The sequence below is a fragment of the Lissotriton vulgaris genome, chromosome 8 (assembly GCF_964263255.1).
Source record: "Lissotriton vulgaris chromosome 8, aLisVul1.2, whole genome shotgun sequence".
Lineage (NCBI taxonomy): Eukaryota > Metazoa > Chordata > Amphibia > Caudata > Salamandridae > Lissotriton > Lissotriton vulgaris.
The window spans coordinates 653,275,088-654,428,520 of record NC_141696.1 but is presented as its reverse complement, the minus strand read 5'-3'; the positions used below and the strand labels follow the sequence as shown (position 1 = coordinate 654,428,520).

At 43.5% G+C, this 1,153,433-nt stretch overlaps 1 protein-coding gene across 1 annotated transcript; it reads left to right on the top strand.

Moving 5' to 3' along the window:
• Window positions 1-622,625: 622,625 nt before the first annotated feature.
• On the top strand, window positions 622,626-1,118,878 carry LOC147697847 (zona pellucida-like domain-containing protein 1). Its single transcript, XM_086934524.1, has 11 exons — window positions 622,626-622,743; window positions 634,157-634,268; window positions 682,367-682,584; window positions 768,606-768,790; window positions 855,805-855,877; window positions 919,185-919,282; window positions 949,457-949,540; window positions 999,094-999,262; window positions 1,065,700-1,065,829; window positions 1,086,711-1,086,734; window positions 1,118,513-1,118,878. Exons 1-11 carry the CDS (start codon window positions 622,741-622,743, stop codon window positions 1,118,674-1,118,676), a joined length of 1,260 nt encoding a protein of 419 aa, XP_086790650.1. The 5' UTR covers window positions 622,626-622,740; the 3' UTR covers window positions 1,118,677-1,118,878.
• The last annotated feature ends 34,555 nt before the right edge of the window (window positions 1,118,879-1,153,433 follow it).

Here is a 1,153,433-nt window from a genome sequence, read left to right as displayed (position 1 = left end):
AGTGGGTGTGGCAGTTCCTGGACTTTGTATGCATTCTGGTCATTGAAGTCCGTGAGGTGCTGCATATTCGTAAAACCTTCAGTAGGCTCAGTCCCCCTGGTGTCACTGTGGCTTCATTATAATACCCTTCAGTAGGGCGAGAAGTCCGTGAAGCAAGCCTTTGTCACCCTCAGAAGCAGCTTACTTCGTAGATGGAAAGGTTTCCACCCGGGCTGCTTTCCTTCCGACTTGTCAGTCTTATTGAAAACCGGTGCAGTCTCCAACGGCCAAGGCAGCCGTGCAATATTTTCTTCACCAAAGCCCTTGAGCTACGGAGACGCACACAAACTGCTTCTGTGCCATTCGGCTTACTTGCCTCGCTGCCGCTTGCTTCTGGGTTCCCTTTATTAAATTATTCACCATCTCATCCGACGCGTTTCGAGGCTGGAACGCCTCTTAATCATGGATGCCTTCACAGGGGGAAATGACCACGCAGCACTTCATTTCACAATTTATTGGTGTGGAAAACCCTGCCTTCAGTGGGTGTGGCAGTTCCTGGACTTTGTATGCATTCTGGTCATTGAAGTCCGTGAGGTGCTGCATATTCGTAAAACCTTCAGTAGGCTCAGTCCCCCTGGTGTCACTGTGGCTATATATATACATATATATATATATATATATATTTCATATATAGTTAGTTGCACTAACTATATATCGCACACCCGCAATCCACTGCTGATCATGTCACATATTACATCATTCATGACATGATCAGTGACATCACTGATGACATCACTGATGACATCACTGATGACATCTCAAATGACATCACTGATGACATCACTGATGACAACATCCAGTGACTGTGTGTTTCTGTAAAGTCAAAATATGTCTTACATATTGAAGAATGAGTGGATGTATAAGTGTCTGGGTGAAGGATTTAGTAGGTGCATGACTGACTGTATGAGTGAGTGATTAAATGTGTCTCACTGAGTGCATGGGTTAGTGACTAAACTGTCTTAATTTGTGCATCATTATGTCTGTTGTACTGTAAACTGCTGCATGTGTTGATCAGTAGCTTTATGATTAAGTATATGGGTTATTGATTGGTTGCCCAAGTATTTGTATGGGAGACTGAGTGTGTGTGTGGGTGGCTGGGAGGTGTATGACTCTGTGCCTAAATGTGTGAGCAGTTGATTCACTAGATGTATGGGTTCAAAAGTGCATGTGGAAACAGCTGTATGGGCGGTTGACTGTGTGCATGAGTGTATTGGTGAGTGAATGGATATCTCAGTGCTAAATGTCAAAGTAAGTACATATGTAAAACACAGTACATGTGAGAGTTGACATATATAAATAACTGTGCATAAGAGCCAGTGAATTTGTGAGTGGCTGTATGGATCATTGTGAACTTGTATCAGGGATTGTATAAGAGAGTAAATATGTGTTAGTATATGTTTGAATAAGTAAGGTGTGTATAACTGTATAGTTGAGGAAATGGAAGTGTGATTGATTCTTTGCATGACTGACTAGGTGTGTGAGTAACTCCATGGATGAGTGACAGTCTGTGAGTGTCTATTTACTCTGAGTGTATCTAAGATTATATTAGAGTCTGAAGAGGTTCACCGTATTATCACATTAATGATGTCATCAGTGATGTGATCAGTAATGTCAAATGAGACGTCATCAGTGATGTCATCAGTGATGTCATTTGAGATGTCATCAGTGATGTCATCAGTGATGTCACTGATCATGTCATGAATGATGTAATATGTGACATGATCAGCAGTGGATTGCGGGTGCGCGATACATAGTCAGTGCAACTAACTATATATGAAATTTCAATGGTTTTGTGTGAGTAAAATAAGGTTTTGTAAATGCTAATTCCTAACTATATATGGTCTATAACCCATGGTTTTTTCAGTGAATTTTCAAGGTTTTGTAAATGCTAATTCCTAACTATATATGGTCTGTAACCTATGTTTTTTGCAGTGAATTTCAATGGTTTTTTAATAGCAAATATCAAAAGCTGTAAAATGTCAAGTACGTGGTAGTTAAAAACATTTTCGTGTTTATGCACGCTGATGTGCTTTGAACGCTGCCCCCCCCCCTCTTTTCTTTTAGGAGTATTCTCTCTTTGCAGATAGTGAAGGGTAGGTAACACAGGCCTTTGCCCCGTTGTAATCCGTCGTGCCTGCTTCCCTCTCCATTTGATTGATTGTTATCCTAGCATTTATTGTTTTGGAATTGGTTCTCTTTGGTTCATTCTCTATTTACAAACAAGCACAGAGTCGCAATACTCTGTTTAGTCTTTGCAGATAGTGAAAAATCGTTAAAAAAACAAGAGGAATCAAGCAAAATCAATAGGCCACTAATGGGATCTCTTTTTGACCTCGCTAAAATAGAAACATTATGAACAACCCCTCATGAGAAATACGAAACTAGTGAGAGGAACTGAACTCGACACCATGATGGCTGCAAGACAGCTCGGCTCCGCCGCCCACCCCACCCAAAATAACGACAAACCCTATGCAAATATTATAAATATATACAACACACCAGCAAAGTAACAGGGTAAAACATTTTATTAAATAACTATTTACATGGCAGCCTGCTGCAACATCGATCCAAACAAGCCTTTGTATTTGGGACTCAAAATCAACAAGTAACAGGGTAAAACGTTTTATTAAATATCTATTTACATGGCAGCCTGCTGCAACATCGATCCAAACAAGCCTTTGTATTTGGGGCTCAAAATCAACCATCAATAGTAAGATGTTCATAGGTGAGTGTAGGTTCATGGTTTTCCATCCACAGACTAAAAGCCTGGAGTGGGAGTGAAAGAACAATAACAAGGTAAGAAGAAAGGCAGACGTTGTGGTAAGGACTCTGGATATAGTATGTTGCTTGGTCCCTGAGATGCTTTGATGTCACTGCCTTGCACAAATGGCATAAGTCCTGGATGTTGGGTGCCATAGTTGAGGGTTCCGAGCAGCGCTTGTAACACTGTCTGAAGCTTATTTGCACCTGATGCAGCTTCACTATTCTCAAAGTAAGTGGGGGCTGTTTGTGGACCTGACTGCATTGGAAAACAATGTGATGCGGTGCCTCCCTGAACCGCTTGACGGAGGCCCCGGAGATAATTGCGCCTGCTCCACACCTTGTCCCACAATCCGTTTGACCTGAAGACACGTCCTGCGGTGCCCTGGTCCGACCATCACATATACCTGCGCCAGGAGACAGCGTGGGGTGCACTAGAAGGGAGAGGCGGCGCGAACGAGCCTCCCCCACCTCCCCAGGTGGAGGTTTCTCAGCTACACCCTAGCGCTTCACTCGACAAGCTGAGTTGCGCCCGCTCTTGCGACACAGTGCCTCGCTCGGCCAGATGAATTGCGCCTGCTCTTGCTATTACAACGTCTCACCCGCCATCCAACAGAATTGCACCCAATCTTGCGGTACAGCGACAGGCGGCTGCTACGGAGCTCACGAAATGGCGCCTGGCCTGCAAAGATGGCTCTGGGCAACCGTGGAACTCGGACGCTTGACTGCTAGGGCATGGGCCCCATTCCCAAAAGAGTCCCCTCAGCCTTGAAGATTCTACAACAGTCACCGGGACCCCCGACTCCCGTAGACTTCCGGTGGGGAGCGACTGCCATGATTGCTCGCGGAATGGCCACGACGTAGCCACGAGATGGTGGTGCTCTCATGCTGACGCCAGCGTCAGTCTGAAACATCCAGAAACACTGTAGACTACCAATTCGATCACTTCCGGTGGAGCCCCAACGTGACCCGGTAGAGAAGAAATTTCCCTCCCCTCTTTGACTGATGGTTCTTGTTGCCTGTCCCTTCTGTTGTCATTTAACAGAACTTTTTTGACTACTGAAAGGGGTTGTGTTCCAACCGCTGGTTGGTGGAGACATTTTGACTATATTCTGGACCTGCGTTGTCGCGTAATGCGTCATATGACGCGCCGCGTTAGCGCACCCGGAAGTGCTCCGGTGCGCGAGGAGCAGCTTCCCGGAAGCAATCCAGAGCGCGGCGCGCAGCGCGTAACGTAAGCATAACAGGTCATGTGACTTGTTGATAAAACTTTTCATTGGTTCATTTTACTTTTGTTATTCTAATGATGGAAGTCTTGGTCATATGACCTAAAAATAACACTTTTCATTGCTTTCGAACATTTTTTTTTCCCAAATGATGAGAGCCCCACCTTTTTTTTTCTCACTCTGACTTGTAAAGCAAAGGACCCAGATGCATTTACAGTTTATCACTAACAATGTTCCAGGCTAATGTATTTTCCCGGGAAATTTACAACTGTCCTGCAAGTAAAATATTCCTATTTCGAGAAAAAGGGCGTTTCTTCGTCCCATGAGGGAGCCGTTGAACAAAAGAGGCTCGGCCTGCTGTCTTAGTCGCTGATAGGCATGAATATCGGATTCTTATCGATCACTTTATGTTGCAGGAGTAGAAAACACAACAGCCCTTGAACATTTATCTTTACTGCGTTCCTGCGTATTATACCTTTTAACCGTCATGTAATCGGGCTGCTTTATTTCACTTGCCTTTTACTGATTCGAAAACAGTGGCTATTATTCAAAACTTTACCAATCTAGGTACTACTACCATGTTTTGTTTTAAAAACCTTTCTTGTGAAAATGTCAGTATACAAATACAGGCCTATAACCACGTGGGCCGGCCACGGAGCAAACTGGAATCGTATATGATGAGGGGACATTTACACTGTAGAAGAACGTAACGGGCGGGCCATTAGGTTGCAAGAACTAAGATGTCTAACAGTTGCGGAATCGGTGGTCGTACATTTTATAATTAAAGTACGACAGGGCCAGTTACAATAAAATTATCTAGATATACATTTGCGGGCAAGTACCATAGGTGACGTTAATTCGAACTTTCAATAGTACAGTAATCAATAACACATCAGAACTTAATATCAATAGGGATGTCCAAATGTTCAATCAGTATTCGTCCCCGCCCGCCATGTGCTTCAAAACTGCATACGTATTTCGTGATATCAAGGTTGGGCAACCAGTACACAACAAGGAGTTACGAGTCCCATTTATACCGGCGCCATTTTGGGCGAGGCCGGGCAGGTCCAGGATATAGTCAAAATGTCTCCACCAACCAGCGGTCGGACCAGAACCCCTTTCGGCAGTCCAAAAAGGTTCCGTTAAATGACAACAGAAGAGACAGGCAACAAGAACCATCAGTCAAAAGAGGGGACGCTTTCGTGAATGGGGCCCATGCCCTAGCAGGCAAGCGTCCGAGTTCCAAGGTGTCCCAGGGCCATTTTAGTGGACCAGGCCCAAATCCAAAGAGTCGGCCGCCATTTTGAGAGTCCTGTTGCAGCCGCCTATCGCTGCACCGCAAGAGTGGCCGCAATTCAGCTGGATGGTGGGCGAGACGCTGTAGCCGCAAGAGCGGGCGCAACTCAGCTGGATGGCGGGTGAGGCACTGTACCGCAAGAGCGGGCGGAACTCAGCTGGATAGGGGGTGAGGCACTGTGCCGCAAGAGCGGGCGGAACTCAGCTGGAAGGCGAGTGAAACGCTAAGAGGCGCCCCACGGCAGATGAGGTGCCTCCACCTGGGGAGGTGGGAGAGGCCCGTTTGCGCCGCCTCCCCCCCCCCACGGGCACCCCACGCCATCTTTCGGCGCAGCATTGTAGGATGGCCACACCAGTGAAACTTGCTGGACACCACCTCGGTGCCATCTGGATCTCGGCGCGTTGTGCTACCTTCGGCCTACTGTAGCAGCAAGTGCGGGCGCAACTCTGCTGGACGGCGAGTGAAACGGTAAGAGGCGCCGCACTGCAGATGAGGTGCCTCCACCTGGGGAGGCGGGAGAGGCCAGTTCGCACCGCCTCCCCCCCCGGGCACCCCACGCCGTCTTTCGGTGCAGCATTGTAGGATGGCCACACCAGTGCGGCAACTTGCTGGGCATCACCTCGGTGCCATTCGGATCTCGGCGCGTTGTGCTGCCTTCGGCCTATTTGCACATCGGTCCGCTACTGACGCCGCCTCACAGGCCAACGGATTTTGTAGGCTTTTTATAGCCCAAAGCCGCATAACAGGTCATGTGACTTGTTTATAAAACTTTTCATTGGTTCATTTTACTTTTGGTTTCCTAATGATGAAATGCTTGATCATATGACCTAAAAATAACACTTTTCATTGGATTGAAACATTTTTTTTTCCCAAATGATGAAAGCCCCACCTTTTTTTTTCTCACTCAGCAATCCAAAAAGGTTCCGTTAGATGACAACAGAGGGGACAGGCAACAAGAACCATCAGTCAAAAGAGGGGAGGGCAAGTTCTTCCCTACCGGGTCACGTTGGGGCTCCACCGGAAGTCATCGAAATGATAGTCTACAGTGTTTCTGGATGTTTCAGACTGAAGTTGGCGTCAGCATGAGAGCACCACCATCTCGTAGCTCCGTCGTGGCCATTCCGCAAGCAATCATGGCAGCCGCTCCCCACCGGAAGACTGCGGGAGTCGGGGGCCCCGATGACTTTTGTAGAATCTTCAAGGCTGAGGGGACGCTTTCGAGAATGGGGCCCAAGCCCTAGCAGGCAAATGTCCGAGTTCAAATGTGTCCCAGGGCCATTTTAGTGCCGGTAGCTTGTCTCCTTTCTGGTGAAGAATTGGCTTGGTAGTTTAGTCTTCCCTGTTCCCATGATGCACTGGGCCAGGGACAGACTGATTTGCATATAGCCAGGTTCTGAGCTGGGATGGTGCAGTGAGATAAATAACGGTGATGGATCAAGCCCTGATCTTTGGACTGGGTAAGAGTGGTCTGCCTAATTCAGACACTCTGTTCATCACCACCCCCTTTTCTGAATCGTTTTTGGCCACTATAGGTGTGGCAGGGTATTCTCAGACATGAGTCCCTTTCTCACTGCACCATCAGGATTCAAGCAAGCCGGGCCGAAGAAGGCTGAAATGCCAGAAACCGGTCCCCGGTAGCTTGTCTCCTTTCTGGTGAAGAATTGGCTTGGTAGTTTAGTCTGCCCTGTTCCCATGATGCACTGGGCCAGGGACAGACTGATTTGCATATAGCCAGGTTCTGGGCTGGGATGGTGCAGTGAGATAAATAACGGTGATGGATCAAGCCCTGATCTTTGGACTGGGTAAGAGTGGTCTGCTTAATTCAGACACTCTGTTCATCACCACCCCCTTTTCTGAATCGTTTTTGGCCACTATAGGTGTGGCAGGGTATACTCAGACATGAGTCCCTTTCTCACTGCACCATCAGGATTCAAGGAAGCCGGGCCGAAGAAGGCTGAAATGCCAGAAACCGGTCCCCGGTAGCTTGTCTCCTTTCTGGTGAAGAATTGGCTTGGTAGTTTAGTCTGCCCTGTTCCCATGATGCACTGGGCCAGGGACAGTCTGATTTGCATATAGCCAGGTTCTGAGCTGGGATGGTGCAGTGAGATAAATAACGGTGATGGATCAAGCCCTGATCTTTGGACTGGGTAAGAGTGGTCTGCTTAATTCAGACACTCTGTTCATCACCACCCTCTTTTCTGAATCGTTTTTGGCCACTATAGGTGTGGCAGGGTATACTCAGACATGAGTCCCTTTCTCACTGCACCATCAGGATTCAAGCAAGCCGGGCCGAAGAAGGCTGAAATGCCAGAAACCGTTCCCCGGTAGCTTGTCTCCTTTCTGGTGAAGAATTGGCTTGGTAGTTTAGTCTGCCCTGTTCCCATGATGCACTGGGCCAGGGACAGACTGATTTGCATATAGCCAGGTTCTGAGCTGGGATGGTGCAGTGAGATAAATAACGGTGATGGATCAAGCCCTGATCTTTGGACTGGGTAAGAGTGGTCTGCTTAATTCAGACACTCTGTTCATCACCACCCCCTTTTCTGAATCATTTTAGTGGACCAGGCCCAAATCCGAAGAGCCGGCCGCCATTTTAAGAGTCCTGTGGCAGCCGCCTATCGCTACACCGCAAGAGTGGGCGCAATTCAACTGGATGGTGGGAGAGACGCTTTAGCCGCAAGAACGGGCGCAATTCAACTGGATGGTGGGCGAGACGCTGTAGCCGCAAGAGCGGGCGCAACTCAGCTGAATGGCGGATGAGGCACAGTGCAGCAAAAGCGGGCGGTAAACAGCTGAATGGCGACTGAAACGGTAAAGGGGCGCCCCACTGCAGCAGAGGAGCCTCCCCGTTCGCGCCCCCTCCCCCCCCCGGGGCGCCCCACGCCGTTTTTCGGCGCAGCATTGTAGGATGCCAAGACCAGTGCGGCAACTTACTGGACATCACCTGGGTGCCGTGCGGATCTCGGCGCGTTGTGCTGCCTTCGGCCTATTCGCACAACGGACCGCTACTGACGCCACCTCACAGGCAGACGGATTTTGCCGACTAAAAGACAGACCAATGCAGCCCATTGTTGCTTTGTTTAAAAAAAAATTTTTAACGTGTTTATTTTGTTGGAGCGTTGTATATATTTATAAGTTATTAAAGTGTTATAATCCTACTACTTTGTTGGAGTGCTATATATTTTTAATGTGACACATAATTGTGAAGACTTTGATGTACAAAAAGGCATCCCTGGAATCTTCCGCTTCAGGCTCGGTCCCACACACCCTCACAGTGAGAATCCCCTCCCCAATCACAATACAGGATCGTTATCAGATAGTAGGAACGCGTGTGGTGTGACGGATCTCATGGGGTGGGGGCCTTGATCTACTGTAACTCCTTTGAAGAGGGGTGATTTTTTACAGTTGGGGCCATAAACTACATCCACAGGGCTAGGTGATAGCCTGGGACCGGCCTGGACAATCAGACACAGAGGAAGAGGAGTGTCAGAGGGTGCGGTAGTGAATAGGGTGAAAGGAAGGTGTCGGGCGGGCACAGGGTGTGATTCTCAGGGAAGAGCAGCGCAGATGGGAGGAGGTTTATGGCCCATGCATGAGAGAGAGAGCGGGGGTGACCAGTGCGTGGGGGAGATGCTTGCGAGGGTGGGGAGCCATGCTGAGGATCGGCGGCGTGCAGAGAGTGGGTCTGGTCAAGGCATCTAAAATTGCTGCCGTGCACGACAAAAGTGTGGCATTGGAAAAAAGGCAAGATGGCGCAGACAATGTTTATCAATACGGATTAATTTATAACAATTATTTTTAACAATATATTTACTCGCAGTGTCAAAATGGCGGTCAACACTTCCTGATTTCCTTTGAATCGAACGTTAACAAACGTCACGCAGCAAAAAAAAAAAAAAACGCTCATGCGCAGCCGCTGGAAGACATGTATCAACATATATGAGCATCCTCAGCCACCCTCAGAAAACATAGGGGGTCAGGATACGTCTCCCGTACCCCCTTATACCGATTTCTTACATTGCTTTTCCTCCGTCTTGTAATTTAATTAAAACGAAACACAAAATGGCGAATTCCCGTTTCGCGACCCGGTTCGCTACCCGGTTCGCGAACCGGAAAGCGCTTCTACCGCGAAAAATCTAATTTTTTTTATTTGCCCCACGGGACCCTTTAATAACCCCAACATCATTCCTAGGGGCTCAAGAAGGGTGTACCTTGCCCCCTTTCATTAAATTCCCCCTTCGTTTTTCTCCTCCTCTTGTCTCTCGATCCTACCGAGAGACAAGAAGGCGGCCGTTCCGGACTGTTTAGAATGTTGACAGACACCGGAGAGCCAATCAGCTTCGTTTCGCAAAGTTCCGTAACGCAAAAAGTACGCGAACCGGAGCGCTAACCGGGACGCTGTCACAGATATATCTGTTTTTTAAAACATTAATTTCTCAAAATCCACTGGAGCACATATATTGAGACCTAGCAAAGGCACATCGGGCTAACAGTCCCTACAATTTTGCCAAGTTTCGTGCAAATCCATTCAGCCGTTCGAGCTAAAAGTGAGGCCAAACGCCCTATGGAAAAATGAATGGGAAAAACGCGTTTTGGGACCCTCCTTTTTTCTCGGCCCCCCCTTGACAAAACCCCCCTAAAGTTTCAGGGGCTGCTCAGAAACACAATGTGCCATTTTCCTGAAAATTTCAGCCGCTTCCGTCCACAAACGCCAAAGTTATTAGACATAGAATTTTCAAAAGTCCCATAGAGAAAAAATCCTAACTATATATACCTACTGGCGACCGCCAGTAGGTAATATATGTATATATAAGGACTCACCTGGCGATATCAAACTGCCCGCGAATGACCGTCAGAACTCTAACTTCCCAGCGCATATGGCATTGAAGAAGGCATTACGCCGAAACCGGTCTGCCCGAGCTGAGGGGAGAAGACAACGCGAACATTCTGCAGTGTTGTTAACTGGTGGCAATAAATCTCCTTGCAACAAATCCAGCATGTGTCAGCCCGTTTTTTAAGAAAAGCGGGATTGGAGGTGAGATTGGAAGCGGAGGGTCGGCCCCGCTATACTGGCACGCCTCTTGATTTGGTGCTCCGCATTTGCCGGCGAACTTCGTGGATTGAGTGCAAGGACTGCACAAATGCGGCGCCCCCCCAACCTGGACTTTGTGTGGGTAATGGGGAAAGAGAAACAGCTGGTCTGTTATGGACTTTGTTCGAGGGATGCAATTCACCATGTTCCCCACAATCAATTAAGGAACGGGACAAGCGGAGAACTGACTACGTCAGAGCACCACGGTGTGTTTGTGGGAGGGTCACTGTACCTGGCTCACTAAACTCCGGATGTCTGCAGCTCCTTGAAGTGTGTGGGAGGCACACTGCGAGTCTTCTTGGGCCAGGGGAGGGGGAAACACCACAAACCCTCCCCCAGAGACGTCATCCTTTTTTGGCCCAATGGAAGGACTCACCTGGCGATATCAAACTGCCCGCGAATGACCGTCAGAACTCTAACTTCCCAGCGCATATGGCATTGAAGAAGGCATTACGCCGAAACCGGTCTGCCCGAGCTGAGGGGAGAAGACAACGCGAACATTCTGCAGTGTTGTTAACTGGTGGCAATAAATCTCCTTGCAACAAATCCAGCATGTGTCAGCCCGTTTTTTAAGAAAAGCGGGATTGGAGGTGAGATTGGAAGCGGAGGGTCGGCCCCGCTATACTGGCACGCCTCTTGATTTGGTGCTCCGCATTTGCCGGCGAACTTCGTGGATTGAGTGCAAGGACTGCACAAATGCGGCGCCCCCCCAACCTGGACTTTGTGTGGGTAATGGGGAAAGAGAAACAGCTGGTCTGTTATGGACTTTGTTCGAGGGATGCAATTCACCATGTTCCCCACAATCAATTAAGGAACGGGACAAGCGGAGAACTGACTACGTCAGAGCACCACGGTGTGTTTGTGGGAGGGTCACTGTACCTGGCTCACTAAACTCCGGATGTCTGCAGCTCCTTGAAGTGTGTGGGAGGCACACTGCGAGTCTTCTTGGGCCAGGGGAGGGGGAAACACCACAAACCCTCCCCCAGAGACGTCATCCTTTTTTGGCCCAATGGAAGGACTCACCTGGCGATATCAAACTGCCCGCGAATGACCGTCAGAACTCTAACTTCCCAGCGCATATGGCATTGAAGAAGGCATTACGCCGAAACCGGTCTGCCCGAGCTGAGGGGAGAAGACAACGCGAACATTCTGCAGTGTTGTTAACTGGTGGCAATAAATCTCCTTGCAACAAATCCAGCATGTGTCAGCCCGTTTTTTAAGAAAAGCGGGATTGGAGGTGATATATATATATATATATATATATATATATATATATATATACATATCAAACACAGGTTGCCACAAACTTGAAGAGACCACTCGTGGTGAGAAATCCTTTAATTCCGAGATTCACACGAACATTCTGCCCAGCACACGAAAAGCTGCAATGTTCTGCCAAACGCGTTTCGGGCGTTCACCGCCCTTGTTCACTGGCCACAGAGCACACAACAGCAAGCGGGCCACCTGCACACAATATAATGTCCCGCCCCAGTGGGCGTGTGTGCGAGTGCATTATGGTCCTCGTAGTCCGCTCGAAAATAAAATCCTTGTGGATGCTGTTGAATGTCTGAAATAATACACTCCTTCCCAAGTGGGATGCTCACAGTACACAAGGCATCCCGTCCGTGCCAATGTATCCTCTCGGAACGGACTCACCACACAACCGCGTCTCTTTGTTACTGACGCTGCTGTCCCGCAAGGCTCTGCGGTGGGGATCTTCGCGACCTGGACGGGCCGCAAAACATCAAACACAGGTTGCCACAAACTTGAAGAGACCACTCGTGGTGAGAAATCCTTTTAATTCCGAGATTCACACGAACATTCTGCCCAGCACACGAAAAGCTGCAATGTTCTGCCAAACGCGTTTCGGGCGTTCACCGCCCTTGTTCACTGGCCACAGAGCACACAACAGCAAGCGGGCCACCTGCACACAATATAATGTCCCGCCCCAGTGGGCGTGTGTGCGAGTGCATTATGGTCCTCGTAGTCTGCTCGAAAATAAAATCCTTGTGGATGCTGTTGAATGTCTGAAATAATACACTCCTTCCCAAGTGGGATGCTCACAGTACACAAGGCATCCAGTCCGTGCCAATGTATCCTCTCGGAACGGACTCACCACACAACTGTCTCTCTTTGTTACTGACGCTGCTGTCCCGCAAGGCTCTGCGGTGGGGCTCTTCGCGACCTGGACGGGCCGCAAAACATCAAACACAGGTTGCGACAAACTTGAAGAGACCACTCGTGGTGAGAAATCCTTTTAATTCTGAGATTCACACGAACATTCTGCCCAGCAGACGAAAAGCTGCAATGTTCTGCCAAACACGTTTCGGGCGTTTACCGCCCTTGTTTACTGGCCACAGAGCAAACAACAGCAAGCGGGCCACCTGCACACAATATAATGTCCCGCCCCAGTGGGCATGTGTGCGAGTGCATTATGGTCCTCGTAGTTCGCTCGATTCAACAGCATCCACAAGGATTTTATTTTCGAGCAGACTATGAGGACCATAATGCACTCGCACACACGCCCACTGGGGCGGGACATTATATTGTGTGCAGGTGGCCCGCTTGCTGTTGTGTGCTCTGTGGCCAGTGAACAAGGGCGGTGAACGCCCGAAACGTATTTGGCAGAACATTGCAGCTTTTCGTGTGCTGGGCAGAATGTTTGTGTGAATCTCGGAATTAAAAGGATTTCTCACTACAAGTGGTCTCTTCAAGTTTGTGGCAACCTGTGTTTGATGTTTTGCGGCCCGTCCAGGTCGCGAAGAGCCCCACCGCAGAGCCTTGCGGGACAGCAGCGTCAGTAACAAAGAGACGCGGTTGTGTGGTGAGTCCGTTCCGAGAGGATACATTGGCACGGACTGGATGCCTTGTGTACTGTGAGCATCCCACTTGGGAAGGAGTGTATTATTTCAGACATTCAACAGCATCCACAAGGATTTTATTTTTGAGCGGACTACGAGGACCATAATGCACTCGCACACACGCCCACTGGGGCGGGACATTATATTGTGTGCAGGTGGCCCGCTTGCTGTTGTGTGCTCTGTGGCCAGTGAACAAGGGCGGTGAACGCCCGAAACGCGTTTGGCAGAACATTGCAGCTTTTCGTGTGCTGGGCAGAATGTTCGTGTGAATCTCGGAATTAAAAGGATTTCTCACCACGAGTGGTCTCTTCAAGTTTGTGGCAACCTGTGTTTGATGTTTTGCGGTCCGTCCAGGTCGCGAAGAGCCCCACCGCAGAGCCTTGCGGGACAGCAGCGTCAGTAACAAAGAGACACGGTTGTGTGGTGAGTCCGTTCCGAGAGGATACATTGGCACGGACTGGATGCCTTGTGTACTGTGAGCATCCCACTTGGGAAGGAGTGTATTATTTCAGACATTCAACAGCATCTACAAGGATTTTATTTTCGAGCGGACTACGAGGACCATAATGCACTCGCACACACGCCCACTGGGGTGGGACATTATATTGTGTGCAGGTGGCCTGCTTGCTGTTGTGTGCTCTGTGGCCAGTGAACAATGGCGGTGAACGCCCGAAACGCGTTTGGCAGAACATTGCAGCTTTTCGTGTGCTGGGCAGAATGTTCGTGTGAATCTCGGAATTAAAAGGATTTCTCATCACGAGTGGTCTCTTCAAGTTTGTGGCAACCTGTGTTTGATGTTTTGCGGCCCGTCCAGGTCGCGAAGAGCCCCACCGCAGAGCCTTGCGGGACAGCAGCGTCAGTAACAAAGAGACGCGGTTGTGTGGTGAGTCCGTTCCGAGAGGATACATTGGCACGGACTGGATGCCTTGTGTACTGTGAGCATCCCACTTGGGAAGGAGTGTATTATTTCAGACATTCAACAGCATCCACAAGGATTTTATTTTCGAGCGCACTACGAGGACCATAATGCACTCGCATACACGCCCACTGGGGCGGGACATTATATTGTGTGCAGGTGGCCCGCTTGCTGTTGTGTGCTCTGTGGCCAGTGAACAAGGGCGGTGAACGCCCGAAACGCGTTTGGCAGAACATTGCAGCTTTTCGTGTGCTGGGCAGAATGTTCGTGTGAATCTCGGAATTAAAAGGATTTCTCACCACGAGTGGTCTCTTCAAGTTTGTGGCAACCTGTGTTTGATATTTTGCGGCCCGTCCAGTTCGCGAAGAGCCCCACCGCAGAGCCTTGCGGGACAGCAGCGTCAGTAACAAAGAGACGCGGTTGTGTGGTGTGTCCGTTCCGAGAGGATACATTGGCATGGACTGGATGCCTTGTGTACTGTGAGCAGCCCACTTGGGAAGGAGTGTATTATTTCCGACATTCAACAGCATCCACAAGGATTTTATCTTCGAGCGGACTACGAGGACCATAATGCACTCGCACACACGCCCACTGGGGCGGGACATTATATTGTGTGCAGGTGGCCCGCTTGCTGTTGTGTGCTCTGGGGCCAGTGAACAAGGGCGGTGAACGCCCAAAACGCATTTGGCAGAACATTGCAGCTTTTCGTGTGCTGGGCAGAATGTTCGTGTGAATCTCGGAATTAAATGGATTTCTCATCACGAGTGGTCTCTTCAAGTTTGTGGCAACCTGTGTTTGATGTTTTGCGGCCCGTCCAGTTCGCGAAGAGCCCCACCGCAGAGCCTTGCGGGACAGCAGCGTCAGTAACAAAGAGACGCGGTTGTGTGGTGAGTCCGTTCCGAGAGGATACATTGGCACGGACTGGATGCCTTGTGTACTGTGAGCATCCCACTTGGGAAGGAGTGTATTATTTCAGACATTCAACAGCATCCACAAGGATTTTATTTTCGAGCGCACTACGAGGACCATAATGCACTCGCATACACGCCCACTGGGGAGGGACATTATATTGTGTGCAGGTGGCCCGCTTGCTGTTGTGTGCTCTGTGGCCAGTTAACAAGGGCGGTGAACGCCCGAAATGCGTTTGGCAGAACATTGCAGCTTTTCGTGTGCTGGGCAGAATGTTCGTGTCAATCTCGGAATTAAAAGGATTTCTCACCATGAGTGGTCTCTTCAAGTTTGTGGCAACCTGTGTTTGATGTTTTGCGGCCCGTCCAGGTCGCGAAGAGCCCCACCGCAGAGCCTTGCGGGACAGCAGCGTCAGTAACAAAGAGACGCGGTTGTGTGGTGAGTCCGTTCCGAGAGGATACATTGGCACGGACTGGATGCCTTGTGTACTGTGAGCATCCCACTTGGGAAGGAGTGTATTATTTCAGACATTCAACAGCATCCACAAGGATTTTATTTTCGAGCGCACTACGAGGACCATAATGCACTCGCATACACGCCCACTGGGGCGGGACATTATATTGTGTGCAGGTGGCCTGCTTGCTGTTGTGTGCTCTGTGGCCAGTGAACAATGGCGGTGAACGCCCGAAACGCGTTTGGCAGAACATTGCAGCTTTTCGTGTGCTGGGCAGAATGTTCGTGTGAATCTCGGAATTAAAAGGATTTCTCACCACGAATGGTCTCTTCAAGTTTGTGGCAACCTGTGTTTGATGTTTTGCGGCCCGTCCAGGTCGCGAAGAACCCCACCGCAGAGCCTTGCGGGACAGCAGCATCAGTAACAAAGAGACACGGTTGTGTGGTGAGTCCGTTCCGAGAGGATACATTGGCACGGACTGGATGCCTTGTGTACTGTGAGCATCCCACTTGGGAAGGAGTGTATTATTTCAGACATTCAACAGCATCCACAAGGATTTTATTTTCGAGTGGACTACGAGGACCATAATGCACTCGCACACACGCCCACTGGGGCGGGACATTATATTGTGTGCAGGTTGCCCGCTTGCTATTGTGTGCTCTGTGGCCAGTGAACAAGGGCGGTGAACGCCCGAAACGCGTTTGGCAGAACATTGCAGCTTTTCGTGTGCTGGGCAGAATGTTCGTGTGAATCTTGGAATTAAAAGGATTTCTCACCACGATTGGTCTCTTCAAGTTTGTGGCAACCTGTGTTTGATGTTTTGCGGCCCGTCCAGGTCGCGAAGAGCCCCGCCGCAGAGCCTTGCGGGACAGCAGCGTCAGTAACAAAGAGACGCGGTTGTGTGGTGAGTCCGTTCCGAGAGGATACATTGGCTCGGACTGGATGCCTTGTGTACTGTGAGCATCCCACTTGGGAAGGAGTGTATTATTTCTGACATTCAACAGCATCCACAAGGATTTTATTTTCGAGCGGACTACGAGGACCACAATGCACTCGCACACACGCCCACTGGGGCGGGACATTATATTGTGTGCAGGTGGCCCGCTTGCTGTTGTGTGCTCTGGGGCCAGTGAACAAGGGCGGTGAACGCCCAAAACGCATTTGGCAGAACATTGCAGCTTTTCGTGTGCTGGGCAGAATGTTCGTGTGAATCTCGGAATTAAATGGATTTCTCATCACGAGTGGTCTCTTCAAGTTTGTGGCAACCTGTGTTTGATGTTTTGCGGCCCGTCCAGGTCGCGAAGAGCCCCACCGCAGAGCCTTGCGGGACAGCAGCGTCAGTAACAAAGAGACGCGGTTGTGTGGTGAGTCCGTTCCGAGAGGATACATTGGCACGGACTGGATGCCTTGTGTACTGTGAGCATCCCACTTGGGAAGGAGTGTATTATTTCAGACATTCAACAGCATCCACAAGGATTTTATTTTCGAGCGCACTACGAGGACCATAATGCACTCGCATACACGCCCACTGGGGAGGGACATTATATTGTGTGCAGGTGGCCCGCTTGCTGTTGTGTGCTCTGTGGCCAGTTAACAAGGGCGGTGAACGCCCGAAATGCGTTTGGCAGAACATTGCAGCTTTTTGTGTGCTGGGCAGAATGTTCGTGTCAATCTCGGAATTAAAAGGATTTCTCACCATGAGTGGTCTCTTCAAGTTTGTGGCAACCTGTGTTTGATGTTTTGCGGCCCGTCCAGGTCGCGAAGAGCCCCACCGCAGAGCCTTGCGGGACAGCAGCGTCAGTAACAAAGAGACGCGGTTGTGTGGTGAGTCCGTTCCGAGAGGATACATTGGCACGGACTGGATGCCTTGTGTACTGTGAGCATCCCACTTGGGAAGGAGTGTATTATTTCAGACATTCAACAGCATCCACAAGGATTTTATTTTCGAGCGCACTACGAGGACCATAATGCACTCGCATACACGCCCACTGGGGCGGGACATTATATTGTGTGCAGGTGGCCCGCTTGCTGTTGTGTGCTCTGTGGCCAGTGAACAAGGGCGGTGAACGCCCGAAACGCGTTTGGCAGAACATTGCAGCTTTTCGTGTGCTGGGCAGAATGTTCGTGTGAATCTCGGAACTAAAAGGATTTCTCACCACGAGTGGTCTCTTCAAGATTGTGGCAACCTGTGTTTGATGTTTTGCGGCCCGTCCAGGTCGCAAAGAGCCCCACCGCAGAGCCTTGCGGGACAGCAGCGTCAGTAAGAAAGAGACGCGGTTGTGTGGTGAGTCCGTTTCGAGAGGATTCATTGGCACGGACTGGATGCCTTGTGTACTTTGAGCATCCCACTTGGGAAGGAGTGTATTACTTCAGACATTCAACAGCATCCACAAGGATTTTATTTTCGAGCGGACTACGAGGACCATAATGCACTCGCACACACGCCCACTGGGGCGGGACATTATATTGTGTGCAGGTGGCCCGCTTGCTGTTGTGTGCTCTGTGGCCAGTTAACAAGGGCGGTGAACGCCCGAAATGCGTTTGGCAGAACATTGCAGCTTTTCGTGTGCTGGGCAGAATGTTCGTGTGAATCTCGGAATTAAAAGGATTTCTCACCACGAGTGGTCTCTTCAAGTTTGTGGCAACCTGTGTTGACGAAGATGTTTGTACACGGTTGCTCCAGCCGTGGGAGTTTGCACCGCCTACAATACCGGAAGAAGTTCTTTGTGGCTGTAAATCAGATTACAGCCTGTTCCAGCACGAGAGTTTGACAATTAAAAGCAGCGCTTTGAGCCTGGGACCCACTGGAGGGTTTAAAGAAATGCAGAGACATTAAACTGGGCAGTTTTAATTTCGCTGAAATAAGGACCTCACTTAAGGGGAAAAATCAGGACTACTGCTCCCGGCATGCTGCTCACCTGGGAACACATGCCCTATGGGTAATAAATGCGGCAGTCCACTCCTGTGTGTTTCAACGTCGCCCATCCCATGATTAAGGTGCAGGAGCACTGAAACGCGTAGGGACAAAAATTGACTGGGCTCGGAATGCTGTTTTGTGCAATAAAGGCTCTGTTGAAGCAATCTCTCGTGGAGTGCATCTCTGAAGCTTGGGGGCTTTTGACGAAGATGTTTGTACACGGTTGCTCCAGCCGTGGGAGTTTGCACCGCCTACAATACCGGAAGAAGTTCTGTGTGGCTGTAAATCAGATTACAGCCTGTTCCAGCACGAGAGTTTGACAATCAAAAGCAGCGCTTTGAGCCTGGGACCCACTGGAGGGTTGAAAGAAATGCAGAGACATTAAACTGAGCAGTTTTAATTTCGCTGAAATACGGACCTCACCAAAGGGGAAAAATCAGGACTACTGCTCCCGGCATGCTGCTCACCTGGGAACACATGCCCTATGGGTAATAAATGCGGCAGTCCACTCCTGTGTGTTTACAACGTCGCCCATCCCATGATTAAGGTGCAGGAGCACCGAAACGCGTAGGGACAAAAATTGACTGGGCTCGGAATGCTGTTTTGTGCAATAAAGGCTCTGTTGAAGCAATCTCTCGTGGAGTGCATCTCTGAAGCTTGGGGGCTTTTGACGAAGATATATATATATATATATATATATATATATATATATATTACCTACTGGCTATCGCCAGTAGGTATATATAGTTAGAATTTTTTCCCTATGGGACTTTTGAAAATTCTATGTCTAATAACTTTGGCGTTTGTGGACGGAATCGGCTGAAATTTTCAGGAAAATGGCACATTTTGTTTCTGAGCAGCCCCTGAAAATTTGGTGGGGTTTCGTCAAGGGGGGGCTGAGAAAAAAGGGGGGTCCCAAAACGCGTTTTTCCCATTCATTTTTCCATAGGGCGGTTGGACTCACTTTTAGCTCGAACGGCTGAATGGATTTGCACAAAACTTGGCAAAATTGTAGGGACTGTTAGCCCGATGTGCCTTTGCTAGGTCTCAATATATGTGCTCCAGTAGTTTTTGAGAAATTAACGTTCAAACCAAGATATATATCTGTAACAGCGCTCTGGGCAGCGATCCGGTCCGCTTACTTTTCGCTTATCGGAACTTTGCGCGCAGAAAGCTGATTGGCTCTCCGGTGTCTGTCAACATTCTAAACAGTCCGGAGCGGACGCCATCTTGTCTCTCGGTAGGATCGAGAGAGAAGAAGAGGTGGAAAACGAAGGGGGAATTTAATGAAAGGGGGCAAGGTATCCCCCTCTTGACCCCCTAGGAATGTTGTTGGGGTTATTAAAGGGTCCCGTGGGGAAAATAAAAAAAAAATGATTTTTCACGGTAGAAGCGCGGCCGCGAACTGGTAGCGAAACGGGAATTCGCCATTTTGTGCTTCGTAAATTAAATTACTAGTTATAAGTGGGTGCGGGAGACGTATCCTAATCCCCTATGTTTCCTGAGGGTGGGTGAGGAGGCTGATATATGTTGATACATCTCTTCCAGCGGCTGTGCGTGAGCTTTTTTTTTTTTTTTGCTGCGTGACAGTCCGGAGCGGCCGCCATCTTGTCTCTCGGTAGGATCGAGAGAGAAGAAAAGGTGAAAAACTAAGGGGGAATTTAATGAAAGGGGGCAAGGTATCCCCCTCTTGACCCCCTAGGAATGTTGTTGGGGTTATTAAAGGGTCCCGTGGGGAAAATAAAAAAAAAATGATTTTTCACGGTAGAAGCGCTTCACGGGCCGCGAACTGGGCCGCAAACTGGTAGCGAAACGGGAATTCGCCATTTTGTGCTTCGTTAATTAAAGTACTAGGTATAAGGGGGTGCGGGAGACATATCCTAATCCCCTATGTTTCCTGAGGGTGGCTGAGGAGGCTGATATATGTTGATACATCTCTTCCAGCGGCTGCGCCATCTTGCCTTTTTTCGAATGCCACAATTTTGTCGTGCACGGCAGCCATTTTAGATGCCAGGCTGGTTCCAGGCTATCACCTAACCCTGCGGATGTAGTTTATGGCCCCAGCTGTAGAGAATTCAGACATGCCAATCCTCCTGATTCAGGCGTGTGAGTACTGATTTCAGTGCTAGTCTCCCGCCTCCCGATTTCTGCAAGCAAAAACCCGGGGGCATATTACGAACAACTAGCGATAATTTTTGTCTCTAACTTGTTTAGAGACAAAAATTATCGCCGCACATCGGCGATTTTTATCGCAGATAAACCTTGCTATTATCGCAGAAAAGTCAGCGATATTCATGTATTATCGACCTAATGCTCTTAGCCATGTTATCCACCTCCCATTGGATAACATGGCTAAGAACTGCTCAGGGCAGGTGTTAGATTTTGGAGATATTCGCGCTTAGCGCGAATATCTCCAAAAGTTGGTAATAGAAGGTAGCGATGTTAGGGACTGTTTCCAGTCGCTTACATCTTGGCACGCCACTTTGCATGTCATTAGTGATAAGTATCACTGACATGCAAAGCGGGGCCCAAGATGGTCGCTATCTCCTTTTAGCTGTCACTAACTGGTGTTAGCGACAGCTTGATAATAGGGAAATAATTTTATCTCCGCTTTCATGGTTTTTAAAGCCAAAAAAGCGGAGATAAACCCCCTTGATAATATGCCCCACGATTCCTTGGGGGTTTCAGCTGACAGGGCTTGGTATTGTGTTACATGGTAATTTTTCCATGAAACGTCAGAGGGTCGATGCAGGGGTTCTAGAAGAGGTGATAAACCATTTAAGCCTCATGAACAAGCGCATGGTCTTTTAAAGATTTGTGAAGTACTCGGGGCGGCGGTGTGTGTGTGCCCTCTTTCAGGAGCGGGCGGGGGGGCACTGCCAGCAACTTGCCAGGTCAGGTAGTGTTCAACACGTGCATCACCCTTTCTCTGCCTGCTATTGCGCTCCATGCTTCGGAAAGGTAAGAAAAAGAACGTGCATTTGAGTTTGAAATGTCCGATCCTGCAGCAGCACACTTCCAAAGCCCACACATGACAATAACCCGATTCAAGGCCCATTCACCCGTTTTAAAAAAAATAGATAACACTCCAACAAAGTAAGGTTATAAAACTTTATTAACTACTAACTTTAACAAACGGAACAAAAACTAAAAACATTTAAACATTTCTCAACACAAAAAGCAACAATGGTTAGAAGCTGTCTTTTGTGCGAATAGTCCCAATGCAGCACAACGTGCAGAGTTCTGGACGGCACCCAGGTGATGTCGCCTGGGTGCCGCACTGGTTTAGGGATCCTACAATGCTGCTCCGAAAATTGGCGTGGGGCGTCCCGGCCGGGGCGGGGGGAGGCCTCGTCAGTAGCGGTCTGTTGTGCGAATAGTCCCAAGGCAGCACAACGTGCAGAGTTCTGGACGGCACCCAGGTGATGTCGCCTGGGTGCCGCACTGGTTTAGGGATCCTACAATGCAGCACAGAAAAACAGCGTGGGGCGTCCCGGGTGGTGCGGGGGGAGGCCTCGTCAGTAGCGGTCTGTGTCCAGTGTCACATGGCTGACACAACATGTACGACAGGCACCCAGGTGATGTCCAGTAAACTGCCGCACTGGTTTTGGTATCCTACAATGCTGCTCCGAAAATTGGCGTGCGGCGGCTCGGGGGGGGGGGGGGGCGTGGGGGAGCCGGCGTGAACGGGCCTCCCCAGGTGGCGGCCATCTAGCTGAGTTGCGCTCGCTCTTGCGGCCACAGCGTTTCGCTCACCATGTTGTTGAGTTGCTCCCACTCTTGCAGTGCAGCGATAGGCGGCTGCCACATGGCTCTTAAAATGGCGGACAGCTCCTCGGTTTTAGGCCTGGTCCACTGAAATGGCCCTGGGACACTTTGGAACTCGGACGCTTGCCTGCTAGGGCTTGGGCTCCATTCTCGAAAAGCGTCCGCTCAGCCGTGAAGATTGTATAAAAGTCTTGGGGGCCCCCGACTCCCGCAGGCTTCCGGTGGGGAGCGGCTGCCATGATTGCTCGCGGAATGACCACGACGGAGCCACGAGATGGTGGTGCTCTCATGCTGACGCCAGCTTCAGTCTGAATGATCCAGAAACAAGGTGGGGCTTTCATCGTTTGGGAAAAAAAAATGTTCTAAACCAATGAAAAGTGTTATTTTTAGGTCATATGACCAAGCCTTCCATCTTTAGGAAACCAAAAGTAAAATGAACCAATGAAAAGTTTTATAAACAAGTCACATGACCTGTTATGCGACATAGGGCTACAAAAAGCGTAGAAAATCCGTTGGCACGTGAGGCGGCGTCAGTAGCGGACCGATGTGCGAATAGGCCGAAGGCAGCACAACGCGCCGAGATCCGGATGGCACCGAGGTGGTGTCCAGCAAATTGCCGCACTGGTGTGGCCATCCTACAATGCTGCGCCGAAAGACGGCGTGTCCAGCTGAATTGCGGTCACTGTTGCGGTACAGTGACTCGAACGTGCCGAGATCCGGATGGCACCGAGGTGGTGTCCAGCAAATTGCCGCACTGGTGTGGCCATCCTACAATGCTGCGCCGAAAGACGGCGTGTCCAGCTGAATTGCGGTCACTGTTGCGGTACAGTGACTCGAACGCGCCGAGATCCGGATGGCGCCGAGGTGGTGTCCAGCAAATTGCCGTACTGGTGTGGCCATCCTACAATGCTGCGCCGAAAGACGGCGTGTTCAGCTGAGTTCCGGTCACTCTTCCGGCACAGTGACTCGAACGCGCTGAGATCCGGATGGCACCGAGGTGGTGTCCAGCAAGTGGCTGCACTGGTGTGGCCATCCTACAATGCTGCGCCGAAAGTCGGCGTGGGGCGCCCCGTTGGCTTATGAGGTGATGTCAGTAGTGGACTGATGTGTGAATAGGTCGGAACCAGCACAAGGCGCCAAGATCCGAATGGCAAGTCCTGGATGTTGAGTGCCTCAGTTGAGATTTCTGAGCAGTGCTTGTAGGACTGTCTGAAGCTTATTTGCACCTGCTGCAGCTTCACTAGGTCCGGCGGAACTTTTTGCCTTTTCCTTTCTGCTTCTTTTCCTACAATGCGTTTCATCTGAAGACACGACCAGGTCCCTGAATGTGTGCAGGGGGACGCTATTGATTGAATGAACGCGCCGAGATCTGGATGGCACCGAGGTGGTGTCCAGCAAATTGCCGCACTGGTGTGGCCATCCTACAATGCTGCGCCGAAAGTCGGCGTGGGGTGCCCCGTTGGTTTATGAGGTGATGTCAGTAGTGGACCGATGTGTGAATAGGTCGGAACCAGCACAAGGCGCCCTGCACTGTTGAGCCTTTTTCAATGCCTGTTTTTTGTTGTTTCCCCTCCATCAAAAACAAAACAAAAATACAAGGCGCCAAGATCCGAATGGCAAGTCCTGGATGTTGAGTGCCTCAGTTGAGAGTTCTGAGCAGTGCTTGTAAGACTGTCTGAAGCTTATTTGCACCTGCTGCAGCTTCACTAGGTCCGGCGGAACTTTTTTCCTTTTCCTTTCTGCTTCTTTTCCTACAATGCGTTTCATCTGAAGACACGACCAGGTCCCTGAATGTGTGCAGGGGGACGCTATTGATTGAATGAAAATGGCGGCTTGACACAAAGCTGACTCAAGCGTTACTGTTGGTGCTATACAGACAAAAATTGGTTTTCAGTTTGTACATTCTTCAGGTTTTTTTTTTCCATCCAAGTCTGATTGAGAGTTTGTAGAAAAATGGCTTCAGATTTTCCACATACTACTCTTCAACATTCTTCCTAAATGTAACAATGTGAAACTCACTAGGAGAACGGCTGTTTCTGTTTCCTTTCAAAATGCTGCCACCAATATTTTCTGAATGGAAGACACCATCTTGTAGCATAAAGGGCCGAAAGGGGTTCTGGTCTGGCCGATGGTTGGTGGAGACATTTTTACTATATCTTGGACCTGCCCGGCCTCGCCCAAAATGGCGCCGGTATAAATGGGACTCGTAACTCTTTGCCCGCAAATGTATATCTAGAAAATGTTATTGTAAGTGGCCCTGTCGTATTTTAATTACAAAATGTACGTCCACCGATTCCGCAACTGTTAGACACCTTTGTTCTTGTCACCTATTGGCCCGCTCGTTACGTTCTTCTACAGTGTAAATGTCTCCTCATCATATACGATTTCAGTTTGCTCCGTGGCCGGCCCACGTGGTTATAGGCCCGTATTTGTATACTGACATTTTCACAATAAAGGTTTTTAAAACAAAACACGGTAGTAGTATTTTCATTTGTAAAGTTTTTACTTTTAGTGACTGTTTTCGAATCAGTAAAAGGCAAGTGAAATAAAGCAGTCCAATTACATGACGGATAAAAGGTATAATATGTAGGAACGCAGTAAAGATAAATGGTCAAGGGTGGTTGTGTTTTTCATGTCTGCAACATAAAGTGATCGATAAGAATCTGATAATCAGGCGTATCGGCGACTAAGACAGCAGGCCGAATCTCTTTTACTCAACGGCTCCGTCATGGAAGGAAGAAACGCCCTTTTTCTCGAAAAAGGAATATATTTTACTTGCAAGACAGTTGTAAATTTTCCGGGAAAGTACATTAGCCTGGAATATTATAACATATGTTTGAAAAAAAAATATTGTTCGAAAATAATAAAAAGCGTAATTTTTAGGTCATATGACCAAGCTTTTCATCATTAAATTAACAAAAGTAAAATGAACCAATGAAAAGTTTTATTAACAAGTCACATGACCTGTTATGCTTACGTTACGCGCTGCGCGCCGCGCCTCGGATCACTTCCGGGTGCGCTAACGCGGCGTGTCATAAAACGCATTACGCGACAACGTAGGTCAAGAATATAGTCTAAATGTCTCCACCAACCAGCGTTCAGAACACAACCCCTTTCAGCAGTCCAAAAAGTTCTGTTAAATGACAACAGAGGGGACAGGCAACAAGAACCATCAGTCAAAGAGGGGAGGGCAAGTTCTTCTCTTCCGGGTCATGTTGGGGCGCTACCGGAACTGATCGAATTGGTAGTCTACAGTGTTTCTGGATGTTTCAGACTAAAGCTGGCGTCAGCATGAGACCACTACCATCTCGTAGCTCCGTCGTGGCCATTCCACGAGCAATCATGGCAGCCGCTCCCCACCAGAAGCCTGCGGGAGTCGGAGGCCCCCAAGACTTTTGTAGAATCTTCACGGCTGAGGGGACGCTTTTCGAGAATGGGACCTAAGCCCTAGCAGACAAGCGTCCGAGTTCCAAGGTGTCCCAGGGCCATTTTAGTGGACCAGGCCCAAAACCGAAGAGCCGGCCGCCATTTTGAGAGTCCTGTGGCAGCCGCCTATCGCTGCACCGCAAGAGCGGGCGCATCTCAACTACATGGTGAGCGAGACGCTGTAGTCGCAAGAGCGGGCGGTAAACAGCTGAATGGCGGAAGAGGCACAGTGTAGCAAAAGCGGGCGGAATGGCAACTAAAACGATAAAGGGGCGCCCCACTACAGCTTGTCTTCAGGTCAAACGGATTGTGGGACAAGGTCCAGAATTGAAGAGTCATCAAAAGGCAAAAAGTTCCGCCGGACCCCGGGAGCCGGCAGCCTATGTCGGGGGCGATCTCAGGCTACACCAGTGCTATAAGACTTGGGGAGGGTGTCGGAGCCAAGCGTCTTCTCCGAGTCCATGGCCATCACACCGCCCCTCAGGGGCCTCCATCAAGCTGTTTAGGAAGGTAACATATCACATTGTTTTCTAATGCAGTCAGGTCCACAAACGACACTCACTTACTTTGAGAATAGTGAAGCTGCAGTAGGTGGAAATAAGCTTCAGACAGTGTTACAAGCACTGCTCAGAACTCTTAACTATGGCACCCAACATCCAGAACTTATGCTATTTGAGAATGGTAGTGACATCGAAGCATCTCAGGGACCAAAACCATTAACGTACTTTCACGTATGAAAATCTTACTTGGGGAGGGGGCAGGAGCGAAGCGCCCCCTCCCAGTCAGCGCCACCACACCGTATGTTGAAAATCTGAAGCCATCGTTCTACAAAGTCAACCAAACTTGGATTGAAAAATCTAGAAAAATGTACAAACTGAAAACCAGTTTTGGTCTGCATAGCATCAGTAACAACGCTTGAGTCAGCTTTGTGTCAAGCCGCCATTTTGATTCAACAAAGCACAGGCATTGAAAAAGGCTGAAATTCAGAACTCTAAACTATGGCACCCAACATCCAGGAGCTTGCTATCCGGATCTTGGAGCCTTGTGCTGTTTTCGATCTATTCACACATCGGTCCACTACTGACATCATCTTATAAACCAACGTTATGTAAATAGTTTTTTAATAAAATGTTTTACCCTGTTTCTTTGCTGGTGTGTTGTCTATATTTTTAATATTTGCATAGGGTTTGTCGTTATTTTGTGCGGGATGGGTGATGGAGCCGAGCTGTCTTGCAGCCCTCATGGTGTGGAGCTCAGTTCATCTCACTATTTTCGTATTTCTCAAGAAGGGTTGTTCCTAATATTTCTATTTTAGCGAGGTCAAAAAGAGATCCAATTAGTGGCCTACTGATTTTGCTCGATTACTTTTATTTTTTTACACGATTTTTCACTATCTGCAAAGACTAAACAGAGTATTGCGACTTTGTGCTTGTTTGTAAATAGAGAATGATCCAAAGAGAACCAATTCTAAAACAGTAAATGCTTGGACAACAATCAATCAAATGGAGAGACAAGGAGGCACGACGGATTACAACGGGGGTAAAGGCCTGCGTTAACTACCCTTCAGTATCTGCAAAGAGAGAGTACTACTAAGGCAAAAGAGGGGAGGGGGGGGGGTGCAGCGTTCAAAGCACATCAGCGTGCATAAATACGAAAATGTTTTTATCTATCACGTACTTGACATTTTAAAGCTTTTCATATTTGCTATTAAAAAACCAATGAAATTCACAGAAAAAACCATAGGTTATAGTGGATATATAGTTAGGAATTTGCATTTACAAAACCTTGAAAATTCAATGAAAAAACCATAGGTTATAGGCCATATATAGTTAGGAATTAGCATTTACAAAACCTTATTTTACTCGCATAAAACCATTGAAATTCCATATATAGTTAGAAGCGCTAACTATATATCGCGCACCCGCAATCCACTGCTGATGATGTCACATATTACATCATTCATGACATGGTCAGTGACATCACTGATGACATCACTGATGACATCTCAAATGACATCACTGATGACAACTCAAATGATATCAATGATGACATCTCAAATGACATCACTGATGACATCACTGATGACAACTCAAATGACATCACTGATGACATCTCATTTGTCATCACTGATCACATCACTCATGTGATAATACAATGAACCTCTTCAGACTCTAATATAACCTTACATACACTCAGTATAAACAGACACTCACAGACTGTCAGTCATCCATGGAGTTACTCACACACCTAGTCAGTCATGCAAAGAATCAATCACACCTCCATTTCCTCAACTATACAGTTATACACATCTTACTTATTCAAACATATAATAACACATATTTACTCTCTTATATAATCCCTGATACAAGCTCACAGTGATCGATACAGCCACTCACACATTCACTGGCTCTTATGTTCAGTTATTTATATATCTCAACTCTCACATGTATTGTGTTTTACATACGTACTTACTTGCACATGTAGCAATGAGAAATCCATTCACTCACCAACACACCCATGCACAGTAAACCGCCCATATAGCTGTTTCCACATGCACTCTTGAACTCATACTCCTAGTGAATCAACTGCTTACACATCTATGCACAGAGTCACGCACCTCCCAGCCACCCACACACACACTCAGCCTCCCATTCAAATACTTGGGCAACCAATCAATAACCCATATGGCCACTCTTATAGCTACTGATCAACACATGCAGCAGCTTACACAACAACAAACATACTGATGCACGAATTAAGACAGTTTAGTCACTAACCCATGTACTCAGTGAGACACATTTAATCACTCACTCATACAGTCAGTCATGCACCTACTAAATTCTTCATCCAGACACTTATACATCCACTCATTCTTCAATATGTGAAACATATTTAAACTTTACAGACACATACAATCACTGGATGTTGTGATCAGTGATGTCATCAGTGATGTCATTTGAGATGTCATCAGTGATGTCATCAGTGATGTCACTGACCATGTCATGAATGATGTAATATGTGACATCATCAGCAGTGGATTGCGGGTGCGCGATATATAGTTAGCGCTTCTAACTATATATGGAATTTCAATGGTTTTATGCGAGTAAAATAAGGTTTTGTAAATGCTAATTCCTAACTATATATGGCCTATAACCTATGGTTTTTTCATTGAATATATATATATATATATATATATACATATATATATATATATATATATATATATATATATATATATATATATATATATATATATATATATATATATTACCTACTGGCGTGTCGCCAGTAGGTATATATAGTTAGGATTTTTTGTCTATGGAACTTTTGAAAATTCTATGTCTAATAACTTTGGCGTTTGTGGACGGAATCAGCTGAAATTTTCAGGAAAATGGCACATTTTGTTTCTGAGCAGCTCTTTAAAATTTGGGGGGGTTTCGTCAAGGGGGGGCCGAGAAAAAAGGGGGGTCCCAAAACGCGTTTTCCCCATGTTAATTTCCATAGGGCGGTTGGCCTCACTTTTAGCTCGAACGGCTGAATGGATTTGCACGAAACTTGGCAAAATTGTAGGGACTGTTAGCCCGATGTGCCTTTGCTAGGTCTCAATATATGTGCTCCAGTGGATTTTGAGAAATTAATGTTTTAAAAAACAGATATATCTGTGACAGCGTCCCGGTTAGCGCCCCGGTTCGCGTACTTTTCGCGTTACGGAACTTTGCGAAACGAAGCTGATTGGCTCTCCGGTGTCTGTCAACATTCTAAACAGTCCGGAACGGCCGCCATCTTGTCTCTCGGTAGGATCGAGAGACAAGAGGAGGAGAAAAACGAAGGGGGAATTTAATGAAAGGGGGCAAGGTACACCCTTCTTGACCCCTAGGAATGATGTTGGGGTTATTAAAGGGTCCCGTGGGGCAAATAAAAAAAATTAGATTTTTCGCGGTAGAAGCGCTTCTCGGGCCGCGAACTGGGCCGCGAACTGGTAGCAAAACGGGAATTCGCCATTTTGTGTTTCGTTTTAATTAAATTACTAGGTATTAGGGGGTGCGGGAGACGTATCCTGATCCCTTATGTTTTCTGAGGGTGGCTGAGGAGGCTCATATATGTTGATACATGTCTTCCAGAGGCAGTGCGTGTTTTTTTTTTTTTTTTGCTGCGTGACGTCTGTTAACGTTCGATTCGATGGAAATCAGGAAGTGTTGACCGCCAATTTGTCACTGCGATAAAATATTTTGTTATAAATGAATCCTTATTGATAAACATTGTCTGCGCCATCTTGCCTTTTTTCCAATGCCACAATTTTGTCGTGCACGTCAGCCATTTTAGATGCCAGGCCGGTCCCAGGCTATCACCTAGCCCTGCGGATGTAGTTTATGGCCCCAGCTGTAGAGAATCCAGACATGCCAACCCTCCCGATTCAGGCGTGAGACTACTGATTTCAGTGCTAGTCTCCCGCCTCCCGATTTCTGCAAGCAAAAACCCAGGGGCATATTACCAACAACTAGCGATAATTTTTGTTTCTAACTTGTTTAGAGACAAAAATTATTGCCGCACATCGGCGATTTTTATCGCAGATAAACCTTGCTATTAGCAAGGTTTATCGCAAATGCGATAAAAATCGGCCGCAATGCATGAATATCGCTGAAAAGTCAGCGATATTCATGCATTATCGAGCAAATGCTCTTAGCCATGTTATCCACCTCCCATTGGATAACATGGCTAAGAACTGCTCAGGGCAGGCGTTAGCTTTTGGAGATATTCGCGCTTGGCGCGAATATCTCCAAAAGTTGGTAATAGGAGATAGCGATGTTAGGGACTGTTTCCAGTCGCTAACATCTTGGCACGCCCACTTTGCATGTCATTAGTGATAAATATCACTGACATGCAAAGCGGGGCCCAAGATGGTCGCTATCTCCTTTTAGCTGTCACTAACTGGTGTTAGCGACAGCTTGGTAATAGGGAGATAATTTTATCTCCGCTTTCTTGGCTTTTAAAGCCAAAAAAGCGGAGATAAACCCCCTTGATAATATGCCCCACGATTCCTCGGGGGATTCAGGTGCCAGGGCTTGGTATTGTGTTACGTGGTAATTCTTCCAGGAAACGTCAGAGGGTCGATGCAGGGGTTCTAGAAGGGGTGATAAACCATTTAAGCCTCATGAACAAGCGCATGGTCTTTTAAAGATCTGTGAAGTACTCGGGTGGCGGTGTGTGTGTGTCCTCTTTCAGGAGCGGGCGGGGGGGTGGGGGGAGGGGCACTGCCAGCAACTTGCCAGGCCAGGCAGTGTTCAACACTTGCATCACCCTTTCTCTGCCTGCTATTGCGCTCCATGCTTCGGAAAGGTAAGAAAAAGAACGTGCATTTGAGTTTGAAATGTCCGATCCTGCAGCAGTACACTTGCAAAGCCCACACATGACAATAACCCGATTCAAGGCCCCATTCACCCGATTTTTTAAAAATATATAGCACTCCAACAAAGTAGGATTATAAAACTTTATTAACTTTTAAATATAACGAACGGAACAAAAACTGTAAATACATTTAAACATTTTTTGACAAAAAAAACAACAATGGTCAGAAGCTGTCTTTTGTGCGAATAGTCCCAAGGCAGCACAACGTGCTGAGTTCTGGACGGCACCCAGGTGATGTCACCTGGGTGTCGCACTGGTTTTTGGTTTCCTACAATGCAGCTCAGCAAAACAGCGTGGGGCGTCCCGGGTGGTGCGGGGGGAGGCCTCGTCAGTAGCGGTCTGAAGTGCGAATAGTCCCAAGGCAGCAGAACGCGCTGAGATGTGGATGGCACCCAGGTGATGTCCAGTAAACTGCCGCACTGGTTCTGGTATCCTACAATGCTGCTCCGAAAATTGGCGTGGGGCGGCCCGGGGGGGCGTGGGGGAGGCGGCGTGAACGGGCCTCCCCAGGTGGCGGCCATCCAGCTGAGATGCGCCCGCTCTTGCGGCTACAGCATCTCGCTCACCATGTAGTTGACTTCCGCCCACTCTTGCAGTGCAGCGATAGGCGGCTGCCACAGGACTCTCAAAATGGCGGACGGCTCTTCGGTTTTGGGCCTGGTCCACTAAAATGGCCCTGGGACACCTTGGAACTCGGACGCTTGCCTGCTAGGGCTTGGGCTCCATTCTCGAAAGCGTCCCCTCAGCCGTGAAGATTCTACAAAAGTCTTGGGGGCCCTTGACTCCTGCAGGCTTCCGGTGGGGAGCGGCTGCCATGATTGCTCGCGGAATGACCACGGCGGAGCCATGAGATGGTGGTGCTCTCATGCTGACGCCAGCTTCAGTCTGAAACATCCAGAAACAAGGTGGGGCTTTCATCGTTTGGGAAAAAAAAATGTTCTAAACCAATGAAAAGTGTTATTTTTAGGTCATATGACCAAGCCTTCCATCTTTAGGAAACCAAAAGTAAAATGAACCAATGAAAGGTTTTATAAACAAGTCACATGACCTGTTATGCGGCATAGGGCTACAAAAAGCGTAGAAAATCCGTTGGCACGTGAGGCGGCGTCAGTAGCGGACCGATGTGCGAATAGGCCGAAGGCAGCACAACGCGCCGAGATCCGGATGGCACCGAGTTAGTGTCCAGCAAGTTGCTGCACTGGTGTGGCTATCCTACAATGCCGCTCCGAAAATCGGCGTGGGGTGCCCCATTGGCCTGTGAGGTCGCGTCAGTCAGTGGGGGCTGTGCGTCTCCCCCAAGATGGAGGCTCCTCGGCTGCAGTGGGGCGCCCCTTATCTTTTCACTCGCCGTCCAACTGAGTTGCGTCCGCACTTGCGGCTACAGTAGGCCGAAGGCAGCACAACGCGCCGAGATCCGGATGGCACCGAGGTGGTGTCCAGCAAATTGCCGCACTGGTGTGGCCATCCTACAATGCTGCGCCGAAAGACGGCGTGTCCAGCTGAGTTGCGGTCACTCTTGCGGTACAGTGACTCGAACGCGCAGAGATCCGGATGGCACCGAGGTGGTGTCCAGCAAATTGCCGCACTGGTGTGGCCATCCTACAATGCTGCGCCGAAAGACGGCGTGTCCAGCTGAGTTTCTCCCGCTCTTGCGGTACAGTGACTCGAACGCGCCGAGATCCGGATGGCACTGAGGTGGTGTCCAGTAAGTTGCCGCACTGGTGTGGCCATCCTACAATGCTGCGCCGAAAGTCGGCGTGGGGTGCCCCGTTGGCTTATGAGGTGATGTCAGTAGTGGACCGATGTGTGAATAGGTCGGAACCAGCACAAGGCGCCAAGATCCGAATGGCAAGTCCTGGATGTTGAGTGCCATAGTTGAGAGTTCTGAGCAGTGCTTGTAAGACTGTCTGAAGCTTATTTGCACCTGCTGCAGCTTCACTATTGCCCTGGTGTGGCCAAAGGTCGCACATGACATAGGCGGCCGGCTCCCGAGGTCCGGCGGAACTTTTTTCCTTTTCCTTTTTGCTTCTTGTCCCACAATCCGTTTCAACTGAAGACACGACCAGGTCCCTGAATGTGTGCAGGGGGACGTTATTGATTGAATCAAAATGGCGGCTTGACACAAAGCTGACTCAAGCGTTGCTGTTGATGCTATACAGACAAAAATTGGTTTTCAGTTTGTACATTCTTCAGGATTTTTTTTTCCATCCAAGGCTGATTGAGAGTTTGTAGAAAAATGGCTTCAGATTTTCCACATACTACTCTTCAACATTCTTCCTAAATGTAACAATGTGAGACTCACTAGGAGAACGGCTGTTTATCTTTCCTTTCAAAATGCTGCCAACAATATTTTCTGAATGGAAGACACCATCTTGTAGCATAAAGGGCCGAAAGGGGTTCTGGTCTGGCCGATGGTTGGTGGAGACATTTTGACTATATCTTGGACCTGCCCGGCCTCGCCCAAAATGGCGCCGGTATAAATGGGACTCGTAACTCCTTGTTGTGTACTGGTTGAACAACTTTGATATCACGAGATATGAATGCAGTTTTGATGCTCATGGCGGGCGGGGACGAGAATTGATTGAATATTTTGACATCCCTATTGATATTAAGTTCTGATGTGTTATTGATTACTGTAGTATTGAAAGTTCGAATTAACGTCACCCATGGTACTTGCCCGCAAATGTATATCTAGATGATTTTTTTGTAAGTGGCCCTGTCGTATTTTAATTACAAAATGTACGTCCACCGATTCCGCAACTGTTAGACACCTTAGTTCTTGCAACCTAATGGCCCGCTCGTTACGTTCCTATATAATGTAAATGTCTCCTCATCTTATACGATTTCAGTTTGCTCCGTGGCCGGCCCACGTGGTTATAGGCCCGTATTTGTATACTGACATTTTCACAATAAAGGTTTTTAAAACAAAACATGGTAGTAGTATTTACATTGGTAAAGTTTTTACTTTTAGTCACTGTTTTCGAATCAGTAAAAGGCAAGTGAAATAAAGCAGTCCAATTACATGACGGATAAAAGGTATAATATGTAGGAACGCAGTAAAGATAAATGGTCAAGGGCAGTTGTGTTTTCCACTCCTGCAACATAAAGTGATCGATAAGAATCTGATAATCAGGCGTATCGTCGACTAAGACAGCAGGCCGAGTCTCTTTTACTCAACGGCTCCGTCATGGAACGAAGAAACGCCCTTTTTCTCGAAAAAGGAATATATTTTACTTGCAGGACAGTTGTAAATTTTCCGGGAAAGTACATTAGCCTGGAATATTATAATATATATGTTTAAAAAAAAAAAAGTTCGAAATCAATAAAAAGCGTATTTTTTAGGTCATATGACCAAGCTTTTCATTATTAAAATAACAAAAGTAAAATGAACCAATAAAAAGTTTTATTAACAAGTCACATGACCTGTTATGCTTACGTTACGCGCTGCGCGCCGCGCCCCGGATCACTTCCGGGTGCGCTAACGCGGCGTGTCATATAACGCATTACGCAACAACGTAGGTCAAGAATATAGTCAAAATGTCTCCACCAACCAGCGTTCGGAACGCAACCCCTTTCAGCAGTCCAAAAAGTTCTGTAAAATGACAACAGAGGGGACAGACAACAAGAACCATCAGTCAAAGAGGGGAGGGCAAGTTCTTCTCTACCGGGTCATGTTGGGGCTATACCGGAACTGATCGAATTGGTAGTCTACAGTGTTTCTGGATGTTTCAGACTAAAGCTGGCGTCAGCATGAGAGCACTACCATCTCGTAGGTCCGTCGTGGCCATTCCACGAGCAAACATGGCAGCCGCTCCCCACCAGAAGCCTGCGGGAGTCGGGGGCTCCCAAGACTTTTGTAGAATCTTCACGGCTGAGGGGACGCTTTCGAGAATGGGACCCAAGCCCTATCAGGGAAGCGTCCGAGTTCCAAGGTGTCCCAGGGCCATTTTAGTGGACCACGCCCAAATCTGAAGAGCCGGCCGCCATTTTGAGAGTCCTGTGGCAGTCGCTTATCGTTGCATCGCAAGAGTGGGAGCAACTCAACTACATGGTGAGCGAGACGCTGTAGTCGCAAGAGCGGGCGGTAAACAGCTGAATGGCAGAAGAGGCACAGTGTAGCAAAAGCGGGTGGAATGGCAACTAAAACGGTAAAGGGGCGCCCCACTACAGCGTGTCTTCAGGTCAAACGGATTGTGGGACAAGGTCCAGAATAGAAGAGTCATCAAAAGGCAAAAAGTTCCGCCGGACCCTGGGAGCCGGCCGCCTATGTCGGGGGCGATCTCAGGCTAAACCGGTGCTATAAGACTTGGGGAGGGGGTCGGAGCCAAGCGTCTTCTCCGAGTCCGTGCCATCACACTGCCCCTCGGGGGCCTCCGTCAAGCGGTTTAGGGAGGTACCATATCACATTGTTTTCAAATGCAGTCAGGTCCACAAACGACCCTCACTTACTTTGAGAATAGTGAAGCTGCAGTAGGTGGAAATAAGCTTCAGACAGTGTTACAAGCGCTGCTCAGAACTCTGAACTATGGCACCCAACATCCAGAACTTATGCCATTTGAGAATGGCAGTGACATCGAAGCAACTCAGGGACCAAAACCATTAACGTACTTTCACGTATGAAAATCTTACTTGGGGAGGGGGCAGGAGCGAACCGCCCCCCTCCCAGTCCGCGCCACCACACCGTATGTTGAAAATCTGAAGCCATCGTTCTACAAACTCAACCAACCTTGGATGGAAAAATCTAGAAAAATGTACTAACTGAAAACCAGTTTTGGTCTGCATAGCATCAGTAGCAACGCTTGCTATCAGAGTGCATGAGTTTCATGCTCGATCGATTGAGCTAGCCGGATCGGGCAATAAAAAGTATAAAATAGTTATGTAAATAGTTATTTAATAAAATGTTTTACCCTGTTTCTTTGCTGGTGTGTTGTATTTATTTTTAATATTTGCATAGGGTTTGTCGTTATTTTGGGCGGGGTGGGTGACGGAGCCGAGCTGTCTTGCAGCCCTCATGGTGTGGAGCTCAGTTCATCTCACTATTTTCGTATTTCTCATGAAGGGTTGTTCCTAATATTTCTATTTTAGCGAGGTCAAAAAGAGATCCCATTAGTGGTCTACTGATTTTGCTCGATTAATTTTATTTTTTTACACGATTTTTCACGATTTTTCACTATCTGCAAAGACTAAACAGAGTATTGCGACTTTGTGCTTGTTTGTAAATAGAGAATGAACCAAAGAGAATCAATTGTGAAACAGTAAATGCTTGGATAACAATCAATCAAATGGAGAGACAAGCAGGCACGACGGATTACAACGGGGGTAAAGGCCTGCGTTAACTATTCTTCACTATCTGCAAAGAGAGAGTACTACTAAGAGAAAAGAGGGGGGGGCAGCGTTCAAAGCACATCAGCGTGCATAAACACGAAAAAGTTTTTACCTATCACGTACTTGACATTTGACAGCTTTTGATATTTGCTATTAAAAAACCAATGAAATTCACTAAATAAACCATAGGTTATAGGCCATATATAGTTAGGAATTTGCATTTACAAAACCTTGAAAATTCACTGAAAAAACCATTGGTTATAGACCATATATAGTTAGGGATTAGCCTTTTCAAAACCTTATTTTACTCACACAAAACCATTGAAATTTCATATATAGTTAGTTCCACTAACTATATATCGCGCACCCGCAATCCACTGCTGATGATGTCACATATTACATCATTCATGACATGGTTAGTGACATCACTGATGACATCACTGATGACATCTCAAATGACATCACTGATGACATCTCAAATGACATCACTGATGACATCTCAAATGACATCACTGATAAAATCACTGATAACATCTCATTTGACATGACTGATCACATCACTGATGATATCATTCATGTGATAATACCATGAACCTCTTCAGACTCTAATATAACCTTAGATACAATCAGTGTAAACAGACAGTCACAGACTGTCACTCATCCATGGAGTTACTCACACACCTAGTCAGTTATGCAAAAAATCAATCACACCTCCATTTTCTCAACTATACAGTTATACACACCTTACTTATTCAAACATATACTAACACATATTTACTTTACTCTCTTATACAATCCCTGATACATGTTCACAATGATCCATACAGCCACTCACACATTCACTGGCTCTTATGCACAGTTATTTATATATGTCAACTCTCACATGTACTGTGTTTTACATATGTACTTACTTTGACATGTAGCACTGAGATATCCATTCACTCACTAATACACTCATGCACAGTCAACCGCCCATACAGCTGTTTCCACATGCACTTTTGAACCCATACATATAGTGAATCAACTACTCACACATCTATGTACAGAGTCACACACCTCCCAGCCACCCATACACACACACTCAGTTTCCCATACAAATACTTGGACAACCAATGAATAACCCATACAGTTACTCATATAGCTACTGATCAACATATGCAGCAGTTTGTAGAACAACAGATATAATGATGCACAAATTAAAACAGTTTAGTCACTAACCCATGCACTCAGTGAGACACATTTAATCACTCACTCATACAGTCAGTCATGCACCTACTAAATCCTTCATCCAGACACTTATACATCCACTCATTCTTCAATATGTAAGACATATTTAACTTTACAGAAACATACAGTCACTGGATGTTGTCATCAGTGATGTCATTTGAGATGTCATCAGTGATGTCACTAACCATGTCATGAATGATGTAATATGTGACATCATCAGCAGTGGATTGCGGGTGCGCGATATATAGTTAGTGGAACTAACTATATATGAAATTTCAATGGTTCTGTGTGAGTAAAATAAGGTTTTGAAAAGGCTAATCCCTAACTATATATGGTCTATAACCAATGGTTTTTTCAGTGAATTTTCAAGGTTTTGTAAATGCAAATTCCTAACTATATATGGCCTATAACCTATGGTTTTTTCAGTGAATATATATATATATATATATATATATATATATATATATATATATATATATATATATATATATATATATATATATATATATATATATATATATTCACTGAAAAAACCATAGGTTTGACACATGTTATAGTTAGCTGGAAATTTTACTGACATAAAACCAATGAAATTCCACGTTATAGTTAGTTGGACTCACTATAACTTGCGCGTGCAATGCACTGCTGATGACGTCACATATTACATCACTCATGACATGGTCAGTGACATCACTCATGACATCACTGATGACACCATCCAGTGAATATGTCTCTTTCTGAAAAATAAATATTAGTGAGTAATGTTTAAATATTTAAATATATATATTAGTGTTTCACTTTGTGTATAAGTGGCTACATGTGTTGGTAAGTAGCTACATGCGTATGTATATGGGTTATTAGATGTTTCTCTTAGTATCAGTATGAGTGTCTATATGGTTTGGTGGGGGTATTACTTAGCACATAGATGCATGAGTGACTGACTCTCTGTTTGTATGTGTTTTGAAGACAGCATATGTGCAGGACTGTATGGGTGGATGAGTGTGTATATGTGTTTGTTAGTGAGTGAATGACTGTCTCACTAGTGTCTTTATCAGTAACGACATATGTTTTATCTAGTATATGTGAATATTGATGTATATAAGTGAGTATATGTGAGAGTAAGAGATTGAAAGAGTTCCTGTTTAAATAAGTATGTGTTTCTATAAGTGATTGTTTAAGAGAATAAATATGTGTAATTTTCAATAGAAGTAAGGTGGAAGTGTGTGTATAACTCTATATTCAAATAAATGGATGTTCAATAGTTTATTTGCACGTGTGAGTATGTCTGTGAGTAACTTTTCGATGATTGTCGGTGTGTAACAGGATGTATAGGTGTATCATTTCATATGATGAGTGAGTATATGTATGAGTGGATGTGTATATAGATGGTGGAATTACTTGTTGTAACTGATATGGGTATCTGCATTTTTTTTTAAATTTCAGTTTCTATTTTTGAATATGTGTTTCAAGGATTACATTACAGTGAAAGGAGGTCTGTCACTATGTCACAAGGATGGTGTCATCAGTGATGTCATGAGTGATGTCACTGACCATGTCATGAGTGATGTAATATGTGACGTCATCAGCAGTGCATTGCACGCGCAAGTTATAGTGAGTCCAACTAACTATAACGTGGAATTTCATTGGTTTTATGTCAGTAAAATTTCCAGCTAACTATAACATGTGTCAAACCTATGGTTTTTTCAGTGAATTTCATAGGTTTTTTAAATGCTACTTCCTAACTATAACGTGTGTAAAACCTATGGTTTTTTCTGTGAATATATATATATATATATATATATATATATATATATGATGACGTCACATATTACATCACTCATGACATGGTCAGTGACATCACTCATGACATCACTGATGACACCATCCAGTGAATGTGTGTCTTTCTGAAAAATAAATATATTTTATATATGTATATGTAAAAGTTGATGGAAGAATAAATGTTTAAATAAGTGTCTAAATGGATGGTTTTTAAAAATTGATTGGTTAACTGGCTTAATAAGACATCATCAGCAGTGCATTGCACGCGCAAGTTATAGTGAGTCCATCTAACTATAACGTGGGAATTTCAATGGTTTTATATCAGTAAAATTTCCAGCTAACTATAACTGGTGTGAAACCTATGGTTTTTTCAGTGAATTTAATAGGTTTTTTAAATGCTAATTCCTAACTATAACTGGTGTGAAACCTATGGTTTTTTCAGTGAATTTCATAGGTTTTTTAAATGCTAATTCCTAACTATAACTGGTGTGAAACCTATGGTTTTTTCAGTGAATTTCATAGTTTTTTAAATGCTAATTCCTTTGTATATCGAGTTTCTAACCTTTTTTTTTTTTACAATTTGCTGTTTTTTTTTAAGTATTCATTTTTTTTTATAATTTTTTTCTTTTGCGCTCTCGGTGCGCGCTCCGGGAAGCTTTCAGCTAAGCTCTCCTGTAAGCTTCTCCGAGAGCTCATCTGAAAGCGCACCCAGAGCGCAACTGTCGTTCGTGAAAAAAAAATATGAATGAAAAGTTAATAATAATGCAAAACATTTCGTACCATACAAATAAAATTTGTTTTTTTTAATATGGAAAATGATTATGCATTTCTATAAAAGATTGATGACGTCACTTCGGCGCGCAACGTAAGTGCCCTCGGAAGCGCATACGTGCGCGGCGCATAAACGCACGGAAAAGCGCCTACGATCGCGCCACGTTTGCGACCCGGAAGCGCCTACGATCGCGCTGCGTAAACGCACCCGGAAGTGCTCCGGAGCGCGCAGCGTAAACGCGTCGGGTCATGTGACCCTAAAATAACACTTTTCATTGGTTGCTAACAGTTTTTTTTTACAATGAATGAAATCCCCACCCATTTCCTTCACTTCTTCTTTCACTTTTGTGACTGAAAGACCTGCCTTTTTTGCTGCTCCATATTCCTGGATTCATCATGGCTGCCAGACCATCCAGCAGTGAAGATGACTCCAATGATTTCATTGATGAAGAGCCTCCTACCCCAAAGGTGAAGGAACATTTCATCTGGAAATTTTTTAAGTTTCCAGAAGGCCAGAAGAAGGTGAATGCACCAAAAGTAGAGTGCAGGATCTGCAAACAGGTCCTGTCACGGGGTAACCCCCCAAAAAAATACTCTTTTGGCAACTTCACCATGATTCGCCATGTGGAGAGGAGGCACCCCCAGAATTTTGCCCGGGAAAGTGTCAGGGCTCTGGCACAGGAGGTTCCCAGAGATGGGGCCTCTACATCAACAGGAGGAGCAACTTCTTCTGGAAGAGAACAATCTCAGGGGCAGGTAGCAAACATTCAACCTGCATTCAACCATGGGGTCGTCAGATGCAGATACTGCAATCAACTCCTCACCTATGGGGAGCAAAGTGTCCTGCTCATGGTTCGGGCATTGGAGAACCATCACTGCCCTTCCCACCCCTAATTTTTTTCTTTTCTTTTTGCTCCTGTTGAGCAGTTTCTATTCCCTGTTTTTGTTCCTCTTCAGTTAAAAGAAGAAAACCAAAAGTTCTTTTCAGAACTACCTCCAATTCTCATCAAAGAGCTATAATCTTAAAAAATGAAGAGTAAGTGAAATATAGTGCATTGATAATTGAAAGGAGAATGAGTAAGAAAGAACAGAAAGGTATGAGAGGTGAAAGGAAGTGAAGTAGGAGGACTGAAAGAAGGTGAGTGTTAGAAAAGAAAGTTATGACACAGTGAATAAACTGGAGGCCTCATTTCTGAAAAGTGACGCATCGCTACGTGAAAATAGCGATGCGTCACTTTTCTGGACGCACTCCTTATGACATTCCAGATATGTCATATTTAATATATGACTAATCAATTCGCAAGGAGTTACAGATATGTCAGTATTTCTGACATATCTGTAAACACAAAAGTAACGCATTGCAGGAGTGCGTCACAAAAGTGACGCAACTCCAGTAATGTGTCCTTTCACATGGAAAAAGCACCATGTGAAAGGTTTGCTGTGAAGCAAGCGCAAGATTTTGGCGCAACTGCATCCTAAAAGTGACGCACTGCGTCATTATTACCAAGCTTTTTGCAAGGAACACCCCCTCTGCATGCATTATACCTGACACTATTTTTTAAAAAGTGACGCATCTAGGTACATGGGTCACTTTTTAAAACTCTGCGCCATATTGTATCTGCATCAGGTATAATGTATGCAGAGGGGGCAATCCCTCGCAAAAAGCTTGGTAATAACAACGTACTGAAATCTATGAGATTTCCCTGCGTCACTTTTAGGATGCTATTGCGTCAAAATTTTGCGCCGGCCTCGCATCACTTTTATGTTTACACATATGTCAGAAATACTGACGTATCTGTAACTCCTTGCAACATGATTCGTCATACATTAAATATGACACATCTGGAATGTCATAAGGACTGTGGACAGAAAAGTGACGCATCACACCAGCAGTGTAATAAAATGTGCCTCGTTGCACTATATTTAAAGGATGCAACAGCATCCTAAAAGTGACGCAGTGAAATCTCAAACATTTCACTGCGTCGCTATTACAAAGCTTTTAGTGGGAGAACACCCCCTCTGCATGCATTATACCTCACGCAGATATAATGTGGCGCTTGATTTTAAAAAGTGACCCATCTACCTAGATACCTCACTTTTTAAATATAACGCAACGCAACACATTTTTTTACACTACTGGTGCAATGCGTCACTTTTCTGTGCGCACTCCTTATGACATTCCAAGTAACGCATTGCTGGAGTGCGTCACAAAAGTGACGCAACTCCAGTAATGTGTCCTTTCAAATGGGGAAAGCAGCATATGAAAGGTCTTGCCTCAGTCTAACACCTGCTGTAAAGCAGGCACAAGATTTTGACGCAAGAGCATCCTAAAACTAACGCAGTGAAATCTCAAAGATTTCACTGCGTCGCTATTACAAAGCTTTTTGCGGGAGAACACCCCCTCTGCATGCATTATACCTGACGCTATTTTTAAAAAGTGACGCATCTAGGTACATGGGTCACTTTTTAAAACTCTGCGCCATATTGTATCTGCAACATGATTCGTCATACATTAAATATGACACATCTGGAATGTCATAAGGAGTGCGCACAGAAAAGTGACGCATAACACCAGCAGTGTAATAAAATGTACCTCGTTGCACTATATTTAAAAAGTGACGCATCTAGATAGATGCGTCACTTTTTAAATATTGCATAACAATGCGCATTTTTTTACACCGCTGGTGCGTCACAAAAATTGACGCACAGGAAGCGCAAAACTAACAGCGCAAGGCCTTCATAAATATGGTCCTGGATTTTCCCCGTGCTTCGCCGGTGCGCGTACCATGCGCTTCCCCCGCGCAAAACGAAAAAAAAATTTTAATGCCCTGCAGGACCCTATTTTAGTCCCTACATCAAACCTAGGGGGTCAGAGGGGGTCTACTCTTCCCCCTTATGGTCATTTGCCCCTTTTTTTTCAAACCCCTTGTGTCTCGATTTTACCGAGACACAAGATGGCGGCCGCTCCGCACTGTTTAGAATGTTTACAGACAACTGAGATCCAATCAGCTTCCTGCGCGCAAGTCGCGTGTCGCGCCTGGAGCGCACTCCGGTGCGCGCACGGGAGAGCGCCTATAGATATATATATTTTTTTGAACCTAAATTACTCAAAATCCACTGGAGCACATATCTTGAGACATAGCAAAGGCACATCGGGCTACCAGTCCCTACAATTTTGCCAAGTTTGGTGGAAATCCATTCAGCCGTTCGGGCTAAAAGTGAAATCGACCGCCCTATGGAAATTAACATGGGGAAAACGCGTTTTGGGACCCCCCTTTTATCTCGGTCCCCGCTTGACGAATCCCCCCCAAACTTTCAGGGAAGGACCGGACCGCCATGAGACCATTTTCCTGAAAATTTCAGGCAGATTCGTCAACCGGCGCCAAAGTTATTCAAAATAGAATGTTGAGATTTAACATTGAAAATTATCCTAACTATAACTACCTACTGGCGACCGCCAGTAGGTAATATATATATATATATATATATATATATATATATATATATATATATATATATATATATATATATATATATATATATATATATAACCTACTGGCGGTCGCCAGTAGGTATATATAGTTAGGATTTTTTCCCTATGGGATTTCTGAAAATTCTATGCCTAATAACTTTTGCGTTTGTGGACGGAATTGGCTGAAATTTTCAGGAAAATGGCACATTTTGTTTCTGAGCAGCCCTTTAAAATTTGGGGGGGTTTTGTGGAGGGGGGGCCGAGAAAAAAGGGGGGTCCCAAAACGCCTTTTTCCCATGTTAATTTCCATAGGGCGGTTGGACTCACTTTTAGCCCGAACGGCTGAATGGATTTTCACGAAACTTGGCAAAATTGTAGGGACTGTTAGCCCGATGTGCCTTTGCTAGGTCTCAATATATGTGCTTCAGTGGATTTTGAGAAATTAACATTTAAATCAAGATATATATCTGTAACAGCGCTCCGGGCAGCTATCCGGTTAGCGAACCTTTCGCGTATCGGAACTTTGCGATGAGAAGCTGATTGGCCCTCCGGTGTCTGTCAACATTCTAAACAGTCCGGAGCGGCCGCCATCTTGTCTCTCGGTAGGATCGAGAGACAAGAGGAGGCCAAAACAAAGGGGGAAATTACCATAAGGGGGCATAGTAGATCCTCGTTGACCCCCTAGGTTTTATGTGGAGGTTTTAAAAGGGCCTAGGAGGGTCCAAAAAAAAAGTAAGCGCCAAGTTCGCGAACCGGAAAGCGTTCTGGGCAGCGAACTTTATGGATAAAAGAATGAAAGACTTTTCTAATGCTGTATGTTAATTGTTTGTTGTTTTTCTTGTTTTTTTTTATTTTCTTTTTTTTAAAGTGTTTTTTTTATTTTGATTCTTTTTCATAATTTATTGAACTTTCTAACATTTCAGTGTCTGAAATGTCATTATTTTCTTGAAATATTGTTTGCAATCTGTGAGGTTGCAAAATGTCCTCATTTGCAAGGACATCTACTGCTTGGACACATTGCAGCAGTTCATTATCCAAGCTTTCATCCATAAATTCCATGTCAATTTGTTCAATTAATTCCTGGCTGCTCTCTTGCAGGTCCATCTCAAAAGAAACTTGCTGCTCGCCTTCCATTTTGCCTGAAATTTGGATTAAAAAAATATATATTAGTAGAGATAGGGCACTGTTGGGATTAATTTTAGATAGGCAGTTTTTATCAGTGAATTTATCTTTTGGCAGTGTATAGTATGAGAGTGGAAATAGGACTATAATTTTGGCTGAAATTTGGATTAAAAAAATATATATTAGTAGAGATAGGGCACTGTTGGGATTAATTTTAGATAGGCAGTTTTTATCAGTGAATTTATCTTTTGGCAGTGTATAGTATGAGAGTGAAATAGGACTATAAAAAAGTGTATGTGATTTAACCAAGACAAGCCTTACTCCATTGATAACTATAACAGAGAAGTCTATCTAAATACATTACTACTACAGAGGGATAGTGTATATCTAGCAGAAAAAGTCTACTATATTAAGTTATAGTGCACAATATATTAAATTATAACTTACCTTCACAAAGAAGTTGAAGTTTTTTGAAGCTATTGAAATAGGAGGTACAACAAGAAGTAGTAGTCAAAATGGCTGTGTTTCCTTCTCTCCCTTTATATATATACAGGTATATAACCAATCAAATGTCAGGTAATAAAAGTAGAAAATGAAAGTAACATTTTCATTGGTTGTCAATTCCAACAATTCAGATGTGTTTTGTGAAGTAATTTACCTCACGGTACTTGGAGAGGTCTACAGGCTAAATGGCTAAATGGAATTTCAATGAAATTTGTGAGAATGGAAGGGATTGTTATGTAGTATGAGCTAATCTATATTTGGTGAGAGTGTCTCTAGTCGTTTTTCTGTAAATTACTTTCCCGCCTTTTTTTAGGACCGCTTTCCGGAAAGCGGCCCGGTTAGCGAACCTTAAGCGTCACGGGAGTCCACCATTTTGTGTTTCGGTCGCATTAAGATACAAGATGGAGGGCAAATAATGTTTAGAATGGGTAGAAGGGGTCATGGTAGACTTATCTTGACCCCCTAGGTTTTCTGAGCGTGGCTGAGGAGGCTTATATGTGCGGAAAAAAAACTTTTTTTAAAAAAATCCGCGAGGTTAGCTTTCGGTTAGCGAACCGGGTAGCGCTCCGGGGAGCGAATTTTGTGGAAAATTAGTGAAAAAAGTTAGAGAAAAATAATAATTGTGAGTGATCAGATGTAGGGTAGCTCTGAGAAGAGCTTTTGGGTTTATGGTACATTTAGGTACTTATAAGTAGGTACCAATGCACAGTCTTAAATTCAGAATGAAAATTCTGTTGCCCTCATCTGAGAAGTGAACTCCATCTCCTCTGTAGATATCTTGCATGTAGTAACGCAAGTTATTGTTGTACAGAGAGCCCATTCCATGGTCTCTCATGTAAGCTGAAACAGATTTGTTTACATGCTTCCTCGCTTTCTCAATTTGTGGACAAAATTGGTTGGACCACCTCCATTTCTGTCTTTGGCATATATTGGAATATACCAAGGCAGTTTGAGGAAAAAGTGCCATTAATTGCTCAAAGGTGTCCTTTAAAAGCATTTCCAGACCTACCCCTGTCAAAGTGCCCAAATCATTACCTCCACAGTGCACTATTAACAGGTCAGGTTTTGGCAAATGCATAAAGGTTTTCACCAATGGTATCAATTGGTGACATTTTAATCCTCTTTGGCCCAACCACTTAATTTCCACATCTTGTAAATTGAGGTTAGGTAAATTTCTGCTCTCAGCATACCTTTGAGCCCAGTGGATGTAACTATGTCCAACAATCCAGACCTTAAACATGGTGGGAGAAGGTTGTTCTGCAGTCAGATGCAGTGTGGTAATGAAAGGGCAGTTGAAACAGTAGGAGTTTCTAAAGAAAAAAAACTGTGGATTTACAATGCTAATGATTCATTAGCAGTGATTGGTGCTTTTCCATTTCTGAAAACAGAAAGTTAGGGTGCATGGATGTGTTCTTTGAAAGATGTAATTTGAATGGTCAAGGAAGAAACATTTATTGAAAGATTGCTCTGGATACGCAGGTGCACTGAGAGTTCAGAGTTCAATTGAAACATTGTTGTGTGAATTTGCAAACATGAGAGGTCTTCCAGGAGGTGGTTGCTATGGAAACAAGGGAGAGAGGGCAGAGGGGGGAAGGGTTTTGATTTGAAAAAAGTGAGGGAAGAGGTATGATTGGCTAATATGAGAGATATGTGAAATGAATATCTGTATTTCTGTGCTTTCAATAGCTGCAGCCTTTGGAGTGCATCCTTTTTCTTCTGCTGAAGACAATTTGGTGTATTTCTGAGACTGTTTTCAAAACTCAAACAATATTTGCTAAGGTGAGAAAAGATTTATTTAAATTAGATAGAGAATAGTATGATTTAAGGAGAAAATGATGAAGAAAGCTGTGTTTTTAAAATGTGGTTTTGTCTCTAGTGATATAGTAATAGAATTAGTTTTATAGAGAAATTGTAATTGCATATTTGGTTTAACATTCTGGCATGCAGTAACACAAGTTATTGTGGTACATGGAGCCCATTCCATGGTTTGTTATGTAAGCTGAAACAGATATGTTGTTTTTAAAAACGATTTAAGAAATCAATTACATTTCTGGATATGTACTGCTAGAGCTTCATAGGTTGTTTTGAGCCATATTTATAAGGTATTTGAGTGTCTAAGATGTTATGTTTTCCTTTTAAAATGTAAAGTGTTCCTCATGGGGCAAGTGTCTTGTAAATACGCTCCCACTTGTGCTTGGCAAATTTAGATTTTGATTATGGGAGTTACCTAGCCATGTTAATAGTGTCCCAAAAATGGTGCTAGGGAATTGCAGAAAACACTTTCATGTGTCTCAAGGACATTTTTAGTCATTTCTTCATGAATGCAGGTATACAATTGATTTATATGCTGTGTTTAAAAACGAATTTTGAAATCAATTAAATTTCAGGATATGTACTGTTAGAGCTTCATAGGTTGTTTGGGGTCATATTTAGAAGGCATTTTAGTGTCTTTGATGTTATTTTTCCCTTTTTAAATGGAAAGCGTTCCTCATGGGGCCCTGAGCAGTTCTTAGCCATGTTATTTAATAGGAAGTGGATAACATGGCTAAAAGCATTTGCTGGAAAATGCATGAATATTGCTGACTTTTCTGCGATGTTATGTTTACCTTTTTAAATGGAAAGTGTTCCTCTTGGGGCAAGTGTCTTGTAAATACGCTCCCACTTGCGCTTGGCAAATTTAGATTTTGATTATGGGAGTTACCTAGCCAAGTTAATAGTGTCCCAAAAATGGTGCTAGGGCATTCCAGAAAACACTTTCATGTGTCTCAAGGACATTTTTAGTCATTTCTTCATGAATGCAGGTATACAATTGATTTATATGCTGTGTTTAAAAACGAATTTTGAAATCAATTACATTTCAGGATATGTACTGTTAGAGCTTCATAGGTTGTTTGGGGTCATATTTAGAAGGCATTTTAGTGTCTTTGATGTTATTTTTCCCTTTTTAAATGGAAAGCGTTCCTCATGGGGCCCTGAGCAGTTCTTAGCCATGTTATTTAATAGGAAGTGGATAACATGGCTAAGAGCATTTGCTGGAAAATGCATGAATATCGCTGACTTTTCTGCGATATTCATGCATTGCGGCCGTTTTTTTTCGCATTTGCAAGCAGTTCTTAGCCATGTTATCCAATGGGAGGTGGATAACATGGCTAAGAGCATTTGCTGGATAATGCATGAATATCGTTGACTTTTCAGCGATATTCATGCATTGCGGCTGTTTTTAATCGCATTTGTGATAAACAATTACATTTCTTCATATGTACTTTTAGAGCTTCATAGGTTGTTTGGGGCTATATTTAGAAGGCATTTTAGTGTCTTTGATGTTATGTTTACCTTTCTAAATGGAAAGCGTTCCTCTTGGGGCAAGTGTCTTGTAAATACGCTCCCACTTGCGCTTGGCAAATTTAAATTTTGATTATGGGAGTTACCTAGCCATGTTAATAGTGTCTCAAAAATGGTGCTAGGGCATTCCAGAAAACACAATCATGTGTCTCAAGGACATTTTTAGTCATTTCTTCATGAATGCAGGTATACAATTGATTTATATGCTGTGTTTAAAAACGAATTTTGAAATCAATTAAATTTCAGGATATGTACTGTTAGAGCTTCATAGGTTGTTTGGGGTCATATTTAGAAGGCATTTTAGTGTTTTTGATGTTATTTTTCCCTTTTTAAATGGAAAGCGTTCCTCATGAGGCCCTGAGCAGTTCTTAGCCATGTTATTTAATAGGACGTGGATAACATGGCTAAGAGCATTTGCTGGAAAATGTATGAATATCGCTGATTTTTCTGCGATATTCATGCATTGCGGCCGTTTTTTTTCACATTTGCAAGCACTTCTTAGCCATGTTATCCAATGGGCGGTGGATATCATGGCTAAGAGCATTTGCTTCAAAGGTTGTTTGGGGTTATACACCATTTTTGGGAAATTATTAACATGCCTATCTAACTCCCATAATCAAAATCTAAATTTGCCAATCGCAGGTGGGAGCGTATTTACAATAAATTTGCACCATGAACAACGTAAAATAGCATACTAGACACTCAAATGCCTTATAAATATGACCCAAAACATCTTATGAAGCACTAGTAGTGCATATTTCCAGAAATGTATTGGTTTTCATTTAATGATTTACTTCATTGGTAGGCCTTCACATGTTTTTTTACCTTGGTTTTTTTCAGTGATAATCTTATCTGCAACCATGTGTTGGCCTCACCTCAAATAAACAAAACAGGTGATGGACTGAATGTGGATCAATGACACACATTCACCCCAGTCTAAAGATCTGGGCCTAAACAAATCTTTAGATAGGCTACATCTTATCGTCATCCTGAATTAATGATTTAAAATATTAGGGAGTGATTTATGAGTGTTGTATGCCTGTTTTGTACCATTGAGTGTCATTTTTGTGATGCAGTGCTGGTGGAAAATATTTGCTATGTTAAATAATTAGTACGGCATTAAGTTTTAGATGACTGTTATTTATTTACTGTTTGGTAATAGTGGTTAATAACATTTTATATTATATTTTTCCACAGATTCAACTGCAGATTCTTTCATAGTTTGTAAAATGCCTTCCAAAAGTAGAATAAGAAAGGCTAGAAAACGTCAAAGACAGCAGGATGATGTTTTATTGCAGCAGTCCTCTTCCCCAAATACTTGTCAAAACACCAAGAAAGGTCCGGGTAAGAGCACGAAATCATTCTTAAGAAATATTTGTAGTAAAAAAAGTTTTGCTCAAAAAAATGTTTCAGTTCACAAAAAGAAAAGTAATTTAAATGGAAAGGAGAGACCCATCACAAATGTTACTGGTAGAGGAAGAGATAACTCTGTGCATGATAGTAGAAGGAAACAACAGTTTAGGGACATTCGAAATCGAATGTTCCGTAATAGGATATTAGTTAATTTATTGAAAAATATTAAAAAGAAAGGCCAACAGAAAGCGGCATTTTATAAGAAGAAGAAAAATGTAGAGAAAATTATTGATCATGCTTTTGAAATTAAGCGAAAGTTGTTTATTTTGGTAATCAATAGAATTAGGAAACTAAGCAAGGTAATTTCTGCTTTCAAAACAAAAAGTAGATGGAAGAGAGTAGTAAATCGTACTAACTTTTGTGAAGTTTTTTCCGGAGAATGGATGCATAGTTCAAGTTCTGAGGCATTTTTTAATGAGGAGACTTATTTTCAGGATAATGATTTGGTGCATGCAGTAGACATCAGTGGTCGAGCTTATGAAGTGAAGGATGGTTGTCCAGTTGAAAAAGAACAACTTGTGACAACAGAGACAGAAGAGGCGCTAAGTGATGAGGTTTTAGGAAGACGTCCTAAGGGTCCTGTGTACATTTGGAAGTGTAGTTCTATTTGCAGTGTGCGACAGGTTTCCATCAATTTGCTTTGTGATTTTATACGGACATTTAATAAGAAAAGTTTGAAGCAGAAAATGAAGTTGTTGCAAGATTTAGATCCTTGCAGAGTGAGACAAATGACAGGTTTGCGTGGTCATTCACTGGCTTGTCTTTCCAGGAGAGTATGCCAGAGTGTTTTTCATCATTTCAGGATGCTAGCAGTGCATCATAATAAAGTGAGAAAATTAGTGAGAATGTTGTATTATGCTAAGAGTCCAGCAATTATGCTTAAACAATTATGTGCTGCTCTTTTGCATGGTTCTGAAATAGATGTGAAGAATATTTGTGAAGAAATTGAGTTTTGTTACTTTGGTAGTAAAGATGAGAATGTTCAAATTGACCCAGAAGTAGAGGGTAATGTGGAAGATAATGTACAGGTTTCCAGTACAGATAATTTTCAGAAGGAAATTGCCACGTTTCAGATGAAATCAAGTGAGAGGCCTAATTTCACTTGTGTATGTTGTCGACGCACTTATTATAAGAATCAGACTAAGGTAGTGGATTTATATGCAAAAAGTGAAAGGGAAAATAATAGTGAATGGAAGGATTTTGCCACATACTTGATGGTAGAAAATTATTTTGATTTGGGATCGGATCAACGTGTGTGTACTTATTGTTGTAATAAATTAAACCAAAACCAGATGCCTGCTAGGGCAGTTCATAATAATCTGGAATTGGTTGAGATTCCTTCTGAATTGAAGGATTTAAATACTTATGAATCTATTTTGATTCAAAGTATCCATCCCTTTCAGGCTATTGTAAGAATGGAGCCAAAGACAGGGAAGTTGCCTCCAGCAGATTTACAGAGAGGATTAAAGGGAAGAGTTGTTTATTTGCCTCTAGATTTGAACAAAAACATTAACACAATTGGAATAGAAAAAGTGGAAGAGGAACCTCTGGTTATCTTGGTTAATGGGGTTCCGACAAAGAATAAGAAAATATGGCAAGATTTAGTGGATGTTAGGAAAGTCAAAAAGGCAACAGTGTATTTGAAGAAAAATAATAAGTACTATAAGAATGTATATGTTGCAGAAGAGGAAGTAAGTGATGAAGAGGATAGCGATTTGTGTGCTGGCCAAATTGAGAAAGTAGAGGCCTCTAAAAGTGAAGAAATATATGAACATTATAGTGTTCATCCTTTGCATTCCAAGGAAGTCATGGGGAATGCTATTGAGTTGTTTCAAATGAAACAAGCCAAAGGGAGTCCCATTAGTGTTTGGGAGGAAAGTTTGGAAGCTCGGTGTTTCCCACAGCTATTTCCCACAGGTCAAGGAGGAAGATATGATGAGCGACCTCATCAAATTCCTGCGTCTGAATACCGGACTTTACGATTGTATGCAGCAGATCCTAGGTTTCGGCAATGCATTCCCTATTTGTTTCATCTCCTGTTTGAAAGCGATCTGTCTGGACTGTCATATGCAGTGAACCACATCTTAAAAAGTGGTATACAGATGCGAAACATCTCGGCAAGTGACTTTATGCATAAAGTCAATGTCCAAGACAGTATTTTGGATTCTCACTTAATTAATCTCATGGCGTGTCAGCGTGGTACTAATGAGTACTGGTACCGTCGTCATGGTGATTTAAAATGTATGCTGAGGAACTTAGGAACTCCAACATGGTTCCTCACTCTGAGCTGTGCCGAGTATGGCTGGGAAGACTTACTTGAATTTCTACGAGAGGCAAATGGAAATATTGAAAACATTGAATTCAAGACACCTGGAGAACTGTATTCTTTGGATCCAGTGAATGTATGCAGGTACTTCAATCATAGATTTGAAGCTATGATGTCTTTCATCACAAATAAAAAGAATCCACCTCTTGGAGAGGTGTTGGATTTCTTCTGGAGAAAGGAGTACCAAGCAAGAGGTGCCCCTCATATACATATGTTGTTGTGGATCAAGGATGCACCTAAATTTGGAACAGATCCGGATGACTTAGTGATGAATTTCATCGAACAGTATTCTACGTGTGCTGTTCCAAACGCAACGGAGAAGAAAAGTCTAAGAGAACATGTTCTACGTTTCCAAAGCCATCGTTGTGGAAAGTACTGTCGTCGTAAATTCAGAAACAAGGACAAGTTCTACACCAAATGTCGTTTCAACTTTCCACGACCGGTGATTTCTAAAGGAAGAGTGAACAGTTTGATGTCTTCGCTGCGACATAATGTGACGAGGAAATCACCCAAGAATACATACAATTTGAAAAGGAACGAAGAGTCCAAGTACATCAATGACTACAACCCAGTGATTTTGTCCATGTGGAATGCTAACATGGATATACAGTTTGTGGCTGACAACTGTATGGCTGTGGCTCGGTATGTGACATCTTACATCACCAAAAAAGAAAAGACCGAACTGAAGGATATGTGGGAGGACATTTCTCATGAAAAGAGCCTCAGCAAGAAGTTGTACAGTTTCAGTCTGAAGATGTTGTCGCATCGAGAAATCGGAGCTTACGAATGTTCTGACCGGTTGTCTTCAGCAAGTCTCTATGCCAAATCCAGGAGTCTCGTTTGGGCGAGTCTTGGTCTTGCTGCAACGCGAAATCGAGTTCTAAAACCTGTCCGGGAAATTGAGTATTTGGCAGAAAAGGAACCAAACAGTACCGACATTTTGAAGACCAACATGTTGGATACATATTATCCAAATCGAAGCAGTCACCTTGAGAATGTTTGTCTATATGAGGTTCTCCAAAATTATATATTCAAGAGGAACATCAAAGAAGATATTGAGAAAGGAGTGTATGCTGTAATTGGAAGTGAGGGATGCCTGGTCAAGCAAAGAAAATGCCAATTAGTAAACCATCGAAAATTGAGTGGTGAATCTCCAGAAAAAAAGGAGTTTTTTTATTTAGCACTTTTGCAACTTTTCAAGCCTTGGCGTGCAGAAGAGGAACTGCTTGGAGATTTCCTCTGTTACGAAGACTCTTTCAATGCAGCCAAGGAGTCCATAGAATGTCCTGCTTTTTCTAAATATCAAGAAATGCTAACTTTGGAAATTGAGCAGGAAGCAACGATTGCAGCCGAGATTGCCAGAGACAGTTCTCAGGACAGTCAGAGTTCTGTTTCATTGAGTCAAGATCCACTTGGAGGACGTATTATCGAAAATGAAGCTGCCACTGCTATGAATGAAGTGGAAAGAGCCATGGCACATGCTCAGGAGGATTCAGTTAACTTAGAAGACTTGGAAAAACAACTCAACGTTGAGCAGAGGAAAATATATGATGAAGTTACCACGGAAATTGAGCACGGATTAAGTCATGAGAAGAACAAGTGCTCATGTACATCGTTGAAGCCTGTCCGACTGTACGTGAGTGGAGAAGCGGGAACTGGAAAAAGTTTCCTCATTAAAGCAATTTCTTGTTATTTGCAGGAAAGGACTGAGTCATCGCTGTCTTGTGTTGTTACCGCTCCTACTGGACTGGCAGCACATAACATTAAAGGTATTACTTTGCATCGTCTACTGATGCTGCCGGTGGAGCATGACAACAAATTACAATACAACAAGTTATCTGGAGATGCTTGCTGTGAAGTTTCAAGAGTCTTGAGGAAAATGAAACTACTTATCATTGACGAAGTAAGCATGGTTTCCAATGTCATGCTTGCCTTTGTGCATTTGAGAATGCAAGAAGTACTTAAAACTGAATATGATGTGTTATTTGGTGGGAAACACATCATTGTTTTCGGAGATCTTCTGCAGCTGACACCAGTAAAAGGTCAACCTGTGTTCAAAATACTCACGCATGAAGATACCAGGAAGTGCCTAGGGAGCATTGGCAACGTCAATATATGGTTAAACTTCAATTATGCAGAACTGCATCAAAATATGCGTCAGGCAAAGGATGAAGATTACAAGAATATTCTACAAGATATTAGAATTGGAAAAGTGACTGAGCATGGGAAAGAAGCTTTAAATGCACGATTACTGTCAAATTTATATCCCACACAAGAGATTGTGCCTGAGAATATTTTTCAGAAAATTACTGAGAAGAAATCCGGGATATGTCTCATGCCAACTCTTGCAGAATGTGCCATCTTCAACAACAAAATGTTGAATTTAGAAAAGCAAGAGATTGTGAAACTTGAAGCTATCGACAAATTAGAGCATATGGGATCAACAATTATTTTGTCAGACAATTTGAAATCAAAATTGGATTCATTAGAGAAGACTATATCTAAAACAGCGGGTTTTGAAAAGACTTTGAATGTGTGTTTAAATTGCCGAATCATTTTGAGAAGGAATTTACATGTAGAAAGAGGTCTGGTAAATGGATCAATGGGTAATGTTGTTGATTTTGAGAAATACAGAAATAGAGATGGAATAGAATTTTTAAGAATTGAATTTGATGGCATTGAGGAAGTACAGCAAATTGGTCGTTGTTCTGCTAGGTTTTTGCTTGTTAAAGACTTATATGTTCGCCGTAAACAGTTTCCTGTTTGCTTGGCATATGCGGTGACAATCCATAAATCGCAAGGTTTAAGTGTAGACTGTGCATTGGTGAATATTGGCAGTTCTGTGTTCAAGGAGGGTATGGCATATGTGGCATTGTCACGAGTTAGAACTTTATCGGGATTGTACTTGATTGACTGTGATGTCACAAACATTTGTGCGGATCTAGATTGTGTTAAGGAATGCAATAGGTTAAGAAGAGAGTATGCGCCACATTTGCCTCAATATCCTTTGTTTGAGAAACGTGTGGTAGGCCGGAAACGTAGAAATAGCAGTAATAGTAGGGAGGTTGTTGCAAAAAGACTAAAAGTCAATGAACCGAAAATTGTTAGCAGAAAGAAAGTGGATTCTGTTGAAGATGTTGTTGGTTTTCAATTTGAAAACAGTTCTGGTGTCAACTGCTATGCAAATGTAGTGGTTAATGTTCTCTTTTCACTAGAGAGTTTAAAAGAACAGATTCTGTTGAATTCAGAACAAATTTTATGCAGTTTGTTGAATTCTGTTTTCGAGAAATGTAGCACTGATCGAACAAAAGTAGAAAGTGTGTCTGAAGTTCGTTATCTGTTAGATGAATGTTCAGGTCAAACAGACTTCTATGAAAATAATCAGCAAGATTGTCAGGAGTTTTTAATGTATATGCTTGATATATTGCAAGATGAGGGTGTAGATGTAGATCAACTGTTTGGGCTTTCTTATCAATGGCAGCATGACTGCGAGAATGGAAAGGGGCGACCACTCGGTCCCCCCGAACGTATGGCGGAGTGCCTCGATCCCCCCGGGAAGCCATTTTTGGGCGGGAGGCGCGTCTCGGCTGGTATGCCCGAAGCGGCGTAGCCAGGGCGCGCTTTTTCCCGCCCTAGAGTGGGCTGGCCTAGACACCGACGTAGCCAGCCCCGCCCTAGGGGCAGGCAGGGGCGGGTTTTCGCCCGCCCTGAAGACGGATAAAAAGAGACGCAAGACCAGAAGACGTCCTCTTGTTCTTGTGCTCCGAAGCTGCACCTCCTCGCTACACGTGAGCTCGGGACAGAACGAAGAGCCAATTTTGAGCGTTTTGATCTTTTTCTTTGTCTTCTAGATACTTTGTCGGAGAGATGCCCAAGAAAGGCGCAAAAAGAATGACGACCGACCAGATGGTGCGGGCCCTTTTCAAAGAGATGTCCGACATAAAGAAACGGTTGGCAGAGCGAGACGGGGAGGAGGGTTCGGGCCCTGCGCCGGCTGGAGGGAGACCTAAGAGGCCGAGAAGGGTTCCGGCCGGTGGAGACGTCCCGGTTCCCTCTGCCCCGCTCGAGGCGCCGACCCCAGTACCGATGGAGGGGAATCCAATCCCCGTTGTCGTCACCCCGACATCCAATGAAGACATGCCCCCCGAGCTGGCAGCACAGCTAGCAGCATGGTTGGGGGATAGTAGTGAGGGCGCCATGGCTGCCGAGGCACAGGCGCTGATAAAAGGGCTGCGTGAGAAGAGAGATGCAGCTAAAGTGACTGCGCCGTTGGCGGGAATAGACAAGCCGCAAGCGGCAGAAGCAGCGTCCGGTTCAGGTAAGCGGCCATTGCCGATTGCAAGGGACGAGTCAGCACCCTCTCGTAGAGAGAGATTGGGACAACATGTGCCTTTAGCAATAAAGGAAAAGATCTGGGCGGGGGAGTATGTGAATATTTTTTCCTTGCTTGTTGATCATTATGAGGTGGAGCATGTTAAGAGTCAGAAGGACCTAATGCATCCGAGTGTTTGGCGCGCAAAAATGGCCGCCTTTAAGGTAAATGAGAATATTGGCAACTGGGGCAATGCGTGGGGTATTTTTACATCGATTTTGGGGGAACGTAGGCCCGAGTTGCTTCCTGAGTTTCCCATTTATCAATCACGAATTATGGGTTACTCGACAGCGTATCAAGGTAACCATTGGTTCTGTTATGACAATCTGTTCAGGAAAGAAAAGGAGCATAACAAGGGTTTGACTTGGGATTGTTACGATTCTGTGACATGGGATAAAATGAAAGAATCAGGAATGTTAAAAATGCCATTGGTTGGGAGCAATGTTGTTGATTACTCCCGCCAAAATGTGGGGACGCCCTTTCGACCAAGTACGAGCACCGACGATCATTCGAGACCCGCAGGCAATACAGGGAGAAAGGGTTTCTGCTTTAATTTCAACAAAGGGAAATGTACCAGGCCTCCGGGATCGTGTAAATTCAAACACGAATGTAGTACTTGTGGGTCGTCCCATCCTGAGTCATCGTGCAGAGCCAGAACGAGTGAGAATGGGGGTAAGGGAGGCGCCAAACAGGTCTAAGATAGTCCGAGGGGCGCCTTTACCAACCCCGATTGATACCTTGGCAATGATTCCCTGGCTCAGCGAATACCCGGATCGTACTTCTGCTGGGGTGCTGCGGAACGGTTTTACACATGGTTTCCGCATCCCGGTGGGGGACTTTCAGGGTGTAGGGATGTGCAAAAATCAACTTTCCGTTTTACAACATACATCTGTAGTGCAAGAGAAGATTCAGAAAGAGGTTAGCCGGGGACGGGTCGCCGGCCCGTTTAGTGTACCCCCGGTACCGGATTTTGTCTGTTCTCCGTTAGGGGTGGTCCCCAAGAAGGACCCAGGTGAGTTTCGTTTGATCCATAATCTGTCTGCTCCACATGGTCTTTCGGTGAACGATGCAATTGATCCAGAAGTTTGTTCGGTGCGATACGCATCGTTTGATGAGGCAGTAGCCATCTTGAATCGCCTGGGGCCCGGGACGTTGATGGCGAAATCAGATATCGAGTCAGCGTTCCGGTTGCTCCCGGTACACCCAGACGACCAGCGTCTTCTGGGATTCGGGTTTCAGGGGTCATTTTACATGGATAGGTGTATGCCAATGGGATGCTCTATATCATGTGCTTATTTTGAGAAATTCAGTACTTTCCTGCAATGGGTGTTCACTAAGAAAACGGGTTTCCGAAATGTAATGCACTACCTTGACGACTTTTTGTTCCTTGGCCCCGCCGGAAATCCCGAATGTGCCCAGGCCTTAGCTGAATTCTGTGTGTTGATGGGTCATTTTGGCGTGCCATTGGCACCGGGTAAAACTATGGGTCCCACGACTTGCCTCGAGTTTTTGGGGATCGAGTTGGACTCAAGGGAGGGGTGTTTCCGTTTACCAGCTAGCAAAGTGTTGAAATTCAGGGCAGCCCTCCAAGTATGTTTAAATGCATCTAAGGTTACACTGCATCAGTTGCAACAATTGGTGGGAAAGTTGAACTTTGCCTTGAGGGTGATCCCAATGGCCCGCCCCTTTTCCCGCTCAATTGCCCAAGCGATGGTTGGCCTAAAGGAGGGTCATCATCGCACGAGGTTATCGGCTGAGGTCCGCCAGGACATGCGGATTTGGTTAGCATTTTTGGCGGACTTCAATGGCCGAGTCGTCTGGAACAAGCCAGCCGTGTCCTCCGAAGAGCTTGGGCTATGGACAGATTCAGCGGGAAGCATAGGCTTTGGCGCCATCTTCGGCACAAAATGGTCTGCACAAAGGTGGCCCCCATGGTGGCACGAGAAGGGGCTGACGAGTAATATTGCTTTCCTTGAACTATTTCCCATTCTGGTGGCCCTGAGAACCTGGCCAGAAGGTTTCAGAGATCATTCTGTCGTGTTCTGGTCCGACAATATGACCGTTGTAGAATGCATCAATAGTCAGGCAGCCCGTTGTAAATTGATTTTGAGGCTGCTCAAAGAAATTGTCTTACTGTGTATGCAACTGAACGTGATATTCAGAGCAAAACATGTCCCGGGGGTGATGAATCAGGCTGCTGATGCACTGTCTCGTTTTCACATGCAGGCTTTCTCGGGTTTCCTTCCTTCAGCGGACCCAGAGCCGGCACCCTTCCCCGAAGCTCTCTGGTCTCTCGGTGCCCCGAACTTCGTCACCTCGTGGGAGAGAGTCTAGCACCCAGGACAAGGAAGGCATATGAAGGGGCGTTTCAGGCCTATTTAGCCTTTTTGGGGGCAGAGAGAGGGGGACTTTGGGGTCAGGAAGAGTGGGTAGTACATTTCCTGATGTCCTTACGTAGGGCTGGGAAGTCGGTGGCTACGGCCCAAAGGCATCGTGCCGCCATTTCCTTTGTTGCCAGGGCCCATGGCATCCAGGACCCGACAGCGTCTTTTACAGTACAAAAGGCGCTGCGTGGGTGGCAACGCCTAGAGGGTCGCAGAGTAGACGTAAGACGACCGATAGGTCTAGATAGGTTGTCCCAGTTACTGGCCACACTCCCTAACACATGCTCGTCTCCTTTCGAGACCTGTTTGTTCCGGACTGCATTTACGCTGGCATTTCACGGGGCTATGAGGGTAAGTGAGCTGGTTGCAAGGAACAAGCAGGATGTGGCGGGGGGCTTGTGCAGGGAACATGTTCAGATCAGGGGCGATGCGATGATTGTCTCCTTTCTCAGGTCCAAGACCGACCAAGATGGGAGGGGGGACTGCACGATCATTCGCAGGACCCCCGGGTCATCCATGTGTCCGGTACAGTGCTTAGAAGATTACCTAGCACGAAGGGTGGCATCATGGGGAGGGACATTGTTGAGGCATGCAGACGCCACCCCGCTGACGAGGTTTCAGTTTCAGCGGGTGCTTGCAATGGCCATTGCCGCAGCGGGCTTGGACCCGGGCGAATTTGGGACCCATTCCTTTCGAATAGGGGCTGCCACTGAAGCTACAGCCAGGGGTCTTAATGTAGAACAAGTGAAACGAGTGGGGCGTTGGTCCTCCAATTGTTATAAGAGGTACGTGCGATTGCACATGTTGTGAAGCTGTAATCATGTACTCACGCTTCTTGTCTTTTGTTTGTTTTCAGTTGCGCAAGCCTACGCGGCAGGGCGGACTGTGCAGTCGACCCAACACCAGGCCAGCGGTCGCACATCACCGGCTGTGAGAAAGGAGGTGTGGGTCGTGGGCCACTCATACGTGAGACGGGCCGCAGACGTATTCAAAGCAGGTGACATGATTCACGTACCTGGGGAATACGGGTACAGAGTGTCCTTCTACGGAAGAGGCGGTCTCTGTATTGACCAGTTTCAAGCATTCTTTGAGGGTTTGTTAGAGCGGATGAGGTCACCGCCGTCCATAGTCATAGTGCATTTGGGGGGCAATGATTTGGTCACCACCGGTAGACGACTTCTCCTGGAGGCTATGCTTTCCACGGTAAGTTGGTTAGCGAGGAGAGTTCCGGGGTGCATAATTGCGTGGTCTCATATGATCCCACGAAAAGTGTGGCGGGGGGCTATCTCGATCCCTGCTTTGAATCATTCGGTTAGAAAACTGAATAACAAAGTGAGTAGGTTGTTCCGTTCCAAGACATTGCATTCGATCTCGCATAGTTGTATTAATGATGACAGTATGTATTTGGGGGATGGTGTGCATTTGTCGAGGGTGGGGAATGAGTTACTCATAGGAGACTTCTTAGCTTGGTTAAAATCGTTAAAACATGACCTTTAGGTAGGAGTTTTGTGGGGGGTCCGGATAGCCGGTCAACTATCCGAACCTGTGGCGGTAAGGTCATGATCGGTGAGCACTAATTGGTAGATCCCTATGAGTGGGCGTCACCCAACACGGATGGGAGCGCTCGGGAGAGGTGGCCATTGGCCCCTCAATGGGGAGGCGGTCCCGTCTAAGGGCGGGTCGCCGGAAGTAAAGGAAAGGCGGTCAAGGCCCCTTCCTTTGTAGGAGGGGTTACAGCCCCCTCCTGGGGAATTTCCCGGGGCCAGTGTCATCTGCGACGGCAGATGCGGTAAGTTGTGTGGGGTGGGGGGAGGTCCACGATACCTTCTAGATACCACACACAAGTCTTCGAACGACCTTTAAATGGCGTCGAGTCTTAAGTGCCCCCGTCAAGTCAAGGGAAATTGTTAGTAGTTGCACTTGAGGTAAGCCTCTGTGCTGTCGCCCCTCCCAAGTGGGAGGGGTAAGTCTGGTTAGGGATCTTGACACCGGTTATGACCTTGCCGTTGGCCCTTAAACGTTAGGATGTACAATTTCAGTGTTTCTAGAGAATGTTTTGTAGGATGCTAGTTCGGCTAGGAGAACCTCTGTATTAGAGAATATGTTAAGGTTAGCCAAACATCGCAATGTGATAATGAAATTGTACATAACATGAAACGTTTAATGTTTTAATTTTTTGTTTTAATAAATACGGCCGGGAGGGTCACTCCCTCCCACATCCAAAAACTTTAAGAACTGTTTCCGGTTTCCCTCCTTTTGGGGATTGTGTTGAGAGGGGGTGGCGGGTATCTCAGCCATATGGAAAGGGGCGACCACTCGGTCCCCCCGAACGTATGGCGGAGTGCCTCGATCCCCCCGGGAAGCCATTTTTGGGCGGGAGGCGCGTCTCGGCTGGTATGCCCGAAGCGGCGTAGCCAGGGCGCGCTTTTTCCCGCCCTAGAGTGGGCTGGCCTAGACACCGACGTAGCCAGCCCCGCCCTAGGGGCAGGCAGGGGCGGGTTTTCGCCCGCCCTGAAGACGGATAAAAAGAGACGCAAGACCAGAAGACGTCCTCTTGTTCTTGTGCTCCGAAGCTGCACCTCCTCGCTACACGTGAGCTCGGGACAGAACGAAGAGCCAATTTTGACCCACCCACCAGCCCCTGAGGACAGCAAGTTGTTGTGCAATAAAGTGAATTTTATGAGTATGTTTTTCCGTTTCGTTTACAGGATGTGAAAGTATCAATTTGTTGTTGATCATAATAAAGTATGGTGGATATCGTGTAGGTTGTTACGATTAAAATGATTTGATGTAGTGTTGCATTTTTAAGCATGTTCTTTCGGTCGTAGCGACCAATGTTTTCATAGGTTTGAGTAAGAATTGTCGTATTTATTTTTGGTAGGCGGTAAGGTCATGATCGGTGAGCACTAATTGGTAGATCCCTATGAGTGGGCGTCACCCAACACGGATGGGAGCGCTCGGGAGAGGTGGCCATTGGCCCCTCAATGGGGAGGCGGTCCCGTCTAAGGGCGGGTCGCCGGAAGTAAAGGAAAGGCGGTCAAGGCCCCTTCCTTTGTAGGAGGGGTTACAGCCCCCTCCTGGGGAATTTCCCGGGGCCAGTGTCATCTGCGACGGCAGATGCGGTAAGTTGTGTGGGGTGGGGGGAGGTCCACGATACCTTCTAGATACCACACACAAGTCTTCGAACGACCTTTAAATGGCGTCGAGTCTTAAGTGCCCCCGTCAAGTCAAGGGAAATTGTTAGTAGTTGCACTTGAGGTAAGCCTCTGTGCTGTCGCCCCTCCCAAGTGGGAGGGGTAAGTCTGGTTAGGGATCTTGACACCGGTTATGACCTTGCCGTTGGCCCTTAAACGTTAGGATGTACAATTTCAGTGTTTCTAGAGAATGTTTTGTAGGATGCTAGTTCGGCTAGGAGAACCTCTGTATTAGAGAATATGTTAAGGTTAGCCAAACATCGCAATGTGATAATGAAATTGTACATAACATGAAACGTTTAATGTTTTAATTTTTTGTTTTAATAAATACGGCCGGGAGGGTCACTCCCTCCCACATCCAAAAACTTTAAGAACTGTTTCCGGTTTCCCTCCTTTTGGGGATTGTGTTGAGAGGGGGTGGCGGGTATCTCAGCCATATTGTAGGGTATCAAGTACTACTAGTGTAGACTCAGAAAGATTTATATATTTAACTTTGCCAGACAGTAAATCAGTCTCCTTTAATAAGCTAGTAAATGCAGCGGATCACAACATGGAGTGTAGCCAATGTAAATCTGAAATGATGTCAACATTACTTATACGTAGATATGGCCAGTATGTCATTTTAATGATGCAACGATGTAGGCCTGATGGATCAAAATTGTCAACTTTAATAAAAAATGTTGTGGCTTCTCAGCTTTCAATATCAGGAAGGACTTTTGTAACTGTAGCAATTATCTATCACGATGGTCCTTCAACTACTTCAGGACATTATACAGCTTATTTAAAGTCTCGAAACGGCTGGTCATTCTGCAATGATTCCGTTGTAAGTTTCAAAAAAAAATTGCCGTTTGACCTTAAAAATTCTTACCTGGTGTTTTTAAAACCAAAATTTTAAAGAAAGAATCTCGAGATTTCCTATGAAGAATTGGAAAAGGTTCATCTAGTTGAGGGAATGTAAGTCTGCAATGCTGTCTAGATTATTGGTCCCAAACTTTTAATTGTAATGTTATTTTGTAAAATCCGACTATATAAACCTGATGCAAGTAAGTTTGCTTCATAGTAAGCAGTATCAGTGTCATAGGAAAAGGAGAACATGAGTGACAAAGAAGGGTAAGATATTAGTAGTCCAGGATTGTGAAAATTATCTTAAATGTTTTCTTTTTGCAAGTTGCGAATATAGAAAATGACGGGATTTGATTGGAAGAATTACAAGACTTGTGAATAGCTGCATCATGATTTGGCCAAGTGGAAACATGTGGTAGAATGTGAGAAGTCTTTTCTTGTATGTAGCATATTTTTCGAATCGTTGGAGGTTTTCTTTCAGAAAGTGGCGGGCTGACAATATTTATAGCACAACACAGTGGACGCTGTTCATAGGACATCCTTCGACGTCATTGAAAGTAAGTTAATTTTAAGGAGTTTTGAATTCAGATTTCTTATGTTGAATGGGTTTTTTAAACACAATCATTTTGATTGTGTTTTTTTTTCCCCGCTGTTACATGATGAATACCTTCAAGTCACTGATTTAAGTGAAATTTGATACATTCTGAGAACAGCAAAAATAAACCATTTAACATGTATAATTAATGTTTTGCTTTTTGTACTTATGATATACATTTAGAAATGTGAAGTAGATATGGAGAAACTGAGTCTTCTGTAAGTGTCAATTTTAATCCTTACAGTGCTGTACTTCTGGGTACTGTTTTTTTAAAAAAAAAAATGAATAGGCCTCACCTCAAAGAAAGCTGTTGAAAGCAGACATCTTATTTGCATCCTGAAACAATCATTTAAAATGTTAGACACAATTTTATGATGGCTTTACATCTTTTTTGCGCTGCATTTGCATCACTATTGTGAGACATTAGCAGTGCAAAAAAAGCACCATGTTCCAAAATAGGCCTCAGTTCTTCAACATCAAGATACAGTTTTTTGTAAAATATATATATTTAGGATTGTGTAGGGGACGTAGAGAAGCAGAGACTTCTGTAAATGTCAAAGTTGTTGAAAAACTGTTTGTTCTTGAACCTTTTCCCTTGTCTTTTCTAATTTTTAAGTACATGTTTTAATATTTTTGGAAATGTTTGTTCTCTGTTTTACAGATTCAAAGTATGAAAAAATATTTTAAAAAGGTAACAAGAATTATAAGGTAAATGTTTTCTACTCTTTTTACCCGCAATGCACTGCTGATGATGTCACTGACACTATCTCTCATTTACTCTCTATAGCTGTCTTTCTTTTTACATTATTCTCTGTTTACTTCCCTTATACTAACTCTTCTTTTTTTAAAAAAAATATTTTTTTAGTTCGCTTAAAGTTCGCGAACCGGTCAGCGAACTTGAAGCGAACCAAAAGAAATAGAGCTTGCCAGAGTGATAAACATTCTAGCAATTTTATTTGAAAGGGGAGGTAGTTCTGAAAAGAACTTTTTTTTTTTGTTTTTGTTGTTTTATATATATTTTTTTTTTTCTGAACATTTTTTGATTTTTTTGTATTTTTAGAACAGTTTTATGTTTTTTTTGTGTTTTTTATGGAGGGGAAACAACAAAAAAACAGGCATTGAAAACGGCTCAACAGGAGCAAAAAAAAAATTACTTCTTGGGTGCATTAGGGCACTTATGGTTTTCGAACACCATATTAATCAAGTTGATGCTCATGTTCCCATACGACAACATTGCACCGCAATATATACAAGTAAACCTCATATGTTGGAAATTTGGTTGAATATTTGGCACAGTTTCCTGTGCCTCTCTTCCTGACAAAGACATTGATGAGGTAGATCTGGCCACAGGAGTTGTCGGGGGATTGTCTTGTAGGTCCCTTAACTCAGCCCGGCTGTAGTTCAAGGGATGCCACCTGGTCATATGTCGATGCATAGTATAGTTGCCCATACTATATTTCTTCTCTGTGCCTCTTGACAATCTGTAATCACAGATGAGGCAGGTGGCATATTTCGCATTCACCTTCTTCTCCCCTGGAGGGATGGAAAAAAACTGCCAGATGAAACTAGTTTTTCTCTTTGAAACACGGGGCAACTCTGGGATAAATTGTTGTTGATCTGGATCCTCTTCTTCTTCTTCCTCCTCTTCCTGCTCCCTGTTGGAGGTAAATTGACTAGGTGGTCCTCTCTTCTTATGAGGAGGTGGAGGTGGTGGTGGGGGTGCACCAGCTGCAGCAAGAATGGAAGCCATTGTTGAACTTCAGGTAAATGGTCTTTCTCTCACCAAGATGAAAGTCAGAGTGAGGAAAGAAGGAGGGGTTTACATGATTTGGGAAAAGCAAAAGTTCTGAACCAATGAAAAGTGTTATTTTTAGGTCACATGACCTAGTCATACATCATTTGGAAACCAAAAGTGAAATGAACCAATGAAAAGTTTGATAAACAAGTCACATGACCTGTTCCGCTTACGTTACGAGGTCCGCGCCGCGTCTCGGATCGCTTCCGGTTAGCGGTCCGGAGCACTTCCGGGAGCGCTAACGCAGCGCGTCATTAGACGCATTACGCGACAACGTGATACGTCGCGCTTCCGCGACGCGTCACAGTTCCGCTAACGTAACGTTGACCGGTTCGCGGACTAGGTCGCGGCATCAAGATGAGCTAACGGAAAGCTTCCCGGTTCGCGAACTAGAAGCGAAGGAAAAAAAATATTAAAAAAAAAATTATTAACAAACATCTAAAATATATTTTAAGATTTAAAGAAGAATACATTTTACAGTTACAGGTGTTAGCTTTTAAAAAACCAATGAAATTCACAGAAAAAAACATAGGTTATAGACCATATATAGTTAGGAATTTGCATTTACAAAACCTTGAAAATTCAGTGAAAAAACCATAGGTTATAGACCATATATAGTTAGGGATTTGCATTTACAAAACCTTATTTTACTCGCATAAAACCATTGAAATTCCATATATAGTTAGATGCGCTAACTATATATCGCGCACCCGCAATCCACTGCTGATGATGTCACATATTACATCATTCATGACATGGTCAGTGACATCACTGATGACATCACTGATGACAACATCCAGTGACTGTATGTTTCTGTAAAGTTAAAATATGTCTTACATATTGAAGAATGAGTGGATGTATAAGTGTCTGGATGAAGGATTTAGTAGGTGCATGACTGACTGTATGAGTGAGTGATTAAATGTGTCTCACTGAGTGCATGGGTTAGTGACTAAACTGTCTTAATTTGTGCATCATTATGTCTGTTGTTCTGTAAACTGTTGCATGTGTTGATAAGTAGCAATATGAGTAACTATATGGGTTATTGATTGGTTGCCAAAGTATTTGTATGGGAGACTGAGTGTGTGTGTGGGTGGCTGGGAGGTGTATGACTCTGTGCATAGATGTGTGAGCAGTTGATTCACTAGATGTATGGTTTCAAAAGTGCATGTGGAAACAGCTGTATGGGCGGTTGACTGTGTGCATGAGTGTATTGGTGAGTGAATGGATATCTCAGTGCTACATGTCATAGTAAGTACATATGTAAAACACAGTACATGTGAGAGTTGACATATATAAATAACTGTGCATAAGAGCCAGTGAATGTGTGAGTGGCTGTATGGATCATTGTGAACTTGTATCAGGGATTGTATAAGAGAGTAAATATGTGTTAGTATATGTTTGAATAAGTAAAGTTTGTATAACTGTATAGTTGAGGAAATGGAGGTGTGATTGATTCTTTGCATGACTGACTAGGTGTGTGAGTAACTCCATGGATGAGTGACAGTCTGTGATGGTCTGTTTACACTGATTGTATCTAGAGTCTGAAGAGGTTCATTGTATTATCACATGAGTGATGTCATCAGTGATGTGATCAGTGATGTCATTTGAGTTGTCAACAGTGATGTCATCAGTCATGTCATTTGAGATGTCATCAGTGATGTCATCAGTGATGTCACTGACCATGTCATGAATGATGTAATATGTGACATGATCAGCAGTGGATTGCGGGTGCTCGATATATAGTTAGAGCAACTAACTATATATGCGAATTTCAATGGTTTTGTGCGAGTAAAATAAGGTTTTGTAAATGCGAATCCCTAACTATATATGGATTATAACCTATGGTTTTTTCAGTGAATTTTCAAGGTTTTGTAAATGCTAATTCCTAACTATATATGGTCTATAACCTATGGTTTTTTCAGTGAATATATATATATATATATATATATATATATATATATATATATATATATATATATATATATATATATATATATATATATATATATATATATATATATATATTCACTGAAAAAACCATAGGTTTCACACCAGTTATAGTTAGCTGGAAATTTTACTGATATAAAACCATTGAAATTCCCACGTTATAGTTAGTCGGACTCACTATAACTTGCGCGTGCAATGCACTGCTGATGACGTCACATATTACATCATTCATGACATGGTCAGTGACATCACTCATGACACTGATGACACCATCCAGTGAATATGTGTCTTTCTGAAAAATAAATATTAGTGAGTAATGTTTAAATATTTAAATATATATATTAGTGTTTCACTTTGTGTATAAGTGGCTACATGTGTTGGTAAGTAGTTACATGCGTATGTATATGGGTTATTAGATGTTTCTCTTAGTATCAGTATGAGTGTCTATATGGTTTGGTGGGGGTATTACTTAGCACATAGATGCATGAGTGACTGACTCTCTGTTTGTATGTGTTTTGAAGACAGCATATGTGCAGGACTGTATGGGTGGATGAGTGTGTATATGTGTGTGTTAGTGAGTGAATGACTGTCTCACTAGTGTCTTTATCAATAACGACATATGTTTTAATCTAGTATATGTGAATATTGATGTATATAAGTGAGTATATGTGAGAGTGAGAGATTGAAAGAGTTCCTGTTTAAATAAGTATGTGTTTCTATAAGTGATTGTTTAAGAGAATAAATATGTGTAATTTTCAATAGAAGTAAGGTGGAAGTGTGTGTATAACTCTATATTCAAATAAATGGATGTTCAATAGTTTATTTGCACGTGTGAGTATGTAAGTGAGTAACTTCTCGATGATTGTTGGTGTGTAACAGGATGTATAGGTGTATCATTTCATATGATGAGTGAGTATATGTATGAGTGGATGTGTATATAGATGGTGGAATTACTGAATTACTTGTTGTAACTGATATGGGTATCTGCTTTTTTTTTAAATTTCAGATTCTATTTTTGAATATGTGTTTCAAGAGTTACATTACAGTGAAAGGAGGTCTGTCACTATGTCACAAGGATGGTGTCATCAGTGATGTCACTGACCATGTCATGAATGATGTAATATGTGACGTCATCAGCAGTGCATTGCACGCGCAAGTTATAGTGAGTCCGACTAACTATAACGTGGGAATTTCAATGGTTTTATATCAGTAAAATTTCCAGCTAACTATAACTGGTGTGAAACCTATGTTTTTTTCAGTGAATTTAATAGGTTTTTTAAATGCTAATTCCTAACTATAACTGGTGTGAAACCTATGGTTTTTTCAGTGAATTTCATAGGTTTTTTAAATGCTAATTCCTAACTATAACTGGTGTGAAACCTATGGTTTTTTCAGTGAATTTCATAGGTTTTTTAAATGCTAATTTTTAACTTTTTATAGGGCTTCATACCTATGTACTTTTTAGTGAATTTCTGTGCTTATTTTTTCACAAATGTCTTTAGCTGAGAAAGGTATGTTTTTCTTAAAATGAACACTATAATGTATATTAAGATAATATTTTACTTTTTTTTTTATATTTGACTCTGGGGCGCTCCCGGTGCGCGTACCGGTGAACGCTTTGGTGCGCGTACCGTCAGCGCACCAACAAAAAAAAAAAGAAAAAAAAATTAATGAAGGAGTGACCATAAGGAATGGGGACAGAGAGAGTGGTGTTAAGAGAAAGAGAGCTAAAGGGAGGAACACAGAGGGACTGTGTAATAGATAGTAAGACAGATAAAAAGTGTAAGAGGAAGTAACTGAGAAAAGAAAAATGAATAAGGGAGCAAAAGAAAAGAAGAAATAGGAAGAAGACTAAAGCAGAGGTTCTGGGAGAATGTAAATGGATGATGAAAGTAAAAGGAAGGACAGTTAAGTATGGGAATGACAGGTAGTGACGGAATGAGAGGAAAGGAATAGTAGTGATGGAGGGAAAGTAAATAGCAGTGAATATAAGCAAAGAGGGGTGAAACAGGGTACATTTAAGTGAATAAGGGTAAGACATGGGGAATAATAGAGTGAAAGAAGAGACAGAGTAAAAGAAGGAGTGTCACAAAGGGACTAAGTGAACCAGTAAAAATAGTGAAGGAGTGTGCATAGACAGAGGTACTGAAAGAAGTTGAATGTGGTAGGAAGTAAACATGGAAGAAAAGAATAAGTGAGAAAAGCAAAGTAAGGAAACAGGGGTGAGGTAGGGTGAGAGAAAAATAGTGAAAATAAAACCAAAGGTGATAACAAAAAAGATTTTGTAAACACACTTACCATATAATCAATGCAAACTTGTATCTTTGAAAGATAAAAGAAAAAACACGTTATAATTATTTAAAAATATATAATAAAATAGAAGCAACAGTTCATGAGGTTTAAAATCTACAAAAGTTTACTAAGAAATGAAGCAATAGTGAAGGATAGAAAAACAGAAAGAAAGTATTGTAGAAAGAGAAAAAAAAAGGAAAAAGAAATAGAAAGAAAACAAATTCCTAAAGATAAATAAGATACTAAAAGAATGTAAGATATCAAAACAAAATCAGTAAAGATAAGAAAATAAAAGAAAAATGAGTGAAAAGGAGAGAAGTCTGATTGAGAAACTATAAATAAAAAAGAGGAATAGAAGATGATTGAGAGTGAGTGAAGTGAAGTCACAGAGTGAAGGGATGAAAGGAATGAAGTTAGTATAGAACGATGGATAAAACAGGAGTGAGAGAGTAAGTACACAGAAAGACAAAAGGAAGAACTAAGTGAACTACAGTACAATGAGTGCGAAAGAAAAAAAAATGGAGAAAAAGAAAGAGAGGGTTAGGAAACTAAAGCAGTGGTACTGTGAGAATATGAAAAAGATAAAAAGTGGTGGAAGGAACAGAGGAAATGCAGACAGTTCCTATTAGATTGAGAAGTTGTGAATGAAGTGCACTAAAGAAACAGCGATGAAAAAAGAGTGTAAATTAGTAAAGAGAGGTAAATAAGGGTGAAAAAGAAAATGAGTGTAAGACAATGTGAACACAATATAAATTACACAATGCAAACTACACAATAACTTCTACAATATGTTACATTATTTATTTTTGCTGTTCTCAGAATATATTGAATTTCACTTAAATTAGTGAGATCCAAGTCTTCATCATATAACAGCGGGAAAAAAAAAACACAATCTAAAAGATTGTGTTTAAAAAAAAACATTCAAACATACATCTAATATATGTACACTAATCTTTGATTCACTTACTTTTCCGTGAGGCCAAATTGCACATAGTGAAGGTCCTTTTGGTGGAAAAAAAGTCTGCTGTGCTCTATAACTTCCATTTCATCGACTTCCTATGAAAAAAGATCTAAGAACATCATATCTTACACTTTCCTCACGGCCAATTTGTGTCAGATATATCAGTATTTTTTACTTTGAGATCCACTTAAAGTATCTACATGAGATAAATAATTTAAAATATTAGATTAACTAACTAACTAACTAACTTTTAGTATCTATTCCCGTCTTCAAAGGCCAATTCCCTTTACTAAAACTTTGGTTTTAAAAACACTAGATAAGAATTTGTAGAGTCATAAGGCAAACGTTGTTTATAAGTCAAATGAGAATCATTGCAGTAACTCCATCCATTTTCAGATTTTAAGTAGCATGTATAATGTCCTGAGGTTGTCGAAGATCCATCATGATAAATAATAGCTTCAGTTGTAAAGGTTCTTCCTGAAATTGATAACTGAGAAGCTACAACATTTTTGATAGAAGTTGTCAATTTAGTTCCATCAGGTCTACATCGTTGGAAAACTAAAATGATATACTGACCATAACTTTGTATGAATAATGTGGATAGCATTGGACACTTACATTGGGTACACACCATATTATGATCTGCTGCTTTAACTAGATTTTTAAATGATACTGATTTACAGTCTGGTAAAGTCAAATATATAAATCTTTCAGTGTCTATTCTAGTAGTACTTGATGAACTACAATTGTGGCAGTCATGCTGCCATTGATAAGAAAGGCTGAAAAGATTATCTACATCTACACCTTCATCTTCTAAAACACCAAACATATACAATCCTGCTGAATGTTCTGTGAAAATTTATCTTGACCAGAACACATATCTAAAATATTTCGAATTTCTGTTACACTTTCTATTTGTGCTGTAACATTGCTACATTTCTCAAACACAGAATTCAATAAACCACACAATCTTTGATCCCGATTTTCAACAATCTGTTCTTGTAAACTTTTAAGAAAAAAAACAACATTAATCACTACATTAGCATAGCAGTTGACACCAGAACTATTTTCAAACTGAAATCCAACAACATTTTCTCCACAATTCTTTTTCTTCCTGTTTTCAATTACAGTTTTCTCTACTTTTTGTCTTTTTGCAACTACCTCACTACAATTATCCTCATTTCTTCTTTTTCGGCCTACCACACGTTTTTCAAACAGAGGATATTGAGGCAAATGTGGAGCATATTCTCTTCTTAATCTATTGTATTCTTTAACACAATCTAGATCTGCAGAAATCTTTGTCTCATCACACGCAATCAAGTACAATCCTGATAAAGTTCTGACTCGTGATAATGCCACATATGCCATACCCTCTTTAAACACAGATCTTCCAATGTTCACTAAAGCACCATCTACACTTAAACCTTGAGATTTATGAATTGTCACTGCATACGCCAAACAAACAGGAAACTGTTTTCGGCGAACATATGTCTTTTACAAGTAAAAATCTAGCAGAACCACGACTTATTTGTTGTACTTGTTCAATGCCATCAAATTTTATTTTTAAAAATTCAATTCCATCTCTATTTCTGTAATTCACAAAATCAACAACATAACCCATTGCTCCATTTACCAGACCTCTTTCAACATTTAAATTCCTTCTCAAAATGATATGACAATTTAAACACACATTCAGAGTCTTTTCAAAACCAGCTGTTTTTGAAATACTTTTCTCCAATGAATCCAATTTAGTTTTCAAATTTTCAGACAAAACAATTGTTGCACCCATATGCTCTATTTTATCTATTGCTTCCAGTTTCACAATCTCTTCATTTTCTAACTCTAACATTTTGTTGTTGAAGATGGAACATTCTTGCAGAGTTGGCATCAAACATATCCCAGATTTCTTCTCAGTCATTTTTTTAAAAATATTCTCTGGAAGAATGTTTTCATTTGGATACAAATTTGAAATTAATCGACTATGCAAAGCTTTTTTCCCAAGCTCAGTCACTTTTCCAATTCTTACATCTTGTAGAATATTTTTATAATCTTCATCCTTGGCCTGTCGCATATTTTGAACCAGTTCAGCATATTTAAAATTTAGCCATATATTAACATTTCCAATGCTTCCAAGGGACTTCCTGGTATCTTCATGTGTGAGCATTTTAAACACTGGTTGTCCTTTTACTGGAGTCAACTGCAATAGATCTCCAAAAACAATAATGTGTTTTCCTCCAAATAACACATCATACTCTGTTTTAAGAATTTCTTGCATTCTCAAATGCACAAAAGCAAGCATTAGATTTGAGACCATGCTTACTTCATCAATGATAAGAAGTTTCATTTTCTTCAAGACGCTTGAAACTTCAGAACACGCATCTCCAGATAACTTGTTGTAATGCAATTTATTATCATGTTCAACTGGCAGCATCAATAAACGATGTAGAGTAATCCCTTTAATGTTATGTGCTGCCAGACCAGTTGGAGCAGTTACAACACAAGACAGTGGTGAATCAGTCCTTTTCTGCAGATAACTTGCAATGGCTTTAATTAGAAAAGTTTTCCTGTCCCCGCTTCTCCACTTACGTACAGTCGGACAGGGTCAAACGATATACATGAGCACTCTTTTTCCTCATGTCTGAATCCATGTTCAATCTGCTCTGTGACTTCATCATATATCTTTTTCTGCTCAATGTTTAGTTGCTTTACCAAATCTTCTAAGTTAACTCCATCCTCTTGAGCTTGTTCCATAGCTCTTTCCACCTCATCCATGGCAGTGGCAGCTTCATTTTGGATAATTGGTCCTCCTAGTGGATCCTGGCTCAATGAAGTAGAACTCTGACTATCTTGAGAACTGTTTCTAGCTATCTCTTCAGCAATTGTGGTTTCTTTCTCCATTTCTGCATTCAACATTTGCAGATAATTTAGAAAAATAGGACATTCTATGGTATCCTTAGTTGCATTAAAAGAGTCTTCATAACAGAGAAAATCTCCAAGTAGTTCCTCTTCTGTACGCCATGGCTTAAAGAGTTGCAAAAGAGCTAAATAGTAAAATTCTCTTTTGTCTGGAACTTCACAACTCAATTTTCGATGATTAATCAAATGGCCTTTTTTCTGCTTTACTAGACATCCTTCATAGCCAATGAGTGCATATTTTCCATTATTGATATCTTCTGTGATGTTCCTCTTATAACTGTAGTTTTGAAGAACTTCATACAAACAAGTGTTCTCAAGGTGAGTACTTCTATTTGGATAGTATGTATCCAACATATTTGTCTTCAAAATATCTGTACTGTTTGGTTCTTTCTCCGCCAAATATTCAATTTCTTGTACAGATTTCAAAACTCGGTTTCGTGTTGCAGCAAGACCAAGACTCACCCAAATGATTGTTCTTGATTTGGCATAGAGACTTGCTGATGATAACCGATCAGAACATTCATATGCTCCAATTTCTCGATGCGACAACATCTTCAGACTGAAACTGTATAATTTCTTGCTTAGACTCTTTTCATGTGAAATGTCCTCCCACATTTCCTTCAGTTCTGTCTTTTCTTTTTTTGTGATGTAAGATGTCACATATCGAGCCACAGCAATAGAGTTGTCAGCAACGAACTGAATATCCATGTTAGCATTCCACATGGACAAAATCACTGGGTTATAATCGTTGATGTACTTAGATTCTTCATTTCTTTTCAAATTATATGTATTTTTGGGAGATTTCCTCGTCACAGTATGTCGTAGAGATGACATTAAATTATTTACTCTTCCCTTAGAAATCACTGGTCGAGGAAATGCAAAACGGCATTTCGTGTAGTACTTTTCCTTGTTTTTAAATTTTCGACGACAGTACTTTCCACAACGATGAGATTGAAAACGTAAAACTTGTTGCCTTAAATTGTTTTCTTCAGTAGATTTTGGAACAGCACATGTTGAATACTCTTCAATGAAACTCATCACTGTTTCATCTGAATCTGATCCAAATTTGGGTGCATCTTTAATCCACAACAACATATGTATATGAGGAGCACCTCTCGCTTGATATTCCTTCCTCCAAAAGAAATCCAAAACCTCTCCAAGGGGAGGATTTTTTTTGTTGGTAATAAAAGACATCATAGCTTCAAATCTATGATTAAAATATCTGCAAACATTCACTGGATCTAAAGAACACAGTTCTCCTGGTGTTTTCAATTCTATATTTCGTATGTTTTCATTTGCCTCCCGTAGAAATTGAAGTAAATCGTCCCATGCATACTCAGCACAGCTAAGAGTGAGGAACCATGTAGGAGTTCCTAAGTTTCTTAGCATACATTTCAATTCTCCATGACGACGAAACCAATACTCGTTGGTTCCACGTTGACATGCCATGAGATTGATTAGCTGAGATTCCAAAATACTGTCTTGCAGATTAACTTTCTCCATAAAGTCCCTTGCACAAACATTTTGAAAATGAGCTCCACTTTTCAATATATGATTAACTGCATAAGAAAGCCCAGACAAATCACTTTCAAACAGAAGATGAAATAAATATGGAATACATTGACGAGACCTTGGATCTTCAGCATATAATCTTAGAGTCCGGTATTCAGCTGCAGGAATTTGAACTGGTCGATCATCATATCGTCCACCACAACCTGTTGGAAATAATGTGGAAAACAACGAGCTTCCAAACTTTCTTCCCATACACTAATGGGACTTCCTTTTGCTGCTTTCATTTGAAACAAGTCAATTGCATTTCCCATTACTTCTTTTGAATGCAAAGGATGAACAGTATAATGTTCATATATTTCTTCAGTTCTAGACACATCAACTTTTTCAATTTGACCAACTGAAGAATCACTATCTTCTTCTATAGCTGTTTCCTCTGCTCCAACACTTACATCTTTGTAGTACTCATTGTTTTTGACCAAATACAACGTTGCCTTTTTGACTTTTTTAACATCCACTAAATCTTGCCAGATTTTCTTACTCTTTGTTGGAACTCCATTAACTAGAATAACTAAAGGATCTTCTTCTACTCTTTCTACACCAATTGTATCAATATTTTTCTTTACATCTAGAGGCAAATAAACAACTCTTCCCTTTAATCCTCTCAGTAAATCTGATGGTGGCAATTTCCCTGTCTTAGGCTCCATGCGTACAATAGCCTGAAAAGGATGGACACATTGAATCAAAATAGATTCATAAGTATTTAGATCCATCAATTCAGAAGGAATATCTATCAACTGAAGATTATTATAAACTGCTCTAGCAGGCATTTTATTTTCATTTAATTTATTTAAACAATAATTACAAATACGCTGATCCAAACTCAAATCAAATGTATTCTCCACCAACAAATAACTTACAAAATCCTTCCATTCACTATTATTTTCCAATTCACTTTTTGCATATAAATCAACTAACCTAGTCTGAATTTTATAATGAGTCCGTCGACAACACACACAAGTTAAATTAGGCCTTTCACTTGCTTTCACCTTAAACTTGATAATTTCCTCATCAAACTTTTCAATACTTGAAATCTGTCCATTATCTTCTGCATTACCATCCATTACTATATCTATTTCTACACTGTCCTCTTTGTTCCCAAAATAACAAAACTCAATTTCTTCACAAATAGTCTTCACATCCACTTCAGATCCATGCAAAAGAGCACTGTTTAACTGTTTAAGCTTAAGTGCGGGACATTTTGCATAATACAACTTTCTCACTAATTTCCTCACGTTATTATGATGCACTGCTAACATCCTAAAATGATGAAAAACACTCCGACAAACTTTTCTAGAAAGACAAGCTAGTGAATGCCCATGCAAACCTGTGCTTTCTCTCACTCTACAAGGATCTAACTCTTGCAGGATCTTCATTTTTTGTTTGAGACTTTTCTTACTATATGTACGTAAGAAATTTCTAAGCAAATCGATTGATTCCTGTCGCACACTACAAATACTACTGCATTTCCATGTGTACACTGGACCCTTAGTACGTCTCCCTAAAACTTCATCAGCTAACACCTCTTCTGCATCTCTAGATACAAGTTTCTCTTTTTCCATCACACAACCATCTTTCACCTCATATGCTCGACCACTGGTGTCAACTGCATGCACCAAATCATTTTCCTGAAAGTAACTCTCCTCATTGAAAAAAGGCTCAGAACTTAAACTATGCATCCATTCACCAGAAAATACTTCACAAAAATTACTCCGATTAATAATTCTTTTCCATCTACTGTTCGATTTGAAAACATCAATGCCCTTATTATGTATCCTAATTCTATTGATTATTAAAATAAATAACTTTTTCTTAACTTCAAAAGCCTGATCAACAATCTTTTCTACACTTTTCTTTTTCTTGTAAAAAGCAGCTCTCAGTTTACTTTTCTTATCATTTTTTAGCAAATTTAAAACTACCCTATTGCGAAACTGGAAAGGGGCGACCATTCGGTCCCCCCGAATGTATGGTGGAGTACCTCGATCCCCCCGGGAAGCCATCTTGGGCGGGAGGCGGGTCTCGGCTGGTATGCCCGAAGCGGCGTAGCCGGGGCGCGCCTTTTCCCGCCCTGGAGTGGGTTGTCCTAGACAATGACGCGACCGGCCACGCCCTCGGAGGCAGGCGGGGGCGGGTTTACGCCCGCCCTGAAGACGGATAAAAGGAGCAACAAGCCAAGAAAGCATCCTCTTGTTCCTGTGCTCTGAAGCTGCACCTCCCCGCTACACGTGAGTTCGAGACGGAACGAAGAGCCAATTTTGAGCGTTATAATCTTCCTTTTTGTCTTACAGAGATTCCATCTGAGAATGCCCAAGAAAGTCGGAAAGCGGGTCAGCACCGATCAGATGCTCCGCATGCTCATGAAGGAGGTAGCCGATTTGTAGAAGCAGATGGCGGCTAAGGACGGGGAGGGGGGACCGAAACGGCCTTTGCCGGGAGCAGTCCCGGGTGGAAGAGGCAAGAGGTCCAGGAAAGGGGCACTCGGGGGGGAAACCCCGGTCCCCGATAGCCCACTTGAGGAGCCAACCCCTGTGCCGAAAGAGGGAAATCCGATCCCCGTAGTGGTCACCCCCGTGAGCGGGGAAGATATGCCGCCCGAGTTAGCGGCGCAATTGGCAGCGTGGTTGGGAAAAGATAACGAGGGCACCACGGCTGACGACGCCAGGGCAGTGATGAGGCAGCTGCGGGAATCTAGGGAGGCTGCGAAGGCATCGTCTCCTGTTACCCCGCCGTTTCCGGCGGCGGAGAATTCGTCTGGCTCAGGTAAGCGGCTACTGCCGATCGCGGTAGAAGGGTCTGTACCTTCACGGAGGGAAAAGGTGGCTCAGCATGTTCCAATGGAGATTAAGGAAAAGATTTGGGCGAATAAGTATGTGAACATTTTTTCCTTGCTTACCGATCATTACGAGATGGAGCATGTTAAGAGCCAAAAGGAGCTCATGCATCCGAGTGTTTGGCGCGCAAAAATGGCCGCCTTTAAGGTTGAGGAGAACATTGGTACTTGGGGCAGAGCGTGGGGCATTTTTACCTCCATTATGGGCGAGCGCAGGCCCGAGTTGCTTACAGAGTTGCCTATTTATCAATCACGTATCATAGAGTACTCCGGAGCGTATGGGGGCAATCAGTGGTTTTGCTATGACAACCTTTTCAGAAAAGCTAAAGAACATGACTCAAATTTGACTTGGGATTGTTACGACTCCGTGTCATGGCAAAAGATGGAGAGTACGGGAATGTTGAAAGTACCATTGTTAGGGAGTAGCGGGGGTGAATCTTCCCGCCAATACTCGGGGACGCCCTTTCGGACGGGTACAGGTAACGAGTACCACTCGAAGCCGAGTGGCAACACAGGTAAAAGGGGGATTTGTTGGAACTTCAACAGAGGGAAATGTACGAGGCCTCAGGGGTCATGCAAATTTAGACATGAGTGTGGGGGGTGTGGGCAGCCATCCCATCCTGAGTCCATGTGCAGAGCCAAAACGGGTGAGAACGGTGGTAGGGGAGGCGCCAAACAGGTCTGATATAGTCCGAGGGGCGCCTTTACCTACCCCGATTGATACCATGGCAATGATTCCTTGGCTCAACAAATACCCGGATCATGCTTCCGCTGGGGTGTTACGGAACGGGTTCTCATGTGGTTTCCGCATCCCAGTGGGAGATTTTCAGGGTGTAGCAAACTGTAAGAATCAACTATCGGTCTTGCAGCATACGACGGTGGTACAGGTGAAGATTGGGAAGGAGGTGACTCGAGGTCGTGTCGCCGGCCCATTTGATTTGCCACCGGTTGCTAACTTTGTTTGTTCCCCTTTAGGGGTAGTCCCCAAAAAGGACCCGGGTGAGTTTCGGCTGATACATAACTTGTCAGCCCCACGTGGTCTTTCCGTGAATGATGCGATAGACCCGGAAGTGTGTTCGGTGCGGTACGCATCTTTCGATGAGGCCGTCGCCATGTTGAATCGCCTAGGGCCCGGGGCGCTGATGGCAAAATCAGACATCGAGTCAGCGTTGCGGTTGCTCCCGGTACACCCAGACGATCAGCGTCTCCTTGGTTTCACGTTTCAGGGTCGCTATTACATGGATAGATGTATGCCAATGGGATGCTCTATATCTTGTGCCTATTTTGAAAAGTTCAGTTGTTTTCTGCAATGGGTCTTCACAAAGAAGACGGGTTTTCAACATGTGATGCATTATCTTGATGACTTTCTGTTCCTGGGGGCAGCCGGGGATCCAGAATGTGGACAGGCCTTGAATGAATTTTGTGTCTTAATGAACCATTTTGGTGTGCCATTGGCGCCAGGTAAGACTGTGGGTCCCTCAACTTGCCTCGAGTTTCTGGGGATTGAGCTCGACTCGGAGGAAGGTTGTTTTCGATTACCGAGAGAAAAAGTGTTAAAATTCAGGGCATCCCTTGAAACATGTATTAACGAGACTAAGGTAAAATTGCATCAATTGCAACAAATGGTGGGCCAGTTGAACTTTGCCCTGAGAGTAATGCCGATGGCCCGCCCCTTTTCCCGCTCAATTGCTCAAGCCATGGTCGGCCTGAAGGAGGGTCATCACCGCACGAGGCTCTCGGCAGAGGTTCGCCAGGACATGCGCATTTGGTTGGCATTTCTGGCGGATTTCAATGGTCGAATTGTCTGGAACAAACCGGCGGTGTCCTCCGAGGAGCTGGGGCTGTGGACAGATTCGGCAGGGAGTATTGGTTTTGGTGCAATATTTGGCACACAATGGTCAGCTCAGAAATGGCCGTCATGGTGGCACGAGGATGGGCTGACAAGTAACATTGCTTTTCTCGAACTTTTTCCTTTTCTGGTGGCCCTGAAAACTTGGCCTGAGGGGTTCCGGGATCACTCTGTGGTGTTCTGGTCTGATAACATGACCGTGGTCGAGTGTATCAATAGTCAGGCGGCACGATGTACATGGATTCTGAGATTGCTCAAAGAAATTGTTTTGCTGTGTATGCAATTGAATGTGCTGTTTAGGGCAAGACATGTGCCGGGGGTAATGAACCAAGCGGCTGATGCGCTTTCTCGTTTCCGTATGCAGGCCTTCTGGGGTTTTCTGCCCACAGCGGACCCGGTGGCGGCACCCTTTCCCGAAGCTCTCTGGTCTCTCGGTGCCCCGAACTACAAAACCTCGTGGGAGAGAGTTTAGCACCCAGGACGAGGAAGGCATATGAAGGGGCGTTCCGTTCCTATTGGGCCTTTTTGGGGACTGCTAGGGGGAGCTTTGGGGCCAGGAAGAGTTTGTTGTAAAATTTCTGCTGTCTTTACATCAGGCAGGCAAATCAGTAGCTACGGCCCAGAGGCATCGGGCCGCCATTTCCTTTATGGCAAGGGCTCATGGGATCCAGGACCCGACAGCGTCTTTCGTGGTGCAAAAAGCGCTACGTGGGTGGCAACGCCTTGAGGGTCGCAGAGCAGATGTGAGGCACCCGATAGGTCTGGATAGGTTGGCCCTGTTATTTTCCGTACTCCCTGCAACTTGTTCATCCCAGTATGAAGCAGTGTTATTCAGGGCCGCTTTTGCGCTAGCATTCCATGGGGCTATGCGGGTAAGCGAACTAGTGGCGAGGACCAAGCAGGATACGATGGGGGGACTGTGCCGAGAGCACATTAAGGTCAAAGGGGAGTCGATATCTGTCTCGTTTGTCAGGTCCAAAACCGATCAAGGTGCGATTGGGGACTGCATAATCATACAGAGGATTCCCGGGTTTCCCATGTGCCCTGTTGTCTGCGTGGAGGAATATTTAGCGCTGAGGGCGGCATCATTGGGGGGGACCTTGTTGAGACACGCTGATACCACCCCACTGACGAGGTTTCAGTTCCAGCGGGTGCTTGCGATGTCAATTTCGGCCGCGGGCTTGAACCCCGGCGAGTTTGGGACACATTCCTTTCGGATAGGGGCTGCTACAGAGGCTACAGCCAGGGGTCTGAGCGTAGAAGAGGTAAAACGTGTGGGGCGTTGGTCCTCGAACTGTTATAAAAGGTATGTGCGGTTGCACATGTTGTGAAGCTGTAATGATGTACTCACGCTTCTTGTTTTGTTTGGTTTTCAGTTGCGCAAGCCTACGAGGCGGGGCGGACTGTGCAGTCGACCCGACACCTGGGGACCAGCGGTCAGACATCACCGGCTGTGAAAAAGGAGGTGTGGGTCGTGGGCCACTCATACGTGAGGCGTGCCGCGGACGTATTCAAAGCAGGTGACATGATTCACGTGGCTGGGGAATACGGGTACAGTGTGTCCTTCTACGGAAAGGGCGGGCTCTGTATTGACCAGATTCAATCATTTTTCGAGGGTTTGTTAGGGCGGACAAGGTCACCGCCGTCTATAATCATAGTCCATCTTGGGGGCAACGATTTGGTGGCCACTGGTAGACGACTTCTTCTTGAGGCGATGCTTTCCACAGTAAGTTGGTTGGCAAGAAGAGTTCCAGGGTGCACAATTGCATGGTCTCATATGATCCCACGAAAAGTGTGGCGGGGGGCTATTTCGGTTTCTGCTCTGAATCATTCAGTAAGGAAAATAAATAACAAAGTGAGTAGATTGTTTCGTTCAAGTACACTGCATTCTGTCTCGCATGGTTGTATCAAAGGGGACGGTATGTATTTGGGGGATGGTGTTCATTTGTCCCGGGTGGGGAATGAGTTACTCATAGGAGACCTAATGGCTTGGTTAAAAAGTTTATAACATGACCTTTAGGCAGGAGTTGTTGTGGGGGGTCCGGATAGCCGGTCAACTATCCGGCCTGTGGCGGTAAGGTCATGATCGGTGAGCAGTAATTGGAAGATCCCTATGAGGGGGCGTCACCCATTACGGATGGGAGCGCTCGGGGGAGGTGGCCATTGGCCCCTCAACGGGGAGGCGGTCCCGTCTAAGGATAGGCCGCCGGAAGGAAAGGAAAGGTGGTCAAGGCCCCTTCCTGGATAGGAGGGGCTATGGGCCCTCCTGGGGAATTTCCCGGGGCCAGGACATCTGCGACGGCAGATGGGTAAGTTGTGTGGGGTTCGGGAGGGGGTTTACGCTACCTTTTAGACACCTCACACGAGTCCTCGTACGACCGTTAAATGGCGTCGAGTTCATTGGGGCCCCCGTCAAGTCCAAGGGAAATTGGTAGATGCACTTCAGGTACGCCTCTGCTGTGCGGTTGGTCCCCTCACAAGTGAGGGTGATATTTCTGGTTTAGGGATCTGACACCGGTTACGACCTTGCCGTTGACCCTTAACGTTAGGATGTACAATTTCAAGTCAAATGTTTTGTAGGATGTTAGTTCGGCTAGGAGAACCTTTGTATTAGAGATCTGTTAAGGTTAGCCAAACATCGTAATGTGGAAATGAAATTGTACATAATATGAAACTGTTATTTTTATGTTTTGATTTTGTTTCATATTTTAATAAATACGGCCGGGGGGGTCACTCCCTCCCGCCTTCCAAAAGTTCAGAACCGTTTCCGGTTTCCCATCCTTGGGGATTGTGTTGAGAGGGGGTGGCGGGTATCTCAGCCATATGGAAAGGGGCGACCATTCGGTCCCCCCAAACGTATGGTGGAGTACCTCGATCCCCCCGGGAAGCCATCTTGGGCGGGAGGCGGGTCTCGGCTGGTATGCCCGAAGCGGCGTAGCCGGGGCGCGCCTTTTCCCGCCCTGGAGTGGGTTGTCCTAGACAATGACGCGACCGGCCACGCCCTCGGAGGCAGGCGGGGGCGGGTTTACGCCCGCCCTGAAGACGGATAAAAGGAGCAACAAGCCAAGAAAGCATCCTCTTGTTCCTGTGCTCTGAAGCTGCACCTCCCCGCTGCACGTGAGCTCGAGACGGAACGAAGAGCCAATTTTGACCCACCCACCAGCCCCTGAGGACAGCTAGTTGTTTTGAATAAAGTTTCGATGTGGTAACTCTATTTCTTGCAGGTGGTGATGATTGTCGTGATAATTTGAATATGCAATAAAGATGGTCACTTTCAGTATGTTTTGCAAATAAAGTATTTTTCACTAGTGTTTGATCAGTAATCATGCTTATAATAAGTATAATTGTTTTGTAATTAGTAAGTTAGGTAGATTTGTCGTATTTATTGTCGGGCGGTAAGGTCATGATCGGTGAGCAGTAATTGGAAGATCCCTATGAGGGGGCGTCACCCATTACGGATGGGAGCGCTCGGGGGAGGTGGCCATTGGCCCCTCAAAGGGGAGGCGGTCCCGTCTAAGGATAGGCCGCCGGAAGGAAAGGAAAGGTGGTCAAGGCCCCTTCCTGGATAGGAGGGGCTACGGGCCCTCCTGGGGAATTTCCCGGGGCCAGGACATCTGCGACGGCAGATGGGTAAGTTGTGTGGGGTTCGGGAGGGGGTTTACGCTACCTTTTAGACACCTCACACGAGTCCTCGTACGACCGTTAAATGGCGTCGAGTTCATTATCCCCGTCAAGTCCAAGGGAAATTGGTAGATGCACTTGAGGTACGCCTCTGCTGTGCGGTTGGTCCCCTCACAAGTGAGGGTGATATTTCTGGTTTAGGGATCTGACACCGGTTACGACCTTGCCGTTGGCCCTTAACGTTAGGATGTACAATTTCAAGTCAAATGTTTTGTAGGATGTTAGTTCGGCTAGGAGAACCTTTGTATTAGAGATCTGTTAAGGTTAGCCAAACATCGTAATGTGGAAATGAAATTGTACATAATATGAAACTGTTATTTTTATGTTTTGATTTTGTTTCATATTTTAATAAATACGGCCGGGGGGGTCACTCCCTCCCGCCTTCCAAAAGTTCAGAACCGTTTCCGGTTTCCCATCCTTGGGGATTGTGTTGAGAGGGGGTGGCGGGTATCTCAGCCATAATTCGCCTACGAATGTCCCTAAAAAGATTTACCCTTCTATTGCTATCCATTCTCTTCTCTCCTGCTCCAATGGAGACATTTTTTGTGGGCCTCTCCTTCCTTTTTAGATTTGTTGACTTTTTCTGTATATTCACATTAGCAATATCATTTTTTTTTCTACGACATATGTTGCGAAGAAAAGACTTAATTGGCTTACCAGAAACTTTTCTGGTGTTTTTTGAAGGAGTTGTTGAAGAGGATTCCATAAACTCTGTTGTTGATGTTCTCCTTTTCCGTATGGTATTTTTGATAATTCTTTGCCTTGAAGGCATTTTTGCTTGCTTTTCAGAAGTTGATTTGAATCTGTTGTTCTGTTAAAAAAACACATGAAAGACCACTATTAGCAAACAACAAAGTAATGTTAAAAAACAAACAATATAAACAATAAATTGCAACATATTTAAGTTTATACAATAGCAACTCAGGGCCTTATTTATAAAGGCCTTGCGCCACCAGTGCGTCACTTATTGCCCATGTTTAAAGTGATGCATCAGCTGCACAAGGCAATCATAAAAAAGGGCCAAATGCAAATACCAATCAATTGCACCCCAAAATCGATTTTTGAATAACATGTAAGAATCACTGCGCAGAACCTATGTACAACCACTCAATATCAGCAAACAAAGTCAGGGCCTTATTTATAAAGGCCTTGCGCCACCAGTGCGTCACTTATTACCCATGTTTAAAGTGATGCATCAGCTGCACAAGGCAATCATAAAAAAGGGCCAAATGCAAATTCCAATCAATTGCACCCAAAAATCGATTTTTGAATAACATGTAAGAATCACTGCGCAGAACCTATGTACAACCACTCAATATCAGCAAACAAAGTCAGGGCCTTATTTATAAAGGCCTTGCGCCACCAGTGCGTCACTTATTACCCATGTATAGAATGATGCACCAGTTGCACAAGGCAATCATAAAAAAGGGCCAAATGCAAATACCAATCAATTGCACCCAAAAATCGATTTTTGAATAACATGAAAGAAACACTGCGCAGAACCTATGTACAACCACTCAATATCAGCAAACAAAGTCAGGGCCTTATTTATGAAGGTCTTGCGCCACCAGTGCGTCACTTATTACCCATGTTTAAAGTGATGCATCAGCTGCACAAGGCAATCATAAAAAAGGGCCAAATGCAAATACCAATCAATTGCACCCAAAAATCGATTTTTGAATAACATTTAAAAATTACTGCGCACAACCTATGTACAAGCACAGAATATCACTTTTGAAACATCACTGTTTCCCCAAAAACAAATCCTTTATCTTTCAAATGTTGATATCAAGCATTATCAAAAATCCAAAATCAAATCAACAGCAAACAAAGTCAGAGCCTTATTTATGAAGGCCTTGCGCCACCAGTGCATCACTTATTACCCATGTTTAAAGTGATGCATCAGCTGCACAAGGCAATCATAAAAAAGGGCCAAATGCAAATACCAATCAATTACACCCAAAAATTGATTTTTCAATAACATATAAGAAACACAACACAGAACTTATATACTAGCATACCATTTGACTTCTAAAACATAACTATCTGCTTATAAATATTCTCCATAGAGCAAACAAGTCTCTATGTAAATTAAATAAATCATTACTTACCTTTACAAAAGCTTTGGAAGATTGAAAACAGTGTCAGACACACACACCAATTTCTCTTTAGCAGAGCAAAAAGTGTGCAATCAATACACGAAACCACAGACTGGCATAGAAAATCTCTAACTTTGTACACATATGCCTTAATTCAACCAATCAAAAGTTTTCCCTCACTATTTTCAAACCAACACCCTTCCCCCTCTCAGATCTTTCTATCTGTTTCCATAGCAACTCCCTCCTAACTGAACTCTCAGGTTCAAAAGTTTATTGTACAATGTTGCAAATTAACTCAGCAAGGCTGTTTGACCTCTCAATACACCAGCCTATCCAGAGTATTTTAGCTTTTAGTGACTTTTTTTAACCATTCAAATTGCTTCTTTAACACAACACAACCATGCACCCTAACTTTAAGTTTTCAACTATCTGAATCCACCAATCATTGCTTCTGATTCAAAAGCAGTGAAACTCCACAATTATTTTTTTGTAAACTCCTACTGTTCCAACTGCCATTTCATTCCCACACATCATCTGACTGCATCAGAACCATCTCTCATCATGTTTTCAGTCTGGATCCTTGGACACAGCTACATCCACTGGGCTCAAAGGTATGCAGATAGCAGACATTTTCACAACCTTGATTTATCAAATGTGGAAATCAAGTGGATTGGCCAGAGAGGATTAAAATGTCACCAATTGATACCATTGGTGAAAACCTTTATGCATTTGCCAAAACCTGACCTCTTAATAGTGCACTGTTGTGGAAATGATTTAGGCACTATGACTGGGGTTGGTCTGGAAATGCTTTTAAAGGACACCTTTGATCAATTAATGACACTCTTTCCACAAACTGCCTTGGTATTTTCCAATATATGCCAAAGACAGAAATGGAACTGGTCCAACCAATCTTGTCCACAATTTGAGAAAGCACGGAAACATGTGAATAAATCTGTTTCTGCTTACATGAGAGACTATGGAATGGGTTCAATATACAATAATAACTTGTGTTACAACATGCAAGACATCTACAGAGGAGATGGTGTGCACTTCTCAGATGAAGGGAATAGAATATTCCTCCTGAATTTAAGAATGTGCATTGGAACCTACTTGTAGGTACCTAAATCAACCAAAAAACCCAAAAGCTCTTTTCAGAGCTACCCTACCTCTGATCATTCAAAACGTTTATCTTTTTCTAACTTTTTTCACTATTTTTCACCAAAGTACGCTTTCCGGTACGCTTAACGGTGCGCGTACCAGGCGCTCCCCCCGTGGAAAATGAAAGAATTTTTTTTTTTTTTAACCTTTATGAGCCTCCTAAGCCCCCCTCAGAAAACCTAGAGGGTCAAGAAGTCTCTACCGTGCCCCCTTCTACCCATACCGAACATTGTTTACCCTCCATCTTGTGTCTCGATTGTACCGAAACACAAAATGGAGGACTCCCGTAACGCTGCCGGTGCGCGTAAAGGAGCGCGCACCAGTAAGCGCTCGATAAAAAAAGGTGGGAAAGCAATTTACAAAAAAACCACTAGAGACACTTTCATCAAATATAGAATAGGCCCTACTACATAGCAGTCCCTACCATTTACCCAAATTTGAAGGAATTCCATTGAGAAAATTATGCTGTAGGCCTGACTAAATATCCTGAGGTAAATTACATGACAAAAACACATATGAAATGTTAGAATTTACAACCAATTAAAAACTTTCTTTCATTTTCTACGATTATTTCCTGATGTTTCATTGGTTAAGTACAAGAATATATATAAAAGAAGAGAGGGAAACACAGCCATTTTAACTACTGCTTCCAGAAGTACATTTGAGAACAAATTACACTGACAACTTCAACTGATTTCTCCAAGGTAAATTGTTATTATGGAAGTATATTGTACACTTTAAGTTAATTTCTGAAAAAATATTCTGTTAGTTATATACTATCCATCTGTAAAAATTATAGATAGAGATAGACTTCTCTGTAATAGTTATGGATTGAGTTAGGCTTCTCTGGTATACAGTACCCTAACTCTACTAATATAGTTAATTTGTATGCAATTTTCAGAAAGAAAATGGAAGGAGAAAATCAAGGAAATGTTACTTCTATCAAAATAAAGGTGGAAAAACCAGAAGACCAAAAAGATGAAGTAGATTTCATGGATGACTCTTTGGATGAACAGTTATTAGAATGTTTGGAAGAAATGGAATCATGTACTTATAATTATGAGGAAATTCCGGACAATATTATGTTAGAAATTTTATTAAATTATGAAAAAGAATCAGAGGAATAAATTTATATTTAATAATTTCAAATTGTTTGAGACAATATTCATTTTTATATGTAATTCATAAAGTATTACCAAAAATGTTTAAAATATAAAGTGAGACTTATAGTATACTGTTCAACTATTTTTCTGTTACATAGTAAGTTTACTCATAGTTACTACCTTTCTCCCACTATATTATCTCATATGAATATTTTACACCTCATTTTCATAAGGGAGCAGGATAGACTACTCATGATCCCCTAGAAATTCGCAGGGAGTGCTTAAAAGATCTGTTTCTCCTTTCCAGACAGACTATGTTATGAATTCCATATACCACAAAAAATACAATAACAACATGCAAGATGTCTACAAAGAAGATGGTGAACATTAAATTTAAGTCTCTTCATTAGTACCTACATGTAGGTACTTACATAAAATAAAAAAAAATAAAAAAAACAATTAATAAACATACAATTTCTTGAAGTGAATATTTTTCCATAGTACCCTCCTCGATACGCTCCCCGGTGCGCGTACCAGGCGCTTACCCCGCGAAAATCGAAAAAAAAAAAATGTGAGACCCCGCGGGGCCCTTTAATGGCCCCCACATCAAACCTAGGGGTACAGGGGGTATCTACTCTGCCCCCTTATGGTCATTTCCCCCTTTGTTTTGGCCACCTCTCGTGTCTCGATCCTACCGAGACACAAGATGGCGGCCGCTCCGGACTGTTTAGAATGTTTACAGACAACTGAGAGCCAATCAGCTTCCTGCGCGCAAGTCGCGTGGCGCGCCTGGAACGCTCACCGGTGCGCGCACCGGAGAGCGCCTATAGATATATATATTTTTTTGAACCTAAATTACTCAAAATCCACTGGAGCACATATCTTGAGACATAGCAAAGGCACATCGGGCTACCAGTCCGTACAATTTTGCCAAGTTTGGTGGAAATCCATTCAGCCGTTCGGGCTAAAAGTGAAATCGACCGCCCTATGGAAATTAACATGGGGAAAACGTGTTTTGGGACCCCCTTTTATCTCGGCCCCCGCTTGACGAATCCCCCCCAAACTTTTAAGGAAGGACCGGAGCTCGACGAGGCCATTTTCAGGAAATTTTCAGGCAGATTCGTCAACCGGTGCCAAAGTTATTCCAAATAGAATTTTGAGATTTAACATTGAAAAAAATCCTAACTATAACTACCTACTGGCGACCGCCAGTAGGTAATATATATATATATATATATATATATATATATATATATATATATATATATATATATATATATATATATATATATATATATATATTACCTACTGGCTATCGCCAGTAGGTATATATAGTTAGGATTTTTTCCCTATGGCATTTTTGAAAATTCTATGTCTAATAACTTTGGCGTTTGTGGACGGAATCGGCTGAAATTTTCAGGAAAATGGCCCATTTTGTTTCTGAGCAGCCCCTGAAAATGTGGTGGGGTTTCGTCAAGGGGGAGCCGAGAAAAAAGGGGGGTCCCAAAACGCGTTTTTCCCATTCATTTTTCCATAGGGCGGTTGGACTCACTTTTAGCTCGAACGGCTGAATGGATTTGCACGAAACTTGGCAAAATTGTAGGGACTGTTAGCCCGATGTGCCTTTGCTAGGTCTCAATATATGTGCTCCAGTAGTTTTTGAGAAATTAACGTTCAAAACAAGATATATATCTGTAACAGCGCTCCGGGCAGCGATCCGGTCCGCTTACTTTTCGCGAAACGGAACTTTGCGCGCAGAAAGCTGATTGGCTCTCCGGTGTCTGTCAACATTCTAAACAGTCCGGAGCGGCCGCCATCTTATCTCTCGGTAGGATCGAGAGAGAAGAAGAGGTGAAAAACGAAGGGGGAATTTAATGAAAGGGGGCAAGGTATACCCCTCTTGACCCCCTAGGATTGTTGTTGGGGTTATTAAAGGGTCCCGTGGGGAAAATAAAAAAAAAAATGATTTTTCACGGTAGAAGCGCTTCACGGGCCGCGAACTGGGCCGCAAACTGGTAGCGAAACGGGAATTCGCCATTTTGTGCTTCGTTTTAATTGTTTAGAGACAAAAATTATCGCCGCACATCGGCCACAATGCATGAATATCGCTGAAAAGTCAGCGATATTCATGCATTATCCAGCAAATGCTCTTAGCCATGTTATCCACCTTCCATAGGATAACATGGCTAAAAACTGCTCTGTGCGTGAGCTTTTTTTTTTTTTTTTGCTGCGTGACGTTTGTTAACGTTCGATTCGATGGAAATCAGGAAGTGTTGACCACCATTTTGTCACTGCGAGTAAATATTTTGTTATAAATGAATCCTTATTGATAAACATTGTCTGCGCCATCTTGCGTTTTTGTCCAATGCCACAATTTTGTCGTGCACGGCAGCCATTTTAGATGCCTTGACCAGGGCCACTCTCTGCACGCCGCCGACCCTCAGCATGGCTCCCCACCCTCGCAAGCATCTCACCCACGCACTGGTCACCCCCGCTCTCTCTCTCATGCATGGGCCATATACTTCCCCCCATCTGCGCTGCTCTTCTCTGAGAATCACACCCTGTGCCCGCCCAACACCTCCCTTTCACCCTATTCACTACCGCACCCTCTGACACTCCTCTTCCTCTGTGTCCGCTTGTCCAGGCCGGACCCAGGCTATCACCTAGCCCTGCGGATGTAGTTTATGGCCCCAGCTGTAGAGAATCCAGACATGCCAACCCTCTCGATTCAGGCGTGAGACTACTGATTTCAGTGCTAGTCTCCCGCCTCCCGATTCCTGCAAGCAAAAACCCGGGGGCATATTACCAACAACTAGCGATAATTTTTGTCTCTAACTTGTTTAGAGACAAAAATTATCGCCGCACATCGGCGAATTTTATCGCACATAAACCTTGCTATTAGCAAGGTTTATCGCAAATGCGATAAAAAACGGCCGCAATGCATGAATATCGTTGAAAAGTCAGCGATATTCATGCATTATCCAGCAAATGCTCTTAGCCATGTTATCCACTTCCCATTGGATAACATGGCTAAAACTGCTCAGGGCAGGTGTTAGGTTTTGGAGATATTCGCGCTTAGCGCGAATATCTCCAAAAGTTGGTAATAGGAGATAGCGATGGTTAGGGACTGTTTCCAGTCGCTAAAATCTTGGCACGCCCACTTTGCATGTCATTAGTGATAAATATCACTGATATGCAAAGCGGGGCCCAAGATGGTCGCTATCACCTTTTAGCTGTCACTAACTGGTGTTAGCGACAGCTTGGTAATAGGGAGATAATTTTATCTCTTTTTTTTTTGGCTTGTAAAGCCCAAAAAGCGGAAATAAACCCCCTTGATAATATGCCCCATGATTTCTCGGGGGTTTCAGCTGACAGGGCTTGGTATTGTGTTACGTGCTAATTCTTCCAGGAAACGTCAGAGGGTCGATGCAGGGGTTCTAGAAGGGGTGATAAACCATTTAAGCCTCATGAACAAGCGCATGGTCTTTTAAAGATTTGTGAAGTTCTCGGGGCGGCGGTGTGTGTGTGCCCTCTTTCAGGAGCGGGCGGGGGGGGCACTGCCAGCAACTTGCCAGGCCAGGCAGTGTTCAACACGTGCATCACCCTTTCTCTGCCTGCTATTGCGCTCCATGCTTCGGAAAGGTAAGAAAAAGAACGTGCATTTGAGTTTGAAATGTCCGATCTTGTAGCAGTACACTTGCAAAGCACACACATGACAATAACCCGATTCAAGGCCCCATTCACCCGATTTTTTAAACATATATAGCACTCCAACAAAGTTAGATTTTAAAACTTTATTAACATTTAACTATAATGAACGGAACAAAAACTGTAAAAACATTTAAACATTTTTCACCCAAAAAAGCAACAATGGTCAGAAGCTGTCTTTTGTGCGAATAGTCCCAAGGCAGCACAACGTGCAGAGTTCTGGACGGCACCCAGGTGATGTCGCCTGGGTGCCGCACTGGTTTTGGGATCCTACAATGCTGCTCCAAAAATTGGCGTGGGGCGTCCCGGGTGGGGCGGGGGGAGGCCTCGTCAGTAGCGGTCTGTTGTGCGAATAGTCCCAAGGCAGCAGAACGCGCTGAGATGTTGATGGCACCCAGGTGATGTCCAGTAAACTGCCGCACTGGTTTTGGTATCCTACAATGCTGCTCCGAAAATTTGCGTGCGGCGGCCCGGGGGGGGGGGGGGCGTGGGGGAGGCGGCGTGAACGGGCCTCCCCAGGTGGCAGCCATCCAGCTGAGTTGCGCCCGCTCTTGCGGCTACAGCGTCTCGCTCACCATGTTGTTGAGTTGCTCCCACTCTTGCAGTGCAGCGATAGGCGCCTGCCACATAACTCTTAAAATGGCGGACGGCTCTTCGGTTTTGGGCCTGGTCCACTGAAATGGCCCTGGGACACCTTTGAACTCGGACGTTTGCCTGCTAGGGCTTGGGCTCCATTCTCGAAAAGCGTCCCCTCAGCCGTGAAGATTCTACAAAAGTCTTGGGGGCCCCCGACTCCCGCAGGCTTCCGGTGGGGAGCGGCTGCCATGATTGCTCGCGGAATGACCACGACGGAGCCACGAGATGGTGGTGCTCTCATGCTGACGCCAGCTTCAGTCTGAATGATCCAGAAACAAGGTGGGGCTTTCATCGTTTGGGAAAAAAAAATGTTCTAAACCAATGAAAAGTGTTATTTTTAGGTCATATGACCAAGCCTTCCATCTTTAGGAAACCAAAAGTAAAATGATCCAATGAAAAGTTTTATAAACAAGTCACATGACCTGTTATGCGGCATAGGGCTACAAAAAGCGTAGAAAATCCGTTGGCACGTGAGGCGGCGTCAGTAGCGGACCGATGTGCGAATAGGCCGAAGGCAGCACAACGCGTCGAGATCCGGATGGCACCGAGGTGGTGTCCAACAAATTGCCGCACTGGTGTGGCCATCCTACAATGCTGCGCCGAAAGACGGCGTGTCCAGCTGAGTTGCGGTCACTCGTGCGGTGCAGTGACTCGAACGCGCCGAGATCCGGATGGCACCGAGGTGGTGTCCAGCAAATTGCCACACTGGTGTGGCCATCCTACAATGCTGCGCCGAAAGACGGCGTGTCCAGCTGAGTTGCGGTCACTCTTGCGGTACAGTGACTCGAACGCGCCGAGATCCGGATGGCACCGAGGTGGTGTCCAGCAAATTGCCGCACTGGTGTGGCCATCCTACAATGCTGCGCCGAAAGACGGCGTGTCCAGCTGAGTTGCCGTCACTCTTGCGGTACAGTGAGTCGAACGCGCCGAGATCCGGATGGCACCGAGGTTGTGTCCAGCAAGTTGCCGCACTGGTGTGGCCATCCTACAATGCTGCGCCGAAAGTCGGCGTGGGGTGCCCCGTTGGCTTATGAGGTGATGTCAGTAGTGGACCGATGTGTGAATAGGTCGGAACCAGCACAAGGCGCCAAGATCCGAATGGCAAGTCCTGGATGTTGAGTGCCTCAGTTGAGATTTCTGAGCAGTGCTTGTAAGACTGTCTGAAGCTTATTTGCACCTGCTGCAGCTTCACTATTGCCCTGGTGTGGCCAAAGGTCGCACATGACATAGGCGGCCGGCTCCCGAGGTCCGGCGGAACTTTTTTCCTTTTCCTTTCTGCTTCTTTTCCTACAATCCGTTTCATCTGAAGACGTCCCTGAATGTGTGCAGGGGGACGCTATTGATTGAATGAAAATGGCGGCTTGACACAAAGCTGACTCAAGCGTTGCTGTTGATGCTATACAGACAAAAATTGGTTTTCAGTTTGTACATTCTTCAGGATTTTTTTTTCTATCCAAGTCTGATTGAGAGTTTGTAGAAAAATGGCTTCAGATTTTCAGCATACTACTCTTCAACATTCTTCGTAAATGTAACAATGTGAAACTCACTAGGAGAACGGCTGTTTCTGTTTCCTTTCAAAATGCTGCCAACAATATTTTCTGAATGGAAGACACCATCTTGTAGCATAAAGGGCCGAAAGGGGTTCTGGTCTGGCCGATGGTTGGTGGAGACATTTTGACTATATCTTGGACCTGCCCGGCCTCGCCCAAAATGGCGCCGGTATAAATGGGACTCGTAACTCCTTGCCCGCAAATGTATATCTAGAAAATGTTATTGTAAGTGGCCCTGTCGTATTTTAATTACAAAATGTACGTCCACCGATTCCGCAACTGTTAGACACCTTAGTTCTTGCAACCTAATGGCCCGCCCGTTACGTTCCTCTACAGTGTAAATGTCTCCTCATCATATACGATTTCAGTTTGCTCCGTGGCCGGCCCACGTGGTTATAGGCCCGTATTTGTATACTGACATTTTCACAATAAAGGTTTTTAAAACAAAACACGGTAGTAGTATTTACATTGGTAAAGTTTTTACTTTTAGTCACTGTTTTCGAATCAGTAAAAGGCAAGTGAAATAAAGCAGTCCAATTACATGACGGATAAAAGGTATAATATGTAGGAACGCAGTAAAGATAAATGGTCAAGGGCAGTTGTGTTTTTCATTTCTGCAACATAAAGTGATCGATAAGAATCTGATAATCAGGCGTATCGGCGACTAAGACAGCAGGCCGAGTCTCTTTTACTCAACGGCTCCGTCATGGAACGAAGAAACGCCCTTTTTCTCGAAAAAGGAATATATTTTACTTGCAGGACAGTTGTAAATTTTCCGGGAAAGTACATTAGCCTGGAATATTATAACATATATGTTTTTAAAAAAATAATGTTCGAAAACAATAAAAAGCGTAATTTTTAGGTCATATGACCAAGCTTTTCATCATTAAAATAACAAAAGCAAAATGAACCAATGAAAAGTTTTATTAACAAGTCACATGACCTGTTATGCTTACGTTACGCGCTGCGCGCCGCGCGCCGCGCCTCGGATCACTTCCGGGTGCGCTAACGCGGCGTGTCATATAACGCATTACGCGACAACGTAGGTCAAGAATATAGTCAAAATGTCTCCACCAACCAGCGATCGGAACACAACCCCTTTCAGCAGTCCAAAAAGTTCTGTTAAATGACAACAGAGGGGACAGGCAACAAGAACCATCAGTCAAAGAGGGGAGGGCAAGTTCTTCTCTTCCGGGTCATGTTGGGGCGCTACCGGAACTGATCGAATTGGTAGTCTACAGTGTTTCTGGATGTTTCAGACTAAAGCTGGCGTCAGCATGAGAGCACTACCATCTCGTAGCTCCGTCGTGGCCATTCCACGAACAATCATGGCAGCCGCTCCCCACCAGAAGCATGCGGGAGTCGGAGGCCCCCAAGACTTTTGTAGAATCTTCACGGCTGAGGGGACGCTTTCGAGAATGGGACCCAAGCGCTATCAGGGAAGCGTCCGAGTTCAAAGGTGTCCCAGGGCCTTTTTAGTGGACCAGGCCCAAAACCGAAGAGCCGGCCGCCATTGTGAGAGTCTTGTGGCAGCCGCCTATCGCGCAAGAGCTGGAGCAACTCAACTACATGATGAGCGAGACGCTGTAGTCGCAAGAGCGGGCGGTAAACAGCAGAATGGCGGAAGAGGCACAGTGTAGCAAAAGCGGGCGGAATGGCAACTGAAACGGTAAAGGGGCGCCCCACTACAGCGTGTCTTCAGGTCAAACGGATTGTGGGACAAGGTCCAGAATTGAAGAGTCATCAAAAGGCAAAAAGTTCCGCCGGACCCCGGGAGCCGGCCGCTTATGTCGGGGGCGATCTCAGGCTACACCAGTGCTATAAGACTTGGGGAGGGTGTCGGAGCCAAGCGTCTTCTCCGAGTCCATGGCCATCACACCGCCCCTCAGGGGCCTCCGTCAAGCTGTTTAGGAAGGTAACATATCACATTGTTTTCTAATGCAGTCAGGTCCACAAACGACACTCACTTACTTTGAGAATAGTGAAGCTGCAGTAGGTGGAAATAAGCTTCAGACAGTGTTACAAGCACTGCTCAGAACTCTTAACTATGGCACCCAACATCCAGAACTTATGCCATTTGAGAATGGCAGTGACATTGAAGCAACTCAGGGACCAAAACCATTAACGTACTTTCACGTATGAAAAACTTACTTGGGGAGGGGGCAGGAGCGAAGCGCCCCCTCCCAGTCCGCGCCACCACACCGTATGTTGAAAATCTGAAGCCATCGTTCTACAAAGTCAACCAACCTTGGATTGAAAAATCTAGAAAAATGTACAAACTGAAAACCAGTTTTGGTCTGCATAGCATCAGTAGCAACGCTTGCTATCAGAGTGCATGAGTTTCATGCTCGATCGATTGAGCTAGCCGGATCGGGCAATAAAAAGTATAAAATAGTTATGTAAATAGTTAGTTAATAAAATGTTTTACCCTGTTTCTTTGCTGGTGTGTTGTCTATATTTTTTATATTTGCATAGGGTTTGTCGTTATTTTGGGCGGGGTGGGTGACGGAGTCGAGCTGTCTTGCAGCCCTCATGGTGTGGAGCTCAGTTCATCTCACTATTTTCGTATTTCTCATGAAGGGTTGTTCCTAATATTTCTATTTTAGCGAGGTCAAAAAGAGATCCAATTAGTGGCCTACTGATTTTGCTCGATTACTTTTATTTTTTTACACGATTTTTCACTATCTGCAAACACTAAACAGAGTATTGCGACTTTGTGCTTGTTTGTAAATAGAGAATGATCCAAAGAGAACCAATTCTAAAACAGTAAATGCTTGGATAACAATCAATCAAATGGAGAGACAAGCAGGCACGACGGATTACAACGGGGGCAAAGGCCTGCGTTAACTACCGTTCACTATCTGCAAAGAGAGAGTACTACTAAGAGAAAAGAGGGGGGGGGCAGCGTTCAAAGCACATCAGCGTGCATAAATACGAAAATGTTTTTATCTATCACGTACTTGACATTTTAAAGCTTTTCATATTTGCTATTAAAAAACCAATGAAATTCACAGAAAAAACCATAGGTTATAGTGGATATATAGTTAGGAATTTACATTTACAAAACCTTGAAAATTCAATGAAAAAACCATTGGTTTTAGGCCATATATAGTTAGGGATTTGCATTTACAAAACCTTATTTTACTCGCATAAAACCATTGAAATTCCATATATAGTTATAAGCGCTAACTATATATCGCGCACCCGCAATCCACTGCTGATGATGTCACATATTACATCATTCATGACATGGTTAGTGACATCACTGATGACATCACTGATGACATCTCAAATGACATCACTGATGACATCACTGAAAACATCTCATTTGACATGACTGATAATATCACTGATGATATCATTCATGTGATAATACCATGAACCTCTTCAGACTCTAATATAACCTTAGATACAATCAGTGTAAACAGACAGTCACAGACTGTCACTCATCCATGGAGTTACTCACACACCTAGTCAGTTATGCCAAAAATCAATCACACCTCCATTTTCTCAACTATACAGTTATACACACCTTACTTATTCAAACATATACTAACACATATTTACTTTACTCTCTTATACAATCTCTGATACATGTTCACAATGATCCATACAGCCACTCACACATTTACTGGCTCTTATGCACAGTTTTTTATAGATGTCAACTCTCACATGTACTGTGTTTTACATATGTACTTAATTTGACATGTAGCACTGAGATATCCATTCACTCACTAATACACTCATGCACAGTCAACCGCCCATACAGCTGTTTCCACATACACTTTTGAATCCATACATATAGTGAATCAACTACTCACACATCTATGTACAGTCACACACCTCCCAGCCACCCATACACACACACTCAGTTTCCCATACAAATACTTGGACAACCAATGAATAACCCATACAGTTACTCATATAGCTACTGATCAACATATGCAGCAGTTTGTAGAACAACAGATATAATGATGCACAAATTAAAACAGTTTAGTCACTAACCCATGCACTCAGTGAGACACATTTAATCACTCACTCATACAGTCAGTCATGCACCTACTAAATCCTTCATCCAGACACTTATACATCCACTCATTCTTCAATATGTAAGACATATTTTAACTTTACAGAAACATACAGTCACTGGATGTTGTCATCAGTGATGTCATCAGTGATGTCATTTGAGATGTCATCAGTGATGTCACTAACCATGTCATGAATGATGTAATATGTGACATCATCAGCAGTGGATTGCGGGTGCGCGATATATAGTTAGCGCTTATAACTATATATGGAATTTCAATGGTTTTATGCGAGTAAAATAAGGTTTTGTAAATGCAAATCCCTAACTATATATGGCCTAAAACCAATGGTTTTTTCATTGAATATATATATATATATATATATATATATATATATATATATATATTCACTGAAAAAAACATAGGTTTCACACCAGTTATAGTTAGCTGGAAATTTTACTGATATAAAACCATTGAAATTCCCACGTTATAGTTAGTTGGACTCACTATAACTTGCGCGTGCAATGCACTGCTGATGACATCACATATTACATCACTCATGACATGGTCAGTGACATCACTCATGACATCACTGATGACACCGTCCTTGTGACAGAGTGACTGACCTCCTTTCACTGTAAAGTAACCCTTGAAACACATATTCAAAAATAGAAACTAACATTTTCAAAAAAGTGGAGATATCTATACCAGTTGCAACAACCAATTCAGTAATTCCACCATTTATATACACATCCACTCATTCATCAACAGTTCTATATAGTCAGTCATACATATACTCACTCATCATATGTAGTGAGACACCTATACATCCGTTAACACACCGACAGTCTTCCAAAAGTTGCTCACACACATACTCACACATGCAAATAAACTATTGAACATCCATTTTTTTGCATATACAGCTATACACACACTACCACCTTACTTCGAAAGAAACTTACACATACTTACTCTCTTAAAAAATCACTTATAGAAACACATACTTATTAAAACAAGAATTCTTTCAATCTCTCACTCTCATATATACTCACTTATATACATCAATACTCACATATACTAGATTAAAACATATGTAGTTACTGATAAAGACACTAGTAAGACAGTCATTCACTTACTAACACATACATATACACACTCATTCACCCATACAGTCCGGCACATATGCTGTCTTCAAAACACATACAAACAGTGAGTCAGTCATTTATGCATCTATGTGCTAAGTAACACTCCCACCAAATCATACAGACACTTATACTGATACTAAAAAAACATCTAATAACTCATATACACACATATGTAGCTACTCACCAACCCATGCAGCCACTTATACACAAAGTGAAACACTGATACATATATTTAAATATTTAAACATTACTCACTAATATATGTATTCACTAAGATACACTTAATAAGCCAGTTATTCAATATTTTTTTTTAAAAAAAAACATCCATTTAGACTTTTATTTAAACATTTATTCTCCCATCGACCTTTACATATACATATATAAAACATATTTATTTTTCAGAAAGACACACATTCACTGGATGGTGTCATCAGTGATGTCATGAGTGATGTCACTGACCATGTCATGAGTGACGTAATATGTGATGTCATCAGCAGTGCATTGCACGCGCAAGTTATAGTGAGTCCAACTAACTATAACGTGGGAATTTCAATGGTTTTATATCAGTAAAATTTCCAGCTAACTATAACTGGTGTGAAACCTATGGTTTTTTCAGTGAATTTAATAGGTTTTTAAAAATGCTAATTCCTAACTATAACTGGTGTGAAACCTATGGTTTTTTCAGTGAATTTCATAGGTTTTTTAAATGCTAATTCCTTTGTATATCGAGTTTCTAACCTTTTTTTTTTTTTTACAATTTGCTGTTTTTTTTAAAGTATTCATTTTTTTTATATCATTTTTTTCTTTTGCGCTCTGGGTGCGCGCTCGGGAAGCTTTCAGCTAAGCTCTCCGGTAAGCTTTTCCGTGAGCTCATCTGAAAGCGCACCCAGAGCGCAACTGTCGTTCGTGAAAAGAAATATGAATGAAAAGTTAATAATAATGCAAAACATTTCGTACCATACAAATAAAATTAGTTTTTTTTAATAAGGAAAATGATTATGCATTTCTGTAAAAGTTTGATGACGTCACTTCGGCGCGCAACGTAAGTGCCCTCGGAAGCGCCTACGTTCGCGGCGCATAAACGCACGCAAAAGCGCCTACGATCGCGCCACGTTTGCGCCCCGGAAGCGCCTACGATCGCGCTGCGTAAACGCACCGGAAGTGCTCCGGAGCGCGCAGCGTAAACGCGTCGGGTCATGTGACCCTAAAATAACACTTTTCATTGGTTGCTAACAGTTTTTTTTTACAATGAATGAAATCCCCACCCATTTCCTTCACTTCTTCTTTCACTTTTGTGACTGAAAGACCTGCCTTTTTGCTCTTGCATATTTCTTGGATAATCATGGCTGCCAGACCATCCAGCAGTGAAGATGAGCCTGAATTCATTGATGAAGAGCCTCCTCAGCCGAAGGTCAAAGAGCATTTCATCTGGAAATTTTTTAAGTTTCCAGCAGACCAGAAAAAGGTGAATGCACCAAAAGTAGAGTGCAGGATCTGCAAACAGGTCCTGTCACGGGGTAACCCCCAAAAAAAGTACTCTTTTGGCAACTTTACCATGATTCGCCATGTGGAGAGGAGGCACCCCCAGAATTTTGCCCGGGAAATTGTCAGGGCTCTGGCACAAGAGGTTCCCAGAGATGGGGCCTCTACATCAACCGGAGGAGCAACTTCTTCTGGGAGAGAGCAATCGCAGGAGCAGGTGGCAAACATACAACCTGCATTTAACCATGGGGTCGTCAAATGCAGATACTGCAATCAACTCCTCACCTATGGGGAGCAAAGTGTCCTGCTCATGGTTCGAGCATTGGAGAACCATCGCTGCGCTTCCCACCCCTAATTTTTTTGTTTTCTTTTTGCTCCTGTTGAGCAGTTTCCATTCCCTGTTTTTGTTCCTGTTGAGTTAAAAGAAGAAAACCAAAAGTTCTTTTCAGAACTACCTCCAATTCTCATCAAAGAGCTATATTCTTAAAAAAATGAAGAGTAAGTGAAATATAGTGCATTGATAATTGAAAGGAGAATGAGTAAGAAAGAACAGAAAGGTATGAGAGGTGAAAGGAAGTGAAGTAGGAGGAATGAAAGAAGGTGAGTGTTAGAAAAGAAAGTTATGACACAGTGAATAAACTGGAGGCCTCATTTCTGAAAAGTGACGCATCGCTACGTGAAAACAGCAATGCGTCACTTTTGTGGACGCACTCCTTATGACATTCCAGATATGTCATATTTAATATATGACTAATCAATTCGCAAGGAGTTACAGATATGTCAGTATTTCTGACGTATCTGTAAACACAAAAGTAACGCATTGCTAGAGTGCGTCACAAAAGTGACGCAACTCCAGTAATGTGTCCTTTCACATGGAAAAAGCACCATGTGAAAGGTTTGCTGTGAAGCAGGCGCAAGATTTTGGCGCAACAGCATCCTAAAAGTGACGCACTGCGTCATTATTACCAAGCTTTTTGCAGGGGAACACCCCCTCTGCATGCATTATACCTGACACTATTTTTAAAAAGTGACGCATCTAGGTACATGGGTCACTTTTTAAAACTCTGCGCCACATTATATCTGCATCAGGTATAATGTATGCAGAGGGGGCATTCCCTCGCAAAAAGCTTGGTAATAACGACGTACTGAAATCTATGAGATTTCTCTGCATCACTTTTAGGATGCTGTTGCCTCAAAATCTTGCGCCTGCCTCGCGTCACTTTCATGTTTACAGATATGTCAGAAATACTGACGTATCTGTAACTCCTTGCAACATGATTCGTCATACATTAAATATGACACATCTGGAATGTCATAAGGAGTGCGCACAGAAAAGTGACGCATCACACCAGCAGTGTAATAAAATGTGCCTCGTTGCACTATATTTAAAGGACGCAACAGCATCCTAAAAGTGACGCAGTGAAATCTCAAACATTTCACTGCGTCGCTATTACAAAGCTTTTTGCGGGGGAACACCCCCTCTGCATGCATTATACCTCACGCAGATATAATGTGGCGCTTGATTTTAAAAAGTGACCCATCTACCTAGATACGTCACTTTTTAAATATAACGCAACGAGGCACATTTTTTTACACCACTGGTGCGATGCGTCACTTTTCTGTGCGCACTCCTTATGACATTCCAAGTAACGCATTGCTGGAGTGCGTCACAAAAGTGACGCAACTCCAGTAATGTGTCCTTTCACATGGAAAAAGCACCATGTGAAAGGTCTTGCGTCAGTCTAACACCTGCTGTAAAGCAGGCGCAAGATTTTGACGCAACAGCATCCTAAAAGTGACGCAGTGAAATCTCAAAGATTTCACTGCGTCGCTATTACAAAGCTTTTTGCGGGAGAACACCCCCTCTGCATGCATTATACCTGACGCTATTTTTAAAAAGTGGCGCATCTAGGTACATGGGTCACTTTTTAAAACTCTGCGCCACATTATATCTGCGTCAGGTATAATGTATGCAGAGGGGGCATTCCCCCGCAAAAAGCTTGGTAATAACGACGTACTGAAATCTATAAGATTTCTCTGCATCACTTTTAGGATGCTGTTGCGTCAAAATCTTGCACCTGCCTCGCGTCACTTTTATGTTTACAGATATGTCAGAAATACTGATGTATCTGTAACTCCTTGCAACATGATTCGTCATACATTAAATATGACACATCTGGAATGTCATAAGGAGTGCGCACAGAAAAGTGACGCATCACACCAGCAGTGTAAAAAAATGTGCCTCGTTGCACTATATTTAAAAAGTGACGCATCTAGATAGATGCGTCACTTTTTAAATATTGCATAACAATGCACATTTTTTTACACCGCTGGTGTGTCACAAAAATTGACGCACAGGAGGCGCAAAACTAGCAGCGCAAGGCCTTCATAAATATGGTCCTGGATTTTCCCCGTGCTTCGCCGGTGCGCGTACCATGCGCTTCCCCCGCGCAAAACGAAAAAAAAAAAAAAAATGTAATGCCCCGCAGGACCCTATTTTAGCCCCTACATCAAACCTAGGGGGTCAGAGGGGGTCTACTCTTCCCCCTTATGGTCATTTGCCCCTTTTTTTTTCAAACCCCTTGTGTCTCGATTTTACCGAGACACAAGATGGCGGCCGCTCCAGACTGTTTAGAATGTTTACAGACACCCAAGAGCCAATCAGCTTCCTGCGCGCAAGTCGCGTGTCGCGCCTGGAGCGCACTCCGGTGCGCGCACCGGAGAGCGCCTATAGATATATATATTTTTTGGCACCTAAATTACTCAAAATCCACTGCAGCACATATCTTGAGACATAGCAAAGGCACATCGGGCTACCAGTCCCTTCAATTTTGCCAAGTTTGGTGGAAATCCATTCAGCCGTTCGGGCTAAAAGTAAAATCGACCGCCCTATGGAAATTTACATGGGGAAAACGCGTTTTGGGACCCCCCTTTTATCTCGGCCCCCGCTTGACGTATCCCCCCCAAACTTTCAAGGAAGGACCGGAGCTCGACGAGGCCATTTTCAGGAAATTTTCAGGCAGATTCGTCAACCGGTGCCAAAGTTATTCCAAATAGAATTTTGAGATTTAACATTGAAAAAAATCCTAACTATAACTACCTACTGGCGACCGCCAGTAGGTAATATATATATATATATATATATACATATATATATTACCTACTGCCGGCCGCCAGTAGGTAGTTATAGTTAGGACCCAGTTTTCATAGGAAATCCTCAACATTCTATTGGGAATAACTTTGGCGCCGGTTGTTGAATCTTCACAGATTTCTCAAAGAAGATTGTCCGCTCCGCTCCGCTCCTTTCCTGAAAGTTTTGGGAAGATTCGTCAAGCGGGGGCCAAGACAAAAGGGGAGTCACAAAACGTGTTTTCCCCATGGTAATTTCCATTGGACGATTAGACACGGCTACAGCCCGAACCGCTGAACGGAATCACACCAAATTTAGCAAAATGGTAGAGTCTGATTCGCAGAAAGCCCTTTTGTTTAAATGGTGTAAATCTCTTCAGTAGTTGTTGAGAAAATCAAATGAAAACATTTATATATCTATAAGCGCACACCATGCGCGCACCGGTGCGTGCACCTGTGTGTGCACCATTGTGCAAGAGCGGAATTCTAATTTGCTGTTAGACGTCTGTAAACATTTGAATCAGTGGAAACCAGGAAGTGTTGGCCGACATTTTGTCAGTGCGAGGCAGCAAATAGGGCAAAATAAAGGTGAAGAACATGAAAAGGGGTTAGGGTATAGAGTCCCTGACCCCCTAAGCTTTCTCAGGGGGTCCCTGTAGGACCCCGAAGGCTCAAAATTACTATTAATTTTTTTTAAATCGCGAGGTGCGCGCACGGTGCTCGCACCCCGAGGCAAAACAGAGTGAAAATTAAAAGTGGAGAACGTTGAAAAGAGGGAAGGGTGCGCGCACGGTGCTCGCACCCTTTGGCCCCAATTTTGTTACTCCGAGGTAGATGAGAGCCAAAAACAAAAGTAGAGAACGTGAAAAGGGGGCAGGGTAGAGACTCCCTGACCCCCTAGGCCTTCTCAGGGGGTCCCTAAAGGACCTCAAAGGTCAGAAAAAACTTATTTTTTATTTCAAAAAAATTGCGAGGTGCGCGCATGGTGCTTGCACCCTTTGGCTGCCATTTTGTCACTATGAGGTAGAAGAGAGCCAAAAACAAAAGTGGAGAACATGAAAAGGGGCCTAGGTAAAGACACCCTGACCCCATAGGCCTTCTTTGGGGGTCCCTGAAGGATCCCGAAGGCCCTAAAAAACTTTTTTTTTTTTTTATTGCGAGGTGCGCGCACGGCGGCAAAAAAAGGACAAAGAAAATACAGGTAAATTATAAGTTTGAGTGTTTAGATGTTGGTTGGCTCTAAAATGAACAGTTGTGTTTTGAAAAATAGGAGTTTAGAAAAAAATGTTGATGAGATTCAGTGCACTTGAAAAAATACGAAATGATTGGTGGTTTCTGATAATTGAACATTGAAAACTAGGGTGCATACTACTGTTTTTTAAAGGAATAATATTATTGGTTTAGAAAAAGTCATTGAAAAGAACATTGCACAGGATACGCTGGTATATTGAGAAGTCAAACACACTTGCTGATTGGTTTGCAACATTGAGTGATGAACTTTTCACCTTTTGAGTTCAGATAGGTGTTCCATGGAGAGTTACCATGGTAACAGGCAGAGAGAGCAGTGGGGGTAGGTTGAACATTATGTGAGTTTGAAAATGTCGAAATGTAGAACCAACTAAAATGTTAGTTTGGTTTTGAATTTGTGTGGGAAGAAATTTCATTGGTTATGTACATGCATATGTATGAAAAATGAGAGTGAATCACAGCCATTTTGTGGTTGCAGTGTCTGAGGTACATTTCAGAGATTTTGGTTTAGAAAATCTGGTGTGTGATTGACACTGTACTAAATCTTCAAAATCATTTTAAAAGGTGAGTTGTTAATTTGTAAGGGGAACTATGTTGTGCACTTTAAGGTAATAAGAAAAATGTGTTCTAATGTGGAAGTTCCTCACTCGCCCTTTTTTCTCTCTCTCTTACTGTCTCCCTTTCTCTCCACTACTGTTCTTTTTCCTTCCTCTCTTTTTCAAAACATCCTTCTGTTTCACATACTCCTTTTTCCTTTCTCTTAATATGCTTCTTTTCTCTCACTCTCCTTTCCTCACCCTCATATCTCTTTCCTCGCTGTCATTATACTTCACTCAATCTCACTCCTATTTCCTCACTTCCTCTTTGTACATCACTCCCATTCTCTTACCTGACTTTCTGTTAGCTATTTACTCCCCCCTCTTTCTCTTTTATTCTCTTCTTGTCTCTCTTTCCCTCACCCTTCCTCACTTTTCCCTTCTATTTCTTTCATTCTTACTTAGTCACTTTTCCTCTTTTTTATTCTTTTTTTTCTCTCATTCCCCTTTTGTCACCCTCATACGCTTTGTCTCACTGTTACTGCTTTTCATTCACCGTCAGTACTTTTTTTCTGACTCCTGTTTACTCACTCCCTTTCCTTTTTTCCTCTTTTCAAACTCCCTCACTCCATCTGACTTACTTCCCTTTGTTTATTTCTTCCCTCTCATTTTCTCATTTTCACGGTACAGCAACATATTTTAAAAAAATGGATTAAAATGAGGAGACAATTGAGATCACTTTTGAAGTTTCTGCCAGTCTTCTACAAGATTTTAATATTCCTTTTATCAACAGCACCAATCAAGAAGAGCCTATTGGTGGAGGAGATGTGACAAGTGATTTTTTTAGATGAGTCTTTGGACTATGAATTTGTGGAAGCCATGGACATGATAGAGTTCAACAAAAAATGGATAGTTAAATAACATGTTTGAGTGTCTATATGTTGGTTGGCTCTAAAAAGAGCCGTTATGTTCATTGAGTGTTTTTTGTATCTACAAGTAGGTACCGATGCAGAGTATAAAGTTTAAAAGAAAGACCTGTTCCCCTCATCTCTGAAATGTACACCATCTCTCCTATAGATGCCTTGCATGTTGTAACACAAGTTGTTGTGGTATATAGAACCCATACCATAGTCTCTGAGGAAAGGAGAAACAGACTTATTCACATGTTTCCTTGCTTTCTCAATCTGCGGACAATATTGGTTGGACCAGTTCCATTTTTGCCTATGGCATATATTAGAATATACAAAGGCAGTTTTGTGGGAAAAGTAATATAAATTGCCCAAAGGTGTCCTTTAAAAGCATTTCCATACCTACCCCAGTCAAAGTGCACAGGTCATTTCCACCACAGTGCACAATTATGAGGTCAGGGTGTGGGAGATGGAAAAATGATTTTACCAATGGCATCAATTGGTGACATCTTAATCCTCTCTGGCCAATCCACATAATATCCACATTTGGTAAATCAAGGTTGAGAATACATCTATTGTCTGCATACCTTTCATTAAAGAATATAAAACGGTGTCCTACAATCCACACTCTAAGCAGCTTAAAGGCAGATCTGGTTGTACTCAGATGGTCTCTGGAAATGAAATGGCAGTTTGAAAACTTGGAGTTTAGATAAAAATGTGGATGAGATTCAGTGTACTTGAAAAACAAAGACATGATTGGTGATTTCGGATAATTTAACATTGAAAACTAGGGTGCATACTACTGCTTTTTAAAAGGAATAATACTATTGGTTTAGAAAAAGTCATTGAAAAGAACTTTGCACAGGATAAGCTGGAACACACTTGCTGCTTTGGTTCGCAACATTGAGAGATGAACTTTTCACCTTTTGAGTTCAGTTAGGTGTTCTATGGAGAGTTACCATGGTAACAGGCAGAGAGAGCAGTGGGGGAAGGTTGATAGTGTTGAAATGTACAACCAATTAAAATGTTAGTTTGGTTTTAAGTTTGTGGGGGAAGAAATTTAATTGGTTATGTACAGGGATATGTGTTAATAATGAGCGGGAATCAGGGCCATTTTGTGGTTGCAGTGTCTGAGGTATATTTCAGAGATTCTGCTTAAGAAAATCTGGTGTGTGATTGACACTGTTCTAAATCTTTAAACACATTTTTAAAGGTGAGTTATTATTTTGTAAGGGGATATATGTTGTGCATTGTAAGTTAATAATAAAAATGTCTTCTAATGTGGAAGTTACTCACTTTTCCTCTCTTTCACTCTCACTGTTTTCCTTTCTCTCCACCACTGTTATTTTTCCTTCCTCTCTTGTTGTATAAATCCTTCTGTTTCACTTACTCCTTTATCCTTTTTCTTAATATGATTTTTGTTATCTCATTCTCCTTTCCTTACCCTAATATCTCTTTCCTCACTGTCATTGTTCCTTTCCTTTACTCCTCTTTTGTAACTCCCTTTCTCCATTTGATTAACTCCCTCTTTTTCTCTCCCTTACCCTTGCTCTCTTTATACAACACTACTAGCAAGACCCCCCTTCACTGTAGTAATCATTTGACTGAATTGCAAGGATTTCTGTTATGTGTCTAAGATCAAAGTGTGAGTCAGTACTCTTGGGCAGATTAACAAGCATATTGGGCCTCTTTCTTCTTGCATTGTGTCTCATGTTTGGATGTAATGCTGGCAAAAAACTAATGGAGCATATTGGAAATGTATTTTTGAAATGAGTCAGGTATAGAAGTAGTGCTGTAAATTGGAAATGTATTTTCTGTCTGCACCATCCCTCTTCCTCTGCCTGCACTCTCTGCCTGCACCCTCTCATGTGCATCTGCAGAGGCCGATTATGATATGGCTGCTGGTGTGTATTACACAGCAGTACCATGTAAAATATTTTCCTTCTCTGCTTGTAGTCTTGCACCCTTTGCGTGTACCATTTTATCTCTGTCTTCACTATCTCCCTCTCTGTGTGCTCCAATTTGACTCTGCATGTAGCATTTGTCTCACTGTTAGCAGCATTTCTTCTCTATTGTATCATTTTATCCTCTGTGTGTACCATGTGTGTGTCTGCTTCCACTATCTTTGTTTCTGCTTGAACCATCTTACCCTCTGTCTGACCATCTTTTCTCTGACTGCACCATATGTTTCTCTGCATACAGCCCTGCACCATCTATCCTCTGCCTGTACTAGTTCAGTCTTTGCCTGCATTATCTCATTTTCTGTCTGCCCCATCCCTCTCCCTCTGTCTGTAACCTCTGCCTGCACCCTCTCATGTGCTTTCTTCATAATACTCTCTATTTTATTGGACCTCTTCTTAGCAATGATCCACTTAATATAGATAGAGTACTATATACACTCTTGGGCAGATTTACAAGCATATCGGGCCTCTTTCTTTTTGCATTGTGTCTCATGTTTGGATGTAATGCTGTCAAAAAACTAATGGTGCATATTGGAAATGTATTTTGGAAATGAGTCTGGTTTCTGCACTGGAATGTAGTGCTCATTTACATGGGCTGTGTTCTGTCTTTTAAACAATTTACTGTGTTATATGTGTTTTGGTAAAATGTATGGTTTTAACATTTTTGACTAGGATCACACTTAGTGTCTGTGTAAATTAAAGAATTATATTTGCACCATATTCTATAATGTCACACATGTCTCCTCACAGTTTGTATCTCTCTGTTTATAGGGTACTTTTTATTTTGATATTGTGTCTCATGTTTTGATTAAATGCTGGTATAGAGATAGTGCTGTAATTTGGAAATTTATTTTCAGTCTGCACCATCCCTCTCCCTCTGCCTGTAACCTCTGCCAGTAGTCTCTCATGTGCATCTGCAGAGGCCTATTATGATATTGCTGCTGGTGTGTATTACACAGCAGTACCATGTAAAATCTTTTTCTTCTCTGCCTGTAGTCTCGCACTCTTTGAGTGTACCCTTTTATCTCTGTCTTCACTATCTCCCTCTCTGTGTGCTCCAATTTGCCTCTGCATGTAGCATTTGTCTCACTATTTACAGCATTTCTTCTGTGTTGTACCATTTTATCCTCTGAGTGTACTGTGTCTGTGTCTGCTTGCACTATCTGTGTGTCTGCTTGAAACATCTCACCCTCTCTCTGCGCAATCATTTCTCTGACTGCACCATTTTGCCCTCTGCCTGCAGCCCTGCACCATCTATCCTCTGCCTGTACCAGTTTAGTCTCTGTCTGAATTATCTAATTTTGTGTGTGCAGAAACCCTCTCCCTCTGCTTGCACCCTCTGTCTGCACTCTCTCATGTGCATCTGCAGAGGCCTATTATGATATGGCTGCTGCTGTCTTTTCCTTCTCAGCCTGTAGTCTTGTACCTTCTGCGTGTACCATTTTATCTCTGTTTTTACTATCTCCTCCTCTGTGTACTCCAATTTGCCTCTGCATGTAGCATTTGTCTCACTTTTTCCAGCATTTCTTTTCTGTTGTACCATTTTATCCTCTGTGTGTACCATGTCTGTGTCTGCTTCCAATATCTGTGTTTCTGCTTCCAAATCAGAATTGACAGAGTGCACAGAGTGGGGGTGTTGTCAGGCCCCCCTCCCGACATCTTGGCCTTCCTGCCAGGCTTTCCCCTTAAAGAACGAATTCTTAAGGAAGCCAGGAAACAACAACGCCTGAGATTCTGTGATCGCCCAGTGGCGGTGGCACTTTTTCAAGACTTATCATCAATCACGCTCCAGAAGCGCAAGGCCTTTAAAGTTGCCAAAGACATTTTGAGGAGCAAAGACGTCCCCTTAAAATGGGGGCACCCATTATGCATCATCTTTAAGTGGGACGGCGCACTGCGACATCTACGATCCCTTCAGGAGACATGCGCCTTGCTGGGCATCGACCAGAAAGACGACACCACGCCGACTAAAGCTTCCCTGAGGCCCCTTGGAGATGGGTGGCAGCAGGTCCCTCGACGACGGTCATCGTCAACGTCCCTGAAGCCGGACGCACAAACCATTAAAAAGGAGATGGATAATGCCATCCATGAAGTGACCAGGGACACTGCATCCGCAGAATGAACATCTCGAAGGGGGGAGAACACTTCAGCATTGTTAATGCAAATGTCCGGGTGGATGTTGGGGGAGCAGCGGGCAGCGACCTGGCTGCACGTTCCTGTAAGTACTTTACCACTGCCCTATGCCACGGCTGATCAAGACTAGGACAATGTTGTTCTGCTGGGACTTTGAGTTGGGGTCAAGAGGGGGGAGGTGGGGGGGATAGGGCAAGTTGGGGAAGAGAAAAGGGGGATTGGTGGGAGGGGTGGGCAAAGGGAGGTGGGAGTTGCAGTAGGGAGTTTGAGGGGGGGGGCAGGAGGGGGGCAGGAGGGGGGGACGGGTGGGGAGGGTGGGATGTCCAGTGCTCTCCTTTTTTTGTCTTTTTGCTCAAGTTCTCATTTCCGCCCATGCCGATGGGCGCCACCTGAGGACTTTCTGCCCCCCTACGTACCAGTGGTCAACTGACCAGCACCATGGCCGAGCTTTAATGATTCACACACCATGACACCCACCACCCTAAAGATACTGACCTTTAATGTGCGGGGTCCTAATAACCCAGTTAAGAGAAGGGCAGTCCTGTCCTACCTAGAAAGCATGCAAGCGGACATCTGTCTACTTCAAGAGACACACCTGCTTGCCCAAGACTGCCACAGACTCCGCTCTCGCGAATTTCCTGGTCAATACTTCTCTTCTAGCCATACTAAAACTGCAGGAGTGGCGATCCTGGTGGTGCGCCACTTCAAAGGGGAAGTCCTCCATAAGAGTGCGGAATTGCGGGGTAGACTACTGGCATACCGCGTCGCCTTAGGCGGCCTCACGTTCACGTTTGGCTCCTTGTACTGCCCTAACGAAGGCCTGGACCGATTTCTCCACTCAGCTCTCACTGACATCACAACCACACCAGATAGACATATCATACTGGGAGGGAACATGAATATGGTTTTCGACACGGTCCTGGACAGGTGAGGACAACGCTCTCACCAGGCAGGGACACTCTCTCCCACTTGCATAGAGAGCCTGACAGAACTCGACCTACACGATCTGTGGCGCCTAAACCACCCACGGGAGAAGGAATACTCCTACTATTCCAACGCACACAAAACATATGCACGATTGGACTATTTTTTAGCAACGGGTCCGGTGTCCGCCCTTGCAACATTCACTGACATAGGGGTCATTTCAAAATCAGATCATGCCCCGGTCACAACTACACTAACCCTGCCACCTACATCACATCCTCCCAGGGTGTGGAGACTTTGTGACGCCCTACTACATAGGAAGGACATGGTTACTCACATACAGACCACTATTCAAGACTACCTGACCCACAATGCCAACTCAGACACCACCCTTGCGACTCAATCGGCCGCCCCGAAGGCAGTGCTTCGGTGGGAGTTTATTGCCCTGTCCTCCGCTGAGAACCGGGCTAGGCAAATTAAACGGGACAAGCTTACTCAAAGGGTGCACGAACTGGAACAAATGCACCAACGGACAGGGGCCCCCCAAATATGGAAACAACTCAAGGTGGCGCGGCAGCTTCTAACGGCTCTAGATATGGATCGCGCTGAATACGCTGCACTGCGCCTCAAACACACCTATTACACGGGGGGACAGATGTGGCCGCTTGCTAGCCAACCGGCTGCGGGTAGCACAGCAAAAATGGAATATCAAAGAGATATCCCGGCTAGACGGATCCACAGCACTGGGAGACGCGCAGATAGCAGAGGCCTTCTGCAATTTCTATGCCGATCTGTACTCTGGCGGCTCCCCGAATGTAATTGCAGCTTCACATTATTTAGACACTGTCGCGCTCCCTTCCCTCGCCCCGGTACAAACAGAGTATCTAGAGAAGGAGATCCGAATTGAGGAGGTGGTTGCCGCTATCCCTCGGCTCAAGATAGGGAAAGCGCCAGGCCCGGACGGCTTTTCTGCCATATTTTTATAAAACCTTTTGCATCACGCTGGCCCCCCTCCTCACCTGCCTTTTTAACACCTTTGCTGAGCTTGGGGCCATCCCACTGGATCTCCTCCGGGCATCCCTCTCTGTCATCCCGTAGCCGGGAAAAGACAGAACTAAAAGCGGGGCCTACAGGCCTATATCACTCCTTAACGTCGAACTTAAACTTTATACCGGCATTCTGGCGGCACAGCTAGCCCCTTATCTCCCGGGCCTCATCGACCCGGATCAAGTCGGTTTTATTCCCGAGCGGCAGACAGTAGACAACATCAAACGGGTGGTCCATTTGATCGAAAATACCTCCCGCATACCGGGGGAACGAATGATGTTGGCAGTCGATGCAGAGGAAGCGTTCGACTGAGTACACTTGCCCTATCTAGAACTAGTTCTGGCCAAGGTCGGGATCGGGTAAAAGTTATGTACCCTGATCTTTAACTGTTACAAGTCCCCCACCGCAGTAGTGCAGGTTAATGGCTATAGCTCGACCAGTTTTGAGATTGAAAGAGGGATGAGGCAGGGGTGCCCGTTGTCACCCCTGCTCTTCGCCTTATACATGGAGCCACTCGCTCTAAGAATAAGACAAAATCAGGGGGCCACCGGCATAAAGTTCTGCGGCGACGTGCATACCATCAGTCTTTATGCTGATCCACGATTCCGCGATACACCTAGTCACGTCCAGTCTCACCAGACCCATACCTCCCCCTTTTCTACGCACAATTCGCACCCACATGCTTCTTCACCTGGTTTATACCCCACACGTTTCTTACTACTGCTAGCACATGGACCACACGGATCCGACCCACACGCCACTGTTCTTCCATTCTTGACCTCCACTGTTGTTTATGCACCCTATTGTGTATATGTCTCATGATATGGTCTGTATTGTGCAATATCGAAATGCTAATAAAAATAAGTTTCAAAAAAAAAAATCAGTCTTTATGCTGATGACATACTGATCTACCTAGAGCATCCGCGCACCACCCTGCATCGCCGAGCTCAACGCTTTTGCTGCGGTGGCGGGATTTAAAATGAACGCGAACAAATCCACAGCATTGGACTTGTATCTCTTCGCCTCCACCAGGGCCTACTTGCGGGGTCTCCTCCCCATTCAGTGGGCGACTGATACCGGACCCTATTTAGGGATTCAGCTGGCCCCGATGCTCGCCGGAATGACGATGGCGAACTACGCAACCCTCCGCAAACGGATCCGAGAGGAGCTGAGCCGCTGGAAATACCTCCCTCTCTCCTGGTTGGGAAGAATAGCCGCCGTCAAAATGACCATCTTGCCACAGGCCCTCTATCTCTTCCGAGCTTTACCAGTACGACCACCCACCTGATGGATTAGACAGACACAGGCGGACTTAGCTGAGTTTATCTGGCAAGGCCGGAAGCCACGAATGAAGAGGGCGATCGCCATGATGGCACCAGAAGCCGGAGGGCTAGGCATTCCAGATCTGCATCATTATTACCAGGTGGCGCAACTTCGTTACTTGGTCGAGTGGAGTCGGTGGGAGTCTGGGAAGCACTGGCTCTTCCAAGACCAGGCAGTGGTGGGACGTCCTCTACAGGAGGTCCCCTTCCTCCCGAAGCCACATAGACCCGCAAACCTTTACGCTTCCCATGCAACTCGGGTCCCGTTGGAGGTCTGGGATACAACCAACAGCTCTCAGGAGCTGACCACGTTTCCCTCCCCGCTGACGCCGTTGGTGGACAACCCAGACTTTACCCCAGGTATGGAGAAAGGGGCTTTTGCGCATTGCCGCCCGGCGGGCTGTCGGATCTTATATCATGTATACGGCCCAGAGTGCTCCCCTTTCCACTCTTCAAGCAGGAATACAGCTTCTCCGAGTCAGAACGCATGCACTACCTCCAGATGAGGCACTGGGCGCTCCAACCGCAGGTGCGGGAGACCACGGACAGGCGCCTCAGACCATATGAGCGGTGGCTGTTATCGCTCACTTCCGATGCCAAACTTATCTCTGACATTTACAAGATGGTCCAAACACCATCCACACATGTCCACAACCCAGGCCGGGAGCGCTGGGAGAGGGAGCTGGGCAGAGCTCTCAGCCACAAAGATTGGGGAGGGATCTCCTACAGGGCACGCCATTCTGCCTACCACATGGGGCTCACTGAAACCTTCACGAAAATCTCTACATACTGGTACTACACTCCGGAACGGTTGCATGAGATGGACCACTCCAAGGACAAGCTCTGCTGGAGAGGCTGCGACCAAACTGCCAACCAAGTACACTTGCTATGGGAATGCCTCACCTCCAATCCTATTGGACGCACATACTTGATGAAGTGGACACCCATTTCAAAACTAACATACCACGCCTCCCCGCATACGTCCTGTAGGGGCTTCCCAATGTGTTGACGTATCCTCTGCGTTCTCACAGAGGGTGCCAAATAGCCATTGCATTGGGGTCAGTGCTGCAAAACATTATCATACACTGGCGCACAGCCACGGTCCCCTCTACCACTGGTTGGCTCCACCCGCTGTGGCACGTGTTGGGCATGGAGAAGCTGTCCCTCACCCTGCCTGGGGATAGAGACCAATTTGAAGAACTTTGGCAGTCATTCCGATCCCTGCTGCATACCGAATCTCGGGTCGGGCTGGGAGCTACGACTCCTACCAGCTCAAAAGCCAATGCGCCTTGACTCAGCCGAGTCAGAGCGAAGCTCAATGGTTGACCGGTAGAGCTTCCGGGTCAGTAACAGGTTGCCGTTGGACAAGACACGGCCCAGGAAGTAACGACTCAACCTACCTCCGTTCTTGTCTGTCTGGAGCACCACTCCGGAACTCTGCTCTTCACGAAGCAGGTACGTCGGTGTAAACACAATATCCGACAGCGTTGTACCTCCAGGTTCCTCCCTTTATAGGGCGTGTTTTCCTTGAGTTATGTAACAGCTCTCCCGTTTACATAAGGGTGTGTTTTAGGCATGGGCGGAAAATCCGTTCCGCTCACGGATTTTGCGGATTTTCGGGAAATCCGCAATCCGCGAGATTTGCGAATCTCCCGCAAAATCCGCAAATCCGCGAGCAGCGGATTTTGCTCGCACTGCTCGCACTGTTCGCGTGAGTTCGCGTGAGTTCGCGCCCCGCGAATAAGTGCAAAATTGCAGAAATATGATCTTAGCAAAACTGAAAGTAACTACTTACCAGGTTCAAAAGTTCAGGCTCATCATTAGTAGCCATTTCCTGTAGTGCTTCCTGAGGGGCCCCTCCAGAGTTCAGTTGCCAGTTGAAACTATTATGTGACCCTGCTCTGAACCTCAGAATAGTTACACATATGCCACAAAGGTCCTGAATTACAGCTAAGGGAGACAAGCAGGAGCCAGGCTGGAAGTTAAAATCCATTAATCAGCCCCTAATTCATTATTGTCAGTTGGGGCAGGGCAGGTGTTGTAACTAATTTTGCAACAATGAAAGCACTTAGCAAGTGCGAAAGATCACTAATCAGGGCGCACTAAGGAAGCAGGTGCCAGCTAAAAAAATATTCTGTGACACATTAATCAGCCCCAAATTAATTCAGGTCACTTGAGGCAGGGAAGGTGTGCTTTGCTTTGCCGAAAATAATGTACACTGGACAACCAGAGGGTGTGGTGATGAAACAGAGGGTGGCATGGGTGGGCCAGAGGGTGGCATGAGTAGTCAGAGAGTGGCAGTGGTGACAGAGAGTGGCAGTGATGAAGAAGAGTGTCCCAAACAGGCTGGACACGTAGAAACAACAAGTTCGCGAAACTTGCGACCCGACAGGTAAGTTCGCAATTTGCGAAAGTGTACAAAACCCTCGCGAACTGGCAGAAACACGGGCGAACACAAAAAAAAAAAATCCGCAAATTCGCGGGAATTCGCGGATTTTGCGGATTGCGAATCCGCAAATCCGCAAAATTCGCGAACGCGAGATCCGCAAAATTCGCTCATGCTTAGTGTGTTTTCCTTGAGTTATGTAGCGGCTCTCCCATTTACATAAGGGTGTGTTTTCCATAAGTTATGTAACGGCTCTCCCGTTTACATAACCTCTCAACCGCTAAGCATCCTGGGAGATGTAGTCCGTTTTCGCTGGTTACCGTTTTCCTCCCCTCGCATGACAGGAATTCTTGACAGTACATCCTCCCTCTCAGCGGCTCCCCACGGCGCCAGCGCTGGCAGGAAAACGCCGATGGAACAAGGAGACCAAGCGCGGAGCATGAACCCCTTCAGCCGGTTCCCATGATTGCTCCTCCGGGCCATAGCCTTTCCACGCAACCAGGTACCACAGCTTCCCCCTGCGCCATTTGGACGCCAGTATGCCCGACACTTCATACTCCACCTCAGACTCCACGCATACCGGCCTAGGTGTCCCAGACGGCTTGGAGGGTGCTGGTTTGAGCAATGATACATGAAAGACAGGGTGTATCCGCAATGACTGGGGCAAGCACACCTTCACGTTCACGGGACCCATACACTTGGTAATTCGATAGGGGCCCATGTACTTGGGATGGAACACACTGTTCTTTCGAAACCTCATGTTTCTTGTGGATATCCAGACGTAGTCTCCAGTGCGGTACAGTGGCCCGGGCCTTCTCTTCCTGTCTGCCGCAGCCTTGTATCTTCTCTTGGCCCCAATCAGGACAGCCCTTGAGCGCATCAACGTGTCTTTAATGTGTGCCACACTGTCCGCTGTGGCGGGAATCCTGTCCTCTTTGAACGGATGTAGAAATGGCAAGAACCTGGGATGTTGGCCATAGTTGCTATAGAACGGAGATGACTGTGTGGAGCTGTGAGTGGCGTTGTTGTAGGCTATCTCTGCAACCCATAGCAAGTCGACCCATTCTTCCCTGCCCTGGTCCTCAAAACATCGCAGATACTGTTTGAGCGTTTGGTTCAGGCGCTTGGTTTGGCCGTCCGTTTGAGGGTGGTAGCTGGTGGACAGGGCGGTCTTCACGTGCAGCGCAGTGCACCAAGTCTTCCAGAATTGCGCAGTAAACTGCGACCCCCGGTCCGACACGATCACCACAGGTAATCCATGCAGTCGTACCACATTCTTTAGGAGTAGTGACGCCAATTCCCCGGCCGTAGGGACTCTCTTGCAGGGGATGAAGTGCCCCATTTTTGTCAAGTAGTCCACCACCACCAGGATTGCCGTCATCCCCTGGTCTACCGGTAGGCCCACCACGAAGTCCAGTGATATGCTATCCCATGGTCTATCTGGGGTTGGAAGTGGATGTAAGAGCCCTTGGGTTACGCCGTGGTCGGCCTTCATGGTAGCACACGTAGGACACTCCTGTCCCCACCTCCTGACATCCACTCTCATGGTTGGCCACCAGAAATGCCGTCCCATGCTAGCCACCGTTTTTTCAAAGCCCAAATGACCTGCGCATGGAGAGTCATGGCACCAGATGAATGCTTGTTTCCTTAGCCTAGGCGTGGGTATCAATAGGCACCTGCCCTTCAGGGGTATCCCGTCCTTCAGCTGCCATTCTCTGTGACTGAGGAGCCACCTCCGCCATGCAAATGACCTGATCCCTCTCCTTATTCCCCTCAGGAACGTGTCCGGCTGGATCACCCCCAATACCATTCTCGAGGAAATGATGGAATGCTCGTTCACAGGCAATGGTTCCTTAACTGCCGATTGACGTGACAGGGCGTCTGCCTTCCTGTTTTCCGTCCCAGGCCGATATGTGATGCGGAAGTTGAACCCCGCAAAGAAGATCCTCCACCTCAACTGCCTGGGAGACAGGTGTCTCGCGGCCGTCATGAACTGTAGGTTCTGATGGTCCGTATACACCGAAACCACATGTCGTGCCCCCATCAACCAATGCCTCCATTCGGTGAAGGCGTCCTTGATTGCGAGAAGCTCCTTCTCTGCAATGTGGTAATTGCGTTCGGCGTCGTTGAGCTTGCGGGACATGTATGCAACGGGATGAAGCACCCCTGTGTCGTGGTTGCGTTGGGACAAAATAGCCCCCAGTGCCACATCCGAAGCGTCCGCTTCCACCACGTAGGGGAGATCCGGATCGGGGTGATCCAACACCGGTGCCTTACCAAAGGCGCTTTTCAGGGCCTCAAAGTCTGTGTTCGCTTCAGGGGACCAGACAAACTCCTTAGACTTCCTCAGTAGCTGTGTGATTGGGGCCACCAATCCCGAAAATCCATCTATAAACCGCCTGTAAAAGTTGGCGAACCCAATGAAACTTTGGATGTCCTTCACGCTTTGAGGCACCGGCCACTCTTTCACCGCCTTGATCTTGCGTTCCGCCATCTCCTGACCCTCCGGACTCAGCATCACTCCGAGGAACTCCACCGATGTGACGTGGAAGTCACACTTGCTGAGTTTACAAAACAGCATATTCTCCCCGAGTTTTTGGAGCACTGCCTTGACGTGGTGTACGTGCTCCTCCACACTGGACGAATAGATGAGGATGTCGTCGATATATACGACCACGTATATATCCAACACCTCTCTAAATACCTCATTCAGAAAGTACTGAAAGGCAGCCGGGGCGTTGCACAGTCCGAACGGCATGACGAGGTACTCAAAAAGGCCGAACCTGGTCTTAAAGGCGGTCTTCCACTCGTCTCCGTCTCTCATGCGCACCAGATGGTATGCCCCTTTCAAATCCAACTTGGTGTAGATACGTGCTTTCTTGACCTGTTCCAGAAGTACACTGATGAGAGGCAAGGGGTACCGGTTTTTTATTGTTATCGCATTTAACGCCCTAAAGTCCACACAGGCCCTCAGCTCCCCATTGGCCTTCGGGATGAAGAAGAGCGGCGAGGCGGCCGGAGATTTGGACGGACGGATGAATCCTAGCTTGAGGAGTTTATCCAGATACCCCCGGAGATGCACGTTTTCCGGCTCTGTCAGGGCATACAGCCTGCCACTGGGAACGCTGGCCCCCGGCACCAGGTCGATCTGGCAGTCAAACTGTCTATGTGGCGGTAGCACTTCTGCCTTCACCTCATCAAACACGTCCTCAAAACTGTGATAAGCCTGGGGGAGAGCCACATCTTTCTCTGCCGCTGTAGCCACCGTCTGACTCCCGCTATTTTCCGCGTCAATGGGTTCCGGTCGTATGCCACAATGCAGGGTGCAATATGGTGACGTCATTTCGATGCGATGCGTTGGCCAATCCACAGAGGGGTTGTGTTTCTGTAGCCACGGCAATCCCAATATGACACCGTATTGGGGTGCTCGGATGATGTTAAAATCAATGTTTTCCAAATGGTTCCTCCCATATTTCACCAGGATGGCCCCCGTGTGCTGCCCGATGGGCCCTGTCACCAATCGCCTTCCGTCTACTGCATAGACGTCTTCGGGTACCACTTTGGGAATAAGCACTAGTCCTAGCCTGCATACCTCGTAGTAGTCCATAAACATGCCCGTGGCCCCTGAATCCACCATGGCCACAACGGGTATCCACTGGTCGTGCACTCCCACGTGCACCGTGAGAAACAGGTGTCGTTGCCCTTTGGTGACCGAGTTGGAAAGAGAAGGGATGGATGAGTGACTCCGAGATGCCCCTTCATTGGTCTGGGAGTCCTCTAGTTTTCCGCCGGTACGTCCACTACGGCTGTTACAGACCGGTTGGCCCGATAACGTGACGTCTTCGGCTTGGCAGGGCATTCACGTACATAGTGGCCTTTTTTGCCACAATATAGGCACAATCCTTGTTTACGGCGTGATTCTTTCTCCGTGGCTGTGAGACTCGCTCGTATAGCGCCAATGTCCATGGGTTCCCCCTTGGATGTGGTGGAAGTTTCAGGACTTCCCACCGTCACATACGATGGAAGGGCTTTTCCTTTTCTCCCATGATCCCCCTTTCTTTCGCTTAGCCTATGGTCCAACCGTAAGACCAGGTTGATAAGGCCTTCACATGTCTTGGGTTGAGGGTCAATATGAGCCACGGCGTCCTTGAGCTCATTGCACAGCCCTTGATGGAAGAGCGCCGTTTGTTTAGCAACAGGCCACTTGGTTTCCGCAACCAACCTACGAAACGCGTTGAGATACTGTACCAGGCCGTTGGATCCCTGTCTTAACTCAAGCATTTCACGGTCCGCCGTGTACGAGTCAGCCCTTCGGTCAAAAACCTTCAGGAATTCTTCGCGGAAAGCACCCCAATCACACAAGATGGGGTCGTCCCTGCTCACCAGAGGTACGGCCCACTGTGCCGCGTTTCCAGCCAAGTAAGAAATAAGGAAAGCCACCCGAGACTGACTCGTGGGGAACGCCTTCGGTTTGCACGACAGATGCAGTGCCACTTGAGTGAGGAATACCTGCACTGTGTTGGGGTCCCCATTGTATCTTTCTGGTGTTGCCAAGGGGATGGCGACCGGCATTTCCACTACTACTGCAGGGTTTTGGTTCGTGAGGGAGGTGCTGGGCGTGAGCGGGTCCAACTGTATAGCATCCAGTCTGGCCTTAACATCGGCTGTTTCTTGTCTAGATGCAGCCAATTCAACTTGCACGGCCGCCAATGCAGCCAGCACATCATCAAGTGTTGCCATGTTTGTTTATCGACCAGGAGACAGTTAGGGTTTATAGGTCGGATATTTTGTAACGTCCTGAACGTCTCAGGATCTTTTAACAAACACGATAATGAGGACGCAACCACTTGTGTATGCTTAGATACTTTAATGAAGGCATGAATAATACAAAGAGTAAACAAAAGTTATAGTCACTGGAGGTCTCCAGTCTATCTACGTTACCAGCCCACAGCACGGATGGTCCTCACCGTCCTCTGCAAATACGCCGATCCCGGCGTATGCCAACAGAGGGCAGGAAACGTAATGGCCGGCAATGCCACTCGGTATGCTGTGAGGGGCTCGAAGAGTGATGGGGAGAAACGAGGAGACAGGGAAACACCCAGCCGGGGTCTCTACCTGAAGGGAGCAGCCGCTCAACCTCTTCCTCGTACTGCACCGGGACGTGGAGTCACCTCCGGGTGATGCGTCCCCGATACCCAAATCACAACAAGGGGACAGAACCGAGAGCAGCCGCTTGATCGATCCTATGGATGTCCTAGCCTGTAACGCGGCAAACACCTCCTGGTGTGCGTTACAGCTGGTAGTCCTTTTATCTCGGGTCGGGCTGGGAGCTACGACTCCTACCAGCTCAAAAGCCAATGCGCCTTGACTCAGCCGAGTCAGAGCGAAGCTCAATGGTTGACCGGTAGAGCTTCCGGGTCAGTAACAGGTTGCCGTTGGACAAGACACGGCCCAGGGAGTAACGACTCAACCTACCTCCGTTCTTGTCTGTCTGGAGCACCACTCCGGAACTCTGCTCTTCACGAAGCAGGTACGTCGGTGTAAACACAATATCCGACAGCGTTGTACCTCCAGGTTCCTCCCTTTATAGGGCGTGTTTTCCTTGAGTTATGTAACGGCTCTCCCGTTTACATAAGGGTGTGTTTTCCTTGAGTTATGTAACGGCTCTCCCGTTTACATAAGGGTGTGTTTTCCTCAAGTTATGTAACGGCTCTCCCGTTTACATAACCTCTCAACCGCTAAGCATCCTGGGAGATGTAGTCCGTTTTCGCTGGTTACCGTTTTCCTCCCCTCGCATGACAGGAATTCTTGACATACAGCTGCCTTTTTCCAGACAGGTCAGATTTTGCTAACACTGCTAGGGCCCCTTGGTTCCTTTTGATTCTTCTACCGGGCCCAATGGGCACTGACCTGTGTAATGCTTGTGAAGCATGTATCTTGCTGCACTGTTTTTCAATAAAAAGATTTAAACCCAAAAGGTCATCCCTATTGTTCGCAGGAAAAAGGGATGCCATCCAATTAAGTAGTTTGAAGGAACACACGTGTTCCTTATAATCTGATGCTTCCAAGAGCATATCCGGGCAACTTGTGTGATTTTCAATGAAACTCCTTGCAAGAAGTTTGTGTAGCCACACAGATCTCCAACTCAGCCAACACTCCAAGTGCAGCCGCAAGCGCCATATGGTCATCTTAAGAACAGGCCTGGTCGTGGGCCAATAATGGACCCACTAACAGATCATAATCCGGGGTCGCGTATGACGTATCGGAGAGGTAAAAATCAAAGGCCCAATAGAAAGGGCACCGCGGGCAGTAAAACACAGGTTGCACGCAAGTGAAGTAAGCAAAGCGAAAAGTTAGTCCATAACTTACGCTAAGTGTCGCTAATGGCAAGCATCCAAAAAGTTGTTGCATTCGATCACAGTACAGTTGCAACTGGCCGGGTCTGTTCATTACTACATGTTGGGCAGCCATTGTGTAACAGGAGCAGAAAAATCAGGATGCCACCTGCCAGCGCTAGGATGAAGGGGAACCCTCCAAAGGCGCTGGAAACAATAGAATGAACATAGGCAGGTATTACTCCAAAAATCGTATGAAAAAAAGTCACAAGGCTAGATCAAACAAGTTTTTAAAAAATGAGCAAGGCCTTCTGTGTCAAATGCATTTAATATTTGATGTATCAGTTCCCCAAAATGAAGTGGGAGATTCGTGTTCAGCAGTGACTGAATCTCACTAGATGTCCTAGCCACCTGCAATTCAAAGGTCTCTCGAGCCGAAGTGAGGGCCACTTCTTGCTGAAACAAAAGCGCTTTGAGTCTGCAAAATTTATTGAAATCTGTTTTCAAAATTGGAATAGAAGGCCAAATTGAACTATCTCCATTCCCATGCAGGGGTGGAAACAGCACATTACTACAACAAGTAACACGTTATCAAACTGTTACTCTATACGGGATGCCTGCCCGTAAACCACAGCAGTCATGGTTATTCAATGTGTAAATGTGTTGGCATTTATATAGCGCACTGCTACCCGTAGGCGTCCTGGCGCATCGACCGCTGCGAAACCCTTCCTGGTTTCCCTGAGAGATGGTCCCTTAATGGGTATCTCCAGGGTGCGACCAGGCATCCCCGGCGGTCTGGGGGGCCGTTAGTGAAGATGAGGCAAGCTAATGCCCAGAGTTGCCGAGTGTGACCGCTGATCAGAGTGGGCACCGAGGCGAGAGAATTATCGAGTCCGCTGACCCTGGTCCAGAAACCTGCCGCGCCGGGAATCGAACCCTGGTCCCGGGCCGTCCTCTGCTCTCGGGTCTGCTGCCTCTAACCAGTGAGCCACACTACTTCAAAATAAGATAACTGCTGTTAGAAAGCAATGTGAGAGCAGGAATTATTGCCGGGACGGGAGTTCCTTTAAAAGAACAAACAAGATTAGGTGCAACACATTACAAGCGCTGTGCAACTTAACGTGTTTACAAACTAGGGAATGTCCTACTGTGGAATCACAGTCCTCCCCTGTTAGGAAAACTTCCTTATCCTCCTGTTGACATCTGTAGGTGAAAGTTAGGGACCATAATTCATGAAGAAATGTACTACCCAGGGGTTCAAAGTGACCAATTGGGAAATGTTTCATACCAGATTTCAATTGAAATAGCAAAAAAGGCAGAAAGATAATTCCATGAATTAACCATACGGCCAAATCGGTCTCCGCCACAAAAAAGGGCAAGTGTTATAACTGCCCAATGTGTAACAGCGTGTATGTAGCGTCTTTCAGCGTAATCTCTGTTTATCAGTTAGATTAAATGCTAAAAACAAAGCAGAAGCGTTCAAATAATCGGATGGTGCTTTTCCCATTTTGAGAGTTTTGTAACGTCCATGCAAATTTCATTACAGATCGCAATTGATATTGACCATGATATAACACAGATACATCACTCTGAACAATATCAATAACAGATGAAACAATATTATCTAAAGTATAAATGCGGGAAGACAGTGTATTTATGCTATTGTCGACTACTGCAAGTACTTTTTTTAAATTTGCTTTGTCAATTTGGCACAGACAGAATGCTGCTTCCATCTGAGAAAGTTTCGATAATTCATTGTAAGCTGTATAGATGAATCTCTTTGTTCTGGGAATCCTAGGACCTAAGTTAAAAGCAGCCAAATTGATGTCTCTCGACAAGAGGGACAGGTGTTGTTTCACTGACAACAGAGTAGAGTGTTCCAACCATTGTTGGCACAACTTTTCCACCAAACATGTGGTGACTGAATGTGAATAAGGGTAATGAGAATCTGGTCTAGTATGTGTAACACCAGTCGTTGCATTATAAAAACACAGTTGACATGCATTTGAATTGGTTTGCTACATCGACCATCCTGAGGGGGTCAACATCAGAGATATTGAAATTGTCATTTCGAATCAGAGCCTGTAATACATTGATGGTACTATTGGTGTGTTTACGCCAACTATCATACTCCACCAAAGAAGGAATGGATGGAATATTCAGATTCCTGGCAGGAGCCAAGCCAAATCAAGTGGTTTGGTTCACTGTGTCATTTAAAAATAATATTTGAGTCAGAATTATGCAAGCACGATGCAAACCTTCGGTTCCCTGGACCTGCCAAGTCTTAGTGTCCCAAATCAATGGTATCTTCCCAGTGATCATTACCCTGTAAGGCCAATTCAGTTCTAAAGGAATTGGAATAGATTAATTTCATGTGAGTCAGAATACATTTAGATTGAGACGGTAAGGTCAATTTAAAGAAATAGGATTCTGGATTGGAAGTGTTGTAACTAGTGAAATAGGTGAACCTATTTCTAAGTGAGTATTTTTAACTTACCTGTAAGGGAGTTGGACAATGTTCCCACTGCGTGTAATTAAAAGCAGGTCTCAATGTGTTTGCTTTGTGCAAGAAATTATGATCATAATGTTGATAACAAAATAAATCAGCAACATTTGCAGAATTTAAATACAAATCTTCAGCATCAAAAGCAGCATAATACTTTAAGTCAGAAAAGATTGAATGTACTGCTTGCACATCCCAATCATTAGAATGTATGTCCTGTGTTACCACATCTCCTTATGAAATGCGAAACACGTATGTTGTCTTGAGGACTTCCGTCGGACCATAGACTTCAAATGCAGCTTTATCCCAAACGATGCCATCTGCAATGGGGAAAGCGGAAATGTTCACAAGAGCTTGATCATGTTTCATGATATGGGACGATGTATGGGGAGCCAGAATTCTGTCAAACAAGTTTACAGCAGAGCGTTCTGGCAAATAATGTCCATTGATGAGCAAAAAGAATACAGTCACAAACCCATCGACATGAAGAGGAAAATAAGGATAAGCACCTACCAGATGAAGGTCTAATCTTCAGGAAAGTGTGCGGGGTACGACTGTGCAGTTCCAATTGAGACAAGTACCAGTCGATCACCTGGAACAGCCCCCAGGCTTAAATTACCCCATGTAGGTCGCATCAATGAGTCAGAAGTTGCTGAGAACTGTTCCGGTAGTGAAGGAAAATGCAGATCGCAGCAGACAGAATATACAACTTCAAACTGCAATACTCGCTGGGCGTGATACCCAGAGAGCTATGGGCAAAAGCGACCCAATTCAGAAGAGATTACCATTCGAAAAGATAGGAAGAGGTTCAGTAACAACGGGTACCACCATGGCGGAGGGAGAAGATGACACCGTGCCACCCCTTGCACCCCATTGGGACATGAAGTACTGCTGGCTGAACTGCAGGCTGGTTTTTGAGCCCTAGACACTCGCTTCGATGCGTTGGACGGCAGTTTGGATGACATAAGGGCCAGACTAAACCAACACGATAGATGATTTGACATAGCAGAGGGCAGAATATCAGATCTGGGAGATGGGTCAGAACAAGCCAGCAGGAGGATGGAAAGGATGGAATGGGTACTCAAGACGATAGCAATAAAGAATGAAGATTTGGAAGCCAAAGGAAGACGGAACAACATCTGAATTCTTGAAGTACCAGAATCCACAAACACGGGCTGCCTTGATGAGTTAGTGGAAAAAATCTTGACACATCTACTGGGACGTGAATCCTTCGCCTCCACTTTTGTAATAGAAAGGGCATTTCGTACTTTTGGACCGCACCCAAATCCAGGCTGTCCTCCTCAACCGAACCTGGCCCATCTTTTGAACTTTATGGACAGGGACACGGCAGTGCGACTTGCCCGAGAAAAGGGAGCACTAAACTGGCAGGGGTCCTCAATCTCCCTATACCCTGATTTCACGGCAATGGTCCAAGATGCAAGGAAGAAATTGCAGTGGTAAAGGCAGCACTGCGAAAGGAAGGAGTGAAATATGGGATGCTGTATCCTGCTAGGTTAAAGGTGATGTTGACGGCAGATCGTGGATTTTTGATAACCCTGTGGCTGTCCAGGACTTTCTCAAGGTGCGTGCCAATGCTGGGACTGGCTAGAAATCCCCTTCACCGGGCAGGTCCCCACGAATGCCAGATTCTGGCACTAGCATGGAACTGTTTTCCACCAGCTGAGGATTGACTCATTCTGTATAAGAATAGTAGGAATATTGTTTAGTTTAGCTATGGCAGGTTGTAAAAGGCCGCCATGAACTAAGCCATAATGGCACGTTAATTTACACATGTAATCGGGGACGAGGCATAGCGCTGTCACCCCTCTCGTGCCTAGGCACCTATATCTGATATATATTGTTGGTATAGTTCATGACACATGTTTATGAGGTTACTAGAGGGTCTGGGTTTCCCCTGTACAAAAGGCAAGGGGACTAGTAGGGGAGGAAATGTGTTTATCTCTTTCTTATTCTCACAGACACATGCACAAAATGTACAATGTCAATGAAGGTTTACACTGTAGACTAAAATTGAGGTTGTTCAATGACACCTGATGCTAGAAGCAATGGAAACATTCAACTTATGTCCTCGAATGTGCAAGGGCTCAATATAGTACTAGTTCTCACCCAGAATCAGATGGTCAGACGGAGAGAGCCAATCAAGAGCTAGAGCAGTATCTTAGATTGTACTTGTTGAACCAAGAGGGAGATTGGCCTGAATACCTTTGGGTAGCAGAATTAGACCATAATAATGCAAAAAATGCTTCGGCGGGTTACTCCTTCCTTTACTTGAACAAAGGCGGACATCCCAGATTTTCAGTAAATTTCCAAGACATAGATGTGCCAGCAGTTAAGGATCTAGTGTACACAAATCAGTGACTGAGAACTTAGTAAAGGCTAAGGAGAGTTATAAACTCTATGCAGACAGTAAAAGAAGGAAAGAACCAGATTTCAAGATAGGATATAAGGTCTAGTTAAATTCAAAGAATCTGAGACTGAAGGGGAACAGGAAACTACAACACAGGTTTAAAGGCCCCTTAAAAATACGAGAGAAATGAAGTATCTCAACCTATAAGTTGACACTTCCAGAGACACTGCGCATACATCCAGTCATTAATGTATCTATGCTTAAAAAGGTGTCCGAAGATCTCAGAACAATTTTGCCTCCAAAACCCATACAAACGGAGACAAGAACTGAATTCGAGGAGAAACTAATTTTAGATTCAAAAGAAAGCAAAGGTCAATTCTATTACTTAATAGATTGGAAAGGTTATGGTACTGAAGAGAGATCTTGGTAGTTAGCTTCTGATGTGCGTGCTCCACGATTAATTAGGGCCTTTCGTAACAAATTCCCTAGAAAACCCACACCGACAGGGCCCCCCTTGCGGTGGAGTACTGTCATATATATACATATATATATAGCCACAAAATCTCCTCGCCAGACAACGACACCGCAGTTCCAAACTTCAAGTAAATTGTATTGAAGTATTTTCAGGCTGGTATATATATATATTTGTTTATACTGAAAACAATTTAATCTCATAACTACCCCTCGCATCCATGTGCAATAACCCATCTGGGGGTTTGAGGCATATCCTATATGGATTAATATGATGTATTTTATGCAACTCCAAGATGGCGCGCACTGTGATTATAGTGGTGTTAGTCCTTTGTCACTTTTCATGTTTTACGAAAACTTTATTAACATGCCGGTTGTTGTACTTGTGTGATCCACACTGATGAAGGCAGCACGTCGAAACGCGTCTGTGTGAGCCCCCCGCGAATAAAACCTTGCGTGGTTGACATGTATCCCTCGAATGCTGTTTAGTCTTCTTTCGGAAGGTAGAGAAGTATTGGAGCGTCATATATACACATATATATATATACCTATAGTTATAGTTAGGATTGTTTTCCATAGGAAATCCTCAACATTCTATTTGGAATAACTTTGGTCCTGGTTGAAGAATCTTAGCGAATTTCTCAAAGAAGATGGCTCGGTCCGCTGCGCTCCTTCCCTGAAAGTTTGGGGGGGATTGGTCAAGTGGGGGCTGAGATATAAGGGGGGTCCCAAAACATGTTTTCTGCATGTTATTTTCCATAGGACCTTTAGACTCGGCTACAGGTCGAATGGCTGAATGGATTTATAAGAAATTTGGCAAAACTGTGGAGTCCGGTTCGCAGATTACGCTTTTTTTGGAATGGTGTAAATCCGTTCAGTAGTTGTTGAGAAAATGAAAGTTAAAGTCAATTATATATCTATAGGCGCGCACGCGTGCGCGCACTCAAGCGGCTGCGCGTGAGCGGAATTTTTTTTGCTGCGTGACGTCTGTTAACGTTCGATTCGAAGGAAATCAGGAAGTTTTGTTCGCCATTTTGTCACTGTGAGTAAATATATTGTTCATTTCAAAGCGTTGAAACATGGAAAGGGGAGAAGGTAGAGATTATCTTGCTGCGTAGCTTTTCTCGGGGTGTGCAGTAAGGCCCTTAAACGCGAAAAGATATAATTTTTTTCCAAAAAAAACATACGGGGTGCGCGCACCCGGTCGCGCACACCTATTTACAGTGTGAAAATGGAGATAAATCAGAAGTTTGAGTGCTTAGATATAAGGTGGCTCTGAAAAGAGCCATTGTGTTAATTTAGTGTTTTCTGCATTTATAAGTAAGTACCGATGCAGAGCCTGATGTTGCAGAGGACGATTCTGTTTCCCTCATTCGTGAAATGAACACCGTCTCTCCTATAGACGTCTTGCATGTGGTATCGCAAGTTGTTGTGGTAAATAGAACCCATGCTATAATCTCTGAGGAACGCAGAAACAGATTTATTTACATGTCTCCTTGCTTTCTCAAATTGTGCACAATGTTGATTGGACCAATTCCATTTCTGTCTTTGGCATATATTGGAATATACCAAGGCAGATCGAGGAAAAAGTGTCATCAATTGTCGAAAGGTGTCTTTTAGAAGCATTTCCAGACCTACCCCAGTGATTGTGCCTAGATCGTTCCCACCACAGTGCACAATTATAAGGTCTGGTTCTGGGAGATGCATAAAAGTTTTCACCAATGGAATCAATTGGTGACATTTCAATCCTCTTTTGGCAATCCATGTTATGTGTACATTTGGTAAGCCGAGGTTGCAAATTCGTCTGCTTACTGCATATTTTTCATTCCAGTGAATATAACTGTGTCCTATAAGCCAGACCTTCATTTTCAAGGGATTTGTAGTCGTCCTCCGATCGGTTCTGGAAGTGGAATGGTAGTTAGAAGTTGAAATTCTAAATAAAGAAAAAGGAAGAGGATGGGTGTGGTTAAAAAAATAAAAATTATTGGTTGATTGTAATAAGTGGAGATTGAACAGTACGTTGCATGTTAATGTTTATGTTAAACGAGAAGTACTATTGGGTGTGAAAAAACAAGACATGTAACAGAGCTGTGGATTGGCAGGTGTTTCTGGAGGGAAAATAGTCTTCTTAATTTGTTGTAGAACGTTGAGACATGAACTTTTGACCTGTGCCTTGAGCAAGGTGCAGAATGAGGTGTAACCATGGAAACAGCCGGAGATGGCAGTTGGTGATGGGTTCACTCTTTGGTGCCTCTGTGTCTGACTCTGTTCTGTGGTGGCAGGCGGACAACTGTTTGTTATTGTAGAGATGAAAGGGTGATAAGGAGAGAAATACGACATAGCGTTTGGTCTGTAGAAGCGTGGGAGCAGTGATTAAGTCTGAGTGAAGCGGAAGTGTGGCGGTGCTTGGTAACAGTAAAAACATTTTTTTAACAGTGGTATAACTGTCTGTACGGTGCGCGACCTACTAAGAAAGAGTTCACGGGCCGTAATTGGCTTGCAGGTTCTAGTATCAGTAAGGGAGGTCGAGAAAAGAAAACATTCAGGACTTTATTTATGAAGGCCTTGCGCCACCGGTGCGTCACTGTTTCCCATTTTAAAAAATGAGGCACCGGCGGCGGAAGGTCTTCATAAATAAGGTCCTCAGTGACTACAGTTAAGGTTATGTGGAACCCATGAATAGTTTTTCAATATGAAATCATTTCAGTTGAGATTATGGATTAAAAGAGAAACCGTGAATATTTGAAATGTTTATTTAGAAATGTACTGTTTTAAAGGCAAATCATTATGTAATATGAGTACAGAAATTGCAAAAAACACAGTAATTGGTATTGTCAGTAGTACATGGAATACAAACGCTATAGTTGAAGAAAAATGAATATAGTTGGAAAAAAACATTGTACACTCTTATAAGGAAGTATATTATATTTCAATAAATGGAAGAAGGTCTCTGGCCTTTCAGTTTAGGAATGATATATGAAAATGCAAGTGGTTATACATCATTACTTTATCAATCAGCTGTCTACATGCGAAGCACTATCAAGTTTGTGTTATGTTACTGTGTACGGGGAAAAAAAGGCACAAAATGCGACAAAATGGCGAGAGGTGCATGTATGTAATCTGTTGGATGCTGCGCAAATCACTATTGAGGAGAACTACTGTATTGAGATATCTTTTGAAGGTTGCAGTATTGCATTTGAAATACAGCACAAGTAACAATGGAAATATTGTTGAAAGAACATATTTTTCTGTAAAGTATTTTAAATTATTAATTTTATAGAAAATTAAAGGAGCAGAGGCGTGTGAGGCGGAAATAGGCAGTTGAGATGAGAAATGGCGTTTACAGTTATAAAAAACTCGTTTAAAATGTACACATTAATTAGGGTACATGTAGCATATATTAGCGAGTTTTGCATCGAGTACGTTTGAAATAACCTTAGATAAGATATGCAATAGAATTGTTGAGATTAGACTGTAAAAAAATAAAGTTGAAAATCGAGTAGCTGAAGAAACAAATGTAGTCCACATAAAAGACCAAAATTTAAACAACACGAAATCATAATGTCCACTGTTAGTAAAGCCAATAGGTCTGTTCTTCAAAAGAAAATTTGGAAAAAAACGTGAAGAATATAGGGAAGCAAAAGGAAATGAGGACGTCAATGGCTTGTATAAGAGTTATTGAAGCATTGTTTAGGCAAAATAGGTAACTTCTGCTTGTAACAGGAAATCACTTTTATGATTTGAAAGTATGTCAGCTATCCAATGGAAAAGAGTAAAGCAGTACTCATGATCTGTTAAAATCGGAGCCTCTTTTATTATCAGAGGGCAGCTCGGTGGGTTTTCGATGTAGTTCTCTGTTAGGAAAGAGTTAACCGTCCATTGTGTAGGCAAAGTATGCAGCAAGTGCTTCTAACAGGAATTCACTGTTATCATCTGAAAACATGTCAGCCATCCAATTGAGAAGATGAAAGGAGCATTCATGATCTGTCATTATTGGAGCGTCTTTTACCATCATAGGGCAGCTCGGTGGGTTTTCGATGTAGCTCTCTGTTAGGAAATCTTGCGCCGCTGCGAATATATTCCAATGACCCAGAACTCCTTGTATCGCTGCAAAGGCCATAAACCCTCAGTTATAACAAAGCTGTTCATGATCAAGTAACAGATTCATGAGGTAATTGTAATTCGGTTCAGGAGGTACCAAATTGCAGAGACATAAATCCAGGGCCCACGTGAAATCACAGCTCAGGCAATGAAATACAGGCTGCACACAGGTGAAATACGAATATCGAAATGTTAATCGATATGAAGTATTCAAAGTTGAGAGTGGTAAGGTGCCGTAGTACAGAAGCATTCTCTGTTGAAATAGTTCTAAGTAGTCCGGCTCGTTTGCGAAGGCAGGAGGGACATCCATTTTGAATTTCCCAAGATGGTAAAGGAAACGACGCAGCACTGCCGGTTGTATAGCAACTGCACAGAATTAGGTCGCCGGCTATGCAGTGGAGAGGAGCAGAATGACTTGATAAATTTTCTAGGAGTCTAGTCACTTGTATATTGCTTAGTAGTTATCAAAAAAGTAGCTTTTCTTGAAGTGGAGAATGCGTTAAAAAATAAGGGAGTCATTTGACCAAGTTGTAAAGCAAGGTCAATTTTTTTTTACATCAATGCTGTTTTCTGTGAATGTTAGCTAAGTGAAAGATATGTGTGTGAGCAGATGCAACGTTCAGTTTTAAATGTGACAATGGAGCTCTTGTTCATGTCTTCCGATTCAAGGTCGGTATTCGCTGCCAAATACAAAGATCAAGAAACGCATGCGTGGGGTAGATAGTCTGCATTCTTAAAGGAAAGGAAATGAAGGGTTATTTTTACCGCGTTAGCATTGTCGTTTAAAAAGTTACAGTGATTTTCATTATATGTTAAGAAAGTGTCACTGATGAAGACTGAAAATAAATCCGTATAAATAACAGGGACTGGTGTATTTTAGAAAAGGTGTGTAACATTACATGAATTGTAAAAAAAAAAATAATGTAATTGAAAGTGTATGGTTTGAAAATGAAAAGTAGAGGTTTATAGTTCACGTTTTGAAAGCGGTTCTAGAGGGTCAGATGCATGATAGATTTATAAAAAATAGAACATTTTATTCAATAGTATTATGGAAAAAATATGTGCCTTTATGTACTATTTAGATTATCTGCCTGTTGCCTATTCTTTGAGTTTTAGTAATCCTGTGTCTTATAAGTTTTCCAGGGGCGGTTTGAGGTTCAAGGTGGGCTTGGGCAGGGAGGGTAGGTTGGGGGTTTGTAATAGGGGGTCCGGGTGGGGTGGAGTGTGGAGTTTAGTGAAGAGTGAGGGAGGCGGGGGGTTAGGGTGTTTGGTAATGAAGCAGAGTCAGAGGACGCCAAATTTCTTTTATGGGGTGCCACGGAAATATGTATTTATTCTCAGAGGTTTATTATATTAAGGATATATATTAACATGGTGGCTCTTGTCGTTTTGTGGTTCTGTGCATGTGTATAATGCTGGCCCTGTAGTTTTTGTTTATGGACCTTATTACGACACACAGGGGAGCCACGTTGCACAGTGTGAGATCAGAGACTTAGGAAATAAAACTTTATAATTGTAAGGGCTCTAAGCGATACAAATCGCCCGTTCTCGGTGTAAAAAATATCACCGCTATTGGTGGTATTTTCTACGGTGTTAGTGCTCGAAGGAGAATAGGAACATATATGTGAAATAAAATTATGTAACAGGCTCAGTATTTCACATTATCGCGTGAAAACAAAAGTTGTTCTCACATAGCAATAAGTCTCTTATAATTAAGGGATGGAGTGTATATAGTGCTATTTACTACTCTGCTATGTGAACGATGTCGAATATTTCATAAGAGGAGGCTTTAAAAGTTTTTCGATAAACTGGTTTTCCAGGGAAGTGGGTGGAGTGTTCCGTGTAAATTGCAGAATAGAAACTAGTAAGAACCAATTGGAAGTGTTGTTTTAAAGTCACATGACTGCACATGCGTGTCTCAACGCCTGTACGCGATAGGTGGGTGCGCGCACCCGGTCGCGCACTAAATGTAAGCGGTGAAAAAACATCCTATAATATGCTCTTGGAGCACGTTTTGGTAGAAAGAGGTAGTTCTGAAAAGAACTTTATTTTTTTTAATTTTTTTTTTGGAAACAAGTGTTATGATGCTTTTGATTTCTTAAAGTTGCTACGACATTTTTCAGTATGTCATACTATCCAAATAAAGTGAAGAAATTTAACTTTTCTTGGAGCATTTATGACTCTCAATTTTGTGTTTAATTAGAGTAAAGCTTTGCTCTCCGTATACAAGAAGTTTTCCACAGTTCGTGCATTTCATGTGCACGTTCGCCAGATATGGTTTCAAGTCCATTTCAGCACTCGATGGAGATACAGGTCGTCCACCGGAAGATGTGCTGATTACTTCTGATGGTAATAGCGTGGCCTCTGTTTTTCTTGTCAAAGGTGGTCGCTCATTTCCTTCAGATTCGGAAGATGAATGCGGAACGGTAGCCATTGCAGCGAAGTCTTCGGGAAGATGTTCAACGTTGTTCTCTCTTGAGAGTAGAAAAGAAAGTGATGGAAGTGGGTGGAGTGCTGCGTGTAAATTCCAGAATAGAAACTACCAAGAACCAATTAGAAGTGTTGTTTTGAAGTCACATGACTTCACATGCAAGTGTCAGGTCCTGTACGCGATAGGAGGGTGCGCGCACCCGGTCTCGCACTAAAATAAAGCGGCGAAAAAACATCTCATAATATGCTCTTGGAGCACGTTTTGGTAGAAAGAGGTAGTTCTGAAAATAACTTTTTTTTTTTGTTTGTTTTTTGGAAACAAGTGTTATGATGCTTTCGATTTTTTAAAGTTGCTACTACATTTTTCAGTATGTAATACTATGAAAATGAAGTAAAGAAATTTATCTTTTTTTGGGGCATTTATTACTTTCAATTTTGAGTTGAATAAGAACGAGGCTCTGCTCTCCGTACAAAAGAATTTCTCCACACTCGTTGCATTTCATGTGCACCTTCGCAAGATATGGTCTCAAGTCCATCTCAGCACTCGATGGAGATACAGGTCGTCCACCAGAAGATGTGCTGGCCACCTCTGATGGTAATAGCGTGGCCAGGGCTCTTGTCGATGCTCTGGCATAATGCTCAGGGTGCCTTTGTTTAACATGCCGCTGCATGGTATGTATAGAAAAGGAATATTTTCTATTTGGATTTCCCCTTGAGAGCTCTGAATTGCATATCGTGCAGGTTACTTTTGGCGCATTCACTTTCTTTTGATCTTTAGGATAAGTAAAAAATTGCCAAATGAAAGATTCCTTTTTTCTTCTTAACGGTGGACGCTCATTTCCTTCAGATTCGGAAGATGAATGCGAAAGGGCAGCCATTTCAGCAAAGTTTTTCGGAAGATGCTCGACGTTGTTGTCTCTTGAGAGTAGAAAAGATTGTGAGGAAATTGGGTGGAGTGCTTCGTGTAAATTCCAGAACAGAAACTACTAAGAACCAATTGGAAGTCTTGTTTTCAAGTCACATGACTTTACATGCGCTTCTCAGGACGTGTAGGCGGTGACACTATCTAGTTACGAACGTGATTTCATACGTAGGAACTAGCATTCAAAAAAACTATGAAATTCACTGAAAAAACCATAGGTTTTACACACGTTATAGTTAGGAAATAGCATTTGAAAAACCAATGAAATTCACTGAAAAAACCATAGGTTTGACACCAGTTATAGTTAGCTGGAAATTTTACTGACGTAAAACCAATGAAATTCCACGTTATAGTTAGTTGGACTCACTATAACTTGCGCGTGTAATGCACTGCTGATGACATTACATATTACATCACTCATGACATGGTCAGTGACATCACTCATGACATCACTGATGACACCATCCAGTGAATGTGTATCTTACTGAAAAATAAATATTTTTTATATTAGTATTTGTAAAGGTCGATGGAAGAATAAATGTTTAAATAAATGTTTTAATGAATGTTTTTTTTTAAAAAAATGATTGGTTAACTGGCTTATTAAGTGTACATATATTAGCGAGTAATGTTAAAATATTTAAATATATGTATCAGTGTTTCACTTTGTGAATAAGTGGCTGCATGGGTTGATAAGTACCTACATGTGTGTGTATATGGGTTATTAGATGTTTTTTAGTATCAGTATGAGTGTCTCTATGGTTTGGTGGGGGTGTTACTTATCATATAGATCCATCAATGAGTGACTCACTGTTTCTATATTTTTTGAAGACAGCATATGTACAGGACTGTTTGGGTGGGTGAGTGTGTATATGTGTGTGTTAGTGAGTGAATGCCTGCCTCACTAGTGTCTTTATCAGTAACGAGATATGTTTTAATTTAGTATATGTGAGTATTGATATATATAAGTCAGTATATGTGAGACTAAGAGATAGAAAGAGTTCATGTTTAAATAAGTATGTGTTTCTTTAAGTGATTGTTTAAGAGAGTAAGTATGTATAAGTTTCCTTAGAAGTAACGTGGTAGTGTGTGTATAGTTGTAGATGCAAATAAATTGATGTTCAATAGTTTATTTGCATGTGTGAGTATGTGTGTGAGTAACTTTTGGATGATTGTCGGTGTGTAACAGGATGTATAGGTGTATCACTACATATGATGAGTGAGTATATGTATGAGTGACTATATAGAATTGTTGGTGAATGAGAGAATGTGTATATAGATGGTGGAATTACTGAATTGGTTGTTGTAACTGGTATGGGTATCTCCATTTTTTTGAAAATGTTAATTTCTATTTTCCAATATGTGTTTTAAGGGTTACATTACACTTAAAGGAGGTCTGTCATCAGTGATGTCATGAGTGATGTCACTGACCATGTCATGAGTGATGTAATATGTAATGTCATCAGCAGTGCATTACACGCGCAAGTTATAGTGAGTCCAACTAACTATAACGTGGAATTTCATTGGTTTTATGTCAGTAAAATTTCCAGCTAACTGTAACTGGTGTCAAACCTATGGTTTTTTCAGTGAATTTCATAGGTTTTTGAAATGCTATTTCCTAACTATAACGTGTGTAAAACCTATGGTTTTTTCAGTGAATATATATATATATATATATATATATATATACATATATATATATATATATATATATTACCTACTGGCGGTCGCCAGTAGGTATATATAGTTAGGATTTTTTCTCTATGGGATTTTTGAAAATTCTATGTCTAATAACTTTGGCGTTTGTGGACGGAATTGGCTGAAATTTTCAGGAAAATGGAACATTTTGTTTCTGAGCAGCCCCTGACAATTTGGGGGGGTTTCATCTAGGGGGGGCCGAGAAAAAAGGGGGGTCCCAAAACGCATTTTTCCCATGTTAATTTCCATAGGGCGGTTGGCCTCACTTTTAGCTCGAACGGCTGAATGGATTTGCACAAAACTTGGCAAAATTGTAGGGACTGTTAGCCTGATGTGCCTTTGCTAGGTCTCAATATATGTGCTCCAGTGGATTTTGAGTAATTTAGGTTCAAAAAAATATATATATCTGGGCGGAGCCTAACCACACATCTGATCTGATTGGCTGTCAGCACTTCATCCAAGAAGTGTTGGCAGCCATCTTGGGACCAATATACATGATAGCACCTCATTAAAAAGCATTGTAGTTAATAGAGGGTTTTAGGACTTTAGTTACATTATAAATCATTTGTTGATGGTACCATACTCGTTTTAGGAATTGTGGTGGGTTCTAAGGTGATTTTACCATGTGAAAAAACCTTCTGCTGTGATATCATGAATATTGTTTGAAAGAAAACTAATATCTCATGATTTTCCCACAGTGGTTTGGAAGGGGATCTATAAGCTAAACTGAAAGCATATTTTCTGTAAATTCACATTATCTTTCTCAGTCATGTGAAAATGAAGTCTGACATTCTCAGTAAAACATGTACATCCAACAAGGACAGAGACTGTCAGTTGATTCCTTTGTGTTCTACTGCAGCCTCCTAGAGTGTTCTAAAGAACAACTAGAGCGCTAACAGTCCTACTTATTACAAAGGTATGGCACACCTGAAACCATCTTGATTGGAATAAAGCGGTAACTCTTAAAACATTTAATTTAAAAAGAAACAACATGAAGGGGTATATTTTGCCATAGAAAGTATGATTAGTGCTGCAGAATGAAAAATTAGGGCACATTTTGAGTGACTTCTCAAATCCTTTTCTATTTCATTAAAACATTCTGACATGCAGTCTCCCAAAATGGCCACCAGAGACAAAAGAGCCCAAATGTAGCCCAAATTTCACCCAGATGTAGCCCAAGTATAGCCCAATGACAGAATGTCCCAGAGTGTTCTAAAGAACAACTAGAGCGCTAACAGTCCTAATTATTACAAAGGTATAGCACACCTGGAGCCATCGTGATGGGAATAAAGTGGTAACTCTTAAGACATTTAATTTAAAAAGGAACAAAATGAGGGGGTATATTATGCAATAGAAGGTATTATTAGTGCTGCAGAAAGAAAAATTAGGGCACATTTTGAGTGACTTTTCAAATCCTCTTCTATTTCATTAAAAAATTCTGACATGCAGTCTCCCAAAATGGCCACCAGAGACAAAAGAGCCCAAATGTAGCCCAAATATCACCCAGATGTAGCCCAAGTATAGCCCAATGACAGAATGTCCCAGAGTGTTCTAAAGAACAACTAGAGCGCTAACAGTCCTACTTATTACAAAGGTATGGCACACCAGAAGCCATCTTGATTGGAATGAAGTGGTAAGTCTGAAAACACTCAATTTAAAAAGGAACAACATGAGGGGGTTAATTTTGCCATAGAAAGTATGATTAGTGCTTCAGAAAGAAAAATTAGGGATCATTTTGAGTGACTTCTCAAATCCTCTTCTATTTCATTAAAAAAATTCTGACATGCAGACTGAAACATGCACTTTGAATACCAGCAGCAGACGTCCCTGGTGAGCAGTAGCTTTACTACAGTGATCTAATGTGCAACTAGAGTGCTAACATTCAGAATTTATGGCAAATGTGTGACACATCTGAATGCCTTCTTGACGGAACCAAAGTAAACAAGCATTGAAAATGCAATAGATCTCGCCCTCATTTAAGTTAAAGCCATTCTGTTTGTAATGAGGTGGCTTTTTAGCTTTGCTTTTATTAGTGTTTTTTCAACTTTCATGTAAATAACGCACCGTTTTCACCAAATCGACTTTGCCCAAGCACACCCTTCCCTTCGGCCAACAAATCCCAAAAATCCGGCACACCTGCCGATCCACTCTCCCTACAGCTCACCCAAGCCCCGTCCCTCTAGCGCAACTGGAACACCCCAAATTCACCTTCTCCATGCGCACCAAAAACTCCCGTTGAATAACATGACAATTCGCTACTCCGCACAAAAATTGCTCTTTAAAGCACTTCCACTGCTCCGATCCGCTTCAAACTTGGCTGGACACTAGTTCCAGCGATTCTCTAACATCTCACTAAAAATCAGCCCAATCCATCCACTGGAACGGGGACGAATTTCAACCCGAATACGCGCCCCCCGCAAACACAAAAAAAAGCCATAAAACGGCCAAATCTCGACCAAAAACCGCCAAAATCCCTCAAAACCTTGCCAACACCAATACGCACGAAACTGAACCGGCCCCTCAGCCCTAGGCTCCGGGAACCCTACTTAATTGACCCAAAAGCCCTAAAAAAGCAACATAATACACACGAAAACGCCCTAACAACCCTAAAATGCATATAAGTATATGTATGCATGCATTTATGTTTGTATTTATATGTAGATATACAGATGATATATGTTTATATATGTATGTATATATATACATTCACTGAAAAAACCATAGGCTATAGACCATATATAGTTAGGAATTAGCATTTACAAAACCTTGAAAATTCACTGAAAAAACCGTAGGTTATAGACCATATATAGTTAGGAATTAGCATTTACAAAACCTTGAAAATTCACTGAAAAAACCATAGGTTATAGACCATATATAGTTAGGAATTCGCATTTACAAAACCTTATTTTACTCACACAAAACCATTGAAATTCCATATATAGTTAGTTGCACTAACTATATATCGCGCACCCGCAATCCACTGCTGATGATGTCACATATTACATCATTCATGACATGGTCAGTGACATCACTGATGACATCACTGATGACATCTCAAATGACATCACTGATGACATCACTGATGACAACATCCAGTGACTGTATGTTTCTGTAAAGTTAAAATATGTCTTACATATTGAAGAACGAGTGGTATGTTTCTGTAAAGTTAAAATATGTCTTACATATTGAAGAATGAGTGGATGTATAAGTGTCTGGATGAAGGATTTAGTAGGTGCATGACTGACTGTATGAGTGAGTGATTAAATGTGTCTCACTGAGTGCATGGGTTAGTGACTAAACTGTCTTAATTTGTGCATCATTATGTCTGTTGTTCTGTAAACTGTTGCATGTGTTGATAAGTAGCTATATGAGTAACTATATGGGTTATTGATTGGTTGCCCAAGTATTTGTATGGGATACTGAGTGTGTGTGTGGGTGGCTGGGAGGTGTATGACTCTGTGCATAGATGTGTGAGCAGTTGATTCACTAGATGTATGGTTTCAAAAGTGCATGTGGAAACAGCTGTATGGGCGGTTGACTGTGTGCATGAGTGTATTGGTGAGTGAATGGATATCTCAGTGCTACATGTCAAAGTAAGTACATATGTAAAACACAGTACATGTGAGAGTTGACATATATAAATAACTGTGCATAAGAGCCAGTGAATGTGTGAGTGGCTGTATGGATCATTGTGAACTTGTATCAGGGATTGTATAAGAGAGTTAATATGTGTTAGTATATGTTTGAATAAGTAAAGTTTGTATAACTGTATAGTTGAGGAAATGGAGGTGTGATTGATTCTTTGATTGACTGACTAGGTGTGTGAGCAACTCCATGGATGAGTGACAGTCTGTGAGTGTCTGTTTACACTGATTGTATCTAAGGTTATATTAGAGTCTGAAGAGGTTCATCGTATTATCACATGAATGATATCATCAGTGATGTGATCAGTAATGTCAAATGAGATGTCATCAGTGATGTCATCAGTGATGTCATTTGAGATGTCATCAGTGATGTCATCAGTGATGTCACTGACCATGTCATGAATGATGTAATATGTGACATCATCAGCAGTGGATTGCGGGTGCGCGATATATAGTTAGTGCAACTAACTATATATGGAATTTCAATGGTTTTGTGTGAGTAAAATAAGGTTTTGTAAATGCGAATTCCTAACTATATATGGTCTATAACCTATGGTTTTTTCAGTGAATATATATATATATATATACATATATATATTCACAGAAAAAACCATAGGTTATAGTGGATATATAGTTAGGAATTTGCATTTACAAAACCTTGAAAATTCAATGAAAAAACCATAGGTTATAGGCCATATATAGTTAGGAATTAGCATTTACAAAACCTTATTTTACTCGCATAAAACCATTGAAATTCCATATATAGTTAGCTAACTATAAGCGCTAACTATATATCGCGCACCCGCAATCCACTGCTGATGATGTCACATATTACATCATTCATGACATGGTCAGTGACATCACTGATCACAACATCCAGTGATTGTATGTGTCTGTAAAGTTTAAATATGTTTCACATATTGAAGAATGAGTGGATGTATAAGTGTCTGGATGAAGAATTTAGTAGGTGCATGACTGACTGTATGAGTGAGTGATTAAATGTGTCTCACTGAGTACATGGGTTAGTGACTAAACTGTCTTAATTCGTGCATCAGTATGTTTGTTGTTGTGTAAGCTGCTGCATGTGTTGATCAGTAGCTATAAGAGTGGCCATATGGGTTATTGATTGGTTGCCCAAGTATTTGAATGGGAGGCTGAGTGTGTGTGTGGGTGGCTGGGAGGTGCGTGACTCTGTGCATAGATGTGTAAGCAGTTGATTCACTAGGAGTATGAGTTCAAGAGTGCATGTGGAAACAGCTATATGGGCGGTTGACTGTGCATGGGTGTGTTGGTGAGTGAATGGATTTCTCATTGCTACATGTGCAAGTAAGTACGTATGTAAAACACAATACATGTGAGAGTTGAGATATATAAATAACTGAACATAAGAGCCAGTGAATGTGTGAGTGGCTGTATCGATCACTGTGAGCTTGTATCAGGGATTATATAAGAGAGTAAATATGTGTTATTATATGTTTGAATAAGTAAGATGTGTATAACTGTATAGTTGAGGAAATGGAGGTGTGATTGATTCTTTGCATGACTGACTAGGTGTGTGAGTAACTCCATGGATGAGTGACAGTCTGTGAGTGTCTGTTTATACTGAGTGTATGTAAGGTTATATTAGAGTCTGAAGAGGTTCATTGTATTATCACATGAGTGATGTGATCAGTGATGACAAATGAGATGTCATCAGTGATGTCATTTGAGTTGTCATCAGTGATGTCAATTGTGATGTCATTTGAGATGTCATCATTGATATCATTTGAGTTGTCATCAGTGATGTCATTTGAGATGTCATCAGTGATGTCATCAGTGATGTCACTGACCATGTCATGAATGATGTAATATGTGACATCATCAGCAGTGGATTGCGGGTGCGCGATATATAGTTAGCGCTTATAGTTAGCTAACTATATATGGAATTTCAATGGTTTTATGCGAGTAAAATAAGGTTTTGTAAATGCTAATTCCTAACTATATATGGCCTATAACCTATGGTTTTTTCATTGAATTTTCAAGGTTTTGTAAATGCAAATTCCTAACTATATATCCACTATAACCTATGGTTTTTTCTGTGAATTTCATTGGTTTTTTAATAGCAAATATGAAAAGCTTTAAAATGTCAAGTACGTGATAGATAAAAACATTTTCGTATTTATGCACACTGATGTGCTTTGAACGCTGCCCCCCCCCCCCCTCCCCTCTTTTGCCTTAGTAGTACTCTCTCTTTGCAGATACTGAAGGGTAGTTAACGCAGGCCTTTACCCCCGTTGTAATCCGTCGTGCCTCCTTGTCTCTCCATTTGATTGATTGTTGTCCAAGCATTTACTGTTTTAGAATTGGTTCTCTTTGGATCATTCTCTATTTACAAACAAGCACAAAGTCGCAATACTCTGTTTAGTCTTTGCAGATAGTGAAAAATCGTGTAAAAAAATAAAAGTAATCGAACAAAATCAGTAGGCCACTAATTGGATCTCTTTTTGACCTCGCTAAAATAGAAATATTAGGAACAACCCTTCTTGAGAAATACGAAAATAGTGAGATGAACTGAGCTCCACACCATGAGGGCTGCAAGACAGCTCGGCTCCATCACCCATCCCGCACAAAATAACGACAAACCCTATGCAAATATTAAAAATATAGACAACACACCAGCAAAGAAACAGGGTAAAACATTTTATTAAAAAACTATTTACATAACGTTGGTCTATAAGATGATGTCAGTAGTGGACCGATGTGTGAATAGATCGAAAACAGCACAAGGCTCCAAGATCCGGATAGCAAGCTCCTGGATGTTGGGTGCCATAGTTTAGAGTTCTGAATTTCAGCCTTTTTCAATGCCTGTGCTTTGTTGAATCAAAATGGCGGCTTGACACAAAGCTAACTCAAACGTTGTTACTGATGCTATGCAGACCAAAACTGGTTTTCAGTTTGTACATTTTTCTAGATTTTTCAATCCAAGTTTGGTTGACTTTGTAGAACGATGGCTTCAGATTTTCAACATACGGTGTGGTGGCGCTGACTGGGAGGGGGCGCTTCGCTCCTGCCCCCTCCCCAAGTAAGATTTTCATACGTGAAAGTACGTTAATGGTTTTGGTCCCTGAGATGCTTCGATGTCACTACCATTCTCAAATAGCATAAGTTCTGGATGTTGGGTGCCATAGTTAAGAGTTCTGAGCAGTGCTTGTAACACTGTCTGAAGCTTATTTCCACCTACTGCAGCTTCACTATTCTCAAAGTAAGTGAGTGTCGTTTGTGGACCTGACTGCATTAGAAAACAATGTGATATGTTACCTTCCTAAACAGCTTGACGGAGGCCCCTGAGGGGCGGTGTGATGGCCATGGACTCGGAGAAGACGCTTGGCTCCGACACCCTCCCCAAGTCTTATAGCACTGGTGTAGCCTGAGATCGCCCCCGACATAGGCGGCCGGCTCCCGGGGTCCGGCGGAACTTTTTGCCTTTTGATGACTCTTCAATTCTGGACCTTGTCCCACAATCCGTTTGACCTGAAGACAAGCTGTAGTGGTGCGCCCCTTTATCGTTTTAGTTGCTATTCCGCCCGCTTTTGCTACACTGTGCCTCTTCCGCCATTCAGCTGTTTTCCGCCCGCTCTTGCGACTACAGCGTCTCGCTCACCATGTAGTTGAGATGCGCCCGCTCTTGCGGTGCAGCGATAGGCGGCTGCCACAGGACTCTCAAAATGGCGGCCGGCTCTTCGGTTTTGGGCCTGGTCCACTAAAATGGCCCTGGGACACCTTGGAACTCGGACGCTTGTCTGCTAGGGCTTGGGTCCCATTCTCGAAAAGCGTCCCCTCAGCCGTGAAGATTCTACAAAAGTCTTGGGGGCCTCCGACTCCCGCAGGCTTCTGGTGGGGAGCGGCTGCCATGATTGCTCGTGGAATGGCCACGACGGAGCTACGAGATGGTAGTGGTCTCATGCTGACGCCAGCTTTAGTCTGAAACATCCAGAAACACTGTAGACTACCAATTCGATCAGTTCCGGTAGCGCCCCAACATGACCCGGAAGAGAAGAACTTGCCCTCCCCTCTTTGACTGATGGTTCTTGTTGCCTGTCCCCTCTGTTGTCATTTAACAGAACTTTTTGGACTGCTGAAAGGGGTTGTGTTCTGAACGCTGGTTGGTGGAGACATTTAGACTATATTCTTGACCTACGTTGTCGCGTAATGCGTTTTATGACACGCCGCGTTAGCGCACCCGGAAGTGATCCGAGGCGCGGCGCGCAGCGCGTAACGTAAGCATAACAGGTCATGTGACTTGTTAATAAAACTTTTCATTGGTTCATTTTACTTTTGTTAATTTAATGATGAAAAGCTTGGTCATATGACCTAAAAATTACGCTTTTTATTATTTTCGAACAATATTTTTTTTTCAAACATATGTTATAATATTCCAGGCTAATGTACTTTCCCGGAAAATTTACAACTGTCTTGCAAGTAAAATATATTCCTTTTTCGAGAAAGAGGGCGTTTCTTCCTTCCATGACGGAGCCGTTGAGTAAAAGAGATTCGGCCTGCTGTCTTAGTCGCCGATACGCCTGATTATCAGATTCTTATCGATCACTTTATGTTGCAGACATGAAAAACACAACTGCCCTTCACCATTTATCTTTACTGCGTTCCTACATATTATACCTTTTATCCGTCATGTAATTGGACTGCTTTATTTCACTTGCCTTTTACTGATTCGAAAACAGTCACTAAAAGTAAAAACTTTACAAATGAAAATACTACTACCGTGTTTTGTTTTAAAAACCTTTATTGTGAAAATGTCAGTATACAAATACGGGCCTATAACCACGTGGGCCGGCCACGGAGCAAACTGAAATCGTATATGATGAGGAGACATTTACACTGTAGAAGAACGTAACGAGCGGGCCATTAGGTGACAAGAACAAAGGTGTCTAACAGTTGCGGAATCGGTGGACGTACATTTTGTAATTAAAATACGACAGGGCCACTTACAATAACATTTTCTAGATATACATTTGCGGGCAAAGAGTTACGAGTCCCATTTATACCGGCGCCATTTTGGGCGAGGCCGGGCAGGTCCAAGATATAGTCAAAATGTCTCCACCAACCATCGGCCAGACCAGAACCCCTTTCGGCCCTTTATGCTACAAGATGGTGTCTTCCATTCAGAAAATATTGGTGGCAGCATTTTGAAAGGAAACAGAAACAGCCGTTCTCCTAGTGAGTTTCACATTGTTACATTTAGGAAGAATGTTGAAGAGTAGTATGTGGAAAATCTGAAGCCATTTTTCTACAAACTCTCAATCAGACTTGGATGGAGAAAAAAAAACCTGAAGAATGTACAAACTGAAAACCAATTTTTGTCTGTATAGCACCAACAGTAACGCTTGAGTCAGCTTTGTGTCAAGCCGCCATTTTCATTCAATCAATAGCGTCCCCCTGCACACATTCAGGGACCTGGTCGTGTCTTCAGATGAAACGCATTGTAGGAAAAGAAGCAGAAAGGAAAAGGAAAAAAGTTCCGCCGGACCTAGTGAAGCTGCAGCAGGTGCAAATAAGCTTCAGACAGTCTTACAAGCACTGCTCAGAACTCTCAACTGAGGCACTCAACATCCAGGACTTGCCATTCGGATCTTGGCGCCTTGTATTTTTGTTTTGTTTTTGATGGAGGGGAAACAACAAAAAAGAGACATTGAAAAAGGCTCAACAGTGCAGGGCGCCTTGTGCTGGTTCCGACCTATTCACACATCGGTCCACTACTGACATCACCTCATAAACCAACGGGGCACCCCACGCCGACTTTCGGCGCAGCATTGTAGGATGGCCACACCAGTGCGGCAATTTTCTGGACACCACCTCGGTGCCATCCAGATCTCGGCGTGTTCATTCAATCAATAGCGTCCCCCTGCACACATTCAGGGACCTGGTCGTGTCTTCAGATGAAACGCATTGTAGGAAAAGAAGCAGAAAGGAAAAGGCAAAAAGTTCCGCCGGACCTAGTGAAGCTGCAACAGGTGCAAATAAGCTTCAGACAGTCCTACAAGCACTGCTCAGAAATCTCAACTGAGGCACTCAACATCCAGGACTTGCCATTCGGATCTTGGCGCCTTGTGCTGGTTCCGACCTATTCACACATCAGTCCACTACTGACATCACCTCATAAGCCAACGGGGCACCCCACGCCGACTTTCGGCGCAGCATTGTAGGATGGCCACACCAGTGCAGCCACTTGCTGGACACCACCTCGGTGCCATCCGGATCTCAGCGCGTTCGAGTCACTGTGCCGGAAGAGTGACCGGAACTCAGCTGAACACGCCGTCTTTCGGCGCAGCATTGTAGGATGGCCACACCAGTACGGCAATTTGCTGGACACCACCTCGGCGCCATCCGGATCTCGGCGCGTTCGAGTCACTGTACCGCAAGAGTGACCGCAACTCAGCTGGACACGCCGTCTTTCGGCGCAGCATTGTAGGATGGCCACACCAGTGCGGCAATTTGCTGGACACCACCTCGGTGCCATCCGGATCTCGGCGCGTTCGAGTCACTGTACCGCAACAGTGACCGCAACTCAGCTGGACACGCCGTCTTTCGGCGCAGCATTGTAGGATGGCCACACCAGTGCGGCAATTTGCTGGACACCACCTCGGTGCCATCCAGATCTCGGCGCGTTGTGCTGCCTTCGGCCTATTCGCACATCGGTCCGCTACTGACGCCGCCTCACGTGCCAACGGATTTTCTACGCTTTTTGTAGCCCTATGTCGCATAACAGGTCATGTGACTTGTTTATAAAACTTTTCATTGGTTCATTTTACTTTTGGTTTCCTAAAGATGGAAGGCTTGGTCATATGACCTAAAAATAACACTTTTCATTGGTTTAGAACATTTTTTTTTCCCAAACGATGAAAGCCCCACCTTGTTTCTGGATCATTCAGACTGAAGCTGGCGTCAGCATGAGAGCACCACCATCTCGTGGCTCCGTCGTGGTCATTCCGCGAGCAATCATGGCAGCCGCTCCCCACCGGAAGCCTGCGGGAGTCGGGGGCCCCCAAGACTTTTATACAATCTTCACGGCTGAGGGGACGCTTTTCGAGAATGGAACCCAAGCCCTAGCAGGCAAGCGTCCGAGTTCCAAAGTGTCCCAGGACCATTTCAGTGGACCAGGCCTAAAACCGAGGAGCTGTCCGCCATTTTAAGAGCCATGTGGCAGCCGCCTATCGCTGCACTGCAAGAGTGGGAGCAACTCAACAACATGGTGAGCGAGACGCTGTGGCCGCAAGAGCGAGCGCAACTCAGCTAGATGGCCGCCACCTGGGGAGGCCCGTTCACGCCGGCTCCCCCACGCCCCCCCCCCCGGGCCGCCGCACGCCAATTTTCGGAGCAGCATTGTAGGATACCAAAACCAGTGCGGCAGTTTACTGGACATCACCTGGGTGCCTGTCGTACATGTTGTGTCAGCCATGTGACACTGGACACAGACCGCTACTGACGAGGCCTCCCCCCGCACCACCCGGGACGCCCCACGCTGTTTTTCTGTGCTGCATTGTAGGATCCCTAAACCAGTGCGGCACCCAGGCGACATCACCTGGGTGCCGTCCAGAACTCTGCACGTTGTGCTGCCTTGGGACTATTCGCACAACAGACCGCTACTGACGAGGCCTCCCCCCGCCCCACCCGGGACGCCCCACGCCAATTTTCGGAGCAGCATTGTAGGATCCCTAAACCAGTGCGGCACCCAGGCGACATCACCTGGGTGCCGTCCAGAACTCTGCACGTTGTGCTGCCTTGGGACTATTCGCACAAAAGACAGCTTCTAACTATTGTTGCTTTTTGTGTTGAGAAATGTTTAAATGTTTTTAGTTTTTGTTCCGTTTGTTAAAGTTAGTAGTTAATAAAGTTTTATAACCTTACTTTGTTGGAGTGTTATCTATTTTTTTAAAAACGGGTGAATGGGGCCTTGAATCGGGTTATTGTCATGTGTGGGCTTTGGAAGTGTGCTGCTGCAGGATCGGACATTTCAAACTCAAATGCACGTTCTTTTTCTTACCTTTCCGAAGCATGGAGCGCAATAGCAGGCAGAGAAAGGGTGATGCACGTGTTGAACACTACCTGACCTGGCAAGTTGCTGGCAGTGCCCCCCCGCCCGCTCCTGAAAAAGGGCACACACACACCGCCGCCCCGAGTACTTCACAAATCTTTAAAAGACCATGCGCTTGTTCATGAGGCTTAAATGGTTTATCACCTCTTCTAGAACCCCTGCATCGACCCTCTGACGTTTCCTGGAAAAATTACCATGTAACACAATACCAAGCCCTGTCAGCTGAAACCCCCAAGGAATCGTGGGGCATATTATCAAGGGGGTTTATCTCCGCTTTTTTGGCTTTAAAAACCATGAAAGCGGAGATAAAATTATTTCCCTATTATCAAGCTGTCGCTAACACCAGTTAGTGACAGCTAAAAGGAGATAGCGACCATCTTGGGCCCCGCTTTGCATGTCAGTGATACTTATCACTAATGACATGCAAAGTGGCGTGCCAAGATGTTAGCGACTGGAAACAGTCCCTAACATCGCTACCTTCTATTACCAACTTTTGGAGATATTCGCGCTAAGCGCGAATATCTCCAAAATCTAACACCTGCCCTGAGCAGTTCTTAGCCATGTTATCCAATGGGAGGTGGATAACATGGCTAAGAGCATTAGGTCGATAATACATGAATATCGCGGACTTTTCTGCGATAATAGCAAGGTTTATCTGCGATAAAAATCGCCGATGTGCGGCGATAATTTTTGTCTCTAAACAAGTTAGAGACAAAAATTATCGCTAGTTGTTCGTAATATGCCCCCGGGTTTTTGCTTGCAGAAATCGGGAGGCGGGAGACTAGCACTGAAATCAGTACTCACACGCCTGAATCAGGAGGATTGGCATGTCTGAATTCTCTACAGCTGGGGCCATAAACTACATCCGCAGGGTTAGGTGATAGCCTGGAACCAGCCTGGCATCTAAAATGGCTGCCGTGCACGACAAAATTGTGGCATTCGAAAAAAGGCAAGATGGCGCAGCCGCTGGAAGAGATGTATCAACATATATCAGCCTCCTCAGCCACCCTCAGGAAACATAGGGGATTAGGATATGTCTCCCGCACCCCCTTATACCTAGTACTTTAATTAACGAAGCACAAAATGGCGAATTCCCGTTTCGCTACCAGTTTGCGGCCCAGTTCGCGGCCCGTGAAGCGCTTCTACCGTGAAAAATCATTTTTTTTTTTTTTTTCCCCACGGGACCCTTTAATAACCCCAACAACATTCCTAGGGGGTCAAGAGGGGGATACCTTGCCCCCTTTCATTAAATTCCCCCTTAGTTTTTCACCTTTTCTTCTCTCTCGATCCTACCGAGAGACAAGATGGCGGCCGCTCCGGACTGTCACGCAGCAAAAAAAAAAAAAAAGCTCACGCACAGCCGCTGGAAGAGATGTATCAACATATATCAGCCTCCTCAGCCACCCTCAGGAAACATAGGGGATTAGGATACGTCTCCCGCACCCACTTATAACTAGTAATTTAATTTACGAAGCACAAAATGGCGAATTCCCGTTTCGCTACCAGTTCGCGGCCGCGCTTCTACCGTGAAAAATCATTTTTTTTTTTTTTCCCCACGGGACCCTTTAATAACCCCAACAACATTCCTAGGGGGTCAAGAGGGGGATACCTTGCCCCCTTTCATTAAATTCCCCCTTCGTTTTCCACCTCTTCTTCTCTCTCGATCCTACCGAGAGACAAGATGGCGGCCGCTCCGGACTGTTTAGAATGTTGACAGACACCGGAGAGCCAATCAGCTTTCTGCGCGCAAAGTTCCGATAAGCGAAAAGTAAGCGGACCGGATCGCTGCCCAGAGCGCTGTTACAGATATATATCTTGGTTTGAACGTTAATTTCTCAAAAACTACTGGAGCACATATATTGAGACCTAGCAAAGGCACATCGGGCTAACAGTCCCTACAATTTTGCCAAGTTTCGTGCAAATCCATTCAGCCGTTCGAGCTAAAAGTGAGTCCAACCGCCCTATGGAAAACTCAATGCAAAAAACGCGTTTTGGGACCCCCCTTTTTTCTCAGCCCCCCCTTGACGAAACCCCACCAAATTTTCAGGGGCTGCTCAGAAACAAAATGTGCCATTTTCCTGAAAATTTCAGCCGATTCCGTCCACAAACGCCAAAGTTATTAGACATAGAATTTTCAAAAGTCCCATAGGGAAAAAATCCTAACTATATATACCTACTGGCGATAGCCAGTAGGTAATATATATATATATATATATATATATATATATATATATATATATATATATATACCTACTGGCAGTCGCCAGTAGGTATATATAGTTAGGATTTTTTTCCTATGGGATTTCTGAAAATGTTATGTCGAATAACTTTGGCGTTTGTGGACGGAATTGGCTGAAATTTGCAGGAAAATTGCACAGTTTGTTTCTGAGCAGCCCCTGAAAATTCGGGGGGGTTTCGTCAAGGGGGGGCCGAGAAAAAAGGGGGGTCCCAAAACGCATTTTTCCCATTCATTTTTCCATAGGGCAGTTGGAATCACTTTTAGCTCGAACGGCTGAATGGATTTACATGAAACTTGGCAAAATTGTAGATATAGTTTGCCCGACGTGCCTTTGCTATGTCTCAATATGTGTGGTCCAGTTGATTTTGAGAAATTAACGTTTTAAAAAACAGATATATCTGTAACAGCGCTCCGGTTAGCGCCCCGGTTCGCGAACCTGACGCGTAACGGAACTTCGCGAAGCGAAGTTGATTGGCTCTCCGGTGTCTGTCAACATTCTAAACAGTCCGGAGCGGCCGCCATCTTGTCTCTCGGTAGGATCGAGAGACAAGATGTGGTGAAAACCGAAGGGGGAAAAAATAAAAAAATTAATTATTTGCGATTTTTTGCCGTAGAGGCGCGTCCCGGTACGCGAACCGGGCAGCTCACCGGGCAGCTAACCGGGCAGCTAACCGGCAGCGTAACGGGAGTCTGAGGAGAAGCTGATTGGCTGTCAACATTGTAAACAGTCCGGAGCGGCCGCCATCTTGTCACTCGGTAATTTCGAGAGACAATATGTGGTGAAAAACGAAGGGGGAAATGAAAGAAAGGGGGCAAGGTAAACCCCACCTGACCCCCTAGGATTGATGAGGGGGATATTAAAGTCCCCCGCAAGGCAAAAAAAAAAAAAATTGCGATTTTTCGCGGTAGAGGTGCTTCCCGGTACGCGAACCGGGCAGCTAACCGGCAGCGTAACGGGAGTCCGCCATCTTGTGTTTTTGGAGCGTCCGGTTCGCGTACCGGGTAGCGTCCCGGTAAGCGTAACAAGGGGAAAACCCAGAGAAACAGTAAAAAAAAAATTAAGGGAATAGATTTCCAGCAAACTTGGCAAAATTGTAGGGATTGTTTGTTTGATGCGCCTTTGCAAGGCCTCAAGATATGTGCACGTGTGGATTTTGTCTAATTAAGGTTAAAAAAAATATATATATCTGTAAGCGTGCTCCGGCGCGCTTACGTTACGGGTTTTATTTGCGTTGCAGAGCCGATACTTTACGGTTATGCGACACGTCATGAGACGTCTCCCGTGGCTACGTGATACGTCACGTAATAAACAATATATTTTACAGCTATAGATATTAGCTTTTAAAAAAACAATGAAATTCACAGAAAAAAACCATAGGTTATAGACCATATATAGTTAGGAATTTGCATTTACAAAACCTTGTGACTAATAAAATGTCCAGCTAACTATATATGGTCTCTAACCTATGGTTTTTTCAGTGAATTTTCAAGGTTTTGTAAATGCAAATTCCTAACTATATATGGTCTCTAACCTATGGTTTTTTCAGTGAATATATATATATACTAGCAGCCCGCCCCAGCGTTGCCTGGGGCAGAAAGGGGCTGGGGGCAGTACACCCGCTCCCGCCCCGACCCCCTCCCGTCCCGACCCGACTACCTCCCGCCCCCACTCCTCCCGCCTGCCCCTCTGTGCACACCCGCTCCCCTCCCGTCCCGACTTCCTCCAGTCCCGACTCCCTCCCGCTCTGACTCCCTCCCGCCCTGACTGCCTCCCGCCCTGATTTCAATGTTTACATTACCTGAGCTGCCGCTCCGCTCCTTTTCGCCATGACGCGCCCACGCTCCTCAGCTCCATGTCCGCCGCGATTTCAATGTTTACATTACCTGAGCTGCCGCTCCGCTCCTCTTCGCCATGACGCGCCCACGCTCCTTAGCTCCATGTCCGCCGCGATTTCAATGTTTACATTACCTGAGCTGCCGCTCCGCTCCTCTTCGCCATGACGCGCCCACGCTCCTCAGCTCCATGTCCGCCGCTCCAACACGTCGTCATCACGCACGTCGTCGCGTCACGGCCAGCGCTAGGTCCCGGCCGGCGCTACTTTCAGGGGACTACTTTGTTTACAAATGTAATTTTTTTAATTTACTTTTTTTTTTATTTATATAGCCTATGTCCATCTACACACCCTGACATTTTCATAGATGTATCGGGTGTGTAGATTGGCGCTGTGGTTCCTGAGTTTACCTGGCCAAAAGGTGCAAGTTCTCTCTTTATAATAGTAGTATAGATATATATATATATATAAAAGTCACGAGTTGCCCCCAAATGAGAACGCCACACACAGAGGATGAACGCACACCACCTCGCAAGCGTCAGCAGTGAGACAGGTAGCTCGTGATCCCAAAGGCCATACGCGTTTCGAGCTCTGTTTAGCTCTTGTTCACTGGCAAAGAAGCAGGAAACTGCATTCGTAAGAACAACTGATTTTATTGGATCAAAGGTCCCGCCCCAATAGGCGCATGGCATGCTGGTTAAGGTAGTCCATATATTGCCATCCAGGACCCCAATGTTCATTAACCCAGTGGTTGCAGTCCCGCTTCCTTAAAATAACATCCATAATGGGGTGGGAGCATGATGACAAACCTGCTTACCACTGCAAATCTCCAAGCAGGTAAGGCTCCTCTGTCCACCAAGCACCTCAAAAATCGTAGCACTCAGGGTCCGCTTTTAGGCAGCGGGGCATTCTCGCGGCCGGACCGACCGCTTATACAAAAGTCACAAGTTGCCCCCAAATGAGAACGCCACACACAGAGGATGAACGCACACCACCTCGCAAGCGTCAGCAGTGAGACAGGTAGCTCGTGATCCCAAAGGCCATACGCGTTTCGAGCTCTGTTTAGCTCTTGTTCACTGGCAAAGAAGCAGGAAACTGCATTCGTAAGAACAACTGATTTTATTGGATGAAAGGTCCCGCCCCAATAGGCGCATGGCATGCTGGTTAAGGTAGTCCATATATTGCCATCCAGGACCCCAATGTTCATTAACCCAGTGGTTGCAGTCCCGCTTCCTTAAAATAACATCCATAATGGGGTGGGAGCACGATGACAAACCTGCTTACCACTGCAAATCTCCAAGCAGGTAAGGCTCCTCTGTCCACCAAGCACCTCAAACATCGTAGCACTCAGGGTCCGCTTTTAGGCAGCGGGGCATTCTCGCGGCCGGACCGACCGCTTATACAAAAGTCACGAGTTGCCCCCAAATAAGAACGCCACACACAGAGGATGAACGCACACCACCTCGCAAGCGTCAGCAGTGAGACAGGTAGCTCGTGATCCCAAAGGCCATACGCGTTTTGAGCTCTGTTTAGCTCTTGTTCACTGGCAAAGAAGCAGGAAACTGCATTCGTAAGAACAACTGATTTTATTGGATCAAAGGTCCCGCCCCAATAGGCGCATGGCATGCTGGTTAAGGTAGTCCATATATTGCCATCCAGGACCCCAATGTTCATTAACCCAGTGGTTGCAGTCCCGTTTCCTTAAAATAACATCCATAATGGGGTGGGAGCACGATGACAAACCTGCTTACCACTGCAAATCTCCAAGCAGGTAAGGCTCCTCTGTTCCCCAAGCACCTCAAAAATCGTAGCACTCAGGGTCCGCTTTTAGGCAGCGGGGCATTCACGCGGCCGGACCGACCGCTTATACAAAAGTCACAAGTTGCCCCCAAATGAGAACGCCACACACAGAGGATGAACGCACACCACCTCGCAAGCGTCAGCAGTGAGACAGGTAGCTCGTGATCCCAAAGGCCATACGCGTTTCGAGCTCTGTTTAGCTCTTGTTCACTGGCAAAGAAGCAGGAAACTGCATTCGTAAGAACAACTGATTTTATTGGATCAAAGGTCCCGCCCCAATAGGCGCATGGCATGCTGGTTAAGGTAGTCCATATATTGCCATCCAGGACCCCAATGTTCATTAACCCAGTGGTTGCAGTCCCGCTTCCTTAAAATAACATCCATAAAGGGGTGGGAGCACGATGACAAACCTGCTTACCACTGCAAATCTCCAAGCAGGTAAGGCTCCTCTGTCCACCAAGCACCTCAAAAATCGTAGCACTCAGGGTCCGCTTTTAGGCAGCGGGGCATTCTCGCGGCCGGACCGACCGCTTATACAAAAGTCACAAGTTGCCCCCAAATGAGAACGCCACACACAGAGGATGAATGCACACCACCTCGCAAGCGTCAGCAGTGAGACAGGTAGCTCGTGATCCCAAAGGCCATACGCGTTTCGAGCTCTGTTTAGCTCTTGTTCACTGGCAAAGAAGCAGGAAACTGCATTCTTAAGAACAACTGATTTTATTGGATCAAAGGTCCCGCCCCAATAGGCGCATGGCATGCTGGTTAAGGTAGTCCATATATTGCCATCCAGGACCCCAATGTTCATTAACCCAGTGGTTGCAGTCCCGCTTCCTTAAAATAACATCCATAATGGGGTGGGAGCACGATGACAAACCTGCTTACCACTGCAAATCTCCAAGCAGGTAAGGCTCCTCTGTCCACCAAGCACCTCAAACATCGTAGCACTCAGGGTCCGCTTTTAGGCAGCGGGGCATTCTCGCGGCCGGACCGACCGCTTATACAAAAGTCACGAGTTGCCCCCAAATAAGAACGCCACACACAGAGGATGAACGCACACCACCTCGCAAGCGTCAGCAGTGAGACAGGTAGCTCGTGATCCCAAAGGCCATACGCGTTTTGAGCTCTGTTTAGCTCTTGTTCACTGGCAAAGAAGCAGGAAACTGCATTCGTAAGAACAACTGATTTTATTGGATCAAAGGTCCCGCCCCAATAGGCGCATGGCATGCTGGTTAAGGTAGTCCATATATTGCCATCCAGGACCCCAATGTTCATTAACCCAGTGGTTGCAGTCCCGCTTCCTTAAAATACCATCCATAATGGGGTGGGAGCACGATGACAAACCTGCTTACCACTGCAAATCTCCAAGCAGGTAAGGCTCCTCTGTCCACCAAGCACCTCAAAAATCGTAGCACTCAGGGTCTGCTTTTAGGCAGCGGGGCATTCTCGCGGCCGGACCGACCGCTTATACAAAAGTCACGAGTTGCCCCCAAATGAGAACGCCACACACAGAGGATGAACGCACACCACCTCGCAAGCGTCAGCAGTGAGACAGGTAGCTCGTGATCCCAAAGGCCATACGCGTTTCGAGCTCTGTTTAGCTCTTGTTCACTGGCAAAGAAGCAGGAAACTGCATTCGTAAGAACAACTGATTTTATTGGATCAAAGGTCCCGCCCCCAATAGGCGCATGGCATGCTGGTTAAGGTAGTCCATATATTGCCATCCAGGACCCCAATGTTCATTAACCCAGTGGTTGCAGTCCCGCTTCCTTAAAATAACATCCATAATGGGGTGGGAGCACGATGACAAACCTGCTTACCACTGCAAATCTTCAAGCAGGTAAGGCTCCTCTGTCCACCAAGCACCTCAAAAATCGTAGCACTCAGGGTCCGCTTTTAGGCAGCGGGGCATTCTCGCGGCCGGACCGACCGCTTATACAAAAGTCACGAGTTGCAAAGGCCATACGCGTTTCGAGCTCTGTTTAGCTCTTGTTCACTGGCAAAGAAGAAGGACCTTTGATCCAATAAAATCAGTTGTTCTTACGAATGCAGTTTCCTGCTTCTTTGCCAGTGAACAAGAGCTAAACAGAGCTCGAAACGCGTATGGCCTTTGGGATCACGAGCTACCTGTCTCACTGCTGACGCTTGCGAGGTGGTGTGCGTTCATCCTCTGTGTGTGGCGTTCTCATTTGGGGGCAACTCATGACTTTTATATATATATATATATATATATTACCTACTGGCTATCGCCAGTAGGTATATATAGTTAGGATTAATTCCCTATGGGATTTTTGAAAATTCTATGTCTAATAACTTTGGCGTTTGAGGACGGAATCGGCTGAAATTTTCAGGAAAATGGCACATTGTGTTTCTGAGCAGCCCCTGAAAAGTTGGTGGAGTTTCGTCAAGGGGGGGCTGAGAAAAAAGGGGGGTCCCAAAACGCGTTTTTCCCATTCATTTTTCCATAGGGCGGTTGGACTCACTTTTAGCTCGAACGGCTGAATGGATTTGCACGAAACTTGGCAAAATTGTAGGGACTGTTAGCCCGATGTGCCTTTGCTAGGTCTCAATATATGTGCTCCAGTAGTTTTTGAGAAATTAACGTTCAAAACAAGATATATATCTGTAACAGCGCTCCGGGCAGCGATCCGGTCCGCTTACTTTTCGCGAAACGGAACTTTGCGCGCAGAAAGCTGATTGGCTTTCCGGTGTCTGTCAACATTCTAAACAGTCCGGAGCGGCCGCCATCTTATCTCTCGGTAGGATCGAGAGAGAAGAGGTGAAAAACGAAGGGGGAATTTATTGAAAGGGTGCAAGGTATACCCCTCTTGACCCCCTAGGATTGTTGTTGGGGTTATTAAAGGGTCCCGTGGGGAAAATAAAAAAATATATATTTTTCACGGTAGAAGCGTTTCCCGGGCCGCGAACTGGGCCGCAAACTGGTAGCGAAACGGGAATTCGCCATTTTGTGCTTCGTTTTAATTGTTTAGAGAGAAAAATTATCGCCGCACATCGGCCACAATGCATGAATATCGTTGAAAAGTCAGCGATATTCATGCATTATCCAGCAAATGCTCTTAGCCATGTTATCCACCTTCCATTGGATAACATGGCTAAAAACTGGTCTGTGCGTGAGCTTTTTTTTGCTGCGTGACGTTTGTTAACGTTCGATTCGATGGAAATCAGGAAGTGTTGAACACCATTTTGTCACTGCTAGTAAATATTTTGTTATAAATTAATCCTTATTGATAAACATTGTCTGCGCCATCTTGCGTTTTTGTCCAATGCCACAATTTTGTCGTGCACAGCAGCCATTTTAGATGCCTTGACCAGGGCCACTCTCTGCACGCCGCCGATTCTCAGCATGGCTCCCCACCCTCGCACGCATCTCCCCCACGCAATGGTCACCCCCGCTCTCTCTCTCATGCATGGGCCATATACTTCCCCCATCTGCGCTGCTCTTCTCTGAGAATCACACCCTGTGCCCGCTCGACACCTCCCTTTCACCCTATTCACTACCGCACCCTCTGACACTCCTCTTCCTCTGTGTCCGATTGTCCAGGCCGGACCTAGGCTATCACCTAGCCCTGCGGATGTAGTTTATGGCCCCAGCTGTAGAGTAATCAGACATGCCAACCCTCCCGATTCAGGTGTGAGACTACTGATTTCAGTGCTAGTCTTTCGCTTCCCGATTCCTGCAAGGAAAAACCCGGGGGCATATTACCAACAACTAGCGGTAATTTTTGTCTCTAACTTGTTTAGAGACAATAATTATCGCCGCACTTCGGCGAATTTTATCGCACATAAACCTTGCTATTAGCAAGGTTTATCGCAAATGCGATAAAAAACGGCCGCAATGCATGAATATCGTTGAAAAGTCAGCGATATTCATGCATTAGTCAGCAAATGCTCTTAGCCATGTTATCCACTTCCCATTGAACAAGCGCATGGTCTTTTAAAGATTTGTGAAGTACTCGGGGCGGCGGTGTGTGTGTGCCCTCTTTCAGGAGCGGGCGGGGGGGCACTGCCAGCAATTTGCAGGCCAGGCAGTGTTCAACACGTGCATCACCCTTTCTCTGCCTGCTATTGCGCTCCATGCTTCGGAAAGGTAAGAAAAAGAACGTGCATTTGAGTTTGAAATGTCCGATCTTGTAGCAGTACACTTGCAAAGCCCACACATGACAATAACCCAATTCAAGGCCCCATTCACCCGATTTTTTTAAAAAATATAGTACTCCAAGACAGTTACATTTTAAAACTTTATTAATATTTAAATATAACGAACGCAACAAAAACTGTAAATATATTTAACCATTTTTTGAAATTAACCAGAACTATAACGATAACAACAACAACAACAATAATATAACTTTTATGCCTAAATTACGCAAACATTTAGCTAATCTGCTAAAGGGGGGAGTCGCCATTTCTTTACAATAATCAATAATGAAAAATCCACATCAATAGGGTTGCCCGTTTTCTCGATGCAGCACTATAGTGCAATATACACAGCACCTGGGGTGTCAAGAGTGAACAGGTCTTTCTTTGTTCCTTAAGATGTTATCTCCGAGAATTCTGGTGCATTGGTGTCTGTACACTTCTTTGTCAATTCTGTCAAGATGATAACTGCTTTATAAACAGACGATATCTTTGTTTCGTCATTAGTGTTAAGTGTGTCTGAAACTACAGTGCCCTTCTGTTTTTTTTTCTTCAGGCTCTACAGAGTTTTGTGTGTTGTTCTTTTGAGCGACAATTATTCCAGAGGTTTCAGGTTCACTTGTTTTGTCCTGCAGTGAGTTAACAGCTTTAGAGAGTTCATGTTTATTTGCTATGTCCTGCTGTTCGTCAACTGCTTCAGAGACGTCAGCCTCATTTTTTATGTTTCAGTAGATCCTGGACCTGCCCGGCCGCGCCCAAAATGGCGCCGGTGTAAATGGGACTCGTAACTGCTTGTTCTGTACTGGTTGCCCAACCTTGATATCACGAGATACATATGCAGTTTTGAAGCACATGGCGGAGGCTTGTCTGCTGTAGTGGGGCGCCCCTTTATCGTTTCAGTCGCCATTCCGCCCGCTTTTGCTACACTGTGCCTTTTCCGCCATTCAGCTGTTTAGCGCCCGCTCTTACGGCTACAGCGTCTCGCTCACCATGTAGTTGAGTTGCTCCCACTCTTGCGGTGCAGCGATAGGCGGCTGCCACAGGACTCTTAAAATGGCGGCCAGCTCTTTGGATTTGGGCCTGGTCCAGTAAAATGGCCCTGGGACACCTTGGAACTCGGACGCTTGTCTGCCAGGGCTTGGGTTCCATTCTCGAAAGCGTCCCCTCAGCCTTGAAGATTGTACAAAAGTCTTGGGGGCCCTCGACTCCCGCAGGCTTCCGGTGGGGAGCGGCTGCCATGATTGCTTGCGGAATGGCCACGACGGAGCTACGAGATGGTGGTGCTCTCATGGTGACGCCAGCTTCAGTCTGAAACATCCAGAAACAAGGTGGGGCTTTCATCGTTTGGGGAAAAAAATGTTTTAATCCAATGAAAAGTGTTATTTTTAGGTCACATGACCTAGTCTTACATAATTAGGAAAAGAAAAGTAATATGAACCAATGAAAAGTTTTATTAACAAGTCACATGACCTGTTATGCTTACGTTACGCGCTGCGCGGCGCGCTCTGGATCGTTTCCGGGAAGCTGCGCCTTGCGCACCGGAGCACTTCCGGGTGCGCTAACGCGTCGCGTCATATGACGCATTACGCGACAATGCAGGTGCAGAATATAGTCAAAATGTCTCCACCAACCAGCGGTCGGAATTCCACCGCTTTCAGCAGTCCAAAAAGTTCGGTCAAATCTTAAGAGCGGGAGCAACTCAACTACATGGTGAGCGAGACGTTGTAGTCGCAAGAGCGAGCGGTAAACAGCTGAATGGCGGAAGAGGCACAGAGTACCAAAAGCGGGCGGAATGGCAACTAAAACGGTAAAGGGGCGCCCTACGACAGTGTGTCTTCAGGTGAAACGGATTGTGGGACAAGGTCCAGAATGAAAGATTCTTCAAAAGGGAAAAAATTCCGCCGGACCCCGGGAGCCGGCCGCCTATGCCGGGGGCGATCTCAGGCCTCACCAGGGCAACACGACTTGGGGAGGGGGCAGGAGCCAAGCGCCCCCTCTCAGTCCGCGCCATCTCACCGCCCCTCGGGGGCCTCCGTCAAGCGGTTTAGGGAGGCACCGTATCACATTGTTTTCCAATGCAGTCAGGTCCACAAATGGACCCCACTTACTTTGAATAGTGAAGCTGCAGCAGGTGCAAATAAGGTTTAAACAGTGTTACAAGAGCTGCTTAGAACTCTGAAGTATGGCACTCAACAACCAGGACTTATGCCATTTATGTAAGGCAGTGACATGGAAGCAACTCAGGGACAAAAAGCATGAACGAACATTCACGTATGAAAATCTTATTTGGAGAAGGGGTAGAATCCAAACGCCCCCTGCCAGTTCGCGCCACTACACCGTATGTGGAAAATCTGAAGCCATCATTCTACAAACTCTCAACGCTTGTTATCAGTGCATGACTTTCATGCTCGATCGATTGAGCTAGCCGGATCGGGCAATAAAAAGTATAAAATAGTTATGTAAATAGTTATTTAATAAAATGTTTTACTCTGTTTCTTTGGTGGTGTGTTGTGTATATTTATAATATTTGCATAGGGTTTGCCGTTATTTTGGGCGGTGTGGGTGGCGGAGTCGAGCTGTTTTACAGCCCTCATGGTGTGGAGCTCAGTTCATTTCACTATTTTCGTATTTCTCATGAAGGGTTATTCCTAATGTTTGTATTTTACCGAGGTTAAAAAGAGATCGAATTAGTGGTCTACTGATTTTGCTCGATTACTTTAATTTTTTTACACGATTTTTCACTATCTGCAAAGACTAAACAGAGTATTGCGACTTTGTGCTTGTTTGTAAATAGAGAATGATCCAAAGAGAACCAATTGTAAAACAGTAAATGCTTGGATAATAATTAATCAAATGGAGAGACAAGCAGGTACGACGGATTACAACAGGGGTAAAGGTCTGAGTTAACTACTGTTCACTATCTGCAAAGAGAGAGTACTACTAAGAGAAAAGAGGGGAGTGGGGGGGGCAGCGTTCAAAGCACATCAGCGTGCATAAACACGAAAACGTTTTTACCTATCACGTACTTGACATTTGACAGCTTTTGATATTTGCTATTAAAAAACCATTGAAATTCACAGAAAAAACCATAGGTTATACTCCATATATAGTTAGGAATTTGCATTTACAAAACCTTGAAAATTCAATGAAAAAACCATTAGTTTTAGGCCATATATAGTTAGGGATTTGCATTTAGAAAACCTTATTTTACTCGCATAAAACCATTGAAATTCCATATATAGTTATAAGCGCTAACTATATATCGCGCACCCGCAATCCACTGCTGATGATGTCACATATTACATCATTCATGACATGGTTAGTGACATCACTGATGACATCTCAAATGACATCACTGATGACATCACTGATAACATCTCATTTGACATGACTGATCACATCACTGATGATATCATTCATGTGATAATACCATGAACCTCTTCAGACTCTAATATAACCTTAGATACAATCAGTGTAAACAGACAGTCACTCATCCATGGAGTTACTCACACACCTAGTCAGTTATGCCAAAAATCAATCACACCTCCATTTTCTCAACTATACAGTTATACACACCTTACTTATTCAAACATATACTAACACATATTTACTTTACTCTCTTATACAATCTCTGATACATGTTCACAATGATCCATACAGCCACTCACACATTCACTAGCTCTTATGCACAGTTATTTATAGATGTCAACTCTCACATGTACTGTGTTTTACATATGTACTTAATTTGACATGTAGCACTGAGATATCCATTCACTCACTAATACACTCATGCACAGTCAACCGCCCATACAGCTGTTTCCACATGCAGTTTTGAATCTATACATATAGTGAATCAACTACTCACACATCTATGTACAGAGTCACACACCTCCCAGCCACCCATACACACACACTCAGTTTCCCATACAAATACTTGGACAACCAATCAATAACCCATACAGTTACTCATATAGCTACTGATCAACATATGCAGCAGTTTGTAGAACAACAGATATAATGATGCACAAATTAAAACAGTTTAGTCACTAACCCATGCACTCAGTGAGACACATTTAATCACTCACTCAATCAGTCAGTCATGCACCTAGTAAATCCTTCATCCAGACACTTATACATGCACTCATTCTTCAATATGTAAAACATGTTTTAACTTTACAGAAACATACAGTCACTGGATGTTGTCATCAGTGATGTCATCAGTGATGTCATTTGAGATGTCATCAGTGATGTCATCAGTGATGTCACTAACCATGTCATGAATGATGTAATATGTGACATCATCAGCAGTGGATTGCGGGTGCGCGATATATAGTTAGCGCTTATAACTATATATGGAATTTCAATGGTTTTATGCGCGTAAAATAAGGTTTTCTAAATGCAAATCCCTAACTATATATGGCCTAAAACCAATGGTTTTTTCATTGAATTTTCAAGGTTTTGTAAATGGAAATTCCTAACTATATATGGAGTATAACCTATGGTTTTTTCTGTGAATATATATATATATATATATATTACCTACTGGCGGTCGCCAGTAGGTAGTTATAGTTAGGATTTTTTTCAATGTTAAATCTCAAAATTCTATTTGGAATAACTTTGGCGCCGGTTGACGAATCTGCCTCAAAGTTTCCTCAAAATGGCCTCGCGGCGTTCCGGTCCTTCCCTGAAAGTTTGGGGGGGATTCGTCAAGCGGGGGCCGAGATAAAAGGGGGGTCCCAAAACGCGTTTTCCCCATGTTAATTTCCATAGGGCGGTCGATTTCACTTTTAGCCCGAACGGCTGAATGGATTTCCACCAAACTTGGCAAAATTGTAGGGACTGGTAGCCCGATGTGCCTTTGCTATGTCTCAAGATATGTCCTCCAGTGGATTTTGAGTAATTAAGGTTCAAATAAATATATATATCTATAGCCGCGCTCCGGTACGCGCACCGGTACGCGCACCGGGCGCTTACCGCGACTTGCGCGCAGAAAGCTGATTGGCTCTGGGGTGTCTGTAAACATTCTAAACAGTCCGGAGCGGCCGCCATCTTGTGTCTCGGTAGGATCGAGACACGAGAGGTGGCCAAAACAAAGAGGGAAATGACCATAAGGGGGCAGAGTAGACCCCCCTTGACCCCCTAGGTTTGATGTGGGGGCCATAAAAGGGCCCCGCGGAGCAAAAAAAAAATTTAAAAAAAATTTGATTTTCGCGGGGTGAGCGCCCGGTACCCGCACCGGTACGCGCACTGGTAAGCATACCGGGGAGCGTACCATGGGGAAAAAGAATGACAGTTTTAAAAGTAGCTGTTTAAAAAAAAATGTTTTGTTGTTTTTTTTATACATACACATACATATATATAAATGCATATGCATATATATATATGCATATATGTGTATATGTGTGCGTGTAGAGAGAGGTAGAGAGGTAGAGGTGTAGAGGTAGAGAGGTAGAGAGGTAGCGGTAGAGAGGTAGAGATTAGTAGAGAGAGAAGAAGAGAGAGGTAGAGAGGTAGAGAGTAGAGAGTGAGTAATAGAGAGTAGAGAGTGAGTAGTAGAGAGTAGTAGAGAGGAGTAGAGAGAGTAGCAGAGAGTGAGTAGTAGAGAGTAGTAGAGTGAATAGTAGAGTGAGTAGTAGAGAGTAGTAAAAGTAATTTACAATCGTTCAGAATATCGGTGTTTGGGCAGATATGATCCAGGGACCCCCAGTATGCAAGGGGAATTAGTCCCCCCTCTACAAACGCGCCAGTGGCCTGCCTTGCAGAGAGGTGTAACAAGGGTGTGGCCTCATTACACTTCTCTGCAATGCAGCTCCCTCGCGCATACTGGAGGCTCCTGGTGGACCAGTTGACCCCAGGGACCCCCAGTATGCAAGGTGAATTAGTTCCCCCTCTGCAAACGCGGCAGTGGGCTGCGTTGCAGAGAGGTGTAACAAGGGGCATAGTCTCATTACACCTCTGCAATGCAGCCCCTGGCGCATACTGGAGGTTCCAGGTGGGCTAATTGGCCCCCAGGGGCCCCCAGTATGCAAGGGGAATTAGTTCCCCCTCTTCAAACATGCACGGGGGCTGCGTTGCAGAGAGGTGTAAAAAGGGTTGTGGCTTCATTACACCTCTCTGCAATGCAGTCCCCTGGCTCATACTAGAGATTCCTGGTGGGCTTTCAGGTCTTATATAGTTAGGAATTAGCATTAAAAAAACCTTTGAAATTTACTGAAAAAACCATAGGTTTCACACCAGTTATAGTTAGGAATTAGCATTTAAAAAACCTTTGAAATTCACTGAAAAAACCATAGGTTTCACACCAGTTATAGTTAGGAATTAGCATTTAAAAAACCTATTAAATTCACTGACAAAACCATAGATTTCACACCATTTATAGTTAGCTGGAAATTTTACTGACATAAAACCATTGAAATTCCCACGTTATAGTTAGTTGGACTCACTATAACTTGCGCGCCTGTAATGCACTGCTGATGACGTCACATATTACATCACTCATGACATGGTCAGTGACATCACTCATGACATCACTGATGACACCATCCTTGTGACAGAGTGACAGACCTAATTTCAGTGTAATGTAACGCTTGAAACACATATTCAAAAATAGAAACAAACATTTTCAAAAAAATGGAGATACCCAAACCAGTAACAACAACCAATTCAGTAATTCCACCATCTATATACACATCCACTCATTCACCAACAGTTCTATATAGTCACTCATATATATACTCACTCATCATATGTAGTGATACACCTATACATCCTGTTACACATCAGCAGTCATCCAAAAGTTACTCACACATGCAAATAAACTATTGAACATCCATTTATTTGCATATACATTTATACACACACTACCACCTTACTTCTAAGGAAACTTACCCATACTTACTCTCTTAAACAATCACTTAAAGAAACACATACTTATTTAAACAGGAACTCCTACAATCTCTCACTATATATACTATACTCACTTATATACATCAATACTCACATATACTAGATTAAAACATATGTCGTTACTAATGAAGACACTAGTGAGACAGTCATTCACTCACTAACACACACATATAGACACTCATCCACCCATACAGTCCTGCACATATGCTGTCTTCAAAACACATACAAACAGTGAGTCAGTCACCAACCCCTGCAGCCACTTATACACAAAGAGAAACACTGATACAAACATTTAAATATTTAAACAATACTCGCTAATATATGTATTCACTAAGATACACTTAATAAGCCAGTTAACCAACCAATTTTTTTTAAAAAAACATCCATTTACACACTTATTTAAACATTTATTCTTCCATCGACCTTTACAAATACATATATAAAACAAATTTATTTTTCAGAAAGACACACATTCACTGGATGGTGTCATCAGTGATGTCATGAGTGATGTCACTGACCATGTCATGAGTGATGTAATATGTGACGTCATCAGCAGTGCATTACAGGCGCGCAAGTTATAGTGAGTCCAACTAACTATAACGTGGGAATTTCAATGGTTTTATGTCAGTAAAATTTCCAGCTAACTATAAATGGTGTGAAATCTATGGTTTTGTCAGTGAATTTAATAGGTTTTTTAAATGCTAATTCCTAACTATAACTGGTGTGAAACCTATGGTTTTTTCAGTGAATATATATATATATATATATTACCTACTGGCGGTCGCCAGTAGGTATATATAGTTAGGATTTTTTCCCTATGGGATTTCTGAAAATTCTATGCCTAATAACTTTTGCGTTTGTGGACGGAATTGGCTGAAATTTTCAGGAAAATGGCACATTTTGTTTCTGAGCAGCCCCTGAAAATTTGGTGGGGTTTCGTCAAGGGGGGGCTGAGAAAAAAGGGGGGTCCCAAAACGCGTTTTTTGCATTGAGTTTTCCATAGGGCGGTTGGACTCACTTTTAGCCCGAACGGCTGAATGGATTTTCACGAAACTTGGCAAAATTGTAGGGACTGTTAGCCCGATGTGCCTTTGCTAGGTCTCAATATATGTGCTTCAGTGGATTTTGAGAAATTAACGTTTAAATCAAGATATATATCTGTAACAGCGCTCCGGGCAGCGATCCGGTTAGCGAACCTTTCGCGTATCGGAACTTTGCGATGCGAAGCTGATTGGCCCTCCGGTGTCTGTCAACATTCTAAACAGTCCGGAGCGGCCGCCATCTTGTCTCTCGGTAGGATCGAGAGACAAGAGGAGGCCAAAACAAAGGGGGAAATTACCATAAGGGGGCATAGTAGATCCTCGTTGACCCCCTAGGTTTTATGTGGAGGTTTTAAAAGGGCCTAGGAGGGTCCAAAAAAAAAATATAAAATTTTTTTTTTTTGCGTGGTAAGCGCCAAGTTCGCGAACCGGAAAGCGTTCTGGGCAGCGAACTTTATGGATAAAAGAATGAAAGACTTTTCTAATACTGTATGTTAATTATTTGTTGGTTTTGTTGATTATTTTTTAATTTTTTTATTTTTTAAGCAATTTTTTATTGTTGTGATTGTGTTTCAAAATTTAATAACATTTCTAACATTTAACTAGTTTATGAATTACATATAAAAATGATTAAAGACTCAAAAATTTTTTAATATTACATACAATTTTATTTTTCGGATTGTTTTTCGAAATTTAATACAACGTCTAGCATTTCACTGTCTGATATGTGTTCTTGTTCAGTGAACATAAGTTCAAACATTTGACCGTCATCATAATGAAGTAAATGATCCACTGATTCTACACATTGAACTAATTCATGGTCCCGTGATTCATCCATGAAATCTGAGTCATCATTGTCCGCAATAACTTTTTCTGTGTTGGTCTCCAGAACAATTTCGAAGGAAACATTCTGCTCACCTTCCATTTTATTGCTGTAATTTGCATAAAAAATAAATATATCAGTAGAGATAGGGCACTGTTGGGTTTAAGTTCAGACAGGCACTTGTGAGTTTATAACAGAGAAGTAATCTATGGGCACTGTATGGTTTCAGGCGTGAAGTAGTACTATTAAAAAGTGCCTGTGAAGAAGCCTAAGTAAATTCATAATTATACCACAGAAACCTAAATCAGTCCATAATTACAATAAAGAAGCCTTTCTCAATGTCTAACTCTTACAGAGGGATAGTATATAACTATCTGAAAAAGTTTACCATATTTACTTATAGTGCACAATATACTTCAGTTTTAAAAATAACAACTTACCTTTAGAAACAAGTTGAAGTGTTTGGTGTTTTCTACTCTTTTTACCCGCAATGCACTGCTGATGATGTCATTGACAGTATCTCTCATTTACTCTCTATAGCTGTCTTTCTTTTTACATTATTCTCTGTTTACTTCCCTTATACTAACTCTTCTTTTTTTTAAAAAAATATTTTTTTAGTTCGCTTAAAGTTCGCGAACCGGTCAGCGAACTTGAAGCGAACCAAAAGAAATAGAGCTTGCCAGAGTGATAAACATTCTAGCAATTTTGATTGAAAGGGGAGGTAGTTCTGAAAAGAACTGTTTTTTTTTGTTTTTGTTGTTTTATTTATTTATTTTTTTTTTGAACATTTTTTGATTTTTTTGTATTTTTAGAACTGTTTTATGTTTTTTTTGTGTTTTTTATGGAGGGGAGACAACAAAAAACAGGCATTGAAAACGGCTCAACTGGAGCAAAAAAAAAAATTATTTCTTGGGTGCATTAGGGCATTTATGATTTTCGAACGCCATGTTCATCAGGTTGACGCTCATGTTGCCATATGACAGCATAGCACCACAGTATATACAACTTAACTTCATATGCTGGAAGTTGGGTTGAATGTTTGGCACAGTTTCTTGTGCCTCTCTTCCCGTCAATAACATTGTGGAGGTCGATCTGGCCACAGGAGTTGTCGTGGGATTGTCTTGAAGATCCCTTAACTCAGCCCGGCTGTAGTTTAAGGGATGCCACCTGCTCATGTGTCGATGCATCGTATAGTTGCCCATACTGTATTTCTTATCTGTGCCTCTCGACAATCTGTAATCACAGATGAGGCAGGTGGCATATTTAGCATTCACCTTCTTTGATCCAGGAGGGATGGAGAAAAACTGCCAGATGAAGCTTGTTTTTCGCTTTGAAACCCGGGGCAACTCTTCGACAAATTGTTGTTCCTCTCTGTCCTCTTCTTCTTCTTCCTCCTCTTCCTCCTCTCTGTTAGTTATAAATTGAGTAGGTGGTCCTCTCTTCTTATGAGGAGGTGGAGGTGGTGGTGGGGTTCCACCAGCTGCAGCAAGTACAGAAGCCATTGTTCAATTCTAGCAAAATGGTCTTTCTCTCACCAAGATGAAAGTCAGAGTGAGGAAATAAGGAGGGGTTTACATGATTTGGGGAAAGCAAAAGTTCTGAACCAATGAAAAGTGTTATTTTTAGGTCACATGACCTAGTCATACATCATTTGGAAACCAAAAGTGAAATGAACCAATGAAAAGTTTGATAAACAAGTCACATGACCTGTTCCGCTTACGTTACGCGGCGCGCGCCGCGTCCCAGATCGCTTCCGGTTCGCGGTCCCGAGCACTTCCGGGAGCGCTAACGCGGCGCGTCATTAGACGCATTACGCGATAACGTGATACGTCGCGCTTCCGCGACGCGTCACAGTTCCGCTAACGTAACGTTGACCGGTTCGCGGACTAGATCGCGGCATCAAGATGAGCTAACGGAAAGCTTCCCGGTTCGCGAACTAGAAGCGAAGAAAAAAAAATTTTTTAAAAAAATTATCAATAAACATCTAAATATATTTTGGGATTTAAAGAAGAATACATTTTACAGCTACAGATGTTAGCTTTTAAAAAACCAATGAAATTCACAGAAAAAAACATAGGTTATAGACCATATATAGTTAGGGATTTGCATTTAAAAAACCATTGAAATTCAATGAAAAAACCATAGGTTATAAACCATATATAGTTAGGGATTAGCATTTACAAAACCTTATTTTACTCGCATAAAACCATTGAAATTCCATATATAGTTAGATGCGCTAACTATATATCGCGCACCCGCAATCCACTGCTGATGATGTCACATATTACATCATTCATGACATGGTCAGTGACATCACTGATGACATCACTCATCTCGTTTGACATGACTGATCATATCACTGATGATATCATTCATGTGATAATACCATGAACCTCTTCAGACTCTAATATAACCTTAGACACAATCAGTGTAAACAGACAGTCACAGACTGTCACTCATCCATGGAGTTACTCACACACCTAGTCAGTTATGCAAAAAATCAATCACACCTCCATTTTCTCAACTATACAGTTATACACACCTTACTTATTCAAACATATAATAACACATATTTAGTCTCTTATACAATCCCTGATACATATTCACAATGATCCATGCAGCCACTCACACATTCACTGGCTCTTATGCACAGTTATTTATATATGTCAACTCTCACATGTACTGTGTTTTACATATGTACTTACTTTGACATGTAGCACTGAGATATCCATTCACTCACCAGTACACTCATGCACACAGTCAACCGCCCATACAGCTGTTTCCACATGCACTTTTGAAACCATACATCTAGTGAATCAACTGCTCACACATCTATGCACAGAGTCATACACCTCCCAGCCACCCACACACACACTCAGTCTCCCATACAAATACTTGGGCAACCAATCAATAACCCATATAGTTAGTCATATAGCTACTTATCAACACATGCAACAGTTTACAGAACAACAGACATAATGATGCACAAATTAAGACAGTTTAGTCACTAACCCATGCACTCAGTGAGACACATTTAATCACACACTCATACAGTCAGTCATGCACCTACTAAATCCTTCATCCAGACACTTATACATCCACTCATTCTTCAATATGTAAGACATATTTTAACTTTCCAGAAACATACAGTCACTGGATGTTGTCATCAGTGATGTCATCAGTGATGTCACTGACCATGTCATGAATGATGTAATATGTGACATCATCAGCAGTGGATTGCGGGTGCGCGATATATAGTTAGCGCATCTAACTATATATGGAATTTCAATGGTTTTATGCGAGTAAAATAAGGTTTTGTAAATGCTAATCCCTAACTATATATGGTTTATAACCTATGGTTTTTTCATTGAATATATATATATATACACATACATATATATATATATATATATATATATATTACCTACTGGCGGTCGCCAGTAGGTAGTTATAGTTAGGATTTTTTTCAATGTTAAATCTCAAAATTCTATTTGGAATAACTTTGGCGCCGGTTGACGAATCTGCCTGAAAATTTCCTGAAAATGGCCTAGCGGGGTTCCGGTCCTTCCCTGAAAGTTTGGGGGGGATACGTTAAGCGGGGGCCGAGATAAAAGGGGGGCCCCAAAACGCGTTTTCCCCATGTTAATTTCCATAGGGCGGTCGATTTCACTTTTAGCCCGAACGGCTGAATGGATTTCCACCAAACTTGGCAAAATTGTAAGGACTGGTAGCCCGATGTGCCTTTGCTATGTCTCAAGATATGTGCTTCAGTGGATTTTGAGAAATTAACGTTCAAAAAAATATATATATCTGTAGCCGCGCTCCGGTACGCGCACCAGTGAGCGCTCAAGGCGCGACACGCGACTTGCGCGCAGAAAGCTGATTGGCTCTCAGTTGTCTGTAAACATTCTAAACAGTCCGGAGTGGCCGCCATCTTGTCTATCGGTAAAATCTAGTCATAAGAGGTGGCAAAAACAAAGGGTGGAATTGACCATAAGGGGGCAGGGTAGACCCCCCCTGACCCCCTAGGTTTGATATGGGGGCCATTAAAGGGCCCCGCGGGGCCTCAAAAAAAAAATTTTTTTTTGCGTTTTTCGCGGGGGAAGCGCCCGGTGCGCGCACCGGGAAGCGCTCCAAGGAGGGTACTATGGAAAAATAATCACTTTAAAAAATTGTATGTTTATTAATTGTTTTTTTTAAATTTTTTTATTTTATGTAAGTACCTACATGTAGGTACTAATGAAGAGACTTAAATTTAATGTTCACCATCTTCTTTGTAGACATCTTGCATGTTGTTATTGTATTTTTTGTGGTATATGGAATTCATAATATAGTCTGTCTGGAAAGGAGAAACAGATCTTTTAAGCACTCCCTGAGAATTTCTAGGGGATCATGAGTAGTCTATCCTGTTCACTTATGAAAATGAGGTGTAAAATATTCATATGAGATAATATAGTGGGAGAAAGGTAGTAACTATGAGTAAACTTACTATGTAACAGAAAAATAGTTGAACAGTATACTATAAGTCTCACTTTATATTTTAAACATTTTTGGTAATACTTCATGAATTACATATAAAAAAGAATATTGTCTGAAACAATTGAAATTATTAAAGATAAATTTATTCCTCTGATTCTTTTTCATAATTTAATAAAATTTCTAACATAATATTGTCCGGAATTTCCTCATAATTATATGTACATGATTCAATTTCTTCCAAACATTCTATAAACTGTTCATCCAAAGAGTCATCCATGAAATCAACTTCTTTTTTTTCATCTTCTGGTTTTTCCACCTTTACTTTGATAGAAGTATCATTTGCCTTATTTTCTCCTTCCATTTTCTTTCTGAAAATTGCATATAAATTAACTATATTAGTAGAGCTAGTATACCAGAGAAGCCTAACTCAATCCATAACTATTACAGAGAAGTCTATCTCTATCTCTAACTATTAAAGAGGGATAGCATATCACTAACAGAATATTTTTTAAGAAATAAACTTAAAGTGTACAATATACTTCCATAATTAGAAGTTACCTTAGAGAAATTAGTTGAAGTTGTCAGTGAAATTTGTTTTCAAGTGTACTTCAGGAAGCAGTAGTCAAAATGGCTGTGTTTCCCTCTCTTCTTTTATATATATTCTTGTACTTAACCAATCAAACGTCAGGAAATAATCGTAGAAAATGAGAGATACTTTTTAATTGGTTGTAAATTCTAACATTACAAGTGTGTTTTTGTCATGTAATTTACCTCAGGATATTTAGACAGGCCTGTAGCCTAAATGTCTCAATGGAATTTCACCAAATTTGGGCAAATGGTAGGGACTGCTATGTAGTAGGGCCTATTCTATATTTGATGAAAGTGTCTCCAGTGGTTTTTTTGTAAATTGCTTTCCCACCTTTTTTTATCGAGCGCTTACCGGTGCGCGCTCCTTTACGCGCACCGGCAGCGTTACGGGAGTCCTCCATTTTGTGTTTCGGTACAATCAAGACACAAGATGGAGGGTAAACAATGTTCGGTATGGGTAGAAGGGGGCACTGTAGAGACTTCTTGACCCTCTAGGTTTTCTGAGGGGGCCTTAGGAGGCTCATAAACGTAAAAAAAAAAAAAAAATTTAATTTTCCACGGGGGGAGCGCCCGGTGCGCGCACCGTTAAGCGCACCCGAAAGCGTACTTTGGTGAAAAATAGTGAAAAAAGTTAGAAAAAAATAAACGCTTTGAATGATCAGAGTTAGGGTAGCTCTGAAAAGAGCTTTTGGGTTCTGTGGTTGATTTAGGTACCTACAAGTAGGTTCCAATACACATTCTTAAATTCAGGAGGAATATTCTATTCCCCTCATCTGAGAAGTGCACTCCATCTCCTCTGTAGATGTCTTGCATGTTGTAACGCAAGTTATTATTGTATAATGAACCCATTCCATAGTCTCTCATGTAAGCAGAAACAGATTTATTTACATGTTTCCGTGCTTTCTCAAATTGTGGACCAAATTGGTTGGACCAGTTCCATTTCTGTCTTTGGCATATATTGGAATATACCAAGGCAGTGTGGGGAAAAAGTATCATCAATTGATGAAAGGTGTCCTTTAATAGCATTTCCAGACCTACCCCAGTTAATGTGCCTAGATCGTTTCCACCACAGTGCACAATTATAAGGTCAGGTTCTGGCAGATGCAAAAAGGTTTTCACCAATGGTATCAATTGGTGACATTTTAATCCTCTGTGGCCAATCCACTTGATTTCCACATTTGATAAATCAAGGTTATGAAAATTTCTGCTAGCTGCATACCTTTGAGCCCAGTGGATGTAGCTATGTCCAATAATCCAAACAGAGTACATGATGTGGGAAGGTTCTGGTCCAGTCAGATGAAGTGTGGGAATGAAATGGCAGTTGGAACAGTAGGAGTTCACAAAAAAATAATTGTGGAGTTTCTGTGCTCTTGAATCACAAGCAATGATTGGTGGATTCAGATAGTTGAAAACTGAAAGTTAGGGTGTATGGTTATGTTGTGTGAAAGAAGCAATTTGAATGGTTTAAAAAAAGTCACCAAAAGCAAAAATACCCTGTATAGGCTGCTGTATTGACAGGTCAAACATCCTTGCTGAGTTAATTTGCAACATTGTAAGATAAACTTTTGAACCTTACAGTTCAGTTAGGAGGGAGTTGCTATGGTAACAGATAGAAAGGTTTGAGAGGGGGATGGGTGTTGGTTTGAAAATAGTGAGGGAAGAGTTTTCATTGGTTGAATTAAGGCATATGTGTACAAAGATAGAGATTTTCTATGCCAGTCTTGGTTTCAGTGTATTGAGAGCACACCTTTTCCTCTGCTAAAGAAAAATTGGTGTGTGTGTCTGACACTGTTTTCAATCTCCAAAAGCATTTGTAAAGGTAAGTAATGATTCATTTAATTTAGATAGAGATTTATTTGCTCTATGGAGAATATTTGGAAGCAGATAGTTTTGTTTTAGAAGTGAAATTGTATGTTAGTATATAAGTCCTGCGCAGTGTTTTTTACATGTTATTTAAAAATCGATTTTGGGTGCAAATGAATGGTATTTTTATTTGGCCTTTTTTATGATTGCCATGTGCAGTTGATGCATCACTTTAAACATGGGTAATAAGTGATGCACTGGTGGCGCCAGGCCTTTATAAATGAGGCCCTGACTTTGTTTGATGATATTGAGTGGTTGTACTTAGGTTCTGTGCAGTGTTCCTTACATGTTATTCAAAAATCGATTTTTGGGTGCAATTGATTGGTATATGTATTTGGCCCTTATTTATGAATGCCATGTGCAGCTGATGCATGACTTTAAACATGGGTAATAAGTGACGCACTGGTGGCGCAAGGCTTTCATAAATAAGGCCCTGACTTTGTTTGATGATATTGAGTGGTTGTACTTAGGTTCTGTGCAGTGTTCCTTACATGTTATTCAAAAATCGATTTTTGGGTGCAATTGATTGGTATATGTATTTGGCCTTTATTTATGAATGCCATGTGCAGCTGATGCATGACTTTAAACATGGGTAATAAGTGACGCACTGGTGGCGCAAGGCTTTCATAAATAAGGCCCTGACTTTGTTTGATGATATTGATTGGTTGTACATAGGTTCTGCACAGTGTTTCTTACATGTTATTCAAAAATCGATTTTTGGGTGCAATTGATTGGTATATGTATTTGGCCCTTATTTATGATTGCCATGTGCAGCTGATGCATGACTTTAAACATGGGTAATAAGTGACGCACTGGTGGCGCAAGGCTTTCATAAATAAGGCCCTGACTTTGTTTGATGATATTGAGTGGTTGTACTTAGGTTCTGCGCAGTGTTTCTTACATGTTATTGAAAAATCGATTTTGGGTGCAAATGAATGGTATTTTTATTTGGCCCTTATTTATGATTGCCATGTGCAGCTGATGCATGACTTTAAACATGGGTAATAAGTGATGCACTGGTGGCGCCAGGCCTTTATAAATGAGGCCCTGACTTTGTTTGATGATATTGATTGGTTGTACATAGGTTCTGTGCAGTGTTCCTTACATGTTATTGAAAAATCGATTTTTGGGTGCAATTGATTGGTATATGTATTTGGCCCTTATTTATGATTGCCATGTGCAGCTGATGCATGACTTTAAACATGGGTAATAAGTGACGCACTGGTGGCGCAAGGCTTTCATAAATAAGGCCCTGACTTTGTTTGATGATATTGATTGGTTGTACATAGGTTCTGCGCAGTGTTTCTTACATGTTATTCAAAAATCGATTTTTGGGTGCAATTGATTGGTATATGTATTTGGCCCTTATTTATGATTGCCATGTGCAGCTGATGCATGACTTTAAACATGGGTAATAAGTGACGCACTGGTGGCGCAAGGCTTTCATAAATAAGGCCCTGACTTTGTTTGATGATATTGAGTGGTTGTACTTAGGTTCTGCGCAGTGTTTCTTACATGTTATTGAAAAATCGATTTTTGGGTGCAATTGATTGGTATATGTATTTGGCCCTTATTTATGATTGCCATGTGCAGCTGATGCATGACTTTAAACATGGGTAATAAGTGACGCACTGGTGGCGCAAGGCTTTCATAAATAAGGCCCTGACTTTGTTTGATGATATTGAGTGGTTGTACTTAGGTTCTGCGCAGTGTTTCTTACATGTTATTCAAAAATCGATTTTTGGGTGCAATTGATTGGTATATGTATTTGGCCCTTATTTATGATTCCCATGTGCAGCTGATGCATGACTTTAAACATGGGTAATAAGTGACCCACTGGTGGCGGAAGGCTTTCATAAATAAGGCCCTGACTTTGTTTGATGATATTGATTGGTTGTACATAGGTTCTGCGCAGTGTTTCTTACATGTTATTCAAAAATCGATTTTTGGGTGCATATGGCTGAGATACCCGCCACCCCCTCTCAACACAATCCCCAAAGGAGGGAAACCGGAAACAGTTCTTAAAGTTTTTGGATGTGGGAGGGAGTGACCCTCCCGGCCGTATTTATTAAAACAAAAAATTAAAACATTAAACGTTTCATGTTATGTACAATTTCATTATCACATTGCGATGTTTGGCTAACCTTAACATATTCTCTAATACAGAGGTTCTCCTAGCCGAACTAGCATCCTACAAAAACATTCTCTAGAAACACTGAAATTGTACATCCTAACGTTTAAGGGCCAACGGCAAGGTCATAACCGGTGTCAAGATCCCTAACCAGACTTACCCCTCCCACTTGGGAGGGGCGACAGCACAGAGGCTTACCTCAAGTGCAACTACTAACAATTTCCCTTGACTTGACGGGGGCACTTAAGACTCGACGCCATTTAAAGGTCGTTCGAAGACTTGTGTGTGGTATCTAGAAGGTATCGTGGACCTCCCCCCACCCCACACAACTTACCGCATCTGCCGTCGCAGATGACACTGGCCCCGGGAAATTCCCCCAGGAGGGGGCTGTAACCCCTCCTACAAAGGAAGGGGCCTTGACCGCCTTTCCTTTACTTCCGGCGACCCGCCCTTAGACGGGACCGCCTCCCCATTGAGGGGCCAATGGCCACCTCTCCCGAGCGCTCCCATCCGTGTTGGGTGACGCCCACTCATAGGGATCTACCAATTAGTGCTCACCGATCATGACCTTACCGCCTACCAAAAAATAAATACGACAATTCTTACTCAAACCTAAGAAAACATTGGTCGCTACGACCGAAAGAACATGCTTAAAATGCAACACTACATCAAATCATTTTAATCGTAACAACTTACACAATATTCACCATACTTTATTATGAACAACAACAAACTGATACTTTCACAGCCTGTAAACGAAACGAAAAACATACTTATAAAATTCACTTTATTGCACAACGACTTGCTGTCCTCAGGGGCTGGTGGGTGGGTCAAAATTGGCTCTTCGTTCTGTCCCGAGCTCACGGGTAGCGAGGAGGTGCAGCTTCGGAGCACAAGAACAAGAGGACGTCTTCTGGTCTTGCGTCTCTTTTTATCCGTCTTCAGGGCGGGCGAGAACCCGCCCCTGCCTGCCCCTAAGGGCGGGGCTGGCTACGTCGGTGTCTAGGCCAGCCCACTCTAGGGCGGGAAAAGGCGCGCCCCGGCTACGCCGCTTCGGGCATACCAGCCGAGACGCGCCTCCCGCCCAAAAATGGCTTCCCGGGGGGATCGAGGCACTCCGCCATACGTTCGGGGGGACCGAGTGGTCGCCCCTTTCCATATGGCTGAGATACCCGCCACCCCCTCTCAACACAATCCCCAAAGGAGGGAAACCGGAAACAGTTCTTAAAGTTTTTGGATGTGGGAGGGAGTGACCCTCCCGGCCGTATTTATTAAAACAAAAAATTAAAACATTAAACGTTTCATGTTATGTACAATTTCATTATCACATTGCGATGTTTGGCTAACCTTAACATATTCTCTAATACAGAGGTTCTCCTAGCCGAACTAGCATCCTACAAAAACATTCTCTAGAAACACTGAAATTGTACATCCTAACGTTTAAGGGCCAACGGCAAGGTCATAACCGGTGTCAAGATCCCTAACCAGACTTACCCCTCCCACTTGGGAGGGGCGACAGCACAGAGGCTTACCTCAAGTGCAACTACTAACAATTTCCCTTGACTTGACGGGGGCACTTAAGACTCGACGCCATTTAAAGGTCGTTCGAAGACTTGTGTGTGGTATCTAGAAGGTATCGTGGACCTCCCCCCACCCCACACAACTTACCGCATCTGCCGTCGCAGATGACACTGGCCCCGGGAAATTCCCCCAGGAGGGGGCTGTAACCCCTCCTACAAAGGAAGGGGCCTTGACCGCCTTTCCTTTACTTCCGGCGACCCGCCCTTAGACGGGACCGCCTCCCCATTGAGGGGCCAATGGCCACCTCTCCCGAGCGCTCCCATCCGTGTTGGGTGACGCCCACTCATAGGGATCTACCAATTAGTGCTCACCGATCATGACCTTACCGCCACAGGTCCGGATAGTTGACCGGCTATCCGGACCCCCCACAAAACTCCTACCTAAAGGTCATGTTTTAACGATTTTAACCAAGCTAAGAAGTCACCTATGAGTAACTCATTCCCCACCCTCGACAAATGCACACCATCCCCCAGATACATACTGTCATCATTAATACAACTATGCGAGATCGAATGCAATGTCTTGGAACGGAACAACCTACTCACTTTGTTATTCAATTTTCTAACAGAATGATTCAAAGCAGGGATCGAGATAGCCCCCCGCCACACTTTTCGTGGGATCATATGAGACCACGCAATTATGCACCCCGGAACTCTCCTCGCTAACCAACTTACCGTGGAAAGCATAGCCTCCAGGAGAAGTCGTCTACCGGTGGTGACCAAATCATTGCCCCCCAAATGCACTATGACTATGGACGGCGGTGACCTCATCCGCTCTAACAAACCCTCAAAAAATTCCTGAAACTGGTCAATACAGAGACCGCCCCTTCCGTAGAAGGACACTCTGTACCCGTATTCCCCAGGTACGTGAATCATGTCACCTGCTTTGAATACGTCTGCGGCCCGTCTCACGTATGAGTGGCCCACGACCCACACCTCCTTCCTCACAGCCGGTGACGTGCGACCGCTGGCCTGGTGTTGGGTCGACTGCACAGTCCGCCCTGCCGCGTAGGCTTGCGCAACTGAAAACAAACAACAGACAAGAAGCGTGAGTACATGATTACAGCTTCACAACATGTGCAATCGCACGTACCTCTTATAACAATTGGAGGACCAGCGCCCCACACGTTTCACTTGTTCTACATTAAGACCCCTGGCTGTAGCTTCAGTGGCAGCCCCTATTCGAAAGGAATGGGTCCCGAATTCGCCCGGGTCCAAGCCCGCTGCGGCAATGGCCATTGCAAGCACCCGCTGAAACTGAAACCTCGTCAGCGGGGTGGCGTCTGCATGCCTCAACAATGTCCCCCCCCATGATGCCACCCTTCGTGCTAGGTAATCTTCTAAGCACTGTACCGGACACATGGATGACTCGGGGTTCCTGCGAATGATCGTGCAGTCCCCTCTCCCATCTTGGTCAGTCTTGGACCTGAGAAAGGAGACAATCATCGCATCACCCCTGATCCGAACATGTTCCCTGCACAAGCCCCCCGTCACATCCTGTTTGTTCCTTGCAACTAGCTCACTAACTCTCATAGCCCCGTGAAATGCCAGCGTAAATGCAGTCCGGAACAAACAGGTCTCGAAAGGGGACGAGCATGTGTTAGGGAGTGTGGCCAGTAACTGGGACAACCTGTCTAGACCTATCGGTCGTCTTACGTCTACTCTGCGACCCTCTAGGCGTTGCCACCCACGCAGCGCTTTCTGTACTGTAAAAGACGCTGTTGGGTCCAGGATGCCATGGGCCCTGGCAACAAAAGAAATGGCGGCACGATGCCTTTGGGCCGTAGCCACCGATTTCCCAGCCCTACGTAAGGACATCAGAAAAAGTACTACCCACTCTTCCTGACCCCAAAGTCCCCCTCTCTCTGCCCCCAAAAAGGCTAAATAGGCCTGGAACGCCCCTTCATATGCCTTCCTTGTCCTGGGTGCTAGACTCTCTCCCACGAGGTGACGAAGTTCGGGGCACCGAGAGACCAGAGAGCTTCGGGGAAGGGTGCCGGCTCCGGGTCCGCTGAAGGAAGGAAACCCGAGAAAGCCTGCATGTGAAAACGAGACAGTGCATCAGCAGCCTGATTCATCACCCCTGGGACATGTTTTGCTCTGAATACCACGTTCAGTTGCATACACAGTAGGACAATCTCTTTGAGCAGCCTCAAAATCAATTTACAATGGGCTGCCTGACTATTGATGCATTCTACCACGGTCATATTGTCGGACCAGAACACGACAGAATGATCTCTGAACCCTTCTGGCCAGGTTCTCAGGGCCACCAGAATGGGAAATAGTTCAAGGAAAGCAATATTACTCGTTAGCCCCTTCTCGTGCCACCATAGGGGCCACCTTTGAGCAGACCATTTTGTGCCGAAGATGGCGCCAAAGCCTATGCTTCCTGCTGAATCTGTCCATAGCCCAAGTTCTTCTGAGGACACGGCTGGCTTGTTCCAGACGACTCGGCCATTGAAGTCCGCCAAAAATGCTAACCAAATCCGCATGTCCTGGCGGACCTCAGCCGATAACCTCGTGCGATGATGACCCTCCTTTAGGCCAACCATCGCTTGGGCAATTGAGCGGGAAAAAGGGCGAGCCATTGGGATCACCCTCAAGGCAAAGTTCAACTTTCCTACTAATTGTTGCAACTGATGCAGTGTAACCTTAGATGCATTCAAACATACTTGGAGGGCTGCCCTGAATTTTAACACTTTGCTAGCTGGTAAACGGAAACACCCCTCCCTTGAGTCCAACTCGATCCCCAAAAACTCGAGGCAAGTCGTGGGACCCATAGTTTTACCCGGTGCCAATGGCACGCCAAAATGACCCATCAACACACAGAATTCAGCTAAGGCCTGAGCACATTCGGGATTTCCGGCGGGACCAAGGAACAAAAAGTCGTCAAGGTAGTGCATTACATTTCGGAAACCCGTTTTCTTAGTGAACACCCATTGCAGGAAAGTACTGAATTGCTCAAAATAAGCACATGATATAGAGCATCCCATTGGCATACACCTATCCATGTAAAATGACCCCTGAAACCCGAATCCCAGAAGACGCTGATCGTCTGGGTGTACCGGGAGCAACCGGAACGCTGACTCGATATCTGATTTCGCCATCAGCGTCCCGGGCCCCAGGCGATTCAAGATGGCCACTGCCTCATCAAACGATGCGTATCGCACCGAACAAACTTCTGGATCAATTGCGTCGTTCACCGAAAGGCCGTGTGGAGCGGACAAATTATGGATCAAACGAAACTCACCTGGGTCCTTCTTGGGGACCACCCCTAACGGAGAACAAACAAAATCCGGTACCGGGAGTACACTAAACGGGCCAGCGACCCGTCCCCGGCTAACCTCTTTCTGAATTTTTTCTTGCACCACAGATGTATGTTGTAAAACAGAAAGTTGATTTTTGCAAATCCCTACACCCTGAAAGTCCCCCACCGGGATGCGGAAACCATGTGAAAAACCGTTCCGCAGCACCCCAGCAGAAGTACGATCCGGGTATTCGCTGAGCCAGGGAATCATTGCCAAGGTATCAATCGGGGTTGGTAAAGGCGCCCCTCGGACTAGTTTAGACCTGTTTGGCGCCTCCCTTACCCCCATTCTCACCCGTTCTGGCTCTGCACGATGACTCAGGATGGGACGACCCACACGTACTACACTCATGTTTGAATTTACACGATCCCAGAGGTCTGGTACATTTCCCTTTGTTGAAATTAAAGCAGAAACCCTTCCTCCCTGTATTGCCTGCGGGCCTCGACTGATCGTCGGTGCTCGTACTTGGTCGAAAGGGCGTCCCCACATTTTGGCGGGAGTAATCTACAACATTGCTCCCAACCAATGGCATCTTTAACATTCCTGATTCTTTCATTTTATCCCATGTTACAGAATCGTAACAATCCCAAGTCAAACCCTTGTTATGTTCTTTTTCTTTCCTGAACAGATTGTCATAACAAAACCAATGGTTTCCTTGATACGCTGTCGAGTAACCCATAATTCGTGATTGATAAATGGGAAATTCAGAAAGCAACTCGGGCCTACGTTCCCCCAAAATCGATGTAAAAATACCCCACGCATTGCCCCAGTTGCCAATATTCTCATTTACCTTAAAGGCAGCCATCTTTGCGCGCCAAACACTCGGATGCATTAGGTCCTTCTGACTTTTAACATGCTCCACCTCATAATGATCAACAAGCAAGGAGAAAATATTCACGTACTCCCCAGCCCAGATCTTTTCCTTTATAGCTAAAGGCACATGTTGTCCCAATCTCTCTCTACGAGAGGGTGCTGACTCGTCCCTTGCAATCGGCAATGGCCGCTTACCTGCACCGGACGCAGCTTCGGCCGCTTGCGGCTTGTCTATTCCCGCCAACGGCGCAGTCACTTTAGCTGCATCTCTCTTCTCACGAAGCCCTTTTATCAGCGCCTGTGCCTCGGCAGCCGTGGCGCCATCACTACTATCCCCCAACCAAGCTGCTAGCTGTGCTGCCAGCTCGGGGGGCATGTCTTCTTTGGATGTCGGGGTGACGACAACGGGGATTGGATTCCCCTCCATTGGCACTGGGGTCGGCACCTCGAGCGGTACAGAGGGGACCGGGACGTCTCCACCGGCTGGAACCCTTCTCGGCCTCTTAGGTCTCCCTCCAGCCGGCGCAGGGCCCGAACCCTCCTCCCCGTCTTGTTTCGCCAACCGTTTCTTTATGTCGGACACCTCTTTGCAAAGGGCCCGCACCATCTGGTCGGTCGTCATTCTCTTTGCGACTTTCTTTGGCATTTCTCCGACGAAGTATCTAGAAGACAAAGAAAAAGATCAAAACGCTCAAAATTGGCTCTTCGTTCTGTCCCGATCTCACGGGTAGCGAGGAGGTGCAGCTTCGGAGCACAAGAACAAGAGGACGTCTTCTGGTCTTGCGTCTCTTTTTATCCGTCTTCAGGGCGGGCGAGAACCCGCCCCTGCCTGCCCCTAAGGGCGGGGCTGGCTACGTCGGTGTCTAGGCCAGCCCACTCTAGGGCGGGAAAAGGCGCGCCCCGGCTACGCCGCTTCGGGCATACCAGCCGAGACGCGCCTCCCGCCCAAAAATGGCTTCCCGGGGGGATCGAGGCACTCCGCCATACGTTCGGGGGGACCGAGTGGTCGCCCCTTTCCAATTGATTGGTATATGTATTTGGCCCTTATTTATGATTGCCATGTGCAGCTGATGCATGACTTTAAACATGGGTAATACGTGACGCACTGGTGGCACAAGGCTTTCATAAATAAGGCCCTGACTTTGTTTGATGATATTGATTGGTTGTACATAGGTTCTGCGCAGTGTTTCTTACATGTTATTCAAAAATCGATTTTTGGGTGCAATTGATTGGTATATGTATTTTGCCCTTATTTATGATTGCCATGTGCAACTGATGCATGACTTTAAACATGGGTAATAAGTGACGCACTGGTGGCGCAAGGCTTTCATAAATAAGGCCCTGACTTTGTTTGATGATATTGAGTGGTTGTACTTAGGTTCTGCGCCGTGTTTCTTACATGTTATTGAAAAATCGATTTTTGGGTGCAATTGATTGGTATATGTATTTTGCCCTTATTTATGATTGCCATGTGCAACTGATGCATGACTTTAAACATGGGTAATAAGTGATGCACTGGTGGCGCAAGGCTTTCATAAATAAGGCCCTGACTTTGTTTGATGATATTGAGTGGTTGTACTTAGGTTCTGCGCCGTGTTTCTTACATGTTATTGAAAAATCGATTTTTGGGTGCAATTGATTGGTATATGTATTTGGCCCTTATTTATGATTGCCATGTGCAACTGATGCATGACTTTAAACATGGGTAATAAGTGACCCACTGGTGGCGCAAGGCTTTCATAAATAAGGCCCTGACTTTGTTTGATGATATTGAGTGGTTGTACTTAGGTTCTGCGCCGTGTTTCTTACATGTTATTGAAAAATCGATTTTTGGGTGCAATTGATTGGTATATGTATTTGGCCCTTATTTATGATTGCCATGTGCAGCTGATGCATGACTTTAAACATGGGTAATAAGTGACGCACTGGTGGCGCAAGGCTTTCATAAATAAGGCCCTGACTTTGTTTGATGATATTGATTGGTTGTACATAGGTTCTGCGCAGTGTTTCTTACATGTTATTCAAAAATCGATTTTTGGGTGCAATTGATTGGTATATGTATTTGGCCCTTATTTATGATTGCCATGTGCAGCTGATGCATGACTTTAAACATGGGTAATACGTGACGCACTGGTGGCGCAAGGCTTTCATAAATAAGGCCCTGACTTTGTTTGATGATATTGAGTGGTTGTACCTAGGTTCTGCGCCGTGTTTCTTACATGTTATTGAAAAATCGATTTTGGGGTGCAATTGATTGGTATATGTATTTGGCCCTTATTTATGATTGCCATGTGCAACTGATGCATGACTTTAAACATGGGTAATAAGTGACGCACTGGTGGCGCAAGGCTTTCATAAATAAGGCCCTGACTTTGTTTGATGATATTGATTGGTTGTACATAGGTTCTGCACAGTGTTTCTTACATGTTATTCAAAAATCGATTTTTGGGTGCAATTGATTGGTATATGTATTTGGCCCTTATTTATGATTGCCATGTGCAGCCGATGCAAAACTTTAAACATGGGTAATAAGTGACGCACTGGTGGCGCAAGGCCTTTATAAATCAGACCCTGACTTTGTTTGATGATATTGAGTGGTTGTACTTAGGTTTTGCGCAGTGTTTCTTACATGTTATTGAAAAATCGATTTTTGGGTGCAATTGATTGGTATTTGCATTTGGCCCTTATTTATGAATGCCATGTGCAGCTGATGCTTGAATTTAAACATGGGTAATAAGTGACGCACTGGTGGCGCAAGGCCTTTAAAAATAAAGCCATGAGTTGCTATTGTATAAACTTAAATATGTTGCAATTTATTGTTTATATTGTTTGCTTTTTAACATTACTTTGTTGTTTGCTAATAGTGGTCTTTCATGTGTTTTTTTAACAGAACAACAGATTCAAATCAACTTCTGAAAAGGAAGCAAAAATGCCTTCAAGGCAAAGAAATATCAAAAATACCATACGGAAAAGGAGAACATCAACAACAGAGTTTATGGAATCCTCTTCAACAACTACTTCAAAAAACACCAGAAAAGCTTCTGGTAAGCCAATTAAGTCTTTTCTTCGCAACATATGTCGTAGGAAAAAAAATGAAATTGCTAATGTGAATATACAGAAAAAGTCAACAAATCTAAAAAGGAAAGAGAAGCCCACAAAAAATGTTTCCATTGGACCAGGAGAGAAGAGAATGGTTAGCAATAGAAGGGTAAATGTTTTTAGGGACATTCGTAGGCGAATGTTTCGCAATAGGGTAGTTTTAAATTTGCTAAAAAATGAAAAGAAAAGTAAACTAAAAGCTGCTTTTTACAAGAAAAAGAAAAGTGTAGAAAAGATTGTTGATCAGGCTTTTGAAGTTAAGAAAAAATTATTTATTTTAATAATCAATAGAATTAGGATACTTAATAAGGCAATGGATGTTTTCAAATCGAACAGTAGATGGAAAAGAATTATTAATCGGAGTAATTTTTGTGAAGTATTTTCTGGTGAATGGATGCATAGTTCAAGTTCTGAGCCTTTTTTTAATGAGGAGAGTTACTTTCAGGAAAATGATTTGGTGCATGCAGTTGACACCAGTGGTCGTGCATATGAGGTGAAAGATAGTTGTGTGATGGAAAAAGAGAAACTTGTATCTAGAGATGCAGAAGAGGTGTTAGCTGATGAAGTTTTAGGGAGACGTACTAAGGGTCCAGTGTACACATGGAAATGCAGTAGTATTTGTAGTGTGCGACAGGAATCAATTGATTTGCTTCGAAATTTCTTACGTACATATAGTAAAAAAAGTCTCAAACAAAAAATGAAGATCCTGCAAGAGTTAGATCCTTGCAGAGTGAGAGAAAGCACAGGTTTGCAAGGGCATTCACTAGCATGTCTTTCTAGAAAAGTTTGTCGGAGTGTTTTTCATCATTTTAGGATGTTAGCAGTGCATCATAATAACGTAAGGAAATTAGTGAGGAAGTTGTATTATGCAAAAAGTCCTGCACTTAAGCTTAAACAGTTAAATAGTGCTCTTTTGCATGGATCTGAAGTGGATGTGAAGACTATTTGTGAAGAAATTGAGTTTTGTTATTTTGGGAACAAAGAGGACAGTGTAGAAATAGATATAGTAATGGATGGTAATGCAGAAGATAATGGACAAATTTCAAGTATTGAAAAGTTTGATGAGGAAATTATCAAGTTTAAGGTGAAATCAAGTGAGAGGCCTAATGTAACTTGTGTGTGTTGTCGACGGACTCATTATAAAATTCAGACTAGGTTAGTTGATTTATATGCAAAAAGTGAATTGGAAAATAATAGTGAATGGGAGGATTTTGTAAGTTATTTGTTGGTGGAGAATTCTTTTGATTTGAGTTTGGATCAGCGTATTTGCACTTATTGTTTGAAAAAATTAAATGAAAATAGAATGCCTGCAAGAGCAGTTTATAATAATCTTCAGTTGATAGATATTCCTTCTGAATTGATGGATCTAAATACTTATGAATCTATTTTGATTCAATGTGTCCATCCTTTTCAGGCTATTGTACGCATGGAGCCTAAGACAGGGAAATTGCCTCCATCAGATTTACTGAGAGGATTAAAGGGAAGAGTTGTTTATTTTCCTCTAGATGTAAAGAAAAATATTAATACAATTGGTGTAGAAAGAGTAGAAGAAGATCCTTTAGTTATTCTAGTTAATGGGGTTCCAACAAAGAGTAAGAAAATTTGGCAAGATTTAGTGGATGTTAAAAAAGTCAAGAAGGCAACGTTGTATTTAGTTAAAAACAATGAGTACTACAAAGATGTAAGTGTTGGAGTAGAGGAAACAGCTACAGAAGAAGATAGTGATTCTTCAGTTGGTCAAATTGAAAAAGTTGATGTGTCTAGAACTGAAGAAATATATGAACATTATACTGTTCATCCTTTGCATTCCAAAGAAGTAATGGGAAATGCAATTGACTTGTTTCAAATGAAGGCAGCAAAAGGAAGTCCCATTAGTGTATGGGAAGAAAGTTTGGAAGCTCGTTGTTTTCCACAATTATTTCCAACAGGTTGTGGTGGACGATATGATGATCGACCAGTTCAAATTCCTGCAGCTGAATACCGGACTCTAAGATTATATGCAGAAGATCCAAGGTTTCGTCAATGCATTCCATATTTATTTCATCTACTGTTTGAAAGTGATTTGTCTGGGCTTTCTTATGCAGTTAATCATATATTAAAAAGTGGACCTCATTTGCAAAATGTTTGTGCAAGGGACTTTATGGAGAAAGTTAATCTGCAAGACAGTATTTTGGAATCTCAGCTAATCAATCTCATGGCATGTCAACGTGGAACCAACGAGTATTGGTTTCGTCGTCATGGAGAATTGAAATGTATGCTAAGAAACTTAGGAACTCCTACATGGTTCCTCACTCTTAGCTGTGCTGAGTATGCATGGGACGATTTACTTCAATTTCTACGAGAGGCAAATGAAAACATACCAAATATAGAATTGAAAACACCAGGAGAACTGTGTTCTTTAGATCCAGTGAATGTTTGCAGATATTTTAATCATAGATTTGAAGCTATGATGTCTTTTATTACCAACAAAAAAAATCCTCCCCTTGGAGAGGTTTTGGATTTCTTTTGGAGGAAGGAATATCAAGCGAGAGGTGCTCCTCATATACATATGTTGTTGTGGATTAAAGATGCACCCAAATTTGGATCAGATTCAGATGAAACAGTGATGAGTTTCATTGAAGAGTATTCAACATGTGCTGTTCCAAAATCTACTGAAGAAAACAATTTAAGGCAACAAGTTTTACGTTTTCAATCTCATCGTTGTGGAAAGTACTGTCGTCGAAAATTTAAAAACAAGGAAAAGTACTACACGAAATGTCGTTTTGCATTTCCTCAACCAGTGATTTCTAAGGGAAGAGTAAATAATTTGATGTCATCTCTACGACATACTGTGACGAGAAAATCTCCCAAAAACACATATAATTTGAAAAGAAATGAAGAATCTAAGTACATCAACGATTACAACCCAGTGATTTTGTCCATGTGGAATGCTAACATGGATATTCAGTTCGTTGCTGACAACTCTATTGCTGTGGCTCGATATGTGACATCTTACATCACCAAAAAAGAAAAGACAGAACTGAAGGAAATGTGGGAGGACATTTCACATGAAAAGAGTCTAAGCAAGAAATTATACAGTTTCAGTCTGAAGATGTTGTTGCATCGAGAAATTGGAGCATATGAATGTTCTGATCGGTTATCATCAGCAAGTCTCTATGCCAAATCAAGAACAATCATTTGGGTGAGTCTTGGTCTTGCTGCAACACGAAACCGAGTTTTGAAATCTGTACAAGAAATTGAATATTTGGCGGAAAAAGAACCAAACAGTACAGATATTTTGAAGACAAATATGTTGGATACATACTATCCAAATAGAAGTACTCACCTTGAGAACACATGTTTGTATGAAGTTCTTCAAAACTACAGTTATAAGAGGAACATCACAGAAGATATCAATAATGGAAAATATGCACTCATTGGCTATGAAGGATGTCTAGTGAAGCAGAAAAAAGGCCATTTGATTAATCATCGAAAATTGAGTTGTGAAGTTCCAGACAAAAGAGAATTTTACTATTTAGCTCTTTTGCAACTCTTTAAGCCATGGCGTACAGAAGAGGAACTACTTGGAGATTTTCTCTGTTATGAAGACTCTTTTAATGCAACTAAGGATACCATAGAATGTCCTATTTTTCTAAATTATCTGCAAATGTTGAATGAAGAAATGGAGCAAGAAACCACAATTGCTGAAGAGATAGCTAGAAACAGTTCTCAAGATAGTCAGAGTTCTACTTCATTGAGCCAGGATCCACTAGGAGGACCAATTATCCAAAATGAAGCTGCCACTGCCATGGATGAGGTGGAAAGAGCTATGGAACAAGCTCAAGAGGATGGAGTTAACTTAGAAGATTTGGTAACGCAACTAAACATTGAGCAGAAAAAGATATATGATGAAGTCACAGAGCAGATTGAACATGGATTCAGACATGAGAAAAAAGAGTGCTCATGTATATTATTTGACCCTGTCCGACTGTATGTAAGTGGAGAAGCGGGGACAGGAAAAAGTTTTCTAATTAAAGCCGTTGCAAGTTATCTGCAGAAAAGGACTGATTCACCACTGTCTTGTGTTGTAACTGCTCCAACTGGTCTGGCAGCACATAACATTAAAGGGATTACTCTACATCGTTTATTGATGCTGCCAGTTGAACATGATAATAAATTGCATTACAAAAAGCTATCTGGAGATGCGTGTTCTGAAGTTTCAAGAGTCTTGAAGAAAATGAAACTTCTTATCATAGATGAAGTAAGCATGGTCTCAAATCTAATGCTTGCTTTTGTGCATTTGAGAATGCAAGAAATTCTTAAAACAGACTATGATGTGTTATTTGGAGGAAAACACATTATTGTTTTTGGAGATCTATTGCAGTTGACTCCAGTAAAAGGACAACCAGTGTTTAAAATGCTCACGCATGAAGATACCAGGAAGTCCCTTGGAAGCATTGGAAATGTTAATATATGGCTAAAGATTATAAAAATATTCTACAAGATGTAAGAATTGGAAAAATGACTGAGAAAGGGAAAAAAGCTTTGCATAGTCGATTAATTTCAAATTTGTATGCAAATGAAAACATTCTTCCAGAGAATATTTTTAAAAAAATGACTGAGAAGAAATCTGGGATATGTTTGATGCCAACTCTGCAAGAATGTTCCATCTTCAATCAAAAAATGTTAGACTTAGAAAATGAAGAGATTGTGAAACTGGAAGCAATAGATAAAATAGAGCATATGGGTGCAACAATTGTTTTGTCAGAAAATTTGAAAACTAAATTGCATTCATTGGAGAAAAGTATTTCAAAAACAGCTGGTTTTGAAAAGACTCTGAATGTGTGTTTAAATTGTCGTATCATTTTGAGAAGGAATTTAAATGTTGAAAGCGGTCTGGTAAATGGAGCAATGGGTTATGTTGTTGATTTTGTGAATTACAGAAATAGAGATGGAATTGAATTTTTAAAAATAAAATTTGATGGCATTGAAGAAGTACAACAAATAAGTCGTTGTTCTGCTAGATTTTTACTTGTAAAAGACTTATATGTTCGCCGAAAACAGTTTCCTGTTTGTTTAGCGTATGCGGTGACAATTCATAAATCTCAAGGTTTAAGTGTAGATAGTGCATTGGTGAACATTGGAAGATCTGTGTTTAAAGAGGGTATGGCATATGTGGCATTATCTCGAGTCAGAACTTTATCAGGATTGTACTTGATTGCGTGTGATGAGACAAAGATTTCTGCCGATCTAGATTGTGTTAAAGAATACAATAGGTTAAGAAGAGAGTATGCTCCACATTTGCCTCAATATCCTCTGTTTGAAAAACGTGTGGTAGGCCGAAAAAGAAGAAATGAGGATAATTGTAGTGAGGTAGTTGCAAAAAGACAAAAAGTAGAGAAAACTATAATTGAAAACAGGAAGAAAAAGAATTGTGGAGAAAATGTTGTTGGATTTCAGTTTGAAAATAGTTCTGGTGTCAACTGCTATGCTAATGTAGTGGTTAATGTTGTTTTTTTTCTTAAAAGTTTACAAGAACAGATTGTTGAAAATCGGGATCAAAGATTGTGTGGTTTATTGAATTCTGTGTTTCAGAAATGTAGCAGTGGTACACCACAAATAGAAAGTGTAACGGAAATTCGAAATATTTTAGATTTGTGTTCTGGTCAAGATAAATTTTCACAAAACATTCAGCAGGATTGTCAGGAATTTTTAATGTATATGTTTGGTGTTTGGAAGATGAAGGAGTAGATGTAGATAATCTTTTCAGTCTTTCTTATCAATGGCAGCATGACTGCCACAATTGTAGTTTATCAAGTACTACTAGAATAGACACTGAAAGATTTATATATTTGACTTTACCAGACTGTAAATCAGTGTCTTTTAAAAATCTAGTTAAAGCAGCAGATCATAATATGGTGTGTACCCAATGTAACTGTACAATGCTGTCCACATTATTTATACAAAGGTATGGGCAGTATATCATTTTAGTTTTGCAACGATGTAGACCTGATGGAACTAAATTGACAACTTCTATCAAAAATTTTGTGGCTTCTCAGTTATCAATTTCTGGAAGGACCTTTACAACTGAAGCTATTATTTATCATGATGGACCTTCGACCACCTCAGGACATTATACATGCTACTTAAAATCTGAAAATGGATGGAGTTACTGCAATGATTCTCATTTAACTTATAAACAACGTTTGCCTTATGACTCTACAAATTCTTATCTAGTGTTTTTAAAACCAAAGTTTTAGTAAAGGGAATTGGCCTTTGAAGACGGGAATAGTTAATAAAAGTTAGTTAGTTAGTTAGTTAATCTAATATTTTAAATTATTTATCTCATGTAGATACTTTAAGTGGATCTCAAAGTAAAAAATACCGATATATCAGACACAAATTGGCCGTGAGGATTGTGTATGGTATGATGTTTTTAGATCTTTTTTCATAGGAAGTCGATGAAATGGAACTTATAAGGAACAGCAGACTTTTTTTCTACCAAAAGGACCTTCACTATCTTCTACTTGGCCTCATGGAAAAGTAAGTGAATCAAAGATTAGTGTACATATATGAGATGTATGTTTGAAAGGGTTTTTTTAAACACAATCTTTTAGATTGTGTTTTTTTTTCCCGCTGTTATATGATGAAGACTTTGAACTCACTAATTTAAGTGGAATTCAATATATTCTGAAAACAGCAAAAATAAATAATGTAACATATTGTAGAAGTTATTGTGTAGTTTGCATTATGTAATTTATATTGTGTTCACATTGTTATGCACTCATTTTCTTTTTCACCCTTATTTACCTCTCTTTACTAATTTACACTCTTTTTTCATCGCTGTTTCTTTACTGCACTTCATTCACAACTTCTTAATCTAATAGGGACTATCTGCATTTCCTCAGTTCCTTCCACCACTTTTTATCTTTTCTATATTCTCACAGTACCACTGCTTTAGTGTCCTAACCCTCTTTCTCTTTCTCCTTTTTTTTTCTTTTACACTCATTATACTGTAGTTCAGTTAGTTCTTCCTTTTGTCTTTCTTTTACTCTCTCTCTTCTTTCTCTCTATTACTCCCCATGTGTTGCCCTTATTCACTTATATGTACCCTCTTTCACCCCTCTTTACTTATATTCACTGATATTTACTTTCCCTCAATCACTGCTATTCTTTTCCTCTGATTCCGTCACTACCTGTCATTCTCATACTTAACTGTCCTTCTTTTTACTTTCAATATCCATTTATATTCTCCCTTAACCTCTGCTTTAGTGTTCTTCCTATTTCTTCTTTCTTTTGCTCTCTTATTCATTTTTCTTTTCTTAGTTACTTCCTTTTACACTTTTTATCTGTCTTACTATCTATTACACAGTCCCTCCTTCATTATTTTTTTTTTCTTTTTTTTTATAAGTGCGCTGACGGTACGCGCACCGGTGCGCGCACCGAAAGCGCACCAAAGTGAAATATAAAAAAAAATATTTTAAATTAAAAATATTATCTCAATATACATTCTAGTGTTCATTTTTACAAAAACATACTTTAGCAATTCACTAAAAAACACATAGGTATGAGTCTGTATAAAAAGTTAGGAATTAGCATTAAAAAAACCTATGAAATTCACTGAAAAAACCATAGGTTTCACACCAGTTATAGTTAGGAATTAGCATTAAAAAAACCTATGAAATTCACTGAAAAAACCATAGGTTTCACACCAGTTATAGTTAGGAATTAGCATTAAAAAAACCTATGAAATTCACTGAAAAAACCATAGGTTTCACACCAGTTATAGTTAGGAATTAGCATTTAAAAAACCTATTAAATTCACTGAAAAAACCATAGGTTTCACACCAGTTATAGTTAGCTGGAAATTTTACTGATATAAAACCATTGAAATTCCCACGTTATAGTTAGTCGGACTCACTATAACTTGCGCGTGCAATGCACTGCTGATGACATCACATATTACATCACTCATGACATGGTCAGTGACATCACTCATGACATCACTGATGACAACATCCTTGTGACACAGTGACAGACCTCCTTTCACTGTAAAGTAACCTTTGAAACACATATTCAAAAATAGAAACTAACATTAAAAAAAAAGTGGATATACCCATACCAGTTACAACAACCAATTCAGTAATTTCACCATCTATATACAAATTTACACATTCACCAACAGTTTTATGTATTCACTCATACATATACTCACTCATCATATGTAGTGATACCCCTATTCATTCTGTTACACACCGACAGTCATCAAAAACTTACTCATACATATACTCACACATGCAAATAAACTAATAAACATCCATTTATTTGCATATACAACTATACACACATTAGCACATTACTTCTAAGGAAACTTGCACATACTTACTCTCTTAAACAATCACTTATAGAAACACATACTTATTTAAACAGGAACTCTTTCAATCTCTCACTCTCACATATACTCACTTATATACATCAATTCTCATATATACAAGATTAAAACATATGTAGTTACTCATAAAGACACTAGTGAGAGAGGCATTCACTCTCTAACACACACATATACACACTCATCCACCCATACAATCCTACACAAATGCTGTCTTCAAAACACATACAAACAGTGAGTCAGTCATTGATGCATCTATGTGCTAAATAACAGCCCCACCAAACCATACAGACACTCATACTGATACTAAAAAAGCATCTAATAACCCATATACACACACATGTAGCTACTCACCAACCCATGCAGCCACTTATACACAAAGTAAAACACTGATACATATATTTAAATATTTAAACATTACTCGCTAATATATGTATTCACTAAGATACACTTAATAAGCCAGTTAAGCAATCAATTTTTTTAAAAAAAACATCCATTTAGACACTTATTTAAACATTTATTCTTCCATCGACCTTAACATATACATATATAAAATATATTTATTTTTCAGAAAGACACACATTCACTGGACGATGTCATGAGTGATGTCATTTGAGATGTCATCAGTGATGTCATGAGTGATGTCACTGACCATGTCATGAGTGATGTAATATGTGATGTCATCAGCAGTGCATTGCACGCGCAAGTTATAGTGAGTCCGACTAACTATAACGTGGGAATTTCAATGGTTTTATATCAGTAAAATTTCCAGCTAACTATAACTGGTGTGAAACCTATGGTTTTTTCAGTGAATTTAATAGGTTTTTTAAATGCTAATTCCTAACTATAACTGGTGTGAAACCTATGGTTTTTTCAGTGAATATAAGTATATATATATATATTCACTGAAAAAACCATAGGTTATAGACCATATATAGTTAGGAATTCGCATTTACAAAACCTTATTTTACTCACACAAAACCATTGAAATTCCATATATAGTTAGTTGCACTAACTATATATCGCGCACCCGCAATCCACTGCTGATGATGTCACATATTACATCATTCATGACATGGTCAGTGACATCACTGATGACATCACTGATGACATCTCAAATGACATCACTGATGACATCTCAAATGACATCACTGATGACATCACTGATGACATCTCATTTGACATTACTGATCACATCACTGATGATATCATTCATGTGATAATACGATGAACCTCTTCAGACTCTAATATAACCTTAGATACAATCAGTGTAAACAGACACTCACAGACTGTCACTCATCCATGGAGTTACTCACACACCTAGTCAGTCAATCAAAGAATCAATCACACCTCCATTTCCTCAACTATACAGTTATACAAACTTTACTTATTCAAACATATACTAACACATATTAACTCTCTTATACAATCCCTGATACAAGTTCACAATGATCCATACAGCCACTCACACATTCACTGGCTCTTATGCACAGTTATTTATATATGTCAACTCTCACATGTACTGTGTTTTACATATGTACTTACTTTGACATGTAGCACTGAGATATCCATTCACTCACCAATACACTCATGCACACAGTCAACCGCCCATACAGCTGTTTCCACATGCACTTTTGAAACCATACATCTAGTGAATCAACTGCTCACACATCTATGCACAGAGTCATACACCTCCCAGCCACCCACACACACACTCAGTATCCCATACAAATACTTGGGCAACCAATCAATAACCCATATAGTTACTCATATAGCTACTTATCAACACATGCAACAGTTTACAGAACAACAGACATAATGATGCACAAATTAAGACAGTTTAGTCACTAACCCATGCACTCAGTGAGACACATTTAATCACTCACTCATACAGTCAGTCATGCACCTACTAAATCCTTCATCCAGACACTTATACATCCACTCATTCTTCAATATGTAAGACATATTTTAACTTTACAGAAACATACAGTCACTGGATGTTGTCATCAGTGATGTCATCAGTGATGTCATTTGAGATGTCATCAGTGATGTCATCAGTGATGTCACTGACCATGTCATGAATGATGTAATATGTGACATCATCAGCAGTGGATTGCGGGTGCGCGATATATAGTTAGTGCAACTAACTATATATGGAATTTCAATGGTTTTGTGTGAGTAAAATAAGGTTTTGTAAATGCGAATTCCTAACTATATATGGTCTATAACCTATGGTTTTTTCAGTGAATTTTCAAGGTTTTGTAAATGCTAATTCCTAACTATATATGGTCTATAACCTACGGTTTTTTCAGTGAATTTTCAAGGTTTTGTAAATGCTAATTCCTAACTATATATGGTCTATAGCCTATGGTTTTTTCAGTGAATATATATATATACATACATATATAAACATATATCATCTGTATATCTACATATAAATACAAACATAAATGAATGCATACATATACTTATATGCATTTTAGGGTTGTTAGGGCGTTTTCGTGTGTATTATGTTGCTTTTTTAGGGCTTTTGGGTCAATTAAGTAGGGTTCCCGGAGCCTAGGGCTGAGGGGCCGGTTCAGTTTCGTGCGTATTGGTGTTGGCAAGGTTTTGAGGGATTTTGGCGGTTTTTGGTCGAGATTTGGCCGTTTTATGGCTTTTTTTTGTGTTTGCGGGGGGCGCGTATTCGGGTTGAAATTCGTCCCCGTTCCAGTGGATGGATTGGGCTGATTTTTGGTGAGATGTTAGGGAATCGCTGGAACTAGTGTCCAGCCGAATTTGAAGCGGATCGGAGCAGTGGAAGTGCTTTAAAGAGCAATTTATGTGCGGAGTAGCGAATTGTCATGTTATTCAATGGGAGTTTTTGGTGCGCATGGAGAAGGTGAATTTGGGGTGTTCCAGTTGCGCTAGAGGGACGGGGCTTGGGTGAGCTGTAGGGAGAGTGGATCGGCAGGTGTGCCGAATTTTTGGGATTTGTTGGCCGAAGGGAAGGGTGTGCTTGGGCAAAGTCGGTTTGGTGAAAACGGTGCGTTATTTACATGAAAGTTGAAAAAACACTAATAAAAGCAAAGCTAAAAAGCCACCTCATTACAAACAGAATGGCTTTAACTTAAATGAGGGCGAGATCTATTGCATTTTCAATGCTTGTTTACTTTGGTTCCATCAAGAAGGCATTCAGATGTGTCACACATTTGCCATAAATTCTGAATGTTAGCACTCTAGTTGCACATTAGATCACTGTAGTAAAGCTACTGCTCACCAGGGACGTCTGCTGCTGGTATTCAAAGTGCATGTTTCAGTCTGCATGTCAGAATTTTTTTAATGAAATAGAAGAGGATTTGAGAAGTCACTCAAAATGATCCCTAATTTTTCTTTCTGAAGCACTAATCATACTTTCTATGGCAAAATTAACCCCCTCATGTTGTTCCTTTTTAAATTGAGTGTTTTCAGACTTACCACTTCATTCCAATCAAGATGGCTTCTGGTGTGCCATACTTTTGTCATAAGTAAGACTGTTAGCGCTCTAGTTGTTCTTTAGAACACTCTGGGACATTCTGTCATTGGGCTATACTTGGGGTACATCTGGGTGATATTTGGGCTACATTTAGGCTCTTTTGTCTCTGGTGGCCATCTTGCGAGACTATGTCAGAATTTTTTAATGAAATTGAAGAGGGTTTGAGAAGTCACTCAAAATGTGCCCTAATTTTTCTTTCTGCAGCACTAATCATAATTCATATGGCAAAATATACCCCCTCATTTTGTTCCTTTTTAAATTAAATGTTTTAAGAGTTACCACTTTATTCCAATCAAGATGGCTTCAGGTGTGCCATACCTTTGTAATAAGTAGGACTGTTAGCGCTCTAGTTGTTCTTTAGAACACTCTGGGACATTCTGTCATTGGGCTATACTTGGGCTACATCTGGGTGATATTTGGGCTACATTTGGGCTCTTTTGTCTCTGGTGGCCATTTTGGGAGACTGCATGTCAGAATTTTTTAATGAAATATAAGAGGATTTGAAAAGTCACTCAAAATGTGCCCTAATTTTTCTTTCTGCAGCACTAATAATACCTTCTATTGCATAATATACCCCCTCATTTTGTTCCTTTTTAAATTAAATGTCTTATGAGTTACCACTTTATTCCCATCACGATGGCTCCAGGTGTGCTATACCTTTGTAATAAGTAGGACTGTTAGCGCTCTAGTTGTTCTTTAGAACACTCTGGGACATTCTGTCATTGGGCTATACTTGGGCTACATCTGGGTGATATTTGGGCTATATTTGGGCTCTTTTGTCTCTGGTGGCCATTTTGGGAGACTGCATGTCAGAATGTTTTAATGAAATAGAAAAGGATTTGAGAAGTCACTCCAAATGTGCCCTAATTTTTCATTCTGCAGCACTAATCATACTTTCTATGGCAAAATATACCCCCTCATGTTGTTTCTTTTTAAATTAAATGTTTTAAGAGTTACCACTTTATTCCAATCAAGATGGCTTCAGGTGTGCCATACCTTTGTAATAAGTAGGACTGTTAGCGCTCTAGTTGTTCTTTAGAACACTCTGGGACATTCTGTCATTGGGCTATACTTGGGCTACATCTGGGTGATATTTGGGCTACATTTGGGCTCTTTTGTCTCTGGTGGCCATTTTGGGAGACTGCATGTCAGAATGTTTTAATGAAATAGAAAAGGATTTGAGAAGTCACTCAAAATGTGACCTAATTTTTCATTCTGCAGCACTAATCATACTTTCTATGGCAAAATATACCCCTTCATGTTGTTTCTTTTTAAATTAAATGTTTTAAGAGTTACCACTTTATTCCAATCAAGATGGCTTCAGGTGTGCCATACCTTTGTAATAAGTAGGACTGTTAGCGCTCTAGTTGTTCTTTAGAACACTCTAGGAGGCTGCAGTAGAACACAAAGGAATCAACTGACAGTCTCTGTCCTTGTTGGATGTACATGTTTTACTGAGAATGTCAGACTTCATTTTCACATGACTGAGAAAGATAATGTGAATTTACAGAAAATATGCTTTCAGTTTAGCTTATAGATCCCCTTCCAAACCACTGTGGGAAAATCATGAGATATTAGTTTTCTTTGAAACAATATTCATGATATCACAGCAGAAGGTTTTTTCACATGGTAAAATCACCTTAGAACCCACCACAATTCCTAAAACGAGTATGGTACCATCAATAAATGATTGATAATGTAACTAAAGTCCTAAAACCCTCTATTAACTACAATGCTTTTTAATGAGGTGCTATCATGTATATTGGTCCCAAGATGGCTGCCAACACTTCTTGGATGAAGTGCTGACAGCCAATCAGATCAGATGTGTGGTTAGGCTCCGCCCAGATATATATATTTTTTTGAACCTAAATTACTCAAAATCCACTGGAGCACATATATTGAGACCTAGCAAAGGCACATCAGGCTAACAGTCCCTACAATTTTGCCAAGTTTCGTGCAAATCCATTCAGCCGTTCGAGCTAAAAGTGAGGCCAACCGCCCTATGGAAATTAACATGGGAAAAATGCGTTTTGGGACCCCCCTTTTTTCTCGGCCCCCCCTTGATGAAACCCCCCCAAATTGTCAGGGGCTGCTCAGAAACAAAATGTTCCATTTTCCTGAAAATTTCAGCCAATTCCGTCCACAAACGCCAAAGTTATTAGACATAGAATTTTCAAAAATCCCATAGAGAAAAAATCCTAACTATATATACCTACTGGCGACCGCCAGTAGGTAATATATATATATATATATATATATATATATATATATATATATATATATATATATATATATATATATATATATATATATATATTACCTACTGGCGGTCGCCAGTAGGTATATATAGTTAGGATTTTTTCCCTATGGGATTTCTGAAAATTCTATGTCTAATAACTTTGGCGTTTGTGGACGGAATTGGCTGAAATTTTCAGGAAAATGGCACATTTTGTTTCTGAGCAGCCCTTGAAAATTTGGGGGGGTTTCATCAAGGGGGGGCCGAGAAAAAAGGGGGGACCCAAAACGCGTTTTTCCCATGTTAATTTCCATAGGGCGGTTGGACTCACTTTTAGCCCGAACGGCTGAATGGATTTGCACGAAACTTGGCAAAATTGTAGGGACTGTTAGGCCGATGTGCCTTTGCTAGGTCTCAATATATGTGCTTCAGTGGATTTTGAGAAATTAACGTTTAAATCAAGATATATATCTGTAACAGCGGTCCGGGCAGCGATCCGGTTCGCGTACTTTTCGCTTATCGGAACTTTGCGCACGGAAAGCTGATTGGCTCTTCGGTGTTTGTCAACATTCTAAACAGTCCGGTGCAGCCGCCATCTTCTCTCTCGGTAGGATCGAGAGACAAGAGGAGGCCAAAACAAAGAGGGAAATTTCCATAAGGGGGCATAGTAGATCCTCCCTGACCCCCTAGGTTTTATGTGGTGTTTTTAAAAGGGCCCAGCAGGGTCCAAAAAAATATATATATTTTTTTTTTTCGCGATGAGCGTCTAGTACGCGAACCGGAAAGCGTTCTGGGCAGCGTACTATAAGGATAATAGAATGATACACTTTTCAAAGACTGTATGTTAATTGTTTGGTTTTTTTTCTTTTTTTTTTTTGTTGTCTTTATTTTTAAAGTTATTTTTGTTATTTTCATTGTTTTTCATACTTTATTAAATTTTCTAACATTTCATTGTCAGAAATGTCATAATTTATTATAGGGTGTAATTGTTTTTCATTTTCAAGCAAGTTGTCTACTGCTTCAACACATTGTAGAAGTTCGTGGTCTCTACTGTCATCCATAAAGTCATCAAGTTTGTCTTGGCTGCTCTCCTTCAGTTCAATCGAAAATGAAATTTGTTGTTCGCCTTCCATTTTGCCTGAAATTTTGAATAAGAAAATATATATTAGTAGAGATAGGGCACTGTTGGGATTAATTTTAGATAGTCATTTTTTATCAGTGAATTTATCTTTTGGCAGTGTATAGTATCAGAGTGGAAATAGGACTATAAAAAAGTGTATGTGATTTAACCAAGACAAGCCTAACTCCATTCATAACTATAACAGAGAAGTCTATCTAAATACATTACTACTACAGAGGGATAGTGTATACGTAGCAGAAAAATTCTATTATATTAAGTTATAGTGCACAATATATTTCGTTTTTAAAAATTATATCTTACCTTCACAAAGAAGTTGAAGTTTTTGGAAGCTATTAAAAGGTGTTGTACAACAAGAAGTAGTAGTCAAAATGGCTGTATTTTCTTCTCTTCCTTTATATATATTCAAGTATATAACCAATCAAATGTCAGGTAATAAAAGTAGAAAATGAAAGTAACATTTTCATTGGTTGTCAATTCCAACAGTTCAGATGTGTTTTGTGAAGTAATTTACCTCACGGTATTTGGAGAGGTCTAAAGGCTAAATGGCTAAATGAAATTTCAATCAAATTTGTGAGAATGAAAGGGATTGTTATGTAGTATGAGCTAATTTATATTTGGTGAGAGTGTCTCTAGTCGTTTTTCTGTAAATTATTTTCCCGCCTTTTTTTTGGATCGCTTCCCGGATAGCGGTCCGGTCCGCGTACTTGGAGCGTAACGGGAGTCCACCATTTTGTGTTACGGTCGAATCAAGGAATAAAATGGAGGGTAAATAATGTTCTGAATGGGTAGAAGGGGGCATGGTACAAGTATTTTGCCCCCCACGTTTTCTGAGGGTGGCTGAGGAGGACTATATTTGCGAAGAAAAAACTTTTTTTTGAAATTTTGCGCGGTTAGCTTCCAGTTCGCGTACCGGATAGCGCTCTTTAAGCGTAGTTTGTTGAAAATTACAGAAAAAAGTTAGAAAAAAAATAATAAAAGTGTGTGATCAGATGAAGGGTAGCTCTGAGAAGAGCTTTTGGGTTTATGGTACATTTAGGTACTTATAAGTAGGTACCAATGCACAGTCTTAAATTCAGAATGAAAATTCTGTTGCCCTCATCTGAGAAGTGAACTCCATCTCCTCTGTAGATATCTTGCATGTAGTAACGCAAGTTATTGTTGTACAGAGAGCCCATTCCATGGTCTCTCATGAAAGCTGACACAGATTTGTTTACATGCTTCCTCGCTTTCTCAATTTGTGGACAAAATTGGTTGGACCACCTCCATTTCTGTCTTTGGCATATATTGGAATATACCAAGGCAGTTTGAGGAAAAAGTGCCATTAATTGCTCAAAGGTGTCCTTTAAAAGCATTTCCAGACCTACCCCTGTCAAAGTGCCCAAATCATTACCTCCACAGTGCACTATTAACAGGTCAGGTTTTGGCAAATGCATAAAGGTTTTCACCAATGGTATCAATTGGTGACATTTTAATCCTCTTTGGCCCAACCACTTAATTTCCACATCTTGTAAATTGAGGTTGTGTAAATTTCTGCTCTCAGCATACCTTTGAGCCCAGTGGATGTAACTATGTCCAACAATCCAGACGTTAAACATGGTGGCTGAAGGTTGTTCTGCAGTCAGATGAAGTGTGGTAATGAAAGGGCAGTTGAAACAGTAGGAGTTTCTAAAGAAAAAAAACTGTGGATTTACAATGCTAATGATTCATTAGCAGTGATTGGTGCATTTACATTTCTGAAAACAGAAAGTTAGGGTGCATGGATGTGTTCTTTGAAAGATGTAATTTGAATGGTCAAGGAAGAAACATTTAATGAAAGATTGCACTGGATACGCAGGTGCACTGAGAGTTCAGAGTTCAATTGAAACATTGTTGTGTGAATTTGCAAACATGAGAGGTCTTCCAGGAGGTGGTTGCTATGGATACAAGGCAGACAGGGCAGAGGGGGGAAGGGTTTTGATTTGAAAAAAGTGAGGGAAGAGGTATGATTGGCTAATATGAGAGATATGTGAAAAGAATATCTGTATTTCTGTGCTTTCAATAGCTGCAGCCTTTGGAGTGCATCCTTTTTCTTCTGCTGAAGACAATTTGGTGTATTTCTGAGACTGTTTTCAAAACTCAAAAAATATTTTCTAAGGTGAGAAAAGATTTATTTAATTTAGATAGAGAATAGTATGATTTAAGGAGAAAATGATGAAGAAAGCTGTGTTTTTAAAATGTGGTTTTGTCTCTAGTGATATACTAATAGAATTAGTTTCAAAGAGAAATTATAATTGCATATTTGGTGTAACATTCTGGCATGCAGTTACACAAGATATTGTAATACATGGAGGCCATTTCATGGTCTGTTATGTAAGCTGAAACAGATATGTTGCTTTTAAAAACGATTTAAGAAATCAATTACATTTCTAGATATGTACTGCTAGAGCTTCATAGGTTGTTTTGGGCCATATTTATAAGGTATTTGAGTGTCTAAGATGTTGTGTTCGCCTTTTAAAATGTAAAGTGTTCCTCATGGGACAAGTGTCTTGTAAATACGCTCCCACTTGTGCTTGGCAAATTTAGATTTTGATTATGGGAGTTACCTAGCCATGTTAATAGTGTCCCAAAAATGGTGCTAGGGCATTCCAGAAAACACTTTCATGTGTCTCAAGGACATTTTTAGTCATTTCTTCATGAATGCAGGTATACAATTGATTTATATGCTGTGTTTAAAAACGAATTTTGAAATGAATTAAATTTCAGGATATGTACTGTTAGAGCTTCATAGGTTGTTTGGGGTCATATTTAGAAGGCATTTTAGTGTCTTTGAAGTTATTTTTCCCTTTTTAAATGGAAAGCGTTCCTCATGGGGCCCTGAGCAGTTCTTAGCCATGTTATTTAATAGGAAGTGGATAACATGGCTAAGAGCATTTGCTGGGAAATGCATGAATATCGTTGATTTTTCTGCTATATTCATGCATTGTGGCCGTTTTTTTCACATTGCTTCATAGGTTGTTTGGGTTCATATTTAGAAGGCATTTTAGTGTCTTTGATGTTATTTTTCCCTTTTTAAATGGAAAGCGTTCATCATGGGGCCCTGAGCAGTTCTTAGCCATGTTATTTAATAGGAAGTGGATAACATGGCTAAGAGCATTTGCTGGGAAATGCATGAATATCGCTGATTTTTTTGCTATATTCATGCATTGTGGCCGTTTTTTTTCACATTGCTTCATAGGTTGTTTGGGTTCATATTTAGAAGGCATTTTAGTGTCTTTGATGTTATTTTTCCCTTTTTAAATGGAAAGCGTTCCTCATGGGGCCCTGAGCAGTTCTTAGCCATGTTATTTAATAGGAAGTGGATCACATGGCTAAGAGCATTTGCTGGAAAATGCATGAATATCGCTGATTTTTCTGCTATATTCATGCATTGTGGCCGTTTTTTTCACATTGCTTCATAGGTTGTTTGGGTTCATATTTAGAAGGCATTTTAGTGTCTTTGATGTTATTTTTCCCTTTTTAAATGGAAAGCGTTCCTCATGGGGCCCTGAGCAGTTCTTAGCCATGTTATTTAATTGGAAGTGGATAACATGGCTAAGAGCATTTGCTGGGAAATGCATGAATATCGCTGATTTTTCTGCTATATTCATGCATTGCGGCAGTTTTTTTTCACATTGCTTCATAGGTTGTTTGGGTTCATATTTAGAAGGCATTTTAGTGTCTTTGATGTTATTTTTCCCTTTTTAAATGGAAAGCGTTCCTCATGGTGCCCTGAGCAGTTCTTAGCCATGTTATTTAATAGGAAGTGGATAACATGGCTAAGAGCATTTGTTGGAAAATGCATGAATATCGCTGATTTTTCTGCGTTATTCATGCATTGCAGGCCTTTTTTTATCACATTTGCAAGCACTTCTTAGCCATGTTATCCAATGGGAGGTGGATAACATGGCTAAGAGCATTTGCTTCAAAGGTTGTTTGGGGTTATATACCATTTTTGGGAAATTATTAACATGCCTATCTAACTCCCATAATCAAAATCTAAATTTGCCAACCGCAGGTGGGAGCGTATTTACAATAAATTTGCACCATGAAGAATGTAAAATAGCATACTAGATACTCAAATAACTTATAAATATGATCCAAAACATCTTATGAAGCACTAGTAGTGCATATTTCTAGAAATGTATTGGTTTTCATTTAATGATTTACTTCATTGGTAGGCCTTCACATGTTTTTTTACCTTGGTTTTTTTTCAGTGAAAATCTTATCTGCAACCATGTGTTGGCCTCACCTCAAATAAACAAAACAGGTGATGGACTGAATGTGGATCAATGACACACATTCACCCCAGTCCAAAGATCTGGGCCTAAACAAACCTTTAGATAGGCTACATCTTATCGTCATCCTGAATTAATGATTTAAAATATTAGGGAGTGATTTATGAGTGTTGTATGCCTGTTTTGTACCATTGAGTGTCATTTTTGTGATGCAGTGCTGGTGGAAAATATTTGCTATGTTAAATAATTAGTACGGCATTAAGTTTTAGATGACTGTTATTTATTTACTGTTTGGTAATAGTGGTTAATAACATTTTATATTATATTTTTTCACAGATTCAACTGCAGATTCTTTCATAGTTTGGAAAATGCCTTCCAGAAGTCGAATACGAAAGGCTAGAAAACGTCAAAGACAGCAGGATGATGTTTTATTGCAGCAGTCCTCTTCCCCAAATACTTGTCAAAACACCAAGAAAGGTCCGGGTAAGAGCATGAAATCATTCTTAAGAAATATTTGTAGTAAAAAAAATTTTGCTCAAAAAAATGTGTCTCTTAACAAAAAGAGAAGTAATTTAAATGGAAAGGAGAGACCCATCACAAATGTTACTGGTAGAGGAAGAGATAACTCTGTGCATGATAGTAGAAGGAAACAACAGTTTAGGGACATTCGACAACGAATGTTCCGTAATAGGATATTAGTTAATTTATTGAAAAATATTAAAAAGAAAGGCCAACAGAAAGCGGCATTTTATAGGAGGAAGAAAAATGTAGAGAAAATTATTGATCATGCTTTTGAAATCAAGCGAAAGTTGTTTATTTTGGTAATCAATAGAATTAGGAAACTAAGCAAGGTAATTTCTGATTTCAAAACAAAAAGTAGATGGAAGAGAGTAGTAAATCGTACTAACTTTTGTGAAGTTTTTTCTGGAGAATGGATGCATAGTTCAAGTTCTGAGGCATTTTTTAATGAGGAGAGTTATTTTCAGGATAATGATTTGGTGCATGCAGTTGACATCAGTGGTCGAGCTTATGAAGTGAAGGATGGTTGTCCAGTTGAAAAAGAACAACTTGTGACAACAGAGACAGAAGAGGCGCTAAGTGATGAGGTTTTAGGAAGACGTCCTAAGGGTCCTGTGTACATTTGGAAGTGTAGTTCTATTTGCAGTGTGCGACAGGTTTCCATCAATTTGCTATGTGATTTTATACGGACATTTAATAAGAAAAGTTTGAAGCAGAAAATGAAGTTGTTGCAAGATTTAGATCCTTGCAGAGTGAGACAAATGACAGGTTTGCGTGGTCATTCACTGGCTTGTCTTTCCAGGAGAGTATGCCAGAGTGTTTTTCATCATTTCAGGATGCTAGCAGTGCATCATAATAAAGTGAGAAAATTAGTGAGAATGTTGTATTATGCTAAGAGTCCAGCAATTATGCTTAAACAGTTATGTGCTGCTCTTTTGCATGGTTCTGAAATAGATGTGAAGAATCTTTGTGAAGAAATTGAGTTTTGTTACTTTGGTAGTAAAGATGAGAATGTTCAAATTGACCCTGAAGTAGAGGGTAATGTGGAAGATAATGTACAGGTTTCCAGTACAGATAATTTTCAGAAGGAAATTGCCACGTTTCAGATGAAATCAAGTGAGAGGCCTAATTTCACTTGTGTATGTTGTCGACGCACTTATTATAAGAATCAGACTAAGGTAGTGGATTTATATGCAAAAAGTGAAAGGGAAAATAATAGGGAATGGAAGGATTTAGCCACATACTTGATGGTAGAAAATTATTTTGATTTGGGATCGGATCAACGTGTGTGTACTTATTGTTGTAATAAATTAAACCAAAACCAGATGCCTGCTAGGGCAGTTCATAATAATCTGGAATTGGTTGAGATTCCTTCTGAATTGAAGGATTTAAATACTTATGAATCTATTTTGATTCAAAGTATCCATCCCTTTCAGGCTATTGTAAGAATGGAGCCAAAGACAGGGAAATTGCCTCCAGCAGATTTACAGAGAGGATTAAAGGGAAGAGTTGTTTATTTGCCTCTAGATTTGAACAAAAACATTAACACAATTGGAATAGAAAAAGTGGAAGAGGAACCTCTGGTTATCTTGGTTAATGGGGTTCCGACAAAGAATAAGAAAATATGGCAAGATTTAGTGGATGTTAGGAAAGTCAAAAAGGCAACAGTGTATTTGAAGAAAAATAATAAGTACTATAAGAATGTATATGTTGCAGAAGAGGAAGTAAGTGATGAAGAGGATAGCGATTTGTGTGCTGGCCAAATTGAGAAAGTAGAGGCCTCTAAAAGTGAAGAAATATATGAACATTATAGTGTTCATCCTTTGCATTCGAAGGAAGTGATGGGGAATGCTATTGAGTTGTTTCAAATGAAACAAGCCAAAGGGAGTCCCATTAGTGTTTGGGAGGAAAGTTTGGAAGCACGGTGTTTCCCACAGCTATTTCCCACAGGTCAAGGAGGAAGATATGATGAGCGACCTCGTGAAATTCCTGCGTCTGAATACCGGACTTTACGATTGTATGCAGAAGATCCTAGGTTTCGGCAATGCATTCCCTATTTGTTTCATCTCCTGTTTGAAAGCGATCTGTCTGGACTGTCATATGCAGTGAACCACATCTTAAAAAGTGGTATACAGATGCGAAACATCTCGGCAAGTGACTTTATGCATAAAGTCAATGTCCAAGACAGTATTTTGGATTCTCACTTAATTAATCTCATGGCGTGTCAGCGTGGTACTAATGAGTACTGGTACCGTCGTCATGGTGACTTAAAATGTATGCTGAGGAACTTAGGAACTCCGACATGGTTCCTCACTCTGAGCTGTGCCGAGTATGGCTGGGATGACTTACTTGAATTTCTACGAGAGGCAAATGGAAATATTGAAAACATTGAATTCAAGACACCTGGAGAACTGTGTTCTTTGGATCCTGTGAATGTATGCAGGTACTTCAATCATAGATTTGAAGCTATGATGTCTTTCATCACAAATAAAAAGAATCCACCTCTTGGAGAGGTGTTGGATTTCTTCTGGAGAAAGGAGTACCAAGCAAGAGGTGCCCCTCATATACATATGTTGCTGTGGATCAAGGATGCACCTAAATTTGGAACAGATCCGGATGACTTAGTGATGAATTTCATCGAACAGTATTCTACGTGTGCTGTTCCAAACGCAACGGAGAAGAAAAGTCTAAGAGAACAAGTTCTACGTTTCCAAAGCCATCGTTGTGGAAAGTACTGTCGTCGTAAATTCAGAAACAAGGACAAGTTCTACACCAAATGTCGTTTCAACTTTCCACGACCGGTGATTTCTAAAGGAAGAGTGAACAGTTTGATGTCTTCGCTGCGACATAATGTGACGAGGAAATCACCCAAGAATACATACAATTTGAAAAGGAACGAAGAGTCCAAGTACATCAATGACTACAACCCAGTGATTTTGTCCATGTGGAATGCCAACATGGATATACAGTTTGTGGCTGACAACTGTATGGCTGTGGCTCGGTATGTGACATCTTACATCACCAAAAAAGAAAAGACCGAACTGAAGGATATGTGGGAGGACATTTCCCATGAAAAGAGCCTCAGCAAGAAGTTGTACAGTTTCAGTCTGAAGATGTTGTCGCATCGAGAAATCGGAGCTTACGAATGTTCTGATCGATTGTCTTCAGCAAGTCTCTATGCCAAATCCAGGAGTCTCGTTTGGGCGAGTCTTGGTCTTGCTGCAACGCGAAATCGAGTTCTAAAACCTGTTCGGGAAATTGAGTATTTGGCAGAAAAGGAACCAAACAGTACCGACATTTTGAAGACCAACATGTTGGATACATATTATCCAAATCGAAGCAGTCACCTTGAGAATGTTTGTCTATATGAGGTTCTCCAAAATTATATATTCAAGAGGAACATCAAAGAAGACATTGAGAAAGGAGTGTATGCTGTAATTGGAAGTGAGGGATGCCTGGTCAAGCAAAGAAAATGCCAATTAGTAAACCATCGAAAATTAAGTGGCGAATCTCCAGAAAAAAAGGAGTTTTTCTATTTAGCACTTTTGCAACTTTTCAAGCCTTGGCGTGCAGAAGAGGAACTGCTTGGAGATTTCCTCTGTTACGAAGACTCTTTCAATGCAGCCAAGGAGTCCATAGAATGTCCTGCTTTTTCTAAATATCAAGAAATGCTAACTTTGGAAATTGAGCAGGAAGCAACGATTGCAGCCGAGATTGCCAGAGACAGTTCTCAGGACAGTCAGAGTTCTGTTTCATTGAGTCAAGATCCACTTGGAGGACCTATTATCGAAAATGAAGCTGCCACTGCTATGAATGAAGTAGAAAGAGCCATGGCACATGCTCAGGAGGATTCAGTTAACTTACAAGACTTGGAAAAACAACTCAACGTTGAGCAGAGGAAAATATATGATGAAGTTACCAAGGAAATTGAGCACGGATTAAGTCATGAGAAGAAAGAGTGCTCGTGTACGTCGTTGAAGCCTGTCCGACTGTACGTGAGTGGAGAAGCGGGAACTGGAAAAAGTTTCCTCATTAAAGCAATCTCTTGTTATTTGCAGGAAAGGACTGAGTCATCGCTGTCTTGTGTTGTCACCGCTCCTACTGGACTGGCAGCACATAATATTAAAGGTATTACTTTGCATCGTCTACTGATGCTGCCGGTGGAGCATGACAACAAATTACAATACAACAAGTTATCTGGAGATGCTTGCTGTGAAGTTTCAAGAGTCTTGAGGAAAATGAAACTACTTATCATTGACAAAGTAAGCATGGTTTCCAATGTCATGCTTGCCTTTGTGCATTTGAGAATGCAAGAAGTACTTAAAACTGAATATGATGTGTTATTTGGTGGGAAACACATCATTGTTTTCGGAGATCTTCTGCAGCTGACACCAGTAAAAGGTCAACCTGTGTTCAAAATACTCACGCATGAAGATACCAGGAAGTGCCTAGGGAGCATTGGCAACGTCAATATATGGTTAAACTTCAATTATGCAGAACTGCATCAAAATATGCGTCAGGCAAAGGATGAAGATTACAAGAATATTCTACAAGATATTAGAATTGGAAAAGTGACCGAGCATGGGAAAGAAGCTTTAAATGCACGGTTACTGTCAAATTTGTATCCCAAACAAGATATTGTGCCTGAGAATATTTTTCAGAAAATTACTGAGAAGAAATCCGGGATATGTCTCATGCCAACTCTTGCAGAATGTGCCATCTTCAACAACAAAATGTTGAATTTAGAAAAGCAAGAGATTGTGAAACTTGAAGCTATCGACAAATTAGAGCATATGGGATCAACAATTATTTTGTCAGACAATTTGAAATCAAAATTGGATTCATTAGAGAAGACTATATCTAAAACAGCGGGTTTTGAAAAGACTTTGAATGTGTGTTTAAATTGCCGAATTATTTTGAGAAGGAATTTACATGTAGAAAGAGGTCTGGTAAATGGATCAATGGGTAATGTTGTTGATTTTGAGAAATACAGAAATAGAGATGGAATAGAATTTTTAAAAATTAAATTTGATGGCATTGAGGAAGTACAGCAAATTGGTCGTTGTTCTGCTAGGTTTTTGCTTGTTAAAGATTTATATGTTCGCCGTAAACAGTTTCCTGTTTGCTTGGCATATGCGGTGACAATCCATAAATCGCAAGGTTTAAGTGTAGACTGTGCATTGGTGAATATTGGCAGTTCTGTGTTCAAGGAGGGTATGGCATATGTGGCATTGTCACGAGTTAGAACTTTATCGGGATTGTACTTGATTGACTGTGATGTCACAAACATTTGTGCGGATCTAGATTGTGTTAAGGAATACAATAGGTTAAGAAGAGAGTATGCGCCACATTTGCCTCAATATCCTTTGTTTGAGAAACGTGTGGTAGGCCGCAAACGTAGAAATAGCAGTAATAGTAGGGAGGTTGTTGCAAAAAGACTAAAAGTCAATGAACCGAAAATTGTTAGCAGAAAGAAAGTGGATTCTGTTGAAGATGTTGTCGGTTTTCAATTTGAAAACAGTTCTGGTGTCAACTGCTATGCAAATGTAGTGGTTAATGTTCTCTTTTCACTAGAGAGTTTAAAAGAACAGATTCTGTTGAATTCTGAACAAATTTTATGCTGTTTGTTGAATTCTGTTTTCGAGAAATGTAGCACTGATCGAACAAAAGTAGAAAGTGTGTCTGAAGTTCGTTATCTGTTAGATGAATGTTCAGGTCAAACAGACTTCTCTGAAAATAATCAGCAAGATTGTCAGGAGTTTTTAATGTATATGCTTGATATATTGCAAGTTGAGGGTGTAGATGTAGATCACCTGTTTGGGCTTTCTTATCAATGGCAGCATGACTGCGAGAACTGTATGGTATCAAGTACTACTAGTGTAGACTCAGAAAGATTTATATATTTAACTTTGCCAGACAGTAAATCAGTCTCCTTTAATAAGCTAGTAAATGCAGCGGATCACAACATGGAGTGTAGCCAATGTAAATGTGATATGATGTCAACATTATTTATACGTAGATATGGCCAGTATGTCATTTTAATGATCCAACGTTGTAGGCCTGATGGATCAAAATTGTCAACTTTAATAAAAAAATTTGTGGCTTCTCAGCTGTCAATATCAGGGAGGACTTTTGTTACTGTAGCAATTATCTATCACGATGGTCCATCAACAACATCAGGACATTATACAGCTTACTTAAAGTCTGGAAACGGCTGGTCATTCTGTAATGATTCCGTTGTAACGTTCAAAAAAAAATTGCCGTTTGACCTTAAAAATTCTTACCTGGTGTTTTTAAAACCAAAATTTTAAGTAGAGGGAATGTAAGTCTGCAATGCTGTCTAGATTAAAAATCCAACTATATAAACCTAATGCAAGTAAGTCTGCTTCATAGTAAGCAGTATCAGTGTCATAGGAAAAGGAGAACATGAGTGACAAAGAAGAGTAAGTTATTAGTAGTCCAGGATTGTGAAAATAATCTCAAATATTTTATTTTTGAAAGTTGCGAAAATAGAAAATGTCGGGATTTGATTGGAAGAATAACAAGACTTGCGAATCGCGGCAACATGATTTGGCCTAGTGGAAACATGTGATATAATGAGAGAAGTCTTTTTTTCTATGTAACATATTTCACGTATCGATGGAGGTTTTCTTTCAGAAAGTGGCGGGCTGAAAATATTTGTAGCACAACAGAGTGGATGCTGTTCATAGGAGATCGTTCGACGTCATTGAAAGTAAGTTAATTTTAAGGAGTTTTGAAATCAGATTTCGAAGGTTGTATGGGTTTTTTAAACACAATCATTTTGATTGTGTTTTTTTTTTCCCGCTGTTACATGATGAATACCTTCAAGTCACTGATTTAAGTGAATTTTGATACATTCTGAGAACAGCAAAAATAAACCATTTAACATGTATAATTAATGTTATGCTTTTTGAAATTATGATATATATTTAGAAATGTGAGGTAGATATGGAGAAGCAGAGTCTTCTGTAAGTGTCAATTTTAATGCTTACAGTGCTGTACTTCTAGGTATTGTTTTTTTTTAAAAAAAAGAAATAGGCCTCACCTCAAAGAAAGCTCTTGAAAGCACACATCTTATTTGCATCCTAAAACAATCATTTAAAATGTTTGACACAATTTTATGATGGCTTTACATCTTTTTTGCGCTGTTATTGCATCACTATTGTGAGACATAAGCAATGCAAAAGAAGCATCATGTTTCAAAATAGGCCTCATTTCATCAGCATGAAGATACTGTTTTTTTAAAATAAATATCTTTAGGATTGTGTAGGGGTCGTAGGGAAGTAGAGGTTTCTGTAAATGTCAAAGTTGTTTAAAAACTGTTTCTTCTTGAACCTTTTCCCTTCTTTTTTCTAATTTATAAATACATGTTTTAATATTTTTGGAAATGTTTGTTCTCTCTTTTACAGATTGAATGTATGAAAAATTTGCTTGAAAAGTTAACATGAATTATAAGGTAAATGTTTTCTACTTTTTTAACCTACATTCCACTACTGATGATGTTACTGACTATGTTATGATTGATGTAATAAATGGGCATGTTTTACTGCAATGGTAGGTCTTCACATCTATTATCTCGTCTGTATTCTTCAACAAGCATAAATTTGATATGCAACCCAGAGTACGGTTCACCTTAAACAAACTTTTAGAGAGGACACACCTTATCGTCACCCTCACTCAATCATTTAATCTATCACATTTAACATCTATTAGTTCTACTGCTTCATTTCTTTAATCTTTACTTTCCTGTGTTTGCTACTTCTCTCCTTCCTTTCTCTATTACTTAATTTTTCTATTCCTTCCAGTATTTTTCTCAGTCCCTCTCTTCTCATACTTCTTCATTATTATTCACTAATTCTGTCTCTATTAATGTTACTGTTTCTGAATGATCTCCAAAAATTTTAAAAACAAGAACAGTAAGTATAAGGATAGGAAAAGACATTTATGTTACAAGAAAGACAACTATAGGAAGTAAACAGAAAAAACTGTTACTCGCAATCCACTGCTGAGGATCTCACTGACCATGTAAAAAATTATGTAATCTATGACATGATCAGAAGTGAATTGCGGGTAACAGTATCTTTTCTTTACTCCCTATAGCTGTCTTTTTTTGTAACATAACTGTCTGTTTCCTTTCCTTATACTTACTGTTCCTTTTTTTAAAAAATTTTTTTTGGTACGCTCAAAGTACGCGTACCGGAGTGCGAACTGGTAGCGAACTAATAGAAATAGAGCTTGGCAGAGTTCAAAGAATTCTACCAATTTTTTTAATAATGGGGAGGTAGTTCTGAAAAGAACTGTTTTTTTTTGTTTTTGTTGTTTTAAATTTTTTTTATTAGTTTTCTGAACATTTTTTATATTTTTTTGTTTTTTTCTGAACATTTTGTATTTTTTTTTATTTTTGGGGGGGAGGGGGGAAACAAAAATGATTCATCGAAGACGGCTCAACAGGAGCAACAAAAAAAAAAAGAATTTACTTTTTGGGGCGTTTTGGGCACACATGATTGGTGATGGCTCTCATTATCAGGGTAATGCTACTTTCGCGGTAGCAAAGTGTCTGGTTGCACCACACACAGACTTGCTTCACTTCTCCCATGTTGATTTGGATGTTCGGGATCACCTCCCTCGCCTCCGGTCCCGATACCTCCTGAACAACAGATCTTCTTGCCATTTCTGGCGGATTTTGTTGTTGGTCGCGAAGTTGTGCATTGCTGTAATTGTTAGGGTGCCATCGACTCATGTGCCTGTGCATTGTATGATTGCCAAAACTGTACTTTTTGTCTGTGCCCCTTGAAAGACGATCGCCGCAAATGCGACAAAAGACGTATCTGGCATTTACTTTCTTTTGGTCAGCAGGAAATTTAAAAAATTGCCAGATATAATTTTCTTTTCTATTATATCTTCTGGGCTCCTCTGGCAAAAACTCGTCATTTTCTTGCTGTTCTTCCTCTTCTTGATTTTCCTCCTCTTCTATAATTAGTGAAGCAGGTAGTCTTTTCTTCCCATGAGGAGGTGGAGGAGGTGGTGGGGGCACACTGGCAGAAGCAACCATTGAAGCCATTGCTGATGAATCAAAAAAGGTCTTTCTCTCACCAAGATGAAAGTCAGAGTGAGGAAAGAAGGAGGGGTTTTCATCATTTGGGAGAAGGAAAAATTCTAAACCAATGAAAAGTGTTAATTTTATATCACATGACCAAGTATTACATCATTAGGAAACCAAAAGTGAAATGAACCAATGAAAAGTGTTATTTTCGAGTCACATGACCTGCTGTGTTTACGTTTCGCGCTTTGCTCCGCTTTCCGGTCCACTTCCGGGTCCGCTAACTTGGCGCGTCCAACGACGTATTACGCGATAACGCGAAACGTCATGCAAACGTAACAGTTACGCTAAAGGAACGTTTACTGGTTCGCGTACTAAGCCGCGGCTTTAAATTGAGCAAACGGGAAGCAGACCGGTTCGCGGACTGGGAGCGGAACAAAAAAAAATGTTTTAAAAAAATTGTCTAAAGAACATGAAAAATATATTTCAAAATTTAAAGAACAATACATTGTACAGCTACAGATATTAGCTTTTAAAAAACCATTGAAATTCAATGAAAAAACCATAGGTTATACTCCATATATAGTTAGGAATTAGCATTTACAAAACCTTATTTTACTCGCATAAAACCATTGAAATTCCATATATAGTTAGATGCGCTAACTATATATCGCGCACCCGCAATCCACTGCTGATGATGTCACATATTACATCATTCATGACATGGTCAGTGACATCACTGATGACATCACTGATGACAACATCCAGTGACTGTATGTTTCTGTAAAGTTAAAATATGTCTTACATATTGAAGAATGAGTGGATGTATAAGTGTCTGGATGAAGGATTTAGTAGGTGCATGAGTGACTGTATGAGTGAGTGATTAAATGTGTCTCACTGAGTGCATGGGTTAGTGACTAAACTGTCTTAATTTGTGCATCATTATGTCTGTTGTTCTGTAAACTGTTGCATGTGAGGATAAGTAGCTATATGAGTAACTATATGGGTTATTGATTGGTTGCCCAAGTATTTGTATGGGAGACTGAGTGTGTGTGTGGGTGGCTGGGAGGTGTATGACTCTGTGCATAGATGTGTGAGCAGTTGATTCACTAGATGTATGGTTTCAAAAGTGCATGTGGAAACAGCTGTATGGGCGGTTGACTGTGTGCATGAGTGTATTGGTGAGTGAATGGATATCTCAGTGCTACATGTCAAAGTAAGTACATATGTAAAACACAGTACATGTGAGAGTTGACATATATAAATAACTGTGCATAAGAGCCAGTGAATGTGTGAGTGGCTGTATGGATCATTGTGAACTTGTATCAGGGATTGTATAAGAGAGTAAATATGTGTTAGTATATGTTTGAATAAGTAAAGTTTGTATAACTGTATAGTTGAGGAAATGGAGGTGTGATTGATTCTTTGCATGACTGACTAGGTGTGTGAGTAACTCCATGGATGAGTGACAGTCTGTGAGTGTCTGTTTACACTGATTGTATCTAAGGTTATATTAGAGTCTGAAGAGGTTCATCGTATTATCACATGAATGATATCATCAGTGATGTGATCAGTAATGTCAAATGAGATGTCATCAGTGATGTCATCAGTGATGTCATTTGAGATGTCATCAGTAATGTCAAATGAGATGTCATCAGTGATGTCATCAGTGATGTCACTGACCATGTCATGAATGATGTAATATGTGACATCATCAGCAGTGGATTGCGGGTGCGCGATATATAGTTAGCGCATCTAACTATATATGGAATTTCAATGGTTTTATGCGAGTAAAATAAGGTTTTGTAAATGCTAATTCCTAACTATATATGGAGTATAACCTATGGTTTTTTCATTGAATATATATGTATATATATATATATATATGTATATATATATATATATGTATATATATATATATTACCTACTGGCGGTCGCCAGTAGGTAGTTATAGTTAGGATAATTTTCAATGTTAAATCTCAACATTCTATTTTGAATAACTTTGGCGCCGGTTGACGAATCTGCCTGAAATTTTCAGGAAAATGGTCTCATGGCGGTCCGGTCCTTCCCTGAAAGTTTGGGGGGGATTCATCAAGCGGGGGCCGAGATAAAAGGGGGGTCCCAAAACGCGTTTTCCCCATGTTAATTTCCATAGGGCGGTCGATTTCACTTTTAGCCCGAACGGCTGAATGGATTTCCACCAAACTTGGCAAAATTGTAGGGACTGGTAGCCCGATGTGCCTTTGCTATGTCTCAAGATATGTGCTCCAGTGGATTTTGAGTAATTAAGGTTCAAAAAAATATATATATCTATAGCAGCGCTCCGGTAAGCGCACCGGTACGCGCACCGGGCGCGTCACGCGACTTGCGCGGAGAAAGCTGATTGGCTCTGGGGTGTCTGTAAACATTCTAAACAGTCCGGAGCGGCCGCCATCTTGTGTCTCGGTAGGATCGAGACACAAGAGGTGGCCAAAACAAAGGGGGAAATGACCATAAGGGGGCAGAGTAGACCCCCCTTGACCCCCTAGGTTTGATGTGGGGGCCATAAAAGGGCCCCACGGGGCAAAAAAAAAATAAAAAAAAATTTTGATTTTCGCGGGGTGAGCGCCCGGTACGCGCACCGGGCGCGTCACGCGACTTGCGCGGAGAAAGCTGATTGGCTCTGGGGGGTCTGTAAACATTCTAAACAGTCCGGAGCGGCCGCCATCTTGTGTCTCGGTAGGATCGAGACACAAGAGGTGGCCAAAACAAAGGGGGAAATGACCATAAGGGGGCAGAGTAGACCCCCCTTGACCCCCTAGGTTTGATGTGGGGGCCATAAAAGGGCCCCACGGGGCCAAAAAAAAATAAAAAAAATTTTTGATTTTCGCGGGGTGAGCGCCCGGTACGCGCACCGGTAAGCGTACCGGGGAGTGTACCATGGGGAAAAAGAATGACAGTTTTAAAAGTAGCTGATTAGAAAAAAAAATGTTTAGTTGTTTTTTTTATATATACACATACATATATATAAATGCATATGCACATATATATATGCATATATGTCTATATGTGTGCGTGTAGAGAGAGGTAGAGAGGTAGAGGTGTAGAGGTAGAGAGGTAGAGAGGTAGAGAGTAGAGAGTGAGTAATAGAGAGTAGAGAGTGAGTAGTAGAGAGTAGTAGAGAGCAGTAGAGAGAGTAGCAGAGTGAGTAGTAGAGAGTAGTAGAGTGAATAGTAGAGTGAGTAGTAGAGAGTAGTAGAGAGTGAGTAGTAGAGACTGAGTAGTAGAGAGTAGTAGAGAGTAAGTAGTAGAGTGAGTAGTAGAGAGCAGTAGAGAGTGAGTAGTAGAGAGTGGGAGAGAGTAAGTAGTAGAGAGTAGTGGAGAATATTCCAAAGTTTGGCACAGCACCACTTTCACAATGAGTCCAATCAAATCATATCACTTAGAGTACTTATTGAAGCGCTGAATCTTGGTGTATATTCAAATGCTTTTATTTTCCTTAAGTTTATGTACCACAGCCAGCCGAAACGTTTCGTTCTGTACAACAGAACTTCTTCAGGGCGTTCTTATTTCCTTCAAGTTATGTCGGTATCCCGTTGTCATATAACTAGATATTTCTTCCAAATGTTAGACGAGACATAAGTATATTCCTATTCAAAGTGACTAGGTATCAATTTTACCCACACAATTCGGGCAGACTTGAGTAATTTATAGCATCCTCAAAGTCAGTCTTTCAAAAATTCCAAAGTATAGGACATGATAATCCAAATCCAAATGTTTCTCAAGAAAAGTCATTTACAATCGTTCGGAATATCGGTGTTTGGGCAGATATGATCCAGGGACCCCCAGTATGCAAGGGGAATTAGTCCCCCCTCTGCAAAGGCGCCAGTGGCCTGCATTGCAGAGAGGTGTAACAAGGGTGTGGCCTCATTACACTTCTCTGCAATGCAGCTCCCTCGTGCATACTGGAGGCTCCTGGTGGACTAGTTGACCCCAGGGACCCCCAGTATGCAAGGGGAATTAGTTCCCTCTCTGCAAACGCGGCAGTGGGCTGCGTTGCAGAGAGGTGTAACAAGGGGCATAGTCTCATTACACCTCTGCAATGCAGCCCCAGGCGCATACTGGAGGTTCCAGGTGGGCTAATAGGCCCCCAGGGGCCCCCAGTATGCAAGGGGAATTAGTTTCCCCTCTTCAAACATGCACGGGGGCTGCGTTGCAGAGAGGTGTAAAAAGGGTTGTGGCTTCATTACACCTCTCTGCAATGCAGTCCCCTGGCGCATACTGGAGATTCCTGGTGGGCTTTCAGGTCTTATATAGTTAGGAATTAGCATTAAAAAAACCTTTGAAATTCACTGAAAAAACCACAGGTTTCACACCAGTTATAGTTAGGAATTAGCATTTAAAAAACCTTTGAAATTCACTGAAAAAACCATAGGTTTCACACCAGTTATAGTTAGGAATTAGCATTTAAAAAACCTATTAAATTCACTGACAAAACCAGTTATAGTTAGCTGGAAATTTTACTGATATAAAACCAATGAAATTCCACGTTATAGTTAGTTGGACTCACTATAACTTGCGCGTGCAATGCACTGCTGATGACGTCACATATTACATCACTCATGACATGGTCAGTGACATCACTCATGACATCACTGATGACACCATCCTTGTGACATAGTGACAGACCTCCTTTCACTGTAATGTAACCCTTGAAACACATATTCAAAAATAGAAACTGAAATTTAAAAAAAAATGGAGATACCCATATCAGTTACAACAAGCAATTCAGTAATTCCACCATCTATATGCACATCCAGTCATTCACCAACAGTTCTATATAGTCACTCATACATATACTCACTTATCATATGAAGTGATACACCTATACATCCTGTTACACACCGACAGTCATCCAAAAGTTACTCACACACATACTCACACGTGCAAATAAACTATTGAACATCCATTTATTTGAATATAGAGTTATACACACACTTCCACCTTACTTGTATTGAAAATTACACATATTTATTCTCTTAAACAATCACTTATAGAAACACATACTTATTTAAACAGGAACTCTTACAATCTCTTACTCTCACATATACTCACTTATATACATCAATATTCACATATACTAGATTAAAACATATGTAGTTACTGATAAAGACACTAGTGAGACAGTCATTCACTCACTAACAAACACATATACACACTCATCCATCCATACAGTCCTGCACATATGCTGTCTTCAAAACACATACAAACAGCGAGTCAGTCACTCATGCATCTATGTGCTAAGTAATACCCCCACCAAACCATATAGACACTCATACTGATACTAAGAGAAACATCTAATAACCCATATACATACGCATGTAGCTACTTACCAACACATGTAGCCACTTATACACAAAGTGAAACAATAATATATATATTTAAATATTTAAACATTACTCACTAATATTTATTTTTCAGAAAGACACATATTCACTGGATGGTGTCATCAGTGATGTCATGAGTGATGTCACTGACCATGTCATGAGTGATGTAATATGTGACGTCATCAGCAGTGCATTGCACGCGCAAGTTATAGTGAGTCCAACTAACTATAACGTGGAATTTCATTGGTTTTATATCAGTAAAATTTCCAGCTAACTATAACTGGTTTTGTCAGTGAATTTAATAGGTTTTTTAAATGCTAATTCCTAACTATAACTGGTGTGAAACCTATGGTTTTTTCAGTGAATATATATATATATATATATATATATATATATATATATATATATATATATATTCAATGAAAAAACCATAGGTTATAGACCATATATAGTTAGGAATACGCATTTACAAAACCTTATTTTACTCACACAAAACCATTGAAATTCCATATATAGTTAGTTGCCCTAACTATATATCGCGCACCCGCAATCCACTGCTGATGATGTCACATATTACATCATTCATGACATGCTCAGTGACATCACTGATGACATCACTGATGACATCTCAAATGACATCACTGATGACATCACTGATGACAACACCCAGTGACTCTATGTTTCTGTAAAGTTAAAATATGTCTTACATATTGAAGAATGAGTGGATGTATAAGTGTTTCGATGAAGGATTCAGTAGGTGCATGACTGACTGTATGAGAGAATGATTAAATGTGTGTCACTGAGTGCATGGGTTAGTGACTAAACTGTCTTATTTTGTGCATCAATATATATGTTGTTCTGTAAACTGCTGCATGTGTTGATCAGTAGCTATAAGAGTAACTATATGGGTTATTGATTGGTTGCCCAAGTATTTGTATGGGAGACTGGATGTGTGTGTGGGTGGCTGGGAGGTGTATGACTCTGTGCATAGATGTGTGAGCAGTTGATTCACTAGATGTATGGGTTCAAAAGTGCATGTGGAAACAGCTGTATGGGCGGTTGACTGTGTGCATGAGTGTATTGGTGAGTGAATGGAAAGGGGCGACCATTCGGTCCCCCCGAACTTATGGCGGAGTACCACGATCCCCCCGGGAAGCCATCTTGGGCGGGAGGCGAGTCTCGGCTGGTATGCCCGAAGCGGCGTAGCCGGGCGCGCCTTTTCCCGCCCTGGAGTGGGCTGGCCTAGACACTGACGCGGCCGGGCCACGCCCTCGGGGCAGGCCGGGGCGGGTTTACGCCCGCCCTGAAGACGGATAAAAGGAGCAACAAGCCAAGGAAGCATCCTCTTGTTCCTGTGCTCTGAAGCTGCACCACCTCGCTGCACGTGAGCTCGAGACGGAACGAAGAGCCAATTTTGACCCACCCACCAGCTCCTGAGGACAGCAAGTGGTTTTGAATAAAGTTTGATGTAGTAACTCTTTTGTTTGCAGGTCCGGATTATTATCGTGATGACTTTGAATATGCAATAAAGATATAGTCACTTTGTGGTATGTTTTGCAAATAAAGTAATCCTGCTCTAGTGTTGATCAGTAGCATGTTTTAATAAAGTTGTTGCTTTCAACTGTCTTTTAAGTAATTTAGTCATTTAGTTTAGAACTGTCGTATTTATTTTGGTCGGGCGGTAAGGTCATGATCGGTGAGCACTAATTGGAAGATCCCTATGAGTGGGCGTCACCCATTACGGATGGGAGCGCTCGAGGGAGGTGGCCATTGGCCCCTCCACGGGGAAGGCGGTCCCTTCTAAGGATGGGCCGCCGAAAGGAAAGGAAAGGCGGTCAAGGCCCCTTCCTGGGTAGGAGGGGCTACAGCCCCCTCCTGGAGAATTTCCCGGGGCCAGGACATCTGCGACGGCAGATGTGGTAAGTTGTGTGGGGTTTGGGGGGGGTCTACGCTACCTTCTAGATTCCTCACACGAGTCCTCGAACGACCTTTAAGTGGCGTCGAGTTTATTGGGGCCCCCGTCAAGTCAAGGGAAATTGGTAGTTGCACTCGAGGTACACCTCTGTGCGGTCGCCCCTCACAAGTGGGGGGGATATTTCTGGTTAGGGATCTTGACACCGGTTACGACCTTGCCGTTGGCCCTTAAACGTTAGGATGTACAATTTCAAAATTTCAAGTTAGATGTTTTGTAGGATGTTAGTTCGGCTAGGAGAACCTTTGTATTAGAGAATATGTTAAGGTTAGCCAAACATCGCAATGTGGTAATGAAATTGTACATAATATGAAACTGTTATTTTAATGTTTTAATTTTGTTTCATATTTTAATAAATACGGCCGGGAGGGTCACTCCCTCCCGTCTTTCAAAAGTTCAGAACTGTTTCCGGTTTCCCATCCTTGGGGATTGTGTTGAGAGGGGGTGGCGGGTATCTCAGCCATATGGATATCTCAGTGCTACATGTCAAAGTAAGTACATATGTAAAACACAGTACATGTGAGAGTTGACATATATAAATAACTGTGCATAATGTATATATCATTGTGAGCTTGTATCAGGGATTGTATAAGAGAGTAAATATGTGTTAGTATATGTTTGAATAAGTAAGGTGTGTATAACTGTATAGTTGAGGAAATGGAGGTGTGATTGATTCTTTGCATGATTGACTAGGTGTGTGAGTAACTCCATGGTTGAGTGACAGTCTGTGAGTGTCTGTTTACACTGAGTGTATCTAAGGTTATATTAGAGTCTGAAGAGGTTCATGTATTATCACATGAATGATGTCATCAGTGATGTGATCAGTAATGTCAAATGAGATGTCATCAGTGATGTCATCAGTGATGTCATTTGAGATGTCATCAGTGATGTCATCAGTGATGTCACTGAGCATGTCATGAATGATGTAATATGTGACATCATCAGCAGTGGATTGCGGGTGCGCGATATATAGTTAGGGCAACTAACTATATATGGAATTTCAATGGTTTTGTGTGAGTAAAATAAGGTTTTGTAAATGCGAATTCCTAACTATATATGGTCTATAACCTATGGTTTTTTCATTGAATTTCAATGGTTTTTTAAAAGCTAATATCTGTAGCTGTAAAATGTCTTTTTCTTTATATCCCAAATTATATTTTATATGTTTATGATTATTTAAAAAAAAATATTTTTGGGGTTCGCTCCTAGTTCGCGAACCGGGAAGCTTTCCGTTAGCTCAATTTGATGCCGCGACCCGGTCCGCTAACCGGTAAACGTTCCGTTCACGCAACTACCGCATCAGAAATCAACATCGTGACGCGTCGCGGAAGCGCGACGTATCACGTTGTCGCGTAATGCGTCTTATGACGCGCCGCGTTAGCGCTCCCGGAAGTGCTCCGGACCGCGAACCGGAAGCGATCCGCGGCACGGCGCGCACCGCGTAACGTGAGCGAAACAGGTCATGTGACTTGTTTATAAAACTTTTCATTGGTTCATTTCACTTTTGGTTTCCAAATGATGTAAGACTAGGTCATATGACCTAAAAATAACACTTTTCATTGGTTTAGAACTTTTGCTTTTCCCAAATGATGAAAACCCCTCCTTCTTTCCTCACTCTGACTTTCATCTTGGTGAGAGAAAGACCCTTTTTCATATTTGAGCAATAGCTTCAGTAGTTGCTTCAGCTGGTGCACCCCCACCACCACCTTCACCTCCTCATGGGAAGAGAGGACCACCACCCCAGTTCATCACCAACACAGAGGAGGAAGAGGATGAACTAGAGGAAGAGGAGACAGAAGGACCACAGTTCTTACAAGAGGTGCCCCGTGTTTCCCATCGGAAAACCAGTTTCATTTGGCAGTTTTTTTCACTCCCTCGAGGGCAGAAGAAAGTAAATGCTAAGTATGTCACCTGCCTCATTTGTAAAGACAAGTTATCAAGAGGCACTGATAAAAAGTATAGCTTTGGGAACTATACCATGCATCGGCATATTAGCAGGTGGCATCCATTGAACTACAGCCGTGCAGAGTTGCGTGACCTGCAGGATAATCCAACAACAACTCCTGTGGCCAGGTCAACTTCGCAAATATCGTTGACAGGAGCAGAGGCACGGGAAACCGTGCCAAACATTCAGCAGAACTTTTTACATATGAAATTAACCTGTTTGTATTGCGGTGCATTGCTTTCATGTGGTAACATGAGCATATCGTTAATGAACGTTGCTTATGAAAATCATAATTGCCCTAACCGCCCCAGACAGTAATTTTTTTTTTGCTCCTGTTGAGCCCTTTTCAATGCCTGTTTTTTGTTGTTTCCCCTCCATCAAAAACAAAAAAAAACATAAAACTGTTCAAAAAATACAAAAAAACAAAAAATGTTCAGAAAAAACAAAAAAAACAAACAACAAAAACATTAAAAAAAAAGTTCTTTTCAGAACTACCTCCCCTTTCAAATAAAATTGCTAGAATGTTTAGCACTCTGGCAAGCTCTATTTCTTTTGGTTCGCTTCCCCGTTCGCTGCCCGGTTCGTGAACTAGGAGCGAACCAAAACATTTAAAAAAAAAAAAAAGAAGAGTAAGTATAAGGGAAGTAAACAGAGAGTAATGTTACAAGAAAGACAGCTATAGGGAGTAAACTAGAGATACTGTTTAATAGATCTATTTACCGAAGAAAAGATGGAAGAGGGTATAATTGCGAAAAACAAAATGGATAAGGAAGTGAAAGAAAAAAAGAGAGTAGAACAATAACAAAGAAGAGTTTCTTGGAGAATGTGAGTGAATGTTCAAGATAAGATTAAAACATGTGGAATAACAGAGAGAAAAAATAGAAAACAGAAAAGAAAAAATAACAGAAAAATATTAATTGAAACAGCAAAGAAATGTAAATAACATAGAGCCATATCATCAACATAGGCAATAAAAGTTTTGCAGCTTTTATCAGCAGAAATATGTCGCCAAAGCATTCTAATTAGCTTGATACATATGGCCCCAAGTGAGGCCTGTCTTGCAACATGGTGCATCTTTTTCATCACTGCTGCATCGGTTTCATGTGGCACGGTTTTAAAACAGCATGACACATTTGCCTAGATGCATCAATTTGTAATTTTTACGCCTCATAGCAAATCTTTTGCACCGCTACTGCATCACAAAACTGACGCACAGTGGCGCAAAAGAGGCATACACATATCATAAATCTGTCCCTAACATTTTAAATAAATAATTCAGAATGACGATAAGGTGTGGTCTCTCCAGAGGTTTGTTTAAGGTGAGGCCTACTCAGGGTTGCAGATCAATTTTACGCTTGTTGAAGAATACAGAGGAGATAATACATGTGAAGGCCTACCAATGAAGTAAGTCATGTCCACTTATTACATCATTCATGACATGGTCAGTGACATCATCAGCAGTGGATTGCGGGTAGAAAGAGTAGAAAACATTTACCTTATAATTCTTGTTAACTTTTTCAATTCTTTTTTCATACTTTCAATCTGCGAAAGATAGAACAAACATTTCAAAAATATTAAAACATGTATTTAAAAATTAGAAAAGACAAGGGAAAAGGTTCAAGAACAAACAGTTTTTCAACAACTTTGACATTTACAGAAGCCTCTGCTTCTCTACGTCCCCTACACAATCCTAAAGTTATATATATTAAACAAACAGTATCTTGATGCTGATGAAGTGAGGCCTATTTTGGAACATGGTGCATCTTTTGCACTGCTGATGTCTCACAATAGTGATGCAATAGCAGCGCAAAAGAGATGTAAAGCCATCATAAAATTGTGTCTAACATTTTAAATGATTGTTTCAGGATGCAAATAAGATGTGTCCTTTCAAGAGGTTTCTTTGAGGTGAGGCCTATTCAGTTTTCAAAGAAAACAGTACCCAGAAGTGCAGCACTGTAAGCATTAACTTTGACACTTACAGAAGCCTCAGTTTCTCCATATCTACCTCCCATTTCTAAATGTATATCATAAGTACAAAAAGTAGAACATTAATTATACATGTTAAATGGTTTATTTTTGCTGTTCTCAGAATGTATCAAATTTCACTTAAATCAGTGACTTGAAGGTATTCATCATGTAACAGCGGGGAAAAAAACACAATCAAAATGATTGTGTTTAAAAAACCCATACAACATAAGAAATCTGAATTCAAAACTCCTTAAAATTAACTTACTTTCAATAACGTCGAAGGATGTCCTATGAACAGCGTACACTCTGTTGTGCTATTAATATTTTCAGCCCGCCACTTTCTGAAAGAAAACCTCCATCGTTTTGAAAAATATGTTACATACAATAAAAGACTTCTCACATTCTACTACATGTTTCCACATGGCCAAATCATGTTGGAGCGATTTACAACTCTTGTAATTCTTGTAATCAAATCCCGTCAATTCCCAACTTTCAGAAAGAAAACATTTAAGATTACTTTCACAATCCTGGACTACTAATATCTTACCCTTCTTGCTCACTCATGTTCTACTTTTCCTATGACACTGATACTGCTTACTATGAAGCAGACTTACTTGCATCAGGTTTATATAGTTGGATTTTTAAAATGACATTATAATTAAAAGTTTTGGACCAATAATCTAGACAGCATTGCAGACTTACATTCCCTCTACTTCATGAACCTTTTGCAATTCCTCAGAGCAAATCCCGAGATTCTTTCCTTAAAATTTTGGTTTTAAAAACACCAGGTAAGAATTTTTAAGGTCAAACGGCAATTTTGTTTTTAAAGTTACAACAGAATCGTTGCAGAATGACCAGCCGTTTCTAGACTTTAAATAAGCTGTGTAATGTCCTGATGTTGTTGAAGGACCAACGTGATAGATAATTGCTACAGTTACAAAAGTCCTTCCTGATATTGACAGCTGAGAAGCAACAAATTTTTTTATTAAAGTTGACAATTTTGATCCATCAGGCCTACATCGTTGGATCATTAAAATGACATACTGGCCATATCTTCGTATAAATAATGTTGACATCATTTCAGATTTACATTAGCTACACTCCATGTTGTGATCAGCTGCATTTACTAGCTTATTAAAGGAGACTGATTTACTGTCTGACAAAGTTAAATATATAAATCTTTCTGAGTCTACACTAGTAGTACTTGATACCATACAGTTCTCGCAGTCATGCTGCCATTGATAAGAAAGCCCAAACAGGTGATCTACATCTACACCCTCATCTTGCAATACATCAAGCATATACATTAAAAACTGACAATCCTGCTGATTATTTTCAGAGAAGTCTGTTTGACCTGAACATTCATCTAACAGATAACGAACTTCAGACACACTTTCTACTCTCGTTCTATCAGCACTACATTTCTCTAACACAGAATTCAACAAACAGCATAAACTTTGTTCCGAATTGTTCACAATCTGTTCTTTTAAAGTCTCTAGTGAAAAGAGAACATTAACCACTACATTTGCATAGCAGTTGACACCAGAACTGTTTTCAAATTGAAAACCGACAACATCTTCAACAGAATCCGTTTTCTTTCTGCTTACAATTTTCGGTTCATCGACTTTTCGGCTTTTTGCTACAACCTCCCTACTATTAGTGATATTTCTTCGTTTACGGCCTACCACACGTTTCTCAAACAAAGGATATTGAGGCAAATGTGGTGCATACTCTCTTCTTAACCTATTGTATTCCTTAACACAATCTAGATCCGCACAAATGTTTGTGACATCACAATCAATCAAGTACAATCCCGATAAAGTTCTAACTCGTGACAATGCCACATATGCTATACCCTCTTTGAACACAGAACTGCCAATATTCACCAATGCACTATCTACACTTAAACCTTGCGATTTATGGATTGTCACTGCATATGCCAAGCAAACAGGAAACTGTTTACGGCGAACATATAAGTCTTTAACAAGCAAAAACCTAGCAGAACAACGACCAATTAGCTGTACTTCCTCAATGCCATCAAATTTAATTTTTAAAAATTCAATACCATCTCTACTTCTGTATTTCTCAAAATCAACAACATTACCCATTGATCCATTTACCAGACCTCTTTCAACATGTAAATTCCTTCTCAAAATGATTCGGCAATTTAAACACACATTCAAAGTCTTTTCAAAACCCGCTGTTTTAGATATAGTCTTCTCTAATGAATCCAATTTTGATTTCAAATTCTCAGACAAAATAATTGTTGATCCCATATGCTCTATTCTGTCAATAGCTTCAAGTTTCACAATCTCTTGCTTTTCTAAATTCAACATTTTGTTGTTGAAGATGGCACATTCTGCAAGAGTTGGCATCAAACATATTCCGGATTTCTTCTCAGTAATTTTCTGAAAAATATTCTCAGGCACAACGTCTTGTTCTGGATATAAATTTGACAGTAATCGTGCATTTAAAGCTTCTTTCCCATGCTCGGTCACTTTTCCAATTCTAATATCTTGTAGAATATTCTTGTAATCTTCATCCTTTGCCTGACGCATATTTTCATGCAGTTCAGCATAATTGAAGTTTAACCATATATTGACGTTGCCAATGCTCCCTAGGCACTTCCTGGTATCTTCATGCGTGAGTATTTTGAACACAGGTTGTCCTTTTACTGGTGTCAGCTGCAGAAGATCTCCGAAAATAATGATGTGTTTGCCACCAAATAACACATCATACTCAGTTTTAAGAACTTCTTGCATTCTCAAATGCACAAAGGCAAGCATGACATTCGAAACCATGCTTACTTCGTCAATGATAAGAAGTTTCATTTTCCTCAAGACTCTTGAAACTTCACAACAAGCATCCCCAGATAACTTGTGGTATTGTAATTTGTTGTCATGCTCCACTGGCAGCATCAGTAGACGATGCAAAGTAATACCTTTAATGTTATGTGCTCCCAGTCCAGTAGGAGCGGTAACAACACAAGACAGCGATGACTCAGTCCTTTCCTGCAAATAACAAGAAATTGCTTTAATAAGGAAACTTTTTCCAGTTCCCGCTTCTCCACTCACGTACAGTCGGACAGGCTTCAACGACGTACATGAGCACTCTTTCTTCTCATGACTTAATCCATGATCAATTTGCTTGGTAACTTCATCATATATTTTCCTCTGCTCAACGTTGAGTTGTTTTTCCAAGTCTTCTAAGTTAACCGCATCCTCCTGAGCATGTGTCATGGCTCTTTCCACTTCATTCATAGCAGTGGCAGCTTCATTTTCGATAATAGGTCCTCCTAGTGGATCCTGACTCAATGAAACAGAACTCTTACTGTCCTGAGAACTGTCTCTGGCAATCTCGGCTGCAATCGTTGCTTCCTGCTCAATTTCCAAAGTCAACATTTCTTGATATTTGGGAAAAGCAGGACATTCTATGGTCTCCTTAGCAGCAGTGAAAGAGTCTTTGTAACAGAGGAAATCTCCAAGCAGTTCCTCTTCTGCACGCCAAGGCTTGAAAAGTTGCAAAAGTGCTAAATAGAAAAAGTCCTTTTTTTCTGGAGATTCGCCACTCAATTTTCGATGGTTTACTAATTGGCATTTTCTTTGCTTGACCAGACATCCCTCACTTCCAATTACAGCATACACTCCTTTCTCAATATCTTCTTTGATGTTCCTCTTGAATATATAATTTTGTAGAACCTCATATAGACAAACATTCTCAAGGTGACTGCTTCGATTTGGATAATATGTATCCAACATGTTGGTCTTCAAAATGTCGGTACTGTTTGGTTCCTTTTCCGCCAAATACTCAATTTCCCGGACAGGTTTTAGAACTCGATTTCGCGTTGCAGCAAGACCAAGACTCGCCCAAACGATACTCCTGGATTTGGCATAGAGACTTGCTGAAGACAACCGGTCAGAACATTCGTAAGCTCCGATTTCTCGATGCGACAACATCTTCAGACTGAAACTGTACAACTTCTTGCTGAGGTTTTTTTCATGGGAAATGTCCTCCCACATATCCTTCAATTCTGTATTTTCTTTTTTGGTGATGTAAGATGTCACATGCCGAGCCACAGCCATACAGTTGTCAGCCACAAACTGTATATCCATGTTAGCATTCCACATGGACAAAATCACTGGGTTGTAGTCGTTGGTGTACTTGGACTCTTCGTTCCTTTTCAAATTGTATGTATTTTTGGGTGATTTCCTCGTCACATTATGTCGCAGAGAAGACATCAAACTGTTCACTCTTCCTTTAGAAATCACCGGTCGTGGAAAGTTGAAACGACATTTGGTGTAGAATTTGTCCTTGTTTCTGAATTTACGACGACAGTACTTTCCACAACGATGGCTTTGGAAATGTAGAACTTGTTCTCTTAGGCTTTCCTTCTCCGTTGCGTTTGGAACAGCACACGTAGAATACTGTTCTATGAAACTCATCACTAAGTCATCCGGATCTGTTCCAAATTTAGGTACATCCTTGATCCACAGCAGCATATGTATATGAGGAGCACCTCTTGCTTGGTACTCCTTTCTCCAGAAGAAATCCAACACCTCTCCAAGAGGTGGATTCTTCTTATTTGTGATAAAAGACATCATAGCTTCAAATCTATGATTGAAGTACCTGCATACATTCACTGGATCCAAAGAACACAGTTCTCCAGGTGTCTTGAATTCAATGTTTTCAATATTTCCATTTGCCTCTCGTAGAAATTCAAGTAAGTCTTCCCAGCCATACTCGGCACAGCTCGGAGTGAGGAACCATGTTGGAGTTCCTAAGTTCCTCAGCATACATTTTAAATCACCATGACGACGGTACCAGTACTCATTAGTACCACGCTGACACGCCATGAGATTAATTAGGTGAGAATCCAAAATACTGTCTTGGACATTGACTTTATGCATAAAGTCACTTGCCGAGATGTTTCGCATCTGTATACCACTTTTTAAGATGTGGTTCACTGCATATGACAGTCCAGACAGATCGCTTTCAAACAGGAGATGAAACAAATAGGGAATGCATTGACGAAACCTAGGATCTTCTGCATACAATCGTAAAGTCCGGTATTCAGACGCAGGAATTTGATGAGGTCGCTCATCATATCTTCCTCCTTGACCTGTGGGAAATAGCTGTGGGAAACACCGAGCTTCCAAACTTTCCTCCCAAACACTAATGGGACTCCCTTTGGCTTGTTTCATTTGAAACAACTCAATAGCATTCCCCATGACTTCCTTGGAATGCAAAGGATGAACACTATAATGTTCATATATTTCTTCACTTTTAGAGGCCTCTACTTTCTCAATTTGGCCAGCACACAAATCGCTATCCTCTTCATCACTTACTTCCTCTTCTGCAACATATACATTCTTATAGTACTTATTATTTGTCTTCAAATACAATGTTGCCTTTTTGACTTTCCTAACATTCACTAAATCTTGCCATATTTTCTTATTCTTTGTCGGAACCCCATTAACCAAGATAACCAGAGGTTCCTCTTCCACTTTTTCTACTCCAATTGTGTTAATGTTTTTGTTCAAATCTAGAGGCAAATAAACAACTCTTCCCTTTAATCCTCTCTGTAAATCTGATGGAGGCAACTTCCCTGTCTTTGGCTCCATTCTTACAATAGCCTGAAAGGGATGGATACTTTGAATCAAAATAGATTCATAAGTATTTAAATCCTTCAATTCAGAAGGAATCTCAACCAATTCCAGATTATTATGAACCGCCCTAGCAGGCATCTGGTTTTGGTTTAATTTGTTACAACAATAAGTACACACACGTTGATCCGATCCCAAATCAAAATAATTTTCTACCATCAAGTATGTGGCAAAATCCTTCCATTCACTATTATTTTCCCTTTCACTTTTTGCATATAAATCCACTAACTTAATCTGATTCTTGTAATACGTGCGTCGACAACACACACAAGTGAAATTAGGCCTCTCACTTGATTTCATCTGAAACGTGGCAATTTCCTTCTGAAATTTATCTGTACTAGAAACCTGTACATTATCTTCAACATTACCCTCTACTTCTGGGTCAATTTGAACATTCTCATCTTTACGTCCAAAGTAACAAAACTCAATTTCTTCACAAATATTCTTGACATCTATTTCAGAACCATGCAAATGAGCAGCACATAATTGTTTAAGCATAATTGCTGGACTCTTAGCATGATACAACATTCTCACTAATTTCCTCACTTTATTATGATGCACTGCTAGCATCCTGAAATGATGAAAAACACTCTGGCATACTCTCCTGGAAAGACAAACCAGTGAATGGCCACGCAAACCTGTCATTTGTCTCACTCTGCAAGGATCTAATTCTTGCAACAACTTCATTTTCTGCTTCAAACTTTTCTTATTAAATGTCCGTACAAAATCACAAAGCAAATTGATGGAATCCTGTCGCACACTGCAAATAGAACTACACTTCCAAATGTACACAGGACCCTTAGGACGTCTTTCTAAAACCTCATTACCTAACACCTCTTCTATCTCTGTTGTCACAAGTTTTTCTTTTTCAACTGGACAACCATCCTTCACTTCATAAGCTCGACCACTGGTGTCAACTGCAAACACCAAATCATTATCCTGAAAATAACTCTCCTCATTAAAAAATGCCTCACAACTTGAACTATGCATCCATTCTCCGGAAAAAACTTCACAAAAGTTACTACGATTTACTACTCTCTTCCATCTACTATTTGATTTGAAATCAGAAATTACCTTGCTTAGTGTCCTAATTCTATTGATTACCAAAATAAATAACTTTCGCTTAATTTCGAAAGCATGATCAATAATTTTCTCTACATTTTTCTTTTTCTTATAAAATGCCACTTTCTGTTGGCCTTTCTTAATATTTTTTAATAAATTAACTATTATCCTGTTGCGGAACATTCGTTTTCGAATGTCCCTAAACTGTTGTTTCCTTCTGCTATCATGCACAGAGTTATCTCTTGCTCTAGCAGTAACATTTTTAATTGGTCTTTCCTTTCCATTTAAATTGCTTCTCTTTTTCTGGACTGAAACATTTTTTGTTGAAATACTTTTTTTACTACAAATATTTCTTATGAATGATTTCGTGCTCTTACCCGGAGCTTTCTTGGTGATTTCGCAAGTTTTTTTGGGAGAGGACTGCTGCAATAATAGATGATCCTGCTGTCTTTGACGTTTTCTAGCCTTTCTAATTCAATTCTTAGTTGGCATTTTTCAAATTTTGAAATGATCTGCAGTTGAATCTGTGGAAAAATATAATAAAAAATGTTATTAACCACTATTACCAAACAGTAAATGAATAACAGTCATCAAAAACTTAACACCCTACTTATTATTTAACATAGCAAATCTTTTACACCACCACTGCGTCACAAAAGTGACGCACAGTGGTACAAAACAGGCATACACCTCTCATAAATCTCTCCCTAACATTTTAAATGATTGATTCAGGATGACGATAAGGTGTGGCCTATCTAGAGGTTTGGTGGGGCCCAGATCTTTGGACTGGGGTGAATGTGTGACATTGATCCACATTCGGTCCATCACCTGTTTTGTTTGTTTGAGGTGAGGCCAACACACGGTTGCAGATGAGATTTTCGCTTGTTGAAGAAAACAAAGGAAATAATACATGTGAAGGCCTACCAATGAAGTAAGTCATGTCCACTTCACTCTTAAACAAAGGGCAGACCTCTTTTGAATCTGTGGTCAGACCTAAACTTCATCTGCACAATGTCATTCATAAACTTAGGAAACACTAGTGATGTAATTGAAAAATGTGGAGTTTCTTTTCCTCATTTCAGAATTACATCACCTGTGTTTCCTCATTGACTTAAAATGTCCTTAAGACACATGAAAGCGTTTTTTTGATTGCCCTTGCACCATTTTTGGGTCATTTTTAACATGGCTATGTAACTCCCATAATTAAAATCTAAATTTGCCAAGCATAGGTGGGAGCATATTTACAAGAAACTTGCCCCATGGAGAACGCTTTCCATTTAAAAAGGGAAAAATAACATCATAGACACTCAAATGCCTTATAAATATGGCCCAAACAACTTATGAAGCTCTAGCAGTACATATCCAGAAATGTAATTGAATTCAAAAACTCGTTTTTAAACACAACATATAAATCAATTGTATACCTACATTCAGTCGGAAATGACTGAAAATGTCCTTAAGACACATGAAAGCGTTTTTTTGAATGCCCTTGCATCATTTTTGGGACATTTTTAACATGGCTAAGTAACTCCCATAATCAAAATCTAAATTTGCCAAGCACAGGTGGAAGCGTATTTACAAGAAACTTGCCCCATGAAGAACGCTTTCCATTTAAAAAGGGAAAAATAACATCATAGACACTCAAATGCCTTATAAATATGGCCCAAACAACCTATGAAGCTCTTGTAGTACATATCCAGAAATGTAATTGAATTCAAAAACTCTTTTTTAAACACAACATATAAATCAATTGTATACCTACATTCAGTCGGAAATGACTGAAAATGTCCTTAAGACACATGAAAGCGTTTTTTTGAATGCCCTTGCATCATTTTTGGGACATTTTTAACATGGCTAAGTAACTCCCATAATCAAAATCTAAATTTGCCAATCACAGGTGGGAGCGTATTTACAAGAAACTTGCCCCATGAAGAACGCTTTCCATTTAAAAAGGGAAAAATAACATCATAGACACTCAAATGCCTTATAAATATGTCCCAAACAACCTATGAAGCTCTAGCAGTACATATCTAGAAATGTAATTGATTTCAAAAAATCGTTTTTAAACACAGCATATAAATCAATTGTATACCTACATTCAGTCGGAAATGACTGAAAATGTCCTTAAGACACATGAAAGCGTTTTTTTGAATGCCCTTGCACCATTTTTGGGACATTTTTAACATTGCTATGTAACTCCCATAATCAAAATCTGAATTTACCAAGCACAGGTGGGAGCGTATTTACAAGAAACTTGCCCCATGAAGAACGCTTTCCATTTAAAATGGGAACAATAACATCAGAGACACTCAAATGCCTTATAAATATGGCCCAAACAACCTATGAAGCTCTAGCATTACATATCCAGAAATGTAATTGATTTCAAAAAATCGTTTTTAAACACGGCATATAAATCAATTGTATAGCTACATTAAGTCAGAAATGACTGAAAATGTCCTTAAGACACATGAAAGCGTTTTTTTGAATGCCCTTGCACCATTTTTGGGGCATTTTTAACATGGCTATGTAACTCCCATAATCAAAATCTAAATTTGCCAAGCACAGGTGGGAGCGTATTTACAAGAAACTTGCCCCATAGAGAAAGCTCTTCAATTAAAATGGGAACAATAACATCAGAGACACTCAAATGCTTTATAAATATGGCCCAAACAACCTATGAAGCTCTAGCAGAACATATCCAGAAATGTAATTGTTTTCAAAAATCGTTTTTAAACACAACATATCAGTTTCAGCTTACATGAGAGACCATGGAGTGGGCTCCATGTACAACAATAACTTTTGTTACTGCATGCCAGATTTCTACACAGAATATGCAATTACAATTTCTCAAGGAATCAAAATCTATTTGTATATCACTTGAGACAAAGCCACATTTTAAAAACACAGCTTTCTTCATCATTTTCTCCTTAAATCATACTATTCTCTATCTAAATTAAATAAATCTTTTCTCACCTTAGCAAATACTTTTTGAGTTTCAAAACAGTCTCAAAAATACACCAAATTGTCTTCAGCAGAACAAAGAGGATGCACTCCAGAGGCTGCAGCTATAGAAAGCACAGAAATGCTGATATTAATTACACATATCTCTCATATTAGCCAATCATAACTCTTCCCTCACTTTTTTCAAATCAAAACCCTTCCCCCCTCTGCCCTCTCTGCCTATTTTGCTTAGCAACCACCTCCTGAAAGACCTCTCATGTTTGCAAGTTCACACAACAATGTTTCAATTGAACTCTGAACTCTCAGTGCACCTGCGTATCCAGTGCAATCTTTCATTAAATGTTTTTTCCTTGACCATTCAAATTACATCTTTCAAAGAACACATCCATGCACCCTAACTTTCTGTTTTCAGAAATGGAAATGCACCAATCACTGCTAATGAATCATTAGCACTGGAAATCCACAGTTTTTTTTCTTTACAAACTCCTACTGTTTCAACTGCCCTTTCATTACCACACTTCATCTGACTGCAGCACAACCTTCTCCCACCATGTTTAATGTCTGGATTGTTGGACATAGTTACATCTACTGGGCTCAAAGGTATGCTGAGAACAGAAATTTACCTAACCTCAATTTACAAGATGTGGAAATTAAGTGGTTGGGCCAAAGAGGATTGAAATGTCACCAATTGATACCATTGGTGAAAACCTTTAGGCATTTGCCAAAACCTGACCTGTTAATTGTGCACTGTGGAGGTAATGATTTGGGCACTTTGACTGGGGTAGGTCTGGAAATGCTTTTAAAGGACACCTTTGAGCAATTAATGGCACTTTTTCCTCAAACTGCCTTGGTATATTCAAATATATGCCAAAGACAGAAATGGAGGTGGTCCAACCAATTTTGTCCACAAATTAAGAAGTCGAGGAAGCATGTAAACAAATCTGTTTCAGCTTACATGAGAGACCATGGAATGGGCTCCATGTACAACAATAACTTGCGTTACTACATGCAAGATATCTACAGAGGAGATGGAGTTCACTTCTCAGATGAGGGCAACAGAATTTTCATTTTGAATTTAAGACTGTGCATTGGTACCTACTTATAAGTACCAAAATGTACCATAAACCCAAAAGCTCTTCTCAGAGCTACCCTACATCTGATCACTCACAATTATTATTTTTCTCTAACTTTTTTCTCTAATTTTCATCAAACTACGCTCAAAGAGCGCTACCCGGTACGCGAACTGGAAGCTAACCGCGCAAATTAAAAAAAAAAAAATGTTTTTTTCCCACACATATGGTCCTCCTCAGCCACCCTCAGAAAACCTAGGGGGTCAAGATACATCTACTGTGCCCCCTTCTACCCATTCAGAACATTATTTGCCCTCCATCTTGTATCTTGATTCGACCGAAACACAAAATGGTGGACTCCCGTAACGCTGCTGGTTCGCGGACCGGAACGCATACCGGGAAGCGGTCCAATAAAAAAGGTGGGAAAGTAATTCACAGAAAAACGACTGGAGACACTCTCACCAAATATACATTAGCTCATACTACATACCAATCCCTTTCATTTTCACAAATTTGATTGAAATTCCATTTAGCCATTAAGCCTGTAGACCTCTCTAAATACCGTGAGGTAAATTACTTCACAAAACACATCTAAAGTGTTGGAATTGACAACCAATGAAAATGTTACTTTCATTTTCTACTTTTATTACCTGACATTTGATTGGTTATATACCTGAATATATATAAAGGAAGAGAAGGAAACACAGCCATTTTGACTGCTACTTCTTGTTGTACCTTACATTTGAATAATCACTAAACACTTCAACTTGTTTGTGAAGGTAAGTTGTTATTTTTAAAACTGAAGTATATTGTGCACTATAAGTTAATATGGTAAACTTTTTCTGATAGTTATATACTATCCCTCTGTAGTAGTTATAGATTTAGATAGACTTCTCTGTTATAGTTATGGATGGAGTTAGGCTTCTCTTGGTTAAATCACATACACTTTTTTATAGTCCTACTTCCACTCTGAAACTATACACTGCCAAAAGATAAATTCACTGATAAAAACTGCCTATCTAAAATTAATCCCAACAGTGCCCTATCTCTACTAATATATATTTTCTTATCCAATTTTCAGGCAAAATGGAAGGCGAACAGGAAGTTGTATTTAAAATTGAACTGCAAGAGAGCAGCCAAGAAAATGAATTTATGGATGAAAGTAGGGACCAGGAACTACTGCAATGTGTGGAAGCAGTGGATAACCTCCTTAAAAATGAGGACATTTTACACCCTCAAAGACTTCAAAGTATATTCAATGAGAATTATGACATTTCTGACAGTGAAATGTTAGAAAGTTTAATAAATTATGAAACACAATCACAATAAAAAAAAAATGCTTCAAAAAAAAAGAAAATAAAAAATAATCAACAAAAACAAAAAACAATTAACATACAGTATTTGAAAAGTCTATCATTCTTTTTTCCTTATAGTACGCTGCCCAGAACGCTTTCCGGTTCGCGGACTAGGCGCTTCCCACGCAAAAAAAAAAAAATATATTTTTTTTTTGCCCTGCTGGGCCCTTTTAAAACCTCCACATTAAACCTAGGGGGTCAAGGAGGATCTACTATGCCCCCTTATGGTAATTTCCCCGTTTGTTTTGGCCTCCTCTTGTCTCTCGATCCTACCGAGAGACAAGATGGCGGCCGCTCCGGACTGTTTAGAATGTTGACAGACACCAGAGAGCCAATCAGCTTCGCATCGCAAAGTTCCGTTACGCGAAAAGTACGCGAACCGGAGCGCAGCCCGGAGCGCTGTTACAGATATATATCTTTTTTTGAACGTTAATTCCTCAAAATCCACTGAAGCACATATATTGAGACCTAGCAAAGGCACATCGGGCTAACAGTCCCTACAATTTTGCCAAGTTTCGTGCAAATCCATTCAGCCGTTCGGGCTAAAAGTGAGGCCAACCGCCATATGGAAATTAACATTGGAAAAACGCATTTTGGGACCCCTTTTTTTTCTCGCCCCCCCTTGACGAACCCTCCCCAAATTTTCAGGGGCTGCTCAGAAACAAAATGTTCCATTTTCCTGAAAATTTCAGCCGATTCCGTGCACAAACGCCAAAGTTATTAGACATAGAATTTTCAAAAATCCCATAGGGAAAAAATCCTAACTATATATACCTACTGGCGACCGCCAGTAGGTAATATATATATATATATATATATATATATTACCTACTGGCAATAGCCAGTAGGTATATATAGTTAGGATTAATTCCCTATGGGATTTCTGAAAATTCTATGCCTAATAACTTTGGCGTTTGAGGACGGAATCGGCTGAAATTTTCAGGAAAATGGCACATTTTGTTTCTGAGCAGCCCCTGAAAATTTGGTGGAGTTTCGTCAAGGGGGGGCTGAGAAAAAAGGGGGGTCCCAAAACGCGTTTTTTCCATTCATTTTTCCATAGGGCGGTTGGACTCACTTTTAGCTCGAACGGCTGAATGGATTTGCACGAAACTTGGCAAAATTGTAGGGACTGTTAGCCCGATGTGCCTTTGCTAGGTCTCAATATATGTGCTCCAGTAGTTTTTGAGAAATTAACGTTCAAACCAAGATATATATCTGTAACAGCGCTCTGGGCAGCGATCCGGTCCGCTTACTTTTCGCGAAACGGAACTTTGCGCGCAGAAAGCTGATTGGCTCTCCGGTGTCTGTCAACATTCTAAACAGTCCGGAGCGGCCGCCATCTTATCTCTCGGTAGGATCGAGAGAGAAGAGGTGAAAAACGAAGGGGGAATTTATTGAAAGGGTGCAAGGTATACCCCTCTTGACCCCCTAGGATTGTTGTTGGGGTTATTAAAGGGTCCCGTGGGGAAAATAAAAAAGAATGATTTTTCACGGTAGAAGCGTTTCCCGGGCCGCGAACTGGGCCGCAAACTGGTAGCGAAACGGTAATTCGCCATTTTGTGCTTCGTTTTAATTGTTTAGAGACAAAAATTATCGCCGCACATCGGCCACAATGCATGAATATCGTTGAAAAGTCAGCGATATTCATGCATTATCGAGCAAATGCTCTTAGCCATGTTATCCACCTTCCATTGGATAACAGAAAGCTGATTGGCTCTCCGGTGTCTGTCAACATTCTAAATAGTCCGGAGCGGCCGCCATCTTATCTCTCGGTAGGATCGAGAGAGAAGAAGAGGTGAAAAACGAAGGGGGAATTTATTGAAAGGGGGCAAGGTATACCCCTCTTGACCCCCTAGGAATGTTGTTGGGGTTATTAAAGGGTCCCGTGGGGAAAATAAAAAAAAAATTATTTTTCACGGTAGAAGCGCTTCACGGGCCGCGAACTGGGCCGCAAACTGGTAGCGAAACGGGAATTCGCCATTTTGTGCTTCGTTTTAATTGTTTAGAGTCAAAAATTATCGCCGCACATCGGCCACAATGCATGAATATCGCTGAAAAGTCAGCGATATTCATGCATTATCCAGCAAATGCTCTTAGCCATGTTATCCACCTTCCATTGGATAACATGGCTAAAAACCGCTCTGTGCGTGGTTTTTTTTTTTTTTTTTTTTTTTTTGCTGCGTGACGTTTGTTAACGTTCGATTCGATGGAAATCAGGAAGTGTTGAACACCATTTTGTCACTGCGAGTAAATATTTTGTTATAAATGAATCCTTATTGATAAACATTGTCTGCGCCATCTTGCGTTTTTGTCCAATGCCACAATTTTGTCGTGCACGGCAGCTATTTTAGATGCCTTGACCAGACCCACTCTCTGCACGCCGTCGATTCTCAGCATGGCTCCCCACCCTCGCACGCATCTCCCCCACGCAATGGTCACCCCCGCTCTCTCTCTCTCATGCATGGGCCATATACTTCCCCCATCTGCGCTGCTCTTCTCTGAGAATCACACCCTGTGCCCGTTCGACACCTCCCTTTCACCCTATTCACTACCGCACCCTCTGACACTTCTCTTCCTCTGTGTCCGATTGTCCAGGCCGGACCTAGGCTATCACCTAGCCCTGCGGATGTAGTGTATGGCTCCAGCTGTAGAGTATCCAGACATGCCAACCCTCCCGATTCAGGTGTGAGACTACTGATTTCAGTGCTAGTCTTTCGCTTCTCGATTCCTGCAAGGAAAAACCCGGGGGCATATTTCCAACAACTAGCGGTAATTTTTGTCTCTAACTTGTTTAGAGACAATAATTATCGCCGCACTTCGGCGAATTTTATCGCACATAAACCTTGCTATTAGCAAGGTTTATCGCAAATGCGATAAAAAACGGCCGCAATGCATGAATATCGCTGAGAAGTCAGCGATATTTATGCATTAGTCAGCAAATGCTCTTAGCCATGTTATCCACTTCCCATTGAACAAGCGCATGGTCTTTTAAAGATTTGTGAAGTACTCGGGGCGGGGGGGGGCACTGGCACAATTTGCAGGCCAGGCAGTGTTCAACACGTGCATCACCCTTTCTCTGCCTGCTATTGCGCTCCATGTTTCGGAAAGGTAAGAAAATGAACGTGCATTTGAGTTTGAAATGTCCGATCTTGTAGCAGTACACTTGCAAAGCCCACACATGACAATAACCCGATTCAAGGCCCCATTCACCCGATTTTTTAAAAAAATATAGTACTCCAAGACAGTTACATTTTAAAACTTTATTAATATTTAAATATAACGAACGCAACAAAAACTGTAAATATATTTAACCATTTTTTTAAATTAACCAGAACTATAACGATAACAACAACAACAACAATAATATAACTTTTATGTCTAAATTACGCAAACATTTAGCTAATCTGCTAAAGGGGGGAGTCGCCATTTCTTTACAATAATCAATAATGAAAAATCCACATCAATAGGGTTGCCCGTTTTGTCGATGCAGCACTATAGTGCAATATACACAGCACCTGGGGTGTCAAGAGTGAACAGGTCTTTCTTTGTTCCTTAAGATGTTATCTCCGAGAATGCTGATGCATTGGTGTCTGTACACTTCTTTGTCAATTCTGTCAAGATGATAACTGCTTTATAAACAGACGATATCTTTGTTTCGTCATTAGTGTTAAGTGTGTCTGAAACTACAGTGCCCTTCTGGGTTTTTTTCTTCAGGCTCTACAGAGTTTTGTGTGTTGTTCTTTTGAGCGACAATTATTCCAGAGGTTTCAGGTTCACTTGTTTTGTTCTGCAGTGAGTTAACAGCTTTAGAGAGTTCATGTTTATTTGCTATGTCCTGCTGTTCGTGAACTGCTTCAGAGACGTCAGCCTCATTTTTTATGTTTCAGTAGATCCTGGACCTGCCCGGCCGCGCCCAAAATGGCGCCGGTGTAAATGGGACTCGTAACTGCTTGTTGTGTACTGGTTGCCCAACCTTGATATCACGAGATACATATGCAGTTTTGAAGCACATGGCGGAGGCTTGTCTGCTGTAGTGGGGCGCCCCTTTATCGTTTCAGTCGCCATTCCACCCGCTTTTGCTACACTGTGCCTCATCCGCCATTCAGCTGTTTACCGCCCGCTCTTACGGCTACAGCGTCTCGCTCACCATGTAGTTGAGTTGCTCCCACTCTTGCGGTGCAGCGGTAGGCGGCTTCCACAGGACTCTTAAAATGGCGGCCGGCTCTTCGGATTTGGGCCTGGTCCAGTAAAATGGCCCTGGGACACCTTGGAACTCGGACGCTTGTCTGCCAGGGCTTGGGTTCCATTCTCGAAAGCGTCCCCTCAGCCTTGAAGATTGTACAAAAGTCTTGGGGGCCCTCGACTCCCGCAGGCTTCCGGTGGGGAGCGGCTGCCATGATTGCTTGCGGAATGGCCACGACGGAGCTACGAGATGGTGGTGCTCTCATGGTGACGCCAGCTTCAGTCTGAAACATCCAGAAACAAGGTGGGGCTTTTATCGTTTGGGGAAAAAAATGTTTTAATCCAATGAAAAGTGTTATTTTTAGGTCACATGACCTAGTCTTACATAATTAGGAAAAGAAAAGTAAAATGAACCAATGAAAAGTTTTATTAACAAGTCACATGACCTGTTATGCTTACGTTACGCGCTGCGCGGCGCGCTCTGGATCGTTTCCGGGAAGCTGCGCCTTGCGCACCGGAGCACATCCGGGTGCGCTAACGCGTCGCGTCATATGACGCATTACGCGACAATGCAGGTGCAGAATATAGTCAAAATGTCTCCACCAACCAGCGGTCGGAATTCCACCGCTTTCAGCAGTCCAAAAAGTTCGGTCAAATCTTAAGAGCGGGAGCAACTCAACTACATGGTGAGCGAGACGTTGTAGTCGCAAGAGCGAGCGGTAAACAGCTGAATGGCGGAAGAGGCACAGAGTACCAAAAGCGGGCGGAATGGCAACTAAAACGGTAAAGGGGCGCCCTGCGACAGCGTGTCTTCAGGTGAAACGGATTGTGGGACAAGGTCCAGAATGAAAGATTCTTCAAAAGGGAAAAAATTCCGCCGGACCCCGGGAGCCGGCCACCTATGCCGGGGGCGATCTCAGGCCTCACCAGGGCAACACGACTTGGGGAGGGGGCAGGAGCCAAGCGCCCCCTCTCAGTCCGCGCCATCTCACCGCCCCTCGGGAGCCTCCGTCAAGCGGTTTAGGGAGGCACCGTATCACATTGTTTTCCAATGCAGTCAGGTCCACAAATGGACCCCACTACTTTGAATAGTGAAGCTGCAGCAGGTGCAAATAAGGTTTAAACAGTGTTACAAGAACTGCTTAGAACTCTGAAGTATGGCACTCAATAACCAGGACTTATGCCATTTATGTAAGGCAGTGACATGGAAGCAACTCTGGGACAAAAAGCATGAACGAACATTCACGTATGAAAATCTTATTTGGAGAAGGGGTAGAATCCAAACGCCCCCTGCCAGTTCGCGCCACTACACTGTATGTGGAAAATCTGAAGACATCATTCTACAAACTCTCAACGCTTGTTATCAGTGCATGACTTTCATGCTCGATCGATTGAGCTAGCCGGATCGGGCAATAAAAAGTATAAAATAGTTATGTAAATAGTTATTTAATAAAATGTTTTATTCTGTTTCTTTGGTGGTGTGTTGTGTATATTTATAATATTTGCATAGGGTTTGCCGTTATTTTTGGCGGTGTGGGTGGCGGAGTCGAGCTGTTTTGCAGCCCTCATGGTGTGGAGCTCAATTCATTTCACTATTTTCGTATTTCTCATGAAGGGTTATTCCTAATGTTTGTATTTTACCGAGGTTAAAAAGAGATCGAATTAGTGGTCTACTGATATTGCTCGATTACTTTTATTTTTTTACACGATTTTTCACTATCTGCAAAGACTAAACAGAGTATTGCGACTTTGTGCTTGTTTGTAAATAGAGAATGATCCAAAGAGAACCAATTGTAAAACAGTAAATGCTTGGATAATAATCAATCAAATGGAGAGACAAGCAGGTACGACGGATTACAACAGGGGTAAAGGTCTGCGTTAACTACCGTTCACTATCTGCAAAGAGAGAGTACTACTAAGAGAAAAGAGGGGAGTGGGGGGGGGGCAGCGTTCAAAGCACATCAGCGTGCATAAACACGAAAACGTTTTTACCTATCACGTACTTGACATTTGACAGCTTTTGATGTTTGCTATTAAAAAACCATTGAAATTCACAGAAAAAACCATAGGTTATACTCCATATATAGTTAGGAATTTGCATTTACAAAACCTTGAATATTCAATGAAAAAACCATTGGTTTTAGGCCATATATAGTTAGGGATTTGCATTTAGAAAACCTTATTTTACTCGCATAAAACCATTGAAATTCCATATATAGTTATAAGCGCTAACTATATATCGCGCACCCGCAATCCACTGCTGATGATGTCACATATTACATCATTCATGACATGGTTAGTGACATCACTGATGACATCACTGATGACATCTCAAATGACATCACTGATGACATCACTGATTACAACATCCAGTGACTGTATGTTTCTGTAAAGTTAAAATATGTTTTACATATTGATGAATGTGTGGATATATAAGTGTCTGGATGAAGGATTTACTAGGTGCATGACTGACTGATTGAGTGAGTGATTAAATGTGTCTCACTGAGTGCATGGGTTAGTGACTAAACTGTTTTAATTTGTGCATCATTATATCTGTTGTTCTACAAACTGCTGCATATGTTGATCAGTAGCTATATGAGTAACTGTATGGGTTGATTGGTTGTCCAAGTATTTGTATGGGAAACTGAGTGTGTGTGTATGGGTGGCTGGAAGGTGTGTGACTCTGTACATAGATGTGTGAGTAGTTGATTCACTATATGTATAGATTCAAAACTGCATGTGGAAACAGCTGTATGGGCGGTTGACTGTGCATGAGTGTATTAGTGAGTGAATGGATATCTCAGTGCTACATGTCAAATTAAGTACATATGTAAAACACAGTACATGTGAGAGTTGACATCTATAAATAACTGTGCAGAACAGCTAATGAATGTGTGAGTGGCTGTATGGATCATTGTGAACATGTATCAGAGATTGTATAAGAGAGTAAAGTAAATATGTGTTAGTATATGTTTGAATAAGTAAGGTGTGTATAACTGTATAGTTGAGAAAATGGAGGTGTGATTGATTTTTGGCATAACTGACTAGGTGTGTGAGTAACTCCATGGATGAGTGACTGTCTGTTTACACTGATTGTATCTAAGGTTATATTAGAGTCTGAAGAGGTTCATGGTATTATCACATGAATGATATCATCAGTGATGTGATCAGTCATGTCAAATGAGATGTTATCAGTGATGTCATCAGTGATGTCATTTGAGATGTCATCAGTGATGTCATCAGTGATGTCACTAACCATGTCATGAATGATGTAATATGTGACATCATCAGCAGTGGATTGCGGGTGCGCGATATATAGTTAGCGCTTATAACTATATATGGAATTTCAATGGTTTTATGCGAGTAAAATAAGGTTTTCTAAATGCAAATCCCTAACTATATATGGCCTAAAACCAATGGTTTTTTCATTGAATATTCAAGGTTTTGTAAATGCAAATTCCTAACTATATATGGAGTATAACCTATGGTTTTTTCTGTGAATATATATATATATACATATATATTACCTACTGCAATCCGCCAGTAGGTAGTTATAGTTAGGACCTAGTTTCCATAGGAAATCCGCAACATTCTATTGGGAATAACTTTGGCGCCGGTTGTTGAATCTTCGCAGATTTCTCAAAGAAGATGGCCCGCTCCGCTCCTTCCCTGAAAGTCTCAGGAAGATTCGTCAAACGGGGGCCAATGAAAAAGGGGGGTCACAAAACGTGTTTTCCCCATGTTAATTTCCATTGGACGATTAGACACGGCTACAGCCCGAACCGCGAAACGGAATTACACCAAATTTAGCAAAATGGTAGAGTCTGATTCGCAGAACGCCCTTTTGTTTAAATGGTGTAAATCCCTTCAGTAGTTGTTGAGAAAATCGAAATTTAAAACATTTATATATCTATAAGCGCACACCATGTGCGCACCGGTGCGTGCACCCGTGCGCGCACCATTGTGCACGAGCGGAATTCTGATTTGCTGTTAGACGTCTGTAAACATTCGAATCAGTGGAAACCAGGAAGTGTTGGCCAACATTTTGTCAGTGCGAGGCAGCAAAGAGGTGAAGAACATGAAAAAGGGGGTAGGGTATAGAGTCCCTGACCCCCTATGTTTTCTCAGTAGGACCCCGAAGGTCCAAAATATTCTTTTTTTTTTTTTAAATCGCGAGGTGCGCGCACGGTGCTCGCACCCCCGAGGCAAAACAGAGTGAAAATTAAAAGTGGAGAACGTGAAAAGAGGGAAGGGTGCGCGCATGGTGCTCACACCCTTTGGCCCCCATTTTGTTACTCCGAGGTAGATGAGAGCCAAAAACAAAAGTAGAGAACGTGAAAAGGGTCAGGGTAGAGAATCCCTGACTCCCTAGGCCTTCTCAGGGGGTCCCTAAAGGACCCCGAAGGTCAGAAAAAACATATTTTTTATTTCAAAAAAATTTTGAGGTGCGCGCACGGTGCTCGCACCCTTTGGCCGCCATTTTGTCACTATGAGGTAGAAGAGAGCCAAAAACAAAAGTGGAGAACATGAAAAGGGGGCAGGGTAGAGACACCCTGACCCCATAGGCCTTCTCAGGGGGTCCCTGAAGGATCCCGAAGGCCCTAAAAACCTTTTTTTTATTTTTTATCGCGAGGTGCGCGCATGGTGTGCGCACGGCGGCAAAAAAATACAAAAAAATACAGTTAAATAACAAATTTGAGTGTTTAGATGTTGGTTGGCTCTAAAAAGAACAGTTGTGTTTTGAAAAATATGAGTTTAGAAAAAAATGTTGATGAGATTCAGTGCACTTGAAAAAATACGAAATGATTGGTGGTTTCTGATAATTGAACATTGAAAACTAGGGTGCATACTACTGTTTTTAAAAGGAATAATACTATTGGTTTAGAAAAAGTCATTGAAAAGAACATTGCACAGGATAAGCAGGGAAATATTGAGAAGTAAAACACACTTGCTGATTGGTTTGCAACATTGAGTGATGAACTTTTCACCTTTTGAGTTCAGATAGGTGTTCTATGGAGAGTTACCATGGTAACAGGCAGAGAGAGCAGTGGGGGTAGGTTGAACATTATGTGAGTTTGAAAATGTCGAAATGTAGAACCAATTAAAATGTTAGTTTGGTTTTGAATTTGTGTGGGAAGAAATTTCATTGGTTATGTACATGCATATGTATGAAAAATGAGAGGGAATCACGGCCATTTTGTGGTTGCAGTGTCTGAGGTACATTTCAGAGATTTTGGTTTAGAAAATCTGGTGTGTGATTGACACTGTACTAAATCTTCAAAAGCATTTTTAAAGGTGAGTTGTTAATTTGTAAGGGGAACGATGTTGTGCACTTTAAGGTAATAAGAAAAATGTGTTCTAATGTGGAAGTTCCTCACTCGCCCCTTCTTTCACTCTCTCTCACTGTCTCCCTTTCTCTCCACCACTGTTATTTTTCCTTCCTCTCTGTTTTCAAAAAATCCTTCTGTTTCACTTACTCCTTTTTCCTTTCTCTTAATATGCTTCTTTTTCTCTCACTCTCCTTTCCTCACCCTCATATCTCTTTCCTCACTGTCATTATGCTTCACTCAATCTCACTCCTATTCCCTCACTTCATGTTGTCCTCTTTGTACATCACTCCCATTCTCTTACCTGACTTTCTGTTAGCTATTTACTCTCCCTCTCTTTCTCTTTTATTCTCTTCTTGTCTCTCTTTCCCTCACCCTTCCTCTCTTTTCCTTTCTGTTTCTTTCATTCTTACTTAGTCACTTTTCCTCTTTTTTATTCTTTTTTTCTCTCATTCCCCTTTTGTCACCCTCATACACTTTGTCTCACTGTTACTGCTTTTCATTCACCGTCAGTACTTTTTTTCTGACTCCTGTTTACTCACTCCCTTTCCTTTTTTCTTCTTTTCAAACTCCCTCACTCCATCTGACTTACTTCCCTTTGTTTATTTCTTCCCTCTCATTTTCTCATTTTCAAGGTACAGCAACATATTTAAAAAAAATGGATCAAAATGAGGAGACAATTGAGATCACTTTTGAAGTTTCTGCCAGTCTTCTACAATATTTTAATATTCCTTTTATCGAAAGCACCAATCAAGAAGAGCCTATTGGTGGAGGAGATGTAGCGAGTGATTTTTTAGATGAGTCTTTGGACTATGAATTTGTGGAAGCCATGGACATGATAGAGTTCGACGAATCATGTTTGGAAATTTCTGACGAAGAAATTCCAGATGAAATCATGTTAGAAGTGCTATTAGATTATGAAAGTTCAGAAAAAAAAATGTATATTTAAAAATTAAATTAAGAGTGAAAATTAAAAGTGGAGAACGTGAAAAGGGGGAAGGGTAGAGTCTCCCTGACCCTTTAGGCCTTCTCAAGGGGTACCTAAAGGACCATGAAGGTAAAAAAAAACCATTAAAAAAAAATCGCGAGGTGCGTGCACGGTGCGCGCACGGTAGAAAAAAACAACAAAAAAAGGATAGTTAAATAACATGTTTGAGTGTTTATATGTTGGTTGGCTCTAAAAAGAGCCGTTGTGTTCATTGAGTGTTTTTTGTATCTACAAGTAGGTACCGATGCAGAGTATAAAGTTTAAAAGAAAGACTCTGTTCCCCTCATCTCTGAAATGTACACCATCTCTCCTATAGATGCCTTGCATGTTGTAACGCAAGTTGTTGTGGTATATAGAACCCATACCATAGTCTCTGAGGAAAGCAGAAACAGACTTATTCACATGTTTCCTTGCTTTCTCAATTTGCGGACAATATTGGTTGGACCTGTTCCATTTTTGCCTTTGGCATATATTAGAATATACAAAGGCAGTTTTGTGGGAAAAGTGATATCAATTGCCAAAAGGTGTCCTTTAAAAGCATTTCCATACCTACCCCAGTCAAAGTGCACAGGTCATTTCCACCACAGTGCACAATTATGAGGTCAGGGTGTGGGAGATGGAAAAAGGATTTTACCAATCGCATCAATTGGTGACATCTTAATCCTCTCTGGCCAATCCACATAATATCCACATTTGGTAAATCAAGGTTGAGAAAGCATCTATTTTCTGCATACCTTTCACTTAAGAATATAAAACTGTGTCCTAAAATCTACACTCTAAGCATCTCAAAGGCAGATCTGGTTGTACTCAGATGGTCTCTGGAAATGAAATGGCAGTTTGAAAACTTGGAGTTTAGATAAAAATGTGGATGAGATTCAGTGCACTTGAAAAACAAAGACATGATTTGTGATTTCGGATAATTTAACATTGAAAACTAGGGTGCATACTACTGCTTTTTAACAGGAATAATACTATTGGTTTAGAAAAAGTCATTGAAAAGAACATTGCACAGGATATGCTGGAATATTGAGAAGTCAAACACACTTGCTGCTTTGGTTTGCAACATTGAGAGATTAACTTTTCACCTTTTGAGTTCAGTTAGGTGTTCTATGGAGAGTTACCATGGTAAGGGGCAGAGAGAGCAGTGGGGGAAGGTTGATAGTGTTGAGATGTACAACCAATTAAAATGTTAGTTTGGTTTTAAGTTTGTGTGGGAAGAAATGTAATTGGTTATGTACAGGGATATGTGTTAATAATGAGAGGGAATCAGGGCCATTTTGTGGTTGCAGTATCTGAGGTATATTTCAGAGATTCTGCTTAAGAAAATCTGGTGTGTGATTGACACTGTTCTAAATCTTTAAAAGCATTTTTAAAGGTGAGTTATTATTTTGTAAGGGGATATATGTTGTGCATTGTAAGTTAATAATAAAAATGTGTTCTAATTTGGAAGTTACTCACTTTCCCTCTCTTTCACTCTCTCTCACTGTTTTCCTTTCTCTACACCACTGTTATTTTTCCTTCCTCTCTTTTTGTATAAATCCTTCTGCTTCATTTACTCCTTTATCCTTTTTCTTAATATGATTTTTTTTTATCTCATTCTCCTTTCCTTACCCTAATATATCTTTCCTCACTGTCATTGTCCCTTTCCTTTACTCCTCTTTTGTAACTCCCTTTCTCCATTTGATTTACTCCCTCTTTCTCTCTCCCTTACCCTTGCTCTCTTTATACAACACTACTAGCAAGACCCCCCTTCACTGTAGTAATCATTTGACTGAATTGCAAGGATTTCTGTTATGTGTCTAAGATCAAAGTGTGAGTCAGTACTCTTGGGCAGATTAACAAGCATATTGGGCCTCTTTCTTCTTGCATTGTGTCTCATGTTTGGATGTAATGCTGGCAAAAAACTAATGGAGCATATTGGAAATGTATTTTTGAAATGAGTCAGGTTTCTGCACTGTAATGTAGTGCTCATTTACATAGGCTGTGTTCTGTCTGTTAAACAATTTACTGTGGTATATGTGTTTTGATAAAATGTTTAGTTTTAACATTTTTGACTAGGATCACACTGAGTGTCTGTGTAAATTAAAGAATTATATTTGTACCTTTTTCTATAATGTCACCAGCGTCTCCTCACAGTCTTCATCTCTCTACTTATAGGGTACTCTTTCTTTTGATATTGTGTCTCATGTTTTGATTAAATGCTGGTATAGAAGTAGTGCTGTAAATGGGAAATGTATTTTCTGTCTGCACCATCCCTCTTCCTCTGCCTGCACTCTCTGCCTGCACCCTCTCATGTGCATCATATGTTTTTCTGCATACAGCCCTGCACCATCAATCATCTGCCTGTACTAGTTCAGTCTTTGCCTGCATTATCTCATTTTCTGTCTGCCCCATCCCTCTCCCTCTGTCTGTAACCTCTGCCTGCACCCTCTCATGTGCTTTCTTCAGAATACTCTCTATTTTATTGGACCTCTTCTTAGCAATGATCCACTTAATATAGATAACGTACTACATAAACACTTGGGCAGATTTACAAGCATATTGGGCCTCTTTCTTTTTGCATTGTGTCTCATGTTTGGATGTAATGCTGTCAAAAACTAATGGTGCATATTGGAAATGTATTTTGGAAATGAGTCTGGTTTCTGCACTGGAATGTAGTGCTCATTTACATATGTATATATATTTATATGTGTTTTGGTAAAATGTATGGTTTTAACATTTTTGACTAGGATCACACTGAGTGTCTGTGTAAATTAAAGAATTATATTTGCACCATTTTCTATAATGTCACATGTGTCTCCTCACAGTTTGTATCTCTCTGTTTATAGGGTACTTTTTATTTTGATATTGTGTCTCATGTTTTGATTAAATGCTGGTATTGAGATAGTGCTGTAATTTGGAAATGTATTTTCTGTCTGCACCATCCCTCTCCCTCTGCCTGTAACCTCTACCTGCAGTCTCTCATGTGCATCTGCAGAGGCCTATTATGATATGGCTGCTGGTGTGTATTCCCTCTGCCTGTAACCTCTGCCTGCAGTCTCTCATGTGCATCTGCAGAGGCCTATTATGATATGGCTGCTGGTGTGTATTACACAGCAATACCATGTAAAATCTTTTTCTTCTCTGCCTGTAGTCTCGCACCCTTTGAGTGTACCCTTTTATATCTGTCTTCACTATCTCCCTCTCTGTGTGCTCCAATTTGCCTCCGCATGTAGCATTTGTCTCACTATTTACAGCATTTCTTCAGTGTTGTTCCATTTTATCCTCTGAGTGTACCGTGTCTGTGTCTGCTTGCACTATCTGTGTGTCTGCCTGAAACATCTCACCCTCTCTCTGCGCAATCTTTTCTCTGACTGCACCATTTTGCCCTCTGCCTGCAGCCCTGCACCATCTATCCTCTGCCTGTACCAGTTTAGTCTCTGCCTGCATTATCTAATTTTGTGTGTTCACCAACCCTCTCCCTCTGCTTGCACCCTCTGTCTGCACTCTCTCATGTGCATCAGCAGAGGCCTAATATGATATGGGTGCTGCTGTGTATTAGACAGCGTTACCATGTTCAATCTTTTCCTTCTCTGCCTGTAGTCTTGTACCTTCTGCGTGTACTATTTTATCTCTGTTTTTACTATCTCCCCCTCTGTGTGCTCCAATTTGCCTCTGCATGTAACATTTGTCTCACTTTTTCCAGCATTTCTTCTCTGTTGTACCATTTTATCCTCTGCGTGTACCATGTCTGTGTCTGCTTCCACTATCTGTGTTTCTGCTTGAACCATCTTACCCTCTGTCTGCACCATATTTTCTCTGACTGCACCATATGTTTCTCTGCATACATCCTGCACCACCTATCCTCTGCCTGTACTAGTTTTGTCTTTACCTGCATTATCTCAATTTCTGTCTGCACCATCCCTCTCCCTCTGCCTGTAACCCCTGCCTGCACCCTCTCATGTGCTTCCTTCATAATACTCTCTATTTTATTAGACCTCTTCTTAGCAATGATCCACTTAATATAGATAATGTACTATATAAACTCTTGGGCAGATTTACAAGCATATTGGGCCTCTTTCTTTTTGCATTGTGTCTCATGTTTGGATGTAATGCTGTCAAAAACTAATGGTGCATATTGGAAATGTATTTTGGAAATGAGTCTGGTTTCTGCACTGGAAGATTTACAAGCATATTGGGCCTCTTTCTTTTTGCATTGTGTCTCATGTTTGGATGTAATGCTGTCAAAAACTAATGGTGCATATTGGAAATGTATTTTGGAAATGAGTCTGGTTTCTGCACTGGAATGTAGTTCTCATTTACATGGGCTGTGTTCTGTCTTTTACACAATTTACTGTGTTATATGTGTTTTGGTAAAATGTATGGTTTTAACATTTTTTACTAGGATCACACTGAGTGTCTGTGTAAATTAAAGAATTATATTTGCACCATTTTCTATAATGTCACATGTGTCTCCTCACAGTTTGTATCTCTCTGTTTATAGGGTACTTTTTATTTTGATATTGTGTCTCATGTTTTGATTAAATGCTGGTACTGAGATCGTGCTGTAATTTGGAAATGTATTTTCTGTCTGCATCATCCCTCTCCCTCTGCCTGTAACCTCTTCCTGCAGTCTCTCATGTGCATCTGCAGAGGCCTATTATGATATGGCTGCTGGTGTGTATTACACAGCAATACCATGTAAATCTTTTTCTTCTCTACCTGTAGTCTCGGACCCTTTGAGTGTACTCTTTTATCTCAGTCTTCACTATCTCCCTCTCAGTGTGCTCCAATTTGACTCTGCATGTAGCATTGTTCTCACTGTTAGCAGCATTTCTTCTCTGTTGTACCATTTTATCCTCTGTGTGTACCATGTCTGTGTCTGCTTCCACTATCTGTGTTTCTGTTTGAACCATCTTACCCTCTGTCTGCACCATCTTTTCTCTGACTGCACCATATGTTTCTCTGCATACAGCCCTGCACCATCCATCCTCTGCCTGTACTAGTTCAGTCTTTGCCTGCATTATCTCATTTTCTGTCTGCCCCATCCCTCTCCCTCTGCCTGTAACCTCTGCCTGCAGTCTCTCATGTGCATCTGCAGAGGCCTATTATGATATGGCTGCTGGTGTGTATTACACAGCAATACCATGTAAATCTTTTTCTTCTCTACCTGTAGTCTCGCACCCTTTGAGTGTACCCTTTTATATCTGTCTTCACTATCTCCCTCTCTGTGTGCTCCAATTTGCCTCTGTATGTAGCATTTGTCTCACTATTTACAGTATTTCTTCTGTGCTGTACCATTTTATCCTCTGAGTGTACTGTGTCTGTGTCTACTTGCACTATCTGTGTGTCTGCTTGAAACATCTCACCCTCTCTCTGCGCAATCTTTTCTCTGTCTGCACCATTTTGCCCTCTGCCTGCAGCCCTGCACCATCTATCCTCTCCCTGTACCAGTTTAGTCTCTGCCTGCATTATCTCATTTTGTGTGTGCACCAACCCTCTCCCTCTGCTTGCACCCTCTGTCTGCACTCTCTCATGTGCATCTGCAGAGGCCTATTATGATATGGCTGCTGCTGTGTATTAGACAGCGTTACCATGTTAAATCTTTTCCTTCTCTGCCTGTAGTCTTGTACCTTCTGCATGTACCATTGTATCTCTGTATCGACTATCTCCTCCTCTGTGTACTCCAATTTGCCTCTGCATGTAGCATTTGTCTCACTTTTCCAGCATTTCTTCTCTGTTGTACCATTTTATCCTCTGTGTGTACCATGTCTGTGTCTGCTTCCACTATCTGTGTTTCTGTTTGAACCATCTTACCCTCTGTCTGCACCATCTTTTCTCTGACTGCACCAGATGTTTCTCTGCATACAGCCCTGCACCATCCATCCTCTGCCTGTACTAGTTCAGTCTTTGCCTGCATTATCTCATTTTCTGTCTGCCCCATCCCTCTCCCTCTGTCTGTAACCTCTGCCTGCACCCTCTCATGTGCTTTCTTCAGAATACTCTCTATTTTATTGGACCTCTTCTTAGCAATGATCCACTTTATATAGATAGAGTACTATATACACTCTTGGGCAGATTTACAATCATATTGGGCATCTTTCTTTTTGCATTGTGTCCCATGTTTGGATGTAATGCTGTCAAAAAACTAATGGTGCATATTGGAAATGTATTTTGGAAATGAGTCTGGTTTCTGCACTGGAATGTAGTTCTCATTTACATGGGCTGTGTTCTGTCTTTTACACAATTTACTGTGTTATATGTGTTTTGGTAAAATGTATGGTTTTAACATTTTTTACTAGGATCACACTGAGTGTCTGTGTAAATTAAAGAATTATATTTGCACCATTTTCTATAATGTCACATGTGTCTCCTCACAGTTTGTATCTCTCTGTTTATAGGGTACTTTTTATTTTGATATTGTGTCTCATGTTTTGATTAAATGCTGGTACTGAGATCGTGCTGTAATTTGGAAATGTATTTTCTGTCTGCATCATCCCTCTCCCTCTGCCTGTAACCTCTTCCTGCAGTCTCTCATGTGCATCTGCAGAGGCCTATTATGATATGGCTGCTGGTGTGTATTACACAGCAATACCATGTAAATCTTTTTCTTCTCTACCTGTAGTCTCGGACCCTTTGAGTGTACTCTTTTATCTCAGTCTTCACTATCTCCCTCTCAGTGTGCTCCAATTTGACTCTGCATGTAGCATTGTTCTCACTGTTAGCAGCATTTCTTCTCTGTTGTACCATTTTATCCTCTGTGTGTACCATGTCTGTGTCTGCTTCCACTATCTGTGTTTCTGTTTGAACCATCTTACCCTCTGTCTGCACCATCTTTTCTCTGACTGCACCATATGTTTCTCTGCATACAGCCCTGCACCATCCATCCTCTGCCTGTACTAGTTCAGTCTTTGCCTGCATTATCTCATTTTCTGTCTGCCCCATCCCTCTCCCTCTGCCTGTAACCTCTGCCTGCAGTCTCTCATGTGCATCTGCAGAGGCCTATTATGATATGGCTGCTGGTGTGTATTACACAGCAATACCATGTAAATCTTTTTCTTCTCTACCTGTAGTCTCGCACCCTTTGAGTGTACCCTTTTATATCTGTCTTCACTATCTCCCTCTCTGTGTGCTCCAATTTGCCTCTGTATGTAGCATTTGTCTCACTATTTACAGTATTTCTTCTGTGCTGTACCATTTTATCCTCTGAGTGTACTGTGTCTGTGTCTACTTGCACTATCTGTGTGTCTGCTTGAAACATCTCACCCTCTCTCTGCGCAATCTTTTCTCTGTCTGCACCATTTTGCCCTCTGCCTGCAGCCCTGCACCATCTATCCTCTCCCTGTACCAGTTTAGTCTCTGCCTGCATTATCTCATTTTGTGTGTGCACCAACCCTCTCCCTCTGCTTGCACCCTCTGTCTGCACTCTCTCATGTGCATCTGCAGAGGCCTATTATGATATGGCTGCTGCTGTGTATTAGACAGCGTTACCATGTTAAATCTTTTCCTTCTCTGCCTGTAGTCTTGTACCTTCTGCATGTACCATTGTATCTCTGTATCGACTATCTCCTCCTCTGTGTACTCCAATTTGCCTCTGCATGTAGCATTTGTCTCACTTTTCCAGCATTTCTTCTCTGTTGTACCATTTTATCCTCTGTGTGTACCATGTCTGTGTCTGCTTCCACTATCTGTGTTTCTGTTTGAACCATCTTACCCTCTGTCTGCACCATCTTTTCTCTGACTGCACCAGATGTTTCTCTGCATACAGCCCTGCACCATCCATCCTCTGCCTGTACTAGTTCAGTCTTTGCCTGCATTATCTCATTTTCTGTCTGCCCCATCCCTCTCCCTCTGTCTGTAACCTCTGCCTGCACCCTCTCATGTGCTTTCTTCAGAATACTCTCTATTTTATTGGACCTCTTCTTAGCAATGATCCACTTTATATAGATAGAGTACTATATACACTCTTGGGCAGATTTACAATCATATTGGGCATCTTTCTTTTTGCATTGTGTCCCATGTTTGGATGTAATGCTGTCAAAAAACTAATGGTGCATATTGGAAATGTATTTTGGAAATGAGTCTGGTTTCTGCACTGGAATGTAGTGCTCATTTACATGGGCTGTGTTCTGTCTTTGTCAACATTTACTGTGTTATATGTGTTTTGGTAAAATGTATGGTTTTAACATTTTTGACTAGGATCACACTGAGTGTCTGTGTAAATTAAAGAATTATATTTGCACCATTTTCTATAATGTCACATGTGTCTCCTCACAGTTTGTATCTCTATGTTTATAGGGTACTTTTTATTTTGATATTGTGTCTCATGTTTTGAATAAATGCTGGTATAGAGATAGTGCTGTAATTTGGAAATGTATTTTCTGTCTGCACCATCCCTCTCCCTCTCCCTCTGCCTGTAACCTCTGCCTGCAGTCTCTCATGTGCATCTGCAGAGGCCTATTATGATACTGGATCTTTCAGCAGCATTCGACACGGTCGATCATACTATTTTGATCGACCGTGTCCATAACGCTGGCATTCAGGGAGTGGCCCTTGACTGGCTCAGATCTTTCCTTCATCAGCGTTCTCAATCTGTTCATCTTTCCACTTTTTCTGCTCCTTACACTTCCCTTCCTTGTGGTGTACCCCAGGGTTCTGCACTTTCCCCTCTCCTGTTTAATTTGTATCTCCAGCCACTTTTAGCCTCCCTTCGAAACGCCCCAGTCACAATCCTTAATTATGCTGATGACCTTCAGTTAATTTTTCCCATCACTTCTCATCCGTCTTCCCGCATCGATTTTCAGTCCACTATGCTGTCCATTGCGGAGTGGATGTATCATAGTCATTTAAAGTTAAATCCTACAAAAACAGAGCTTGTCCTGGTAGGAGGACCCTCGCATCCTTGGAATGCCACCTTCTGGCCCACCACTTTGGGGTCAGCACCCACCCCGGTGAGCTCTGTCAAAAGCCTGGGGGTGATCATCTCCAATGATCTCTCCATGAAGCCGCACATTAACGCGGTGACATCTGCCTGTTTTTTTCACCTCAGGCGAATTCGCAAGATCAGTCGTTTCCTTACTAAAGAAGCACTAATTCAAGTTGTCATCGCGCTCATAACTTCCAGGCTTGACTATGCTAATAGTTTGTATGCTGGAATCCCCGCCTGTCACCTCCACCGACTTCAGCTGGTGCAGAATCAGGCTGCCCGGCTGATCTTTCGTCTGCCCAAATATGAACATGTCACCCCCCTTCTCCGTTCTCTTCACTGGCTCCCCATTTCGAAGCGTTCCACTTTCAAACTGGCATGCACTACCTTTAAGGCACTTTCGAACGCAGCCCCTCTGTTTATATCCTCAACTCTGTCTCGTCACATCCCTTCTCGAGCTCTCGGCTCTGCGTCACTCAACCTTCTGGATGTCCCCCGATTTAAAAGGAAAAAACACGGTGGTCTGAGTTTTTCGGTCCTGGCCCCATCGACCTGGAATTCCTTGCCGCCTTTTCTCCGCTTTTGCCCTAAATATGAGCTGTTTCGAAAATCTTTAAAAACTTTGCTTTTTCAAGCTGCTTTCGACTAACTCCCCTCCCTAGGTCACTGGTTACTGTTTTAAGCGCCAAGAAACCTATGGTGATAGCGCGCGGTACAAATAATTTTAATAATTTAATAATAATGGCTGCTGGTGTGTATTACACAGCAATACCATGTAAAATCTTTTTCTTCTCTGCCTGTAGTCTCGCACCCTTTGAGTGTACCCTTTTATATCTGTCTTCACTATCTCCCTCTCTGTGTGCTCCAATTTGCCTCTGTATGTAGCATTTGTCTCACTATTTACAGCATTTCTTCAGTGTTGTTCCATTTTATCCTCTGAGTGTACCGTGTCTGTTTCTGCTTGCACTATCTGTGTGTCTGCTTGAAACATCTCACCCTCTCTCTGCGCAATCTTTTCTCTGTCTGCGCCATTTTGCCCTCTGCCTGCAGCCCTGCACCATCTATCCTCTCCCTGTACCAGTTTAGTCTCTGCCTGTATTATCTCATTTTGTGTGTGCACCAACCCTCTCCCTCTGCTTGCACCCCCTGTCTGCACTCTCTCATGTGCATCTGCAGAGGCCTATTATGATATGGCTACTGCTTTGTATTAGACAGCGTTACCATGTTAAATCTTTTCCTTCTCTGCCTGTAGTCTTGTACCTTCTGCATGTACCATAGTATCTCTGTTTTGACTATCTCCTCCTCTGTGTACTCCAATTTGCCTCTGCATGTAGAATTTGTCTCACTTTTCCAGCATTTCTTCTCTGTTGTACCATTTTATCCTCTGTGTGTACCATGTCTGAGTCTGCTTCCACTATCTGTGTTTCTGCTTGAACCATCTTACCCTCTGTCTGCACCATATTTTCTCTGACTGCACCATATGTTTCTCTGCATACAGCCCGCACCATCTATCCTCTGCCTGTACTAGTTTTGTCTTTACCTGCATTATCTCAATTTCTGTCTGCACCATCCCTCTCCCTCTGCCTGTAACCCCTGCCTGCACCCTCTCATGTGCTTTCTTCATATTACTCTCTATTTTATTAGACCTCTTCTTAGCAATGATCCACTTAATATAGATAACGTACTACATAAACACTTGGGCAGATTTACAAGCATATTGGGCCTCTTTCTTTTTGCATTGTGTCTCATGTTTGGATGTAATGCTGTCAAAAACTAATGGTGCATATTGGAAATGTATTTTGGAAATGAGTCTGGTTTCTGCACTGGAATGTAGTGCTCATTTACATGGGCTGTGTTCTGTCTTTGACACAATTTACTGTGTTATATGTGTTTTGGTAAAATGTATGGTTTTAACATTTTTGACTAGGATCACACTGAGTGTCTGTGTAAATTAAAGAATTATATTTGCACCATTTTCTATAATGTCACATGTGTCTCCTCACAGTTTGTATCTCTCTGTTTATAGGGTACTTTTTATTTTGATATTGTGTCTCATGTTTTGATTAAATGCTGGTATAGAGATAGTGCTGTAATTTGGAAATGTATTTTCTGTCTGCACCATCCCTCTCCCTCTGCCTGTAACCTCTGCCTGCAGTCTCTCATGTGCATCTGCAGAGGCCTATTATGATATGGCTGCTGGTGTGTATTACACAGCAATACCATGTAAAATCTTTTTCTTCTCTACCTGTAGTCTCGCACCCTTTGAGTGTACCCTTTTATCTCTGTCTTCACTATCTCCCTCTCTGTGTGCTCCAATTTGCCTCTGCATGTAGCATTTGTCTCACTATTTACAGCATTTCTTCAGTGTTGTTCAATTTTATCCTCTGAGTGTACCGTGTCTATGTCTGCTTGCACTATCTGTGTGTCTGCTTGAAACATCTCACCCTCTCTCTGCGCAATCTTTTCTCTGACTGCACCATTTTGCCCTCTGCCTGCAGCCCTGCACCATCTATCCTCTCCCTGTACCAGTTTAGTCTCTGCCTGCATTATCTCATTTTGTGTGTGCACCAACCCTCTCCCTCTGCTTGCACCCCCTGTCTGCACTCTCTCATGTGCATCTGCAGAGGCCTATTATGATAAGGCTGCTGCTGTGTATTAGACAGCGTTACCATGTTAAATCTTTTCCTTCTCTGCCTGTAGTCTTGTACCTTCTGCGTGTACCATAGTATCTCTGTTTTGACTATCTCCTCCTCTGTGTACTCCAATTTGCCTCTGCATGTAGAATTTGTCTCACTTTTCCAGCATTTCTTCTCTGTTGTACCATTTTATCCTCTGTGTGTACCATGTCTGTGTCTGCTTCCACTATCTGTGTTTCTGTTTGAACCATCTTAGCCTCTGTCTGCACCATATTTTCTCTGACTGCACCATATGTTTCTCTGCATGCAGCCCTGCACCATCCATCCTCTGCCTGTACTAGTTCAGTCTTTGCCTGCATTATCTCATTTTCTGTCTGCCCCATCCCTCTCCCTCTGTCTGTAACCTCTGCCTGCACCCTCTCATGTGCTTTCTTCAGAATACTCTCTATTTTATTGGACCTCTTCTTAGCAATGATCCACTTAATACAGATAGAGTACTATATACACTCTTGGGCAGATTTACAAGCATGTTGGGCCTCTTTCTTTTTGCAATGTGTCTCATGTTTGGATGTAATGCTGTCAAAAAACTAATGGTGCATATTGGAAATGTATTTTGGAAATGAGTCTGGTTTCTGCACTGGAATGTAGTGCTCATTTACATGGGCTGTGTTCTGTCTTTTACACAATTTACTGTGTTATATGTGTTTTGGTAAAATGTATGGTTTTAACATTTTTGACTAGGATCACACTGAGTGTCTGTGTAAATTAAAGAATTATATTTGCACCATTTTCTATAATGTCACATGTGTCTCCTCACAGTTTGTATCTCTATGTTTATAGGGTACTTTTTATTTTGATATTGTGTCTCATGTTTTGAATAAATGCTGGTATAGAGATAGTGCTGTAATTTGGAAATGTATTTTCTGTCTGCACCATCCCTCTCCCTCTGCCTGTAACCTCTGCCTGCAGTCTCTCATGTGCATCTGCAGAGGCCTATTATGATATGGCTGCTGGTGTGTATTACACAGCAATACCATGTAAAATCTTTTTCTTCTCTGCCTGTAGTCTCGCACCCTTTGAGTGTACCCTTTTATATCTGTCTTCACTATCTCCCTCTCTGTGTGCTCCAATTTGCCTCTGTATGTAGCATTTGTCTCACTATTTACAGCATTTCTTCAGTGTTGTTCCATTTTATCCTCTGAGTGTACCGTGTCTGTTTCTGCTTGCACTATCTGTGTGTCTGCTTGAAACATCTCACCCTCTCTCTGCGCAATCTTTTCTCTGTCTGCACCATTTTGCCCTCTGCCTGCAGCCCTGCACCATCTATCCTCTCCCTGTACCAGTTTAGTCTCTGCCTGTATTATCTCATTTTGTGTGTGCACCAACCCTCTCCCTCTGCTTGCACCCCCTGTCTGCACTCTCTCATGTGCATCTGCAGAGGCCTATTATGATATGGCTACTGCTTTGTATTAGACAGTGTTACCATGTTAAATCTTTTCCTTCTCTGCCTGTAGTCTTGTACCTTCTGCATGTACCATAGTATCTCTGTTTTGACTATCTCCTCCTCTGTGTACTCCAATTTGCCTCTGCATGTAGAATTTGTCTCACTTTTCCAGCATTTCTTCTCTGTTGTACCATTTTATCCTCTGTGTGTACCATGTCTGAGTCTGCTTCCACTATCTGTGTTTCTGCTTGAACCATCTTACCCTCTGTCTGCACCATATTTTCTCTGACTGCACCATATGTTTCTCTGCATACAGCCCGCACCATCTATCCTCTGCCTGTACTAGTTTTGTCTTTACCTGCATTATCTCAATTTCTGTCTGCACCATCCCTCTCCCTCTGCCTGTAACCCCTGCCTGCACCCTCTCATGTGCTTTCTTCATATTACTCTCTATTTTATTAGACCTCTTCTTAGCAATGATCCACTTAATATAGATAACGTACTACATAAACACTTGGGCAGATTTACAAGCATATTGGGCCTCTTTCTTTTTGCATTGTGTCTCATGTTTGGATGTAATGCTGTCAAAAACTAATGGTGCATATTGGAAATGTATTTTGGAAATGAGTCTGGTTTCTGCACTGGAATGTAGTGCTCATTTACATGGGCTGTGCTCTGTCTTTGACACAATTTACTGTGTTATATGTGTTTTGGTAAAATGTATGGTTTTAACATTTTTGACTAGGATCACACTGAGTGTCTGTGTAAATTAAAGAATTATATTTGCACCATTTTCTATAATGTCACATGTGTCTCCTCACAGTTTGCATCTCTCTGTTTATAGGGTACTTTTTATTTTGATATTGTGTCTCATGTTTTGATTAAATGCTGGTATAGAGATAGTGCTGTAATTTGGAAATGTATTTTCTGTCTGCACCATCCCTCTCCCTCTGCCTGTAACCTCTGCCTGCAGTCTCTCATGTGCATCTGCAGAGGCCTATTATGATATGGCTGCTGGTGTGTATTACACAGCAATACCATGTAAAATCTTTTTCTTCTCTACCTGTAGTCTCGCACCCTTTGAGTGTACCCTTTTATCTCTGTCTTCACTATCTCCCTCTCTGTGTGCTCCAATTTGCCTCTGCATGTAGCATTTGTCTCACTATTTACAGCATTTCTTCAGTGTTGTTCAATTTTATCCTCTGAGTGTACCGTGTCTATGTCTGCTTGCACTATCTGTGTGTCTGCTTGAAACATCTCACCCTCTCTCTGCGCAATCTTTTCTCTGACTGCACCATTTTGCCCTCTGCCTGCAGCCCTGCACCATCTATCCTCTCCCTGTACCAGTTTAGTCTCTGCCTGCATTATCTCATTTTGTGTGTGCACCAACCCTCTCCCTCTGCTTGCACCCCCTGTCTGCACTCTCTCATGTGCATCTGCAGAGGCCTATTATGATATGGCTGCTGCTGTGTATTAGACAGCGTTACCATGTTAAATCTTTTCCTTCTCTGCCTGTAGTCTTGTACCTTCTGCGTGTACCATAGTATCTCTGTTTTGACTATCTCCTCCTCTGTGTACTCCAATTTGCCTCTGCATGTAGAATTTGTCTCACTTTTCCAGCATTTCTTCTCTGTTGTACCATTTTATCCTCTGTGTGTACCATGTCTGTGTCTGCTTCCACTATCTGTGTTTCTGTTTGAACCATCTTAGCCTCTGTCTGCACCATATTTTCTCTGACTGCACCATATGTTTCTCTGCATACAGCCCTGCACCATCCATCCTCTGCCTGTACTAGTTCAGTCTTTGCCTGCATTATCTCATTTTCTGTCTGCCCCATCCCTCTCCCTCTGTCTGTAACCTCTGCCTGCACCCTCTCATGTGCTTTCTTCAGAATACTCTCTATTTTATTGGACCTCTTCTTAGCAATGATCCACTTTATATAGATAGAGTACTATATACACTCTTGGGCAGATTTACAAGCATATTGGGCCTCTTTCTTTTTGAATTGTGTCCCATGTTTGGATGTAATGCTGTCAAAAAACTAATGGTGCATATTGGAAATGTATTTTGGAAATGAGTCTGGTTTCTGCACTGTAATGTAGTGCTCATTTACATGGGCTGTGTTCTGTCTTTGACACAATTTACTGTGTTATATGTGTTTTGGTAAAATGTATGGTTTTAACATTTTTGACTAGGATCACACTGAGTGTCTGTGTAAATTAAAGAATTATATTTGCACCATTTTCTATAATGTCACATGTGTCTCCTCACAGTTTGTATCTCTCTGTTTATAGGGTACTTTTTATTTTGATATTGTGTCTCATGTTTTGATTAAATGCTGGTATAGAGATAGTGCTGTAATTTGGAAATGTATTTTCTGTCTGCACCATCCCTCTCCCTCTGCCTGTAACCTCTGCCTCCAGTCTCTCATCTGCATCTGCAGAGGCCTATTATGATATGGCTGCTGGTGTGTATTACACAGCAATACCATGTAAAATCTTTTTATTTTCTGCCTGTAGTCTCGCACCCTTTGAGTGTACCCTTTTATCTCTGTCTTCACTATCTCCCTCTCTGTGTGCTCCAATTTGCCTCTGCATGTAGCATTTGTCTCACCATTTACAGCATTTCTTCTGTGTTGTACCATTTTATCCTCTGAGTGTACCGTGTCTGTGTCTGCTTGCACTATCTGTGTGTCTGCTTGAAACATCTCAGCCTCTCTCTGCGCAATCTTTTCTCTGACTGCACCATTTTGCCCTCTGCCTGCAGCCCTGCACCATCTATCCTCTCCCTGTACCAGTTTAGTCTCTGCCTGCATTATCTCATTTTGTGTGTGCATCAACCCTCTCCCTCTGCTTGCACCCTCTGTCTGCACTCTCTCATGTGCATCTGCAGAGGCCTATTATGATATGGCTGCTGCTTTGTATTAGACAGCGTTACCATGTTAAATCTTTTCCTTCTCTGCCTGTAGTCTTGTACCTTCTGCGTGTACCATTGTATCTCTCTTTTGACTATCTCCTCCTCTGTGTACACCAATTTGTCTCTGCATGTAGCATTTGTCTCAATTTTCCAGCATTTCTTCTCTGTTGTACCATTTTATCCTCTGTGTGGACCATATCTGTGTCTGCTTCCACTGTCTGTGTTTCTGTTTGAACCATCTTACCCTCTGTCTGCACCATCTTTTCTCTGACTGCACCAGATGTTTCTCTGCATACAGCCCTGCACCATCCATCCTCTGCCTGTACTAGTTCAGTCTTTGCCTGCATTATCTCATTTTCTGTCTGCCCCATCCCTCTCCCTCTGCCTGTAACCTCTGCCTGCAGTCTCTCATGTGCATCAGCAGAGGCCAAATATGATATGGCTGCTGCTGTATATTAGACAGCGTTACCATGTTCAATCTTTTCCTTCTCTGCCTGCATTATCTCATTTTCTGTCTGCCCCATCCCTCTCCCTCTGTCTGTATCCTCTGCCTGCACCCTCTCATGTGCTTTCTTCATAATACTCTCTATTTTATTAGACCTCTTCTTAGCAATGATCCACTTAATATGGATAAAGTACTATATACACTCTTGGGCAGATTTACAAGCATATTGGGCCTCTTTCTTTTTGCATTGATTCTCTTGTTTGGATGTAATGCTGTCAAAAACTAATGGTGCATATTGGAAATGTATTTTGGAAATGAGTCTGGTTTCTGCACTGTAATGTAGTGGTCATTTACATGGGCTGTGTTCTGTCTTTTAAACAATTTACTGTGCTATATGTGTTTTGGTAAAATGTATGGTTTTAACATTTTTTACTAGGATCACACTGAGTGTCTGTGTAAATTAAAGAATTATATTCGCATCTTTTTCTATAATGTAACCTGTGTCTCCTCACAGTTTGTATCTCTCTGTTTATAGGGTACTTTTTATTTTGATATTGTGTCTCAAGTTTTGATTAAATGATGGTATAGAGATAGTGCTGCAATTTGGAAATGTATTTTCTGGCTGCACTATCCCACTCCCTCTGCCTGCACCCTGTCATGTTTATCTGCAGAGGGCTATTATGATATGGCTGCTGGTGTGTATTAGATAGCGCTATCATGTAAAATCTTTTTGTTCTCTGACTGTAGTTTTGCACCCTCTGCTTGTACAATGTTATCTTTATTTTCACTATCTCTCCCTCTGTGTACTCCAATTTGCCTCGGTATGTAGCATTTGTGTCACTGTTTCAAGTATTTCTTCTCTGTTGTTCCATTTTATCCTCTGTGTGTACCATGTCTATGTCAGCTTGCAGTATCTGTGTTTCTGCTTGAACCAACTCATTCTCTCTCTCTGCATCATCTTTTCTTTAACTGCCTCATCTGTCCCTCTACCAGCAGCCCTGCACCATCTATCCTCTGCCTGTACTAGTTTAGTCTCTGCCTGCATTATCTCATTTTCTGTCTGCACCATCCCTCTCCCTCTGCCTGTAACCTCTGCTGCAGTCTCTCATGTGCATCTGCAGAGGCCTATTATGATATGGCTGCTGGTGTGTATTACACAGCAGTACCATGTAAAATCTTTTCCTTCTCTGCCTGTAGTCTCGTAACCTTTGCGTGTACCATTTTTTCTCTGTCTTCACTATCTTCCTCTCTGTGTGCTCCAATTTGCCTCTGCATGTAGCATTTGTCTCCTTATTTATAGCATTTCTTCTGTGTTGTACCATTTTATCCTCTGAGTGTACCATGTCTGTGTCTGCTTGCAATATATGTGTCTCTGCTTGAAACATCTCAACCTCTCTCAGCGCAATCTTTTGCTGACAGCACCATCTGGCTCTCTGCCTGCAGCCCTGCACCATCTATCCTCTGCCTGTACCAGTTTAGTCTCTGCCTGCATTATCTCATTTTGTGTGTGCACGAACCCTCTCCCTCTGCTTGCACCCTCTGTCTGCACTCTCTCATGTGCATGTGCAGAGGCCTATTATGATATGGCTGCTGCTGTGTATTATACAGCGTAACCATGTTAAATCTTTTCCTTCTCTGCCTGTAGTCTTGTACCTTCTGCGTGTACCATTTTATCTCTGTTTTTACTATCTCCCCCTCTGTGTGCTCCAATTTGCCTCTGCATGTAGCATTTGTATCACGTTTTCCAGCATTTCTTCTCAGTTGTACCATTTTATCCTCTGTGTGAAACATGTCTGTGTCTGCTTCCACTATCTGTGTTTCTGCTTCAACCATCTTACCTTCTGTCTGTACCATCTTTTCTCTGACCGCACCATCTGTTTGTCTGCATACAGCCCTGCACCATCTATTCTCTGCCTGTACTAGTTTAGTCTCTGCCTACATTATCTCATGTTCTGTCTGCACCAACCCTCTTCCTCTGCCTGTAACCTCTGCCTGCAGTCTCTCATGTGCATCTGCAGAGTCCTATTATGATATGGCTGCTGCTGTGTATTAGACAGCGTTACCATGTAAAATCTTTTCCTTCTCTGCCTGTAGTCTCGCAACCTTTGCGTGTACCATTTTATCTCTGTCTTCACTATCTCCCTCTCTGAGTGCTCCAATTTGCCTCTGCATGTAGTATTTGTCTCACTATTTACAGCATTTCTTCTGTGTTGTACCATTTTATCCTCTGAGTGTACCATGTCTGCTTTCACTATATGTGTTTCTGCTTGAACCATCTTACCCTCAATCTGCACCATATTTTCTCTGACTGTACCATATGTTTCTCTGCATACAGCCCGCACCATCTATCCTCTGCCTGTACCAGTTTAGTCTCTGCCTGCATTATCTCATTTTGTGTGTGCACCATCCCTCTCCCTTTGCCTGCACCCTCTGCCTGCACTCTCTCATGTGCATCTGCAGACGCCTATTATGATATGGGTTTGTTTATATCATTTAGTGGTTGTAATTGCTATGTAGTATGTTACTTGTGGGCTATAACATGTTCTTTTTTCTTCACAACAGATTGAAATTATCTACAGAAAGAAAAACCAACATGCCTACAAAGAACGCAAAAAGAAAAAAATATAAACAGGCTTACTTTTCCAAAAAAACACAATTACAAGATTTATCTAAACAACAATGTACGGAGAAAAAGAAGAATGCTCCTGGCAAGAAAACAAAGGATTTTATAAGGAAATTAACCCAATGTAGAAAAAATATGGATAATGTGCAAAAGAAATAAAATTCATTTGTAACTACAAAGAAAAAGCAGACCCCCCCCCAAAAAAAATATTGGAAAAGTATGTGGCGATCATATTCTCTACAGTAATAGACGAAAAAACAGTTTGTTCAAATTCGCAATAGAATGTTTTATAACAGAGTAGTTTTAAATGTATTAAAAAATGTAAAGAATTGTAAAAGGAAAACAGCTTTTTATAGGAAAAAGAAAAATATTGAGAGTATAGTAGATCAGGCTTTTGAAATGAAAAATACGTTGTTTATTTTAGTAATCAATAGAATTCGTTCACTAGACAAGGTGATCAATCTTTTGAAAGCGAAATGTAAGTGGAAAAGACTAATTAATAGAACTAATTTTTGTCATGTTTTTTCTGGAGAATGGAAGCATAGTTCAAGTTGTGAGCCATTTTTTAATGAAGAGACTTACTTTCAGAGTAATGATTTGTTGCATGTAGTTGACACCAGTGGTCGAGCATATGAGGTGAAGGACGGTTGTCCGATTGAAAAAGAGAAAATTGGGCCTAGAAATGCAGAAGAGGTGTTAGCTGATGAAGTTTTAGGGAGACATTCTGAAGCTCCAGTGTACACTTGGAATTGTAGTAGTATTTGTAGTGTACGATAGGATTCAGTTGATTTGTTTTGCAATTTCTTACGTAAATATACTAAGAAAAGTCTTTAACAAAAGATGAAGATGTTGCAAGAATTAGATCCTTGCAGAGTGAGAGAAAAAACGGGTTTGCAAGGGCATTCACTAGCTTGTCTTTCTAGAAAAGTATGCCAGAGTGTTTTTCACCATTTTAGGATGTTAGCAGTTCATCATAATGAAGTGAGGAAATTAGTGAGAAGGTTGTATTATGCAAAAAGTCCAGCACTTAAACTAAAACAGTTAAACAGTGCTCTTTTGCATGGATCTGTATTAGATGTAAAGAAAATTTGTGAGGAAATTGAGGTTAGTTACTTTGGTGAAAAAGAGGACAGTGCAGAAAAGGATACAGTAATTATTGGAAATGTGGAAGAAAATGTAGAGAATTTTAGTACAGAAGATTTTGACCAAGAAACTACAAGGTTTAAGGTCATTTCAGGTGAAAGGCCAAACTTTTCTTGTGTGTGTTGGCGATGAACTCATTATAAGAATCAGACTAGGTTAGTTGATTTATATGTAAAAAGTGAAAAGGAAAATAATAATGAGTGGAAGGATTTTGCAACTTATTTGTTGGTAGAGAATTGTTTTGATTTGGGTTCTGAGCAACGTATTTGTAAATATTGTTATAATAAATTAAATGATAACAAAATGCCTGCTAGAGCTGTACATAATAATCTTGAGTTGGTAAATATTCCTTCTGAACTGATGGATTTAAATAGCTATGAGTCTTTTCTGATTCAATGTGTGCATCCATTTCAGGCTATTGTTCGCATGGAGCCTAAGACAGGGAAATTGCCTCCTTCAGATTTACAGAGCGGATTAAAGGGAAGAGTTGTCTATTTACCTCTAGATTTAAAGAAAAATATTGAAACAATTGGTGTATAAAAAGTGGAAGAGGAACCTCTAGTTATTCTAGTTAATGGCGTTCCTACAAAGAGTAAGAAAATCTGGCAAGAATTAGTGGATGTTAGGAAAGTGAAAAAGGCAACGTTGTATTTGGTGAAAAATAATCAATACTACAAAAATGTAAATGTAGGAGAAGAAAAAACAACTGTAGAAGAGAACAGTGATTTGGCAGCTGGGCAAATTAAAAAAGTGGATGTGTCCAGAAGTGAACAAATTTATGAACATTATAGTGTTTATCCTCTGCATTCTAAAGAAGTAATGGAAAATGATTTTGAGTTATTCCAAATGAAAGAAGCAAATGGAAGTCCCATTAGTGTATGGGAAGAAAGCCTGGAAGCTCGTTGTTTTCCTCAGTTATTTCCAACAGGTCAAGGTGGATGATATGATGACCGACCTGTGCAGATTCCTGCATCTGAATACCGGACATCAAGATTATATGCAGAAGATCCAAGGTTTCGCTAATGTATTCTGTATTGGGGGTTCAATCATTCAAAGGAGACGGTATCAGGAGCCTTGATGTCTTTATTCCAGAAACTCAAGTAACAGTCAACGACCTCAGCCATAGCTCGTGTCACCTCCGAGGCCACCAGTCGGAACCCCGTACAGGCGCTCACCCAGGAACGCTCGCAGTGGTGACATTCTAAGTGATGTCACCTCGGAGCTTTCCACAGCGTGCTATGGTGCAGGAGGGTGGTGTGGGAACGGGGTGGAAGATATCACACATCCCCCTCCCCTACATAACAAAATGCAATAGGTCAACAGGAAAATTATCAGAACCTACTCCGCATTATTTAGTCACATATTGCTCCAGATGACGGGCGGTCTCACCTCTCTCTGCCTTGTCCTACTGGCAGGGTGAGCTATTACAATGCGCTTCTTAGAAGGGAGTACTCCTTTCCCCTGGGGCTTGCCCCCTCTCACTCCCCCCCTTCCAGAGTCTTCCTTGGGGGGATGATACCTCACGACTCTTCCCAAGTTCCAAATATTTCCCTCTTGAGTTTTCACAGCATTTCTGAATAATTTAACAATCTTTGTGGGTCTGCTGAACTCTGACCAACTCGCTTTCCCTGTGGGTGCTCTGATTTTTATGTCATCTCCCACCCTGAACCCCGCATCATGGGTGGAGTGTAATCTATTGAACCTTTCCTTCCTTTCTAACATGGCCTTACCCTGTCTGTCTAGCCCTTTGGATTCCTTAGAGTGGTCAGTCCATCCTTTGTGCCAACCCATCCATCCTGGTGATAGTTTTGTGTTGGGTCTTCTCGCTCTGAGCAGTTCAAAAGGGGTAACCCCTGTCGTCTGGTGTGGGGTCAGGCGGTAGGCTTCCAGACGTTTCACGATTTCTTCTTTCCAGTCTAGTCCATTAGTCTTAGCTAACTGGATGATTTCTTTCAAAGTCTTATTGAACCGTTCTACCATCCCGTTGGTTTCAGGGTGGTAAAGCGCGAAGCGCTTGTGTTCAATCCCATATTTCTCGAGAAAGTCCTTAATTTCCCTTGAGCACAGCTGCACTCCGTTGTCTGTTAGCAAACTGCTAGGTAATCCTTCTCTGAGGAATAGCTCCTGTAAGAACTCAACGACAGTCTTCGTGGTGATATCCGGAACTACCTTCACCTCTGGCCATCTTGAGTACAGATCCACCAGGACTAAAATGTACGGTGTGCGTAGCTCTCCCATCAGTGGGCCTATTATGTCCAGCGCCACTTCATCCCAGGGACCCGAAGGGGGTGGCCTACAAATCATCGGCGGTGGGTGTTGTTTCAAGACCTTGTCACTGACCGTACAAGGGATGCAATCTCTCACTTTCCTTTCGATGGTATGGTCCATGCACGGCCACCAGTAGTCCTCCCGCATTCTCTGTTTGGTCTTGGTGATGCCCAAATGTCCATCATGGGCTAAATCCACCAATTGTTCCCTCACCGCCTTGGGCGGGATCAGCCTTGTTCCTCTGAACAGACACCCATCAGCCACAGAAAGCTCTTCCCTCACCATCCAGAATGGGCGTAGTGTTTTGCTTCATTTATCTTCGTGTTTCCACGTCCCTTTTACTCTCTCACATACACCCATAAGTAGGTTGTCTGCTTCCAAGGCCTCTTTCCAAGATTCTTTGCTGATGGCCCCTTGAGTGATCACGCACACGTTTTCTGATTGGAAGTCTTCCTTCTCTTCACCATTCTTGTCTTTTGACTCGTCTTCTCCCTTTCCTTCTACCAGCCGTGAGAGGCAGTCTGCCGCAAGATTCCTCGTTCCAGGTACATACTCGACCCAAACCCTACATCTTTCTTGAGTAGGCGTCGAATGGTGAATGTTCTGCACGCGAAATTCCTTACGAATTTACTGTAGAATTCCAGCATTCCCATGAACAACTTTAGTTCTTTGTTTTTTGGAGGCATCAAGTTTGTTATGGTGTTCTGCAGCTCGATTTTTGGACGGATCCCACCTGGTGTCACCTTGTGCCCCAGGAAGTCTGGCTCCTTGCACCCAATTCTGCACTTCTCCCTATTCACTGTGAGGCCTTGGTCTTTAAATCTCGCCAACACTTGCCTCAACCTTCTGTCATGTTGTTCGTTGTCATTGCCAAACACGAGTACGTCATCCTGGTAACACAAAACGCCGGGAATTCCTCTCAGTATGCTCCCCATGATTCTCTGGAATACCGCTGCTGCGGAAACCAACCCAAAGGGCATTCTCTTGAATTTAAATGCAACCATGGGCGTCACGAATGATGTAAGTTCCTGTGAATCTTCATGGAGCTTGATCTGGAAGTAGGCCGAGGTCAGATCCAGTGTGGAGAATACCCTAGCTCCTTCCAACATACTCATCATTTGTGCGATGTTTGGCAGAGGGAATTTGTCCACGATCACCTCCTTGTTCAATGCCCTGAGGTCAATGCATAGATGGACCAATCCATCCTTTTTCCTCGCTGCGACAATCGGCGCCAGCCATTCCGTTGCTTCCACTCTCTCTATCACCCCTATTTTGCATAACTTTTCCAGCTCGTCTCTGACCGCCTCCTGAATAGCTATTGGAAGGTTCCTCACCTTGGCTACCACCGGTAGAGCGTTTTCCTTAAGTTTTATCCTGTGAGAGTAATTCTTCAGGCACCCCAATTCTTCGTTGAACACCTCTTTGAATTCTGTGTCAATGCTGTCCCTAGTTCCCCTCACTTCCTGTACTAAAATTTGTGGGGTTTTGTTTGGGTCGAGATATATGCCTAAATCCCTTTGAGCTTGCCATCCTAGAATGTTGTCTCCCTTTGAGGATACGTACACCTTCGATACTGTGAGCCTATCTTTATACTCTACTGTGCCCCAGAAGTAGCCCTTCATGCTAATGGGCTGACCACTATACCCCCCAGGTCTAACATCCATTCTGCTTAACCTGATCTTACCCTTGGCCACCCTTTCAAATTCTTTTGCATTGATGATCATGATTTTGGAGCATGAGTCAAACATGGCCTCTATGCCAATCCCCTCGATCGTTATAGTGTCTTTGGGACTGCTGACTTGACCACTCTGAACTTGCAAAACGATTTCGTCACACACTCTGTTCGTGTTGTCTCTGGTTTGTTTCTTAATGCCCTGACCACTCCTGCAATATTGTCTAAAATGTCCCTTCCTGCCACACTTGTTACATGTGTACTTGAGCGCAGGGCAATCTTTATCGTTCGCCATATGTCCTTGCTTACCACACCTATAACAGTTCCCTTTAAAAGACCATCCCACTCTACTCTCCTTCTGCTCTTTGAGCCCCATCTTCTGCCCCTTGACCTCCAGTACACAGTCCCCTTCTGCCTCTACTTCACTCACCTTGTCCTTCCCCTCACTATCTTTGTTCTCGCTATCCTGCTTTATCTCACTCACTCATTGCATCATGTGTTCTACCTGCTTGGCAACTATAAGCACTTCTCTGAGTGGAGGGTCATCTCCTCTCTTACACGTTCTGTTCTACATGCTAACACAAACTGGTCCCTGATCCTCTCTTCACTTGAACCCCCAAATTTGCATGTTGCAGCAAGTTTACGCAAATCAGAGACAACATCTTCTATAGATTCCCCTTCCTTCTGTCCTCTTTTCCCGAAGTGATATCTTTCCATGATGGTGCTAGTTTTTGGGGGGTAATGCAGGTCCAGTTTTTTAATGCTAATTTCAAGCTCATTGAGTCCTCTAGCCTCATGTGCCCCTAGCTCTGGGAGATGCTCCAAAACTTCTTCCCCCTCCGCCCCCAAAGAATATTCTAACAAAGCCACCTTTCTCTCTAACCCCAGATTTGGCCCGCATACCACAGCATAGTTCATAAACATTTTTTTCCATTTCTTCCACTGTATAGCAGGGTCCCCAGGGCTCAATAGAAACATGGGGGGTGGAGTCAAATTTTGCATGTTTACTCAGAGTTCTGCTGTAAATGTTAACTAGGCTTGAATGGAGTACTATGACCCCAGCTTTTCACATTTGACAGGTAACAGACAAATATATCTATCTTTCCAAGCACATTTTCATCTAGACAAATGAAAATACAAAACAAATGTGCTCTGGGGCCCACAAGGTGGCGCTGCTGTACTACAGTCTCACTTTCAGGCAGACTCCCAATCTTCTCACTTGAATGCTCAGTTTTCCCTTAGCATGTGACAGGAAGCCTCCACATGGATATGAGGAGAATTTATCTCTCTTAAACTAAACAAAAACACAACCTGAAATAACAATCCTCTTGAGATTAGACCACAGTCTACAGCTGAATGGCAAAGGTACCCGCGAATGGTTTATTCCTCAAAAGGTCTTTCTTTGGTCTTTTTCTTCGTAAAGTGAAGTACCTGGGTTCACTCCAATTACGGCACTCAAAAAGCTCTGACAAGGTAAGTCTTTCCCAGATTCTTACAGTTTCCCACGTCGCACTCCTCAGATGCCGTTCGTAGCACAACACGTAACTACGCCGAGAAGCTGTCACAAATCCTCGTTTCCCCCCCAGCACTCTTCCTCCGCTTTAATTCGTTGCCGCTTGTCACTCGATTCATACCACTGCCAAAGACATGCGGGTTTCTTCACGCCTTCCCCCGCAATGCTCCTGCTCCTCTTTACACCCCCATAAGTTATGTGCCAAGTCAGTTCTGCACCAATGTCCGCAATGCTTCTTATATCTTGCTCACCGCTCCTCACTTCAGTCAGTCACCCAGCGTTTTCCGGCGTTCTTTCCCTGATATCACTCGCGCTTATAATTTTATTTCGTTACACGCTATATGGCTCTCAATGTCATTTAGTTTTCCCTTCTCCACACAACTTACAGTACCTTCCATTTCTTTTTGCCCTACAATTTTCTTCAATATTCATTCGTTGTGCTCCATACTACTTTCCGTGTTGAGGTAGTTAAAATCCTATCCTTCGTCCTCGTCGCCAGTGTGGTGGGGGTTCAATTATTCAAAGGAGACGTTATCAGAAGTCTTGATGTCTTTATTCCAGAAACTCAAGTAACAGTCAACGACCTCAGCCACAGATCGTGTCACCTCTGAGGCACCAGTCAGAACCCCGTACAGGCACTCACCCTGCCCCGTACAGGCACTCACCCTGGAACGCTCGCAGTGGTGACACTCTAAGTGATGTCACCACGGAGAGTTCCACGGCGTGCTATGGTGCAGGAGGGTGGTGTGCGAACGGGGTGGAAGATACCACATATTCCTTATTTGTTTCATCTTCTGTTTGAGAGTGACTTGTCTGGACTTTCTTATGCAGTGAACCATATACTAAAAAGTGGATACATCTGCAAAATGTTTTGGCAAGTGACTTTATGGATAAAGTCCAACAGAAAGACACTGTTTTGGAATCTCAGCTAATTAATCTCATGGCATGTCAGCCTGGTACTAATGAGTATTGGTACCATTGTCATGGGGAATTGAAATGTATGCTGAGAAACTTAGGAACTCCTACATGGTTCCTTACTCTTAGCTGTGCTGAGTATGCTTGGGAAGACTTACTTCAATTTCTTCGAGAGGCAAATGAAAACATAGAAAATATAGAATACAAGACACCTGGAGAACTGTGCTCTTTGGATCCAGTTAATGTATGCAGGTATTTCAATCATAGATTTGAAGCTATGATGTATTTTATCACAAACAAAAAAAATCCACCTCTTGAAGAGGTTCTGGATTCTTTTGGAGAAAGGAGTATCAAGCTAGAGGTGCTCCTCAAATGCATATGCTGCTATGGATCAAAGATGCTCCCAAATTTGGAACATATTCGGATGACACAGTGATGAGTTTTATTGAACAGTATTCTACATGTGCTGTTCCGAAAAGTACAGAACAAAACAATTTAAGACATCAAGTCTTACGGTTTCAAACTCATTGTTGTGGAAAATACTGTCGTCGAAAGTTCAAATCCAAGGACAAGTTCTACACAAAATGTTGTTTTGGATTTCCACGACCAGTAATATCAAAATGAAGATTGAACAATTTAATGTCATCTTTGCGACATACTGTCACAAGAAAATCACCGAAAAATACCTATAACTTAAAAAGAAATGAAGAGTCAAAATACATAAATGACTATAACCCAGTCATTTTATCCATGTGGAATGCAAACATGGATATTCAATATGTTGCAGACAACTCTATTGCTGTGGCTCGATATGTAACATCTTACAGTACAAAATCTGAAAAGACAGAACTAAAGGAAATGTGGGAGGAAATTTCCCATGAAAAGAGCCTAAGTAAGAAATTGTACAGCTACAGTTGGCAGATGTTGTCTCATTGAGAAATTGGAGCATATGAATGTTCAGATCGCTTATCATCTGCAAATCTATATGCCAAATCTAGAACAATTATTTGGGTGAGTTTAGGTCTTGCAAGAACACGAAACCGAGTTTTGAAATCTGTACAAGAAATTGAGTATTTGGCAGAGAAAGAACCAAACCGTACAGATATTTTGAAGACAAATATGTTGGATACATACTATCCAAATAGAAGTAATCATCTTGAGAATGTTTGTCTCTATGAAGTACTGCAAAGCTATACTTTTAAAAGGAATATTACAGAAGATATCAATAAATGCGTATATGCTGTGATTGGATCTGAAGGATGTCTGGTGAAACAAAGAAAAGGACATTTGATTAATCATCGAAAACTGAATTGAGAAACTCCTGACAAAAGGGAATTTTACTATTTATTTCTTTTGCAACTCTTTAAGCCATGGCGTACAGAAGAGCAACTATTAGGAGATTTTCTCAGTTATGAAGATTCATTCAACGCAACCAAAAATACTATAGAATGTCCTGTTTTTACTAACTATCTACAAATGTTGAACGAGGAAATACAGCAAGAAGCTACAATTGCAGCATAGATTGCTAGAGACAGTTCTCAAGACAGTCAAATTTCTGCTTCGTTGAGTCAGGATCCACTAGGAGGACCAATTATCCAAAATGAAGCAGCCACTGCCATGGATGAGGTGAAAAGAGCAATGGAACAAGCTTAGGAGGATGTAAAAAAATTAGAAGAATTGGAAAAACAGCTAAATGTTGAGCAAAAACAAATATACGATGAAGTGACAGGGTAGATTGAGCATGGTTTATGTCATGATAAAAAAGAGTGCTCATGTACGTCATTTAAACCTGTCCAACTGTACGTGAGTGGAGAAGCAGGAACTGGAAAAAGTTTTCTAATTAAAGCAATTGCAACTTATCTACAGAAAAGAAATGAGTCGTCACTCTCTTGTGTTGTTACCACTCCAACTGGGTTGGCGCTGCTGTAAGAACACGGGTTGACCCAATAAATCGCTGGGACCTGGGTGAATAAGTGATACAAACAAAGTGGTCCCAGATACTAAAACAAATAAACCATAAATGAAGAAACACTTAAATGAATTCAAAGAGAATATAACAACATTGTTTTTATTCACAACGTGTACCTTAAAAATTATTCATAAAATACATCAATAATTGATCACATTTAGTGCCCCTAATAAGATGGAAAGGGAAGGGTAGTGGTTGGATAGTGAAGGGACTGAATGAATAATAGGACAATCATCACTATGACCTCAATAAACCATAGCTAATAGTAAATTAACAAACTAAAAATCACAGTTCATAAATTGATTAAACAAACTCATGCCTCTGAAAAACAAAATCACAAATGATAAATGGGGAAAGAGGCTGAAGATAGGAAGGAGTGTCGACGTTTCGACCCAAACTGATGCAGGCATAAAGTGGAACCTTGCTAGAGGGTCTTCATCAGGAAAAGGACGCGAGGGGGGGCAGTAAATCTTGTCAAGGGAACGTAATCGGAGATGGAAGGAGAATCCGTTACATGAGTTAGGATCCTGAAAATCTTAATGGAGCTGCAGGCCCCGAGGGGTTCCTGTGTGGTTAATCTCTCCAGTAATACAATCGACCGTGTTCTGACACATTAAAATCGCTGAACTCTAAAGGGGGGGGTCTAGATTCTGTGATGCAGGTAGGTTGAGATCGATGGTAAAGATAGCCGCCGAGAGGGGTCCAGCTTCTTTAAAGGTTCTGGAGCTGTCACAAGGGTCTTATTTCAAAGTATCGTAGTAAGAAGACGGCCACTTAAGTCGGTCAGGAGTCTTCTGGAGTAATTCACAGGCTTAGACGGGGGTTCTATTTATCAGACAAATGTGGATGAATAGAACCCCTGTGTAAGCCTGTGAATTATTCCAGAAGACTCTTGACCGACTTAAGTTGCCGTCTTCTTAGTACTGGGACCACTTTGTTTGTATCACCAACTGGGCTGGCAGCACATAACATTAAAGGGATTACTTTACATTGTTTATTGATGCTTCCAGTAGAGCACAAAAATAAATTAGAATACCACAAGCTATCTGGATAAGCTTGTTGTGAAGTTTCCAGAGTCCTGAAAAAAATGAAACTTCTCATTATTGATGAGGTAAGCATGGTATCAAATGTAATGCTTGCCTTTGTGCATTTAAGAATGCAACCAATTCTTAAAACAGAGTATGATGTGTTATTTGGAGGCATACACGTCATCGTTTTTGGAGATCTACTACAGCTAACTCCTGTGAAAGGACAACCAGTGTTTAAAACCCTTACACATGAAGATACCAGGCAGTGCCTGGGAAGCATTGGAAATGTTAATATTTGGTCATATTTTGAATATTCAGAACTCATTCAAAATATGCGACAAGCAAAGGATGCTGATTATAAAAGTATTCTTCAAGATATAAGAATTGGAAAAGTGAGTGAACATGGCAAAGAAGCTTTACAGGCACGATTACTTTCAAATTTGTTTCCAAATGAAAATGTTGCTGCAGAGAATATATATAGAAACATTGTAGAAAAAAAATCTGTGATATGCTTGATGCCAATTCTGCAAGAATGTTCAATCTTCAATGAAAAAATGTTAAAGTTAGAAAAACAAGAAATTATAAAACTAGAAGCTATTGATAGAATAGAGCATGAAAGAACTACTATTATTTTGTCACAAAAGTTGAAAGTCAAAATTGGATTCTTAGATAAATCAATATCTAAAACTGCTGGTTTAGAAAAGAATCTATATGCATGTATAAATTGTCGGATAATATTACGACGTAATTTACATGTGGAAAGAGGTTTATTAAATGGAGCAATGGGTCATGTTGTTGATTTTGTGAATCACCCAAATAGAGATGACATTGAATTTTTGAAAATCAAATTTGATGAAATTGAAGAAGTTCAACAATTGAGTCGTTGTTCAGCTCGATTTTTGCTAGTAAAAGATTTATATGTCTGCCGTTTTGTTTGGCATATGCGGTGACTATTCATAAATCTCAAGGTTTAAGCGTAGATAGTGCTTTGGTGAATATTGGAAGTACTGTGTTCAAGGAGGGTATGGCATATGTTGCTTTATCTCGAGTCAAAACTTTATCTGGATTATACTTGATTGATTTTGATGAGACAAAGATTAGTGCAGATCTAAATTGTGTGAAAGTATATAATAGGTTAAGAAGAGAATATGCTCCAAATTTACCTCAATATCCTTTATTTGAAAAGCATGTGGTAGGTCAAAAAAGAAGATATGAGAAAAATTGTAGCGAGGTTGTAGAGAAAAGAAAAAAAGTAGATGAACCAGTAATTGTAAGCAAAAAGAAAAGGGATAGTATTAAAGAGGTTGTTGGATTTCAGTTTGAAAACAGTTCTTGTGTCAACTGCTATGCTAATGTAGTGGTTAATGTTGTTCTTTTCTTCAAACTTTACAACAACAGATTTTTGATACTCGGGATCAAAGATTTTGTTGTTTGTTGAATTCTGTCTTTGAGAAATGTAGCAGTGAGAAAACAAAAATAGAAAGTGTTTCTTATATTCAAAATGTTTTACATATGTTCTGGTCTAAATCAATTTTCACAGAATATTCAGCAAGATTGTCAGGAATTTCTAATGTATATGCTTGTTGTATTGCAAGATGAAGGTGTAGATATTGAAAATCTTTTTGGCCTTTCTTATAAATGGCAACATGACTTTGACAATTGTTCGTTTTCAAGTAGTACCAAAATAGCCACTGAAAGATTTATATATTTGACGTTACCAGACTGCAAATTAGTGTCTTTTAATAATCTAGTTAGAGAAGCAAATCAAAACATGGTCTGTACCCAATGTAACTCTCAAATGTTATCAACATTATAACATTAAAGATATGGACAGTATATCATTTTAATGCTCCAATGAAGTAGACCTGATGGAACAAAATTGACAACTTTAATTAAAAATGTTGTGGCTTCTCAATTAACAATTTCAGGAAGAACTTTTGTAACTGTAGCAATTCTTTTCCATGATGGTCCTTCTACAACATCAGGACATTACACAGCTTATTTAAAATGTCCAAAAGGCTGGACTCATTGTAATGATACTCAATTGACGTTTAAACAATGTTTGCCTTTTGACTTACCAAATGGTTACCTAATGTTTTTACAACCCAAATTTTAGAGAAAATAATTGGCCTAGGAAGATTAGTGCTGTCAAAAAAGGTTATTCAGCTGTTGAGAATTACTTTGTGAGTGAGGGTGATCAAAAGAAAAAGAAAACATGTACTTGTCATAGAGGTAGTGTACGTATATCACATAGTGAGTGATATGAGTATTACACTCCTTCTCAGTTCCTTACTCTTCCTCTCCATCTCTCTCACTCTGTCTCTCTTTTTCCCTTACTCTTAAATTCTTTTTCTCTCTCTTTCTATCAATTCTTTTCTATTCCTCACTTAGTTTCCCTGTCTCTTAATTTATTTCCTTCTCCCTCACTCATCTTCCCTCTTCCTCATATGACTTCCCTAACTGTCACTGCTCTTCACTCACCGTCACTCCCTTTCTCCCTCTGCTCTTCATCCTATCTGTATTTTTCACCACTTCACTTTCCCACTCCTTTTTCCTCACTCCCCCTCACTCTGCTTCTCTTACTCTGCTTCCCTCACTCACATTCCTTTACTCCTCTTTCATCACACCCTCACTCCATCTCACTTACTCCCCTTCGTTTACTCCCTTACTCACTTTTTTTTCATTCTTGTTTCTCTCCCTGTCCACCTCTGTCTCACTCACTCTAACTGCTTTACTCCTTTTCAGTTAACAGATAACAAAGAATCTCATTGCAGAAGTTGCATCGGAGGTGGACATTTACAAAAAGTAGCCGGATATTCAGAGCAGTTGATGAAGGAGATGCTCCTGCAGATGAAGTGCTGGGAACAGCAACTGGAGGGTTCGCTGCAAGGATTTGGGTAGATGCCCTTGCATAGTTGTTAGAATGTATATTTTTACATTTTTGTACGTGTCTAATCAATGTTTGTATACTAAAAGACTAGTGTTTCTTTCGGTCTCCTCTAGATAGCACAGTACTACAGATTTTGCAGGTGACCTTTGGTGCATTTACTTTCTTGTGCCCCTCTGGAATGGTGAAAAACCTCCAGATAAAGGACTCCTTGGTCTTATTACCACGTGGCTGCTCTTCAACAAACTCCACATCTGAGTCAGATGATGAACTTTCTTTACTCCCCCACTCTCCTTCACTCCATTTCTCTCTCCCTCTGTCTCACTGAGTGTAACCACTCTACTCAATCTCAGTGACTCACTCTTCCTCTCTTTCTCTCTCACTCTCTCCCTCTCTCTCTCTTCCTCACTCTTCCTGTTTTTCTCTTTCTGTTTCCTTCACTTCTATTTTATCCATCAGTTTCTCTTTCCTCTCTCTTAATCTCCTTCTTTCTCTCACATTCCCTTTCGTCACCCTCATACTCCTTTTCTCACTGTTAATGCCTTTCACTCACCCTCAGTACTTTTCCCTCACTCCCCTTTCATCACTCCCCTTTCCTCACTGCCTCACTCCATCTCACTTACTCCCCTTCACTTATTCCTTCCCTCACTTTTTTTCATCTATTTTTCTGTCCCTGTTTCCCTCTGTGTCACTCAGTCTAACCGCCTCACTCCTTCTCAGTTCTTTGCTCTCCCTCTTCCTCTCTCTCACTCTGTCCTTCTCTCCCTCATCTTTAAACTCCTATCCTCTCTATTTCTATCACTCGTCTTCGATTCCTCACTCACTTTCCCTGTGTCTTAATTTTATTTTCTCTCCCTCACTCATATTTTCTTTTCCTCATACTACTTCCCTAACTGTCACTGTTGTTCACTCACCATCACTCACTTTCTCCCTCTGCACTTCATTCTATCTCCTTGGTCTTCTTACCACATGGCTGCTCTTCAACAAACTTCACATCTGAATCAGATGATGAAGTTCCTTTACTCCCCCACTCTCATTCACTCCATTTCTCTCTCCCTCTGTCTCACTCAGTGTAACCGCCTTACTACCTCTCAGTCACTCGCTCTCCCTCTCTTTCGCTCTCTCCCTCACCCTTCCTGTCTCTCTCTTTCTTTTTCCTTCACTCCTACTTTATCCCTCAGTCCCCTTTCTTCTCTCTTAATCTCCTTCCTTCTCTCTCATTTCCCTTCCCTCAACCTCATACACCTTCCCTAAGTGTGACTGTCCTTCACTCACCGTCACTACCCTTCCCCACTGTACTTCCTCCTGTCTGTATTTTTCACCCTTTCACTTTCTCGTTCCCTTTTCCTCACTCCCCCTCATTCTTCTTCTGTCACTTCATTCTTTACTCCCCTTCTCTCACTGCCCTTTTCTAAGTTCCTCCATCCCCTCACTCCACTTCTCTTTGTCTCACTCTGCATCTCTCACTTTCCATTACCCCCTTCCCTCAGCCTCATACCCCTTCTCTCATTGTCACTCCACTTCTCTTACCTTCACTCCCTTCACTCTGCTCTACTTCTCCCTTTCCATCTATTACTCCCCTTCTCTGTCTCTGTTCCATGCTCCCCTTTTCTCACTCCTCGTCTCTCACTTTTCTTTCCTTACTGCCCTTCCCTTACTCTTGCTCTCCACTTACCTCACTCCTCTACCTTTCGTTCCCTTGTTTCAGTCACTCTTTGACTCTCTTTTCCTCACTCACCATACTACCCTTTCCTCACTCATTCCATCAGTCCTTTCCTCCTTTTCACTGAGTCATTTCATTCATTCATTTTACACTACACATTCATTCAAAAAAAGTATGACACAGTATATAAAAGATATAGCTTTTCTTTGAGAAGTGAGGTTAGTTCTGAAATTAACTTTTTTTGGTCTTTGTGTTTTATATATATTTTTTTCTTTTTTGAACAGTTTTATATATTAAAAAAAAACAGAATAGGAAAAAGGAAAACTGTTCAACAGGAACAAAAAACAAAAACAAAAAAAATAATTACGTCCGGGGACATTGGTGCTGCCTTATTTTGTTCTCAATGAGATTGAGACCTTTTTCCCGGTAGCAAAAAATCTCATAGCAAGAATTACACCGAATGTGTACAGTGGCCATAAGTGGCTGGAGATCTAAGTCAGCTGTAAACGGCGATGCTGCTGGTGGTGCTGACGAAGTGCTGGGGGCAGCAGCTGGACCTTCAGCAGCAAGTGCTCTGGTTGAAGCTCGAGCATAGTTTTTAGGGTGCAAATTTTTCATGTGGCGCAGCATTGTATGAATGCTAAAAAAATACTTCTTATTGGGGTTTCCCCTGGAGAGAACACCCCCACAAATAGTACAAGTAACTTTAGGAGCATTCACTTTCTTTTGGTCTTGTGGGTAGGTGAAGAACTTCCACACAAATGATTCTTTAGTCTTCTTGGCCCGTGGCTGCTCTGGTACCACCTCCACATCTGAGTCCGATGATGATGATGAATCTTGTGGCTGCTGCTCTGCCGTATTCTCAATAGTCAGTTGGAAAACAGGGAAAAAGCTGGAAAGAACCTTCTCTCTGCAAACAGAAAGAAATAGTGAGGGAAGTGGGTGGGTTTTTGAAGATTGTGGAACAGAAACTACTGAAAACCAATCAAAAGTGTTATTTCAAGCTGCATGACTTTGTTTTCAAGTCACATGTCTTGACGTGCGTGCAGCGTGTGCGCACGCATGCGCGCACGGTGCACGCACGCGTCGGAAATGACGTTTTACCCGATTTTTGAAAATGGCTTAAAAACGTGAAAAGGAGGCAGGGAAGGGACTCCCTGACCCCCTATGCCTTCTCATGGGGTCCCAAAAGGACCCCGAAGGCCGAAAACAACATTTTATTTATTTCCAAAAAATCACGAGGTACGCGCACATGAGTGATGTCATGAGTGATGTCACTGACCATGTCATGAGTGATGTAATATGCGACGTCATCAGCAGTGCATTGCGGGCGCGCGAGTTATAGTTAGCTGAACTAACTATAACAGGGGAATTTCATAGGTTTTGTATGAGGAAAATGAGCAGCTAACTATAACTGGTGTGAAACCTATGGTTTTTTCAGTGAATATATCTAGGAGCCTGGCTCACTTGCGCCTTTCAACCCACGAAGGGATAACTACTAAGTAAAATGAATGGCGCATGGAAGGGATTTAAAGAGGGATGATTTCCTGCTTTAATCGTGCCTAAAAGATGCTGTTTTCATGAAGTCAAAAACTTCAAGAATATTTGTGAAGTGGACTGAACTCACCTGCCTGCACCAAAAACGATTCCATACAAACATCAGTGCTTGTGCAACAGACATTATCAACGAGGTAAAGAAACATCGTGTGGATTGCCAATTCATAATTGAGTAACATGCACAATGCACTTTGGGAAAGGTAGTGCTGGTAAATGCAGTCACGTGATACACCTTTAAATTAAGCCCGAGCACACCTGGGTGCTTGTGTTCCTGTCCGTGATCAAGGCAATGAAGCTGAAACGTTGGGCAAAAAGGAAACAGGCGCTTTGGAAAGACTCTTGAAATAAAGCAACTTTCAAGGTATTGGGCCTCACATTGCTTTTCTTGCCAGTGTGGTGTTTGTGGGCTGCTCCGTGCCCATGTAGTGAGGCCACCCTGAAGGGCCTGGGGCTCCGGGAACGGGGAGATGCTGTTGCTTCTTCATGATATATATATATATATATATATATATATATATATATATATATATATATATATATATATATATATATATATATATATATATATATATATATTCACTGAAAAAACCATAGGTTTCACACCAGTTATAGTTAGGAATTAGCATTTAAAAAACCTATTAAATTCACTGAAAAAACCATAGGTTTCACATCAGTTATAGTTAGCTGGAAATTTTACTGATATAAAACCATTGAAATTCCCACGTTATAGTTAGATGGACTCACTATAACTTGCGCGTGCAATGCACTGCTGATGACATCACATATTACATCACTCATGACATGGTCAGTGACATCACTCATGACATCACTGATGACACCATCCAGTGAATGTGTGTCTTTCTGAAAAATAAATATATTTTATATATGTATATGTAAAAGTTGATGGAAGAATAAATGTTTACTTAAGTGTCTAAATGGATGGTTTTTAAAAATTGATTGGTTAACTGGCTTAATAAGACATCATCAGCAGTGCATTGCACGTGCAAGTTATAGTGAGTCCATCTAACTATAACGTGGGAATTTCAATGGTTTTACATCAGTAAAATTTCCAGCTAACTATAACTGATGTGAAACCTATGGTTTTTTCAGTGAATTTAATAGGTTTTTTAAATGCTAATTCCTAACTATAACTGGTGTGAAACCTATGGTTTTTTCAGTGAATTTCATAGGTTTTTTAAATGCTAATTCCTAACTATAACTGGTGTGAAACCTATGGTTTTTTCAGTGAATTTAATAGGTTTTTTAAATGCTAATTCCTTTGTATATCGAGTTTCTAACCTTTTTTTTTTTTTACAATTTGCTGTTTTTTTTTAAGTATTCATTTTTTTTATATAATTTTTTTCTTTTGCGCTCTGGGTGCGCGCTCCGGGAAGCTTTCAGCTAAGCTCTCCGGTAAGCTTTTCCGAGAGCTCATCTGAAAGCGCACCCAGAGCGCAACTGTCGTTCGTGAAAAAAAATATGAATGAAAAGTTAATAATAATGCAAAACATTTCGTACCATACAAATAAAATTTGTTTTTTTTAATAAGGAAAATGATTATGCATTTCTATAAAAGATTGATGACGTCACTTCGGCGCGCAACGTAAGTGCCCTCGGAAGCGCCTACGTGCGCGGCGCATAAACGCACGCAAAAGCGCCTACGATCGCGCCACGTTTGCGCCCCGGAAGCGCCTACGATCGCGCTGCGTAAACGCACCGGAAGTGCTCCGGAGCGCGCAGCGTAAACGCGTCGGGTCATGTGACCCTAAAATAACACTTTTCATTGGTTGCTAACAGTTTTTTTTTACAATGAATGAAATCCCCACCCATTTCCTTCACTTCTTCTTTCACTTTTGTGACTGAAAGACCTGCCTTTTTTGCTGCTCCATATTCCTGGATTCATCATGGCTGCCAGACCATCCAGCAGTGAAGATGACTCCAATGATTTCATTGATGAAGAGCCTCCTCAGCCGAAGGTCAAAGAACATTTCATCTGGAAATTTTTTAAGTTTCCAGCAGACCAGAAGAAGGTGAATGCACCAAAAGTAGAGTGCAGGATCTGCAAACAGGTCCTGTCACGGGGTAACCCCCAAAAAAAATACTCTTTTGGCAACTTCACCATGATTCGCCATGTGGAGAGGAGGCACCCCCAGAATTTTGCCCGGGAAAGTGTCAGGGCTCTGGCACAAGAGGTTCCCAGAGATGGGGCCTCTACATCAACAGGAGGAGCAACTTCTTCTGGAAGAGAACAATCACAGGGGCAGGTAGCAAACATTTAACCTGCATTTAACCATGGGGTCGTCAGATGCAGATACTGCAATCAACTCCTCACCTATGGGGAGCAAAGTGTCCTGCTCATGGTTCAGGCATTGGAGAACCATCACTGCCCTTCCCACCCCTAATTTTTTTCTTTTCTTTTTGCTCCTGTTGAGCAGTTTCTATTCCCTGTTTTTGTTCCTGTTCAGTTAAAAGAAGAAAACCAAAAGTTCTTTTCAGAACTACCTCCAATTCTCATCAAAGAGCTATAATCTTAAAAAATGAAGAGTAAGTGAAATATAGTGCATTGATAATTGAAAGGAGAATGAGTAAGAAAGAACAGAAAGGTATGAGAGGTGAAAGGAAGTGAAGTAGGAGGAATGAAAGAAGGTGAGTGTTAGAAAAGAAAGTTATGACACAGTGAATAAACTGGAGGCCTCATTTCTGAAAAGTGACGCATCGCTACGTGAAAACAGCGATGCGTCACTTTTCTGGACGCACTCCTTATGACATTCCAGATATGTCATATTTAATATATGACTAATCAATTCGCAAGGAGTTACAGATATGTCAGTATTTCTGACATATCTGTAAACACAAAAGTAACGCATTGCAGGAGTGCGTCACAAAAGTGACGCAACTCCAGTAATGTGTCCTTTCACATGGAAAAAGCACCATGTGAAAGGTTTGCTGTGAAGCAGGCGCAAGATTTTGGCGCAACAGCATCCTAAAAGTGACGCACTGCGTCATTATTACCAAGCTTTTTGCAAGGAACACCCCCTCTGCATGCATTATACCTGACACTATTTTTTAAAAAGTGACGCATCTAGGTACATGGGTCACTTTTTAAAACTCTGCGCCATATTGTATCTGCATCAGGTATAATGTATGCAGAGGGGGCAATCCCTCGCAAAAAGCTTGGTAATAACGACGTACTGAAATCTATGAGATTTCTCTGCGTCACTTTTAGGATGCTGTTGCGTCAAAATCTTGCGCCGGCCTCGCATCACTTTTATGTTTACAGATATGTCAGAAATACTGACGTATCTGTAACTCCTTGCAACATGATTCGTCATACATTAAATATGACACATCTGGAATGTCATAAGGACTGTGGACAGAAAAGTGACGCATCACACCAGCAGTGTAATAAAATGTGCCTCGTTGCACTATATTTAAAGGATGCAACAGCATCCTAAAAGTGACGCAGTGAAATCTCAAACATTTCACTGCGTCGCTATTACAAAGCTTTTAGTGGGGGAACACCCCCTCTGCATGCATTATACCTCACGCAGATATAATGTGGCGCTTGATTTTAAAAAGTGACCCATCTACCTAGATACATCACTTTTTAAATATAACGCAACGAGGCACATTTTTTTACACCACTGGTGCGATGCGTCACTTTTCTGTGCGCACTCCTTATGACATTCCAAGTAACGCATTGCTGGAGTGCGTCACAAAAGTGACGCAACTCCAGTAATGTGTCCTTTCAAATGGGGAAAGCAGCATGTGAAAGGTCTTGCCTCAGTCTAACACCTGCTGTAAAGCAGGCACAAGATTTTGACGCAACAGCATCCTAAAACTGACGCAGTGAAATCTCAAAGATTTCACTGCGTCGCTATTACAAAGCTTTTTGCGGGAGAACACCCCCTCTGCATGCATTATACCTGACGCTATTTTTAAAAAGTGACGCATCTAGGTACATGGGTCACTTTTTAAAACTCTGCGCCACATTATTTCTGCGTCAGGTATAATGTATGCAAAGGGGGCATTCCCCCGCAAAAAGCTTGGTAATAACGACGTACTGAAATCTATAAGATTTCTCTGCGTCACTTTTAGGATGCTGTTGCGTCAAAATCTTGCACCTGCCTCGCATCACTTTTATGTTTACAGATATGTCAGAAATACTGACGTATCTGTAACTCCTTGCAACATGATTCGTCATACATTAAATATGACACATCTGGAATGTCATAAGGAGTGCGCACAGAAAAGTGACGCATAACACCAGCAGTGTAATAAAATGTACCTCGTTGCACTATATTTAAAAAGTGACGCATCTAGATAGATGCGTCACTTTTTAAATATTGCATAACAATGCGCATTTTTTTACACCGCTGGTGCGTCACAAAAATTGACGCACAGGAGGCGCAAAACTAACAGCGCAAGGCCTTCATAAATATGGTCCTGGATTTTCCCCGTGCTTCGCCGGTGCGCGTACCATGCGCTTCCCCCGCGCAAAATGAAATTTTTTTTTTAATGCCCTGCAGGACCCTATTTTAGTCCCTACATCAAACCTAGGGGGTCAGAGGGGGTCTACTCTTCCCCCTTATGGTCATTTGCCCCTTTTTTTTTCAAACCCCTTGTGTCTCGATTTTACCGAGACACAAGATGGCGGCCGCTCCAGACTGTTTAGAATGTTTACAGACACCCAAGAGCCAATCAGCTTTCTGCGCGCAAGTCGCGTGTCACGCCGGGAGCGCACTCAAGTGCGCGCACCGGAGAGCGCCTATAGATATATATATTTTTTTGAACCTTAATTACTCAAAATCCACTGGAGCACATATCTTGAGACATAGCAAAGGCACATCGGGCTACCAGTCCCTACAATTTTGCCAAGTTTGGTGTAAATCCATTCAGCCGTTTGGGCTAAAAGTGAAATTGACCGCCCTAAGGAAATTAACATGGGGAAAATGCGTTTTGGGACCCCCCTTTTATCTCGGCCCCCGCATGACGTATCCCCCCCAAACTTTCAGGGAAGGACCGGAGCTCCGCGAGGCCATTTTCAGGAAATTTTCAGGCAGATTCGTCAACCGGTGCCAAAGTTATTCCAAATAGAATTTTGAGATTTAACATTGAAAAAAATCCTAACTATAACTACCTACTGGCGACCGCCAGTAGGTAATATATATATATATCCTACTGGCGGTCACCAGTAGGTAGTTATAGATAGGATTTTTTTCAATGCAAAATCTCAAAATTCTATTTGGAATAACTTGGGCGCCGGTTGACGAATCTGCCTGAAAAGTTCCTCAAAATGGCCTCGTCGAGCTCCGGTCCTTCCCTGAAAGTTTGGGGGGGATGCGTCAAGCGGGGGCCGAGATAAAAGGGTGGTCCCAAAACGCATTTTCTCCATGTTAATTTCCATAGGGCGGTCGACCTCACTTTTAGCCCGAACGGCTGAATGGATTTCCACCAAACTTGGCACCGGGCGTGCTACGCGACTTGCGCATGGAAAGCTGATTGGCTCACGGGTGTCTGTAAACATTCGAAACAGTACGGAGCGGCCGCCATCTTGTGTCTCGGTAGGATCGAGACACAAGAGGTGGCATAAAAAAAAGGGGGAAATGACTATAAGGGGGCAGGATAGACCCCCCCTGACCCCCTAGGTTTGATGTGGGGGCTAAAATAGGGTCCCACGGGGCATTTAAAAAAAAACAACAAATTTTCGATTTGCGCGGGGGGAGCGCCCAGTACACGCACCGGGGAGCGCACCGGGGAGCGCAGCATGGGGAAGATCCAGGGCCTAATTTATGAAGGCCTTGCAACAGTTTTGCGCCGCCGGTGCGTCACTTTTCGTGACGCACCAGCGGTGTAAAAAATGCGCCTCGTTGCGCCATATTTAAAAAGTGACGCATCTAGGTAGATGCGTCACTTTTTAAACCCCTGCGCCACATTATACCTGCGTCAGGTATAATGTATGCAGAGGGGGCGTTCCCCCGCAAAAAGCCTCGTAATAGTGACGCAGTGAAATCTATGAGATTTCACTGCGTCACTTTTAGGACGCTGTTGCATCAAAACCTTGCGCCTGCCTCACAGCAGACGTAAGACCGTCGCAAGCCCTTTCACATGGGGCTTTCCCCATGTGAAAGGACGCATTACTGGAGTTGCGTCACTTTTGTGACACACTCCAGCAATGCATCACTTTTGCGCTTACAGATACGTCAGAAATACTGACGTATCTGTAACTCCTTGCGACATGATTCGTCATATATTAAATATGACGCATCAGGAATGTCGTAAGGAGTGCGCACTGAAAAGTGACGAATCGCTGTTTTCACGCAGCGATGCATCACTTTTCATAAATGAGGCCCCCAGTTTATTCACTGTGTCACCTCTACGACCCTTTCTTGCGTCAATATGTCCCTTTTGCATACATTACACCTGACATAGGAATAATGTGGCGCAGGGACTTACAAAGTGACGCAACTACCTAGATGCGTCACTTTGTAAATATGACTGAATAAGGTGCATTTTTTACAGCACTGGTGCGTCACAAAAAGTGACGCTCCGGTTGCGTTAAAGTGACGCATGGCGTCATAAATGAGTCCTTCAGTCTTCTACTCATGCGTCATATTAAATTTATGACGTATTATGTTGGAAGCTCTTACAGATACGTCAGTATTTCAGACGTATCTGTAAGCGCAAAAGTGATGCATTGCTGGAGTGTGTCACAAAAATGAAGCAACTCCAGCAATGCATCCTTTCACATGGGGCCAAGCCCCATGTGAAAGGGCCTGCATGCCTGCTGTGAAACAGGCGTAAGATTTGGACGCAACAGCGTCATAAAAGTGATGCAGTGATATGTCATAGATTTCACTGCGTCACCTCTACGACCCTTTCTTGCGTCAATACGTCCCTTTTGCATACATTACACCTGACGTAGGTATAATGTGGCGCAGGGGCTAACAAAGTGACACATCTACCTAGATGCGTCACTTTGTAAATATGACTGAATGAGGTGCATTATTTACAGCACTGGTGCATCACAAAAAGTGACGCACCAGTGGCGTTAAAGTGACGCATGGCCTCATAAATGAGGCCTTTAGTCTTCTACTCATGCGTCATATTACATTTATGACGTATTATGTTGGAAGTTCTTACAGATACGTCAGTTTTTCAGACGTATCTGTAAGCGCAAAAGTGATGTATTGCTGGAGTGTGTCTCAAAAATGATGCAACTCCAGCAATGCATCCTTTCACATGGGGCCAAGCCCCATGTGAAAGGGCCTGCAGGTCTGCTGTGAAACAGGCGTAATATTTGGACGCAACAGGGTCATAAAAGTGACGCAGTGATATCTCATAGATTTCACTGCGTCACCTCTACGACCCTTTCTTGCGTCAATACGTCCCTTTTGCATACATTACACCTGACGTAGGAATAATGTGGCGCAGGGGCTTAGAAAGTGACGCATCTACCTAGATGCGCAACTTTGTAAATATGACTGAATAAGGTGCATTTTTTACTGTACTGATGCATCACAAAAAGTGACGCTCTGGTGGCGTTAAAGTGACGCATGGCTTCATAAATGAGGCCTTCAGTCTTCAACTCCAGCAATGCATCTTTTCTTACCCTTCCACACCCCCGTTCCTTTTCAACATTTTCTTTGAATATCCACATTCCCCATATTCACTCTTCTTCTCCTCACTTTCCTTCCCAACACTCACCTTCTTTCAGTCCCCCTACTTCACTTCCTTTCTCCTCTCATACCTTTCTGTTCTTTCTTACTCATTTTACTTTCCATTATCAATGCACTCCATTTCACTTACTCTGTTTCATTTTTTTAAGAATATAGCTCTTTGATGAGAATTGGAGGTAGTTCTGAAAAGAACTTTTTTTTCTTCTTTTTTTTAAGAACAGAAACAAAAACAGGGAATGGAAACTGCTCAACAGGAGCAAAAAAAACAAAAAAAATTAGGGATGGGAACGGCAGTGATGGTTCTCCAATGCTCGAACCATGAGCAGGACACTTTGCTCCCCATAGGTAAGGAGTTGATCGCAGTATCTGCATTTCAGGACAGCATTGTTGAAAGCAGGTTGGATATGTGGCACGAGCTCCTGCGATCGCCCCCTCCCAGAAGTAGTTGCTCCTCCGGTGGATGTAGAGGCCCCATCACTGGGAACCTCTTGTGCCAGAGCCCTGACACTTTCCCGGGCAAAATTCTGGGGGTGCTTCCTCTCCACATGCCGTATCATTGTAAAGTTCCCAAAAGAATATTTTTTTTTTGGGTCACCCCGTGACAGGACTTGTTTGCAGATCCTGCACTCCACTTTTGGAGCATTCACCTTTTTCTGGTTAGGTGGTATTTTAAAAAATTTCCAAATGAAATGCTCCTTCACCTTTGGCTGAGGAGGCTCTTCATCGATGAAATCACGCTCTTCATCACTGCTGGATTCTCTGGCAGCCATGGTAAACCAAGAAAGATCCAAGAGCAAAAAACAGGTCTTTCAGTCACAAAAGTGAAAGAAGAAGTGAAGGATATGGGTGAGGATTTCATTCTTTGTAAAAAAAAACTGTTAGCAACCAATGAAAAGTATTATTTTAAGGTCACATGACTTGACGCGCTGACGCTGCGCGCACCGGAGCGCTTCCAGGTGCGCATACGCGTCGCGAACGTAGGCACTCCTGCGGGCGCACACGCGGCGCGAACGTAGGCGCATACGCGGCGTGAACGTAGGCGCTTCCGGGGCGCATACGCGGCGCGAACGTAGGTGCTTCCGGGGGCGCTTACGCGGTGCGCCGAAGTGACGTATTGATAGTTTCACGGAAATGCTAAATCATTTTCATTTCCTTATAAAAAAAAATGCTTTTATATGTATGGTACTAAATGTTTTGCGTTATTATTTACTTTTCATTCATATTTTTTTCACAAACGAAAGTAGCGCTCTGGGTGCGCTTTCCGGAGAGCTTACCGGAGAGCTTACCGGAGCGCGCACCCAGAGCGCCCCAGGAAAAAATGATAAAAAAAAAATAATAATAATTAATACTTACACAAAACAGCAAATTAAAAAAAAAATCATAGGTTAGAAACTCGATATAGAAAGGAATTAGCATTTAAAAAACCTATGAAATTCACTGAAAAAACCATAGGTTTCACACCAGTTATAGTTAGGAATTAGCATATAAAAAACCTATTAAATTCACTGAAAAAACCATAGGTTTCACACCAGTTATAGTTAGCTGCAAATTTTACTGACATAAAACCATTGAAATTCCACGTTGTAGTTAGTTGGACTCACTATAACTTGCGCGTGTAATGCACTGCTGATGACGTCACATATTACATCACTCATGACATGGTCAGTGACATCACTCATGACATCACTGATGACACCATCCTTGTGACAGAGTGACGGACCTCCTTTCAGTGTAATGTAAGCCTTGAAACACATATTCAAAAATAGTATTTAACATTTTCAAAAAAATGGAGATACCCATATCAGTACAACAAACAATTCAGTAATTCCACCATCTATATACACATCCACTCATTCACCAACAGTTCTATATAGTCACTCATACATATACTCACTCATTATATGTAGTGATACACCTATACATCCTGTTACACACCGACTGTCATCCAAAAGTTACTCACACACATATTCACACATGCAAAAAAACTATTGAACATCCATTTATTTGCATATACAGCTATACACACACTACCACTTTACTTCTAAGGAAACTTGCACATACTTACTCTCTTAAACAATGACTTATAGAAACACATACTTATTTAAACAGGAACTCTTACAATCTCTCACTCTCACAGATACTCACTTATATAAATCAATACTCACATATACTAGATTAAAACATATGTCGTTACTGAAAAAGACAATAGTGAGACAGTCGTTTACTCACTAACTTACACATATACACACTCATCCATCCATACAGTCCTGTACATATGCTGTCTTCAAAACACATACAAACAGTGAGTCAGTCACCAACCCATACAGCCACTTATACACAAAGTGAAACACTGATACATACATTTCAATATTTAAAAGTTACTTGCTAATATATGTATTCACTAAGATACACTTAATAAGGCAGTTAACCAATCAATTCTTATAAAAGCAAACATCCATTTACACACTTATTTAACCATTTATTCTTCCATCGTCCTTTACAAATACATATATAAAACATATATGTTTTTCAGAAAGACACACATTCACTGGATGGTGTCATCAGTGATGTCATGAGTGATGTCACTGACCATGTCATGAGTGATGTAATATGTGACGCCATCATTATACCTGCGTCTGCATACATTATACTGCGTCAGGTATAATGTATGCAGAGGGGGCGTTCCCCCGCAAAAAGCCTCGTAATAATGACGCAGTGAAATCTATGAGATTTCACTGCGTCACTTTTAGGACGCTGTTGCATCAAAATCTTGCGCCTGCCTCACAGCAGACATAAGACTGTCGCAAGCCCTTTCACATGGGGCTCTCCCCATGTGAAAGGACGCATTACTGGAGTTGCGTCACTTTTGTGACACACTCCAGCAATGCGTCACTTTTGCGCTTACAGATACGTCAGAAATACTGACGTATCTGTAACTCCTTGCGACATGATTCGTCATATATTAAATATGACGCATCAGGAATGTCGTAAGGAGTGCGCACTGAAAAGTGACGCATCACTGTTTTCACGCAGCGATGCGTCACTTTTCATTAATGAGGCCCCCAGTTTATTCACTGTGTCACCTCTACGACCCTTTCTTGCGTCAATACGTCCCTTTTGCATACATTACACCTGACGTAGGAATAATGTGGCGCAGGGGCTTACAAAGTGACGCAACTACCTAGATGCGTCACTTTGTAAATATGACTGAATAAGGTGCATTTTTTACAGCACTGGTGCGTCACAAAAAGTGACGCTCCGGTGGCGTTAAAGTGACGCATGGCCTCATAAATGAGTCCTTCAGTCTTCTACTCATGCGTCATATTAAATTTATGACGTATTATGTTGGAAGTTCTTACAGATACGTCAGTATTTCAGACGTATATGTAAGCGCAAAAGTGATGCATTGCTGGAGTGTGTCACAAAAATGAAGCAACTCCAGCAATGCATCCTTTCACATGGGGCCAAGCCCCATGTGAAAGGGCCTGCACGCCTGCTGTGAAACAGGCGTAAGATTTGGACGCAACAGCGTCATAAAAGTGACGCAGTGATATGTCATAGATTTCACTGCGTCACCTCTACGACCCTTTCTTGCGTCAATACGTCCCTTTTGCATACATTACACCTGACGTAGGTATAATGTGGCGCAGGGGCTAACAAAGTGACACATCTACCTAGATGCGTCACTTTGTAAATATGATTGAATAAGGTGCATTATTTACAGCACTGGTGCGTCACTTTTTGTGACGCACCAGTGGTGTTAAAGTGACGCATGGCCTCATAAATGAGGCCTTTAGCCTTCTACTCATGCGTCATATTACATTTATGACGTATTATGTTGGAAGTTCTTACAGATGCGTCAGTTTTTCAGACGTAAGCGCAAAAGTGATGTATTGCTGGAGTGTGTCTCAAAAATGATGCAACTCCAGCAATGCATCCTTTCACATGGGGCCAAGCCCCATGTGAAAGGGCCTGCACGTCTGCTGTGAAACAGGCGTTATATTTGGACGCAACAGCGCCATAAAAGTGACGCAGTGATATCTCATAGATTTCACTGCGTCACCTCTACGACCCTTTCTTGCGTCAATACGTCCCTTTTGCAAACATTACACCTGACGTAGGAATAATGTGGCGCAGGGGCTTACAAAGTGACGCATCTACCTAGATGCGCCACTTTGTAAATATGACTGAATAAGGTGCATTTTTTACTGTACTGATGCGTCACAAAAAGTGACGCTCTGGTGGCGTTAAAGTGACGCATGGCTTCATAAATGAGGCCTTCAGTCTTCAACTCCAGCAAAGCATCTTTTCTTACCCTTCCACACCCCCGTTCCTTTTCAACATTTTCTTTGAATATCCACATTCCCCATATTCACTCTTCTTCTCCTTACTTTCCTTCCCAACACTCACCTTCTTTCAGTCCCCCTACTTCACTTCCTTTCTCCTCTCATACCTTTCTGTTCTTTCGTACTCATTTTACTTTCCATTATCAATGCACTCCATTTCACTTACTCTTTTTCATTTTTTTAAGAATATAGCTCTTTGATGAGAATTGGAGGTAGTTCTGAAAAGAACTTTTTTTTTCTTCTTTTTTTTTAAGAACAGAAACAAAAACAGGGAATGGAAACTGCTCAACAGGAGCAAAAAAACCAAAAAAAATTAGGGATGGGAACGGCAGTGATGGTTCTCCAATGCTCGAACCATGAGCAGGACACTTTGCTCCCCATAGGTAAGGAGTTGATCGCAGTATCTGCATTTCAGGACAGCATTGTTGAAAGCAGGTTGAATATTTGGCACGAGCTCCTGCGATCGCCCCCTCCCAGAAGTAGTTGCTCCTCCGGTGGATGTAGAGGCCCCATCACTGGGAACCTCTTGTGCCAGAGCCCTGACACTTTCCCGGGCAAAATTCTGGAGGTGCTTCCTCTCCACATGCCGTATCATTGTAAAGTTCCCAAAAGAATATTTTTTTTTTGGGTCACCCCGTGACAGGACTTGTTTGAAGATCCTGCACTCCACTTTTGGAGCATTCACCTTTTTCTGGTTAGGTGGTATTTAAAAAAATTTCCAAATGAAATGCTCCTTCACCTTTGGCTGAGGAGGCTCTTCATCGATGAAATCACGCTCTTCATCACTGCTGGATTCTCTGGCAGCCATGGTAAACCAAGAAAGATCCAAGAGCAAAAAACAGGTCTTTCAGTCACAAAAGTGAAAGAAGAAGTGAAGGAAATGGGTGAGGATTTCATTCTTTGTAAAAAAAACTGTTAGCAACCAATGAAAAGTATTATTTTAAGGTCACATGACTTGACGCGCTGACGCTGCGCGCACCGGAGCGCTTCCGGGTGCGCATACGTGGCGCGAACGTAGGCGATTCCGGGGGCGCATACGCGGTGCGAACGTAGGCGCATACGCGGCGCGAACGTAGGCGCTTCCGGGGCGCATACGCGGCGCGAACGTAGGCGCTTCCGGGGGCGCTTACGCGGTGCGCCGAAGTGACGTATTGATAATTTCACGGAAATGCAAAATCATTTTCATTTCCTTATAAAAAAAAACTGCTTTTATATGTATGGTACTAAATGTTTTGCGTTATTATTTACTTTTCATTCATATTTTTTTCACGAACGAAAGTAGCGCTCTGGGTGCGCTTTCCGGAGAGCTTACTGGAGCGCGCACCCAGAGCGCCCCAGGAAAAAAAGATAAAAAAATAATAATAATTAATACTTACACAAAACAGCAAATTTAAAAAAAATCATAGGTTAGAAACTCGATATAGAAAGGAATTAGCATTTAAAAAACCTATGAAATTCACTGAAAAAACCATAGGTTTCACACCAGTTATAGTTAGGCAATAGCATATAAAAAACCTATTAAATTCACTGAAAAAACCATAGGTTTCACACCAGTTATAGTTAGCTGCAAATTTTACTGACATAAAACCATTGAAATTCCCACGTTATAGTTAGTTGGACTCACTATAACTTGCGCGTGTAATGCACTGCTGATGACGTCACATATTACATCACTCATGACATGGTCAGTGACATCACTCATGACATCACTGATGACACCATCCTTGTGACAGAGTGACAGACCTCCTTTCAGTGTAATGTAAGCCTTGAAACACATATTCAAAAATAGTATTTAACATTTTCAAAAAAATGGAGATACCCATATCAGTTACAACAAACAATTCAGTAATTCCACCATCTATATACACATCCACTCATTCACCAACAGTTCTATATTGTCATTCATACATATACTCATTCATTATATGTAGTGATACACCTATACATCCTGTTACACACCGACTGTCATCCAAAAGTTACTCACACACATATTCACACATGCAAAAAAACTATTGAACATCCATTTATTTGCATATACAGCTATACACACACTACCACTTTACTTCTAAGGAAACTTACACATACTTACTCTCTTAAACAATCACTTATAGAAACACATACTTATTTAAACAGGAACTCTTACAATCTCTCACTCTCACATATACTCACTTAAATAAATCAATACTCACATATACTAGATTAAAACATATGTCGTTAATGAAAAAGACAATAGTGAGACAGTCGTTTACTGACTAACATACACATATACACACTCATCCATCCATACAGTCCTGTACATATGCTGTCTTCAAAACACATACAAACAGTGAGTCAGTCACCAACCCATACAGCCACTTATACACAAAGTGAAACACTGATACATACATTTCAATATCTAAAAGTTACTTGCTAATATATGTATTCACTAAGATACACTTAATAAGGCAGTTAACCAATCAATTCTTATAAAAGCAAACATCCATTTACACACTTATTTAACCATTTATTCTTCCATCGTCCTTTACAAATACATATATAAAACATATATGTTTTTCAGAAAGACACACATTCACTGGATGGTGTCATCAGTGATGTCATGAGTGATGTCACTGACCATGTCATGAGTGATGTAATATGTGACGTCATCAGCAGTTCATTAGACGCGCAAGTTAAAGTGAGTCCAACTAACTATAAGTGGAATTTCAATGGTTTTATGTCAGTAAAATATGCAGCTAACTATAACTGGTGTGAAACCTATTGTTTTTTCAGTGAATTTAATAGGTTTTTTATATGCTAATTCCTAACTATAACTGGTGTGAAACCTATGGTTTTTTCAGTGAATATATATATATATATATGTATATATTACCTACTGGCGATCGCCAGTAGGTATATATAGTTAGGATTTTTTCTCTATGGGACTTTTGAAAATTCTATGTCTAATAACTTTGGCGTTTGTGGAAGGAATCGGCTGAAATTTTCAGAAAAATGGCACATTTTGTTTCTGAGCAGCCCCTGAAAATGTGGGGGGGTTTCGTCAAGGGGGGCCCGAGAAAAAAGGGGGGTCCCAAAACGCGTTTTTAACATTGAGTTTTCCATAGGGCGTTTGGCCTCACTTTTAGCTCAAACGGCTGAATGGATTTGCACGAAACTTGGCAAAATTGTAGGGACTGTTAGCCCGATGTGCCTTTGCTGGGTCTCAATATATGTGCTCCAGTGGATTTTGAGAAAGTAACGTTTTAAAAAACAGATATATCTGTGACAGCGTCCCGGATAGCGCTCCGGTTCGCGAACTATTCGCGTAACGGAACTTTGCGTAGCGAAGCTGATTGGCTCTCCGGTGTATTGATTTTTTGCGGTAGAAGCACTTTCCGGTTCGCGAACCGGGTAGTGAACCGGGACGCGAAACGGGAATTCGCCATTTTGCGTTTCGATTTAATTAAATTACAAGATGGAGGAAAAACAATGTGAGAAATGGGTATAAGGGGGTACGTCAGTGATGTCATTTGAGATGTCATCAGTGATGTCATCAGTGATGTCACTGACCATGTCATGAATGATGTAATATGTGACATCATTAGCAGTGGATTGCGGGTGCGCGATATATAGTTAGTGCAACTAACTATATATGGAATTTCAATGGTTTTTTGCAAGTAAAATAAGGTTTTGTAAATGCTAATCCCTAACTATATATGGTCTATAACCTATGGTTTTTTCAGTGAATATATATATATATATATATATATATATATATATTACCTACTGGCTATCGCCAGTAGGTATATATAGTTAGGATTTTTTCCCTATGGGATTTCTGAAAATTCTATGCCTAATAACTTTGGCGTTTGTGGACGGAATCGGCTGAAAATTTCAGGAAAATGGCACATTGTGTTTCTGAGCAGCCCCTAAAAAGTTGGGGGGGTTTCGTCAAGGGGGGCCTGAGAAAAAAGGGGGGTCCCAAAACGCGTTTTTCCCATTTATTTTTCCATAGGGCGGTTGGATTCACTTTTAGCTCGAACGGCTGAATGGATTTGCACGAAACTTGGCAAAATTGTAGGGACTGTTAGCCCGATGTGCCTTTGCTAGGTCTCAATATATGTGCTCCAGTAGTTTTTGAGAAATTAACGTTCAAAACAAGATATATATCTGTAACAGCGCTCCGGGCAGCGATCCGGTCCGCTTACTTTTCGCGAAACGGAACTTTGCGCGCAGAAAGCTGATTGGCTCTCTGGTGTCTGTCAACATTCTAAACAGTCCGGAGCGGCCGCCATCTTATCTCTCGGTAGGATCGAGAGAGAAGAGGTGAAAAACGAAGGGGGAATTTATTCAAAGGGTGCAAGGTATACCCCTCTTGACCCCCTAGGATTGTTGTTTGGGGTTATTAAAGGGTCCCGTGGGGAAAATAAAAAAAAAATTATTTTTCACGGTAGAAGCGTTTCCCGGGCCGCGAACTGGGCCGCAAACTGGTAGCGAAACGGGAATTCGCCATTTTGTGCTTCGTTTTAATTGTTTAGAGACAAAAATTATCGCCGCACATCGGCCACAATGCATGAATATCGTTGAAAAGTCAGCGATATTCATGCATTATCCAGCAAATGCTCTTAGCCATGTTATCCACCTTCCATTGGATAACAGAAAGCTGATTGGCTCTCCGGTGTCTGTCAACATTCTAAATAGTCCGGAGCGGCCGCCATCTTATCTCTCGGTAGGATCGAGAGAGAAGAAGAGGTGAAAAACGAAGGGGGAATTTATTGAAAGGGGGCAAGGTATACCCCTCTTGACCCCCTAGGATTGTTGTTGGGGTTATTAAAGGGTCCCGTGGGGAAAATAAAAAAAATATATTTTTCACGGTAGAAGCGTTTCCCGGGCCGCGAACTGGGCCGCAAACTGGTAGCGAAACGGGAATTCGCCATTTTGTGCTTCGTTTTAATTGTTTAGAGACAAAAATTATCGCCGCACATCGGCCACAATGCATGAATATCGTTGAAAAGTCAGCGATATTCATGCATTATCCAGCAAATGCTCTTAGCCATGTTATCCACCTTCCATTGGATAACAGAAAGCTGATTGGCTCTCCGGTGTCTGTCAACATTCTAAATAGTCCGGAGCGGCTGCCATCTTATCTCTCGGTAGGATCGAGAGAGAAGAAGAGGTGAAAAACGAAGGGGGAATTTATTGAAAGGGGGCAAGGTATACCCCTCTTGACCCCCTAGGAATGTTGTTGGGGTTATAAAAGGGTCCCGTGGGGAAAATAAAAAAAAATTGATTTTTCACGGTAGAAGCGCTTCACGGGCCGCGAACTGGGCCGCAAACTGGTAGCGAAACGGGAATTCGCCATTTTGTGCTTCGTTTTAATTGTTTAGAGACAAAAATTATCGCCGCACATCGGCCACAATGCATGAATATTGCTGAAAAGTCAGCGATATTCATGCATTATCCAGCAAATGCTCTTAGCCATGTTATCCACCTTCCATTGGATAACATGGCTAAAAACCGCTCTGCGCGTGAGCTTTTTTTTTTTTGCTGTGTGACGTTTGTTAACGTTCGATTCGATGGAAATCAGGAAGTGTTGAACACCATTTTGTCACTGCGAGTAAATATTTTGTTATAAATGAATCCTTATTGATAAACATTGTCTGCGCCATCTTGCGTTTTTGTCCAATGCCACAATTTTGTCGTGCACGGCAGCCATTTTAGATGCCTTGACCAGGGCCACTCTCTGCACGCCGTCGATTCTCAGCATGGCTCCCCACCCTCGCACGCATCTCCCCCACGCAATGGTCACCCCCGCTCTCTCTCTCTCATGCATGGGCCATATACTTCCCCCATCTGCGCTGCTCTTCTCTGAGAATCACACCCTGTGCCCGTTCGACACCTCCCTTTCACCCTATTCACTACCGCACCCTCTGACACTTCTCTTCCTCTGTGTCCGATTGTCCAGGCCGGACCTAGGCTATCACCTAGCCCTGCGGATGTAGTTTATGGCTCCAGCTGTAGAGTATCCAGACATGCCAACCCTCCCGATTCAGGTGTGAGACTACTGATTTCAGTGCTAGTCTTTCGCTTCCCGATTCCTGCAAGGAAAAACCCGGGGGCATATTTCCAACAACTAGCGGTAATTTTTGTCTCTAACTTGTTTAGAGACAATAATTATCGCCGCACTTCGGCGAATTTTATCGCACATAAACCTTGCTATTAGCAAGGTTTATCGCAAATGCGATAAAAAACGGCCGCAATGCATGAATATCGCTGAAAAGTCAGCGATATTCATGCATTAGTCAGCAAATGCTCTTAGCCATGTTATCCACTTCCCATTGAACAAGCGCATGGTCTTTTAAAGATTTGTGAAGTACTCGAGGCGGCGGTGTGTGTGTGTCCTCTTTCAGGAGCGGGCGGGGGGGCACTGGCAGCAATTTGCAGGCCAGGCAGTGTTCAACACGTGCATCACCTTTTCTCTGCCTGCTATTGCGCTCCATGCTTCGGAAAGGTAAGAAAAAGAACGTGCATTTGAGTTTGAAATGTCCGATCTTGTAGTAGTACACTTGCAAAGCCCACACATGACAATAACCCGATTCAAGGCCCCATTCACCCGATTTTTAAAAAAAATATAGTACTCCAAGACAGTTACATTTTAAAACTTTATTAATATTTAAATATAACGAACGCAACAAAAACTGTAAATATATTTAACCATTTTTTGAAATTAACCAGAACTATAACGATAACAACAACAACAATAATATAACTTTTATGCCTAAATTACGCAAACATTTAGCTAATCTGCTAAAGGGGGGAGTCGCCATTTCTTTACAATAATCAATAATGAAAAATCCACATCAATAGGGTTGCCCGTTTTCTCGATGCAGCACTATAGTGCAATATACACAGCACCTGGGGTGTCAAGAGTGAACAGGTCTTTCTTTGTTCCTTAAGATGTTATCTCCGAGAATGCTGATGCATTGGTGTCTGTACACTTCTTTGTCAATTCTGTCAAGATGATAACTGCTTTATAAACAGACAATATCTTTGTTTCGTCATTAGTGTTAAGTGTGTCTGAAACTACAGTGCCCTTCTGTTTTTTTTTCTTCAGGCTCTACAGAGTTTTGTGTGTTGTTCTTTTGAGCGACAATTATTCCAGAGGTTTCAGGTTCACTTGTTTTGTTCTGCAGTGAGTTAACAGCTTTAGAGAGTTCATGTTTATTTGCTATGTCCTGCTGTTCGTGAACTGCTTCAGAGACGTCAGCCTCATTTTTTATGTTTCAGTAGATCCTGGACCTGCCCGGCCGCGCCCAAAATGGCGCCGGTGTAAATGGTACTCGTAACTGCTTGTTCTGTACTGGTTGCCCAACCTGGATATCACGAGATACATATGCAGTTTTGAAGCACATGGCGGAGGCTTGTCTGCTGTAGTGGGGCGCCCCTTTATCGTTTCAGTCGCCATTCAGCCCGCTTTTGCTACACTGTGCCTCATCCGCCATTCAGCTGTTTACCGCCCGCTCTTACGGCTACAGCGTCTCGCTCACCATGTAGTTGAGTTGCTCCCACTCTTGCGGTGCAGCGGTAGGCGGCTGCCACAGGACTCTTAAAATGGCGGCCGGCTCTTCGGATTTGGGCCTGGTCCAGTAAAATGGCCCTGGGACACCTTCGAACTCGGACGCTTGTCTGCCAGGGCTTGGGTTCCATTCTCGAAAGCGTCCCCTCAGCCTTGAAGATTGTACAAAAGTCTTGGGGGCCCTCGACTCCCGCAGGCTTCCGGTGGGGAGCGGCTGCCATGATTGCTTGCGGAATGGCCACGACGGAGCTACGAGATGGTGGTGCTCTCATGGTGACGCCAGCTTCAGTCTGAAACATCCAGAAACAAGGTGGGGCTTTCATCGTTTGGGGAAAAAAAATGTTTTAATCCAATGAAAAGTGTTATTTTTAGGTCACATGACCTAGTCTTACATAATTAGGAAAAGAAAAGTAAAATGAACCCATGAAAAGTTTTATTAACAAGTCACATGACCTGTTATGCTTACGTTACGCGCTGCACGGCGCGCTCTGGATCGTTTCCGGGAAGCTGCGCCTTGCGCACCGGAGCACTTCCGGGTGCGCTAACGCGTCGCGTCATATGACGCATTACGCGACAATGCAGGTGCAGAATATAGTCAAAATGTCTCCACCAACCAGCGGTCGGAATTCCACCGCTTTCAGCAGTCCAAAAAGTTCGGTCAAATCTTAAGAGCGGGAGCAACTCAACTACATGGTGAGCGAGACGTTGTAGTCGCAAGAGCGAGCGGTAAACAGCTGAATGGCGGAAGAGGCACAGAGTACCAAAAGCGGGCGGAATGGCAACTAAAACGGTAAAGGGGCGCCCTACGACAGCGTGTCTTCAGGTGAAACGGATTGTGGGACAAGGTCCAGAATGAAAGATTCTTCAAAAGGGAAAAAATTCCGCCGGACCCCAGGAGCCGGCCGCCTATGCCGGGGGCGATCTCAGGCCTCACCAGGGCAACACGACTTGGGGAGGGGGCAGGAGCCAAGCGCCCCCTCTCAGTCCGCGCCATCTCACCGCCCCTCGGGGGCCTCCGTCAAGCGGTTTAGGGAGGCACCGTATCACATTGTTTTCCAATGCAGTCAGGTCCACAAATGGACCCCACTTACTTTGAATAGTGAAGCTGCAGCAGGTGCAAATAAGGTTTAAACAGTGTTACAAGAACTGCTTAGAATTCTGAAGTATGGCACTCAATAACCAAGACTTATGCCATTTATGTAAGGCAGTGACATGGAAGCAACTCAGGGACAAAAAGCATGAACGAACATTCAGGTATGAAAATCTTATTTGGAGAAGGGGTAGAATCCAAACGCCCCCTGCCAGTTCGCGCCACTACACCGTATGTGGAAAATCTGAAGCCATCATTCTACAAACTCTCAACGCTTGTTATCAGTGCATGAGTTTCATGCTCGATCGATTGAGCTAGCCGGATCGGGCCATAAAAAGTATAAAATAGTTATGTAAATAGTTATTTAATAAAATGTTTTATTCTGTTTCTTTGGTGGTGTGTTGTGTATATTTATAATATTTGCATAGGGTTTGCCGTTATTTTGGGCGGTGTGGGTGGCGGAGTCGAGCTGTTTTGCAGCCCTCATGGTGTGGAGCTCAATTCATTTCACTATTTTCGTATTTCTCATGAAGGGTTATTCCTAATGTTTGTATTTTACCGAGGTTAAAAAGAGATCCAATTAGTGGCCTACTGATTTTGCTCGATTACTTTTATTTTTTTACACGATTTTTCACTATCTGCAAAGACTAAACAGAGTATTGCGACTTTGTGCTTGTTTGTAAATAGAGAATGATCCAAAGAGAACCAATTGTAAAACAGTAAATGCTTGGATAATAATCAATCAAATGGAGAGACAAGCAGGTACGACGGATTACAACAGGGGTAAAGGTCTGCGTTAACTACCGTTCACTATCTGCAAAGAGAGAGTACTACTAAGAGAAAAGAGGGGAGTGGGGAGGGGGGGCAGCGTTCAAAGCACATCAGCGTGCATAAACACGAAAACGTTTTTACCTATCACGTACTTGACATTTGACAGCTTTTGATGTTTGCTATTAAAAAACCATTGAAATTCACAGAAAAAAACATAGGTTATACTCCATATATAGTTAGGAATTTGCATTTACAAAACCTTGAAAATTCAATGAAAAAACCATTGGTTTTAGGCCATATATAGTTAGGGATTTGCATTTAGAAAACCTTATTTTACTCGCATAAAACCATTGAAATTCCATATATAGTTATAAGCGCTAACTATATATCGCGCACCCGCAATCCACTGCTGATGATGTCACATATTACATCATTCATGACATGGTTAGTGACATCACTGATGACATCACTGATGACATCTCAAATGACATCACTGATGACATCACTGATAACATCTCATTTGACATGACTGATCACATCACTGATGATATCATTCATGTGATAATACCATGAACCTCTACAGACTCTAATATAACCTTAGATACAATCAGTGTAAACAGACAGTCACTCATCCATGGAGTTACTCACACACCTAGTCAGTTATGCCAAAAATCAATCACACCTCCATTTTCTCAACTATACAGTTATACACACCTTACTTATTCAAACATATACTAACACATATTTACTTTACTCTCTTATACAATCTCTGATACATGTTCACAATGATCCATACAGCCACTCACACATTCACTAGCTCTTATGCACAGTTATTTATAGATGTCAACTCTCACATGTACTGTGTTTTACATATGTACTTAATTTGACATGTAGCACTGAGATATCCATTCACTCACTAATACACTCATGCACAGTCAACCGCCCATACAGCTGTTTCCACATGCAGTTTTGAATCTATACATATAGTGAATCAACTACTCACACATCTATGTACAGAGTCACACACCTCCCAGCCACCCATACACACACACTCAGTTTCCCATACAAATACTTGGACAACCAATCAATAACCCATACAGTTACTCATATAGCTTCTGATCAACATATGCAGCAGTTTGTAGAACAACAGATATAATGATGTACAAATTAAGACAGTTTAGTCACTAACTCATGCCCTCAGTGAGACACATTTAATCACTCACTCATACAGTCAGTCATGCACCTACTAAATCCTTCATCCAGACACTTATATATCTACTCATTCTTCAATATGTAAAACATATTTTAACTTTACAGAAACATACAGTCACTGGATGTTGTAATCAGTGATGTCATTTGAGATGTCATCAGTGATGTCATCAGTGATGTCACTAACCATGTCATGAATGATGTAATATGTGACATCATCAGCAGTGGATTGCGGGTGCGCGATATATAGTTAGCGCTTATAACTATATATGGAATTTCAATGGTTTTATGCGAGTAAAATAAGGTTTTCTAAATGCAAATCCCTAACTATATATGGCCTAAAACCAATGGTTTTTTCATTGAATTTTCAAGGTTTTGTAAATGCAAATTCCTAACTATATATGGAGTATAACCTATGGTTTTTTCTGTGAATATATATATATATATATATATATATATATATATATATATATATATATATATATATATATATATATATATATATATATATATATATATATATATATATATATATTCACTGAAAAAACCATAGGTTTCACACCAGTTATAGTTAGCTGGAAATTTTACTGATATAAAACCATTGAAATTCCCACGTTATAGTTAGTCGGACTCACTATAACTTGCGCGTACAATGCACTGCTGATGACATCACTCATGACATCACTGATGAGACCATCCAGTGAATGTGTGTCTTTCTGAAAAATAAATTTGTTTTATATATGTATTTGTAAAGGTCGATGGAAGAATAAATGTTTAAATAAGTGTGTAAATGGATGTTTTTTTAAAAAAAATTGGTTGGGTAACTGGCATATTATGTGTATCTTAGTGAATACATATATTAGCGAGTATTGTTTAAATATTTAAATGTTTGTATCAGTGTTTCTCTTTGTGTATAAGTGGCTGCATGGGGTTGGTGACTGACTCACTGTTTGTATGTGTTTTGAAGACAGCATATGTGCAGGACTGTATGGGTGGATGAGTGTATATATGTGTGTGTTAGTGAGTGAATGACTGTCTCACTAGTGTCTTCATTAGTAACGACATATGTTTTAATCTAGTATATGTGAGTATTGATGTATATAAGTGAGTATAGTATATATAGTGAGAGATTGTAGGAGTTCCTGTGTAAATAAGTATGTGTTTCTATAAGTGATTGTTTAAGAGAGTAAGTATGGGTAAGTTTCCTTAGAAGTAAGGTGGCAGTGTGTGTATAAATGTATATGCAAATAAATGGATGTTTAATAGTTTATTTGCATGTGTGAGTATGTGTGTGAGTAACTTTTGGATGATTGCTGATGTGTAACAGGATGTGTAGGTGTATCACTACATATGATGAGTGAGTATATGTATGAGTGACTATATAGAACTGTTGGTGAATGAGTGGATGTGTATATAGATGGTGGAATTACTGAATTGGTTGTTGTTACTGGTTTGGGTATCTCCATTTTTTAGAAAATGTTTGTTTCTATTTTTGAATATGTGTTTCAAGCGTTACATTACACTGAAATTAGGTCTGTCACTCTGTCACAAGGATGGTGTCATCAGTGATGTCATGAGTGATGTCATCAGCAGTGCATTGTACGCGCAAGTTATAGTGAGTCCGACTAACTATAACGTGGGAATTTCAATGGTTTTATATCAGTAAAATTTCCAGCTAACTATAACTGGTGTGAAACCTATGGTTTTTTCAGTGAATTTCATAGGTTTTTTAAATGCTAATTCCTAACTATAACTGGTGTGAAACCTATGGTTTTTTCAGTGAATTTCATAGGTTTTTTTAATGCTAATTCCTTTGTATATCGAGTTTCTAACCTTTTTTTTTTTACAATTTGCTGTTTTTTTTAAGTATTCATTTTTTTTATAATTTTTTTCTTTTGCGCTCTGGGTGCGCGCTCCTGGAAGCTTTCAGCTAAGCTCTCCTGTAAGCTTCTCCGAGAGCTCATCTGAAAGCGCACCCAGAGCGCAACTGTCGTTCGTGAAAAAAAAATATGAATGAAAAGTTAATAATAATGCAAAACATTTCGTACCATACAAATAAAATTTGTTTTTTTTAATATTGAAAATGATTATGCATTTCTATTAAAGATTGATGACGTCACTTCAGCGCACAACGTACGTGCCCTCGGAAGCGCCTACGTGCGCGGCTCCTAAACGCACGCAAAAGCGCCTACGATCGCGCCACGTGTGCGCCCCGGAAGCGCCTACGATCGCGCCACGTGTGCGCCCCGGAAGCGCCTACGATCGCGCAGCGTAAACGCACCCGGAAGTGCACCCGAGCGCGCAGCGTAAGCGCGTCGGGTCATGTGACCCTAAAATAACACTTTTCATTGGTTGCTAACAGTTTTTTTTTACATAGAATGAAATCCCCACCCATTTCCTTCACTTCTTCTTTCACTTTTGTGACTGAAAGACCTGCCTTTTTTGCTGCTCCTTTTTTCTTGGTTCATCATGGCTGCCAGATCATCCAGCAGTGAAGATGACTTCATTGATGAAGAGCCACCTACCCCAAAGGTGAAGGGACATTTCATCTGGAAATTTTTTAAGTTTCCAGAAGGCCAGAAGAAGGTGAATGCACCAAAAGTAGAGTGCAGGATCTGCAAAAAGGTCCTGTCACGGGGTAACCCCCTAAAAAAATACTCTTTTGGCAACTTCACGATGATTCGCCATGTGGAGACCAGGCACCCCCAGAATTTTGCCCGAGAAAGTGTCAGGGCTCTGGCACAGGAGGTTCCCTCTACATCAACAGGAGGAGCAACTTCTTCTGGAAGAGACCAATCTCAGGGGCAGGTAGCAAACATCCAACCTGCATTCAACCATGGGGTCGTCAGATGCAGATACTGCAATCAACTCCTCACCTATGGGGAGCAAAGTGTCCTGCTCATGGTTCGGGCATTAGAGAACCATCACTGCTCTTCCCACCCCTAATTTTTTTCTTTTCTTTTTGCTCCTGTTGAGCAGTTTCTATTCCCTGTTTTTGTTCCTCTTCAGTTAAAAGAAGAAAACCAAAAGTTCTTTTCAGAACTACCTCCAATTCTCATCAAAGAGCTATAATCTTAAAAAATGAAGAGTAAGTGAAATATAGTGCATTGATAATTGAAAGGAGAATGAGTAAGAAAGAACAGAAAGGTATGAGAGGTGAAAGGAAGTGAAGTAGGAGGACTGAAAGAAGGTGAGTGTTAGAAAAGAAATTTATGACACAGTGAATAAACTGGAGGCCTCATTTCTGAAAAGTGACGCATCGCTACGTGAAAATAGCGATGCGTCACTTATCTGGACGCACTCCTTATGACATTCCACATATGTCATATTTAATATATGACTAATCAATTCGCAAGGAGTTACAGATATGTCAGTATTTCTGACATATCTCTAAACACAAAAGTAACGCATTGCAGGAGTGCGTCACAAAAGTGACGCAACTCCAGTAATGTGTCCTTTCACATGGAAAAAGCACCATGTGAAAGGTTTGCTGAGAAGCAGGCGCAAGATTTTGGCGCAACTGCATCCTAAAAGTGACGCACTGCGTCATTATTAGCAAGCTTTTTGCAAGGAACACCCCCTCTGCATGCATTATACCTGACACTATTTTTTAAAAAGTGACGCATCTAGGTACATGGGTCACTTTTTAAAACTCTGCGCCATATTGTATCTGCATCAGGTATAATGTATGCAGAGGGGGCAATCCCTCGCAAAAAGCTTGGTAATAACAACGTACTGAAATCTATGAGATTTCCCTGCGTCATTTTTTGGATGCTATTGCGTCAAAATTTTGCGCCGGCCTCGCATCACTTTTATGTTTACACATATGTCAGAAATACTGACGTATCTGTAACTCCTTGCAACATGATTCGTCATACATTAAATATGACACATCTGGAATGTCATAAGGACTGTGTACAGAAAAGTGACGCATCACACCAACAGTGTAATAAAATGTGCCTCGTTGCACTATATTTAAAGGATGCAACAGCATCCTAAAAGTGACGCAGTGAAATCTCAAACATTTCACTGCGTCGCTATTACAAAGCTTTTTGTGGGGGAACACCCCCTCTGCATACATTATACCTGACGCTATTTTTAAAAAGTGACGCATCTAGGTACATGGGTCACTTTTTAAAACTCTGCGCCATATTGTATCTGCAACATGATTCGTCATACATTAAATATGACACATCTGGAACGTCATAAGGAGTGCGCACAGAAAAGTGACGCATAACACCAGCAGTGTAATAAAATGTACCTCGTTGCACTATATTTAAAAAGTGACGCATCTAGATAGATGCGTCACTTTTTGAATATTGCATATCAATGCGCATTTTTTTACACCGCTGGTGCGTCACAAAAATTGACGCACAGGAAGCGCAAAACTAACAGCGCAAGGCCTTCATAAATATAGTCCTGGATTTAGGGGGTCAGAGGGGGTCTACTCTTCCCCCTTATGATCCAATCAGCTTCCTGCGCGCAAGTCGCTCGTCGCGCCTGGAGCGCTCTCCCGTGCGCGCACGGGAGAGCGCATATGCCCGCGCAAAACGAAAAAAAATTTTTAATGCCCTGCAGGACCCTATTTTAGTCCCTACATCAAACCTAGGGGGTCAGAGGGGGTCTACTCTTCCCCCTTATGGTCATTTGCCCCTTTTTTTTTCAAACCCCTTCTGTCTCGATTTTACCGAGACACAAGATGGCGGCCGCTCCGCACTGTTTAGAATGTTTACAGACAACTGAGATCCAATCAGCTTCCTGCGCGCAAGTCGCGTGTCGCGCCAGGAGCGCACTCCCGTGCGCGCACGGGAGCGCGGCTATAGATATATATATTTTTTTGAACCTTAATTACTTAAAATCCACTGGAGCACATATCTTGAGACATAGCAAAGGCACATCGGGCTACCAGTCCCTACAATTTTGCCAAGTTTGGTGGAAATCCATTCAGCCGTTCGGGCTAAAAGTGAAATCGACCGCCCTATGGAAATTAACATGGGGAAAACGCGTTTTGGGACCCCCCTTTTATCTCGGCCCCCGCTTGACGAATCCCCCCCAAACTTTCAGGGAAGGACCGGACCGCCATGAGACCATTTTCCTGAAAATTTCAGGCAGATTCGTCAACCGGCGCCAAAGTTATTCAAAATAGAATGTTGAGATTTAACATTGAAAATTATCCTAACTATAACTACCTACTGGCGACCGCCAGTAGGTAATATATATATATATATATTCACAGAAAAAAACATAGGTTATACTCCATATATAGTTAGGAATTTGCATTTACAAAACCTTGAAAATTGAATGAAAAAACCATTGGTTATAGAACATATATAGTTAGGAATTTGCATTTACAAAACCTTATTTTACTCGCATAAAAAAAATTGAAATTCCATATATAGTTAGATGCGCTAACTATATATCGCGCACCCGCAATCCACTGCTGATGATGTCACATATTACATCATTCATGACATGGTCAGTGACATCACTGATGACATCACTGATAACAACTCAAATGACATCACTGATGACATCTCAAATGACATCACTGATGACATCACTGATGACAACTCAAATGACATCACTGACAACATCACAGATGACATCATTCATGTGTTAATACGATGAACCTCTACAGACTCTGATATATCCTTAGATACACTCAGTGAAAACAGACACTCACAGATTGTCACTCATCCATGGAGTTACTCATACACCTAGACAGTCATGCAAAGAATCAATCACACCTCCAATTCCTCAACTATACAGTTATACACACCTTACTTATTGAAACATATTCTAACACATATTTACTCTCTTATATAATCCCTAATAAAAGTTCACAATGATCCATACAGCCACTCACACATTCACTGGCTCTAATGCACAGTTATTTATATATGTTAACTCTCACATGTACTGTGTTTTACATATGTACTTACTTTGACATGTAGCACTGAGATATCCATTCACTCACCAATACACTCATGCACACAGTCAACCGCCCATACAGCTGTTTCCACATGCACTTTTGAAACCATACATCTAGTGAATCAACTGCTCACACATCTATGCACAGAGTCACACACCTCCCAGCCACTCACACATATACTCAGTCTCCCATACAAATACTTGAGCAACCAATCAATAACCCATATAGTTATTCATATAGCTACTGATCAACACATGCAGCAGTTTACAGAACAACAGATATAATGATGCACAAATTAATACAGTTTAATCACTAACCCATGCACTCAGTGAGACACATTTAATCACTCCCTCATACAATCAGTCATGCACCTACTAAAACCTTCATCCAGACATTTATACATCCACTCATTCTTCAATATGTAAGACATATTTTAACTTTACAGAAACATACAGTCACTGGATGTTGTGATCAGTGATGTCATCAGTGATGTCACTGACCATGTCATGAATGATGTAATATGTGACATCATCAGCAGTGGATTGCGGGTGCGCGATATATAGTTAGCGCATCTAACTATATATGGAATTTCAATGGTTTTATGCGAGTAAAATAAGGTTTTGTAAATGCAAATTCCTAACTATATATGTTCTATAACCAATGGTTTTTTCATTGAATTTTCAAGGTTTTGTAAATGCAAATTCCTAACTATATATGGACTATAACCTATGGTTTTTTCTGTGAATTTCAATGGTTTTTTAATAGCAAATATCAAAAGCTGTCAAATGTCAAGTACGTGATAGGTAAAAACGTTTTCGTGTTTATGCACGCTGATGTGCTTTGAACGCTGTCCCCCCCTCCCCTCTTTTCTCTTAGTAGTACTCTCTCTTTGCAGATAGTGAACGGTAGTTAACGCAGACCTTTACCCCCGTTGTAATACGTCGTACCTGCTTGTCTCTCCATTTGATTGATTGTTATCCAAGCATTTACTGTTTTAAAATTGGTTCTCTTTGGATCATTCTCTATTTACAAACAAGCACAAAGTCGCAATACTCTGTTTAGTCTTTGCAGATAGTGAAAAATCGTGTAAAAAAATAAAAGTAATCGAGCAAAATCAGTAGACCACTAATTCGATCTCTTTTTGACCTCGATAAAATACAAACATTAGGAACAACCCTTCATGAGAAATACGAAAATAGTGAAATGAACTGAGCTCCACACCATGGCGGCTGCAAGACAGCTCGACTCCGCCACCCACCCCGCCCAAAATAACGACAAACCCTATGCAAATATTATAAATATAGACAACACACCAGCAAAGAAACAGGGTAAAACATTTTATTAAATAACTATTTACATAACTATTTTATACTTTTTATTGCCCGATCCGGCTAGCTCAATCGATCGAGCATGAAACTCATGCACTGATAGCAAGCGTTGAGAGTTTGTAGAACGATGGCTTCAGATTTTCCACATACGGTGTAGTGGCGCGAACTGGGAGGGGGCGTTTGGATCCTGCCCCTTCCCCAAATAAGATTTTCATACGTGAATGTTCGTTCATGCTTTTTGTCCCTGAGTTGCTTCGATGTCACTGCCTTACACAAATGGCATAAGTCCTGGATGTTGAGTGCCATACTTCAGAGTTCTAAGCAGCGCTTGTAACACTGTTTAAACCTTATTTGCACCTGCTGCAGCTTCACTATTCAAAGTAAGTAGGGTCCGTTTGTGGACCTGACTGCATTGGAAAACAATGTGATACGGTGCCTCCCTAAACCGCTTGACGGAGGCCCCCGAGGGGCGGTGAGATGGCGCGGACTGAGAGGGGGCGCTTGGCTCCTGCCCCCTCCCCAAGTCGTGTTGCCCTGATGTGGCCTGAGATCGCCCCCGACATAGGCGGCCGGCTCCCGGGGTCCGGCGGAATTTTTTCCCTTTTGATGACTCTTCCATTCTGGACCTTGTCCCACAATCCGTTTGACCTGAAGACACGCTGTAGTGGGGCGCCCCTTTACCGTTTTAGTTGCCATTCCGCCCGCTTTTGGTACTCTGTGCCTCTTCCGCCATTCAGCTGTTTACCGCCCGCTCTTGCGACTACAGAGTCTCGCTCACCATGTAGTTGAGTTGCTCCCGCTCTTAAGATTTAACCGAACTTTTTGGACTGCTGAAAGCGGTTGTATTCCGACCGCTGGTTGGTGGAGACATTTTGACTATATTCTGGACCTGCGTTGTCGCGTAATGCATCATGTGACGCGCCGCGTTAGCGCACCCGGAAGTGCTCCGGTGCGCAAGGCGCAGCTTCCCGGAAACGATCCAGAGCGCGCCGCGCAGCGCGTAACGTAAGCATAACAGGTCATGTGACTTGTTAATAAAACTTTTCATTGGTTCATTTTACTTTTGTTTTCCTAATGATGTAAGACTAGGTCATGTGACCTAAAAATAACACTTTTCATTGGATTAAAACATTTTTTTTCCCAAACGATGAAAGCCCCACCTTGTTTCTGGATGTTTCAGACTGAAGCTGGCGTCACCATGAGAGCACCACCATCTCGTAGTTCCGTCGTGGCCATTCCACAAGCAATCATGGCAGCCGCTCCCCACCGGAAGCCTGCGGGAGTCGAGGGCCCCCAAGACTTTTGTACAATCTTCAAGGCTGAGGGGACGCTTTCGAGAATGGAACCCAAGCCCTGGCAGACAAGCGTCCGAGTTCCAAGGTGTCCCAGGGCCATTTTACTGGACCAGGCCCAAATCCGAAGAGCCGGCCGCCATTTTAAGAGTCCTGTGGCAGCCGCCTATCGCTGCACCGCAAGAGTGGGAGCAACTCAACTACATGGTGAGCGAGACGCTGTAGCCGTAAGAGCGGGCAGTAAACAGCTGAATGGCGGAAAAGGCACAGTGTAGCAAAAGTGGGCGGAATGGCGACTGGAACGATAAGGGGCGCCCCACTACAGCAGACGAGCCTCCACCATGTGCTTCAAAACTGCATACGTATCTCGTGATATCAAGGTTGGGCAACCAGTACACAACAAGCAGTTACGAGTCCCATTTACACTGGCGCCATTTTGGGCGCGGCCGGGCAGGTCCAGGATCTAGTCAAACATAACAAATGAGGCTGACGTCTCTGAAGCAGTTGACGAACAGCAGGACATAGCAAATAAACATGAAGTCTCTAAAGCTGTTAACTCACTGCAAGACAAAACAAGTGAACCTGAAACCTCTGGAATAATTGTCGCTCAAAAGAACAACACACAAAACTCTGTAGAGCCTGAAGAAAGAAAAACAGAAGGGCACTGTAGTTTCAGACACACTTAACACTAATGACTTAACAAAGATATCGTCTGTCTATGAAGCAGTTATCATGTTCACAGAATTGACAAAGAAGTGTGCAGACACCAATGCTATTAAGAAACACAAGGAAATCCCTAACGCATCAGCATTCTCGGAAGAGGTTGACACAGATAACATCTTAAGGAACAAAGAAAGACAAAATAAGGATGAGGAAGTTATCACTTTAGTTTTTTCATCAGCTAGCGACAGCAAGAAACATATTGTAATGGAGATTAGAGAGGCTACGGATGGATAAATAAATTATCAAAAGAAATGGCTACTCCCCCCTTTAGCAGATTAGCTAAATCTTTGCGTAATTTGGGCATAAAAGTTATATTGTTGTTGTTGTTGTTGTTATCGTTATAGTTTCCGGAGAAGTATAATTCACCAATAGTTTTCTTTGTAGATGTTTTTCCATTAACAATCCCAGTTCCATCACCCGCCAAGGATATCACCACTGTTCCCCATGTCATAAAAGCTTAGGATGTTCAATAACTGAAACAGCTAATATGGGTTTACGTACAGGGGACATCTTTTGTTCTGTTTTGTAAAGTAAAACTATTGTGAACGCAAGTATTATACATAGTAAGTGTTTAATATAGCATTTGTCAGTCATTGGTTAAGCAGCTAGGACCTGTTCACTCTTGACACCCCAGGTGCTGTGTATGTTGCACTATAGTGCTGCATCGGGAATACGGACAACCCTATTGATGTTGATTTTTCATTATTGATTATTGTAAAGAAATGGCGACTCCCCCCTTTAGCAGATTAGCTAAATGTGTGCGTAATTTAGGCATAAAAGTTATATTATTGTTGTTGTTGTTATCGTTATAGTTCTGGTTAATTTAAAAAAATGTTTAAATATATTTACAGTTTTTGTTGCGTTCATTATATTTAAAAGTTAATAAAGTTTTATAATCCTACTTTGTTGGAGTGCTATATATTTTTAAAAAATCGGGTGAATGGGGCCTTGAATCGGGTTATTGACATGTGTGGGCTTTGCAAGTGTACTGCTACAGGATCGGACATTTCAAACTCAAATGCACGTTCTTTTTCTTACCTTTCCGAAGCATGGAGCGCAATAGCAGGCAGAGAAAGGGTGATGCACGTGTTGAACACTACCTGGCCTGGCAAGTTGCTGGCAGTGCCCCCCCGCCCGCTCCTGAAAGAGGGCACACACACACCGCCACCCCGAGTACTTCACAAATCTTTAAAAGACCATGCGCTTGTTCATGAGGCTTAAATGGTTTATCACCCCTTCTAGAACCCCTGCATCGACCTTCTGACATTTCCTGGAAGAATTAGCACGTAACACAATACCAAGCCCTGTCAGCTGAAACCCCCGAGGAATCGTGGGGCATATTATCAAGGGGGTTTATTTCCGCTTTTTTGGCTTTAAAAGCCAAAAAAAAGGAGATAAAATTATCTCCCTATTACCAAGCTGTCGCTAACACCAGTTAGTGACAGCTAAAAGGAGACAGCGACCATCTTGGGCCCCGCTTTGCATGTCAGTGATATTTATCACTAATGACATGCAAAGTGGGCGTGCCAAGATGTTAGCGACTGGAAACAGTCCCTAACAATCGCTATCTCCTATTACCAACTTTTGGAGATATTCGCGCTAAGCGCGAATATCTCCAAAAGCTAACACCTGCCCTGAGCAGTTTTTAGCCATGTTATCCAATGGAAGGTAGATAACATGGCTAAGAGCATTTGCTGGATAATGCATGAATATCGCTGACTTTTCAGCGATATTCATGCATTGCGGCCGTTTTTTATCGCATTTGCGATAAACCTTGCTAATAGCAAGGTTTATCTGCGATAAAATTCGCCGATGTGCGGCGATAATTTTTGTCTCTAAACAAGTTAGAGACAACAATTATCGCTAGTTGTTGGTAATATGCCCCCGGATTTTTCCTTGCAGGAATCGGGAGGCGGAAGACTAGCACTGAAATCAGTAGTCTCACGCCTCAATCGGGAGGGTTGGCATGTCTGGATTCTCTACAGCTGGGGCCATAAACTACATCCGCAGGGCTAGGTGATACCCTGGGTCCGGCCTGGACAATCGGACACAGAGGAAGAGGAGTGTCAGAGGGTGCGGTAGTGAATAGGGTGAAAGGGAGGTGTCGGGCGAGCACAGAGTGTGATTCTCAGGGAAGAGCAGCGCAGATGGGGGGAAGTATATGGCCGATGCATGAGAGAGAGAGCGGGGGTGACCAGTGCGTGGGGGAGATGCTTGCGAGGGTGGGGAGCCGTGCTGAGAATCGATGGCGTGCAGAGAGTGGGTCTGGTCAAGGCATCTAAAATGGCAGCCGTGTACGACAAAATTGTGGCATTGGACAAAAAGGCAAGATGGCGCAGACAATGTTTATCAATAAGGATTCATTTATAACAAAATATTTACTCGCAGTGACAAAATGGTGGTCAACACTTCCTGATTTCCATCAAATCGAACGTTAACAGACGTCACGCAGCAAAAAAAAAAAAAAGCTCACGCACAGCCGCTGGAAGACATGTATCAACATATATGAGCCTCCTCAGCCACCCTCAGAAAACATAAGGGGTCAGGATACGTCTCCCGCACCCCCTTATACCTAGTAATTTAATTAAAAAGAAACACAAAATGGCGAATTCCCGTTTCGCTACCAGTTTGCGGCCCAGTTCGCGGCCTGGGAAGCGCTTCTACCATGAAAAATATTTTAATTTTTATTTTTCCCACGAGACCCTTTAATAACCCCAACATCATTCCTAGGGGGTCAAGAGAGGTATACCTTGCCACCTTTCATTAAATTCCCCCTTCGTTTTTCACCTCTTCTTCTCTCTCGATCCTACCGAGAGATAAGATGGCGGCCGCTCCGGACTGTTTAGAATGTTGACAGACACCGGAGAGCCAATCAGCTTTCTGCGCGCAAAGTTCCGTTTCGCGAAAAGTAAGCGAACCGGAGCGCAGCCCGGAGCGCTGTTACAGATATATATCTTGTTTTGAACGTTAATTTCTCAAAAACTACTGGAGCACATATATTGAGACCTAGCAAAGGCACATCGGGCTAACAGTCCCTTCAATTTTGCCAAGTTTCGTGCAAATCCATTCAGCCGTTCGAGCTAAAAGTGAGTCCAACCGCCCTATGGAAATTAACATGGGAAAAACGCGTTTTGGGACCCCCCTTTTTTCTCGGCCCCCCCTCGACAAAACCCCCCCAAATTTTCAAGGGCTGCTCAGAAACAAAATGTGCTATTTTCCTGAAAATTTCAGCCGATTCCGTCCACAAACGCCAAAGTTATTAGACATAGAATTTTCAAAAGTTCCATAGAGAATTACTCCTATCTATATATACCTACTGGATATATATATATATATATATATATATATATATATATATATATATATATATATATATATATATATATATATTACCTACTGGCGGTCGCCAGTAGGTATATATAGTTACGATTTTTTCCCTATGGGATTTCTGAAAATTCTATGCCTAATAACTTTTGCGTTCGTGGACGGAATTGGCTGAAATTTTCAGGAAAATGGCACATTTTGTTTCTGAGCAGACCTTGAAAATTTGGGGGGGTTTTGTGGAGGGGGGGCCGAGAAAAAAGGGGGGTCCCAAAACGCCTTTTTCCCATGTTAATTTCCATAGGGCGGTTGGACTCACTTTTAGCCCGAACGGCTGAATGGATTTTCACGAAACTTGGCAAAATTGTAGGGACTGTTAGCCTGATGTGCCTTTGCTAGGTCTCAATATATGTGCTTCAGTGGATTTTGAGAAATTAACGTTTAAATCAAGATATATATCTGTAACAGCGCTCCGGGCAGCTATCCGGTTAGCGAACCTTTCGCGTAACGGAACTTTGCGATGAGAAGCTGATTGGCCCTCCGGTGTCTGTCAACATTCTAAACAGTCCGGAGCGGCCGCCATCTTGTCTCTCGGTAGGATCGAGAGACAAGAGGAGGCCAAAACAAAGGGGGAAATTACCATAAGGGGGCATAGTAGATCCTCGTTGACCCCCTAGGTTTTATGTGGAGGTTTTAAAAGGGCCTAGGAGGGTCCAAAAAAAAAATTTTTTTTTGCGTGGTAAGCGCCAAGTTTGCGAACCGGATAGCTTTCTGGGCAGCGAACTTTATGGATAAAAGAATGAAAGACTTTTCTAATACTGTATGTTAATTGTTTGTTGTTTTTCTTGTTTTTTTTTGTTTTCTTTATTTATTTTTTTTTTTTATTATGATTGTGTTTCATACTTTATTAAATTTTCTAACATTTCATTGTCAGAAATGTCATAATTTATTATAGGGTGTAATTGTTTTTCATTTTGAAGCAAGTTGTCTACTGCTTCAACACATTGTAGAAGTTCGTGGTCTCTACTGTCATCCATAAAGTCATCAAGTTTGTCTTGGCTGCTCTCCTTCAGTTCAATCGAAAATGAAACTTGCTGCTCGCCTTCCATTTTGCCTGAAATTTGGATTAAAAAAATATATATTAGTAGAGATAGGGCACTGTTGGGATTAATTTTAGATAGGCAGTTTTTATCAGTGAATTTATCTTTTGGCAGTGTATAGTATGAGAGTGGAAATAGGACTAAAAAAAAGTGTATGTGATTTAACCAAGACAAGCCTTACTCCATTGATAACTATAACAGAGAAGTCTATCTAAATACATTACTACTACAGAGGGATAGTGTATATGTAGCAGAAAAAGTCTACTATATTAAGTCATAGTGCACAATATATTAAATTATAACTTACCTTCACAAAGAAGTTGAAGTTTTTTGAAGCTTTTGAAATAGGAGGTACAACAAGAAGTAGTAGTCAAAATGGCTGTGTTTCCTTCTCTCCCTTTATATATATACAGGTATATAACCAATTAAATGTCAGGTAATAAAAGTAGAAAATGAAAGTAACATTTTCATTGGTTGTCAATTCCAACAATTCAGATGTGTTTTGTGAAGTAATTTACCTCACGGTACTTGGAGAGGTCTACAGGCTAAATGGCTAAATGGAATTTCAATGAAATTTGTGAGAATGGAAGGGATTGTTATGTAGTATGAGCTAATCTATATTTGGTGAGAGTGTCTCTAGTCGTTATTCTGTAAATTACTTTCCCGCCTTTTTTTAGGACCGCTTTCCGGGAAGCTGCCCGGTTAGCGAACCTTAAGCGTCACGGGAGTCCACCATTTTGTGTTTCGTTCGCATTAAGATACAAGATGGAGGGCAAATAATGTTTAGAATGGGTAGAAGGGGTTATGGTAGACTTATCTTGACCCCCTAGGTTTTCTGAGCGTGGCTGAGGAGGCTTATATGTGCGGAAAAAATTTTTTTTTTAAAAAAATTCCGCGAGGTTAGCTTTCGGTTAGCGAACCGGGTAGCGCTCCGGGGAGCGAAATTTGTGGAAAATTAGTGAAAAAAGTTAGAGAAAAATAATAATTGTGAGTGATCAGATGTAGGGTAGCTCTGAGAAGAGCTTTTGGGTTTATGGTACATTTAGGTACTTATAAGTAGGTACCAATGCACAGTCTTAAATTCAGAATGAAAATTCTGTTGCCCTCATCTGAGAAGTGAACTCCATCTCCTCTGTAGATATCTTGCATGTAGTAACGCAAGTTATTGTTGTACAGAGAGCCCATTCCATGGTCTCTCATGTAAGCTGAAACAGATTTGTTTACATGCTTCCTCGCTTTCTCAATTTGTGGACAAAATTGGTTGGACCACCTCCATTTCTGTCTTTGGCATATATTGGAATATACCAAGGCAGTTTGAGGAAAAAGTGCCATTAATTGCTCCAAGGTGTCCTTTAAAAGCATTTCCAGACCTACCCCTGTCAAAGTGCCCAAATCATTACCTCCACAGTGCACTATTAACAGGTCAGGTTTTGGCAAATGCATAAAGGTTTTCACCAATGGTATCAATTGGTGACATTTTAATCCTCTTTGGCCCAACCACTTAATTTCCACATCTTGTAAATTGAGGTTGTGTAAATTTCTGCTCTCAGCATACCTTTGAGCCCAGTGGATGTAACTATGTCCAACAATCCAGACGTTAAACATGGTGGAAGAAGGTTGTTCTGCAGTCAGATGAAGTGTGGTAATGAAAGGGCAGTTGAAACAGTAGGAGTTTCTAAAGAAAAAAAACTGTGGATTTACAATGCTAATGATTCATTAGCAGTGATTGGTGCATTTCCATTTCTGAAAACAGAAAGTTAGGGTGCATGGATGTGTTCTTTGAAAGATGTAATTTGAATGGTCAAGGAAGAAACATTTAATGAAAGATTGCACTGGATACGCAGGTGCACTGAGAGTTCAGAGTTCAATTGAAACATTGTTGTGTGAATTTGCAAACATGAGAGGTCTTCCAGGAGGTGGTTGCTATGGAAACAAGGCAGACAGGGCAGAGGGGGGAAGGGTTTTGATTTGAAAAAAGTGAGGGAAGAGGTATGATTGGCTAATATGAGAGATATGTGAAAAGAATATCTGTATTTCTGTGCTTTCAATAGCTGCAGCCTTTGGAGTGCATCCTTTTTCTTCTGCTGAAGACAATTTGGTGTATTTCTGAGACTGTTTTCAAAACTCAAAAAATATTTGCTAAGGTGAGAAAAGATTTATTTAATTTAGATAGAGAATAGTATGATTTAAGGAGAAAATGATGAAGAAAGCTGTGTTTTTAAAATGTGGTTTTGTCTCTAGTGATATACTAATAGAATTAGTTTCAAAGAGAAATTATAATTGCATATTTGGTGTAACATTCTGGCATGCAGTTACACAAGATATTGTAATACATGGAGGCCATTTCATGGTCTGTTATGTAAGCTGAAACAGATATGTTGCTTTTAAAAACGATTTAAGAAATCAATTACATTTCTAGATATGTACTGCTAGAGCTTCATAGGTTGTTTTGGGCCATATTTATAAGGTATTTGAGTGTCTAAGATGTTGTGTTCGCCTTTTAAAATGTAAAGTGTTCCTCATGGGACAAGTGTCTTGTAAATACGCTCCCACTTGTGCTTGGCAAATTTAGATTTTGATTATGGGAGTTACCTAGCCATGTTAATAGTGTCCCAAAAATGGTGCTAGGGCATTCCAGAAAACACTTTCATGTGTCTCAAGGACATTTTTAGTCATTTCTTCATGAATGCAGGTATACAATTGATTTATATGCTGTGTTTAAAAACGAATTTTGAAATGAATTAAATTTCAGGATATGTACTGTTAGAGCTTCATAGGTTGTTTGGGGTCATATTTAGAAGGCATTTTAGTGTCTTTGAAGTTATTTTTCCCTTTTTAAATGGAAAGCGTTCCTCATGGGGCCCTGAGCAGTTCTTAGCCATGTTATTTAATAGGAAGTGGATAACATGGCTAAGAGCATTTGCTGGGAAATGCATGAATATCGTTGATTTTTCTGCTATATTCATGCATTGTGGCCGTTTTTTTTCACATTGCTTCATAGGTTGTTTGGGTTCATATTTAGAAGGCATTTTAGTGTCTTTGATGTTATTTTTCCCTTTTTAAATGGAAAGCGTTCATCATGGGGCCCTGAGCAGTTCTTAGCCATGTTATTTAATAGGAAGTGGATAACATGGCTAAGAGCATTTGCTGGGAAATGCATGAATATCGCTGATTTTTTTGCTATATTCATGCATTGTGGCCGTTTTTTTTCACATTGCTTCATAGGTTGTTTGGGTTCATATTTAGAAGGCATTTTAGTGTCTTTGATGTTATTTTTCCCTTTTTAAATGGAAAGCGTTCCTCATGGGGCCCTGAGCAGTTCTTAGCCATGTTATTTAATAGGAAGTGGATCACATGGCTAAGAGCATTTGCTGGAAAATGCATGAATATCGCTGATTTTTCTGCTATATTCATGCATTGTGGCCGTTTTTTTCACATTGCTTCATAGGTTGTTTGGGTTCATATTTAGAAGGCATTTTAGTGTCTTTGATGTTATTTTTCCCTTTTTAAATGGAAAGCGTTCCTCATGGGGCCCTGAGCAGTTCTTAGCCATGTTATTTAATTGGAAGTGGATAACATGGCTAAGAGCATTTGCTGGGAAATGCATGAATATCGCTGATTTTTCTGCTATATTCATGCATTGCGGCAGTTTTTTTTCACATTGCTTCATAGGTTGTTTGGGTTCATATTTAGAAGGCATTTTAGTGTCTTTGATGTTATTTTTCCCTTTTTAAATGGAAAGCGTTCCTCATGGTGCCCTGAGCAGTTCTTAGCCATGTTATTTAATAGGAAGTGGATAACATGGCTAAGAGCATTTGTTGGAAAATGCATGAATATCGCTGATTTTTCTGCGTTATTCATGCATTGCAGGCCTTTTTTTATCACATTTGCAAGCACTTCTTAGCCATGTTATCCAATGGGAGGTGGATAACATGGCTAAGAGCATTTGCTTCAAAGGTTGTTTGGGGTTATATACCATTTTTGGGAAATTATTAACATGCCTATCTAACTCCCATAATCAAAATCTAAATTTGCCAACCGCAGGTGGGAGCGTATTTACAATAAATTTGCACCATGAAGAATGTAAAATAGCATACTAGATACTCAAATAACTTATAAATATGATCCAAAACATCTTATGAAGCACTAGTAGTGCATATTTCCAGAAATGTATTGGTTTTCATTTAATGATTTACTTCATTGGTAGGCCTTCACATGTTTTTTTACCTTGGTTTTTTTTCAGTGAAAATCTTATCTGCAACCATGTGTTGGCCTCACCTCAAATAAACAAAACAGGTGATGGACTGAATGTGGATCAATGACACACATTCACCCCAGTCCAAAGATCTGGGCCTAAACAAACCTTTAGATAGGCTACATCTTATCGTCATCCTGAATTAATGATTTAAAATATTAGGGAGTGATTTATGAGTGTTGTATGCCTGTTTTGTACCATTGAGTGTCATTTTTGTGATGCAGTGCTGGTGGAAAATATTTGCTATGTTAAATAATTAGTACGGCATTAAGTTTTAGATGACTGTTATTTATTTACTGTTTGGTAATAGTGGTTAATAACATTTTATATTATATTTTTTCACAGATTCAACTGCAGATTCTTTCATAGTTTGGAAAATGCCTTCCAGAAGTCGAATACGAAAGGCTAGAAAACGTCAAAGACAGCAGGATGATGTTTTATTGCAGCAGTCCTCTTCCCCAAATACTTGTCAAAACACCAAGAAAGGTCCGGGTAAGAGCATGAAATCATTCTTAAGAAATATTTGTAGTAAAAAAAATTTTGCTCAAAAAAATGTGTCTCTTAACAAAAAGAGAAGTAATTTAAATGGAAAGGAGAGACCCATCACAAATGTTACTGGTAGAGGAAGAGATAACTCTGTGCATGATAGTAGAAGGAAACAACAGTTTAGGGACATTCGACAACGAATGTTCCGTAATAGGATATTAGTTAATTTATTGAAAAATATTAAAAAGAAAGGCCAACAGAAAGCGGCATTTTATAGGAAGAAGAAAAATGTAGAGAAAATTATTGATCATGCTTTTGAAATCAAGCGAAAGTTGTTTATTTTGGTAATCAATAGAATTAGGAAACTAAGCAAGGTAATTTCTGATTTCAAAACAAAAAGTAGATGGAAGAGAGTAGTAAATCGTACTAACTTTTGTGAAGTTTTTTCTGGAGAATGGATGCATAGTTCAAGTTCTGAGGCATTTTTTAATGAGGAGACTTATTTTCAGGATAATGATTTGGTGCATGCAGTTGACATCAGTGGTCGAGCTTATGAAGTGAAGGATGGTTGTCCAGTTGAAAAAGAACAACTTGTGACAACAGAGACAGAAGAGGCGCTAAGTGATGAGGTTTTAGGAAGACGTCCTAAGGGTCCTGTGTACATTTGGAAGTGTAGTTCTATTTGCAGTGTGCGACAGGTTTCCATCAATTTGCTATGTGATTTTATACGGACATTTAATAAGAAAAGTTTGAAGCAGAAAATGAAGTTGTTGCAAGATTTAGATCCTTGCAGAGTGAGACAAATGACAGGTTTGCGTGGTCATTCACTGGCTTGTCTTTCCAGGAGAGTATGCCAGAGTGTTTTTCATCATTTCAGGATGCTAGCAGTGCATCATAATAAAGTGAGAAAATTAGTGAGAATGTTGTATTATGCTAAGAGTCCAGCAATTATGCTTAAACAGTTATGTGCTGCTCTTTTGCATGGTTCTGAAATAGATGTGAAGAATCTTTGTGAAGAAATTGAGTTTTGTTACTTTGGTAGTAAAGATGAGAATGTTCAAATTGACCCTGAAGTAGAGGGTAATGTGGAAGATAATGTACAGGTTTCCAGTACAGATAATTTTCAGAAGGAAATTGCCACGTTTCAGATGAAATCAAGTGAGAGGCCTAATTTCACTTGTGTATGTTGTCGACGCACTTATTATAAGAATCAGACTAAGGTAGTGGATTTATATGCAAAAAGTGAAAGGGAAAATAATAGTGAATGGAAGGATTTAGCCACATACTTGATGGTAGAAAATTATTTTGATTTGGGATCGGATCAATGTGTGTGTACTTATTGTTGTAATAAATTAAACCAAAACCAGATGCCTGCTAGGGCAGTTCATAATAATCTGGAATTGGTTGAGATTCCTTCTGAATTGAAGGATTTAAATACTTATGAATCTATTTTGATTCAAAGTATCCATCCCTTTCAGGCTATTGTAAGAATGGAGCCAAAGACAGGGAAATTGCCTCCAGCAGATTTACAGAGAGGATTAAAGGGAAGAGTTGTTTATTTGCCTCTAGATTTGAACAAAAACATTAACACAATTGGAATAGAAAAAGTGGAAGAGGAACCTCTGGTTATCTTGGTTAATGGGGTTCCGACAAAGAATAAGAAAATATGGCAAGATTTAGTGGATGTTAGGAAAGTCAAAAAGGCAACAGTGTATTTGAAGAAAAATAATAAGTACTATAAGAATGTATATGTTGCAGAAGAGGAAGTAAGTGATGAAGAGGATAGCGATTTGTGTGCTGGCCAAATTGAGAAAGTAGAGGCCTCTAAAAGTGAAGAAATATATGAACATTATAGTGTTCATCCTTTGCATTCCAAGGAAGTGATGGGGAATGCTATTGAGTTGTTTCAAATGAAACAAGCCAAAGGGAGTCCCATTAGTGTTTGGGAGGAAAGTTTGGAAGCTCGGTGTTTCCCACAGCTATTTCCCACAGGTCAAGGAGGAAGATATGATGAGCGACCTCGTGAAATTCCTGCGTCTGAATACCGGACTTTACGATTGTATGCAGAAGATCCTAGGTTTCGGCAATGCATTCCCTATTTGTTTCATCTCCTGTTTGAAAGCGATCTGTCTGGACTGTCATATGCAGTAAACCACATCTTAAAAAGTGGTATACAGATGCGAAACATCTCGGCAAGTGACTTTATGCATAAAGTCAATGTCCAAGACAGTATTTTGGATTCTCACTTAATTAATCTCATGGCGTGTCAGCGTGGTACTAATGAGTACTGGTACCGTCGTCATGGTGACTTAAAATGTATGCTGAGGAACTTAGGAACTCCGACATGGTTCCTCACTCTGAGCTGTGCCGAGTATGGCTGGGATGACTTACTTGAATTTCTACGAGAGGCAAATGGAAATATTGAAAACATTGAATTCAAGACACCTGGAGAACTGTGTTCTTTGGATCCTGTGAATGTATGCAGGTACTTCAATCATAGATTTGAAGCTATGATGTCTTTCATCACAAATAAAAAGAATCCACCTCTTGGAGAGGTGTTGGATTTCTTCTGGAGAAAGGAGTACCAAGCAAGAGGTGCCCCTCATATACATATGTTGCTGTGGATCAAGGATGCACCTAAATTTGGAACAGATCCGGATGACTTAGTGATGAATTTCATCGAACAGTATTCTACGTGTGCTGTTCCAAATGCAACGGAGAAGAAAAGTCTAAGAGAACAAGTTCTACGTTTCCAAAGCCATCGTTGTGGAAAGTACTGTCGTCGTAAATTCAGAAACAAGGACAAGTTCTACACCAAATGTCGTTTCAACTTTCCACGACCGGTGATTTCTAAAGGAAGAGTGAACAGTTTGATGTCTTCGCTGCGACATAATGTGACGAGGAAATCACCCAAGAATACATACAATTTGAAAAGGAACGAAGAGTCCAAGTACATCAATGACTACAACCCAGTGATTTTGTCCATGTGGAATGCCAACATGGATATACAGTTTGTGGCTGACAACTGTATGGCTGTGGCTCGGTATGTGACATCTTACATCACCAAAAAAGAAAAGACCGAACTGAAGGATATGTGGGAGGACATTTCCCATGAAAAGAGCCTCAGCAAGAAGTTGTACAGTTTCAGTCTGAAGATGTTGTCGCATCGAGAAATCGGAGCTTACGAATGTTCTGATCGATTGTCTTCAGCAAGTCTCTATGCCAAATCCAGGAGTCTCGTTTGGGCGAGTCTTGGTCTTGCTGCAACGCGAAATCGAGTTCTAAAACCTGTTCGGGAAATTGAGTATTTGGCAGAAAAGGAACCAAACAGTACCGACATTTTGAAGACCAACATGTTGGATACATATTATCCAAATCGAAGCAGTCACCTTGAGAATGTTTGTCTATATGAGGTTCTCCAAAATTATATATTCAAGAGGAACATCAAAGAAGATATTGAGAAAGGAGTGTATGCTGTAATTGGAAGTGAGGGATGCCTGGTCAAGCAAAGAAAATGCCAATTAGTAAACCATCGAAAATTAAGTGGCGAATCTCCAGAAAAAAAGGAGTTTTTCTATTTAGCACTTTTGCAACTTTTCAAGCCTTGGCGTGCAGAAGAGGAACTGCTTGGAGATTTCCTCTGTTACGAAGACTCTTTCAATGCAGCCAAGGAGTCCATAGAATGTCCTGCTTTTTCTAAATATCAAGAAATGCTAACTTTGGAAATTGAGCAGGAAGCAACGATTGCAGCCGAGATTGCCAGAGACAGTTCTCAGGACAGTCAGAGTTCTGTTTCATTGAGTCAAGATCCACTTGGAGGACCTATTATCGAAAATGAAGCTGCCACTGCTATGAATGAAGTAGAAAGAGCCATGGCACATGCTCAGGAGGATTCAGTTAACTTACAAGACTTGGAAACACAACTCAACGTTGAGCAGAGGAAAATATATGATGAAGTTACCAAGGAAATTGAGCACGGATTAAGTCATGAGAAGAAAGAGTGCTCGTGTACGTCGTTGAAGCCTGTCCGACTGTACGTGAGTGGAGAAGCGGGAACTGGAAAAAGTTTCCTCATTAAAGCAATCTCTTGTTATTTGCAGGAAAGGACTGAGTCATCGCTGTCTTGTGTTGTCACCGCTCCTACTGGACTGGCAGCACATAATATTAAAGGTATTACTTTGCATCGTCTATTGATGCTGCCGGTGGAGCATGACAACAAATTACAATACAACAAGTTATCTGGAGATGCTTGCTGTGAAGTTTCAAGAGTTTTGAGGAAAATGAAACTACTTATCATTGACGAAGTAAGCATGGTTTCCAATGTCATGCTTGCCTTTGTGCATTTGAGAATGCAAGAAGTACTTAAAACTGAATATGATGTCTTATTTGGTGGGAAACACATTATTGTTTTCGGAGATCTTCTACAGCTGACACCAGTAAAAGGTCAACCTGTGTTCAAAATACTCACGCATGAAGATACCAGGAAGTGCCTAGGGAGCATTGGCAACGTCAATATATGGTTAAACTTCAATTATGCAGAACTGCATCAAAATATGCGTCAGGCAAAGGATGAAGATTACAAGAATATTCTACAAGATATTAGAATTGGAAAAGTGACCGAGCATGGGAAAGAAGCTTTAAATGCACGGTTACTGTCAAATTTGTATCCCAAACAAGATATTGTGCCTGAGAATATTTTTCAGAAAATTACTGAGAAGAAATCCGGGATATGTCTCATGCCAACTCTTGCAGAATGTGCCATCTTCAACAACAAAATGTTGAATTTAGAAAAGCAAGAGATTGTGAAACTTGAAGCTATCGACAAATTAGAGCATATGGGATCAACAATTATTTTGTCAGACAATTTGAAATCAAAATTGGATTCATTAGAGAAGACTATATCTAAAACAGCGGGTTTTGAAAAGACTTTGAATGTGTGTTTAAATTGCCGAATTATTTTGAGAAGGAATTTACATGTAGAAAGAGGTCTGGTAAATGGATCAATGGGTAATGTTGTTGATTTTGAGAAATACAGAAATAGAGATGGAATAGAATTTTTAAAAATTAAATTTGATGGCATTGAGGAAGTACAGCAAATTGGTCGTTGTTCTGCTAGGTTTTTGCTTGTTAAAGATTTATATGTTCGCCGTAAACAGTTTCCTGTTTGCTTGGCATATGCGGTGACAATCCATAAATCGCAAGGTTTAAGTGTAGACTGTGCATTGGTGAATATTGGCAGTTCTGTGTTCAAGGAGGGTATGGCATATGTGGCATTGTCACGAGTTAGAACTTTATCGGGATTGTACTTGATTGACTGTGATGTCACAAACATTTGTGCGGATCTAGATTGTGTTAAGGAATACAATAGGTTAAGAAGAGAGTATGCGCCACATTTGCCTCAATATCCTTTGTTTGAGAAACGTGTGGTAGGCCGCAAACGTAGAAATAGCAGTAATAGTAGGGAGGTTGTTGCAAAAAGACTAAAAGTCAATGAACCGAAAATTGTTAGCAGAAAGAAAGTGGATTCTGTTGAAGATGTTGTCGGTTTTCAATTTGAAAACAGTTCTGGTGTCAACTGCTATGCAAATGTAGTGGTTAATGTTCTCTTTTCACTAGAGAGTTTAAAAGAACAGATTCTGTTGAATTCTGAACAAATTTTATGCTGTTTGTTGAATTCTGTTTTCGAGAAATGTAGCACTGATCGAACAAAAGTAGAAAGTGTGTCTGAAGTTCGTTATCTGTTAGATGAATGTTCAGGTCAAACAGACTTCTCTGAAAATAATCAGCAAGATTGTCAGGAGTTTTTAATGTATATGCTTGATATATTGCAAGTTGAGGGTGTAGATGTAGATCACCTGTTTGGGCTTTCTTATCAATGGCAGCATGACTGCGAGAACTGTATGGTATCAAGTACTACTAGTGTAGACTCAGAAAGATTTATATATTTAACTTTGCCAGACAGTAAATCAGTCTCCTTTAATAAGCTAGTAAATGCAGCGGATCACAACATGGAGTGTAGCCAATGTAAATGTGATATGATGTCAACATTATTTATACGTAGATATGGCCAGTATGTCATTTTAATGATGCAACGATGTAGGCCTGATGGAACAAAATTGTCAACTTTAATAAAAAATTTTGTGGCTTCTCAGCTGTCAATATCAGGGAGGACTTTTGTTACTGTAGCAATTATCTATCACGATGGTCCATCAACAACATCAGGACATTATACAGCTTACTTAAAGTCTGGAAACGGCTGGTCATTCTGTAATGATTCTGTTGTAACGTTCAAAAAAAAATTGCCGTTTGACCTTAAAAATTCTTACCTGGTGTTTTTAAAACCAAAATTTTAAGTAGAGGGAATGTAAGTCTGCAATGCTGTCTCGATTAAAAATTCAACTATATAAACCTAATGCAAGTAAGTCTGCTTCATAGTAAGCAGTATCAGTGTCATAGGAAAAGGAGAACATGACTGACAAAGAAGAGTAAGATATTAGTAGTCCAGGATTGTGAAAATAATCTCAAATATTTTATTTTTGAAAGTTGCGAAAATAGAAAATGTCGGGATTTGATTGGAAGAATTACAAGATTTGCGAATCGCGGCAACATGATTTGGCCTAGTGGAAACATGTGATATAATGAGAGAAGTTTTTTTTCTATGTAACATATTTCACGTATCGATGGAGGTTTTCTTTCAGAAAGTGGCGGGCTGAAAATATTTAAAGCACAACAGAGTGGATGCTGTTTATAGGAGATCCTTCGACGTCATTGAAAGTAAGTTAATTTTAAGAAGTTTTGAAATCAGATTTCTTAGGTTGTATGGGTTTTTTAAACACAGTCATTTTGATTGTGTTTTTTTTTCCCCGCTGTTACATGATGAATACCTTCAAGTCACTGATTTAAGTGAAATTTGATACATTCTGAGAACAGCAAAAATAAACCATTTAACATGTATAATTAATGTTATGCTTTTTGTCCTTATGATATACATTTAGAAATGTGTGGTACATATGGGTAAGGTGAGTTCTGTAAATATCAATTTTAATGCTTAGAGTGCTGTACTTCTGGGTAGTGTTTTTTTTTTATAAAAAAAAGAGGCCTCACCTCAAAGAAAGCTCTTGAAAGCACACATCTTATTTGCATCCTAAAACAATCATTTACAATGTTAGACACAATTTTATTATGACTTTACATCTTTTTTGCGCTGCTATTGCATCACTATTGTGAGACATTAGCAGTGCAAGAAAAACATCATGTTCCAAAATAGGCCTCAGTTCAGCAATATCAAGATACAGTTTCTTTCGAATATATATCTTTAGGATTGTGTAGGGGACGTAGAGAAGCAGAGACTTCTGTAAATGTCAAAGTTGTTGAAAAACTGTTTGTTTTTGAACCTTTTCCCTTGTCTTTTCTAATTTTTAAATACATGTTTTAATATTTTTTGAAATGTTTGTTCTTTGTTTTACAGATTGAAAGTATGAAAAAATATTTAAAAAAGGTAACAAGAATTATAAGGTAAATGTTTTCCACTCTTTTTACCCGCAATGCACTGCTGATGATGTCATTGACAGTATCTCTCATTTACTCTCTCTAGCTGTCTTTCTTTTTACATTATTCTCTGTTTACTTCCCTTATACTAACTCTTCTTTTTTTAAAAAAAATATTTTTTTAGTTCGCTTAAAGTTCGCGAACCGGTCAGCGAACTTGAAGCGAACCAAAAGAAATAGAGCTTGCCAGAGTGATAAACATTCTAGCAATTTTGTTTGAAAGGGGAGGTAGTTCTGAAAAGAACTGTTTTTTTATGTTTTTGTTTTTTTATATTTTTTTTTTATTTTTTGAACATTTTTTGATTTTTTTGTATTTTTAGAACTGTTTTATGTTTTTTTGTGTTTTTTATGGAGGGGAGACAACAAAAAACAGGCTTTCAAAACGGCTCAACTGGAGCAAAAAAAAAGAAAATTACTTTTTGGGTGCATTAGGGCACTTATGATTTTCATATGCAATGTTCATGAGGTTGACACTCATGTTGCCATATGACAGCATAGCACCACAGTAAATACAAGACAACTTCATGTGCTGGAAGTTAGGTTGGATGTTTGGCACAGTCTCTTGTGCCTCTCTTCCCGTCAAAGACAATGTGGATGTAGATCTTGCCACAGGAGTTGCCGTCGGATTGTCTTCAAGATCCCTCAACTCAGCCCGGCTGTAGTTCAAGGGATGCCACCTGCTCATGTGACGATGCATTGTATAGTTCCCCATACTGTACTTCTTTTCTGTGCCTCTCGATAATCTGTAGTCACAGATGAGGCAGGTGGCATATTTTGCATTCACTTTCTTGGTTCCAGGAGGGATGGTGAAAAACTGCCAGATGAAACTGGTTTTTCGTTTAGAAACCCGGGGCAACTCATCAACAAATTGTTGTCCCTCTCTCTCCTCTTCTTCTTCTTCCTCATCTTCCTCCTCTCTGTTAGTCATAATTTGACTGGGTGGTCCTCTCTTCTTATGGGGAGGTGGAGGTGGTGGTGGGGGTGCACCAGCTGCAGCAAGAATGGAAGCCATTGTGGAACTTCTGAATAATGGTCTTTCTCTCACCAAGATGAAAGTCAGAGTGAGGAAATAAGGAGGAGTTTACTTGATTTGGGGAAAACAAAAGTTCTGAGCCAATGAAAAGTGTTATTTTTAGGTCACATGACCTAGTCATACATCATTTGGAAACCAAAAGTGAAATGAACCAATGAGAAGTTTGATAAACAAGTCACATGACCTGTTCCGCTTACGTTAAGCGGCGCGCGCCGCGTCCCAGATCGCTTCCGGTTCGCTGTCCGGAGCACTTCCGGGAGCGCTAACGCGACGCGTCATTAGACGCATTACGCGATAACGTGATACATCGCGCTTCCGCGGCGCGTCACTGTTCCGCTAACGTAACGTTGACCGGTTCGCGTACTAGATCGCGGCATCAAGATGAGCTAACGGAAAGCTTCCCGGTTCGCGAACTAGAAGCGAAGAAAAAAATATTAAAAAAAAATTATCAATTAATATCTATATATATTTTGGGATTTAAAGAATAATACATTTTACAGCTACAGATGTTAGCTTTTAAAAAACCAATGAAATTCACTGAAAAAACCATAGGTTATAGACCATATATAGTTAGAAATTTGCATTTAAAAAACCATTGATATTCAATGAAAAAACCATAGGTTATAGACCATATATAGTTAGGAATTTGCATTTACAAAACCTTATTTTACTCGCATAAAACCATTGAAATTCCATATATAGTTAGTTGCGCTAACTATATATCGCGCACCCGCAATCCACTGCTGATGATGTCACATATTACATCATTCATGACATGGTCAGTGACATCACTGATGACATCACTGATGACATCTCAAATGACATCACTGATGACAACATCCAGTGACTGTATGATTCTGTAAAGTTAAAATATGTCTTACATATTGAAGAATGAGTGGATGTATAAGTGTCTGGTGAAGGATTTAGTAGGTGCATGACTGACTGTATGAGTGAGTGATTAAATGTGTCTCACTGAGTGCATGGGTTAGTGACTAAACTGTCTTAATTTATGCATCATTATGTCTGTTGTTCTGTAAACTGCTGCATGTGTTGATCAGTAGCTATATGAGTAACTATATGGGTTATTGATTGGTTGCCCAAGTATTTGTATGGGAGACTGAGTGTGTGTGTGGGTGGCTGGGAGGTGTGTGACTCTGTGCATAGATGTGTGAGCAGTTGATACACTAGATGTATGGGTTCAAAAGTGCATGTGGAAACAGCTGTATGGGCGGTTGACTGTGTGCATGAGTGTATTGGTGAGTGAATGGATATCTCAGTGCTACATGTCAAAGTAAGTACATATGTAAAACACAGTACATGTGAGAGTTGACATATATAAATAACTGTGCATAAGAGCCAGTGAATGTGTGAGTGGCTGTATGGATCATTGTGAACTTGTATCAGGGATTGTATAAGAGAGTAAATATGTGTTAGTATATGTTTGAATAAGTAAAGTTTGTATAACTGTATAGTTGAGGAAATGGAGGTGTGATTGATTCTTTGCATGACTGACTAGGTGTTTGAGTAACTCCATGGATGAGTGGCAGTCTCTGAGTGTCTGTTTACACTGATTGTATCTAAGGTTATATTAGAGTCTGAAGAGGTTCATCGTATTATCACATGAATGATATCATCAGTGATGTGATCAGTCATGTCAAATGAGATGTCATCAGTGATGTCATCAGTGATGTCATTTGAGATGTCATCAGTGATGTCATTTGAGATGTCATCAGTGATGTCATCAGTGATGTCACTGACCATGTCATGAATGATGTAATATGTGACATCATCAGCAGTGGATTGCGGGTGCGCGATATATAGTTAGCGCAACTAACTATATATGGAATTTCAATGGTTTTATGCGAGTAAAATAAGGTTTTGTAAATGCAAATTCCTAACTATATATGGTCTATAACCTATGGTTTTTTCATTGAATATCAATGGTTTTTTAAATGCAAATTTCTAACTATATATGGTCTATAACCTATGGTTTTTTCAGTGAATATATATATATATATATAAATTCAATGAAAAAACCATAGGTTATAGACCATATATAGTTAGGAATTCGCATTTACAAAACCTTATTTTACTCGCATAAAACCATTGAAATTCCATATATAGTTAGTTGCGCTAACTATATATCGCGCACCCGCAATCCACTGCTGATGATGTCACATATTACATCATTCATGACATGGTCAGTGACATCACTGATGACATCACTGATGACATCTCAAATGACATCACTGATGACATCACTGATGACATCTCATTTGACATTACTGATCACATCACTGATGATATCATTCATGTGATAATACGATGAACCTCTTCAGACTCTAATATAACCTTAGATACAATCAGTGTAAACAGACACTCACAGACTGTCACTCATCCATGGAGTTACTCACACACCTAGTCAGTCATGCAAAGAATCAATCACACCTCCATTTCCTCAACTATACAGTTATACAAACTTTACTTATTCAAACATATACTAACACATATTTACTCTCTTATACAATCCCTGATACAAGTTCACAATGATCCATACAGCCACTCACACATTCACTGGCTCTTATGCACAGTTATTTATATATGTCAACTCTCACATGTACTGTGTTTTACATATGTACTTACTTTGACATGTAGCACTGAGATATCCATTCACTCACCAATACACTCATGCACACAGTCAACCGCCCATACAGCTGTTACCACATGCACTTTTGAAACCATACCTCTAGTGAATCAACTGCTCACACATCTATGCACAGAGTCATACACCTCCCAGCCACCCACACACACACTCAGTCTCCCATACAAATACTAAGGTAACCAATCAATAACCCATATAGTTACTCATATAGCTACTTATCAACACATGCAACAGTTTACAGAACAACAGACATAATGATGCACAAATTAAGACAGTTTAGTCACTAACCCATGCACTCAGTGAGACACATTTAATCACTCACTCATACAGTCAGTCATGCACCTACTAAATCCTTCATCCAGACACTTATACATCCACTCATTCTTCAATATGTAAGACATATTTTAACTTCACAGAAACATACAGTCACTGGATGTTGTCATCAGTGATGTCATTTGAGATGTCATCAGTGATGTCATCAGTGATGTCACTGACCATGTCATGAATGATGTAATATGTGACATCATCAGCAGTGGATTGCGGGTGCGCGATATATAGTTAGCGCAACTAACTATATATGGAATTTCAATGGTTTTATGCGAGTAAAATAAGGTTTTGTAAATGCGAATTCCTAACTATATATGGTCTATAACCTATGGTTTTTTCATTGAATTTCAATGGTTTTTTAAATGCAAATTTCTAACTATATATGGTCTATAACCTATGGTTTTTTCAGTGAATTTCATTGGTTTTTTAAAAGCTAACATCTGTAGCTGTAAAATGTATTATTCTTTAAATCCCAAAATATATTTAGATGTTTATTGATAATTTTTTTTTTAATATTTTTTTTCTTCGCTTCTAGTTCGCGAACCGGGAAGCTTTCCGTTAGCTCATCTTGATGCCGCGATCTAGTCCGCGAACCGGTCAACGTTACGTTAGCGGAACAGTGACGCGCCGCGGAAGCGCGACGTATCACGTTATCGCGTAATGCGTCTAATGACGCGCCGCGTTAGCGCTCCCGGAAGTGCTCCGGACCGCGAACCGGAAGCGATCTGGGACGCGGCGCGCGCCGCGTAACGTAAGCGGAACAGGTCATGTGACTTGTTTATCAAACTTCTCATTGGTTCATTTCACTTTTGGTTTCCAAATGATGTATGACTAGGTCATGTGACCTAAAAATAACACTTTTCATTGGCTCAGAACTTTTGTTTTCCCCAAATCAAGTAAACCCCTCCTTATTTCCTCACTCTGACTTTCATCTTGGTGAGAGAAAGACCATTTATCTGAAGATCCACAATGGCTTCCATTGTTGCTGCAGCTGGTGCACCCCCACCACCACCTCCACCTCCCCATAAGAAGAGAGGACCACCCAGTCAAATTATGACTAACAGAGAGGAGGAAGATGAGGAAGAAGAAGAAGAGGAGAGAGAGGGACAACAATTTGTTGATGAGTTGCCCCGGGTTTCTAAACGAAAAACCAGTTTCATCTGGCAGTTTTTCACCATCCCTCCTGGAACCAAGAAAGTGAATGCAAAATATGCCACCTGCCTCATCTGTGACCACAGATTGTCGAGAGGCACAGAAAAGAAGTACAGTATGGGGAACTATACAATGCACCGTCACATGAGCAGGTGGCATCCCTTGAACTACAGCCGGGCTGAGTTGAGGGATCTTGAAGACAATCCGACGGCAACTCCTGTGGCAAGATCTACATCCACATTGTCTTTGACGGGAAGAGAGGCACAAGAGACTGTGCCAAACATCCAACGTAACTTCCAGCACATGAAGGTGTCTTGTATTTACTGTGGTGCTATGCTGTCATATGGCAACATGAGTGTCAACCTCATGAACATTGCATATGAAAATCATAAGTGCCCTAATGCACCCAAAAAGTAATTTTCTTTTTTTTTGCTCCAGTTGAGCCGTTTTGAAAGCCTGTTTTTTGTTGTCTCCCCTCCTTAAAAAACACAAAAAAAACATAAAACAGTTCTAAAAATACAAAAAAATCAAAAAATGTTCAAAAAATTACAAAAAAAACATAAAACAACAAAAACAAAAAAAAACAGTTCTTTTCAGAACTACCTCCCCTTTCAAACAAAATTGCTAGAATGTTTATCACTCTGGCAAGCTCTATTTCTTTTGGTTCGCTTCAAGTTCGCTGACCGGTTCGCGAACTTTAAGCGAACTAAAAAAAATATTTTTTTAAAAAAAAAGAAGAGTTAGTATAAGGGAAGTAAACAGAGAATAATGTAAAAAGAAAGACAGCTAGAGAGAGTAAATGAGAGATACTGTCAATGACATCATCAGCAGTGCATTGCGGGTAAAAAGAGTGGAAAACATTTACCTTATAATTCTTGTTACCTTTTTTAAATATTTTTTCATACTTTCAATCTGTAAAACAAAGAACAAACATTTCAAAAAATATTAAAACATGTATTTAAAAATTAGAAAAGACAAGGGAAAAGGTTCAAAAACAAACAGTTTTTCAACAACTTTGACATTTACAGAAGTCTCTGCTTCTCTACGTTCCCTACACAATCCTAAAGATATATATTCGAAAGAAACTGTATCTTGATATTGCTGAACTGAGGCCTATTTTGAAACATGATGTTTTTCTTGCACTGCTAATGTCTCACAATAGTGATGCAATAGCAGCGCAAAAAAGATGTAAAGTCATAATAAAATTGTGTCTAACATTGTAAATGATTGTTTTAGGATGCAAATAAGATGTGTGCTTTCAAGAGCTTTCTTTGAGGTGAGGCCTCTTTTTTTTATAAAAAAAAAACACTACCCAGAAGTACAGCACTCTAAGCATTAAAATTGATATTTACAGAACTCACCTTACCCATATGTACCACACATTTCTAAATGTATATCATAAGGACAAAAAGCATAACATTAATTATACATGTTAAATGGTTTATTTTTGCTGTTCTCAGAATGTATCAAATTTCACTTAAATCAGTGACTTGAAGGTATTCATCATGTAACAGCGGGGAAAAAAAAACACAATCAAAATGACTGTGTTTAAAAAACCCATACAACCTAAGAAATCTGATTTCAAAACTTCTTAAAATTAACTTACTTTCAATGACGTCGAAGGATCTCCTATAAACAGCATCCACAAACTTGATGACTTTATGGATGACAGTAGAGACCACGAACTTCTACAATGTGTTGAAGCAGTAGACAACTTGCTTCAAAATGAAAAACAATTACACCCTATAATAAATTATGACATTTCTGACAATGAAATGTTAGAAAATTTAATAAAGTATGAAACACAATCATAATAAAAAAAATAAATAAATAAAGAAAACAAAAAAAAACAAGAAAAACAACAAACAATTAACATACAGTATTAGAAAAGTCTTTCATTCTTTTATCCATAAAGTTCGCTGCCCAGAAAGCTATCCGGTTCGCGAACTTGGCGCTTACCACGCAAAAAAAAATTTTTTTTTTTGGACCCTCCTAGGCCCTTTTAAAACCTCCACATAAAACCTAGGGGGTCAACGAGGATCTACTATGCCCCCTTATGGTAATTTCCCCCTTTGTTTTGGCCTCCTCTTGTCTCTCGATCCTACCGAGAGACAAGATGGCGGCCGCTCCGGACTGTTTAGAATGTTGACAGACACCGGAGGGCCAATCAGCTTCTCATCGCAAAGTTCCGTTACGCGAAAGGTTCGCTAACCGGATAGCTGCCCGGAGCGCTGTTACAGATATATATCTTGATTTAAACGTTAATTTCTCAAAATCCACTGAAGCACATATATTGAGACCTAGCAAAGGCACATCGGGCTAACAGTCCCTACAATTTTGCCAAGTTTCGTGAAAATCCATTCAGCCGTTCGGGCTAAAAGTGAGTCCAACCGCCCTATGGAAATTAACATGGGAAAAAGGCGTTTTGGGACCCCCCTTTTTTCTCGGCCCCCCCTCCACAAAACCCCCCCAAATTTTCAAGGTCTGCTCAGAAACAAAATGTGCCATTTTCCTGAAAATTTCAGCCAATTCCGTCCACGAACGCAAAAGTTATTAGGCATAGAATTTTCAGAAATCCCATAGGGAAAAAATCCTAACTATATATACCTACTGGCGACCGCCAGTAGGTAATATATATATATATATATATATATATATATATATATATATATATATTTTATATATATATGTAATCATTACAAAATAAAACTACAGAGTAACCAATACCTCTTGGAGTGCTGGATAATTGTTATCAAGATCAATAATCTTATGAAGATATATATTACCAACTGGCGGTCGCCAGTAGGTAGTCATAGTTACAACCTAGTTTCCATAGGAAAAGCATTTTTTGATATGCTTAAAACTTTGACTTCATTTTACGATTCTTTATGAAACTTTTTAAGTCAACTCCTATCTTGAAAGTTTGGGGGTGATTCGTCAAGCAGGGGCTGAGAAAAATGGGGGGTCCCAAAACGCGTTTTCCCCAAGTTAATTTCCATAGGAAATATTGCGACAAGTTACAGCCCGAACTACTGAGCGGAATTACCTCAAATTTGGCAGAAAGGTAGAGCTTGGTTCAGAAAGCAACCTTTCTTTAAATGGATGTAAATCCGTTCAGTAGTTTTAGAGAAATTCAAAAAATAAGAGTCAAAAAATCAATTTTCCATAGGAAACTTTGTGCATGGCTACAGCTGAAACTACTGAATGGAATTACCGCAAGTTTGGCACAAAGGTAGTGCGTGGGTCAGAAAGCGACCTTTTTTTAAAATGGTGTAAATCCGTTCAGTAGTTGCTGAGAAATTAGAAAAATAAGTTTCAATATCTGGGTGGAGCTTAAGTCCTGTGCACAAGCTTCACTGTGATGGGTTGCCAACACTCCAAACCAGGAAGGGTTACAGCCATCTTGTGGCTCAGTAGAAACAAGTCACTAGAAAACAGAGAAACAAAGGTAGAAAACAAGAGAAGGGGGCAGGGTAGAAACACCCACACCATCAAGGCCTGCTGAGGGTTGTCCCAGAAGGAGCCCCAAAGCCCCCCCAAAAAATCAGCGCAATTTGCGAAGGGGTCGCGGGTTCCCGTGTTCTATTTTAATGAAACCCCGGGGGTTTGCTAGGTCCTGGGGGCATTTCTTAAAAAATAATGGCAGGGGCTCGCTGGGGCTGCGGGGGCCCACTGGGGTCCCCGCAGTCTCGGGCTTCACTCATGTTGGGAGGGGGGTTGCGCGGCCCCCTCCTGGAGCCCTTCTTTTGAGTTTAATTTTGGCATCATTTGACGATTCTTTGAGAAATTTTCCAAAACGTTCTTCTTTTTTTATCAGTTGCTATCTTTAAAGTTTAGGGAGGATTGGTCAAGGGGGGGCTGAGAAAAAGGGGAGTCTCAAAATGTGTTTTCTCCATGCATTTTTCAAGGCCACTGGCAAAAAGGAATTACGCCAAATTTGGCAGGGAGAAAGGTTGTGGTTCAGAAAACAAGCTTTTGTTGAAATGGTGTAAATCCATTCAGTAGTGTTTGAGAAATATCAAATTTGACAGATATTGATATTTGAGAATTCTGACCTCTGATTGGCTGAGGGGTTACGAGCACGAGCTTGAGGCTCATTGGCTGCGAACTGTTGAAACTAGGAAGTGTTGGCAGCCATTTTGTGACTTAGTCCATCAGCTCGCATCTCTCCATGTAGAAGCCATCGGGTCTGTAGTTTTACCTCTGCGAGGTAACACTGGCATCTGGCTGGCTCTCCCCACATCAGCAGGTCACGGCTATGCCTTTTGAAGCCAGTCCGTTGGCTCAGAGCTTTGTCAGTCAGTCCGTCGGCATGACCCCCTACACTACCCAAACACCACTGCACTACTCTGAACACTAAAACTACTCCCAGCAGGACCTTCTACACTACTGCACTATCCTAAAACACTACTCCCAGCATGACCTACTACACTACACAAACACCTCTGCACTGCCGTAAACTCTAAAACACTACCCCAGCATGATTTCCTAGACTACACAAACACCACTGTACTACCCTAAACCTTAAAACACTATCCCCAGCACGACGACGTACACTACCCAAACACCACTGTATCATCCTAAACCCTAATATAGTAACCACAGCACGATCCACTATACTACAGAAACAACACTGAACTGCTGTAAACCCTAAATCTTCCCCCAGCTCGACCCCCTACACTACCCGAACACTACTGAACTATCCTAAACCATAAAACACTAGCAGTCCATTGGCACACAGCTGTGCGTTTGGGAGCCGACGGCCCGTAGCTCTCTGTGTGCGAGCCAAGGCCACGGGCCGCAGGTGTCCCTCTGCGAGGCTGCTCGATGACCTGCAGGTCTCCCTGTGGTAGCCGGATCGCAGCTGTCACTCTGCGAACCGATATTTGGAATATGAGGCGGCTCTAAAAAGAGCCTTTGTGTTTATTAGTTAGAGCTACTTATAAGTGCTGATGCATAGCTTCAGGTTATACAGAAAAACTTGATTTCCCTGATCTGTGAATTGTACTCCATCACTTCTGTAGATATCAGCCATATGAAAACGTATGTTGTTATTGTAGACCGATCCCATTCTATGGTCTCTGAGGTATGCAGAGACAGCTTTGTTGATATTCTTCCTAGATTTTTCAATCTGAGGACAAAATTGGTTTGACCAATTCCACTTCTGTCTTTGTCATACATTGAAATATACAAAGACAGTTTGAGGTAAAAGCAACATCACTTGTCTAAAGGTGTCCTTCATTAGCATTTCCAAACCTACCCCAGTCAATGTGCCTAGGTCATTCCCACCACAGTGCACAATCATGAGGTCAGGGTGTAGGAGATGCAAACAGGTTTTAACCAAACGGAGTAATTGGTGCCACTTCAATCCTCTTTGTCCAAACCATTTAATGTCCACATTTTGTAAACTTAGGTCTAAGTCAATACGTCTCTGTTCTGAATACCTCTTCAACCAGGAAACATAGCTATGTCCTACGATCCACACTAGCATTTTGAAGGTATAAATGGAAGATATGGATAGATGTCTCTAGCTCATGCAGTCCGCTCGTAGAATAAGAGATATGTTTAAAGATGGGGAACTACTTTTTTCCCCATACAAAACGATAACTGATTGGGTGATAAAAAGCATTGTTTACTATAAAGTAGGGTGCATATTAGTTTGTTGAAAAGCATTTTTGTCAGTGGATAATAAAAAGCAGTTTGAACATGGACTTCATATGATAGGATAAAATGGGCTCAGTTCAACCACACCTGCTTCTTGCATTTAGAAGGCACTGTTCGAGCTTAAAACAATGGTGATCATTTAACCTGCAGGTGCGTTAAATGTTTGAGAAAATGTTGCGAAAAAATATTGTCAGGTTTGAAAAAATGATGAACTTTTAACTTGCAGGGGTTGTAGAATGTTCTAGAAAGTGTGTTGATCGAATACGTTAAACGTATCATCTGTATGCATTCTTAATTTTTTTTAAACTGTTTATATGAAAAGTTGAAAAATAACCAATAGAGAAAAGTTTTGCAATTTAAATAAATCAAGGAACTTTTCTGATTTGTTCTTTACATGTATTTATGTGTGGAGCAACAACAGGGAAATTGTGCCAATACTGGTTCCATTCTTGATGATAGAGGTGCATTACATGTACTTTTTGACAAGGAAAGAATTACATGCGTTTGTGATATTTGGAATCTGCATACCAAATACGAACGTAAGTTACATTATGCTTAGTGTGGAAATAATGGGGAAGCGGTAAGAGTAGAAAATGAATGTGCTATTTACTTAACAAAGATGGAACAAATACCAGAAATGTTATGTGGACAATTTGTGGTCTCATTTTTCATACTGAGAGGTAGATTTTAATATCAGTGAAGACTGGCGTGTTACTGGGAGGCTTTGGATTTTGGTGTTGTTATCAAATGGAATTTGTTGGGGAGCGATTCTTCAGATGACAAAAAATAAATGAAAATGTTCTGTGTATATTTTCGGTACGATTTTGTTCAGAGTGCTAAAGTAAATGTGAGCATCAGTGTAGGTAATTGTCAGAGTGTGTTTGTCTGCTGAATATACACAGGCCTTTAAGTGGTCCGGGTCTTGTCAGTACTGAGCTCCGCCATCCATTTAAGATAGTTGCCAAATTTTTCTTTCCACGTAAAGCTGTTAACATAGGTATAGTAAAGGGACGATATATAAAGAGTTTGGAAATTATACCTTTATTTATTCTGTTCAGCTCCCACCACCATTTTGTGCCCCTAGCGGTACTGTTTATAAAAATAATCTAATACAGTTCTTCGTATTATAAATATAGCAGTTCTAAATTTATTGCCATATTGGTAGGGTTTGTACTATATAAAGAATGTTGCAATCAGTTCCAATGGTATAAAAGTTGACTGTGTTATGTTGGAAATATAACATATGTATAGGTTGTGATGTTATATTTTATACTGTGAGGTACATTTGAATATAAGTGAAGACAGGTGTTATACTGCAAACCCGTTCAGAATGTGCACAGATTATATGGAGAGTAAATGGACAAAGTAAACGTGCACGTTGTTTTTTGTATGTATGCATTGTTAGAATCATTTGATGATACTTCATAATTGGGTACACTGCACATTGTTAGTAGTTAGCAACATCGATGCTGCTAAAGGGATTAGTTATTTTCTGTTCTTACGAAATAAAGGTGGAGAGGGGCATTTCTTTTGAGAGATATTTTATAAATGTGTGAGAGATATAAAAGAAAAAAAATGTTCTTAGTAAATTTTCCGTACGATATTTTCACACTGGTACACTAACTGTGATTAATAGTGATGAAAATGTTTTGGTTGTGTCTCTGTGCTGAATATATGCAGGCCGTTAAGTGGACCGGGTCTTACCGGTGCTGAACACTGCTAGATATTTCACACACCGGACATTTTTGTAAATTTCACTTAAAGCTATGAATATTTGTATATTAAAGGAATGGCACAATAAAAGTTTAGGAATTACACCTCTGTTTACTCTCCTTAACTTCCACGACCATTTTGTGCACCCAACAGTATTTTTTGTAAAAATTTAGTAATAGAGCTTCATCTAGTATGAAAATAGTAGTTATTGTTTTATGGCAGGTTTGTGGGATGTGTAGTGTAAAAGAGTAGGTCGTAAATAGTTTCAATGGTACAAAAGTGACAAGACATCTCTTTGAAAGGTTACATGTTTTACGAATAAGCTCTCACTCTGTGAGTCCTCGGGCCCGCAGTTGTACCTCTTAAAGCCAATACTGGAAATATACCACAGCTCTCTCTCTACGACATAACCCCTTCACACTCCCTCTCCCCAAATCACTGTCCCGAACCTATCTCTTCACAAGTGAATGGTCTGCACCTCTCCTTATACTAGTAGGCTCTGTGAGCCGCCCCACAGCTCTCCCCCTTTGAGCCGACAGGCCGCAGCTCTCCCTCTACGAGCCAGCCAGTTGGCTCATAGCTCTTCTTCTAGGAGCCAGTCCACCGGCTCGCAAGTGTCCGTCTGAGAATCACAGGTCGGCTCCCTGCTCTACGTCTGCGAGCCGTCAGGACCGCAGTTGTACATTTGCAAGCCATCACTGGAAACATACCGCAGCTGTCTCTCTATGAGATATCTGCTTCACGTTCCCTCTCTCCAAATTACAGTCTCGCACATATGCCTTTGCAAGCCGATGACCCGCATCTTTCCTGTTAAAGCACGGTTTTTTAAGGGTAAGTAAGATGGACACACACAAAGACTTCAAGAGTGGCTCTTTATTGCCAATGAACTGCAGTTGAGACAATTTGACAGTAGGACTGCAAAGAGATCTGGTTTTACAGAAAGGAAATCAGTCCTTATATACATTTTACAGAACCAGGATACATTAATCATTAACACCAACATCATGGTGTGAGCATTTCACAAATATGTCCACGTGTACATGGACACATTAATCATTAACAACAACATCATGGTGTGAGCATTTCACAAATATGTCCACGTGTACATTTACCTTATAGATGACGCACATGACCATGCTAATATTTAGCCAATCTCTTACGCTACTGCCTCCTGACCTAGAGCCTAAGTCTGTTATCTTGTTTTTGTCAAACATGCACTGTTTGAGGTAGTCAGCAGATGCTCGTGGTCTCTGCTTTCTACGCACAATTTCCACACACGATATTTGTCCTAAGCAAACACTTTACCCAAGCAGGAGCAGAGCAGATTGACACGTCCCAGTTCAGAGAGCCAGTTCTAGGAATGAACTCTCTGAACCGGCTTCTGTAAACAGTCGAAGGCCAGTGAACCATTACACGTGGTTGAGTTACATCAGAAAGGGACACGTACTCTTTCATTTGCAATCCATTTGGTTTTAGCTGATTTTCAGACAATTTATTTTAACCATTTGTGCATCATGGAGCTGCCTTTCATTATGATTAGTGGGCTCATATTATTTGTAAGCAGGTGAAACACAGAAATTAATGTAAAACTACGGTTCACTTTAATGTGTCCCTTCATCAAAGGGCTAATTAATTTTTCATCATTCACAAACAACCCTTTGAACCTTAGTTTAAAATAATTTCAATTCAGTAGTGACTGTTTGCATCATTATTCTATCATTTTCCTTTGATCTCATCACTGGGCATTTTGTCAGCTGTCCTAATAGTTGACAGCACATTGGCAGGCAATTAATTAATAGACAACAGCCTATTATTAGTAGGAAAATTGTTATGAACGCCATTCCATCTTGCAACCCCATGCGCTCAACCAACTCCAAAGTGAACCTCCTATATCCCATGTGCCGGAATCCTTATGTGCTTCTACACCTATATGATGCAGTCTTTTTATTGCTTCCCTGACAGTAACAGAGGAGTCAGGGACATAGGTGCAACAGGATGCCCCTATAATTGCACAGACTCTTCCCCTCTCTGCTAGCATCATGTCAAGAATCATTCTATTTTGTAACAAAACTAATCTCACAGCTTGAAGCTCTACTGTAATATTTTCAAGTATGCTTGTTTCATTTATTGTTGCTTCTAGTAGTCTGGACAATCTACGTATATCCCTGGAATTTATAGCTGGACCAATCCATGGTATTACTACTTTTAGTATATCACCCGCTACTTCTGCTGCTGTATCTCTTTGATCCACACTTCTCCTGCCTCGCCGTGGTGCATGTCTTTGCATGTCCCTCCGTACTTCTTTTGTTTTTTTTAGCGCTATAGCAGGTAGTACAAAACCTAGGTGACAACAACCATTCCAATCTGTTGGAAGCCATGTATAAGCCTTTTCTCCACAAATAAAATAAATTGAGTCACCTACGTAAAGTGGAATGCTATTATGTCTGGCCGTCATTTCAAATGTCATGTTACAATTTGTACTATTGCCCACCTAATAGGTCCCATTACTTTTAATACAAATACTCCCTATTGCATTGTGTTTTCTTAATTTTAACTTCAAAAATTGTATATTATTATTTGCCTCTTTTGATGGGCCTGCTATCCCAGTGCTTGTATTCTGAGTTGGAAAGAGCAGAGTAAAGATGTCAGACAGGGGGAATGTTGCATTCTGTTCTATTACTTCCGTGCAGTTCCCCAGTGTCAGAATATCTGCCATATATTTGTTATATAATGTTCCTGCAGGCGGAGCCATAGTTGTCCCTACACCAGAAGTACTTTTCTTTAAATTCTGCAAAACAGCTCTTAGCTCTATTTTTACTATTGTTATGTAAATGGCGTAACAGGATGCTGCAAAAGGCAATGGAACTTGAACCAGGGGCAAACTTTGTTCTACAGAAGCTGGGAATTGCAAACATATCCAGCAATTTCCCTTGTTAATATCTTATTGGTATGATGCAACAATGTCACAAAGGAATTTTGGTGCATATCTTCTCTGTGGGCTATTTCTTCAGGTGACAAAGTGTATGCAGGTATGGCAGCAGGGGGTGTGGGTGCTGGGACCAACTGTTCCATGGGATAGAACACATCCAATAGATATACAGCTATTAATGCTAGCAATAACAGACAGAATATCACCCCAGGTATGCACATTTTAGACTTGTACCATTTTTTCTCCATTTTTAGAGCTGTATATTCCCTATCCATACCTATCTATTCCTATACTTTCTTTAATTAGATGTAGTGCTATTGATGACACTATGTTGTGGATTATCACTGTGAATCTTTACTATAATAATAATATAAGCTAAACACACTAAAAGCATGAACACATATAAGGTGAGGCTGTAGTACACAATATATTGTCAACAGCTATTCGTTAATATTTCAGATGGCCTCTGAGAATTTCTTGGTACTTCCCAGCTCCCAAAGATATGCATGTAATTCTTGTAATGCATGACCCTTTGATACTGTATATCAATCGTTAGTGCAGCCACACTTAATTTTACAGGACTGTCCACTGTACCTCACCCCAAAGGTAGCTTTCTAAAGCTGGCTGTCTTGATGACCTGGAAAAAGTTCTTTGCTGATTGCTGCAGCAGCACGGGTGCTCGCAGTGACAGAAGGACTCGCAAATACCTCCTGGATCAGTTCATCTACTAATTGCTGCAGTGGCACGGGCACTTTGCAGTGGCAGGAGGACTCGCAAATACCTCCTGGATCAGTTCATCTATTCAATGCTGCAATGGCACACTCTTTGCTACTCAGTTTTCTTTCTAGACTAATCATTCCCTGATGAATTGTTGTACACTCTTCTTGTTATGCAAACAGGCTATTACCCCTGGTGGTAGTGTGCAATATGCCCTTGTTGAGTTTTTTCTCAGTTTTTTCTCAGTCTGAAAGTACTCTATTCAAAGCTTCTTGTAATGCTATACTATTTAATTCTCGCATTAATTGATATTCTAGCTGATCAAATACTTCCTGAAGGTAAATGAGTGCGTCTTCGCTGTTTTCATCACTGCTATTCTCAAAGCCAAATATTGTTGTCAAAATATCTGTTAGGATAATATCTAGTAGTAGTACTTCATCTATTTCCTGTAGAAGATCAGTTACCGGAGTTACTGACATTTCATCTCCTTCTTCTTTGTAGACCTCAAATTGTACCTTTTTTCCTCTTTGATCAGTTCTGGTGTTGGCAAGTGCTGCTGACCTGGGTCTTGGCTGGATGCAATCTCATGAGGTGCCCTCTTGATATGGCTGGCGTGGATCCAGGATTTGTTGTTGGTGCATTTTACTGCTGTCTTCGTGGTGAGCAGGACTTGCTGTGGACCCTTCCAGCAGGCTAGGAGACAGTTAGACCTCCGGAAGCATTTGATGAATACCCAGTCACCGGGCTTGAACTTGTGCCCCTCGACCTGCAGTGGCTCTGGAAGGGTCCCCTTCACCTGCTGGTTGATAGAAGCAAGAGTACCTGTAAGTGACATGCAGTAATCATTCAACAATTCATTCGTCATCATAGCTCCCCAAGCTACCATTGGCAACCCAGTGACTTGGCATCCGGTGTGCTCCTCATGCTAATTAGGGCAATTAGGGCAATTGGTAAGGCATCCATCCAGGTCAATTTTGTGTCAGCACATACTTTCGCTATTTTGTTCTTTAATACGCCATTTTTCCTCTCTACTGCACCAGCAGCCTCTGGATGATAGGCACAGTGCAGTTTCTGCTGTAATCCCAGAGCCTTGCAGGTTAGTTTTATTATTTAATTACAGAAGTGGCTGCCATTGTCTGAAAAATATTATTTTTGGGACCCCAAAACGTGGGATCAACTCTTTTCTCAGGCACTTGGCTGTTGAGATGGCATCGTTGTGTTTTACTGGATATGCCTCTATCCATTTTGAGTACATACACACTACCACCAGTATATACCTATACTTATTTGTAGGTGGCATCTCCACATAGTCAATTTGCAGGGCTTCAAACAGCATTGTTTGTTTTTCAAAATGGCCTTTAGGTACTGGAGCAGTCTTACCCACATTGTACTGTGCACATACCATACATGTTTGACATATCTCCTGTGCTCTTTTTCCTATGTTCTTGTTCATCCAGAATTTGTCCATACAATTTACTATACCATCCCTGCATATGTGGGCCGGGCCATGCATGGCCAAACACATGGAGTAGACCATTCTGTCTGGCAACATGTGCTTCTCCTTGGTCTCATTCATCCAGCATCCTTGTACACATGACCCATTATTCGACCAACTCATCTGTTCCTCTGATGTTGCTCCTTGTTGCATTAAGTCTCACACCTTCAGTTGTTAGGTCTAGTGACTTCACTTCTAGAGGTAATTCTTGGGCTGTTAGTACTAATGCTGAATGACTTTGTGCTGTCTGTTTTGCTGTTGTATCAACAAATGCATTTCCCTGGCCTACTTTGTCTGTAACCTTTTTGTGAGCACTGCAATTAACTATGGCCAATTTCTTTGGAAGTGCCAAGGAGTTAAGTAATTTGGTGATAAGCACTCCGTGCTGTATCTTTGTGCCTTGTCAGGTAAAAAACCTCTTTCCTTCCAGAGCCTTCCAAAGGAATGTGCCACATTAAAGGCGTATTGACTGTCTGTGAATATGTTAACACACCTTCCTACAGATAACTCGCAAGCTCGTGTGAGTGCCACAAGTTCTGCTGCTTGTGCGGACAACTCAGGTATCTTACAGGACTCAACTACAGTTTTATTTGTTACAACTGCATAGGCTGCTGATGTATTGCCTTCCTCTGTTCTAAGGCGGGACCCATCCACCCACAATTCTCCTTCAGCATCTGCATAGGGTGTATCAGTCATATCTATTCTAACCTTTGTTTGCTCCTCAGTAAACAAAATACAATCATGGTCTGAGTCCACTAGATCATCAGTGGGAACAGGTAACAGAGTGGCAGGGTTAAGAACATTACACTTGTGAAGTGTTACATGTGCTGCAAATAAACAGATCTCATACTGCGTGAGCCTGGCATTTGTGGGGTGCTGAGTACGTGTCTTATTCAGTATCAGCTCCTCAGCATGTGGAACATAGACATCGACTTCATGTTCCATTATTATGCTTTCTGCACGTTGTAGTGATAGAGCAGTTGCTGCAACCGAACGTATGCAGGAAGGTAAAGCCTTGGCTACAGTATCCAAGGTGGTAGAGAAATATGAGCATGGTCTTTTGTGGTCACCGAACTGCTAGCAGAGAACCCCAAGAGCACACCCGTCAGACTCATGAACATAGATTTGGAAAGACTTAGAATAATCTGGTAGGCCTAAAGCAGGAACAGAGCAGAGAGCTTGCCGAATGGCAAGGAAGCTTTGTTCATGTTCTGGCAACCACTGAAGGGGTTTGGGCGTGTCCTTGTGGGTCAGGGCCAATAAAGGTTTTGAAAGCAAGGAAAAGTTAGCAATCCAATGTCGACAATAACTGGCCATTCCTAGGAAGGCTTGCACCTGTTTTTGGGTACGTGGCACTGGTCTCTGTAGAATCAATTTAATGCGCTTATCATCCAATCTTCTCTGCCCTTTTGACAGGATGTGTCATAAATAGGACACCTCCTGTTGAACAAATTGTATTTTTTCTGGGGAAACCTTGTAACCATGTTCAGCTAGGAAATTTCACAAATTAACTGTGTCAGTTGTACATTGTTTGTCAGAGGTGCTACCAATCAGCAGGTCATCTATGTACTGTATTAGCACATAATTGGGTGATACATTGAATGTGTCTAGTTCTCTTTTCAAGCCCTGATTATAAATTCTTGGGCTCTCTGTGAACCCCTGGGGGACACGTTGAAAACAGTAACTTTTTCCGTTTACAGAGAATGAAAAGAGGTACATGCGAGCCTCATCTACTGGAATTGAGAAGAAGGCATTTTTTAAATTGACTACTGAAAAAAATGCCATTTCTGGTGACAATGTTGACAATATTGATACTACATTTGGGACAACTGGGAACTGTGGCACCACTATTTTATTTATTTCTCTGAGATCAACGATGAATCTGTAATTCTTTTCATCAGTATTTCCATCCCCCTTTTTCAGGACCGGTAGAATTGGGATGTTGCAAGGACTGCCTGTTATTTCTTTCACAATCCCTTCTTTTAGTAATTCAGCTACTATATCCTGCAACCCCTTTAGACCTTCTGGAGCTATTTTGTACTGTGGTATCCTTGGTAATTTCACATTCTGTTTGACTGTAATTGTTACAGGTGTGATGTTCATTCTCCCTGTGTCATTTTTATGTTTTGCCCATATTTTCGAATCTATCTGGTCCATTATTTGTGCTGGTATATTTTTTATTCCTATTGACAGTAAACAGTTGCCCATTTCCTCTGTCATCTGCCCATCTACTTCCAAGAAAACGCCATCTGCCCTACACTTAATTGTTGCATTCATTTTTTTTAGCAAGTCCAATCTCAACAAATTAAATGCACATTTGTCTGATATTAGAAATGAATTGGTGTCCTGTATTGGGCCTATACTATATTTCAAGGGTGCCGAAATTGGACTTGTTACAGGTATGTTGGTGAATCCCACTGACTTATTTATTTGTCCCGAGAGAGGAACATCTGTAAACTTTTTCTTTGTCAAGGAGGAATTGGTGGCCCCTGTATCTATTAATATTTCCACAGGTGTACCTTCGATCGTTCCCCTTACATATGGTCCAGTGGGATCTACAGGGATTACCATCCTCTGTATTAACTCTCTCGGGCCTCCCTATCGAACATAGTAGTCCCATTCCCCTTGGGGCCCTTCTTGATAGATTCCATCATAAGGGTGATGCACCTGCATTTTTGGTATTTGTTCATTATCAAAGAAATTTGTGTTGGGGGGATACTCTGTTGGGCCAGGTTGTGAGTCACGTCCTTGTTGTTGATATCCAGCTCTCCCCATGCTCCTTCCCCGGCCTCTTGAACTCCCCATCCCACCACCTCTTTGTGACTGTTTGACGGGGTGTGGGCATTGAGCTCTCCAATGATCATGTTCCCCACAATTAAAGCATCCCTGTGTGTGTGTTTGTTCATTTGTGGTGGTATGCTGTGTTGGGGGAGCCGAAAATGACCTTTGTGGGCCCCCACGGCCTCTTCCTCTCCCCCTGCCTCTTTGTCCTCGGCCGCTATACTGGTTTGCCTGCTGAATCAAAATTTTTGTTTTAAACTCTTTTATTTTGTTATTTTTACTATCCAAGTCCTTTTTCCCTAGCATCTAGTAATACTGTGCTAATTGCAAAATCTCTGTCAGAGGTTTGCATGACCAAGTAGGGTTGTACTCTAGAATCCCTTTCTTGATTGTAGGTTTTAAATTATTTACAAAACAGGAGACAAGTGTGCTTTGTGTTGCCTCTTTTTCACTGTCTAAACCACTTGAAGCTGTGAACACATTCTGTATTCTAGCGAAAAACGCAGAGACAGTTTCTTCAGTATCTTGTATACATCCATTTAGTTTTGACCAGTCAATTTGTTTTCTTGGTACCAGTGTATTTACTTTAGCCAATATTTTTGCTGGTAAGTCTTTAATATCATCCAATATATCCTCTGCTTGTTTCCTTTTTTCTGAAGTTATATCTACCCATTTTATCTTTAAACATTCATCATCCTCTCTCCTTATTTTTCCCCAAATGTCTGGTGGCAATATTATAGAAAACATTTGTTCTATGTCATCCAGGGTGAGAGTGCCAACTCTTAGTATTATTTCTGTCTGCCTATACCATTCTTCTCTGTCTTGTCTAATATCTGGAAACTGAAGCGCAAATCTGTGTAACTCAACGTTAGACCATGGTGTGTGCACTTTAATAGTAGTGTGTCCTGGCTGACTTCCTGGTACTTCTTTCAAAGGCATGGTGTGAACAGGAGAAAGAACACAAGAATTTGTTAGTGTATTAGGTTCCTCCTCTTTACTTTTTTAAATTTTTGCACATTTGCGTTCTAGTAATAGTAGCGTGTTTAGCCATTCAGATAATATCTGGACAGCATCCAATATGTCTGTGCTTGATGCCCCTACAACGTCTATTACTGCTAATATTGTGTTGACATGAGTACGGGACAAATTTTCAGGTTGGGGGTACCCACCTTGATCAGGCCATTATTTCTCCCAATCTTTAAACCAGAAGAAACATTTTTTGTCTAAAATTTCCAAAGCGCTGCGTTGAAGTGCAGGCGTGAAATCAGTTGGGAAGCGGCTTTTTGCATTTTGCCAAAGAAAAGTACAGTTTTTCATAACATCTGTTACCCACTCGTGTGCCACTATGTGTTCTTTTTCTGATATTTTTATCCATAACCCTTTTCTTCCTGTGTGAGAACCAGGCGTACCTTGTTGTGGTAAATGTATTGTCTTACTAATTTGTGGTGTAACTTGTTGTGTGTCTACTGCTGACTGAGTTTGCATTTTTTTTGGACTGTATGGTGGTGGAGTTGTTAATAATGCCTCTATTACAGGATCTTCTGTATCTTCCTGTTCTAAGGGAGCATTAGGTAGAGAGGGGTAAACATCTGGTATTGGTTTGTAAACTGTGAACCATTTGTCTATTTCCATTTCTTTTTCCCTACAACTTGTTACACATCTTTCTTGTGCCTTCTCCCTATCATGTGCCATAGCTTTTCCTTTCGTTGTCCTAGGTTCCCCTGACCATCGATTAGCGGCATATGATCGCCATGCATGAAATGCATCCCATTGTAATAAACGTACTTTCTTCCCTTTCTTTTCACGTTCCCTTAAACAATCTTCTAAAGAAAGCATTTTAGCTCTATCAAACGTGCCATATTCTGGCCATTGCAAATCAGGATTTTTCCTGGTATAATGAGTCCATTGATCCAGATGAACAGCTGTAGAGTATCCTTTTCTACGTGCCTCGTACCATGCTGGTATGCCACAAGGAGGTGTTGGTTGAGTGACATCTAAGGCTGCCCTACGCCCTTTGGCGGTACTTAGAAATAGTTTACTGAGCATTTTTTTTTATACTAGAAAAACACAGTTGTACAACCTATTTTAACCATATGCATATATTTTTAGACGTCTTTCAGAGCTGAATGCATAGGCATGCTCTGTTTGGAGGCAACAACCCCCGGTCCCCCTTGAGGCAACCACCCACAGCTCCTCTTCTGTCCTTGGGATCCTCACGATCTTTCGCAGACTGGACAGCCTTCCTCAGGCACCTATGTTAAAGGCGCCCTCAGACCTCCCCTAGGGACCCCTAATGAATCCCAGTGTGTACCCTTTGAGGTATCAGATAAACAACATTCAATTTATAAAATTGAGTTCAGTGCATTAAGCACTGCCTACCTGATCATCTGACCAGTAACGCCGTTGTATGCGTCCTTCTTGTTGTGGCAAAAATCACCTGATGGCTCGAAGGGAGCAGCTGGTGTCTGATGTCAAAGGCTTATTAACGGGATCCTTCTTGTCTGGGCCTTGCAGGAAACCAGGTCCAATCAGCAGCTGCGCAGCATACACCGAGACTGGAAGGCCCCCGAAGAGTCCTGAGACCGCAGTACTTTAACCCCTGCAGAGACCAACAGTCCCCAGCGAGTCCACGGCACCATCTGTTAAAGCACGGTTTTTTAAGGGTAAGTAAGATGGACACACACAAAGGCTTCAAGAGTGGCTCTTTATTACCAATGAACTGCAGTTGAGACAATTTGCCAGTAGGACTGCAAAGAGATCTGGTTTTACAGAAAGGAAATCAGTCCTTATATACATTTTAAAGAACCTGGATACATTAATCATTAACACCAACATCATGGTGTGAGCATTTCACAAATATGTCCACGTGTACATGGACACATTTTTCATTAACAACAACATCATGGTGTGAGCATTTCACATGTCCACGTGTACATTTACCTTATACATGACGCACATGACCATGCTAATATTTAGCCAATCTCTTACGCTACTGCCTCCTGACCTAGAGCCTAAGTCTGTTATCTTGTTTTTGTCAAACATGCACTGTTTGAGGTAGTCAGCAGATGCTCGTGGTCTCTGCTTTCTACGCACAATTTCCACACTCAATATTTGTCCTAAGCAAACACTTTACCCAAGCAGGGACAGAGCAGATTGACACGTCCCAGTTCAGAGAGCCAGTACTAGGAATTAACTCTCTGAACCGGCTTCTGTAAACAGGTGAAGGCCAGTGAACCATTACACATGGTTGAGTTACATCAGAAAGGGACACGTACTCTTTCATTTGCAATCCATTTGGTTTTAGCTGATTTTCAGACAATTTAGTTTAACCATTTGTGCATCATGGAGCTGCCTTTCATTATGATTAGTGGGCTCATATTATTTGTAAGCAGGTGAAACACAGAAATTAATGTAAAACTATGGTTCACTTTAATGTATCCCTTCATCAAAGGGCTAATTAATTTTTCCTCTTTCACACCCCCTCTCCCCAAATCACTGTCCCAAACCTATCTCTTTACAAGGGAATGGTCTGCACCTCTTCTTATACTAGTAGGCTCTGTGAGCCGCCCCACAGCTCTCCCTCTTTGAGCCGACGGGCCGCAGCTCTCCCTCTACGAGCCAGCCAGTTGGCTCATAGCTCTTCTTCTAGGAGCCAGTCCACCGGCTCGCAAGTGTCCATCTGAGAATCACAGGTCGGCTCCCTGCTCTATGTCTGCGAGCCGTCAGGACCGCAGTTGTATATTTGCAAGCCATCACTGGAAACATACCGCAGCTGTCTCTCTATGAGATATCTGCTTCACGTTCCCTCTCTCCAAATTACTGTCCCACACACATGCCTTTGCAAGCCGATGACCCGCATCTTTCCCTATAGCAGTAGGCCCGCAGCTGTTCCTGTGCAAGCTGGCCCTGAGCTCTTCCTCTTCGAGCAAACAGGCCACAGCTGTTTGTCTACGAGCCAGATAGTCGACTAGGAGCTCTTCCTCTATAAGCCAGCCTGCCGGCCCACAGCTCCCCCTCTGCAAACCATTGTTCGGCTTGTAGCTCTTTCAATGCGAACCAACCTGCAGTTGTATGTCTGTAAGCCAACACTAGAAATATAGCGCAGCTCTCTCTGTCTGCGAGATACCCCCTTCACGATTCCTTTCTCCATATCACGGTGTTGCAGCTGTGTTTTTGGAAGCCAATCGCCCGCACCTCTCCCTATACCAGTTCGCGTGCAGCTGGTTCTCTGCGAGCCAGCCCGCACTTCTCCCTTTGTGACCCGACGGGCCGCAGCTCTCACTGTACGAGTTAGCCAGTGTGCTTGGAGCTCTTTCTCTATGAGCCAGCCCGCCAGCCCTCAGCTTTCTCTCGGCCAACTATTGGTGGGCGTACAGCTCTTCCTCTACAAGCTAGACCGCACTCTCGCAAGTCTCCCTCTGTGAACCACTAGTCAGCTTGCAGCTCTTTGTCTGTGAGCTATCGGGCCAGCAGTTGTAGCTCTACAAACCAAGAATGGAAATATACCGCAGGTGTGTGTCTACGAGATACTACTGTCACGCTTCCTCTCCCCATATCACCTTCCCACACGCATGATTTGCAAGCCAATGGCCTGCACCTTTTCTTATAGCAATCGGCCTACAGCTGTTCCTGTGCTCGCTCGCTCGCATTTCTCTTTCTGTGAGCCCACAGGTTGCAGCTGTCCCTCTACGAGCCAGCCCGCCAGTTTGCAGCTGACCCTCTGCAAACTATTAATGGGCTCACAGCTCTTCGTCTGCGAGCCGCAGTTGTACCTCTGCAGGCCAACTCTGGAAATATACCGTAGTTCTGTCTGTGCAATATCTCCTTCATGCTCCCTCTTCCAACAATAGCTGTCATAGCTATCTCTTTGTAAGGAGGCGGCCCATACTTTTCACTATAGTATTTGGCTCATAGCTGTTCCTCTGCTAGCCGGCCTGCAGTTTTCCCTGTGCGTGCCATGTAGTTTAGCAATCCTGCCGTCAGTGTCATGCATTTTTCCAATCCTCCATCCAGCATTATCTACATACCCTATTACTCTGCCAATATGTAAGCACTTATAAATTTACCATGCACTCTGTTTGCAGCACTGTAATCAATCTAGTTAGTAGTTATGTACGTATGGAATGGCCTAGTCACTAAGACAAGTATAGCTATGATATTGTGCAGTATCTATGCACACCTCTAAACTGCTTCATACTATTGGTACAGTCCTATAAATAACCAGTTAGTACCCATGTAGTCTAGGAATTATGCTGTCAGTCCTATACACTTCTCCAATCACCTATGCAGCACTATCTACTTATCATATTACTCCACCAATATCTAAGCACTTATAAATGCAGTCAGGCACTCTCCTTGTAGTATTGTGATCTTTTAGTCACTAGCCATGTATTTATGCAATTATTGAGGTTGTTACCATGCAGTTCCATAATTAGATGTGTACTAATAATGCTGTACTCTAGTATCTTTCACACTACTCATACACTACTACAATTATGGAGGTAGCACTGTTCCAATTCTGAAATCATTGATCTAGTTTCTTTGTATGTATTGTTATAGTTATATATGTGAATATTTATATATAATTATTTTAATCATATTAAATTATTTTCAAACCTTTTCTTATTTTACCGATATTTTGCATAATTTTTAAGAAAGAGTAAAAATGACAAGAACAGAGCAATGAAAAAGAGAACACAGAAAAGATGTTTATTTTTAAAGGAAAAGAGGAATTAGATCAGCTACAACATGGATCTTCAAAGAAAAAGTGTTCTGGTAAGAGAACTAAAGTTTTTTTAAAAAAAAACTTGTGAAAACTGTTTCCAAATTTAAAAATTAAAAACACACAGATACAACAAGGACAGTGAAACAAAAGGAAAAAATGTATAAAAAAGTGGAAAATTGGATTATCAGGAAAATAATTATGCTGGAAGCAGGAAAAAACGATTTTCAGAAATTTGAAAAATAATCTATAAAAGTAGAGTACTCCAAAATTTACTAAAAAAAATGTAAAATATATAAAAGGAGATTAGCATTTTACAGACAAAAAAAGGAGATCATAAGTGAAATTGAAAAAGCCTTTGAATTGGAAAAAAATATTTATTTTAATTATAAAAAGATTGAAGACTTTAAATACAATAATGCAGCGTATGAAGGACAAATGTAAAAGGAAAAGAATTGTAAGTAGAATTAATTTTTTTTAAATATTTTCTGGAACCTTTTTTAATGAAGAAAGTTATTTTCAAGAAAATAGATTACTGCTTGCAGTTGATACCTGTGTTTGTTGTTATGAAGTAAAAAATGGCTCTCCAATTGAAAAAGAAAAGATAGTTCCTAGAAATGTTGAACAAGTAATAGCTGAGGAAGTTCAAGGGAGATGTACCCTGGCTTTAGTGTTTACATGGGATTGTAGTAGTATTTGTAGTATACGTCAACAATCTATTGATATTTTACTAGATTTCTTAAGAGAATATGGAAGTCAAACTGTGAAATGGAAAATTAAAATATTACAATGATTAGATCCTTGCAAAGTGAGAAAATATGCAGGGTTGCAAGGTCATTCTCTGGCTGGTCTTTCTAGGAAAGTGTGTCAAAGCCGTTTTCATCATTTAAGAATAATAGCAGTACATCATTCTAAAATGCGAAAGTTAGTTGAATGAATGAATGAGGTAGCATTTATAAAGCGTGTGGTTACCCGGAGGCATCCCAGCGCTTGCGGGCACTAAATTGAATTGCAACAGGGTTAGATGGGGAAAAGCCAGGTCTTCAGAACCTTCCTAAAAAATATTATGACTGGGTTCCCTACGAAGCTGCAATGGGAGGGCGTTCCAGAGTTTAGCCGCATTATATGAAAACAGTCGGCCACCACTTCTGGACCTCCGGAGTTTGGGAACTGAGACTAAATGGAGGTCATCCGAATGAAGCCACCTGTTAGCTCGGTAAGGATGGAGCAGAGAGGAGATAATGGCTGGTCCCTTCCCACTCAGCACCTTGTGGGAAATGCACAGGGCTTTGAAGTGAACCCTTTCCCTGATCGGGAGCCAATGGAGAGCCTTTAAGGTGGGTCTGGCTGATTGACGGCCTGAGAGCACTAAAAGAATCCTGGTGGCACAATTCTGTACAACTTGGAGTTTCACCAGAACCGAGCTAGGAGCGGCCAAGTATAGGGCGTTTCCATAGTACAGTTGAGACATTATAAGGGCCTGAACCATCCATTTTTTTTGCTTGAAAAGGGAATAACCGTAGCACCCTGTGAAGTAATCTTAACATGCCAAAGCAAATGGCAACAGTTGTTCTGGCTTGTGTTTTCAAATTGAGCTCATCATCTAGCCAGAAGCCTAGGCTCTTTATTTCCTTTATTAGGATGGGCTTTGGGCCCATACATGCTGGCTAGATGGAATCTATATCAGTGGGGGAACTATTGCCCAGGATCATGAGCTCAGTTTTGTCGCCATTCAATTTAAATTGAGACAATGCCATCCATCTGGTGACTTCTTCAAGGCAGGGCAATAGATAGGAAGAGGCTCTCTCTGCATGGTTCAGGGAGATCACTGGTTGGGTATCGTCAGCATAAGTCATGATTGTCTCCGAAGGGGAGGACTCTGTCGGCTAAGGAGGCCATAAAAGCATTAAAAAGGGAGGGGCTCAAGGACGAGCCCTGCGGTGCTCCACAATGGAGGGGCCGGGGATTTGAGATGGCTTCGCCCTCAAAGATTTGAAAGGATCTAGCCTCTAAAAAGGAACGTACCCATTTCAGGGCAACTCCAGACATATCCAGTTTGTGAAGTTGTTGGACCAAGATGCGGTGGTTCACCGTATCAAAGTCAAAATGAGATCTAGCTAAGCACGCTGTCTCAGTTCGTTGGCGCGGGCGAAAGCCCATTCGAGACAAGTGGATGAGGTTGTCATCCTCCAAATGCCTAGAGAACACTGAGTTAATGTATTTTTCGGCAACTTTACTGACCCATGGAAGAAGAGAGATGGGCCGAAACTTGCTAAGACAAATGGGATCTAAACTAGGCTTTTTCAATAGAGTTTTAACCATTGCGTTTTTCCATGAGGGGGGCACCACCCCAAAAGAGAGCGAGGAGTTGATCAGATCCAGCATAACAGGGCCAACTGAATCAACCACTGACTTCATAATTTTAGGGGAGCCGGGTCAGTGGGTGAACCACTCCTGATGAGTCCAGAGATGGCCCGGAAATTTTCCTCGTTTAGAGGAGGAAATACTTCTAACACATGATCCTGGCTCTGAACAGTAAAGTCATCACGAGACAGGTCTGTGTCAGAAATTTTAAAGAACAATGCTCGCAACCCCGTTTTGAGCTCTCAATGCTGATGGAATATTTACAATTCCGACTGAGGTCATGGTTTGGGTGTATTAATTGATGCGCGCTGTAACAGTACCTTTCTTGATGCAAAGAGGCAGGATTCCTGGCCCCGGCCGGTTGCGAACGTGCGCAGACGGTAGCAGACGGGCTTGCCTTAGGGGCGCAAGCTGCGCAGACGCATCATCGGCCTCCTAAGTAGCCCAGTCAGGATCCAGGAACTAGAGCGATGACCCCAAATATGTCTGCCAGTACAGGAAAGTGTGCAAAAAGGCAATGAGTAGCGTGTCACTAGAGCTAACAACAAATAAGTCAGACAATAGAGTACACAATCAATTTAAAATTCTAGATTTCAAGATTGTTAAAATTCGAAAAAGTGCACCCCAATCGACTTCTCTAATAACTTCTTAAAAGTCTAAAAACACCCTTTTGATCAATTCTTCAGTATTACAACACAATTCAGGTGGTTAAGAAAAACATGCAGCTGATAAGCCTACCAACGCTCTGTGGCAGCTTCAGCAGATGCTGCACTGTAGGCACATCGGGCTCCTGAGTAGCCCGGTCGGGATCCAGCGACTAGAGCGCTGACCCCAAAAGTGGCTGCTGGTACAGGAAGTGTGCAAAAAGGCAATGAGCAGCGTGTCCCCCGAGCTATAACACAGCTTGATAGCAGCAAGTAAGTCAGACAATACAGTACACAATCGATTTAAAATTCTAGATTATACTACGTGAAAAGTCCTGCATTATGTTTAAATTCAATTAATACAGCTCTTTTGCATGGTTCAGGTTGGATGTAAAAAAAGTTTGTGATGATATAGAGTTACGTTTCTTTGCTGGTCAAGAGAAGTGCAGAAACAGTGAGAGTTTGATAAGTATAGGTGTTGAAGAAGAGATGGAAGATAGTACTGATGTAAAGTTTGAAAAAGAAATAACAAAGTTTAAAATAGTGTCTCGTGAAAATCCCAACTATGTTTGTATTTGTTGTCGACGTACTCTTTATAAAATTCAAACTAGGAATGTAGATGTGTTTTTAAAAAGTGAAAATGAGAACAATGATAAATGGAAAGAATTTGCTGCTTATCTGTTTGTGGAAGGTAGTTTTCAGTTAGGAACTGTACAATGTATTTGTAAATATTGTTACAATAAATTAGAAGAAAACAAAAAGCCAGCTAGAGCTGTCCATAATGAATTAGTAGCTATACCGCCTGAACATTTAAAAATGTAAAATGATTATATGATACACCCTCTACATTCAAAAGAACTGATAGGAGATACTATTGAATTGTTCCAGATGAAAAAAGCAAAATGAACTCCCATGAGTGTGTGGGGAAAAAAGTTTGGAAGCTCGTTGTTTTCCACAGCTGTTCCATACTGGAAAAGGCAGACGATATGATGAACGATCAGTTCAGATTCCAGCTTCAGAATATCGTACTTCACGACTCTATTCAGAAGAACCAAGATTTTGTCAGTGTATTCCATATTTGTTTCATCTTTTATTTGAAAGTGATCTGTCTGCACTTTCATATGCAGTGAACCATATATTAAAAACTGGAACACATCTTTCACATGTTTCTGCATAGGAATTTATGGGCAAAGTTGAAGAAAGAGACGAACATTTAGAATCACAGTTAATTAGGTTGATGGCATGTCAACATGGAACTAATGAATATTGGTATCGACATCATGGGAAATAATAATGTATGTTAAGAAACTTAGGAACTCCTATCTGGTTTGTTACACTTAGCTGTGCTGAGTACTTATGGGATGATTTACTGGATCTTCTATGAGAAGCAAATTGAAGACACTTGGAGAACTGTGTTCCCTGGATCCTGTAAATGTCTGCAAATATTTTAATCATAGATTTGAAGCTATGATGTCTTTTATCTATAATAAAAAAAATCCACCTATTGGTGAAGTTATTGATTTTTTTGGGAGAAAAGAATACCAAGTTAGACGTGCTCCTCATATACATATGCTTTTATGGATCATGGAAGCATCCAAATTTGGAACTGATTCGGACGAGACTGTTTTATCTTTTATTGAAGAGTATGTTACCTGTGCAAATCCGAAAACAAGAGGAGAAAATATCTTAAGACAGCAATTTTTACGGTTTCAGAGTCATCGAATTGGAATATATTGTCGACGGAAATATGAACCAAAGGATAAATTTTACACAAAATGTCGATTTGGCTTTCCACGTCCAGTAATTTCCAAAGGAAGAGTGAACAGCTTTATGTCAGCGGAGAGGCATACTATCACTCGAAAATCACCCAAAAATACTTATAATATAAAAAGAACAGAAGAATCAAAGAACATTAATGATTACAATCCGGTGATTTTGAAGATGTGGAATGCAAATATGGACATACAATATGTTTCAGATAACTCAATTGCTGTTTCTCGCTATGTCACGTCATATAATACCAAATCAGAGAAGACAGAATTGAAAGAAATGTGGGAGGAAATTTCACAGGAGAAGACACTTTTACAGCTTCAGCTTGAAGATGCTTTCACATCGGGAAATTGGATCCTACGAATGTTCAGATTGATTGTAATCTGCAAGTTTATATTCAAAGTCAAGAAGAATCATCTGGATAAGCCTAGGCCTTGCTGCAGCACGAAATCGAGTTTTGAAATCTGAACAAGAAATTGAATACTTGGCACTGAATGAACCAGAAAGTACAGATATTCCAAAATCAAATATGTTGAATACATACTATCTAAATAGAAGTCCATACCTGGAAAACATATGTCTATATGAAATAATGCAACAATATAGGTTTAAAAAAAATGTCACAGAAAAAATAAATGAAGGAAAATATGCTGTAATTGGATCTGAAGGATGTTTGGTAAAGCATGCCAATGGCAATTTGATTAATCACAGGGAATGAAGTTGTAATTCTCAAGATAAGAGAGAGTTTTTCTATTTAGCTCTTCTGTAACTTTTCAAACCTTGGCGGACTAAAATGGAAATACTTGGAGATTTTGACTGCAATGAAGATTCTTTCAATTCATGTAAAGATAGCATTGAATGTACAATTTTTCCACATTATCTGCAAATGTTGAAGGAAGAGATTAATCAAGAAAAAACAATTGCAGCTGAAATTGCTAGAGATAGTTCACAAGATAGTCAGAGTTCTGCTCCACAAAGTCAAGATTCACTATGAAAAGCCATACTTGAAAATGAAGCGGCAATAGCACTGAGTGAAGTGGAAAAGGTGATGCAGCAAGCACAACAGGACAATATTGATTTTGGAAAATTGGGAGGAACGTCTGAATACTGAACAGAAAGAAATATATCACAAGTTATACAACAGATACAATATGGATTACTGCATGAGAAGAATGATTGCCAATGTACATCATTTAGACCTATTCAGTGGACAAGCTGGAATGGGGAAAAGTTTCTTGATTAAATGTTTGTCAACTTATCTACAGAAAACAACGGATTCATATTTGTCTTGTGTTGTTACTTCTCCAACTGGGTTAGCAGCACACAACATTAAAGGGATTACTTTACATCGTCTACTTATATTACCAGTAGAACATGAAAATAAGTTGGAATACCACAAGCTATCTGGAGATGCTTGTTTCAAAGTTTCACGAGTACTGAAGAAAATTAAACTTCTGATAATTGATGAAGTAAGCATGGTCTCAAACGTAATACTTTTGTTTGTACATTTGAGGATGCAGCAGATTTTAAAAACAAATTATGATGTTTTATTTGGAGGAAAACATGTAATTTTATTTAGTGATCTACTACAACTCACACCTGTGAAAGGCCAACCAGTTTTTAAAACCCTTCTTCGTGAAGACACTTTGGGAAGTATTGGAAATGTGAACATTTGGAGTTATTTTGAATATAAGGAATTTATGAAGAACATGCAACAAGAAAATGATGAATATTATGGAAGTATTCTTCAAAATATTAGAATTGGTATCCTAACAAAGGATGGAAAAAATGCTTTAGAAAGTCGGCTACTAAGAAACGTGTTTCCAAAAGAAAACATTGCAGCTGAAACAATCTACCAAAGAATTGCAGAAAAGAAATCTATAATTTGTCTTATGCCAACAATTAAAGAATGCTATACATTCAATGAAGAACTGTTGAAACTGGAGATTGAACCGATAATGAAAATGGTAGCTATTGATAAAATAGAACATGGAGGAGTAACTACTCTTTTGTCGGAGAAATTGCAGTTAAAATTAGACTCTTTGGAAAAATAAATATAAGACCTTATATGTATCTCTAAACTGCCAGGTAATATGACGGCGTAATTTAGATGTTGAGAAAGGATTAGTAAATGGAGCAATGGGGAAAGTTGGTGACTTTGTTAGTTATGCAAATAGAGATCAGATTGAATTTTTGAAGACTAAATTTGGTCAGATTGAAAAGGTGAAACCGATTGGATGCTGTTCTGTTTGTTTCTTGCTTGTGAAAGATTTGTATGTTCATAGAAAACAGTTTCCTCTTTGCTTAGCTTATGCAGTGACTATTCATAAATCTCAAGGTTTAAGTGTAGACAGTGCTTTGGTAAATATTGGAAGTTCTGTGTTTAAGGAGGGTATGGCATATGTTGCATTGTCTCGAGTAAGAAAGTTATCTGGATTGTATTTGATCGATTTTGCTGAAGAACAGGTTAGTGCAGATGTAAATTGTTTAAAAGAGTACAATAGGTTAAGAAGACTATGCTCCTAGTTTAGGTGAATATCCTATTCATAAAAAACGTTTAATACGTCCAAAATGAAAATATGATAAAGATTTTAGTGAGATTGCAAAGAAAAAAGAATTAAAAAGATTGATGAGTCTGGAAAGAAAATAGAAGAGAACACAGTTGCTAATATTGTAGGATATCAGTGTGAAAATAGTTCAGGTATCAACTAATATGCTAATGTTTTCGTCAATGTTGTGTTTTTTTGAGAAAATCTACAACATGCAATTATGTAAAATCGAGAAAAAAGATTTTGTTCTTTGTTACGTTCTATTTTTGAGAAGTTGAAAACTAATAAAACGAAAATCCATACTGCTTCAGATGTGCGGAATCTTCTGGATATTTGTTCTGGATTTTCACAAAATTTACACAGAATGTACAGCAATATGCTCCGGAATTTCTTATGTTTATGCTTGCAGTATTGGAAGATGAAGGTATTCAAATTGAAAATCTGTTTGGACTACATTACAGATGGGATCATAAATGTGACAGATGTTCATTTTCATCTACTACTAAAATAGACACTGAACGATTCATATATTTGACAATGCCAGATTTCAAAACAGTGTCTTTCCATGATTTAGTAAAATTAGCTAATCAACATATAGAATGTACACAGTGCAAATCAGAAATGTTGTCAACATTATTTATACAAAGATGTGGACAATATATTATTTTAATGCTACAACGTTGTAGAGCAGATGGAACAAAAGTGGAAACCAAAAGTAAGAAATTGTGTGGCATGTCAAGTTTCAATTTCAGGAAGAACTTTTAAACAGTGGCTATTGCTGGACACTACACTGTATATATAAAATGCAATAAAGGATGGACACTATGTAATGATGCACATTTAGAGTATACATTTTGGTTGCCTAATGAATTACCAAATTCTAATGTATTATTTTTGATGCCAAAATTCTGAGAAGATGTCAACATGAAGTAATCAGAATATTTTGGATATATTCACAACAAATAATTTCACAAACATCATTCGGCCTATCGAGAAGGTGTTAATATGAATTCCGAAGTTTATTTTGGATATCCTCAATGCAAATATTTTCAGAAACATCATTAGGCCTTTTGGAAAGATGTTCAGAATTACAGTTTAAATAATTGATTCAGGTTTTTCATATTGCATTTTGAAAAATGTGCTCGAAAGAAGGTGCTCATATGTAATTTTTGTGTTATACACAATGTTAATAAGGATGTTCATTTGTGAAAATGGAAATAGACAATTGAGTTTGTAGTATATATTTTCAAGATAGATACGTTTTTTTAACAATCTTATTGGTTGTATTTTTTTGCCCTCTGTCACCTGATGATCAAAATTGAAATCACTGTGTATTGTGAAACTCAATAGATTCTGAAGACAGCAACTAAAAGGCAAATTGAATATGTGATGTAATTGTATACTTATGTTATGTTGTAAAAACTATAAAATTATATGTAATACCAGAATTTTTTTCTTCTCTTTTACAGACCGTATTACTAAAGTTTAAAATATTTTAAATTTGTATTAAATAAAAAAAAGAAATGAATATATATTACTATTAATTTGATATCTACTTGGAAAGAGGTAATATTAATTCACCCAGGTACTACCTTTACAGTCTATCAAAGACACTAACACTCCCCATTCCCATCTCCATTCTCCCAGCCACTACTATATACTAATGCAACCTGTCCACTAATATGCAAGCACTTATAAATACACTATGCACTCTTTTTACAGCACTATAATCATCTAGTTACTACTCATGTACTTATGCAATGACCTAATTACGGATATAAATACAGCTACAATATTCTGTATACTATCTACACAGACCTCTAACTACCTATATACTATTGATACACTCCTCTAAAAATACAGTTATTACTCATGCAGTGTTGGAATCCTCCTGTGAGTCCGATGCACGTGTCCAATCGCCCATCCAGGCAATATATAAGTACTTATAAATTCACCATGTACTCTGTTTGCAACACGGTAATTATTCCAGTTATTAGTCATGTAATTATGAACTGGAGTACCTACTTACACAAGTATCTGTTATTATTATTAATAGCAGCTTTCAGGCAGGATATAGTTAGAAATTAGCATTTAAAAAACCTTTGAAATTCACTGAAAAAACCATAGGTTTCAGTGACGTTATAGTTACAAATTAGCATTTAAAAGAACTTTGAAATTCACTGAAAAAACATAGGTTTCAGTGACGTTATAGTTAGTAAGACATTTCACTCATACAAAACCATAGAAATTCGGCTGTTATAGTTAGTTGAGATAACTATAACTCGTGCCCCCGCAATGCACTGTTGATGATGTCACATATTACATCATTCATGACATGGTCAGTGACATCACTGATGATGACATCACTCACGACATCTCAAATGACATCACTGATGACATCATCCAGTGAATGTGTGTTTCTGTAAAGTTTAAATATGTTTTATATATTTGCCAAGGTATATTGAAGAATAACTGGGTGTCTAAGTGTCTGGATGAAAGATTTAGTAGGTGCGTGACTGACTGATTACCCCACATTTGGCACGAAGGTAGTGCGTGGGTTAGAAAGCGACCTTTTTAAAAATTGTGTAAATCCGTTCAGTAGTTGCTGAGAAATTAGAAAAATAAAAGTTTCAATATCTAAGCAGAGCCTAAGTCGCGTGCACGAGCTTCACTGTGATTGGCTGCTAGCCCTCTAAACCAGGAAGTGTTGGCAGCCATCTTGTGGCACGGTAGAAGCGAGTCACCCAAAAAAAGAGAAACAAAGGTATAAAACAAGAGAAGGGGGCAGGGTAGAAAAACCCTAACCCATTAGGTCTGCTCAGGGGGTCCCAGAAGGACCCCTAGGGCCTAAAAAATCAGCAAAAATGTGCGTTGGGTCGCGGGTTCTCATATTTTATTTTAATGAGGCTCTTGGGTGGGCTAGGTTCCGGGGGTATTTCTTAAAAAATAATATCAGTGGCTCACAGGGGTTGCGGGGGTCCGCTGGTGTCCACGCAGCCCCTGGGCTTCACTTATGTTGGGAGGGGGTTGTGCTGCCCCTCTCCTGGAGTCTTCTATGTGCTTGTAACTTTGGCATCATTTGACGAATCTTTTTGAAATTATCCAAAAAGTATCTCTTTTTTTGATTAGCTCTTATATTGAAAGTTTGGGGGTGAATTGTTTAGGAAGGGATGAGAAAAAAGAGGGTCCACTTGTTTTCTCCATGCAATTTCGATACGAATATTTTCAGAAGACTACAGGTGAAACTGCTGATCAGAATTACGCCAAATTTGGCAAGGAGAAAGGTGATGGTCCAGAAAGCATGCTTTTATTTAAATGGTGTAAATCGGTTCAGTAATTTTTGAGGAATATCACATTTTACAGATATCGATATTTGAGAATTCTGACATGTGATTGGCAGAGGGGTTACAAACACCAGCTTACAGCTTATTGGCTGTGAATAGTTGAAACCAGGAAGTGTTGGCAGCCATTTTGGGAATTACTCCATCAGCTCGCATCTCTCCGTGTAGAAGCCATTGGGTCCGCAGTTTTACCTGTGCGAGGCAACACTAGCATCTGTGTCTGTGTGAGATATGCCTTTTTTTAGCTGCCTCTCCTCATATCACCAGGTCGTGGGTATGCCTTTAGAAGCCTGTCCGTTGGCTCAGAGCTCTGTGAGTCTGTTGGTATGATCCCCTACACTACCCAAAGACTACTCAAACACCACAGCACTGTTGTAACCTCTAAAACACTACCCTCAGCAGGACCGCCTACACTAAACAAACAACACTGCACTACCCTAAACCCTAAAATACTTTTGTTAGCACCATCTCCTATACTACGCAAACACCACTACATTGTCGTAAACCCTAAAACACTACCCCTAGCAGGACCCCCTACACTCCCACGAGCCACCACACTTTTGTGCAGTGCGCTGTTGTATCCCGTGCACTCCTACGGCACACCATTGTAATGCCTATTTATTCGCGCATGTTCTGCAGCATTCCAACCACACCGTGAAACTGCCGTTTGGAGGTGGTGCATGCCACTTTACAACATCGACAGCTGCGGCCCATGTGGCGACCACACCAGAACACAGAGACACATTTAACGTACTTCCTGCACAAGGACATGTCTGAGACACCCCGTTCCACTTGCCGGATAGGCACACCCCTGCGCTGACCTGTGCACCGGACAAGCACACGCCTCTTGTGCATGCAGGAGGATGCATGCGTAGCTACATGTCCAGGATCACTGCCAACGCTGAGATGACATGATAACGTCCGCTGAAGACAGCACACTGTGATGTTGCAGGGCCCGTGCCCATCATGCTAACACAATGACCACATGGACACACTTGCTCAGATGCGGTTTTGGGGGGCGTTGGCAATCCTGGGGTTGTTGCGATGAGTGTTGTGGCCCTCATGCATATCCATGTATCATGCTCATTGACTCTATGCCACCTGTGGGTGTTCCGGTGTGGCTCTTGGCTGTGTTCCCTTTCATGTTGGAGGTAGTCGTCCTGCATAACACCAGCAGAAAGCAGGTGCAAAAATCCCTTGTGCTAATGCATTAACAGACTATTCAGAAGCTGGTGCAAACTGCAGTATTCACACAATAACTGCCCCAAATTTTAACACCATTGTGGACACCATGAAATAACAGTACTAAGAACGAGAAAGAGTCACACAGCACTTAAGTAACAACCAAAAAACTTAAATGATTTAAAAAAAATGTTTAAATCAAACTTTCTTTTTCTGTTAACGTGCATATAGAGGATAAACTAAATTTAACAAATTCAACACAAAACAACAAGGCGGAAGACTACTATCGGGACCATAAAGTACGACGACACAGCCTGTAAAATAAAGCACAAAATAAGGATGTGTGTAATGCGCATATCAAAGGATTGATACACAGAGAAAAAAAGAAGGAAAACAAAAGCCAGAGGGAGAAAGAAAGGAAGGGAGTGAGAAAGGGAGAAGGGAGAGAGAGTGAGAGAGATAGAAGGAAAGGGAGGAGGAGAGTGAGAGAAAGTGAAGAGAGGGAAGTGAGAGAGAGAGAGAGAGAGAGAGAGATACTGCCATCCCTGTGCATCCATGACCAAATAATTACCTGCTGCCACAGGAGTGTCTACTGGTGGGAACTCCACGTGCCCGTGAAAGCTCTAGGGCCTGGTCCCGCCACCATGGCTTGGTTGACATTATATGGACACGCTCCATGGCCTAGCAGATCCCACACATGTCGCTGAGTCTTGAGTCATCAATGGGGTAGACCACATCAGCTTTTGGTGCCCATAACCCTGTGCAACGAACAAGTCAGCTCCACGTTGTGGTAGGCCGCTGATGGCCATACAACTTAGGGTGTGACTAACCCTGTGAAAATCAAATTTGTGCCAGGTGGTGGTAGGCCCCTAACGGCCACATCAGCTTCGGGTGGCACTAACCTGTGCAACTCAACTCTTGGCCAAGTGCTAGTAGGCCCTGAGGGCCACATCATCTTCGGGCATCACTAACCCTGTGCAACTCAAGTTGTGGCATGTGGTGGTAGGCCCCTGAGGGGCAAATGACCTCCGGCTGGCACTAACCCTATACAACTCAAGTCCGTGCAAGGTGGTGGTAGGCCCCCGATGGCCACATCAGCTTCGGGTGGTGCTAACCCTTTGCAATTCAAGTCCACGCCACATGGTAGTAGGCCCATGACGGCCATACAGCTCAGGGTGCGACTAACCCTCTGTGCAACTAATCATGAACACTTCATGATTCAGACCAGTGGAGCGTCCGCCTTCCAGTCACCTCCTGCAAAAAAAGGATGTAACCTGTGACGCATGTGCCGGATGGGTGTGGTGTGTGTGCAAACCTGCCCTCAGGGAGTGGCCATGACATGTTGACTGCTAGACCACTGACCTGCACACCAACAGTGAGTACGCCTGGGACAGGTAGCTATGTGGGGCCAACGTAGGAACGTAATCGGAGTGGCATGGCGTACGACGGAACAGGGCAGGGACAGCCACATTGGCACGGGCGGCTGGCATTACTGCGTCTGTGAGTCGAGCGGATGGGCAGCAGTTGTCCGTCTGTGAGCCTGGGTGCGAACTGTTCATAAGTCACACTACATAAGCATTGAAAAGCCATTTTGTGATTCAGTCCGTCAGCTGGCATCTGTTCGAGGCATTTCTGAAAACATACTGGAGTTCTTTCTGTGAGAGATACCCCTTTCATGCTGCCCCACATCAGCAGGTAACACACCCTGTTCCGACATTACCAACATACCCCCAACAACTTTTTTGGGCCCGGAAGTGTCCATGTGCGTTTGGACAAACAAGTATCTTAGTCATGTATAGATTTACATATAAAAAAAATATTTAAAGAAAACAACAACAAATAAAACTGAAGGGAGTCTGGTGCTGTGGTCGCTGCCACGAAGTTGGGGTCACTGCCATTCAGGACTCAGGACACAGTTCCACATGTTGGATCGGCTTGTGTTGTACAGGGTTAGTGGTACCACATGTCGCCGGCCTTGCATATGGAAATATATCTCACTGATCGAAGGGAATCTGGTGCTGTGGTCACTGCCACGGACTTGGGGTCACTGCCATTCAGGACTCAGGACACAGTTCCACTTGTGGGATCGGCTTGTGTTGAACAGGGGTAGTGGCACCACGTGTTTCCGGCTTGTGTTCAACAGGGTTATTTAATGTTAATGTTAATGTTAATAGGACTTCTATAGAGCTCTATTACCCTGAGGTGTCCTGGCGCTGTGCACTATCCTCCTAAAATGAACCTGTGACTGTTTTCTGGGATGAGTATTTATATGAATATATATTAACAAGGAGAGAGGTAGGGAGAATCAGAGACACTCTCTTGATCCCCGGTTAAGTATCAAACAACAAAAGAAGAGAGGTCTGGTCAAGCACAAAGCTACCAAAGATATGGAGCAAAGAGATAAGAGGGTAATTTTGATCACAGTCACTCTATTTGAGTAGGAAAGCCCTCACACACCGACCTGGTCAGTGTCATGCTTCATCATCGGGCCCCACCGAAGAGACCGAGTGTCTCTTCGGTGTGCTACGACGCCAGAAAGACTGCGGAGCTGGTCGTGTGGGGAGGACGTGTTGTGGAAATTAATTAAAAGTGACTAACAGGGTATCAAAAAAAACTTTTAATGAGTGATCCCTAAGTGGTATATGTGTCTGAATTTAAGAGCCAAGGTTATTAGGATTTTGGTTAAATTCAGCTAAATACCACGAGTTTTAAAATTAATCAGTCAACATGTTTCTGCCTTAATTGTGGTATATATTCACCATGGCATTCTTCAGGACTATACCCCGGCGGTATGGACACTCTAATAGTCCACCCTGACCTGGGGACGTGAAAGTGAAAAAGGAAAAGTGAAAAAAGTGCTTAAAAATCAGAAGAGCAATTGCTCATTCCAAAAAAGCCCCAATTTCAGGGGTGTATCAGCACCTGTAAGAGAAAATACACAGACAAACAGATATGGACATACGTACGATTAGTATATGCCAGCGTAGACTTATCATAGTGCTCCTAAGATGGTGGTAAACCTTTGTGTGCACACAATAACTGATATCTTATGCACCATCCAAGTAGCCCTTGGGGGTATTGTACATGCTAAGAGGTGAAGTGCTAAAGGTGGTTAAAAACTACTATTGTAGTGAGGGAGATAAAAACACGATGTGAATTCTCCATGAGGAGGGATCAATTTGACCAAATGTTCGGTGACCCCCCTAAGATGGTAAGTATGGAGAGCATCTCACTTTTAAAACAGGGCGCTACTAGCACCATGGGTCTCGGGAGGAGGATTGGAGCGCGCTTGGCACATCCTAGGAAAAGAAGGAGTTATATGTCAGCACAACCCATACAGCCCACATGTACTTAGCTTATGGTGATCGTAATAGACGTTCCGCTGGGGATGCAAACTCACGCCCTCAGCGCTCACAACCCGCTTGTCAACCTGCAAGATTCCTCTGAACCGGACCCCGACGATGAAGAGCGGGGCCGGTAAATGAGTTTAAGAGCGCTTTGTTTTCGTTTGCGCGCTCGATTCCGGGTTGGGCGCGACTCAACTTCGTTGTTACTTTCTTGCACCTTATGTTGCTCCGGTGCTCGCAGATCCGTTGTTTCACTTTTCTAGTGGTCATACCCACGTACCGGAGGTGGCAGGGACACGTGATCAAGTAGATCACATTGATTGAGTTGCAATTGGTATGTTCACGTTGGGTCAACACTTTCCCTTCTTCCAGTGTCAGAATTTTGGTAGCTTGTGTTAAGTGACAGACACTACAGTCCGAGCAGGGGTAATGCCCCTAAAATTACCGGGCATTACCCCTGCTCGGGAACAACGAAGTTGAGTCGCCATTTCCTAGACAAAAATCATACCACCAATGACATGAGGTGGACGGTTATTGAAGCTATAGATGGCACAAGGAATGTACAAAATAGACTGTTCGAAAAAGAACAGCGCTGGGTATACCGCCTGGGGACAAATACCAATGGTCTTAACGACGATATCCCCTGGAACACAGTCCTATCATGAACCCAATAAACTTCACGCGTCTGAAACGATAGCTGATAACGTGACATAAAAGCGATCTGAATAAAACATATCACCTAATTCTAAATACTAGGTGCTTTTCCCCACTCTGCGCATTTTTTAACATCATGCCCAAAGATTGATCTATGTCTGTCTAAAAATGCAATTTCTCCGACAGTATGTGCACTTCTGCTCTGACACTATCCATTTACCCACTTAATGTTAGCAGTGCCTATATCTTTAGGGAATTCGCCCATTCAAAGATCTGATTTCTTTAATTTTTTCTAACAAGCAACGAACGCCCTCGGTTGCCTTAACAACCACCAGCGTGCCTAAACCTCTTTCAGGCATAGCGTAGGGATAGGCTTTCTATTCCAAGCCTCGTTTTGATTCGAGGCGCACTCCGCCCAAGTGGGCATGTGCGGTCCAAGCCTCGCTCTGAGCGAGACACGCCCAACCCGGAATCGAGCGCGCAAACGAAAACAAAGCGCTCTTAAACTCATTTACCGGCCCCGCTCTTCATCGTCGGGGTCCGGTTCAGAGGAATCTTGCAGGTTGACAAGCGGGTTGTGAGCGCTGAGGGCGTGAGTTTGCATCCCCAGCGGAACGTCTATTACGATCACCATAAGCTAAGTACATGTGGGCTGTATGGGTTGTGCTGACATATAACTCCTTCTTTTCCTAGGATGTGCCAATCGCGCTCCAATCCTCCTCCCGAGACCCATGGTGCTAGTAGCGCCCTGTTTTAAAAGTGAGATGCTCTCCATACTTACCATCTTAGGGGGGTCACCGACCATTTGGTCAAATTGATCCCTCCTCATGGAGAATTCACATCGTGTTTTTATCTCCCTCACTACAATAGTAGTTTTTAACCACCTTTAGCACTTCACCTCTTAGCATGTACAATACCCCCAAGGGCTACTTGGATGGTGCATAAGATATCAGTTATTGTGTGCACACAAAGGTTTGCCACCATCTTAGGAGCACTATGATAAGTCTACGCTGGCATATACTAATCGTACGTATGTCCATATCTGTTTGTCTGTGTATTTTCTCTTACAGGTGCTGATACACCCCTGAAATTGGGGCTTTTTTGGAATGAGCAATTGCTCTTCTGATTTTTAAGCACTTTTTTCACTTTTCCTTTTTCACTTTCACGTCCCCAGGTCAGGGTGGACTATTAGAGTGTCCATACCGCCGGGGTATAGTCCTGAAGAATGCCATGGTGAATATATACCACAATTAAGGCAGAAACATGTTGACTGATTAATTTTAAAACTCGTGGTATTTAGCTGAATTTAACCAAAATCCTAATAACCTTGGCTCTTAAATTCAGACACATATACCACTTACACGTGTCTTAGGGATCACTCATTAAAAGTTTTTTTTGATACCCTGTTAGTCACTTTTAATTAATTTCCACAACACGTCCTCCCCACACGACCAGCTCCGCAGTCTTTCTGGCGTCGTAGCACACCGAAGAGACACTCGGTCTCTTCGGTGGGGCCCGATGATGAAGCATGACACTGACCAGGTCGGTGTGTGAGGGCTTTCCTACTCAAATAGAGTGACTGTGATCAAAATTACCCTCTTATCTCTTTGCTCCATATCTTTGGTAGCTTTGTGCTTGACCAGACCTCTCTTCTTTTGTTGTTTGATATTTATATGAATAGCCAAGTTTTTATTCTTTCCTAAAGGGGAGGAGCTCAGTTATGTTTCTAAGATGGAAAGGCAGGCTGTTCCATGCCTTAGCAGCGCAATAACGAAAGCTCCTTGCACCCCAACTAAATTTATTATAGCAGGGAAGGGTCACTTGTTTGGCATGCCATGAGCATAAGACTCTTCCAGGGACATACCACTGTAAGGCGTGTTTCATAAAGTCAGGACCAACTCCGCTGAGTGCCTTAAAAACTATGCACAAGGCCTTAAACTGTATTTGTTGTTTAACGGGTAGCCAATGAAGTATCCTAAGACCCATCCTCACCGTAACAAACCTGGGTGTCCCTGTAATCAATCTGGCTGCTGCATTCTGCACAATCTCGAGTCTGGCCAGGTGTCTCTTTTGGATGTTAAAATAGAAAGCATTACATTAATCCAGTCGAGACAGAATTAGCTTATTGACTACTGTCTTCAGTCTGTCTTCCGGGAGGAGAAATGTGATTTTCCTAAGGGTTCTGAGAATAAAAAAGCAGGAGAAGACAACCCTGCTAATTTGGTTGCTAAAAGAAAGCTTCAAATCAAGGATTAGTGGCACCTTGTGTCCAAAATACGTGTCCAAGGTTAGTGGCACCACATGTTCAAAATTCGAATTGTGAGCTCTGCTACCCGCAGTGTATACTTGTATTTAGTGTTCTTTTGCACTTGAAGATGAATTTGGTGATTGTACTAAAGCAATAACTGATATTAAAAAAGTTCTTGAAGCAAGGATACTAAAAGGCTTTTATATAGGTTTTAGGCCTGTGATAGTTACTTGCCTAATGGACTCTGTAATTAAAGAATCAAGACTTCATTTTAATTGTGACCCCTGATGACAGCAGTGAAGGCCAGAGGTAGCGGTCAGAAAGGGCCCATAGCCCCAAGGCATTGAGTTGAGGTGCACAGTTTGTGGCACCAGAAGCATTGAGACTGTATGAGCCTGTGATGATGCTTGGTGCGGACGGGCTGCACTGGGAGCAATGTCTCTTGCCTACTAGACTGGGTCATCTGCAGTCGGGAGTCTATCTGAATTGTGAGCCCTGCTGACGGCAGTGTAGGCCAGAGGTAGCGGTGAGCAAGGGCATTGAAAGAATCTTCATAGCAGTCACAATCTCCAAGTAATTCCATATCAGTCTGCCAAGGTTTGAAGAGTTGCAGAAAAGGTAAATAGAAAAACTATTTTTTATCTGGAATATCGCAACTTAGTTTCCTGTGATTAATCAGATTTCCTGTGGCATGCTTTACCAAACATCCTTCAGATCCAATTACAGCGTATTTCCCTTCACTTATATTTTCCGTACCATTTTTTTTTAAAACTATAATGTTACAGTATTTCATATAGACATATGTTTTCCAGGTATGAACTTATATTTCGAAAGTACATATCTGACATATTTGTTTTCAGAATATCTGTACTTTCCGGTTCATTCAGTGCCAAGTATTCAATTTCTTTCACAGATTTCAAAACTCGATTTCATGCTGCAGGGAGACCAAGACTTATCCAGATGATCCCTCTTGAATTTGAATATAAACTTGCAGATGTCTATCGATGTCTATCGATGCGAGCATTGGTAGGATCTAATTTCTCGATGTGAAAGCATGTTTAAGCTGAAGCTGTACAATTTTTTGCTAAGTGTCTTGTCCTGTGAAATCTTGTCCCACATTTCTTTCAATTCTCTCTTCTCAGACTTGGTAATATATGACCTGACAAAGTGAGAAACAGCAATTCAGTTATCTGCAACATATCGTATGTCCATATTCGCATTCCACATCATGTAAATCACCGCATTGTAAACATTAATGTACTTCGAATGTTCTGTTCTTTTTATACTATAAGCATTTTTGAGTGATTTTCGAGTTATACTATGCCTCACTGCTGAAATAAAACTGTTCAGTCTTCCTTGCATTGACTTATGGTGCACTGAGTTAGTAGTACCTTTGGCGCTCATCGTGTACGTTCCCTCTGATGATGCGTGGTTCAGGGGGAGCCACACTCGGACCAATGTCTTTAGTCTATTGAATTCTGCTTGGCTTCTGTTGAACTGGGTTAGTGGTACTAAGTGTCGAGGCTTGTGTAGAACAGAGTTAGTGGCACCACATGTCGCGCCTTGTGTTGTACAGGGCTAGTGACACCATGTGTCGGCGTCCTTGCATATGGAAATATGCCTCACTGATCAAAGGGAGTTTGGGGCTGTGGTCGCTGCCACGGACTTGGGGTCACTGCCATTCAGGACTCAGGATACAGTTCCACATGTGGGATCGGCTTGTGTTGAACAGGGTTAGTGGCACTACGTGTCGCCAGCCTTGCATATGGAAATATGCCTCACTGATCAAAAGGGAGTCTGGTGCTGTGGTCGCTGCCACAGACTTGGGGTCACTGCCATTAAGGACTCAGGACACAGTTCCACATGTGGGATCGGCTTGTGTTGAACAGGGTTAGTGGCACTACGTGTCACCGGCCTTGCATATGGAAATATGCCTCACTGATTGAAGGGACTCAGGACACAGTTGCACAAGTGGGATCTACTGTGCCGATGATGCGTCATTCGGGCAGGCCGTACTGGTAACAATGTCTGTCGCCTACTGGACTGCGTCATCTGCAATCACGACTCAATCTGAATTGTGAGACCTACTCACTGCAGTGGAGGCAGGAGGCAGAGGTGAGGAAAGGCCCACAGGTACGTGGCATTGACTTGAGCAATGTCTGTTTCTTACTGGACTGCGCCATCTGCAATCGCAACTCGATCTGTATTGTAAGCCCTACTCACCGCAGTGTAGACTGGAGGCAGCGGTCAGGAAGAGCACACAGGCACATAGTGTTGACTTAAGCAATGTCTGTTGCCTACTGGACTGCATCATCTGCAATCGTGACTCGATGTGAATAGTGAGCCATACTCACCGCAGTGTAGGCCGGAGGGAGCGGTTAGGAAGGGCCCACAGCCACGTGTTGTTGACTAGAGGAATGTCTGTTGCCTACTGGACTGCGTCATCTGCAATCGCGACTGAATGTGAATTGTGAGCCCTACTCACCGCAGTGTAGGCTGGATGCAGCATTGAGGAAGGGCCCACAGCCATGTGTTGTTGACTTGAGCAATGTCTGTTGCCTACTGGAATGCGTCATCTGCAATCGCGACTCAATATGAAGTGTGAGTCTTGCTGTCTGCAGTGTATATTGAAGGCAGTAGTTTATACAGACATAATTCTGCGGTGCTGTGCCGCTGGGGGCCTGTATTGCAGAAGCCAGTGATCGGCTGAGGAGGCTGGCAGTCATGATAGCAGCCTAATGGCAGGTTAAGGGGTGCCGCCCTGGCAGATGCCTTGGCATTCCCACAAGTGAACCACGCCCAGAGATCTGGCTTATTTATTCACATTCCTATGCTGAAGTGGCGTACGTCGCACCAGCCCACTCCGGTTATGCTTATGTTTACAGGGGGAGCGACACAGCTACATAAATGAGATCTTCCCTAATGTTTAATGTAACATGGTTGGGTCCACTGTCCACAACACTACAAGCTCCAGAAGTATTTGTGCACATGGAAAGGTGCGTGTTGTGCATACTGAGATGTGTCCAGCACATCACCGCTATTTTTTATTTATTTATTTATTTGGGCATTTGTAAAGCGCCTGGTTACGCCACTGGCGTGTCCCCGCGCTGTGATAAGTGAAGTAGCTGCGCCCCCCCCCCCCCTCTCACAGAAGGCTACTTGCTGAAAAGATGTGTTTTAAGTTTTTTCCTGAAAAGGACTTCAGATGGTTCTAGTCGCAGTTCCAAAGGAAGAGCATTCCAGCACCTGGGAGCGAGGTATCTGAAGGATCTACCTCCCATACGCGCCTTGATACTCTGGGGACCTTTAGCAGCCCAGTCTGCGAGGAACGTAGACTACGTGTGGGCTCGTAGTGGGTTACCAGACTCTGGAGCGGAGCAGGCGCTTTGCTGCTCAGAATGCGGTGGCATGTAGCAAGGGCCTTAAACTCCACTCTCCTCTCAGTGGGAAGCCAGTGGAGGCTCCGCAAAGCTGGTTTAGTGGATGACCTCCTAGGGAGCCTGAGTACAAGCCGCGCTGCAGCGTTTTGGAGAACCTGCAGGCGGCCCATGACCTTGCCCGTAGCCCCCAGATAGAGCAGGTTCCCATAGTCGAGTCGTGAGGTGACGAGGGCGTGCACCAGCGTCCTTCGAGCAGAAATAGGAAGAAGATCTAACACTTTCCTTAAGGCTCTCAGGACACCGAAGCAGACCCCCGCCACCCGACTAACCTGGGGACCAAAGGCAAGGTCCTTGTCCAGCCACACGCCAAGGTTCCTGGCCTCACGGCAAGGAACGGGAACTTCACCCAGACAGGGCGGCCACCACGCCGACGACCACGCAGACGGCCCTCCCCCCACCACGAGCACCTCGGTCTTGCTACCGTTCAGTTTTAAGCAATTTGCGGACATCCAGGCAGCAAGGTCTTGCATGCAATTCCTGAAAATGTCCGCTGCGAGACCGGGTGCACGCGATAGGGAGATGACCAACTGCGTGTCATCGGCGTAGGACACCAGGCGAAGACCGTAACCCTCCACGATGGCCGCCAGGGGGGAGACGTAGATATTAAATAGGGTTGGGCTCAGGGACGAGCCCTGAGGCACGCCCTGGCCCAAGTCAATCTCCCTCGAATAGCATTCACCCAGTCTGACTTGAAAACACCTGTCAGACAGGAAGGATCCGATCCAGCCAAGCGCTGCTCCTGTAACCCCGCCTTCATTCAGACACTGTAGCAAGGTGGAATGTGCTACAGTGTCGAATGCTGCGCTTAAGTCGAGTAAAATCAATGCCATGGTTTGGCCCTCATCCACACCCTGACGTAGCGCTTCAACCGCCACAAGAAGTGCCGATTCCGTCGAATGACGGGGGCGGAAGCCAAATTGCGAGTCGTGGAGAAGCGAAGCTGCCTCCTCAAACTGCATAAGTTGAACATTGGCAATTTTTTCGCCACTTTAGCCATGTAGGGCAGGAGGGAGATTGGGCGAAGGTTGTCGAGTTTTTCAAAACTGACATTGGCTTTCTTCTGCAGAGGAAGTATCACTGCTTGCTTCCAAGCATTAGGGACAGTCTGGGTCTTAAAGGAAGTGTCCAGTAAATGGCGAACATAGGGCTCAAGTACTGATAGGCTGCCCTTCAACCGACTAGGAGTGGTCGGGTCTCTTGGGGAGCCAGATTTTATCGATGCACAAATGCGGAGGAGTTCCTCAGTGGGGGGAGTGACGAAGGTGGTTAATCGTTGTTCCCCTTTGGTTTTAGTGGCTTCCGGGTGTCTAGGACCGTTATCTGTGCCCTGAGGAAAGGAGTTATAGATGTTGATAACCTTATTTGCAAAGAACTCAGCAATGCGGTCACAGCCCTCCGTCGTGCAGAGTTTCTTAGGCGCCGCAGCATGTTTCCCTACCGCAATAGACTTATAGATTGAGAAGAGTTCCTTGGTGGACTGCTCAGCTTCTTCAATCTTGTTGCAATAGTACAACGATTTGCCCTTTCTAATTAATTTGTGGTAGTTACGCCTACAGTCTATATACTCTGTTTTGGCGGGGATCGAGTAGGCAATCCTCCATTGCCTTTCAGCACGTTTACATGCTGCTTTGGCCGTCCGCATGTCCTCGTTATACCAAGGAGCCGATCTCTGTACTCGGCCCCCTGTTTTAGCCACACCAAGTGGTGCCACCAGGTCCAAGGCCTCCGTAATTCGCAGGTTTAAATTGGAATTAATTTCATCTACCCCATCGCCCCCAGGATGACCCTTCTCAGTTAACGCCAGATTGAATTTGGCTTGGGAAAATGCCACCCATCTCCGCCTAGGATGTTTGTCAGCGGGGGGGTCACTGGGGCGTGATCCCTGCATTTCGATGGTAAAAGGGATGAGGTGATGATCAGACCATGGAATGGGGATCGGAGTTTGGGCATCCACTTGGTTCCAGTTTGCAAAAACTGGGTCAAGAAGGTGGCCCAGCTTGTGGGTAGGATGCTGTACCTTCTGTTCAAACTGTAACCCTGCCATTGATTGACAGAAATCACTCGCCACCTTATCCGTAGGGGTATCTAGGTGCAAGTTAAGATCGCCTAAGACTAGGTATTTGTCCGTGCGTAATGCGGCCTCTGTGACGCCTTCCACTAACTTCTCAATAAAGGCTGCAGTGGAGCCCGGAGGGCGATAAATCAGAAGGCCTTTCAGGGTGTAATAACCATTTATTGAAATAGAGAACGCACCTGCTTCACTATCATCAATCATGATGCGTTCTAGCTGACATTGGTAGTCTTGTCTAGCAGCTATGGCTATGCCACCCCCTCTCCCCCGTATTCTGTCTAGTCTTTGCAGACAGTAGCCCTCTGGGATGGCTTCAATGATCTCCGGCATGGAGTCTTGGTCTAGCCAAGTCTCCGTGAGGAAAAGCAGATCCCATTGCTTTCCACTGAGGAGGTCATGAATATCCAGAGAGTGTTTGCGTAGGGAGCGTACGTTCAACAGGCCACATACCAAGGCGTGTTGGCCTCTGGTTTGAGCCTTTCCTATGTTAAAGGTGAAGTTACAGTGGTTGCAGGCCACGTTGTGTTCAACCTCCATACTATGTGAGCAAGATCCAGAAAGCTCACTGCGGAGGAGAAGAAGTTCATCTCGACTCCAGCTAGTACGATGTGAAGAAGGGGCAGGGGGACTGGCCCTGGGCTGCTGTCGGTTGCGGACGGGCGCAGACGGGCTTAACTCAGGCGCAACTCCGGCGCGCCTTCGTCGCGCCCGCTGCGCTCGTCTGCTGCGCTGCCTGCAACACATCCACCTTATATCCCCCCCAGCGTCCCAACAACTAGAGCGCTGCTGGTATCTCCCGGAAGTGTCTGGCTCGGACCCTCCACGCCCTCTGCTCAAACGGTGCTAGTCACCGGCATCAGACCGAGGCAGGAGGGAGGGGCGAGTCCAGCACTCCGTTGTTAGAGCAAAGCATTTCCCATATGTAATGTGTGTGTTTTATTAATACACAACAATCAAAAGTAATATATTACTTTGTTATGGGGGTGAATGATCTGAATGGGGTACACACAAAATCTTCTGTACCTTGTTCCACCAGCAGCGGCAGCCCGGGTGGTATCCTTTAATATTTCTTGCGCATGGTAAGGGTTGTAATCTAGGATAACTCACTATCAGTCTACCCAGTGAGGACCATTTATTGATAGCCAACTTCAGGTTCAAAGAAACAACATTAATCTCAACTAAATCACTCAAACACTTCTTTAAAATAACTTATTGTATTAGAGATTCAAAATTAATACAAGTAACATCACTAGCAATTCTGTCATGCATACTAAAGCGTGCCGCAAAATTCTAAACATGTAGTAAATCAAATCAAAGAATGCAAAGGATGGTTTCCAAGGTAACAGGGTGGTTGAATTAGAAATCTCTCAAAAGGACCCAGGATTCGAGGTAAAGTCCACTGCGGAAAATTCACAAGTATAGGTAAAAGGAAATGGAGCATTAATCAAAGGTTCAGGTCTGGATTCTCACAGCCTGCTCCAACTAGTCCAGCAGATAAGTTCATTTGCATAAGACAATAGGGAAATAAGATAGTCCGACAGGCAGGGTAGAGTTGAGGAAGTGATGGAACAACGGCAAGGGCCACAGATCTCAGGAATAACAAACACTACAGAAGAGGCAGGGGAGCCCGCACACTCTTCCTAAATCCAATAGACTTCATCGTGCATATCTGTCATCATGATGTCACCGCCAGTCGACTGTGGGGTGACCTCATGTGATCACTCTTCCGTTTAGCAGGTGCAAATCGATACTCTAGGAACTTCTCCAATACAAATCATAAGAAAAGACCGTATTTTGCCTCCTCACAGGTTTGTTGACAAAAAGCTTTAATTTTGTTGTTTGTCCATGGACGCGGTCAGAGGGCTATACTTTACATTGTGTGCAATGTTATTCATGGGTCAATTGCTTCCTTCACATATAGATTGTTCACAACTGTCCCAATAGTCAGCTGTTGTGTGGCTAAGGGGCCATGTTGTTTATGGAATGTTTGCTGTCTTGTTCTGAGCTGCCTAGGTGGTAGAGGGAGGGGGTCCTGGGGGTGGTGGTGGGTGTTGTGGCGTTCTTGGGTGTTGGAGCTGTTTGATCAATAGGTCTATAACATGTGTTGGTCTACGGATGTGGCTCTGGGCTGGGAACCCTTTCATACTGTATGTAGTTGTTTAATATTTTAAAAGCAAGAAGACATTATCTAGTTTAAATAATAAATAAAAAAATTACAAAAACTATTTTTAGGATAATAAAGTTACAAAATATAATCTTTTTTTTCAAAATTACTGCAAAAACATAGGTTTTTTGTACTTTATAATTAGAAATTAGTATTTAACTAATCTTTGAAATTCACAAAAAAATAGGTCTCACGATCATTAAAGTTAGAAATTAGTATTTAAAAAAAATCTAATTTACTGAAAAAATGATTGCCACATTTCCCAAAATTGAGCTATTATATGGTTGAGGGACCATGCCCCTTTTAGAGGGTTCACTGTCCTGTTCTGCAGTGCCTTGGTCGTAGTAGGGAGAGGGGTGGTACTGGGGGAGGTCCTGAGGGTTGCGGCAGGTGGTGTTGTGTCCTTCTTGGGTGTCAGAAAAAAGTATAGGTTAAATGAACATTATAATTGTAAGTTAGCATTAAAAAAACATTGAAATTCACTGAACAAACCATAGGTTTCAGGCATGTTATAGATAGAAATTAGCATTTAAAAAACCTTTGAAATTCACTGAAAAAAGCATAGATTTCAGGCACGTTATAGTTAGAAATTAGCATTTAAAAAAACCTTAGAAATTAACTGAAAAAGCATAGGTTTGGGGCATTTTATAGTTAAAAATTAGCATTTAAAAAACCTTAGAAATTCACTTCAAAAACCATAGGTTTCCGACATGTTATAGTTAGTTGGACATTTCACTCGTACAAAACCATAGAAATTCCCTTGTTATAGTTAGTTCAGCTAACTATAACTCGTGCCCCGCAATGCACTGCTGATGACGTCACATATTACTTCATTCATGACATGGTCAGTGACATCACTGATGATATCACTGACTACATCTCAAATGTCTATACGTGAGAGTCAGGGATTGTGAAAGTAGCTGTATAGATGAGTGTGTACGTGTATCACAGACTATATAAGAGAGTAAGTATGCGTTAGTATCTGTATGAATAACTGTATGAATAAGTGAGGTGGTGTGTGTATAACTGTGTAGGTGAGTAAATGGGAGTGTCATTGATTCTTTGAATGATTAACTAGGTGTGTGAGTAACTCCATTGATGAATGGTGGTGTATGACTGTCTGTATAGGTGTAGCAGTGCATATGATAGTTTTGCATTGAAGAGTGACTGCATGTATGAGTGAGTGTATGGGTGAATGAGTGGATGTGTGTGTAGAAATAGGAATCAGTGAGTGCGTATATAATAAAGCGTATTGGTGTGTTGATCATTTCAAAAATGGTAGCCTGTATTTTATAGTGGGTGTATGAAAGTTTACATTAGAATGTGAGGAGGTGCATCAGATTTTCATGTGGATGATGTCATCAGTGATGTCATCAGTGATGTCTTTTGAGATGTCATTAGTGATGTCATCAGTAATGTCACTGACCATGTCATTAATGATGTAGTATGTGATGTCATCAGCAGTACATTGCGGGGGCATGAGTTATAGTTAGCTGAACTAACTATAATGGCAGAATTTCTGTTTTTTAATGAGTAAAATGTCGAACTAACTATAACGTCCCAGAAAACTATTTTTTTTTCAGTGAATTTCAAAGGTTTTTTAACTACTAATTTCTAACTATAACGTCCCTAAAACCTTTGTTTTTTTCAGTGAATTTCAAAGGTTTTTTAAATGCCAATTTCGAACTATAATGTTCTTGAAACCTATGGTTTTTTCAGTGAATTTCAAAGGTTTTTTAAATGCTAATTTCTAACTATGACGTCTGTAAAACCTATGTTTTTTTCAGGGAATTTCAAAGGTTTTTTAAATATTAAACTACTATTCTGCTATTTGTCATTAGTACTGTTCTTTGTAATTTTTCTACTACATAAAAGAAAATAAACTGTAAAACTGTAGCGTAATGTAATATATTTCACAAATTACAGTGTTACTTATCAAATAATACAACATAACTTAACATTTTGAAAACATATGTTTCTCCCTTTTTCTGCTGTTATCAGATTCTACTTAACTTCTCTATTCACAGTGAAGTTAATGTAGTATCATCATAAACAGCTGGGAAAAAAACAATCATAGATTGTTTAGAAAAACTAATTACTAATTCTTGCAAGCACAATACGGATTCAACACAAATAACACATCCAATACTATTTCCAATTTTTAAATCTTACCTTTACTCTGTAGTTTCTGTTCACATTTTTCCTCAAGGCCAAATAATGTATTCAATTTTTTTAAATCATCCAGTATGAATTCCTTAAAGCATCTTCACACTTTCCCCTTAGGCCGAATAAGGTATCTAAAATTTTTGTTTCAGAAAAATTAAGTATGAGTTGGGTAATTCATAAGGCAATCTCGGTTTTATTTCCAAGTGTGTATCGTTGCAGTGACTCCAACCATTATTGCATTTTAAATATACAGTATAATGTCCACATGTGGTAGTAGCTCTAGCATGGAAAACAATAGTCAGTGTCGCGAAAGTTCTTCCACAAATAGATACATGACTAGCAACACATTTTTTTATTTTCGTTTCTACTTTTCTTCCATTTGGTCTACAGAGTTGTAGCATTAAAATGAGATATTTTTGATGTCTTTGTAAGCATAATGTTGATAACATTTCTGACTGAGAAAGAGAACATTTCATATCAGGATTGGCTTCTTTTACTAATTTCGTAAAAGGTACTGATTTGCAGTCAGGTGTTTTTAAATATAGAAACCGTTCTCTGTCAACTACAGTGCTTGAAGTTAACGAACACTGTTCACATTTATGATCCTATTTGTAACTGAGTCTAAATAAACTCTCAATCTGGATTCCTTCATCTTCTAATAGTCCAAGCACAACCATCAGAATCTCTTGTGCATCTTGTATATTATGGCTGAACGTTAAAGATCCAGTACATGTATCCAAGACTTGGCGAATACCAGAAGCAGTATGGATCTTACTTCTGTCAGTTTTCCATTGTTGAAATAAAGGATAAAGTGCAGAACATAATCTTTTCCCCTGACTTTCCAATATTCCATCATAAAGATCTTCTAGATAAAATATAATGTTTAGAATAACTTTACCATGGCAGTGGACACCAGAAACATTTTCTAATTGGTATCCAACATCATCATCACTTTTTTTGTATTTTCCGTTTCTTTACATCTTTTCTTTTCTCTTGAATTTTTTTCCGCTTTTCAACCACACTGGATTCATCAACTTGTTTGCGTTTTCAACACATAACAGGTTTTGCATAAATATGATATTCACCTAAAGTTGGTGCATAAAGTCTTGTTAAATGATTATATTCTCTTACACAATTTACATCAGTACTAACCTTGTTTTCATCTAAATCAATTAAATGCAAACCAGACAATGTTCTAACTCAAGATAATGCAACATATGCCATTCCCTCTTTAAACACAGTTCTTCCAACATTTACTCAATCATTATCTACACTTAAACCTTGAGATTTATGAATGGTTATTGCATATGCTAAACAGAAAGGAAACTGTTTTCTACGAACATACTAGTCTTTTACCAGCAAAAAACATACAGCACAACACCCAATCTGTCATACCTCTGTAAGCTGATCAAATTTAATTTTCAAGAATTCAATTGTATTTCTGTTTTGATATTTTACAAATTCAACAACTTTCCCCATTGCTACATTCACTAAACCTTTTTATATATTCAAATTATGGCTCAAAGTTACCCAACAGTTTATACCTACATCTACATTTTTTTCTAAGCCAGCACTTTTTGATACAGACTTTTCCTAGAATCCTATTTATTGTAGTTTATTTGAAAGAAGAATTGTTATTCCTTGATGCTCGTTTTTATCAATAGCTTCAATGTGAACTATTTCTTGATTTTCCAATTTCAGAATCTCTTGATTAAATGTAGAACACTCTTCCACTGTAGGCATTAAGCAAACTATATACTTTTTTTCTGCAAATTTCTTGTACATTACTGCTGCTGGTGTGTTTTCAGTTGTAAACAAGTTCTTTAGTAGACAACTTTGCAAAGCTTGTTTACCATGTTTGCTTAGAACACCAATTCTTACATCTTTCAGAATATTTCCATAATCTTCATCACTTGCGTGTCGCATATTCTGAGTGAGTTCTTTATATTCAAAATGTAACCAGAGATTCACATTTCCAATACATCCCAAAGATTTCCTAGTGTCTTCATGTAGAAGAGTTTTAAAAACTGGTTCTCCTTTTACAGGAGTTAGTTGTAGCAGCTCTCCAAATACAATTAAATGTTTTCCTCCAAAGAGAACGTTTTAATCTGTTTTTAATACATGTTGCAGTCTTCAATGTATAAAAGCAAGCATTGAGTTTTAAACCATGCTCACCTCATCAATAATTAAAAATGTCATCTTCTTCAACACTCTTGACACTTCATAGGAAGCTTCTCCAAACAACTTCTGATATTCTAATTATCATCATGCTCAACTGGTAACATCAGTAATCTATGCTAAGTAATTCCTTTAACATTGTGCGCAGCTAATCCAGTTGGAGCTGTTACCACACAAGATAAATTTGAACCAGTAGTTTTTTGAAGATAACTGGTCAAAACTTTAATTAAAAAACGTTTATCCGTTTCAGCTTGACCACTGATGTACATCAGAATAGGTTTAAATGATGAACATACACATTCTTTTTTATGTAACAAACTATGTTCTATCTGTTCTCTCACTTGTACATATGTTTGTTTCTGTTCCATATTTACTTGTTCTTCTAACTTTTCTAATATAATATTCTCTTCTTGTGCTTGTTGCATTGCAATTTCGACTTCATGCATAGCAATAGCTACTTCATTTTCCACTATTGGTTGTCCAAGTGGATCTTGACTACATGGACCAGAACTTTGACTATCTTGAGAACTTTCATTAGAAACTTCAGCTGTAATAGTCTTCTCCTGTTCAACTTCCTCATTCAACATTTTTAAATATGTAGGGAAAATTGAACATGCAATGCTATCTTTACATGCATTAAAAGAATCTTCATAGCAGTCGAAATCTCCAAGTAATTCACGTTCGCTACGTCATGGTTTGAAGAGTTAGAGAAGTGCTAAATAGTAAAATTCTCGCTTATATGGAGTTTCACAACTGAGTTTCTTGCGTTTGATATGGTTACCTTTTGCGTGTTTTACTAAACATCCATGACATCCAACTACTGCATATTTTCCTTCTTTTACAATTCTGTTTAACTTTTTTTTGAAGCTGTAATGTTGAAGTACTTCAGGTTGGAAACGGTCTATAGCCAAGTAAATTCAAACCTCATAAAAATTATATGATGTACATTGTAACGTGTATGTTTGTCAATATCCAGTGTTTAAGTGAAAAAGTCATCCACAAACCATTTTAGAAAAATATTATTTCATTTATTTATTATAAAGTTTTTTTTCCCAAGGAGATTCTATTATATCTTTTGTTGGTGTTTTTTTTACGTATAAAAATATTATTACATAACAAATAGTAATTAATTAATCACATACATGAATTATAAAAACAGTTATAGACAGACAGTGAGAAAATAGAACAAGTGGTGTTAGCAATACAGCAAGATGGTTCACAACGCGCGTTTCGGCCAAAGTAGCCTTCCTCAGGTGGCCGTGTATTGCTGCAACCGAAGGTATCCAGACATATGATATGTAAACTAGACAAGGTATTTATAATATTCGCCAGCTCTTGATTGCAACATTGGTTGTAATTCAAGTGGTCTTCATGTACTTATAAATTTCTAATGGTCGCGTTTTCTAGGTTTATATCAGATTCCGCATCCGTGGTTAAAAGTATGCCGAATTGTTTGTGAATAGCCGTCCTGAAGTTGGAATTGGTGTTCCGATATCGCTTCACTTCACTTTTTTCCTCTTCTTATGATGAAAGTGCTCTAGCCGTTCGTTTTTACAAGTCAGCCGAGAGGCTCGATTCCGTTCTAAAGGGTCGCTTTCGTCTTATTATACTTTTGTTCGATCAAGAGCCTCTCGGTGTTTGGCTTTCAGAGCCACATCGCGGCGGATCCGGCGTGGTGCGTAGCAGATGACTGGATGCAAACCTGGTATTATAAGACGAAAGATGTAGTCATTAATATACTTTGACAGTCCTGTTCTTTTTAAGTTGTAGGTATTCTTTGGAGATGTGCAAGTTATTGTGTACCTTACAGAAGAAAAAAATAATTTACTCTTCCTTTAGAAATGACTGGACTTGGAAATCCAAATCGACACACGGTATACATTTTTCCTTTAGACTTGTATTTTCGTTGGCAATACTTTCCACAACGGTGACTTCGGAAACGTAAAATTTGCTTTCTCAAGCTTCTTCCTCCTCCTTCTATTGGAATCTCACATGTCACATACTGTTCAATGAAAGACAATACTATTTCATCTGAATCAGATCCAAATTTAGGTGCATCCTGGATCCATAATAGCATATGTATATGAGGAGCACTTCTCGCTTGGTACTCCTTTCTTCAAAAGAAATCGGTAACTTCTCAAAGAGGTGGATTCTTTTTATTGCAGATAAAAGACACCATAGCTTGAAACATATGACTAAAATGTCTGCACACATTTACAGGATCCAAAGAACACAGTTCTCCAGGTGTCTTCATTTCAACATTTTTTATATTGGAATTTGCTTCTCGAAGAAATTCAAGCAAATCTTCCCATGCATATTCCGCACAGCTAAGTGTCACAAACCATGTTGGTGTAATTAAGTTCTGTAACATACACTTTAGTTCTCCATGACAACAAACCCAATACTCATTTGTTCCTCGTTGACATGCCATAAAATTAATTACCTGTGCTTCTAAATTTTCATCTGCTTGTTGAACTTTCTCCACAAATTCTTTCGCTGAAAGAACTGATTGATGAACTCCAGTTTTCAGTATGTGGTTCACTGCTAGGACAGAGAAGACAGATCACTTTCAAACAAAAGGTCAAATATATATGAAATACACTGATGAAATCTAGGATCTTCAGAGTATAACCTTTTTGAGAGCTATTCTGAAGCTGGAATACATACAGGTCGGTCATCATATCGTCCACCTGCTCCAGTAGGAAACAGCTGTAGAAAACAACGAGCTTCTAAGCTTTTTTCCCATACACTCATTGGAGTTCCCTTTGCTTTATTTATTTGAAACAACTCAATGCTGTTTCCTATTACTTCTTTTGAATGAAGAGGACATATTGTGTAATGTTCATAAATCTCTTCACTCCTTTATTTGTCCACTTTCTCTATTTGACCACTTGAAATTTCAGATTCATCTTCCAAACTTATTACCTGTTCTTCCACATTTACACTTTTATAATAAATATTATTCTCCACAAGATATACCGTAGCCTTTTGAGCTGTTTTAACATCAACAAATTCTTGCCAAATTTCCAACTCTGTGTTGGGGCTCCATTTACTAGAATGACTACTGCTTCATTTTCCTCTTCGGCTCCACCAACAATTTTCAATATGTTTCTTAAAATCTAAAGGTAAGTACACCACTCTTCCTTTCAGCCCTTTTGTAAGTCTGTTGGTGACAGTTTACCTGTTTTAGGCTCCATGGGAATTATAGTTTGAAATGGATGAACAGATTGAATTGGAACTGACTCCTATGTATTCAAATCTGCCAGTTCCTCTGGAATAGCTACTAATTCTAACTTATTATGTACTGCTCTAGCTGGCATTTTGTTCTCTTCTAATTTAATATAACAATATTTACAAACACGTTGATCACTGCCTAACTCAAATTGACCTCCCACTAACAAGTACGTTGAAAATTCCTTCCATTTATCATTATTCTTCTTTTCAGATTTCAAATACAAATCAACATTCCTAGTTTGAGTTTTATAATTAGTGCATCGACAACAAACACAAACATAGTTTGGAATTTCAGAGCACACTATGTTAAACGTTCCAATTTCTTCTTCAAACTGATCAATCCTAATCACTTTCCCATCTTCTTCAACATTGTAATTGTCAAACTTTCACTTTCTATGCACTGCTCTTCTGAACCAAAATATCGCAACTCAATATCATCACACTTTTTTTGTACATCTGATAAAGAACCGTGGTAAAGAGCTGTATTCAGTTCACTTAAACATAATGCAGGACTTTTTACATAGTACACTTTCCTTACAAAGTTCTGCATTTCTGAATGGTGAACTGTTAAAATCCTCAAATGATGAAAAACCCTTTTACACACTTTTCTTGAAAGACAAGCCAGAGAATGCCCACATTTCTCAGTATATTTTCTTACATTACATGGATCTAGTCCTTGCAACAACCTAATCTTCTGTTTAACACGTATCTGTGCATTTTCTTGTAACAAGTTTTGCATTATATAAATAGATTTCTGTTGAATACTACGAATACTGCTACAATACCACTTATAATGTGAAAAAAGGTGGACAAATAACGATGCAACAAGGGAGAAAAAGTATGAAAAGCACACAACAAATTAAAAAACACAAGATTGCATTTATTTCTAAGTACACATATTCATATTAAAAGCATTTAATACAAAAACATAAAAATCTAATGATTATATGAACAACTCAATAGTACACTAATTTTGTGCTTGTAACACAATTACACAAGAAATCATAAAACAGTGGCAAACAATATTAATCGACGCGCGTTTCGGCGTTTTTGAAAACGCCTTCCTCAGGAGCCACAATACAATCTGAAAAACATATGTAAGGTAAATTAAAAACAGGAAATTATAATCTCAAACTCCAATTTTAAACATAAAATACATATATAAAATATACATATAACTGTGCTTACATACCAATGACTCCCTACTAATGTAGCTAAAAAGGTATAGCTACATAAGGTACAAACTAATAATTTTATATTTGAGCAGTAGTATATGAACGGGGGATTTTGTGGAAGGAGGGGGGCATGGAATAAGGGGGAAAGGGGGGGATACCCCATCAAAGAGTCAAATACACAAAGGGAGAGATAGAACCATGGACTCACGAGCTACAAGGCTCTGGCATTAAATAACCTCATAGATTCCTTGCATAGCATAGCTTCCTGGACCTGCAAAAGGAAGGATGATCCATATATATTTATATACAAAAGAAAGCCTCTTGACATAACTTTTATAACATTTATTAAAAGTTTATGTATAACTTCCAATCAAAGCCCAAAGTACCTGTATCTCTTAGAGCTATTTAAGAAAGGTAATCTACAACTATCAAAATTGTATGGTACAAAGTGTTTAGACAGGTCACCAAGAGTTATCTTGGTTACATCATATGAACCGCCTGTATACCTCAGTTATGGAATAGACACATGGGAAAATCTTTGTACGATGTTATGCCATTGGAGCAATAGAAAAAGCTCATTCCTGATTGCACCTAACCAAAAAAGCACTGAAAAATGTTCAATGGATAAATCATTATTTAAAGTGTATCTAGCTAACAGCAAGAGATGGAAAATTCATGGGCATAGGAGCTAAATTTCATTATTTTCGCCTTACCAGAGAGAGCACTGGATGCGTGTTCAATATTTATTCCTTATACGTGCATCAGGACCGGACGAATTATGATCTCTTTGTCCTCCTACTGCCTGGGTGGAAATTAGCCCCACACGACGGGACTTGATATCTAAAATGGTAAAGCGTAGCTATTGCAGTTACAAAACAATTCTCTAATATACCATATCCTAGACATGTGGAGTAGCTCTGAATACGGTGAGAACAATTATCATACCATTAATTCCAGGACGAACACGTGTGTAACACCTATGGTAGCCGAGCTGACAGTAACCGTTGGCGTCGCATATACGCTGGAAGGTAAGGGTACCTCAAGGTATAAAAAGTGCCCTTCTTTAGGCTTCTTGATCGGATAAAAGTCTAACTGTATGTCGAGCTGCGTTTCTGAAAGGGGGAGACAAAGTGGCTACTGTTACGATGAAGCTCGAATATAACTAATATCACCAATGCATGCGTAGCTTTGGTGTACGTTTATAGATGTATTTCTTACCAAAAATGTGAACGCAAGAGCGTTTCCAACAATCTATGAGAGCCACATAAATGATATCCAAAACACGCTCCCAGCCTTAGGGGAAGTAAAATAACTCAGGTGCCCCTACTTGACTACGTGCACTGGATACACAGATAGCCGTCCGTTGAACTTTGATACTAAAAAGAAGTAGTGACAGACCTATAGTTACCATTCAATACACGGATAATATATGTTGTGAATACAATATTAAATGGATGACTAGAATCGTGTATTGTGCCCAAATGGGGGCATATCTACATGCCCACCTACTTGGTATTGGTATGGAGGCAATATTCATGAATGGTAAAGACTGAACTAAGCATACCGGGCGGCGAAGAGGGGGCTTAAAAATAAACCTATCCGTATCATAACTCGGTAGCTAGCACTAGATAACCGATGCGTTGTCAATGGGTAATCTAAAAATGCCTTGATAGAAGGAATGTTATCCCAATAAAGAAGAATGTTCTCAGCTGTGACTAGATCGGCATACGAGCAGCGGGTCTCAGCTAAGCCGCTATTCGAGGAACTACTCTGACCAAGATATTTCCTAGGTACTCCTAATAAAAGGGGTGTTATCGGGGTACTTTTTGTGTTCCAAAGGGAGGGTGGGAAACACCCCCTGTGGACCAAAGGATTAATGATTCGCTGTAATTTGAAATGAGATTTCTTATATATTCCTGGATCAGTGACACGACCAGAAAGGCCATTTATACTTCCAATAAAGGTGGCATTTTTATTGGAGACAAATGGCATTCTCCCAGGGAATTTCGTTGTTTAATCCCCTTTTATGTGTGTCCAGAACAAAAATCCCAAAAAGTTCTCGTTTTTTTCGAATAGCGCATCCACCTTTGCTGTCAGGGGTTTTAATCTTTTCTAAGACGCGCTAATATAGATCTTCAGGTTTGTGTTGTAAGTCGAGGAAATGCTTCACTAAGGGTCCATTCAATTTCTGGGTTTTGATGGCCGATCTATGCTCTGTGAACCAAACTCAAAGACCTTCTCTGTCAGGACAATGAACAGACAGTCAATTAGGAATTTCTTGGGACATATGATGTTATGTTTATCTATGAACCAGTCAGTTGCTCTAATTGCTCCGTCTATTGGAATGTTACTGTAGAGGGATTCGATATCTAGGGTTACTAGTATATCTCTCCCTGGTATGATATCTAAGTTTTCTACAATATTTATCATGTGGCAAGTGTCTTTAACATAAGATTTAATTTTTGGGATATGTGGTCTTATGAAATGATCCACGAATTTTGAAAGTGGTTCTGTGGGGGTGCCAATAGTTGACACAATTGGTCCGTACGGAGGATTCTCTGAATTCTTATGTATTTTCGGGAGACCGTAAATACAGGCAGTTTTGAATTTATTATTGTTTAAGAATTTGTGATCTTTAATATTGATATCACCATTTGATAAAGCATCATTAGTCAAAGTACTGATTTTTTTGATTATGGTGTTAATAGGATTACAGTTAATTTGTAAGTAAGTTGAACTGTCACTTAGCATTCTCTTCATATTTTGTTCATAGTCACTGGAATTGAGAACAACAATTCCTCCTCCCTTATCTGCTCCTTTAATCGTTAATTCTTTATTATCTGTAAGCTCTTTGAGGGCTAGTGACTCATTTATGGTTAGGTTATATTTTGGTTTAGGAATATATTTTAAAGTTCTTTCTAGTTTTTTAATAACAACCAACTCAAAGGCCGCTACTTCTGGCCCTACTTGATCTAAACCAGGAGTAAAAGAGGAGGGTAATGAGATTTCATTTTGCCTTTGTGTTGTTAAATCATATGCATTATCCTCTTTATCCTGAAAAAACTTTCTCAATCTAATTTTCCTAAAAAAGGCTATTATATCCTTGTGAAGCTCAAAGGTATTCACAAATGTGTGAGGTACGAAGGATAAACCTTTCGATAGCAGAGCTTCACTAGAGCCATCTAGCTCTTTAGAGGACAGATTAAAAATGGGAATTACATTCCCTGACCCCAATATTGCCTATTGCGGGTTTCCCTGATAAACTGGGGTTCCTGTTGTTGATGTTGTTGGTGTTGGACTTGTTGATGTTGTATTTGATGTGAGTGTTGATTCATTTGGAAGTTCCCTCTGGATTGTCCCTGATTTTGGAACCTTACCCTACCTTACAAATCTTGTAAGAATATTATGGCTGGAGAGGTGTTCACCCACAATGGCTCCACCTTTAAAACAACCGACTTATGGAACTGTAAAACCACAAATGTGGTCTACTTCATCAGTTGCCCATGTGGCCTGGGCTACGTCGGCGAAACATGCAGGTCAATCCAAACCCGGCTCACAGAGCATAGATCGGCCATCAAAACCCAGAAATTGAATGCACCCTTAGTGAAGCATTTCCTCGACTTACAACACAAACCTGAAGATCTATATTGGCGCGTCTTAGAAAAGATTAAAACCCCTGACAGCAAAGGTGGATGCGCTATTCGAAAAAAACGAGAACTTTTTTGGATTTTCGTTTTGGACACACATAAAAGGGGATTAAACAACGAAATTCCCTGGGAGAATGCCATTTGTCTCCAATAAAAATGCCACCTTTATTGGAAGTATAAATGGCCTTTCTTGTCGTGTCACTGATCCAGGAATATATAAGAAATCTCATTTCAAATTACAGCGAATCATTAATCCTTTGGTCCACAGGGGGTGTTTCCCACCCTCCCTTTGGAACACAAAAAGTACCCCGATAACACCCCTTTTATTAGGAGTACCTAGGAAATTTCTTGGTCAGAGTAGTTCCTCGAATAGCGGCTTAGCTGAGACCCGCTGCTCATATGCCGATCTAGTCACAGCTGAGAACATTCTTCTTTATTGGGATAACATTCCTTCTATCAAGGCATTTTTGGATTACCCATTGACAACGCATCGGTTATCTAGTGCTAGCTACCGAGTTATGATACGGATAGGTTTATTTTTAAGCCCCCTCTTCGCCGCCCGGTATGCTTAGTTCAGTCTTTACCATTCATGAATATTGCCTCCATACCAATACCAAGTAGGTGGGCATGTAGATATGCCCCCATTTGGGCACAATACACGATTCTAGTCATCCATTGGAATCTCGTAAATGCGTTATTTGTTTCGCTTTACCTAGTCTTGAATTTCGAGGTCATTCCCCTTAACGGGAGGAACTGACAGGCCGACACGTCAGCACAGGTAACCTAGCTACACATATTTAAGGAGGGGCTCAGGAGCCGGCCGGGTCACTCACTATTTCCAACGGCTGCGGGACGCCAGCAGATATCCCGAGCGTGGTTCCTGCAGGTTGATGTAACCGTCCGTTATTTATTACACTCGGTAAGCCAGCTGCCCACGACTTTGATATTGTATCCGTAATACAAATTATCCGTATATTGATTTGTAACTAGAGGTCTGTCACAATTCCTTTTTAGTATCAAAGTTCGACGGACGGCTATTTGTGTACCCAGACGTAACTGTCCGCTATTTATTATACTCGGTAAGTCAGCTGCCCACGCCTGTAACCTTAGTTTAATATTCTATTCGCAACATATATTATCCGTGTATTGAATGGTAACTATAGGTCTGTCAATACTTCTTTTTAGTATCAAAGTTCAACGGACGGCTATCTGTGTATCCAGTGCACGTAGTCAAGGAGGGGCACCTGAGTTATTTTACTTCCCCTAAGGCTGGGAGCGTGTTTTGGATATCATTTATGTGGCTCTCATAGATTGTTGGAAACGCTCTTGCATTCACATTTTTGGTAAGAAATACATCTATAAACGTACACCAAAGCTACGCATGCAATGGTGATATTAGTTATATTCGAGCTTCATCGTAACAGTAGCCACTTTGTCTCCCCCTTTCAGAAACGCAGCTCGACATACAGTTAGACTTTTATCCGATCAAGAAGCCTAAAGAAGGGCACTTTTTTTATACCTTGAGGTACCCTTACCTTTCAGCGTATATGCGACGCCAACGGTTACTGTCAGCTCGGCTACGATAGGTGTTACACACGTGTTCGTCCTGGAATTACTGGTATGATAATTGTTCTCACCGTATTCAGAGCTACTCCACATGTCTAGGATATGGTATATTAGAGAATTGTTTTGTAACTGCAATAGCTACGCTTTACCATTTTAGATATCAAGTCCCGTTGTGTGGGGCTAATTTCCACCCAGGCAGTAGGAGGACAAAGAGATCATAATTCGTCCGGTCCTGATGCACGTATAAGGAATAAACATTGAACACGCATCCAGTGCTCTCTCTGGTAAGGAGAAAATAATGAAATTTAGCTCCTATGCCCATGAATTTTCCATCTCTCGCTGTTAGCTAGATACACTTTAAATAATGATTTATCCATTGAACATTTTTCAGTGCTTTTTTGGTTAGGTGCAATCGGGAATGAGCTTTTTCTATTGCTCCAATGGCATAACATCGTACAAAGATTTTCCCATGTGTCTATTCCATAACTGAGGTATACAGGCGGTTCATATGATGTAACCAAGATAACTCTTGGTGACCTGTCTAAACACTTTGTACCATACAATTTTGATAGTTGTAGATTACCTTTCTTAAATAGCTCTAAGAGATACAGGTACTTTGGGCTTCAATCGGAAGTTATACATAAACTTTAATTTTTTTTTATAAAAGTTATGTCAAGAGGCTTTCTTTTGTATATAAATATATATGGATCATCCTTCCTTTTGCAGGTCCAGGAAGTTATGCTATGCAAGGAATCTATGAGGTTATTTAATGCCAGAGCCTTGTAGCTCGTGAGTCCATGGTTCTATCTCTCCCTTTGTGTATTTGACTCTTTGATGGGGTATCCCCCCTTTCCCCCTTATTCCATGCCCCCCTCCTTCCACAAAATCCCCCCGTTCATATACTACTGCTCAAATATAAAATTATTAGTTTGTACCTTATGTAGCTATATCTTTTTAGCTACATTAGTAGGGAGTCATTGGTATGTAAACACAGTTATATGTATATTCTATATATGTATTTTATGTTTAAAATTGGAGTTTGAGATTATAATTTCCTGTTTTTAATTTACCTTACATATGTTTTTCAGATTTTATTGTGGCTCCTGAGGAAGGCGTTTTCAAAAACGCCGAAACGCGCGTCGATTAATATTGTTTGCCACTGTTTTATGATTTCTTGTGTAATTGTGTTACAAGCACAAAATTAGTGTACTATTGAGTTGTTCATATAATCATTAGATTTTTATGTTTTTGTATTAAATGCTTTTAATATGAATATGTGTACTTAGAAATAAATGCAATCTTGTGTTTTTTAATTTGTTGTGTGCTTTTCATACTTTTTCTCCCTTGTTGCATCGTTATTTGTCCACCTTTTTTTTCACATTGTTTATTTCCCTGTATTACGAATTCAGTTTCTTAACAGGGGGTCCTTTTTGCTTACATTATTATTCCCACAGCTTGTCTGTGCAGGGCCGCTTTTCCAACTGTTGTGGATGTTATTCATTGTATTATATTTGAGCAGTGAGTATCAATTCCCCTTTCTCCATATTTCATCTATCCCCTCTAGTCATGGCCAATATGAAAACCTTCGGATTTACTGATGAGGAGTTTGAAACATTAGTTGGCACTACAGTTCCAACCACTAATACCAACTTATCAGTTAGAGGCCAGGACGAAGGTAAGAAATTACTAGATCTTAAGCAGAAACTCATTCGCATGGAAGCCCATGGGGAATTCATGTTGGCTTATCTCAAGACAGGAATTATCCCCAATGGGCTACGTGTACGGAATGTACCAAGTCTTTTCGTGCACCACAGACCGTTTTTAGAAAAATGGAGCCTCATAGCGAATAGATGTTCTCGGGATTTGATGATATTGATAGTGGCAACATCAAAAGAACTAGCTTCAGATATAAAAAAAGAGATAGATGAATTAGAAGAGAAGTTGAAACAACTCACTGGAGTTGATGATGCTATTAAAAAGATAGAGGAATACAATAGGGAATTAGAATCATTCAGTAATTATCTAAATAAACGAAAAACAGATAAACTGAATAAAGATAAAAGATTTTATTCAGAGGAAGTTGCATACCCCTACCTACATAAAGATTTTTACCAACAAAACCATTATACTGATGAGTCTAGAAATGTCCAACAGAGAGTCAACAATTTTACTGATTCATCTGACTCTGAGGGTGAAGGCTCCAGTAATACATACTATGAATCAGATGGTGGTTTTAATTCATATACCAACTCTAGACCTCAGCGACGTCCTTTTTTATCGAACAGAGGGCCTCGACGAGGTCGCCCCAGGGTAAGGTTCCAAAATCAGGGACAATCCAGAGGGAACTTCCAAATGAATCAACACTCACATCAAATACAACATCAACAAGTCCAACACCAACAACAGGAACTCCAGTTTATCAGGGAAACCCGCAACAGGCAATATTGGGGTCAGGGAATGTAATTCCCATTTTTAATCTGTCCTCTAAAGAGTTAGATGGCTCTAGTGAAGCTCTGCTATCGAAAGGTTTATCCTTCGTACCTCACACATTTGTGAATACCTTTGAGCTTCACAAGGATATAATAGCCTTTTTTAGGAAAATTAGATTGAGAAAGTTTTTTCAGGATAAAGAGGATAATGCATATGATTTAACAGCACAAAGGCAGAATGAAATCTCATTACCCTCCTCTTTTACTCCTGGTTTAGATCAAGTAGGGCCAGAAGTAGCGGCCTTTGAGTTGGTTGTTATTAAAAAACTAGAAAGAACTTTAAAATATATTCCTAAACCAAAATATAACCTAACCATAAACGAGTCACTAGCCCTCAAAGAGCTTACAGGTAATAAAGAATTAACGATTAAAGGAGCAGATAAGGGAGGAGGAATTGTTGTTCTCAATTCCAGTGACTATGAACAAAATATGAAGAGAATGTTAAGTGACAGTTCAACTTACTTACAAATTAACTGTAATCCTATTAACACCATAATCAAAAAAATCAGTACTTTGACTAATGATGCTTTCTCAAATGGTGATATCAATATTAAAGATCATGAATTCTTAAACAATAATAAATTCAAAACTGCCTGTATTTACGGTCTCCCGAAAATACATAAGAATTCAGAGAATCCTCCGTACAGACCAATTGTGTCAACTATTGGCACCCCCACAGAACCACTTTCAAAATTCGTGGATCATTTCATAAGACCACATATCCCAAAAATTAAATCTTATGTTAAAGACACTTGCCACATGATAAATATTGTAGAAAACTTAGATATCATACCAGGGAGAGATATACTAGTAACCCTAGATATCGAATCCCTCTACAGTAACATTCCAATAGACGAAGCAATTAGAGCAACTGACTGGTTCATAGATAAACATAACATCATATGTCCCAAGAAATTCCTAATTGACTGTCAGTTCATTGTCCAGACAGAGAATGTCTTTGAGTTTGGTGAAGGTATTTATCGCCAACTCAGGGGTGTCAGCATGGGGGCATCGGTGGCTCCATCGATAGCCAACATATATATGTCTCGCTTCGAGGAACGATTCATAGACAATGAGATAGCACCCTTTTTTGAGTCGATTTCCCATTGGTCCAGATACATTGACAACATCTTTTTTATCTGGACCAATGGGAAAGATACTCTCCTTGAGTTCTTGGAGTGGATTAATTTGACTGACAGTAATTTGAAATTTACTGCGCATCATAATGAGAATCAAGTCGAATTTTTAGATCTTCTAATTCGAGTTAATAATAATAAATTGGAAGTGGATTTATTCGTGAAAAAAACAGCCCGAAATACTCTACTACATTTTAGTAGTTTCCACCCCAAATGTCAACGAGAAAGTATTCGTTTTTCCCAATTTCTCAGGGTCCGCAGAAATTGTTCCAACCTGTCTGATTATGACAAACAAGCGGCAATTATGCGCAAAAAGTTCTGTGACTGTGGATATCCCCACAGATTAATAAGAAATTCCTATAAACGTGCTCGATTTTTTGATCGAGACGCGTTACTAACCCCCAAAGAAGATCAGGCGAACGATCGACTTGTGTGTCCACACATTCGACCATGAATGAACGCATAAGGCAGATCATTAATGCCAATTGGCATATTTTGAATTGCAATCCGTCTTCAATGTCTGCCTTAGCTAAACCCCTATTTGCACATAGGAAAAACAGAAATCTGAAAGATAAAATAGTTCATTCTAAGTTCAACCCTAAACTGCCCAACAGTAATCAGACTCAGAGATCATTACTGACTAATCTGCCAGTCCGAGGAACAGTTCCTTGTTCCTCCTGCAAATCTTGTAAGAATATTATGGCTGGAGAGGTGTTCACCCACAATGGCTCCACCTTTAAAGCAACCGACTTATGGAACTGTAAAACCACAAATGTGGTCTACTTCATCAGTTGCCCATGTGGCCTGGGCTACGTCGGCGAAACATGCAGGTCGATCCAAACCCGGCTCACAGAGCATAGATCGGCCATCAAAACCCAGAAATTGAATGCACCCTTAGTGAAGCATTTCCTCGACTTACAACACAAACCTGAAGATCTATATTGGCGCGTCTTAGAAAAGATTAAAACCCCTGACAGCAAAGGTGGATGCGCTATTCGAAAAAAACGAGAACTTTTTTGGATTTTCGTTCTGGAGACACATAAAAGGGGATTAAACAACGAAATTCCCTGGGAGAATGCCATTTGTCTCCAATAAAAATGCCACCTTTATTGGAAGTATAAATGGCCTTTCTTGTCATGTCACTGATCCAGGAATATATAAGAAATCTCATTTCAAATTACAGCGAATCATTAATCCTTTGGTCCACAGGGGGGGTTTCCCACCCTCCCTTTGGAACACAAAAAGTACCCCGATAACACCCCTTTTATTAGAAGTACCTAGGAAATTTCTTGGTCAGAGTAGTTCCTCGAATAGCGGCTTAGCTGAGACCCGCTGCTTGTATGCCGATCTAGTCACAGCTGAGAACATTCTTCTTTATTGGGATAACATTCCTTCTATCAAGACATTTTTATATTACCCATTGACAACGCATCGGTTATCTAGTGCTAGCTACCGAGTTATGATACGGATAGGTTTATTTTTAAGCCCCCTCTTCGCCGCCCGGTATGCTTAGTTCAGTCTTTACCATTCATGAATATTGCCTCCATACCAATACCAAGTAGGTGGGCATGTAGATATGCCCCCATTTGGGCACAATACACGATTCTAGTCATCCATTGGAATCTCGTAAATGCGTTATTTGTTTCGCTTTGCCTAGTCTTGAATTTCGAGGTAATTCCCCTTAACGGGAGGAACTGACAGGCCGACACGTCAGCACAGGTAACCTAGCTACACATATTTAAGGAGGGGCTCAGGAGCCGGCCGGGTCACTCACTATTTCCAACGGCTGCGGGACGCCAGCAGATATCCCGAGCGTGGTTCCCGCAGGTTGATGTAACCGTCCGTTATTTATTACACTCGGTAAGCCAGCTGCCCACGCCTTTGATATTGTATCCGTAATACAAATTATCCGTATATTGATTTGTAACTAGAGGTCTGTCACAATTCCTTTTTAGTATCAAAGTTCGACGGACGGCTATTTGTGTACCCAGACGTAACTGTCCGCTATTTATTATACTCGGTAAGTCAGCTGCCCACGCCTGTAACCTTAGTTTAATATTGTATTCGCAACATATATTATCCGTGTATTGAATGGTAACTATAGGTCTGTCACTACTTCTTTTTAGTATCAAAGTTCAACGGACGGCTATCTGTGTATCCAGTGCACGTAGTCAAGGAGGGGCACCTGAGTTATTTTACTTCCCCAAAGGCTGGGAGCGTGTTTTGGATATCATTTATGTGGCTCTCATAGATTGTTGGAAACGCTCTTGCGTTCACATTTTTGGTAAGAAATACATCTATAAACGTACACCAAAGCTACGCATGCATTGGTGATATTAGTTATATTCGAGCTTCATCGTAACAGTAGCCACTTTGTCTCCCCCTTTCAGAAACGCAGCTCGACATACAGTTAGACTTTTATCCGATCAAGAAGCCTAAAGAAGGGCACTTTTTATACCTTGAGGCACCCTTACCTTCCAGCGTATATGCGACGCCAACGGTTACTGTCAGCTCGGCTACCATAGGTGTTACACACGTGTTCGTCCTGGAATTACTGGTATGATAATTGTTCTCACCGTATTCAGAGCTACTCCACATGTCTAGGATATGGTATATTAGAGAATTGTTTTGTAACTGCAATAGCTACGCTTTACCATTTTAGATATCAAGTCCCGTCGTGTGGGGCTAATTTCCACCCAGGCAGTAGGAGGACAAAGAGATCATAATTCGTCCGGTCCTGATGCACGTATAAGGAATAAACATTGAACACGCATCCAGTGCTCTCTCTAGTAAGGCGAAAATAATGACATTTAGCTCCTATGCCCATGAATTTTCCATCTCTTGCTGTTAGCTAGATACACTGTAAATAATGATTTATCCAATGAACATTTTTCAGTGCTTTTTTGGTTAGGTGCAATCGGGAATGAGCTTTTTCTATTGCTCCAATGGCATAACATCGTACAAAGATTTTCCCATGTGTCTATTCCATAACTGAGGTATACAGGCGGTTCATATGATGTAACCAAGATAACTCTTGGTGACCTGTCTAAACACTTTGTACCATACAATTTTGATAGTTGTAGATTACCTTTCTTAAATAGCTCTAAGAGATACAGGTACTTTGGGCTTCGATCGGAAGTTATACATAAACTTTTAAAACATTTTATAAAAGTTATGTCAAGAGGCTTTCTTTTGTATATAAATATATATGGATCATCCTTCCTTTTGCAGGTCCAGGAAGCTATGCTATGCAAGGAATCTATGAGGTTATTTAATGCCAGAGCCTTGTAGCTCGTGAGTCCATGGTTCTATCTCTCCCTTTCTGTATTTGACTCTTTGATGGGGGTATCTCCCCCTTTCCCCCTTATTCGATGCCCCCCTGCTTCCACAAAATCCCCCCGTTCATATACTACTGCTCAAATATAAAATTATTAGTTTGTACCTTATGTAGCTATATCTTTTTAGCTACATTAGTAGGGAGTCATTGGTATGTAAGCACAGTTATATGTATATTCTATATATGTATTTTATGTTTAAAATTGGAGTTTGAGATTATAATTTCCTGTTTTTAATTTACCTTACATATGTTTTTCAGATTTTATTGTGGCTCCTGAGGAAGGCGTTTTCAAAAACGCCGAAACACGCGTCGATTAATATTGTTTGCCACTGTTTTATGATTTCTTGTGTAATTGTGTTACAAGCACAAAATTAGTGTACTATTGAGTTGTTCATATAATCATTAGATTTTTATGTTTTTGTATTAAATGCTTTTAATATGAATATGTGTACTTAGAAATAAATGCAATCTTGTGTTTTTTAATTTGTTGTGTGCTTTTCATACTTTTTCTCCCTTGTTGCATCGTTATTTGTCTACCTTTTTTTCACATTGTTTATTTCCCTGTATTACGAATTCAGTTTCTTAACAGGGGGTCCTTTTTGCTTACATTACAATACCACTTATACACAGGAGCTTGTGTGTGTTTCCCTTGCACTTCTTCGGCTATTAACTGTTGTGAACTAATGCTAACCATTTTCTCTTTTGCAACAGGACAACCATTCTGAAGTTCGTAGCAATGACCTCTAGTATCAACTGCAAATGGTAAACTATTTTCCTGTAAGTAACTCTCTTTATTAAAAAAAGTTGACTACTAGACAAATGTTTCCATTTTCCACTGAAGATTTTACAAAAGTTGATCTGTTCACAAGTAATTTTTTTACTTTTGTCTTTTAGAATCTTTATTGTTTTATCCAACAGTTTCATCCTCTTCAAAATCAAAATGAATATTTTTAGTTTTAACTTAAAAGCAGGAGGGAGGAGCCACGCATGTGACCAAGATAGCCGTGTGAAGGCTCAGCTCCGAATACCCCGTTCCTCCCTCATATCTATCCTGATCTCAATCCTGCGTCCTGGGACCATCATCCGGTAGGGGAAGTGAAGCGACACCCCTTTGTTCAATTTGACGCCAAAACGGGCTTCTAAGCCGGGGACTGTAGTGCTGACTCTGTCCAGCCGTGAGTGGAATAACATCGGGCCGGAAACCGGAAGCTGCCGGTCCGGCCCCGTACTCGCAATTGCGCATCTGTTCTCCTGTGGGGCGCAAGAGGCGCGCTGAGACCCTAGGCGGAGCGACACATCCGCCCTGTGATACCTAAGAGCGAGTGGACGGAGTGCCGGTCCAATTGAGGTGTGAAGCGGGCGCTCTGTCCCACGTATAGAACGAAGCGTTGGCGGCCCAGCGGAGTTAGCGTTGACCACTTTCATAGGAACTCTACAGCCTGTGGAGCAATGAACCCACCCTGGCATGCTGCCTCAAACTAGCTTTATTGAATACCTGGGGCCAAGGAGGCGGTGAGAAAGGGAAATGCCAGCGCAGTGATTGAGAGGCACTGGTCCATACTGAGGAGTGCGGGGTTGTGGGGACCTGCGAGGAGGCTGGCCCCGGGTGCTCGGTCATGACGAGGGGGATAGAGAAGCCTGGATACCCCGCTCATGGAGACCTGATGCGCTTGCACAGTTCTTGCCTGCTGAGGTGCTGCACCTTATTTATTAGTGGGGTGTGGTCCCCCTGAATTTGGAGGAACAGACAGTAGGTGTTGCAGCCGGGGAATGCCACCTCCGTGCTGCTGGTGTATTGCGAGGCTGGATGTGTCGGTGTGGGGGTTCGCCACGCGGTCAATTGCGGCACATGTTGGATTGGCCTTGAGTGCAAGTGTTTACCCCGAATCGCAAGGAAGAGACGGCTTAAGTGTGAGGGGAGACGCTGTGTAAGGGCTGCTGTCCCTGGTGGAAGGAGAGGGGCCCAGACTTGCCAATCCCGTTGCAAGGAGGAGTGGCGACCATCCGCTCGTGCTGAGAGGGGACATCGCTTCAGTGGAATCTGACCCCTGTATCTTTGGAAGACTCCGTGATTCACCATCGGGAAGTGGAGAGAGGTGGCTGCCTAGATGGCATCAAATCTTTTGATCACCAGACCGAAAGCCAAAATGGAGAAAATAGTATGCGTAACCACTTTCGGAACTCATACCAACAAAATCCGGAAGAGTATTACAAAAAATTGGGACATTATACAAAGCATTGATCCCTCAATTGAGGTGCCTTTGTTTGCGTACAAAAGAGGGAAAAACTTGAAAGATTACCTAGTTAGATCTTCCAATGAAAGGATCATTAAGACAGGGGGCACATTAGAAACACTTTGGAATCTTCCACCAATTCTGGGCCACCATCCCTGTGGAAATTGTGTGATCTGTCCATTGACAGAAAAGACAAACATCTTCAAATTTGGAAACTTTGAACATACACTCAAGTTTTTTTCCAATTGTAATACATGCAATGTTGTATACTGCATTTGGTGCCCCTGTGGTCTGCCCTACATTGGGCAGACGCAACAATCGGTTAAGGCGAGAATAGGACAGCATCGAAGTCGCATACGAAAGGCAGTTCTGACAGCTCCATTGGTATGCCACTTTCAAGAAAAAAATTACTCTGCAGATCAGTTGAAATGGCAAGTCATAGACATTGCTACCGTACCTGAGAGAGGTGGTGACATCTCACAAATATTACAACGCCGTGAATGTCACTGGATTGATAGAGTTAATTCCATCAACAAGGGGCTTAATTCTGCTGATGAATGGAGAGGATTTGTCTCCACTTTGAGAAACTAATTGTGACAAACTTTCTAGCCACACTTCCCTGTACCAACATGAGGTAGAACTATGCATTGTATGGTGGTTTACTGTATGCATAGGAGAATTCATTGTTCTGTGAAGAGTGCATCACTACAATTGGTATAATTGTGATCTTTACATGGTATGCTGGCTTAATTATGCTTAAAACAGCTTGTAAATGTGGTAGCAAATAATACATTTATAACCTTTATGTGTAGCTTAATTTTACCAAAAAGCGATAAGTACCGTTTTAGATACCGACTAAAATTTGTATATAGACAAGTTAAATGAATTGTTAATCTATGATTTCTAGGTTGACATAGGTTGTGTATTTACGATACAATATCCTAATACCCACATAAAGGCATACCTCATTACCAATGTTAAGTGCGTGGCGAATTGCCTTGGGAATTGGTACATAGCACACGACCTTGCCACTTGATTGCGCACCCGCCTTCCATGTAAATACGCTAGTTCACATCACAACAATGACGCGCTAACACAACACCCGCCCCTCTGGATGCGCGCGCACATGTCACGTTAAATACGTACTGACGCACTAAACCCGGAACTCCACTGTTTACCAAACAGCCGACCGGGAAAGTGCGATCGAGCGATTCCGCGTCCGAAGAGCAGGTAAGCTCTGAGACACCTTGCCCCACACCACCCTCTCCCGCGATACAATATCATTCTCACCATATGGCCCTTTGTCACCAGGTATTACCCTGCCTCTCCAACTGCAACCTGAGTGCCACCCGACTCCATTACCACGAGCAATCACAGTGGTAAGTGGTTTTTCTATACCATCACTGGCCCAATTGTAACATTGTCCCATAGCGTTCGTGAGTCTTAATAAATGTTCTATCTTTTTTTTCTCAACAGTGCCCGGCTGGGTACACTGTAAGTCCGATTTAATTCATTTTATCACGCATGGGTTGCGTTAAGTTGAGACACTACGAGGTATTATATTCCCCAATTTTAAGTCCACACACTACTAAGAGTACAGCAACCACACATATTAACAATCACTCTCACCTTTTCCCTAGATGTCCCTCACTGTTTAGTCCTGACGAGACCTCCATCAAGCAGGTCGAAACGTCGTTGACGCTATAGGGAAGGAACCCTTCTAGCACAGTGATTTATGAGTTCATATAGTCACTGTTAGCAATTATTGTATCACATTGCTTGGTCATTTCCCTGTGTTAATACCTGTAGGAGAGTAGGGTCTGCTATCCTATGGTCACCCCAAATTTTTGCTTTTTGCTTCACTGGTTTCTGACTTAATGTGGCTGTGGGCCTGCTAATCAGACCCACAGCCTGCTGTTCTCTCTCTAAATTGATGCCAATGCACTTTAGGTGCATTACGAATTGGAACTGGTTCACCTTATGAGCCCCTGTAAGAGTGCACCCTAGGTGCCCAGGGCATAGGTGTATCCAAGGCCTACCAGGGGCTGCAGCACGTATTGTGCCACCCCTGGCCTGGCCTCCATCTTTGACACAACTGGCTGAACACTCAGCTGGGGTAAGTCGGTGTAACCACCTCTTACTCAGGTACAGTATGCCTGTGCCTAACCCTAAACTGGACACATATGTTCCTATCAGCCACTCCTATGGAAGGCCTCATCAATCCTGGAGGCAGAGTGCTTGGAAATATGTGAGATGGTGCTCTGGCATGAGCTGAGCCTGTCTGCAGCTGTCGGGAACAACTCCCTAAGCCGTTCCGGGATATTGCCATACCATATACTCTTAAGTGCATTATAATCCTCGCGGTTAAATGCTATCTTTGGTTTGGCTTTATCAAAACATGTCGAGTAAGGTGTCATACGAATTGGAATACTATCCCCTCGCCAATTCTGGCGACGGGGATAGCATTCCACCCTTCTAGAGGGACACGACATGTGCGTAGCCTTAACCCCGGTTAAAGTTAAACAGAGCCTCAGCTTCACAAAATGGACGCTGCCACCACAGACACAAGTCTGGCCTCCTGCTGCTGACCGAAACTCGGCAGATGGTGGCCTGGACAAAGGGTTTCCTGCCTTGGGAGGTGCGAGCACCACCCCAGACAGGATTTTGTGTATTAGGTAGGACAGGGCTGAAAAGAATCAGACATGCCCGGGGCACACAAGGTGTCCCCGTGCATAGGCCAGCCCAAACCGGTTCTGGGGCCTTCCAGCCCCAGTCCTGGCGCGGAGCTGGACAAAGGAAAGGGGGTGTAACCGCCCCCCTTCCTGGTTCCTCCCAGAGGAGGGACCTAGTAGGTGATCCACCCCCAGTTTGGGAATAAGAGGGGGAGCAGTGCCATTGCACAGCAGATCATCCCGAAATCAACTTAAAACTAAGAAGAAGACTGGACTTCGACATTCTGCTGCACAGAAGACTGAAGAAGAATCTCCCTTGTGGCCAAGGAGTGACCACCCTGTGAACACAGGTACCAACCAGCAACTCGACGTCTGCTTTGCCGCCGCCTCCCGCCGGAGACCGAGCCCAGAGCCCGACAAGAACCAGACTCCCAGACCTCTCAGAGCCCGATCCACAGTCCCTGCGAAGAAGGGACCCGTGGAGGCACCGAGTGACGTGGGACCGGACCTCTTGGAAGACACTCGTAAAGCTGACTGCGCAGCTTCTGAGGCATCCTCGACGTTGTGCTTTGGGGATTGAGAACCCCCACCACCGAGCAGCCCTTGCACCGAAGATCAGCCCCCCAGCATCTCCACGATCTGCGTGGGGCCCTTTTGCACCGTGCCACTCGACGCGCCATCCCGGCCACTAGCCACGTGGTCAGCGGCCATCTTGGCGACGAACCCGAAGATTTAAACAGCAGGTCTGGTTGCTCCAGACCTACCCAAGCTCCTGTGAAAAGGAGCCCTCGCTCTGACCTTGCTGGTCCGAGTGAACAGCATCTTTCAACTTCTGCGTGGCTTGCATTTGCCAAGGCCTGTTTGCTCCGATCAGGTCGCCGACACCGCCAACAGCGAGAAGCCTACGTGGGACAGCTCGTGACCGACTCCTGGACGTCCTCGACCCCGGGTATCCACGTGGCTGCAGAAAGAAGCTACCCGACAACGCCTGTTTGCACCCGACATCGCCTGGTTCCACTCTGGTTCCAGGGCAGTCACTGGTTAGTGACTTTGAACACTGTCCCCTCTGCTTTCAGGTCTTCAACTCTTCCGATCCACCCTTGGATCCACCGGAACTCTTCTCATCGAGCCGCCTGCAGCATCTTCAGCTCCAAGCACCATCGACCAGCGTGACGAAACCCGACACATCTTCGACCCTGTGCACCCGCTTCCTGTGGGTGAGGTAACTCAGCTCCGCCGGTGCTCCTGCACTGGTACACATCCCAAGGGCCTGTGTTTTAAGTTTCAGCTCCGTAGGTCACTCGGAAGGTTCCTAACTTTCTAACTTTGTGCTTTTTACGCACCATAGACTTTGTATTGAGAAGTGCGTGCACTTTGAACACTGCACCCGAGTCCCGTGGGCCTTTCCCGACTTAGTTAACTCCAGTCTCGAATAGCTCCAGCGATTCCCAAGGCCCTAGGCCTCTTCACTTTCCTTTAGGTATCTCTTATACCACTTATTTAGTATATGGTTTAGGTGGCCCCTAGGGCTCATCCATATTGTGCAACTTTTGTGTATTTTAAACTGTCTTGTGATTTAACGCTTGTGCTTCTGTGCTCATAAAGAGTCCAGGGGATTTTAATAGTTAATAAATCAATATATATTTTCAATATATATCTGTGTGGTGTCCCTTTCATTTGGTATTCAAGGGGGTTGTGTATGGTATAACAGCTGGCTTCACATGCCTTTCAGAGTTTAGCCTAAGACTGCTTTGTCCACGTTACCACTAGGATAACTGGTCTACAAGGTTGAATTACAACCATCATCATAAGGGTTGCTTGGCATGGTACAAAGTGATCACTAGAATTAGTGAGCATTATATACCAGGCCAACTTCTCACATTGGTGAGCAGCGGATTGGGATCTGAGCTTGCTGTTGTTTTACCATTACAATCTTTGAGATTATCATTTGAAAGATCATACAGGTACCTGCTAGGTACATATAAAACAAGACTAGTATACATAAGTTCTACTGAACTTAGTTGTTGTAGAGCAAAGGGAGTAGCACACCCTAGCTACAACTACTAGATAGGTTTAGTAGGTAAACACCAGTGTAGGTAGATTGCAACACATCCACCCACACTAGAGCAATGTCTGGAACAGAGGGGTCCAGTGGACTTACTCCTGTTGAGAGTGACCCTCCAAGGGCACCATCCCAGTTTGCTATATTTCCCTTTAAGGAATTAAGACAGCTTTGTGTCTTAAGGGGTCTGAAGACAGGGCCTTCCCCTACTACAGACCACCTAAGAGAGCTCTTGGATCAGTCTGAGGCTCTAAAGACCTCTAAAGCAAACCCCACAGGGAATGCTGAAGGAGGCCATCCTTCAGAGGATGACACTGTAGACACCCCTACCCCTATCATCCTAGTAGATGAGGAAGCCTCCACCACTGGAGCTCCTCAAGTAGATGTAGAGGAAGAGGAAGAAGAAGAGGAGGAGGAGGTGGAAAGCAGTGAGTCAGATGATGACAGAGATAGTCAGGTGCTGGTCAGTAGACTGAACCAGGCTAACTTAAGTCAACTTGGGAATGAATCAGGTAACAACCCATTCAGACCCCCAGGTGGACTTAACCAGGGCCATAGGAGGAGAAGGCATCACTCAGGTGAATCCAATACCTCCCATGTCTCTAGAGGCTCTCATGGTCACTCCAGAAAGGAGATGACTAGCCCTCAGAGAAGGGAACATGAGGCCAAGATGAGAGAGGCTGAGCTTAGGATCCAGAGGCAAGAGTTAGAGGTTGCCCTGGCTAAGGAGAAACTTGCTAGAGCAAGACAGCCTAGAGAGAGTGGGGTAATAGAACCCACTGGTGGCAGCAATATCCACAAGGATAAAGACAGGTCTTTTGATAATAGAAACCTGAGTAAGATTGTGCCCCCCTACAAAGCTGGGGATGATATCCATAAATGGATTACTGCAATGGAGAGAGCCTGCAGAGTACAGCAAATCCCTCAGGAGCAGTGGGCAGCAATCTTGTGGCTCTCCTTTGAAGGTAGAGGCCGAGACAGACTCCTCACAGTTAGTGATGGGGATTCTAGAAACTACCTGGTCCTGAAGAGTGCTCTGATTGATGGGTTAGGCTTAACCACTGAACAGTACAGGTTAATGTTCAGAGATACCCAGAAGACACAGACTCAGGACTGGTCTGAATTTGTTGAGTGTGCCACTAAGGCTCTGGAGGGATGGTTGCTGGGAAGCAAGGTTACAGACTATGAAGGATTGTATAATTTGCTGATGAGAGAACAAATTTTAAATAATTGTCAGAACCAGCAGTTGCATCAACATTTGGTTGACTCAGATTTGACCTCTCCCCAAGAATTGGGAAAGAGGGCAGATAAGTGGGTAAGAACCAGAGTTAAGCAAAAGAACCAGAACCAGAACCAGGGTGGTGACCAGAAGAAAACAGACCAGAAGGGTGGGGAGCAGAAAGCTAAAGACCAGAAGTCTTCAACAGGGCCCCAAACTGAGACAGAGGGTGGGTCCCAAACTTCCAAGAAGAAGAAGAAAGAAGGTCAGAAGAAACCCTGGTGTAAAACTTGTAAGAACACCTCTCACTGGACAAGTGAGTGTAAAAAGGGTGGAGCCCCCAGCACTGCAGCCCCTAAGGCACCTGCACCCACTAGTACAGTTAGCAGTGTTGGTCCTCAAGCCAAGGGTTTAGTGGGAATCACTTTGGGAACTGAAGGAGATTCTGACCTAGTCAGAACCCTTACACAGGCTGTTCTGGTTTGTGAAGGGGACATAGATTTGACCCCTGACATAAGTCCCAGTAACCTGGGCAAATACAGACAGACACCTTTGATTAACAACAAAGTGGCTCAAGCTTACAGGGACACATGTGCCAGTGTCACTATGGTGACACCTAACTTTGTGGACCCTGGCCAATACATGCCAGGCGATGATTACCTGGTGACCAATGCCAGCAATGTCACTACTACCCATAGTGTGGCACTTGTTAACTTTTCCTGGGGAGGGGTAACTGGCCTAAAGAAAGTTGTGGTTAGTGCTGATCTCCCAGTAGAATGTTTGTTGGGCAATGACCTGGAGAACTCTCTATGGTCAGAAGTTGAGTACAGGACTCATGCAGAGATGTTAGGGATATCATCACATGTCCTTGCTGTGACCAGGTCACAGGCCAAAAAGTGCCTCTCTGAACCTCAGGTCTTGGATCCTGGAACAATGGACCAAGTACCTCCCAAGAAGAAGAACAGGAGGGTTAAGGCTGCGCCTTCCCAACTGCCTACAAGTGAGGATCAGGCTTCACAGGAAACTGATCTTGAGACCCCTGAAGGAACTGTCCCTGAAGAGCTTGAACCTGATCAGGTTGAGTTTCTGGGGACAGGGGGACCTTCTAGGGCAGACTTGGGGCAGGCTCAGTTAACCTGTCCTTCTCTTGAACCCCTCAGACAGCAGGCTGCTGCTGAGGCTGCTGGGAATGCACAAGGTGCCCATAAAGTATATTGGGACGATGGACTCCTTTATTCAGAGGCTAGAGACCCCAAGCCTGGTGCTACCAGGAGGTTGGTTATACCTCTGCAATTTAGGGGCTTCCTACTCACCTTGGCCCATGATATTCCTTTAGCAGGACACCTAGGCCAGAACAAGACTTGGGACAGGCTTGTCCCTCACTTTCACTGGCCTCACATGTCTGAAGACACCAAGGAGTTTTGTCGCTCCTGTGAAACCTGCCAAGCCAGTGGTAAAGCAGGTGGAACAACAAAGGCCCCCCTGATACCACTACCTGTGGTGGGGGTTCCCTTTGAGAGAGTGGGGATTGATATTGTTGGTCCAATGGATCCCCCTACAGCATCTGGGCACAGATTCATACTGGTGGTAGTGGATCATGCCACCAGGTACCCAGAGGCAATTCCCCTTAGGACCACAACAGCTCCTGTTGTGGCCAGGGCCTTACTTGGAGTTTTCTCCAGAGTGGGGTTTCCTAAGGAGGTAATATCAGATAGAGGTACCAACTTCATGTCTGGATATTTGACAGCTATGTGGAAGGAATGTGGTGTAAACTACAAGTTCACCACTCCTTATCACCCACAATGCAATGGGCTTGTTGAAAGGTTTAACAAGACCCTAAAGGGCATGATTAAAGGATTACCTGAAAAGCTCAGGCGAAGATGGGACATCCTTCTGCCCTGCCTTTTGTTCGCTTACAGAGAGGTCCCTCAAAAGGGGGTTGGCTTCAGCCCCTTTGAATTGTTGTTTGGGCACCCTGTAAGAGGACCCCTGTGTCTTGTGAAGGAAGGATGGGAGTTACCTCTCAAAAAGCCTAAACAGGACATAGTGGACTATGTGCTTGGTCTCCGCTCCAGGATGGCAGAGTACATGGAAAAGGCATCCAAAAACCTTGAGGCTAGCCAAGAATTACAAAAAGCTTGGCATGACCAAAAGGCTGTCCTTGTTGAGTTTCAGCCTGGACAGAAGGTATGGGTGTTGGAGCCAGTGGCCCCAGCAGCACTCCAAGACAAATGGTCTGGACCCCATACAATTCTGGAAAAGAAGGGAGAGGTTACCTACTTGGTGGACCTAGGAACTCCCAGGAGCCCCCACAGGGTGCTCCATGTGAACAGATTGAAGGCATATGTCAGCAGGGCAGACATGGGCTTGCTCATGGCTACAGATGAGGGACAGGAGGAAGAGAGTGACCCTCTCCCAGACCTGCTCACTCAGAACCCTGAGGATGGTTCAGTTGATGGTGTGGCCTTAGGTGGCAGCCTCACTGAACATCAGCAACATGACTGCAGACAAGTTCTACAGGCATACGGGCATATGTTCTCCTTGACACCCAGTCAGACTAACTGGTGTACACATGTGGTGGACACTGGTGACAGTCTTCCTGTAAAGAGCAAAATTTACAGGCAACCTGACCACGTCAGGGACTGTATAAAGACTGAGGTGCAAAAGATGCTGGAATTAGGTGTCATTGAGCCTTCAGAGAGCCCCTGGGCTAGCCCAGTGGTTCTGGTCCCCAAACCTCACACCAAAGATGGCAAGAGAGAGATGAGGTTCTGTGTGGATTACAGAGGACTCAATGCTGTCACCAGGACAGATGCACACCCTATTCCAAGGGCAGATGAGCTCATTGACAAGTTGGCTTCTGCCAAATATTTGAGCACATTTGACTTGACAGCTGGCTACTGGCAAATCAGGTTAGCTGAGGAGTCCAAAGCCAAGACAGCATTTTCTACCCCTAGTGGGCATTATCAGTTTGTGGTGATGCCCTTTGGTTTGAAAAATGCACCTGCCACCTTCCAAAGGTTGGTGAACCAAGTCCTCACTGGGTTGGATGACTTTTGTGCAGCTTATCTGGACGATATTGCTGTCTTTAGCTCCACCTGGGAGGATCACCTGATCCACCTGAAGGAAGTGCTTGAGGCTCTGCAGAAGGCAGGCCTCACTATCAAGGCAACAAAGTGCCAGATAGGGCAGAGCAAGGTTGTATACCTGGGCCACCTTGTAGGTGGAGGCCAAGTTCAACCACTGGAGAGTAAGATCCAGACCATCAAGGACTGGTCCCCTCCAACTACCCCGACTCAGGTCAGAGCTTTCTTGGGCCTGACTGGGTACTACAGGAAGTTTGTTAAGAACTATGGGTCCATTGTGACTCCTCTTAATGATCTGACATCCAAGAAGATGCCCAAAAAGGTTCAGTGGACAGAAATCTGTCAAAAGGCATTTGATGACCTGAAGAAGGCCATGTGCTCTGCACCTATCCTGAAGAGTCCTGACTACTCAAGAGAGTTCATTGTCCAAACAGATGCTTCTGAGTTGGGAGTGGGAGCAGTGCTTTCACAGCTTAATGTAGATGGCCAGGACCAGCCCATTGCTTTCATTAGCAGAAGGCTGACCCCCAGAGAGAAACGTTGGTCCGCTATAGAGAGGGAGGCCTTTGCTGTGGTGTGGGCCCTGAAGAAGCTGAGACCATACTTATTTGGCACTCACTTCAAGATTCAGACCGACCATAAGCCCCTCCTATGGCTTAATCAGATGAAGGGTGAAAACCCCAAACTACTCAGGTGGTCCATTTCCCTACAGGGGATGGACTTTACAGTGGAGCACCGCCCAGGGACTGACCATGGCAACGCAGATGGTCTCTCCAGGTACTTCCACTTAGAACATGAAGACACAACTGGTCAAGGTTAGTCTAATGTCCCTGCGTTTGGGGGGGGTTATGTAGGAGAGTAGGGTCTGCTATCCTATGGTCACCCCAAATTTTTGCTTTTTGCTTCACTGGTTTCTGACTTAATGTGGCTGTGGGCCTGCTAATCAGACCCACAGCCTGCTGTTCTCTCTCTAAATTGATGCCAATGCACTTTAGGTGCATTACGAATTGGAACTGGTTCACCTTATGAGCCCCTGTAAGAGTGCACCCTAGGTGCCCAGGGCATAGGTGTATCCAAGGCCTACCAGGGGCTGCAGCACGTATTGTGCCACCCCTGGCCTGGCCTCCATCTTTGACACAACTGGCTGAACACTCAGCTGGGGTAAGTCGGTGTAACCACCTCTTACTCAGGTACAGTATGCCTGTGCCTAACCCTAAACTGGACACATATGTTCCTATCAGCCACTCCTATGGAAGGCCTCATCAATCCTGGAGGCAGAGTGCTTGGAAATATGTGAGATGGTGCTCTGGCATGAGCTGAGCCTGTCTGCAGCTGTCGGGAACAACTCCCTAAGCCGTTCCGGGATATTGCCATACCATATACTCTTAAGTGCATTATAATCCTCGCGGTTAAATGCTATCTTTGGTTTGGCTTTATCAAAACATGTCGAGTAAGGTGTCATACGAATTGGAATACTATCCCCTCGCCAATTCTGGCGACGGGGATAGCATTCCACCCTTCTAGAGGGACACGACATGTGCGTAGCCTTAACCCCGGTTAAAGTTAAACAGAGCCTCAGCTTCACAAAATGGACGCTGCCACCACAGACACAAGTCTGGCCTCCTGCTGCTGACCGAAACTCGGCAGATGGTGGCCTGGACAAAGGGTTTCCTGCCTTGGGAGGTGCGAGCACCACCCCAGACAGGATTTTGTGTATTAGGTAGGACAGGGCTGAAAAGAATCAGACATGCCCGGGGCACACAAGGTGTCCCCGTGCATAGGCCAGCCCAAACCGGTTCTGGGGCCTTCCAGCCCCAGTCCTGGCGCGGAGCTGGACAAAGGAAAGGGGGTGTAACCGCCCCCCTTCCTGGTTCCTCCCAGAGGAGGGACCTAGTAGGTGATCCACCCCCAGTTTGGGAATAAGAGGGGGAGCAGTGCCATTGCACAGCAGATCATCCCGAAATCAACTTAAAACTAAGAAGAAGACTGGACTTCGACATTCTGCTGCACAGAAGACTGAAGAAGAATCTCCCTTGTGGCCAAGGAGTGACCACCCTGTGAACACAGGTACCAACCAGCAACTCGACGTCTGCTTTGCCGCCGCCTCCCGCCGGAGACCGAGCCCAGAGCCCGACAAGAACCAGACTCCCAGACCTCTCAGAGCCCGATCCACAGTCCCTGCGAAGAAGGGACCCGTGGAGGCACCGAGTGACGTGGGACCGGACCTCTTGGAAGACACTCGTAAAGCTGACTGCGCAGCTTCTGAGGCATCCTCGACGTTGTGCTTTGGGGATTGAGAACCCCCACCACCGAGCAGCCCTTGCACCGAAGATCAGCCCCCCAGCATCTCCACGATCTGCGTGGGGCCCTTTTGCACCGTGCCACTCGACGCGCCATCCCGGCCACTAGCCACGTGGTCAGCGGCCATCTTGGCGACGAACCCGAAGATTTAAACAGCAGGTCTGGTTGCTCCAGACCTACCCAAGCTCCTGTGAAAAGGAGCCCTCGCTCTGACCTTGCTGGTCCGAGTGAACAGCATCTTTCAACTTCTGCGTGGCTTGCATTTGCCAAGGCCTGTTTGCTCCGATCAGGTCGCCGACACCGCCAACAGCGAGAAGCCTACGTGGGACAGCTCGTGACCGACTCCTGGACGTCCTCGACCCCGGGTATCCACGTGGCTGCAGAAAGAAGCTACCCGACAACGCCTGTTTGCACCCGACATCGCCTGGTTCCACTCTGGTTCCAGGGCAGTCACTGGTTAGTGACTTTGAACACTGTCCCCTCTGCTTTCAGGTCTTCAACTCTTCCGATCCACCCTTGGATCCACCGGAACTCTTCTCATCGAGCCGCCTGCAGCATCTTCAGCTCCAAGCACCATCGACCAGCGTGACGAAACCCGACACATCTTCGACCCTGTGCACCCGCTTCCTGTGGGTGAGGTAACTCAGCTCCGCCGGTGCTCCTGCACTGGTACACATCCCAAGGGCCTGTGTTTTAAGTTTCAGCTCCGTAGGTCACTCGGAAGGTTCCTAACTTTCTAACTTTGTGCTTTTTACGCACCATAGACTTTGTATTGAGAAGTGCGTGCACTTTGAACACTGCACCCGAGTCCCGTGGGCCTTTCCCGACTTAGTTAACTCCAGTCTCGAATAGCTCCAGCGATTCCCAAGGCCCTAGGCCTCTTCACTTTCCTTTAGGTATCTCTTATACCACTTATTTAGTATATGGTTTAGGTGGCCCCTAGGGCTCATCCATATTGTGCAACTTTTGTGTATTTTAAACTGTCTTGTGATTTAACGCTTGTGCTTCTGTGCTCATAAAGAGTCCAGGGGATTTTAATAGTTAATAAATCAATATATATTTTCAATATATATCTGTGTGGTGTCCCTTTCATTTGGTATTCAAGGGGGTTGTGTATGGTATAACAGCTGGCTTCACATGCCTTTCAGAGTTTAGCCTAAGACTGCTTTGTCCACGTTACCACTAGGATAACTGGTCTACAAGGTTGAATTACAACCATCATCATAAGGGTTGCTTGGCATGGTACAAAGTGATCACTAGAATTAGTGAGCATTATATACCAGGCCAACTTCTCACAATACCCATAACGCAAAACTGTATAGATCATTTATTATTTGTGTTTGTTTTGTTTTTGTTCACGAAATCACTTGGGACGCACTGCACTTTACACTGTACATATAACTTTTTGTATATGTGTTGCTGTTGTAAATATGGACATTTTTTCATGAGTTGAAATATAAGAAGTCTTTCTTATAAATTTTGCATATGTGTGCTTCTTTCCTTGCCAAGCCCTTCTCTGCTACAAGTGAATATTGCTTATTTAAGCTGTTCAGCATTGTATATTCTATAAATTGGTATGCCACAGGAACCATTGTTCTTTGGATATACACTTTGCCCTGGTTCCGCTGTGAGTAGGGTTCCCTTGTTTCCCCTTTTCGTAGATGGCATCAAAGCCAGACACAGACAGGGCCCTGCCTAAGACTTCGAAAGGTTCGAAACATGTTCAAACAAACAAACCTGACAGGTACACAATGCCTAAAAGATCCCCGGTGGAATCAAGGAAGATCCAATCAACCGGGGAGGGACTCACCCTGCCTCCGTGCCTTTTAGTATTGGGAGGCGATTTTAACGCGGTGCTTGATGGTGAGATGAATAGATACCCAAAGCATACACTTAGGCCAGTGCAGAGATGGCTCCTGGATTTCCTTGAAACATTGGGGTTGGTGGATGGTTGGAGGGTGCGTAATCCGACACAGGTGCACTTTACCCACGTGTCTGCCGTGCATAATAGTATGTCTAGATTAGACTATGTATTGATACCGGCGGCCATGCCAGCTATAATTAGAAAGGCGAGATACCTTGGTAGGGGCATATAAGACCATTATCCCTTGTGGGTGCGGGTTGAATTTGGACACCCAGCGGTAGGCAAGGTTGCCCCTATTAGTGCATGGCAATTGAAGGACCCTGCCGCCAAGAAGGAGATTATCCGATTTTCAGACCACTACTTCCAGGAAAATTAGGGTAGTGTTACTTCAGCGCAATCTTTGTGGGAAGCATATAAAACCATGGTGAGAGGTGAGGTCCTATCCTTGGTGGCTGGGAAAAAAAGGAAATGCCAGGAGGACATAGTCAAAGTAGAGGCCGAGGTGATAAGGTTGGAGGAAAGAGTTCCAGGTCTCCCACTTCGGAGGACCTCCACTTCTTAAAGTTACGACAGGCTGAGTATAGAGGTCTTGCCAGGGAGAGAGCGATTGCCCAGAACAACGCCATACAATCTAGAGTATACGAGCATGGAGGGAGACAAGGCGGGTAAATTGATTGCATGGCTCGAGGGGAATGGACATCTAGGCTGGTGCCTGAGTTGGAAGAGAGAGACTCTGACATGGTCACTGACCCGCAGGCAGTGGCTGAGGAATTTTCAAATTATTACAGTGGGGTGTAATCCTCAGTTGGTGGGTTTACGGAGGCAGAAAAATGTGAAATGATCAGGGATATTGGTATGCCTGGTTTGTCGGAAAAAGATAGGAAATATCTGGATTCCCCCTTCACGGACAATGAGGTTGCGCAGGCGACTAGGGGGATAAAGTCTGGGAAGGCGACTGGCCCTAATGGGATACCAATATAATTGTATAAATTAAATGCCCATAAACTAGCACCGTATATCCGAGCCATGTTCCTGGAGAGTAGGGAGAAGGGTCAGCTCCCATATGATCAACGGGTGGCAACTATTGTTGTTAGAAACGTGGTTGGTGGCACCTAGGATAAGCGCCAACTCTCTGAGCACAACCTCTAAGAAACGAGATCCGTTTCTGTATCAAACGCTTTGAATGCCAAAATAAAGTTAAACCAACATTGTAACCAGTTCCTTCATGTTTTATTCACATGAGTTTCTCATCATCATCTCATCAGGTTGTGCTCAGAGAGTTGGCGCTTATCCTAGGTGCCACCAACCACGTTTCTGATTACCACACCTTCTCGTCAGGGGGTGATATCTTTGAGGCACACCACAGACTATTCAACCTATTCACACAGAGGAGTGCGTGACCCACACCTTGAATACAACTATTGTTGTTATCCATAAGGCAGGCAAGCCTAAGACATTATGCTCCTCATACAGGCCTATTTCGCTGCTCAATGCAGAGCCTAAAATATTGGCCAAACTACTCGCCACAAGACTGGTTAAGGTAATTACAACCCTGATACATCCCGATCAATCCGGCTTCATGCCGTGCCGGAACACAGCTCTAAATTTACGGAGAATGCATGGGATCCTGGGTTGTTCCCCTGCACTACAGGAGCCGGCGAACCTTGTGTCCTTGGACGCCACAATGGCATTCGACAGGGTCGAATGGGCCAACTTGTTTGCGGTGCTGGCAAAATTGGGTTTTGGAGCAGAGTTTATTGGATGGATAAGGTTTTTATATGCTGATCCCTTAGCCAGTGTAGTTGTCAATAATTGTAAGTTGGTTGATTTTTCCCTTGGGAGGGGCACAAGGCAGGGTTGTCCTTTGTCTCCTCTTCTCTTTGCTCTTGCACTGGAGCCCCTGGCAGCGTGGGTCCGCGATGGGACCGGTCGATACGTGGTATGCGGTGGACGCCGGAGTGGGAGGATAACATTTCACTCTATGCGGATGATATACTGCTCTATCTTACCAACCCCAGGGCATTATTGATTTGTTTCTTGGACGTGCTGGCCATTTTTGGAAGATACTCTGGTTTTGCTATAAATTGTTCAAAATCGGTGCTCTTCGTCCTAACGGGCGAGCCACCGGTGGTCCCGCAGTCGTGCCCTATACAGATTGAATCAGTTAGATATAAGTACCTTGGCATCTATATAATTCTAGATCTGAAGCTGAGATATACCAATAATTTGGGCTCTCCCCTGAGCCAGTTTAGAAAGGACGTGGAGCGTTGGAAGGCTCTCCCATTATCATTGCTCGGGTGGGCGGTACTTTTTAAAATGATGTCTTTACCCGGATTTTTATACGCCCTTCAAAACACAATGGATCAGGTTCCAGTATCCTATTTCAAAGAAATAGAGACACTGCAGAGGCAGCTTCTCTGGGATGGTAGACCCAGAATACCGTTTGTTAGGTTAACCCTTCCATGGTATGATGGAGGTATTGGGCTCCCAGACCTGCGGAAATATTACTGGGCCTCTCAACTGGTAGCAATAAATCAGATTGTATATGGTCCCACAGAGGACCCAGGATATGCCATGGATCACAGACAGGCTCCAGGAGGAGACATCGGTAGGGCACTATATGCCAAAGTTGGGAGGTTCCCGCAGATGGGTCCAACGGCGCATGCAGTGTATGTGTGGCATGCTGCCAATAGACATTTGGGTTTAGAACGGAAATTAACGCTGGCTACCCCTTGTTAAATTCTGAGAGGCTTGGAAATTTGTGAAAATCTAAGTGTTTCGACAAGTAGGGTCTTATTGGTATCACCCAGATAAAGGATGTGTGGGATGGAGATAAGATACATACCTTTGATTGTCTTAAGCAACAATATAGCTTGCATGATAATGAGCACTACCGGTATCGACAGGTTAGGCATGCCGTCCTTGCTCATGTATCTCGGGGCACCACGCTCCCAGAGGTTTCTCCCCTTGAGGATCGGGTGTTAGATGGGCCCCTTCCAAAGAAGACTATCTCCTTAATATATAAGAAGCTTGTTAATAATATGGAGGACCCACTTAGACGTATTAGAGAGCAGTGGAGAGCTGATGGGTTGGAGGTAGATGATGAGGACTGGGTAGAAGCAGGGTCCTCCACTAAGATTGTGGTGATCCAGATCAGGCTCCGACCTCGGCTGGTGTGTATGGGGTGGACAGAGAGTGGGGAATGCAGGAGGGGATGCGGAGAAGCTGGCTCCTTTGTGCACATTCTGTGGCATTGTGTGAAAATACAGGAATTTTGGGCTAGGGTTCATGATGAGATGAAAGAAGTATTGGGGGAAGAGATACGAATGGAGATGTATATTGAATGTGTGGGAGCCCACAGACCTGAATTTGTATCAGAGACAGTGGGTGACATTGGCATGCATGGTGGCGAAACAGAACATAGCTCAGTTGTGGGGAGCCAGCCAGTTGCCCAGAGTCGCTAAGTGGGTCAAAGATTTAGATTGGTGCATGTTTCGGGAGAAACATATATACGTGGCCAGGGGTTGTCCGGGGAAGTGGGGAAGAATCTGGGGGGCGTAGAACAGTTATCGGGGTGAGATTTGTGAGCCTCCAGCGCCACGAGATGAAGCGGAATGGCCGGAATCCCCATGATCCTATCTAGAATGTATTGTTGCAAGTTATTCTGGACACGCGATAATGGTACCCTTGATTGAGAAGGCTGTGATATCACTTGATGTTTTTTTATTTTTGTTAATTTGTTAATAAAAAGATTTTTTTTTTTAAAAAGCAGTATCCACTATGCTTTCAATATGCTGTTTCTGTTTGAATTGCAGCACTTTCTTTTTAAATTTCCGGCATCCTTTTATTAAATTCTGTATTACTCTATTTCGAAAAAGTCTTTGACGAATTTCTTGAAATTGTTTTTGTCTACAAGTAACAAATACTCTTTCCTTATCATGATTTTTTTCTTGCAATTTCAAGTCGAAGTCTGCTTCTCCTTACTTGAAAAATTCTTCTTTTTCGTTTGTGTGATGTCATTTTCATTAAATGCTCGTAATACTTTTTAAATAATTGTCTAGTGTTTTAACCAGAAGACAGTCTTTTTGTAGTACTCTCAATTATTTGTAGTCCGCATTATTGACTTTTCTTTAAGTAGATTGCCTTTTTGTCTTTCCTTTCTTTTCGGTTCTTCTCGGCATTTTCAACTTTTAATCCAAACAAAATAATTTTCTGAGAAAGAAAAAAAAGTTTCAATTATTTGTTATATCTGTTCAATCTGTCAAAATAATCACATACAATTAGGTAAGTTCCACTGGCTGCTTGCAAAGGGAGTGCTGCATGGTAGTGGAGCGGAGTAAAGCAACAGTAGGGTGGCAGGTAGTGTCACTGGACATACAGCATGTATTTATTGAATTATTTAGATTCACCTTCCCATTTTATATGTGACTCCACTTCCTCTTACTTTTCCCCTCCCCACCCCACCGTCCCACGCACTCCACTGTCCCACAGCACTTCCTCTGCAACCCACTACATATAACTTTATAGATACTATTTTGAAAATGTTTTATCTGTATAATTAGAGTGATATTGTCAACTAAATGGCACATGTAAACGTTACCTCATTAGCTTAACACGTCTATCGGCAACTTAGCAAGCATAACACTGCTCCATATTAACAAAGATATGGTACAGGCTTACATTTCATTGAGGATGTACATAACCAAAAACAGATCAACTGTTAGAGAGCAACAAAATGACCGACATGAGGATGGAGAGGGGGAGAGATTAAGTAAGGTGTCATTCCCATTTTGGTATTGTGCCAGCCCAGTCATGTACGGAGCTTTAACACCAGCAGAAAACCTCATATAAATAAACAAACAGCGCTTTATCTAGTATAAAAATAGCACACAGTGGGAGTGAGACTTCCCCCCCATGGGCTGACTCATAGAGGGAAAGCTGTGGGCCGTCGGCTCCTACAGGGACAACTGCGTGCTGCCTCGCAGATGAAGAGGTGAGGGCCTGCTCGCAGAGGGACAGCTACGGGCTGAGTTGCACAGGGAGAGCTGTGGGCCCTCGGCTTGCAAAAGGATTCCAGCGATCGCTGTTGGCGGGCGAGGGAGGGTCAAGGGAGGATCTGGCAGAGGGAAAGCTGCGATATATTCCAGTATTGGCTTGCAAAGGTAGAACTGCGGGCCCGATGGCTTCTATAGGGAGAACGGTGAGCCATTGGCTTGCAGAGGAACAGTTGCATACATATTGGCAGATGGAGAGCTGCGGGCGCCTCGCACAGCAACAGCGGTGGGCCGCTTCAGGCCGGTGATGTGGTACGAATGAGGGTGAAGGGTGTATCTCGCAGAGAGAGAGCTGCAGTATATTTACAGGGTTGGCTTCCAGAGGTACAACTGCGGGTCCGACGGGAATATAGGAACTACACTACAAGTCGGCCCGCAGCTGTTCTTCTGTAAGCAGACTCGCAACTCTCCGTCTTTAAACCGATGGGCCACAGCTCTCTCTCATAGAGCCAGCCAAAAGCCAGCTCTATCTCTGCGAGATACACCCTTCACACTCCCTCTACCCACATCAGCGTCCTGCAGCTGCCTCTTTGCAAGCATACGGCCTTTCTAGTGACCTACCTGACCTGACCTGGTCAGTCCGGTTGCTCCTCCTGCCGCGTGGCCACCCCGAGTGTGCCCGCTCTCCTCCCGCTGCCACCGCCGCTGCTGAGCCTAGTCAAGACTGCCCCTGTCTTGGTTTGCCTGTCCCTGTGCTGTTAGGTGTACTTCTGCTGCCGTTTTCGCGTTTCCTCGGTTTTCTCGTGTTGCCCGTATACTTGTAAGTTGTAAGCTGTCCCTGACTGTCCCTGTGCCTGCTTGTTGTCCCTGACTGTCCCTGTGCCCGCTTGTCCTCGTTGTCCACTTTTCTGCCGTTTCTTGTGTGTGCCCTGTAAGTGCCCATTGTCCTCGTTGTTCCCTGCCCCACCCCGCTCCCTGCCGCTGCTCGCCCGCGGCCCCACCCCCGCTCCCTCCAGCATCCTCGCATGCTCCCCCCCACTCGCCACCCCGCCCCCGCCTCCCAGCTGCTCCTCCCTCGCTCTGCCCCCCCACTACGCCATTTATGACAGAATCCACGCGTACAAGCAGCGGGCGCGCCAATGGTGCGCCGAGGGCGCGCCAAAGGTAAGTCCGTCTGTGCCCGTCCGTGCCTTGACCGCACCCAGCGCCAGACCCCCTGGCCCCCGCATATGCCGCCGGACGTACGACGACGCCACCCTCAGCGCACTCAACACCGGACGCCTCCCCGGATGCCACCGAGCCATCACAGGACGCACCCACGGACCCTTCACCTGCCAATCCTGCGAGTTCACCTGCATCCGGACCCAGAACCCACCCGCACTCGCCAAACCTAGCACCCACAGCAACCACCTGAAGTGCATCCTGCTCAACACCTGCTCCATCCACAGACACGCCGTGGAACTATGGAACCTGCTCGACACCACATCCCCGGACGTCGCCTTCCTCATGGAGACCTGGATGAACGCCTCCTCATCGCCCGACATCGCAATTGCCATCCCGGAAGGCTACAAGATCATCCGGAGGGACCGCGCCAACCAGACTGGAGGAGGCATCGCCATCGTCCACAAAAACACCATCCGCATCTCGTCCAACTCCGAAGACACCCTCACAGCCGCCGAACATCTATACTTCCAGATACACACCGACCACAAGACAACACTCAGAGGCACCCTCATCTACAGACCCCCAGGACCCCGCACACAATTCAGCAAAGACATCTGTCAGGCGACGTCTTCCTCAGGGTCTGTCGTGAAGTTATAAGGGCCCACCTCTCGATACCTCCAATTCCGAATGTAATTACTACACAGAATCTTGGAGTGATCAAGCGAGGGGAAAAGGGAATTGGGAAGGGAACTGCGGGGAAGGAGATCTGAAAGGGAAAAGTTAGTGACAAAATATTCTGCAATTCTAAATTGACTTTGACCTTTGTAACAAGACTGAGGGTATTCCAAACACTAGCCTTTACAACAACTCTCTAAGCATCCGATAAGCTTCTTGCACAGTTATTTTCAAGAACCAGACTCTTTACTCATTATACTGCTAATTTTCTATTTCCTTGTGAATTGCGACAGATTCTCCATCAAAGAAATAACATCACACTTCAGTAAATAAACTCCTTTACCAAAGTTTTGAAAGGTAACCTAAATAACTATCTCATAAACATCATCTGCAAAAATAACCACTAGGCCCACATCGCCTGAATTTACAAGGAAAGGATTGCGCCTAGACAAAGTGCAATAGAAACAGAAATTACGTGGTTACAGATAAGTTTAGCGCTCCCCTGAAATGCCTTCAACAACCCTTGCCAGCAATGGATTGCAATTCTCGACTTTGAAGAATAAAGCATGGAAAGATTCACATATTCTGTGTTTGAAATCATCTAAAATGAATTTGCAACTTTAATTATCACTTTAGAAACAAAAAGCTTCTTTTAAAACAGCTTACGCAAAAAACTAGGATCTCTTATTCCCTACCTGTAGAGTACGACCTACTCTACTACTTTGAGGACCAAGACAGCTTCCTGGAATACTCCAAAACGGTTCTCCAGCACTGGAACGCTGGAAACTGAGCAAGCTGAGGAACTGCCACGCCCCCTACAACGAGCACCGAAAGCCTCCGGTGAAATCCCAATGCGAGGCGCTGGATCTGCAGGGAACAGGAAAGGGAGAAGAGAGAGAACACAGCCACTCCCTAGGAATCGTCCAGAATAGTGAGCGCTGAAGACAGGGCGTGGTCGCGTAAGTCAGCGTGCCTCCGGAGCTCACGCATGCGACCCGGCAACCAAAGCTCACGCATTAGGCGTAACATGCCAAACCTCACGCATTAAGCGTAACATGCCAAATCTCACGCATTAGGCGGAACAGCAGCAAACAACAGCTAAAGATGAAACGTACATGCTGGCCTAAAGCACAACAACCACCAACGCCCTCCCAAGGAAGACTGATGCATTTTCCCACATGGATAACCCCGAATGCTGAGTGGGGCGGGCCCTAGACCACAAGCCACCCTAGCCCTGACAGTACTCCCCCCTCCCAAGAGTGGTCTAGGGCCCGGCTTTAGAGGGTGAAGGAGGTGGAAGCGGCGCAGCAAGCGAGGGGCATGGACATTATCAGCTGGCTCCCAGGAGTCATTTTCAGCACCATACCCCTTCCAAGAAACAAGATACCACAACTTTGAGCCCCGACGTTTAGAATCCAAAATGTTCTGCACTTCATATTCCCAACTACCATGAACCAAAACTGGTGCTGGACGAGGGGCCAGGGTCTGATCAGCAGGTTTAAGAAGGGAAGTATGAAACACTGGATGAATGCGTAGAGACTTGGGCAACAACAGTTTGAATGTCACAGGGTTCACCTGACGTAGAACTGGGTAAGGACCAATGAACTTAGGATGAAACATACTCTTGTGTTTAAAGTTCAAGTTCTTTGTCGACAGCCAAACTTTGTCCCCAGGGGCGTACTCTGGACCAGAACGATGTTTTTTATCATACTGCTCTTTATATTTCTGCTTGCTCTGTAACAAGCGACCTTGAATACGACGATGGATATTTTGCATAAGCTGCACAGAGTCTCTAACTGCTGGCACACCATCCCCATCATTGGGCAGAGTCAGTGGAATGGTGTTCGGCACGTAACCATAAAGCGCCTCAAAGGGAGATGATCCGGTTGATGAATGAGGCGATGTATTGTATGCAAACTCAGCAATCCAAAGCAAATCTAACCAAGATTTCTTAGAGTCTGTAACATAACACCTTAAATATTGTTTCAAAGTCTGATTCAATCTCTCAGTTTGTCCATCAGTTTGAGGGTGATAACTGGTGGACATATTGGAAATGATCTGTAGATTTTTACACCATTGTTGCCAGAACTTGGAGGAGAACTGAGAACCACGATCTGAGAGCAAAACTGAAGGCAGTCCATGTAGGCGAACCACATTTTGCAAGAATAATTGAGCTAATTGACCAGCAGAAGGTAACTGTTTGCAGGCAATGAAATGTGCATATTTGGTTAAACTGTCCACAACCACTAGAATCACAGTATACTGATTGATTGATGGCAAGTCAGTAATGAAGTCCAATGAGATGTGCTTCCATGGTTCAGTTGGAGTTGGTAGAACCTGTAGATATCCTTTTGGTTTAGTGTGATCAGATTTACATCTTGCGCAGACTTCACAATTATTAGCCATCTTCATTACATCTTTTTGTAGCGTTGGCCACCAAAACATTCTTTGTATTTTCTCCACAGTTTTTTTTGGACCGGGATGTCCAGCCATAGGATGTGAATGTAACCAGTTGAACACAGTTTCCTGTAATTGCAAAGAGGGCAGATACACTTGCTTTCCGTGAAAAGGTATCCCTTCTTTGATAGTTTGGTCAATGTTGGGTTTCAGCCATGATTTCCACTGAGACAAAGGAAAACTTTCATGAATATTCTCCAGGAATTGATCCGCCGAGAGTACACTGATTACCTTGCCAGGATCGATAATAGGTTGAGGGGTACCTTCAAAGCGAATCAAAGAAGAGTCTTTTCTGGATAAAGCATCAGCTTTCTTGTTGTCTTGACCTGGACGAAAAGTTATTACAAAATCATATTCAGCAAAGAACATCATCCACCTGAGTTGTCGCGGTGTTAACATTCTGGCTGAACTCATGAACTGGAGATTTCTATGATCAGTGTAAACTGTTACTGTAAATTTTGCTCCCATAATGTAATGTCTCCATTCTTTGAAAGCTTCCAGTATAGCTAGTAGTTCTTTCTCAGCTATAACATAGTTTTGTTCTGCAGGATTTAGTTTTCGAGACATATAGGCAACCGGATGCATTTGACCAGTAGTATGATGTCTTTGAGAAAGGATGGCTGCAATGGCTACATCTGAGGCGTCAGCTTCGATGATAAAAGGTTTTTCTACGTTGGGATGCATGAGAACAGGTGCTTCAGTAAATGCCCTTTTTAGTTTCTGGAATGCATTTTCAGCGTCTGAGGACCATTCAAATTTTACCTTCTTTCTCAGCAAACGTGTGATGGGAGCTACCACAGCAGAAAAGTGATCAATGAAGCGGCGGTAAAAATTCGCAAAGCCCAAAAAACATTGAATGTCTCGAACTGATGTTGGAGTAGGCCAATCTGCAACAGCTTTAATCTTCCTGTCAGTCATTTTCATTCCAGTTGGAGTGAGGAGAACTCCCAAAAATTCAACCTCTCGGACATGAAAATCGCATTTAGATAGTTTACAATACAAGTTATGAGACTGAAGAGTGCTCAAAACCTTTTTGACATGGCCTTCATGTTCAACTTCGGAATCGGAATAGATCAAAATATCGTCTATGTAGACAATGACAAAGAGATCCAAAAATTCCTTCAAGGCGTCATTCAAAAAAAACTGAAAAGCTGCTGGTGCATTGCACAGCCCGAATGGCATGACCAAATACTCAAATAGTCCATATCTAGTTTTGAAAGCAGTCTTCCATTCATCTCCTTGCCTAATACGAACCAAATGATAGGCCCCTCTAAGGTCCAATTTAGTGTAAATTTTAGCCTTTTTGACTTGGTCCAACAGAACAGGGATGAGAGGCAATGGATATTTATTTTTGACAGTGATTTTATTCAATGCCCTATAGTCGATGCAAGTCCTTAATTCCCCATTTGCTTTCGGAATGAAGAACAACGGAGAAGCTGCTGGTGACTTGGAGGGACGGATGAATCCATTCTCTAAATATTGGTCAAGATACTCTCTTAAATGCTGGTTCTCTTTTTCAGACAAAGCATAGATACGGCAATTAGGAACACTAGAACCTGGTACTAGATCAATTTGACAGTCATAGCTTCGATGGGGGGGAAGGAGTGCCGCCTTAACCTCACTGAAGACTTCTGTGTAATCCTTGTATTTTTCTGGCAAAAGTGTTTCCTTTTCTTCTGCTGTGGCCAATTGACTTAGAGTTGGTTTTGGAATGTTTAAACAGGAAACATGGCAAAAGTCAGACAGGAAAATCAGTTCTCTCTTCCGCCAATCTATGGTTGGGTTATGTAAACAAAGCCAAGGCATTCCCAGAATAAAACCATATTGAGGTGCTTGGATAACGTCAAATTGAAGCTCTTCCCTATGTATTTGTTGCTTAGCATCTTCACAGAACATAACAACCTTAGAAGTTTGCATGGTTACTGGTCCACCAGCTAGTACTTTGCCATCCACTGCTTGGACAATTTCTGGAATTTCCTTTTGTTCACAGATGATTCCTAGGCGTTGGGCAGTCTCTAAATCTACAAAATTACCCGTGGCTCCAGAATCTACTAAAACCTCCATCTGACATGTTTCACGAATTAACCTGATTTGCACGGCTAATCTGAAATGTGCTTTGTAGTTAGAGACACATGAATTCACAGAAGGGAAGGCAATGGTTCCCAAGAGATCTCCCTTCAAACATCTTGGGCCAATTAGTTTTCCGGCTTTTGGTCTGCTTTTTCCAGAGCCGCTGACTTACTAGAATTAGGAAACCTTCCTTTAGGCTTAGTCAAACAGTCCCTCACAAAATGGCCTTTTCGACCACAATAAAGGCATTGCCCATTCTTTCTACGATTGTCTTTTTCCTCTTTTGACAAAGGTTGCCTTAAAGTTCCAATTTCCATTGGTTCTGTACTAGATTCAGAGTTTCCAAATTGAGGTCTAGATTTGCCTTCAGATTTCCAATTAGGTTTGTCTGTTCTCTTTTTATCAGATCTTCGTTCAGAGAGTCTGTGATCTAAACGCAGAGTTAGGTTAATTAGTTCAGAACAAATAGTTGGTTGGGGATCAATTTGTGCCAAAACATCCTTTAGATCATCTTTTAATCCTTGATAAAAGAGAGCTGCTCTTTTTTCCTCTGGCCAAGAAGTTTCGGCAATCAATCTATTAAAGTGAGACAAATATGAAACCAGGTCTCTACTACCTTGTTTTAGCTGAAGTAGTTCTCGATCTGCAGATAAAGTTACAGTTCGTCGATCGAAAACTTTTTCGAATTCTTCCACAAATCTTTTCCAGTTATATAACAGAGTGTCATCTTGTCTGACCAAAGGAACGGCCCAGTTTGCGGCATCTCCGGTCAAATAAGAAATTAAAAATGCAATTCTTGACTGTGGGGTTGGAAAGGCCGCTGGTCTACAAGCAAAATGCAATTCGATCTGGGTCAAAAAGATTTGCACCTTGGAGGAGTCCCCAGAAAAACGTTCAGGGGCTGCCAAAGGAATCTGAGGGGGCACTGTAACGGCTATGTTCGTAGAACCCCTACTAGCCCCGGTTTCTTGAAACTCTTCAGGAAGAGGAGTATTCTGCAATTGAATATTGTCTACCTTAGCTGCTAACAAAGCAGTTGCATTCATAGTTTCCTTTAAGTCAGCTTGCATACGCATGATCGCTGACATTATGTCATTGATGGTAGTCATTATGACTTCACGTACAGACCAGGAGGAAAATAATTCGTGGGCTCACTATTCTGTCAGGCGACGTCTTCCTCAGGGTCTGTCGTGAAGTTATAAGGGCCCACCTCTCGATACCTCCAATTCCGAATGTAATTACTACACAGAATCTTGGAGTGATCAAGCGAGGGGAAAAGGGAATTGGGAAGGGAACTGCGGGGAAGGAGATCTGAAAGGGAAAAGTTAGTGACAAAATATTCTGCAATTCTAAATTGACTTTGACCTTTGTAACAAGACTGAGGGTATTCCAAACACTAGCCTTTACAACAACTCTCTAAGCATCCGATAAGCTTCTTGCACAGTTATTTTCAAGAACCAGACTCTTTACTCATTATACTGCTAATTTTCTATTTCCTTGTGAATTGCGACAGATTCTCCATCAAAGAAATAACATCACACTTCAGAAAATAAACTCCTTTACCAAAGTTTTGAAAGGTAACCTAAATAACTATCTCATAAACATCATCTGCAAAAATAACCACTAGGCCCACATCGCCTGAATTTACAAGGAAAGGATTGCGCCTAGACAAAGTGCAATAGAAACAGAAATTACGTGGTTACAGATAAGTTTAGCGCTCCCCTGAAATGCCTTCAACAACCCTTGCCAGCAATGGATTGCAATTCTCGACTTTGAAGAATAAAGCATGGAAAGATTCACATATTCTGTGTTTGAAATCATCTAAAATGAATTTGCAACTTTAATTATCACTTTAGAAACAAAAAGCTTCTTTTAAAACAGCTTACGCAAAAAACTAGGATCTCTTATTCCCTACCTGTAGAGTACGACCTACTCTACTACTTTGAGGACCAAGACAGCTTCCTGGAATACTCCAAAACGGTTCTTCAGCACTGGAACGCTGGAAACTGAGCAAGCTGAGGAACTGCCACGCCCCCTACAACGAGCACCGAAAGCCTCCGGTGAAATCCCAATGCGAGGCGCTGGATCTGCAGGGAACAGGAAAGGGAGAAGAGAGAGAACACAGCCACTCCCTAGGAATCGTCCAGAATAGTGAGCGCTGAAGACAGGGCGTGGTCGCGTAAGTCAGCGTGCCTCCGGAGCTCACGCATGCGACCCGGCAACCAAAGCTCACGCATTAGGCGTAACATGCCAAACCTCACGCATTAAGCGTAACATGCCAAATCTCACGCATTAGGCGGAACAGCAGCAAACAACAGCTAAAGATGAAACGTACATGCTGGCCTAAAGCACAACAACCACCAACGCCCTCCCAAGGAAGACTGATGCATTTTCCCACATGGATAACCCCGAATGCTGAGTGGGGCGGGCCCTAGACCACAAGCCACCCTAGCCCTGACAACATCGCAGACTTCATCAGCCCACACGCCCTCCCCTCTGCCGACTACATCCTCCTTGGGGATCTCAACTTCCACCTGGAGAACAACAACGACAACAACACCACCACCCTACTGGACAACCTCGCTAACCTCGGACTCAAGCAACTGGTGAACACCCCCACCCACTACGCCGGACACACGCTTGACCCAGTCTTCACTTCCAGCAAGCACATCTCCTACAGCCACTCAACCGAACTTTACTGGACAGACCACAGCTGCGTCCACTTCAGCTTCCGAAAGAACACTACTCACCACCTCCCGCAACAGGTTCCCCGCAGGAACTGGAACAAGATCACCACCGACCAGCTCACCGCATCACTGAACCAGAACCCTCCCGCCAGATCATCGGACCCCAACCAAGCGGCCCACAAACTCGCACAATGGATCACCAACTGCGCCGACAACCTCGCACCCCTGAAAACCCATCCTAGCAGGCCCGGAAGCAAGAAATCCCTGTGGTTCAACGACGACCTCAAGAACTCCAAGAAGAACTGACGCACCCTTGAGAAAACCTGGCGAAAGAACCCGACCACAGACAACATGACCGCCCTCAAGCACGCCACTTGCAAACTCCACCAGCTGATCCACACCACCAAGAAGACAGCATTCAAGGAACGTTTAGACAACAACACACACAACAGCAAGGAGCTCTTCAGCATCGTCAAAGAGCTCTCCAACCCCAGCGCCGGAAACAACAACATCACTCCCTCACAAGACCTCTGCGACTCACTTGCCACGTTCTTCCACAACAAGATCGCAGACATACACAACAGCTTCGGCGAACAGACCACGCACCCAACCATAGAACCAACGATCCCCACCACCACCCTCTGCGACTGGACCCCAGTCAACACAGAAGACACCATCCAGACGATGAACACCATCCACTCCGGATCACCAACCGACCCATGCCCTCACCACGTCTTCAACAAGGCAGACTCCGTCATCGCACCACAACTCCGGGACATCATCAACTGCTCCTTCAACACCGCCACCTTCCCGGAGAGCTGGAAGCACGCCGAACTCAGCCCCCTCCTGAAGAAACCATTGGCAGACCCCACCGACCTCAAGAACTACCGCCCCATCTCGCTGCTCCTGTTTCCCGCCAAAGTCATCGAGAAGACCGTCAACATACAGCTGGCCGCCTTCCTTGAGATGAACGGATCCCTCGACCACTCACAGTCCGGCTTCCGAGCCAATCACAGCACCGAGACCGCCCTCATCGCAGCCACTGACGACATCCGAACCCTGCTCGACAACGGGGAAACAGCGGCCCTCATACTCCTGGACCTCTCCGCAGCGTTTGATACTGTCTGCCACCGCACCCTAGTTCAACGCCTCAGCAACATCGGAATCCAAGAGAAGGCCCTGGAGGGGATCATCTTGTTCCTCGCCGGAAGAACCCAGAGAGTCCGCCTCCCCCCGTTCAGATCTGAGGCCACGAAAGTCATCTGCGGCATACCACAAGGTTCATCACTCAGCCCCACCCTCTTCAACGTGTACATGAGCCCCCTCGCAGCCCCAACATCATCTCCTACGCCGACGACACCCAGCTGATCCTCTCCCTCACCAACGACCCCGCCACCGCCAGAACTAACCTACACGAAGGGATGAAAGAAGTAGCTGAGTGGATGAAGAACAGCCGCATGAAACTAAACTCAGACAAGACGGAAGTCCTCATCCTTGGGTCAACATCATCTGCCTGGGACGACTCCTGGTGGCCCTAGGCTGCGCACCCAAACCAATGGACCACGCACGCAACTTGGGCTTCATCCTGGACTCCTCTCTGTCGATGACCAGACAAGTCAACGCTGTCTCATCTTCATGCTTCAACATCCGACGCCTGCTCCGAAAGATCTTCAGATGGATCCCCACCGAAACCAGGAAGACGGTCACCCAGGCACTTGTCACCAGCCAACTAGACTACGGAAACACCCTCTACACCGGAACCACAGCCAAACTGCAGAAAAGACTCCAATGCATCCAGAACGCCTCCGCGCGACTCATCCTGGACATCCCCCCCACAGCCACATCTCCAGACACCTGAGAGACCTGCATTGGCTCCCCATCAGCAAAAGAATCACGTTCCGCCTTCTCACCCACGCACACAAAGCACTCCACGACCTGGGCCCCAGGCACTTCAACAACCGCATGACCTTCTACACTCCCACCCGCCAACTACGATCGACCAACCACGCCATCGCCGCCGTCCCACGCATCCGAAGAACCATCATGGGAGGAAGATCCTTCTCCTACCTGGCAGCCAAGACCTGGAATTCCCTCCCCATCCACCTCCGCCTCACCCAAGACCACCTCTCCTTAAGGAGGCAACTGAAGACCTGGCTGTTCGAGCAGTAGAGGACCCCCCCCCAGCGCCTTGAGACCCTCCGGGTGAGTAGCGCGCTATACAAATTTCTTGATTGATTGATTGATTGAATACATATAATGATAAAAGTTGACTAAACGTACTCAACTGGTGCTTCTAAAATACGCCTACCCCGGTGTACCTAACCTAAGCCTAGTACGTAGGAAGGAGTAAGTGAGCTGCAGTTTAAGTTAAGTTATTTTTGCCAAGAATCTGAATCAAGAATTCTCTAAGGATCTAATAAGCTCCGTACCTTGGTTTTAGAATGAAGGAGGTCTTGTATCTCTTTCTCAGGACTGGATCTCCCAGCAACCCGCAAGGTTGACTGGAAACACTGGAGCTGGATTTCTCAGCAGGAGAAAAGACAGCATCTCTCTCAGTGTGTCAAATGGGAGGGTCGGCTTCATTCGGCACTCGCATCAGCGGGGCTTTGGGTAAGTAGATAGCCGCTCTGCTCCAAACCACCGTGTGTTTGCTTAAGGCAAATGCTGGTATATTTATACCTGGAAGGTGCCGAGTTTGACTTAAGGTTGGACATAAGACGTCACTAAGAACTGTCACTAAGAACTGGCAGTTCTTTCAGGACTCTCAGGAGTTCTAGGACAAATCAAAAAAGAAGCAGGGGGAATTCCCGGGCTGCTGGAGGCTTGGTTTGTTTAAAGAATGCGTTGTACTTTCTAGGAGTCTAGGGAAGTTGCCTTGCCGTATTTGGACTGCATTGGCTATGACTAAATATGGATATGATTCTTATGCCTTTATAAGGATATGATTTGTTAGAACCACATAAGGGCATGAATCGGGAATATTTAATTAGGGTCCTAGATATATTCACAACACCCACTCCACGTATAATGTCCATCATTACTAAATACTAAGCAATACTAAACATATAACGATGCATGTTTTTTTCAGCCAACCCTAAAATACATAGTTTGCATTTGAAATGGTGTATACACGAAAAATGAGTATAATACTGTACGTTTTCAAGCAGTGGTATCATTCAGATAATGCATATTTTGTTCATTTAGAATGTTGACTGAATGAATCACGAAAATTACATTCATAAAATGGCTCTCAACACAGAAGAGAAGGTCGAGACCATTTCATCACATATTTATACAAGACTGTACATGTGCTAGATGCTAAGTCAAAATATTGTCTCTAGGCATTTTAAAAATAGAAATCTTGTTCTCTAAGAATAGTTCTACTTTAAGCAGAGTATCATGTGCCAAAAAAAAAGGTAAATATTTTGGGAACTGGAGAAAAATAATTTTGCTTTCGGGAAGAAAAATAGTCCCAATGTTTTTTTAGAAGTTCTGTTTATCAAAACTTAAGGCCGAATTCAAAGTTCAGGGAACGCTGTGTTCTCGCTATTTCAAATATTATTCCTGTTGTTAGGAGAGAACATTACCTCAGATAGGCCGGAAAAAAATTTGTCTACAACAGTAGGTGAAAGTTGGGCCAACTCCGAAAAAGTGGAAATAGTGCATATGGTAGTTTCATTGCCATCATCGATGTCAAGATCAGCAATGTTCGCAGAAGGTTGTACCTGTGTGGTGCCGCTTTCATCTCGTACCTCACCACCAGCTAATCGTAATGGTGAAGTCTCAACGAATGCCGTCATCAGAATAGGTAGCCGCTGGGGACAACACGTTGCATGAGCCGTTACCGAACCAAGCAAAGCATCGATATCCATTGGTACTGCTGATGGTAGTGTAAGACAGACGTCCAACATGCATTCTTCTCCGCATAGCAGACATCGAAGCACAGGTAAGATGCAATCTTGCCAGATTGGTCTGAATTAAAGAAACCAGGTAGTATTCAGATCTCTTAGCCGGGCCAATCCGAGGACTTTAGTGATACGTTCTCGGTATCGTATTGCTAGGATCGTTTCTTCCAACGTAGCCTGAGTTTTGTCTGCGACTTGGCTTGCCATATCGGAGCAGAAGGAACAAAAATAAAATTCCTGCTACGAGTCCCAAAATAAGAGGCAGGCTACCGAATAAAGAATACACAAAATTCGGGAAGATGCCCAGAACTGTTTCAAAGGGTGCTAACAGTCCCGAAAAAATTGTCTTAAATACATGTGCGATGCCACTGGTATCTGACATGTTTAGGATTTGGCTTAACATTTCTACGAAATGCACGGGGCAATTTGTCGATAATAGGGTATGTATCTCTGCCGCTGTCCTTGCAACTTGCAGATCATACGTTTCTTTGGACGAGGTTAAAGGAACAGTTGTTTGTAAAAGAATAGACTTCATTCTGCTTAAAGTATCAATTCGAATGGAAGAGATATTCACAGAAGGCCATATTGCTGCCTCCATGTCTAGATTGCTGTTTGGATACAATACTTGCATACAACAAAAGACCCTGGAAGTAACGCTCATGAGATAGGCTTTTCCTGGCATCATGCCACAACAGCTGTGGTCACTTTTTATAACGTAGCTACAGTTGGAAAGTTGTCTGAAAAAGGTCTCTATCTGTGTAGCAGGGGTGCCGTGCAGATGACATGAAAGGTTGTTTGATGAACCTTCGCAGGCTCCATGCAAGTTAATACCTTGACACAGATGTGTACCGCTTAGTGATTTTTTACAATTGTTACCACTAAGAAATACCTCTTTTTTCCCCTCAATATAACATCTATGTGTATAAGGCAAATTCCAGGTTGACTTGATGTATCCTTTACCCAACCTTTCATACAGGCCTGCAGGTATATACTTTTGGCAGTATTGAAACTGAAAGGTTGTTATCAGGATTGTAATGGTGCCATGTATTATCCAGTCAATAACCGGTCGTTCTGACATTGTCAATGGTAATTTTTCTAGTTTTTCAATGCTTAGCACCGTATAGTCTGCTCCATTTTGCGCCAACGAGATTTGTCTATCAGTAAGGTTAAAGATAGAAAATAATGACGTTGTGTTTATCAGACGCCATGGCATGTAGCCTGAACGGAGGTTTTGTAACATCCAGCCTAGCTGTACAATAGAACGCAAGTGGGATTGACCATGAAAGTTGAAAGTTGAAAAGTTCTTGATAAAGCGCACTGCGACCTAGCGGCTTCCTGGCGCTGAAGTAGAAGACTGAGGAGTGAAATTCCACTGAGGAAGTCAGCAGGAGTACGCTAGGGAAAACAGGAAGGTCTTGAGGGCCTTGCAGAACTGGAAGTGGACTGGGATTGATCTGATTGACAGTGGGAGACTGTTCCGGAAACTGGGGGCCAGTACGGAGAAGCGAGTGCCTCCAGTCTTCGATCTGCAGAAGCGCGGAACACTGAGGAGGGCTTGATTAGAAGAGCGGAGGGTGCGGTTGGGGGTGTAGGGTCTGATGAGAGAGTTAATGAAAACCGGGGCATGAAGGCCAGACAGCCAATCTTGAAGAGTGCTCTCTGGCGGATGGGGAGCCAGTGGAGAGATTTCAGCACAAGAGTGATGTGGGAGGACTTGGGAAAATTAGACGGGCGGCCTGATTCTGAATAGCCTGAAGACGGCGAAGTTCGTAGGCTGGAATGCCTACGAAGAGGCTCTTCCCGTAGTCGAGACGGGACAGAATCAGAGCCGAAATAATAAGTTTAAGAGCATCAGAAGAAAAGAAACGGGACACTTTCCGGATGATCCGGAGGGAGAGGAAACAAGAGGATACAACTGAACTAATCTGGGCGTGCATGGAGAGGTCCCGACTGATTTTAATACCCAAGGTGTTGGCAGAGGCCGCTGGCGTGGGCGGGGGGGCCAAAGGTGGAGGGCCAAAAAGCCGCAGACCAAGGAGAGATGGTATGGCCAGTGAGGACCAACTCCGTCTTGTCCAGATTAAGTTTGAGTTGGTTGGAGTTTGTAGGAGAGTAGGGTCTGCTATCCTATGGTCACCCTAATTTTTGCTTTTTGCTTCACTGGTTTTCGACTTACTGAGGCTGTGGGCCTGCTAATCAGACCCCCAGCCTGCTGTTCTCTCTCTAAATTCACATACATGTACTATAGGTACATAACCCAATTGGAAAATGGACTCCTTGTCATCCCCTGTACCATGCACTATAGGTGCTCAGGGCATAGGTGCCACCAAGGCCTACCAGGGGCTGCAGCATAGCTTTTGCCACCCCTGGCTGGCTCTTAAATTGAAACAACTGGCTGATCACTCAGCTGGGGCAAGTTGGTGTAATCACCCTTTGCTTAGATTTAGTATACCTATATCTAAACCTATATCTGGACACATATAAACCTGTGAGCCACTCCTATGGAAGGCCTTATCAATCCTGAAGGCAGAGTGCGTGGTTTAATGTGAGATGGAGCTCTAGCATGAGTTGAGCCTGTCTGCAGCTGTCGGGAACAACTCCCTAAGCTGTTCCGGGATAATGCCAAACCATATACTATTAAGTGCATTATAATCCTCACGGTTATATAGCAACTTTGGTTTGGCTTTATCAAAACATGTCGTGTAAGGTGTCATACGATTTGGAATACTATCCCCTCAACAGTTCTGTCGACGGGGATAGCATTCCACCCCTCTAGAGGGAGAAGACATGTTACTTTACTGAAACGCGGTTGATTTTTAAAAGAGCCTCAGATCTACAAAATGGATGCTTCTGCCACAGGCACGAGTCTGACCTCCTGCTGCTGACCGAAACTCGGCAGAGGAGGCCTGGACAAAGGCTTTCCTGTCACAGGGCGGTGTTACACCCTGTGCAAACAGGCACCATCCAGCACCTCAATGTCTGCTTTGTTGCAGTTCCTGCCAGAACTCGAGCAACAGAGATCGACAAGATCAAGCTTGCCTGCCTTCTTACAGCTCGATCCACAGTCCCTGCAGAGCTGAGACCCGTGGAGGCGACCGGAAGCGTGGGGCACGCCATCTTGAAAAGACCACGAGACGCTGACCGTGCACTCCACGAGTGACCCTCAAAGCTGTACACCGGGGTTTGAGAAGCCCCAACCCCGACCCACTCTTGCACTGAAGCTCACCCCTCTACACTCAACGAGTGCTGCGTGGGGCCCTTCTGCTTACTTTGGCTCAACGCATTGGCCCGGTCACTTGCCAGCTGGCTGGTGGCCCCTGTGCTGATGAAAACCTAAAACCGACTTGCGATTCTGGTTGCTCCAGACTTGCGCCAGCACCTCTGGAAAGGAGCACCCGCTCTGACCCTCCTGGTTTGAGTGAGAAGCAATCTTCCAGTCCTGCATGGATTGCTCTTGCCAAGTGTTGTTTGCCCCGATCTTGAAGCCGACAGCGCCGATGGTGAGAGCCTGCGTGGGACAGCTTGTGACCCGCTCCTGGACGTCGCAGATGCCCCAGAGCCCACGTGGCAGTGGAGAGAAGCTCCTCGACAACCACCTGATTGTGCCCGACATTGCCTGGTTCTGTCCTGGTTCCACCCTGGTCACTGCTGAGTGACCCAGACTCTGTCCCCTCTGCTTTCAGGTACTTTTCTACTCTGATCCACCCTTGGATCACACTGGACACTTCTCCTTCACATTGCCTGCAGCATCTTCAGCTTCAAGCACCAAGAACCTGCGTGACGAAACCCGACGCCACTTCGACCCTATGCACCCGCTTCCTGTGGGTGAGGTAACATTGCAACGCCGGTGTTCCCACACGAGTACACACCTCTAGGGTCTGTGTCTAAAGTTTTGTCCCTCTAGGTTCAGCGGAAGTATCCTTAAACTCTAACTGTGTAACTTTTACGCACCATTGACTTTGCATTGGTGCATGCGTGTGCTTTAAGCGCTGCACCCGAATCCCGCGGGCTTTTCCCGACTTCAGCATTGCTTGTCCCGACAGCTCCCAGCAATTCTCTAGGCCCTAGGCCTAACCACTGTTCGATTGGTATCTCTTATACCACTTTCTTAATATATGGTTTGAGTGGCCACCCGCCCTCATCCATAATTGTGAAACTTTGTATGTTATACTGTGCTTTTGATTTACCGCTTGTGCCCCTTTGCTCATAAAGAGTACTGGGGATTATTTTAGAAATAAATACATATATTTTTATAATATGTACTTGTGTGGTGTCCTTTCATTTGATATTACAGGACTGTGATTGGTAAAACAGCTCGCTTAACACGACCTCTTGAGTTTACCCTTTAAGGCTGCTTAGTCTATGCTACCATTAAGATAGCTTGTCTATAAGGTTGACTTACAACCAGACACCATAAGGGATTTTTGGACTGATACAAGGTGGTTCCAGAATTGGAAACATCATATATCAGGCTAACTTCTCACAGAGTTCATCCACCCAGAGATGAAGGCTAGGGTAGAATGAAATTTAGGTAGGGAGTCAGAGGGGGAAGAAAGATCGAATACCAGCTGGAGGTCATCCGCATAGTTATATACGGAGACCCCCATTTCAAGGAGAGAAAGGATAAGGGGGTGAATGTAAAGATTAAAGAGGAGGGGGGACAGGGAAGAGCCTTGGGGAACGCCGCAAGGAACCAAGCGGGAGGGGTCAGAGAAACCAGAAAGATGGACCGCCTGAGTCCGTTCGGTGAGAAAAGAGGCAAGCCAAGAGAGGGCAGTCTTGTAACATTAGCATATCCTGTTCTATTATATCAATAGCAGATGATACAATGCTGTCCAGAGAATAAATTCTGGAGGACAGAGTCGTTAACCCATTGTCCACTACAGAAAGTAATTTTTCCAAATTAATACGATCAATTTCTCGTATTTTTTCTGCAGTTTCATTTTGTGTTATTTTCCAAGCTTCATTGTAAGCTGCGTATATACCGGCGTATATGAAACGTTTTTGATGCTGTTTGCGAGGTCCCATTAAGAAATCTCGCAAGTCAGCACCTTCTTTAAGTAAAGTTAAGTGTTGCTTAATTTCTGGTAGTGTGGATTTCTGTAGCCATTCGAGGCATAGTTTTCCTACACTGTATGTTGTAATTATCCCTGGATGTTGTCTCTGGGAATATCTTGGGTCTGGCCTGTTCTGTTTGAACCCCTGTGTTTTGTTCAGGAATCTATCTTGACAGTTATTAGTGTCTGTGGGCCAGATCAACCATTTGTTCCAATCAGGAATTGTTCTGTTTTGTTTTAAAATATGGGACACGTCTAACGCCTCATCTGTAGTGTTGTTTCTATCAGGCATAGGCTTTGGTATAGATGGGTTGTTTAAATCTTTTATCTTGGCTAGGCCAAGGCAGGTTGTTTGTTGAATGGTGTTATTCAGGAACAATTTTTGTTCTGGGATCATGCAGGCTCTAAATAATGATTCTAAACTTTGTACCAGCCACTCTTTTGTACCCCAGATGGTTTTTGTCTCAATGTTGTTTTTCCAAAATTCAAAACCCAATGTAGGAATTTTTTCGTAACATTTTTCAGAATAAATCAGTTTAGTATTTGTCAACATGGTTTTCCTTCCTGTCTTATTTAACATTTTGAAATAAAACATTTCTGGATTAGTGTTATTAAACCCTGAGAAGTATGGGAATTTCTCATAAAATTTGAAAAAACATTTCTAGGATTAGCAGATTTATGCAGATAATGATGCCCAAAGTGATTGAAGCAATACATTTCTTCATAATTCAATGAACCCTGTACATAATCATGTTATGTAAATTTTGCTGAAAGTCCCAATCATCAGAGAAAGTACTAGGTGATACAAAGTCACTTAAGGAGATCTTGAATTGATGTGGATATTTTAAGAGTTCAACCGGACCATAGATTTCGTAATCAGTTTTGTCCCATGCTATACCACCAGGTATAGGATTTGCTGTGATGTTCATTGATGATAGTTCTCATTTTTCGATGTGAGAAGATCTGTGTGGTGTCAGGACCAAATTAATGTTCTGACTTGCTGTGTCCATTGTACTATATTTTCCATCAATTCATCTACCTAAATTTAAAACCAAGATGAGCCACAGAAGTAGGAAAAGTACGCCTAACACAATCCATATTTCAATCCATGGTGAAATCAGATATGTTTCCCAGAGTTGATGACAGAGCTCTGTAATTTTCTTTTTGAAAGTTTTATTTGCTGGCTTATTTCCAAGTTCACTTGGATCATCAGAAAAGTCATCAAAGTTGATAAAGTAGCCAGATGCAGTTCTGTCAATTGTTGGAATTGCTTCCGGATTTTCATTTATCTTTGGATATGTATGTTCAGATGCTACATCATTATAGACAGCTGTTTCTTGACGAACTGTTGCAATTTGGGTTTCAAGAGGCACAAGTTCCATGGCTTTGTTGCATAGTCCTTTTTTATTCACTGCAGGTTTATCAAATGTGATTAGTCTCTCAGTTTGAACCTCTTGGATTGTAGCAATTTTTGGTCTTCCGCTATTTCTTGGGAGTCCACTGGGCCTACTACTTATTATTGGCCACATGATTGTGGTTTGACCAGGTCGATTAATACAACTCGGTTCTCCTTTTTACCAGCAAGGGGCGGTAGTACTACTGATCTTATTCCGCTGACAGCTAAGACAGGTACTGCTTTTCTGTAAGAAAGCCCAAATTCCTTCTTCACTGCGATCTTTTCTCTGACCAGATCCCCAATCTTTGGAATCCAGACAGGTCTTGCTGGAACAGGTGGTTTATCTTCAGTGGTCGTTGGCTTTAGCTTTGTGTTACTTAGACTTCTTCTTGTTTCATTTAAGTCCTGTAAAACAGCTAAACGATCTTTGATATCAAAAGTTTTTTGTTTCGCCACTGAAGTCTGACAATCGAGATCATGAATAATCATTCTTGTACCAAACAAAAGTTTGTACGGAGTGATGCCTCCTAGAGAATTTCTTGGCAGATTATTAAGACTACGTTGGACACTTATTAGATGTTTGGACCAACCCGTCACCCAAACCTAATACGCTTGCTGTTATAGATTGCTTTATGTCACGTTTTTTTCTCTCCACTACCGCATTTTCCTCTGGAAGGAATGGACTAGAATACCGCAATGCAATGCCCATGCTGGCCATGGCCTCCTTGTAAGCCCGAGAGCTAAACGCAGGACCCTGGTCAGAATGTAGCATGCCAATTGCGTATGTGCCGATAAAGACTCGCAAATCTTTTCTTTTTTCTTTTTTAAATTTTTTTAAAACCTTTATTTTCGAATGCACAGTACACAGCGTCTGCCTACAAACCAATCGGGCCGGCCGCTATGACAATCGACAGGGTAACATACCACATTGCGTTGCGGAAAAAGCCATAAATCGCATCACTACGGTGCATTGGCATCAAACATCATAGGGAGGATCACGTAGGTTTCATTTTATAATTTTGATGAAATTTTAAACAAACAACACAAACACTCACATGGTGGGAGCAGTGTCTAGGGCATGGGAGGGGGGAGGGGAAAATCAATCTCTAAGAATAAAGCCAACATTCTGAGGGGCGGGAGACGGTGAAGAGGATTATTAAAAAGGCATAGTGGCCAGTCTATAGGAACGTCAATTACGGGGACGAGGGAATGTTAGCAGTAAAATCAAGTGGGGGGGTACAGATGTCTCCACGGTTTTCATTCCATTGTGACCAAATTCCACCCCACTTTCTGGGACGGCCCGAGCCTCATATACCGTCTTCTCCCGAAACATGCACCAGTCCATGTTTTCTTTCCAAGCACTTATTCCAGGTGGTCTGTGGGAGCCCCAGAGTTGCGCTATGTCCCTCTTGGCAACCATGTTGCCCAGAGTGATCCAAAAGGTCTGAGCGGCCGTACAATCCGTAGGCTCCCACACATTAAGCAGGCAGCGCCTCGCCTCAGGGAGGAGAGAGACCCCGGTGACTCGCCCCATTACATCATGCACTCTGGACCAGAAAGCTGAGATCACCGGACATTCCCATAGAATGTGGAGAAAGGTGCCATCCATACCACAGCCACGCTTACACAACCCATCAGTCGAAAACCCCATCCGAACCAGACGCGTACCAGTCATGTAGACTCGGTGGAGGATCTTCAACTGCACGAAACGAAGGCGGGCCGGAATAGCCACCTCCCTAGGGGAGGAAATCGCCATTTGCCAGTCCTCGTCATCCAGTTCGAGGCCATCTGCTGTCCAAGAGGTCCTAAGTTTCACCAGAAGATCAGCCCTGGTATTAATAAGCTTTTTATAAATTAGAGGAATCGTACTGTCCAGCACATGGCCGTCCAGAATCCGATCCTCAAGCGGGGATGACTGGGGGATTTCCGTCCCAGGGGGGAAAACGGAGAGCAGGGCATGACGCACCTGAAGATAACGAAAATATTCCCTGTCATCCAGTTGATACTCCACCTTCAGGGCCTCAAAGGACTTAATTGTGCCTCTGGCCCAAAGGTCCTCCACCTTGCTAATACCGATCATTTCCCATCTGTCAAACCCTTTCGTCCGCCACAAGCCACCCAACCGCTCTGAGTCATATAACGGAGTCATTCGCGTTAATCTATCACTCCAACCTGTGGCCACAGTCACATCTTTCCATGCACGCACGGCGCATTTCGTAGGTCCAGTCAGAAGTCGGAGTGGTGCTTTCGAATATAAGGCCCCATTAAAGTTGCCGCCCGGCAACAGGAGTTTATCCATAGCGAAGGCGGGAGTGGGCCCCGGGGAATACGTCACGTGGTTAATCGCACTGAGCTGTGAGGCCCAATAGTAACGCCTGATGTCCGGGAGGGCTATGCCACCATCGTACCATGGGAGCGTGAGTTTAGATAAGGAGATGCGAGCTCGTCCGTCCCAAATTAACTGCCTCTGAAGACCTTCAACCTCGCGAAAGTAATGGGAGGGAACAGGATCAAAACAAAATTTGCAAGGCATACAAAAATCTAGGAAGGGACATCATTTTAAAAAGTGCTGCGCGTCCCAATGGGGACAGAGGCAAGCCACGCCACCTCCGCACATCCTGTTTAAGGCGACGAAGAGGAGCATAGAGATTACGGTCATACCGCACCGAGAAATCCATAGAAATGAAAATTCCCAAATACTTGAACCCAATCTCTGCCACTTGGATCGGGAATCTACGAGGTAGCGCAGGCAGCTCCCCCGCTATTACACACACACACGATTTGGTCCAGGTAATAACGAGCCCCGAGTTCTTCCCAAAAGAGGTAAGAACATCGAAGAGCACGTTGAGGGATTTCTGAGGTGAGGTAAAATAGAGAAGAATATCGTCTGCGTATAGAGAGATGCGATCCTCCAGGTCCGGCGCCCACCGGATCCCCTTAATCGAGGGCTCCCATCGAAGCCACGCCGCCAGTGGTTCCAATGCCAAAGCAAAGAGAAGTGGAGAGAGCGGGCATCCCTGTCGGGTGCCACGCCCCAATGCGAACGATCCAGAAACTCTGCCGTTAACTACGACTTGGGCCAACGGTTGTTCATACAGAAGCCGCACCCACGCGATAAAGTTAGGGCCAAAACCAAACTTCAAAAGGGCCGCCCACAAATATGGCCACTCAATGGTGTCAAAAGCCATCGTGGCATCCAGGGAGGCCAAGACAGCGGGTTCAGTAAGCGTCCCAGCTCTCGCGAGAACGATGTGGAGTCTACGGAGATTGAGCGCCGTATTCCGATGAGGAATGAAACCGGACTGATCCGGATGGATCAAGTCACAGATAACTGTCAGTAAGCGATTAGCAAGGACCTTAGCCAGGATCTTAGGCTCGGTGTTAAGCAACGAGATAGGGCGATAAGAGGTGCACCGATCACGAGGCTTGCCGTCCTTGTAAATGACTACTATAGTAGCCAAACACTGGTCGGAAGGGAGGAGGCCCGCCTCAAATGCATCAACAAACATAGTGCGCAGATGGGTCGCCATTTTGTCCGGTCGCAGTTTGTATAGCTCGATAGGTAAATCGTTGGGCCCCATAGCCTTACCTGATCTCAAGGACCGAATGGCAATGGCAATCTCATCCACCGTAATAGGCGCATCTAGAGTGGAGCTATCCTCCTCCGACACGCAGGGCAGCGCGATGTCGCGCAAAAGCAAGCGGGAGTCAGCCTCATCTCGATCACTCACAGACCGGTATACTGTTTGAAAATGGTCCACAAAACATTCGACAATCTCCCCCGGATCAGTCACACACACTCCAGTCTCACGGGTTATTACGGGCACCACACAATTCAGTCGCTCAGATTTATCCAACCACGCCAACAGCTTACTAGCCTTATCACCCACATCATAGAGCCGGCCCAGCAGATTCATACGCATCACTTTAGCAGCGTCAGTCACCAGGGCCCTATAGTCTGCCTGTTTCAGCGCTAAGGAGTGCAAAATTGCAGGGGTATCGTCACCACCCAAGTCACTTTCAAGCGAAGTAATTTCTGCCTCAAGAGCAAACACATTTTCTCTCCTGGCCTTCTTATCAGCAGCAATAAAGGACAACGCGGAACCCCGTATGACGGTCTTGAAATCCTCCCACAAGGTAGTAGGGGAAGAGACGGATCCCTCATTCTCGTCAAAATAACAGTCAATGGCCTTAACCAGGTCTGAACGAAGCTGAGGATTCCTAAAGTGCCAGGGATGAAGAGGGGGGACCCTACCCCCAGAAAAGCCTCCCACGGAAACCTCAAGTAAGAGGGGGGAATGGTCAGAGATACCCCTAGGAAGATGTCGGACCCCACGCACCAAGGAGGTATTAGCAGTTAACATCAGAAAGTAATCAATCCTCGAGAGGCTGCCGTGGGCACCAGAGTGGAAAGTATACTGAGTTTGTGTAGGGTGCAACATCCGCCAGACATCCACTAACCCAAAAGTCTCAATCAGCTCAGTCAGCCACAACTGGGAAGACGACAAAACCCTGGGGGGTAGCCGGTCACATTCACCCGAAACCACCGAATTAAAGTCCCCACCCATTATAAGGACACCATCCGGAAGCCCTAGGAGAGTCCTACCAAGATCAGCATAAGTAGTAGCCTGGAGTCCCGGAGGAACATAAACAGCAACAATTACAATCAGCATCCCCTCCCACCTCCCCGAAACAGCAGCATATCGGCCCGATCGTCAAGGGCGACTTCGTCTATCTCAAGGGGCAAGGAGGATTTGACCATTATACCAACCCCCCGGGAGCCAGATGTGAAACCAGCATGTGCCACCAGTCGGTAGCCTCGTCGATCTAGGGCTTTACAAGCGTTCCCTATCAAGTGGGTCTCCTGCAGCAAAACTACATCAGGGGAATGGCGTCTAATAAATTGAAGCACAATACCACGCTTAATCCTGTCTCCCAGACCATTAACGTTCCAAGACAGCACTTTCATATCACCCCCCCATCCCCGTAGAACCCCCAAACCACCCTCTCCCGGAACCCCAGAACTAAAGATGCAAGCAAATGAAAAAGTACCATGTGAGAAAACATACACAAAACACGAAGAACAACCAGAACCCCCCCCACCCCCAACCAAGAACCCGTTACAACACCCCCCACCCTGCACCCCTGCTGACTTAGAAGCCACCCCAAACTGCAGTGTGCCTGTCGCCCCTTCATCAAACTCTACACAAAGAACCCCCGAGGAGGAAGGGAGAGATGATCCCACCCCACCCCACCCCCGGGCCTAACAGTGAGAACATATAGACAATACTCTGTAGATAACTGCGACCTAGAATCGGACCCCAGGAACCAAAATGTCACTCCTGTGCCGATGCACCTCCGTCCGCGCCTCCGGGGCCTCCACTCCCGGTGTCCTCCTTGGGCAATGAGTCCAACCAGTCGCCAACACTGTCCGGTCGATCAAAAAAGAAAGTACGTTCTCTATACTCGATGCGAAGGCCAGCTGGGAACAGCATCGCGTACTTAAGTCCCAAGTTCCGCAATCAACGCTTCACTCCCTGGAATCCCGATCGCTGCCGCTGCACTTGTGGAGTGAAGTCAGGGTAGATAGAAATGGAGCTGTTCTCAAATTTCAGCGGGCCATGTCTGCGAGAGGCCTGAAGGATGGCGTCCCTGTCCCGAAAGTGGAATAGCCTAGCAATAATAGGCCTCGGGGGAGCCCCCGGCTTGGTCTGTCCACCCGGGAAGCGGTACGCACGCTCGACCGCAAAGAACTTACTGAGGCCTGCGGGAGCAAGTTTGGTCACAATTAATTCTTCGACCAATAGATCGATAGAAGCAGCACCACTGTCCTCCGGTACCCCAACCAGGCGAATGTTGTTCCGTCGGGCCCTGTTATCATACTCCTCCGTGCGTCTGGTCATCAGATCATGAGATGACCGCAGATTACCGATCTCCGATTGTGCGTCCGCCATGTCGGTAACAAGACTGGTGGCTTTAAGGTCCAAGGCTTTGACCCTCTCATTGGTCTTAGCCAAGTCATCTCTAATAAGGGTAACATCAACCGCCACCATGTCAATCTTGGATACGATGGCCTCATACTGTTGTCCCATGTCCGTCTTGATCCCAGCAATGGCGGCCATGAGATCTTGGAGGGACACCTCCGATGTAGCCACCAGGTCCGTCCTCGGGTCCTCAAGACTACGGCCAGCAGCACTGGGGGAGCCTTTTGGTTGAGTGTAGCGGTCCATTACGTTGGACTGGACTGATCCCCCACGGGTAGTCACTTTTGTCCTGCGTTTCTCCGTCTCGGGTTTAGTCGCCATATTGGAATCAGCACCACGAAGGGTCTTCCTGGATCTGGTGAAAATGGCAGCGATCCGCTGGTCTCCAAAGCAGCACTTACACTAAGAATCGCATCCTGCCGGCCCAGGGCTATGGTCAGAGAGCACAGCTGGCTAGACTACCGGAGCCAGGAATGAGGAGTGCTTCCTAGGTAGTCAGTTCGGAGGCAGAAGGAAGACCGAAAGTGAAAGTGACAACGTCACCGGTTGAGCAGATGTCAGGCGACCGTTGTTGTTGAATTACGTCTCGGCCATCCAGAGGGGCAGAGACCCCGGTCTCGTCCGGGGCTAGGCCAGAAAACGTAGGACGACGTAGAGATGGTTCCCAAAGTCCGATCTCGGCCCTGAAAAGTGCAGCAGTATCAGCAAGAGTAGTACTTCAAAAGCCCATCAAAATAATCAGGATATCGAAAGGATAGATCGATGAGGGCGGCGCGGGTCTCGGGAGCTCTCTGCTCACGCGACCATCTTGGATGCCCACGTAGCTCCTCCCCCGCAAATCTTTTCTAACAGATCTGGCGTCAGCCGAGCGCTGGGGCCACATCCAAATGAATCTCGTCCTAGTAGTTGTGAGACCGCATACATCCGTTGGGACGCTTGCGTGTAGACAGTCTAATGCTATCTAACAGAGGTGTCTGGGCTGGACTGACTGTGCTATTGTCAGTCTCCTGGTCCGGTTCCTGACTGCGATCTCTATTGCAGTCCTGACAATCAATTGCAAAGTTATAAACTTGCACGTTCATTCCCGGCCACCAGTATCTTGATTGCAATTCTATTAGAGATTTCAGCATCTCTTGGTGCCTCAGACCCATTCCCATGTGTGCTTCTTGTATCAAGAAGTTTCTCCGGTTCGTGTTTGGAATGACTCTATCCCCCACTCCAGGGATTTGAGCAAACAGAATGGAGTTTGCATCTATTATGTATGTATTTCCGAGTAAATAATTTAACGGTAATGCTGCATAGTTGCCTTTCAATGAGGCTTTTACTGCTAGTAGCGTTTCACCGTCTATTTGTTTTTTCGTACGCTTTTTTGTAGCTACTGAAGCCGGTTGACCCGCTGCAGCTGTGGCTCTGTCAGCCAATGAATTCCCTTCAACGTGAACGCCATCACGTTGAAGACTCTGCATATGTATCACGTGAGTCTTTCGTATTTCTTTCTGCAAAAGAACTACTTGTTCCCATAGTTTTTTATGCTTTATTGTGGCACCTATCTCATCTTTGTAACCGTTTTTTATCCAGGCCTGCATCGATTTATTGTAAGACTGGACGCAGTAATGTGAATCGCACACTATCAGTGTGGGTAATTCGCGATCAGCATTTTCAAGCGCCATCTTTAGAGATCTTATTTCAGCTCGCTGAGCTGTACAGTTTCTGGGTGAATCAGTTTTAGTGACCATCGGTCTAAATTTACCCAAGCGCCAGTGACCTTTAACAATCGCGCCCGCTGCATTGTAAATTTGTTTTTCCACAACGTAGTGTTGTGCAAATCTGTCCATGTAGATTACACAGGTGCAATGTTCGAGAGGCAGAATTTCGATTGACAGAGGACATTCATTTTCATATTCCAGATATTCTAGTTTTTTCATTTTCGGATCAAATGCATGTTTCACGTCTTCTGTTGCAAGAGAATTTTACCATTGTATCCATTTTGGATCTAGAGCTTTAGCATTTAGAATGCCTGGTCTTGTTACTGCCTCAAGGGCTGATTAGTACAGATATGCTCTTTCCTTGGGCTAGGTCTCTTTCTTTTGACACAGCACTTTGAACCGCAGTTAGAATTTTTTCAGTAGAACTGAATTTCAGTTCAGCTTGTGTGTACAAGTGTGATTTGTAAGCTATTGGTACCGTTTCTCCCTCATTAGAGGTCAGGTATGTGAATCCGCATCTTCCTGGGATGACTCGGATTACAAGGTTGCGTTCGTTTCCGCGTGTTTGCATTTTTGTTTTAGTTAACATGTCTGTTTGTAATGATCGTAAAATTTCTGTGTGTTTTTGAGTCCAATTAATTGGTTTAAAATCAGGTTTTATTAGTTTGTAGAGAGGTTTAACCCTCTCCGCATAATTTAGAATGTATGTTCTTCCAAAATTCAGGAAACCTAGAATTGATTGGAAGTTTTTCAGCGTTTTTGGAGCTTGCAGTACTGCACACTTCTCTAAGAAGTTGTCTGCTAGGCTTTTGCCTTCACTGGTTAACTCATATCCTAAAAATAGGACTGTTAAGTGGGCAATTTGTGACTTTTTAAAGTTGAATTTGTACCCTTCAGATGCGACCCCAAGTATGATGGTGTTCACTCTTTTCAAGTGTGTCTCCAGGTCATCGTCTGTAAGATGGATGTCGTTGACATAAGATAATGCCTCATCATCATACATTTGTAATTACTCTGTTACCCTGGCTGAAAATAATCCTGGGCTGTTCTTGAATCCCTGTGGGAGACGACAAAATTGTTTTTGGGTCCCCATGCTGGAGAAAGTGGTCAAATATCTGCTTTCAGGTGTTATGTTTTGACAGAAGAAACCATTTGAAATATCTAATGTCATTTTATATTTTTTGCGAACGATATTATTCATTAGTGCTGCACTGTGTGAGTTTTGTACTGCAAAAGTTTTACAGAAGGAGTTTAGGTGTCTGTAGTCCAAAACTAGACGATGTGAATTGTCTGGTTTGGAGACAGGAAACAAAGGATTATTCATTTTTGAGGTACATGTTTCAATCACCCCCTGATATTCAAGTTGATCTAAGATTTCTCTGACTTGTTTTTTCGCTTCTTGCTTAACAGGATACTGCCTCTGTGCAGTAGGTTGATTTTTAAACTAGATTTTATGGTGAGGAGAATCCTCATCCCATCCTACATGATTTTTATATAATGCAGGTGCTTGGGCCACTGCCCATTTCCTAGCACATGTGTATTTCTTATGAATTAGAATGTGATTTAAGAAGGCAGGCATAATCATTTCTTCGCCATGTGGGCACTCCCTGATAAACTCTGGTGGCCAGTCTTTCTCTGCTAGAAGGATATCATAACCTTTAGATAGATTCTCCCAAAAGAGACCTCTTATTTTCATAGTTATGTCCCCCTCTATACGCAATGTTATTTCATATAGTTTATGGGGCATGCTAACTCTGGTGTCTGCAGTTTCCACTTGAATATATTCATTTGTGTCCACTGTCTCCAGAAGATTCATCCGGATCTAGCGCTATACTGCACATCGCTACTAGAATTAATTGTGCCTGATTGTACTCGCATTGCTTCTATAATTAATTGTGCCTGCCCATATTTGCTCGCATTGCTTATATAATTAATTGTGCCTGCCCATATTTGCTCGCATTGCTTATATAATTAATTGTGCCTGCCCATATTTGCTCGATTTGCTTGTATCGGTATTTTGTGACTGATTGTGCTGGTGCCACTGCCCATATTCATACTATTGCCAGATTGCCCCTATCTCGTCCGGTTTCGCTTTTGTTTCTGCTGCCATTTTGTTGTTGTGCCTCCCAGCCCGTCTCTCCACCCCGCACCCGCCTCCCAGCTGCTCCTCCCTCGCTCCGCCCCCCTTCACTATTCACTTATGTCAGAGCAACATACGTGCAGCGTTGACGCGCTGCGAAAGCGCCCCATGCGCGCCGAAGGTGCGCCTAAGGTAAGCCCGTCTACGCCCGTCCGCACCTGGACCGCGCCCAGCGCCAGACCCCTGGTCCCCACAAAATCCACTCCACTCGCATAACGTACGACGCCGCAACCCTCTCCGCACTCAACACAGGACGCCTCCCAGACTGCCACCAAGCCACCCCAGGACACACCCATGGACCCTTCACCTGCCACTCCTGCAAGTTCGACTGCATCAGGACCCACACTAAACACACAAACACCAAACAGAGCTCCGACACTAACCATCAACACCCGCTCGGTCCACAAACACGCCACCGAACTTTGGAACCTACTAGACACCACATCTACGGACATCGCCTTTCTTACAGAAACCTGGATGAACGCCTCATCAGCATCCGACATCGCCATAGCCATCCCGGACGGCTACAAGATCATCCGAAAGGACCGCATCAACCAAACAGGAGGAGGCATCGCCATCGTACATAAGAACACCATCCACATCACGACCAGCTCCGACCACAACCTCGCAACCGTCGAACACCTTTACTTCCAAATTCACACCGACCCTAAGACCACACTCAGAGGCACCCTCATCTATAGACCACCAGGACCACGCACACAATTCAACGAAGACATCACAGACTTCATCAGCCCACACGCCCTTCCCTCCGAAGAATACATTCTACTAGGAGACCTCAACTTCCACCTGGAGAAGAAGAACGACAACAACACCACCACCCTTCTGGACAACCTCGCCAATCTCGGACTCAAACAACTGGTAAACACCCCCACCCACCACGCCGGACACACGCTCGACCCAATCTTCTCCTCCAGCAAGCACGTCTCCTTCAATCACGTCACAGAACTCCATTGGACGGACCACAGCTGCGTCCACTTCAACTACCGAAAGACTACGACCCACCACAACCCACAACAAATGCCCGGTAGAAACTGGAACAAAATTACCACCGACCAGCTCACCACATCGCTATACCAAAACCCTCCCACCAAATCATCGGACCCAAACCAAGCAGCCATCCACCTCACACAATGGATCACCCACAGCGCTGACAAATTAGCACCCTTGAAAAACCGTCAAAACAAGCCAGGTAGCAAAAAAGCCCCCTGGTTCAATGACGACCTTAAGAAGTCCAAAAAGAACTGCCGCACCCTCGAGAAGGCCTGGCGAAAAAACCCAACCACTGAGAACATGACCGCCCTCAAGATTGCGACACGCAAACACCATCAGCTGATCAGATCCACCAAGAAATCAGCATTTAAAGATCGACTCGACAACAACGCCCACAACAGCAAGGAACTTTTCAACATCGTCAAAGAATTTACCAATCCCAGCGCCGGCACCAATCACATCACTCCCTCTCAAGACCTCTGTGACTCTCTAGCCTCGTTCTTCCACAGCAAAATCGCTGACATACATAACAGCTTTGGCGACCAACCCAGCCCCCCTTTCCTCCGAACTGAAGCCCCCCACCGTCACCCTTTGCGCCTGGAACCCAATCAGCACTGAAGACACCATCCGCCTGATGAACTCCATCCACTCCGGATCGCCAACCGACCCATGCCCCCACCACATCTTCAACAAAGCCAACTCCATCATCGCACCCCATCTCCGGGATATCATCAACTGCTCCCTCAACACCGCTACCTTCCCGGAAAGCTGGAAGCATGCCGAACTCAGCGCCCTACTGAAGAAACCCACAGCAGACCCCACCGAACTTAAGAACTACCGCCCCATTTTGCTCCTTCCATTCCCTGCCAAAGTCATTGAGAAAACCGTCAACAATCAGCTCGCCGCCTTTCTCGAGTCCAACGGCTCCCTCGACCCTTCACAGTCCGGCTTCCGAGCCAAACACAGCACTGAGACCGCCCTCATCGCAGCCACAGACGACATCCAAACACTACTTGACAATGGAGAAACTGCTGCCCTCATCCTACTGGACGTCTCTGCAGCATTCGACACAGTCTGTCATAGCACCCTTATACAACGCCTCAGCAATGTCGGGATACAAGGAAAAGCATTAGACTGGATCATCTCGTTCCTTGCAGGAAGAACCCAGAGGGTCTGCCTCCCCCCTTTCAGATCAGAGGCCACCAAAGTCATCTGCGGCGTACCACAAGGTTCATCACTCAGCCCCACCCTCTTCAACGTCTACATGAGCCCCCTCGCATCCATAGCGCCCCAACACAACCTCAACATCATTTCCTACGCAGACGACACCCAGCTGATCCTCTCCCTCACCAAAGACCCTAATACCGCCAAAACCAACCTACACGAAGGGATGAAAGACGTAGCCGAGTGGATGAAGAACAGCCGTTTAAAACTGAATTCAGACAAGACGGAAGTCCTCATCCTAGGATCATCCCCCTCCGCTTGGGACGACTCATGGTGGCCACCGGCCCTGGGCAGCGCACCCAAACCAACGGACCACGCACGCAACATGGGCTTCATCCTGGACTCCTCCCTCTCGATGTCCAGACAAGTCAACGCCATCTCATCATCATGCTTTAACATCCTACGTATGCTCAAAAAAATCTTCCCATGGATCCCCACCGAAACAAGAAAGACGGTCACCCAAGCACTTGTCACTTGCCGACTGGACTACGGAAACACCCTCTACGCTGGAACCAAAGCCAAATTACAGAAAAAACTACAACGCATTCAGAACGCCTCCGCCAGACTCATTCTAGACATCCCCCGCCACTACCACATATCCGGCCACCTGAGAGACCTCCATTGGCTCTCCGTCAACAAGAGAATAACGTTCCGTCTCCTCACCCACGCACACAAAGCCCTCTATGACCTAGGACCTAAATACCTAAACACGCGCCTGACCTTCTACACCCCCACACGCCAACTACGATCTTCCAATCAAGCCCTCGCCGCGATTCCACGCATCCAAAGATCCACCATGGGTGGGAGATCTTTCTCCTACTTAGCGGCCAAAACATGGAATTCTCTTCCCACCCACCTCCGCCTCACACAGAACCACCTCTCCTTCAGAAAACAACTCAAAACCTGGTTATTTGATAAGTAACGAACACCCCCTCCCCCAAGCGCCTTAAGACCATCTGGGTGAGTAGCGCGCTATATAAATTTTAACTTGACTTGACTTGACTTGACTCTCCGTTTTTCAGTTGTGTCCTCAGAATTCTCGCTCTGTTTTACTTTCTTACTGGCTACCTTCTTTCTGTGAAATTTTAATTTGTTACTTTGATGAGCAGGTTCCTTGTCTTTGGACTTGACGTGCTCTTCTTTATGTTCTGACCGTCCTCTTCTTTCCGATTTCTGTGAGGAAGTCTGAAAAGATCGAGAGGGACGTGTATCAATATCTTGATATCTGTCAGGTTTTCTCAAATTGTCCCTATTTCTAAGGTTGTATCTTTTTCAGAGGGCTTCCTTTGGGGAGACTTGCCCCCCGTTCTGGAGATCTATCTCTTCATTAGGGAGACCTTCCTCTGGTCTGAAACTGTTTTTCTCTGGGAGTGGTTTGTTTATTACCCTCCCACTTCTTCTTTTGAGAGTTGGGATTATTTTTAATAAAAGTCTTTTCAGGATTTTCAGTTAGTGTTTTTAGTCGGTAGGTTGTACCGTCAAATGTTAGTTGAACTAAATCTCTATATGCTTTTGTTAATTCTTTTATTTTAACTAAGAATTCTTCGCTTGACATTTTTCCAATGTCTAGATGAGGTGTGTAGCTGGCTAGAATCGGCCATGTGGCTCCTGGTCTACCTAGTGGACCGAGCCCGGTAATGTGATTTTGATATTTTAGGGCGCCATTAAAGCAGAGCAGGTGCTCTTGGTATGTTAGTGGAATTTCAACGAACTCAAAAGGGGCGTATTCCTCTATTTTGTAGTAGTGGAACTCGCGTGTCACAGCGTGTGCTGCTGGAAAATGTATCCAGGAATAGAATACCTCTGTCTGCCGATATTCATGGGCCTCTACCACAAATATGACCGTACCACCTCTTGATGATACTCCATTTTCTATAAGTTTTATAGTTATAGTTTTTCTTACATTGACCGGGATGATTATAGCATCCGGGTCATTTTCATTAAACCCTGTAACGTCTGAACCCGGATGATTTGCATCTACTGCAGCTCCACCGGTTTCGTTGTTGTCGCCGTTAGTTGACATTGTTTAATGAAAGTTTGCAGAGCAAGTTTCAAGGAAACAAAGATTAGGTGCACAATATTTTGGAACACTGTATCCTTCAACGTTGACTAAACCAAAAACGAATACATAGGAATCTCTTCCTACTAAGTTCTGGTTGATATTAACCTTTTACCCACTCCAGACGTCTATTCGAGTTTTTATGGGAAAAAGGGGTCTGTGTGAAAAGCACGACTGAGTTACTCTAGTTTCTTGCGTTAGATTATCGCCTTACGAAACGTTGGCCGCCATGTAGTGTAGTTCCTATATTCCCAATAGGCTCTGCGCATTGGAATAACATAAACAATAGTTTAGACGTAGGACTGAGGTCGACTAGGTCTCTATTGAATATGTTAGACTTAATTATGAATGCTAGCTAGCTCAGAGGTCACTAGAAACTTTCTCGAGTGAACAGGAATGAGTTAACTTTCCTGAATAGAAAAAACTGAATAGAAGGGGGTTCCCTAAGGGAATTATCGATGTAGGCAGGAATAGAGGGGATTAATACAATATAAATAGAACAACAGAGACCCTGCCTAAGCGCTTCAAAAAGGTCCCCTACGGGATCCACAACAATTATAAACGGGGTGACATTAAACATGCATCAGAAAGCATAGGGTCAGTCCATATATTTTTTTATCAACATTTTTGTGTTTTTATTAGATCTGACATTTCATCAATATGAGGCATTCAATATACATGTCATTCTGTTGATAAAATTGATAGAAAAGACAATAAGTTCAGGAATACTTCACAAAATTGAATTCAACAATTACTAGTGTTTCACGCACTCCCAGACAACAACAAGGGGGGATCTTCCGCATTCACTCAAATATCCAAGGGATCAATCAGTCATATTTAAATTCATTCTAACACTTCTCTCAAGGATATACACGACACAGCCTGCACCATAAAGATGATATTTGGGGGTGCTGGAGTAAGAAGGCAGGTAGATGGAGGGAACTATAGTCCGGGGGGACTAAAGCGCTGCCTTTCTTAGATGTAACTTTCTCGAGTGAACAGGAATGAGTTAACTTTCCTGAATAGACAAGAAGGGATTAGCTTCTGACAACCGCATAAACATGACAACTTTGCTCCCTCTAGAATAAGGAGTATATCTCCAGAGTCGTGTGAAAACAATAGATAGCTATTTCACTCGGTAAATCATGCATGCTTAGTTTCACCAGAGTGCAGAGAAATAGAGAGACGGGCCTTTTCAATAAAAGTTGTTATTTATTGAGCAGTCTTCTTTCTCATGCAAGAGAAGTGAATTGCCACAATTACAATTCTTGTCATAAAGTAAATTGCGTACAGTAAAAGGAGTATTATGAAATAATACTGTAAAAGCATTTATATGGTTGCTGAGCCATATGATACTTAAAACGGATAAAATATTTACAAAACATATAATGATGAAAGTTGACTAAACGTACTCAACTGGTGCTTCTAAAATACGCCTACCCCGGTGTACCTAACCTAAGCCTAGTACGTGGGAATGAGTAAGTGAGCTGCAGTTTAAGTTAAGTTATTTTTGCCAAGAATCTGAATCAAGAGGGGCGCTAGAGGGCGCACAAGCGGAATGGCTGCCTAACTAAGTAGCTCCTGCTCCTTGGCACCTTATCCGACAATTATCCTATACCACAGGGCGAGAATACAGCAAATTCACCCACCATTTGCTGCAGTTGATCGCCCTCTGCACTCGACCTGAAGCTGGGGCTGCTGTAGTGACCGGAGCCGGCGCCGATTGAAAATTGACCGCCAGCACACGCGGAGGCCACGAGCAGAGAAGACCGGCTGTTGTGGACTGCGCAAGTCCGGGGCTTGCCACGAGGAGGTAGGCCCGGGTCGCGTCCGTGCATTCTGAGCCCGTGCGGCGCCTGCCCGGGGTCTTGGGGCCGGAGTGCGACACTGCCGCTATTGCATGCTCCTCGTCCCCGGCTGGGGGATCGGCCCGAGCCTGCCTGGCCGGAGAGGAGTGCTGAACTTCGGGGGAGCGCTCAGAGGAAAGGTGCGACTCCTGGCGCCTGCTGTGAGGAGCCGGACATAAGCTGCTCCTACCACGGAGCAATACGAGGTGAGCGGCACCCAACCGTGGCGGAGAGCACCACCTCGGCGGTCCCTGCAGACGGTGGGGAGCCGAGTATCATCGTCTCTTCCCGACCGTCGGGCTGCGGGTGGGCCCCCTGCTGATACTTTGCCTGCATACTCCTTATCCCAACACATAAGCAGCGGCCCCGGCCTCTGGGACCTCACAGCCTGCATTACACCAACGGCGGCGACCTGCTGGAACTGGACTTAACCCACGCTTGGGCTGCAGTGAATGTATGCCACTGTCATAGACAGGACTGGACACTGCCCTGAATGTTTGCCACGGGCTTGTGACCTGTGTTTTCGCTTTCACGCAGCGGTGTTGACTTCAGGCCTGCCTTCTTACAACATGGCTATAGCTGTACTATTGCTGCTAACGGTGCCTGTTGCCTAACTACTACAGGGAGATTGGCGGCGCGAGGAGTGGCTGGTGGCCTGTACTCCCCCGCGGAGCAGCTATCGGGCACTGGAGGTGCTGCATCCGGCTTGGGCTGGCACTGGGGGCACGCACAGAGGTTTACCGGAGCTCAGGTTTGCCCACTGTTGAGACTGTATTACTACCCCTTGGTAGACACTCGGCTGCACAGCAGCGGTGGGACACGAGGCGGCTGAGAGGCTGCGTCCAGCCACCAACATGGTACGCCCCGAAAATCGTCAAACAAAACTGAGCTTTGATGGCGCCAAAAAAAGGCACGAAATCGGTGCCTGCTGACCCTGGACCGAGCGATACTAACTCGAGGGCCGTCGCTACTCCCACTAAAGAACTTGATTTACACAGCCTGTTCCAGGAGATGAGGCAAGGGTTTGCCACTGTGGTGGAAAAGGTTGATGGCGTGACCGCTAGGCTAGATGCCCTGGTTCACAAAGTGGACCGTCACGAGGAGCGACTAACGGCTACGGAACAGCGCATTTCTGATAATGACGATATCACCTCGTCCCACACCACGCAATTGGCCCGAATGGACAACCTGCTCAGAGTCATAGCAGCCAAGAATGAGGATTTAGAAGCCAGTAGCCGACGCAACAACATGCGCGTCACGGGCATTCCAGAATCCACGGACACGGGCAGAATGGAACTCTATGTTGAAAAGCTACTCAAAGGCTCGATTGGAGAGGACGCATTCTCACCTCAATTTATCATCGAGAGGGCACACCGATCATTAGCACCTTTTCCCAAGCCCGGATTGCCACCTAGACCAATCATTGCTAAATTGTTGAACTATCGTGATCGTGATGTCGCGCTGAGGGCGGCCCGGTCTCAGCAAACCCTACAATACAATGACATTACATTCTCCATATATCCGGACTTCAACCCTCTGGTGCAGGAAGAGAGGCACAAGTTCATCCCTGTGAAAAAGAAGCTGCGAGAGGCTCAATTGGACTATGCTCTGCTCTACCCGGCGAAGCTGCGGATCACACACCAGGGGAAACAACACTTCTTTACAAATCCTCAAAAAGTAGAAGATTTCCTAAAATCAATCCGTAGGGCTCGAAGAGGAGAACGCAACGCTGAGGCGGACCTGGAGGATGAGGACCCTTCCTCGGCAGCGGTTGAACACTGATCACTAGCATCTACTGGAATTCTTCTTCCTTTACACTGTAATTCACTGACCCTTGCTTCGAGTGTACGGGGAGCGGCGACCACACACGACAGGACTACGCTGGCTCATCTCTCCTGTGGTAATGTACTCCAAGGACCACTTTCCTGACCCTGGCCTCCACCGAGGGCGGTACAGTTTCGGAGGCCATCGGCGGGTGAAGTGGCTGTGTGACCTTGATGTTGTATCCCTATCGGGTGTTCCCCATGCAAACTTTTCCGTTGTTGAAGTTGAGGGGAGGGGGGGTGGGGTGGGGGGAGGTGAGGGGGGGCACGGAGGGCTGCTGGCATGTTTGGGATGCTGTAGTGGGAGGGGGCGGGATGTTTTGGGGAAAAGAGAGGCACACATGGACTGTTTGATCGTGACATGAAATGCTTTACTACACTGACTCGTTTGAATGTGTTGGTCGCTGCGGCGTTCCGACCACCAGGGGGGAACACATCAAAACTCTATTGTCTATGGCAACCTTAGGAACTGATGCTCAATTTAATTGCATGTCATGGAATGTTAGAGGTCTTAATGATGCCAAAAAATGTCGTAATGTGATAGCATATCTTAACAGACATAATGTTCATATTGCCATGCTGCAGGAAACTCACTTGTTACTGCAGACGCGGGCCACCTTTGCCAGCAAATGGGCTGGAATTCGTACATTCTCCTCTTACTCCACATACGCAAGAGGGGTCACCATTCTTCTTAGACGCAATCTGCCATTCCAGAAGTGCGGAGACCTGACCGATGGCGAAGGCCGCTACGCCTTACTATGGGGGCGACTGGGTCGCGACACGGTCACGTTTGTTAATTGTTATGCACCTAACACAGACATGCCTGCTTTCTTTACCACACTTTGGGGCCAAATAGTGGATGTGGGATCCCGGGATATTATCTGGGGAGGGGATTTCAATTTTGCACCAATACCTCACCTGGATTGGGCGGACAGGGCGACTCACTACAAACCTAGAGCATGGGAGGCGTCGGGAGGCATCATTGCTGAGGGTGCACTGGTAGACATGTGGCGACACCTGCACCCAACTAGGAGAGAGGGTACGCATTTCACACCACAGACGGGCACATGGGCACGGTTGGGCTACTTCCTCACCAACAAAGAGATCACTCCGGAGGTACTGGGGGTTAGACACTTACCGAGAACATACTCGGATCACAGCCCTGTCATAATGCACACACAAATTCCTGGGTGGGATAATCCTAGACCCCAATGGAGGCTACAACCGGCGTCACTATTGGACAGCTTATTTCGTGCCGAACTAGGTGAGGAAATAGCTGACTTCTTTCCCAGGAACAAGGGATCAGTAGAATTGGTAGAACACATCTGGGAAGCCTTCAAAGTCACCATCAGAGGCTATTGCATTTCTAAAAGCTTTGGGGTCCTGCTGGACATACAGACCACTAATCGTACACTGCATAGAGAGCTGAGGGCACTGGAACTCAGAATGGTAGAGAATGACAGTTCTGAGGTACATGCAGAATTCCGGGACACGTTATCAAAATATGAGGAGGAGGCTAACAGGGAGGCAAAATTCAGGGGAAAACACTGGCAGGCCGGAAGGTATTGCGAGTCAGATAGGCCGGGGAGAGCTCTAGCGGTGTTAACGCGCCCCCCACGAGACCACAACACCATACTTGAGCTCACCGATGACCAAGGGCACACGATCAGAGACTCAGATGCACTGTTAGATGCTTTCACATCTCACTACCACTCCCTTTACACTACTACTGCAGCAGCTGATACATCCTATGCAGCATTCCTGGGAGACGTCGCACTTTGTTGGCTCAGCGATGGAGATAGGGCCTGCCTAGCAGCCCCCTTTGAGCTGGATGAAATCTGCGAGGCCATTATGTCACTTAAGAACGGCAAGGCGCCTGGGTTGGATGGCATACCTGCCAAATTTTATAAAACCTACATAGATATTATGGCCCCGGTTCTCCGAGAAGTATACGAAGAATCTCTTGCTGACGGCGTCCTCCCTAGCTCAATGTGGGAGGTGGTCATACACTCACTTTTGAAACCGGGCAAGACGCCTAGCTCGTGTAGTTCATATTGCCCACTTTCCCTCCTAAACTGCGACATTAAGATTCTCGCGAAGGTCCTGGCTGTAGGAGAGTAGGGCCTGCTATCCTATGGTCACCCCAAATTTTTGCTTTTTGCTTCACTTGTTTATGACTTAATGTGGCTGTGGGCCTGCTAATCAGACCCACAGCCTGCTGTTCTCTCTCTAAATTACTGCCAAGTTACTCTAGGTGCATTACGAATTGGATACTGGTTCACCTTATAGGCCCCTGTAAGAGTGTACCATAGGTACCCAGGGCATGGGTGCATCCAAGGCCTACCAGGGGCTGCAGCATGTATTGTGCCACCCCTGGCCTGGCCTCCATATTTGACACAACTGGCTGATCAGTCAGCTGGGGTAAGTTGGTGTAATCACCTCTTGCTTAGATATAGTATCCCTATATCTAACCTTAACTGGACACATGTTAACCTATAAGCCATTCCTATGGAAGGCCCCTGCAATCCTGGGGGCAGAGTGCATGGTTTCATGTGAGGTGGTGCTCTAGCATGAGCTGAGCCTGTCTGCAGCTGTCGGGAACAACTCCCTTAGCTGTTCCGGGATATTGCCATACCATATACTCTTAAGTGCATTATAATCCTCGCGGTTATATGCTCACTTTGGTTTGGCTTTATCAAAACATGTTGAGTAAGGTGTCATACGATTTGGAATACTATCCCCTCGACAATTCTGTTGACGGGGATAGCATTCCACCCTTCTAGAGGGACACGACAGGTACATAGCCTTAACCCCGGTTAAAGTTAACCAGAGCCTCAGCATCACAAAATGGATGCTGCCACCACAGACACAAGTCTGACCTCCTGCTGCTGGGAGTCCTTCCAGCGAGGGAGGCTTGGAAAAAGGGTTTCTTGCCTTGGGAGGTGCGAGCACCACCCCAGACAGGATTTTGTGTATTGGGTAGGACAGGGCTGAATAGAATCAGACATGCCCGGGGCACACAAGGTGTCCCTGTGCATAAGCCAGTCCAAACCGGTCCTGGGACTTTCCAGACCCAGGCCTGGCGAGGAGCTGGACAAAGGAAAGGGGGTGTAACCGCCCCCCTTCCTAGTCCCACCCAGAGGAGGGACCTAGCAGGTGATCCACCCCTCAGATTGGGAATAAGAGTGGGAGCAGTGCCATAGCACCTCAGATCATCCTGAATCAGCTTGAAACTAAGAAGACGACTGGACTTCGACATTCTGCTGCACAGAAGACTGAAGAGCATCTCCCTTGTGGCCTAGGAGTGGCGACCCTGTGAACACAGGCACCATCCAGCAACTCAACGTCTGCTTTGCCGCCGCCTCCCGCCGGAGCCCGAGCCCAGAGCCTGACGAGACCCAGACTCCCAGACTTCTCACAGCCCGATCCACAGTCCCAGCAAAGAAGGGACCCGTGGAGGCACAGAGAGACGTAGGACCGGACATCTCGAAAGACCCCCGGGAAGCTGACTGCGCAGCACCCGAGGCACCCTCAATGCTGTGCTTTGGGGATTGAAAAGCCCCACAACCGAGCAGCCCTTGCACCGAAGATTAGCCAACTCAGCATCTCCACGATCTGCGTGGGGCCCTTTTGCATCGTGCCACTCGATGCGCCATCCTGGCCACTTGCCACGTGGTCAACGGCCATCTTGGCGACGAAACCTACAATCTACACTGCGGGTCTGGTTGCTCCACACTTGCCCTTGCTCCTGTAAAAAGGAGCACCTGCTCTGACCTTGCTGGTCCGAGTGATAAGCCTTTTTTACTTTCTGCGTGGCTTGCATTAGCCAAGGACTGTTTGCTCCGATAAAGTTGCAGACACCGCCATCAGCTAAAACCTTTGTGGGACAGCTCGTGATCGACTCCTGGACATCCTCGACCTTTCTGTGTCCATGTGGCTGCTGAGAGAAGCTACACCTCATCGCCTGTTTGCACCCGACATCGCCTGGTTCCAATCTGGTTCCACAGTAGTCACTGGCTAGTGACTTTGAACATTGTCCCCTCTGCTTTCAGGTCTTCACCACTTCAGATCCACCCTTGGATCCACCAGAACTCTTCACATCGAGCCGCCTGCAGCATCTTCAGCTCCAAGCACCATCGACCTGCGTGACGAAACCCGACACTACTTCGCACCTGTGCACCCGCTTCCTGTGGGTGAGGTAACTCAGCAACGCCGGTATTCCCACACTGGTATACACCTCTGGTGTCTGTGTCTAAAGTTTCATCCTTATAGGTCACTCGGAAGGTTCCTAAAACACTAACTTTGTAACTTTTACGCACCATAGACAATGCATTGGTGAATACGAACATTAAACACTGCACCCGAGTCCCGCGGGCCTTTCCCGACTTAGTCACTGCTAGTCCCGATCAGCTCCAGCGATTACCAAGGCCCTAGGCCTACTTCCTTTTCGATTGGTATCTCTTATACCACTTTCTTAATATATGGTTTGAGTGGCCACCCGCCCTCATCCATACTGTGTAACTTTTGTGTATTTTAACTGTGTTTTGTTTTAACGCTTGTGCTTCTGTGCTCATAAAGAGTATAGGGGATATTTGTAGTTAATAAATATATATATATTTTCAATATATATCTGTGTGGTGTCCTTTCATTTGGTATTCAAGGGGGTTGTATATGGTAAAACTGCTTGCTTCACATGCCTTTCAGAGTTTAGCCTAAGACTGCTTTGTCCACGCTACCACTAGGATAGCTGGTCTATAAGGTTGACTTACAACCAATCATCATAAGGGTTGCTTGGCATGGTACAAGGTAATCACTAGAACTAGTGAGCATCATATACCAGGCCAACTTCTCACACTGGCCACCAGACTTTCCCTACTCATGACTAGAATTGTATTGGCGGATCAATCTGGATTTGTCCAAGGTCGGTCCACCTCACATAACTTGCGCACATTGTTCTCTCTGCTTCGTACCGTTCACCCTGATCTTCCAGTAGAAGCCGTTTTCTTAGATGCCACCAAGGCATTCGACTCGGTAGAGTGGCCCTACTTGTTTTCAGTCCTGTCGGCCATGAGATTTCCCAGACTTTTCATCTCCTGGATACAGCTCCTCTACACTCAGCCTATGGCGAGGGTCCTCATCAACGGGCGTTTATCACACTCCATTGCCATTACCAGGGGAACGCGTCAGGGATGCCCCCTCTCCCCTCTACTGTTTACGATAGCGGTTGAACCGCTAGCCTGTAGGCTTCGCCAGCTGCATAGAGAGGGCGCGGTACAATGCCTCCAGAGACAAATAGATGTGTCATTATACGCTGATGACATTACACTCTACGTCAAGCACCCTGACGTACATCTTAACCCGCTATTGAGAGAATTCGTCAGCTTTGGAGGAATGTCGGGGATACACATAAATTGGTCCAAGTCGCAGTTTTTCCCTCTCACGGATGCGGCCACGACCTTCCCCCTTGACTACCCACTCGAGTGGTGTCGGACGGAGCTCCGGTACTTTGGCATACAGATATCTCGTGATAGGGATGAGACGATCCGCTCCAATTACGGAGTGGCGATCACAAAACTCACAACTGCAGTGGATCGCTGGATTAACCTTCCACTTTCCATGGCTGGCAGAGCATCCCTCATCAAAATGGTGGTGCTGCCCCGATTTCTCTACCTCTTTCTCAATATCCCATACTACCCGGGTGCTTTCTTCTTCAAAACCTTGAAATCAGAACTTTGTCGGCTCTTCTGGGGAGGCAAGAGTCCACGGTTGAAATGGACCACGTTGCCCCAGCCCTATGATTGCGGTGTCTTTGACGTGCCTGATCTCAAGGCATATTACCTGTGCGCGCAGGCGCATTATGCTTATCACTGGATGGCCCCCACACCCTTCATGCCACAACTAGCGGTGGAGGACTGGATTGTGCACCCCGTTCCGCTCAATGGCCTGCTCCACTGCCCCGAAGCGCTGATCCAAACGTCCAATACCTCTGTTTCCTGCACTCTCGACGCGTGGCGCCGTATAGCTAAGAGGCTATCCTGCTGTTTCCTATACTCTCCTAAACTGCCACTGACATTCCACCCTGCCCTTGCACTATTGCAGGAACGAGGCTTTGGTTTGCTTTGCGAAACACTGCGGATCACCTCCTGGGGCGATCTCTTCGCCAACGGGAAATTTAAAGCTGCAGAAGAGTTCTTTGCCTCTCAAGACCGCACCCCGCTTGACGTATTCTACCACCTGCGCCCACGGCAAGGGATGAAGGACATTCTACCTGAGTTCCCCAATGAACCCGAGATCCTTCTTCCACTTCAGTTCCTGTTATGCTCACAAGAAGGGATACACTTGGTTTCCGGCTTGTATCGTCAGCTTAGATCGGCTGTCATGCCGCCTGCGGCGGGAGCACGGGCACATTGGAGCGCTGACCTGGCTACCACGCTCACTGACGACCAATGGCACTACTGTTGCGCGCTCACGGCTCGGATATCGGCCAGCAGTAGACTTAAGATAATACACTACAAATTCTTGCAAAGGTTGTATTATACACCAGTAAAAAAACACAGATTCCACCTAACAGACACCGACAGATGCGAACGCTGTAATGCCGAGCACGCGGGTTTTTTACATTTGGCCTGGGAATGCCCACCTGTTCGCATATTCTGGCAGCAGGTAACTGACGCTCTTATAGCGATGACTAAGGAGCCCATAGCGGAAGACCCGCTCCTTATGCTGCTTGGGCACACTCCACATATCCCGAAAACCTGTAGAAAATGTATTGACAACGCGCTGCTCTTGGCAAAGCGTCGAGTAGCATGTCGCTGGGGTCGAGGCAGAGCACCTAAATTTAAGGAATGGCTGGCAGATATGACTTACTGTCAGGAACAACACGTTACATTTGCTGAACTGTTACCGATCCCTAGCCGCCCGAAAGACATCTGGACCCGCTGACTGACTACTTGATGGCCCAGGCAGATGATAGTACTAATCCAGAATGAGGACACGTAAATGATCAGCTACACTGATGACACTTGGGGCTGGGAGCTTTCCACACTGATGCGCATGTGATTTATTTCTTCTACCCCGCCGCGATTCACCGCACGCTCCTCTGCAGATCACCACCTTACACAACACTGCATCCCCTACTACTATTGCGACACTGTACTTGCAGACAGCACCGCAGAGCCCTTGCCCACTAGATAGTACTCGCTGCCCTGCTCATTCCATGCACCCTTAGCATCACTCTGGGTGGCCCCCTTGGGACGCTGTGCGGGACCTCTACCCTTCAGACGCACATTTAATATTTCGACTACAGATAACTCACTGTATGGCAAAGAACGATCAATGAACCGTCACATTATGTATTGACTCAGGATTCTTTATCCGAAAAGGATTACGATTCCTCTCTGGTTTTGTTCACTGTTGGGGACAGGGAAGGAAGAAAACTACAAAAAACTTGTTCTACTGCAATGCATCCTTGTTTATTTTCTTTAACTTTGCACTAGCTATCAGGCACCCATAGTATAATGAGATTTTACGCCACTGGGCCTCCGGGATGCCAGTTACATGGCTGTGTTACATCAATACGGAATTTCTTATGAGTTTACATTTAACGCTGCCGGCCTCCGGGTTGTGGGCGACTGAAGCAGTGTACTGTACATAATGCACAATAAAGCAGTTTGAACACCAAAAAAAACCCACAAAAAAAACCCCAAAGAATCTGAATCAAGAATTCTCTAAGGATCTAATCAGCTCTGTACCTTGGTTTTAGAATGAAGGAGGTCCTGTATCTCTTTCTCAGGACTCGATCTCCCAGCAACCAGCAAGGGTGACTGGAAACACTGGAGCTGGATTTCTCGGCAGGAGAAAAGACAGCGTCTCTCTCAGTGCGTCAAATGGGAGGGTTGGCTTCCTTCGGCACTCGCATCAGCTGGGCTTTGGGTAAGTAGATAGCCGCTCTGCTCCAAACCATCGTGTGTTTGCTTAAGGCAAATGCTAGTATATTTATACCTGGAAGGTGCCGAGTTTGACGTAAGGTTGGACATAAGACGTCACTAAGAACTGTCACTAAGAACTGGCAGTTCTTTCAGAACTCTCAGGAGTTCTAGGACAAATCAAAACAGAAGCAGGGGGAATTCCCGGGCTGCTGGAGGCTTGGTTTGTTTAAAGAACGCGTTGTACTTTCTAGGAGTCTAGGGAAGTAGCCTTGCCATATTTGGACTGCATTCGCTATGACGAAATATGGATATGATTCTTATGCCTTTATAAGGATAGGATTTGTTAGAACCACATAAGGGCAAGAATCGGGAATATTTAATTAGGGTCCTAGATACATTCACAACAGACTCGTCGACTTGCATAGGGATAGACTTGCATAGGGATAGAGGCGGGACGGTTATGTGGGGAGAGGCAGCGTGAAGGGTGTATCTTGCAGAGAGAGAGCTGCAGTATATTTCCATTGTTGGCTTGAAGAGGTACAACTGCGTGCCCGACAGCTTGCAGACGAAGAGCTGTGAGCCGACCGGTGGTTCGCAGAGGGAAAGTTGTGAGCCGGCAGGCTGACTCGTAGAGGAAGATCTCCGAGCCAACTGGCTGGCTCATAGAGGGAGAGTTGCACCCCATCGACTCGAAGAGGGAGAGCTGCGGGCCGGATCACTGAGGAACAGCTGCGGTCTGACTTGTATAGTGAGAGGTGCGGGCCATATACCCGCAAAGGGATAGCTGCGGGATGGTGATGTGGGAAGAGGGAACGTGAAGGGGGTATCTTGCAGAGAGAGAGCTGTGGTATATTTCCAGTGTTGGCTTGCAGAGGTACAACTGTGGGCCTGAGGACTCGCAGAGGGAGAGCTTATTCCTAAAACCATGTAAATCTTTCAAACATATGTCACATCACTTTTGTACCATTGATTACGACCCTCTCTTTACACTACAGATCCCCAAAAACATTCCAATAAAGGTGTAAGTGCTATTTTCGAACTAGATTAAGCTCCAATACCTAATTTTTATAAACACTACTGTTGGGTGCACAAAATGGGGGTGGGAGATGAGAAGAGTAAATGGAGGTGTAATTCCTAAACCGGTCCTTTAATATACATATATTGAGGACTTTAAGTGGGATGAAAAAAAATGGCGGGTTTCTGAAAGGGGCAGCAGTGTTCAGCACCGGTACGACCCGGCCCACTTAAAGGCCTGCGTATATTCAGCACAGAGACACACCCACCTAACAGTTTTCATCACTTATAATCACAGTCAGTTTACTAGTGTGAAAAAATCGTACAGAAAATTTATTAAGAACATTTTTTCTTTTTTATCTCTCGCACATTTTTAAAATATCTCTTGTAAAGAATCGCCCCTCTCCAACTTTATTTCGTAAGAACGAGCAATAAATAATCCCTTTACCAGCATCTAGTCACTAACTACTAACACTGTGCACTGTACCCAATTGTAAAGCAAAAACAGTGTTTAGATTATATCTTAAAGTACCATCAAATGATTCAAACCATGCATACATACACATAGCAACGTGTATGTTTACTTTGTCCATTTACTCTCCAGGTAATCTGTGCACATTCTGAATGGGTTCGCAGTTTAACACCTGTCTTCTCTTACATTCAAATGTACCTCACGGTGTAAAAAATGACATCACCACCTATGCATATGTAATATTTGCAACATAATACAGTGCTGTTTTATACCATTGAAACTGATTGCAACATTCTCTATATAGTACAAATTCTACCACTATGGCAATAAACTCAGAAGTGCTATTTTTATTACACAAAAAGGTGTTTCAGATTATTTTTATAAACAGTACTGCTGGGGGCACAAAATGGTGGTGGGAGCTGGACAGAGTAAATGAAGGTGTCATTTCCAAACTTTTTATGTATCATCCCTTTACTATACGTATATTTACAGATTTAAGTGGGATGAATAAATTGGCGACTATCTTAAATGGGTGAAGGACCTCCTTACCAACAAGACCCGGATCACTTAAAGGCCTGTGTATATTCAGCAGAGGAACACACCCTTGCAATTACTTTCACTAATAATCACATTTACTTTAGCATTGTGAACAAAATCGTACAAAAAATATCGGGGAACATTTTCATTTATTTGTTATCTCTCACATATTTATAAAAAATGTCTTCTGAAGAAATGCTCCCCAACAACTTAGATTTCCTAAAACACCCAAATCCAAAGCCTCCCAGTACCACACGAGCCTTGACTGATATTGAAATCTACCTCTAAGTGTAAAAAATGAGACCACAAATTGTGCACATAACATTTCTGGTTTTTGTTCCATCTCTGTTAAGTTAATAACATGAATTTTCTCCTCTCACCCCTTCCCCACTATTTCCAGACTAAGCATAATTTGGGAACGTGCGACATTTTGTTTATCTCGCCGGAATAGATATACAAATCCAAATAAACACTACATCTAATTTTCAAAACCATACAGTCTTTTACAGGTGACAACTTACACCTTTTCTTTGTGAAAAACTCCTAAACATATATAAAGTACTTGTTTAACCACAAGTCACACTTTATTCAAATTTTAGAACCAAAGTGAAACACCACACTTTACTAACACTATGTTATTTAGAAATAAAAAATACTTTCGAAGTTAAAAATATTGCCTGAAGTACTTACCCACTACTACAGAACACATAGCACACCTTCCTAATTTCTAACTTACCTTTGTAGTTGGTATGCAGATTTCAAATGTCACAAACGCATGCAATTCTTTGTTTGTCACACAGTACATGTAATGCACAGCTTTCATCAAGAATGGAACCAGTAATGGCACAATTTCCCTGTCGCTCCACACATAAATACATGTAAAGAACAAATCAGAATAGTTCCTTGTTTTTTTCAGATTGCAAAACTTTTCTCTATTGTTTTTTTTTAACTTTCAATATAAACAGTTTTTTAAATATGTAAGGACACATACAGGTGAGAAGTCCAAAGTATTCTATCAACACACTTTCTAGAACATTCTACGACACGTGCAGGTTAAAAGTTCATCATTTTTTTAAACCTAATGATATTTTTTTGCAACATTTTTTGAACATTTAACGGCACATGCAGGTTAAAAGTTGACCATTGTTTTTAGTTCGAACAGTGCCTTCCAAATGCAAGTCGCAGGTGTGGTTCAGTTAAGCAAAGTTTATTCTATGAAATGTACTCCACGTCGAAACTGCTTTGTATTAACCAATGACAAAGATGCTTTTCCTCTAATCTAATCTGCACCCTACTTTTTAGAAAACAATGCTTTTCATCTCCGAATCAGTTATCGTTTTGTATGGGGAAAAAAGTAGTTCCCCATCTTTAAACATATCTCTTATTCTACGAACGGACTGCATGAGCTATAGACATCTATCTATACCTTCCAGACATACCTTCATAATGCTAGTGTGGATCTTAGGACATAGCTATGTTTTCTGGTGCAAGAGGTATGCAGAACAGAGATGTATTGACCTAGGTTTACAAAATGTGGACATTAAATGGTTTGCACACAGAGGATTGAAGTGGCACCAATTGCTGCCTTTGGTTAAAACCTGGTTGCATTTCCAACACTCAGACCTCATGATTGTGCACTGTGGTGGTAACAACCTAGGCACATTGACTGGGGTAGGTTTGGAAATGCTAATGAGGGACTCCTTTGGACAATTAATGTTGCTTTTGCCTCAAACTGTCTTTGGATAATCCAATATATGCCAAAGACAGAAGTGGAAATGGTCAAACCAATTTTGTCCTCAGATTGAAAAATCTAGGAAGAATGTCAACAAAGCTGTGTCTGCATACCTCAGAGACTATAGTGTGGGGTCGATCTACAACAACAAGATACGTTTTGATATAGCTGATATCTACAGAAGTGATGGCGTACACTTCACAAATCAGGGAAATAGAGTTTTTCTGACTAACCTGAAGCTATGTTTCCGCACTTATATGTAGCTCCAACTAATAAACACAAGGGCACTTTTTAGAGCCGCCTTATATTCCAAATATTGGCCCGCAGAGTGACAGCTGCGATCTAGCGGGCAGAGGGAGACCTGCGGGCCATCGGGCAGTCTTGCAGAGGGAGAGCTGCAGCCCGTGGGCTCGGCTCACAGAGGGAGAGCTACGCGCCAAAGGCTCGCAAAGGCAAAGCTGCGCACTGATTCGCAGAGAGAGAGCTGTGGTCAGACCCGCAAAGGGAGAGCAACGGGCTGACAGGCCTGCTAGCTGAGAAACAGCTATGAGCAAATGAGCTGGCTTGCAGAGGTAGAGCTGCGGGCCTGAGCTATGAGCCGACTGGCTCACTCTCATAGGGAGAGCAACAGGCCTACGGGCCTGCTAGCAGTGACACAGCTATGACCTAATGGAATGTCTCGCAGAGGTAGAGCTGCAGGCCCGACGGCTCACAGATGCTGAGCTGTGAGCCAATGGTCTGGTAGTGTTTTAGGGTTTAGGGTAGTGCAGTGATGTTTGTGTAGTATAGGGGGTTGTGCTGGGGATACATTTAGGGCTTAGGGTAGTGCAGTGGTCTTGCTGGGGTTAGCATTTTAGGGTCTAGGGTAGTGCAGTGGTGCTTGGGTAGTGTAGGGGGTCATACTGGGGTAGCGTTTTAGGGTTTAGGGTAGTGCAGTGGTGTTTGGGTAGTGTAGGGATCATGCTGGGGGTAATATTAGTGGGTTTAGGGTAGTGCACTGGTGTTTGGGTAGTGTTGGGGGTTGTGCTAGGGCTAGCATGTTAGGGTTTAGGGCAATGCAGTGGTGTTTGGGTAGTATAGGGGTCATGCTGGGGGTAGCATTTTACGGTTTAGGGTAGTGCAATGGTGTTTGTGTAGTGTTGGGGGTCCTGCTGGTGGTAGTATTGTAGGGTTTAGGGCAGTGCAGTGGTGTTTGGGTAGTGTAGGGGGTCATGCTGGGAGTAGTGTTTTAGGGTTTAGGGTAGTGCAGTGGTGTTTGGGTAGTATAGGGGGTCATACCGACGGGGTGACTCACAGTGCTGCGAGCCGATGGACTGGCTTCTAAAGGCATAACCGTGCTGGTGATGTGGGGAAAGGGACCGTGAAAGGGGTATCTCGCACAGACAGAGCTGCAGTATATTTTTAGTGCTGCCTCACAGAGGTAGAACTAAGAACCCGATGGCTTATAGAGGAAGAGATGCGAGCTGATAGACTAAATCACAAAATGGCTGCCAAAACTTCCTAGTTTCAACAGTTCGCTGCCAATGAGCCACAAGCTCATGCTCATAATGCCTCAGCAAATCAGATGTCAGAATTCTCAAATATGGTGTAAATTCGTTCAGTAGTTTCTGAGTAATTCAAAAAATAGTGGTGAAAAAAATGTTTTTCCATGGGAAATTTTAGACACTGGTATAGCAAAAACTGCTGAACGGAATTACACCAAATTTGGCAAAAAGGCACAACTTGGCTCAGACAGGGATCTTTTTAAAAATGATGTAAATTCGTTCAGTAATTTTTGAGATATTAGGAAATAAAGACAGTGATATCTAGAGGCACGGAGGATCCCCGCACCCTCTCGATCACAAGCTTAATGCTTAATGCTGATTGGCTGTCAACACTCCAAACCAGGAAGTGTTGGAAGCCATCTTGTGCCTCGGTAGAACCAAGGCAAAAGAAACGCGAAAAACAAGAAAAGGAGGCAGGGTAGAAACACCCTGACCCCCTAGGCCTGCTCAGGGGGACCCCCAGGGCCCCCAAAAATTGGTGAGATTCGCGCACCCAGCGTGAATGTTGGCCGAAATGTTTTTTTTAAATGAAGCGCGGGCTCCCACACTTTGTTTAATGAATCCCCCGGGTAGGCCAGGTCCCGGGGCGGTTAAAAAATGTGTGGGGGGAACCCTAATCCCCCCACACTGCCCCGGGGAGCGCCACCTCCCCGGGGCTTGGTTAATGATTTGCGGTAGGGCAGGCAACCCCACTTGCACCCCCCGGGACCGTCACCTCCCCGGGGCTATGTAAATTATATTGCCCGGTAACAGGCCATGGCCTCTTTATGCTCAGGCTGGAAGCCTTGCGCTCTCAATAAGAGTAAATCTGGATCTCAGAAGCTAAGTCTTTTTCTGCCGGCCTTTTACCCGGGAGTCGTGCACACTGCTGATTATTTTATCGACATCCTCAATACAGATAAATTCAGGAAACACTCAGCTACTGATAGCCTGGATCAATTTTTCTGATATTGTTCAGCCGCTTTCTATTTTTTGTGGGGATGTGTGTTTTCGCAGCAGTCCGGCTGGGCACTGACGCAAACGAAATCCTGAAAAACAATGCAGTCTTCAAGCTGTTCACACAAAAAATACACGGTGACTCAAAGGCACTTTTAGTGCTTGAGCAGAGGCGATTATTAATATTATTATTAGGCGTTAATGGTCGCTGCTAGTCAGTCTGTAACCCGTTTAATTATGTTACATAACAAGATTAACTGCTAGACCAGCACCTCGGTGCAGCATACTTAACAGCATTAACCCAGGCAGAAGCCAACAGTTGTGGCACTGTAGCCGGCAGCCCATGAGTGACTCAGCACCTGGCAGGCTTTGTATCTTAAGTGCTACAATAAAACAGACACTACCTCCGGGGATCAGATCCAGCCACACCCCAAACCACTCCTCACACAAATCAACCGCATTTACGTCCACTTTATTACCCGTAGCTTGGCTCAAGTTCAGAAGCGCACTCATTTAATAATAAGTTAAAAAAATACTCTCTACGGCACACGCTAAGGCCTTTATCTAGTGAATGTTACTAGTAGGTCGACCTCGGAATGATGGAGGGTTCCGTCTGCCATGCCGGGGATCCAATTTTAAGATCGCAGAACTTGTCAGCTGTGTTTCAACTCTGAAAGCCATCCCTCCCTGCTTGGACGGAGCTGCGGTGTACTGAGTAGCTGACAGGCACTGCAGGGATGCCGGGGCACTACGTTCATGGTATTAGTGTACAATGTCACAAGGAAGCAAGCCTGTGTCTGCCAGATAGCACTCAGGAAAAACATTGGCGGAAATGTTGCCATAGCCCCTGGGGTGCCTGAGACCGATGTACCAAGGATGGGGCTACAGGCTGGGGTGGGTAGGCATTAAGCCAATCTGCCATTGATGGGGTAGGGGGCAACAGGCTGGGGTCAGTAGGCCTGGGGTGGCCAAGGCCAATGTGCCATGGATGGAGAGGGTTTCGTTTGGGAAGGGGGTGGCTACAGGTTGGGGCAAGTAGCCCTTGTGGTGGGCGATGTAAATGTGCCATGGATGGAGGGCTGTAGGGTTGAGGTCAGCTCAGCAGACCTCAGAGAAGGAAGCTCTGCAGCCCCGGTGCATGCACAGTAAAGAGTGGTTATAGTTCAGGGACTCCACTCTGCATGTGCAGGGTTATAACTGCTCCGGACTGTGCAGCGCCAGTGCATGTGCACTCTAACCATGGGCTCTCGCAAGGTCCCTATGCCCAGCGCTCACAGTAACTGATCCCGGGTTTTCATATGCTTCCTCCTGGCCTCGTTTATTGTATCATGATGCTGCTCCTCAGGGGTTCAATGCACACTGCATAAGAGAAAAGGGAGACAGTTGAGGTTGTCCAATGACCAGACAATCAAGCTGGAGAAGAAGTTCGAGACGCAGACGTAATTGTCCCCTCCCAAGAGGAAGCGCCTGGCCAAGGGGCTCCAGCTCAGCGATAGACAGGTGAAAGGCCAAGGCCATCCTGGACCCCTTGGGTTTCACAGGAGAGCTGCGGGGCGTTGACAAGGGCTACTTCATGCAAAACCATCCAGCCAGACATCGGTCTACCCATTCATCACCCACCCATCCATCCATTCACCCACCCAAACCTACCCATCCATCCGTTCACCCACCCATACATCTACCCACCCATCCATCCACCCACCCAAACCCACCCGCCCATCCTCCCATCCATCACCCACCCATCCATCCATCCATCCATCTATTCACCCACTCAAATTTACCCATCCATCCGTCTACCCACCTATCCATCCACCCACTCACCCACCCGTCCATCTAGTGTATGTAGGTGTTTTCACTGTATTCCAAGGGTCTTTTAGCATAGCACTGGCTCAAGGCCTGGTTAGTCAGAGTCGGTTGGTTGTTTCTGCACATGTCTTGCTTCTTACTGCACATTTTTCTGTCCTTGTTGACTTATGTTGTCTCTTTCTTCATTTCTTTTGCTTCTTTATGTGCGTTTTTCTTCTTTCTTCACATGTCCTACCTTAGTAGGCATAGTTAGAAACTAGCATTTAAAAAACCTTTGAAATTCACTGACAAAAACATGGGTTTCAGGCATGTTTTAGTTCAAAATTAGCATTTAAAAAACCTTAGAAATTCACTGAAAAAAACATAGGTTTCAGGGCTGTTATAGTTAGCTTGACATATCACTCGTACAAAACCATTGAAATTCCTCCGTTATAGTTAGTACTACTAACTATAACTTGTGTGCCCACAATCCACTGCTGATGATGTCACATATTACATCATTCATGACATGGTCAGTGACTTCACTGATGACATCTCAAATGACATCACTGATGACATCACTGATGACATAATTCACGTGACAATCTGATACACCTCATCACACAGTAGTATAACCTTTAATCACTCAGTATAAAATACAAAGTACCATTTTTGAAGCCATTGACACACCAATACAAGTTTCTAAATATCCACTCACTTATTCCTAGGTCTACACACACATCTAAACACTCACCTATAAATTCACGCATACACGATGTCACAAATCAATAGAACACTATCAAATGCACTTATACACCTATATCGACATTGACACACCAGCACACATCCTACTCACTTTTACAGTCATCCTACTAACTTATGCAAACTATTGATCACACTTACATTTACTCAGCTACACAACTATACAAACACAACTTCATTTATTTATACAGATAGTAACTTGTACTTAGTGTCTTATAAAATCACTATTACAAGTATACAGTCATCCATACAGTCATTTACACAATCACTGACTCTTATGTATAGTTATTTATATACAACAACTGTCACATACACTGCCTTTTATTTTTTCTACTTCGTTGCACAAGTATCACTAAGAGATATATTTGCTCATCAACACAGTCATAAACATACTCACTCACCAAAACAACTGTTTCCACATGCACTCTTAACCTCATATACCTCGTGAATCAACTATTTTTCAGGAAATGATCATGCCGCGCCTACCATATTCAGGCATGTTTTAGTTCAAAATTAGCATTTAAAAAACCTTAGAAATTCACTGAAAAAAACATAGGTTTCAGGGCTGTTATAGTTAGCTTGACATATCACTCGTACAAAACCATTGAAATTCCTCCGTTATAGTTAGTACTACTAACTATAACTTGTGTGCCCACAATCCACTGCTGATGATGTCACATATTACATCATTCATGACATGGTCAGTGACTTCACTGATGACATCTCAAATGACATCACTGATGACATCACTGATGACATAATTCACGTGACAATCTGATACACCTCATCACACAGTAGTATAACCTTTAATCACTCAGTATAAAATACAAAGTACCATTTTTGAAGCCATTGACACACCAATACAAGTTTCTAAATATCCACTCACTTATTCCTAGGTCTACACACACATCTAAACACTCACCTATAAATTCACGCATACACGATGTCACAAATCAATAGAACACTATCAAATGCACTTATACACCTATATCGACATTGACACACCAGCACACATCCTACTCACTTTTACAGTCATCCTACTAACTTATGCAAACTATTGATCACACTTACATTTACTCAGCTACACAACTATACAAACACAACTTCATTTATTTATACAGATAGTAACTTGTACTTAGTGTCTTATAAAATCACTATTACAAGTATACAGTCATCCATACAGTCATTTACACAATCACTGACTCTTATGTATAGTTATTTATATACAACAACTGTCACATACACTGCCTTTTATTTTTTCTACTTCGTTGCACAAGTATCACTAAGAGATATATTTGCTCATCAACACAGTCATAAACATACTCACTCACCAAAACAACTGTTTCCACATGCACTCTTAACCTCATATACCTCGTGAATCAACTATTTTTCAGGAAATGATCATGCCGCGCCTACCATATTCAGGCATGTTTTAGTTCAAAATTAGCATTTAAAAAACCTTAGAAATTCACTGAAAAAAACATAGGTTTCAGGGCTGTTATAGTTAGCTTGACATATCACTCGTACAAAACCATTGAAATTCCTCCGTTATAGTTAGTACTACTAACTATAACTTGTGTGCCCACAATCCACTGCTGATGATGTCACATATTACATCATTCATGACATGGTCAGTGACTTCACTGATGACATCTCAAATGACATCACTGATGACATCACTGATGACATAATTCACGTGACAATCTGATACACCTCATCACACAGTAGTATAACCTTTAATCACTCAGTATAAAATACAAAGTACCATTTTTGAAGCCATTGACACACCAATACAAGTTTCTAAATATCCACTCACTTATTCCTAGGTCTACACACACATCTAAACACTCACCTATAAATTCACGCATACACGATGTCACAAATCAATAGAACACTATCAAATGCACTTATACACCTATATCGACATTGACACACCAGCACACATCCTACTCACTTTTACAGTCATCCTACTAACTTATGCAAACTATTGATCACACTTACATTTACTCAGCTACACAACTATACAAACACAACTTCATTTATTTATACAGATAGTAACTTGTACTTAGTGTCTTATAAAATCACTATTACAAGTATACAGTCATCCATACAGTCATTTACACAATCACTGACTCTTATGTATAGTTATTTATATACAACAACTGTCACATACACTGCCTTTTATTTTTTCTACTTCGTTGCACAAGTATCACTAAGAGATATATTTGCTCATCAACACAGTCATAAACATACTCACTCACCAAAACAACTGTTTCCACATGCACTCTTAACCTCATATACCTCGTGAATCAACTATTTTTCAGGAAATGATCATGCCGCGCCTACCATATTCAGGCATGTTTTAGTTCAAAATTAGCATTTAAAAAACCTTAGAAATTCACTGAAAAAAACATAGGTTTCAGGGCTGTTATAGTTAGCTTGACATATCACTCGTACAAAACCATTGAAATTCCTCCGTTATAGTTAGTACTACTAACTATAACTTGTGTGCCCACAATCCACTGCTGATGATGTCACATATTACATCATTCATGACATGGTCAGTGACTTCACTGATGACATCTCAAATGACATCACTGATGACATCACTGATGACATAAATCATGTGACAATCTGATACACCTCATCACACAGTAGTATAACCTTTAATCACTCAGTATAAAATACAAAGTACCATTTTTGAAGCCATTGACACACCAATACAAGTTTCTAAATATCCACTCACTTATTCCTAGGTCTACACACACATCTAAACACTCACCTATAAATTCACGCATACACGATGTCACAAATCAATAGAACACTATCAAATGCACTTATACACCTATATCGACATTGACACACCAGCACACATCCTACTCACTTTTACAGTCATCCTACTAACTTATGCAAACTATTGATCACACTTACATTTACTCAGCTACACAACTATACAAACACAACTTCATTTATTTATACAGATAGTAACTTGTACTTAGTGTCTTATAAAATCACTATTACAAGTATACAGTCATCCATACAGTCATTTACACAATCACTGACTCTTATGTATAGTTATTTATATACAACAACTGTCACATACACTGCCTTTTATTTTTTCTACTTCGTTGCACAAGTATCACTAAGAGATATATTTGCTCATCAACACAGTCATAAACATACTCACTCACCAAAACAACTGTTTCCACATGCACTCTTAACTTCATATACCTCGTGAATCAACTATTTTTCAGGAAATGATCATGCCGCGCCTACCATATTCACCTCGATCACACGGGAGGAGCAAAAACTACATTCCCCATGATGCTTGGCGAAGGAGGGGCTATTTACGGGAAGAACGCACACCGGCAGGCGTGCGTAATACTGTTTCCTGGTTCTTCCCTCCTGTGGGCGTTTCCTGTTTGGTTCGTGCTGCACCCCTTCGGAGGCTGAGGATTTCCAGCGGTCTTCGTGGGAAGGAACTTGGAGCAGACTCTGCGGCTCGTCATGCACCTGCGCTTTTAGTCCTTGGTTATTCGTGAGTAGTAGCGGATGTTACTTATCTAGAAGAATTCCGATGCTAGGAATTGCTATGTGTAAAAGCGGAATACAGTGGTGAATTCAACCACGTATTACCGTTTCGTGGATCCCTGGAGTGAACTCTTGTCAGGAAGTTTGTGGTGAATAACAGTTTACCTTAAGAGCGGAATACAGTGGTTCCTATCACGTATTACCGTGTTTGAGTATCACTGGGCGTGAAGTTACTTTGAAATTGTTTTCAAATTGGAAAGCGACCCCTAAGAGCTCAATGCGGTGGTGAAAGTAACTACGCCTTTCCGTGTCTTACTATGGAATATATTTATTTTGCCTTTTGCCCATAAGCTATTCTTTTCAGCAGTGGGATAGTAAACTTCTGGGGCAGAGTGGAATACAGTGGTAGTGGCCACGCATTACCGTATCTGTATAACTATGCCTGTGTTTCTTGCAATGTACTGAAGGATTCTCCTTGGTTAAGGGCTGTGCGGCAGAAGTGATTCTAACCTCTTTTTACCTTGGAGTCAAGTTTATTTACTGGACAATTGCTTGGTTCTTCTTTGGATTCTTACCTTCATTAAGCTTGCAGACATTATATGCTGGTATGTATGAGGAATGGTTGGTGGTGGTGTTTCTGTTAGAACACATAGAAATGTATTAGATAATCGTGTACGTTATTTTGTGTTCTAGAGTACTTTTGGAGTAAGAAAAGGTCAGCATTGATTATAGAGAAGGCGGAGAACTTACCAAGGTATACTCATAGGACTAGCGAGAATACATAAGAGTTGAACCTCTTTGTTAGTTTTCTTATGCATTGTTCTTTTGTTGTTACAGGTCCTTTTTTACCTGCTGTCCCCTTCCCTATCCTTCCCTTGCCTGATCGCCCTAATTCTCTGTGTATATATATTTAGAGGTTGGGGATGTCGGGAGGTGGACCATTTATTGCTACACCTGGATTCTGAGGAGTCGCCTCTTCCATCTGAAGAGAACCTGACAGAATTACGCACCCACGAAATAGGGATCTTCCCGGTCCAGGTGTAGCAATATTATGGCGTCCATGGAAGATGTCCTACATGCTCTAGTACTGGTTCAACAGGAACTTGCTTCTTCTAAAGCTGAAATAGCTGCATTAAGGGAGAAAGTAAAGAAATTAACCCGTAACCCTTTTGATGCCACAGCGGCCTGCCTCACAGATTCAGGTCACCGTTCCTCCACCCATCCCCTTAGCTAGTCAAGAGAGGTATTCTGGGGATCCTTTGAAAATTCAAGTATTCTTAACCCAGATACTGTTGCATTTTTTGTGCAAGCCTGCTTCTTTTCCCAACAATCATTCTAGGGTGGCATTTGCCATATCATATCTGGTTGGGGATGCGGCCAGTTGGGTGGTTCCCTTGATTAGGAACAATGAGGCGGGACTATCAGATTGGTCCGCTTTTAGAGCGGAATTTGAAAGAGTGTTTGATAGGAGGGTGATGACTTTCAGTGCAGATAGGGAGTTACTGGAGCTAGAACAGGGCAGAAACGACTTGATAACTTACCTCACCTGGTTTAATCGATTGGTGGCCGAAACAGCCTGGCCGGAAGAAAAGAGGATGTCCCTTTTTTATCAAGGTTTAAGATATGAGCTGAAAGATGTCATTGCCCAAATAGACCCTCAACCCATAAGTTGCACTGATATGATCAATTTGACCCTACGGTTAAATAGTAGAATATCGGAGAGAGGTGGAGACAGAAAGAGGTCAGACAGGGGGTTTTATCGTCCAGACAGGATTACCACCCATACATCTCCCAATACAGAGGTAGGAGTGTAGCCCATGGAGATAGGAGCCATATGAGCCCCTTTGACCAGAGAAGAAAGAGACAGTAGGAGAGTACAAGGTCTTTGTATGTATTGTGGGAGGAATGGGCATTACGTGAGAAGTTGTCCTGCAAAACCTAAAACCTCTGGTTCTTGGTCACAAAACAAGAAGGTGGCAGTGTCTCATACTAGAACCGAGATAGGGGACGAGGGAGATGTAGGTAAAGAAGAGGAGACATGTCAGAAATGGAAACTTCCGTCTTTGACTACAGCGGCCTTACCAGACACTGAGTCCCACATAGTAATACCAATGTGTTTGGAAAGCACACAAAGATTTCATCAAGTATTAGTGATGTTAGATTCAGGGGCCACAGAATTTCATAGACAGTGGTCTAGTGACACGCAGAGAGTGCAAAGGGAAAACCCGGAAGAAGTGTTGGCTGTGGATGGCAAGCCTCTGATCTCAGGTCTCCTTACTGAGCGTACTGAGACAGTTGTTTTATCCGTGGGATCATTAATAGGAACCACGTAGAGGAACTAGCATTAAACATCATAGAGGCTCCTCAGTATGAGGTGATTTTAGGCATAACATGTTGGAGTCATCACAACCCCTCCATTGATTGGAAGACTAAGACAGTTAATTTTAACACAGAGGTTTGTCGGGGTTTTTGCCTACAGACAAGTATGTCAAAAGCAGCAGCATTGTCCTACCCGTTAATAGTAGCTACTGCAGCAGAGAAAATGGTGTCCCTACCTTCGGAATATGAATCTTTTTCAGACGTCTTTAGTGAGACACAGGCTGAGCAACTCCCGCCATAAAGGGATTATGATTGCTGCATTGATTTGGTGGAAGGAGCCAATGTCCCGGCTTGTAGAGTGTATGCCCTGTCTTTACCTGAGACAAAACATTTAAGAGAATGTCTAGATCATTATCTTGAGATAGGGTTTATTAAGCCCTCCCGTTCGCCAGCAGCATCTCCACTCTTTTTTCTAGCTAAGGGAAACAGTGATTTGCGTGCCTGCATTGACTGTACAAACAGACTGTGCGCAACAAATATCCCTTACCGCTTATCTCAGTTCTGCTAGATCAAGTGAGGGAAGCAACAATCTACACCAGACTTGATCTTAGAGGGGCATATTATTTGGTGCATATCAGGGCTGGGGATGAGTGGAAGACGGCTTTTAAGACAAGATACGGACTCTACGAATATACTGTTATGCCGTTTGGTTTGTGCAATGCGCCAGCGGCGTTTCAGTATTTTCTGAATGATGTCTTTAAAGAGTATGTGGACCACTTTGTTGTGGTCTACATAGATGACATCTTGATCTACTCTAATTCCACACAGGAACATAGGGAACAAGTCGTTTTGGTACTAGAGCAGTTGAGGAAATACCACCTGTGCTGTAAACTTAGCAAGTGCGAGTTTGGGGTTTGTGAGGTTGAGTTCTTGGGAGTCATGCTCAGTCTAAATGGATTACACATGTCAGAAAGAAAGGTGCAAGCAGTACTGGATTGGCCCACTCCAAAAAACATGCTGGATGTACAATGTTTTTTAGGATTCTCGAACTATTATCGAAGGTTTATTAACCAGTTCTCACAGGTGGCAGTCCCAATTGCTCATCTGCTTCGTAAAGGAGTCCCTTTTCAATGGTCTCAGGAGGCAGAGGAAGCCTTCAGATATCTAAAAAAGGCATTCAGTACTGCTCCCATTCTGGCACACCCGAGGCTGGAGCATCCTTTTGTGGTAGAAGAGGATGCCTCGAATGAGGCAGTGGGGGCCATTCTTTCACAAAGAGACCCGGTGTCAGGACAACTGCATCCAGTTGCCTATCTATCAAAGAAACTGAACCCGGCTGAGAAAAATTATAACATTGCTGAGAAAGAACTTTTGGCAATTAAAAAAGCCTTTCAGGAATGGAGACACTATCTTTGTGGGACACGCCATCCCATTACAGTCTATGCGGACCATCAAAATCTACAGTACATGAGAACTGTCAGACACCTGTCTCAAAGGCAAATGAGTTGGATGTTATTCTTTGCTGAATTTGATTTTCTGGTTACCTTTCATCCTGGGTCCTACAACCGCAAGGCTGATTCGTTATCCAGGATGGATTCAATAGCCATTCACCAAGAAAAGGAATCTAAGGCAATAATAGACCCTCAAGGGTGTTGTGTGTGGTGAAGGCTGAGGATTTCATGGAAGAAATAAGGAGACACAAAAAGACCTCGGCATGGGAAAAATGGGCAGGTCAAGACATCAGTCGTACAGTTAAACAAGGGCTGCCGTTCTATCAAGGCAAGTTGTATCTGCCCACCTGTGAACTACAAAAGAAGGCTTTTACTTGGTGTCATGTATCCCCTCTGGCTGGACATCCTGGAATGATCAAAATGACCCGTTTGGTGCAAAGACATTTCTGGTGGGCCTCTCTCCGCAATGATGTTGTCAAGTGGGTGGCTCAATGTGAGACATGTGCTAGGGCAAAGACAGACAACATCAAAAGACAGGGGTTGCTTATGCCTCTTCCTACACTGCAAAGACCATGGCAAACATTGAGCTTGGAATTTATCTCTGGGTTACCCATGGAACAGGGTTTTTCAGCAGTACTGGTGGTCATCGACAGCCTCACGAAATTTAGGATATTCCGTTCCTTGTAAAAATCTACCCACTGGTGGCCAAACTATTCAGCTTCTTCTGGATAACGTCATAAGAATCCATGGGTTGCCAGAGGCCATCATTTCTGATAGGGGACCTCAATTCATAGCTAGGTTCTGGAAAATGTGGTGCAGGGCCTTATAAATTGATTCCTCCCTTTCTACCAGCTTCAATCCACAAACTGATGGTCTGACTTAGAGACTGAATCAGACTCTGAAGAAGTATCTACGATGCTACGCGATGGAGGCACAACACTCATGGGTATCTCTACTATGGATGGTTGAACAGGCGTATAACAACACGTGGCATTGTTCTGTGGGAGTGTCCCCTTTCCATGCCACCTTTGGATTTGATGTTAAAATACTCCCCATAAGTTTTCCCGAGGACATAGCAAACCAGCCTTCGGTACAGACTCATGTAAAAATGTTAAGGGGAGCACATCAGAAGGTTCAGCAACATTTGATTCAGGCAAAGAAGGTCTACAAGAAGTGGGAAGACCAACACCGATGAGAGGGTCCGGTGTACAATGTGGGCGATCGAGTATGGCTGTCTACAAAAAACATCCAGTTCAAGCTACGGAGTGTGTTCCATCCAAGGTATATAGGACCTTATTCTGTGCTCAAGAAAATCACCCCAGTGGCCTACAAGTTGAAGTTGCCTGGGAGTCTTCGCATCCACCCAGTCTTCCACTGCAGTCTCCTTAAGACTGCTATGGCAACACAACGTCGTGCACCTCCCCCTGTGTCCTGTGATGGTGGGCTTGAATATGTGGTTCGTGGCATACGTGATTCCAGATGGAAGAGGGGTATTCTGTGGTATCTTGTCTTGGCTGAGGATGACTCCTGGGAGCCTTACCATAATGTACATGCACCTGTTGCTGTTCGCTCTGTCCATCGCAGGTTCCCTGATCGGCCTGGTCCTAGGAGGTGCTTGGCAAGAGGACCTACTGTCAGGAAATGATCATGCCGCGCCTACCATATTCTTCTCGATCGCACAGGAGGAGCATAAACTACATTCCCCATGATGCTTGGCAAAGGAGGGGCTATTTACGGGAAGAACGCACACCGGCAGGCATGCGTAATACTGTTTCCTGGTTGTTCCCTTCTGTGGACGTTTCCTGTTTGGTTTGTGCTGCACCCCTTCGGTGGCTGAGGATTTCCAGCGGTCTTCGTTGGAAGGAACTTGGAGCAGACTCTGTGGTTCGTTATGCACCCGCGCTTTTAGCCCTTGGTTATTCGTGAGTAGTAGCGGATGTTACTTATCTAGAAGAATTCCGACGCTAGGAATTGCTGTGTGTAAAAGCGGAATACAGTGGTGAATTCAACCACGTATTACCGTTTCTTGGATCCCTGGAGTGATCTCTTGACAGGATGTTTGTGGTGAATAACAGTTTACCTTAAGAGCAGAATACAGTGGTTCCTACCACGTATTACCGTGTCTGAGTATCACTGGGAGTGGAGTTACTTGGAAATTGTTTTCAAATTGGAAAGCGACCCCTAAGAGCGGAATGCAGTGGTGAAAGTAACTTCGCAGTACCGTGTCTTACTATGGAATATCTTTATTTTGCCTTTTGCCCTTAAGCTATTCTTTTCAGCAGTGGGGTAGGAAACTTCTGGGGCAGAGCGGAATACAGTGGTAGTGGCCATGCATTACTGTATCGGTATAACTATACCTGTGTTTCTTGCAATGTACTGAAGGATTTTCCTTGGTTAAGGGCTGTGTGGAAGAAGTGATTCTAACCTCCTTTTACCTTGGAGTCAAGTTTATTTACTGGAAAATTGCTTGGTTCTTCTTTGGATTCTTACCTTCGTTAGGCTTTCAGACATTATATCCTGGTATGTATGAGGAATGATTGGCGGTGGTGTTTCTGTTAAAACACATAGAAATGTATTAGATAATCATTTACGTTATTTTGTGTTCTAGAGTACTTTTGGAGTAAGAAAAGATCAGCATTGATTATAGAGAAGGCAGAGAACGTAACAAGGTATACTCACAGGACTAGCGAGAATACATGAGAGTAGAATCTCTTTGTTAATTTTCTTATGCGTTGTTCTTTTGTTGTTACAGGTCCTTTTTTCCATGCTGTCCCCTTCCCCATCCTTCCCTTGCCTGATCGCCCTAATTCTCTGTGTATATATATTCAGAGGTTGGCGATGTCGGGAGGTGGACCATTTATTGCTACGCCTGGATTCTGAGGAGTCGTCTCTTCCATCCGAACAGAACCTGACACTATTCACACATCTTTGTATAGTCACACACCCCCCACCCAATCACACACACATTCACTGTCCCATTAAAATACTCATCTAACTAATCAATATCTAATGTATACTTTCCTGTGGCTAGTTACCAACAGATGCAGCAGTTTATACAACAACAGCAGAGTGATACAGACATTCACACAGTTTAGTCACTAACTCATGTATTTAGTGGGACACTTTCAATTAGTCACTTAAACAGTTAATCACACAGCTACTAAATCCTTTATCCAGACACAATAACATCCACTCATTCTTCAATGCAGATTGCTATTTATATAATACATATTTAAATATCAAACCAGGGGGCGTGGCTTGGCGCCCAATGGTAATGGCGGCGTCTAAGTGAGGCTCCGCTGCGACTCCGGGAGACGCACCGCTTCAGGACCGTCTTTTCCTGGTTGGAGGTTATGCTGCCCTACTGGAACACTCCTAGAGGCTTCCGGGACACATGAGATTACTCTCCATATCTTCAGGACGGAGAACTTTGTTGCAGCGAGTTGTTGCGACTTAGCAGCTACCTGACTCCTATTTTGCTCCATGAGTCTTTGCCTCCTTATTGTTATGCGGCTTATGCACTTTCTCCCGCCTTATGAACCTTGCAGATTGATTGCCGCCTCATCACCATTTCCGACCGCCATTTTGAGACTCCTCAAGTGCCTTCTCACTTCACCCTTTGCTATCGTCTGTGAGGTCCTATGGATGAGAGAAGTTGCTTTTTATATATTTACTGCTGGCTAATGCTGTTTATGATACTGCCGACGACTTGGTTAGTGAGAACCTCATTCTTCAGCATGTTATTGCGCCTGGTTGTTGCCATTATAATTTTCTTTGCCTTCTGGACGCAGCGCGGCTGCCTTCATCTTCATTGCCAGGGATACCCTTTGGACTTCCTATTCTCCACATATTGCCTGATAAACCACGCATATTGAGCCCAAGGGTTACACAGTCTCTCCACTTTGTGGCTTCCCGCGCCTGCTTTGCTGTGCTCATTTTTATATATGCGCTCATCATTGGCTCCGCTTGGCTCAACTTCGCGCTATGCACTTCGCTCTACGCATCTCATCTGCATCTAATTAATTGCTTTGCCTGTTGTGTATGCTTGGCACTTCTAACAATTGACTTCATTCGACGATACTTGTGACCTCCTCCTTATTCAAGCAATTCTCTCAGCATTTGCCATAGCTGTTTCTGTGACATTATCCATTCTTTTGCGCATACAACGCATATTACGTGACCAATTCTCTCCAACTGAAACTTTATGGGGTAGGCTCAAGTCTATGTCCCACCTGCCTCACACGACAAAGACTGCTTTTGTGAAGAATTCTAAAGTCTTCTCTGCCTTTTCCAAACTAGAGGATTCCCCCACTTCGTCTGGTTCAGATATAACAATGGAATCCTCCCAACCGGCACCGGGGAATACTAATATCAAAAGACTGAAAAAAGATCCTCCCTCGCCACTTAAACAATCTACACCTGTGTCAATGGAGATCCTGCTGCAGGAAATAAGATCTTTTCGTCCTTTTCTAGAGGAAATTAGGGCCTTACGTCCCTTTATGGAGGAAACCAATGTCAAGCTTCAAGCTCTTACTGACAATTGGTCACAGATTGAAACAAGGGTTTCTTCAGTTGAACACTCCGTTACATCCCTTCAGAAAACCTACTCCACAGTATCTCCTTTGAACTCTCAAATATCTACTCTCCAGAGGCAGGTGGAGGAGTTGGAAAACAGGAATAGGCGGAACAACCTCCACATTTATGGCTTGGCAGAAGGACTTGAGGGCTCGGATTCACTTGCCTTTTTCAAATCTTTCCTTCCTAAATTACTCCATTTGCCAGGCGGTACAAGTCTCAACATTCAGCGTGCTCATCGACTGGGTCGCCCATCCACTTCTGCTTCCCCTTCGCAAAGACCAAGAGGCATCATTCTTTACTTTTTGGAGTATACTGATCTTCTGAAGGTCTTGACAGCTGCTAAATCGTCTCTAAAATTAACATGGTTTGGTTCCTCTCTCTTCTTCGTTCAGGATTATGTAAAAGCCACTGCTAACTGCCGGAAGGCCTTCCTGAACATGAGAGACGACCTCTGCTCGATGGGTGCAAGATATGGCCTATATCATCCTTGCTTGTTTAAAGTCACCTATAATAACAAAACGACCACCTACGAAGACCCAGTACGCCTGCAGAGCTTCATCAACGCAAATAAGACTTCTACCATGGACTCTTCTGGTCCTTCATCCTCTTTTCCCGGCTGAGATGCAATCTTACCTGTCTTCACATTGTTCTTAAAGTTGGCTCCTTTTACTTTTCTAAGGTCTCTTCTCCTTTTCCTACTTTCTGATACGCACTCCTCTTCTTTATTTTCATTTTTTCTCATGGGTTTCTTCTCTGATTTTGCTTCTTGTGTTTATTATAGATTACTTTGCATAGTATGTCACTGAACATAATCTCATGGAATGTTAAGGGTAATAATTCTCCAATCAAGCGTCAGAGAATTCTGTCCCACTTGGCCAAATTATATGCTGACGTGGTATTTCTCCAGGAAACTCACCTTTCCGACACGGAATCTGCAAAACGTAAGAGAGGCTGGGTGGGTGAGGTTTTTAATTCACAGGGTGATGGTAAGCGTAATGGCGCTGCAATCCTATGCCGCAAATCTCTCCCTCTTGCTCTTATTTCTCAAGAGTCGGATACTGATACATTCTACAGAAATCCCCACGTTTACAACACCCCCTCGCAGCGATCGCCTTAAATGCCAAAAAGGCATTTGACAGGGTTGAATGGTCCTACCTTTTTCACACTCTCGAATGGTTTGGTTTTGGTCCCAGATTTATTTCCTAAGTCTTCCTGTTGTACTCTCACCCACGTGCAGCAATATGCACGAATGGTCAGGTTTCCTCCTTTTTTGATCTTGGTAGGTGAGTTCGCCAAGGTTGCCCTCTTTCCCCTTTTCTTTTCAACTTGGCTTTGGAGCCTTTTTTGTCCAAACTTCGTCAGAATCCTAGCATTCATGGTTTTCAGACCGTGAATTCCCATATTAAACTCGCTGCTTATGCAGATGACATTTTACTCTTCATTTCCAACCCTACGGACTCAATCCCAGCCTTGCTGGGGGAAGTGCGGAATTATTCCCTGATATCTGGTTACAAACTCAACAATGATAAGTGTGAGATCTTGCCCCTGACAAAGTTCACTTTTAAACCTGATTTTAGTGCTTCCAATTTTACCTGGAGCTCTTCACATATTAAGTACTTGGGCTTGTACATTACCCCCTCGATCTCAGACACCGTTTCTCTCTGTTTAAACAAATGTATTAAAAAAATATCAGATTTAACGGCTAGGTGGCACCCTCTGTATCTGTCCTGGTGGGGTCGTCTTGATACCATTAAGATGATGTTATCCCCCATAATTCTTTACTCAATTTCCAATATTCTTGTGCCCATCTGTGAGAAGTTGGCCTGATATATGATGTTTCCAATTCTGGAACCACCTTGTATCAGTCCAAACAATCCCTTATGGTGTCTGGTTGTAAGTCAACCTTATAGACAAGCTATCTTAATGGTAGCATAGACTAAGCAGCCTTAAAGGCTAAACTCAAGAGGTCGTGTTAAGTGAGCTGTTTTACCAATCACAATCCTGTAATATCAAATGAAAGGACACCACACAAGTATATATTATAAAAATATATGTGTTTATTTCTAAAATAATCCCCAGTACTTTTTATGAGCAAAGGGGCACAAGCTTTAAATCAAAAGCACAGTATAACATATGAAGTTGCACAATTATGGATGAGGGCTGGTGGCCACTCAAACCATATATTAAGAAAATGGTATAAGAGATACCAATCGAACAGTGGTTAGGCCTAGGGCCTAGGGAATTGCTGGGAGCAGTCGGGACAAGCAATGCTGAAGTCGGGAAAAGCCCACGGGACTCGGGTGCAGCGCTTAAAGCACACGCATGCACCAATGCAAAGTCAATGGTGCGTAAAAGTTACAAAGTTAGAGTTTAAGGATACTTCCGCTGAACCTAGAAGGACAAAACTTTAGACACAGACCCTAGTGGTGTGTACCAGTGTGGGAACACCGGCGTTGCTGAGTTACCTCACCCAAAGGAAGCGGGTGCATAGGGTCGATGTGGCGTCGGGTTTCGTCACGCAGGTTGTTGGTGCTTGAAGCTGAAGATGCTGCAGGCGATGTGAAGGAGAAGTGTCCTGTGTGATCCAAGGGTGTATCAGAGTCGTAAAGTACCTGAAAGCAGAGGGGACAGAGTCTGGGTCACTCAGCCGTGACCAGGGTGGAACGAGGACGGAACCAGGCAATGTCGGGCGCAATCAGGTGGTTGTCGAGGAGCTTCTCTCCGCTGCCACGTGGGCTCTGGGGCATCTGCGACGTCCAAGAGCAGGTCACGAGCTGTCACATGTAGGTTCTCACCGTCGGCGCTGTCGGCTTCAAGATCGGAGCAAACAACACTTGGCAAGAGCAATGCACGTGGGATTGGAAGATTGCTTCTCACTCGGACCAGGAGGGTCAGAGCGGGTGCTCCTTTTCAGAGGAGCTGGTGCAAGTCTAGAGCAACCAGAATCGCAAGTCGTATTTAGGTTTTCGCCAGCACAGGGGCCACAAGACAGCTGGCAAGTGACCGGGCCAACGCGTCGAGCCAAAGAAAGCAGAAGGGCCCCACGCAGCACTCGTCGAGTGTAGAGGGGTGAGCTTTGGTCCAAAAGTGGCTCAGGGTTGAAGCTTCTCAAACCCCAATGTACAGCTTCAAAGGTCACTCGTGGGCTGCACAGTCAGCGTCTCCTGGTCTTTTCAAGATGGCGTGCCCCACGCTTCCGGTCACCTTCACGGGTCTCAGCTCTGCAGGGACTGTGGATCGGGCTGTAAGAAGGCAGGCAAGCTTAATCTCGTTGATCTCTGTCGCTCGAGTTCCAGCGGGAACTGCAACAAAGCAGACGTCGATGTGCTGGATGGTGCCTGTTTGCAAAGGGTTGTCACTCCTTGACCACAAGGGAGATTCTTCAGTCTTCTACATTGAGTAGGATGTCGAAAGGTCCAGAGTTTTGTTTCAGATGCTTCATCAGGATAATCTGAGTGTGTTGGCACTGCTCCCATTCTTATACCAATCTAGGGGGCTGGATTTTCTGCTAGGTCCCCTCCTATGGGTGGGACCCAGGAAGGGGGTGGATACACCCCTTTCCTTTGATCCAGGCCACGCTGGGACAGGGGCTGGTGTGCCCCAGAACCGGTTTGGCCGTATTATGCAAGGGGCAGCCTTGTGCTCCCCAGGCAGTGTCTGGTTTCTTTCAAACCTCCCTGCTACAATCCACTATCTCTTGTCTGGGGTGGTGTAACACCTCCCTGCGACAGGAAAGCCTTTGTCCAGGCCTCCTCTGCTGAGTTTCAGTCAGCAGCAGGAGGTCAGACTTGTGTCTGTGGCAGAAGCATCCATTTTGTGGATCTGAGGCTCTTTTAAAAATCAACCGCGTTTCAGTAAAGTAACATGTTTTCTCCCTCTAGAGGGGTGGAATGCTATCCCCGTCGACAGAACTGTCGAGGGGATAGTATTCCAAATCGTATGACACCTTACACGACATGTTTTTATAAAGCCAAACCAAGGTTGCTATACAACCGCGAGGATTATAAGGCACTTAATAGTATATGGTATTGCATTATCCCGGAACAGCTTAGGGACTTGTTCCCGACAGCTGCAGACAGGCTCAGCTCATGCTAGAGCTTCATCTCACATTAAACCACGCACTCTGCCTTCAGGATTGATAAGGCCTTCCATGGGAGTGGCTCACAGGTTTATATGTGTCCAGATATAGGTTTAGATATAGGTATACTATATCTAAGCAAGGGGTGATTACACCAACTTGCCCCAGCTGAGTGATCAGCCAGTTGTGTCAATTTAAGAACCAGCCGGGGGTGGCAAAAGCTATGCATGCTGGTAGGCCTTGGTGGCACCTATGCCCTGAGCACCTATAGTGCATGGTACAGGGGCTGACAAGGAGTCCATTTCCAATTGGGTTATGTACCTATAGTACATGTATGTGAATTTAGAGAGAGAACAGCAGGCTGGGGGTCTGATTAGCAGGCCCACAGCCTCAGTAAGTCGAAAACCAGTAGAGCAAAAAGCAAAAATTGGGGTGACCATAGGATAGCAGACCCTACTCTTCCACACCATCCCTTCTAAATTTTTCAAGAAAATCAACTCGGTTTTGTCTTCCTTTTTGTGGAATAACAAAAAATCCAGGATGTCCCTTGCCAGACTAATTCGCCCTACTTCAGAAGGTGGAGTTAACTTTCCGGACTTTCCAGCCTATCAAAAAGCTTTTTTGCTCCGCCAAGCTTCCTTTTGGTTACAGGACCCCATTTCCCCCTGTCCCTTATGGGTTAAGGTTGAACGTCTTTTTCCTTTCCCCCTTCTCCTTTGCTGAGTACATCTCTTTCTCGCGTAAACCTTCTCTGCTTCCCACTCCCATGCATAAATTTACTACCAAACTCCTCTTATCTTCCAGCCCTCCACCCTTGCCACTATTGCTAACTTCCTCTCCTCCACCATTTGGCACAACGTACATCTCTTAATTCATAACAAACCCTTTTTTGGAAATCCTGGAGACGCAGGGGATTAATCTGGGTATTGCAATTACTCTTGCACTCTACCTTTCTACCCTTCTCCACTCTTTGCTCCTCCTTTGATTTACCTGCATCCTTTGCTTCCAAATACCTTCTACTTAAGACAGCGGTGATGGCGACCTACTCTCGGCTCTCACAATCACAAGCTCCCCCCTCCTCTCCCACCCCTACTTCACGACTTCACTCTCTCCTACACACCATCTCCAAAGCTTCTACTATTTACAAGTACCTTCATGCTAACGAATCTATCAGGCCTAAGTCTAAGGTAGAGGAGCAGTGGGAACGTGACTTTGTTGCAACGTGGCCGATACCCCTGTGGGATAAGATATGGACTAGGGTCCGCAAATCATCCAGAGTGGCGACCCTAATGCAATCTATGTTTTTCATATATAATAGGCTGCTTCATACACCTTCTACCCTAAATAAGCGATTTTCTACTGTTCCAGATGTCTGTTGGTCCTGCTCCTCTCCACATGCCACCTTATTCCATATGTTGTTCCTATGCAAACCTGTACATACTTTTTGGATGCAGGTATGGGTCCAAATTAATGTCATTTTCCATACTAGTATTCCCTTCTCTCACGCTCACATTTTCCTAGGTAGTCTTTCACCTTGCTGGGAAGGAGTTGAGCTTAATGTTCGCATTGTTGACCTGTTGTTAGCTATTGCGTTCCAACAGATTACTATCAATTGGAAAGCTTCATCCAACATCTCCCTTAAAGCATAGTGGTACAATGTTTGTCATAATCATAGGTTGGATACTGCTTTTGTCTTCCCTATTCAAATGGCAGCGAAACGTGCAGACTTATGGCTTCCTATTACGTTGTATCTGGATAACTGTGTTATTCGTCATTCCGCCCACAACCTGTCCAACAGGAGGTCTCCAAACCTCCCTGAATACCTTTTGCATTTCCTTTTTTCTTTTTTGCATTAATACTTGTTATGTATACATTCTTACCTAAACATGTTTTGCAACCAATGTATTTCCTATATTTAACTTTTTTGCCCATGATCAGCTTTTTCTAATGATTCTCTTGCATTGCTATTCTTGATTGTTTTTGCTTTCCTTTTTTCCCTTTCCCTCAGTTATTCCCGCACTGTTCATGTACTATGTATTGATACCTAGTTTTCTGACTAATAATATTATTTTTGAACTTTAAAAAAATATCAAACCAAACCACATTCACTGAATGATGTCATCAGTGATGTCATTTGAGATGTCATCAGTGATGTCACTGACCATGTCATGAATGATGTAATATGTGACATCATCAGCAGTGGATTGTGGGTGCGCGAGTTATAACTGAGGAATTTAAATGGTTTTGTATAAGTGATAGATCCAGCTAACTATAACAGCCCTGAAACCTATGTTTTTTTCAGTGAATTTCTAAGGTTTTTTAAATGGTAATGTGTAACTATAATGTGCCTGAAAAATGATTTAAAGTGGACAGTGATTTCTAAAGTGCAGCAGGATGCCAGAGGAGGAAATGTGGAAGAAAAACTATCAAGGAGAGAAGCAATGCTCATAGTTAAATACAACACTGCAATGGATGGGCTCAATGACATTTCAGAAATGTATAAGCTCGGATGAGAGAAGGATTCCCTCAGGGGGACCTGACTAAAGACTAGTTAAAGACACTGACCAGCAAAAGATAAGAACATTTTTTACAAGGCCTTTTATCCACTAGGCAGAATTACCACACCCGGTTGTGTTCCACAATATATAATGTTCTGCCCTTGTAAACATAAAGTGAATGTTATGTATAAGGAAGAGTGAACAACAAATCTGTTCATGGTCCCCGCCGTCTTCATCCAGCAGATGGTCAGGGCTATATTACATACACCGTCAGGCAATGTCAACATGCATTATTAAAGCACCTTTGAAAAAGCTTTGAGAGACCAGTTCCAGGAAAGCCTTAGTCTTAGTGGGATTTAGATCGTACTATGTTGGATCATAAGAAACCATTGGATGCTTCGAAAACTTTGATCACTCAATTTGTGTTGTCAAAAATAACGTCAAACCAGGCAATCTTCTTTCTCCGGGGCTCAGCAGCCTACCAAGTCATATTGTTCACAATGTTCGCATTCACATGCACTGATAAAGCATATTGAAATTTAATCACTGAGGCCAGCATGAGGATAAACCACCCGCCTACACATAAAACCGGAACTACTGATATATAGATAATTATGCAGTCGAAAGGAGAAAGACTCGGAAATTAGTCGGCAAATAGGTTTTAAGTGCAATGACATTATTGTTCTACGGGACTACAACTCCCAGGCAATCGGGTTAAATACGTAATCAGACCGTGCCTGAGACACGTTTCAGAGTAAAGCGACCGCACACGAAGTAGAGACTCGAGAATGCCAAAAGAGATCAAGATCCAATAAAGAGGTAATTTCTTATGAATAAGGATATTACAATCACCCTAGTGATAATTTCTAACATAAGTATAGTGACATATGTAATTTTCGGTCTTCCATAGACTACATTTTACACAAACGCTATGGAATAATTTCTGCCGAAGCTGATAGAGAGACGCTGCAGCCGCACGTGTTCCTACGACTACTAGAGATATCGGCAAGAAAGATTTACTGACAGTAGGAAGTAAGAACAGCGCTCATCATGTACACCCTTGTAGAAAGTTATACATCACAAGGAAGATAGTTAATAACCCGTCTGCTTGATTTGTAGGATAATAAAAATCACCCAAAAACTGAATATATTGAGAACGCTCTATTCTTCTCCTGAGTGCGGCATCACTCCTGCCTAAGTAAGCCTGTTTTTTCACTAATAATGTTTTAAGCCAGTCCAAAAAACAACCAGAAGTACGTATTTTTAAACCGGCTTCGATATATTTCTTGGTTTTTTACAGATGTCTGACTTCCAACCTCCGTGTTCTTCCATTTAAGCTGGCTCAAGCTTAAAATATCACTGTAAGTCTGTTTCACTATTTAATTACACGCCCATTTCTGAGAAAGGACATCTACTCAAACTCATTTGTTTATCCCAGCAGGCTCACAGTCTTCAAAAAGAAGGTTGACGATTGAATCAGCCAGATGAGATGAGAATTTGTGTGTCACAAAATATATAGGACCTAAAGAAATTGGGGAATCTAAGAGGTTATCTAAGTGTTGCTCTTTTTTTTGTGTTTCAGCTGTGTGGTCATGAAGAGAACTCTAGAAAGGGGAAGAGTTCGAAACAGGTAGTCTTTTGATTTTGTTGTTAGCCATAAGATTTTGTGAACATAGCTTAAATCATTTTAAATATTTGGAATCTTATGTTTAAATTAAAGGCTATGGCTATGTATAGAAATAGGGACTAAAAATATTTCACAAAATTATAGGGTGTATGGGTTATGTGCAGCGAATGAATGAAAAGGACGAGTGTGTGGAGATAGGTTGCAGAATGAAGGAAAGGGAGAAAGTTGAATGAGAAAAAAGTGGTTTTAGGAGTGCAATGTTAGAATACACAGTAAAAGAGAAAAAGTAATACTAATAATCTTTTGATATGCTAAAAAAGTGAATAATAAAAAATAAGATTTAACTCTGACAGAAAAAGAAGTCTGTAGTCCATGTTGTTGGATGGTCAATAGGACTACACAGAAAGAAAGTGTTGAAATAAGGAAGCAGTATTCGCATTTGGTAAGTTCCATATTAGTTCAAGGCTTGGCCTTACTGTTGGGAGCCTAAACCCAGTAGTGTTCTCTGGGCATCTTTTAGCCCAGCACTGACCCTGAAAAGTAATTCTAACCATACTTACCAGTGACTCGAATTTCCTTCCATAGGCTAATATCGACTGGTTTCACTTGGAAATTCTTCTAAGTATGGAGTTTTGGAACTTTTAAATATTCATGTAAAATCATCCAAACAATGAATTCCGATTTACTCACCTGTTATCAGGAGAGAATCCAGTGCTGCATCTTTTAACCCAGCACTGACCCTAAAAAGTAACTCTAACCGAACTTACCAGTAACTTGAAATCCATTGTCTGGTTTTCATCAGAAAAGTTTCTAAGTGTCTATTTTCACAAACTACAAATATTCCTAAAAAATCGCCTGTATGACTTTAACGTATTCTGTCAATGGTTTACAGGAGATGCACAAGTGCCGGATCCAGGATCTACCACTGAGTAAGAAAAAGTAATGCTAACACTACTTACCTGCTAAGTGAAATTCCTTCCATAGGCTAACATTGACTGGTTTCACTTGGAAACTGTTTTAAGAGTGGAGTTTTGAAACTTTAAAATATTCCTATAAAATCAGCCAAACTACGAATTCCGATTTACTCACCTGTTATCAGGAGAGACCTCAGTGCTGCATCTTTGAGCCCAGTACTAATCCTGAAAAGTATTTCTAACCATAATTACCAGTAACTTGAATTTCCTTCCATAGGATATTGCCTGCTTTTTGCTGAAAAAGTTTCTAAGTGCTGATTTTTGAAACTTACAAATATTCCTTTAAAATCAGCCGAACTACGAATTCTGATGAACTCCCCTGTTATCAGGAGAGACCTCAGTGCTGTATCTTTGAGCCCAGTACTAATCCTGAAAAGTAATTCTAATCATAATTACCAGTAACTTGAATTTCATTCCATAGGCTAACACTGACTGGTTTCACTTGGAAATTATTCTGTGTGGAGTTTTGGAACTTTAAAATATTTACCTAAAATCATCCGAACAACAAATTCCGATTTACTCACCTGTTATCAGGAGAGAACCCAGTGCTGCATCTTTTAGCCCAGCACTGATCCTGAAAAGTAATTCTAACCATACTTACCAGTAACTTGTATTTTCTCTCATAGGAATCCATTGTCTGGTTTTCACCAACTAAAATTATTCCTTAAAAATTGCCTGTATGACTTAAACACATTTTTTCAACTTTTTACAGGAGATGGACCCGTGCTGGATCCAGGATCCACCACTGAGTAAGAAAAAGTAACGATAACACTACTTACCTGTTAAAATACAATAATATTCCTTACAAATCACTACTGTAACCAAAACACTTTTACTGAACTGTTTACAGGAGATGTCCCAGGACTGAATCTAGGATCCAGACCTGTGGTTAGAAAAGTAACCCATAAAGTAACTAATTGCATTTAACTAGAAATTCAAATTGAGCTCAATGTTGCATTGTGTCTGAAATTGTGTTGCCCATTGCAACAACTCTAACTACTGTACTTAAAAGTCTATTGCCTATTTGCAGAGTATTTAAACTAAAGTAATTCATTCTGAGAAAGTATATTTTGTAATGTAATGTATAATGTAATCAAAATGTAATTTAAATAACAAAATATCTAAAAATAAATAATTTAAAAAATGTAATAAATCAGTATAAAAAAATATAACAATTAATACATTTAAAAATTTTCATTTAAAAAACCTTTGAAATTCACTGAAAAAAACCATAGGCTTCACACATGTTATAGTTAGGAATTAGAATTTAAAAAACAATGACATTCACTGAAAAAAACATAGGTTTCAGACATCTTATAGTTAGGAATTAGCATTTAAAAAACCTTAGAAATTCACTGAAAAAAACATAGGTTTCAGGGGTGTTATAGTTAGCAGGACATTTCACTCGTACAAAACCATTGAAATTCCTCCGTTATAGTTAGTTCTACTAACTATAACTCGCGCGCCCTCAATCCACTGCTGATGATGTCACATATTACATCATTCATGACATGGTCAGTGACATCACTGATGATATCTCAAATGACATTTCTGATGACATCACTGATGACATCAACCACGTGACAATCTGATACACCTCATCATACACTAGTATAACCTTTCAACACTTATTATAAAATATGGAGTACCATATTTGAAACCATTGACAGACCAAAACAAGTTTCTAAAAACCCACTCAGTGATTCCTACATCGACACACATCTAAACACTTACCTATAGATTCACTCATACATGCTAACAATGATCAATAGAACATTATTAAATATACTTATACACCTACATCGACATTACACACCAGCACACATCCTATTCACTTATGCAGTCATCCTACTCACTTATGCAAACAATTGATCATACATTTACTAAGCTACACACTCATACAAACACCACGTTATTTATTCATATAGATAGTAACTCATACTTAGGGGTCGATTCCGATTCGGGAAAAACTGCTCCGAATAGCCGTTCGGAGCGTTTATCCCGTACGAATCGTACCCTGCAACGTCCCCTGTACGTACGATGAGGTACGATTCGTACCAGGAGCCGTACTCCGTACGAGTCGTACAAGACACCGTACGACTCTAATCTCCGTACGATTCTCTCTCGGAACCTGCTGTACGCAACATCTGTACAGTTCGCGGCTGGTTTTTATGACCCAGCAAGTACGATACGTGTCGGGTACGCACCGTACGACCCTTTATCGACGGGAGCTGAAAACAGCCGTAAAAGCAGAGTTTGTGCCAAAACAGGATGGAACGGCCCCCCCGGGTACGGTGCGTACCCCCCATGATCGCAGGGGTACGCACCATACCCCTGCGATCATGGGGTGTACGAGCCGTACCCCCATTGTACGATCGGTGTACGATCGGTGTACAAGCCGAGTACGATCGGTGTACGATTGGTGTACGAGCCGTACCCCATGTACGATCGGTTTACGAGCCGTACCCCATGTACGATCGGTGTATGATAGGTGTACGAGTCGTACCCCATGTACGATCGGTGTACAAGCCGTACCCCCATTGTACGATCGGTGTACGATCGGTGTACGAGCCGAGTAAGATCCGTGTACGATTGGTGTACGAGCCGTACCCCATGTACGATCGGTGTACGAGCCGTACCCCATGTACGATGGGGGTACAGCTCGTACACCGATCGTACATGGGGTACGGCTCGTACACCGATCGTACAATGGGGGTACGGCTTGTACACTTATCGTACAATGGGGGTACGACTCGTACACCGATCGTACATGGGGTACGGCTCGTACACCGATCGTACATGGGGTACGGCTCGTACACCGATCGTACACCGATCGTACAATGGGGGTACGGCTCGTACACCCTATGATCGCAGGGGTACGTGCCGTACCCCTGCAATCATGGGGGGTACGCGCTGTACGGGGTGTATGTAATCGTGCGCTTTTCCGTATGAATCGCCCTTACCTGACGTGGACCGTATGAATCGCGTCCTGATTCCCCGGTCCAGATCGTACTCGTCGGGTCGTACGGCGTGTGTACGAGTCGTACGGTTCACAGTCTCAGCCTTGCAATACGTACGGATCGCGACGATTCCGACGGATTCACGGAATGCGGATCGTACTATGCGACTCGGACGGACGGGTACAATTCGTACGGAAAGGGCTACGAATACGAATCGTATGGTGGATTTTTTTACCGGATCGGAATCAAGCCCTTAGTGTGTTTTAAAATCACTTTTACAAGTATACAGTTTTCGATACAGTCACTCATACAATCACTGATTCTTAAGTATATTATTTATAAACAACAACTGTCACATACACTGCCTTTTATATTTCTACTTTGTTGGACATGTACTATTGAGAAATATATTTACTCATCACCACACCGATAAAGAGATTCACTCACCCAAAGAAGTGTTTCCACGTACAGTCTTAACCTCATATACCTACTAAATCAACTATTTACACATCTTTGGATGGTCACACAGCTCCCGCCCAACCACACACACATTCACTATCCCATACAGATACTCACTTAACTAATTAATACTAATATAGACTTTCACATAGCTTGTAACCAACTTATGTAGTAGTTTACACAACAAGAGATACAGTGAACCAGATATTCACACAGTTTAATCAATTTCCCTCATATTTAGTGAGACACTTTAAATTAGTCACTTAGAAAGTCAATCACAGTGCTACTAAATTCTCCATCTAGACACTCATACATCCACTCATTCTTCAATGCAGATTGAATACATATAATACATATTTAAATATCGAACCAAACCACATTCACTGGACGATGTCATCAGTGATGTTATCAGAGATGTCATTTGAGATGTCATCAGTGATGTCACTGACCATGTCATGAATGATGTAATATGTGACATCATCAGCAGTGGATTGTGGGTGTGCGAGTTATAGTTAGCTGAACTAACCATAACAGGGAATTTCTATGGTTTTGTCAGAGTGAAATGTGCAACTAACTATAACGCCCCTGAAACTTATGTTTTTTTCAGTGAAAAAAAAAAAAAAAAAAAAAAAAAAATATATATATATATATATATATATATATATATATATATATATATATATATATATATATATATATATATATATATATATATATATATATATTACCTACTGGCGATAGCCAGTAGGTATATATAGTTAGGATTTTTTTCCTATGGGATTTTTGAAAATTCTATGTCGAATAACTTTGGCTTATGAGGACAGAATTGGCTGAAATTTTCAGGAAAATGGAACATTTTGTTTCTGAGCAGCCCCTGAAAATTTGGGGGGTTTTCGTCAAGGGGGGGCCGAGAAAAAAGGGGGGTCCCAAAACGTGTTTTTCCCATGCAATTTTCCATAGGGCGGTTGGCCTCACTTTTAGCCTGAACGGCTGAATGGATTTACACCAAACTTGGCAAAATTGTAGGGACTGGTAGCCCGATGTGCCTTTGCTATGTCTCAAGATATAGGCTCCAGTGGTTTTTACGAAAATTAACTTTGAAAAATATAAATTGGGCTACATTGGGCTATATATATGTTGGAGCCCAAATGTAGCCCAATGTAGCCCAATGTAGCCCAATGTAGCCCAAAGATGGCCACCAGAGACAAAAAACCAAATGTAGCCCAAATATCAGCCAGATGTAGCCCAACTATAGCCCAATGACAGATTGTCCCAGAGTGTTCTAAAGAACAACTAGAGTGCTAACAGTCCTACTTATTACAAAGGTATGGCACACCTGAAGCCATCTTGATTGGAATAAAGTGGTAACTCTTAAAACATTTAATTTAAAAAGGAACAAAATGAGGGGGTTCATTTTGCCATAGAAAGTATGATTAGCGAATATATGACGAAATCCCGCATACCATCAGTCCGCAAAAAAAATCCCGCATGTACTATTAGGCCGCAAATTAAAATAACGAAAACTTTTAGAACGAATATGCCTTTAGCATACACTAAACAACTAAACTACCCTAAACCCTAAAACACTACCCCCAGCATGACCCTACACTACACAAACAGTACAACACTACCCTAAACCCTAAAACACTACCCCCAGCATGACCCTACACTACACAAACACTACAACACTACCCTAAACCCTAAAACACTACCCCCAGCATGACCCTACACTACACAAACACTACAACACTACCCTAAACCCTAAAACACTACCCCCAGCATGACCCTACACTACGCAAACACTACAACACTACCCAAAACCCTAAAACACTACACCCCAGCATGACCCTACACTACGCAAACACTACAACACTACCCTAAACCCTAAAACACTACCCCCAGCATGACCCTACACTACACAAACACTACAACACAACCCTAAACCCTAAAACACTACCCCCAGCATGACCCTACACTACGCAAACACTACAACACAACCCTAAACCCTAAAACACTACCCCCAGCATGACCCTACACTACGCAAACACTACAACACTAACCTAAATCCTAAAACACTACCCCCAGCATGACCCTACACTACGCAAACACTACAACAGTACCCAAAACCCTACAACACTACACCCCAGCATGACCCTACACTACGCAAACACTACAACACTACCCTAAACCCTAAAACACTACCCCCAGCATGACCCTACACTACGCAAACACTACAACACTACCCAAAACCCTAAAACACTACACCCCAGCATGACCCTACACTACGCAAACACTACAACACTACCCTAAACCCTAAAACACTACCCCCAGCATGATCCTACACTACGCAAACACTACAACACTACCCTAAACCCTAAAACACTACCCCCAGCATGACCCTACACTACGCAAACACTACAACACTACCCTAAACCCTAAAACACTACCCCCAGCATGACCCTACACTACGCAAACACTACAACACTACCCTAAACCCTAAAACACTACCCCCAGCATGACCCTACACTACGCAAACACTACAACACTACCCTAAACCCTAAAACACTACCCTCAGCATGACCCTACACTACGAAAACACTACAACACTACCCAAAACCCTAAAACACTACCCCCCAGCATGACCCTACACTACGCAAACACTACAACACTACCCAAAACCCTAAAACACTACCCCCAGCATGACCCTACACTACGCAAACACTACAACACTACCCTAAATCCTAAAACACTACCCCCAGCATGACCCTACACTACGCAAACACTACAACACTACCCAAAACCCTAAAACACTACACCCCAGCATGACCCTACACTACGCAAACACTACAACACTACCCTAAACCCTAAAACACTACCCCCAGCATGACCCTACACTACGCAAACACTACCCAAAACCCTAAAACACTACACCCCAGCATGACCCTACACTACGCAAACACTACAACACTACCCTAAACCCTAAAACACTACCCCCAGCATGACCCTACACTACGCAAACACTACAACACTACCCTAAACCCTAAAACACTACCCCCAGCATGACCCCACACTACACAAACACTACAACACTACCCTAAACCCTAAAACACTACCCTCAGCATGACCCCACACTACGCAAACACTACAACGCTACCCAAAACCCTAAAACACTACCCCCAGCATGACCCTACACTACGCAAACACTACAACACTACCCAAAACCCTAAAACACTACCCCCCAGCTTGACCCTACACTACGCAAACACTACAACACTACCCAAAACCCTAAAACACTACCCCCAGCATGACCCTACACTACGCAAACACTACAACACTACCCAAAACCCTAAAACACTACCCCCAGCATGACCCTACACTACGCAAACACTACAACACTACCCAAAACCCTAAAACACTACACCCCAGCATGACCCTACACTACGCAAACACTACAACACTACCCAAAACCCTAAAACACTACACCCCAGCATGACCCTACACTACGCAAACACTACAACACTACCCAAAACCCTAAAACACTACCCCCAGCATGACCCTACACTACGCAAACACTACAACACTACCCAAAACCCTAAAACACTACACCCAGCATGACCCTACACTACGCAAACACTACAACACTACCCTAAACCCTAAAACACTACACCCCAGCATGCCCCTACACTACGCAAACACTACAACACTACCCAAAACCCTAAAACACTACCCCCAGCATGACCCTACACTACGCAAACACTACAACACTATCCTAAACCCTAAAACACTACGCCCAGCATGACCCTACACTACGCAAACACTACAACACTACCCTAAACCCTAAAACACTAGCCCCAGCATGACCCTACACTACGCAAACACTACAACACAACCCTAAACCCTAAAACACTACCCCCAGCATGACCCTACACTACGCAAACACTACAACACTACCCTGAACCCTAAAACACTACCCCCAGCATGACCCTACACTACGCAAACACTACAACACAACCCTAAACCCTAAAACACTACCCCCAGCATGACCCTACACTAAACAACACCACAACTCTACACTACACTAACACAACACTACACTACACAACACTACACTACACTACACAATCACTAACCCACGAAAAAATTAACACAAACCCACTTACCTCTCTCGTCATCGTGGTTTTCACAACGCAAATGCATTTACCATACATGCCTTTAAAACGTAATTCTTTGTAAAGGCATGCGCGATAAATGCACATGCGTTTTGAAAAAATGCGGGATAATGGTATGCGAGCTCAATGACCTTGCGGGATAATGGTATGCGGACTGAAAGTCTGCGGGATAAAAAATGCGGGAAAATGGCTGCAAACCATGATTAGCAGCAGACTTCCCTGGTGAGCACTAGCTTTACTACAGTGATCTAATGAGCAACTAGAGTGCTAACATTCAGAATTTATGGCAAATGTGTGACACATCTGAATGCCTTCTTGATAGAACCAAAGTAAACAAGCATTGAAAATGCAATAGATCTCGCCCTCGTTTAAGTTAAAGCCATTCTGTTTGTAATGAGGTGGCTTTTTAGCTTTGCTTTTATTAGTGTTTTTAAAACTTTCATGTAAATAACATGCATATGTATGCATATATGTATATGTATGCATGCATTTATATTTATATAGATATGCAGATTACATATGTTTATATATGTATATTACCTACTGGCGATAGCCAGTGGGTATATATAGTTAGGATTTTTTCTCTATGGGATTTCTGAAAATTCTATGTCTAATAACTTTGGCGTTTGTGGACGGAATTGGCTGAAATTTTCAGGAAAATGGCACATTTTTTTTCTGAGCAGCCCCTGAAAATTTGGTGGGGTTTCGTCAAGGGGGGGCCGAGAACAAAGGGGGGTCCCAAAACGCGTTTTTCCCATTCATTTTTCCATAGGGCGGTTGGACTCACTTTTAGCTCGAACGGCTGAATAGATTTACATGAAACTTGGCAAAATTGTAGATATGGTTTGCCCGACGTGCCTTTGCTATGTCTCAATATATGTGCTCCAGTGGATTTTGAGAAATTAACGTTTAAAAAAATATATATATCTGTGACAGCGCTCCGGTTAGCGCCCCGGTTCGCGTACCTGACGCGTAACGGAACTTCGCGAAGCGAATCTGATTGGCTCTCCGGTGTCTGTCAACATTCTAAACAAACCGGAGCGGCCGCCATCTTGTCTCTCGGTACGATCGAGAGACAAGATGTGGTGAAAAACGAAGGGGGAAATGAAGGAAAGGGGGCAAGGTAGACCACTCCTGACCCCCTAGGATTGATGAGGGGGATATTAAAGTGCCCCGCGGGGCAAAAAATTTTGCGATTTTACGCCGTAGAGGCGCGTCCCGGTACGCGAACCGGGCAGCTCACCGGGCAGCTAACCGGGCAGCTAACCGGCAGCGTAGCTGTCAACATTGTAAACAGTCCGGAGCGGCCGCCATCTTGTCTCTCGGTAGGTTCGAGAGACAAGATGTGGTGAAAAAAGAAGGGGGAAATGAAGGAAAGGGGGCAAGGTAAACCCCTCCTGACCCCCTAGGATTTATGAGGGGGATATTAAAGTCCCCGCGATTTTTCGCGGTAGAGGCGCTTCCCGGTACGCGAACCGGGCAGCTAACCGGCAGCGTAACGGGAGTCCGCCATCTTGTGTTTTTGGAGCGTCCGGTTCGCGTACCGGGTAGCGTCCCGGTAAGCGTAACAAGGGGAAAACCAAGAGAAACAGTAAAAAAAAAATTAAGGGAATGGATTTCCAGCAAACTTGGCAAAATTGTAGGGACTGTTTGTTTGATGTGCCTTTGCAAGGCCTCAAGATATGTGCACGTGTGGATTTTGTCTAATTAAGGTTAAAAAAAATATATATATCTGTAAGCGTGCTCCGGCACGCTTACGTTACGGGTTTTGTTTGCGCTGCAGAACCGATACGTCACGGTTATGCGACGCGTCATGAGGCGTCTCACGTGGCTACGTGATACGTCACGTAATAAAGAATATATTTTACAGCTATAGATATTAGCTTTTAAAAAACCAATGAAATTCACTGAAAAAACCATAGGTTATAGACCATATATAGTTAGGAATTTGCATTTACAAAACCTTGAAAATTCACTGAAAAAACCATAGGTTAGAGACCATATATAGTTAGCTGGACATTTTATTGACAAAAAACCAATGAAATTCCATATATAGTTAGTTGCACTAACTATATATCGCGCACCCGCAATCCACTGCTGATGATGTCACATATTACATCATTCATGACATGGTCAGTGACATCACTGATGACATCACTGATGACATCTCAAATGACATCACTGATGACATCACTGATGACATCTCAAATGACATCAGTGATGACATCATGACACACCAATACCAGTTACTACATACGCACTCACTGATTCCTAGGTCTACACACACATTCACTCATTCACCCATACAATCACTCATACATACAGTCACTCATTATTACACTATCATATGCACTCATACACCTATGCAGACACTCACACACTGCCACTCATCCATGGAGTTACTCACACACCTAGTCAGTCCTGTAAAGAATCAATCACACTTCCATTTCCTCATCTATACAGTTAAACACAGAACACCATACTTCAGTGACATCGCTGATGACATCACTGATGACATCTCAAATGACATCACTGATGACATCTCAAATGACATCACTGATGACATCATGACACACCAATACCAGTTACTACATACGCACTCACTGATTCCTACGTCTACACACACATTCACTCATTCACCCATACAATCACTCATACATACAGTCACTCATTATTACACTATCATATGCACTCATACACCTATGCAGACACTCACACACTGCCACTCATCCATGGAGTTACTCACACACCTAGTCAGTCCTGTAAAGAATCAATCACACTTCCATTTCCTCATCTATACAGTTAAACACAGAACACCATACTTCAGTGACATCGCTGATGACATCACTGATGACATCTCAAATGACATCACTGATGACATCTCAAATGACATCACTGATGACATCATGACACACCAATACCAGTTACTACATACGCACTCACTGATTCCTACGTCTACACACACATTCACTCATTCACCCATACAATCACTCATACATACAGTCACTCATTATTACAACACTATCATATGCACTCATACACCTAGTCAGTCCTGTGAAGAATCAATCACACTTCGATTTCCTCATCTATACAGGTAAACACAGAACACCATACTTTTCACACATATACTAACACATACTTACTCTCTTATACAATCACTGATACAAGTACACATTGATATGCACAGAGTCACACACCTCCCAGCCAGCCACACACACACTCAGTCTTCCATACATCCACTCATTCTTCAATATGTAAAACATATTTAAACTTTACAAAAACACACAGACACTAGATGATGTCATCAGTGATGTCATCAGTGATGTCATTTGAGATGTCATCAGTGATGTCATCAGTGATGTCACTGACCATGTCATGAATGATGTAATATGTGACATCATCAGCAGTGGATTGCGGGTGCGCGATATATAGTTAGTGCAACTAACTATATATGGAATTTCATTGGTTTTTTGTCAATAAAATGTCCAGCTAACTATATATGGTCTCTAACCTATGGTTTTTTCAGTGAATTTTCAAGGTTTTGTAAATGCAAATTCCTAACTATATATGGTCTATAACCTATGGTTTTTTCAGTGAATATATATATATATATATGTCCACTGAAAAAAACATAGGTTATAGACCATATATAGTTAGGGATTAGCATTTACAAAACCTTATTTTACTCGCACAAAACCATTGAAATTCGCATATATAGTTAGTTGCACTAACTATATATCGCGCACCCGCAATCCACTGCTGATGATGTCACATATTACATCATTCATGACATGGTCAGTGACATCACTGATGACATCACTGTTGACAACTCAAATGACATCACTGACAACATCACTGATGACATCATTCATGTGATAATACGATGAACCTCTTCAGACTCTAATATAACCTTAGATACACTCAGTGTAAACAGACACTCACAGACTGTCACTCATCCATGGAGTTACTCACACACCTAGTCAGTCATGCAAAGAATCAATCACACCTCCATTTCCTCAACTATACAATTATACACACCTTACTTATTCAAACAGATACTAACACATATTTACTCTTTTATACAATCCTTGATTGAAGTTCACAATGATCCATACAGCCACTCACACATTCAGTGGCTCTTATGCACAGTTATTTATATATGTCAACTCTCACATGTACTATGTTTTACATATGTACTTACTTTGACATACAGCACTGAGATATCCATTCACTCACCAATACACTCATGCACACAGTCAACCACGCATACAGCTGTTTCCACATGCAGTTTTGAACCCATACATCTAGTGAATCTGAGGTAATTGAAATTTTTATGGTCAAGTATGTCCCCTAACGTGTACCCCAACGTCTCCATGTACGTGCTTCAAGTACATGTAATTTCCCTCCATGACCGAATATGAAGACGCAAATACATTTGCGTCCAACGTTAACATGTCCTCTTTCAGATCCACCATGAATGGATCGATAATTCAGTTCCTAACCATACCATGCCAACGTCTTTACATGGTACACTTTTACGTTTATCCTGGCTCTGCCGAGCTAGGCCCTGATTTCTGTCTCCGAGCCTTTCTGCTTTCTGCCTCTGAAAGCTGCAGCATGGACACGTATCCCTAACCTCTGCCTTACTTCCTGCCAAGCGAAGCGGTGCCTGGCTCAACCTGGCCTGCCTGCCAAGACAGTATTTTGCCTTCAAGTTATCTGTTCAGCCTCCTCGAAAATACATTCCTGTCTAGTGATTTAGGTAAACATCTCCCCGGCTGCAGAGCAAAGAGCAAGCCTTCCTGTCTCCATGCAAGTAATTTACAGTTCCCGTTGCCATAGTAGGCCCATGGCCCCTGCACGTAGACACGTAGATACATATGCACGCACTAGCATTCAGTATAGATTAGCCTCTGCCCGAGAGACCTTTTACTTCAGATAATACATCCTCCAAACATAAGATACTAGATATGTTATAGGTCCAGGTCGTTCTGACATCCCAGACTTCTGTCTCCTCTACTAGTGTTAAAGTTCTCCCCAGTTACACGTCTATGTCACGTCATGCTAGCTGCGCGCGCATCCGCACTTCCTGCTGACTCTGCAGATTACCTCTGTGCACACACCCACTTATGACACTTTCTGTGACGTCTACATTACGTTCACATTATACGCCTCCGTGTACGCCTATTACACGCCTTCTTTCACGCCCCTTGTTACGCACATGTGTTCTTATCTTCTCCTTTTCACCTGTTACGCCTACTGTATTGGATTCAATGATGTTACTTTACTATATATAATGTGTACTGTTAATAAAACGTTGACTGTCCCTTCCTGAACCCTAGTGGTGATGGAACATGATCTCCAACCTCGAGGTTTTTCATTAAAACCCGTATGACTCACATACCACGGACTCTGCCTCTCTTTTGAATGAGCTGTCTTGTAATGATAATTATACGGAAAAACTGACTAGGTAAAATATTTACCACATAATTTGGCGCCCGAACAGGGACCCCTCCCCCACCCCACGCGCCGGCGATGCGTCGCAGGCCTTGTCCCCTGCCACAGCTGTGACGGACACCTATGCGCATCTGCAGGTTTTCCTGTATCTCCCTCAGGCCTACGGAGGTGACGGAGACTGCGGTCAACATCCAGACGAGGCGGTGAGGAGTGCGGAGGATCCCGACCAGAGCCCAGCCGAGAGTAGCAGTGTCCGAGGTATCCAGAGGCCCACCTGTTCTGAAGTACCGAGGCGCATGCGTAGTAGCAGTAGCGGTCCAGTCCAGAGTCCAGTCCAGTCCGAGGCCTTCAAGTTCAAGTTCAAGTATTGCTCCCGGTGAGTACCGTTGCTAAGGAAGCATCTAGACGGGTGCATTAGTTTGTGTCCGGTAAAGACAGGTCTGGGTACACAGTCCTGGTCCGTACGTGTTCACTTAGGTGAGCGCGGTATGACGTGTCTCTTTATGGGACCGGTCTGTACTGTTTAGCAGTGCATCTAGTAATTCAGTGATTCAGTGATTCAGTATTCAAGCTTTCAAGCATCATTTCTCGTGATTCCAAGTATTGTGTTTTATGTACTAGACAGTATCTATTCGAAATGTTTTAATGTGTTTTATGTCGTGGTATGAATGACTGTTTGCTTTTCATTTCTGTGTTTATTGTGTTCGAGTCAAAGTCATAATGCCGTTATTTACAAAGTTACGTCAGATAGGAACTAGGAAAGGGATACTCGAAGAAGCAGTACCTGTCCCGCCTAGGGACACTCCAGGATATTTTATGTACCACAAGCACGGCTTAGACGCTGTGTTGTATTTAGATTTATGGGTGGATTATACTAAGAATCTGGAAGAGAAGTATAGATGGCCTGTTTCAGGAACATGGGATGCGGAATGCATCATGAGAGTAGAAGAAGCATTATGGAAAAAGAAAGCCAGACAATCTCAGAAAGATGCCATAGAATTGTGGCGTAAAGAATCGCATAGAAGAACAGAAAAAGAATTCAGAAAAGCAGAGAGAAGTAGAGAAGAGTCCGAAAAAGCCAAAGAAAAAGAGTTATTAGATGAAGGAGAACAGGTCAGATCAGAACAATTAGACAGACAAAGAAATGCACTCATTACAGGCATGTATCCAGTTCTTACCGAGGGCCTATCTAGGGCCAACCCGGAAGTACCCTGTAACTTGCCACCACCATTGGTTCCGACTAAAGTACGTCACCATAAGACCGCAGCAGATATTTTCCTTTCTTCCTATTTGGATGATGTAGCTCCCGCATATACCAATGTTCCCGTACGTCCTGCTAATAATAATCTGCCACAGCATATTCCTGCTGATCAAGTCACGACCCCTCCACGTCCAGGACTACTTCCCGCACCTGTTGTCACTTCCCCTTCTGCCGCTGCCACTGGTCCCCCTATTCCTGGTCCTCTTAACCCTTTTGCCACAGATGCGACTCAGTCGTCCTCGTTAAATGTACCTTTCCCACACGCAATGACGTCAAGTCATGCTCATGGTTCTGCCTCAGGGGGTGCTTCAGGAGGTCCATATCACACCCCGCCACAATTACATCGAGTGACAATGAGAGAGTTAGCTACACAACGTACTCCGGCAGCGATGCCACATGAAAAACTTAAACAGTATCTTACGGATTGTAGATATGATCCAGTACCTGGCAAGGCAGGAGAGATGATGTTAGCCTCGTTTCGTCTAAGACGTGTTACAAATTATCTAATGTTATTACCAGAAATGCCAGAACATCTAGACAACATATATCATTTTATTAGGACAGGAGAGAGGCCAGAATGTGTTCGAGAAGCCATGGCCTATCAGAAAGTTGAGACACAAGGTTTACTTTTACGATTCTTGATTAATTGTTTGATAAGGGAACAAGATCAGACAGGTGTTGTTAAGGAAGAGATGAAAGTACTGACAAAATGGAGTCAAAATATTGCGGATGGCAAACATGATAAACAGAATTGTATAGATGCCATGTCCAGAAAGATCCGTAAAGAAATAGTAGCCATACATGCCCGACACAAGGCTGATAGGACAGCCGAGTCAGACGAAAAAGACTCCTCAGAGGAGGAAGAATTAGAGAGTCCGGAAGTACAACAAGATATAATAGCGTATGTAGGGAGAGCGAAACCTCCTAGACAGTATCCTTTAGGTAGTCCTTTCGACAGACCCATTCGTCCAGAAAGCAAGAAACGTTACCTTGCCCCGATACCAGAGCAATGTTCTCTTGAACATATATTCCAAGTTACTGACAAAATCCTGAAAGAAAGAATAGGTTATCATGAACTTACTACCTTATGTGATCAAGAATTAGCCCGGTCAGCAGTCCAATGGGCCGGGGATGACAGTATATATAAAGATGATCTAGTAGTGCAAACGTTTTTAAGTCTTACTCCAGAAGAACAGCGACTAGCTGGTATATATATGACCCAACATCTCATTACACAGTATGAAAACCAACAATCTGATCCAGGTCTATTGTACAATCTATTGCAAGACTTACTACTGAGAAGATGGAGAGGTCTAGGTACCGATTTAATTGATATCATTTTAGAACAACGTCATAAATATAGAACGTTCCTGACTCCACGTCTAGTTTCCGTTCCACCCCCAGTTAGACAGCCATATCACCTAGACAGACAGAATCCCTTACGAGAAGTACACCCAATCAGGAAGCCAGATGATACGCTTGAACGTGTGTTTGTGTACACTCCTTTGACTAAAATGGAATTATTGGAAATGAAGAAAATTGTACCTTGTCACGATAAAGATCCTGCAGGTTTTCACCGTGAATTGAAAGACATGTTACTCATGGGTGATTACACATATTCAGACATTCTTAAAATGTTGAAAGTATTGTTGCCAGCAGGGATTTACGAAAAACTGAAAGAGAAGGATTGGGATGTGGGAGATAAAAAGATTAATTGGACCGAATTAGAAGATGAAGAAAAAGGACGTACCCCAGGTTTAGGTCTTGGGGAGAAAACTAAAGCATTACCAGGATTATTAGTACAAGTTTTGCCTAGATTACTGACAGCTAAAAAGGAAGATTGGGATGCAATCTCAGCCTGCAAACAGAAACCAGACGAAGACACTAGTGATTTTTATTCAAGATTCGAGAAATGTTTTATTATTAATAGTGGCCTGAAAACAAGTAGCGAGTCATTCCCACATCTCTTGGTGACCAAATTAGTCGAGAATTCCTTACCCCAGGTTAAGAACAGAGTATTGAAAGTCGAAAGTACATGGCAAGCAAATATGCCTTCCCAAATGTTACAAATGTTACAGTACCACCAGAATAGAATCAGAGAGGAGCACGATCATGAACAAAGACGCATGAAAGACACCAAAATGAAAGTATTAGTTGCCCAGTCTGTTCCAGCAGATGGTCAGAAGAGGGGTAACATGCAGAATACACAGACTAGTCGTCCTACAGGTCCTGTTAAAGGAAATTGTAATTATTGTAAGCAGCCAGGTCACTTTATAAGTGATTGTGCCGTTCTGAAACACAATATTGCTACAGGCAAAACGAAAGAAAGACCACGTCAGCCTAGACCAGAATATGTTCAACAGAATATTCAACAGAATCCGCAATCTGCTCCACAACACGCACAGCAACAGACAGTAGCTGTTCCGCAACCTCAACCCATTGCCGCAACACAACACGTCACACAACAGATGTACCAGTATGCACAATCCGAGTATCCAGATTACCAACAGTATTCATGAAATAGCCTAGAGAGGGAAGTAGGTTTGCCTCTCATCGAGATTCCTGTAGATCAAGAGGGTCCTTATGTACATAGTCAGGTATTAGGAAAAGACAGAAAATTTTTGATTGACACAGGGGCAAGCAGAACTACCATTAGTCATGACGAGGTCCCAGAGGCACCCCTCTCAGGCTCACAGAATGTTTCCCTTGGATTTTCAGGAAAACCTATTGTTAATGAAGTATCGAAACCAGTTCCCCTTGCAGTTGGTCCATTGTCCCGTACTACAGATTTATTGCTTACGAAATCATGTCCAGAAAACCTGCTTGGTATTAAAACGCTGAAAGCTCTAGGAGCTGTAATTTGTTGTTCTCCGGAAGGAGTGAGATTGTTTTTACGTGACTTTAAGGGTCACTATGTGTTGAGAGATTTTGATCCCCGATTACAGAACGTACCACAGCATTTATGGGCACAAGGTCCGACTGATGTAGGTTGTATGCATATCACTCCATATCGTGTTACACTCAAGCAAGGTGTTGTTCTGCCCAGAATCCGACAATACAAATTGCCACCTGAGGCTGTAGCAGCCTTATTGAAAATCATTGACGAGCTCATTGCTCAAGGAGTAGTTGTAGAAACTGACTCCAATATTTGTAATTCTCCAATCATTCCGATTCTTAAACGTACTGATCCAAATGCACCTCCTGTTTATCGATTAGTGATTGATCTTAGAGAGCTTAACAAATGTATCATACCTCAGTTTCCAGTAGTTCCAGATATTTCATCCCTATTGACTGCTATTGATTCCGAAGCGGTGTTCTTTACTGTAATCGATCTCAAGAATGCCTTCTTTAGTGTTCCCATTGATCCGGAAAGCCAGTATCTTTTCGGATTCAGTTTAAATGGCCGAAGCTTTAAATTTGCACGTGCACCTCAAGGGTTCACGGAAAGTCCGAGTATCTATAGCCAAGCCTTGAAAAGACAACTTGACAGTATCCACATGCCTGCTAACACTGCCCTACTTCAGTACGTCGATGATCTATTGATCACCGCCCGAAGTGAACAAGAATGTGAACATGCATCTCTGACAGTCCTATATTTTCTGGCCGACAAGGGACACAAAGTGTCTCCTTCGAAGCTGCAATTCTGTGTTCAGCAAGTTGTGTACCTTGGTCACTTGCTGTCCAAGAGGGGGAGACAGGTAACACCTGACCGCATCCAGTTAATTGTACATATGCCACAACCCAAGACACAAAAGGAAGTACAGGCCTTTATAGGCCTAACCTCTTACTGTAGACAATGGATTCCTCAGTACGCATATCTAGCCAAGCCCCTTATACAGTTGACAACCCAGGAGCCAGCGACATCGACTGTCCTCCCTTGGACTCAGGAACATACACAAGCTTTTGACAACTTGAAGAAAGCCTTATGTCAAGCACCTGTTTTAGCGACACTATGTTATAGCAAGCCTTTTACACTTTTTGTCACAGAACGCGAAGGTACTGCATTGTCAGTACTCACCCAAGATCAAGCTGGTTCACACAAACCATGTGCTTATTTTTCCAGTACATTAGATCCAGTAGCCCAGGCTCTGCCTGCGTGTTTGAAATCTGTAGCAGCAACAGCTCTAGCAATCAGACAAAGTGATTCCATAGTATTAGGACACCTATTGACAGTACAAGTTCCACATTCCGTGGAAGTTCTTTTAAACCGAACACAGACTCAGCACTTGACTATAGCACGACTGACAGGTTATGAATTGACATTATTCCAGCCACACATAGAAATCAGACGCTGCAATACATTAAATCCTGCTACACTTTTACCGTTAAGTACAACAGACCCTATGTCACATGACTGTGTGGAAGTCATTAACACTATGACGAAGCCCAGACAAGACTTGACAGATATCGCATTACCAGATCCAGACCTGACACTTTATGTGGATGGTTCATGTATGAGAACAAGTACAGGAGAGTTAGTGGCCGCATATGCAGTGACCACTGAAACTGAAGTCATAGAAACACATCGTATTGACACACTGTCTGCCCAGGCAGCAGAACTCATTGCTCTGACCCAAGCCTGTATTCGAGCCAAGAACTTGAAAGTTAACATATACACAGATTCCCGTTATGCATTCGGAGTTGTACACGACTTCGGAGTCCTTTGGCAAGAGAGAGGTTTTTTAACTTCCCACGGTGCCAAGATACAGCACGGTCCCCTCATTCAAGCTCTGTTAGAAGCAATACATTTGCCTACAGCCATAGCCATCATGAAGTGTAAGGCACATACGAAAGTCACAGATACCATTTCCCAGGGTAACGACCTGGCAGATCGAACAGCCAAGCATACAGCTCAGACTCATACTCAGATTGATATGACAAAGACAGTAGTTCCGACACATTGCATGACAGTTAGGGATCCCGCACTAGATGTAATTGACATACAGACACATGCCACTCCAGACGAAATTAAGAAATGGACAGAACTAGGAGGGATCCAGACAGAACAGGGATGGATGACGAAGGGAAAAGCCACATGGTTTCTCCCCGACTCTATGGTTCAAGTTATCATTAACACAGCACATAGTCCTGCACATTTAGGAGAAAAAGCCATGTTAGACAGTATTCAAAACCTTTGGTTCAATAAGCATTTACGAGCAGCAGCGAAACAGAAAGTGCGTACTTGCATGATCTGTTGTCAGTTCAATCCAGGTAAAGGCATTCCCGTAGAGCAAGGTGGATTCCATCCTCCTGATCACCCTTTTGAAGTCCTCCAGATGGATTATATCCAGATGGAACGTTGTCGAGGATTCAAGTATGTCCTCGAAGTTGTATGTGCACTTTCCCGATGGACAGAAGCATATCCAGTTCCCGATTACACTGCCGTGACCACTGCCAAGCAGTTGGTTCGCGAGTTTTTCCCGAGGTTTGGTTTGCCTCGTGTCGTGTATTCAGATAACGGACAGCCATTCTCGTCCGAGCTCATGAAGCAAGTTTCCCTTTTGTTAGGTTACCAATGGAAGTTCCACTGTGTTCGGCATCCCGAAGCAGCTGGATTAGTAGAGAGACACAATCAGACTCTGAAAACACGTGTTGCCAAGGTCTGTGCAGAAAAAGGAGTAGACTGGATAGTAGCCCTTCCAGTTGCTCTCTTCTATATGCGAATGGTAGCCCATTCTAGGACAGGACTATCCCCGTATGAGGTGGTTTTTGGCCGGCCACCGAATATGTGGGGGACGCCTCTGCCCCGTAAATTAACCGATGTTGACAGTAATATGCTGACAGATTACCTTGCTTCCTTGATGTCTGCACTACAATCATGTCGTTCACAGGTCGCAGCAGCCTTTCCGGACAACACCGAGGTGAAGCCACACAAGATCGTCCCTGGTGATTACGTGTACGTTCGTAATTTCGACCGGTCGAGCCCTCTGGAGCCCCGCTGGAAGGAACCTAAGATCGTTTTGATGACCACAAGGACTGCAGTGAAACTCGAAAGGAGAAAAAATTGACTCCACTTGAGCCACGTCAAAAAATGTTATGGACTTCCGCCAAAAACTGTTTCCCAGGACTGCCGCATTCCAATCGTTGATACTAAACTCCCCCTGGTAGAGAAAACTCCGTCCCAGGAGTACAAATTAAAGTTGAGGTCTAGTAAGTCAGACAGTTTAATTGTTTAAGTCCCCCCCTGGGTGAAGCGGTTAGACAGGTTCCTGACATGTACAAGATAGACCCACATAGTGAGAGAGATAGACAGGAGATCAAGAAACAGAAATATTGCAAGAATCTCCGTAGCCGATGTATTGTATTTTTACTTGTCATGTTTTTTCTGAGTCTTACGATTATATGCCTAAGCTATGTGTTACACGTATATTTTCCTATACAAGCACATTCTTCCTTTAATGACACTGCAGATCACACCTTTAGTGATCTGCCCCCGCACGAACTTTCTTATCGACTTGCACTGCGTAACAATTCCTTCATCCGTATGTTACATCATTCTCACCAGACCAGCAATGCCACTAATTGCTGGGTATGTGGCCGACTCCCTCCCTACCAGAAAATGATGGGAGCCCTGCCTCTTTTTCCTTACCCGTTTACACATAATGGTTCATGTGGGGCATGGTTTACATTGATGTCCTCGTTAGATAGTAAGTCCAAAGTTTCCCAAGGCAATTGGATATGGGGAGACCTGAATACCGTTATGAATAAGGCATGTTTCCCTGACAAGGAGGGTCTTCCCCAAATGACAGGTACCGATCTAGAAAACGAAGTATATGGATTAGGAAATTTTACACTCAGCCTCATGATTTTGAATGTCCAGTCAGAAACAAGTTCGAACTTACCCTCAATATCAGTTTTATCAGTGAAGGGTGACCTATGCGTTAGAAAGAAAGGTTCAGTACAACTAGGACACAGCGATTGTAATACAGTTATTGAATTCAGTGATAAAGGCAAGTCTACATTCAAAGCTTCCCGACATTCCTATTTCATTTGTGGCCATACAGCTTATATACATTTACCTCTAGACTGGGATGGTACTTGTTACATCGCATTCCTATTGCCACCTGTTTTTCTAGCCCCACCTGACTACCATAGAAATTCTCATCTCATTCATGTTAGACCCAAGAGAGATCTCCCGATTGTCGATTATACTGAAACCACATGGGAACAATACACAGATTTCAATAAAGGATTCTTTCCTTATTTAGGAACTGTCTCAAATAGTAAACTGATACGTAAATTGACCAGAACCCTTGAAGCAGTAGTGAATGAAACTACTTTTGCCCTAGGAAACTTAACAGAAGAGCAGTCTGCTATGAGACTTGTCGTTCTTCAAAATCGTCTCGTCCTTGACGTCATCCTGGCAGATAGGGGCGGGGCTTGTAGAGTCATCGGATCCAGTTGTTGTGTTTTCATTCCAAATAACGCACCGTCAGTATATAGAGCCATAACTCGGCTCCACAAGATTGCAAGTCAGATACACCAGAATCCAGGCACCTGGACTTGGTCCGGTTGGCTCTGGAGCATCATATCAGCCTGGGGATGGAAAGTCCTATCCTTCCTTGGAATAGCCCTACTCATAGTATTTAGTTGTTGTCTGTGTCTACAATGTGGGCCAGCGATTTGCGGCTTGTGCCCCACATCATGTATTCCCCATCCAATTCCACGTTCTCATGCCCAAATGAAAAAAGATGAACAAATGATGTTATATGAACAGATAGATGGACTCATGAAGATTGATATCTCCTGAAGGGAACGTAGGGGACAAGGAGGGAATGAGGTAATTGAAATTTTTATGGTCAAGTATGTCCCCTAACGTGTACCCCAACGTCTCCATGTACGTGCTTCAAGTACATGTAATTTCCCTCCATGACCGAATATGAAGACACAAATACATTTGCGTCCAACGTTAACATGTCCTCTTTCAGATCCACCATGAATGGATCGATAATTCAGTTCCTAACCATACCATGCCAACGTCTTTACATGGTACACTTTTACGTTTTTCCTGGCATTGCCGAGCTAGGCCCTGATTTCTGTCTCCGAGCCTTTCTGCTTTCTGCCTCTGAAAGCTGCAGCATGGACACGTATCCCTGACCTCTGCCTTACTTCCTGCCAAGCGAAGCGGTGCCTGGCTCAACCTGGCCTGCCTGCCAAGACAGTATTTTGCCTTCAAGTTATCTGTTCAGCCTCCTCGAAAATACATTCCTGTCTAGTGATTTAGGTAAACATCTTCCCGGCTGCAGAGAAAAGAGCAAGCCTTCCTGTCTCCATGCAAGTAATTTACAGTTCCCGTTGCCATAGTAGGCCCATGGCCCCTGCACATAGACACGTAGATACATATGCACGCACTAGCATTCAGTATAGATTAGCCTCTGCCCGAGAGACCTTTTACTTCAGATAATACATCCTCCAAACATAAGATACTAGATATGTTATAGGTCCAGGTCGTTCTGACATCCCAGACTTCTGTCTCCTCTACTAGTGTTAAAGTTCTCCCCAGTTACACGTCTATGTCACGTCATGCTAGCTGCGCGCGCATCCGCACTTCCTGCTGACTCTGCAGATTACCTCTGTGCACACACCCACTTATGACACTTTCTGTGACGTCTACATTACGTTCACATTATACGCCTCCGTGTACGCCTATTACACGCCTTCTTTCACGCCCCTTGTTACGCACATGTGTTCTTATCTTCTCCTTTTCACCTGTTACGCCTACTGTATTGGATTCAATGATGTTACTTTACTATATATAATGTGTACTGTTAATAAAACGTTGACTGTCCCTTCCCGAACCCTAGTGGTGACGGAACATGATCTCCAACCTCAAGGTTTTTCATTAAAACCCGTATGACTCAGATACCACGGACTCTGCCTCTCTTTTGAATGAGCTGTCTTGTAATGATAATTATATGGAAAAACTGACTAGGTAAAATATTTACCACAAATCAACTGGTCACACATCTATGCACAGAGTTATACACCTCCCAGCCACCCACACACATACTCAGTCTCCCATACAAATACTTGGGCAATCAATCAATAACCCATATAGTTACTCATATAGCTACTGATTAACACATGCAGCAGTTTACAGAACAACAGACATAATGATGCACAAATTAAGACAGCTTAGTCACTAACCCATGCACTCAGTGAGACACATTTAATCACTCTCTCATACAGTCAGTCATGCACCTACTAAAACCTTCATCCAGACACTTATACATCCACTCATTCTTCAATCTGTAAGACATATTTTAACTTTACAGAAACATACAGTCACTGGATGATGTCATCAGTGATGTCATCAGTGATGTCACTGACCATGTCATGAATTATGTAATATGTGACATCATCAGCAGTGGATTGCGGGTGCGCAATATATAGTTAGTGCAACTAACTATATATGCGAATTTCAATGGTTTTGTGCGAGTAAAATAAGGTTTTGTAAATGCTAATCCCTAACTATATATGGTCTATAACCTATGGTTTTTTCAGTGAATTTCAATGGTTTTTTAATAGTAAATATTATTGCGTTACAACATTCAAGACATCTACAGAAGAGATGGTGTGCACTTCCCCGATGAAGGGAATAGAATATTCGTCCTTTTTTTAAAAGTGTGCATTGGAACATACTTGTAGGTACCTAAATTAGTGACAGAACCCAATAGCTCTTTCCAGAGCTACCCTACCTCTGATTATTCAAAACGTTTATCTTTTTCTTACTTTTTTTTTTTCACCAAAGTACGCTCCCCGGTTCGCTTACCGGTGTGCGTACCGGGCGCTCCCGCCGCGAATTTTTTTAATTTTTTTTTTTTGCATGTATCAGCATCCTAATCCCGCCTCCGAAAACCTAGAGGGTCACAAAGTGTCTACCATGCCCCCTTCTACCCATTCCGAACATTGTTTGTCCTCCATCTTGTGTCTCAATTCTACCGATACTCAAAGTGGAGGACTCCCGTAACGCTGCCGGTTCGCGTACCGGGGAGCGCACCGGTAAGCGCTCGATAAGAAAAGGTGGGAAAGTAATTTACAGAAAAACCACTACAGACACTTTCATCAAATATAGAATAGCCCCTACTACATAGCAGTCCCTACCGTTTCCCCAAATTTGATGGAATTCCATTGAGAAAATTATGCTGTAAGCCTCACTAAATATCCTGAGGTAAATTACCTAACAAAAACACTTATGAAGTGTTAGAATTGACAACCAATCAAAATGCTACTTTCAATATCTTCTATTATTTCATGACATTTGATTGGTTATGTACCTGAATATATATAAAGAAAGAGAGAGAAACACAACCATTTTGACTACTACTTCCTGAAGTACATATCAAGTGCATTTCAACTGAGAACTTAAACTTCTATTTGAAAGGTAAGATGTTATTTTAAAAACTGAAGTATGTTCTGTACTTTAAGTTAATTAGGAAAACATTTTCTGATAGTTATATACTATCCCTCTGTAATACTTATAGAATAAGATAGACTTCTCTGTTTTAGTTATGGATGGAGTTAGGCTTGTCTTGTATAATTAAGAATTGACTTAGACTTTATCACATACATTTTTTGATATTTCTACTTCCAGTCTGATACCATAAACTGCCCAAAGAAAAAATCACTGTTTAAAAAACCAAACTACCTGTCTGTACTTAAACCTAACAGTTCCCTATCTGTACTGATATATTTTTTTTAAATTCATTTTACAGCACAAAAATGGAAGGAGAGAAAAAAAATTATGTGGAAATTGTTGCAGAATGCAACAAAGATACAGAAAATGAATCAGAATTCTTTGATGAATCACTGGACATAGAACTTCTGCAATCTGTTGAATCTGTGGATTTCCTAATTGAAAATGAGACAAATTCTGACAAAGAATTATTAGAAGTTCTTTTTAATTTTGAAAACAAATCAGAAAAATAAATTTATATATAATAATTCAAAAATAGTTTGAGACATTATTCATTTTTATATGTATTTTTTAAACTAGTAGCAAATTGAGTATAATGTAAAATTAGACTTTAAATATACTGTGCAACTTTAAGTTTGCTCATAGTTACTTCCTTTCTCCCACTATATTATCTCCAATGTGTATTTAACATCTCTTTATCATCTCCTGCCTCCATGGTGTTTCTGCTTTCCTGACAGACTACGCTATGAATTCCATATACCACAATAACTTCTGAAACAACATGCAAGATATCTACAAAGGAAACAATGTATTTTTATTTTTAGACTCTGCATTGGTACCTACATGTTGGTACTTAAATAAAAAAAAAATAAAAAAAAAAAGAACAATCAATAAACATACAATATTTGAACATTCTTTCACCCTATTTTCCCAATATTACGCTTCCCGGACCGCTTCCCGGTGTGCGTACAGAGCGCTCCCCCACAAAAAAAACAATATAAAAATTATTATTTTTTAACCCCGCGCGGCCCTTTTAAAGCCCCCTCATCAAACCTAGGGGGTCAGGGAGGATGTACTCTGCCCCCTTATGCTCATTTCCCCCTTTGTTTTTGCCACATCTTGTGTCTCGATCCTACCGAGACACAAGATGGCGGCCGCTCCGGACTGTTTCGAATGTTGACAGACACCCGACAGCCAATCAGCTTCGCTTCGCGAAGTTCCGTTACGCGTCAGGTACGCGAACCGGGGCGCTAACCGCAGCGCTGTCACAGATATATCTGTTTTTAAAAACATTAATTTCTCAAAATCCACTGGAGCACATATATTGAGACATAGCAAAGGCACGTCGGGCAAACCATATCTACAATTTTGCCAAGTTTTGTGTTCAAGCCGTTCGAGCTAAAAGGGATTCCAACCGCCCTATGGAAAAATGAATGGGAAAAACGTGTTTTGGGACCCCCCTTTTTTCTCGGCCCCCCCTTGACAAAACCCCCCCAAATTTTCAGGGGCTGCTCAGAAACAAAATGTTCCATTTTCCTGAAAATTTCAGCCAATTCCGTCCACAAACGCCAAAGTTATTCGACATAGATTTTTCAAAAATCCCATAGGAAAAAAATCCTAACTATATATACCTACTGGCGACCGCCAGTAGGTAATATATATATATATATTCACTGAAAAAACCATAGGTTTCACACCAGTTATAGTTAGCTGGAAATTTTACTGATATAAAACCATTGAAATTCCCACGTTATAGTTAGATGGACTCACTATAACTTGCGCGTGCAATGCACTGCTGATGACATCACATATTACATCACTCATGACATGGTCAGTGACATCACTCATGACATCACTGATGACACCATCCAGTGAATGTGTGTCTTTCTGAAAAATAAATATATTTTATATATGTATATGTAAAAGTTGATGGAAGAATAAATGTTTAAATAAGTGTCTAAATGGATGGTTTTTAAAAATTGATTGGTTAACTGGCTTAATAAGACATCATCAGCAGTGCATTGCACGCGCAAGTTATAGTGAGTCCATCTAACTATAACGTGGGAATTTCAATGGTTTTATATCAGTAAAATTTCCAGCTAACTATAACTGGTGTGAAACCTATGGTTTTTTCAGTGAATTTAATAGGTTTTTTAAATGCTAATTCCTAACTATAACTGGTGTGAAACCTATGGTTTTTTCAGTGAATTTCATAGGTTTTTTAAATGCTAATTCCTAACTATAACTGGTGTGAAACCTATGTTTTTTTCAGTGAATTTCATAGGTTTTTTAAATGCTAATTCCTTTGTATATCGAGTTTCTAACCTTTTTTTTTTTTACAATTTGCTGTTTTTTTTTAAGTATTCATTTTTTTTTATAATTTTTTTCTTTTGCGCTCTGGGTGCGCGCTCCGGGAAGCTTTCAGCTAAGCTCTCCTGTAAGCTTCTCCGAGAGCTCATCTGAAAGCGCACCCAGAGCGCAACTGTCGTTCGTGAAAAAAAAATATGAATGAAAAGTTAATAATAATGCAAAACATTTCGTACCATACAAATAAAATTTGTTTTTTTTAATATGGAAAATGATTATGCATTTCTATAAAAGATTGATGACGTCACTTCGGCGCGCAACGTAAGTGCCCTCGGAAGCGCATACGTGCGCGGCGCCGAAACGCACGGAAAAGCGCCTACGATCGCGCCACGTTTGCGCCCCGGAAGCGCCTACGATCGCGCTGCGTAAACGCACCCGGAAGTGCTCCGGAGCGCGCAGCGTAAACGCGTCGGGTCATGTGACCCTAAAATAACACTTTTCATTGGTTGCTAACAGTTTTTTTTTACAATGAATGAAATCCCCACCCATTTCCTTCACTTCTTCTTTCACTTTTGTGACTGAAAGACCTGCCTTTTTTGCTGCTCCATATTCCTGGATTCATCATGGCTGCCAGACCATCCAGCAGTGAAGATGACTCCAATGATTTCATTGATGAAGAGCCTCCTACCCCAAAGGTGAAGGAACATTTCATCTGGAAATTTTTTAAGTTTCCAGCAGGCCAGAAGAAGGTGAATGCACCAAAAGTAGAGTGCAGGATCTGCAAACAGGTCCTGTCACGGGGTAACCCCCAAAAAAAATACTCTTTTGGCAACTTCACCATGATTCGCCATGTGGAGAGGAGGCACCCCCAGAATTTTGCCCGGGAAAGTGTCAGGGCTCTGGCACAGGAGGTTCCCAGAGATGGGGCCTCTACATCAACAGGAGGAGCAACTTCTTCTGGAAGAGAACAATCTCAGGGGCAGGTAGCAAACATTCAACCTGCATTCAACCATGGGGTCGTCAGATGCAGATACTGCAATCAACTCCTCACCTATGGGGAGCAAAGTGTCCTGCTCATGGTTCGGGCATTGGAGAACCATCACTGCCCTTCCCACCCCTAATTTTTTTCTTTTCTTTTTGCTCCTGTTGAGCAGTTTCTATTCCCTGTTTTTGTTCCTGTTCAGTTAAAAGAAGAAAACCAAAAGTTCTTTTCAGAACTACCTCCAATTCTCATCAAAGAGCTATAATCCTAAAAAATGAAGAGTAAGTGAAATATAGTGCATTGATAATTGAAAGGAGAATGAGTAAGAAAGAACAGAAAGGTATGAGAGGTGAAAGGAAGTGAAGTAGGAGGAATGAAAGAAGGTGAGTGTTAGAAAAGAAAGTTATGACACAGTGAATAAACTGGAGGCCTCATTTCTGAAAAGTGACGCATCGCTACGTGAAAATAGCGATGCGTCACTTTTCTGGACGCACTCCTTATGACATTCCAGATATGTCATATTTAATATATGACTAATCAATTCGCAAGGAGTTACAGATATGTCAGTATTTCTGACATATCTGTAAACACAAAAGTAACGCATTGCAGGAGTGCGTCACAAAAGTGACGCAACTCCAGTAATGTGTCCTTTCACATGGAAAAAGCACCATGTGAAAGGTTTGCTGTGAAGCAGGCGCAAGATTTTGGCGCAACTGCATCCTAAAAGTGACGCACTGCGTCATTATTACCAAGCTTTTTGCAAGGAACACCCCCTCTGCATGCATTATACCTGACACTATTTTTTAAAAAGTGACGCATCTAGGTACATGGGTCACTTTTTAAAACTCTGCGCCATATTGTATCTGCATCAGGTATAATGTATGCAGAGGGGGCAATCCCTCGCAAAAAGCTTGGTAATAACAACGTACTGAAATCTATGAGATTTCTCTGCGTCACTTTTAGGATGCTATTGCGTCAAAATCTTGCGCCGGCCTCGCATCACTTTTATGTTTACACATATGTCAGAAATACTGACGTATCTGTAACTCCTTGCAACATGATTCGTCATACATTAAATATGACACATCTGGAATGTCATAAGGACTGTGGACAGAAAAGTGACGCATCACACCAGCAGTGTAATAAAATGTGCCTCGTTGCACTATATTTAAAGGATGCAACAGCATCCTAAAAGTGACGCAGTGAAATCTCAAACATTTCACTGCGTCGCTATTACAAAGCTTTTAGTGGGAGAACACCCCCTCTGCATGCATTATACCTCACGCAGATATAATGTGGCGCTTGATTTTAAAAAGTGACCCATCTACCTAGATACCTCACTTTTTAAATATAACGCAACGAGGCACATTTTTTTACACTACTGGTGCAATGCGTCACTTTTCTGTGCGCACTCCTTATGACATTCCAAGTACCGCATTGCTGGAGTGCGTCACAAAAGTGACGCAACTCCAGTAATGTGTCCTTTCAAATGGGGAAAGCAGCATATGAAAGGTCTTGCCTCAGTCTAACACCTGCTGTAAAGCAGGCACAAGATTTTGACGCAACAGCATCCTAAAACTGACGCAGTGAAATCTCAAAGATTTCACTGCGTCGCTATTACAAAGCTTTTTGCGGGAGAACACCCCCTCTGCATGCATTATACCTGACGCTATTTTTAAAAAGTGACGCATCTAGGTACATGGGTCACTTTTTAAAACTCTGCGCCATATTGTATCTGCATCAGGTATAATGTATGCAAAGGGGGCATTCCCCCGCAAAAAGCTTGGTAATAACGACGTACTGAAATCTATAAGATTTCTCTGCGTCACTTTTAGGATGCTGTTGCGTCAAAATCTTGCACCTGCCTCGCATCACTTTTATGTTTACAGATGTCAGAAATACTGACGTATCTGTAACTCCTTGCAACATGATTCGTCATACATTAAATATGACACATCTGGAATGTCATAAGGAGTGCGCACAGAAAAGTGACGCATAACACCAGCAGTGTAATAAAATGTACCTCGTTGCACTATATTTAAAAAGTGACGCATCTAGATAGATGCGTCACTTTTTAAGTATTGCATAACAATGCGCATTTTTTTACACCGCTGGTGCGTCACAAAAATTGACGCACAGGAAGCGCAAAACTAACAGCGCAAGGCCTTCATAAATATGGTCCTGGATTTTCCCCGTGCTTCGCCGGTGCGCGTACCATGCGCTTCCCCCGCGCAAAACGAAAAATTTTTTTTAATGCCCTGCAGGACCCTATTTTAGTCCCTACATCAAACCTAGGGGGTCAGAGGGGGTCTACTCTTCCCCCTTATGGTCATTTGCCCCTTTTTTTTTCAAACCCCTTGTGTCTCGATTTTACTGAGACACAAGATGGCGGCCGCTCCGCACTGTTTAGAATGTTTACAGACAACTGAGAGCCAATCAGCTTCCTGCGCGCAAGTCGCGTGTCGCGCCTGGAGCGCACTCCGGTGTGCGCACGGGAGAGCGCCTATAGATATATATATTTTTTTGAACCTAAATTACTCAAAATCCACTGGAGCACATATCTTGAGACATAGCAAAGGCACATCGGGCTACCAGTCCCTACAATTTTGCCAAGTTTGGTGGAAATCCATTCAGCCGTTCGGGCTAAAAGTGAAATCGACCGCCCTATGGAAATTAACATGGGGAAAACGCGTTTTGGGACCCCCATTTTATCTCGGCCCCCGCTTGACGAATCCCCCCCAAACTTTCAGGGAAGGACCGGACCGCCATGAGACCATTTTCCAGAAAATTTCAGGCAGATTCGTCAACCGGCGCCAAAGTTATTCAAAATAGAATGTTGAGATTTAACATTGAAAATTATCCTAACTATAACTACCTACTGGCGACCGCCAGTAGGTAATATATATATATATATATATTATCTACTGGCGGTCGCCAGTAGGTATATATAGTTAGGATTTTTTCTCTATGGGATTTTTGAAAATTCTATGTCTAATAACTTTGGCGTTTGTGGACGGAATTGGCTGAAATTTTCAGGAAAATGGAACATTTTGTTTCTGAGCAGCCCCTGACAATTTGGGGGGGGGGGTTCATCAAGGGGGGCCGAGAAAAAAGGGGGGTCCCAAAACGCGTTTTTCCCATGTTAATTTCCATAGGGCGGTTGGCCTCACTTTTAGCTCGAACGGCTGAATGGATTTGCACGAAACTTGGCAAAATTGTAGGGACTGTTAGCCCGATGTGCCTTTGCTAGGTCTCAATAAATGTGCTCCAGTGGATTTTGAGTAATTTAGGTTCAAAAAAAGATATATATCTGGGTGGAGCCTAACCACACATCTGATCTGATTGGCTGTCAGCACTTCATCCAAGAAGTGTTGGCAGCCATCTTGGGACCAATATACATGATAGCACCTCATTAAAAAGCATTGTAGTTAATAGAGGGTTTTAGGACTTTAGTTACATTATAAATCATTTGTTGATGGTACCATACTCGTTTTAGGAATTGTGGTGGGTTCTACGGTGATTTTACCATGTGAAAAAACCTTCTGCTGTGATATCATGAATATTGTTTGAAAGAAAACTAATATCTCATGATTTTACCACAGTGGTTTGGAAGGGGATCTATAAGCTAAACTGAAAGCATATTTTCTGTAAATTCACATTATCTTTCTCAGTCATGTGAAAATGAAGTCTGACATTCTCAGTAAAACATGTACATCCAACAAGGACAGAGACTGTCAGTTGATTCCTTTGTGTTCTACTGCAGCCTCCTAGAGTGTTCTAAAGAACAACTAGAGCGCTAACAGTCCTACTTATTACAAAGGTATGGCACACCTGAAGCCATCTTGATTGGAATAAAGTGGTAACTCTTAAAACATTTAATTTAAAAAGAAACAACATGAGGGGGTATATTTTGCCATAGAAAGTATGATTAGTGCTGCAGAATGAAAAATTAGGGCACATTTTGAGTGACTTCTTAAATCCTTTTCTATTTCATTAAAACATTCTGACATGCAGTCTCCCAAAATGGCCACCAGAGACAAAAGAGCCCAAATGTAGCCCAAATATCACCCAGATGTAGCCCAAGTATGGCCCAATGACAGAATGTCCCAGAGTGTTCTAAAGAACAACTAGAGCGCTAACAGTCCTACTTATTACAAAGGTATGGCACACCTGAAGCCATCTTGATTGGAATAAAGTGGTAACTCTTAAAACATTTAATTTAAAAAGAAACAACATGAGGTGGTATATTTTGCCATAGAAAGTATGATTAGTGCTGCAGAATGAAAAATTAGGGCACATTTTGAGTGACTTCTCAAATCCTTTTCTATTTCATTAAAACATTCTGACATGCAGTCTCCCAAAATGGCCACCAGAGACAAAAGAGCCCAAATGTAGCCCAAATATCACCCAGATGTAGCCCAAGTATAGCCCAATGACAGAATGTCCCAGAGTGTTCTAAAGAACAACTAGAGCGCTAACAGTCCTACTTATTACAAAGGTATAGCACACCTGGAGCCATCGTGATGGGAAAAAGTGATAACTCTTAAAACATTTAATTTAAAAAGGAACAAAATGAGGGGGTATATTATGCAATAGAAGGTATTATTAGTGCTGCAGAAAGAAAAATTAGGGCACATTTTGAGTGACTTTTCAAATCCTCTTTTATTTCATTAAAAAATTCTGACAAGCAGTCTCCCAAAATGGCCACCAGAGACAAAAGAGCCCAAATGTAGCCCAAATATCACCCAGATGTAGCCCAAGTATAGCCCAATGACAGAATGTCCCAGAGTGTTCTAAAGAACAACTAGAGCGCTAACAGTCCTACTTATTACAAAGGTATGGCACACCTGAAGCCATCTTGATTGGAATAAAGTGGTAACTCTTAAAACATTTAATTTAAAAAGGAACAAAATGAGGGGGTATATTTTGCCATATGAATTATGATTAGTGCTGCAGAAAGAAAAATTAGGGCACATTTTGAGTGACTTCTCAAACCCTCTTCAATTTCATTAAAAAATTCTGACATACAGTCTCCCAAGATGGCCACCAGAGACAAAAGAGCCTAAATGTAGCCCAAATATCACCCAGATGTACCCCAAGTATAGCCCAATGACAGAATGTCCCAGAGTGTTCTAAAGAACAACTAGAGCGCTAACAGTCTTACTTATGACAAAAGTATGGCACACCAGAAGCCATCTTGATTGGAATGAAGTGGTAAGTATGAAAACACTCAATTTAAAAAGGAACAGCATGAGGGGGTTAATTTTGCCATAGAAAGTATGATTAGTGCTTCAGAAAGAAAAATTAGGGATCATTTTGAGTGACTTCTCAAATCCTCTTCTATTTCATTAAAAAAATTCTGACATGCAGACTGAAACATGCACTTTGAATACCAGCAGCAGACGTCCCTGGTGAGCAGTAGCTTTACTACAGTGATCTAATGTGCAACTAGTGTGCTAACATTCAGAATTTATGGCAAATGTGTGACACATCTGAATGCCTTCTTGTTGGAACCAAAGTAAACAAGCATTGAAAATGCAATAGATCTCACCCTCGTTTAAGTTAAAGCCATTCTGTTTGTAATGAGGTGGCTTTTTAACTTTGCTTTTATTAGTGTTTTTTCAACTTTCATGTAAATAACATGCATCTGTATGCATATAAGTATATGTATGCATGCATTTATGTTTGTATTTATATAGATATACAGATGATATATGTTTATATATGTATGTATATATATATATTCACTGAAAAAAACATAGGCTATAGACCATATATAGTTAGGAATTAGCATTTACAAAACCTTGAAAATTCACTGAAAAAACCATAGGTTATAGACCATATATAGTTAGGAATTAGCATTTACAAAACCTTGAAAATTCACTGAAAAAAACATAGGTTATAGACCATATTAAGTTAGGAATTCGCATTTACAAAACCTTATTTTACTCACACAAAACCATTGAAATTCCATATATAGTTAGTTGCACTAACTATATATCGCGCACCCGCAATCCACTGCTGATGATGTCACATATTACATCATTCATGACATGGTCAGTGACATCACTGATGACATCACTGATGACATCTCAAATGACATCACTGATGACATCACTGATGACAACATCCAGTGACTGTATGTTTCTGTAAAGTTAAAATATGTCTTACATATTGAAGAATGAGTGGATGTATAAGTGTCTGGATGAAGGATTTAGTAGGTGCATGACTGACTGTATGAGTGAGTGATTAAATGTGTCTCACTGAGTGCATGGGTTAGTGACTAAACTGTCTTAATTTGTGCATCATTATGTCTGTTGTTCTGTAAACTGTTGCATGTGTTGATAAGTAGCTATATGAGTAACTATATGGGTTATTGATTGGTTGCCCAAGTATTTGTATGGGAGACTGAGTGTGTGTGTGGGTGGCTGGGAGGTGTAGGACTCTGTGCATAGATGTGTGAGCAGTTGATTCACTAGATGTATGGTTTCAAAAGTGCATGTGGAAACAGCTGTATGGGCGGTTGACTGTGTGCATGAGTGTATTGGTGAGTGAATGGATATCTCAGTGCTACATGTCAAAGTAAGTACATATGTAAAACACAGTACATGTGAGAGTTGACATATATAAATAACTGTGCATAAGAGCCAGTGAATGTGTGAGTGGCTGTATGGATCATTGTGAACTTGTATCAGGGATTGTATAAGATAGTAAATATGTGTTAGTATATGTTTGAATAAGTAAAGTTTGTATAACTGTATAGTTGAGGAAATGGAGGTGTGATTGATTCTTTGCATGACTGACTAGGTGTGTGAGTAACTCCATGGATGAGTGACAGTCTGTGAGTGTCTGTTTACACTGATTGTATCTAAGGTTATATTAGAGTCTGAAGAGGTTCATCGTATTATCACATGAATGATATCATCAGTGATGTGATCAGTAATGTCAAATGAGATGTCATCAGTGATGTCATCAGTGATGTCATTTGAGATGTCATCAGTGATGTCATTTGAGATGTCATCAGTGATGTCATCAGTGATGTCACTGACCATGTCATGAATGATGTAATATGTGACATCATCAGCAGTGGATTGCGGGTGCGCGATATATAGTTAGTGCAACTAACTATATATGGAATTTCAATGGTTTTGTGTGAGTAAAATAAGGTTTTGTAAATGCGAATTCCTAACTATATATGGTCTATAACCTATGGTTTTTTCAGTGAATTTTCAAGGTTTTGTAAATGCTAATTCCTAACTATATATGGTCTATAACCTATGGTTTTTTCAGTGAATATATATATATATATATATATATATAAATTCACTGAAAAAACCATAGGTTTCACACCAGTTATAGTTAGGAATTAGCATTTAAAAAACCTATTAAATTCACTGAAAAAACCATAGGTTTCACACCAGTTATAGTTAGCTGGAAATTTTACTGATATAAAACCATTGAAATTCCCACGTTATAGTTAGATGGACTCACTATAACTTGCGCGTGCAATGCACTGCTGATGATGTCTTATTAAGCCAGTTAACCAATCAATTTTTAAAAACCATCCATTTAGACACTTATTTAAACATTTATTCTTCCATCAACTTTTACATATACATATATAAAATATATTTATTTTTCAGAAAGACACACATTCACTGGATGGTGTCATCAGTGATGTCATGAGTGATGTCACTGACCATGTCATGAGTGATGTAATATGTGACGTCATCATATATATATATATATATATATATATATATTCACAGAAAAAACCATAGGTTTTACACACGTTATAGTTAGGAAGTAGCATTTAAAAAACCTATGAAATTCACTGAAAAAACCATAGGTTTGACACATGTTATAGTTAGCTGGAAATTTTACTGACATAAAACCAATGAAATTCCACGTTATAGTTAGTTGGACTCACTATAACTTGCGCGTGCAATGCACTGCTGATGACGTCACATATTACATCACTCATGACATGGTCAGTGACATCACTCATGACATCACTGATGACACCATCCTTGTGACATAGTGACAGACCTCCTTTCACTGTAATGTAATCCTTGAAACACATATTCAAAAATAGAAACTGAAATTTAAAAAAAAATGCAGATACTAGTGAGACAGTCATTCACTCACTAACAAACACATATACACACTCATCCACCCATACAGTCCTGCACTGAGTCTTTTGTAGATAGTAAGTCCAAACTTTCAGGGAAGGACCGGACCGCCATGAGACCATTTTCCTGAAAATTTCAGGCAGATTCGTCAACCGGCGCCAAAGTTATTCAAAATAGAATGTTGAGATTTAACATTGAAAATTATCCTAACTATAACTACCTACTGGCGACCGCCAGTAGGTAATATATATATATATATATATATATATATATATATATATATATATATATATATATATATTACCTACTGGCTATCGCCAGTAGGTATATATAGTTAGGATTAATTCCCTATGGGATTTTTGAAAATTCTATGTCTAATAACTTTGGCGTTTGAGGACGGAATCGGCTGAAATTTTCAGGAAAATGGCACATTTTGTTTCTGAGCAGCCCCTGAAAATTCGGTGGGGTTTTGTCAAGGGGGGGCTGAGAAAAAAGGGGGGTCCCAAAACGCATTTTTCCCTTTCATTTTTCCATAGGGCGGTTGGACTCACTTTTAGCTCGAACGGCTGAATGGATTTGCACGAAACTTGGCAAAATTGTAGGGACTGTTAGCCCGATGTGCCTTTGCTAGGTCTCAATATATGTGCTCCAGTAGTTTTTGGGAAATTAACGTTCAAAACAAGATATATATCTGTAATAGCGCTCCGGGCAGCGATCCGGTCCGCTTACTTTTCGCGAAACGGAACTTTGCGCGCAGAAAGCTGATTGGCTCTCCGGTGTCTGTCAACATTCTAAACAGTCTGGAGCGGCCGCCATCTTATCTCTCAGTAGGATCGAGAGAGAAGAAGAGGTGAAAAACGAAGGGGGAATTTATTGAAAGGGGGCAAGGTATACCCCTCTTGACCCCCTAGGAATGTTGTTGGGGTTATTAAAGGGTCCCATGGGGAAAATAAAAAAAAATGATTTTTCACGGTAGAAGCGCTTCACGGGCCGCGAACTGGGCCTCAAACTGGTAGCGAAACGGGAATTCGCCATTTTGTGCTTCGTTTTAATTGTTTAGAGACAAAAATTATCGTCACACATCGGCCACAATGCATGAATATCGCTGAAAAGTCAGCGATATTCATGCATTATCCAGCAAATGCTCTTAGCCATGTTATCCACCTTCCATTGGATAACATGGCTAAAAACTGCTCTGTGCGTGAGCTTTTTTTTTTTTTTTTTGCTGCGTGACGTTTGTTAACGTTCGATTCGATGGAAATCAGGAAGTGTTGACCACCATTTTGTCACTGCGAGTAAATATTTTGTTATAAATGAATCCTTATTGATAAACATTGTCTGCGCCATCTTGCGTTTTTGTCCAATGCCACAATTTTGTCGTGCACGGCAGCCATTTTAGATGCCTTGACCAGGGCCACTCTCTGCACGCCGCCGATCCTCAGCATGGCTCCCCACCCTCGCAAGCATCTCCCCCACGCACTGGTCACCCCCGCTCTCTCTCTCATGCATGGGACATATACTTCCCCCCATCTGCGCTGCTCTTCTCTGAGAATCACACCCTGTGCCCGCCCGACACCTCCCTTTCACCCTATTCACTACCACACCCTCTGACACTCCTCTTCCTCTGTGTCCGATTGTCCAGGCCGGACCTAGGCTATCACCTAGCCCTGCGGATGTAGTTTATGGCCCCAGCTGTAGAGTATCCAGACATGCCAACCCTCCCGATTCAGGCGTGAGACTACTGATTTCAGTGCTAGTCTTTCGCTTCCCGATTCCTGCAAGGAAAAACCCGGGGGCATATTACCAACAACTAGCGGTAATTTTTGTCTCTAACTTGTTTAGAGACAAAAATTATCGCCGCACTTCGGCGAATTTTATCGCACATAAACCTTGCTATTAGCAAGGTTTATCGCAAATGCGATAAAAAACGGCCGCAATGCATGAATATCGTTGAAAAGTCAGCGATATTCATGCATTATCCAGCAAATGCTTTTAGCCATGTTTTTTTTTTTTTTTTGAAATATATTTTTATTGCAGGAATCAGTAAAGCAGTACAGTAGCGACCAGCATTGTATCATAAGCAATAGTAACAGAATAAAGCCCTCTGGCCCCCCTCCGTAATGTCTGTACACAGCCAACCGGCCCACAACCCTGGGGTCGGGCGGCGAAATGCAACGGGGGTCAGTAGGATGCTGGAGCTGGTCCGGATAATACACTGTCCGTCATCTGCTTTTCCAAACAAGCCTAAAACCCCGAAACAAACCCCCCCCCCAAAATGTCTACTAACTAAGAAAGACCCCCCCCCCCCACCACCAGCGCCAGGGAGCTATCAACACAGGATCTGCTATTTGACCCACGGGGAAGGCAATAGGACTAACAGTGCTGACGTTCATCGGGACTCGGGCGAGTCGCTTCTTCACTATCAGAGTCGCTGGGGGCACAATAATCCCTGAGGGCCTGCACCAGCATTTCCCACTCCAACGCGGCCTCCTGCGCCTTCTCATTACCCTGCCTCCAAGCCAGTTGATATCTCAGCGCGCTCTCTCCCGCCGCCCACTTCAAAAGCTCGCTGTGCCATCTGCTGCCCGCCGGACCAGCTCGTGCCTTCCAGTTCCTGGTCACCTCTCGCTTTGCAAGGAGGAGCCCCAGGTCGATAAATTTACTAGAAATGTTATTCCTGGGGGTATGGGGGAACCAGTGCAAAAGCCCCACCGCCGCATCTAATGATAAGAGTCTCCCCGTCACCTCCTCCAGAGTCGTCGCTACCTCCTGCCAGTAGGACGTCAGTCCCGGACAGGCCCATAGCATGTGTAGGAGGTCCGCCTCCTGAGCCGGGCATCTAGGGCATTCCGCCGAAGCCGTGGCAAAATAACGCCTGATTTTCACCGGGGTCAGGTACGCTCTATGGAGAACATAATAGTGGACCAGTTGGAAACGGGCGCTACGTGTGCCCTTCCAGGCTCGTCTCACCAACTGGGCCCAGGTCGTCTCCGGGATCTCCCTACCAATGTCCTCCTCCCAGCAGGTCCTCAAAGTGGTAAGAGGAGCCAATCCCTCGGTAATCAACCTGCCGTAGAGGCAAGTGACTGCCTTCACCGTGCCCGCCGACATCATTACGTACTGGCACACCTGAGACAAGTGGGGCTCCTCCTGCCCGTTCTTCCAGTGTGCCTGGATCGCTCGCACAATGGCCGAGTGCAGCAGAAAGTCACCCCGGGAGATCCCGAAGCGGTCAATGAGGTCTTGAAAGGACAAAAGCGCTCCGTCCTCGTACAGATCCCCGACGAGCTGTAAACCGGAATCCTCCCAGGCCGCCAAACGTGACCAATCCCCTCCGTGGGGGAGGGCCGTCAGCATCCCCAACGGTATTTCAGGCGCATACGGTGTTCTCAGTTGGCCTCGGGCGTGGGCCCGGTTCCAACAGAGTCGGACAGTCCGCTCCTCCATCGACAAGTCCCGCAGGATCAAACGTTGTCGCAGCGCTATAAAGGAGAGAACATGCCTGGCCATACCCGTCCCTCTACCGTCTTCCGGGCCCCGGAATTCCCTGGCGATCTCCTGGGTGAAGGTCTGGAGCTGCGCCGCCAGATAGTACTTCTCGAAGTCCGGCACAGCGAGCCCCCCCTCGTCTTTCGGCCTCATCAAGGTATTGAGGGCCACCCGCCGCCGGCCCGTTCCCCAGAGGAATCCGACCACCATAGAGCGTAAGCGACGAAACGTGGCCGGTGGGACCCAGATAGGCAAAGTTCGGAAGTAATACAATAACCGGGGAAGCGCCACCATTTTGAGCAGGGCGATACGTCCCGCCACTGAGAGCGGCAGCGTGGCCCAAAAGTCCATACAACCTCGAAGTGCTCTAATGCAGCGGGCAATGTTCCCATCTAGGAGGTCGGGTTGGTCGTGGTAAACGAATACCCCAAGGTACTTAAAGCAGTCGGGCTCCCACCTAATCTCCCTACTTAGCGCAGGGGCGGGGGTACCCCTGCGTACCGGAAAAAGACAGGTATTAGACCAATTCACTCGGAGGCCCGAGACCTCTCCGAACTCCGTGAGCGCCAATTCCGCTCCCCGTAAAGCGTCGACCGGGTCCTCCAGGAAGAGCAACAGGTCGTCCGCATATAGCGAGACATAATGCGGGCCCGCAGCCGTCCATAAGCCCGTATAGTGGGCTCCCGAGCGAAGGTGCATCGCCAGTGGCTCCACCGCTAGCGCAAAAAGAAGCGGGGATAAGGAGCACCCTTGCCGCGTGCCTCGTTCCACCGGATACCGCGATGAAATCAATGGGCCCGCTCGGACCCTGGCCGAAGCAGAAGCATAAAGAACCGCGGTCCATCTGACGAATCCCTCCCCGAGGCCGAATCTCCGTAACACCGTGCAGAGGTAGTCCCACTCTAGGCTATCAAAGGCCTTTTCCAGGTCCACCGACAAGACTACCGGGGACGGAGCATCCACAAATGGTTCTCCTAACAAGCGGAACAACCTACGAATATTCATAGTCGTGTTCCGCCGTGGGATGAAACCGGCCTGGTCCTCATGCACCAGGGAACTCATATGTCCCAGCAGCCTCGAGGCCAAGATGCTGCTCAATATTTTGTAGTCCACCGTCAACATTGATAGGGGACGGTAGGACCCCGGGTCGGATGAGTTCCGGCCCGGTTTGAGGAGAGGAACCACCAACGCCTCACACATCGAGCTCGGTAGTCGCTCCAGCCTCTTCGCCTCCCTGTAGACCACCATTAACCGAGGGGCTAGGAGGTCAGCGTAAGCTGCATAGAACTCCACTGGTAGGCCATCTAGGCCCGGGGTCTTGTTCCTCGCCATCCGTTTAATGGCCCCGCGGATCTCCCCTAAGCCGATGTCGGAACCCAGAGTTTTCGCCACTTCCTGCTCTACTGTGCGGAGCTCCAGTGGGCGAAGATAATTATCAAGTCGGTCTGGGTCACGTGCGGAGCGACTGCGGTATAAACATTCATAATAATGCCGGAAGCAACTAAGGATCTCCGGTTGGGTGTATACCACTGTCCCATCTGCCCCACGCATATTTGTCATCGTCTGGGACTGGCGCGTAGGGTTGGCCAACCACGCCAACAACGCACTCGACCTATCTCCCTCCGCGATAGACCGGACCGTATAGGCCTTATAATCAAAACAGCGAAGCCGTTCGACATCCGCCGCTACCCTCTCCCTCGCCTCCGCCGTTTGTGCTTGCAATTCCGGGCGTCCGGGCGGCGAACTTCAAGCTCGCGGAGTGCCCGGTCCGCCGTGTCTAAATGAGCCAGGATGACGCGCCTCATGCCCACCTTCTTAGAAATACAGTAGCCCCTCACCACTACCTTAAAAGCGTCCCATTCTATCGCCCTAGTACTCGCGGAGCCGCCGTTGGACGCAAAATAATCCGATATTCTCTCCCCCAAGTCCGCCTTGAAGACACTGTCCTCGAGGATCTCGGGTCGCATCTTCCAGGTGGGCACCGCCGGTGTCCCAGGAAACCAGCGAAGGTCCAGTAGGAGGGGGTTATGGTCCGAGATGGTCCTCGATAAGTACTCCGATCGGACCGCTGCCGAAACCAGTTCGGGCGAACCAAGAAAGCCATCTAGTCTGACATGCAGCTCATGGAGGCTCGAGAAATATGAATAATCCCTAGATGCGGGGTGATGCGCCCTCCAAATGTCCGTCAAACCCCAGCGGGTCTGCCAATCCTGACGACCCTTAGCCGTGCGACGGACCGGGGAATCAGGGAGCGGGGGATGCGAGCGGTCTATGTCCACATCCACTACGGAGTTAAAGTCTCCCCCCAACAGGAGGGGCCCGGCGAAAAAGTGGGCCAACGAGCCCGATAACCTGGAAAGGAAGGCAGTCTGGTCTACATTAGGAGCGTACACACAGCAAACGTTCAGGTCCCTCCCTCCTAGAGTGCCTGAGATGGCCACGAAACGCCCCTCTGGATCCAACACTGTCCTCGTGACTTGGAAGGGGACCCCTGCCCTGATCCATATTAGCGCCCCCCTGGCATAAGCAGAGTACGACGTGGAAAAGACCTGCCCCCGCCATCTACGCTGAAGCGCCGCCCCTTCCGCCTTGTTCAGATGAGTTTCCTGTAGCAGCGCCATTTGCACTCCCCTGCGCACTAAATAAGCATGGACCTTGTGGCGCCTGGACATAGTGTGAAGCCCCCTCACGTTCCAAGTAACACATTTCAAGTTAGCAACATCAGCCATTGTCCCAGATTGTTCTTGCCCAGTTCCCCCATCCGGGTCCCCACAAAGAAAAGGCATCAATCCTCCCAGCGCTGATGGCGGCCATTTTCCCCAACCAAAACCAAACAACCCAAGAACCAACCAAACCCCCCCCTACCCACCCCAGAACAGGACCCAAACTGCACCATCTAGATCCCATCCAAACCTCGTTTTTCATCAACCCCGGAACCCCACTAATCCTACGGTCGTCACCGTAGGAAGGCCTTATGGGCCAGGTGCGGGCTGGGCGGAGGCAGTGGGCCCTCGTCGCCCAGGCCACCAGGACTATAACAAGCCCCAAACAGTGCCAAAACCCTCCGGGGCAAAAGCAGAGGCCCCCCAACCCTCTCTCCCCCTTTGTCAGCAATAAAGGACGGCAACCGCCTCCCCCCTGCCGGGCCCCCTCCCAAAACAAGGCAGCATACCCCGTTACCCTTGTCCATCTAACAGGTCCTCCACCGATTTCGGTGTGATCACCGGTGTATGGGTACTATCTGCCACTGAATCCTCCGAGTCCGATGGTGCTCCCTCAGCACCCGGGTTTTCTTCCTCCTCGATGGCTTCATCCCTTGCTCTCGACAGCTCCGACAATACTTCCAGCACTCCCCTCCGTTCCGATGATGTTTCCGCTGTCGAGGGCCCTCCCGTGCGGCCGCGGTGATTCCTGACCCTCTTGGATCGCCTCCTTTGTTCCTGCTCATCTGCCTGTTGGGACGAGGAGCCAAAACCATCTTTCCCTGTCCGGTATAGTTCGAGCCAGTCACAGACCTCCTCCGGGGTGTCGAAGAACTGGGTTTTGTCATCGACAATGATGCGGAGCCGTGCAGGATATAGGAGTGAATACTGAATGCCCTCGCTCCTGAGTTCGCGCTTAACCGCTAGAAAGGAGAACCGCTTGCGCTGCGTCTCGTAAGTGTAATCAGGGAAGATGTTCACCTGACTGTTCGCTACTTGGAACGGGCCATTGTGCCTGGCGGCATTAAGGATTAAGTCCCTGTCCCGAAAATGCAACAACCGCGCCACCACCGGCCTCGGAGTACGTCCCTGCTGTGGGGGCCGTGCTGGGACTCTGTGGGCCCGTTCCAGAGTGTAGAAGGAGGACAGCCCCTCCGGGACCACCGTGTCTCGGAGCCAGGTCTCCAAGTATCGCACCATGTCGCCATCCTCGATCTTTTCCGGCAGGCCCACCACTCGGATGTTGTTCCTCCTGTTGCGGCCTTCCGCATCCTCCGCTCTCCGTTCCAGGGTCTCAATTCGGGATAAGGCGTCCTTCATCGTCGCAGCCAAGGTTCGCTGCGCCGGCTCCAAAGTTTTCACCGTGCCCTCCACCTCCTTGACCCGGTCTGAAAGTTTGCCATGGTCCGCCCTGAGGAGGCCCAGGCTCGTCGCCACCTGAGCAATGTCCTGTTGGAGGGCTGATCTCGTAGCCTCTATCGCCCCTAGGACACGGTCGAACTGGTGCTGCATCGGCGTGCTTCCAGAACTTTTTGGGTCCCCATGCTCCTCTTTGTCCTGGGCTTCAGAGTCCGAGGTGGTCTGGGTGGATCCCTTGGCTCCTCTAGGTTTCCCCATGCTTCCAGGGGCACTCCGTGAGGGTCCCGGAGTAGGCGTCTCCGTGTACAGGTGTCGATCACGACCTTCCCGGGTGCTTGTCCTCGATTCGGGTATGGGCGACCTCCTTCTCCTGAGACTCCGCCGCTTTGGCTCACGCCACCGCCACGGCGTCCGAGGGCACCGATGAGGGGGCGGAGACAGCCGTTGCCGAGTCAGACAGACCCGTTCACCCACTATAGCCCCGGGGTGAGGGCCACTAACTCCCTCGGATGATCTGTGGCGCCAGAGTGTCGCGCCTCCCATGTAGGTGGACTGGCCAGGAAGACGTAGCTAGTTGCGGAGTCGCGAGGTGGGCCACCGCTTGAATCACAGGGCGTCCGCTCCCGGTGCCCTCCACTGCGTGGGCACCCGTCCGGCCGTCCAACCGAGTGCAAATCTGTTGCAAAAGGTCCGATCCAGTAAATGTCCAATGTCCAGCACAGCCGGGGATGGCGAAGCCGGGCGCCAGTCGACACCCGCGGCACCTCTTCAACTCAGTAGTTCCGACCAGGGGGACAAAGGAGTCCGGGCGCCATGTTGGGTCGCACTCCGCAACTCCGCAAACTTCGGTATTACTCCGGAGCAACCCTCGTCCAAGCTCCACCAGGGGTCCCGGCAGGTTGCCGTCGGCACGCTCAGCGGAATGCGGGGTCTGGGGTGCCCCGCAGCCTCCGATTTTCAGGATAATCCCGGGCTTAGTCCCGGAGCCGAGCTCTCAGGCGACCATCGCCATCGGCGCCCAAGCCACGCCCCCCGCTTTTAGCCATGTTATCCACTTCCCATTGGATAACATGGCTAAAACTGCTCAGGGCAGGTGTTAGGTTTTAGAGATATTCGCGCTTAGCGCGAATATCTCCAAAAGTTGGTAATAGGAGATAGCGATGGTTAGGGACTGTTTCCAGTCGCTAAAATCTTGGCACGCCCATTTTGCATGTCATTAGTGATAAATATCACTGATATGCAAAGCAGGGCCCAAGATGGTCGCTATCTCCTTTTAGCTGTCACTAACTGGTGTTAGCGACAGCTTGGTAATAGGGAGATAATTTTATCTCTTTTTTTTTTGGCTTTTAAAGCCAAAAAAGCGGAAATAAACCCCCTTGATAATATGCCCCATGATTTCTCGGGGGTTTCAGCTGACAGGGCTTGGTATTGTGTTACGTGCTAATTCTTCCAGGAAACGTCAGAGGGTCGATGCAGGGGTTCTAGAAGGGGTGATAAACCATTTAAGCCTCATGAACAAGCGCATGGTCTTTTAAAGATTTGTGAAGTACTCGGGGCGGCGGTGTGTGTGTGCCCTCTTTCAGGAGCGGGCGGGGGGGGCACTGCCAGCAATTTGCAGGCCAGGCAGTGTTCAACACGTGCATCACCCTTTCTCTGCCTGCTATTGCGCTCCATGCTTCGGAAAGGTAAGAAAAAGAACGTGCATTTGAGTTTGAAATGTCCGATCTTGTAGCAGTACACTTGCAAAGCCCACACATGACAATAACCCGATTCAAGGCCCCATTCACCCGATTTTTTAAACATATATAGCACTCCAACAAAGTTAGATTTTAAAACTTTATTAACATTTAAATATAACGAACGCAACAAAAACTGTAAATATATTTAACCATTTTTTGAAATTAACCAGAACTATAACGATAACAACAACAACAACAATAATATAACTTTTATGCCTAAATTACGCAAACATTTAGCTAATCTGCTAAAGGGGGGAGTCGCCATTTCTTTACAATAATCAATAATGAAAAATCCACATCAATAGGGTTGCCCGTTTTCTCGATGCAGCACTATAGTGCAACATACACAGCACCTGGGGTGTCAAGAGTGAACAGGTCTTTCTTTGTTCCTTAAGATGTTATCTGTGTCAACCTCTTCCGAGAATGCTGATGCGTTAGGATTTCCTTGTGTTTCTTAATAGCATTGGTGTCTGTACACTTCTTTGTCAATTCTGTCAAGATGATAACTGCTTCATAAACAGACGATATCTTTGTTTAGTCATTAGTGTTAAGTGTGTCTGAAACTACAGTGCCCTTCTGTTTTTTTTTCTTCAGGCTCTACAGAGTTTTGTGTGTTGTTCTTTTGAGCGACAATTATTCCAGAGGTTTCAGGTTCACTTGTTTTGTCCTGCAGTGAGTTAACAGCTTTAGAGAGTTCATGTTTATTTGCTATGTCCTGCTGTTCGTCAACTGCTTCAGAGACGTCAGCCTCATTTGTTATGTTTCAGTAGATCCTGGACCTGCCCGGCCGCGCCCAAAATGGCGCCGGTGTAAATGGGACTCGTAACTGCTTGTTGTGTACTGGTTGCCCAACCTTGATATCACGAGATACATATGCAGTTTTGAAGCACATGGCGGAGGCTTGTCTGCTGTAGTGGGGCGCCCCTTTATCGTTTCAGTCGCCATTCTGCCCGCTTTTGCTACACTGTGCCTTTTCCGCCATTCAGCTGTTTAGCGCCCGCTCTTACGGCTACAGCGTCTCGCTCACCATGTAGTTGAGTTGCTCCCACTCTTGCGGTGCAGCGATAGGCGGCTTCCACAGGACTCTTAAAATGGCGGTCGGCTCTTCGGATTTGGGACTGGTCCAGTAAAATGGCCCTGGGACACCTTGGAACTCGGACGCTTGTCTGCCAGGGCTTGGGTTCCATTCTCGAAAGCTTCCCCTCAGCCTTGAAGATTGTACAAAAGTCTTGGGGGCCGTCGACTCCCGCAGGCTTCCGGTGGGGAGCGGCTGCCATGATTGCTTGCGGAATGGCCACGACGGAGCTACGAGATGGTGGTGCTCTCATGGTGACGCCAGCTTCAGTCTGAAACATCCAGAAACAAGGTGGGGCTTTCATCGTTTGGGAAAAAAAATGTTTTAATCCAATGAAAAGTGTTATTTTTAGGTCACATGACCTAGTCTTACATAATTAGGAAAAGAAAAGTAAAATGAACCAATGAAAAGTTTTATTAACAAGTCACATGACCTGTTATGCTTACGTTACGCGCTGCGCGGCGCGCTCTGGATCGTTTCCGGGAAGCTGCGCCTTGCGCACCGGAGCACTTCCGGGTGCGCTACCGCGTCGCGTCATATGACGCATTACGCGACAATGCAGGTCCAGAATATAGTCAAAATGTCTCCACCAACCAGCGGTCGGAATACAACCGCTTTCAGCAGTCCAAAAAGTTCGGTTAAATCTTAAGAGCGGGAGCAACTCAACTACATGGTGAGCGAGACGTTGTAGTCGCAAGAGCGGGCGGTAAACAGCTGAATGGCGGAAGAGGCACAGAGTACCAAAAGCGGGCGGAATGGCAACTAAAACGGTAAAGGGGCGCCCCACGACAGCGTGTCTTCAGGTCAAACGGATTGTGGGACAAGGTCCAGAATGGAAGATTCTTCAAAAGGCAAAAAATTCCGCCGGACCCCGGGAGCCGGCCGCCTATGCCGGGGGCGATCTCAGGCCTCACCAGGGCAACACAACTTGGGGAGGGGGCAGGAGCCAAGCGCCCCCTCTCAGTCCGCGCCATCTCACCGCCCCTCGGGGGCCTCCGTCAAGCGGTTTAGGGAGGCACCGTATCACATTGTTTTCCAATGCAGTCAGGTCCACAAATGGACCCCACTTACTTTGAATAGTGAAGCTGCAGCAGGTGCAAATAAGGTTTAAACAGTGTTACAAGAGCTGCTTAGAACTCTGAAGTATGGCACTCAACAACCAGGACTTATGCCATTTATGTAAGGCAGTGACATGGAAGCAACTCAGGGACAAAAAGCATGAACGAACATTCACGTATGAAAATCTTATTTGGAGAAGGGGTAGAATCCAAACGCCCCCTGCCAGTTCGCGCCACTACACCGTATGTGGAAAATCTGAAGCCATCATTCTACAAACTCTCAACGCTTGTTATCAGTGCATGAGTTTCATGCTCGATCGATTGAGCTAGCCGGATCGGGCAATAAAAAGTATAAAATAGTTATGTAAATAGTTATTTAATAAAATGTTTCTTTGCTGGTGTGTTGTGTATATTTATAATATTTGCATAGGGTTTGTCGTTATTTTGGGCGGTGTGGGTGGCGGAGTCGAGCTGTTTTGCAGCCCTCATGGTGTGGAGCTCAGTTTATTTCACTATTTTCGTATTTCTCATGAAGGGTTATTCCTAATGTTTGTATTTTACCGAGGTCAAAAAGAGATCGAATTAGTGGTCTACTGATTTTGCTCGATTACTTTTATTTTTTTACACGATTTTTCACTATCTGCAAAGACTAAACAGAGTATTGCGACTTTGTGCTTGTTTGTAAATAGAGAATGATCCAAAGAGAACCAATTGTAAAACAGTAAATACTTGGATAATAATCAATCAAATGGAGAGACAAGCAGGTACGACGGATTACAACAGGGGTAAAGGTCTGCGTTAACTACCGTTCACTATCTGCAAAGAGAGAGTACTACTAAGAGAAAAGAGGGGAGTGGGGGGGGGCAGCGTTCAAAGCACATCAGCGTGCATAAACACGAAAACGTTTTTACCTATCACGTACTTGACATTTGACAGCTTTTGATATTTGCTATTAAAAAACCATTGAAATTCACAGAAAAAACCATAGGTTATAGTCCATATATAGTTAGGAATTTGCATTTACAAAACCTTGAAAATTCAATGAAAAAACCATTGGTTTTAGGCCATATATAGTTAGGGATTTGCATTTAGAAAACCTTATTTTACTCGCATAAAACCATTGAAATTCCATATATAGTTATAAGCGCTAACTATATATCGCGCACCCGCAATCCACTGCTGATGATGTCACATATTACATCATTCATGACATGGTTAGTGACATCACTGATGACATCACTGATGACATCTCAAATGACATCACTGATGACATCACTGATAACATCTCATTTGACATGACTGATCACATCACAATTGATGATATCATTCATGTGATAATACCATGAACCTCTTCAGACTCTAATATAACCTTAGATACAATCAGTGTAAACAGACAGTCACTCATCCATGGAGTTACTCACACACCTAGTCAGTTATGCCAAAAATCAATCACACCTCCATTTTCTAAACTATACAGTTATACACACCTTACTTATTCAAACATATACTAACACATATTTACTTTACTCTCTTATACAATCTCTGATACATGTTCACAATGATCCATACAGCCACTCACACATTCACTGGCTCTTATGCACAGTTATTTATAGATGTCAACTCTCACATGTACTGTGTTTTACATATGTACTTAATTTGACATGTAGCACTGAGATATCCATTCACTCACTAATACACTCATGCACAGTCAACCGCCCATACAGCTGTTTCCACATGCACTTTTGAATCTATACATATAGTGAATCAACTACTCACACATCTATGTACAGAGTCACACACCTCCCAGCCACCCATACACACACACTCAGTTTCCCATACAAATACTTGGACAACCAATCAATAACCCATACAGTTACTCATATAGCTACTGATCAACATATGCAGCAGTTTGTAGAACAACAGATATAATGATGCACAAATTAAAACAGTTTAGTCACTAACCCATGCACTCAGTGAGACACATTTAATCACTCACTCAATCAGTCAGTCATGCACCTAGTAAATCCTTCATCCAGACACTTATATATCCACTCATTCTTCAATATGTAAAACATATTTTAACTTTACAGAAACATACAGTCACTGGATGTTGTAATCAGTGATGTCATCAGTGATGTCATTTGAGATGTCATCAGTGATGTCATCAGTGATGTCACTAACCATGTCATGAATGATGTAATACGTGACATCATCAGCAGTGGATTGCGGGTGCGCGATATATAGTTAGCGCTTATAACTATATATGGAATTTCAATGGTTTTATGCGAGTAAAATAAGGTTTTCTAAATGCAAATCCCTAACTATATATGGCCTAAAACCAATGTTTTTTTCATTGAATATATATATATATATATGTATATATATATATATATATATTACCTACTGGCTATCGCCAGTAGGTATATATAGTTAGGATTAATTCCCTATGGGATTTTTGAAAATTCTATGTCTAATAACTTTGGCGTTTGTGGACGGAATCGGCTGAAATTTTCAGGAAAATGGCACATTTTGTTTCTGAGCAGCCCCTAAAAATTTGGTGGGGTTTCGTCAAGGGGGGGCCGAGAAAAAAGGGGGGTCCCAAAACGTGTTTTTCCCATTCATTTTTCCATAGGGCCTTTGGCCTCACTTTTAGCTCGAACGGCTGAATGGATTTGCACGAAACTTGGCAAAATTGTAGGGACTGGTAGCCCGATGTGCCTTTGCTAGGTCTCAATATATGTGCTTCAGTGGATTTTGAGAAATTAACGTTTAAATCAAGATATATATCTGTAACAGCGCTCCGGGCAGCGATCCGGTCCGCTTACTTTTCGCTTATCGGAACTTTGCGCGCAGAAAGCTGATTGGCTCTCCGGTGTCTGTCAACATTCTAAACAGTCCGGAGCGGCCGCCATCTTGTCTCTCGGTAGGATCGAGAGAGAAGAAGAGGTGAAAAACGAAAGGGGAATTTAATGAAAGGGGGCAAGGTATCCCCCTCTTGACCCCCTAGGAATGTTGTTGGGGTTATTAAAGGGTCCCGTGGGGAAAAGGAAAAAAAAATGATTTTTCACGGTAGAAGCGCTTCACGGGCCGCGAACTGGGCCGCAAACTGGTAGCGAAACGGGAATTCGCCATTTTGTGCTTCGTTTTAATTAAATTACTAGGTATAAGGGGGTGCGGGAGACGTATCCTGATCCCTTATGTTTCCTGAGGGTGGCTGAGGAGGCTGATATATGTTGATACATCTCTTCCAGCGGCTGTGCGTGAGCTTTTTTTTATTTTGCTGCGTGACAGTCTGGAGCGGCCGCCATCTTGTCTCTCGGTAGGATCGAGAGAGAAGAAGAGGTGAAAAACTAAGGGGGAATTTAATGAAAGGGGGCAAGGTATCCCCCTCTTGACCCCCTAGGAATGTTGTTGGGGTTATTAAAGGGTCCCGTGGGGAAAAGGAAAAAAAAATGATTTTTCACGGTAGAAGCGCTTCACGGGCCGCGAACTGGGCCGCAAACTGGTAGCGAAACGGGAATTCGCCATTTTGTGCTTCGTTAATTAAATTACTAGGTATAAGGGGGTGCGGGAGACGTATCCTAATCCCCTATGTTTCCGGAGGGTGGCTGAGGAGGCTGATATATGTTGATACAACTCTTCCAGCGGCTGTGCGTGAGCTTTTTTTTATTTTGCTGCGTGACAGTCCGTAGCGGCCGCCATCTTGTCTCTCGGTAGGATCGAGAGAGAAGAAGAGGTGAAAAACTAAGGGGGAATTTAATGAAAGGGGGCAAGGTATCCCCCTCTTGACCCCCTAGGAATGTTGTTGGGGTTATTAAAGGGTCCCGTGGGGAAAAGAAAAAAAAAATGATTTTTCACGGTAGAAGCGCTTCACGGGCCGCGAACTGGGCCGCAAACTGGTAGCGAAACGGGAATTCGCCATTTTGTGCTTCGTTAATTAAATTACTAGGTATAAGGGGGTGCGGGAGACGTATCCTAATCCCCTATGTTTCCTGAGGGTGGCTGAGGAGGCTCATATATGTTGATACATCTCTTCCAGCGGCTGCGCCATCTTGCCTTTTTTCCAATGCCACAATTTTGTCGTGCACGGCAGCCATTTTAGATGCCAGGCTGGTCCCAGGCTATCACCTACCCCTGCGGATGTAGTTTATGGCCCCAGCTGTAGAGAATTCAGACATGCCAACCCTCCTGATTCAGGCGTGTGACTACTGATTTCAGTGCTAGTCTCCCGCCTTCCGATTTCTGCAAGCAAAAACCGGGGGGCATATTACGAACAACTAGCGATAATTTTTGTCTCTAACTTGTTTAGAGACAAAAATTATCGCCGCACATCGGCGATTTTTATCGCAGATAAACCTTGCTATTATCGCAGAAAAGTCAGCGATATTCATGTATTATCGAGCAAATGCTCTTAGCCATGTTATCCACCTCCCATTGGATAACATGGCTAAGAACTGCTCAGGGCAGGTGTTAGATTTTGGAGATATTCGCGCTTAGCGCGAATATCTCCAAAAGTTGGTAATAGAAGATAGCGATGTTAGGGACTGTTTCCAGTCGCTAACATCTTGGTACGCCACTTTGCATGTCATTAGTGATAAGTATCACTGACATGCAAAGCGGGGCCCAAGATGGTCGCTATCTCCTTTTAGCTGTCACTAACTGGTGTTAGCGACAGCTTGGTAATAGGGAGATAATTTTATCTCCGCATTCATGGCTTTTAAAGCCAAAAAAGCGGAGATAAACCCCCTTGATAATATGCCCCACGATTCCTTGGGGGTTTCAGCTGACAGGGCTTGGTATTGTGTTACATGGTAATTTTTCCAGGAAACGTCAGAGGGTCGATGCAGGGGTTCTAGAAGAGGTGATAAACCATTTAAGCCTCATGAACAAGCGCATGGTCTTTTAAAGATTTGTGAAGTACTCGGGGCGGCGGTGTGTGTGTGCCCTCTTTTAGGAGCGGGCGGGGAGGCACTGCCAGCAACTTGCCAGGTCAGGTAGTGTTCAACACGTGCATCACCCTTTCTCTGCCTGCTATTGCGCTCCATGCTTCGGAAAGGTAAGAAAAAGAACGTGCATTTGAGTTTGAAATGTCCGATCCTGCAGCAGCACACTTCCAAAGCCCACACATGACAATATTCCGATTCAAGGCCCCATTCACCCGTTTTAAAAAAAATAGATAACACTCCAACAAAGTAAGATTATAAAACTTTATTAACTATTAACTATAACGAACGGAACAAAAACTAAAAACATTTAAACATTTTTCAACACAAAAAGCAACAATGGTTAGAAGCTGTCTTTTGTGCGAATAGTCCCAAGGCAGCACAACGTGCAGAGTTCTGGACGGCACCCAGGTAATGTCGCCTGGGTGCCGCACTGGTTTTGGGATCCTACAATGCAGCACAGAAAAACAGCGTGGGGCGTCCCGGGTGGTGCGGGGGGAGGCCTCGTCAGTAGCGGTCTGTTGTGCGAATAGTCCCAAGGCAGCAGAACGCGTTGAGATGTTGATGGGACTGTGTCCAGTGTCACATGGCTGACACAACATGTACGACAGGCACCCAGGTGATGTCCAGTAAACTGCCGCACTGGTTTTGATATCCTACAATGCTGCTCCGAAAATTGGCGTGCGGCGGCCCGGGGGTGGGGGAGGCGGCGTGAACGGGCCTCCCCAGGTGGCGGCCATCTGGCTGAGTTGCGCCCGCTCTTGCGGCTACAGCGTCTCGCTCACCATGTTGTTGAGTTGCTCCCACTCTTGCAGTGCAGCGATAGGCGGCTGCCACATGGCTCTTAAAATGGCGGACGGCTCATCGGTTTTGGGCCTGGTCCACTGAAATGGCCCTGGGACACCTTGGAACTCGGACGCTTGCCTGCTAGGGCTTGGGCCCCATTCTCGAAAAGCGTCCCCTCAGCCGTGAAGATTCTACAAAAGTCTTGGGGGCCCCCGACTCCCGCAGGCTTCCGGTGGGGAGCGGCTGCCATGATTGCTCGCGGAATGACCACGACGGAGCCACGAGATGGTGGTGCTCTCATGCTGACGCCAGCTTCAGTCTGAATGATCCAGAAACAAGGTGGGGCTTTCATCGTTTGGGAAAAAAAAATGTTCTAAACCAATGAAAAGTGTTATTTTTAGGTCATATGACCAAGCCTTCCATCTTTAGGAAACCAAAAGTAAAATGAACCAATGAAAAGTTTTATAAACAAGTCACATGACCTGTTATGCGGCATAGGGCTACAAAAAGCGTAGAAAATCCGTTGGCACGTGAGGCGGCATCAGTAGCGGACCGATGTGCGAATAGGCCGAAGGCAGCACAACGCGCCGAGATCCGGATGGCACCGAGGTGGTGTCCAGCAAATTGCCGCACTGGTGTGGCCATCCTACAATGCTGCGCCGAAAGACGGCGTGTCCAGCTGAGTTGCGGTCACTGTTGCGGTACAGTGACTCGAACGCGCCGAGATCCGGATGGCACCGAGGTGGTGTCCAGCAAATTGCCGCACTGGTGTGGCCATCCTACAATGCTGCGCCGAAAGATGGCGTGTCCAGCTGAGTTGCGGTCACTCTTGCGGTACAGTGACTCGAACGCGCCGAGATCCGGATGGCACCGAGGTGGTGTCCAGCAAATTGCCGTACTGGTGTGGCCATCCTACAATGCTGCGCCGAAAGACGGCGTGTTCAGCTGAGTTCCGGTCACTCTTCCGGCACAGTGACTCGAACGCGCCGAGATCCGGATGGCACCGAGGTGGTGTCCAGCAAGTGGCCGCACTGGTGTGGCCATCCTACAATGCTGCGCCGAAAGTCGGCGTGGGGTGCCCCGTTGGCTTATGAGGTGATGTCAGTAGTGGACTGATGTGTGAATAGGTCGGAACCAGCACAAGGCGCCAAGATCCGAATGGCAAGTCCTGGATGTTGAGTGCCTCAGTTGAGATTTCTGAGCAGTGCTTGTAAGACTGTCTGAAGCTTATTTGCACCTGCTGCAGCTTCACTATTGCCCTGGTGTGGCCAAAGGTGGCACATGACATAGGCGGCCGGCTCCCGAGGTCCGGCGGAACTTTTTGCCTTTTCCTTTCTGCTTCTTTTCCTACAATCCGTTTCATCTGAAGACACGACCAGGTCCCTGAATGTGTGCAGGGGGACGCTATTGATTGAATGAAAATGGCGGCTTGACACAAAGCTGACTCAAGCGTTACTGTTGATGCTATACAGACAAAAATTGTTTTTCAGTTTGTACATTCTTCAGGATTTTTTTTTCCATCCAAGTCTGATTGAGAGTTTGTAGAAAAATGGCTTCAGATTTTCCACATACTACTCTTCAACATTCTTCCTAAATGTAACAATGTGAAACTCACTAGGACAATGGCTGTTTCTGTTTCCTATCAAAATGCTGCCAACAATATTTTCTGAATGGAAGACACCATCTTGTAGCATAAAGGGACGAAAGGGGTTCTGGTCTGGCCGATGGTTGGTGGAGACATTTTGACTATATCTTGGACCTGCCCGGCCTCGCCCAAAATGGCGCCGGTATAAATGGGACTCGTAACTCCTTGCCCGCAAATGTATATCTAGAAAATGTTATTGTAAGTGGCCGTGTCGTATTTTAATTACAAAATGTACGTCCACCGATTCCGCAACTGTTAGACACCATTGTTCTTGCAACCTAATGGCCCGCTCGTTACGTTCCTCTACAGTGTAAATGTCTCCTCATCATATACGAATACAGTTTGCTCCGTGGCCGGCCCACGTGGTTATAGGCCCGTATTTGTATACTGACATTTTCACAATAAAGGTTTTTAAAACAAAACACGGTAGTAGTATTTACATTGGTAAAGTTTTTACTTTTAGTCACTGTTTTCGAATCAGTAAAGGCAAGTGAAATAAAGCAGTCCAATTGCATGACGGATAAAAGGTATAATATGTAGGAACGCAGTAAAGATAAATGCTTAAGGGCAGTTGTGTTTTTCATGTCTGCAATATAAAGTGATCGATAAGAATCTGATAATCAGGCGTATCGGCGACTAAGATAGCAGGCCGAATCTCTTTTACTCAACGGCTCCGTCATGGAAGGAAGAAACGCCCTTTTTCTCGAAAAAGGAATATATTTTACTTACAAGATAGTTGTAAATTTTCCGGGAAAGTACATTAGCCTGGAATATTATAACATATGTTTGAAAAAAAAATATTGTTCGAAAACAATAAAAAGCGTAATTTTGAGGTCATATGACCAAGCTTTTCATCATTAAATTAACAAAAGTAAAATGAATCAATGAAAAGTTTTATTAACAAGTCACATGTCCTGTTATGCTGACGTTACGCGCTGCGCGCCGCGCCTCGGATCACTTCCGGGTGCGGTAACGCGGCGTGTCATATAACGCATTACGCGACAACGTAGGTCAAGAATATAGTCAAAATGTCTCCACCAACCAGCGTTCGGAACACAACTCCTTTCAGCAGTCCAAAAAGTTCTGTTAAATGACAACAGAGGGGACAGGCAACAAGAACCATCAGTCAAAGAGGGGAGGGCAAGTTCTTCTCTTCCGGGTCATGTTGGGGCGCTACCGGAACTGATCGAATTGGTAGTCTACAGTGTTTCTGGATGTTTCAGACTAAAGCTGGCGTCAGCATGAGATCACTACCATCTCGTAGCTCCGTCGTGGCCATTCCACGAGCAATCATGGCAGCCGCTCCCCACCAGAAGCCTGCGGGAGTCGGAGGCCCCCAAGACTTTTGTAGAATCTTCACGGCTGAGGAGAGGCTTTTCGAGAATGGGACCCAAGCCCTATCAGGGAAGCGTCCGAGTTCAAAGGTGTCCCAGGGCCATTTTAGTGGACCAGGCCCAAAACCGAAGAGCCGGCCGCCATTTTGAGAGTCCTGTGGCAGCCGCCTATCGCTGCACCGCAAGAGTGGGCGTAATTCAGCTGGATGGTGGGCAAGACGCTGTAGCCGCAAGAGTGGGCGCAACTCAGCTAGATGGGACAAGGTTCAGAATTGAAGAGTCATCAAAAGGCAAAAAGTTCCGCCGGATCCCGGGAGCCGGCCGCCTATGTCGGGGGCGATCTCAGGCTACACCAGTGCTATAAGACTTGGGGAGGGTGTCGGAGCCAAGCGTCTTCTCCGAGTCCATGGCCATCACACCGCCCCTCAGGGGCCTCCGTCAAGCTGTTTAGGAAGGTAACATATCACATTGTTTTCTAATGCTGTCAGGTCCACAAACGACACTCACTTACTTTGAGAATAGTGAAGCTGCAGTAGGTGGAAATAAGCTTCAGACAGTGTTACAAGCGCTGCTCAGAACTCTTAACTATGGCACCCAACATCCAGAACTTATGCTATTTGAGAATGGCAGTGACATCGAAGCATCTCAGGGACCAAAACCATTAACGTACTTTCACGTATGAAAATCTTACTTGGGGAGGGGGCAGGAGCGAAGCGCCCCCTCCCAGTCAGCGCCACCACACCGTATGTTGAAAATTTGAAGCCATCGTTCTACAAAGTCAACCAAACTTGGATTAAAAATCTAGAAAAATGTACAAACTGAAAACCAGTTTTGGTCTGCATAGCATCAGTAGCAACGCTTGAGTCAGCTTTGTGTCAAGCCGCAAATTTGATTCAACAAAGCACAGACATTGAAAAAGGCTCAAATTCAGAACTCTAAACTATGGCACCCAACATCCAGGAGCTTGCCATCCGGATCTTGGAGCCTTGTGCTGCTTTCGATCTATTCACACATCGGTCCACTACTGACATCATCTTATAAACCAACGTTATGTAAATAGTTTTTTAATAAAATGTTTTACCCTGTTTCTTTGCTGGTGTGTTGTCTATATTTTTAATATTTGCATAGGGTTTGTCGTTATTTTGGGCGGGGTGGGTGACGGAGCCGAGCTGTCTTGCAGCCCTCATGGTGTGGAGCTCAGTTCATCTCACTATTTTCGTATTTCTCATGAAGGGTTGTTCCTAATATTTCTATTTTAGCGAGGTCAAAAAGAGATCCAATTAGTGGCCTACTGATTTTGCTCGATTACTTTTATTTTTTTTACACGATTTTTCACTATCTGCAAAGACTAAACAGAGTATTGCGACTTTGTGCTTGTTTGTAAATAGAGAATGATCCAAAGAGAACCAATTGTAAAACAGTAAATGCTTGGACAACAATCAATCAAATGGAGAGACAAGCAGCCACGACGGATTACAACGGGGGTAAAGGCCTGCGTTAACTACCCTTCAGTATCTGCAAAGAGAGAGTACTACTAAGACAAAAGAGGGGAGGGGGGGTGCAGCGTTCAAAGCACATCAGCGTGCATAAATACGAAAATGTTTTTATTTATCACGTACTTGACATTTTTAAGCTTTTCATATTTGCTATTAAAAAACCAATGAAATTCACAGAAAAAACCATAGGTTATAGTGGATATATAGTTAGGAATTTGCATTTACAAAACCTAGAAAATTCAATGAAAAAACCATTGGTTTTAGGCCATATATAGTTAGGGATTTGCATTTACAAAACCTTATTTTACTCGCATAAAACCATTGAAATTCCATATATAGTTATAAGCGCTAACTATATATCGCGCACCCGCAATCCACTGCTGATGATGTCACATATTACATCATTCATGACATGGTTAGTGACATCACTGATGACATCACTGATGACATCTCAAATGACATCACTGATGACATCACTGAAAACATCTCATTTGACATGACTGATAACATCACTGATGATATCATTCATGTGATAATACGATGAACCTCTTCAGACTCTAATATAACCTTAGATACAATTAGTGTAAACAGACACTCACAGACTGTCACTCATCCATGGAGTTACTCACACACCTAGTCAGTCATGCAAAGAATCAATCACACCTCCATTTCCTCAAATATACAGTTATACAAACTTTACTTATTCAAACATATACTAACACATATTTACTCTCTTATACAATCCCTGATACAAGTTCACAATGATCCATACAGCCACTCACACATTCACTGGCTCTTATGCACAGTTATTTATATATGTCAACTCTCACATGTACTGTGTTTTACATATGTACTTACTTTGACATGTAGCACTGAGATATCCATTCACTCACCAATACACTCATGCACACAGTCAACCGCCCATACAGCTGTTTCCACATGCACTTTTGAAACCATACATCTAGTGAATCAACTGCTCACACATCTATGCACAGAGTCACACACCTCCCAGCTACCCACACACACTCACTCAGTATCCCATACAAATACTTGGGCAACCAATCAATAACCCATATAGTTACTCATATAGCTACTATTCAACACATGGAACAGTTTACAGAACAACAGACATAATGATGCACAAATTGAGACAGTTTAGTCATTAACCCATGCACTCAGTGAGACACATTTAATCACTCACTCATATAGTCAGTCATGCACCTACTAAATCCTTCATCCAGACACTTATATATCCACTCATTCTTCAATATGTAAGAGATATTTTAACTTTACAGAAACATACAGTTACTGGATGATGTCATTTGAGATGTCATCAGTGATGTCATCAGTGATGTCATTTGAGATGTCATCAGTGATGTCATCAGTGATGTCACTAACCATGTCATGAATGATGTAATATGTGACATCATCAGCAGTGGATTGCGGGTGCGCGATATATAGTTAGCGCTTATAACTATATATGGAATTTCAATGGTTTTATGCGAGTAAAATAAGGTTTTGTAAATGCAAATCCCTAACTATATATGGCCTAAAACCAATGGTTTTTTCATTGAATATATATATATATATGTATATTACCTACTGGCGGTCGCCAGTAGGTAGTAATAGTGAGGACATAGTTTCCATAGGAAATCCGCAACATTCTATTGGGAATAACTTTGGCGCTGGTTGTTGAATCTTTGCGAATTTCTCAAAGAAGATGACCCGCTCCGCTTCGCTCCTTCCCTGAAAGTCTCGGGAAGGTTCGTCAAGCGGGGGCTGAGAAAAAAGGGGGGTCCCAAAACGTGGTTTCCCCATGTTAATTTACATAGGACGATTAGACACGGCTACAGCCCGAACCGCTAAACGGAATTAAACCAAATTTTGCAAAATGGTAGAGTCTGATTCGCAGATCGCCCTTTTGTTTAAATGGTGTAAATCCCTCTAGTAGTTGTTGAGAAAATCTAATTTGAAAAAATGTATATATCTATAAGCACGCACGGGTCCGCGTAAGTGCGCGCACTGTGCACGCACCGTATGCTGACCTCTCCGTGCACGAGCTGCATGCTGATTGGCTGCCACTGTCTGTCAACACTCCAAAACAGAAATTGTTGGCAGCCATCTTGTGCCTCGGCAGACTGAGGCACAGGAAAGCAGAAAAACAAAGGTGTATATCTCAAAAAGGGGGCACGGTAGAAGCACCCTAACCCCTTGGCCTGTTTAGGGGGTCCCACAAGGACCCCTAAGGCTCCCCCAAATTTTTTTGTTTTTTTAAATTGTGGGGTACGCGCACCGTGCGCGTACCTCGCTGAGGTACGCTTAAATGTGCACCCCGCGCGCACCCCGTGATTTTTCAACCTTCGAAACCAGGAAGTGATGGCGGCCATCTTGTGCCTTGTCACAAGAAAACAGTAAAACAAAGTTGAGAAATAAGGAAAGGGGGCAGGGTAGAAACATTCTGACCCTATAGGCTTGCTCGGGGGTCGTACATGGATTTTTTATAAAAAATCGCGGCGTATGCGTATGGTACTCGTACGCGGTGGAAAAGGGAAAAAAACTGGAAGTCCGTTTTATTCATTAGGTCTCGGGGGCAAATTCCGGGGGCAATTTTTAGAGCTATATTTCTATGACAGTATGTAAAACTTTCCATTTTTTTTCCTGCATCAGTTGTACTCTCTACACATGCACAGCCTTGTTTGCAAGTCCACTTTTTTTTTCTTTTTCTTCAAATTGGCCAAGCAAACCTTTCCTGATGACATCACTGATGACATCAGTGATGTCATCAGTGATATCATTCGAGATGTCATGAGTGATGTCATGAGTGATGTCACTGACCATGTCATGAGTGATGTAATATGTGACGTCATCAGCAGTGCATTGCGGGCATGCGAGTTATAGTTAGCTGAACTAACTATAACAGTGGAATTTCAATGGTTTTGTATGAGTAAAATGTCAAGCTAACTATAACATGTGCGAAACCTATGGTTTTTTCAGTGAATTTCCAAGGTTTTTAAAATACTAATTCCTAACTATAACGTGTGTCAAACCTATGCTTTTTTCAGTTATGTGGGCAGCACAAAATTGCCCGTGCACAGAAGGATTCTTCAACACATCCGCGCCATCACAAATAAGGACCAGGCATACCCTGTGGCGGGGCATTTCGAGGTAGTCCATAATAGCAACCTGAACCTATTGAATTACTTTGCCATTGACTGCATACCCTTGTCCCGTAGAGGGGGCAATAGGGAGAGTGCACTTCGTAAGCTACAGACTAAATACATCCTAGAACTAAACACCAAGTCTCCCTTTGGTTTGAATGCGACCGAAGACTTATACACATGTTTATAAATTATGAATTATGTGTATGTATGACTTTAGGTCTGACAAACCATGAGTGCGCTGATTAAGTTATCCAATCATGAAAACTTTTAAAATCTTGTGTACGAAATTATTATGTTTTTGGATTTCTCTTTTTACTTATTTATGATTTCTTAAATCACTTTGGTGGCACTCTTTATATTGTTTATAATACACGTTTTTCACTAACACACCTTGAAAGATTTCAAGGTATGAGGAATCACTGTTTAGCAGTTCGGCCATCGCCCTTTTTTGCTAAAAATAGTTTTTTAGCCAGCTGTGTTTGCCCACTTGGGCAGGATTGAGTAAAAACCTTATTAACAGGGTAACCATACACATAACTATTCACAGCAGCAATTATAAATTTACATATGATATCATTACAACCATGATATACAGTGATTATATGGGGACCCATTCCAAGATACTTTGATTTGGGTTAATGTTTCACATACACAGTCCTTTATTACATGGGCATGCCATTTTGGGGTTTGTATAAATTATGTGAAACCTCACCCATTTTGTACCATCTTATATCGGTGGCTAAATGTGAATTTGTTTATTGATTTTATGAATATTGATACAAATAATATTTATATTTTTAAACATTGCTTTATATTTATGATCTTACATCCATTTACATGGTTTGGATTTGTAAATATGTAATTATTTGATGAAATGCATTTTGGTTGCTGCTGTTTGCAATATAATGAACTGCTCGGTTGTATTTACTTCCGTAGTTTTTGATCACATTTGAAAATGTATAGTCTGTCTTCTATCTTTGTATGGACTTTACACAGCTGTAAATAATGGCACTAGCACTTTAAAAGGGCGGTTTGTTTGATGCAACGCGTCATGTGATCAAGGTCCAGGTGGGACCGAAACGCGTCATGGCGACTTTGGTGCGGGATACTTGAAAAAATAAAAATTGGCACAAAGAACTCTCTGGGTCCGCTTGTTCATCTGCTTACCGAGAAGCTGTTTTGGTGAAGTACGATTATATACCATAGGTTATAGACCATATATAGTTAGGAATTAGCATTTACAAAACCTTAAAAATTCACTGAAAAAACCATAGGTTATAGACCATATATAGTTAGGGATTAGCATTTACAAAACCTTATTTTACTCACACAAAACCATTGAAATTCGCATATATAGTTAGTTGCACTAACTATATATCGCGCCCCCGCAATCCACTGCTGATGATGTCAAATATTACATCATTCATGACATGGTCAGTGACATCACTGATGACATCACTGATGACATCATCCAGTGACTGTATGTTTCTGTAGAGTTAAAATATGTCTTACATATTGAAGAATAAGTGGATGTATAAGTGTCTGGATGAAGGATTTAGTAGGTGCATGACTGACTGTATGAGAGAGTGATTAAATGTGTCTCACTGAGTGCATGGGTTAGTGACTAAACTGTCTTAATTTGTGCATCATTATATCTGTTGTTCTGTAAACTGCTGCATGTGTTGATCAGTAGCTATATGAGTAACTATATGGGTTATTGATTGGTTGCCCAAGTATTTGTATGGGAGAGTGAGTGTGTGTGTGTGGGTGGCTGGGAGGTGTGTGACTCTGTGCATAGATGTGTGAACAGTTGATTCACTAGATGGATGGGTTCAAAACTGCATGTGCAAACAGCTGTATGTGTGGTTGACTGTGTGCATGAGTGTATTGGTGAGTGAATGGATATCTCAGTGCTACATGTCAAAGTAAGTACATTTGTAAAACACAGTACATTTGAGAGTTGACATATATAAATAACTATGCATAAGAGCCAGTGAATGTGTGAGTGGCTGCATGGATCATTGTGAACTTCAATCACGGATTGTATAAAAGAGTAAATATGTGTTAGTATATGTTTGAATAAGTAAGGTGTGTATAACTGTATAGTTGAGGAAATGGAGGTGTGATTGATTCTTTGCATGACTGACTAGGTGTGTGAGTAACTCCATGGATGAGTGACAGTCTGTGAGTGTCTGTTTACACTGAGTGTATGTAAGGTTATATTAGAGTCTGAAGAGGTTCAATGTATTATCACATGAATGATATCATCAGTGATATGATCAGTAATGTCAAATGAGATGTCATCAGTGATGTCATCAGTGATGTCATTTGAGATGTCATCAGTGATATCATCAGTGATGTCACTGACCATGTCATGAATGATGTAATATGTGACATCATCAGCAATGGATTGCGGGTGGGCGATATATAGTTAGTGCAACTAACTATATATGCGAATTCCAATGGTTTTGTGCGAGTAAAATAAGGTTTTGTAAATGCTAATCCCTAACTATATATGGTCTATAACCTATGGTGTTTTCAGTGAATTTTTAAGGTTTTGTAAATGCTAATTCCTAACTATATATGGTCTATAACCTATGGTTTTTTCAGGGAATTTCAATGGTTTTTTAATAGCAAATATCAAAAGCTGTAAAATGTATTCTTATTTTAATGCAAAAATATATTTTATATGTTTGTTATATAATTTTTTTATTTATATATATTTTTTAATTATTTTTTTTTGTTTCGCTACCGGTCCGCGCACCGGGTAGCTTCCCGTTAGCTCAATTTGGTTCCGCGACCCGGTCCTCGAACCGGTAAACGTTCCGTTAGCGCAACTACCGCGTTACAAAACAACATCGTGACGCGTCGCGTAAGCGCGACGTATCGCGTTGCCGCGTAATGCGTCTTATGACGCGCCGCGTTAGCGCACCCGGAAGCGCTCCGGAGCGCGAACCGAGGCGCGAAGCGCAGCGCCCCGGAAGCGCTCCGGGTGCGTATCGGGACGCGTAACGTAAGCATAACAGGTCATGTGACTTGTTCATAAAACTTTTCATTGTTTTTTTTTACTTTTGGTTTCCTAATGATGTAAGGCTTGGTCATATGACCTAAAAATAACACTTTTCATTGGTTTAGAACAGTTTTTTTTTCCCAAATGATGAAAGCCCCACCTTTTTTCCTCACTCTGACTTTCATTTTTATGAGAGAAAGACCTACTTTGATTCCTTAGAAATGGCTTCATTGATAGCTGCAGCTGGTGGACCCCCACTACCACCACCACCTCCTAGGAAGAGAGGACCACCTCCTCAGGTTATCCTTCAGCAAGAGGAGGAAGAAGAGGAAGAAGAGGAAGAGGAGCAAGGGAGGAGGAGGTTTTTACCTGAACAGCCGAGGAGGTCCCATGTCAAAGAAAATTATATATGGCAATTTTTTACATTTCCCCAGGGCCAAAAAAAGGTAAATGCCCGCTACGTTACCTGTCTGATCTGCAAAAAAGATCTGTCCAGAGGGACAGAAAAGAAATACAGCTATGGCAATTATACCATGCATCGGCACATGGACAGGTGGCACCCTATAAATTATAGTGCTGCACAAGTACGTGACCTGCAGGATAACCCCCCACCTGTGGCCAGTACATCCAATGAAGAGGCAGTGACGGGACCAGAGGCGAGGGAGATGGTCCCAAATATCCAAATGAAGTTTGGGAATGTGAAGCACGTGTGCATTTTTTGTGGCCAACTGATTTGCTACAGGGATACTGTCCCAATATTGTTCTAATACAGGTCTCATTTTAATTTCCAAAAATCTTCCCCCCGTTGTTTCAGATTTTGTACTCCTCCAAGTCTTTCTTCTATGTAATCCCAATAAAGGCTCTTAATGGTGTTTTTACTTGGGAATACTTCCCCAGATGGATTATCCCAAAGATTATGGAGGCCAAGCTCACCCAGAACGACCCTGAATTTCTTCAACCATGATATTTTATGGAAGGTATCTGCTTTAATCAGTGCTAGAAACCTGTCGGCATAGTGCCGAATCTCTGGGGTTGTCCATAGCCGTCTCCAATAGAGAATAGGCCTTAATCGAGCTCGGTCACTAACAGATCTCCTCCCTAGATCAAGGCTGAGCGGGATTAATGGCGCACTCTGGGGGAGACCCGTAATTCCCCTAGGAAACCTATTCTCTGATGTTTGTAGAGTAGGGAACCTCTCGAAACCCCACACTTCTGCCCCATATAGGGCTGACCCTATAGCTTTGGCATCATAGACTAGAAGAACCGTTTTTATAGGCTTGGTTTTTGATTTTGCTTACTCCACCCGAAGTGCCCCTGCAATCTGCTGGTGCCTCAGTACCGCCTTTTCTATATGGTGGGACCAACCTGGCTTACTAGATATCTCAACCCCAAGATAGGTAAAGACACTTACTACCTCGAGCTCAATGTTGTTCAGAGATATCCTTGGTCGGGGTCTACGCCTTTTGGAGAAGGCCATCAGCTTGGTCTTGCCAACATTAACTTTAAGGCCATGCTCCCCACAAAAAACATCAAATATATTTAGAGCACGCTGCAGTCCAGCCGGGGTTTTGGACACAATCAGGGTATCGTCAGCGAACATCAGGATCGGGACCCTGATGCCGCTAGTAAAGGTGCATCCACGCTTGCGTCCAACATTCTATCCACAATTCCATTAATAAATAGGGAGAAGAGCAAGGGTGCCATTGCACATCCCTGTCGTACCCCCCGTTCAACCGGGAAGTCGACAGTGGATTCCCCGTTCAGCCCCCATTGGACTTTGGCAAAGTTGCACTCGTGAAGCCTCATTATCAGAGTGAGCAACTCAGGCGGGACCCTCATTCCATTCAAAACTGTCCATAGCTTGCTCCTTGGGACCAGGTCGAAGGCAGCCCGCAAGTTGACAAAAGCGATGTAAAGGCTGCCTTCGCCAAGGAGCACCGTCCCCCACCTCAACATAGTGAAACGGAATATTTGGTCTACTGTATTGGTTGCTCACCTGAAACCTGCCTGACTCGCCTGAAACCTGCCTAGAATCATTATAATCCAGTTACCTACCCTAAATTCTCACTTCTGAAAACAAGTCAAAAGGCAACATTGCTTCATAGTCAAATACTAATCATTGCCGAAAGACCAGCCTTTTTTACATTTCAAATAAGCTGTGTAATATCCTGATGTTGTTAAAGGACCATCATGTCATATAATAGTTACAAATGTTCTTCCTGAAATCGACGACTGTGCAGCCAAAACATTTTTAGTTAGACTTGACAACTTATTTACATCCGGTTTATATAGCTGGAATTGTAAAATGACATTTCACCGATAAGTTTCTATAAATAATGTGGACAGCATTGCAGACTTACATTACCTCTACTCCTTCTTTTGATCTGCTGCTTGAATTAGCTTATTAAAACAAACAATTTTCGCTCTGTGCTACACTTATCCACAAGGCTATATAGTGTAGGAGCCATTCGAACCTCTTGAAATTCCTCAGAACAAATCCCGAGATTCCTTCCCTAAAATTTTGGTTGTAAGAACACCAGGTAAGAATTTTGAAGGTGAAAAGGCAATCTTTTTTTGAAAGTTAAAACAGAATCATTGCAGAATGACAAGCCGTTTCCAGACTTCAAATAAGTTGTGTAATCTCCTGATGTTGTTGAAGGACCCTCATGATATATAATTGCTGCAGTTAGAAAAGTCCTTCCTGATATTGACAACTGAGAAGCCACAACATTTTAAATTAAAGTTGTCAATTTTGTTCCATCAGGCCTACATCGTTGGAACATTAAAATTACATATTGGCCATATCTTTGTATAAATAATGTGGACAGCATTGCAGACTTACATTGGCTACACTCCATGTTTTGATTAGCTGCTTTTACTAGCTTATTAAAGGATACTGATTTAGTGTCTGGCAAAGTTAAATATATAAATCTTTCTGAGTCTACACTAGTAGTACTTGATAACGTACAATTCTCGCAGTCATGCTGCCATTGATAAGAAAGGCCAAACAGATGATCTACATCTACACCTTCATCTTGCAATACATTAAGCATATACATTAAAAACTCCTGACAATCTTGCTGAATATTTTGAGAGAATTGTGTTTGACCTGAACATTTGTCTAACAGATTTCGAATTTCAGACACACTTTCTACTCTTGTTCTATCAGCGCTACATTTCTCTAACACAGAATTCAACAAACAGCAAAAACTTTGATCCAAATTGATCACAATCTGTTCTTTTAAAGTTTCTAGAGAAAAGACAACATTAACCACTACATTAGCATAGCAGTTCACAGCAGAACTATTTTCAAATTGAAAACCTACAACATCTTCAACAGAATTCATTTTCTTTCTGCTTACAATTTTGAGTTCATCGACTTTTGGTCTTTTTGCTACAACCTCCCTACTATTAGTGACATTTCTACGTTTCCGGCCTACCACACGTTTCTCAAACAAAGGATATTGAGGCAAATGTGGCGCATACTCTCTTCTTAACCTATTGTATTCCATAACACAATCTAGATCCGCACAAATGTTTGTGACATCACACTCAATCAAGTACAAACCCGATAAAGTTCTGACTCGTGACAATGCTACATAAGCCATACCCTCCTTGAACACAGAACTGCCAATATTCACCAAAGCACTGTCTACACTTAAACCTTGTGATTTATGGATTGTCACCGCATATGCCAAGCAAACAGGAAATTGCTTACGGCGAACATATAAGTCTTTTACAAGCAAAAACCTAGCAGAGCAACAACCAATTAGCTGTACTTCCTCAATGCCATCAAATTTAATTTTTTAAAATTCAATTCCATCTCTATTTCTGTATTTCTCAAAATCAACAACATTACCCATTGATCCATTTACCAGACCTCTTTCAACATGTAAATTCCTTCTCAAAATGATACGGCAATTTAAGCACACATTCAGAGTCTTTTCAAAACCAGCAGTTTTAGATATAGTCTTCTCTAATGAATCCAATTTAGATTTCAAATTCTCAGACAAAACAATTGTTGCACCCATATGCTCTATTCTGTCAATAGCTTCCAGTTTCACAATCTCTTGGTTTTCTAAATTCAACATTTTGTTGTTGAAGATGGAACATTCTGCAAGAGTTGGCATCAAACATATTCCTATTTCTTCTCAGTAATTTTATGAAAAATATTCTCTGGCAGAACGTCTTCTTCTGGAAACAAATTTGACAGTAATCGTGCATGTAAAGCTTCTTTCCCACGCTCAGTCACTTTCCCCATTCTAACATTTTGTAGAATATTCTTGTAATCTTCATCCTTCGCCTGACGCATATTTTCACGCAGCTCAGCATAACTGAAGTTTAACCATATGTTAACGTTGCCAATGCTCCCTAGGCACTTCCTGGTATCTTCATGCGTAAGCAGTTTAAACACTGGTTGTCCTTTCACTGGTGTCAGCTGCAGAAGATCACCGAAAACAATGATGTGTTTGCCACCAAATAACACATCATACTCTGTTTTAAGAACTCAAATGCACAAAGGCAAGCATGACATTGGAAACCATGCTTACTTCGTCAATGATAAGAAGTTTCATCTTCTTCAGGACTCTAGATACTTCACAACAAGCATCTCCCGATAACTTGTGGTATTGTAATTTGTTATCATGCTCCACTGGCAGCATCAGTAGCCGAAGCAAAGTAATACCTTTAATATTATGTGCTGCCAGTCCAGTTGGAGCGGTGACAACACAAGACAGTGATGACTCAGTTCTTTTCTGCAGATAACATGAAATTGCTTTAATGAGGAAACTTTTTCCAGTTCCTGCTTCTCCACTCACGTACAGTCGGACAGGCTTCAGCGACGTACATGAGCACTCTTTCTTCTCATGACTTAATCCATGATCAATTTGGTTGGTAACTTCGTCATATATTTTCCTCTGCTCAACGTTGAGTTGTCTTTCCAAATCTTCTAAGTTAACCACATCCTCCTGAGCATGTGCCATGGCTCTTTCCACTTCAATCATGGCAGTGGCAGCTTCATTTTCGATAACTGGTCCTCCTAGTGGATCCTGACTCAATGAAACAGAACTCTGACCGTCCTGAGAACTGTCTCTAGCAATCTCGGCTGCTATTGTTGCTTCCTGCTTGATTTCTGCATTCAACATTTCTAGATATTTTGGGAAAACAGGACATTCTATGGACTCCTTGGCTGCATTGAAAGAGTCTTCGTAACAGAGGAAATCTCCAAGCAGTTCCTCTTCTGCACGCCAAGGCTTGAAAAGTTGCAAAAGAGCTAAATAGAAAAAATCTTTTCTTTCTGGAGATTCGCAATCCAATTTTCGATGATTTACCAATAGACATTTTTTTTGCATTGCCGAGACATCCCTCACTTCCAATTACAGCATACACTCCTTTATCAATATCTTCTGTGATGTTCCTCTTGAAAATGTAATTTTGTAGAACCTCATACAGACAAACATTCTCCAGGTGACTGCTTCTATTTGGATAATATGTATCCAACATGTTGGTCTTCAAAATATCTGTACTGCTTGGCTCCTTCTCCGCCAAATACTCAATTTCCCGTACAGGTTTGAGAACTCGATTACGCGTTGCAGCAAGACCAAGACTTGCCCAAATGATACTCCTAGATTTGGCATAGAGACTTGCTGAAGATAACCGTTCAGAACATTCGTAAGCTCCGATTTCTCGATGCGACAACATCTTCAGACTGAAACTGTACAACTTCTTACTGAGGCTCTTTTCATGGGAAATGTCCTCCCACATATCCTTGAGTTCTGTCTTTTCTTTTTTTGTGATGTAAGACGTCACATACCGAGCCACTGCCATACAGTTGTCAGCCACAAACTGTATATCCATGTTAGCATTCCAAATGGACAAGATCACTGGGTTGTAGTCATTGATGTTCTTGGACTCTTCGTTTCTCTTCAAATTGTATGTATTTTTGGGTGATTTCCTTGTCACATTATGTCGCAGCGAAGACATCAAATTGTTCACTCTTCCTTTAGATATCACCGATTGTGGAAATCCAAAACGACATTTTGTATAGTACTTGTTCTTGTTTCTGAATTTACGACGACAGTACTTTCCACAACGATGGCTTTGAAACCGTAAAACTTGTTCTCTTAGACTTTTGTCTTCCTTTGTCTTTGGAACAGCACATGTAGAATACTGTTCTATGAAATTCATCAGTTTATAACTTTATTCGAATGTTTAAAAAACATCATAAAAGTATACAGTTAAAACATTACATATGCATAACAAACAAAATGATGGACAGGGGGAATTTTGGCATATGGTGTATGGTGTGGAAGTTGCTGCACATAAATTTACGGAAAAACCATGCTAAGTCTTGCTCTAATGGATTTCAAAATGAAAGTAGCAGTAAAAAAACATATATCTGGACTTGAGAGTGAGAATAAAAGCCTCATAGCGTTACCTGTAGTATACATGGAATATTTAAGGAACATAGGCTTAAGATAACAAATACGCTGTGCTTTATACAAAGGACAGAGTAGTAAAAAGTGCGGTGTGCTTTGTTTAGTAAAACCGTCACATGGACAAGGAATAGCTGGGTGAGATTTCATTGTGGGAAAGGCAACCAGGTTATGTGCTATACCTAATCTCAATCTTGAGAGAACAAACTGATGAGACTGTCTGTGGATAACATTAAGGTACATGGGTATACCACGACTATCATCTTTCAGTGAATAGTAAAAAGTATGTGTGGAATATTCTCTGGTAGCATTACTACGTGCATCAGATTTCGCCCTCAGATAATCGTTTTTTAGTTCCAGTTTGCTCAGAGAGTTCAAACAGGTGGGGTCATTACATATATCCAAGTCAAACAGATCCTTAACAGTTGAGATCACATATTTTAACCATGGGATACTTAAAACCTTATCCAAGAGTAAACAGTCCTTGATAATGTCTTTGGTAAAGGCAGTTTCCGTCTTGGTAAAGATGGATTTCCATACCAGCAATGGCTTTAGATCAGACAGGTAATCCAGGTCTAGTTCCGAATGGGTTAAAACAGTGGATGCCGAGGAAGGAAGACAGAGCAGCCGTTAAGGAACTTGTTTTCCACAATTTGCAGGGCCCTTACGTTGCAGTGTCCCCACACCCCCGAACCGTACAAAGCTGTCGAAGTACATCTGTGCTTGTATATGGTCAGCATATCAGCAATACGGCGGCTTCCTACTTTAGAGGCAAAGCGGAAGACGCCTAGGGATGCTTTCCCCATTCTAGCTTTGACATTTGTCTCCTCTGAGGCCCACGAGCCTTTGTTGTTAAAAGTAACACCCAAATAACAAAAATTAGTAACAGTCTAAATATGGTTTTCCTTAAAACAAAAGGGTTTAAAAAGTTTCAGCTTTTTACCACACACCATGACAAAGGTTTTGGAATTATTGATTTTGAGTTTCCTTCTCTGTATAAAATCATAAAACCCGTCCATCAATTTTTGGAGGCCTATAGGAGTCCTGGAAAGTAGGACAGTATCGTCGGCATAGAGTAATACCGGTATGGGAGTGCCTCCTACTTGGGGGGCATCAGCATGGATTTGCTTTAATTCTTGCTTGACCGAGTTAATGAAGAGCGAGAAAAGCAGCGGGGCCAATACACATCCCTGTCGGATACCAGATCTAACTCTAATCTTTCGTGTGCACTCCCCCGCTGGACCATAGCGAATTTGGGCGGATAAATTAGAATAAAGTGTGGCTAAAAAATGGATAATGTCAGGGGGGGCTCCCATACCCAATAAAGTTGACCATAACAAAGCATGGTCAACCAGATCAAATGCGCTAGAGAGATCCGCGAAACACAGAAATAGAGATCCCGGTTTGGCCTTGGTATATTTCCCTATTGAAAGGTTCAAGTTGATACATTGTTCGATCGTACCAAGGCCCTTTCTAAAGCCATATTGGGATGGGGCAAGGATATGATTGTCTATGGCCCAATCTTCCAAACGTGCTAACAGGACCCTGCTCAAGATTTTAAGTGAGGAATCCAGAAGGGAGATAGGGCGGTAGTTCTTAGCCTCTCCTCTATCCCCCTTCTTATAGATTGGAATAATGATGGATTCACCCCAGGTAGAGGGGGCCCTGTTATCCATAGCGGCGTTAAATGCAATGGTCAATAATGGACTCCAAAGGGCTGGATTGAATTTATATAGGTCGATTGGTACCCCATCTGGGCCCGGAGCCTTTCCCCCTTTACTATTCATTATTGCCATATCCACCTCGTGGATCGTGATTCTCGGGATTTCGACTGGGGTAATATGATTAATATAAGAATTATCGTTAGGTTCTCCAATTGGGTCAAAGATCCCTGTGAAGTGTAACACCCAGCCATCTTCACTAACTTGGGCGGAAAGAACTGGAAATTCCTCTTTTTGGAGGAAGGGACTATTGATGGTACTCCAAAACAGCTTACTGTCCCGGAGGGCTGCAGCTTTGCTCAGATCTTCCCAGGCTATTTCTCTTAGTTCTTGTTTCCTGAGTTTAAGCTCATTTTTGTAATTAGCCCTCAGGGATGTGACTGCTTCCCTGTCTCTGGGGGTGGTGGAGAGGGCAAGTTTAAGGGCTTTTAGTGCCCTTGTGCACGCTTGGTTAAACCAACCCTGTGGATCCCGTTTAATTTGGGCCTTCTTGGTGGTAAGGGTTTGCTTAATTATGACACCCAGTTTCTCAAAGTTATTTACAGATTGTTCAGGTGGGGCTTCAGTATCAAGGCAACTAAGTATCGTATTTAGGCCAACTTTCACAACACTACGGTGTAGATTCTCTGATTTTTCCCCACACCACTTGATGCGTATCCCATTTGGCCTACATGGGATAATGTCATCAACGACCCTACCGGAAGGTACATTCCTGGAGAGCTCACAGTAAATGGTCATAGTAAGAGCATTGTGGTCACTCAGACCGAGGTCTAAGATCTGTGGGACCGAACAATGGGGGGCTAACCGGTTGGAGATAAGCAGAAAATCAATGATAGAGGTAGTATTTCTCCCCGTGAAGGTGGGGGCCAAGTTACCCTCATTATCTGGGGCATGTTGGTGAATAGATACATCAGACTTTAGCATCAAGTTGTTAAGGGAAGTGCCGTAGGGAGAGTGTAAGAAGTGTAATAAATTCTCCCCATTGTCCCCATCGTATCCACATGTAGTTGAGTAGGAGAGAGGGCAAGTTTTGATGTTAAAGTCTCCCCCCCATACAATATCATAGGATATAGCCGATTTACAGAGGATTGTGCCCATAACAGATTCCAGTTCATCTACAACAGTGGTACTAGAAGGGTCAAAGGTGTTATTGTAGTGGTTAACCAATAGTAAATTTCTGTCCCTACCGGCCAATATTTCCAGGATTTGCGAATGGGACCCCACTATATGACTTTCCCTTACATGTATAGGGAGATGTACAGATAATAAAATCAGTAATCCACCTTTAGCCCTCCCCATTACAGATTCTACTGCATTACAGTTGTATGAAACAAAACCATCATAGAAAATATCTTCCACTGACCACGTTTCTTGCAAACATAGGATGTCAAAGTCCATAATGTGCTCGCTCCAACCTAGGGCTGAAGCTTTTTGCCGCCACCCAGCAATGTTCCAACTCGCCATTGAATACCCCTTTGACCTTAGATCCTGTACTGTATTAGTGTGGATAAATGGGATAGGAGATATAGTATGGGCCATATCGGGAGGAATCTGGTCTGGTTCGGTGGGAATAGCTGGGGTAGGAAGAGTGGGAAGGGGTTCCAAGCATTGGGTTGGTAATTTAACCGTAGGTAGAGTTTCAGTGTTAGCTGGGGCATGGGACGGCACCAGAGAGGAAGAGGCGGAGTGTAGTCAGTCGACTCCCTCTAAGCCTTCTAGGCAGCCAAAGGGGTTGTAATCCATAAAGGGATAGAATTGGGGCACGTATTGGGGTTGTCTAGATGGTCTGGCATCGTATGCTCGTTGCCTGCCCCTCCGTTCCACAATGGTCCAGTCCCCTCTTCTCGGGTGGTGGCGAAGGTTAGTTGGTGGGAAAAAATAAGAAACTGGAAGGGTCTGGATGGTTGAATCGAAGGATCTATTAAAGCCTGCACATATGTGGGATACTGTACGGAGGTCTCTGAAACTAACGATTAGACAGTCCCCATTGATGTTTTTAGGGGTCTTGCCTATCCAGGGAACCCTCCTGACCATAATAATTTCGTTGTGTAAGTGGGCCGGGAGGGGTCTGTTCCAGTTAAGCCATTTGATTACCTTGCTTTTCAGGGAGCTAAAGGTTTCTGTCTCCCCTGATTCTAGTGGTGGTACTCCAGCTAGGATGACAGTAAACCGGTTAGCCTCTGGTGGAAGATCAGGCCGTCTAGGTCTAGGGGTATTGAGTACCTCATTCGGGGGTCTCTGATTTCCCTCGACCATATGGACTGATGAGTTAGATTGACTTGGCTGATGACTCGCCACATTCTCGGCAGTTGAATTACTGGGCATAGAGGGAGTTGGTAAGCAGGTATTCAGTGGGGGGATATTTAATTGGTTCGGGTTCGGGTTAGGAGGTGCAGGGATCGAAGCAGTTGGAATAGTAGAAGGGATATATTGACACTGGGGGTTACTAAGGGTGGCTAGAATGGAGGCAGTTGTTTTCTCTACGTTGGATATTCTGGAATATAACCTATCCAGTTTGGCCTCTAATGGGGATATAATTGATTTAAGTAAAGCCACAGCCCATTCCATGGATATTTCTCTACCCGGAGGGGAGACATCATGGGGGTTGGTAGTGGTCTGGGGTGACTCCCCCCGCACTCTGGCTGATTTTACAGACCTTCCCATTTTAGTATCTTTCTTGTTATACACTCTTTTCCGCTTCCTAACTGCACCCTCTCTCTCCCCTTGGTTCTTATTTTCGGCAATGCTCACTTCAAGGTGGGATGAAAGGGAAACATTATTGCTTACAGGGACACAGTTAATGTCAGCCACAGTGTCGGTTGTAGTAGCCAGGGTAGCCAAGGTGCCAGGGTCTTCTCTAGGCGGGGACTTTACCTCCATAATAGCAGACTGGTCGCTATTTCTGTTGGGCGTTTGAGCGTTAGCAAGGGGTCCTATGGATGAGCGTTTAAGAGGGATGAGTTCAGTTGACAAACGCTTTTCCAGGATGACTATCTCCTTGTCTATGATATTATTGGCCCTTATAAGGAATTTCTCCATACCTCCGGCGGTTGACAGGCTTCCAGTTAAGGAGGATTTGATCCTATTGTCTCTACCAGCCATAGTCTTAACAAAAAGAGACTCACACAGGTTAGAGGGGTGGCCCGGTCCGGTCACTCCGGGTCACGAACGGCCACAAACGGTCCCGCCCTTGTCCCGGGCTTCTCCCGGCGCCCTCCCGCGCGCTCCCGCTAGCGGGTACTGGCTATCCCTTAAATGGATGGTCCGTTGATTTGCAGGCGGGGCGTGGTGGGCAGGGAGTGCGGCCAGGTGTTGGTGGGCGGGCGCGGTGTGCAGAGGCTTCTGGTCCTAGAAGTCCTGCTCCGCGCGCTCGCAGCCCTGGTCCAGTCCACGCAACTCACTCCTGCTCCCTGCTGACCCTGGAGCGCAGCGGGACCCGCGAAGCGGGTTCCGCAAGTTGTTGAAACGAAATAAGGGTCCAGAAATGCCCTCGAGCCACAGCAGCAGTAGTCTCCGGATACAGGCGTCCCACGGAGACCTCTCCACTCCGCCCTTTAGAGGAGCTGCAGGCGGGGTGTGGTGGACAGGGAGAGCGGCCAGGTGTTGGTGGGCGGGCGCGGTGTGCAGAGGCTTCTGGTCCTAGAAGTCCTGCTCCGCGCGCTCGCAGCCCTGGTCCAGTCCACGCAACTCACTCCTGCTCCCTGCTGACCCTGGAGCGCAGCGGGACCCGCGAAGCGGGTTCCGCAAGTTGTTGAAACGAAATAAGGGTCCAGAAATGCCCTCGAGCCACAGCAGCAGTAGTCTCCGGATACAGGCGTCCCACGGAGACCTCTCCACTCCGCCCTTTAGAGGAGCTGCAGGCGGGGCGTGGTGGACAGGGAGAGCGGCCAGGTGTTGGTGGGCGGGCGCGGTGTGCAGAGGCTTCTGGTCCTAGAAGTCCTGCTCCGCGCGCTCGCAGCCCTGGTCCAGTCCACGCAACTCAGTGCCTTTGATCCATAGCAGCATATGTATATGAGGAGCACCTCGTGCTTGATACTCCTTTCTCCAGAAGAAATCCAACACCTCTCCAAGAGGTGGATTTTTCTTGTTCGTGATGAAAGACATCATAGCTTCAAATCTATGATTGAAGTACCTGCATACATTCACTGGATCCAAAGAGCACAGTTCTCCGGGTGTCTTGAATTCAATATTTTCAATGTTTCCATTTGCCTCTCGTAGAAATTCAAGTAAGTCTTCCCAGCCATACTCAGCACAGCTGAGAGTGAGGAACCATGTGGGAGTTCCTAAGTTCCTCAGCATACATTTTAAGTCACCATGACGACGGTACCAATACTCATTAGTACCACGCTGACATGCCATCAGATTAATCAGGTGAGAATCCAAAATACTGTCTTGCACATTGACTTTATCCATAAAGTCCCTTGCTGAGATATTTCGCAGTTGTAGACCACTTTTCAGGATGTGGTTCACTGCATAAGACAGTCCAGACAGATCACTTTCAAACAATAGATGAAACAACTAGGGAATGCATTGACGAAACCTAGGATCTTCTGCATACAATCGTAAAGTCCGGTATTCAGAAGCAGGAATTTGATCAGGTCGCTCATCATATCGTCCTCCTCGACCTGTGGGAAATAACTGTGGAAAACACAGAGCTTCCAAACTTTCCTCCCAAACACTAATGGGACTCCCTTTGGGTTGTTTCATTTGAAACAACTCAATAGCATTCCCCATGACTTCCTTGGAATGCAAAGGATGAACACTATAATGTTCATATATTTCTTCATTTTTAGAGGCTTCTACTTTCTCAATTTGTCCAGCACACAATTCGCTGTCTTCTTCTTCACATACTTCCTCTTCTGCAACACATACATTCTTGTAGTACTCATTGTTTTTTATCAAATACAATGTTGCCTTTTTGACTTTCCTAACATCCACTAAATCTTGCCAGATTTTCTTACTCTTTGTTGGAACACCATTAACTAGGATAACCAGAGGTTCCTCTTCCACTTTCTCTACTCCAATTGTATTAATGTTTTTCTTCAAATCTAAAGGCAAATAAACAACTCTTCCCTTTAATCCTCTAATTCAATTTCCCTGTCTTTGGCTCCATTCGTACAATAGCCTGAAAGGGATGCACACTTTGAATCAAAATAGATTCATAAGTATTTAAATCCTTTAATTCAGAAGGAATGTCAACCAATTCCAGATTATTATGAACCGCTCTAGCAGGCATCCGGTTTTGGTTTAATTTGTTAAAACAATAAGTACACATACGTTGGTCCGATCCCAAATCAAAACAATTTTCTACCATCAAGTATGTAGCAAAATCCTTCCATTCACTATTGTTTTCCATTTCACTTTTTGCATATAAATCCACTAACTTAGTCTGATTCTTATAATAAGTCCGTCGACAACACACACAAGTGAAATTAGGCCTCTCACTTGATTTCACCTGAAAGATGGAAATTTCCTTGTGAAACTTATCTATATTAGAAATCTATACACTCTCTTCCACATTACCTTCTTCTACTAGGTCAATTTCAACATTGTTCTCTTTACTAGCAAAGTAACAGAACTCAATTTCTTCACAAATATTTTTCACATGTTGTTCTGAACCATGCAAAAGAGCACTGCTCAATTGTTTAAGCATAATTGCTGGACTCTTAGCATAATGCAACATTCTCACTAATTTCCTCACTTTATTATGATGCACTGCTAGCATCCTGAAATGATGAAAAACACTCTGGCATACTCTTCTGGAAAGACAAGCCAGTGAATGCCCATGCAAACCTGTTACTTCTCTCACTCTGCAAGGATCTAATTCTTGCAACAACTTCATTTTCTGTTTTAAACTTTTCTTATTAAATGTACGTACAAAATCACAAAACAAATTGATGGAATCCTGGCGCACACTACAAATGCTACTACATTTCCAGGTGTAGACTGGTCCCTTAGGACGTCTTCCTAAAACCTCATCACCTAACACCTCTTCTGCATCTGCAGACACAAGTTTTTCTTTTTCAACCGGACAACCATCTTTTACCTCATATGCTCGACCACTGGTGTCAACTGCATGCACCAAATCATTGTCCTGAAAGTAACTCTCCTCATTGAAAAATGCCTCACAACTTGAACTATGCATCCATTCTCCTGAGAATACTTCACAAAAATTACTTCGATTAACTACTCTCTTCCATCTACTATTTGATTTGAAATCAGAAATTACCTTGTTTAGTTTCCTAATTCTATTGATTACCAAAATAAATAACGTTCACTTAATTTCGAAAGCCTGATCAATAATTTTCTCTACATTTTTCTTTTTCTTATAAAATGTCACTTTCTGTTGGCCTTTCTTAAAAATTTTTAACAAATTGACAATTATCCTGTTGCGGAACATTTGCCTACGAATGTCCCTGAATTGATTTTCCCTTCTACTGCCATGCACAGACTTATCTCCTGCTCTAGCAGAAACTTTTTTATTTATTTTATTTATTTATTTTAATTTCTTATAAAGCGCAGGAATCAATCCCGGAGGGGTATCTCCGCGCTTTGCCAGCTAAAAAGTTTATTAGGTAGAGCAGCCTGGGGTTTATGTGGGTGGGAAAGCTTCTTGGAAAAGGAGGGTTTTTAATGCCTTTCTAAAGGACAAGTGATTTATGGTGGTTCTTAGGTTAATGGGAAGGTTGTTCCAAAGGGCAGGACCAACAGCGGAGAAAGCACGGTCACCCTGTCTAATCTTCTTTGTATTGGGAGGTTTTAACAGGGCTTGGTTGCAGGAGCGCAGGGACCTGCTAGGCTGGTACAGTTCAAGAGACTGGGCTAGGTATTTGGGGCTTGCTCCATACAGGCATTTGTGTACCGTACAACAGATCTTAAAGTGGATGCGCTGTCGTATGGGAAGCCAATGCAGTTCTTTCAGCAAAGGCTTGGAAGGAGTCCTGGCAGGTGCACCCATGACCAGTCTGGCTGCCGTATTCTGGACCACCTGTAAGCGGCCTACTGCATCCGTACTGGCTAATGTCAGCAGGCTGTTACAGTAGTCCAGGCGGCTGGTTACCAAGGCCTGTACAAGTGTCTTTCTGCATGTGGCAGGAAGAAAAGGAAAGACACGCCTGAGTAGACCAATGGTGTGAAAACACAGACCCGCGATGTAGTTGGTGTGTTCTTTCATGGTCAGTTTTTGATCAAACTTCACTCCAAGATTTTTAACCTGTGTTTTGGGTGCCGGTACTGGGCCAAGGTCGAGTGGCCACCAGTCAGGGGTCCAAAGGATACTTGCTTTGCCAAAGAGCAAGACCTCAGTCTTTGTTACATTACACTGGAGGCAGTTCCTCGCCATCCAGTGTGACACCGCTCTCATACCCTCAGCAAAATTCCCCTTGATTTTAGGGTCAAGGGAGCTGAAAGGGTAGAGGAGCTGAGTGTCATCAGCGTAGGAGACCGGTATGAACCCGTATTTCCGCACAATCTCAGCAAGGGGGGCCACATAGACATTGAACAATGTAGGGCTAAGGCATGAGCCCTGTGGCACCCCCTTCGTGAGCCCCCTTGAGATGGAGCGAAAGGGGCCCAAGCTGGTAGATTGTGATCTCCCGGCGAGGAAACTCTCCAACCATGATAGTGCTACGCCTCCGATTCCTACTCCCTGCAACCGGTTCAATAGGGTGTTATGAGACACGGTATCGAAGGCTGCGGACAGGTCCAACAGCACTAGAATCATGGAGCCCCCTCTATCTTGTGACATTTTGATCTGATCTGTCACAGAGAGGAGGGCTGATTCAGTGCTGTGGTTGGGCCTGAATCCAGATTGGGATTGGTCCAGGCCCCCTGTCGCTTCGATGAAACTGGAGAGGGTGGTGTTGACGTGCTTCTCTGCCAGTTTGCTGATGAAGGGAAGGAGAGAAATCGGGCGAAGGTTGGAGAGTGTAGACCAGGGTATGGTGGAATTTTTGCGAATAGGGTTCACTACCGCTTCCTTCCAGGCAGATGGAAGTTGGCCTTTGGCAAAAGACAAGTTAAGTAGGTTCTGAATATGAGGACCCAATATCTCGATTAGCGGAGGGATGAATTTAGCTGGTATCAAATCAGAGGGAGAACCAGATTTAGTTTGGTTAATGAGAGTGGTCAGGTCCTTAGTAGTAATTTTAGGGATGTCCAGAAGAGTTTCACCAGAAGTCAGTTGCGGAGCAGTTTCAGGGGCCTCAGTCCCCAGAGTGTCAGAGACTGTAGTGATTTTTTTATATATTGCTTCAATTTTTTCCTCAAAGAACTGAGATATGTCATCGCATAATTCTTGGGTGAAGGTGTCTGGACTTTCACATACTTCAGGACTAGTGAAAGTTTGAATGATTTTAAATAACTCTCTAGTAGAGTTGCCTGCTTCTGCGATTTGAGTGGCCAGACTCATTTTCCTAGCTTTTTTGACATTTTTGTAGTAGGAGGACATAGCCTCCAGGTAGCATCTCTTGTCTTCCCTATTACCTGTACGTCTCCACAGTTTTTCCATTTTTCTGCATTTCTTCTTTTCACTTTTGAGAGCTTCCGTATACCATGTTTCCCTTTTCGCTATAGTAGGTTTTTTGGCATTTTTCTGTGGAGCTAGAGAGTCAATAGCTGTTATCAGCGTAGAGTTGAACATGGAGAGAGCAGTGTCAATGTTATCGAGATTGGTAAGTGGAGGCTGTTCCCAAATTTGAGTGAGTTTGGGGAGAGTGATTTTGTGCCATGGCCTACGTTTAATAGAGTGGGTAGCCGGGCGGTTAGTGGAGTTGGATAGGTGTGGTATGGAGAAGTCAATGCGTTTATGGTCCGACCAATTAATATACTTAGGGGGATGGCAATGAACATTAGGTTGGGTAGTAAAGATCAGGTCTAATGTGTGACCACCTGAATGAGTGGGGCCACTATTTCTAGGATGTAAACCTAGCAAAGCAAGGTCAGAAAGAAATGTATTGGTGTCCTGATGGTCAGCAATATCAGTATGAAAATTGAAGTCTCCAAGTAAAAGGAAGTTTTCCTTAGCTTTCAAATAGGGGGCTAGTAATTCAGTGAGAGCAAGGGAAAAGCCAGCATTGGGTCCAGGTGGACGGTAAACCAAGGCTCCTTTCCACTGTGTTTTAGAGTTGATTTTTAAATGAAAGATGAGTACTTCCATAGTAGGGAGCATCACCTGTTCTAAGACTCTAATACTCAGGGTGTCTCTGTATATAATAGCGATTCCACCTGCCACCTTCACAGGGCGGTCGAGGCGAAGGATTTTATATCCCATGGGTATCCCTAGGGTGATGGTAGGGATAGTATGAGGTTTAAACCATGTTTCAGTTAGGAAACATATCTTGGGTTGAGTGTTAAAAATAGTGTCCCACAGTTCTATACAGTGCTTGGGGAGTGATCTTACATTTAGCAAAAAGCTATCCCAGTTTCCCTGGTCGTCAGTATAATCTGTAGGCCGTCCAGAAATGACATGGGAAGGCAAGGCTTGAAATCCGCATTTGATACAGGAAAAAGGACCCTCAGGACACGGGAGCGCTTTGTTGTTACAGCGGTATTGTTTTGGGGGTTGTAGTGCCCTGAGTGTTTGAGGAGCATACCTGATACACAGAGTGGGGGATGAGCAATCCATAATGACAAGGACAAGGGGGGTGGCCCCTGGCCCCGTCCAGTCGCGGACGGGCGCAGACGGGCTACTCTTAGGCTAGTCTTCGGCGTTGTCTTCGGCTCCCCAGCGCGCGACCGCTGCGCGCTCTGTAGGGGGCGAGGGCTAAATAGCCCCGGTACACTCAACTGCTAGAGCGCTAACCGCCAGCAGTGCAACAGGAAGTGGTGTCCTCCCTCTCTCTCAATCCGAGGGAAGACGAATCAGCGCTCTAGGAGCGTTTTTCAGACTCCAGAAGTGCCCAAACGTCAAGAATGAGAAGAAGTGTGTGCAAGAATGCGATCAGCGGTAATTTTAAAAAAGGTTTCCTTAGTTCACAAAATATTTTTAAAACGATCATACAGCGTTTCACAATACAGCGTAATATAGATGGGCTCTAAATAGCAATTTGTAGCTGGCTAGCGGGTCAGGACGGGCCTTTCCTTTTCCTTTAAATTGTCTCTCTTCTTATGCACTAAAACATGTTCAATACTGGTATTTTTTTGTCTGCAAATTGTTTTTAAAAATGATTTTATTTTCTTACCCGGAGCTTTTTTGGCGACTTGATACGATTTAATAGTACAGGACTGCTGCAAATCTTTACCAAGATGGAGTGTAAGTCGCTTTGCTTCTTTTTGTTTTCTCTGCCTTGAGGGCATTTTTAAAGTTTTCTAAAGATCTTCAGTTAAATCTGTGGAAACTTTTTAAAAAAATTGATATTAACCACTATTACCAAACAGTAAACCAATAACAGTAGGCAAACAATTAACACACTAGTTGTCAATTCTATCTACAGTAATTTAACAACATAGACAAAGGGGGAAAATTTACAAGGCACTTGCACCATGGGGGAAATGAGTTAAAATTCCAAGAACACATAGGGCCGTATTTACAAGGACCTTGCACCAGGAGAAAGTGACTTAAAATTGCCAAGCAGACATGAGGGCGTATTTACCACACCCATGCACCAGGGGGTTATCTTAGAAGACAGACATATAAGACTCTCAGGACGTTGCTTAAAATCTGGAGTTCCTTTTTAAAAAAGACAGGTAAGGGAAGATTCAATAAATATACCAAAGTATATAAAAATAAATCCTTCCCTGAAGAGATTTTTGCTGATTCAGTAATGGCAGGTTGGGAAGATAAAGGGATACATCAAATTGGGGATTTAAGAAATTCAGTGGCGATTGTTCAATTTGAGGATTTGGTAAATATATATAAAATAAATAGAAGGGACTTTTTTAAATACCTCCAGGTTAGGAGTTTTTTAAGAAACAAACAAGGGGGACCGGTGGGTTTTCAACCTAATGACTTGATGGAAGGGATAACCACGGGGGAGGAACACTCCATTATGTCGATATATGCTTTTTTGTCAAAAAATAGACCGGATGACCTGGACAAGCATAGGGATAAATGGGGGGAGAGAATGGAGATTACTTCCGAATCCTTTAATGAATCCCTGGAATTAGGTCGGTCCATGCTTTGCTCTGCTCCCTTGCAATCCCAACATTATAAAACTTTATTCTCATTGTATTACACTCCAGCCAGGATTGCGAAATGGGGGGGTACTGAGGGTATTACTTGCCCCAGATGTAATTCCACTGAGGCAGATATTGTCCACATGTTTGCTACATGTCCTCAGTTATATACATTAATAAAGGATATTGAGTATTTTTTGGATAACTCACTAAGGATAAAGATAACCCTTACAGCAAGCTTAATTATGTTGGGAGTTGATGCGGAAAATGCTCTAATGGATCCAGGTGATGCAATGCTTTTGTTTATGGTATCTGCTGTCTTTAGATTAATGTTAGCTAGAGTATGGTTAGATAAGAGTCCCCCATCCATGCAAACATGGTTATCAAATCTCATTTCTATATATAATCTAGAAAAACATATATATGCAAGAAAAGGTAGGATGGGGAGAGCTCGGGTATTAAAATCTGGGGGCCCCTGGAGAAGTGGAGAACAGGAATAGGTTGATAGGACTTTTTTGTTGACTTTCTGATTCTATGGAAATGTTATAATACGTTACACTGTCGCAATGGCTTTCTTCTTTTGAGTTTATTTTGTATTGTTTTCATTATTTCCATTCAAACTGTGAGATGAACAAATGTAAGAGAGAAATTTGTGTATTCTTTCAAAATGTGTGCTTTGATTTTTGAAGTATAAAATAAAAATATATTTAAAAAAAAAACAAATACCTACTTTCAGGTGCAATGTTTTGACAGAAGAATCCATTAGAGATATCTAATGTCGTTTTATATTTTTTGCGCACAATGTTATTCATTAGTGCTGCACTGTGTGAGTTTTGTACTGCAAATGTTTTACAGCAGGAGTTTAGGTGTCTTTAGTCCAAAACTAGACGATATGAATCGTCTGGCTTGGAGACAGGAAACAAAGGATTGTTCATTTGTGAGGTGCATGTTTCAATCACCCATTGGTATTCAAGTTGATTTAAAATCTCCCCGACCTGTTTTTTAGCTTCTTGCTTAACTGGGTACTGCCTTTCTGCAGTGGGCTGGTTTTTTAACTGGATTTTATGGTAAGGAGAATCCTCATCCCATCCTGCGTGATTTTTATGTAATGCTGGAGCTTGGGCTACTGCCCATTTTCTGGCATTTGTATATTTTTTATGAATTGGAATTTGATTAGAGAAGGATGGCATAATTATCTCTTCGCTATGTGGGCACTCCCTGACAAATTCAGGTGGCCAGTCTTGTTCAGCTAGAAGAATGCCATAGCCCTTAGAGAGTTTCTCCCAAAAGAGTGCTCTTATTTTTCTAGTCATGTCCCCCTCCATCCGGAGTGTTACTTCATATAACTTATGTGGTATACTAACCCTGGTGTCTGCAGTTTCAACCTGAATGCATTAATTCAAGTCCACTGTCTCCAGATGATCCTCCAGGATCTTGCGAACTGTGGTTACTTCTGCTGCGCTGTCTAGCATTGTCTGAGCCCACTCCCCTTTTTTGAGTTGCGTCCTCAAGATCCTCGGCATGTCTGACTTTTATGCTTGCTACCTTCTTTTTGGAAAACTGAGCTTTTTTACTTTGGTGAACGGGTTCCTTGTCTTTGGATTTGACGCGTTCTTCCTTATGTTCTGACCGTCCTCTTCTTTCCGATTTCTGCAAGGAAGTCTGAAAAGATCGAGAGGGACGTGCATCATTATCTTGATATCTATCAGGTTTTTTCAAATTATCCCTATTCCTGAGATTATATCTCTTTTCAGAGGGCTCCCTTTGGGGAGACTTGTCTCTCTGTTGGGAGACCTTCCTCTGGGTTGAGAATATTTTTCTCTTGGAAGAGTTTGTTTATTACTTTCCCACTTCTTTTTTGGAGTAGTGAGATTATTCTTAATAAATGTTTTTTCAGGATTTTCAGTTAGTTGGGGCTTTAATGGTTTTCCATCCAAACTATCTTTACCTAATTCTTCATATGATTTTTCAATAATTCTGGCAAGCTCGTGAGGTTGGTCTGCTATATCTGTTTCTTTTAACTTCTGATAGCAGGTTGGACCGTCAATTTTAATTGAACTAATTGTCTATATGCTTTTGTTAATTGTTTTAGCTGAGCTAAAAGTTCTCTATCTGACATTTCTTCAATGTCAGGATGTGGTGTATAGCTGGCTAGAACCAGCCATGTAGCTCCTGGTCTACCTAGTGGACCGAGCCTGGTAATGTGATTTTGATGTTTTAGGGCGCCTTTAAACCAGAGCTGATGCTCTTGGTAAGTTAGTGGAATTTCAACGTCCTCAAAAGGAATGTATTCCGCTGGAGGTTCCTCTATTTTGTAGTAGTGGAACTCTTGTGTTACTGGAATTGCTTGTGGAAAAGTAATCCATGAATAGAATACCTCTGTCTGCTGATAATCATGTGCCTCTATCACAAATATAACTTTACCACCTCTCGATGATACCCCATTTTCTATAAGTTTTATAGTTATGGTTTTCCTTATATTTGCTGGGATGAATAAAGCATCCAAGTAATTTTGTTGGAGAGCTGTTTCATCTAAGACTGCTTGAGCTGCTATTCTAGCTCTCTCCCTTTCGTTGTCACTCTCCGACATTTTTATTTACTAAAAGTTCTGCAGAACAATTTTCAAGGAAACAAAGATTAGGTGTGTGGTGACCTGACAAGTAGGGACCGAGGACACTAGGACCCTGTGGGTCATGAGGGAGGTGACCAGGCGAACACGGGGATGAACGTGTTTGTAACCAGCTGCCTGCATAATACAAATAAAGAAGTGTGAATACACCGACCTGTGTCCTGCGCGTGATTGTGCTGCATGGTGCCTACTGAGAGGACACAACAACTGGCGACGAGAATGGGATACGAGCCGACGTGCATCTCGACGACGTGCATCAGGAAGAACCAGGTGCCCACCCTGGATATGCAGGAAAAGAAGAGAAAAAGAAGCGACATCGGAGCCCACACGACCTCCTCTGAGGAATCACCGGCAAACTGCGGTAAGCGCGCGATCTCGAAACTAGAGGCGCGAGCTCTCGCGAGAGTCTCGGCGGCCATTTTGGGATCAGGCGGCTAGGCCAATCAGAGGCGAGATCGGGGAAACGGCCATCTTTGAGTCAGCCGAGCGAGATTTCGTTCGCGAAATCTCGCGAGAAGAGCGGCGGCCATTTCGAGAAAAGGACAAGAGAAAGAAGGGCCATAGGAATCAACAGAGCGGCCATTTCAGAGTCAGGCAAAGAGGAAAAGAGGCAGAAGAACATAAGAAAAGGACAAAGAAAGCCTAGAAAAGGCTAAAACAAAGCAAAAGAACAGAAGAAGAAGAGGAAAAAAGGGGAATAAAAGGGACACAAGAGAAAAGAAACTAGAAAAGGTTAAAATAAAGTAAAAGAACAGAAGAAGAAGAAGAAAAAGGGGAATAAAAGAGACAAAAGAAAAAAGAAACCAGAAAAGGTTAAAATAAAGTAAAAGAACAGAAGAAGAAGAAAAAAAAAGGGAAAATAAAAGAAGAAAGAGCAGATAAAAGGAAGAAGGCAAGAACGGCAGATCCAAAGCCCAGCGCACAATACAGGAGACCACTACCGTTCAACTTATCGGAGCCACAAACAGGAATAAGGTGGGAGAAGTGGATCAGACGGTTTGAAAGATATGTAGAAGATACAGATGTAGCAGACGGAAAGAAACTAGGGTTACTGCTGAACTTAGCAGGGGATGACGTCGAAGAACTGCTGGTGACACTGCCTACCGAAGAAACAAAAACATATGAACAACTAAAGAAATGCCTAAGAGCCAAATTCGACCCACAACGAAACATTGACTTCGAACGATATACATTTACCATTGCGTGTCAACAAGTCGGCGAAACACTAGATGACTTCGCGACAAGACTGAGAAAATTGGTGACACATTGTGAGTTCGACACATTCGATAACGAGCAAGCAATAAGGCTACGGATCATAGAAGGCTGTCGCGACACAGGATTCAGAGCAAGAATACTCAAGGAACCGACCTCATTGGAGAACATCCTGTCACTAGCGAGAGCAGAGGCGAGAGCAACGGAACATGCCAAGGAAATGGAAAGAGGGAAGAGCGTTGAAATCGAAAACGCACACTTTACGACAAACAGATATCACACAGGCCGATGGAAGAATGACTGGAGGCAACAAAAAGAGAGGAGACGACCTGAAGGAACATGCTACAAGTGCGGAATGGAATTTCCACACAGAGGCACATGCCCAGCGTTTGGCCAGACGTGCAGAAGATGTGGTGGAAGAAATCACTACGCCAGTATGTGCCAAGGTGCACAATTCAGGGACGACAGGGGAAGAACGGGAAGACAACGGGAATCGACAACAAGATACGTCAGGTATGTCGACAATGAAAGGAAAAGTTCATCACAAGGGTCAGGCGAAGAAGAGGAAGAAGAGAAAGTGGAAAGACTATACCACATGTCGGAGGTGCACACAGAGCGGAGCGAGGAAGACGAAGCAGGAGAAACAACACAACCATGAGACAGAAGCACCCGAGGAAAGACGGACTATGCAAAGATAAGAGTAGGAGCGCATGAAACAGACTTTGTACTGGACAGTGGTGCAACATGCAACATCATGTGTGTATCAGAGTACGAGAGAATGGAAGTAAAGCCGACACTGAGAGCGTCCAAGGTAAAGGTTTTTACCTGGGGGCAAAGAAACAGGTAACCAACTTGGGAAAGTACACGGAGGAATTGAGGTACAAGGACAAAATAAAGAAGGAGGACATTCATGTTCTACAAGGCGATGTCCCAGGACCATGCCTGATGAGCAGCAGCACCGCTCAAACAATGGGCCTTATAACGATGACATATGAAAAAGACAAAAGACATGCTGAGAGCAAGCAAAGAGAAGATGCAGGGACCAGAGAAAGAGGACGAGAAAAAAAAAGAATCATTGAGGGAATAAACACAACAAAGGGCGGCTGTAGAAAGAGAGGAGCAAGAAACAAGACGGAAGGCGGAGAACAACGATCAAGATGACGAGAGGCTGGCAAAAGGGGAGCAGACGGAGGACAACTGAAGAACAGAAACAAGGCTAAGAGAAAAGAGCAACGACAAAGAGGAAGAGAGGCTGGCAAACGGAGAGCAGACGGAGGACAACTGAAAAGCAGAAGCAAAGATGATGGCAGAAAACGACGACCAAGGAGGGGATGCAAGGGGACAAAGAGACTACGTAGAAAAACGTAGGAGACAGAGACTGGGGAGAAGGGTCAACAAGACTGACAGACTCTCTCTCTCTCTCTCTCTCTCTCTCTTCCTCTCTCTCTCTCTCTCTCTCTCTCTCTCTCCCTCTCTCTCTCTCTCTCTCTCTCTCTCTCTGTCTCTCATTTCTTTTCTCACCACAACAATAGGCAAATGCGGTCAAGGGCTAAAGGGGCGGAAATGATCAGGAGAACAGCATCATGAACATTTGTTTGCAACAAAGGGGGAGATGTGGTGACCTGACAAGTAGGGACCGATGGCACTAGGACCCTGTGGGTCATGAGGGAGGTGACCAGGTCACTGGACACCACATCCGGTCAGGGGACAGGAAGAGGACAGATAGACCAGGACGAACACGGGGATGGACGTGTGTGTAACCAGCTGCCTGTATAATACAAATAAAGAAGTGTGAATACACCGACCTGTGTCCTGCGCGTGATTGTGCTGCATGGTGCCCACTGAGAGGACACGACAAGCTGCACAATATTTTGGAACACTGCATCCTTCAACGTTGACTAAACCAAAAACTAATACATAGGATTCTCGTCCTACTAAGTTTTGGCGGATATTATGCCCTTTCACCCACTCCAGACGTCTATTGGAGTTTTTACAGGAAAGAGGTGTCTCTGTGAAAAGCATGACTGAGTTACTCTAGTATCTAGCGTTAAAATGTCGCCTTACCAAACGTTGGGCGCCATGTAGTGTAGTTCCTATATTCCCAATAGGCTCTGCGCATTGGAATAAAATATCCTGTAGTTTAGATGTAGGACTGAGGTCTACTCGGTCTCTACCGGCTGTATTAGACTTAATTGTGAGTGCCAGCTAGCTCAGAGGTCACTAGAAACTTTCTCGAATAAACAAAAAGGGATTCGTTTCTGACAACCACATAAAACATGACAACTTTGTTTCCCAAGAATAAGAAATCCAATCTCTAGAGTCGCGGAAACAATAGATAACTATTTCACTTAGTCAATCGTGCATGCTTAGTTTCACCAGAGGTGCAAGAGAAATAGAGAGACGGGCGTTTTCAATAAAAAGGTATTTATTGAACAGTCTTCCTTCTCAAGCATTGAAAATTAACTGCTACAATAGTAAAGCTTACTATGAAGTACAATGCATATAATACGAACAGTATTATAAAGTAGTACTGTAAAAGCATGATATGGTTTCTAAGCCATAAAGTGCATAAAATGTATAAAGTACATAAAATACATACAGTGATAAAAGGATGACTAAAATACTCAACTGATGCTTCTAGAATACCCCTACCCTGGTGTACCTAACCTAAGTCTGGTAAGAGGGAGGGAGTACAAGAGGAGGAGTTTAAGTCTAGGAGTTCTCTGCCAGGAATCTGATTACAATAATTCTCTAAGAGGTCTAATCAGCTCCGTACCTTTGTTCTAGAATGAAGGATCTCGTTCTCGGGACTCGATTTCCCAGATACCCGCAAGGGTAGCCCGGAAACACTGGAGCTGGATTTCTCGGCAGGAGAAATGACAGAGTCTCGCAGTGCGTCTGCTGGAGGGTCGGCTTCCTTTGGCACTTGCTGCTGCAGGGCGTCTGCTCCAAACCACTGTGTGTTTGTTTAGGCAAATCAAGGCATATTTATACTTTGAAGGTGCCGAGTTTGACGCATGTTTGGACTTAATAACGTCACTCAAAGGCTCATTTCTTGGAAAACGCCGGGAGTTCTAAGAGAACTTAATATTCAAGCAGGGGGAAGTCCCGAGCTGCTGAAAGCAGGTTTTTCCAAGAAAACGTTGTTAATTCTTGGAGCTTAGTGGAAGTATCCATGCCGTATTTGGGCTGTTTCGTTTAGGCCAAATATGGTAATGATTTCTATGCCTATATAAGGGAATGATAAAGTATACCTATATAAGGGCATGAATCGGGAAATTTATACTAGGGTCCGAGATTCATTTCCAACAATGTAAGAGTAAGAGTTTACCTTCCCCAGAGGTCTGGTGGGGTTTCTAAGTTTTCCTCACTTTTTGTGGTAAGAAAACTCTTTCAAAATGCTGTAAAAATAAATTATGGTCTTATTTGGAACTTGAATAGGATTGATCCCATGCAAGCTAATACCCAAACTGAGTTAGTCGTTTCAGAAAAGCCTTCCGAAAGCGTGCCACCGTTGTGCAGGAGTTCTCACACAGGAAGGACATCAACAATGTTACATTACTTTCTTTTGCCTTCATGTTCTCCTATACTCTGATGTTTCTGTAACTCTTTTTCTCTTATGTAAAGGGGAAAGGTGTCATGCTTTCATGTGATGCTTTCATGTGATGCATTGTTAGTTCTAAGGGTTTCTCATTCTAGAATGTTTACTCAGTTTGAGTTACTCTAGAACACCCATTAGTCAGTTGCTGCTGGCTCTGCTGGGTAGGATGTTTCTTACCGTAAATGCCTAACTACAAATAAAGAACTTATTGTCAACCTCTTCCGGTGTGCTACGGTCCACTGTTATTACACTATGTTTCATGTTAACCCTTACTGAAAGTTTGCCACAGGGTAGGGGGAGAGATGGATGCATAGCTGAGGGCTGGATGCCCAAATACCGATGTAAATAATCCCCCCCCCCGCTTGTTGTCATCATTATGTAGTAATAATGGCCAATGTTCCACCTTTGCCCCGGGGTTCCCTCAAGTCGCCAGTTCAGTTCAGGTATAAAGTTTAGCTTTGGGTGCAGTCTAAGTCTATTTTTCCAATCTCTAGTGCAGATCAAATCTTGGTGACACATAGGGTAGTCCTAATCGGCCAGTATAGGAAATCGTTGGACGGGGATTGTGTCATAATCAATTGGAAGCATCCCTGGTTTGCAGAGAAGATTTAGCATAATGCATCATCTGATTTTTCCAAGGGAGGTAACGTTTTGTTTCTCCCCTTATGTTGTTTTGCTTGGCATATATCCCAGGCTCCTGTTGGTTCTGATTTTTGACTGTTTGACCCCCCTCTCCTGTTAGTAATCATCTTTTTCCCCTTACACACTCGAACAGGCATAATGCTTTGAACGATTTGCAGTAGATTGACTTTAAGATGCAGTAGTCACTCACTATTCTTTTGGTTTTAATGATTTTCCAGCTCCCATTAGTTCATGCAACAGATCTTTATTTGTATTTAATGCTCCTATTCTATGCACTCCCCCTCTGCTTGGCAATTGGACATTGGCAAGGAGTACTATTCAGTTTTGCTCAGCCACTACTTAAGTCCAATCTGGTCCTATGGGTTATGTGCCCTTGTTTCAAAGAACATTTCGGGGCTCCAGAATAAGCTAACTGCCCCAGACTGACTTGGTATCATCTCTACTACTCACATAATTTGTATCCAGGAAACTTGGCAGGTGGACCCTTTGCACGTGGAAGGTTTTTACTCGCTATCCACTGCATCAATACCGTCACCAGCAGGTCACACTAAAAGTGCTTTACAGATGTTGATTTCTAACGTGTTCCCTGTTCTGCCACATCTAATTCAAGGGGGGAATGTATCTCATCCCAGTTAATCTTTACAATAATGTCTTTAATTCCACTTGCTGTGTGGTGTTGTCAACACACTGGAAGCTGACTTAGATGCATTGCTATTGCTTTCTAGCCCTGCCTGTCCAATTATCTGGGCTGGGGTTTTTAACATCCAAAGATGTAGCCGTCAGGCAAGATGGGTTTTTGGTTTTACTAACTGGGTGGGGAAAGGTGCCGTACACTTCCTACATAGTGCATATGGTAAGGTTTTAAATACTTTGATCTATAAATATGACCTTCTGCTGTTGGAAGATCTTAAGACTATAGACTATATGCAATTCTTAGATCCATACAGTTACGTGCACATTCTATAATCAATCATTTTTTAATTAGCTCTACTGTCAACCATTTAGTCTCTAACATAAGAGTTAAACAAACTGCATTAAGTGACCACAATCTGATAGTGTTATCTATGACTCTTCATGCAGACGGCCCTATAGTCTCGAATGGTGAATCAAATATTGTCCCTGTTAAGCCAAATGGTGTACATGTCAGATGGTTGGTGGTCGACCCTATGTGCGTACTGCAGAAGTTACTAGCCATGAATGCAAACAAGTTTGATCTCTGTTTAACCCCTGATGTGGATAAACATGACTTAGTCTCTGCCTTTGGGCTTATCACTGTTGCTCTTAATTCTCTTTTTTTGCGCCCTGCTAAAACAGGGTCATTTGATAAACATGGTTGGTTCGATCACATGTGTAAGCAGGCCTTAAAGTAGGTGGGGGCTGCCCTCCACTGTGCCTTAAGGGATTATTATTAATATTAAGCCTCTGAGAAAGCATGTCAATAAGGCGTTAGCCTCTAAGAAAAAAAGAGCTAGGGAAAAAGGCCTCTTCAAAATTTGGTCCAGGGAGCCAAGACTAATGGCTATATCCTACTTTGGAACACAGTACGTGCCCCGTTTTTGGAAAAGTGATTCTATTTTCAAATTAACATCACATTTTGCTCTTCAAGCATGGGTAGATTACTTCGAAAGGATTTGATCATTTGGTTTATAACGAGTTAAGGCAAACCCACCTGGCTTTTAAAGCAACAGAAATAAGTTTCATCCCTAAGAGTTGCATGCACCTTGACTGCACCCTGGATGAGGTTCTTGAGGTTTGATGGATTATGCCAAAGGTAAAGCTCCCTGACCTAACGGGGTCCCGGTAGATTCTTTTATAGGTATGGGTGAGCTTTGAGACCCAATTTTGAATTAAATTTTCAATACAGCCGCAATGGGTTCAGTACCCTGTACATGGGTTCATTTCATTATAGTCCCCTATTTCGAGAAGAGGAATAGGTCAGATCCGAAGTATAACCACCCTATTTCCCACCTGGATTCATCTGCGAAACTTGTGGGTAGGGTCGCATTGCAGAGATTGGAGGAATGACCAACCGATAATTCCATTCTGTCGGATGTCCAGTATGGATCCAAGAAGGGACCAGGGGAGGTGGAACAATGTGCAAACCTCTACCTCCTTTTTGGAAAATACATAAAGGTGAAGCCAGAATCCCTTTACTTGTGTTTTTCTAAACGTAGTAGCATTTTTGGTCTAGTGGACCACTCAATTTTGTGGCATACTTCGCTCATATGGGGCTCCTGAAAATATGGTTTGTCAGCTTTCCGGGCTGTGCAAGAATCTTTCTGCTAAGGTAGGACACTGTCCCAAAGGGAAATGTTCCCCAGTTTTGCAAACAGGTTTGGTTTGAGACAGGGGTATCTGTTGGCCACATTTGGGTTTTCACTTTTTATAAATGGTGTAGTTGATCCCCTTCTGTCTTTGAAGGCTGAAACACCAACCATTGCTGGTCGCTCGGTTCTCCTGTACTCAGAGAACAGAGTCCTATAGTCTCGGACCGCTTTTGGACTACAGCGATTAATGGATACCTCTGCTCGATTCATGTAATCTAAGAATTTAAAGAGCAACAAATCCAATATGATTATAATGTCTTTTTGGAAAACTCCACAGAATGTTCGGTCCTTTTTTTAGAGGGCACACTCATTGCGAAGGTGAACTTCTTTTGTTATCTAGGCATTCTTTTTTTTCTAGTAATAGTTTCTGGGCCAAACACATACAGAATGTCCTGCTCAAGATGATCGGTGTGTGTGATGGTGTGTTTAGGTTTTCCTGTAAACTTGGTTATCGCTTTATTGGGGATATGATTACCATCTACAAAGCAAAAGCATTAGCAGCCGCAAATATGGTGTGGTGTGTGGGGTCACACGTCTGGTAGCCCTTTACAGGTTGAAGAAAACAACTTTTTAAGGCATCTTTTGTGTAATCCCCTTTCATCACCATCTATCATTCATAAAGAAGTGGGGCTAACACGCTTGCACAACTTGTTGTTACTTAAACCTGTTTGATTGTGGCTTTCAACATAGGCCAAACCCGAGACAGAATTCATGAGGGCAATCATACAGGACTGTTTAACGTTATATCATGCCTTTCATATCCTGTGGTTGTCCTACATCAACACTACCCTCATGCTGGGGTTTGGCTGTCCTGGGCTTCAGGAGCCGTCTAGAATTCTTATGCTCCAGAAGTCTGAGGTAAAGGTAGTTTTATATGATGTTTGGGCAGAAAAAAGAGCCCTTGTTGGTGTTATAAAACCCACGGTTTTTACATATATGCTGTATGCTTTACCCGACTGATTTCAAATGTACTTGTCGCTTGTGACAAACACACAACACCTCTTTGCTCTGACTGTATTATGGCTGGGCATTGTACACCACTTTGTCACTTTCCCTATTATTAACCAATGGCATAGAGTGTCTGTCCCATGACCATACAACGGAGTATCATAATAGAGCTCTCAGCAGGTTATGCTTTCCTGCCAATTTTATCGCAATTTAAGGAAGCAGTTTTTAAAACCAACTTTTATTGCGCACAATATCCAAGATCATAATGCTGCTATGCATTTCTTGCGCATTTTGGAGTCCCCTTCAATATGTTTTATTGTTGCCTCTTACATATGGGTAGCAAAAAAAGCTAGAAAAGACATTCCTTTTTAATCATAGCACTGCTGTGTTTGTATGATATTGAGCCTTGGAAATATATTTTAAAGATTTCATTCTTTTTTTATGATGCATTGTATTTTGAACAATTGTACTTTTATGGCCTATGCTGATAGTTCCAAAATAAATATCTGAATCTAAAATCGGCTTGATAACATTTTGGATCCACTCTACAACCCTTTGAAGAAATAGGGATATTAATAGATTCTGACCAAGAAGTTGGTGGGCCACTTTTAAATACTGGGTTAACACCATAGTTAAAATAGGTGCCTAAAAATCAATATTATCTATCAATACATTTGAGGGGATTTCATCTAGACACTGGGCCTTGACACAAGGGCTAGACTCCAATGCTACCTGTACCTCATTAAGGTAAAAACACACAATCTGTCTAGGAGATAGTAGTTGCCAAGAGTCCCTAAGTGTGGTTGTATCCTGGCAATGCAAGTAAAAGATTGATTTAAAGGGCCTGATTTAAAAAGGCAAACTTGAACTTTTGTGTAAGTTTAGGTTTTGTTTGGTATTCACAAACCACGAGTTAATAGTAAGTATAGGAAGTTTACAACTGAAGTGACAGGGGATGCCACAGGGGCTTTGCTTGCTTGCTGCTGATGCCACAAGGGACTCCCTGTCCCAGGAACCATCTCGCCAGCAGGAGGGTCCAGGAGCAGCTGATCATGCTCAAAAGTGCGCCTGCACTCCCACGATGCGGGACGCCAGAGGGGCTTTGCCTGCTTGCTGCTGCTGCCACAAGGGACAACCTGTCCCAGGAACCATCTCTCCAGTAGGAGGGGCCATGAGCAGCTGATTGTGCTCAAAAGTGCCCCTCCACTCCCGCGACGTGGGACGCCACGGGGGCTTTGCCTACTTGCTGCTGCTGCCACAAGGGATACCCTGTCCCAGGCACCATCTCGCCAGCAGGAGGGGCCAGGAGGAGCTGATCGCACTCAAAAGCGCGCCTACACTCCCGCAACACGGGACTCCACAGGGGCTTTGCCTGCTTGCTGCTGCTGCCACAAGGGACTCCCTGTCCCAGGAACCATCTCACCAGCAGGAGGGGCCAGGGGCAGCTGATCGCGCTCAAAAGTGCGCTTGCACTCGCGCGAGGTGGGACACGAGCGGGCCGCGCCCGGGCAAAGCCCGGGTCAAGGGCTGGCCCATCCTTGCCCGTCAGAGCCAGAACGAGCCTGGGCTAGGCCACACCATTGGTTTTGATTCTGGAGCCTAAAGGACATTTTCCTCACTGTATTGCCCACTTAAGGTTAGGGCCATCAATTTATCAGTCTACTATCTCCAAATACGCAAGCCAAGGGGAACTTTGCATGTGTATTCAATCTCCGTTCAACCTTTTCCTCGACAGAAATACCTGTAAATTTATTATTTGATTGAATAGTGGTGGGAAGCTGTCAACTCTAGTCTCCTGGGATTTGTAACAGAATCAAGTAGCAATTACTCTCTGGCATGTTCAGAACTATTGTCATCTGCGATCATGGCAAACCAAAATCAGTTACAGCTGCACAACCTGCATTGCCACTACAACCTACCTCAATAGATAAAATGCTGCAAAGAGCAATAGGAGCTGTAGCCACAAAGATAGAGCGGAGAGAACGGCGCCTTTCACTAACCCCAATGATAGCCCCCTGTCCTTCCACCCAGGAACTTTGTAGCCTGTCCCCGCCTATACCATTAACACTGGATCCAACACCTGAACCCCCAAGGACACGCGCAAAAGTCTGTGTAACATCCAACACTGAACCACCTCTGGCAAGCAACACCAAAAAAAAAGGGACTACCTCTGGGCCAAAGCGGAAAAAACCAACATCGAACAGGGCAAAGAGCAGCAATATAGAGGAAGAAGGAACAGGGGAAATACTGCAGGCTAATCATGAACAACCACCCTTGGTGGGACATTTGATGACGGACCTACATTCCCAGTTTAGGACCAACATAAAGGAGGAACTTAAGTCACTAATGGACCGGGTTGACAATCTGTCTCTATTAGTTGACAACTGGGCGGGTAAAGTAGAGCTAACCCACAAGGAGGTTGAGACAACTAAATCTATAGTAAATAGCTCCTGTTGCCTCAAATCTACCCACCTGAGCCCCAAACCAAGAGATAGATCCTAACATGCCCAAACCAACAAACTTGAATGCAGCTGATTCCCCAGAGATAAATCCATCTTGCCAGAATTCAGCCATGAGAAACCATCCGCAGGCAGCTTCCCACGGGAACATCGCAGAGAGCATCCCCAGGCTACACCCGGGGGGGGGGCAGCAGGATCAGCTTTCTGGCAGTTAGGCTCTACCTCTGGGAATAGGGAGCACCTAGCAATCTCTGAAAAAGTCTCAGTAGAAGAGATTGCTTCTCCACATATTAATCTCCCCCGGCTTCAACACCATATGTCGTTGTATTGGTAGGAGTACCAGAAGTGAGAAAGGGATGCAGGGAGTCTTACCATGAACTAAAAACTAAATGTATTTTCTGGCTGGTCAAACACAGGCAATTCTTATACAAAGACGCAAATGAAATAATTTTCACTCAAAGGATAAGTTGGGTGGGCTGGAGACCAAAAGACGTCTCAGGGGACTGTATAGTGATAAACTTCAGGGACCCGCGGATTGCGCTGTCTCTCTTATAGTGTGGATGCCAGAGGGAGACTGGGGTCCTAGCCTCCCTCCCCCTGGGATATTCTTACCCCCAGGATTAAACCCCCAGATCAGGAGAAGGACTGCTAGTGACAGGGTTGCGAGGTTGGGAGAAAGGCCAACGCTCAGCCAGAATTGGGACCTCAGTCGACCCCCCCTGTATAGCATTGCTGTTGCAAACAGATTTAGTCCTCTATACTCAATAGACTGACTCACTCTCAATGGGCCCCCACCAAAGCTTTGGCTTCCAAGCTGAGAACAAGGCCAAAATATTCTACCCGGATACTCTCCTACATCAAGGAGGTCTTGGGAAGCATGCGGGAGGACCAGAGAATGGTAGTGGCGGGAAGGGGAGCGATCAATCGAGTGTAACTCAGCAACCAACTCAAGTGGGATATCCAACCCTTGAGCGACCACAACACAAACGGAAGACAAGTAACTCACCCATACCCCCTTCCACAAAACCTCCCTTGACAGCAATGAGTATTAGCGACTCAGGCTATGACCAAGGGGCATTGGGCAAGATGAGGATTAAAATCCACTGCCGGTGCACCAGGATTCCAGTTCTCTGGTCCCTACCCTTGTAGCAATCGAGATGGATACATCTGGTTTGCAAATACTATCCTGGAACATAGCAGGACTCACCTCGAAACTGGATATACCAGACTGGGGCATTTATTGATCAACATGGACTTTGCATGTTCCGTGAAACCTGGGCTAGAGAGCCACCACAAAGAACGGGTTACACATTCTATAGCATCCCAGCTAATAGGGGGGAGAAGGTCAGGCCCTTCAGGGTTCTAACTATCTGGGTTGGCACACACCTTGGCTGTAAGATCAAACAGATAGAAACTCCATCTCGTGACTTCCTTTGCATTTTTTTAAGTTTCCCCCCTAAAAACAATATCGCTCTGGTCAATGTCTACTCATGCCCGGTCTGTTATGGCCAAACCTCCAAAACTCTTGAAATACTGTCCGTCTTTCTTTTAACAATTCAAGATAACTACTTGATAATCATAGGATGGGACTTTAATTGTCAATTTGAACCCCTAAATGGTCTTCCCAATAGTATCGCAAGCGAAGAGTGGTATACACCTGTTACAACGCATTTGTTACAACGCACTACCATTACAACGCGACTTTTACAACGCATACCATTACAACGCATTGCGCTGAGGGGCGCTCTAGGATAGGGAATAAGTATAATTTACTATCCAACACCTTCCCTAGGGTCCACGGGGACTGGAGTTAGAATAGTAAATTATACTTACCACTATCCAGCACCTCAAAGCGCTATGTGTTGTAATGGTATGCGTTGTAATGGTCGCGTTGTAATGGTAGGTAGTTGTAACGGTATGCGTTGTAACATGGTACATCCGCGAAGAGTACTCAGTTTGGGCAATTCCTGATTCCAATATCCCGCCCATTTGGTCCTGGACCCCGTTGGCCCTACAGATGCATGCACTCATGTTAAGTCACACACTAAGGGCATGCAATGGCCGACTAACATCAGACAGTCCGGGGAAGCATGCATACAACAGACTAGGGCATACTTCAATCATAGATTACATCCTAGTGGACAGCAAATCGTGGCATAAGGTTTTAGACTTAAGGATCATTCCCCGCCATGAGAGCGACCACAACGCCCTTGAACTAGATGTATCTGCCCCATATGACAGGAGCTCTCCAGGAGGGTTCCCACAACCCACCCCGGGACTTACTCAGGCCAACGGAGGTAAGAGAATTTGCTGGGGGGAACTCTTGCAATCCCAGACCAAGCTCGCCTCTCTGTGCCAAAAAAACGTTCCCCTACTCATTGTAGCACACTCCCACTCAGAAATGACTGGCATTTCAACCTCCCAGATCATAGTTTCCAATAACCACAAAAACATGCTTTCCACTCTGGCTCCCGGAAAATCACGACATGCGGGCCTTCTGGAATTTGATTAACACCGGAACAACTGAGGGCAAACAGCGATTTCAGTAAACATAGGGGAGGAAGTCTGGAGAGCCCATTACAAATCCCTATATGAATCCACTGAGAAGGAGGTTGGGCTAGTGGTAGTGACCTCTTCCTGCCTAGAACCACCCAAACAAGATATCCCCCTGTTCACTCTAAAGGAGATCATGGAAGCTCTGGGTAGGATCCTTCCTGGAAAGGCACCAGGGGTTGGTTAAGATCCAGGGTGACCTTTTCTGCTCAGAATCCTCTATCTGGGCCCCCTATTTGTGGACTCTGTTCAATGCCATCCTTCAAGGTATGGCAATTCCCTCAACCTGGGTTGGGGCAGAAATAATCCCAATCTATAAACAGGTCTCCCCGTTGAGCCCAGCAAACTATCAGCCCCATCAGCTTGATTGATGTAAACCAGAAAATCCATGCAGGCGCCCTTCTGGGTCGATTACTGGCTTGGATAGAAGAACACAACGTACTTACACCCCTCCAAGCTGGGTTTAGGGCCAAGATCTCCACCATCAATCAAATCTTCAAACTACAGCTTCTGATCTGGAAGACTGTGATCATCCAGGGTAGCAACCTCTATCTAATTTTTGTGGACCTTAAAGACGTTTTTGATTCAGTTCTGAGGGATAAATTGTGGGAGATACTAATGGATCTAGGGGCTCCAGATTACCTCTGCCACGAGATGAAACGCCTCCACCAAGGAAACTTTGCTCAAATAAGTTATGGCAAAAATGGAGAGCTCTCAGCCCCCTTCCAGGTTGAAAAAGGCGTACGTCAAGGCTGCGTCCTGCCCCAACTCTCTTTTCCCTTTTGATTACCAGTATAATAGAATTCTTGTTGGCAGGAAAAGACATTGTCGCAACTGGCTAGCAAATCGGAAGATACCCGCTCTGATGTTTGCAGACGTCACCCTTTTACTTTCAAAGTCTCCTATGGGCATGCAAAGGATCCTTGATGCATTTAGCACCTTCTGTAAAAAGAGGGGTTTGGAGATTAATCTACAGAAAACCAAATACATGGTTTTCAATGCAAAAAATCATTCTCAGCCAAACCCCGTCTTTAGACGGAAGGGCGCTCGAAAGAGTGACGATCTTCGAATATCTTGGGATTACTTGGGGGGCACAAATAAAAAAAGTCAACCTAAAATTGACCCAGGCATCGGGGGGCATTCTAAAGGTATACAACAAATGTTCTCACAAGGTAATAGGCCCAGCAGTTGAAGTTTATAAGGTCCAGGCAAGGGGGAGCAACTCTGTACAGGGCAGAATTATAGGCCGACACTGCCTCAGCACTCCTCTACCGTCAACAGAGAACTCCTTTATTAGACAGCTTTTACGACTTCCTGTTAGTTCCTCTCTAACCTCCCTTAGGCTGGATCTTGGAATTAGCCCCATAGCAGATGAAATAGCTCTCAGACCACTTCTCTTCTGGTGACATCTGTGGAGCACAACAGAGCTTGCCCTTATAGGGATGAATTAAGGGAAGTTATGAGTATGCTTGGTGTGGGAAAATTGCCTTGGCTAGCGCACATAAGGAATACATGTCACGCCCTGGGGAGGGAAAATTTGTGGAGCTCAGCCAAATATTTTAGTACTGTGACCCAAGAAAGGCATTAATTGAGAACTACAGAGAGCTAAAAATGACCTAGCTATGGAGCACTCCCTCAGGGAGCCTTTCACAAAGGTTTATGGATATAAAAATAGTATATCGGCTAGAACCAGTATTGGATGACATCCAACTGCTCCCTACCGAGAAACTGTACATCCAGTTCAGACACGGGGCACTTCCACTCCGATTGTTCACCACCAAGTGGCTGGGCAGCTGAAGTCGGGACTGTCCCATGTGTCCGAACGTGGAGGAGACCGAAGTGCACGTACTTTTCTTTTGCCCTGCCTACAGGAGGCCTAGGTCCCGCTGGCTGGTCCAGCTTTGTAAGAACATGGGCCTCAGACGTTGTTCTGAGACCCTCAGACTGTTAAAGTATGATACCCCAAGCCCACAGCCTTTTCTATCTCACTGTTTTTGTATTTTATGTGGCATATTCGTAGCGCTATTCTGAAAACTGAGTCAACGAGGCTATAGGCCAACAAATGTCCATTATCAGTCATTAATGATTTTATTTAGAGGATAGGCGTGTTTCCCTGTCAACGTTGCCTGGATTCCCTTTAATCATCTTTTTTATTCTTTATACACCGAGGTTTTAAAGGATAATCTAATAACAACCTCACGTCTTATCTGACACTGCTGCTAACTTTCTGTATCTGGTCTTTTGCTTGTTAATCAGCGCAACATGCGATTGTCCAAATAAGACTGCACTTGGCCACTTTTTCTGCTAACTAGAAATTCAGAAAGATTGGGTAAACTATATTGTCCTCGGAGACCCTTCTTTTCTAATCATGTGTATAGGTGCCTTTTCCCTTAAGATAATGTAAGACATCTACTTTATTTTAATCAAAGCACTATTACGGCTAATACTGCTATTTTGATCCAACACCGCACTTTATCTGGACATAAATGAGGGAAAAGAAGTAGCAGTCTCTGGAACACACATACAAACTAGGACTATGTCCAGGCATTTCAAGAAGAGATGTATTTTTGCACCTAGTGATTTCTAGCTTGATCAGCAAATCAAACTGTGTTATTTATCTTTTAGATAATGTAAAGCATGTTGACAGCAATTGCATATAATGTATTATTCTTTTTATGTGCTTTTATGGTCCTAGTGGCTGAAATAAAGATTTTTGACTGCCTGACTGCAGAGACTCCTGTCCTATCCTTTTATGTGCAGAGGTTTCTTCCCCAACTGCAAGGTCTCCCGGGTTGCAAACTTACTATTAACTGCTTTTGAATACCAAAAAATGTAAACTTGCACAAAAGTGTAAGTTTAACTTTGTGAGTCAGGCCGACAATGGTTGACTCAGCAGCACTCGGGTGGAATGTTAACTTCAATTGATGGAGCAGCAGAGTTCGTTAAAGAATGAATATTAATCACCCAACAAAAGGCTACCGAGTCCCGCCTTTTGCTTTCCTCTCAGAGGGAGTTCCAGGCCTCTGATTGGATCTACATTTTCCTCTGCTCTACTGCCCTTTTATAAAAGCATTGTTCTCTGCGAATCGCCTCCAGGTCTCTCAGAACAGAAGCCAATTGAGTTCAAAGGGTTTTGTTTGCTTGAGAACACCCAAGATCAAATAACCCTTTCTGTTAGTTACGGGAATAAGTGAGAGTCTGACCAGAAAAAGGGTTTCTAATAGCATTAGAGATCACAATAAAAACAGTAAAAACCTTCTCAGGTTCGGTTTTGACATATAGACAAATCTTAAAATCAGATGGATTTAGCATAAGCAAATATTAACAGCAATTTATTGCTCACACTCCTCTAACAACTGCGCTCTCCATCATTACTAAGAACAGACATGGTATTAGCCTACACAATCAATCAATCAGCTTTTTGCGGTACAAAGAACCATAAAAGAGCATAAGAGTAGTAGTACAGTAAAAAGACACTTGTTACGTATATATTTCTTTACAAATAAAACAAAGTATATACGAATATAACGTGCACAGTACATTTCCATGGTGGAGTAATTTCATATTAGCCAGTAGTATCTCTTCACTATATGCATTTTGTGGTTAACAGTGAGAAATCCGCTATGTCGGCTATCATGCCTAGTAATGTTAAAACCCCAACTCCCCAACTCCCCCCCCCCCCTCCTCCAAAACTGTAACTAGTTTGTGGCGAGTTAGAATCTATCAACACCAAATATAATTAGTCGTGAATTATCTGTTTTTAATATTCTTAGGGCTTCCAGAACTTTCCTTGTCACGGACTTCAAGCCCAGCAGCTTTATCCATTTCCTTCTAAAGCTGTCATAAGCTGGACCAAAAATAAGATATGTGCAATGTCTTCCACTGCATCTAACGAGCATAATGTACATTTGGATTCCTTTCTTGCTGCTTGGTGAGATGACCACTTAGCTGTGAATGTGTTGATCTGGAGAGTCTCGTATCGGAATTTCAGCAAGAGGTTTTTAGCTAACTGGGGTTTAATTTAATAAAAAAATGGTTAGAAACTTGGAATCGGCTTAAAAGATAAAAATTGTGTGGTAAGTCTATCCATTGTGCAATCTAGTGTGATCTTATTCAAAATAAAATACCAGTAAATGGTCTTTTTTTGAGTCTGTAGTCAGTGAACTAGGGTCTGTCCACAAACTGTTCAGACCCAGTTTAAAAAAACAGTTTCACACGTGGTTAAACCAGGGAAATGTAAATTGGCCATCCAATCCTAATAACACTCTCAAACCCTGTCTATATGGTTTTAATTCTTCCGAAGTCCAGATTCTAGTCCAATAGAGTAAAGGTCTCAGTGTGGATAAGTGTACCAGTTTCTTAGGGGCAGATGTATCAAACGTTTTTTTTGTCGCACGCTGCGAATCGCAAAATAGCAGCGTTTGCGAAAAAAAGAACGGAAAATGCGATGTATCATTGAAATCACATCGCAAATTTAAGGAATCGCTACATTTGCGATTCCTTAAGTTTGCATCAGCATTTAAGGAATCGCAAATTGCAATTCCTTAAATGCTATGTATGAAGCATTCAGGTTTTGCGAATTTACACTAAGAAATCGCAAATTACCACCAACTTGTTGTTGGTGTTAATTTACGAATTCTTTTACAAATGCACTTTTTGACATTTGTAAAGGTGCCATGTGGCGCTCATACATGACCTTAGGGCATGTATGTGCGCCATATGTGCACACATGTAAATTTCAGGGATGCAGCAGGGTGTCCTTAAGACACCCTTGCACCCTTGAAATTATTCTCAATTTTTGATCAGCAAATTGCGAATCGCAAATTGAGAATAATTTCCCATTCCTTCCTATGGGCTTCCTGGCCCATAGAAATGAATGGGAAATTATTCCTTAATTGCGATTAGCAATTTGCTAATCGCAATTAAGGAATTTTAAGAAATCGCAAAAAAATAGCGAATTTCTAGATACATACCATTTTACATTTCTCAAATAGCGATTCTCAAACAATCGCTATTTGAGAATCACAAATGGGTATCTTGATACATCTGCCCCTTAATCTCTTAATGCTTATGTCGCAAGACAAAGGGATCAAAGGAATATTTTTTTTTAAGTTCAGAAGAATTTTATTTGATAGTTATAAAAGGAGAAAAACAGGTGTCAAAACAAGTTACAATGGAGTACTGAGTTAAAGACTCTTAAGTAAAAGAAAAAAAAAAGAGAACATAATTATACAAATGCATTTGCAATAAGAGAGAAATCTGGGTACAGTCATAAAAACATTGGGAAAATTGAGAGAATGATACAATGAAGGATAAATGGAATGTATCGGGCGATTAAGGGGGTTTAGGAACTTCTTGTTGTGGAGGCAGAGGATGAAACAAATGTTTACTGCAAGAATCCAAATAAAGTGTAACTGGAGTCCATAAGTCCATGCGCTTGACAGCCAAACATGCCGGGAATACATGAGTGGTATCGAGCCTGTGGTTATGGCAAACATTAAACCACCATGCTTTGAAAGAGATTTTGGAGAAATCCTTCCAGTTAACTGTTAATTGTTGAAAAGCAGCAGCAATTAAAAGGTCAACAATCTGGGGCTTCAAGTCAACATCATCCCAGCAGGGGGAAAGGCTACCCATAAAAATATGTGTGTGGGAGAAAGGGATAGAAGTGTGGAAAATCACATTAATTTGAGCCCAAATCTGTAACCAAAAACTACGTACATGAGTACATAAGAATAACATGTGAAATAAATCAGCTTGTGGAGATGAGCAAGACCAGCATGTGTGAGGAGTGGTAGGAAAGCGTTTGTGCAGATCAGAAGGTGTGAAGAGAAGTCTAATATAAATAAAAAATAAAGTCTGAGTGAGTGTTGCTGCTCTTGAAGATATGCGTAGTTTGGTCCAAATTTTGTCCCAGAAGGAGATTGACCAGGAGACAGATAAGTCGTGCTCCCAGGACTCCTCAACTTTGGATTTCGGTCTTGGAGTTTCACTAGTGTGAAGGTACTTATAAATAGCAGTAGCTTTTGGTGCAGTGCGTAAGAAGGAGTGGAGTGAGGAAGTAAGAGTGGATTGAGGGGAAGGAGGATCGGATTGAGTGAGGAGATCGTATTTCAATAAAACAGCGTTTTTAAGGGATTGATATTTGCGTGCAAAGGAGGCGGGTAAGTCATAAAGAATGCGAAGTTCATGAAAAGACAGAAAAGAGGAGTTGGAAAAGAGTTGGGAAATCCATTGCAGACCTCGAGTATGCCAAGATTTCCAGAAAAAGGGTCTGTCCCGGATGAGTAGGGAGGTATTATGCCATATGGGGGAAGATAGGAAATCGGCAATAGTGGTAGGGGGTGGATGAGAGGAAGAGAGGAGTATTTTTGTGGTGAACTTATGAATCGGAGTAGAGACAGATGCGGGTTTGCGAAAGAAGGAGAGGTATTCGGAAAAAGAGAAGGGAGATAGAAGAAGGCGTTCAAGTTTGGCCCATAAGGGACATGGGGTGTCAGGATCTTGGAGTCAAAAAGAGGCTTGTCTCAATTGGAACGCTTTGTGGTAGGCTGGAAAATCAGGGAAGTTAACTCCACCCTCTGATTTTGGACGAATCAAGCGTGCCAAGGATATTCGTGGTTTCTTTTTGTTCCAAAGAAAGGAGATTAGAATGGAGTTGATCTGTTTGAAAAATTTGGATGGGATAGGGACCGGAATATTAGAAAGCGTGTATAAAACAATGGGAGATAGCATCATTTTTATAGTGTCTAGGCGGCCCCACCAAGAGAGGTAAAGAGGATGCCATTTGGACGTGAGATCTGCCAATTTTTGAATACAGTTGGACATACACAGGGAAACAGTATCTGGGATGGCAGGGGCAATATGCATACCAAGGTACTTAATATGGGAAGGTTTCCATGTGAAGTTGGAAGCGACAAAATCTGGCTTGAATGTAAATTTGGTTAGAGGAAGGATCTCGCATTTGTCATTGTTAAGTTTATAACCAGAGATTTGGGAGTAAGCACGGACTTCAGTAAGAAAAGCAGGAATGGAGATAGAGGGGTCAGAAACAAATAACAGAATGTCGTCCGCATAGGCAGCTAGTTTGATGTGGGAATCTAATAATTGGTAGCCATGGATGGAGGGGTTTTGACGAAGCTTGGATAGGAAAGGTTCTAAAGCCAAGTTAAAAAGAAAAGGGGATAGGGGACATCCTTGACGAACACCCCTTTTTAAATCAAAAAATGACGAGATTTGACCATTAGCACAAACCGCTGCACGTGGGTTAGAATAAAGAAGAGAGATTAAGGACGTAAAAACAGGACCAAAACCAAACCATTGGAGGGTATGAAACAAATAGGTCCATTCAACCCTATCAAACGCTTTTTCAGCGTCCAAAGCAATGGCCGCAAGAGGGTGAGATAAAGGGCGGGATTTAGAGAGAATGTCAAATAAGAGTCTGGTGTTGTCGGTGATAAATCAACCTTTGACGAAGCCGGACTGTTCTTCACCCAATAAGTCTGGGAGGAGGAGATCGAGTCGAGCTGCTAGGGATTTTGCAAAAATTTTGTAATCAATATTGACCAGAGAGATCGGCCTATAATTTTTGCAGTATTGAGGATCCTTCCCCTCCTTGGGTATGAGGCAGATATGAGCGTCTGAAAAGGAGCCGGAGGAAGAACCCAAGGAAAGGAAGGCGCCAAGAAGGGAGTGGAGTCTGGGTATAAGAAGCTTTGAAAAGTGAAGAAAGAATTCTACCGTGAAGCCGTCAGGCCCAGGGGCTTTGTCTTTCTGGAGGGTTTGGAGTGCTTTGAGTAATTCTTGTTGGGATATATCGTGTTCTAATTGAGAAAGGTCAAGTGGAAAATGTGATGGCTTTTGTATGGTGGAGAAAAAAGTGTCTAGTGAGTGAGAAGATGGTTGAGTTTCAGAAGAATATAAAGTCTTATAGAAATCAAAGGAATATTTTGAGGAAGATATCTGCATCACTTTATTTCTCCCTAGTATTAATAGGTTCAAATTTTCCCCACCCCATCGTTCAGACCCATAAAGGGCTGCTGTTTAGGCTTTGCATCTATAGACCTCCAGTGCAGTTGAAGTTGCCTTGGACTCAGTGGCTTGTTGTTTCTTGACAATTGGGATGCTATTTTGTGATTGTGTTGTACAGGCCTTGTTTATATGTGGATTGCATAACAGGTTTAAGTCAAGTGTCATACCAAGGTAAAGATATTCTTTGCAGTGGCAGCACACTTAGCAGAGAAGAGTTGATTATATTAAATAATCACAAAAAACATAAAGCCACTATTTAGGGCCAGCAATAGATACTGGGAGTGTGGGGGGATCTATTCTGACAACACAACTTTCCCCTTGAAAGATGTTGAAACTAGGGCTGCAAGACCAACCTCACTACTACCAGCTCGAGAAGAGAGGGCCCTAGTGTGTAAAGTCGTATACCTATTTAAATAAAATGGATCTGTGGCCCAGGTTTTTAGAGACATATGACACTAAAATTGCTAATAAGAACAAACCCTTCACTATTGGTTTTTTGGTACGAAAACCTAGACTCTTGCCAGGACAACAACTGAAAGCAGTTGGCATCCCTGTGGGTTGCGACACCAGAACCCGTATCTGTGCCTTGGGCTGGAATCACTCTTGAATATTGAGAGTCTTGGATATTACGAATAATATATAATGGGTCATGCCACTGACAATCTCAGACTGTCAGTCTAGGTCACCCAATCCCTCAAAATGTGAAACATCATTACTGGTTGGAACCGAATATTGGTTCAAAACCACCTTGCTGTGGCTTCTATTGTGACCACAAATAATTCAGATGTTATGATTTATAAAAGTGACCCAAGGGAACCAGATACTGTACAATTACCAAACTAAGTATGTTTAAATTTATCAAACAAAGCGCTAACCTTGTACTCATATCTAAACTTTACAATTACACAATCCCTGATGCACTGCTAAGGGCCATTCGTCACCTCACCATATTAATCATATTATTCAACAAACTGGTGTTCCTAATCCACTAAGCAAACTAATGGTTACCTTTTCTTTTTAAATATTGACAACGGTCTGACTGGAGATTCTGATAGGCTGATTTTTTTGCGCCTTAATCCCCTGCTGCATTTCTTGGGGAGAAGAATGAAAACCCTGCCCTGCAGTCTGAAAGTCATAGTTCCTTGAAATACAGGGCAGCATAGAACACTGCCTAGAAGCAGCTGAACCATTAAAGGGAGGGGTGCTACAAAGCACCAAACCTTCTAACTCAATCAATGGAGTCTGCCAATTGGGAAAGGGAGGCCTCCACCCCACTTAGCCTTTCGTAGAGTGACTTGACTACTGATTGAAGAGACTCTTCCCATGACTTTTAGTAGGTACTAAGTGCATCGTACATAGTCTTATTAACTGCATAGAACATAGGCTGATTAACATCTGTGAGGTCACGGATCTCCTAAGCCCTCCCTTTCCAGAAGAAGCAGCCTTAAGAGGCTTTAACCAAGAGAACAGATCTCGCTTTTTTAACCTCGGGCAGTTGCTTTCTTTTTCTTGGTTGGGGTAGATTCAGCAAGGGAAAATGGTGGACATGTATCCAAGGTGATGACTAAATCTTTTGTGAAATCTCATGGGTTAAGGCTTTGACCAAATGAGCGGCTGTATTTAGCTGAGGGCCCCCTGATTTCAAATTCAGTCATATTCGGGCATGGAGGGGTTCAGATCAGAAGCAATAGTGTCAGATATTGCTTTTAATGGCACCTCTAGTATTTCTTGCACATAATTTGCTTTGTTGTTGATAGCCCTGTAGGAGAGTAGGATCTGCTTCCTATGGTTACCCCCACTTTTTGCTGTGTTTTACTGGTTTTTCGACTTTAGTATGGCTGTGGCCCTGCTAATCAGGACCACAGCCTAGCTGTTCTCTCTCTAAATTGATAACATGTACTTTAGGTACATACCAGATTGGTTACTGGGTTACCCTTGTGAGTCCCAGTATATGGTATCTTAGGTACCTAGGGCATAGGTACCCCAGAGGCCTACCAGGGGCTGAAGCATGTATTATTCCACTCCTGGGAAGCCTTCCAAAATGGCACCACTGGCCTGCACTTGCAGCCTGGGTAAGGTGGTGTAAGCACCCCTCACTTAGATATAGTATACCTATATCTACCTTTACATATAGACAAATATTAACCTATAAGTCACTCCTACGGCAGGCCTTGACAACCCTGAAGGCAAAGTGCTTGGTTTTGCGTGAGAGGGTGCCCTAGCATGAGCTGAGCCCCTCTACAGCTTTAGAAAATATCTCCTTGTAGCTTTTCTATGATATAGCCATACCATATACTCTTAAGTGCATTATAATCCTCGCGGTTAATGCTGACTTTGGTTTGGCTTTATCAAAACATGTCGTGTTTGGTGTCAAACAATTTGGAATACTACCCCCCACCAGTTCTGGCGGCGGGGGTAGCATTCCACCCTGCTAGAGGGAGAAGACATGTACACACTGGTATACCCGGTTAAAGTTAAACAGAGCCCCAGCATCACAAAATGGATGCTGCTGCCACAGACACGAGTCTGACCTCCTGCTGCAGGACAAAACTCTGGCAATGGAGGCCTGGACAATAGGTTTCCTGTCCAGGGAGAGGCCAGCACCTCCCCAGACAGGCTTTAGTGTATTGGGGCAGGGTGGGTTGCATTCAGTGAAAGCTTTACAGACACTGCCTGGGGAACACATGTGCTCCATGCATTTCCCAGTTCAAACCGGTTGCTGGGGGCACTCTGCCCCAGCTCTGGCGCAAAACTGGAAAAAGGGGAAGGCCTCTCCCCAGGTCCTCCCATAGGTGGGACCCTAGAGTTAGTCCAACCCCTAAACTTTGTATACGTATAGGAACCCAGTCCCTAGGACTCTAGATTACCCTGGATGAAACTCTGAAGAAGAAATCTTGGACCCTCGACATTTCATTTCGACTGTAAGACTGAAGAGCCTCCCTTGAGGTCCAAGAGTGACCTCCCTGTTCAAACAGGCACCAAAGAATCATCTTTGCCAGTCTGCATTTTTGAGGCTCCCTCCGAATCCCGAAGAATCTGGGACACAGGACATGGACTTCCTGACATCTCTGAAGCTGACACTAGTTCCCAGAAGAGCTGAGACCTGTAGCTGACACAAGAGTTGTGGGACTGGAACTCCAAAACATCCTGCATTTTTGCAACTACACCTACTTCCCGAAGTTTCCCGAAGCTGTGCCTTGGGGCATTTGAAGCCCATGGCGGGCAACTTTTGCACCGAAGTACAGAGGCCAGCACTCCACGAGTGACCCGTGAGTCCCCTTTCTTCAACCCAGCTCGAGGTTCCTTCACAGTTCCTAGTCCGTTAGCTAGTGAGCCCCCACGAATGCCAATCCTTTGCTTCTTGCGCTTTCCTGGTTGCTCCAGACGTGCTCTGACTTCTTTCCAAAGAGTGAGTACCTCTGACCTTGCTGGTCTGCACCGAAGCCAATCTTGTCATCGTGCATGGGTTGGTGTTGCCAGGGCTTGTTGGGTCCAATTTGGATTCTGACGCAGCAGCACACAACATCCTGTGTGGGACAGCTGGAATCCAGCTCCTGGTCATCGTCAACGCCTCCTGTTCCTCAAGGCTGAAGAGTCAAGTTTCACTTCTTTCACCTGAAAACACCCGACATCCGCTGGCATCTTCTTGTCGCCATCCTGGTCATTGTCTAGTGACCCAGGCTCTGTCCCCTCTGCCTTCAGGTTCTTCACATCTCCGAACCACCCTTGGATCCACCCAGACACTTTTCCTCGGGTCGCCTGCAGCATTTCTTCGCAGCTCTCCATTGGAATGGCCGACGAAACCCGACACCAAAAGACACCTATGCACCCGGCTTCCCTGGGTGAGGTAACACGAGTACTCCGGTGATCCAGTGGGTCCTGACTCTTGGGGTGTCCTAGTCTGAAGGAGTTCCATAGTACTTCACCTCTAAGTGTCCTTATTCTTTAAAATTGTAACTTGTTTATTCTCCATAGAAAGTCAATGGTGATTTGCGTCTGCGTTTAGACACTGCATGTGACCCCATGGGTCTCCTGTTTCCCTACCTTGGGTGGTTCCTGGTTGCCCCAGCGGTTCTACAGGCCCTAGGCCTGCTTTCCAACCCTCACATGGTTCTTATACCACTATTTTAGTATATGGTTTGTGAGGCCCCTAGGACATAACGTATACTGTGCAACTTAACGTATGCTAATTAAGTTCCTTGTATTGTACTTTTACCTCTGACTTCATAAAGAGACCAGAGGGGTTGTGTTTAGAATAAATACATATATATTTGATATATACCTTCTGTGGTGTACTTTCATTTGATCATTCAAGAGATTATAGACTGGTAAAACAACTTGCTTAACTCGCCTCTAAGTCTTAGCCTGAAGGCTACTCTCCACAGCTACCACTAGGATAGCTTTCTATAAGGTTGACTTTAAACCTACCATCAATAAGGGTAGTTTGGACTGGTGCAAGGTGCCCACTAGAATAGTGGACATCATATGCCAGGCCAACTTCTCACAAGCCCCCATAGAATTAGTTGGGGAAAAAAAAGCTAGCAATACAGCTGCCCTCATTAAAATTTATTTTGGTTGCTTGTGCACAATATTTCCTCATCCTCATGGTGGAACTAAAGAAGGATAAATCAAGTGACAATGAAATATTAGGAAATGAGACTTAACCACATCAGAGGGTTGGACTTGCCAGCCTCATTCAGGCTCTGATAGGCGCAGACGGGCCTGCTTTTAGCCCTTTCTTTGCCCGGGCCACACCAAGGCATGCCCTACATGCATCCCATGCTATGGGCAACAAAGGCACGCTTTGTGCCCAATGCTCAACAGTCCTGCCTTTTTCTTCTCCGGGCTGCAGCATGGCAGAATTGCGGGCCAGTACGTGCCCCAGGGAACAAAGGCGCGCTTTATGTGCAGTGCTCAACAGTAATGTACTATCCCTAGGTCAGAGGCAGCAATGGAGGATTGAGGGCCTGGATCTGTTTTCCAGTGTGTCCCGCGCTGCAGGTAACAGGCGCACTCTTTATGCCTAGTGCTGACCAGGCCAGCCTTCTCTTTTTCCCTACCTACAAGTTAGATAATGAAATAGGTTATTGGCTAATATGTAAGAAATGGCTCACTCTCACACCTGACGCAGGACCACTTGGCAGCTTGTGTTCTGATGGGAATAGTTACATTATTCCAAAGGGTATAGGAGCAATAATATAGCTATGAATTACATGTACAAGAGTGGTGGAGCAAAAATGCATGGTTTAAACTCTAAGGCAAATATGAAATATTAACCTGGGAAAAAATTACGTCAAAGACGAGTTAAAAACACAAGGGGCTGTCTGATTTTTAGACATATACTTGCAATTCCATTCTGATATTTCAGTCTAAGCTACAAGTCTCATTACACCATAGTTGGCTCACAAGAGGTAGTTGCATAAAGTTGTACCTGAACTATTGCAATGCACACAACTGTCAGTTCCTACAACTCACAGGATGCAATAAATGCTAATGTTGTCATACAGCAAATGTTTGACATCAGTAAACATGAGCACCTCACAACCTACAGATTGGGTTTCCAAGAAACAGCATTTTCTTTTTAAACACTGCTGGTTAATTTTAAATTAATGCACAGTCTGGTGCCTGCCAACTTTATTACTACCCTTTTTACGCTCACTGCAAAGGGAGGTTGATATAATTAGCTAGAGAAAACTGATAGATTTAAAAAGGAAGTAAAACAAGTCCTGTTTTAATTACATTTGACTGTGTTGTCATACCAGGACACTCTTGAGATTTCTGACTAGCAGTTAGAAATTATTGGGAATTAGGCAGTACAGAAATACAGTTTAGAAGTAGTAGCAGTAGATTTCACCTTATGTTATCTGTTTTTGGTATTCACACTGCAGTGAAGACCGTTTAACGATAAAGGACGCAATGAAAGTGAAGTGAAGCAAAGACAACATCACATGTACATTGGCAAGCAATTTCCAAGCAATAGGGGCATATTTACAAGCCCCTATCGCCAACACAGCGTCACTTTCAGTGACATTGTGATGGTGATAGGGGCTTCGCCTTATTTATTTCTTATTTTTTGTCAACTTTTTTATTGGATTTTCAATTTATCATACATGTTATATAACAGTTGATAGTGTTTATCATTGCATAACATTCATCGTCAACATTTTCATAATGGATAATGTGGGCTTCGCCTTACTTACAAGGCACCATTAAGCCACCTAATGTGTCTTAACACTGCCTTATAAATAAGGCACCCTTTCACGCTATGTTTAGAGTGAAAGGGGAGGGAAATGGGTGTTGTGGTGGGTGTTCCACTGCAACACCCATTGATTTTGACACTGCCCTCTATTTACTAGGGCAGCCTAAATAGGAGGCAGTGTCAAAATTAAGACCAGAGAAAACCTGGTCTTAAACAGGCGAAACAAGGAGAAATTCTGTATTTCTCCTCATTTTTGCTGTTTCCATGTGTGCTGCCTTGTGCAACACACATAGAAACAGCAAATTGTATAAAAAATCATTTACAAAAATTGCTGTTTTGCAACTCCTATGTGTACTGCATAAAGCAGCGCACATAGAAGTTACAAAACAGCATTTCAAGATTGTTTCTGTGCAAGAAGGGGGACCTTTCAACACATAAACAATCTTATCACTATGGTGCAAGGGCGGCTGCCTTGGCACTAGGCTGCTGAACTCACTACAGCACTAGGGGAAACGCAGAGGTGCGTCGCAGTCTTGTGAATACGGAGCATTCTTGTGTTTCCAGAATGGAGAATGGTGTTAGCAATGATTGCCTAACACCACGCTTCTCCATTCTGATGTAAATATGCCCCTCAGTGTTTTAAAAATATACCAATACCATTGTCTCACTTAAATTCACTGAGTACATCATTAAGCATGGTGACACTATTTATAACAAGTACTGGAAAAAAAAGAAAATAAGTCTGGTTTATAAATGAAAGCCCATATGCATCCATTCATTCAGTCACTCATTCATACGTTTAAGCTCTCAGTAGTTCATCTGCAATGCATGCAGTCACTCATATTTGGCCTCATACATCTATACATCCACCCAATGACTCATTCTTGACTTCACTCACTTGTCTATCCACAGTATCACACACATAAACTCACAAACCAATGAAGAGGCACTATCAATCATCAGCTAGTCCAACTGGATTTGTAAGTGGTGTCTCTATGCTTCCAGTAGTGTGAGATTCTTAGAGTTTATTGGGGTGAGGGAATGCTGTCTCTACTGCATAACTTCCTTTCAGTGAGGGATGTGACAATACTGCCAGTGGCAGGAGTCTAGTACTCTGTGAGCGGGGTTAAGGGCTAGTATGCAACTGTTAGAGTATGATGGGTGTAAGCGTGCTGCAGGTATTGCCGACCTGCTGCTGTGAGAAGGTATCAGTGCTGTCGGTAGTAGTGTGACTCGCGGATCGAACCTTTAAAGTATCCACTCCCCCCTTTGTTTCGGCCTCTCGTTCCATCCATCAGGGCATCCCGCAGGGATCGGCCCTCAGCCCTACCCTTTTCAATTTATATGTTCAGCCACTGGCGGAGGTAGCCCATAGCTTCGGTCTCACCATGGTGTCATACGCCGATGACACACAGCTGGCGGTGGCACTCAATGGTGATTCCAACATGGATGCCCCTACCTTTCAGTCAGCCCTTAAAGCTGTGGCAGGCTGGATGGCTAACAACCGACTCCAACTTAATGCCTCTAAGACCGAGGTCATTATTTTTGGTAGGGAAAGCGGACTCTGGGGAGATCAATGGTGGCCATCTGAATTGGGCCCTGCTCCCATCCCCGTGGCCGAAGTCAGAAATCTCGGGTGTGGCTTGACGATAAACTCTCCTTCACATCCCACACTAAGCGCGTAGCTGGTTCTTGTTTTGGTGCTCTGCGGTGCCTCCGACCCATCTTCAAGTTTTTTGATGCGGATTTCAGACAGATCATAGTCCAAGCTCTGGTTCTTACCAGATTGGACTACGCTAGCTCCTTGTTTTTGGGTGTGAACCAAGCAGAATTGGCTCGCCTTCAGAGGGTGCAAAACGCGGCGGCCAGGATGTTGGTTGGCCTTCCAAAATTTGTGTCTGCTCGCCGCACTATTCAAGACCTCCATTGGCTGCCTGTGGGGCAAAGAATTAAGTTTAAAGCTCTCTGCTTAACTTTTAAAATTCTTAAGTCTGCCTCCCCTCCTATCCTATCGCAGACAATTCAACACTATGTTCCTTCCAGAGCCCTTCGTTCCTCAGGTGCAAATCTTGCCATAGTGCCACGCTTTAAAAGAGCCAGAATGGGTGGCCGCTCTTTCTCAGTGTTGGCGGCAGCACTTTGGAATTCTTTACCTGCCACTCTCCGCTCCATTTCCGAGTTGCTCCCTTTTAGGAAGGCTCTGAAAACCTTCCTATTTTCTTCAGTTTAGCTTTCTTACTTGGTCTACTCTTGCTGTGTTGTGTTTACAATCTCCGGAAAGCGCTGGGACGCCTCTTGGCTGCGGCATCTGCGCGCTATACAGCGATAATAACATAACATAACATAACTACTGATCTAGAAGGGTGGTGGTAGCCCCTGCTATGATCGGCATGGGTGTGTTAACTCTAGCATACGACTGTTAGCACCTTTTCCTTATTTTTAGTTTCTTTATTTACAGACAAGACTTGCAGTCCGTAATAATTGTTCTCTCTTTTCTTTTCTTCTCCCTCCTAGGATCTTCTCTGTGATCCTCTTCCGGAGTTTTCATGGCCACCGTTGCACTTGGACAGAGGAAAAGCTCCGGTAAGTATTTTTATTTCTTTTGTTCTTTCTTATTTGAGGAAGGGGATTGGGGGAATTGACAACGTCACCCAAATGGTCCTTGATGGACTTGGCCCTTTTTGGCAGGTTCACCCCTGAACTTTTTGCCTTGTCTGTAACCTGGTGTTGGTAATTTTAGACCTCTGGGCACTATAACAATGAGGTCCAGTGTAAAGTGTGTGCACTCTCTGTGTACATGTGGTGAGATTGGCCTGCCCTCCCATAGGAATGCATTGGGGATAAGTGTGTCTGTGGTAAGTCCTGGTATGAGAGGAGTGCAGGGTTGAGTTTAGTATGTATGAACTTGCGAGAATAAACGCTGCGCAAGGGTGTGCGCAGATTTATGGTGACTGGTGGAGAAAAGGCACTTTTAGAATTTTTCATTTCTGTGTGGTATGTTTCTTCCTTCCTGATGTGAATTGCATGTCTGACTTGTGAGGGACAGGGGCTGAGAGGTGTGGGTGGCTCCAGGAGGGGTAGGGTGAGGTAGAGCTAGGCTGAATGGGACACCTGGGCTAAGAGTAGTGGGAGGGGTAATCCTCTGACTCTGAATAGGATGGTGTTTTCCCTAGTGAATGCTGGCTCCGCCCCCTGTGGTGTGTCTGATGACGAGCCCCTGCCTGACAAAGGGGAAGAGGAGCTTGAAAAACAAAGTGCTCCAATTCCCTCCTGAACCAGTTGCATGTGGTTCCCCATGCCCTGCACTCAGACAAAGAAATCTGTGGTATAAGTAAAGGGGCTGTGACCCCATGAAATTGTTCAGTGCTTGCTCCTGACTTGCAGGGGGCTGGCTTCTGCTGGGGCCCAGGAGGATCCACCATGGGGGCTCACCTCCCTGTTGGAGGGCCCTGTTTGCTAGCCTCCCTGGGCTGAGCTATGCCCCATTAACCTGGAGGCACTCTTGTCTGGACTCCTGCTTTTTGACTGCAGGACCTTTTCTGTATCTTGTGCCTTGTGAGCGCTGTACCTTATTTACCAGGCGGAAGGAGTTGGTTCACCTGCAGCTGAGGCTGGGAGGGAACCCCTGCGTGTGGGATTTCCCCTGCACTGATTTTTTGAAGCGGAGGCTACCCCGCATGAGTGCCGTGCAACGCTGTGCTGTGTGCTGTTTACTGGAGGGAACCCCTGTGTGAGGAGTTCCCCCGAGTTGGGGGAATCGCTGATGCCCACCCTGCATTGACGATTTTATTTTCGGAGAGCGGGTGCCCACTCCGCTCTCAGGTTATTTTAATTATGGGTGCCTACGACGCTTTATATGTTGAAATTATGAGGGAGCCTACCCCTCATTTCCGCCCAAGGAAACTGCTGGGCTGCGGCTGAGCGTGACCCGGAAGACAGGCAGCATTGCCTGGTTGTGGGCGGGGCATGTTCCCATTTCTAACAGTCCTCCACCATTGACAATGAAAAGAAGAAAAAAAAGAGGGTGTCTTTGAAACAGTTTTTTCCCCCACCCCTCCCAACTTGAGAGATTCTCAGTTATTCCTTTCTGCCAGAAAGCCCCGTAGGTGCCCACATACCTGGCAGTAACATGTCACACCAGGGACGTGGCAGGTAACCTCACAGTGATTCTTCTATTCTCGGTCTCTCCTCAATTCTGGACTTCCCACTGATGCATGGGCCATGGTCCTATCAGGTTCTGCATTAGTCAGCTTCCTGGCCTCTGACAAAGTTTCCCCTTCTCCCTGTGATTCCTCTTTCGGGATCTTTTCTTCTTTCCAAATGCTGAAAATGGCACCTCCTTCCTCCGGGTATTCAGAACTTTTCGTAGGAGCATAATGAGGGAGACCTGGGATTTGAGCTTGACTCCCGACGTCAGTACGCACAGGGCTTTGCAAGCTTAATTTCTTAAACAACCGTCCACTGCTAGGCTGTCTTCACTTTCCAGCTGGTTGGTGTCCTGCTATGTGCTATGTGGTGGGGGCTGCAAATAGAGGAGGGGAGAGATGAGATGTAAGAGGGGAGTGAGTCTTCTTTCTCTTCCCCCTCGATTGTTCCTCTCACTTCGCGACAGGGATGTAATAATGCTTCCAGTTGTATGATTCGCTCTCTGTCAGGAGCATGAGACTGATTTCAGTTGTGTGTGACAAGTAATTTAAGAGCACTGTTGAAATGTAGCTGTTTTTCTTTTCTGTTTAAGGGCTTTAAATATTAATCTCAAGTTAGATGCCTTTTCTAAAGCCACAATGTTTACTTGATTACATATGAATGAGTTTTACTCTTGAAACAATCCTGTAGCAATTATTCCTAATCCCAGTCCTTTTCCTCCACTAGTGAGCCTTGATGTTATGTTTTTCATGATGATACTGTTCAGGGATGGGGGAAGCATTTATGACCCATCATGTTGATTTGTTTACTTTTGAGAACCCTTGCCCAGTCAGCACTGACACACTGCCCCCACGGGCCAACTCCAGAACTGACAACTTCTTTAAAATGTTCACTGTGTGAGAAGGGGTGGGGTCTTGATTTGGGGCTTCTTGCTTAAAGGCGGCCTGAGAGGCACTTCCCCTCCCTCCATCAGTCCACCTTCTCCAAAAAATTCAAAAGGCTGCCACCAAGGTCCTAGGGTGTTTTCAGCACTTAAGGATACATCGGTTGTTTACAACTTCTAAAGATGCGCTAGAAACCTACTTAGCGGAGGGGCTTCCAGGTTGTGATATTGACTCTTCACCAGGTGACCATGTGAAGTAGATGATATCATGTAACACACTGTGGCACCGGTTGAGTTGTCAGGTACCCAAATCACCACATGGATCACTGCCTTCCATATCATGTACACAACTGTTTGTGCTTATTGTCATCACCAAGATCCAGTTAAAACAGCAAACTTGTCTCATCCCATTCCCCTCACCTCTTAGTGCTAGTAGGCACTCAAAATATTTCCCTGTATTATCAAGCTGTTGCTGTCCCTTGGCGATGTCAGACCCAGTACACCAACACCGAAGCCATACCTGGTGCCCTCCATGGAAACAACAACAGCACAGAATATGTGAGCCACCCACAATACAGTATTGTATAAATATGGGCTTGTCAACAGAGACTAGTAATGCAGCACTGACACATTAAAAAACAGAGAGGATAAAACCAGAGCAATCAAATACTGCTTACATGATTTCTTTACTGCTCTTTTAATGCTCAGCCCCACACTTGGTAGAGCACTATCCTCAGGGACTACAGATCCCACGAGGCCTAGCTGACTCTACGCAAAGGTGAAATGATTAATAACAATAACCCTCCTATGTAGTACATATTAGAATGTGGGGAATGTATCTGGTAGGGTCCCAGGATAATCAGGGATTATAGACGACAATTGTGGCAATTGAAGTATTTTACCTCTGTTTTTCTAAGTCACCTTACTATTGGTCCCTAACGCAGCACTTCGTACACTGCTTTTACAATAGACCCTTGGGGTAACATCGAAGAGCAGTCCAGTGCTTACTGATGTAGGAGGTGTGGAGGTGGAGTGGGTTAGAACCTCAGATGTCAACAAAACAATTATATTTATTAAATCAATGTCATACCAGTGATTTTATTTTTAAAAAGAAAAGGCATTTGAATTCACACACCAACCATAATTTTCAGATGAGCACAATAATAACATGACTTTTTCAGTGACTCCTGAACTAGAGAGCTATGTAAAGAAGATCTTTATGTTAAACAATGAAAGCCCCTACTAAGGTGTGTGTCATAAAGTTAATTATATAACCCCCCTTTGTATTTATATGTTACACAGTTAACATTGTAAATCTCCTTTCTATTGCATTTGCCAGAGTGTTCACAAAGTAAAATCCCTTCCTATTGCATTTGGATGCCGCAATGGCACTTTCTAGTGTTTTGATACATGTTTGGTTACTTACCTATTAATTAAGAGCAACCAAACTTCTTCATAGACGGGCTAGCACAACTGCTGCCCAACCAATTGACAGTAAAGATGATCAACAAATGGGCAGAGCAAAAGCTGCTCACTCTCCTCTGTTGTTGAATTATTTTTGTGTTTAAATGACTGTTGGTAAACATCGAAAGCTTTCTCTAGCCAGACCAAAATGACGTACAGAAGCAAAGTTGTTTTATTATTCTAAAACATGTAAACTTAAAAAATATAAACTAAATAAAAAAGAAGAAATTCCTACCAGTAACCGATAAACAATACCGCAAATATAGGTCATATTAGAGCAAGTGATATATAGGTCATTTAGGCATGAACGAATTGTATTCAGCAGCACACAATTAACTCACCCTTCCTGCATATAAAGGTAAGTAAAAAATGGGTTCTCATTTGAACATTGTTTTCAGAAATGTTTTGACTCGTAAGATTTCAGAGTGCCCAGTAGAAATAGTCAATCAAAATACCGCGGGCTATTTTACTCTTCCTTCTGTGTGGTCTTCTGTTGTCTAATTTTTAGATCGATACAACACAGGTACTTCAGCAGCGTGCAGCAAGCAATAATACCAAAGGTGTTCGATACATCAAAATCAATTTAATTTTATATCTTGAACAAGTCATAGACCAGATAAGGCCATTTTTGTCGCTTTCTTAATGCACTCTTTACTTGTAATACTTATAGCCAGCCTCCAACCTTAGTATTTCCACAAAGAATGTTCAATCTGAAATTCCTTTTTATTTTTACACGGATTCTATTTTGTAATACAATTGAAATGATAAGCTCAGGTCCAAGCTTTAACGTTTGATCAACGTCGAGGTGCATTATTTTTAATGCGCAAATAAACTGCTAGCTAGCCAATGTCTAATTTCAAAGTTGCCTCCTTACCATTCCATGTTAAAAAATATAAAAATAGGTTTCAACAATGGCAATTACTCAACCATGAAAATGTCTGCTGATGGTAGACAAAGTGGCGATTGTTTATAACTAGGGTTAAAGTATGAATTTAATAAACTGAAGGCCATTCCTACCTGACAAGTGGAGAAAATCTATTTGAACTCACACTACAATGTAAATTCCGGTGTATTCATTTCTAACATTACTACAGCTGCACTTAAATGTTTGTGAATTATTTCTTGTCATGTGCAATAATACTTGATGGTCTATTTTCCAGGCTTTAAAGAAGAATATCCCATTATGCTAATAAACATGAAACCTTTCTGAATTTTTGATAGTCTATTTTGTGCTTTCTGGCACAGCCAACACATCTTTGGAAACATAGTCTGGGAACTCCCTTGGATCACATTTCGCGTTTTAAATGATCTAAAATAGGCTTGTGTATATGTAGAGCTCCGTTTTCAGTGTTCACGTCATACTTATATTCTCTGTATCCTTAGCAGATGTATAACCGTGTTACCTTATAGCCCTGTTATTGTATACCGTTACTGTTCTTGCCTCAGGTATGTAGCTTCTATTTACTTGACAATTACTCCACTTGTTAGTCTTAGGATGTGTTTTTTTTACCAAATACTGGTAAAACTTTGACCTACATTTTCTCCAATCGTGTAACTGCAGAGATGTATATAAGCTTCAAACTGTCCAGACAAAGGGTGCAAGAACATAAGGAACTGTCAACGCAGAAAAGAGGATCCTCGTATAAACACTGCCTTTGACATACTTTTGGTAATGGTAAGTTTCAAAATTCTTGTTTATTTGAAATTATGTATATTAGTATAATATCATGCAGGTTTAAAAAATGTGTATTGTGGTATTATAAAATCAAAACAAAACGTAAATTAATCAAATGTTAGCTTTAGACAACTAGATCGCCTACACTGTAAAGTTGAAGTATGCTTCATATTCTTAAGAATAACCAAAATGAATGCAATATGTCATTTGCTTAAAGTGGAGCTGGCAGAATATAAAGGTTTTTATGTGGCCGTAGGTTAAGGTTAAGGCTCATAACAATTGCCGTATGAATGGACTGCCTGAAAACACCATTTGATCTTTCGGCTTTTTTGTGTGTTTTTCAAAATACTCATGTGGTTGTTAAAGCTAGTTTAAAGGTAGAAGTGTCTTTTCGGAGAGAACTCGTATGAGTTTGTGTCGCAATTATTCCACTTGTTAATTATCAACTGGTACACAAACTGTTAAAATATATTTTATCCTTTGATTATTTAACGAATGGAGTCCAAAGTGTTTTTCTTGGGTCCCCAATGAGCGTTGATTTTGGCAAAACTGTGTTTCTCTTCATCTTCCTTTGCATGTCCAACTGAAATGTTCCGCGGCTCTCTTTCTTTTACATGAACAGAGGATCTTTCACAAATGGGCGTCCGTGCGCAGTGAACCAGCAAAGGTTCGAGGGGCCCAAATACAAGAACGGAAACAGGGGCCTTCTGCTCTTGAATAAAGGTGGCCATAACGGGTGCGCTGTGCCCTCGCATACCTGGACCAGGGTGTCAATGCACTTCTTCCATTAATGATACCTGCAGGTTCCCAAGTTCCATTTCCTCTTGCTATTTCCTCTCCCATCCTCCCTTATCTCGGTCCTTTCACCCTTCCTCCTCATTATGACATCCTCTGTCTTTTCCCCTTCTGGCACTCCCTCATTCTTATCGCGTTCCTCCCTTCATGTTTTTCTTCTCACTCTTCTAATGCTCCTCTCTTTATTTTCCCCTTCGCTCTCTCCCTCAATCCAGCGTATCATTTCCCTGCTATCTACAGCCTACCACAACCTCCCCTTATTCTACCTGTTCTATTCTTATTTCTGGTTCCTTTCTCTTGCTCTTTTCTATTTTGCCTCGTCGTTATCCCCTCCCTTTCCCATGTTCTTTCTCCTTTCACCCTTCCCTGTCATTTGAATCCTTTCCTCTCTTTTCTGTTATTCTCATTCCACTCCCAGGTAATCCCTCCACCCTGCATGCCTCTTCCCTACGAGTAAACAGTGCCAGGATCGAGGCAGGTTGTTTAAATAATTCAGAGCAGGCAACTTGAAGTGAGCCCCAACATCTCTGAGTCCTGGAGCCACCACGTCCTCCTGCACCACTATGTGTTTGAGGTTTATGTTGTCAAGCTTTCCAAGCATCTTATTCTAATTTAGTTGTGAAATCCAATATATCCGGTAACCGGGTATAGGAAGGGCGCTCTACTGAGTATCTGGGTCACAGTATAGATACAAATGATATTCAAAACATATGCTCCCAGGCGGAATAAGAGTTGGTTACCAAACAACACTACCTCAGCCTACATATGCAGGCAGTAATACATACAAAATAGAACCTCCCCGAGCACACAAAGAAGTAATTCTTATTAATTTTCAATGTCCGTAATGTTATTCTTCCTCCGTCCAAATCGTATTTCCTTCAATTGGTACAGCACTCCAGTCCATATATCCAAATCGTATAGTATAATGTATTCATCCAACAAGTTAGTAGTACAAGAAGGATTTAAGGATTGAGAGTTGTGCGGGGTGTTACTAGTTCGGACTAGAGTACATTACTTGATTTTGGAATCTATATTTCAGCCCTGAAGAAGGTTATGTTGCTGGATTTAGCAAGACAAAACACGTGTTGGCTTCCTAAGATGGGATTTTTTATTGGATGAATACATTATACTATACGATTTGGATATATGGACTGGAGTGCTGTACCAATTGAAGGAAATACGATTTGGACAGAAGAAGAATAACATTACGGACATTGAAAATTAATAAGTGCTCGGGAAGGTTCTATTTTCTAATCTAGTTGTATTGTAAATGTCCACAGACACATTACAGTTAACAACATGCATAAGAGTTAAGATGAGTGCCATGACTTTAAACAATACTTTTAACAGTCATAGTGATGTAGAGTTGTAAGAAGGGGAAATGGGAAAGATTGGGGAAAGAGCCATAAGGGACAGTTAAATTGATTTGAGGGCATTATTGTTTATTTTCTTCCTACAATGGAAAAGTATTCGACCTGTGAAGTACATCCTAACAGTTACAAACACAGAGTATTTTTAGAACAATGGAGCTCGGGTGGCAAACGCACTCCTTTATAAGGAGCTTATTTTTGAGCGCCCTGCATCCCTTTTGCACAACATAAAGTGGTACATGCGTGGCTCAGGGCTCTCATTAAGATATATGAAGCAATGAAAAGCCGCCTAGTGGCTTTGAGTGGCCTCATCAATCATGAGTAAGGCTACGCAGCGCTTGATGTGTGTTGCAGTGGGTTGATGCTGCCTCTGATTTAAAAAAGCATGTGAACTTGGGGAAGCGCCACATCTGTATGCCTCCCAAGGTGAGGCGCAACAAGGAGAAATAACTTAACTTCTCCTTGTTTTTACCTTTTTTCCTTTTTCCTTTTTCCATGTGTGTCTCATTCTAAAACCCTTACAAAATCAGGCAAACCTGAAGAAGCGCCCAATCCTTATGCCTCCCAAGGTGAGGCGGAGCAAGGAGAAATACCTTTATTTCAACTTGTTTTTTCCTCTTTCTATGTGTGCTGCATTATGCAGCACAGATAGAACGAGGAAAATGCCTCTTAGGATTGTTTTTGTGCAGGAAGGTGTTTGGCCTCTGAGAAACAAGATATTGTTGGACGGCGATGATGTGATAAACTGGACAGAATCACATGGCATGCGGGAGGAATTCTTGCATGTTCAGTTAAAGAAATTCAATGTGCAATCCTTTGCACAGCACAGATGGTTGCCTCGTCTCTGTTCAGTCGTCAATGGCTACATATGAAAGAGAATACACCTTCCTCTCCACCTTTATAGCACCAGCTTTAAAGACCAATTTCAAGTCCAATGGTTTTCTTAGTTTGGCCATAGTAATAACTCTTTGTAAAATAACACTTGATCTGAAAACCATCAAAGTGCTGTAGTAAGAGGTGTTGTTATATTAAGTATTATTACATAACTGAGGGCCTCATATTGAAGTCACTAAATGTTGGCCCCTAACTCTAATCCCCTACATGGGATATTGCTAACTCTGGGAGAAGAATTTACCTAGTATATTAAGTGAGAACCTGAGAGTACCTTTGGAATTAAGGAAATAATAGGGTGCTCGGTATTTCCGCACCCAGTTTCCTTGGTTATCCATCATTTCCCCCACGTTATTTCACTTGTGGACTCTCTGGGTGACACCAGAGTAACCACAGATCTCATTACTCGATAGGGATAGTTAATACTTTATTAACTCAATTGAAATTAAGAGGCCATTCATATTGACAGACACAATGGTACTCATTTAATCTGCTCCCGAAGAATGAAATCTAAGGGTAGCTTGGCAGGATTCATCAGTCGTGACTTCCGATGCAGAAAAAAAGCGATCAGTAAGTCTATCAAAATGTAAGAAATGTTATGAGTTGTCCAGTTAGGGTGGCATGAGGCAGTTCAATCTAAAATGTCACTACCATTTAAAATCGTGTTCCCAGATATGGGAACATACTATCAAAAGGCTTTGCTGTTTTTAAAGTCAAGAAGCAGAAAGCAAGACCGACCCGTCCTACTAATTAGGAATTTCTTGGATAACTTTGCATTCTTTCTTTTTTGATTGGTTATGTCGGTGCAGGAGGGGCACGCTAGATGAATATCAGTCTTGGCTTCTTGCAAAAGAGCAGACCCTCATTAACTAAAAAATTCACATCCCTCTGCATGGGAGCACATTCGAGATGAGAAAGCATGTTTGCCTATCAGATCTCATGGGTTAGAGGCAGCTTTAGATACCAGTCACAAAATGATGGACTTAGAAAGCCTCAGAGCCAAAAAATCTGGCACTTGGAAATGATTAAAATAATTCTTCTTGCCAACTAGAGATTACTCGGGATAACACTGCACTGTTTAGCTCATCTGAGTCATTACAAGTGGATACTTTAAGCACAAATGAGACTTGGACGTACCTGGATGCACCATACCAGCCTGAACAGTTAGGCCATATACCCTATGTAAAGGAAGGTATTTATTTTTTATTCCAAAGAACAGCGTGTTAAATGTCATGTTGATTCAGAAACAAAAGTGAAGAATCCACGGAGGCGATGGCATCTTTTCTTTGGCAATTAGGAATAATAAAACAATAATTCAGGTATGCATGTAAAATTTCGATATGCCTATCAGTTGTTCCTCATATATATATATATATATATATATATATATATATATATATATATATATATATGAAGCTCAGTTCCAGTATCGCACTTGACGTGCACAAAGGAAACCGCACTCCGGGCAGCTGTGATTGCAAGTGTATAGTTTATTACAGCAACAGACGCATTTCGGCGGAAGTGCCTTTTTCGATGTTACCGGCACTCGTGTCAAACACCATGTTATATTAGCATTCAATTTATCAAAATAAAGGAAGGACTTGCGTACCACTTCTAACGTGGGCGCCATTTTGTAACATGTTGTAATATATAAACAATATGTAACAATTACTCATCTTAGAGTTGTTTCATGATTCAACACTTCATTAAATAATGTTTGTGAATCCAACATTTCACTGTAGATGAAAGACTTTGCTAATAGAGCCGTGGATCGGCTAGTATCCTTCCATATATTATCCCAATCGTACCATAGATCAGAATAAACTATGACTAGTCATAGATATCCAGAATGCGTGAACATATTGCTATGTAATAATACATTAATTCATCAGGGTGCATGTCAAAAAACAAAACACAAAACATAATATTCCAGTATCAATTTACATTCATAAGTTTCTCAGCTCATTGCTACTATATAAAAATTAGTTAAGTAACCCAAATCTCCTGTACTGTACTTTTGCCACAAATTTTCAGCCTATGTGGACTGTCAGTTCCTCCCCACAATTTAAACCATGCGGATGTTTGGTGTGTAAGTCAATTATATAACGCGATTCTAATCTGCACAGCTTCTTAAGTCTATCACCACCCCTGGGACTCTGAGCTACATGGTCCAAACCAAAATATTGTAGTTTATTGCGGTCTCTATTGTGATTTTCTGCAAAATGACGCGCAACAGGGTATGCCTGGTCGTTTTTATCAATGGCCCGCATATGTTCTAGCACCCGCATTTTTACTGGGTTAACGGTACTCCCGATGTAACGGAGACCGCACGGGCACAACAAACAATATACAACGAAGGGTGTTGTGCAGGTGATTAACTACATTATCTTTTTGTTGTTGATTCATGCATCTGGTATTTCATATGTCAACACCCTCCTACTGTTTGCGCAGGCCTTGCATTTACTGCATGGAAAAAAGCCCATCATCTGTTTGAGCCCGCTAGGTTTACCAGGCAGTTTGTCAAGGTGACTTTTGACCAAGATGTCTCGCAGGGATCTCGCTCTTTTAAAGGTGACCAATGGTTGAGGAGGAACATCCATGCCAATCATGGTATCTGTTAGGAGGATGGGCCAGTTTTTACGTAGCATTTTCTTGAGATAACTTGCCTCAGCTGAGTAGGGTGTTACGAACCGGAACTTCCCCACCTCATCTGTGGCCCTCTTGCTGCCAGTGAGCAATTGCTTTCTGTCTGTACCTCTCACTTTGTTTAATGTAGTGTCAAGGGTGGATGAGTCATATCCCCTGACTCTAAATCTAGCAATGCTTGCAGCAGCAGCTTTGTCAAATTCATGGTCAGTTGAACAGTTTCTTCTCAGCCTAAGCAATTCCCCATAGGGAATGCTTTGGATGAGTTTGGGTGGATGGCTGCTGCGGGCAAAGAGTATATAAGTAATATATATTCAAAAAACGTTCAGTGTCTCCCAAAAGTCGTGGGATGCAGAGGTTTGAAAGAGAGGGCGTGCTCTCTATTTTATAAAGATAAGTGAGAAAAAAACAAAAGTTGTTTGCCCAAATATTTGCATATTTCGGTTTTCGTCAGTGGAGCAAAAGTTGGTGGGTAGAGTCTGCTCTAAATCCCCACTGTCATTTAACAGAGGAAAATCTGCACCCACATTATTGTTACAACGGAGAGGGCTGAAGGCATCTGGAGCACCTTCTATAACATGCAAAAAACTGGTGCAAGTGGTCAACTCACTGTGCCTCCTTGCTGGCATGAAATGGAATGGTACACATCAGAACTGAAGAGGTTAGAAAGCACTGACAGATCCATTTCCATCCTTCACTTTTTGATTAACATAAAGCCAAGGGGCATATTTACGAGCTCCTTTGTGTCAGCGGAGCGTCACTTTTTCTGACTCTCGGGCGGGCACAATTCAAATTCATATCTCTGTGGCCACGCAAAGCCACTATGCGTTGCTTTGAATGGGCTCATAGATATGGAGTAAGGCAGGGCAGTGCAAGTTGCTGTGTTGCTTTACTCTGCACCCAGTAGGCAATCCATGGGCGTTGTGGTGGGTTTTCCCATGCAACACTCATGGATTTTGATGCTGTGCCAGATTTACAAGATCCTGGACACCTGGGGACGTGTTGAATCCTTATGCCCCCTGTAGGAAAAATCTTGTAAAATGAGGCTCAGGCCTGCCATTGTAGAGCATGTGCGCAGTCTGGGACTGCCATGTCGACTTGGCAAGTGCACCCACTTGCCAGTCCCTAAACCGTGCCTTTTCTACATATTAGTCACCCCTAAGGTAGGCCCAAGGTACTCCTGTGGGCAGGGTGCATTGTATATAAACAGTAGGACATGCCCTGATGTGTGTGGCATGTCCTGATAGTGAACTACAGCCAATTTCGTTTTTCACTATTGCAAGGCTACCTGTTTCCATAGGCCAGAATGGGCACTTTGATTATAACATCTTATAATCGTAACTGACCCAGGGAACAAGGTAGAAAAACTAGTTTAGTATGTCTGAACTCAGAATGGTAAAATACGTTGTTTAATGAGGGTGATTTTTACATTCTGTGTTTGAAAATACCACTTTTAGAAAGTAGGTATTTTCTTGCCTAACCACCCAGTATGCCTCTGCTAGGTTTGTGTATTCCATGTCTGGTTTGTGAGTGACAATGGGCTGTAGAGGGCTTTGGCTCCAGAAGTCTGATGGGTCAGAACTGGGCCGAATGGGACCTGCATTGAATAGAGAGTAGGGGGAGGAGATTTCATTTCATTTGCCTGAGCCTTCATAGAATAGAGAGTAGGGGGAGGAGATTTCCTTTCAGCTACCTGGGCCAGGTCTGCTTTCAATATTGCTGTCTCCACCTCCTGCCAGGAATCTGCACCAGGGAGGACAGACCTGGTTTTGACTAGGTACAGACACTCTCTGCCTCCAGAGAACAAAGGATTTCGTAGAATAAGTGTTGGGTCCCAGAACTTAAGATCACTTCTGTGTATCAAGACATACATTTGCCAAGGAGAGAAACCAAGGACTTTGTCAAAGGTACCTACCTCTGCCAACTAGAGACCCCCATTTCTAACACTTACGCTCTATTTGTGGTAGTGTGGGCAAGCAGTTAAGCTTATCAGAGGGTAGTGCTATGCATTTGTTGTATTCACAGAGACAATAAACACACACTCAAGAATAAATACAAGACAAATTTATAAAAATACCACACATTTTTATGCAGTTTTTCAGACCAAGAACTTCGTTCTAGAGTAAGTACTTTTTAGGAAATGAATTACTTTTGTGCTCAATTACACACCATTGAAGTCAATGAAACAAAACAAGAAAAATAATATAAAATCAAACAGTTCGATTTCAAGGTTCCCGTTTAGGATTTAGGTAAGTAGCAAGGCCAGGCCCAATGTTCCACCAGAGGATTCTGAGGAGCATCCAGTATTCAGCTGAGAGCAGGATGCTGAGGTCACTGGTAGTTGCTGCGAAGAAGGGGGCCACCTGAAAATACACTGCACAAGGGGACTTAAAATAAGCCCAAGGGGTCCCACTCGAGGGATCAGATTGCAAGGGCCTCAGGACCACAGGGGTACAGCTTGTTCGTCAGTACCCAGGCCATGAGGAGAGCAGATAGGTAATGTGGCGCACGTCAAGATGTCCTCGGGGTCAGGAGCAGGTTGCTTGGAGAGACGGTTCCATGACAGCTGGTCCAATCACAAAGTGGGTCTCAGAGGTTTCTATATCCCTCGATGGGTGCTTGCTCCCTGGACAGTGGAGTCCAGATTGGACTCGGTGAATGCTGCAGAGGGTCTGGTATACCGAGTATTGGTGCGGCATGGCTCTGAGAGGGCCTGGTGTCCCCAAACTTGATGGGGAGACACATCTGACCATCCAGAGCTGTTGTACCATTTTTGGTTTGGGTGATGCAAGTTGTTACATCTGGATTCTGTGGTTCGATACTGGTGGACTGCATGGGAGCAGCACCTCCAATCCAAGGGAGCTTTCTGTTAATTTGTAGAAGGCTGGAGGAACTCCAGGGTTCTTGGAAGCCTCACAGTTGTAGGACAAGACAGCACACCATGATTGTCGAGTCCTTCATTTAGCAGGCAGAGTTTGGCACCAATTTACTGCAGCAGGGTTTCAGTCCTGGGGCCAGCAGCTCTTCTTTGCCCTTTTTTTCTTTGTATATATCAAATCTAAAATTTAGGGTCCAGGGATGCTACCTAAATACTCAATTCAGGGTTGTTGAAGGGGGTGCAGGTAGTAGCCAATAGGATACATACCTTTAGGGTATCTACACCCACTAAGTAACTGCTGCCTGTAGAATGGTGCACTACCCTGACCCTAATTGGCTAATTCCCTCACAAACCAAGATGGAGGGAAATGAAAAGTGGCTCCACATCGTGAACCCCACCTTACAGGTGGTGCTGGCTGAATGGGGACCCACCTACTAATTTACCAAATTTTCCTGCCCCTCTTTCCACCAAAGGTAGAGCAGGAATGGGGGGTTGGCATAATTCACTAGCTGGATCTGACTTTGGTGCATTATAAAGGAGGCAGCATCACCTTTAAAGCTTACCACCTTGGTAGTCCATTCTTTCCTGGGGAGGTGTAAAGCACCTTCACCCAAAGAGCAGGCATTGTTCCTGGCCTCTGAGAGCCCAGACCTTTACCACATGAGGTCAGAATCATGACCGGTTGCTGGCTAATACTAGTCAGAGTACACACCAGTGCTTGGGAGGTTTTCAGAAGACCCTCTAAAGGATCTCCTGTGTGCATTTATTAATACATTCAATAATAGCATCAAGACAAGAGGTTTGGTACCAAACATCTTAGAGTACAGTGAAGCCAGCATAGAGGTATGTCACTTGTAATGACAAGTATACAGCCCATGTACTCTCAATAGTTTCCCTGTGCTCTTACAATATCCAAGAACAGACTTGATATTGTAGGGTCAAATCTGCTTACGTAGATACATCCACACATGGGCTATAGTGCACCCTGCCTTAGGACTGTAAGGCCCGCATTGGGGGTGACTTACCTATACCTCATGCAGTGTAGGGAGGCATGGAACACATGGCTGTGTACCATGTTATCTCTTCAGTTCTCTCAGCACACAGATCCCCGGCCTGCAATGGCAGTTTGCATGGTCCTGGTGAAGGGCCTCTGGGGAGGCATCCTTTGTTCAGTAACCCCAGTGGACCCTTTTTGACCCAGTGCCATAGGTACCAAGGATACCATTTACTAGAGACTTACAGGGGGCTGAAGCTGTGCCAATCATGGTACAGTTTCAGGGAAGAGATCTGACACAGGGAATCTGGCTGGCAGGCACCCAGTGCACTTTCCATTCAAAATCACATCATACACCAGGCAAAAATTGGGGGCAAACCATGTAAAAAGAAGCACTTCACTACACATTTCCACCTTTCCACCTTTCCTCATTGTATGTGTGCTGCTAAAGAAGAAAAAACCTCTTAGGATTGTTTCTGTGCAGGAAGGCGCCCCTTCTAGCATGAAAACAATCCTGCCTACAACACAGGCACCGGTGCACCATGGTGCAAGCGTGCCGAGACTGGTGCTAGGTTGCTAAAACTGCACCAGCGCATGGGTAAAGGATAGGAATGCACCACATTAAATAAAGATGGTGCATTCCTGCCCTTTTATTTTGGCATAGGGCAGTGCAGCATGATAAAATGCTGCACTGCCCTATACCAAATCCCATAAATTAGTAGTTTGGGCCGCTGGAGCATCACAAAAAGTGACGCTTCGGCGGCACCAGAGGCTCATAAATATTTCCCTGAGTTTGGTGGAACTAGAGCACCACCATATATTGGTAGCACTCTAGCTCACCAAACTTGCGATTCCCCCACTCCGTTCAGATGTAGCAGAACTGCAGAGTTTCTTCCAGTTAAACTTCAGCAGGTGGCTCATCCTCCATGGGCCTAAAATCACTGATTTTTCCATCCAGTGAGCTTCGTAAATGCCCCTGGGATGCAGGCTGAAAAGGTTCTGCATGTCAGATACATTTCCCTTTTGATTTACAATAGCAAAGCCCTGCTTGAGGAGTTGTTGCTGAAAAGCAAAAGAGAATGCCGATCAGTATAGTAAAACATGGTACAGTATTGAATAGTGATTAAAATGCACCCTCTGCACTGGCGGACAGTGGCGTAACAAAAGTTCAAGGGCCCCCCCCTGCAATGTACACAGAGGGGGGCCCGCTCCGGGTTTAATCCGGAGCGCGGAGGCATGAGTACTGTGCTGAGGGGGCCCCCTGCAGCTCTCACCCCCCCCCCCCCCCCGCACTGCGGGGGATGCAGGGGCCTGTGTTACGACCCTGCTGGCGGATGAACTGCATCACTGGGATTCACAACTAGCAATTGGGGATCACTAAATATGGCAAGTGAGCCCAGGGCCCCCTCCAATTTGGGACATATCAGACCACTAATCTATCTTTAAAAGAACCACCCAGCCTTTGACTTTTAAATTATGTCTGGTATCTTCAAAGAATTTCGAGAGAAATCAGTCCGTGCCTGAGAAGGACGTAATGAGTCTTTTGTTATGACATGTCTTGCATCACTGGGGAAGAGCATTTCATGCACCATAATGCACATTTGCTTACTCAGAGCTGCTGCCTGTCTGTGTGTTTATTTTGAATTGAAAACGCTTTCTAAATATTGTGCAATTTGTTAAATTTCATAAGCAATATATTTTACAATTGAACGTCAAAGAGGATGGTGTATCGGATTATGTGTTCTCCATATCATTGCTGTGAAAAATGAATCTGAATAAAATTGAAAATGCATGGTTCTCTCTAAATTGTAAACTTGGCATCTCTTCTTCCTATTCAAGACCCTGAGAAACACAGCAATGGATATGTTCTGTATCATCATCCTTCTCTCCTTCTTACGAGGATCTCTGTGTGCGGACAACTCTACTTGCAATGGGACCTATCGGACCCCAGGTATGCCTATGATTTAGATGGCCCCCTCCTAAATTACGTTTGGTGATGTCACGTGTTGTATGCTACGATCGTACTGGATATTGTAAGAGAAGAGTACTTTTTGCTATTTTCCACTACCTGCTTCAATAGGGCAAGTGGTGGAAAAAGCGTTGGAAAGATCCACAATTACCTTCATTTTTTTCAAGGAGTGTATAGAAAAGGAATTGTTCACATCACAGAAAGATATTCCATGGAAAAAGTAGAGTTTCTCAGTTATGCTGAACATACGTTTGTGGATTGTCTGCTCTGTGGATAGTCTAAAGACAATAGACAATAAATGCAATTTTAAGAGTATGCGTAAACATTAATTGTTCTACTCATGGTTTTAAAATGAGTTAGCGTCACAATGCATTAGAGGTAATATTACCATTCGATTTGCATGCTTGATGATTTGCAAATGGTGATACAATTGTTATGCAACCTATGTTCTAATAGCTCCCAATGCAAGTCGTCCATGCGCAGGGAGTTGCAAAATTACCTGCCGATTGATTAGACTCTGCCAAATTGCGACTCTCTGTGATGGGCTGTGAATGCAATAATGAAGCAGACCTCTGCTCCTCCAGTTGCTTTCCGAATAGGCAAATATTTATTTTTAAAGGCATGTTGTGTCCTATAAAAGGACAGGTGCTGCTTAAAGAATGTCTCCCATTAGGGAAATCATCGGGGGACGCAGGCAGTCGTCCTTGGGGCACGATTTCCAAAGGGGCGAATCTGTTGCCATTCCAACTTGGGGCACATTCTAATTAACAATCATTTAGGGTTAGACCGAATGTGAGAACGACCATGAATCAGTGGTTCTCCAGGCCTGCAAATGTCAAAGGTCATTTGCCCCCACTTACAGGTGTATGAACCACTATGTTTCCACTGGTGGAGCATCAAAGAACTCTACCATCAGAAACAATTGATCTGGCAGCCTGCCCATTAAATTACTGTCTGGTCAAAGTGATGGTCACCCCACCCCATTTAGAGCAGGTGACTGTCACTAACTTTGCAATGTGAAGCATGGCTGACATGGCATTGGAAAATATTCAGTAAGCCCAATCATATAGTTATATATATATGTATATCTGGAGCACTGCTTTCGCCACTCCAAAAAATTGCCTCTTAGCAAGCAGACACGGACCCATATATATATATATATATATATATATATATATATATATATATATATATATATAAACAAACAACCATTCCCGGCTGTTTCTCGTCTCGTAATACGGCGAGCCTGTGTGGGTGCCGGACACCCTTAATTATACGAACAAACTTCTCCCAGCAAGAAGAAATACACAGGCTGCTTTCTGGATGCTTCAATGTGAATTTATTCGAGGCACGAAATCAGGTAGCTCTCTACCGACGCGTTTCGTCACTAAGGCCGTGACCAAGCCTTAGTGGCGAAACGCATCGGTAGAGAGCTACCTGATTTCGTGCCTCGAATAAATTCACATTGAAGCATCCAGAAAGCAGCCTGTGTATTTCTTCTTGCTGGGAGAAGTTTGTTCGTATATATATATATATATATATATATATATATATATATATATATATATATATATATATATATATATATATATATATATATATATATATATATATATATATATTTATAAAAATATATATGAAAACTCAGCTCCTCCTCGGCTCTCACAGTGTTTCGAGCCGCAGCAGTGCACGCTTGCAGGCGAGGGAGACGGACCACAAAAGTCAGCAAAGATGGAATTTATTTACAACCTGTACAGAGACCAGCAGCTACGCGTTTCAGGCGAGTTGCCCTTGATCACGCTGCAATATATATATATGATTCCGTCCATGTTGGAAAGTGGGTTATTAATAGTGATGAGTAGGGATCTACCGATAGTAATAATGCCACAAACAAAATAAAAGGTTTAGTCAAGGTCTCAATACATTTTTACTTTGCTCAATCCTCAGTAGCTGTCTACGAGTAGACAGACTTAATTTAGGAGACAGATGTGTAAAGCATTCAAAAGCACCAATACATTAAATAAGTAGACAGAGCACACAATAAAATTCTAACACCAATTCATAAAAACAGATTATATTGTAATGAACAAATAGACACCAAATTGGCAAAAATCCAATGAAGGGAACCCGAAATATGAATTTTTACATACTAAAACGAAAACTAGTGCTTAGAAGCAAATAGCGTTCAAAGGGTTAAAAAAAAGGTCACGCTGACCTGGACAAAGTCAAGAGTTCTTTGCGCTTACTTGATGCAGGAAAGTGGTCCACAGCACCAGACAAGGGTGCAGATGCTCTGGTTTGCCTCTTGGGGTCTGAGACTAAAACCCCAACAATGCACCTAGCCAATTTATGGAGTTTTTTACCAAAGTTGCTCCAACCTTCTGGAACGTCTTCCTGAAGTTCTCCTTGTGGGTTCAAAGTGTCCAAAACACAAATTCAAGGGTCTGGAAGCTCTGAGATGGCCCTAGGGATGCATGGATTGCATTTCCCACTATGCACCTGTTCACATCCTTTAAAGTTCCCTGGCGCAGTCCAGCTAGGTTCTTCTTGGTGGAGATGATGCAGGTGGAGCTCTTTTAACCGGTTGTGGTCAGGGAGTCCACTCCTTTTAACTTTCTGTAGCAAGGCAAATTCCTTAGGGCTATGTTTGCAAAGTGTGCAGCAAGTGCAGTGTGTCAGAGTGCAATTCTCTTGGTGCATGCCAGGGTTCCAGCAAGGCAGTCACTCATCTTGTAGTGTCAGGCAGGAATCTCTTGTAGCTCTTTTTTACCTGTTGCTTTCAAGGAGTCCCTCCTTAATCCTTTTCAATAAAGGCTAAGTCCTTACGGCTGTATTTCCAAAGTGTGAAGAGGGCGCAATCCCTGTGAATGCAGTCCTCTTGGAATGCAGACCAGGGGTTCCACCAGGGAAGTCCTTCTTCTCTTCATTTTCTAGATAGGGATCCGAGTGGATGGCCAACTCTTCCATATTTATTCAGCGTTCCTGGCCATCAAGCAGGGGGGAGCTCCTGACCAATGGGGTGCAGGGTGCCAAAGTGTGGCATGTTCTTTCCACAGAAAGAACTATTCTCTCAAAATCGAAGATGGAGAAACTTTTTCCAGAAAAGTAAGTTTAGGCTAAGCCCGCCCAATGATGTGGCTAAGTTTCCCTAAACTCCCCTTCCAGCCCCCTCACTAATCAAATTACTTGGGCTTCTGTCTGGCTGGGGGTGCAGGATGTGGGGGTGAGCTTGTGTTCTATCCAAACTATCATTCCCTCTTTAAGGACCTGTTTGGCCACCTCCACCCTCTTGCTACTTTTTTATCTGCAGCTTACAGTTCTCCTCCCACAGGAAATCCCACTCCTATAAATTGTTACACTTTATTGAAATATTCCCACAGGAAATCCCACTCCTATAAATTGTTATACTTTATTGAAATATTCCCACAGGAAATCCCACTCCTATAAATTGTTATACTTTATTGAAATATTCTCATGTTAGCCTATGGGAAAAAATGAAATTGCTAGTTTGTCCCTCACCAGGGAATGAAAAACATCTTTTATAAAGTCCCTGCTTATAGTTACAAGGCTCCCTGTCCCTGGGGCACCTAGGGGAGACATTTGGGGTGACTTATAAGTAAATATACAGTGATTTACTATTTTGGAAGTACTTTCATTACAAAGTCGAATTTGCATATAACTCTAATCTAAAAACACCCTGCAAGGAAGGGCTGACTTTTAAAATGACAGCAGGCACCACAGCAGTGCCCGCATAAGAGCATTACATCTTCTAGGCCTCTTACCCCATATGCCCTATCAAATACTAGGGACTTACAGGTAGGTTATGAGTACCAATTGTAATTATACCTAATTACCATACACGTTTAATCAGAGCACAGGCCCTGGGTCTGGTTACCAGAGCACAGGCCACCATCAGAGTCAGGAAACCAACATTTAGTAGTCAGTTCAGTTCATGAAGCTTTATTCGATTCATAGTAGAAATGACCATAAGCATAGCAAACAGGCAACAGAATTAAAAAAGTACAAACATGATTAAAAACTCATACTTTTTCTAAAAGCCATAGATTTACATATAAAACTGGCAGTATAAAAACATATATCAGGGAGGTCCAAATTATACAACAAACACATAGCATCCTCCACATTTAAAACTCCATACTTAAGAAATATTGGTTTTAAAAAGGAGATCCTAACATTCTGAAATAGGGAGCAGATGAGCATAAAGTGCATTGTGCTTTGCTTAGAATGTCCATCACAGGGACAAGGTCCCACAGGAGGCTTTTTAGGATGTCGGAAGGCCACTAATACATGAGCAATGCCAACTCTTAGTCTAGTCAATACAAACTTATGTGTTGGCCTGGTTACTACGTTCAGATAGTGCTGAAATCCCTCGGCAGCAATATATTTATTGTAAGTTTTAACAGTTGCGAGGGAGTTAGCTATTACTGAACGTTTATGAGCTTTGTGTGACATAAAAGTGTTTTTTAGGTCCTGTTTAGCAAGACCTCTAGGGGGACAGTTTTCTGACAACAAATTAATATCAAAGATACTGTTATAACAATCTACCACATAGTTAAGCCACTGTATCTGCATACAATTGTCTAATCCAAGGCAGTCCCTAATTACAAGTTGATTGAACTCAGTCTCTTCCTTAAGCCAAATTGCTCGGTAAAGCAATAGAGGCCTAAGTGAGGCGAGCTCGGTCAGATGAAAAACCCCAGTCTCTCTATGGATCAACTCTGTTGGGGCAGATTTAGGGAGGCACAATAATTTCTTAAGAAAGTTGTTTTCTTCTATCTGTAAACAATCAGTATTACAATAGCCCCAAAGCCCCGCCCCATAAAGGGCAATGGATACGCTACGTGCCTTGTAGATTTCCAGCATATCCTTGATTCGCCTATCCCCCAACTTAGACGCAAATTTAAAAATGCCATAAGAGCTTTTGCTCATTTTAGTTGGGACATTCGTTAGTTCATGCCCCCACCTACCATCACTAGTAAAAGTTACCCCCAGGTAGCAAAAACTGTTCACATGCTGCACTTTAACCCCTTCTATAAAAAAGGAGTGGTTTCTGCCCGATTTAATCCCACAGGTCATCGTATGGGTTTTGTTCTTATTGATCAACAGTCTCCTGCTCCCAATAAATTCAGTGAACTTGTCCATCATGCGCTGTAGACCAACGGGTGTCCGTGACAGGAGCACCGCGTCGTCTGCATACAGCAGAACTGGGACACTGTCCCCTGCAACCTGTGGAGCATCAGCCTTGATGGTTTTCAAGGCAACTTCAACCCCGTTAACAAAAAGGGTAAATAAAAGGGGCGCAAGGACACAACCCTGCCTAATTCCCCATTTCACATTAAAATTACTAGTACATTCCCCACTGACACCATACCGAACACCTGTTTACAGCTTGCTGTATAGTCTGGCGAGAAAAAAGATAATTTCTTTCGGGGCGCCCATATCAAGCAAAACTGACCAAAGAAGTGAGTGATTAACTAAATCAAAAGCACTGCTAAGGTCAGCAAAGCAAAGATAGATGTTACCGGGTTTGGCTCTGGTGTACTTGCCTATCAACAATTCTAAATTCAGGCACTGATCTAGGGTCCCTCTTCCCTTCCTGAATCCATATTGTGAGTTTGCAAGAATTCCATTCTCATCAGCCCACTCCTCTAATCTGAAAAGCAGGACTCTGCTCATAATTTTTACAGATGAGTCGAGCAGGTTGATGGGCCGGTAATTACTTGCCAGCGCTTTGTCCCCCTTTTTGTAGATTGGGACTATAATGGAGTCACCCCATGTTGGTGGAATCATGGTAGTTACTGCAGCGTTGAGTACCAAGGTAAGTATTCGTCCCCAAAGCTGTGGTTGAGCCCTATAGATATCTATCGGGACTCCATCTGGCCCCTGGGCCTTACCCCCCTTACTATTTTTAATACCATTCTCCACCTCTTCCAACGAAATATCTAGGGGCACTACAGGCCAAGTCCTATTTTCATTGGGCATCGTAGTATTATCTTGGAAAATCGTGGAGAAATGGTTCACCCAGTCCTCGCTGCCCACATTAGAGGAGAGATGAGGGATTTTGTCATCTTGGAGGAAAGGGGAGTTAACAGTGTACCAAAACAGGCGACTATCGGCAGTTTCTGCTGCCTGAGTAAGATGATCCCAGGCTTCCTGCTGTAATTCCTTCTTTCGTTTAGATAGCGCCTTTTTATAATCAAATCTTAAAAGTTTGACTCTGTCCTTGTCCCTTGGGGTAACGGCCAGAGCTTGTTTGAGTTGTGAGAGCAGGGAAGTACAGGCATGGTCAAACCATCCAATCCCTTTCCCTCCTCTGCCTACTTTTTTCCCCGTAAAGATATTATTAATGACAGTATTGATATTAAGAAAATGAGTCATAACCTGAGCAGACGGGCATCCTAGAGATAAAATAATGTCAATGTCCATCATGCATTTATTTATGATTAAGGGTTCCACTATGGCCGAATCTTCCCCTTTCCATCTCAGCCTAACCCCATTAGGCCTATGTGGCTCCATATTTGCCAAAACTCTAGTGGGCAGTTCAGTTCTATACATCCATGTTGTTATTTGCAAGCGAACGCAATTATGGTCGCTCAAGGAGGATGTGTCCCTTACTTTAATTATGCAATGGGGTACCAAATTGGATGAGACCATGATATGATCAATAATGGAGCTCCCATTCCTTCCCGTAAAAGTGGGGATTGGACACTCACTTCCCTCATGTACAGTACTCAATAGCTCTAGGTCATATGAAACTAAAGTGCTATGGATTGACTCTCCATAAGCGTTATGTGGAAAGTGGGACATACTCTCCCCGCTGTTAGTTAGGATCCCACAAACCCTAGAGGAGGATAGACTACAAACTTGTAAATTAAAATCCCCCACCCAAACAAAAATAAAAGTGCATGTTGCTTCGCTTACCAGCTTCATTAGGGCACAGGATAACTCATCTATCACTTTGTGCCGGGAATAGGTAAAATTATTGTTATAAAAATTAATTAAAAGCACATCAGTGCCGTCCAGTAAACGTACCCACAGGATTTGTGAATGTGGTTCGATTAACAAATGTTTAATAATAGTCAACTTTACATCTACTGAGATAAGGATAAGGAGACCTCCCTTTGCCCTACCATGGCTAGATTCAGAAAACACAGTTGATGGACAGAATGTAGAACAATGTCATACATTCACCCCAGTACAAGGATCTGGGCCTAAATCCATCGTTTTTTTGCACTCCACACCACCCTGGGTTAGACACTGGCTATATGCAAATCAGCTCTGACCCTGTGCCTCATGGGAACAGTCCAGTACGAACTACCAAGCCATGTCTTTCCCAGACCGGAATCAAGCATCCAAGGACCGGTTTCTGGCTAGCAGCCTTCATCAGCCTGGATAGCTTGACTCCAGTGGTGTGGAGAGCCTGGGACTCACGTCTGAGTATACCCAGCACACTCGGAGTAAAAATTGCAAAAAACACAGTTGATGGACAGAATGTAGAACAATGTCATACATTCACCCCAGTACAAGGATCTGGGCCTAAATCCATCGGTTTTTTTTGCACTCCACACCACCCTAGGTTAGACACTGGCTATATGCAAATCAGCTCTGACCCTGTGCCTCATGGGAACAGTCCAGTACGAACTACCAAGCCATGTCTTTCCCAGACCGGAATCAAGCATCCAAGGACCGGTTTCTGGCTAGCAGCCTTCATCAGCCTGGATAGCTTGACTCCAGTGGTGTGGAGAGCCTGGGACTCACGTCTGAGCATACCCAGCACACTCGGGGTGAAAATTGCAAAAAACACAGTTGATGGACAGAATGTAGAACAATGTCATACATTCACCCCAGTACAAGGATCTGGTCCTAACTCCATCGTTTTTTTTGCACTCCACACCACCCTGGGTTAGACACTGGCTATATGCAAATCAGCTCTGACCCTGTGCCTCATGGGAACAGTCCAGTACGAACTACCAAACCATGTCTTTCCCAAACCGGAATCAAGCATCCAAGGACCGATTTCTGGCTAGCAGCCTTCATCAGCCTGGATAGCTTGAATCCAGTGGTGTGGAAAGCCTGGGACTCACGTCTGAGTATACCCAGCACACTCGGGGTGAAAATTGCAAAAAACACAGTTGATGGACAGAATGTAGAACAATGTCATACATTCACCCCAGTACAAGGATCTGGGCCTAAATCTGTCGTTTTTTTGCACTCCACACCACCCTGGGTTAGACACTGGCTATATGCAAATCAGCTCTGACCCTGTGCCTCATGGGAACAGTCCAGTACGAACTACCAAGCCATGTCTTTCCCAGACCGGAATCAAGCATCCAAGGACCGGTTTCTGGCTAGCAGCCTTCATCAGCCTGGATAGCTTGACTCCAGTGGTGTGGAGAACCTGGGACTCACGTCTGAGTATACCCAGCACACTCGGGGTGAAAATTGCAAAAAACACAGTTGATGGACAGAATGTAGAACAATGTCATACATTCACCCCAGTACAAGGATCTGGGCCTAAATCCATCGTTTTTTTGCACTCCACACCACCCTGGGTTAGACACTGGCTATATGCAAATCAGCTCTGACCCTGTGCCTCATGGGAACAGTCCAGTACGAACTACCAAGCCATGTCTTTCCCAGACCGGAATCAAGCATCCAAGGACCGGTTTCTGGCTAGCAGCCTTTATCAGTCCTAGTGTGCTGGGTATACTCAGACGTGAGTCCCAGGCTCTCCACACCACTGGAGTCAAGCTATCCAGGCTGAATGAAGGCGGATAGCCAGAAACCGGTCCTTGGATGCTTGATTCCGTTCTGGGAAAGACATGGTTTGGTATTTCGGACTGGACTGTTCCCATGGGGCACAGGGTCAGAGCTGATTTGCGTATAGCCAGTGTCTGACCCAGGGTGGTGTGGAGTGCAAAAAAAAGATGGATTTAGGCCCAGATCCTTGTACTGGGGTGAATGTATGACATTGTTCTACATTCTGTACATCAGCTGTGTTTTTTGCAATTTTCACCCCGAGTGTGCTGGGTATACTCAGACGTGAGTCCCAGGCTCTCCACACCACTGGAGTCAAGCTATCCAGGCTGAATGAAGGCTGATAGCCAGAAACCGGTCCTTGGATGCTTGATTCCGTTCTGGGAAAGACATGGCTTGGTAGTTCGGACTGGACTGTTCCCATGGGGCACAGGGTCAGAGCGGATTTGCATATAGCCAGTGTCTAACCCAGGGTGGTGTGGAGTGCAAAAAAACGATGGATTTAGGCCCAGATCCTTCTACGGGGGTGAAGGTATGACATTGTTCTACATTCTGTCCATCAACTGTGTTTTTTGCAATTTTCACCCCGAGTGTGCTGGGTATACTCAGACGTGAGTCCCAGGCTCTCCACACCACTGGAGTCAAGCTATCCAGGCTGAATGAAGGCTGATAGCCAGAAACCGGTCCTTGGATGCTTGATTCCGTTCTGGGAAAGACATGGCTTGGTAGTTAGGACTGGACTGTTCCCATAGGGCACAGGGTCAGAGCTGATTTGCATATAGCCAGTGTCTAACCCAGGGTGGTGTGGAGTGCAAAAAAACGATGGATTTAGGCCCAGATCCTTGTACTGGGGTGAACGTATGACATTGTTCTACATTCTGTCCATCAACTGTGTTTTTTGCAATTTTCGCCCGAGTGTGCTGGGTATACTCAGACGTGAGTCCCAGGCTCGCCACACCACTGGAGTCAAGCTATCCAGGCTGAAAGAAGGCTGATAGCCAGAAACCGGTCCTTGGATGCTTGATTCCGTTCTGGGAAAGACATGGCTCGGTGGTTCGGACTGGACTGTTCCCATGGGGCACAGGGTCAGAGCTGATTTGCATATAGCCAGTGTCTAACCCAGGGTGGTGTGGAGTGCAAAAAAACTATGGATTTAGGCCCAGATCCTTGTACTGGGGTGAATGTATGACATTGTTCTACATTCTGTCCATCAACTGTGTTTTTTGCAATGGCTAGATTCAGAAGCATCTAAACTATAGCATGTATACCCTTCAAGGCTAGGTTTATCAACACACCACGTCTCTTGCAGGCATAAAATATCATAGGACCTTACTATGTCCTCCCATTCCAATTTGAGTGCCTTAGACGCCCATCCGGCAATATTCCAGCTTGCCATAGAAATCCCCACAGAATGACAATTATTGGTGATACCAAGAATGTTATTGGTACAATTACCCCTGTTACTTTGGTCAGACGCCGGCCCGCCTATGCAATTACCTGTAGCATTCGCTGAGTCCTCAACAATCTCATTCGTACAGTGAACTACATTTAGTAGTCAAAATGGGGTCAAAAAGTGGTAGTACACTGCAAAAAGCCCTGGTTTCTCACACACACCCTAGCTAATATCACAGGAGACTCAGCCTACCCTGGGAGAGTTTCCCTGGTCTGTAAAGCGAGGAGGAAAGTGAAGAGACCAGGCTGTACAATTGCAGGGCCTACTCTGCCTAACATCCTCCTGGCACGGTTACTTCCTCCAGGAAGCTGAACAATCTCTACAGTAACAACAAGCATTCCCAACTGTTTCCATTTCTTCCTCCCTTTTAAGTTTAGAAAGTGAAGTGCCTACCTTCTGGAGAACCGGGCCTTATGGGCCTGGCGGCGCAGGACACGCCTTAAATCCCAGAGTTCACCTGCCTTGTGGAACAGAGACACGAGACACTCTGTTGGGCGTAGAAAACCAGGTTTATTAGCTGCAGCTAAGCACAGTTGTCCCAGAAGTACATACAGAGTTTATATTCTAAGGAGACTGCCACTTTAGTCCGTGGCGCACAATCTTTTATAGCAAACATATTTACGACATTTACTCCCAATACATACAAAGCAAGCCAATAGGAAAAGTTGGAAAACAAGCTATCAGGTGTCCCAAATACGCCCCTCTCTCAAACCCCGTGTGTTACCCCTCCCAACAAATTAATCAGTGCTAGTACCGACAATCCAATTTGCAGGTGGCAGGACGTATTTGTGTACCTCAAAGGATAGTTGTGTAACAAGAGAATACAAGGAGAGAATAGCGAAGGCCAGTCGGATAAGATAATGTAAGGAAAGAATAGGAGAAGCCAAATAGTCAGTCGAGACAGGGATCAATCAACCCAGACATGGATTAACGAACTCGGCCAGACCCTGACATCAGTTTCGTAAACAAGGGCAGGGGGTTACTCTTTTACCGAAGAGACACGTAGCAGCTGAGAAAGGCAAAAACACTCCGTTCGCCATGCTGCCTGAGTGAGGGCAACACAAAATGGCAACGAGACACAAAATGGCAGCTAAATACGGGACGAAGTCAGAAACCAAAGAACCTCACTTCTCTATCCCTAACTTTGGTAGGGAAACACCTAGCTTACCCACAAAGCATACCCAAGACTTGAGTAAACACACCATGACCAACAGGGTCAGTGGGCACAGCTTACGTCTGGCCAGAGGGTCTGCCTTCCATGCCAAGTACAATGCGGCCAGAAAGGCCAGCATCCAGCAGACACTATTGACAGCTGTCAAAATCCAGAACAACACCCTAAGCACTCCCAATGACAGGTGGTCGAGCTGCTTCAGGGGCCTCTGTGGGATCCTGGAACATCTCTTGCTGTTTAGACTGGGGAGCTACCACATCCTGTGGCAGACACCCTTCTTCCACTCTTTCTTCTGTCAGTGCAGGGACTGCACCCTAGTGTTTGACAGCTGCCTGACTGCTCAGGACTTTCCCGTGATCAGGTCAAGCCAAACCAGTGCCAACTTTGGGTTTCTCCCTTACTAGGTCAGAAGACCCTTGGCTCACTGGAACTTTAAGAGTGACTAACCTTTCCTATTATTTTTCCTTTTCTTTTTGGAACCCTGTCTCCTAACTGTAGGGACTGGTTCCCTTGGAACTTTGGGTTGTGGGGCGTCCTGGGAGACCACCCCACTTAGGATAAGACCAATTTCTGGGAAGTCATTGGAGCGGCATAACATATTTCCCTGCAGCCCCTGCTATGCGAGGGGGTGCTGAGTTCCAAAGAACACCCTCAGCACAGTAACCTGCCCTGAGATCACCTGCCTGACACCAAAGAAGTGGCCCCTCAATGTACTTTTCAAGGGGGCCCTCTCAAATTTTGTTATGCCACTAGGTCATTGTCCAGGACCATGAGACAATCTAATGGGAGGTCTGTTTTGACTACTATCTCATACTAGCTAAGTGTACCCTCCCACTTGAGGGGAACTATTACTACAGGATGGGTTGTGAACTAACCTGGGGCTCCCTTACTCTTCTTGTCTCTCCTTGCACATATATGTTTGGGTACACCAACCTGTCACTCACTAAAGTGTGACTGGCACATGTGTCCTACAGGCCAATAGCGGGGATTCCATTCACCTGAATGGAGTGGAAGTGCATACTCCTACCCTGAGGGATCACCAGCTTACCATCTGGACCTGTCTCCCAGCAAAATGATAAGAGGACCTCCTCATCTGATGAGTCCTCTTCAACGGCTACACTGGACAGTCCTGTGCTATCCACCTTCTTTGAACAAGCAGGGTCACCCCTGAAGTGACCTGACTGCTGTCAGTCAAAGCACAGGCTGTTGTCCAATAACTTTTTCAGTACTGGGTCCCCCTTCCTCTGCTTGTCAGAGGTGGGGTAGGATCTACTCTTCTCACTTCTAGGGCTCTGAAGTACCGAGGGAGCATCTGTTGTGCGCTTACCAGCTTCCAGCTAAGGTTTTTGTCAGCCTAACCCCAACAGGGGTTGGTGCAGTGAAGCGCAGGGGTGCGGGCGGAGGAGTTGACAAGAGACAATGGACTAGTATTTATTTATTTATTTAGTTATTTAACTTTGCCTATTCCATTGTCTGCTGACATCCCCCCCGCCCCACCGCCCACCGCCCTAACCTGCACTGGCTGCTGCTGCCTAACCCCCACTTGTTGGAGTCTCCCCGTGGGACTGCTTGATTGCTTGGGTTTGCACTCACTCATCCTTCTCCAGAACCAGCTCTCTTGGGCTAGAAAGCTTTGAGTTCACTAGATGCTATTGTACATCTTCGTAGAGGCAACTGGACAATATGTCCTACATTGTATCAAGTTGTAGATCCCCTCATAGGTGCTTACCTGAGTGCTATTAATCCAGCCCTCTAGTGCCTTCAGTGGGATATGCACAAAGTCCACCAAACATTGAGGGCTAACTTTCACTGAACTTCATCCTGTACTGCTCTGAGGTCAGACCAAACATCTTGACTAGAATTTCCTCATGTGTGGGTTGGATTCTGCCTCCTCCCCCTGTAGGGACAAGAACCCATTCCTCCCAGCTACTGGAATCAATTCCTACAGGAGTGAATCCCAATACTTACATTGGACCCTTCTAATCTTAAGGGCCTTTTCAAATGCAGTCAGCCATTTGTCATTTGTTGTCCCCCTCTACGTACATGGCAACCATTAGCTTGGGAAGCCTGGGAACCAACACCCACCACCTCTAGGCATCTCAGCTACTTCTTCGTTGTTGCTGCCACCATTTATTCTCCCTTCTTCCTTTGCCCACTTCTTCTCAGCTGGTGCGAACTTGCTCACATTCAGAGCTATGAAAGCCAACTGTGCCTATAGCTTTCTCTCCTCAAAGGCAGCTTTGGTTCTGGTGGGAGGGAGCATCTCTTCCCTCCCCTAGTTGGAAATACAAACCTTGTACAGTAAGTAATAGATATGTTATCTTCATCTACCTCCTCTAGGAGTTCACCGGAAGGCTCATCCTCCTATACACTCTCTGGAGCTGCCTGTGCCCAGGCCTTAAGGGATCTAATCAACTCTGTCTTCCTGATCTTGTTGCAATTATATAGCCCCCTGGACCAACACTGAGCTCTAAGCTCAGCCACTGTGAGCTCAGGATAGCCAGATCTAGCTCCATGGTGTTCCTAGTTTTGGGTCACAAATAACTTTACAGATCAGAGATAGAACACTATTAGAAACATAAAAAATTGGATTAAAAATCAGTTTCTTTTCTCTTTCAATTAAAAAATAGGACACTTATTGGCACAAAATTCTTTCTACTTCTGGAGGTGCTAATATTACTCAATCACCATTTTTCTTATATAATAGAGCATTTTTGACACCCATATTTATACACGAAATCAACCTGTCTCATCGCCTCTTTGTTGGTCATGTCTTTCCTCCACTGGAACATTACTTCATTTGTTGTATTATTGCTCTAATGTTCCCAAGTTCTGGAACTCCACATGGACTAAATGTTCTAAGATATTTCTTTTTTGTATTCCACCATCAATCGATAATATTTTTCTGGGATCCATGTCTGCTGATTTACATGACTCCTCGTTGAAGTTAAAATTATTTGACCTCTTTATTGCTCTTGCATTTAAAGTTATTCTTACTTATTGGAAAGATACTTCTAAAATATGTATGTTAACATGGTGGAATTTTATGTGTAATGAACATAGATTCTCTACAGTCTCATTTTCATTACTGTCTCAAAAAATCAAATCCTATTTACTATGGTTATGTTTTAGTACTTGTTTTTCTGCACACTCATCTCTATACTAATAATGATTTGACTATCCCCTTTCCCTTTCTCTCCTCTCTTCTATTTCCCTCTCTTATCTTCTCTTCTTCCTCTCTTTCCTTTCTTTCTCACTTTCCTAACTTAAAAAATTTAGAAATAATTATTAACTAATCGGTGCCCTAATCTTTTTTCTTTTAATCCTTTACTTAAGGTTGTATCTTATCCGTTATATTTCTTAACATTTTATTTATATTTCCTTATGTATTATGTACTCTTGGTACTTTATCTTTTACTCAATAAAAAATATTTTATAAAAAAAAATCAGTTTAGTCAAAAATTCAAAAATCAAAAGTGGTTTTCTAGGTCAATTTAGAGGATTTTTAAAAATCTTATCTTAATTTACTGCATGGTGTAGTTTAAAGAGCAATATGTATTCTCTTCAGTGAACCCCAAGGGTCCAATTCACATAGTTAAACTGAGAGGAAAGTCTAACTTTAGAAGTTTCGCTATTCACAAAGGGCATTTATAAATAGTTAAGTTAGACTTTTGTCTCAGCTAAATGTAAGTTTTGGTCTGAAGTTTAACTGTGACCAAACCGAGAGAAAAGCCTAACTTTACTCTTCGTAAATGCCCTTGTGAATATTGAAAGTCGTAAAGTTAGACTTTCTTCTCAGTTTACCTTTGTGAATCTAGCCCCCAATGTTGGAAAGTGGTTTATTAGTAGAGACCTACCACTAGTAATAAGACAATAAACACAATAAAAGGTTCAGCCAAAGCCTCAAATTATTCACTTGTTCAACACTCTGTTGTTGGCTGCGAGCAGGCAGACTTATTTTAAGGGACAGGTGTGTAAAGCATTAAAAAATACCAATACATTAGAGAACTAAGATGCAACACGCAATATAAACCCCACACAATTTTATAAAAATAGATTATCTGGCAGATGCATCAACGTAGCCTTTTGCAATTCCTAAATAGCGATTTTTAAGGAATCGCTATTTAGGAATAGCAAAACCCTATGCATGTAGGAATCGCAATTAAAATAGCGATTCCTAAACATTCCTTAATTGCTACTCGCAAATTGCTAGTCGCAATTAAGGAATGCTGTCCCATTCATTCCTATGGGCCTACAGGCCCATAGGAATGAATTGGAGATTGCATGAGCAATTTGCGAGTACTAGTAGGTACTCGCAAATTGCTCATGCAATTTCAAGGGTGCAAGGGTGTCAAAATGACACCCTGTTGCACCCCTGAAATTGATCTCTGCACATGTGTTGCACACACACATGCCCTAAGGGCATGTGTGTGCGCAACATGAAACTTTGAAAAATGCACAAAAGTGCTTTTTCCAAAGTTTTAGCAAATTACCATGAAGTTCAACTTCATGGTAATTTGCTATTCCTATTAGCGAGTTCGCAATTTTTTGACTTTCATGCATTGCATTTAAGGAATCTCAATTTGGGATTCCTTAAATGCAATTGCAATTTAAGGAATCTCAATTTAGAGATTCCTTAAATTGCGATTTTTGTATTTGGTATGATGCATCCCAAATGCAAAAATACCGGGAGCAAAGGGGCAGATTCTGAGAATCTGCCCATTTGCGACCGGCATTTACTTTGATGCATATGCCTGTATATTTTTATGAACAAGTAGACACCAAAATGACAAAAATCCAGATTTGGAGACCAGTGATATGAATTTATGCGGATTAAAAGTAAAACTAGTGCTTGGAAGCAAATAGCTCTCTAAGAGTTAAATAAAGGTCCTGACCTGGACAAATTCAAGAGTGCTTTACAATTCCAGAAGTGTTTCTTGATGCAGTAAAGTGGCCGACTGCACCAACTGAGTGTTCAGATGCTCTGATTTGCCTCTTGCGGTCTGGGACTACAATTCCCACAGTGCACTTGGTCAGCTTATGGAGATGTTTACAAAAGTTGCTCCAAACTTTTCCAAACTTCTGGAACTTCTTCCTGCTTCCTGGAGTTCGTCTTGTGGGTTCAAAGTGTCCAACACACCACCCTAAGGGTCTAGAGGCTATAAGAGGGCCATTGGGATGTTGGGACCACATTTCCCACAATGCACCTGACCAAATCCTTTAAAGTTCCCTGATGCGGTCCAGCTGGGTTCTTCCTGGTGGAGATGATGCAGGTGGAGCTCTTTTATTCTCTTGCTTTCAGGGAGTCCACTCCTTCCACTTTCTGAAGCAAGGCAAAGTCCTAAGGACTGGAGTTCCAAAGTGTGCAGCAGGTGCAGTCATTCATAGTACAGTCCTCTTGGTGCAGGCCAGGTTTCCAGCAGGGCAGTCCTTTTTCTTCCTGTAGTTTCAGGGAGGGATCTCTTGCAGCCCGTTTGTACCTGTTGCTTTTAGGGAGCCCCTCCTAATACTTTTGAGGCAAGGCAAAGTCCTTAGGGTTGTAATTCCAAAGTGTACAGCAGGTGCAGTCCTTATGACTTCAGTCCATTTGGGGTGCAGACCAGGGGTTCCAGCAGGTCAGTCCTTCTTCTCTTGATTTTTACAGGCAGAGATCTAAGCTGCATGTCAGCTCTTCCATATGTATTCAGTGTTCCTGGGCGTCAATCGGGGAGTACCACCCAGGTGTATGACCACTTCCTCCAAAGTGTGGCATATTCTTTGCCCAGAAAGCACTATTCTTTCAAAATCCAAGGTGGAAAAACTTTCTCCTGAAGAGTTAGATCAGGCTAAGCCCTCCCACTGGTGTGGATAAGTTTCTTCTGACACTCCCCTTCCAGCACCATCATGTATCTAATTACTGGGCTTCTGTCTGGCTGGGTGTCTAGAATGTAGGAGTGAAATTGTGTCCTGTCCAAACTGTCCTTCCCTCTTTGGAGACCAGTGTAGTAACAATCCAGGAACACTTTTCATGTAAAATAGTTATTTATTGGTAACCTCTTCCGGCTAACGGGAGAAGCTCAGAACAAGTCCTCAGCTACACCTCATCTGCCCTCTACATTCCATGCTACTAAAGAATACAGAATACAGTAACACTTTATAGAATATAAACATGTTCTACCTTCCATAATATAATTATATTCTAATAAAAAACCATTAATACATATACCTTCCTTCAATAAAACATACTAATATCCCCCTTTTTTTTTTAAAGAAGAGAAACAAAGAAAAAAAATAAACAACAACAAAAATACATATTCCTAGTGAGATCAAGTGGAACATACATAATCATCAAGTTTCTGTAGTTTAACAATGTTTCTCCCAAAACTACTAATTTTAGCACCATTATTTCCATCTAGAACATCAGGTTGATTAACAGTATTGGTATTATCAACATTATCATGTTCAAGGGCCTGGGAAGAAACAATGGGAAGAAAAACTTGATCACAAGTGGTATTCAAAGTAATCTACCAATATTTGTCTGAATTGTATTCTAAAACATTGTCAGGTACAGTTTCACACAAGTTAACATTTTTTGTTAATGATAATTTGCTCACGTGATAAACGGAACCATCAGATAACTTGACTGTATTTTTATTTACTTTAACAAGTTTCTTAAGTGAACTAAACCTGTTCTTTCCTTTAACAATTTTTTTACTGGATTTAACACGTACCCATTGACCTTCATGTAAAGTAATATCTTTAACACCTTTTTTTAATTAAAATATGCAATGTTTTTCTGTTGAGAATTCATAATACGATCTTAAATATCATTAGCTTCCCAATTTACTCCGTTTCCTTTGTTCATCCAACCTGGATTGACTTTAGAAAAATGTATTCTGCTTCTCATGACACTAAAATGACTAACACTAATTGAATCATGGACAGTACTCTGTAGCTCCACACCATTTTCATTAGTTCAATGTCGAAATTCCACCTGTTATGCAAAGCTTGTTGTAAAGTGCTTTTGATAACTCTATTAACCCTTTCTTTGACAGCATTTCCCCTAGGGTGATAGAGTGCAGTAAATTTGTGCTCAATGCTAGCATAACTCAAAAATTGTTTCAATTCAAGAGATTTAAACTGAACACCATTATTGGTGAGTAAAGATTTGGGGAAACCTTCCCTGATAAAAGAAATTTGATCACAGAACGTGTGTCAATTCCAACCACTTTGAAAACATATCCATTAAAACAATGATGAACTTTTGAGAACCATCACTCCAAGAAATAGGACCCATAATATCTAATGCTACATCCTCCCAAGGTAAATTAGGACAAGGAAGAGAACTCAAAGGAGGGTTTAATGTTTTTTGTGATTTGTCAGCTTTTTTACATTCTACACAAGATCTGACAAAGCGTTCTGTTTCAATATCAATTTTTGGCCACCAATATAAGGATTTAACATTACGTTTGGTTTGTGAGATACCAGGATGTCCCTCGTGACAAAGTGAGACAATTGTACTTCTTAAACCAGAGGGTGGAATGATTTTTCTCCCCCTAACTAAGAACAATCCTTCCGTACCCAATTCATTTCGTACTTCCCAAAATGCTTTCAACTCACCTGGAAGTTAATTTGTATCGCAATCAATCCAACCATTCTCAATCTTACGTTTTACTGTTTGTAACATTAGATCATTAGACTGCGCATCCATCCATTCTTTTTCTTGCAACCCATTACAGTCCTCACTAACAAAAATTCCTGCAACACAAACATTCCAGGGATTTGTGTCAATCTCTGTAAAGGGTAACAACATTCTGCTAAAAAACCTAGCAGTAGTGTTCATTCTACCTGGTACATACTGGACTTTATAAATAAAATCGTGTAGTCTCATTGACAACCTAGCAATCCTAGCAGATGCCCTTGACAAACCATCAGTAGCAAGTACCTTTTTAAGGGTTTGTGGTCAGTTCTGACAACAAACTCCCTTCCCCAAAAAAACTTTCTAAAATGTTCAAGGGGCCATACACACGCTAGGGTCTCCCTCTATATGACCGAATATCTTTCCTCAGTGGGAGAAAGTGATCTAGAGGCAGAGGCAATTACATTTTCACTGCCATTGATAGCAGCTTTAGTAAGGACTGCGCCTAAGCCTTTTCCACTAGCATCAGTGGTAATAAAAGTCTTTGCTGAAGGGTCAAATCCTTTTAAAGTAGGAGACTTGGCTATGGCAGATTTGATTTCAAGAAATGACAATTGACATAAGTCTAACCAAACAAACTTGCTCTTATTCTTAAGTAGAGAATGCATTTCATGTATTTTTTCAGAAAATGTCTTAACAAATTTGGAGTAGTACTCCGCAAGGCCTAAAAAAGAACCAAGTTTATCTTTATTCTGAAGTGATGGTGCTTTGAGAATAGCTCTCTTTAGGTTTAATACCATCACAACCAGTTTCATGACCAAGGTAGGTAACATTGGATTCAGCAAATTTGCATTTATTAATCTCACCAGTTAACCCCTTCTTATCAAGTACCTGCAGTACCATTCGCAAAGTGTCGTCATGATGTTTTTAGTTTTTTCCCATGATGAGGATATCATCTTGGAAAAATATTACATCAAGGATATCTCCGAATATCTGAGTCATAAGACTTTGAAAGACTGCAGCCGCCAATGCTAATCCGAATGGCATGCAACGGAATTGGTAACATCCGAATGGTGTGCAGAAAGCAGTCAACTCTTTGCTTTCAGGATCAAGCATATTTTGATGGTATGCTGAAGATAAGTCGAGTGTGGAAAACCACTTAGCATCTCTTGTTAAAGACAGCATCTCATCAATACGGGGCGACGGAAACTGGTCTACTATAATATTATTTAATCCTCTTAGATCAACACACAAGCGGACCTTTCCATTGGAACGTCTTGTGACGACCAATGGAGAGATCAACTCAGAGGATTCTATAGGTTCTATTATATCAGCTTGAATTAATGTATCTAATTCAAGTTTTACTTCATCCCTAACAATAAGAGGAATGTTCCGTGCCTTGTGAATTTTGGGAGACGCATTGCTTTTCAGGCTAATTGAATGCAAAAAACCTTTTAATTTTTGCAATTTTCCAAACAAAAACATTAGGGAATTCATTTAATACCCATTTCTATGTGTCTTCTGCGTCACAAGCTACAATGATTTGCTCTGGACTATTTGGATCCAGAATTATGTTTAGTTTATGTTGGTCTTTCCATCCAAGTATGGATGGTCCTTCCTTGGCAACATATAACTTACACAAAGCATGTCTACCTTTGAACCTAAAAACGAATTCTCGAAATCCAATAACATCAATCTCTTCACCAGTATAACTTTCAGGATTAATGTCAGGTTCTTCTAGATGGCATCCAATGGTGGAGTTAAAATGTTTCACCCAAACATTTTCTGCAATTATTGTATAAGGCGAACCTGAGTCCGCTGCAACTTGTAGTGTAACACCACCAAAAGAAATGCAACATAAAGGTTTATTATCACCATCGCCCGAAATTTTTCAAAACCACCTTCTTTTTACACTGCTTACTGTTGTTTTCATACTCACTGTCATCAGATGAATCATCGTCAATATCACTTTCCTTTACACAAGCTACATTATCCTTTTTTTTGTAATTCTTGCGCCTGCATGCTTTTGCAAAATGCCCAACCAGTCCACATTCTAAACACTTAGCAGCTCTAGCAGGACACCTGTCATACCAAGCAGCATGAGAAGTACTGCCACAGCGATAACAAATGTACTTAGATTGGTTTTTTTTAACAAATCTCCTTTCTATACATCTTTCTTTTCACCTTTAGACTCAATATTATGAGAAGTTTTGCTCTTAGTATCGGAAATTTTGTTGAGAGAATCAGTACACTCTTTTTTTCTGTAGATTAGGTAGCTTTAGCGCAACGCTCTGACAATTCCGCTTTTTTATAGCTTTGGGATAGCTTTATTGTTGGCATACATGACAATTTGATCTCTGATTAAATCCTCATGCAAAGTACCAAATTTGTAATTAATTGATAACTTTCTTAAAGCTGAACGTAGTCTTCATTGGACTCCTGTTTCTCTTGCTTCCTTTGAAAGAAAGCATGACGCATTACCCCAACACAGACTGCAGGAGAAAAATGTTCATCTAGATCTAATAAAGCAGCTTTGAAAACATCAATAACACCAGAACTGTCATGTTTTGTAATTGACCATAAACACTTAATCCTTCAGGGCCATGACAATACATTAAAATGCAATGTAATTCAAAAAATATTCCTTCCATTCATTCCATTGAATGATGGGTTCTCGAGGAGACTATAATAATTTTTTTGAGGTGCTTAGATGTAAAGCAGAATCACCTCTTGGGGGTGCTTCACTTTGAGTGTTGACTTCTATAGACATCGTAGTAATAGCCAAATTGTAAAGTTGTCAGAATTAAAACGAAAATGCACATACTTCTCTTTTTCTTTGGTGAAGAAAGTATTCCGGAATGCAAATTAAGTAAAATAGTTATTTATTGGTAACCTCCTCCAGCTACTGGGAGAAGCTCAGAACAAGTCCTCAGCTACACTTCATCTGCCCTCTACATTCCATGCTATTAAAGAAGACAGAATACAGTAACACTCTATAGAATATAAACATGTTCTACCTTCTATAATATAATTCTATTCTAATACAAAACCATTACTACAACCAGTTTGGCCCCTCCTCCCTATTCCTGACTTTTGCTCTGCAGCTTGCAGTTCTCCTCCTACAGGAATACCATTATCTCAGGGCTGGCCACTTCTCACCTCATTATGACAGCTTGACTCAGCCTGACAGAGGCTGGCCAATCAGAGAAGAGCTTCTAGAAGTCTGGATTGTGGTTCAATAAAAAGAAAGTTCTATAACTTCTTTTCTGTGACAGTTATAGTACATCTAACATGGGAAGTTGTTGCATGTTCATAACTATTATTTTAAAGTCCTTTAATTACATTTGTGGCCCACTCCTATCAAAGTTATACTTTATTAAAGTATTCCCACATTAGCCTATTGAGCCAATGCAATACAATGGGGAAAAACGAAATTGGCAGTTTTTCCCTCACCAGGGCATATAAAACATATTTTGTAAAGTCCCTTCTCTCTTATAGTTACAAGGAACCTTACCTCTGGGGAACCTAGGTGACACCATAAGGGTGACTTATATGTAAATATAAGGTAATTTACTAGTTCGGAAGCACCTTAATTTCCAAAGTCGAATTTTCATGTAATTCCAATTTAAAAGCAGCCTGCGGGGCAGGCATTTAAAATAACAGCAGGCACCACAGCAGGGCACACCTAAGTGTATTAAATCTACTAGGCCTCTAAACGTACAAGCCCTATCATATACTAGGGACTTACTGGTAGATTGTCATTACCCATTGTAACTCTATCTAATTACCATATACATTTAATCAGAGCACCGGCCCTGGCTCTGGTTAGCAGAGACCAGGTCACCATCGGAGTCAGCAAACCAGCATTTAGTCGTCAAAATGGGAGCAAAAAGTGGAGGTACACTGCAAAAAGTTCAGTCTCTCACACTACACAGCAGAGCTTTTGATTTTTTGATTTTCAGAAAAGACAGCTTTGATGATGGTCTGCCAGGTCACTATAATGTTCACCCCGACATATTTTAGGCAGGTGATGGTCACTGATTTTTTTATGCCAGACAAGGTGAACCTGGGTAAGGAAAACAATTAATATCCCCTGTGCAGCACAAAAAAACTCTAATTCCAGGGCCATTGATGTTTTTGCTATTACCAATAAACCCCCTTTTGTAGGGTTGGCTTCCTAAAGGCAAAAACAAATGGTAAATTGACAAAACATTAGGCACCTACTTGGCATTCAGTAGTGATGAAAGTGCATCTGCTACTCCATAGAATTCATTTTCAGCAGAGTAGTCTCTGCCAGGCAGATGGGGATCTCTAATTTAGTAGGTGATCCTCCACTATACAAGAGTAGTCTAGCACCCTGGAGAAAACATGGAGAAAAAACCCAACCACCGACAACATGGCCACCCTCAAGGCAGCAACCACCAACTGATTCGATCCGCCAAGAAATCAGCATTCAAGGATTGTCTCGACAACAACTCTCACAACAGCAAGGAACTCTTCAACATCGTCAAAGAATTCACCAACCCCACCGCAGCATCTAACGACATCACTCCCTCCCAAGACCTCTGCGATGCACTATCCTCCTTCTTCTACAGCAAAATTGCCGACATCCACAACAGCTTTGAGAATACCCCCAGCGATCAGCCCTCCCCACCCCCCTCAGATCCTACTCCGCCAACTAACAACCTTAGCAACTGGAACCCAATCACCACTGAAGACACCACCCGCCTAATGAACTCAATCCACTCTGGCTCGCCAACCGACCCCTGCCCCCACTACATCTTCAACAAAGCTGACTCCATCATCGCACCCCATCTCCGTGATGTCATCAACTGCTCGTTCAACTCTGCCACCTTTCCAGATAGCTGGAAACACGCCGAACTCAGCGCTCTTCTGAAGAAACCCACAGCAGACCCTTCGGAACTTAAAAACTACCGAACCATATCCCTCCTCCCATTCCCGGCCAAAGTCATTGAGAAAGCCGTCAATAGCCAACTCGCCGCCTTCCTTGAATCCAACAACTCCCTCGATCCATCTCAATCCGGGTTTCGAGCCAAACACAGCACCGAAACCGCCCTCATCGCAGCGACTGATGACATCCGAACACTACTAGACAACGGAGAAACTGTGGCCCTCATTCTACTCGACCTCTCCGCCGCTTTCGACACAGTCTGCCACAGCACCCTTATACAACGCCTCAGCAACATTGGCATACAAGGAAAAGCCTTGGACTGGATCATCTCATTCCTCGCTGGGAGAACTCAAAGAGTTTGACTTCCCCCATTCAACTCAGAGGCCACTGAAGTCATCTGTAGCGTACCACAAGGATCTTCACTCAGTCCCACCCTCTTCAACGTTTACATGAGCCCTCTCGCCTCCATCGCGCGTCAACACAACCTCAACATCATCTCGTACGCCGATGACACCCAGTTAATCCTTTCCCTCACCAAAGACCCCAACACCGCCAAAACCAATCTTCACGAAGGCATGAAAGAAGTAGCCGAATGGATGAAACATAGCCGCCTAAAACTCAACTCAGACAAAACCGAGGTGCTCATCCTAGGATCTTCCCCCTCTGCCTGGGACAACTCTTGGTGGCCCTCTGCTCTGGGCACAGCACCCACCCCCACAGACCATGCACATAACCTTGGCTTCATCCTAGACTCCTCTCTCTCGATGTCCAGACAAGTCAACGCAGTCTCATCTTCCTGCTTCAACGTACTTCGCATTCTCAAAAAGATCTTCCGCTGGATCCCCCTCGAGACAAGAAAGACTGTCACCCACGCACTGGTCACGAGTCGACTGGATTATGGAAACACCCTCTACGCCGGAATCACAGCAAAATTACAGAAAAAACTCCAACGCATCCAAAACGCATCAGCGAGACTCATATTAGACATCCCTCGCCAAGATCACATCATCGGCCACCTAAAAGACCTCCACTGGCTTCCCGTCAACAAAAGAATCACTTTCCGCCTTCTCACCCACGCACACAAAGCCCTCTACAATCTAGGACCCGATTGCCTCAACACTCGACTGTCCTTCTACAAACCCACCCGCCAACTAAGATCGTCCAATCAAGCCCTCGCCCCAGTCCCGCGCATCCGAAAACCCACCATGGGTGGCAGATCATTCTCCTTCCTTGCTGCCAAGACCTGGAACTCACTCCCCACTCACCTCCGCCTTACTCAAAACCACATCTCCTTCAGAAAAGAACTTAAAACCTGGCTATTCGACAAATATTGAACCATTCCCCAAGCACCTTGAGACCCTCTGGGTGAGTAGTGCGCTATACAAATGCCCGAACTTGAACTTGAACTAGGGGTGATACTTATGTTTACACTGCTGGGTTTCCAGGACTTCTATGCTGGTCTGCCTCAGTCGCCTTGGTTTTTGGAGAGACTAGTTATAAGAAGCGCCAGAGGACACAAAGAAGATTGGGAAAAGACATGTGTGCTGTGTTGCAGCCTCATCTGTACTTGTTGTGGATTACCCTCTTGTATTGCATTTTAATACCACCAGTCCTAAAGAAAGTAGACACAACAGCATTAACCCAGTACCCTACTTAATTAAAAATCTCAGGAACATAGCATTGGGATGCCTCTTTTAAGTGGTGAAAACACTCTTTAGATACATGTGATTTAGGTAGAGTAGGTAATTCTACAGCAGCACAGAACACTACAGTGAACAAACATTCTTAGGACCACTTCTCTGATCAGTGTAATAATGAGGATGAAAATAAAAAACACCTGTACAGTCTGATGAATCTAAAAAAGGATATTGAATGCAGCTCACAATATGGTTGTTAAGAAGTAGCGGCCCGTGGAGGGAGTTCCGTGGGGCGGTGAGGCGGGGTGAAGGAGGGGCAGGGTGGGGGGTAGTAAACTCTGGCTCACGGCCGACAGGAGTAATGTAAATAAATAAAATTAATTTCATTGTGCGCACTGAATGAATTTGCCATTTCAGTGCGCGCAATGAAAATCATTTTATTTATTTATTTATTTATTTACATTACTCCGGTCGGCCATGAGCTGGAGTTTACTACCCCTCACCCTGCCCCTCCCTGCCCCGCCCCACCTCACCACCCAGTGGAACTCCCTCCACTGGTTGCTACTGTTGTAAAAGACACAACCAAACGTATCGGTTCGCAGTCTTTCAGAAGAAAGAGTTAACATTACAACACCAGTGCGTTTCAACTAAACAGAAATTAGTCAACTAATGAACATTCAACAACATAATACCACCCTTGTGGGGATGCTCATTTCCTTTTAGGTACAGGTAAGTGACTTCCAAGTCATCATGAAAGATACTCCATATCCCCGAAGTGAAGATCACTGGAAACACTAATCTACTGATAATCTTAGGAACAACAGCCTTTGAGCAGTATGAGATCCTAGCAGGGTGGAAGCAAGGGTCTCATAATAAAACTGTTAATATTATGATGGCCACCGCAAACCACTTACGTTTGCTCTATCTCAAGATTCAAATCCTTGTGTGGAGTCAGACACCATCATTGCTTGGGAAAGTGAACAAGTCTTTTTTATTTATAACATCCTCTCTTTCTTGGTGGGAAACCAAAGATGATACTATTGCTACATTCAATGAAGTTATGTCAGGAAACTCATCAGAGGTGGAAATACACTGAGAAGGCATGGTGTTAAAGAAAAATATATAATTTCATTATCTACCAGTAATGTGCATCATGCCTTATCTACCTCGATTGGCCCCAGCAACACTTAGGATGACAGCAGGTGAGAAACAATGTGCTAATGTTCCTGAGAAGGAGCTCTGTTGACCATGAAGGCTGTGGGCCATCCACTAGGTTCTAAAAGACACCACTCATCTTCAAAAAGAGAAATTACCCAAAGCCGTTCTGAAGATTTAGACCGTGGATCCACATCACCTGTCTGGAAGATATGTATAAATATGGGAACCAAAGCAATCCACTTAATTCTAGGTCCAAGTTCTTCATGACCACAGATGGGAGTGCTCAACAGAGTACTTGATAGACTGCTGTATGACCAAAGCTGGTATCTGTCTAATCTCCCAGAAGTAACGAAACATCACCTAGAGTCCGCATTTTCAATTGGATGATCAAAGAGTCTGCCTTGTGCCTAGAAGTCTGCAACTGCTAAGTTAGCAAAGGAGACTACCTAAATAAGCAGGAAGTGAGACTACTGCCCAGGAAGAGAAATCAAGCATGTTTGTAACCTGAGAATTGACCAGAGAAAGTGGACTGCCAGAGAAAGCAAAGCCAATCCCTACATTTGTAGCAGCGGATTTACCAATCTCTTTCCGTTATTCCCATCAAGAACTGCACCCAAAAGACTAGAACTAGAACAATCGTCATACTTTTGTTTTTTTTAGACAATGCCAGAATGAGGTATTGCTTCTAGTTCAGACACAATATAAAAAACAGCAGAGAGGAAATTGAAGAAACCACTGTTGCAATGTATGATGTCTTTTCATATGATATTTTGTAACATTATATATTGTTCTTTTGGAAAGAAAAAAATCTTCAAATTTAGATAGTGCTGACTGTCTTTAGTTTTTTAATGGGGACCTGTTGAAAATTGGATCTCTATTTGGCAGAGGTATGCACAGTGTCCAAGCGGTGATCACAATCCTAGTCAGGGTAGATCACAACACAACCTAAATTATCTTGGGCTCACCCTCGGGTAGCTTGACACAGAGCAGGCAGGCATAACTTAGAAGGCAATGTGTAAAGTAGTTGGACAATAACTCACACTGTGACACCATGTACACACTACAAAAAGACTCCACAACATTTTAGTAATGTAAAGCATGACTTTATAAATAAAACAAGACCAAAACAACAAAAAACCAATATGGAAAAGTAGAGATATAGAATTAGTAAAGCTCTTAGAAGCATTTAGCACTGAAAAGGTTACTTTAGGTTGTGCCAGTCCGGGGCAAAGTCAAAGTTCAAGCGAACCACAATGGAGCACCAGCCAGCTACAGGACCCACGCGGGCCCCAGGATACAAAGTACTTTTCTAGGATGCAAACAGTGAGATGCATTGATCTTCCCCACGCAGTGAAGAGGATGTGTTAGTTCTGAAGACGGGTCCGCAGTTCAGAGGCATCAAGCGAAGCACCGGATTAAGGCCAAGCAGTCCAGGGGATGAGTCAATCTCATTAAGTTGCAGCGATACAATGTAAGATGCACAGAATTCGGGAGCAAATCACTGGTCTTGATGCCATGCGCTAATTCCACTCCCACAACCAGGTTGATGTGCTGGTTCTGCTGGACGCAGACAAGAGATGCGTAGAAATCTATGTTGCAAGTATCTGGACCACTTCCTGTTAGACAAAGGCACGGGAGCAGGGGTACAGACTTTGATATCCTTGAGCCTCAAGTAAGAGGAGGCAAGCCAACAAGCCCTTAGAGATCACTTGAACAAAGGCAGAATCTAGGTCTCCTTCAGCCGAGTTAGAGAGCACCGGGTAGTAGGGCAACAAACAGAAAAACAGGCCATTCAGATCAACAGTCTAGTTGAGCCCATTGAACAGCACATCAGTTCTCCTGACAGAGGTACAGTTGTACGTCCAGAAGTGAGTAATTTGGTTCGGTCAAAAACCCAGTACTTATACCCCAATGTGCCTTTGAAGCGGGGGAGACTTCAAAGAGTAGTTTTGAAGTGCACTAGTATTCCTTTCAACCCAGTTCTGTCTGCCAGGCCATTTGCAGGGATAATAAGTCCTTTGTGTGGGGCCAGGCTACCTATTGAAGCGTAGGTTTTAGCCCCTTCCTCCCTTCTGGCCCAGGAAAGAGCCATCAGAATGCAAATGCATGTAGATGGTTACTCAGCCAGATCTTGCCTGCCTGTATTTGTGACTCTCTGAAAGGAATGCTAAAGGTGTAACTGTCACCTAGCCCAGACGTGTATTAAAGACACAAGGCACACAGAGCAGTAAGAGCAGAAAAATGTCTACTTTCTAAAAGTGGCATTTCTAAATAGAAACGTTAAATCCAACTTTACCAGTAAAGAGGATTTATCATTACCATTCCAATGATATGAAACACAATGCAGCTTCTCCTTTCTAATCAGAAATTACAGCTTAAAGCTATTCTAAGAAATGCACAAGGTTAGCATACGAGAGGAGTAGGCCCCACAGCAGTGAAAAAAAAAATTAGCTGTTTGTCACTACCAGGTCATGTAAAATATAAAAGTAAATGTCCTACCTTTTAGTTACATAACACCTTACCCTTAGGACTACCCAGAGCTTAACTTAGGGGTGACTTATGTGTAATAAAAGGGGAGTTTAAGGCTTGGCAAAGGATTTTAAATTCCAATTCGTAGTTGCAGTAAACTGCACATACAAGCCCTACAGTGGCAGGCCTGTGACATGGTTAGAGAGCTACTTAGGTGCGTGGCACAAGCAGTGCTGCAGGCACACTAGTATAATTTAATGTGCATGCCCTGGCACATGTAGTGAACTTTATTAGGGACTTATAAGTAAATTATATCTCCCAATTGGGTGTGAGACATGTTAACATGTTTTAGAGAGAGAGCACATGCATGTTAGCACTTTAGCTCTGGTAAAGTGCTTAGAGTATTAAAGCCAGCCAAACCGATTTTAGAATTACAGGAGAGGGAAAGCAATTTCCAAACAGGGCCTTTTCTGTTTCTTTTATTGCATGCAGATTGTTGCACGGCACCCTATTTATTTTTCAAATGCAGAACTAATAACAGCAGGTTTCAACCTTGCTGAGATTTTACAATTTTCATCTAAACACTTTAGACATCCCAAGTTACTGCTTATCTTTGTACAGAAGCAAATACATTATGACAGTAGGTCACCAACTTCATAGAAAGCATTGAAAAAAGTAATCGAGGAGTTGCTAAGGAAGTAAATGTCCAGCCAACAAAGGGGAACCCAAAAAGATATGGTAGTAGTGTCTATTTACCCAGCCACTGGGTAAATAGTGAATTTTCTCTGTTATTTAGTCGTCTGCAGGCTAAATAGTAGAGACTCTGCACTGTTTGGCCAGGGCCATGCACATTGCAGAAAAACTTCACCATTTACCCAGCCAACAAGCTGGTTTAAGAATTAAGATTTTACATTATTTGGCTTGCTGCAATGCAAATAGCAGAAGATCTTCACTACTTACCTGGCAACTGGCTAAATGATAACGCTTCTGCACAGTTTAGCTGGTGGCCGTGCAATTAGTAGAACACCTTCACTATTTACCCAGCCTCTGGCTAAAAAGTAAAGATCTGCTCTGTTAGACTGGCGGCTGTGCAAACAGCAGAACAACTTCAGTATTTACAAGGTCGCTGGTTAAATGGTAGATATTCTGCACTGTTTGGCCAGCTGCCTTCAAATAGCAAGGAATCTACACTATTCACATGGCCAATGACTAAATAGTCGAGGTTCTGAACTATGTGGAGAGTAGCCAAGCAAACGGGAGACATGTACAATTAGGCCAACAGCCATGCAAACGCCAAATAATCTCAAAATGAACATATTTATTTATCAGGGTGCTGGTTAAATAGCATAACATTTATGTTATTTGAGTAGTATCTTGGCAAGTAGCGAAGACATTTTAATATTTACCTGGCAACTGGCTAAGTAGCAGAAATGATATACTGTATTGCTGGTACCCTTGAAAATAAGTTGAAAAGAAACGTTATTACTTGCCCGTAGATTGTGTGCATAATTGCCAGTATCCCTGCAAATAGCAGAGGAACTTCTCTTTTTACCTGTCTGCTGTCTAAACAGCTTAAAGTTGGTTTATGATGCACTACGCAGATTTTAACAGGTACGTACACCTGATAGAACTACAAACAAGGAGTGAACACAATTGTCATCCATCTCCTTATGAAATTAGGGTCCTGCTGCATTATTATCTAATTTGCAAAAAGTGGTGGAAAATTGAGCACATACATTTGGCAGTGAAAATACTTTTGTGCAAACCGACATATGTACTGTGAGATCGGTTCACAAAATACTGACTTGCAGTGGGTTGCTGAATACCCTTTCTAATTAATATTCATTAGGGAGGTGCTAAGTTGTGACCCTCTGTGATTGCCTTTAATTACAGAGATGGTGGCCTGGAAAGGACATTACACCATAATCCGTATGACAGCATTCCAAAATTGAAAACCTTTGTTTCAAAGCAGCCCTGTTCTTTAGAGTAACCAATGCTGGTTGAAAAAACACGATTTTGGTTTTAAAAAACTTCTCTACTTCCCCCTGAGGCTGCAAACATGATTCTAAAATGGAAAATTGCAAATTAGTTACTACCCTATCTTGGGGGGTTGTTAGCTGATTAATGATTTGCACCAGCAATTGCAATCACAGACTATTAGCAAATTCCTTTCCAAATAGGAGAGGGGAGGGAGGAAACCCCTTCAATGAACCTTCCTTTTTGCATATTGGAAATAATTACAAAATTCCTTTTACTTGTTGAAAGAATTTCTAACTCATAAAAAGGGCTTTCTGCATATTGATAGGTACTTTTGTGGTCACAAACTCTGGGATTTTGCTACATGAGGCCCTTAGAGCTAAAATTGTCTTAGACGAAGGCACTAACTTATAGGTCCTCAGGTCCCAAATGTTTGAATGTTTCCAAGCTATTTCAAAACACCATAGGCCTTGGGAAGCCCTTTATGGAGTTGTCTAGTGCTCCACCAACGCTCCTACTCCTGTGTGTTTACCTGCGGAGGTGGCTAATAAAAATTCAGAGGTCACTAATGATAAAGATAATTAAATACTTAGCAAGACTAGTTAAAGCTATGTACTATGGGAATGCACCAAGCCAGGTGCAGATTTACAAACAGGCTCATTGTTATCAGACTACCTCTTTTTCTACCGCAAATCAGTGCAGTCTAGAATTATTAATTCTGGTTCAGTTCAATTAGATAAATCAGAATAAAACACCTGACAACAATGATTTGCAAAACCAAAAACAAAAATGTGACTTTTGTATCCCAGTGACATGGAGCCATCTAATATTTAGGGTGATTTTATCAAAATAGAAACAATTGCATAGCGTTCCCTATGGGGTCATTACAACCTTATGACAGAAGGAAGGAAAAGTTTGAGTCTAATTTAGAGTTTCAAGGACCTCTGCCTGCCAAATTTAGAGGTAACCGATGGCCCTATGGATAACTCTCCAGATTACCTGGAACTGCTGTCATATCGGTTCTTGCCTAGGCGCAAAACATTTGTAGGATAGCACTGTAAGACATGTTGGCCAGCAAGCAAACTTTACATTTTTTGTGTGAAAACGAACTCTCAAAGAAGGAGTTTGTTTTTTAAAAACAAAAAAGCTAACAGTCCTACATACTGGAGGTTTTCTTCAGGGTTGACGGGGTCCTCATTATTTTTTTCTGTCCCTAACTGCTATGTTTCGCTTGAAATAGGGTAGACAGTATAGCCTTACTACGACGGCCCCTACTCTGTCAGGCCATCAGAGGAAGCATTCTGTTGAGCAGCCACGAGCAAAAGAATTAGACTTTAATTAACTGAACTGTAGGTCATTGGAACATGAAATAGTTTTCCTAGTAAGTCAGGGAAAGACATATAGGCATCAAAGACACAGAAGAAAATAAATGCCCTGAGATTTGTATTCATTGTCTTTATCACAAATAATATAAGAAATAAGACCCTGAATAAACAGGGAGATATTTTTACCTCCATTTTTGCGACCTACAGATGGATTATTTCACGATTCTACTTTAATACTCATATTACAGAAAGGAGATGTGGATCCACTATTGAGGTTTCAGAACTGATTTGGGGTGATTCTCTTTCAATTATATTTTTCCTGCTGTACCTCAGACACAGCCTAGGTGCTATGTAATGTCTCTCACAGGAGTAGCAATAGCACTGGCTCCAAGGAGAAGTATCCAAAACACGGAAACAATGAAGCATGAGCTCTCAGCACCTGACTATCATCCGCCTTACTGAGCAGTTCTCAGGCACAGACAAAAGGGCAGTCCTGCTTAGAAACGTTGATACCTTTAAGAAGAGAAACTTATGATCAACCCTTACTCCTACATTCTCACAGAATTTCTTTGGTTAGCTTTTTCTTCATTTTGCTCACTTCAATTGTGGGTCCACAGGGAACAAGTACATCCATGTAGGGTAGCTACTCTCTGTAGAGAAGCTACTATCCATCTCGTCATGCAGAATGCATCATACTGCCATTCACTAAGACTTTCATCACACAAGGAGTAATACTAATATGCACTTGCTACCCGAGAAAATCTATCAGAAGCCTCCATCACCGCTTCTTCTGCTCACCAGAGCCTTCTTATGATCCTGAGCTATCCTTTGCTGATTGCCATAGCCCCTTGAACCGTTTGCTAGCCTTTAACAATATTTTCTTCAGCCATCTGAGTTCCTTAAAATCCTTTCTGCCATACTTCACAGATCACACTCATTTCCCCCCATCTACCTTTAACTCCTCTGCTATGTTTCAGTCCCTATGCCCTCATATCCACCCGGTGACTACTGTGGTAGTCTCAGACAGAGTCTTCTATCGATCAGAGGTCGGAGTATAAAAACCCAGGTTTTTATTCACTTTGCATAATCTTATTTTTCAACAAGTACTTACTAGTTCTATACATAGGCTGAAGAGGTGGGGGTTTCTAAGGTTTGGCAGCATAAGAAGCATGAATAAGAACCATTACAAAAGAGATATCCTAATACATGTGGCCTAGACTCACTTAGGAGTCTGTCTGCTCCGGGGCTTCTTCCTTCTCTTCCAGGTCCTTCTGTGCCTTTAGACATTAATCCTCCTCCTAGTCCTGTTCCAACTCCCCTTTTTCCGGGCTATTTTGGTCCTCCTGACCCAGTTCTAACTAGTTCTTATCACCCAGGTACGTACTGATTTCCTGAATCTGGTGCTTCTGGTTGTAGTCCTTCCTGACCCTAGTCTTACTGGCTGTGCTCAAAGCTCATCCTTGAATTAGCCCTGATCCTGTACTACAGATCCTCACCCTGGTCCTGCTGGTTTCTTATCTACCTAGACCTGTTGTCCTGGTTCTCCTAGGGCTTGTACTCGTAGTCTTCTGGTTTGGATCATCTTGACTCCCCTTGCCCTGATCCTTCTGTTCCACCTAGTACTACAGCCCCCGGTCCTCCTTATTAGGTACTCTTGGGGTGGGCCTAGTCATTTTGGTTCTGGTCTGATCACATTAGTCCTTGTGGCTCTGGTTGTCCTGGTTCTCCTTATCCTCACCAGCTTGGTCCAATGTCCCATTTCCTAGCCCTCCTGCTCCACCTGGAACATCAAGTCCTGATCCAATTGGTTTTGACCTCTCTGTACCTCCTAGACCAGTTCCTGATCCTGCTTATTCTGACCCTTACAGTTCACCTAATCCTCCCCATCTGATCACTGGTCTTAATTGCCTTAGTCCACCAGCTCCTGAGCTAACTAATTCTATCCTCCAACATGTCATGATACTCTTGGCCCTGGTCCTCCTGCACATTGTCATCCTACACTAACTTATCCACTTTGTCTTGATTGTCCTTGTTCAGACAATTCTGATCTTAGCCAGCTTGGTCATCATCTCTCCTGGCATCCTACTTTTCCTTTTTTTGGTCCTCTTTTTTCCTCCCTATCCCGGTCCTGCTTGTCCTGGGGTAGCAGTTTGGGCGTTGATACCTAAGCTTACTTTTCCTCTTAGTTGTGGTCCTACTTCTCTTCCTTGCTCTGGTCCTCTTACCACTTGGCCTGCTGACTCCAGTTGCCTGGCTGTTCCCTCTTGATTCTTTAGATCTTGTTCTTCTAGTCTTCCTCACTCCCAGTCTGGTTTACCTAGCAATGGCCCTTCTATTCCTGGTCCTCACAGTCCATATTCTGTTTCTGATTGTGTGCCCACTAGACCTGATCATTATATTGCTGGTCCACCTTGTGTGGGTCTTTGTATGCCTTCTCTTGGCTCTTTCTTTTCTTTCCTGATCCCCTTTACCCTTTTCCATTTGACCCAGTTCTACTGATCCTTCTCATCCTGTTCATCTGATCTCTAGTATATTAATTCCTGGTCCTTCTGGTCCTTTTGGCCTACCTGGCCACTTGTGTCCTAGCATTCTTAGCCCTTGTCTTCCTGGCCCAGAGCCTTGTTCTCATTGTCCTTACTGCACCCCATGGTCTGGGCCCTCTTGGTCTTCTTTCTTTGGGTCCTTCAAAGCTTTCTTATTTTGGTCCGTATCCTCCTGAACATGCAGTTACAGTACCTTTAGTCTTCCTGAATCAGCCTGTTCAGGTCATTCTAACCTTGCTCATGCTATTCCTGCTTCCCCAAAGTCCTCGTCTATCTGCTACACTTGGTACTTTGGGCACTGGTCCCAATTGTCATGGCCACCTAGCACTCCTAGACCTGTACTTGATCCTTTAGGTGCTATTCTTCTATTCCTCCTTGGTTTGGTCCTTGCCCTCCTGGCTCAGGTCCTCCTGGTATTCTTGGGACTACCTCCTCATCCTCCTTGCTTATTCTGCCCCCCTGGTCCTGTTGGCCTCGATCTGTTCTTCATGGATCTAGTCCTAAGTCTTCTATCCCCTGTCTTCTTGCTCCTTGTCCTCATGTTTCTGCACAAACTCATAATGGTCCTCCTTTATCTGGTTCTCCTGAGCCTGGCCATTCTGTTGCTCATCTTACTGAGCATCCTGTTCCTAGCCCTGTGACCTGGACCTACAGGCTGCTATCATCCTGGTCCTGATGTCCTGGTACTCAAGATGATGGTCCTCTTTGCCCTAATCTGCCTGGCACCTCTAGTCCTTCCTGGTCCTTTTAGACAATTTCTTTCTGGCTCTGGTTACCTGTGTCCCTGGACTCACCTACCTGGAACTGCTAGCCATGGTAGTGATATTCACTTTTTTAATAGTCCTTGTTCCTATCAATGTTAGTCCTGTTAGTCCTGATTATCTTGGTACTGGTCCTTATAGTTTGGTTTCCCATGAGCTGAGGTGGTCACAAACCATCCTAGCCTTGGTCTCCAATGTCCTGGTCATTTTGGTCATCCTTGTCCCCTTGCCTTTTGGCCATCCTGCCCCTCCCTTCTTGGTTCCTCCAGGTTTGGCCCATCTTGCTCTGCTCCTTTCTGGTCCTCCTGGTTCCACTCACCTTGTCCTGGTTCTTAACACCCTGATACTCCTAGACTTGGTACTTCAAGTCCATCTTCTCCTAGCCTTTAATGTCATGGTCCTCTTAGCCTTTGTATTTATAGTCTGGGTTGTCCTGCTCCTCCCCCTGGATCTTCTGTTTGTCATTTATGTCCCTTTGGGACTGCAGCCATCAATCATGGAACTCTTGATCCATGTTCTACTTGTTTAAGTCCCCCTGAGCATGGTCATTTTGGACCTGGTCCCCCTGCCCACCACTGTCCAGCCCCTTGCTCTGCACCACCTGGTAATCTGGGCTCTGGTCACCTAGATCCTAATATTCATGGACCTCTTAGCCCTGTTTCTGATCCTCCTGGCCAGGATCCTTTTTGTTCACCTTGTCCTCTTTCCTCTGGGCATCTGGGTGCCTTTGGTACTGGTTCTCTTGTTCTTCATAGTCCCTATCCTACTTATCCTGGTTTGCTGGTACAACTGGCTATTGCCCTCCAGGACCTGATCTTTGTAGTCCTCTCCAATCTGATTCTAATCCTCCCAGCCTAGTCCTCCTGCTTCTTGGCCTCAAGGTTCTGCTTGCTATCCTTAGTACTTATTGACCCTGTACTTCCTGGTTGTTATTCCCATTTACTCCTGCACATTGTCATTTGTATCCTGCTTGTCCTGTTTCACAGGTCTGTGGTTCTGGACATTTTCAACTCAGCGTTCTAGTTTTCATCCATCAGTCTACCTGGTCCTCCTCCTCTGGTTTATCTATTACCCTGATTTGAATGTTCATAATCATTCTGCTCCTGTGTCTCCTGGCCCATGTAGTCCTGGTCTTAGTTCTGTTACTTCTTTTCTGGTCTGTACGTATCAGGTCTTCTAGTGCTGTTCCCACTGGCCTTAATTTCCCCAGCTCTTCCAGTCCCTCAGTACTCCTACCCCATCTTAGTCCTACTAGTCCTCCGTCTTTGCTTCTTCCTGTCAATATGACCCTGGTCCCCTCTATCATGGTCCTTCTAGTAATGGTTCTCCTGGGTCCGGTCTTCGTCATCCCTCTAGCACTGGTCCTCCTAGCTGCCATGTTGCAGGTCACCCTGGTTCATGGGTACTTGTCTTCCTGGTATATGAACCCCCTGAATCTTGCCCTCATAGACCTTCTGACCCTGCTCTCACTGGGCCTAGCCTTCCTGGCCCTCTATATCTCCCGTGGCCATCTAATCTAGGGTCCCCAGGTACTGCTAGCCCAGGTACTTTCTGGTTGTTTTCTTCTGTGAACTGGTCATTTTGCTTCTGGCTTGTTGGTTCTTCTTGATCTGATCTCTGTGGTCTTGCTCCTCACGTTTCTAGTCCTTTTTTCCATTGGTCTCCAGGTGCTGGTCCTCTTTGGTCTGCCTACCTCAGTCTGCTATTTCTGGTATGTCCCCGGTCATCTTCCCTATGATCCTGGTTGCTGCTCCCAGGCCCTATTAGCTCTCCTCATAGTTATGATGTTTAGACTTTTGTTCCTTCCAGCTCTGGTATTTCTGTTCATTTAGGTCCTTGTCTACTGGGCTGAGATCCTCCTGCTCCACATCCTCCTGTCCCTCCTGATTCTTCTCACCCAGGTCCAGGTACTCTAGTCCTGTTTTTCCTTATTCTGTTCCCCATCATCTATTAGTTCCTGGTCCTCTCTGGCACTGGTACCCAGATCCTTGCAGACTTGGTCTCCAAGAGCCTTGTTTTTCTTGTCTTGTTCCTCATTACTCCAGTACCCTAGCCCTCCTGGTAGTCCACCTTCTGGTCCCTAATTCTCCTATTTGTCATCATGCTACTCCTAGTGGTCATACTCCTTCCTTACCCAAACCCACTCCATAATGGCTTTAGTTAGGTACAGCCTCCAATTCTGTCTTCCTAATTTGTATTCTTTTGGCTCAAAGGCATATTTTGCTGAGCCAGCACAATCAAGGCCAGAAATGAGGGCTCAGTAGAGACAGAATCTTGTCCACCTAAAACACTGCTTAACATGTCAAGCAAAACTACCATTCCCATGATACATTGGGCAGGTTACTAAAATGTAATTGTGGCTGAAGGGGCCACGCATGAAATGGGCCCAATGTGCATCTATGTCTGAACCCCACTTAGTTGGGTGAATACTATGAAAAAGTGTATTTATTTACAGGCAACAGATTGAACACGGAAGTGCAGAGGTGCAGAAACACACAAGAAAATTACAGAAAGAGGTAAGAGAGGTACAGATAGGGGCAATACATGTGTGTAGAGAGTGAAGAGGGGTTCTGAAAGAGGCAAGAGGTGTGCAGAAGGAAGCAACTGGGGTGGGGAATGAAGCAAGAGTAGTGCGGAAAGAGGCAAGAAAGGTGCAGAAAGAAGCAAGAGAGGTGTAGAAAGAAGGAAGAAGAGTACAAAAAGAGGCAAGAAGGGTGCAAAAAGAGGCAAGAGGGGTGCAGAGAGAAGCAAGACAAGTTCTGAAAGAGGCAACAGAGGTAGAGAAATAGGCAATAGTAGTCCAGAAAGAGGAGAGGTACAGAAAGAGTCAAGAGAGGTGCAAAATGAGGGAAGAGGGGTGCAGAAAGAGGCTACAGGGGTATAGAAAGAGGCAAGAGAGATGAAGAGACAGGGAAGAAGGGGGCAGAAAGAGGCAATATGGGTACACAAAGAAGCAAGACAAGTGCCGAAAGAAGCAAGAGAATTGTATAAAGAAGCAGCAGTAGTGCAGAAACAGGCAACAGAAGTACAGAAAAGGCAGGAGGGCTCCAGAAAGAGGAAGAAAGATGCAGAAAGTGGAAGAAAGGTGCACTGAGAAGATTTCTCCACCTGTAAGAGAAGCTACCAGCTTTTTCACCTAGCATCTTCAGGTACATAACAAGTACAAGAATACATGTACAAGTATTAAAAACAAAAAGGGGGGGATGGAGATAGACGTTAACTTCATCCTCCAGACTGTGTATAGTTATTAACAAATCTCTAAATGACAGATAAGACAACCTAACCAAAGGGAGGGGCTTCGAATATAAGAAGAGAACATTTTCTTCTTTACTCCCTTCACTCACCATGGGTTGTCCCTAGGTGACATGCTTCCTCATTGGGGCCATCTCAGATAGCTATTGTCTGGGGCGGGCTGCAACTTATGGAACTATGTAGGAACACTTTTTGTGAAAAAATGTGTAGTGCAGTATATAAGGGAGAGGTGATGCTAAAAATACCTAGCTAGTGAGCTGATGTAAAACTCAAGCATTTGTAAAGTCAACTTGTTGTTTTTACAAAATTGCTCACTAACCGGCACTACTCACCAAATCTGTATGTACAATTTCTCGAAGATTATGTTTATGCAAACATATACCTGAAGCTTGCACAGGTGTATGCATCTAAGTATACAGGTACTTGTTTAAACCACTGAAAGGTTTTTTAGCTCTATTTTTGTTCACACGTTGTCTTTGCTATAGTAGTAAAGGCTTTCTACTTCTCCTGAGGAAACCATTATTTGTTTCTTATTTTATACCTGCCCAGGTTCCTAGGAATACTGGGTTTCCACATTATTTGTTTTACTATGCAAAAAAAGATGTTTCTAACAACCTGACACATCTATACTTTACATTCAAGCAAGAAACTATGCTCTGGACAGGACAAAAAAATTAAAATAAAAGTACACATGCTCCTCCAACAATATAGCATATTAAACAATGGGTGCAAAATGCTATAGTCAGGCCGCTTTCTTGGAGAAATCAGCCAACACACAAACAACAATCTCAAACATCCCAGTTTCAAAAACCCAAACTCGCAATGAATGCACATTTAATTAGTCTTAATCATGAAATCCTAGGCCTGAACCTTGTATGACTCAAATGTTACTTTAAGTCAAGAAGGTTTTATGTGCAAATCATTAATAATAGATCATCAGGTGATGTACACAAGCATTACGCTATTTGAGGCATTCCTGACTGATCAGTTTCAACTTTTACATCTGCTAGTAAAGATGCAGAATATTTGACAGCCAAGTCTAGAATACCCACCATCTTCTCTGCCTTCTCCACACCCTCACTCTTCCTCAACATCCGACTTTACCTAGACGCTTTCCAGATGTATTGTTCTGACTTTTGGTTGACTCAAAATTAGTACCACCAGCCTTGCAGGAGTCTGACCAGCCTTCCTGTGTACCCTTGACAATGCATGACTAAAGAAACCATAAGCCCCTTAGCTTAATAGATACAGTCTTGTCTTGGAATTTGAAGAAGCATTTGCCAACATGAGATGTGAACCACTCGAATCCTGCCTGACAAGTAGTACAACATTTTATTTGTTTAAAATATACTATACATAAGAAAAAAGTTAAAATAAATTTAAAAGATCATAAAAATATAGACACATATATGGAAACAGATATACAGAATTACTTAATTGCAGTGCCTTCAGTTTTCACAGCTTAAGTGGGGGTGGTGCTGACAATTATAGTTATTTATGACCCTGTCTTGGCTGCAGTTTTGCAGACAAAAGCTATAAAAAAATCTAAAGTAAACGCAAAAGATAAATAACACCATGATCAGGAGTTATCCACAGCAAAGAAATAAAGAGAAAGAGAGAGGGAATGAAAGAGAGAGTGGGAGAGAGGTTTGGAAGGAAGAGCAAAAGGAAGGACACATAAAAATAAAAATAAGAAAGGAACTGTGGATGAAAGGGGAAAACAAGATTTACATGGGTAGGTGAAAGAAAGTGTCTGTAATGATGAAAGGCTAGATAAATGGGGGGATGGATGAATAGGCAGCTGGATGGAAGGGTGAAAGGATGAATTGGTGGATTGATAAAAGGAGGGTGAATTGGTGGATGGATGAAAACGAATGGATGGATTAATAGGTAAAAGTATAGAGGGATGGATGGAAGTGTGAGTAGAAGGATGGATGCAAGACTGTAATGATGAGCGGGTAGATGGATGGAATGGTAAAAGTATGGAGGGATAGGTGGAAGTACTTTAAAAAAAAGTTTTTATAGTGCCAGCTTGACCCATAGGTATCAAAGAGCTTTACATACACACTGTAAAAACAGACAGAAATTGCATTACATAATAAGAAGGCGGTATGGAAGCAAAACAGAGATAAAAAATACAACATGAAAAATAGATAACCAGTTCAGGGAAGGGAGAGAAAGCAAACGAAGGTGGCTAACCCAGTCCGGTCACCAACTATCCTTGAATGTCAAGAGAGAGAGGATTCCCCTCGTATAATGAAGTCTAGGTTAGTTGACGTTGGTCAGGAACGTATTTGTTAAGGAAATTGAGTTTTAGGTCCCTTTTGAAACAGGAGAAGGAGGGGTTGCATCTGAGGACTCTAGGGAGAGCGTTCCACATCCTGGGAGCGTTGCCAGAAAAAGATCGATACTGGGTGGTTTTCTTTTTCAGTTTGGGAGGGATAAGAAGGAGTGAGTTGGAGCTTCTCAGAGTTCTGGATTGACCTGCTATTACCAGTTTGTTGTTCAGGTAGTTGGGGGCTGGAGAGTGAAGGGTTTTGTGTGTGATGCGGGCCAGCTTGTAAATACACCTACCTTCATTGAAAACATGAATAGATGGATGGATGCATGGATGCATGGCAGGCTCAAAGGATGGAGAAATAGCTGGACAGAAGGCTGGATTAAGGGACCTCATCTTGAGTGGTTAAAATGTGCTCGCTTTGCTTGCCTGAACATGTTTGTGGAATGGATCAATGTGAGGGGTATTTTAATTTTCTGGCTACTCCCTTGCTTAGTTGGACACGTAGTCTAAAGTCTGGCCTGCATTTAGACCATTACAGCACTGTCTCAAGCCCACAAAAAGTTAAGTCTACTCCACCCGGAGCATAATTACACTACTCAAAAAGTTGCTTACACACAAGTATAAACTCTTTGAGCATCTGGAGGCATTGCGTCTCTGACCTCACTTGTTCAAATTTTAAGTCTTTTAAAAGAGGTATTAAACTCTTTTTCTAGGACAAGTAAAAAATGTGCAAAAACAATGCAAAATATACAGTAGTCTTGGCCAATAAATTATCGCCTTTACATGGACCTAGAGATCCTTGAGCAGACCAACCCTTGGGAAAACTAATCAGTTATACAAAAAGGTCTGGCCTGAACCTTGTCAATAACTGACAGTTATAAACGTTAGTCACCCAGGTCAGATATAATCAGATGAGGGTACAGTTTTTATTAAATAGCGGGCATGGGTGGTAGATTTCTGTAATTCATTACTTTACCTTAAAGCAGCAGGAAGCATGGTAAAGTTATGTTTAACCAACTTGTAATCTGCTTCAGTGATCTTATCAGGGCATAGATACAAGTTCGGATGACCCAGAATAGTAAATTCAGCTTTTATGTAACTGAGCCATGAAATTGCTCTTACATTATCCAGGGTGAAACAGTCCCTAATGATCATCTAATTTAGGGTTTTGCTTGCTTTTATAGTACACCAATATCAACCATAACAATGGTCTTAAACCAATGATATTGGAGATATATTTGAGACCTAGCCCCTCATGGACGAAAAAAGTTGAAGTGCTCCGTGGGGCAGCCAATGAGCGTCTGGCAAATCTGTTCTCCTCAACCTGGGTGATACTGCAATCCTTGAGCCCCTAAATATCACTACCATAGGATGTGGAAGGCACACATTTAGCTATATAAACCTGAAGAAGAGGCTCAATTGGTTTCCTGACAACCTTGCACCAAATTCCATGACCAACTCCCATTTTTTAAGCAAGCATTTTAGATGTAAACAGGGGACCCTGTGCATTCCTGTTATCAAACAGAATGCCCAGATAGTTGAAAGTATGCATGTGAGCAATGTTAAGTTTATCACAGAAGAGAACATTGGATTTAGCCAGCGTAAACCAACAACATTACATATGATTTCATATGGTTTATGGAGAGATCTAAGTGATCCATAAAATATGCAAAAGTGTTGAAAGGTAATTCCATTCCTGTGGCCGTTCTTGATATGAGGACGGCATTGTCTGCATAAAGCAGTACTGGAAACAGACAGGGAGCCACTTGAGGAACATCGTATTACTTTTCTTTTAGCACAGCATCCAGGCGATTAATATAGATAGTAAACAGGAATGGGGCTAAAATACACCCCTGCCGAATGCCACAGGTTATTGGAAAATATCTTGTACTACTGCCATCCTGCCCACATCTCATGGATGTAAACATGTCCCTGTGCATGTCCGAGTTGGGGTTTAGTCAGCATTCAATCTTGCTAATCCTCTTACAAAAACAGGTTTCCCAAAAATTCCACTGGTATCACTTTTTGTCCATTTTAGACACATACCCTGATCTGTAAAAGCAAAGTGTTTAGTAGCACTGGCTGGGATAGACAGATCCTGATGAGAGTGCTTCAACAGTAAAACTAGAGGATTATGGTAATTACACCCAGACCATAACACCCTATAATCAATCAAAAAATATAATATGGATGAAGAGATTAAAATATAATCCACAATTGTTTCTCAGCCCCTGCCAACATAGGTAGGATTCCTGAGGAACCCGATATGACCATATTCAGTTATTGAACTAATAGGGTTACCTTTTCCCCTTGGGTGGTGTGCTCAAAATGAACACTTCAAAGTTCATCCCCTGAGGGGAAATCCTAAAAAATCTGGCAAACTTTTTAACAAGGATGAATATTGAACTCGCGCGTAACCAATATTGGAGCAAAAGAGATGGAACCTGAGGCGAACTCTGTGGAACATGTTTTAGATGTTTCAATCACCTTGCCCATTGAGGCAAGAACCAAGTGGGCAGATTGGCCATTTGAGTTTTAAATCCCTAAAACCAAAATATTTGCTTTGCCAGGAAAAATATGAAAGAGTGCTCCTAAATTAGAAGAATTTGTCCTGAACTCTTTTGTTACACCATTCAAAGTCAATGATATTAAAATGCACCCCTCACCCCCTTGGCCCACCCTGAGGATGATGGTGAAGTTGGGCTTAAAAAGTGAAATAAAGCCATCTAGGAAGAATGTGTTTCTGATTGACCAGGTTTCTTGAAGGGCCAGTATCTTGTATTGCCTAATATAATCTAGCCAGTTCTGATCACTAACCTTCGACTCAATCTCAGCAATTGTCCATGAAAAATGACTAAGCTAATCAACAGCATCAATCTATACAAGTGGAGGATCAATTCCCTCCCCTTGCAAGACATTTGCAACATTGCAGCAAATAGAGGCTTGTCAATCCACCTCCTTAAGTGGGAGGAGAGTGACAGTTGCGTTAGTGGGCCTAGGATGGGGCCCATGATGTCTATGCTTCAGCAAAGATGGGATATGCCTAGAAGTCCTCGCATTATGTACATTGTCAGGTCTGTAAAAAATAACAATGGCAGCACACCAATGCTCAAAATTCCCACCCCAGCAAGACATTTGCAACATTGCAAAGAATAGAGGGCTGTCAATCCACCTCCTCAAGTGTGTTAATAGCATCGAATCTGTTGAGAGTGGGAGGAAAGTAACAGTTGCCTTTGAGGCCTAGAATGGAGCCTATGATGCCCATGCCTCAGCAAGGATGGGATATGCCTAGAGGTATTCCAATTATGCACATTGCTGGTTCTGTAAACAAAACCTAGCTGCTGCACCCTAATGCTCACAATTGGACCTTCCTTACCATCAAAAGAGACAAGAATTCTATCTGCAGCTGGGCTAATTAATCACTATGCAATCATCATTAAACATTTGGGGGTCTTTCCCCACCAACCCTACTCTGCGCACCATGTTGATTTGGGCAAGAATGCTCACGTCAGACCATGCCCTTATTGTCAGCCAGTGCCCAAACAACCCCATAGGGTGTGCAATCGGGTGGAAGAGCCAATTGATCAGTGTTGGACAAAGGTGAACCAGTTGACCTCTTTGATGAGAGCACTGAGTGACCTCTGCTTCAAATATGTGGAAAAATAACAGTTGATGGACAGAATGCAGAACAATGTCAAACATTCACCCCAGTACAGAGATCTGGGCCTAAATCCATCGTTTTTTTGCACTCCACACAATCCCAGTTCAGACATGGCCATATGCAAATCAGCCTTGACCCTGTGCCTCATGGGAACAGTCTAGCCCGAACTGCCAAGCCATGTCTTTCCTGGACCGTAATCAAGCATCCTAGGACGGGTTTCTGGCTATCAGCCATCTTCAGCCAGGATAGCTTGACTCCAGTGGTGTGGAGAGCATGGGACTCACGTCTGAGCATACCCATCCCACTCGGGGTGACAAATGCAAAAATAATAGTTGAGGGACAAAATGCAGAACAATGTCATACATTCACCTTAGTACAAAGATCTGGGCCTAAATCCATCGTTTTTGTGCACTCCACACAACCCCAGTTCAGACATGGCCACATGCAAATCAGCCTTGACCCAGTGCCTCATGGGAACAGTCCAGCCCGAACTGCCAAGCCATGTCTTTCCTGGACCGGAATCAAGCATCCTAGGACCGGTTTCTGGCTATCAGCCGTCTTCAGCCAGGATAGCTTGACCCCAGTGGTGTGGAGATCATGGGACTCACGTCTGAGCATACCCTTCTCACTCTGGGTGACAAATGCAAAAATAACAGTTGATGGACAGAATGCAGAACAATTTCATACATTCACCCCAGTACAGAGACCTGGGCCTAAATCCATCGCTTTTTGGACTCCACACCACCCCAGTTCAGACATGGCCATATGCAAATCAGCCTTGACCCTGTGCCTCATGGGAACAGTCTAGCCCGAACTGCCAAGCCATGTCTTTCCTAGACCAGAATCAAGCATCCTAGGACGGGTTTCTGGCTATCAGCCGTCTTCAGCCAGGATAGCTTGACTCCAGTGGTGTGGAGAGCATGGGACTCACGTCTGAGTATACCCATCCCACTCGGGGTGATGAATCCAAAAATAACAGTTGATGGACAAAATGCAGAAGAATGTCATACATTCACCTTAGTACAAAGATCTGGGCCTAAATCCATCGTTTTTGTGCACTCCACACCACCCCAGTTCAGACATGGCCATGTGCAAATCAGCCCTGACCCTATGCCTCATGGGAACAGTCCAGCCCAAACTGCCAAGCCATATCTTTCCTGGACCGGAATCAAGCATCCTAGAACCGGTTTCTGGCTATCAGCTGTCTTCAGCCAGGATAGCTTGACTCCAGTGGTGTGGAGAGCATGGTACTCACGTCTGAGCATACCCATCCCACTCGGGGTGACAAATGCAATAATAACAGTTGATGGACAGAATGCAGAACAATGTCATACATTCACCCCAGTACAGAGATCTGGACCTAAATCCATAGTTTATTTGCACTCCACACCACCCCAGTTCAGACATGGCCATATGTAAATCAGCCTTGACCCTGTGTCTCATGGGAACAGTCCAGCCCGAACTGCCAAGCCATGTCTTTCCTGGACCGGAATCAAGCATCCTAGGACGGGTTTCTGGCTATCAGCCGTCTTCAGCGAGGATAGCTTGACTCCAGTGTTGTGGAGAGCATGGGTCTCACGTCTGAGCATACCCATCCCACTCGGGGTGACAAATGCAAAAATAGCAGTTGATGGACAGAATGCAGAACAAGGTCATACATTCACCCCAGTATATGTTTGCCCCGGTATTAAGCGGTTGATCAGTCTTCGCTGCACCAGCACCCTCAAATCCCAAACCATAATGATCAGTAATATCTCTGGGTAAAGGGAGGGCGGGAGTAGGCATCACATGACTGTTCCCTGTGACACAATTGCCCTGGGATGCTCTAACAGTAACAGGGTTGGGAAAGCAAGGTGGGCAGGCAGGCTGTTCTGTTTGGCGAACCCGGTGATTGCAAATCGGACATGAGAGTGCTTTATCAATTAAGCTAACATTTAGTTAAAAAACAGAAATAGCATCCTTTACAATAATAAATTAGTTCCTCATACTTCCATAATAGCTTAAATATCACCCAGACATGAGGTATTAGGTGCCTAAACAGACGTCACCAGCCGTTCCATTTCTTCATTCAGGCCAGTTAATAGGGTATGGCAATTAGACAAAACTATTGCAGTCAAATTAGTAGATCGATTGACCATTGAAGATTCCAGATGCGACTGCCCATTCATGGGGACTGTCTGTGCAACATGCGGAACGGTAGAAGTCATAGTCCTTGCCTTGTCGAGGGTTAGACAGAGCGTACAATTGATGATATCTGACAATGTTTTTTTTCTTTATTTAAAATGATTAAGGGGCATATTATCAAGAAAGGCGTTAATATTATTGCAGCTTTAGCGGCAGGAAACTGCTGCTAAAACGGCGATAAGGGGCTTGATAATATTCCATTTTGAAATTCCATAGAAGCCCATGTTCTGGTGTGAACATGGGCTTCTATTGGCATTCTCAAGGGCATATTATCAAGCCCATTATCGCTGCTTTAGCTGCAGTTTCCTGCCGCTAAAGCAGCGATCATTTTAACGCCGTTCTGGATAATATGCCCTCAAATTTGCAGATGTCTCGATGCCTTTTTGTAGTCTCAATGTGTGTGTGTGTTAAAATATGTTATTGTATCATATTTTAAAGTGGCATGATGCGTGTTTTATTACAAGCTGCTGGGTGCTTTGATTTAGACGCTCATAAAAACGTCTGATCTCTTTTATGTAACGTATAGCAAAGAAAAGAGACTTGGATACTTTCCGCCCAGGGCTACTCTAGGTTTCAATAAATGGTTTGCTGTTGTATGATATGAAATGCAGATAAAGTGGGTCATCATCCAAATAAAAAGCTGAAGCAACTGCAACTCCACATGTGCTTGGGAGAAATAGTTACCTCTTCGTTCAAAATTTTGAAATGTCAATGGAATATGCAATGATTCCTCTTATGTCATTAATATTGAGTAAATATACCTACCTTTATGTAACCAGTTCCTGAATTGTGTATACATAAGTATCTTTGTATGTATGGTTGCAGATTTCGAATTTCTATCTAGCATTGCAAACATTGAAAGTCCATCATGCTCTTCAAATATTTTTTTTCTCTTTTCAGCATACACCGACATCTTAGTTTCATGTGGGCCACAAACCATTGACTTGTCAATTTACTTATGCCCAGTTTACTTTTCTGGTTACAATGAAACAAACCTCCTAATGAATGGCGTGGGATCGAGTGGATGTGTAGGAAGATTTGATAATAGCACCGGCACACCATTTGCCAAATTTTCCTTTCCCATCAATGATACTTCGACTTGTATGAGCTTATTTACGGTATGAAACATTATGCTTATACCTATATTATATATATATTTGTAAAATGTTGTGTGAAGTAGGTACCTCTGCTTAAAATCCTTTCTGTGTGACAATAACTATGTGTACCTACCTCCTCCTGCTGCCTAATGCTTCACTATATCATTTTATTTTATAAAACATAATTATAAATGTGAACATCTGTCTACAAACACAGTATAAGAATGAATATAACTGTCAGCTTCAAAAGACAATTTTGCAAGGTACATCGATGTCGCATTTAAAAATACAGGGCCTGTTCTTCCCCTCTTCTTAACTAAAGATACATGTTTCGATTACTTACTGGTGAACTTCTTAACTTTTGTATCTGCTTTTCTATTTCACTTACTTACATCATTATTAGATCCATGACCCATCTCCCATTCAAGTACCTCCAAAGCTACAAAGAAAATCACTATAACCCAGCTTTAGCCCTCCTCTACCATAAAGAGGGAGTAAATATACGTTTCCCACTCTCAACACCTGCTGAAAATTATCCGATCAAAAAACATCATACTGGAGGAGGAGCTTAGCGCGCAACCAAGATGGTCGCGTGAGCACAGGGCTCCCAAGACCCTCGCCGCCTCCCGCATATATCCTGTCACTAATCCTGATGACGACGACGGGTTATTAAGGACATAACCCAGCTGATATAATAGCTGATTTCAAAAATCGATTTGAATGCCGGGACCCGGACTTCTGCCACTCCGAATATTGGTGGCCTACTCCAGGGAGCAGCCAGGGACTCAAGTCTTTGTGATACCTAGGTTGTAGTTTAACAACAACGACCAGCGGAAGCTGACTTGTGCCCCCGGGTGGACTTTCGGTTTCGTTTTTGGATTTTTCTACCGAAGCCTACCACCGCCCAGCTTTGGTTGCCCACGGACTAAACCTCGCAATCACTCTTGGTACTGATGATCTAACTTGCCAGATTGTGTAGTCGCCTGTCACGTCTCATATCACGACTCTCCCTGGACTGACTTGTGAGGAGCCATTCTTACCAGGTCCCAGAGGCCCCTCCGGGGCACATCGCTCAACATAACGAGCAAGCCAGACAGCGAGAAGCGGAAGACCAAAATCACACCCGAGGGGGCATCATTCAAACAAATGTTATGGATCACTACACCTAGCCTAAGGGATCCCCCAGTGGTACAAGTACAACTCTGGAAGAGGCCGGAGATGGCTCTGCTGCAATGGATGATCTGACTTTACAAGACGTCATGGGCGCCATTGCGAGCATTCAGACATCCATAGGCCAACAATATGAGATATTGGCCCTAAAGCTCGACACAGTGGCTATAGACGTCAACCTGATCAGTACGGACCTGGCGAAGACCAATGAAAAGGTCAAGTCCCTAGACATAAAGACCGCCAGCCTTACCACCGACATGTCCGATTTACAAACGGAGGTTCGTAATCTACGGTCCTCCAACAACTTGTTTGCCCGCCGACTGGAAGATTTCAAAAGTCGGGCAAGGCGCAACAACGTTCGTATCATCGGAGTTCCTGAGAAGTCCACCGAGTTGACTACAGACCTCCTCGTGGAAGATCTTATTCTGAATCATCTGGCCCCCAAGGGCCTTGGTAACTTTTTTGCCGTGGAACGTGCGCACAGAGTCCCGGGTGGAAAGCAAAACCAGGCGCCCCTCCACGGCCCATAATAGCCCGAATCTTTAACTTTAGAGATAGAGACGCTATCCTGCAGGCGTCGCGGGCCAGTGGCCCCACGAAATTCGAGAATACGGCGGTTAGCTTCTACCCGGATTTCACGCAATCCGTTCAGAAACAAAGGATGGGATTCCTGGGGGGGAAGCGGAGACTGAGAGACACTCTGGGAGCGCAGAGGGTGGCCCGCTGGAACAAGAATGAGGAGTGGTATCCGACCCGAGCAGTACACGGAACTCACAGCTGTGGTTCGATGACTTTTGTATTTGTAATGCAACTGGTGTAATACCCAGAGGTGGCGAAGGGGACGGGACTCTCCCTCCTTCCGGGGTTTTTTCTTCTTGTAGACTAGTTTTATGTCAGGGCGACAGGCACACTGCAAGTTGGGGTGGCTTTTTAGTCTAACAAAGGGGTGCAGGGTGGGGGGATGTGTTCAGGGGATTCCTTTGGGGGTGGGGGAAGGGACTTTGTTTGGTTTTCTTTCGTCTAGAGGCAATCAATGCATTCTTGTATATTCTGATTAGGGTGACCTGTTTGCTGTGGGGTGGAACCTGCCCTTTCTTTTGGGATGGGGGTAGGGGGTTGAGGGTACTATGTTGGAATGTTAATGGTTTGGGTGACAGGATAAAACGAGGAGTAGTATTACAGCTGTTGAGACGTCTTTCCCCTGATGTGGTATTACTGCAGGAAACACACTTGGTCGGAAATACGTGCCATGCCATGAATCGGTGAGGTTATTGCTTAGTTGCACACTCGGGATTCACTACTGGATCTAGGGGTGCGGGTATTCTAGTTAGGAGTTCCCTCCCCCTGGAACTAGATGATACAATTGTGGATGACAGGGGATGCTATGCCGCCATCATGGGTAGGTGGGAAGGGAAGACGATCTCCTTTCTCTCTGTGTATGTTCCGCCAGGCTTGCAAACAATGACCTTTGCTGATCTGGGAAGAATAGTGTTGGGATTCCCTGAGGGCATTCTTGTTATGGGCGGAGATTTCAACTCAATCGTCTGTGGTAGGGAGGACCGCAGCCCCCCCAGGGATCTTGCTAGATCGCATTCTTGGTTGGGTAGCTTCTTGGAGACACTGGGTCTGGTGGATTGCTGGAGACTGATGCACCCAGGACAGACACAATACACCTTTCACTCTGGTGCACATGGTAGCCTCGCTAGGCTTGACTATGTCCTAATGCCGGCGGCACAGGCCGCCTCGGTGAGGGAGATTAGGCACTTGGCTAGGGGTATCTCGGACCACTCCCCACTGTGGCTTTCTATTGATATACAGCTGGGCGCCGAAGGTCGAGTGGCTCCGATCAATCCCTGGCATCTTCGTAACCCTAAGACCCGGGCTGGCTTGGTCAAATCTATAGACCATTATTTTGCCGAAAACGTGGGGTCAGTGTCCTCCTCAATTTCACCCTGGGAAGCCTTCAAGACGGTAATTCGTGGTCAGGCACTGTCGTTGATTGCTTGTGCAAAGAAAAGAAAGAATGAGGAGGTGGTACGGCTGGAGGCTGAAATAACTGAGCTGGAGGGTGAATTGGAGTCTAGTATCACACATGATAAGTTGCACGTTCTCAACCTTAAACAACTTGACTATCGGTCCCTGGTTACTGATGCGGCTAAAGCTATGAATCATGAGCAGCCGGGACGGCTGTATGATGTTGGTGACAAAGCAATGAAGCTGATTGCCTAGTTGGATAGAAAGGAGAGATTGAGTCGTGTGGTTCCCGTGATTGAGAGAGTGGATGGTGTGCGTGTGTTGTGGACCCTGTTGAGATAGTGGAATGTTTTGCTGAACACTTTCAAAAGGTATATGCACCAGTCTCAGACAGACCGGAGGAAGACTCGCATTTGTTGTTACGAGATATCGCGTTGCCTTGTCTATCCGATTCCGATATAGAACTGATGGATGCGGAGTTTTTCAACGATGAAGTAGCACTCACCGTCCGCTCCATCCGCTCCGGAAAAGCTATGGGCCCGAATGGTATCCCCGTCGAGCTTTACAAGCTACGTCCAGACAAAATGGCTCCGTATCTCCGTGGGATGTTCTTGGAGTCACGAGACGTTGGTTTCCTCCCCCGTGATCAACGGCTTGCGTCCATTGTTGTGATCCATAAGGAGGGGAAACCTATGTACGTCTTACAGGCCGATATCGCTTTTGAATGCAGAACCTAAAATTTTGGCAAAACTGCTGGCAAACCGACTGATAAAGATGATTAGCGATTTGATACATCAGGATCAGTCAGGGTTTATTTTGCACCGCAATAACGCATTAAACCTGCGTCGTCTTCATGGCGTTCTGGCGAGAGCGGGTCGCTGCGTGAACCGGCCATCTTGGTCTCCTTGGATGCCACAATAGCCTTTGATACAGTGGAATGGCCATATCTGTGGGCTGCTCTTGCAAAGTTTGGTTTTGACCCTGGGTTTATTAGCTGGGTTAAACTCCTTTATGAGGAACCACTGGCCCTGGTTGTGGTAAACTGCAGGGTCTTGGAGTCCTTTATTCTTGGGAGGGTCACGCAGCAGGGGTGCCCATTGTCTCCATTGCTTTACGCCCTTGCTTTGGAACCCCTAGCCGCTTTGCTGCGGTGGGAGCCATCGCTTAAGTTTATTAGGTTCACCCCTGATTTCGAAGATCGAATATCACTCTATGCGGATGATATTTTGCTGTACATCACATCCCCTCGAAAGTCATTAATAGTTCTGTTTGACGTCCCTAGCTCATTCGGGAAGAACTCTGGTCTGGTGATTAACTGGACTAAATCCTGTGTTTATGTCCTTACTGGAGATGTTCCCCCCTTGCCGAGTGTTTGCCCGATACAGGTAACACAGATTGGTTTTAAGTATTTGGGGATCTTCATTTCATTGGACCCTGCTGTCCGCTATGAGCGTAACTTGCTTCCCCTGCTCCGGCGGCTGAAATCCAACGTGGCGGCCTGGTGTGGCCTGCCGTTGTCCCCTCTTAGGAGGGCGGCCCTTTTTAAGATGATGTCTCTGCCACGATTTTTATACGCACTTCAAAACACGCTTGATCTTGTTCCGGCGAGTTATTTCCGTGAGGTAGAGAGTTTACAGAGGCAGTTGAAATGGGGCGGACATCCTTGTATCGCCCTTGCCAAATTGACGTTGCCTTGGTATGACGGGGGAATCGCACTACCGGACATCAGGCGCTATTACTGGGCATCTCAATTGTGCGCAATCAATCACGTAATGTATGGCCCCATGCCAAATCCCGCGTTTGAAAAGGATAAGCTGCAATTGCCGGGTGGAGATTACAACAGGGCGCTTTACTCCAAATCGGTCAGAGGGAAGTTATCGGGACCCACTAAGATTGCAGTACAAGTGTGGCATAGTGCGAACGCAGCAATGGGGTGGTCGGATAGATTGACACGGGCGACCCCGCTCTATGTCGCTGAAAGACTGGGTAACTTATGGAAGACGAAGGGCTTTGAGAAGTGGGATCTCATCTGTATTTGTAGGGTCGGAGATCTTTGGAATAAAGATAGGATTAAGACCTTCGAGGAGCTAAAGTTGGAATATGAGCTTAGTGACAGGGAGTATTTTCGCTATATGCAGATCCGCCATGCTCTGTGCTCGTTTTTTCCAGCCGGGATCGCGATTCCGGAATCTTCCCCTCTCGAGGATCGGGTGCGGGACGGACATATTCCGGCAGCACCATTTCTTTGATATATAAAAAATTAATTTACGACCGCACGGATCTACTTATGCAGCTCCGGGAGGTTTGGACCAGCGTTGGGCTGGAATTGGATGATGAGGATTGGCAGGCTGCGATATCCTCTCCTAAAGAGGTCGTGATCCCGGCCCGTCTCCGGCTGGTGAAACCTAAAATCCTACACCGGATTTATATAACGGGCCCCCGTTTACTCCGTATGGGTTATTCTGTGGATGGATTGTGTAAGCGTGGATGTGGTTCAGTGGGTACTTTCCTTCATATCATATGGGAATGCCCAGAAGTGGTTGTGTTGTGGAACCGTGTGCCTGCAGTTATGGAAGAGGTTACAGGAGTTTCATTGTTGCCCGAAGCCCGGCGCTGTCTGCTGAATGTATGGGAACCGAATGACTATAATGTGGCACAGACTCAATGGGCTACCCTTCGGAACATGATAGCTAAAAGAGAAATAGCACAATTGTGGGGGTCCCAAAGAGCACCCACGGTCACAGTGTGGAAGGAAAACATGGACTGGTGCATGTTTTGGTAAAAAACGGTGTATGTCGCTCGTGGCAGACCGAGGAAATGGAGCAGAATTTGGGACCAATGGAATTCATACCGGGGGGAGGTGTGTACTCCTCCTTTTGTAGATATTCCGGAAATGTCGCAGTCCCCCTAGCCGAGCATTCCTTGTACTGTTTAGGTCTTCGCAGACACGGTAGTCTAGTTCCTCCCTGCCCCCCCCCTCTCTCTTTCTTTAATTTAATATTGAAACGCATATTGTTTTATGGCGTGGTTTCTTTCCCCCCCTGGAGCAGGCACCCATCGACATTGCTTATTTTGCCTTGTTAGTTCTTGTTTATTTATGGTTTATAATTAGATTTCTACATAAATAAAATACAAAACCTTAATTTCATCCTGTGCGAATATCCTATGATCAATACGAACTGTACGCTGAATCGCTGCCGAACCCCTGGGTTGTCGGCTGAAGAGCTGTGTTTTGCAATACCATATTCATGTCTAATTTAATTGGCGGCCGGCCCCTGTGGTTGTAGGCCCATGCCTGTACTGTTGCTGAAATGAACAATAAAGGTTTTTCAATTTTTTTTTTTTTTAAACATCATACTGTCAGAAAAGGCCAGCACATTCATGGAACGGGACAAGCAACATGGTCCCATGAATAATGAGGATTGTCTATGTAATCACAACAATGCCTTCTGGTTCCACTTCCTCGTCCCTTTCCTTAAGGCATGAGAATATACCAAGAAGCAGGTCCCTACAACTGGCCGCTTGAAGAAAAAACACTCCCCGAGACAGTGGACCGTAATACATATGAGTCAAACTATTAATTAAGAAAAAGGCGAGACAAGAGAATCTGTTGACAATACCTTTGACTGCACGTCCACATCTTTCCAAAGGCCAACATGTAACATGTAGTGAAGGTTAAATGTGGAAACGAATACGCAAGAACCATCCCAGCAGAATGTTAGAAAGAGAGGGTTTTTGCCCAGGAACCAAACATCCAATGGTCAGACCTACCCTAAACACTAGAAGAGGGTTACAAACCAACGGACACATATCCGAATAGGACTAAAGTATGTAGCCCTATCCGAGCAACAGTGAAATAAACACTGAAACTCAACCCCTGTAGTTGTCATGAAAAAAGTTAAAATATGAAGCCTCTTCTGAGTGGAGAAACAGAAATGCAGAGAACTTCCTGCTCAACCTTATATCTGGAAGGACCTTTGGGAGTGTGATTGGGACTTAATTTTAGCTCTACCCTGTGAGTAATTTATCTGAAGTGTGGGCACAAACAGACCAGAAGGCCTAACTCTACAAGGCCTATGACCCTAGTATTGGCAATGGGTAATGACACCTTGAGAGATATAAACTTTAGGATTACCTTACCGGGAATCGTGGACAAAGTGAGAGGCACAGTGTAGTATCCTGCATATATACTGTAAGGTATTTTACCACCCTTGCTCAGCCAGTGCCTGTGCTCTGACTCATTAGAATGTTGGAGTCTGATGATGCCTCGGAATGTTGGGACACTGTCAGCTACGTGACAGGCATGGGCTGAGCAGCCGACAGGCTGCTCCTGGTGGGGTTTATTGAAAGATCTTATCTACTTGATGTTAACTACAATAAAGACGTGTTACATCTTACACACTATGGGTCACAGTCCCATTTGCAGTACTCCTCACTCTCTTGCTTAGGAGTAGAGGATGGTAATGGGTCTTAGTCCCATTGGCTGTTATTGTCTTTTTACATTCTGTATTTTGCTGTTTTGTATAACGCAATATTACACGTATATCGAATTGTTATTGTTGTGTTGAAAGTGGGGGGAAGTATTAGTTATACTGTATGTATTCCACTTTGCCTCTTCTCTGTTTTCCATTAGGTCCAGCTTTTCTTGTGATGTCATCCCTATGTTCATCCTTGGTTTCTGGACTCACTTTACTTGGTGTCGACGTTTGTCTCCAGCCTTCTTTTTTTCGTATTTTCATTCTTTCTCTTCCCTGTTCAGGTGGATTTCCGTTATTTCCTCTTCCTTGTGTCTGGGTGTAGGCTGGTATTTGGTTTGCGTCATGCCTCATTCTTCCTTCCTTTCTTGCCTGTCTGGCCAGTGGATATGTTTGGGGGTTGTCTTTGGCACGTCTGCTCTCTCTGCCTCTTTCTTTATGTGTCGTTGTTGTCGAGGATGGGTTTTCTATTTTTTACTTACGCCTTACCTTTACCTCCTTGTCTTCTTCCATCTTTTTCCTCGCTCTGCTTGCTCTTTTCCTTGTTGTTCTCTCTGTCACTCCGCTGTTCCTTTCTTGCTATCTATCCTTTGTTCACTCTTGTTATCTTTTATCTTATTTGCATTTGTTCTTCTGTTGGAAGGAAAATGGATATATGTAGTATCCTGCATATATATTGTAAGGTATTTTACCACACCTGCTCAGCCAGTGCCTGTGCTCTGACTCATTAGAATGTTGGAGTCTGATAATGCCTTGGAATGTTGGAACACTGTGAGCTGAAGTGACAGTTAGGCATGGGCTTAGCAGCAGACAGGCTGCTCCTGGTTGGGCTTCTTGAAAGATCTTATCTACTTGATGGTAACTACAATAAAGAATGTGTTACATCCTTCCTGCGTGGACCTTCATCACTACACACAGTCACTACTCATTATTGACAACAGCATGGGATTAAAGACCAAACAAACTACAAGTCACCCTGAATGCCTAATGGCAGCCCACTGAACCTTCAACACAGCAAGACACTGTTAATACCATTTCATAAGGAAATACAAACCACAGACCACTATTATTCTCTACATTGAAGGTCCCTTAGCACTAACAGTTTCATAGGGAATTCTGATATAGACTTACATCCCTGCCAATGGCTATACCATTATTAAAGGTCCTGAACCCAAGTTATGGGCCTAGGCCAGAGGCTTTAACAACTGGTATAGCTCGAGAGAGAGGCTATTAGAATTGGGAAGTGTGGAACTCTGCAAAATTCCGCAGTGTTACATAAAAAATCAGCAGGATTTCAAGGAGTTCCGCGAGCAGGCAGAACTCGCTACTTTACGCTACTTGTGCTGATTTTTTGCAGAAGGGGCTTGTTATGTGCTGCAAAATCAGCACAAACGGCATCACACTGTTTGTCGGGGGTGCTGCTTCTTAGCTGCCACTAGAGTAGATTCCACTCAAGTTGCAGCTTTCTCACTGAAATGGTCTGACCACCTGCGACCAGACACGTTGAGAATGTCTCATCAGTTCGGTTCCAGCACCTGAAAATCACGCCAGGGGACACAAATTCTCACTCACGCTTACAAAATTAACGTTGGTGAGCTGCTCGCAGGAAAAAAATCTGCCATGCAGTGGTTGGCATAGATTTAACGGAACTCCGCATAACAAGCGTAAGACGGAGTAGGAAAAACTGCCAGCAGAGTGAAATTTATCATCCACCCCTAAATAGAACATTCCACACACTAAGGGTAGAATGTTCTAACTTAAAAAAGGTACAAACATGAAGACAAACATTGGAATGTTGGAAATTCAGGCTTATATCAGCCGCTATAAGCCTGGAGCTACTACATTGTCTTTAATGCAGCTCTCAACATTCCAATGTTCTAATGATGTGTATATTTTTACTGAGTAGAGAGCCTGAATGGCTGTTAAAAATCAGGAGCCAAACCACTAGAGAGCTCCAAGGGCTGTCGACCTATACTTGCAATAGTCTAGCCTTTAAGTTGAGCAAGTAGAGAGGAGTTGTCAAAATAGAGATTCATTTCAAGGCAGAGGATAGAAGCTTTAGAGGAAACTGCTCCCTCCATGCCCCAATTGTCCTGTGGAAAGGACGCTTGGATTTTCCCAGCCACAAGGGAATAATCGTCAACACACTCATGCTCTAGAATCCCTTAGATTAGACGGAATGTAGTGAAAGCAAGAGACAACATACAAGCCACTGATACTGGTATGATAGAGCACGAATGCCCCAGACCAAAGAGTCTTATTACGTGCAGCAGAACAGGGAGATCCATTAATTTTGACAGGAGAACACTAGGTCTCAAACAGAACTTCCACATCGATTGCAGAGATCTGTGAAGACCTTTGGGGGCAAACATTGGCCCCATAAGAGGGGAATACTCAGCAGAGAGGATCAATTTGATCAATGTCCAGTTTTCATATATGCACAGTTGCAATGACATGGCATGTGGCTCTGCCCAGTGAGCAATGAGTGAGATAAGCCCAGTGGTCTGGTCTCTCTTAAACAATTGATATAAGCCTTGGTTGTAGTCCTGCCCAGCTGTATCAGCTCCCAAGAGCCATGTATGAGACTTGCGATATTATATAAACCCAAAAGGAATTCCCTCCCTAACCTTCAGTTGGAGAAGCACTTCATACCCACTCAACCACAGAAACCAATGAACCCCAAGTTACCCTTCACCCAATACTGAAAGCACTGGACATGACAAGAACAGGAGCATGCTAAAGAAAGTCATCACTGTAAGGCAAGCAGCGTCAGGACATAGCTGGCAATAAGATGAAATGACTTTGTGGACCATGGTTGAAAGTGACAAACTGCATACAAATTATGGCTATCTATTACTACCAAACCAGTTGGAGCAAAGGCACATTTTCTATACTTGCATTAGGTCCTCTGACATACTTGCTACAGCATGAGCAGCTTAGTGGCACCTAGCATGCAAGCTCTAACTTGATGGAGAGCAATAAAGGAAATTGGTGAGAGAGGTTGTTCTGCACAGGGACCAGAACCTGAAGATGTGTTTGGATAGGAATTCAAGGTCAAAGTGGACATAGGACACCCACAGGAGGAAAGCTGAAATGTCCTTGAGAAGCCAGAAATATTTACAACAAGGGGTGGTGAGGGACAGAGTCTCTGAATTAAACAGAATACTCTCACCCAGTCAAGAGATCAGGGCTAGATCCAACACCGTTTTTTAGCTCACTGCACCATCCCAGTTTCAGAACCTGGCTGTATGCAAATTAGTCTGTTCCTGTCCCAGTGCATGATGGGAACAGGGCAAACCAAACTACAAAAGCCAATTCTTACACTGGGAAGGAAACAAGCTACCGGGGACCGGTTTCTGGCATTTCAGCCTCTTCGGCCCGGCTTGCTTGAATCCTGATGGTGCAATGAGCAAGGGACTCACATCTGAGTATACCCTTCCACGCTTAGGGTGGACAAAAATATTTACAACAAGGGGTGGTGAGGGACAGAGTCTCTGAATTAAACAGAATACTCTCACCCAGTCAAGAGATCAGGGCTAGATCCAACACCGTTTTTTAGCTCACTGCACCATCCCAGTTTCAGAACCTGGCTGTATGCAAATTAGTCTGTTCCTGTCCCAGTGCATGATGGGAACAGGGCAAACCAAACTACAAAAGCCAATTCTTACACTGGGAAGGAAACAAGCTACCGGGGACCGGTTTCTGGCATTTCAGCCTCTTCGGCCCGGCTTGCTTGAATCCTGATGGTGCAATGAGCAAGGGACTCACATCTGAGTATACCCTTCCACGCTTAGGGTGGACAAAAATATTTACAACAAGGGGTGGTGAGGGACAGAGTCTCTGAATTAAACAGAATACTCTCACCCAGTCAAGAGATCAGGGCTAGATCCAACACCGTTTTTTAGCTCACTGCACCATCCCAGTTTCAGAACCTGGCTGTATGCAACTTAGTCTGTTCCTGTCCCAGTGCATGATGGGAACAGGGCAAACCAAACTACAAAAGCCAATTCTTACACTGGGAAGGAAACAAGCTACCGGGGACCGGTTTCTGGCATTTCAGCCTCTTCGGCCCGGCTTGCTTGAATCCTGATGGTGCAATGAGCAAGGGACTCACATCTGAGTATACCCTTCCACGCTTAGGGTGGACAAAAATATTTACAACAAGGGGTGGTGAGGGACAGAGTCTCTGAATTAAACAGAATACTCTCACCCAGTCAAGAGATCAGGGCTAGATCCAACACCGTTTTTTAGCTCACTGCACCATCCCAGTTTCAGAACCTGGCTGTATGCAAATTAGTCTGTTCCTGTCCCAGTGCATGATGGGAACAGGGCAAACCAAACTACAAAAGCCAATTCTTACACTGGGAAGGAAACAAGCTACCGGGGACCGGTTTCTGGCATTTCAGCCTCTTCGGCCCGGCTTGCTTGAATCCTGATGGTGCAATGAGCAAGGGACTCACATCTGAGTATACCCTTCCACGCTTAGGGTGGACAAAAATATTTACAACAAGGGGTGGTGAGGGACAGAGTCTCTGAATTAAACAGAATACTCTCACCCAGTCAAGAGATCAGGGCTAGATCCAACACCGTTTTTTAGCTCACTGCACCATCCCAGTTTCAGAACCTGGCTGTATGCAAATTAGTCTGTTCCTGTCCCAGTGCATGATGGGAACAGGGCAAACCAAACTACAAAAGCCAATTCTTACACTGGGAAGGAAACAAGCTACCGGGGACCGGTTTCTGGCATTTCAGCCTCTTCGGCCCGGCTTGCTTGAATCCTGATGGTGCAATGAGCAAGGGACTCACATCTGAGTATACCCTTCCACGCTTAGGGTGGACAAAAATATTTACAACAAGGGGTGGTGAGGGACAGAGTCTCTGAATTAAACAGAATACTCTCACCCAGTCAAGAGATCAGGGCTAGATCCAACACCGTTTTTTAGCTCACTGCACCATCCCAGTTTCAGAACCTGGCTGTATGCAAATTAGTCTGTTCCTGTCCCAGTGCATGATGGGAACAGGGCAAACCAAACTACAAAAGCCAATTCTTACACTGGGAAGGAAACAAGCTACCGGGGACCGGTTTCTGGCATTTCAGCCTCTTCGGCCCGGCTTGCTTGAATCCTGATGGTGCAATGAGCAAGGGACTCACATCTGAGTATACCCTTCCACGCTTAGGGTGGACAAAAATATTTACAACAAGGGGTGGTGAGGGACAGAGTCTCTGAATTAAACAGAATACTCTCACCCAGTCAAGAGATCAGGGCTAGATCCAACACCGTTTTTTAGCTCACTGCACCATCCCAGTTTCAGAACCTGGCTGTATGCAAATTAGTCTGTTCCTGTCCCAGTGCATGATGGGAACAGGGCAAACCAAACTACAAAAGCCAATTCTTACACTGGGAAGGAAACAAGCTACCGGGGACCGGTTTCTGGCATTTCAGCCTCTTCGGCCCGGCTTGCTTGAATCCTGATGGTGCAATGAGCAAGGGACTCACATCTGAGTATACCCTTCCACGCTTAGGGTGGACAAAAATATTTACAACAAGGGGTGGTGAGGGACAGAGTCTCTGAATTAAACAGAATACTCTCACCCAGTCAAGAGATCAGGGCTAGATCCAACACCGTTTTTTAGCTCACTGCACCATCCCAGTTTCAGAACCTGGCTGTATGCAAATTAGTCTGTTCCTGTCCCAGTGCATGATGGGAACAGGGCAAACCAAACTACAAAAGCCAATTCTTACACCGGGAAGGAAACAAGCTACCGGGGACCGGTTTCTGGCATTTCAGCCTCTTCGGCCCGGCTTGCTTGAATCCTGATGGTGCAATGAGCAAGGGACTCACATCTGAGTATACCCTTCCACGCTTAGGGTGGACAAAAATATTTACAACAAGGGGTGGTGAGGGACAGAGTCTCTGAATTAAACAGAATACTCTCACCCAGTCAAGAGATCAGGGCTAGATCCAACAGGATTCAAGCAAGCCGGGCCGAAGAGGCTGAAATGCCAGAAACCGGTCCCCGGTAGCTTGTCTCCTTTCTGGTAAAGAATTGGCTTGGTAGTTTAGTCTGCCCTGTTCCCATGATGCACTGGGCCAGGGACAAACTGATTTGCATATAGCCAGGTTCTGAGCTGGGATGGGGCAGTGAGATAAATAACGGTGATGGATCAAGCCCTGATCTTTGGACTGGGTAAGAGTGGTCTGCTCAATTCAGACACTCTGTTCATCACCACCCCCTTTTGTAAATCGATTTTGGCCACTATAGGTGTGGCAGGGTATACTCAGACATGAGTCCCTTTCTCACTGCTCCATCAGGATTCAAGCAAGCCGGGCCGAAGAGGCTGAAATGCCAGAAACCGGTCCCCGGTAGCTTGTCTCCTTTCTGGTAAAGAATTGGCTTGGTAGTTTAGTCTGCCCTGTTCCCATGATGCACTGGGCCAGGGACAAACTGATTTGCATATAGCCAGGTTCTGAGCTGGGATGGGGCAGTGAGATAAATAACGGTGATGGATCAAGCCCTGATCTTTGGACTGGGTAAGAGTGGTCTGCTCAATTCAGACACTCTGTTCATCACCACCCCCTTTTGTAAATCGATTTTGGCCACTATAGGTGTGGCAGGGTATACTCAGACATGAGTCCCTTTCTCACTGCTCCATCAGGATTCAAGCAAGCCGGGCCGAAGAGGCTGAAATGCCAGAAACCGGTCCCCGGTAGCTTGTCTCCTTTCTGGTAAAGAATTGGCTTGGTAGTTTAGTCTGCCCTGTTCCCATGATGCACTGGGCCAGGGACAAACTGATTTGCATATAGCCAGGTTCTGAGCTGGGATGGGGCAGTGAGATAAATAACGGTGATGGATCAAGCCCTGATCTTTGGACTGGGTAAGAGTGGTCTGCTCAATTCAGACACTCTGTTCATCACCACCCCCTTTTGTAAATCGACTTGAGAAGCCAGAGCCAGGTCAGGATCAGATATAATCCTAATTATATGTGGGCGAATAATTCTGCTATGCCCACCGAATTCAAAAGGTTTTGCCCTCCGTGTTCCACCTGAAATGCAGAGTTCCGGCAAAACTCTGCCAACTGCTGGGTGAGTTTATTCTTGTGCATGGATCACCAAAATTACGTTGGCGAACACAAGTGAGAATTTGCATCCCCTAGTGTGGTTTTTGGGCCTAATTACTCATCCTGGTGATATTTTGCACAACGGGCGGTCGTGGCAGGTCACGGCGATTCACGTCCAGAAACCTGCCTCTTGAGTGGAATATCTTCTTAAGAAGCAATGCCCTCTAGTGTGCCCCATATTGCCATTGGTGCTGATTTCACAGCACAGAACAAGATTCCGGCGCTAAAAATCCCCATGGTTAAATAGATGTGCAGAATTCCGCCCACTCGCGGTACTCCGCTGAATCTCACAGATTTTTTATGTAACTCTAAGGAATTCCACAGAGTAAAACTCTGCAAGTACCACCCACCTCTTATCCCAATCCATAGCGTAGGAGAGATGGAGGTACACTTTGAGCACCTGGCCAGTGCTAAGAACACTTTGTCTTAGTCCAATTGGGAATATCTAGACTGAAGTACCTGCGCTAGGGCAAGCTGGGGATCTTTCCAGTTCAACAAGAATCCATGCTCTTGACCTGGCCATGCCCTAAAATATCTGCTCAATGGAAGGATAATGAGGCTAAGGATGAGTCATCCTTCCAAAACTGTAGGGTAATGCTACCTGTGAAGCCAGCTCTTTTGTGTACACCCTTGGCGAAGCATTGCACTTGAATGTTAGAACTCAAAACTAAAACTGCAGTGTATGCGGCCAAGATGGTGGAGTAGACAAACACTCTCTACTGGAGCTCCCGTCTTGGTCAGGCCTTTTAATATTCCTCCCATCTTGAGCACTGAATTCAAGGACACCAGCGGTGCTTCAAGACAGTGAAGGGCCACGTGTTGTGTGTCTAGCTGGGCCCCCAGTCCAATGTAAGTTTTATTCAGGTCTTGTCATCGAGGTCACAGACACCCAGCACAAGGGACATGAAAGAAACTCCAATGCTCCCCTGAGATGGTGGGAATGCTGGTGAGAACAGAAACTATGGCACCTGCAGTGTGCAGGCATGTGCTGGAAGTAAGAGCCTAAAAGGGGGCCGTGCAGGCTGCTGCAACTAAAGTTGCCCTTTCCTCTTGCGATTGGCCTGCATCAATGACCATCAGAGAGAATTCTCTCTGACTTCCCTGCAGGTGGTTCTGAATCCGGGCACCGTACAAGTAAAGGGCAAGTGAGTGTCCATCAGGTTATGGACATTAAGACCAACTGGTGGACATCTGGTTTCAGGCAAGGGACTGATCTGCTGCTCGGGGTGCATAATGGTGTCCCTTGAAATCCATGATGCATGATTCGAGAACAGGGACTCATGTAGCTCCATAGCCCCTCTGTCTATGCTGCAACACATGGCAAGTAGCCGTCAAAGCTACACTCGTTGAAGATATGACCCACTGAAGAATTCCTGACAAGGTAGGGTAGGACGGGAGAAAGCAACACAGCTACTGTTCTGGACGAACCGGTGAGAGCCTCACCCCGGTGAATAAGGGCGGAAATGCCTCAACTAACATCTGTAGCTGGGGTGAAATTGAAGGCCTGGATAGATTAGTGAGACAACCCCTATGCCCCCCTCAAGAAGAAATCCATGTGAGGCAGGGTGCTCTGATATATAAATAAGATGCAACCTAGATTGGCTGATGTGCACACCTCAGCAATCCCTCACAAACATGGTCCTGACCAAAGAGAACCTACTAGAGACCCTCCATACTTTAAAGACAGAACTCTGTGGTTAACTTCACCCAGATTTTGAACAGGGACCTGAGAATATGAGATCAGATTTAGGAGCAAAATTCAAAGAGCTTAGATCGGGTATTGACTGGGTGAGTCAAAGGATGCTGGATGAGAAGGCTAAACTGGAAGCACATGAGTTCGGCCAGGTGGCTGCCTCATTCCATGGCATGACAATGGAACAGCAACTGAAGGGTGAATTGAATAAGTTGGGGGACTTGGAGAACAGCACACAGAGGAAAACCTAAAACTCTGTGTCCTGCGGGAGGAGGTGCGAGAGGCTGAACTGACCACTCTTGCTACAGGCCTGCAGATGTAAATTTTTTGAGGGTGATTGCACAGAGGTCCCTTTGGATAGGGTACACTGAGATGGGCCAGATGAGATCTTTTTCTTTGCAGCAGCACACAAAGTCCCAGTTCCATTACTTCCCTGAGAAGGAGGCTGTCCCATGGAAGGCACTTAAATTTGACACAGTCTCATTTCAGGGCGACTCATGCACCATATTCCAAGATGTTGCTCAGATAAGGCTCCAGCCGCATGCCACATTTAAAACCAATCACCCAAAAACTATGTGACAAGGGAATCAGTTAGAAATGGACATTTCACTTCAACCTTTCTTTTAAAATCAATGACAAATATCACCTGATCACTAACTTATTGCAGACTCCCAGCTCTTGGGCCTGAGGCTAGCCCAGAGGCATCCCTGGGGAGGAACAGTGTACATGCACAAGGTTTGTGGCTTGATTCAAATGGCTAGAGCCACTCGATGAATCTCCACAGGTCCTAGCATAACTTAGGGGATCAAGATCCTCTCTAGGTAGAACTTAAGTTAGCTTAGTGGCACACTTTGTGGCTTACTCTTAACTGCTCAAATAAACACTCTCTGCTGCTTCTTTCTTAAAAAGTGCTGCCATGGGGATTCAAATGCTCAGCCCCATGTTGGAGATTCATCTCATCGAATGCCTTACTGAAGCTGGCTTCATCAGAGCAGTGGCCTGCCTGGTACAGGGTTGGGATGGTGAGGTGGGGGCTTCATGCTCCATGAAAACCAATAATGAGGGGCGTTTTAGGGGCTCACATGCTATATCCATTTAAGGGATACATATTCTTACTTGTTCTTTTTGCTTTGATGATTATCCATGTTGTAATGTCTTAGTTTTGTTTAAGATTTAGTGGTGAGAGGTCCATACCACACAACATGAGACCTACATTATCTGCTTGCACTCCACAGGCTGCTTTATAATTGCGATGATTAGCATACATACTCCGAACATTAAGGGCCTCAACACTTCTCACAAGAGGGTCTATCTGGAAAGTTTTAAGATATAAACAGCCTGATATTTTATGTCTGCAGGAGATCCATGTCTTGAGAAAGGGTCAGGGGAAAACTGTGACATAGAAACTACCTCACAGTATAGCATTCAGATGCACTCACCAAGGAACGGAGGTGGCAGTACCCTTTAACAAAACATTTTCTTCTTATTTATAGAAAGGAAAATAAATAAAGAGGGCAGATATCACTCCCTGTTTGGCAACTTGCAGGGGTGCCTCATTACAGTTACCACTCTGTATGATCCAACACTGCACAGGACACTTATCTTTTACATTTCTTGGAGATACTGGGAGAATTGCTCAAGGAGAGAGGACCTTAAAGCAGTGTGGAATCCTCAGCTGGATAGAGGGAAGGGGCTGGTGGGACTAGTGGGATCATTCTCCAAGTGGCTAAATAGTTACCTACAGGAGCTCAGCCTGTTGGAGGTGTGGTGGGAGAAGCACACAACAGACGTGGAGTACATGTTTTATTCACACATGTGTACCAAATGCACTTCTGCATTTATTATACCTTAGTTAGCAACTCACTCTTAGTGGTAAGGCGCTAAATAGGGTGTCACATAGAAGAATAGTTACCCTTAATGAACGGGGGATCAGCAGGTGGAGTATGATATGCCTTTCATGGGAGTAATCAGAGGTAGAATTACAGCTATATAGATTTATAGCTGTTATGGCTGAGTGACTCTGCCTCCATTTAATGGAGCTACACAAGCTAGAGAAAGATGTCAAGGGACGAAGCAGAAAAGGGTCAGCGCACTGTCTCTCCAGTTAACACGTAATCCAGTCACTACCAGTGGTCAACTCAGGCAGCATTACCCCAATAAGATTGAACTGACCCTTCTTCAACTAAAAAGTGGACCTATGTAGATTGAGACGAGGTAGGCACACAATTAGTGAGGATGTTGTGCGCTAGGCATGACAAGGAATATGTTAAAGTTTTCATAATGCATAGGGAGATTTGTGACAGACAACAAGGATAAGGTGAGGGAACTCGGATGTTTTTAGTTGGATTTATAAGAGTCTTTCCCCATGATGCAACTGAGCTTTAAGGATAAAATCCAGCTCCTCAACGTATCAATGCTGCAGAGGGAGGAACTAGAACACCCTATTCAGGTGGAAGCACCCTTGCAGGCCATTAAATCACTTAAGCTAAATAAGGTCACTGGCCCGCATGTCAAAAGGCACACTTTTATAGAGTGCATGATGCTATTCTGGCCACTTAAAGTACTTCTGTTTATTTTTTGTGAGAGTTATGGTGCCACAACATCTTCAATGGGTGACACGGTTATCAGTGTCTTGCCTATCACAGGAAAGGCCCCGCGGCTTTGCACTTCATATCCCTCAATAGCTTTATTGAATATTGATATAAGCTGGACACTAACATTTTGGTACCCAACCAAATGCTGTACACCCCACTTTGGTCCACCTGGATCAGAGCAGATTTGTTCATGGTCGTCAGTTCCATATGGACATTAGGACCACCATCCATCTAGTTGAAAAGGCTTGCTTAAAAAGACCCAGCTGTATGGCTGACACTGGATGCGTAAAAAGCATCTGACATGGTGGATTGGTTCTACCTGTACCTTGTCCTTCAAAGAATGGGAATGTGTTTCTACTACTTGGAAATGCTGGGGAGAGGTATACAATCATCCTCCACATCTATCCAGGGGAAGGAGATTAATTAAAAAGTTATTTTTCCTGACACTATATACAATCTTGCTTACATAAAATGTGCCCTTTTGCATGCCCTACCTGTTGGAAGGGCAATATGGCCACTAGAGATCCACTCCATGTCTGGTTTCAATGCCCTGGTATCCTCTTGTTCTGGGTAAAGGTGGCAAATATAATAAAATAAGTGTTGGTTTTTCCTCTGCCTTTTGCTCCAGAGGTGCTACTTTTCAGGATGGATTCTTAGAGTTTGGAAAGGATATCCAAACATAGGCGGTATATGGTGCTGCATTGCTTAAATATGGCTAAACTGATTATTGCGCAAAATTGGAAAAAAGGCGGAAACTCCCCCTGTCACCCAGTGGTTATAAAGGCATTGGCCATTGTTAGCAATGGAATATCTATACAGAAATAGAAATAGATCCCACACATGTTGGAGTCCAAATTAATCCCTCTCTATGTAAAGATGTGTGGAAGCCTCTTGAAAATGTTGATGGCACCCCTCTCTTTGAGGGTCTTTGGGTGAATGATAGTGACCCAATAAAGCTGGTGCGGTTGTCATTTCTCTTTGGCTGAAGTGATGAGCTAAAGGTGGGTAATGGACTAAACAGCCTATGTCTGTGGTGGACTGGTCAAGTTTCCTCCCAGGTTACATTTTGATGGGGGTGGGGGGGGTGACAGTTTGATATGGGGAAGGGGGTTTGTTCTGTTTTTTTCTATTGTAGTTTATTTATCTAGGCAGAGCCTTGCATCATGTAGTAAATTAATGTATGTGTCTTTATGTATAGGCAGAAAATAACAAAGGCAATCACATCTTCACTATTTTTGAAATATCAATACAAAAGTACCACAAAGAAACAAAAATCTCCAAATTTTTCAGTGCAAACCTAAGGCAATTCTGCTCTTCCAGGTGAATGGAAATGTAGTTTCAAGTACCCTGATGGTCAAGAGAAATCAGAATCTTTCCTGGTAGATTCCTCTCACTTAGATAACTGTAACTCTCTTGTATGGTGTGATTGAATTTCTAGACTACCCTAGTAGTCTTAGGGCAATACAAGGAAGATGTAATGCGTTTAAAAACCCTACTACTTAAGAAATATTTAATCCCTTTTGAGATTAATTGTGCCAATTTGTCTGTGAGCAAAGTGCTGGGAAACCTTTCCTCATGAAAACCAGGTCCATACATGTATTTACTCTACTAGGATTAATATCTGGATCTATCTCCATTCATCCCCACCCGTAGAACAGATCAATGAATTCAATAATATAGCTCAACCCTTAATTCTGTTAAATTATTCCCACAATGTCTAATTTGTGTCTCCTCTGGCAAATCTCTGCCAACTGTGGGAGGAGTTTTCACCCTCTTGACCATGTCAGTCAATTGATTTGCAATTACATCCCAAATGAATCTTTCCATATTCTTGTTTAGCACTGGCCCTAAAACTTAATTTTGAACCCTCATTTTTGTATGGCATATCCCTGAGTGTTCTTCATAAGCTATTTCCAGTAACGTTATTCTTAAACGTTCTGGTGGAATAATCATTCATCCTCTAAAAAGCATTCCATCAACAATTGGTAGCACTTCATTTACCTTCCAAAAGGATAGTTTCTTCTTTTCTAACCTTTTTTGATTAAGCCATTTATCCGCTATGCATTCACAAACACTGCTTTACACATGATCCCTTTTTATCTCCAACTCCCATTCCTCTTTAGAAATACAGCCTGTAGCCACTACACACATCCTTATATTATGCCACCATTCTTCGGTATCATTACTTCTCTCCTTCTCAATCGATTCTGGTACCACTGGTACCATATTTTTGAGATTTACAAGTAAGTTAGGCTATGTCAATTGGGTGTAAGCCAATCAACCATGTACCTTCTCAATGGTCAGAACACATGACTGAGTTCTGATTAGCAGGGCTCAGGGCAGTTCAGAATCATTACACCAGTGTCTAGCAGTTGAAAAAAGGGCATTAAGTGAGGTTAAAACCTGCAAAAAGCCTGCTTCCTCACACAACCCTACCCCCTGCTAATATGTCCAGGAAAGCTTACTAGACTTTTGGCTGTTCTCCTTGACTAATCAGCAGGGAAGGCTTTGGTAAACTGGCTTACCATTATGGACCTATTCAGCTTCATCCTTCTACTAGAGTCATTACCTCTGGAGAGCTGACCTACCTCAACTAAGACGGGTCCCAACCTAAATTGAGTCTTGGCTAGGACTCTGTCTCTCCCAACATTTTCTCCACCCTCTACCTTTAACTGGTATGTACTACCCTCATCCATCCCTACCTTAGCTATGGTTACCCCTAGCTTACCCACATAGGTTACCCAACACTGGAGTAACTCCACCATGACCAACAGGATCCTACATTGGTTGTAGCATAGGGTCTGACCCTCCATGCCAAGACTAGGGCTGCCACAAAGGCAAGCTCCTAGCAGAGGCTTCTGACAGCTGTCAGTACCCAGAGCCACACCCTGAGCTCTGAATGTTGGGTGTGCTCCTTGAGGGGCAACTGTAAACTCTTAAGGTTCTCTAACTTTTCAGACTGAGGGGCTACCACGCCAGTTGACAGACACCCTCCTTCTACTTTCTTTCTGCCAGTTCAGGGAGAACACCCTGAATCTTATCAGTTGCCTGACACCCCAGAACTTCATTTGGAGGCCACACCAGGGCCAGTGTGAGGCTCCTCCACTATTTGGGTAGGTTCCCACCAGCATCCCGGGTCCCTACTTAAGGGTGGCCTCCCCCTGTTACCTTTCCCTCTTCTCTAGGGCCCATGTCTCCCAACCATAGTAAAAGTATCTCCTGAATCCTTGGGAATGGCAGTGCGCTGGGTGGCCCCCTCTTCTAGTTCCAAACTGACCCTGTGTCCCTTCCTGTACGAAAAACAAACATCCCTGCAACGCAGGCACCCTTGTAATATGACACCAAGGTGCCTGTACTGGCGCATGGCAGCCAATTGTGCGTCGGCACAGTGGAAAGCCCACAGATGGGTTGTATTGTTGATATGATGCATTCCTGTGCTTTTGAAATGAAGCTGCTTGGTGCAGCAAAATGCCTTTGCTGCGCCTCGTTGCATCACTTTGTTTTATATGACGCCCCTAGTCCCTAAAGTGATGTCCTCGGAAAAAGACAAGACACAGAGGGGCAAATTTATCAGTCTTTCACACAATGCAGTTCAGCAAGCCACCTTGCTGTGCTGCATGACAGGGCAGGAATGCACTGTATTTACCATTATGCAGCATATTTCTGTCCTTTCCTAATGCTGGCACACTTTTGGCTACCTAGCACCAACACAAGCACCCTTGCATCATGATGCAAGGGTGCCTGATTGCAGCCAGGATTGTTTTTGTGCAGGTTGGAACACTTTCCCAAACAAAAACAATCCTGAGAGGCCTTTTCCTCTTTCTATGTGTGCTGCACAAATCAGCACAAAAAAACAAGGAGAAATAAAGATTTCTCCTCAGTACACCTCACCTGGGGAGGGGTAGCGTTTTGATGCATTCCCAAGTCTACCAGTAATGGATGCGTCGGAACATCAATGCTGCACCCATGGAACACCTCCATTTCGCAGAGTACCCTTATGTTACTCTAGACTTATCAAGCCATGCAGGGCCATGCAAGGTGGTCTAGTGTGGCTTGATGAATCTCACTGCTTTCTGGCCTCTTCGGGGCTGTGTTGAAATGCCTATAACCTCTCCTAAGAACGACCTCAGAGTCTGAAGTTTAAAACACAGACAGTTAAGTGCGTCCAACCGGGGAGGGAAAGGAAGGGGACAGCAGGGAGGGAGATCTGAATGACAAAGAACAAATGTTTTAGAAGAAACCCTCCCGAGTGTGCGATTCTTACCCACCCCCTTCTCTGTGTCCCCTTAAATCAAAAAGGACTTACAAAAAGCCACACTCGTACCTGTAAAGAAAAATACAACTGCCTGTTTCTTTAGAAGACACGAAGTGAGGCGGTACCAGAGACTCTACCCCGCTGTAGAAAGACAAACAAAGAGGCATCTCATGAAAACCCTAACCTAATGAGGGGTACGCTATGTTAATGGAGGACTAACACACCTACCTAAATCATGTAATGAATATACATCAATGGGTGAGAGCATCCCTCTGAAATGGTACCCCTCCTGTGTCTCCTGAGTTGGATAAATTATAAACAATGTTGTGGAAGGAAAATCATAGAATATAACAACTGAGCAGGGTAAGGATTCTCAGCTCCGTCTATAAATAATGACGAGTCTCTATTAAGGGTGTTAAGAACACACCCCGGACCTTTAACTGCGTTAATGATTATCCAGGCTAATTCACTGTTGTCTGCTACGTGGATAGAGCAAACGTGACGGTTCCCTGGAAAAAGCTCCAAAGTTACTTTCACTCTGAATGTAAACTTGCTCCCTCTCAAACGGAACAGAAAACAACAGCTGAACAAGACACCACGCCCATAAACGTGGCTCGTACGGTCCAAATGATACTACAGCAAGTATCCGGTGCTTCGCGTGTAAGATCCGCTTTCTTACCGCTTCTCCATGTAAACCAACCGTCATCAAGTCACTGGAAGGAATTATCAACGCCGCCTGATTCCACCGGAGTCCCTTTGTTTCTGCGATGCACACGCACCGTGCGTCACTTACGTGATGTCCCCTCAGCCTGATGGGAATTGTAGTTCTTTGCCCTTCCGATGTGTTGGGAGCGCGCTGACCGGATCGTCATTTTCTCTGCCTTGCGGATCTTGACAAGGATACTGCACGAAAAGCTACAATCATAGTTTGAGAATAGCAGAAAAATAGTAAAAGCCTTGGGAAGGATGTGGAATGGCAGACAGCACTGTACAATGTCAGACCTGGACCTGAGTCCTTACCCAGTTCTATGTTGAGAACAGAATGCTTCCGTCCTCATCCACAGTGGTCTTATGCTGAGGATGGGTCCTCTGCGCATGATAAGGAAATCCCTCTGCTGTTTAGAGCAGAGGTATTTTATTTTTTATTTTTAAGCATTGGAGCTGGGAAAGAGCTATCAGAGGGGCCCAAGGCAATGTTTTATGCAGTGTAATGGACGATCAGGGCGCATGATGCGCTGACGTCAATATATTGAAAGTGAAATGAGCTGATTGGCTCATTCCACTTTCACTGCCTACGTGCTTGTGAGGCTATCTCAGCCCCTGAGCACCTAGGCAGATGGGAGCGGTTTCATTGGAAAGGGGAGAATATACCCTTTCCAATGGTACCATTCCCCCGCAGATCGCTGCTTGGGGATGGCGACCCCAAGCATTGATCCACCACTAGACACCAGGGAGGGAGAAGCGGCCTCTTTGACAAGGACGTTTGCTCCCCCCAAATATATTTGGGCATATTCAGTCTTTCTGCCCCCCTGGGGGCAGAAAGCACACTAGGCCCCAGAGATGATTTTTATTTGAATAAGTTTAGGAGGGGCTGACCAGAATGAGCTTGCCAATGCCCACACCCCACTAAGTATAAAAGAGACAGTATTTCTGCCCCTCTGGGTGGGCAAACAGGGGTTGTTACCCAGATGTTCCCCCCAGCCAAAAATGGGCAAGACCATGCCTCCTCCCAAAATAATGTAAAATTAAAGCATTTCTGCTCCTGGGAAGTAAATGGGGGCACCAACCCCTGATCTGCCCCCACGGGGGCAGAAAGCTCACTAGAAACCAGGTATTATTTTTTTTAATATGTAACAGTGGGGACTGCCCAAAATAAGCATGCCAATGGCCCCAATGACAAATACAACTGTATTTATGCCCCTCTGGTGGCACATGGGGGTTATTTCCCCCAATATGCCTACTGGGGAAAGAAAGCTACTTGATATCTGGGATGGGGGCTGCCCACCCACAATGGGCATGGTCACACCACCACCCCACATACATGGGGCCGAAGACTTTCTGCCTTTCCTAGGGGGCAGGTTAGGCAGTAGCCTCCAATCTGTCCCCACTGGTGGGGCAGAATCCTACCAGGCACCAGGGATTTGTTTTCTTAGTGTAGGGGTGGTGGCTGCCCAGAATTGGTATGCCATTCCCCCACCCTGATAAAAAAATGAGACAGTCTGCCCACGGGCAGATCAGAGGCAATAGCCTCCCATCTGCCACCAGGGGGCAGAAAGCCCACTAGGCAGTAGGGACTATTTTTTGCTTAGTGTAGGGGTAGAGGCTGCCCAGAATGGGAATGCCATTGCTCCCATGTGCACCCTAAAAATGGGCTCAGTGTTTGTGCCCCCGTTGGCCATATCGGGCCAATAGCTCCCTGATCTGCCCCCAGGCGGGCATAAAGCCCACTAGGCACAAGGGACTATGTATTCTTTGTGTAGGGATGACATCTACCCTGCAGGGGCAATCAGATACCCCCCCACCCTTCCCCCAAATAATTTTCAGTGTTTCTGTCCCCCCCGGAGGTAAATATGGATAACCGCCCACATCTGCCCCTGTAGAGAGGGGCAGAAAGTCCACTAGATGGCAGAGACTATTTTTACTTTGTTTGGGGTATGCTAATGCCCCAATCTCTGAAAAAGAATGGATACAGTCTTACTACCCCCCCCGGGGGGCATATGGTGGTTATTACACCCAATCTGCCCCTCCGGTGGGGGCTGGAAGCCCACTATGATCCAAGGATCTGTTTAAAGGCATGTAAGGGTGCAGCCCCATAGTCAAGGTTCACTCCCCTTTTTTATTATTATTATTATTATTATTATTATGTTTCTTATATAGCGCCTGAATCGACCCGCGAAGGGGTATCTCCGCGCTTGCCTTGGGAACCCGTCCTGGCTTTTCCCTGTGAGATAGCCCCTACAGGGCTTCCCCAAGGTGAAAGCCAGGCATCCCGCCGCAGGGGGCCGTTGTGGAGATTAAGCAAGCTTAATGCCCAGAGTTGCAGAGTGTGAACCCATGATTAGGTCAGGCACCGAAGCAGAATTATCGCGTCCATGGACATTTGAGCTCAAGACCCTGCGGCGTCGGGAATTGAATCCTGGTCCCGGGTCTGACCTCTGCATCAGGGTCTGCCTGCTCTAACCAGTGAGCCACACTTCTCCACATTTTAGTCACACATTTTAGCAGCTTATGCCCGGTTGTGGGCAGATCAGTTTCTGTGTGTGTAGATGTGTGAACTAGAGTTTGGCTAATGGTCTATTTTCACTGGTGTTTGGCTGGCTGTGTGTGTCCTGGCACTTTGCTGGAGATGTGTGTGGACTTGTGCTTGGCTGGCAGTGTGTGTGGATTATCACTTGGTGGCGGTGTGTGCAGACTGGCGCTTTCCTGGAGGTGTGCGTTGACTGGTGCTTGGCTGACAGTGTAGATGGACTGGAATGTAATTTTTGGTTGCTAAATTTGAGGTTTGCAGGGGATTCAGAGTAACAAAACATTATGGGATCAACGCAAGCCATACCACTCTGGAAATCCCGGGTGTCTAGAATTCCTGGGGGTCTAGTTTTCAGAAATATCTGAGTTTGGTAGGTTTCCCTAAATGGTCACCAAGCCAGAAACAGAAACCCAGGTGCCCCTCCCTAACTATTACAAAACAATCCTGTTTTGCAGGGCACCCACATTTTTTTTATCCCAGGCTCAACTGCCATCTAGGGAACGTACCAAACCCAGACATTACTGAAAACAAGACACCCGAGAAATTCCAGAGTGGTATGGCTTGCATTGATCCCCCAACGTTTTGTTCCCCCAAATCCCCTGCAAACTTCAAATTTAGCAATGAAAAACTAAATTTTTCTCACATTTCTGTGTGGGAGCACCATGTTAGCACACATTTCCTCCCATCCAGCAATCCCATCCGTCTCCCAAGTAAAATTATACCTCACGTTTGTGGATTGCCCAATTGCCTGTGACAGGAAAGGGCCAAAAATGTGTACAGATTGAGGGAATATCACAGCGAGCTGATAGCACAATTTTTTTAATATGTTATTAGGCTGACTCTCCTTTGGGCATCCATACAAGTGAGGTATCATTTTACTCAGCAGAACGAGGGGAAAGCTGGGTGGTAGGAAATGTGTGCCGGTGCAAACCTCCCACTTATAAATTCGAGGTATTGAGGGTTCTGGATAAGAAAATGTTGGGGGATCCACACATGCTACACATATTTGGACTCCCTGTCTAGTTTTCAGAATTGTTTGGGTTAGGTAGGTTTCCATTGATGGCAGCTTAGCCCAGGGCCAAAAATGCAGGTGCCCCCCTTGCAAAACCAGATTGTTTTTTCATAGGTAATTTTGATGCCTCAACAATACATTGTGGGCCTTTCCCTATCCCAGGCACTTGGATCACCTACACAATTCAGGTATAATTTTTATCGGGAGACCTTGGGAAACATTGGGTGGTTTGAAATTTGTGTCGTCCCGGTGATCCCGCGACATTCCCACACAGAAATGTGAGGTAAATCTTACTTTACTTGCAAACTTAGAGGTGTACAGGGGATTTTCTTGATGAGAAAACATTGGGGGATCCACGCAAGCCACACCTCCCTGGATTCTCCATGTGTCTCGTTTTCAGAACTGTCCGAGTATGGTATCTTTCCCTGGATGGCTGCCGAGCCAGGGACCAAAAACTCAGGTGAGCCCTTTGCAACACCAGGTCATTTTGTGATCAATACTTTTGATGCCTTCACAATATGTTTTAGTCCCTTCACTGCTGTGGGAACTTGAACTCACCCACGCAGGTGAGGTAGCATTTTTATCAGGAGACCTGGGAGAATGCAGAGCGGTAGGGACTTTGTGCTGCCATGGTGATCCCACAACTTTCTCACATAGAAATGTGAGTAACACCGGACTTTGTTTATCTGAATTTGAAGTTTACAGGGGATTCTGGGTAAGAAAACATTGAGAAATCCATGCAAGCCACACCTCCTTGGACTCTTCCAGGTATCTAGTTTTCAGAAATGTCTGTGTTTGGTAGGTTTATCTACATGGCCGCTGAGCCTGGGACCAAAAACACAGGTTATCCACTTGAAAAAACAGATTGTTTTGTGATAAGATAATTTTGATGTCTCTATAATAGGTTCTGACGTGTTTCCTGTCGCGGGCACTAGGCCTACCCAAACATATGAGTTACCATTTTTATTGCCAGACTTGGGGGAATTCTGGGTGCATGGAAGTTTGTAGCTACCCACAGATTCCAGAATTTTTCATCACAGAAAGTGTGGAATTTTTTTAAAGTTTAGTTTTGCAAGGGATTCTGGGAAACAGACCCTGTTGAGAGCCACAAAAGTCATACTATCCAGGATTTCCCTGAGTGTCTAGTGTTCACAGATGTACAGGTTCGCGAGGTTTCCTTAGGTGCCGGCTGAGCTAGGATTCACAGCTTTTGGACACAAAAAATAAAGGAACAGTTTTCAATGGAAAAATGTGAAGTGTCCACATTGCATTTTGGGCAGTTTCCTGCTGCGGGAACTAGGCCTACTCAAACAATTGACGTACCATTTGAATAAGGAGACTTGGAGGAATGCTGGGCGGAAGGAATCTTCTGGCTCCCCTCAGATTCCAGAGTTTTCCTTCACAGAAATGTGAGGAAAATATGTTTTTTCACAACGATTGAGATTTTCAAGTGATTCTGGCTAACAGAGCCTGGTTAGAGCCACTCAAGTCACCATATCCTGGATTCCCTCGGTGTCTTGATTAAAAAAAAATCAGGTTTGCTAAGTTTCCCTAGGTGCCGGCTCAGGTTTGCTAGGTTTCCCTAGGGACCGTCTTAGCTAGGGTCCGAAATCCACAGGTAGGCGCATGGCAAAAAAAGGGACAGTTTTCAGTTGAAAAATGTGATGTTTCCACATTGTGTTTTGGGCAGTTTCCCGTTGTGGGCACTAGCCCCACTCAAACAAGTGTAACACCATTTTTATCGGGAACCTTAGTGAATGCTGGATGCATGGAAATTTGTAGCTTCCCACAGATTCCAAAACTTTCCATCACGAAAATGTAAAGAAAGTGGTTTTTTTTAAAGTTTGAGGTTTGCAAGGGATTCTGGGTAACAGACCCTAGTGAGAGCTACACAAGTCACCCCATCTTGGATTTTCCTGGGTGTCTAATTTTCACAAATGTATAGGTTTGCTAAGTTTTCTTTGTTCCACCAGAGCCAGGGTCAAAATCCATAGCTTTTGGACACTGAAAAAAGGACAGTTTTCAGTGGAAAAATATGGTGTGTCCACTTTGCGTTTTGTGCAGTTTCCTGCTGCGGGCACTAGGCCTAGGTGCTGGCTCAGCTAGGGTCCATAACCACAGCAAAACACATGGCACAAAAGGAATAGTTTTCGGTGAAAAAATGTGATGTGTCCACATTTCCTTTTGGGCAGTTTCCTGTCACGGGCACTAGGCCCTCTCAAACAAGTGAGGTACCATTTTTATCGAGATACTTGGGGGAATGCTGAGTGCATGGAAGTTAGTAGCTCCCCACAGATTCCAGAACTTCCATTTCAGAAATGTGTAGAATCTTTTTTTTTTAAGTTTGAGGTTTGCAACTGATACTGGAGGGAAGAGCCACACAAGTCACCCCATCCTGGATTTCGCTGGATGTCTAGTTTCACAAATGTACAGGTTTGCTAGGTTTCCTTAGGTGCCAGCTGAGCTATGATCCAAAATCCCCAACTTTTGGACACTGAAAAAAGGGACAGTTTTCAGTGGAAAAATGTGATGTGTCCACATTGCATTTTGCGCAGTTTCCCGCTGCGTGCACTAGGCCTACTCAAACAATTGAGGTACCCTTTGTATCGGTAAACTTGTAGGAATGGTGGGTGGAAGAAAATCTTTGACTTCCCTCAGATTTACAGAGCTTTCCATCACAGAAATGTGAGGAAAATGTGTTTCTTACAAGATTTGAGGTTTGCAAGGGATTCTGGCTAACGGAACTTGGTGAGAGCCACACAAGTCACCATATCCTGGATTCCCCTGGGTGTCTAGTTTCAAAAACATATATAGGTTTGCTAAGCTGCCCTAGGTGCCGGCTGAGCTAGGGCCCCAAATCTAAAGCTAGACACATTGCAAAACAGGGTCAGTTTTCAGTGGAAAAATGTGATGTGTCCATGTTGCGTTTTGGGCCATTGCATCTTGTGGGAAGTAGGCCTACCCACACAAGTGAGGTACCATTTTTATCTGGAGATCTGTGGGAATGCTTGGTGGGTGCAAGATTGCGGCTCCCAACAGGTTCCAGAACTTTCCAACACAGAAATCTGAGGAAAGTTCTTTTTTTTCAGTCGGTCAGTCAAAACCACTATGTTTGGTTAATAAAAAACATAAACGTACATGACATACAACATATAACACATCAGAATAATAATATTAAAATACAATTCATCAATAAGCTTGGGCAACATAAAGCATTTGACAGCCAGATTTCATGGCTATACTAATAACACAAGTTACCATCAATATATGTCAACAGGCAGCTAAAGTATAGGTCAAAAACAAAATCTCAAATCAAGGGATAGACTTTTAGGACAAGGTTCATTTGGCAGCAACCAAATAGTTCGCAATATTACAAATCTCTCAAGGATCATTCAACATCTGTAGAAAAAATAAAGCAGGTCTAACCTATATAAATCCTTTTCCCCTTAAAATTGGGATTAAAAACCTGCAGCGGATATCACTATAATGATCACAAAACATTATAAAGTGCATGGTATCCTGGGTTGAAAAATTGTCATATATGCAGGGGCCCAAATCACTCACCTAGTTCCAACCCTGTGAATCAGCCAGTAAACAGTGAATAAGATTAAAACTAAATCTAGTTAAAAGAAGGTGGTGGAAAGGCTTGGTAACCACTGTCAAATAAAGTTCTATCTGTGGTGAGGATTTTAGCAAAAGGTATGCTTTAACTGAAGGTTTTGTTAACTCAGTCGCCTCTCTCTCTAAAGGAAACACATTTAAAACATGTGTTTTTATAGACACCATGTCCTCTTTTCTTTTTTTTCCCAGGGAAGTCAAAGAGTCTGGGAGCCCCAATTTATATAAAATACCCTCTACATATTGTAACCATGGAACACTACTTGTCCTCTCCAAGGAGACACATCCTTTGCAATCTCTTCTTGGTTCAGCGCTAGTTCTTGATTAGCCCAGGTCGTTAGCCAACATACCACCGGGGCCAGCCTTATCAAATCGGAAATATAGCCAATGCCTAACTCTTGATGTATGACATACGTGGGGGTAGATTGAGGGACCGACAAGAGGGATCGTAAAATCTTGTTTCCAACTATCTGAAGCCCCTCCACCGGCTTGTATCCCCATATTGGATATCCATACCTTGCAATAGATATGCATTTAGACATGTAAATAATGAGCATAGCTGCGATTGGCTTTGCCCCATTGCTGAGCGAAACAGTGGACTGTAGATCTTGCCATGGCATGTTTTGTTACTTTCTGTTGGGGGACCCATGAACCCCTCTCATCGAACAGTACCCCCAAATAAGTGAATGAAGTCACCCTAGACAGCTCTACACCTTCACAATAAAAGGTTTTTGACTTTTTTGGTTTCTGTCCCATGATCATCGTGTGTGATTTAGCTACATTAACAATTAGATGTAGGGATTGCATAAATGCCCCAAAAAGAGTCCAAAATCCTCTGGAGCCCTACAGCTGTACGAGCCAACAAAACAGCGTCGTCTGCATATAGGAGTGCCGGAATCGCCCTATCTCCTACACGTGGAGTGTATAAACCAGCAGATCTTAGAATGTTACCTAGATTATTTATGTAAAGGGTGAAAAGCAAGGGAGCTCAAATGCAGCCCTGACAGACGCCTCTATCAATCTTAAAGTGCTTTGTGCATTTGCCATCTTGACTAACTCTCACCCTTGCAGAGAGATCCCTGTGTAAGTCGGCCAAGAAATGAACTAAACACTGATCTACTCCCATGTCAATCAATATTGACCATAGCTTTGATATTTTGACCAGATCTAAAGCTGAAGATAGGTCCATAGAGGCCAACTGTAGTGTGCCCACCTTAGCCACAGTATATTTCCCTGCTAATAAGTTTAAATTTAAACACTGGTCCAATGTACTCCTTCCTTTTCTGAAGCCATATTGAAGGTTTGTTAAAACACCACTCTCATTCAGCCAATCTGCTAACTTACTTAAAATCACTCTCCCTAACCCTTTTAGAGCTGAGTTGATTAGAGATATAGGCCTAAAGCAGTTTGGGTCCCCTCTCAGGCCTTTTTTAAAACCCGGTATAATAGTGGAATACGACCAGGACAACAGAAATCCCTGCTGACAAATGACATTAAAAATATTTGTTACAATTTTTGCACAGAAAATTGGGTTCTGTTTATACAGATCGCCGGGACACTGTCCGGGCTAGCACATCTTCATTAAAAACCACTATAGAGGTGTTCAATTCATGTTCTAAGCAGGCTGGGGAATCCAGGGAATTAAGGTCCTAATATATGGATTTCAAATGGGAATACCGTTGTGCCTCTGTAATATTGCATTCTAGAGGAGAGTTGCTAGTTCCTGAAAAAAAGGGTTTGTTCACAATAGCTCAAAATCTGGAACTATCCTTTAGAACCTCTACTGCTAATAAGTCGTTCCATGCTTCCTTATGTGCCTTTCTTAGCGTGTCTATGTGAGTTTTGTCTCATGGGACCTGTTTCAGGGCAATAACCAGCTTGCAAAGAACTTCTGAGCAGTTACTATCAAACCATCTCTCACCCGTTTCTTGATAACTTCTACTGAGCAGGGAGAGACCTATCCCTACTTGCGTGCAAATACCTTCAAATGCTGTAAATACCTCAACCCCCCCATTTGTTGGGTCAAGGCAGATGCTGAGCATCTCCTTGGCATTCTTCCCGAGGTCCTGTAGGAAGGTGTCAGGAATTACTTTGGCCCAATTCAACCTGCATCCTTGATCAGTATGTCTTAGGCAGGTATCAATAGATTGTTTTCCGCGCTTGCCCTTTATGCCAATGCCCCTTCCTAACTAAAAAAAGAACTGGAATTATGGTCACTGAAGTGCGACCAATGAGCATTATAAAAAAACACCTGAGATGACAATACAGGGGAAATAAATATGTGGTCAATTATGGAATCCCGCCCTCTAGCTTTAAAAGTAGGGATCCTCACCTCAATTGCATGGCACTGAGTAGGATAAGGTCTACTACAGCCAAAGGATCCTCCAGACATTCCCCTTGCTGTGTGTGCTCAACGTGTGAGTTAAAAGAGTTTACCAGCCCTAAAAAGTCTGCAACCTGACAGTTCATAATACTTAAATGAGTATTAAAATCGCCCTTAATTATAGTAGAATAAAAGTGTGTTAGTCGGGGTGTTTTCTATCGCCAAGCACTTACAAGAGCCAACATCCACCCTATAATGGGTTCCTGACAATTTGAGCGGATTAGGGTTAAAAGGCCCCCTTTTGCTCTACCTGCTAGAAAGGGCCACGCAGGCTCGCCATAGGACTTATTCACGTCCACCCAGAAATTATTCTCCAAATCCCAGGTCTCTTGTAAGCCCACTACATCATATTCTTTAACAAGATCAAGCCACCTACTGTCATATTTATTACTTCTCAATCATGCTATATTCCACCTAAGGATCTTACACTTGGGATTTACACTTTACTAATCCCCAGGCCCCTCGTTATATTTATTTAATGATTTATTGAAGAGTTTTATATAGCGCTAGCCAGACCTCAAGCGATTGGAGCGCTTTAAAGTATGGGTAAAAGCACAGAGTTTGGCAGTCGTATACATATTGAGTAATGGCGCATTGGAAGTCTTGGCGCACTGAACAACATTGCAGGAAAGGAAGACACAGAAAATCATAATATTGAGCACATAGACTCGAGCCAAGCCACTTTTAGGGAGGAGGGGAGAGGATGGGGTCAGGATTGGGTGAGGTAGAAGTCTTAGTAACAAGTGTCTGTGTCCTATAATGTGCAAGCTTAAGCTTTTCGGCAATGGCTATCCATTCGGGAGAGAATGGTTGAGGAAGAAGTATTCGAGCTGCCTTTTGAATTGTATAAAGGAGGGGGTAGTCCTGATGTGTACTGGGATGGAATTCCAGATTTTGGGCGCATTTCCAGAGAAGGATCGAGAAGCGTTTTTCTGTTTGCTGATTTTTGGCGGGGCTGAGGAATAAAGTGTTGGAACTTCTAAGGCTCCTTGTCTGACCGCCCTTTTTAGGGCTCGTCCCTTTTCTATTTTGCAGAAATAGAACAGGGGAGCCCTTATGTTGCTGATCTGCTTCTTTCCCCAAAGGCTCTCTTCAGGCAGCTGATTGGCTGTCCTCAAGGAGGATTCCCAACAGTTCACGAGCTCGTGGACGAGCTTGCCTGATCCTTCCCCCTGCCAGCAGCATTTGGCCCATCAAAGGCTTCGCTGCCCCGCCCCCCGCCGTCACTTATTAACGGCCGCAGGCCGTGCCTCCCTGTGTGTTCGTGTGCGGGAAAAACTGGCTTGGGCACTTGGCACATCAAAGGCTTCGCTGCCCCGCCCCCCGCTGTCACTTATTCACGGCCGCAGGCCGTGGATCCCTGTGTGTCCCATGCGTATTTATTTTATTGTATTTTATTTATGCCGCCCCCGCCGTCACTTATTCACGGCCGCAGGCCGTGCCTCCCTGTGTGTTCGTGTGCGGGAAAAACTGGCTTGGGTGGGCGCCCACAATCACACACACACACTCTCAAAGCGCATCGCGCTTCGCACACAGTAACTAACTCACATGAGCAGAAGGCAGCCATAAAGCAAGGTCTGGCATCCATCATTGGCCTGGCTCGAAGAGACACGGATCCCGCATTTCAAAAGGTAGGCAAACTGAGGCCGATACAAGCCTCTGCCTCAGGCCATGCCAGGCCCAGCCGGCCCATGCGTATTTATTTTATTGCATTTTATTTATGCCTGTTTATATAAATTCCCAGTCGGCCCATGCGTATTTATTGTATTGTATTTTATTTATGCCTGTTTATATAAATTCACACAGTTCACGCTCCTTTGTATTTTTCTTTATTTATGCAATGTAATATAGCGCTGACTTTACCCAAAGGTGTCAGAGAAAAGTAACGTCAAGAGAAAGCCTCAAGTCTCCGCTGCCAGAGATTTAATAGGTTGAGAAATGTGCTTTTTCTCTGCTTTGACTCCAGTTAAACAAAGTACCAGCAGGAAACCGATAGCAGCACCGCCCGCCATAGCGGAGAGAATGACACTCCTTCTAATCATACAACCTGTTCTTTACATCAGGCTTTTACCACGGAGCGCTCAAAAGAACATTTCTGTAGCCGTGTGTTGTCGCCTATTTGAACCTGTGCTCATTTCATGGATGTTTTAGGATGAAAGGCTCACCTAGATATTCAGCAGTGCAATTTGTAGGCAACAAGAACTCAACCCACTGAGTTTTAATAGCACATTTATGAAGGGTTTCAATGCTCAGATCTCGCAAACAAGAGACCTGAATAAAAAGGTATTTGAGTTGTATAAACACATTCATCAACGTGGTCAGACTTGCATAAACATAAAACTAGACGTTCTCAGCGTGAAAAATAGTCCCGCTCGCTTTACTTCCTGTGGCGCTCGTGGGCACTCTACAGCCGTTCGTATGTCTTTAGGACGGGCGCCCTGCTGCAGAGTGTCTTTCCCGGCACAGGTCTGTCTCAGCAGCGGCGTTCCACACTCACTGACTGGGCTGAGCAAAGGCAGTGTGTACACTGGGGCTCAAGGGTCACAGTTTCATCATTCTGAGATTAGTGCTATGCAGACTAATCATTTGGGAAATTAGAAAACCTGATATTAAGCATTAGGAAACCGCTTAGCTTAAAGTGTGCAGGATGTAAATGGTAAACACTGAAGCATTTTTCACCGTGGAGCCCGTCATTAAAGATTATTGCCCTTCTCTCGATTTATGAGTCGAAAATGCACAGTAGGCCAGCGATGGAAATGAAACTATTGACTGACTCAATGGTCAGTAACACTGCTAGATTATGACTGTGGCAGTGTTGTCGCCCTCTTTTTTTCTCCCTCCCTCTCCTCAGTTGGACTTTGTGTCAGGAGAGCTTCTGCTGAGGGCGTGTCCCAATTGTTGTACACCACAGTGGGATCACCTTGATGGCTGTCACGCTCCCAACATTACATTAAATGCATTGATTAAGCGTTGTTGCTTTCTGCTGCAGGCTCATCATTTACGACTATTGAGTGTCAATGCTTAATTAGGGGCCTTAACTAACGATTAGAGCATGCAGTAAGGAAAGTGGAATGAGCAGGTATTGGAGCGCTTCACATGAGCACCAGTTATGTTACACAAGGACACTTTCATTGTGTGGTAGGCGCAGGGAGATAAAGTGATTTGAACAGAATCACAGGATGCTGAGCCCACGCCGAGGCTCCAACTCGGTTCCCCAGCAGCATTTGGCACATCAAAGGCTTCGCTGCCCCGCCCCCGCCGTCACTTATTCACGGCCGCAGGCCTGCCCTCCTCTTGCTGTCTGTAGTTCCTTTCACCCCCGCCGTCGTCCTGCTGTCCGTGGTAATTCTCACTCATTGCTTCTGTTGCATATGTTTAAACTTGCTGTTATATCGGCCCTTGTGTAGCACAAGCAACGGATTACAAATGCTATAGGTGTCACATTTCCACAAGTTAACACTATTAGTATTGTAAATGACAAAGTTATTAATTTCCAAAATTTCAAAACAAAACATAAATAATAAATTTGTCATTTACAATACTAATCCCTCAAACTTTACTAATGCGAGCGCTATTGCATTGCAAATGCTAGGGCTTTGCGCGTTAGGCAAGCCGTTCTGAAATTAGCACGCATTTCAATTGGGGGACAATGTAGCTCTCTGAGTGCGGGCAAGATGTGATCATACTTCTTAACTTCAGTGACCATTCTAGCTGCTGCATTGAGAGTTGATCTGAGGGGGGCTAAGTGGGATTTTGCTGTACCTGTGAGGGAAGCATTCCCATATGCTAGTCTGGACAGCACCAGGGATTGAGTAGGTTGTTTAAGGTCCTTAGGCAGGATGAAGGGTTTTATTTTGTTGAGTTGCTTCAGGTTAGGGAAGGCGTTCTTTGCAGTGTTCTTGATGTGTTGAGTCATGTCTAGTTTTGGGTCCAGGGTGATTTCCTACTATTTTACTGAATCCACCAGGGTGAGATTGCAGTTTAGAGCATCAATTGCTTTTAGCCATTCTACGATTTGGGGGTTCTCCAATTTGTTGGAGATGAAGAGGATTCCCATTTTGTCTTTGTTGAGTTTCCGGTGGTTTAGTGATAGCTAGTTTTGGACTTCTCTTAGAGTGTTGTTGAGTCTATGAATGTCATAAATGGAGGAGGTATCAAGGTACATCTGGGTGTCTTCAGCATATAGGTGGAAGGGGATATTTGTCTTTCTGAGTATGGTGGTGAGAGGTTCCATGTCGATGTTGAACAGTTAGGGGGAAAGAACTGATCCTTGAGGGACACCCCTCCTGATGGGGTGTAGGTCTGATAAGAAGTTTCTGATCTTTATTCTCTGGGTGCGGTTCTGGTGAAAGGAGGAGAACCACTTTAAGACCACCTCTTATGCACCTACCCTTCTTGAAGTACCCTGACGAGTAGGTTGTGGTCCACCGTGTTGAAGGCAGCCAATAAGTCCAGGAGTATGAGTAGGGAGCATTGGCCTGCATCCAGTAATTTGTGCAAATCGTCAATTACATTGAGGATCGCTGTCTCTGTGCTACAGCCTTTTCTAAAACCTGATTAGTGGGTGTCTAAGAGGTTGGTGCTGTCTATGTATAGAGTCAGTTGGAAGAGAACACACTTTTCCAGGATCTTAGCTAGGAGAGGTAGATTAGAGATGGGTCTGAAGTTATTTGGATCATTAGTGTCTAAGCCTGATTTGTTCAGTAATGGTATGACTTGGCCGATTTTGAGGGAGTCCGGTAGGACTCTGATTCTAAGGGAGCTGTAAATGATCTTGGTCCAGAGCTGGGCTAGTGATCAATTGAGCTTTTTGGCCAGCTGGGCCGGTATTGGATCTGAGGCGTGTGAAGAGGGTTTGGAGGTAGAGATCATTTTGACTATCTCTGCTTCGAAGATGGGGTTGAAGGCTTTCCAGTGTTTAGTGTCGAGCTTGAGTGTGATAGCTTCTGTCCCTGGAGACGCGCTCATGTAAGGGGGACTGTGGTTGTCGTCTAGGGAGAGCTCAATCTTGATGATTTTGTCATTGAAGAAGTTGGTGAAGTTCTCACAAAGGTCTTTGGAGGCCAGAACTGAGGATACAGAGTGTTTGGGAGGTTGTTACCGAATGAGATTGAAGAGTTCCTTAGGCCTATTTTTCGCGTCATCTAAAGCATTGCAAAAGAAGGAAGTCTTTTCATTCTTGATATGTTTTTTGTACTTCCTGCTTATTGCCTTGATTTGATCTCGGAGGATTGTAGACAGGTTGTTCCACCAGAGTCTTTCTGCAGCTCTTACTTGTCTTCTTTCGGAGTTTATGTCTGTGTTAAACCAGGATCCAGATGGAGTGTTTCTGACTCTTTTTTGTTTCAATGGCGCTATTTCATCAAGAATGTCAGTCATAGATGTGTTGTAGTGAGAGGTGAGTTCTATTGTGGTGAGATCCTCTGTGGAGATGGGAAGGAGAGAGCTAATCCTTTCCTCCAAGTCAGTCAGGGGAAACTGAGTTAGATTTCTCACAAAGTGAGGGGGGTCCTGCATAGGAGGCTGGCCAAGGAGAACTTGGTAGATGGGGAATAAGATGATGTGGTGGTAGGTGATCTTCCATTGTGGGTTTACTCTGCACAGTATCGGGTAAGGTTGTTGTTGTTGTGCAGAAGCTCATTCCGGGTGTGGATCAGCGAGTTGTTTTCCTTATTCCAGTGAAGGTTAAGATCACCTAGGATTACGTTGTTGGTGTCACAGAGTGAACAGTGTGTTATCAGGTCGGACAAGTGTTCTCCCAATGCTGCGGTATAGCCAGGCCGATGGTAGAGGAGGTGGCAGAGTAGTGGTTTGTTGTCGCTCATCTTGATGTTGGCAGTTGGACATTCAAATGTGTTGTAGTTGAAGGTATCTGTTTCCGTCAAGGAGATGTTGTTTGTGTGTATTATTGCTACACCCCCTCCTCGCTGGTCTTTTCTGTCTTTGTTGATGATTGCAAAGCCTGGGGGCACAAGCATGTTGATAATAGGGGAAGAGAACTCATTTAGCCATGTCTCAGTGATGAACGGGATGTCAATGTCATGGGCAAGGATGGTTTCTGCCAGCTCTGCTGCATGTTTGGTGGCTGATCTGCAGTTTATGAGCATTCAATTGGTGGACGTACTCCCAGTGGTGTATTTCCTCATTATAGGGGCCCTGGGAATGTTAGTGAGGAAGAATGGGGGACTTGGAGCTCTGGGTGGAGAATTGTCTCTTCTAAATCATGTGATGACCTGGGGAGATAGTGGAGGGAGTGTCGTACGAGGAGGCAAGCTCCATCGCTTCACTCGTGGACATTGCAGCTCTTGTTCTTTTTTGGTGTCTGGTTTAGGAGAGGGGTTGAGTTCCAACTGTGCCCAAGAGCCTTGGAGGGCCTTTGATGTTTAGTGCTGGAAATAATGTGGGTCAGGTGAGAACGTAGGCTGGGCTCTCGAAGTGTGTTGAGGTTCAGTAAGATTTCACTAAGGCCCAGGATTATAGTTTCTAGTTGGCTTTCTAGTAGAGCGAGACGCTGCGTCGTCTTCCCAGAGTTGGAGTGGGGGTGTTCTGGGCAGGGCAGTCCAGAGAAGGGGAAAGCTTGTCAGTGTTGTGCTGGATTTTGGAGTCGGTGATGTCAGTGTTGCCACTGTGGGTGGCAATGGGCAAGGGGAGTGCATAATCACGCCTTGATGCTGGCGTTCTCATGTGTGTGAGTAGAGAGGGCACTAGGGGTCATTGATAGGGGGTTAGGGTCGCTAATTGTTGGTTGAGGGTGGCATTATGAGTGGGGAGGGGGTAGGCAACGGTCGGCCTGGGGTTGGAGAGCCTCAGTTGAGTCATACCACTGGTTTGTATTGAAGAGGGGGTATGTAGTGTGTGTGTTAGAGCGGGGCGATGGAGTGGGGATTGGTGTCCAGGGGGTAAGGTTGTTGTTAATGGTATCTGGCGTGGGATTGATTTGCAGTTTCTCGTGGCATGTCGATCTGTCAAAGGATAGGGAGTTGGTCAGGCTGGGTGACGAGCATGAAAGGGGGCACTGCGTAGCGAGGGGAAGAGGGTGTCGAATGCCTCTAGGTTGTCGTTGTTGACTTGGATCATGACTGTGCCATTGAAGTAGATGGTGGCAAAGGTGTTGCCACTGGGCAAAGGGCGATTAGGGGTTGAGAACGTCAGTTTGCAGCTGTGTGGGGTGTTAGTTCTTTTGGATATGTGGAGATGTGATCTGAGAAGTTTTCCGGTCTGTCCATGTAGAAAATTAGGTACATTTTCAGCTGGCCTTTGGAGGAGCAGTGGAATATGTCAAAAAATAGTATTTCTGGGTGTTGTCTGATCAGTTTATGTTTTACGTTTCTTTTCGCTTTAGGGGAGAGGTTGGGGGGGAAATGATGGAGAAGGAGTTCAAGCCATGAGGTTTTAGGTTGTTAAGTGGAGAGGGGCTGAAGGAGGTTGGTGTAGTAGATGGTATTTTGTCTGGTTAGAGGGGGTAGCTCCTTCGAGCTCTATTCCGCCTGTTCGGCTTTCATCAAGCCCAGCTTTTCTTTTCTGAGCTGAAAGAGTGTGTTCGGCAGTCGGTGGGGCAGGTTCGTCTGTAGTGGATTGGCTAGGGAGCCTAGGGATGCAGTTTTGTATTGGTTTATTGTGATTCAGTCGTGATGACTGTGCTGTGTACCTATGATATTAACTGATAGACAGGAGATAAAGGTAGGGCAAAGCCGCCGTCTTAGGGATAGGCATCATGCTAATTTCATGCAGCGGAATCAGGTTTGCATCACTCGAGCCTCTTGTTGCTGAGGCTCGTTCGACTGTAGGGTTTTTCTGGAGAGCAAGGGTATGATATTGAGGGATAAGCGTGTACTGGTTCATTGATGAGAGGCCGGAGCATGTCCACTATCCAGGGGACAGGCATCGCGCTGACGTCTGGTACAGGCAGTTGGGTCTCCAACCTCCGTGCCATCTGTCACTGAGGCAGCGTGGCTATATGGTGGATCTGGGGAGCCTGGGGGAGTTGCTTTGGAGTGGGGTTGTTGTGTTACCGAGGAGGGTGTTCGGAGCTTCATCCAATAGATGGAGGTTAAGGCTGAGTGGAGGTCACCATCCTGGGCACAGGCATCCGTGATGTGGGGGAATGAAGAGTGCGTAGTTGTTGCCAGGTTCGGAGAGACAATGGAGGTGGTGATAGAAGTGGAGGAGATTGGTCGGTGTTGATGAATGAGCGTGGGTTGAAAGCCGCCATTTTAGGGTCAGGCAACAAAGTCACAAGACCTGTTTTTCTTTTCCCAGGACGGCTCTTCTAGTGAAGACTATTTCAGGAGCTAATGGTACAGTGAGTACACCCTTCCTCAGTTATTGACACGTGTACTCACCGGGCTGCTTGCTGGTTGTTGGGGGTAGGACACTGCCATTTTAGGGTCAGGCAATGATTCCTCCGTGATTACTGCCTGTCTGGGGCTGCTGGGAATCCGGTGCTTCCCAGTATTCAGTGAGACGCTATGGGCGAAGGCGGATGGGACTAATGTGATGGAAATTGCTCTGTTATTAAGGAGGCCTAATAGAGGTTGGAGGCCACGATTTTTAGTTCAGGCAGTGTGGTAGCGAGCCCCCCGTCTCCAGTTACTTGGCGCCAGATCCTAGGTTCGGAGAATATAGTCTTTATTGGTAGGATTCAGCAAAAGGCTGTGTGCGAAGGCGGATTGGGACTGATGAGTCAGGAATTGAATGATTATGGATGCTTAGTGGGGGTAGTAAGCCACCATTTTAGGTACAGGCAGTGCAATAGTGTGCCCCACGTCTCCCATTAATGTAGTCTTTCTCCACCATATCAGGGGTGTTCAGCGGTAATGAATTTTATCAGACTCCCTGTAGGTTGATGCAGTTGAAGACGCGAGGGGGCCGTTCGGTTCCATCGGCCATCGTTCATCGGCGTCTCTCGCTTTTCAATTTTAGATTGTATCCCTTGGCAGTTAGGACATCCGCTGTTGGCTGGTGACTCTAGTTGTTCAAGTGGGTTCAAGTGGTATTATCTTGCATATGCTGCTATGGAGTTGGTTGGCTGATCAATCCCTTCTCCTGTAGATGTGGCAAGGCAGGGATCAGCGATGTTGGCAGAAGATCCACAGCGCAGTTCCATGACACCCCCTTCTCAAATGTTTATCCGGTGAGTCTCAATGATCGAAGGGTTCACGGGGGGCCAGGGATTTTCACAAAATAGTGATACTGTACCCCCGTAGCTTGTTCTCATACCTTTGCCCCCGCAGACATCCTGAGTAACTGTTATATCAGTACTGTGGCTCCGGCTCCGATTTGGGAGAGGAGGCTCCAGTCAGTCATTTTCATCTAAGAGGCTTAATGGGAGAAATATATTTACACAGACTAAGCTGTTTCCCTATCTACAACCCCTGAGAGCAATATTAGCGGTGTGGGTGGAGTCAATGTCTTGCAGGGAACCATTTTGGGGCGTTGCTCCTCACGGAGGCTTGGCCGGGGCAGTGAGCACACCCTCCTATCTACTAAAAGCCAGAACCCACCGCAGACTCCTACCATGTAGCTGTGTGACCTCATGTGGTGGATAAAAAAACCCAGGGGTAGAGCCCTGATGCCCCTTGGGCCCTTCTGGAAGCCTTCCTGGAACAGCTGCCCGCTATTCCTGCCTGATAACAATGCAGTCTCATTATTCCTGCTTTTGCCTACGGCCAACCCAGCCCACTCATCTGTCTATAATATTGTGAGGGGAAGGCTGATCCCGCTACTAGAATGTTGATTATACCATAACTTGATTTTACATAGAAGCTCAAGGGTGGATTCTAAACAATTCTCTTTGAGCGGGGGCACACCTATAAGAATAGCAACTAAATGGGGTAGCATCTGGAGGCAGGTTGAGTCTACAGTTGTTTATTACCCTGTTATCCATCCTATTTGTGGGGTTCCCGCCTCACCCTGCAGGCTCACGATTAACCACAGGGCCAGGGACTGAGTCAGTATTGTCACAATTCTTGCCCACTTTACGACTCCCCGAAGTTACTATTAATTTAGTGACACCAAGAGAACCCATGCTACTCTCAGGTGATATCCAATTTATGAGCCTAGAGTCCCCCTCATCCTTTTTTTAGCTGCAGAATGAGTTTGTGAGGCGGATAAATCATGACTATCAGCTGGCACACTCTTTTTTTTAGATACCTCAATTGAGTCTCTAGGTACTCTAATTTCCCCATTACCCCATTTACCAGTGTTTTAAATAAGAGGGAAATGTCTTCAACAGCAGAAGGAAAAAGTGACTCCAGTCGTAAATTCAATTGGTCCTCAATAGCTTGTCTAATAGCTGTTTGGACGAATAAGTTAAGGCCGCCATCTTGATTTGAAGAAAATTCAGCTGGTGTCAGCCTGGGCTTAGTCATGCTCCTTTTCCTCCTTTTTTTCATTGTGGGTAGCAACAGTTCCTTCTGCAGGGGTGCATCCTTTACCATAGTCTCTCCCTCTGCACACCCAGGCACTCTATCAGGAATCATAGAAGCAATTCTGCGTCAGCCTCTGATCTTCGAGTCATTCCAGACACGGGGGTCGTCAAATTCTTCGTTATCGTCAACGGCGGCAGCAAGAGGTCTGCAGAGTGCTGAAATGGAGTCAGCTGTATCGAGCGGTGAGACGGGAGCGGAAGCGGGTTTAGCGCAGAGGGTGCAAGGATGCAGCTCTGATATAGCAGATGGCGTAGGGGCCGGCCCACTGTCCCAGCAATTGTTGGAAGTCGGAGCAACAGTGGCGATTCCTGAGTCTGCAAGACGTGCAAGACGTGCAACAGCGGCGGAGTTGGAAGAGGAGCTAGAATCTGCAAAGGATATACTGAGTGAAAACAACCCAAGAGCCTGGAGCTGCGGCCACAGAGGCAGAAGATATGGCTGCGCGTCATGCTCTGACGGAGGTTACAGAGCGTCTGCTTCAAGAGGCTTTAGTAGGCGGAGAGCCTTGTGTGGCCGGAGAGCCTTGTGGGGGCGGGGCCAAACGTATGGAGGCGAAGAATGTCGATGCGAGCCCTCGTGAGGGAGAAGGAGGAGGAGTTGGAGACACAGGCACAGGCACAACGAGAAGCGCAACACCAGGTACTGGGGGAGAGGGGCAACAGCGTGTATATAGCGCATATAGTGCTTGCAACGGGATGGAACCAAAAAGGGGCAATGTCGATATTACTATAGTGGATGCCAGTGGCAGCGAAAGAAATGTAGAAAAAATGGATATACAAACAGCAACGAGTAAGGATATTCATGAGATAGGCATGCTCCCTAAAATAACGGTCATGGAAACGAATGTGGGTCTGGGAGTGGGCACTCTACAGGGGGATAAGTTATCCTTAAATACGGGGCAGGATCAGCGGTATCTGCAACACGATCTCATAAAGGAGATAGAAATATCCACGCAAACAGGAGCTTTGGCTGATGGTTTATGTAAAAATCTAAAAGAATCTATAGTGGTGCCCGAAGCTGCAAAAGGTGGAGATACATGCGCAGTTGCTGAGACTACCATCAGTATCGAAGAAGGACTGAACAGTGTCAAGACAGTTAACCCACAAGTCGCAATAGTAGTTGCAGAATCTGGAACTAAGAAAGCACCATTACCCAATCAAGGAGCAATCCCTAAGAATAAGGGTAAGGACAGAAGCAAGAGTGAAATTAAACCTGTATCCTTTTCTAAAAGCCCACTGTACAGCGAGGATAGTGATTATAATGAGTTGTTGGAGGAGGAGGAGGAGGATGAGGAGGAGGAGGAGGAGGAGGATGAGGAGGGAGAGGGGTCGGAATCACCACTCACTTCTTCTGTAGAGCTGGAGAATTCTTCACTGAGTGATTCCCAAGAGTCTGAGGCTGATTCTCTACGCTCAGAGAAGACAAAAGAAGAAAGTAACCTGAAACCTAAAACCAAAGGTAAAACTCATAAGGCTAGGGGAAAATTTCGAGGAAGATCTCGAGTAAGCAATAATAAGAGCAAGAGTAAGAGCAAGAGCAAGAGAGGAACGATGCCGCAAAAAGAAATATCTAACATGCCGGAGGGGGCAGAAGTTGACCCGTACAAGGATAAATTCGACCTTTTACTCGCTACAATGAAACAAATACAAGGAGAAGCCCGGTTGGAAAGCCAAAGAGCCAAGCGGGCTAATAAAAAAATACAGAAATCTCTCCACAAATTACAGGACATGTACTCTGAAGTAACAGGCAGATTGACAGAGGTAGAACAGAGAACTGGCAAAATAGAGGATGAGATGGTAGAGATTCAGGAATTTAGGCAGACCCAGGGAAAAACTGAATCTGACATACTATGGAAGCTGGAAGATTTTGAAAATCGCCAGAGGAGAAATAACATAAGACTGCTAGGAGTGGAAGAAGGCAAAGAAGGGGGAGATACACGAGCCTTTGTCGTAGAATTGTTAAAAGGTGCGTTCCCAGAGATGGGTGCATGGGATTGGGATAAGGAAGTGCAACGAGCGCACCGTTTCCCCCTCGTACAGAAAAAAGGCAATGCGGGCGCAAGATCGAGGGCAATTCTTGTCTATGTAGGAAACTACTTGCTAAGGGAGGAAGTGATAATGAAAGCTAAACCTACGAAGAAACGCACATATAAAGATATCACTTTCTTTGCCCATCCAGACTTTTGTCATACAACAGTGGAGAGAAGATGGCGGATGCGGCAACTTATAGTACCATTTCAGAACTTAGGTTGCGAAGTCTACTTGTTGTTTCCTTCCCGCCTCAAAGTGGGCTTCAATGGGCAGTTCAGAATCTTCTTTTCTGAAATCGTTGCACAAGAATACTTGACTTATCTTCGAGAAGAGAGAAGACATAGGGACCGAAATAGACAATCGGATCGTACAGAGAGTCTAAAACAAGTAGCTTCTATCACAAAGAGATAACTGAGCCTTTTTTTCATCTTTTTGAGTAAACAGGATTATATTTTCAAAATGATGTAACATGGGGAGTGGCTGGGGGAAACTCCCCTGGGAGGGTGCGGCCAGTAAGGGAAAGGGGGGGGGGAGGGAGGGGAAAGAGAAGGGGGTGCGGGGTGGGAAGTACAGGGGGAACAGGGCACGGCACGACAAATAATGGAGAGATGGAGCTTAAAAAAGACATCTTCTAGTCAAAGGGAACAGGTGGGGTTGAGAAAAAGTAAAGGACGCAATACAAGAAACAACGTTAACGTAGTGATAATGAAATCTTGGATTACTAAATGGATAGTTTACAGAAGAGAGTGTAGGAGGGAAAGGAGATTTGAGAATGAGGATGACGGGGGTTAGAGTAGTAACTTGGAATGTTTGTGGGCTAAACGATCCCCAAAAGAGAGCAAAAATAGCATTAATGCTGAAACAAATGAATCTGGACTTTGCATACATTCAGGAAACTCATATTATGATATCACAAGCTTACGTTCTGTCTCAGTTAGGATTTCATGTGCTAGTTCACTCAAGTCAAGGGGTTAAAAAAAGAGGGGTAGCTATCCCAGCTAGGAATAATAATATCCTAACCAGAAAGAAAGCACAAGATAAACGGGGAAGATGGGCTATGGTTGAGTGTTTTATTGATGGAGAGTGGATAACATTGGCAAATGTATATGGCTCAACAGAGGACGACCCTGATATCTTCCAATTTTTAGATGTTGAGTTAGCAACATGGGCACCAAAAATTATACTGGGAGGCGACTTCAATATTAATGGAGCAGACGGATTAGGGCTGGGTTCTTTTGGAAAGTATAACGGCAGGAAAAAAAAGTAAACCAGGCACTACACAGTCTGGTGTTAAACAATGCTCTCTCAGATGTGTTGGGGAAAAAGAGAATGGATAATAAAGGTTTTACATATTATTCTGCTCCGCATGGAACATGTGCAAGATTAGATTATTTTTTTATTTCAAGTACTAATATCTCTAATTCAAAGATTGAAAGGCTGCCACGGATCCTTAGTGATCATAATCCTCTAGTACTTACTACAACAACAAAAACAAGTACTAGACAACATACAAACTGGACCTTTGAAAGAGAGTTATTGAAAGATGAAAAGTATGTAGAACACATGAATAAATGGATTATTGATTTTTTTACCTTTAACAGAGATACAGCAGAATTGGGAGTGGTTTGGGACACCTTTAAAGCTGGGATACGAGGGGAAACAAAGAGTTATAATTCTTATAAAAGGAAACAAATCCAGCTGAGGAATTCAGAATTAGCTCTGAAGGTTCTGAAGGCAGAGGAAAATTTAGAAAATAGCGTGTTGTCGGGGCAGGATTTGGAAAAGGCTTGGTTAGACCTAGTCAAAGCTAAAGGTGAGGCAGAGGGCGAAATTGCTATTAAAGCAGCGAAAATTTATAATACTAAAAGAGAGAAGTGTTATGAGTTAAGCGAGTCAGTAGGCAGGATATTGGCTACTCGAACAAGGCAACAAGAAGCCGTAGGTATAGTGAGAGAAATCAGGGATACATCAGGCACGGTTCATTCAGAGTCGAACAAAATAAGAGAAGTTTTTAGGATATTTTACGAGAAGCTATACGACGATGAATTACAGGGCCGTGATTCTCAAAAAGATAAGGAAGAAATGATGGAGTATCTCCGAGAGATTCCTATAGACCTAATCGAGGAAGAGGAAGCAGATGGGTTAGAGGGAGAGCTGCAGTTTGAAGAAATTAAGGAGGCAATATGGAATCTACCTTCTGGTAAAGCAGCAGGCCCTGACCAAATCCCTATAGAATTTTACAAAGTATTTTGGGATTGTTTGAGAGAAGAAATGATAAAGGTGATGCAAGGGGCACAGCTGGGCAAAACATCACCTAAGTCATGGGGGGGCGCTGAGGTGGTCGTAATATTAAAAAAAGGGAAAAATCCGGAAGAGCCAGGTTCGTATAGGCCTATAACTTTACTCAATGCGGACGTAAAAGTCTTTTCTAAAGCATTGGCATCAAGGCTGGTAAAAGTTATAGATAAAATTGTCAGTAGTTGCCAACATGGTTTTATACCAGGGAGAGGAACCACCCATCATATACGGAAAGCAATAACGTTACTTGATGTATCGTCAGTCACAGGAGACCCGATTGCAGCGATGTTACTTGATGCAGAAAAAGCATTCGATCGGGTCTCCTGGGGCTACCTCTGGTATGCTTTAGCTAGAACAGGCATTAAACAAGGCTTTATTAAAGCTTTTCAAACTCTCTACTTAGAACCGGTAGCGACTCTACGAGTGAATGGCGGAAACACTGGTCAATTTCATATAAAAAGAGGGACTAGACAGGGGTGCCCTTGCTCACCTTTATTGTTTGCTATATATATGGACCCACTTATACGTAGAATAGAGGCATCTGAGATGATAACGCCGGTAACAACAGTCATCGGGCAGTGTAAAATCTTAGCTTACGCAGATGACATTGCTGTAATCTCTCCAAATCCATCTGAAACCATAGAACATCTTGAACTTGAGGCGCTGAAATTTGGAAAGATATCGGGATATAAACTAAACACATCAAAAACACAGATAATAAAAAATTCATATACCCCATGTTTAGACAATCGAGTGGTGCAAGAAGGCATGTATCTAGGGGTTATCATAATGTCAGATCTGGATATCTTAGTAGAGAGGAATATTAACCCTTTAATCAAGAAAGTGGAGAAAGACCTGGATAGATGGGATAAGCTGCACCTGTCAATAGTGGGAAGGTCTAATATAGTAAAAATGATAATTCTTCCAAAATTTTTATATTTATTTAGGGCAATACCGCTATTTTTTGATGGTTAAATATTTAAAAAACTTGAGAGTATACTAAATAGATTCATTTGGGCAAAGGGGAAAACGAGAAGGGCCCTCAGATTTATGACATTGCCGAGAGAAAGGGGAGGCTGGGGAGTTCCAGATTTAAAATCTTATTATTGGGCGGCGGCTTTACAGAACATGACTGGTTTAATGGGAGGTGAAGGATCAGAGGAGTGGAGCAAATTTGGATCATTGGCAATCTATGGACTAACTCTGGGAATGGAAGCGAAGGATGTTCTCCTGAAATTCACGGAGGCTAGTTATTATAAGAGGACAAAGTTTAAGACGATAATAGCAGCATTTGAAATTTGGAAAAGTTTTGCTAAAAAAATTGGCCTAGGAAAATATAATTCATATACAAGACTCTTAGACAACCCAACCCTCCCACAAGATATCTTCTCGGGACCTATAATCGCAGAGTGGGAAAACAGGGGAATTAGAACTATTGGGGACATAAAGGGGGACCAGGGTGTTCTCCAATTTAAAGATTTACAAGATAGATTCAACCTACAAACTAGGCAATTCTTAAAATATCTCCAAATTAGGAGTTTCCTCCTGAACAAAAAAGGTGGCATTTTGGGATTTAGGCGTAACGCTATTATGGAGATTATTCAAGGGGGGCAAGATTGCACAATCAAAAGATTATATGCTGAACTGATTAAAGTAAAACAAGATGACCACCAAAAATGGAGCAAAAAATGGAAGGACAATCTTAAAATCAGCTCTGAAAGTTTTGGAATTTCCTTAGAAAAGGGGAATTCATTGCTATGTTCAGCACCATTACAGGCTCAACATTACAAAACACTTTATCATTTGTATTATACACCCGCTAAAATAGCACAATGGGGAGGTTCAGTGGGCATTACGTGCTATAGGTGTGGAAGTTTAGATACTGATTTACAACATGTATTTGCTCTATGCCCCCATCTAGATTTATTAAAAAAAGAAATCGAATGTTTTATAAACAAAATTCTAGGAACCGAAATTGTATTAACCCCTGGAACCATTCTACTAGGAGTCAATGTCGAGGATGTACGGCCTTTTTGTGGGAGGGAATTTTTGTTTGTTGCAATGTCTATTATGAGATTATGTATAGCCTCTGCATGGATAGATCCCGTACCACCTACTTTTCACAAATGGTTGGCTAAGTTATTAATAATATACAAAGTGGAGAAAGAGATATATGCAAGGAAGGGAAAAAGAGGAAGGAAGCTAGGTAAGATAATATGGGATCCCATAACACGATGGAATGATGAATAACTATATAAAATGTAGGCTTGTCTAAAGATTAGGAAACGATAACTCGGTGCAACTATATTATTGATGTCACACAATATGGAAGAATACTATGCCCCAATTTATTCTTTTTTTGTGTTCTAAACTGTTTGTTGCAATATCTACCTCGCCTGTCGATGGCTTATTGATTGTTTTTACTTTCTTTTTTATTTTTGAATGTTTGGCATTTACTTTTTCCTTCGCTCTCTCTGTATTAATGATGCCGTGCCTTGTATATAATTGCAAAATACTTTAATAAAAAAATTAAAAAAAAAAAAAAAAGGAATCATAGAGCCCTCCCCCTGAGCTCCATAAGTGGTTGCATTCTGGGGGGAAGTAACTAAGGAAAAATTTGCCCCTTAATGATCGGATCTCTGCAGAAGTTAGATAAGAAATTATAGAGGCAGAGTTCCTGGGCACTTTTACTCTTGATTTCCCCAGATCAAGGCTACGGGGTTTTTTGCGCTTACCCATAGTAGTAGCAGAAATTTAGATGTAAGGTATGTGGTCCAGTCCAGCCTCCTCCTGGCGCAGACGGGCACGTCCTTGGCCTGGCCCGGGTAAGCGCATGTGCGTCCCGCGTTGCGGTAGCCCCACAGTGAATTTATGCGCCTCCAGGCGCAGAGTTTCTACGTTGGCGCCTCCTGGCGAAAAGGCTCTTGAGGGCTGGAGCCCCTTGGTTCTGGCAGCAAGGCAAGGTAGCAAAGCGAGTATGCGGGCTCCTGCGTTGCAGTAGCCCTGTGGTGAATTTATGCCCCTCCGGGCGCAGTGTTCCCATGTCAGTGGCTCCTGGTGCAAAAGCTCTTGGGGGCTAGAGTCCCCTTGTTCTGGCGGGAAGGCAAGGCAGCAAAGCGAGTATGTGGGCTTGAAGTTGGCAAGGGATTCTGGGTTACACACTCCGGTGATAGCCACATGAGTCACTCTATCTTGGATTTCTAGTTTTCAAAAATGTACAGGTTTGCTAGGTGTCCTATGTGACGGCTGAGCTAGGGTCTAAACCCCAAAGCTAGGCACATTGCAAAAAAGGGTCAGTTCAATAGAAAATGTTATGTGTCCACGTTGCATTTTGGGCAGTTACCTGTTGTGGGCACTAGGCCTACTCAAACATGTGAGGTACTATTTTTATTGGGAGACTTGTGGGTAAGGCTCGGTGGGAGGAAATTTGTGGCTCCCCTCACAGTACAGAGATTTCTAACACATAAATGTGTTGGAAATTTGTTTTTTTGCAAAGTTTGAGGTTTACAAGGGATTTTAGGTAACAAAACCTGGTGAGAGCCAAACAGGTCACCCCATCCTAGGTTTCACTGGGTGTATAGTTTAAAACAATCTACAGGTTTGCTAGGTTTTCCTAGGTGCTGGTTGAGCTTGGTTCCAAAGTCCACGGCTAGGCACATTGCAAAGAGTGGTCAGGTGTTGGTGGAAAATGTGATGTGTCCACTTTGCGTTTTTGGGCCATTTCTTGTCATGGGAAGTAGGCCTACCCACACAATTGAGACACCGTTTTTATCAGGAGACTTGGGGAAATGCTGGGTGGGTGGAAGTTTCTGGCTCCTTGCAGATTCCATCACAGAAATGTGAAGAAAATTTGTTTTTTTACAAAGTTTGAGGTTTGCAAGGGATTTTGGTTAACAGAGCCTTTTGAGAGCCACACAGGTCACCCCATTCTAGGTTTCACTGGGCGACTATTTTTAAAAAAAGTACATGTTTGCTAGGTTTCCCTACGTGCCCGCTGAGCTAGGGTCCAAAATCCACAGCTAGACAATTTGCAAAAAAAGAGTCAGTTTTCAGGGGAAAAATGTTATGTGTCCACATTGCGTTTTGGGCCGTTTCCTGTTGAAGGCACTAGGCCTACCCAGACATGTGAGGTACCATTTTTATTAGAAGACTAGTGACAATGCTGGTTGGGTGGAAGTTTGTGTCTCCCCCCCACATTCCATAGCTTTCCATCACAGAAATTTGAGGACAATGTATTTTTATTTTATTTACAAATTTTGAGGTTTGGAAGGGATGCTAGGTAACATACCCAGGTAAGAGCCACGCAAGTCACTCCATTCTGGATTTCCCTGTATGTCTAGGAAATGTGTGGGTATCTGCAGATTCCAGAGCTTTCCATCAAAGAAATGTGAGGGAAATGTGTTTTTTACAACATTTAAGGTTTGCAAGGGATTCTGTCTAACAGAACCTGGTAAGAGCCACACAAGGCACCCTATGCTGGATTCTCCTGGGTGACTAGTTTTAAACATTGCACAGGTTTGCTAGGTTTCCCTTGGTGCTTGCTGAGCTAGGGTCCAAAATCCACAGCTAAGTACATTGCAAAAAAGGGACAGTTTTCAGTGGAAAAATGTGATGTGTCACTTTCACTAGGCCTACTCAAAAACGTAAGGTACCATTTTTATCGGGAGACGTGGGGGTAGGCTGGGTAGAAGGAAATGTGTGGCTTCCCTCAAATTCCAGAGCTTTCCATCACAGATATGTGAGAACATTTCTGTTTTTTTTCAGCAAGGTTTGAGGTTTGCAAGAGATTCTGGGAAACAGAACCTGGTAAGAGCCACACATGTCACCCCATCCTAGATTTCTCTGGGTGTCTAGTGTTAATAAATGTACAGGTTTGCTAGGTTTCCCTTGGTGCCTGCTGAGCTAGTGCCAAAAATCCACACCTGGACACAATACAAAAAAAGAGTCAGTTTGTCGCAGGCGCGAGGCCTACCCAGACAAGTGAGGTACCATTTTTAATGGGAGACTTGTGGAAATGCTGGGTGGGTGAAAGTTTGTGCCTCCCCCCATATTCCAGAGCTTTCCATCACAGAAATTTGAGGAAAATGTTTTTTTTTTACAAAGTTTGAGGTTTGCAAGGGATTTTAGGTAACAGAACATGATGAGAGCCTCACACATCACACTATTTTGGACTCACCTGGGTGTGCAGTTTTCACAAATGTACAGGTTTTCTAGATTTCCCTGGGTGCCGGCAAAGCTGGGGCCCAAAATCCACAGCTGGGCACATTGCAAAAAAAAGGGTCAGTTTTCAGTGGAAAAATGTAATTTGTCCACCTTTGTTGTGGGTTGTTTCTTGTCACAGGTATTAGGCCTACCCACACAAGTGAGGTACCATTTTAATTGGGAGACTTAGTTGAACACAGAATAGTAGAGCAATTGTTATTACCAATTGTTCTTCCATGCATTTCTGCCTTCCAAATGTAAGATAGTCTGCAAAAAAGAAGTCATTTCGAAAAATGCCCTCTAATTCACATGCTAGTATGGGTACCCACAAATTCAGAGATGTGCAAATAACTATTGCTTCTAAACTGCATATCTTTTTTTTTTTAAAACATATTTTATTAGTTTTGTGTCAACAAAGTTCAAAATACTGTACTGTTTACAGTGTTTACATAGGAGTCTTCCCTGTGCAAAGCATCCTCCTCCTACTCCTCTTCTGATTGGTGGTCAGACAAAGATTGTACCAGCGTCTCCCATGCGTTTGCAGAATCCAGTGCTTTCTCATTATTCAAACGTCGTGCCTGCTGAAATCTAAGCGGTACAAAAGGGGGTGGTGATGGACGGAGCATCTGAATCAATCAAACACTCACACCCAGTCAAAAGATCTGGGTTTAATCCATCACCGTTCTTTAGCCCACTCTGCCACCCCAGTTCAGACATGGCTATATGCAAATCAGTCTGACCCTGTGCCTCATGGATGCTTGATTCCGGTCTAGGAAAAACATGGCTTGGTAGTTCGGGTTGGACTGTTCCCATGAGGCACAGGGTCAAGGCTGATTTGCATATAGCCATTGTCTGACCTAGGGTGGTGTGGAGTGCAAAAAAACTATGGATTTAGGCCCAGATCTTTGTACTGGGGTGAATGTAAGACATTGTTCTGCATTCTGTCCATCAACTGTGTTTTTTGCTGAAATCTAAGAACACTCTCGCTACTAGCCCATTTATGCAGCTCAGCCTTCCATCTCTTGCTTTTGGGACCCTCTTTTGACTTCCAGTGCCTTGTTATTTCCCTTTTTGCTAGCAGTAACCCCATATCCACAAATTTACTTGTCACCTTTGTCTTGGAGGTATGAGGGAACCAATGCAGTATACATGTTGCCATGTCAAAAGTTACGTGTCGTTCAGTGATTGCATTCAATATGCTTCCCACTTCATCCCAATAATCCCCCAGTTTAGGGCACTTTCACAGCATGTGTTCCAGCTCCACCCCTTCACTTGTGCACCAAGGGCATGCCACATCCTCAACCTTAAAGTACTTCCTGATCCTACCCGGTGTCAAATATGCCCTGTGTAGTATAAAGAAATGCACCAGTTGAAACCTTGCGTTTCTAGTACTTTTCCAAGCCCTATGTAGTATATATTCTCATGCAGTCTCCGGTATGGGCTTCCCGATGCCTGCCTGGGTTGTATGTCTAAACCACTACTGCCTAAACCACGATTGGCTTAACCACGTAAGCCTAACCACGATCTATTTTTAACCACTACCTTTTTAAACACGACTTCCTAAACCACGAAATTAAACATCTCGTGTTTGGCCATTAGATGGCACTATTGTATTTGCAATACTTCTTGCATAAACCTTTTTTTTTTTTAAACTGTTCTAAATGTTATATTTTAAAAAAAAATTAACAACGCATACCATTATTTATTTATTTTTAATGTATCCTTTTTTTGGGGGGAGACCCCCCCAGCCCCCCCAATCTTACCTTAATTATGAGGAGTGACGTTATACAGGACACGTTATACTTCGTTGTTCAGTATTTCGTTGTTCCGTCCGACGTTGTTCTTTATTCTTCGTTATTCTCCCCTCGTTGTTCAGGTGAGTCGTGGTTAAATCATCGTGGTTTAGGATGTTTCCCGCCTGCCTGCCTCCCATTTTAGTCGCAAGGCATCCAGTGGTGCCAATCCCTCATTTAACATCCTGGAGTAGAGGCACGTGACTGCTTTAAAAGTCCCTGCTGCCATCACTACATACTGACATGCCATTGTTGTCTTGGGTTCTGCGAGCCCCTCCCTCCAATGTTTCCGTAGTGGATAAACCAGTGCAGCATGTATCAAGAATCCTCCACCAGGAAGATCACACCTCTCCTGCAGTGCCTGATAGGACAACAATTCCCCACCCTCATATAAATCCCCAAGTACCTGGATCCCTGCTTGTTCCCATTCCATCAAGGACGTCTAATCGCCACCGTGGGGTAATGCTGTAACCATCCCCAACAAGATTTTGGGTACCTAGGGATGCAGTACTCCAGCCCTTCGCTGGCTGTGATTCCAGTACAATCTCAATGTCTTCTCCTCTAGTGAGAGATCTTTAAGATCAAGCTTTTGTTGTAAAATTATAAAGGATAAAATGTGCCTCGGAATCCCGGCACTTCTAAATTCCATTGCAACTGCCTGTGTCAATACCTGGAGTTGAGCCGCCAAATAATACAGCTCCAAGTCGGGAACCGCTAGTCCGCATTCTGCCTTTGGCCTTACCAGTGTTACCTGGGCTACTCTCCGTCTGCCAGATCCCCATAGGAACCCTACAATCATGGATTTCAGTACTTTAAAGACAGAGCTCGGTACCCAGATAGGCAATGTTCTAAAGAAATACAACAACCTAGGTAGCGCCACCATTTTTAACAAAGCTATCCATCCCATCACAGATAACGGAAGCGTAGACCAAAAGGCCATGCTACCTTTCAGAGCTCTCAAGTATCTCCCTATGTTCCCTTCCAGCATATCATTGACCTCATGATAGACATGCACACCTACATATGCCAAACACGTCGGCTCCCAAAGCACTTCCCAAGGTATGGTAGGTGGCAACCCGCCGGGCTTCACTGGGAATAAACACATCTTAGCCCAATTCACCCGTAGTCCTGAAACATCGCCAAACTTCGACAACAAGCCCGCTGCTCTCTCCAGTGCACCCTCCGCTTCCGCCAGAAACATCAATAGATCATCCGCATACAGCGAAATATACTGCTGATTCCCTCTGAACCCCAGGCCCTCATAGCACTGTCCCAACCTGGCTCTCGCTGCCAAAGGCTCTATTGCTAGGGCAAACAATTAGCAGAGAGAGCGGGCGGCCCTGTCTGGTCCTGCGAGCCACTCGGTACTGGGGTGAAATCAACGCCCCCACCTTCACCCTGGCCACCGAAGAGGTGTGCAATTCCCTGGTCCAGCCTACAAACTCTTCTCCCTGTCCGAAATGCCCCAGTGTCTTATATAAATACAACCACTCCAAACTATCAAAGGCTTTTTCTATGTCCACTGAAAGCACCGTGGGCATAGGTGCGCCAGGATGATCCTACCCTAAAATCCTCAATATTCTCCGCACGTTAGTAGCTGTGTTCCTAGTTGGGATAAGCCCAGCTGTATCTCCATGGATCATACCAGTCATATGCTGTAGGAGACGAGACGCCAATATCCTACTCAAGATCTTATGATCGGTAGTCAACATTGATAATGGTCGATAGGCAGCTGTGTCTGTACCCTCCGGCCCAGGTTTTAATTATGGGATAATGAGCGCCTCTCTCATTGACATAGAAGGTTGACCCAAGTCTCTCGCCTCTCTGTAAACCTCCAGCAACCGCAGAGCCAATAAGTCCACATACTGCGAGTAGAATTCTACGGGCAAACCATCTACGCCCAGCGTCTTATTGTGGGCCATATGCGTAATGGCGCTCCTAATTTCCCCCAACGTTATATCTCGGCCCAAACATTTCGCTTGTTCCGCTTCCAACTGTGGGAGGAGCACACTTTCCAAGAAGGCGTCCATTTCGGAGTCACCCGCTACCACTAAGCTTTCATACAATGCCTCATAATACTCTAAGAACCGAGCCAAAATCTCACGCTGGGTGTATATGGCGTTACCATCTTGGGCCTTCAGTGACATAATTGGAGAGCCCCGTGTAGTAGGATTGGCCAACCATGCCAAGAGCGTCCCCACCTTGTCCCACTCAGCATGAGCCTTCGTAACATAGCTTTTATAATCGAAGCATCACAGTCTCTCTATCTCCCCTGCCACAGCTTCCTTTGCTTCCACTACTTCAGCTTGCACTTCAGGATGCCCAGGTCTCGCTAGCTCAGCTGACCGCAATCTACTTTCGGCCCATTCCACGTCCTGTAGCAGCACTTTCTGCACTCCTACATGCTTACTAATACAGAGCCCCCTTATCACCACCTTAAAGGCGTCCCACTCCATTGCCCTAGTGGAAGCCGTACCTGCATTCTCATTAAAATAATGCGTTATATGTTTCGGGGAGCCTCCAAGTGGGGATGTCAGATTTCACTGCCATCCAGTGCATAGTAAACGACAACAGGTTGTGATCAGACAGTGTCCTAGCAAGATATTCAGAGTGTATTATGGAGGGCACTATCGATGTGGAACATAAGACTGCATCTAACCGGACATGCAGTTTGCGCATTGCCGAGAAGTAGGAATAGTCCCGGTCTTGCTGTGGTGGGTCCGTACATATGTCCACTAAGGGCCATCTGTTTTGAATATCCACCCTATATTTGGTCAATCTGCGGACAGGGGAATCTGCCAGAGGGGGGTGTGATCTGTTCTGTGACACATCCACTATGGAGTTAAAACCCCCTCCCAACACTACGGGGCCTGTGAAGTAATGTGCCAACGTGCCTAAGAAGGGCGCCTGGTCAATGTTTGCTGCATATATACTACACAGCGCTATGTCCCTACCATGTAATCGCCCCTCCACCGCTACAAATCTGCCTTCAGGGTCGATAGTTTGTTTTGTGACCTGAAAAGGAACCCCCGCCCTTATCCAGATCAATACCCCCCGTGCAAATGCAGAGTATGTGGTTCTAAAAACCTGCCCTCTCCACCTACGCTGCAGCGCCAGACCTTCTGCCTTAGTAAGGTGGGTTTCTTGGAGCAGTGCTATATGTACTCATCTCCTGACCAAATATGCATGGATCTTGTGGCACCTTATCATTGTGTGAAGCTCCATCACATTCCAAGTGACACAACTTAAATCAGGTACCGCCCCATCACAGTAGAATAATGTCCACAGTCCACTCCGTACCACAGTAAACACACCTGCGACCCCCCACCCCAACCCTTTCCCCAACTTCTCTGCCTTCCCACCCCCCCCAAGAACAGGACCTAGTTGGTGCTAGTCCCCATACAAACCATTTCAACAACCAACACACCACCATTAGTCACTGCGGGCACGCCTTATGGGCAACGGGGGGTGCTCAGTGCCAACAGGCGACCACGTACACTCCGGGACCAACCCTGCTTCGAACCCTCGGATACATATAGCATCCTCTTCCCCCCTGCGCACCGTTCCTTGACCTATTGAGCACCCACTAACTGTTCGAGCTTGCCATTGCATAACGGACTTGTAAAGACCCCCCTCCATTCTGTCTTTCTCCGAGTCTGTACACTCCGGTGATTGCACCATCCGTTCACTTGACAAAGCAGACACTGCCTCCAGCACTCCCCGTCGCTCTACCTCAGTTTGCGACGTCGATGGCCTCCGTAAACCCCGCCTCCAGTGCAGAAGCCGCTACGATTTGCATAGCTGAAGCTCTCCCGAAAGTTCCGGGGCCCTGCGTTCCATTCCATCCTTTCCGGCGCTATAAGATTCCAGCCACATCCATGCTTCCTCTGGTGTTTCATGGAAACAAGTCTTACTGTCCAAGATTATTCTCAATTTGGCTGGGAACAACAAGGAGTACTGGAGACCCTCCAACCTTAACTCTTTTTTGACTGACAGGAAGGATGCACGGCGGCGCTGGATCTCCAAAGTATAATCCGGAAAGAGAGTCACTTTGCTAATTCCTACTTGAAATGGGCCATTGGTGCGCGCCTTTTGGAGCAACAAGTCTCTGTCCTTAAAATGCAATAGGCACACCACTATCGGTCGGGGAGGACGTCCCTGCTGCGGCAGCTTCGCAGGTACTCTGTGCGCGTGTTCCAGGTTGTAAAAAGGAGACAATCTCTCAGGAGCCACCACCGACTGCAACCAGTTCTCCAGATAGTGCACCATGTCCGATCCCTCCATTTTTTCAGGCAGGCCCACTACACAAATGTTATTCCACCAATTTCTACTTTCAGCATCTACAGCACTTTTCTCCAATGCCAGAATACGATCCAAGGTTTCCGTCACTGTGGCCTTCAGCGCAGTTTGGGCTGGTGCCACATCCTGGAGTATGCCTTCCACTTGTTTCACTCTATCTGCCAGCTTAGAGTGATCCGCTCTCAGGAGGCCAAGACCTGTTGCCACTTGTGCAATGTCCTGTTGCAGGGCAGCGCGGTAGTCCGCAATTACTGCTAAGATTTTGTCAAATTGCTGCTGCATTCCGGGGTCCCGAGGTGCTTCCTGCACATCTAATTCAGCCTAGTTTGGAGCCTCACTGTCTGAGAGCTGCTGCGCCCCATCCTTCTTCCCTTTTGGTTTCCCCATGGCTAGGCCCTCCAACGCTTGCTCAATTAGTTATAAGTATCCCACTGCGTCTTGTCCGCCAAAAGAGAGACAGAATTCATACCCACTCCAGGTAAGATCAGGGGTCCGTCCCGCCTAATGATTCCCTGCTCAGCAGCCGATATGTCCTAGCCCTGGTACGCAGGACGCTACCGTGTCCCAGCTGCATCAATTCAGGAGCCCTAAATGGAAGGTCCCTTCGCCTTACCAAGTCCAGCGCACAATTGGTCATGCCTGCCTCCGTGCTCTCTGCCAGCCTCAGTGATTCAACATTGAGGCCTCCAGTAGAGGCCCAAATGGGGAATCACCACCATTCACGGCCCAATCAGGACATGCCTCCGTCGTCGTGTTAGCCCTGGGCCAAGTCCCTACCGCCCTGGCCACCCCCACAGGCCCAGATCTCAATGGCGCTCCTTTATCGCCACAAGCGCATCAAAGATATTAAGCCCCCAGGTCCTCTGTGAAACATCCCGCCCGGGAGGCAAATCACTCTCCTCAGTCCTCTCCCGAGTCCTGCAGTGCTCCTTCGCTTCTTCAGTATCCAGCCGCAGGAGACGCAGGAGCCCCAGGGCCAGAACCGCAGCTCCTCCAGGCACAGTCACTGCAGGCGCCAGGACCTATTCCTGCTCAGGCCCCTCACCAGCAGCCACCAACTGTCTGTCTGTGCTAACCGCCGATCCCGCACCAGCTCGCAGGCCGCAGCTTCCCCGGGGCCCCGCGTCTGCCTCCGCGGCCCGTGGCTCCGGTTCTCGCCACACCCCACTCACCAGTGCCAGATCGGTCTCCGCTGCACCTCCGCACGCCTCCGGGCCGTTCCCCTTCGCCACGCCTTTTCCCGGTCTCCCAGCACAGCTCCCGGGGGGCCGGAGCCTCCGTGCTCGTGGCTCCTGTCGCAGCACCCACTCAACTGACAGGCCATCCTGCGCCGGTCCTCCCCAGCTCCGGCCAAGGTAGTCCACACACCCCTCAGGCACAGCACCGACCTAGTGCACAAGGGGACCTCCACCGCACCGACCACCTGGTCCGCCAGCAAATCGACCACTCAGCTAGCAGTCCTGAGCGTCCTCTGTCACAGGCTCAGCACTCTTCGCCTCCACGCCACCGCCATCTTGTGGCCGCTGCCATCAGCAGTCTCGGGCCAGGAAACCACAAAAAACTCCTGATTAACGCCCGGTGCAGCATCGGAGCAGCGCCAGTGCAGGCCCACACCACTCTCCAATCAATCGGCGCCTCCAGGTGAGTTGAAGCACCAGTTAAATCAGGATTAGTGTGGGGTTTGTCGCGGAGCTCAACGCTCACGCAGCCTTTCACATCGGCTCTAAAGCCACGCCCCGTTCTAAACTGCATATCTTGTAACTATTTCAGGAATACATAAATTTCTGTGATACCTATTATAGCAAATGAATTGATGTATTCCCGGTACACAATGAAAATTCATAGCAAGGTCCAGCTCAGTAATTGGCTCTGAATACCTCGGGTTCTTGGTGAACCTACAAGCCCTATATATCCTCACAATCAGAGGAGTCCATCGGCATATCTGTATATTTCTTTTAAAAATCTGCCGTAGTTTGAAGAAGTTACAGGTGAAAACATAGTCACAGATATCAGTTTTTTTAACTCAAATTCAATACTTGTTTTTTTCAACTGTTACATTTTACAGGAACACCTTGAAGGATCTCCACAAGTGACCACTTGCTGAATTCAGAATGATTTATACTTTTCAGAAATGTATAGCTGTCCAGAATCAATTATTGGTTTTAGACACATGTCTACAGCTAACTGGAAGGAGATTAAAAAGTAGGAAAAATATGTTATGCCCAAGTAAAATGCCAAACCTGTGTAGAAATCTTTTGTTTTCTGACAATAGTCTCCCTGTTTCTAAAAGCTGAGAAGATGGCGATTTTAGCACCATAAACCCTTCATTGATTCCATTTGCATGGAATAAAACAGACGCTTTATTCTAGAGCATTTTTGTGCCAATGTTCCCAAAAAACATGCTGTTGTATTTTTGTTAATTTCTCAGCCTTCTCCAGGAGAATCCACAAACCCTGGATACCTTTAGTATCCTCAGGATATTGGGGAAAAAGGACGCAAATTTGGCGTGGATACCTTATGTGAACAAATGGTTAATGGGGCCTAAGCACAAACTACCCCAAATAGCAAAAAAAAAGGCTTAGCACAGGTGGGGAAAGGCCGAGCAGCGAAGGGGTTAAAGGTGCTACTCCAAATCAAATACCATTACAAACTCAATCAACTATACATTACTCATGTGGACACAGGTCTCTTTAATTTTCAACAGCAACATTATGAAAGGGGTGAGAAAGACAGACACCTATTAGCGGTCCAACAGAGACAACAAGAAACAAATATTACCATCCATGCGCTTATAAACACCGCAGGTCAATTAATTACTAACCCGGTTCCACTTGCCAGACAATGTGCATCCTTCTATAGGATGCTCCACATCGCCACATCTACAAGCCTGAAACCTGTAATAGAGTACTTCCTGAAACCTTTAAGGATGCCTTGATTACACAATGACCAAAGGGAACCACTAGGCCAAGAGATAACAAGAGACTACATTATCCAGGTAATAGATGGGATGTCAACTCATAAAACACCAGGAGAAGATGATGTCCCCTCAGAGTTCTGTAAGAATTAAAAGATGTAGTCACCCTGTTGCTTTGCTATACATTAGGTGATCCTAGGTGTCACCTTCCCAGTACCACTTGTGGAAAATAGGTTAACCAAGAGTTGGTGGTCTGTGACCAACTCAAAGGTGGTTCCCCAAGCTATGCTTTAAAATACTGCACACCCCACTAGCATGCCAATGTCCCCCTTTCAATGACTGAGTATGTGTTTTTGACTCCCTTCAGAGTCTGTGAGGTAAATGCGACCATCCTTTCTCAGCCATTCGTTCTTTGCATCAAGACAGCCCCAAAAACATAGGCGATTGCTTCTATCACCACTATGGTTTCATCCTGGGGATTTAATTGTTTAAAGGCTACATCCTTAACAATGTCACTTCTGACAGTGTCAAACACAATCTGACACTCACACAATCACTCGTACTGCACCCCTTTTTCCATCAATTTCCACAACACATGCATATTGTCAGCAAAATGTTGCAAAAAGTTTGAATTATACTCGGCTCACCCAAGGAAAGAACAAGGCTGCTCCACAATGTGTGTCAAAGGTCCTCCACCTGCATTACCCCATATTTACACTTGTCAATAATCACAGGTAAACCAACCTCTTGCATTTTTCTCAATTCCACATCCAACACTTGATCATGAATTTCTACGTCTGTCCCCCATACCAAGATATCGTCTTGGAATAGCAGCATTTTAGTGAGATTTTTTAGTGCACTGCTCATGACTCTCTGGAAAACTGCAGATACTGATGCCAACCCGAATGTCATCTGCACAAACTAGAAGGCACCTTTTGTCATTATGAACAAAGTTAGGCGTTTTGCCCCTTGATGCAATTGCACTTGGTAATAAGCACTAGACAGATCTATGGAGGAATAGTACTTGGAATCTTTAATACTCATAACCATTTAATTAATGTGTGGCAAAAAATGGCAACTAATTGACACACATTTGCAATTATCCACTAGATTTGCATGCCACTACAATTTGGCCGAGCCATTCAGATGATTCTTTTGACTTAGTCACTCTGACAAGGCCTAAATGGTCAAGCTCTTCCTTCAGCTGTTCTTGCAGTGCTAGAGGAACATTCCTTACCCTATGTACTTTTGCCTACAAACTGATGTTAGAACTATACAGTGTTCAAAGCTTTCCAAGTATCCCAATTGTTCAGCAAACTGGATACTTGATGCTCCACTACAGTTTGTCCGCCCCTTCCGTGAGCAGGACTTGATCAGGTTGATTAGTATTGAGGATTAAAACCAGGGTTTTTCAGCTCTTTCCATCCCAAATGGTCTTAATTCTCTCCACTCCATACACTTTCCCTTTCACCACTCTGTCCTTGTGTTTGATCCTGCTTTCAAAATATCCCACCAGTGGCAATTTCACACCACAACAACCTTCGGGTTCAATGTCAGGAGGACATAACTTACAACTACCCAGATTTTTCCATGTCACTTTGTCAATTAATTGTGCACTATGAACAGGAATCAGCCTACAGATAAACCTCATCATCTTTGCTTTTTATAGCGCACTTTGGAGGGTGGTAAGCCTCTTTTATCTCAGCCAAAACATCCTCACATACTACTTCCACCTCAACTTTATTACCATCATCCTCTTTGTCAAAACTCTCATCATGGATGTCACACAAAGCATTCACCACCAGCTTATTTCCCTGGAGAAGTGCCAAATTTTTTTGCACATGAGACTATTCACCTTTTGGTTGGACATGCATCAGAATCTGCTGCGTGCCTTGAGCTCGCACACCTATAACATGCATGTTTATCTTTTGCTACCAGATTTTTAGGTCCCAGTCCCTTTTGAGTTTTCTGCACCACATTCACCTAATTGCTCTCAGTTTTCTTTTTTTGAAGACCATGATTAAGGTCGTTTACAAATCTAGAAGTATTCTCTAATCACCGCGCTATGCCAACAGTTTATTCTTGGATCTTTACTTAGTTGGTCCTGTTGATAAATTGATCTCTTATTATCTCTGCATGCAAATCCCTTAAATCTGCATGTCACGGCTAAAGTTCTAAGAACGGAAACAGATTGTTCCACATTTTCCCTAGGGAATTGGATACCAGAAAAAAAGTATGTCTCTCAATGACTCTGCTCACTTTCATGCCATAATTTTCATCGATTGCACTCATTGCGTCCAAATATTAATCGCTATTTACCTCCTCAAACTCTGGCAGTTCCTCCCCATTACTGTCATTGTTAGAAGGTGTAGGCAATGTTTTCAATACTATTATCTCTTCTATGCCCAAATTGTGCGTTAACAATGCCGGCTTACGTTTGGCTACAAATACAACCCCACCTAAAGCTTCTTAGTAGGTCTCAAATGATTTGTGCCAGTCTTCCCATGCCATAACTGGGAGATCCAGATTCTGTAGAAATGTGGGAGGAGCTACAAAAGAGGTACATTCCATGGCTGCACGATATGTGATACCCAACACTTACAAATTAAAGTTCACAAATAGAATACCACATCTGGGTAACAGAATGTAGCAAACAACAAATGAAAAAAAATGGGCACCATTGTCTTTTGAAATCAAATGTGTTATATGTTGAAATCAAAGTCAAAAATTCAAAAAAGAAAGTAGCCACAATTGTTTGTACAGTTCTGTTTACTTATCCCTTTTTTATTTTTGTGGTTTGAGTGGTCTGCTCTATATGGTCCCTCTTCACTTTTCACCAAAACTCATTCAAATTTACATTCAGTGATGAGTGGTCCTTCTCCACTTTTCATCAAAGCTTCCTCTGATTGGAATCAACACAAGCGGTCTCCAGGTCCCTCAGCTCACTAGCAGTCAGTCATGCAAGCTGGTGCCAGGCCTGGACCTTCAAATGTCAGGACATAGTCCAGGTCAGTCTCTCTTATTGTCCAGCACACCCTTGTAACACACACTCCAAGCCATAACTAGTCGCAAGGCTCATCACATGCTGCTCGGCTGACCAGCTGGCAGCAATTGTTGTTGGCACAGGCTACTTCTCATCACGATCTTTTACAGCTGACTCTAAGGGCCTGATTTGAAGTTTGGTGGTGCAGGCGGGGACGGCCACCCCCAAACCTGTGGTCGCACCGCCTGCCAGAATATGAGTTTCCTCATGCCTGTCGGGCTTTTTTTGGCGTTCCCATGGTGGTGCCCCTGAGAAAAGAGCGCTGCCATGTGAATGCCAAAAAAAGTTCCTCCATAGCATGGATGTCGTACAAGAATTGGGGTGCATGTACACAAGGGGCATATGTTGTGCCCACCTGCAAGCATCCCCATGCACATGGGCAACAGGGCCCCTTTTGTTTCATGACCGCCAGCCTTTTCATGGAGGAAAGACCTCCATGACAGCGCTGGTGGTCCTGAAACTCATAATATGCATGGAAATGCCACAGTGGCCACAATTTAAGGACACAGAGAATCTCTGCACCTGTTCACAGAGCACTGCTGAATGTCCCGAAGGTTCCAATCCTACTTTCAATGCCACAGCGACACCACCATCATGTTACTGAGGCCCTGGCCACCATGACACTGCCAGGGAAGGGTAGTTCCCTGGCGTCTGTGGCAGTGCAATGGTGGTCTAACTGCCTAACTTGTAATTAGGTGGTCGGACCGCTGGTGCGGTGGTGGCTGGACTGCCAATGCAGCGCCACCATGAATCTGACTCGTAATTAGGCCCTAAGACAATATGGGCGGTTTCTCAGCTCCTCTCGTGCTGCGTGCCCCACACAGTAACAGCCACAGCAGTGCTCTCGATGTATTTTTCATTAATAAGGCAAAATGCTTCTTTTATGCGGCAGAGTTCACCAACACCACTATCAGCCATTCAGTAACTCCGGTACAGCGCACTTCAAATGCATCGCTTCTCTTTTTCTGACATTCAGAAAGAGATAACATGGTACAAAAATAAAATAGTGAGAATAAAATACAAATCCACCTAGTAACATAGAATACAATTTATAAAGAAGAGGTAAAAAATCTAATACAGCATTATAAATAGAAAACATAGTCGCAGAGTACCATAATGAAATTAGCATTTTTGGTTTTGCTCTTTGGGTGAGAAAGACAGAAAAGGGAAGAAGGAAGAAAGAGAAAGAGAAAGAGAGAGAAAGGAGAGTTATAAAGGCTCTATCTAGCTTCTGATGCTGACATAGAAGATTCCACCAGGCTGAGAAGGAAACTTTGGAGGCATCCTTCCAATTCGAGGTTATAACCTGAAAGGCAATGGCAATAGTTAAATCTATAAAAGTGCCTACTTTCGGACACCCAACCAGCGTGTGGAAGAACTACCCAAAACAATTGAAGTGATATCAATGGGAAAATTAGTAGAACAAATTGAGGCAATAGTCTTACACATTTTTGTCCCAAAAATTAAGATATTAGGGCAGAGGAAAAAGGAATGCAAATATTTACTAGGAGTATTTTGCAAGACCAGCTGTTAGGAGATAGTGCAGGTTGAATTTAGAAACATCTAAAGAAGTTAAAATAAAGTCTCTGATAAAAATAAAAAAGTGGTTGAGTAGTGCTGGCATTGCATGAAGTGTGATGTATCCGAGCCCAAATGGAGTCCCAAGTATGTGTAGGGAAAGTATGTTTCAAATCTGTTTCCCATAAAAGTTCAGTCTTGCCTTTGGGACGAGGAGATAAGGAGAAAAAGAGGAATTTGTATATGTGAGTAGCCCGAACGGAAGGGGAAGAAGTTAACGATTGAATAGAAGAGTCAGGTGGAGGAGAAGAAATATCAGATAGAAGAGAGAGCTGTTGAGCTACAGTCCGTCTCAGAGAATCAAATTTTGAAAAAGATGTAACAGGTAAATTGTATTTAGACTGAAGTTCCTGGGAAGATAAAAGCTGCCCATCAAACAATAAGTGTTCAACCTGTAACACACCTTTGATAATCAAGTCTTTCCAGAAAAAGGTACAATTGGAAATTTTAATAGATTTGTTGTGCCAAATAGAGTAGTCTAAAAATAACTGAAGTGGAGAGCGTGATTTGATACGAATCAGATAAAGAATAGAGATGAGATATGAAATAGAAGATTGGAAAGAGCTAGGAAGAGAAGGGAAATGGATGAATAATTGATTCCTCTAATTTATGCCATACTGACAGGGGAGGATCATCTATTGAAGAAAAATAGGGCATGGCTTGTCAAAGTAGAAATACGGAATAGTATTAGTGAAAATTAGGAAAATTAACCCCGCCTCTATCCTTAGGAGCGGAAAGAGCAGAAAGAGAGATACAAGCTTTCCGATTGTTCCAGAGGAATTTACTCAATATACTATTAAGATTCTTGAAAAATGTTAAAGGGAGTCTTATCGGTAACATAGAAAGGTAAAAATTCATTACCGGCAGCATCATCCTCTTAGAGGTATCCAATCTGCCCCACCAGGACAAAAATAAAGGGGACCACTTATCCTAAATGGTGGAAATTTTAGATAAAACTTCATCCAAGTTCAATTGAACAGTTTTAGCTATTGACGCAGAGTATTTAATCAGTAGACATGTGATGCAATTAGTATTCCATTTAAAGTCCATCCCCTCAAACATACTTCTATGGCAGTATTTATTGAGCGGAAGAATCTCAGACTTGTATCCAGAGATGACAGCATATGAAGACAAAAGATCAACAAAAGCGGGCAGAGATGTAGAGGGGTCAGATATATATAAAAGAATGTTGTCTGCGTAGGCAGTAAACTTTATTTCAATGGATTTATAAGTAAAGCAGCGGAAAGTGGAGGAATTCCTAAGAGAATGAAGGAAAGGTTCAAGAGACAAAATAAAAAGTAAAGGAGACAAGGGGCAACCTTGATGAGTACCTCGTTGGAGAGTAAAATATTGAGATTGAGAACCATTAACTAAAACCGAACTGTTGGGAGAAGAATACAACAAACTAATATGAGATAGAATAGCAAGACCGAATACATGCCATTTAAGAGCACGCATCATAAAAAGCCAGTGAACGAGATCAAAAACTTTCTCTGCATCTAGAGTAATAGCAGCAAAAGGGGTAGAACTCTTGGAAGCAAGATGTATAATGCTTTAAAAAGTTCTGGAGTTATCCAGAATCATTCTTCCCTTAACAAAACCTGTTTGCTCAAAACCAATTAAATCAGGAATGACCTTGTTAATACAAAGAGCAAGGACCTTGGCAAAAATCTTACAATCTAAATTGATCAAAGAAATAGGCCGATAATTAGCACAAGAAGAGGGATCCTTGCCTTTCTTGGGAATTAAACATATCATTGCCTCCAGAAAAGAGTCACAAGCTTCCTTGCAAGACAAGAAGTATTGGAATAGAGATAAAATGTAAGGAAGTAAAAGCTGGGAAAAACAAGAATAACATTAGGCAGTAAAGCCGCCTGGACCAGGAGATTTGTCCTTTGGTAGTAAGGTTAGAGGGGACTTGAGTTCAGAGAGAGAAAGGTCTTTTTCTAAAATTAAACACTTGGGAAGCTCAGAGGAAAGCGGAGGAAGAGTTTCAAAGAAAGAGGCCAACTCCAACTCAGATGGGGAGAATTCTGGAGTGTATAATGTCTTATAAAAATCTGTAAAACTGTTTAAAATGTTGTCATCTTTGAAATGATCCACGCCGTTAGAGTCAGTAATTTTGACAACCTTGGAGCGTTGGGACTTAACCTTTAAATAATTGGCTAGTAGCTTACCAGCCTTGTTGCGTCCTCCGTAGAATTTAGAGTTACTCTTGAGTAAGGTGCCAGAGGTTTCCTCAGTTGATTTTTTATTAAAAGACAGCTTAGCTTGAACTAACTTCTTTAAACTATCCTCACTATTGGATGTAAAATATGCATGTTCCAGACGTTTAATAAAAGTTAATAGTGAAGCATAGTCTTTAAAAAATTGCTTCTTTTTCGCCGCAACATAGTCAATAATAAAACCTCTGGCTTTAGCCTTAAAAGCATCCCATATGGTGGAAAAAGGAATATCTGGGGAGGCGTTCCTAAGGAAGAATTCTGGCCAGAACTCTTTAAAACACTCTTGGAATTTATTATCTTTAAGTAAGTAATTATTAAAGTGCCACCAGCGTGGCCTGGAGGATTCAGAGGGGATATCTAGATTAATCAGAACGTGAGCGTGATCAGAAATAAGGATGGACCCAATATCAGCATGAGTTCAATTCAATTTCAAAAACCTTTATTCGAATTTTAGAAATTCATAAAAGCAATCTCAAATACATAAAATCCCATTTAAAACTTTACAAATTACATTTACACATTTCCGAGTTTAGGCAACAAATTAACAGCTGAAATAAAACAGATATTCAAGGATTTTCCATCATTTTGCGAACGCGGGTAATAAGCCTCAAAAAAGTGCTAGTGCGAAAGACCAGTTCTTCAGTATCCAGGGAGAGCAGCATCAAGTAGGATTGCCCAAGAGAAAGGGGTCTGCGTTTCCTAAAATAAGACGCTAAAAACCATTTGATATTTTGTGTACTCACTCCATCACAAGGGCAGGGTTTATGATGAGATTTTGAACAATAGCCCAGGAAGAAGCATAATAAAAATCTTACAGTTCCTGCCTTTAGACGGTACAGTAGTGATCTTTCCCAATTGGACATTGACAGAGTGAGATAAAATGGTAATGGATACCTATACAACTCATTGTTCATATATGCTGCCACTGACGATTTATTGAGTTCCTTTTTTGTCCTATCTAAGTTATAAAGTGTATATAGTGCATGTTTTAACTCATTTTTATCTTTAGGCTCAATTCTGGTGGGATCCAAAAAGAGGTGGCTTTTGTCCACGCTACATAAACTTTTGTAAACTCCTGAGAACCAGGGAATATCCATTTCCTTTTCACAATTAAGACAGTCGCTTATAATTTCTTGCGTCAGAGTGGCTGATTTATTCCTCCAAATGGTGACCCAAAATAACGCTGGTCTTGTCTCAATAAAATCACAAATGAAATGCAGATTAAATTCCCTGTGGCAAATATACTAGGTAGAAATTGGAACACCCAGAATTTTCCTACAATAGCGGTTTTTCTTCTAGTTGGATACAATGGTTTTTTGCCAGGCCCCATATCTCCGCCCCATATATAACTACTGGAGCGCACTGCAATTTAAATTTTTTTTAAATAGCTTTAGTTGCGCCTATTTTCCTTGGGCGGGGTAGGCTAAGGATTGAGTTGATGGCCTTTGAGAACTTGCTCGTGGAGTGGGTCAAGTGTCCAGTCCACGAGCCATTCGCAGCAAAGACCATCCCTAAATATGGGAATGAGCCGGTGGAATGTAGTCTGTCAGTCCCCACTAAAATGGAATTAAGCTGTCGTTTCTCTGGCCCGCATGACATGATAAAAGATTTTTTAAAGTTCACGCGCAGATCCAGGTCATCCATGTGCTGTACAAAGGTTTTGACCAGGATGCTTAGGGAGTTTGGAGTGCGGCCCATAAGAACCGCATCATCTTCATAGAGAAGTGCTGGTAATAATTTCCCTGCTTTAAAGAATTGCTCAGCCCATTAATATAAATGATAAAAAGCAGGGGTGCTAAAACGCCCACTGTCTAACACCTCTTCCTACCCTAATAGCACCAGAGATCTCCCCACCCATCCCGATCCTGACTTGTGCTTTGAGGTCAGTATGTAGAAATGCCAAAAAATGTACAAGGGGTTCATCTAGTTCATAATCCAAAAGAATGGACCAGAGTTTGGACCTATTAACTAGATCAAAGGCAGACGATAAGTCCATGAATGCTAGATAAATTGGTGATGATCGAGCAATATTATATTTGCCAATTACTAAGTTCAAATTCAGGCATTGCTCGACCGTGCCGACCTTGCTTCTAAAACCCATCTGGCAAGGGTCCAGCATTCCACTTTCCTCCGTCCATTCCAAGACCCTATTGTAAAGTACTTGCCCCAGAATCTTTAATGTATTATCTAGAAGCGAGATTGGTCTATAGTTAATTGGATCAGATCTATCACCCTTTTTATATATTGGCACAATAATACTCATTGTCCAGGTGTCTGGCATGGGTGCTAGGGGCAGACTGTTAAAAACATTTAATAAGATTGGGGCTCAGAGTTCCGGTTTCCACTTAATAATGTCTATTGGAAGGCCATCAGGGCCAGGGGCCTTATTACCAAGGCTCTGTCTAATGGCCACTTCCACCTCCTGCAGCGTGATCTGTAAACAACATAGTTGTCCTAGCACATAGCAAAATTTACCCTCTGTCGGGGCGGCGCATATTTTTGTGAAATGGTTCTCCCATAAGTCGTGTCAGTTGTTGGCCCATATTATGCATGTTTCTAACTGCTGGCCAAAAGGAGTTTCCATTCTTCCCAACTGCGGAATCGACTAATGCCTCCCAGTGCTCCGTCAATAGGGCAGCTTTTCGTTCTCCAATTTTAGTTTTATACATCCTCCTTGCAGCTCTTACCTCCATTGGACACCTGGGTTTGGAAGTCAGAGCCTTACGTAAAGCCCTGTTCGCTTCTGAACAGTTGCAATCAAACCATCTAGGTTCTTTGTCTATCTTATGTATTGGCACTGAGAGGAGAGATTTAATTACGAAACATAATTTAATAAAATCTTCAATTTTCCTAAAGCAGTTCCCATCTGTTGATGTGCAGGAATTAATTAAATGCTGATGTTCCTCTATCACAACAAAACAGTAGTCCTGAGCTAATATGAATGTTCACTTTTCAGCCAATAGACAAATCACAAATCACTGTTATTTTCTTCTCTTCTTTCTTTTATTTCATTTGTTGATCGTTCATAAAGCCTCCTAGCCGACACGTGTTTCGTCTGATATGGCGTTAATCCACAGACTTCTTCAAGGCTTAAATGAGTAAATTCGGCCTCTAGTCTCTTATTTAGCACCCCTGCCACATCATCAATGGGGTTTAGTTGTCCTCTTGATCTGTTTTCAGTAGTATTGGCCCGTAGATAATGGGTAAAGTCAGTCCCTCTCAAACAGTATTAGTCGGGTATTTTCCTCCTGTGACGATATCTCGTCTTCTTCAAAGTCGGGTTCCTGGCGTTCCTCTATCACAGTCTCTACTATACTACCGCTATCTACTCCCCTCCATTTCAACCTTAAGCTGTCTGTTTAGGAGGTAATATCTCTTGCCCCGTGAGAAGTAGCATACACAGGGATGGGTCCCAATCGTAGAGCTGCTATCAGTGGGTTGTGGTCTCCAAAAGTTGTTTCGAGGACTTTGGCCATTATTAGGCGATCTACTAAACATGGGGACATAAAAATATAATCAATAGACGAGGAGCAATCTCTACCTCTAAAGGTTAGTGCCTGTTGATTTCAAGAGGTGTGGCCCATATCCATTACGTTGCTAAGGATGTATTCACTAATAAAGCTATCTAACTCTAAACCCCTTCGTACCGCTGGATCAGCCTGAGATTTGTCCAAAACCTGGTTTGCCTTTAAGATTTTGGTGTTAAAGTCCCCCCTAGGAGGATCCCTATGCCATCATCTGTGTCTTGACGTTGAGCTAGATCTGATATAACTTTAAAAAGCTCAATACAAATTTTATTTCGGACTGAATAAAAATCATTATTAAAAAAATTGATCAAATAAAACGAGACCCGTCTTCTATATTCTATTATCTGTATATTTAGGCTGGTGGTTGGTATTGCCTTAATACTTTCTCCTGCGGCTATCCTGATCCCGGTTAATAAGCCGCCGGATGCACGGCCAAAATCGGGTTTGGGTGCTGTCACACTGAAGCAATGATATCCCTCAATATATAGGTCATCTGTGGCCCAAGTTTCCTGGAGCATTATAATGTCTTTACCAGACAGTATATGCATCCAGTCTGGGTCCATCAATCTTGATTCCAGGCCAGCAACATTCCAACTTAGGATATTAAGGTCAAGGTTATTAGTTGGTTTCTTTAAATTGCAGGGATTCATCACTTTACTGTTGTTAGTGGCTGGCACCAAGTATAAGTGAGGGCAATCAATTGATTGTGTTTCTATGCGTGTAAGTGTGGGTTCCTGCGCTGCTTTTCCCTTCACTGAGTTTGTTCGATGGTGGGCTGAGGTTTCCCCTATTGAGCTTTCTTCTTGACTGCTTGCACTAACCAGCTTAGTCGGATGTCAATCTTGGTCATCTAAGTTGGAGAATGCCTATTTAAAGTGGTTATGAGTTGGGACATTATAATCATATCTTTCCTGATTTGGGGTGATAGTCTGATTATTACGCCTATATACGGGTAGTATCTGAGGGTTACGATAGAAGAAGCCCGGAGGTAAAATATAGATACCCTGCCTATATGTGTTGTCCCTGCTCTCTCTAAAATTGTTCTAACTAGCTCAGGGGATGCAAAATTCAAAACTATACAGTCACCCTTAACACTTTTGTTTGAAGTCCCTATCCAGCGTACCCTGCACACCATTTTAAATCCTTGAAACAAGTGATTGCCCAGCCCAGTCCTAATATTTAATAAGTGTAGTGCCCTATTTTTTAAAGTGGACCAATGTTCTTCCAAGTTAGATTGGATCGGTGGAACATTCGAGAGCACAACTGTGTAAGGCGTGGACTCAGAGGGTAGGCTGAGATATCCCTTTCTATTACTGTCTTTATTACCTACTTTTGCCTCCAAACCCTTACTTCCTCCAGATTTCGTCCCTACCCGGGAAAGGCTAGCATCTACCAGCTGAATGTTGCCCTTATTAGATGGTAGATCCTGCGCACCCTCTATAGTTGCAGCATTCCTAGCCACTAAAGCAATATTTGCTTCAGTGGCAGGGTGTATTGTTTGGTCATTCAAAGTTACAGTCCCCTTGTTTGATGTTTGACTAGTAGGCAGAGAAAGTTTTTGTTCTATGGCAATCAAACGAGTGTCAATAGCCACAAGTTTGTCTAGTAGTGGTTGTAGCAGTGCTGTTAGCTTCCCCTCTATTTTTGCCATAATAGTATCTTACAACTCTACCTGGCAGTACTCAGTAGAAATTTTTAATATATTTGAATGGATGGAGCAGCCAGAAACTACTTCTACTTCCGGGCATTTCCTACCAGGTGCGTTAGCCTTTGTTTTAGCCACTTTGCGAGTTTTTTGTACTGTAAGTGGTGCCCCTCCAGCCTTTCTTTTCCTTGTTGAAACCTGGACCACACCTCCCTTAGCTTTGCACTGTAATTGACGTGTGACTCTAGCTATTGGTGAGGAAGGTGGTGATGCTGGTGATGATGTTATAGCAGTGACATGGGGCATGGGTGAAGCTTCCGAAATTATTACCAGATGGTTCTAATGGTACTTGTGAAACGGTAGTCAGAATAAGACTATCAGACTTGTCAGGCGTGATTCCATTAACATTCACAGGGGGAGCCACCACTATGATGGGTTCCATAGAAGGTCTGTGTGTTTCTAGGGAGAGTATTCTCTGTGTGAGTTTGATTTCCTTTATTAGAACCGACTCTGCTCTGATGAGAAAGGCCTCAAGAGTGCCCATTACCCCTTGACCCCCTGTTCCTTTGCGAGTGCACATACTCAAATGTAAGACAACCAGTATTGGACAATAATAATTACACACTCAGAATTAGGGAGTTAAGGAAATCGAAAGTCACTGACCATTAACAAAGTCTTGCCAGGGACCAAATGTTCCCAGTATCCAGATGTTAGGTTGGTGGCCCTGCCCTGCCACGATCTGCCCCGGACGGCCACAGGCGGCCTGCTCCTTGCCCGGGCTTAGCCCGGCGAGTCCCGCGCGTGTCCCGCGACGCAGGGCTCTCCTCGTCTTTTAAGCACCTCCGGGCGCGTAATGGTGTGGGCGGCTTCCTGCTGCGAAGGCTCGTGGGCATTGTAGTCTCCCCTCACTGCCGCTGCGCCAAGATGCCAGGAGGCTGCGGCAGCGGGGGAGACCGGGAACGAGAGCGTGAGTCCTGTGGCGGTGGCAAAAGAAATCGGGTAAGTCCCAGTAGCCTGAAGAGAGCACCCCGATGAGTTAAATTAGTGAGGAGAGGAGGGCTCAAAAAAAGTAGTCTATTTTAGAGGAAGATTTGTGAGTAGGGGAGTAGAAAGTGTGTTCTAATGTGTACGGATGAGATATTCTCCCGGCATCTACCAAACCCCTCGAGTGAATTGTAGTTTAAAAAGGATTTTTGTTTGGAATGTATATAGCATTGGATTTCTTATCTGTGAAAGAATCCAAAACCTGATTACAGGCCCCACCCACTAATAGAATTATGTTGGGATAGGAGTGAAGAGTGTGTGACATATCCTTCCAAAATTGTACATCAACACCAGTAGGGCCGTAGATATTTAGCAAGGAGATGGGGGAACCATTTATAAGGAGATGTAATAGGAGCTATCGACCCTCTGCTTCCTTCTCGTCCCTCTCCACAACAAGGGTAAGTGATTTATGAATCAGAGTAATCACTCCATTTTCCTATCTTTGGATGGGAAGCAAAAGACATGTCCAACCCAGTGCTCTTTAAGGGAAATAATCTCATTTTCATTAAGATGAGTCTCCTGGAGCAATGCTATTTTACAATGCAGCCTAGACAAATGAGTGAGAACCCTCTGCTTCTTAACAGGATTACGTAATCCCTTAACGTTCCATGAAATAATGCTAACATTTTCAGTCAAGATAACCAGACAAAAACATAATCAAACAACAAAATAGGCATTGGGTAGCTTTAAGAAATAACTGTGACATATGGTGAAGCTGAAAATAAAGGTAATTATATATTAAACATGGAAAAATAAGTAATACTAAATACCAAGGAAAACATATTGAAGAATGTCGAGGAAAATGGATAGCAAAATAATAATAAAGGCAACGAAAAAGGAGGAAAATAGTTAAACATATTGTGTTGCATTGAAAGAAGAATCTAGTGTCAGAGGACAGTAAGGAAAAACTAGAATAGAAAACCATGAAGAGAAAAAAGATGAGAGGAGAAAGGAAGAAGAAAAAAGAGATAGGCATGTGAAAGTTGACGAAAAGCCGAAGGACTTTAGTCAAGAATAACAGGGTAAGGATAAAGAAGTAGAGAAATTAGCACGAGGAAGCGGGAAGCCACAAAGGAAAGAAAGACTGCCAAGCCAGCCGGAGCAAGGAGACCAGCCAGAACCAATGAGTAGAAACAAAGTAAGAACGGAAATGTGACATAACAGAGGGCCTATAAGAGATTATAAATACCATAAATAACTAGAAAACAAACTTAATTGATTAACATGAAACAAACATGCAATGGAATCAAGGAAGCAACAACAAGTACTTAACACTTACCAACATGAGGGCAACTGTAAAAACTAGGAGAGAGGTAGAAACGTAGGGAAGAAGGAAACATCTGTGATAAGGGTTTGTACAAGAGGAAAATACATCTGTGGAAAGGCACAAAGAAAGCAATAGTGAAAGATGACCGACCTATATGACAACTATACACAATAAGCTAAAGAACAACAACAACAGACCAAAACAAACAACAAAGTAACAACCAATGATCACTGAATTAGAGAGAATGAACCTCATAAAACATGAAAACAGAGCAAAATTTACAAGAGATGCTCAGGCCCCTCCATAGTCCATTTTATCCCCTTTATGGCGAGAAATAAATTGTCCTAAGTCTTCAGGACAATCAAAGGAATAGGACATCTCCTTATAAGTAACCTTGAAGAAACAAGGATTTACCAGACCATATCTGGCATTCATGGAACGAAGAGCCTGTCGGAGGGAAAGAAATTCCTTGCGACGAGCTGCAGTAGCACGGGCAACATCCTGAGCGAAGAAAACCTTGAGACCAGACCATAATATATGATTTCTTTTTTTTGCCACTGAAAGAACCAATAACAAGTCAGTATATTCCAAAAACAGTACAATGATCCCTCAGGGATGGTTGAAAGATGACAAAGCAGAAGACCCTCCAAATTTAGGACCAATGCGATGAACGCGATGCAGATTAAGAATAGTACCATCCTTAAGGCCAACCATTTTGGGGATGTGAATTTTTAAGAAGGCAAGCATGTCTGACCCTTTGTCACCCTCAGGACTGCCATAAATACTTAGATTATTGTGTCAATTGCGATTTTCTAAATCCTGCGTTTGTGACTTAAGAAGAGCAATCACTTTAGATAATGCGACAACCTGAGGTAACACATCTTGAACATCACTGACCTCCTGTTCCACCACTGACATACTGGAATCTAGGTTCGACCATTTTTCATCCAGTCTTTAAAGAGTGGCGTTAGTTTCAATAACAAAAGGCTTAATCCTCTTTATCTCCTCCATAAGATCCTCCAACGTGATAGGTAGTGGAGATTTAATAGGAGAATTAGGCTCTTTCTTGTGACACTTAGGAGGAGCAGTGGAATTAGAGTCCTTACGAAGAGACAAAACAAATTGCTAGTACTTTTCTGCCCAAAGGATGAAGCAGGATCCATATGGGTGAGAGTAGTGTATGCTGAACAACACTTAAGCAAGACCAGCAATGCGATTCTTCACCTTAACGTAAGACTGAATTAGTAACCAGTGTCAGGGCTATTGATAACCTCCCCATGATAAATAATGACCACAAGTAAAAAGGAAGGCATACGTAGCATTGTAGGTGATATAAAGAAAAGACAGTCTTGCAAAGTATGTCACCAAAAACATCATAGGCATGAGAGGTTGCACCAAAAGAATTAAATAGGAGAGACAAAGAAGCTCCAGTTGTTGAAGGGAGCGTGAAAACATGGAAAATACTTCTCATTCAGGAAAAAACAAAAAATATTTCAGAGTTGAAGAACCCATTTGTGTAACTAAAAAAAATGGACAACATACATCTCCTCCAGGAGAAGAAAACGTGTGGCCAATAACACTCGTGCCACTGTTCCAGCGACACGGGAAAAGCTTGAAGTAAAAGCAGCGTCCCGCCGAAAGCAAAATGGCTGGCACTGCCCGTGGCGCTGTGGGAGACGGAGCGAGACGGGGACAGAGCGATGAGCAGCTCAAAAAAAGGAAATAAAGACTGCTACCTGATCCCCCACGTCTGCTCCTCAGCTGCTGGTAGTTTCCTGGTCCATGAAGTCAGGGAGAGGCTCTGGGCTATCCAATGGCTCCGACCTAGTCGCGGAGCTACAGCTGATAATGGCCATCTTGGTGGCAGCTCAAGCCACGCCCTTCCTCTAATATCTTGAACACAAACAAACCAGCAACCTTCAGTAAGTGATGCATACAGCTGTATCCTTATTTATATGAATAGTCGATGCCCCAAAATGAAATGTGAGTGTGCTCGGTCAAGAAAATAAATCTATTTGACACCTTTGCTGTCACAACCTTGAACTAAAAAGGACAACAGGATTCCTGCTCACCTTGTGTTTCAGCTCCTGCTCCATTCCTAACCATGTGCTCAGAGTAGCCAAGAAGTGCCAGTGCTGACACAGGGGTAGCTGCTGACAGCTCCATGCGAAGGCAGGGCTGGTGTGTGGTGCTGGACGTATTGCACTTCATTTTATTACACTTTTGGATTGCCAACTGGCATTGCCTGTTATGAACATGAATAGAGAAGGCACCTTCAGCCTTGATTTCTTTCGTGTCAGTCCCCATCAGTCAATGCTTGCCTTTCACATTTTTAATCAGCTCATAGGAGCTTTGTGTAAGTTTACATTTTGAAATGGTCATTGGTTACGTAGATCATCTCCCTGATTGCATCTGCTCTTGTAGCTCAATGCCATAGAACACTCATGCCCACCTGTGCAGTGGAAGACACTGTCTACAATGGCTCTCGGAGCCAAGCTGGAGTGCTTGTTTTTTATACCTTCGTTGGGATGGCCACACTGAAACTTTACTTTTCTGTTTCATGAGGACATTTTACATGTTGAACTTTAGTAAAATACAACAATGTCCAACCAGGTTTCATTTGGAGACATATATATAAATGATACCATAACGATCAATGTATTGCATACTGCTAGAGAAGGTCAATAAAGACAGAAAGTTAAAGAAAGGGACACGAAGAAGGAAATATGACCAGAAGAATGAACCGTATATCATTACTGAAATCAATTATATCTAATGCAGCACATCAAACATGTGCAATAGGTAGCCCTAATTCAGTACAATGCCACTGAAAACAGGATGACTAGCAACCTTGTGGTATTGTGCTTGGCTTAAACTACGCTCCATATTGTTACCACAAAGGAGAATATAACAAAAAAAACACTCTCAGACACTTTAAACATGCCTATTTCAAAGCAAAACACTCTGCTAAAACAGTTTCCCTTGATTTAAACCTTAAAATGAATGATTTTGAGTAAAATTAGATGCTGGAATATTGCTGCAAAATTTCCATTTTTGTTGTGCAAAATTTGCAAATCTCTGACCCAGTATCCTGGGGGGTCTGTATAATTAGGTACCTTCAGAGATAAATCAAATGCTTGAGTGTATGGTTGTGTTTCTGCAAGTTAGGAGCGCAGGAAAAGCTACAGTTTGTTTAAAAAACTTTACTTGTAGTGAGATGTGCTTTGAGGCCAAACAGGCTGGTTAAACTACACTTGCTCAGTTCTTACTCCCTGGCCAGTTACATATGTCAGGTCAGGGTTCACAGCTGCAGATGTGATTAAGGATTTTCTCATGAAAATGTAGGTACTGATGAAGCTGAACCAAAGATAATGAAGGAACAGAAACTCCACTCATCTATTTCCGGCCAGGTGCGTAGCCCTCCTGATTTCAGAGTTGTTCTTCGACCGACATAGCATATGAGAAATGACTGAGAGGAAGCAATATCACAACCCTAACTCAAACTATTCAAAAACATTCCCTACACTAAACAAGCAGGGCCAATGCCAACAGTTCTGGTTTTAAAAGAATATTGCATGGTACTGCAAAGCTTTCACAGTAAATAGCATGGGAATATATGTGTTTTTGGGTGGAAACAAAGAACTGTAGAATAATTGAGAATAATATTGGGTGTAGGTTAAATGGGCAGGTGACAGTTGCACTGCCACCCGTGACCTAAAAATCCATGTAGGTTAATATCTGGCCTTCTCCATTTGGGCTGTTGCCAGAGAAAAAAATCATAAATTATTTAGTCTTCTAAGAAACTTAAAAAGCATTCCAATATCAAGTGTGTGCCTCTGAATGTTAGTTTAGGAAGCTGGATGAGTAAACAATATGATTATAGCTGTGTAGAGTGCAATAGAATTTTATGGAAGCACTCATCTGCCCAATCAAAACATATACTCCTGGGTGCCCAAATGTGGGCTGAGCCAAAGACCATATTTCCTGATGCTCACATAATTGTCTAATGACAACTGCCAGACTGCAAAAACAGCTCCACTTTGTGAGCAGATGTGTTTTTTTTCTGATAAAATTTACCAGAAAGCTCATGCATGTGAATGAGTGAGAAGTTTGACAGTGAGCAGCTTCCAGCCTCTGCAGTGCAAAACACACATCCACATTCTATAAGGCAGGATTCCTGGTTCACTGCAAACTCAATCACTCATCAGAAGCAAATATACATTGGCAGAGTCTTCTAAGAGGACAAAATAAGTATTTTAAAGGTTAGACAGCACTCCACTTGGCTTTGAATTTCTGTAAAGGGGAGAAAGGGTATGAGCAAAATGGGACCTTGAACATAACAACAACACTGATAGCAGCAGAGGTTCAGAGGACCTGGAAAATGGAGGGTTGTCTCACCATCTTTCTGAGTTTCAGTGGCGGCTAGCAATACTTTACTTGAAATAGAGAAGCACAAAACAAAGGCGATATGGCAGAAATATTTATAATGGCCACTCGATGGCCAAGATTTCAACACCACTGTACTAACCTAATAGAGAAGTCCGGCTCACCAACTTCAGTCTCCTAATGCACTTACAGTGAAATGAATAATGTATGCTGTGCATATGAGCATCACACTGATGTTCCCATTAGAAATAGGTTCACTCCCTAGCAGGAATAATGTACTGCGTTTGCACCTGTGAGTGTTTTCAAAATAAACAACGTATCAGAAATGTTCATGATCTGTCGTTTTTGGGAGCTCACAGGAGCATGTAGGGCAGGGAGATAGTCTTCATGCTGACACAACCCACATTGTCCACCAGCTCTGGCACCATAGTACGCTCTTTAAGGCGTATGTGCACATGTAAACATGCAAAATATTATCACTCCAATTGCAAGGAAGCCAATGATAGAAGTGGGCTGACCTATGTTTTACAATGTGGTGGGAAGTAGCAAAATGTGACTGTCATGAACACACCAATGGAGGAAGAGGGCTGACCAAAGCCACACTATAGATTTATACTTGTATGTATTTTTATGATTTTATTTTATTACATGAGGCCGGAAAACCAGTTGAAGCTGTCGCCAGAAACTAAAATGAAAAGATTGGCAAAAGCTGGTCTTTTTTTATTCTGAAAAATAACTTAACACAGCAATTTCAAAAGAAAATCACAAGTATTTTAGAGTTCTGTAAATTGTCGCTAAATGGTTAATGAAGCCAGGAGAGGGAGAAAGGGCATATTACAATATTAGCAATTTGATTTAATTGAAACTCTAACTTAGTGACTAGATCTTAGCACTTGGAGAATGTTAAACCACGCACAAGTCTCTTATTTGGCTCTAAGAAAGGTGGCAACAGTAGTCTTGAAATAATATACAATAACTTTTACATCTCTCATAAATCACAGGGAGCTGAATTTATGGTATTAGGTCCTGACGTAGTGACACAGTGTTTGATGTTTATCTACTCACCTATATGGCTGTTGTGTGGTTCCTATAAATCTATATATCGGATCTGCACATTTAGATAACATAAACTGTGGGATTGGTGTCCAGACTGATTTCAGACACCCCCACCGATATGTTCGCCTGGATACCAGCTAGCTCACAGTGCCTCTATGAACTCCTCTTGCCAAGGAGCAAATCATTTCGGGCAACTATCGAACATGACAACCCTGCCCCTTAGGGATTGTGGAAACTGTACCGTTTTTTTCGCTCAGTCATTCGTGCTCACTCTGTCATAGAGAGAAACACAGAATAAACAGTGGGGACCTTTTTCAATAAGTATTTATTGAACAAGTGTCATTCTAGTGAAAATATATGTGCTGCAACAACCATAAGAAAGAAACAGATATAAATGATTCTAAGCACCAACAGAGTAAATGGATGGTAGATTTCTGCCATGGTGCTAAAACAATGAATATATGCAATAATGCGCACTCCTACAATGCTAACCCTGACTAGCACCTAGTATGTATGTAGGTGTATAGCCAAGAATACGCCTAGGAAAAAACCATCCTCATTACCTGGTGTGAGAGAATGGAGGACCCTGTCTTGGTCTACAGATGGACACCCCACTGGGATATCAGACCACTGTATGCTGAAGTGTCTGCGTGTAGGAACCTCAGCGTCGTGCATCAGTGTGTCAGCATGGAAGTATTTCTCCACTCTCTGCTCCAGCAAAGATATGGTGCTTATATACCCAAAAGGTACACTCAGGGGTTCTACCTTGTTGTGTCATGTTGGACGAGGATGATGATAGTGATGAACCTTATACATAGTTATTATGCAGAGGATGGTGATCCTGCTGTGATTCTGAGAAACCTCATGCACTATAAATGAGGCTACTTTTGGGGGAAAACCACACTACATTTATGCATCACCTAATCTAGATAAAATGTCAGCACCAAACCTGTTATGTAGTACAATGGCAGTGTAAATGTAGGTGAGAGGTTAGGAGACTACCCAGGCCTATATTGGGGTACATTGTGAATCATAACAAGGCGTTTGCTTCTTTTTGCCCACCCATGATTGAACAGTGTTCCAATTTAGATCTTTTAAGTTATTTTTAAAACCATAAAAAATTGAAATATCTTTAAAAATATGAGCCATGAATAAAGTGATGGCCATAATAAGTAAGCACCCATGTACAGAAATATTTTGGTTTTATTTGGATTTGCCAATGATGTGAAGCAATTTAACAAGTATTGGCAAAGCTAAAATAATTGCTAGACAGCGCAAGTGGCAGTGTGGGGCAGCAAGGGCCACATCCCGCACTGGGTGAGTGGTGTAAAGAGGTCCAGTGGGGCAAGGGGAAAGCAAGAGGGAATGGATGGACGGTGGAGGGATTAGATACGGCATCTACTTTAAGTCAGATGTAAACTCCATGATCTGCCAAGGCTTAGAAAGCCCGCCCAGCCAATGATGACCTTTAAAAACCTCCAATAGCCAATTGGTTAAGTGGGTTCATCTAAAGTGCCCTTTTCTTTTGTATGTATGTATGTGTATGTACATGACATTAGCGTAACATGAGGTCTCTCATATAGACAGCTACTACAGTAGACTAGGTCTAAACATTAGCAACATGGAATTTCACTACACATTAGAAAGGCAATTACTATTTTCTGATTGATGCGAACGCAGAATATATACATAAATCTCATCAACACCACTTATCCCAATATTCTATGATCTAAACATAAAACGCATAGGGCAAATTGCAATATCGCGACCACTTTTCTATTGGATACGCTTATGGACAACACCCGCATTAGTGGCATACAGAGAAGGTGTAAGGAACTCTTAGCCATTGATATATGTTTCACTTTTCCCTGGCTAAGATTTGTAAAGAAATGGCTCTTAGAGTTGAGCCTCAGTTTACATTGGACAGAGCTGCATAGCTTAACATCTGGTTGCAAAGACGTACTAAAGAGAAATTATTATCTACATATCCTGAATGCATCCCATTGCAATCCAAGATTTGGAAGGCTAACAACTCAATTCCTTACTTTTAAACCGAACCCGAGTTTTTAAGAATTTCTTGATAATGTACAACCGTACTTAACAAGAACTCTGTATCTGAAGTTAAGGTACAACACCCTGCAGACCAAGAGCTATACAGCAAACTGGGTGTTGGCGGGGAGACCATTTCTGCACTTTATGCACTACATACACTTTAGGGTCCACTGAAAATACAGAACAGATCCTATTCTTCTGCCCAGTATATGCCCGGGCAAGGAGGAAATAGATCTGACCATTGTGCAATACACTGGGATTTAGGAAGCACCAAGAGGCACTGAGGGTGCTTGACAACGAGCACAGCACGTAATATTTGCCTTATCCTGATACTTGTTTTTAGTAGGACTAATAATAAGCAAAGTGGGGCTAAAGCGATGATGTTGCAATGAACAAAGCACCCATATTTGTAAAGTACTTTGAACTGAACAAAATAACCAGCTATTTTAATTGTACCAAACAAAGTTTTAGTCAGTTTTAAAAAGTGTACACATTGGGGTGGATGTAATGGAATGCTTAATGACCGGTTTACATTGTTTTATCCAAAGATTGATGATTATTTTACTGAGGATATTTTATACATACTCATTGATGCATTTTAGATCATATTTTGAATGTTTGTACTGCTATGAAACTTTTATGTCCTTCAGCCGAAATAAAGTATTTCAACCCTTTATACACATACATATACAGCTAGATTCATGAAAGAGCCGTTTTGCGAGTCCTTAATAGCGATTATTAAGGAATCGCTATTAAGGACTTGCAAAACGGGATTCATGTAGGAATCGCTAAATAAATTGCGATTCCTACACATTCCTTATTTGCGAATAGCAAATTGCTAATCGCAAATAAGGTATAACTCCCCATTCATTCCTATGGGCCTAATGGCCCATAGGAATGAATGGGGAGTATTCCTTATTTGCGATTAGCAATTAGCTAATCGCAAATAAGATAGCGATTTCAAGGGTGCCAGGGGTGTCCAAAGGACACCCTGTAGCACCCCTGAAATGCAAATTTACACAGGTGTTGCGCACACACATGTCCAAAGGACATGTGTGTGTGTAACATGCAACAGAGAAAAATGCACTAAAGTGCTTTTTTCTATTTTTTCCCTATTTACCACGAAGTCAGACTTCGTGGTAAATAGCGGCCAAATATTGTGAATTCGCAATTTAAAATTGGTTAATGAATTGCATTTAAGGAATCTCTAATAGAGATTCCTTAAATGCAATTCCTCGCAAATATGCGATTTCGCAAATAGCGATTTTTGCATTTGGGATGATGAATCCCAAATGCAAAAATTGCGCTCGCAAAGGGCCAGATTCTCAGAATCTGGCCCTTTGCGAGCACTATTTCCATGAAAGGAACCTTTAGGCCCATAGGAATGAATGGGGGGTTATTCCTTTAGGCCCATAGGAATGAATGGGGAGTTATTCCTTATTTGCGATTAGCAATTTGCTATTCGCAAATACGGAATGTGTAGGAATCGCATTTATTTAGCGATTCCTACATGAATCCCGTTTTCCAAGTCCTTAATAGCGATTCCTTAATAATCGCTATTAAGGACTCGCAAAACGGCTCTTTCATGAATCTAGCTGTATGTCTTTTCTCTTGAAATAGCTTCTTAAATCGTAATGTATGAAACAAGAGCCTACATGTTATACTTCAATGTCTTTACTCAAAAATGTATTATTTGTGTCCCAAATTATAGATCAACAGTACCCTTGGAGATGGTATTTTCAAGGATTTTTCCAACATTCAAAGTGTTAACATCAGTGGAGTGGTCCGATCTAAAGACTTCACTTTGGGCATAGTAACATACAACCCAGACCTTACATATTTGTATTCTTGTGTTTACCCAATGGAATACTTTTTGAATAACACAAGGATGGATGTGTAAGTTGAGCTACATCATTTATATTTCCTTGTGACTCAATGCTTGCTGATGATCTTCTACTGCTGTACCCAATTGTATACATAATTTGGATTGCTAGATTTAACATACAGACTTCAGAATTGCTATTGGATAAGAACCACTGACAATACAGTGTAGTTTGGCTATTACCTGCTTGCAAAGAGCCTCTGATTTTGCTATTTGTCTCTGTACTGTCAGTATAACATATTTTCTGTGTATAGTTCTAGAATATTTGCTTAGAGTTTGTTCTATTTTATTTATTATTTTTAAAGTTTTTATCGGGCCAACAAGAACTGTATGGCATCATAATGCTGTGTACTTAAATATTATAGCTGAGATGTGCAGAAATATATTTTTCAAATAATGAATGTGTTACATTTAAATACCAAGCTCGTGTAGAAATAGAAAATAATATAATGATTCCATTAAACAGTACATTACTGTTCAGATATTTCCCAACAGGGTATTCAGCCATCGGTCTTGCTCCATGTAGCTGCTTTATTTTCTACATGGTTTTGGGTGGTAGAGAAGAGGTTGATATATTATGGTGATTCTTGGAGATCGCCTTTAGAACATCAGGATAAGGCATTTGACAAAGAAATGAAGCAAAAGGGTAGGTAAGATAAAGGAAAGAGTCGTACCAAAATGGACGCAGAAATATCCCACAGTGTACTTGATACTTTTCTTTATTTGCAATTATTATGGATAGGAGACACGGTCAGAGCAGTATAAACTTCAATTGTCTATTGATTGTATTTAGATCACTAATTGTCTCAAGCCGCATAGGTCTTCTCGAAAATTCAAATGGCAACAATGACGAAATACCCACATTTTAGGGCTCTGGACAAATTTAAAATGATGTTCCCCCGACGGAAGAGCAGGAGGAAGCAAATTTAATAATGGGACAAGACCAACTGTGAAGTCCTTACCAAAGTCTTGAACAGTAAATGAAGTGAATCACCTAGAGATTCTGCTTTAGAGGTCGTAGACTCAGGGAATTTAATGTTGGCTTATAAGAGTTAGAGTCTGCTATTAACAAAATGTCTCTGGACTTTGGATAGAGATGTGCGCTGAACCCTTGAGGAGCTAGAGAGCCCGCGGCTAGATAGCCCCACTGTCGTGCAGCTCTGCCGGCCAAGTTCAAATATCCAGCATTAATCCTTGTTATCGATACTAATTACGTCCTGAATTAAATGTGGCGAGATAAGGAGAATATGCAAAAGACGTAGAGGCATATTATCAAGGAATGACGTTACAATTTTAGCCGGTTTAGCGACAGAAAACTGCTGCTAAAGCGGCGATAATGGGCTTGATAATATGCCCTTGATGATTCCAATAGAAGCCCATGTTCTGCTGTGATGCAGTGTATTTGCTCCTTAAATGATGGAAATTGCTGTGACTGACGCTGGTGACTGAGACCACGTGGGGACAGGAGCTGGAAGCGGACCTTTGGATGGTGGAGTGGGGCACCGAAAGTAACTTGGCCTGAAGCCACAGATACTGCAACAAATACAGGTGGTAGGAAGTAAACTATATCAGAGCTGTGCCAGACCTCGCTGATCAAGCGAGAGGAGCGAGAAGACACTGAAGACTACCAGAGACCGCGAGCACTGGCGTAGTGCGCTGCTTTAGCTCTGGGATTTTTTTTGGCAAGAGACATAGCCGACACAGCCTGGCCTGAGGACATTGCTGGCAGCAGTAACACTACCGGAGTGGCGAGGTGCGGCAGGGTGCTGCAGAAAGGGACAGTGGGACAGTGATCCTTGATGAATATAAACATGCGGTGTGCCGGGGCCATGGCCTGCAAAGGAGAACTGCTGCAAAGATACTGATGGACGGCTTAGGCCTGAGGAGGAACAGGTGAGTTGTAAAGCAGGAGTTCAGCTGGAGCGGCAGTGCGGGGCCTCAGGGCATGAAGATAGCAGTGCTATAAGAAGCTGAAGATAGTGCTTGTGTTATGGAACATACTTCTTCTCCTGCATGGGGCAGGGTGGGTGTCCCCAGAGGAACACAGTGAAAGGAAGGACTGTGTTGGATGGAGCAGAGTCCTACTGGCCAATCAGGGGGACACCCCCTTTGAGATAATCGCAGTAGGAGGCAACTAGAGCCCTGCAACAAGTGCGATGCAGAGGACAGCCGAGGGAATGGTCGTCTGCACTGTTCCTTTACCTGTGGGGCATGGCCTGGGCCCCGTAAACTTGTAACGGACAACCAAGAGGGGCCTGAAGAAAGGAGAATAGCCTGCATGGCCTGTGACAGGGAATCGAGGTTGCAAACTGGGACCACTGAGCGTGTATTGCAATTGGCCTTCAAAATATACAAAATGGCATACCGAATAAGTGGTGCAACCAGCAACAAAATGGGGAAGGCAGATGGAACCCAGCCAAGACTAACCTTCGAAAACAAAACTGGGAAGAACAGGTGGAACCTGTCTGAGTATAGGGGAGCTGCTGGCCCACTGGCTGATGCACCATCATTGGAGACTACCCTACAAGCTATGCAGCAAAGCCTAAGGTCAATTGATGGGAAAATTGACACCTTAAATATCCCAATGGATCACCTTACCATGAAACTAGAGAAGCATACAACACACCTCAATGAAGCGGAACAATGTATTTCCTCCACGGAGGATGGAGTCCGCACTCTGAGTACAAAAGCCTTAATATGGAAAAAGTGTTGCCTGTAGTACAGGCTATAAATTAAGACTTGGAAGCCTGCTCCAGCATCAACAATTTGGGCATTACAAAGATCCCAGAGTCAATGTATAAGAAAAATGAAAATTTCTCTTACCTGCTGGTGGTAGAGAGGGCACATAGAACACTTGTGGCAAGAACGCTGTGGGGCACCCCCCTCCACCCATATCCTATAGTGGCACGATTACTGAATTACGGAAACTCTAATGCAATCCTGAAAATGGTCAAAGAAAAAAAAAACAACAATCAGGGGAATGCAATACCTTTCTTCACAGATTTTACTGCTAACTTCCAGGGGCAAGCGAGGAGTACCGACCAGTGAAGAAAAAGCTACAACTGGCAAAAATCCATATGCCATACTGTATCTGGCTTGGCTGCACATAGAGCATCATGGCGGATCTAGAATCTTCACGGCTCCCAGGGCAGCAGTGGAATTTGTCAAGAAGATCACATCTCAACAGCGGAACAAGAAGGACCTGGACGAGAAGTCTCCTGCAAAATGATGGCACATGTCATGTTTAGGGATAGGGGCTCTAGTTGGCCCTGTGCAACGAACCTTGCCTGAACTGCTTCCGGGAGCGATACTCGGGAGTAGCTGGAGGGCGCTGTTGGAGGTTTGATGGGAACCTCTGCAACAGAGAAGACTATAGTATTATGGTAAGATTAGCAGGACTGTAGAATACTGGGTGTGGCTGCATTCGGACAATAAGGGTACATAGACTTGCGAGCCAACTGAGCCAGGGGTGGGGCTACCAACCCGCCCACAAATTGTTATGAGACTTTCTCATATTCATTGATAAACATACAAACTCATCATCAAATAACTTTATTCGATTCATTGAATCATAAAAGTAAGCATCATACATAAAACATATTTAAAATGTCCAATGCAATATTTGGGGTGGATAAATATATAGATTTCACAATATAAAAATTAAAACATTATTTTAAACTTTCAGCATATTCTATGACTTTCCGAAAATAACAGAATGAGTTTAGGTTTAAAGTATTTTATTCGACATAACATGTTGGGACAAGACATATCTTCAAAGAGCAATACAACAGGGCGGAAAACAACCCACAAAGCTCGAGTGCACCCTCAGCCAAGATCATCATGACGGGTTACGCCCCCACAGGATTATACATCATGTTCTGTCACAGCATGAAATGACTTTCCTCGCACAACCCCACCCCAAACCCCAACTACCCAACTCCCTTCCCCCAACCCCCCTTCCCCTCGATCCCCCCCCGTCCAGTGCACAGTCCCCAATCAGAAGGAAAAAACATCAAGCTATGCCTCACTTGGAGAAAAAGTTCAGTAACAGATCATTGGGCAGGCTCCATCGGGCTTGGAAGCCGCAGAAGGCGGAGGTACCTAGGGCAGGTGAGTTCTCTAAATTCCGCGAGCAATAGGGAATGAAATGGCTGCCAGAGCTCCCTGAATTGTTCCACATCTCCCGCCACAGTGAGGGACATTCTCTCCATTCCCAACACATGCCACAGCCTATGGAGCCAACCTGTGGTGGAGGGTATCGTTGCAGTATGCCAGTGTATTAAAATGTTTTGGACTGCAGAGCCTAGAGCTATCGCTATCTGTCTGCCCCTGCGGGATCTAAGGGGGTACATCAATCCGTTTGGAAGCCCCAACAAGGTGTAAGCAGGGAAGCGAGGTAATTCAATGTTGAAGTGTGTATCTATATTATCCAACACTTCCTTCCAGTAAGGCTCCAGCAACGGGCAGTCCCATAGAATGTGCGTGAGTGTCCCCCGGTGCCCGCACCCCCTCCAACATGTGTCCTCCTTGCTATGATCAAATTTGTGGACCCGTTCAGGTGTGTAATACCAGTAGGTGGAGACCTTGGTCAGAGTATCAGTGAGCCCCATGTGGTATGCCGAGTGCCTTGCCCTATAAGATATGTGCTCCCATTCCCTAGGGCTCAGTGTCCTCCCCAGTTCCTTTTCCCAGCGCTCCCTCCCAGGGTGATAACTGTGTGTTGCAGGTGGTTGCAGAAGCTTGTAGAGATCTGTGATCAATTTGGCATCCGATGTGCGCGATAAGAGCCACTTTTCATAAGGAAGAAAAAGCCTATTGGCTGACTCCTTCACTTGCGGCTGGAGGGCCCAGTGGCGAGCCTGCATATAGCGGTGTCGGTCGCTCTCCGGTAGTGAAAACTCCTGACGGAGTTGGGAGAAGAGGACAACCCCTTCAGGGCTATACAAATGGCACAGGGCTCGACACCCCGCCTGCCTCCAATGCGTGAACGCCCCTCTCTCCAGTCCTGGTGTGAAATCTGGGTTGTCCACTAGCGGTGTGAGCGGGGACGGGAACGTGGTGAGACCGTGTGGAAGGTTAGTAGCGTCCCATACCCGTAGGGGGACCCTCGTAATAAAGGAGGCGTAAAGGTTCTTAGGCCTATGGGGACGACGCAAGAAAGGAATCTCCTGCAAAGGTCTCCCCGCCACCGCCTGGTCCTGGAAGAGCCAATGTTTATCGGACTCCCATCTACTCCATTCCACTAGGTAACGGAGCTGCGCAGCCTGGAAGTATTTGCGGAAATCTGGTATCCCCAAACCGCACGCCTCAGGGGCCAGCAGCGAGAGGGCTCTGCGCATTCTAGGCTTCTTACCCTGCCAAACAAAACGTGAAACATCTGCTTGTAGTTGCGGTATCCACCCAACCGGCGGTTGGAGCGGTAAGGCCCGGAAAAGATAAAGTACTTGTGGCAAAATCGTCATTTTGACAGCAGCTATCCTGCCAAGCCAAGAGAGTGTCCCGCGATTCCATTGCCCTAATTCCTCCCTAATCTTTGCTCCTAGGGCTTGATAATTGGCCGACACCATGGTCGACAAAGTGAGGGCAATCTGAATCCCCAGGTAAGGTACTGCACCCGAAGACCAAAGCATAGGAAATCTGTGTTGCAAATAGGCTCTGGTAGCCGGCTTGAGGGAGATGTCCAAGGCCACCGACTTCCCCATATTCATTTTAAACCCCGCCACTGTGCCAAAGGAGTCCAATTCCTCTATACACGCCGGAAGGGCCGTCCGGGGTCCGTCAATGGACAGGATGACATCATCTGCGTAGAGGCTGATAGCGTGCGTGAAGCCCCCCATCCGGATTCCGGTCACCGCAGGATTATCACGCACCCGTTGAGCGAACGGCTCCATGTAAAGAGCAAAGAGTAAGGGCGAGAGCGGGCAGCCCTGTCGGGTGCCGCGTTCAATGCCAAAGGTCGCGGATGTAAACCCGTTAACCCGGACTACAGCAGATGGTTGCTTGTAACAGTTAAGTATCATGGATCGGAACTTATCCCCTATCCCCGCTTTCATTAAAACGCGCTCCAGAAAGGGCCAGCATCATTCGTTCTCCCGGAATCCGGGAAGCCTTCTCCAAAAGGTGGACAATCCGTTTTGTATTGTCCACTGTCTGTCTCCCAGGGACAAAACCTGCTTGGTCAGGGTTGATGAGACCGGGCAAATGGAAATCTAGGTGCGCGGCTAAAATCCCAGTGTACAGCTTCAAATCAATGTTTAAAAGAGAAATCGGCCGGTAGGACCCACAGTGTTTCGGATCCTTCCCAGGCTTAGGGATAACCGTAACCGAGGCCCGAAGTAGATCAGGAGTAATAGCTCCGGGATCAGCAAAGGAATTGAAGAGATGCGTGAGCATGGGGGCTAAAGATGTGCAGAAAGTTTTATAATAGAGGGCCGTGAAGCCATCCGGCCCAGGCGCCTTGCCATGTTTAAGTCTGGCAATAGCAGAGATCACCTCCTCTATCCGGATGTCTCTATCCAAATACTCCGCCTGCAAAGGATCCAGGGATGGCAACGTAACTGAATCCACATAGGCAGTCATAGCTATCTCGTCCGGGGGCTCCCCAGTGTAGAGGCCCTTGTAAAAATCGCGGAAAACGGCCGCAATCCGAGCGTCCTCCGTCTCCACGTTCCCTGCCTGATCAAAAATGTCCTTAACTAGCTGGTTCTGACGTGTCACCCGGAGCTTGTGGGCCAGCAATTTACCACAGCAGTCTCCTCCAGTATAAAAGGTGTGACGCAGCCGGAGTGCCGCATACTCCGCCCGGTCCAGATCCAAGGCCGCCAGAAGCTTCCTCGCTTCCTTAAGCTGCCTCCAAATCCGGGGAGCCCCAGTCCTACGGTGTATCTGCTCAAGTTCTCTAACCCGACCCGTGAGTTCATCTCTCTTGACCTGCCGTTCCTTATTGTCGGCCGCGGAAATTGCCAAAAATTCTCCACGAATCACCGCCTTTAGCGCCGCTCATTGCGTGGCCCGGATAGTGTCGGCGTTGTCATTATGGGATTGATAGTCCCGGATCGCCTCCTCAATACGGACCACCACCTCCTTCCTATGTAACAGCGTGTCACGTAGACGCCATGTTCTGGGCCGAGAAACGGTCGGCGGCAAACACAACGTAGCCTCAACAGGGGCGTGGTCCGAGAGGGAGATCACACCTATCTCTGACCCCGAGGTTAGCGCCTGCACCGGGGAGGTAACTAAAAGATGGTCCAATCTCGCGTACGTCTTGTGCGCATGGGAATAGCACGAGTAGTCCCTGTCCGTGGGGTGCACGTATCACCACAGATCAAGGAGGTCAACCTCCTCCAGTTGAGCCTTACGGTCCGCTGAGAGTTCCCCTACCTGCGGGGAGCGTTGCGCCGATCTATCCATTGCAGAGTCAAAGACCATATTGAAATCACCACCGAGTATAATATGACGGTCCTGGGAGGAAGTAATATCCTCGATCGCGGTCTGCAAGAAACAGTCCTGCCTTTCATTAGGGCTATATAGGGACCCGATCGTAAACAGGAGGCCCCCTATCTTGAACCGATATGCAAGGAGCCTGCCCTTTTGTTCGGTGAACTTGTGGAGGACCGATCCCCTAAAGTGTCTAGCTACTAGTATCGCCACCCCAGCCGTTTTAGTAGTACAGGAGGAGAAGAACTGTGATGGGAACTTATGAGAACGAAGTCTGTGCGTGTCTTGTGATAGGAGGTGCGTCTCCTGGAGAAGACAAATGTCTGCCTGGGTATTCTCCAAAAGTGAGAGCACAGCCCGTCTCTTGACTGGATTATTCAGCCCCCGGAAATTCAGAGTCACTACCTTGCAAGTGTTAGGAGGCATGCAGAGTGGTGTAGCAGGAAGCAATGGGGCCCCATAGTACCAGGGCAACAAGGGCACAAATGCTGCCGTGTGATAGAGGTGACACAATAGGGAACAGAGCACTATCATGTATGGGGCAGAAGTGATCGATCAGAACCAGAGGCCCAGTCAATGTCCAGGTAGCCATAGGCCCCAACAAGCACTGGACAGCCCACCCCGTCCCCCCCACTCTTCAGCAAGTCAAATAGAAAGGCAAAACTGTAATCGCGGCAGTCAAGTCTGAGCAAACCAAGAAGCATATGCATTGTCTGAATAACAAGAAATCCCATTGTGCACTGGACGACCCTCCCCCACCCCCGCCAACACCCGGATCCCTCCCCCTTGCCTGTCCCCCCCTTCCAATCCCCCCAAGAACTGTTTCCCTCCTCCCAACTTCCAAACTGACCCCTGTCCCCACCCGCAACTGGGACTGTCCCAACAACCCCGACCCCCCCCTCCCGACCCCCAAACAACCCATCAGAAACCATTGTCCAAGTCCGGTCCGTAGCAGACAAGCCTGTGGAAAGTCAAAAAAGTGGACGTCCAGCCACTACGCACTACCCCGCCCCCCGCCCCCCGAACCCTCAAACCTGCATTACAGTCATGGCGATGTCAATCTCCCCCCGGAGTTCATTCAAGCTGTCAGCGCAACTTCACTTGTCGCTGCGTCGGCGGCTACAGCTCGTGGTGCATCATCCAGGTCCGCCACTGCAGTGGGCGAACCCAGTCTCGTTGAGGAGGCCGAGGATCGCCGGCCAGGGATCGTCTGCCAGCCATCCCTGGTGATACGGCGCTGGCGAGGTGTGAATGTTCCGTCGTCCGTAGCAGTGATACCCAGCACCCCACATGTATCCTGAAGGGAACGCAGCTGGTGTAGAGTCCCATTCCACCGGAAAATAAGGCGAAAAGGGTGCCCCCAGGAGTATTGGGTGCCATGCTCCCGAAGAAAATCCGTCGCAATTTTAAAGGCCTTGCGTTTCTGCAGGGTGGATGCTGCGAGATCCTGGTAGAGTGCCACATGGTGACCCCTTAAGTCCGTGGACGATCTCTTCCGTGCCTCGCGAAGTATTCGTTCTTTCAGGGGGTAGTCCGGCAGGAAGGCTAAGATGTCCGGGGGGCGCCGAGGCCCGGCGCTGTAAGCCCACTCTGTGTGCCCTATCGATACGAATAGGGAAATCAGCCGATTCACCCAGCACCTCTCTGAATAGGTCCCGCAGGTATGCAGCCACATCCTCCCCCTCCTCTCGGGACGGAACGCCCCGGACTCGGATGTTGTTCCTCCGGGAACGGTTTTCAAGGTCCTCGGTATGTGATTGAAGATCAAGATTCTGGTCCCGGAGCCTTATAACCTCTTGCTGCAACTGCGTAATCTCCTCATCCCTGGCATGGCCAGCGCCCTCCACCGTTGCCACTCTCTCTCCTAGGCCATCCACCTCTCGTCGTATCTCACGGACCTCACCCAGCACTTCCTGCTTGAGGGTTTGGAAGTCGTCCCGCAATGTACCGAAGAGGGACTCAAGGAAGGATCTCGTGACCGGGGGCTCCCCTCCACTCGCTCCTTGGGAGCCGCCCGGAAGACCCGGAGATGGCTGCCCCCTATCCTGTCTCGCGGCAGTTCTGCCCAACATGTCCGGCAGGGTGCGATCCCCCTTCTTGGACCCTTTGTTGTTCGCCATTGAGTCTACTAGGGCGCCTTCCGGAACGTTCGGTGGGGCCTCGACCAAGCCGCTAGTCGATTCTCCGGCCAGGCCGCTACTGCTCCGCACCTCCACTACCAACAGCCACGGGGGTCTCTGTCCACACTGCCAGCAGGTCTCGTCCGTCGAGCAATGGGGCGACCCACGATCCGTTCAACCCGGGGACCGGCGTCCCACCCGAGTCTCCAGGCCCGACCAGCCTGGTTCTGTGCCCTCGCCCACCACCGCTGACACCACCGGCAAAGTCCCCGACTCCTCCTCAAATGGCTCCCCTCGACTCGGTCTGGCAAATTCTTATCAGGCACCTCAGCATGGGGGGGCCGCGCCAATTCCCAACGCCCCACCGCTTTACCTCCAAGGCTGTACCGGATGTTTCACACCAGACGCCCTCTATTCTAGCCTCTCAAAGGTGGGGAATCGGCGTCGATCGAGGGGTCGCCTCCATGGGGGATGCAGGTATCCAAGCTCCGCCAGATACCTCCACAAGTGCGCCTCCGGGGCTCCCGGAGAGGTAGGCCGCAGTCTCGGCGCCACGTGCGGGATCCACCTGGGCCACAGTATAAAGTCTTCCGACCCTCTTCTCCCTTCTCAGTACTTGCGGATCCGGGAATGCAGTCCCGCACCCAGAGGGTCCTCCCGATGGGTTATCGGGCGAGCGCTGCGCCTCGCGACTCCTGGAGCCTTCGTCGTCCGGGGGTGTAGGCCAAAGCCACGGCCTCGCGTAGTGCCCGGTCCTGCGGCTCCCTCCTTCGATGCCCTGCCTCCGGGCGCCAAGCCGCTCAACTCCTCGGGGTTCGTCGCAGGGTAGGGTGCTGCGGTGAAGGTCGGGGCCAGACGAGAAGCAACGGCGGCTCCTCTGCAGTCACCAAAGCGGACGGTCTCCCAAACTAAGCCTCGGCTCCACTTCTGCTCCGGGCCAAAGGCCCTCTCCGTTCCCGGCAGGGACTCCAGGACCGTTCACACTCCAATTCCGGCGATTTCCGCCCTCACAGCCTCCACTCCGACATCCAGCGCCGATATCTCGCTAAATGCAGGGTCCCGGGGGGGAGACCAGTGCGAAATTAGTAGGTTAAGGGCTCAGGTCCGGCGGAGCTCACAGCGAGTGCGACCGCTCAGCCCGCCATCTTGGCCACGCCCCCAACAGAATGGGTTTAAACCCTTCAATCGCATTGCCCGGTTTCCCTAACACAATTGATGATGTTTCCTAATTAATAATGCAGTTCTGATTAAATTAAGCACAGCACTACAGATGGCAACGAAAGACAGGGATAATAAATAATTAAAACCGTCTTAATAAGAACTAAGACAAATTTCCTTCAAAATTCGCTAATAAAGCGGGCCCTTATATCCTTATATAATGTGCAAAAGAGCATAAAGTGCATTGTGCTTTGTTGGGCTACATTATCACATGAACAAGGAGTCAGTCTCTCACACGAGCTCACCGGTTTAGGAAAAACCAGAAGAAAGTGCACTGTGCAGAAACCAAACCTAGTCAGGAGGAAGCGTGATTGTGTATGGGTGCTAATAGATAAATAGCATTCCTGGCCTCTTGGCTGCCTATAAACTAAAAGCTCGTCAACCGACTCAAGCATTTCTAATTCTTTGTAATAATCATTTTTTATAATTGGTTTCATGTTAGCTGGTATACTTTTGGGATTGTTATAATAATTTCCTAGACCAATCTTATTGAATGCATTTTTAATATAACGGAGCCAAGGGATGGACAATGCCTTTTCCAAGCTCATACATTCCTTAATAATCCCTTTAGTAAATGACAATTCCTCTGAAGACCACACCCTCTCCCATAAAATGAATGGGGCAATTTTAATTCTGTCTTCCATATAATCCACTTCCAGTTTGGAGTGACAGAATTTTGTAGGGGAGCTAATAGGGACCATTAATAGTCTTTAAATATCTGTTTTCCAGAATTTGTATCTGCCCGCTTTTTTTATAGCCCCATACTCCTGCCCCATAGGTTGTAATTAACCGGCATTTGATTTATATAAAGTAAGTATTTCTGCGACCGGCTTATGACCCAACTTACAAACACTCTTGGCCACCCCCCCCAACAGAGGGAGGTTTGAACGAACTCTAGCTGCCTCACAATGGGTAATCCCCACTGATTTGTTTGGTTTGGGTGGTAACTGGGACCTGGGTCTCTTAATAGATGATCTTGTTCTCATGTTCTCTTATAGGGACTGTTGTTACTGTGGTATGTCTTTAGCATGATTGGGATTCTGAGATGGGTGGTGGGAGAGGATTTGTTGTTGATGGGTTTGAGTACTGAACATACAGTGACACTATATGACACCAGCACCAAAATGTTCATGGCACATCTTAAGCTATCTACATATTTTTATCGAGCCAGCGAGAAAATATAACATGTAAACAACTTTCGCTTATAACATGGAATGTCTCTTAAGAGACACTTGGTACATGACCATGGGAGATTTATTTCCCGATCAATCCTTCCTCTCTTTGCCAGACTTTACTAGACAGCAACCAGAGACCCCACTTGTGGTTCTTCCCTGCAGAGCCGGCGGTCTTGCCCACCCTTCAGGCTCGGCTCACTGCATCAACACGTAGACACATAATCACCACACTATATAAAGCTGCCCCGCTAGAGGGACGTGGAGTAGAGCAGACTGCCTTAGACAAGTGGAATAGGGGTTTGGATCAAGTGAAGAATGTGGGTTCTGTTGCATGCTTACTGTGATGCTTAACTCCAATTGTAGCTTCAGATCATACATTTTAAATACCTCCAACAGACATATTACACCCCAGCTAAACTATCTAGCTATGGCCTAAGGCCTGATGCAAATTGTGAGAGATGTGGTATGGGGAGGCTGACTTCTTACGCCTGTCGTAGAGTTGTTCCAAAATTAACCAATTCTGGTTCAAAGTCACTAGAGTCCTCAGGAATATGATATCCAAAGAAATTTCTCCTATCCCTTAAAATATGCTTTCATATGTAAAGCAGTTGCAGTCAGCGCATAGGAGGTTTGTGGAGGTATGTCATTACTCACCAAATGCAGAGTTTTTATGCACGGGGGAATGGGGCACCCGCCCAAACTGCTGCAATGGTTTAAAGATATGGTATGTTGTATGGAGCACCTGGAGCTATATGCAGAGAAACTGATGGCGGCATCACACCTTAGGGACATCTGCGGTCCATTGACAGCCTATTTAATGTCTACTTCTGCTGACACCTGTGCTGAAGGTTGAAACTGTTATGACTATGTTGCTGCTGGATTTGTGTTATTACACTGAAATCTAAAGGCCATGGAGAAACAGGGTTTGAGTTGCTGGTTCCTATGTATATGATGTGATTTTGAGAATAATATAGCATGTAACATTGCCTTACTTCTGATGCCACTGTATAGTGAATGTACTTTGTTTCTGTCACTGTTTGGAAGCCTATAATAAGAATGTGGTCTATAAAAAAAGAGATTTTAGCTGAATTCAATTCTCCAAAGATGAGATATGATCACATTTTCCCCATCTTAAGCACTATACTGATGTTCTAATATGTGAAATCGCACATTCAGGAATGCCTAGACTGATAGCATTTTCATAGTTTAGCCAGGGAGCAAAAAGTGTGGCATGCTGAGACACAAATGGGAAAGGGAAAGGGTAGAAAAGAGAGACAATAACTGAAATGTTTCAGGTACAAAAGCGGGTCTTGACTAGAATCCTGATAGTGGAAACAGTAATGATCAGAGTCCTCTTTGACACTCAAATTCTTAACTGATGTGTGTGCTAATGGAAATTGTCTCCTGAGGAGGGAGATAATGTTTACCATCCACCATATGATGGTGACAAGTACCAAGCAGAAATTACAATTGTTCTAGGGGTTTGCTTCTTTGTATGTGCAACTAAGGGCCTACAGGGTATCACACTCGACCTGTAAGAATCCAATGTCCACTCGTTGACTAGATTAAGGCTTTCAGAGTTGCCAGTACCAGACTGCGCCGTAATTAGTCACTTGACTAGCATCTGTGGTACTTATATGGGCATTGTGAAAAGTGCATCACAAAATGTGTATATTCATTACCTGTTGATAATATTTTAGAACATTTCCATTTTTCTTTATTATTTATTATTATTTACTTTTAATTTTACACAACATTCATTACATTTTTTGGAAGACTTTTTTCTTAAACTGAAGTGGGAAACAGCCATTACAAGGCAGTCATTACAATGACCTACCTTTACAACGCAACTGTTATAATGCAAATGCCTTTACATCGCATGCCATTTAAATGCATGCCATCCAACTCATATCACTACAACTTATGCCATTACAAAGCATACCATTACAATGCATGCCATTACAACGCATTATGAGGTAAGTAATGGAGATTTTTTTAGGGTGGGTAGGGGTTTTGGGGTACACGGGGAAAGTAATTCTTATCCCTACACTAAAACTTTCCCTACTGTTGCACTCACTGGGGTGGGAATAGTAATTTTTACTCCTACACTAGCCAACACTTACCCTAATGTTACCCTAAAAGTATTATCCATTGTAATGGTATGCGTTGTAATGGTATGTGTTGGAACGGAAAGCGTTGTAATGGTAGTTTTTAAAAATGCGTTGTAATGGCATGTGGTGTAAAATATATATATACTAGCAGCCCGTCCCAACGTTGTCCGGGTATGAATTGCTGCCGGCCAGTAGTATATTGTTTTGTAGAATTTCGTTTTGATAGCATTTCTTATCTGTGACAGGCCTGTGAAACGTTCTGATTCACAGTGCACTGCTGATGCACCTAAGAATGCACGTTCAGTAGTGTGTGAGTTTCTCTACTTTATTTTCCTTGCAATATTATATAGCGCAAACTCGACAACATGGCATGAGCACAATTTACATTACAGAAGAACACATTCATTTGTGGTAGGCACGGGGAGACAAAGCGATTTGCCTGGAATCACAGGATGTTGAGCTGATGCCGAGATTCAAACGTAGCTCCCCAGCTCTAAAGTTCGCAATTCTAGAACTTGTGGCTGGAGTTGTGTCTAAAAGTGTATGTCGGTGCTCGCCATCAATGAGAGAGACCTGTGCATTTTTCAAATGGGTGGTGAAAAAATATGAGTATGTTGCCGGAGATGTGGGCCGCCGTGCCTCCAATGTACTCACCGGGGGAAGGTAAACCCCCATTATTCCGCAACTTTCTTTCTGCATACCATCACTCCGCATACTTTCAGTACGAAAGTACCATGACTCCCCAATGCCATTATAACGCAAGGCATTACATTTTATATGCTTTTACCACACATACATTTACAACGAAATTCGTTGTAAATGCATGAATGGTAAAAGCATTTTTTTTAATGTTTGGATTAGGTAAGTATGGGTATAGGGGTATATGTTTTGGGGTACTGAGGTATATGTTTTGGGGTGTTTGGGTGTTTTAAGGGTTCGGATATAGTTTGGGGTTATGGGGTACATGGGTAGTTTTAGGGTTTAGGGATAGGTATGGGTTTTGGGGTACAGGGGTACTTTTAGGGTTCAGGGCTAGGTTTGGGTTTTGGGGTATAGGGGTATTTTTAGGGTTCAGGGGTAGGTTTGGGTTTTGGGGTACAGGGGTATTTTAAGGGTTCAGGGCTAGGTTTGGGTTTTGGGGTACAGGGGTATTTTTAGGGTTCAGGGCTAGGTTTGGGTTTTGGGGTACAGGGGTATTTTAGGGTTCAGGGGTAGGTTTGGGTTTTGGGGTACAGGGTTATTTTTAGGGTTCAGGGCTAGGTTTGGGTTTTGGGGTACAGGGGTATTTTTAGGGTTCAGGGGTAGGTTTGGGTTTTGCGTTACAGGGGTATTATAAGGGTTCAGGGCTAGGTTTGGGTTTTGGGGTACAGGGGTGTATTAGGGTTCAGGGGTAGGTTTGGGTTTTGGGGTACAGTGGTATTTTTAGGGTTCAGGGCTAGGTTTGGGTTTTGGGGTACAGGGGTATTTTTAAGGTTTAGGGATAGGTTTGGGTTTTGGGGTACAGGGTATATTTCTAGGGTTAAGATGGGTTAGTGTTTAAGGGTGTTGGGGTATTTTAAGGAGTAAGGGTGGGTTATGATTATGGGGTTCAGGGGTATTTAAAGGGAGCAGGGTGGGATTAGCACACGATATGATACATGGCATGAAGAGCGGAACGTACCACACGCCCCCAGTGTTTGTCACGTCCCCAGCACACACCCACAGCACAACACAGACACGCCCACAAGGGACTACTTTGCTTGCACGGTTCTTTTACCTTTTAAATGTATATGGTGGGCGCCTGCATAGCCTATGTCCTTCTGCTGCAACTGCCCTTTCCAACGCTGTAGTGGGTGTTGTGATTGGTGCTGTGGGTCCTGAGATTACCCGCCTCATAGGTTTGGGCTCTCTCTTTATTATATTAGTATAGATGAAAAAAATTGGAAAAAATGTGAGGAACTTCTAATTGCTAAAAAAAGTACTAAAAATTAGAAAGTGGAACCCCAGATGCATTTTTTGACTACTTACACTCGTCAGAATAGGGAATTTCATGAGTTGCTAAATAAGAAGCCGACCCAGTTATAGGGCAACATCTTCCCAATTTTTCCCCACTGACATTTCCTAGAGCACCCTCATTGAAAGATGCTGTGGCGAAATCAATACTTAGTCTCAAAAGAAATGGAGGTACCCCTGCTACTTGCGACAGGTGGGGGAACTTGACACTAAAGAATGAGTAGAAACCCTGTCTTAGTGGTTCTTAATCCAAATAACCTCATCAATAGAGAAAAAAGGATTAGAACTGTAAGGAACTTATGTAACAAAGTTACTCAAATAGTGACTGAAGCAGGGCAATTTCAAAGTAGACAAGTGGACAAACTCAATGAAAACTAAAAAGTGATTGAACAGAATAGGTTTGTATACAAAATATAAAATTTATTTCCTCCCGAACGGGTTACAATCTAAAACATGGTTAAAAATTAATGCATTCAGGCCACCCAAGAGTGGTCAACAATTGCAAAATATACTTAAAAACAATCCTAACTACAAAAGTGAACACAGTCGACGCAGCGTTTCGGTGTTTTTCTGTCTTCACACCTTCTTCAGGACGTTCACACAATAGAATTGATGTCTGTTAAACGAGTGGGTATTAACATCACTCGGCAGACAGTCTGTTCTTGGCGGTTTTGGATTCGCATTAAGCTGTGTACTTTTTGTTTAAAATATCAGAAATTCAAAGTGCCCGGAGGAGCCACCGAAGTTGATTGGATTAAAAACCTGTTTTTAATTCAGGCTGCCTCTAATGATTTCGTGGCTTTTAGTCATTATACTGATGTATCGATTCTTCTTATGGTACAAAAAACCAATATCTTGCTCTTGAAAAATGCAATCGGCCTCCCTGCTCCTCCGTGCTTCAGCGTTTCGGTAAACCTCCGTGATGATGTGGGATATCCCACATCATCACGGAGGTTTACCGAAACGCTGAAGCACGGAGGAGCAGGGAGGCCGATTGCATTTTTCAAGAGCAAGATATTGGTTTTTTGTACCATAAGAAGAATCGATACATCAGTATAATGACTAAAAGCCACGAAATCATTAGAGGCAGCCTGAATTAAAAACAGGTTTTTAATCCAATCAACTTCGGTGGCTCCTCCGGGCACTTTGAATTTCTGATATTTTAAACAAAAAGTACACAGCTTAATGCGAATCCAAAACCGCCAAGAACAGACTGTCTGCCGAGTGATGTTAATACCCACTCGTTTAACAGACATCAATTCTATTGTGTGAACGTCCTGAAGAAGGTGTGAAGACAGAAAAACACCGAAACGCTGCGTCGACTGTGTTCACTTTTGTAGTTAGGATTGTTTTTAAGTATATTTTGCAATTGTTGACCACTCTTGGGTGGCCTGAATGCATTAATTTTTAACCATGTTTTAGGTTGTAACCCGTTCGGGAGGAAATAAATTTTATATTTTGTATACAAACCTATTCTGTTCAATCACTTTTTAGTTTTCATTGAGTTTGTCCACTTGTCTACTTTGAAATTGCCCTGCTTCAGTCACTATTTGAGTAACTTTGTTACATAAGTTCCTTAAAGTTCTAATCCTTTTTTCTCTATTGATGAGGTTATTTGGATTAAGAACCACTAAGACAGGGTTTCTACTCATTCTTTAGTGGCGAAATCAAGCCCTGAAAGTGAGAGGACTCAAGGGTGGTTGAAACCATCTCTGGGATTCAAACGATGCAGCAAGTGTTGAGCTTGCAGTATTGGAAAAACACAATCAAATATTCCACTCCTTTTAGCAAAAGAGAGATCAAGGTTAGAAGCTCCTAAATTGTAAAACTGACCTCGCAATGTATGTGCAAAGAATCAAGTCCATGCACCTGTGGCCTCTAGTTCGTGGGAAGTACTACGCTCAGATGTACAAGAGGTTTCTTCAGCACATGAGGGTAATATCCAACACGGATAGATCGTACCTGGTAGCCTGAAATTGCAAAGTATCCCACAATAGAGACCCCACTCAAATCATGTATTTCGTGATAGATGCAATTCCACCTAATATAAGAGGGGGGGGGGGCAGGGTGGGAGCGTTGCGCACCCTAGAGACACGCTATATTCTTCTACTTGACAGAAGAATTTCACTCTTGCCTGTAATATGAACTGCTATGATCTCTAATTGGAGAGAGTAATTAGGATGACAACTACTAAATATGGAGTAACTATTATTGAAAGTATTGTGTACTATTAAAAATGTCCTTTCATAGAACGCACAAACAGATTTCTGCGTTGAATTGGCCAAATCCCTGTAGTAGATGAACAATAAAAAGGGGACTTGCCTGGGATTTTATAAAGCAATTATGGATTTCCAGCTACATAATTGTGTGTTTGTAATTTAGGCACTTGCCTTTTATATTACAGCCTAGAAAGTCCAAGAAACTTGTAGACGCTTGTCTACTATAGCCACTATATCTATATATTTTTTCTTTGCATACAAATAGTGTTGGTAGGAGATATTTCTCCTAAGTGGCAAATAAAGAAAGTCTGTTTACTATTTAGGCATATGGAAAACACTGCGTGAATGTGTAACTGTGATAAAAGCTAAAAAAGTAGATTTTGAATGTACTAGCTTCACAGTATTTTCTTTAACACGCAGGAAAGCTTTATCAAATTAAAAAAGATTTATTTTCTTTTGAAATAGACACTGACACGGAAAACAGCAGTGAAGCAACTTAAGTCTGTTTTCCAGGCCAGTCCCACACATGGTATGTAAAGGCCACTAGAGGATTACGCCGTAACACCTTGTGAACAAGGTGGCTATGCCTGCTGAAACGTGTCATGGCTGAAGTGCACTTGAATTTAAAAAAGAAACTGATTGCAATTGTTGTTGACTCTGTTTGTGTTCTGAAACAATCGCATCAAGTGGTTTGTGATATAAATATATAAACACACACACACATATTACCTACTGGCTGTCGCCATTAGGTAGTTATAGTTAGGACCTAGTTTCCATAGGAAATCCACAACATTCTATTTGGAATAACTTTGGCGCCGGTGGACGAATCTTCGCAAATTTCTCCAAGAAAATGGCCTGCTCTGCTATGCTCCTTCCCTGAAAGTTTGGGGGTGAATTGCCAAATGGGGGCCAAGAAAGAAGGGGGTCCCAAAACATGTTTTCCCCATGCAATTTTCCATAGGGACCTTTAGCCAGGGCTACAGCCCGAAGGGCTGAACGGAATTACATCAAATTTGGCAGAGAGGTAGAGTTCGGTTTGTTGTGCTTTTTGTTAAATGGTGTAAATCAGTTCAGTAGTTCCTGAGAAAATTAAAAGTGCTATCTAGAGACAAAGTAGTGCACATGGACAGAAATCCGTACAATTATGAGCACGAGCTGCATGCTGATTGGATGTCAACTGTTTGTCAACACTTCAACCAGGAAGTGTTGGCCGCCATCTTGTGCCTTGTGTGAAAAAAAGAGCTATATTTCTATGATAGTATGTGAAACTTTCTGTTTTTTTTGTGTACCAGTTGTACTCTCTATGCATGCGCAGCCTCGTTTCCAAGCCCATGTTTCTTTCTTTTTCTTCAAGTTCGCCAAGCAAAGCTGTCCTCATTTCAGTATTAAATTTGCCGCTTTCTTTTCCCGGGCCGTGTGTGTCATTCGCTACTATTCTTTTGTAATATATTAATAATTATTTTCTATCTATATTTATTTGAAACGTATTGCCGAGGCGCCAAACGTTGATTACATACTCCGTGCACCGCCATTTTAGAAGCTTCCTCTGTTATTTTTTTTATACCTAGTACTTTCATTTTACCTTCCGCCTATCTTCTCTGTGATCGATGAGATTCCCTGCCACAGACACCACAATGTTTGATCTTGGCCTCCGATGTTATCAGACATGGCCACACGCATACCTAAAAACTAATTTGAAGCACGTAAGCCACAGCCATTACAACGTGTGTCCGTCACCAAAAAGCCATTATCATGCTTATGCCTTTATCATGGGTGGTAAATGTATACTAGTTGTAAAAGCATGCGTGATAAAGCCATATGCATGCTAATGGCTTCGTGGTGACGATCACGCGTGCTTATGACCGCGTTGTAATGGCTGTTTCCCCCAATAGACACTGCAGCAACCGGGTCTGGGCATCGTGGACTCCAGGGCACTAGGTGGAGGGCCTGACAGCCCCTCTCATACAATATAGAAATCTTTGGGGGTTGATTGTTTCCGTGTTTTGAAGGGTGTTTTTGAGGCCCACACACTTAATTTTGTAGGGTGGTAGGTTTGCAGGGGAAAATGTCACAAGAGGTTTGTACATTTGGTACACATTGTTTTGTTTTAGTTTGATTTCTTTTCTATGTTGTAGTCCATCCAGAGAAAATATAACTTATTGTACAGTTAGTACTTTTCAACCCTACTCTTGAACATCTTACTATAGTACTTCAAATTATAACTATTATTTTTATTGTGGACCGTCAGTCCCCCTCCTCCCCAAAAAAGAAGTATGTAGTTTTTTTGATTAACTTTTATTAAAACAACAATAACTGTAAACGTAACTTAATGATAACAATATAATAAACAAGTACACAAATAACTTTAATAAAACATTATAAACAAATTGTGATGTGGACTCCAAAAGACGTTCAATAGGTAATCTGCAAAACAAAACAAAAAATTAGAGTTTAAAATGATGTAGATCTGAGTAAATGAGGTGAAACATTACAAGTCAAGGTAACACTACAATTTTACGTGTGCAGTGTGCCTGGTACATTTCACTTCTTTTATAGTCCCGCGTTCAAGTGGTGTCTATATGGAAGTGCCTACTGCGTTACTGACACAAAAGTGGTACAACGGGATTGTAAATACGCCGATTTATTTCTAATGCATTTAATTGGAGGCATTTATTATCTAGGCCACTGTGCTTACCTTGTATAAACATTGCGTCCATCCGAGTTCATAACTTCAATTGAACTTTGTTTGTATACGTCAAAGTATATTTAATACGTTGCGGACAAATCCATTGCTGTTGCTTGATATGCCGTGATTGATCCTGAAGGATGTTTGGTGAAGCAAACAAAAGGACATTTGATTGATCACCGTAAACTGAGTTGCGAAACTCCTGTCAAAAGTGAATTTTAATGTGAGTACTTAATATTGCGTACCTATACTGTTGCACCCCATTGACTCGCAGTCGGAAGTTGAGAGTTTTTTTTGAAAAGTTAGACGCACATTTACAAGCTCCTTGCGCCACTTTTCCCATGTTAAAAGTGACACAAAAGTGGCACAATAAGCTTGTAGATCTGTTCCTCAGACTGTTGTAACCTATCTTTTGTCACTGCTCTGTGGTAATTATAAATTTCTACACAGTCAAGTTGCTGCACACTATCAACTCTCTCCTTTCACTTTTAATTTGTTGTTGTTTCGGAAACAAGTTTTTTTGCTCACCTAGTGCCTTAGACACGATGTAAAGAGAGTTGAAACAGGCTTCACTGTAGCCATTCATTTAATTTATAAACTTTATTCGATTGTTATAAAAACATCATAAAAGTATACAAGTTAAAAACAAATCACATATAGTATTACACAGGGAAAGTACATATCGTGTCATTACTTAATACCAAAAAACATAGACTTGCAGCAGTGGATTAAAATGGGTGTATAACTAGAAAACCATACTTTTTCTTGCGGTAATAGATTTTAGAATAAAGGTTGCAGTTAAAAAACATAGGTCCGGTCTAGCAAGTGAGAATAAGAGTTTCATAGCGTTTACCGTAGAAGACACAGAATATTTTTTAAACAATGGTTTAAGATAAAAAAATACGTAGGGATTTATACAGGTGGCAAATTAACAGAAAATGCAAAGTACTTTGCTTGGTTAATCCATCTCATGGACAAGGAGTGGCAGAATGGTTTTTCATCGTTGTGAATGCCACCAAGTTATGTACAATACCAAGTCTAAATCTGGAGAGGACAAATTGATGTGATCGTCTACAAATAACTTTAAGATATGGGGTAGCCCAAGACCTTCATTAATATTGGAAGAATAAAAAGCGTGGGTTGAGTAGTCTCTTGTGGCAACTTTACGCTTATTGGATTTCGCCCTCAAGAATTCATCTTTGACCTCCTGTTTGGAAAAAGTAGTTACGCTTGCAGGATCATTACATACGTCCATATCAAAAAGTTCACTATAGGTAGTGATCACATACTTTAACCAGGGGATATTATGGACTTTTTCCAAATGCAGACAGTCTTTGATAATTTCTTTGGTAAAGCTTGTTTCGTGCTTCTTCCAAATAGATCTCCATGCCAGTAAAGGTCTCAGTCCAATTAAATCGGCTATATAGTCCAACCCTAGTTCTTTGTGGGTAAGGCCGGTAGATGCCGAAGATGGGAGGCAAAGTAATCGTTTTAAGAATACATTTTCCAATATTTGCAGGTCCCTTGGGGACCAATGTCCCCACACCCCTGAACCGTAAAGAGCTATTGAAGCACATCTGTGTCTATAAATATTTAACATCTCTGGGATCCGTCGACTACCCAGTTTGGTGGCAAAACGGAAAACACCTAGAGAAGCCTTCCCCATCCTTGCTTTTACATTGATTTGCTCTGGGGTCCATGACCCTCCTTTTTTGAAGGTGATGCCCAGGTAGCAGAAATTATCCACAACCTCAATTCGGTTTTCTTTAAAATAAAAAGGCTTGAGATGGTTTACCTTTTTGCCACATGCCATAATGAATGTTTTTGAGTTGTTAATTTTGAGTTTCTTTCCCTGTATAAAATCATAAAAACAGTTCATAAGCCTCTGGAGGCCAATCGGAGTTCTAGATAGTAGAACAGTGTCGTCTGCGTAGAGCAGCACTGGGATAGGTTGGCCTCCTGCCTGCGGTGCATCTGCTTGGACATATTTTAGTTCCTGCTCCATTGAATTAATAAAAAAGGAGAAAGGCAATGGGGCCAGGACACACCCCTGCCTGATACCTGATTTAACCTTGATCTTTTTTGTACATTCCCCTTCTGGACCATATCGAATCTGGGCTGATAGATTAGAGTAAAGTCTTGCTAAGAAGTGGATAATAGCAGAGGGTGCGCCCATGTCAAGTAGGGTTGTCCACAACAGGGAGTGGTCCACCAGGTCAAAGGCACTAGAGAGGTCCGCAAAACATAGGAACAAGGAACCTGATTTGGCCTTAGTGTATTTTCCTATTAGGAGGTTTAGGTTAATACACTGTTCAATTGTGCCGAGGCCCTTTCTAAAGCCATATTGGGATTGAGGAAGAATGTTATTATTTTCGGCCCACTCTTCCAGGCGTATCAGTAGGACCCTGCTCATGATTTTAAGAGAGGAATCCAGAAGGGAGATAGGGCGGTAGTTTTTTGGCTCTCCTCTATCTCCCTTCTTGTAGATTGGAATAATGATGGATTCACTCCGCGTTGCCGGGGTATTGTGGTCGACAGCAGCATTGAAAACTTGAGTCAATAATGGACTCCACAGGGCCAAATCGTATTTATAGAGGTCAATCGGGACCCCATCGGGTCCTGGGGCCTTCCCCCCTTTGCTGCAGTTAATTGCCATGTCGACTTCATGGAGGGTAATTCCCAATGACTGAGATGGAGTAAAGGGATTATTGCAGGTGTTGTCTTGGGTCTCCCTATTTGGGTCGAAAATTCCAGCAAAGTGTAAAACCCAACTATCTTCGCTTACTTGAGCAGTAAGGACTGGGAATTCTTCCTTCTGGAGGAATGGACTATTAATTGTGCTCCAAAACAATTTGCTATCCCGAAGGGCTGCGGCTTTATTCAAGTTGTCCCAGGCTTGTTCTCTGAGTTCTTGTTTCCTACGCTTTAATTCAATGTTCTATTTGGCCCTCAGAGTTTTAACCACTTCCCTGTCTCTTGGGAGATTGGATAGGGCCTTCTTAAGGGTTTTTAGCGCCTTGGTACATGCTTGGTCGAACCAGCCTAACTTTTCCCGTTTAGTTGTGATCTTAGTGTTGTTTTTTTTTATTATGATACCAAGTTCCTCGAAATCCTTTATGGTATTTACAGGAGGAACATTGATTTCAAGGCAGCGAAGTATCACTTTGGAGCCGGCTATCACGGCAGTACGGTGTAGTTTCTCTGATTTTTCTATACACCACTTAATCCGTATCCCGTTTTGCCTACTTGGGATAATGTCATCTATTACCCTACCGGAAAAGGCATTTCTTGGGCCCCATGTCAGGATTGACATTGTTAAAGCATTATGGTCACTCATACAAAAGTCCACGATGATCGGCATTGTACAAAACGGTACAATTGATGTCGAAATCAACAAGTAGTCAATAACAGAGTCTGTGTCCCTCCCAATAAAGGTAGGAGCGATGTTGCCCTCTTTGTCAAGGGCAGGTTGGTGGATAACCAGATTTTATTTGCACAAAACCATTGAAATTCCATATATAGTTAGTTGCACTAACTATATATCGCGGACCCGCAATCCACTGCTAATGATGTCACATATTACATCATTCATGACATGGTCAGTGACATCACTGATGACATCACTGATGACATCTCAAATGACATCACTGATGACATCACTGATGACATCTCAAATGACATCACTGATGACATCACTGACATCTCATTTGACATTACTGATTACATCACTGATGATATCATTTATGTGATAATACATCTTCAGACTCTAATATAACCTTAGATACACTCAGTGTAAACAGGCACTCACAGACTGTCACACATCCATGGAGTTACTCACACACCTAGTCAGTCATGCAAAGAATCAATCACATCTCCATTTCCTCAACTATACAGTTATACACACCTTACTTATTCAAACATATAGTAACACATATTTACTCTCTTATACAATCCTTGATACAAGTTCACAATGATTCATACAGCCACTCACACATTCACTGGCTCTTATGTTCAGTTATTTATATATGTCAACTCTCACATGGAGTACTTACTTTGACATGTAGCACTGAGATATCCACTCACTCACCAATATACTCATGCACACAGTCAACTGTCCATACAGCTGTTTCTACATGCACTTTTGAACCCATACACCTAGGGAATCAACTGCTCACACATCTATGCACAGAGTTATACACCTCCCAGCCACCCACACACATACTCAGTCTCCCATACAAATACTTGGGCAACCATTCAATAACCCATATAGTTACTGATATAGCTACTGATTTAAACATGCAGCACTTTACAGAACAACATAAATAATGATTGCCAAATTAAGACACTTTAATCACTAACCCATACACTCAGTGAGACATATTTAATCATTCTCTCATACAGTCAGTCATGCACCTACTAAATCCTTCATCCAGACACTTATACATCCACTCATTCTTCAATATGTAAGACATATTTTAACTTTACAGAAACATACAGTCACTGGGTGTTGTCATCAGTGATGTCATCAGTGATGTCATCAGTGATGTCATTTGAGATGTCATCAGTGATGTCATCAGTGATGTCACTGACCATGTCATGAATGATGTAATATGTGACATCATTAGCAGTGGATTGCGGGTCTGCGATATATAGTTAGTGCAACTAACTATATATGGAATTTCAATGGTTTTGTGCAAATAAAATAAGGTTTTTTAAATGCTAATCCCTAACTATATATGGTCTATAACCTATGGTTTTTTCAGTGAATATATATATATATATATATATATATATATATATATATATATATATATATATATATATATATATATATATATATATATATATATATATATATATCTCCTACTGGTGGTTGCCAGTAGGTAGATATAGTTAGGACCTAGTTTCCACAGGAGAAGCGTTTTTTGATGTGCCAGTATCTTTGGCGCCGTTTGAAGAATCTTACCAAAATTTTTAGAACTAGTGGGGTGCTCCTGTCAGCTCCTGTATTGAAAGTTTCAGGGTGCTTCGTCAAGGGGGGGCCAAGAAAAAAGGAGGGTCCAAAAATGAGTTTTCTCCATGTAAATGTTGTCATGGCTACAGCCTGAACTGCTGAGCGGACTTACACCAAATTTGGCAGAAAGGTAGCTCTTGGTCCAAAGTGTACTTTTTGCTTAAACTGTGCAAATCTGTTCAGTAGTTCCTGAGAAATTTGAAAATAAAAAATATCAATATCTGGTGGCCGAGGAAGATTCGTGAACCCTCCCGATCACGAGCTTCATTTTGATTGGCTGTCGACACTCCAAACCAGGAAGTGTTGGCAGACATCTTGTGACTCAGTGAAACCGAGTCATAAGAAAAACGGTGAAAAAACAGAAAAGTGGCAGGGTAGAAACAACCTGACCCCCTAGGTCTGCTCAGGTAGTCCCAAATGGACCCCCAGGGTCCCCAAAAGCATTTTTATGTTTTAAACGAAGCATAGTTTCCCGTGCTTCCTTTAATTAAGCCCCCAGGTGGGTGGGCCAGCTCCCGGGGGCAATCACAAAATATAATACATGGACCTGCGGGGTCCCCCGCAGCCCCGGGGACCGCCACCTCCCCAGGCCCATGCAAATTACATGTGGGGGTCACACGGCCCCCCCAGAGCCCTGGGGACGACCACCTCCCCGGGGCTTTATTCAAATTAAAGTGCGTTTTACCCCTTCCCTGTTTTTGCATTTTCTCAGGATAAGAAACAATGGGCATTAAAATAATAAGGAGTTGAACAACCCCCTCCCCCACAACCTTTTCAAAATAAACTCTCGGACAAGTACAAAGCCCCCAGGAACACTTTGGCAGATGCTAGGGAGTGGGTGGGTCTTGGGGTGGGGGTGGGGGGAGCGAAGCAACAACTTTAAAGAGTTGTGACCATAGGGGGACTTAAAAGTCCTTGGGGGAGCAGGGTGACTGTGGGAGTTCAGGTAGCTCTGATCAGTTTGGGAGCATTCAGGGCATTTAAAACACAATCAGATATGGGGGTTGAGGGGTTAGAGACTGGGGGTTGTTCAAGTCTGTGGGAGAAGCTCGGTGGTAGGAGATTTGGGGAGGAGACAGTTAGAGCCTGTGGGGGAGTCAACGTTTTGGGCTCTACAGGTGGTCTTGTGGTGTGTGGTCATTACTGGACAATTCAAAGAACTGAAGAGAGGGGTCCAGTGTAGGTGTGTGTGCTCCGCAGCGAGGGCACAGCACAACAACAATACAAAGCTTCTGGCCTCATTGGCTCCAAGGGTATAAAAAGGTGGTGACGGGTTAGCTCGCAATCGAAGACTTTTCGCAAAGGTTAAAGGGCATCTTTCAGTTGCTTAATTCTGACTTGGTTACGAAAATGGTTCTAAAAAGTTAAATCTTTGCCCGGACAATCAATCAATCAATCAGTCAAATTTATATAGCGCACTACTCACCCGCTAGGGTATCAAAGCGCTGGGAGGGGAGGGATCCGCTACTGCTCGAATAGCCAGGTCTTGAGTTGTTTCCTGAAGGAGAGATGGTCCTGGGTCAGCCGAAGGTGGATGGGGAAGGAGTTCCATGTTTTGGCCGCCAGGTAGGAGCAGGATCTTCCTCCGGCAGTGGCTCTGTGAATTCGTGGGACGAGGGCAAGGCTGGTCGAGCGGAGCTGGCGGGTGGGTGTGTAGAATGTGAGGCGGTTGTTGAGGTACTTGGGGCTCCCATTGTGGAGAGCCTTGTGTGCGTGGGTGAGGAGTCTGAACGTGATTCTCTTGCTGACGGGGAGCCAGTGCAGGTCTCTCAGGTGGGTAGAGATGTGGTTGTGGCGGGGGATGTCCAGGATGAGTCGTGCGGAGGCGTTCTGTATGCGCTGGAGTCTTTTCTGTAGTTTGGCTGTGGTTCCCGCAAAGAGGGTGTTCCCGTTGTCCAGTCGGCTGGTGACGAGGGCCTGGGGGACTGTCTTCCTGGTTTTGGTGGGGATCCACCGGAAGTTCTTTCGGAGCATGTGCAGGGTGTTGAAACAGGATGACGAGACGGCGTTGACTTGTCTGGTCATCGTGAGGGCGGAGTCCAGGATGAAACCCAATTTGTGTGCGTAGTCCGTTGGCTTGGGGGCGGTGCCCAGGGCAGGGGGCCACCAGGAGTCGTCCCAGGCGGAGGGGGAAGATCCCAGGATGAGGGCATCCGTCTTGTCTGAGTTCAGCTTCAGGCGGCTGGTCTTCATCCACTCTGCAACGTCTTTCATTCCTGTCTGGAGGCTGGCTCTGGCGGTGGCGGGTCGTTGGTGAGGGAGAGGATCAGCTGGGTGTCGTCAGCGAAGGAAATGATGTTTAGGTTGTGTTGGCGTGCGATGGCTGCGAGGGGGCTCATGTAGATGTTGAAGAGTGTGGGGCGAGGATCCTTGAGGTACGCCGCCGATGACTTCGGTGGCCACGGAACAGAACGGGGGGAGGCGGACTCTCTGGGTTCTTCCAGTGAGGAACCAGATGATCCACTCCAGTGCCTTCCCTTGGATTCCGGTGTTGCTGAGGCGCTGTATTAGTGTGCAGTGGCATACTGTGTCGAATGTTGCTGAGAGATCTAGGAGGATAAGGGCAGCTGTTTCCTCGTTGTCAAGCAGGGATCTGATGTCATCGGTAGCTGCGATGAGGGCAGTCTCGGTGCTGTGGTTAGCTCGGAAACCGGACTGTGAGGGGTCGAGGGATCCGTTTGTCTCGAGGAAGGCGGCGAGTTGTTTGTTGGCGGTCTTCTCAATGATTTTGGCAGGAAAAGGGAGGAGCGAGATGGGGCGGAAGTTCTTGAGATCCGAGGGGTCCGCTGTGGGTTTCTTCAGGAGAACGCTGAGCTCGGCATGTTTCCAGCTCTCCGGGAAGGTGGCGGTGGTGAAGGAGATGTTGATGATGTCCCGGAGTTGGGGTGCGATGATGGAATCGGCCTTGTTAAAGACGTGGTGAGGGCAGGGGTCGGTTGGGGAGCCGGAGTGGATGGTGTTCATTGTGCGGGTGGTGTCTTCGGTGCTGATCGGGGTCCAGTTGCAGAGGGTGGTGGTGGGGGGCGCTGGTTCGGTGGTTGGGTGCGTGGTCTGTGCGCCGAAGCTGTTGTGTATGTCGGCGATCTTGCGGTGGAAGAACGAGGCGAGTGAGTCGCAGAGGTTTAGCGAGGGTGTGATGTCGTTGTTGCAGCCGCTGGGGTTGGAGAGCTCTTTAACAATGCTGAAGTGTTCCTTGCTGTTATGGGTGTTGTTGTCCAGTCGTTCTTTGAATGTTGTCCTTTTGGTGGTGCGGATCAGCTGGTGGTGTATGCGGGTGGCGTTCTTGAGGGCTGTCATGTTTTCTGTAGTCTGGTCATGGCGCCAGGCTTTCTCGAGGGTGCAACAGTTTTTCTTGGAGGTTTTGAGGTTGTTGGTGAACCACGAGGTTTTCTTGCTGCCGGGTCTGTTGGGAGGGTTCTTCAGTGGTGTGAGGTCATCGGCGAAGTTGGTTAGCCACTGTGTGAGGATGCGAGCTAGAAGGCAAAAGTACTAAACTGCCCGAGGAGAAATCTGGCATAGGTAGCAGTGGGAAGAGTCAGAGAAAAGTAAGTGTCACCAGTGTCCACACAGTTGGCAGCTGCTCTTCCTTTCAGCGGTGTGAGGTCAAAGGTAAGAGCATTAAGGTAGGGACGGCTAAAAGTAATCCCCTGGATCTTAGAGTCAGGACGCCCCTTCATTAAGGTCATATTTTAAAGTACAACCACTGGTACTAGACATTGTGAAGCAGGGTGGGGCCCTCAGAAGGGGGTTAGTAGGTCAAGTTCCAACTTGGAGGGGATGGATGCTTCCAGTGGCCCAACTGCCTATAGTATCAACTTCAACCCTGGCTACTGAAAGTAGGTTAATAGGGGCCCGAATAAAGGAAAGGATATTGAAGGGCAAAAGGTCTTGGCATCTCTAGGGGCCGAAGTTAGGCATGATGCTGAGGTGGATAAAGGCTCCAAGGATCATGAAACAAGGGGGCCTTCAGTAGCTTCTCTGGATGCTCTTTTTTCCACCCTCTCGGAGGACATTAAAAAGGGGTTCTCAGTATCTGAAGCCAATCAAGGAGAGATTAGGAACTTTTGAGAGACACTGGAGAAGAAAACTTACCTCTCAAACCATAGAACAGATACTTTGGAGACCACAGTGCGAGAATTGAAGGGTGACCTTGGAGCAGCAAAAGCTGACATACTGACTCTCAAGAGGGAGGAAGTGGCCCTTCGAGATAAGCTTGAGCTGTTGGAGAACAACTCCCGAAGAAGTAATCTGCACATTTTGAATATCCCGGAGGTAAGGGAGTGGGAAAACCTCAAGTCCTATATGATTTCACTCTTAAAAGAATCACTGCAGATTGAGGAGTCAGAAGAAAATCTGAGAAAGGACATCCAAAGGGTTCACAGAGATCCTTTGAGAAGGAACCCCAACAGAACAAAGCCCGAGGAAAATTCTCATGAACTTTCACAGCTACTCCTTGAAAGAAAAGATTCTCAATATGGCCTTAAAGGGGAAATAATTGAAGGCCAGAGACTTTTCATTTGAAATACGCTCAGATCTGGCCCGAGCCACCCTTGACAGGTAATGCTAGTTGGGCAGGAAGTTGGATGACTTAAAAAATCTTGGCTCTGTGGCTCAACTTAAATTCCCAGCAACTCTGAAAATCATGCATAATAATAAAATGCATAATGTCAGATCGGTACAAGAGGCAGTTGAGTTACTAAAAAGTCTGGGGAAATGTGAAATATAGCAGGCAGGCCTATCCCTGGTTGTTGGGCGTTCATCTATGGTATCCAATTATATGAACAACATGGCAGACTTCGCTAGTAGGACTTCTAAATATACACTCTTATCCTTTTTGGTCTCTAAAATAGCATTAGAGAGGTAGTTACAAAGACACCACACAGGCATCTACATGGGGACACTTAGGGGCCCATTATGATCGCAGACGGACTTGAGTCCGTCCGCGACCATAGAGGAGGAGGGAACCTCCTCATGGCCTGCAGAGTTCCCTCCTGTCCAATTAGGATGTGACCCCCACCCTGGCGGTCGCATCCTCTATTTTTACCATTGCGGCGGGTGCGGCTTCAAGCTGCACCCGCCGCAATGGTAAAAATGCATACATTGCATTTGTATGCAGAAAGTGGCAGGCACCCCCCCTTCACACAGGGGGCCCGCAACGGGCCCCCGCAGTGAAGTTCCACATGCTTTTCCACAGCGGAAAAACATTTTTCAAAGCCCATCCCAATATGGCTGGCGGTGTCTGTGAGACACCGCCACCATATTAGAGCTTTCTCGCCACGGTTGTAAGCCAACCGCGGCGGAAAAGCTGCAGACGGAAACCAGGACCCACCAGCCATCCTAATGTGGCGGTGGGTCTTTGGTGGGTCCGCTGCGGTTTTCCGAATTCTGCGGGCCGGCGGTGGCTTCCGCCGGCCTTGAGGATGCGGGAAAACCGCAATCGTAATAGGCCCCTTAGTTAGTGGAAGGTAAGGGTTGGGTTCTAGCTTCTCCTCTACTTCTTTTTCTATTTGTTCTTGATTACAAAGGGACTGGTGAGCAGCCCCGTGGTGCAGCAACTAGACTGTATCTGTCATGGTAAATGGGGGTGTTCTCCTGGGAGGGGTTCACTGCGGGACGTTGGGTGCACTGGGTGGGGAGCTTAGGGGTAAAAAACAAAACAACTTCCTCATTCACCTTAATGTTTGTTCGGACTGCCCTAGTTGTGTTGCGATTGGTCTGGTGTTGGCTCTTTGTGCAACCTGGTCGACTCCAAATCTCACATTTAAACCCCCATAAAAATGATTCAGTTTTTGTCCTGGAATGTTAATGGCTTGCGTGTGAAAACCAGAAGGGTAAAAATACTGCTATATATGAAAGACTCTCCCGTGCAGGTCATTATCCTTCAGGAAACTCATCTTTTGAAGGAAGAGATCTCTGAGGTATTTAAAAATCAAAAATGGGTAGCTTTTTTGATCTACTCCAATCAGAGTGCCAACATAAGGGGCGTTGCTATATGACTTAAAAAACAAGTAAAAGCCCGCATTTTAGATTCTGTGGTTGACCCTTGTGGCAGGTGCGTCATTGTGAAGGTGATTATCTCGAGTTCTCTACTTACCTTGGTGGGCTACTACGGTCCCAACCAAGACATCCCCTCTTTTCTTAAAACTATTTTTTCAAATCTCTTGGAGTACCCAGACCCGGTGATCATGGCTGGGGATTTTAACATAGTCCTGAATCCGAAATTGGATAAGTCGGCAAGTAGTATAGCTAAGGTGCCTTCTAGATCCCAGATGTACCTCCAGTCTATGATGGCACAGACTGGACTCTGTGACATTTGGAGAGACAGATCGGGTTTTCCGCTGGGAGTCTCATACTATAATAGTAAATATGGCCACAAGCTGAGAATCGACTACATCTTGGTTAGTCATAGCCTGAGGGGTAAGATTAAGGACATCGGCTATTTAACTCCCCATCAGTTCGATCATTCAGGGGTATGGATGGATCTTGTCCTGTCAGATGGTCAGCATCCTAGTGTCTGGACATTCAATCAAACTCTACTTCTCGATGGTGAGGAGGTAAAATAATTATCTCAGCAGACTGAGGGTTTCTTGGGCGTCAACGTAGGCTCTGCTGCATTTTCGGTGGTTTAGGACTCCCTAAAGGCCTTCTTAAGGGGCATGATGACGACTAGGGGTTGTTTTAGGAACAGACAAAATAGAGAAGAGGTGGCTCGCTAGGAGGCAGAGTTGAAGGTAGTAGAGTTGGGCCTGACAAGGGGACTGACTGAGAAACAGCAGGGAAATTTGGTCAAATTAAGAAGATTAAAAGATCAGTTAGACATCATCCTTCAGACTAGGGTTCCACGCAGGTGGGAGGCGAGTAAGATTGCCCATTTTGAGAATGGAGAAGGTGCAGGTAAGCTCCTGGTGTAGAAGGTGAAGTCTGACCGGTTGCGTAATCTGATCAAGCAAATTGACAACATGGGTGGGGCTAACAAAATTTAGGTTGAACTTAATTCATTATTCACTTCGTAATTTCCCCGTGTGGTCAAAACCTGAAGATGGTCCACCCTGTGATTGTGACCAGTTTTCGATCCAGGATACCCTCCATTTTACATTCTTTTGTGGTTTGTATACCACTGAGAGGGCAAAATATTTATTTCCTGTCCTGAAGGCTGCTGGTTTCATCCAAGTAAGGCCAGCGATAATTTTCCTCCAATCACTAGCGGACACTCATATTATTTTTAGCGTTGCATGTTTCTTAACAGCTGCCTTCAGATTAAGGAAGGAAAGAATATCTCGGAAGGCTTTATTTTAATCTTATTTTAAATCTGGTTTTATCTGCAATTTTAATCACTGTAAACATGAGGATTAATGAGATTAATAATTCATTGTCATAAATAGTAATCAAATTCATTGATGTTTTTAAAAAAATTGTATTGTATTGTAGCTTGCCTTTTATGATTTTAACAAAAATCGAATAAAGTGTATTTTGACTTGACTTGACAACATGGGTGGGGCTACTGCTCTGTCCACAGAGGAAGAGGTGCTTTTTTCTATTTTTTCCAGGATCTGTACCAAGAAGATAGTGTGGTGGACAAAGCCATAGCCATGGAGTGGCTGCATGGGAAAACGCTTATCCCCCTGAATTTAACTCAGCAGGAAGATCTAGAGCGGACATTTCTCAGGAAGAGGCTAGAGAGGCCATTCTTGCCTGTAAAAGTGGGAAAGCTGCTGGCCCAGATGGGCTGCCAATAGAACTCTCTAGATATTTGGGAGAGGTGGTAATTCCCATCTTGGCACAGCTCTTTAATGAGATCCAATCTGAAGGTGTGAGGCTCCCAGGTTCATGGGGGAGGCTACCATCACGTTTTGATCCTGAAACCGGGGAAGAACCCAGCCTGTTGTGGGTCTTATAGGCCCATCTTGCTGCTGAATGCAGATTATATCATCTTTGCAAGGATTCTGGTGGGTAGGTTGGGCTCGGTCGCGGGTGATATTCTTCACACCACTCAAATAGGTTTTGTTAAAGGTAGGAACTTAACTGACCTTACCTATCATCTAATTGGTGCAATAGGCCTGGCCATACAGTATTCGTTCCCCCTTGCAGCAATAAATTAGATGCTACCAAGGCATTTGACAGGGTTAATTGGGTGTATCTATCTTCAGTCATGCAGAAATTTAATCTGGGAGAGAAGTTTTGCTGTGCTATCGAGCTGATTTACCAAGATCAGTCAGCTAGACTTCTGTTAACTGTAACCTGACCAGACCTTTTAAGATCACTAGGGATACTAGGCAGGGCCGCCCTCTTTCTCCCCTCCTTTTTGACCTGTATATTGAGCCTTTTGCTCAGTGGTTAAGAGAGGAGGCCAGCATTTTACCATTTAAGCATGGGGTTTGGGAGATAAAGGTGGTCCTGTACGCCAATGATATTTTGGTCCTCTACGTGGACCTTGCTAGGACCTTCCCTGCTGTTATAAGGTTGGCACAAGATTTCAGGCAGGTATCTGGTTACGAGGTGAATGCAGAGAAAACTGATGTTATGACTTGGAATTTGTCGGAGTGTTGGCATCAGATCAAGCGCAACATGAGGTATCTGGAAGCCATAGTTATCCTACAGGATGACCAATTACAGGGTCCCCTCTTGTCTACGGCTACTGAGGTCCACAAAACATTTTTTTAGTAATCTTAAAACATTTTTTAGTGTCCACTCAAAATCAAGACACACCTCTAAGGTCCAAAAGGCTGCTGTTTGGTATAATTCTGCCTGTCGCTCTGCTTATGCGCAATTAGCCTTGGCTATAAAAAGCAAGGACGGTGTTCTGATACGCGAGAAAAGGGTGGCCTATAAGGTTGCACAATCTTTAGCCCACAGGGACTGGGACAAGGAGCATTAACATTGGAAGGATTTGCTAGATTCCTGTAAGGGAAGGGACATGACTGCCTTCTGGCATATAGTTAAGTGGGGTAATAGAGACCTTAGCAATATACCATCTAACAATGTGTCCCCTGATTTATGGATAGACCATTACAAGGGCCAGTTTGCAGCCAATCAACTAGACTTAGTACCTTTTGTGATGCCCTCTTATGTCCCTATAGCAGTTTTTACAAAAAAAGAAGTAGAAACTGCTCTTTTTCAGGTCCCAAGAGGTAGAGCTCCGGGGCCTGACTGTATCCCTGCTGATGTATTTTTACATGCTGTCGACTCCTGGGCGCTGTATATCCAATTGCTACTTAATGCTACTGCCCAAGGTGCTTCTCTCCCAAGTTAATGGGCAGGTGCGGTTATCTTACCGGTTTTTAAAAAAGGCGATCGTTCGCACCCCGGCCATTATAGCCCATAAGTTTGATTGATTGTGTTCATAAAGTTATTGCCAGGGTGGTCCTAGGTAGAATTCAGGAATGGTTGGAGGATTCAAATATCATCTCCAATCTCCAAGCAGGGTTTTGCCAATCACTTAGTACTGTGGACCAGGTTTTAAAATGTATTTTAATATATTGGCAAACAGTTACACTGGGGAAAGGGGTGATCAATGCTGCTGACTTGAAGTCAGCGTTCGACCTGGTTCCTCGTCCTAAGCTCTGGTCAACCCTTTTGAAACTGGGCCTACCACTGGAGCTTTTAGCCCTTGTGGTCAAACTGCACACCGAGAACTATGCCCAGGTCAGGTATGACGCAGCAGGTCGAACTACGGAAAAGTTCGCGGTGGAGAAGGGGGTGAGGCAGGGATGTGTCCTTGCTCCAACCCTCTTCTCCATCTACATAAATGGCATGGTAAATTAGTTTAAAGATTATCCCACAGATGCTCCGTGTTTAGCTGGTAATAAGACCATTCTCTTAATGTTCGCCGACGATACTCTCATATTATCAAAAACTATTCAGGGTCTCCAGCGAGCCCTCGCAAGGTTTGAATAGTTCTGTGCAGACCATGATTTAATAGTTAACGTCGAAAAAACTCAAGAATAAGAAAGTCATCGGGGATGTAAAGATGAGTGATGGGTCTCTTGAACAATTGTAGACATTTACATACTTAGGGGTTCCAATAGATAGACAACTTAATTGGAAAGCCCAATTAGATGTTCTCACTATAAAACACGCTCAACTTTCTGGTGTTTTGCTCAGAGAGCATAAACGGTCATATACCAAACCAATAGCCCCAGTTTTACAGATATATAACCACAAAAATTGGCGCATCTATTTTATATGGGGTAGGGTTGTGGGGTCACTCCAATCTGAATAAACTAGTGTTGGGCAAGAATAAATTCTTCAGGTCCATCATTGGTCTCCCCCAATCTACACCGACAGTTCCTCTCCTCTTGGATTTAGGCTGTCAATCAATTAGAGATGTGGCCAGATATAGGTTGTTAGCCTACTGGAGGCACCTCTGGGTTACTCCCGAACTTGAGCATTATGCCCAGGCAGTTCTAGTGGTGAGGGACATGGACACTAAACATACGATCCTTTGGTTTGCTACAATAAAGAACCTGTTATATGATCTAGAGCTGAAACACCTGTGGGATACCCCTATGGGAAGTATTTTCCTAGTAAAATGGAGCTGAAGGCAGCTTATTAGAATCATATCACCATGAAGCGGTTTTCAGTTTGTTCACATGGTTCCTTGACAAAAGATTTTATTGACAAAAAACACAAAACTAAATGGGAGAGTTACTGGGATCTTATCACGTCTACTCGTGACAGAAAACTATTTCATCAGTTCTGGGTTGGAATTTTGCCTTTACATTCTTTCACCTCTAAATGGTCTATGGCAAAGTCTAGTGACTGTCCCTTCTGTCCCGACGTTAAAGAAACAGTGACCCATGTCTTTTTTGTTTGTCAAGCATATATTGCACCCAAAAAAAAAATGGCTTAAACCTATATGTGCCAATTTGGGTACCAGATCTTGCCTAGAGGCCTTCAGAATTTTAAAATGTTCTGTTGAAGGCCCAATAGTGGTTGGAACTGCTAAATTCTTAGGATGGGCATGGGTGCTTAGATGCAAACATGTGAAACAAATGTAATTTCTTATGTGTTTGATTTCATAATATCATGTGAACTCATTAATTCATTGAATAATTTTACTTGTGATCCATACTTCCTGTACCTTTGCAAATTGAACCCAATTTTATCTTATTTTATCTTATAATGAATTTGCTGTGGACTGGTTTTAATGGTTTTTATAACTTATTTATTATCAAATTATTGTCGTTTCCAGGTGTCAAACGTATTTATTCTATGTCTGTATTATCAATAAGTTGGCTGTTGTTATTTGTCCATTGTATATTTAGGCTACCTGTTACGTTTTTTTTAACAACCAAAATAAAGTTTATAAACTGAAACTGGTATCTGGTGGTCAGAATAGTTCAAGATATTGATAACTTCTCAGTGATTAACTTGGCAAGCATTTCAAGTGAGTGTCAAAAACGTATGAAGTCCTGGGTTCATCTCCCTTTAACTTGGTAAAGATGGTAATGCTTCCAAAAAGCACCTTCATCTTTAATGCCATTCGACCACACTTTGACAAACCGGCTATAGTTAAGCTCCAACAGGCTATCTACTCATCTACTCATTTGTCTGGGCATATAGAGGTACCAGGATTGCCTGGAAGAAGTTGAGACACAGGAGGGAAAAGGGAGAACTTGCACTGCTGGATTTTCAATATTACGCATGGACCTTTCTACTATCGCATTCTAGGATGCTCTTAAAAACTCCGGAGAACACAGGGGTGGGGGCCATGTTTTCCATAATGATAAAGGGGCTGGTCTATTTCAGGAAGATTTCTTGTACAAATTTGGAGAAGTAACATTCTTCAAAAAGATCAAGTTAAAAGTCCTGCAGGGAATGGTTAGAACATGGGTTAGTATTAAACGGCTGATGGGTCTTAATTGCTTTTCGAGACGGGCCCCCCTGTGGGACTCTCCAGGCGTACCACACTGCTTGAGGGACAGGCTACCTCTTCCACTCAGAGCAGCTGGGTTGAATGTGTGGGGAGATCAGGGGCATGATGGCATGCTTCCATCTTGATCATCACTATACAACAGGGTGGAAGAGGGTTTGTTTAAATTCAAATACATCGAGTTGCGGAGTTGGTCCCAAAACTTGAAAAACCCATAGGTAACACTCTTTAGGAGCAGCTAATTACAAGACCGGCTGGGAGGAAGGAGGTCTCCTTCCTGTACTGGGCTTTTGAGGAGTCTGTTGATGGGGATTCCAAATTGGCTGAAGAATTATGGTGGGTTCCTATACCAAATGAACAGTGGGAACATCTGTGGCAGACATCCTTTAACATGTTGTTTGCCACTGTAAAATCAGCCTGGCTTAGGAGGAATCATTTATTCACGCTTCATAAGGCCTATTTTTCTCCGTTAAGGTTGACTAAAATGACGAAGGTGCCTCCAGTTAGTTGTAAAAAATGCAATATGGAGACAGCCTCTAATGTACATACGTTTATGGAATGCCCGGCCATAGCAGATTTTTGGGAAAGAGTAGGAAACACCATTGTGGATATTCTAGGCCTCCCAATACAAATAAATCTTATCTTGAATGTTTTTGGAATATCCACTGAAATCATGGGCCCTACTAGATTTTCCTTTTCTATGCTATACTGCTGGCCAGGAGCGAAATATACAAAAGGGGTAGAAGCTGTACCCCTTTTGTATTCTGACTGGCTGTCCTCGTTGTTTGTGACATCTAGGAAGGATCAGTGTAGAACTCACAGCAAGAAAAAGAAGAAAGCACTATGGGATTTCTTATTAAAATGGTCCAATGCTTAGGCTTGGGAGATCTGATATTTATTTATCAATATTTATGTGTAAGAAACTTTGGTCCTATGATTACGCTTCCTTGAAACTCTTCTGACTGTTTTGGGCATTGCCAGTTTTTTTCCTACTCTTCGCCAAAATTAACAGTTGCCAAGGTCATCTGGACGGAATGGGAGAGTCACCATCCCCTTTACTTTGGGGCTAGTGTCCTCCTAGCCTGCTGAGGTACCGCTAGGCAGGGCGCTTCCTTCTGGTCCCCATCCAACAGCCTATGTCTCTCCAACATTGAGTAATGGTACGGGTGGCTCACATGTTCACTATGGTCTGAAGTGAATGAGGAATGAAATAACAAGTTCTGTGAGGACATATTAGTCTGTGTGACAAAAAGCAGATGGTTGGTTCAATGTACAACAGCAACAAGGTTTTCCTGGTGATGCCGTCCCAAAGTAAGGTTGGGAGACTAAACGGCTGCTGAACCCATGCTCAATATATTTTTAAAACATGGGAGAGGACCACCTAAGAAGTGAGTTGTGCAGCAAAATACATAGAACTAGGTTCACTTAACCATAAGTGTGCAACAAGAATGCATTTGTCTTCCTGTACCACACAATAAAGCAGAAATATTTAAAATACCATAAATCTGTCCATAAAATAGATTGTCTGTAAGAACTAGTTTACAGCACTGAAGAATTGGATATGCATTACTATGCAGCTGATGATGGATTATGTAGCAAATGTGGTAATATAAGTGGCCTTTTTTCCCCTTTTAAAAAAAAAAAAAAACGGCCATTCATTACTGCAGCAGGGCTGCTGCCTGGTGTAAATGGCCACTGCTGTTTATCATTAACTAAGCAGATGCAGCAGGACTAAGGCCCAGGGCTTTGAGGGGCCCACTGCATCACAAGTATGACTGTCTAATGTTTAAAAAGGGACATGGAAGCTTATTTTTCTTTCCATTATTAGGAGGGAAGGCCCCCTTGCAGAAAAAAGGAAGATAACATGTGGGAGATCTTGTCCCTGAAAGGGACAGAGAGCCTTTTTCAAGATTGGAGTGATGGTCAGGCATGGTGTGGAAGAGGAGATAGCCTGCTACTCAGGACTGATGTTATCATTTATACAGCAGGTGCAGTTGCATTGGGCTCCATCAGAGAGAGGGGCTCACAACACCCCAATTAAGGGGAGCAGTATTTTGGGACAATAAATGTTTTTTGTTTGATGCATTGGCTGTTTTATAGGTCTCATAATTAGTGTAAGTCAGTAATGTATTTGCATAGTTAATAAAAACCATTGCAATACCAAACATTACAATTTAAAAACAATTCTACGTACAATGTTAAAACCTTATTCCATAACATGCATCTTTTATCTTTTTAAAATCATTTCTAAGGTTTAAACTTTTAAATGTCCATAAATAGAAGTACTGTTTTGAAGTATTGCGGGGTTCCCAAGGCCTACACGCTCCAGAGATTACCCACTTACACACAAGAACTGTTGGCACGGAAACTGTAAAATGCAAAGAACAAGTTTATTAAGACCCCATGGGGTGGTGGTACACTCAAACAGCACCCTTCGGTAATGCAAGAGGTATCACACCGAACACCGGTGTGACCCCGTTTATATACAATTTTGGGGCAATAAAAGATAGGCGGCATAAGTTAAGACACAGTTTTAGAGACATATATGGTCATGTTTTGGAACACTGCCAGCTCATTGGTGGGTTTCAAACCCGTTGGTCAGTTAGCGGCACATTCCTGAGGGTTTACGGGTCAGTAAGAACTGCGCATGTGTGGCTTGACCAGTACTAAAAATAGCCTGTTGCTGGGCAGATGAGAGTGGTCAGTGGAACGGACAAAGGACTAAAGGGCACGTCGGCCACGAGGCCGCTCATGGTCTAAGATGGCCGCTGCAACATTCAAAAATGGCGTTTATCGTATATAGCCAAGTTAAGGAGGACAACGTGTAGGTTCAGCTAGTCGCTAATCCAAGCGGGCCAATTACGACAGACGACCCTTTTAGCGTTTAGCTGAATCTACCTCATAATGAACATACTCTGGATGTTCGTCCTCGATGTCTATTAACATAATTTGTGTCACCTCTTTGTGTAGCAATATTTTGTCATGGGCAAGAGCTCGCCTCGATGGTAAGCAAGCTGATAGACACATTGAACATAAGGTAGGGCCACATTGGATACACAAGCATATAAAGAACATTGCTCCCACAAGTATGCAGAGAATTGTCAACAGTTTCCAGCCCCAAGTAGCAATCATGGACCAGAACCATCCAGAAAGTGTCCAAGTTCCATTGTCCGGGTGTATTTCGGCAGCTATCTTATGCAGCTTGGAAATCGCATCATACACAGATGGAGAATTATCAGGCACGTAAACACAACAGCTGCTTCCGATGATTCTACATGCCCCCCCACGATCAGCCAAAACAACATCCAGCACCATCCTGTTTTGAAGGGTGACAATTCTGGAAATCTGCAGTTCTTCGGTAATATTCCCCAGGGCAATAGCAGTGTCATTCGCAACAGCCTCGACAACGCGAGTCAGCCGTCTGATTTTCCGGCTGTTCAATGCAGCCCCCACAAAGGAGAATAGTCCCAGATTGAAATCCACATACTGTTGTAATGCAGTGTCCGTTTGATCAATGTCCTCTAAAGCAACAGTTCGCTTAACTCTGTTCAAAACAAAATCGTGGTACAGAGTATAGTCGTTATGATACATCGGAGGGGCAATGAATACAGGAGGTAGCACAAACGATACATAGCATGTGCCCAACCACCCCACCGGAAGCTGATGGTACCCCTTCGTTCCACAGATGAAGTAGGTGTTTCGAGATGCAACAAATGAAATGCCATTCGGGCTATCAAACGTGAGAGTAATATTACATTCACTTTTCCCCACTGCAATCGTGCCCTTGTTTCTGATGCATAAATCGGCTTTGGTGGAAATGACATTTATAACATGAGCACTGGATACATTCACGTTTCGCTGATTGCTATATATTCGTGGGGCAGACACATTATCAGGCCTGTATTCTTCCCATTCAAAATGTGTACCCTCTGCCCGTGGAAACCCATCCTTGTCATGGGGACATTCTTTATTTAGGCGAAAAAGCACCCCCCCTTTTGTTGGCCATCTCAAAGTAAAGAGGAGAGTGTACCAAGCATTGCAAGACCCATTGTGCGAAAACGGGAGTGGAATAAGTGGGGTGCCCCCTCTCTTCTGGTGCCCAGGCAACATTCCACACACCCAGCAGTTAGAGGTATTGGTCATGTTATGCGTGTGGTGAAGAATCTGAATGAAGCTGTTATTTAAATACGTTTGGCGATGGCGTTCTTCATGGAAGGGCAATGTAAAATGGAAATGTTCAGACGGTGCCGGGGTAGTCGGCAGCAAATGTTCACGTACAGGCACCACAAGTTCGACTACCCAGGCTATAACAGCTATCACCACAATGGTTAGAAGAAAAAGAAAGGCACCCAACAGTTTCTTGTCACGAGATGCCGTTGATACCATAGTTCAAGGAAGTCTGTGCAAAGTCTCAAATGACAGAAATTGTTCACAAGTTTTCACAAATAGTCTCAGATACACGTACGTGTATACCTAAAAAAGAAAAATGCGGTGCTGAACTCCGAGGTAGCCGTTGTTTTCTTCTCCGGGCCAAGACGGGTGTCGCTACTCTGGCAGAACTGATCCCCCCCCCCCTTGGAATTCCCGGTTTCCGTTTCACAAACCTGGAGCGGTTACCAACCAGTCATAAAAAAAGGGACAAAAAAAACTTCTTATCGCGGACGTAGATTGTAGCGCTCTCTTCCGGTAGCAGATTGGTCCGGGAAGGCTCCCTCCACTTCGGCCGACGTCACAGCTGGGCTCTTTTCTTTCTCCAAGATCTCCTTATAATCAGTCAGCACAACAGGAGTCACCAGATCCGGAGAGACTCGGCGACAATGTGTCGAATGCACCCACCGCTTCCTGTTGGTCACTCGTACGGCGGTGCGGGTCGCCAGAAGGACCTGCTCGGGGCCCTTCCACCTGGGCTCCAGACTGCTTGCTCTTTCAAACGAACGGATCATCACATGATCCCCAGGACGAAGATCGTGGCCCTCTCCAGCAGAGTTGTCAGGGAGCGCTTCTCGAACCTGTTGGTGAATAGAGAGCAAATCATTTGTTAATCGTGCCAAATAATCATTCATCATAACACAAGGCACATCATGTATTAATCGCGGCTTGGGCACCCCCCAGATATTCATGGGGCGGCCAAACACCACCTCATAGGGCGTAAGGCCAGTTCGTGAGTGGGGTACTGATCTAAGAGAGAGCAGTGCTAGCGGCAATGCATCTGGCCACTTCAACGATGTAGACGCCACGATTTTGGCCAGCTTAAGCTTCAAGGTGGCATTGTACCGCTCGACCAAACCTGCTGACTGAGGGTGGAATACAGCGTGGAACTTTTGCTGAATCCCTAACCCCTTCAGTACATATTCCACAATCTTTCCAACAAAATGGGGCCCATTATCGCTCCACAGAAATTTGCAAACTCCAAAGCGAGGAAAGAACTCCTTAAGCAACACCTTAGCTGTTGTCAAAGCTGTATTGTCTTTCGTGGGGTAGGCCTCAACCCATTTGCTAAAAGCACACACCACCACTAGGACGTACTTCAGGTTGTTGCAGCGCTCGAGTTGGATGTAATCCATTTGAAGCACTTCAAACGGTGCTGAAGGTGGAACGAACCCTCCTTTCGGAGTATGGGTCCCCTTCCCAGGATTGTGTTGCAAGCATACCAGGCAGGTCTGCACTACTCTCTTTGCAGTATTCGCAATCTCAGAATGTTCCCAAACTCGTGTTAAAAGCCGGGTGATTGCAAGAGCTCCGACATGGGCCAGTCCATGAGTCATCTGGACCATCGCCTGTAAATAAGCCGCAGGCAATTTCCACTTCTCCATGTCTTTGCTTCTCCAACAACCTTCATCATCTAGCACCCCCTCTGCTGCCCAAGCCGCAAGCTCAGATTCTGTAGCTGTTTTTTGAATATCCCGTATCTCTGCTCTAGCATCACTCCATCTCTCGGCCTGTGATTGTACCACGTACATAGGGGAGCTAGTTCGGGACATAGCCGTCTGCCTTGCTATGCTGTCTGCAAAGGCATTTCCTTGCCCCACTTTATCCGTGATCTTTTTATGGGCACTGCACTTCACTATCGCTACTTTCTTGGGGCAGAGCAACGCGTTTAGGAGATCACGCACTAACTCTCCGTGCATAATGTGCTCTCCGTGTGATGTCAGAAACCCACGTTCCCTCCAGAGAAGTCCGAAGTCATGGGCCACTCCAAAGGCATACCGGCTGTCTGTGTATATGTTCACACATAGGCCAGCACTCAATTCGCAGGCTCTTGTTAAAGCTATCAGCTCTGCTGCCTGAGCCGATTTTTGTGGTATTCTAGCTGTTTCAACCACCGTCTTAAGAGTCGTGATCGCATATGCTGCGGAAGTCGTACCATCTGGCAGCCTCAAACACGATCCATCAACCCACAGTTCCCCATCCACATCTGGAAGTGGCACATCCTGTAAGTCAACACGACCCTTTGTCTGTTCCTCAGTCAGGAAAACACAATCATGATGTTTTTCTTCCTGACCCTCCTCGGCCGGATAGGGCAATAAAGTCGCGGGGTTCAAAGTAGCGCATCTTTTCAATGTTATGTGTGGCGCTAAAAGTGTCAGCTCATATCCTGTAAGTCGTGCACTCGTGAGGTATTGGGTCTTTGTTTGGTTTAACAGGGCATCTACTGCGTGAGGAACTAACACCAACAGTTTGTGTGATAACACTATGCCCTCACTCTGTCGTATGGCTACTGCTGTTGCCGCTACTGCTCGAAAACACCCAGGCAACCCTCGTGCTACAGGATCCAAAATGGCAGAGAAGTATGCACATGGTCTCTGCTTATCCCCATGTAACTGCACTAACACTGACAACGCGCACCCATCATTCTCATGCACGTACAATGTGAAAAGTTTTGTGTAGTCTGGTGTTCCTAACACGGGTGCAGAACAAAGGGCCTGTCTCAACTGTTCAAAGGCTTTCTGACATTCGTCTGTCCACTCAAGAGGCATCGGTGTAGTTTTGGACAATAATGCTAGCAGAGGTTTTATGATATGAGAGAAACCCATAATCCATTGTCTACAAAAAGATGTCAACCCTATAAAAGCACGCACATCTCTCTGCGTGCGGGGGACTGGTGTGTCTAAAATTGCTTGAATTCGATCAGATGTTAATGCCCTCCCCTCCTTAGACAACAGATGACCGAGGTAGGTCACCTGGGGTCTACAGTATTGAAGCTTTTTCTTGGAAACCTTGTGATTGTTTTGTGCCAAAAAGGAAAGCAACGCAAGCGTACTCTGTTCACATTGTGCATAGGAGTCGGCGGCAAGCAGAAGGTCGTCCACGTACTGGATGAGCGCAACGCCAGACTGCAATTCGAAGGAATCTAGTTGTCGTTTCAAAGCCTGGCTGTAGATGCTAGGGCTCTCAGTATATCCTTGGGGAACTCGACAAAATCTATATGATTTATTATTGAGCGTAAAACCAAACAGATATCTACTATCTGGATGGACAGGGATAGAAAAGAACGCATTCTTTAGGTCGATAACAGTGAAAATGGTGGCCGTCGGAGGAACCAATGTAAGCAAGGTCGTAATATCGGACACCACTGGGTATTGGGGAATGACAATTTTATTTATTTCACGCAAATCAATAATAAATCGATAGATCTTGCCATCTGAGTCTCTCTTAAGAATTGGTAGAATAGGGCTGTTACAGACATTATAAGGGACCTCCTCCACCACCCCTGCAGAAATCAAATCCTGGACAATGTGTGTTAGTGCAATTTCGCCTTCCTTCGAGATCTTATACTGTGGCACTCGTGGTAGGGGGGCCCCCTCCTTAACGGTAATGTGTATTGGTGGAATACGCATCTCTCCCACATCCGTATCTGATGTCGCCCACAACGTGTGCGGCAGAGAGGCCAAAGCGGGAACATCTAAAATGACACAAAATCTGTCATGTTCAGGGCAATCATCAGGGTCAGGGTAGTTATCATTCAGAATAACCCGCACTCCCTCTGGAGCGCAGCGTATTGTTGCTCGAAAATATTTAAGCAAGTCAATGCCCAAGATATTATCTGGGGTATGGGGCGATAACAAAAATTGGCCAAAACTAAAGTACTTGTCAATGCATAGTGCAAGGGGCTTGGACAATGGGCTGGGGGAGGGTGTGCCATCAAACCCTACACACGTAATCATTTCGCCAGACAGGGGAGCCCTCGGAACCAAGTTTTTCGACAGAGCGCTACGAGTAGCTCCTGTGTCGACTAGAAACTGATCAGTAGAACCCAAAATACCCGCTGTTACATATGGACCTTGCTGATCTACTGGCACTTCAACTGATTCCTTACCCCATCCTACGCAATCCTATGCATGCACATAATCCTGATGTTCCACATTCTCTCCTTCCAAAATCTGATATTGATTCCGTCTATCAAACGTATTTCGTTCGTCCTGGCCACGGCCCCTCTCCTCAACCTGTCTACGATCACCTCCTCCACCTCTCATTCCAGTATAACCTCCTCTTGACCTTCCACTACCTCGCCCATGCTGGCTACGCTGTTCACGAAGTACCGGACAATCGTCGGCCCAATGCCCAAACTCCTTACAATAAGCACACTGATCCTCCGCAATGTCCGTACGACCATACGATACGTTACCTCCACCTCGTCTACCTCTCTCATTCCCTCTACCCTGTGTTCCCCGAACCTGCGCCAACATCACCTTCGTTTTCAATTCCTTCGTCTTTTTCTCTACACTTTCTTTAGCCTCCACCTCCTGCCGCTCATAATACTGAGCCATAGTTAACAAGGACGCAGGGGTCGCCGTGGCCCAGGAACTTTCACTCAATTTCAATCGCTTAGCAATCTCTGGTAGGAGATTAGCCACATACTTATCTACAAACAAATGCCGACCCGTATCGTCAGTTAAAGATTGACCACTGTAATCATGAAATGCCTCCTCGAAGCGTGTAAAGAAATCTGAGACTGTTTCATCTGGTTTCTGCTTGCACGACGTTAACATGGTCCAATCTATCTTTTTGGCAGGAACGAGCGTTTTCAATTTATGCAAAATAGCTGCCGGAAGATCTAGAATTAGCTGACAAGGCTTACATGCTGGTTCTCTATCTAAATCTGCAGCATTTATCTCTTTCCAGGTCCCCCCCAAAATCGTTTCGTCATTAGTTTTACGAATTTGCCTCCACATATCAGGTGGTAAAATTAGCCCAAAAAACAAATCTATATCTACAAGAGTCATCACACAAGACGATATAGCCCCCTCTACCCCCTCATAGAATGCCGCTGGGTTCTTTCGGAGATCAGGTAAAGAGTTTTTCAGTGCCATAACATCTGCCCTATTCCATGGCGTATATACCCAATTGTACACAAAATACCCTTTCGCATCCTTCGACAACTTATCATCATCCGTACCTTCCCCTTTTGGTGGAACATACAAAGGCGCCGCTTCACGCATAGGCATAACATGCAACGCAGAGCTCTTATCTGAACCACGAAGAGAACACTCCTTAACCGCCTCATCATTTCCCGGCTCAGACTCCTTTTGCCTCCGTTTCCGTTCCTGTCGCAAATGGGTTGTCTCATCCCGCAGCGCGATCAAATGCTTGAACAGGTCATCAACATCTGTAAGATCAAAATCACCTTTAGCTAAATTCTCACGATACACCGACAAAACTTTAGGCTCTAACGTATCAGAAAACTCACGATATGCGCTTACAACTTCATCCGCTAGGCTGGACAAAAAATACATTAATTCAAGATCCGACCACCCCGTTTTCTCTGATATCAATTGATCCTGAGTAACACTATGCTTATTCACTTTGCGAGCCCAACTACGTAAATGAGCGGACCTCTCCGCGGTAAACCTGAGAGCCGATACACCCTTCTTGCCCAACTTATCCCGCCCGTCATCATCAGAATCCACAGCTGGAGCCGTCGGCGTAACGTACGGAGGCGGTGACCGATCTAACAAAGAGAAATCATCAATTTCATTATTAAGGACAGGATAAAGTGGTCGGCGAATAGGAAATTGACCAGTCGTTAGCAATTTACGCTCCCGTTCCTCCCTTTCTTTCTTCTCCTGAGCCTCCTTCTCCTCCAGCTGTAAAGCCTTATCCGGAGCAGCCTTGCGCTGCTCTTTGTCCGCCAAGGCAACCTCACGCTTCATTCGTTCACGCGCCGCTTTCTCCCACATTCGCACACAATCAAACATGTTTTGTCTAGACCTGCGTTGAAACATACATTGCTCTACAAATTGGATTTTACTCAAATCGTATGACCCGTGTAGGGGCCATTGCAATTCGGGATCGGCCTTAGTGTACTTATGCCATAATTTACCGTACATAATAGGGGGGAGGCCAAACTTAATATACATCTCCCTATTTGGTGTTCCCTCTGGGGGAGCCGGCTGTGATTCCGCTAACCTAATTGAGGTACCATCTCCTAAACAACACATTCCCCGGAGTGTGCTAAAAACAGGCATGTTCAAAGAGTATCACGAAAGCGTGACACCGGACCAAATGGCACTTACAGTTCTTCTCACGATTGTGCCGCTCAAAGGAAAAAAACAAAGTTAGAGAAACATCTCTACATGCCTGCCTATGTGAAGTGCACTACACATATAAGTTCAAAGATCACAAATTCAAAATGTTAGCTAACTCAAATCAAAGTTCATAGAATTCGGCAAGCGTCCTCACCGATCACAAAGCACAGATTTTCAGTAAGCGTCCGAAGACTACCTTACCGAACACAATTCGTAGGACTTCAGTAAGCGTCCGAAGACTACCTTACCGAACACAAAGCTTACCAAATACTCAACTGTCCAGGTTCCAACTGCCAAGGTCTTGTAAGCCAAATCAGCCAAACGGCACTCTCTCAGTGATGCGGACACTTCGAAAACTCAGTCGGAGACCGGCGCCACCTGGAAGGTCAGATCGGAAGGAAAGGAAAAAACACCGTGGCAGCCAAGACTCGGGTCACTCGTGGCAGCGCGCGCCCATGGCGGATTTCCAAGCCTTCGTCACGACCTCTCCTTCGGGCATCCGAGTCGCCGATGAGTCCCTTCGTGGTCGCCAATTGAAGTATTGCGGGGTTCCCAAGGCCTACACGCTCCAGAGATTACCCACTTACACACAAGAACTGTTGGCACGGAAACTGTAAAATGCAAAGAACAAGTTTATTAAGACCCCATGGGGTGGTGGTACACTCAAACAGCACCCTTCGGTAATGCAAGAGGTATCACACCGAACACCGGTGTGACCCCGTTTATATACAATTTTGGGGCAATAAAAGATAGGCGGCATAAGTTAAGACACAGTTTTAGAGACATATATGGTCATGTTTTGGAACACTGCCAGCTCATTGGTGGGTTTCAAACCCGTTGGTCAGTTAGCGGCACATTCCTGAGGGTTTACGGGTCAGTAAGAACTGCGCATGTGTGGCTTGACCAGTACTAAAAATAGCCTGTTGCTGGGCAGATGAGAGTGGTCAGTGGAACGGACAAAGGACTAAAGGGCACGTCGGCCACGAGGCCGCTCATGGTCTAAGATGGCCGCTGCAACATTCAAAAATGGCGTTTATCGTATATAGCCAAGTTAAGGAGGACAACGTGTAGGTTCAGCTAGTCGCTAATCCAAGCGGGACAATTACGACAGTTTGTGTTACAATACTATCTTATAATATTTAGGGCCAGATGTAGGTAACTTCCATTTAGCGAGTCCTTAATAGAGATTATTACCAAATCGCTATTAAGGATTCGCTAAATGGAATGTAGGTAGGAATCACTAAAATATTAGCAATTCCTTAAAATGCCTTAATAACGAATCGGTAATTCCGATTCTATATTAAGGAATACCAAGCCATTCATGAATGGGAAGAGATTCACTATTAGTGATTCGGTATTACCAAATCGTTAATAGCGGGAGGTATTTCAATGGTGCCAGGGTGTCCAAAGGACACCCTGTTGCATCCCTGAAATGTGCATGTGTGCGCACGCGGCGCACATTCATGCCCTAAGGGCATGGATGTGTGCCACATGGCACATAAAAAAAAGCAAAATAGTGCTTTTTGTAAGGAAATCGCTACTTACCACCAACTTGGAGTTGGTGGTAAATAGCGATTCCTTATGGCTGAGGTGCACTGTTTTTAGTGCTACCTACATTGCATTTAAGGAATCGGTACTTCCGATTCCTTAGATGCAAGAGCAAAATAAGGAATCTCTTTTTAGCGATTCCTAATTTTGCATGTAGGTTTAAAGTCACCTACAACGCAAATGGCTAAATAACGGTCGGTAACGCAAACATTTAACAATTTCGGCGTTACCGACCGGTATTTAGCCACTTACATCTTGCCCTAAGTGGGGTTTATCAACTATAGAAACATTACTCCTTAAATCATCTCATAAGCCTGGGCCCCTGCATGTCCCCCCTGCTCCCAAATCCTTGTAATAAAGATTTAGAAGGGGGCCCAACCTCAAACATTTTACTTGGGGGTGGCTCCAAGAACACCGGAGCACCCCCAGCCCTTCGCCAGTCACTAGAGTATTCCCTTGTATCAGTGGAACTGCTCCCCTTTACTCCGCAGGTACCGATACCGCAGAGTCCAGTTTACCGAATTGCCGCTCCCCAGTGACGCCGACACAGCAACCAAACCAGAAGAGTAACATCAGCTGCTGAGGATCAGATATGTCCCCCCACTAAGCGAGAGAGCAAGAGCCCCGCCGAAGGAATACTCAGGGAACCTGACCACCTGCAGCCAACACCGAAACGAAGAGTCCAATCTGGTCTCCAATGGCCCAGGAAGTAGGCGCCCATCAAAGGGAAATCGAGACCCCTCAGATCCACTTTGTGAGTGGCCCAGCTGTCCATAAATCATCCCTGTAACCTGCCTGCCCCTGACTGTAAAAGCAATCTTGACACACTGAGCCCGGCTGACCCAACTGCTCTGCACCCATCCTGTCCGGCCTGGGTACCAACAAGCTAACTATGCTCCAATGGTCTCTTGGGGCCCTTGTGACCCACATCCTCGTTTTGGGTTCCCCAGACTACCTGTAAGTCCAGTTGTGCAGCCTGTTTTGAAGTGGCCCCCTTTTCCATAGTGCCCCAGCTACCAGCTACATCAGCACCCTGCTCCCAGTCTCTTGCTTTTGCTGCATGCAATAGGTCTGCCCATAACCCCTTCTCCCAACTAACTTTGGAATATTTTAGATTTCTCTTATAGTTCCTACGTGCCTGTTAATGCCATTACTCTTTGGATTTAATAAGATCCAAGAGTATTTTAGGTGCTCTCCATTATACATTGAACCATGGGTGTGGTTTAACCTAGCTTTTATATCTCGCCTTGGATCTTTAGAAAAAATATCCCTCAATTTAATGACTAGATCCTCATGAATGGTATTATTAAATTAGGAGGTGCACCACGGTCTATCAATTTACCCCTCTTCTCCAGGGCATCACACACAATTTTGTGTACTTAATTTAACGGTGCCGTGGGAGCCTCCATAAACTCCCACTAAGGGCCTTTTTAATATTAGACAACAACATTTCCCAAGAGGCTAGGTTTTGCTATGTCTGAAGTGGAGATAATCTGACCAATCAATCCAATTTCAAAAGGGTTATGGTCGCTGTCCCATCTTTCTAAAACACTAATATCTATCATACTTTGCCAAATACATAATGATAGGAAGACATATTCACTTCTTCTCTCAAAATTAGAGTGATTAAAGGTGGGAGCTCCCTCCTGGCACTATAAAGACTTGCCATTACAAGCTCTCAAACCTCCCCTTAAAGTGATACCCAATAATTGAAGTGCAAGAGTTACACTTCTAATTATCTTGGTGATACCAAGTTTTGAGATCGACCAATGTTCATCTTCCTCATCAGTTAAAGCTGCATCAATTTTAATCAGTGGTTCAAACGTCACATTGAAGTCCCTTACAACTGTCATGACCACTTCAAGGGGGGAGGAGTTTCAACTGGCCATCTAAGAGTGCGAGGGTTGGTGATTCTCTATGTACGTTTGCCGGACTATTGTAGACATTATACAGATAAATGCACTTATTGTCTTTGCACAGTGACAGTCCCAAAAGATTGAGTTTTGAGCCAAATACCCTCTTGATTTTGTAATCTCGTGAATTTTTAACCCAGACAGTTAAGTCTCCAGTTGGTCGTTCTCTGGCTTTAGCTATAGCCGACAAAAGGAAGTAGAGTACCCACATCTAAAAATAGGCTCCACACACCACGTTTCCTGGAAGGCACAAGCTTCAAAATTGTCAATAAAAGACCCCCACTGCTGATCAATAGGCTTTGATTTCAAGCCTGCCAGGTTCCATGAGAGAACTCGCCATAAATCGTTAGAGGGGGAATTATGGGTTGAGTTTTCTATGGCTTCCCCCATGCTTCCACCAGGTTTGTCCGGCATGATTGCAAGATTATCAGCCCCAGCATTCTTGAGATCACCAGACAGTCAGTAAACTCCCCTTAACAGTGATGATGGATGGCCTTCGGCAGCGGGAATGTTAATTAAAGTAGGGGGAGTTGCGATGTTACTGGATAAGGTTTGTTGGACAGGGACTACATGAGCACTTGTTTCTTTTTGGCCCTGAATACTTAAACAACCTTTAAGTTCACATGCAGACCAAACACCACTCACGTTGTCTGGGGTCAGTTTGAACTGCACGCTAGTAGTCTGTAGAGGGAGCAATGTGGCTTCCAGTGCAAGGAGACCTTCCACAAGATCCCAATCTCTGCTTAGGAGCTTGATGTTCTCATATATGCCTGAGTTATCTGACATATGCAGTGCACAGAAAAGTCTGATCAAATAAAGGCAAGGCATTTTTGCTTATAGCTTACCCAGTGTGTCACCTTATTTACTAGAGACTTCATTGTTTCCCTCTGACCCACCTCCAGATTAGAAACCCTTTCATGTAAAGGATTCCATCCTGTGGTGGCTTGATTAGTGCCAGAGGAACCCTCATAAAGTGGGGAGGGAGCGCACCATGATCAGAGATCCCTTCTATCTGGTGCCTCTGCCAATGATTGACTTTTCTGCAGCCAAGTTGATGACTCGGCTGCACAAGCAGCAAGTGTTAGAAGGTTCTGTTCTGTTGTGGTCTCTGTACATTTATTTCTCCAGCTGGAGTCAACTTGTTGGATCCTCTGGCTGCCCATTGGTGATCAACAGTTGCTGCCACAGAGCTCCAAAGATTGTATTTACCAGGCTTTTGCTAGATAATGTCTTGGTTATTCATGTTTTGGTGGGTGGCCAAACTCAGAGGAGGCCCTCTCTTTGGACACTCGCCTTGGCCACGACAGTCACAAATACGATGGCTAGTTTTATTTGGTTTTCTCTCGCATTTTGCGAGGAGATTTAGCATCTCCAGTATTTCCCGATTTGATTTCTGGAGCTCTTTAATCATTGATCAGAGGGTTTGCACAGTTCCTAGCAACAGCTCCATTGCTATCCTCGGGTTATCACTGCCTCTCTCCCCAATACTCTGCAAGAAGCCAGAATTTGTGTTGGTAGGGCTGTTCCAGTTCATCTATAGAGGCCTGGTGGGATTTCCCCTTCCTACTTTCTGTGGCCTTTATGCTACTTCCTTTGAATTTAGTGGTGATCTTGGGTCTGGTGCCACCTCCATCCGAACAAGTTGTTTCTCCACCCAAAATGTCCTCCACCTCCTCAATTAGATCATCAATTGCATCAAGTGTGCAATTGCCAGCTGCATGTCTTTTTGCAGAATTCCCTACTTGGCCTTGCCTAGCAATATTGTCCAGGAGTTTCCTCTTGCCCATTGTAGGTATGTCTATTAATAATTCCATGCGCAGGAAGTTATATAAATTAGACAAATTGCTCACAAAACTGCAGATGCAAGTCCTTGTAGAAGAAAAGCCAAGGGGGGTGGCCCAGCCTTTCCTCTTGCTGGCGCTGATGGGTGCAGGACATACCCATCCTTGACCCAAGATTCACCTGGGCGTGGCCAACATGCGTCCTGCAGCGTGGGACCTCACCACACGCTTTGTAGCTCCAATGTCAGCTTACAGGTGTGGCATGTCAATAACCTATCTCCAGACTCCTGGGCTTCTGGGACTTGCGGTCCCTCCTTGTAGTGTCACCAGCTGCAGTATAACGCTCCCACTTCATGGGACCTCACAGCATGCTTTGTAGCTTATCAATGTCAGCTTACAGGTGCCTGCCTCCAGACTCCTGGGCTCCTAGGACTTGCAATCCCTCCTCATAGTTTCACCCGGCGCAGTTTAGGGCTCCTGAGCTGCTGGATCTTGCAGCACGCTTTGCAGTGGGTCAATGTCAGCTTACAGGTGTGGCATGTCAGTAGCCCGCCTCCAGACTCCTGGGCTCCTGGAAGTTGCAGTCTCTTCCTGTAGTTTCACCCAGTGAAGTTTAACGGCGCCATGGGACCTCACAGCATCAATGTTAGCTTACCGGTGCAGCATGTCAGTAGGCCGCATACAGACTTCTGGGCTCCTCAGACTTGCTGTCCTTCTTCGTAGTTTCAGCCGGGTCACTTTAACACTCCCTTTTGGTCTAAGTTTACCTTTGTGAATATCGAAAAGTAGTAAAGGTTCACAAAAGTGTAAGTTTAACTTTGGGAATCAGGCCCTCTATGTTTTAGTTCAACCCTGCTGTAAATGTGTTTTTAAAAGGGTGTGTGTTGTACAGTGATGGGAGAGACTAGCCTCTCCAATCAAACCTCTCTCTGGTTTGACTGGTGTACGTAGTAGAGTTTGTGGAGAAACTTGCCTTTCTGCTCAGATTTCCCCAGGGCATCTGGTGGATGTAGTTGGTATCGGGAAGGACTAAACTCTACACTAACACCCTTCCACAGTGGGATATGCATGCTTTGTAGTGGGTGAGGTGGGACCGACTTCTCCTTTGAGACTGCTCTCTTGGATGATAGGTATGCATAGTAGGGCGTGTGGCAGGACTGGCATCTCTCCTGAGAGCCTTCTATTGGATGACGAGTGTTCATAGTAGGGTGTGGTGAGAGACTGGCCTCTCCTTTGAGACATTTCTCTCAGATAACTGGACTGCGAAGTAGGTTGATTGTAGGGACTGGCATCTCCACTGAGAGCCTGCTCCTGGATGACAGGTGAGCATAGTATGGTGTAGGGAGGTAAAGGCCTCTCCGCTAACACCTCTCTGTCAGATGTGCATAGTATGGTCTGTGGAGGGACTGGCCTCTCCACTGAGACTTCTCTCTGGAATGACCAGCGTACATAGTAGAGTGCATTTGTGAAAATTGCTCTCGGCACCTGCTGACATTTTTATGAACATTCTTAGCCTATGCCCTTTTACAGTGGATGTATTTGAACTTGTATGAGTCGAATCATCCTGGTATCTCAAAGCCTTGATTGTGTGTTGATATCAAGTGTTTTATCAAGGATGCATTTTTTTATGCATGATCTTAACAAAAATGTTTTAGTCTGTATTGCACTTTATTTAACTTAAGTGTCTAAATAAAGATGTTCACTACTACCAGTAGGATGTAGAGAAGTGATAACCTCTACCCTAAGACTTTTCTTGAGGATAACAGGTGTGCATAGGGTGTGTGGAGGAACTGGCCTTTCTTCTGACAGCTTTCCCCAGGGATTTGGGTTGCATAGTAGCGTAAAGGGAGGGACTAATCTCTCCACTGACACCCCTCCACAGTGTGATAAGCATGCGTAGTAGTATCCACTGAGATCCCATCTCTTGGATGACAGGTGTGCATAGTAGGGTGTGAGGAGTGACTGGCCTCTTCTTTGAGAATTCTCTCTCGGATGATGGGTGTTCATAGTAGGGTGTGTAGAGGGACTGGCCTCTATGCTGAGACCCACTCTTAGATGACGGGTGTGCATAGTAGAGTGTGGTTGAGGGACTGTCCTCTCCTTTCAGTCCTCTATTCTGGCTAATAGGTGTGTGAAGTAGGATATATGAGGGGACGGGCCTCTATGCTGAGACCCCTCGATTGTATTGAATCAATTTGTGGTGTTGCAACTAAATCATAATGTGTAGGATTGCGCAGCTGTTTCAATCACTCTCCTTTATGTGCCTTCTCACTGGTCTTGCATAGTTATCATTGATCTCTGATCAGATGTCTTAAGAGTACTGTGAGGTGCATTTATGACCCATACTTATTCTTACTTTTGAGACATTTGGCCATCACAAAAATGTGCAGAACAGTAGTAGTTCAAAAGTCATCATAGGCAGTGCAACGTACAATTAGTTAGTGGGAGATGCCTTCGGGGAATTCCACTTGCCTTACAAAGCATTCTGAGAATCACCATTCCAGTGGTTATTAGAGACCTTCTTTCCCTTGCCGAAGAGTAAAGTTTCAAGAGTCCACGCTCGCAATGGTGTATCTATCATTGGTGCATCAGGTGCAGTGAACCAGCCTCGGAGCAATGTGGGGCCCATTGAACCCTAATAATTGCTGGTGTTTACTTCCACAAAAGCAGGCAAAGGGGCTATTTTTCTCCCTTGATCCAGGGCCCTTGAAATGCAAGCTTGTGTCAAGGTATGCAGGTCACTCCCCATAGCAACCTCCTTAACCCTTTCAGACTTCCACACAATCACCTTAACCAAACCCTTGCAGATCAGAATAGGGAACAGGGGAGGGGGTACCTCAAGGCCACAAGTCTTCTCTGATGCCTGAAAGCCCCCACTTCTCTGTCTGTGACAGTGTGCACACCGCCTGAGACACACAGCATGCCTGACCTCCGTCCTACTCAGGACTTAGGTTGGAGATATGGCATCCCCCTCCATTTCTTTCTTGGGAGGTTCATGTATATCTGAGATCAAGTATAAACAACTTCTGTTGCAGATAGGAACAGGTACTTTGGGAGAGAGTGTCATAGGAAACTGGGCATATTGATTTCTGCCAAGTTCTACCCTCTTGTTTTGTTGTCTTGATAACATGTTGTCGGACTAATTGAGTCTTTGCTGACCACAGTCAAAAGTATTTACAGAGCACATTTAATCTTTTTTTGAAGTTTGAGTCTATTGAGAAAAACAAGAAAATGATCAGCATTGTAATAAGTACAACAAATCCTATTTAACATAAAAGTTGTATGAAAACGAGATATAAGTGAAAAATTACTATCGAGCTGTATACAAAGAGGAATGTATACATTTTAAAGCACCCCCAAAAAAATGGGGGGACAGGGAGGGTAAAGAACAATATGTGATTAATTTGTAGTATAAGAATAAAAGGCAAGAAAAATAAATGATTTAACACTGTAATCATAACAATAAACAAAACGAAAATAACATAGTATAAAATATAAGAGAACAAGTATTTTCTAATCATCTAAGAAAAAAAAAGAGGCAAAGGGTGAAATTAAGGTGGTGTCCGAACATCATCTGATACAATAATACCTTTAACAATAGAAGAGGCAGATAAGGATACATATGTGGTAAATTTAAGCCATAAGAGATCTCTTTTAATCGCTAGAGAAATAGGGAAGGCATAATTAGTGTATAGTCTATGATGGAAACACACAGTGTTCCACCAGGATCTAAAAGTAACTTTATCTGCTTGCTTCCAATTTGAGGGTATTAAGTGAAGAGCAACAGCTAACAGTATGTCTAACAATTTAAACCTTGATGTTGACTGATGCCAATGGGGCAATAGAGTGTCTAGAAATATGTTTATTACAGAAATTGGAATCGCTCGCAGACGTGGTGTGGAGTGCGGAGAAGCCCTTCTGCCCAGTACCTTTGTGTTTTAAGGGAACTTGCCCGTGACTTGGGAGCCCGTGTGCTCAGTCACCAACGTTCGTGAGGAGAATCAATCGCTGTGCTCGGGAGCGGGACTGCGAGGACCAGGAGTGCTTGCGCAACACCATCTCGCGCACCTGGTGCCTCTTCCCGCCCCCTCCTCCCTGGGAGCTACAAAACGACTCGCGGCCCCCGCTTCGCGGGGGCCGCTCGCAGTCGTGGTGTGGAGTGAGGAGAAGCCCTTCTGCCCAGTACCTTTGTGTTTAAGGGAACTTGCCCGTGACTTGGGAGCCCGTGTGCTCAGTCACCAACGTTCATGAGGAGAATCAATCGCTGTGCTCGGGAGCGGGACTGCGAGGACCAGGAGTGCTTGCGCAACACCATCTCGCGCGCCTGGTGCCTCTTCCCGCCCCCCTACTCCTCCTACTTAGCCCTGCCTCCTGACACGAACGCGGGACGCGCGCGGACGGAGGCGCGGGCGAAGACTGGGCAAAGAGCGGGCCGTTTGAGGCCGTTCGAGTACGTCAGAGTCCGGCCCGGGCCTACCCCCCCTGTCCGTTTTGGAAGCACCTAAGGTAGGCGGACTACATAGTATCAAATCCCTATGGTATTGTGCGTGTGGACACAAGAAACAGCACCCTGACTGTGAGGACCACTAAGCCACCAAAATATTTTGTGGACCAGTGTGCCAGTACAAACGTAGTTGTAGCTGGTTCCATCTAGATTCTACCATGCCCTTAAGATCAGGCAAAGAACGCACAGTCCAAATTCAAACAACCAAGGGAGTTGTCTCGGGCCCGCTGGATGCTTTCATCACACGAGCCACGGGGATATTGGAAAAAGAAATCGCGATGGTGGAAAAAAGACTCTCGCTCGATCTTGTTAGCGGGAAGCGCTCCTCGCTGGGTGGATTAGCAACTACTACCAGCCCCGTAGCACACGCAGCTTTCAATTGTATACACTCTGTCACCACTGAGGCAATAGTCCATTTAGATAGTGTGGGGGAGAGTTCTCCCGTTCGCTTACTGGATGACGAAGCATACAACCTAGATGATTCCCAAGTTAGTAGGGGGGATGGATCTCAGGTTAGTGTGGAATCTGAACCTAGTTTGAAATCCAGCCACTCACCTCCCAATGCCCCTAACACAGTTGTTGTTGCAGATCCCCCAGGCATAGACATAACATCTAGAAAGAGAAAGCAAGACTCGAGCCTTTTGGGGGGGAGAGAATGTAAGATGCCAAAAATAAAAGACGCAACTGGCAATGAAAGCCTGGCCCCTGGGCATTCTATAGATACACACATTCCCTCTGTATTCCCTAATGTCCTGTGCCCTTCTCTCATCTCTTTGTGTTCTTCCAACCCCTGCCCAATGTGCCTTAATAGTGACGAGACCTTGCTAGTAAAAATGGAGGCCATGATTAAAACCCTTCTACTCCCCGTTCTGGAACGGACCAGGTTAATGACCTCAAAAATAGATACACTGGAGGCTGTAGTGAACACAAACCTGGCTATGCTACAAAAACTAACTAGCACCAGCTCTGTGGGAGTTATTAATACACAGCTAGCACCAAAGACATCAAGCGCAAACAACATTCCCACTAGTAATGCCACCAACACTAAATTAACAGGGGCAGTTACCAATAGGCCTTCAGGGGGGGGGAAGCTAAAAACTACATCCAGCAAGACAACTGAGAGCTCTTTATCACATGCCCTTAAGACGAAGGCCACTGACAAATCTAATTTTGTTAGACCCCCAAAGCACCAGGCCACCTCCACAGGTAAAATCCAACACTAATCTTTCCCGACAGCCTTCCCACGGAGATATAGTTACCCAGCGTAGTAATACTAACCCAAGGGTGGAGAAACACATTAGGAATACTACCCCACGCGCTGATCTCCCTACGGAGGCAACACAATATACAATAGTATTAACTGGTGTTGCTCCCTTAAAACCCGGTAGTAAGGAGTCGTATGGGGACCTACGCAACAAGGTGATCTTTTGGCTAAATAAAAACCGACCCCTGCCCCCATCCTCGCCAACTGAAATACTTTTTGTAAGGAGAGTTGATTGGGTGGGTCTTGGCACCAAGGATCTGGAGGGAGATTGTATCCTAATTTCGTTTAAGGATCCATGGGTGGTGGATACTATTCGAAGAGAAGCTAGGTTTGCTAGACAGGGGGACGTCCAAGCATTGGAGCTATCATATTTCTACCCACATAGACAAAGTTTGACTCCATCAGGCCCCATCTTTAGCCAACCCCCAGCTAGGAGACATCCTTTGGAAATGACATCTCAAGCCCAGCAAAGTCCATTTCTCTTCAACCACTTTGGCCCTCTATCTGACCTTGAGGCCATAGATTGACATCACATACCATCTAGGCTGACCATCCCTGTTGAAAACGATGGGTACCAGTTGGTGAGGCGGAGTCAGGAGGCCTCACAGTCTATACACAATATAGAGGAAACCATGGGGGATTTAGCCACGACGGAGGTCACCATATTAGCACCCAAAGATGTAACAGAGACTACGAAGGGTGGGGACATCCCGGATAACTTTAGGAGCACTGAGAATAGGTGGGGTAGTGGGGGTGAACAGGCAATTCCTGCAGCTCCAGTTCTGATGTTCCCCCCTGCGGTTTCTATTACAGAAGAACTAAATATAGTATCCTGGAATATTGCTGGGGTTAAGGGCCGAATGCTCTCTGAAGACTGGTTGGAGTTTGTGGATAAATTCGACATCATCCTACTTCAGGAAACCTGGGCACCCGATCCGATCTTTAGGTTGGGCTATGTTCATTTCTTCAAACCTGCGATCAGAGGGGGCAAAGGGCGTGCATCAGGGGGCTTATTGATTTGGGTGAAGCAGTCATTGGGATTCTACCCCACAGAGCTATTTGTACAGAACCCGGACCTTCTTATAATTAGGCTGAGTAAGGCTGGACATCGGGATTTGATCATGTTTAATATATATGCTCGGGGACTACCTGGTGGTCGCAGTCCTGACCTGTTGAATGTATTAGACCATAACCTTACTGGATTGGGTAGTGAAAATGTTATCCTTCTAGCACGTGATTTAAACTGTACCTTTGAGCCACTGTACGACTTAGGGGACAGCTGGGGTTCAGCAGAGGACGCTGCTTGGGATATCCCTGACCTGATGTCTGATAAATCTGTCAATGCGACCGAGGCAGCAGTGAACTGGATGGCTCTTTGTCTAACTAGGGGATTTCGGGCTAGCAACGGCCGCACAAGATCCGACAAAGGAGCCAATTACACTTTTGATAACGGCCTAAGGAGAAGCCGAATTGACTATATTCTGCTAAAGTTGGAATGCTGGCCCTTGTTAGTGGACATGGAAGTAGTACCCCGCCCAGAAAGCGACCACAAACCTCTGTCACTCCAACTAAGGTTACCAGGCACAAAGAGACTGGAGGAGCCTAGTAACTCACGGACAGGGGATGTCCTCTTAACTAACGACAGGAAGAGGTTAAAATGGTCCAGGATCGTGGAGGACGAAACCCTACGGGACAATGTTAATACTGTGGTTAGAAATGTGTTTAATGAAATGCTGAAACATGATTTGTTGGGGGGTAGCCCGGAAATGGCTAATAATATTATTAATCTCCATAACCGCTGTTTTGACCAGTTAAAGTCCCTACTTTCTCTCCCGTGTCGGAAGGGAGCCACTAAAGCAAATGCCCACCACCAGAAATGGTATAATAAAAAATGCAGGGAGGCCCATACACACCTTATTAAAGCAATCAAATCTCGGGATATGGGTGTAGTTAAAGCAGCTAGGCTGCAATATAGGAAAATACAGTGGGAAGCCAAACGGGAGTGGGAGGACAAGTATTGGTTGGACCTCCTGGATGCCTCCACCTCGAACAATCCGACAAAATTTTGGGATCTAGTTAAGTGGGGGAAGGATTCTGACTTGCGCACCCCCGCAAATCATGTACCTCCTGAAGAGTGGGTGACTTTTTATTCAGCCCAATTTAGTGTTGAGAACCTTACATCCCCATATACTCTGGGAGAGGCACCCCCGTTACTTACTTACGGGGAGAAACTCATCTTCTCAGAAACAGAGGTTGAGCTTGCACTAGGCTTGACCCTGCGAGGGAAAGCGGCGGGGATGGATCTCATCCCCGCTGATCTGTTCAAAGCTAACCCCGCTTTGTGGCTGCCCTATATAACCAAGATTGCCAACTCACTAGCTAAAGGAGCAAGAATCCCCAAGTCCTGGAAGGGGGCCGAGATAATACCAATATTTAAAAAAGGCGACAGGTCTAATCCAGGCAACTATCGCCCGATTAGTCTCATCGACTCCATACAAAAAATCATTGCGCGCATGGTCCTGGGCAGGGTTCAGGGCTGGATCGAATCTGAGGACATATTATCTCCCATGCAGGCGGGTTTCAGATCGGGCATAAGCACCATCGACCAGGTGTTCAGATTTTGTCTGATCTACTGGAAAGTGGTTTTGCTCGGTGGTGGTACCATCTTTGCAGCATTCATCGATCTGAAGTCCGCCTTTGATCTCGTGCCGAGGGACAAATTGTGGGGAGTTTTGAGGAAATTAGGAATACCAACGGAGCTACTTGACCTAATAATTAAATTGCATGAGGACAATTACGCGAGGGTGAGGTGGGGAGGCCAGGGACAAGTGACTGAATCATTTCCCGTAACTCAAGGTGTCCGCCAGGGGTGCGTCCTGGCACCAACACTTTTCCTCTTGTTTATTGATCAAGTGGTGAAATTCTTTTCAAGTACTCCCACCGATGCCCCATGCTGGCCGGGACAAGGTTCCCAATGCTCATCTTGGCCGATGACACCCTACTCCTCTCTAGAACACGTTGCGGATTACAGCGGGCATTGGACCGCTTTGAGGAGTTCTGTGCCATAAATAACCTTAAGGTGAACGTGGGCAAAACGAAGTTCATGGTCCTTACGAGAAACCACCCTGTCCGGAGCTTCGTAAGCATGAGTGGAGTCAACCTAGAACAAGTTGAGACTATGACATACTTGGGGGTCACTCTAGATAGCCGTCTGAGATGGAAAGATCAAGTCGGTGTACAACATCTAAAGCTCGCCCGACTAACTGGTTGTCTAATAAAGGAGCAAAAGAGATCCATCACTAAGCGGGTTACCCCAGATCTTAAGATCTATGACGCCAAAATTAGCACTGCAATCTTATATGGCGCAGATCTCTGGGGTCACATGGACCTCCTAAATCTGTTTAAAACCCAATGTAAGTTTCTACGGAACCTAGTAGGACTACCTCAGTCATCCCCATCCATCCCTCTTTGTTTGGATCTGGGATGCCCTCCGATCAATGAGATGGCCAGATTCAGATTGGTGGCCTTTTGGAGGCGACTGTGGACCTCCCCTGACCTGACTCTATTTGCGAAAGAATTAGCAGAAGTCAGGTCAATTGGAGGTTCTGGGAAAATTCCTTGGCTCCAAGCGGTAAAAACCATCTTGGTAGATATGGGGTTAGAACAGCTATGGACAGCCCCCTCAACTAGCGCCTTTCCCTCCAAACAAGAATTTAAAGCATTGTATTGGGCCACGCTCCGCCAAACTCGAGTCACAGTTTCCAGCTCTACCAGTCTCACGGGTAGGTTCCTGACCTTTAAGTTGGATCCGTCCCGTGAACCTTACTGGGATGTTATCACCAAATCGCTGGACAAGAAACTCTACCATCAGTTTCGGGTAGGAGCCCTGCCACTGAACACCTTTATATATAAATGGTCCATTGGTGCTTCGGATCTCTGTAGAGGTTGCTCAGGTCAGAAGGAATCAGAAGGCCACTTTTTATTTGCCTGCCCCAGCTACTCAGCGCCGTGAACCAAATGGCTAAAACCGCTGTTTCAGCGTCTTCCTTTTAGAAAATCTGCAGAGGCCATTTGGGCTAAAAACTAACACCTCTGAGGTGTTTGTAGGGAGTCTAGCCAAGTATCTAGGGTGGGCCTGGATTATCAGGTCAAAACATCTGACAAACCCCTGATAGTGCCCTCTGATGCTCCACTATAAGGCTGTACGTTTTTTTTCTGCTGTAAACATACGACTGTATCCTATGCACCTTATACTTGGAACGGTTTCTTATTAAATGTTCTTGTTTATAATGTAATTGCTAACTTTTATGTCCGTATCAGGTTTTTCAATCAAGATGTTTAATATCTTTTTAAAATTTATTCTTAAGAAATCTTGGTTTAGTTTAGTATTGTATAGTCTATCTTAGTTTAGTTTATCTGAATCTAGCTTTAGTTTAGTGTTGTATTGTCTTGTCTATATAATTGAACCTAGCCGTTGTTATAGCGACATTTTATTCAATAACAAATATAACTGTATATGGATTAGACTAGCCAAAACTATGTAACTTATTTATTAATGTGTGCTACAATGTGTCTTTTATGATTTTTTAAATCGAAATAAAAACTTGAAACCTGAACCTGGAATCTTAACCTTGAAAACTTTCTAATTTGGGACCAGACCAATTGCCAAAATTGGTGGATAGGGGGATACTCAAATAACATGTGCTTTAATACAGCAGCAGGACAGGAACAGGACCAACAAGTAGAGGACACGTCCGATGTGAAAGATGCTAGGGTCACTGGAGAAAATAGCACCAGATGGTCAACAAAATAAAGGGTTTGTGTGGTATTAGCAGCTTGTGAAGTTTTGTGAAGCCATAACCACATCTTCTCCCAAGTACTGGTTGACCAACATTGCAGTAAGTTTTTTTCCAAGCCAATTCAATCTTTGATTTGAGTCTATCCCAGGGTAATTGTAGGTATTTGTGTATAGTAGAAGAGGAGGGGGAAGTATCTAATATTGAAGAAAGGTTTAAGCAATTTGCAGGGAGGTTGCAAGTATTGGTTAAGGGCGGGTCATAGATGATCTTATTGCGGTTTAAAGGAAGCTGATAAAATGACCCCCTGCCATATCAGAATGGCTGGGGGGTCCGCGGCGGACGGAAAGACCGTCCGCCGCTTTTCCGCCCGGTCGACATGTTGACCGGACGGAAAAGGGTTCAATATGGTGGCGGTGTCTAAAAGACACCGCCAGCCATATTAGCATGTGCCTTAACAGATGCCTTTCCGTGGTGGCGTTGCCGCCACAGAAAGGCATGCAGAGTCTGCTTGGGGGGCCCATTGCCGGTCCCCAGGGACTCCGGGGGTGGGGGGTGCACAAGGGGGTACCTATGGTACCCCCCTGCAGTACCATGCACAACATGGCAGGCACCGCGCGGTGCCTGCCATGGTGTGCACAACATGCCTCCCTAACATTGTGGTGGGCGGTGCTGAGTGCACCGCCTGCCACAATGTTAGGGATGCAAGATGCACCCGCCACTGTGGCGGGCGCATCCTAATGGCACATACGGGACCCCCGCCCTTAAGGCGGGTGGTCCCTGGTTACGACAAAATGGCGGGTGGACAAAGTCCGCCCACCAGCCTAATGTGCCCTTAAGTGTTTGTGGGAATGAGATATGATAGGGGAACGTAAAGAAGGAATATTGGAAGTAAAAGTGAGGATTTAATGAAAATCGAAAGGGTAATAAGAAATTTCTCTATTTTGATCCAAAATGGAGGGAATACGGGGGCTCCGAAAAGAGCCAAAAGCAGCTTGTTTTAGGGAAAAAGCAGAATGATAAGTTTTGAAATCAAGAAACCTAAGACCTCCATTGGATTTGTCTTTTTTTTTTAAGAGGACTAGGCTATACGAGGGGGTTTGCCATACCAAAGAAATGTTGTTAAGAGAGAATCAATTTTCTTAAAATACCCAGGAGTGTTAACCCGAAACATGGAACTAATATATAAAATCTGAGGAAGGAGCATCATTTTAATAAAGTCAATTCTGCCCCACCAAGAAGGAAAAAGAGGATGCCATTGAGTGATGGTATAATTGAATGTTTTAGTAATGTGTTTGAAATTTAGATTTAATGTTTCAGGAATTGTCGGAGCAAACCACAAGCCCAGATATTTTATTTTAGAAGATTGCCATGAAAAACTGATGTGGGCAAAAAAGTGTTTTTGACATAAAATATTTAAAGGCAGAACTTCACATTTATCTATATTAAGTAGATATGCTGAAAGCTGAAAAATGTGGTTACTTGTTGAAGAAAAGGGGGGATAGAGGTTGCAGGATTAGAAGAATGTCATCAGCGTAGACTGACGGTTTAACCTGCTGAAGACCATATTGGAAACCAGTAATAAGAGTATATTGCCTAATTTTGGTTAAAAAGGGTCCCAGCGCTATGACAAATATTAGAGGTGATACATACCCCTCTAAGAAGTGGAAAATAATGTAAAGTTTTACCATTAACAAACATTGAGGCTTTGGGTCCTGAATATATTAGAGAAATTAAAACAATCAACTTAGATGGAAATGCAGCCTATTTTAATGCATGGAACGTAAAGTCCCAAACAATCATATCAAAGGCTTTTTCTACATCCAAAGCAATAGCAGCAATAGGTGAATTAAAGATGAGGCCTTGCTGACGATGTTAACAAAGACTTGAGAGTTGTCAGAGGCTGATCTTCCCTGAACATAGCCAGACTGTTCAGGGCCTCTCAGACCAGGTAGAACGGGGTCTATACGTAGTGCCAAAATCTTAGCAAAAATCTTGTAGTCAGTGTTGACTAAAGAGATTTGACGATAGTTCATGCAGGGAAAGAAGTCTTTACCATCTTTATGGATTAAGCAAATCAGGGCTTTTTTGAATGTGCCCTGTGAGATACCTTTATTATCAGTAAAAGATTTAAATAAAAATAAAAGATTGGGTAAAAGTAGTTTTGCAAAGTGATCATCAAATTCAATAGTGAAGCCATCAGATCCAGGAGCCTTTCTTGTTCTCAATACTGAAACTGCATCGGAAAGTTCTGCTAAGGAAATATCCGTTCCCAAGGAATCATAGTCAAAGTAATGGGAGGGAGGAGGAGCAATGTAATGGAAATAAGTAAAGAGATCAGGCTGTGCAGGTTGTTCTTAAGGAGAGTAGAAAGTTTTATAAAAGGAAACAAATTCATTTAAAATATCATTATCCTTAAAAAGAGAAGTTCCCAAGGGACCCTGTAAATATTCTATTTTAGATCTGCATTTGATCACTTTCAAATAATTAACCAGCAATTTTCCCATTCTGTTTTGACCCCCATAATAGCGAGTACTAATTCTCAATAAAAAAGAGGCAGCGTTCGTAAATAGTTTATTAAAAGTAAGTTTAGAGTCAATAAGATTTTTCAAGGATGACTCGTCATTGGATTGATAGTATATGTACTTTAGCTTTTAAATTTCATTTAGTAATTGAGTGGATTGGGCCTCTAGTGATTTTTTCTTTTGTGATATGAAATGTATTATAAATCCCCTGGTGGCTGCTTTAAAAGAATCCCAAACCATTACAAAAGAAGATTCAGGGGTTGAATTGATAGCAAAAAATTCGGAGGCAAGGGAACTAAATTGTTGGCTGAAATTAGTGTTTAAAAGTAGTTAGTTATTAAAGCGCCATCTACCTGAATGTGGGGAAAAGAGGATAAGGTCTATATCAAAATATACTGGGGCATGATCTGAGATTAAAATTGATCCAATTTCAGAGTGACTAGCAGGTTGAGCCAAAGACTTGCTTAGAAAAAGGTAATCTATTCAGGATTGTGAGTGGTATGGAGCTGAATGGAAACTATATTGTCGAAGTTCTGGGTGTCAGAGTCGCCATATATCAACTAAAGCCTTGCGTCATATTGTGGAAGTAAATTGTGAGTGCATTTTAGAGGGAACACATTTCACTGTTGCGTGTCTGTCTAGTATGGGATCATGAATTTGGTTACAGTCTCCACCAAATATAATGTATTCATCATCATATAAAAGCAGTTTATCAGAATTTGTTGTCCAGAAAACCTTATCAACAGACGTTGAACCATATATATTAAAAATAACTGTAGGTATCTTATCTATAAGTAACTTAGAAATAACCCAACGACCTTCAACATCAGATTCTTGGTGGACAACTGATACATACAATTTGTAATGGCATAAAATCAGAACTCCATTCTTCTTACCTAAAGCATGAGAATTAAACACATTGCCCACTCAACATTTCTTCATTTTGGAAGCTTCAGATTCAGAAAGATATGATTCCTGAAGTAATGCAATATCAGTTTTTAATTTAGTTAAATGGGATAAAACTCTTTGCTTTTTAATAGCGTTACCTAGTCCTTAAATATTCCATGCAGTAACTCTGAATGTAGCGTAAAAGTAAGAACATGAACATTCAATATGCTTACAATATTGAGAATGAAGTAAGAAAAACAGAGAAAAGGGGGAAGAGTAAAATAAATAAGGTGTTTGTTTATAGAGAAGAAGCATGGAAGAATGAGTGATAAAGTAGAAAATAGGAAGAAGAAAATAGTAGAAAAGTACCATACAGGAAAACGCCAGGAAAGGGAAAATAAAACAGGAAACAAAAAGACGGAATAAGTCATACAAATGACGACTGAGGAACATACCTACAGTACACAAGACGGAATGTGGGATGGCGACACCAGAAGACGACGACCACAGCACTCAAACTCCACCGGATGGTGGGGAAACTTTCAGTGGGATGGAGTTAACACAAAAGAAGAGGATATAAAGATCTGAGGCAGAGTAAAAACCACCTGTATTAGGAAGAAAAGGGGACAATATGAATAAGATACTTTTTATGAAAGAGGGGAAAGAGAGAGAAGAAACAACGGACTAGTGCATGAACATCCAACAAATCAAATAAAAGTGAAACAACATTCAATGAATTACACTGATTAGGAAACAGCTCTGTAAGACAAAACAAAATAACATTAAGGTAGACTTTGAGGTGTCCATGACATCTGCTCCATGAAGCTAAAGAAATTCCAGTAGTGCAGCTGGACCCTCAAAAGTGGTAGCCTTCTCTTTGTAGGTGACCTTGAAAAGACACAGATCGATTAGTCCATATCTAGCATTCATAAGTCTTAGTTGAGGACGTAGATCAAGGAATTTTTTCCAATGGTCAGCAGTGACTTCAGCTACATATTTAGAAAAATATAGTCATTAGACCTCCTAATGAATTTTTTTATGGACTTGACAACCGACAATATTTGAAGGAGGTTGGTATATTGTAGGAAGAAAATGATGACTTCACATAGTTTTGCTGAGACCTTGGGACAAAGTCAATGAGCCCGTTGGATGTTGAATGAAGTAGAAGCAGGCATATCCAGAAGCTTAGGCAAAAAAGTCTGAAAATAAACAGTTGTATTAAAACCCACCATATTTTCAGGAAGTCCATAAATGCGGAGGTTATTCCTGCGATTTTGATTTTTCAAATCTTCAGTGTGTTTTTTAAGGAGAGTTATTCCTGATTCTAGAGCAGAGATACGTAAGTAAGTAGATTTTAGAGCTTCCGTTTTTTGTTCCACAACTAGTACTCGTGATTCCAATGAAAACCATTTATTATCCAAATGTTGCAGACTTTTATTAGTTTCCTCCATGAAGGGTTTCAAGGCACAAATTTCTGCAAGAATTACACCATAGATGCTGAGGAAGAGTGAACTGGGGATGGAGGATCCTTTTTTGAATGCTTGGTGGAAACCACAGGTAATTTGCTTGAAAGCTCCAAATTTTGAATGGCGCTCGGTATGAGGTCAGGTTTGGAGAAGGATTTTCTTCCAAGTCATTGTAAGTAGAGTCTGAATTAGAGTGTGCAGTATGTTTGTTAGGAGTTGAAAATTTAAGGTTTTTTAATCTCCCCATATAACAAGAGAAGTCGTTTTTGAGGAGCGCTGTGTAAGTACAAGCATGAGGGAACCTTCGAAAGATGTAACTAAGTTCAGTCACAAAGTGAGAGGAGGAAGACCACAGCCCCTAAAGAACAAAGCACACAGGAAATTATCAGGAAACCTCAGGGTCGAATTTGTTATCCAAATGGGTAATGCCCATGTAATGAAGATTAGTGATTATTATCATGTTAGCCAACACATATTGAAGAGAACTATCAGCAAAAATAAATCACCATCCGTGATAAATATTCCAGTGAAAGTAATATCATGTTTCCCTTTTGAGCAGCCAACAGCATAACAGCATAAATAAAAGACGGACAAAAAACAATTTCAATGTATAGAGGTAAAAAATTATCCAATAGAGCTGTTTAAGGAAGCAGAGGCACGATATTGTGGAAAGACTCCTTCTGTATAGGAGGGGGCACGCTCGCCTTCCAAAATGGCAGGCACAACCTCACAGTGAGGAAAAATCTCCTGGGCTGTTATGGCCCTAACATCTTCTTCCCTGACTATTTACTCATGTTGCTCCCTTTCATTGGGCTACTCACAACAGAAGAACATCCGCTAAGCCCCAACCCTGATACAGCTGTCTGCAGATACGCAAGCAAAGCTACTGTATGTGAGTCCGCAACTTCGGCTCTGCAGTCAGGGCCGGACAAATTCCACAAGGCATTTCCTCTGCTTAACTGGAGCCCCTGAAGGCCAGTTTAAAAAGCCCCGGGTCACTCATGGTGCCTCTGTTACTTTCCTAGCTCCCCAATGGTAATTGCCGTAGGAACTTGGAGGCTTCAACAGAGAGAGGAGATGAAGGGAAGGGGAAGGTAGAGAGAAAGTGATCAGAGCTTGGGAGGATAGGAAAGATAGATGGATGGATGGATATTGCACAAGGAGACAAACGGAGTGAGGGTAGTATGAGCATTTTTGCCCGGGCTGCTTTAGGTTCTCCAGTGCGGCACTTGGCACAGCGAATTCCCAACACGTAGCAGCATTCTCACCATGGCACCAATCACAGAAACTACTTGCCTTCCTTCATGGGATAATACATCACTCAGGCATGCCAGCAAAACATAATCTTTGCGAAATAGAGGAAAGTCCAGTGGTTACAGCCCATCTCCTCAAGCAGTCTGCACTACAGTATTACAAGCAAAGGTTCTGCTTGCAAAAAAGTGTCCTCTTTACCCACAAATGCGGGGAAGGAATTTACCTAAAAAATACTCCTGCACCCCAGATCCAATCGCTTGACACAACAGGCGTCCTTCAGAACAGCTGAGGCCATTCCTGAATTTCACAGGTGAAGATTTACAATTTGTTTGCAACTCTACTATAAAGCATTGAGAATCTAAGCTTTGGCAGTTCTATGGACAGCCCATGAACATCTTTTAAAAACTGACCAACTGAACATTTCAAGTTGTTTTGAGATATTAACTGCCAAGGTAATATAGGGAAAGAAGACAGGGAGACACAGGAAAAGTCAGAGTACGAAATGGAGAGGGTGGTAGAGAGAGGCAAGGAGAGGGAGAGAGAGAGAGAGGGGCAAAGAGAGAGAGAGAGAGAGAGAGAGGGAGGCAAGGAGAGAGAGAGAGAGGCAAGGAAAGAACGAGAGAGAGAGAGGAAAGAAGAGAGAGAGAGAGAGGCAAGGAGAGAGAGGCAAGGAGAGAGAGGGAGAGAGAGGCAAGGAGGGTGAGAGAGAGAGAGAGAGACAGATAGGGACAACCCTAGAAATAGAGGACACGACAGTGAAAGACAACCATAGGAAGTGACTGTGGAGAGAGGGACGGCATAGACATGGAGGCCAAAGAAAAGGAGATTATAGTAGTAAGAGAGAGACAGAAATGGAGAAGCAGGCAAGACCAACAAGACAAAGACAGGTAGATACGTGGAAAGACAGGAAGAGAGAGCGAGTTTGACAGAAAGGGAAAGAAAGACCAGGAGAGACAAGCAAGGATGGGGAGAGAAGGGCAGAGATAGACAGCGAGAGAGACTAAAATGTGGATAGAGTGAGAAAGACGGGGCAAGACAGTGAATCAGAACAGAAAGAGAGAGAGAAGTAACTAAAGAAAATGACAGAGACTAAAGAAGACAAATTAAGAGAAAGAGATTGAAAGATGGGGTGATAGATCCTGGGCCGGACTGGGAACCCAAAACAGCCCAGGCAATTTTATCAGACTGGTCTCCACCTCCTGGCTCGGGGAGCACAAGTGTGAAGCACTGCTGCTTAACAAGAGCTGCCCCAGCACTGCTGCTCGTGTTACTGGGGCCAATATTGCAGCATTACTGTAAACCGGCCCCCAGTTTCAAAACCGGCCCCCACTGCTCCAAAACCAGCTCCCACCATTCCATCCTCCTGGGCAAATGCCCGATGCCCGATGCCCGCTAAGGCCAGATAGAGCTAGGAAAAGGTGGAGAATTAGGAAGTGATCAAGACAGAGACAGGAAGACAGGAAGAGGCAGAGAAAGACAGGGAGAGGGTAAGGAGAGCTAGAAAGATGTGGTCATAGACACAGTCAAGAAAGTGAGACAGAAAGGAAGAAATGGGTGCACTCTGGATAGGTCTATCTACCTTTCCATGGAAAGATATAGAGAAAGATAGAAACAGATATAGAAAGAGAAGAAGAGACAGGGAAAAACTAAAAAACATAGAGAAACTGAGGTGCAAGAGTAAGACAGAAGAGACACGGACATCAAAGACAAAGATTGATAAACAGGGAGTGTAAGAAATCGGGTTATTGGTTAAGGGGGTAACTACTCACCTTAAGCATCAACAGTATTTGTGCGGTACCCAAACCATAATAAAGTCAACACACAAAACAATAAAAATCCCAAACCAATTCAGAAAAATGTAGTATATGTTAATAAAAAAATTAGACCAAAACGACAAGATTCCAATAAGGAGAACTGGGGATATGAATTATTAAAGTTTAAATGAAAAATAGTACCAAAAATCTTCAAGTATCAACCTGCGGTCAACTGGTTGCAGTAGACCAGGGACTGTGCTTGGGTTGAAGCAAACTGTGTGTATGAGCGCGAGTCAGATAGCAACCTGGTCAGAAGTATTTCCTTGGGACATAGTCTCAAAAATGGAATTAATCAGCAGGCTGTACCTGAAGAGGGCACCACAAGGCGGGATAGCTGTTGGACCAGGTTCTACTGAAGCTGTTGGTTTTTTCTCGTAAAATCTCATGGTGGGAAAAATTAGAATTTTATGCCCAGGAAAGATCCCTTGTCTAGCGGATATTTTTGGTGCCTTTTCCCAGTCAATATTTCTTCATTTGCACTTAAACCCAGATTTATCAAAGGACTGCATTGCACTACACCAGGAAAGGTGATGCAAGGGCAACCCAAGCCTTAAGTCAGATTTACCAAGCCAAGCAAATTCACCTTACATGGCTCTGTCTGCCTTGGTAATTCTGGAGTAACACAAGGCAGCATAAGCTGCTGCCTTGTGCTACTCTGCACCGGGAAAGCATTACGTGGCTGAAGAACGTGTGTTCTCATGCATGCACCCTTCATTCTGGTGCATACTCATAATTATCAAGTGTAGTAAACCTCTGAATGCGTGTCCCTTCCTGTACAAAACAATCCTGTCTGCAACGCAGGCACCCTTTCACCAAGGAGAAAGGGTGCCTGCGTTGGCCCTAGGCAGCACCTAGAGAGCCTGCACAGTGAGAAAGAAGAATGTGCTATATGTTAGCAAATATGGTGCATTCCTGCCCTCTCCATTTCATGCAGTGCAACAAGTTGCCTTGCTGCATTGTTGCTGCATAATATATTGATAAATCTGGCCCTTTTTTTACCTTGGATTCCTGCTTCGGTAGGGCAAGACTGTAGGCTTTAGCAGAACAGGGCTACACAAGATCTAATACCATCCCCATATGGTCCTTTTGCAGAGGATTTGCCAAAGTGAAACGAGTGGGGAAAAGCTGAATCCCCAGGCCAGCAGCAATGCACCTTGGTTGGATTGGCTTGGCAGGGTTGTCTCTGTATTTGAAGGGCAAAGCCAAGGGTTCGAAGACCACACAAACAGAACTTAGGAGTTAGGACTCACTCCAGCAGAGGTCAACAGCAAGGTCCAAGTCAAGTCCAGTGGAACTGATCAGGTAGGCAGTTATAGGAAAGGCCTCTTGTAGCTTGTTGTATCCCTGTAGCTTGATTAGGAGGTGAGCCTTTTGACCCTTGGACCCCACCTCTGTGTCCTGGGTACAAGAAAGAGCAGTTCCAGCCCTTCACTGCTCTACTCGGGTCACAGACAGCATGTTCAGTTAGCTTCTGATCTTCCTCAGGTTCTGTAGTGTATAGGGGAGAGAACTGGGGATGTCACATTTATTCCTGACACCAGCTTGTGGGTGGGGGTGAGTCCTGGCTCCTCTGTAAACAATGGGGAAAAAATTCCCAGGAGTTACCATACTCATATTTGCAGCGCTTCCTCTGTGCCCTACTGCAAGCAATCCCTTAGTGGCCCGCTCTGCCTAACTCCAAGATACTGAGGCCAGGATTATGAGCACCCCCTCTTCTATGGTACCTTCAATCCAGCTCTTGGGGAAGCACTCTTCTCACTGGGAGTGGCGCCTGCCTGACTGGAAGGGGGGAAGAAGGGCCCTGCCTATGAGTAGTCTGTCATTTGCATGTCACGGGGAGGCCCCTTTTAGGTAAATTAAGTTGCTAGGCACAGCACAAACCATAATCCTATCAGAGGAACAGATAACTCTTCCCCATACCCAGGTCTTTGTCTCTGCTCTGGGAGCAGTTTAACATGTACACTTTCCTTAATATTAAATAAAAAAGCAGACTTTCAAATGGGTTTTTATATTACTAAGAGTCCTAGATTGAAGTTTCTGGCTGCTTTTTAGTCAAAGAAAGTGTAATTAAATTGAATAGTGAGTCTCGTTGTTTATTTATGTAGCAGGCAGTCTTGCTACAGTGAAAATAGCTCATAGGTGCTAGGCACTGTAGGAACATATTTAACATTAACTTTCCATATGTCCTATTTTTAAAAATCATGTACTCTACTTTATAGGCTATAAGCCATGCACAGGGACCCCTTACTGATATTTACAATGAATGTTTTAACCTGCCAAAAGAGTATATTTTGACAGGTTCAGTTGCAGGGTTTGCACTACTACAGTCAGGATGCAATGGTAGGCCTGAGGCCATATAAGGAAATGTGGGAGAGAAAAAGAGAGGATAATCGTAGTGATATTAGTTTCAAAAATGTAAATTTGATAACAATTAGATTTTCACTCCTGAGTCAAGTGCTGAAGTGATGGATTTTCTTTAAGGTTCTTGAGGCAACTAGGAATTAGGGACTGTTTATATGTAAAGCATAATCTAAAGTTGTGCTTTAGTGCATGCAATATGTTACTGCAGAGACATTGTGGGTTACCCCCTTAGCATGTCTCACTTCTTTGTATTACGGACCAGGAGCTTGCGAGCTCCAAGGCACATTTTAAGGGTGAGGCAGCTAATGCTATCAGTACAGCTTTTCAATATGCCAGACTGTGCACATTTTTCTGTTAAGCTTATATAATTTGTGTAATTCATGACATTTCACATTAAAAAAATTACACAACATGCCTGTACTTATGCAAATTTGATATCTTCCACAATATTTCGCTGTTGAGGACTGATTATGAGCAGAAAATGTATTATGAGTGAAAGGTTTGAATGAACACAAAGTGAAAGCGACATTTTCTTTACAAACCAGTGTTCTTACCAGTATCTTGAGAATGGTTGGGTAGAGCCAGCTGAGTTTTGCTCCGCATAATTCTGGGAAGTACGTGAAAACTGCATGAGATTCCAAGGAGTTCCACACATCCCGAACTGTGAACCAAAATTCAATAGGGGTGAGCAAAACTCCACCCACCCCCAATCTTGAGTGACTTTTGAATGTGAGGTATGCACTCATGTATAAGTTACACTTCAGATACTGCAAGGTGCTGTTTGCTTAATATGCGCATAGTTTTGTGTAATTGTGGGAAAAAGTGTTTGTGATTTTACACACCCCTAAATTCAGCACATTCTTGCAATTTTTTGGGGCTTACAGTATTTCAGTGTTGCCATTGTAGCCTTAATGGCAAGTTGTAATAGTTTCCCCTGTATGTTTTGGTATTTATATACGGCAAGCCTTGGTTTGAAGCAAGAGAGCACTGTACATTACTTGGTAGAATAGGAGGGAATCTACAAAATCGTGTACATCAAGTGGGGATTACACAAATATAATTCACATATTTCCTGGTACAGAGAAGTTAAGTAATTTGTCCAGAATTATAGAATGTTGAATCAAGCACTGAGGCTGTGATTTGAATCTGGTTCCCTATATTTTAAAGTCAGCAGCTCTATCCTCTAGGCAACATATCCTCTACATGAGAGTTGTGCAAATCTATACTTTGGAAGACATACTGCATCTGACATTTATGCCACTTGTGCCATTATTGACCAGCTTTACTATAACCCTACTACAGGCTAACTATGACAATTGGGGTTGAAACAAATATATTATAACAGTTTCCATGTTTTCCTCTCCAGTAGCTAATTGTGAAAACCTCTCCGACAGACAGAGGTAAAAGGGGACAGAAGGCAGGGAGAGACTACCACCAATCCTGCCACTATAACACGTATCAAGACTTTTAAACCCACCCATGAGCAAAAGGAAATCCTCCAGGCCTAATCTGTTAAGCCATCTGACGTAACTAGATATGAAAACCGCCCCAGACCAGTGCTGAGGTACATTTTAAGGTGCCGTCTTCTAAGCAACTGGTTTTCCACCATATCTCTCTCCTTTTAAATATTGTAGCCCTGATGCTGGCTTTTTTCAGTACAACGGACTTTCCCTCCAGTGTTAGTCTTAATCTGATGAGGTACCACTTCAAAGACTCCAGTCTGCTGGACCATTTCTTCGTTTCTGTTCTGTATATCCATCTGCCGTAACAGGGAGATGCAACTGAAACCAGAACAGATATGTCTCTTCCTTCCATGCAAGATCAGGTCCGTTCTCTTAGCTCCCGAAAGAGCTGCTCCCTATCAGCCATGTTCTTTGCACTGGCACTTGAACCATTCACCAGCATACTACTATCGGCGCAGAACACTACCTTAAACCCCCATACACAGGGCACACCATCACCTATGATCAGGAGTGATGTTGTCCACTCAGAGACTTTGGTACTCCCTCACTGGAGCCTCCCTTATGATAATTAAATTAAAGTTGGTAGGAAGTGATCAACATTCTTAAAAGAATGACAGACAAGGGTCGTAGTTTAAAAGCTTTATATAAAGCTTAATAGGCAGCATTCAAGAAATGAACCATTAGGAGAATTAGTGGCAAAGCAAATAAGCCATAACGACAAAAAACTCGGAACTGCTCTTAGTGAAATCCGGCATAGATTCACCTTGTAAGAGCAGGGAAAGAGGAGTATCTTCTCCATGGAATCTACGTCCCTTTATAGGACTTTAGACACAGACAGTCATACATCCTACATGGATGCGTTTCTAGGATCTGCACCAATTTGGAACGAGAAGTATAAAACATTTTACTACATATTTCATTCGGAGATTCTTTCATAGCAGTACTACATGGAATTAGCAGGCATTCTCACAGTTAGTTTAGCAGTCTAATGGATACACTGTATATCCATAGGCTGGGACAGTTGAAGCTTTCTTGGTACATAGAAGATAGGTCTCTGTGAACAGTTATCAGTTTATTCGTGTGAGTTGTGTAACTCTTATTTGGAACAAAAGAAAAACAATAATAACATGATATTGGTGACGTTGGTACAAGATGGAGGACATTATACACACAATTTAAGTTATCGCAAGTCCCAAGTTGCGATGCATTTAAGGTGGAAGGAGATCAGCTCCCACCCTACAAATAGAGCGGTGAAGCAGTGGATCCCGCTGCACGACAGATAGCACATGGTCTCGCTCCATGCAGATGACATGCTCTTATTTTTGATAGAGGTCCAAACAGGAATTCTATGGTGACCGTATTGGTGGTCCTTGGATGGGTGTTAGGGTTGTGCATCAACTGGAGGAAGGCAGGTGTATTGCCAGTGTCCTCGGACATGTCGAAGCCCTGGGGACCTGTACAGAGCCTGGGGATCTAGTCGAAGCCCAGAGTCCAAGGTGTTAAGTTGTATCATTCTGACACTGAAACAAGGGAGGGAAACCTGGGGTGCACCCAGCACACCTTGAGGGGTAACATAGCTTTTTAGTGGATGACTAAATTCCCCATTATTGCTAGAACAGGCGAGGATGATTATACTGCCCATAGTTCTCTACTACTTTGCAAATCTCCCATGTGGATACTGAGGGTCTGGTTTAAATCCCTAAATATGCTGCACCAGAAACTGATACGGGATAGGCAGTGCAATTGTGTGTCACCGCACACACTCCAAAGGCCTACCCATGAAGGAGGAAGGAGACTTGCGAGTTCCTGACTATGAACTGCATTATTTTGCTGCCCAATCACAACTGTGGCCTTCCCACTCATTGGTGGGAATTGGTCTAGCTGAAATCAATCAATCAATCAATCAAGAAATTTGTAGAGTGCGCTACTCACCCGGTAGGGTCTCAAGGCGCTGGGAGGGGGGGGGAGATGCTATTGCTCGAACAGCCAGGACTTGAGTTGTTTCCTGAAAGAGAGATGGTCCTGGGTCAGCCGTAGGGGGGTGGGGAGGGAGTTACATGTCTTGGCCATTAGGTAGGAGAAGGATCTTCCTCCAGCGGTGGCTCTGCGAATTCGTGGGACGGCGGCGAGAGCGAAGCTGGCGGGAGGGTGTGTAGAAATAGGGAAGTTTGGAGAAGCACACAGGGGGGAGGCATTACTGGTGATGGTACTGGTGTTGAGTCTTGCACTGACCTAGAAACCGAAACTTACCAACATTGCCCGCCGATGTTTGAGAGGGGCACTCCACAGTGTGGGACCAGTCTCACTGTATGCTCCTGTAATTCCACTAGTGGGTCTGCCGATCTCCGGGGAGGGGCTTCTTTACGGCTCGCTGACTGAGGGCATGGAGGGGTGTGACATAGTTGTGAGAAGGTGGCTTGGTATATGCTGTCCACTAGTTAAAGTGGGCACCTTGTGACAATCCACACAACCCTTATTATGTATGAGGTCAAAGATAACCTTTATGAAAGCTATCCTAGTAGTAGCTATGGGGAGCAGTCTTCAGGCTTAATCTTGAAGGAATGTAAAGCAGCTTGTTTTACCAGAATATCACCTCCTGAATGACTAAATAACGGAGAACCACAAAGTAGTTATATAAAAATATGTAATTAGTAATATAACACTCTCTACTATTCTCTACATAAGGTTAGAATGCAAAGCAGACAATACTGGATCAATAGAACAGTTGTAAGTAGCACAATACACAGCGGGCTCCAAAGGTAGACCGAACCATGACTAAAATAATGATAGAACAATCACGACTTGACTAGACACAGTGCCTAGAGCATGTAGAATCTCTGGGATCCCAAGGTACCACCCAAGGTGATGACACAGGAGACCCACGGAGGACAGGTGCAGTGAGGAAACAAGACCACATGCTCCGCACAGCTCTAAGGGAAAGTCGCGGTTGCAAAGTTAAACTTTAAGGACACTTCTAGGAGGACTTCGAACAAACGCTTCAGAACTTAAGAGTTTAAAGAGCCATCCCACCCATGGATATCATAGTACCAGAGTACCTAACCCAGGGATGCCGGGTGCACAGGTCTGAAGGTGCATCGGAAACTCTCGAAGTTCTCTATGGAAGGAAGTGGAAAAGCACTGCTGCCGCGAAGGTGAAAAGGGTCCGGTGGAATCCAAGCCTTGGTTCTGGATGGAAGGATTCTAAAAGCAGATGGGACAGAGTCTGGGTCACTTCAGAGTGACCAGGGGCTCGGGAGATGAATGCCCACTGATGCTGGGTGCTTCAGGTGCAAAGAAGGGATGCTTGAGTCTGCAGCCATGAGGAGCAGGAGACATCGAGGACAACCAGGAGCTGGAGGAGGGCTGTCCCACAAAGGATTATCGAGTGCTGGTGGGAGAACCAACAAGCCTCTGCAAAAGCAACCCACGCAGGAAGGACAAACAGGTTATGGTGTGGACCAGCAAGGTCCAGGAGACTCTCCAAGCAATGGAGAGTCAGGGCATGTCTGGAGCAACCAGGAAATCCCAAGAACCATCAAGATGACCCTGAGGGGGACCCACAGGCCGATGGACCAAAAGTCACGAGGGGATCTTGAGCAAGTCTGCAAAGTACCAGCCTACGGAGCACATGGTGCAAGGATGCTGGAGTTCAATGGTACAAATACTTCTCAGGGTCAGGACCACACAGGGTCCAATGTACAAGCTCAGGAATCGCCAACAAGCATAAGCACTTGCAAATGGATGCAGTGCACAAGGGTTTGGGTTACGCAGCCCCCACAAGGGATACTAGCCTCAATCTCGGTGAGGGGGTAGATCAACCTCAGGGACCTTCAGGAACCCACCTCCTGTGTTGCTGAAATCTTCGAAACCTGTAGGAGCTCAGGAGCAGCTAATGGTCAGTTGCGCTTTGGGTGCCTGCAAAGCACAGGATTAACTCCTTCACTCCAAGGGAGATTCTTCATTTGTCTTAAGTGCCTCACGGGTCCTGCACAGAGCCTGTATGGAGTCACGGCACAAACTAAGCTTCGGGTAGAAAGGGGGACGAAGTCAGCCCAGTCGAGGTCCAGCGAAGTCCAAGTGTCCAGACGGTTGAAGGCCAGTGGTTTCTTCTTTGTAGAATCTTGTCCACGTAAAATCCTCTGTCCTGTTGCCAGATAACCCATTTAATACCCACGGAGAGGGTTGGACAGATGCAGGGGACCCTCCTAGGGGAGGAGCAGAACAGAGGCAGCGCTAAACCCATATCCGTTATCCAATTACATGCCAGAGCAGGAGCCCATGGCTCCCAGAACTGGTTTGAGTTGGGCTCTGCACAGGGACACCAAATGTGGCCCAAGTGCAGACATTCTTAGAGTGCACTCACCCAGCCCCAATTCACTAAATCCTGTCTGGGAGGGGATAACAGCTCCCTGTGACAGGATGCCTATTCTGCTGCCTTCCTCTGCTCGTGCTTAACTCAGCAGCAGTAGGGCAGAAAAGGGTCTCTGGTCGGTGACATCCATTTTGTGCTGTCCGGGTCGAGAAGGCTGGCACCGGTAAGACCAGTGACCCCACGAAGCTCGCTTCAGAAGGGTGGAATCATACCTCTCACACCAATTACTGATACCAAACTTGATATGTTTCTATGCAGCCATTTTTGAGATAGAATTTACAGCAAGGTTATAATGCACCTCTACCTATATGTCCGGCTGAGTCACAGACAACCTGGGAGAATGGTCTCCGAAGGCTGCAGAGAGGCTCTGCTCATGCAGGGGCACCCTCTAACATAAAACCCAGCACCCTGCCTTCAGGATTGTTAAGGACTGCTATAGGGGTGATGTGTGAGTTTTAAGTGTAGTGACCATTAGATATAGTGAACCTATATCTAAAGTAAGTGATGCAGGCACCATCTTACACAGGCTGCAATAGCAGACCTAGAATTCCATTTTGTAGGGCCTCTCGTGGGTGGCATAATACATGCTTCAGCCCATGGGAGGCCTCTGGGGTACCTATGCCCTGTGTACATGGTGTACCATATACCATGTATACTAGGGACTGATAAGGGTACCCCATTATCCAATCTAGAGTGTACCACAGTACATGTATGTCAATTTAAGGGAGAAATCAGATAGGTTGGGGTCCTGATTAGCAGGATCCCTGTCAGACTAGTCAAAAACCAGTAAAACACCAGAAAAATGTGAAGGTAACTATGCAGTTAGATCCTACCTTCCTACATAAGTGACTGTTATTCGGAGGGCTCCTTTTGAACCCTGGAGTCTGTGGTTGTGGAGAACAACTAATGGGAGCTCTAGACCAATAGCCCTCTAAACATGACCTTTTGCAGATCCTAATAACATTCGGGCACAATCCTCGCTTGATAGCCTGGCTCTATAGAATGATAATTGCTGTGCATTGGATGGCCTGCTAGCCCTGTGGGATAGATGGAAGATTATTGTTGGCAGACCCTTGAGAAAAAGGGGTGGGAACAGACCCTAGAGCATTCATACACTCTCATGAACAATACATCATTTAAATTAGCTGCACCGCGCCACACATACCGTACACCCCATAGACTATTTGTAGCTTCATTCTACCAACCTGGGCTGCACTAGCTGCCCCTTTTACACTCAGACTTTTTTCAGATGGTGTAGGGCTGACTAGTGTTAGGACGCTTCAGGTCACAGTAGATTTAGAGAGAGCTCAAAACAGACCCCGGCTGCATACAGCGGAGATCTGCCTGCTTGGCATCGATAGCAGAGAAGCTGAGAGGAAAGCTGGTAGCAGTTTCCTAGACTTATACCTTGGGGTGGTCTTTAGGGACACAGCACAGCATTGGAATTTTACTTCAATCAATGTCTGTGATTGGCAGTGCTCAATTTGTGCAGGAGGTTGTTGTAGGTGGGCATCTGCATTCATTTTTGGGGACTGGGACATATTTTCATTATCAGACTTTGACCAAAGGCAAAGAAGGTAAATCAATTAAACAGAATGTATATAGCTCAGACCATCGCCTGGGGTGGCACAGAATGGGAAACAGTGAAAATTAAGCAAAACCAAAGGGAATGATGGACGGAGTGTTGAACATTGCAAGCACTCACACCCAGTCAACTGATCTGGGTTTAATCCATCATCATTCTTTAGCTCACTCTGCCACCCCAGTTCAGACATGGACATATGCAAATCAGTCTGACCCTGTGCCTCATGGGAATAGTCCAGCCTGAACTCCCAAGCCATGTCTTCAATGGACCGGAAACAAGCATCCTGGGACCGGTTTCTGGCTAATCAACTGTCATCAGCCAAACAGTGAAAATATTACAAAGCAGGAATGAAAAAGAACAAGCAAGGTTTCAAAAAAGAGACAGTTAGTGGAAGGGAACGGGAGGGAGAGGCATGAAGTGGAATCTAGTTTAGGCATTAGAGCTTCTGGAAACCTTTTTATGACACTGTGCACAAACTGACTTACCTGCCAAGTCACAACGATGTATATGTCAGAGTTGATAGTCAGCATATAGCCAGGTTCCATCTGTACAGCAAACATCAATCCTGTAAGATTTAACTTATTGGGCATGGCGCCCCAGCTTGATGGTCTGCAGGAGCTCAGCCCCCCAGTCTGATTAAAGAAAGGTCCTGAATGAAATGTGAATCAAGAAAGGTCTCCTCTTAAAAAATAGTAGGGGAAAAAAACAGATGGCAAAAATGTCCAACTTGGCAGCATAGACATTGTGTGATTGTGGCGGCGGTGTTGCATTGTGTACATGGATGAGATATGCAATATCTAAAGTGTTGTAAGTGGTTGTGATTATGGACATGAATGTGGTCATGAGGGGATATAGGAGTAGTGAGCTTCAGGATGGGAGCCTGTGTCTTTCTCTGGCCATATAGGCCTAAGTAGGAGACAACCCTGTCCTTGTTAGCTGTTATCAATGATGTACAATTGCATATAAAATAATTTTCCACTCCAAAAGCGTGGAGAAACAGCTCTGCGTGCTTGACTGAAGCTGGGGTGACCAGTAATGGCATGGAATATGTGCAGCATGATAGCTGCTGATGTACGCTGGAGTTTTTTGGGTTTTTTGGTACCCGAGGCGAGGACCAGCTCTGCAATGGCCACTGAAGTAATTGCGGCCTGAAGCATCAAATCATGTGGCTTGTGATGTAAAGTGCCTTCTTCTGGGCACGCTGGTGCAATCGATCTACCTATCACTCCCTATGAAAGCTATTATGGCTTCTAAGGGGCATATTTACAAGGTGATTGCACCACGTGAATATAACTTTCATCGACGTCCCGGTAGCTCAATGCCCTGCATCATATTTACAAAGTGGCAATAAGCCACAAAAATGCCACTTTGTAAATATGGTTCCCTTTTGCGCATGTATCCGCATGAAAGGGGCGTGCAATGGGTGTTGCAGAGGGAGTTCCACCACAAAACCCATTGCTTTACGAAGATCCCCCAGATTTACAAGGATCTGTAAATCTGAGGCAGTGCCAAAAACTAATGCCAAGCAATTGTACCACCTTAGGATGGCGCAACAAGGAGACATACTTTTATGTCTAATTGATTTTTGCTGTGCAGCACACTTAGAAAGAGAAAAACGCCATTAATTATTGTTTTTGTGCAGGAAGTTGTTCCTTCCTGCACATAAAGAATCAACGTATCATTAAATAATGTTGATTTGCTACTTCAATGTGTACTGCAGAATGTAGCACACATAGAAGTAGCAAATCACCATTATTGGTTGCATATGTGCAGGAAGGGACACCCTCCTGCACATAAACAATCTTTCCCTGCAATGCAGGCACCCTTGCACTATGGCACAAGGGTGTCTGTGTTGGTGCTATTTTTAGTGCCAGCGCTAGAGAAAACACAGGGGTGTGCAGTATTTTTGAAAATACAGCACATCCCTGCATTTTGGAAATGGTGCAGAGCGGCACTGCACAATTTGCTTTAGCTCCGCGCTCCGCCATTTTCCTTGTAAATGTGTACCATAGTGTGACTTTTTATAGCATGCCCAATGGTGTGAAAAAACTCCCAAAGCAGTTTCAAAGAGCGCAGATCACAGCCTCGGGCCATTCGTCTGAGGCAATTTATTGAACGGCTTGGACCAGCAGGTGCTTTATCGTGTGGGAAAATTGTTCAGCAAGCTGATTTTAAGAATATATATGTCTGCCTGTTTGCTTATCTCTTTCTCTGGGCTCAATTCATGAAAGTGAACTTACACTTCTGTGTAAGTTTACATTTTTTTCCTATTCAAAAAGATTTTTTATAAGTCGTATCTTTAGGACTGCGCAGACTCCACAAATAAAAAAATGGGAAATATCTATCTTTTGATGTGTGGAGCCTCCATCCCGAGTGCGGAGACTCCGTAGTCGTAAAGATGCTACTTGTAAAAAGCCTTTGTAAATAGGAAAACAATTGTAAGCTTACACAAAAGTTTACGTTTACTTTTGTAAATCAGGACTACTGCATTTATCTCACTATTTCTGCTTCTCTTTATATTTCTCTATCTGACTGCCACATCTAATTCTATGTACCTGCAGTCATTTCTTTCACTGTCATTCTCTGTCTCTTTGTCACTTCCCCTCTCTGAGTTTCTGTCTCTGTGTCTCTGCCTCTCTGTGAATCTGTCCTTATCTGCTGCTCTGTCTCTCTCTCTGACGCTCTGTATCCCCCTTTCTCTATCTACTCACTCTTTTTGGCCCACATTGTGTCGCAGCATCTGCGGGGATAGAAGAGAGATGCTGGCTCATTTTGACCCTTCAGTGGTTTTGTCCAAAAAACAATCATGTTGCCAAAACTAAATTAAAGAAATAAATACTTTCATCTCATCACAAGGAAATTATTCACAAATTGCCACAAGATTTTCGCGAAACGTGGAGGGCAACCGAGCAAGATCTCACTTAATCCCCTTTCCATAAGTGTATGTGTGTAAAATGTGTGGGGCTTACAGAAGGCCTTGCCAGGCAGCTAAATCTGTTAGTAATCCAGCCTGAAAATAGAACATAAATTGCACTGTAACGTGCAGTGACAGATGATAATTACCCTGAGTGCTAACTACTCCACATAGGATGCTCAGCATAGGTTCCAAGAGGGCCATACTATACCAGATTGTCAGGATGGCCACTGACTATGTAAATGAGTTCCATTAGATCAATTATTTTTACATTTTAATTTATTACATGTCTATCCTGAAATCTGTAATAATCCATCCAATCTTGAGCCACAACCCTCCTTGAGCCACATTGGACTCCCCTATTCTAAATGATAGGTCAGCTGTGAAACCTAAAATTGGAATGTATGACATCATACCTTAATAGAAAATTGAAGAGATAATTCTCACCACGACGCCTTTTACTAAATGTCATGATTTAATACCAAAAATCTGCAACTGCATTCTACAAAACTGCAGGAAGGAGTAGACATGCGAAGCACTTCATCTTATTTCTTTAGGGCAAAAGGATATACATATTCTTCACTTTGTGAAGGCAGAACCACTACTCCCACATTAAAGTTCTGCACCTCACAATTCTTTTTCTAATTGATTCTATTTTATTTTTATTTTAGTACAAATATCCATCCCTGGATGGTTTCCTGTACTCATGACATATCTTTCAGCAATTCTTACAGAACTAATAAATGTTTGTTAAAGGTAAGAATCAAACAATTTTAGAGGGATATAAATATATTTGCTGACTGACCAGATCTCTTACTACCTAAAGTATATCAGTCATATTGTCAAAGGGCAAACCCGTTTTCATCGACACCTACTCCTCTTGATCTTTTGGAAATCGAAAAGTCACTTTTAGTGTAAACCAACCCACGCAATTGAAACTGAGCATAGTGATATTTGCTGTTCCATTAGAGTTGCTGATGATTATCATCTATAAATCATTTAAGTATACCTTTAGAGGCCAATGTAAATCGCTAGATGTGCAGCACCCTGAACAGCACTAGGTGTGTCTTAACTACTTCTTAAATTTCCTTTGACCAATTTATATACAGATGAGAATCTGCTCGTGGTCAACGAATACTAATGTAATAATACAAGACCATGTTATAAAGGTTTACTCGGTGTCAAGCCAGTTTCATTTCTTCAGGGTCTGTGCGAATTAAGAGCAATTAGTCAATCGTTGTATTGTTGTTACCTTTGTATCCACAAGAACCAGGTACATTTTGAGCATACTGAATTCCCAAATACCCCCCCTCTGTGCTTTTACATTCAGGGTTAGCATGATTGAATAGTCAGCGCTTACGCATGGATAGTGCCCTTTGAAAGCTTAGGTCATGTAGCACATGCATCGCCCCTAATAATTATGGGGCATATTATCAAGGACAGGCGATACATTATCGCCGCTTTTATAGGCAGGAAACTGCAGATAAAGCGGCGATAATGGCCTTGATAATATGCTCTATGAATTCCATTCAAAGCCCATGTTAGATGTGTTCACATCTAACATGGGCTTCGATTGGAATTCATAGAGCATATTATCAAGGCCATTATCGCCGCTTTATCGGCAGTTTCCTGCCGATAAAAGCAGCGATAATGTATCGCCTGTCCTTGAAAATATGCCCCTATGTCTTCAGGAAGTCTTGGAACATTCATTTTGACTCCACACCAGGTACTGCAGTTACTGTGTCTAATGGCATTGTTTTCAAAACACCACAAAGCAGGTACACAAAAAATTTGGTGAATGTAACTTTATACAAAGACGTTAAGTATCAGGTGAAGCAAAGTATAAAATAATCATGAACATCTGTGAGTATATACAATAGCTGCCTCTTTACACACATTGGTGCAGTCAGGAGAGTGAAGTGGTACATGAACATTGTACGAGAAAGGCTGCAGCTCCTTCTTTTCTCAAACTATAGTGCTTGGCATTTGTGTGTGCCACTTTCGTTGATTTGCAATTCTTTGCCTGGTCTGGTTGCTGTCATAGTGAGGATGAGCAGTTGGTTTCCTCCTTGGAGACATCAAAAGACAAGAACGGTTTAAAATATGTGGTGTTATCGTAACATATCCTATCAATATATAGACCAAAATAGATCATATATGGAGCCAATGACACCGATACACATACTAATTCACTATCTTTTTCTCTACAGATATGGAAATTCAATAGCCATCAATTCTAATAATGGCAGCTTTATCAGTACTCTGTCAATGCTTCTGTATGTGGTAAGTCATTGTTTCAAAATAGTACATTTTAACCCATGATTTATGGAACATGTCTAGATTACTCTTATGACAGGGACTGAGAAACATTTGAATCACTTTTTAGCCTTGGTTCGACTGAGCAGCTGCAAGTGTTTGTCATTAATCTTTAATAAATATTCCTAGGTTGGACTTTATGTATAAACCTCTCTCACCTTTAGTATCTCATACTGTTTGCCGCTTGGTGTATCATACCACGTCATAAGAAGTGCTTTCATTGCATTCAAGAGCTTTGATCTGAAGTGTTTCCATTTCAATCCTTCTGATTCATTGTTCACAGCATGTGATAGAGACAGAAAGTTGGTGAAGGCAGAAGCCACAATAAAAAGCTAAAAGCTAAATCTTATTTTTTTTATAAGCAAATCCTTGTTTGATGTATAATCTAAACATTTAATATTTAAATGCTTCTCCCTCTTTTACATAGTTTCATAGGACACATAACAGTAACCATGAAATATGGCCCAATATTTCCACTGGGAATTTCTAGTGACAACATAAACCTTAACGCAGAAAACTAATTGGTTTGAAAATGTTAGTGGAACCCCACAATGAGGACATACGGCCATATTACATGTTATCTGTTATGTATTATTTATTTATATATTTCGTTAGAAGTAGTTAACTTGAAAAAAATGTTTTCTTCAAAGCGCAGCTAACACTAGGCACCAATTACAAATAGAATAATTAGGTTTTCTCTACCTTTCATGAAAACAAATATTATGAAAATAATTGACAATGGGCTAGTTGATTTATGTCTTTCTGTGGCAGTAGCGTTTACTGCATAATCATGTATTTACCTTATTTGCGACATAATTGACTGCATAATCTGCATTATTTGCTGCAGTAAAAGTGAATGTTGTTTCTGTCTCAAATGGGTAAAAATAAAACTGTCAGAGATGTGCTTCATAATTTGCATTGTTTGGTGTATAAATTGGCCTTCATCCAGGCCCTGCTCCCACCTGGACTTGTGCCACTAACCAGTGCTGCACAAAGCATTCAGCCACTTACAGGGTGGTGCAATGTCCTAGCACACATAAACCAATTATGTTATGTTCATGACATTAAGTATCAAACACAGCAGTAATAATTCTTCTCAGTCTTTTTCTCTTTATTCCAGTTGTTCCCGCCCCTCCCTAAGCACCATAACAGACTAGATCCAGATCACGAATAGACCAAATACAAAGGGAAGCGCCACTATCACTAGAATATACGTATCATCCCTTCAGTGAACTTACAAAGGGTGGTGCCTGCAAAGCCTGACCTGGCCTGCTATGGGAGGCCATCCCCCACTGTGCACAGTTTTTTTTTAAGGTTTTGCAGTCCCATGCTCGATGTTCCACCATGTCTGTAGACCGGTTCCACTTCCATGGATGTAGCAGGGGGTCCAGTTATAAGTCCAATATACTTGCCTTTGGTTTGCAATCCCTTCCCAGGGTTGATGGACCTCAAGAGCCCTGCTAGGAACCACAAAGCTTGCTCTGGGGTCTGCAAACCCCTTACTAAAATCAAATTTGACTTGAGGTTGCGGGCCCTTTGGGACCTGTACAAGTTAGGGGATCGGGTATGCTACCCCTCCCCCTTTTGGCTCATTTGTTTTTTTTTCAGTACTCGGGAGACAAACTTCCAACTCTTGCATTCTTCTCACGAGGTGGATATCCAGTCAGAAAGCTTCTGGTCTACGGAATACAGTTGATGTGCGAGTTATAGTTCGCATGCTTATTGTGCAAGGTGTGGTTTGCATAGCTGACCACAACTGGCGACTTTTAGGGACTTTTAGATTCAAATTGAGCCCATAACTCTCAGCCAATCAGAAAGCTTTTAGTCTGGCCCAGTTTTGGGTTTGTGCAACTCTATTCACGGACCAGAAATTGACAGATAAGAGAAAAATCTTCCTGATACAATCAGGTTTAATTAGCCAATAGTGACTGATAAACCATTTTGGAAATCTCTACTGAAGTATGCAAAACATTCAAAGTTAACGAAAATTGGTATCAATAGAAAACGCTTCACAAGGCTACCTTGGTGCAAAGATACAAACTATAAAAAGAGATTCTTCTTACTTTACATATGCACACAAAGACTTGTCACAGTGCATTGTTTTGCATTTCACTGAAACCAGCATGATCCTTTGCATTGTCAAGGATGCTAAAATCCCTTGCCATTCAAAGTGGCTAATGCATAAAGAAACAAATTGCCGACCCAATCAATATCAAGTGGGTGAGAATTAATTTGCAGCTTGTGAAAAAGTGCAAATGCTGGGATGCAGGCCGGTATGGAAAATTAAACCTTCGTGCCTGTATTCGCATATGCAAGGTTCCCACCCAATTAGTATTAATTAGGTGGGGAGCTTGTGATTGTCACTGTGAGAGACCCTTTGTAGTGGGATGGGGTTCAGCATACCACCCACTGCAAAGGGGAGGTGGGAGGAGATTACAACACAATGGAAAATTAGCACTTCTGTATTTTTTAAGAGTTGTAAATGTCAGATGTTTCGAATACCCAAATTAATGGTATTCAAGTTACTGACTTCGTAAGGTAGAAGGCAGCGTCGACCTTTCCGGGATGCAAGCTTAAGATCTGCCCGCAGATCAGATTTACAATAACAACATTACAACTCACTGACCCAGCCTCTCAGCTTATTTAAATGTAAATGTAGTGATCCATTCAGAGGGGCTGATCTATTTTCCGATGAACATCCGAGCTATGGAAAATATATGAAAAGTATAGGAAAGTACATTATAACAAACTCCAATCGTATTTTCAACAAATGATGATCAGTAGGGGATCGTACAACATTATTTAACACTGTCCCTAACTTTCTGGTACCTTAGCCAAATCGAGAGGTAAATATTGGTAACTCCTCTAAATGAAGAAAAGGCATTCCTATCCAAAGAGAGGAGACTCTGCATTTGATAACGTACATTTTCACAGCTCAAATAGATAAGTGTATGCTGTTTTTAGGTCTCGTCTACCAACGCGCATGCTTTGCATAGGAATAGACCTGTATCCATCGATTACCCTTTTCAGGCTAAAACGTGCACACGTTCCATTGCCTTCAATGGCAACGCATGCACGTGTTAATATTCCCTTGTGGGAGCGAGCGCCACCATATGGTAGCAATTATCACCCGCAAGGGAATCGCGTAGGCCCCCCCTCCTCCACCCTGCTGCTGCGGGAGGCGTGCGCGCACACCTCCCCCTGCTGCCGGCAGCCTGCCTCGCTTGTTGATTTAGATATCCAGACATATTTAGTTAGCAACCTACCACAAATGTATATAAGTTTGGCCAAGGATACAAGAAAGAAGTATCATCGCAATGTCGCTTCTGTAAGCTGGACGATGAAAACCTTATCCATATCCTGTGTATATGCCAAAAACTCAGAGCTCAAAGAAACTTCTGGCTGCGTCCAATTCGGCTGCCAGGACCTGCCAAGAAGCATTAGACGCTTGCATGAGGGGCGAATCCCCGCAGTTGGCGGAGCGTTTTGTTAAGTTTATTTCAGAAATTAATTCCCCTAACTTTGTCTTCTGATCTAGCTTGAGTTTGTTTTTCCCCTAGTGACATTATTATACGTCCTTTTAATTTATAATTTCTCTGTTTTTTTAATTCATCTGTGTAGCTCCTCCCCCTTTTTTTAATATGTAATGGTTATTTCTGTGAGTGCACTTTGCAATGATTTTAATTAATTGTGCAAATAAAACTTTTACTTTACTTACTACCACAAATATGAATAGTGGGTCCAGCTCTTTAATTAACCACATGTTTAATCATAGTAGCAGTTTCTGTTGGAGTAAAAGTGAGACGTGTAAGCCACAGGTGGCTTCTGTGTGTGTGCCATTTCACACCTCACTGCGGATGGTGAACAGACTCTGCATCCGAGGCGCACCCCCCTTAAATCTTCTGTTTCTTCAAAAGAGGCCCCACCTGCGGCTCAGCAGCTTAAAATGATCTAAGGCGCCTCGAAGTCCGCACACAAATGAAGGAGCTGGGATGGAAGACGCCGAGCAGGGGCTCTGCATGGATAACACGCGGTTTGCATCAGACACATAAACCCCTGCAAAGCCTCGCAATCCAACACTGATACCTCGGGGCGGATTAGCAGCTTGAACAGCAGGCGACCCCCCTCCCACCGGTTTGTCCCTCTATGGTCGATGCTTGGACTCCGGTATGCTGTGTCTACACTCTTGTGCGCCTGCGTCCGTGTGTCTGTAGCCACAGACTGCTTTACTGTTTGCTGTGAGGCATGGAAGAGTCCACAACGGGCACTCACTTGTCTTCTCTGTTTGCCACAACCTGTCCCCCCTCCCCCCACAGCACTACCCGGACCTCAGTGGGTGTTACTTGAGAACACTTCACCCGAAGCCAGGACACAAGACGAGTCACCCGGTCATACATGGAGACAGGCCTGCAGCACGCACACAAGTGCGGTTATCAGTGCAATCCAAATGAGCAGCCGGAAATGACGACCCCCCCTTTAGACCCTACCCTGAATGGCACAGAGTGGGTGGGTAAGGCGAGCCAGTAGCCAGCTGTCAGGTCAAATGTACTTTAGAACTTGGCTGCCAAAGTATCAATTAGTTCATCTACCCTTGGAATTGGATGAGCATCAGTCCTATTGACTGCATTGAGTCCCTTGTTGTCAACACATAACCTAATTTCTCTCTTACCACCCTGGGTGTGAGGTTTTGGTACCAAGACTACTGGACTAGCCCAAGGGTTATCTGAGGGCTCCCAGTTCCAACATCTTCTGGACTTCAGTCCTGATACAGTCCCTGACATGATCAGGTTGCCTGTAAATCTTATTTTTAACAGGCAGACTGTCACCTGTGTCCACCTCATGTGTATGTCTGAACTGATTTAGGACTTTACTACAATAAGTCTGTTGCTGTTCAGTGAGACTGTCTGCCAAGGCTACACCATCTATTGATCCATCAGCAGGGTTCTGTGTGAGGAGGTTAGGTAATGGATCACTCTCTTCCTCCTGTCCTTCATCAGTAGCCATGAGCAAGCCCATGTCTGGCCTGTCCACATTTGTCTTGCGCCTGTTCACATGGAGCACCCAATGGGGGCTCCTCGGAGTTCCAAAGTCCACCAGGTAGGTAATCTCTGCCTTTTGCTCAAGAATGGTATGGGGCCCACTCTACTTGTCTTGGAGAGCTGCTGGGGCCACAGGCTCCAACACCCATACCTTCTGTCCTGGCTGATACACAGTCAAAGCAGACTTTTGGTCATGCTAGGCATTTTGCAATTCCTGGCTAGCCTCAAGGTTTTTGGATGCCTTTTTCATGTACTCAGCCATCCTGGAGTGGAGACCAAGTTCATAGTCCACTGTGTCCTGTTTAGGTGGTTTGAGAGGTAACTCCCATCCCTCCTTAACGAAACGTAAGGGACCCCTAACTGGATGTCTGAACAGAAGTTCGAAAGGGCTGTAATCAACCCCCTTCTGAGGAACCTCTCTGTAGACAAAGAGAAGGCAGGGCAAAAGGATATCCCATCTTTATCTAAACTTTTCAGGGAGACCTTTTATCATGCCCTTGAGGGTTTTGTTGAATCTCTCAACTAACCCATTGCATTGTGGGTGATAGGGTGTGGTGAATTTGTAATTCACTTTGCACACCTTCCACTTAGCAGTAAGATAAACAGGCATGAAGTTTGTATCTCTGTCTGATACTACCTCCTTAGGGAAACCCGCTTTGGAAAAGATTCCCAGGAGAGCTCTTCCCACAGGAGGAGCTGTGGTATTCCTAAGGGTAATTGCCTCTGGATACCTAGTGGCATGGTCCACCACCACTAGCATAATTTTGTGCCCAGATGCAGCTGGAGGATCCATGGGACCAACAATGTCAATCCCAACCCTCTCAAAGGGAACTCCCACCACAGGTAGTGGTATCAGGTGGGTCTTTGTAGTACAACCTACCTTACCACTGGATTGGCAAGTGATACAGTGGCGAGAAAACTCCTTTTTGTCTTCTGACATTTGAGGCCAGTGAAACTGAGGGACCAGCCTTTCCCAGGTCTTACTTTGGCCTAAGTGTTCCGCTAATGGGATATCATATGCCAGTGTTAATAGGAGCAGTACTCTCAAGAAGCCCACCTTCCAGCAGCCTTGACTCAAGCTTAACTGCAATGAGTATCACAGTGGCTAGATGGGGGAAGAGAATTAGGGAGGGTAACTGCGGGGAGGAAGTCCTGGAATGAGACGTTTTCCTTGATTAGCTTTCCTTTCGTGCTTAGTAAACTCTTTGACTATATTTAACATGAGTTAAAAAGTGACAACATATCTGTAAAAGAAAAGCATGTTATGCTTACAATAGTCATTGTGTATGTCTTCTCGGGCTTCACTGGCAATTTCTGTTCCTATAATTCTCAATGTTATGGCTAAACAACTGTGTTTCCAAACGAAACACACATTCATATAAAGAGCCACTTGGCTTTAGACACAATGTTTTCGTAATGATGTGCTTTAATCACTGTTAAATATCACAGTGGTACTTCCAACAACCTTTTTTCAATACACAACACTTTACATATTCTAATGAGGCAGATTAATATTCAAATATTCAGTCAGCGCGATGTACAACAGTACTAAAATCACCAAATATGTAAAAGACCAAAGACAGCTTCAGCGCAATGTACAAAGTGCCAAAATGACCAAACATGTAAATGCTCAAAGAACACTTCTGCGTGATATGCAACTTTCTTTCAAAATGCAAAATAATAAAAACAGCAAATAACAAAAATACACGTGGTGCCTTTCACAATGCTGTTGTTTAAGAAAGGAACAATCCTACCTGATTGTAGCTGTGAGAGGGTCTACAACCTGGGAAAAGAAAACAGAAGGCTCCTTGCTGCAACCGGAATCTTCTTTCAGCAACCGGAGAACAGGACCAGCAGCTGCTCAAGCTCATGGTTCTCAATAACTAGCAATGAGAACAGGGTGTGGCCCCTATTTAAAGGGCTCAGGTAGAAGCTTCTAGATTCCAGCTCACAGGTAAATTACTGGGGCTGAGAAGGGACAATATGCCTTGATAACATTATAGTCTGCAACAAGCATTGGCACAGACAAATGGCAAAGTCACAACAAGCAATGGTAAAAACAACAGAAAACAGTAAACAGGTGCCAGTCAAGGTGCACCAGGCATAGAAAACAGTAAACAGGTGCCAGACAAGGTGCACCAGGAAACTGACGTGGCAGAATCTTGACAGTCCACCCCATCCCAAGTGCTCACACAGCCAGTCATGTGAGAGCCTCTGGATGATGTCTGTGAAATCTATGTATCAAACGTGGTGCATGAATCGCATCATTTGGATCCCATGAGTCTTCGTCTGGACCACAGCCTTTCCATGAAACCAAAACCACAATTTTCCTTTTATGCATTGACTACTCTTTATACTGTGTACTTCATATTCTTTATGATCTCCAACGAGGAGCGGTGGTGGACCAGCTTGTCGTTTGGTCTTTGCTGGTATTAACAACAAAGTGTGAAACACAGGATAGATTTTCATGGAGCTTGGTCATTTTAATTTAAATGCTACTGGATTTACAAATATTTTTTATGTTAAACAGTCCAATAAATCGTGGATGGAATTTATATTTCTTTTTGAACTGAAAATTTCTTGTAGAGAGCCAGACAAAGTCACCAGTCTTGTACTTTGGTCCTATTTTCTTTTTCTACCAGCAAAACTTTTATAGTTTGTTTTTGCTTTTTGTACGTTTCTTTGCAAATGTTTTTATAATAGCAGTCATTCCTTGTAATCTAGAGTTCAAAGATGTATGTATGTATAGGCATTTATATAGCGCACTACTTACCCGGAGGGTCCCAAGGCGCTTCGACCGCTGCGAAACCCTTCCTGGCTTCCCTGAGAGATGGTCCCTTAATGGGTATCTCCAGGGTGGGACCAGGCATCCCCGGCGGTCTGGTGGGGCCATTAGTGAAGATGAGGCAAGCTAATGCCCAGAGTTGCCGAGTGTGAACGCTGATCAGAGTGGGCACCGAGGCGAGAGAATTATCAAGTCTGCTGACCCTGGTCCAGAAACCTGCCGCGCCGGGAATCGAACCCTGGTCCCGGGCTGTCCTCTGCTCTCGGGTCTGCCGCCTCTAACCAGCCACACTACTACACCAAAGATGGTATATAAGTTTGACGTTGTGCTAACAGCAATGGAGCATAATGTGGATGACAGCCATGATTCGCGAAGAATGGTGACATGTTCATGGAAACATGCTTTAAAATATTGTAGGCAAACTCAGCATCCCAGAGGAGATTCACTCATGAGCCTTGTTGTTTAAATAAATAGCATTGTACACTCGCTCTGTTTGGCCATCCAATTCCGGATGGAAACTTGTGGACAAGTTTCTTTTTATCTGTGAAGTGTCGCACCAATCTTTCCATACTTTTGACGTAAATTGTGCCCCTCGATCGGAAGTAATAGTGCGAGGCAGGGCATGCAATCTTACTCTGTTTTTAATCCAGTAAGGTTACTAACTGAGTTGCTATTGGCATTTTCTCACAAGCAATAAAGTGATCCATCTTTGACAGTCTGACGACCACCACTAAAATTGTGGTTTTCCCTTGATCCTTCGGTAAGTCCTAAATAAAGTCCATAGATATTTCTTCCCAGAGCCACGTTGGAGTAGGAAAGGGCTGCAACAATCCTCTTTTTGTGCTACGATCTCCTTTAGCTTGAGCAGAAATGTCACATTCAATTATATATTGGATAACATCTTGTCTCCAGGTAGGCCACCAGAAATGTCTTTGGACAAGCTCTTGGGTTTTTGCTATTTCTGGTTGTCCAGCTAATGGTTTTGTGTGACACCTTTGTACGACTTGTTTTTATTGGAATATATATGAGTGTTTTTTTAAATGGTAATCCTTGAATAATAGTTCTATCTTTGTCTTTTTGTTGCCAAATTAAGATCTGTTTTAACAGCATGCTTTTTCTTATGTCTTGAAAAAATTGTTCGGACGTGGAAACTCCAATAATTTGTTCTTTTGGAATTATGGATGGAGGTGTAATTGCCTTTCTTGTTTTTTTTCTGCTGTTTCGCATTGTTATAAAGCATCTGCTTTGTTATTTATTTTGCCAGGTCTGAACGTTATTACAAAATTAAATTCTGCAAAGAATAAGGTCCAATGTAACTGTCGAGGTGTCAAAGCTCGAGCACATCATAAAAATTGGAGGTTACGATGGTCCGTATAGACAGTCACTGTATGTTTTGCATCCAGAAGATAATGGCACCATTCTTTAAAGGCGAGACGAATAGCCAACAGTTCTTTTTCTGCCACTGTATAGTTCATCTCAGCCGGTGAAATATTTTGGGATAGGAATGCAATGGGATGTAGTTGGTTAGTTCGTTCATCCGTTGGAGCAAGAATTGCCCCAATTGAAGTATCTGAAGCATCCGCTTCAATTATTAAAGGCTGATCGATGTCTGGATGATTTAAAGCAGGGGCTGTTGTAAATGCAGTTTTAAGGGTTTTAAAGGCAGGTTTGGTTTCTGGCGTCCATTGGAATGGAACATATGTCCTTAGCAATTACCCTAAAGGACTTGCTTTGCTGCAAAACTGCTTGATGAAGCAACGATAAAAATTTGCAAACCCTAGAAATTCCTGGATATCTTTCACTGAGGTTGGTTCTGGCCAGTCTAATATTGCCTGAATTTTTCTGGGTGCCATTGTGATTCCTTGAGGTGACAATATGAAACCTAAGAATTCCACCTTGTAGGGGTGGAATTCGCACTTAGATACTTTACAGAACAGGCCATGTTAGCGCAGGGTGTTTAATAACAGTTTTATATGTTTCTCATGTTCAGAGACAGACTGTGAATAGATCAACAAATCATCGATGTGAGCGATGACGAACCTGTCAAGAAAATTTCGTGAGACATCATTTATGAAAAATTAAAATGCAGCAGGGGTGTTGCATAAGAAAAAGGGCATTAGGCAGTATTCAATAAGCCAAAACGAGTTTGAAAAACGGTCTTCCACTTGTCTCTTGCTCGAACACATAAGAGATGGTATGCCCCGCTCAGATCCAACTTGGTAAATAGTTGCTGATCTTACCTGGTCCACAAAAATGGGGATAAGTGGCAAATGATATCGTTTTTTAATTGTGATGTTGTTTAAAGCACGCACATGCATAATTCCCCAATACTTTTGGGCACAAAAAACAGAGGGGATGCGGCTGGCGACTTGGAAGGGGGAATGAAGCCATTCTTCGAAAGTTTGTCTATGTACTCTCTAAGATGTTGGTTCTCTTTTCAGTAAGTGCATAGATCCTGCTACAGGGAATCTTGGCACCAGGTACAAGGTCTATTTCACAGTTGTATGTTCTGTGAGGGGAAGGATCTCAGCACTTTTCTCACAAAATACATTCTGGAACTCTTCATACATTGCAGGTAATACTATGTCCTGCTCTGCAGCTGTGGCGATGTAATGAGCTGTAGACTTGTTATGAAAAGTTTGGACATATTTTCTTGTGGGTTTAAACATTCCTGTTGACACATCTCGGACTGAAAAGAAACACTCCTCTTAGACCAGTCTATTGTGGGATTGTGGTCGGTCAACCAAGGCATCCTGAGGATGACACCAAATTGGGGAGAATCCCTGATATCAAAGGATATTTCCTCCATGTGCGTTTGATCCTGAGTAAAACATGTCATGGTTACTTTAATAGTAGAACAAGCAATCAATCTAGATTTTAATTGTTTGCCATCTACCCCGTGAACAATTTCTGGTTTTGTTTTTACCAAGGTAGGTATTTCTAATTTTGTTGCAAAAGTAGCATCAATAAAGATTCCGGTGGCTCCAGAATCCACCATGACCACTGCAGTTTTAGCCTCTTGCTGAGAAATGGTGAATTGTACGGAGGCAAAGATTTAGTACTCGAGGTAGTCTCCTGGCTGTTCCCTGAGTATTCTAGTTTCCCGCTTTGGTCGCAGTTGTATTTGGCTTTGCTAAGCAGTCTTTAAAAAAAATGTCATTTTTTGCCGCAATATAGATATAGACCTTTGTTCCGGATGAGAATCCTTTTCTTCAGAGGTTAAGGTTTTCGTATACCTCCGATCTCCATTGGTTCACTAGTATCCTGTGATACAAAGTGTGTTTTTCTTTAGGTCAAATGGAAGGTCTGAACTCCAACCGTTTCTTTTCTCCTTTACAATCTGAAACTCTGTGGTCTAACTGAAGACTTAAAGCTATTAGGTCTTCACATGTTCTCGGTTGAGAGTTCATCAGAGCTATCAAATCTTATAAAGGCCGCCCTTTTGTCCTCTGGCCATTTTTTTTCCGCTATTATGCGATTAAATTGGGTTAGATAATGGACCAGGTCTTTATTTCCCTGTTTGAGTTCTAAAAACTCTCGATCAGCTGATCCTGTTATTGTTCTTTGGAAGAAGACCTTTTCAAATTCCGTTTTGAAGCGAGACCAACTATAAAGCAATAGGTCTTCCTATTGCACCAGAGGGACTGCCCACACGGCAGCGTCACCACTCAAATAAGAGATCAAGAAGGCTATTCACGATTGAGCATTGGGGAAGGATGTGGATTTAACCATAAAGTGTAACTGCCCGTGAGTTAAAAAGGTTTGACATTTGCGGGGTTCACCTACAAACCTTTCTGGGGGTGCCAAAGGAACAGTCATTGGAACCATTACCGATAATGTAGATGGATTTGAGCTACTGGCAGCAGCAACCTCAGGAGGACGAGACCGCACTAGTTGTGTCTGTAATTGAGTGACCCTATTAACTAACACCGCAGTTTCCTGCCTAGCAGCTGACAGTTCTTTCTGCATGTTTCCCAACATAGAACACAAATCCTCCAAGGTGGCCATCCCGAAGATACTGCTCAGGAGTAACCAATTTCACAGGCTGGTTATTCTGTCAGAACTGGTAAAAATCCATTGGGTTCCTCAGGAGCAGTACCCTCAAGAAGCCTACCTTCCAGCAGCCTTGACTCAAGGTTAACTGCACTGAGTATTGAGTATCAAAGTGGCTAGATGGGGGAAGGGACTCAAGGAGGGTACTGAGGGGAGGGAGACCTGGAACAAGACATTGTCCTTGATTAGCTTTCCTGTTGTGCTTAGTAAACTCTTTGACTATATTTAACATGGGTTAAACAATGACAACCTACTTGTAATAGAAAAGCAGGTTATGCATGGAACAGTCGTTGTGTACATCTTCTCAGGCTTCACTGGCAATTTCTGTTCCTTTAGTTCTCAAGGACAACCATGTTTCAAAACGAAGCACACATTAATTTAAAGAGCCACTTGGCTTTAGACACAATGTTTCTGTAATGATGTGCTTTAACCAATGGCGGCTGGTGGATTTTGAAAGTGGTAGGACGAAAAATGTTGTACCCTAATGTAATAAGCGATCGACCAAAGCGAGCAAGTCCAAACTTCAAAAGGAGGGTGTGCATATTTACTGCAAATTGTTGAAAAAAAGGGGGGTCCAAATATAGCATTTTGAAGCACAAGTGTGAAGAAAACATTAAAATCAAATCAAAGTGGATATCTGTCCTCGACCCATTAGTCCAGACGTCCCCGTAACCTCACAGATTCACAGTTCCCACTGAGCTTATTACCAGAGCTATGTACTTTCCACTTTTAGGCTATATTTTTTATATTTTTTTTTATATACACTGGCATTTCTTGTAGCCTTTCGAATCTCTGAACTTGGTTCCTCAAACATCCAGGTGTCATTATTTGGAATGAAAGTGGCAACTGGTTGTTTCATGAATAAGAGAGTGTTTGCCAAGCTCATAAAGCCTAAAACAGGTCTGAGAGACAAAAGGCGAAACTACGACATGAGCTGGGGTCTAGCGGGGGCCCCATTATTACTGGTGAAACGTTTATTTGCTACCCTTTTGGATTTTTGGCCTCTTTTATGGGCACAACACTCATATGTGTCAAATAAAAAAAATGTAATCTGCAGTTGTAGGTTTATACCTACGCTTGGCTATAGATTTATCTATTTCTAACAACTACCACCTATGTTACGTTTTGTCGTGTTATTGGTCAATTATAAAGCACATGTACTTCAACACTGTTTCATGGCACTTTGAGAACCTAGCACAACAGACCTTGCCTACCTTGCTTTTGCCACAGAGGTAAAGAGGAGTGTCTTAAAGCACAACAAACAGTCAAACAGACATAAATGATACGAGTGAGTTGAGTGACAAGCGAATTAACACAACTTTTACTGCAAGGAACAATCAATAAACCTGTGATGATAATGTTCTGTCACTAATATACTATGGAGACCACTGACCACCATCATTGTTGTGCGTAGTGCATGGTCATGCTGCAGCCAGCCTGTTGCTTTTTTACTGTCTGTGCCTGCGCCGGGCAGCAGTGGCACGCAACTAATAAACTCAGCAGGAAACCTTGTCCAGTGGTCTGCCTGTGAACTACGCTGAGGCTTGTACCTCCTGTTGCTGTCTGCCGTCGTTGGATCCTCTTGGGACCGAGTGACTTCGCTACGCCTTGCCGGACCCGCTGCGCGGGTCCCGCTGCGTCCTCAAGACTTTGTGGGGCTTTGGGGAAGGGAGACGAACATTCCTGTCTCTCTTCGCACCGGCAGGGCTGCGAGCAGCCTAGCAGGGACTCAATTGCCCAGGAGTCCCTGCGTCTCACACCTGCGGCCGCTCTCCCTGCTGGTCATGCCCCCCGACCAGGATAAAACTGCTCAGCTTCTAACACCCAGCGGGAAACCTTGTCCAGTGGTCTGACTGTGAACTGCGCGGAGGCTTGTACCTCCTGTTGCTGTCTGCCGTCGTTGGATCCTCTTGGGACCGAGTGACTTCGCTACGCCTTGCCGGACCTGCTGCGTGGGTCCCGCTGCGTCCTCAAGACTTTGTGGGGCTTTGGGGAAGGAAGCCGAACATTCCTGTCTCTCTTCGCACCGGCAGGGCTGCGAGTAGCCTAGCAGGGACTCAATTGCCCAGGAGTCCCTGCGTCTAACACCTGCGGCCGCTCTCCCTGCCGGTCACACCCCCCGACCAGGATAAAGCTGCTCAGCTTCTAACACCCAGCGGGAAACCTTGTCCAGTGGTCTGCCTGTGAACTGCGCGGAGGCTTGTACCTCCTGTTGCTGTCTGCCGTCGTTGGATCCTCTTGGGACCGAGTGGCTTCGCTACACCTTGCCGGACCCGCTGCGCGGGTCCCGCTGCTTCCTCAAGACTTTGTGGGGCTTTGGGGAAGGGAGCCGAACATTCCTGTCTCTCTTCGCACCGGCAGGGCTGCGAGCAGCCTAGCAGGGACTCAATTGCCCAGAAGTCCCTGCGTCTCACACCTGCGGCCGCTCTCCCTGCCGGTCACGCCCCCCGACCAGGATAAAGCTGCTCAGCTTCTAACACCCAGCGAGAAACCTTCTCCAGTGGTCTGCCTGTGAACTGCGCGGAGGCTTGTACCTCCTGTTGCTGTCTGCCGTCGTTGGATCCTCTTGGGACCGAGTGACTTCGCTACGCCTTGCCGGACCCGCTGCGTGGGTCCCGCTGCGTCCTCAAGACTTTGTGGGGCTTAGGGGAAGGGAGCCGAACATTCCTGTCTCTCTTCGCACCGGCAGGGCTGCGAGCAGCCTAACAGGGACTCAATTGCCCAGGAGTCCCTGCATCTCACACCTGCGGCCGCTCTCCCTGCCGGTCACGCCCCCTGCCCCGCTCTAGTCCTATTTCACAGTTCGGAGTCACCGCTGCGCGGTAGCGCGCGGGCGCGCCCTGGGCGAAGACCGGGCAAAGAGCGGGCCGTTTGAGGCCGTTCGAGGTCTGAAGAGTCTGGGCTGGGCCCCACCCCTTTTGCCCTCCCTTGGGCCTCTGGTACTATTCATCTGCTGTTCTTTGCTGCAACTATTTTGTTTAGCCTTGTAGGAAATGTGCACACGGGCAAGCCGCAGCAAGGCTGCCAAGGGGAGCTTGAAGCAAAATGGGACCCTTGACGATTTTATCACGAGGACAAACATTGCTATTGATAAGGAAATTACTAAAATGCAAAAACGTGTTTCCCTAGATCTAGAGGCTGCTAGAAGATTGTCCCAGGACATTGCTAAGTCCAAAAAATCGTCTCTGGGCCACATAGCGTCCGCCATAACCCCGGAGCGATTGTCTGATTCGCGGTGCATTATAACGCATGCTGACGTCCACCACACTTTAGCTACGCCCCCTGTGTTAATACCAATCCCGTGTTCCCCTCCCCAGCTTGCCAGTCAGTTGCCACCCGTGGTTATTTTGGAACCAGACCACGGTCAACTGATTGTCAATACACTGCAGATCACGGTGACACATGATATTTCCCCATGCGTTCATACCAATGGCACATCACACAAAAGAAAACGCACCACAAGGTCTGTCTACTCACGTAAGAAGGCTAAAGTTGCTAGGGCCCACCAACTTAATGTTAGCAATCTCCCTGTGATTAGTGCTGAAGGTGGGTCTGCTTCTCTTCTACAGATGCCTCCAAGACAAGATGAGGATGGCGCAACCTTGGAATCTTCCAAGGAAAACGCAACAGTAGAGGACATTGGGACACAATTAGAAGAGCAAGAAGGAAGGGACGTGGACTTTATAAAAATAGTCTGGGAAACCCTAAAAAAGCTGCTATCTCCCCTTGACCTAAGACTTTCTCGTATTGAGAACCATCTCCTAGAGGTGGAAAAGAGTATTCTAGCCCTTGCAACTCTTAGTTTACAAGGTCAGGAGAACAATGGTATTCTAGATGGCAACCCAGCACCACCAGTATCCAACACTACCCCCCCAGCACCACCCATAATTAGGCCTATACCCAAACCACGTACAAAGGGCCATGATCACAAAGCCCCCAACCCCCCACCAAAATTATCGAAGCTCCCTATTTCACACCCTACTATACTCCACAAAGCAGGAACTGCCCCGAGGCCGAATGCCAATAAGGCTGATTGCCCAATCCCCCCGGGCCCACAAAATAGAAGTAATTTTCGTGGGGGTTACATAGACCTCCCCCCTGACGCAAAGCCTTATGTGGTGGTATTGACAGGTGTGCCGGTAATTGAGAATGACCATCAAGAAAATCGCTGGTCCCTAAAGAATAAGGTTATCCATTGGCTGAATGTAAATAGACCGATCCCAAACGGAACGAGAAGTAGAATCCTAATGGTGCGCAGAGTTCCCTGGGTAGGTCCTTCTCGGAAATCCAGTCCAGGTGACTGCATAGTTGTGACCTTTGAGGACCCACACACGACCCACCACATATGTTCATGGACTACTTATGGGGAAGACTCAGCCATTGTAGCTAGGCCTTTAACATTCTTTTACCCCCCACGTCCTAACCAAAACTATGGGGGGAATGGTCATCGGCACGCCACCAGGCCCGTGAAGGGGCAAGAGGCAAATGGGAAGTCCCACATAGAAGGTGGCTCGGGGCACCAACATCCAATATGTTTGGTTGTCTGGATGAGGTAGATTGACTTCCCATGCATGTGGCTCTTTACCTCCTGCCAAGGTCTTTTTGCCTCCTGTGGTTCCTGACCTTTTACCTTTGGCGATTAAACCCGTTGGAAATAGTTCTTATCTTTCTGGTCAACCATCTGTCGATGCTTCAAAAGGAAGGGGAGTGATGGAAAATCTCAACATAAAAACAGTCCATGTAACAGTGCATGTTACAGCTACCCTACCGCTGACCCCCTTAACACTGCACCTATTGGCCCCGCTTACCAGCAAAAGGATCAATGTTGTTAGTACTCATGACACCTGGGTATCCGACCCCACTAAGGAGGAGGACTCCCTTACTTCTTTTGGGGCAGCTGTTGAGGCTACAGTGTTGCTACACGGGCTAAGAAGGTCTAGCTCTGTTCCTGCCCCCCCTGCATTTGCCCACACATTGGGGCCAAGTGTCGCAGGAAATCCACCATTGAGGCTCCTTAGTTGGAACGTAGCAGGACTCGCACGTAACATCGACACTCCCGACTGGATTTCCCTTGTGGAATCCTTTGGGATTTGTCTATTGCAAGAAACCTGGTCCATGGAACCTCGCCACAGGGTAGGTTATACAACCTATTTTGTGCCTGCATCCCAAGCATCTGGCAGCAAAGGTCGCCCTTCGGGCGGCCTTCTGATCTGGGCTAGCATAGCTCTGGGGTTAACCGTAAGGCATATACCCACAAAATCACCTGATCTGCAGAGATTATCAATCCAATCCCAAGGGGGGAAAAAGCTAGAAGTGTTTAACCTCTACTTAAGGGGGGCAAGGGGTGGCGTCTCTATGTTATCTTCAACAGGAATTGAGGAGGAGCTCGGATCCTGCAATACAGACTCCCTCGTTATACTGGCAGGAGACTTTAATTGCTGTTTCGAACCATTGGCCAGTGAGGACATATTAGATATCTGGGAGGACGATTTCAGGAGAGGGATCCCCTTGCTCTCTCTAAACCCGATTAAAAAATGGACCCAGAGTGCTATAGACATTAATGCCCTCTGTATGGAATATGACCTTAGAGCAACTAATGGTAGATCCAAGTCCGACAGCAGGGGAGCACATACTTACAATAGGGTGGGGCACACTTCACGAATCGATTATATATTGTTGAACCACAAGCTCTGGGTATATCTTCAAGATATGGAGGTCCTATCGACTTCTGACAGTGACCACAACCCACTAGCCCTGACCCTCACTCCCCCATGGCAAGGCATGATCCCAACTCCGTCACCACATATATGGAAATCGTCCCACGAACTAGTCCCTTCGAACTGTGGTAGGCAGCTAAAATGGAATAAAGTCGCAGCAGATAAGGGAAGGTTGGCCGAAGCAAAGTCCATAATGTCTACTGTGGAGATGAGGCTAGATTCATTTGAATTAAGTAATTCTGATGTCTCTAATGTCTTTATAGAAACAACCTTAGCACTAGGTAAGCTGTTCGTTGTCCCGTAGGGAAGAGCAAGGGCCACGAATAGAGCTACATCGAAGAATAGAGCTAAATGGTATTCTCCTACCTGCTGCGCTGCTAAACGCGAATTGATACTAGCAGTGAAATCCAAGGTTCCTGGTCATATTACCCTTGCTAGGAAAAACTATAAAAAAGCCTTAACTACGGCTAGGGGTGCCTACGAAACCAAATTCTGGGACGACTTAATGATGGCTAGTTCAAAGAAAGACTCGAAGGCCTTTTGGGAACTGTTGAGAGCCAGGGATAAACCTGCGGACTCCTTACTGACATGCAACATCACAGGGGAGGCGTGGTTTGCCCACTTTTCCAAGCTTTACTCCCTTCCAGTGGGTCCTTTAGATGTCACGACGGATCTGTTACACCGAGTGCCTATTGAGTATATAAATGAGGACCACCTTTTTGTCGCCAAGGAAGTTGAAGGGGCAATTAAGTGCCTGGTTGCCAATAAGGCTGCAGGACCTGATGGCATCCCAGGCGACTTAATACGGGCTAACCCGGAGGTGTGGAGCAAACTTATTGCCCTACTTCTGAATGCGGCCCGGATGGGTGGATGTCTGCCTGACTCCTGGAGGGGCGCGGAGGTCGTCCCGATCTTCAAAAAAGGATGCTGGGACGACCCCGCTAACTACCGCCCAATTAGTTTGCTAGATTCCACCCAGAAGATAGCTGGCAAGGTAGTCTTAGGCAGGATCTTACAATGGGCTGAAGAAAACCAAGTACTGTCAGACTTCCAGGCTGGTTTTAGATCCGGAACGGGGACCATCGAACAGACATTCCGCTTATTAATGTTATACTGGAAAGTGGTTGTATTGGGCAAGGGCAGTCTGTACCTCGCATTCATAGACTTACGGACTGCCGTTGACCTGATCCCACGTGCCCAGTTGTGAAGTGTCTTGGAGGGTTTGGGTATCCCCTCTTACCTACTTAGCATGCTTATCAAGTTTCACAAGAGTAACTTTGCGCAGATCAGGTGGGGAGATCAGGGCCTAAAAACCTCACGTATCCCTGTAAATAGGGGTGTCCGTCAGGGTTGTGTGCTAGCCCCCACTCTGTTCTCACTATACGTTAATGGAGTGGTGGAGCACCTGCTTAAACATCCAGCAGACGCACCTTCCCTGGCTGGCAGCAAAATCCCTACCCTCCTATTTGCAGACGACACCCTCCTGATCTCAAAAACTCCAACAGGCCTCCAATCCTTACTCTCCAGTTTTAAGAAATTTTGTGATTCTAGGGGTCTTGCTATTAATGTAGGTAAAACTAAATTCCTGGTCCTAAACCCCCCAAGAAAAACTGTTATTCCACCCTCCCTGGACTCAGTCCCACTCGAAAGAGTAAAAGAGTTCGATTATTTAGGTATCCGCCTCTCTGACTCCATGAACTGGAAGGCCCACCACCAAAAGATCTACCTGACCCACAAGAGGGTAACAGGGGCCTTGCTGAAGGAACAACGTGCCTCGTCCCTCTAACCAATTGGTGCTGTACTAGACATCTACAGGGCAAGGGTGGTGAGCGCAGCTCTGTATGGGTCTGAATTGTGGGGTGTGCAGAAAGCTGACTTCCTGAGGCACCTAGAAAATAAATTCCACAAAGACCTCATGAGGCTACCACATAGTACCCCCTCCCTTCCACTCTTATTAGATGCGGGCACACGCCCAATAAGTGAGCAGGCGAGGCTACGTCCCCTTCTCTTGTGGGCAAGAATATGGAGGGTACCAGAATTGTCCAGTTATGCTGAAGGCCTAAGGGAACTTCTTGTAACACCTGGCTGGCACAAGGTCCGTTGGCTTAAAGAAGTTAAGCGGCTTCTTTATGACCTGGGCCTTGAAGATGCCTGGGCTAATAGATCTGCCACTCCCAAACAGATACTAAAGGAGCTATATTGGTTTTGGGTGGCTAATGGGAGAAACAGTAATTCTAAATTATGTAGATCTACCATAGAATTTCTGATGATAAAGGAGCTCCCCTACAGAGAACCATACCTAGATACGATCCATAAACCATGGGACAGGGCATTATATTTCAAATTTAGGGTGGGTTTATTGCCGCTAGGGCTGCTAACAGCAAGCTGGAAACCTCCGTTGCAAACTACACCATATTGCCCTTTCTGTGATAACAGGCATGAGTCAGTTGCCCACCTAATGTTTGAGTGCCCAGCCTATACAGCCCCGCGCCGCATGTGGCTGAAACCTCTATGCAGGAATCTTGGCACTAGATCTCACCTGGAGGCCTTACGCATTCTAAGATCTGATGCCCGTCCCTTGTTTGCCTGTTGTTTGGCAAAATTCCTGTGTTGGGCTTGGCGGATTAGATCCGCCAGGCAACTGAGTCTCTCTTAAAATGAATTGTATTGGCAATATTGTTATCCTTACGCTATTAGCAAATTCTTTCTGCAAATGAGTTTCCCTTAAACCACATTGTGTTTGTCTTATTGTCAATTTATTTGTATTTTAGGAATGGGCAATTTGAATATTTTTACCTGACGAACAAAATGCTAAAATGTATTGTATCTCTAATATATTTCTGTATTGCAATGCTTTTATGATATGACAAAATATATCGAAATAAAGCTTTTTTACTACTACTACTAATATACTCGTAATTTTCACTTTTTGTGACAACTATAAGAACACTAGGGGCTGGGCACCACTGTGACTGGTATCACTCATTTCTTTTTGATACACACACAATTGCTTGCTCCTGCACTTTCCCACACTGTTGTGTCAACACAGCACTGAGCACGTTACTTTCGGATAAATCCATAAATAATACACATATGGATTCAATGTGCATTTTGTGCGTTTCTTCTTATGGTCTGCTAGATGTATTGAATAATTATCTTTGTTATTTTATTTGTAATAGGATTCCTGTATCTTATCAAGACTTGGATAGCTTGGATCAGCTGAGCTGTATTGAAAATAGAATATTGTTGAATAATGCTTATATTTATAGAACAGATGTATTGATGTTGCCTAAGGTTTCAGCATACATCGAGTGGAGCCATTGTTCCATACATAATTATTCGCGTTACTCATTGGTGCGCTATGTTGCTCTCCTTTAGTACACTACCTCCCTAAGGGAAGGTCATATAAATAAATGCAATTACTATGTTTTTCAGCTGAAAAGAAAATAAGTTTCATAATAGTGAAATGTATCTGCACAATATCGACTGACATAAAAGTGTTTATCACATAAAATATTGAAAAGGGTGGAAAATAAAGGCTTGCGATAAATAACAATAAACATTGCATTATCGGAGCCCAGGAAAAAAGACAAGAAAACACACATATTATTTCAGCCACGAACCTCAAAGTAAATGCCTCTCATATTGCTAAACAGTTGCTTTCTTTCTGCTACATGCCTCTGGATTTCAGCTTCACCCTTGCATCTCATTCCAATGCCTGTGTATTTCTTCCTTAAAGTTTCAAGGCCCGGCTGTTCAGTTCACTTAAGCATCTGCCAGCTTGTGGGTTACCCCACATTAGAGTGCAACCAAAAGTGTCCTGAACTCTGACACCAGCCATAGTTTGACACAAAGCTCTACAATACGTTTTCATCCTAGGACCCATCAATAAACGTCAAAACTCGGATAAAGCCTCTGTGAAGATGACTATGAGGGTCACTGGAAATGCGATGGTGTGGCTGTAGCAATTTTTGTATAATTATATATTTGCCATTTGCCATGTAATCCATCATCTCCCACATAATCTGCAGATTTTAACAAAAAAATGTATAGCTTCTAGTTCAAACCGTTCATAAATTAACAAAAATGCAACAAAATGTGCTGCCGTGCAGTGGAAGGCACTTTGCAAAGCTGGACTTGTCCCCTTTCTGTTGCATATTGCTATATTTGGATGTTAAACTGGTACTTGGATGTTAAAGTGGTACTAATGATGTGCAACCAATACACAGAGAGTATTACCAAGTTTTAAAATTATTAAATAATGAAGCAATACAATCACTAAATGGGCCTTTTTCGGCATAATTTGCCCTTTCTTGCCACATCATTTACTCAGCCCTGCCTCCTGATTTGGCCCTATCTTGCCGCATCATTCCAGTGACCCTGACTATGAGCCACTGCCTCTGAATTATTATCACTACCTCCTTGGATTATTCGACGAACCACATGGCCACACTAAGACACTGGTAAATATCGTCACCCTCCCACTCTGGCCACTACGTCTCACCCACTGTGACAAGTCACAACACCCAACTCTGCCTACTTGCTCTCACGTGTGAGGTCTCTTCTTCAGATATCACCTTATCTAGCACCCAAAGTGAGCACCCCCTCTCATTCTCTCCCACTGCCTCTTGCTACGTCATGACCTCAAAGACATGGCGCAGCAAAACTCTGGTCTTCCGTTATATAGCACTTGATCTCTCATCTCTGCAGATCATACACGACTTTCCATCCACACATGCGTACCCATGCAAGCACTTCCTGAACAAGCAAAGACCCTTTGACACTGTTGTGTTCTTATTCCTTTAAATGCACGAGTACAGAATATGGAGTGTTGTGTAATAAGTTCCATGTGGAACATTGATGATACGGAGCTGGTTAGAGAAGGACGTCGCTTCCCTGGCTCTCACCTGTTATTACTTATCTTAAAATAAATACTATATTCCACATCATTTCTGGTCTACTACCATCACTTCAATTGGCGACGAGGGAAACTGGCGTTTAGTCATTACTGTCTACCTCTTTGAAAGTATGTGAGAAGAACTTTCATCTTTAAAAGAAAGAAGAGAAGAAGAAAAGCGCACCAGAACAAAAACTTTGTGAGTTATTATTTTTTTTTCTTCTCTCTTCGCATTGGAATCGCCATTGCCTATGACTCCGCTTTACTTAATTAACTATCGGGAACATGCTTAATGCTCAGCGACATTAACGGAGCAACCGTTAATCGTTATCGCCTACCAGCTGACTGCCAAGGGGACTGCGCGCGTCACTATCAGCGCGTCTTCCACCACAATCCCCTCAACTATTGACGTCAGACGCAGGTCACGCAGCGTGACCCTAACGTGGCGGCCATTTTGTATTCTCTGTTTACATCGATCGGAAGGAGTTTACATCGATCGGAAGAATTTACAAAGATCGAGCTTTCTCTGGAATAAGCGTCAAAGGTCGTGTGGCGCAAGGCGATATTTACATTTCTAAGGTACACATTCCGAACAGCACAGTAGGTGAAACGGAAAATTAAAAAGAAAAAAGAATTTGATTTTAATTTTTCTTTTGTGGTGTGTGGAACATTATAACAGGTGAGAAGGTCGGGAGAAGGTTGTTATTAAATTGAATTGTACTTCACAGTGCATGGAAGAAGGAGATTCCAGTGTAAGTACTGTAGTTAGAGACAGAGACATGGCACAACAGAATTTTTCTATTAGTCCTCCTGAACCATTTTGGGTTAAGGGTACCCAACCCAATATAAAGTGGATAGAATGGAAGGAATACTTCATTAATTATTTAGAAGCTGTTGATGAAACCAAGAAAATGAAAGCTGAGCAAAAGAAGAGACTTTTATTACATTCTCTAGGTCCCATAGGATTAAAGACATTTTCAAGAATGAGTAAGTCTGATGACTCCAATCTAGATGAATTCGAAAATGTGATAAAAAATATGGACAAATACTTTGCACCCAAGGTATGCATTGGGGTCATAAGACACAAATTCTTCCAAAGAAAACAAACCAAAGAGGAAACTGTAGATGAATGGATGGATGACCTCAAAAAACTAGCCATAGATTGTAAATTTGACAATTTACATGACGATCTTATACGTGATCAGTTGGTAATGCACAATAACAACTCTGCCTTACAAAATCGTCTTTGGGTTAACGGTACGCACCTCTTGATGACGTTGTTGCCATCATGAGAAAGTCAGAAATGTCAGGGAGGTGTGCAACGGTGGTAAAAGAGACTGAGAAAGATGTTTCCAAAGCCTCGGGAACTGTGTGCAAGATTCAGGCTTCAAATAGAAATTTTCGTCAACAGCAACAACAAGGGAGATGGACTGGTCAACCTGCAAGGGTCCAGAACAAGAACATGGAGGATAGGAGATGCTATAGATGTGACAGTAAAGAACATCTGGCATTTAGTAGACTATGTCCTGCGTTAAAAAAGAAATGTGGTATTTGTGGACTGTTAGGTCACTTTAGCAAGATGTGTCGTAGACGCACAAATGTAAAATATGTGTATGAAGATGAAAGTGAGAGTGTGGATGAATTAGAAACTGAAGAGGAATGTTGCATAAAAAGTATTAGAGGGAACTACGTGATCAACAGTTCAGAAGACTCACTAAAAGGGAAACCAATTTGTGATATATCCCTGGGTGGGGTAATCATAAGTGTGTATGCGGACTCTGGTTCCCCATACACGATCATAAATGAGGAGGTTTGGCAAAAGAAGTTTGTAAATAAGATTGGTGAGCAATTATACCCATCAGATGTTTGCCCAATCAGTTTTACAGGTAACAGGATAGGTATGATTGGTTTTAGGTGGCTTACCTTTGTGTTTAAAGGCAGGTCCACGAGAGCGAAGTTGTATGTGGCAAAGGTTGGGCCATGTGTATTAGGATGGTTCGATCAGAAGAAATTACACATCATTTTAGATCCTAATTCTAAGGACAAAGTTTTGATTTTGGATGACTGTAGTAGAATGGAGGAAACACTATCTGAAAGTTTTTCCAAAGTATTTAAGAAGGAGTTGGGTGTTCTGAAGGGGTTTGAACATAAGATAATTTTAAAGGCTGATGCACAACCCAAGGTTCATAAAGTGAGGCCGATACCTATTCTTATACGGGAGGAAGTGAAAAAGGAAATTCAGGGCCTGCTTGCCAAAGGCATTATAGAAGAAGTGGAAACACCAGAGTGGATTTCTCCGATTGTGGTTGCCCGGAAACCCAACGGAAAAATCCGTCTATGCATCGATTTGCGCCACTTGAACAATAACATCGTGGTTGAAAAGTTTTCCCTTCCTAGAATAAACGAAATGGTATCTTCCGTTAAAGGTGCTACATGGTTTTCCACGGTGGATCTTTCTGCCGCCTACCACCAGGTGATGTTGGATCCGAACTCTAAAAACCTCACGGCGTTTATAACACTGTTTGGTTGTTATCAATTCAGGCGTATGCCTTTTGGGTTGGCCTCAGCCGCTGCTGTTTTTCAGCGGCTGATGCATAGACTGTTTGGAGATATGGAGAATGTCTCATTTTTTCAGGATGATATTCTTGTCGCAGCTAAAGACAAAGAAAGTCATGATTCCAAATTAAAACAAGTTTTGGGAACCTTGCAGTCAGCTGGTCTGACTGTAGAGTTATCCAAGTGCAAATTCAGCCAGAGAAGTGTTTCATATTTGGGGCATGTCATAAGCGAAGAAGGTGTTGAACCCAAGCCTACCTTAGTGGAGAATATTGTTAAGTTCTCTGCACCTGTTTCAAAAGATGAGGTGAGAGCGTTCCTCGGCATGGCTGAATACTGTGCCAAGTTCATAAAAAATTTCGCAGCAAAAGTTTACAATATGCGTGCACTATTGAAGAAGAACTCTAAGTTCCTTTGGAGTGAATTGTGTGAGGAAGAGTTTAATTTAATCAAGAAGGAGTTACAAAAAGTAAATGCTCTTGCCAGTTTTGACCCTAATGTTGACTGTTTGCTCACAACTGACGCAAGTGACAAGGGTTTGGGCGCTGTGTTGTCACAGTATGATGGGCAAGGTAAAGAAAAGGTAATTTTATTTGCCTCGAGGGCTCTTTCCCCTGCTGAAAGTAGGTACCCTATCATCGAGAGGGAGGCCCTAGCGTGTGCATGGGCGCTGGAGCATTTCCGAGCATTCGTTTGGGGCAAACCTGTGACCATTCGTACAGACCATAAACCATTGATCCGCATTTTATCATGTGATGGTATCTCAGGTGCATCCGCAAGGTTAGCTAGATTGTCCATGCGGATGAAGGAATATATCTATAAAATGGTTTATCTGCCGGGGAGGGACAACCGCATTGCTGATTGTTTGTCAAGACTTCCACCTCCTCTGGAGGAGTGTGAAGATGATCCCTGGAGTGAATACTGCGTAGCTTTGGTACATGATTGTGGTGAGCCTGCCATAAGTAAAACGGAGTGGTTGACTGAACAGGAGAAAGATCCTGTTTTAAAAAATGTTTTAGAATATATTTGTAAGGGCTGGCCCAAGGTGAAGAGTGTTCCTGGTTTGGATGCTTTTTGGCAAATCCGTATGGAGTTGTCCTCTGAAAACGATATGTTGTTTAGAGGTGATAGAATCGTCCCACCTATGTCCTTAAGAATGAAAATTCTGCAACTTTGCCACGAGGGGCACTTTGGGATTATGAGAACCAAGTCTATTGTCAAAGGTATGTTTTGGTGGCCTGGAGTTGACGGGGAGGTTGAGGAGTTGGTCAAAAAGTGTACAGTTTGCATGTCTGCTGACAAGACTCTTAGGACTTTTAAACCCAAGATGAGTGATGGTTTAATTCCCAACTTTCCTTGGGACACCATTGCGGTGGATATTTTCGGACCTTTTGGGGACTCTAAAGAATATGGTTTGGTGGCGATTGACCTCTTTTCCAAGTGGCCTATTGTCAAAATTGTGGAAAGGGTTGACACTCAGACAGTGCTTAAATTTTTGGATAAAATATTCATGGTGGAGGGTTTGCCGGCTTGTGTGTTATCGGACAATGGTGTCCAATTTACGTCTAGACTAGCTAAGGAGTATTTCGACAGATGCGGTGTCAAACACAAGACCACTGCATTATATAACCCTAGTGGCAACGGCACTGTTGAAAGGTTTAACAGAGTGATCAAAGGTATCCTTCAGGCCTCTGTGTATAGTGGACTTGATTGGAAGGTACAGGTACAGAAGGCTGTTTGGTCATATAGAGTTACTGTGCAGAACAGCACTGGCATGTCCCCGTTCACCATGATGAGGGGCAGAACAGCTAGATGTAAGTTTAATCCCGGATGGCTGTTTGATGGAAAAGTTGCATGTTGGTCTCCTGTAGATGTCAAGGATAGATTACTGTCCAGTCACGAGAAGAGCAGGGAGTTCTATGACTCTCACCATAATACTAAAGACGTATCTGTCAAGGTTGGAGACTGGGTAAGGGTTAAGAAACCGTTTAAGGTACCTAAGGGCATGAGCCGTTTTGAACCACCTTGTAAAATTGCTGAGGTTTTAAGAAATTCTGTCAAATTGGATGATGGAAGAGTATGGAACCTTAAAAATATCGCCTTTAACCCTGATCAAAACTGTGTAGAGGTGCTCCCAGATTCAAGTATCAACAATTTTGACTGGGTAGAAGATCATTTCGAGAATAGTCATATTCAGTCTCAACTTGGAAAGGATTTTGGGGCTGTTTCTGGTGAACCTACGCAATCCTGCCCTCCCTTGCGTATTGAGGGGGGAGTTGGTGAAGGTTGTAGTCATTAGGTCCAAACAAACGTCAATGCCTTTGCCTCTACAAGTTTGGACGCAAATGTTACACAGAATAAGACCAATGTATTACTTGATAAAAGAACAAGAGTTGTGCCCAGATGGCTGAAAGACTACGCTTTGTAAATTGTAGTTTCTGTGTATATTCATTTCTTATTTCCCTTACCATCCCTTTCCTTTTGTTCTATTTTCTTCTATTTTCCTTTTATGTATGGGGGGGGGGATGTGTTGTGTTCTTATTCCTTTAAATGCACGAGTACAGAATATGGAGTGTTGTGTAATAAGTTCCATGTGGAACATTGATGATACGGAGCTGGTTAGAGAAGGACGTCGCTTCCCTGGCTCTCACCTGTTATTACTTATCTTAAAATAAATACTATATTCCACATCATTTCTGGTCTACTACCATCACTTCAGACACCTCACCAGAGGAGGCAATACAATATATAAAATCAATGACAAAACGTTTAAGGGAGTAAATATTTCAGTCATAATTCCGTGGTCTCATGATCATGCTTGCTTTTGTTTACTTTTCCCTGTATTTTTGATGTGTTGCTGCTTAAATAAACTCTAGAAGGCCTGTGATAAGCTAAGGACAATTCAAACAATACGTTTTGGGAAATATTTCAAATGAATTAACAATTTCCCTAAAAAATGGTTGCAGTCACCCACCCTCATGCTGCAAGTGAAAATGGAGTTATCAGGTAGCAGAACTTGATAGTTTAGTGAGGAGACAGAACATTATATGGTGATTCACGGTACATAAAATAAAAAAAATATATATATATACCTTTAAAAAATGCCCGTCTGGGCCTTGGCCTTACTTGGGCTTGTCAACTGCGAACATCTGAGTACACTTTAGTTACTCTAGTCTGGACAGCAAGCTGCAGTTCAGTCAGCGCTGTGGCAGTGGCAAGCAGCAATCATTGGGACTAGCTGCTGCCAGCAGTGCACTAACTGACAGAATGATGATGCCATGGGCCTCAGTAACACCCCCGGGCCCTGAGCCACTGCACCTGCTGCACTTGTGATAGCTACGCCCCAGTGCTGGTGACTGTTCTATTTGTGAAAGACAGTCACCCACGCACTGGTCACTAGCCGACTGGATTATGGAAATACCCTTTACGCCGGTACCACAGCCAAACTACAGAAAAAACTCCAACGCATCCAAAACGCCTCAGCCAGACTCATACTGGACATCCCCCGTCAAGCTCACATCTCCGGTCACCTGAAAGACCTCCACTGGCTCCTCGTCAACAAGAGAATAACGTTCCGTTTCCTCACCCACGCACACAAGGCCCTCTACGACCTAGGACCCGAATGCATCAACACAAGACTGTCCTTCTACACACCCACCCGCCAACTACGATCATCCAATCAAGCCCTCGCCGCAATTCCGCGCATCCATAGATCCACCATGGGAGGAAGATCCTTCTCTTACTTAGCGGCCAAAACCTGGAATTCTCTCCCCACTCACCTCCGCCTTACACAGAACCACCTCTCCTTCAGAAAGCAGCTTAAAACTTGGCTATTTGATAAGTAATGCTCCCACCCTCCCTCTAGCGCCTTGAGACCCTCTGGGTGAGTAGTGCGCTATACAAATTCCTGAACTTGAACTTGTGTACACATTCGACTCTTACCTACTCTCTACCACCTCTTGATGACCATGCATTGGTTTTCTAGCTGTGAGACCCCTCCATCGGTGCTGGGACCGGGCGCCCTGGAGTCTCCCCGACTCGTCAGTGGGTGTCAGGATTCACCCTCTTCACCTTAAGGGGGCTCCTAAAAGAAAACCTCGGCCAGGAGCCCATGCTGGAAAACCTCCTTGCGACAATTACTCATGGAGCTGCAGCGCTCTGTCATATTGGTGAGGCAGCAGATTGTTCCCAAACTATGCGGTGTGCAGCGGTCTAGTTGTTTTCCCTAGACGCGGTGCGTGTCAGCAATGCGCATGCGTGAGCTACGTTCTGCGCACTTCAATCGGCGGATTTTCTGTGACAGAAGCTTCTGCCTACGCTCACTGTCCGTTTTCAACAAAAAAAATCGATGATAATTCCTTTTGAAGTCTTCATTCTTCTACTATTGGGAAGTATGAAATAGACGCTTTTATTGTAGAGTGAAAAACATATTTTAACGTGACTTTTCTCCTCAGCTACTTCGAGAAAGAAGTTCCAGTGGCAGTTCTACTGCTTCGCTCGTTTGAAAAACCAGGAGCAGGTATTCAGGAGTGTCTTCAGTCAAGAGAAGACCTCACCCTTTTCAAGTTAGCGTATCTTGTACTTTCACAGAGTCTCTGGCTATGACTGAGGGGTGATAAGTTTTCAGACAGGACAAGTTTGGAAACGGCAGGATCCTCGAGCCGAATAGAGACTTTGTTCTTCATGGAATGCAAAGATTGTAAAAACTATTCATAGTTCACAGACATTTTGGAGACTTTCTAGAGACAATTTTCAGAGTCAAGCAATTGAGCTTAGTAACTACTATCTCCAGGAGGTTGCCCATGTAAATCCTTAACAAGAAAAAGTGTTGGTTATTTGAGAACAGAGATTGTAAAGGATAGAGACTGTCAAAAACTGGGGTAGGCGGACTCTCTGGGTTCTGCCGGAGAGGAAGGAGGAGGTCCAATCCAGGGCTGGGTCTCGGATCCCTGCGTCGTGGAGTCGAGTGTGTAGTGTGAAGTGGCAGATGATGTCAAATCAGCTGAGAGGTCCAGAAGGATGAGGGCTGCCTTCTCGCCGTTGTCCAGTAGGATTCTGATGTCATCTGTGGAGGCTATGAGGGCAGTCTTGGTGCTGTGGTTGCTGCGGAATCCTGACTGGGAGGGGTCTAGGATGCTGTTGTCTTTGAGGTTTCACTACAAGTGGGGTTGTGTCCTACACTGTGGCTGGGTAGGACAACATCTAAGAGTTTAAAGAAAATGACCGGGTCACTGTTTTGTTCTGCCGCTTTTTTATTTTGAGCAGAATCTCACCCTGAGGTGTTTAATCCTTGGGTGCTTTATATACTTTTTTTTGAATGATACAACTTTTTAGTTTTTGAAAAATGTCCGAGGTTTGCGCGTTGCCATACAAAAAGACATATATTTACATGTACTGTGAACAAATATTGCAATACAAAAACATTGAGGTACATTTATCAATTAAACAATACATTTATCAAACATCATCATTATCAAATTTCACGGTTGCACCCTACCAACTAATTCAAACAGGCCTATGTATTAAAGTTTTACTCGAAATTCGACCTGGTCACGCAAAGGCATTAAGCTAAGTATATGCATTTTTTATTCCATTGCATTCATGGAAATATTTTTAAAGCCTTTTGCGGAAAAAGCATTCGTGATTACGACGAATGTGTGGGAAGCCGACGCGTTTCCAAGCCTGTATCTCATTTATCTGGCTTTTCTTCAGGGCTTAGGATGGGTACCTGTATGAAGATAAGCGGAGGACATACTTTAGTGTTGGACCTTCACATGTGTAGTCACTATTAGGAAATTATAAACACTTATTGTTACCTTCCTATGGTGTACGTACAAGTCTATTCCGATTAGTTCAGACTCTTGATTGAAGTTTTAATTTTATTCTGCAATACAAAACAATAAAATTGTTTCTTTTTTTTGTCTTGGGGGACATTGCATCGCAAGTTGTTTTGCATCAGAGAATTCCCTGCGGTGTAACTTACATTGTTATTGAGTTTCATTTAAGTCGGTACACGTCATCTGGTCTGCAACTATTGAGGCTTGTGCTCGGGAGCCACCAATTTCTGTAACATTAAATTGAAGCAGTTTTACCTAAGGGATCCATTTGTTGGTACAAATCGCCAATAGTTTTTAGGGTTAGCTTTCACTTACTTTGGATTTTCGAAAAGGACGCGGTGCGCCGGGTTTTCATTTACGGGGGATGCCCGCCTTTTTTCAGTGTTTTTCTAAGTTGCCACTTGTACTAAAAAGGGGAAAAGAGATCAAGTATGGGGGCTTATTTCCCACGCTTGGCACTCTGTATTTTTAAGCACGGACGACATTTACCTGCAGTGTTCAAGTTGAGCCGCTTACGTCTGACAGATTCTCGCTCGAATGAGTGAGTGTTGCAGTCACGTGATAGTTTAAAAATCAGACATGTGATCCGGTGGTTGTGGGACATGTAGTCCAACGGATCAATCAATGTGTGAATTTGCTATTCATTGTAATGCTAGTGATTTTGGGGCATATTATGTCAGCGGTCATATTACATTTGACCCATTTACCGATTCTAGCATTCTCCGTATTCGTTCAGACCTGCACTCACGCAGTCATATTTCATAATCAGATAGGCTTCTCTCTTTAGCAATAGTGATTCTACATTACCTCCACGTGGCGGAGCCTTTATACCTGATAATACGGACCATTTTAAATCTCTTTCTGTGTGTCCGAGGTCAATAAAATGTTGGACCATTGGTGCGTTCAATACTTTTTGTTTAATTCTTGAACGGTGTTGGGCCAATCTTTGTGCAATTAATTGGGTTGTTTTTCCAATGTAAAGTTTGTCACACGGACAAACTATTACGTAAACGATGTTTTTACTTTTGAAATTTGTGAATTCATTATGGGTCCATTTGATGGTGTTGTGTTCAAACGTGGTGCCTTCAATAGTGCTAGCACACGATATACAGGTTCCACATTTGTGGTGGCCCTTCACAGGATTTAGTTTCCATATAGCGCGCAGGTCACTTTTAACTTTGGAAATGCCCAGGTCTGCCCTAATTATTTGTTGTCCTATGTTCTTGTTTTTTTTCAGTGCGAACATTAGTTTGGCAAAAGGAATTTCAAGGTTGGACAACAAATGCCAATTTTTTAAGACAACCGATTTGAATTTGTTAGTAAGTGGGCCATAAGTAGAGACACACACCAATTGTTCAAGTGGCTTTTTATCTTTTTTTGTTAGTAGCACTTCTCTGGGCGTGAACCACGCACGCTTAGTCGCATGTTTCAACATTTTTTTAGGATACCCTCTTTTTACTAGTTGGTCGCACAGCGTCTCTGCATGTATCAGGTAATCCTCTTTTCTCGAGCAGTTGCGTCTGATCCGTAACAGCTGGCTATATGGTAGATTTTCATTTAGGCTCTGTGGGTGGAAACTCCGGTAATGGAGGATAGTGTTTTTGTCTGTCTTTTTACGGTGTAAAGTGGTTCCCAACTCCTTGTTCTGATGGAAGACTTCTACATCAAGAAATGTTAAGCGTGTATTGCCGTGGGCCATGCTGAATTTTATGTCTGGGTGCCTAGTGTTCAACCATTTGTGGAACTGAGTCAATTGTGACTCAGTATTTCTCCACTGGCACCAGACGGCATCAATATAGCGATACCATCTTACGATGTGTTCGCTATAAGGATTATTCTGAAAAATGAATCGCTCCTCATACAGGGCCATGAAAAGGACCGCCATCTCCGGAGCATAAGGACACCCCATGGCGGTACCCTTCACCTGCATGTAGAAGGTATCCATGAATCTGAAAAAATTCAGTTTTAGTGCTCAATTATGAATTTGGTTGGGACTCTTTGAGGTCTGGGCCTTGTGTCTAGAAATAATTCAATAGCTTCTAGTCCTTCCTCTTGGGGGATTTGTGTATATAATGAGTTGACATCAAATGCCACCATCAACTCATTCTGATCATCAAAAGGTAAATTTTCGATTTTGTTGATGAAGTCAGTCGTGTCTTTAATGTACGACTTGACCTCACTCATGAATGGCTTTAGGAATACATCTACATACTTTGCAATCGGCTCAAGGATTGACTCGCACCCAGAGACTATTGGTCTTCCGGGTGGGTTCTGTAAGTTCTTGTGCGCTTTTGGTAGGAAATAAATTACTGGAACACGTGGATTTATCTTGTTCAAGTAATCAAATTCCTTTGGGCCTAATATGCCCTCATCTAGTCCTTCTTTTAATTTGATTTGTATCTCATTTTGTAACATGTTAGATGGATCTTCAGTTAACTTCCTGTACCATTCTGTGTTACCGATTTAACTATTGGCTTCTTCTACATATTTCTCTTTCTGCCATACCACTAGGGCGCCCCCTTTATCGGCCGGCTTCACTACTATTGATGTGTCTTCACTGAGTTGTTTGATGGCTAACTGTTGATCTTTCGTGATGTTTCTTTTGTAATAGTTCTTTTGTTTGCCTAACTGCGTGAGTGAGGAAAGAACTGCCTGTTCGAATGCCAAAATTTGTTTTGGGACCATTTGGGATGTAGGGGTAAAGGACGACTTATTTGATAAATTCGATGGCTCAGGTGTCTTGGTATTTTCATTGTTATGGAAAAAAGCTTTTAGTCTGATTTTTCTAAAAAGATCTTGGGCTTCTATTTTTCGATTGATTATATCTGTATTTGTACTAGAGACAAATTTGATCCCAAGTTCAAGGACAGATTGTTCATGAATGGTAAGTTTTTTTGGGGAAAGATTGTTGATAGAGGAATCTTTTACGATTTGTAATAATTCTTGTTGCGGGTTCTCATATCCCATGTTTGCGGTTGGGGTTTGAACCTTGTATTGCAATAATTGTTCACAGTACATGGAAATATATGTCTTTTTGTATGGCAACGAGCAAAAGTCGGACATTTTTCAAAAACTAAAAAGTTGTATCATTCAAAAAAAAGTATATAAAGCACCCAAGGATTAAACCCCTCAGGGCGAGATTCTGCTCAAAATAAAAAAGCGGCAGAACCAAACAGTGGCCGTTGTCTTTGAGGTAGCGGGTGAACTGGATGTTGACTATCTTCTCAATGACCTTCGCTGGGAACGGAAGCAGGGAGATGGGCCGGAAGTTTTTGAGTTCGCTTGGGTCCACCTTGGATTTCTTCAGTAGGGCATTGATCTCGGCGTGTTTATAGCTCTCAGGGAAGTTTGCGGTCTTGAAGGAGAGGTTGATGATGTTGCGCAGGTGGTGTGCGATGGAGCTGCCGGCTTTGTTGAAGATGTGGTGTGGAAAAGGGTCAGACAGCGAGCCGGAGTGGATTGTGCCCATCATCTTGATTGTGTTTCCGATGCTCACATTTTCAAGTTTGTCAGGGGGTCGTGGTCGGTGGGATGAGGTGGGTTGGCGTGTTGGGGCCTGTTGGGGTCGTCCGGGAGTTGAAGCTGTCGTGGATGTCGGTGATCTTGCGGTGGAAGAAGGTGGCGAGGGAGTCACACAGGGCTTGCGACGGCGGGAAGTCGTTGGCATTGGAGCTGGGGTTGGAGAGTTCTTTAACAACATTGAAGAGTGCCTTGCTCTTGTGTGCGTTGTTGTCGAGGCGGTTTTTGAAGGATGTTCTCTTGGCAGTCCTGATGAGGTGGTGGTGGTTGCGGATGGCGTCTTTGTGGTCAGTGCAGCTGCCTGGTGACTTTTCGATGTGCCAAATGTTCTCCAACTTCCAGCAGGTGCACTTAGATGCTGGGAGTTCCGGGGTGAACCAATTGGCCCTCTTGCTGGTGTCTTTGAGGGTTTGTTTTTTCAGCTGGGCTAGGGTGTTGGCGCAGGCGTCCATCCATCGTCTGTGGGTGCGTGCACCGTCGTAGGGGTTGGCGGGGTTGGTCGGAGGATTGAGTGCGAGGTTTGTCTGCAGTTGTACTTCAGTGATTTTGCCCCAGCGGCAACGGGGGATCTGTAGGGTGCGGTGATGTGCGACGGGTTTCCGAAAGGTGAAGTGGATGCAGTGGTGGTCGGTCCAGGTGGGTTCGGAGACGTGGCTGAAGGAGACGTGGGGGCTTGAGGAGAAGATGGAGTCTAGCGTGTGTCCAGCGATGTGGGTCAGCGTCGTGACGAGCTGTTCCAGTCCGAGGTGGCAGGGTTGTCTATCAGGGTGGAGGAGTTGCTGTCGTTGTTGTTCTCCAGGTGGAAGTTCATGTCTCCGAGGAGGATGTAGTCGGTGGAGGTCAGTGCGTGCGTGCTGATGAAGTCGGCAATGGCATCGCAGAATTGTGGCCGGGGTCCGGGTGGTCTGTATACGAGGGTGCCTCTTAGGGTGGTCTTGGGGTCCATGTGGATCTGGAAGTGCATGTGCTTGGCGGTGCTGAGAGTGTTGTCAGTGTTTGTAAAGGCTGATTGCAGGAAATGAATGATGCTCATACATGGCTAGCTAATGTACCTTTATTTGAGACCTATTCAGGTCAATGGGTCTAGCTTTAAGGTGCCAATGCTCCTAAACACCAGCATTCACAAGCACTGCTTGTGTGTGCTCCATGAAAAAATGCTGTTTAGCACATGAAAGTCAGCACTGATAGCTTTCGGAGGGATAGGTGGAAAAATATTACTTTCTGGTTGGAACGCATATAAGAGAGAATTAAACGTGAGCATGGTGACTGAATTTAATTTTGAGATATAAAATAGTTTATCTCTCTTTTAAAATACTTTTATGCATTGAGAAAACAATCCGAATCATACAGTCCGTAACCAAAAAGAATAGTAAAACATCGAATTAAAGTCTCAATGAAGAACTCATCAAATTTAAGACATAATAATGACAAAGTGCAGGGTGTGTCAAACATCCGAGAATACACAAGGAAAAACAACATTATACAGTACGTTGTGAGGGTAATGGGTCATTACTATGGAGAAGCACGGCCATCCACGCTCTGATGAAGTCCCAGATACAGTTCAATCTAGGTTGACACCTGTCACTGTCTAAAAAGGAAATCCCAAATAAACTCATGCCACCATACCCATGGGTGTGGCACTTCATTCGGTAGCCACTTACGAGCCAGAACAAACTGTGCTAGCGAGATAGCGAAAATGGAAGTCCTGGTTAATCTAAATGGAATTAAGGCAAGTGTCCGAGCATAATCATTTTATTTTCCCAGATCACTGATGCATGATTGACCTTGTACAGCTTATAAAAAATGAAAATTCAAAAGCCTTGTATACCACAACAGGAGGAAAAGATATGCACACTGCAGGCCCCTTTGGTCCCAACTCGCCGTAACTTCATTTTAAATAGACGAGAAGCAAAGGAGTGTAATAAAAAATCATTACAAATAAATTAAAAATGATGGATGATGGACTTTCATGCCGGCAACATTGAGAACAGGTTGTGCGAGGGCATTGCTGTTCTTCATTTCAGAGCACAAGACCTCAACGAGGAAGGTACAGACTCCACTTACCTGCTCTCAATCATGTGAGCAGTTGAGGTTGTTTCAGTACGCACTGCTGGACTTTTTGGCAAATATTTGACTCCCAACTATTCAATAATTGGACCAAGTTGGGCCTGCTCCTCTTGTGACTTTTAGGCTAAGTAGAGTAATTTCAGATTCTCCAGTACAGGAACGGGAATTCTGCATCAAAGGCCTGCCGCTGCATTATTGTTCACTAAAAGCAGTCGCAGGCGATGGAACGACTCGCGGCCCGAGAGTTATGATGCCGCTGGCTTAGACTGGTTGCGGGTCCGTTTATTATGCATAATTTTACTTCACAAAGAAGTAGTCCAGAATTTCTACAACAACCCTCGGTGCAAACATCACATACTCAGTGCATACTGGTGCCCTTAGCCCCTATTCAGAAACAACACATACACACACACACACAAACACACACCTCTAGAATATTACACATGTGCTTTTAACTGATGGACAGGACACCAGGGCCGTATTATGTCTGTCGCGGGTTGGGGTTGAGGGGGTTATAATAATAAAAAAAAATGTTGAAACTTACCTTACCTGGCGGGTCCTGAGTCCCGCGCCGGCCTCAGCTCCTGGCTGTGACGGGGTCGCAACAGGAAGCAGCCACAGGCAGCCTCCTTCCCATCCCTTAAACTAAACAGTCAGAACCCACAACAGTGGGCAAAGCCACTTCCCCCCTGTTCCCGAGAAAGACGGCCACCCCCCCGCCTCCAACCAGGCACTCCAGGCACTTCTGCATTCTCAAAGTGCGAGAAGTAATAACATAAAATTGTAGTTTTACCATTTTATGTTTCTGCCTTCTCGCACTATGAGAAAACATGAAGGAGGCGCCACTGGCTTTAACCACTGTTAAGTATCACAGTGGTACTTCCAACAATCTTTTTGCAATACACAACACATTGCATATGCTAATGAGGCAGATCAATATTCGAATGCTCAAGGGAGCGCTTCAGAGCTATGTATCAGAGTTTGACTATGCAAATGTTCAAAGAGCACTTCAGTGCGATGTGACACAATGCCAAACTCATCAGGTATGCAAATCCCCCCAAGAGCGCTTCAGCGCGATGTGCCCAAATGCCAGAGTCATCAATTTGTAAATGCCCAAAGAGAGCTTCAGCGTGATGTACAACAGTCCCAAAATCACCAAATATGTAAATGACCAAAGAGCGCTTCAGCGCAATGTACAACAGTGCCAAAATCACCATACATTTAAATGACCAAAGAGCACTTCAGCTCAATGTACAAAGTGCCAAAATTACCAAACATGTAAATGCTCAAAGAGCGCTTCAGTGCAATATGCAACTTTCTTTCAAAACACAAAATAACAAAAACAGCAAATAACAATAACAGCACGTAGTCCCTTTCACGATGCTGTTGGTTAAGAAAAGAATGATCCTACCTGATTGCAGCTGAGTGAGGATCTATAACCTGGGAAAAGAAAACAGAAGTCTCCTTGCTGCAAACGGAATCTTCTTTCAGCAACCTGGAGAACAGGAACAGCTGCTACTCAAGCTTAGGGTTCTCAATAACCAGCAATAAGAACAGCGCGTGGCCCCTATTTAAATGGCTCAGGAAGAAGCTTCCAGATTCCAGCTCACAGTTAAACTACTGGAGCTGAGAAGGGACAATAGTCTGCAACAAGCATTGGCACAGACAAACGGCAAAGTCACAACAAGCATTGGTAAAAACAATAGAAAGCAGTAAACAGGTGCCAGACAAGGTACACCAGGCATAGAAAACAGGTGCCAGAAAAGGTGCACCAGGAAACTGATGTGGCAGAATCATAACAGGTAGTACCAGGTCTGGGGTCTTTATCCTCCGAATACAGAAGTCCATCATCTCAGTAGATCCTGTGGGGACGCTGCTGTTTTGGCTCCTGTGCTTTGGGGCTGACTTTGGGGGCATCGCTGCCAGCATCCTGGTGGCTCTGAAGTCCCAGGAAGTTCTAACTGCTGCTGCCCACATCTCTGCTACCCCGGACCTCACCCTGGTGGGACCACAAGTCCCAGGGTGCATCGGACACTTTCTCCTGCTGCCGCTCACAACAGGGAGGTGCCACCACCGTTCTTAAATCGCTGCCTCGCTCCCCGCTGGGCGGGACGCTGCTATTTTGGCTCCTGTCCTTTGGGGCTGACTTTGGGGGCATCGCTGCCAGCATCTTGGTGGGACCGAAGTCTCAGGAAGTTCTAACTGCTGCTGCCCGCATCTCTGCTACCCTGCACCTCACCCTGGTGGGACCACAAGTCCCAGGCTGCATCGGCCACTTTCTCCCGCCACCGCTCACGGGGGGGAGGCACCACCACCGCGCCTAAAGCGCTACCTGGCTCCCCGTGGTGCGGGATGCTGCTATTTTGGCTCCTGTGCTTTGGGGCTGACTTTGGGGGCATCGCTGCCAGCATCCTGGTGGGACCGAAGTCCCAGGAAGTTCTAACTGCTGCTGCCCGCATCTCTGCTACCTCCGCACCTCACCCTGGTGGGACCACAAGTCGCAGGGTGATCAGCCACTTTCTCCCATCACCGCTCATGAGGGGGAGGCGCCACCACCGTGGTCAAAGCGCAGCCTTGCTCCCCGCGGCGCGGCACGCTCGCGGGCCGTGCCCGGGCTAAGGGCAGGCCCGTCCTTGCCCGTCATTGCCCGGAAGAGGCAGGGCAGGACCAACCCTTTTCACCCCAGACTTTGGGCTTCTGTTTAGCATCAGGAATCAGCTTAAGCTTTTGTCATCTCTATCACTTGCACCTTCCTGCAGCAACTGTACCCTACCTCTATCAGCAAAACTCACATGTACTATGGCCAAGCAGATTAGGTGTGACAAATCTTTTTATATTGAACTCGACTCAACTGGATTTCAGGGCCCAGCCTTTTTCGAACCAGGGCACTGTTCCGCACGCTGCACTTTAGTGGCATTACTTTTGTCCAAACGCCTTTATTATTATTGCTGCTAAAAACCTATAGGCATGTTGCACTTCTCCTGGTAATAAAAGGCATTTTGATAGTTTTAATACCTGGCATTTTATGGTTTGTGATCCAGTACTGTATTGTATTTTGCACATTGCTTATTGCACCTTGTCCTGTAAGTTGAGAAGCACTTTAACAAAGATTTCATATCATAACAGCGTGTGTATATATACGGCTAACATAAGTAAACGTAAGCAGAGTATGGGTAAAAGTGTGGTTGGAACTTTAAATGCCTTGATATTGAGGCCAGAATCGGCTCTCATTAATGAGATAAAGCTCACTGAACGAAGGTTATCTATTGAACCCCAACCGCCGCAAGGTAGACTCTCTTCAACTCCCGCAATCTCTGAATCTTTGATGGTATCCAACCATGATGTATCTCCATCTTAGTCAGTCCCCATATGTTGTTCCGGAATCAATGACAAACCTTGTCTCCTATTCATCTACTGACCAAGAATCCAGCCCTGGTAAACCTAAAGTTACGACCAGAGGGTAGAAAGCTAAATTGAGGCCAACCCATACTAATGAAACCCCCTCCAAAAAAATGGAAGAGCCGAGGACTGTTGAAACCAAGCAAACCAATCAAACCTGCTCAGAGAATAATTGGAAAGAAAACACTACTTGTCATCTCTGTAAATGATTCCAAAGAGGGCCCCCCCCAACCCTGCGACCCAGACAACGATAGGGCAGATCGCTGATAGCACACAGGAGGGGAATTTCTGGGGCAGGCTTGAAACTATGATGTCCACCTTGTTGGACCCTATTCTGCAGAAAATAAGATCAGTAGAAGCTAGATTACTAAAACTAGAGGGCCTGGTTAGCTGCAAACCGCCGGTTATATAGGCAGTTAGTTCAAATATTAGTAGAGATCATTTAGCCACTAGGGGAAACAGGCACAGGGGTAGGTTTACCTGTGAGCTCTGTTGCAAATTGAGAGATGTCAGATAAGACTGGCTACAACAACATTATGTCCAGTAGTGTTGATATTCCAGCTCGCACCCATCAGTCCCCTACAAGAGCAGGGTCCCCTGTGCCTTCAAGGGCTGGGAGGCTAGAAAGAAGGGAGGTACAGCCAACGAGTCTCCCAGTTATCGACCTCCCACCGGAATCAACTCCCTATGTAGAGGTTTTGGGGAGCGTTCCCTCTCTCCCCAAGGGGCTAGCGAGAACTATGGGCAGCTGATAAACAAACTAACTCATTGGTTCACATATAACACCACTTTGGATGCCTGTGTGGCTAAAAACATTTTTATGGCCCGTAGGGTGAGCTGGATTGGGAATTCACGAAAAATGGGTTCGGGTGATTGTGTCATAGTAAACTTCGCTAACACCCACACTGTGGGCAGGATCCTATCTAGGGACATCTGCCTCGCTTCCCTTTCTGGATCTGTCATCAGGGTTTTTCCTCTGGGCTATTCTTACAAACCAGTCCCTCTTAGGGACATGTTTGATAATACCCCAGGGCACTTCCCCGAGGTGGGTGGTCTAATAGAATAGCACCTAGGCAACAGCCTATTTCTAGGGCCCATTCATCCTTTGAAACAGATGGGCAGACTGGTGCCAACCCCTCACTGCAGCAAAATAATAGATTTTCTGTTTTAACCGGGTTGGAGGAGTGTGACTGACAAAGGATCTCCACGTCCCCAGAGATCGAGCCTGTTGTCCATGCCCAGTCTCCAGTAAAGGTTGTTGAGAGGCCCACCACAGGTGAGAAATCTAACAATTTTGTATCCTGGAATATCACAGGGCTGGCAATTAGGCTCCAAGACCCCTTTGTGGGTATGATTTGTGAAGCAATTTTCGGTAATTAGCTTTTAAGAAACATGTTCAGTGGATTGTGATCTATTTTTGGAAGGTTATAACTCTTTTTTTGTCCCAGCCACTCCTTCGGTGAGTGGAAGACCCAAGGGTGGTCTAGCTGTATACATATCAGTGGCTGTCGATGGTCAGTTTCAGGTTGTGACAACCACAAACCCAGGAATCGTAGGCATTGTCAGCAAAAAGGGGGGACATCAGATGGGGCCTTATTAACTTCTATAATTTGGTGGCCTGTCCTTATGGTGCTTGTAATATTACTACCTTGGGAGCATTTATAACACAATCTTTTGGCACTATCCTACATAACCTCCTGGTTTCTGATGATTTTAACATACATCTCTGTGGTAACCCAATACTATCCTGTGTTTGTGAGTTGAGATGCCCCTGCATGACGGGGTTTCACTTTGAACATCGTGCCCAGGGGGAACTGTTGAATAATATGATAAACGAATTGGACATGGTGACTTTGATGTCCTTAACTGCCCCGCAAACCACATTTCCCGTGCCAACTTTTAAAGGGCATGGCAGAAGGTCATTTATAGATTTTATTTTCATTTCTTCTCTGCAACCCTTATTTCATGGGCTTTAATATTATGGAGAGCGAGTTTAGTGACCACAACCCACTATGCGTTCACAACCGCCTGACCTTCTACGCATCCACCCGCCATCTACGATCGTCCAGCCTCGCCCTCGCTGCCGTACCACGCATCCGCAAAGCCACCACCGGGGGAAGATCCTTCTCCTACCTAGCAGCCAAGACATGGAACTCACTCCCGATCCACCTCCGGCTGACCTAGGATCATGTCTCCTTCAGGAAGCTCCTCAAGACTTGGCTCTTCGAGCATTAACGGCCCCCTCCCCCCAGCGCCTTGAGATCCTCCTGGGTGAGTAGCGCGCTATACAAATGCCCATGATTGATTGACATGTTGGGCCCATTATCAGCATAAATTGGCCATGCCTTAACCAGGGGTGCACTGAGACCGACTGATGGCAAGCGGAGACTTAAATGGTCTCAGATTTACCCAGATACATTTTACAGTGAAGTAAATGTATCCTGTGCCCCAGAGTTAGCACCATGCATAGCTACAGATTCCTCCCCTAATGAGATTATTGGCGCATACGAATCAATAGCCCGTTAAGTTGGTTAAATCTTAACCCCTTCCGTACTCCTGTCGGCCGTTGGCCATTGCGAGCACTACCTCGCTGATCCGCCGTACTGCCGTGAAATAACGGCCACGGGTAAGGAGTTCAGTGTCCCGGCAAGCAGAACTGCCATCCACGACCCCAGATGGTTTGACTCTCATTGCTCTAAGGCAGCAAAGAAGCTGAGGGAAGCACTGTAAGCAAAACCAAGAATTCAAACCGAGGTATGTGTTTGTCTTAAAGATTTTAAGTCAGCTCTGGTCAGACAAAAGGGTACACTGAAGGAGGAGGCCTGGAGGGAGCTGATTGATTCAAGCACTCTTAGGATCAGCTCTAGGTTTTGGAAGGTTGTGAATCGACCCCTCTTTGGTTAGGAATTGGGGGGGCCTTAGACTGACACATCACTGAGGAGGAGTGTGTGCTTCACTTTAAATCTATGTTTGACTGCCCCACGGAGCATATCTCCCAAGAAAGTCGGAACACAAATGACCCTGTAATAACTTTTGAAAAGGGTGAGGGTAAGGCTGGTATTGCAGGGCTATCCATTAATAAAGCGCTGGGCCCAGATGGGATTCCTCCAGATTTATTTAAGTCCGACCCTCTGTTCTGGGCCCCGATACTGGAGGCAGTGTTAAACCCAGCAGCAAAGAATGGCTGTCCTCAGTCTTGGGCCTCTTCCACCATAGTCCCTGTTTTCAAGAAGGGTGACAGGAACAGTACCCATTGTTACAGGCCAATCTCCCTCATTGACTCAGTGGTTAAGGTTGTAAGTTGTATTCTTCTGCAGAGATTATCAACTTGGGTGGAGGAGCATGAGATCCTGTTGGATGTCCAGTATGGATTCTGGTTGGGACGTTCTACTGTTGCCCAGTGTCTTAATCTATCTATGATACTGAGCAAATATACTGTTGCATGCCCTGGCACTATCCACCTCGCCTTCATGGACTTGTCCTCCGCATTTGATTTCGTTAATAGGGTTAAATTGTGGCAGTCCATGAGGGCAATGGGGGTTGATAAAAATGTAAATGTAAATGTAAATTGATACTTGTATAGCGCACTACTCACCGCAAGGGTCTCAATGTGCTTGTACGAATACCGCTGTCGAACCCATCCTGGCTTTCCCTGTGAGGCGTCCACTCCTGGGCACCCCCAAGGTGGAGGCCAGGCATCCTTAGCGTTGTGGGGGCTGTTTTGGAGATTAAGCAAGCTATTGCCCAGAGTTACAGAGTGGGACTCCATGATTGGAATAGGCACCGAGGCGAGAATTATCAGGTCCGTGGAATTTTGAGCCCAAGACCCGCCGAGGCGAGGAATTGAACCCTGGTCCCGGGCTAGACCTCTGCATCAGGGTTTGCCGCTCTAACCATTGAGCCACACTTCTCAGTATTAAAAGTATTGTTAACTTCCTAGAGAACATGCATAAGTCAACCAAGGCTAAATTCAGGTCTTCTCAGGATCTGCGGGTCACTAGGGACCTTTAGATTAAGAGGGGAGTAAGGCAAGGATGCATTTTGGCTCCATTTTTGTTTAATTTTTACATCAATTATTTGGATACTGTACTAAGAGCAACTGGAGTTGATTACCCATGTGAAGGGCGGCGTGGCATTCCCGTCCTGCTATATGCGGACGAAGCTGTCCTAATATCCAGGACTGCAAAGGGCTTTGAATCTCTTTTAACAGTATTTTCTAGATTCATGACTGATCAGGACTTGGCAATAAATAACTCCAACCAAAAAAGAGATTCCAATTTAGTGTTGGCCCCGCCAAGATCCCCTGTACTAATGTATTTTCTTATTTAGGGATTCTTTTTGATGACCAACTAAAATGTGGTCCTTTAATTTTGAGGAAAAAGGGGGACCTGGCCTGGGTAAACACAGCAATTTTGAATTTTGCCCCCAAAATAGGGAAGAAACCAACAGGAGCTATGTTGAAAGTCTATCAAGCAAAGAGCATGGCCATAGCTACCTATGGTAGTGAAATCTGGGGATATACTGCTGCGGATTCCCTACAGGTGGCGGAGAATGATTTTGTGAAGCGCCTATTGTGTGTTCCGCGCGGAACCTCTAACCTAGCGGTCCATGAGGAATTGGGGGTTCCCTATTTAAGCAATGTCCTTGCACTGCGCCCCCTGGTTTTTTGGTTGAAGTGCTGGCTGAACAAAGATTTAATTCTCAACTCTTTAATTTTAAGAGTGTATGTCTCTTGACAATGGATCCAGAATCCCTTGGCTTAAGTACATTAAAAGCAGCTTGGAAGGGGTAGGGCGCGGCGATTTATTTTGTAAGCCTGAATCCATTGTCAAGAAGAATGTGGAATTAATTTGGGTAGCCTACTTGACCTCAAGGAAAGTGGATAGGGAAACGCAGGAGATGCTGAAACCTAGTGTTCATATGTTTTTAATGCTGAAAACACCCCAACAACGGAACCTTACCTTATGGGGTCTCTATCATCACATGAGAAGTTTTTATTAACTATGTTTCGGATGAAGCTCTTCCAACTTGTGTTAGCCAGGCCCAAGGGATACTGTTGAGGTAAAGTGCTAGCTCCCTGGGGCTGCGATGGACAGTCTCCGCAGGATCTGCTGCATTTTATGTTTTTATGTAAATTGTATGAAATCCCCCGAAGGCTCTTTCTGGTTCCCATTTTAAAAATAATGAATTTTAGACAGGCCCGTTCTGCCCTTATGTATCTTCAACTGCTGAAAGAGGACTGCATTATTTTTATAGAAGGGTTTTTAAAAGCTTCTGTGAAATCAAGTACTTGTATGGATATGTAGACATTGGATAATCTAGGTACGTTGTATTAGTTAGCTAATCTAGCTTGCCTTACAAATTAAACACAATTGGAAATCATGATTTTCTGGTACATTGCACTTTAAGGCCCGAATACATTTGAGTGGGTGGGTATTGGGTCCTTTTTTACAAACTGCATAAGAGGTTATGACTTCTTAAATCATGTCTTTATGTATTATTGTTTTTATTCACTTGTATTCGTGTAACTTTTATGGTTTTCTGCCGTAAAACCGAAATAAAAATTATTTGATTTAATTTGATTTGATTTGATCCTGTAGGACCCACTGGCACTCCCAGCAGGCTCAGCAGCAGCTTGCAGTCTGAGGGGTTCAAGAGAGGGGCAGCTTAGCTGCTACTGGCTCAGATCTGCCCCAGAAGGTCCCCCTGTCCCCAAGAACACAATCTGATCAGGTTCAAGTTCCTCTGAGACAGTTCCTTCACAGGGGCTGGGATCATCTCCCTCAAGAGACTGATCCTCACTGTGAGGTAGGGGAGAATACACTACCTTATCCCTTCTGCTCCTTCTCTTGGAAGGCACCTAGTCCATCTTTTCTGAAGCCAGGGCCTGTTCAGTGGCAGACATTTTTGCCTGTGACCTAGCCATGGTAAACACACCTCCAGGGATGCCCAACATTTCTGCATGCGTCCTGAGTTCTACTTCAGCCCATACTGAAGTTTCCTATTCAATTGCCAACAAGCATTCTACAGGGAGGTCTGAGCTAACCAAGGAATGGTCTGTCCTGACACTGCTTGCATTGGTCACTTGGTACATCCCACCAAGTATGATCTGTTAAGGGCCCACAAGATCTTTTGTAACCATTGTGACACTAGCAACTATGTCCCTGTATGCTATGATCTCCTTACCATTGATCAAAGGCTGTCGTCTGTACTTGCCCAGGTTACTGGGACTGACAAATAAGGAGGCAATATCCATGCCTCCATCACAGACCAAAACAGCCTGAGTTGGAATTCTGACTAGACCAGAATCCATCTCAGATCTCAAGGTTAGCCCTACTATACCCTTGTTCTGTACACCACCACTTCAAACTGAGCAAGGGTGAACAGTTGCCTTAGGGGCAGTGGTGGATGGAGTAGTTCCTTTGGCCCTTGGACAATTGCATCCTATGTCCAATGTGTATTATCTCTACCGATATGACACCAAGGTTTCTTTTTGCTTTTTCCCTTGTTAGATTGTGACGCTCCCCCGATGCAAGTTTTTGGGGCCCTTGTGAAGACTTCTTGTCTTTACCCTTCTCCCTACCCTTATCCGAAGTTTTAGCATCTTGCTTCTTTTGGTCACCACCTATAGTCTGAGTTTTCTACTTCACCCAGGTTCTGACCCATTTGTCTGCCTTCTTTCCCAATTCTTGAGGAGAGGTCAGATCATAATCAACCAAGTACTGATGCAACAACTGATTTTTGCAATTACTAAGGATCTGCTACCTCATGAATAAATTGTAAAATCCTTTAAAATCACTGGGCCCGATTCACAGAACTAACTTAAGACAAAATCCAAAACTTACTACCATTTTGGTATTCACGGATGGCACTTACTCATTTTGGTATTCACAGAAGGCACTTACTCATTTCGGTATTCACAGAAGTTAGGAGTCCTAACTTTAGGACTCCCAAATGCCTTCTGTGAATACCGAAAGTCTTAAAGTTAGGATTTTTCTCAGTTTAGGAGTAGTAAAGTTAGGACTCTTAACTTTAGGGCTCCTACATGCCTTCTGTGAATACTGAAAGTCTCAAAGTTAAGATTTTTCTCAGTTTAGGAGTAGTAAAGAACTTTACTACTCCTAAACGGAGAAAAATCCTAACTTTAAGACTTTCGGTATTCACAGAAGGCATTTAAGAGTCCTAAAGTTAGGACTCCTAACTTCTGTGAATACCAAAATGACTAAGTGCCTTCAGTGAATACCAAAATGGTAGTAAGCTTAAGGTGTTGTCTTAAGTTAGTTCTGTGAATCGGGCTCCTTCATTTTACTGCCAAGTAACCAGCCTTCCAGAGCCTTAGTAGCACAATCTACAAAGTCAACCCAGTCCTCAGTCTGTGTCTTCTGGGTATCTCTGAACTTAATCCTGTACTGTTCAGTGCTTAAGCCAAACCCATTAATGAGAGCACTCTTCAAGACTGAATCATTGTCAGCATCCTCTTCTCTAACAGTGAGGAGCTTATCTCTACCTTTGTCAGCAAAGGAGAGCCACAAGATAGCTGCCCACTGCTCCTGAGAGATCTTCTTTAGCTTAGAGGCTCTTTCTAGTGTAGTTATGCATTTGTGGATGTCATCCCCACTCTGGTATGGAGGGACTATCTTGTTCAGGTTCCTATGATCATGAGTATACTCCTTAACCCTAGGGACACTGTTGCTGCCACCATGAAACTCTAGTCCTAATCTCTTGTTTGCTCTTGGGAGCTCTAGGGATTCCCTGTCTATGGCCAACTGTTCCTTCTTGAGCCTAAGCTTGTTTCTCTCAAGCTCCAGAAGTTGGCACTGTCTATCATAAGAGGATTTCCTCCTATTTGATGTGGAAGTCCCTACAGAAGTTCATGAGTGATAAGATTCTACAGAGGGAGGTCTGGATCTCCTAGGTAAACTCTGCACTCTTCCTGGTGGAGTAAAGAGAGGGCCACTGGGGCCTTCTCCCCCACCTAAAGGAAGATCTATGTTTTAAAGGTTAAAATCATCTTGATTCTCCTGGTCAGAGTTTGAGTCCAGGTCAAAGCAGGTTCCACTTCCTGGCCTTTCCTTATTCCCTGCCCCACCCACTCTATCTACCTCACCAGACCCCGGAGGTCTTCCTAAGGTCATCTAGGAGCAAAATCTCAATGAGACGTTGGGTGTTTTCTGTTCTCCCTGTCCTCAGCTTCCTAGATGCACACATGGCTCTCAATTCTGGGAATGAGAGGCATTGTATCTATTTGGCAGAGAGCCACTGACTTCTCCTCTAGAAGGCATACTAGTATTATGTGGTGTAGGCACCCACCTAACCTAGTGGAGACTAAACTCTCTTGAGTTGGAGAAAGGGTGTGCTATATCCTTGGTTTACCCAACTCCAAGTTCAGTAGAACTAACTTATTCTATATGTGCCTAATACTTTGGGTTTTTCAGTTAATTATTCAATGAGATTTATCTGGTAAAACAATAGCAAGCTTGAATTCCAACTGCTGCACACCAATGTGAGTAGGTGGCCTGGTATATGTTGTCTAATAATTAAAGTGGGCACCCTGTACCAGTCCACACAACCCTTATGATGTATGAGGTCAAATATATCCTTTAGAAAGCTATCCTACTGGTAGTTGTGGGGAGCAGCCTTCAGGGTTGATTTTAAAGGAATGTAAAGCAGCTTGTTTTACCAGAATAGCACCTCCTGAATAAGTAAATGAAAGGAGAACCACACAATAGTTGTATAAAAATATGTATTTGTTAATATAACACTCGACTAGTCACTATGCGAGACTATGGGACAAATCATACAATACTGAATCAATAGAACATTCGTAAGTTGCAAATTATATTGCGGACTCCAGGGCTACTACAGGACTACAGGACCATATACTAAAAATATGGTATAACAATCCCAACTTGACTAGACACAGAACCTAGAGCACGTAGAATTGCTAGGACCCCAAGGAACCACCCAGAGGAGTGACACAGGCAGCCCACGGACGACAGGTGCAGTGAGGAAACACAATCTCGTGCTCCGTATAACTCTATCTGAAAGTTGCGGTTGCACAGTTACAGTTTAAGAACACTTCTACGAGGACTTTGAGCAAACCGTTTGGAACATAGGAGGTTCTAAGGCAACCCACCTGTGAGTACTGAGGTACCCATGTTACCTATCCCAGAGGAGCTGGGTGCATAGGGGTCAAGTGGTGTCGGAACCTTTGTCGTTTTCAATGGAGAGTTATTAAAAGTACTGCTGTCAGGAGGGCGAAGAGTGTTCGGTGGAATCCAAGCCTGGATTCTAGGTGAGAGGAACCTGAAAGCAAAGGGGACAGAGTCTAGGTCACTTCAGGTGACCAGGGCCACAGTACTTTCCTCTGTCCTCCTTCTGTGTTTCTCCTCGGCTTCATGCAATTGAAAAAAAAATTGTCCTATGGCCATTTCTGCTATCTTTCCAATAATGAAAGATGGAAAAATAGAAAACTACCTGGAACCATACATTTTTTGATTGTCCTTAATTCTACATTCAATATAAAATTAAGGATAAACTAAAAACGTATTATTCTAGGCAGTTTTCCATTTTTGTCCTATTCTGACATCTTTTGGCTAAAACTGGTAAAGCATCCAGCTATTTCTTCCGTTCCTAGGGTTACAAATAACGGTTTGCTGTAAACAATTCAGTATGAAGGCAAAGAGGAGGCCAGTGGCGTATTACAGCCATGCTGCCTCTGCATGCCAGTTAAAATCATGCAGTGGGCCGTAGTTGGCTCGCAGGTCATAGTTTGGGGACCCCTGACCTAGACAATGGAGTTGCGCCTCTTCCAAGTGTTACCCACTTGACGTTCAAAGGCAGCTTCTCCTCTGAAGCTCGCATTTTTGGCCAACACCCAACAGCGGTTCCTCCATGGGAGCAGAGGAATGTCATTCCCCACCCCCACATACTGCTGGGCAAAAGCCTCAGAAATGAAATTGTAATAAAAAAAATGTATTATAATTTTAATTTTGATGCTTTTTGCCAGCAAGTTGAGCATGAGGGCGGGGCTGGACCAGTGCGACATTGGCAGCAGTGAGGAGTGGCCACTTAAGTTTGCATTGCGCATGTTGGTTTGGCCAGCTACCTTGCTATGGCAAAATTGATATGCACAATTAAAACCTCTCAAACCATTCTGTCTTGGACAGCCAGGTTGGAGGGGAGGCACAGGCCTACAGTGCATTTTGGAGCCTGGTGCCAGCCTACTTCAGCCAATCAAGACGCTTTAGAACAGCGTCTTGGCTGGATGAGATAATTGACTGTGGGCTTCACACTAGGAGGACATGCTGCAGAATAACGAGAATGTGCTGCAGAAAGTGGAGCAGCAGTGTAAGGTAAGTGTTTTTTTATTTGTATATTTATATCTATTTTTATGTGTATATGTTATGTCTATTATGTGTATGAGTTATGTGTATATGTATGTGTATATGTTGTGTGTATTATGTGTATTTGTTATGAGTATATTTTTTGCTCCCCTCTAATGTGATTTGCCACCAAGGGCCACTGCGAACACCTGTGTGGCTTATTGCAGGAGGTAACACCTCTCTTCAGTACAAGTTTCTATTTTCTCCTTTCCTGGGAGTCATCAGCACATCTCCCAAGAAAGCAGAAAGCTGTCTCAGGGACTAGCTGCTTGTGAGACAGTTAAGGGCACATGAGGCTAGAAGCAATAAAGTGACAAGTCTGTAAACGTTGCACACAACAATCTGTTACATTAATTTTGCCTAGAGAATCTAGTTGGACTTAATGTATCAAGTTGTTTGATACCTTAGAGTATCAACTTTGGTCCCACCCTTCAGGAGTTTGCACAGCTGAGGGTTTAGTGTGTAACCATGAACTCGCCAAGGGGGTGACCAAATCTTCTGACATAACAACAGTTATGCATTTTTACTGTCAGAACATGTAAAATTCACATTCTGCCAGTGAAATATGCTGTATCAAAAACCCATCAAGGAAGACCTGGCATTGCTGCATGGGTTCTTCTTTCTACTTCTACCTAAGCAGAGGTTTCTAGATCATTATCCAGCAGTCACTCTGCTATGATGGTAGGGGACAGAGCTACTTTTTTGGGCCAGTAACTCCTCCCCTTTTCAAATTTAACCACAGCCATAGGACGTGACTTTGTGGCATTGTCAGCTTTGATGACCTTTTCAAACCTCTTCTGAGAGGGACTGGTCTGGGGAAACCAGTTTGGCCGTCACCATGCTTACACTGCCACCTGTAATCTTCAGAGACTTCACCTCCAACTCATTGATTTTTGGCTACTGTTAATATTTCTCCGTAATTGGAGGTCAGTGAACCAAAGGTTCAATGTGGCCCCATAAATGGACAATAAGGTAGCCTCTGTGCACTGATTGGAATCTCTAGGGGCTAGCCAACCCCATGGACTAATCACCCCTGAAAGGGGGCCTGACCACTCTTCTTTTGGTCACCTACCAAAGACTTCTTGGGGACCCTGCTATGAACCCACTCCTCAGCTGTCTTGCCCAGTTCATTGAGGCTAGAATTCTTAGAGACTACCAGATGCTTGTGTGAATTCTGATCAACATTTTGCTAAAATGTGCTCCTTTACAATTACATTGTAGAGCCATTTAAGTGTGTCTACTTTGTTGCTTTTGTTACAATCATCTAGTACCTTAAATGAAGTGTACGCAAAGTCAACAAATGTCTGTTAAACCCCTTCTGCATTGTTCTAAGTTTCTGCCTATAATCTGCAGGGGTCCAACCAAAGACCTCAGTTAGTGCTGCCTTCACATGTGGGTAGGACTTTGCTATCTTATCCTCTAGTTTGAGTAGTCTGTCCAACTACTGGTATTAATTTCCATAGTAGTGTTTTCCAGTGTTGTGTACCAACCTTCCTTACTTTGGGAGTTTCCTCATATGAGGTCAGCAAGTTGGTCTATGGTATACCCCTGGACATAACCAAGGACAATCCCTTTGGATAATCTGACACCAGGTGCACCCCTATCAACACCTCCAGTTATGACTCTGTCACCACCATATTCTATGGGCTCTAGGCTCAGCCTGGCCGTTCTCCCTTCCAGTGCTATCCTTTTCTCAGCCATAGCTATGGCTTTCTCCACCAGGTCCACTGTTTCTATGCTCTCTTGCAGGAACCTCTGGTTAATGATGGAGCCTGCTTGTCTGTTGGCTCTCGGAACCACCATTGGGCCAGTAAAAGGGGGTAGGTTTCCACCATTTCCCCTCTGGCTCCATCCAGCATACTCTTGTTGTCCTCCACACCATCTTCTTCTCCACTACCTTGGGGTAAGTCCTTTTCCAGGTGTGGAGGTACCCTGTGGACCTCCTCCCAACCTCTGAGGGCCTTGATTAATTCAATTATTCTTGCTTTGGCCCCCAAATTGATCTTCCTGTCCCTACAAAGGACCCCCAATTAAAATCTCTTAAATGAGGACAGTTTAGCCATGTCAATTCCTATGTTTCCGTGCTGAAAAGGTAGCTCATGAAATGTATCTAAACCTTTTTGAGACATTCCTATAACCCTTTAGAAACAATCCTTTGGAATAAGCAAAACTTGACAAGTGCTTGGTAGGTATGAAAAACATTCTCTAGGTGTCCACTTTGGCAGCTACTGAGTGGTCTTAAAACTTCAACTACTGTATGGCACTCTTAAACACAAATTCTAGATCACACCGTTAGGCACCAATGTGAGAAAATATGGTGTATTATATATAGGGGTTGGAGGGGCTCGCGGAGTTATACACCTCTGAATTCCATGGGGTTACCTAAGAAATCGGTGAAATTCTGCTGGGTTCCACGTGTGGCTGAAAGCTGCCTTCCGGTGCAAATAAAGGCCACTGTGAGCGTGGGGAGCAAAGTGACAAATTAGTATAGTATAAACTTGCTCAGCACATGGCATGCAAATAAACTTTATTTAACCTTCTTTTGCAGGTACATTAGTATGTTCCTTTTCATCTTAACGCAATGTGGTGGAGCTATAACAGGGTGGGTTTTAATGCAGTTAAATAATGTTTGGCATGCAGTTCTGGCAGCTACTTCTTTGTGAACTGCACCCAGGGCAATGCTGGACTGCATGTCCTGTATCCATTATTCACTGTATGCATTGGTGCAGCATTGTTCACCCTCGGGATGCAAGAAGGGTAGAATAACCATTAATAATAATACCTTTATTGCAGGATTAATTAAAATCTTATTGTCAGAAAATCCTCAATACACGACCAATAAAACATATCTATAAATCCGACATCCATCATCACCCTTAGCCAAACAATTTCCACAGCGAGTAATTAAGAATATATTATATACACTAATTTAGTTAATCATTATTACAAGTCAACAACGCAAATCTTAAAATAGGAATAATTTACAGTTATAAGTTCATTATTTTTGTGCAAATTCACATGTGCAATTCAAAGTTTTTCTCTAACTATCAGCAACCTCCGATCTTACTATGCTCAAGTCACTGATTTCCAATTTCTTTTCTGCAAGAGTCAGAAATGTAGAAAAATTTGCATTCATTACTATGTCCGTTGGCTTGAAACAAACTACTAAGGCTTATCTACATGATCGTACACATCTTTCATTAAAACAGTACTTTAAATATCTCTTTCCTTCATCCTTCATTGATGTGCATATGCAAACCAAATGTATAATATTTTCTTCTCACTGATTGCATAGTCTACAGGGGATCGGCTTAGTTGGTCTCAGCCAAGGCTTTGCATGCATTAGTCCTGGCAGGTTCCCAAATCTTTCAGTCATAAATATATTCTTTGTTTGTACTGTCCAAGGTATTTCTATATACGGCTGAACTTTGAGGCTCGTATTTATTTATTTACTATCATCCAGGCATCCATTCGCCTATTAAATAACTCTTTCTCTTTTAGAAGGGATAGATGTTCTGCTAAACTATTAATCATTTTTTTAAAAGATAGTGATGTTAGTGACATCCCCCAAATCTCATGTGCTGACAATTCTTCCAGTGCTATTTGAAGATATTTATAAAAATGAGAGGTTTGGTTCTGTTGCATTTCTTGCCAGAGTAGAAAGCGCATTGGATTAAAAGTGTTGGTTTTATTTGTTTCCAAACCCTTACGAACTGGCCCATTCTAGCGATTTGCTGGTTTCAGAAGCCAAATTCCAGTCGGATCTGGGCCGGAGATGTATTAACCGGAAGTCGAACCAAATATTTAAATGCTTTTATTATAGCATTATTCAAAAGTGCAGAGTCTGTACCGCAAATAACTTCCCTTCCATAGGTAAGGCTGGGCAATAATTTCGCTTTGGTAACCTTTAGTAATGGAAGATAGGTTGGCCCACCCAGAGAGCTATGTAGTGACCAAAAGGCCATAAGCAAACAATTACTTCTTTTTGTCAGCTCTGTTTTGTGTAGTGAAAATGAGCCCCTGTTGTCAAACACTATGACCAGGTATTTATAAAATTTCACTTATTTTAACTGCCGACTTTGTAAATACCATTTATGTTTACTGTGGCTCAATACCCTATTGCGAACTTCCATTACTTTTGTTTTTGTTTCATTTATCACCATCTTCTTTTTAATTGAATACATTGATATTTTGTTTATAAGTTGCTGCAACCCTATCTTTGTTTGGCTGAGCAATACAACATTGTCGGCATATAGTAAATTTGAAATGTGATTATCTGCCAATTTCGGTGAGTGAGCCACCTCACTGTCCATTTTTTCTGTAAGGTCAGATACAAATAAATAAAATAAATACGGTGCTAAAACACATCCTTGCTTTATACCCGGGGATGTATCTATTCTTCTTGATAGCCGTGAGCCATTATCTATTCGAATCCGGGTCCAAGTTTTCCAATTTCCTCCACAAGATATTTGCCTATTTACACAAAGCTGATTTAAAATCCACGAAACATAGGTATAGCAGTTGTTTTTTCACTTTATATTTTTATATTAATACTGTATAAAACCCCGATTGATTAGGTGGGATTAGGTGCTTTTCTGCTAACCAATCTGTTAGTTCTTTCAGACGAAATGATGCAAAAAGCTGAGCTTCTATATCTTGCAGTGTAATTAATCTGTAGTTAGCTGGTAGGGACCATTCACCACTTTTATAAATAGGTGAGATTATAGAACCCTTTCAGGAATCAGGAATGGTCGATGTTTGCAATGCTTGATTGAATACTAGTGTTAACTGGCCCACATTAATGCATTTTCCTTATAGAAGACAGCTGAATCCCGTTTGGGCCAGGGGTGCTTTCAGTTCCCTGTTTCCTAATGAGTTTGCATACTTGACTTTCAGTTCTAGATATTTCAGTATTCTTGTTGCCCACTGTTCTACTCAAATTGACCTTACCGGGATTCAAATCCATGCTTAGATTAAAATTAAGGTGTGAATGAAGAAACTTGACCCATTCTGACTCAGGAAAAACAGAAGATATAGCTGTCCTACTAGATCTATTCAAGTTGTTGATTAATGCCCAGAAGTCCCTTGCATTATTCTTTTTGCTGGTATACACTGTTTTTGGCCATAGTGCTTGTTTTGTTTGCTTTTTTTCATTCCAAGTCAATTGTCTCTGTAGATTTGATTACCTGGGTGTTTTTAACATTTCTTAAGATTCTATTACACTCTTTTTTAATAGATGACATTCAGAAGACATTGTATACAAAGCTGTTGACTTTTTACCCTTCTGATCTTCATTACCATCTTTTTGCATCTGGCCTGAAATTAATATATTTGTAAAGAGGGACAATTTTTCAATAGTGTTAGAAGAATCTCCTTTAAAACAAATTTCAACCATCGCTTTCAACGTTGCTATGATTGATTCTTTGGAGGTTTCTGACTAGTAAAGTTTCTCATAGTTTTCCGCAGTTATGTTTCCCAGAAGTGTCATATATTCTCCATGCATTATACAGTTTAAGTTTAACTCTATTCTTTGTTGATTATGATCACTCCCGTTTGCTCCTCCAATCCGATAAGATAAAATCTTTTGAAATAAGTCTAACAAGGCTATTGTGTAGTGTATTCCAGATTTGTTACCCAATGCTTGATAAGTACTGGCAGGTGGTCTGTCTTGCAGAAAGGGTCCGTTTAGCACCCTTAGACCTCAGGATTCTAAATCTTTAAAAAAATTCTTACCAATTTTCCCTTTCTTTTCTCCCTTAATATCCGGAGTAAGTGGGATTGCCCATAACTAGGTCTGCTGTTGAACTTCATCGTATCTAACATAAAACCACAACATATTCATATTAAAGCCGCCCGTGATGATGACCTCAGGTTGGGTATCATTTCCAGTTGATGCAATATTATAGTTGTCAAGCTGCTAACAATTGCTCTTCTTGAACTACAATCAGGGTGAATGTATACATTTATTAGAAGGAGGGATTTATTTATTTGGTTTTTTTTAAATATCTTTTTATTTTTTGTTTTGCACACATTGTACATTTAACATTTTATGTCATTTCAAGTTCTACAACCAATAACTTTATATATATACAGTACATCTTACTCATAATACATCTTCAATTGGAAAAATAACCAAACTAATGTTTAAAAGGAAGAGAAAAAAAATAAAATAAAATAAGGGTAATAGCAAAATGCAATCAACGACAACTACTATACATTTTAACAATAGTCAAATACGAACAGTACCAACAGACTTAGTGCGAACCCAAAGCCTCCTTCCATCTGGCTATGGGCTCCCAGATTCTTAAGCCTCGCATCTTACCTCTCCTATTTTCCGTGCATATATAGGTTCCTCTAGATTATAGGCAGCTAATAGGTTTGCACCAAATTTACATAACCGGTGGGTTTCTATCCAACCATGCCATGGCTATAGTTAATCTATATACTGCGGTAGCCATAAAGAAAAATAATTCTCTCTGTAGGTTACCCCCCTCTGGGCCTATCCCCATCTGTTTTTCTTTTTAACATATTTTGACTATTAGACAGTTAATTATATTTTGTACTTCCTCCTCACTTTCCATTTTTAGTTCTGTTGAGATAAAAGTAGCCAAACCCGCACAAGATCTTCTGTATTTACTTGTTTTCATGGCGGGCATATAGTATCCCTTAAAACCTTCTAATCTAAAAGGATCAGTTGCCCAGGTCTCTTGTAGTCAGATTATTTGAAAATTTTCTGACAGTGAGGTCAGTTGCTCATTTTGTAACTTTGATTGAATTCCTTTTATATTCAAGGAACAAAATCGAGTCATACCACTTGAGCTTGTTATCCCCTTCTTGGGACCATCATTTGCCCAACACAGCAGTGCCTCTTGCGGAGTCCTATCCCAGCACTGCATTGTAGCGGTCAACACAGCAGAGGCAAACATTTAAGATAAGCAGGCATACTCTTACATCATTTATCTTTCGCTGGCCATCTACATGCCCCCACAGCAAGCAGCACCCCCACTTGACAGTTCAGATGGACCAACGACAAACCCAGGCATTGGTGAGCAATGGGGGCAGGTTCCAATATTCCAATACTAGCTGTGCAGGGTTTCATCCACGCAGGGGTGCTTGAGGCATAGCAACTCAGTTAGTAGTATATGCAAGTCACCTCCATTCACAAAGGTTCTAATTTCCTCCTCCCATCGCAGAAAACACTCATCCATGTTTCCTTGGTCCGTGTTTCTTTTATTTCCCCACGGACTCGAAAACTCCACGTGCCCTAGAAGCAGCCGTCTCTGCTATGCACACGCATGTCATACAACTGCTTGCTCGTAACAGATTTCATTTGCGATTGCGCCGTGTCAATCAGCACAAGGGGCCAGGTTATGCTGTTTTTTGTTTCACCCAATGGGAGGAGAGGGGGGGTGGATAAGGGGATCAAAGAGTAGCAGTCATAATCATCAAACATAGAAGAGGGGCCACAGCATTTGGGCTGCGAAAAGGACCTAGAACGCTAGTCTACATTCAAGGTTCTGCCATCTTAGTGGCAGTGTGTGTCCCTCAATGTTATTCTCTCCCCTTCTATTTGCTCCCCAGGGAGTGGGTTTTATGTGTATGCACAGAGAGGGCCTATAATCTGAATCCAGATATGGTGTAAGGATCCTTGTGGGGTTTCCTGTAGTATTTCACAACCTATTAAGGCACACTGCTCGATGGACTGTGTTTGGTGAAAGCTTGTGGGTGTGTAGTGTGGTGTTTTGTGTGCTGACTAGTATGGTGGAGCTCTTGTCATGGTACTTACGTTGGTGTGTGCTTCAGTGGTGTTGTGTGTGTGTTGGCAGTGTATGAGTGTGGTCCAGGCATATGTGGTAGGAATTATTTCTCTTCAATTGAAGTAAAATGTACCTTTGTTTACCAGCCTAGAGCTTCCTACTGTGGATCAAAACGGGCAAGAGTGATTTTTGTTCATTGGTGTAGTTAACTCTTACTCTCTGGGAGTCTGAATGAGTAGCACTGTTTCGATGCACTGGAAGTGCCCCCCGGCGAAGTGTATGATGGTGGGGGTGTTGTGTTCATGTTAACTTGTGGACCCACTTTAGCTTCATGGGGACTTTAATGTCTCTTCTGTATGTTAAGGGTTGCTATCAGCAGGGATTGGTGCCACATTACTTTGTTTGAATCAGGCATATCTGTAGTTTATCCCCCCATGGAAATGGTCTGGAGAAAAAGCTTACTGTGCATTTTAAGCTTGAGTTGTTTAGGTGTAAGAGTAGCCTTTGTTCACTGGCAGGTGCTGCAACCTCACGGTTCATCCCCAGAGGTGTAGTCAAGTACCAAGACTGCCAGCTCTCCCACGCTCAGCTTCCAGGTGCTACATTCAACCGAGGGGCAGCTGCAGGAGCCCTAATGCAGAAACTCAGAGATTAGTGGCCCAATCCCCAGGTACAGTGTTCCTTCTCCCAGTTAGTGAAAGGTTCCAAGCCATGTCCTCTGCCTGCAGAAATAACCTTTGTGTGCCCTTCGGACTGAACAACTTGAGCCAGGATGTGGTAGCGATTGAAAGGGAAGTGCCTCTGTGCAGAATGTAATCAAATGCAATCCACCACTTATGTCTGCAACACCACAGGCTCTCTAGGTCAAGGGTAAGCCAAGCTGCTGCAGAGATGCCAAGGGTCCTTTTTTTTGCAATCTCATTTAGAGGTCCTTCTTCTGGCAGCAGGAACCAGCAGCGCTCCAGTTCCTCCGCAGCTCCAGATACAGTCGACTGGCAGAGACTATGTTTGCTCCTCCTTTCGACTGCCGACTGGGCTAGTCTTTTACGTCCCTCCAGTGACTTGAGCCATGCTGCCTGGACACTCCAGTGCCGTTGGAATGTCAACAACACCTCTTGCCTTCTCACAGCTCCTGTCCTCCTGCGAGTGTTGAAGACTCCATTTACACCTCTAGCATGAGGAAGAGGAGGGTGCTTTGCTTCTGTCGAGACTGGAAGCAGCGCTGGCTCACTCCATAGCACTGGAGCTGCATCTTCCCTCCACCATGGGGCTCTTGCCACCAGCCCAGAGCACCAAGAGGGTGGAAGGATTTAGGGGGCGGGGCCACTGAGCTTAGTTTATTTGACCCATTTACCTCAGGGCTGCCCTAATGAATGAGTATTTATTTGGTAGCTCACTGTTTTGAATATACCTGAGTAAAAGAGGACGATTCAAAGTCCACATGTGCATAAGAGCACCCCAATACCCACAAATGTTAACCGTTCTTTGCAGCACATACAGGGTGGGCATTCATTAATCATATTGTACGGTTGAGTGCGTGTTGGTAAATAAACTCCACTCGCTGGCATAGTTTATTTGCCGAACTTCGCGCTCCAAATACGGCGGAGAGAAACAAAAACTCTGTAAACTCCTCCGGCGCAGTGGAGGTCATCACCCACCCCTAATTATATGGTATGGATGTCTGACCTCACGATGTAATATACTTACCAACTCCCTTAGGGCCAGCAGGTTTCATTTGTTAAAAACTCTAGCACAATCCTGGTTAGCTGTGGCTCTGAACAGCAAGCCTTACACAACTCAACAAGTGTAAAGCATTTAAACAGCACCAATACAATTGAAAAAGAAACAAGACACTTGAAAAATAGATATGGATTTTATACGGTACAGTAAATATGCACTCTTTACTCAACCATGAACAAACATTTGGAAATTCAACAAATGTGATATTTAGAAACTTTTTTAGTAGAAACTTTGGCAAGTTGTATTGCAGTCATTTAGAGTTACTTTTGATGATCAGCTCTGACATGAAGCCAGTCAGGGGGGGCCAGATAGGACCTAAGAGACAGTTACCTCAACAGGTAAAGTAGTCTTCGGTCAGTTCCAAGCAAGTTAATCCTATCCGACAGAAGTGATCCTGGTTAAAGGGATACAAGATGCTGAAGATGCTCAAGAATGCTGTGGATGCGATGAGGTCAATGGGGGTTTCCCTGAGGCTGCTTCTCGGTACACAGAAGGGGTGATGAGGTGCTAGCCACATGCCAATGTCCCTCAAAGGTCTCTTGGTTCTGGCAGAATTCCAATCGCCACTGGACTACCTGTCACCCGTATTACCTGGATTATAAGTCATGTTCTGGGTGATTAAGCTGTACTTCAACAACTCTCTTGGTTCCAGCAGACTTAGGTGCAACTTTGAGCATTGGGTCCGGGCCTCTGTTATTGCAAGTCAAAGAGGAGTGGTGGCTTAAAGATTTGGGCTTTCAACTTGCCCCAGTAGGCATCTTCAGCTGTTGTGACTCTGTGTTGCGAACAGGAGTTCCGCCAACTGACTCCTGAAGATTCTTGCCTCACCTGGGTTCTGGAAATTAATTCTCCACAAGCAAGATCCAGACCCTCTACTTTGCTAGCCTCTAGGTTCAGCAGGTGTATTAATGCGGTGTAGCCACTATTTTTGGGATCCATGGAGCACCAGGGCAGTTGTTCTATGGTTCTTCTTTTAGTCCAGATGAGATCTCAGTTCTAAGTGTCAGGGGTGCCAATTTTCTGCTTAGAAAGTGCCCCCAAGATAGATGTGGTCACTACCCAATGGCCACTAATTTCCCTCCATCCTAATGAACAAGTCTATAGAAGTCTGCATCTGGCTATACCAGAATGCACATTCTGCCCACTCCCAACATGGCTGAACCCCTCTATTGGTGTCCGGAGCTTTCTTGCGCAACCCAGAGGAGTGGTTACCAAGGGGGCTTCACGTTCCTGAAAAACAAGTTTGGCAACTGGTTTCCCCTTTCTTTTTCCTAGTACCAGCCTGTATACCTTGACAATGGAGCAGTCCTTCTCACACAGTGTTACCCATTTTCCCTTCGAAGTCAGCTTCTTCTTTGAAGTTTGCTTTTTGCCCCAACACCTGTGTGGCTTCTTGCATGGAGGGAGGTAGCACCTTTCTCCAGTGCAGGGTTCTATTTTCTCCTTTCCTGGGAGTCATTAGCACAACTCTCCCAGAGCGCCGAAAGCTGTCTCAGGGACAGGATCTTGGTGCAAACATAAGGGAAAATGAGACTAAAAGCAACAACGTGACAACATTGTAACAATTGCACACCACAATCTAGTACATTATTATCGACTAAAGAATCTAGTCGGAATTAATGTAAGGATTTGTTTGATACATTGGAGTATCAACTTTGGTTGCACCGTTGAGGAGTTAGCCCAGCTGAGGGGTCAGCATGTATCATTTTACTCGCCAGGGGGGGGAACCAAGACTTTCCCCAGTAAAAAGTACAATTGCACATTTTTACTGTCAGGACACGTAAAATACATGTTCCACGTTTGAAATATGCTAAACTGTGCCTTAGGGCTCTGTGGGCCTGCCATAAGGGTGAGTTACACATATTGCAAAGGAGCACTACGCTTTGCCTTTGCTTTAAATGCCAAAGTAGGGTTAGCCATTCAAAACTGCTTTTCCAGTCTGCAACAATGGACTGGGAGATAGAGTTTACACTCAGGGTGTCACAACTGGTGCTGCAATCACTGTTGTGACCCTCTAACGTACATACCCTGGGTACACTGCACTGGGGGCTTACAGGTAAGTTAGGTTATCCCAATCTGGTATAAAACGATTCATGATACACGTTTTATGGTTATTGGCACTGAAGACTGGTTAGCAGGCCTCACTGCACTCTCAGAGTCAAAAAACCAGCAGCATGAGTCCAAGAACTTGAGGGTGAACATACAAAAAGGGACCTTTTCTTACAGCAATGCAGTGCAAGCCTATATGTTGCATTGCATGTGTTTACAAATTCACACAAGGTTGCACAAATGGTCCCTTGTTCGACATAGTACATCCCATTTAAGCACTAGCTTTACCTTGCAATGACTTGCGTCACACAGAGTAATGCATGTCCTTAGTCAATCTGGGCCTGATGCACTTTCATGAAGCTGTAGTTCCACCTGTTGTTAATAGAGGTCTCACTCAAGTCTGATACAATTGCTTCAAATGACCTGCACCAAGCTAAGCAGGAGTGGGTTGAATATTTAACTTTGCATACACACTTTTGCTAATTTAAGGATTTGCATTTGTTTTTCACATGTTTAATTAAGTTCCATAGCAGCTTCAAATTAATTAATGAGTAAACAATACAGATTACAATACATTTCTTGATTTTTTAAATCAAAGTAAGTGATTGCACCCTGCTATATATAGGAACTTTTGCTCACTGGTAAGTACAAAGGTATTTAGATAATCCAGTTTGGCTGTTTTATTTTCGGTTTTTGAAAGTGTATGCATGAAAGTGTTTTTTAAGCATAGTGGTAAGAAAGGAGGATAAGTGCTTTTCCTGAATACTTTGTATCAGTAGCCAGGTAATGGACTTTTTTCTGACAAGCTGAATAGTATTCCTCCCAAAATGGTGCGACATCAGCCTCCAATACGGGGTGAAAAATTTGTTCGAAAAGTTGCAATTCCACAAGTAGTTAAAATAGGTCAGATACAAGTGGCTGAGGGGGTTATGGCTTTATCCAAGACATTTGCATATATACGCCAATGGCTTGTGCTTATTTTCTGAGGGATAAATAAATATACCAAAGCTAGTAGCGAGGAATCAACAATGCAATTTACAATACATTTCTTGAGAGTTATGGAAATAGAGGATGAAACCCTAATATCCATATGGTCTATCGGACATTGGGAAGTGAAGTGCCTAAAAAGTTCTATTCTTCGGGAACTATTTTTTTCAGTGTATGTGTGCATGTGCAAGGGAAAACTGCAGCCACTCAAAGTGAAAGAATCCAATGGCTGCAGTGGACTGGTCTGTTGATCTATACCATCTGCTGGTGCGGGGGGGGGGTGCATATTTTGTTACATTTCAACAGACTAAGAGTTAAAGAGTGTTGGTTCAGATCCCCTATAAAGTATGTATGTTTATATGATATCTTTTAGAAAACATGAGGCTGGAAGGACAGCTAATGCTGTATTTAGGCCTGAGCAAAAAGGTTACTAAATAATACATTAAATGTACCTTTTAATGACAGCATCACTCACTTTGTTTTGTAGGATTCCAACTACTCAAGGATTCTTTCAGTGCCTCAAACAGGAATCTACCTGAAAACAAGGGTTTTTGTTGAAGTGAAGGCCACAAATCTCACAAATAAGTATGTTATATGATGTGGTAATTAATATATTTGTGAATTTAATATAGTTGTGTCATACAACAAGCAACATGTATATCACTATCTGTATTATTCTTCCATTATGACAAATCACAAATGCATCTTAATGTGGGAACTGTGTAAGGGACTGTCAGGCCAAAAATGTAGAGTACCTTCACCAATGCAAATGTAGTACTGAATTCTGCCTATCTACCTGTCTTTGTGTTTTACACATATGTTCTGTGTCTTTTTATAGAAGCTATATGTATGCAATTTGTACATGACTCATAAGGCTGCCTGGCTTCGCTTTTTAACATCAGCATCAGGGGAGGAGGGGCGGGGGGAGATATTAATTTTTTATTAGCTTAACATATCTCTAAGTAAGGGTCAAACCTAAGTGCTAAAACATTTATTACTAATTTAAACAAATAATAAAATAATTCAATTACGTTTTTTTTAAAGCTTCTGTATCAATCATTGTACAATATAAGAAATACTAATTGAAACGGAAAAAAGAAAGAAAAAAACATGCATTTTTTTAATAAATGTTTTGTTTATATAATAACAATTATAATTAATATTTGTAATCCTTGAGTAATGAATTTAAGCTGCACATTTAGGGTTCCACGTAAAAACATTTCACAAAACACAAACTAAAAGCTTGTCAAAGTAGCCAGACTGAAAATCTTTGGGGGTGCGTTTTAGGAATCTGGTGTGTGAATCTTAGCTAAACTATTTCTTCTCACTGGCACTTATTGGAAGAGACGTATTATTGCTGGGTCAAATCCAGCCTAGCCAAATCTTTGCTTACTATTGGAGCTATCCCTCTGGAAAAGCGCAAAATGTCCATACCCGAGAACTTGCAACAGTTTGTTTGACAATAACATTTATGAGGCAGTATGTATCCAGTGAATGCCTTTGAACCACTGTGAATGCAACTCTGGAGTAATGCAAGTGACACAACATGTCAATGTCTGTATTTTCACTCTCAAAGAGCTGGGATACCTTTTTCTTAAAGGGACATGAGCCTCAACACCAAAATAAAGTGTTCGTATTGTTTATGCGACATCACGGTAGGGGTCAAGATGATTTCCTGCTCCCTCTGAGTCCCACAGCTACCACTCACAAAGCGGAACCTATTCCTCACAGACAGCTTTTGTTTTGTCGATGTTTAATTGCGGACAAAAAGGTTGATACATTTTCAATGCAATTTGATAGAAGGAATATCACACTCCAATGATACATTGGTACATTTCTGTTAAAAATAGACTCCGGTAACCCACGAAAAGTTAGAAAGATGTATTTCTTACTTAGTAGTAATCAATACAGGCAGCTCTGAGCGCATACCAATGGCTCAGCACACCTTAAACCGTCCTCTGCTGTTGCTCTTTTGCACCTATGGAATTCTGGCATCAACATTCCATGAAAGCACTGGTGCCACGAGCAACACCTTGCAGTTCTGCCATGAGCAGGGAATGTTACGTTGCAACACGCCTCCCCTTTTTCCAACTCATTATAAGAAAATACTGTAAACATAAACGTAGGAGTAATCCGCAAACATACATAAAAACCAGAAACAAGAACAAAATGGAAAATAACATCCTACAAAATAGATAAATACAATGTAAGCTCCCAAAGAGGTAGCTAATGAACTCAATATAGACAATGAAAAGCTTTCACAAATAATTTTGAAAAGTAAAACAGTCCAGATTCATAAGAGAACAACATCTTAGAATCTTACAAACACTTTTCCCTGAGGAAAGAATTTCAGTGGTCTCTTCTCCCACGACGTTCACCATGTGAACTTTCAGGCTCCAAGGAAATCCATCCTGACTCTTTCCTATACATTCTGTGGACACTCAGGGATGACCATAGGTACAATTCAACCCTTTGTCATAGTTCATCGAATTCACGCACTGCCCAACCCAATCCTCTACATCCCTATCCATGAATGGCCACTAGACAATATTTCTCTATCTTTTTTTGTCAAGTTCATGCCTAAATGCTGATTGTGACTAATAGTAAAAAGTCTGTCTCTAATTTCTCTTTGAGGAATCAACTGGTCAGTCTGGAACAATTACCTTGATTCATTAGATAACTCAGATTAAACCTTGCTATATATGCTTTAAGTTCAACAGAAAGATGTGCTTCTCTTGGCCACCCTTTATTTACATACCCACAAATTTCCCCAACACCAAATCCTAGTCGAGTGCACCTTCATTCCTCCTCACTGACATAGTTGTTATCTAACCAAAACACTTTGGCCCATAAACACTCAGTATCTTGTCGGTAATCAACCTCCTAATTATTGTCTTCCCCTGACACTGGCATACTGAACAAGAAGTCAGCTTTCTTATTACTCTCACCAGGTATATAGTCTACAGAGAAATCATATCCCAGCAACTTCACACTTAGCCTCACAAGTCTAGCTGTGGCGTTGGTAGAATTGACATTGCTCCCACTCAATATGGATATAAGAGGTTTGTGGTCTGAACTCAATATAAACCTTGTACTCCAAACATAGGCTCTAAAATGTTCCACTGCCCAGACACTTGCAAGTATCTTATGCTCAATGACAGAATACTGTATTTCCATTGGTCCAATGGTACGAGAGTTAAAAGCAATGGTGTGCTCATGCCCCCCTCTGCCCTGGGATAGTACATGTCCCAATCCCACACCACTTGCATCAACTGTCACTGTTGGAAATTCACTGAGTGTGTATGAACTGAGCAGAAATGCATTCAACAAACTTTCCTTAATCTTTTTAAAAGCCAGCTCTCGTGCCTCACTCCACACAAACCTAATGTTCTTCTTCAACAAAACAAGAAGCGGTTCAGCTTTTGTTGCAAAATTATGTATGAATTTCTCATAAAATTCACACATACTTAAAAAATCTTTCAATTGTTTCTTGTCACTTCAAACCTACACTTCCTCAATAGCCCTCAATAACCCTGGACATAGACCAATGCCCTTACATGAAACATAGCCCAAATACTCTTTCTCATGTACGCCAAAACGAAATTTGTTTCTCCCAAGTTGCAACCCTTTCTCTTCCAAAGGAGACAAAACCACATCCAACCTAGATATATACACCTCATGATCTTTGCCATACAACAAAATGTCATCTGAAAGACAAGCACTCCAGTCCTTTCAGTCCTTTCCCTATCTCACACATTACCCTTTGAAACACTGCAGCAGTGGATGCAAGTTCAAATGGCATCCTACAAAATTGGTAAACACCACTTAGTGTGACAAAAGCTGTGAGATGTCTAGATTCTTTCACTGACTCTACTTGGTGATATGCAAAGTATAAGTCTAGTTTGGAAAATACATTCACTCCTACCAGACCACATCATCTCTTCAATTATAGGTAAAGAATACCTATCCACCCAAGTGTCTTGATGTAATCTTCTGAGGTAGATGCTCATCCTCAGCTAATTCTTCTTTCATGAGCAATTACTATGCGTGGCAGCCCTAAGGAGGACTCTGTAGGGTCGATCAGCCACTCTTTGTACATACACACTTAACAGCACCTCCCTCAACTTGTGCTTCACAGGAATGCTCCCTTCCTCCATTCTGATAACATGTTTGAAATCTTTCAACAGTCCTAATTTGTCGATAGAAAAAGTATTTCTGCTTTTCCAAACACAACTGAATGTTATCGATTCCCCTTTGTAGATTTACACTCAGTTATGGTTAAAACCTGGCAGGTGAACCCTGGATGAAGAATAATTCCCAAACAAGCCTGATGGTGCAAACCTAGAATGTCTGGTCCAAAGTGTGAAATATAAATCTTCCCTCGCACCTCTTGACCTTTGAAGTGTATGGTACTTTGGCGCTTTTTAATGTCTATATCCGCCCCTTGGCAGACGTAGTCAAGCCCTTTGGAGTGGGGATTGTTACCTATGCTGATGACACTCAGCTGGTGGTGTCCCTTAACCCCTCAAACAATATTTCTGCCAGCCTGGCAAATTGCCTGGAAAGAGTGTCCGCATGGATGGATAGCTCCTTTTTAAAACTGAATGCGGCTAAAACGGAGCTTATGTTCTTGGGGAAACCTATTAACTTGGACCCAACGCCTTTTGACCAAACATCCTAGGCTCTATGCCTCCCCCCAAAGACCATATCAAAAGTCTTGGGGTTTGGTTGGACAACAATTTGAATTTTGGGATACAGGCGAGTAAAGTAGCAGGCGCCTGCTATGGTATCCTCAAAATGATAAGAAAGGTTTTACCTCTTTTGCCTTTCAATGCCAGGAAACTGCTGGTACAAGCCTTGATTCTTTCTCGGCTGGACTACGTCAATGTGATCTACTTGGGAGCCCCGGCTACGACCATCAGCAAACTCCAAATAGTTCAAATTTGTGCCGCATGTCTTCTGATGCAGGTCCATAACCGGGAATCTGCTAAACCACACATCTCCTCTCTGCACAGGCTGCCAGTTGCCGAAAGGATTCAATTCAAGGCACTGTGCATTGCTCACAAATCTCTCTCGGATACTGCTCCTCCGATCCTTCGTGCCACCATCCCCCGGTATCTCCCCACGAGGTCACTGCACTCTGAGAAGAAACATCTTGCCATCATTCCCAGAGTGAACCGAGTGCGGAGTGGGGGCCGGCGTTTCACCGTCATTGCTGCAAGATGCTGGAACCTATTGCCGGACCACATCAGGCTTGAGACCAACCACTTATGGTTTCGCAAACTTCTAAAGACTATGCTGTTCCCCTGAGTCGGCTGCCTGCCTTGGTGTTGTTTTGTCTTTAGCGCTGGGAGGCCTTTGGTAGCCATGCGCTTTACAAATGTACACTCACTTTACTCACTCACTTTAAAAAAATCCAAATCAATTTTAATACCATTATACACCTGAAGAATGCCATCAGGTGGTAACAATACATCCTTAGAACTGTCCTTGTGAAGGATATGTTTGGACATAATTGTGATTTTGGATCCAGAACCTGTTAGCAAAGGCAATGCTACAACACCAATTTTGAATTCTTCCACATGGTCATCAGATTCACACTACCTTTCTTAGTAGTCATATGACGAACCCTCATAGAATAATCAATGGCCCCACACTTAATAAATTCTTTGCCAACTGCAGGACATTGTTTGGAAGAAGCTATGTGAAATTTAGATCCACACCAATAGCAATTACTGCCAGAATTTGAGTTTTTTCTTTTGTCTCCCGATTTTGCTTCCCTTAATGAACAAAACCACGTCATCCGTTTTGCTGATTGCTATGGCAGATTCTTTCAAATCCTGAATACTATTTGCTGCATCTATAGTTTCATCCAATGGTGTTTTTTTGAAAATAGGAAGTCTTTCTTGTACCTTTTTGTTGTGACATTAAGTTGCTAATCGGGCACTGCGTAACTGGTCTGTAAAGTTTCCAAATTCACATTTGAACACATACTGAGGCTACCTACATCTCGATAGATTCTGAAAATGTATGCTCTCTTGAAAAATAAAGGCTTCTTCTTACAAGCAAGTTTGGAGGTTTTAACCACATCAATGCTACAGCAATTCATCCTTGGTGCTGATCTTCTTTGAATCCCATTGTTCATGACGAGCTCAGCTCGTCATGAGCACACAAGCAATGTACTGCATGACGAGCTGAGCTCGTCATGAGCATGGAAGGGGTTAAAGAATGTGTAGTGAAGAAGGTTCACTCAGGAAGGTAGTATTTCAAGATGATTTATTCATAAAGATAACAGGTACAAGACATCAGGTAGTTAAGATGGTATATCAGAGCCCCACCAGGAGCTGCCTGTCAGCTGCTCAGCCCATGACCAACTGTCTCACAGTCTCAACTTTCCGAGGCATCATCAGACTCCAACATTACAATGAGTCAGAGCTCAGGCTCTGGCTGAGCAGGGCTGGTAAAACACCTTCCAATAAATATGCAGGATAATACATATATCCCCATTCCTTTTAACGGAAGAACAATTTAAAATACGATGAAGAGATAAAGAGAGTGAACAAAGAACAGATGGCAAGAAAGGAACAACGGAGTGACAGAGAGAATGTCGAGGAAAAGTGTGTGAAAGGCAAAGCAAAAAGTCAGGAAGGAGAATACGAAAAAAGAGCAAAGAGCAAGAATATACAGGTGGGAAAGACCCAAACACTCCGACAATGAAACAAATACAGAAATACAGGAGTACCGAGCGTCACCGTAGCCTTGTGACACACACCAGTGTTTAAGAAAAGAAACGTTGAAAATATAATCCAAAACGGACTATGACTAATGAGATTCTTATGCACAGACTGGAAAAAATCCAAAATTGAAGAAGAAACTGCTGATCACCCTGTATGGGGCTGTAAGAACCTAGGGGCAGATTTATGAAGGGCTTGCGCCACGTTTACGCCGCCGTTGCGTGACGCAACGGCGCAGAAACGTGGCGCATCCCTGCGCCCTATTTACAACGTGACGCATCTAGGAGATGCGTCACGTTGTACAGCACTGCGCCATGAGGAGGCGTTCCTGCGCAGGGGGGGCGTTCCTGCGCAGGAACGCCTCCTGAAAGTGGCTGAGTGAAATCTATGAGATTTCACTCAGTCACTTTCAGGGCAATGCTGCGTCAAAACCCTGCGCCTGCTTGAAGCAGGCGTAAGGCTTGAGGCAGCATTGAAAGAATAGGCCCCCCCAGAGCATTTCTGGAGCTGCGTCGCGCTTGCGACGCAACTCCAGCAATGCGTCACTTTTACGGCACAGATGCGTGATGCATCTGTGCTGTTTTTGCCCCATGGTGCGCCGCATCATAAATGCGGCGCACCATGGGTGGCGTAGCTGTGGCGCACTGTGGCGCATGTTAACTGGCGCATCCCTCGGGATGCGCCAGTTAACATAAATCTGCCCCCAAGTTCATAATGTGCACTCGAAATTCACCCTATGTTCGTGTAAGCAAAATGTTTGTGTTTCTGAAATGTTCCAGAGTTCCAGAGCAGATGTGCTTTGCCCAATATGGAAAGAGAATCCAAAGTCAAACACTTACTTTTCTAACAGGTTTCCCCCCAGGAGCAGTTGAAAGGCAAAACCTTTTTTCTTGTATGCACCGGAGATTGTGTGCTTACTACGATCAAAGATCGGTGTCATGCATGCGACGTAGTACCGGGAGGCTCCCGGTGTGCAGAAGTTCCAAACCGCCCTAGAGCAGCACAGAAAACTGTGTAGCAACTGGGATCACTCTGTAGGGAACGTGCGACGGAGAACTCAGAGGCATGACATCACCAAAGATAATAGTGGTGACTCGCGCTGCATCTAATCTGAGGTAAAATGCACACCCATTTTTAAACTGTCTAAAAAGACGGTTTAACAGCAACAGTCGAGGCAAAACAAAGTAGAAGAAGGGGAGACCGTCAAAATGTCAACAACAAAAAAACACTCTTCACTAAGTTTGTCTTCAGATAAAAAGGCCCCAAACAACAGTTTGTAAACGGCCAGCGTGACAATGATGAAGGGAACATATATCTATGCTTCATGTCAGCCAAAAGTCAGTCTTAAAACATCCCACGATGACAGCCCAATTTGAAGTCGACAGGCATGAAGGCAAAATGTTGAAGAGATTCTCTTCATGAGAAAAACAAAATGACGTGTGAAAACATTGTCAGATACCTCACTGATGATATTTCTACATGTGTAAAACAGTGGCGCATATTCACGAAACGCGACACTGTAGTTGAACTCTCTGAGGCAACCTAGGTGTAGAATTGAGGTAAGAGCCAGCAGTAAACTTTAATGTAGCCTGGATGCCTTTGCACTGTGCCTCTTGGTGAAGAAGTTTGTAGGAAGAAAAAAAAAACGTAATTCCCATCCATGTAGTACAGCCGCATTGTGAAGGACTTGATGACAGGATCACTAGTAGAAGGAATCAGAGTCCAATTAACATAGTGTAGATGTGCACAAGGTCACACAGCGTAGGCAGAAGATTTACTCCAGTACTTGCTACATTGTAGTTGTAAGCAAAAGGGTCGTAGTGTGTGTGCCAGACAATGCTCCAGCATGATAGAGAAGAATTTTCTGGCTGTAAAGTAGATGTTTCATGAAAGCCCAAACAGCGTAAGACAGATGAGCACAGAACGCCTGAGCTAGGGCTGACCGATGGTGAGGCCACTGGTGGGGCTTAAAGGCATAGTGCTTAGTGCTTACTTGTTTCTTTGTGTCTTCTTTTCTTTTCTTTTCTTTGTAGTTGTTTTTTCTTCCATATAGTCATCTTTGAAGTTCTGTGTTTAATACTTCTGGTTTCTTGTTCGTAGACATTTCCATCTTGTGGATACCTCCTCTTCCGAAAATTGTGATAGTTGCCACTGTAGTTACTGTATATTTTGCCATCTCTAGGTCCTCTTGTTTGTCAGGTACCAAAGATCTGCTTGTAGTTGTAGGTTCGTCACCTCGTCACCAAAATATGTAGTGAAGAAGGTCCCTTCAGGAAGGTAGTATTTCAAGATGATTTATTCATAAAGATAACAGGTAGTAAAGTATAAGGCATCAGGTAGTTAAGATGGCATATCAGAGCCCCACCAGGAGCTACCTGTCAGCTGCTCTGCCCATGACCAACTGTCTCACAGTCCCAACATTCCGAGGTATCATCAGACTCCAACATTCCAATGAGTCAGAGCTCAGGCACTGGCTGAGCAGGGCTGGTAAAACACCTTACAATAAATATGCAGGATACTACAGAATGCTTTTCCAACCACTGCCTCCTCATACTCATCCAGTTCATCATCTGCCTCCGGCCCATACACCGGAAGATAAGCAAAAATCTCCTGACCTTCAAATCCTAGGGAGAGTTCAAATACCCACTTTTTCCTATCCGGTTTGAACATGAAACCATCAATGGCTCCAAGAAAAGAATTGAAAGCTCAAAATTCTTCCTAGCAATGGTTGGTTCCACAAGAGACTTTAAGAATGGTGTAGGAGGGTTAATGGCTTGCATGTTCAACACAATTGAGTCGCAACATGCAGTAAAAACCAAGAGTCACTTCTTCAATGGACCAGGATGACTTTATATATACCCAACTCAACAAACTTTAGAAGGAAAAGAAGAAAAAAAACAATTTCAAGGCAAAATTATTATTTTTTTGCTTCACTTTATTTAGGACATATCAGGCAAAGTAGGATGGCCACCGTTGTTCAATTAGTAAATGTCTGACCTTGTTGTGACACATCAGGCAATCCATGATGGCCACCGTACTTCAATAACAAATGTCTGGCCTTGTGGTAGGACACATCAGGCAAGGGAAAATGGCTGCTGTTGATCAGTCAGTAAATGTCTGACCTTGTTGTGATATGTCAGGCAATCCTAGATGGCCACGATACATAAATAACAAATGCCTGACCTAGTTGTAGGCAATGCCAGGCCAAGTCTGCCGTACTGTGATCATCTGCTTCTGCGCACCAAACAATACGCCCTGAAAACAATGCAGTGCCACAATAGCATGCTGCCATGGCACATACCTAACTGGCAGATACTGGGCTGACAACAGCCTGCAATGCCAACCTGAAGGAATCCCACTCTGCAACACAAATTAACTGGCACACTCTGCACTGGTTGAATAGTTTCTCCTCATTGCCAGTGTTGAAAGGAGTATCGGGTGACACAGGAAAAGTTAGAAAGATTAATTCCGTTTTTTTTTATTGAGGCAAAAAGACAGGCATGGGGAACAAAATGGATTACATGTCCACCAGAAAATGAGAGCAAGGTTTAAGCAAAAATAGGTTCCTTTGGAAGCAGCAAAACAAATCAGCATCCAAGATATACATTTGTTGTCCACAATACATAATAGAGGGGAGCAGCATGGTAAAAAGGAGAGAACTAACGAAACTAAATGTCAATGTCATGGGCAGCCACTTCATTCATATGTCCAAAGAAGGGGAGGTAGTGGATCAGGATAGGATCCAAGGGCTCAAATTACCATTCATGGAAACAAGAGAATGGGAGGTCCAGCCCTAGTCAAAGCCCCAAGGACAGCAACTGACAAGAATGACTAGGCCATTCCTAAAGAGGAAAGAAAGAGAAGAGAGGGGTCACGGAAATGGCAGGGATAGTGCTCAGTGGAGGACTACCCTGGGTATCCAATTTGTTTGATATAATGGCCTCACACACCCTTGCGAGTGTCATGCTTCATCATCGGCAATGCTCCTCGTCGGACAGGCGGTGCAATGTCCAACGGGCTCACCTCAAAGAGGGGCTCTTTGGCGGAGATCTTTTATCCAACTGCCTATGGGTGAAGTGTGGGTGAGGGGCCAGAAGAGAGAGGATAGTGTGAGTGAGGTTAAAATATGGCATAAGGTACCGGAGATCAATTTATTCTGATGGTCCCCTGCCACAAATAAAATCTGGACGTAGTCTGTGATCGCAGGAAATGTAAGATTCCACGTCACGATCCAGGACTAAAGTGTATTTTTTATGTGGTCAACATGTTTCTCGCCTAAGCACAATGGCTGCAATTCTTCAGGACCTATTCAGTAACTACTATCACAAACACCTGTTGGTCAAGGTGTGTAGGTGTCAACAGTACCCGGTAGGTCTGACATCAAGGGGGAACCAAAGGAGTTTAAGGCTAAGGAGGGAACAATCAGAAGTGCTTGGTTACAGAAGAACTGCTTCTTGGGTGGTTGGGACAGGTGCCTGATAGTTTCTAGTAAGCTGTGAAAGCTATCCAGTGGTTGGGCGCTATAAAAATCACGATGATTATATTGAGTGTGATCAATCTAGAAAGCCCACAAATGCTATGTGACAGTCGCGCTTGGGCTATGTGTCCCTTCAGTTAATAATGCAAACAGTAATGTGGCCGCTCGAGGTATATTCATTCGGCAGCTATACCATGCCTACTTATGGGGTAGAAACATCAGACGACCCCTCAATTTAAAGACCCAGTGAGTGGTTCGTTAACTGAAAAAGGATATGGTAATGAACACTAATAAAGTCGAAGTGCGCTTTTTGCCCCAGAAAAATGCCGCTTGATTGCCCGGTGCGGAGGGGTCGGTGATCGCGCCCCGTCAGACAGTAAGATTAATGCGGCGTTTCAGCTGTTAAGATGCAGGGGGAGAACGTGCCCTCGTGTTGCGGGCTTAGCGTAAAAGAACCCAATAATTCAGAAAAATGTGCGCTACTTGCCCCAGAAATTGCCGCTTGATGGTCCGGTGAGGGGGAGAGAAGTTGGTGATCGCGCCCCGTCGAACTATAAGACTAATGTGGCGTTACAGCTATTAAAATGCAGGGGGAGAACGTGCCCTCGTGTGGATGGCTTTGCGCAAGGGAACCCTCGGGATCAACACTTACTTCAGTCTGCCTCTGTCAGCGCCTGTTATGCCTACCCATCTCTACCGGGTCCGGATAGTGGTGTTTCCTTGTCTGTTGCCAGATTAACTAGTGTTGGGGGCGCGGTCAGTGTCGGATACAGTCCCGCCCCGTTTGTCACATGAATAGAGCCGTGACTGTGGTGGCCATCTTAGACAGGGGTAAGGAACCAATGTTTAGGTGGACAAGTAAAATATTATTAAACATTGGTGGTGGTCGGTCGTATATTAGAATAACAGAAAGGAGGCAAAGTACCGGGTCATGGTGTACTTGCACTTGTTATCTTTGTTCATTATTATTGAAGGGGGTGTGGTCAGTGTAGACAATAGTACCACCCCATATTTCTCATGGTTTCTGCCGTGACTGTTGCGGCCATCTTGGAGAGAGGTAAAAAAAAAAAAATATATATATATATATATATATATTGGACAGACTGATATTGGTGCTGTATCAATCTATAACTGCAGTACAGGATCATTCAGTAAATTTATAAGGGAGGTGAAGGGCCATGATTATAGCGCACTCCACGGGATGTCCTCATTGAGCCCCCGTCTATCAGAAGACAGACGGTGTATCCACCTTTGTTCTTTTTGAAACAGGTTCTGTTTGCATTTGTTGCTTGGTGTCTCGAGGACTAGCCATCTCAGTGAATCAGCAGTGTGATTTTGCTCTAAAAAATGTCTGCACATTTTTGTATTCGTTTTTTTGCAACGGAATTTGCTACTATGTTCTGAAATGCGGATCTTGATTGGGCGGGTGGTCATGCCCACGTATTGCTGATCGCATGGGCATCTGAATAGGTAAATGCAATTGGGTGTGTTGCAGTTAGTGTGGCCCCGGAGTTCCCACAGGGACGAATCTGTCAATTGGATGGTTTTGAATACGTTGGTAATTGCCAGAGTGTGGTCTGTTTGCGGGTTTCAGCTTGTTTAGGCCTGGTGTGGACAAGTATGTCCTTGATATTCCTTGACCTTTTGAAAGCAAATCTGGGGGTTGCCATTGCCAAGTTAAGATCACCTGTGTTTAAAATCTGCCAGTGTCTCTTTATAATCTTTTTAATTTCATTTGAGACTGGTGAGAAAGTAGTCACACAGGTCAAGAGATCTTTGTCTTGGGAGGTAGGGGTATTATACTCCAAGAGAGCCCCTCTGTGGTTATTAAGAGCCCGTTTCCGTGCCTTGTAGATTTCCCTTGTGGGGTATCCTCTGTCTCTCAGGTTACGGGATAGAATGGAAGATTCAGTCTTGTAGTCTATTAAGTTGGTGCAGTTGCGCCTAACCCGCAGGAACTGACCAAAGGGAAGATTCAGTCTCAAAGCCCTGGGGTGATGACTTGTAAAGAGGAGCAAGCTGTTGAGGTCCATTGGTGTACGATACATAGTGATATCGATCTTGCCCCCCTCCAGTCTGACGGTAAGATCCAGAAATGCTATCCTGGATGTAGAAGCAGTAATGGTAAAGGTAAGGTAGTTGTTGAGTGTATTAAGGCATTTGAAGAACTCCTTATAGAGGTCTTCGGTCCCTGACCAGAGTATGAGGATGTCATCAATGAGCCTCCTCCAGAGTTTGATATTGGAGTGGTAGGGGTTCATTGGTACATTGATGTGTTTGCCCTCAAAGTTGGCCATGTACAGGCAGGCCACCTAGGGGGCAAAAGTGCTGCCCATAGAAGTTCCCTGGGTTTGATGGTAATGTTGCCCTTTAAATTCGAAAAAGTTTTCAGTGAGAGCAAGACTCGCACATTCCATGATGAAGGAGGGTGGCATTGGGGAGGTCCATTCCTCAGTATTAAGGATCCTCTCTATCACCCCTAGTGTGGCCCTCTGTGGGATGTTGGTGTAGAGGGACTCCACGTCTAGGGTGATGAGGAAATCAATTTGGATGTCTTCCTGTAGGTTGTCCAGGAGACGAAGGACATCGGTGGTATCTTGAACATAAGAGGGGATTCTCTTTACCAAAGGTTGTAGAAAGTGGTCGCAAAATTGCGAGAGGGGCTCTAGGAAAGAATTAATGCCCGAAACAATCGGACGTCCAGGAACTGGGGTGGTCCCTTTGTGAATTTTCGGAAGGGTGTAAAAATAGGGCACCCTAGGTTCTTTTTTCACAAGGAACTCAGCCTCCTTTTTAGAAATCCATTCCTGACATTCTGCCGACTCGACCAATCCTGTGATGGAAGTCTTCTGGCGTTCAGTGGGATTATATGGAATCGGGGTATAGTAGTGCCTACCCCCTAGTTGTCTCAGACATTCTGTGTCATAATCAGTAGTGTTCATTATGACTGTTGCCCCACCCTTGTCGGCCTGTTTGATTGTGATAGTCCCGTTGTTAGCCAAGGAATCTAACACTTGCATTTCTGAGTTAGAGAGATTAGTATGTCTCTTACTTGGTCCCAATGATCCAATGTCCTTGAGCACATTTTATTTGTGGCAGGGGACCACCAGAATAAATTGATCTCCGGTACCTTATGCCATATTTTAACCTCACTCACACTATCCTCTCTCTTCTGGCCCCTCACCCACACTTCACCCATAGGCAGTTGGATAAAAGACCTCCGCCAAAGAGCCCCTCTTTGAGGTGAGCCCGTTGGACATTGCACTGCCTGTCCGACGAGGAGCATTGCCGATGATGAAGCATGACACTCGCAAGGGTGTGTGAGGTCATTATATCGAACAAATTGGATACCCAGGGTAGTCCTCCACTGAGCACTATCCCTGCCATTTCCGTGACCCCTCTCTTCTCTTTCTTTCCTCTTTAGGAACGGCCTAGTCATTCTTTTCATGCACTTCATTCGCCATCCAGAACTGGACTGGATCCCAAATTTGGCTCAACTTCCTCCTCCGTGGATCTACCAATGTCATTTCCAGCATACTAATATTCAGAAATTCCTGTCACCAATTCCAAGGACTAAGGTGCTCGCTAGAGAGCATGGAGTGTGCCATCACCAGTCTGGCCAGAGAGATTGAAAAGAAGTATAAAAATGCTAAATGAGGTGGGATAACAGGTGCATGTCTCAACATAATCAGCTTTGAGTTGATTGCGACTAGAAAGTCTGATATACTATACGTCTTGCCAAATTTAAATTCCCAAAATAAGTGCAAAGTAGGAGAGTGCTTGAAGACGTGGACTGCTTTGTCCCCCTCAAGCCCACAGCCACGACAAAAACCCTACACCCAAGCATCATAATAAAGAGGTGATGGGAAGTTTAATACAGGTCATTACTGCATTTAAAATGATGCACCTCAACAAGCGGCACATGAAAAACTGTCTGCACCAAGAAATTACTGCACCACAAATAAATAGCCATTATTCCTGTCTTGAGGAGTTGACTCCATTTATTAGCTTTTTGCTAGAATGGGGCTGCTGAGTGGTCCTGAGAGAAAAAATAAATTAGCTTTTAAACCTTCCCATTATTTCTCTTTGTCTGAGCTTTCAAATAAAGTGCTAATAAAAGATTATCAACATCTAATCTCGTCTTCCTTAAGACTAGAAATTAAGTGTTGTTATTGCAGATACCTATAAAAACAAGAATGAGGACAAGAAAACTGCTGCTGCAAGTTCTCAAAAGAATGAAGAACATTGCCCTTAAACAGTTGACCCATGATAAAAAAGTTTAGCCCTCTCCCAATTCTATTGAAAGCTATTGTGAACACAGAGGGGTAAATTGGGGTTATATTGCAGGTATGTAAGCTGGTCAAGCGATGTAATGTTGGAAAATATACGCTTAAGGGATCTCCAAATGAGATGGAAAGCCTTTAGAGTTTTAAATCAAGTTCCCTTGGAAGGAGGCAGTGGCAGTGGCAGTGTCTCCAACCCGTTTAGCGTTTGGACCTGGCAGTAAGATAGAGACAGCGCTCGTCTATTTTAAAACTGTGTGTTCTATTAAAAATTGAAAATCTGTAAATAGTGCTTTGTATTAGCGCCTGGTTTATAGCTGTGCTTTTTGTAAAATTCACTCCCCCCCCTGCACCACACGCCTCACTGATTCTGGCAGAAGTCGCCTCCCTGCATTTCTTCGTGGGGCACTTCCGGTCGCCCTGCTGGAAGAGCGGTTAGCGCTCTAGTGCTCTACTTCCTGAAGGCTACTTAGCCCTCGCAAGAGCTCGGGCGCGCAGCGATCGCGCGCAGCCCCGCCGAAGACCCGCCAAAGAGCTGCCCGTCTGCGCCCGTCCGCGCTAAGGCAGCGCCAGGCGCCAGTCCCCCTGGTTTGTTCTTTCTATCGGTCTATAATTAATCGGTACGATGTGTTATTCTAAAACGGAACTGCTTGATCTACAGCACTCCACCTGCACTTGTGCCAGACGCAACCCAGCCCACTTGCGACATCCTGTATTACACCCCTCTCTACTTTGCACCTCTAGGAAGACCATACCCAACCCCGCCAAGATCCACACTCTCAGGATAGGTCATCTTAATGTGAGATCTGTGCATAAACACCACTCTGAAATTTCTGACCACTCGCTCGATGCCTTGTTCATGACGGAGACGTGGCTTCTCGATGAAATGGACTCGGTTTGCAACTTGGCGACGCCCTCAGGTTATACCATTCACACTGTGAATAGAGGCACGAGAGGGGGGGGCTTGGCTCTAATAATCAAATCTCATCTCGACTGCGTGTTTAGCAAAACTGATATTAAGGGCTGCGAAAGTGCGCGTTTTTCAATCAAGGCTAACCCTCAGTTCTGCGCAATGGGGCTTCTAATCTATAGACCCCCTGGTGCAGACACCCCTTTCATTAGCTCACTCCTACAGTTTCTAGACATCAACATCCTTAAATCTGCTAACTTTACAATCATGGGTGACCTTAATTTACATCTTGATAAGGACTCCGAATCCAAAATGTCCACCTTTCTTGCTGATCTCGCGGCCTTCCAACTCACTCAATTCGTGAAGGGCCCCACACACACAGCGGGTCATCTTCTTGACCCCATTTTCTCCAATATCACGAGCTGCTCTGCAGGCACGCCGATCCCCATGACCTGGTCCGATCACTGTTTAGTAACTCTATCCATCCCGTGCAATTCGAGATCTGTTGCAGCACCTACTCCCTCAGTCCTGAAACGGCCATGGAGAAAGCTTCATCTTGAAGATCTACACAATCTTCTGGTACTAAATCCTCCATCCCTTACCGAAGATTTAGATGTAAGCTATGACCAGTTCTGCTTATGGATCACTCAGGCTCTTGATACCTTGATCCCGGCCAGATGCTGTAAAGCTCGCACCCATACTGCTAGCCCTTGATATAACCTCGAATTAGCTAGCCTGAAAAAGGAATGCAAGAAGGCAGAGAGGGCATGGAGGAAGAACTACGATGTCAATTTAAAACTAGACTATGTCATGCTCCAAAAAACCTACCATCGTAAGATCTGCAGAATAAGGGCGGCATATTATGCCAAGGAAATTAATAACAGCCTTAACACCTCGAAAGCTGTATTTAAAATCTTGAAAGATCTCACCGCAAAGAAAACTGTTAACACCACTATCACTTCCCCTGACCTCTGTAACAACATGGCCAATTTCTTCACCAACAAGATCCTGAAAATCTACGACTCCTTTCCCAAAGGCCCGCAGCCAGTTGCTATCTTTGATCCTACTAGGCCCTCTCTCTCCTCTTTTCCCACGCTCGAGCGAGAGAGTTTCCTAAAAATCTGCAAAAAGATCAAATCAGGCTCTCCGGCAGATCCCCTTAAACCGGATACCTTCCGCGAAGCCCATGAATCAATCACTGAGCACATCCGAGAAATCATCAATCGGTCCCTTCTGACTGCTAAAGTTCCCTCCAAGTGGAAGCAGGCCTGGGTTTCTCCCATTCTGAAAAAACCCACTCTAGACCCCTTGCTTCCTGAGAACTTTAGACCTATCTCCCTGCTCCCCTGGCCTGCCAAAATCATCGAGGCACATGTCAATAATATTCTGACAGATTTCCTCCTTACCAATAACATCTTGGATGACTCTCAACACGGGTTTAGAGCTGGTCATAGCACCGAGACCGCCTTGCTCAGTGTTTCAGAGGACCTTCGTACCATCCTAGACACCGGAGGCACGGCAGCACTGGTCCTGTTGGACCTCAGTGCTGCCTTTGACACGGTGTCACATGAGGTCCTCTTGTCGAGATTGGAGGAGATTGGGATCACAGGGCCAGCGCTGGAATGGTTTAGAGACTTCCTTTCCAACAGGTCTTTTAGAGTCTCTACCCCTCCTTACATCTCGGAGGAACATAACATTGGACAGGGAGTGCCGCAAGGCTCTTCCCTGAGCCCCACCCTGTTCAATGTATATGTCCGCCCCCTGGCAGAGGTAGCTAGAAGAAATGGACTTGCCCTGGTTTCCTACGCCGACGACACCCAGTTGGTGGTGTCACTTAATGACAACAGTGGTCTGGAGGCTCAACACTTCAAACAGACACTCACCGACATCACCAACTGGATGACGGCGAATTTTCTTCAACTAAACGCCGGGAAAACGGAGATTCTCCTCCTGGGCAAAAACACCTCGTCCTGGGGTGACAACTGGTGGCCGGATGTGCTAGGCCCTCCCCCTATGCCGAAGGAGTGTGTCAAAAACCTGGGAGTTTGGGTGGACTCTGCTTTAAAATTCACGCACCACACCAAAAAAGTTGCCGCCACATGCTTTGGCGTTTTGCGTAACATCAGGCCCATTCTGAAGTTCTTTGATTGCCGCACTCGTCAACTTATCATCCAGGCGACCATTCTCTCCAGACTGGACTATGCGAGTTCCCTTTTATTGGGAGCTAACCTAGCTGAAATCACTAGATTGCAAAGAGTTCAGAATGCGGCCGCCAGGGCTCTGGTTGGTCTCCCGCGCCATTCCTCTATATCGGGAACCTTGAAGAAACTGCATTGGCTCCCGGTGGGCAAAAGGGTCCAGTTCAAAGCATTGTGCTTCGCCTTCAAAATTCTTAAAACCTCCTCCCCCCCAATGCTTCGCCCACTTCTGTCAAAGTACATCCCTAGGAGATTACTCCGGTCAGAGGGGCAGCATCTTGCGATCGTCCCCCGCACCAGACTGGCTAGAGTGGGCGGCCGCTCTTTCAGTTTCCTAGCGGCCAAGCTATGGAACAGTCTCCCTGAAGCTATCCGCGGGATTCAGGATCTCCTAGTCTTCAGAAAGGCTATCAAAACACACCTCTTTCAACAATAGTTCCCTCCTTAGCGTCTCCACCTCACTGTACTCTGTCCTTCCGCAGCGCCGGGACGCCCCTTTGCTGAGGCAGCCGTGCGCTATATAAATCACTATAGCATAGCATACCTTGAGATAGTGTATCCACAATGCCAATGCCAGAAACAACTGGTTCACCTAAAAGTAAGAAATCAGTAAACCATTTTCATCAACAAGCTTTATTTCAACAATACATGTCATAAATGTCACAAATGAATCTCTGCAAGACATACAACCACAGCAAGAATAAAAGTATACATTTGTATATAAAAAAACTGTTAAAAGCAGCACCATAGGCAGTCATATAAAATGCATAAGTCAAGGGCGGCAGAAAATGAAGTATATGTTAGTACCTTTATACGCTAACACAAGAATAATTAACGTTCAGTGGGATCTCTTTGAAGATAAATTGATAGCTTCTTACACCTTTGGTCCACATCCAAGCTAAAAACTTAGAAACTGCGCATGCAAGGAGTGCCTGTGGGTCAGTCGCTAATCCTTAATGCAGTGGCACTGCCTCTTGACTTAAGGGTTTCAAGCATATCTTGCGAGGGCTGGCGTATGCAGGACAAACAAACAAAACATGGGGAATGGTTTCACTGACAAAGCAGAAGGGACAACAATCATTATAATTTATGATCCCTTTTTCAGTGAATGAGTTTAAGAGTAGCGATCCAGTCCTGAATTGGATGTAAAGTTTCCTCTGTGATGGTAGTGCTATGATATTGCAGTATTGTTCCAAGAGGGGATTGAATATAAATTCTAGGAATCTTCTAGTCAGGGATGAACCCTCAACCACGCAAAACTCTTCCAGTAGAACAAATGACCAATATAGCTCTTTTAGTTTTTCAACTGAAGGAATAGAAGCTCCCATAGAATTGTCCAAGAATGACTTCAGGCCAATGCCCATCAGTGTGTTTTTGACATAAAAACCCATGCACTCTTGGAACGGTCGCTGTCTAAAACATCCTTTAGAGCTGTGGTATAATGGACCAGTTCAGGAGTAGACCAAAGCCTACTAAAATAATAAAATACGTTGAAGTCGGGCTTTACTTGTCACCGATTTCCTTTCTAGATCTAGCAAATACGGTTTAATAGGAGTGCTTTGCGAAAGTCACCTCACACTCCTCAGGAACTTGTTCTGCTAGAGTTGATAAATTGGAAGAACCACATAGTCTCCAAATACCTGAGTCAACATGCGCCGGAACTCTCCTCAGTCCCAAACTGCCCCCGTGCACTGCTAGCATCTCGCTTCTGTTTGCAGTGCGCAGGGTGTAGTGAAGGAATGTTTTACGGGACCTTGCCACCCTGAAAGCCTGCCTTCACCCAGCCACAAGGATGCAATTCACTGAAGACCTGCTTGGCCAAAAGCAAACACTTGCCTCATGTGGTAGCAGCTGCAATTTGGGTCTGTTTCTTTAAAAATGCCTAAATCTATATCCGAAGAGTTACTTATTTGCTTGTGTGCAGTAGACTTAGAAAATATTTACGTCACAAATAGAAGCCGGCCATAGTCGCAGGTTACTAACAGTACTCCTGGAAACATTTTATGGTTCCCCAGCATGTGCATGAAAAGATAGACCCACAGGAGCCCAGGTGCTTCCTGCTACCAGTAGATAAGTGATTCTTTTTAACCTTCCGCTCTTCAAAGCCCCACTGCTGCTGCCCGGCAGCAGTCGCCACTGGACAGGGGTTTGGGTGGGTACCCTACCCACCCCTAAGAACATTCCGAGATGACCAGAGCTAGAAATAGATGGAGTACGGTTTTGAATGAGCCCAAAAGAGGTGGTGAAACCCAACCTCCCCGCCCTTCTTGGTTTCTCTATCTGAGTAGTCTTGTGCAAGTGGGCAAAGAAACGTAGAAAAGCTAAAAACAATAATTTTCAAGCCACCAATCTCCTCCCTAAGTGCGTCGATGTGACAGCATAATGAGGCTAATAAAGGCTTAGTAGAGAGGGAATCAGATGTGTGTTCAGTAGCTGACTTAACAGGTGAAGTGGGTTGTGGTGGCTCAGCAAGGGGAGAAAAATGATTACTGCAAGGGATTTCGGAAGTGGAGGGACGGATAACAAGAGTCAAATTGCTCTGTTCAATAATGGTGGCTGCAGCGGGAAAGGGGCTATTTTTAGTTCCAACCTGTCCTAATAGAAATCTAGCAATGGTGGCAGGTTTAACACCCTATTTGTCTATTGGAGATTTGCCTGACTGTTGTGCACCACCAAGCTTCTTTTTGAGAATAGCTCCCTGGAGAGAGAATAATTTAGAAGTGGATTTATGTTTGTGATTAGCTTCACTTTTGCAGCACTAGGGAAATCAGGGCCTATCAATTGTTCCACCTCTTCAATCAGATTTTTCATCAAGGGTATTGGTATTTGAATTAGTTTTGTGTTTGGGGTATTTGGCAGTGCCCTGAACCTAAGTCAGGTCTTTTCGCTCTTACACATTCCCCTAGTCCATGGGTACTCACAAACTTTCTCTCGGGGGCCACATTTACAGTGTGGTTTGTGTCCGAGGGCCGTACCGGTGGGGGCGGGGTCAGTGGGGGAGGGGGCGGGGCTAGAGCAACAAAAAAAAACTGTGACAATGAGGTTGAACAAAGGTCCCTGCAGCGGCCCCCTTCGTCCACTGAGCCACCAGACCCGGCATACACACATCTCTCTCTCTCTCTCTCTCTCTCTCTCCCTCTCTCCCTCTCTCTCTTTCACTCTCTCTCCTAACCTCTCCCAACCTCTCTCAACCTCTCTCAACCTCTCTCTCCCTCTCTCTCTTTCTCCCTCTCTCCCTCCATCTCTCCCTATTTCTCCCTCTGTCTCACTCAGACTGTCTCACTCCCTCTCACTCCCTCTCTCTCCCTCTCTCTCTCTCTCTGATTCCCTGTCTCACTCACTCTGTCTCACTCCTCTCTCTCTGTCTCCCTCTCTCTGTCTCCATCTGTCTCCCTCTCTCTCTCTCTGTCTCCTTCTCGCCCCTTCCCTCTCCTTCTCTGTCTCCCTCTCTCTCGTTCCCTCTCCCTGTCTCCCTCACTCTGTTGCCCTCCTCCCTCTGTCGCATCCCTCCCTCTGTCTGTCACCCTCCTCTCTCCCTTTGTCTGTCACCCTCCCTCCTCCCTCCCTCTGTCTGTCACCCTCCTCCCTCTGTCTGTCACCCTTCTACCACACTCCTCCCTCCCTCTGTCTGTCACCCTCCTCCCCATTCTTCCTTCCCTTCCTCCCTCCTCCCTCTGTCTGTCACCCTCCTCCCTCCCTCTGTCTGTCACCCTCTGCTTCCCTCCTCCCTCCCTCGGTCTGTCACCCTCTGTCTTCCTCCTCCCTCCCTCTGTCTGTCACCCTCTGTCTCCCTCCCTCTCCCTTTCTCTGTCTGCCTCTCTCTCCCTTTCTCCGTCTCCCTCCCTCTCTTTGTCTCCCTTCCTCTCCCTTTCTCTGTCTCCCTCCCACTCCCTCTCTTTATCTTCCTTCCTCTCCCTTCCTCTGTCTCCCTACCTCTCACTCTCTTTGTCTCCCACTGTCTGTCTCCCTCTGTTTCCCTCCCTCTCCCTCTCTTTGTCTCCCTCTGTCTGTCTCCCTCTGTCTCCCTCCCACTCCCTCTTTGTCTTCCTCTGTCTGTCTCCCTCTCTTTGTCTCCCTCCTTCCTCTGTCTCCCTCCATCTTCTGTCTCCCTCCTCCCTCTGTCTTCTTCCTTCCTCTGTCTCCCTCCTCCCTCTGTCTCCCTCCTCCCTCCGTCTCCCTCCTCCCTCTGCCTCCCTCCTCCCTCTGTCTGTCTCCATCTCTCTATCTCCATCTGTCTGTCTCCCTCCCTCTGTCTCCCTCTGTCACCTTCTCCCTCCCTCTATCTCCCCCTGTCACCCTCTCCCTCCCTCTTACCTCTATTTGTCTCCCTCTGTCTGTATCCCTCCCTCTGTCTGTCTCCATCTGTCTCCTTCTCTCTGTCTCCCTCCCTCCATCGTTTTCCCTCTCCCTTCCTTTCCCTCCCTCCCTCGCTCTCCCTCTGTCTGCCTCCCTTTCCCTCCCTCTCTCGCTCTCCCTCCCTCTCCCTCCCTTTCCCTCCCTCCCTCGCTCTCCCTCTGTCTGCCTCCCTTTCCCTCCCTCGCTCTCCCTCCCTCTCCCTCCCTTTCCCTCCCTCGCTCTCCCTCCCTTTCCCACCCTCCCTGCCTCCCTCCCTCTCCCTCCCTCCCTTGCTCTCCTCTATCTGCCTCCCTTTCCCACCCTCCCTCCCTCTCCCTCCCTTTTCTTCCCTCCCTCGCTCTCCATCTGTCTGCCTCCCTTTCGCTCCCTCCCTCCCCTCCCTCCCTCTCTCCCTCCCTCTCCCTCCCTTTCCTTCCCTCCCTCGCTCTCCCTCTGTCTGCCTCCCTTTCTCTCCCTCCCTCGCTCTCCCCTCCTCTCCCTCCCTTGCTCTCCCTTCCCCCCTTTCCCTCCCTCTCTGTCCCCCTCCCTCCCTCTCCCTCCCTTGCTCTCCCTCTGTCTGCCTTCCTTTCCCTCCCTCCCTCGCTCTCCCTCCCTCCCTTGCTCCTCCCTCTCCCTCCCCCCCTTTCCTTCCCTCCCTCGTTCTTCCTCTGTCTGCCTCCCTTTCCTTCCCTCCCTCGCTCTCCCTCCCTTTCCTTCCCTCCCTTGCTCTCCCTCTGTCTGCCTCCCTTTCCCTCCCTCTCCCTCCCTCTCCCTCCCTTTCCCTCCCTTTCCCTCCCTTTCGTTCCCTCCCTCACTCTCCCTCCCTATCCCTCCCCTTCCCTCCCTCCCTCTCTCTCCCTCTCTCTCCCTCCCTCTCCCTCCCTCGCTCTCCCTCCCTCTCCCTCCCTTTCCTTCCTTCCCTCACTCTCCCTCCCTTGCCCTCCCTTTCCCTCCCTCCCTCGCTCTCCCTCCCTCTCCCTTTCACTCACTTCCTCCCTCGCTCTTCCTCTGTCTCTCTCCCTTTCCCTCCCTCTATCTACCTCTGTCACCCTCTTCATCTGCCTGTGTGTGCCTGGGCTGGGACAGCTTCCGGGCACACACACACAGCAGCACCCGAGCACTTCACGGGTCTTTAAAAGACCATTTGTATGTTAATGAGGCTTTTGTATTTCACCTCTTTGGGCCCCTGCAGCTCCACTCTGACTATGACTGGAATGCCCGGGCCCCCACAGAGCAGCAAAGTCTGTTAGAGGCCCGCGCAGTGTTTGCTGACACTGTTTACATTTTTTTTTTTAAACTCAAGTAAGATGTCTCAAGGTCGGCGGGCTGCCAGGGAAGGCTTGCCAGGCCGCTAGCGGCCCGCGGGCCGTACTATGAGTACCCGTGCCCTAGTCAAACCGCCCTGGGATGGATAATTTGCATTCAAATTGAGCAACAATTACACAAAAGATCAATCAGTCATTACTGATAATAAATACATAAACTAAATAACTCAAAGGAACATAGATGGATCATAAAATGTGCTAAGAACATGACATAGTAAAAACACTATTGGAAAGCGAATGAAGAAACGTAAAACTCAGACACAGAATAGATTAAATCAAGGCATGTCGCTTGAGTAAAAGTCACAAAACCTTTCTTGGAGCAGCAACAGGAATTGTGGCAGCTCATCCCTTCCTTAAGATGGTGCAAACCGCTTCAAAAGAACAGAAGACACTTTCCCCACAGTAGCAGGTAGTTGCAGGAGTAGAGCAAAATGCCCCCATAAGCATGGAAGGAACAGCCGATGTTAGTAAACATACGCCCTTGTACCAATGTTCCTCACCCTAAAACCAGACAAAGTTGTGAGAAAAAAGAGGCCAGATTGTAAAACCACAAAACCGGAAGCAAAACCCCACCATCTTACTTAGGCTGTTGAAGGAAATGGATTTTACAGGGAAGCTTCCTATAACACCATATAAACTTCTGCCATGAAGCCTCAACCTTAGTAAAAAAAAAGGCCACTGGAAGAAAGAGAGGAATGCAACAAAAAAGGTAGAGCTACTGCAGAAAGATGATTATTTTAATAAGATTTCAACATCCAGTTAGGTCCAGGTGAAGACATTTCCATTTGGGAAAAACATTACCTCTATCAAATCAAATCACAATTTTGCTGGTTTCGGTTTTCGAATCAGCAAGATAAACCATAAAAGCACAATATTACAATTATATATCAAATTAATATACAATTAATTTTTATATAAAAAATGTAATCTATATACAAACACGTCATTTCAAGGTCTTAAAAAAATCAAAAGATATAAACTAAGACCTAGAAGTATGCTTGCATGGAACAAAATTCATAGTTGTTTCCTGCGTTTAATCGTACACTTTAAAAAAATAGCTATGTATCTCACAAAACAGTCATTATCAAAAAACTGCAATTCAAGATAGGCTCGGCAACATTGCCTCAAGCCCCACACTTTCAATATAGGTTTGATCCACTTCCTCCCCAGATCCAAATAAAATTTACAAAACAGGACTACATGGATTGATGATTGCGGGAAATCTCGATCACAGGGGCATTTTGATAAGGTTTTAGACCAATGGTTTGTAGTCGGAAAACTAACCAAGCGATGAAATAGATCGAGTCTAAAACGTGTACGGACAAATCTTTCATACCCACCTAGGGCCCGATGTAGGTAAATCCCATTTACCGAATTTGAAATACCGAATTTTACCGATTCGGTACTTCAAAATCGGTAAATGGGATGTAGGTCTCAACATCAGGAATCGTTACCGATTCCTTACAAAATCGGTATTTACCGATTTGGTAAATACCGAATCGGTATTTGCTATTGAATCCTATGGGCCTTTGAAGCCCATAGGATTAAAGTCAAATACCGAATCGGTATTTACCGAATCGGTAAATACCGAATTTGGCAAGGGTGCAGGGGGTGTCACTTTGACACCCTCTAGCACCCCCAAAACGGGCATGTGTGCAATGTGGCACACAGACATGCCCTAAGGGCACGTCTGTCTGTCACATGGCACATGTGTACATGCACAGATGTGCATGTACACAGGAATCGGTATTTTACCATGGATTTGTATTCCATGGTAAAATACCGATTCTGTAAGCCATGTGCTGATGGTACATTGGCTACCTACATTGAATTTTCGGTAATTTTACCGAATCGTTATCATTACCGATTCGGTAAATATTACCGATTCGGTAAATTTACCGATTCGGTAATGATAACGATTCGGTAAAATTACCGAAAATGTGCCCCTACATCTCGATAGCCCTTTACCGATCGGAAACGGCCAAAAATCGGTATTTTCGGCCGATTCCGATCGGTAAAGGGCTACCTACATCGGGCCCTTAATATATTAATTAGGTATGGTTGAATGCCGATGGTAATTCTCATCATTTGATTTGTTTGAACCATTAAACGTGATGCCTCTGCAGCAAATCTATTTGCTTCCAGGTGGGTCATGCATAGTTTTTAAAAAACCTTTCTAGAGATAGAACCCATCGAAAGTGGATTATGATAAAATTCTGGCCGTCCTAGATCATACATAAACACTTTTATGTATTTTAACCACTTGATCTCTAGAGCATGATCTAATTCAAAGCTATCACTTATTACAATGCGATTAAATATAGTTTTAGTCGAAGACCAAATTCGATGCCATGACAGAGCTAGTTGCATCTTTGTTAGATCTGTGATGTATGGTAACCCCAACTCAGTATGATAAACAAAGGTTGATGTACTACGAGGGACCGCCAACAGATATCTTAAAAATGCATTATCCACCTTCTGGATTTCCTTTACATCACAGTATCCCCAAATCTCAGCACCATAGATGGCTGTGGTGCTCACACATTTGGCTTGATAGATATGGAGAAGCTCTATTGGGGGTCTCTTTCCTAGCTTTATTGAAAATGTCACCAGGGCTGTCGTTGTTATCATTAAGAGAAGCTTTCTGGCATTGATAGCCTGGCGCCAGGAACTTTTTTGTTCGATTTAAATTCCTAAATAAGGGTACGTTAGGGTAGTTTCCACCTTTTCACCGTCAATATAAATACCCCTGTGCTTCCTACTACTTGTCCCACAACTCATAATAAAAGTTTTAGTGATATTTAATCTTAGGTCTAAATTTTTCATAAACTCGTTACACTTATCAAGAGCCTGTTGTAGTCCCATTGGTGTTCGAGCCATAATTACACTGTCGTCCGCGTAGAGTAGGGCAGGTATTGGACAACTTGACAGGTGATGTATGTCCTGGCACCCCTCTATCATGGATTTCTCCAAGCCATTGGTGTATAATGTGAAAAGAAAGGTGCCAGACAACAACCCTACCTAACACCCTTTTCCACGCTGAACGACGATGTACACTCTCCATTTGGCCCATACCACATCCGAGATTTTGCATTTCCATAAAGCTCCCCTAAAAAATGGATTAGTGGACCCTCCACCCCCATTGCAGATAAGATACGCCATACTTTTTCATGACATATGCAATCAAATGCGGCCGAGAGGTCAACAAAGGCCAGGCATAGTCTTCCCTTTCTCACCATCGTATATTTTCTCATAAGGATGGTTAGGTTAAGACCCTGTTCTATTGTACCCAGCCCCTCTCTGAAACCGAATTGAAGGTCTGATAAAATATTATTATCCTCAGCCCATTGTTGTAGTTGATTTAAGCACCATACGTCCTGCCACCTTGCCCAGGGAATCAAGCAGTGAAATAGGACGATAACATGCCGGATTCTGTCTATCGCCTTTTTTAAAGATGGGTACCATAATAGACTCCGACCAGGATTTGATAAATCCAATGGCACAGCAAGCTGCTAACACTCGCATTAAGAGTGGATCCCATAGCTCTATATTGTGTTTAAAAATATCCACAGGTACACCTTCTGGCCCCGGAGCCTTCCCCCCCTTGCTGGCTTTTAATGCACATAATACTTCATCTAAAGTAAAGGCTAGATCTAGATCTATTGGAAAATTTGTTGGCAACGTTGTTAAACTTGCAATACTTTTGGTTATGCCGTCCTCCTCCCCTTCTTGTTTGAAAATCTCAGAGAAAAATTTCCCCCATTTTCCTTCGTCAATGGCGATTTCTATAGTATGCGTACTTTCATTTAATAGGGATGGGGATTTTACCACGAGCCAAAAGGCTGTCCTATCCTTATTAGTACTTGCCATACGCAGAGCAGCCCAGGTTTTATTTTGTATTTCTCCTTTGCGTGTTTTCATGGCTTGATTATAGGCCTTCCTACACTGCTTAATTTCTATTCTTTCTCGTTCTTTTTTGTGTAGTGCATGCTTTAGTTCTGAGTAGGCGTTTGTGCATTTGTGGTCAAACCACCCCTTGTTCTTCCCATGTCTTTTTTTGAGTTCGACCTTTAGAGTACTCCTGATCATTTCTGTAACATGGGCATTTGTCTCCAGTGTGCTCTTATGTGACGAGGACTCATCCAAACAGTTCATGATTAATTTATAGCTCTTCTCGCCCACTTTCTTAGTGATCTTAAGCGGCTCTACCTTATCCCACTTTAAGGAATAACCATTTATCTTGTTGATTACTATATCTTGAGACGTGTAGGTCCTTTTACTATGGAGACACGTTTTTTGATATAGACACTATTGAAGGAAAGTGATTGCTTATGGCATTCTTATGGACCTTATATCCTTGTAGACGAGTTGCAAACTCATTTATTACCTGTATATTGGTAGAGCTTCCCATAGTTGTTCTCAACAATATCTGCCATATGGACATATGGACAGATAAAGTTACCCCTAAATACACCACCCACTTTACCCATTTTTCATCCTGACCAGAGAGAGTGACATTAGATTAGACATGAATCTTGTCTGAATTCAGCTTATAACCAGAGACTTCTCCGAATGTTTGAGCAACTGCTACCACTGCACTTAAACCACTGATCAGGGTTAGAGTTAGAACTGCCACATTGTCCACATGAACTAGAACTTTGACTTCGCACCGGTGTATTCTAAGGGGCTAGATCTTTTCAGATAGTTTGAGGGATGAATAAAAGCTGTGGTGGCTGGCACATGTAAGCACGGGGGCGGGGCTGGGTGGGGGGAAGTCAACAGTCGATGGAAGACATAAAATGAAATTAAAACATATTAAAACCACTTACCTTGCGCTCGCCACATCAGCGATTCGGCGAGCGCAGGGTAAGTTGCTTTAATTATTTTTCCTTTAATTTTATCTCTCCCATCAAATGTTGATTTCGTCCCACCCCATCCACCCTACCGCTTTTGCCTGTGCCAGCTGTCACTGAATAAAAGTGACAGCTGGCAACACATTCTTTCTGTAAGACTGGTATGGAGATGATAGTTTCTGGAGACAAAGGCAGAGCTAATCCTGTGGTCTCCATAGCCCCCCAAAGGAAGGGCCAGGAGACCCAGTCAATGCCTTCTCTGCATCTAGAAGAGCAATGCCCATGGGCCCATTCTGAGAGAGGCCATCTCCAAGGCCCTAATTGCCATATTAACATGAGTTGTTGTATCAGAACCGGGAATAAAGCCATGCTGACTTGGATAATCAACCCCAAGATAATTCTGGACATTCGATTAGCAAGAATTAGTGTAAAGATATTTGAATCTGCATTGATTAGAGATATATGGGGATATGATGAAGTATGGGATCCTTCCCTTTATTCAGAAAAATAACAATATTAGTCACACCCCAAGACTCAGGAACCCGACAAGACAAATTAGAGGAGATAAGCAGATTTCTAAGTACTGGGGCAAAAATCTGCGCTGAAGGTGGCATGAAACTCCAGGGATCTGATCAGGACCGGAGCTCTTCCCTTTGGCCAGAGAGTCAATTGCATTTTCCACCTCGAAGAGAGTTATAGGTGCTTCTACTTTAGAACACTGGATATGTCTCAGTTTATGATGGAAATACCGCCCAACAAAACGGAGAATAACTTTGGTGGAGGAGAAAAAATCGCCTCGATGGAGGTCTTGATAGAACAAACAAGAGACTTTTCTAATAGCAGCTGGGTCGACCACAAGCTCTCCATTCTCACTCCTGATCTAGTGAATGGTTTTGAAGCTAGAACTATCCATTACTCTGAAGGAGATAACCCGCTCCATTTCTTCTTTATTTTCAAAGCTGTACATTTGCCTTACAAAACCATTTTTGACTTCCGGATCCCAGATTTGCTTTCTCAGAAAGGCCGGTAGGGCAATATACTGCTCATAAAAAAACTCAACCTGGAGCCAATTCCTGGCGATGATGCTATATCCCACATTAGATTCTAGAGTATTAAGAATCAAATGAGCCCCTGTTTTAGTTTGTTGGCGAGAAGCAAACTAAAGAGTATGTCTATGACACGAAGCCTTGAGTGCATCACGACCACCAAAAGTGATTCTGAGCCAACACCAACGGCTCAGCACAGTTCAAACCATTCTCTGCCATTGCTCCCACTGTATCGACATTCCATGAAAACACCAATGCCATGGGCAACACCTTGCAGCTCCGTCATGGGCCGCTTAAGTTAAGTCTTGTGAATCAGCGAAGGAAGTTGCAAAAAAGTTTCGATTTGCAATTTCACCTTGGTATGTTGTGCTTTTTTTATTTCACTCTCTTAGTCTTACCTCATTGTGTGGCTCAGGGTTTTGGAGGGTGAATTAATTGAAGATGGTAAATACAGCACTGTTCAATTATTTACAATGTAGCTATGTATGCACCTGAGATATCTACATCCTCGTAAATGTTAAGATTAATTTTGTAATTATTAGCATACGTAAACTGGTTGTAAAGGTAATTAACTTCCTACAATATCTTTTTCTTTTAGATTTAATGTTTTGCTGGATCGTTGCTATGCTTCCACTTCTCCTTTCCCAGCTACTTCTACCAGTACCTATGACATTTTTGTTGGGTAAGTTATATTCCTATGCTCAAATTGAAGTAAACTTCTTCGAATTAACTTTTTACCGAAACAAACACAACTGATCAACCAAATCTTACTTTTTTTTACAAAACTATTGTACATAATATTACACTTATGATTCTAACACAAACTCATGGGTCAATTTCATGAATAGTTACTCGGGCTCAATCCAGAATTGAGTTCCTCTTCTTATGCATTTGGTTTTTTAAAAAGTGGTTACTGTAACTAAATTTCTCCAAGTTAGTGCATGATTTTTAGACAACCTCTGTTTCCTGTTTACTAGTTGTTCAGTCTGAAATGTATACACCTTTGCAAGTGCTTAATATGAACAAGTGGTTGCTTTTGCGGCCCATCAACACTTATTTTTGTGGTACAGATCTTATTTTTCCTCATCTGGCATTTCCCGAGAGTAAGAGAAGCAAAACGCACAAAGGAGAGAGGGGGAAATAGTGAAAGATGGATAAAAGCCTCAAAGGGAGAAAGAAGAAACCTGCAAGAAAGAGCTAAAGAGACAGGGTGTGTCTGGTAGTCGTTCAAACAGGCATGCGGTGGATTCCAGTCTACACAGCCTAGATATTTGGCATGTTGGTGCGAGCTGCAGCCCTCTGAGATGAGTTTTGGACACCAGCACACATTCTTCACGAATTAGGCACTGACTTATGTGAAGAAATTCAGTTAAATGTGTGTGTTTTAGACATTGTAAATACATAGAAAAAATGTGAGTGCTCTGCATTGAACCAGTGCCCTGTGTATTGACAAAATTTATTCATTTTTTGTTTAGTTTCTGTTTAGATCAAGATATCACTCTGCCAACCAGCTGTTTACCATTTGTAAAATAACATACAGTTATTTCTCTGTTTTTCATCTTATGACCATGTCACTTTCAGGAACTTTGGGCAGCCATGTTTCCTTTTGAGAACATGGATGAAACTGAGTTGCTATATGCTGTATGTGAAATTACTTTCTTAGCTAGAAGCAACCTGCATACCAATCTTGATGCCCGTTGTCACTGTTAAGGTAGAGGTGCATAGCTGCCAAGGTTGCAGATTGCTTCTGTGGTATTTTCATAACTTCAGTGTAATTAAGAGTGATATTAAACGACTATGAGTGACACTTCTTCACGGGGAAAATCAAGCTGTGAAGTTGAGGGAAAGATATAAATATCAGAAATGACATCTATTTAAGCAACGAGAAACGCTACGAAGATCTTAAAATTGCTGCAAAGCACCAGAAATGGACGCGCACTGTGGACCCAACTATACAAAAGAGGATGTGATAGCTCCCCAGCGCGGATGTTCTCAGCTGCCTGAAAATAAATTATCATAATTACTCAGAGGCCCACATGCATCAATATGGGCTTTTGTGATTTCTAATTTGCGAAAAATAGCGATTTACAAATTACAAATCGCAAAAGCCTATGCATGAATATTTTTGCTTTTTTTATGCAATTCGGTAAAAATCGTTATTTTTACCGAATCACATAAAAATGCGATTTTCAAATTGCGAATTCGCAATTCCCATTCATTCCTATGGGCTGAAATGCCCATAGGAATGAATGGGAATTGCGAATTCGCAATTTGAAATCGCAATTCAGCAATGCATTTCAAGGGTGGAGAGGGGGGTCCAAATGACCCCCCCCTTCACCCATGAAATGCACTTTTGAGTATAAGTTACATACACACATGTCCTAAGGACATGTGTGTCTGTAACTTTACAGTTTAAAAAATGCATGTTTGTGCTTTTTTAAACAATTTCGCAAATTACCACGAGGTTCAACTTCGTGGTAATTTGCACTTGCAATTTCAAATTTCGCAATTTGAAATCAAATGATGCATAGCATTTTAGAAATCGCAAAATTGCGATTTCTGAAATGCTATCGCAATTTTAGAAATCGCAAGACTGTAGTGATTTCTAAAAAAGCATGATGCATCTCAAAAAGCATTTTTGGAATCGCAAACGGCCGATTTTAAGGAATCGCACCGTTTGCGACTCCAAAAATGCTTGATGCATGTGGGCCAGAGTCACTACAGTCAGTTGGTTTGCAGACTCGGAGCGCTGTCCAGCCCACCACAGCGCCAGGCAAGCCACAAGAGAGTGGGAGGCTGAGGCACAAAGGCTGTCATTTTTTCGAAAGACGTTAGCTCAGCTGCTATTTCCATATCATAATTAAAATCACTTTTGCTGTAGGCAATAGACATGATCAGTTTATTAAGAAAAGCTATGCAAAAACACGAAGGTGGATGGATTTTTTGTGAAAAGCACATTTTAATAGTGAATAGGGATATAATATGGGTGGATTGATATTACACTGCATTAAAGCCCACAGAGAGGTATTTGTTACCCAGGATCTCACATATTACCACAGTACACTAATTTGCTCTAGTGATAGGCTTTTGTAATAACGATGGTCTCAATGAAATAGACTCTAATTGGTGTGGCATTACTCAAGCCAGTTTTAACTACAACTTTATGATAATAGGGACCTGCGATTAATGGTTCCATATTTGGCCAAAACAAAAACATGTCACTTAAAATGCTATAGATAGATTATATGATCAAATCAAATTCACCTCTTGGTTTTATTGAGCATTTGTATGATTTCGGAAGCGGCAAGTAGAGCATGAACAGAATTGTTCTTTTAAAACATGAAAACATGAGTTAGCAAAAGAGGACACAGTTACCACATCTGTCCTATGGTGCTTGATGTGAAAAGGAGAAGTGATTATAAAGGGTTGCAGAGTGTGTACCCAGAAGCTTGCGAGTGGGACAAAATTGTAAAGGCAGTTGCATCAGACCTGTGCACTTAAGCGCGACACAGAGAGTAGGGGGTGGTCTGTATCCACAAACGGGCACTTCCACGAGTGGAATGGGAGGCCAAGAACATCAGAAGCCCTCACAGAGCGAGCATCTACTGCCTGATTACAACACATGTGAATGGATTTAAATTTAAAAAACATTTGCAGCAAGCCACAGCTCACGTCCCCAAATGTTGAACATTCTCATTAGCATCTACTAAACACAGGTTTCCCACAGTTTTCCCAAACAGTGAAATCTTGAATGTTAGGCAATGGAGTCACTGGCAGCCATCTTCTCTTTGCAATGGGGTGTCTTACTGACTGGATGGCTACCGCTGACGTTTTCAGTGCTTAAAAGCCTCCTGCAAGCATGCAAGAGTTAGATATCGGTTTGCATTATTGTGCGTCCGCCTGACAAAGTATTGTATTGTATTGTATTGTGATTTGTAAAGCGCGATTGCTGCCCAATGGGCGTCCAAGCGCTGAGGCATAAAAAACAGAACTGATGAGTGGTGGAAACGAGCTTAGGTGGATATAGCAAACAAGTAAGTTTTCAGCTGCTTTCGGAATGAGAGTAAGTTGGGATTGGACCTGATTTGTAGCGGGAGTGTGTTCCACATTTTCGCAGCGTTTAAGGAGAACATCCTTCCTCCGGTCCTGGCTCTCCGCACTCTTGGGACTACGGCTAGAAAGGCTTCCGTAGATCGGAGGTTTCTGTTAGGATGGTATTGAGTAACCAGTTTGTTGAGGATCCTTGGGCCAGACCCCCAGAAAGCTCGATGGGCGATGCATAGTGCCTTAAATGCCACTCTCTGCTTTACTGGGAGCCAGTGTAGGGCGACCAGGGCAGGTTTTGCAGACTGCGTCCTCGGAATCTGCAGCAGCGTGCGGGCTGCGCAGTTTTGGACGACCTGCAGTTTTCGCATGGACAGTTCCGGGGCCCCCACATACAGAGCGTTATTTGAGTCCAGCCGGGACTGGATCAGGCCCTGAACTGCCACTTGTTTTGCTTCCATTGGGAGGAGGGGGAGGACCTTCCTTAGTGTTCTAAGTAAGCCAAAACAGATGGCGGAAAGTTTAGTGGCCTGGGTGGAGAAGGAGAGGTTTTTATCCAGCTATACTCCTAGGCTTTTTACACTCTCTTTGTGGATGGGAGGTGTGCCCAAACATCCAGGCCACATGGAGGGGAGTAAAGTGGGTGAAACAGTGCCTAGGAGCATGAGCTCCGTTTTGTCTCCATTCAGGTTTAATGAAGAGCCTGTCATCCACTTTTTTATATCCTCTAGGCAGTTCATCAGGTTTCCTGAGGTGTGGCCGGTGCTTTCCTGCGTCAGTGAAACCACTAGCTGGGTATCGTCGGCATATGATACAATTTTTATGCCTGATGGTTCGACGAGCCCAGCCAATGGTTTCATATAGACATTGAAGAGCACAGGGCTCAGAGAGGAGCCCTGTGGTACTCCACAGTCTAGGGGTTTTCTGACTGATGTTATGTCCCCATCAAAGATTTGGAAGGATCAGTTATGCAGGAATGATTCCAGCCATTTTAGAGCGTCGCCTCCGACACCGATGTTATGCAGACGGTTCAGCAGAGTGGCATGGCTGACCGTGTCGAAGGCTGCACTTAGATCAAGGAGGATCACTGCCACTGATCCCCCTTGATCCAGTATCCTTCGAGACTCTTCGACGACTGCCAGCAAAGCAGTTTCAGTACCATGTTTTGGCCTGAAACCTGTCTGGGATGGGTCCAGGAGTGCATGGCTTTCCAGAAATTGTGTCAACTGGGTATTTATGTGTTTCTCTAGCACTTTACTTACCCAGGGGAGTAATGAAATTGGACGGTAGCTAGAGTGATCTTCTGGATTGAGGGTGGGTTTCTTTAGCAGAGCCCGTACCATGGCTCTCTTCCACCCGGTTGGTACTGTACAGGAGGAAATGGATGAATTAAGGAGCTCTAGCACCACTGGAAAGATGGCTTGGCCTGCCTGGAGCAGTATTTCTGGTGGGGCAGGGTCGAGGGGAGACAAAGATTTGACTTGGGCTGCCAGTTGTTGCAGTGTCTCCAGGTTTAGTGGGGAAAAGTGGTCCAGCATAGGTTGTCCTTGCAGGGGGGAATTATTCAGGGGGCTTTGGTTAGTTGAATTGTTAGCTGTTGCCGGGAAAGCAGAATAAATCTGCGTGACTTTATTGTGGAAAAAGTCTGCAAGTTCATTGCATTGCTCTAGTGATTTCGGGACTGGGGGGGCAGTATTGACAGTAATGCATTTTTTGACCAGATGGAAGATCTCCTTGGGTTTTGATTTTGCTGCCATTATTTGGTCTGCAGAGTAGGCGGACTGAGCTGTTCTCACCCCATTTCTGTAGGCCTTAATAGCCTCTTTGTAGTGTTTTTTGTTTTCTGGGAGGAAATCTATTCTCCAGGCTCTCTCTTTTTTCCTGCAGAGGCGTTTCAGGTCTCTCAGGGAGTCTGAAAACCAGGGAGCAGACTTGTGTACTCTCTTGGGAGCGGATTTCCGTAGAGGAAGGATCGTGTCCAGTGATTTCCTGATCCAACCCTCATAGTTGTTATTTGCTTGGTTGGGGTTAGTACAGGGAGGTGGACGGGAGTCTTCAAGGATAGTTGTCCATGGCTCTATGGAAAGTTTTTTCCAATTCCTCCTAGTTATAGGACGGGGAGGCAATGAGGGAAGTTTGATGGTAGACCAGGTAAATGGGATGAGGAAATGGTCTGTCCATGGGAGGCGAGTGGGTTGTCCGACCGCTAGTCCGGTGCAGTTACTAAAGATTGGGTTGAGCAGGTTTCCCTTTTCATGGGTGGGGGACCTAACCAACTGAGTCAATTGCAGAGCTGCCAGGTCCTCTGTTAATTCCCTAGCAACGAGGTCTGTGGGGGAGTCAAAATGGAAGTTAAAATCTCCTAGAACTGTATAGTTAGCCGGGGTTAGAAGCCGATTCGCGATGATATCTGGTAGAGACCTAATGAACAGTTTTCCTGAATCTGGGGGGCGGCATATAAGGGTACCAGAAAGGGAGCTGTTCGCAGAGAAGTCTATTCTGAATGCAATGCTTTCGCATTCGTAAATAGCTTCGGTCGAAATGCGGCAGCAGTATTTCTCTTTTAGAATAATAGCCAGGCCTCCCCCTCTTCCCTTGGTCCGGTCCATTCTATGGATTTGGAACCCAGGGGGAAGGGCGGTGACTATGTCTGGCTCTGAATGGGGCGTGAGCCATGTCTCCGTCAAGAAGATGGCATCCGGGTTGTGATTCTCTAGGAGAAGGCATATCTGCATGCTATGCCGAGGAAGAGATCGGCAGTTTAACAGGTACATCTGGTAGTCCTGTGGCGTGGCTGGTGCCTCGCTGATGTCAAAGGAGTGTTTGCAGCCAGGGCATTGAATAGGGAGGTCGGCTGGAGGAAAGGAGTGCGGGCATTGCGCCATAATAGGAGGTCTTATCTTTTTTATGGCGACTGAGCTGTATGTCCTGACCTGGATGGTGTGGGGGGCATGGGTTGTGGCCCCTGGCCCCGTCAGGTCGCGGACGGGCGCAGACGGGCTTGCCTTTGGCGCGCCTTCGGCGCACCGCCGGCGTGCCCGCTGCGCCCGTCCGCTGCGCCTCCGGAAACAGCACATTCTTAAATGAGGGGGAAGGGGGGTGTGTGGCCTAACTCGGTGGGCGTGTCCCTGTGGTTTCACGGAGGCTGTCCTCAACCCTCCTCAGCGCCTAGCTCAGCTGCGCGAGGGGTCGATTGTCAGGGGGCAGTGGTTAGGCTTTAGGGGAATACAGTTGTAATACACTCAAACAGTTTTAAAACAATCTTTAAAATGAAGAGCCAACAGTATTCACACACACAATAGTTAAAAGGTAGTCTTAAAAATAGCGTTTCCCTGCTCTCTGCTTCTGCCTCAAGAGCTCAGTCTTTTATCAGATTTGTACTGATGATCTCAAGAGCTAAGACAACAACATTATAGTCTGCTTGGTATTTAATAAACATGTCTGTTGCTTATGAAATCTTTTGACTGTTTGACGTAAACATATTGTGAAGATTTTAATTAATCAGACAATACATTAAACTATATGGTGAGGCCAAAAAGAGAATTGCAAAGGACTGTGTCCTCTTTGCAATCTTACTAATATGAGTAAGACGTTCCACACCCAAATCACAAAAGAATGTAATAGCACGTAAAGCAATAATCCATCAGCATGCTTCTTCCTGCACTCATAAAACCTTTTGAGAATCCGTCTCAGAGGTCGCCATTTTGAAAGACGATCGTAATTAACAGGCGGGAGTTAAAAGATATTTTTCCTTTTCCTCAAATATCGACGTGTGGTTCCTTGACTTTCGAAAACAAAATCAGTATTTTAGTTGAAGACACACGATGAGTCTCCAGAACGTTTTTTATTTACCGTTTATTAGAGGATATTAGAGGATACCGTTTATTAGTGTTCACATCTAACATGGGCTTCGATTGGAATTCATAGAGCATATTATCAATGCCATTATCGCCGCTTTATCGGCAGTTTCCTGCCGATAAAAGCGGCGATAATGTATCGCCTGTCCTTGATAATATGCCCCTTTGTTTCTATGTCTATTAATACTATTAACCTATCATTTGCTGGGTCTCAGACATAGTCATTTTAAACATTTGCTGCAGAATTGCACCCCTCTAGGCTTTAGGGATGCAATTTGAACTCAGGCAATTACTGAAGAGCGGTATTTATATCTTGGATCAGAATTCAATATTATAAATAAATAGGCCAGTAGGAATACTGTGAGAAGCTGGCCTGGTATATGATGTTTCACTAATGTAAGTGGGCACCTTGCGCCAGTCCAGACAGCCCTTATGGTGAAGTAAGAGGTCTCATAAAACCTTAGAAAGCTATCCAAGTGGTAGCTGTGGAGAGCAGCCTTCAGGCTATAGTCTTGAAGGAGTGGAAAGCACCTTGTTTACTGGAATGCAACATTATAGTATAGATTAAATGAAAAGGAACCACACAAAGTATGTATAACAATATGTATTTATTATAGAACACTCTCTAGTATGTTACAATATCTCCTACATATAGATAGACTCAAAGTACATAATATTAAAGCAAAAAATCACATTAAATAGCACTACTACACAATGGGCCCGGGGGGGACCAAACCATATACTAAAAAAGTGGTATAAGAGCCACAACTTGAGTCAGGACAATGTTGAGAGGATGTAGCATTGCGGGGACCCCAAGGAAACAAACAAGGTGAGTAGATTGGGTCCCCATGTAGAGCGTGTGCAGTATACGAACACAACCACATGCTCCTTACGAGTCTATGTGCAAGTCGCGGCTGGAATTTTAGAGATTAGGGACCCTTCTCAGTGGACCCTGAAGAAACCCCATGGAAGACAGAAAGTTGGAGAGCCACCCCACCCGTCCTTACCATGGTACCCAAGTTACCTATCCCAGGGAAGCTGGGTGCAAAGATGTGAAGTGGCATCGGAAGCCGCCGTCAAACTCAATGGAGCACTTCAGGAAAGTGCAGCTGCTGGAAGAAGAGAAAGTGTCTGGAGGAATCCCAATGTGGATTCTGGAAGAGGAGTACCTGAAAGCAGAGGGGACAGTGTCTATGTCACTCGGTAGTGATCAGGAGACTTGGAAGACGGATGCCCTCCAATGTCGGGTGCTTCAGGAAGGATGACGGTGACCTTAACTCTGCAGCTACGAGGGCCAGGCGATGCTGAGGATGACCAGGACTCTGATGTGAGCTGCCCAATGAAAGATGTTGAGTGCTGAGAGGCCAGTGTCAGGCGGGAGCACCAAAAAGCCTTGGCAAATGCAACCCACGCAGAAAATCAAGAAGGTGCACGGTTGGGACCAGAAAAGTTCACAAGACTCACCACAAGCAAGGGAGTATGGGCAGGCCCTGGGCAATCAGGGAAGTCCAAGGAAAACAAAGATGACCCTCAATTGGAGACACAGGTCAGAGGCACAGGGATCGCAAGCGGACCTCAAGCAGCTCATCAAATGGAGCAGGCCACGGTGCCCTTGAGGTGGTGTGGCTGAAGATCTTGGTGCAAGAAGTTGCCGGGGGTTGGGGCTACTTGGAGCCCAATGCACTTGTCGCAGAGTTGCCAACAAGCATATGCACTTGTAAAAGTATGTGGTGCACAGGGGTTCCGTTAATGCAGCCCCCACAAGGGATTCTGACCTCAGACTTGGTGAGAGGGTAATAGTGTGGGGGTATCATTCCAACATGTTTGACACTAAACATGATAAGGTTCGGTGCAGCTGTTTTTGAGATGGTCATCGCATGGTCACGTAATGCCTCTCTATATTAGTGTATGGCTGCTTCACTGACAACCCGAGAGAATGGACTCCGTGGGCTGCAGGAGTGTCCTGCTCATGCTGGGGCACCCTCTCACTTAGAGCCAAGCACCCTGCCTTAGAATTGTAAAGGCCTGCTATAGGTGTACCTTATAGGTTTTAAGTGCAGTGCCCATTAGATATAGTAAACCTATATCTTTCATATGTGGTGCATGCACCAACTTAAACAGGCTGCAATGGCACGCCTGTAGTTACCTTTTGAATGGTCTCTCATGGGTGGCATAATACATGCTGCTGCCCATGGGAGACCTCTGGGGTACCTATACCCTTGGTACATGGGTACCATATACTAGGAACTGAGAAGGGTAGCCCAGTATCCAATATGGGGTGTACCTAAGTAAATACAGAACAGTTGTAAGGAGAAAGCAGGATCCAAGTCAGACTATTTAAAAACGGTATCACGTCAAGCAAAAAGTGGGGGTGACCATAAGAAGCAGATCCTACTTTCCTACAAATACTATTCAGGTCAGGGGCACCCTCAGACTTAGATATTGTATGCAGTAGTTTACTGATGTAATACAACTGGTGAATTTAATGGGTGAAAGAGTTCAATATTACTGCTGCTCAAATTCAAGCATGGTGGTGTATAGCTTATTAACCCCTTGCCCGCTGATGACGGAACCACGCCGTCGTGAGCCAAGGGCGGCATGTGCTCATGACGGCGTGGTTCCGTCATGCTGTGGATGCTCTACCCATGGGGCATTAAACCCCCGCCAAGGAGTTAATATGTTGAATCCAAGCTGAGGCACTGGTGTTCATGTTCTTTGATTGAAAGCATGCCATTGGGGGGGCATATTTACAATTAAATGGGGCTGAATTTGGGGCACCATGCGGCATCAATTAAAAAACACTGGGATGCACCATATTTACAAGGATATTGCACAGTCCCGTGATCTTCCCTTTGCCCGCACAAAAACAGCAACCATGCTCCAGCACAGGCACTCTTGCACTATGGTGAAAGAGTGCATGTGTGATGCTGGGATGATTTTATTTGCGCTGGAAAGGACACCTTTCTCCACAAAAACAATTATCGATGGTGTTTTTCTCCTTCTATGTGTGCTGCAGAATGCAGCACACATAGAAAGAAAAAAACTAGGAGGAATAGAGGTACTTCTCCTTGTTGCACCACTTTAAAGCCTCCCCTGGAAAGGCAAAGGGTTTTCCCTCTGCCTCAGGTTTGCGAATCTTTGTAAATCTTGGGCAATGGCAAAAAGCCATGGGTGTTGCTTAGGAATACCCACAGCAACACCAATGACATGCCCCTTTGACCCAGAGTACTGCATGAAAGAGGGACATATTTAGAAGGCAGTGTAAAGCCATGCAAAGTGGCTTTCTGTGGCTTTGTAAATATGGGTCAGCAGACAGCTCCATTGGAGCATCAAGAAAAGTGATGCTCCAGTGGTGCTAGGGTCTTGTAAATATGCCCCTTGGAGTCATTGGATTTATAGATTTAATGTAGAAGAATGGATTACTGATTTTGGTTGTTTACATGCCATTCAGCTTTTTTTTAATAAGAGAATCTCAGGTCTTGCACTATTAGATATTGTGCTATTTATAACATTGGTGTAGATTTTTTTAGAATCCATATCTATATGTTTATTTTCTTTTTTCCCTGCGCAAGAGACTTAGTAAACCAATATGTTTTTAATGGTTGCCAAACTGTAAATGAGTTTGGTAATGTAACTATTAAATTTGGTTTTGAATTCTGTCCTTTGAAAAATGTAGCAAGAAAATGCCAGCTAGAAATCACACGAGGACCAAGAGCAGAGTGACATGGTTGACAGTTGGCTGATCTGCTTGATATTTGCACTGGTCCACATTCACCTTTTAAAGTTCAATGAATAAAGCTGGGTCAACACTATATTACCTCAGATTTAAATTGATACACAGATCAAAGTTAATTATTTGTGGGAGGTGATCACTCTCTGTGCGTTCATTGGTATTAAAATTGGTTATTACATCAAACATATTTAGACTTGCTAAAGAATATTCAAATATTGACTTAGAGGTGAAGACAATGCGTGTGGAAGAAGGCGGCTGATCAGCTTTGAACCAACTGCTGAGAACTGTGTTTTTACTTTCCTTTTAAATTGCTATGGAACAAGGAGGCCCAAGAGTGGATAACTTCTACTTTTATCACGGCTGGTTAATTGTCTGTTACTTGTTTTCTCTTCGCTTTTTAACAGTTGCTACACAATGTGAACTTTGTAATTTTCTTTTAAAGATATATGTTTATATCTAAATGAAGATATTTTTTTTAAAAACTGCTGAGAACTCTCAGGTTAGCAGAATTAATGATTCTGATAAAGATTTGACCAAGAGTCTTTTTAATGATCTTATGTTGAGGTGGAATGAAGAAGGTTTGGTTTTGGAAAATTGACTATCTGTATCTTCAGTATCAGTCATTAATGTTATGTTCCACTCACCATGTATAAACCAAAATGTCTCCAGATAAGCTACCCCCTTGGTAGCTTGGCACGAGCAGTCCAGCTTATTTCAGAGGAAGTGTGAAAAGCATTTGCACATAACCAACAGTAATACAGTGACAACACTACAAAAGGACACCACACCAGTTTTAGAACAATAACTAATATTTATCTGTGCAAACAGGACCAAAACAATAAAAGACCAACATACAGTAATCAAAAATAGGAACGTTGTAAGTATGACTTAGAAATACAGTTCCTTGAAGCCGGTATCTCCGAGCTACAGCAGTGCTGAAAACAGTAGAACCCAAAAGTTCTGACCGCTCGCGTTGGTGCAGACCGGTTTTGGTGCTAGCAGACTATTAAACAGTACCTTTGGTTCTGGCTGAGCGCGTTGGTGCGGGCCAATCGTGGCAACCGTTGTGGTTGCGATGTGAAGTGTAGCTGTGTGGCGTGTGGTGCCTTCAATTCGGGGATCGGTGACAGTTGTCCAGTGGTGTTGATGAAACCAGGGCTGGGGTACAGAGTGACACAGTGGTTTTTGCGGTGCTCACCAGTCACTACGCATGCAACAGTGCCGGTTGATGGGAGCTAGCATCAGTGGGCTCAATTGCGGTGTGGGATGTGGCAGTGCATCGTGTAACTTACAAGCAATGCCCCCAAACCACGATGCGGTCACGGGTGTCATGGTCAGCAGAAAGCAACGTCGCCATTGAGACAAAGGTGGTAGAGTGAAGCAAGGTGGTGCGAAGTGCGGTGCCCACTGATCGTGGTGCAAGCAGCGGCTTGGTGGCGCCGGCTGTCGTCGCCATTGATGAGACCAGGCTTGCGGTTTGAAGTGCACGCTGCCCCCTGAGGTGCCTTCAAAACACAGAGCCGGCAGCGGTGTCAGTGATGGTGTCAGCTTCTTTCCCCCTCGGTGGCAATTGAAACCATGGTTACAGCAGCGGTAACCAGAGGTAAAGGAAGTCTTTGAAGTGCCTGAAACTTTGTGAATAGGAGGCAAGCTCAATTTCAAGCCCTTGGAGATACTCAGCAACAAGTAAAGAAAGTTCAGTCCAGTCCTTTCACTGGACAAGGCAAAAGCAGCAATAGCAGGCCAACCCACCAAAGCAACAACACAGCAATGGAGCAGTACTCCTCCTGGCAGTTCTTCCAGCTCTTCTTCTATGTAGGTTCACTGATCCAAGCGAGTTCTAAAGTTCTGGGCCCCAATACTTATACTGTATTTCTCTTTGTTCTCTGGAGCAGAGAGTATCTGTGTTTAGTCCAAACCAGTTTGGTTCTCTCTGGCCCAGCTTCCTGGCAGGAGGTGGAGACAGCATTATACATGGCAGACCAGGCCCATCCAGGTGCAAGGAAACCTCCTCCAGCTTCTCTAAATGCAGCCCTGCCTTTTCAGCCCAGCCCTGAATCATCCAGGAAAGGCAGGACACACCTCGACCCACTTCCCCAGTGGCTGTCTGTAGAGAATGTGCATCTCCAGCCCCTGTCACTCTCTGTGCTTTCATTGGTATTAAAATTGGTTATTACATTAAACATATTTAGACTTGTTAGAGAATATTCAAATATTGACTTAGTGTTGAAGACAACGCGTGTGGAAGAAGGCAGCTGATCAGCTTTGAACCAACTGCTGAGAACTCTCAGGTTAGCAAGTATGACTTGGAAATACAGTTCTTTGAAGCCGGTAGCTCCGAGCTACAGCAGTGCTGAAAAAACAGCAGGATCCAAAAGTTCTGACCGCCCGCGTTGGTGCAGACCGGTTTTGGTGCCAGCAGACTATTGAACAATACCTTTGGTTCTGGCTGAGCGTGTTGTCTTATTCACATTTTTTAAATAAAACGTTTCTGGATCTGTGATATTAAACCCTGAGAAGTATGGAAATTTCTCATAAAATGTTTTCGAGCTGCCTTTTGGCGGTGTTGGACAATGTTCCCATTGATTATAAGTAAAAACATTTCTAGGTTTTTCAGATTTATGCAAATAGTGGTGCCCATAATGATTAAAGCAATACATTTCTTCATAATCAGATGAACCTTCTAAATAATCATGATCTGTAAATTATGCTGACATTTCTAAATCCGACATCATATTATTAATAGTCTCAAAGTCCCAATCATCAGAGAAAGTGCTCAGTGAGACAAAGTCACTTAATGAAACCTTGAACTGCTGTGGATACTTCAAGAGTTCAACCGGGCCATAGATGTCGTAATTAGTAGCGTCCCATGCTACACCACCAGGTATAGGAATGGCTGTGATGTTTACTAATGAAAGGTCTTTTTTCAACATGAGATGACTTGTGAGGTTTTAGGACCAAGTTGATGTTCTGACTTTCTGTGTCCATTGTACTGTATTTTCCATCAATCATTCTTCCCAAGCTTAAAACCAAAATGAGCCAGAGCAGGAGGAAAAGTACACCTAACACAATCCATAATTCAATCCGTGGTGAAATCAGACATATTTCTTCAAGTTGATGAAAGAGTTCTTTCATTTTTTCTTTGAAAGTTTTATTTGCTGGCTTTTCTTCATGTTCAATGGGATCTTCAGAAAAGTCATCGAAATTGATTAAGAAGCCAGAGGCGGTTCTGTCAATTGTTGGAATCGCATCAGGATTGGTATTAATTTTTGTAGTTGCTACTTCCTTTGTCATTTCATTATAGTCAGAGGCTACATCATTGTAGACAGGTGTTTCTTGACGAATCGTTGTAATTTGGGTTTCAAGAGGCACAAGTTCCATGGCTTTGTTGCATAGTCCTTCTTTATTCACTGCAGGTTTATCAAATGTGATTAGTCTTTCAGTTTGAACCTCTTGAATTGTAGCAAGGTTTGGTCTTCTGCTACATCTTAGGAGTCCACTGGGCCTACTACTTATTATTGGCCAAATGATTGTGGTTTTACCAGGTCGATTGATACAACTCTGTTCTCCTTTTTACCATCAAGGGGCGGTAGCACTACTGATCTTGTTCCGTTGATTGCTAAGACAGGTACTGCTTTTCTATAAGAAGGCCCAAATTCCTTCTTCACCACGATCTTTTCTCTGACCAGATCCCCAATCTTTGAAATCCAGACAGGTCTTGCTGGGACAGGTGGTTTTTCTTCAGTGGCCGTTGGCTTTAGCTTTGTGTTACTCAGACATCTTCTTGTTTCATTTAAGTCCTGTAAAACAGCCAAACGATCTTTGATATCAAAGGTTTTTTGTTCCACCACTGAAGTCTGACTATCGAGGTCTTCGATTATCATTCTAGTACCAAACAAAAGTTCATATGGAGTGATTCCACACAGAGAATTTCTTGGCAGATTATTAAGACTACGTTGGACATTTATTAGATGTTTGACCCACCCATCACCCGAACCTAATACCCTCACTGTTATAGATTGCTTTATGTCATGGTTTTTTCTTTCCACTACCGCATTACCCTCAGGATGGAAGGGATTAGAGTACCGCAATGCAATGCCCAAGCTGGCCATGGCCTCCTTGTAAGCTCGAGAGCTAAACGCAGGACCCTGGTCAGAATTAAGGGTGGGCGTAGCTCGCAAAGTAGCGCTACGCGAAGCTCCGCGAAGTGCACTTCGCACTACGCGAACTTCAAGTAGCACTACGCGAGCTGCGTAGTACCATGTTAGCACTGTGCCAGATGCGTTTTCAATGATTGCACAGTGCGGACAAGCATCCGGCACTGTGCAATCATTGAAAACAGCATCTAGCACAGTGCGAGCTGTAGTTTTCTGCTGCTCGAGGATATTTTTACTCGAGCAGCAGCTTTCTCAACGTGAACTGGTAGTTTCTCATCGCGAGCGGTCACGAGCATGCGCAACCACTCGCAATGAGAAACCTGACCTCCACGCTTTGAGAATCTTGCTGGGATGCCATTTTGCTTGCTCGCGGTCGCAAACATGACGTTGAGGACCTGTGTGTTTGAGTGAAATTAGTTGGTTTGAAATCAAGTTTTATTAATTCGTAGAGAGGTTTAACCCTTTCTGCGCAATTCAGAACGTAAGTTCTTCCAAAATTCAGGAAACCTAGAATTGATTGTAAGTTTTTCAGTGTTTTTGGAGCTTGGAGCAGCGCACATTTCTCTAAGAAATTGGCTGCCAGGCTTTTCCCTTCACTTGATAACTCATATCCTAGAAATAGGACAGTGAGGTGGGCAATCCGTGATTTATTAAAGTTGAATTTGTACCCTTCAGATGCGAACCCAAGTATAATGGTGTTCACTCTTTTCAAGTGCCTGTCCAAATCATCGTCTGTTAGATAGATGTCATCGACATAAGATAATGCCTCATCATCATACATTTGTAGTAAGTCTGTTACTCTGGCTGAAAATAATCATGGGCTATTCTTGAATCCCTGGGGGAGACGGCAAAATTGCCTCTGGTCCCCCATACTTGAGAAAGTGGTCAAATACCTGCTTTCTGGTGCAATGTTTTGACAGAAGAAACCATTTGAAATATCTAATGTTGTTTTATATATTTTGCGCACAATGTTATTCATCAGTGCTGCACTGTGTGAATTTTGTACTGCAAATGTTTTGCAACAAGAGTTTAAGTGTCTGTAGTCCAATACTAGACGATATGAATTGTCTGGTTTGGAAACAGGAAACAAAGGATTGTTCATTTGTGAGGTGCATGTTTCAATCACCCCCTGGTACTCAAGTTGATCTAAGATCTCCCTGACTTGTTTTTTAGCTTCATGCTTAACAGGATACTGCCTTTGTGCAGTAGGTTGATTTTTTAACTGGATTTTATGATGAGAAGATTCCTCATCCCATCCTACATGATATTTATGTAATGCAGGGGCTTGGGCCACTGCTCATTTTCTAGCATATGTGTATTTTTTATGAATTGGAATATGATTTGAGAAGGCAGGCATAATCATTTCTTCGCCACGTGGGCACTCCCTAACAAATTCTGGTGGCCAGTCTTTCTCAGCTAGAAGAATATCATAGCCTTTAGATAGCTTCCCTCAGAAGAAAGTTCTAACTTTCCTAGTTATGTCCCCTTCTATAAGCAATGTTATTTCATATAATTTATGGGGTACACTAACTCAGGTGTCTGCAGTTTCCACCTGAATGTACTCATTTGTGTCCACTGTCTCCAGAAGATTCATCAGGATCTTGCAAGCTATGGCCACCTCTGCTACGCTGTCTAGCATTGTTTGGGCCCACTCCCCGTTCTTGAGTTGTGTCCTCAAGATCCTCGGCATGTTTTATCTTTATGCTTGCTACCTTCTTTTTGGACAATTGAGACTTTTTACTTTGGTGAGTGGGTTTCTTGTCTTTGGACTTGACGCGCTCTTCTTTATGTTCTGACCGTCCTCTTCTTTCCGTGTATCATTATCTTGATATCTGTCAGGTTTTTTCAAATTATCCCTATTTCTGAGGTTATATCTTTTCTCAGAGGGCTCCCATTGTATAGACCTACCCCCCCGACCCCCTTCTGGAAATCTATCTCTCCGTTGGGGAGTCCTTCCTCTTGACTGAGACTGTTTCTCTTTAGGAAGAGTCTGTCTGGTAGTTTCCTATTTCTTTTTAGGAGTAATTAAACCATTTTTAATGAAAGTCTTTTCAGGATTTTCTGTTAGTTGTGGTTTTAGTGGTTTCCCACCCAAACTATCTCTACCTAATTCTTCATAGGATTTTTCAATTATTCTGGCAAGTTCAAAAGGTTGTTCTGCTATATCTGTTCCTTTTAATTTTTGGCGGATCGCAGTTTGCAGACCAAGTTTCAAGGAAACAAAGATTAGGTGCACAGAATTTTGGAACACTGTATCCCCAACGTTGAACAAACCAAAAACTAATACATAGGATTCTCGTCCTATTTAGTTCTGGCGGATACTAACCTTTCACCCACTCCAGACGTCTATTGGAGTTTATACATAAAAGGGATCTGTGTGAAAAGCACGACTGAGTAACTCTAGTATCTAGCGTTAAATTATCGCCTTACCAAACGTTGGGCTCCATGTAGTGTAGTTCCTATATTCCCAATAGGCTCTGCGCATTTGAATAACATAAACAATAGTTTAGACGTAGGACTGAAGTCGACTAGGTCTCTACTGAATATGTTAAACTTAATTGTGAATGCCAGCTAGCTCAGAGGTCACTAGAAACTTTCTCGAATAAACAAGAAGGAATTAGTTTCTGACAACCATATAACATGACAACTTTGTTCCCCAAGAATAAGGAAATTATCTCCAGAGTCGCGGAAACAATAGATGGCTATTTTACTCAGTCAATCGTGCATGCTTTGTTTCACCAGGGTTTTTGCAGAGAAAAAGAGAGACAGGCGTTTTCAATAAAAAGGTTATTTATTGAGCAGTCTTCTTTCTCATTCAAGAGAAGTTAATTGCTATAATCGTAATACTTGCTATGAAGTAAAGTGCGTACAGTAAAAAGAGTATTATGAAATAATACTGCAAAAGCATGATATGGTTTCCAAGCCATAAGATACATAAAATAGATAAAATACATACAATGATAAATAATGACTAAAAGTACTCAACTGGTGCATCTAAAATACGCCTACCCCGGTGTACCTAACCTAAGTCTAGTTCAAGGGAAGAAGTAAGTGAGGTGTAGCTGGAGTTAAATAGTTTCTGCCAAGAATCTATCCAAGAATTCTCTAAGGGTCTAATCAGCTCCGTACCTTGGTTATAGAATGAAGGAGGTCTTGTATCTCTCTCTCAGGACTCGATCTCCCAGTAACCCGCAAAGGGTAGCAGGGAAACACTGGGGCTGGATTTCTCGGCAGGAGAAAGACAAGGTCTCTCTCAGTGCGTCAGCTGGAGGGTCGGTTTTCTTCGGCACTCGCTACAGCAGGGCGTCGGGCAAGTAGTTAGTCGATCTGCTCCAAACCACTGTGTATTTGCTAGGGCAGATGTGGGCATATTTATACCTGGAAGGTGCCGAGTTTGACGTAAGGGTGGACATAATAACGTCACTAAGAACTCGAAGTTCTTTACACGCTCCAGGAGTTCTGGGACAAATCAATACTGAAGCGGGGGAATGTCCATACTGCTGAAGGCTGGCTGTCTTCAAGAACTCGTTGTACTCTAGGAGCTTAGTGGAAGTAGCCATGCCGTATTTGGACTGCATTGGCTGAGTCTAAATATGGTTATGATTCTTATGCCTATATAAGGATATGATAAGTTATATCTATATAGGGGCATGAATCGGGAAAATTACACTAGAGACCTAGATACGTTCACAACAAAACAGAGCAGCCGCTCTGCGAAGAAATGTCTGAATTCAGGGAAAGAATTATGCACAACGCCCAATGTGCGTGGCAGCCTATATCAAAGTTAGTCCCCTCCCAGAAGGATGGTCTTCTGGGAGATGTAGTTTGTGGCCTCAATCATCCAAATAGCATGTAATGCAGGCACTTCAGATCAATGCCTGACATTCAGTCTTATTGATTTTTGGCTTTCAAAAAAAGAGAGTTTCCCAGAGAACCAGAAAGGACTGGGTATCAAACAGTATCAAAAAGAATTCCTTTTTTTTTTTTTTTTTTTTTTTGTCCTCATTTGCGCATGAAATGTATAAGGAAATGCAACGGAGAACCTTAGGACTTCCACTTTTGTTCCTTCACTCTTATTCTTTACTTTGCCGATTACTTAGAGTATCCCTTTGGTGGATCTGTCAAATTTTGTCCTCCTTGTCCTTTACCATATTCAATAATTCATAGCGGAGGGGGTGAGAGCAAGCCATCATGGCCACTCGGCGGGGAATTATTCCCGTCTGAATTGTTGTCACCGCATTAATCATTGGACTTATTAAGGTGTTGTTGGATTACCCTTAAATATTACTCGTAAAGTAATTTTCCCAAATTTCCCAGAAGTTAAACCTTTTGGAGGGATTTCCCTTCCTGTCGAGTTTATGAGTTGTTATAATGGAGTTTAGCCAGCCCTCAGGTGAAGGTGGTACTGTTTTAATCCAATTCAGGCATATCTCTCTTCTAGCAAGAAGCATCAAAACAAATAACAAATTTTCTTGTTTTCTAGTTAACTTCACGCTACTTACATTAAATTCGGTACATATCCCAAAAATAATTAAAGTTGTACTCACTTTTAGGTTTGTTCCCAATATCCGACATAGAGTGTTACCTACTTCCAGCCAGAAGAGATCCAATTGCGGGCATCTATGAAACATGTGTATATCGTCTGCATTTTCAAGCCCACACTTAGGGCAGGATTTTGTGCTTGCTCCTTTGAATTTAGACAATTTTTTAGGTGTCCAGTATGCCCTATGCAGTGTGAACAGGTGATTTCTCTTTAGACGTGCTGGTTTAATCAAAGTCCAACATTTTTCCCATGATTTCTGCCATAAGTTTTCAAGTTCCGGCTCTGTGATGTTTTTACTCCAAATAGGTTCCGATATTGAGGTATTTTCGTCTCCTGCAGCGTTTATAGCCCAGTACCATTTTGAAATTTCCTTTTTTATTGGGGAGATTTTGATAATCTCTTTCTCTATTTCCATGTTTCCTGTTTTTTTCTCCGACAGAGAACCTGCCCAGCTTGTGAGTTGGTAATATTTAAATTTTGACAAAGTTCCGTTGGTTATTTCTGTAAGTTGTTCCCAGGGCATTATAGAGTTCTTTGTCATCAGTTGGCCCCATTTGTCAATTCCCGCCATTCTTAAAGGGGTTGCTAGGGCATCTTTTAAGCACTCCGGGGTGCCTGGAGAATCCCATATGGGAGCCAGGGAGCTGTAGTAAGGGATATTTAATGAGCTTCTTACTTGATACCAAAGTTTCGCCGAATTTTTTAATATCTTTAGTTTTATCTTTTTAAAGAATTTGGGGTGTCCAAATTTAAACAAGAAGTGGTCAGTTTTGTTTGTTAATATTTGGAGGAATTGGGGGTAAAGTTCATAGGTTTTCATAAGGGATCTCACATTCTTGAATTGGAAAGCTTTACAATATTCCAGAATATCTGGGCTAGCTATTCCTCCTTGTTGTTTTTTTCTTCGTAATTTACTCCAGGCAATCCTTGAACCTTTTGAAGCCCAAATGAAGTTCGTTATATCTCCCTGAATTTTCTTCAGGAAGTCTCTTTTAAACTCCAAAGGTATAACATTAAAAAGGTAGGTAAATTTAGGGAGGATCGACATTTTTACCAGATTTGATCTTCCAATCATGTTGAGAGGTAGCTTGTCCCATACCTTGAGAAGTTTTTTTGTCTCCAGTGAAATCCTGTTGAGATTCATTTGGGGTATTTTCTCGAGATCTTTCACTATTATTATACCCAAATATTTTATTTTATCTTTTGTGTATGGGTTGTTCTGTTGTGTATTCCAACTCATTGACTCGGTTTTTGCTTCATTGGTCAGGTAACCGGAAACTTTCCCGAACTCTGTGATTGCCTTATTTATTGCCGGAGAGGAACTTTGATAGTTTTCTGTAAATATCATTAGATCGTCAGCATAAAGCGCCACCTTTTTGACCCACTCATGATGTTTAAAGGGAATTATTGAATCATTATTTCTTATTGTGTCTGCCAACGGTTCTATGTACAGATTAAAAAGCAAGGGAGACAACGGGCACCCTTGTCTCGTTCCTCTTTGTATCGCGAAGTTATTAGTGAGACTCCCATTAATTAAGATCTTTGCTCTTGGGTTTCTGTAAGTCTCTGTTATCAGATGACTAAAATTTAGACCGAGGTTATATTTGCTAATAACTCTATTTAGAAAGGACCAATTGACCCGGTCAAATGCTTTGGCAGCATCAAAAGTTACTATTGTAAGAGGGATTTTTTCACTAGTTGCTATATCAACTGTTGCAAAAAGTTCGTGAGTGATTTCTGATATTTGCCTCCCTTTTATGAACCCCTTTTGGTCCAAGTGTATCAGATTTGGCATTACCAAAGCTAGTCTCCCTGCTATTATTTGTGTGAAAATTTTGTAGTCACAATTTAGCAGAGATATGGGTCTATATGACTCACAGGCTGTGGGATTTTTTCCTGGTTTTAAAATAATGCTGATAATAGCGTCGTTCCAGGAGTCTGGAATTTTTTCCTTTTCCCAATAGATTTTGTTTAGCAGTCTCGTTAGTGGAGGAGCTATAATTTCCCTTAGGGCTAAATAGAGTTCATTTGGTAAGGCATCAGGTCCGGCTGCTTTCCCTTTTTTCAAGGATTTCAAGGCTGTTTCTACTTCTTCCGTTGTTATTTCTGCGTTCAACTCTTCGTTTTCCAGATCCGACAATTTCGGTAAATTTAAAGATTCAAGATACTTTCCTAATTGCTCAGCAGAGGGGGAGGAATCTTCCATATACAGTTTAGAGAAGAAGTTTTCAAACTCCTGCTTGATTTCAGCTTCATCAGTGGTTACACCTATTTGATTGCTAAGTTGAATACTGGCTATTTTGTTTCTAGTCTGTTCCGTTTTGGTTTTCCAGGCCAAAAGTTTCCCGCAACCTTCTCCATACTCGTGGACGGCTAGTTTACTTGCTTCCCACTTCATTTTCACTCTATCTTCAAGATAATCTGCCAGTTTTCCTTTTAGATCTTTCCTCTCCATCTCCAGCGTATTTTTTATTTCCAAGTTTTGTTCTGTATTAATCTGCACATCTAGTTGACTTATAATTTCTTCCAAATCTCTGATCTCTTGTTTAGTGAGTTTTGATTTGTAAGCCCCCAGGTTTATGAGTTTACCTCTGATGACAGCCTTATAGGTATCCCAGGTTATTTGGTCTGAGGTGCCTATTCTATTATCTTCAAAGAAATTAGCTGAGGTTATACTCAGATCTTCCCTTATTTTTGGGTCCAAAAAGAGAGTGCGGTCAACTGTCCATCTAAGCTGAGGTTTATTTATTTCCGATTGTATGGTTAATTGTACCGCCGAGTGGTCTGAGAGATGCTCTGGCAGATGGTCCAACACTTTGATGTTCTTGTAAAGAATTTTACTAATCAGAAAATAGTCTATTCTGGACTTATGACCTAGTTTTTTGTTGTGTAGAGTAAATGGGTGTTCCTTGTTTCCTTTCTCTCTCCACATGTCAATCAGTTCTAGGTCGTTTTTGTAAATGCTTAGCCATTCTCTCATTTTTGGCAAGTTAGAGTATCTTCCTGGGGGGGATCTATCTAGATTAGGATCTATCATTATGTTAAAGTCGCCTCCCAATATTATTGGATCAGATGTAGTCAACAGTTCTGTATATAATTTCTGTAAGGGACTTGGATCATCCGTATTTGGTCCGTAGTATCCCGCTATAATAAAGTTATTGTCATATATTTTTACTTTTGCTACGGCCCATCTGCCCTTGCTGTCTACTACTTTATGTATGACTTTAACGTTGAGCGATTTTTTAAAAAGTATTGCGATACCCTTAACATTGCAGTTTTGATTTGTGCAAACGCAAATATCCACCCAGTTCAGAGATTTTATTATTTGTTCCCATTCATTGCTTAGGAGATGAGTTTCTTGAAGAATGATAACTTCGTTATCTGCTAACTTTAAATATTCAAAGATCTTCCTACGTCTGCTAGATGTTCTGAGGCCATTTACGTTCCATGATAGGATTTTAAATTCCTTCGCTATTTTAGACATGCTTTTATTTTTAGGATTTGTAGGTTTAGTTCCCTTTCCATTTTTCCTTGTCGTTCTCTTGCATTCCTTGTTGCTTCACTTTTGAGGATATTTTTTTCATTTTTTTCCCTAATTTGCCCCACGCCCACGGTGTCTTTTTTATTTGGTTTTGTATTTTTCTGTGCTTATCTTTCCCCTCCCCGAGGAAGCCTCCTTTCACTCTCTTGGGCGGTATTGTTCGCCCTTTCGAGCTCCATAATTCATCTTTTTATTGCGTTTCCTATCTTAAATTTATGTTTTTGTCCGTAGCTGTTCCTTTATCAGTTGTATAAAATTTTCCACTTCGCTAGGCTCTCTGATGTTGTGCATTTTGTTCTGCCACATGATTCTCAGAGCAGCGGGAAATCTCATCTGAACCGTGGCGCCTAAGGTTTTTAGTTCAGTCATATATTGCCCTAATTCCCACTGTCTGTCCTGGGTGGCTTTGGACATATCTGAACGAATCCTGAAGGTCCAATTGTCTTTCTTTAGTGAGCTGCTCTTTAATCCTTCACTTAGAATTCTTTCTTTTAGTGTGTACGTTTTGAAATTAATTAAGATCTTTCTTGGCGTCTTCCTATCTCTGCTCTTTCTGAATGGATCTCGATGTACCCTTTGAATGTCATCACTCAAATTTATGTCTTTGGTCCATGGAAAGTATTCCTCAAGCAGAGATATGGTAAATTTCCTTATGTCTTGCCCTTCCAGATTTTCTGGCACATTTAGAATCCTAAGGTTGTTTTTCCTTGCTTGATTTTCAAGCGACTCCAATTTTTCCCTGGTAACTTTGTCCGCGGCTCTTAATTTCCTGATTTCGGATTGGTTTGAGTCTACTTTTTTGTTGAGGGACACCACCTCTGACTCTACTGCCGACACTCTGTCCCCTAGAGCACTCAGCTTTTGGTCTAGGGTCTCACAGACTTCTTGAATCTTGGCCTGGTTGGATTCCGATATCAGAAATTTCTCTCTCATCTCTCCCATGACCTTCTCCATTAGACTTTCCATGAGTTTTCCCGTCTGCTCGAGGGCAGTCTGTGGAGGAGTGCAGTTAGCGGCGCTTGTACTTGATTCACTTACGGGTTGTAGTGGTGGAACCTCAGGAGCCTCTGACCTTTCACCCAGCGGGCTCATGTTACTTGGTGTTTCTGTGCTCATTTTCGGAGATTTATTGGCCTGATTTTCAGGAGTTTCTTTGGAACCAGGTATTAGGGTGAGGGAACTTCTTTCTGCTACCCGCAGGGGTTGTTGCACTTTAAAGAAAGATTTCAGCGAGGGTGTAATTTTGAGCTTATGTTTAGGGGGTACTGCTGCCTTGTCTGATCTTGGTTTGGGCTGACGTTCCCGATTCGTGTTACTTTTTTTTTGTTTCTTTTGTTCTGGCAGGGTCACTTTTTTAGGTGGCTGTGAGAAACTTTGTTTAGGGAATTGCCTATTTCTAAGGCAATAACTCGACCTTACTCTCCCCCTTTCCTCAGATTCTAGTACTTCTGTTTGATTCTCCCCTTCCACCTTGTTTCTTGTCTTATTTGGAACAGACAATGCATCTAATCCACCCTCCCTTATGCAGCCATCTTTTCCAACTTCTGCTATTTGAACGTCCCCCTGTTCTCCCTCCTTGCACCCCTCAATTAAATCGAGGGCAATTCCCCCTTGGTTTTTTCTTTCCCCTCGTACCTGGCTCATGGGGTTGCAGTATGGGCTTGAAACTTTGTCACCAGAGATCCTCGTGTTGCCCAGACTCCACGATTCAGTCTGCCTTATTTCCGAGGAAAAATGCCAAAAACGCCAAGTGCTGGGCAGATGTTGTTGTTCTGCGCTTCTCCTTTGGGGCTCCCCGTCTTTCTGCTCTCTGCTGACGCTTCCCAGTTTCACTCGGGACCCACTCTGTCCGTGCCACTGCAACTCCCTACCCTGCAGGAAGCCTTGAACTCTCGACCGGCCACTACCGTCACCTATGCTGCTGCCGCTGCCGCTCTTGCCCCGGAAGTAGAAGCACAGTCTGCTCTGCGCTCTCCGGCAGTCTCGGTGTGCGTCGGAGGCTACTGCCCATCTGTGACGAAAGATCGCAGTGAGACTCCCAACCACCTCGAAGTCTCCGGGCTCCAGCGGGTCGCGGTCACTCATCCCCCGTGCCTCCAGACGTTCTGAGTTCCGGGGGCCACGCCGCTGTTAGAGTCGGGGGCTGGAGCCAGAAATGACTGAAGCCTGACGCCGCTCGCAACTGTCTCTCCTGCTCAGGTTCCAACAAAGATCTTCTTCGCTATGACAAGGTGAGAGCCACTAAGCCGCTAAGTGTCTGCTACGGTTTCCATAAAACAAAGCGAACAGAAAGGTTTAAATTTTGCCTTTAGACATGAGGATGATTCATGGAGCTCCCGACCGGACCTTCTAGTCGGCCGCCATCTTCCTCCCACGTCACACGAATTCCTTTTTGTGTTACTGACTTTCATATTGTGACCGACAGGCCTACACACTAATCTCACTTTACTAGTGTTCAATCGTGACACGGGTAATTATTTCTGCAGAACACTGGAATTACTTATGTCTCTCAAAATGTTATTCTCATAAAGTTAAAATCATTTTATATCATTTATAACATAGCATTACTTGCAGACATACGCTCAAAAACAAATCTACTCTAATACATATGACGATTCCTATTCTAATATTTTTGCTCGGAATAAAACATTTCATACAGTTTAAAAATAATACATTAAAATTATAACATCATAACACCAATATACATTGATTGAAGAAAGTCCCTTGTCGACGTGTTTCGGTGCTTTGTGTTGTTTTTACACCTTCTTCAGGACAGACTTATAGTTAAAAAGAAATGATCTTCTTTCTAGAAGCAAATTCATACAATTAGTATCTTATATTTAATTGAGAGCAAATTACATTCTATCTAGTGTAGTGCATGCTTTCTACCATGTCACTGTATTATATTTAGAAGGCAACCTTACATGGTTTATTTTGCCATGAATCTTCTCACTTTAGGATTCCACACTGGTGAGGATTAGTCAATTCTTGTTCCTCTACGTGTGTGAGATTGGTGTAAGTCAACCTCTGTTACTCTAGATAAAGAGGATACACAAATTAGTGGTACCGTCTCATAATTTCCTTATCCTAAACCACTGGGGAGGCTGTCTTAGTTCACACTTACTTAAAAACGGGAGAAAAACCTTTCTTGTGCCTAGTGCATATCTTGCGACTTTCAATCTGTGCAAGTTCTTACGTGAATGTTGACTTGGGTATGACCTGTGGGGGAACATTATATTCATTTGTCTCACTATCCTTTAATGCTAAAATCCGTATTTTCTGTGAACTAAAAACAGAAACCAAACATACCTTTAAAAACATATATGTAGTCACTGTATGAGGCTCAAGGAGGGAATTTCTGTTCGTCCTGGGAATTTCTTCACTTTGTTCCCTCATATGATTGTCTGAAGAATGTCTTTCTCACAAGGCTACCTAGGCATAAGGAGAATGCTTAGTCTTAATTTTAGATTAGGGTACTCTCTTGTCAGTAGTATTTATCATTGTTTTTAATTCAAATAGGGAATTGATTTAGCCTTTGGTGATCATCATTAAAAGGTATTCACCTGTAGTATTTCTTTGATTAATTAGGTATACTACTATTGCCTGTGTAATATTTACGAATGGTGCAAATTAATATTAAACGAACCCCATATTTTTGAGCTGTCGTTATCATTAACACTCATTATTAAAAGGTATTCACCTGTAGTATTCATTTGATTGATTAGGTGTACTACTATTGCCCATGTAATATTTACAAATGGTGCAAATTGATGTTCAACGACCCCCATATTTTTGAGCTGTCGATATACTGGAGGTTGTGTTGATTTAATCAAACACGTTGTATATATGGGCTGGAGGTTTACCCCTCTAAGTAGCGCAGGCCACTTTAATTGCTTAGCGCTGGTAATGGTTACGGCCGCTCTCTTGTCTATTGCCGAGCCTTCAGGAGGCATTATAAGCTAGCAGCGTTTCAGCGAAACAGCGCTCTATTTGCGTGCGCTCTAGTCAATCGTGTCCGGATTTTAACATTAAAGGATAGTGAGACAAATGAATATAATGTTCCCCCACAGGTCATACCCAAGTCAACATTCACGTGAGATCTGGCGCAGATTGAAAGTTGCAAGATAAGCACTAGACACAAGAAAGGTTATTCTCCCGTTTTTAAGTAAGTGTGAACTAAGACACCCTCCCCAGTGGTTTAGGATAAGGAAATTATGAGAAGGTACCACTAATTTGTGTATCCTCTTTATCTAGAGTAACAGAGGTTGACATACACCAATCTCACCCACGTAGAGGAACAAGAATTGACTAATCCTCACCAGTGTGGAATCCTAAAGTGAGAAGATTCATGGCAAAATAAACTAAGTAAGATTGCCTTCTAAATATAATACAGTGACACAGTAGAAAGCATGCACTACACTAGATAGAATGTCATTTGCTCTCAATTAAATATAAGATACTAATTGTATGAATTTGTTTCTAGAATGAAGATCATTTGTTTTTAACTATAAGTCTGTCCTGAAGAAGGTTTAAAAACAACACAAAGCACCGAAACGTGTCGACAAGGGACTTTCTTTAATCAATGTATATTGGTGTTATGATGTTATAATTTTAATGTATTATTTTTAAACTGTATGAAATATTTTATTCCGAGTAAAAAATTAGAATAGAAATCATCATATGTATTAGAGTAGATTTGTTTTTGAGCATATGTCTGCAAGTAATGCTATGTTATAAATGATATAAAATGATTTTAACTTTATGAGAATAAAATTTTGAGAGACATAAGTAATTCCAGTGTTCTGCAGAAATAATTACCCGTGTCACGATTGAACACTAGTAAAGTGAGATTAGTGTGTAGGCCTGTCGGTCACAATATGAAAGTCAGTAACACAAAAAGGAATTCTTTTTGATACTTTTGATTTTTGCTACTGCCTGTATTTATGATGCTGGCAGGCCAGTTGGCCAAGGGTTAAATTTCCTCCTCACCCATAGAAAATAGAGTGGCTTCACTATAACTCTTGCAATCCCTAGGAACAACTTCCACCCCCATCCCTACACTGACAATGCCCTATTGATGGCCACCGATGGGTGACTTTCTGGTGCATGCAGAATCTCCCCTCTTGTGCCCTGGCAGTTTACAGTTATAGCACACCCTGGCCTGTATTGGATCATAGCTCATTCCCAGAAACCTTCCCCCATTTGACTGGGATGGGGCTCAGGGTTCTAGTCTTGGTGCATCGTTTGGGGTCTCCTTGTGTTTTTTTCTGTCATTTTACACTTGGCCTCATCTTGCCTCTGAAGGAGAGGTCTGCCCTTTCCTGTGCTTACCACCTTGGGGCTTTTTGGGCACCTTGGTGCATACCCACTCATCAGCCATCTTCCGCGGTTCTCTAGGGCTAGATAGCTTGGAGTCTACCTGATGCTGGTGTCACTTTTCGGAGGGACAATTTTTCAGAATGTGCTTGTTGGAAAGTAGTATCTACATCTATGGTTACCCCCACTTTTTTTTGCTTGATTTAATGCTGTTTTTTACTAGTCTGACTGGGATTCTTCTAATCAGGAAGGCAGTCTATCGGCTTTCTCCCTAAATTGGTTAAGTTCAGTACTTAGGTACACCCCAGATTGGATGCCGGCTTACCCTTATAAGTCCCTAGTATATGGTACCAATGTACCCAGGGCATAGGTATCCGAGATGTCTCCCATGGGCTGAAGCATGTATTATTGCACCTATGAGAGACCTTTTAAAATGGACCTACAGGCCTGACATTGCTGCCTGTGTAAGTCGGTGCATGCACCACTTACTAAGTATATAGGTTTACTATATCTAAGGGTCACTGCTTTTAAAACCTATAACTCACCCAAATAACAGGCCTTTGCAATGCTCAAGGCAGGGAGCTTTGTTCTATGTTAGAGGGTGCCCCTGCATGAGCAGGACACCCCTACAGCCTACAAAGTCCCTTGCCCCGGTTTGTCAGTGAAGCAGCCTTATACTATATAGATGGGCACTTGGTAATTACGTGATGACCATCTCAAATATGGGTGCAACAAATCCTATCATGTTTGGTATCAAACATGTTGGAATCATACCCACACACCGTAAACAGTGTGGAAGGTATGATTCCAAGCAGTGGAATAGCCCTCCATCAGGCTCTCAGTGTTCCAGATACCAACCTTCTATTCCTAGACAGCACAAAATGGTTGCTGCCAACCAGAGACACATTTCTGCCCTCCTGCTGCTGAGCCAAGCCCGAGCAGAGTAAGGTGGAACAATAGGTAACCTGTCACAGGGAAGTGTGACCACCTCCCCCACAGGATTTAGTGTATAGGGACCGGGTGGGTGCGCTTGATAGTGCCTGAAAGTCTGTTTGAAGACACATTTGGCGTCCCAGTGCATAGTCCAGTTCAAAACAGTTCTGGGAGCTGCTGGCTCCCACTCTGGTGTGAAACTGGACAAGGGATATTGGAGTAACCTCCCCCTGTCCAGACCCTCCCCTTGGAGGGTTCCCTGAATCTTCCCAACCCTTTCCCTAGGGTACTTAAGGGCTTACCTGGACGTAGGTCCCCAGATTCATTGCAGGATAAGATTCAGATAAGACACCACTGCATTTCTCCTGTCTGGGAACTCTGGACTTCGCTGGACTTCGTTTGGGCTTGACTTTGTCTCCCTTCCAGTCTGCTGCATGGTCTGTGCCTGTGCATAATACAGGAACCTCCAAGGCTTGTGAAGAATCAAAGACAACCAAAGTAATCTCCCTTGGAGTGAAAGAGTCACGCCCCTGCATTTGCAGGCACTGTAACTAAGTCGACCGTTCTGCAGATCCTAAGCTCTTCCAGACTCCGTGGGCTCTGCAACACAATTGGTGGTTTACCACAGCTCCCAAGGCCTGCTAGACCCTCTCACCAAGTTTGAGGCCAGCATCCCTCATGGGGGTTGCAATAACCGAACCCTTGGGTACCACGTCTAACTTGCAGTTGCAAAGGCTTGTTGGCTTCTTTGCAAGAAGATCTTCAGGCTCCTAGTAGGCCCAACCTCGAGCACCTCCTGTGACCAGAATCCTTTTTTTTGTAGTTTCCTTTATTGACATTTCAAAAAACAACAACTAATGCAAACAACATGTCCAGTTGAGATACAGTACTGTAAAGTGGATTAGTCTAGTGAATACATCAACCTGTAAAAACTAGCACACATTTTACATCAATAGGGTGGGAAAAGTCGGATTTAGATCTAGACACCAACGCACCAGGGGCTAACAATCGATTAGGACTTATGCAGGTGTTTTGATACTAATATATTAGCGTGGGGTCGGTTCAGCTCCAATTCTGAGTTGTCACCTGTAGTGAGGCTTGTGAGCTCATACCTACAAATCACTGGACACCACTGGAGATTGCAACCAACCTTCATGCTTTGTACGCGTCCAGTCCATAAACGGACACCATATGACTTTTGGCCGGGATGCAGACGGCATTAGTTCCCAAAAGGTTGTAAGCTGTGTGTGACTAAAAGTTACGTCTTGGATCCAAGCCTCCACGGACGGGGCTTCCCTTCTCCCCAGTGCATGGTTATCCGGCGCTTAGCAAAAAGCAATAGCATAGTGTGAAAGTTATGATTCCTGAACCGACATGTCTCTGACATACCCCAATAGTCCAATTAGTGGGTCAGGGTCATCAGCCGTGTCAATTATATTGCATACTGTAGTGAAGATCTTTGACCAATATGAGGTCGGGGGGCAGCTCCATGCCATGTGTATAAATGTGGCTGGGCTATAACCACATCTCCAGCAACGGTCATCTGCCCTAATACCCATGCAGTGTAACTGGGAGGGAGTACTGTAAAATCGGTGCATGTATTTAAAATGAATCAAGCGCAGCTTGTAGTTGGGGGACAGAACCGTGAGTTGGCTGCAACAAATGGCCCACTGATCCTCCATTATCTGGTTGTGCAATTCTGTGTTCCAGGACTGAAAAGCCTTGTGTGTCAACTGAGGGGTGGTTCTCTGCATATTACTCTAGATGCGTGTTATGAGTCTGCAAGGGTTGTATGTTTTTAGAATGTGTTCAAGGGGAAGCAGTGTAGGAGGAGGACTGGGGAATGTGGTGTATAGTTTCCTACATGTGGCCCTGAGTTTATAGTATAAGAACAGTTCTGAAAAGGACACTGCGTCTCCTCTGTGGGTTCTGGGGGGGTCATGAATCCATACCCCGTGTATAGATCAGCAAAGGTGTTTGAGCCTATTTTTTTTGCTATTGCTCTACTGGCGCCCTCCTCCATTGTAGGTATCATGGGATTATGTGCCAGGGGAAAGGACTGGGCATATAAGAATTTAAGATGAGTTCTTTCCAGGAGTCTATCCCACACCCACCTCAGGGTTCCGACCGTGTGGATGCCAACACTCGGTCGTCTGTATGTCTGATATATGGCCACCTGAAGAGGAGCTGGTGCTGCAACGTCCATCTCCACTGCCGTGTGTGGTTGGAATGGGGTGGGATGCACCCAAAAGTGTAGGAACTGGGCCTAAGCGCAGAATGCATACAATTGGATGTCTGGGGATCCCAAGCCACCCTCAGACAGAGGTAAAGTTAAGGGTTCCCATGAGACCTGTGCCTGTCGACCTGCCCAAATCATTGATATTAGTAACAAGCGAATTGAATTGAAGAAGACTTGTGTAAGAGGTATCGTAATATTTACAAATAAATACAACAGTTTAAGCAGGACCGCCATCTTCGCTACTGCAATTCTCCCCGCCAAGTAGAGAGGGAGGCTGGCTCACTCGTTACCTTTTTCCCCCAGCCATGAGACGGTGCACCCAAAATTCATGTTCCAGATATCCTGTATGTTCCCGCTGAGTCACATGCCAAGGTATTTCACTGGGCCAGTGGCCCATTTGAGGGGATAATCAATGGGGAATGGTGTGGTGGCTTCCGTTAGTGGAAATATAGTGGACTTTGCCCAGTTTATTGAAATTCCAGATAGGCCTCCAAATTTGATTAGTTCACGAAGGATTGGGGCGGTGTTTGCCCCCAGGTTATTGATGTATAGGGTGAAGTCGTCCGCATACAGCGATATCAGAAGACCCCTTGTGCAAAACCCCAAGCCCCTTGCAGTGTGGTGTTGCCTGATTCACACTGCTAATGGGTCCATCGCAATTGCGAAAAGCAAGGGAGAAAGTGGGCACCCTTGCCTTGTACCCCTCGATATGCCAAATGGGCCCAACACAATACCATTCACTCAGAACCTGGCAGATGGCTTTGTGTAGAGCAGGCGTATGAGACCCAGAAAAAGAGGGCTAAACCCCATTCTCTCCATGACTGCGAATAGATATGTCCACTCCAGCATCTCAAATGCCTTTGTGGCAGCAAGGAATACAGCAATTGCTTGTGTTTTAGGGTGCAGGTAGTGAACTACAATGAAGGTTTGAAAGCTGTGTGACGTAGATCTTCCAGGGATGAATACCGATTGGTCTGGGTGGCCTATCAATGGTAGCAAAAGCTGCAATTGGTTAGCGACCAGTTTTGCCAATATTTTAACATCCACGTTTATGAGCGAAAGTGGTCTGTATGAATCAATTTCGTCATTAGGTCTCCCTGGCTATGGCAAATTGATAATGATGGCCTCATGCATCGAAGGCGGTAGAATACCTGTGGACTGGGCCTCTTCATCTAAACCGATTAGGTGCGGGCCAGTTCCTCTGCGTATGTTTTGTAAAATGCAGTGGTTAAGCCATCAGACCCTGGTGCCTTCTCCAGTGGGAGGCCACAAATTACCTGGGTGACATCGTCGACAGAGAAGGGGACATCCAAATATTCTCTGTGCCCCGTCCCAACCAGAGCAGCTCCAGGGAATCCAGGAAAGTCTGAAGGCCCTCTGGCACTGAACAGTGTGTGGCCGTTTATAGATTGGCATAACACTGTGTACATTAATCCAAAATTTCTGGTGGGCCAATGATCACGGGCGGGCTGTCACCCCAGATCTCAGTAACATACGCAGTTGATCGAGAGGCTCAGAGCATATTTGTAAGGGTTCTCCCTGGCCTATACCCTTCCCCATACCCTCTGCCTTGTGTGTGTTTACCAATAAACTTCACCTCCGGTTGTGCCTCTTCCCCAAATTCCAGCAGTTTTTCTTTCAGTTGAGCTATAAGGGTGGAGTCACCAGTGGTGTAAAATTGTGTTTTGAGCTCCTTGATGCGTTTCTCGAGGGATGCGCGTGTACCCCTGATTGCCTTCAGTACCCCGGCTTGGCGTGCTATGCATTTACCCATGATAACCACCTTAAAGGCCTCCCATAAAGAGGCCTGGGTTGAGACCGAGCCAGTGTTTAGGTTAAAATAATCTACTATGTCCCCTCTTATTTCCTCCTTGAAAGCCTCATCCAGTAAGGCATTGAGGGTAGCTGCCAGCTGACCTTTTTTCTACTTGAGTTCTGCATATTGAGGCGCAGGAGATAAGGAGCATGGTTAGACAAGGATCTCGGAAGGTGAGATATTTTGCAAGTCCATGTCGCCACGTCCCATATACCAGCCACCAATGTAACCTGGACCATGCCCTGTGGTGTTCGGAGATACATGTGCCTTCCTTAGTGTGTTGGTGGTGTTGACCCATATGTCAATCAAATTACCATCCGACACAACAGCATTTAATGTGGCTCTGGTGTTAGGATGAAGGGAGCAGGACAGCCCTTTCATTTCCATCACGTCTTCCAGTACCGCATTAAAGTCCCCTCCCCAGATGATAGTGTTGCATCCTGTTGCTCTTCTTTTGGCCCATATGCTTTGAAAAAAATCAGGGTGTCCGTATGGGGCCCGTAAACTGCCGCTATTGCCACCCTGACTCCACCCAGGTCCCCAAGCAGTATGATATATCTGCTCTCGGAATCAAGAAAAGATTTGCGCTCCTCCAATCCAGTCCCTGCCTCACAAGCACTGCCACTCCTCGAGAGTAGTTTGAATATATGGAAGAGTTAACGTGTCCCCAGCGCCTGTGCTTTAGTCTAGAGGAGGGTGCACTGTTCAAGTGTGTCTCTTGTAATAGGCAGACGTCTATGTGGTGCCTTAATAAGTAGGACTGAACTAATCTGGTCTTTCTGTGATCGTTCAGACCACAAATGTTCCAGGTTAAAAAATGTAGACTCGACATACCACAATTGTTGTTACCTGGTGTGATGCCACATAGTGGGCCTTGAATTGCTCAAACCTCCCAATGGCCAAACAGTGCGAGGTGTTGGCGTGTTTGTCGTATTTCCAACCCCTGTTGCAACCCGAAAACGATGTCTGTGCAGTCAGCATTGTCCCCGTATGGTTTTTCTGGCTATGTGGCAATAAACTGGCTAAGAGCAAAACATTAGGTCTCCCCCTCCCTCTCTTCCCCTCCCCCAGCAACACCCCAAACAGGTTGTGTTAAACCCTCCCCCTTTAACATTGACAACAACAGGTCGTTACCCCATTTAAATCAAATACAACAGCCGGGAGCTTTCCCTGGGGGGGCGCAGTGTCGCCGGCATACACCCCTACCAAAAGCAGGGTGGCCACAAAAAAGGCAGAGAGCCAAATCTATGTATCGTGTGTTAGAGACAATCAGCCCGCCGCGGCCGCTGCACAGGGTTACTGCCCTACCCCAACACCAAAACCTTAGCCTTTCCCGGGCTAGACCCGGGCAGATCAAAAACGCAGTTACAATTGAGTAATTGCAGAACCCCAATTAATCATTATCACTTAGTCTGTCTTCGGGTGTGTTTCCGGCATTCAAACTATGTGTGTGCTTCTTACCCCCAATGTGTTTAGTAAATTTCAGTGTGGATTTGGCATCCGTGAAATGATGAGTCATACCCTTGTGTGTCACCTTAACCTTAGAGGGGGACAGCAAAGAATAGGGGATCTTGGTCTGTAGCAGAATGCGTTTCGCAGACAGGAACTCCCTGGGTGCCGCCTGCACCGCCAGGGTGAAATCAGGGTAGAATTAAATTGTGTTCCCTTTATGAGTTGTGGTCCCACACTCCCTTGCAAGTCTCAGGATGAGATAATGGTCCTGATAGCTCAAGATCAGAGCCAGGATAGGCCTAGGTGTAGCTCCGGCCGGGGGTTTGGGGTCAAATGCGCAGTGTGCTCTCTCCACCGCAAACACCGCAGACAGATCTGGGCCAAATAGCTCCCACAGCAGGTCAGCAATGTAAGCCTCTATTTTACATATGGTGGTCGTCTCTAGAATCTCCATGATCCTCAAGTTGCTTTGGAGAGACCTGGCCTCCAAGTCCTCATTCTTTGGCCTGATCAGACCTAGTACTTTGTCCATATGCTGAAGCTGCTCCGTTGCTTCGACCTGAAACTCGTGGCAGTCTGAATTGTGATTTTCAAGCACATCTAGCCTTGCCTTGTGTGTGTTCATCTGTTTTTTGACTGCATTGAGCTGAGAAGTGAGCACAACAATCTTCGTATCTATGGTGCGAAGGCTTGACCGCATCTTTAACATTAGTGTGCGCAAGTCCTCCCAACGATCCTCTGCCTGTGAGTAAGGCGGGCGGTCTGAGCCTCCCTTCGGGTCAGACTCCTTTAACCTAGTGGCTCTTTTGTCAACTGTCAGTTTTGGCTGTTTTGCGTCCTGTTTGCCCATGGTGGCAAGCCTCCAAGGTGCACCGATACATGGTAAGGGTTGGTTATGGCAGCCTTAGTGAGCCTTACTTTAACGGTACCCAGCTCCCACTGCTCGGGCCCCCACATATCAACAGCCGGAGTGATATCGCACTGGCGCTAATGTTTGGTGTTATGCACCAATATGTTGTGGTTTGCTTAATGCCCCCTGAGGTTCATCCACACCTGCCACCTGATATTGCTGTTGACCCCAGTCACTGCTCGCGCTGGCACACGAGACCCCTCACCTACTACCTGTAACGCTGGGCACACCCGGCCAGCCTGCAGCAAAGAACTCGATCAGCAATTTTGCAGGGGGCAGCTCCACAGGGCCTTGCGCTTCCCAGACTGGGCCCGCCACTTCATAGGCCACATGAGCAGCTTTCACCAGCTGTCAGGGGGGCCCAGAAGTGGGCGGTGGTATTGTGAGGGGCCGGTACCCACTTCGCGGTCCGGGGGAAGCCTTGCGGCACCACAGGTCCGCCGCCCAGTCTTCCTTATCTGTGCGTTCCTGGCTGCCTGGTTTGAAAATGGCAGCTCACCTCGCACACAGCGGTCCCCCTCATCTCTGAGTTCGGAGACCGCCAGTGAAATGCGCGACACAGAAGGAGTCTTGTGCTCACCTCACTGTCCAGTTGAAGCCCATTACTCTGCTGGCCCTACGGCGGAGTCTCCAGGTTTGCACACAGGATGTCACCTGATGTAGCAATGGCGGCTCAGCTTGTTTGCATCTTCGGAGTACGAGCCGGTGTCCCCCCCGGAGGGGCAGAGCCAGTTTCCGCATACTTCATCAGCAATCTTTCAATCTTTATGTGAGGCCGCTGGCTGCGGTCGTCAAGCAGTGGGGCCTGACGATGGTCTCATATGCAGACGACACGCAGCTGGCAGTCACGTTGAGTGGGGACTCTGACATGGAGGCTCCCAGGTTCCGTGACGGACTACGAGCAGTGGCCAACTGGATGAATTCCAACTGTCTCCAGTTAAACGCCAAAAAGACCAAGGTCATGGTGGTCGGCAAGCAGGCTGAGATATGGGGTGACATGTGGTGGCCTTCTGAATTGGGTGTGACTCCTTCTCCAGCATCGGAGATAAAAAATCTTGGGGTTTGGCTGGATCCGACCCTTAGTTTTATCTGCCACACTAAGGTGGTGGCTACCTGCTACGGCATTATCAGAGGTCTAAGACCTATCCTGAAATTTTTCGATGCACCCACCAGGCAGTTAGTGGTCCAAGCATCAGTGTTGTTCCAGCTGGATTATGCTAGCTCGCTTCTGGTGGAGATTAATAAGTCGGAACTCATTCGGCTGCAGCGAGTTCAAAACACTGCAGCCAGAGTGGTGATTGGTCTGCCAAGGCAGTGTTCTGTTTCAAACGCGCTGCGCTCTCTCCACTGGCTCCCTGTGAACCAGAGGATTGCTTTCAAAATCCTCAAGGGTTCATCTCCCCAAATACTGGAGAATTTGCTGAGGCCATATGTACCCTCACGAACCTTTAGATCCCTGGGCCAAAACCTGGCAGCTGTTCCGCGCTTCAGGCTGAGCAGAGTCGGTGGTCGCTCTTTTCGGGTGTTAGCGGCGAAGTTGTGGAACTCTCTCCCCCCTCACACCCGGGCCCTTGAAGATCTCTTGTTGTTCAGACGCGCCATTAAGACTATTTTATTTGTGTAGTTTATTTTATTCTGCTTCTTTGTCACTCCATTTTTCTGGCCTTTTAACAGAGTTGTGTTTTGGGTACCTTGCAAAGCGCCGGGACGCCCCTTTGCTGGGGCAGCTGAGCGCGGTATAAATGCAGATAACATAACATAACATAACATAACATAACATAACATAACATAACATAACATAACATAACATAACATAACATAACATAACATAACATAACATAACATAACATAACATAACACACTGGGGACCAGGCTACAGGATTCTGCACGCCTCCATCCGTCCAGCTGCAGCACATCAAGTAAGGGGTTCCGATCACTTCTGGAAAGGCCACGATCATCCAGGGCAACCTGGACACTGCAGAAGCGGTTTGCAGCCAAAGCAGACGGCCTCCTCGAAATGTGACCTCGTAGGCAAAGTCCAGGAGCTATTTACAACCCTCAATGGCCCTCCATTTGTGCAAATATTAACAGGATTGTTCTCGGCCGGTAAAGTGCTCTTACCAAGCAGCTGTCAGGTGACCATCTTGCCTCCAACGCGAGTGGTCGCTCCCCTCGCTCCCTCCTTCACTCATTACTTGTGGTATCGTAGCGCTGATCTCTGCTTGTGCAACTCCGCTAGCGCGCACCTTTGTTTATTTATTTTCACAGCGCTTTGACTGTGTGTACTCGGCTGTGCATTACTTGTGGTATCGTAGCGCTGATCTCTGCTTGTGCAACTCCGCTAGCGCGCACCTTTGTTTATTTATTTTCACAGCGCTTTGACTGTGTGTACTTGGCTGTGCATTCCTGATATTGTATTGGCTGTGCATTACCGGAGATTGTATCATTATTAGCATAGCGCTTTGTCTCCGCGCTTGAACCCGCTCCCACTGCGACAGTGTCTGTAACTTTATTTGTCCCTCATAGCGCCCCATTGCTCCTTGATTGTTGTTGTTGCGGCCATTTTCCTTTTTGACCCAAGCCCTCCCTCCACCTCGCTCCCGCCTCCCAGCTGCCCCCCCCACGCTCCGCCCCCTCCACTCTCCATTTAATGCCAGATGTCCCCACGCGCAGCGTCCACGTGCTGCTGCCGCGCCAAAGGTGCGCCAAAGGTAAGCCCGTCTACGCCCGTCTGCGCCTGGACCGCGCCCAGCGCCAGACCCCCTGGCCCTCGTACCACCCACCCCACCCGCATTACATACGAAGCCACCACCCTCTTAGCTCTAAACCCCGGCCGTCTCCCCAACTGCATCCAAGCCGCTCCTGGACACACCCATGGACCCTTCTCTTGCAACTCCTGCAAGTTCGACGGCACCAAGAACAACTCCTCATCCACGAACACAAAACAGTTATCTGACACCAACCACCTAAAATGCATCCTGCTCAACACCCGCTCGGTCCACAGGCACGCCATCGACCTCTGGAATCTACTAGACACCATCTCTCCGGACGTCGCCTTCCTAACAGAAACATGGATGAACGCCTCTTCAGCTCCAGACATAACCATTGCCATCCCGGAAGGCTACAAGATCATCCGTAAGGACCGCACCGACCAAACAGGAGGAGGCATCGCTATCGTCCATAAGAACTCCATCCGCATCTCTACCAGCTCAGACGTCAACCTCGCTAACGCCGAACACCTCCACTTCCAGATCCACACCGACCCCAAGTCCAAACTCAGAGGCACCCTCCTCTACCGGCCTCCAGGACCCCGTGCACAATTGAGTGACGACATCACTGACTTCATCACCCCACACGCCCTCCCCTCCGAGGAATACATCCTATTGGGAGACCTCAACTTTCACCTGGAAAAGAACAATGACAGCAACGCCACCACCCTTCTGGACAATCTCGCCAACCTCGGACTCAAACAACTTGTCACTACCCCCACCCACATTGCAGGTCACACACTCGACCCTATCTTCACCTCAAGCAAACATGTCTCCTTCAGTCACACCACAGCTCTCCTTTGGACGGACCACAGCTGCGTTCACTTTATCTACAATAAGACCACAACCCACAACCATCCTCAACCTACTCTACGAAGAAACTGGAACAAAATCACCATCGACCAGATCTCCTCATCGCTTCTTCAAAATCCCCCTGCCCACTCCTCAAACCCCGACCAAGCAGCCATTAACCTCACCCAATGGCTATCCAACAGCGCCGACATCCTAGCACTGTTGAAAAAACGCCAAATCAAACTAGGCAGCAAAAACGCCTCCTGGTTCAACGACGATCTTAAGAAATCTAAGAAACTCTGTCGCTCCCTCGAGAAGGCCTGGAAAAAAGACCCAAACACCAGCACCAGGGACGCCTTCAAAAACGCCACCCGCATACACCACCAACTAATCCGGTCTGCCAAGAAAGCCGCATTCAAAGACCGACTAGATAACAACGCCCACACAGCAAGGAACTATTCAACATCATCAAAGATTTTACCAACCCCTCAGCCAACTCCAACGACATCACCCGCTCTCAAGCCCTCTGCAACTCCCTAGCTTCATTCTTCCACAACAAAATCGCAGACATCCACAACAGCTTCGACAACCGACCCGGAGACCAACCCACCCAACCCTCTGCAGGACCTTCACCCCCCTTGAACATCCTTAATGACTGGAACCCAATCTCCACTGAGGACACCATCCGCCTGATGAACTCCATCCACTCAGGATCCCCCACAGACCCATGCCCTCACCACATCTTCAACAAAGCAGACTCCATCATAGCACCACACCTCCGAGACGTCATCAACTGCTCCCTCAACTCTGCCACCTTCCCGGAAAGCTGGAAGCATGCCGAACTCAGCGCCCTTCTGAAAAAACCCACAGCTGACCCCACCGAACTCAAAAACTACCGTCCCATCTCGCTCCTTCCATTCCCGGCCAAAGTCATCGAGAAAGCTGTCAACAACCAGCTCGCCGCATTCCTCGAAACCAACAAATCCCTCGACTCCTCACAGTCCGGCTTCCGAGCCAAGCACAGCACTGAGACCGCACTCATTGCAGCAACGGACGACATTCGAACTCTACTGGACAATGGAGACACAGTCGCCCTCATCCTCCTCGACCTCTCCGCAGCCTTCAACACAGTCTGTCATAGCACCCTATTACAGCGCCTCAGAAACATCGGAATCCAAGGAAAAGCACTGGATTGGATCACCTCGTTCCTCACCGGAAGAACCCAAAGAGTCCGCCTCCCACCATTCAAGTCAGAGGCCACTGAAGTCATCTGGGGCGTGCCACAAGGATCTTCACTCAGCCCCACCCTCTTCAACGTATACATGAGCCCCCTCGCGGTCATCGCACCCCAACACAACCTCAACATCATCTCCTACGCTGATGACACTCAACTGATCCCATCACTCACCAAAGACCCTAACACTGCCAAAACCAACCTACATGAAGGAATGAAAGAAGTAGCCGAGTGGATGAAGCACAGCCGACTAAAACTGAACTCAGACAAAACAGAAGTCCTTATCCTAGGTACCTCCCCCTCCACCTGGGATGACTCTTGGTGGCCAGAGACCCTTGGAAAAGCACCCATCCCGACGGACCACGCACGGAACCTGGGCGTCATCCTGGACTCTTCACTCTCCATGAACAGACAAGTCAACGCCGTTTCATCATCCTGCTTCAATATTCTTCGCATGCTCAAAAAAACATTTCGCTGGATCCCCACCGAAACTAGAAAAACTGTCACCCACGCACTGGTCACGAGCCGCCTGGACTACGGAAACACCCTATACGCCGGTACCACCGCAAAACTCCAGAAAAAACTCCAACGCATCCAGAACGCTTCAACCAGAGTCATACTAGACATCCCGCGTAAAGACCACATCTCTGGTCACCTGAAAAACCTCCACTGGCTCCCTGTCAATAAAAGGATTACTTTCCGCCTCCTAACCCACGCACACAAAGCACTCTACGAACTTGGACCCGAATGCCTCAACACACGACTCTCCTTCTACACCCCCTCCCGCCAGCTACGATCCTCCAACCAAGCCCTTGCTACTGTACCTCGCATCAACAAAACCACCATGGGAGGTAGATCCTTCTCCTACCTGGCAGTTAAAACCTGGAACTCACTTCCCACTCACCTTCGCCTCACTCAGAACCACCTAGCATTCAGAAAGCAACTCAAAACTTGGATATTCGACAAGTAATTCCCCCACCCTTCTTCAAGCGCCTTGAGATCCTCTGGGTATGTAGCGCGCTATATAAATCATTTGACTTGACTTGACTTGACTATCCTGCAGCGCAGTTAAGCCACGCCCCCATGACCAGAATCTTCAGCCACACCGCATTGTGTGCGCCGTGGCCTACATCTTTTGGTGAGCTGCTTGAGGTCCTCTCCCGACTCCAGTGCCTCCAGCCTGCGGGTCTATTTGAGGGTCACACTTGTTTCTTTTGGGCTCCCCTGATTGCTTGGGGCCTGCCCTGACTCCCCTGCCTTTAGTGAGTCCCCTGGACCTTGCTGGTCCCGACATTGCTCCTTCTTTGACTTCTGCATGGCTTTCCTTTGCCAAGGCTTGTTGGTGCTCTCACCACCACCGATCCCTCAGCACTTGACATCCTTTGTGGATCAGCTTGTGCACAGCCCCTGGTCCTACTCAGCATTGCCTGGTCCTCACAGCTGCAGATTCAAGGTCCTCGTCATCCATCCTGAATCCTTCTGGTCACCCATGAGTGACTTAGACTCTGTCCCCTCTGCATTCAGGTACTCCTCTTCAAGAATCTGCATTTGGATTCCCATGAACACTTTCTCCTCTTCCAGCAGCTGCACATTCCTGAAGTCCTCCATTGGTTTCGACTGAGGTTTCCGACACCACTTCCCACAAATGCACCCGGCTTCCCTGGCATAGGTAACTTGGGTACTAGGGTATCCACGGGTGGGGTGGGTCTCCAACCTTCTGTCTTCCACGGAGTTTCCTCAGGGTCCAACAACCGCAGCTTACACATAGACTTGTACGGAGCACGCAGTTGTGTTCCCACACTGCACACGCTCTCCGTGTGGTCCCTGTTTACTTATATTGGGTGGTTCTGTAGGTCCCTAGCAATTCAACATTCTCTCGACATCGTCCTGACTTGAGTCGTGGTTCTTATACCACTTTCTTTTTATATGGTGTAGTCCCCCGTAGGGCCACTGTATATTTTGTGCTATTTACTGTGCTTCTTTGCTAACGTATTGTATGCATTGTGTTTATCTCTGTGTTGGAGATACTCGAACCTTCTAGAGAGTATTATATAATAAATACATATTTTTATAAATACTTGGGGCCCCATTAGTATGGCGGGCGGACTTTGTCCACCCGCCATACCTTCGGGAAACGGGACCACCACAACCTCAGCGGGCAATCCCAATTAGGTTGCGCCTGCCACACTGGCCGGCGCATGGTGCATCTGCAACATTACGGCGGGTGGTGCAGAGAGCACCGCCCGCCGCAATGCCACAAAGGCAGGTTGTGCGTTTCAATGCACAACGTGACAGGCAATGCGTGATGCCTGCCACGTTGTTCATTGAAAGGCAGGGGCATGTGCATCCCCCACCACCCGGAGTCCCTGGGGACCTGCAACATGCCCCCGCAAGCAGACTCTGCATGCCTTTTCGTGGCGGCAATTCCGTCACGGAAAGGCATGTTCACGGTCACATTGTAATATGGCTTGCAGTGTCTTTCAGACACCGCCACTATATTGAACCCTTTCCCGCCCAGTCGACTTGGCGACCAGGTGGAAAAGTGACGGACGGTCTTTCCGTCCACCGCGGGCCCCCAGCCATTGTAATATGGAGGGGCGTCTTTGCTGCAAGGATCTCGGGCGGATCGCCCCCGCCAGGCCGTCGGTGACTACCGCAGGGCCGGCGGGGGCGATACACCCACCATCCTTATGGGGCCCATGGTGTTGTTCTTTTCACTTAATCTATACTATAAAATTGCCTTCTGGTAAAGCAAGCTGCTTTACAGTCCTTCAAGACTAAGCCTGAAGGCTGCTCTCCACAGCGACCACTTAGAGAGCTTTCTAAAGTTGTCTAAGACCTCTTAAATCACCATAAGGGTTGTCTGGACTGGTGCAAGGTGCCCACTTACATTAGTGGACATCATATACCAGGCCAGCCTCTCACAGTGCTCTTTTACCACCAAATTGTAGTGCCCCTCATACGTATCCACCATTCCTATTTATGAATGGTTATCCACCTCATTCACAGAGTCAGTAAAATATGAATGTTTTGTGACCGCATTCCGGTCACAAAACATTCATACATGCCCCTGCGACTCAATGTTTGGAACGTGCACCCTTGAAATGCCCCTTCCTAATACTGACTCGCAAACCCCAATTTGCGAGTCAGTAATAGGGTACAGAGTCACAAAATAGAGTTAGTACATGCCAGACAACTCTTTGGCATTTGCAAACATCCTAATTCTTCATTTGCGACCGCTAAAAGGTGTAGTATATGTGGCCCTGAAGTACAGATTCATACAAGGAAGGCTTACAGAGAAAATTACTGAAGTATGTATGCAACCATATTAGAAAATACAGGACAAATTATCAGTGCAAGATAGCTCAGAAAAATTAATTGATTGATATGGTGTATCGTTGACATCTAGGAAAAACTTTCACCAAACATAGGGGCATATTTACAAGGAAATGCCAGAGCTGCAACAATTTTGGTAGCACCACACTCCATTTCTAAAACGCAAGGATGCTTATTTACAACAATATGACACACTCCTATGTTTTCCCTAGTGTTGGAGCTAAAAATTAGTATTCCTCCTAATTGCGCCATTCTAGCGCCTGATATTGCATGGCTTTCAATTTTGGCGCTGCCTCAGATTTACACATCCTTATAAATCTTGGGCAGCATCAAAATGCAATGGGTGTTCCGGTGGAACGCCCGCAGCAACACCCATTGACCACCCCTTTCAGGCAAAGTACTGCATTTCAAGGGGCCCAATTTACAAGGAAGCATTAAGCCACTCAATGGGGCTTAGCACCGCTTATTAATTATCGATGAGGGCATAGAGCCACCAGAATGTTGCTAAAAGTGATGCTCGGGTGGTACTATCCCCTTGTGAATATACCCCAGAGTTAGAAAGAAAACTACTGGTATCCTGGAATGGATAAAGAAGTAGAAGATTGGATCAATGAGTTCATAGCTTGAATTAGTTGGGAAAAACGTTTGTGCACACGTTAAGCGTCATATACAGTCGTTGAAGCCCCCAACGACGTGCAAAAGTTGAGCTTAGATGTTATAGGAACAATCTATGCCTTATCCGTAGGTCACAGATATGCAACAATTACGGTGAACTACAAAAGCAAGTGAATTGAAATAGAATTTATGAAAGAGATACCTGCTGACACAACCATATTTATGGAAGACATATTTAATAGAGAAAGACTACCAGAGACAATGGTAACTGACAATGGTGTCTAATTTACATCACATGAAATCAGAAGCTATCTGAAGAAAAATAATTTAGCACATTTAAAAACAACTCCTTACTATCCCCAAAGCCACAGATTAGTCGAAAGGAAGAGAAGTCATGCAACTGGCAGTGTCAAACACTTAAGTGTAGAAGCAACAGTATCAGAACCTTTGAAAGCCCAAAGGACAACAAACATAGGGGATTGAAAAGTAGCAACATTCAAGAGTGATAATGAAGCACATTTTGCCCTTTGCTTGGTGGTCAAATGATGTAAAAGAACAAGCTCTCACTGGAAATACAAAAAACTGAAAACAAGATCGAGTAAAAAACCAACCGTAAAAGAACAAACCAACTATTTTGCAAAAGGTGATCTGCTCTGAGTATTACTACAAGGTATCCCTAAACAAGTTTTAAACAAGTATGGGTCACCAACGAAGTTCAAGGAAGTTCACTGGACATAGGTAGTATATGAGGACAGGAGTAAATGGAATGTATCTCTTACATTCAAAGTGTCAAATCCTGCATTCTATAGAATACCTTGGTAATGTATAGAAAGCCTGAAAATGCCTGAAAATCGAACCAAAAAAATATGAAATGATTGATAGTTTATACATTGCCTAGGCATTGTATACTTTGTCGGATTGTCTGCCGGCAAAGTATATAATACGCCTAATCCAGCCATTTTATTCCCGCCCTTCAATGTGTGAAATCTGGCATTCTATAAAATGGCTAGTTAATGTATAGAATGCCTGAAAATCGAACGTCAAAGTATGAAATGATTGATATTTTATACATAATAATACAGCATTTATTTTGTAAAGCGCGAACAGCTACCTCACGAGGAGGTGTCCCGGCGCTAGGAAGAACACAGTTAACCCAGAGAACTGAAGTGAGGGAGCTTAGCGTGGTTGGGCAAAGAGCCAAGTCTTTAGCAACCGCTTGAAGCAATGTTCAGAGGGGGCTTGCTGAATTGCTGGGGGCAGGGTGTTCCACAGTGTCGCAACATTTGCCGAAAAAGTTCGACCCCCCAGCCGAGCCCTTCTTGCTCGTGGAACGGCAAGTTGAACGCGGCAATTGGAACGAAGCGCACGGGCCTGGAAGTATCTCAGGAGCCGGGTTTTCAAATACTTAGGACAGGTGCCAAACAGAGATCTAAATGCCAACGTGAGTGCCTTAAATTTGATTCTGCTGGCAACTGGTAGCCAGTGTAGTGATCGAAGATACTGATGAAACTGAATGCTTAAAAGGAATCCGCATTAACAGTCTCGCAACCGCATTTTGGACCAGCTGAAGTTTTTGAGTAAGGTATTTAGGTAAGCTCAGATAGAGGCCGTTGGCGTAATCCAGCCTAGATGTTACTGTGGCATGGATTACTGTTTTCCGACAACTCTCAGGGAGAAGTCTCAGAATCTTGAGGAGATTCCTCAGCTTACTCAAGCAGCAGCCGACTACTTGTTGAATATGCGAGGTAAAGGACAGGCTGTCATCCCATCGCACTCCCAAATTTTTTGCTGTGAGGCTGGGTGAGGGGGCTTGACCCATCTCCGCTGGCCACCATATCTCTGAGGGAGGAGTGGGGCCTTTACCAAAAAAGATCACTTCCGTTTTATTAGCGTTTAGTTTTAATTTATTCATATTCATCCAACAGGCCACATCTTGGAGACAGCCCTTGAAGCTCGAGAAGGACTCCTGCGACACCTCTGAATACGGAAATACCAATTGGGTGTCATCGGCGTATGAGATTGCCTTGACACCCCAATTGGCAATCAGCATAAAGAGAGGAGCGAGGTAGATGTTGAACAAGAGGGGGCTGAGTGCCGACCCTTCCGGGACGCCACAGCTGAGGACTTTGGGTGTTGAGGAGACAGTCCCTAGTGCCACCTTCTGTGTTCTCTGGGACAGATACAAATGTATCCACCCCAGAGCCTGGTCAAGGATGCCTATCTCAGACAGTCGCATCAAGAGTCTAGCGTGATCAACCGTGTCGAAGGCGGCCGACAGATCCAGGAGTACCAGCATCGCTGAGCTTCCTGCATCCATCGACCACCTTACTGACTCTGCCACCTCAATTAGTGCTGTCTCCGTGCTAAAGCCGGGACGAAAGCCTGATTGCGTTACGTCTCATGTAGTATCTTGTTATCTTCGATGAATTTGCTCAACTGGCGCTGTATTATTTTCTCGAACATTTTTCCCGGTGCAGCTAACAGAGAGATCGGGCGAAGATTGCTGAGGTCTTCTGGATCCCCATTAGGTTTTTTTTAAGCGGGAGGAGGGTTGCATGTTTCCAGATGTTCGGGAATACCCCCGAGACGATGGACGAATTCCAGATTTGTTGTAATGTGGGGGCCACAAAATCAGCTATGGTGCACCATAGTTTAGATGGACATGGGTCGTCCGGTGAACCAGATTTGCAGCGGTTTAGTTCTTGCCTCACCACACTCAGGGGTACCGCCTGGAATTGAGCTAAGGTTTCACCCATCACATCTTTGATAGCTAGGTCCGTTTTCACAGTTTTTTTTTCTGGCCCAAAGGACTCGTAAACTTGTTTGATTTTTTTGATCAAAGAACTCAGAGATGTTTTCGCATAGAGTGGTTGACGGGGGGACCTCCCTCTCGATGCATTTAGGTTTAAAAAAGGACTGTACCACCTTAAAGATCTGTTTGCTCGACTGCTCTGCCTGCTGGATAGAATCCGCATATAACTGTTTTTTTGTCTTTCTAATAGCCTTCTGTAGTTTTTGGGATACTTCCTTATATTTGTTTTTTTCTGCGGGCCCGTAGTTTGCCCTCCACAGTCTCTCCAGCTTCTTGCAGGCTGCTTTCTCCGTCCTAAGGTTCTGAGAGAACCAGGGAGCGGAGGGAGAGTCCCGTTTAGATATTGCTCGTGAGGCTGGTGCGATAGAAGAAACCATATTCCCGACCCAATCATTGAGTAGCTGTGCGTCTATGTTAGCATTTGAGGTGAGAGATGGGATATTCTGCGCCAGAACAGGGCCCATAATATCGGGGGCTAGTTTTTTCCATTGTCTCTTCAAAAAAGAGCATTTGCTTGAAGCAGGACTATCAGAAGCCATATTCAGTTTAAATGGGATCAATGAATGATCTGACCATATTAACGGTAGTGGTGCCTCTGGCTTCACATCCTTAATATTAGAGAAAATTAGATCGAGCATGTGACCCGCTCTATGCGTGGGGCCGTCGTTAATCAGCCTCAGCTTGGCCGTATTTAGTGTGGATCTCAACAGCTCTGCAAGAGCACAGTCTGTTTTGTCCATATGAATGTTAAAATCCCCGACCACGATGAATTGAGGGTGGAGGAGGGAGCTCTGAACAATCGTTTCCAGCAGAGTAAATAAATTGGGATCCTCACCGCCAGGTGGGTGGTAGATCACTAATCCTGCTAAAGATGGCTGAGGACTCACCTGAAAACAAAAGTGTAGCCCCTCAATTCCCTGAATCATGGTAGGGGCCGAGGAGGTTAATACTAACTGTTCTATAAAAATGACAGCCACACCTCCACCTCTTTTGGTGCCTGTGCGGCTCGAAAGACATATTGCCTAGGCATTGTATACATTGCCCGATTGTATGCCGGCAAAGTATATCATACACCTAATCCGGCCTTTCTTAGTGTAACAAGTACTTCAATCTCAGTTCTGCTTTCATTGTTTTCCGGTAAGAATATCCTGTACTTTATTTCGTAGTTTTGTTCTTTCAGTTTCAAATGCTTATTAATTAATAAAGGTTTCTTATCTTGTGCCCTTTTAACACTTTGCGTAAATGGTACTGGTCATTCTGTATAATGCCTAGGAATTGTATAGAATGCCTAGGAAAAGTATGTAACATTTTCACAAAAAACGTATATTTCCTAGTTTGCCTCTAAACCATCAGGCATTCTATACATTACCTAGGCATTCTATACAATACCGGGATTTCACACTTTGACTGTAACTTATCCAAAATTGCCTTTTGCAAAAGACGTGTTCAAGATAAGGGTTGCGTTGTAGAAAGGTATCAAAGCATTCCATACTCCGAGGATGTATACATTTCACATGGGGCCAGTTGCAGACAGGGGAGGGGAGAAGCTGAACCTAATTTGTCTACTGAAGAACTATAGCAATTGCCTACTGATGTTCTACAGAGACTGAGACACACATGTGGACCTCCCTCAAAGTGGAATTGCTAATATTGGCATTGATACTTTAATCTCTCATTTGTTTCTTTTACTCATTTCAAAGAAATTGTTATATAAAGGAAGGGGAATGTGTAGTGACTTTATTTACTTCTATTTTGGTAGGCGCTCATTTCCCGCTACTTTTGGAAGTTAGAACACAGTGATATTGGAGCACACCGAAGGGGACTGAGGCAGTAGTTAGTAGGGCCACTGGTGACTGTCTTTTTAGGCTGACCATCCAGTCTTCTCTTATGTTTATTACCGCAATACATTACTTTATTTAGCCTTTTCTTGCTTCCTTTGTTTGGTCGCTTCACGTAGCTTTTACTTCAAATATTAACAGTAACGGTAATATGGTGTTTCATCATCGACCTGGATAAAATAATAAAGTCTAGTATGCAATAGTGAGATCAGTAGTTAATCCTCACATCACAATATCCCTACCATTGCAAGCGAATTTTTTTTACCACACCTAACAATTTAATGTGTCATTTATTTCAGATGCAATAAGGATCCATTAACTGTGATCAATCTGAATGGAGATGCTCAAAATGCCAGATTTTCCTTTTCGGCTTTCCGGTTCACTGAGCACTCAGGGATGCCAGTGTCAACATATTACCTTCACTGTATCACTCGTCTCTGTTTGACAACATCATGTGCAGGTTTTAAGGTATGGTACATCTAAAGCAATTCATGCCCTGTAAGTGAAATTACCAGTGGTCTAATAATATCTGTTATTTGAACAAGTGTGCTAATATTCAAACACTCACACATTTATTACCACAACGAAAAACTCATAATCTGGTACTACTACATTATACATTATCTCTTACTTGAGAAATCACATATTTCTGTCCCACATGCACCTTGCTATCATCTCCTTATAGAGCGAAACACATGGAGCCAAACTCATGAAGCTGATTCAGTGTTTACATATCTTTTTTGATAACCTCTATAAATTATAAAACAATATTACACAATGATATATGCAAATGCACTAATAGTGGGAGGAGAAGGCAATCATGCACAGTTGTGGTAGTAAATACAAATTGTTGAAACAATATACATATTATTCTCTATTTTGTAAAAAACGTTCTTGTACTCAATTTTTAAAATAACTGGTTATGATTGTTAAATCCTGGCCCACAGTAGCCAAAACCTGAGGGGCACTGAAAGGTGTCTTGTAATGTGAGCCAATAGAAGGGATTGGACAGCTAAAGAAGAAACAAGGAATTAATTTAATCCGCTATTGAAAAGCTATGGACTGCAGAGGAGACACCATGGTCCAGATAAATGAGTTAACCGGTACAGAATTCTCAAATGGACTTTCGCTCTGCTCGATCACATATGGGTCAGTGTTCCCATATCCAGATTTATTTGGTCTGGGAACACTGGTCCCAGTCTTACTGGCTGCTAATTCTGCCTAGTAAAATCACCATGGTGAAAGGGTAGTATTGCAGCCCAACCCATTTTCCAGCCCATACCTGGCCCTCAGCAGTGGCATGGGGGAAATGCACTGCTTACCTCTTCCCAGTGATAGTCTCCCTTTCCCTACCTTACTCCAGCCGCGGCCGGTAGTGGGAGTACTGGCTGGGCGGTGACGTGGGGAGGGGCAGGGTGGGGGGGTAGTAATGTATGGATTACGGACTTTAACAGGTAAGTAAACATATAAATAAATAAAACAAATGTTGTTGCGCGCACTGCATCGCATTTGGTGAAGCAGTGAATGCAACGAGATTCGTTTTATTTATTTATATGTTTACTTACCTGTTAAAGTCTGTAATCCATACATTACTACCCCCCACCCTGCCCCTCCCCCTCCCCACGTCACCGCCCGGCCGGTACTCCCATTACCGGCCGCGGCTGCCCTACTCTTGCCAGCCCCCTATCCTCATCACATGCACCCCAGCCCTAGCTCACATTTGCCACTGGCTCTGAGCAGGCAGTAAATAAAAGCATTAACCTTTACAGAACAGTAAAACAAGTGTGGAATTCTGCACAGTGAAACCAGTTCAGCACAGTTAATCCTGTTCTATAGGGAGTAACTCATAATTGTAGAAATTCTATATGGAAAAACTGGGCAGTAAACATTTCGGTTACCTGGAATTTCCTCATCGAATTCTGAATTATTCGTAATGTGGCCTTCTATGGCTGCAGTTGATGCTATTTTCCACTCTTACCAGGCTTAAACATACACATGCTTTAAAATACGTAAACCTCTCAAATGGTCTTTTCATGTTTGTGCATGATGATATCTAGTTTTTTACTTTTCGAGTCTGTTCATTGAGTACAAAAATCTCTTCTTGCACTAATTAAAATATAGAGGGATATTCTCAACAAATCGGTGAAAACAATCGCTAACCTCAGTTACCATGCGTTTTCTTATCGCTGCGTACCGCGTGAAATTATCGCTGCATTAGCGGTGTATTCACAACACGCCGCTAACAGGCGATAGTTTCAGGGAAAAGCGGTGAAAACTGCTGCTAACATCAGCGCGAAGGCGATAGGAAATCCGCGATAGGAAATCCGACGTTAGCGGGCAAAAACTACAGAGAGGTCCATTAGTGGCAAAAAAAGCTCACGTTAGCCAGCCCAACATGAGTTTATTTTGTCTCTAATGCAAAAAATAGCCTATCAGTCAACATCCAATAGAAAATAGGTATAAAATCCCCAAAAATGCAGAATGTTGCAGCCTGGGCCAAGTGAAGCACACATCAACAACCCCTGTAAGCCACCCAACATCCAGGATGACCAGGATGAGAACCAGGATGCCTCACTGGACCTGCATCTGGAGCCTCAATACCTTGCTGGACCTGCGACTGGAGCGTGAATGCCACGCTGGGCAAGCATCTGCAGCCTGGATGCTTTGCTGGACCTGTGTTTTGAGCCTGGATGCCTTGCTGGACTTGCGCCTGGAACCTGGATGCCTCGCTGGACCTGCGTTTGGAGCCTGGATGCCTTGCTGGACTTGAGACTTGAGCCTGGATGCCTCGCTGGACCTGTGTCTGGACCCTGGATGCCTCACTGAACCTGTGTCTGGAGCCTGGAGGGGGATGTGGAGGAGCTGTGGAGTCGATGAGCCATGGCGGTAGACATTGAGGCACGAAGAATGCCCGTACCTGGTGGTGAAGTCTGGCAGGTCGCATGGACACATGTTGCTGACCTTTGTGAGAAGACCGTCTTGTGCACGTTGGAGCTGTTAATAGTAGAGGCGCTCCTGCGCCCCAACGTAGGCAGTCTGCATCGCATACTACGATCAACCACTACACCGAGGTGCACAAAGGGGATTACCAATGGTGGGTGCCACCTCTCTGCATCACAGGCTGGATGATTTTGGGCTAGGTGGATGCTGTGGAGGGTGAGGCCCCTGAGCTGTGCCGAACTTGTGTGGTGGGAGCACTGCAACTTCACGCCTAAGAGGGCCCTGCTGTATCAACTGTTACGGGAGGTTCACCAGTGGACTTGGTGGTGACTGCTGTACCCAGGCTTGTGAAATTCCACCTGGCTGAGGCTCCCCATGACTGAGTCACAGATTTGGAGAGAGTGCAGCGGATTGCGCCCCCAGTGGCTGCTCATCCGCTATGGCGGAAGAGAGTCGCCCCACTGCTTTCAAGCAGCGCAGAGGAGGAACAATCATCACATGATGACACCTTACTCATGTAACCATGCTATGTTTCCTTTGCGGGTGGGAGGGTGGTTAGGACTGCTCCAAGCACAGGGCAAGTCATGGGTGGATTTGCATGCCCACTCAAGTGGGAAATGATTGTTTGGTCAACCCACTCAGGCTGCCCAAAGCAGTCATGCACATTTGCCTGTTCATAATGCAGGCTGCATTACAGCCTGCATGGAAAAAATGCTGACTCCTCCAGCCCCTGGCTGCATGCCTTGTCCCGTTGCCAATTACCAATCCCACCACTGCATTGAAGTGTTGTGATTGGCTCAGGGGAGGGAGCCTGGCTGCCTACTTCCTGTTCCTGTAAGCAGACGCAGGAGAGCAAGAGAAACGAAGACACAGGACCGACTTCGAGGTAAGACTTCCCTTATTAAAATATTTACAACACCCGCTCACACACACATCCCCGCATCCACGCCACATCCAGTGTTCTTTCCAGTGGTTACCACTTCACAGCTGTTCAGCCCCTTCCAGAACTGCTCAATGGCGGCCGCTGTGCGCTCAGGCACAGCGGGCGTACCATGCCACGCTTTCCGACATGGAAAACCTGTAGCAACGCGTGATTGGAGGCTCCTAGCAGTTCCTTTTTCTGTTTTTGGCCCGTGGTTGGGGACCAATCACTGCACATTGTGGCAGGCACCTTGAGCAGGGTGCAGGGATTAACACAACCTCCCATTTGCCTATGAGAGCTTGTGCTACGGTCGGTTTACGGCCGTAACAAAAGATCCAATAGGGAAATGTGGGAATGTGACTGCACCATGTGTGGTTGCATCCTAATTAGGCGGTCGAGACCGCTGACCAGAGGTCGGTCGGTCCAGTTTCCGCCATGGTGTTGGTCAGGGGAATTTCCGACCAACATTGTAATAAGCCCTTAAGTATAAAAAGTTTTAAAAAACAGCCATGTAAAAAAAAAAAATTTAAACTGTACTAAAGTACCTTTCCCCAATATATAAGGTAGTAGTGTTTTCTTTTGTATAAGTAGCACTGTAATTTATAAGTAGCTCTGCAGTACTCCATTAATTTATAAAAATATATATACATGTATTTTTTATATTGAGAAAATATAGTACAGTACAGCGTATTTAACTTTTTTACAGGATTAAAAAAAAAGATTTGAGCTTCACAACACTTTCTAGGTAGTACCGCGGTATGCCGTGATTTTTTAAAAAATTATATAGAAACATATAAATAACTTTCCCTACTTATTACCACTTTTATAAAGTGGTAGTAGGTCGAAAAAAATAGAACATATACTACATAACTATATCTGAGGCCCTAACCAAGAAAATGGCAAGTTGTAAAGGCCACAAGGCAGCCTTTTTACTTTTTCAAAGGCAGCCATAAATCATATATTGCATTGTCATATACTGCATTATACCACATAATTACTGTGGCCTTCAGCTTCCCAATATATCACTTGGGGACGTATTACTATGTCTGGCAGACGCATCACGGAAACGTGACTGACGTAACTTCGATTGGTGGTCCTGACCGCCTAATTTTAGAGGCGACCGCACATGGTGTGGTCGCATACTCACATTTCCCTATGGGTGCCTGTGCTATGGATGTAAACCCGCCATAGCACAAGCTCCCTTAGGGAAATGGGAGGTTGTGTTCATCCCTGCATTGCAACCGTAGGCCACTAACAGAAGGGGGCCCTGCTATGGGCTCCCAAACTCGCTCTCCGTCAGGCTTCCCATGTCAGGAAGCCCAGCATTGAAAGCCTTGGGGAAACTGAGCATGGTAATCCGGACAGTTTAAAACACCATCCATATGGATTATGGGCCAGTCTCCGACTGGACTACAGGCTCCTTGAGCATGTCGGAAGCCAACCGGAATGACTGGCCGGTTTCACTTCTGACCGCCTAAATTCTATGCGGTCAGAAGTGAAACCAACAATCTCGGTCGAAATGCCACCAACCTGAGGCAGGAGGCTTTCCGAACAAGAACATAATCAGCCTCTAAGTGTTTAACCCTTCTAACTTACCAACTACTGGACCAATTGACTTAAAATAACAGAAAGGATCATGTACACACCATATATATATATATATATATATATATATATATATATATATATATATATATTTGCAACAGGTTTTCCCCGGTCCCGGGGAAGAATGGAGACGCTGAAAAGACGGCTCTGAAATGCTTATATCAGTGAAAGTTCGAAATTTATTTCCATCAATCCATGTGGGGGGTCAAACAACAAAAAAGCAACCAACGCGTTTTGACAGCGTCCGCTGTCTTGATCACGGTCAGCTTAGTGTGTGAAGCTCACATTTTTATGAAACAAACAAAACATTGAAGTTACACCCCCTCGGTCTCTGGGTCCCGCCCATCAGTTCTGGGTGTTCTGGGACTGGTAGTCTATGGATTACCTTCATGGCACTGGTATAGTTATTTTAAACATTTTCAACCAACAAGAAGCCTGGGGATGCATTACCATTAACTTTCCTAATTTTGGGTCTTGCATGCTGTCCACTTTTATCCATTTTAACATTTTAGCGTTAATTAAAAATTTCATAATGAACGTAATCTTTGCGAGGGGAAACCATGGAGAACCTAATGGTGCTAGAATACCGCCCTCCAGTGGGCTTAGTCTGCAAAATGGTGCTTTATTGGGGTGGATACACCGTGTAGTGCTTACTAGGACTGGTAATCGCCGCCCTCAGGGATTTATACAGTGTTGGCGAGTGATGGCATTTCATGTTGGTCACATTATTCAGTCAGACAAACAACAATACAGTTTATAAGCAGAACATATTTGTCCCCATGAGCGCCTAGCGAAGGGAAAGGGAGCCAAGCGGTGGACATATATATATATTCACTGAAAAAACCATAGGTTATAGACCATATATAGTTAGGGATTAGCATTTAAAAAACCTTATTTTATTTGCACAAAACCATTGAAATTCCATATATAGTTAGTTGCGCTAACTATATATCGCGCACCCGCAATCCACTGCTGATGATGTCACATATTACATCATTCATGACATGGTCAGTGACATCACTGATGACATCACTGATGACATCTCAAATGACATCACTGATGACATCACTGATGACATATCAAATGACATCACTGATGACATCACTGATGACATCTCAAATGACATCACTAGTGACATCACTCATGATATCATTCATGTGATAATACAATGAACCTCTTCAGACTCTAATGTAACCTTAGATACAATCAGTGTAAACAGACACTCACAGACTGTCACTCATCCATGGAGTTACTCACACAACTAGTCAGTCATGCAAACAATCAATCACACCTCCATTTCCTGAACTATACAGTTATACAAACTTTACTTATTCAAATATATACTAACACATATTTTCTCTCTTATACAATCCCTGATACAAGTTCACAATGATCCATACAGCCACTCACACATTCACTGGCTCTTACGCACAGTTATTTATATATGTCAACTCTCACATGTACTGTCTTTTACATATGTACTTACTTTGACATGTAGCACTGAGATATCCATTCACTCACCAATACACTCATACACACAGTCAACCGCCCATACAGCTGTTTCCACATGCACTTTTGAAACCATACACCTAGGGAATCAACTGCTCACACATCTATGCACAGAGTCATACACCTCCCAGCCACCCACACACACACTCAGTCTCCCATACAAATACCTGGGCTACCAATCAATAACCCATATAGTTACTCATATAGCTACTTATCAACACATGCAGCAGTTTACAGAACAACAGACATAATAATGCACAAATTAAGACAGTTTAGTCACTAACCCATGCACTCAGTGAGACATATTTAATCACTCACTCATACAGTCAGTCATGCACCTACTAAATCCTTCATCCAGACACTTATACATCCACTCATTCTTCAATATGTAAGACATATTTACACTTTACAGAAACATACAGTCACTGGATGTTGTCATCAGTGATGTCATCAGTGATGTCACTGACCATGTCATGAATGATGTAATATGTGACATCATCAGCAGTGGATTGCGGGTGCGCGATATATAGTTAGCGCAACTAACTATATATGGAATTTCAATGGTTTTGTGCAAATAAAATAAGGTTTTTTAAATGCTAATCCCTAACTATATATGGTCTATAACCTATGGTTTTTTCAGTGAATTTTCAAGGTTTTGTAAATGCAAATTCCTAACTATATATGGTCTATAACCTATGTTTTTTTCTGTGAATTTCATTGGTTTTTTAAAAGCTAACATCTGTAACTGTAAAATGTATTCTTCTTTAAATCTTAAAATATATTTTAGATGTTTATTAATAATTTTTTTTTAAATATTTTTTTTCTTCGCTTCCAGTTCGCGAACCGGGAAGCTTTCCGTTAGCTCATCTTGATGCCGCGATCTAGTACGCGAACCGGTAAACGTTACGTTAGCGGAACTGTGACGCGTCGCGGAAGCGCGACGTATCACGTTGTCGCGTAATGCGTCTAATGACGTGCCGCGTTAGCGCTCCCGGAAGTGCTCCGGACCGCGAACCGGAAGCGATCCGAGACGCGGCGCGCACCGCGTAACGTAAGCGGAACAGGTCATGTGACTTGTTTATCAAAGTTTTCATTGGTTCATTTCACTTTTGGTTTCCAAATGATGTATGACTAGGTCATGTGACCTAAAAATAACACTTTTCATTGGTTCAGAACTTTTGCTTTTCCCAAATCATGTAAACCCCTCCTTCTTTCCTCACTCTGACTTTCATCTTGGTGAGAGAAAGACCATTTTCCTGGAGTTCAGCAATGGCTTCTATACTTGCTGCAGCTGGTGCACCCCCACCACCACCTCCACCTCCTCATAAGAAGAGAGGACCTCCAAGTCAATTTATCTCCAACAGAGAGGAGGAAGAGGAGGAAGAAGAAGAAGAGGATAGAGATCAACCAGAATTTATCCCGGAGTTGCCCCGTGTTTCTAAGAGGAAAACAAGTTTCATCTGGCAGTTTTTTTCCATCCCTCCAGGGGAGAAGAAGGTGAATGCTAAATATGCCACCTGCCTCATCTGTAAATACAGATTGTCTAGAGGCACAGAGAAAAAATATAGTATGGGGAACTATACTATGCATCGCCATATGGCCAGGTGGCATCCCTTAAACTACAGCCGGGCAGAGTTGAGGGACCTACAAGACAATCCAACGACAACTCCTGTGCCCAGATCTACGTCAACAATGTCTTTGACAGGAAGAGAGGCACAGGAAACTGTGCCAAATATTCAGCCAAACTTTAAACATATGAGGTTTACCTGTATATATTGTGGTGCTATGCTCTCGTATGGGAACATGAGCGTGAACTTGATCAATATGGTGTTCGAAAACCATAAGTGCCCTAACGCACCCAAGCAGTAATTTTTTTTTTGCTCCTGTTGAGCCCTTTTCAATACCTGTTTTTTTGTTGTTTCCCCTCCATAAAAAACACAAAAAAAACATAAAACTGTTCTAAAAATACAAAAAAATCAAAAAATGTTCAGAAAAAAAAAAAAAAAAAAAAACAACAAAAACAAAAAAAAAAAGTTCTTTTCAGAACTACCTCCCCTTTCAAATAAAATTGCTAGAATGTTTATCACTCTGGCAAGCTCTATTTCTTTTGGTTCGCTTCAAGTTCGCTGACCGGTTCGCGAACTTGAAGCGAACCAAAAAAATATTTTTTTAAAAAAAAGAAGAGTTAGTATAAGGGAAGTAAACAGAGAATAATGTAAAAAGAAAGACAGCTATAGAGAGTAAATCAGAGATAGTGTCAGTGACATCATCAGCAGTGCATTGCGGGTAAAAAGAGTAGAAAACATTTACCTTATAATTCTTGTTACCTTTTTAAAATATTTTTTCATACTTTCAATCTGTAAAAGAGAGAACAAACATTTCCAAAAATATTAAAACATGTATTTAAAAATTAGAAAAGACAAGGGAAAAGGTTCAAGAACAAACAGTTTTTCAACAACTTTGACATTTACAGAAGCCTCTGCTTCTCTACGTCCCCTACACAATCCTAAACATATATATTTTAAACAAACTGTATCTTGATGTTGATGAACTGAGGCCTATTTTGGAACATGGTGCTTCTTTTGCACTGCTAATGTCTCACAATAGTGATGCAATAGCAGCGCAAAAAAGATGTAAAGCCATCATAAAATTGAGTCTAACATTTTAAATGATTGTTTCAGGATGCAAATAAGATGTGTGCTTTCAAGAGCTTTCTTTGAGGTGAGGCCTATTAATTTTTTTAAAAAAAAAACAGTACCCAGAAGTACAGCTCTGTAAGCATTAACATTGACACTTACAGAAGACTCAGTTTCTCCATATCTACCTCACATTTCTAAATGTATATCATAAGTACAAAAAGCAGAACATTAATTATACATGTTAAATGGTTTATTTTTGCTGTTCTCAGAATGTATCAAATTTCACTTAAATCAGTGACTTGAAGGTATTCATCATGTAACAGCGGGGAAAAAAAAACACAATCAAAATGATTGTGTTTAAAAAACCCATTCAACATAAGAAATCTGAATTCAAAACTCCTTAAAATTAACTTACTTTCAATGACGTCGAAGGATGTCCTATGAACAGCGTCCACTGTGTTGTGCTATAAATATTGTAAGCCCGCCACTTTCTGAAAGAAAACCTCCAACGATTCGAAAAATATGTTACATACAAGAAAAGACTTCTCACATTCTACCACATGTTTCCACTTGGCCAAATCATGTTGCAGCTATTCACAAGTCTTGTAATTCTTCCAATCAAATCCCGTCATTTTCTATTTTCGCAACTTTCAAAAAGAAAACATTTAAGATAATTTTCACAATCCTGGACTACTAATATCTTACCCTTCTTTGTCACTCATGTTCTCCTTTTCCTATGACACTGATACTGCTTACTATGAAGCAGACTTACTTGCATCAGGTTTATATAGTCGGATTTTACAAAATGACATTATAATTAAAAGTTTTGGACCAATAATCTAGACAGCATTGCAGACTTACATTCCCTCAACTTCATGAACATTTTAAAATTCTTCACAGGAAATCCCGAGATTCTTTCTTTAAAATTTTGGTTTTAAAAACACCAGGTAAGAATTTTTAAGGTCAAACGGCAATTTTTTTTTGAAAGTTACAACGGAATCATTGCAGAATGACCAGCCGTTTCGAGACTTTAAATAAGCTGTATAATGTCCTGAAGTTGTTGAAGGACCATCGTGATAGATAATTGCTACAGTTACAAAAGTCCTTCCTGATATTGAAAGCTGAGAAGCCACAAAATTTTTTATTAAAGTTGACAATTTTGATCCATCAGGCCTACATCGTTGCATCATTAAAATGACATACTGTCCATATCTACGTATAAGTAATGTTGACATCATTTCAGATTTACATTGGCTACACTCCATGTTGTGATCCGCTGCATTTACTAGCTTATTAAAGGAGACTGATTTACTGTCTGGCAAAGTTAAATATATAAATCTTTCTGAGTCTACACTACTAGTACTTGATACCCTACAATTCTCACAGTCATGCTGCCATTGATAAGAAAGCCCAAACAGGTGATCTACATCTACACCCTCAACTTGCAATATATCAAGCATATACATTAAAAACTCCTGACAATCTTGCTGATTATTTTCAGAGAAGTCTGTTTGACCTGAACATTCATCTAACAGATAACGAACTTCAGACACACTTTCTACTTTTGTTCGATCAGTGCTACATTTTACGAAAACAGAATTCAACAAACAGCATAAAATTTGTTCTGAATTCAACAGAATCTGTTCTTTTAAACTCTCTAGTGAAAAGAGAACATTAACCACTACATTTGCATAGCAGTTGACACCAGAACTGTTTTCAAATTGAAAACCGACAACATCTTCAACAGAATCCACTTTCTTTCTGCTAACAATTTTCGGGTCATTGACTTTTAGTCTTTTTGCAACAACCTCCCTACTATTACTGCTATTTCTACGTTTCCGGCCTACCACACGTTTCTCAAACAAAGGATATTGAGGCAAATGTGGCGCATACTCTCTTCTTAACCTATTGTATTCCTTAACACAATCTAGATCCGCACAAATGTTTGTGACATCACAGTCAATCAAGTACAATCCCGATAAAGTTCTAACTCGTGACAATGCCACATATGCCATACCCTCCTTGAACACAGAACTGCCAATATTCACCAATGCACAGTCTACACTTAAACCTTGCGATTTATGGATTGTCACCGCATATGCCAAGCAAACAGGAAACTGTTTACGGCGAACATATAAGTCTTTAACAAGCAAAAACCTAGCAGAACAACGACCAATTTGCTGTACTTCCTCAATGCCATCAAATTTAATTCTTAAAAATTCTACTCCATCTCTATTTCTGTATTTCTCAAAATCAACAACATTACCCATTGATCCATTTACCAGACCTCTTTCTACATGTAAATTCCTTCTCAAAATGATTCGACAATTTAAACACACATTCAAAGTCTTTTCAAAACCCGCTGTTTTAGATATAGTCTTCTCTAATGAATCCAATTTTGATTTCAAATTGTCTGACAAAATAATTGTTGATCCCATATGCTCTAATTTGTCGATAGCTTCAAGTTTCACAATCTCTTGCTTTTCTAAATTCAACATTTTGTTGTTGAAGATGGCACATTCTGCAAGAGTTGGCATGAGACATATCCCGGATTTCTTCTCAGTAATTTTCTGAAAAATATTCTCAGGCACAATCTCTTGTTTGGGATATAAATTTGACAGTAATCGTGCATTTAAAGCTTCTTTCCCATGCTCGGTCACTTTTCCAATTCTAATATCTTGTAGAATATTCTTGTAATCTTCATCCTTTGCCTGACGCATATTTTGATGCAGTTCAGCATAATTGAAGTTTAACCATATATTGACGTTGCCAATGCTCCCTAGGCACTTCCTGGTATCTTCATGCGTGAGTATTTTGAACACAGGTTGACCTTTTACTGGTGTCAGCTGCAGAAGATCTCCGAAAACAATGATGTGTTTCCCACCAAATAACACATCATATTCAGTTTTAAGTACTTCTTGCATTCTCAAATGCACAAAGGCAAGCATGACATTGGAAACCATGCTTACTTCGTCAATGATAAGTAGTTTCATTTTCCTCAAGACTCTTGAAACTTCACAGCAAGCATCTCCAGATAACTTGTTGTATTGTAATTTGTTGTCATGCTCCACTGGCAGCATCAGTAGACGATGCAAAGTAATACCTTTAATGTTATGTGCTGCCAGTCCAGTAGGAGCGGTGACAACACAAGACAGCGATGACTCAGTCCTTTCCTGCAAATAACAAGAGATTGCTTTAATGAGGAAACTTTTTCCAGTTCCCGCTTCTCCACTCACGTACAGTCGGACAGGCTTCAACGATGTACATGAGCACTTGTTCTTCTCATGACTTAATCCGTGTTCAATTTCCTTGGTAACTTCATCATATATTTTCCTCTGCTCAACGTTGAGTTGTTTTTCCAAGTCTTCTAAGTTAACTGAATCCTCCTGAGCATGTGCCATGGCTCTTTCTACTTCATTCATAGCAGTGGCAGCTTCATTTTCGATAATAGGTCCTCCAAGTGGATCTTGACTCAATGAAACAGAACTCTGACTGTCCTGAGAACTGTCTCTGGCAATCTCGGCTGCAATCGTTGCTTCCTGCTCAATTTCCAAAGTTAGCATTTCTTGATATTTAGAAAAAGCAGGACATTCTATGGACTCCTTGGCTGCATTGAAAGAGTCTTCGTAACAGAGGAAATCTCCAAGCAGTTCCTCTTCTGCACGCCAAGGCTTGAAAAGTTGCAAAAGTGCTAAATAAAAAAACTCCTTTTTTTCTGGACATTCACCACTCAATTTTCGATGGTTTACTAATTGGCATTTTCTTTGCTTGACCAGGCATCCCTCACTTCCAATTACAGCATACACTCCTTTCTCAATATCTTCTTTGATGTTCCTCTTGAATATATAATTTTGGAGAACCTCATATAGACAAACATTCTCAAGGTGACTGCTTCGATTTGGATAATATGTATCCAACATGTTGGTCTTCAAAATGTCGGTACTGTTTGGTTCCTTTTCTGCCAAATACTCAATTTCCCGGACAGGTTTTAGAACTCGATTTCGTGTTGCAGCAAGACCAAGACTCGCCCAAACGAGACTCCTGGATTTGGCATAGAGACTTGCTGAAGACAAACGATCAGAACATTCGTAAGCTCCGATTTCTCGATGCGACAACATCTTCAGACTGAAACTGTACAACTTCTTGCTGAGGCTCTTTTCATGGGAAATGTCCTCCCACATATCCTTTAGTTCGGTCTTTTCTTTTTTGGTGATGTAAGATGTCACATACCGAGCCACAGCCATACAGTTGTCAGCCACAAACTGTATATCCATGTTAGCATTCCACATGGACAAAATCACTGGGTTGTAGTCATTGATGTACTTGGACTCTTCGTTCCTTTTCAAATTGTATGTATTCTTGGGTGATTTCCTCGTCACATTATGTCGCAGCGAAGACATCAAACTGTTCACTCTTCCTTTAGAAATCACCGGTCGTGGAAAGTTGAAACGACATTTGGTGTAGAACTTGTCCTTGTTTCTGAATTTACGACGACAGTACTTTCCACAACGATGGCTTTGGAAACGTAGAACTTGTTCTCTTAGACTTTTTTTCTCCGTTGCGTTTGGAACAGCACACGTAGAATACTGTTCTATGAAATTCATCACTAAGTCATTCGGATCTGTTCCAAATTTAGGTGCATCCTTGATCCACAACAACATATGTATATGAGGGGCACCTCTTGCTTGGTACTCCTTTCTCCAGAAGAAATCCAACACCTCTCCAAGAGGTGGATTCTTTTTATTTGTGATGAAAGACATCATAGCTTCAAATCTATGATTGAAGTACCTGCATACATTCACTGGATCCAAAGAACACAGTTCTCCAGGTGTCTTGAATTCAATGTTTTCAATATTTCCATTTGCCTCTCGTAGAAATTCAAGTAAGTCTTCCCAGCCATACTCGGCACAGCTCAGAGTGAGGAACCATGTTGGAGTTCCTAAGTTCCGCAGCATACATTTTAAATCACCATGACGACGGTACCAGTACTCATTAGTACCACGCTGACACGCCATGAGATTAATTAAGTGAGAATCCAAAATACTGTCTTGGACATTGACTTTATGCATAAAGTCACTTGCCGAGATGTTTTGCATCTGTATACCACTTTTTAAAATGTGGTTCACTGCATATGACAGTCCTGACAGATCGCTTTCAAACAAGAGATGAAACAAATAGGGAATGCTTTGCCGAAACCTAGGATCTTCTGCATACAATCGTAAAGTCCGGTATTCAGACGCAGGAATTTGATGAGGTCGCTCATCATATCTTCCTCCTTGACCTGTGGGAAATAGCTGTGGGAAACACCGAGCTTCCAAACTTTCCTCCCAAACACTAATGGGACTCCCTTTGGCTTGTTTCATTTGAAACAACTCAATAGCATTCCCCATGACTTCCTTGGAATGCAAAGGATGAACACTATAATGTTCATATATTTCTTCACTTTTAGAGGCCTCTACTTTCTCAATTTGGCCAGCACACAAATCGCTATCCTCTTCATCACTTACTTCCTCTTCTGCAACATATACATTCTTATAGTACTTATTATTTTTCTTCAAATACACTGTTGCCTTTTTGACTTTCCTAACATCCACTAAATCTTGCCATATTTTCTTATTCTTTGTCGGAACCCCATTAACCAAGATAACCAGAGGTTCCTCTTCCACTTTTTCTATTCCAATTGTGTTAATGTTTTTGTTCAAATCTAGAGGCAAATAAACAACTCTTCCCTTTAATCCTCTCTGTAAATCTGCTGGAGGCAACTTCCCTGTCTTTGGCTCCATTCTTACAATAGCCTGAAAGGGATGGATACTTTGAATCAAAATAGATTCATAAGTATTTAAATCCTTCAATTCTGAAGGAATCTCAACCAATTCCAGATTATTATGAACCGCCCTAGCAGGCATCTGGTTTTGGTTTAATTTGTTACAACAATAAGTACACACACGTTGGTCCACTCCCAAATCAAAACAATTTTCTACCATCAAGTATGTGGCAAAATCCTTCCATTCACTATTATTTTCCCTTTCACTTTTTGCATATAAATCCACTAACTTAGTCTGATTCTTATAATAAGTGCGTCGACAACATACACAAGTGAAATTAGGCCTCTCACTTGATTTCATCTGAAACGTGGCAATTTCCTTCTGAAAATAATCTGTACTGGAAACCTGTACATTATCTTCAACATTACCCTCTACTTCAAGGTCAATTTGAACATTCTCATCTTTACTACCAAAGTAACAAAACTCAATTTCTTCACAAATATTCTTCACATCTATTTCACAACCATGCAAAAGAGCAGCACATAATTGTTTAAGCATAATTGCTGGACTCTTAGCATAATACAACATTCTCACTAATTTTCTCACTTTATTATGATGCACTGCTAGCATCCTGAAATGATGAAAAACACTCTGGCATACTCTCCTGGAAAGACAAGCCAGTGAATGACCACGCAAACCTGTCATTTGTCTCACTCTGCAAGGATCTAAATCTTGCAACAACTTCATTTTCTGCTTCAAACTTTTCTTATTAAATGTCCGTATAAAATCACAAAGCAAATTGATGGAAACCTGTCGCACACTGCAAATAGAACTACACTTCCAAATGTACACAGGACCCTTAGGACGTCTTCCTAAAACCTCATCACTTAGCGCCTCTTCTGTCTCTGTTGTCACAAGTTGTTCTTTTTCAACTGGACAACCATCCTTCACTTCATAAGCTCGACCACTGGTGTCAACTGCAAACACCAAATCATTATCCTGAAAATAACTCTCTTCATTAAAAAATGCCTCACAACTTGAACTATGCATCCATTCTCCGAAAAAAACTTCACAAAAGTTAGTACGATTTACTACTCTCTTCCATCTACTTTTTGTTTTGAAATCAGAAATTACCTTGCTTAGTTTCCTAATTCTATTGATTACCAAAATAAACAACTTTCGCTTAATTTCAAAAGCATGATCAATAATTTTCTCTACATTTTTCTTCTTCTTATAAAATGCCGCTTTCTGTTGGCCTTTCTTTTTAATATTTTTCAATAAATTAACTAATATCCTATTACGGAACATTCGATTTCGAATGTCCCTAAACTGTTGTTTCCTTCTACTATCATGCACAGAGTTATCTCTTCCTCTACCAGTAACATTTGTGATGGGTCTCTCCTTTCCATTTAAATTACTTTTCTTTTTGTGGACTGAAACATTTTTTTGAGCAAAACTTTTTTTACTACAAATATTTCTTAAGAATGATTTCGTACTCTTACCCGGACCTTTCTTGGTGTTTTGACAAGTATTTGGGGAAGAGGACTGCTGCAATAAAACATCATCCTGCTGTCTTTGACGTTTTCTAGCCTTTCTTATTCTACTTTTTGTAGGCATTTTCCAAACTATGAAAGAATCTCCAGTTGAATCTGTGGAAAAATATAATATAAAATGTTATTAACCACTATTACCAAACAGTAAATAAATAACAGTCATCTAAAACTTAATGCCCTACTAATTATTTAACATAGCAAATGTTTTCCACCAGCACTGCATCACAAAAATGACACTCAATGGTACAAAACAGGCATACAACAATCATAAATCACTCCCTAATATTTTAAATGATTAATTCAGGATGACGATAAGATGTAGCCTATCTAAAGATTTGTTTAGGCCCAGATCTTTAGACTAGGGTGAATGTGTGTCATTGATCCACATTCAGTCCATCACCTGTTTTGTTTATTTGAGGTGAGGCCAACACATGGTTGCAGATAAGATTTTCACTGTAAAAAACCAAGGTAAAAAAACATGTGAAGGCCTACCAATGAAGTAAATCATTAAATGAAAACCAATACATTTCTGGAAATATGCACTGCTAAAGCTTCATAAGATGTTTTGGGTCATATTTATAAGGCATTTGAGTGTCTATTATGCTATTTTACGTTCTTCATGGTGCAAATTTATTGTAAATACGCTCCCACCTGCGGTTGGCAAATTTAGATTTTGATTATGGGAGTTACATAAGCATGTTAATAATTTCCCAAAAATGGTGTATGACCCCAAACAACCTTTGAAGCAAATGCTCTTAGCCATGTTATCCACCTCCCATTGGATAACATGGCTAAGAAGTGCTTGCAAATGGGAAAGAAAAACGGCCGCAATGCATGAATATCGCAGAAAAGTCAGCGATATTCATGCATTTTCCAGCAAATGCTCTTAGCCATGTAATCCACCTCCCATTGAATAACATGGCTAAGAACTGCTCAGGGCCCCATGAGGAACGCTTTCCATTTAAAAAGGGAAAAATAACATCAAAGACACTAAAATGCCTTCTAAATATGAACCCAAACAACCTATGAAGCTCTAACAGTACATATCCTGAAATTTAATTGATTTCAAAATTCGTTTTTAAACACAGCATATAAATCAATTGTATACCTGCATTCATGAAGAAATGACTAAAAATGTCCTTGAGACACATGAAAGTGTTTTCTGGAATGCCCTAGCACCATTTTTGGGACACTATCAACATGGCTAGGTAACTCCCATAATCAAAATCTAAATTTGCCAAGCGCAAGTGGGAGCGTATTTACAAGACACTTGCCCCAAGAGGAACGCTTTCCATTTAAAAAGGTAAACATAACATGAAAGACACTAAAATGCCTTCTAAATATGACCCCAAACAACCTATGAAGCTCTAAAAGTACATATCAAGAAATGTAATTGTTTATCACAAATGCGATTAAAAACGGCCGCAATGCATGAATATCGCTGAAAAGTCAACGATATTCATGCATTATCCAGCAAATGCTCTTAGCCATGTTATCCACCTCCCATTGGATAACATGGCTAAGAACTGCTCGCAAATGCAAAAAAAACGGCCGCAATGCATGAATATCGCAGAAAAGTCAGCGATATTCATGCATTTTCCAGCAAATGCTCTTAGCCATGTTATCCACCTCCCATTGGATAACATGGCTAAGAACTGCTTGCAAATGCGAAAAAAAACGGCCACAATGCATGAATATCGCAGAAAAGTCAGCGATATTCATGCATTTTCCAGCAAATGCTCTTAGCCATGTTATCCACTTCCTATTAAATAACATGGCTAAGAACTGCTCAGGGCCCCATGAGGAACGCTTTCCATTTAAAAAGGGAAAAATAACATCAAAGACACTCAAATGCCTTCTAAATATGACCCCAAACAACCTATGAAGCTCTAACAGTACATATCCAGAAATTTAATTGATTTCAAAATTCGTTTTTAAACACAGCATATAAATCAATTGTATACCTGCATTCATGAAGAAATGACTAAAAATGTCCTTGAGACACATGAAAGTGTTTTCTGGAATGTCCTAGCACCATTTTTGGGACACTATTAACATGGCTAGGTAACTCCCATAATCAAAATCTAAATTTGCCAAGCGCAAGTGGGAGCGTATTTACAAGACACTTGCCCCATGAGGAACGCTTTCCATTTAAAAAGGTAAACATAACATCAAAGACACTGAAATGCCTTCTAAATATGACCCCAAACAACCTATGAAGCTCTAACAGTACATATCAAGAAATGTAATTGTTTATCACAAATGCGATTAAAAACGGCCGCAATGCATGAATATCACTGAAAAGTCAACGATATTCATGCATTATCCAGCAAATGCTCTTAGCCATGTAATCCACCTCCCATTGGATAACATGGCTAAGAACTGCTCGCAAATGCGAAAAAAAACGGCCGCAATGCATGAATATCGCAGAAAAGTCAGCGATATTCATGCATTTTCCAGCAAATGCTCTTAGCCATGTTATCCACTTCCCATTAAATAACATGGCTAAGAACTGCTCAGGGCCCCATGAGGAACACTTTCCATTTTAAAAGGAAAACATAACATCAAAGACACTCAAATGCCTTATAAATATGGCTCAAAACAACCTATGAAGCTCTAGCAGTACATATCCAGAAATGTAATTGATTTCTTAAATCGTTTTTAAAAACAACATATCTGTTTCAGCTTACATAACAGACCATGGAATGGGCTCCATGTACCACAATAACTTGTGTTACTGCATGCCAGAATGCTACACCGAATATGCAATTACAATTTCTCAAAGAAACTAATTCTATTAGTATATCACTAGAGACAAAAGCACATTTTAAAAACACAGCTTTCTTCATCATTTTCTCCTTAAATCATACTATTCTCTATCTAAATTAAATAAATCTTTTCTCACCTTAGCAAATATTTTTTGAGTTTTGAAAACAGTCTCAGAAATACACCAAATTGTCTTCAGCAGAAGAAAAAGGATGCACTCCAAAGGCTGCAGCTATTGAAAGCACAGAAATACAGATATTCATTTCACATATCTCTCATATTAGCCAATCATACCTCTTCCCTCACTTTTTTCAAATCAAAACCCTTCCCCCCTCTGCCCTCTCTGCCTTGTTTCCATAGCAACCACCTCCTGGAAGACCTCTCATGTTTGCAAATTCACACAACAATGTTTCAATTGAACTCTGAACTCTCAGTGCACCTGCGTATCCAGAGCAATCTTTCATTAAATGTTTCTTCCTTGACCATTCAAATTACATGTTTCAAAGAACACATCCATGCACCCTAACTTTCTGTTTTCAGAAATGGAAATGCACCAATCACTGCTAATGAATCATTAGCATTGGAAATCCACAGTTTTTTTTCTTTAGAAACTCCTACTGTTTCAACTGCCCTTTCATTACCACACTTCATCTGACTGCAGAACAACCTTCTCCCACCATGTTTAAGGTCTGGATTGTTGGACATAGTTACATCCACTGGGCTCAAAGGTATGCTGAGAACAGAAATTTACCTAACCTCAATTTACAAGATGTGGAAATTAAGTGGTTGGGCCAAAGAGGATTAAAATGTCACCAATTGATACCATTGGTGAAAACCTTTATGCATTTGCCAAAACCTGACCTGTTAATAGTGCACTGTGGAGGTAATGATTTGGGCACTTTGACAGGGGTAGGTCTGGAAATGCTTTTAAAGGACACCTTTGAGCAATTAATGGCACTTTTTCCTCAAACTGCCTTGGTATATTCCAATATATGCCAAAGACAGAAATGGAGGTGGTCCAACCAATTTTGTCCACAAATTGAGAAAGCGAGGAAGCATGTAAACAAATCTGTTTCAGCTTACATGAGAGACCATGGAATGGGCTCTCTGTACAACAATAACTTGCGTTACTACATGCAAGATATCTACAGAGGAGAAGGAGTTCACTTCTCAGATGAGGGCAACAGAATTTTCATTCTGAATTTAAGACTGTGCATTGGTACCTACTTATAAGTACCTAAATGTACCATAAACCCAAAAGCTCTTCTCAGAGCTACCCTACATCTGATCACTCACAATTATTATTTTTCTCTACGTTTTTTCACTAATTTTCCACAAAATTCGCTCCCCGGAGCGCTACCCGGTTCGCTAACCGAAAGCTAACCTCGCGGATTTTTAAAAAAAATGTTTTTTTTCCGCACATATAAGCCTCCTCAGCCACGCTCAGAAAACCTAGGGGGTCAAGATAAGTCTACCATGACCCCTTCTACCCATTCTAAACATTATTTGCCCTCCATCTTGTATCTTAATGCGACCGAAACACAAAATGGTGGACTCCCGTGACGCTTAAGGTTCGCTAACCGGGCCGCTTTCCGGAAAGCGGTCCTAAAAAAAGGTGGGAAAGTAATTTACAGAAAAACGACTAGAGACACTCTCACCAAATATAGATTAGCTCATCCTACATAACAATCCCTTTCATTTTCACAAATTTGATTGAAATTCCATTTAGCCATTAAGCCTGTAGACCTCTCTAAGTACCGTGAGGTAAATTACTTCACAAAACACATCTGAAGTGTTGGAATTGACAACCAATGAAAATGTTACTTTCATTTTCAATTTTTTTTTCCTGACATTTGATTGGTTATGTACCTGAATATATATAAAGGAAGAGAAGGAAACACAGCCATTTTGACTACTACTTCCTGAACTACATTTCAAGAGCCTTTTCACCTCCCTGAAAATTAAATTCATAATTTGTAAGTGGCACTTTAAATTAATTTGTAAAAACGTTTTTGATAATTATTTACTGTCCCCCTGCTATAGTTATAGATACAGATAGACTCCTCTGTTATATTTATTGATTGACTTACACTTCTCTGCTATAATTATGAATTAAATTACTTTAAGTTCACTGTTAAAAAAACAGAACTACCTGTCTGAACTTAAACCCAACAGTGCCCTAACTCTTCTAATTTATTAATTTTTTTTTTGCAATTTACAGCAAAAAAATGGAAGGGGAGCAAGAAAAAAGTAATGTTTCCTTCGAGATAACATCCGAAGACATTGTAAATGAAGAAAAGGTGGAGGAAGATTTTATGGATCAATCTTTTGACGAACAATTTATTCAAACCTTACAAGAGACAGAAACATCCATGTTCGACGAGATACCAGATGATATAATGCTGGAAGTTTTAATGAACTATGAAAATAATAAATAATTTTTTTTTAAATCAAAATAAACGAACAAAAACAACAAATAATTAACATACAGTATTACAAAAGTCTATCATTCTTTTATCCTTAAAGTTCGCTGCCCAGAACGCTTTCCGGTTCGCGAACTTGGCGCTTACCACGCAAAAATAAAAAAAAATTTTTGGGACCCTCCTAGGCCCTTTTAAAACCTCCACATAAAACCTAGGGGGTCAACGAGGATCTACTATGCCCCCTTATGGTAATTTCCCCCTTTGTTTTGGCCTCCTCTTGTCTCTCGATCCTACCGAGAGACAAGATGGCGGCCGCTCCGGACTGTTTAGAATGTTGACAGACACCGAAGAGCCAATCAGCTTCGCATCGCAAAGTTCCGATACGCGAAAGGTTCGCTAACCGGATCGCTGCCCAGAGCGCTGTTACAGATATATATCTTGATTTAAACGTTAATTTCTCAAAATCAACTGAAGCACATATATTGAGACCTAGCAAAGGCACATCGGGCTAACAGTCCCTACAATTTTGCCAAGTTTCGTGCAAATCCATTCAGCCGTTCGGGCTAAAAGTGAGTCCAACCGCCCTATGGAAATTAACATGGAAAAAACGCGTTTTGGGACCCCCCTTTTTTCTCGGCCCCCCCCTCCACAAAACCCCCCCAAATTTTCAAGTGCTGCACAGAAACAAAATGTGCCATTTTCCTGAAAATTTCAGCCAATTCCGTCCACAAACGCCAAAGTTATTAGGCATAGAATTTTCAGAAATCCCATAGGGAAAAAATCCTAACTATATATACCTACTGGCGACCGCCAGTAGGTATATATATATATATATATATATATATATATATATATATATATATATATATATATATATATATATATATATATATATATATATATATATACACACAAAACAATGTAGATAATTATACACCTTTTCCTATTCAATACATTGCAATGACCCAGGGGAACAGCTCAGTATCTCCCTTTGCATATAATATTCACAACATTGACACATAGCTACCCCAGCTCTTTTGTTGACATCCGGTATCACATTTTAATATTCTCAATCCAATGTTAAAATAAAATAAATTACTGTTAGAAAAATCTCTCTCTTAGAGCACTAGTTCCAAGGAATGAAATTATACATCTTCTGAATTTGGAACATAATAGCCTATTTAAATTATTCCTGCAATCAACAATTCACAACTATCACATTCTCATACTATAAATTCATTTGTGAGCATTTTGCATTAATCAAAACTTAGTGCACACTTAATCTAATGTGAAGTGTGATTTAATCCCGCTTCCTGCACGATCATGAAATATAAGTATTCAGCACCTTCATAATTGTCATCTTGTCTGCTGAAAATATTCTGCTCAAATTAGTTTTAATCATGCTTTGTTTCATTTCCCCAATCCAATTTTAGTTCCCATGCTTTTCACCATGTTCTCAGAGTTAATATGCACATTTAGTACATGAATATTTGTCTGTTTCTCAACACGAGTTCTTCATGTTAACTTTTTCCGCTAGTTACATCCATTTTCTACATTAATTCTCCATAATACTTGTCAATAGCCTATAATATGTCACATAATTATGTTAATATGATTCACAATTTTAACACTTCACATTTATATATTGCCAAGATTATAAGCGGGTACACTCTACGTGGGCTACAATACACTGCTACTAATGAAATGAGATTTCCGCTCATTCAATACTGGACCCATTTGCAAAGTACATAACCTCTGTCATCCTGACAACCTGACCACTAGTAACAACTGCAACTGTCCCAGGTTCCTGTGTTTAAAAAAAAAATACTGATTGCTCGTGTTTGACTAAACCCTCATTTGCTTCCATTACTGCCTTACCGTTTGTGCTGCTGTCTGGGGGCCTCGAACACAGGACTCCGCATCACCTCTCCTCAGCTCCTGAACGCGGACGCGGACTACCTGGACTCCACCATCCAGAGGGCAGTGCGGTGTCGCGTGAGGAGCAGCGCCAGCTGACACCAGGCCTAAAAAACTCGCACAGGGCTCCTGTGGCGCGGGACATGCCCGGGCGCAGCCCGGGCCAGGGGCGGGCCCGTCCTTGCCCGTCTGTGCCTGGATGAGGCTGGGCTGGGGCCAATCGCTTGGCTCTCACCCAGAACAATCAGTGATAGACTTTGTGTAAGGATTAAACTGATTGAGTACCAGTATTTACATTATTATTAACTTAGGTTTTCTTTGTATTTTGTTAACGCTGTACTTAGCGGATTACCCACTATTGTCATTTGATTTCGGCGCCAGCTTTTGTTATTGGTTACTGGGGGAAAGAAGTAGAACCTGGACTACCTCAAGCCCGCATATATTGTATAAGGTGAAAGATAGCCTGGTTAGTATAAGGGTAATTATTACCATAACTAGTAATGGGTAAAAGAAAGTTGCCAAGCCCTAAGCCTCGTTTACCAAAAGAACTCCCAATGATGCACAGCAAACTCTACTAAGCTACCTTACAAGGGCTATGGGAGCTCTAGACAAACAAATATCCTCCATAGGAGAGTCACTGGAGTCAGGAACATCTCACAGTATTCCCGAATCGGTACAAGTTGATGCTTCGGACTCCCTTAGACCTGGGTCAAAACCGAATGCACCTTTAAACGCTTGTATCCAGCATATTTCTGAGGAGATTGTGCTGAGTGATTCTGATTCCTCCATACAACCTTCCCAGAAAAAACAAAAGAATCGAACCCCTGTAGATAAATCAAGTGCTGAACCTACAGAAGGCGATGGCCATACAAAAACATCTAAAGCCACTGCCCCCAATGTGATTAAACAGGGCAATCAAGGGAAAAAAGGATCATGGGCAAGAAAAGGTTCCTGTAAAGGCAAAGTTGAGGTCAGCAGAAGACCCGACTCTCATGGTAGTGATCTAAAGAGCCTAACGACTATGGTTGAAAGGCTGGATCGTTACGTGAGAGTCACATTGGATCAAATGGGTGCTAGACTGACCCTCATCGAAGCGCTTATGACCAACGATACTAAACAGGGCAATCATTTGAAACCGATACCTGACGATTCTGGAATGGAGAATAGGGAAAAAATGTTCAACAGCAGCAATTATATGCAACAGTAGTAAGTCTCCAAACAAACAACAATACTAAGGTTGCAATGCCCAGTCAGGTCAACCCTAAAGATAGTGTAAATCCCTTGAGAAGAGATTTCCCCTGCACATTAGGATGAGTAATCCAATGACTAGACTAGCTAATGTGGCTGGAAGGAGTGATATTACGATGAAACCAAGTGATATTGGGCTCAACCCCTTCTCCCGAGTCCCACAGGTCCATCAACAAGTAGGGGCTTCTCTCTCAGATCAAACTCATGATAGATATGGAATAGCCCAACATCTTGATCTACCACCTGGTGTAACCCCATATATAATCATTCTGGCAAATGCACCAAAAAAGGGACCATTTGAAAGAGAAACTTGGGAAACATTAAGAAATAAATCACTGCATTGGCTAGCTAGGAGGACAGGATCAACTGACCGCCTTTTTGCCGAGTTTAAGATGGCTTAAAGGGTCCAGTGGGTTGGTAATTGCGAAAAAATGCTGCCAGGAGACTGTATTGTCTTAACTTTCAAAACACCTTCTCTTGTGAAAAAAATTCTATGAGCGGAAGGAAACAACTCATTAGTATCAGAAGGGATCAACGTATTACCACTTGGTTTCTTTTATCCACCTTTACATAGGGACGTGAGGGAACACAGGCCTAGAAATAGTGATGGAACTCAAAGCTACTGCTATAATGTACCAACCTACAACAGGTTTAACACTTTCTCCGGTCTGGACGAAACAGATTGACTGGGTAACCCGGATTGCAAGCATTCTGGGACACAGGCAGAATATATTAAGCCGGGAGAATTTTCTCCAGACTATGTCCTCAATTCCAGCTCACGGGCCCTTAACATGGAAATTAGTCACCAATTTGATATCCAGACTTCCCACCATCTCAGTGAACCAGATAGCATTTGCTTAGTGCCTCATACAAATACTGAGAAAAAACAGGGTTGTTTAGGAAATATGAATGACGCCGAATTACAACTGGGCCCAAATGAACAAGATACAACACGGACAGGAATTTATAACCCACTTTTAATATTGTATATTGGAATGTAGCAGACTTGTGCTCTAAAGTTACCAACAATGCGTGGCTTGACTTCGCTGGTAAGTTTCATGTGCTCTGCGTACAATAGACTTGGGCCATTATGGCTATACACATCGAGGGATATAAGACCTATTTCTCGCCTGCGATTCCCTCTGTCTCAGGGAGAGCTAAGGGAGGTTTGATAATATTCATTTCCAATCTTTTAGGGATCAAATAAATATTTTCCCTGAAATCTGAAGCTAACTTCCAAATCATAACCCTTAATACGTACAAACATGATATGTATGTGCTGGCTAATTCTAACCCTAAAAGAAATTCGCTTTATACTACAGGAAATTAAAAGCAAATTTCTTAATAATGTATTTGTAATATGGGAGGAGTGATTTTAATCTAACGCCATGCAGGCATAACGGCAATTTAACCTGTGGTCTGATCGATGAAAATAGAAATAATCTAACGCATTTCCCTCACACTACAAGTGGCGAGTGTCTGAATGAGACTTTATTTCTTTCAGAACTTAGTTTGGCTAATGAACTGGCAATAACCCCAGTTCCACTCACTCAGACGTTTAATGGTAGAGGAGCAACTACTATTGTAGATTTTATTTTTGTATCAAGCAGTGTTACGTCCCGTTTATTGAACTTTAAAACTCATGACAATGCTACCAGCGACCATTTTCCAAATAGTGATTCAATACTATGCCCAAATAAAACTGACAGGAGCAATTCAGAGAGATTGTATGGACAAAGAAATTTGATCATGGATAGGACGAATGGGTATTCTCTCAAGTGGGATAAAGTCGACCCACACGAGACCACAACAGTAGTAGTAAAGAATTCCCTTAAATCTATAAATAATTGACTGGACATTTCAACCTCATATCAAGAGGTTTTAAGTAGCTTCAGGGCAATAACAAAGGTAGTAAAAAAAGCCCTTTGTGTCCAACAAAAGCAAAGGAAAGGTCTTAGTAATAGATGGTTTAATAAGACGTGTACAAAAGCATATACCGACCGAAAAATCGCCCTACATAAACCAGAAAGGGATAGAAAAGAAATCGCCCCGCTTAGAAAAGCATATAATCAGGCCAAGAAATTAAGGAAAGCCGAATTGAAAAAGGAAATTTGGGATGAATTGCATAAGAGCTGTATGATCAAGGACAGCACTGCTTTCTGGAAGGCTATTAAATTTCGCTTTCTCTCTGAATCTAGGGACAACCCAAAAATTGAAATTGCCATAGACAAAACTAAATGGGTAAAACATTTCTCTCAGATATTTGGATTAACTACCAAGGAAGACTGTTTGTTAATAGAAAAAGAGAAGATAAGTTTCCACTCTAACTCTGTAACTTATCCTATACCCCTATGCATTACCCAGATGGAAGTTGAATATGCCCTAATGGCTAGTAGAGGAGGAAAGGCGCCAGGCCCTGATGGGGTCCCAGTAGATCTCTTTAAGTATAATATGGACCTGTGGACCCCAATACTGACCAGAGTATTAGAAGCCTCTTGAGCAGTGGGGCTCGTTGACTCGTGGTCAGAATCAATCCTGGTCCTGATATTTAAAAAAGGAGATCAGCAGAATCCATCCTGCTACCGCCCCATTTCATTACTAGATTCCTTGGGCAAAGTGGCAGGACGTATTGTCCTTAATCGCTTACAGCAATGGGCAGATGACAACAAAATACTATCTGACCTCCAATTCAGGTTCAGGGAAGGCCTGGGCACAACGGAGCAAGGTCTTAACTTGACTCTCTTAATGGGCAAATATGTTAATGCTATGGGGGGGAATCTCTATATGGCATATGTAGACTTAACTGCAGCTTTTGACTGCGTAAGCCATTCCAAATTATGGAGCATTTTAACAGAGATGGGTGTATAGATCACCCTGGTAAATTTCCTACGAGAATTTTATGCCAATGCCACGGCAAGCGTGCGGTTTGGGAAAAGTGGAGAGCTTACGGCACCGTTTAGAGTGGAGAGGGGAGTAAGGCAGGGTTGTGTCCAGGCGCCCTTCCTTTTTACACTCTACACTAACGGCCTTGAACAAGCCATGTTGGAAGGGAGCCAGGTCCTACCCAATCTACAGAAACGCCCAATACCCACCTTACTCCATGCGTACGATGCCGTAATTATAGCACGGACTCCCATCGAATTACAACGCGCCCTTAACAGGTACTATAGTTTCATGGCAGACCTGGATTTAAGAATCAACATCAAAAAAACCTTTGTAATGTGCTGTGGGCAAGGGCGAAAGAAAATGAAGGACATCTATATTGAGAATGTAAAATTAGAGAACACCACCACTTATCCTTATCTGGGAATTTTAATTGATGAGAAGTGGTCATGGAGGCAAGCAATAGAGGCCAGGAAACTGCTGTTCATGAGGGCAACCACTGCGGTAGTTAATTTTGCGCAGAGGTTAGGTAAAAGACCCCCGGTAGAGATGCTCCAAATCTACAAAGCCAAATGTATCAGCACAGTGACTTATGGAGCTGGGGTGTGGGGTTACGTAAGGGTAGAAGCCCTACAAAAAGTTGAGAATGCCCTTTTGAGGTTTTTACTGGCTGTTCCACGAGGTACCTCAACTTTTAATTGTCACACAGAATTAGGCTTACCATATATCATTGACATTGTGAAATCACAACCGATTTTGCTATGGCATCGTATATGGTTGTCCCCCAAAACATTTTTCAACCAAGAGCTCCTTAACGATTGTCTCGGCCTTGAAAATATCCACAAGATCGGATGGCTTTCATACGTGAAAAAATTTCTGGATGACCTGGGATTAATAAGGTATTATTACAATCCCTTACAGATATCAGAGGTCTCCAGAAAAAAGCTGAAAAAACGGTGTCTGACTCATTTGGAAGGGCTTAGATTTGCAATGGAGGCAAATAAACGTTCGGTCCAACAGATCTTAACGATCCAAACCACTTTAACAATTCAGCCTTACCTAGCATTTATTTGAGTGGCTTTGATAGGTTTCTTTTGGTGGGATTTAGGATGAACATATTCTGCCATTTGACAAGCTTTCCTAAAACGAACGATTGGTCTAAAACCTTGCCAACCTGTCCCTGCGATGAAGTTTCAATGCAATCATCAATGCACATGGTTTTGTTTTGTAAATTTTACCAGGAACCGAAGAAACACTGGATAATACCTATATTAAAAATTCTGGGCCTGCGAAAATGCCGCCCAGCTTACCTTGTGATGCAATTCCTGGAAGTGGAATGCTTTGCAAAAAATATATTTTTAATCAATGAGAATGGATCACTTGTCCTGCACAACATGGGGTATGCGGGGATGGTTCATACTAGTCCCAATAAAAAATATAGCCCATTTTCTGAAACTCTGTCTTAGACACCGGACAAATTTAGAATAGGGTTGGCGCCGCTTACTTTGCGTAATCAAACTGTGGTTTTGTCTTCTGCACTTTAATTTTTTATTTGACGCCGTTTAAAACTGATCCGGTAATTTGGCACTTTATATTGTTGGTATGAACTGTCATTGATAGAATTATGTAAAGTTTTTTCAATCTATTTATTAGGAAAAGAGGATGACATTTTTAACTACTTTTATTAATGTTTTATAAAAAGACGTACTTTTATGGTTTTTGCAATTTCATGAAAACCGAATAAGGGAATTGAATTGAATTGAATTGACTAAACCTGCCAATTTATGACCTCAGAAAGGCATGGATGAACATGCGGGATCCTGGCAGCCTAGGTGGTTTGACAGTGGGCAAGAGAAAAGGCAGACCTGTACATTAAATAAACATGAAGGAAAGCATTTCTCTTGTGCTCCATAAAGAGGATTTATTTTGTGACATTAAAAGATCACCTAGGGCTGCTGTCCTTTGCAATCTGTCCTCACTGGCTGCATCTCAAGAGAGAGACTTTGATGCGATGAGGGAACATCGGTCAAAGCTTAAATTGTGATGTGACATAAAGTTCAAATATATATGGAATGGTCACCTACCACCAGAGGAAATATAATTAGCAAATTTCAACTTGGCCACCACTTGTAATTAAGCAGCTCTTTCTGACCTGTAATAGATCTGACTTTAACAGCATTGCCTTTGCCTAACTTCAGTGGGAGGTACTCGCTCAGACTGTAGTGAGCCACCATGCTCTACTTAGTGCAAAGTGACTTCAGCACGCACCCCTACAGATGGTTGTGGTTGATTGGAAAAATAAATGGGAACTAAGGTGCATAAAAATTAGACTGTCACGCAGCAAGTCACCTTGTGTCAGAGAAAGGGCAGGAATGCACCATATTTAAAAGAGTATGATCCATTCCTGCCTTTCTCCATGTGCTGGCACATTTTTGGCTGCCTGGCACCAACACAGGCACCCTTACACCATGGTACATGGGTGCCTCTGTTGTATGCAGGATTATTTTTTAGCAGTAAGTGGCACCTTCCTACACAAAAACAATCCTGCAAGGCATATTTATCTTTTTATGTTTTGCTGCAAAAGGCAGCATACAAAGAAAGAGAAAGCAACAAGGAGAAATTAAGATATTTCTCCTGGTTACACCTCCATTGAGAAGTCTTATTTTTTTGGCGCATTCCCAGGTCTACCACTTTGGTAGATCTGGAAATGCATTGAAAACCATGGAAGTTGTGTGGGAACACTCAACACCCATGGAACACATTCCCTCGGCAGAGTAACTAATGCAGCAATTTGCACTGGGTTTTGTTACTTTACTCTAGATTTATGAAGCCGCTGAGGGCCAAGCAAGATGACCTTGTGTGGCTTCATAAATCATATTTTGGACTTGGGTCACTCTTGCACTGTGTTGTCTAGTGCAAGAGTGATGCAACTCCTCTTATAAATAAGCCCCTAGGTGGCTAGTGCCCAGTCCCATAACATGTCAGTGTGTGTGTGCTGTTATTTTTATTCTTCCCTTGTCCTGCAGTGCTTACTGGGCCTTAAGCCATCGATCACAAAATTTGGTGACTAGGACAGAGGTACAGAGGTTGTATTGTTTTTGAAGCTTGCAAAGCGCGCGGCTACCCCCAACGGGGGTGTCCCGGCTCTGAGACTGTGAGCTAGAAAGGGAGTTGTAACTATGCAGATGAAAATAGCCAAGTCTTGAGACGGCTACGAAAGAGTGTTTCAGAGGGAGCAAATCTGAGATCTAAGGGGAGGCTATTCCATAGTTTGGCCGTCATGACTGCAAAGGCTCTACCGCCCATTCTGGAGCGACGAAAGCGAGGGACAACAATGAGCCGCAGATTGTTGGACCGCAAGGATCTGACTGAGTGGGATAGTACTAGTCTCTTTCGTAGGTAGTCCGGTCCTCTCCCATTAAGGGACCGAAAGGCAAGAGTTAGCATCTTGAACTTGATGCGGCTGGCGATTGGGAGCCAGTGGAGCTCTTTGCGATAAGCTGCAACCGAATGCCGGACCGGGATATTGCCAATCAGCCTCGCCGCCGCGTTCTGAATGATCTGTAAGCGTTCAATTTGGTATTGGGGGGCCCCGGCGTAGAGGCTGTTGGCATAATCCAAATGTGATGTAATTAAGGCCTGTGTGACCGTTCTGCGAGCATCCAAAGGCAGAAAAGGAAAAATCTTTCTCATCATCCGCAGTTTCCCAAAACAAGCTGCAGTGACCTTATTTATTTGGGGACTACACAAGAGAGTATCGTCAAACTGAAAGCCCAGATTGCGGGCCGTGTGAACAGGAATGGGGGAGGATTAAGTACGGTCGGCCACCACAAGGTAGAGGGTATAGTAATTTTTTGATTAAAAAACAAGACCTCCGTCTTGTCAGTGTTGAGTCGAAGATGGTTAGAAGCCATCCAGGAGCATACTTCGCCCAGACAGTGGCGAAAACTGGCGAGGCTGGAGTCAGAGTGATCTCTAAAGGAAAACATTAGCTGTGTATCATCAGCATAAGAGATCACTCTGACCCCACACGACTCAACCACTTTAGCCAGAGGGGCCAGATAAACATTAAAAAACAATGGGCTCAAAGCGGAGCCCTGCGGAACTCCACAGACAAGGGGCTTACACTCAGATTGGAAAGGTCTAAGAAGAACCCTCTGCGTTCGTCCTTGAAGAAAGGAGCTAATCCACGACAGAGCGGAACCGCCCAGTCCAGTCTGCTCCAATCGATCTAAAAGTATCCTATGGGACACCGTATCGAAAGCGGCGGATAGGTCGAGGAGGACCAACATGGCCTCCTCTCCCCTATCCACACACTCTCAAATGGTCTCAAAGACTTCCAGAAGCGATGTTTCCGTACTAAAACCAGTGCGGAAACCTGATTGGGAATCATGAAGTAAAGAATTGGTCTCCAAATATTCCGCGAGCTGAAGTTGAACGGCCTTTTCTAAGACCTTCGCTGGTTTAGGAAGGAGGGAGATGGGGCGGTAATTACAAAATTGCGTAGGGTCCGCATCCGTCTTGGGAACTAACATGGCTTCCTTCCAAGCAGTAGGGAATTGGCCTAAATGTAGTGAGGTGTTCCAAATAGAAATGAGTGGCTCAATCACAAGGGGAGCAAGGTCACTCATAACCTTAGGGGGGGCAGGGTCTAAGGGAGAACCCGATTTGCACTGTGTAAGCAGTTTAAGTGCAAAGTCTGTGGTAAGGTCCTTGAAAGCTATCAGGGACGGTGCGGTGTCATTCCTGTTATTGACAAGGGAAGGGGATTGTGCAGGTGTAGGGACCGATGGAAAGGAGGAGGAGATTTTCTCAATTTTATCTTGAAAATAATCTGATAGGCCATTACATAGAGTCTGACTGGAGAGGTTATTGGGTGTCATGGCGGGAGGCTTGTACAACTCCACACCCAGTAGATCGCTGCCCTGCCTTTCTGACTGCCATGTGTCCATCACCCTGAAGTGGGCTACCACCAGAGCGGAGAAAGAAGTGCCTGAACACACTCTAGCAGGAAGAGCCCATGGGACTGCAGTAGTTGGCAGCAAATCTCCATGCCAGCAAATCTGCAGAGGTAGGTGAGCTGCACACTCTTCTCCCATCTCCACTTGATGAGCTAGCCAGAGAGACTGCAGGGCTGGCAGACCCTCTAGTGGTGCCTTGGGAATACACCACAGGAGTGTGACTCCTCTAGTCTTTCACCTGCCACAAGTAGAGCTGCTTTGTAGGTGGTCAGCCGGACCATGCCCAGTGACAATGGGGCGAACCTGGAAGGAAAGGAAATCTGTGGAAAAGAAACACACTCTAAAAAAAGCGTAAGAAACCAAAATCGAAACTGATGAATAATGGAGAGGACTATAAGAATTAAAGTACAAAAAAACAAAGGAAAGAATGCATATCCTCCCCATTAGCCACAAGTCAACTGGCACAATGACCAAAATCCCAATCCAACACTTTTACTACTGTGTCAGCAGTAAGGGAGAGGCCAAGGTGAGCACACCCCAATGGTGAGTTTGGAAGAAGGAATCCATGGCTGATGAGACACAAGGGCATCAAGACAGGCCCCAGCACCAGCAGCACAAATTGTAGGGGGAGCTAGCAAACACATGACCATGGCAGTGCTCCTACACTTCAGGCAGGTAATTGACCCCGCAACAGCAGAACAAATGAAGAAAACATGTTCCGCCGCCTTAATAATTACTTCAGGACAGCTAGAGAAATCGATGAGACAATGAACCAGTCTCTACTGCTGAATTTTGAGAAGAAATTTACAAATTATGTGTACACGTTCCCACCATGGGAAATTACAAAATTGCCACAATTGCTGCACTGAATGCACACTTCGTCCCCCAGTTAAACCGAAAGTTTGAATGATTCAAACTGAAGCCGGCTTGGCAACAGAATATGGAGTCCATCAACAACTTCTACACTTGTCTGCGAGAGCTCGCAAGCATGTTTATGGACGATGATTTGCAGAAGGAAGAAAAGGCACAAGTAACACAATAGTGCCAGTAACTCACCCTGAGATGCCTTATTTTACACTTGTCAGGCATCAAGCTACAGGATATGTTAATCCTCATTGGGTCTATGTACTTTACAGCTCCGTAATGGAAGAAATGGAGTCGGCTCTGATAAGTTCCAAGCCCCAGCCAGGTAGATGAGGGCCACTTATCAAGGCAGTGATGATCGATGCCATACAGAGCTATTCGAGCCCATTATTTCTAGGGATAAGCAACTGTGGGCTGCTTGGATGCTGACCAAACACAGTCTGAAGACCCATTGTGTGGACAAGTGTCTGGCTTAAGGCAAGTCCCATTCAGCCTGTGGCAAAACAGGTGCAGAAGCAGGGGGGTATGATGCAGAGCAAGAGTAAGAACCATCCGGAGGTCAACTGTCTGGAAACTTACCATGGAGGATGAGGAGGTTGGTCTCAGGCAAGAGACACCACACCACGGGCAGAGGGAAGAATCAACCACAAATAAATATGGATGACGAGGCGTTCGTCATCCTGTTTGCTGCGCCTAGAAAGGAAAGGCTCTGTGTGAAGTGTCAGTCACCGGCACAGAAGTGAAAGCTCTCCTATACACAGGGGCATCTGTAAATGATATGAACGTGGACCAATATAAAATGATGTAGCCAAGGCCCACCTAATGCCAACGAAGACCGGGTATATGCTTATGAGGGACACCAACCATTTACCCCTAGTGGGTGTGATGTAAGTGACAATATGCCATGACAGGGTGAGAATGCATGCAACCCCAGAAGGAGAAGGTATGCTTAGAGGCTGCAACATCACTGAGGACCATGGACTAGTCATCGCTGCAGAAGTTTATGAGCTACACGTGGATCAATTCCCCCCGCTATTCTAGGGTTTAGGGTGTCTCAAAGGGCACCCTTTAAATTGCATGCCATGGCTTGGCAGTTCGGGCTGGACTGTTCCCATTAGGCACAGGGTCAGACTGATTTGCATATAGCCATGTCTGAACTGGGGTGGCAGACTGGGCTAAAGAACGGTGATGGATTAAACCCAGATCTTTTGACTGGGTGTGAGTGTTTGATTGATTCAGATGCTCCGTCCATCACCACCCCCTTTTGTTCAGCTTTTGGCCGCCGTAGGTGTGGCAGGGTATGCTCAGACGTGAATCCCTTGCTCACTTTGCCACTGGATTCAAGCAAGCCGGGCTGAAGACGGCTGGAATGCCAGAAACTGGTCCTCGGAAGCTTGTTTCCGGTCCAGGGAAGGCATGGCTTGGCAGTTCGGGCTGGACTGTTCCCATGAGGCACAGGGTCAGACTGATTTGCATATAGCCATGCCTGAACTGGGGTGGCAGAGTGGGCTAAAGAAAGGTGATGGATTCAACCCAGATCTTTTGACTGGGTATGAGTGTTTGATTGATTCAGATGCTCCGTCCATCACCACCCCCTTTTGTACAGCTTTTGGCCGCCGTAGGTTTGGCAGGGTATGCTCAGACGTGAGTCCCTTGCTCACTTTGCCACTGGATTCAAGCAAGTCGGGCTGACGACAGCTGGAATACCAGAAACCGGTCCTCGGAAGATTGTTTCTGGTCCAGGGAAGACATGGCTTGGCAGTTCGGGCTGGACTGTTCCCATGAGGCACAGGGTCAGACTGATTTTCATATAGCCATGTCTGAACTGGGGTGGCAGAGTGGGCTAAAGAACGGTGATGGATTAAACCCAGATCTTTTGACTGGGTGGGAGTGTTTGATTGATTCAGATGCTCCGTCCATCACCACCCCCTTTTGTACAGCTTTTGGCCGCCGTAGGTGTGGCAGGGTATGCTCAGACGTGAGTCCCTTACTCACTTTGCCACTGGATTCAAGCAAGCCGGGCTGAAGACGGCTGGAATGCCAGAAACCGGTCCTCGGAAGCTTGTTTCCGGTCCAGGGAAGACATGGCTTGGCAGTTCGGGCTGGACTGTTCCCATGAGGCACAGGGTCAGATTGATTTGCATATAGCCATGTCTGAACTGGGGTGGCAGAGTGGGCTAAAGAACGGTGATGGATTAAACCCAGATCTTTTAACTGGGTTTGAGTGTTTGATTGATTCAGATGCTCCGTCCATCACCACCCCCTTTTGTGCAGCTTTTGGCCGCCGTAGGTGTGGCAGGGTATGCTCAGAGGCGAGTCCCTTGCTCACCTTGCCACTGGATTGAAGCAAGCCAGGCTGAAGACGGCTGGAATGCCAGAAACCGGTCCTCGGAAGATTGTTTCCGGTCCAGGGAAGACATGGCTTGGCAGTTCGGGCTGGACTGTTCCCATGAGGCACAGGGTCAGACTGATTTGCATATAGCCATGTCTGAACTGGGGTGGCAGAGTGGGCTAAAGAACAGTGATGGATTAAACCCAGATCTTTTGACTGGGTGTGAATGTTTGATTGATTCAGATGCTCCGTCCATCACCACCCCCTTTTGTACAGCTTTTGGCCGCCGTAGGTGTGGCAGGGTATGCTCAGACGTGAGTCCCTTGCTCACTTTGCCACTGGATTCAAGCAAGCCGGGCTGAAAACGGCTGGAATGCCAGAAACCGGTCCTCGGAAGCTTGTTTCCGGTCCAGGGAAGACATGGCTTGGCAGTTCGGACTGGACTGTTCCCATGAGGCACAGGGTCAGACTGATTTGCATATAGCCATGTCTGAACTGGGGTGGCAGAGTGGGCTAAAGAACGGTGATGGATAAAACACAGATCTTTTGACTGGGTGTGAGTGTTTGATTGATTCAGATGCTCCGTCCATCACCAGCCCCTTTTGTACAGCTTTTGGCCGCCGTAGGTGTGGCAGGGTATGCTCAGACGTGAGTCCCTTGCTCACTTTGCCACTGGATTCAAGCAAGATGGCTGGAATGCCAGAAACCGGTCCTCGGAAGCTTGTTTCCGGTCCAGGGAAGACATGGCTTGGCAGTTCGGGCTGGACTGTTCCCATGAGGCACAGGGTCCGACTGATTTGCATATAGCCATGTCTGAACTGGGGTGGCAGAGTGGGCTAAAGAACGGTGATGGATTAAACCCAGATTTTTTGACTGGGTGTGAGTGTTTGATTGATTCAGATGCTCCGTCCATCACCACCCCCTTTTGTACAGTTAACAATCCTGAAGGCAGGGTGCTGGGTTTTATATGAGAGGGTGCTACTACATGAGCAGAGCCTCTCTGCAGCCTTTGAAGACCATTTTTCCAGGTTGTCTGTGACTCATCCGGACATATAGATAGAGGTGCATTATAACCTCGTGGTAAATGCTATTTCGAAAAAGGCTGCATAGACACCTATCGAGTGTAGTATCAAATATCTTGGAATCATACCTCCACACCAGTAACTGGTGTGGGAGGTATGATTCCACCCTTCAGAAGCGAGCTTCGTGGGGTCACAGGTCTTACCAGTGCCAGCCTTCTCGACCCTAACAGCACAAAATGGATGCTGCCGACCAGAGACTTATTTCTGCCCTCCTGCTGCTGAGCCAAGCTTGAGCAGAGGAAGGTAGCACAATAGGCATCCTGTCACAGGAAGGTGTGACAACCTCCCAGACAGGATTGAGTGTATTGGGGCTTGGTGAGTGCACTCTGAGAGTGCCTGAAAGTTTGCACTTGGGCCGCACTTGGTGTCCCTGTGCATAGTCCAGTTCAAACCAGTTCTGGGAGCCATTGGCTCCTGCTCTGGCGCGAAACTGGACAAAGGACATTGGTGTAGCCACCCCTCTGTGTTGCCCCTCATCTAGGAGGATCCCCTGAATCTGTCCAAACCTCTCCCATGGGTATAAAAGGGGTTACCGGTAAGGGTGGGCGGGCAGCTACGCTCCATGCACGGAGTGTGCGTAGTGCCGGCTTCTACGTGTTTTGCGTAGCAGGCGCAGAATTCGGCACTACGCACGCTCCGCAGACGGAGCGTAGCTGGCCACCACCCGCCTCCCTCCCGCCCTCCCTAAATACTTTAATTTAAATGTGTAAAAGAATTAAAAGGCACTTACCTTGCCCGCCGCTGCCCGCCGCGTCCCCGGGGCTCGCTCTCTTCATTGCTGCCGTCTTGGGTACTAATGCGCATGCGCGGGATGCCGCGCATGCGCATTTCTCGTGAGAAATGCGCATGCGCGGCCGTCCGCGCATGCGGATTAGTACACAAGACGGCGGCGATGAAGAGAGGGTGCCCCGGAGACGCGGCGGGCAGCGGCGGGCAAGGTAAGTGCCTTTTAATTCTTTTACACATTTAATTTAAAGTATTTAGGGAGGGCGGGAGGGAGGCCTGCGGTGCGTAGTGGGGCTACGCAGAGTGCGGAGGTGGGCGTAGTTTCTCGCCCACTTCACGTAGCTCCGCGAAGCCCCACTACGCCCACTACGTCCAGGGTTAGTTACCGGGCTACAGGACATTGGATTTTACGTGGACAAGATTCCACAAAGAAGAAACCACTGACCTTCGACCGTCTGGACACTAGCACTTTGTAGGACCTTGACTGGGCTCGAGTTTGTCCCCATTTCTGTCCAATGCTTAGTTTGTGCCTTTGGTCCATACAGACTCCGTATAAGACCTGTGGTGCACTTAAGACAACCAAAGAATATCCCTTCGAGTGAAGGAGTCACTCCCCTGCTTCACAGGCACCTAAATCGCAACTGATCGGTCAGCTGCTCCTGAGCTCCTGCAAACTCCTAAGATATTAGCAACACAGGAGGTAGGTTCTTGAAGGTCCCTGAGGTTGATCTGCCCTCTCACCGAGTTAGAGGCCAGTATCCCTTGTGGGGGCTACATAACTTGAACCCCTGTGTACCGTGTCCATTTGCAAGTGCATATGCTTGCTGGCAATTCTCGAGCTTGTGCATTGAATTTCATGTAGTCCTGACCCTGAGCACTATTTGCACCAAAGACCTCTAGGCTCCTCACACCGTGTGCTCCGTTGGCTGGTGCTTTGCAATATTGCTAGAGGCCATCTCATGACTCCTGGTCCGTTGACCTGTGGGTCCCCCTGATGGTCATCTTGATTGTTCTTGGGATTTTCTGGTTTTTCCAGATGTGCCCTGACTCCCCATTGCTTGGTGAGTCCCCTGGACCTTGCTGGTCCACACCGTAACCAGTTTGACCTTCCTTTGTGCGTTGCTTTTGCCAAGGCTTGTTGGTGCCCCCACTGGACGCCGACCCCTCAGACAATCAACATCCTTCATGGGACAGCTCACCTCCGGCTCCTGGTCATCCTCCATAACTCCTGGTATTTGTGGCTGCAGAGTCAAGCATCCCCTCTTCGCACCTGAAGCACCCGACATCGGTGGGCATTCGTCTCCCAAGTCCCTGTTCACTCTGAGGTGACCCAGACTCTGTTCCCTCTGCTTCCTTCCATCCAGAAACTAGGCTTAGATTCCACCAGACCCTTTTCACCTTCACAACAGCAGTACTTCTTCACTTCCTTCCATAGAGAATGACAAGAGTTTCCAACGACACTTCAGACCTATTCACCTGTATTTCCTGGGTTAGTTAACTCTGGTACTATGGTATCCATGGTGGGGTTACTCTTTAAACTCTTAAGTTCCGAAGGGTTTGCTCGACGTCCTCCTAGAAGGGTCCTTAAACTTTAAATGTGCAACAGCGACTTTCCCATACAGTTATACGGAGTATGCAGTTGTGTTTCCTCACTGCACCTGTCCTCCGTGGGTCTCCTGTCTCATTACCTTGGGTGGTTCCTTGGGTTCCCAGTGAGTCTACGTGCTCTAGGCACTGCGTCTAGTCAAGTTGTGATTGTTATACCAATATTTTAGTATTTGGTTCGGTCTCCCACTGGAGCCTGCTGTGTATTGTGCTACTTATAACTGTTCTATTGAATTCGTATTGTGTGCTTTGTGTTCTATCCTCATGTAGAGGATAGTAGAGAGTGTTATAATAATACATACATATTTTTATAAAACTACTGTGTGGTTCTCCTTCATGTAGTCATTCAGGAGGTGATATTCTGGTAAAACAAACTGCTTTACATTCCTTCAAGATTAAGCCTGAAGGCTTCTCTCCACAGCTACCAGGAGGATAGCTTTCATAAAGGTTATTTTTGACCTCATACATCATGAGGGTCATGTCGATTGGTACAGGGTGCCCACTTTACCTAGAAGACAGCATATACCAAACCACCTTTTCACACTTAGTTCCAAGTGAGAGGGTGCCATTGCATGAGCAGGACACCCTGCAGCCTACGGAGTCCATTCTCTCGGGTTGTCAGTACTGCGGACATTTACGACATATAGAGTGGCATTATGCGACTGCGTGATGACCAACTCTAAAACCGCTGAAAATAACTCTATTGTGTTTAGTGTCAAACATTGAGGAATCATACCCCCACACTGCTAACCGGTGTGGGAGGTTTTAATCCACCCCTCAGAAACTAGCTTTGTGAGGTACCTGGTGTTACCGGTACCAGCCTTCTAGACCTGGGCAGGCCAAAATGGTTGCTGCCGACCCGAGCCACATTTCTACCCTCCTGCTGCTGAACCAAGCTTGAGCAAGATAAGGCAGAACAATAGGCATCCTGTCACAGGGAGGTGTGACCACCTCCCAGATAGGATTTAGTGTATTAGGCCTTGGTGGGTGCGCTTGTCAGCGAACGAAAGTCTGCATGAATGGCACAATTGGTGTCCCTGTGCATAGTCCAGTTCAAACCAGTCCTGGGAGCCACTGGCTCCTGCTCTGGTGTGAAACTGAACAAAGGACATGGGAGTAACTGCCCCACTGTCCAAACTCTCCCCTTGGAGGGTCCCCTGAATTAGTCCAATCCTCTCCCATTGAAGGGCTTACCTGGCTTTAGGACCCTAGATTCGACGTGGACAAGATTCTGAACCAGAAACCACTGAACTTCGACCGTCTGGACACTCTGGACTTCACTGGACTTCAAGAAATACATATTTTTATGAATACTGTTTGGTTCTCCATTCATTTAACCAACACTATAAGGTTGTATTCTGGTAAAACACGCTGCTTAACATTTCTTCAAGACTAAGCCTGAAGGCTGCTCTCCACAGCTACCACTTGGATGGTTTTCTAAGGTTATCTTTGATCTCTTAAATCACCATAAGGGTTGTTTGAACTGGTACAGGGGGTACACTTTAATTAGTGGACTGCATATATACTCATTCTTCAAATCCTGCCTCGATTTCTTCAGGTATGTCTTGTTGATAGATGACCTCTAGGCAAACGCTGTAAGCCTATCTGCATCAAGAATGCACCAGTCCAGTTCTGCGATACACAACTAATGTCCACAGTTTCCTTGGAGTATTTTGTATTTGGTATTTGTTAGGCGCATGTATCACCCGTAGGTCTCACAGCGCCAGCGGGTGTAAAAGGGTTACAGTGGCGGACTTACTCGTGCCAGAAGAGCCACGTTTTCAGAAGTTTGCGAAAGCTTTTGTGATTGCGTTCATCACGTAGCTGAATAGGAAGAGAGTTCCACATTTCTGGACCGAGTTTGGAAAATGCTCCGTCCCCTGTTCTGATAGTTCGCTTTTTGGGTACGGCTAGAAGTAGCTTGCTGGATGAGCGGAGAGATCGGGCTGGTGCGTACCTTCTTAGCTTGTTTGCTAAATACATGGGGCCATTGCCGTTAAGAGTTTTATGAATTATGCAGCAAGTTTTTAAAATGATCCTTTTTTTCACAGGCAGCCAGTGAGGGCCCTCAAAGAGGGTGCTGAATGAGAGCGAGGAGGAAGGTTGAGAACCACTCTGGCTGCCGTGTTCTGCAACACCTGAAGTTTAGCCAAATGTTCCTGATTGCTGCCAGCAAGTAGTGCGTTGCCGTAGTCTAAACGGCTGATGATGAGGCCTTGGACAAGGGGCATCCGAGAAGAAAGCGGAATCCACTTAAAGATTTTTTTAGGGTTCTCAGGATGCCAAAGCTGGTGCGCACAGTAGTATTAATGTGCTCCGCCATGGAGAGCTTGTCATCAGTGATGAAGCCTAAGTTACATGCTGAATTTTTAGGGGGGGAAATGGGCCTAGTACCGGTGGCGACCAGTCGTTGGTCCAGACTTTGTGCGCATTACCGAAGAGCAGGATCTCCGTTTTTCTGGCATTCAGTAACAGGTGGTTGTTAGCCATCCAGTCATTAACTGATGCCATACAGTTGGAAAATCTGACTTTGGTGTCACCACAGGGTCTGTCCTGATCGTGATCAGGAGTTGTGTGTCATCAGAGTATGACACCGTGTCAAACCCATAGTTACGGATGATTTTTGCTAATGGGGACACATAAAGATTGAAGAGAGTCGGGCTCAATATGGAGCCCTGTGGGACACCTTTGTCGATGCTCTATTTTTTGGACACAAAAGGGCCAATTTGGACCTTAGAGGACCTATCAGACAGATAGCTCCTAATCCATCCCAAGGCCGGGCCTCCGACACCAATCTCCGACAGAGGAAGCAGCAGGGTGCTGTAGGAGATGGTGTCGAAGGCCGCCCTCCCTCTACTTACACAGCACCCTGCACTTAGGCCTACCTAAGTCATACCTTAGGAATGCCTTAGGTGTAATTAAAGGGGAGTTTAAGGCATGACAAGTGGTTTTAAATGCTAAGTAAACTGAGCACACAGGCCTTGCAATGGCAGGCCTGAGACAGGTTAGAAAGGCTACTTGCTTGTGTTGCACAATCAATGCTGCATGTCCACTAGTAGCATTTAAGTTACTGGCCATGGGTATATGGTATACCACTTTACAAGGGACGTACAAGTAAACTAAATATGGGAATTGAGTTTGCACCAATGTCACCATGGTTAGGGGGTAAGCACATGAACTTTAGCACTGGTCAGCAGTAGTAAAGTGCCCTGAGCCCGAAGGCCACCAAAAAATACATCAAAAGCGTAGGTAAGCAGCTAACATGTTTTTGGGAAAGATCACCCTAAGGATGACAGGTCCAATAATGGCCATCTCTAGCATATGGAAGCTGTCACTTATATCCACTAAGGCACAATAGGCCCTAATTAAAAGAGTTGCTCTGGTCATTTGGTAGGGATGCCGCCACTTTCATCTTTTTCTTTTTGGACCAGAATTCAAGTTTGAAAAATACCATAAACCATTGGTTATCCTTTCTGGAGACACTGCCCAACACTAAACTTCACAAATCTAAAGATGGGTGGTTCCACGTCTACTACACCAATTCCCTTGCCTTCTTCCTATCACAATACCCTAAGCCAGATGATGAGGGAAGAGGCTTAGAAGAGAACACTGAGGAGTACCTTCACATTGTGGTTTGAGGTACGTGCCCAAAGGAGATGTCACTGGATGAAATCTGGCAGGTTACGCAGAGTGATGATGGACTTTAAAAGGTGATGCAGGGGAAGGCATGTACGATTTGTTTTTTTAGATGCCCACCAGTGGGTACCTATTGATAAAGCAATGTTATCCCAACTCTGAAGGGTAATTGAGGAACTGAGCAAAACTGTAAATGGATTGCTATTGAGAAGAGATCCTATTGGGATCCAGTGAGCTGTGCAACCTAGTATGATTGAGCTAGAACATGAGGGCCTTCATGCGAGAGAGGTGAAATCTTGCTTCTGTGAGAAAGTGTGCTTTCCAGGGCTTGATGAAACTGTGGAAGAGACTTTGAGGAACAGCTGTACAAGCACCTGTTGTTACATAAGGTCCCTGCAAGATGCCATGGACTAAGATCAGCTTAGACTTTGGGAGCTTCCCAGATGGGCGGCTCAAAATGGTAATGATTAATGGATCAATAGATTTTCCTGTATCCTATTGTGGAGATTAACTCCTCTTAGCCCCCAGAAAATGTGATCGCTGTAAGAAAGGGCATTATCACCTCAGGGAGGCCAAAGGTTATAACTGAAACTGGGGAGGAATGTAGTGGGCCAACCGGGCTCCACTTAGAGCGTATTGACCACAGCATACACTCGTACTTTTAGTCATGGATGAGGGGAAAAATATATGGAATCTAGGTCACTTGTGGCCAGTCCCATGCCATGACTACGCACACATTATTTTTGGTGTACCTCAATTGCCCAATGCGCTTACAAGGCAATACGGCACTAATAACCACATAGACAGCAAACAAGCATGTTTTAAAAAAAGCTTGCAAAATTAAGTGGTGGGTGAGTACTAAGAGACAGACACCAAATACACTTTGTATACCTGTAAATAAAACTAGCAAGAATGCTGTTCACAATCAATTTCACATTTGCCATACAGAGCGTCCTCAGAAATAGTGATACTAACCACCTGAAAGTGCTCCAGTATAAACACCAGAGAGTTCAATTACAATTGTAGACAATGCTCCTCGCTGTTCAGTCGTGGACCTCATGATGAGGAGAGAGAGGGATGGGGTGCAAAGTGGAAAACATCAGAGAGTGAGGGAGGCGGGGAAATTAAAAAAGTGCATGGGGGTGTTAGACCAGACAGCCTAAGGGTGATCTTCTTCCAACGTTTTGCCTACCTCCCTCTATACATTTCTGAACTCATTTTTGCTGGTTTTAGGACTCTGCACACGTTACAACGGCTGACCAGTGCTAAAGTGCTTGCACTCTCTCCCTTAAACATGGTAACATTGGCTTACTCCCAATTGTCATTTTTAAATTGCTTGTAAGTCCCTGATAAAGTGCACTACAGTTTCCCAGGGCCTGTAAATTAAATGCTACTAGTAGGCCTGAAGCACTCGTTGTGCCATCCACTTATGTAGAACTCTAACCATGGCTCTGGCCTTTGATTTCAGAGCCTAAATGTGCAGTTTTGAACCGCCACGTTGACCTGGCAAAGTAACACTCTTGCCAGGCCTAAATTGTTTCTTTTCATACATATGTCACTCCTAAAGAAGGCCCTGCCTACCCACCGTTCAGGGTGCCAAGTATCTAAAAGACAGGACATGTATGTTTAAGTTTTACATATCCTGGTAGTGAAAAACTCTCAATTTCGTTTTTCACTATTGCAAGGCCTGTCTCTCCCATAGGATATTATCGAGATCTTATAAGTGTAATTCCCAATTGTAAAAAAATAGGGTGTTCAAGCTTAGTGTCAATGTACCCCAAATTTTAAATCACAACTGATGGTGAAGTTGGATTTTAAATTCCAGTTTAGCAAAGGACTCTTTTAGAAAGTTGGCATTTACTTACTTTGGCCATTTGGTACCTTCTGCGTGTCTCTGGGATACACGTCTGGCGTAGGTGACTGCTCACTTCCTATATTCACTCTAAACAGCCACACACAAAGGAATGTTAGGTGTGCCTGAGTAGTCATCTGCATGCAGATAGGCCAGGCTGAGAAAGTTGGGAGAGAGAGCTGACATTTTCACCTCAAACAGCTGTGTCCTGTCCACACAGAGGATTGCTTACCCCCAATGTAGTGTGTCTGGAGCCAGGGCAGGGAGGGAGAACCTCTGTGCACTTCAAAGCTTTCTTTGAAGTTTCCCTCACTTCAAAGGCACCACTGGGTATAAGCACAGGACGTCTGGCACAAATAAATCAGTACACTTCTGGACCCGTGACTTCTCTGCCATGGAAAGGAACTGCTGTGCTGTGTAAAGGACTGCAAGTCTGCTGGACTGCTGTTTTGCTGGACTACGCCTTGCTGTGCTCTTGACTTGCTGAGCTGCCCTGCTGCCTGCACCTCTTCTGCCTGGGTAGGAAGAGCTGGAATTGGATCACTTGAACCCAGAGTGACTCCAAGGGCTTGTTGTCTAGCCTCCTGTTACAAGTCTCAGCGTCTCGTTGTTGCATGGAGCGAACCCGATGCTTCGCTCTCAGAGTCAGCACATCACCTTTGGCATCGAAACATCGTCTACAGCGGGAGCAGCCGCAACGCATCACAGCTAGAGCCAACAGTCAGAATCAACGCATCGGCGCAGTTGCAAGAAGAAATCGACACAACTCATCCACTACGTGGCTCTACACAAACGTATATTCTCGGCTGCACCTCCAAACCTTGTCAACGACAATGCATCCCTCCTGCTCACACACAATCATGGCCAGCCTGAACTTTTAACTTTGACCCAGTCTAGCCCAACCAAATTACCAATTTAGGGCCAGATGTATGACCATTTACTTTAGTGAGTCGCAGATTGCATTGGATAGCGACTCACAATTTGCGACTTGCAAAAGTGAATGTACAACAGTGTCTCAGATACTGTTTGTGATTCCGAATGCAGTTGGAAATTGCATGCCTCATTAATATTCATAAGGCAAGCGCAATTTGTGACCCCATTGGGAATGGCTGAAACTCCCAGGAATGGTGGCCTGCTGGGGTCAGCAGACCACCATGTCTGTGACTTCTTTTTAAATAAAGCATTATTTTTCTACTTAGCCCGTTTTCCTTAAAAGAAAAAGGGATGCATTTAAAGAAAAATTAAACTTTTCAATTTCATTTTTTAAGAGCAGGCAGTGGTCCCTGAGACCATTGCCTGCTCTTAAAAAATATTGTCGCACCCACTCACAAAGCGGACGGGGTCCCCCGGGGACCCCTTCCTATTTGCTAGTTACTTACTACCTACTTGAAGTAGTAACAAATACAGAATGCCAATGGTGGACTCTAGATGCCGCACCAACTCCTGATTATTTCCGCAAGTGTCAAAAAAGTACTTATAAGCTGTTAGTGTGCAAACATAACTCCTGCACCCACCGTTGCGGGGTGCAACCCAAGGGGATGGGAATAAAGTCGCTAACGTTGATGGAGTTGTGCACTACCAGGATATCCAGGCGATAATAAAGAAGCGCAATCAGTTTCTTCGTTGCAAAAGTCTTTATTTAATATAATTCCAGAGTATAAAAGCAACAGCCAACACGTTTCGTTCATAGAACTTTGTCAGGGCAGTCAGTCAGTTGCATAAAGATCGTCTCAATCTGTTCTGCCTGTTGAGTGTGGCAGTCTTTCAAGAACGTGTGCCACCTTCATAAGGGCCACGTTATAGAGCTGTCAGTAAGTCGTCTCCACGAGGTGCCGGATATCTCCTAGAGGTGGTTTATGCCAGAAGGGCATAAACCACCACAAACGTACATTGTCGGCCATATAATGACCCCTTCACCATTATCCAACGACCCTCCTTATCACTACTCACCCCCAGAGGCTGAAAGTGGAGAGACGCCCGGAACAGGAGGGCCACCCCTCTATGCTTGGTGGATGCTGACGCCCTATAAATAAGGGGGAAGTGTCTATGTTGGTGCCTTAGTTCATCTTTCCTAGCTAAGTGGGTTTCCTGGAGGGCAACCACATCAAGATGGTGATCAGACAGGTACTTCCAGAGTTTCTGGCGCTTTTGCGGGGAATTGAGACCCTTCACATTCCAGGTACCTATACTAACAGGCATAATGATGGTGGGAAACTCCGCTCTGTGTGCTTGGTAGAATGATCAGAGCCCAGTCCCTGGTCACACCCCTGGGCCCGACCCACCCCCCCAACAACCTCCTCCAATCCCAGGATCTCCCCTTCTCCCCAGCAATTCCACATCATCGGACCTCCCAAAGCCAGGCAGATAAGACGTCCCGCAGGGCACCGTACATTGAGAACAATCGGATAGAGACACCAATAACAATGTCCCAAGCGCCCCCTGCCCATGGGGAACAGTACACACCCCTTTCCAGAGTTCCAGACAGCCCCCATCCATGCAAACATCAGAAAATGTATACTCCTCATTAAGGCTCAAGATAACGATCGTCATAAAGAACACCACCAGCGCAAACAGTACCTCACACACACAGTTTTCGGTCACCACCACTCTCCCCTCCCCCCTCGCCCCAAACCCCAACCCCCCCTCCTGTGCCCCCTACCCCTGAAACCCCCCACCTTTCACCCCCCCCTGCAACCAAAAACCCAACAAAGCATAACTCAAAACACTGAACCTGAACAGAGTACTCAGCAGTTCCAATTGACTATAGTTCACAAGGCCCTCATCGGACTGGAATCGGGGTGAGGGCACCAACTCCAGGACCCCCAGGGCCACGGTCCGGGGCGTCTTCTCCAAAAGTACAATAGTACCCCGGGACCTTAGGGCCAGAGTCCCTCCGGCGCCCAACCTTCATAAAATCTGGGATCACGCTGCTCCAGAGCTTTGTTGAGAATTTGCTACTGTGGCAGAGGCCACCGATGCCACCGCATCCCCTCTTTCCTGCAAGCTAGCAGCGCGATCCGGTCGCCGCCGGTTCGGGGACGAACCAATTCTATGCCAGGAGGAAGACCGGTGTCGTCTCCTCGATGGCGAGGAACGAGTTGCTTGGGAGGGAGGAACGTCCTCCAGACCCAGAAGATCCTTTGCCACCTGCAGGGAGCGAATTTGCGCCAGTCTGTTTTGCCACCGGAATATGATACGGAAGGGGTGCCCCCAGGAGTACGAAATGTTGCATTCCCGCAGGAAGGAGGTTACGGGGCGGAATTCCCTCCGCTTCTGAAGTGTCGATGCCGCCAGATCCTGGTAGAGCTGTGGGCGGTGGTCCCTGAATTGCAAGGAAGTGATGGCTCTAGCCTTTCTCAAGATGCGCTCCTTCACCTGAAAGTCATGCACACAGACGAGGATGTCCGGAGGGGGACCCCCTCCCCTTCTAGGCAGGCCGACTCTGTGTACCCTATCCATTTTAATTTCTTGCACATCTTCCTCATCTAAAATCTGTAAGAACAGGGCTTGGACATAGCCACGGAGGTCCCCTGCTTCTCCGTCCCATGGGACCGCCTTAATGCGAATGTTATTCCTCCGGGAACGATTCTCTAAGTCCTCTGTGTGGGACTGCAGGTCCAAATTCTGTTCAGTAAGACGGATGATGTCCTGTTGTAGTTAGTGCACGTCGTTCGCTACACTCCAATCGTGATCCTCCAGCGTCGCTACACGTTCACCAATTCCATCTACCTCTCTCCGCACCTCCCGGAGATCCGATGCCAACTGGGCGCGGAGCTCAGAAATGTCCTCTTTAATAGAGGCGAATAGCTCAGTCATAAAGGCCTTGGTAGCGGGCGCTTCATCATCCGACTGCTTGGACGAACCACTGGCCCCGGGGGAGGCCGGCTGCTGCGTGGACTTAGAGGTGCCGTCCTTTCCCGGCCTTCCCTTAAGAAGCGTGTTAGACATCATGGATTTCCGGCTGTGGTGCGGGACTAGGGCCGACGCTCACTCCCCAGGAGTAAGGGGCACTCAGGTGCAGCGCCAGACCTCACTAGGTATCCAGTCTCGGCCCCCGCGTAACTGCGCCACAGTCAGTGGCTGCCCAGCTAAGATGGCGTCGTAGAAGCTTCCCGCCAGGAGGCGCCTTCCAAAGTCAATGCAGTGACGCGTGCGACCGGCAGTTAAGGCCGCAGGATGCGCTGCGCCCGTCCCTGGGTCCTCCGCTACTGTAGATCGGGGGCCACCAGTCCGGACCCCCCGGCTCCGGCAGTGCTCCCCTGCACTCCTCTCAGGGCTATGTCACGGCCTCAGCAGGAGGAATAAACCAGGCCAGTTCTTCAGGCCGCAAGGCGATGTAGGCCGTACCGTTACCGTGGGCCTCAGCGTGTCTCTGGCCGCCAGACTCCCCAGCCCTCTCTCCCAGGAAACCAAACGCCGTGTCTCGGCTCTAGATGGTAGGCAATTCGACCAGGGGGCCCTGAGTCTCCTTACTGCGGAGCTCCGCGGCGTCCTCAAGGCCCGGGACCACTCCCATTCCAGACCGGTGCTCTCAGGCCCGGGCCTGCCCCCCGTCACCAGCTGCTTCACGCTGCGGTCAGGGCACCAGAAATCCCAAAGTTGCACTGCAGTAGGGTCGTCCCCCTCCTCCAGTGGCTGCAACCAGCTCCTCCGGCGTACTCCTCTAATGGCCGCTCCCAGCCTCTCTCAGCTCCGCCGATATCCCGATCGCACTCTCCACGTGGTCGGCCGGCTTCCAACTCCCCACACCCGACTGCAGCAGAGCACCCCAAACCGCCAGGCCTTCTTCGACGGTGTGCCACAGGACTGGCAGGCTTTATGGAAGGCAGACGGAACCGGCGGCTCCGTGGCTCTTCGACACCACGCCCAGTCGGCGCCGGGTGCCTCCCCACGCAAGGGCTGGCCTCCTTCTCACGCGAGTCCGGTGCTTACAAGGCCGGAAGTCGCCTCTCTCCCAATGGCGTTCTCTGGCCTCCCGCTGCCCCGCTGGCAGCGCCGGATCGCTCCACTCGATGTCAGTGGCCTCTGCAAGTGTCTGGAGACCGATCAGCACCCTGTGGACGATGCTATACAACGCTAAGCTGGTCGGGCCCCGGAGGGACTTGAAAGTGCGTCTTACTCCGACGCCATCTTGGCCACGCCCCTGTTCAATGATTTTTAATACTTCCCAAAATTCTAATGAACACAAGACATTATTTAGCTGCAAATTGCATACTTACTTTTCCCCAAGTGATCCCCCAACCCAAAACCCCCCTTGAACCCTCCCTCCTCCCTTACCCTCCTCCTACCCTTGAAAGCATCCAGACCAACCAGGTCTGTGTGATGGAGATAGCAAGAGACACCGCAGCACACCACCCCCTTACCTCCCTATGCACCAAGCCGTGTTTATGGAAGCATCATTCAGAGGCTGTTTTAAATAGAGGCCAATTGCGAGAAGAAAAAGACAGGAGCTGCGAAAAAAAAGAAGAGAGAAACACCCAGCGAAAGAGAATGAAGCAGAGATAGCCATAACTACACTCCCATAAGATGACTATCTAATGAACCCCTCCCATCTTAAGCACTTCAGCCCGAACACATTTGACCCACTGGTTTACATTTCTTTTCTCTGCTTGAGCCTGCACCAGATGCTCTCTTGCCTGTATTTCAGATGTAAAAAACTTTACTGAGCCTTTCACAATACTTTTGAGTCTGGCCGGGGCCAACCAAAATGCCTCAAGACTAGCGTCTTGATAAGGTTTAATTAACTGCCATAAATGCCATCTGTGCTCCACCATAATGTGACAGAAGTCTGGGTGGACTAAAAAGATGATCCCTTGACTGCCTTCAGCCCCATGTTTCTGCTCGATGTTCTCTGATTGACTCCAAAATCATACTCAAAGCCGAGGTTTATGTTCGCGGCAGCCTCATCCTGTTTCTCAACTGCGGAGCTTCTATCCTGCATAGACACTGAGTCCAGGGGGCCCATGATTCTTGAATGGGAGTAGTCCCATTTTAGCCCTGCGCCTGAACTGTATCTTCCTTTCTTTTTGCGGGTCTTGGCGTGACTTTTAGATCCACTAGAACTCCTTCAAGATTTCTGGTGTTTAAAAGCAGTCTCAGGTGCCTCAAGCATGCTCGAGCCAGAGGCTGAACAACTATCTTCTGTATCGCTATGCCCAGCCTCGGAAGTTCCTGAATGTTAGTCATCCATAAAAGAAAATAATGTATCTGTCCCATCAGATATGATATCGACTCCTATTAACCCATCAGAGCCTGCACTGTGAGAGCCATCAGGCTGAAGAGGCTGCACATAAGATTGCAGGTCTGTCTTACTGCAGATTTCAGCCATTGTGTTGCCCTGCGAACCACCTCTCAGGGTGCCTTCTGGATTGTTTGCTGTTACATGATCCCCAACCCCAGTTCGAGGGGGCATCCTTGAGGAATTTCTTAGAGATATTTCATTATCCATCCCACTATATGGGTTTTTGTTACTTTCAAAAGCCTCCTCATTTCATGCTCCAGTAATTTCGCTTGCATTTTTGCTTGAGTTTGCCTCCGGTATCTTGAAGTCAATTTTGTGTAAAGATTCGCTGGGCGTCTGATCTGATCTGGGCATCTGAACCCTTAGTCCCTCTTTACTCTTAAAGACGTCTGTAATGGCTGGTTGGGGTGGGACAGGGATAATGGCTACATTGTCTTAATCCAATATTGCCCCAAGACCCTCTGTGGGTTTAGGTGCGGTTGTTTTCTTGCCCCCAGTCTGTCCCCGCTCCGTTATAATCCTCCGCTTCCCAGCCCCCTTATTATCCTGTTGTTTTTTCGAGGTACGGGACTCGTTGGGCTTACCTGCAATAACTTCAGGGTTTGCTGGCGGGAACTCCTGTCTCGATCCCTGTTGCTGGGCAAGATTCCGACCCAGAGTATATTTTCCGTGTCTTAATGCCCTAAGAGCCATTCCTGGTATCCTACTGGTATCTATTATAGCAGCCCGAGTCCTCTGTGTCTTCCAGGCAAATATGCGGTTGACAGAAGCTGCGAGACCCACCCATGACCTCAAGATGTTGTGCAGGGATCAGGTGAGCCCAGCAGTCAGGATGCTAATCACGCCAGGTCTCAACCTCCTCGCCGCAGTAATCTCAGCACAAGCCCAAGACTTCTGGTCTGCATATCTCAGGTCTGCCGATAGCCTCCGCTCTCCGTTGGAAATACGTACCAGCCTCAGGTATCCACCAACTGGTCTGCATCTGTGACAAGTCCCTCTTCTGGCTCTTCTGCAGATAAGCCGGCCAACAGTAAAACAACTGTTAGGGATCTTTCGTGGTGCTTTCGGGAGAGTGAGGTGAGTTCTAAAGCTAAACTACATCAGCGCCATCTTGCTTTCCCATGTCCTACCCAATTAGTGATTCCTTATGGCAAGTATTAATGTTTTTCGACTGAAATCCAGTCGCAAAACAATAATATTTTACCAACTGCTGAAAGGTAGAGGTAGCCTGATCGAAAAAAAATCTCCTGATACCACAAGCATCACTACATCAAGGAGTGGCAAGAAATTATTCCAATACACAGTCTTCATAACAACACGTATCTGTAAAGCATATGCTCACCACTGGGAGCACTTTGGCACTGAATAGCAGATGTGTATTTTAACTTAATTCAGTGACAGGCATTTTATTAACCTCAAAACAAATAAATGCTTTGTAGAGTTAGCATGATTCAAATATATGGTCATGAAGTGAAACACAGATCCCTGGAGTGGATGCACTAGCCACCAGACTCAGCTACATGCATCTCTCTTGTAGACACTACAGCGCCAAGGGGGACAACACAAACTGTTCTATTTTGTTAAATGCCATCTTCTGATGATGGTGATGAAACATAGAAGTCCTTTGAAGGTATGGGGCAGATAGAGTTGAAGGTTGGTGCAAACTCTTTATCAGCAGCCATGACCTTCGACAAGAAATACTTTTTGGTATCTTAGGGAAGGACATATTTACATTCAAAACAAGTAGCATAAACCTGAAATAATTCAAAGAAATGTATAATACCGTAACAACACAAGAGGAGGAAAAAGCCGATCATTGAACACACTAAAAACAGTTATCACAAGAACTGGAGACTGAAAGGAATGAGAACCATATAAATTGGTAATTGGTCATTAAAACTAGAAAATGAGAAGAATGTTGTCTTAGGAGCACCAATTCACATGCACAGAGATCATTAAGATTTCAGGCCACTTGTAAGTTCATGAGGCATTTTAGATGTAATCATTTGCTGGATCAAGCTGCTTTAATGCTTATAGTTGCTGGCAAAATAAAGGTACTAACATATGCCACTTAAATATTCAACACCCGAAGATATAAAAGGAAAACCTAGAAAATCAATCATAACCAACATGTACTCTAGTTGGACAGTCGCACACAAAACACATGACCAGTTTTTGTGGTCATATTCCAAAGAGAATACATGCTCTAAGGAGTAATATACCTACTTTGGGATATGAAAACTCCATGGTCTGTAGCAGTTACCCAAACAGTGGAAATATATACCACTTGGAGAATACAAGATCAAAGACTTCATCAGCTCATCCGTTGAATAAAAAAAACTCCATACCTTGATGATAAATGTATTTCTTTAAAACCTTTTATATAGTGCAAACAAGATCCCGAAGGATATCAGAGCCCTTTACATTAGGATGGAAGGAATTACATAAATGCAAAATCGGCATCAAGTAGGAGTACAAAAAAACAGGATTGATCGCAGGTTCCAGGACAATTGCACCTTGGAGGGTAATACAATAAACGGGTATATTGGGGCAATGAAGGGGGTCACAGTATGTGGTAAAGAGGAGCAGTAGCAAATAGTGGTGCAATGGTAGTAGGAAACAATGTCTTCGAGCTGATGAGCCTAGCACAATTAGGGTAAGAATGTCTTTATAAGGATATTTGGATTCCAATTTGAACGAATGTTCAATTATTGGAAAATAATTACTCAGCAAATGGGCACTGTTGGACCTGGCCTCCTCTACATGGTCATCCCATAACCTTTTTGCCTTCACCCCTCCTGTTTTATGAATTTGTTTATTGGCATGACGACTCTTCTCACTTTACCACTGCTACCCAATGATAACGTTTGCTCTGCTCTCTCCTTCAAACATGGTAAAAGTGGCTTATACATTATTGGTACATTTAATTTTCTTGTAACTCTCTAGTAAATGGTACAACATGAACCCAGGGCCTGTAAATTAAATGCTAGTAGTGGGCCTGCAGCACTCATTGCTCCACCATCTGAAGCAGTCTTTTAAAACACGTCTCAGACCAGCCACTACAGCGTGTAGTGCAGTTTTAAACTTCAATTTTTAACCTAGAAAAATGTGCATTTTGGCAGGCCTAAACCTTCCTTTATTAATACATATAAGTCGCCCATTGTACCTGTTCACATCTAACATGGGCTTCGATTGGAATTCATAGAGCATATTATCAATGCCATTATCGCCGCTTTATCGGCAGTTTCCTGCCGATAAAAGCGGCGATAATGTATCGCCTGTCCTTGATAATATGCCCCATAATTCCTGCATTCTTTTACAGTAGTACAACGCGGCTGTTCTAGTACGTTCTTTAAAATACAAATACACATAAATATTATGTTTAGTGAGTGTTTGTTCACATTTTCTTTACCTAACGACTTAGAAGGTAATAGATGACTACATAAGAAAATCTTTTCTTGTGTTTTTCTTTATATTTCTCTTGCAAGAACGTGTTTCTATGATGCACAACTGTGGCATTATAAGGCCCATGAGCATATCTGAATCCAGGTTTGGCTAACTTGGCTAATTTGCACCTTTTCGCGTATTCGACTTAAATAGGTGTCTTTACATCCACAACCTGGATACACCACTCAGAAGGGTCTTATTGTCAAAGTTTTGGTCGGCAAACCTTTGCAATTTAGAACAGAATGAAACACATACCGGGACGTCGGTGACAAATTTGTGATGGAGAGACAAGATGAGTCAATGATAGCTCGGAAGCAGACTGCTGCCATTCACCTAGGGGCATATTTACGAGCCCCTTGCGTCGCAGGAGTATCACACTTTTTGTAATGCTCTGGCAGCAAAAGTGACACAATCATATCTCTGAGGTCACGCAAAGCCACTGTGCCTGGCTCTAAATAGCCTCATAGACATGGAGTAAGGCAGTGCAAATCGCTGAGTTGGCCTACTCTGAACTCTGGAGGCGTTCCATGAGCTTTGTGGTGGGTTTTCCAACGCAACACCCATGGATTTTGACACATCCCCAGATTTTCAAAAGCATGTAAACCTGAGGAAGTGCCAACACCTTATGCCTCCTGAGGTGAGGCATAACAAGGAGAAATTACTTTATATCTCCTTGTTTATTCTTCTTTCCATGTATAGAAAGAGAAAAACGCCAGTCTGATTGCAGCCGATGTATGAGCAACCGTGAACCATAGTGAAATCCTTTTCCACAGTTACTGATTTAAGGATTTTACGCCAACCCGGTCCAGGTGACTTATTCGCACTTGCACCCCAGGACTGTCGTGCCCTGTACACCTGTCTTGAGAAAGACCTGCTGCGACCTCATTCACCTTGGCGCTCTAAGGGTCGAAACGTCGACATTTTTGAATGAATTTTGAAAAATATAAAGATAAAACCAGCTCTATACAGGCTTTCTTTTCATTCATTGTAAGAACCTGTTGTGAACTTTTGTCAGAGGGAGTTTGCTATATTGCATGCAGACAGCGTTTGCAAATTAGTTGTTTTACTACCCGACAGAACCAATTTTTATTTAACCATGTGTACATTGGCGACAGGTGCCTCAAACAAAGACTAAGGGGCAGAATTACTTTTTAGTCACGAAAAGCAAGGCAACTTGCTGCCCTTCGTGACAGGGAGAGAGCAGGATGCACCATATCTACTAAGAAATTATGCATCCTGCTCTTGCCCTGCGGGTGCACACTGAGTGCAGCCTAGCACTAACACAGGCACCCTTACACTATGGTGCAAGGGTGTCTGAATAACAAGTAGGATTGTTTTGTGCAGGAAGGGATGCCTTCCTGCACAAAAACAACCCCCTGAGGCTTTTTCCTCTTTCTGCAGTATACATTGAAAGAGGGAAAAATAAAGAGAAATCAAGATATATCTCCTAGTTACGCTTCACCTGGGAATTGGAGAATGCACCTAAAACCGTGCGTGGATGCATGGGAACACCCACGCGCCACCCATGGAACGCCTTCCCAGGGAAGAGTAATGCAAGGCAGCGACTTGCACTGCCTTGTGTAAATCCAGGTTTACTAAGCCACGTAGAGTCATGCAAGGTGGTTTTGTGTGGCTTAGTAAATCTCACGTAGACCCTTGCATTACCTTTCGCAGCCTTCATGATGGAATGGCAATGCTGGGGATTCCAAAATCGGGGACCAATAGTCTTGTGGGTTCAAACACATATTTCCAAAATACAAGAGCATATTACTGGCAGAATTTGTCAACATACAAAAAATTATGCCATATATTAAGACATGTCCATTTAAGTGACAATGAAACATTTCCTAGCTATAGTAACAGAAAGTTTTAATTCTATTAAGGACACACCCATGGACCCTTCTCTTGCTACTCCTGCAAGTTCGACGGCACCAAAACCAACTCCTCTTCCACCAACACCAAACAGAGACCTGACACCAACCACCTAAAATGCATTCTGCTCAACACACGCTCGGTCCACAGACACGCCATCGACCTCTGGAATCTACTAGACACCATCTCACCGGACATCGCCTTCCTAACAGAAACTTGGATGAATGCCTCTTCAGCCCCAGACATCACCATTGCCATCCCGGAAGGATACAAGATCATCCGTAAGGACCGCACCGAGCAAACAGGAGGAGGCATCGCTATCGTCCATAAGAATTCCATCCACATCTCAACCAGATCAGACATCAATCTTGCAAGCGTCGAACACCTCCACTTCCAGATCCACACCGACCCCAATACCACACTCAGGGGCACCCTCCTCTACCGGCCTCCAGGACCACGTGCAAAATTCAGTGACGACATCACTGAATTTATCACCCCACACGCCCTCCCCTCCAAGGAATACATTCTACTGGGAGACCTCAATTTTCACCTGGAAAAGAGCAATGACAGCAACGCCACCACCCTTCTGGATAATCTCGCCAACCTCGGACTCAAACAACTTGTCACTACACCCACCCACATCGCAGGTCATACGCTCGACCCCATCTTCACCTCCAACAAACATGTCTCATTCAGCCACACCACAGCTCTTCATTGGACGGACCACAGCTGCGTTCACTTTATCTACAATAAAACTACAATCCACAACCATCCTCAACCTACCCTGCGAAGAAACTGGAACAAAATCACCATCGACCAGATCTCCTCATCGCTTCTTCTAAACCCCCCCGCCCACGCCTCAAACCCCGACCAAGCAGCCATCAACCTCACCCAATGGCTATCCAACAGCGCCGACATCCTAGCACCGTTGAAAAAACGTCAAAACAAACTAGGCAGCAAAATCGCCTCCTGGTTCAACGATGATCTTAAGAAATCGAAGAAAGTCTGTCGATCCCTCGAGAAGGCCTGGAAAAAAGACCCAAACACCAGCACCAGAGACGCCTTCAAAAACGCCACCCGCAGACACCACCAACTAATCCGGTCTGCCAAGAAAGCCGCATTCAAAGACCGACTGGATAACAACGCTCACAACAGCAAGGAATTATTCAATATCGTCAAAGAATTTACCAACCCATCAGCCAACTCCAACGACATCATCCCACCCACATCGCAGGTCATACGCTCGACCCCATCTTCACCTCCAACAAACATGTCTCATTCAGCCACACCACAGCTCTTCATTGGACGGACCACAGCTGCGTTCACTTTATCTACAATAAAACTACAATCCACAACCATCCTCAACCTACCCTGCGAAGAAACTGGAACAAAATCACCATCGACCAGATCTCCTCATCGCTTCTTCTAAACCCCCCCGCCCACGCCTCAAACCCCGACCAAGCAGCCATCAACCTCACCCAATGGCTATCCAACAGCGCCGACATCCTAGCACCGTTGAAAAAACGTCAAAGCAAACTAGGCAGCAAAATCGCCTCCTGGTTCAACGATGATCTTAAGAAATCGAAGAAAGTCTGTCGATCCCTCGAGAAGGCCTGGAAAAAAGACCCAAACACCAGCACCAGAGATGCCTTCAAAAACGCCACCCGCAGACACCACCAACTAATCCGGTCTGCCAAGAAAGCCGCATTCAAGGACCGACTGGATAACAACGCTCACAACAGCAAGGAATTATTCAATATCGTCAAAGAATTTACCAACCCATCAGCCAACTCCAACGACATCATCCCCTCCCAAGCCCTCTGCGACTCTCTAGCTTCCTTCTTCCACAACAAAATCGCTGACATCCACAACAGCTTCGATAACCGACCCGGAGACCATCCCACCCAACCTGATGCAGGACATTCACCCCCCTTGAACATCCTTAACGACTGGAACCCAATCTCCTCTGAGGACACCATCCGCCTGATGAACTCCATCCACTCCGGATCCCCAACTGACCCATGCCCTCACCACATCTTCAACAAAGCAGACTCCATCATAGCACCACACCTCCGAGATGTCATCAACTACTCCCTCAACTCCGCCACCTTCCCGGAAAGCTGGAAACACGCGGAACTCAGCGCCCTTCTGAAAAAAACCACAGCTGACCCCACCAAACTCAAAAACTACCGCCCCATCTCGCTTCTTCCATTCCCGGCCAAAGTCATTGAGAAAGCTGTCAACAACCAGCGCGCCACCTTCCTCGAAACAAACAAATCCCTCGACCCTTCACAGTCCGGCTTCCGAGCCAAACACAGCACTGAGACCGCACTTATCGCAGCAACAGACGACATTCGAACTCTACTAGACAATGGAGAGACAGTCGCCCTCATCCTCCTCGACCTCTCCGCTGCCTTCGACACAGTATGTCATAACACCCTTCTTCAGCGCCTAAGAAACGTCGGAATCCAAGGAAAAGCATTGCAATGGATCACCTCGTTCCTCACCGGAAGAACCCAGAGAGTCCGCCTCCCACCATTCAAGTCTGAGGCCTCTGAAGTCATCTGCGGCGTGCCACAAGGATCGTCACTCAGCCCCACCCTCTTCAACGTTTACATGAGCCCCCTTGCGGCCATCGCTCGCCAACACAACCTCAACATCATCTCCTACGCTGACGACACTCAACTGATCCTCTCACTCACCAAAGACCCTAACACCGCCAAAACCAACTTACACGAAGGAATGAAAGAAGTAGCCGAGTGGATGAAGCACAGCCGTCTGAAACTGAACTCAGACAAAACAGAAGTCCTCATCCTAGGCACCTCCCCCTCCGCCTGGGATGACTCTTGGTGGCCAGAGGCCCTTGGAAAAGCACCCATCCCGACGAACCACGCACGAAACCTGGGCGTCATCCCGGACTCCTCACTCTCGATGACCAAACAAGTCAACGCTGTCTCATCATCCTGCTTCAACAATCTTCGAATGCTCAAAAAAACATTCCGCTGGATCCCCACCGAAACTAGAAAAACGGTCACCCACGCACTAGTCACGAGCCGCCTGGACTACGGAAACACCCTATACGTTGGTACCTCAGCTAAACTCCAGAAAAAACTCCAACGCATCCAGAACGCTTCAGCCAGGCTCATACTAGACATCCCTCGCAAAGAACACATCTCTGGTCACCTGAAAAACCTCCACTGGCTCCCCGTCAATAAGAGGATTACTTTCCGCCTCCTGACCCACGCCCACAAAGCACTTTACGACCTTGGACCCGAATGCCTCAACACACGACTCTCCTTCTACACCCCCCCCGCCAGCTGCGATCTTCCAACCAAGCCCTTGCTATCGTACCTCGCATCAACAAAACCACAATGGGAGGTAGATCCTTCTCCTACCTGGCAGCTAAGACCTGGAACTCACTTCCCACTCACCTTCGTCTCACTCAGAACCACCTAACATTCAGAAAGGAACTCAAAACTTGGATATTCGACAAGTAGCTCCCCACCCCTCTTCAAGCGCCTGAGACCCTCTGGGTATATAGTGCACTATATAAATATTTTGACTTGACTTGACTTGACTCTCTTCACTTGTATTAACAGCAGCCAATTTAAAACAACAAGACTACATTTCCCTTGAACCCTAGGGAAATTTGCACTCAAAGAAAAGTGTCCAATTAGGAACAGTCCTGGATCCTTCAATCAGGTCACTCTACCATCAACATAGTCTGTCCTCACTGGCCCTTCATCCTCTTTCGTCGCACTTATTCAGTCATTTGATCATACTCATGCATCCTGTTTATTCGCATATGAACCTACGAGGACAAAGGTACATTGTCATTCAATGAACAGGTATACGTTAAGCCTGTAAACCAAACCAGTGAGGCAGATTTTCACAAAATGAAAGCGAATCAATACTCTCAACAGATTAGAATCAAACTCATTTACTTACTCCAATACGAGGTGGGAAATATTCGTCCAAAACCGGGGGGGGGGCGGGATAATCCTCACCTCCTAGTCCTTAATAGAATTTAACATTTCCTTTACGATAGCTAGGACATTTGTAATTCTATGTCAGGACTGGAGGTGAGGATTATGCTAGTTTAAAGCTTGCTCACCACGAGGTGAGCCATGTCCAGCACTGGCTTGAAGTAGAACCTTTTAAAGGTAGAGTCCAAAGACCAATCCGCTGCCTTTAGGATATCCTCTAAATGGGCACCCAAGCCAAATGCTTTTGAGGCCATTGCTCCTTTTGCTGAGTGAGCTCAGAAGTCTTTGAGACTTATACCTGCCTCTTGCATAACCCACCTAACCCATCTGGCTATGGTGGGAGAGGACACAGCCTGAAATGGTTTGCGCAGAGCAATAAGGAGTTGACGTTCTCCTGGCGGTCGCAACTCTGCTGTCATTTCTTCATAGGCCTTCAGGCAGCGAACCATGCACAACTTAGGTGAGTCTGGGAATTCTGAATATGAGATTACTCTTGTGTGATACTTAGTCCTTCTATGCAAAGTAAAAGTCACTCCATTCGGAGTAAAAATACTGGATGTGACATCCAGGGCTCTCACATCAGACACACGTTGACCAGGACCAGAAATAAAGTAGAGCAGCATAGCCAGCTTGGCCAACAGCTCTTTCTAGGACAAAAAACGGTTAGGTTGCCAAGATAAAAACAAGTTAAGAACCTGATTCACATCCCATAAGGCTGAATACCAAGGTTCTGGAGGCAGAGATAATCTAATGCTCCAGAGAAGTTTGCACACACGGGGGTGCCCCCAGACTGCAGCATTGTTAAGCGGCAGGTGACATGCTGAAATGGCTGAATGAAAGGTGTTTATCGACCTGAAAGCCAAACCACTAGAGGCTAGTGGGATAGAAAATTCAGAATGTAAACTACATCTGCATCCATGGGATTGAGACCCTGTCGCACACACCAGCCGGACCATCTACTGCAAGCGGACCTGGAGCGTTTGACTGTACTTTCTGCCCACGCCTTAGACATGAACTCCTCAGCCTTGGTCAGAAGGCCTGGGATTTCCCATCATCCCTGGTAATCCTCCACGCCACGAGCCACAACAAGTTCCCCATAACCAGCGGGTGGGGAACTCGGTCGGGGTCCAGAAGAAGATTTGGAAAAGGGGGGAGTAGGATTGGAGAGTCCCAAGAAAGTTCTAGAAGAACTGGAAACCAGACTTGAGATCTCCAAAAGGGGGTGAGTATTACCACCTCCAGTCTCTGCCTTTTGATCTGAGCCGTCACTCTTGTGATCATCACGAAAGGGGGAAAGGTGTACCCCTTGTCCTAACTCCAATCTTGGAGTAATGCACCCATGTACACTGCCAATGGATCCAGTCTCCAGTTGAAAAACTGTGGGAGTTGGTGGTCGAGCCTCGAAGCAAACAGGTCTATCAAAAAAGGACACCAAAGGTCATACAACTGCCGAAAAATGTCCGGGTCCAGCATCCACACAGTAGAATCCCTGAAGTTGCGGGATTGAAAATCTGCCACCAAGTTCTCCCGCCTGGGAAGACACACCGCCGTCACTGGCACTTGATGCTCCAAACAGTACTGCCAAAAACTGGCGGCCTGGGCGGAGAGGGCTTTGGACCTCGTGCCCCCTAAATGGTTGATATAACGGACCGCAGATATGTTGTCCATCTTTAGAAGAACAGACGACTGAATGGACTCTCTCGCCCAACAGCGAACGGAGAAGGAGCCTGCCAGGAGTTCTAGGCAGCTGATATGTAATCTCCATTCTTCTGGAGACCACAACCCTCCTGTAGAAAATGTGCCAAACCTTGCTCCCAAGCCTTTTGTGCTGGTGTCGGACTCTATTGCTAAATTTGACATGGATCCAAAGATTGCCCTGCCGTTCCAGGACTCCATGTATTGTAACCACCATTTGATCTCTTCCTGGGCTACCTTGGAAAGGGTCACCTTGTGTGAGTAGGGACACCATCTGCGCAAATACACTGCTTTGAGACATTGCAGGGCGCGGTAGTGGAGGGTCATGTGAAGATGGCCTTGATAGAAGCTGAAAGTAGACCTACTATTCTGGCTAGATCCCTGAGAAAGACCTGACGCTTGGTTAGGGCCCATCTCAATTCGTGTTGAATCTTTTAGTCCTTCCTGGCCGGTAGGCTGAGTGTGGAGGACGTGGAGTCTATCAAGAAACGTAAGAGTTTGTGAGGGGGTGAAAATCAACTTCGCTCCGTGGACAACAAAGCCCAGACTCTGGAGAAGATCCACCGCCATCTGAAGATGATGTAGGAGTTGCAGAGGGCACGCATCCATCAGGAGAAGATCGTCCAGGTAGATGATCATTTGTATGCCCGAGCTCTTAAACCCTCCACTACTGGCTTGAGGGCTTGGTAAAACACCATGGGGCCGAAGATAGGCCAAACGGGAGGGATGCAAACCTGTATGTCTGCCCTTGCCAGATGAACCTGAGGAATCGTTGGTGGGGAGGAAACACCGCAATAACCAGGTAGGCATCCTTTAGGTACAGCCGCACGATCCAGTCTGAGGGACGCAAAACATCTCTGAGAAGATGGATTCCTTCCATCTTGAAGTGGCGGTAGACCAGCCACTTATTGAAACCACTGAGATTGATGTTGGATTGCTTGCCCCATCTGTTCTGTCCACCAAAAAGATGTTGCTGATGAATACCCTTGGATTAGGAGTAGAGGGAACTATTGCCCCTTTGGTCAGAAGGGATTTGACCGTTGCGTCTACTCTGGAGACTTCCTGTTGGGAGAACTGAATAGGACGGGGTCTGTGCTGTTAGATGGGTTCACTCAAATACCCTGTGTGGAGTCCCAAACCGACTGCAATACCCAGGGATTCCCTGTGATAAAAATCCAGGCGAGGAAAAAAATTCCTCAGCCTCCCCCCTACTTTTAACCGGGAAGAAGGGAGAACACTCACCAGCATTGGATGTGGATGCAGCTCCTTGGTACCCTATGCCTTTGCCACGTTGGCCTCTTGCAGGGTAGAAAATGCCAAAGCGGGACTAGTCTTGGTACTGGCCTTGCCCTCTTGGATGTTGGTTGGAATTGCAGCAGGTCGAGCGGCCGCTACCTCGAAAGGACCTTCGGAAAACCTGGGGAAAAACCTTTTTATTGGATGGCTGCGCCTTGTCAAGGGAGGTAAAGGTGTTAACAAATGTACCCAACTCCTTGACGAACGGTTCCCCAAAGAGTTCTCCTTGTACCACTGCCCCTCTTCTGAATCCATCAGATCCCAAAGTTTGGGGTCTACTTTTATAAGCAAAGACTGACGGCGCTCCGTGGAAAGGGCACAATTAGCGTTGCCCAAAAACACAATAGCCCTCTGTGCCCACCCGGAAAGGGACTCAAGAAGACAAGGGAGCCTGACGTCTTGGCCTCCTCGGCCATGTCCAAAATATTGGTGAGGGGCCCTAAAATGTCCAGGAGTTTGTCCTGGGACGCATGCCAGGACCTATCAATCCCTTTTTCAGGATCCCTCATAAATTTCTGCAAAAATATTGCCATGCGGGCATCAATCTCTCGGGTGAGGGCGACTTTACCTTCTAGGGAAGGTCGAGGGTATTCTGCTCTGAGGCAGTTATGTGCTTCTTTCTCTAAGGGCTTCCTAATTCGCATTGCCACATAACTGGCAACTTTATCAGCTGGGACCCAGTCCGAGGAGAGGGGGTGAATAATTTCATCAGGGTCAAACATGTTAGAGGTGTCCTGAGGTCGGGAAGGGAGCCAGGGTCTGGAAGGGCCGGGCTCAGCGTCCGTGTCCCTTGCGTCATCTTGTGGGTTAGTCAAATTGAGGTAAATTTGTTTGTGTGGCTAGGAAAGCTTGATTAAGCCTATCATAGGCACTGAGATACACCCTAGTGTTGTGTGCGCGTCTGGCAGGGGGGGAGCAAGGTCTGCCATCAGGGAAGTCATTGGAGGCCCAATCTGAGAAACCGGAGCCAAAGGGAGGTTAGCCAGTCATGCTACCACCTGATACATTTTGCGAGATAGTCTCTCTTCTATGGGCAACATGGCATCGCCAGGGTGAATTGGGGATTTCAAAACACACAAAGGAGACGGCGAAGCCCCCAATTGAATAAAGATAAAGGGCAATCTCGACATGCAGCAATGTGCGAAGGAAAACGGCAGCAATTACCTCAAAACATATCCACAAAGGATGTCATCAAAGAATCACAACAGTAAATAAACATCAATTAACCAGCAAACAATACCAGCCGCATAAGCACACGTCGATCTACATGCCATGGACATTCAATTAACACAATTAAAGAGAAAACAAAGCACAGTTACCAAAGTGAGAATCCCACAGAGTAGGAAAAAACACTTATCTCGGCTGCGCAGCAACGAAGAAAGAGGATGAAGGGCCAGTGAGGATAGACTATGTAGATGTTAGAGTGACCTGATTGGAGGATCCAGGACTGTTCCTAATTGGACACTTTTCTTTGACTACAAATTTCCCTGGGGTTCATGGGAAATGTAGTCTTGTTGTTTTAAATTGGCTGCTGTTAATAAAAGTGAAGCGAGAAGGCATAAGCCCCACCTCCAGTCCTGACACAGAATTACTGAATGTCATGAAGCAACACCTGAAATGACCTCTGATAAAAGTAAACATAATGACAAAAGCAGACTTGCATTCAGTGCTTAATTTGTGTAAGTGGTTGCAGGTGGAGCCCATCAGCACTTATTTTTGAGACCTGCACTTAATTTTCTTCATCAGACTGTCACCCAGTGCAAGAGAGAGAAAAACACACAAGGGGGAAAGAAGGAAGAAGAGAAAGACAGAAAATCAGTGATCAGGAAAGAAAAAAGAGCTGAAAATAAGTAAGACAAACAGCAAGGGAGCGACTAGTGGTGGATTAAAGAAGTAGGGAGTGGAATCAAGCCTATGTGGCCTTGGTATTCGGAGCACTGACCTTCAATAGCACAGGCCACAGGCTTCTAAACAAAACTTTATGTACCAGAACTTTTATATTGCAAATTAAGCACTACTGACTCATTTCTCCAGGTAGTAGTATATCTCACTTTAAAAAGAAATCTTTCACTAAGGAGCATGCCTATTTAATTTTTATTTTCAGAAATGAACCTTTTGCCATTGTTATGAAGTATTGAATGTATAGTGTTCTCTTAATGTTAACCTGCAAAGCATTCATCACATAGACTGGCCACGTCAACTGACCGGTAGTTGTTCGAGTGGGCTGTGTCCTTTTCCTGTTTCAGTACTTTTTTCAGCTTCCCATTATATCCTAGAGCTTCAGTAGATTAAAAGGATTCACAGTAGGCCCAGCTACCACTTTATGATACAGTTTATTATTACCCTTACACTTTTGAAACGTATTGCATATGTTTGCCAAAAAACCATATTGCTTAGGCCAGACCTGTTGGCTTTGCCAGTGCTTGTTTTTAATGCAGAGACAAATATTGATACCAGTTTGCTGTCTACCAATCTTACTTTTTAAAGGAATCATTTTTAATGTTATTAGTTCACTTCATTTTTATTTTTGTTGCTGTTTTTAGGATTTTTGTCAACTTTACACCCATCTTAGAAAACTATCTTCCTGAAAAAGATTTTGCATTTTTAAGATTAATTTCTTTTCCATCAGTGTATTGTACACTTCGTGCCACATGTTTCGAGAACCTAGTAAAAAGAAATGTTCTTAAGAATATGTCCACTTGAGTTCATGATGGGATTGTACCCTTGTCAATATTACGTTTTGGTTGCTCTATGGCAGTTCTCCAAATAGTTGATTGTCTCTGCCTTTATTTACCTCTGAATGAGGAGGATGTATCATTTAGGATGAAATTATGATTGTACATTGTGCAGTCAAGTCCTATGCAAAGTGCATGCTCCCACCTCCTGCCCCATTGTATTTGATTATCTGTTACCTATCCCCAACTGGACATTTTGTAAGATTATGGCCTGTGCTCAGCATTTGATGTTCAATATGTGTCTCAGAAGATAAAACATGTTATTTAAAACATACCAATTATCCCTCTCTCTGACTGTACAATATCAAAACCCAGTTGAAAATAGCTAAGTGGAGCTTACTTCACCAGTTATTCATATACTGTGTATGCTTTACTAAGTATAGACCCTTTTTTTTGGCATTTTAGCAAGGGAACTGTACATCATCATTCAGACGAAAGAGGGATATTCGAGATGTTCGGGCTGCCACATCCCCAGATGAGATTTCAGCACCCTCTACAGTTACGTCAACTGGGATTTTAACTAACAGTGAAAATGGTAATTATTTTTTGGGGGGTTAATATTAATTATGTACATGTCATTGATTTGAAATAATGGCGGATGAGTAGATATTCAAAGTACACTTATAGTCTGTTTATTTTCGTTCTGTAATGTTATCAAGGGTTTCTGGTTTTAGGTAAACTCTCTAGTTACTAAGGGCCTCATTTATGGGTATTTGGCATAGGGCAGCACAGCAAGACAACTTGCTCCACTGCCCTACATCAAAGTGAAAGGCCAGGAATGCACTGTATTTATTCAGTACAGTGCTTTTCTGTCCTTTCCCCTTCGCTGGTGCCATTTCGGCAGCCTAGCACCAAATAGGTAGCCTTGCAGCAAGGGTGTAGGTGTTGTCAGCAGGATTAAGTGCAGGAAAGGGCTCCTTCTTGCATAAAAACAATCCATAGAGGTCGCTTCTTCCTTCAATGAATGCAGCACCCAATAAAAGAGGAAAAAAAGATGAGGAACAAAGTTATTTCTCCTCTTTACGCTTGCCCTTGGGAGGCGTAAGAATTTGATGCATTTTCAGGTTTAAAGTCCTTGTAAACCTGGGAATGCATCAAAAACAATGGGAGTTGTATGGGCACACCCATGGAACGCCTCTCTTGTGCAGAGTAAGGCGATGCAGCGATTTGCGCTGCATTGCCTTACTCAAGATTTATGAGGCCACTCAGTATGGCCTTGCATGGGTTCATAAATCTGACTCAGAGCTTTGTGTGATGCATGTCCCACTTTGCATGGTGCAGGAATGACTCACGGTTCTCATAAATATGCCTCTATATGTTTACGCAGGTGCTCACATAACACATGGCAGAGCTTCATGGTGGAAACTATTGGAAAGTGTAGCACTGGTCAACTTTTGCCTGCAAAAACAATTTTGCGACAGATGTTGAACGAGTGCATCACTAAAGTTACTTGGTGATGTAGAGCACTAAGGCTCAGATTTACAAACCTGTCACACAATGCAGCACATACTCTGTGTGAGTCTAGCAAATGTTTTACACTGGAAAGGTACCTTTCTAGTACAAACTACTATTCTCATACTAATTTTTAAAATGTTCCCAGTTGGGATGTGTGCTGTACAGTGCAGCACACATGCAAAGTGGGACATTTTAGGAGAATTAATAGCATTTCTCATTTTGAACACCTGCTTTCAAGTGGCATTAATATTTGGCACAAAATCTTGTCTACTATTGTTAGTAAATAGTATTTTGAGTCTAAAACCATACATGGTTGCATGGGACAGCCAAGGTACCAACCGTGAAATGCCCCTTTGAAGCAGAGTAAAGCAAAGCAGTGATTCATGCTGGTTTACATTACTTTTTCTTACAAACCAAGGCAAATACCAATTTATGTTGGTTTATAAATCCAAAAAAGGATTTTGTGTCGGGTCTGTGTTTAAAACATTACACAAACCCGATGAAAAACCTTTGTAAATTTGGGGGAGTCTCTCTTGGAATCTGTGTAAAAGGAGCTTAATGAGGTGAGAACAGCGTAAACACCCATAGGTTTTTATCATGGCCAGCTCCACTAAAATGTCATGGTCTGAGTTTGAGTGAAAATCTAACAGCCCAAAGAAACTAGGCAAAAACAAATGTGGCAAGTGTAATTTCACATGATATTCTTAAGTGTAAATATGTAATTAACGCAAAATGGCATATTTTGGTGGCTCATCTTGGGGAGGGGTTTTGTTGTCACATTGAAATTTGTACTTGAGTATAAATCTCATGAAAGACATCGCTAGGTCACCTTCATGGAGTAGTGCAGCATTTAACGTTGTGCTGAAATAGCCATTTTTAGTGCAGACAGTGACATCATTGGCATTCGTCTCTTGTTAATTTTTTCAGTGTGATTTTTTCCTGTATTTATGGATAAAGCGCTCCTGTTTTTCTTAGACCAGTGCTCTGCGTGAATTGTGTTTGAACTGAGAACAGATGCTCTGCAAATGCCAGGAGAAGCTAGAAATGCATGATTGAATGATAATCCACTTCAATTGATATTACATGCAAATGAAAACATTATTCAGACTTTCCATTTGTTCTAATCAGTAATTCAGGAAATTTGCATATTTCTGGGTATAACAAGAGGTAATAACATCATACCACTGTTTTGATGCAGTGAAAATGGTGTGTATCTTTTTTTCTATATAGCTAGCCATCTTTTCTATTCAAGCAAATTTTCTGAATTGAGTAAATGCTTTATTTATCTTGTTGTGTATATCATGGGATATAAGCCTTATAGCGCATTATGTTAAGCAAGCTAATTTGTTCTTGCACATTTATTGCACCTTATCAAGAATACATTATATACCGATGTGCTTTTCTGGTGGATTTGAAACCCCTTTCTAACTGTCCAAGATTCAGGGCCCTCTTTTATTAGATTTCAGTATTTTTGGAAAATGATGGGACTCTTTTCCAAGTGTCATTGTCCTTCAAAATTGATCCTATTGATGTTCTTGTTTCTGTAATTCCTAAATCTGATGTTTTGTTACTAGAAGAAGTGGCTGGTTCCAAGATTTCGCTTTCTGTAGACTACTGTTTATCATTATAACTACAAGAAGATATACTCGATTGTCAATTTTTCTTTTATTTCTTTTGCATATTTGTCCAACACACTCTTTAATGCGAAATTTGTTTTAAGTCTCTAGAATTCTCTGAAGGTTGTTCTACATTTTGAGCTTGCTCGATGTATACAAGATATAATTTTGTATATAAACACACACACACACACACATATATATATATATATATATATATTAAAGTAAACAGCATATTAAAGACTGCATTTGGAGTTATATATAGTATATATAGCTTATGACCAGTGATTTGGTTATATATTATGACTATATGAGGAGTGCTCCTTATATTATTTGGGAGCTAGCTCTTAAAATGTCTTTATTTATTAAGAGATGTATTTATATATATTTTTCTACTGAGACTTATATGTATATTTTGGTATCAATATGAAGGTGTACATTCATGAAATTACTTGTAAATACGCATGATTTTAATTGTACATTCTATCAGGATTTGTCTATATATTCCATTAGCAGTCTGGTTTATATACATTATGTTCATTGCATAGTCTGTTTTTCAGTTTCATTTTGCAATGTAACAGCTGTTTACAATTAATTGTTACCTGTCGCTTTAAATTTGCCATAGGTCCATGAGTAACGCGTCATGTGATCAAGGTCCAGGTCGGACCGGAACGCGTCATGGCGGCATACTGATGCGTGGCGAAATTTCTTTGAATAAATAATGAAAAGCACGAAAAAATGGGTCCGCGTTTGTCTATCTGAGTCCTGGCTGGTGAGTGGATTCTGAAGGATAGAGTACTGGAATATATATATATATATATATATATATATATATATATATATATATATATATATATATATATATATATATATATATATATATATATATATATATATATATATATATATATATATATATATATATATATATATATATATATATATATATATAATTCAAAGACAGGATCCCATTTGAAGTGAGGCCACACGAAGATTGATATGCTAACAGTTCTTTATTGAAAGTTTGCCAGCAAACCCTTTCTGCAGGCGCAGACATCCATTACTTCACTTGCCAGACGCGTTTCAGGAATACCTTTCTTCAGTGGCAAAAGTCTGTGTAAGCGCTGCTGCTTCTGCACCGTTTTTCATCACCTGCCTCAGTGGGCGTGGCTACTAAGCCTCCTGGAAATTGTAGTGCAAGCCTTTTACTTCCTAGTGGATGCGCTGTTACATTTCATAAAACTTGATCTTTGGATGATAATTGTCCTTCAGAGGGCCTGCCCCGCTTTTCAACAGTCAATAGGAGCAAGCTTCCACCAACCTGACTTGGTTTCTTGCTTCGCTTCGTTCCGTTTACCGCCACACCTTCAAGATGCTAGCGCAGACCCGCCAGAGCAGCGGTGGGCTTCACTTCACGACCGGGATGCGGCTGTAATGACATAATTCAAAGACAGGTTCCCATTTGAAGTGAGGCCACACGAAGATTGATATGCTCACAGTTCTTCATTGAAAGCTTGCCAGCAAACCCTTTCTGCAGGCGCAGACACCCATTACTTCACTTGCCAGACGCGTTTTAGGAATACCTTTCTTCAGTGGCAAAAGTCTGTGTAAGCGCTGCTGCTTCTGCACCGTTTTTCATCACCTGCCTCAGCGGGCGTGGCTACTAAGCCTCCTGGTAATTGTAGTGCAAGCCTTTTACTTCCTAGTGGATGCGCTGTTACATTTCATAAAACTTGATCTTTGGATGATAATTGTCCTTCAGAGGGCCTGCCCCGCTTTCTAACAGTCAATAGGAGCAAGCTTCCACCAACCTGACTTGGTTTCTTGCTTCGCTTCATTCCGTTTACGCCACACCTTCAAGATGCTAGCGCAGACCCGCCAGAGCAGCGATGGGCTTCACTTCACGACCGGGATGCGGCCGTAATAACATAATGACCCAGACTCTGTCCCCTCTGCTTTCAGGTACTTTACGACTCTGATCCATCCATAATTGTGCAACTTTCATATGTTATACTGTGCTTTTGTTTAAACGCTTGTGCCCCTTTGCTCATAAAGAGTATTGGGATCCTGTCTTTGAATTATATATATATATATATATGAATTCACAACTTGCCTCGTCGCATTGGAGCTGGTGCCAGCAACGGGACCAAGGCAGGATCCCGTATTTCTATCACCACAAAGTAAAAAAATTATGGCACTCCACTCGGGAAACTTTTCAACAGCATTTATTTTTTGGCTGCGATGACCTACGCGTTTCGAGCGTTACGTTCTTGATCACGGTAACATTTCCAACAATAAGTCCCTTTTCACTTTTGCTTTAAATACACATATCTCACCCAATGCATTGTGGGCATTGTAGTTAAATTAGCATCATTTAACTAAATCAGAATTTCCTACTGAGTTTGTTAAAGTATGTTGAAATAATTATGATATTCATAAATCATATGCGTTTTTGTCATTGTTTAACGGACTAAGTGCCCTTACTATGCCATGCATATAGTGTTGATGTTAATATGTAGTGTATCAATGAGACTTTGATCCAGCCATGTGTGGTTTAGCGGTGAAGAATTCATCCTATGTGCTCATTTAAATCTGCAGTGTATTATGGTGAATTAATTCACTTTTAATAAAACAACTACTGTCATTCGGCAGGAAAGGAATGTTATTCTGTGTTTCTAGGGCTGAGTGCCCTGACCACCGCTACTATTTACCACTAATAGCTGGACAAGTGTTGCTATGTGTTGTTTTGATCATAATCATGAGAAAGCAATTTCTATTCATCAAGTATTAAGCATCAGTTCCATTATAAATGTACATGAAGTTCTGCATCTGCATTAAGTCCCATCGGTTGTGTGGTCTTGAACTTCATAATTAATTTAGATTCTAGTCTCCTTAGTTGCATTTTTCTGTCACCTCCATGTTCATTCGGAGGTATTGCAGCTAGACCAGAATATGTCATATTTGTCCATGTATAACCAGGATGATTGATCATGTGCTTGGCCATTGCATAGGCAAGGTCCTTTTTCTGTATTGCCCTCGTGTGTTCCAAGATACGTTTTTTCAAGGGGCATGTCGTGCTCCCGATGTATCTTTTTCCACATTGGCATTGAAGTAGATATACCACGAAAGGAGTTTTACACGTGATTTGTTGTTTTATTTCAAATTTTCTACCCGATGGTTCCAGCAGACTTTTGAGATTTTTTCCAATCTTGCGCGCCTTACATATTAGGAATTTTGTGAATCCTGTTTGTTTGGATCCCAGGCAGTCTTTGTCTTTTCGGAGTTCGAAATGACTGTGCACCAAATGGTCTGCCAAATTTGGTGCTCTTCTGTATGTGACCGATGGTTTGTCTCCTATTTCATTTCCAATGTCAATGTCTTTTTTTAAAATGTGCCAAAATTTACTCATGATTTTTCTGATCTTGAAACTCTCCTTAGTATACCTAATTATCATTCTTGGTTGTTCTTCCGATATTGTAGTCTCTGTTTCATTATCATTTGGTGTCAAGTCCTGATTCGGATTTTTTCTTTTTCCTAGTAGGGTTCTGTTGCAGGATGTTAGCATTTCATGTCTGTTTTTATTCCTGGCCGCTATTTCCCCTCTTTTGATATCGATTCTTTTATAACCTCTCTGTTGAAAACGAACTTTTGTTTCTTCAAATTTGTGCTCCATTTCACTTTCTTCAGAGCAGTTCCTCTTCATCCTTAACAGTTCACCATAAGGAATGCTTTTCTTTAAACTGGTTGGATGGTAGCTCTCTCCATGCAAAAGACTGTTGGACGCTGTTTTTTTGCGATGGACCGTTGTCTCCAGTTTATTGTCTTTGACATAAAATTTTGTATCCAGGAACTCAATTTCTCTTTGACTGATATTGTAGGTGAATTTTAATCCCACTGTGTTCGTATTTAGAATGGCAAAGACATTTTTGAATTCCTGTTCAGTGCCTTTCCAGAGCCGGAAAAGGTCGTCTATGAAACGGAGCCATAACGCCACGTTGGCCATATGTAGGCCGTTTTCTTCTCCCCAAGCTACACACCTCTCCCACCACCCCCTCATGAGATTAGCGTAGCTTGGGGAGAAGGAAACTCCCATGGCAGTTCCACAGCGCTGTTCATATGTTTTCTTATTGAAGACAAAGACATTGTTGTATAAGCAGAGTGATATCATTTGTACAAGCATCTTTGAATGTTCATAGAGGTTAACTGTTCTCTGTTGTAGGAAATACTGAATTGCCTTCAGACCACCTTTTGAGCTGGAATTTATTTTATACCCATGGCCTTAGGAACCGGTTAACTCATGAGCCGGTATTCTCTTTTTTCCAGCGTGAATACATTAATTGCATTTGCCGTTCGGTAACTACAGTCCCGAACCATAACTGATTTTCCACTGGGTGAATACCTATCAAGATACCCAGGTGAGCCCGAGAAAGGAACTATTGATAATAATGTATGTAGTGGCATTATGTTGAAATCACCCCTAAACCTATGCCCTATTCTTTCCAGTCTGGCACCTCAGTTACCATAGTCCCGAACTGTTACTCAGCACCTACAGGTTGAAATAGCTATCAAGATACCCAGGTGAGCCCGAGTAAGGTATCTTTTTGATCACAATATATGTAGTGGCACAATATTGAAGAATACCCCATAATCTATGCCATATTCTTTCCAGTCTGGCTTTTACACTTTGATGAGCCGCTTATCACAACCATTGTCGGGTGTGCATTGATTCCCTACGCCGGCAGGTAAGAGATGAGTGAATAGTGTTTTAATAAATAACACACTATTTATATGTATGAATGACAATATTAATTAGGGACTCCTTTTATATCAGAACAGATGAATACAGTTCCCACTCTACGTTAAACCCGGCTGGGTTTGCAGGAAGGTGAGTCCCTTTACAACATAGATATGTGAAGTCTTTAGTAGTTGCCAGAATCCAATCCTAAAATATCTCCTTTAAATTATGTAGGCTGTCCGCTGCCCCCCCTACCCCCACAAGCCTTATGAAGACCCGTATGTGACGCCTCATGTGCGCTCGTCCAGGGTTGAAACGTCGACTCATAAGTGGATCCGCTGTATTAATATTCTGTATCAAGTACTGACAGACGCAGTGTACAGTTTTATAATTGAAATCAGCATAGACCACGCCAAATTATTGTTTTGTACTTCTCTTTGTATATAATATTTGTACAGTTTTGTTGGTCATTGTTGCGCCGTAAGCACCGAGAACTATAAGTCACTATTTTCACTAATTGTTCACTGTTTGTATAGTCTATTTTGTACAGCCTACCTTGAAATCAATACATGATATAAAAATTTATAAAATAGTACATAAACATACAGTTGGCTTTGGATTCTGCTGTTCACTTCACATTTCTACATAAACTATGAGAAGGTAAAAGAAATACTGTGGTTACCCGAATAAACCAACTGTTTATAAAATTGAGGAATGTTATTCACAGCATGACAGCAGTACTGGGATTGGTCTGAGCGGTCTGGTTTGCCACTCAGACAGTGCCTGAGCGCCTGTGGCTTTTCTCCACCCGGCGGTACAACACAGCCAGGTGGAGAAATGCTAAGTGCGTATGATAGTTTCGTCCACCTAAGACGGACGGCCAAACCATTATGCACACTTAGTCGTGCCCATCACCCCTCCTCCCCAAAGTTGTCATGCTTAGCATTCCCTGGCCCATCCAATCACACTACTCGCTAGCAACCTGCAGAAGGTAAGAAGAAACATAAAATGATAATAAAACTGGTTTATGATCATTGTATTTTTCATGTTTACATCTGCTGCCACCTAATGGGGCGATGCTCCTCAGCCATAACAGAGGAGTCGCCCCTGATTGAACATCTGTGCGTTCTAAGACCTCTTCTTTATTGGATCAAATTATGGAACAGCTGTGATTTGGACATGTATAGAAGGGATATTTTAGAAACTAAGAACTGAGACTCTGGCAATAAAATCAAGTGGCTTACCCACTTGAAAGACTGGTTCAGTAATTTGGGGTTGCAGTCCTTCTATAGTTTCTCCAAGTGCATTAGTTCCAACTCTAAGGCTATATTTAAAAAGCATACTTGGACTTCCAGGTGGCCCAATGGCATCTATAAACTAACCTGGGTTCCTCATCATCCCAAATAAAGGATCTATAAACCATTCCCTAAATTTGAGGCTTATCATGATGAGATCTACCTGCCCCTTGTAAAAAGAGTATATACTAAGGGGCTTATTTATGAGAGCCCAGAGTATCTTTTGCACCACGAAATGTTGTACATCTGTGACTCAGGGCTCTATATCCAATTTATGAAGCCACGCAAAGCCACCCTGCGCTGGCTTTGAGTAGCTGATTAATTTTGAGTAAGGCAACGTCACCTTACTGTGCCCCAGGGAGCATTCTATGGGCGTTGGAGTGGGTTTTTACACACAACACCGATGGATTTTGATACTGTTACAGATTTACAAAATCATGTAAACCTGGGGAAGCATTAAATTCTTACACCTCCAGAGGTGAGGCATAATGAGGAGAAATATACTTTAGATCCGAATTCTGCTGCACACATAGGAAAACGCACCTTAGGATTGTTTTGTGCAAGAAGGTGCCACTTCCTGCACAAAAACAATATTGCATGCAACAGAGACACCCTTGCACTATGGTGCAATGGTGCCTATGTTGGTGCTAGGTTGCGGAAATGGGACCATTGCAGGGAGAAAGGGCAGGAATGTACCACATTGCATAAATACAGTGCAAACCTGCCCTTTCACTTTGGTGTACGGCAGTACAGCAAGGTGTCTTGCTGCGCTGTCATACGCCAAAATCTTGTACATGAGGGCCTAAATGTTCTATTTCCATTTTACCTTTACGGGCTTTCACTAGCAAATGGTCTCCAGGTTCTCTCCTTAAGACTGAGTGTAACATATGTGGGTAAAAATCCGATGATATTGAAATTTTTTAGTTTTTCTGTCCTCACTGCATTGGCTAGGCTCAATTGGATTCATCCTTTTGCTTTAACAAGGGCCTTGATAGATTCTTGCTTGACCTTTTTACTACAGATTTCTCTAGGACCATAGTTTATGGTAGATATTTACTTGTGGCCTAGTTTAAACATTCTAGACTTATGCCACCTGGTACTCTGAATTCTTGCTAAAAATGCTAAAAAAAAATGGTACTCTTGTTTTTTACCCATAGGCACTTTACTGGATCATTTTTGTGTGTGCATTTTACTGTTTCTTGATGGTACATCATTATGCACTTTACCTTACTGTTAATTGCCCTCGATATTAATGCACTTTATACGTACAATCTCTTGTACTGAGCTACTGCGTTTGCTGCTCGATTATTCAATTGCTGCTGATGGGGTTGGGTTCCAGGTGCTGAACTTACTCTGGAACCCCTAGTCAATGGATTGTTGGTTCCTGCTTAATAGCGTAGCGGGGAGAAATATCTTGCACCAGTCATATATCACGATTTCAATGGACAATGACTCCGAAGAATCACCCACCCCCAGTGCTAGGTTTAGTTAGTTTATTACAAAGCCAAGAAAAATTGGACATACAGACACCTCAAGATGAGGGTGTAGAAATACATTGGAACTAATACAAAGCAAACCTATGGGCGAAGTTGAGTCTTTAAAGTATACTAAGAATGACCACTTCTAGAAGCAGGACGCAGAATATAACTGTGTCTACATCGAGAGTCTTCTTCATTGGAGGTTCGTAAGTAAAAAGCATTAGTCTGTTCCTATACTACCACTAATGTGACATCCCCACTTAGCATTTCCCAGGCAAGTTCAGGGAAAAGTTGTCTGCGCAAGATGACTTCCTAAAAAGTGCACTCACATTGAATGGGTCAAGTAGTATAAAGCTACAGAGCTCGTTCTAAGATGCTGCTTTCTCTCTGCAGATCTCCCAGAAGACTCCCTGAACTCTGTCCCTAACCCCAACACCAAAATCATAGGACACACCCATCATCATATCACGCGATTGTCCCATCCAGGTAGATACCTCCTCGTAGGTAACTTTCCATGCAGTTGAGATGCTCCCAGTGCTGGCTCGATGACCTTAATTCACAGGCCTTCTTCAGTGAGAAAAAACACTGTCTCACATTATCAGCATCACTTGTTCAAATGTATCCTCTCCTCCCTAAACCTAGCTCTTAAAACAAAGCATTATTCTGACTAACAAACATGAATTTCTCCACCTGCAAAAGAAACTTGAGTGAAAAAAGATTCTGCATACACATGAACATTACGAACAACGAGACTGGAGAGCCAGGGAAAATACACATGAGGCCTACAAATTCTGCTACCATAAGAACCAATAGGAAACTTTATTAATCACATGTATACATGAGCATTGTCACTGAGCACGTTTAAATCAATGCATTATGTAGCAACAACTAATTTCTCATTAGTTACTTATGAAATCAAAACATTGAAGCTTCATCAAATAGATCACAATTACAATGTAATGCCTCCACGTTGTCAGAAATATCTCTATAACTTCACTTTACATGTTATTACATTACACACCCTAAAAACCTAATGTTAAGGTGACTAGGGAATATATGCAGGTGCGAACTACTCGAGAATATAATGCACCCCTACAATTTAAAGAGTACCATCGTGCTCTATCACTTTTATTAATGTGTGCCTTTTTTCACATTGTACGCTAATAGCCTTTTGGCCGAAATAAAGTTTTATTACTACTACAAATATCCAAGTTTTGTCTTTCTTTATTGTGTTGGCTAGATTATGGGGGTTCTTAGTTGAATTAATTTTTGTAAAACAACAGATTCCACTTGTTTGGTCTGTGTGATACCCTCGAGTACACAGCGGGTCCCTCGCTGTGTAGATTCGCACCCAATACCCCGGGGTCTATGTTAAGAGACATGGGGCCTGTACTTGGCAATGCAGTCTACATAGAACACTTCCACACAGATACTCAGTCCGTGCCGTCAGCCACATGCGCTGACGTCACCCTTTATTAAATACTCCCTGGTCCACTCCCGGCCCAGTGAGGTGAATGAAAACATTGTATTGTAGTGGCCGGGTGGCTCACCACATTCCATCCAACCCCGGCAAATAGTCGAAGAGCAAAATCCACACAAACTCGGCCAGTCCTTATGGCAACCTCCGGGTGGCAGCACCCACGCAGGCATCGGGCAACACGTTGAACAATAGTCACTCCAAGGAGCCTTACAGCACAAAGTCCCGTAGCCGGGTGCTCGGCACTGGGTTGTCACGGACTTTATAGCGATGGTTCTGGCTCCGGCTCTCTCCACCCTCGGCACCTTCCTGAGAGTTACCATCTCCATGCCCTGTTGCACTCGGTTCGGCCACTACATCTGGTCTTTTCGGAGTATCCCCTACGGGCTGATCTTCCTCCACCGGTACTTCAATTGATTACTCTCCCCACAGTTCTAGGGCAGGTTCCATCACGGCTGAGCTGGGCCTTGGTATTTTCTTGAATCATGATACGTTGTGGGCTATACGTTGGTATCCTTTCTCAGCCACTACTAGAGTCCTTTGGACTCGCACTACTCTCCATGGTTCCGGCTCAAACGGCGTGCGAAACTTGGACCCGGGGTAGCGGTCCTGTTCCACCACATAGTCACCGACTTGGATGTTGGGCGGTCTGGTCCCTCTTCTCTGGCTGACCCAGTCATTGTTGTTCTTGCGGCAGGCCTGGGACTTTTCTATGTCAATTACCGCTGGAGTCCAGGTTTCACTGCTGGGTATTCCATCCCGTACTGCTCTTTTCAGTAACAGACCATGGGGGGCACACTTCGTTGTGCAATGCGGTGTTTGGCGGTAGGCTCTAAGGAACTGATGCAGACATGTTTCCAGGTTGACACCTTGGTCCACCCCGATTCATAGGGCCTTATTCAGAGTTCTCTTGAACCTTTCGACATCTCCATTTGCCTGCGGCCACTGCGGCATTATCTTCTGGTGTTTGATGCCGTGTTGTTCGAGGAAGTTTTAGAACTCCTGCCCTTGGAACGGCGGTCCATTGTCTGTACGAATCTCTGCTGGCAGTCCCAATAAAGCAAGAGTTTTTTCCAGAGCCGGTTGTAGACACTTGATTGCGTCGAAGCCACCACATCCACCAACGGGAACTTTGAATGGCTGTCAACCAGCACAGCCATTTGTCGTTCATCTGGGAAACTTCCAAAGTCTAAACTCACTCTTTCCCAGGGTGAAAGGCTGGGTCCTTAGGTGATGACTGGAGCTTCCGGAGGATCAGCCCCGGTTATGAGGCAGGCATAGCATCACCGGACCTTGTCTTCTACCACCCGGTCCATGCCCGCGAACCAATCTTTGGTCCGCAGACGAGCTTTGGTCTTCTCTGCTCCCTGGTGCCCCTGATGGGCTAGATCAATCGTGCGCTCTCGGAACGTGGCAGGTATTACGATCTGGGAGCCCGGAGGATTATGCCATTCTCCGCCGCACTCAGTTCACCCCGACACCTCCACATGCTCTCCCAGTATTCTTTCTCCTCGGCCGACCTTCGATCATTTCCACTAATGAACCACTTCCATTGGTGATCTTGCAGCATTTGGGCCACCCTCTGTAGGCACTCATCTTCGAAGGATGCCTTTCAGATATCTTTCAGCAATAATACTTGAGGATGAGCCTCCTCCAGCAGCTGCCTCACATATATTTTGGCCCCTTCGTACACCTCGGGCCATAGCACACCACAGGGAGCCAATGGGTGTCGCAACAAGTAGTCCACTGGGTTGCTGGCTCCGGGATGATTCACCATCTCAAATTGATACTGTTGGATCTGTACAGCCCACCGTTCGATCCACGGTGGTCCACTTCTCGCTGTTCCCAAAAAGAGGGGTACTAGTGACTTGTGGTTGGTTACGACGGTGAAACGATGCCCACAGAGATAGATATGAAAGTGCTGACACACCCACCTGATGGCCAGAGATTCTCTCGATTTGCACGTATCTGGTCTCCACCGCCATGATCGAACAACTGGCATAGGCAGAAGGTACCCACTCGTCCTGGTCCGAATTTTGTAGGAGCATGAACCCCAATCCAACGGGACTGGCATTCACTATCAGCTCGGTTGCCGCTCCTGGCCGGAAATACACCACTGTTGCCCCTCTGAGTAGTGCTTTCTTTACATCCGCAAATGCTTGGGCCTCTTTGTACGTCCACCGTCAGGTAGTGTCCTGTTTTGTCAATTGTCGCAATGGTTCTGACATGGTAGCCTGTTGCTGGATGAATCGGCCGCAGTAATTGGCCATCCCCGGAAAACTTCTTACTTCAGAAGGCGTCTGAGGGATGGCCGCTGTTCTGATGGCTTCTACCTTACTGGGCTCCACCTGTAGCCCTTTTGCCGAGAACCTGTATCCAAAAAACGCAACCTCCGTGGCAAAGAATTCGCACTTCTTTTGATGCAATTTTAAACCTTGTCCCACCAACTGCTTCAGAGTAGCTCTCAACCTTACATGGTGTTCTTCCAGCGACTTCGAAAAGATCAGGATATTGTTGCTCACATTAATGACTCTAATCAGACCAGACATCGCTTCTTTTACGGCCTCCGGAAATACTTCGGCCGCCGAGGATCCCCTAAAGGTTAGTCTCTTGAACCTCTGCAGCCCCACATGGGTTGAGAATGTTGTGATGTATCTACTTTCTTCTGCCAACATCACCCGATGGTAACCCGAGTTCAGGTCTACCTTTGACGACCACTGTGCCCCATTCAGGTCCGTCACGATCTCATCAGTTGTGGGAGTGATGTGCCTCTCCCAGCAAATGGTCTTGTTCGGCATCCGCATGTACACACACAGCCTGATGGCCTCGGACTGTTTTGGTTTGGGCGCTATCTCCAAGGGGGACTCCCAAAGGGTGGGGCCCGACACCTTGTTGATAACTCTGTCTCGCTCCAACCGATGCAGCTCCGCCTCTACCAAGGGTCTGAGATGAAAGGGTACCCTCCGGTGCCACAGCGCGACAGACTGGACCGACTCATGAATGTGCAGCTGGACCTCTACTCCTTTCAGACATCCGAGTCCCCTAAGCAGCTTGGGAAACTCTTCCAGAATTTGGTCCACTTGTGATTTATGTATGTGCTTTGCGAACATAACCAGCCCCAGATCTTCGGCGGTGTGGCAGCTCAAAAGTGATCCGGCCCGATCACAGGTGACAAAGAACCAGGTAGCCGTGACTCTGTCTTTGTATTTTACTACTGTGTCAACCACTCCTTGTAGCGGAATCGGTGTATCACCCCATATGTCAAAATCCGGGCCGCCGTCTGCATCAGTCGGGCCTTGGCTTGAGCCGCCTGCACTGATCCGCATCTAGTATGTTGACCGAAGCTCCGTTGTCAATCAGGGCCCTCATACAGGAGTCTCCAATCCACACTTGGAATGTGGGGGTGGCCTCTTGGCTGTGTTTACCCCCCGGATATGGGATATCACAAACACATTGTCCTCCTCCTCTTCCGTTGTTGACGATTGCGGCTCCTCGCTGTCTGCCCCCTCCTCTTGCTGTACCGTCTTTACTGACTTTGTAGACCTCGACTCTTGAGGTCTACTTCCACCTTATGGCTTCCCGGTTTGGCATACCTTCGCAAAGTGTCAATACTAGTCACACTTCATGCACTGTCTCCCTTGTGCGGGACACACTCTTGGCCCGGGCGCTCCCATGTCGCAGTTTCAACACTCTCGCCTCTGGCGCCTCTCTTTTGGTTTGGCCTCCTTCCCGGGACCACAGCCATACGCCTTCTTATTATTTATTTTTATTTTTATTTATTTTATAGCATTTATAAGGCGCACAGCTACCCACAAAGGGTTTCCCGGCGCCGAAATCAGCAAAGACACAGGGCACAACTGGAGAGAGAGCAGATCTGAAAGCAAAGATTATTGATCAAACAACCAGGTTTTCACGCTTTTTCTGAAACTCCTGTAGTTTTCTTCTTTGCGTATTTGGGTAGGCAGTGTGTTCCAAAGAGTTGGTCCCAAAAATGAAAAGGATCTTCCGCCCAGTCTAGCCCGTTTGTACCTTGGTACCGCAAACTTCGCAAATGTGATTGAGCGAAGATTGCGATTTGGAAGGTAAGGCTTGGCAAGGTCTTGAAGATATTTGGGGGCAGTCCCAGCTTTAATTTGGAACAAATAGCTCAGGGCTTTGAAGCGGATCCGATTTTCGACCCTAAGCCAGTGTAGGTCTCTGAGATGTTTAGTGATTCTGGCATATCTGGGAATTCTACAAAGCAGTCTGGCCGCAGCATTTTGTACCAACTGTAGGCGTCGTATGACTGCTTTGTTTGCACCCAGGTACAGGATGTTGCCGTAGTCAAGCCGAGATGTCACTAAGGCATTGACTACGGTCTTCTGGGTGGTTGATGGTAACATCCAGACGATTTTACGTAGCCATCTGAGAATAGTAAAACAGATACCAGCCACTTTATTAGCTTGCTGAACCATAGATAAGCTGTCATCAATGATGACCCCAAGATTTCTGACTTGGGTGGCAGGGATCGGGAGCTTGCCCAGTGAGGTCGGCCAATGGGAATCGCTCCAGAGATTTTTGCTGTTTCCTAAAAGGAGGATCTCTGTTTTCTCCCCATTTAATTTGAGTTGTTTGGCCGACATCCAGCAGAATATTTCGTGGAGGCCTGTTTTAAGTGCAGACGAATCAGACGAATCGGATTTAGATAATGAAAATAGAATCTGAGAATCGTCTGCATAGGTCATCAAAACAAGACCAAAGTTCTCTGCAAGGGTGGCTAGTGGGCGAAGGTACAAATTAAACAAAAGGGGACTCAGAATAGATCCCTGTGGTACACCGTGCGGGGAGTAGAAAACATCCGAACAGGCCTCAGAGGAGGTGATCTGGAAGGTCTGGGAGGATAAATAGGATTTGATCCATTCTAGCACCTTGCCCTCGACACCACTCTCCCCCAGCCTGCAAAGCAGTCTGGAGTGAGAGATGGTGTCGAAGGCTGCGCTTAGGTCCAATAGGACCAGTGCCACCATTTGGCCATCATCCCTGAGCTCTTTAATTTTTTCTGTGATTCCGAGCAGGGCAGTTTCAGTGAAGTACCCACTCCTGAATCCGGACTGAGAAGGGTGGAGTAGTTCATTATTTTCCACATATGTGGAGAGAGCTTCATGAATGTGCTTTTCCAGCATTTTGGAAAAGGCAGGAAGTAACGATATTGGTCGATAATCGGCCAATACCGTAGGATCGGCAGCTGGCTTTTTCAGCAAAGGGCTGACTATGGCGTGTTTCCATATAGCAGGAACTGAAGCCTGTTCCATGGACGCATTGAGTATGTCCGTAATGGGCGTCAGGGTAGAATCCTCCAGTTGGCTGGTAATACTGATGGGTATAGGATCACGAGGAGAGCCCGATTTGATAGCTTTAAGAAGTTTCCTCGTTTTATCCGATGTTAAGGGGGGCCAGACTTCAAGATGACAGTTTCCTTTAAAGCTTTGGAAGGTATCCTCTTGATTATGAGAGATAAAGCTGTTGTTATTAATATTAGAGACGATTTTTTCGATCTTTTCAGTAAAAAAGGACGCCAAGTCTTGACATTGCTGAGTACTAAGAGGGGGAGCCTCCGCTCTTGTGTTTTCTCCAGCCAATTCCTTCACCGTATTAAAAAGAGTCTGGGATTTATTAACCGCTGAATTAATTGTCGTGGTTACGTAGCATGCTTTAGCTTTCATGCATGCCGAGTGATAGCTGTTTCTGGCCCTGCGGTAGATCTCTTTTTGGTGAGCCTCATAGTTCTTACGCCACTGTCTCTCCAAGTTCTTACAAGTAGATTTTTCTTTCTTGAGGGCCTCTGTAAACCAGAGGGCCGGGGGACGATGTACTTTTCCCTTACAGCGGGATAGGGGCAGGCAGGCATTCACTGCATCACTTAGCCATGTATGTGTAGCCTCAGCTATGCTTTCCATGTCTCCATCAAGACATGGGAGGTTTTTGTTCAATGCACTGCACTGTTCTTGAGCGCCTCGACCCGTTCTTCCTTGATCAGCGTTGGAAACACTGACTGTCCCCCAGACAATTTCTTTGCAAGCGCCATTTCCATTTCACCTGCGTGTGCATTGGCCAGTTCGTGGGACCTTCCCAGTAGCAGTATTTCTTTCAACGTGATCCCCAGTTGGCGGAGGATCAGCTTGCGCAGTTCCGATGACTTGCATCCTGCAATTAGCTGGGCCCTCAAATCGAAGGCTCGATCGACCACACTACAGGTGCTGACCAGTTTTCTTAACCTTGCAAAGTACATGTTGATCGACTCTTCCCTCCGCTGTTTGGCTTGGCGCAACTTGAGGTGTTCCTAATCGGGGGGTTACTTGTGGATCTAAGAAGAGATTTAAGGCCTGTACAGCTTTGTCATAATCTCCACTGTCTCCGGTGTCAGGCAGGTCTTGGAACAGCCACCCATTAGCAGCATTAGCGACCTCTTCACCGTGTTGTCTGTCTCTCGAGTCTCAACAAAGTAGTTCTCCAACTGTCCCAGCCACTACTTCCATCGCGGTGCTGCTGTTGCCGGATCTGCCAACTGACTAAACTTGGGGAGGTTCTTCCCCGGTGCACGGCTCGGTCGTCCTCCAGCGGTCCCAGCAGCAGCCGTTCTTTCTGGTGAATCTGGCATGGCCGCCCAGATTCACACCCTGTGCTAGCCACTTGGTCGCTCGCTGAGTCTGTATCCCACCCTCGTCGCCAATGTGATACCCTTGGGTACACAGCGGGTGTCCCGCTGTGTAGATTCGCACCTAATACCCCGGGTCCACGTTAACCCCTTGCATGCTGCCACGATTCTGCGCCTGTGCGGCACTTTTATTCAGTGGGCGGGTTCATGACGCCCCCAAGCCGTCATCAGCACACGAGCACTGAAGTGCATGATGGCTGGGGGCCATCATCAGCATGCAAGGGGTTAAGAGACGTGGGGCCTGTACTTGGCAGCGCAGTCTACTTAAAACACTTTCACACAGATACTCGGTCCGTGCCGTCTGCCATGTGCGCTGACGTCACCCTTTATTAAATACTCCCTGGTCGGCGCCCAGCCCAGGGAGATGCATTCAAACATTGTATTGAAGTGGCCGGGTTGGTCACCAGAGGCTGGTTTTATTTTATTGTGGAACGCTCAAATGGTGAATGCTTCCCATCAGTCTATTTAACACCCAAATATATAGATAAATTCAGGTACTAATTATTTTCCTTTTTCTCCTGATTTGAATTTCTGTTGTCTGTATCATATTAGCAGTCATCAGAATGTACTATGTACACAGTTTGGATCCAGATGTGTCTGTTTTAGTTGGTGCAAGGTTGTATCAAGTTAGCACATCGTGTCAGTGGTATTTGAATCTGCCTTCGGTTAAAGCTGTTGGCTGTATTTTCATGTTGTGAAAAAATACATTTATTGAATTACCACTAGCACTACCACCGTGCATTTTACTACTGGCAAATAAACCACCCCCTTTGATATCACTGACAAATTCAAATACCGGCAACCAAATTGATTTACCCCTGATCACATTCAAATACAGCTGACACAAATTTATTTTTGAGACACATGTCTTAGTATTTCATCATAAGGGCCATAAAGCTACAAACTTGTATACCCATCAACCATATTGTCTCGGGTGTCGGAGTCATCTGTGCTAAACTATTTTTGGCACCTTTACTTCAAGAGACATCCAATGCCTACACTTCATTATTTGGATTGGCCTGTCCTGTCAATATACAGGACATTGACAAATGCTCCTTTAGAGTGCGATTTAAAGAGCAGGACATGGATGAAAACGTTCATTTCAAATATAAGTCTTATGTTACAATGTGATCATCCAGCATAAGGGTCGGATTGGGAAGGCTAGCACTCGGGTATTGGGCAATGGGCTGGTGCCTAAGGGTGATATTTTAGCTGATTTTTTTTTCACTGCCTCTGCTATTCCACTGCCACTAAGTTGTTATGTTCTGTAGATTTGTAAAGTGCACAATCATCCGTGAGAGTATTCTGGCGTTGAGCGGTGTGATTCTATGCTGTGGTGGGCAGGGAAGGGAATGCGTTTGAGAATCAGCCTCGCTGTGGGTCAGGTGTTAGTCTGGCTGTTGGCACAAAGAAGTTTTAAGGCATGTGCAAAGTGGGGTCTGTCCCAGGGCCCCAGCCTTTCAGACCCCCCCCCCGCCCCTTGAAAGAGCCAGCTCTGTTCTGCAGAGATTGACCTAATTACCATGAATGATTCTTAAACAGATTTTTTAAATACCCTTTTCCTTTTATTTTATTTTTAATGTAGTTGATATTTGGGAGCCTATTACAGACATTTTGCAGGGAAATGTTGTGTTTATGTTTCATGCAACATCTACAGAAAAAAAGTTTCTTTTAGATCAAAACAGAACCACACATAAGAGAAATGGGAGGTGTCCCAGCGATTATTTTTAGTAATGTTAGTGAGTTGCTGCTGTGTTACAGTATTTAAAACTTGTCCATGACTATTGGAGGTAAAAACATTTAGCATTCGGAGACTGTGTCTCTGCACTGTCAGTGACCTGGCCCAAGAAGGCATGAAAGAGCTGAAATTGTATCATAAATTCAAAGCTGATCTGAAGGGGCCCCCTAAGTACGTTTGGCCCAGGTACCTCAAAATCTTCAAGATGTCCCTGCTGTTGGGCAATTCCTATCTCGCTACCCCGTGGGGCAGGCAAAACTAGTGTCTTTTCCCAGACCCCACCGCAGCCGGTGCAATCGCATTAAGGTCTTGTTAAGAGATTGAGAGGGTGCGGGTATTCAGAGACTTAACTGTGGTGGCCAGGTGAGTTTGATGCCAAGCCATCACCCTGAGATTATGATGTTCTGGGGAGGGGCTGAGTAAGAGAAGCAGCCTGGCTTGGGGCCGGGTGCTATCACCTCGTTCCCAATGTCTTTGGGCCTTGGTGGAGGGGGTGTTGTTAGCATAGGCCTTGATGTGAGGCCACATTGCCCAGTTAAAACAATTGAAATGATGTGAAGTTAGCGCCAAAGCTGCCGAATTTGGAATAAGAGAAACCAGGTTTCAGTCTGAGTGTCGATTTAACAACATTTGATCCTGGGCAAATCACCTAGTCTCCCCGCTCCTTCTATTTGTCACCCATGTTACTGGTTCTATAAGCTTTTAAATTCTAAAGTTATCAAACATTTCTATAAAAATGAAACTAACCAGATGATGTTTCATGAAACAGCATGATCCAGGAATGTGGGGCACGTTTGTTTGGGAACGCCCGGACATTATTATGATTGCAATATAACCCTATCCTAAAACAATATGCTATATTGAGATTATTTTAAAATAATTCGTTTTAATTCATTTTCATGTGATGTATTTTTTTTTATCTTTCCAGGTATTCCAGCAAGTACAGAAACAGGTCAGTAACACGTTGATTTGATAAGTTTCACAAATATATGGTGGGTGCTGTGTTTTCTCCAGAGTGCAAAACATGAAAAATAATGCCAGTAGGACTTACTTATTAAACAGTGTAAAAGTCGGAGGAGATGCAACATAAAAGTAGTCAGCGTTAAAGTTGAATGCACAATCAGACTTCTACGTCATCTAAAGTCGACTGGTCCGATTCATAAAGCTCTTTGCACGCATAAGTGAAACCTTGTGGCTGAAATATACGTTTATAGTCCTATCCTTGACGTGAGTCATTACGTACCTGTAAAATCTCTTTATATAAATAAACACTGGGGAAAAAAAAACATTAGTGATTAACAGGTTTTGAATTTAAATTGTATTTTATCACACAGAAATGCATTAAAACTGTAGATTTTTTGATGACCGCACATCTCCTCACAGGTCAAGTTTGTAGGCAATCCAAGTGGGCTCACATACAAAAGTTGGTGAACACTCATAAACTTGCAAGTTCGTAAGTTGTCACAATTTCTGCACACGTTTTCCATCTTGAGGTTTACTCCAGTCAAAGGCTGGACCACACATAAGAGAAATGGGAGGTGTCCCAGCGATATCATCGCCGATACCCAATATAGGTTTTGTGTGGGGAGGTCCACGGTGGCCCAATGTTTAAACCTGTACTTGATTCTTGGTAAGTACACAATGGTCGCCCAGGTTCGATCTACATGGCTTTCATGGACTTATCGTCCTCGTTTGACTGTGCAAACCAAGTCAAACTGTGGCAGTCCATGAGGGCCATGTGGTGGAGGCCCCTATTGTGGACTTTCTAATGGATCTGCATTGGGACACTAAGGCAAACATCAGTTATGCACAGGATCTCCATGTTACTAGGGAATATAACATTGAAAGAGGGGTGAGGCACGGCTGTATTTTGGCCCCCTTCCTGGTCAATCTATATATTAACGATCTCGAGGGAGCCCTGGTATCAATGGGGGCTGATTTTCCGCATTTGGGTCGCCGGGGTCTCCCCGTCCTCCTATATGCGGATGATACCGTTTTGATAGCGAGGACCGCTAGAGGACTCCAATCCTTATTAGATGATTTCCTGAACTTTATGTGGTGTCGAGATCTAGCGATCGACAATGCAAAATCCTAAATCATGCAGGCAGGGGCTCGGCTAACGAAAAACATTTCTTTCTCTGTAGGCTCTGCGAAGGTCCCCACAACGTCAGTTTTTTCATATCTGGGGGTCGTGTTGGATGATCGCCTGAAGTGAGGGCCCCTTATCATAAGGAAAAAGGGAGAGATCACGCGAATAACTGCAGCTATTTTCAGATTTGCTGCTAAGATGGGCAAGCGCCCAATTGCAGCTATGCTGAAAATTTACCAGGTGAAGGACGTGTCAACTGCATTGTTAGAAATGGGATTTCTGGTTGGCTAAGGCTTGCGCCAAAGTCAGGCAGAAACCACCATTCTAAGTCAGGGCAAGGAAGTCACCCGCCAAGATAACCCCTGCTCAACCTCTTGGTAGCTTGGCATGAGCAGTCAGGCTTATCTCAGAGGCGATGTGGAAAGCATTTGCGCACGCACCCCCAGCAACAAAGTCCCAGGCCTCCCACAAAAGGAACTCCACACAAGGTTATATAAAAAAAGCCTTTGTATTATCAGAACACATCAGAATCATAATCACAGGATGTACATTGTGCCAACTGGCACAGGCAATATTCACAGGGGATTATGTACATGGGACAGGGCTACATGGACCACTGTCAGGAATAAGCACTTTTAGAACTAGCACTTGGTAGAAATAACACTTTGCAGACATAGAATATGAATCACTGTAGCACAAAAATATAAAATGTAGCACAAACCAGTAATCGCTGGTAACAGGTAAGTACCACCTAAGCAACCCTAACCACCTTAGGAAAATATCACGCAGGGAACCATGAACTCACAAGTATCACTTGTACTAAAAAGAACAACCACCTAAGTATCACAATACATTTAGAGGTATAGGCATAAGAACATTACACATGATGCATCACAACATTCAGAGGTGTAGGGAAAAGCACATGATGCATAAAGACACATTCGGAGGTTCAGCAAAGAACAATTGTGCGGAAATCACATAAGCCACAACCTGTGAGTGTCCCCAGGCCAACTGTCCTCTCTGGTGCTGAAACGCTCTGTGTCCCAATGTCAGGGGAGCCTAAACGGAGCAGCTGCCCACTAAGTGCTGGGCAGCTGTAGAGATGATGGGACCAACACGGTGGAGCCTCGCAGGCTTTGTATTGTAAATAACAAGGACCCCCTGATTAGGTTTGATAATTCGTACTTCAGGGAAAAACAATTGTGTGCATAAAATATAAAAGACAATAATGAGGGTAGTTGCCAAAAAGGAATTCTAACAATGTTAAAAATTATATATCACTTTTAATCGGTTTATCAAGGTAAAAATAGACAAATATTACACAGAAGTAAAGTTCAAACAACAATTAAACACATATCCATCTTATATAAAAATTATTAAATTATTACATAGAAAACTTAAACAGTAATACATCACATAATCATTAAAAATTCAAAGAAAAAAGTGGCAATTAATACTCGACGCGCGTTTCGGCGTTCAGAACAACGTCTTCCTCAGGAGCCACAATATATACCTATACGTGATAAAAGAATCGGTTGAAATGTTGGATTCTGACCTTGACAATTCCCTTTTCAGAAAACTGCCTCGTGTCTGATTTTCATAAAAATAGTAAAGAGCTTTGTTAAAATATGAGTTGCGGAGGTATCTAAAATATTCAGTTCGACGGCCTTTGAAGGTTTGAGTTTATCGGATACAGTTTCTTCAAGGCTTCTCATTTCCGGATACGGTTCCTTATTAAACACCAAGTTGATCTTTTCTCAGTGAAATTTATTTCAAAATATTCATGTACGATGGCTCTTATATGTCTGTGCTCCCTTAAACGTGTTACATGTTATACAGGGCGCTGCGCTTATTGACTGCTGGCGTCTCAGGGCCGTTAGTAAAAATATTGAGCTGATCGTATCTCGTTGGAGTTGCTGGCTCGATAATTTTCCTATTTGTGCTCTCTTTCACATGAAACGTGTTAACACGAACGCTGCATTCGATATCTGCTGGCGTCTCTCCGGGGCCGTTAGAAAAGGTATATCACCTCGCAAGCTCTGGCCACCAGAACACTCATGGCCCTGTTAGCCTTGCTGGGCTCGAGAACAAACTGTGGGGCAAGGTGAGAGCAGCCCGCTGCCTTCCAGGGCCGCTCTACCACGAAGGAAAATGATGCCCCCAAAGACGTTGGAGCCTCACAAGGCTCGAGAACAAATGCGGCACTCAAGAGCCTCTCAGGGCTCGTAAAACAAATATGCCACCTTGAGCCCCTCGTGGGCTCTCCACAATGGGGCCTCACAATCGGTGGAGTCCCGCTCGGGGACTCAAAACACTTTCAATGCCCAGGAGCCTGGTGGGCTCTAAATAAATAAAATGCCGCCTTGAGCCTCTCGGGGCTCGTCAACAAATATGCCCCGGAGCCCTTCAGGCTCTCACACAAATGGGGCCTCACTGGGGGAGCCCTTCTCGGGGTACTCGCAATCCCAGAATGCCCCCTGAGCCCCGTGGGCTCTTCTGCCACAATACTGCCTAGAGCGGAGGATCGACCCCGGGGACGCCCGCACTCACCGGCTGTTTGGGGAGGCGGCGGCTCCTCCCGGCTTCTCTGGGCGGCAGGGCTCTCTCCTCGGGAGAGCCTCGCTGGGGGGTGGGCTTCTTCTTCTTCTTGTCCTGGAGAGTGGGGTGGGCTCCCGTCCGCTTCTGGTTTGCTTGAGGCCCTGCCCACGCCGCAACACTGCTTGCCTGGCTTCCGTTTACTGGGGGCCGCCAATGGCAGCTCGGCCCTCGGTAGGGAGGTGGGCCCAGTGCCCCTGAGGTGATCTCCAGGCCGGCAGCGGTGATTTTTTCGATGGGGCGGCAATACGGGGTGGGCTCCCGTGAATTAACCCCTACAGCGGGGTAGGCACCCCAGGTGGGTTGGGCACCTGCCAGGGGACTTAAAAATATCAGCAAATAAGCGGGGTAGGCTCCCGTCCCGTCAGTCAACAGACAAGGGGGATCCCCACGCCGGGGAATCCCTCAGGGCCGTGATCACTGCTCCAGTCGGCGCAAATGCGTGGTTCTCAGACTGGGGAGGCCACCAAAGTCCCAAAGGTCCAGCAACAAGTCCTTCAGGAGGTGGGGGGGGGCAAGGATGGGCCCAGGATCCAGCTCACAGGGTCCTCCTAGGCAGGGAGGCAATACCCAGTGGCGGTCCTCCTGGCGCCCAGCAGCAGCAGGCCCCCCTCCAAAATAAGATCAGCAAGGAACAGTCCACCAGGCTTCCAGGATATCCAAGGGCTGGGCAGGGCCCATGGAGGCAAGCCTTCCCCTGGGCCCCAGCAGCAGCATGCCCCTGGTAGATTCCAGCAGAAACAAGAACATTGAACATGAGGTCACTGCCTCATTTTATACAGAAAATCCCTTTGTCTCTAGGGAGTAGGGTGGGGGCAAAACCAGACGCAGCTGGTTTGGGAGCACTCTGATCGGCTCAGCCCCTCTCACTATTCACTGGCCAGGCTAGGGTCATTAGATGCACCACAGGTGGCGGAGCCAGCATTGTGTGGGGAAAGCCCAGCCCTATTCAGGTCCCAGGTGCAGCCCCTCCCTGCCATCAACATCAGATCTCCCCATTCACCACCGGGGCAGACCCATCCAGACTCCAGGAGCCTGGCACACCAGCCAGCTCCAGCCAATCACAAGCCAGCACATTCACTGCACAGACACACCAACTTCTAGAAGTGGCACTTCCACACTAGACACATGAACGCCACACACATCATCACGCAGCATTCAATCTCACGAGTTCGCACATACCAGACTTAACCTCGCTCTTCCCACGCATCAGAAATTACCATGGACACACACATTCCCCATGCATTCCTTTGGGAGGGCAGGCCATTCTCACACACGCACTCAGAAAGCGCATGCACTTCACACTGCGCCACAGTCCTAAAGTGCGCAAAGACCAGAAATCACTACAATAATGTAACATTAAAAGGCAACAAAGTTCAGGGGTGAACCTGCCAGAAGGGCCAAGTCCAACATGCATGTTATGGTAGTGAAGTGTGGGGGTATACCACCGCAGATGCACTACAGGTGGCAGAGAACAACTTTCTAAAGAGTCTGCTGGGATTGCCAACTGGCTTATCGAATCTGATAGCCCACGAAGAACTGGGGGCCCCTTTTCTGTGTGATACTCTTGCTTTGGGCCCCTTAGTGTTTTGGCCTAAGTGGTGGCCAACCAAAGAACTAAAACTTACCCAGAAGATCTTAACGGACTGTATGTCATTGGAACAATAGTCCAGAATTCCATGGCTGATGTATGTAAAAGGTCTCCTCTCCGAGTTGGGTTGCCCAGAACTCTTCCTAAAACCCTCAACCATAACAAAAAAGGATGCTGACTTGGTCAAAAAAGCATTCATTTGCACAAGGAAAATTGAAAGAGATGAACAGGAACTATGTAAACCAAGCGTCCGTAAATTTTTTACCTTAAAACCCCACCCACTGGTTTTTATTGTCTAGGTTTCGTCTTGATTTTTTTTCATCTTTTAATTGCCGTCCCGAAAGGGAGTCGCAGAGGACAGTTGTTAGCACCCTGCGGCTGCGACAACCTGTCTCCACAGGATCTGCTACACCTCATGTTTCTCTGCAAATTCTACGAAGTACATCAGTGACATTTTATACTGCCCTTTTTTAAGAGGCTTAATTTTAACCAAGTTCACCCAGCACTTCTATATTTGAAGCTGCTGAAACCAGACTGTATCATTTTTACTGTAGGTTACCTGAAATTCTAGGGGGAGGAGGTACCCATAGTTTAAAAGTATGTTTCCAGTGTGTTTTCCTTTTGATGCATTGAAACCTGCTTACAGCACCTGCCATATTTTACTCATGATTCTTCTTCTTTCAAGGTTGTAAACTCTAAACTTTTTTAATATATATTTTTACAGGATGTGTATATTTATTGTGACTTATGGTTTTCACATTGTAAAACCGAATAAAGTTTTATGAAATAAAAAAAAATACTCAGAATGGAGAAAATCTATGTGTAACACCCCTACAATTCCCACCTTTGTTATTAGCCCACCAAGAGATGGTCGTGCATTAAAACCTCCAATAAATCCCAAGCCGGTTTGCCTGAGTAGTGAGGCAAATTTAGTGCCAAATCCCAAAGTGCATGCGCTATCACTGTTTTATGCTGGAATGTAGCAGAGCTACGCAGTAAGCATCATTTGTCTGAATCGTTAGATTTCACTACAGGGTTTAACATTATTTGCTTACTAGAAGCTTGGGCTGTCGGGCCAATTCATCTCAATGGCTTTAAAACATTCTACTCTCCAGCCACTCCTTCCAGATTTGGTGAGCCTAAAGGTGGTCTTTGCATTTATGTTTCCAATAAACTGGTCTACTCCAATATAGCTGTTAGGTCTACTAATTCATTTGACCAAATTGTTTTCATAAAACTTTCAGGCTTATTTTTGCTGGTTTTAGTAAACTTCTATAATAACGCCAGAGATCTAGAAATATTACATTTTTATGTCAACTGGACTTTGACTTGGAATCATAAACTTCTAAAGAGCCTAGAGACAAAATACTTTTATGTGGGGAGATTTTAACATTCCACCATGCCAACTGCCATCTATTAAAGGCTGTGTCATGGTTACCCCCACAAATGATGACATAACCTATTTTATACACACAGAGTAAGGAGAGAAACTCAATGAGTTATTTTTTAAATACTACTTGGGCTTTAGTAATGAATTTGAACATAGCCCAGTTGACGTAACCTTTACATTTAATGGCAGTGTGGGTAACAGCATTATTGAAGATGAGTTACTTGTTGTCCTGACCCGGAGCAGCATTTTCACTGAAGATTGCCTGCCTACACTCCACGAGTGTTCTGTGAGCTGGCCCTTTGTGTTTTCTCTTGAGGTCTCTTAGCGATCCCTAGTCCGTTGACTGGTGGGTCCCTGTGAAGGGAACTTTAACTCTGATTGGAATTACTTGATTGCTTCAGACGTGCCCTGACTCTCCATTGCTTGGGAAGTCCCCCGGACCTTGCTGGTCTGCACCGAAGCATCTTTACTCATCCTGCCTGGATTGCTGTTGCCAAGGCTTGTTGTGTTCAATCCGAGCACGACACAGCAGCAATCGACATCCTTTGTGAGATAGCTCAAATCCAGCTCCTGGTTGTTGTCGATCCCTTCTGGTCCTCTTGGCTGCAGAGTCAAGCTTCACCTTGTCATCCCTGAAACACCCAACATCAGTGGGCATTCGTCTATCATGCCCCTGGTCACTGGCAAGTGACCCAGACTCTGTGCCCTCTGCTTTCAGGTTCTTCACATCATTGTTCAGGCTTGGATCACCCCGGACACTTTTCTTCTCCACGGCAGCAGCACTTTGCAGCAGATCGCCATTGAAATCAACGACGATTCCCGAAAACATTTGACACCTATGCACCCGACTTCCCTTGGTGAGGTAACTCAAGACCTACAGTGCTCCCATGGGTGTTGGCCCTAGAACCCCCGAAGTCTAAAGGGGTTTGCTCAAAGTCCTCTCCTAACTGTCCTTTAACAGCGGACACGCTGGGAACGCAAGGTTTATAGCAGCGCTCTGCTCTATGTTTTTAAACCTGTTTTTAAATTGTATTCTGCTCTAAAATCCTCATTAGCGTTTCTTTGAAAAAGTGTTCATGAGCGTTTCTTTGAAAAAGCCTTACTTGCACTTTACATTTGCTTCCTTAAGGTCGCCGCCCCGTTCCACCACGGCTTGTGCCGATTGTGTGGAGGGCGTACCTGACCTTTTTGCACGGCCCCCGAGGGTGTAACTCTACCGCCAGAGGCGGGACCGGTGCCTATTTAGGCGGAGACACTACCTCCCGCACAGCGGACACGCTGGCAACGCGAGGCATTATAGCAGCACTCTGCTCTATGTTTTTAAACCTGTTTTTATATTGTATTCTGCTCTAAAATCCTCATTGGCGTTTCTTTGAAAAAGCGTTCATTAGCGTTTCTTTGAAAAAGCCTTACTTGCACTTTACTTCTGCTTCCTCAAGGTCGCCACCCCGTTCCACCAAGGCTTGTGCCGATTGCGTGGAGGGCGTACCTGACCTTTTTGCATGGCCCCCGAGGGTGTAACTCTACCGCCAGAGGCGGGACCGGTGCCTATTTAGGCGGAGACACTACCTCCCGCGCAGCGGACATGCGCGGCGGGCCGCCGGCGGGTCGCGAAAGGCGAGCCCGTCTGCGCCCGTCCGCGCTGGTCTGTCGCCTGTCGCCCAGATCCCTGACCGCCTGACTATTGATGGCGCCTTACGTCAGAGATGAGCTGCTTGCCCTTAGACCTCAGACTGAGTGCCTGGCGTATGCATGTCACCCTGGTTCCTCTACCATAAACTACATTCATTGCAGATTTAAGGCTTTTGGGGCTTGCCCTCCGCCATCCTGTGCAACCCTAGCGCCCACCAGCTCTTCCAAGTTACACATACTGAGTCTTAATTGCAGGTCTCTGGTAAAGCACCATGAGGACGTCCATGAGCTCGTCCTAGATGAAAAGCCAGACGTTCTGTTTTTGACAGAAACATGGCTATCTGAGGATTCTACGGCTACCCTAGCTCTGGCCCTCCCTCCAGAATATCTTATATGTGTTCAAAACAGACCTATCGGCATGGGTGGTGGACTAGGGGTGATTTACACATCCAAATACACTTGTACCCTCAAGGCCATTAGCATAGCTAGTAGCGAATGCGCACTATTTAAGATAAAGGTCTCTGACACCTTTACTCTTACAGGGCTTCTTGTATACCATGCCCACGAACCGGCAAGTGCATTCCAAGAGTCGCTATTAGCAACTATTTCGTCATTAGCGCTTCAATCAGCAAATTTCAGTATTTTTGGTGATTTCAACCTTCACCTTGAGCGGCAAGATTCCCCCAATATAGCGAAGTTTCTTGGCGATTTAGAAACATGCCAGCTTCATCAACTGATTGTGGGACCCTCTCATCAGGCAGGCCACCTCCTTGACCCAGTTTTTACTAATATAGAGGAAGCTACAGCAGAATCCCCCAGCCCTCCTAGCTGGAGGGACCACTTTTTGGTTTCGGTTTCAGTTAAGATCCCAGCCAGCGGTAGGGATACCCCTCCCTTCTCCTTACGGAGGCGTCCTTGGAACAGCCTAGATAAAGCTCAGTTTGAAGCTAGGCTTAACTATACCCGCCCTGTTTGGTCAGGTAATATGGATGAAGCAGACTATGCTTATAGAGAGTGGATAAACAATTCTCTAGACCACTTCATCCCCATGAAATATTCGAGACCTAGTAGAGTTCAGACCCACCCCTGGTACTCGGAGACTCTTGTGGAAACTAAAAAACACTGTAAGCTTCTAGAACGCACCTGGAGATGATCGTATGACCCCCCTAGCCAAAATTGAGTTCAGAACGGCCACTAAAGATTACCATAAGCTTATAAAGAAAACTAAAGCCATTTACTACACAGATCTGATTACCTCAAGTACAAATCGCTCCAAAACGATTTTTTCTCTGGTAAAAGATTTGACTAAAGCCCCGGTAGGCACAGGCAATCTGATAGTGTCAGATGCACAGTGCAAAGAACTATCTGGCTTTTTTATTAACAAAGTTAAAGGTATATATGATTCTTTGCAACTGGATAGCCCGCTGGGGTCCTCTAATCCTGATAAAGACATCCCTGACCCTCCCTACTCCCTCCTGATTCTTCCACCTATAGAACAGCCAGGGATGCAACACCTAGCCCTAAGAGTAAAATCAGGCTCATCGGATGATCCCATTAAACCGGATCTGTTCAGATCACTTCATGACTCTGTCCTTCAGGAAGGGCGTGAGTTGATTAATCGATCTTTACAGCAAGCCAATGTTCCCAAATCCTGGAAACATGCCAAAGTACTACCCCTCCTGAAAAAAACAACTTTTCATCCCTGAAGGCAGGACAGTTTCCGACCTATTTCGCTGCTTCCTTACCTTTGCGAAAGTGGCGGAAGCACAAGTCAACTCCGCTCTGACTGCTTACTTGGAGTCTAATGGGATCCTTGATGAGTCCCAGAATGGCTTCCGTGCTAATCACAGTACGGAGTCTGCCCTGTTAACAGGTACAGAACACCTAAGGGCCTCCCTGGATATGGGCGCAACCTCTATCTTGGTTTTGCTGGACTTGAGTGCGGCTTTTGACATTGTCTCCCACAAGATTCTACTTGAGAGACTATGGGAGATCGGAGTCAGGGAAACGGGCCTGGACTGGGTCGCATCTTTTTTATCTGACCGCTCCTTCCAGGTGCACGCCCCGCCGTACTCATCCAGCAAGCTCCCTCTTGAATGTGGAGTGCCTCAGGGGTCTGCGCTCAGTCCCACATTGTTTAATGTGTACGTCCGCCCCCTGGCCTTGTTGGCCCGGGAACGTAAGATCCTACTAACATCTTATGCAGATGACACTCAACTTATTTTCAACTTTTCTAACAACAATGTGGAGGACCAAATTAAATTCCAGGAAGACATTCTGGAGATCTCAAGGTGGCTATCTAACAACTGCCTTCAGCTTAATGCCTCTAAAACAGAGGTACTCCTGATTGGCAATGGCACGCAGACTTGGGAAGAGCACTGGTGGCCGCAGGCGCTGGGACCTGCTCCTATACCCAAGGAATCAGTAAAAAATCTGGGGGTGTTATTGGACAACACACTCAACTTGGAGTCTCATGCTCAAAAAGCGGCAGGTACCTTCTTTGGGCGTCTTCGCTCTATTAAACCCATTCTGTTTTTTTTTAGCCCGCTACTCGCCAGATTATAGTCCAGGCTGTAGTTTTATCTCACCTGGACTATTGTAATGCCCTCATGCTTGGGTCCGATATGACTGCAATAAATAGGTTGTAAAGAGCACAGAACGCTGCTGCCCGCGTTCTATTTGCTCTACCCAAAACCTGCCACACGTCCCCCTTTCTCCGTCGACTACACTGGCTTCCTATAAAACAGCGCATTCATTTTAAAACCCTTTGCCTCACCCATAAAATCCTGTATAATGCTGGCCCCCAAACTCTGCAGGGACTGTGCTCTTTCTATACTCCCACGCGCGCACTCCGCTCAGCGGACCTCTCACTTGCCTGTACTGTCAGAATTCGGAGGAGCAGAGCCGGTGGCCGCTCCTTCAGGTATTTGGCCCCCAAGCTTTGGAATTCTATCCCCCCTAAAGCTCGGGCCACTTCAAATCACCTGCCATTCCGAAAACTCATAAAAACCTGGTTGTTTGCAGCCATCTAGCACCTCCTTTACCATCCTAGTACCTGGCATGTCCGCAAGCGCTGGGACGCCCCGTCGCTGGGGTAGCCATGCGCTATACAAGATCACATACCATAACATAACATAACATTCTAACCGCGACTTTACCCATAGAAGCTAATAGAGCTCGCAGCTTGTTGGTTGAAAGCTTTATTCGATATGCAAAGACATCTTACAAGCATAACATACATTATAAAAACAACATTACAAAAAGTACAGGTATGTCATACGTTTTAAAAAGGTAAAATTGTAGGGGTCCCCCTAGAATAAATTAGCTAAAAAGGGATTAAACCGAAATAGACAATCTATTGCAACAAATCAACCAGCAACGTTTTAAAAATTTGGAGACACCACAGACTATAAGAGGGGAGGTATCAGTCAATAAAATTCGGAGAGCCACCGAATGCATACGTGTTCCCAGGCGTTTGAAGAGGGGTTTCAACCAGTATCTCCTTGGGTGGATATAGTCTGGACACTCAAAAAGTACATGTGCCACCGTCTCAGGCCTGACTGGGCAGCGTGCGCAAAAGGGGGATAAATGATACAGTTGCTCCTAGCGGGAGAGTGCCAACTCTGAACTTGAAGTAAAGGGCCCTATCCGCTGGCATAGTGATTAGGTCCATGTAGGGTTCGTAAAATACCACATCCTTTATTCTAAGGAACGCTGCAGCCGAATTGCAGTGATGTGGAATCCCAATTAGTTGGCAAGAGACCCAGTCCCAAAATAGTTTTTTGAGGACTGCCTTTGGAGGAGCAGATTTTGTGGACCAGCAATCTCCCAGGCCCAATTCCCCCAAACGATTTTTTGTGTCCCTCAGCCACTTGATCTTATTCCAGCCCCCCATCTTCATTACTTCTGATAGACCCTCGGCATAAGATTTTAGTTCCGGGACCCTCCATATGCGGGACCATAAGAGCAATGGGCGAAAACGGGCCTGGTCTTTGATACTTCTGCAGCCCAAATCCAACAGCACCGGAACTGTAGGGGTGCTCAAGGGGAGAGCTAAGAGGTCCTTCAGGAGCTTATTTTCGGCCTTGGATAGGGAATCCAAATTGCAGTGACCCCATAGCTCCGCGCCATACAGGGCAGAAGTAACCCCCCTTGCCTTGTAGATCTCAATTGCGGGCGCCACTGAGGATCTGGGAGATGCATGATATTCCTTAAGTAAAGCACCCCCTACCCTTTTGTGACAAAGAACCATCTTGTCGATGTGGGAAGACCAGCTCATTTTGTCATTCAGGCGTAGACCCAAATAATCAAATTCGGATACTTTCTCCAGAGGGACCGAGTTCAAAGTGGGAGGACGACCTAGTTTCCTTGGTGGGCGTAGTATCAAATATTTCGTTTTTTCTACGTTTATCACCTGCCTCTGGTGACACAAAAGTCCTGAAAACGGGTCAACAACTTCTGAAGCCCCTGGGGGGTCTTTGAGATAAGGAGAGTGTCATCCGCGAACAACAATGTTGGGATCTGCACACCCCCTAGGCAGGGTGCGTCCGCAGGTTCCTGAAGCAGATGCTCCACCACACCGTTTACATATAAGGAAAAAAGTGTGGGAGCTAATGGAGCTCGCAGCTGTGTTCTCACACTGCACGCGTCCCTCGTGGGTCCCCTGTGTCACTACCTTGGGTGGTTTCTTGGGGTCCCAGCGATTCTACAGGCTCTAGGCCTTATGTCTAGTCAAGTTGTGGTTCTTATACCACTTACTTAATATATGGTTTGGTCCGCCCCTGGGGCCTATTGTATATTGTGCTATTTACGGTCGTTTTTGAACTGTATTATTGTGTGTCTTGAACTCTAATCTCATAAAGAGATTAGTAGTGAATGTTTAGAAATAAATACATATATTTTATATATATCTTGTGTGGTTCTCCTTTCATTTAGTGATTCAAGAGGTTGTAATCTGGTAAACCAAGCTACTTTAAGACCTGAAGGCTGCTCTCCATAGCTACCACTAGGATAGCTTTCATTAAAGGTTGTCTTTAAACCTATCATCAATAAGGGTTGTTTGGACTAGTGCAAGGTGCCCACTATAACTAGTGGACAGCATATGCCAGGCTAACTATCACAATATGACTAAATGGAACTCAATATGTCATTGCAAAGGATTGTTGTGGTTCGGAGTATGCTCTAAAATTCCATGGCTAAAATTCATTAATCAATTTGTGTCTGACATAGGCCACCCCAAATACTAGGACCATCCAGAAACCTTGAGAAACATCATGAGGAAATCACTAAACCTGGAATGTTTAACTTTACTTGAGGAACTGAAGTCGTCCACTGAATTGGTTAAACCTACTGTCTTTCATAAACAAATGATTTTGACCACCTTTTCTATGCAGCCCTACCTAGTTAACGTTCTCAATGCCCAGGTAGATTTGTTTTGACTTGTATTAGGCTTAATGTTTTTCACTGATTGACCAGCTTTCCCAGTACCAATAACTGGTCATGTGAAGTAATGCATTTTCTCTGTGACAAAGTTTCAAAACAATTGACCATGCATATATTGTTATTTTGTAAATTTTATGCAGATTTGAGAAATTCTTTTAAGCCATTAATGAAATCTCAAAATGTTAAGCCATGTAGACTGGCTTTTTAAAACTTACAATTACTTCCAAATATGTATGCATGTGTGGTTTGAGCATTATTTTTATGGGCTTTCATTTCTCGAAGGAAGTCGTTATCGGGTAAGCAGATTATTGCTGCATTACCTTGATTTGTATCTATATTTTTATCTCTGTGTTTTTAATCTATTTTATTGTTTTTAACTTTATTCAGAGTGCCTGTGTTGTGCTGTTGAGTTGACTTTGCCTCATCATTTGTTCAAATACTGCTGTGTTGCCCATCGCGTACATTATCAATTTCACTTTCCCCTAACCCGGTCTGCTCTCCCGTTCTCAGCGCCATTTACACTGTTGTTGTTGTTTTGCCCGGAGCCCGCCCCCTCCACCACGCACCCGCCTCCCAGCTGATCCTCCCTCGCCCCTCCCCTTCCACTATCCATATATGTCAGGAGCATCGTCACGCAGCATCCACGCGCAGTGTTCGCGCCCCAGTCGCGCCGAAGGTGCGCCAAAGGTAAGCCCGTCTACGCCCGTCCGCGCCTAGCCCGCGCCCAGCGCCAGACCCCCTGGCCCCTGCTCCTCCCATCCCTCCCGCATCACATACGACGCATCCACCCTCTTAGCCCTAAATCCCGGCCGCCTCCCTAACTGCGCCCAAGCCGCTCCAGGACACACCCATGGACCCTTCACATGCAACTCCTGCAAGTACGACGGCACCAAGACCAACTCCACGAACACCAAACAGAGATCTGACACCAACCACCTAAAATGTATCCTACTCAACACCCGCTCAGTCCACAGACACGCCATCGACCTCTGGAATTTACTAGACACCATCTCTCCGGACGTCGCCTTCCTAACAGAAACATGGATGAACGCCTCCTCAGTCCCAGACATCACCATTGCCATCCCAGAAGGCTACAAGATCATCCGTAAGGACGGCACCAAGCAAACAGGAGGAGGCATCGCCATTGCCCATAAGAATTCCATCCACATCTCAACCAGCTCAGACGTCAACCTCGCTAGCGCCGAACACCTCCACTTCCAAATCCACACCGACCCCAAGACCACACTCAGAGGCACTCTCCTCTACAGGCCACCGGGACCCCGTGCACAATTCAGTGATGACATCATTGACTTTATCACACCACACGCCCTCCCCTCCGAGGACTACATTCTACTGGGCGACCTCAATTTTCACCTGGAAAAGAGCAACAACAGCAAAGCCACCACCCTTCTGGACAATCTCGCCAACCTTGGACTCAAACAACTTGTTAACACCCCCACTCACTACGCAGGTCACACACTCGACCCCATCTTCACCTCAAGCAAACATATCTCCTTCAGCCACACCACAGCTCTCCATTGGACGGACCACAGCTGCGTTCACTTTGTCTACAAAAAGACCACATCCCACAACCATCCTCAACCTACTCTGCGAAGAAACTGGAACAAAATCACCATCGACCAGATCTCCTCATCGCTTCTTCAAAACCCCCCTGCCCACTCTTCGAACCCCAACCAAGCAGCCATTAACCTCACCCAATGGCTAACCAACAGCGCCGACAACCTAGCACCTTTGAAAAAACGTCAAATTAAACGAGACTGCAAAAACGCTTCCTGGTTCAACGATGATCTTAAGAAATCCAAGAAACTCTGTCGCTCCCTTGAGAAGGCCTGGAAAAAAGACCCAAGCACCAGCACCAAGGACGCCTTCAAAAACGCCACCCGCACACACCACCAACTGATCCGGACTGCCAAGAAAGCTGCACTTAAAGAACGACTAGACAACAACGCCCACAACAGCAAGGAATTATTCAACATCGTCAAAGAGTTTACCAACCCCTCAGCTAATTCCAACGACATCACTCCCTCTCAAACCCTTTGCGACTCCCTAGCTTCGTTCTTCCACAACAAAATCGCAGACATCCACAACAGCTCGACAACCAACCCGGAGACCAACCCTCCCAACCTTCTGCCGTACCTTCACCCTCTTGAACATCCTTAATGACTGGAACTCAATCTCCACTGAGGACACCATTCGCTTGATGAACTCCATCCACTCAGGATCCCCCACAGACCCATGTCCTCACCACATCTTCAACAAAGCAGACTCCATCATAGCACCCTATCTCCGAGACGTCATCAACTGCTCCTTCAAATCCGCCACCTTCCCGGAAAGCTGGAAACACGCCGAACTCAGCGCCCTTCTGAAAAAACCCACAGGTGACCCCACCGAACTCAAAAAATACTGCTGAATCTCGCTCCTTCCATGCCAAAGTCATCGAGAAAGCTGTCAACAACCAGCTCGCCGCCTTCCTCGAAACCAACAAATCCCTCGACTCCTCACAGTCCGGCTTCCGAGCCAAACACAGCACTGAAACCCCACTCATCGCAGCAACAGACGACATTCGAACTCTACTGGACAATGGAGACACAGTCGCCCTCATCCTCCTTGACCTCTACGCAGCCTTCGACACAGTCTGTCATAACACCCCCCTACAACGCCTCAGAAACATAGGAATACAAGGAAAAGCACTGGAATGGATCACCTCGTTCCTTACCGGAAGAACTCAGAGACCCCGCCTTCCACCATTCAAGTCAGAGGCCACTGAAGTCATCTGCGGCGTGCCACAAGGATCCTCACTCAGCCCCACCCTCTTCAACGTATACATGAGCCCCCTCGCAACCATCGCACGCCAACACAACCTCAACATCATCTCCTACGCTGATGACACTCAACTGATCCTCTCACTCACCAAAGACCCAAACACCACCAAAACCAACCTACATGAAGGGATGAAAGAAGTAGCCGAATGGATGAAGCACAGCCGTCTGAAACTGAACTCTGACAAAACAGAAGTCCTTATCTTAGGTACCTCCCCCTCCGCCTGGGATGACTCTTGGTGACCAGAGGCCCTTGGAAAAGCACCCATCCCGACGGACCACGCACGTAACTTGGGTGTCATCCTGGACTCCACTCTCTCGATGAACAGACAAGTCAACGCCGTTTCATCATCTTGCTTCAACATTCTTCGCATGCTCAAAAAAACATTTCGCTGGATCCCCACCGAAACTAGAAAAACGGTCACCCACGCACTGGTCACAAGCCGCCTGGACTACGGCAACACCCTATACGCCGGTACCACCGCAAAACTTCAGAAAAAACTCCAACGCATCCAAAACGCATCAGCCAGACTCATACTAGACATCCAGCGTAAAGACCACATTTCTAGTCACCTGAAAAACCTCCACTGGCTCCCCGTCAATAGGAGGATAACATTCCGCCTCCTAACTCACGCACACAAAGCTCTCTACGAACTCGGACCCGAATGCCTCAACACACGACTTTCCTTCTACACCCCCTCCCGCCAGCTATGCTCCTCCAACCAAGCCCTTGCTGCTGTACCTTGCATCAACAAAACCACCATGGGAGGAAGATCCTTCTCCTACCTGGCAGCCAAAACCTGGAACTCACTTCCCACTCACCTTCGCCTCACTCAAAACCACCTAGCATTCAGAAAGCAACTTAAAACTTGGATATTCGACAAGTAATTCCCCACCCTTCCTCAAGCGCCTTGAGACCCTCTGGGTATGTAGCGCGCTATATAAATTATTTGACTTGACTTGACTTATAAATTTTATTGTATTAAACTTTATTATGTATGCTTTTATGATACTATCAAACAAACAAGCACTTTAGCACTCGCTAACAGTGTTAAATTGTGCAGAGTGTCAAGGCCAACACAAATTAGCTCTGCAATATAGGTGGAGAGAAGGCAAAATGTTTTGGGGAAAACCAACCTAAGGCTAACAGGTCTAACACTCAGGGCTTATCCAGGGCCAACCATTATGACGATATGGGAATCAGGTTCAATGAGGCTTTGAGATGGGCTAAGCAAAAGTGAAGCCACCTTGAGCCAGTATGCCAATGCCTTCGTTAGATGTTCCACTATGTGCAGCCAATGATTAATTACTCCTGCCATGCAAGTCTACCAAATGAAAGCTTCACCTGCAAGCTCATATTGGACTGAATTTTGGAGATTCAAAACTGCAAGGCTATTAGGAAAGGCTGATAATAGATGTTTATGTAGTCTACTTCATCTAGGACCCAGGACCCAAAAGGCCGCATTCATTACGGGCCTGGATCTGAAGACCATTGACTACACGCTAGCATTCAAATAATTTCTGTACTGGTTTAGCCATGTTGCAAGTATCCATCAGCTCTTAGCTGTGAGGAATTCCTGACTAAGCCAAAGGTAATAACCCCCGCAAATTATCAAGGGCAAATATTGAACCTAAATGAAGCAAAGCAGGCAGACAAACTCATGACACGATTCCTGGATGTTATACTCTCGGCCCACTTTGAGCAGTATATGGACTGACTATTTACAAAACTGAAAGGGCCATTGTACATAAGGTTTAGGTGTAGGACCTTTATCGCAAATTGGCCCATGAAAACTTATATTTCATCCACCTGTAATTGCAAGCAAGGAGGTGATAAAACTATATTGCACTTTATGCTACTCTGCACTACGTCTTTGCAAGCAAGGAGGTTATATTTACAAGCTCGTTTTTATTAGATATAACATAAGACATTGTAAAGCGGCACTATTTGCTGCCTCCAAATTGATTCTGATACATTGTTTATCTTGATGTCCTCTTACATGTATGCCTCTCGTGATGAGCGCCTTTTATATAATCATGGGCCTCATATATGAAAAGTGACGCATCGCTGCGAGAAAACAGCGATGCGTCACTTTTCATTGCGACCTCCTTGTGACCCCAATGATGCGTCATATTTACAATATGACGCATCATTGCGCAAGGAATTACAGATACGTCAATATTTCTGACGTATCTGTAAGCGCAAAAGTGACGCATTGCTGGAGCGTGTCACAAAAGTGACGCAACTCCAGCAATGCGTCCTTTCACATGGGGCTTTCCCCATGTGAAAGGGCCTGCGTCAGTCTTACGCCTGCTGTGAGGCAGGCGCAAGATTTTGACGCAACAGCGTCCTAAAAGTGACGCAGTGAAATCTCATAGATTTCACTGTGTCACTACTACGAGGCTTTTTGCGGGGGAACGCCCCCTTTGCATACATTATACCTGACGCAGATATAATGTAGCGCAGGGTTTTACAAAGTGACGCATCTGCTTAGATGCGTCATTTTGTAAATAGTGCGCAACAGGAGGCATGTTTTACGCCGCCGATGCGTCACAAAAAGTGACGCACCGGTGGCGTAAAAGTGACGCACGGCCTCATAAATGAGGCCCCAAGTGTCTTTGTAATCTTGGTCACGGAAGTCACATATTGCACTTTTAGGGTTTACTCTAGCTGCAGAAAAGGGAATCGAATAAACTGACCTGGCATCGAAGATCTCACCGATCTAACTGAGAAGGGACAATAACTTAAAATATTTTTTAGATAAAATGCACTTTGTTAGCCTATTTGCACATTCGCACTCCTACAATAGCAGAGGAGACAAGATAAGTTAGAGAGAGCAACTGAGTAGCCTCGAAGGGACGTTAATTATAATGCTTGATAGAAGCACTTTATATTTGCACATTTGCGCATCTCACCTTCTGTCAGCAGTACAGGTGAAATGAGCGAGTAGTAATAGGAATAGCTCCTGAAAGCAAAGTACACCCATTATTGTGAGGGCAATATTCATAATGCGTTTTTAATGTCTGACAGGCGATTACCATGTTAGCTTCTTTGCACAACAGTCTTTTATAGTAAGAGATTTCCATACCAATTTACCCAGTCTGTCACTTAATTGCATTTTTTTAACAGAAGGCGTTTAAAGCAATACTGTAAATTCTTGGCCTCGTCTGTAGCCACACCAAGAAAGTAAAACGCTTCCATTAGGTTTCGCCTGCACAGCACTTGCGCGTGCTTGAGAAATCTATTGTTTTTAATATAAACGTAAAAGGTACTTACATCCAGCCATCTAACTTTCCTGGCTGTTTATTGGTTTTCGTGCGTGCCACTTACCTTTCCTCCATTTCTTTTGGTTGTAGCATATTTTCCTGCATTTTCCCATGCTTGTACCTTATCTGCCTCGCTTATCAGTTTCCCACCACCAAAGCACTTTTAACATCTGCTTTGGCAGAACCATATTTTCATAAAGGTTTACCTTTTACTGTTGCACCCTATTTATATAACAATTTATCACCCAGAGAGATTTAGTGATTTGCATAGAATCACAGGAGGTTGTGCGGTGCCGCCAAGGCTCGAACCGGTATCCCCAGGTCTCAAGGCAACAGCTCTGGGGTCCAAATTCTTTCCCCTCTTGTGTTATCCCTCAGGTACCTATTCCTTTCTCCCAAGCGAGGATTGATGAAAAAAGCTCTGTATTCACTACATAGGCAAAACAGATGCATTACCAATGTTTGTTTTTTAAATTATCCTTTATGCTAGTTTCGTGTTGGTTTAACATGCTGGTTACCGTTGTTGGCCAACTGTTATGAATTGCATATTTACACGAGGCAGAGATGAAACTTGTATTTAATTTTAGTGTGTATTTTATGCTAACTTTGTATTAATTTAATAGCATGGTTGAAAATGAAATATTTTACATTGTGGCTTGCGTTTGTAAAGCTAAAACAATAAAGGGAAGATCTTCATGGGCTAATAGATAATGGTCTCCTCCAGCACTGATGTTCCGTTTGTTTGCAATGGCAATATGTTTGTATACGCCCAAATATTAGCAATATAAGAGTCTATAGAGATGCATTTGGCCTTGTAGCTCTTCAACATAGCCTCTATGGGCCTGTACTTAAGCAAACTAGCCTCCGTCGCTCCGTTACCCTTTTTTGGGCAAAGGGAGTACTCCCCGATTAGAAATGGGGTCATCTGTGAGAAGCTGTGAGTCAGGGGGGTCGAGGAGGCCGCTTCCCTATGGGTTTTGGAGTATGCAGAGGGCGTATGACAGTGGATTGCGGGAGCGGCCTCTGTTCTGCGCCACAGCAGGAAAATGACTCTCTAGGAAGCGGACATGAATGGAGGGGCCGATTCCAGCGCATGGCGCCAAAGCTGCTATTGCAAAACCCAGAACTCCCGCCTAAAAAAAAAAAAATTCCCAAACTAAATTTGCATAAAGTGATGCCAGTTTCCGCAACGCCCTACGCAATTGGTCAGAATCTGCCGGCCTATCCGGTAGAGAGTGTAGACTACCATGCGGCGAACTATACCGCGTCGCTTCGGCTGTTGCCCGGGCAATACGTTGAATGCCTCGAGGTTACTCCTACTACGAATAGGACACATTTGATTACTTCCACTATGTGGCGGGCACACTAGTTTAGTGCAAATGATTTCATTGTAAGAGGTGCCACACTAAAAAGCTAACACCACCTTACCAAGCTAGGAGTGTTTCAATGCCAATGTTTGTTTTCCCTTAGCTTAAATATCCACACTGGATCGACAACTAGTATGTTTTCAAAGATAATTTATTTTCTTCCGCAATTATAAAACAGCCTTCTGTCTTTGAGCCCCGCCTCTTTCAGACTGGGCGCCCGGACTTCCTGCTGTCTTAAAAGGTTCCTTATCTTCTTTATGGGGCCATCTGGACCCATAAAGAAGATAAGAAACCTTTTACTTCAGCAGTAAGTCGAGGAACCCAATCTGTAAAGGACGGGGCTTAAAGAGAAGGAAGAACGTCACTAGGACCTCTTCTCCAATGGCTGGCCACCGTTTAGGAGGCTTGCCAATGGAGAAGATGGGCAGGGCTTGACCTTGCTAGTGATGGTCTCACTATCTCATTAAATCTCGTCAGTGAGACTGCGCATGTTTGCAGCCTACGCTAGCTCAGACCTAAACAGAGGAGAAGGACAAGGAAAAACAGTGTCTTAATGTTATTAGTGACACCCTGGTGTTCAAGGAGTAGAACACCATCCCTAGGTAAGGGAAGGAGTTAACTCTGCTAATTATACTCTCCTTTACTTTGAACACTCCGGATTTAGTTGTTCTATGGCCTCTCAGCATTACATGGAATTAAAAAAAATTGGTACTAAGAAACAAAGGGCCCAATTCACAAAGGGCCTCAACACTTATGGCGGAGGCCCCAAAGTCGTAGCGGGGGGCCCGCACTCATGGCAGGACCTCTGCAACAAGAAACAGCAATGCAGAGGTCCAGCCACAAGTGCGGGGTCCAGCCACAATTGCAGTCACCCCCCACCCTTGTCTTCAGGGCCTTCACCACAAGTGCCCTTTGTGATTCAGGCCCAAAGTATCCATGAATGCAGCAAATGATTCTGATAATCAGGCCTAACACCACACTGGCGAGAAGGGCAGGATTATCAGCATAGAGTACTGATGGAATCAGGTGGTATCTCACATTGGGCATGTCCTGTCCTCCCATGACTGGGGCTTTCTAGATGGTTTATATACAAGGTAAATAAAAAGGGTGCAAAGGTACACCCTTGTTATACTCCTCGATGTACTTTGAAAGACTCTGAACATTCTCCAGCGAAACCGTACTTAATTGAGGCAGACACGTTCGTATGGAGGTCAGTTAAAACAAAAATAATTTAAGGGTCAGCTCTCAAAGAGATCATGATTCTCCACAGTTTATCTCTATTCACCCTTATCAAAGGCTGAGCTAATGTCCAAAAAACGGTATGCCTTGCTTGGCCACTGAGTATTTATTAATGATCATATAAAGATTTAAACATTGATCAATAGTCCCCAATCCGGATCTAAAACCACACTGAAGAGCTGAGATTATATGGTTTTCCCCAACCCATGTCATCAACATGTTTAGAACTCTATGCCCAAACATATTTGCCACAGAATCAAATTAGAAAAGAAAATTGGCGGGTGTAGCTCCATTATGTCTCTCTCTCACATCTCGGTCTGCATTCTGTAGTGGGACCAATCCTCCCGGTATGCCAACGGTGTGCCCCTGTTGTGGCGTGGCAGCGAGTCTCCACCTGGTGTGACTGTCTGCCGAGGCATACCTTTCTTCAGAGTTGTTAGGCGTGGGAGCGAGTCTCCGTTGAGATGGTCATTGGCCTTCGCTGTCTAAGTTGTGGCGTGGCGTGAGAGCAAGTCTCCACCTAATAGCATTCGCCACAGAGTTCACGACTGGTGCCCCATAGGAAGTACCTACATTGCCTTCGCTGTCTCAGCCGTTGCGTGGGAGTGATTCTCTGCCTAGGAACTTTCACCACAGTGTTCACTGTCGGCTACCTTTGACGCACCGTCCTTCCTCCCTCCGCTGATTTCCGGCTCCTGTGGCGTCTCCTTCCTGAGGCAGGGTAGCGCAGAGACGGCCTCAGGAGGCGTTTTTTGGTGAGGGGGCGTGCGCTGTCCTATCATGCTCTTCTTCACTGCAGAGGGCTTCCCCATCAATTTCCCTTCATATTATTCATGTTCTATCACCGAGTCACTGCCCACACCACGCTGACAGGAACAGCTGATGCTTGCAGTTCATTTTTAGGGCCTTGTCACCCGTTTTTTTGCTTAATGTGCATACATAGATCTTTTTCTCTCCTTCGTCATCTAGCCCCCGTTCAGTTAATACACAGCCTCCATACCGCCTGCCTCATGCTGACCAGCACAGCTCCACTGGTATCCTTTCACTGAGGGAGAGCCGAACTCTGTGGTGTCATATCTCCATCTTTTTGGTACAGTTTTTCTTTACAGTTCTGCTGCCTACTTCACGCTGGCGGGCACAGCTGGTGCTTGCACTATATATATCACTGTCTGGGAGCCAGACTCGGCAGTGATCTACCTTTGCTCATTTGGCCTGTTTTTTTCTGTACTCACCTATCTCCTCTTTGTTTCCCCCCCTGGCCAAGTACTCGCTTTGTGCATAGCAGGTATTTATCTGGCCTTCTGCATTAAACTTTTACTTGGACCTTTTTGGTGACTCTTCTCAAATCCCCCTACATCAGACTTGTTGTCCTGTAAAACCAGAGGTAATAACAACAAATATGTCTCAATCACCCCCTTTCTTCAATGAAGTTGGTGAACCCCTTTTACCGTGGGAACAATGGTTTGGACTAATGGAATCATATCTAATTGCCATTGGAGGGGAGAAGATTTCATCCTTACGCAAACTACATACTCTACTTCATAACTTAGAGATTGAAGGCCGCAAAACATATGATAATATTTCGACATCACCAGGAGAGGATGATGATAGTGATGACGAGGAGAATATGTACCATAGTCGCAGTTAGCAAGCTACTTAAATATTTTGGAAAAACAATTATTGTGGTATTAGAAAGACATACGTTCTTTTCTAGAATTCGGTGCAGGAGCGAGAAAGTCTAATCCTTTGTAGAGGCAAAAGGTGTGACCAATACCTGCAAATTCAAAGCATTACTGGATTCCCTCATTAGAGATCAGTTGGTCAGAGGCACCAACAACCCAAAAATTCAAGAGAGACTTTTAAAAAAAAATCTTTTTATTAAGAAATCAGGCTCTGTGACAATAACATTCCATCCAGCATTTGATTGCGGGCGGATATATATGCGACAGATGTATACAGAAATTACAACAAAAATGCCACGCCCTGCATAGTGAATCACAAAAAAGCATATAATATCATTCAGGAACAGAAGTAGTTTGAGTATCCAACACCTACCCCCTATACAGTCTCCACGCCCCCCAGATCTTTTCCCACTTCTTTGGACATCCTCTGCTCTTATAAATAACCTTCTCCGCCCTCTGGCACCAATCGAGGTCATTCTCCCACTCTTCCACTGTGGGTACTACATCGCTACCCCACAGTCTAGCTATGTTTCTTTTGGACACCATGCTCGCCAATGCTAACCAGACCTTATCCCATTTGGGCCATGTAATATCACTTGTGACCACCAGGATATGCCAACGGGCCTCCAGAGGAACCTCCGCACCAACCACCTCAGTCATGATATCCACCAGGCTGGACCAATATGCCCAGATCCGAGCACAATCCCACAAAATATGGAAGAAGGTGCCCACTTCACCACAGCCTCGCAGACAAAACTGTGAGTCAATGTACCCAATACGGTATTGTGTCGTGCGTGGGGTGTAGGAGTGATGCAGGATGTTTAGTTGGACAAGTCTAAACTGGGCGCGTATCACCACTTCCTGGGGGCTCTGCAAAGCTTTATTCTAATCATCCTCCTCTAACAGCCCAACCTCAGAGTCCCATTTCTCTCGTAGAAGCCTCAGGGGGTCAGGGAGATTATTAATAAGCTTCTTATACATGAAGGAAATTGCCCTGTCTACCATTGGGTCTAACAACAGCCGATCCTCCAGTGGGGCGTACTCTGGCAATTGATCCCCTAGATCAATGTGGCGAAGGACAGCATGTCTGAACTGTTGGCAATGGAGAAACTCCCCCGTCCCCAGCTGGAATTCCTCTGTATGGCAGCAAAGTCATCCTCAAGAGAGACTTAGTGGCCAACTCAGATCTCAAACAGGCAAAAGAGATAGCAGTTGGGATCGAACATACTGCCGATTTCATGGTGGCAATGAAAGAGGATCAGGACAAACATGCTGATGTCAATGTGATTAATAAACAAGATGTGGGTAAAGAGAGCAAAAGTAGGATAACAAATGCTCTTCCATTGGGCACCAAACTAAAAGTTACAGATGCGGCAGTCCTAGTCATCTAGGAAAAAATGTAGCATGCCAAGTCAGATCAGTCACATGTGGTAAAAGGGGTCATTTGGCCAGGGTCTGTAGAGATCAACGTTCCAAATCTGTGTTGTCCATCGAACACAATTCTCCCCAAGATACTAAATTGGTGTTCCAACTGCAAAACTCTGACAAAACCACTGATTTCCTCTCATGCACGATCACCTTGGATAAAAGATGGATGACCGTCTTTGCAGACTCTTTCTCCCCCTATACATTGGGGGAAGCTGAGATGTTTACTAAACTGTTTCCTTCATGGCAACAAGACATGCAGCTTCCTGATAATCATCCTGGGGGCTATAATGGTGGCACCATACCCTTGCTAGAAATGGCTACCATGAACATAGGATTCAAAGGGAGGAACACAGTAGGCAAAGCTTATATCACACAAAAAAGGATCTAATTTGTTGTGTTGGAAACACCAATAAGAACTGTGTATCAAGTTAGATCCCAACAGTCCTGACCAAGTTCTTTTGGTGGATCCGTCAGTGTGGGGTACAGAGGTTTGCAATGATTTCCCTCATTTTTTTTCGAGGGGGTTGGAGGTGCCGCCGAGCGCTTTGCTAGGGCCGGTTTTTGGCCGATTTTTGATACAGGGCCGATTTATGCTGCAAAAACGGCCCTGTAACAAAATCGGCCCCCAGGGGCTCAAAACTGGCCCCCACCCTTGCGGCGTACCAGGGGATTGCCCGGTGCCCGCTATGGCGAGTCCGGGCCTGGATTTGCGGCTGCTTAAAAACTACCAACACTCCATCAAGCTCAAATCCAATGCTAATCCAGTGGCTCACAAAGTCAGGCCAATACCACACATGATGCAAACACTTCTTCAAGCCGAGCTAGACAGGCTTTTGTCACTGGGTGTCATTGTACCCATGGATAGCTCTCAGTGGTAGGCCCTTATTGTTATGACCACTAAAGGGTCCAGCAAGGATATCAGATTGTGTGTTGACCTACGTGATTTAAACGAGAACATCTGGGTGGACAGGCATCCCTTGCTGTGCATACATGAGGTCCTCACCCTTATCAAAGGTGCAAGCTGTTTTAGTGTTCTTGTCCTCTCTTCCGCATACCACCAGGTTGAGCTTCACCCTGACTCCGACCACCTTACTTCGTTTGTAACCCCTCTTGGAGTGTTCCAGTACATTTGCATGCCCTTTGGGTTGTCTTCCGCAGCAGCTGCCTTCCAAAGGATTATGCAACATGTGCTCAAGGACTTCCCAAGTACCCTTTGTTTTCAGGACGATATTCTCATTTATGGGAACTATTCGGAAGAACATAATACCATATTGAGGAGTGTGTTGGTTAAACTCGAGGCAGCAGGTCTGACCTGAAAGAAGGAAGCATTGTGGATTGGTGTTGGATCTGTTAAATACCTAGGACACACCATTTCTCAAGATGGAATCAAGCCCAAGGTAGATTTGGTTGAAGCTATCCATAATCGTGCTGCCTCGACTTGTGTTGAAGACCTTAAATCATTCTTGGGTTTATCCGAGTGCCATGCTGAGTTTGTTCGCAATTACGCCAGTATTGTGGAACCATTGAGAAACTTACTTAAAGCTAGAACCCCTTTTGTGTGAAACAAGGACTGTCAGGCTGCTTTTATCACAGTAAAGGAGAGCCTTGTATCTGCCTCGTCGTTAGCCGAATTCGATACAACAAAACCCAATGTTCTTTGCACTAATGCCATTAACAAAGGGTTGGGGCCTAGTCTCACCCAATTTGTCAATGGCAAGGAGCAGGTGGTTGCCTTTGCTTCTCGTGCACTTAAAGGTGCGGAAGCAAATTACTATGTTGTAGAGAAAGGGTCACTCGATTGTGCCTCGGCCATTAAACATTTCTGCGTGTTTTTATGGGGTATACTCTTCACTGTGAAGACCGACCATAACCCCCTCATGTATGCGTTTGCCACAAAAGGGTCAGTGAAAACCACACAGAGGATTTCTAGATGGATCCTGGGACTGGAGGGGTACAATTTTACAGTCAAATATGTACTGGGGACCCAAAATGTTGTAGCCGACTTTTTATCTCGCTCACCACCTGAGATTGATGATTGTGCTAGCCTGGTTAAATTTGAGGAGGTCATACTTAAACTGTCATGTCTTAATAAAGAGGAATGGAACAGTTGCTTAAGGTTGGATGAAGAAATGAAGGCCCTTAAAGAATATACACTTAATGGGTGGCCTTATGGGAAAAGTGAGGTCCCGTCACCATTGAGTATATATATGGATGTGAGACTGGAATTAAACATTCAAGAGGGACCTGTTTGTAAAGGCGAGAAAATAGTTCCACCTGTTAAACTGAGACAAAGAATTGTAGACCCAGCCCATATTGGCCACATAGGGCGTAGTCTCACCAAAAACAAAATCAGACTGGAATACTGGTGGCCAGGAATGGATGCTATGGCACAGCACAAGGTAAGGAACTGTCTGGAGTGTAGCCGCTCAGACAAAATAAATCATGCCTGGAAGCCCCTGTTGAAGTCCCAGATTGTCAGTGGTCAAAGCTAGTCCTTGATATCATTGGTCCCGTCAACCTCAAAACTTTCAATGAATGCTACATCTTGGTTATGGTGGACTATCACGCTAGTTGGGTGTTTTTCACGTGTGTGCACCAAATTAACATGGTTGTACTCATCAATTTTTTGAGAGATGTGTTTTTTGACGAAGGCATCCCAGACATCCTTGTTGCAGATAACTGAGTACAATTTACATTGGAAAACATGACAGATTTCTTGTCTGAAATGGACAATACTCATCACAAAACGGATCTATTTTGATCCCGTGCCAATGGGTTACTGGAACGTATGAACCGTTTAGTCAAGTAAGCAGAGATATTGGGAATCCTAGCTAAAGATGCTTTACAGGATACCCTTTGGGCCTATCGGTCAACCCCCAACATAGCTACAGGGGTTTCCCCTTTTACCTCCTTGAAAGGTAGAGTCCCCAAAACCAGACTCTCTACTCCAGGGCTGAGAAGAAAAGGTACATGTGTAGTGGATCTAGAAGAGAATTATCAATGAGTGATTGATCACCAATCAAAGTATAAAAACTGGTATGATGTAACCAAACATGTTAAATCATGCATGTTCAAAGAATGGGATTGGCTTCGGGTGGACCTTCCTAAACCACGTACGAGAGAGGCTACCAGATTTTCCGAACCTATCAAGGTAACTAAAGCGGGCAGAAATGTAGTTCACCTTGCAAATGAGCAAACCTGGATCATGGACAAGATAGTCCCTCATAAGCATAACAATGTTCCTGATCAAGGGGGTGAGATGGGAAGTGTTGCTCCCAGGAGATCCCAAAGAACCAAAACCATGCCAGGGTGGATAAGAGACTATTGCACTACCTAAAAGTTGTTCAGATGTGCCTTGTATTGCTTTTGCTCATCTAGGGCCAGATGTAGGTAGCCCTTTACCGATCGGAAACGGCCGAAAATACCGATTTTCGGCCGTTTCCGATCGGTAAAGGGCTAGGGAGATGTAGGTGCACATATTCGGTAATTTTACCGAATCGTTAATATTACCGAATCGGTAAATTTACCGATTCGGTAATATTTAACGAATCGGTATAATTATTACCGATTCGGTAATATTTACCGATTCGGTAAAATTACCGATTATGCTATGTGGGTAGCCAATTTTACATTGGCAAATGGCTTACAGAATCGGTATTTTACCATGGAATACAAATCCATGGTAAAATACCGATTCCTGTGTACATGCACATCTGTGCATGTACACATGTGCCATGTGACAGACAGACGTGCCCTTAGGGCATGTCTGTGTGCCACATTGCACACATGCCCGTTTTGGGGGTGCTAGAGGGTGTCAAAGTGACACCCCCTGCACCCTTGACAAAATCGGTATTTACCGAATCGTTGAATACCGATTCGGTATTTGAATTGAATCCTATGGGCTTCAAAGGCCCATAGGATTCAATAGCAAATACCGATTCGGTATTTACCGAATCGGTAAATACCGAATTTTAAGGATTCGGAAAAGAATCCAGATGTTGGGACCTACATCCCATTTACCGATTTTGAAATACCGAATCGGTAAAATTCGGTATTTCAAAATCGGTAAATGGGATTTACCTACATCGGGCCCCTAGTGTTATGTATTTTTCCTCCCAAACAACCTTCTACATGCCAGGGTCGATAAGAGACTTTTGCACTAGTTTTGTTGCATTGTTACCGCCTTGCATTGTTCTATGCTCATCTATTGAATTGTACATTTCCCCTTCCTTTCCTTCCTGTACCTTCCCTATGTAAGGAAATGTGTTATAATATACACTTGGTATGCCCAGCCACCACCTTCCTCTGCACCTCTTGGTATATGCCCACCTTGTGTGTTATGAAAGTTCCACAGGGATGTATGTCGTTACAACGCATACTTTTACAACGCATACCTTTACAACACATTTTTTACACCGCAGCATCCATTACAACACATTCCATTACAACGCATGCCATTACAACTAATTCTTTGAAACTACCTTTACAACGCATTCCACTACAACGCATACTACATTTACAACGCATACCATTACATTGCATGTATGGTAAGTATTGGATAGTGTAGGGGTAACAATTACTATTCTAACTCCAGGGGGGTGCAACAGTAGGGTAAGTGTTGGATAGTGTAGGGGTATAAATGACTATTCTAACTCCAGGGGGTGCAACAGTAGGGTAAGTATTGGATAGTGTAGGGGTAAAAATTACTATTCTAACCACCGGAGGATGCAACAGTAGGGTAAGTGTGGGTATGCGTTGTAATGGTATGCGTTGTAATGACATGCGTTGTAGTGGTATGCGTTGTAGTGACATGCGTTGTAATGGTTGCATTGTAATGGCATGCGTTGTAATGGATGTTGCGTTGTAAACGTTTCGTTGTAAAGGTAGTGCGTTGTAAAAGTTGTGTTGTTAGTGTTGTTTCCCATTCCACAGCTGACTCCAGCTGACTGGAAACTGTGATGGTGAAAGGAACAAATAAATGTGAATCTTCTACTCACTACGCTTCGTCTTCTTATTGTAACAGTTTCTTTTGTTGAGGAGTTGAAGTGAGTCATCTCCAATCTTGAGAAAACTCGTTTCTGCACTCTTCCTGGATCTGAAACCTGTTTGAATGGGCCCAGGCAGTTGGGGTGTAGCCATAGTGGTGAGAGGATATCTCCCTTCTGTTTGGCTATGCATGTGGAGATGGGATCATAGGAATTATGAAAACGTTTATTCTCCGATACTATTTTTTAATGTTTGGTTCGGAAATAGGAGCAAAGTTGTACCTTTTGACCGGGATGTAACTGGTGGTGAAGGTCAGTGTTTCTTCAGTGATATTAGATGGAGCGTCAGTTAATTTCCTCGGCATTAGAACACTGTTGGGGAAGTAATTTGACAACTCCAATCATCTATTATATAGAAGGGAGAAGAAGATTGTTGCTTTAAAATGGCAAAGAGTTATAGGAGTGTTTCCTTGCTCTCAGTAGCGTTTTTATTTAAAGAAGGAAAACTTAACTTTGCTTGCAAGATATTTGGGCATGCTTCTGAATTTGAATTTTAAGTATTCAGCTTATTACCTGTAGACCATTTTACATTTGGACAGCACTTGTCCTTTGTGTGACTGGTAGCCAGTGGAGTAAGCCTTTTGGACTCTTCGTCAATGTCCATAGTATTTTCAAGTTCAGTGTTTTTGCTACTTTTGTGAAATATTTAATCAGTTTGGGAAAATCCAAAATAGTTCTATAACAATAATTAATCTTTTAAAGGACCACGGCAGGTTTTTCAAGATAGAGAAATGTAAGTTGTAGCAGGCTGGCCATAATTGCTGGACTGGAGAGGTACGATTGTCTAGTTCCGATGTCCAGAAGGGTGTGTCCTTCGTCTGCATTTTTTTATTTTTACATATATTTTGTGTCTCCTGAAATGTAGCAGACTCTCAGAGCATTTTTACATCAAAGCAAGTTTATTGGTTACTTTATTTTCTTACAAAAAAAACCATACTGAAGTGGAGTGTATAGTGTAGTGTGTGATAAATTATACACGTCTTCTGTCTACATGGCAAACATACGGTAAAAACTACTAGCCACATGTTTTGCGTAGATGGTTGTTAAAAACGAATTTGTTTTAAAATCATGCTATTAATCAAAAATGCTCTTTCTAAAATGCTGTCTTTCTTTACCTCTCTAGCGATAGCTGCAGTGAGCTCGCAAGAGGTTGTCAGCACAGCTGTTGGATTGGGAATCACAGTCGGATTTCTGGCTCTGCTCTGCGTCTTAGTTGGTGGTGTTGCTCTACTTATGCATCGAAAGCTTCACCAACGGACCTATCCTGAAAAAACTACTTTTCATTAAAGGAGAATTCATTGTTTTTTCCCCAGTAAACTGATACATATAATGGATGACAACCATTCATAATAGTAGCTAATCAACAATAAAGACTGCTACTTAGAAAGCGAAGAATGTATGCTCACGAATGAAGTATAGAACTGTATTTTGTCCATGTACAATTTCCAAAATAAAACATAGCATAATAAACTTTCTACAAGAATCTGCATTAGATGTATAATTATGTGTTTTGAAGAACACTTGCCATTTATTAATACCTTTCAAAATTTTTAAATGTTTTAAAAAAATATATATTTTATTACACAATTCGGTACAGAGGAAACAGAGAAGAAAAAAACAAAATGCAAAATGGTATTTAGTCCATAACAAATAAGAAAACTGAAGAACAAACTAACTGGCAGAATGAAGCAGTAAAAACAAATACAAAAACATAGCAATAATGAAAGACAAATATCGCCGCAGATACATTCATCAGGATAAATACCAGACATTCAAATAATAAATGTACCCCAAATTTTTTCAGATTTCATTAAAGAGCGAGTTCCTCTTATTTTAGCCAAGGCCAATTCCATGGAGTATATATCGTTAATCATTGTCCACCATTCCATGATATGTGGGGGTTTAGGGGAAATCCACGCCCGTGCACCAGCTAATTTGGCACACGATAATGCAATAGTGACTATGGCTTGTTGTGAAATAGGTGTAGTATGAATATCAAGTAATACAGAGGATGCTGTGAGGAGAGGGGGGCGAATCAGTTTTAATTTCAGAAATGTATCCAAAGCAGACCAGAACTCAGATAGGACGGGACAAGACATCAACATATGTTCCAGATCTGCTGCAGCAAGACCACATTTCGGGCATTTAGTTCGATCGCTATACAAGGTATTATTAGACCATTTGGATATCCTATCCGGTGTATGGTAAAGCATGCAGGTAGTTTTGAATTGCTGTAGCCTTAAACTTGAAGACTGAACTAAATAATTAATGCTATGGAGAGATGCGGTAATCATGGAAGGGGTAATATTAAGCCCCAACTTGGCTCTCCATTTTAAAGCTAGTTTAGAGCAGTCACTGGTTTTGTAGGTAATGAGACAACTATAAGCTATACTAATTAAGGATTCATTCTTTAATGAGTAAAAACAATTTCAAATATCAGAATCAGATACTTCTCGTAATCTCATCTTACAAATAAAAAAATCATACATTTGCATATATTTAAATCTCATGGTTTCTGTGATTTTATATACATGTTGGAGTGTCTCAAAACTTAGAAAACCACGGGTGTCAAATAGATCCCCAAGTACCTTTATACCATGGGTGCGCCATGTATTTCTCATGTTATCACTAAATATCCCAGGGAGTCCGGGATTTCCCCACAGAACCAATCTAGAGTGAAAAAAAGAAGTTTTACAAAAGGCCAATATATTCAGCCATATCTTAACCGAATCCCTGGCAGTCTTAAATTTGACTCTTTTAAAGTAGTTGGGGTCATTGACTCTTAAAAGAAACATATTAGCGCCGAATTTAACATAAAAATATAAAAATAAGATTGATTATGAGTGTTGAGTAAGCAACGTAAGCGACCGATGAAAGTTGCCCAAAAATATAATATAAAAAAACGGCAAGTCGAGTCCCCCGTCATCTAAGGAATTTTTAAGTAGTGGCATAGAGCGACAGGCTTTGCGATATCCCCATATAAAGCTACTAAAAATTCCATCGAGTTTCCTGAAAAAAAGATTGGTAAGGGAGAGGGGGATTGACCGAAATAAATAAAGAAATTTGGGGAGTATTTTCATTTTAATTAGATTCATTCGACTAATGATATTTAAGGGACGTTTGTGCCATTTTTTTAGTTGCAAAATAGTAGATTGTACCAAAGTGTCATAGTTAATTGTGATTATCTCGGTAATTTTTGCTGATAGTTTGACGCCTAAATATGTAGCCGTATAACATAAACCCGACACTGTACTTGATGGTTTGTAGTTAGCAATGACTTGAGTTTTATTTAAATTTAATTTATAACCAGAAACATCGCCGAACCTACTTGCCTCCAGAGTTATTCCACGTAAAGCCTTCACAATATCCGTGGAATAAATAGCAATGTCATCGGCATACTCAGTAATTTTCAGTGAGTGCGGGCCAAAGCTGAAGGGTATTATACAAGATTGTGATTGCAGAGCGTGAAGAAATGGCTCCATTGAAAGAGCGAATAATAAAGGCGACAAGGGACACCCTTGGCGGGTACCCCTATGTATGGAAAAGATGGTTGATGTCAAGCCCGCATAGTTGATTCTCGCAATAGGATTGTCATATAGGGATTGAATCCACAATACAAAATGACCGCTAAAGCCCATGGTTGTAATTACTGACCAGAGATAATCCCACCCCACTCGGTCGAAAACCTTCTCTGCGTCCAGAAGGATCATACAGAGTGGGGAGGGATTTGTCCCAACTATATCGAAGGCAGTAATAGCCATATTAATATGAGCTGTTGTGTCTCTGCCGATTACAAACCTGTTCTGCTGTGTGTTGACTAGGCATGGGCGGAAAATCCGTTCCGCTCGCGGATTTTGCGGATTTTCGGGAAATCCGCAATCCGCGAGATTTGCGAATTTCCTGAAAAATCCGCAAATCCGCGAGCAGCGGATTTTGCTCGCACTGCTCGCACTGTTCGCGTGAGTTCGCGCCCCGCGAATAAGTGCGAAATTGCAGAAATACGATTTTAGCAAAACTGAAAGTAACTACTTACCAGGTTCAAAAGTTCAGGCTCATCATTAGTAGCCATTTCCTGTAGTGCTTCCTGAGGGGCCCCTCCAGAGTTCAGTTGCCAGTTGCAACTATTATGTGACCCTGCTCTGAACCTCAGAATAGTTACACATATGCCACAAAGGTCCTGAATTACAGCTAAGGGAGACAAGCAGGAGCCAGGCTGGAAGTTAAAATCCATTAATCAGCCCCTAATTCATTATTGTCAGTTGGGGCAGGGCAGGTGTTGTAACTAAATTTGCAACAATGAAAGCACTTAGCAAGTGCAAAAGATCACTAATCAGGGCGCACTAAGGAAGCAGGTGCCAGCTAAAAAAATATTCTGTGACACATTAATCAGCCCCAAATTAATTCAGGTCACTTGAGGCAGGGAAGGTGTGCTTTGCTTTGCCAAAAATAATGTACACTGGACAACCAGAGGGTGTGGTGATGAAACAGAGGGTGGCATGGGTGGGCCAGAGGGTGGCATGAGTAGTCAGAGAGTGGCAGTGGTGACAGAGAGTGGCAGTGATGAAGAAGAGTGTCCCAAACAGGTTGGACACGTAGAAACAACAAGTTCGCAAAACTTGCGACCCGACAGGTAAGTTCGCAAATTGCGAAATTGTAAAAACCCTCGCGAACTGGCAGAAACACGGGCGAACACAAAAAAAAAAAAAAATCCGCAAATTCGCGGGAATTCGCGGATTTTGCGGATTGCGAGTTTGCAAATCCGCAAATTCGCGGATTGCCAATCCGCAAAATCCGCTCATGCTTAGTGTTGACTATCTTAGGGATCAATGGAGCCAACCGTGTGGCCAGTACTTTTGCAAATACCTTTGCGTCTGTATTTATAAGCGAGATGGGGCAGTAAGAACCGCATTCATTGTCCGGCTTATCCTTTTTCAAAAAGAAAATTAGCTTGGCGGTGTTCCAGGAGTTAGGTGCCTTCCCATTCTCTCCGATATAACAAATAACTTGATTGAAGAGTGGGGCTAACTCATCAATACAGGTCTTATAAACCTCTAAAGGTAAAGCGTCCTCCCCAGCTGCTTTTCCTGTTGGTAGAGTCAAAATTGCTTGTCGAATCTCTAATAGGCTGACAGGATCAGATAGTTTGTTAAGCCCTAAATGATCGAATTTTTCTAGAATGTGGCGATCCAAATAAGCCTGGATTCTAGCCGGAGCAGTGGCGTATATAATCTCTTATAAAATTCCGCAAATTGTTCTATTATCTGTAAGGGTTGATCAAGTATAGTATTATTAGGACCTTTTAAGCATTTAATCAGATTATTAGCTCTCTCGTCAGCAACCTTATAAGCTAGGAGTTTCCCTACTTTGTCTCCACTTTCATATTGCAGGATATGAGATTTATGTAACTTTATACTGATTTTTTCCCGAAGTATAGATTTTAGAGCAGCTTTTAAGTGTCCTAGATTAAGCCCGAGTTCAAGCACGTTGGGGAAACCTGTACTTAGAGCGTCCGCCAATAAAAGTTTGGCTGAGAGAATGTTATTAGTTAGATTTTTATTAATTTCTCGGCGTTCAGAATTTTGTCTAAAAAGAAATTTCTTGGTAAACCCCTGGATACTAGCTTTACAGGCATCCCACACAATAATACAAGAAGTCGAGTTGAGATTATTTTGAATAAAGTCTAAAATATGAGTCTTGAGTTGAGAAATACATTCTGTATTAGTAAATAAGTGCCTGGGGAAGGAGAACATCCTAAGGATAATATGAATTTGAGGAATATTAAACGAGAGCAAAATAGGATTATGGTCCGAAGTAACTCGGGGACATAATGCAATAGAACTAGTATTTAGTATATTCTCAGATGCCCAGGCCATATCAATGAGAGAGCACAATTTTTTAGGGGCAGAATAGTAAGTATAGCCAGCCAAATTAAGGTGGATGCTGCGCCAAACATCTCTTATACTATAAATACGCCCTATTTCCAAGATAGCAGCACGGGACCTGCGCATGCGTTCAAAGGAACCGTGTCTAGTAGTATCCAATTGATAGTCCATTATACAAATAAAATCCCCCATGAGGACTAATTCCTCCTCCAAAACCAAAAGTTCAATATTCAGTTGATCAAACACATAAGAATCATCAAAATTAGAACCGTAAACCACACATAATATGAGTTTACATGTTTCAATTGATAATTGCACAATAGCCCATCACCCACTTTTGTCAGAGATAGTTTTAAGGGTTTCTACTCTAAGGCGTCGGTCTTTAAGAATGGCGACCCCCCTTGTTGAGGCATTGAAAGTAGAACAAATATTAGACTCATAGCCGAGTTGCCTCAGTAGCTTCCTGTCTTTGTAAGCAATATGGGTCTCAGATAGAAAAACTAAATGTGGGTCGTACAGTGCTAACTCTTCACAAACTAAACGTCTTTTATTTCTATTATTGAGACCTGCAACGATCCAAGCCAGACATTTTAGCAACAACATTCAAAAGTTTTTAAATATCTCTTTTCATTCTGCAAAAATAAAACAGATAAACCTCTTACTGAGACATCGCACCAAACCCCTGACAGAGTTGTTTTTTCTTTTAAATCCAACCCCACCCATCCTCCCACTGAGAAACCACCCCCCCTCCCCTGACTCCTCCACCTCCTTCAGGAGGGAATACCCCTCCATGAACCGCTGCCGCTGACTTGGCAGCAACCCTAGGAGCAGCAAGGGGCTCAACCTGCTAGCCAACCCTACCCGAAAATATATATTCAGAAAAAAAATGAGAAAAACAAATCAAAAGAGAAAAACCCAGGTAACATTAACTATTAGAAAGTTCAGGTATTCATACTCTCTGAATTAAGTAAATGAAGAGAGCAGACTCTCAGCCTCCTTTTCATCAGTGAGGTAGTATGTACGCCCCCCTTAATAACTTTTAGGCGGGCAGGTTCCTGCAGGAACACTTGCCCACCAAGAGATTTAAATGGATCAATAAGCTTTTGCAGCTTCCAACGCCTATCCATGGTAGCTTTACTGAGATCAGATCGCACAAAGAAAGATAGAGATTCCGTTGTAACAGGGTAATTACACCTAGCTTTAAATGAGAAAGCCTGTCTCAGCAAAAAGTTCCCAAAGTAAATAAGAAAGGGACGGGGGAATTTACTTTCTTTGTTCCTTAGAACAAGTGGCAATCTGTGAACTCTCTGGAGTTGGGAGTCCCAGTCCCAGTCAGCTAGATCCGGGAATGCTTTCTGAAATAGAGTAACCACGATTGCCCTGGGGTCAGATCCCTCCGCCCCCTCGGGAATACCAAATAAAGGCAAGTTAGATTGTCTTTGGCGATTTTCTAAATCCTCAATTTTTAATTGTAGAGACTCAATCTGGGCCTCGTGTTGATCCACAGTAGCTTCAGTACGAGAAGAGCCTTCTTCAATGCTGACCACCCTGCATTGCAGGTCCTCCATTTCTTGGGAGATCCCCCCATTTTCTGTGTGATCTCTTGCAAAGAGTTCTGCAGCTTGCTGTTATCATCTCGCAATTGTAAAAAATGTTCTTGTGCTTCTTGTCGGTGATTAGTTAAGGTCTGTAGGATAATATCCAGAGAAGAACTGACAGCTTCTTGTGCCCTCAGTTTAGTTGAACCAGAAGCGGTAATTGGAGAGTTTTCTACCACAGAGGTTAATGAGGTTGAAGTCAAAAAGGTTGAAGAGATTAAACTGGGGCAGGGGGTTAGTATCATTTGGGAGCTCCTGACTTAATGGTATAGTCTCACTTGGAGCAACATCAGGGGATACCATTGAGGAAAGAGGATTGGTAGTTGGTAGCTGCAATATAATGCCAGTAGAAGAAATATCGCATGGTGAGGCAGAGGAATCTTTGGTAGAGTCATGATCGGATGGGCTCGAACCGGAAATTCTCAGGGTCATATTTTTCACCAGCCCTTTTGCTTGTATCCATTTCCTAATGGGGCTCTTCTCCGAGGAGTTTCTTTGCAAGTGGGGCAGTAATTAGAGTTGGTAAAGATGGTGCATTTGCTAAGCCAAGTTTTTTCCCTTTTTTACTCTTGGATTTTGACTTAAGTTTGGCTTTATCTCTTCTATCAGTCAGATATTTGGCTGTATTTAGTGGAGAGCCAGAGTCAGCTAAATCCTCAAATTCTCCGTATTCCTCGTGTTCCTCAGTAGAGGTATCAGCTCCTGTGGTCAACGGGCCATCAGGAGGATCGGCAGGAGTCTCAGCAGATGTATTGGTCAGTATATCAGAAGGTTCAGCAGATTCGATTGCCACCTGCCCCTGCTACCTCTGGGATAGTATGATCAGCTACTACGCTCCAGCTAGTTATGCTCATTATGCTCTCATCGCCCGAATTTAGTAACACATCAGAAGTACTCTCACGCTGAGATATAACCTCCGACTGAGGGGAAGTCTCTGGCTGGCTGTTATCGTTCTTAGGTTTCTCTAAGGTACAAAGAGCAAGATGCGCTGATTCAGTTGGAATGAAGAAGGCAGATACTGCTATCCGAAATCATAGCATCTGTCTCAGCCTCAACCTCACCCCCAGTCTCAATATCCGTAACCTGATCAATAGTCTCTGTATCTGTATCCGCCCCTTTTTTTTATTTTCAGAGTCGCCGGTTGAGAAGCGGGAGACGCAGAGCCTGGTTTGGTAGCACTTATTGAACTGGCAGCAACCGCCGTCACCGCCATCGCTGTTGCAGTAGAAGGTACCTCCGCTGCATTCTTGTTGTTTGCGTGGGTGGACCTTGGCACATTTTTGGGAGCCATTGGTGCTTGTAGCCCCCAGAGCACCCTCGATATTTCCTTCTCTAAGCCCTCTGCTACCGGAACAAACAGAGCCAGACGACACCAAAGACCAGACCAGCCAAGTGTTGAGCCGCCGATCAGCCGCCGAGCTGTTTGCTGGGCAGTCAGCAGAGAGATCTGAAGCAGCCGCTGCATTCGCGGTATGTCCCAAGTTCGGCGTCCGCAACCCCCGCTGGAGCCTCAGCTGAATTCCTCCGGGTCCCAGCCCGGCGTCGAGGGAGAGTGCGAGGCAATGCGGTAAAAAAGTTAATGCGATTGGCGGCAGCTTAATGTAAAATCTGTGAGTTCAGAAAACCATTACTCCGTGTAATCTGTGTTAATCCATAAAAAAAACAAGCGTAGGAAAAAGAGAGTCTGTCAAGTAAAGTCTATCGGGTAGGGCGAGTGGGGAGCTCCTTCTAGCTACTGCTCTGTGGCGTCCTCAGTCCGCCATCTTCCCCGGGTGTTTGTGTGATCCTATCCCCAAAATTTTGAAATGTATGTATTTTTTTTATTTAGTCATCAAATTTCTGAATACAGTCATTGACGCAGTGCTATCTCTAGTTGCCTGTCACCGGCAATGTGCCCTTTTACAGCCCCCAAACTGGTTTATTTTTTTGTGTCTTTTTGCTAAACCCTATTTGTATTACATATGGAATCCTGTGCAGTTTACCCCTGTTAACCAGTGGTAAAGTGCTAGTGTTCCTCCTTTCAATATTTTAAGATTGGTATACTCCTGATTGGCACAGTGCATTTACTCTTAAGTCCCTATGTTATAATGCAAAGTGTACCAAGGGGCCTGTAATATAAATTAAACCAGTGGGCTACAGCACTCAATGTGCCATCCACTGTAGTAGCACCGTAAAACCTGTATACAGGCCCACCCTTGGCGCCTGGCTGTGGAGATTTAAATTGCTAATTCGAATCCTGTCTGCCCGTCAACCCCTTTTGATAACCCAAAACCTTCCCTTCAAATATTAACAAGTCACCCCTATGAACGCCTTATTTCCTATAAGGCAGGCTGCATGGTATTTAAAAGTGGGGTGTTAAATTAGTCCTTACAGTGAAATGGCCCTAAAAGCAATTTTTGCTGTAGCACAGTAGACTATTCTATAGGAAAGCATTGGGATATAATGTTAAATTTAATACATATAATCTCCAGCTAGGAAGAAGCAACACATTTCCTTTTTGGACTTTTAAAAAATATTTTGTGCAAAACCAATTCACTTGTAAAGCAGGATTTGCAATAAATATTTAGTAAAAATTACTTTTTGAAAGTTACCGTTGCCCTGCCTGAAGTCTCTGGAATATAAATATACAGAATGGTCTTTCACTTCTTCCAGTCATTAATTAGCATTTTAATAGGCGTGAAAGAGGTGTGGCTGGAGCAAACAATAGGCTGACCTGAATGGGCCGAAATGACCCATCCGACCCTGATAGAATATGCAGGGTGGGTATTTGAGGAACCTATTTGACATTAGTGTCACATCCTGCATGAATTTCATACCCTGCTTAACATGTCTGCTGGTTTTTTTTTACATCACACTTGGGGCACACTTTAAAGAGGCCTTTCCTGTTTTAGGCAAATGTTAGCTAACACTTGTATATGCCCCTTCTTTTATGCTGTCAGCTAGGCAGGCTCCAATTACAGTAGGCCTCATTTTGGCAATATAGTATCAAAGCCTGTTTGGCAAGTCTTATGGGTCTACATATGACTTCTGGGACAAACTTCAAAGAAAGGAAACAGGACACCAAAACAATTTGTGTCCATCCACTGTCTGGCTGCTGAGACTTCTACATCTCCTCTCAGGTTGTGTGGGCACAGATCCTATCTCACTCTGGAGTTACATTCCCCAAGCACACCCTCAGCCCCCAGATCCCAAGGTCAGTATTTCAGAAGACTTTGGTCATCTTGAAAATGCTCACAGTTGGTAGTGTTACCCCCAAGAAAATGTAACCTACTAGTTTGGGCATAACTAGGGTTCATTCCCACCCAATAGCTTCTGCCAGGCAAAAATGTGGCATCCCCAGGCACCCACTTCAGAACAATGCTGGACTTGAGGAAGATCAGTAGAGGAGTGAAACTGCTGTCTGAGACCTGTGAAGAGCTGAGGAGACTGGACTTGCCCTCCCTCTTGTACCCAGGACAAATAAATAGATTCCATGGGGCATAAGACTACCTCCTGTTCAAACTACTGGGAGACAACAAGCTACAAGAGGCTTTCTCTGCAACTGTCCAGCTGATCACTGGCATCTAAATCTGGACTAGACTCTTTCTGACACACTGTGAGTCTCTAAAAGGTCTTGGCGGTTTAGAAGTGTACTCCAATCAAGGATTTGTGGTTTGAACTTTAAATTAGTGATTTAAGTTAAAATAAAAAAATCCCTTTTATAATCTAAAATCATAATCAACTTTTTTTAAATGTGACCTATGATTTTTTATTCATTTTTTATTTTTCCTAAGTTTAATTCTTACCCTCCTATTTTGCTACTTGATTGTTTGAAAGAATTGAAGTGGAGCTGAGCAGTATTAGGAGCCTCAGTATGACAGATCTGAAGAAGCTATTTAGGAAGAAAGGGCTGAATCATCTGACAAAGGGGGCCAACAAGAAAGACTATCAAATAGCCCTCAAGGCATGGGGGGGAAGTCTGCAGGCTACAGTCTACCACACAGGAGCAAGAGCATGAGGAATAGGAAGAGGCGGTGATGGAAAAAAGGGGAAGATAATTGCCCTACTGTTGACCGAGAGCCAAATGAGTCAAGCAGAGATAAAGGACAGGCAAGCAGAGAGGGCCCTGTAGGTGCATCTGTCAGCCCTTGTCGTAAAGGAAAAGAAGCTGGCTGCAGAAGCGAAGAAGCAGATGCAGAGATTGCATTGGATGAGAAAAGTTTAACCTTGGTGTTTGAACAGAATGCTTTGATGGCCCATGAGAGAGTCCAATGAGAGCTGGTCCTGAGAGACAGGAAGGCATCTGAGACCAGTGAAGATGGTAGAAGTGTCTGTGAAGTGCCTAGGAGATGTACAATAGTCCACATCTATAAGACCTGGTGCCTAACCTAATGCTCGGGATGACAACAACTTTTTGAGCTGACCTCACCATCACCCTCTACAAAAGCGGCATTGTACTGACCCAAGCCTCACCTAAAAACCTTGACAAATTCTCAGAGCTTTTCATTACTCTTCGAAACTATGTGCAAGACACAGGGTCGCCGAACAACACCCGGCCAAACTGTACACCCACCCCCTTACCCAATACAGAACACCCGAATCCCATCACTACGCCTACAATCTTCCCTAACGCTATGGACCTGAGTCCACCCATCCACACGAGTCCACCCCCCCCACGCTTCCCACTCGGAATCCACGGCTCCCATCACATTGCACCTTAACCCTATCAGGCCGCCTTCAACCTCCCCGAGCGAACCTAACACTGAACCTTTGACCCCCTCCCTCCGTGCTCCCTCCTCAATCTCCAGGACCACTACCTATATGTCACCAGTGACCTGGACTACAGCAGGTCAAACCCACTCCGCTAACACTCAAGCCACTCCCTCTATGACCTCACACATAATCCATCCTAGCGACCAAGCCCCACACCCCTCAACGACTCCTACTGTACCAGATCAGGCCGACACTTCTAACACTCAAGCCACCTCTCCAACGACTCCCAGTTCAGTCCACCCGTGCCCTCCTACACCCCACTCCGCAGACATCATTTCCTTGCAATCCAGAGCTTCCATAATAATTTAGAACCTCCATTCCTCCACCCTCAATCTTACAAAACTCCTCCACCTCGCTGAACTCTCCTGGGCAAAGCTCATGCCCCAGACTGCCCCCCTTCTAATCCCAGAGCTCCCCAAACGACCACTACAGACAACCTCAAGACATCTGCGCCCTCACAAGCACACTAGCTGCCTGTCTGAGGAGGAAACCTTTGACCTCGCCCTTTCCTACAACCTCCCCCTCACCACAACTAATCCACTAGATCTCACCGAAAAGGAAATCCAGAACATATTTCTGGACCTTAACACAGCCCCTATTTCTCCCTGTCTACCTGATGTGAGTGACGTGAGTGCCGCACACCCCATCCACACGGGTGCCATCGACCCACACAGATCAGCCCCCCCAGTAATAGAAGAATGCTCAGAAGCAACCTTACACCAGTGCTCTTGTCCGTCCCGACCCTCGCCACCACTCCTCTCCCTGCCCTGACGGGTCTCTTAATCAACTGTCGTTCTGCAGTGGAGCATGCGGCCGATGTCGCCGCACTCATTCTGAACAACAACACCGACATAGCCATTCTAACAGAATCATGGCTTAATGAATCCTCATCCCCATGCCTCGACCTCTTACTCCCCCCTAACTTATACACTGTCAGGCTCGACAGACCACATAACAAAAAAGGAGGCAGAATTGCCTGCATCCATCGCTCTAACCTCCTTGTCACTGAGCTTTTAACGGATACTACTGACTCCTGCGAATATCTACCCCTCTCAGTCTTCAATAGCACCATCCACATATGTAACCTACACATCTTTTATCACCCCCCAGGCGCAAACGAACCTTTCACTGACTACCTCATGGAAGTTATTTCGGCTAAGAACTCCCCTAACTCCAAGGACATTTTCCTCGGCGACTTCAACCTGCACTGGAATGATCTTAAGGATCCCCATCTCAACGCCATTAAAGACCTCTTGGCCAATCTAGCTCTGACCCAAGCTTGCCCTCTCCCAACCCACTCGAAAGGAGCCACTCTTGACTGGATCATCTCCAAGGAAACCACTATCAAGCTCACCTCGATAGAGCCCTGCAAATGGTCTGACCACCATATAATCGCCTTTCTGTTACCTAGCACACGCAAGACAAGGACACCACAACAGCTACTCCCAAAACGCTGGGTCAGAGACACCAAAAACCTAGACATCAACAAGCTTGAGATCCGCTGCAAAACCGACCTACCCCCCCCCCCCCCCCCCTCACATCACCTCGGTCAGTGACCTCAATGATCATTACTCGGCTACTATGTCAAGCATCTTGGATGACCTAGCCCCTAGATAAAAACGCATGGTTCACTGGTTCCCTCAACGACGAGAGAAGATCCCTCCGACATCATGAAAGAACCTGGAGACAGCACTCCTCAAAAGACCACCTAAAACTCCTTCGCCGGGCCAGAAATATCTATAACAAGAACATCGTCAACTCAAAAAATGAATTCTTCAGAGCGGAACAAGGAAATGCCCAGAACAGACCTCGCAAACTCTTTGAGATAGTTAAACTACAATCGAACAAACTGTCCAAAACAGTGAAAGAAAACCCCAAGTCTCTCATCTCCTCTGAGGTTTTCTCCTCATTTTTCACAAACAAAATCAAAACCTTAGATACTGAACTCAAGGCCGCCTCCTTCCCCCCTTCGAACTTTGACCCTTTGCCTCCTCCTTCCTTGCCACCACGATCCTTACCAAAGAATTCAGCTCACTGGTCAGAATTTGCATCCTATGACGAAGACACTGTAGCGAAAATCCTTGCCTCCCTGAACCCCAACAACCACTTCATTGACCTGCTCCCTTCAAACTGTCTCGCGACCGTTACCAAATCCATCATTCCTAACTGGACTGCAATCATCAATGCCTCCCTACGACAGGGATCAATACCAACCTCGCTGAAAACAGGCCAAGTCCTACCCATTCTGAAAAAAATGTTGCTGGACCCAGCCTCCCCAGACAACTTTATACCAATTTCCAACATTCCGGTCCTGGCTAAAGTGCTGGAAAAGTGTGCACATCAACAACTACCATCTACTCGATGACTGTCAATAAAGCTTCCGACCGGGGCATAGCACAGAAACCATCATGCTCCACATCGTTGATGACGCTCTTCAAGCCCTTGACCAAGACAAAACCTGTCTCCTGATCCTCCTTGATCCGTCATCGGCCTTCGACACGGTCAACCATGTGATGTTACTCGAACGCCTTAAACTCAGGATGGGATTAGAAGGCACAGTCCTCGACTGGTTCAGATTCTACCTCCATAACCGATCTCAGAGATTTCTAGTCAATGGCGAACTGTCCGCTCCCTCCGTGGTCACGGTGGGAGTCCCTCAGGGATCCACATAGTCCCCCACCCTCTTCAATCTTTATCTGGAACCCCTTGCCGAAGACCTGTGCAATGCAAATATTTCCTTCCATATGTACGCTGATGACACTCAGATCTACATAAAAATCTCATCTCTTGCAGAGATCCTTACCCTGAATGAAGCCCTGAAGCTGACCGTCAGATGGCTCTCCTCCAATCAACTAAAACTAAATGCCAGGAAAACGGAGTGCCTTCTAATCTCCCCACCCAAGAACAACCCCGAAATCCAGACATGGATTAAAGCCATCACAGCCTTAAACTGTTCGCCGACCATTGTGAATTCAGCCAAATCTCTGGGAATTACCTTGGATTATAACCTAACTATGCGAGATCACATCAACACAATGGTGAAATCGGCCAGATTCCACCTGAGCTACCTATGGAAATTGAAACCCTTTCTAGACGCTCTGGACCTAATGCTCGCTGTCCAATCATTAGTCATCTCTCGACTGGAATATGGTTGCTCCACCCTCTTTGGCTTACCTAAGATCTCGCTGGCACCCTTAAAAGCCTGCCTCAACGCAGCAGCCAGACTACTTACAGGCTCAAAAAAATTCTATCACATCACTCCTCACTTGAAAGCGCTAAACTGGCTCCCCTTCGAGGCGAGGGTTCACCTCAAGCTGGCATGTATCACGCACAAGGCCCTTCACTCTACCTCTCCTGCGTATCTTGCACAGAAGCTTGTGTTATCTGGAGGAAACAGAAACTCAAGATTGACCAAGGCCCTCCTACTCCGGCCTGCACGCTTTAGGAAAATAAAAACCTACAATCGGGCTTTCACCGGAACTGCAGCAAGAATATGGAACTCCCTCTCTCCCGACATTAGATAAATCTCTTCCTTTGCTCGCTTCAAAAAAGAGGCCAAAGATAAATTCCTTGGCTAATCTCGTTCCCTCACCCACCTGAGAGACTAGTGCCTTATCCTGCTTCCTTGTTCATTACCTTTCTTGTTCATTGTATTATATTTGTCCTGCTGTATAGCCTATCCTATCCCCCAGGTACAGTAAATGTTTGCTACCCTGTCCCTCCTTCATCCCCCTGATTTTCTGTAAGCTCTCCTATGTACTCATTTTTTTCGTTTTTACCTGTTTTTGTTGTGCTATGACCTGCCGTGACCCGGTATTACTCTATTGTATCGGTAAAGCGCTCTGATACCCTCACGGGTCTTGTTCGCGCTCTATAAAACCTTAAAATAAAAATAAATAATAATAAATAAAATAATATAACATAGATAAGTGGTTTGCAGCGGATCACTGAAACAATATCGATGTAAAGAATATATAGTTACTAAAATATGGAGGAAAAAATATGGAATACCAAAATATCGACCTCCTATCTCCAAACAGGTAAGTACAAAAATATTGAATCAAAAATATCGATTTAAAAAATATAGTTAGTCAAAATATCGAATTTTTTAATATGCTTTAAATTAATTAATAATTAATGAAATCATAAATATAATTAACTTAAACATACTTAAACTACTTAAATAACATAAAAATGTATAAATAATTAATGTAAGTAAAAAAAAATACAAATTATTTTGTTAATACATATATATATATATATATATATATATATATATATATATATATATATATATATACATAATATTAATACAATATGTACAATATTTTTACCGTAGGATAGCGGAAAGTGTCAAATTTACTATAATCACTTAATTAAGTGCAACAGTAGAGAAAGCGTTGGATAGCGTAGGGGTAAAAATTACTATTCCAACTCCAGGGAGTGCAACAGTAGGGAAAGCATTGGATAGCGTAGGGGTAAAAATGACTATTTCCACTCCAAAGAGTGCAACAGTAGAGAAAGCATTGGATAGCGTAGGGGGAAAAATTACTATTCCCACTCCAGAAAGTGCTACAGTAGGGAAAGCGTTGGATAGCAAGAGGATTAAAATTACTATTCCCACTCCAGAAAGTGCAACAGTAGGGAAAGAGTTGGATAGCGTAGGGGTAAAAATTACTATTCCCACTGCAGTGAGTGCAACAGTAGAGAAAGCGTTGGATAGCGTAGGGATAAAAATTACTATTCCCACTCCAAAGAGTGCAACAGTAGAGAAAGCATTGGATAGCGTAGAGGTAAAAATTACTATTCCCACTCCAGAAAGTGCAACAGTAGGGAAAGTGTTGGATAGCGGGAAGGATAAAATTGCTATTGCCACTCCAGAAAGTGCAACAGTAGGGAAATCGTTGGATAGCGTAGGGGTAAAAATTACTATTCCCACTCCAGTGAGTGCAACAGTAGGAAAAGCGTTGGATAGCGTAGGGGTAAAAATGACTATTCCCACTCCAAAGAGTGCAACAGTAGGGAAAGCATTAGATAGCGGGAGGGTAAAAATTACTATTCCCACTCCAAAAATTGCAACAGTAGGAAAAGCGTTGGATAGCGTAGGGGTAAAAATTACTATTCCCACTCCAATGAGTGCAGCTGTAGGGAAAGCGTTGGATAGTGTAGGGGTAAACATTACTATTCCCACTCCAAATAGTGCAACAGTAGAGAAAGCATTGGATAGCGTAGGGGTAAAAATGACTATTCCCACTCCAAAAAGTGCAACAGTAGGGAAAGTGTTGGATAGCGAGAGGGTTAAATTACTATTACCACTCCAGGGAGAGCAACAGAAGGGAAAGCGTTGGATAGCGTAGGGGTAAAAATTACTATTCCCACTCCAGTGAGTGCAACAGTAGGTAAAGCGTTGGATAGCGTAGGGGTAAAAATTACTATTCCAACTCCAGGGAGTGCAACAGTAGGGAAAGCATTCGATAGCGTAGGGGTAAAAATTTCTATTCTTACTCCAGAGAGTGCAACAGTAGGGAAAGCGTTGGATAGCGTAGGGGTAAAAATTACTATTTCCACTCCAAAGAGTGCAACAGTAGAGAAAGCATTGGATAGCAAGAGGATTAAAATTACTATTCCCACTCCAGAAAGTGCAACAGTAGTCAAATTGTTTGATAGCGTAGGGGTAAAAATTACTATTCCCACTCCAGTGAGTGCAACAGTAGGGAAAGAGTTGGATAGCGTAGGGGTAAAAATTACTATTCCCACTGCAGTGAGTGCAACAGTAGAGTAAGCGTTGGATAGCGTAGGGGTAAAAATTACTATTCCCACTCCAAAGAGTGCAACAGTAGAGAAAGCATTGGATAGCGTAGGGGTAAAATTTACTATTCCCACTCCAGAAAATGCAACAGTAGGGAAAGTTTTGGATAGCGGGAAGGTTAAAATTACTATTACCACTCCAGAAAGTGCAACAGTAGTGAAATTGTTTGATAGCGTAGGGGTAAAAATTACTATTCCCACTCCAGTACGTGCAACAGTAGGGATAGCGTTGGATAGCGTAGGGGTAAAAATTACTATTCCCACTCCAGAAAGTGCTACAGTAGGGAAAACGTTGGATAGCAAGAGGATTAAAATTACTATTCCCACTCCAGAAAGTGCAACAGTAGGTAAAGCGTTGGATAGCGTAGGGGTAAAAATTACTATTCCAACTCCAGGGAGTGCAACAGTAGGGAAAGCATTCGATAGTGTAGGGGTAAAAATTACTATTCTTACTCCAGAGAGTGCAACAGTATGGAAAGCGTTGGATAGCGTAGGGGTAAAAAATTACTATTCTCACTCCAGTGAGTGCAACAGTAGGAAAAGCGTTGGATAGCGTAGGGGTAAAAATTACTATTTCCACTCCAAAGAGTGCAACAGTAGAGAAAGCATTGGATAGCGTAGGGGTAAAAATTACTATTCCCACTCCAGAAAGTGCTACAGTAGGGAAAGCGTTGGATAGCAAGAGGATTAAAATTACTATTCCCACTCCAGGAAGTGCAACAGTAGTTAAATTGTTTGATAGCGTAGGGGTAAAAATTACTATTCCCACTCCAGTTAGTGCAACAGTAGGGATAGCGTTGGATAGCGTAGGGGTAAAAATTACTATTCCCACTCCAGAAAGTGCTACAGTAGGGAAAGCGTTGGATAGCAAGATGATTAAAATTACTATTCCCACTCCAGAAAGTGCAACAGTAGGGAAAGAGTTGGATAGCGTAGGGGTAAAAATTACTATTCCCACTGCAGTGAGTGCAACAGTAGAGAAAGCGTTGGATAGCGTAGGGGTAAAAATTAATATTCCCACTCCAAAGAGTGCAACAGTAGAGAAAGCATTGGATAGCGTAGAGGTAAAAATTACTATTCCCACTCCAGAAAGTGCAACAGTAGGGAAAGTGTTGGATAGCGGGAAGGTTAAAATTACTATTGCCACTCCAGAAAGTGCAACAGTAGGGAAAACGTTGGATAGCGTAGGGGTAAAAATTACTATTCCCACTCCAGTGAGTGCAACAGTAGGGAAAGCGTTGGATAGCGTAGGGGTAAAAATGACTATTCCCACTCCAAAGAGTGCAACAGTAGGGAAAGCAATAGATAGCGGGAGGGTAAAAATTACTATTCCCACTCCAGAAATTGCAACAGTAGGAAAAGCGTTGGATAGCGTAGGGGTAAAAATTACTATTCCCACTCCAGAAAGTGCAACAGTAGGGAAAGTGTTGGATAGACGGAAGGTTAAAATTACTATTGCCACTCCAGAAAGTGCAACAGTAGTGAAATTGTTTGATAGCGTAGGGGTAAAAATTACTATTCCCACTCCAATGAGTGCAACAGTAGGGATAGCGTTGGATAGCGTAGGGGTAAAAATTACTATTCCCACTCCAGAAAGTGCTACAGTAGGGAAAGCGTTGGATAGCAAGAGGATTAAAATTACTATTCCACTCCAGAAAGTGCAACAGTAGGGAAAGAGTTGGATAGCGTAGGGGTAAAAATTACTATTCCCACTGCAGTGAGTGCAACAGTAGAGAAAGCGTTGTATAGCGTAGGGGTAAAAATTACTATTCCCACTCCAAAGAGTGCAACAGTAGAGAAAGCATTGGATAGCGTAGACGGAAAAATTACTATTCCCACTCCAGAAAGTGCAACAGTAGGGAAAGTGTTGGATAGCGGGAAGGTTAAAATTACTATTGCCACTCCAGAAATTGCAACAGTAGGGAAAACGTTGGATAGCGTAGGGGTAAAAATTACTATTCCCACTCCAGTGAGTGCAACAGTAGGGAAAGCGTTGGATAGCGTAGGGGTAAAAATGACTATTCCCACTCCAAAGAGTGCAACAGTAGGGAAAGCATTAGATAGCGGGAGGGTAAAAATTACTATTCCCACTCCAGAAATTGCAACAGTAGGAAAAGCGTTGGATAGCGTAGGGGTAAAAATAACTATTCTCACTCCAGTGAGTGCAACTGTAGGGAAAGCGTTGGATAGGGTAGGGGTAAACATTACTATTCCCACTCCAAATAGTGCAATAGTAGAGAAAGCATTGAATAGCGTAGGGGTAAAAATTACTATTCCCACTCCAAAAAGTGCAACAGTAGGGAAAGTGTTGGATAGCGAGAGGGTAAATTACTATTACCACTCCAGAGAGAGCAACAGTAGGGAAAGCGTTGGATAGCGTAGGGGTAAAAATTAGTATTCCCACTCCAGTGAGAGCAACAGTAGGGAAAGCGTTGGATAGCGTAGGGGTAAAAATTACTATTCCAACTCCAGGGAGTGCAACAGTAGGGAAAGCATTCGATAGTGTAGGGGTAACAAATACTATTCCCACTCCAGAGAGTACAACAGTAGGGAAAGCGTTGATTAGCGTAGGGGTAAAAATTACTATTCCCATTCCAGTGAGTGCAACAGTAGGTTAAGCGTTGGATAGCGTAGGGGTAAAAATTACTATTTCCACTCCAAAGAGTGCAACAGTAGAGAAAGCATTGGATAGCGTAAGGGTGAAAATTACTATTCCCACTCCAGAAAGAGCTACAGTAGGGAAAGCGTTGGATAGCAAGAGGATTAAAATTACTATTCCCACTCCAGAAAGTGCAACAGTAGGGAAAGAGTTGGATAGAGTAGGGGTAAAAATTGCTATTCCCACTGCAGTGAGTGCAACAGTAGAGAAAGCGTTGGATAGCGTAGGGGTAAAAATTACTATTCCCACTCCAAAGAGTGCAACAGTAGAGAAAGCATTGGATAGTGTAGGGGTAAAAATTACTATGCCCACTCCAGAAAGTGCAACAGTAGGGAAAGCATTAAATAGCGGGAGGGTAAAAATTACTATTCCCACTCCAGAAATTGCAACAGTAGAAAAAGCGTTGGATAGCGTACGGGTAAAAATTACTATTCCCACTCCAGAGAGTGCAACTGTAGGGAAAGCGTTGGATAGCGTAGGGGTAAAAAATTCTATTCCCACTCCAAATAGTGCAACAGTAGAGAAAGCATTGGATAGCGTAGGGGTAAAAATTACTATTCCAACTCCAGAAAGTGCAACAGTAGGGAAAGTGTTGGATAGTAAGAGGGTTAAATTACTATTACCACTCCAGAGAATGCAACAATAGGGAAATCGTTGGATAGCGTAGGGGTAAAAAGTTACTATTCCCACTCCAGTGAGTGCAACAGTAGGGAAAGCGTTGGATAGCGTAGGGGTAAAAATTACTATTCCAACTCCAGGGACTGCAATAGTAGGGAAAGCATTCGATAGCGTAGGGGTAAAAATTATTATTCTTACTCCAGAGAGTGCAACAGTAGGAAAAGCGTTGGATAGCGTAGGGATAAAAATTACTATTCCCACTCCAGTGAGTGCAACAGTAGGAAAAGCGTTGGATAGCGTAAGGGTAAAACTTACTATTTCCACTCCAAAGAGTGCAAAAGTAGAGAAAGCAATGGATAGCGTAGGGGTAAAAATTACTATTCCCACTCCAGAAAGTGCTACAGTAGGGAAAGCGTTGGTTAGCAAGAGGATTAAAATTACTATTCCCACTCCAGAAAGTGCAACAGTAGGGAAAGAGTTGGATAGCGTAGGGGGAAAAATTACTATTCTCACTGCAGTGAGTGCAACAGTAGAGAAAGCATTGGATAACGTAGGGGTAAAAATTACTATTCCCACTCCAAAGAGTGCAACAGTAGAGAACGCGTTGGATAGCGTAGGGCTAAAAATTACTATTCCCACTCCAGAAAGTGCAACAGTAGGGAAAGTGTTGGATAGCGGGAAGGTTAAAATTACTATTGCCACTCCAGAAAGTGCAACAGTAGTGAAATCGTTTGATAGCGTAGGGGTAAAAATTACTATTCCCACTCCAGTGAGTGCAACAGTAGGGAAAGCGTTGGATAGCGTAGTGGTAAAAATTACTATTACCACTCCAAAGAGTGCAACAGTAGGGAAAGCATTAGATAGCGGGAGGGTAAAAATTACTATTCCCACTCCAGTGAGTGCAACTGTAGGGAAAGGGTTTTTATAGCGTAGGGGTAAAAATTACTATTCCCACTCCAAATATTGCAACAGTAGAGAAAGCATTGGATAGCGTAGGGGTAAAAATTACTATTCCCACTGAAAGTGCAACAGTAGGGAAAGTGTTGGATAGTGAGAGGGTTAAATTACTATTACCACTCTAGAGAGTGCAACAGTAGGGAAAGCGTTGGATAGCGTAGGGGTAAAAATTAGTATTCCCACTCCAGTGAGTGCAACAGTAGGGAAAGCGTTGGATAGCGTAGGGGTAAAAATTACTATTCCAACTCACGGGAGTGCAACAGTAGGGAAATCATTTGATAGTGTAGGAGTAAAAAATACTATTCCCACTCCAGAGAGTGCAACAGTAGAGAAAGCGTTGGATAGCGTAGGGGTAAAAATTACTATTCCCATTCCAGTGAGTGCAACAGTAGGGAAAGCGTTGGATAGCGTAGAAGTAAAAATTACTATTTCCACTCCAAAGAGTGCAACAGTAGAGAAAGCATTGGATAGCGTAGGGGTAAAAATTACTATTCCCACTCCAGAAAGTGCTACAGTAGGGAAAGCGTTGGATAGCAAGAGGAGTAAAATTACTATTACCACTCCAGAGAGTGCAACAGTAGGGAAAGCGTTGGATAGCGTAGGGGTACAAAAAATGCTATTCCCACTCCAGTGAGTGCAACAGTAGGGAAAGCATTGGTTAGCAAGAGGATTAAAATTACTATTCCCACTCCAGAAAGTGCAACAGTAGGGAAAGAGTTGGATAGCGTAGGGGGAAAAATTACTATTCCCACTGCAGTGATTGCAACAGTAGAGAAAGCATTGGATAGCGTAGGGGTAAAAATTACTATTCCCACTCCAAAGAGTGCAAAAGTAGAGAAAGCATTGGATAGCGTAGGGGTAAAAATTACTATTCCCACTCCAGAAAGTGCAACAGTAGGGAAAGTGTTGGATAGCTGGAAGGTTAAAATTACTATTACCACTCCAGAAAGTGCAACAGTAGTGAAATTGTTTGATAGCGTAGGGGTAAAAATTACTATTCCCACTCCAGTGAGTGCAACAGTAGGGAAAGCGTTGGATAGCGTAGAGGTAAAAATTACTATTACCACTCCAAAGAGTGCAACAGTAGGGAAAGCATTAGATAGCGGGAGTGTTAAAATTACTATTCCCACTCCAGAAAGTGCAACAGTAGGGAAAGCGTTGGATAGCGTAGGGGTAAAAATTACTATTCCCAATCCAGTGAGTGCAACTGTAGGGAAAGTGTTGGATAGCATAGGGGTAAAAATTACTATTCCCACTCCAAATAGTGCAACAGTTGAGAAATCATTGGATAGCGTAGGGGTAAAAATTACTATTCCCACTCCAGAAAGTACAACAGTAGGGAAAGTGTTGGATAGCTAGAGGGTTAAATTACTATTACCACTCCAGAGAGTGCAACAGTAGGGAAAGCGTTGGATAGCGTAGGGATAAAAATTAGTATTCTCACTCCAGTGAGTGCAACTGTAGGGAAAGCGTTGGATAGCATAGGGGTAAAAATTACTATTCCATCTCCAAATAGTGCAACAGTAGAGAAAGCATTGGATAGCGTAGGGGTAAAAATTACTATTCCCACTCCAAAAAGTGCAACAGTAGGGAAAGTGTTAGATAGCGAGAGGGTTAAATTACTATTACCACTCCAGAGAGTGCAACAGTAGGGAAAGCTTTGGATAGTGTAGGGGTAAAAATTACTATTCCCACTCCAGTGAGTGCAACAGTAGGTAAAGCGTTGGATAGCGTAGGGGTAAAAATTACTATTCCAACTCCAGGGAGTGCAACAGTAGGGAAAGCATTCGATAGCGTAGGGGTAAAAATTACTATTCTTACTCCAGAGAGTGCAACCGTAGGGAAAGCGTTGGATAGTGTAGGGGTTAAAAAAATTACTATTCCCACTCCAGTGAGTGCAACAGTAGGAAAAGCGTTGGATAGCGTAGGGGTAAAAATTACTATTTCCACTCCAAAGAGTGCAACAGTAGAGAAAGCAATGGATAGCGTAGGGGTAAAATTACTATTCCCACTCCAGAAAGTGCTACAGTAGGGAAAGCATTGGATAGCAAGAGGATTAAAATTACTATTCCCACTCCAGAAAGTGCAACAGTAGGGAAAGAGTTGGATAGCGTAGGGGTAAAAATTACTATTCCCACTGCACTGAGTGCAACAGTAGAGTAAGCGTTGGATAGCGTAGGGGTAAAAATTACTATTCCCACTCCAGTGAGTACAACAGTAGGGAATGCGCTGGATAGCGTAGTGGTAAAAATTACAATTACCACTCCAAAGAGTGCAACAGTAGGGAAAGCATTAGATAGCGGGAGCGTTAAAATTACTATTCCCACTCCAGAAAGTGCAACAGTAGGGATAGCGTTGGATAGCGTAGGGGTAAAAATTACTATTCCCAATCCAGTGAGTGCAACTGTAGGGAAAGTGTTGGATAGGGTAGGGGTAAAAATTACTATTCCCACTCCAAATAGTGCAACAGTAGAGAAAGCATTAGATAGCGTAGGGGTAAAAATTACTATTCCCACTCCAGAAAAAGCAACAGTAGGGAAAGTGTTGGATAGCGAGAGGGTTAAATTACTATTACCACTCCAGAGGGTAAAAATTAGTATTCCCACTCCAGTGAGTGCAACAGTAGGAAAAGCGTTGGATAGTGTAGGGGTAAAAATTACTATTCCAACTCCAGGGAGTGCAACAGTAGGGAAATCATTTGATAGTGTAGGAGTAAAAAATACTATTCCCACTCCAGAGAGTGCAACAGTAGGGAAAGCGTTGGATAGCGTAGGGGTAAAAATTACTATTCCCATTCCAGTGAGTGCAACAGTAGGGAAAGCGTTGGATAGCGTAGGAGTAAAAATTACTATTTCCACTCCAAAGAGTGCAACAGTAGAGAAAGCATTGGATAGCGTAGGGGTAAAAATTACTATTACCACTCCAAAGAGTGCAACAGTAGGGAAAGCATTAGATAGCGGGAGTGTTAAAATTACTATTCCCACTCAAGAAAGTGCAACAGTAGGGAAAGCGTTGGATAGCGTAGGGGTAAAAATTACTATTCCCAATCCAGTGAGTGCAACTGTAGGGAAAGTGTTGGATAGCGTAGGGGTAAAAATTACTATTCCCACTCCAAATAGTGCAACAGTAGAGAAAGCATTGGATAGCGTCGGGGAAAAAATTACTATTCCCACTCCAGAAAGTACAACAGTAGGGAAAGTGTTGGATAGCGAGAGGGTTAAATTACTATTACCACTCCATAGAGTGCAACAGTAGGGAAAGCGTTGGGTAGCGTAGGGATAAAAGTTAGTATTCTCACTCCAGTGAGTGCAACTGTAGGGAAAGCGTTGGATAGCGTAGGGGTAAAAATTACTATTCCAACTCCAAATAGTGCAACAGTAGAGAAAGCATTGGATAGCGTAGGGGTAAAAATTACTATTCCCACTCCAAAAAGTGCAACAGTAGGGAAAGTGTTGGATAGCGAGAGGGTTAAATTACTATTACCACTTCAGAGAGTGCAACAGTAGGGAAAGCGTTGGATAGTGTAGGGGTAAAAATTACTATTCCCACTCCAGTGAGTGCAACAGTAGGTAAAGCGTTGGATAGCGTAGGGGTAAAAATTACTATTCCAACTCCAGGGAGTGCAACAGTAGGGAAAGCATTCGATAGCGTAGAGGTAAAAATTACTATTCTTACTCCAGAGAGTGCAAAAGTAGGGAAAGCGTTGGATAGAGTAGGGGTAAAAAAATTACTATTCCCACTCCAGTGAGTGCAACAGTAGGAAAAGCGTTGGATAGCGTAGGGGTAAAAATTACTATTTCAACTCCAAAAAGTGCAACAGTAGAGAAAGCATTGGATAGCGTAGGGGTAAAATTACTATTCCCACTCCAGAAAGTGCTACAGTAGGGAAAGCATTGGATAGCAAGAGGATTAAAATTACTATTTCCACTCCAGAAAGTGAAACAGTAGGGAAAGAGTTGGATAGCGTAGGGGTAAAAATTACTATTCCCACTGCAGTGAGTGCAACAGTAGAGTAAGCGTTGGATAGTGTAGGGGTAAAAATTACTATTCCCACTCCAGTGAGTGCAACAGTAGGGAATGCGTTGGATAGCGTAGTGGTAAAAATTACAATTACCATTCCAAAGAGCGCAACAGAAGGGAAAGCATTAGATAGCGGGAGTGTTAAAATTACTATTCCCACTCCAGAAAGTGCTACAGTAGGGAAAGCGTTGGATAGCGTAGGGGTAAAAATTACTGTTCCCAATCCAGTGAGTGCAACTGTAGGGAAAGTGTTGGATAGCGTAGGGGTAAAAGTTACTATTACCACTCCAAAGAGTGCAACAGTAGGGAAAGCATTAGATAGCGGGAGTGTTAAAATTACTATTCCCACTCAAGAAAGTGCAACAGTAGGGAAAGCGTTGGATAGCGTAGGAGTAAAAATTACTATTCCCAATCCAGTGAGTGCAACTGTAGGGAAAGTGTTGGATAGCGTAGGGGTAAAAATTGCTATTCCCACTCCAAATAGTGCAACAGTAGAGAAAGCATTGGATAGCGTAGGGGTAAAAATTACTATTCCCACTCCAGAAAGTACAACAGTAGGGAAAGTGTTGGATAGCGAGAGGGTTAAATTACTATTACCACTCCAGAGAGTGACACAGTAGGGAAAGCGTTGGATAGCGCAGGGATAAAAATCAGTATTCTGACTCCAGTGAGTGCAAATGTAGGGAAAGCGTTGGATAGCGTAGGGGTAAAAATTACTATTCCAACTCCAAATAGTGCAACAGTAGAGAAAGCATTGGATAGCGTAGGGGTAAAAATTACTTTTCCCACTCCAAAAAGTGCAACAGTAGGGAAAGTGTTGGATAGCGAGAGGGTTAAATTACTATTACCACTCCAGAGAGTGCAACAGTAGGGAAAGCGTTGGATAGTGTAGGGGTAAAAATTACTATTCCCACTCCAGTGAGTGCAACAGTATTTAAAGCGTTGGATAGCGTAGGGGTAAAAATTACTATTCCAACTCCAGGGAGTGCAACAGTAGGGAAAGCATTCGATAGCGTAGGGGTAAAAATTACTATTCTTACTCCAGAGAGTGCAACAGTAGGGAAAGCGTTGGATAGCGTAGGGGTAAAAAAATTACTATTCCCACTCCAGTGAGTGCAACAGTAGGAAAAGCGTTGGATAGCGTAGGGGTAAAAATTACTATTTCCACTCCAAAGAGTGCAACAGTAGAGAAAGCATTGGATAGCGTAGGGGTAAAATTACTATTCCCACTCCAGAAAGTGCTACAGTAGGGAAAGCATTGGATAGCAAGAGGATTAAAATTACTATTCCCACTCCAGAAAGTGCAACAGTAGGGAAAGAGTTGGATAGCGTAGGGGTAAAAATTACTATTCCCACTGCAGTGAGTGCAACAGTAGAGTAAGCGTTGGATAGCGTAGGGGTAAAAATTACTATTCCCACTTCCAGTGAGGTGCAACAGTAGGGAATGCGTTGGATAGCGTAGTGGTAAAAATTACAATTACCACTCCAAAGAGTGCAACAGTAGGGAAAGCATTAGATAGCGGGAGTGTTAAAATTACTATTCCCACTCCAGAAAGTGCAACAGTAGGGAAAGCGTTGGATAGCGTAGGGGTAAAAATTACTAATCCCAATCCAGTGAGTGCAACTGTAGGGAAAGTGTTGGATAGCGTAGGGGTAAAAATGACTATTCCCACTCCAAATAGTGCAACAGTAGAGAAAGCATTGGATAGCGTAGGGGTAAAAATTACTATTCCCACTCCAGAAAAAGCAACAGTAGGGAAAGTGTTGGATAGCGAGAGGGTTAAATTACTATTACCACTCCAGAGAGTGCAACAGTAGGGAAAGCGTTGGATGGCGTAGGGGTAAAAATTTGTATTCCCACTCCAGTGAGTGCAACAGTAGGGAAAGCGTTGGATAGCGTAGGGGTAAAAATTACTATTCCAACTCCAGGGAGTGCAACAGTAGGGAAAGCATTCGATAGTGTAGGGGTAAAAAATACTATTCCCACTCCAGAGAGTGCAACAGTAGTGAAAGCGTTGGATAGCGTAGGGGTAAAAATTACTATTCCCATTCCAGTGAGTGCAACAGTAGGAAAAGCGTTGGATAGAGTAGGGGTAAAAATTACTATTTTCACTCCAAAGAGTGCAACAGTAGAGAAAGCATTGGATAGCGTAGGTGTACAAATTACTATTCCCACTCCAGAAAGTGCTACAGTAGGGAAAGCGTTGGATAGCAAGAGGATTAAAATTACTATTCCCACTCCAAAAAGTGCAACAGTAGTGAAATTGTTTGACAGCGTAGGGGTAAAAATTACTATTACCACTCCAGTGAGTGCAACAGTAGGGCAAGCGTTGGATAGCGTAGTGGTAAAAATTACTATTACCACTCCAAAGAGTGCAACAGTAGGGAAAGCATTAGATAGCGGGAGGGTTAAAATTACTATTCCCACTCCAGAAAGTGCAACAGTAGGGAAAGCGTTGGATGGCGTAGGGGTAAAAATTACTATTCCCACTCCAGTGAGAGCAACTGTAGGGAAAGGGTTGGATAGTGTAGGGGTAAAAACGTACTATTCCCACTCCAAATAGTGCAACAGTAGAGAAAGCATTAGATACCGTAGGGGTAAAAATTACTATTCCCACTGAAAGTGCAACAGTAGGGAAAGTGTTGGATAGCGAGAGGGTTAAATTACTATTACCAATCTAGAGGGTGCAACAGTAGGGAAAGCGTTGGATAGCGTAGGGGTAAAAATGAGTATTCCCACTCCAGTGAGTGCAACAGTAGGGAAAGCGTTGGATAGCGTAGGGCTAAAAATTACTATTCCCACTCCAGAAAGTGCAACAGTAGGGAAAGTGTTGGATAGCGGGAAGGTTAAAATTACTATTGCCACTCCAGAAAGTGCAGCAGTAGTGAAATCGTTTGATAGCGTAGGGGTAAAAATTACTATTCCCACTCCAGTGAGTGCAACAGTAGGGAAAGCGTTGGATAGCGTAGTGGTAAAAATTACTATTACCACTCCAAAGATTGCAACAGTAGGGAAAGCATTAGATAGCGGGAGGGTAAAAAATACTATTCCCACTCCAGTGAGTGCAACTGTAGGGAAAGGGTTGGATAGCGTAGGGGTAAAAATTACTATTCCCACTCCAAATATTGCAACAGTAGAGAAAGCATTGGATAGCGTAGGGGTAAAAATTACTATTCCCACTGAAAGTGCAGCAGTGGTGAAAGTGTTGGATAGTGAGAGGGTTAAATTACTATTACCACTCTAGAGAGTGCAACAGTAGGGAAAGCGTTGGATAGCGTAGGGGTAAAAATTAGTATTCCCACTCCAGTGAGTGCAACAGTAGGGAAAGCGTTGGATAGCGTAGGGGTAAAAATTACTATTCCAACTCACGGGAGTGCAACAGTAGGGAAATCATTTGATAGTGTAGGAGTAAAAAATACTATTCCCACTCCAGAGAGTGCAACAGTAGAGAAAGCGTTGGATAGCGTAGGGGTAAAAATTACTATTCCCATTCCAGTGAGTGCAACAGTAGGGAAAGCGTTGGATAGCGTAGAAGTAAAAATTACTATTTCCACTCCAAAGAGTGCAACAGTAGAGAAAGCATTGGATAGCGTAGGGGTAAAAAATACTATTCCCACTCCAGAAAGTGCTACAGTAGGGAAAGCGTTGGATAGCAAGAGGAGTAAAATTACTATTACCACTCCAGAGAGTGCAACAGTAGGGAAAGCGTTGGATAGCGTAGGGGTACAAAAAATACTATTCCCACTCCAGTGAGTGCAACAGTAGGGAAAGCATTGGTTAGCAAGAGTGTGAGAAGTTGGCCTGGTATATAATGCTCACTAATTCTTAGTGATCACTTTGTACCATGCCAAGCAACCCTTATGATGATGGTTGTAATTCAACCTTGTAGACCAGTTATCCTAGTGGTAACGTGGACAAAGCAGTCTTAGGCTAAACTCTGAAAGGCATGTGAAGCCAGCTGTTATACCCTGCACAACCCCCTTGAATACCAAATGAAAGGGACACCACACAGATATATATTAAAAATATATATTGATTTATTAACTATAAAATCCCCTGGACTCTTTATGAGCACAGAAGCACAAGCGTTAAATCACAAGACAGTTTAAAATACACAAAAGTTGCACAATATGGATGAGCCCTAGGGGCCACCTAAACCATATACTAAGAAAGTGGTATAAGAGATACCAATAGGAAAGTGAAGAGGCCTAGGGCCTTGGGAATCGCTGGAGCTATTCGAGACTAGTTGTGACTAAGTCGGGAGAGGCCCACGGGACTCGGGTGCAGTGTTCAAAGTGCACGCACTTTCCAATACAAAGTCAATGGTGCGTAATAAGTACAAAGTTAGAAAGTTAGGAACCTTCCGAGTGACCTACGGAGCTGAAACTTAAAACACAGGCCCTTGGGATGTGTACCAGTGCAGGAGCATCGGCGGAGCTGAGTTACCTCACCCACAGGAAGCGGGTGCACAGGGTCGAAGTCGTGTCGGGTTTCGTCACGCTGGTCGATGGTGCTTGGAGCTGAAGATGCTGCAGGCGGCTCGATGAGAAGAGTTCCGGTGGATCCAAGGGTGGATCTGAAGATGTGAAGACCTGAAAGCAGAGGGGACAATGTTCAAAGTCACTAGCCAGTGACTACCGTGGAACCAGATTGGAACCAGGCGATGTCGGGTGCAAACAGGCGTTGTCGGGTAGCTTCTTTCTGCAGCCACGTGGATACCCGGGGTCGAGGACGTCCAGGAGTCGGTCATGAGCTGTCCCACGCAGGCTTCTCGCTGTTGGCGGTGTCGGCACCTCGATCGGAGCAAACAGGCCTTGGCAAAGGCAAGCCAGGCAGAAGTTGAAAGATGCTTAACACTCGGACCAGCAAGGTCAGAGCGGGTGCTCCTTTTCACAGGAGCTTGGGTAGGTCTGGAGCAACCAGACCTGCTGTGTAAATCTTCGGTTTCGTTGCCAAGATGGCCGCTGACCACGTGGCTAGTGGCCGGGATGGCGCGTCGAGTGGCACAATGCAAAAGGGCCCCACGCAGATCGTGGAGAGGCTGGAGGGCTGATCTTCGGTGCAAGGGCTGCTCGGTGGTGGGAGTTCTCAGTCCCCAAAGCACAACGTCGAGGATGCCTCAGAAGCTGCGCAGTCAGCTTTTCGAGTGTCTTCCAAGAGGTCCAGTCCCACATCACTCGGTGCCTCCACGGGTCCCTTCTTCGCAGGGACTGTGGATCAGGCTCTGAGAGGTCTGGGAGTCTGGTTCTTGTCGGGCTCTGGGCTCGGTCTCCGGCGGGAGGCGGCGGCAAAACAGACGTCGAGTTGCTGGTTGGTACCTGTGTTCACAGGGTGGCCACTCCTAGGCCACAAGGGAGATTCTCTTCAGTCTTCTGTGCAGCAGAATGTCGAAGTCCAGTCTTCTTCTTGTTTAAAGTTGATTTCAGGATGATCTGCCGTGCAATGGCACTGCTCCCGCTCTTATTCCCAATCTGAGGGGTGGATCACCTACTAGGTCCCTCCTCTGGGAGGAACCAGGAAGGGGGGCGGCTACACCCCCTTTCCTTTGTCCAGCTCCTCACCAGGACTGGGGCTGGAAGGCCCCAGAACCGGTTTGGACTGGCCTATGCACGGGGACACCTTGTGTGCCCCGGGCATGTCTGATTCTATTCAGCCCTGTCCTACCCAATACACAAAATCCTGTCTGGGGTGGTGCTCGCACCTCCCAAGGCAGGAAACCCTTTATCCAGGCCACCATCTGCCGAGTTTCGGTCAGCAGCAGGAGGCCAGACTCGTGTCTGTGGTGGCAGCATCCATTTTGTGATGCTGAGGCTCTGTTTAACTTTAACCGGGGTTAAGGCTACACACATGTCGTGTCCCTCTAGAAGGGTGGAATGCTATCCCCGTTGCCAGAATTGGCGAGGGGATAGTATTCCAATTCGTATGACACCTTACTCGACATGTTTTGATAAAGCCAAACCAAAGATAGCAAATAACCGCGAGGATTATAATGCACTTAAGAGTATATGGTATGGCAATATCCCGGAACAGCTTAGGGAGTGGTTCCCGACAGCTGCAGACAGGCTCAGCTCATGCTAGAGCACCATCTCACATATTTCCAAGCACTCTGCCTCCAGGATTGATGAGGCCTTCCATAGGAGTGGCTGATAGGAACATATGTGTCCAGTTTAGGGTTAGGCACAGACATACTGTACCTAAGTAAGAGGTGGTTACACCGACTTACCCCAGCTGAGTGATCAGCCAGTTGTGTCAAATATGGAGGCCAGGCCAGGGGTGGCACAATACATGCTGCAGCCCCTGGTAGGCCTTGGATACACCTATGCCCTGGGCACCTAGGGTGCACTAATACAGGGGCTCATAAGGTGAACCCGTTCCAATTCGTAATGCACCTAAAGTGCATTGGCAGTAATTTAGAGAGAGAACAGCAGGCTGTGGGTCTGATTAGCAGGCCCACAGCCACATTAAGTCAGAAACCAGTGAAGCAAAAAGCAAAAATTTGGGGTGACCATAGGATAGCAGACCCTACTCTCCTACAAAGAGGATTAAAATTACTATTCCCACTCCAGAAAGTGCAACAGTAGGGAAAGAGTTGGATAGCGTAGGGGGAAAAATAACTATTCCCACTGCAGTGAGTGCAACAGTAGAGAAAGCATTGGATAGCGTAGGGGTAAAAATTACTATTCCCACTCCAAAGAGTGCAAAAGTAGAGAAAGCATTGGATAGCGTAGGGGTAAAAATTACTATTCCCACTCCAGAAAGTGCAACAGTAGGGAAAGTGTTGGATAGCTGGAAGGTTAAAATTACTATTACCACTCCAGAAAGTGCAACAGTAGTGAAATTGTTTGATAGCGTAGGGGTAAAAATTACTATTCCCACTCCAGTGAGTGCAACAGTAGGGAAAGCGTTGGATAGCGTAGAGGTAAAAATTACTATTACCACTCCAAAGAGTGCAACAGTAGGGAAAGCATTAGATAGCGGGAGTGTTAAAATTACTATTCCCACTCCAGAAAGTGCAACAGTAGGGAAAGCGTTGGATAGCGTAGGGGTAAAAATTACTATTCCCAATCCAGTGAGTGCAACTGTAGGGAAAGTGTTGGATAGCATAGGGGTAAAAATTACTATTCCCACTCCAAATAGTGCAACAGTAGAGAAATCATTGGATAGCGTAGGGGTAAAAATTACTATTCCTACTCCAGAAAGTACAACAGTAGGGAAAGTGTTGGATAGCTAGAGGGTTAAATTACTATTACCACTCCAGAGAGTGCAACAGTAGGGAAAGCGTTGGATAGCGTAGGGATAAAAGTTAGTATTCTCACTCCAGTGAGTGCAACTGTAGGGAAAGCGTTGGATAGCATAGGGGTAAAAATTACTATTCCATCTCCAAATAGTGCAACAGTAGAGAAAGCATTGGATAGCGTAGGGGTAAAAATTACTATTCCCACTCCAAAAAGTGCAACAGTAGGGAAAGTGTTAGATAGCGAGAGGGTTAAATTACTATTACCACTCCAGAGAGTGCAACAGTAGGGAAAGCGTTGGATAGTGTAGGGGTAAAAATTACTATTCCCACTCCAGTGAGTGCAACAGTAGGTAAAGCGTTGGATAGCGTAGGGGTAAAAATTACTATTCCAACTCCAGGGAGTGCAACAGTAGGGAAAGCATTCGATAGCGTAGGATGTAAAAATTACTATTCTTACTCCAGAGAGTGCAACCGTAGGGAAAGCGTTGGATAGTGTAGGGGTAAAAAAATTACTATTCCCACTCCAGTGAGTGCAACAGTAGGAAAAGCGCTGGATAGCGTAGGGGTAAAAATTACTATTTCCACTCCAAAGAGTGCAACAGTAGAGAAAGCATTGGATAGCGTAGGGGTAAAATTACTATTCCCACTCCAGAAAGTGCTACAGTAGGGAAAGCATTGGATAGCAAGAGGATTAAAATTACTATTCCCACTCCAGAAAGTGCAACAGTAGGGAAAGAGTTGGATAGCGTAGGGGTAAAAATTACTATTCCCACTGCAGTGAGTGCAACAGTAGAGTAAGCGTTGGATAGCTTAGGGGTAAAAATTACTATTCCCACTCCAGTGAGTATAACAGTAGGGAATGCGTTGGATAGCGTAGTGGTAAAAATTACAATTACCACTCCAAAGAGTGCAACAGTAGGGAACGCATTAGATAGCGGGAGCGTTAAAATTACTATTCCCACTCCAGAAAGTGCAACAGTAGGGATAGCATTGGATAGCGTAGGGGTAAAAATTACTTTTCCCAATCCAGTGAGTGCAACTGTAGGGAAAGTGTTGGATAGGGTAGGGGTAAAAATTACTATTCCCACTCCAAATAGTGCAACAGTAGAGAAAGCATTAGATAGCGTAGGGGTAAAAATTACTATTCCCACTAAAGAAAAAGCAACAGTAGGGAAAGTGTTGGATAGCGAGAGGGTTAAATTACTATTACCACTCCAGAGGGTAAAAATTAGTATTCCCACTCCAGTGAGTGCAACAGTAGGGAAAGCGTTGGATAGTGTAGGGGTAAAAATTACTATTCCAACTCCAGGGAGTGCAACAGTAGGGAAATCATTTGATAGTGTAGGAGTAAAAAATACTATTCCCACTCCAGAGAGTGCAACAGTAGGGAAAGCGTTGGATAGCGTAGGGGTAAAAATTACTATTCCCATTCCAGTGAGTGCAACAGTAGGGAAAGCGTTGGATAGCGTAGGAGTAAAAATTACTATTTCCACTCCAAAGAGTGCAACAGTAGAGAAAGCATTGGATAGCGTAGGGGTAAAAATTACTATTACCACTCCAAAGAGTGCAACAGTAGGGAAAGCATTAGATAGCGGGAGTGTTAAAATTACTATTCCCACTCAAGAAAGTGCAACAGTAGGGAAAGCGTTGGATAGCGTAGGGGTAAAAATTACTATTCCCAATCCAGTGAGTGCAACTGTAGGGAAAGTGTTGGATAGCGTAGGGGTAAAAATTACTATTCCCACTCCAAATAGTGCAACAGTAGAGAAAGCATTGGATAGCGTAGGGGAAAAAATTACTATTCCCACTCCAGAAAGTACAACAGTAGGGAAAGTGTTGGATAGCGAGAGGGTTAAATTACTATTACCACTCCAGAGAGTGCAACAGTAGGGAAAGCGTTGGATAGCGTAGGGATAAAAGTTAGTATTCTCACTCCAGTGAGTGCAACTGTAGGGAAAGCGTTGGATAGCGTAGGGGTAAAAATTACTATTCCAACTCCAAATAGTGCAACAGTAGAGAAAGCATTGGATAGCGTAGGGGTAAAAATTACTATTCCCACTCCAAAAAGTGCAACAGTAGGGAAAGTGTTGGATAGCGAGAGGGTTAAATTACTATTACCACTCCAGAGAGTGCAACAGTAGGGAAAGTGTTGGATAGTGAGAGGGTTAAATTACTATCACCACTCTAGAGAGTGCAACAGTAGGGAAAGCGTTGGATAGCGTAGGGGTAAAAATTAGTATTCCCACTCCAGTGAGTGCAACAGTAGGGAAAGCGTTGGATAGCATAGGGGTAAAAATTACTATTCCAACTCACGGGAGTGCAACAGTAGGGAAATCATTTGATAGTGTAGGAGTAAAAAATACTATTCCCACTCCAGAGAGTGCAACAGTAGAGAAAGCGTTGGATAGCGTAGGGGTAAAAATTACTATTCCCATTCCAGTGAGTGCAACAGTAGGGAAAGCGTTGGATAGCGTAGAAGTAAAAACTTACTATTTCCACTCCAAAGAGTGCA

What these genes read in the sequence shown, in the direction of transcription:
- LOC147697847 (XM_086934524.1), top strand. An exon ending in TGTCAATGCTTCTGTATGTG is followed by an intron (nt 855,878 to 919,184) that starts GTAAGTCATTGT and finishes TTTGTTTTGTAG; the next exon opens with GATTCCAACTACTCAAGGAT. An exon ending in ACCTATGACATTTTTGTTGG is followed by an intron (nt 949,541 to 999,093) that starts GTAAGTTATATT and finishes CATTTATTTCAG; the next exon opens with ATGCAATAAGGATCCATTAA.